This window comes from Rhodnius prolixus, unplaced genomic scaffold (genome assembly GCF_049639745.1).
Source record: "Rhodnius prolixus isolate KJV_2025 unplaced genomic scaffold, Rpr scaffold_4, whole genome shotgun sequence".
NCBI lineage: Eukaryota > Metazoa > Arthropoda > Insecta > Hemiptera > Reduviidae > Rhodnius > Rhodnius prolixus.
The window spans coordinates 41,438,159-42,591,591 of record NW_027411614.1 but is presented as its reverse complement, the minus strand read 5'-3'; the positions used below and the strand labels follow the sequence as shown (position 1 = coordinate 42,591,591).

The following is a 1,153,433-nucleotide window of genomic DNA, read 5'->3' as shown; positions in this document are numbered from 1 at the left end:
CTTAGTTTTACTTAAATTTCTTTGATTTCGGTTCCCTCCTTTGTATAATCAAGCCAGACGTACAGTGTACACACTAGGTCGGCTTGTTTTTGAAAGAAGAGGTTCACAAATGAGGGTATAATGCCAATTCTTCCTTAGTTTTACTAGAATTTCTTTGATTTCGGTTCCCTCCTTTGTATAATCAAGCCAGACGTACAGTGTACACACTAGGTCGGCTTGTTTTTGAAAGAAGAGGTTCACAAAAGTGAGAAAGTTACGTAGGATTCTTTAGTTTTACTTAAATTTCCTTGATTTCGGTTCCCTACATTGTATAATCAAGTTAGGCGTACAGTGTACACTCTAGGTCGGCTGATTTTGGATGGATGAAGAAGTTCACAAGAGAGAAAAATGTGAAAATTTCCTTAGTTTTACTAGAGTTTCCTTAATGTCTGTTTGGTAAATTCTATTTTCATGCCAGGCCTACACTGTACACATTAGGTTTGCTTGTTTTTTGAGGAAGAGGTTCAGAAAAGAGAGACAAATGCAAAAGCTTTTTTTTTGGCTTGTATTTCCTCGATATCTGTTCCTTAAATTGTATTTTTAAAAACTCCTCTATCTTTGTTGGAATATTTTTTTTTTCTGTTTATAACATGGTATGTTTAGGGTAGTCATACATTGTACACATTAAATTGGGTAGTTGTGGATGTAGATGTTCCAAAAAGCGGGAATGTATGCAAACTGTTTAATGTTTTACTGCAAATACTGTATTTTCGGTTTCTAACATTGCGTTTTTTAGTCAAGCGTACATTAAACTTGTTACAGGATGTAGTTTCTAAAAAAGAAAAAAAATTATCCATAGTTTTAGTGAAAATTGCTTATTTTCGATTTCTAACACTGTCTTTTCTAGCCAAGCGGTGGGAATGTTGGAGTTTTTTGACAAATTTGGTCAGAATAAATTAATTAAGTTAAAATTTACATTTATTAAGTAAATATTTTTTTGCATAAGTTTATTCTTTGTGTAGCATTGCTGGTCCTTACGAACTCTTTATACCTTCTATCAAAATAGAAATACCTAAACATTAGAAAAAGTCGCATTTCAGACTTATATGATCCCAATATATATTTTTGATATTTTAATGTAATGAATATAGAAGTTTTATTTATATGAATAGTGTAATATTAAGTTTTTGAGCCAATATTTCTTTTGGGGTGGGTCATCGATATTTTTCTTTTTCTCTTTATACGATTGATTTTAATTTGATATAATGAATCTTAATTTAAAAACAAATTTCTTTTTTAATACATTAAACTCTCATTGAAAATAAGGAGAAAAGTATCATTTTTCCTAAATTGTTGGTACCAGTGTGGCACTTTAAAAATTCAAAACGTATGAGCCATTTTAAGTTGAGTTCTATTGAGTTTTGTAAAAAAATTGAAGAGTTATTTAGTTCATTAAATGTACTTTACTTCCACAAAAGGCATGGTAATTTAGATTTTATATTATGAAGTTCAGCGTGATAGGTTCTTCCAAACCGAATTTCACACAGTTCTTAATCTTCATCAATTCATAATACTTAGAACATGCCTCCAAAAGCTTATTGAAACTTGTTTTTAAAGTGATTACTTTTATAGTTAATTACAAGATTAACCATTTTTTTAACATGGCATGATATATTTAAAATATTTAAAACCGTTAAACCAATCGTTGTATTTATTTTTATAAATTTCCAGATTTACATTTACCTGCTGATAAATGATCAAAATTATAAAAGCCTTTTTGGTAAGCCAGTTGATTGTTTAAAGTAATATTTAGCCATGGTAGTCTTTAGATTACCATATTAGGTAATATCAACAGTTCGGCTTAATCACCGTGTTGGATGCCCTTGATGGCCAATAAGTACTTTTATTACAAGATTTAAGTAGTTGTGCCCTCTTTTGCCAATGAATTTAAAACTTATGGTTCAGTTAAATGTAGTTAACTTGATTGCCTTGTTCTTATTAATTTGTAGTTTTGTGAACATATTGAGTTCTCCATATTTGTATTGTCGTTAATCAGCAAGTTTTTTTTTTTAAATAGTTTTCTTAGAAACTAATAGTCAATTTCTCAACATTCTAAGGATTAAAATTAAGTGATGTCATATGAATAAATTGTCGGGGGATCTTATAATATTTTATTTAGAAAGCTCTTCTTCCACTAGCGTTTGCTGTGCAGACATTAGGTTGATTTCATCGTTACTGCTCATTTTGTTTTTGACTCAATGTCTATTTATTTATAATCACTATTTCCAAGGCCTAGAGGAGTCAATTGTGGTTCATCTGTTTGGGGATATCTTTGAAGCAAAGAATGGTTGCCAAAGATAAAAACAATGAATTATAAACAAAAGCTTTAATAAATTTTAATTTAATATATGCGCGTTCAAAAAATATAATCTGTTAATGTACAAAAAAATGTAAAGGAGGAATGCGGAAAATTCATCTTGTAGTGTTTATCATTTTTTTTTTCGTCCTTAAATTATAAATATGTATATGTTTACTTAAATGACTCGTTTTTAGTTTTCATCGACTTCCTGTTCGTGTTCTTCGTCGAATTCTGCATCTTCGTCAGCAGTTGCTTCTTGGTATTGTTGGTATTCAGAGACCAGATCGTTCATGTTAGATTCAGCTTCAGTAAATTCCATTTCATCCATACCTTCTCCAGTGTACCAATGCAAGAAAGCCTGTAATTTGGATTATATTAGAGTTTAATTTGTATTTCATAGTTTTATAATCAATTTTCAGTCTTATCTATTTAAGAAGTACTTACTTTTCTTCTAAACATAGCTGTAAATTGTTCAGAAATTCTCTTAAACAATTCTTGGATGGCTGTAGAGTTACCAATGAATGTGGCACTCATCTTAAGACCTCTAGGTGGAATATCGCAAACGGCTGTTTTTACGTTATTGGGAATCCATTCTACGAAGTAAGAGCTGTTCTTGTTTTGAATGTTCAACATTTGTTCATCAACTTCTTTCATTGACATACGGCCTGAAAAGTAAAATATGAAATATTGGCTTTATTTATCTATATTCTATTTAACAAAAATTATGAATTTGTTTTGAAACTTTGAAACGAACCTCGGAAAATAGCCGCTACAGTCAGGTATCTACCATGCCTTGGATCGCAGGCTGCCATCATGTTCTTGGCGTCGAACATCTGTTGTGTAAGTTCTGGGACGGTTAAAGCTCTATATTGTTGGCTACCACGAGATGTGAGTGGGGCGAACCCGGGCATGAAAAAGTGAAGACGAGGGAACGGTACCATGTTGACGGCCAATTTACGAAGATCGGCATTCAATTGACCAGGGAACCTGAAAATTATAAAATTAGAAATCAAACAAAAAATATTTGGTTTAACTGAACAGAATTCGGATAACCTAGCCGTTTAAATCACAGTTAGATGCAATTTTGTAAGAATTTTTCAAGATTGTAGTTGGAACTATTGACAAATCACCATGATAATTTGAGATTCGACACACTTCTTATGAGTCAGTCGTTGCAGTCAGTAAATCATACTTTCCTTTTTCAAGGAGATAAGTTACTATTAAGATAATAAATAGAAGCATTATTTACCTAAGACATGTTGTGACACCGGACATGGTAAGGGAAACGAGATGGTTCAGATCTCCATATGTGGGTGTTGATAATTTCAAAGTTCTAAAACATATGTCGTACAATGCTTCATTGTCTATACAATAGGTTTCGTCGGTGTTTTCTACGAGTTGGTGAACGGAAAGTGTGGCATTGTAAGGTTCTACGACTGTGTCGGATACCTGGAATGTTTTATTTATTTATTTTAAAAAAAGTTGGTGCTTTCAAAAAATAAATTTAGAAGAGTAGTAGTTTTTTGGAGTTCTTTTTTACCTTAGGGGATGGTACTACTGAATATGTGTTCATAATTCTATCAGGGTATTCCTCTCTGATTTTGGAAATGAGCAACGTACCCATACCAGAACCGGTACCACCTCCAAGAGAGTGGGTCAGTTGGAATCCCTAGAAACAATAAAAGTAATAAACATTAATATTGAACAACTTAAAAAAAAAAGAAAAAGATCATTGTATATATCAAAATTAGAAAACACACCTGAAGACAATCGCAGCTTTCTGCTTCTTTCCTAACAACGTCAAGAACAGAATCTACAAGTTCTGCTCCTTCTGTGTAATGTCCTTTGGCCCAATTGTTGCCGGCACCGGATTGGCCGAATACGAAGTTGTCTGGTCTGAATATCTGTCCGAATGGTCCAGAACGGACAGAGTCCATTGTGCCGGGTTCCAAATCAACCAAGATTGCCCTTGGTACATACTTGCCACCTCCTATTTTAACCCCCCCAAAAAAGTGGAAATATTTAATATTTTTTTATGGTTTAATCCAAATCGAAAACAATTTTGTTTAAATAATAATAGATATTTTTTTAAAAAAATCTATGGTTAACTAAAAACTACGATAAAAAATGAGGGATCTACAGCGTTAGGGCCTACGAACAAACATTTTTTTGACTCTCATTTCATTATAAAGTCAATTTTACACATTATTATTTTTATTTCAAATATAATCCAAAACCAATAATTCAATTAAAATGATGTGATATAAGGAAGTAAAGTAATCGCCTATTCTTTCAGGAGGGCTTAACGTTCAACCATCAAATTAGGTGTCATGGATACGAGTGACAGGCGTACATACTTTTCTATAAACTTTTTTCTTGTAAATAAAAACTTGGTAGTTGCTACACCAAACGCGAAGCTTGGTTCTGGGTCACCCACTTAAAAACCCAAACTCAGACTGGCTTACTCTAATTAAGGAGCCAATACCAGACTTGTTTTTTGAATTGAAAACTCTTCTCTGAAAACCTTGAAATGCACCTAAATAGTATAATTTGCAGTGCAAATAGGGAAGAAACCATTATTTGCAACAATCATTCACCTGGCGACATTTCTGCAGAAAACCTTAAACTGTTCAAGTTTCTCGGGAAAAGCCGAAGTAATGATAAATACTACAATTACGATCCGATCAGAAATTGAATCATTGGCAAATTGATTGAAAAAAAAAAGTACATAAGATTTTGCTCTTTGCTCCTTTTAATTATTTCAATTGACTAACTATTTTTATCAATTTTTGATATTATCCAAACTTTCTATAAATATTTCAAACAATTTTTTGTAAAATGTGGTATAAAATTTAAAATTGTTTACCCTTTCCAGATGCTTCATTGTAGTATACGTTTATCCTTTCGAGTTGGAGGTCAGAATCACCATGATAGGCTCCAGTAGGGTCAATACCGTGCTCATCAGAGATGATTTCCCAGAACTGTAAATAAAAAGGTAACCAAATTTTAAAATAGTATTTAATATATTTAAGGTCCTTAAATTGAGACTTTTATAGTGGTAAATATATCCACATACATTCCAATTATTTATTTAATTTTAAGAACTTAAAGTTAAGTTTTAAAGTATTAAGACTAACAATATAATTTCAAAGAAAAAACAGCTTTTCTGAATGCCATGTTCACTTCCGTATAAATTTTGTAGCTTAAGCCCAACATATGAGTTCCACGATTCAATATTTCTAAAATTAAACATTATTGGATCGATGTAACCATCTTAGTCAACGATAATATACAATTATCTAATTGAGTGAGTACTCTGTAATTGGGCGTAATTACCTAGACATTAATTTACTCTTAAAAACAAAACTAGGACAAAACAGCACACATACTAGTTTATAATTTATCTGTCTAGAAAGTGTGTCGATATATCTGGAGAAATAAAAGAATTTGCGTGATCTTTTTCATTGTTAGCACAAGTGTACAAAAAAAAAAAAAAAAAAAAAAAAAACACGGTTATGTCAGTTCATAAAATAGTAGAATAAATACATTAAGTTGTTCACTTCTAGTTTATTGTATTTTATCGAAATAAGTAACGATTATTTTATCTATTTATTTATTTTATGATATTACATAATATTTCGCTAAAATTAAGTGAATTTAACCAAATTGCTTCTCTTTGAAAAACATTCTACATAACAATGATGGTTTACTTCTCGACTATGGTAGATAAGATTTTTTTTTTCTTGGAAATATTGAGGTGCGGTCAATAAAAATTTTTGAACTGATTTTTTTTGTTTTTGTTTTTTAAATTGTCACTTAATTTTATTATTTATATTTATCACCACAGTTTCTATTTATAATAATGTTGTATTATTCCTTTGTACGGACCCTGAAGAAGGTAATAAATTGGCCGAAACGTCGGTATAAAACAAAACAACAAAAATTGTCTACAAAAAATTTTTATTGACCACTCCTTAATATTCCCGAGGAAAAATTAAATATAAGTTATTCAAAGAAAGATAAAGATCATTGTAGTTGAGAGAAGAGAGAGAGAGATATTTTCTTGTACTGGAGATTCAGTTTTTGAATTTAACTAAGTGGTTCCTCCCATTGAGCACATATATTTTGAATCAGTAGTAACAGTACAAAGGAGTGCGATTGTAGAACGCTTTTTTCGAGTTTTACAAAAATAATGTTTGAGGCTAGAGAATTTGACTAAGAGATGAAATTGCGTGAGGTTTTCTTAGGGAATATTGATTTCAATTGTTCCCTGGGGGGCCTGTGATGTCACGGTTCTTTCAACTTCATCATTATTGAAGTGAGTGTGTAAGATATTGGGGTCTAACCATCTTTTTAGCACAAATTCTAAGTTTTTATAAAATTCAATAATGTAATACACTAAGAGAAAATCGTAAGAGTGTCTGCACAACGTTTTTTTTAAGAAGACAATTTCTCATTACATTAACCTCTTCGTAGGGGAGTGGATTTTTAAATAGTGATGACAAGCTACTTCCAAAAACCTTTAAAACATGAATTTTAATTGAAAATTGATTGATTTGAAATAAATGTTACCAAGGTTACAATGTAAACTACGGATTTTTCCTCTTTAAATCAAACAAAGCAAACAGCTGTTTACAATGCCTTTATTATTTTTCACAAAGAACTTTAAAAAAAAAGTAGGTCCCTGTTCTATTGAATGCACATGCAGATGTTTCTGTGTGATTTCTACCTAGCCCAACATTCGTCCCCACTCTGGTACTACCAAGTTCTTTGGTCGAGAGTAGAGGGACATTTATTTCATTTCTAAAAATAATTCTCAACACATCCTATCAGTTGGTTGCTCTCCACAAAGTACTTTAAACAATGAGTAATTTATTGCTGACGTAATTATCAGTTGCACTTTAAAAAATTTATTTTTTAGCCATAAACTTTATTATACTCATAAAATAGATTATTTATTTATTTTAACTAGTAATAATAACTATAAAGGTTTAACCTTGGAATCTTCTGCATTGGTTTAACAGAAAAGCATTTTGAAAATTCTGGGGAATTAAAAGATCACCTTTTAGAGTACTTTTTTAATTAGGGCACAATAAAAATGTGCATATTTGTTGAACAATTATATTATACATAATAAATAATCTGTTGTATGAAGCCCTTGATGTTACTTCGGGTATATGAAGCCTTAATTACATGAAAATCCCAATAAGTTTTTATTCATAGTGCTTTGCTTACATCTGCGAGTGAAAGTTTGAAAGTTCAAGTAGTATTCACTAATTAACCGAAATTTCTGTTCCATAAATTGGTTTTACGCCAACAATTTCGCCACCTATTATAACTAAAATTAAATTTTACTATCATTTCATAGATATTTGATTTTGATTGCAATTAGTGTTTTCAATTCAATGATCTCAATAAACTCTGGAAATTCAAGTACACACCCCACTTAGGTGAACTAAATTTTTTAAGTTTAACTAAAATTAGTCGATCACTGATGCCTTTTTAAATTTGTATACCTCACATTTATCACTGGAAACGCATGACTTCGAATCTTTTAGCACTCTTTAGTAGCTTACAGAAACGTGATACCCTCTCTCTTTACATTTGTTTTTCATTAGTTTTTAATAAAGTTTAAGAAAAAAAAGTTCTGACTTGTTATTCGTCACGACGGGTGGAACCAAACCTTGAGCTTTAAAAAACTCATCTGAGTCCCCCTTCAAAAATAGAAATCCCGATTCTTGGATCAAAACATTCAAGATTTACATCTGTCCGATCAAAAAAAAACCAGTAACCTGAGAAACTGCCTTCTACTGTTATTCAACAAGTCCCACCCAAATAACTTGCATCTAATCTCATCTTCCTCAGAAGTTTGTCTTTAAATGAAAGCGTCTTCGCTCTTTAAACGTTCTAGAAAAGTGGTCTGAATATGAGCACAATTATCTAGAGATATTTTCTTAATCCTCGGAGATAAAAAGTGGATATCCGATCAGGAGATTCTCTGAAAGCGATCCATTAAGGCATCTGAGCGATGGCCTTAAAGAAATAGAATAATCCTAATATCATCAGATTTCCAACAGCGCATCCTTGCTCATATAGAAGGATGAATACATGAAACCAAATAGATACATCTCCACCCAAAGGATCGGGACCAATAACGAAAGTGAGGAGCTTAACTTTCTCGAAATACCAACACGACCGGACACCAAGACTAGAAGGACTTTACTTCATCCAATTTTCAGAAACATTCCTGCAGAGATTAAGAGGTGAAGAGTCAAGAATTAAGTAACTTCAGAGCACTTTTTAGCGATGACCTCTCATGTGAAAAGCTGTAAACTTTTGTTTACATCATTTATTGCAAGAAAATTGATGTTAGAGTAGGATCTGAGGGATCAAGTGAGCTTTCCTCTAAAAGGCCACCCTGTTGCCTCTTGTAATATTATATGAATTAAAATGTTGCTATAAATTGCACGTTTGATGAAAATCGCTTGAGCGAAATTGTGAATTTCTTGCTTGCTTGCTTATACCGTTTACTAAGGATAAAGATCTCTTGGTTTTGTTGCAGATTTTGGTTAAACGAAACGTCTTTCTTCTTTCAGACAAAACTTTTATCAAAGAAACCAAACAACGTTTATTAAAAGATCTTAGTACGAAAAACTATAAGAATTGTTCACATCTGATTTGTTTTTAGGAATCTGCTGGACCAGCAGCGAGTAGAACTTAACAACTGCCACTAAAAGTCGAGAGAAAGTTGGATTTCCTGGTAGAATTGGAAAGTAAAAAAGAGAATGTACGACCGCAAAAAAAGGAAGACAGCAAATTGTAAGGAGAACGAACATTTATTTCTTTAATAATTAACAGCCAAGAAAGGAATTATTGTTTTTTTTTATGAAGACATGATGAAGGTAAAAATAAAGCCAAGGTTTATTGAAGGTAATAATCTAGGTCAACTGAGAAAAGAATAATAAGATAGGTGTTTACTAAATTGCAATGCTGACGATGTAATTAATATTTTGCTGAATCAAACTGCGGTTTAAAAAAAACAAACAAACAAACACGAAGTGCAGCAAAACTTTTTACCACAAAAACAAAAATTAAAAACCATTATATATTAGTAACAAAACAACAAAATATAGCTAAAAGATTCAGTTGAAGCTGAAGATTCACGTTCACGTTCACGCGGAGAGAAATGATAATAAGGAAAAAAGGAAATAGTAACTGTTGGCAATAAAACGAGAGGTCAAAATCCTATCCTTAGAGAAAACACAGAAATTCTTCGCGGTCATAAATTATTGTTCTCTACTCTGGAATGGTCTTGTACAACCGTTAAAACTCACCCGACGATAGTCGGATATGGCCGATGTTTCTCTTTATTTAAGAAATAAAAAGAAATGCAAGTTATCTGACCTTGATTGCAAGTTGAAGCGGTCCCCAAAAGGGGCTACGAAAATTTGTACCCGCCGTTTTGAACAGAGCATTTTGTAACGAACTTTTTTAAAAAAATTCTGTTCAATAACTAATTACGATTTTTGTAATTAAGTGTAAAGGTATTTATTATTATTTTGCTGATGAGTTTATCTATTTATAATATAAACATTTTATAAAGTCATAGAAACTTTATGGACTAGCAAAATTTCTTTTCACGGTAAAAAATTTAAAATTTTGAATATCTAAAAACATATAGAAAAGTGTTTTTACGAAAATATTTATTTATTTTAAATTAAATTTGTAAATTAAAACTAACTCTGGGATAATCTATCCATTTTATCAAAAAATCCTTTTTTTTTTTATTTAACCTTGCTCTCTGGTCGCTTTGTCCAAATTGTCAATTTAATAATATTCGTACATATTTTAAATTTTTATTAAAGAAATAACTTACCTTAGCACCAATTTGATTTCCACATTGTCCAGCCTGAATGTGTACAATTTCCCTCATTGTAGTTTAAATAAATATACTTCAAAAAAATACAAAATGTAAAACTTTTTTATAAAGAGCCGGTTAATGTTTAGCCGTTCGCTAGAGGAATGAGAATTCATTTACTGTAGTGGGGATTTTTATACGTTTCGCTGCCGCCCATACATACTTCACTCTGATTGGTCTAGTTTGTACTCCCTTCCTCCTGTCCTCGGTCCCCAGCATCAATTCCCTGGCCGTAGGACAAGCTTATCTACTAGGAGGTCGTGTGACTGTTTTGTGAGTGTGTGTGTGTGTGTGTGTGTGTGTTCCTTTTCCTTCGGTGTCTCCTGTGGGGTCGTCCATACCCTGCCACTCCTTCAAGGGGAAGCTTAGATCCTGTCCTGTCTCTTTTTAACAAGATTGTCTGTATGAGTTAAAGATTTTTTTTTGTTTTTTTAATAAGATGATAAAATACTCGTTTTTTTATTTTTCATCAGGCTCTCTTAAATTTTACAAGATTCACTTCGCGAAGTAACACTTAATGGCACCTGTCAGTTTTAACTTCAACTTCAGTTTCTCCACGATAATTTTTCTGGTAGTTTTTAGTGGATTAAAGGCTGCCTTGTTTCCACGATAGATGTAACAGTACAACTGTCTAATTGAAACAGTTCCTCACTGATAATAAGTACAAGAATTGAATTTAGAGGAAGTAGTGTGCTTATCACAATTAAATAATAGTACTGTTTTTATAAAATATTAAAACAACAGTAAGAAAAAATATATACTCTTTTCAAAAGGCGCTGCAGCCTGAAACCTCCTTATATATATATTTGTATAAATTCTTAAATTGTAAAATAACTTTTTCAAATTTTAATTTTAAATAAATAAAATTGTGGCTTCCTCCATTGGCTACAAAATCGGAAACTAAAGCCGCTTTATTTTATTTTATTAACTGTTCTTATTGGGGCAAATAAAAAATCAATTTAGAGTTTCCTGCAATTTGAGATTTTGTGACACACTTTGTCGTTAATAATCAGTTTTTATTTTTTTACTTTCTCTAACTCCGTAAAGATTGTATCAAATTGTAGAAATGAAGTTTTCACAGGAAGAAGACGTTTTGATTGTATTCAATGTCGCTGCACTTGGAGAAAACTTGACGAACCAATCAATCATTCAAAATGTTAATGAAGGTGAATGTAGTTCTGACATTTAACTCTTCAGCTGGGCACCACTGACTATATACCTCATTTTAAAACATTTTCTCAAAAGGTTTTTACTTTTAAACATGGTTTGAACTTGCTCACAGTTTTATTGTATAATTAATCATGTACACAGGAAATTGAACACAGGTAGAGTAAAAAATTTGGGTTAGAAAACAACATTCATTATGTCCTTAAAGATCTATTGTGGTTCTCTTAAGTTTCAAAGTCTGTTCACAGTATAGTCATCGGTGTAATGAGCTGGAGTTTGCCTGTAAAAGGTCGTTAATCCCAAGGGATTGCAGAAACTACCAAGAACCCTGAAAAATTTCCTAGTTCGATATTTCATACAGAGACACTAGCAGGGAAATGAATTTGACTAGTTTAATAAAACTAACCACCCACACACAACGCCATTTTCAAATTCACAAATATACATATTTTCATTCTGAATTATTTATTTATGTTAATCGCCTCTAGGAATGCCAAATAATTTATTATGCAGAACATTTTTCAAATAAAAGCGATGGTTTATCGTAACAGATTGTATTTCTGGTCTCGAACTTGGTTAAAAGTTGTATTTCCCACAATATGAAATGTTTAAAATAAATGTAATAATTTAATGCATTAATCTTACGAAATTTAAAGAAAATTATCAAAATTTAAAAATTGTGTCTCTAAAAAATTTCGGGAAAACGACTAAAGTAACAATGCGAATATAGTATATCAAGTTTGAGCCCAATGCGAATTTTTATATTTGTTATATTTTGTTCACTCACACAAATATAACTTTTTTGTTTTTTTTAGGCGAGGACTAAAATTGTCATTTCCTATGAAAAAACAATCAATATTCGATGACATCGCCAAACTTCCTCTTAGAAAAGTGAATTTAAAATGCAGTAGATGAGTCACCTAGACGAACAGGCCGAGTAAATGGGCAACCCTCCTTGCAACTAAAGGGCAATGAACACACCGAGGAAGCCATATCAAGTACTAAATTTAACTTAACTGATCTCTAACTTCAGAACATTACTATGTCTGCTTGTTCCCTGTTCGTTGTTTTAACCGTACATATGAGGGTTATAATATTCTGATGTTTGTTGATATTTTCGATCAGCTGTCTATAAATTCTAATAAGAACAAATTATCTACTTTTACCCGTTTTGTTTTTCTAGGTATGTATTGTAATCGTGTCAAATATTCTGCCGTTTCATAATTTTTGATATTCAGTCAGGGTAAACTTATTCTAGCCCTTTCCCAGAGCTGCTGTTAAACTAATGTTCCGACCAATTTATTGTAATTATGGACCCAATCTATGTACTTCATCTGTATTCTAAGAGTAAAGAAAATGGTAGAGGTATTGTTAAAAAAGTTCAGATAAGTGAAAAATAATCCATCTTGTACTTCCGATGGTGGTACTTTCTTCCAGCTCGGAATTTCAGCAAAACGCATTTAACTTTCCTTAATAATTATATGATATTCTGAAATTGTACCATAGAGAATAGCCTTTGTCCTCCTAAACTTAATTTTCAGAATGTTTCATTTCTGTTCCTCAAGCTAAACAGTTGTTTCTACATTTGCAGGAATATTAATGATTTAAGAACATTTTAAGAAGAAAGGTCAAAAAGCAAGTATTTGTCTTGTGACGATTACAAAAAAAGTTTTCCAACTAACTGCAGTCCGAAGAGTAAAAGTTATGGTAAAGAGAGCGTGTTTGGTGAGCTCTCACCTTGCGACGACGACCCATATAACACTGCACTTAGCGCTCTCTGCGAGTAGTGGAAGCAGGCCTGTACCTTCACCGCCGCCGACGTACAGTCCGCGCTGAAAGTTCTACTTCAGACTTTTTAGAAAGATGTATGTAGCTATGAGTCATTACAATTTCCTTCTGTTAATTGCATAACAGCCAAATGTTTATTGTTTGACAGGCTTTTAATGTTCTTTAATATTATAATTTCAAGCATGCTTTAATTCCAAACGAAAAAGTATCTGGTGTAAAGCATTCACAAGACTTTTTCTTACCGCCCTAGTTAAATTTTCTGTTAGCACAATTACAACTAAAAATTAGTTGGCCACAGTATTATACATGTTCACTTTTAATTGAACTATTTTCAAAGAATAACTACAAACTAAATATAAATTTAAGTAAAATGGTTAACTATTCTAAACAGTCAAATATTATCCTGGGTATAACTTCCTGAAGCCATTTCACCCTACCTCAACTGCTCTTCCTGAACACCTGGTAACTACCCAGGCTCTCCGTCAAGCGTTAGAACTCTCCAGATCTCCTAAGTAAGTTCTAAGCAAATTTCTGAATTGAATCTTCCTCAGCGACTGAAGAAACTTCATGCTTCCCCATTTAATGCCTATCACAAATCTTTTACCTGTCATTGTCTAGCGCTTCTCCAATACCTTTCATCTTCAATTCCTTAATCTGTCTCTTACACATATTGTCCTTGATGACAAATGTTGGCTTGAGACTCTCGAAAACGATATCGAGAAACTTGCCTTATTCAGTTCGTTCGTTCTCAAGCTGCCTTTTACCCCGGCATGACTAGGCGTCCAGAAGAGCTGCACAGTACTAGTCTAAATAAGGTCATTCAATATTCTGCTGTCTTCACTTCTAGTTTTGAACTTAACAAGGTTTTGCGGCAGCACTATCCTCCTTAGAAACATCCTTCAACAGACAACAGTATTCAATTATTTCAGCCTGAAAAAACTTGTACTTGCCCTCAAGAGTTTCCTATTCTAATCGCAACCCTCTATTTAACTCCAAAAAAAGCCAGGATGTTTCTTACTGGAATCACTGAATTACAACGCTACACCCACCATAGGCACCTTTAACTTACTTGCCTTCATACTTTGCTTTTAGAAAAACTACTCTCATAAACCCATTTCCTACTCGTTACATGTGTATTGGAAAGTACTCGTAGATATAGGTTCGCTGTCTCAGGTGTCGGTTAATCTAATTTAGACTCCTTTGAAAGCTGTTGAACATTCACCTCTGCATTGCATCTTGAGCAGTAAGTGAAAGTCGAGTAGGTGTAAAAAGATGTATTTTCATTAAGAATAATTACATATTTCAAGGGCAGGGATTAGCTCAGTTTTTTAGAGCACTGTATTCCCATGTGAAAATCCTGGAACGGATCCATCTGCCGGTCCTTAGATTTTTCAAGCAGCTCCTTACAGTTCACTGTTCGGTGATGGACAATGTTGTCTGTAACTAGAGAACACTGTCTAGAGGCAGGTAGTGCACTGAAAAAAACAATAAGCAAGCTCCAATGATCTCAAATGCTTACGCTCCTTAATTTAAAAAAAAAAAAAAAATCCTGACGTGCTTAAATTGTTATTATTATTATTATTATTATTTTTCTTTCAAAGTAATCCTAAATAAAGAGAAAACATTTTTTTTTATTTTAGAGGTGGTTTATGATATTTAATAAAGTTGGTTTCATTAACTTATTAAAGAATAAAAACATATTTCGCAACTGTAAGTCCATAAAAGCAAAGAATAGGTTGTAAAAGAAATATAACATCGTGGTATCGTGTTCTGCTTTCTCCAAAAGCAAAGTAAAAAACATAACTTCTGAACTAACATAAATGTATGTTTTATATGAAATCGTGATGTTAGCCTGGATATTATTATTATTTTACACTATGTAACTGCGTTTAGCAGTCTGATCTAGTTTACTGCACTAGATGACGCACTACTATATTAATATGTGTTATGAAAAATACTTTTTATTCGTAGATTAGAGCACTTTCTACCAAAATGACGGAATTTTGTTTCTTTTATTATTTTCTCTTCCAGTGTAGTAGTGTTTTTGTCGAACGTTATACAATTTTCTGAGTTCTTACTTTCGCTTGTCGCTCGTAAAAAGAAGATTTTTGAGTTTAGGTTTTTACCAAGTGAACGATTTGAATTACCCTGATTGACAAAAAAGAAGTAGTTCTTAGGAACAGATCTCACTCTTACTCTTCCTCCATCTCTGTGAATGTGTGCTTGTGCGATAGAGATAGACAAAGTATCATAATTGAAAACCGGAAAGTAGTAAAAAGTAAAAATTTTATATAAAACGAATTTGTGCCGCTGTAAGATTCAATAATAACCTTTCAGTTGAACTCAGCCAAGTCTTAAGGGCCAGTACGCCAAGTCGATTTTGCTCGAAAACGGTGGTAACGATGCTTTTATTATCCACACGAAAATCTATAACTTTCATTTGAACCATATCCTAGAAAAGTGTTTCACAAGACAGTTATGGAGAGTGGTGACTTCCCTCTAAAATAACATGTTATTCACGTCGACCACATTACCTTTATAATACTCACAGAAATTCAATATGTAAGTTTAATTCCAAATTTGAAGAAAAATCTGTTGTGTCGTTAAGCGGAAATGCTAATTTACTCAATTTTGTTGAGAGGGGTTGGTATCTGATGAAAATATATACTCATTACTAATTACTTGTATTGTTATATATTATTGAAAATCCTAACTTCTTAAGTTTTATTTGGGTTGGGCCATATCAGGTTAGCTCCCTTACTTGGGGGAAGAGCAATAAAAATTGTAACTGCAGTTGGATTTACTGCACCATCTCTATAAACACTTCCATAATAAGATAAGGTGTAACCTGCAGGATGAAATGAACTAGCCACTTCTTCTCTTACACTGGGGTCCTTGCAGAAATCCTAGCCGAACACCATGAATCACTCTTGCAGTCAGACAGCTTATTTACCAGTGGTGAATATATTGGCAGCTGAAATGTGGGACTACACTACAGATAGCGTAACGTGAATGAAAACTATCTTGCTCTCTTTTTCACCCTCTTACTCAAAATATATTATGTGCAGGCTGCTATTTCGGTGAACAAGAAAGATATTTGGTTACAACAAACATTTTAATGGATTTGACTTTAACTCCGCCTCCAGAGCCGCTTAGTAAAAATAATTATTTAGTTTTTTAAGACCCCTAGCATGTTACGATCCAGTAAAAATGACGCCGAGATTTACAAGCATTGTTTTTTCAGCTATGCTGTGACCAGGAGTGCCCACTATTAACCGTCCAAGCAGACTTTCTGCAATTAAACAAAAAGAAAAATACATGGCTGCTTAGTTGCTAAAATTAAAGAAGCATTAATTGATAAATACTTCCCCATTCTGCTGAAAAGAACCAGACATTGGATGAGACGTTTAATAAGGAACTAATAAAGGTTTTCTCTACAAAATGGTACAAACTGTCCCCTCTTTAAAGAAGGTAATACCATATTTTTTTTTACCTCACTCAACCCTCAACATCTGGTAAACAAATGTTCCTCCTTTTCCTACAGTTTGAAGAAATGAAAATCCATGTTTATTTTTAAAATGTATGATTGTATAAAATGTTAACGTGGGGAAACATCTTACTTCTGCAAGAAGTTTTTATTAACTTACATTCTTTGAATATACATACTCATCAGAATGTTCTACACTGCCATAAATTAACTTTATGTGTAAATTAAATATTACATATTCGTATACTTAGTATAATTATTAATATGAATATACACATATAATTGGAAATGGAGTTAGGTCTCCTCAGTGCTCGATAATAGCGTGATTTTATCCATCGTAATATGACTCAGCTCTCAGGTATCAGCAAGTCTGGTGTGAGACGAAAACTCAAGTGAAGAATTCTCTTCATCAAACTGATAATCTACCTCTGATGTGATGGAAGCCTAGTCAATTAGTAAACAGAAATGAGTAAAAAACTCCGATAAAAAATTAGTAATTTTAAGTACTCAAGAAAAATACGAGTTTGAAATAGAAATAGTTACATATAGTTTTTGTTTTCTTCTCATCCTACCTTAAAGGTGTCCTTAAGTTGAATACTAAGTCTCTGTTCTAGAGACTCCTAAGCATTTACATAATATGAATTGGAGTATAAATTCATATTGAAAATACATACAGGCAGTAAGCTGCCTATTTAAATCATTTAATGTTTTTGATTGTGCTAAAAGTTTGTCTGTTTGCAGGCCCTGAATTATGGGACATCACAAATTTTACGTGTAGCATGTGTGGCTGAGGATCATTTCTTAAACCCGCATTGGAAAAGAGTTGGTGTAGGTAACTTCCAAGTCTAGCTGACATTCCATACGCGGATCAACATCACACTAAAATCTAGAGCACACCTTCGAACTCGGTCAGTGTTCTTTATTTTCAGATAATACTTTTTATTTGGAAGTGAGATTTAAAGGGTTTGTGGGAAGGGAAAATTTAGGTTCATACAGGTAGCTGGTCTCAGAAAATGTACTTCGCTGGGCGTCTAGGGCAATACTAATTGGCCGAATTTCTATCCACAGAAGTATTTTTTTTTAATGATTCTACGCTTATACTAAGATATTACGCTAACTATCGACAAAAGAAATTAGAAACTTAAATCCTACTTTGTCTTCATACACAGAATCCAATTTCCAGAGTGCATTTAATGAAACCTAAATTACACAGTTGGTAAAACCTAAAAAAGAAAGATAAAAAAGTAATTAGATGTTTCAAAAACTCTAAAAGATTTTAATTGTAAAATTTTGTTCTATTTGATTTTAGCGCCCAAAAAAAAGGCAGGTTATTTTTAATGTTAAGGTTATTTATTCCATGTAACTTTCTAGTTAGATTACCTTCTTTTTCTCATCATGGCAGATGCATAAATGTAGGTATCCAATGATTCAGAATTTTGTTTCTTATTAATTGAGATTGAAACTAGTAATATTTAAAAAAGAAAACAAGTAGTAGAGTAATATTGTTTCAATGCAATGTGTTTTTAAGGTACTGTACTAATGGGATGAATATTAGCTGTTGCAAGATGAAGTCAGAATCTGTTCTCTCATGGCAATAATATTTGTCCCAGTTAAACTACTCGCGAAGTGCTTGTTTTCCAAATAAGTAAGTATCTTTAAAGTACTTTTTATATACTGAATGACTGGCAACTGTCCCTCCATATCTGAGATAAAAGTTAATTGAAGGTTATTACAGGACAATAAAGCTACTTATCTTTAAATTCCTTTTTGTGGATCATCCGTTTTGACCTACAAACAGCTAGTCGTAAAATAAGTAATAGATATTATTAAAAAAAAGTAATAAATGTAATTTATTGATTTAGTGCAGAAATACTTCTGCCTCCGCCAAAGGACTGCTAATGAGGAAAACATATATATATATAATATATATGTTTATATACGGAATATATATAAAATATATATATATATATATTCCGGTTGCATTAAAGGAAGGTTCATTAGCCTCTGCAACCTATTTATCCCTCTTAGTGAGAATGTTTAGAAACCGTAAACTCTGCGTCTACTCCTCGCAGTTTAATAGCCATTTTATAGTTTTTATATCTTCATTCTGCACCTTTATGTTGGCTTTAGAGCTATTCGTTTCCTGTCAGACTCAACAATTAATCCACATACGTAGACACTCTCAGTTTCTTTTTGATTTAGCAAAGAATATATGTGCAATATTTTAACGTTTCGATCTGCTGGTAAACAATAGCGTAACTTAAATCTGAAGTTCCTTCTGAGTAGAAATTGCTGACTACAATTTCCAGGATAACCAATTCATTTACCAGTATTTAAGTTCGGGTGTGCACTAGTGGTTATGAAGCGTGGCTTTGTAATGGTATTTCTTGGTTAAGGAGTTTAGACTTCCTTATAACGTGCTTCAGTGCAAAGTAATGACCTTTTCATCTACAGAATATGTAACCGAAATTCCAGATTTGTTAATCGGCTGATTGGAAGTGTCACTTTATTGAATAGGATTTTAGTGTTTAGCTAATTTTTCGAAAATGGTTCCTTTCCTTAATGTGTGATAACAAAAAAAAATACCGCTGACTTTTTATTACAAGTTTCAAAAAAATTAAATTACTTAAACTGTGGTGGTAATAGAAAGTTACGTATATGTTCACACCAGATTTTTGTTCAGACACAAGCTTTTATAAATATTGATGAAGTGAGATAGAAGCTAGATTATTTCCGTTGTTAAAGGGGACTGATACTAAAATATAATATGCTTATCTGCATAAATTATGTACTACAGAGAGAATGCGTTTAGTTTGAAATAATAAAAATTAATTTTAATTTAATGTTCTTAATGAGTTTAAAGTTCTAACTTTATTAAGATATTGCAAGTGCTGAGAATACACAAAATTTATTATAATATAAAGTTACTGATATATTTGACATAATTAGATGACGTCATGTTTTTTAAAGAAAATAAACTATTTTAGTTATTCCAGATATTAAAGAAAATTTAATCAATCAGAACAAACAGTTGGTTGATCATACATAAAAACAAACATAGTAATGACTTAAACAGTCCTTTCATAAAACTTCTCCTTGAGTCACCCACGTTCTCTCCTCTGAATTATACTCACTGGTACAGTCAACTGTAAAATTTTTTATTACATTTTTCAAGTTTTATTTCTTTCATTCAAATAAATAAATAAAAATGCCATCTGTTTTATATTTTTGAATTAACAGGTGATTTAATTAACGATATTAATTTGGGCGATATGTCAGTTGAAATATTGATATGTCATTATTAATTTTACGTTGTTTTATTAGGTAAAAGTATTACGGTAGTTTCATATTTTAAGTTTTTAGAGAAAGATTCAGTTGTGATATCCCTTTAAATACGTATGCCTTATTTAGGTCAGTCAGTCTCCGTGATCCAAAACCGTTATTTACTTATCACTTAAATGTACACATTGTTCAATTTCAACCATTTTCATTTGTCAACCTAGGGATCAGGTGTTATCTCTCAAGGTATTTATTGGCAATTTAACGTTGCACATTGATTTGGATTTCATATTCAAATTGTACTTTGGCATTTTCTCATTTTGTGCCTAGTAATTAGCTGGTTAAAAACTCGAAACTGTTAAAAACCTCAAAGGTTGATTGTTTTTAGAGATGTGACTGATCGGGTGTTGGGTGTGATCTTGGGCTCTTTTGGTATTGGAACATCGTTATATTACATCGTTTTGTGTTTCCAGTAAGAGCTGACAGAAAGTTAGTAGGCCGAAATCTCTCAACCGGTAGTTGTACTTTCTGATTAACGCGGATATTTTTTACTTTTTTGAGATTTTCTCGCATTGGGGTTCTACGATTACTCTGAACTTCGCGTATATACTATGTATAAATTACAAACTCAGATCAGTAACTTTTAATTGAATCGATTTTCTAGTAAAATTCAATCCACGGGAAATTTCGTTAGTAAGATGTTATTTCAGGGTTATTTATATTTTTCAATTCGGAATTTGAAGAAAATGTAAACTTGGGAGTTTAGTCGTGTGATATTTCACGCAAGATTTTTAAAAATATAAAAATTGAGTCAATTAATATGAATTGGAGTGTGTAAAAAAAATTAAACCAATGAAGGAAACACATGGTTAATCGAGTTCATTTAAATTAACCGTTCATTTCTTCATACTTGGCTTGTTTTGTTCGTAACTGTATCGCTAATAATCTTGTTAATTACTTATCATGAATAAGTAAATTTTTTTCTTAAGCAATTAACTAATATTGTTAACAAATTGTGCACAAGAGGGACTTTACAGAATAGTTTTCTGATTTCATTTACTTCCTTTGAATAGTTAAAATAATTGATCAAAAATATCTGCCTCTATCCGGTGAGAAAATTACTTGTTCAAGGCACCAATGGATGATACATGATTAATAATTTTTTTTATATTCCTCCTTAGACAATCACTGGTATAATAGTGTATTTGTAAGGCTGCGAAGTCGCCTATGCTTAGTCACTGAAACCACAAACTACCGCTAGCTAGGAATCTAGCTTTTGGTTGCCAACCTCGCCAAAAACATTTTATTGACTTTCATATACATAATAAACTTTAGTTTTAATTAACTTTCACAGTTATTTCTATTTTAATTAATACTATTCTGTAGTGCCTGTTTGTGTTATTAAAAGTGCGCGGGCCACAATATGCGGTAACTCTTGTGTCTTATCCTCTAGCTTAGGCCCAGCCCTATCAAATAGCTTTATAATATTTAGCCGACGATCGCAATTGTTCCAACTCACAAGACTTTCTCTTGCTACGCTTCTCAATTAATTCTCAATTAATAATAGATTTTCTAATTCATATATTTTCTTCAAACTCCAAATTTTGAAACATATATTCTTACTAACATTATCCTTGATCTTACATTCACTGAAAGAATACTTTATAAGAGAAAAGCCTACCTCTATTCCTCTCCAAAACTGGCTTACAAAGAATTTTCCAAGAAAAGTGAGATAAAAGTGTTAGATCTGATTCCTTCCAGATAAAGAATTTTCTTTCATCTTGGAATTTCACCCACAGATTTAAACTGGTAAGTGACAGGACCATAGAAAATGGCTCTTTAGAGATTGGCGGGCACAATGCCGTATCTCAGATCCCATTGGGATAACCAAACAAAATATTAAGGTTGAACTACTTGCGATTTTTCGTTTTTTCTAAGCTGGAGTTCTCACATGAACCACTATTTCTGATTTAGAGGACTCTAACAGAGATATTTCCATTGATAAGCTCGAAAATTCGACATGATCGTGGTAAATAAAAGAATAAGTATAGAAATCTAAAACCGTCTTTGAGATTTAACAGCGTAGACATTGGGGTTGTCATTGTCAGAAGTTAGGGTTATTTAGTGTTGTAGCTTGTGATAAGCCTGCCCTTGTGATTTGTTTATGTAAACATCATTACATATTAAAACTGTCCGGTAGGACAGTTGTATAAGGGTTGATCATCAAAAACTGCACGAAAAAGTGTAACGTTGAAAAACACCCAACTTTGACAATTTTTTTCTCTTTTTCTATAAAAGATAAAATTCCCAAATTTTCTTTAAATTATAGGGCAAGTCCTCCTTTATAACTGTAATTTTTTTGTCAAAACCCAGATTTAATATATTACGAGAAAAAAGTTACTGAAAATGAGCAAAAACGGCATTTTCAAAAATTGGTCTTGTTCTTGTTGTTGTTGTTGTTGTTGTTCTTCTTGTTGTTACCTTTTTTGTAAACAACGTAGCGCCTAAACGCGTGAACCGATTTTCATGAATGAGGTGTCATTCGTTTCGGAATTTTATGTAGATGTGCCTTTTCTCGACGCTGTACATCAAATGGGGGAGGAGTTAGCCCCATATATGTGAGGCCCCTTCTCAAAATTATTATTACTAATAACTCTGAAAATGTTAACCCGATTTTAATAAAATTTGGCAGGATGAAAGGTTTAGGGCACTCCTACGTAACATTTAAACGACGTTCTGCTCTTACCCTTATTAGGGGGAAGTATGGTAATCGTTTCAAATTATCGAAACGTGAACCGATTTTCATGAATGAAGTGTCATTCGAATCGAAATTTTGTACAGATTTGCACTTTAAAAGTCTCGTCGCTATGACTCATAAGGAGGGGAGTTTGCCCCACCCAAGTAAGGCCTTTTCTAATACTATTATTACCAATATTTCTATTACGCTTAGTTCGATTTGGATAAAATTTACCACGAAGAAGTGGTTAAAGCTCCTCTACGTGGCTGTGAAGTGCCACCATGCTCTTACACCTACTAAGAGGAAGTACTGCAATCGTTAAAATTATCAATGAGTGAACCTATTTACATCAATGAATTCGATTCAAAATATTTGCCTTTTAGGGAGAAGTACTGTAATCGCAGTTTATTTTTCTTACTCCTCTTAAAAGGAAGTACTGAAATCGCTTTTTAATTTTGCTATTTACGTACAAATACCTTCCTATTTTATTCAAAACGCTTTCTCTAAAAAATTGTTATTGAGGATGGTTTGGGGGACCGCAACTATAATCATTCTTTAAAAAGATCGCTCCAGTGGTAGTTACGGTTCGGACTTAACACCTTTTTAGGTTATAATGGTAGAATTTATTATTCCAAATTTTAATAAAATCTGTAAAGCAGATATGTAACTTTGCAAAACAGACAAAAAGAAAAATCTATCCAAAAAGTCCAAAAATCTCCTTAACAAAAACTTACAGTTTAAAATGTTAAGTATAAGGGTTGATTAAACGCCAAAAGGTACACAAATCAGCAAGTACCCAACATTTCATTAATACTTCATTAATATTTAAGTAATTTTACTGCATTAAATTTCATTTATTTTTTTGAATTTATTAGAGGTCACCAGACCCTTATGCTGGCCAGTTCATTCATAATTTTTTTTTTATTGATTTAAATCGCGTCAACAACTGAGGTTATTGGCGCCCGGAGTTTTTTTCAGTGTACTGCCGGCCTCCGGACAGTGTTCTCTCGTTACAGACAACACTGTCCATCACCGGCCAGTGAGCTGTAAGAAGCTCTTAGGAAGAGAAAATCTAAGGGTCAGCAGCTGGATTCGAACCCGGAACCTCCACGTGGGAATCCAATACGCTAACCGCATAGCTAATCCCTTCCCTTAGTTCATTCATAATATTTTATTTTTTGTTATAATTATGATAAAATGTATATTATATCTTCGTAATTAAATAGGTACTTTATTATAGCTTTATTCCAAATTATTCTTCTGATTTATCTTTATTAGGCCCTTTATTCTGAGTAGTCACATATACATGCATGTTAAAATAGAAAAAGACAAAGTTAGAGTCGGCTACTGTTTAAATTTGAATCACGGATTTAAAACAATATTTCAGTCTAGAATTCTTCTTACCGAAGTATTTGTGAGTACAAATAACGCATAGGTAATATCCAGTAAATTATTCAACAATAATTATTCATTTCTCAATTGTAATTTAATGTAGTCCCTCTAATTTTACTTATAGTAGGTAAAATACTGGTATAATTAGCTGTCATAAAAATATGCATATCTTATATTCCAAATATATAACACTGCGGTAAGAATACCTAGATTGAGAATTGAAGAAAACTATATTATTTGCGATAAAGCCAGATTAATTATTACCTATTATTAAAAACGCTTGACTACTAAATAAAGTAACAATTGCTTTAATCGAATTACGAACTTAAACCGAAGATTTTTATTTAAAAATAAAAATAAATAAATAAAATAAACAAAATCATTGATGAATGTTGGTGCAAGCATTTTTGAAAAAAGTTTTTGAATTTTTTAACCTCATATTTTTTTTTTATAAAGTTTTTTTTTTTAACCTGTGATTAATAGTTTGTTGATTAGATATTACAGTCAATCTAAGAAATAGTGTTCTATTTGAACAAATATTTTGTAGACGAAAATGGCCAGCATAAGGGTCTGTGACCTCTAATAAATTCAAAAAAATAAATGAAATTTAATGCAGTAAAATTACTTAAATATTAATGAAGTATTAATGAAATGTTGGGTACTTGCTGATTTGTGTACCTTTTGGCGTTTAATCAACCCTTATACTTAACATTTTAAACTGTAAGTTTTTGTTAAGGATATAAGATTTGCTTGATTCTTGAGACCCTTGACGTCTACAACTATTGTTTGAAACATTATTCCTGGAAAATTTTATTAAGAGAATAGAGAGGGGATTGACACCACTTCCCAACTAATTGTGATCCTATTTCGCTTATAAGCTTGTCTACGTATTGAAGTATAACTTATCTGGTCAACTGATATATGCTACAACAACTTCAATACGTAGACAAACTTAGATTACAAATTCTATACAAAATAATGGTCAGACGAACATATCTGTTTTTGTTAGTGGCTTGAATGCGCAAATGAAAATCTATAAAAATAATATTAGTAGTTAATTTTTTCGAAGATTCTTTTTAATTTAATTAATGTTCAGTTGAACAAACTAATTTAATTAAATTAAACTGATCACATATCAGCGAACACAGTAGCATTGTTAACTTATTAGTAAGAAATATATATTGTATATAAATGAATTTCTTATTAATTTTTTTTTGTATTCTTTAATCATTATTCTACTCTATAGCACACATTGTTTTTGCCCATAGCTACACCGTCAATAATGAATCACCGGCAGTCAATCATGTGACAAGGTTATCTTCTATTTTCTATTACTACCATGGCGAATGGTGCATTTTCTATTAGTTTGGTAAATATATTTTACTAGTTTTCATTATTTTCTCTTAAGAATATTACAATAAAATATTGTCGTATGCCAAAGTTTCAAAATTTATGCTCACTATAAACTAGAAATAGTCTTTTTAAGGAGCGCTGAGGAGGAGTGAAAGAAAATTGAGCATGTTGAGCATGCTTTCCATAAAATCAGTTTTTATCTAAGTTTTGTTCACATTCAAATAATTGTTATTGAACTGAAATCCTTTACCTATTGAGCACATTTAGGGAAATCTTGTCCCGTTTTTAACAAAAAACGACTCCTAGCTTGGGAATAGAATACGAGTATTAGAGAATCGAAAAGACACAGAAAGCTCAAACTTGCCATTTCTATTTTGTTACTACTATTGACGTTTCCTATTCTATGGTTTTTGGCCGTAATCCGTCCTGGATTTCGGGGCTCAATTAATCAGTCACTTCTCCAGTGATAACATTGAACTGATCGTTTGCGATAGGCCGTGTCCAGCCAGGGAGAACGTTATAAAAGATTTCTTCTAAACCTGCTAGCTAATCTGGCTGTCTCAAGGTGATCAATCTTGATCAATTAATGGTTTCCTTTTAGAGTTATTTTCAATTATAGCAGAAAGATTAAATTATTTAAAATAAAATCTCCCTTCACTTAGTTTCAGTGCACTTAGTTTTTTCTACGTTTCAGCTAGCAAAAAGTTCTAATAAATTTCTTCATTATTATTTATTAGTAGTTAAGTTTTTAAATGTATTTGATTACTTGGGCGTTCTAAGTGGTGAACTCATATGTTAAGTAGAATAGCAATTCTATCCAATCTATTAATTGTGTTAGAAGAGGGCGTATAATTAGTAATAATAATTGAGGGTAACGGCTTTTAATGCTTTCAATTAGCTCAAATTTTGAAATAACAAAAGATTGTAATACAACTAACTATTAGGAAGCAGTTAAAGATTGTCTGTTTTGGCTGCCCTAACATCCATGAGAGTTCTGTTAGGACAGCCTGAATAGCTGGTTGAATCGTTAATCAGCTAACTTAAAACATTCACTTAGAACTTTTGCACGATGAGTTGAATGTATTTTATATGTAAATTATATTTTAGTAGAATCTTACTAAACAAGTATTCTTTGACTGGAAATAATCTATTTTTATTCTTCTATATTTATGAGTGACTGTAAGTGAACATCGTAACGTACAAAGAATAATCGCAAATAGTTCAATTTGAGTTTTTATTTTTAATTGCCTTTGGATCTATTAAAGATTTCGGTCAAATCTTATTCATCCGAAGTGCTACTACTGTCTTTTTTTACTTTAATTATTCGCGAATGAAGAACTCGGTCGTCTGCAAACTACAATTTCTGTTAGTAGTTGATTATCATTTAACATTAATTCCATTCGGCTGTAGCTATGAGACTACTCCCGAAGTTTTTAAATATTCTGTGGAGGGGCAAAAACCTTGAAAAAGACCTTTTTTAAAAACAACAATATAATAAAATTATATCTTTTTTAGAATGAACATTGGAAATACAGCGTTACAATCAAACAGACATAAGTTTAGTTAGTTGTCGAGTAGGTATTGTAGTAAAAGAGACCATCTGGTCAAATAGTGACATGAGCACTCTATAAGGCATTTAGCTCCACCTACATAACACTTGCCATTTATGGACTGAGGCCACTTTCTCTTCAAGGCCTTATATGGCTGTCAAATAACCTGTAAACACACCAGATCTCACAAACAACACAAATCGACCACTGCCACTGCCATATTCATATCTCAACATAAATCTTAATTTGGAGCTGTACTGGGGAGACTAAGTTAAAAAAAAATTCGTAAAGAGAGTCGAATACACAATACACTGTCATAATTGTACAAGGTTGCTATTTATAGCAAACAAGGGGCAAGTAACAATTACCGCATTTTTTGTTGTTTTTTTCTGATGATGTAATGCATTCATATTTCACAAAAACACTCGCACGCACATCATCATCACTATGATGATCTTAAATAGTGTACCTAGTTTATAACCACCGTCCAACCAGTAATTTTTAGAGTTACTCTTGTTTAATGAAAACTGCCTTCCTCCCGGGAAGGAGGGGGTAATTTTATCTATTTAACCTCTCTAGATCATTATCTAATTCATGTGTCCATCATCAATCGCCTATTGCAAGGTCACCTAAATTATTTATTTCTTGTGTAAACCAATTTGCAAATTTAAAATTTTTTCTGTCTGTGTCAAAATGATTGAAAACGCATCTTCATCTATTTTGAGATGCTGTGATTACGGAACGAAATTCGGGATGGACACTCACACGACTTTCTTTTATAATTCCTAAAGTTTTGATTCCTAAATTTTCTCCAAACTTGTCATTTTTGGAACTTATTTACTAACACAGTTTGTGAAAACCGTAAATAACACTAATCCATTGTAATCTACATTGATTTTCTTTAAACTGGAAAAACAGTATAAGCATGTTATTTCTCCGTCAAGAGAAGATGCCATTTATTTAGTACAATCATCGATTTTGATTTTTAATCACCATTGATCAGTAAAATAAGTTAATCAAGATAACACTGATTAGAAGATTGGTAGAGTTTGAATCAGTATTGTTGCTCCCCTCTTCTCCTGCTGTTAATCATCAGCTTCATGCCCAAGCAGACCAATAACTCTGAATAGGTAGTAATAGAAATACTACTATAGTAGCAGACTAGCAGACATGGCCTATTGTTCCGTATCTATTACTCCTTCTATCTTTTTCTATATATATAGAACACTTACACTAGTAAGGAGTGCCAACCTAAATGATCAGTGAGGCGTACCAACTACCCACTTCCTCTGGACGAAGGCCTTCTCTAGTAATTGACCCTCTTTTATAGAACCTTTTAGTATCTGTTCTTTTTTTTTTTTTTTGTACTACTATACTAAATTCGAACGTAGGCTTAAATATGTGTGCGTGTATGTGTGGGTGCCTTTTTATAGTTTGACTGTTTGTCTGTAGTTATTTCCTGCATTAGTTTGCTAGCTTCCACCTCTGTTTCTATACACTACTGTACATAGAAGCTTTGTAGCTGCTATGAAAATTTGGCTGAGACTCACCTCTCTTAGTGGAGATGAAAATCTCAGCAATGAAAGCCGGATATTTCTAGTAAAAACATAAAATCGTAAATCGGCCCGATTACAATACTTTCTTCTAACGAGGAAGAGTCACAGAAACTAAGAAAATTGTAAAAATTTTGTAGTTATCAGTTGGTAAAAATGTCAAAACACATGAAGTGTTAGTTATGATCATACAAACGGCCAGACAATAAAAAAAAAGTAACGATTGTAGCTAGGAAGATAATTGTTGGTTATAATAGAATAAATAAGAAAACCTAATGAAAGGAGTTTTGGCGAAAGGTAGATAAACTTTCTATATGGAACTAATCACCAAGCGTATAGAAGAGCAGTAAATAGCAGTGTATAGATTGGGCTCGCCGTGGTATATAATATTGACAAGTAGAACATAAAGGAGGAATATGACTGCAGGCGGCCGTGTCTAACGCATCCTATACATACACACTCACACAATCTGGAACTACCGCCATCAGAATATGCAACCACTATGTGAAGGCTTTTAGTTAAGTTTATGATTCTGATAGACTAATGTCAAACTTCGAATAGTTCATTTTTGACTGCAGGATTCTTGTAAGTGCAATATGAGGAGAGGAGCTGTATAATTGTGGGCCCTAGATGCAAATATCGGTACTATATGAGAACCGAATGAATCACTTTTTAAAAAAATAAAGTACAGTTAAAAAATAAAAATAAACAGTATTTTTAGGAACCTATTTTTGATCAACAGTTTCTGGATGATTTTCTGGAAACCCAAGCGAAACATCAAATTGAGGTTTTAAGAATTTTACATTCTCTTTGAAAATATACTTACTGGTAGAAGTGCTGTAACGTATCGAAAATTTTGAGTTTAAGTTGAGTCCCATGAGTCTGAGTAAGTGTAGTTAGGTGTACTACTTGATCAAAAACAATATCAGACAGCTCATTTTGGCCGCCATCAATGAATCTGACAGGATATTATCTTAAACTCTCAACTGGAAGTACCTCTTTACTGAATGGGTTCTTTCCTATACTTGGTAAAGAGGAAGTATTGCGATCGCGTATTATTTTTTAGGAATTGTTTGTCTATCGAAATTAACAATTTTGAGCTTCATTGTGTCAAAAAAAAAGTTGTTTTTAATTGCTGGTATGTGTTTGATATGCTTGTAATTACTTCAAGTAATAAACATCACAGAATATTAATTAAAACGTCATACTTACATTGGGCCCATTATGGGATCTTACAGTAACTTAGCGATGACCACTTTACAGAAGTTTTTTTTGGGAGTGAAGGGAGTATTCTTGTAAAAGGCTTGGACGATTTTCCTTTACCTTAGTGTACTCAAGGTGGGATCGTACTCTCCTGAAATATTCTATTTAAATAATAAAACCAATCAAGATTCTATAAAAATTGAAATTTGAAGAAAATTTATAAGTTTGATCCTTGTAAGAGAAAACCGCTAAATCATATTTTAAACTTTCCGTTTAAAACTGTGAGAAATTTGAGGCACTCAATGAACCAGGTTGGCTTTACACACAAAGCAGAGACGTTGGCAAGGTTTGCTTTAACATTAATGAAATACCTTAACTCAGATAGTGGCAATTTAAATTGAGATAAAACTATAGGGAAACTGTAAAAAGAGTAATTCGGAATGAAGTTCATACTATGAACACTCGAGTTCTAATTTTTTCTTTTTTTTTTATCCCAGAAGTATAAAATTTAATAATTATAAACATCATTTAGATTATAAAACTGCTCACTTCACTAAAATGATCTTTAAGTACCCTTAGCAAACTATAGGTTACCAACCTATCCGCCTTAATGTAGCCCAAAAGAAAATTTTACTAGAAATAATATCCAGATAAAAGTTGTTAGTGTTCGTGTATGTAATTCATTTTCAAGTTTAGAGAAAATCGTTGAAACTAGTTACAGGAAAATGTTAAGAAAGTGGAAAACCTATTGATTTTGATCGCTAACTCGAATGGAACAAAATCGATACATAAAATTGTTATTCTTCCTGCGACATACTAGTCCGAGAACTTTTCTCCTTGCTCAGTACTTCAATATTCAATGTTAACCCTAGACTAGTTCAAGTCACTGTCCTCCTTCTAAAAGGTAATCATTAAATTCACTGCTTTCCAAATTTAAAGGAGTAGGTAGGCACAGATAAACGTCGATTATATATGTTGTGCGTGTGTCAGAGAGAAAGAGATTATTTTAAAAAAGTACTGAAACAAGTAATTTATTGCTCCCCAGTTGTATAGAATGGACCGATCAAGCAATGTATCGATTTGTTATCTAAATCCAAGATTTCAGTGGTATAAGTAATCAACATATGATTTATCTCTTTGGAGAAGATATAATTTGTTTAAAAAAGATCTCATGAGCTAGATTTTTTCGTTTATAATTATTTATTGCAATTATTGGTTACTTCAGAATAACAGTAGCTATTTTTTGCCCCGTTAAATATGAACAACTTTAAATGCCTATCTAAGTCAAAATAAAGAAACACTATAAACTCCTAGATATAGTTATGAATTTACTTTTAAAGAAAACAAAAGTGTAAAACTCTCACCATGTACCTGAGGGCTAACTTACCATCTACTTTCACTCACAATCTATACGTCTATTTAATATTCTCACAGTTTCATAGATTTCCTCAAGAACTGCTGCTGGCATTGTAGAGAAAGTATTTAATTAAAAATACGTCATAGGTAGTAAAAACTAAAATGGTAATTTTTCTGCAATCGATAGTTTTTTTATTCACATAATTATAAATTCTTATAGATAGTGGAAGCCGGTGGGCGAGGGAGAGAGGATAAGTCAATAGAAAGGAGATGACTTGGATAATGAACGAATCCTTTTCTTGAGTTTAGTCTAGTATCATAATAGAAAATTTCTCTTAATTATTTTAAACAAACTTTTACATTCTCTTACCCCTTTAAGAATGGCTGCACCAACGCTAAGCTGGTTATAATGTAATATGTTTGATAAAATGGCATTAATTTGGTCAGTAGACTTATTATTCTATGGAAAAATTAATGGATGACATATACTTCACATGGTTTTGTTAGTTAGGGATGGAAAACCTGTTTTATCAAACTCTTTAGCGTGGATTATCCCCTCTTCAAATAGAAAATGTTTAAGTTTAAAATATAGAAAACAAATATTCTCCCATAAACCCAATAGATCGGTTTGTTTTGTATTAATACTTACTTTGTAATAATTGCAGCGGTCCTACAGGTTTTCCTATGTTACAGCAACATTAATGATATTGTTTGTTATGTTTCCAGAAGATGGGCAGCGCCATGTTTTCAACCATAAAAACACCTTCCTGTACAGAAAGAACGCCAAACTTTGACTACAGCGAAGCTTGTCCGTATCTTTAATTCGCAAGTGGATGTATGCTTTCTGAAGTAAGTCACCCTGTTAGATCTCAGCTTTATTTTTAAATTAAGGCGCTCTTTGACTGAGATCTATGAATCTTAGTGTTGCTGTTATGGCTGATTTACAGAATTAATTTACTTGCTTTGATAAGTAATCTTATTAGACAAAGAAATTTAGTAATTTAAAAATAATAGTGGTTTGTACGAATGAATATTATAGAACACCTCAAAAATAAAAAGTAGCGTAAAGCTCAAATTTAGTGTTTTGCCGCTTGCCTTACGAAAGTTTCTATCAACCGAAAAAGTGATTTTACTCTGCGTTTTTTATGAATTTTTTTAAAGATTTCTTTTCAACTTAGTTGTTCTACAAATATGCGAAAAAAAGGCTCCTCTCACTGCATTTTTCCATAAGAATCATCATCAGAACAATATACGATTTAATCAGCCATACATAATAAGAGGCACTGTATTATTAAACTTGAATACCTAACTGTTAATATAATAACTGCTTACTTGTTGCAAACTTGATGGAAGTGTGCAGGCCACCTACCATTAGTTCAGAAGATTGCAGAACAATTTGCAGGATGAGATTGACCAATCAGTTAAAATATTTATTGTATGTGCAATGGGGTTTGTATTGATACGATTGCAAACAGACTGATCTTTAATAATCTGGAATTCATGATTTGTGAACAAGTGATTTGAAGCAGTTAGTAACAGAGGAGCTCTGCATAAATAATAGAATTCAAGAAACGGTACCTGTAAAAACCTTCTTAAGGAAAGGTTATTCTTGAACAGATGTGATGTTTCTTATTGGCCAGTGTTCAAAGGATTGCAGCAAGGATACTGAAAATAGGAATAGGAAAGAAATAGTTTCCTCCTAAATGTATCCTTGCTTCAATCCTCCGCACACATACATACGCGCACAACGTATATAAGAGAAATTAACGTCATTCTACGATATTCTTTCACAAGTAATATTTCGTTTTTTGAAAGAAAACCTCCACTTTCGGGTCAATATCATTGCAGTTGTTCGTTCACATATATTTTCGATCAGTTCGACCTTTAAGCTACACCTACATGGTTATCGTACCACACAGTTTCTTTTTTACGTAGGCTTTAACTTTTAGCAACCTCCAAATATATTTTATATTTCCTATTAATTAAAGCTAAATTTCTAATCGCCAGTTCTTTAACTAGGAAGTTTATTAAAAAGACAAAAAAATTGAATGTCAGTGGTAAATTTCATTAGCATGCTTATCATTTTACTTTATCTTACTAGATTAGAAAAGAATTGCGTTCATTTCCAATTTTGGAAATTGAGTTATCGCTGGCAATATTCGCTTTAAAGCGGCTGATTCCGAAAAAGTGGTTTTTAGAAAATGTCTAAATGTTTAGAAATTATTGTCTCCAAACTATACATTAGGTACTCCAAGAAAAATAATTTTTATTTAAATAATTTGTTTAGGTAAATTTTTTTTTAGGAGTTTTCAGAGGGTATATGGGGGTCATTTTGCTCCAAAGAGCCATTTCCTTATAATGTTCAGTTTCACTATCTGGCTAATGTTATTAATAATTAATTTTTGTTTTCTCAAATTCGGAGTTTGAACAGAACCTTGAGAATTGTGGCAAGAAAAACACATGTGAATGCTCTTACCTGATTAATTTATTAATTTTGTTAAAGTTTGATTTAATGATTTTACAATTTAGTAATGCGAAGTACTAAGATCTCCATTTTGTCTATTTCAAGTATTCTGTTGGTCAAACTTATTTAGCGAGCTAACGTGAAGCAGGAGAACTTTTGAAACATTTCTGGAATTGGTGTTAAGTGAATACCAAATTTGAGATTTTATCAGAATTATGTGAAGCTTACAAGGACATACAGTCACGATATTTAAACATTCTGTAGGTATCATTATTGCTAAAATTATTGTGAATATGTTTTCATTTATTGTAGAATCACGTGTCCATATTCCGTCCTTAATTTCTACCATACTATAAGACTTTTAAACTTTAAAAGCCAGCTAAATTGAACACATAAAAGCCAGAACAACCTAGTGTCTTGTTTGTTGTCGGTCTGTGTGTAGCTTTTAAACAAGTAGTCTCTTGTCTATCTCGAGTCTGTCTGTGTGTAGTTAGCGTTGGTGACAGTGCCCACGCCTAGAGTGTGCCTGCCTACTCACCTCCACCTCCTATCGTCGCAAACTGATCCCTTAAAAGGATTGTTAAATCTTTGGCATCATTACGTCATGTTAAGGATGTACAATGAAGTCAACCTTACCCGCCATCTCTATATAAATATTCACATCTTATATGCAACAGAATTACAGAAGAGAATCGATATATAAACACAGTCTCTTTAATATAGTCTTGTTTTTATCAACTTATGAATATTCTCATTTCATCCCCTTCTTTAAGGTCATTAATCTTATTTGTTTATTTTCAAAGTAATTAACATAATTATTTAGATCAGACATATTCTAAGAAACATATTAGCAAAAAGGTCAAGATAGTTAACCATATTTGGATCGTTATTTTGGTTTTTTGTTTAATTACAAGTAATTAATTAGTCACAACTAATTGGATTTCGTTTCGATTTCGTTCTAATTTAACTTTTAACACTTTCTCTTACTGTTTAAAATTGGTAAGAGCCAAGTGGACCTAAATAAAGTCTCTCAAAAATAAAAATAAAACATTTGGTCCAATTAAGAAGACAAATATATGTAAAGCCCACCATTATTTATTTAAATAGCGTAAACAAATAAAATCATTTTAACTGAAAATATTAATATCAGCTATTAACTGACCACGCATGACTTGTACATTTCGGCGACACATTGTATGTCAGCATTACATGCATATTTCAAAGTTAAAATAGAAATTAAAGCGTTTAGAGAGCTCCTTTATTGTGTTGGCGTTGTGTTATGGAATCGCGTTAGCATTGAGAAACTGAGGAAGAACGGCATAGTTCAGGTTAACAAAGTACAAGTTAGGTTCTAAAGGAGATTCCTAAAGTTATAACAGCATAATCTCCAAGCAAAGTGGAAAATTCTAAAAAGGAATTCATTTAATTAATTTTATGATTTGTGTTTTAAGATTTATAAAATTTCACTTTTGTACCCAAAGTGATTACTTGCTTGTGTAGCAAATGTAATCTTTTTTTTCTTTTTTTTTGAGAGACTGTCTGAAAAACGAGGCGTCGCTCTGAGCTTAAACTTTACAATCTTTATGGGTACACCGTGGGATCAAAGAAACCGGAATCCTTCAATCACGAATATCAATTTTTGAAGACCGAACTGCACTTTTTGAAAAAATTTTTGCGAATAGACAGACCTTATTGTGTGTCAGTAAAATGTTTTAATATGAAAGACCACATTTAAGTTAAACTTGTTATTGCATTTCGATACTATTTTCACTTCTGATACTGAGTTTATTCTTCAACCAAAAGGGTCGGTTATACTGAAACAATTTTTCAGTTTTTTGAAATTTTCTCAAAAATAGCTCCAACTTTTGTTTCCAAGGGCTTTTCGTGGGAATCTATAAGTTAACGAGAAAATAGTATGAATGATCTCAGCGAATTTTTTCAGTTAAATTCTTTTAAAACGCTTTAACTTCTGCTTGAAAAACTTTGTTTTTGGAAAATTAATTTTCTGATTTGTCACTTTCCTGAATTGCATCTTACTAATTATGCTACTTGAACATTTAATATGTCGCTAAAGAATAGACTTAGAAGACTGAATCGCTGGACTGAAAGTGTGCGACATTAAACAATTTCTTTCTATCTCTCTGGACATTGCCTACTCAAATAGGATTTATTGTTTTTTATTTGAAATTCTTTTAATGAAAATTTATTTTAATGAAGGAAGGAATCCCGTTAAAGGAAGTCAAGTTCCATAAAAATTCCTTTCATTTTTGCGGACCTAAATTGAAACAAACCTGAAGTTTTAAGAAAATCTTGAGAATTGTGTGGTTGGATGTGTTAAGAGTAATTTTTTTAGTTGAGAGTTGTACAAAAATTTGGACCTATCAACTTCTGCCTAGGAAATTTCTCTACCACAGTGCTATCTGTTGACACATTAGAGAACTAATGTCAGTTGCCTACCCTTTAAAACTTTACGGAATTTAGGATATATATTGCAACAAAACTAGAAAAAAATACATATAAGTTTATAAATATAAATCTAAACATTTTGTACTATATCTTCTTAGGATATCGTTCATCAAGATCAGAGTAACAAGTTGTTGTAGCATTGATAACTGGCTTAGGAAATTTGTCTTCTGCCATTAAATCTTCTATTGGTTTTTCTGCAGCATTTTTTATAGCTACCTGAAATTTTTTTATAATAAGTAAGAAAATGGGTAAATTCAGCAATTAGTAGAGAATATGCGGTCAATATCATCACATATTTTAATTTTTTTCTGCAATCGTTTAAATAAATTTAGCCATGATTAAACCATGATTACTAAAATTTTGTAAAGCTATTTTTTTGGGTTTAATTACGCAAGTTCTCATTGTATCTGGAATTCAAGCATTAAAAACCATGTCTAGAGTTTCACAATTGACATTTTATCCCCGAAGATTTGTAACACTTATTTGAATAACTTTTCAGATTTCTGATTCACCCTGTATATTAATTTTTACTCTTTTTTAAACACCAACTTGTTTTTCTATTCTTTAAATTAGCTTAATCCTTCAGAAAATTTGTTTAATCTTAGAACATTTATTTTCTAAATTATTGAAATTATTGCAGAAAAAGAACAATTAATATTGAACACTTAATATTGAAGTTAGTGTTCTCCCTTCCTAGACCAGTTACCAAATCCCTAAGCGCTCGTGTGGGCAAACCTGAACTTGGAAGTAATAACTAAATTTCCCCACTTTTGTATTTAAAAAAAATAATAATAATAATACCTCTTCCACTTTTTTAAAGAGATTGATGAAGTTTTCACCGGCCAACATTTTCAGATCTTTTGCATTCCATGATTTAGATCCGTTTAACGAATTCATCGTTAACAATCTGTCGAACAGTACCCCAAATTTTGTTGGATCATCTAAATCGTTTGGGTACCTAGAAATCAAATTACAAATTTATTACATTTTGTACAATTATAAATTTAGGAAACAAGAGGCAACTTGTTGGAGTTGAACACTGCTAACTATGTATATTCTAAATCAGAACTGTTGAATTTTTTTTTTCTCTTTGTCTAACTTTCTGACAGTCGGTCGTCAGATTAGCCAGCTAGAGAAACAGAAACAAGTCAAATTCTTTACATCAAACTGATTCATTTACCTCTGACAGTAGGTACAAGTCCGAAACGGTCAGGGATTAAAAAAAAAAAAAAAATCGTTCTACAACGAATAAAATCCAGCATTGCAGACCTAACCACATACTTTAACAGTTCATTAGAACTTTGACCTACTAGTTATAAGGCCCCTTTAAGACAAAAAACGTATTCGCGTAGAATGTTGAATTTAGAGGAATTCTGTAAAAGCTGTTTTAACTAAAAATACCATTTAATTGCAGTCAAACGTATATAGTATTCAAGCACAACTGTTCTTTTTTGTGAAATTATAAATTTTCACAAAATTTAGTAGCGTGTGAGAAATGGTTTAACTTCAGAGATCAAAAATTACTAAACTACTTACTTTCCATCTTTATCGCCGAAATCTGCTCCAATTCCTATATTAGTAACGTCTAGCAGTTCCCTCAATTTATTTAAATGTACTGGGCAAAAAAGAAGTAACAAACTGTTAACTCAATGTTAAAGCAATATTAAATATATAAATAGTTGTACATATGTACTTAAAAGTTGTATGTAAGAATATATAAAGTTAGCGTTACCTATAACTTCATGAATAGTACAGTTTTTCGTGTTTCCGCACACCTGTTTTTGGTCTAAGGACAACATTAGTAAACCTCCATTTTGTTTCTAAAACAAATTGAGTAAATGAAACGTGTACTTATGTATTTTTCAAGTGAGTAAAATTGTGTGTGTTTTTTATTTTAAAATTAACAATGACACGAGAGTTAAATATATTTGCATAACTGCATTAAATTGGGTCATAGTAGAATAGACGTGATTTCAGTTAACCTACTCAATTTCTTGTGATAATGTTAAAGAAAATGATTATTTAATTATATATTTAAATTCTTTACGCGCTCGTACTCCTAGTAAGCGGAAGTAACACGATCGTGTCAAATTTTTATTAAAGTGTCCGGAATTTAGTATTTAAAAAAATATTACAGCGGGCTTCACTTTCTGTAGAAGAACTATCGTTAGTTATAAAAAGTACATCTATAGTCTCCACTATTGATTGAATAATTGTTACATTATTTTAAGGTTGAAAAAGAAAAATTGTTGAAATAAGTATACTTTAAATTGTTACTAAATCAATAAACCAGATTGTTTTACAGGCCGCGTTAAAAAGATAACCAGCTTTTACTGATGTCTCTGTATCTTTGAAGATTGCAAAAGGAAAAGTAAATTTTTAGTAAATTTACTCAACTTAGTAAAATTTGAGTAGTAAAGTGGCTTTGTTCCAGCCACCGTTACATTTTCTTTTTTTCAATTATGGCATTTTTATTAGCATTAAAGGCTTATATCTCATTAGACAAAGTTAGCAGTGCATTACCAATTTAGCTAGTACTTCTTTGTCCACATTATTGACATTGTCCGCCACTTCTTTACTTCCACTTCGACTCAATAGTACAGATATGTTGTTCGTAGTGGCGGCTGTCAGTATATCTAATTGTGTTGCCTTAATTGCTCCCGAAATGTCTATTATCATACCCAGTCGGCTCATTTCCTTTATTATCGTCTGAAAAATTTTGAGAAATGTTGTTAAAAAATGCTTATATAAGTAATAATAATAATAAAAATTAAATAATGTTAAGAAGTACAGTACAGTAAGTAGTACAGAGGCAAAGCTTTGTTAGTTTTTTTGGATAAGCTGTATTCGTGGTGAAACTATAATTTTATGTAAGTAAAACTTCTAAGGAAATCCTCTGAATATCGGACTTCCATGTACTGTGAATCATATCTATCTATTTGTTAGATAATATCCTGATTTTATCCGTTATAGTAACATGTTTTTTGTATAAACTGAGAACACTTACGAGTAAATATATCCTAGGTTACACGAATTTTATTTCACAATCTTTACAAAAATATTTTGCCGTTCATACATATTCACATATCCAGTAACCTCCATCGTTAGGTCAGTTCTAGGTGATTGTGAGACAGAAACATGAAGTTAAATTCTCTATACCAAACTGATTAATCTGATGATGTTGGCACGCAACCGGTCAGTATTACAAAATTACTGATTGCTGCAACTCAAAAAAATTAGCGAAATGCCAGGAATACGTAGGAAAAACTTTTGATGATAACGTGGAAATTTTACTTTAAGAATCGAGTGGATCTTTTAGTAGTAATATTTTTTTAATGAGCGAACATAGTTTCCTTCAGCTGTTTGTGCTCAGTTCCCCAAGAGTTATATAAAAATTGTAATAAATGTGCGATGCACGATCATCTGTCTGTCTATGAAACTGTCTATGAACATGAACACTCTACAAAGTATAAAGTTTAATATTATTTTATGATGAAAACATTTAATTTAATGGATGGTTTTTCAAGTTTAATTATTTCTGGTTCACTCATTATTTAAATATTGTAAAATCGACTGAATCTACCTTTCCAAAATCTTCTAAAGTTGTATTCGTGTGGTTAGCATTTGTATTGTAGACACTCTTGCTCCTGTGAAATAGTTAATTTATTAGTAAGGATTAATCCCTATAAATTAGTGATATAATTCTTTTTTTTAAAAAAAAAACCTACCAAACTCACCAGGGATTGTCACAGTTGCCAGTGATAGCAAGTATCCGTACTCCTAAATTGTAATAAGTTCTTAAAATAGAAAGTTTGGCATCCAAAGTATAACCACCATCTACTCTTAATATGCTACCTAACTTCTTTAAATTTTTTGCCTTGTTTATGTCTGAAACGTCATCAGATAAAATTTTTTTTATTTTAATGCCGGAAAATAGATTTCTTGAAGTTTAATTTTTTTTTAAAAATATTTCATTTTTATGATTTTTTACCTGCTGATTTAGTGATTAAGCTAAAATTTCCATTCAGTTGGATTATTCGGGTCAACAAATCAATTTGGTCTAAAGTTTGTGAAACAGCATCATGGTACTGTGATTTTACACAATCGCTTGCACCCAAGTCCCATACCTGGAATTTGTATTCAGTGTTATTGTCAATAATAAAACTATCAAGCTGGTGCAACAAATTGCATGAGCATCAATACTTCACGATAAAACGTAATGTCACTTATCTTATTTATTTTATTTTTTTAATTATAGTTATGGTATTTACAATTAGGCTCCATCGTGCCGAGTTCAGACACATATTGCTAGGACAAAACTAATGGGGTGGTTTACCACTAAATCCTATCGCTGTTTATTAAAGCAAATATTTAGATATGTCAAGAGATATTCCAAGACCAAATCCACCTTGATCTAAAAGATCTATTTTGGCTTTCTTAAAAATGAGGACCTCTTTAGAATAAAATTTGTAGTAAATTGAAAGTTATTGTTTGTGACAATGAGATTGGGGTTTACCTACATAAATATTTGCAGCATTGCAATTTCCTCGGCCAGCTGTGCACTGCGAACAACATAGATCTCGTTTATCATCTCTGAATTAAAATTTGAGGGAGAGTATACAATCCGTCGCACGAGGTCTCTAGAGAAGTTCTGGGAAGAGACGAGGGCCTACAGTCAAGGATTACCACTGTCAGGGACGCTTTTCCCTTTTAATGCCTTCCCTAGCTGTTTTGTAGATGGCCATATCCAATCCTCAACTACATAGGTCAAAAGGTAATATTAATGATTACCTCTTGAAACTAGTGAACAAGTCATCAAATTGTGACTCAGTTATTCTGCTGTTATGGGTTGAGGTACCTAAGGAAGAATTGCCTTGAGGCATCTAGGAGAAGAAGGGGGATTGGATTTCCCCCAGTTCCTTATTGCGCGAGTTAGAAGTTTGGGCTAAAGTTGGCAGCCATTCGAAGAAAGTTTTCCTTTTCTGGCTTTATTCCAACTGCGTATTTATGAACTACGCAGTTTTGAACACATCTAAGAACACAAGATTGCAGTAATTCCACTTTTTTTGATAAAACAAAAATTTGAACTTTAAGAATTCAACCTGAGCAGCGACTTTTCCCTGTAGCAGTTCACTTATTGTAGCGTGTCCTGGTGCAATCAGCTTATCCAAATCCTGGCCATTTATTAAATTTCGATAATTCTTTTTTATTAAATCAGACATAGAATTGCCACTAAAAAAAGTAAGGAAAATTATTAAATAATTAACAACAAAGAATAAACACTTTTGAGGCGTCGTTAAGTACGAAAAAAATTAAATTTGAAGTTTCTTAAATAGCAAAAAAAGTTTTGACATATTTAAACATCAAAGCGAAGCACTTTAACGCAATGCATCGTAGCTTTGTACATGGCCATCTGTTTCTAATTAAACGACTATTGATGCGCCTTAATTGTGTTGAAATAAAACTACTGGATGAATAAGTTTCTTCACTTACCCCAGTACAAATGGATGATTTTTTATTACATCGCTTCCTTTTGGTTCAGCAGGTGTACTTGTCCTTTGTACAGATACGGCAATTATTATAATTATAATAATAACTACAATGATTACACCGCCAAAAGTCAATGCTTTCTTCTTGTTTAATGGTGTGGTCAGACCTGTAAATTGCAACAAAAAAAAAAGTTACTGCTTTTAATTTAGCATATATAGCAGGATTTTAGCATGAAAGTTAAAACAAATAATTCAGAAATTGTGCTTAAATAATTAATCATAAATACCAATACCAATAAATAAAGGGTAAGGCTGGTTTATTAAACTTCAATATTAAACCGCTTAAAAGAAAACAATAAAATGTATGTGCTGTGCGCGTTTTCTTACGTTTAAAAAAATAAAATACAGTTTGAAAATAATTGGACAATAATGTTTATGTTTACAATTAACTTATAGATTAACTGAAATCTGAATTCAAATGGCAGTGGCTATGAGTGCGGACTAGTAAGTGCGCGTTTTTTACTTTATACTTGTTGGTAACATATAAAGAGCAAAGTAGTAAGTATTTAAGTATCCACCTCTAACCCTCTACTCCTTAAGTTTTGGTAGTTGGACGTTAAGCCCCGTCAGGAACAAAAAAAAAAACGCTTATTTAGACTACTTTATTTTAAAGTTTTTTATCCATTTTTTATAAAAGCAGACTCACACACCTACATCGCTTCCTCTCGCTCTCTCTCCTTCTAATGTTCTATAATTGATCGACGTTCTTTCATAACCTCTGAAGTCTTTCGCCCACAGTTTTTCAGGAGACCAAAAACTTTTCCATTAACAATTTATATTACTTATTAAGACAGTAATTCATTAAAGTTGATTGTTAAATGGTATAATTAGAAAAAAATAATAATAAATCTCAAATTGATAAATTTTTGGCTTTATGAGGTTTCGAAAGAATATATTGTAGATGGAGTTATTTTACAATAAATGCTTCTCTAATCTATATTCAAACAAAAACTGTACGAAGGAACTAAATAATTATCAATTCATTATTTATTGCTATTATTTAATATTTTTTCAAACATTCGTCATATTGTTTTTACACGTGGCGCACTTTAACTCAATCATATGGATGGCGAGGATGGAGGAAGGTTATAAAATTACAAAACTTATTGCAATTTTTACTTTTTCTCATGTCTGCCACTTCAAGAGTAGAAATTTGGCAAAACTTGTGAAGGAAAGACATCTGGGTTTCAACACTCAAAATTTATTGACCTAAAGTACAACTTTTCAAAATGGATTTTCCAGGAAAACTGCTTAAACGAGTTTCTTTATCTAGAAATACAAGAGGCCAACATTTATTTCCAAATATATTTGGAAAAGAAGATATTTTAGTTGCGCAGTAGTGGGAGGGTAACTTCTTTAGGTATATTCAATTAAACAATTCAGTATAAAATAAAATGGTAAAACTAACGTTCATGAAAAACTCCAAGTTTGAAGAAATTTGGCAAAATAAAATCTACAAAATTGAAGCAAGAGAAAATGCTTTACCATTTTTTTTATTTAATTTATTTGAATCGCACATATTTATTGTGAAAAATTGAAAAACCAGGTACATCCACAAACTAAAGATTTCTCATTTTAATACTGTTTAAAATACTAACTGTTAACTATCAAGGTAGAAACTAAATTTTGAAACACAGTTCAAGATAAAATCAATCACAAAAAAAAAAAAAATGTCATTAATTGTAAATTTTACAGAAATGCACTTACATTCTCTAAAGTTCCCCCTAATTGATGAACAAAAATCATTACAAAAATTCATATTGTTAATATTGTAAAATGACACTGATAACGATGATAATGAGGGCGCGACAATACTAAACTAAATCTACTCCACCTATCTTATCTATGCCACCTTATCTAACACTCTAAAATTAAAATTTATTAATATTGTACAGACCCGAATTCACCTGGAACACTACCTTACAACATAATTATTATTATTATAACAAAAATGTGAACGAATAAGCAGTGCTAAAGATGGGGAAAATACTTAGGGAATACCTATTATTTACTTCACAGAGTAAAAATTAATGTAGAAATTGTAAGAAATGCTATTGAAGTAGTACCTAAACACGATGTACCATGTACCTCAATTACGAATTACACATCAGGACCTATCTCCTATATAATATTAAACATTGCATTTATTCCCTAAAATTTTAAACATGAAGAAAATGAATTAACCAAAAGTGCAGCGAGATTGTGAGCAGTGAATCTAACTAGACAATTTACTTCCCTGCATCCACATATTAATTTGTGATAATCTCATTCAAGTACTTACAAAAGAGCTAAACTTCAGTATAAATTTGTACTATTAGACAAATTTGAAGTTAAAATTGTAAAATTTCAATAAGACAAGTAAGTATACAGGCAAACACATAAAAAAAGCAGAGTAAAATAATGCGATTGCTTAAGTCTTGAAAATGGCCACCTAGGCCGAAAAGCAGTCGCTGATTCAACCTGGAGTGGGTCACTCACAAGATTTTATCCTACTCTAGTTTTTACTGTAATAAATAATAAGGCATATTAACTGTAAGGGTTTCTTCTAACTTAGTTTTTCAAATTTTACTTCTTTTCTATTCTCTTACTCTGGTTTATGTTCTAAAACTAGCTATTAGTTTTATTATCTTAATCTGTAAATTTTCATAAAAAAATTTTTTTATGTTTTAAATAAAGAGAACAGGTAAAGCCTGCAGTAACCAGATTCAAACTACCTCTGTTTGGATAGTTGATACTAAAACACTAAACATGTTTCAGATTTAGTGTATAAGGACTTCTGAAAGGACTACTAAGTGGCTACCAAAAGATGGTGAATACTCACAAAAACGTGCACTTATGTAACTATATTACTTTACTACTGGCAACGTTGTTGGCTGACAGAAATGTTGGAGGCCGAAAAAATGTCGGAAGTTTCTAGCAAATAGTGGAGAGAAAAATTACAAATGAAGCAACAAACAGTAAGATATTAATTTTCTCAAAGTAGTTAAAATAGATTTGTAGTAATATACCCATACATCGTTCTTCTACGCAGCGGTTACAGTTTTGTCTTGTAAATTTTCTTAAAACCACAAATTTGTGCGTGATCGGGCTGTAGCAACAAGATATTGGCTAAAATTTATTATTGGGCCTTTATTTTAGTTTCTCCTAGTATTACTATCTATATTCGAAGTTATTCATTGGTCAAAAAAGGGATAGTCAAATAGCCACTTCCGCGAAACTATTAGTATTCGATCGGATACATTATAGATGTAATATAGACCCTTATATCGTATACCCTATCTAAATAGATGTATACAACTAATTCAAATTTAAATACATCATCTAGAAACATCATCTTCCACTAAAATAGCAATTTCGAAAATGTAATACGATCGTAATATTTCCTTTTACTAGGCCTTAGAGAAAATTCTGTAGCCGTAGCAGCAGTACCTGTAACAGCAGTTGCAGTAGAAGCAACAAAAGAAGTCGTAGCACTACCAGCTTTGGCAGCAACAGCTGTTGCAGATGAAGAAACATTTGCAGCAACAGTAGCAGTTGCAGAAGAAGAAGCATTAGCATCAGTAGCTGACATTATTTACAGGAGCAATAGTAGTCGCATTACTAGCTATAGTTGCAATAGCAGCAGCTGCTTTTCCAACTTATTCTCATTTAATTATACTAATTTTGAAAATAACTAGTTGCAGTAGCAGCAGTTGCAATTGAAGCAGTAGCATCAGGAGTAGCAGCCTCGGTGACTGTAGCTGAGAAGCTGTTGCAGTAGCTATAGAAGCGATTACGGTAGCAGTTGCAGTAGCTGTAGCAGCAGTTTCAGTGCAGTAGCAGGAGTAGCAGCCTCAGTGATAGTGGCTGTAGAAGCTATCATAGTAGCTGTAGTAGCTGTGGCGGTTGCATAGCAGGAGTAGCAGCCCCAGTGTCTGTAGCTGTAGAAGCTGTTACAGTAGCTGTAGCAGCAGTAGCAATAGCTGTAAAAGAAGTTACAGCAGTAGTAGTAGCAGTAAAAATCGCAGCGAGTTGCTACAACAGTTTCTGTAGTAGTTTTCGCTGTAGCTGGAGCAGCAGTAGCAGCTTTAGCAGTTGCAGCAGTAGCAGTAGATGTAGCAGCAGTTCATGTAGCAGCAGTTGATGTACCAGCAGTAGCAGCTTGGCAGTTGCAGCAGAAAGAGTAATAGTAGCTGTATCAACAGTGAAAGCCTTCCAGCAATTACAGAAGCAGTTGAAGACGTCACTGTATTGTAACTGGAGAAGCACTTGGTGAAGCAGCAGCAGAGGTAGTAATAGAAGTTTGAAGTAGCAGAGCTGCAGTTTGTGTGTGTGTGTGAGTACTCGTATGTGTGGGTTTGCTGTTGGGCCAGAGCGTGCCATTACAATCGTCTTCTGACCAACTAGAACTTTATAACTCTCGCAATGTGTCGATTGAAATATCCAGCTGAATTATAGTATAGAAAGTTTCTCACTGCAGCCAGGTGAAAAAGTTGATAACATATGAGTTTTTCTGCCGAATAATGATGGTTTTGAGGAGCGTTTAGCTCAGTTGGTAATGCACTAAATTCTCGTGTTCGAGAGCCCAGCTTGCTGCCCAAGATTTAATGTTCCTAGGATTCTATTACATCCCTCGGTTCGTTGTAGATAGAAAGCACTGCTGATCCTCAGTCTGTGAAAAAGGTTTTGGGTCCCAGTGACCTCAGACGTCTTTTAAAAAGCGAGTTCAGAAGCGTAAGAATGATTTTACACTAATAACTCTCTATTGTTTTTGTGACAATTAAAACTTACTATAATCAGCTGTAAAATATACATTTTCTTCGGCCAGTTATATTTATTCTTGCATTTGTGATTATAAATTCTATGAAAAAATGTTAGAACTAGTAAACTAGTTTTCCTACATTTTTAATAGAATCATTTTAAATTGAATAAGAACTAGTATATTTAACTAGTATACTAGTAGTTTAATATTAATCGTAATAATTTGAATAATTAAAGATTGAATATTTTTAAAATAATGATCTAAAATTATTTAAATAATTAATCTCATTAATTAAAGGATTTAGTGGTACTGCAACCAGGCACACAGCTGCGCTACTTTCCAGTTGCACAATCAAAATTAACATTGATAACTATTTCTTTGTTTAAACTTTAAATCATTATTGTATATTATGATGGAATATTTAAATTAGTCTAATTGTAGTGTTTGCCTAAATGGTCCACCTTAGTTGGCGTAGATATCAATTAATCTATCAGAAAACTTTCTCTTTGATTATTTCGGATTGAAAGAAAATTAAATAAAAGGTGTAGCAGTCAGAACAAAACATTTATAGGATTTCCACATAATCCTGGCATTGAAATGAGCTAATGATTTGTAGGGTTTTTATGGTAGCATAAAATTAATAAATGAAAACTCAATTTTATTTAAATAAACAAGTTTTTTTCAATAGATCATAAATAGTTCACAAAATAAAATAATGAAGCTTCATTTAAGCACATTTAACACTCCACATTTTGAAATAGAAGCATTCTTTTTCAGATGTATCAAATTTGCCCCAAACATTGCATTTTTCATTAATCCATTCGCCGTTTTTACAAACTTGATAACTGTCACAGTCACCTTTAACTCCTCGCTTTTCGTTTTCTATTTCACATGGGTTTATATGCCTTTTAGGGTTAGTTGGTGCTATGTCTATAGACTTCTAAAAATAAAAAAAGAATGATAATGAAGCTCTAATTTAATAGAATTAAATCTGTCTAAATCATATTAATAAGAATATATTAGAATTTTTTTTATTTTTCGTTTGTTTTTTCTGGTTTCTAAACTTTAACTGGTTCAGCATTCAGCTAAGATGGCTTATCATGCACTTTATGTATTGATTTATTCCCTCAAATCCTTTTATACCGAGAGTAAAAAATAAATCTACCTATAAATATTTTACAAAAAGAAGAAACTTGATGAGAAAAATAAAAGAGAAAAACTCCTAAAACTTTCTCTTTAACATAATTTTCAAGGATTTCCTATTAAAACACAATTTCTCATGTTTTTTGTTTATTCGCTACTCTTCTAACGATTCCAAACTACCAAAGAAAAAGCTTATTAAATAACTAATAGGGCTTTTATAAATATGGAAAATGTGTATGTAATCAGTTTTTGTGTAATTCTCTTTGTCTTAGGGGAGGGTGTTGGTCTAGTGTTCATGTGAGCGTGGCTTTGCAAGTGGGAGGGCCCCAGTTTGAATCCCGCGTTTGGCTACTGTTTATTCATTAGAAACAATTGTTTATAGTAAAGTATGAGCTTCCACCCCCCCACCCTCGCGACGATGCCTAATTGGTGGTTGGACGTTAAGCCCCGCCTGAAAAAATAGGCAATAACTTAACTTCACTTACTAACTTACTCTTTAAATCTTGTTTTGTACTACTTAACATTTGTATCTCTTCAAAATATTTATTTAACAGTTAAATAATACTAATAGAGAAAAACAGTAAATTAAAGCAAATACCTGCTCCTTTCCGCAAGTATAACTGAGAAACTTGCATTCTTTACTTATGACATCGTAATGATATAACCACTTGCATGCTTTCTCTTGCCAAAGGTGATTTTCACATAGTTTGTATTTTCGACAATCATCGTGCACAAAAGTAGTGTCTCCATCTTCGCATTCACTTACTGCACATTTGGCATCTTTTTTTGGTACACATTGTCTTTCGATTTTGTCAAATCTGTCAAACAGTTATGGAAAATAATTAATAGCTTTATTAGCTCCTATAGTAGTTAAAGTAGTAGTAGTGGGATAGTTTAAAATCTACATTTACATAGTGAAATACATTCGGGTGGGAAGGAACGCCCCTAGGGAGAGAATTTATTAATCGGTTCCTGTGTCTTCCAGAGGTTATACAAGAATTTAATTACTGCTTTCGTCATTAGTTAATTCCACAAATACGTAGTATTAGCAGATCAATAAAAGAGTTAATGTAGCAAGCAGAAGCTTCTTTGTACGTATTAAGTATATGAAAAGCAGTATGATATCCAGGAAGTCTTATTAGGCTTCCAATTACGTTCTTTAAACCCAGACCAGATAAAAGAACCTAATTTCACACAAATGGAAAATACTTCGAAAAACCTTGGTCTAATGAAGAAGCTAATTTGGGGAGGAGGAGAAAGAACAAGGACTGTACGAAGAAGCTAATGTAGCAAAGAAGATTAGGAGAATAGAGCAGATTGGAGAATGAAGAAGAATGAGACACCGTGGTGAACTATCGAAGGAGAGCTAGGTACAACCAGAAAGTAATTTGGTCTCAGATGAATGGATGGTATTGCCAACTGCGCGAGAAATCATCTTTTATTTGGAAAGCAGTTGCAACTAATAGAGATAGTGGAATAAAACTGGAATCCACCAAGGTTGTAACGCCACGAAGGTAGAGCACGCCGTAGATAGATAGATAGTACCTTGTATTGATTTATATTTTAGAATACTTACAGCGTTTCAAGAGGACATTGATACTTTTGATCATTTCCTGGTTGCATGAAAAGGTCACATCTACCCGCTATTGGCCTTAAAGGGCAAGGTTTACGCTGGCACGCCCCTTCTTGAAAATTTGTACCATCTTCACATTTGATTTGTTTCCACACTCCTTTTTTACATTGTAAATATTCTGAACATCTTCCAAATATACTTCTTACTTCACTTTCATTGCATAACTAAAAAGAAAAAGTGAACATTCTATAAGTAATTATGTATAAGGAATATGGAGAGTAAAAGGTGAAAAAATCGTGCGCAATAAATGAGGATGTTCAATTATTTTGAGTTCCACCAAAGATCGCTGAGATGGTGCTATGGGTCATATGACTTTTTACGCCAGAAGGTTCTTTCCTTTTTCCCTGCCTCATTATTTTAGGTAACAGCCTAAATTCTCCAGAAAATAACAAACTACAAATTTTACTTACACTATCATAGCTGCACTGGTAATCCCAGTAGATGCATTTATTTGTTTTTATGTCATAATGTTCTAACCAGGAACAAGATTTGTCCTCCCATTGGCCGTTCTCGCATAGTCGGTACATCGTACAATCCGACGGATGGTTAGTAGTTTCACCCTCGTCACATTGACTTGATGTAAATTTTTTGTTGCCTACATTTTTCACCACCGTCCTAGAATTATAAAAAAAGAATTTTTAAAGTTACATTTATCAAAGTTCCTACATATCAACTAATGGCCACAATGATATAGTTATGATAGTAACAATTCAATCAATGTAAAAGAAAGTTTATCAATGAATGACTAATTCAATATTTTACAGCGGTTTCATTCCATATTTTTAAGTTGATAAAAATTGGCAAATGTTGAGATACATATTTTAAAATAGCCCTTTAGAGTAAGCCCTGGTGCAAACCCTGCAAAGTAGTTAATAAAGTAAACTAGCTAATCTCCTTTTGAAGGAGAATACTAATCTAGGGTTGGCACCACTGCATGAATTGTTATAACAAACTTCTCACTCATGGTTTTCCTTGATGCAAGTTACTAATGGTGTACATTGCGCCCCATTGAATCTGTAAACAAAAAAATCGAATGCGTTGTATATAATAATTTTCCTTAGTTTCATATTTATTATTGAGGTGTAACAAAATTCAGCGTTATTGGAAGTTGTACTTGAATATCACTTAATTCATTAAGTATTTTCATTCAAGTATTTGGTGACCAAAGAACAGTATCAACGCTACGTTTGTATAAACAGATTATTCATCTACCAAAAAAAAAGTGTAAAAAAACGCTAGGAAGTTTGTTACACCGTACTATTTAAGTAATATTAATAAAATAATACTCACGCATAATTGGTCGGACAAAATTTTTGATGGACTACGAGTTGGTAACATAGATCGTAACTCTGTATACAGAATCCTCTTGGATATGAACGGCCTTCTTCGCAAGGATTAAGAACACACTTCACCATCCTCAGATCGTCACATTGATGTGTATCTTCACTAAAATATTCACCATCTGGGCAGCTCTTCCTCACCTGTTTGCCGTTGGTCCATTCATCGTATTCCTTGCACGAGAATGGCGCACGAGTTTTTCCAGTTTCCTTGAGAGATTGTGTTCCGCTTACTGTTGCTGCTATGAAGATGATCAGCAGTAATTGCAGACAGGCTGTAACCATAATAAATAGGTAATACAATTTATTACACATTTGAAAAGTTATTGTATCGAAATTGGTAGGTTTAGGGGTTAACAAGTGAAGTTTAAATGCGAAATTTAGAGTTTCCTATCGAGTAGGATAGGAGCCCATTTGTGGCTTAGGGCCTATGCCTTGAGGCACCAATTTTTTAATAATATCCATACTACGAGTATATCTTCCATAATGAATCTGGAGAGAATATCATCCTTCAAATTTTAATGTGGTTTAATGCTACAAAAAAACTGCGAAACCATTATGTAATGCTTAACCATTATTGTTTGCTCCACTTTGTGATGGTATTGAGGCTGTAAGGAAATGCGGAAACGAACGAAATAAGTCCTTTTTATCTCCATTCTACCAGCTTCTAAAGCTCGTACAAAATTTATCGATCCATTTTCTACTGATCACAGGGCGATAATAAAAGCGATTCTAACAGTTTAGGGAGGTTAATAAAAAAGAACAAAGTATCAAATTAGTTAAAAAGTAGAATATAGTACCTGAGGCCATGATGTTAGTGAGATTTGCTGTACTTCTCTGGTGTAGTAATATAACATCTATTTATTTATATTTGAGAACCACTTCAAAGTTAATGTAACCATTTTTATTTACTTTCAAACTAATACAAGTGTGTTACATTTATATAATACAAGTGTAGATAATAAATAAAATAAAATATGATTCACACGAACCCACCTTGATTTCATTTTAATTTAATACAAACTTACTAGTTCAAAACTTTTTTTTTGTTAGTTGTAATAGTTTTCTATCAATTTAAAATTTTCTCTAGTAATTTTTTAATGCGCATTGCGTATATATTATTGCAAGGGTTAAAAAAAAAGGAAACAACGTTGCATTATCCCGAGCTACCATTTCCTAAAAAAATATTATTCTCCTTAAAACAAGTTTCTGGCTACAACATCCCTGTGAGAGGCGTTCAGGTTAAAAATTATCCTAATGATTTCATTCGCTGAGATTCCCCTGAAATGTATAAGCATCGTTGGAAAATGTATAGTGCCATTTTTTGAGAAAATCGTAGAAGAAACCTTCCAGTAAAGTTGCATCTCCGATTGACGGAGTTAGGGCGAAATCACTGCGATTGCGTCGGAAGCGTTGGTAGATCCGACAGATAGGTGGCACTATGTAACAAACCTTACTCTTTATGATCGACCTCAGCATCACTTTCGTACAGCAATTCACCAAGTCGAAATACTACAAATTCCCTATCATTACTTCTCTCTAATTGCTCTAATCCTTTCGTTCAGCCTCTCGCCTCTACCGTTATTCCTGAAGATAGTGCAACTGCTGGGTAGTTTCTCTTCTCCTGCTCTTCACGCACCATTTATAACTTTACCATCGTATTTACTTATTAGGTATAAATATTTTAAATAAATAAATTAATAAATCTAAAAAAAAAAACCACTTTTCATTGGACTATTCATATTTAGAGGTTCTCCTAAGTATGAAAAACTGAGTTTACATTTTCGAGTCTACGGTCACCGTTATCCTCCTCCCACAAATATTTAAATATTTGATATTTAAACTAAATGCTAACTAAGGGGACGTTATTATGTTTCTGGAAAATTGGCCAATTTCATCATTGTCCAATTTGTGTCACTGACTGGATGGTGAGAGCCGTTGCCAAAAATGAAAGCCAAAAAACTCATTCTAAAGATTTCCGCTCCCTTACCATCCACATCAGCTTCCTGCTATATAACTATGCTATTTTAGTATAATTAGCTATGTTAGTTCAATTCCAGTTGTCCGGATAATACTTCAAACTCTAAAATTTCAACTTCGAAAGGATGTACCAAGTTAAACTTTTATTAATTAAAAATAATAAGATCGATATGCCAGTTCAATAAAGATTATTCATATTTGTATCAATCACTGGTCCAATCATCCCTGTGATTAATTTGGCCTTAGAGAAAAATCGCTTTTTATGACGTTTTTCTTTAACTCTTAATAGAAATATGTTAGAGAAATATTTCAATTAAGACCATTAGGCAAAAGTTCTTATCAAATTTCAGATTAAATTTTTCAGATTTTGATACAAAAATTAAAAGATTTTTTCCGTTTAATTAAAACTTTTATTGATAACTGATTTAAGTAAATATTATTAACAAAAATTTAGTGCTATCTTTTGCTCAAAATATTTCTTTTAACTCCGATCGTTTTAAGTTACATATAATTCTTATCATTTTAGAAAGCATCTACACCATTCGCTCTCTTAGAAGTACCCTTGATCGAATTTGGATTGAAAAATGTTTCAATTAAAGTTGTATCACCTACGTACATACTCGTATGCGCAACTAGCATACACTAAGTTTTTAACACTTAAATAGTGTAGGGCACTTAAATATATTTAGTAGTACTTTCTTCTGGTTTACCGATTTGGACCAAAACTTTATTGTGGTATTTGTTTGTTGGCATCTAAACTAAATATTAAATTTGAATTTGTCTGATTTTTTCGTTAAGTTATTGAACTACTAAATTAACATTCTCAGCTCTGTTAAGAGTTCCACTATTAAGTTTTCCGTTTCAATAAAACTGTTTTTAATTACATTACATTGGAAAAAATGGAAACGACATCATCATAATGACAGATTCTGGCTTCAATTATTAAACTCGAAGCTATTGTTAAGTGGTGAGGCGTTAGTTTTTTTAAAATTCTAATTGAAAGCTGAACTTCTTGATAATTTTTTCGGCTCGCAGAAACTGCCCATTTATTTGTCATTTCTTCACTTCCTTTTTTACGATCACTATAAAAAAAAGAAGAAAAAAAGAGATAATTAACAAAAGTTGATGTCACTAAAATGTTTACACTGCAATCAAAAACCAACACACATAAATCTTATTAGAATTAAGTTTGGAATGGAACAATAGAACTAGAAAAAAAAATACCTTAATTTAAAACAGTTAGAATTTAATTATTTCAAGTTTGTCAATTGGAAGCTGAGATAGGCAGTAAGTGGATGTTTTAAGGTTTAATTTGATATGAGTCATCTTTTTTGAACTGTGGACTGTATTACATCATTTTCATTATGATGATGTCGTTTCCATTTTTTCCAATGTAATGTAATTAAAAACAGTTTTATTGAAACGGAAAACTTAATAGTGGAACTCTTAACAGAGCTGAGAATGTTAATTTAAACATTGAGAAATTATGTGCCTATTTTTGTTTTGTGTGAGATGTAAAAACGATAGAAACAGGGAGAACCCCAGAGACACGTTGTACGACTGTCTTGGTGTGTCGGAAAACCGTTTGAAGTGGATTGATGATATGTAGAAGGATTTGCAACGACGGATCGATGTGAGAAGATAAAGGATAATGAAAAGCTAGAGATGCTTCCTGGGGCCTAATGGAAGAAGTAGTCGGTTGATTAATTCCAATTCAACCTTCATACACTTCTTTGTTTAGGAGAGAAGGACAATCTCTTACCGCGAAATGAAATTTTAGAATAAGAGTATATTCCTCAAAATATTCTTAAATTATCCCTCAGTAATATTAATTAAAAGTGTTAAGAGGCACCTAACAGTAGAAAATCTGAGTTTTTGAACTAGGGGACTCTGCATCGGGGATTACCATTGATCTAATAATTACTTCCCTTGAATAAATAAAATAATGAATTCAGAACGATTTCATGAAGTACACGGTTAAACCCAAAGTTAATTGGCAAGTTCGGGAAAGCTACTTTCAGTGGTGATAGTTTTTTGCATACTCATTGGGAAAAAGGTGATTTAATGTTTCTATAGCTTACAATGCCATCTTTCAGAAGTAATAACTGTTTTTTATATATTAATCAATGGTGTTTGAGAAATCTTCTAATACCTTGGAGAATTGGTTTGCAAGGAATTACCTACCAGTTAAGAAAAACAGTAAGATTCTGGCTTCAAAAATAACGTCGTATTGTCCGTAAAACCAAGTATGTGACGAAATCACGAGTGATTTTACTGGCATTTTCTTTAAAGATCTTAGCTAGAGATAAAGGTAAAAATGTTTGATCCCAATATTACTTGAGCTGTGAACTTCTCAACACTAAAAATTTGAACAAATACTACAGTAAACTGTCATTGCCCTTAGTCAATCTAAAAAAGAATCCGTTTTGTAACCTGAATAAAAAAGAGTTTCAAGTTTTTTTTTATATGAAATGAATGTACTTTATAATCTGTTACTTTAGCATATGTTCCGTATCCCTGAAGATGACCCAGCCCCTCGGTAGAATGCTTGGTAAAAAAATTAGTACAAAATTATTACTGAAACTAGCAATAATCTTTCTACTTTTTGGATTAATGAATCAGGCACTAAAAATTTTGAACAATATTCAACATTCATTGCTTATTTTTTTCGTTAATGGTTTTTAGATTTTGACATATAGCATTAATTTAATCTCAAAAATAATAAAACCCTTCCGACATATTATTTTTCAGATGGATATAATCTTTTTTTTTTAAACTGTCAAGGTTAGTTAAGACAAACTAGTAACTGGGTGGTAAATTAGCTACTAGAGTGCAGAAAATGGTTGAGGAACTTAACATCAGTTCCCTCTTTGAGCGGTTCTCCTTTTTTTATGTATCTTTCCTTTTTCTATTTCCCTGTCATAAATATTCCAAGGTATGTATATATTAGTATGAAGAAACTTATCAACTACAGTAGGTACTAAATAATAATACGGATATTAAGAGTTTTCAAAACTAATGCCAGAAGTTCTGCTTTGAAGAAAATCGATTTAGCTGAAAATATGCCTCAGTTTAGAATTTTTAAAATTTATCGAAAGCTCCGCCAACTTTCAAAACATTGTCAGGGAAATATTTTTTCATAAATATGGGTGTTGATTACTAATTGTTTTTTTTATGTTTAGTAATCTGGTTTGTTAGGTGTAAGTCTTGACAGTTGTTTTCTTCTTTTGCCAATAGTTCCGGTACGGAAGTGTGCCCTTAATCTTGGTTGATATGGTATGTGCTCCTTGAGAGAAGTGTAACTTGCATCTTTTAAGTGAGAAGATTTTCTACATTTTTACAAAACTGTTTTAAAAAATGTTCAGGTGAAACGAAACAGTAATTTTATGAAGAAAATAAATAATATCATATAAATAATTTTATTAGTTATCCAGTAAGCTTTAAACATTATAACAAACTTTTAATCATACATGTATTCTTGGTATTCAAAAAATGGCTTTTTTAGGTGTAAAATAAAACAAAACAAAAACAATGTGAAATTATTAAGCGCACTTAACTTTGCCCATTTGGATATAGAAACATTCTTTTGTGATTATATCGAATTTTCCCCAAACAGAGCAAGCTTCAACTACCCATTGTCCTTGAATACATTCTTCATATCGATGACAATCACCTTTTATTCCTCGTTTTTCATGTTCTAGAAAACATTGCGGTTTTGGTGGCGGCGGTTGCGGTTTCTTTGTAGTTACTTTTGGAGTGGTTGTTGGCAATGGCGGATCTGTGACGCCCGTTTTACATGGTTTCTTCCATACCCAATCACATTTCTTTTCGTCAACATTGAAATTCTGACAAGGGCTACATTTCTTAGCCACTTTCTGACCGTTTATACATTGTGTATACAATCTACAACAATAGAACATTACATTAGTACAAATCCAGGTAAACATCTTTGAAATAAAACAATCAAGCAATATATTTGTACGAAATTTAAATATTATCACGGCAAACTGTTTCCTATTAATGGAGCAATAAATTTAAAACAGAAAACGATCTCATCAAGTTCGAATGAAACCCCTACATGCCTAAATTTTGAACTTCGATTAATGATGTTATTCTGTAAGATTATTTTCTTTATTTTAAATCATTAATAAGAAATGTAAAGTAATCGCCTATTTTTTTTTTTTTTTTTTCAGGTGGGACTTACCGTCCAGCTACCAATCGGAAGTCGTAGAGGGGTAAGAAGCACATACAGTAAGACCCCGCTTAACGCAGGGGATACGTTCCATCAAAGTAGAGGCTATCTTAACATGTTTCTACTAACTATATAACATGAACTATTTCTTCGACGTCTTCCACATTTACCTCATCTAAACCGGTTTGTTTCGCTAATTCCACTATTTCATCCATATCAAGCGCACAATTTCGGGGAATCCCCGTAGTGCTGCGAGCAATTTCTGGGAATCCCCGGGTTGAAATAAAAGAGCGCTAAACCGAAACAGCGTTAAGCGGGGTCTTACTGTATTTCACTATTAACATTTTGTCTAAAAAGTAAAAATTACGCGTGGATTCGATCTAGGAATTTCCCACTTACAATTCCACGCATCATAACCACTACACTAAACCTTTCCATTTAATTAAGTAGTTAATAGTCTTGGATGACTGGCCCTGTAGGGATAAACTCAATAAGATCTCTGGTGGAGAGCATTATGCTATGCAGGGGAGATGATAAATGGAGATGTAAAGGGGAAAACTGCATCCACAGAAATAGAATATTGGAAAGCACTTGCTGTTCTTTGTTTTAGAAGGTATCCTGTACTGTAAAGTAGTGTTCACACGCATCTCAGCACGAATCACTATCTAAAACATTGCTATCGTCTTCTGGGGGACTTCAGCATTCGTGTGAAAACCCAACAAAGAAACTTTAATCTTTTTCAGAATACTTTCTCTTATCGGCAACTAGAAATAGTAAAAACTCTGGTTTAAAAAAAACATACGCCTATCTTCTTCAGGTTTTCAATTGCTCGTTAATAATGTTAAGTGATACAATCACATGTTATTCCGAATGAGTTTAAGCTACATTTTTCTTACGGAATTTAAGAGAAAGCAAAAATATTGATCACATTTAGTGAGGAATAGTAGAGAAAAATTGAGTCCACCACGTGCACACCTTTTTCACATAACGTACTACTTTCTCACAGTCTTAGACTCAGCGTCTAAATCCATCCTCATTCAACGCCACATACCTTATGTGGTGAGTACTTTTCTCGGATTGCAATTGTTTTTAATAATTATTTTATCACCTGCATGTTGGCAATACTGGTTCTTTTTCTCCTTCAACACATTTGCCGTAACCGTCATTTAGAACCAGCTCGTTTAATTGAACAGGTGATAGTTTTTCCTCCTCAGCCTGTTTAGGTTTCTGATAACATTTATAGGAGAACGTTGCACATGAATTTGTCCTTGAGTCGAAATGTTGCCAAAACCAACACTTGTTTGTTCTCCAAGTATTATTTTCGCATTGCTCATAAGACTTGCAATCTGTTGGGTCTGGTCTTAATTGCCCTGTGGTGCAGTTAGCCTAAAATAGTATTAACAATAATAAAAATGATTTCCTGATCAATTGCAATTTCAATTGAAAACAAAGTATTGGATATGAACAATCAATATGTTTAAAAAATAAATAAATAAACTAATCGTTTCTGTACAAAATAAAAGCTTCACGGACTTTATAAACGCAAACATTTCTGGTGCTAAATGACTCATATTAATCTTTAACAGTGAGGAGTGTGATGGGCACGAGTTACTACCTCCTTTCAAGTTTTCAGCTCAATTATGTTATTTTTTTTATAAAATTCTTTAAACATTTAGTTTTATTGGGTGGAGGAAGTAGTATTGAGTTTTAACTATAAAAATTGTTTCCAGTGGTAGATTTACAAAAAGTGTTTGGTTAGTAGTTACCACTCCAACTTTAAATAAAAAATCTATTCAATCGTTATCCAGAAGAATATGTTCTGAAGTCGGTTACGTGCTTTGCAAGACTGTAACTTCCTTGCTCGAGTGCTTAAAATTGCAATATCTTGGTAATCCATCGAAAATTAAATATTAAGAAAATTCTCAAAAAAAAAAAGTGATGATCTCTTTAAGGATTTGAGAGAGTTCTGGGATAGATATATACTCCACCTCGAATACCCAAACTGCATGAAGTGGGAGACTGTAAAAATAAAACTTTTTATTAACTACTTTACCTTATCATAAGCGCAAGTATAATGCCAGAATCTGCATTCTTTCAGAGTATCATCAAAGTGTGTGTACACAGTTGGACATGATTTAGTTACCCATTCGCCGTTTACGCATTTTTCATATTTACTACAATCAGTTGGATGATGGGTTACAATATTTCCCTCGCACTGTCCTTGGGCACACCTAGCACTTGCCGCAAATACACATTGTCGTTCAATGCTGTCAAATCTGTAAGTATTATAGCTTTTTTATGTAAATAAACATTAATAAGCAGTGTTTAAAAGTCCGAAGCTTAATGTAGGAAATTTTCAAGTAACCAAAAAATATAGTTACCTTCTTCTTAAACGAAGTGTTGTGTTTGTACTTAGAGGCTAAATTTGTTAAAACAAAAATATAGTTTCTAGCTACACTAGTTTAAGAACATCCATATACTATACCATTAATTTAATGAAAGAATGACCAGTTCTAGAAAATTTGGAACCATACACGACTTTTTTTTTAGGACTAGGACATATGAATTGCTTAAATTTCAAGTTTAAAGCAATCGAACAAGTAACTTTATACAAAAATGAAAATCTCTGATATATCTCCTTCCATTAACTAGTGAATTTAGTTTTTATTCTGAATATTTATTTTGTCTGTTAGAGTAAAATCTGCCAGTCACCTATTTAAATAATTCGTTTTTAAAAACCAATTAATACTTACGCAAATCCTTCAGGGCACTCCAATTTCTTGCCACTTATCGGTTCCATAAATTCCTTACATTGATTTAATACTGGCATTAATGGGCACTCTTTTTTTTCACAAGCATCTTCTTGAAAATTTGTACCTTTTGGACATCTCATCGTCTTCCATTTATTGTCTATACATTTCTCATACTCTTTACATGTGCCAAACTTTCTTCTTGTTGCTTCATTAATACAGTACGCCTGTGAGGAAAATTATTTTGTAAAACATAAGTAATAACAGTATTAACTACATCAGTAATATATATATTATTTATACATATTAATGTATATATTATTAATCTCCTTTAAAAAAAAACTTACAATTTAAAAAGTTAAGTGTAAGATTAAACGCCAAAAGGTACACAAAGCAGCAATTACACATTTCATTCATATTACAGTTCGTATTTCAGGCTTTTTATTTTAGTTATTTTCTTCTTGTTCCTTCTCCAAAAATTGATTAGTTTTGATTTATTATTAATTAACTTTGATGAAAAAAAAAAACTCCGTTATTTCATTAAGATAAGTTTAAAATAAGATTGTCAATAATATTAGACGTGTAGATTCATCATAAATTAGGCATCGCGAATTTGGCAACAATTCAAGCAACTTTTGTAGCGATTTTAGGTAGGCACCTACCTATTATATTTTATTACTACTGTGTTTTATTGCTACTGTATTTTTTACTTCCATTTTATTAAATAATAATTGTTCAAAACTAAAATGGTTAGTTTTCTTTTTATTTCTTCGCCAAAAATTGACAAACGAGTAAATTAATAATTTGATATGAGTGAAAAGTCGGGTACGCAACTTCCCGGTTTTCTGCATTTACTCCCCTCTGTTCCGGGATAGGATTTTATTAAAGACAAAAAAAAAATTCCATGTAGTCTTGATGCTCAATAAATGGACAACTTTTTCTGTAATTGGGTGACTCCTTGATTCATTAATCATTGAAAAAATACAGGTGAAAATTTTAACAGAAATCATCGAGAACGCATTTTTTAGTCATTAAAGTAAATATTTCATGACTTATAACCTTATAAGGAACGTTTTGAGGCTCTGAGTTAAGCAAATTTATAGGAAATTTAATGCTCTTTCGTTTGGAATAAGCAGATTTGTTGTAGAATAAAGGATAGAAAAGTTACAGCCGTTTTTATGGTGGAAAACGCGAATATTGACGGAAAAGTTAAAAATACAAATATCTTGGTCACTAATGGGAATCGGGTCTTCAGGAGAGGTTGAAACTTTGGGAGGTGATTCTGGGCATTATTTGCAACAAAAAGCTATATAACTATGGCTCGATTCGTTCCATTTATAGATATTTTTAATTTTATGTTTTTAAAGATTTTACTACTTTTTATTACTACTTTCAATACTTAGCTATATTTCTCAAACTACCAAAGCTAAAGCAATTTCAATAAGCTCATTAGAAACAAGGTTCAATTTCCTTTTGAATAAGCTAATTTATATTTCAAAATAATAATATCAAGTGTTTCACTTTGTGGCCCAAACATAGATAGATAGATAAGATAGATAAATGTTCTGTATTTAGTGTTTAAATATACACATTACAGGGGTTCTGTGCTATAATTTTCCAATACAATGAAATAAAAATCAATATAAACTGCGTGCAATACGTAAACTTAAACTAATTTATATATATGTACAAGTATATTAAACTGAAATATTAACTAAAATTTAATAACAGAAAATAATACGAACTTATTCGTTAAGGCAAAATGATCTTATCTTTAAAGCTTCTATTGTAAACAAATATATTCTATTTAGATGGTCCTTATTTTCAATACATAGAAGTTTATTAAGAGCATCTCCGTTGACAAACTCTGATAGATGGTGGCGCCTAATTGGTTGATAAATGGGACATTCTATTAGAAGGTGTTCGAGAGTTTCGTACTTGTTCAAATTGCATATTGTGCAGACCGATTGGGTATCTATAGAGTGGTAGCCTCCACTTTTGAACCAGACTTTTACACTTTTATCGCTTGCTACTCGTAGCTGGCTCACAACCCTAATTTTATCGATCGCACAATTGAATTTAACATACTCCTCTATCATACCTAGCCCACTAATATGCCTGTAAATCGAACTATAGCTTGAGTTAATCGCTCTTTGAATATCCATAGACCTCACATGACTTGTCCACTTCTCTATAAGATCCGGAATATTTTTCTTAATTATGTCGACTTCTGTTTCAAAAATAACATTTGGCTCTCCGATAACAGTTAGCCATCGCCGCAACTGACTGAACCAATTCCTGTCTGCTCCTCCTGTACCTAGTGTTTCTAACTGTTTAAGTTTGTTAAAACACAATTTTGGCAACCTACTCTCTTCCATTGCCAGAACCCTAGACCAATAGGACAACATTTTCTTAAAAACGGTGACGCTTAACGGTACCCTTCCAGTTTCTAACCGAACTATGTAATCGGGGGTACATTTGGGCCAACAAAGGAGCTGTTTGAAAAACCTCACTTGCCCTCTTTCTACCGTGTGTAAATTCTGAGAAGCCCAAAATTCGGAACTGTAAAGCAGTGTGGAGGAAACAATCGCGTCAAATAATTTCAGCCTGGCTTCCCAACTATTACACTTGGATTTGCATAATATACTTATAACTTTGCCTATTTGGGGAACGGATTTGTCTAAGAAGTACTGGGCTGCTGATTTGAATTTTGAGTTTGAAGAGAATGGTACTCCGAGGTATACATATTGCTTATCAATTTTTAGTGCCTCACCTTGCCAAAAAACGGTTTTTATATTTCTTAAACGGTTACTTGTACCAAACGGTATCACTTTAGTTTTTAATGGATTTAGAGTAATGGAATTGTCTCTACAATAAGTTTCAAGTATTTTTAATTTTAAGACAGTATCACTCCACGATTGACTAAGAAGCACCACATCGTCGGCAAATAACAGTATATTTAATTCTTTTTTGTTATTTATACTTAGGCCCTTTGAATTACGCTGTTCAAAATACTCAATTATATCGCTGATAAACAATATAAATAATAACGGACTCAAACAATCACCTTGCAATACGCCTTCCGTAATTGCTATTTCTTCCAGATGGTGTTTATTTTTTAGGAACATGCCGGCATTATCATACATTTTTTTCAAAATTCTAATAATCTTACCACTCAGCCCAATGTGATGTAATTTATTCCACAATTTTTCATGAACGATGGAGTCAAACGCCCTCTTAAAATCTATAAATGTGCCAATGAAATAACTTTTTTTAAATCTCGTATGAATCCCTATCATTGAAACAAGTGTAAATATATGGTCGAGGCATCCACGATTCTGTCTAAAACCTGCCTGTTCCTCAGGAAGTATTTTATTTTCCTCTGCCCACTGCATTATTCTTTTTGCTAACAACCCCGTAAATATTTTACAGATAGAATTTATTAGCGCGATACCGCGGTAATTGACAGGATCAGAGTTATCACCTTTTTTGTACAACAAACACAATTGTATTTTAGACCAACTTTTAGGAATTTCTTCATTTTCTAAAATTACATTAATCATATTAAGTATATAGTGTTCCCACTCTGGTGTTAAATTTTTAAGTATTTCATTTGGTATTTTATCTAGTCCGGGAGATTTATAATTTTTAATTTGTTTTAATATTAATTGTAGTTCAGATAATTCAAAGTTCCGGTCTAGAAATGGGTGACATACAGTGTAAAATGAACAAGCAACACTAATTCTAGGTGGATAAATATTTTTAAAATAATCGAGCCAAGTATTCGTATCAATGTTGTCGTATTGTACAGGGTTCGTATTATAAAGCTTAACTGTAGCCCAGAAATCTTTACTGTTTTTAATATTTGCAAACTTTGTCAATACTTCCAAAGTATATTTATTTTTCTCTATCTTTAAAACTTGTTTATAGTTCTTTTTAAACAATAGATACTCTTGGAGCAAACCCGAATTGTTTACATCTTTCTTGTAATTCTTATACAAATGTCTTACCTGCCGTTTCATGTTTCTGAGTTCTGAATTAAACCACGGCTTATTTGTTAAATTATAATTATTTTTATAAATTGGCTTTTGAACAACCATACCACTCTTAATAACAGATTTATACACCGCCACTAACAGATTTTCATACAGATTGTCTATATTTTCACTGTTGTAGTAAATATTGTAGCAATTTAAATTCTTTTGAAATAAATTTAATTTTTTAGCATCCCATCTGATACATTCATTACTTACACATAATTTATCTTTATTGCACGTACTACTGGTGATATTTACATTTAATGTTAGATCACATAATAAATGGTTTGTTTGTTCAGTTAGGACAGTTACTTCAAAATCCTTAATAATGTTTAAGGTTGACATACTCACCCATATTAGATCAATAGTGCTGTTATCGTTACAAGAAACATATGTGAAATTAGCAGGTCTATCGGAGAGACTCCTACCATTACAGACAAACATACCGCGTGATTCCATAATTTCTACTAATCTTTTCCCTCTATAATTTAATTTCCCATCTAAAACACATCTTGTTCCATTCATACTCAGCCCTTCAAAGAAATCCTCTTCAAAACAATTTAGATTCCCAATTCGACAATTAAAGTCCCCTCCAATAACTTTATGGACATGATTCGGGTAATTTGTCTCTAAATTAAATAATAACTGGTCCAGTAGCTCTGTACAAAATTCAATATCTGTGTGAGGAGGCCAGTAAACGTTACCTAATATGAAAAGCTCATCTTTTAGAGAAAACTCAATGACAATATATAACTCATTAAACTCAATTACTTTTACATTATTGATATAATTCTCAACTAATACGATTAAACCACCGCTAGCTCGACCTCTTGATTTCTCTCTATTAGCTTTTGACATAAACACATTATATTGTTTTAGAAAATTGGGTAATTTTATATCGGTTGTTGTGAGCCAAGTTTCTACCAAACAGATTATATTGAAGCTACATAATATTTCTATTTCTTTCTTATCTAAATTATAAAGGGTTTGAAAACCATCTAAATTCCAGAAACAAAATTTCAACAAATCAAATTTAAATTTACAACAGCCAGATTCATAATTCCTTTTACCTTGCCTCGCCATACTCCGGTCTATATTAGGTTGCTGCTATATGGTGTCCGTAGATGGTTGTTGATTAGATGAAGCTCCCTCTGTATGTTTAGTTTCAAATCTCTTTATAAATGTATCCATAGATCCGAATTTTCTTAGGGGTGCACCCGGAGAACCATTAGTCGCTTCCTTCCTCTTTTTTGGTTGAATGTTTAGTTGTTTCGCACTATTGGATCCGATTATTGTGCCACCTTCATTCTTACTGGAGTAATTTGAATTAGCTATCGTACCGGTGTTTGTGGGTAAATTAGCTGTTTGTTTTTCCACATTTTTATGTAGACCTTTCATGCATCTTTCTAAAGTGTAGGCCTTACCATCAACAACCAATTTGTCGTACCTTAACAGAGCCACAATGTTATTTTCTCGAGCTTCTCTTAAATATGGTATCAGTTTTCTTCTTATGACTCGAACCTCTTCGGGGTAATCGTTCGAAACAACAATATTTGTATCTTTCAGTTTTTTACCAGCCTTAAGTATCATAATTTTTTGCCAAAATGAGTGTAATTTAAGGAGTACAGGTCGGTTTCCACGATTTTTCCCTAATCTGAAAACATCATCGATGTCCTGTGGGGCCAAAGTGACGTCCATTTTAGTGTAGAATAATTCCATTATGCGTTGCATTAAACTGATTTTGTTTTCCTCAGGTATGTCCTCCATATTGAAAATCAATAGATTATTTCTTCTGTACAGGTTGTTTAATTTTTTAATTTGATAATCTTGCTCATTTAATTGTTTAACTATGTCCAATTGGACATGTTCAACTTCAAGAATATGTTTGTTAGTTTCTTCTATTTGTTCCCTAAACAGTTTGATTTCCGCAGAATTTTTACGTATTTCTTCTTGGAGGTTTAAACCCATTTTCTCAATTAAAGAAGCGAGCTGTTCATTAGTTACTTTCGAAGACATATTGAATTCTTGATTTAATTATTTAAATTATTAGTACAAAAATAAGAATACCTATCTTTTCTTTTCAGCAAATAAATAAGTAACGAAAAATATAATGCTCACTTCTCCCACCACATCTGCAACTCTAGTCCCCACTATACCACTTACAACAATAACTTAGTTCTCTTTACTAATTTTATAGCCAATTTAATCAGCTTATAACTCAACAAATATAGCTCGAATTGACACGAAATTTCACACTATTAATCTTTACTGCGATAGCAATATAATGAGAAAATTTCAAATCAATACTCCAATTTGAACACACGAAACGCCGGTTTTAACAGAGAGCGATGTGAACACCTTCAACGCTAGCACAGAACTCCGTGGCCCAAACATAAGAAATAGCAAGTCTCTAATTTTTTCCAAAAACTTTCGACTTCATTATGCTTTTCTTCCTCTCTCTTAGAACATGATCGACAGTTTAACAATGTGCTATCTTTCAAAATGAATATATGAAAGTAAAAATATTTACACATACCTGGTTTGAATTAATGAATTCATTTAGGTGTACACATTTGTTGGAAAGACCGCAAGAACCATCCTGATATACTTGCATTGGAGGACATGAATAAGTAATTTCGTAACCGTTTCTACAGATTGTATATTGTTTACAGTCGTTTGAAAGTTGAGTCCAATCTCCTTCACAAGTTTTTCGTTCACAATGGCTTGTCAATGTACACTGTTGATAGACTGGATCAAATGATTTCCACCATCCACACTTTGTACGAACTTTTACTCCCTTATTACACGTGTAGTAGAAACTACAATCATTTAGATCAGGCGTGAGTAATCCATCTTTACAGCTATCTTTAGCACATGTTGCTTGCCATTCGAATCTGAAAACCAAAAAAAGTCAATCTCTTAAGTTGGATCGCCCTCTAATATTATCAACCCTATTATTTAAATCCGTTTCGGGCTGCAATTTTAATAAAATAAACGCAAGGATTGACTATAATCTCTCAATTTCAGTAAAAAGCTCTTCAGCTTTGGCTTCTTGAAAAGACATCATTACTTTTTTAGAATACTTAAATTAAGTCGCAATATTGGATTCAATAAGGCACTAATTTTTTAAGTCAAACGTCTCTGAGATGAAATGGCACGGCTTATCTCATAACATAACAGTCTTAAAAATCAATTCTTTTAATCTTAATAATTTGCTCATCTAATTTAAGTAGAAAAATATTAGAGTTGTCAATAATCCTAACTCGTAACTAATCTAAATGGCTCTTTCTTTCCTAAATTGTTCATATAATAGGAAACAGCGAATCTATCATTTTCTGAGTTCCCTTCGATAACTGGTTCCAGCAAATGCTTGAAAGAAATTAACTCTTTCAGGCGACTAGATCATGCTGGTACAATTTTGGCGATGAATACACGTGAACTTATAAATTTCTTTCAAATATGACTTCTGATTTAATCTTGGACACTTGAATTTGATTATTTTTTTGGCAGAGTCGATTACTCTTATTGATGTCATCGTGAATGTTTGAGGTCGCGAAGGGATGGCTTTGTTGTGGGTAGTGTAGAATAAATCGAAGGTTAACATTTGAAATGGAATTTTTCTGCAACACGTTTTGATTCGGAATCGTTTAATAAATTGCCCACGTGAATCCTTAAGTAAAAACAACCACTTACCTACAAAGAACGGATTTTATATCAAACAACATACTATTTGGGCATTGCTTGTTAACGTATTGCCCTTTAACACATTCTTGATATTTTGTGCAGTCTGGCAGAGGACGTCGATCAGCCTGCAACAATTAAGATTTCAAAATTAATTTAACAATATTAAACTTTTGCTACGAAGTTAGCAGTTAGATTAAGTTTGATTTAGATTAATCACGTGAATTTTAGAATATATCCTGGAGTTGGACTTTCTCTTAAACGCTTCTGTTATCACCACGCCACCTGACTGGTTCCAGCATGGTAGATCAAGGTCAATTTCTGACTCGTAGATAAGCTCTACTATTATTGTAATAAACAAACATTATATTTTCTATAACTGCGAAGTCAATCACATTTTCAAAATTGATAGAGCTTCAAAAAAAAAACTGGTAAATCTCAATGCGAATACCCAAAGTGAAAAGTCATATCATCGCATTCGGCTTTCTAGTTGCTACCACAATCCATGATTAACATGCTGCAACCTTGTTACACCACGTACAATAGTTTGTGGAATCCCGAAATATAAGTTCAGGGTGAAAAACTATTAAAAAATTTTAAGTCAAGCACAATATTAAAATATATGTATTTATTACCTCTTTACAAAAATCATTTTCCTTCAAATTGAGAAAATTGATGGTTTGACATGATTGAGTGAATTGATTATATCCAGATTCGCAATACTTCGTAACGAAATTCCCGTTTATACATTCTCTGTACGAGAATCCATCTTTTGGTAATTTTTCCCCTTCATTACATTTGGAAACTTCACCATTTGTATCTGTCTTTTTGGAATTTCTAAAAAAACAAAAATATTTATATATTTCAAAAAGAATTTCAGAGTAAGTATGGAAATAATGTATCTTGTTTAAAAATAGTCAAATCGATAATTTTTTTAAAATCAACTTATGGTTACTCACTTAACGTCCTGCAAGCAATGCTCCGTTGGAACACACGATATTCCATTAAAACTTTAAAGAAAAAAAAATCTATTAGCTTATTTTTTAAAGACAAAATACATATATGCAAATTTAAGCTAGTTTAAAGTAAAAACGAATTCCTGTTTCTAGTGAAGATAGTTTGTAAAGTGAAAGGAAAATTCCATTGGAGTAGGTATCCCGTTTTGAGTTTTCACTGGTTCTGAGGTATCCTGGATTCAAAAGGTGTTTTTTGGGAATCGATCAGTTATCTATTGTATAGTATATCTGGTTATGAACACATAACTGGCTATTTGGTATTGAGCATCATCCAAAATAGAAAGTGACTGTCTGAAAGCGCCTAAAAGATATTATGTTGAGGTTCACCTGGAGTAAAGAAGGTTTTGTTCGAAAACCGAAAGTGCGACTTAACGATTTTTCAGACATTCCTGTTTTTTGATGATTATTCACTCACTCAAATAATTCATTTGTCCGCTTTACATTTTCAGTAAAGGCTTTCGCTATTAGATTGGTATGTAAGGGGTTCTGAGCAGCTAATTTTCTCAATTCTTCATAACAAGTACCGTCCTCGCCAAAGAACATTAAAAGTATTGCTACAAATCGAGAGTTTGAAGATAATCTGTAAAGCAGAAGTACTATTCGCCTAGAAAGATTTGAGCTTATTTTATTTTTTTATTTATTTAACACCTCGAAAACGGTTGCACCGATTTTCTGTAAATTTCCTTCTTATTGCCTTATAAAAAAAAATTATAAGAAATTATAGAAAAAAGGGGATTATGGAATTCAAAGAATCAGTGTCGTTGATTTCAAGTAGTTTTTTGTTTGTCGAAGTACGATGACTGTATAATGATAAAACAAATTAAATCCCTTTAAAATTCTTAGTAGTTACTTGAGATTGATAGATAGAGAAAATGTGTGTTTGTGTACGACCAGATTTTTAATTTTAGGGCCGACAGTAGAATGTGGTGATCTCCAACCCCAAAATTTAACTTAATGCCTAAGTCAGCTCGATTTTGGTAAGAGCTCTTAAATTTGAGGACAATTTATCTAAATTCAAATACAATTATTTTTCAATTTTGTTATAAAAATTGTTACTAAAATATTATATTCACCTGTACATAGCAGGACAAATTTCCGTGCGTAAGCGTCCACCCTCACAAACATCGTATTCAATACTGCACTTGCCTCGCTGGTAGATCATTCCTTCAGTGCATGGTTTTTTAGTACAGTTTACCTTCCAAAAATCTTCACATTTTTGTCCATCAAAATGCTGTCCTAACTTACATCTTTTCCTCATCTGAATACCATCTATACATTCATCATATTCATCACAGGATTCCAAGATCTTGAAGAGTTCACCATCCTGACAGCAGTATGCTATATGGGCCAGCAAACAAACCGCTGCCACATTTAGCAGCCCTCCTGAAACTGAAGAAAAACTATATAATATATATTTAAGAAAAGACTAGTCAATAAAATATCTTAGCCGTTATGCCTTTACGTATTAATTACATACATTTCACATAATTTTGGTTAAATTGATTTTTTTAACTGATAATTATTCAACAACATTCTTCTCATATTTTAGAAAAAGTTGTATCAGTTTTTTTTTTTTTCTTGTAATGTGTCCATAGTTTCTCTTTTCTATTATGCCGCTGATAAAGGAATGCCACCATTGAATGTCTCAAAAATGGAAAAGTAACTAAAACCTATGCCTAACTTTGCATAAATTTATTTTGACAACGGTTCCGATTTCTAAGATTTGGTCGAAAGTGTAAGTTCTACTTAAAAAAAAAGTATTTTAAAATCTTTTTAGTCTTCATTTAAGTTTACGATGATTACCTTCGCACAATTAAATTAAAATCTGCATATCATAATTGCATTATTGAGATAGAAAAAGTCTAATGACGCTGTATATCAGAATTAATTCTTTTCCTTTAAGATAATATTGATATTTATGTACATGAAAGAGGATTATTAGATTACCATGTTCTAAAGAGTGATTAGTTTTTTTTATTTCCAAATTTAAATGATAAGGTGATCATTGTGAGAACAATATCTTTCTATTTTTCCTTTAGAAAAAATACGCAAAGAATTATGACAAATGAAGTGCTTGATCAAATTTTATTGACTTTATTTTTTTGTTTAATTGAATCATATTTATTTTCTTCAGTTATTATCTGCATTAATAATAATAATAATAAAAAGTTTAAACTTTTTGTCTGCTTCATTATTAAAACTGTCCCTTTAGCGTAGTAAAAGGGTTGATTGAAAAAAAATTCCGCGAAAAACGTAACGTTGAAAAACCCTCAAATTTAACAAATCTTTTCTCATTTTCTATAAAAGATAAAATTCCCAAATTACCTTTATAATATACAGGATGACCAGAGTTATATGCTCCACCCACTTTTTTTTTTAACGGCGGGAAATTTCGAAAAAATAGAAAACACGTATTTAATCATTTTTAGTCTAGTTTATTTTCAGTGATTGACCCATTTTTTTAAACCCCTGTATCTCGAGATACAGCATCCAACTTTGTTTTTTCAAATGGAACGTTATATTTGTTTTTGCATATTTTTATAGTATTTGAGCTCCTAAAAAAAACAAACAAAAATTTTTTGAAATCGGTTAGGTTTTTCAAAAGTTATGGTAATTTAAAACATGGAAAAAAAAATCAGTTTATTGTCAAAATTACATCATTTTTTTAAAAAAAATATGTTCAAACTGGGCACAATCAACGAATAGGCAAGCCAAAACTCTGGACTCCCACGCTTTGCTTGTAGCAGCACTTATAGTGGCGAAGTCAAGATCTAGGCAGGCTAGAGTTATTCGAACTTTCAGATCATCGACTGAAGCCACGGGATTAAGGTTACTGTACACATTATTTTTTAGATATCCCCACAAAAAATTGTCCAGAGACATTGGGGTTAAGTCCAGAGATCGAGGCCATTGGATCGGACAATGAGTCCCTAAGCACTTTTCATACCGATTTCAAAAACATTTTTTTTGTTTTTTTAGGAGCTCAAATACTATAAAAATATGCAAAAAAAAATATAACGTTCTATTTGAAAAAACAAAGTTGGATGCGGTATCTCGAGATACAGGGGTTTAAAAAAATGGGTCAATCACAGAAAATAAACTAGACTAAAAATGATTTAATATATGTTTTTTATTTTTTCGAAATTTTCCGCCGTTTTAAAAAAAAAGTGTGTGGAGCATATAACTCTGGTCACCTTGTACTGCATTTTTTTTTTTTAATGCGTTTTTAATCTTATCAATCGAAATACAAGTTTAGCATAATTTGAAATGCAGGACACCATTTGCTTTCGCATGAAAAAATCAGTTATATTTCTTTTAATTTTCATATTCAGGTTGGATAACGTTGCGAGTTATCTAATTTCTGGATTTGAGTTTTCTTGGGCCCTATATTTCGGTAACTCTCGTGGAAACTGGCAATAACTCACTGAAGAAAATTCCGCAACAAGAAGGGGTGCCCTTAGTACCCTGTCAAATTAATGTCTAGGGTAGACATTGAAAGGGAGCGGTGTGTTGGAACAAAAAGTTTTCATCCCTGTCTGCCAGAAACTTGCTTATCCTATAAATTTTCCGTAGAATAACTGAATAGTTTCCCCAGCGAGGAACCACCATAGATGGAGTTTATTCTTTGGCACCATTAAGGGCATAATAGATCTATCTTGATCGAAGTGTCGAACACTTCATTAAATAATAATAAGGACCTATTCCTCGCCAATCTGAATCCTTAATTTAATATTTTACGATCACTAAAACCAAAATATATTAAGTAATAATTATATTCTGTTCAGTGATTATATCTATTTTTTAAATCACTGTTTTAAAAAAAATTATTCCCAAAATTTCCGGAAGCTATTTCAGAAATAACTTGTCTATCTTCCTCAAAACATAAATTCTAGCAATGTTATTGTGCACTTCTATATGATCAGTAAAGTAAATTTTTCTGACAGTGCGACAGTGTATTTCAGAGGGAAGCATGGGATTGTAATTCTCACCCCATCATGAGCGACATCAGAGGAGGTTAGTTTCGACCGAATTAAGAAAAAGAAATCTGAAGAGTGATATATATAATAATAATAATAATAATAATAATAATACTTTATTTTTAAAAAGTATATAAGTACATTAAATTTTTAGTACAAAAGTATAATAGGCATGGCTACATGCAGCCGTCTGCCAGAGTTTACTAATGTTTAAATGAAAATACTCTTTCTCAATAAAACAAAGAAAGCTAGACCTAAAAAGATATGAAATAAAAATGAATAAAATAAATAAATAAAAAGTATAAACATAAAATAATAATAGTAAACTGCTACAAAACAAAAAGAAGAGACCAACTTTTATAACAAATTAAATAAGAAAGTACAAAAACGAAAAAAAGTTCAAAATAAATAATACAAAAAATAAATGAAATGTACATGAAAAGAAATTCTAAGAAGAATCCACAATCCAGATATACCGAACTCTCCAAGCATGACGAGCATAGCGGATCAATGGGCGAGGATTTACTTGGCCGGATAAATAAGCAATAATTTCATCCCTTGCAAGAGTTCGCTTATTGAAATAAAGAACTCGAAATTCCGCCAATAGAGGACACACACCCAGAAAATGATATATCTCTTCGCGGGTATTGAAGTTACAAAGAGAACACATTTCAAGGTCGGAATCTCTCTCAAGCCAAGGTGTACCATTTAAATATTGTAACTCTCCCCTCAGCTTAAATAGCCAGCGAAGTTCAGAGTGGCTTAGATTCTCGGAGAAAGAGACCGTAACCTTTTCCCGATGGTCCGAAATCAAGACTCTATACAATAAAAACCGGTCGGATGCTACTGCACGATTTACAGACTCCACCAGACGAGACTTATTAATAGCATCTGGAAGTTGCAGAAGTTGTTTAGGACAATCAGAAGGGTCAACCAAAGAGAAATGAAAATCATATTGGTAACAGCTGGAGAGAGTGAGCCAATGTTTAAACCAATAGACCTTATTATTAATAATCTGGAGGGCAACAATTTTAGATAGGCGGTGATCAGGTAAAGAAAGAACTTTAATTAAATATTTTATGTGCAAATGAAGGGTATGGGATTCAAAAGGAGGCAACTCAGTCTCTATGGCTAACATGTATGAAGGTGCGAGTGATATATATAACTTGTTCAATTTTGTTAGGTACTGACGTTTGGGTTAGATATTACAGCTTGATGTTCTGATCATCAAAGTATTATAAGTAATTAAGCAGAATTGCTTTGAACTGGAGCTTTCCAATCGCTAATCCTGGGAGATAATAAAATTAGAATCATTCCATCAGAATTAGAAAATGTTTAATTATTATTTTTGGTTATACATCGCCCATATACTGGGCTGAATAAAATATAAATATATTTGGATAGTGTCCATTGTCTGAGGATACGACAAATTACTTACATTATATGGCAGACTACTTACATAATCGCATATTGGTTCAGTCAGTACTTGTTAATCACTGTAAAAAATGTTATAACGATAAACCTACATAAAATGAGAATGACAATCCTAAATTCACACATCATACTTTATTATCAATAGTACTTTTTAAGAGGCACTCAGAGATAATGTAGATATCTAATAATCTATTGTATCAATTAACAGCTTTTCAGATTTTAAAATGTAATATAAATATATAAATTAAAAATATTTTAAATACTGAGTTTCGGTTTTGTGGTCATTTAGAAGACCATTATTATGGCCAAACAATTTGCAGCACCGAAGTAAAATACAAGCATGAACTTTCCCGTTTATTTCAAATTAAGCCTAAGCCGTATACGATTTCAATGAAAAAAAAAGACAATCATTTTTTTTTTATATATAAAGGGCTGTTTTTTCAAGATTTATCAAGGACAAATAGAACATTGAAATTCCGCAATGCTAGAAGACAAAATTACATGCAATTAATCGAATTTAGAAGGGAAAGGATTGCACCAATATGCATGAAATAGTTATGATAAATCGCACGTATATCTAATCGCTGGTAGTGATCTGGAAATGATCATAAGGAAGAAGTTTATCCTATTGTCAACTGTGGGGTGGTTTTTAATAAACGATAAAGGGTGTCCATGCGAATAAGTTTATCGTCGTATTATTTGCTCTTCACTAACAATTGTTCATGACAAGAATCGTTCATAAGGCAGCTAGGCTTTACTGGTGTCGAGATAAACAATTCTTAGTGACCATACCGTTTATGTCTGGTGCAAAATGATCAAACTTTGAGGGTGAGAAGGTCCTCAGGCTGATGTGGATAATTCTCACTTCTTCCTTAGGGCTCCTTTTTTTTTATATCCATCTGAATTGTTTTAATGTTTTAAAAAGAAAGAAAGAAATTTTGTAAATCAATGATTTAATATTTTGCAGACTAATTTTATTAATTTAGTTACGCCATAAAACTATTCCAATGAAAGCTTTTAATAGTCATCAAAATATAATTTAAAAAACAAACTCTCTTTAGTTGTTGACAATCAATCAAAAATATTTAGGTTAATGTAAAATATTAATTCTTGAAAACGATTTCAGTTACGTTCTAGTTTCAAGTTATATTCTAATTGAGGCTGTATCCCGAGTAAAACAAAAACAATTGGCTGTGACAAAGAAACATATTTACATTATCTATTACTTGTTTGAAGCCATAACAAAATGATCACGTTTTAGCAGCTGTTCGTTAAAAAATGTTCTTTATTATATTTAAGGTTGTTAACCCCCACAAAAAAGTGATTTTAATATCACTTTATTTACCATTAATTTTTTGAATAGATTAGGTTCTACGATATCTTGGGTTGGCCTGAACTTCTTATACGATATATAGGTACGACATATACAGGTATTTAGATGCACCATTTCGCTACGAAGACATAATATTCTCCACCAACATCTATGTGCTTAAGTCTATAGCAGAGCTAGCAATGAAATATGAATGTATTTAAAAGTTATAGAAGGAATGCAAGAAAATGATTACAGAAGGATTACGTGATTTTAATTTTGGTTAAGCTATAAGGATGGCAGGAATATAGAGTACTGATCCCCTTATGAATCTCTGAAATCTCCGCTTAAAATCTTAAAAATTGTGCATTTTGCTTAAAATACTGTTAGAGCACTTTAAAAAAGTAAACCCCACCTTAAAATACTCACTTTTGTTTTATAAAAAATAGAACTTTACAGAGAATCTATTCAGCTCTCTTCCACAAATACTCTTATCGAATTTTTTGGAAAAAAAATATTTCAAATAAAAGTAGATTTATATATTTTTAATCTCTGTACGAAGTGTAAATGAAGCGGTGAGATTAAAAAGGAAAACATTCCCACTGACCTAATTTTTGGGGAATAGAAAAAAACTCCATAGCAAGCAAACTATAGCTTTAAGGCTAAAATGTAAAATTGCAAATTTGTTTTTTTCAAATTTCCAGTATTTATTGACTTAAACTATGAAAGTATTACAAACTTTTTTAGATATTAGAGGCCTGTCTAAAAAGTATCCGACCTTTACTTTTCCCTCGCAACATAAAGACGATAGCGCGGCGCCACTGCACTCAGTAAAGGAAGACACCTTCATGCGCATCTGTGAATTTTGTCACCGCCTTCCAGCGCGTCAGTCGCTGCCTGTGGGTCGCTGAATGTGGTGCTACACAACGTGTTCGTCGCATTACCGATTCGCTCAAGATGACTGAACCATCAAATTTTGTCAAAAGCTTTGTGATTCTCAAAGCGAAACAATTCGTAAGATTCAGCTGGTGTTTGGAGTCGAAGCGATGGGTGAAACACAAATTAAGGAGTGGTTCAACCGTTTCACAAATGGCCGCACATCAGCGGAGAGTGACCATCGTTCTGGCAGACCCCAAACTGCTCGGAGTGCAGCCGTTGTTGAGACTGTGCGAAATTTGGTGATGGCAGATCGTCGCTTGACCGTGCGGGAGATTGCCCAAGAGGTTGGAGTTAGTGCACCTTCAAATTGGAAGTCCTTTTGTTCCGAGGACAACAACTTGGTCACTCTCTGCTGATGTGCGGCAATTTTTGAAGCAGTTGAACTACTCCTTAAAATTAAGGAGTGGTTCAACACATATGTGTTTCACCCATCGCTTCGTCTCCAAACACCAGCTGAACGAATTATTTCGCTTTGAGAATCACCAAGCTTTTGACTAAATTGATGCAGTGCCTTTGCTCAACACGTTCAGTCATCTTGAGAGAAACGGTAATGCGACGAACACGTTGTGTGCACCTCACTCAGCGACCCACAGGCAGCGACTGTCGCGCTGGAAGGCGGTGCCTATTCACAGTACAATAACATTTGAGCTAATGCTAAGCGCCCTGGTGGCCAAACATTCTCAAAACTCCCCATTGAGGTTTAAAAGGAAAACATTCCAGGAATATTTTCTTTCTTAATCTCAGTCAAATATTTAAGGGCTAGTTATGGCATTAGAATGTGGAGGGATTTTTGCTTTCTTTGCCTCAACAGATGCGTTTAGGTATAAACAACAAAATGGCTATTTCAACTCATTTTGTCAAAAAAGTGGAATGTTTTCCTTTTTAATCTCACCGCTTCAAATACATTCGTAGGTCTCAATATACTAAAAAGTAGAAAAAAAACTCTATTCAGTAAAGTCGCATTTTTGGACGGCCAATGTTCTTGAAATTTGGAACTTATTCACACATGACAAAATTATATACAATCGAATTTTCATGGGAAACTTTTTAAAGAATATCGTTGGAGTTGTTTTTGATAAAATCTTAGAAAACTGAAAAAACATTTAGCTACTTCGTTTGATTTTGACTAAACTGATTGCGCCATTGTCTGTTGGCAAAGAGATGCTGAACGATTTTTCGTTTTTTAGTTACTGTTGCTACATCCTTACAAATAAAATCATGCTCTCTTCCACACACATCAGTTTGTAATAACCACTTTTTTGCACCTGTCATCTGGGTAATACATATTAATGTATCACTAGAAATTGTAGCTTATATTACTGAGCTTTAAGGATTTTTGTTTTGTTTTTAATGAGCTGATTATTTTCGGCCTTATATTGCTGATACTAACAGAAACGACTTAAACCTATAAATAATTATTCCGGCACAAATGGATTTTTTTTAGATAGGTAGACAGAATGTGACTTCAATCTAATAAGGAAAAAATAGATAGAGGGACAGATCAATTTCGCTGCTCTTAAGCTGAACATAGTTACAATATTTGATTAAGTGTTTTGCTATTTTTTATTCAAGGTAAAAGTCAATTTTCCAGTATAATTGACAAAGATTTTGAATTAGATATGTCAAATATTTGTAAAGAGTTGAAGTTCCATTTATCCATGTCTTTTGTATTCTTAGTTTTTTGTGAGGTTGTAATCCCCATCGCTTTTGCTATAAATGAAATTGATTCAAACGTAAAAATAAAAAGTAAATAAAAATAAATTTTAATTTATGACTCTTGTAAATCGAATGAATCTCTATTCCTAATAGATGCATTGTGTTCTCTTTTCTAATGAGGTTACCACTGGCTTGAGCAATACTTGAATTTATAATTACCTATATAAATTAAGATGTTTAAGAAATGATAGCTCATCTCTCATACCATAGTCTTCAAGGTAAGTCTAAGTTTGATAGTGCCAAAATATTTCTTCTTCACACCTTATTAAAATTTGATTTTTTGCAGATTGAAATAAGAATATATTTTTTTTTTTGCAGATGATTTTCATGTTTCTACTTGTGGCTATTGTTTCTGGTGTACCTCTACAAGAACCATTACAGGTAACATCGCTGAAAGGTATACCTATAAAAGGAAAACATCCTCCAATCGGTCCTGGAACTGATCAAGGAGTGTACAATGTGGACAAGTTTGAAGGAGATGTACAATTACCACACAAAGTAAATATCTTAAATATATTCGTGAGTATAGAATAGTTTTTATGTTACCTTGGTAAAGAGAAAAAACGAAGGTACGAGTTCTTAGGTTTTTTTTTCTGGAACAACAACTCTTAGCTATACCAGCCGTTTTAACACTGACAATAATAGTGCGACTTGCTTCCTCTTCCTGACAAAACCTGCTCAGCTGTTTGTAGCCAACTATGTGATGTAGGCTTTCTACTTGCAAGGGGAACTGCAAAGCCGAAAAACACTGCAATAACTACCGTTTTTACTATTATAAACAAAAAAAACTGGTGTCTTGCCTTTTAGCTTTCTTTAATACTTTTTAGGTTCTAACATATACATTTTCTTTAAACTTCTAATTTAAAACTTACTGACTTTTTTCTGACATTTCTTAGTTTAAAGCGAGTCATTTCACTGAAATGATGTAAATGTGGGGCCAATCTCCCATCATTACCCACATCTGCCCTAAAAATAATCTCTTTGAAAGAAAATTTTTCGAATATGTTTATTTAAAAGTGTTTTTCAATGTTGCCTTTCATTTCAAAAAATATATAATAAATTAGCTTCACTATCGTACCACGAAAACCAAAAATAAAATTAAAATAAAAAAAATGAATAAGTAACGAATTGATTTTCCCATTTCTGTATTATTCATTTATTTTTCAGCAACCGGAAAATAAGAACGCTGTAAAGAATAAAGCCCTTCTATGGCCGCACGGTGCAGTCATTTATAAGGTTGAGGACAATGTGGGTAAGTTATCTTACAGAACTATACAGTATTGTACTGACTTCTACTAAAATTCTCGGAAAACACCAATTTGAGCTATTGTTTGAGCTCATTCATTCATTTTAATGAAATATTTCTATTTTCATTTTTTTCTTAAAAATTTATTGTAATATAGCTAGCTACATGATATGACCAACTTTCATTAAATTAGTTTAATAAAATGACATAAATTGTTGTAATTAAAGATTTATCAACTGTTATTAAAAATAAATAAATAATTCTTTATTCTTAATTATCTGTTACTTTCCGCAGGTTGTCCTGAGTCCCCACAATGTGAAATTTTAATGAAAGCCATGGATAATTATCATGAAAACTCTTGCGTCCGATTTAAAGAATGGACTGGAGAGGATAATTTTGTGCAAATTTTTTTCAATCAAGGAAATAGGTGAGGAATTAGAAAATCTCTTAAATTAAAAATAAATTCCTAAAATTCCAAAGAGAGACAGTCGCACGTTTTTTTTTGTGTAAGCTGTCTTAAAATTTCACTTATTCAGTTTCTACAAAAACTTGGATTTTACAAAGCATTACTTATGTGGAATAATCATATTGTGTGTGAAATGTTATTTTTCTTTAAATTATTTCAATGGCTCTTAAGAAGAGACTTCCGCACCTTTACTCAACTACGTTATGTACACCTCTGTCAATGCCGGCTTTGCGATTTCCCTGTGAACACATAGTCTTTTTTTCCAGTAACAGTTGGAAATTATCACTATTTAAATTTCACGTTAATTTGACTATGGCTATTTACAGCGTAGTGACAGCATATGAAAACTCCTTTGGTACGATTCTTCTTCTTGCCTGCTTTAAAAATGAAAAGGAGGTTTAACCTTTAACTGAATTGGACAATCTTGTATTCCAAACCTTCCTTATAACCTAGTATAACCAAACCTTGTATTCCATATCTTCTAATGCTCAGAAGGATACTCAGAATTTTAATTAACAAAAGTTATTTTTAAAGTTGTCATGTCTGCATCAGATTTTTTTGTAACAATTATTATAAAAGTTCTACAATCCTTAACTGATTTCATTCATTCTTGGTTCAGATTGAAATTTCATTATTCATTATTTTCTTTATTCCAGTGGTGCATGTTGGTCTTCAGTGGGCAGAATTGGAGGAGCTCAAAAGTTATCGTTGGGACATCGATGTTGGTATTTAGGTAAAGTAGTATTTCATTCTTATAAACGTTTTAAGTACACTTATTAAACACTTCATAGAATGCTGCAATATTTGTGAACGTCATAATTTTTTATTCACTCGTAAACAAGATAAGATGGACAGAGCCTGAGGTCATAATTCAGTATCAAATACGTAAAAGGCGTTCTATCAATAAACGCCTAACGACTCAATTTATATCCACTCTTGCTGAGAGCTCGTTGTCTTATATTATGCAGGAATTTTTAAGAAATAGTGGACGAACCTAGGTTATTGACAATTATTGACAAGTAAAATATCATTAATCAATTGTTTAGTCGAACAAATTATCGATGACCCAGTTTACGATTATGAAATTTGTTAATTAAAAAAAAAACATCGATTTTTGTAACTTAATTTTTATTATTTCATTATTTCTTTCTAAAATGTAATTTTGACATTCATTTTAATTAAGTTATTAGACATCAGTGGATCATTTAGTTTTAAATTATTGTTTAATAAGATCATCAGAGTTCATAGATGAAATAATTTAAGGTCGTTTGCAAAGAGTAGAAAGTTAATTTTTGTGAAACATGTGTTTTATCGTTGAATAAAAGATGAAAGCAACGATCATCCCACATGTGAACTTTGAGATGCGACAAATGACAAACTTTGAGATTCATACATCTGAAACGGCCAGGATAGGATTAGATTAAATTCAAAAGAACCAATTGTTGTAAATTGGTGGTCATTTTACTAAAATATAAAACATTTAATGCTTGTTTTTCTCTTATTGGTTGTCTTTTGCAGGTATTGTAATACATGAATTAGGACATTCTGTAGGTTTTTGGCATGAAATGAATAGACCAGATAGAGACGATTGGATTTACATTTATTGGAAAAATATTTTACCAGTCAGTTAGCTCTTAATAACGTATTCATTTTAATACTTTTGAACTTATTTTGGAAACTAATTACCCATGTTTATTTAACAGCAATTTTCATCAGCATTTAAGAAACAACCTGCCAGTGTGGTAACATATCTTGGAGAAAAATTTGACTATAAATCGATCATGATGTATGATGAATATGCTTTTTCAAAGGTATGTTTATTTAAATTAGACATTTGGATGATTGAAAGCTTTAACTTATTTCTTTACTACATATTTTATTTTGTAATTATAATTTGAAATACAAAAAAAACTTTCTAGACTAAAGCTGTGGTTTCATCCACATACTTGAGTTTTCTATTCATGCTACGATATTAATCTTTTACCACCCATTTGACGTTTCTGTTCACATCATATCCCAGATAAGTAGCCGGTTCGATTATGAACTTTTTCTTCAATATGCCTGTGACTTACGATTTTACAACGATTTTAAGTTTTAACAGATTTTTTTGGAGAGTAAAAATGTAAAAAAAAGCATGAACACAATTATTCGTTTTTGTTTATTAACCTTTTCACATTTTCTTCGATTACTTTTTTTTTAAACAATCTTTACAGGAAACCAGATTTCATTAATAAAGCCAAGAAAAAAATTAGGACAGATTTACAGATTTGATTTGATCCTAAACAAATACTCCTTCATAAAAAAAATAATAAACCAAAAACACAACAAGAAAGGAACGTCTGAATAAATTTTTCGAATATCATTTTTTCAAAAACGATTGCTCAGTCGGCTTGATTCGGAGGATTTTTAGGTCTTTTCAATTATTTGTGGCATTCATTTAAAAATTCACTATCTCTTAACTTACACTTAAACCATTTAAGCTGTTGGCAATTATTTTCACTTATGACCCAAATAATAGCCCTTTAAAAAATAATAAAAAAATTATACAACTTTATTATTAGAAATGAAATAATATTCGATATTTAAGGGATTGTGTGCTTTTAGTTCTTATCTAAATCGGTTATAATGTTTATTTATGAGATTAGATATTCCATATATTTTTGGACCACTTCGAGATTATGAAAGGTTTTAAAGGTTTATCCTAACTGATATCCTTTGGATTACTTGTTAAATCTCTTAGAGAAATGAGCAACCCTAACATTTTCTCTGTTTTTCTTCCTTTCAATTCTAGATTAGAAAAAAGTTTAATTAAATAATGATTCGTTTTTTCATTCGCCTACGTTACGCAGTGTGGACATGCATTCACTACTAGAATACAAAAGCATTTCTGAAAATCAACATGTTACTTAGTTAGCGAACTGAGCCTAGGTTTGGTCATTCAAATTCAACCCTAGTTAAGTACGAACAAATTGTTGATGTATCTTTTTTTTTGTAATTTGAACCCACTGTCAACTTCACTATTCAGCTCCCCGACCCGGGTTAAGAAATTCGGGTAAAGTCAATGGACGAGCGAAAACGCGAGGAATTCCTTAAAGTTCCGTATTTATACTAAGTAAAAGTAGGTGGAATATCGAGAATTTTTAATTCTTGTTTATATTTTTTTAAATTTACGATTGCATGTTTATTTCATTTTGATCACAGTGGTTTTCTAATGGGTTTTGATTTCATTATTCCAGTTGATTGAAGTATAATTATTAAATCTTTAGAATATTATTTAGGTTCTTCTCTTGCTTTATTTATTTCAAAATAGCTTTTTTATAAGATTTGAAATGATCATATCCGTACTTAAATAAATATTGGATTCAGTTCGTAGATCATGTTGATTTCTATTTGTTGCTCTCATTATTATATAAGTACTAACCGTACTCAATTATTTCCCATAAGTCGATAAGCTGACTTTTTTTTAATGTTTATTAATTGTAGAAATATCCAATCTTTTCTGTGAGGCAAATGTACCTAAGTATGATTTTATTTTCTTAAATATGTTCCCAAGAATCAACATTTCTTGGTATTTTTTAACGAGTGTCCAACAAAAACCCTAGCTTGGCAATTCACGTTTATAAACTACTCAGCTATCGTTGCGTCAAACTCACTTACCGTTTCATAGCACTTAAATTAAGATCCCATTAATTGTTTATAATCAACTCTAGTTCTTCATATTATAAAACTAAATATTTAGAATTGATTCATCAAAAGTTTCAATACAATTTTATTTTAATACATTTCATTAAATCTATCTTACAGGATGGTGTATCACCAACGTTGAGATCAAAAACAGGTGAAGAAATAGGACCTCTATGGCGCAAGAATGGATTGAGTAATGCAGATATAAGAAAACTACATAAATTATATTCATGCAAAGGTATTTCTTGTCTATTGTTTTTAATGTTGACAATAATTTTTCAGAGGAAAACGTTTTTTCTCCTAATACAAACTATTTTGGTCATACGGGGTTGATTCCCTCAACTGACTGAGTCCTTTTACATATTGTGGGTGTCTTTAAACATTTTTAAAACTTTTAATGATTTAACTTTTAATAATGGAAACTTTTAATGATTTGAAGTAGTCAAGACCCTTCAATTAAAGAATAGTTTATGTTGTTTCTTTTAGTTTCTTCTACATTCAATAAATTATAAGCAGTATGACTTGGACCTTGTCGGTGGAAGAATACTACTATTTTTTTTAGTAGCGTTAGTTTAGTTTAGTGTCCCTGTATTTATTCCTGATTAAAGAAGGGAAAATTACGTATATATATTTATGACCTTATTGCCTAGGACCTTGTCGGTAGCAACCAGCTGATTTGCTTTACTATACTCAGTCTTTCAATATATTAACTACTCGTACAATACACAAACGTTTAGGAGCACTAACAGATCTTTAAGAGGAGCATAGAATGTCGATTTGATGGCAAATTTGGTACAACACATTTATAGTTATTATTACTGAAAAGAATGTTTTCTTTTTTCTATCAGTGGCTAAAAAATTGGCACTTCGTTTTACGATTCATGTCGGGTTCCACATAAAGCATATTCCTTTGATTCTATAGAAGCTACTGATGAAGGGTTTCGCTACTTTATTGAAGCATAGTAATTTAGATTTTTTATTTTAAACTTTTCTTAGCAATAGACGAAAAAAAATAACCTTTTTCTTATCATTTATGGTCTGATGATTTAATTCATTATTCAGCTGTGAAAAGCGGTCTACTAAAGTTCTTAAGGGAGAGTGTACGTAAGATCCTCCAGTTTGACATAGTAGGTGATTTGAGTTTAGCTGTAAAATGGACCTACAATTTAATCGGTCCTTGTTGCGTGTAGGCTGGGATACCAGTGCTAAGAGTTGCCAAGCTTCCTGTATAAGTATTAAAGTTTACTTTTGCAAGTTAGCAAACACACATACCTTTTCATTGTTCAATTTTCAAAAATTTGGTGGACCACCAGTACCCTGCTTAGAATATAGCTTCTTTTTTTTATTTTTTTATTTATCCTAAAGTGCTCAAACATTCTCAATTGAACAGTTCATCCGGGGTTCCATTATGTATTTTTAAAATTCATAGCATAAATTACAGGTATAAAACAAAAAGATGGCTTTCCGTTTGATGTAATTTGCAATTTTAACTCACACACTTGCGGTTTTCACAACGGTGGCTCTTCTGTGTGGAATTGGCGTGTTTTCAATGAAACAGGTATTAAAAATATACATACATATATTTATATATTTTAATATTATTAAATGAATTATGAATTCCGTATTAAGAATAACTATTTTGCAGAAGGTTATATATACAGTTCATATGAAACTGCTGGTCATACTCCTGGTCATCTAATGTCAGTCAATTTTCATCCTATTAACGAAGGTGATAAACGAACACCGTTAGGATGTTTAAGATTTTGGTACTTACTACAAAGTGATGGCACTTCATTTCTCAAAGTAGGCATTAGAAAACTATTCAGACTTATGTAAGAGAAGGATGTTCGGCAATTGCCAGGGGAAACCCTTTTTTCAAAACTTTCAATCGATACTCTTCGTTCGAACACCATTGGTGTCGTTCATCAAGAGCTTCTTTGTACGATAAATGGAATGAACTAATCAATCAGTCGATCACACTATTCTAGGTTGAACATTATATTTACATTCTATACACAGCTCTTTAAATCTCAGGAGTTCCTGATGAAGACAACAATGGTACTCGGAACTTAGAGCATCAATAAAACATAATGAAAAAGACAAAGCTGGCCATTAGCCAATAATCATTCTCCTCTTAATTTAAGGTCAAACGAATCGCAAACTTATACAGGCAAAGACTTAATTTAAAATTTGATATTTTTTTTTTAAGGTATCACAAGCCTATCTGGACAAGGTTACGCAATTAAAACACCATCCAAAAAATACATACGATCTATGGACGAACAGTACAGTATTAGATAAATGGATTCACGTGGAAATACCTTTGCATACATCAAGACCATTTAAAGTAAGTTTTGAGCATATGTATGTACATTTTACAAATACTTCGTTGTGAATAAAATAATTTTCTTTATTACTAATGTATTTTTAAAATTATGTTCAGTTAATATTTCAAAGTGAATTTAAAGGCGGTAACAAGTACGGAACAATAGCCTTGGATGATATTGAACTTTTATATACTGAGTGCCGGAGTGAGAATCAGATTAAATTATTGCCTTCATTTTCACCATCAGAATTTCTAATGAAAAATGATTATCAAGGTTAGTAAATATTTGAAGTTGCTATAATTAATGTACAGAAAATAGTACCTTTAATTATTATGTATTAAATTTAAAAGAGAACTAAACAATATTAAGAATACCACATATTGAGTTCGAATTAAACTTTAGTGATTGAATTTTCACGGAAATACAAGGGATGATTATCTGCTTGTATTTGAGGATGTTCTACTGAATTTTTGTAGCAAAAGCAAATCTTTGATTGGAAATAAACCCCTTATGGTATGTGGTATTATTTGTAATATCAGGCATTCTGAAAAAAGGAATCCGCATTGATTTGCTCAATATCTATAATGTTTCCTCTAATTAAATTTCTTATAATCTTCCCGGTTTCAACGCCCACAAAAGGTTATGGGCGTCATCTGTAACGAGGGTACCTAGTCCAAAGGCTGAATTTGTTCTTCAAAATTAAAAAGTACCAAGTTCATACTGATTAATTAGTAAGAAATGGTTATTTCAGTCAAAAGTAATAGTGTCATTTTTTCCAGATTCTTTAAAAAACATCTCAAGAATAGAGTTACTACATCACAATCTAATAAACTAGATTTTATTTGTAAGTAACAATATTTTTTACAATTAAGTCAGATTAAATTTTATTTAAACTAGAAAGATTATTCATTTAAAATAATCATATGGAAAGAAAATATTGATTTAAAACTTATTTTAGTACGAAAACCTTTTTAATATATGTTATCATGTAATGTTAATAAAATATTTTTGTTTTAAACATTTGAAATTGTAAATTTACTTGAACATTTATATCGCGAACAAAACAAATTTATTAATGGGTTTTTTCTAACTAGAACCTTCACCTAGTCTATTTTACTTGGCTTTTTCTTTCTTTCTTTTTCGATCGTGTGACGATTAACTTCAATTCTGCATCACTTAAAAACATAGCATATCTAAAAGTTAATAAATCAGACACTTTTTTCGGGTTAATTTAAATTAAATTAATATTAAATATTAATTTCTGGCTGATCTGCACAGACAGGAAGCAAAAACAAATTATGCCCCACTGTGAGATATTGTTGGAATGACACGAAGTTGCTCGAGATGTTGGCCCGTTACTGTCGTTATTTGGCGGAGAGTGATGGCATACCTTTGTGTCAGGTAGCTGCCCGAAAAATGTTTTACTTATTACTCACCAAACAGGTTAATGTAGCTTACGGCATTGATAATAAGAAGCTTACCTGAATTATTGGTATTTAAATATAAATTATGATTTATTATACAAAAATGCTTAGTGCAGAGCTCGACCAACGATCACTTGATAAGGCAGAAAAAATTCATGTCTAAGTTACTTCCAAACACTAAGCTTTTTCTTTGTTATCGCATTTTGAATATAAGTAGATCCAACTGTCTTAGTTAAAAATAATAATAAGAGGAACAGGCAGAGAAATCTGAAGAATTGAAGGTGTTTTCATTTATTGCAGAATACTTTTTTCCAGATTGATCTATAATCGCAGCATGGCAAAAATTGAAAATAATATTAAAAAATAGTTATTTCACCATCAATTGTAAACAACACAAACTAGTACACAAGGAATAAAGAAGTATCTTCTTACACAGTAGAATTAACAACTTTTATTTACAATTTAAAAAAGAAATAACACACAAAGAAAAGGGGCGCGAAAATAACACAACGATTTGTCTTTAACAATACTGATCGAGTATATCCTATAATATCCTAGAAAGACCAGAAAGTCGAATTTTATACAAATAAAATAATTTAATATTACTTTTTTTTTTCTTATTACTCTATTTTTGGAAGACCATCCATCCAACTTGCATTTTTCGTATTTAAATCTATCTATTAAAGCGTAGATACATTCTTATCTTCAGAAGAAAGAGTACTAGATATCGTTGACAGATTTTGGATTTTAATCCTTGAAGCTCTAGCTTTATTGAAGGCATGAATTTGACGTTCACAAAGAAACCTGCATGAACAAAATTGATTAAATAAGACAAAAAGGGAGAAAACCTTAAATTAATCTAAGATAGTCTATTCAAAAACCTCTCTATCAATTATAAATTTAAAATTAATAAGGGTATTTCAAAAAATAAAAGAAAATTATAATTTACTAAGACAAAAATGCTTAATAATAATAAACTAATTTTTAAATAAAAAGATGTTTCTAAACATTTATCCATTTTGGTCGTAGAAATTCCAGAAAGCTGGATAATTTTCAGCACTTAGAGTTTCTTTAAATAAATATTTTGTTTAAATAAATAAGATATTATACCTAGAAATATTACTAAATTTATTGTTGAAAAATGATGTACGACCACTTAAAATATAGTACTTACTTCAAACAAATATACAGAACAAGTAGACATGTGCCAACAGAAATCAACTTAGTCAGACTATCACTGATGAGATTAACGGTAAGACTGACACCTATCAGGCAACAACCAACTAACGAAACAGTTGCCAAAGTATGTCTCCAAGCTGTTACATTCACAACACTTCGAAAATCTACACGATCTGGTGTAACAATACAATAATCTGTACGACATACAGAACAAGTGCCCACATCACTCTGCAAATATCAAACATCATTTGATTAATAAATGTTAATACATATCATAAATAAAAATCACAAAAAGAAATAATTAATTACCTCCATCAGCCACTTCCTAAGACAATTGTGATGAACAAGTTTAACGTCACCTTTGCACACACATGGCGTTATTAGAGGGCCAGCATCCACACGCGTGTTGTCGTAACATATCCAACATTCGGGTCCGCTATCCTCTGCAACATCAGCAACAAGCAAGTAAATATTAGGAGCTATTAGTTTTTGAATTCCAGATTATTAACGGAGATAAGAATAAAAGCAGTATTAGCGTGAATTATGTTTGTATCCAAAATTTGAGAAGATCAAGTTTTAAAAAAGTTTTTAGATTATAGAAAAAGAAATGTTTAAATTCAATCTCCTCAGGTCAAGTACAGAGCAAAAAATAAATAAATCAACTAGTAGACACATCGTTGTTTTCTGGCCAAAATATAGTTATCTTTTATAATGCAGACTTTTCTCAAATTAGATTCTTGATTTATATTAAGCTACACGTCAGCTACCCAAAAAGCTATGCTCACCTAGATATTTTACTTTTTAATCAAAGAAATATGATTTCACACTTTCCAAAATTAACTGTTTAGACAGTAAAAGCTAACTTTTTGAGAAAGACTTTTTTCTACTATATCTTGCAATGTTTTTCGTTTTACTGGTTTGTAAGCATAAATATTATTTCTATAAAAATCGATCTCTGAAAAAAATCTTACCAGATCCAGAAAGGCTCATTTTTTCCGCAAAAGTCGAATCCTTTGTAGCCTCCCTAGAAATGTCGTAATCCCTATTCTTTAATAATCTTTTCGGATTCAAAATCCACAACTGTTCTGGTCTAAAAAAAAAGTTTTTTTAAAATGTTTTAGATAAATACGCGCACATCAATTTTAAGAAATGCGCAAATAATTATTTCCCAACATACCTCATACAGTTCCAAAGAACACAAGGGAACCATAACGCTACTCCAATTTCAGCGCTTCTAAACAATAAATTAAGAACATTCCTGCTGGATATTGGCACTCTGCAGAAAAAAAGCTTAATTTAATTCACAAGGTAATTAAATTTAACTATTAAAAAGGAAAAAAAAATTTTTACTTACTTATCTTTCCAAAACAATTGTCCTAAAGTCTCAAAACATAGGAAAAATATCATTGCCATCAACATAAGGGCCTGAGAGAGTAAACCTAGCCTTGATTGATGCAACTGTGACGTGTCAACTGCTTTAGCTATTCGCTCTTTTTTCTATGTTTGACAAAAAGAAATAGCTTTTTATACTAATAAGCATTCATTTAAATAGAACACAACTAAAAATTGAGCATAAAACTAAATGGATGGTTGGGAGTAAAAGAAGAGGCCATTATATTTCGTGTTAAAGATTTGATACTGTTATGGGAGCTCGAATAATTTTAAATCTGTTCCAGGTGGTGTTCTTGGAGGAAACGCCAAATATTCATTATAAAAGCGATTGATTGTGGAAGATATTTTGCGAATTAAAGCCCTGATGTTAAGATTACTAAGCTTTGGAATAAGCTATAAATATTATGTGCTAGCCATTAACCACTCCTTAAGATGTAACCTCTCTTACAAAGTGAAAATGCTTTCAAATTGCAGATATTTACGTACTATGTATTACACTGCAGATGATAGAGGCAATTACTTGATAAAAACACTGTGGAAAATGTAATTAGTCAAAGAAGGGCTTCAAGGCACTTTTGAATAGAAAAATCAATGCTACAAAATCAGCAGACTAAAAACAACTGCAATTTAATAGAATATTTGTGTTTCTACCGGTTTTTTTTTTTTTTTTTTCCAATCAAATCCATTTCAGCGAAATTTTCGGTTTAAGAAATTTTCAAGAAACCAGAATAGGATAATGAAGCTTGTTGAATACGGAAACGTTATGACTAGACAAGAATTTCTAAATCTGATGTGAAATATGGACTGATGAATTATCGAGTTTTTGAGCTGCCTTCGGTCCGGTTGTTTGCCCTGCACATTGACACAATGGCTACGAAGACGAAGGTGATGATTTTGCTTTGTGCTGCATACTTGAGATACACCATCAAACTTATATCAAATATAAGGCTATCATGGCCTTGAATTACCCATATATCTAGTATGTCATTCTTTTTTTTTATTTTTGGGTGCGGTGAAAGTTTTCATAAGCGTTACTTTTTATTTTTGGCCCCTACTGTTAGGAACTTACGCCTACCAAGTCCTGTGAAATTGCCAGAAATTGTTCTATCAATCGTCATTTTTAGCTCATTCCATAGAATAAATCCTCAACTGGATGGACGGATTCGCTGTCAAATGATGTGCGACTATCTTTGAAGCTGTAGAAACACTCCTTTATACATTTGAATCTCAAGGCACTTTCTCGAAATCCAACAAAAACTTTTATAATTAGTTTCAGAAGAGTAACTATTTTCAATAAGTGAAAATACTTACAGATTCAGCCTTAAATAATTGTGTCGCTTCTTCAGTTGCTTGCTGACTACTTACACCTTCATCTAACAAAAATCCGCCTCGCACCTATTTAAACAAAATAATAATACTCAACAATAGGATGAGAGAATTTCTAAAACAAGCTATTATGAAAAATGAATTAACAAAATTACCTTAAAGAAAACTTCCACGCCGTATATCAGAAAGAATACAACATTAATAAAAAGAAGTACCGCGTAACATCCATTGAATACCAAAGTATATACACTCTGAAAAATTAAAAATAACTATATTAGAGTCAAATTAAACAATAATGAAAATCATTATGGTTCTAGAAGCACCTAAAATCATTAAATTTAAAAGTTTACCTTCATTTGTTCATCAGGTTTGAGAAAATGGACAGCAAGAAATTCTGCCAAAAACAATGAATACGAAATAAAATTGAAAGCTAGGAAACCAAGGAAGGACTTGCTCAGAAACTGGCGATGTTCCCATCGTAAATCTCGCAAATGGAATATCTAAAAAATTTTTTGATAAAGTTTCAAAAAAGACAAACATTCAAGTCATTATTTGTTTATAAACAATAACATACCTCAGCCCAGAAACATACAATAAGTGATGAACCTGACAGTAACAATGGATAATACGCACTCATCAGACCTCTGGACCACCATTCCTCATAAGCGTTCTAGAGTAACAATAGCTATATAGAAATTTAACTTTTTATTTTATTTTTTTTTTACATTATTTGAATACCTACAGGAGATGTAAAATAAGTTCCACGGATCACGGATGCCAGAAACACAACAAAGTAAAGTAGTTTTTGTGTAGTTATTCTACATGCTCTCATCAATGAGGGTGTTTTAAGCCTGAAAAAATAATTATATTAACCGAAATTAAAAAATAACGCTATATATGCACGTATTCGTTAAATTATGCGACAACAAGAGGTAAAATTTGCAAAACAAGATAAATGTTGAATTTTTATCAGCTGCATTTCATTTATACGAACGTGATAATATTAGTTCTATGTATTTACAAACAACTATTGCTGCTATTTTTATTTTTTAAATGAATAAAAGATATTTACCTATTCCATTCAGCGACAATGCACATGATCAATTGCACAAAGCAGACAAACGCTACTGCAAAGAAAATGGTGGCAAAAACCACAAAATATGACGTGTTTGTGAATCTACATTCATCACCGATAAATTGGATCTGAAAATAATAAGTTTTAAATCTACTATTATTTATCTGAAAACGAAATTAAGATAGATAATTAAAGCGAATAGTAGCTTAATTAAAGTCAGACCCACTGTAACCTTAGAGATTTATTGTGGTTTCCTTAAATATCTGCTTATCAAATAATGTAGCAATATGTGAAGTGTACCATATGAAATGTACCAGTTTAGGTACAAGTAGTAGCACACGTGAAATGCCATTACAACATCAACTATCTTATTGCGGGTGACAGTACAAGTATATGTAGGTAGTTAGGTAACTCGTAGAGCGTAAAGATCCAGAAAACTGGTCATTCAACATCCCCCAGCGGAATGAAAAAGATTAATAACTCACAACTGAATTATTAAAAATTCTTAGTTTAATTCTGTAGTTTAAAACTATCATTAAAGTTCCTTAATTATATATTTCAATACTATGAACGATCGAATTGTTAATAATAAAAACTAACTATAAATGTACAATAAGCAAATACCTCACAGAAGCAAGTTCCATTTTGACATTCCCCATGACCTGAACAGTTGTCAGCGCATTTCTGTGTTACCATTCCGTAGTGCATAAGAAATTTAAGTGCAGAATTCACTTGCCCGCTCATAATAAGGCTGTATGTACAATTAAAAGAAAAAAATCATCAGAATTCATGATTAAAAGAAAATTTCAAGTAAGTATAAGTAAACTATTACAAAAATAGAAAATAAGTATTTTATGTTAAAAGAATACAAACCATGTCTATGCTAGCCATCACTTTTCACAACTGATCAAAATTAATTAGGCTTTGACATTAATTTTTGTAATAAAAAAATACTATTATATTCACCATAATATTATAATATTGTGGGAAACTAGCTTCAATCTGAAGAATTAGATTCTAATAGATTCCTAATTCTGAGCTAAATTCGAATACATATGTATGTAATTTCACATGTTTTGGAAATTTGATGTTTAATTTTAAGTTTACATAATGAAAACTGGTACAGATAAAATAAAGCAGTATAATAACAAGTATCTCCTACTTAATAATAGTACTCAGTAGATAAAATAATATACTCACTTTATTTGGCTGGTTGAAAGACCAGCTCAAAAATTTCGATGTTTTCAAGTTTCGCTTAAGAATGCATTGAAATTCTCAAGAACAAAACGAAAAAACTTCACATTCATTTCAAACAATAGCAGATGCCATTCTTTATTTCCACAAACAAACAAAAAAGTCCCTAGGAAAACATTTTGCAACCAGCCATAAAGCAACTCAACAGCTGTTAGCGCACGCTCAGTATTCACAATTAATGAGTATTGACGTTTCGAAGAGTTGTGCGTACTCTATTCAGTTGTACTGAATCATGGCGTTAGAGCTACCATAAATTTGAAAAGTAACACAAAATTTAAACATAAAATTATGATTCCTTCAGTACTTGTTTCCTTCATATGATTGAATGATCGTCACGCAAGTGAGGTTAACTATTGTATTCCGCTCATTTTCAAAGTGACAAAATGAACTAACACAATGTAAATTTGTAAAATGTATTGACCCAACTTAAATAAACGCCTCTTGTCGCCCCTCGTATTTTAGTTACAAATTATATACAATAAATTTTCGACATATTCATGTTTTTTGCGTGCACCAGAGAAAGACAGTCATTAGAGAGATTATTTTGTGAAGCAATAAATAAGACCTTCCGAATTTTTATTGATCCTTTTTAAAAGATTTATAAAAAAATATCTAAGATCAGTCTTATTTTTAAAAAAATTATGTCAGAATAAATTATAGAAAATGTTTGAGGAAACGCGTCACCTAAGGGAAAATATTAGCTCAGGGTTGGTGAATTGGAAACTGATTGTTCGAAATAATCCGCCTTCCTTTGATTTTCTTTTCTTTTTTTTGGAAGCCTCTTAATGCTCCCACTCAGGTAATATAGAATGCTATCTTTAACGAGTGGTCACATTCCAGAAGCCAGTAGTAATTCACTGAAAAGGATGTATAGGGTCTTATCTCTAAAGTTCTATAAGCAGGGCCGGCGTCAGCACCCGGGCAAGTGCCGGGGCTCATATCGCTTCTAGGGGCCCCCAGCACTCCCCCAGTATGGACCTAGAAGGAGCGATTAAAGCGAATGAAAAAGTTCGATCAACAAAACTCAAGATTAAGCAGAATTATTGCCAAAGAAGTCATCGGCTAATCTTCAGAATAGCGACCGGGGGCGTGGCCTATTTATTTAGATCGTTTTATTTATTATGTAATTTTTAATCTAGTACGCTGTCGCCCCATGATTTGCTCCAAAAAGAGGCCCGCCGAAGCTCTGTCGCCCAAAGACGCTCAAAAACCTGGAGCCGGCCCTGCCCATAAGCATGATTTTACTCAGAATTAAAGAAAACAACATTATTAATGTAAATAAATATTTAATTTCTTAACATAAAAATACAAAAAGAAAAATAGGAAATACATTAATTACACATTATAATTATTATATAGAATTTTCTACTTATTTTCAATAACGAGATTCTTTGCTTTGTACAATGAGGATAAAATTACCTGAAACAAATAAAATTACTTCAATACGACAAAAGCGCAGTGCGAGCGTTAGTAAAGAGATCACAAATTAATATAAATTGCAGTGACTGAACGTTAAAAATCCTATTTCTTAAAATTTATTTTGAAAATTGTTTTGTTTAATTAAACAGAAAACAAGGCCTATTAGACAAGCAAATGTCGAGCAAAATTAGATTCTGAACTGCGATAATTATATTATCGGCTAATAACTGCTATGACCAATTTACGCGTTTTTTCGAAAAGTGGTGTGACGAGTTTTATTTTCAGGACTCTTGAAACTCCTACACGTGTCCTGATCCTAAAAAGCGAAAAGTACGTTACAACAGCATCACTACATTTATAAAACACCTTCACATCCCTCATACCATTACAGATACAATCTTCATATACTTGTTCACCATGACAGAAAATTTCATCTTACTGTCATTCTTCTAGGCGTTAGTAACAGTCCTCTTCTTTAAGGTGCAGGTAATTTTTAGAAGAACTCCAACAAATATAAATGTAAAGGCTGTAGTATTCATAACGACATGACATCACTTTAAATTTTACCTTTATTGAAACTAAGGTTGTAACAACTGCTATTTTAGGTTGCAGTGGATTTGGCCTTACCACTATCCACATCTACTAACTTCATCTTTCACATATTGCATCCTTCATACTAACGTCCTTTAAGTTCCTAACACTGAAATATCATCTACGTTAGTCTCTCAATTATTTTTGCTTAGTTGGCTACGAAATATTCAGGAGTATGAAGGCCTCCCTCTGGGTCTATGGAGACTAAGGCATCTGTGACAATGCGGGAGACGGAGTTGGGCTTTTCAAGATTCTCTAAACATTATTCAAGATTTCTTTTGCTGTATTCTAAGACATAATTTACAGCTTGATAAAGAACATTAACTCTTTTGTAAAACAAAAAAAAACACAATTTAGAAACCTGAAATGCTCCTTATTTAATCTAAAGGATTAACTGTTTTACTGAAGGTTCCATTTTTATTGTCAAATAATTAATATTTAACAACTGTGAATTACCTGTCTTTTCAACATTTCTAAAGCTTCTAATCCTTCAGCATATTTTTCTTCAATGACTTTTTTATCTGATATGTCTTTATTCATTCTGAATCCATCTCGAATCCTACGAAATCCATACATCCTGTATTAAACAGAATATATTTTTATAAAGTACATCATCAGATATGTGTTTATTAATTACCAAATCGTGTATTCACCGAAAATTATAAGCAGGAAATTTGGATGCTTCCCTCAATAAATTTTTGTACAAAGCAATCACCTCCATCTTAGACACCATTTTAGTGAAATAGGTCTGCAACAAGCAATTGTCAAAAATAACCATAATTTTAAAGACACTTTCCTTTAAATATCTATAATAATTTACAATACTTTGAACCTTAAATGGATTCCTATTACTTAATTTAATGCATTCGCTTACTGGTTAACTAAATGCTTTAAACCTGCATATTTATTTTCCGTTTTTATTTACCAGTTAAAACTTTTCAGGACACTACTCTTAACGTTTAAAATGTAATAACCTATCATTTAGTAAACTTTTTGCCATTATATCCGTTCTTTGTGTGCTATTGATTCTACCAATCTTTATTTTTAGCAGCTTTACTACAATCTAATTATTTTCACTTTAATTTTGTGAAAATCACTAGTCAAAATCTTTAATACAATTTTTAAGTACAAAACAATGTTTAAATTTCTTACTTATTTTTCTTATGTTAAATAGATATAACTAATTGACTAAATACGATATTTTTTCACCTAAATTTAGGTTGGTGTTAGATTTTCACATCGCCATTATCCTACTCATTTATCAGGTGAGTTAGCAATGTGAGAAGTATATCCTCTATTATTACTCCTGTGTAAATTATTTTTTAAGAATTTAATTTTGAGTTCATTACAGAATAAAATGTCGAGTGCTGTATCTACAACCGTTAAGCCCCAGTTGAGAGGACTGCTACAGTCTAAGATCAAGAGGAACCTTATAGTTGCCATGGGCTTATCTGTGGTATCAGGAGTTCTTTTTAAAATATTCGTTAGTGATGCAAGGAAAAACCAATATGCTGAATTTTACAAGTAAATTGATTGATTTTGTATTATAATGTTAATTAATGAAGATTTATATTTTTTGTTATGCAGTGTTTTTTTTTATCTTAAGTGCTTGTGTTAGATATTAACCTTACGGCTCACTTTTATTAAAAAAAAAGTTACTGAAGAAATGATTTTCTTGTTTCCAAGGAGGTTTTTTAAACATTAATGTATACGGTAGACTGTGATATATTCGAGGCCATTTATTTGAGTATGAATTTTATTAATCCATATATCATTAAGGATTTCATCTGTCAGGTTCCTCTTTCATTTCCCGTATTAAACATATTTTACACAATTATTATGTACCATTAGGGCAGTCAATCGTAAAGTAAGAGTCATACTGATTCATCAGAAATGTGATTGTGTCCAGATGGATTATTTTTGTACCAGTTACACGTTTTCATTGTTATTGCAATTACAGTCCCTTAGTTTATTTTTTGGGAAATTTCCCAAGCTTTTTTTTTTTACCCAGGGAGTTATAAGATTTCAAGAGAGATGTCATGCGTTAAAGGCATGTTTAAAGACTTGTTTTTTTCCAGTAATTTGTGTAATATTTAACTTTCTATAATTGCACGATTGCAGACCACTAATAAAAGAATACACGAAAGAAAAATTGTCTTATGTTTTTAATAAAATAGCGTTCCAATTTTTTGGTACAGCTATATAGTAAGTTTTGAACATTACTTTCTTGAATGTATCAAATTTTCTTCAGGTCACAGTAACAAAAAATGCTATTAGTATGATGTCTTTTTTTTTATATGTTTACGCATATTTTTTACAGACGACTAGTTTGCTTTTTCTTTTAAATTGAGGCGCTTCAATTGAGACAGGATCTTTTTCAGTGCCCTCCCAACCTCTTAACAGTTTTTCGTTTTGTATAACAGTTATCCCCTTGAGCAGCAAAGAGGATCGTGGGAAAAGTAAAACTCAGGAACATGCACCTAAATCGAACTAGGGATGCCAATACCTTCGCTTGAGAATCCTGTATATACCCACTATGCTGACCCCTCCTATAGTCTTCGATCCTTCCACACACGTATATCATTCTTGATTGTATATTATTCAAAATCTATCTTCGAGGTTATGATATGAATGGATAGATTTGCTTTAGTTTCAAATTAATTATCAATTTGTCATTTCTTCATTCTTCCTAAATTTCTTACAACAAACATCTTTTTTAACTTAATGACTTTTATTTTATAAAAAGTTTTCAAATCAAAGAACTAATTGTCCATACTAATAATAAAATCTTAATCCATGTAGTCGATGTTCACCATTTCTGTATTGTTTTTTAGCTAACCACCCCGCAAAAAAAACAAAAAAAAAAAAACGAATTAAAGGCACTAGTGGTACGCGAACGTAAAAAGATCATGCCGTAGGATTTTTTCCCCTCATCGACTGCCTTGGTATTAGCGCCGACATTTATTAATAAATCCATTGTTTTAAATATTTATACTTATTTATAGATGTTTCATAAATCTTAAAGAATACCTTTAAATAAATGAATACTATTGTTATAGTAGTAACAAAAATAAATTTCCTTTCTATTAATGATTTCAGGAATTATGATGCTGAGGAAGAATTCAAAAGGATGAAAAACCTTGGTTTATTTCAATCTGGTTAAATAATATGTATGGAAATAAAAATAATAACAATATGGTAGTTTAATTGTTTACAATAAATATTAATAAAACTTTTAAATTTAAAACGTGTTACTTTCAGTAATTACACTGCCTTCTTTATTATTTCCCGTATTACTCCTTGAGGCTCTCGGATCGACCACGGTGCGCATGCTCCGTAACTTGAAGACCTAGTAATGGCCGATGTTTTGGTCAAGTGAAGTGGGGTTTTTGTCGTGGATTTTATCGGAAGATTCTAATTTTTAATGAAGTTTCCCATATTATTGACTGAAGACGTGAAAAAGACGGGTAGAAAATGGTTACAATGGGATTACTGTGTATTGTGTGTTGATTTATGAAGTATAATTTTTTCATATATGGATATCTCAACTCAGGTAAGGGTCTTTTAAGATACATTTTATCTTCTTCTTTTTTAAAGAAGATATTCCCTTATTAGAATTTGAAGTGATAAACATTAATTCAAATTTAATTAAAACTATTGCCAAACATAGAAGTGCCGGTTTTTAAAATAGAAACTATTGAATTACCACATTATCCAACAACCCTCACGGGTCCTGATTATACAAAATGGCCGCTATGGGGAGACACATTTAAACGCTTTTCGGCAGCGATTTTATTCTCTGAACATTTAAAACGATTAAAAAAGGGTTCCTAAAGAAGAAGAAAAAAAGTAAATAACTTAATTTTTATCCCCTCCCTTCATTACGCGATTTATCAGCTAATCATGAAAAGCTGTGCCTTCCATTCAACCCCCCATATTAAGGATTGTAGGCTTGTCAATTAAAATAGTAAGAACTAAAATTAAGCATTCAGTTTTATTGGAATAGCAAAAATCGCCTTATAATGTTCTATAGTTAGGATTTTAAGTACTCTAATAGTTTTCCCTTGTTAAATTAAGCTATCTGAAATGGAAAAGAGCGTGGAAAATTGTAAAAAAAGTTGTTTTTTTGAACAGATTTTCATGTACTGTTGTAATTCAATTTTTATCATTATATTTATTGCTTTTTTATTCTTATTTTAAAATAATTCAGTTAAATCTAACGGTACATAAATTTTGTTAAAATATTGGGGAAATAATCAATTATATATGTGGGCTTTCAGGCAGATTTTTTAGTTTTAAGGGTGATTAATTTATTTTGTTAATGCATAAATAACGCCAATGTTTCGTATTTAATTATTGATGCATAAACAACTTATTGCTTATTTATGTGTTTATGTTCTAATAATTGACATGTAAAAATACACTAATAACCCACTTGGACTTTTTTATTTAACATGTTTTTTTTGTGTGTGTGTGTGATTGGTGTTAACACTTCTCAGATAATCTTATTACTTGTGGGTACAAGTTATCTTCATATTAATTTATGGTGGAATCTAGTTTTTGGTGTATTGAATTTGTTCACCAGTCAAGTAGTCATTTTTAGTACTACCAGTGGGATGTAATTTACACGCATTCAGTGTAACATCATCTCTCAACTGTTTGAAAATCCATTAAAATAAATAAATAAGCTACTGCATTCTGAAAGAAACAAATATTGTTTTTATATGGCGTGGATTTTTTATTATTTTGCGTCAGTTAAACATTTCCCAACTTTTTCCTAGCATTTTTTTGAAGAAATGGTAAATACTCATGGTATCAATGTTGATGATAAATGATTAAATGTTACTGTTAGAAATCACAGCACGAATAGTAATGAACAAACACGTGCTTGTTACCTGGTTCTAGTTTTATTATTATTAAAATTGGCAATTTGAATACTTGTTTCTTGACAGATCATGTCATCAACAGTGATGCTGCAGCAAAAAATGAAGTAAGATTAGCAAAAAAATTGCTATACTTTAAAATGGTTTTCTTTTTGTGAAAAAGAATTTAAAGAATATTAGAATATTTAAGACAATAGTTTTATTTATTTATTTGACGTACATTAGCAATATTGTACTAAAGTAAATAAGTGCTTGATATGGATGTTAAATGGTTGTCATTGACAACAGCTTCTGGGGCTTAGCAACTACATACATATGTAGGTATAGTCCATAGGTAGTAAATATTCAGATTCACCTGTTCTTGCCCTCTAATTATGTGTATTCCTTTGTAGCAGGTTTTTTTTTAACCTAAGGGTTAGCCAAGAGAACATGGTTTCGATTTAGCTATATGGAGATGATTCTGCACTTTTTTTTTCTTTGATTTATTTGAAAAATGAAAACTTAGTTGTATTTTTCTTAAACATTGTGAGCCTTTTTTTCATTTTTTTTTTTTTTTTTCATATGGCTTAGGTTTATCTGTCCCTTCTAGTCCACCAATATTAACCTTAAGTTGCGCTTTAGTAATGGCGAATTTGTAATGGTCCTTAATACTGCTTATGAATGAGAAAACCTATTTTTTATTCGATGGTCACTTTATTTGCAGATTTGAAAAGGCTAAAAGTGGTTTACTTCTAGTTTTCAAAAATTATATTCAAATTTAAAAAAAAAAAAAACAGCAATATTAGAAGGAGAGATATGAAAGCCTACTTAAAGGAAGAATTAAATTTGTTATTTGTTCATATCGAATTGAAAAATTAACTTTATTACAAAAAATTATTATTTTTCAATCCAAATTTTGGTAGTAATAAAATTCGTTGAGTTGTTGAACTGTAACCTCCTCAATCTGCAGTTTACAGTTCACTTTTATTGTCCAGTTACTAGTTTATTGTTCACCTCTTATTTAAAATATTAAATGTTGTAAATTAATTGAACCTGGTTTTTATTTTCCTTATAGTAAACTTTTTGCTACTTCAATACAAATATGTTTTTCCCCACAAATAAGAAAGTTTGATCTACGAAATTAGCATTTTTTATTATGAGAACCCTTCGTGGAACATGTTATTATGAGCGAATTATTTTTCTTTTCTTTGAAAGTTATAATATCTACTATTTCATATTATTTATATTAAAGGTTAAAATTATAGTATTCCCCATAAATAACGTGATCTATCCATTACTTAAATTTATCGTTTACACAAATTCACATTTGTTGAGCAAAATGTAAGACTAACAAACTGGTGGTTTTTGAAGGTGAGAAAAATAAGGGTTCAAAACAATAATTTCCTAAAAATAGGCCTCTGAGGATGTCCCGGGTTGGTAGTAATATCAGGTCATAAAAAAAAATAAGCGGAAAGAGAAGTATTCAAAATTTTAAAACTCCCAATGAAAGTACAAATTTGATAAACATTATCTTAGAAATATTTTCCTAACGTTACCCACATTACTTTTATTATTACTTGCTTTGTCCTGTGTTAATTTGGTATTATTTCTGAGAAAAATCGATCTAAAAAATAAAGACACTAGTGATGTTAGGCTGGTATACCCTCTGGTACGTCTAGATTCCTGAAGAAGTGTATTCTATTTCCGCCTGTAAAAGAATCTTAAGTAGAGTATATTATTCTTCTTAAGAGTAAAAGAGTAAAAGAATCTTAATCTCGTATATTAATCATCCATCACTTTTAACAAATTCTTAAAAATATATATTTGTTGAACTCATGCAATTTAGATGTGTGAATATTAAACTTAAATTGCGAAAATCTTGAATTTGTTATTTAAAAACTAGGCTTCTTAGTCAAATACGCTTTGGTTTTCAGTTATGCCATAAAAGTGCTGTTTCTCACAGTTTCACTCATCATTTTTCTGATGAGTTTTGTTTTGTTTTTATTTTTATACAAACTAACAATCTATATAAACTTTATCGTGTGCAATGTTGGATTATGTTGTAAAATACAAATTTTACTTTTGTGGTTGTAATTACTTTGAAAGCAAGTTATTCATCGTGTTGTATTAAATATTGAGTACGGAATAATTTTTGTCTCTCAACAATAAACAACTTTTTCGGAAATCACATTTATTTGAAAGCAACAAAGTGATCCTGATATAGTTGGTCCAAATCCTGCCCATTTTACAACTATTTATTCCTTTTTCTGAAACATCTCCCTTGTATTCTGGTATGGAGCCCACGCCAGGGATGGTAAATCCTCCAATCCATTTCAGTTCCACAATGAACGATATGCCAATATAATCAGACTAATCTCACATCTACACCCTTTTTAATTCGTATTCATATTCCTTGATGGATACTTTTAATATTACTAGAATAGCTCCATCTTATATATATAAATAATTATCATGTAAAGTTTTATTTATTTTAAGAGAGGTAAAAATGTACTTTTGAAAACTGGGAAGCGTTTAACCTGTAAAATTCAAAAGATAATTCATTATTACGAAAAAAAAGAAGTACAAGAAATTCGTGAAACGATCCCCTATGTTTGACAATACGTTAAGTTGATTCTTGTCCTGTGTCACAGTAGATTTAAGAAGAAATGTCTTAATGAAAATTTAAGCCATTGCGTTCTAAAAGGTTTATTTGGCTTTTGTAATTATCAGTGTTTGTTAATTGCCAGCTAGCACTGTAGTGTTCAATGCGTAAATGAGAATGAATGTAGTAATGATGCGTTTGGCTGTGGATACGCTTAACTCAAGTCGTTGCAACACAACTACCCCTGCAGAACTGTGTGTTGTAGTGTGAAAGGTGTCAGAATTGAGGAGTGGTTACGCTGGGATCTCGATTGAACCCAAGGACCGTTTAGAAGGAACAAGTCATTTTCCTTAACGGGATACTGTAATGTTAGATTTGTACTCCTATATTTGCTTCTTTAAGGAATATGCGTGAAATAGAAATTTTCGTTTATTACTCAGAATAAACAAAGTTTTTTCATAATTATTTCATAATTATTCATATCCTTTATTACACCTTAATTTTTCTTAAATTTCTTCTTTCTTATTTTTCAGACATAAGGGATTGTGCAATTTTATAGCTATGTTGTCATTTTGGTAAGTTTTTGTTTATTTTATTTCAGTTTGAATTTTTGTTGCTTAGTTTTTAGTTACTTAAAAATTTTGTTCTTGTGAAGGATTCAGTACTAGTTGAACAAAATTTGGATTGTTTCTTTGCGGGAATAAACTTCCAGTTTTAAAGTCTTTTTAATAATTAAATAATTAAAAAAAAATAATAATAATACAATTTTTACGAATATACTTTTAGAAATGGCATCTATCAACCAATGTAAAACAAATATAATAGAGACTGTGATCACCTGTGTTGGAGACCTAAAAGATCCAAAATTCCCCTGTCAGTTCAAAGATATATTGAGGGAGCTGCGTTCGCTTCTCTGTCAAGGTAAATATAAAAGGAAGTAACATTCATCTAAATTTTAAATTATTAGAGCTTCTTTTAATATATATATATATATTTTTTTTTTTTTGAATATGTAAAACCAGAAAAAAAACAGTCACTTTGTCTTTGTTTTAAACTAGATTCTGACGAAAGTCTTTTGCGAGTTAATAAGGTGGAGCCTTGGAACTCCGTCAGGGTGACATTTTCATTGCCAGCGGAAGCTGCAGAACGGCTACGCAGCCTAGCAGGAACTGCGGGTGGGCAAGCGTTGGCTCGCTTGGGGATCTTGTCAGTTCAATTGGAGACTGGACAGGTATGTTTTTTGTTTAAATACTTGTGAGACTATTAACAGATTTGTATGATTGTAATATTTTAATATCTATTCGTTTGTTTCAGGTGATACCAGTACGAGCTTGCGAGCCACCGGCTGCAACCCCTGGTCCATCTCGGCGATTGGATGAACCTGGACCTTCCTCCAGGAGTTGCGGCCCGCCACCGCCGGCTTCTTCCAGTGTAGTCGGGCCGCCAAATGTGGTCGCTCCTCCATCTACCCAATTACTGTCTTTGCCAGGCCCCTCATCAGCAGAGCCGCCAACTGTTGCCGCACCTGTCTTGCCTCCTCCGCCTCCGCCCCCGCCACCACCTCCTACACCAATTAAGGTGCAGCAGCTACCGTTTGTTTCACCCTCTGCCCAACATCTTCATAAGGTATTTGTACTTTTACTATCGCAAGTTATTAATAGTAAGTTATTAGCTTTTATTAATCTGGTTTTATTTTGTAGCAGGTGGTGCCCAATCACTATCCTCCGCCTCCTTATCCAACGGGAGTTACAGGCGGAACTAGTTCTACTGAGCCAAAGGAGCCAGTGTTGACCCCAACACAACCATTAGATTCACCATTATTGGTTAATTTGCTACAGACGGACGGCTCTCTTCTTTCTAGCCAACAACACTCTCAAGTAGTGCTCTCCAGCGGCGCTACTACTGTAGGACATCAACAACAAAGTGCCGTTGCCCGATCGGCCACGGCTCCACCCAGGCCGACACAGTCTGCCTGTCCTGTGTACAGGCCACTAAATTCTGGGACCTTGAATCCTGCTACGGCCAGATACCAAGTTCAACCTCCACCGTATCCACTAGGTAGGCCCACACCGACACCTTCCGCTGCTTCATCTGCTGCGGTATCCACCACTCTTCATCACCATCAACAACAAGTTGTAGTGCCTCCTCCTCCACCACCAACACCTCAACCCCAGCCTCAATCGGTGCCTTCACCTTTGGCGCCACTACCCCATGCTGTTCAGGTAAATTTTATTTCAGAAGTAAATAACACTTAATTTTATTCGCCTCAAGTACCATAAGATGAAGAGGTTCGACTTAGTTTCGCCACTGTCCTCTATTTTGAAACCAGATGTTGACTTTAGCCTGCAATTAATACCACCTCTGGATACGTAATTCTCTTTCTTCTCAAACTTTTGTAGGTCTTAACTAAAGTGCTTTCCGTGCCATTTGCACTCCGCTATTCTGTTCTCGCACCCGCGTCACCTTGTTTGCCGTTTTACCACAATTTAGCTTTGAGTGCTTATTCTATGTATTTTTAATTCTTTCCCTCTAGTTCTTTCCTACTATTTTCCTATTAGCGTACTTGATGACCTTCTTTCTTTTATTTTTGAAGCGTGAGTATAAAGTCTAACCTTCACTCGGATCATTCTTTATAGCACACCTCCGATTGAGCTTTTCATTTGGGCATCAGTATCGAACGTTTGGGAAATAAAGAAAGGTTCAAAAAGTGCTGTTCAAAACAAAACAGTTGAGAGGTTTAATTTACAAAATCATTATTTTCCAGTGCGCTTTAGTGAAAACAATTTGGCTTATAGCCATTTGTTTTTTTTAGTGTTCCGCCACAGAGAGAAAATAATTTAAAGTCTCACGTCCCAGCAGGTACTTGGTTTCTTGTTAGCAGTATGCAGTATCGATAGAAAACGCGAAGTGCTTATGGAATTTTCTTAACATCATACTATTAACTGAAAGTATTGAACAAAATTCTTCAAATATTACAGGATGTCCATTAAATCGTTAGACGATTTGCTGTATAATTACGGATAAGGATATTTTGTATAACATTAATATAATGATGTACTCATTATGGTGAAGATTATAAGCTATTGCCGATGTGAAAAAGCAGTGAGTGCTAAAAGAAGAAGAAAAACAAAAGTAATAAGCTGGTCCTTTTTTAATTTCATCGTTGAATTAATTCTTTGTGCTGAAAACTAGTCAATCTGGTTTTATTTTCTACTGAAGGAAAATTAAATTAATAATTGATTGCTCCTTAATGGAAACGATGAAAAAAATGCCCAGTAAGTGGGTTATATTATGTTAAACTCAGCAGAACCCTGGTTTTTAGACCTACCAGGAACACTTTTAATAGCAATTTCTTTAATTATGACAACTCAAAATATTTGTTTTAGATATCAAATAATGTAGTACAACAACAGCATCATCTGCATCATCACCACCATCATTTACAACAACAACAACAACAGCAACAGCAGCACTTGTTGCTCGCCAGTCAACAACAGCAGCAACAACAGGCAGCAGCATCTCTTTCGGCGGCTGTACAACAGCAACAGCAGCTCCAACAACAGCAGCAACAGCAATCGTCACAGACGTTGCACCATCACCATCATCACTCCCACCAAACTATGGTCTCAGCTGCTGCTGTCCCTTCCGTGCAGCGTGTGCAGTCACTTCCTACTACAACACCCGCCCCCACGTTACCCACACCGGTGAAAGAGACTAAAGCTCCTGAAGTTAATGTACGTATTAAAAATACTTTTACTCCTCTCTAGGACAGTTTTTAATTATTATTATTATTATTATTATTATTATTATAAATTCCAATCCATGAGACCAGAACTATTAGTTCTACCGGAACCATTCGTTCTATTTAAATTAGCAAACCCCGTTACTGCTCTTTTGATCAAATTGTAGATGTTCACCCAGTTTGTGGCTTACGAAAAAATCGTGGAAAACAGTTTTACTTTTTCCATTAGCCTTAAAATTTTTTTGTCTTTTAAATTATTTCTTACGAAAATATTGCAATTATATTTTCACAATCTGAGCAGAGGTTCCTCTCAAGTATTAATATAATATAAATCCACAGAAAAGTTTATATCCTATATATTAAATCTTTGGTAAGAGGATTTTTGTACTAGGGAAAAAACCGTCTAACCCTTGTCCGAGCTAAGGAGCATTCCAAGCGGGAAGTATGTGCTGTGGTTTGGTTGTCTTCTATATAAAGTAAAGTTTGCTAGGAAAAAGTGAAGAACAAGCTTTTTTATTTACCTGAAAGAAATCATAGTACCTCAATCGAGTAAAATTGTATGTAGGAGATATTAATATAACTGAAGTCAGTTTAATTAGTACTAATGAAAAAAAAAAAAATGTAGAAATACGTCTTAAATCTTACTAGGGCCCAAATTAATTCACGCGGATTGCAGGCGATGCGAAATTCACTTACTAGAAATATTTTTATACTAAGCAGGTAAGAGAATCTAAAGAATCTATTGCTGAGATTATAATTTATCTTTATTTTCAGAATGTTAGTCCTATTAAGGATGAGATTCACTGTGATGAAAGCGGAAAGAAGCGACAGTTGCTGATAAATCCATTAACTGGAGAGCTAGAACCAATGTCATTGAGCAGTTCCAGTGATAGTGAACCTGAAGATAATGCCTTAAATTGTAACGATCGATCTGCTTTAGTGAAATCACCACCAATCTCAGAACTGCGAGAAACTTCAATTCCTGTTTCTGTTGAAGAAAGACAGGTAACACAACAGCAGTCATCACAACAGTCAGCACCACAATCGCAACAACATCAGCGAATTAGTGAATTATCTTCCTCTCAGTCATCCCTGAAGATGAGACTGAAAGTTGGTGGCAGTGGTATTGCTGGTGAAATTAATAATGGACAACAAGAAGACACAACAAATGCTAATACTGGTAGCAGATACAACACAAGTAGGTCGTCAAATAGTACCACTTCTATTGGACAGGCTTCAGAGCCGAGGGTGCCTCCACTGCATATCTCTTTGAAAGGATCCAGCCTTCATATCGTGTCAAGGTAACGTAAATCAATTGTTTATAAGACACACGTTAGCCCAAAGGTTAGTGGCGAGGCCCGCAAAGCTATTGTGGTACTGAATTGGATTGCCGGTCTAAAGTCTTGCATTTTATTGAATCTTTAAAATAAGAAATACAAAGTACATTTCCTCCACCCACATTTGTGTTAATTCGGAACCCAGGGATCATTTAAAATAATTATTTAAACGTTACGGCAGTCCAGAGTATTAAGAGAGTTTTTCAAGAAATAGAGGTGTGACATAAATATTTTGAAGAGTCAGCAATTGCAATTCTAAGCTAGTCGCTTGGATCCAACAATACATAATAATTAGACACAGACGTAAATCTCTCCTGCATTAACTGCATTAACTTCAGAGATTAATGTATTTGTGTGTGTTCTCTATAATTGTGTGATTGGCTGCAAGAGATCCTTTACAGATCTTGGTGTAGATTGCGTATCCAACAATAGAATCATATGTTCTATGTGTATTTTAAAGTAATATTTTAGTGTTTTTAACATTTTTTAATTTCTTTTGTACCCAGATGTCGCGATCGTAAACGGGAAGGAAAACAAAGAAGGAAAACATCTTCAACTTCTTCGAATGTAACAAGCAGCACTCATCCACCACTGGTTGTTGCTCCACCTCTAACTAATGATATACCAGTTAGAAATTATCCATCAGAAGCCGAAGTAGCTTCGATATTACGATCTGTTCCTGAACTTTCTTCTACCCCCTCACCGAGCATAGAAAAAAAGAAAAAAAGAAGTCACACTGGTAGGCCACAGGTCGCAAATCCTCTTAGGACCAGTCAGGTATAAAAATTTGTATTCCAATTTTTTTTTTAAGGAAAACTGAATCTGATTGATTACATTTCAGTTTAATTATTTTCGAATTTCTCATTTATCGTTTTTGCAAAAAATAAAAGGTGGAAGAAAAAAGAAGAAAATCGTCCACACATTCTCAACCGGGCTCGTTATTCAAAAGTGTAATGAAATCGTCCAAAGAAGCCAGGATGCTCGCGGCTGCACAGAGGCAGAAACAGCTGTCCAACAGCAGTAATAACAATAACAGCAACAGCAATAATTCAAACTGTATGCCGGCGAGCAGTGTGGTTGCACAGATACCATCGTCCGCTGCTACTGGCACCAATTCCACCAACAACTCTTCGGGCGCTACTTCACAGGGTAATAGTAATAGCGTTCAAACAAGCGTCGCAGTTCAGCAAAACAAAGCGTCCTTGCCATTGGAAAAGGAGTTTACAGGTATTTTATTAATACTCTTTAAGGGGTTTTCTTTCACAATTACCAGAGGATTTTCATTTAATTTTTTGCCACTTTTTTTTTATTTAATTTTCGGTTAGTTTGTAGACTTTTTGATTCTTTTAAATACTTATCGAGTTAAAATAATTACCATTTCATTTCTAAATTTTTATTCTGTTCAAGATGTTCTGATTTTTTTTTAAATCAGTTATTTCTCCTAATTTGAATGAACATTGCTTTCCTATTAAGCAATAATATTGTTCGCATTAATTCAAAGCAAACATAACTAAAGCAATCCACATTCATCGAGTTGTACCGCAAGGAGGTCCACTGTCAGCCACTCTTATTTTTTTTATAGATTCTTATGTTAGGAGTACAGCGAACTAGCCCTCACACAATACTTATAAAACTCCTTGAAGTCAGGATAGATTGTTGCTAATGGGATTAATACGAGTGCCTACTGTGTGAACGTTGCCGAAAAGGTTATTAGAGGAATTCAAAGGTTGTTGAGAGAAACAGGTCTTACGGTTAAATTCTCAGAAATGCAGATCACTCTAAATAAAGTTGCCTTTAAATCGAGTAGAAGTTCGATAGCAATAAATATTTAAGATGCAGTTTTTCCGGAAAGATCTTTTATGACAGCAACTCTTCATTATTCTTCATGAGAATCTTTAGAAACCGAGATTCTCTGGCTTGCCAAAATTGGGCCAGCAATGAACATGGTTTATCAAATGGGTGCCCATAATATGCACTTTATCTCCCATGGGTCCTCCAACCTATCTTCCCGGTATCATTCCTCTGGACATCAACCTTCTTTTCGTCTCATATTTTTATTAGTAAAAAGGTTGCTTTCGGCGCGACAAAAATGTATTATCTAAGCGCATCGACCACTGACCCAGGTATGTCAAATCACTGACCCGGTCTCAAATCCAAAGGAAGTGAAACAACCTCTCAACTGAAGATTTCGTGTGCTGAGACCGGAAGGCAGATTCTAAGTCCGAACTAGGCTGTTCAATACATGTAGTTGAGCACCACGTTACTTAATGAACCCGAAAGAATGTGTGAAGGAGATATTGGGTAGTTATTAAATGGCTTACCATATTACGCGCGATGTCACCCTAAGTCTCGCTTGAAACCTTTCAGTGGGGAGTGCTTAAAATCTGTGTTGGCAGGGCTTATAGTCAAATATAAGTATTATTGTTGTTTTATTTTTTTGACGCATCAACTGCTGGGTTATTAGCACCTATTATTATTATTATTTTAAATATTTATTATTGTGTACTTGTTGGCTATATGCCGCATATAATTAAAAACGTTTTATTAAAATAACTGGATCATATTTCTCAATTAAGTTAGGGCAATGTTGTATGTAGGTGGTGGGACCAACATAGAGAAAGAATCATACAAGCAACCCAAAGACTCGACGATACTGCCAAACAGTGACAAAAGGTGTCCCCCTGGTGATAGTGAACTGGTTGAAATGAAAGGCAGCACGCATACCGGTGAAGACTCAGGTATCGAGTCTATGGATGCGCTCTCTGAGAAATCACCTAACCAAGGCGATTCTCCCAATAGGTAGGCAATTTATATTTAAATGGTATCCTCTTTTTTAAAGCTGCATATATTTTAATATTACACACGAAGAAGAAGAAAATTCAGTTATTTTGATAAAATCGTGCAAGTTTTCATGTACTTTTATACAGAGGAAAAAGGTTGATTTGTTGTACATATTTTATAGTCTAATTTTCTGAACTGATTTTAGGAAGGATGAACCTAAACGGGAAGCTATAAAAGACGAACCTTCGTCTGTAGCTTCTGTTGGAGGAGTAGTAGATGATCCGGAAGAACCCGTACCCATACGTCTTACCCCTGCCTTATATACCTATAGTAATCCAGAAAGACAAAGAGACAGCCCTTCACCTGAGCTTTGTTTAAATGACAAACAGTCAGGTAGATAACAATTCATTCTTAAAACATTTATTAATTATAATATAATTTAAATAATTTTGGTTTAAACTTGACCTCATTAACAAATTGTCCATTAGATGATTGCTACCGGTCCTTATCTAATTCATCTGGCTCACTGTCAGGTTCGGGTAAATCCTTGTTGGAACAACTACTTATTGAGATACCAGGAGATAGTATAGAAAGAAGAAATTCATCATCCAATGTGGTGACTAGCAGGAACAATAGAAACCATAGGTAAGTTTAATTTCTAATCTCATTAATTATACATGAAACAATCTTTCCATTATTACCAGAAAGTAAACAAGTTTGGATTCATACCAGAAGTTCAGCTCAAGTACGCTTAACTTAAAAACGTTTCTTTAGTTACTTTTCGATTACCAACTCTAGTGAGTAATGATTACTATGATTATTCTATGATTTCTTTTTTATTAAATAAGTGTTTGAAAAGTTTCAATTAGGTCGATTTAGTAGAAAAATCTCAGAATATAGGTAGGTGCACAACATATTTGAGAAACACAAAACATAAATAGGATGTTGTTTTACTCTCTATCTTAATATTATTAAGTTTAAAAATTGTACTTGATGAACCAAAATTTGTCAATTTTTTCGCATTTCAAAAGTGACATTCTATTAAAAGAATAAAGTTGAAACAGACAGCACAAGAAAATAATCAACTTTTTGGGAGGCTCTAATCCCTAAGCTAACTGCAAGTAAAAAATTGAATATGGCATTATTTTAGAAAGATGGTTTAGTCAGTCAAGTAGGTTTTAAAAATAATTTGTTCTGCAGAAAACAAAAATTTAGATGCAAGGCATATTTTTAGCTAAAAAAATTATTCTTTTTCATAATATTTTGTCTCAAAGAATATTACTTACGATATCGAAACTAGCAACCCCAGAACTGATCATGCTCTAATATCCACTAGCTTTCTGATCCACTCTTGAACGGTCAAAGTATTCTTGCTAAGAAAAGCTACTCTCAACAAAACCTTGAGCATAATATGAAAAACATATTTAAAATGCATGTGAGGAGTTTGACTGGAGCTTGAAGGGACGCACCATGATGTATGTTGGAAATTCAGTTTAATTAAATTGTCGAACCACATCTTAAACCTTCTTTTAGTTTTTGACCGGCTTAGATATTAACAATCATCAATTCGTGAAGTTATTTTTAGTACAGTAACTATTCAAATGGAAAATTTCTTACTATTATGGAACTTCAATCAAAATTATAAACTTCTGTACTTTTATAATTTAGAGGAAATTTTTCAAATAGAAGAGTGAGTCTCTTGATAAGAACCTATAAATGCTATATTTAAAAGGTATAATGTGTAAGGAGCAAATATCTCTTCAGCTTGCAAAAGATTTTTTGTCGAACTATCTCCTGAAATGAAGTAAATTATTTACAAGACGTTCGTTAGACCGGTAGTTAAATCCGGTAGTGAGAGATAAATAATACGGTAAAGCATTATTATTACGGTAAAGGAAAGAGGAATAGAGGAATGTAGAGGAGTAGGAAAAATGAAGTGCCCCTACAAGGTGGCCCGATTTGGTCTTGTGGATAAAATAAAAAACAATGTACTTTTTTAATTGTAATTTTTAAAATTGACTCATTACAATCATTTATCGTTTAATTCATTTAAGGGCTTAACCAGTCTAGCTCCATAAGACAAAGCTGAAGTGCATTTTATTTAGGTTTTAGTTAGATCTCAGGACAGATCTAACGTTTTAATTTCAATTATTACAGGTTAAGCAGTGTAAGGAGTCCAGATAGTCCAAATGCAAAAAGGCCGCGTAAACTGTCTGAAAGCTCGGTTGAAGGTCAGACGCAAACGAGGTTAGTTTCGTATTATTTTTCGTTGCTAATAATAAACAAATTAAATTTCTGTTGTTTACGATCAACTGCCTACAACTAAAGGCAATTATATTTTAGTTTAAGGCGCTCAACATCTGAGGTCATTGGAACCCCGAACATTTTTCAGTACATTGCCTGCCTCTCTCGTTACAGACCACACTGTGTATCTCCTAAAGGCAGCTATTAACAATTTATAAATTTCTTCCTGTGTAAGGAGTGTGTAATTGAACCAAAATATATCAACTTAGTCTACCTGAACTTTCATCACATTATTTATTACATAAATAGTTTTTGAATTCGGATAATCGCGATAAATTGAATACTCAGTAATAAAACTGTCCGGTAGGACAGTTGTATGAGGTTTGATCGTCAAAAATTGCACGAAAAAGCGTAACGTTGAAAAACACCCAACTTTGACAATTTTTTTCTCTTTTTCTATAATTTACTTGGTGGTAAAACTGACCATTTACGGAAGTAGTAGAACAGAAGAAAAAATATCATCTTCCCCTTTTAAAAACTAAAAATGTAAATATACCCGGAAAAACTTTAAAACAAAAAGTTCGTGAAAACCACCAAAAACAAAATCATATTAAATAAGTAAAAGGTGCATGTGATATATTTTTAAAAATTAATTAATTTGTGTCTGATTTGGTTATTTTCAAAACATCGTGTAATCAATCATACAAACATTCCATACTTTCAATCACTTCAACACTTGCACATTATCAGCTGATTTTATTGCTTTAACCTTCCTGTGTGAAACTGTTACAGATCTAGCAAGCGCAAATGTTCTGAAAATGCTAGCGAGCTAATTAAAGTATGCATGGGTTTGGACAGCAACACGCCATCTCCTGCTGTCCATGTATCTGATACAGACTCAAAGAAGTCTCGCAAGTGTAAGCATTCTTTTTTTTAATAACTTCTGCTTTATGAAAAAAGAAAACTAAATTTCACCTTGTTTTTCAAACCAATAAGAAAATAAGTTTCAGAAAATTAGAACAAAGACATTATAACTTATTATTTCATCGTTTTGTTTGTGAAAATATTCAAAATAATTATTTTTTTAAAAAAAGACAGAAATTGCTACATCAATTCAAATGTTGTCTGTGTGGAATTATAAATAATTGTAAAATTACAATTTAATTGGTCTGAAACTTCAGTAACTAAGATATGACCGAATTAAATCTACTCTATGTTTCTTTTTATGTTTTGGTGCCTTTATGGAGTTTGGCTTCACAATGCTATAATGCTATTTAAAGTGTAAAAAAAAAAAAATACTTCATTTACACAGGCTTATCGCGTATACCCGTTGAAGAACCGAAAGTGTCGTAATTAAAAAAATAAAAGCCTGTTCTTACACATAGAAAAAGCTTCCTTACACATAGGCTCCCCTTAGTCAGAAAAACTTATATTTGTCTTGAATATTGATATTATGAAAATAACCACTTGTGATACAAAACTTTTATAACCTATAACAAAGAAGCAAAAAATTATTTATTGTTGACTAAGAACATTTAGTATATTAATTCCTTATATATACCTTGATGAGACTGTTTTCTTCTCACACCCTGTTTTTGTCTGAAATTCTGCAAAGAGAATTTTGTTTTCACAAACTGTTTTATTTTATTTATTATGGAATCATGAAGAATAAAATTTAATTTCTAAACAAAATTGCCTCACTTTATTATTGATTGCATTTAATTCTTGGTGTAAAACATGTTATTTTAAATACATTCAGATTCTACCTTATTATTTTAAAATTTATAATTATTTCCTTTGTATATTAGAAAAAAATTATGTTTCAGCTCAACCTATACCCGATTCTTCTGATGAGGAAGATGTAAAAAAAGATGAGATCTCACCACGTCTTCGGAGCAAGGACGAGGATACCAAGTAAATATTTTTGAATATTTCTACTTAAGTTAGTTTTTTATATTAAAGGAAGAGTTATAAATAAAGCATTACTCTCTAACAGGTGGAACAGTAGACGATCTGTGAGGCAGGAGGGTGTCGACAAGAAGCAGCCGCCGGCCGATGCGCTGAAACAAAGGCTGGCCAGAAGAAGAGCTAAAGTGTTACCAGGTGAGTATTTAGTAAAAATAACAATAAGATAGGATCTTTATCGAATTTATTTGTGTTAAGATAAATGACATACTATGTTCGACAAACGATTTTATGCTGCATAATATGATTGCTGCACGAGATCACTGCATTATTACAATAATATTGAGTTTCACATTCGCGTTTCAGCTGATATCATTCTTTTTTTTTAGTCAGATGTTTATATTTTTCAACGGAAATAAATATTCAATGATAATATTCAAAATATGGGCCTATCTGAATCGAACGCTCTGTAGGATCCCTTGCTTTGCCGTCCTTACGGTTTAGTAAAAAAAGGAAGGATCCTAACTGCAACCATGATTTCCCTTAAATTATTGTACGCCGGTCCTGAAGAGAACGAACGAAATGATTGAATCAGAACTAGTCATAATCTGATACTGCCAGATCGGGCCCAAGCTAGGTGTCAGCTCAGTCTTGTCATATACATTTTTACTGCTGGGTTGATAAGGGGTTTGTTTGGGAAGAGTGCTTGTTTACGATTTAGTAATCCCTTGAATTTCTGAGCTAAAGCTGCAATCATACATTTCTGCTGTTAAAGTTAGGGATGGATTTTGTTTTATTTAGACTAATTTTAAAATGGTTTTCTCTACTTCAAGAATCAACCGTTTAATTTTATTTTGGGGGGGCTAAGCTAATAACGGCTTATAACTGGCCAATGCAATATGGATTTCCCAGTAATCCACTTTTCTTCATTCGGTTAATGGCAAGCTCCAAATTGATTTTTTAAGTGGCCTTCCGATTAGTTTTCAAAAAAGCTGAGTTTGAGTTGGAGTCAACTCAAGTAGACACAAGTACACGCAGTGCGGTGAGAGTCAAACTCTCGAAAAAAGATAGTCGTTATTATACTTTTGTTTTGTAGAGGTAACGAGAGTTTTAGGTAGTTTTGGACTGAGTTTATCTGCCAGCGAAGATATGACTAAATCTTTTTTCTTATCAAACTGGTATCCCTATTTCATAATTTTTCGAAAATTAATGTTGAACAGATCATTCATCACTTATTCCCCACTACTAAAATTTAACCGAATGTCTCGTCGGACGAAAAATAATGTCATAGAATCTCCTAAGTTTTATCCCGTAAAGCAGTTGAACAAATGAGAGGTAAAAAAAATACTGAGCTATAAGAATTGTGCATTATGTTAAAAGAAAATTTCAGCTCAGGTAAAGGATTAAGATAATATCTTTACCAGCTATATTTTATGAAATTATTCTTTTACATAGAAAGCTTAGAAATTAGGATTTCAGAACTTCATTAAAGAGAAATAAAATTCAGGATTAGAAGATCTTTTTTAGAGTTCCACACTTTTAAATTTTGTAAAAATTTGTGCAATTTTTAAATCTTTTAGCAGGTTTTCTGTCCCGTCTTGGAAAAGGTTACGTTCTAACTACGTCTTCCATTTCTACCCATTATAGACACCTCACATTCTCAGAACTGCTTCGCTTTCGGTCATGTATTTTGTGACCTAATTTATTTCTTGTCCATTCCCTTTTTTCATCTATTCTACTATATTAGTATTGACTGAGACACCAATTGTATCATATTCTAAAAAAATACTTATTGTAAATGAAATTGAATGTTTCAATGTTTCAGAGATAAAACCAGCGAGGCGAACCAGCTGCAAGGATAGTAAATAGATATATATGTATAATTTTATCACCCTCCCCCTACACAAAGTACAAAACAAAGAAAGTAATATTATTAAAATAAATTTAAAAAATATTTTAGGTTTTTTGTTTTTTTGTTTTAGGAAGTATTTGTTTGTCTTTTTTTTTAGTGGGAACACAATATGTTCTCTTTAAAATACAGAAAAGAAAATTGAGGAAATTTATATATATATTTACAAAAAACAAAATAAATAAAGATATCACCGTTAACACACCAGAACACAAGTAAATAAAAAAAAACTTTTGTACGTACCAATGTGTCCCCAAATTTTCCTCCCCTATTATTTTGTTCCCCTGTGTATATTTGCCCCTCCCTTCGAGCCCTTCCTCCTAGCCCAGTTGCCCTTAAAATTAAAAACCTTTTAAAAAAGAAACCAGAGTATATAAATTTTATTGTAATATATTATATAGAAAGTAATATTTGTAAATAATTATACATACGGAAGAATTATATATATATAAATATAAATAAATATAAATATATATAGATATACATACCGTGGCCTCTCATTATATATATATATATATATATATATAAAAGAAAAAATTATTTTATTTTATTTTATTTTTTTCGAAAAAGCAAACAATAAAAGAAAACCATAAATAAGCAAAATGTGTTAAGGTTTACTAGTCTCAAATTGTTCCGTTTTGTCCAAAAATTGCAAACAACAAATTAACACTTTCAAAATCAATTTTTAATTGTAACTATAATAGCACAATTTAATTTATTGTTATGTTATTTTAAGAAAGTGTTATCTCGCCTAAGAGAACGTTTTTTTTTTGTTTTTTTGATTTGACCCTATAACTAGTGGAAACAGAATAATGACAATCATGTAACTGGAGTAACTAGAAAGTATTATTATTCGAATAAGTTTGATTTTGTTGGACAATAAATTCAGCAAACTTTATGGCTTGAATGATGATTTCATTTTTAGGTTTTGACATTGATCTAATTTAACTCAAAAAACATTTTAAAAACTGTTTCCAATTATGGCTTTACAACTCATAGACAGTGCCCTACCGTCCTGGTATAAGGAGGAATCCACAGTAGCTCCCATCTTTTGCCTATTGCAGCTTTTAAATAATTTATTTTCTACTATTTCACTCCAAGATGGGTAGATATTTCGTTAGCTTCTCTTCGGGGTATGAGATCGGCTTATGCGTTTCAGAAAATTCTAATGTTCCTTGGAGTCCGCTCTTATTACTTTGCCTTCCAGCATCTTGTTGTAGATGATGATCTAGCAGGAGGCTTCTGAGTATTGGCTATGAACTCTTTAGGTAGAGAAAGAATTGCAGCCTGAGGAGCCGATGATAGGGAACAAATTTCTTTTTCAGTTCTTTAGCCGAGATGTTCGAGGGCCGATTGCACATAATGGAAACATTTAATGTAGAAGTTCCCTTCCACACTTTCTTCGGTTTTTCTTTATCATATTTGTACTCAGTTTTTGCGAAAATTGTGCATTAGGATAGAAGAGGAAGTACTAGTAAACTTGAAGCATACTGTGTTCTTTATTTATGTGTATAAAACTAAATAAATAAAAATAAGATTTTAATTTAAATATAAGCAAAAATAAAATATAAAAATACATTCTTTTCTCACACATCAAGATGCCAGAATTTTTGTATTTCATATCATCTTTTTCTCTGCCACCCACACCCTTCCAAGATGATTTAAAAACACAATATCCACGAAACAGAATAGAAAATATTATTGTATTTTTATTAAAGACTCCTTCGTCACCCCACTTTTAATTTTTTTTTTTTTTTGTCCACATTCATTATTCCTCCCTCTGTTTTATTTTTGTATTTTTTTTTTCTTTGATGTTAAATTAAATAAATTGTCTGTGAAAAAGATTTTTTTTGTTCGTTATTAGTTATACATATATTTCTAAGTAAAGAATTAAAACAAAAAAAAAACAAAAAAAATTAAAAATGAAATTATTCCTTATATCTTTCACTCACTTTTATCACTTTCTTTCTTTCCTTTTTTCTTTTTTGAAATTGTCTGATTGTTGTACAAAAAAAATTAATGAAAAAGTGAACAAAGTTGAAACACTTGTTTTATTTCTCATTTGTTTGGTTTATTATAAAAATTTAAAATAATAATAATAACTGAAAGTACTGAAAAAAGTATGTGGTACAATTTTGTAACAAAATAAATAATAATAATAATAATAATAAAATAAAAAGTGGGTTTTTTTTATTATAAATAAAATGAAAAAAATAAATGTTTTATTGCTGCATTATTATAATTGCTTATTAAGTATATATATTCTTGTTTTTTCGAATGATTAAAAAAAAAAAAAGACAGATTTTAAAGAATTTTATTTTTCTAGTTCAGTTAAACATTATCATATTTGGGAGGGAGAGGTTCATTCACTTCTCTCAATTTTGTATTCTTAGTGGGGTAAGTGTAAAACTGCGGGTTGTTGAAAAATTAGTTAAAAGTTCGCTTAATGCCAGTCTTTATTCGATATTTAACTAATTTTATTTTGTAGGCCAATTAATGATCAGTAAAGGTAGAGTTTTGTAGAGAGGCGTAGGAAAATATAGGAAGTGAGGGAATTTTCTTTTGTAGGTAATAAATAATTTTCTTTTGTGTACTACTACAGATAAAAGATGAGGTACCTTTCAAAGATAGTGCAAACCTAATTACCTAAACGATGTATCTACAGACGATATAGAGCTATATTTGGGCTATATTAGAGAGGTCCAGGTTAAACTTAAATATGCCTTTTCATACTGCAGTATCCAGTTGCCTAAGATAGAGTTCCTAAAGTAACCGTTGTTCTCAAATGAGACTGAGTCTGAAATTAACTCACTGAGAGCATAAATAGAATAAGAGTACAATTCAGCTTTGCTATTTTAATTATTTGAGCTCGTTATAGCCCATTGAGGTTTACGTTCCGTTCGAAGGGATAACCAATGTGTAAATTATTAGTTGAAGTTGGGTACAAACATTCTCTTTCTGTATTTAAATCCCTTCTCCTAAGTCGCAACAACTTTTTCCGTATATAATATATTGTTTAAAACCCCTTGCTCGGTAACGAGGGAAGAGGGGCCAAGGAGAGTCGATCTCTCACACAAGATCTTTTTAGAGAATAAAACTAAATAACCAATGCAGCTGTAGTACTCGACCTCTCATTTCCTTAGCACTATAAATTTAATTTTTTATTAACGTTATCTTTATTTGCCCTAAGGAGGAGTTGAGGTAGCCAAAACGTTTTTGACTGCCTTTCACTTATGACGATGTTGTCGCGGCGTTGGGTGTTGCAACTCTTATAGAGCGGTTCACATAGAACCTCATAAAATAGTAGGTTTGCGTTTTTATAAATCACTGTGGGAGAGATCTCGATGACTCCTGATTATTGTTTAAACTTTCCATCTAGAGGCACATTTTAACTGAAATGCTTTTCTCTTCAGAAGCGCACAAAGAAGGTACCAAAGCAGATCGAAATGTATATTATACTGTATCTGCCAAACGGTCATTGCAATGAGCGACATCTCCATTATTCTGAGATTTTTTTTTTTACATTCCTCTCTCTCAGAACACTAGCTCTTACTTACTTGCTGCTGTATTTTTCATATATTCTGATTAGAAACTTTGATGCTTAATCCACCTTCATCTGTCAGTCTATTACAGAGCGGTTGTTTGGAATCAGAAGTACTTAAAGATACGGGCATATTTCCCAAATAGTAACTTTTTTTTATAAGTTTAATTTTTAAAAATAAATTTACCGGCTACTGAGGCAGTTACCAAGTTAGAAAATAATTAGAAGAACTCGAGCAACGCATAAAAAAAGAAATTTTAATAGTTGAAACACCTATAATGCAGTTTTAGTACAGGACATACCTAATGCTCCCTTTTTTATTTTATCTTTCTAATAATGCGAGTGAAGAAGTAATGCTAGCTAAAAGTCCAAAACAAGCCTGTCGAGGTTCATTCCACTACCCTACCAAGTAGGTTTTAAAAAGATAAATTTTCAGTTACCCTTCAATAATATTTAAATGAAGATGTGAAGGGAGAAGAAAACGTGAAAAAGAAAAGTTTGCAAGCAAAAGATCATACTACCGGGCCTCTGTAAAACCCTCTGTTATTACAGGTTAGTGTTCGATGATTTGGGGGGGAAAAAAATCAACCTTTTCAGAAGTGTTAATGGTACAGTTTTCGATCTAGGCTGAGAGAGATGTCTGCATATTCCACTTGTCGAAGGTAAAAGGAAACAAGAAGAAATCCATCTTGCAAACAAATTTGTCAAAAGTCAGGGAGGTCTTAAACAGAGGCAGGTTGTAAAAAAAAAAAATGCCGCTGGCAATATCATGATATTGCACTAATCTTGAATAATCTTGCAACTGTTCTCAATACATTTATAAAATTTATTTATTTTGAACATTTATAAGATAAATTTCTGGCTTTGAAAGGAATTGTAATTCCTATAATGTCTCATCCAAGAGACTTTATCTAATACATTAAAAATACAAGATAAATTTTAAGTTATTTTTTAACCAACAGATACAAAAAAGTAAAGGAATCGCCTATTTTCTCACTTGGCATAACGTCCATTTACCACATTGCGTTTTGCATGGACTTTCATACCCTACCAAACAGTAATTTTTTTCCAACAAACAAAAATTAGCTAAACATGGGCTCGAACTTGAGATCTCCCAACTTATATAGTTATGACGTAAATCTTCATTAAATAGAGACAATTTTATACGTTTATTTGATTTTTTTATGAGTAGCTGCTTTACATTATTTACATAATTAGAATAATTGTGTAAAAGTCCTAATTATTAGTTTTTCTAAATAATGAATATTTCTTTTATGTTACTGAATTTAGAATAAAGGCGCGTCAACATCTGCGGTCACTGGTGCCCGGAGCTTTTTCATTGCACTGGTCACTGGACATTGGTCTCTCTCGATACGGACCACACTTACACCGGAAAGTGAGTTGTAAGTAGCTCCTGGGAAGAAAAACTCTAAGGGGCCAGTAGCTGTGTCCTAATCCATGATCTCCGCTTCGGAATCGCAGATCACTGAACTGATACCTTCGCTTACTATCAACTTTTGAATCGGAGAAAAAAAAAAAATTTTTGTAGTTGATATTAAGTGTAAGTTTGTAAAAGTTACGAAAATTCAGAAAATTTGATGTAAATATCTATAGAATTCTATCATATTTTTTTAAACGAGGTGAAGTGCAAAGTCCAATAATTGATTTTGATAAAAGCGACATGTTTTGGTTGAAAGCAGTCCCCACCGAGAATTAGACGACAAGATAACCGATGAGTAAAACTCTATCACTTCTTATATTGTCCAAATTTATGCAATAAAAATTCATATTATTTGTGCTCCTTCTTTTATATCTTAAAGAAAATATTCAAATTTATAAATTTCAAACAAAATTTTTAGATAACTGATAAAAGTATATTGGCAGTACTGAAAGTGTCTGATAATAACAGTTAGTAGGGGGGTTGCAGTCATTGGAAGTGTGGGTTTTTTAATTTTGTAATTTTATTTCAGTGATTTTTAGTAAAATGTTTGGACCTCTGTTTGATTTTGAACATAATTATCTCTCTCCAGAAATGCTTGCCGGACTTAGTAATTACAAGGTTAGTTCGTTTGATTTATTTTTTGAACATTATTAAATCAACCTTTTATCTAATTCTTACATAATTTAACCTATGACATTAGAAGTTCACTGCAGTATTTTTCTATTTTTGTTCTCTATATTTATCAATTGTTTACAGCTTGTAATCATTTGTTGTTTTCTGCGTCCCACAGCGATAACATTCATTCAGTTTTAAAAGCAGCGTGATTGATTTTTTTTTATCTAGAGCTTTATGCATTTATTACAGTTAAGATTGATCAACTAAAAAATTCTTTAAAAAACAAAAAATTGGGATAATTTATATTGGAAAGTATGGATTTCTTATAATGCTTTGTTATGTTATGATCAAGTATCCAAAGTTTGAACGGTTTGATGCTTTTTTTTTAAACAAAATGTTTTCATTTACTTTGTAGTTTTGTTTTTATTTCTAGTTATACTAGTTTCAGCAACTTTATTAAACTGAAATTGACCTTTCCAATATTCTTTGAATTCATATAATATATTAGTTCTGCTTTGGGTAAATTACATTAGTGGCCTTTATATACGAAGAAAAAGAAGCGTGGTCTGAATGTCATATATCTTACGGGTGAAGAAAAAAAAGTGGGTCTTCATTGAGAAAAAAAAAATTATCTTCCGTTTGTACTAAGCGACTAAGGGCATGTGGTTTGGACTAAAAGCACCAATTAGATTTGCACAAAATAGTATTCAAGAATATGGATTTCTGGAAAGCACTCTCAAACTTTTGTAAACGAGTGCGAAATGAAGAAATTCAAAAATCAGTAAAAAAAATCCTCCAGGAATTTGTATCATAGACTAAAGTGGTATGACTATCTGATGAATAATGGTAAGGGCCAAAAAGGGGTTTGATTATCTTTGCAACCCAAGAACGAAGAATGATCAAGTGGCCAAGGAGAAATTGGTCAACAGGAAGGAAATGGGTGAAAGAGACGATTGATTCATTGATTGAACGCGTTGTGAAACCTATTTTGAATGAATAGTTTGAAAAAAGACATAGGTATATTTAAATGCCATTGTTGACTGATTGAATATTTATTTAATTATTATTATTTGTCGCAATCACAAGTCTGTCCTTTTTTTAATTACTCATTTTAAAGTTAACAATTTATTGCTTTTTCGCTGTAGCTTGTGATGAACAAGTTAGTAAGAGTTAAAAGTTTGAGAGTATACAAAGACGTCATCATTAAATTTCCTACATTAAGAGATGATTAGCTCTTAAAGAGATAATTATTATTAAAAAAAAAAAAAAACTGACTTTTTGAATTAAAAAAATTTATTATTATTATTTTCTTATTTCTAGTATTCAGCTGTAGATACAAACCCATTGAGTATTTACATCATGCACCCATTTTGGAATAGACTTGTTCAGGTGGGTCAAGTGCTTTAATAATCACTGTAGTATATTAATATCTTTTCATTTGACACTTTATTGATAATCCGAATTGTCTCCTCTTTTTTTTTAATTGACTTTCAAGTATGGTCTGATTTTTGTTTGTTTTAGCAGAAAAAAAGAAATATCCCTTTAGAAAGTACTAATTCATTATTCTTTCAGTATATGTACTTTATTTTATTAATTCATTTTAATTTTTGTTTACAGTTTTGTCCAAAATGGATTGCACCGAATCTGATAACTTTCGTTGGATTTCTGTTAACTGTATTGGCGTTCTTGTTATTATCTTTTTATGACTTTTCCTTCTATGCGTCATCAGAGAATGAAGCTTATCCACCGGTACCTAATTGGGTGTTCTTCGTCGCAGGCATACTTATATTTGTGGCGTACACTTTAGGTAATAATTTTAATCTAGAATCAATTTCATATTGTGTTAATTAATTTTTCACATCATAAAATTGTAATTAATTTTTCTCTTTTACTGGTAGAAGAGATTCTGTCTTTTGCTCTGATCGCTTATTTTTAAACTAAATATATTTATGAGATCACATTGACAGTTATAATGTGGTTGTTTCCTATAATTCTGAGTGTGTTTCGGACTTCATTAGTTAAGTCAGGATAATTTGACTAACACTTCTGAAGCCTAAGAAAAAATTGTTTATAGTAATGTATGAGCTTCCGCCTCCGTCCACGACACCTAGGCAATTACTTTACTTTTTTACTTTACTTTAGTAGAAAACTTATCATTTTGAGTTTTAATAATGCAGTAGAGGTAATATATTATCGATATAATTGAGTATATATAATTTATTACATGTACAATCACTTCTGTATGTGATTGATCGAAGTAGGGCCATTTATTTAAGTATTGTTCATTAATAACTTTCGTGCATGGAAGAATTGGAGCTCCTAAATAAGAAGCAATTAAACCTTCAGTAAAATTCTTAATTCATAGAAAATATCATTTGGGGTTTTAATAATTTACAGTAGAGATAGCTTGAGTTTTCAACCAGATTTTGTTTTTGTTTTTTGTTTTCTTTTTTGATAAATTACTGCAATTAGCAAAATGGATCAAGAGAAGTTATTTTATTAACCCAGATCATTCTAGTTTTTGAATAAAAAGAAAAAGTGTCAATTATGAAATTTAAAATGTTACATGTAATTCAGGCGGCTCATCTAGTTATAAATTGTACATTCAGGGTGTCCTATTTAAACGGGCCACTTTTGAAATAACTAAATAATAAGGAAGACTAGTCTTTATTCAAAACGCCCGTTATATATATATACATATATTTCAGTTTATTTACAAAAATCGATAAAAAAAATATTTCCTTATTATATACAGGGTGAACCAGTAAGTAATGCCCATAGGCGTACTGTCATTTTTCTTAAAAATATTACATATATAAAAAAACGTGCACTATTCATGAAAAACATCTACATACAATCACCTTTCGAAAAGTATACAATGCATAGGGGTTATTTTAAAAACTGATGCAGAAATCTGTGATTAATTGCAAAAAAGTAGGCCTCAAACCAGCGTCGGCATTATGAAAGGAATTCACCTACCATAAGAAAATAATTGATCAGAATCATCAAATCCAGTACGAATTTTCGCAAACGTGTTATTTAATAATTTATTTATTTAAGAACTACATATATTCAAAAATATAAAATTTACATTATAAATAATAAAATAAAATAAAAAGATGATCTGTGTGCCATTCTTTAGTTAATTAAAAAAATATGCTAAATAATTTGAATAAAACACAGATTTTCTTGAACTACACAATAAACTTTTGGAACTAGGAGGTTGTGAAGAGATAATGAATAAGTCGAGAACTTACTTATCGCTCCAGTTCCCAAGTTAAAAACTGACATGTTTTATCCTAATACGGCTTATGAAAAGAAATAAATACAACAAGAAGAAAAGATAGTTTAAAGTCTACATTGTCATTTGATATTTAGTTGTCATTTTGCTATCATTATGCCAATGTATTCGAATACTGAATATCGCGATATGTTATACAACTACAGTTTGGAGTTGAGAAACTGGGCGGGAGTATGCTAGATGTTTTCCAGATAGGCGTGTTCCGAACGCTAAGACGATCGTGGAGGTGAACAGGCGGTCCGGTGAAGTATTCTATCCACCATTATTTAATTTGGGGATTAGAACCAGTAATAAGTTTTCGGCTTATTCATTAGCTCTCCACAACCTCCTGTTCTCGGCTTGTTTATTAGCTCTTCACAACATCCTAGTTCCAAAAGTTTATTGTATCGTTCAAGAAAATCTGTGTTTTATTCACATTATTTAGCATATTTTTTTAATTAACTAAAGAATAGCACACAGATCTAAACTCGTTAAACGAATATCCTTTCTTTCGAAATTGGTACCTAACACTCATTTAAACTCATAACAATTTCTTCTTTTTTTTTATTTCATTATTTATAATGTAACTTTTATATTTTTTATAGTAAGATTTTTTTAAGTTTTTTTTGCATTAGTATTCAGTTTGACAGATTTACCAATGTAAATATTAAAGTTGTGGAGAGTAAGCACTGCAGCCTGAAACCTCCTTTGTATATATATTTGTACGTGTTTTTAAATTGTAAATAAACTTATTCAATTCAATTTAATTTATATTTTTGAATATAATTCTTAAATAAATAAATTACTAAATTACACGTTTGCAAAAATTCGTACTGGATTTGATGATTCAGATCAATTATTTTCTTATGGTAGGTGAATTCCTTTCATAAAGCAGACGCTGTTTTGAGGCCTACTTTTTTGCAATTAATCACAGATTTCTGCATCAATTTTTAAAATAACCCCTATGCATTGTATACCTTTCGAAAGGTGATTGTATTTAGATGTTTTTCACGAATAGTAGACGTTTTTTACATATGTAATATTTTTGAGAAAATGAAGTTTTTGGAAAAAATTAGAAACTTGCTATTCCTTATGTTTGGGCCACAAAGTAAAATACTTAATATTATTATTTTGGAATACAAATTAGCTTATTAAAAAGGAAATTTAACCTTCTTTCTATTGACTTATTGAAATTGCTGTAACTTTAATCGTTTGAGAAATATAGACACCTGTTTGCTAAAAAGTAGTAGTACCTTGAAAAAACATAAAATTAAAAATATCTATAAAACGGAGCCGAATCGAGCCATAGTTTATATAGAATTTTTTGTTGCAAATAATGGCCAGGATCGCCTCCCGAAGTAACGGTAGTCTTATGCTGAACACCCTGTATTTATGTATATGTATTGTATATATATTTGTTTTAATGATGTTTTACCTGATTTTAAAGTCTTGTGGCTTTAAGTTTTGATTTATTAGAAATTAATAAGAAAATCCGCTTTTAATTTTAGTTTTTGAAACAGAGAAATAGGGAAAAAACGACGAAAATTAATTCTTTGTGATTGAATATCTCGGCAATGGTTTGAAACATTGAAATGAAATTAATGGCATTTTTCTTCATTTTTTTTTTTTTTAAGTTTTAAATAAAGTAGTAAAAAGTGCGGGGCAAAAAGAAATCGCCACTTTCTATCCCCGATTTAAGGGGTAAGGCGGCAATAAAATCAAAATACACTAGCACCATCCCAAACTTGAGAGAAAATACTTCATGTTCGTTTTTTTTATATCTCCTTTCGTTTAAGAGTTATTTCAAAAGTGGCCTGTTTAAATAGGACACCTTTTATAATTATATATAATAATAATAAGAATAAGCTTTATTAAAAATATACAATTCCATATTACATAATTGAACTAAAGTAAATTAAAGCAGTACTCTTGGTCGATAGACCATCAGAGGTGTTGACCTTGATTAAAACAAATATGACATAAATTACATAAAGAACAAAGCCATCGATCTTTACTTCTGTTTACTGCATAGTTCAGATTTAACATTTCCGATCTTGCCTTTATAATGGTACTCATCATATTTATATTCTTACTATTCAATGTAATATACGCATTCTTATCTAGATTGAAATTCACATCCTTATACACTAAATGAAAATTGGACTTCTCCACTCTATTAAACAATTCATTACTAAATTCTAACTTTAAATAATTGATACCTTTTGTTAATTCACATTTATATATATATATATATTGTATTTTATTTTTTTTCAATTACAGATGGCATTGATGGGAAACAAGCACGTGTAACAAAAACCAGCGGACCAGTTGGTGAACTGTTCGATCATGGACTTGACTCGTGGACGGCTGTATTAATACCAACATGCCTGTATTCAGTGTTCGGCCGATCTCAACACTCCGTCCCACCGATGCGATATTATTTTGTAACTTGGAATGTCTTTCTAACGTTTTACCTTACCCATTGGGAGAAATATATTACCTCTGTATTATACTTGCCTTGGGGTTATGATCTGTCGATGTTGGTAAGTAATTTCAAAATGTTTTCATAATTTATTAATACTGTTACATTTATGTGAACAAAATTAAAGCATGTCTTGTAACATTTATAGAAAAATTTGAACTGTTTACTTTCTTTAGTCAACCACTGCTGTATTTTTATTCACATCATACCACGGTCATGATTTTTGGAAAATTTATGTTACTGATACTATTTCTACTGGCCATGTGTTGGAAATAATATTCTATTTAACTTCTATTTGTGCAACTTTACCCGTGACACTATACAATATTAGAAAGTGAGTAGTATTTTTAAAATTTTATCTTATAATTTTTTATTTCAACTTTTTCACCGGAAATGAACCTTTTGAGATTCCCAAACTACTAAAAATTAATTTCTGAACGTCTGCCTCTATTTATTGTTTGTCTGTGGGAGGTCCCTTTCCAAATCAAAATAATACAAAACTGTTAGCACCGCACATACTTGTAAGAAAATAGCTTTGCTTTTAATTTTCTACTAATTATTTGCTACAATTTTTTAAATAATTTTTATAATGAACAGTAAATAATTTTTGTTAACATACTTGAAATTTTATAGATCGTACATAAATAAGACTGGGAAGTGTTTGTCAACGTCGGAAGCGTTAAGACCATTGATTGCCTTACTTGCTCTCATGATTATTACATCATTTTGGGTGATAGCCTCTAAAAATGATATCATTACTAACCATCCAAGGGCGTACTATATGTTTACTGGAACCATCTTTTCAAACATTACGGTAAGATTGATCTTTTATTCTATATTTGTACAAAACTAATGTACTTTCTACCATTTCATTCAAAAGAACTAATATGATTAAAACACCTTAATAATTGTGAACAGTGTTAAAATTGTACCTTTTTTATTTTTTTGTTTATAATTGATGAAGCACATACACACTTTTATTAGAGGTCTGTTCAAAAAGTTCAGTAACTGATTTTTTTTAAAATATAATGAAATTTTACAATTTATTTCCTTAAGGAACTCTCTTTCCTGTTTGCATGTTTCCCAATTCAGAATTTGGTCATTTTAACTATATTTCAAGATTCACGCTCGAGAGATCTCATCTGATCGAGATCATGAGTTGCCATTCTCAATATTTCAGTAGTTCCTTAGCGGTTTTGAAATCTTAATCTATCAAAAAGTTGCTGCGATGACTTTGTACATTCAGTTTTTCAAGGTTCTAACATGAAAAACTGACAAATAAATAACGGGAGCTTAGTGAGGTTTCGAACTTCCATCTCGGGCTTGTTAAAGAACTTACACCGTACATTCCCGTTACGTTTGTTTTAAATTTTACTTCTTTTATTGTAAATTGTATTTTATTTTTACAGTGTCGACTTGTGGTTGCTCAGATGTCTGGTACACGTTGCAATGTCTGGAATCCACTTCTTAACGTTTGCCTATTGGCAGTGTTTTTAGCGTTAACTTTACCGATTTTCGAATCACTTCTTTTGTACCTGTTGTGGGCTTTCGCTACATATGCTCATATACATTACGGCACTTGTGTGGTAAGTAGTTAATATTTTTGTTATTATTTTCTTTAAATTATAAAGCACACAATTCATGTTAATAACAAAGTTAAGCGAATCTTTAAAGAAGGCATTTAATTAAATCTACGAACACTTATGGTATTATATGTGTAAATTTATATTTCAATATTTCTAGGTACGTCAACTTTGCGGCCATTTCAGGATAGAATGTTTTAGAATAGCCGTACAGAATAAATGACAACTACCAATTGTCATTGTATAACAATCACTGAGAAAGTCCAAAGAAAGATAATAAGAAAGTAAGCAAACAAAAACGTTTAATTTTTTTAATTCATCGAAATATCTCATCATAAATTTAATAATAAAAAGGTAAAAAAAAGAAAATCATATAAAATTCAGGATTTTTTAGGCAATTCTGGAGTTTTGCTAAGAACAAAATTTTTTTTACATCACGCATACCGTTCTATGAATATCTTGGGAGTATTGAATATAAGTAAAGAAAAAAAAAAAAATTATAGATCCTCCAAGGAGAAGATGCTAGATTTTTTTGTTTAAAAGATCTGCAATATCTTTAGTGATATTAAAGTGATTTTTAAAATTGCTTGGACACATACACAATAACATCGCTCTAAACGCCAAAATTAGCAACGTATATATTTTAGTATTTTTTTTTTGCGTCATTATTTTTTCTATTTATACAGTTATTTGTTACGATATATTTTTTTTTTCATTCATTTTTCTTGTGAATTCACTTTAAGGAGTTTGACTGTACATAGTTAAACTGATGTAGAAGCAGCCTTTACACGTTCCATATACTTTGAAAGTCATCACAAATCTAGTTTTTGTTATGTGTAAATTATTTAAACAAACATTACAATGCTCAATACTTAGTGGGATTTAAGAGAGATTGAGAAGACAAAAAAAGTTAATAAGTGAGTTATTATTTAATATTTATGCAATTTTGTTTTATTGTCGTTTAAAGACGTGCCAGCTTTGTGAGTTTGTGGATCTGTTCGGTGAAAAATATGAGTGATACATTTTTACCCACAATATTTGATTGTTAAGATAATATATATTCATTATATGTGTATAATAATTCCTTTAAGGCTATTTTTGATATAATAACCAAACCATGTATCTCCATTTTTGGTCAATTCAGACCGTTTCCCAAGATTTTTGCAGTAGTATGTACCAGAGCGTAGGTGGATTAAGTTAGTTGATGGCTCCCCGCTGAAAAGATTTGAAGCACTTAAAAATAATTGAATAGTATGTTAAGTAAAGTAATTTATTTTTATTTTTTACATTTTCGTGTTTATACAAGGTCCAAGTAAGTCATATATATATTTTATTTTATTTCTATTAATGTCTATTTTATAATGATATTAATAAATTTGGTGAGAATTCCCTTAGCTGAAATAGCTATTTATGTCGCGAAATCTTCTAGAATTTTGGCAGATTCCAGGCCTGACTTACGTGAGAATCCTTCTTGTGAAAGAAAATAGTAACTGGAAGTAGCAGTAAAATATAATTTTGAATGCCTCGCAACTGAGAAATGAAATTTAATAATCATAAAGCTAGTTATGTCCATGGAATTCTTATTGTGTCCCTTAGTACTGCCCCAAAATGAATTTTCATGGGCTATATTGAAACAAAAGTTATAGCCTTTCACAGAAGTAATTTATGCATTTTTAAAGAAATCAACTGGGTTTTACTAAAATACCAGAAAAACAAAAAATTATTTCAGGAAATTTTTCCATTCTGCTTTTATTTTTTAAGCTTTAGTACATCTTACTCAGGCACACACACATGTACTAACAAATAATCATTTTCTTTGCAAATTCAATGAAATATGAAAAAGTAAAAAAAAATCTCGTGTATACTCACATGACTTTCAATTACATCTATTCTCAAGGTTCTAACTCATAAATTCACTTTTAACTTGAAATATTTGAACGATATTTAATACTCACCAACATTATAGTTTGTAAGCTTGTTTATTAAACTGAAAAGTAACCTTATAAAGATGCCTTACCCCAATCGCTCTCCTAGAGACTGTTTTAATTACCTTAAATCATTTTTTTTTACTAGATAATTATTAAAAAAGTATTATTTGAATCCTTGACCAGTTTCGGACTTTTATCCATTATCAGATGTAATCAGTTTTCTGTTGAGATTTCGACTTCACTTACGTTACCGTCTCGCACTTCACTTTCTGTCATTTAGTATCATTGTTGTTAGTTGCTATATGTTACTATATTGTTAGTTACAAATTGTCGACGTATTATTTAAATTATAACTATTTTTAAAAGACTATCATAATTTGGTTTAATGAAGTTGATCATAAGATTCCGATTAGGATCGTTCATGTGGCATTGCCAAGCGTTTGCATTGTGAAAAACGCCAAGATGTCGGGAGAACTAAATATTTTAAGCTTTAAAGAGGATGAATGATTTCTTTCACTCGTATATTTTTGTATTTTTAGTAATTTGAGGTGAACTATTGGAAGGACAATATCATTGCACTCACGACTCATGCATTCCATGTTCATTAGAAGTAGTCGCTAATTTGTCAAAAAAATATTTCCCTTTTTTTTTTGTTTGCGCTTTTAAAGGTAGTAACATTCTCGCATTATGTTAGTTCGGTTGCTTCCGATATTAAGCCGGTAAGGATTTTCAATAAGTTTCTGTTATTTGTAAATCTAATTCATTCTGTTACCAAATTATTATTATTTTTCTTTAATTCTAAGAAAAACTTTACCTAATCCCGGTATCAGCCCCTTTGCAGTAGTTCCCGAAGCTATGATGTATTGTCATACTGGGTTTGATTCCTTTCTAGGCCTTATTTATTTGATATATTAATATATTAAATGACAAACTGACGAACAGTTTGTTCCGAATTTCTTTCAGAGTTAACTTCTTTAAATTAATAGTTTGTCTTTCAAAAAACAACTCAATGAACTCTTAGGGCAGCTAAACATTTGTGTATCAAGTCACGATGATTTACTAGTATTTTGTAATAAGAGAAAAATTAATTAATTCAATGAACAAGTCCTTTTGATTTTGTTTTAATAAATATCACTTGAAAATTTTCGCCGAATGTGTGTCTCATCACAAAGCTAGTACCCTTAGTCATTTAAGTCATTCCTCATTTTATAGTACATATCTGTTTTTTTTTTTTTTTTTTTTTTTGTGATCTCATTCAAAACTGTCATTCCTTAATGAACTATTTCTTTTAAGGGTATTATTTAATAATAATTTTTGTATGTTGATTTTCTTCTTTTCTTACAATTACTCAATCATAATAAAAAGTTATAGACATCACATTAATAACTTATTTATTTCTCTGAGACGTGTTTTAGTTTACATATCTATTTTTATTTATTTATTTTTTTCTTAAGTGGATCTACATTTAATAGATAGTGTTAGCTAGTAAGTTATGGTATCTAGTCATTAAGAATGAAGAGTTTATATGATGTGGCTATAATAAGATGTAATTATGTTTGTAAAAATTCACACTGACAGTGTTTGTTAATCAAATTTATGGGATACCCTACAAACATATCATCGGTAGCAGGAATTTTAAAGATGAATGTCTTGTACTTAAATGTTTTTGAAACAATCGCATTGTTCGTTTCAATTTATTGCACTATGTATAATTATTGGCATTATTATTGCAGATTTTTTTTTTAAGTATAATACAAATCATATTTGTTTTAAAAGAAAGATTATTGTATAGTTTTCAGTTATCTTATTTATTGAAATGTATTTGATGAAATGTCAATCAAAGTGTGGTCATCTAATCAGAAACAGTGACGTCTTTAAGGCTTAAAGTGAAATAGTAGATATTAATTACAAAATAATTTTATATTTACAATCACCTGATCATTGCACTTTCTTTTTTGATATTGAGGAGGTGGGTTCCCAATCTTTTATCCATTTTTTATAAGAATAGTGGTGGCAATGGTTCCAGTAAAGATTTCTAGAAAGTGACATCTAGAGAACTAAACATTCGTTGCCGTTTACTTTTACGCTGTTATTCTGTTATTACTGTATCCATTCTCGGTGGAAAATGTCAGAATAATAAAAAAATTATGTTTAATGCAAGGAGCAAGTTGAATTCAGGGGTTTTTGAGAAATAAGTTTTGCTCGTTTTTCCCAAATTTGCAGGATCACTAAAGAGTTTTGGAGCCCACCTCCATTAATTGTTTTATTTTATTTAGTGCTAGTCTCTTTAGACACAATATATGTCAAACTGCCTCAAATATGAATTCACGAACTTTTAATAAATTAACTATTGTTCTATTTGATTAAACAAAAAAATATAAGTAGAAAAAGAAAAGTTTATTATTACTTTACTTTTAAATAGATTGCAATCACGTCATTTCCATACATTACCCTTTGATTGTATAGTTTCCAGTTCGATGGTATGTTCGAATCATACGGCATTGGGTTGGTATATCTGGAAAAAAAATCAATTTTCTACTCAACTACGAAGTAATTATTTAGATATAAATCTATTTAAAAAAAAAAATAGGTTAATTGCTTATTTTTTACAGTTTTGATTGTTCATTGTCCTTTAGAGATATTCTTTTTACAACTATTTGGTTTTTTATCGTTAATTCTTCATGTGCAGCACGCTTGTTATTGTTTTTGGCCGCATTATCATAGATTGCTTCATTATTTTATTTGGAGAATTTGAATGTATTTTTAACTGATGCAGTGTACTATAGTGATTTTTATAACAATTTATGGACTAAAAATATATGGATGCCTGCTTGAATAAAAGTAAGCCGAATCGCTTAATTTGAACGATCGCTGGTGGAGAGGAGGCTGTATCCTCTATTAGCCAGCTTCTCTATGCCTTCTTTGTTACGAAGGGGCGTATTGGCCTTTTTATTTTTGTTTTTGGGTCCCATTTTGAGCCCTTCTGGAAACCTAGGAGATGACTTACCAAATTAGAGCCTTGTCCTAAGGTAGCCTTCATCACTGGTAACTATAGATTGTATTATAATATTTCTATCATCATCATTTTGCTACCAAACAGATTTTCATCCAATAACAGAGAAAATCAGTGCCCTTGAGTGTATAATTTAGATGACGCTTCTTGATAATGGAGTAACCACAAAAAGAGCCGTCAAGAATTAAAATCTCAAGCCCTCCAAGACATACATTTTTGAATAGTAAAAGGAACATTGGAAGTTTACTTCTCTCGCTATTAGGTTTATTAGATAATTTAAAGCAGCAATATTGGGTTTAATAAAGAATTAATATAAACATTTTAAAGTGTCAGTTATTAAAGAGGATTTAAGGTATCAAAATATTGGGGCTACTTTTTGCCATGACTTTTTAGACAATATTCTAAAAAAATAATATTAAATAGTTTGTTTTAGAAAGTTAATAAAACTCACTTTCCGATGACGTTCGGTCCTATGATTATTAAAACATTTCCTTTGTAATTTGCCAAATATTCTAGAAAAGCTTTACCATTATTGAAATAACAGAAAAGTAAAGCATATTTGGGAAACGTAACACATTCATTAAAATGTTCATTGTCTGGAAATGTTAATTCACAAAAATTATAACGCCTTGATTTTGTTGACCAATAAATTTTGTCTACTTCTATAGAGATCACTTGAATTCCTAAAAAATCAAATCAAATATCCGCATATTGAGAAGTATGAATTAAATTATTCAAAATTAAAAACAGATAGTTAGTTACCTGTTACAGCTGTTAATAACCATTCCAAAAGACCTGTTCCACATCCGATGCTGGTGAGTTTATTAATTCCTAAACTTTTCAGATTCTTGTGAATGAATTTCAGATCTTTTACTTGGGGTTTTGGCCATAATAATAAATTAGAAGCTGACGCATTATTTACAAGCATTACATTTAGCCAGTCTCCTGGAATAAATTAGTTTGGGGTAGAATTAGACAAATTTGAACGTTTTTTGAAAGTCACATTGGTCAATAATTTGTTTTAGCTATTTGAATGCAAAAATAAAAAATTAACCGTTTATATGTGATTTTACAATTTCATTTAATGTTTCATCCAACATTGCCCTGAAACTGTCCCAACGTGTGCATAAAACTGTTAGACCAAATACTGTTTCTTGATATTAGACCGAATAGGATAAATGCCAAAAAAGTTCATTCAGGTTACTTTTTTTTGCCTGATTTGCCAATTGAATTTCAGCCAATGTAATTTTGGTTGAATTCTCATTCAAAAGATTTATTACGAGACATTCTAAATTTTCTTTGTAGCAGATTGCGACACATCTGTTAGTGTTGCATGCTGTTGAACTTAAATCGGGATTCAAGAAAACATTTTAAAGGAATTTATTTCCATTTTCAAGTGTTATTGTTCAACAATTAAGCCCAATCAATTATTATTATTAGCAATATTATTTTTATAGTTTTCAGACTAACATTTCGTAATTCTAGGCGCTAGTGACCATAGACGTCGATGCGCCAGTAAAAAAAAATCGTAACTCTAGTTAAAAATAGCATTCGATAACAAATTTATATGCAAAAAATACTCCTCCTAAAAGTACATTGTACAGGTTTAAACCTTGCGGTTATTTACATTAATCAGTTAGTAAATTATTGAAAATAACAATAATTAAAGCTCACAGAGAACCGAATTTGGGGGGATACAAACCCCTCACTCAGCCTGTAATTTTTAGTGGAAAGAAGAGTTACGGAGATATCCTTCGACACATTCCGCAAGCGATAAGGTCCGTCAAAAGGAGATCGATTACCTCATCGTGTTAGATAATGTGTTATCAACCAAGGTATTATTAAACTTCTTTGTTTTCCTCTCATGTAAATGATGGCTACTCAAGTCTAGAGTAAGGAAACTGTGAAAGTTTTAATAGTTCCTTTGTTTGGTGCACTTTTTCTCTTTTGCACGGTTTAGTTAGACAACAGAAGACACCTAAATGAAATAAATTATTTCTTCAGATTTTTTTTTTCTTGTACTTCATATCTTGAAATTATTAATAAAACAAGGTCTCGAGATTTAGTATGTTCTAGATGTTGTAGTGACTATATCTATCTATAAATGTTTTGTACAAATATAGAACAAAGCAGAAATAGGATTTGGTCTCTTACTTTTTGTAATCTTGATTGTTCGCACGTGTAGTTTTTCAAGGTTACACTATTAAACATCTGCGCATGCTAAGTACAGTCTTTTCATTAGAATAATTTATTTTTTGTCTAGTTAGATGTATTTATCAGAGTCCTTAAAGTAATAAGAAAAAAGGGATCTAAGAGTAATGAATCCAATGTAATTTGGATTACACTCTTTCTTCCTCTAAACAAAAAACCTGGATGCTACTGTTAATCGACCAAATTAAAAAATAAACCATTAGTATATACAACCTTAATCACAATAACAAAATTAATAATAATTGCGGCATACTAGGAAGTTATTCAACAAAAACTAAACATTACAAATGAAACAGTTTATTTGTAAAACTATCAAATTGGATATACAATCTTAATCTGTTTAAAAACTTTTCAACATATTTTATCTCTCTCGTACAAAGATTATTCTACCATAAAAAAAAGATACAATTACTGCTAAATATTGTTTTCTATTTAAAAATTAACGTAATACACCGCACATAAGGTACCAATGTTTATCTAAGTACATGAATCAATTGAAAAAAAAAGTTCTGATGGACGAAATTACATCTCGGGATGAGTTCAGGGGCTCTGAGGAGGCTTGTGTTGCAACTCGTCAACACCACTTTTTCATACACTTCGATTACACTTCATAACTGAAAGCAAATAAGAAATAATTAATTAAAAGATGATTAAAATCTTCAATAAATCGTTTTCTGAGGTGTTCCGAATTTGTAAGCTATTTTTAGAGACTTGTTATAAATGTGGAATAATACATATTTTCAATTTAACGCTTGCTTTTACGGCAATTGCCAATACATGGTTTTTGTACAAGACATCTTTTTTTTTTGTCCAATTCTTAGCTTTTGGCAACTCATGTTTAGAATGCAAACTCTTATTTCCACACAGAGTGGACTGGAAGCAATGCGCCTTGGTCTTAACAACTAGCAGGGCTCTCTCTAGATCTTTCGGAAGGAGAGGGTCTCTCTCTTCCCGAAATTTTCGCGTCTGGTAAATAAATCGAACACTCAAAATTCATACAAAGCACTGAACCGTCATTTCTTCTAACCTGCTACTACAGTATTATACTATTACTACTACTTAATTAGTATTTACTAATAATAATAATTTAGATCATTCCAAAAAAATGTTTTCCAATTAGAGCTATGATTAAAATATATATAAACCTTCAATCCTCTTCAATAGGAATTTCTCTCAAGTTGTTTAATATGGAAAGTATGAAGTCAACATTTTTATCAATATCTTTTTCTGTGTTGTTGTGTATTTCATGAACAATCTGAGGATCAAAAGTTTCATGAGCTTCTTCCAGAAGCACTTGGAATATCTCACATTCCATGTTGTCATTTAACTTACGCCCTTTGTAACCTCTACTTTCCAGCCGATCGTACAGTATAGATGTTTCAGTTCGTGGTACAAATACAGCAGAAAACCATTTCCGCCTTGGAAAAAAACTGCATCCATGGTAGTCAATTATTTTCCCACCACATTTAACTAGAGGTTTTAAAAATTTTACTACTTTCCTTTCATCAATTACAGGACATTGGAATTCTTCATCGAACGATTGAATTAACTTTTCCTTTATTGCTAAATCACTAATATCAATCCATTCCATTCCTGTACGTTTTGCAACTTCTTTAGATAAAGTTGATTTTCCTGTACAAGGTGTGCCAGCTATTAAAATATTTGGATAACTTGCTGCCATTGTAATTATACAGTTCTCTTTTCCAATAAAAACGTAACCCTACATTAAATTTTAGTAGGATACAAGAAACTATCCATTATTACTACAATCATACGGTACGAACAGAGAAACTCAGCAAACTACACACAACCCTATAATAAAACAAATAAAACCACAACCAGAAACACAGATAATAACCTCATTTATCAGCTGCTGATATGACAGCTCGATTATCGATATTCTATTGGCGTGAAGGCAAAGTTTTATATGTGCAGTAATCGCCAGAGATGAGCAAAGCGAGTCCGCCTTTGGATTGGATTTGAATCAGTTTCAGCGTAGGAATCGATTCCACCAACTCGTTAACCGATTTCACTTTCTGTGCTTACCCTTCATTCATTAAAATGTCAATTTATTAAAATATTTCAATAAAAGTTAGCTTTTCCTGTTAATAACAAATCTCTATTCCATTATCTCACAGAAATTTAAATATCTTTATTAGCAATTACTCTAATACATTTAGAATTAACAATGTTGTCCTTTCTAGTATTAAGTCTAAAAGTTAAAAACATTTCTTGTTATAAAATTTATTGTATTATTATTACTCACTTTAAAATGAAAAATGTATTTTATAAAATAAAAAAATTATTTGTTGTAGCATTGTTAATTCAAGTTCAAATTTATTTAGTTATGTTAGGTCCAAAACTTCAATTATGTCGCTTGTGGATCAAGGAAGGTAATCTTAGGTTATATAAGATATTTATCTAACACCATACAATATTCACTACGAATTGCATTTCTTTTCATGATCTCTCCAAAACTATTGCTGTGATATTCTTATTAACAACTGAATGTTTAATGGTACTTAATAATACATATGTAGAAAACAATTTTTTTAAAGAATAACTGACGCGAATTCTTTTAAATTTAACTTAGCAATTTCATGTCATCTTAATCAAGATATTATCTGAAGTTACTTATTAGGCATTTTTTACTGGTACCTTGTAATACCTGAATTTAAAATAACTATCAAACATCATTGACGAAGAAAAATTATAAGTAAGTACGGTTCTAAACAAGAAATTAACCTAACTTAAAAACAATTTTGCCGTGTACTATTAATTATAGAGAATTATTTACAATTTTCTGTGTGCAACTTATTGATTTATCCAAGAGGGAAGAGGAATTACTACCAGTTACAATCTTAGGTTTATTTATATTGATCAGAATTCAAAACAAGGTAATGGGGCACCAATAGGGCAGTGAAACATATTTTGTCATCTAACTGTAGTATGTAAGTACGTGAAATTTAAGCTATCTGAAATCATGTTAAACCGAAGTGTATTCATTCTATAACAGTTATGTTTCTCAGCCCTGACGATGCCCTATTTGTCTTTTTATCTTTTAAAACTATTTACTTGTACGTTCGTACAAATCTTTTTACACTATCGGTAAACTTTTAATTAATCAAATTGACAAAAAAGTCTTGTGAGTGCAATCAAAAAACTTTCTCTTCCTCTAACTCTAAATTTATAAAGTCTCTTCAAACTTCAAATTTTTTAATGATTTTGATTTGGCTTTATCTTTATTATTGTATTTGAGAAAAGCACGACTTCTTATTAACAACAAAAACAATCTTCTTTAATGCAATATTTTGAGCGATAGCGCTTTGAAATATTAAAATAATTAATTTTATATCCTTAATTAGTCGCATGACTAAATACGTTTCTAAAGAAGACTCGTGAAGACTAAGTTACAATTTATTGGAGAGAGGTGAAATACTTAAATCAAAGTTAGTATTAAATGTACTAATAATTTGAAATAAACAATAATATAAAATACAATTACTGTTGTTATCAATTTATAAATTTTTTAACTGTATCATTTAAACATTGTCATTTGGAATTGCTTTTGAAATAAGGAATGATTGATTACATATGCATTCAGAACAGTATTTGAATAAAACCACGAATTCTACATGATGTGTAGGAATTGCTCTGCTAATGACAAATAAGTAAAATTTGATTAACTTACTTAATGAAAACGTTTGGAAGCAAGTAAGTACAGATTATAATTTTGAAAATCCTCAATTCTGTAATTTCATACTGATTTTTGTTCTTTTCTGGTAAATCCATATTATTATGGGTTTTTCAGTTATTCTTGGCATCGATTAAGTTCTGAACATCTTTTCCAGCAGAATTCTGAATTAAATTTCTTGAAATCTTACAACAGAATTAGGTAAATTAATTCTAAAGTACGTATGTATATAAGTTGCATTAGAATTGTAATAATTATTATTATTTATTTTTTAAATACTATTTACATTTTTTTAATTAATTTTAAATTAAATTTTTCTTAATTATTATTACTTAAGAAAATTGAAAGCTGAATGGTTTAATTTTCTTGCGAAAAGGATTAGTTTAATAGCAAAATCATACGCTTGTAGAAATACATTAGTGTGATTTAAATTCGAATTATCTGCAGAGGTTTTAATGTAGCATTTTTCTTTTATTTAGTGTTTTTTTGATCTTTTGTCAACGTTCAGCCTCGTTTAGCTCAGCCTTCACATGAAATGGTTCTTTGAAGGGTCCTAGTGTACTCCGATAATAAAGTAAACAAGAGCATCTACCAACACACCATCTGTGGAACTGTACTTCAGGTAAGCTTATGTATTATTTAATTCGTTCAAAATCATATAACCGAAAAGTAAAACTTCATATATTTAAAATCTTAAAAAGAATTGTATTCTAGAAAGCAAAATTAAATCTGAAAAAGAAACGTTCTAATTTTTGTTGAAAGAAGTTTTTATTTGATTGAAAAATTCATCATCAAACATGCATGTTAATTCTGAATCATTTTTCAATCACAGAAATATTTTTAGTCCAGTTAATACATTTTAATTCATTTTCATAAAGATAATTGAAAAATAATATGAGTAGATTACTTGTGTTGTATTTTGTAATCAGATTTATTAAGTAAAAAATAAATAAATTTAATAAGTCATTGTTTCTTTTTCTTATTTTATTATCCTGACTTTTAGGCTCTAATTGTTTCTTTAATCAGTATGAATATATAGTTTTCGTGACCGCAAATTGTTAAACTTAGGATGGAAGATTTGCGAGGAATTGGTCAAATAAAACAACTCGTCTTTTTGCCAACGTTTCGGCAAACATATTGTCCTCTTCAGGGCCTGGAGTCCCTAACGAAAAGATTAACGAAATACAGACCATTTACAATTCATTCCATCCTAGACTAAACTTTACAGTTGAAATAGAACAAAATAGTCAAATCCCTTTTCTAGATTTGCTACTAATATGAACTGACAATGACACTATCATCACTGACTGGTACACCAAACCTTGCAGATCTGATAGATACTTACACTAGCATTCTAAACAACCTTTTCACCAAAAACTGAACTTTGCTATCTCTCTCTACAAAAAAGTTATGACAATCAGCGTTGATAAATTCAAAGAAAGGAACAAAAATAAAATCACAACTATCTTAACCAGCAATGGTTACCCAAAAGCATTATCTACAATCTCCCTAAATTAATAAATAGAAGACCGAACGCTAACTTACAAACAACACTTCCATTAGACTGTCAAGAACCTCCTGCAAAACATTTCATTGCTTTCCCTTACATTAACACCTTGTCGGAGAAAATTAACAAACTACTTCACAGCTACAACATAATCCCCGCATGGAAATCGGGGAACACCATTAAACAATTTTTCACCAAAACAAAGAGCAAAATTCAAACAGACAAACTATCTAACATAATTTACAAAATAAATTGCCAGGATTGTGACAGTTATATAGGCCACACAAGTCAGTATCTCAAGGCAAGAGTATACCAGCATCAGTATGATTGTAAGGCAAAAAAAGACGACAATTCCACGGCGCTACTCAGACACCACATTGACAACAAACACAACTTTGACTTTCAGAATGTGACAGTACTCGATAGGGAAAAAAAACAGTACAAGCGAAATTTTCGTGAAATGTGCCACATAGTAAAACAGAACAACACAGTTAACTTTAGGACAGACACGTCGAATTTGGCCAACTGCTACAATTTTGTCATTAAAAAATAAATAGATATCCAAATTTTGTACATAATTATTGCTGTTTTTTTGTTTAAATTTACTTCAAATCTTTTGGTTATTTGTTATTTAGTGCATAAGGGTTATTTGGTTTCTCCTGTGTTTTGTGTTTAACGGTTTTTGTTGTTTAAAGAAATTTCCCAATATTTATTGTATTTACTCTTTTGTTGTAATTAGTCTATTGTATCTGTTCAATTGTAATTACCAAAATTCCCGTGAAAGTCCCGCTATATCTGTATATACGAGTATATACACCTGCTTCTCCATTTCTGGCTCTTAGTTTCTGTAACTCAACCAACCCGCAAAGCCTCGTAAGTTTCAATAGTTATAAATAATTTATTGTATTTTACTGTTTATTTTTGTATTACTGATTTTTACTGTTTTTTCTATGATACTGACTCTATATATTCTGACAATATATTTGTCGAAACGTTGGCAAAAAGACGAGTTGTTTTATTTGACCGATTCCTCGCAAATCTTCCATCCTAAGTTTAATCAGTATCTTTCATTTTGTTTGATTCATTACTATCACTATTAAATCCCAAAGAATAAGTGAGTATTTGGAAATATACATATATCATTAACATTCAATGAAAAGATTTAAAAGGTTTTGTTTTAAATAGCACCCATTGCATTAACACCCAAAATTTTTCTTAACAGACATTTCACTGATTTTGTATTATTAAAAATATTTATCCAGAGCCCTTATTTTTAATAATTCAAAATCAGTGAAATCTCTGTTAAGAAATATTTTGGAATGCAATTGGTACGATTTAAAACTAATCCTTTTTGCTTTTAAAAATAGTTACTATTTCAACTTAAAAAAGTGACAAAAACTGCTGTTAAGAGCGCTCTACTGGCAAGGTCAATAACTACTAAGCAATTATTAGTTTTCAGCTCTTCCGCTAGATCGCATGGGTATGTAGAATTTGTTTTTAATTTCAAAGAAACCACATAATTATTTCAACTTAAATGTTACCTACTTTAGGTAACTTTAATATGTGTACAAATTATGTATTGAATAAAAGATGAGTTGAAAATAAAGCCCCTCAATAAAAATGAAATTATCAATATTTGAATTATTTTGAATAGCTATGGTAATGTAACCCTCCATGTTGAAAATGTAAAATTAAATGTTAAACGTTGCTTGTAAAAAATATTTTACGTCTGTAAAATTGAATGCGGCGGTTGACATGGTAACAGCTAAACATAATCAATCACACCACTATTTCGTCACGACACCAGCTGTCTATTGTTAACATTTACATTTTAAAATTAACCTTATTTAATTAAATAGTAGGATTTGTTGTAGAATTTTATTTCATTTTTACACATGTTTTACGATTCATTACATTTATCATATGGTATAACCTTCGTGTAACCTTCCTCTTTCAGTGAGTAGTCGACAATTACAGTGTGTAGTCGAAATATCTACTGTAACTATTAAATCTACTTTTTGATGGTGATTGAAATTATGAAACCGAATAGATACAATAAACACGCGTGCTACGTTGGATAAAATCAATGTTATTATCCAGAATTGCGGGACTAACAACATTTGGACTTCATGCTTTTCGGTAAGGTATTAATTTTGTTGGTATTAATATTTAATTTATTCATAAAATATTGTATTCTTTTAAGATGATTTTTATAGGTCAGCTGTCTTTGAAGCAGATCAGTATGCAATAGTTTAAACTGCCAACCAATGCTCACCACTTACGGCAACTAATAGATTGCAGGGGTATGAATATGTAGTCAATTCCAACTTAAATCTCTTTAACAAAAACTTACAGTTTAAAATGTTAAGTATAAGGGTTGATTAAACGCCAAAAGGTACACAAATCAGCAAGTACCCAACATTTCATTAATACTTCATTGATATTATTTTAAGTAATTTTACTACATTAATTTTCATTAATATTTTTTTGAATTTATTAGATGTCACAGACCCTTATGCTGGCTATTTTAATCTACAAAATATTTGTTCAAGTAGAACACCATTTAACTTAGATTGACTGTAATAAGATAAATAAGATATGCATATTTTTAGGACAGCTAATTATTCCAGTATTTTACTATAAGTAAAATTAGAGGGACTACATTAAATTACAATTGAGAAATGAATAATTATTGTTGAATAATTTACTTGATATTACCTACGCGTTATTTGTGCTCACAAATACTTCGGAAAGACGAATTCTAGACTGAAATATTATTTTAAATCCGTGATTCAAATTTAAATAGAAGCCGACTCTGCCTTTGTCTTTTTTTACTTTAACGTGCATGTACATACATACGATATATGTGACTATTCAGAATAAAGAGCATAATAAAGATAAATCAGAAGAATAATTTGGAATAAAGCTAAAATAAAGTACCTATTTAATTACGAAAATATAATGTACATTTTATCATAATTATAACAAAAAAATAAAATATTATGAATGAACAAAGGGAAGGGATTAGCTATGCGGTTAGCATATTGGATTCCCACGTGGAGGTTCCGGGTTCGAATCCAGCTGCTGACCCTTAGATTTTCTCTTTCTAAGAGCTTCTTACAGCTCACTGTCCGGGTGATGGACAGAGTTGTCTGTAACGAGAGAACACTGTCCGGAGGCCGGCAGTGCACTGAAAAAAGCTCCGGGCGCCAATAACCTTGATGTTGACGCGACTTAAATCATAAAAGAAAAAGAAAATGAATGAACTGGCCAGCATAAGGGTCTGTGACATCTAATAAATTCAAAAAAATATTAATGAAAATTAATGTAGTAAAATTACTTAAAATAATATCAATGAAGTATTAATGAAATGTTGGGTACTTGCTGATTTGTGTACCTTTTGGCGTTTAATCAACCCTTATACTTAACATTTTAAACTGTAAGTTTTTGTTAAAGAGATTTTTGTACCTTTTGGATAGATTTTCTTATTTGTATGTTTTGCAAAGTTACATATCTGCTTTTCAGATTTTATTAAAATTGGGAATAATAAATTTAATTTTATCATTATAACCTGAAAAGGTGTTAAGTCGGAGTTACTACCACTGGACAGATCTTTTTAAAGAATGATTATAGTTGCGGTCCCCAAACCATCCTCAATAACAATTTTTTTGAGAAAGCGTTTTGAATAAAATAGGAAGGTAATTTGTACGTAAATAGCAAAATTAAACTGCGATTACAGTACTTCTCCCTAAAAGGCAAAGAGGCAAAGATTTTGAATCGAACTACAATTCATTGATGAAAATCGGTTCACTCATTGAAAATTTTAACGATTGCAATACTTCCTCTTAGTAGGTGCAAGAGCATGATGGCACTTCACAGCCACGTAGAGGAGCTTTAACCACTTCTTCTTACTAAATTTTATCAAAATCGGACTAACCGTTATAGAAATATTGGTAATAATAGTTTTAGAAAGGGCCTTACTTGGGTGGGGCAAACTCCCCTCCTTATGAGGCACAGCGTCGAGACTTTTAAAGTGCAAATCTGTACAAAATTTCGATTCGAATGACACTATTCATGACAATCGGTTTACTTTTCGATAATTTGAAACGATTGCTATATATACTTCCCCTTAACAAGTGTAAGAGCAGATCGTCGCTTTAATGTTACGTAGGGGAGCCCTAACCCTGTCATCCTACCAAATTTTATCAAAATCGGGCTAAGATTTACAGAGTAATTAATGATAATAATTTTGGAGGGGGCCTTACATAAAAGGGGCTAACTCCTCTCCCATTCCATGTACAGCGTCGCGACCCCCAAAAGGCACATCTACATAAAATTCCAAATCGAATGACATCTCATTCATGAAAATCGGTTCACGCGTTTAGGCGCTACGTTGTTTACAAAAAAGGTAACAACAAGAAGAAGAACAAGAAGAACAAGAACAAGAACATTTTTTGAAAATGCCGTTTTTGCTCATTTTGAGCATCTTTTTTCTCAATATCTATCAAATCTAGGTTGTTGCAAAAAAATTACAGTTATAAAGGAGGATTTGCCCTATATTTTAAAGAAAATTTGGGAATTTTATCTTTTATAGAAAAAGAGAAAAAAATTGTCAAAGTTGGGTGTTTTTCAACGTTACGCTTTTTCGTGCAGTTTTTGATGATCAACCCTTATACAACTGTCCTACCGGACAGTTTTAATAAGCGACAAAAACTGCTGTTAAGAGCGCTCTACTGGCAAGGTCGATAACTACTTGGCAATTATCAGTTCTCAGCTCTTCCGCTAGATCGCATGGGTATGTAGAATTTGATTTTAATTTCAAATAAACCATGTACCTACCCTAATTATTTCAACTTTAATGTTACCTGCTTTAGGTAACTTTAATGTGGGCACAAATTATGTATTGAATAAAAGATGAGCTTAAAAGAATTGCAACAATGAAATATTAAGTATTTTTTAAAAGCAAGGTTTTATTGTAAATCGTACCAATTGCATTCCAAAAATTTTCTCAAAAGACATTTCACAGATTTTTAATTATTAAAAATAAGGACTTCGGATCCTTGCCTTTTTCATAATCTCACTCAATATATTTAAATATATTTTTTAATACGGATGTATTTAGTGCTTGTTTGTGTGAGTTTAAAGTACACTTGATGGGCAAAGCCCGTTACATTAGTGCATAATAAATAGAGAAATGTGTAGTAATAAACAAATAATTAGTATTAATAAATTACGCTGTAAAAAATTCGTACTTTTTCAGATCACGCAGTGCTACATCAATGGGCCTTTTGTTAACTTGCAGCCCCTTTAAGCTCAGCTTTTACCTGAGATGACTTTTTAAGGGTCCCCTTTTATAATTTCAGTAGTACTGCCATAAATATGAAGTGATTCGCATCCAGGTAAGTCTTATCTTTTTATTTATTATGTTCAGAATAATACAACAAAAAATAATTTTTTTTTTCTTGTAAATTTTTTATAATTGAAAAAAGTTTTAATTTTTGTTGATTTGGGTAAAGTTTTAATTGAAAAATACAACTATTTTTATTTGAGCTTATAATTTTTTAATTCATTTTCATAAAAATTAATTTCTCTTAGTGCATCGACTAAACTAAGTTATGAATGTTATTTTTGAAGTTTAAGTTTTTAGATTGTGTAGGTTGCACCGAGTAAATTCTTTTTGGTTTTATTTCCGTTTAAAGTTCATTAAACATTTTTTAAATATGTGAGATACTTTGGTTAATGGGGCAGCTTATTCGGTGTAGCGTACCCTTAGTGTCAAATTTCTACCTATTTTCACCATTTCATCTCTACCTATCTATTTTCAGACAGCAATGTCTTTTAATATTTTAAGCTGTTATTTGCTAATTTCATTTCTATAATGAGAAAATTGTCTGTTTTGTAGTCAAGTTTAGATTTTGGTAAAAGGTAATCGCGATTCTCTACTAAATTAGTCAAAACCGATAAACGTATAATGAAAAGATTTAGGTTTAAAAAAAAAATCAATTCTTTAGTTTTTTGAATGTTATTAAACTTTATTTTAAGAAATTAAGAGCAAAATTTCATAAACATTTTTGAAAAAAGGTTTAACAGAAAAAGTCTATATTTTAAAAATGGTATTAATATCGTGGGAATCAAATTCGAATTACTTAGGTTTAATATAATATTTTTGTTCATTCAGTGCTAACATACATAAGCGGCTTTTTGACTACTTGCAGCCCTGTTTAGCTCACCTCTTACCTGAGATGAATTTTTATGGGTCCTTCTATCCTTCCAGCAGCAGGACATGAATGTGAAGTGAATCGCATCCATTGTATTTTCGACAAACTAAACAAGGGACTCCATCTTTGGAACCGATCTTCAGGTACTCCTATCTATTATTTATTATGTTCTGATTGCTACAGCATAAACTAAATCTTTTTTCTTATAAATTAAATCTTTTTTTTTTTTGTGTGTGTATATAAGAGAAGTTTTAGTTTATGATTGTGAGTAGCAGTAATTTAATTGAAAAATTAACATATAACATGCATGTCAATCCTGCATCATTTCCCGATCACATTTTCGGTCGTGCTTTTAATTTTTAATTCATTTTTAAAATATAGTGTTTGTAGATCATGAGTGTTATATTTTTCCAATCAAATTAATTTTATTCCTAAGAAATAAGTGCATTCATTGTCATTGAATGGAAAGATTTAGGTTTAACAAAAAATTATTTAGTTTAATTACATTCTTCTTTATTTAATCTTTATGATATACATAAATTGTTACAGATGTGCTAAAAAGCTTTTTATGCTAGCTGAAACTCCTTACATTTTAATTACAATAAATGATGTTAATTTTCAGAATCAATACTGGTGATTTAAGGGGTGCTTCTGTACTTACTGTTCATTATTTTTGGTAACTGAATCATAGTTTCAATAGGATGAAAAATTAATGCCAGTTTCAGTCATGATAAGGTTCCAGCACTACCTTCCCGAGTCATTCTGTACTTCCAACAGCACGACCATTATTAATATGAAGTTATTCGCATCCAGGTAAGTCTTATCTTATTATTTATTATGTTCAGGGTGATACATCAAGAACTAAAACTTTTTTTCATACAAATTATTCTTTTTTTTATGTATCTGAAAGAAGTTTTAATTTATGTTGATTGTAGGTAGCAGTAATTTAATTGAAAAATTCAACAACAAACATGCATGTGAATTCTGCATCTTTTTCCAATCATATAAAACTATTTTTAGTTGAGCTAATAATTTTTCAACTCATTTTCATAATAATAATGCTAGTAGATTATGTGTGTTATTATATTTTTCTAATCAAATTAATTTTTTCCCTAAGGAATAAGTGTGTTTTTTTAGAAATATTTTTCATTATCATTGAAAGAGATAGTTTAGGTTGAAAAAAAAAAAATTTTTTTTTGTTCAATTACAGCCTTTATTTAATCTTTATAATATACATAAAGTGTTATAGATGTATTTCTTAATGCTAAAACTTACTAAACATTTTAATTTAATTTAATTTTCAATAAACAATGATTTTCAGAATCAATACTGGTGATTCCCAGAGTACTGCCTGCAAAACGGTCATCCATGGAAGCCCAAGTGAAAAAGATGTAAAAGATTAATCCAATATGAATGTGCCAACAAACATTGGATAGGAATCTATAAAAAAAAAAGTAAGTAGTTATTATGAGTAATATGCATGATTTTATCAAAATTAAAAGTTGCATGTTAAAAAAAAAAATTAATAAGTGTTAAAAAAAATTATATTTTATTTTTCCATTAAATCTGTTAATGAATATGAAAAAGTAAAAATTAAACGAAAAAAATTGAAAATATTTGATTAATACTTCAAAAATTATGTATAAAATGCGAGAAAATAAAAAGGATAACCTAAAAGGAAGGTTACAGAGTCTAGAGAGTGGTAGAAGTAAAAAAGAAAACCAAGAGGGAAGGTTAAAATGGCCGGTAGGGTCGTGAGAGTGTGCTGGAGCAGTAGGACAGCTGGAGCTATCTAGTGGGCAGTGGATCAGGTGAGTTTAGTGCCGCCATCTTGCTCTAGGAGGCTATATAACTAAGTTCGCTGAAAGGGCGGGGCAGGGTGGGGAGAACCGTCGAAGCGACAACATCTCCTCACCTCACCATCATGATTCTTTGGGAGAGAGAGGATGGATGTTTAGAAGACTAGACTAGATAACATATTTTGGAGCGACGAGCGATATACCCCCCTGCATCACTCAAGTCGTACTGACGAGAATTTGTGCTGCTGCCGTATATATAGGGAAGGTTGCAGCACTGCTACCTGGTGGCAACTTCTGGAACTATTCTCTCACCTGTCTGATATGTGGCGCCCTCTGACGGGTTTTTTTGGAACTAATTTCTTACTTTTTTATTTTAAATTTCTCTGTTACTTTTAAACGCTTTTTAGCACTTTTTTTTGTATTTTTAATGATTTATATATGTAATTTTTCATATCATAGAATGTAAAATAATATTAAGATTATGTAAAAAAAAAAAAACAATAAATATCTTTTTTAGAAAACTAATCGTTTTTCTTTGTTCTCCTGCTAAATAATACTTTTTTTTTAAAAGTCAATAAATCATATAATAAAAAAGATAGTGACATAAACATGCAAATTACATATTAAATAACACATTTTTTTAGTAATTGATTCATAACAAAAGTTGTTTGTACTTACTCATTTGATCGATGTTTTCTCAACGTCTTTTTCATTTCCACTTCACTTGATGGATGGTTTTGCAGATAGTATTCACAGTATTGGCTATTTCAATCTGAAAACTATATCCAATGAAATGAACAGTTCATAGTGTTAATATTGAATTAAAAAGCATTCTATTTAATGACACTACAAATAAATACGCAACCATTAGTTTGAGATACATTTATATCTCTCAGGAATTAAAGAAACAAATTACATTTTAAAACTTTTAAATGGATCAATCTTTTAGAACGAATTCTTTGCGTTGTGAAACATTAAATTATTTTAATTTAATTGTGCTCCTACGTTGCAATTATACTTTAGTAATAAATTATTATTCATTTAATTCCTACGATAAAAGTTAAATTTTGTTCAAAATTATTTAATTTTAATGATAAAATCTATACCTCTATAGCTATCAGTCAAGTATTATTCATAAAAATTAAGCTGAAGCATTGATCTATACATTAAAATTGTTTATTAAAGAATCTAAACATGGTTACTCAATGAAAATGAAATATATATATATTGTATTTCAAAAAAACACATGTATTATTTATGATTATGAATTATTTGATTGTCAAATCCTTTACATTTATTACCTTTTTTCATGAAATGAATTACAAAATGTTTAGTACGACTAAAAACGGTTCAAATTGATTGAACAAATATTCAGAATTCACATGCAATTTGACGTTGAATTTATCTATCAGATTAAAATCCACTATCAACAAAAATTAAAACATTTCCATTTTCTGAGGGAAAAATAAAAATATAAAATGTTTTGGTTTCTGCAACAATATGAAATAATATATAAACCAACCTGAACAACAGTTCCATATAGGTCCCGTGATAGGTAGATTTTCTTGACTTTCTTATGCTCCGAAATAGAATGGATGAGAGTGGACTTGTACTTCCCAGCGCATTGTAGGTTTAGTGAAGAAACCATTGAGGAAATCAGTACAGATGAGAGTTACTTATGTGCTCAAGGATGGTATAGCGTTAGAAAGGCCCATACATGAAAGCACTGGATAATGGAAAAGAATATTACATTAATTATTATAATTTAATTAGCTCCTAGTTTAAGATTGTTAATCATTAGTATTTGCTTAAGACGATGAACTTTTATCAAGATTTTACATAAGTGACTGATTTGCATAAGTACAAAAAGCCAATAAAAGTAAAAAGTAGATGAAAAAAAAGTAAACACTATAATTGGAATACATTCACTAATCACATGTAATAATAATAAAAAAAAAAATTATTCAGATTAAAAGGGAAATATTATTAATCAGAATCACGGGTTTAGTTTATGTTATAATACTTAGAACGTATAAAATAATAGAAAAGACTACCTGAGAAACAGTCCCACAAGCAGAGTGGTAAGTAGATTTCCTTATAATAGATAATGCGTTTTATTGATAGCATTAACGAAGTTATCTTTAGACCAGAAAAATGGGAACCACAAAAAAGGATTACATCCATCCAGCAATAATAATCAACCAAATCACCTGTAAGCTGTTAACGGCACTAAAAGCCCTCTTTCATTTTTAACCAGTTTGTTTGTAGTAAAAGGAAGTATTATTTTTTAAATATGCTTTTCTCAAAACATGCTTATTTTGAAATATCACTAAGCATTTACATTTGTAATTACCTGAATGTAAAATATATCACTGATTCGAGTCCATCGTAGCATACTGCTTGTCGTATACTTTACAGAGAAGTAGCTTTTTAAGTCGTATAGATTAGAACAAGAATTGACATGCCCACACGACCTAGCGGTAACATTAGAAACTACAAACTTATGTAAAGTTCACACATGTTTTGCTTGATAGTGCTGGCTACGCTAGTTACATCAAAAATAGTTTCTTGTATCGTATCTTTAAATTATATCTTTTGAGTTATCTGAAATGTACATGACTTTATCCATTTCAGCACGATTAATGTTTTTGTTCTGACCAGTTCCGGATTTTTATCCATTTCAGGGATTAACAGTTACGTGTAGAGAGAAGACTTTGACATTCATTAAGAAATACCCCATCCTATTATTATTTTCTATTGAAACTAAAAATAAAAACCACTTCTGCTATGAAGACACTTTACTGTAACTTACGGTGAAATTATTAATACTCTTCAAAATTATGCCACAAAATTTCTTGTCATAAAGAAAAAAAGTCTTAGAATTTACTTATAATACGCATTACATAAAACGAAGCGAAGATTCTACAATACTGCTAGAAGAGCTTAACAATAAATCATCAATTTGTGGGTAGTATAACTGGACTCTAAAAGTATCTCAGTCATTAGTAACTGTATCTTCTTAGAGCAAATTATTGAAACATTCAATACATAATGCATATTCAAAACTTCCATTCACCTCGATGAATTTACGCGTTGAACCACCACTTCCAATGCTAATCCGAATACAAGAAATATAAGGGAGTACTTTAAAAACAAGAGTAGATTACTTGATTAAAATTTAACTTTTTTCGAAGAAAAAAGAAACAAAGAGAGATTTGTTGAATATACTATATAATATAAATAAACACTGCCTGAACAATTTACCACAGTATACATAAAATGCTACGTTTTCTTTAACAGATCAAAACTTCGATCACAAGCCCATACACCTAGGCATTCATCCAATGCAGTAGATAAAAAAAAATAAAAATCTTTGAATTTATATTAAGCATTCAAATTAGCGAGGAACGATCCAAATAAAAAACAAAACTCGCCAAAATTTCCTTATAAGCCCCGTTATATTTGTACTAGTTTTTCTTTAACTCAACCAACCCGCTTAGCCACTAAGTTTCAATAATTATAAATTTGTTTGTTGTCGTTATATTTATAGGACTGCGTTTCAATTCTCTAAATTGTTTGTATTGTTTAATTTGTAATATCCAGGCCCTGAAGAAGGCAATATACTTGTCGATAAGTTGGCAAAAAGACGAGTTGTTTGTTTTTTATTTGCACCGATTCCTCGCTAATTTGAATCCTAATATAATATTTTTACGGTCACTAAAAGCTAATATAAATTCATCTTAGAATTTAACTATTTACAAGAAATCTGGAGCCTAACATTTGTATGTTAAAATGGGCATTAGGTAACTAAGACTCGAAAAATGAACACTTAACTCGCAATGACCTTCCGCTAACAACCAGACGAGGTTCAAAACAGAACACACCTTTACTAACAAAGGAATAGCTTCGTATGGAACGAACTCGTTTTACTTTTTAAGAATATATAATATAAGCACTAAAATAAATAAATTTACTTACATAGAACGCATAGACGTACAATGATTAAAATAAAGGCTCATTTATGATAATGGCTAAGCAATCTAATATCGAAAATGACAAAAATTACCAGTGAAGTAACAACATTAACTTTAATAAACTGAGAAATCCAAGATTTGTGATTTCCTGCAACAAAAACAAGAAAAGATATTTGTGAAATTACCTATTTTACTCCAAAAATCTATAAAACGCGAATATAAAATTTTAATTTTAATGTTCTTATGTATTTTAATTGCGTTGTTTGTCGATATTTTATTTTTATACAGACAGAAAATAAGATTAAACACTAGCTACTTACAATGGATCTTAAGTTAGTATTTGTAATAAAAAATGAAACATATATATACATACTTATCTTTTAGATGACTTTCTTTTTTTATTTAAATGCAACTACTTCTTGCCCTGCCTGCACATACTGTTATATTACACTATTGAGTTCAAATACTCCTTTAACTTACTACCAACGATCTATGACCATGGTCATTGTCTTGTTTATAATTGTTGATGAATAAGTATGTTATCAAGGTATTAATATTCAATAAAGACTATTACTACTACTCCTACAACCTCCATTGGGCTGGTCACCTTAAGTAACCTACATCAGTTTATAACAGCTATGTCAGCTGACGAGTATCAGCTGATGAATGAAGTTACTATGTCTACTGGATATTCGTGAAAATCAAATTAATCAGTTCAAAATTCTGGTAGATATTTTTATTTAATAAAGGACCAACGGTACCGAAATATTGAAAAAAAAAATTAAAAGAAATACAGAGAAAAAAATTAAATTTTACCAGGACAGCAAAGATGATATAATTTCTAATGGTTGATAATCGGAGTGCAACAATGATATTATTCTGCTTTAAGCTGTTAAACAAAGCTGTCTAAAGCTGTTAGTACAATCGACTCGCTAATTGAATACAATTGATTTAATAGCTTCGTTAAGTATTAGTATTTTTGGATTTCTGACCAAAAGAACATTGTCACAACCAAATTAGCTAGGGAAACTGACAAAATGTTAGGCAAACTAAAAGAGATTCTGTCTTTATACCTTTCTCTGATACTAAAGTAAGCAAGGCACGTAATGGATGAATATATACTCGCAGAATAAAATCTTCTTTTCGAGTACATATCATTTCATAGTTTACAGTATGATTTCATGAAAGTGCTCTTCGTTTATCTACTTTATAGGTATTACTTTTCCGGTGAATAAAAAGATCTACATTATGCTGAATGGGGACTGGGTATAAATTTTGATAAGACGGAGCACCTATCCACTTCGAATGCAAGTACCTTAGAAATTGAATTAGCATTAAAAGAGTGGATCATCTTAAATACCTTGGGTCAACAGTAGAAAAGGATGGATCCTCCCAGCAGGAAGTAGAGAGGAGAATCAGGGAGGGGAAAAAGTAATAGGACCATTGAACCCAGTACTCTGGAGCGGAAATTTGCTACCCAGAACCAAGAGGCTGATCTTTACATCGATTCTCCAAAGTATCCTATTGTATGCCGCAGAAACATGGGTGAAGACAGCGCGAGAGACTCCTAGCAGTAGAAATGGATTTTTGGAGGAGATCTGTAGGATGTTCGAGGCGGGACAAAGTGAGGAATGTGGATATCAGGGAAAGGATGGGAGTGGAGAGAAACGTCCTGGAGATTAGAGAGACTAAGGCACTCATGTGGTATGGACATGTAAGGAGGATGGGTCCAGAGAGATTGTCTAAGGTGGTGATGGACAGCGAGGTGGATAGCCGGAGAAAGAGAGGAACCCAAAAGTGGGTGGAGGGACCAGGTGAAAGAGATGATGGCAGGATATGGTCTGACAGAGGAACAGGCAGAGGACCGTGTCACTTGGAAGAAGGCATTTACTCGCAATGGCTGAAGGGAACCACTTAAAGTCAAGAAATAAAACTTCTAGCCTTAAATACAATTTTGTTAAACAATTTATTTTATTAATTCAAAAAGTTTATATATATAATTTATTTATATATATATTTATATATTTATATTATTATAACAAAATGTTACAATAGACCATTTCTTATTCGAAGTATTATTTACAAAAAAAAAAGAAAAAGAATTTATTAATTTAATTTATAAACTAATAAAAATGTTAGTTTAAATTAATATAAATTAAAAAGTTATCACTTAATTAATTTAAATTATTATTATATTTTATTTTCGTTAGATTTCAGATTTGTCCGTGGATGGACGTCTTTTTGAAGACACACTTGTGCTTGAGCTTCTGTAACAGAAACGATGTTATAAATTAATGCCAGTCTTCGATATATTCTGCAAATACACATTCTTCCCTTCTGCCACAAAAAACACAAACATAGGAATGTACGTAAAAAGGATTCAGCACAAACAAGAAAGAATATGCATCTCCCATGCTAAGCTAGCCAAAAATAACATGCCCTTTTCCACATTTTTGATCACTGCATTATCAGAATAAATAAATTTTCGATATTGCTTCATTTAATTCGTGGACCAAATTAATTTGTAACTCTCTAAATCTGTTTCCCTCAATTTTTAGATTTTTGTGCTTATGGTACAGAAGTGTGAATGGATGGATCTCTGGAGGAAGAGGTTTGCCTATGTTAAGATAGAAAGGTAGAAGTGCGCCGAGAATCAATAGGTTTTCACTTCCAAAATAGATTGATTTAGGAAACTGGTAGAGTTGGCTGATGTCAAAAATTTCTTATATAAAGAATTCTTCTAAATATGAGTGCATTAGGGAGGAGGAAGTTAAAACAGGAGCCTTACTTCCCTAATCGCTCTCACTTTCTTCAAAAGTGATTCTTCAAATTTTAGTTGATTTCGGCGAAAATTTGAACAGAGATCATCTATCTATGTGAATGATTCAATTCAAATATACTTTTTCATACTTTCTGTTCTTCGCTTTATTAGCGAAGTTTTACTTTAAAAATTAAAAGTCTAGAATATCATTAAAATTACTTAATATATACAAATCAAAAAATCATTAACAATAAGTTGTTTTGGGCAGTTAAAGAGGGCGATCTAAAATAAAATAATCGGAAAACACTAAAATACAAGCATTCTCAACAACTTTCCACGATAAAAATAAATCAATTACACAAATTAATAATAATAATTTACCTTAAATTTAGACTCAAATTAGTCCTGTGTGCGTGAAAACAAATTAAAATTGTAATATGCATATCAAATAGAAGTTCAGTCATTATTTTCTTTTATTATCAATTATTGATCATCTCCCTTATAATCTCGGATAAAATTTTTTTTTAAATAATCTAATTGTGACCTTGCACTAATATAATTTACTGGAGATTAACAGTAATGCCATATTGCACAATTAGTCAACAAACCTAACGAATACTAATCAACTGTTTTATAGATTTTTATTTTATTGCGTCTAATGAATGGAGCTAGTTATTTAAAATTGTTCATTTTATATGCAACAGCGAGCTTTGTTTTTTTAAATTCACATTGTTATAAGTTTGCTTCATAGGAATTTTCAAAAGTCTTCTTCGTTTTAATTTCAAAACTTCGAACAACCAGCGGCGAAAATGGGAGAGTCGAAACAATTAAGAATTAAAGACGATCCAACGATTTTTAAATTGAATTCTTAATTTAAGAATTCTAAAATTAAACGATTTTATCGAGCGTTTGCAATCTGTTCTCATAAATTCAGTACTATTATCACAACACATTAAAAAAAAGAAACATTTCACATGCTGTACAATAAAATAGAGACTAAAACGTTATAGAAAACCTAAGAAATCAATAAAATATCCTGGCGAATAGAAATTTCATTATATATATGTATATTTTAAATGAAAGTCTAATAAATTAACCCCAAAATTTGTAAGCAAAATGTAATAACTGTCGCAATCAATTTCTGTTGCCTATGAGCTAGTAGTTGAATTCTTAGTCTATGAATTTTGTCTTTAGTTGACAGTTGGAGCTTTAAATACCTTAAAAACCATTCCTTTCACGTTTTAGAACCAGAGGATCAATTAATTTATATGTATGTAACACGTCGAAAACAGAGTGAAGGCTTGGCTTTTTCATTAAATTTACTGCTAGCACTTTTCAAACATTTTTGCTTATAGTTAATTGGTTCATAACGAAAGCAATCAGTTATAGTCTAAAGTTTTAACACTTAATGTACTGTTACAGAAATTCTAAAGTTGAAAGAAGGCACTGTTTTACATTTGTTTTTATGATAGTAAGTATTTGTACTAAATCAACGCAAATATAATAAATTGGAACAACGGATCAGTAATTCGAATACTCAAATAAAAAACAAAATTGAGAAACAAAGTAGCAGTTCAAGAAATATGCAAAGTCATACTAATTGTTAACAGCGATAGCCGTTACGAAACAATTTTGAGACCAAGATTAAGGGAATAGAGGATAAAATGGTGGAATAAAAAGCCAAGCTATTCTTTTTCTGACTAGCATGCAATTTGGAAGTTTTGACATGTTTGCTGACTGAAAAAGCTTGGATGTCTTCGATTCCAAGCTATACGGGTGATCGATCTAGATACAAGAATTGTGATAAGAGGTTATGAAAACGGGGAGTTCATTCCGCCAGTTTTCCTATGTTTTTTTCTTCTGGAAACAAAGCCTGAGGTTGAAGGGGATAAAAATCATATTTCGCGACATTCAGGAGACCCAACCATAATTAGTAAACTCACAAACTCTAGAAGATTACTGCCAAAAAAAAATCATGAAATTCCTGAATTTTCTAATTTGACCGTTGTACAGCTACTATTTTGTACAGAATCGTGGAATTTGGTCAATTTAAACAATTTTTACTAACAACTAATTATAAATTTAAAGTTAAGACTAAATGAATAATATTTCAGAAAAACATATTAAATTTAAAAACAAATATCACAATTACAAAAACAACTTTTACTATCGGGCCTCAGAGAGAATTCTGCTTCATAATTCACGGTTAACTGAATATGCAACGCTTCTTTAAATTGACCAACTGCACGGCTTTCGTCTAGTGAGCGTCACAGAATTGTTTATTTCTCATAAACACTAATGTTCGAAAATTAACATTAACTATTTTCAATTTTGGGTTATTAACCCAACACTAATAACAAGTAAAGCATTAATTACCCAGTAGAAGATGAAGAACATGAAGAATGTCTGCCAACAGCCACAGGAATCCTGGATTTGCTTTTATTATAGTAATGATTTTAATTAATTTTTAATTTTTTAAAAAAGGAAACAAACAAAAAATTGTTAGTGAGGGAAAAAAGATTTAAGTAAATGTAAAATACATCACTGGTCAACGAAAATAAGATATATGCAACTAACAACAAATTTGGAAGATTCTATTAACAACACAATTACAATTTTCAAAAAATTAACGAAAAATAAAAGTTGGGCAAACTGTAAAAAGCAATAATAAATAAAAATAACGGGAAGCAATTCTGGTTTATTCCACCTTTCATTGTGCAGAAAATAAGCAAAGTAATGAAACAATTCTTAAAAGTTATCACTTGATTATTGAAATTGGTCAAAGTATATATTTGTGGTATTCAAACGGAGAATCGGATGCTCCTGAAGCAGTAACACATTATTCTGCATAGTAGTAAATAATGTGTTTCTTTTTCTTTTTCATTTAAATGGTACAAAATAAAGTGATAACTTATTATTTCTGTAAGTTATAAAAAGAAATATACCAAAAGAACATAAAAACAAAGCAAAAAAAAAAGTAAAAGGACCCAGCGAGAAGCAAAATAAAACAAAACACGCAAAATATAAAACCCTATTACTGACATTTGACACAATAACAATCCAAAAACATAAAAACAAAACAAAAATCAGGCTGAAAACACCAGAAACTTATTCAAAAAATATTTATTATCTTTACCCAAAACTGGATGTGGAATGTATTGAATTTGTGTTCGCTCCTGTGTATATGGGAATTTTTGACCTGTTTTTGAAAACAGAACAAAAGAAAAACAAAAAAATATAAATGATTAATGATTTTGTTTTTACAGAATTTAAATTATTTAAGAATTGCATTTATAAGCTATGATGGATCGTAGAGGGCTTATAACAATTATAGCATTTTCTTCAATTCTTCAATTATGAGTAAGTTCCAAGCAACTGCAAGACTATACTGAAATGGCGGAGATATCGTAGTTTTTGGATTATCAGAACTATTTGCAATGTTGACCTTCTTCGGACTTTTTTCCGAGAGTATGATCATTGAAGTGACTCTTAGACAAGCTCGACTTCTACTGTCAACTAGTAAACTGATGCCAGCAATAAAGAAAAGAACCATGTAGGTTATACCCCAATTACATGAATCCTCTTGGTTAGCTAGTAACATCGCTTTCGATAAAGTAAAGTTGCTAAAATTACTTGAAAATATGGCTTTTATATAGTAAAGCCATAGATGCAAAATTAGACAGTATACTATCACCTTAAAGCGCAATACACCATACATGATCAAGAAAGATGAACCAAACATCTCTTTCTCATAGAAAACAACATAAGTACTATAATGCATCTATTTGAAATTGAAATAATAAAATATTTGTTTCAAAATAATAGAAATCGTGTACCATGAAAGGTGCAAAAAAAAGTTGTTATAAATAGTGCAAAAAGGATAAAATCAGCGTACAGGAATAACTAGTCTAGCCTTAGAACCAGATCTGTTTTTCTGGATGTAAGTTGTTTCGAAAATAAAAGATTCTAAAGTTTAAAATAGAATGAAAAAAAGAAACCTGTCACCATCCAAAAGATAGAAATAGTGGTAGAGTCAGAAATAACCACTCCTTTCAAAACAGCCCTCTCTAATTCAATAACAGAGCCATAATATATGAAATTCAGTGTTTTGGATAAATTGATTTTTATGATTACCTATTTACTAATGTAGGTATGCTTGACGCTCGGGATAACCTATAAAAAATTTATTTATTTTTATTTGTAATTTTGTATTTGAATCAATACCATAGATGGCAAGAGAGAAATAAGATCAAAAAACATAAAATCATAAAAAGATTAGAGATTATAAACATTATATTATATAAAACTGAGCCCATCAAGACCAAATTTCTGTTGTATTACACAACTTAAAGCTAAAGTGACTACATCGAGACGATCTAAACTCGAACTTTATGTAAAACAAAAACCATTTTCATGAATCAATTTCGTAAAAACGAAAAAAAAAAAACGTATTGGCGAACTTACCTAGAAGTAGGCGTAGTAGGGGACTTGGTCCCGTTTAAAGTTGAAGGTGCTGTCAACTTTCGTTGGGCGGACGATGCAGTCGAGTTTGTTCTCGATGGCACAGATCTTCGTGGAATCCTACTTGGCGTTCCTTCCTCTGTAAACATATATTATGCAAATAACTGGGAGTGTTTTCACCTTTAGCCTACTAATTAGCTAGGAAATGACGTTTTTCTTGAGGGATGGAGCCCTAGTTCGGCAGGCGGAAGTGACCCCTTGATGAACGTACTTTAATGGTCGCAAATTAGTTACAAAAACTTCGGACTAATAATAACTAAGCAAAATGGGGATCGTGTGGACAATTAACATACGTCAATGGTCTTCTTTCTTGCAATGTCTGAAGGAATTTTTACTGCAATTTCTGATGTAATCAGGAATGGGTGCAATGCAGTTCTCAAGCTCTGCTGGAAGAAGAGTTCGTCCATTGCACTTAGTGATCTGCTTTCTGGATTTCACTTAACGATTGGAATTCTTTGAAGGTATAACGACCGACCCCTTGAAAAAGATCACTGAATGTATGTATTTGGAATTGGCAACAATTAAATTGAACTTTGAAATTCAGATGGGGATACATTAAAAAAAAAAACAGAATTTTTCTAGAGAACTCACCTTTGAGGTGAATTACATAAAGGTTAGTAGCTCATAGCCTTTGTTGGACTTGACGCACATCTCTAGTGGTACAGTTAAAACCGGGACGGTACTATTGGACCGGGCTTGGTTAATCAAATTTAAGAATCGCTAGTTCTATATGGTGGCGCTTAGGACGAATACGCACATCTTCACCCACTTTCCACAGAGAGCAGTACTGAGTTAAAGGTGTCTCAATTTAATTATATCTGCTGGGTGAATGTTAGTCAATGTCATTTGTTAACCAAGGTGGGATCCTTGAAACAGCCTGAGAACCCACTCATGCATCTCAGGCTAATGGCACGACCGTCGGAAATTGACGATAAGGGCGCTTTCCTGTCTATCAATGTTAGTATCTATCTTCACAGCAACAAGACCTTTTTATTTCTGTGGTTGTTATTTTTAGAACATCAATATAAATTTATATTGATCCCTGAAGAAATGGCACTTCGCCTTATAGGATAACGAACATCATTAATAGAGGTTGGAGCAGGAGAGACAGAAGATAATATTTTGAGCAATTCTTTGGTTGTTCAAATAAATCCTTAACAAATATAAAGTTGTAGACCATGAACTATTAAATCTGGTTATTACCTTGAGTGATAATGTATGAAGGATTATATATTACAAAGTAATCTAAGTATCCACCAGTTACCTTTCTTTAGGGCAGTGGTTCTTAACCGGTGTTCCGCGAATATGGTCCAAGTGTTCCGCGAAATTTCAATTATAAATGTACTGAAATTAAGAAACTTTGGAAAGATACGAAAACAAAAAATTGTTCCTTTTTTTTTAATTTGAATTTAATTTTAAGTTCTTACTAAATACCGAATTTCAGATTATTTAATGTAAGTGTTCCGCGAGAAAAATATATACATATAATTGTGTTCCGCGTCTATGAAAAGGTTAAGAACCACTGATATAAAGGGTTGAAAATTTTTTGGGTCATGAAATTCTGTAAAATTATGGCCGTTCTATATCTCCCACTGTGAACCACGTATTCGTATGAAATTTTGTTCTCTTATACACTTTGTTTTTCTCAATTATAAACTATAGTTATTTTGTGCACAGATCTATAAATGTAGAAGATATAAAGGGTTGAAAATTTATTGGGTCATGAAATTCTGTAAAATTATGGCCGTTCTATATCTCCCACTGTGAACCACGTATTCGTATGAAATTTTGTTCTCTTATACACTTTGTTTTTCTCAATTATAAACTATAGTTATTTTGTGCGTAGATCTATAAATGTATAAGATATAAAGCAGTGGTTCTTAACCGGTGTTCCGCGAAATTTCAATTTTAAATGTATTGAAATTTAGAAACTTAGGAAAGATAAGAAAACAAAAAATTGTTCCTTTTTTTTAAATTTGAATTTAATTTTAAGTTCTTGCTAAATACCGAATTTCAAATTATTTAATGTTAGTGTTCCGCAAGAAAAATATATACATATAATTGTGTTCCGCGTCTATGAAAAGGTTAAGAACCACTGCTTTAGTGCTCAGTGTTTTTTAGGAAATCATACCTACTGATTTCACAATTTCGTGCTGTAGTGGTCAATTGGGTAATTTAATTCATTTTCTAATTTTACTAACAAAAAAAAAAACTTACCAGAACTGGCTAAAGATAGAGACGAACCATGCCTGGACGGTGGTTTACTACCCTGTCTGGACGCCGGTCTTGAATTAGTTCTACTACCTGGCAGACTACCACCTGAAAATTAGGCAAATAATTATTTTTTTCTAATTTTTTATTTTATTTTACAAAAAATCAGTCTTTATTCTGTGGTTATGAGGGCGAAATGTGATCACTTTTAAAAATACTTTTTTTTATAGTGTTGGTTTGTTAATCAATGTTACCATGGTGATCGATGTTACTTCAGGTTATTATTTATTTAGTAATTTACTATCTGTATAAATATATGCAATGAGTAAATAGGAGGTAAATATGATGAACTGGTGCGGGAAGAGCAGGTGGAGAGAAAGTATCCAGCTACCCATAAATAATAGACAGCGGCCATAGATCTATTAAATAATAATAGATTGGCACGTAATAATATTATCAAGTTGAATATCAAATTAATGCATTTTTGAGATATACTAGTAATAAGCAAACAAAATGAATAGGTACCAGGTGTCAGAGCAGATCTGGAACTTTTCCTTGGTGTGAGGTAATCTGGAGTATCGCTACCTCTGCTGTCACCACCCATGGGAACGCTTCTTGCAGATTTCTCCCTGATCTGTAAAGAAGATGTTAAATAATTACCGATCATTATGGTGTCTTATTATTTTAAATAATGACCATTTTTTAAATTAAAGATTAAATAAAAGCACTGTAATTCGGATACTCTGTAATAATACAGAGGATGACTGATGAGATGAATCGTTAAATCTAGAAAAAGAAAACCCAGTTTTGTAAAACAATCCACTTTGGAAAACTCGTTTGCAGCTTAATTTCATTCTTTATTCTCTTTTATTTTTCTTTTTTTTTAAATGTTTTGAACTTTAATTTGTTTCGTTTAGATCCTAAAACTAATATTTTTCTAGTGCACTCACTGTAGTTATGATAAAATAAGGGGCGAAAGTGGTAGGTCTAGAATCCTTTAGAAGGGTCACGTTGTGCTACAATCAAGTGAGAACAATGGCAGCTGGTTGCCCCTTTGCCTTCTTGATTGCAATTTAATTTGTATGATTTCATATTTGGGAATGTTTGTTGTGTCCAACACATTTCTTTCGTTCTTATTTTTTTTTTTTCAAAATTAAATTAGTGCACAGGCGGTATCATATTAGAGGGTTGACTGGAATACTCTACTCCTTCCTATTATGGACGTTACATTCTTTCATTCTTTTTACTGTTTCTATCTCTTCTCTAAACGATGTGAAGTCTGTCCACTTACTTTCAAAGAGGATAAGCCGCTAGTTATTGTCTTTTTTTTTGGTATTGTGCCAAGGATATAAAGTTATTATAGTTACACAATATTTAATGTAAATACCTTATTGAGGTCTTTTATATGCATACTATATTTTATTTTATTTTTTTGTCTGTTCAGTTAAGTTATTTTGACTTCCACTTTATGATACCCCATTAATTTTTTCGTGTATTTTCGTGTTTCGTGTATGAAACATTATGTGCAGCCGTTTCTTTTAACAAGATAAATTATGCCTTACTGTTTCATCGAAATTTTGTGGCTCGTTATATAGGGATTTGGGTTGGGTTGTATTTTGTAAAGTAATTTAAGCTGTAATTTAATACTTTTTTCGTTTTTCATGTTTCCTTAGTTATTTTAATTAGCAGAGTTAATAGATTCGTATAACCTGTGTACACTAAACGATAGGTCACCCACTATGATACACCAACTGGGAGCTCGAGCTCAGACTGTAGACATAACTTTATGATCTCCAGTTCTGTTGTCTGAGCTCAGTTAGGAAGTAATACAAGAGCTAATGGGTTCGGATCACTAGGGAATTTCGGTGAAGTCATTGAATAGGCGGTAGGCAATCTCTGGTGTTCGCTTTAGGCAACCAAAGATAGAAGATTGGAATCTTAGTAAAATGGATTGGGAAAGGTATCGGATGGTATTGGATTTAAAATTCAATGCATTGGAATCCACCAGCTGTACCATTGATGCTTTGATGCAAGAAATAAGATAAGCGTCTTTAAAATACATGAAGAAATATGAAGATGAGGTTTCAAGTCCTTTTCTCCCAAGAAAACAAAGTTCAAAACAACAAAATTGCCCCATATTCACTATAAATTTGTCATTTAAAAATGTATTCAAAGAAAAAAATTAATGTCACTAAATTAGGGCAGGTAAACACCAACCTTATGATATTGGCAACACCTTTTTCGTTTAATTCCACCAAGAGAATTATACACACTAAACCACAAATCAATTTCTCACCTTCTCTGACTCGATTGAAGTCATGAGTAAAAAGAAACAAAAATCTAAAGTTAAAATAAACAAATGTAAAGGAAGTTATGTCGTCTTGTATCCCACTTGGGCAACCCCTTTTGCCCGAGCCAAATATTTTCGCCTCCCTGAGCGTAAAGGTATATAAACTAAGAAAACGAATTATAAATTGACCGATGAAAACAAATAATTTGGAATACATTCGAACATAAATTTATTAAATATTACAGTGAATGCAATTGTCATAACGAGGGTTGAGAGTACTTTTTTTCGTAAAATGCTACTTCGCATAAAATATTGATGGAACTATGTTTAGGACAATTACTGGAAACCCCTAACAAAACTTCATTAAACTATTTGTTGAAAAACTTAAGTTTTAACCTCTGTAGATCGATCACAACTAACTAGCCAGACAGACACCTCTGGAACATTTAATAGTAAATTATTCTGAGTCAGGTTTTGTGAAGTGATTAAAAATTCGGAATAACAGTGAAATATCTCCAGTTAGGTCCAGCGAGCAGCTACTTTTTATGTAATGGTAAAATGGTAATTGTTAAATATAAGGGCCCATTTTCAGTCCGCGACATTTAATTAGGTAAATGGATGTTAAATGAAAACGAAGGGCGATTACTTTAATGGACAATTCTTAATCATATTCAACTGATTGAATAAGGTTTGAGAGTAGAAATTATTTCACGAAAAAACAAATTAATACAACATATTTGTGTGTAAAATCTGATACAAATTAGTTTCTTAAAATTATTAATAATAACTTCAAAAATTCTGGTTAATATAACAACTGATCTTTGGAGATCTCCACTCTATTTTTAATATATTAATTATATTAATATATAAATATATTTGTCATTATTTTGCTGTCTAGTTTTTCTTATTTTTTCCTGCGCTACTTTTAACATAAATCATGTTACACGGATCAGATTGTATGTCATTTAAAAATAAATCTCTAAGAGTCTTCTTCAATTTATTTTGTCAATGTTGCAGAACAATTACAAACCAGTTTAAATTGGAACAAACCTAAAATGTTTTCCCGTCTAATCATTTGTTTCAATAACGACCCCCATCTTTATAATATAAATTCAGTCCACATAATCCAAATTTTTGTTTTTTAAACTATAAATGGATAAAATTAAAAAAAGGAACTTTAAATGGTGGAAGTCAGTTTGTTGACCGATACTTACCTGACATGTGTGCGGCGTCGAGGAACTGTGTATCCTCTGCGCCAGCGTGATCGGGAATGATCGTTGAGCTTCTCGCTCTCTTTCACGTAAACTCTCAAATATTGGCATCAGTTCGCTCAGTAATTCTCCGGCTTCATGGTACAGGTAGAAGTAGTAGTAGAGTAAAAAATACAAAAACAAAAACACGAACAAATTTTTTTTTTGCCAATTCTTTTATTAAACTTTGTTTGGAAATTTGTAAATACATAAAGATGTTCTTTACTAATACGTAATCAATTTAGAAAGAGAGAAAAAAAAAATGTCAGTCAATCAGTCAGTCTAGAACGGAAAAATATGAACAGAACATATATTTCTATTTACACACACGACACACATACCAGCACAACATGGGTGGCATGCAAATATTTTTTGGCGGTGAAACCCAAAACTTACCCAGAGCGAGAGTTGCAACTAAATACTTAGTAACAGGCGTGCCTATACTGGAAGATTTTGAAAAAGTTCTATTGTGAAGGTTACTGTGTATTTTGCAGAATTTTGACAAAAAATAAAATGTATCCCGAATCAACTTGCCGATTGGATCAAGAGAGCAACTACTTTTTGCTGATATTGAACGTTGTTGGAATCCAATATTATGCCGATATTTGATTTTTATAAATTACTGCAATTTTTTTTTTCGATTATTGCTGAATTGTAACACAATAACAATCACTTCAACCTTCTACAAAAGTTGAATAGCACCTGTTTCTATTTTTTAACAAAAAAGCAAAACAACACAAACCACTGACGCCAAAAAAGAAGTAAACTGAAAACAATTTAAACGAAATTTGCAGTGCTGAGTGCTTTTAAAAACAAATTTCATGCTGGTGTAAAAAGAAATTAACAAATTAAAACTTAGTATTGTTACCTTAGTTATCGGTCCTGTAGAACCACTGAGCGGTGAGATGGACGCTTTACGATCGGCTGCTGGTTTTGGTTTAAATGGTGACATAGACTGTGACACACCATCAGCCAAAATGAACTGTTCCCTTAGCTCAATGTTTGTACGACCTTTGGCTGTAAATATATTGTGGTGTTTGTGCAAAACACACACACGCACGCACACATAGAGAACACAAATTGTGAATGGTTTGGTTTTTATAATTTTTTTTTTTATATTATGTGCCAATAAATGTTAATATTTTTTCCAAAAAAAAACTTCTACTTTGCGGTGTAATAATAAAATAAAAGTGAAATGCGCTTGTTGTTTTCTGGAGCTTCTAAGTTCCTCTTTCATTTTTATGAAGACTAATATTATTTTTCTAATCCTGACGTCCAAATTTTGTTTTCTGAATATAAAGAGAAGAGATCATATTACACAATATGCTAAGTAAAGTTGGATGCTATCAATAGGGCCCAAATGAAGATGTTAGTAGAATTCTCAAAATTACAAATTACAAGACTCATAAAACATAAAATACAAGTTGTCCTTCTTTCGAGATATACACGGAATCTAGATGGCAATCCTTGTAGAGATTAGGTTATTTGTCCCCTACCCCTGTTGGTAGCCTAGTACAAAAAAGCATGACTAACCTTGCGCAACACAAATTTCAAATAACATCATTCTGCCACAGAATACTTAAGGGATATTGTTGCTATCATAGCAGTTTGTTTCCTTTATTTATGATCGGCCACGGATTTTCATCTATTAGTTTTATTTGAAATCTCGTATATATCACCAAATGTTTGAAGTAACATAATTAGTATCTTTGGCTGTATCTATCTCTGATTACACAGTTACAAATGACAAAAGCATTTTTTTTTTTGTTTTTTTGAAACCTACTCAGTGAGCAATTACTTTACAAAAAAAAATAAGGTAAGGTTTCTTTTACGGCAATGGACTGGAGGAGCTTCATCAGGTAGTGGAAATATATTATCCCTACTCTTATGCAAACGCACTCATAGTCATGTAAACACATAATTACACTCACAACATACAGACCACAAGATTACCCAGAACCACAAAAAAAAAATCTACTCTTAACAATGTACACAAATAATGTCTTCAAATCATTGAAAAAGAAAAATAAAAAACATGCTTTACAAACCTTAGAATCATATTTGTTTTCATTATGGCCACTCTTATCAGGTTTCCAAACAGCAAAGTAGTGAATAACCAAAGAAAACTTCATAATTTTCCCAAAACCCCTTTTTAGGAAAATAATAAAATAGAGATTATAAAAAAACCAAAAGCAAACTACCACACACATAGATGCAAAAAAAAAAAAAATCTTTTCCCAGCAAATAAATGTGAAAAATCAAGGGCAGCATGAAATGAAAAAGGAAAAAAGAAACTCAAGAAAAAAACTTAAAATATTAAAAAAAGAGAAGCGCCACACTAAAACAAAAGTACAAAACTCAAACAGACAAGCTCGCGTGATAATCAAATGAAAAAATAAAACTAAAAATTACTAAATATAAAGCAAAAAAAAATTCATGCTAAAAACGACAAAATGAATAAATAAAAATGTCAGTCCAGTCCTTTTTCTTTTTGATTGTTGAATTCAAAAGAAATAAAATAAAATCTTAGGGAATAAATTGTTTGGGAAAAAATCATAAACAAATAAAGAATAATTATAATTAAACAATATAAAGGGGTGTAATAAAGGAAATAAAGGATTTTCAAAAAAAAAGTGGGGGAAATTAAAAAACGAAAACAAAATAAATAGGATAGTCCGAAAATCCGTAATTTCTCTCTCGTTTTTCTTTTCTACAATTCCTAAACAAATAAAAATTAAACTAAACAAAATTAACACTGAAAGACAGAAAAATGAAATAAAAGTAGATTTTGCAAGCCATGCTTATTCTCTGTTGAAGTTCCATGACTAAAGTGAAACAGAAATGATTATGAGAAAAAAATATATATCTACCGGATCGCAAATGGTTATTTTAGAAAATAAAAAGAAAAGTATTGCCCAGGCAGCAGTTAAGAAACAGCCTATTTACTTTGCTATCTCCAGCTTTTCCTTAGAATATTCCTTAGGAAAAATTTCAAAATTCAGTTTTTATGTTTAATCATCAGTTTAGGCGAATAGCTCCTTTTTTGTATTAGTACTTAATTATCCACTGCCGAAGGTCATCAAAGAAGTTCAAGAAGTTGATCTTGTATAAGCATTCTCATTAACAAACGTGGTGGGCACGGAATGTATCAAATAGAGTGTCATGAGTCAGTCATATGTTTGGAGTTTATACTCTGTTCTGGTTATAATCAGGTGATTGCAAAAGCGATCTATGCTGATGTCATGCCATCTTTATTGGGTTTGGCTAATAAAGTCTTATTAGTTGTTTTATTATTTGTGTCTATTCTGTTTTTAATTGAGATTATAATTTATAATATGTAGTCAACTATTATATTATTTTTTAATTAATTAATAGGTAGAATTAAAAATATTAACAAGAACCACGATAAGATTAAAAATAGTTAAATTAAGAAAGAAAAACATAATAAAAAAATCTGGAATTAAATTGTACAATAAATTAGGAATTTATAGCATATTAAGTCTGTCCCGTAGGACAAAAACTGCATGAAAAAGACTTGGTTAACAGGAGTACAAGAATGTAAAAGATAACAACCTCATAATTTCATTCAATGCTTATTATTTATGCAGAGGATACACAGGAGCGTCCTCCACTCGTCTTCAATTTAATTTCGACGACGCCATAAGCGACGCTGAAACTTTACACTGTCGTCAAAAAGTGCAGTTTTTTAGTTCTTGTAACCGTAACCTGCTTTATAGAGTATTGTGAAATAACAAATTGTTGGTCGCAGTATTGTAGGCACGCAGAATAACAGCTAGCAAAACTGGCTAACCGCGTATCGCAATAATACTCGACCGAGTTATAGTTGTTTACGTCCATTGTCAAAAGCAATAGATTTTGTTTTTGCACAACCCAGTGCCTGATTGGCGCCTTCGTGCATCCTATGAAACGATCCAGGTCTCCGAAATTTCAGTCATGGGTTTCATCGTGCTAGTCTATCCCTAATTTCCAAAGTGGCATGTATTGTAGATAAAATAAAGGGAAATTTAAAAAGCCCACTACCTAAAAGATATCCTTTAAGGGTCGGTGTTTGTACGTGGGTGAAAACCAAAAATTAAAAATGGAACAAAAATAGCATCTTTACTTTACTGCTACCATCGAATATTTGTGAAATTACATCTGAACACTGAAACATACGCATTATCAGATGAATACACCAATAATAAAAGCTCAAACTAAAAGCTACTCGTCTAACAACTCCATCAGACATGGAGTTTCTCATTTCTATAGAGCGGAGAAATAAAGCTATCCGCCTTACCAGGAAATATCTGTCTAGATAAAAACTATTTTCTGAAAATAACCATTTGCGGGCACATATGTAATATGAACATTGAGTAAATAAAAATTTTGGTGCTACGTAAGAGAGTGATGTATATCTGAGGTTGAATGGTGAACAAGATACCAATAATATACATGTATACATTTTATTGTGTATTATTTTATATCTTCTGACAGGTGGGTGACAAAAAAAGAATAATATGCATGAAAGGATATTATGAGTAAAATAAGAATAAAGAATACACCTCAATCAACAATTAAGTAGAGAAGAGGAAATGAACAAAAAAATAGAGAGAGGTAAGACCATTCAACTTCAATGACACCAACTTCTGTTTTTGATTTTCCTATGAACTTTTCATCAATTAATTTTTTTAAATGCTCCTGATTTTTTTGTTGTATTTTCCTTTGTTTTTTTAATTAATAACTTACTGGAACGTTTTCTAGCCAGTGGGCACCAGGCCTCGTGCTCTTCTGGGACGAATGGATTCGGAATCGGTAGCATTTCCACTGATCGCCGAAGCGAGCGTGCGCAATAAAAAAATTAAAAGAAAAAACGGGTGGGGTGGACGGTTAGAGATAGAAAGTTTTTTGTTTTTCAAAATCAAATGTAAGTCGATTTTTTTGTTTTTCTGTAAAAACGGATTTTCGGATCATCATTATTTTAAAAAAAGTAGGGATGGTTAGGTTATTTAATTTCGTAATTTATGGATGTTTTGGACGATGAAGAAGAAAAAATTTAAAAATAAAAAGGAAAACTGAAAAAAAATGTACTTTTACAGAATTTCTTTTAGATAGGATATTGAAAAAAGGATGTTTTTATACTGTCTAATCAATTAAGTCATAATAATGAATATATTGCTTCCAACATGTTTTTTATATATTTGAATTAATCACTTCAGAAAAATAAATTGAAACAGCTATTGCCCACAGCGAAGTATAATTAAAGTTCTAATGGCGCTATGATTTCCTCAGGCGATCACTAGGTATATTTTTAGAACTGGTCATTTTTAATAATATAATGCTCTTAATAATTTGTAAACGTATTAAGTGCAAAAATTGTTCGGTAAAGTTTACTTCATTGATTTATAAGGTGGCCGACATTAATAGGGTAAAAATGAAGTAAAGGGGGAATTAGAAACAGCCTCAATAGGAAAAGCAAAGTAACTGTTGTATCAACTGATTTACATAAAAACCTGAAGCTATTATTGAGAACAGTATAACTGGAAGGCTTGCCCAAGAGCTGCCAGGGGCACTGATCTGAAAGCAGACCTTTCACACAATGTTCAAAGCAAATCGCAATTGCTCCAAATAGAAATTGTGATATGTTCACAGCGCAGTGACATCAGTTCAATCAAACTAATTACGAATGCAACAAGACTTTGCCTCTAGCATAGGTTGTCTCTTATCTTAACTACTTGGCCGACACGACTTCATTTGGCCGAAATTGCCTTCGAAAAAACGTAGGGTGAACAAAAATGTTCATTCGTAAATCAGTTAAAATATTTGTAAAAATGACACTACACTCAAATATACTAATGAAAAATTAAGAATTATTTATTTCTCATTTCAAAGTATTCATTAATAAATAATTAGTCGAAAGTCAGCCATTTTTTAAATTATGGGAGGAAGTGAAGCCCGAAACAAGAAAGTTTTGCGAGTTAAATACATCAATTCAATTATTAAATATTAATCTTAGGTGCCTAAGAACTAAAACTAGATTTAAGGATGTGTTTATAAATCATTTAAAGTTTAAATCCGTCACTTGGTACTCGAAAAATTTCACAATATTATAGTTCTTTGAAAGTAAATATTACTTATTAGAAGCAATATATTTCTATGTAAATGTTTTAATATTTATTGCAGAGCAAAACAAAATATTGAATAGATAAGTTTTGTAGACATACCTCTACATGGATCATTTTTGATCAAGAATTCTTCCAGAGCCACCCAACCACCACCTACTCGTACCATAACAGTGGAACGAAGTATCCTTACCAAGCGTAGTTTCTGCGAATCTCCAAACTGTCAACAATACAGAAAAGAATTAAAATTCACAAATGAAATTAAAACGCTCCTAAAATAAACAAAATTAACAGGCACAGTGGCATTCTAATAATTAAAAAATTACCCTATATTTTCCTTCTCCAACTTGGAAGACTCGGAATTTCTGTCGGCAAGTACAAAGCATCACCAACCGTTTCACCTCATCGTGGATCTTTTCTGCTTCTGTGACAGGTTTTCTTTCTTCCCAATCTGGCCTCAATGCGGCAATAAATTCCTTCCAATCTATATAACCTTCTGAATTATGATCGAACATATCGGCCACAGCACCCATCTCTAACCTTGATGTATCGAATTCTAAAGAAGAACAGATAGAATTTTTCAATATAATTGCAAATCATACATATCTCTTCCACTCCGAAAAGTTTATTAGTAAAACTAATTCATCAAAATCAAAATAAAAAATTAAATTACTAGAAGTTTAAAAAATACAATAAAATTGGAGAAATTAAAAACAAGAACATTAAACATCTCAGAATAAATAATGCAAATTAAAACAAGCTTTAGAAAGAGAGAAGTTAGGAGATTTTGAATTAGCGGAAGTGGGAAGGAAAGGAGAAAAAGTAAAGATCATACTAAATAATCATTCATTTATTCAATACGATACTTACTAGTTTTAATTACACCTTCAATGAAATCATCCCTTGGAATCAAACCATCATTATTCTTATCCATTTTTCTGAATAAATCCGTTAATCGTGACTTTTTGTGGTTCATGAACTTTAAGAACTAAAAATAATTAAGAATAATTAGTAAAAGTAGTTTTTTTTAATTTCTGTAAATTTCCTCTTCTTAATTCGGAATTGTAAGAAATTATTGATCAAGTGTTGAAAACAAACCCTCTTTCTCCATTCATCCCAAGAAAAGTTGGCCAATCTTTCTAGTTCGGCCAAATGATTGAGATGATCGCGTAACCTTCTTTGGCGTTCCCATGACATCAGCCATACAGATCTCCAACGATCGTATAAGAGACGAGAACGAGCGCATTTAAACTGTGGTTCCGGTATTTTACTGTAAAGCAATAATCAAATCTTAGAACCTTTTTTGCTAGGCGGAAATAAAGTTTCATATATTAAAATTATTGCATATATGTTATACTGTGAATATAATTGATGATTTTCTAAAATTATCTTGAGTAGTCTATAAAAAACTTTACCCTAAACAGCCCAAGTTTATTATGTACAGTATGACCATGGAAAAAAAATAAAATAAAATTGCATGCATCTCTTCTAATAACATATAAATGTTACGTTGTAATAATTTTAAAATCCTAAAAATTAAAATTTAAAATCCCTGTTCTAGAAACAAAATTTATATTTTTATACCAATACAAGCGACATTACCTTCCTTTGGCAGGAAACTTGGGTCCTATGTGCGGTAATCCTAGGTCTCCAACATCCCTGCCAGGAGATGTACGGCTAAAGAAGGACAAAAGACAACACATGCAGCATACTTCTTTTTTTTAACAAAAACAAAAAACAAAAAATCTCAACCACTACTTATATAAATTCGAAATATAGATCTATCCCTTAGTTACTGTCGGATATTAATGTTATAAAGGTATCTGTACATAGAATATTTGTTTTCTGGGGAAATGCTTTTTGAAAACTGTAATAGAAAACTCGGAAAAGAATTTGTAAAAATATTGTGATATTGAAGATTTTAAAAAATAATACGGTTGTATATACAACATTCCAAGTCCCTGATCGCCACAACATGCATTCCCCGGCATTCCCCCAAGTGATAGTTCCAGGAATTTTCTCGGTATTATGAAAAGCTTGTTCGTGGTATACATTTAATTAGTCAACTTTACAAGTAAATGTGAGAATAAAAGATGAATGTATACATTTCTCTAACCATAGTAGTTGCCAAGTTCTCTAGTGAAATCCAAAGGGTCGATGAATCCAGAAATTGGATAACCACATTCAATGAAACGTCAAACTAGTATAGTTTCAAATTCAGCTTAAATATTTTATTGACTGGCCATTGAAACCCCTATATTGTGGCTTCTTTATATGTTAACAACTACTAAAGTTGAGATGGGTAGGACAAGTAATGTTGCTTGAGCATGAAAAGAGAGGAGGGTTGTAGTATGACCTTTTCTTATGTTCAATACATGATTTAGACACTGCGCCCGTAGATTTGCAAATTATCACCAATTAGAGCATTCTCGCATACTACATGCTGCTGAGTACATACTCTTTTCCTTCGCTTTCCTACTTTTACATTTTTATTTCGCTTTGACAAACAATTTATTAATGGTGTATAGAACGAAATTAATTGAAGGCAACTTGGATGGACCAATGGCAACTGAATAAAATAATAATAACTCCGATGTTGAAGTGCTTTAAATTTCATAAACAAAAAATTGAAATTTTTGAAATACTATTTACTTTTTCCAGTTTTGCGGACCATTTGGAATGAAACTTGGTAGCTAAGACCGAAAGAGATTCAATTGACCTAGAGCGTTCTTAACTTTTTCTAGCAAATATTTAATGTAAAGCAATCATTTTATTCAAACATTCATACATAAAATAAACAACTCAAACAGCAATAAATTTACGCTTTCGAAGGAATAATAAAACTGCAATTGTGCTCAATTTAGTCACTAACCAACAAGAAATCAAATATGATAAACCCAATAACTTCAAATAAATATACTTAAATACCACATTTGTAAAAAACTTTATTAAAATAAATAACATTCTATTTAAGAAAACCAACAAAACATACCTTCCCTTCCTATCCAAAGTACCAAGATGCTCGCGGGATGATTTCAAGCTTAAAAATAAAATTTCATCTCAAAAATGCGCAAAAAAAAAAACAAAAAACAAACCAACATAAAAGAACACTAAAAACTGCAGTTATTTTATCGTGCTACTTTATTATAAAAAAGTGATCAATATACTACCTTTGACGGCGGCTCAGATCACTAAGCTCTTGCGTACTGGTACGTGTTTCTTCTTTGCTGCATGAACAAAAATATAAATATTAGGACATCATTTAGTATTAGGATTTTGTAGTGTTATTTTATATACCCAAGAATGTTTTAATAACTAAAATGATAAAGATTAAAATAGAGCAAAAACATTTCGGTTAAATATGACTCACTTGATTTTTAAAGCGATTAAAAATAAATACTCTTAATTTTTTTAAAACTAACGATCTTTGACCCTAACCACTTTCATTACAACTCCGCATTAGGAGAAACAATTCCCAAAAATAATATTTAAATGAGACTTACACAATGGTTTTCAAGATCGGGCCACTAATATTTAAATGACGGTGTGAAGGTAATAATGCTTACGATATAAATTTGTTGTTGTATTCCTATGAAGAGGAAGTATTTGCGATCTTGTAAAATTCTCCATATCTAGTTCTCTGATTTCCAAAAACGAGTAAAAAAAAAAATGTGTCACCAGTCTTACGAAAATCACAGTTTCAAAGTTTTAATAACTTTATGATGTGGAGAATCGTTAGAAAGAAACGTTTTCGTTTGAACGAACAAAATCTCTTTATAACTAAAAATTTTACGGTTCAAATATTTTCATCATATTTAAGCATATCAAATGTCTTAAAGAAATTCCGATTCGGAAAAATATTACTGCACGGGAACTGTGAGTAACAGAAGTTATTGAGTTTTTTGAAATTATAATAATAAATATTATTCATTTATTTCGGAGAACTTGACTTTTTAAGAAGTTCTGGGGTGCTGTGACGTCATAGATCAGCAGTATTATTTCAGTTCAGCATATAAACGTGTAATCGTAAACTATTGAAGCTAACGTTTTTAGTTATATATTAAATTTCAAATAAGTAAACAGTAGTAAAAGTCGTGTGAGCGAACTCATCTGATTAAACCTCTCGATAAGAGAAGTTAAAATTTTAAACAAAGGCGATGAAACCACTTTCTCCAATTGAATGAGTAACTTGGTTAAAAAATATTTTTTTAACAAAAAAATAAAATAAGAATAATAAAGTTCCAAGTCAAATAAATCCTACGGAGACAATCGTTCTACCACAAATAACTAGCATAGATCTAGGGGAATTATGAAGTACCTCTGAAGAATCCATTTTGTAAAACAAGTGCTTCAACCAATATGAACAATTAAGATATCCGCAAATACGTCCTCTTCTAGTAGAAATAACCAATCCAGTTCAGCAAAAAGTTTTATCAATAATAAAAAGAAATACCTTGTCTTTTTCGAAACTTTTCTTTCTTTTATCTGTTTCGCCTTGATAACGGTATCCACTTCTGTTGTTCTTTTCGCCATACTTTCCATAAACTCTTGATGTTCAGTGATGAGCACTTCAGTGGGTGGTATACTGTTTGGAAGTTCTTGATGTTCTAACGCGATTAAAGTTCCTTCATTATTGCCCAACCAAGACAGTAGTTCCTCCAACAGTGTGTCCATTTCTTGTAAAGCTCGTAAATGTGCCCGTAAACGTTCTTCTCGCTATTCAGTAAACCATGAAAGTAGTTTAATATTCTGAATACGGAAACATTTAGAAGTTTAATCAATACTTACTTGTTTCGCCCATGAGGTAACTTCTTCCCATCTTGACTGTATAATTGTAATCCAATGTTTCACTACAGCGCCTCCGTCAGGATGTGCTTTCGCAAGAATCTCTTCAGCTAAACGTACTGTACTATCTTTCTCCCGTTCTTTGTCTCTCATTTCACGCATAAATCTATAACAATATTAGCAATTTATACAAAATCCAACCTATTTTAAGCAGAAAACACAAAACAAAAATGAGGCTAACTTTTCATGTTCACTGATTTGTATCCTAGTATCAGTCTCATCGTCTGGAAGATTGTCAACAAAACGCAACCTCATTTCTGCATCAGATAACCATTCTAACAACATGTGGACGGATTTATGCAATTCTTCAGCCTAAACAAATTGAAGTTTATAACTTCTGTTTAAATTCAAACATGACTTTGGAAAAAATGGTTTAAAATAATAAGAAAACTTACCTGTTTTAGAGCTTCTTGTAATTTTACGCCTCTTTTTTGTGCCAAAGAATTTGTTTTTCTCCAGAGGTCAGTCATCTCTGATACCTGATCAGACATGTTATGACCATCTGATTTCGAGGCTAATTCATGACCAGATTTTTCTACAGATTCTACCTGAGGATGCCTGTTTTGTAGTTCTTGTTCAAGTGCCTAACAAAAAAATTGGAGAATAATAGTATCAGTGTTAGGGGGGCTGAATACATCGTATTGAAAAACTGCCCTGCGGCTAAAGAGGAAAATACTCGCATAAACATCTATGTTTAAAATTATAGTAGAAGAAAAATATAGTTCACTTTTGTAAAAAGTGAATAAAATAAATACATATTTGACTGTTTATGTAGCTTTTTATTGTGACGCCTTTAGTAAATATCTTGAAAAAATACTGAATATGCAAATCTCATGTGTTTCGGATAACACAAGTACCCCTAAAATTAGTTTGTTTATAGGCCTTAAGTACTATAGAATTAAGCCTTGTTAAGATTCAATATAATATTAGATAATTTATACCCAATATTTCTAAAATGAGCAACTTACTTTATGCTGCTCTATAAGGGCCTGGACGGTATCCAAATCGCCGTGCACAGGACCATCTTCAGCCAACTCTTTATGTACTTTACGTAGCCAGTCGAGAAGAGCGTCCAGCGCGTCTTTGACTTGTCCGCAGTACAGTAAAGCTTCTTCCAATTTTCTTTGCCTATTAAAAAAAAAGAATGATTACGTTTTCTTAAAAGATAAGTTATAGAAATCCCTAAAATACTTGAATACGAAAAATAAGCTCACCTATCTACAGCTTTGTTACACACCGTGATCCACAATTCCTTCAACTGTGTTATCATGGCCTTAAGATGTGGTTCGTCCTGTTTCGGCGATCTTTCACGCAACTGTTTTCCAGCACGAACGGTCGCATCGTAAGTGGGTTGTTTGGCTGCTATTGCTTTTTGAGTTTCACGATGTTTAGCCAGACGTTGTTTTAGTTTTTGTGGATCATTGGCAGCACTATTTATTTCCGCTGATATTTCATCCAATTTCTTGTCAGTTTCTTGCAACCAAGTAGTGAGAGCCGACCTATAAAATGATTGGTGGGTTGCTGAAGTTATTTATTAAAATTATTAACATTTAAATAATAAATTTAAAAGTTTGACTGACCAAGAATCGTGAAAATCTTTAGCTTCCTTGTATCCATGATCCAATGCACGAGTCCTTTCTGCACTTTTGCTTACAACTCTTTCCCAACGGTGCTGCACACTGAAGAAAAGAAACCAATAACGTTCGTTAATGATCTTCCTATTATTTTTTTCTGAACTCTTATCTTTAAAACTTAAACTTTGGCTTCCGGATCAATGACATTAATATAAAATTGGGAAGGGGGATTGCTTATGATGTTCGTCAAAAAAAAGAAAAGGGATGGGCCCAAGTATTTTTTTAAGTTTTCTTTAGCATTTAACAGCCATTGTTCGAAATATCACTTTCAAAAAGAGTTTTAATGAAAAAAAATCTCTTATCTAGGACCAAGTGCCGTTTTTACGAGGAAGTCACTATTTTCCTTCCTGAATCGTTCGTCTTGAGAGCTGAAAGGGGCATCTCAAAAGAGAAAATCTAACAGATTCCCTGACTAGTGAACTAACTAAAAATATGTTTAAAGAAATTACCTGATTAGTAAGTTTTTAATAAGAATGACATCTTGTTTTTGACTAAAATATTTCAAATGAGTGCCTTTTTTATCCAACTGTATCATAGTTTCTCTGTGTACTCCAACTTCTTTTTGGAACGCTTTATGCTCTTCAATTTGACCAAGTATTGTTTCAAGTACTCTTGATACTGGTTTTAAATTTGATAATGTTTTCTCAGCACTTGTCAACCAATTAACAAATGACTGTAAACAAAATTGAAGTTAGAGTGAACAAATTAAAGCCTTCTCTCTGTAAAAGAATCACAGAGCTACTCTTGTCAACTTACTTGTAGGGCTTCATGGAATTCAGTAGCTTCTTTAAGAGCAATTTCCAATTTAATTTTTTTATCATTAGCTCTTGCTGTAACTGAATCCCAACGAGTTTTAAGCGTTTTAAGTGATGTTTGTAGATGGCTGGGTGCATCAGAACCTGATGTTGCAGGCGATCTGCGTAAATATTCATGGCCTAAAATTATAGGAAGTTATTAGATTTTCAAATATACCAAATAGTTTTTAGGCCAATCTTATCGTTAAATTAAGATTAAAACTTACCTCTAGACAGTATGCCTTCTACTCTTGGCCTGGAAGACTCTAGTTCGTCGTAGACTACCATAAATCTATCCAGTTGTTCTTGTGCAGTCTCCGCCAGTCCGCCAACCGGTTTAGAAGAAGCTATAACAGCGTCCACTTCTCCTAACCAAGATACTGCATCCTGGATTTCCGTAGTAAATCTATCGCAAAAAATAAAATACACTCTTGGTGAGGAAGAAGAATTTTTTAGCGAGAAAAATATAAAATTACTTATATTTATTTATTTACCTATGTACATCAGACAGAGCTTGTTCAAGATCTGCCTGTTTATTGGCCGCTTTTTCCAAAACTCTCGTCCACTGTCTATTCAAACTGTCCAGGTCTGTCTGTATAGTAGAGGCATTACCTCTACCAGCTTCAATTAACTGTCGGCCGGCATCATTTAGAGTATCTACTGAAGTCTGATGGGCAGTCATATCATTCATCAAAACCTGATTAACAATAAAATAATAAATAATATGATTAATAAATAATAACAATAAATCAATTAAAATGAATAATAAATTCAAAGGGGGGAATCGTAATAAATATACTTCTTGAGGGATCTTGGAGCCTCTCCAGAAATCCTAGGTTAGCAAACGAACAACACACATACTGTTTCACAATTCACATTCCTACAAGAAAGGTGTTGAAATACTTAGATTTAGCGGACCCACAAACAAACCCTAGCGCAATATTTCATATAGGACACACACAAGCACGTTAAGTTTAGTTTATTTAGTAGATTTAGTTTATTATTAAGTTATTGTTTAGTTTATTTATGATACTAGTTTTATTTATAATTAGTATTTAAGTTGTAATAGTTTTAGAAACGTATGAAATATTAAATTATGGATTATGCTTCAATAAATTCTCTGGCGCCAGAAATCCTCTCACCAACACGTACACACATATACCAATGCTCTCCCTATCAGATGTTTAGGTCGAGCAGTGGTTTGGATTGAACAATTTCAAAAAAACTGTTCTGAATAAAAGAAAACGCTTTCAAAATATGTGTATATTTTTGTTCAAACAAAATGTTTTTAAAAAGAAAAATGACAGTTAACTTAGGTTTCATATTATTAAGTTAGGATTCGCTAAAAGGGCTCCTGCGATTTAATTTCAATTTCGTGCCCAGTCAAAAAACCTCAGCAAACCGTGAACTTGCGGGGAAAACTACATCGAAAATTTGCATGATCGCAGCAGTGTAAGGGAAAGAATTAAGAAAAAAAATGGCTGAATGGCGAAAGCCAATGCCAAAAAAAGAAAGAAAAAAAAAGAAAAAGAAAAAATACTTTACCTTTAATTTTGCCAATTGTATTTGCATTAATCGTGGGTCTAATACAATTTCTCCTATCTCCGAATCAAGAGTTCCTTCGGTTGCTTGAATCCAGGCCAATAATTCTGATAGAGCATGCTGGAAGTGTCCCAAACGAAGTAACGCATTTTCCAATTGACGATTACGTTCAGCAATACCTCTGTGTAATTCATCCCAACGTGTATTCACGGCTGATAATGAATCTTTTAAACCTTGTGCCTGTTCTACTGAACTGCGTTCTGTCAATTCTGCGGCTTGCCTGCATTAGTAATATTGGATTATTCTAATTCCATTAAAAGGTAATAATTAATAATCGATACCAATACAAAACTATATATATATATATATATATATATATACACATATATAAACACTTCAAGGTCAAAATTAATAACAGAACTAAATAAAAACAAATTTATTAAACAACATATATTTTTTTTTATATTTTTAAGCAGGGAAATTATGAAAATGAAATCGGTGCAAGAAAATAACTAATTGCGAATGACTCAACATTACCTCCAAAGGATCCTTAAGGCGTAAGCAAAACATACAAGATTGCAAAATAAGAATTGCATTAAGGTATTTAAATAAAATAAAAAAGAAAAATGGGGCAATTAAATGTAAATTGAAAACGAAAAATATAACGGTAGAAAAAACAATCGCTTTTTAAAGGCGAAAGCAAAAAAATTAAACTCAATTTATAGCACTTTCAGATCTCATAAACAATAAAATTGTACCAAAATATTTCTGGGATAATAAATAACGCTTCTCTATAATAAAATTTAAGGCGCATAGATATTAAATCGGGAACAGTACTAAGATACTACTGGAAATAAGGAGAATAACTTATTTTCAGCTCAACTGTTACCAAACTGGCAAAATGGTAACTGCTAGAAATAAATTCTGGGCAAATTTAGCACTATTTTAACATACATTAACTCTTATTCAAATGAAACTGGCAGTTCTTACCTATTTAAAGCTTCCACCTTTACCATCATTGGATCAACTTCCGCTTTAAATTCTTTCATTTCTGCCAACTGTTTCTTCACAACTTCTATTTCAGTACCAAGAGGTCCAAGGCTTGAAAACTTCTGTTCTGCACCGCTTAAGAATTCTTTCAACGTTCTCAGAGAATCATGGAATTCCATAGCTCTGTCCATGGCGTGCAACAAATTCTCTTCTCTCTTTGCAAACAAAGATGTAACCGTATCCCACGCAGTGTCGAGATCTTCAATGTGTTTCCTTACTTCTGGTTTATCTGGTTCACCGCATAATGCCATCAAAGAGGCTCCAGTTTTCCTAACTTCATCTACTCTTGGTTTGGTCTATATTTAAAATGTTATTACGGTATTTTCATAAAATGTATTCAAATATGATTCTTAAAAACAAAACAAAAAAAAACAAGAAACTTACTTGATCTATTTCCGTTTTAATTTCATCTAAGGCTTCTTCCTGCCTCTTAATAGCATCGGGCCTTAAAGCTGGAGGTTCTTGTGCAACTAAACTGGCCTCTATCTGTGATAATGATCCCATAACGGATTCCAGTTGACTCCAGAACCTTGCGGCCACCTCCAGAGCTTCTGATAAGGATTTATTTCTAGTTTTCGTAATATCATTGATTTCAGTCCACAACTGCTGAAGTTTGTCCAACTTCTTTTTAACATCTGTTAAAATCAATGAAATTAGCACTTGAAACTGCCGAATTTTAATTTTAAGCTAAAATTAATTTCTAGATGTAAAAACAACCTCTGACTGCAGGATCGGATGGTGATTTAGCAATAACATCTATAGCTGCTTTTTTCACTGCTTCAAATGCCTCTTCTCTCTTGGCCACCTCATCAACAAACGCTTGGTTCTCCTTCATCTGTTGACGAATCTTTGGTGGATGTGCAGCGACTGGTTCAACTGAATTTACTTCGTCGGCAGTATTTCCCAATGCTCTTAACATACCTTCTAACTTGTCAGAGAACTGACTGGATTCCTGAAAAGATAATTATCAATTTTACGATAACTGCTTTTCCATTACGACTAATTTAAATGATTTATTGCAAATCTAAAAAATCTTGGAGACGAAAATTGTGATATTTTTAATTTTAGAATATATTTTTAATGCACTATTATTGAGTTTTTCATCTATATCACCGCCAACCTCCGAATTATGTACTCACGTTGCAGTCTAAACAGCCAAGGGCGAGAAAAATAACAGGTAACCCTAATAGCATTGTCACCCTGGGTCTCGAGGATTCCTTAGATTCATAGATTATCGAACAAATTTTTGAAATTTAGACTCTCGAAGATTCATTCACAGATTATGGAACACAGTTTTGAAAATTGGATTATAAACTTGCACATATTCTTACTCAAGTGTGGTAAGTTAAAACACAAAATAGCTAGGAATACTTACTTGCATGGCCTTTTCCAAAGCTTCTTGTCTTGCTTTAAGAGACGCCCTCAGTGAATCATACCTAGAGTTATCACTGTCCAACATTTCTTGCAATTTAGCCCCTTCGTCATAAGCAACGAGTTTAATCAAGGCTTCACCAGTTTTGTTCAGTTTATCAACTAATGGCTTGTGTTCCGATATTGATTGCAGTAACATCTGATTACAAAGCAAAAAATTGGAATGGAAAACTATTTTATAACCTTAACGGTATATCGTACTTTGAATTTAGATACAATGAAAATAAGTTCTAAGATATTAAGGATCTATCTGTTAAAGAAAATACAAACCTCAGTTCTGTCTTCTTGCTGAGCAATAGCCTGAGGCCTCAAAGCCGGTGGCGGTAGAGATCGCACTTGTTGTTCGGTCTCTCCTAACCAGGACACCAGCTCACAATGTGATTCTTCAAAATGCGAACTAAGTCCTAGCGCCTGTTCCAGGAGACCTAGGCGTACTCCACTGGCCGTCCATACAGAGTCCATTGTTTCACGAAGATCGGACATTTTGTCTCGCATTACTGAATTGTCTTCATACTGAGGAGACTCGCGCAATACCTATTTACACACACATGAACGGTAACTCCCAGCCACATGAAATTTTTAGAGGGTAAAAATCATATTTTGAAGAAGCATACCTTTTTAGCTGTGTCCAAAACATCTCTGACTCTACCTTTCTGTGAAGCGATATCATCATTCAAAGCCTTGTGCTCTTTCAGTTGTAATCTGATAACATTTGGTTCAGCTGAAGGTGGTTCTGCCTCCCGTAGTTGTGCCTCAACTTCTCGGAACCATTCCAAGAGGGAATCAACATCACCCAACACCTATATTTAGAAAAGAAAGAAGACATTTAATTAAGAGGTTGATTACAATTTGATTATTTTTAGGAAGAAAACAATAAAGGAAATAACCTCTAAAGATCTCTGTTTGGACAGATGTAATCTTTCTGCCTTGCGCTGAACTTGTTCAGCAATTGCATCGAATCTCCTATTATCTCTAGTGACTAACCCTTCAATAGTTGCTGAACCTTCACCGGGACCAATTGCACAAAGTTGTGGGCCCAATTGGTTAACATTCTCCAGCACAGGACGGAATTCTAAAGATAATAATATTAGTTAATATCTGAAGTTAATTTAAAAAAATAAAATAAATAAAAAATTAAATAGAGAAAATTGATGTTTTTTAAGCAGAGTTCCGTTTCTGATATTTCTACTCCTACATCGAAATCTTCTTTAAAGAGAAATAGAAGTTCTCTCCCTCCTTCTTCGTTCTTTTTTAAAAATGACAGTTCACTGCACTTTGTTTTATTAATTCTTCTTGAGGGTTTCTTCCCTCTTCTGATTTTATGAAGTATTATTATTATTAATTTTATTTTTCATTTTTTTATTTTTATTTTGTGATGTCAAATTTTCAAATTTGTTTCTATTTATATATATCTATTTCTCACAACTTTGTTTTTTTTTAATTGTGCAGATAATACATGTTTCAAACTCCGGCAGACGGTAGAAACCATGCCGTTTAAAGTATTTTGTTCTGTTTCAAAAATCTTTTTCATTTAAATAAACTTATATTACTACTTCTACTACTGTAGATCTATAGGTTCACCTTGAATGTCCATTTCCAGTGTATGAATACTGTCCTCTCGAGGATCATTTTGTAAAGTTGTTTCTGCACCATGCATCCAATCAGCGAGACGATAATGAGCGTTGTGGAATTGTTGCACCAAAGGTAATGCTTCCTAGAAGAGAAACATCCAAACAATACTTTTTCAAATCGTGAAATAAATAAACATTCCGAAAAAATAGCCTTACTTATTTATGTATTATTGCTTTTTATTTTTGAGGCATAGTTAATTTTGTTATCAGAGAAATATTAATGCCAAAAAATATTCCGAAGGCATTCTTAGAGAAGACGCAGAACAATCTTTGTATGTGTAAACTTACGAGCAAAAATGACCTCGTTCTGTAGAACTTTTACATAATGACGTTGTATGTTAATTAGAAGTTATATATAAGGTAAGCTCATATGTCCATAAACTTCGATTCATATATCTTCAGAAATTTCTTACCTGTGTTTGTTTAAGTAAATCTGCTCCCCTGGTTGTTAGTTCATTGTATCTTCTCTGTAAAGAATCTAATTTATCTTTCAATTGGATTGCCTCATCAGAAGAGATATTTCGCATCAATTCCAAACCTGTATCTACAGTTGAATCAACATCTGTTTGATGGTTGGATATTTCTTCAGTCAGATCCTATTGAGCAATAATTTAATGCAATTAAATCTACATAGATTGGAAATGTTACTAAAGAAATCAAATTTGACAAAAACTTGAGTGAATTTCTTAATTGGCGTACACCAAACAAACATCAACAAAGTTTCTTTGCTGATTCTGAAACCCCATGAAAACGGTCTTTAGAATTGTTATATTTAATATATTTTTGTTTTACTAAAATATCCTAAGTTTTCAAACAATTCAAATTCCTTACACATTCCAAGAAAGAGGAATTACGTTTAGAATTTATTAAGAATATTCAATTTTTTGATGTGAATCCGTACACGTTATTTCAAGTTTGTGTTTTGTTCTAATTAACTTTTGCTTTTAAAAACCATCAAAGTTAAAGCGCGAATCTAATTAACCCAAAATGTAAGCAGAATAGTTAAACCTGTTTTAAGATTTAGATTACATGCACGCATATCAATCCTGACTCGCTAAAAATACGATTTTTAAATAGAAACTGAAGCTATACAGATAGTTACTACTGAATGACCGCAGCTATTTAAGGAAGTGAACTGTTTCCTTTAAAGATGTCAAATTTGTATACTGAAATTATTTTACTGTTTACCACATGTATGACATGGTGAGTAAAAAATAAAATGAAGTAATGTACTGTTTCATACTGATATTTGTTATTTTAATGTGGTACTTTTCTTATGATTAGAAACTAGATATAACTCTGGTTTAATTGAAATCATTTATTCAATGTATTTACCGCCAGGTCTTCCATTTGAGCCAACAACTGATCGGTGTGTACCGCTAGCACTTTATATTTACTTAGACGCTGTTCCATTCCTTCCATCCACCCCTAGAACAGATTAAGAAGTTTTATTAACTCGAACATATTGAACAATTAAATCAACATGTTACTAACAAAAAAAAATTTTTAACTAACTTGAAGTTGCTGATAGGTAAGCACTAAGTGTCTGAGACCCGTTCTAGATCTTTCCAAAAGCGATCCTACTCCATCAGAAGTAACTGCTAATGCAGAATATCGGTCAGCTACCTCTTGCACTTTATCTGCCACAGCGCATGCTTCATCTTCTCCGACAAGTGACATTAATTCGGACGCTATTTCTGTCAATTCTGCTAATGCTGGTTTCTTTCGTAAGATTTCTTCATGAGTGGCCTATCATAAAAATATATGCCTGTAGAGTAAAAGTATTTCTTTCAATACTGAATATTACCAAATCATGAAGAGAATACTAACATGATGCTCTCGTATTTTCTCTTGGATTTTCTCTTCATCTGTAGGAACGAGTTCCATATCTTTGATTTTCTTTTCAGTTTTATCTAACCAGTCAACCACTGGATTGAGTTTATCCTGAAATTATTTGCAGAATTAAGCATTTTAGTAAAAATATATAAAAAATACGAACTAGTCAAAATATAATTTCAAATATAACTTTTTTCAACCTACTTGGAACAGTTTGGCAACACCCATTGCTTGTTCTAGAGCTCTCATTCTTGTTTCCGCCTTTTCTGTCAGATCATCAAATCTGTCAGCAAGAGATCGCAGGCTGCGTTCAATACCTGCTCTCTCAGAAGCATCACAATCTGCCGCAACTTCACGTCCCATTGCAACCAAAGAGCTCATTGAACCTTGTCTATCTAATAACATCTTCTTCAAGAACTGAAAGCACAAAGATTTTATTGACAACAATTGCATTAAAAACAAATTCTTTAAGCAAACTTCAGTAACTTAGTACACTTTTAATTTAAGCTAATTTACTGCCCAATAATTCTTTACAAAACAAAAATGAAGCAAAGAACTATTTACCTTCTGTTCTTGGAGTTGAGCTTTCACCACCTTATAGTCAGCAGAAGGTGGTCTTTGATTCGCAACCATCTCTTCAGTATCTGACAACCATTTGGACAGACCTTCCAAGGCTTCTTGAAATTTCCCTGATTGAAGAAGTCCCACGTCCAACTTCCTATCTCGTTCGTTCATCTATAAATTGAATTATAACATTACAAAAAACAAGAAGTACTGAATATTGTTAATAGTTGTGAAATTATTGGCCAAACGTGGGAGAAATCCTTTATACCTTTTCTTTCAGATTGTTCCATTTATCAGCCAATTTCTCCTGATCTCTCTCCAACTGTTGTGTTCCTACACCAGGAGCGGCAGATTGCACTAATGCTTGACCAAGATTCAGAGCTCTTTCTACAGACAGACCAGCTGGCTCTACGAAATCTGCTCGGACTCTTGACGATTCAGCTTGCTGCGAACGAATTGTTTCCACTTCGGATCCAACAGGTTTCAATCTTCTAACTTCTTCCATTGCCTAAACAAATGTAAACAGATGTTAAATTATGCAAGTATGACAAATATAGAAAATATCTAGTTATTCAGAGACACTATAGAATAACTTAGAGGTACTTACTCTGTCCACAAGATTAGATGCTTCTCTCGCTCTATCTTCAAATTCGGCCAATTTGTCCAGGGCTGATTCAAGGGCTTCTTCACGAGCCCGTGAACCTTCTTCCAACAAAGCTAATCGTTTAGACACATTCTCAGCCTGCTGCCGTGTTGCATCCGGTGAAAAGCCAGAATCAACCAGCGAGTCGGCAAGTGACATCATAACTGATACATCGTCCGCCGCCCGGTTTACCTAATTAAAAAAATTTGATTTAAAAAACAATTAAGAAAACATTGAATATGGGGAATGAAAACTGTTTTATGCATTTATTTGTTTACAAATATGATTCGAGTATTTTGATTCTAAAAGTTTTTTGGTTTCCACCCATCCTCAAGATTGCATAAAGTTTGTGCAGACAATTTACCTTCCAAGGCAAGTTTTCTGGCACCGAACCTGATGAGAGAATGGATACATAAACGTCTCAAAATTAAATACTACTAATCCAAACTGTGCTTCGAGGAAAGCCTACCTACTAACCTTTTCCCCTCAAGTGACTTGACTAGAATTAGTCTGGAAAAATGTTTCACGTAAAAGTTATCTAAAGTTTTTCGACATTTCAGGAAAGTAGATGGAAAAGTTTCCAAGGAAATATAAAAAAAATGTAAAAAATTGTAGACCACTCTGAGTAACATTTTCGGTTGAGAAACATCACAATTCCATTTATAAAGGTAAAATACTTGTTTTTCTAATCCCGGAACCTCAATTTATACTCGGGATACTACAGATACACAATTTAAAACATTTATTATTCTTTTTCTTTTACAGCTAAAGTAACATTTTGGAAATAATAAAAACAAATAAGGAATCAATCACCCACCTTTGTGTTGAAAGCACTAAGCTGATCTTGTTGCCCTCGAAGCGTTTTCACATCTCGTCCAGGAGGTTTCATTCCATCTAGTTCTTCTTCAAGTGAAGTAAGGTCAACAGTCAGTTGCTTCACTTTATCCTGAAATAAGTAGGATTTTTTGATATCGTTTTCAAAATTAAGAAATGCTAACTATATGAAATATTTCTTTGTACTCTTATTTCAGAATTAATTTTTTAAATACATCTAGTTCTTTATTGATCAGGATTTAAACTACACGAAGGATGTTCGTCAATAGCCCCCCCCAAAAAAAATTACTAAAACACTTTCTAATAAATAGTTTTTCGGTTACCATAGGTATCCTTTATCAGGAGCTTCTGGAAATTGATAACAATTTGTAAAAATGCTAATTAATTTTTCAATTATTTATTTTCCAACTAACTTTTTAAATAACTCTGTCTTTAAGTTTTTTATTTTTCTTGCAAATTTGTTCTTGTTTGCTTACTAGATTACGTATTTTTAGCATTCAAAAATTTTGTCCAGAACCCTGTTGAAGGGCATCCGAAACTAGTAATAATAATATAATAAATTATATATATAAATGAAGATTTCCTCTGGCCACTACTGAATATCTTTAGTCTTTATATGCAAGGTTTCGTTCAAACATAATATTTTTAGTTGTAACTAAAGTGTACTAACATTGTATCGTTGTACTTCTTTGGCGGCAGAATTAGCACGATCACATCTATCATCAAGACGTGCGCTCAAATCGTCTAATCTTTCTGATATTGCGGCCACATCCTCAGAGAGACCAGAAGTACGGCCGGGTGAAAAGTGAGCGACTTCAGCATCAAGATCCGAGCAAACTGTACACAATGATTCTAAAGGTTTACGCAATGCAACAACTTCATCACGTAGAGCAGACAGTCGGTGTAATGTTGCTGTTAAAGGATAAAAGAGTTAAAACAATTATTTTCAATTGAAATATTTAAGATATTCACAGTGTGAACGGAAGAATTAGTTAAATTATGATTACCAGGATCAGTATGAGTGGCGAGAGAATCATGACTGCCCAGACGATCTTCGCAACGTTGCACAGAATGAGAAAGGCTGCGCAATCTGTCAGTAGCATCAGCTAGCCTCCTTCCAAGTTCTTCCAAAGAAGACGTTTTGTGAAGGAGTTCTAGAAATTAAAAAGTTGGCCGAAAAATAATAATAATTTTAACAAATTAAAATAGAAATTCTAAGGGAATTTGTAATTATTCCCCAGTAATTTAAATATTTATAGTTTACCATTATTCAATTTATCCCAGCGAGACTTTACAGATGCTACTTCTTGCAATACTATCTCTTTGTGGATATCACAAGATGACACAAATGTTTCACTGAGCGATTTTATATGCTCGAATTCTCCCGATTTTTTCCATACCTTAAATTTAAAGAAATCGTTTTACAAATGTTAAAATAAATATAATAATTAATGAAAATTAATAAACGAAAATAACACTTACATCATTTCTAAAGGAAGCTAAATCTCTAAGATGTTTATCTAAATCCCTTCGGGTGAAACTATCCGGCCTTAGTGAATCCAATTTGTTTTCTGCTTGTGACAGCCAAGGAATGAAGTTCTCCAAACTTTTATAGTATTTTCTGCAATGGTCCTAATAAAAAACAAAGCCCAATAATAAAACCAAATTTGATTGGAAAACTAGAAATTAAACATCACGCTTTGGGTAAAATGCCGTGAAAAAAGTTATTAATATAACAATTATTTAATAACACTTGATCAAAAAAAGAAAAAGGAATCAAAGTACCATGGAAGTTTGCAACCGAGTTTGTCTATCGACAGCTTCTTTGCGCAATTTTTCCCATAAAGCACGAAGGTTATCTAAATTCCTTGAACTCGTTTTTAACATATTGCCTTTGTCTAATACCATAATAACTTGATGTTCCTTTCCAATGACTTCTTTGTAAATAGCCTGTAAAATAAGTTTTTAATTTGTGGTAAGATTTAGAAGTACAAAATTGTTGGAACTTGAATGAAATTGTAGTTAAAAACCCACTTCGTGCATATCGACTTGTTGTTGTAAGATATCACGATCAGCTGATATCATCAAACGATCACTTAGTGATCCAAGTTCTTCATTCAACCATCCAAGAGTCTTAGCTACTGTAGCATCGAATTCCCTACCATCTCTGCAGGAGGAAAATCATTTTTATACAACGATCATTATTTTGATACTAATAAAGGAATAATTATACTTTGCCACATTACCTCAAAAGTGCTTCAATTTCTGCTTTCCTTTGGTCTAATTTAGCTTGCAGAGTGGTGTACTGCCTGTTTACATCGCTTAATTTGCTTTGTATGTCAGCTCTTGAGGCTTGATCGGTCAGTACTAGACACAACTGTTCTCCAGCACTTTCCACCTCAGCCAATAACTGTCTGGCACCTTCTAATTGTCGTTCACAACCTTGTATTTTCTTCAATTTTGCTTCCACTTGTTTTTCCGATTTCTCTGAATCTATTTCATCGGATATATTATCCAAAGTGTTTTTAAGAGTAGCCAAACCAAGTTGTAATTGTTTGCTGGAATCCATTGCTGCACCTAAAGAATCTTCTCTTTGATCAAGTTTTTTAAGTAAAGAATCCCACCTTGAAGAAAAAATGAAATATAAATTGTTGCGTATATTTACTAAATGGAAAAAAACTTCTGTTAGAAACGAATATTCTTAAACACACAAACTACCTGTCATTAATATCCTTAAGACGAGTTTCAAGTTGAGTCCAAGATTTTGCTCTTGCCAATACTGTCTGAGATACGTCCCTAAGATGTGTCAGCTGCGGTAGAGTGGCACGTAATTCTTCTCTCAGTACTCTGACCTGCTCCTGTTGGGAACCAGCCATACGAGGATCAGGACTTATCGGTCCAAGTGCAGAGAGCATTCTTTCTTTAGATGACAACCATGCCGACAGATGATCATGAGTATCGTAGAGATCCTTTAGGTCTTCCAGAAGTTGAATTCTAATTAAAAAAAAAAAAAAAGTTGTGTAGGATGAAACTACTAAATGTACCTACTTAAGTAATATTCGCTATCCATTAACTTCAGCGACACTATAAGTGCTCTCATTAATGACTGATTTGGCTGCCAGTGTCAATCGAAGAATTAATCTTGCCATTTCTGCCTTACACATACATCTTTGAAAATATTATCAAGAGATTTTAAAAATCTAACATTAGAGTCAAACTTATCATTATTTCTCATTGTAGAACTTTCTTTGCATTCTTAAACTCTATCACCAATTCGCTATACAAAAGCATTTGAAACCTTTATTTTTAGAATTAATTAGAAGATTTGAGTCCCAAAGAACCACTATTATAACATCTTATACTTTCAAGATTTTGTCTTTATTATTACCAATTTCCTAATAACTACTTTTATGTCTCTGAAAAAAAAAGAACCTGACAGACTTTTTAATTGCCTCTTAAAACGTTAGCTTTTCTCTAAATTCTTCAAAAAAAATTACAACCAAAAACAATTCTCTTATTACCTATGTCACAAGTAATGCCGTCAATGACTCTGAATTACAGTTTGCAGTTCTGTTCCACTACTTTCGATTACTAAAAGGCAATCATGAACACTCTCATTCCGTTTAATATTTCTTGCAATTGCAGCTATGTGTAAATCCGCACATTTATTTTTTGAAAGAATTGTTAAGAAGGTTTCTAAGTTTTACCCAAGAAGATAAACCATATTCAACCTGAGCGGAGCCAATCAACATTTTTTTGGCGAAGGCGAACTTCTTACGATCATCCCAATGAATTATAATAGCAGCTTCTTTGACATCATTCAACCATATCAATACGTTTTTTCTTTTCACATTCATTTCAAAGGTATTTCTTTTCACTATCGTTATCATGACCATCTACATGTTGACCATTTCACTAGTATCACCCTCAATTTGTCATTTCATTTAATTTTTTAATATCAACAAGCAAACTTAATATTTGTTTGGGTCCTTTTTGGGATATGGTATCAGAAAACTTGACCGATAAACATCGCAATTAAAGTTAATTCACTTTATATTGAAGTCAGTGTTAATGTAGTCAAACATTACCTTATATTCATCGGAAATTTCATTAAAATGAATACCTAGCACATTTTTTAACCTTTCTCTGATTTCCCAGTCACCGTCTTCCTTATATAAAATGTTGGGCAACGCAGTAACAGCATTCTCTGAACACATCTTTAGTTTCAATTTGAATGTAAAAGTTTTAATTTAAGTCCAACCTTGGAAAAAGTACCCAAATTAGTAGGTTGAAATAACTAAATATAAAACTGTTTTGAAGTAAACACACACTCAACACCTTTATTATTACTGGTTAAGTTTTAAAAAACTTCACAATCACTCTACCACTGATAGGTCTTGCACGAAACACAACACAAGTCTCACTACATACTGTTATCCACCGTAACCTTCCAACCAGCTACCTCGATCAACCAGCGCAACCTATAATTGTTACAAAGAATCCATATCGGAAAAGAAGAATAAAGACCAGCAGTACTTTTTTTTTCTCATGTAAGGCCCATGCTGGATAAAATAATACTAAAAAGAACCAGAAAAAAATAAGAAGAAATGAGGTTTAGAAATACCAAGTTCGAAAAAAATTGTGTCCATGAGCACGAATTTACTAAATAAATGTGTTCACTTTTTCAAAAAACTAATCGTGAACACTTCATACTTGTCATACTAACTAACGTTTGTGAAGTTAATCTGTTTTTTTCTTGCAACTTTTGTCGTAAACATAGACCTAAGAAGAATTTTCTGGGTAACGTGGCTGCCCTCTATAGTTCTTTCTGGATGTTCTACTGTATTACTACCCATCATGTTACTTTAAACCATCGCAAAACGAATTTACAGAGAATAAAAAAAAAAAATTATCGCTTACAGCTAAGAAATTCGGAGGATGTGAAAGTGGTGTGAATGATTCACATCAATTTTTGTGTGTCTGGGTACCACTTGATAAACTTCCTTCCCTTAACACCTGCGGTACTTAAACCTCAGAGTGAGAACCTCCGGTATTGATAAAATAAATGCCTATTACCTATTTTTACAAGCATCATTAACGCTTTTCCATTTTGAAGTTACTTCGTTAAGTTGTTGTTGCAGCACATCTGAACCAGGTGCTTGTGGTTTCTTTTTTAGCAATTCTGTGACGCCAATCTTTGTACTTTCCAGAGCTGAATGCTTTTCATACATTTCTTCTAAGAGGCCCTGAAAAATGAAATAAAAGGAAAACGTTTCACTTTTTCATGAATTGCGAGATTGAGGATTGCCACAGCTACAAAATTAAAAACCAACTCACCTTTACTACTACGTTCATCTTGTCAGCAGTCTCTTTGTTAGGAGGTAATGATGGTGCAGGAAGTGAACGCTGAATACGATCTAAAAACTGATCCAATGAGCGCAGGTGATCAAGCCATTTTTTCAACTCAACGCGTACAGATTCCAGTTCCGAATTTCTGTCAGAAAGGCGGACACCCAGGGCAGAATATCTATTATTTATATCTGCTAATTCTTGTTGTACGCCAGTCAGATCTATATTCAAAATCGAAAGTAATTATAAGAAATTCCTGCTTGGTATTCACAAATCTGTCCTGGAGAAAGAAGTAATTACCATGAAACTGACCTTCTAGATGGAAAGCATCTTGTGACGATCTTCTACTTCCAAATCCAGATGAACCAGGCGACAATGGAGATGTTACTGAAGTGTACAGAGACTTTGTAGGCGAAGGCGAAGTAATTTCTATGGAAGTACGTCTACCAACTAAAAAAAAATCTTAATTACAATTTTGACATAAATTACTTCTACCACTGAATTACCGCTGTACCTCTAGCTAATGAATTACCGCAAGGTGAGAAAGAAAGAAGAGAAGTGATGCTCTAAAAAAATTTTGGGCACTAAGTATCTCAAAACGCGGGGTGAAATTGGAGAATTCCGAAATTTTTTTATAAAAAAAAAAAGCAAGAAAAAAAATCTGTAAAACTTACTAGTGGTTGATAATCTTTTCACAGGACTAACGGAAGTCCTTCTTCTAGTAGGAGACTCTGGCCTATCAAAAGCTGCTAAAGAATTTCCCAAATCAAACAGTTTATCGATAGTTGGAGCATATTCACGATGTTCTTTCACCAGTGGCTGTTAGAAAGGAAAAATTTTCAAAATTTATTTAAGAGCTTTTGATTTATTTAAGAGTTCTTAATAAAACAATTTATCAAATTGACCTTCAGTTCATCCATCTGTTTTTTGATTACGTCAATATTCAACGCTATTGGTTCCAATCTAGATACTCTGTTCTCAAACCCATTCAACCAAGACAGCACCTGTTCTCTTAGTTTTTCATAAGCCAGCGACTGTTCTGCACGTAGTTTAGCCAAGCGGACACGTTCATCCAGAATTGCACTTAATTCACGCCATTGTGTTTCGATATTCTATACATAACAATAGGAACAAAATATTTTTGTAATTTTTATTAAAAAATAAATAATTTTCTTAATCATTGTGTAATTTTAACCTTGATTCTATCCCTGACTTGTGAAGTATCTGTAACATCTTTCTTGGCCAGAAGGGTTCTACCATCTCTAAGTGTACGCTCGTATGATTCTGTACGCAGTTCTTTTTCATGATTCAAATTTTCACCACTGGCTCCAGTTTCTAATGATTCCAACGATTCTTGTAACCAACGTTCTAGTTCAGTCGCACGGCCAGAAAATTCATCTAGTCCAGCTGTCACTTCGGTTAATAGTTCAGAACGTTTACTGGCCCGCTCGGAAAGTTTCTCGTACCTGTTTTATATGTACAATTTATACATTTCATTTAAGTAGAATATTTTGTTTTTTTTTGTATAAACTCCGTTAATGTTGGGATTGATTTATTAAAAGCTAAAGCAATATGCTTAAATTGTGGATTCAGAAGCACTCTGAAAAATAACCTTTTCATGCGCCACGGGAATGCAATACTTGCTCGCTTCATGTAAGTAGTTATTTAAATAAAACCAAGTAACATTGTATTCGCTAAAATACTGTCATATACGTTTTCTATCTTACTAGGAAAACCCATGTAATAGTTTCATTTAACCTAGATTGTATTTTGCTTACCTTGAGAGAATATCTTTTAATTTTGTATCAATCCTTTTGGCCAATCTAGGATTTGTTGCTTGAGCTACTAATGATTTTGCCTGAGAGACAACAGTTTCCAAAGAACCGCGTCGATTACTGACATCAGACAACAGTAATCTCAATTCTCTTACTTGCTCATCCAAGCGTTCCTTTACTAAAGAAGCTGGCCGGCTAATAGCTCTGCAATGCAAATCAAGCGAGCGATTTGTTTTATGCATTTTTTTTTATTGGCAACGTTAAGTAGTAAAAAAATTAAGAATTAATGAGAGAAATATTGTTACTCAAAAAAAGAAAAGAATAAAGTTTATAAATAGAAGCAGCAAACTCAGGTCACATATCTGACAATGTAATAATTAATAAAAAATGTCTATAATCACTATTTTATAGATTATTATTTGTAGACTATGTTAAAAGTTTTTAAAACATGCACATTGGACGGTCGTAAGTACCAAACTGCGGAAGAAATTAAAAAATATATGCAACAATAAAATAATGAGAAACTAAAAGGAAAAGCATAATGTGTAAATAAAGCCAAGCTAACTGATCCTACTGTTCTTGCATTGATTAATTAAGGCATTTTAAGCGAAAATTCAAATGGCGATAAAATCAATGAACCTATGGTAAAATGAAAAATTAAAACATTAAACAATGACAAGTAAAAGAAATGTTTCATTAGTTTGTCTAGTTTCTTCATTTAGAAACACTTTATGGTTAACGAAAGTATTTACATAAATTATTAGGAGTTATGAAAAAAAATCTGAAAATTAATTCTGATCTAAATGATTATTCAAATGGAATTCTGCTTCAATCTACATCTTTTTTCTTAAATATGAAAGGAAAAATTATGTTAGGACTACAAAATTATTTGCACTAAATGACTGTAACTACTTAAATTACGACTTGAGCTTTTATTTTTATTTATTTATTTATTAATTAATCTTTTTTAATAAATAAAATTATTTGTCAACTTACTTGAAATTATTTTCAGCAGTAGACAACCATCCAACAACTGAATCAATAGCATCTTCAACACCCTGGGATTGTGACAATGCATTCTCTAGAATACTGACTCTTTGTTGTAATGATGTACACAAACTTTCATATCTATTTGTAAGATCATTAACTGGCGATGTTAATTCATTAATCTCCGTACGAGAGGCAGTACCTTCAACCGATCTTAAAAGACTTTCCAAAGCCTACAACAAAAAAAAAGTCATTTTTTATTTTTATAAAGTTGTTTACAATAGTTTAACAAAAAATTGTAATTAACAGGTATTAATGGAATCGTTTTTTTCTTTACATTATATTAAATTGCGAGGTCAAAGTGAACATTGAAACCAAAAAATCTTCACCAATACTTTCTTTAAGAAAGGTTGGTTGGTAATTTATCCGACATTTTCAAAAGAATTTGTTCGTTGCATTTCAATTTCGGGAAATTTAAAAATGCTCTTCGTGACCTTCAGCTGAAGTTTTACTGTAAAACAATAGAAGAGCCACTATGTGACGCTACAGCCGACTTAGTTGTGGTTTGATGCAAATTAAATAATTTGAATAGTAGCTTTTAAAAACTTATATTTATACGGACCTGTCTCAAATTATCAACTAGCCTTCCTTGGGATATAAAATCCGTGTTAGTGACCTTAGTTCGATTTAGTTGTTCTTCCAGAGAGTGTGGGTCGGCTGCTAGAGGTTCTGAGATAATCTAAAAGAAAAAAACAATTATTTGTAACCTTACTTTGTGCATATCTTTTAACACAAACTGAATATTATTTTACTTTATTAGCGTTTGGCGCTGCAACCCTCATCCATTCTCTAAGTCTTTCCAAAGCTTGCGTATATTCCACTTCTTTACTACCCAGTTGGGAAAGTTTTTCAGAAATACCAGTAAGTTTTGCAAGAAGTTCTTTGTATTGTTTGTTAAGTTCACTGACTAAACCACGCAGTTCATTTCCTTGAAGAGCATCAACTGGACCGGGACGTGAAGAAAGAGTAGAACGGTATTCATTAACAGCGTTCAAGAATTCCTTCCCAGAAAAAATAAATAAAATCACAATAAATAAAACATAATGTACATATTAACAAAACGGTTAATTTATGTACGCATACTTTAGACTCATCTGTGAACTTTTGTCCAGCCATTGTAATAAATCTTAAATCCGCTTGATGTGATATTACATCGCCCAATAACTCAGAAACTGATCCATCATTTCGTTGCAATGACATAGTTCTTTCTTTTTCAGTAACAATGCGTTTAGTCTTTTCCAACCATTCTGTGAAAATAGTTGTCTCTGATCTAAAATAAAAGCAAAAGTATCTGTTAATATTTGTTTTAATACGTCTCTTGAAGGTTGTCAAAATTTGTTAAAAAATCACAAAATACTATTATCTCTTACACTTCTCCTTTTGAACTAAACATTTTCTTTAAACTACTTCTGAATCTTCTACCGGAATTATTACTTTAAAATTGGGGTTATCAATGTTTGTTAAGATTTTATAAAAAAAAATGGCTCCAACCATTTTCTCTTAACACTATGGTGTATTAATTGAACTCTTGTCAATCGGCAACTTTTAATAAAAACAATTTTCTGCGGAAATCAGATTAACACTTCTAAAAAGCGGGAGTTTCTACAAAGTTCCATTTCCGCAAACCGTAAGGTTCTAATTTTTATGTATTGTGTTAAATGGGATGCGAAAGAAAATTCTTCAAATCTGAAGAAACAGTGATTTCTCTAACTTGGCTTCAAAGAATTCACATTTCCATTCCTTCGTATTTCTATCATACACTACAAGATCTATAACTTCTATTAGAAATACTTTTTAAGAAAAATACGTTTCATGGGAATTCTTGAAAGCAAGCTTCCCTCCCACTAGTTTATTTCGGCCTTATTACGGTGGTAATTCAATGTTTTGAAATTTGGAGTAAGGAAAAAATTACAGGTTAGAACCTAGAGAATTATGGTACAATAAAGTCGTACGAATATTCAAACCAGATATTTTCCAAGTTGAGGGAAATTCAAGACGATGTATTTCTAAGGAAAAAAAAACAAATTTAAAATCTAAAAGCATTGCAATATTTTTACTAAAAGTAAGCAGAAAGTAATTATTCAAAATATTTCGAAATGTCACCTGAATTTGTGGAGTTCTTCAGCTGCTGAAATGATTCTGTGTAACATCTTGTCCGTACTTGTGTTCGCTTTGTCTACCCTATTTTTAAGTGACTTTGAGTTACGTTCCAATCCTGACACTTCATCTCTAGTCAGGAATTCAGCCCCTGTAGATACTACAGTACGAACATCGTCCAGACAGGATTGAATAACTCTCTGCTGTGATTCTAGTTCCTCTTTTATTAACTGGAAATAATTATTTTTATTCTAGAAAAAAAAAACTTTGATGCTAAGCCTTAATGCTACATAGAATTTGGGCCGAAGTGTGGAAGCCTTTGGGCGGTCTTAGGGCATCCAACATTAGATGAAGACATACACTCGTACCGAGGAGCAAAGACTGGCTATTCGCACCATTCTCAATTGCACATAATCCCCGAAATAACAATCCTTTCATAATAATGTTCCTTAAATATTATATAAAGTAACTAGCTTATATTTTAAAAATATTATTATAAATTAATATAATTATTATTATTGTATTCATTGAGACGAGTGATTCCTCACTAAACTCACTTAAGATGGTCAGGGACTTGCGTAATATTAATATGAAACAAGAATTAATATTTTGTCAACAGTATTATTTATAACAGAATGGTATAAAAATTGCAATATTCAATAAATTTTTGCACTAATTATTGAGAAGAAAGATTTTAAAGAAATAACAACGAAAGAGTATAGATACAGTACAGAACATTCTTGAGAAACGTACAAAACTTCCTGAAGTTTCGTGACTCCGAAGTAACGTTTTTTCTAAGTATAACAATTTGAACATGTTCCCCTAAGAACGAAGACCTTTCATTCATGAAATTTTCACTGAAAGAATGAAATGCACTAAATTGCTTGTCAGAAGCCTACCTTTAACAAATTTATCTGATTTCTAATGCCATCGAGATGTTCTTTGGCTGGTTCTTGATTAGCCAATCTTACTTCCAAATCGCCAATCCATTCCAACAATTGACGTAAACCATCATCACAAAGCTTGTATTTCTCCTCCATTGCTTGCTAAAAAAGAAATATATCAAATGCTAATATTTATTTGTTAAATTCTTAGTTGACAAAACAAACAATATACAAACTAAAATATTAAAAGAAAATAAGTATTCATGCATTATTAACTATTAGAAAAAAAAAATGAATTAAATAAATTTATAAAATAAAGCATTAATTTTGCTTCAAAACAAAACATGCTTTGTCATTTTACGATTATATGCAAACCAGTATTAGCGGCGGTTTAGTATTTAATTTTTAAGCGAGGATATTTTTGTGTATTTTTTAATTTTTTTAAAGCGGGGTTGGGTTAAGACGAGAACAAAATGCAGGGACACAGGCTGAAACAAACAAACAAAAGTAAAGAATAAATGTTTCGGTGATGTAAATAAAAACAAAACAGAAAAAACAAAAAACAAAAAAGAAAAAGAGAAAATAAAAACAGAAAAATATGAGCTGTTTTAATTGTAAACAACACAAATGTCATTGATGAACATATGCCAGAATAAAGGCATTCAGACTGTTCAATGTTTGTTAAGGCTTCAAAGGGTAGAAGAATTGTGGAAAATGAATATTCAAGTTAAAATAAAGGTTAAATTTTAAACACAAATTTATTTTAAACACATAGAAAGTAAAAATACCTTTTGAAACAGAAATAACCAGAACATAAAAAACAACAAAATACATGTCTAAGCCCAATAATCCCACAAAGAAACAAAGCAAATAAATGAAATAAAATATCCTAGTTAAAATGTACAATTCTAAAACCCTAACAAGCCTTTAAATTTCAAAGAACAACACTTGAACGCCTCTTTAATAATGTATTTAATACAACAATAGCTTGAAATGATGAACATGAAGAAAGCTTACCCTTGACTCTGCCCTTATGATGTATCCCTTGTCTTTGGCCTTGATTAAATCGAGTTCTTGTCCATCCTCTCTTAATCTTCCTTTTTCAGGATCTAAAATTCCTGAACCTATTGCCGCAGTTAATGATTTAATATCCCCGCTTTTATCTTTAACCACTGCCGAATCTGGCCCTAATAGTCCACAACCTAACGCTGAATTCAAATCCAATCTTCTTCGTGAAAGTCCACCTTCAGAAAAGGGATCAGTAAATAGACCGCTAGTTGGATTGTACACTCCGTAATCAAGTGCATCCAATAATGATATTTTCCCAGTATAAAGTATCTCTGAATCCAAACCAGTGCGAATATTGTAAAGTTTTGAATTTGCTCTATCTAATGTATTACCTCTTTCGTCGGATATACCCTTTTTTATGGCTTCAGGAAATTTCACAAACCTTCTCCTAGATGTATCTTTTATAATGATTGTATTCGGATCTAACAAACCGGCGTTTATGGCCTCTCTTAAAGTATATTTCTTATTGTTATGTTTCATCATGCCACAATCAGGATCTAAAAGGTTTGATGACAACGCTTGAGCAAACGACATTGCTGTACCCTGAATTATTTTCGTTCCATCAGCCAGAGTAAATGTTATTCCGTCAGTAGTATCCAATATACCTTCTGTTTCTGAGTCTATTGATTTCTCATCCAGAGCTCTGGCAAGATTTAGTGCTCCCCTCTCAGTTTTTACGCTGGAAGATTTTGGCTCTAAGAAACCAGTCCTAATCGCTTCCCCAAGTGTACAACGTCCAGTAATTGGAACTTTTAATCTAGCACATTTAGTTGCCAAAGGTTCCTTAACTGATCTCAGAATACCTTTTTCAAAACATTCTTCTAAAGGTATCATTTCTCCACCATCTTTAATCCCATTAAAATCAACAAGTTTCTCTTTGACTGCTTGATCAAGTGGTTTAGTTTTAACTAAAGTGGTTTTTGGATTGATAAAACCGGAATCTAAACTTTTCTCTAGAGATAAAACTGTGTTTTCAACTGGATTAACAAATCCTGTATCTGTTTTCAAACCGGACTCGAGTACGGTTTCTAGGTCGAGATCTGGATTTGAAGGTACTATTACGCCTTCTTTAACAGCCAAGGGAAGATTTTCTGGTATAATTTGTAATCGTTTTGCCTCTTTCAAGTTAACATACTTTCCTTCGATATTTTTAATTCTGGAAACCATTGGATTAACATTTACTTTTCCTAAATCTTCTGGTTTTTCTAACAAACCAGTCTGAACGGCTTCGTATAACCCAATTTTATTGAGATCTTTTATTAAATTTAGATCTAATGCGGTGTCAAGAGGCAGGGCTACCTGTTCATGAATGAATTTTCCAGAACGTGGATCTACAATACTATCAAGGATTGCTTCTCTTAGTGTAACTAATTTTTTATTGTCTGCTGAAGGACAGAGCAGTTGATCAGGATCAATATGGCCTTCTCGAATAGCACGATTAAGAGTTGTTTCTTTACCAGATACTAAAACTTTGCCTGTTATTGGTGAATATAAGCCAGATTTCAGTATTGTCTGTAGAGGAAGCCCTGTATCTTTGTTAGTTTTGTCAAGTATGACTGTGCCTAGAGCATCTTTAAGAGGCAGACCTTGCACAGTGCCTGAATTAGGGTCAACAACTTTCCTTTTCAGTGCTTCCTGCAGGGTAATTGTACCTTGAGGTGTATCCACCAGAGTATTTATGCCATCTATTAATTGTTCTTTAACAGCTTCATCTAAAGTTAAATAAGAACCTGTACGCGGATCAAGAAACAAACCAATTCCAGTAAGCAACTCTTCACAAGCTTGTACAATTCCTGCTGGCCGAGGTAAGTCTGCTATTACTCCTTTTCTAAACGCTTCTGAAAAATCAAGTTCTCCCTTCTGAGTAGCAATCCGACCAGTTTCTTTATCAGCTGAATCCTTGAAGCTTTCTGGACCGTCAGTAGTTCTTATAATCGTAGTATCCGGATCTAAAAGTCCAGATTGAATAGCAGCATTAGTTGTAATGCCTCCGGAAAATAGACCAGTTTTTGGCGAGTAAACACCCGTAGAAACAGCTTCTTTAACAGTAAAAGATTTTTGTGGGACAAGAAAACCACCTATTAAAGCTTTATCCAATGGCATACCTCTGAAATCACCACTTTGAGCATCCATCGCACCACCATCTATTGCTTCCAATGGAGTTATTAAACCGCTATCATGAACTAAACATGGACTGTCCACTAACAGACCACCTTCAAGACTTCTCTTAATTCCTAAAGTTTTACCTGGTAAAATAAGTCCATTATCAATCAACCCTTGCATCACAGCTTCTGGTAAAGTCATCGGTGGTTGCGTTGGTAACAAATATCCTTTACTATAAGCAACATCTAATGTCATCTTATAAGGGTAGGTGAGTATTCCTTTTTCTAAATCTAGAAGTTCTTCAGAAGCTTCATTTATGGTAAGTAAAGCATCGTTTTTGGGATCTCTAATTTTAGTGCGATTAGGATTAGCAAATCCTGTATCTAAACATTGTTTTAATGTAATTATTTCATCCTTCCTAGGATCCAAGACCAGTCCAGTTTTAGGATTGTAATATTCTTCTGTTATTAACTCTATGAGAGATTTCGGCTCAACTTCAGTTTTCAAATTACCTTCATCTAGAAGCTGACGGAGATCTTTTCCATTCAGCTTCCCTCCCTCAATTATACCTTCTTTAATGGCATTATTTACTGACATCCATTCATTGTTGTGCTTGACTTTGGATATATCTCCGTCAACAATGCAAGCGTTAACTGCTTCTGAGACATCTATGTTTGCTTCAGTTATTAAATCAAGTACCTTTCCATCTTCACTATTGTACAAATTTTTACATATCAAAGGTTCAATTGACACTGGAGGATTTTTAGGTCGAACTAGACCATCTCTAAACCCATCTGAGAGATTAGTTTGCGCATATGCCCCAGTGTTAAGATCTACCAATCCTGCAGATACAGCGTATTCTAAAGGTACATAACCCTTATCTTCCCAAACTCTAATCTCAGACGGATCCAGAATACCATCCAAAATAGCTCCATGTAACGTTGTAGTTTCATCTTCGTATTTAACACGAACTGTTTGAGGATCAAGAATTTTACTAGTAACAGCTTCACGCAAAGTAAGATGAGGTTTTTTGCGCGCCTTCTTTTTAGAAGTAATCCATCCTATTTTCACAGCTTGAAAAAATGGTACATTTCTTTCAGTTCGTGGGTCAATCATCGAACCATCGTTAGGATCTACAATTTCCCCTATAGCTTCTTTCAAAGGAATGTATTCATCGGTGCGTATATCTTTGACTAGAGTTGATTCCATATCAAACAATTTTGGTGCAACTTCAACAAAAAGAACCTGTTTACCAGATGCAAGAAAACGACCAGTTTTAGGATCATACGCACCTCGCAAAGCTAATTCTTTTGTTCCTAAATGTTTGGTAATTTCCACTTTCTTATCATCCTCTGGTTTCTTGAATGAATTAACAATAGCCTTACCCACGATGATGGGCGAAGCAGCCACAGCCAAGCCAACGGCTCCGATAGTGCCAAGGATTTTGTTTGAACGAACGAGTGGCTTGCCCTCTACGGAGACTATACCCTTCCTAAGCGCTTCAGTGACAGGCATACCCTTTCCATCTTCTCCTGCAAACCTAGTTAGATCTTCGCTTAAAATTCCAGCATTTATGGCTTCGTCTAATGTCATTCCATTGACTCTCACTTTGTCCCTGTCCAATTTGCCATCCCGCAACGCCTCAGTAAATCTCACAGATTCACCAGATTCTGTTAAAATGACTAGACTTGATGATGGGTCGAATATGACTCCTTGGGCAACCTGAAGAGGATCGGGTGATACATCGTCCAAAATTATTATTCCACTATTAATTGCTTCCTCCATTGGTATGCCTCTAACCTTTCCAGTAGCATCCATTATTTTTTTATCTAATGCTCTCAGGAAACCCATTTCTCTTTTTTGTTCAATTACTTTTCCCGAATCTGGATTAATAATTCCTAATCTGAGGCATTCTTCAAAACTAACCTCCCTATCAGTACCAGGTACTTGAAACAATCCCCTTTTTGGATCGAACACTCCTTTTTCAATAGCTTCTCTTAGTGGCCACCCTTCATGGGGGATATCTTCTGGCTTCTTTTTCATAGAGATGGCGTCTAAAGCTTTCTTCAGACCTTCTTTCACGCCACTAGGTTTTGTAGTCCTTTCAATAACCTTTACCTCTTCGGAGACAAATCTTCTTACTGGATCTTCAATTTCCTCTGTTCCTTTTAAACCTTCTTCAGTAACCCACCTTCTAACTGTCTTGGTCTGTGTTGTCAAAGTTATCGCCAAAATGCTCTTCAATACTGAAAGGCCTTCTCTTGTTATTAATTTCTTTTTTAGAGCTTCTTCGAAGCCTAATCTCCTTCCTTTTTTATCAATTAGTAATCCAGTTTTAGTATCCAGGAGACCCATTGATACCGCTTCGAAAGCATCTAGTTCCTTACCGGAAGATTTTACACCTATTTTCTTTTTCATTATGTCTTTCACTTCAGTTCTAATCAAACCCTGTTCCTGAGCTTCCTCTAAGCTTAAGTATTCTTTATCAAATTTGAAACTGCCCCTATCGAAGTTAGCGTTATCAATAAGAACGTTAAGGCTTTTGAAATCTTCACCAACTCTAAGAAGACCAATATCGAACACAGAATTTATTGCAACAGTAGACAAGAAGCCTGCGTCAGAAGCTGCATTAAAATCTAAATCGCCATCAGACGACCTATAACCGTTTGGTACAATTATTGATTTTCGCAAAGCAGTCTGTAAATTTACTAAATGGCCTGTGTCAGGATCCGTGATACAGTTGTAATTAATACCATCTAGTACTCGTTTATTCATGGCCTCTTCAATAGAGAATATACCTATCGGAGTGTGCACATTATTCCCTTTAAGCATACCAAGATCTAATGCATCTTTCAGTGTAAGAGGACGTTGTACAGCTGAAGGATCTATAGGAAGATTTCTATCCAATGCCTCACGTAAAGTAATTTTTTCACACTCTGTAAAAATTTCTGGAGTATCAGCGTCGATTAAATTTAATTTTACAGCTTCTCTCAATGGCAACCAAACTCCTGTACCACGATTTAACACAGAGAGATCTCTGCCAACAATTCCCAAACCCAATGAATCGTAAAGACAATACTTGTGTTGACTCACCCAGATACCTTCAGCCGCGTAAATCTCTCTTTGAATGGCTTCCAATAGCGAACCACCCCCTGGAACTGGGCCTAACAACTTATTGGCCAATTCGGGATCTAAATGACCAGCTCTAACAGCTTCTTCTAAAGACAGCGGCCCTTGCGGTGTGTTCACCGTCCCAGTACGAACATCTAATAATCTACGGCGTATAGCTTCGGCAACCGTTAAATTAATACCAGTGACAGGATCACGTATGCCAACCGAATTTATAACTTCCGTTCCAATGCCGGTGGCTTCACGATTTCGGCCATTAATTTGATTACCCATTTCTACTTGTGTAGTAGCTTCTTCTGTATGCGTCCACCTAGAAATTTTAAGAATAAGAGTCAACTTTTTTTGTTTATTTTTAAAAGGTTAGATAAAAGATGTTTTAAAATTAAAATATAAGTAGAAATACCCACAAAGTCTTTAAAACAAGATAAAGGCAATCAAACACACGTATCACAAATAAGTAGAGGACAACATTAATGATACAATGATACTGACATACACACACAACACACGCGCGCGCGTATGTGTACTTAAAGTTCAGAAGTTCTTGTAAAACTGATGGGCAATTAATTGCAATTAAAATAAAAAAGGAACTCGTGAAAATCATATATTCTTAAGGCAACACACCCACACATAACTAAATTCTTTTTCAATTCTATATACTCAGTAGCTTCTCCCAAGGGCATCTCTGAATACAGGAAACATCTAAAACACATTTCTCAATTTTCTGACCGAAATACAAAGAAAAACAGTTTGTGAGTGGGTATACCGTGCAAATTTCCGAACAACATTCCTCAAAGAAATATTAGATCTTGACATTCTGGTTTTCATTTTTTACTCCAGCTTGAGTGAGAGAAGAAAGCTAGATTATTTATGTTTTTATTTTCAGATAAAGTCATAATCTCGATGTCTCATAACAAATAATACTGCAATTCCATAAGAACAACATTACACTTCAGTCGAAAGCTAATAATACTAAACGTAAAAATCAAGTTTACACTATAAAAGGTAGAAAAGAACGATTCAAAAGCCAGAATTCACGAGACTTTTATAACTAGAAAGCTTAAAGAGTCAGAAAACTAACAGCTTTGCTATTTAGAATTATCACCAAACAAGCTCAAGCGATTTATTTTTTTAATTACCGGAAGCAAGCCTTCAAAGCACTTCGGTTCCCCACACTTCACCTAACTTAGATCCACACTTTATCAACGAGAAAAAGAACTGTTCACAGGCTGAGACTCCAGGTAGCCTCTGAATTGTTAGTCTGATGGTTTCATCTCTGTTTATTCATAAAGAATGTAATATAAAAACTACGGCAGAAATATCATTGCTTATTTTGAGCTGAAAATTGGTACATAAACGTGGATTGTTTTGTCAAAATCAAATTCTAATTCAAATTCAAATTTCGAATTCTTTTCTAAAAGCGAGATTCTAAGAAAGAAATGCCATATTGATAACACATAAATCTAGAAATTCTTTGAGTTCCAACTACAAATAAAAGATTACTTTAACTGAAAGAATTAAGTGTAAAATAGCTAAATAAATCTAGAAAGGTCCTTTACTTCCCCTCCTCCAATAATAGGTATATTATTTAAATAAAGAAAGACAAATGCGATATAAAACTTACTTTTTTGGAATGATCTTTGAAGTGTCGCTAAGACTAAACTCTGTTCTGAAAGTTTTCAGGCATACTGGCTTCAGTTTGGAAACATACGCCTACAGAAAGGCAAAAAAAAAAACATGAAAAAATAAAAGTGAAGGTTTTAAAGATAATTTTAAGTTTAACTCTGTATAGAGGACAATTGGTAAATTGCACCCAACGGTTACACGTGGGCAGCATGAGTCTATCTGAAGATGTATTATTAAACTTTTTAGTGTCGCGTGTGACAATGTGTGGGCTTTTTTAAAGGTTTAAAACAGTTTTGGTGCATTTCAAGGTTTTTTTTTGTTTTAATAATTACAGAAAAATAATAATTATTAGACGCAAAATCAGTTTTTGCCTATTTTGTTCGAGTTTAATTTTGTATAAAATTTGTCAAAGAACTAGAACTCAAGGTACACCCAACTTTAAACAAAAGTCAAATCATCGGTATGCTAAAAAGCCATGGTGCTATTACTGCGATCTCTAATTACGAGATCTACCTCCTACATAAACGGCAAATTTAGAGCTTCTCATTAATTTAGTCAAAATTTTAAAAAAAGTATAGGTATTTATATTTCCTTTTTAATGAAAACATTTTTAAGGCTCACTCAACAGGATAAAGTTTTCAGGCGTAAAAGCATTGATAGCTTTTTTTGGAGGAGGGTATGGCAAACTGCGATCTTTAAAGATTGGCCCACAATGATGCTAGCTAGCTGTGCTCCTCCACCATTTCCCGGAAACTAATCAGTTATCAAAATCTTCTCTGCACTCTTCTCTCTCGGTGCTGGAAACATCGAATTCTTTTGGTTCACAAGATCTAGTTTTTATAGAAAAATTTGATCCCTGGCATTTCTAAGGGAGAGGTTATGCTCCCATCCAAAGAGGCATTCATTAAAGCCTCAGTTTGGTCCTATTACTTGTATGTGAGAAAATGAGTTACGAAATCCGAAATAAATATTACAACATCACCTTATATTATACATTCTGAACATAAAGCTGAATACACAATATGCACATACATGTATGTATAAGAATATCTTTGTTATAAGTTATGTACTAAAAAGATAAATCGTGGTGTTCAAATGGAATGATAAAAGATAGAGTTCCAACCTTTGAACAGTCTTGCTATTATTTTATTCATAGATATTCATGAAGAATTTAAAAAACTATCCCTTACATACCTCAAGATCTTTGTCGCTGGTGAGAGCCGCTATCTGCCTCAGACGATCCTGCATGACGGACACCAGTGCTGAAAATCTCTGATTCAAAGTATCCAATTGGGCGGCTACTTTCTCTTCTTCTTCCATATCGGGCACTATAGGAGAGCCAGGATCGTAAGAAGGTTGATTTCTGGCTACTTGATCTCTGTACTTCCTCAGCTTCAGTTGGTATATCTATATACAATACCCCAAGAGAGGCGCCCAATCGTTACCCACAGCTAATGCCTCTACCACCCATCAGGGTTATCTCTTTCGTATTTATTAATTAATATTTTGTTTATTAATATTAATTTATTAATCAATATATACAGATGCTACCCGCAAAATTCTTGTCCAGGCTGATGGAAAGGAAGTTAGGTAAAAAGGAAGGTGTTTTATAACAAAGGAGACTGATGGAGGAAGATTGGAGATCACAGCAAGCTACTTCGACGCAAATAAAATTACTAGTGCAGAATTGGCAGTAGAAATGTAAATATAAACGGAAACCCCTTTGATTAAATCCGGTACTGGCCAAAGATGACTCTAAAAAACGTAGAGGCTAGGTCAAGATGATAGAATTTTGGAAGAAACTCAAAATGTCCTACTTTTAGATACCTCCACGAATCACATATGGAAAATCCTACCGTATTAATAAATTTAAAACCCAACTGGGTTAATCAACAATGACCAATTATTAGTTCAATCCTCCAGTAGGAGTAAAATTAACTAGTAAAAATGACAGACCCTTCTTAAATGAAATTAAAAACCGTATGTTGTCAATTTAATATTTATATAAATAAAAAAGATATAAAAATAAATTTGTCTCTTTGCAGTGGGCAAAACAGAATTAAATTTAGAATTTGGTGTGATGTAGCTGGCAAAAAATTAGGGAAACATGGCTAGAATGTACCTGCAGGAATGGATGCAATTTGTCATTTTAAATGAATCTGTAAAAGGATAAAATCTACTTCCCTTCCGTCAGCTGGGTTGTTAACAGAAAATTGCGAGCCCTGTTACTGTTTGTTATATAACTTTTTCCAAAATAACTTACGTTTATTAATCTAATTGTAGTAATCATGACAATAATAGGTAGATAAGATTAAGCCCAATGTTATATTTTCTCAAAGTATGGTTACTAATTAATCTACTACTATTTACAATTCTGATCATACTAGCTTTATTAATTGAATACGATAAGGAGAATATGATGTAAATAAGTATGAGATTAGTTACGGATAGTAACCTTACCTTGGCTTCTCTAATGAATCTTCCTCCATCAATATTGACTTGTTCCAATGGTTGTGTTCTTTCCACAATACTTGTAAATAATACCTGAATAAAATAATAATAAACTTCAAAATAGTAGCGAATTATTTTAAAATAATCGAATATATTTTTAAAACAATAATAACTGCAAAATAAATAATATTGCGAAGAAAACCAACCTTAGTTGGTTCAATATGATGTTTAGCATGAGATACCGGTGGTAAATTGTTCAATTGAGTATAGGCTTCATCGATGAATTTAACTTCAGTCTGGTAAGTTTTACCATAATTGTCCAACAGTGAATAAGCAGCTTCACAACTTCTTAGTCTGAAGATTAAATTAAACAGAGGAATGTAGAATAAAAGCTTATTAAATGTCAAAGTCTAATTGCAAGATGAAATATTAAGTAGCAGGAACATGACAAAATACAAAGTTGAATTATAAACTAGTTTTTTAATCGATAGACGCTAAGCATTAAATACTTAATTTCTTACAAATCTTTGGCGTAACAGTAACAATAATTCTTATGAGTATCTTTTTTGGTAAAAGTAAATCACTGAACTTTTTTGACATTAGGTTAGCCTAAAAAAATGTAAATGCAGTTCGAGACACTGGCGTAAAAGGATCCTATTTTTGTGCCTAATTGATCAATATACAAGAATCCTCTTAAGTTAAGGATTTACAAACAACTGCAAAATTTTGCGTTAAATGAACTATTCGAACTGTCAAAAAACAATCTTTATCTTTTCGGGTTGTTAAAGAGAATACAGCTTAAACTTTCCATCTTTTTGCTGCTTCATTATAGCTACTCAATTGGTTCCACTTATCAAGATTTTTTGATATTCACTTTAAAAGTTCAAATACAATTAACTCACCTGTCTACTAATTGAGCACACAGTTCATTCCATCGTTGCGTAACTGAATTTACTTCATCGTCCAGTCTGTCCAAATCAGAATGATCTCTTTCTGAGGAACGATCACGAGAACGAACAACCACCTGCAAATTAATGTATTATAGTCAATTAAATAAGATCACTAGAGAATTAAATTCTCGAAAGGTGAAAAAGTGACTAAAATAGAAAAAACCAAAAATTGTATTTATGTTTAATTAAGCACTCACCCTACGAGTATTTTTAGCTTCATCAATAAGCTGATCGACTACCGGCTGTCGAGCTGCAATAGCATTTTGTAAGCGTATCAGATCATCATGTACCTGCACAAAAAATAAAAAAAATTAACTGACATTTATTTATCATATTTAAAATAAAGATTAAATAAAAATACTAAAATGATTATTAACATTTTGTAACGGTTCCAATTCTGATGGCATATCACCAAAGCTGGCTAATTTCAATTCAAGCTCGGAAACAACATTAGATGCTTCATCTAAAGAGGCTAATATAATTTCAATGCACTTCAATCTGAAATATTGAAAAGGAGCATTACTACTTTACTTTATATTATCAAGTCAAAGTTTCTATTTTTTTTAACGTTCTAATAATTTCTGCAAAAGAAAAATTATTCTCCACAAATGCAGCTGCACTACCATTTTATAAACTAAATTTACCTTTCTATATACAAATGAGAATAATTCCAAAGCATATTCCATTGGGATAATACTGCATCTAATCTATTTTGTAAAGCGGCCGATTTTCTCGGAAGAATGTTGAATGAAGTTTGAATGTTTTCTACTTGTGGGGTAAGAACCTGAGATGGAAAAAAAATAATAATAATAAAAATAAGAGAAAAAAATGTTTTACATTTGACTAAAAATTATATTTTTAATTTAGGTATAAAGTACTTACCTTCAGATCAGTTTCAAAATCTTTATGTTGAATAACTAGATGTTCCAATGAGTGTACATCTCTTGGTATAGACGAGACTATCCTCATATTAAGCGTACGTTCAGCTTCATCAAGCGATGATTGTAGGGTGTTAATTTGCTCAGTGAATTCTCTTAAGGCAGTCTTATTTTCATCTGTTGGGAAATTAAAAAAAAAGTATTAAAGTTCCATCTAAAAAAAAAAATCACAGCATAAATTCAATTTTAAAAACAACAGATCATCCACCTTCTTGTCTTGCTCTTCTTTCGAATTCTTCAAACAATCTGTTCACTTCTTCCATTTCTCTACGTAATCTACGTAATTGTGGATCAGTTGGATCTCCTTCAGAAAGTAGTTTGTCAGCGTCCTCATTTAATGCGCGACGAATTGCAGTTCGTTGCTCAGAACCCATACCAACGAACTGTTAGAAATAAAAATGTTGCTTAGATTACACTGATATTACGGGCAAAGAATACAAAATCCACTCCCCTTTTGTAGTAAAAAATAAAAGCAACATTTCACAACTGAACACGTTAGATTAAACTTACCTGTGGTAAATCCCAAGATCTGACCACCCTGATTGTTGCAAATATCATGTTCTGCCGAAGTCTGGTCTGTTTTCTCTGCCATAAAGCTGTGGTTCTCTCAAAAGATCTATTCAATCTTTCCGCACCATCTAAAGCGTCTCTTGATGGCGGTGGTATGGCAAACACAACTCCAGGTACGTTTGTATCTCCAGCTGGAGGACGACTTCCTAACGAAGAAACTCGCCACTGAGTAAGAGCTGAATTATCGTGCAACACCCAAGGATCTTCTTTCTCTATGTACACCTGTCGTAGAAGAATTTATGTACGTGAATTCTTTTATAACAATCTGATTTACGTTATTCATCAACAAGCTAATAATACTTACATTTTCATTGGTATAATTACAGACAGCAGTTACTTGCATAGGTCTTGTGACAGGAAGCCTTCTCTGTCTCATTGGGGCGATGTCTGGAGCTCGAGCCGCCAATTCAGCAAATACTGGAGCTTTTTTGTTCAATTCTTCGCGTAATTCTTGCATACCTTTTAGAAGGCGTTCGCCTTCATCTAATGAAAATTCTGATGCTGAATATACTGTATTGAGCAATTCATCACGGCTGTAACCCAAGAGTGAATTGTTTCACGTTTTTTTAAATAAATTAATATAATTAATACACCAAACAGTTTCAAAGAAATAAATTGATTATTTTTTATCGAGCAACTATAAAAATATGACCTTCCCTAAGAACGAATAATAACATAAATATCAAATGCCACTTTTAATAAATTACTAAACAAATAAAAGGTACCTTTGTAACCAAGCTTCAGCCTCCCTAAGATCTCTGTTGAATTCTTGGCACTTTCTCATGGCTGCAGTATGAATTTCACACGCAAGACTAAACTGTAAAAGTCTGGACCAAGTTTCCTTCAATGTTTCGGTCCATTTATGTATTACTTTAGATGCAGCTGGATGACCTTGTAAGCTGAGCGAATTACCTCTTTCAATCACTGATCTTACAGATACTTCACGTTTTTCTAGTTCGGACATTAACGCCTGCAAATATAGAATTCTTTTTTTAACAAAATATCTGATTTTTAACTTAATCACTGGCTTAACATTTTAATGATCTTTTATAAAAGATTTATGTAAGGTATACCTCGTGATATTGGTGAACTGCTGTCAAGTTCATATCCAAATCACTGAAATCTCTAACGATTTCCACATTTATTTTGTCTTCTAACCAGCTAAGTTGATTTTGTACAGATTGCAGAAGATCTTGCAATGATTCAAGATCAGCTAATCGTTTGTTGGAGGTTGTCAACAATTCTGAATATATTTTATGTAAAGTATTCAAGTGTTGTAAATATAAGGTTTGCTCTTCACCTTGAAATTGGTTCTGAAAATTTTCAATTTATAGTATTGATTTTCTTTTTTTAATGATTAAAATATACAAAGAGAACGAATTATTACTGGTGTGATATAATCTATACCTTAGCATTAGCACACTGGTCAACAGTTGACTGAAATCTATCTATTTCTTTATGTTCTCTCTGGTGATGAGACAGTTCGATTTTAACACCTGGTAAATCGTTGCCAAATTCGGATTCGTGTAGCATTTTCTAAAAGAAAATTGTAAAAATCATACACACAAAATTTAAATCATGTGAAAAATTTCGGAAATCAATAATTAAATTTGAGACATTTAAATTTCTATGTGAAAATTCAAAAGCGGAACACCAGAAATATAAAGGTAGAAATAATTTTTTTAAAAAAAAGTGCAAAGGGATAATCATTGCAGTTTATATCAAGGATACATGAAACATTACACGACTTCATGTTTATATATCATTGTCATTAAGTTGTGGCGAACATAAATCTTTGAAAGAGTGTAATCAATATCACTGTTAAGTTATGTAAAGCTTATTTTTAATATTACTTGTCATACCACAAATATGTATCAATTTTTGCATTTAACATTTATCCCTTAAAAGAATAAGGAATTTAATAAAACGATTCCACCTTTAGATCTAATCCGACATCGCCGGTTGTGACGACATGTCCCCTTACTTCAAAAACCTTCTAAAAATAAATAAATAAAAAATGTAGGAGAATGATGTAAAACTGATAAGAATATTATTAAGGAAATCCATGGCAAAAACTTTCGCTTAACAGAGAAATTCGATTGACAGTGAACGAATGTTTCCAAAAACACTGATGCTCCACTTTAATTAGTCATTTCAGAAATATTTATTTCATTCTGGAATACTTCGTACGTTTTGTTTTAACATAGTCACGATCAAACCTAATGCTCAATTCTGCTATTCCTTAATTATAAATTTATTCAACGTTTTTGGTGACTGATCCATAATTCCAGGAAGAAAGAATATTGCCTTATTTTTGCCAAGGTTTTGACCTAGGGACTAGATTATCTTCAGGGCTGTGGAACATATTTTCCGGTAACAGAACTATAATGTACATTAATTTGATATGAAAATTAGTTTATAAAATTAATTACCTTGTGCTACAATATCTTTTTACATTGTTATATGTGAGTTTGGGGTATATTCCGTCTTGTCTGCTTATGAACCGAGTATGGTAGGTTTTTAAATGCTAGGTTTGTAAATAGGTCAGTGCTGCCAATTGTCAAAAATAGTTGGCGTATATCTTGTTTGGATTGATTATATCTCTTTTGAAATTTAAACTACTTACCGTCTTTAATATGTAAACCATTTCTAGTGCTTCCTTTTTTTTGGAGTTGTCTCTGATATCAGTATCTTTGCGTTGGTCAGTTCTTTTCTACTGTTGTGTCGTAAGATTTTTTAATACTGGGATGTTTCTTCTACATATTTTTGGCAGTCTTTGCGTTCTACATATTTCGTAGATTAGATTTGATTGTTTATCTTTTTCAGTCCGGTCCTTCAGATTCAAGAAAAATTGTTCATGTTTTTTTTAGCTATTATTGTGTTTGGTGAGTTTTGTAGCAATTTTTTAATCTGTTTGTGACCAGGTTGTAAAAAGGGTAAAGAAGCGTACTTTTTTGGTTTCATAGATTGTGAAGTTGTGTGATTTTGTTGGTTTGTTGCTCAAGAGGAGTTAATTTGATTGGCTTTTTTGAAGTGTAATTTGATGGCTTAGTTGATGTGTTTGAGAGGGTAGTTGTTAAGCTGAACTATTATTTCAGAAGTTTCTAATATTTCCCTGGTGATATTGGGTGAATTAAATAAAATAAGAATAAAATGAGAGAAGACATTTTCCACAACTTTTCTTTTAAAACTTCCTTCATGTCGGCTGTAAGTCTAACGTGGAGCTACAAATAAAAAAAAAACCTTAGTTAACAACAGTTCTCACCAATTTAGTTTTGCACCATTCGATAGCCTGTTGCAGAGATCTAAAGTGATGGTTGGTATCAACGAGTCTAGTTTCAAGCACCGTCCTAGTCTGTCTGGTAACAGTTCTTTCCTCTACCACTGGGAAGGACATGGTAGCCAAACGAGCGAACAATTTCTGATGTAATGCAGAACGTAATGTTACCCACTTCTGATGCAATTTTGTTACTTTTTTGTGCAGATCGTGTGCCGCGTGATGGCCGGCAGATTTTAGAGTCGCTGTATCATGGAATAGCGACTGAATGGAATCTTCAATAGATCTGAACAATCAAATTTAGATTTTTATTGCAGAAATTTTAATAATAAAAACTTAAATCATTTTATTAAAAGTGAAGTTTAAATAAATATACCTCATCTCTGTTTCTAATGTTTCCGCATTTCGCTTGGCGTCCAGCGGATGGAGTCGTTCCAATCTTCGTGCCTCCTCGTTTAAACGAGACTCAACGTCATCCAAACGAGAGTCAATACGTTTCGAATCTCGTGACACGCGTTCGGCGAGTCTATCAAGTCGTTCGGACCTGGAACAAAGGATTAATTTTATATTTTGAGTTTTTTTTTTTTTTCTTCTGAAGATTGTAATTTCTTCCAAATATGATGATGAATTTCACGTACTTCTTCAGTTCATCTTGAATCAATTGATCTCTTTCCTGGTGTAAGGTAATTAATTTGGTCCAATTCCTCTCCAGGATTTCAATATGTAATTCAGGTTCTATTTCAACCTCACCAGTTGATTCGTATAATTTCTATTTTTAAAGTTTTAAAACAGAAAATTAAACACTTTAACTTTGACAAGTTTTATGAAATATGAGTGTAATATTACGAATACATTTTTCTTTAGAACTCATGACATTACCTGCAGATCTCTATATAAATGCTGTAACCTTTGCTTGTCCCTTTGTTTACTTGGAATTTCTTCTGTTTTGAACCTAGTGGATTCCTGGGATAATCTCTTTAGTTCTGTATATGACGCTGGCATCGTTCTATCGCTCATTATGGAGGTCTTCTCTCTGAGCCATAAATGTAACGAAGATGCTATTTCCCTGTACTCAGTTGTGATTGCTTGACTTTCCTACATACATGAATTTGCAAGATTTTTTTTAAAATAAAATTTCATGACATACATAAATAATGAATAACTGAAAGATTACTTACGTTGTCATATAGAGGATGTGCTGCAGGTGGTTCCGGGAATACATCATACATAGAAGAGATGTACGTAATAATAGATTTTTCATCTGGTTCATGAGTGTCCACATCTAGAACAAGATCAGGGTGATTGTCAAAGCAAAGTTGTGTAATGATTAACAGCGTACTAAGAAAAAATCATTTAAGTAATTCTAATTATGGGCGGAATTCAATATTTTGGAGGAAGTGACCTGCAAAACAGCCCTTGGAAGGAAACATATAAAGAAGTGACAGGTGCTAGTGGCAACCCTGATAGCAAAAAAGTCGCCGCTAAATTGAATCATTAATTTATTTTATCCGCGTACTTGTTTCCATCCTTTCTGTCAAGTTATACTTTTCATCCACCATTAAAGATTGGTTCATCAGACAAACATTGGTTCGTCAAGCAATTTTACTCTAACTTGTAAAAGGGTATATAAATAATATGATAATATTTACCTTCTGGATCCAGAAGCCTTGTGACGCCGACCTTTTCTGCGGTATAGAACGCTGTTTCTAAACGTTCTCGCACCGTCCTTGACTTTATTTGGCGCCAATCCAAGAGGTCAGGCCTGCAAAAAATAAATTCAGTCAAAAAATATGTCATAAGTCTCTTGACTAACTATGAAATTAATTATCAAAATGCAATAAAATAAATCATTGTTAATTCGAGATTAGTTCAAATGACAAAGCAAAACTTTTTTTTTCAAACAGCTTTTAGGATCAGAAGAAGAGCTTATGGTCTCCAAACTTTGGCTATTAAATTCTGTCCTACATAATCCCCATTCAAGGATAGAACCGTTCACCCTGGCGTGACGTTTTCGCCAAGTGATTCACATTCACACAAGAAAGATTACTTCGTTGAGATGTCCGTTGTCATGTTAGAGACTTTCACGTGCAGCTCAGGAAACTAAAGAAGTATCCTAGACGATGGATGATGAGTTACTGCCGTGAGTGATCTAAACAGATCAGCGATTGGGACATGGTCTAGGTCATGGGAGCCAAGTTGGACTGCTACAGTCAAGAAGAAACCTGGTCAATGATCTCAATTTGGGCAAAAAACTGTAACATTTAAGGACGTCTTTTTTGTATAAAGATTAAATTTCTATAATTTTTTTTTTCAGGAAGCTAGTCACGCCCATGGGTCGGGCACACTCGAGAGTACAATGTTACTGATTTCTAGTAAATATTGATGATTTGTCGATGGATGGACGATTATCGTCCAATAACGAGAGAAAGTTAACTATAATTTAGAAAACTCGAGAATTACTAACTTCTGTTAATGATTTCTAACTTTCCTGCCGGTGTTCATTTGTTTGTTCCAAAGTTGCATTCATTAGTTTTTAGAAAATTTCAAACATACCCAAAATGAAAAAGGAAATATCGCCTATTTGTTCAATTTCTCCGTCCGAAAGACATTCTGGAAGTGCCTGTAAAGATAAATAACCGCCTCGTTTTCTGCCCCTGTTGTTTCTGCAGACGTTATTTTGAAAACTGATTGTAGGGTTTCCCTAAATCGTATTATTCAATAGCGAGGAACTTTCAAGATACCGCTCATACCAGTTCATTTTTTTTTTAAATGAAAAGTAGGTTTACCTATTTCTATGGATAATGGCATTGAATGCAAGTCCGTCCCTCCAGGAGGAGGTAAAGTCTTGTACTTTAACTCCTGGATATTTGGCAGTGGATTTTCGGGCCCATCTGAGCAGCACATCTTTTGCTGAAACAACATTCGCCTCTTCACCAACTACAATATCAGAAATCTGTAACAAAAATACATAAAGAGTTTTAAATATGAGAGTTAAATTTTTATGAAGATATAACAGGAACTGAAGATGTGAACTATGAACAGATAAAACAAACAATAATCATCCCGTCGACGCATGCGAATATATCAAATAATAAAAGTTTTATTACTGTTTTAAAGTTTGTACTGTTTTTTCAACTGAACCTTTATAAAAACAACTGTCTCTATCCATCCTGTCGTATGTAAATCTGTAAACGACTGAATACTATAATAAATAATAGATTGCTATTCAGAATTACATTCACAGACTAACAATGAACCAAGTAACACCTTATTTTACATTCTCTATCAACGCACTAGTTCGTTCACATTGTTCTAGCAAACCAGACTGAGATTTTTTTTGTCTCTAATTTAGCTTTGCAACTCACATATCATTCTTAACAATATTTTTTGTTCAAAGAATAAATGTCTACAGTAACAATTCAAATATGGTCGTACTGGTAAACTGAGAGAAGGAATCATTGCGGTTTTAATTCATTAAATTGAGTTCAACATTAATTAGTTTTTGAATTATAGAGTTGTAACTATTTCTCTTATATTTTTTTTAAAGCAGCAATTTGAAATTAGAATATTTTTTGCATTTTTAATCAAGTTTTAGTTGAAGAGAACATCTTTAAATGGATTCAGAAGGGATCGAAAAGTACAGAAAAGATTTCAGACTAACCACGGTTTCTATTGTAGTAAGGAAATTGCTAACATAGATGTGATCTACCCGATTTGCAGATTGGAAAGGAGGAAGTATGCAGGTAATGTAGACATTTTGCAAGAAATAAGAAAGAAGAATGAGGAGGTTTGGTCACGTTTGCAAGATGGTAGGAGTAAGAATTGTCAAGCGGATGATGCAATGGGAAGTGAACCGCAGCACAAAGAAAGGGCGACACAAGAAGGTAAATCTAGACGAGCCACCACTAAATAGAAATAGACTTATCTGCAGAGGATTTAAACGATAGTAGATTTTTTTGGAAGTAAAAATTAATGAAATTATTCAATGTTGATGATGAGAAGAACTTCAGCATCGAGGAGACTTTTTTTACAGCAAGAAGTGTGAACGGGGATTTCGATAGTTCAATCTTTAAAAGTAGGATCAACAGAGGGTAGTTTCTAACTGTTTAGGTTTTAAGATACCCTACAGACACAACTGCAAACCATCCTCCAACACTAAGGATCAGGCCCTTAGTAGAGGATCAAACCAATACATACATGGTAAATAAGTAAAGAACAACAAGGGCCCACGTTTTAATAAGAATATTATTTTTAAAAAATGTAAGACTGTAAGAGGCCTAAAAAAGTTGAAGATACCGTGTTAATAAGGGCAAAATATGATTTATATAATTATTGACACTATTACTAAACGGTTACATCACAGATGGTGTTATGATATTTAGTCACCTACTTTACGAACAAGTGTTTATTTCACATATACACATTAGTCAGTGTGTGCAGGAGAGAGAACATTAACGAAAACTATTTCTATCCCACCTCCTTGGCTTCCATAGATTATCCCAAAATACATTCACCATAAAAAGCTGGCTAAATGTAATTAAATCATATTCAGCTCTAACATATGTTTTTATAAATGTGATAATGTTGTCTTATATTTTTTCTAAAAATGGTGATATTGCAAAACTCTACACATTCATTAAAAAATAATAAAAAAAATATATTAAAAAATATACAAATAAACGTAGAATTTTGTAATTAGTTTATCGGTCAAGATTATATTAGCTCATTTTTTTGCTTCTAGAAAACAAATGTCGCTACAAAACCGTTTTATTACAGGAAATACTGGCGATCATGCAAAAAATTCGAAACTAGAATTAATTACACAGTATTGGGTTGAACTTTACGCACGATCAAGTCCTCTTGATTTAGGATAACTGAAATTTACCTAAGGAGGAGGGAGAAGCTTCTTGCTTAATTTTCAAATTTCTATATGGGATATGAAGACAAAGAGATAAAATGAGAAATATATGGCTGTGGCGTACAGAGGATTAGTGTTTGGGCAAATGTGTACAGGAAGTGCGACGATGATTCAAATAACCTAGCCACAACATTACAAAATTGAGGACTTCCATGACTTCCAGTTTTCTAGGTTATTCTTTCAGTAGGAGAATGGGTTGGTGGCAATAACTATAGCACCATACATCTATCCTAATTCCGCGCCAGGTGCTGCCCAAAAAAGGTACTCTCCTAGAAAAAGTTACCAGATCTATGAGAATAGAATGTACTCGATATAATCCTAAGTATATTCTAAGAGGGTTCCCTCAGCTGTATGAAGGGGAAGAATGCAATCACAAATGAGATTCTTTATTGCTTTCGTTTTCATTGCGATTAATAAAGATGGACTCTTCCATACATATAATAAATAAGGATTTTAATCAAATTCCTTAGCAGATTCTTTCTAGTGAAACGAATCCTTAGAAACAATCCCATCTTAGTTTAGATATTTTAGGCTAATACAACGTCAGGAAATGCCTAGCATCCATTACTTGCTTCTTGCTCTGGAGGCACTGAGTCTCATGCCTTTAAGATCCTGGAATTGGAATTCCTGTGAGGAACATCACCAGAGTGTTATGATATATGGATTTTGTTTAGTTACTACTAAAAAATGCGAGATACTTCCACATCTTTCACCACTAAATTTTCTAGAAGCTGCTAAAAAATCAATAATATAATCTCCAGTGTCTTATTGTTACATTAATTATCTTTGGCTCCAATAAATTATTTATACGAAATAATTAAGAGCGAAAGGCGGTGAATGTTGTCTGATAAGTAAATTAATATATACGATGATAGCAATGGGAATATGGAAGATATAATTAAAATCGTTTAATACCCGGCCTACCATCTTGTAATCAAAACTATAATGAATGCTTGTCAAGTTTTATTATTGCTATTAATTTAAAAGTATTTATTATTTTAATTAATATGCTGCAGTAGGAGAAATCTGAGCGCAGTTGGTCGTCACCGGCTAGAAAGATCTAGTTCTTTACATATTTTATCAGAAATTTTTGCAGCATCCCCCCCTCTTAGATGTTACAGTTTGTAATGTTGTGTCCGGAGGTGATTATTTATTCATATCACGCTATCTTAACCTTGCTCTCGGATCTGTTCCAGCTGTTCTCTGTAGTGGATTTATAATATTCATCCTTTATCTCTTTCTATACTTAACAGCAATCAACCATGCCTTTCTGAGGGTATGAGTAAAAGAATATCTAGAGAGTAATCTCTCATCACCAACAAAAAAATAGCAAAATTAGTTTCTGTAAAATCAAAATGGACTTAAAGGAAGTCCATTTCAGAATGGTTACGGCGCATGGTCAGGTTAAGTACAAAAGGTCAATGTTATTGCGCTTATTCAGCAGACGTCCGTGCCAAGAATGTGGGATAAAACATTCCTATAATAAAGCCAGCCTAATTAATTCTGTACTTCAGGCTAATTGCCACAGAATGCCAGAACTCCCTACGATATAAGTTCATCCCATACCATAAAAAACAAGACGAAGAAGAAGAGAAATACATATAGCTAGAATATATGAGCTAATAGCACAATAACAAGTTTCTATTCCGAGCATCTTGACAACATGCCCAAATCTCGAAGAACTGTTCTCAGATTTTGGTTAACACAGTAAACTAGGGAACATTTTACGTAACCTATTAATGTTATAACGAGCAGATCTATTAATATCTCCCGTGAATGAGAGGTATTGCAGGAAAACTTACAACTTCCGCTTGAGGGCGTCCTAAATATATATTACTTCTGGTGGAAACTTAATCAATTTACATGATATCACTACCTCCTCTTACCAGGTTGGATTAATGAAAGAGAAGGTACAAATAATGACCAAGAGAGTGGATTCTCCCTCAAGGAGAAGAGGATAGAGGTGGTCTGTTGTACAATAGAGAGTATACTCATTAAGTACTTACAATCAACTACTTTAAACATGTTTCCGGCCGTAGCCATTATTATAAACAGAAAGCAAAAAAAAGTTAACAAGTGTGACGCCAGTGTTGGTAACAATAAGATAATGTTGTGAATATAATTAGAGGTGATGCTAACTAATGAGGTGGTACCAAGGTGTGGCTAATCTCGTCGCACTTCTCTACTAAATTTACAGGTGGTGCAAATTACCTGGAAGAACTAAAGAATAGGTAATTGAGATAAAAGCTTTTATATTTAAATAAAATTGTTTTTTGGTCGGTCGCTGTAAAATATTGTTAAATAAAGTGTAATCTATTGCTTAAGTACAAAGAACTTTGTTATCCAGTATTTTCAGATTTAACAAAATTTCTATAAATAATAATAAATAATTTCTTCAATTATACTAATTTTAATGAAGCAAGTTCATACTTCAATCTTTAGTGATTATAATATCAATTTCATTCACAACTCTATATGCAATTTAGTATTATTTTTCCATTAATCTCACCCATTAAATATCTATTCTACAACTGTGGGGAATTCCAGGTTTCCTTTACGGAGTACAGGATTTCGAAATTGAGGAAACGGAAAATGCCTTTGACTCTGAAAGCAAATTAGTTCGTGCTCCAGTCAAGGCAGCAAGCAATAAAGTAACATTAATTATATATTTCGTTAAGTAATTACTCATAGTAACCCATAGAAACTAGAATTCAATGCGTAACCCATTCTTAAAATATTCTTCATTTTGTATAAATGAACGTTTTTTTTTTAATTTCAGTTGAAAATAGGAATATCCTTACAGGTTACATCTGTTAGTAAAAATAATAACCTTAATTTGTAGTTTAAAACCTTCTTTGAGAATATAGGACATACATATATCTGTTATACTTGACCTTTCCCAAATATGGATTCCAAGTCTAGTATTGTGTGATTTATTTTCAACTACATTGAGGTTACTACCTACGATTGTTATAAAAAATTTTGAAAAATTAAATTCATGTTTTGGATATTGCTAGTTAAAGAAGTAGTTTCGATTTGTGGGTTGATTAACTACAAAACAGTCGAATTCTGAGCTAATGTAAACTGTCCTACAATAAAACAATAAACCCCAATTTTTCTGAACACTTAACACCAATATAATAACTGAAATTTAACATATTTAGAAAAATAATTGCTTTAAATATTTGTGGTTGCAACACACTGTTGTCACTATAAATACATTTAGATAGAACGAGAAGAAATATCTTCAAAAGAAATCCCATTCTTACGCCTCCAGAATTCCACCGCATACTACGTAATACAAACAGATGTTGTTCCGTCCGTCCGTCATAAGGCAATTCTATATATGGGGGCCTTACCTTACCGACGGATTGCGTAAAAAATTAAATAAAATACGACAGTTTTATTTCATTCAATAACAATCACTTTTGCTTTCTTTATATGAATGAAAAGGAAATGGAAATAACAATTTCCCTGACGTCACTATTGCGCTTATGGCTGCCTTGCCTCTTGTTGACCTAATTAATATTCCAGTTGGCGTTAGTTGGCTTTGTGCTGAATATAAAGGATATTCTGTTTTAATTATTAATACTAAGAAATGTAAAACCTTGGGTGGCTTTGATGTAACTTCTGGAATAGTGCCCTATAGCTAAATTAATATAATGTCTTATTATATATAGCCTTGAAGTTTATTGTTTGCATTTTCTATTTACATATACTATTGATAGACTGACAAAATTGAATATAAATGAAATTATAAAGATTGTTTTCTAATTTTTTGTTTAAATTTATGTACATACCGAAAATTGCGTTGATATCATAAAAGAACCTGCAATAGTTGTACGAGTGAAAATAAATATCCTTCAAGGACTAACTAGCAAAAGGACGAGCGTGATCAATTGAAACTTTTGCGAAACTAAGTTAGTTTTTGTTTACTGCGGAATGAGAAAGATACGTAAGCTATCCAACTCTGATCGTAAACTACTCCTGCAAAAGTGAATACTACGTAATTACTTTACTATCTTTGAAGAATATAGTTCAAATAGATCTCTTAACGACGATGGTGACATTTCTTATTCTGTGGTATGGACGTCTATTGTCATGCACATTTTGATGAATGATTTTTTTCCCCTACGTGGGAATTATTAGTTGATAAGATACAAGATCAGGGGCGATGCTGAACATTTGTATTCACTAACTGATTACAGTACACAGTTAAAGCGGAAATACGACTTGTGATACCATGTATTCACCAATAAGTTATTGCAGTTATTTCTGACTTCTTTTCCTTTTCCCAAAACACCCGCAATAGTGGAAATTGGCAGAGAAAGCTAAGAGCAATTCCAGAAAATCCCTTCCAGGATTGATTCCAATTCCTTTCCATAGGGTATTCGGCCGTTTCAATTCAGAGGCTTCAAGAGAAAGGAAACTATTGCTTTCCTAAGGAGACATGCTAAATTAGGAAAACTCCAGATGGTACCCTGAAGAACATCAGGAAAGAAACAAAACAACAGCATATGCATCTGCACTGAAGCATTCTATTTTCCTCTAGACAGTCCACTAATACTAAATTATTGTTAGCATTTAACTAGCAACAGAAATAAATGCTTAAAACTATGATCTATTGCAGTTATATAATTGATCAAAATACGACCTACGAGTATGTTTATACATAATTATTGGCTTTAAATGCCATCCCATACGCTCCTATAATTGTTTACATTCTTTACAACCCCCTGAATACAGATTTTGTCCAGATTAGATCTAAAGTTGTATTTTGGGAACTTATAACCAAAGGCTCTAAAAATATTATATTTTTTAATGTTGGCAGAAGGTTGATAAAAGAGGAAGAAAGAAATTACCTTATGGTTGCTTATGGACGAGATATAATTGGAATGTTTAACTCTGGTGGTGCGTATGATGCGTCCGGAAGTTTTCCTTTCTTCATAGGCGGAAGAGCCAACCACTTCACTCGATGTATGTCCAATGTTGTGCACAGTTCGCACTTTGACACGACCATCGTTCGGACTTCCGCGAGACGATTTACTACTCTCATATTTATAGACTTTCATACGGGATTCCATTTTTTGTTTTGTTTAGAAATGTTCTTCGTTTTGCATTTAAAGCCAAGACTCACGTTTCAAGAAATCTTGAGTAATAATAAAAGAGATAAACATTTAGAATATTTCTCTGAGCAAAAGACGGCCAGAGGAATTGGTGTCTGTCGGTCGCATGCAAATTCATACAGACTCAGAGAACCAGACTAAGAGCACAATGTAGAGGAGATGGGTTACCCCTGACCAATTAGTTTAATATCTTTCCGATAGCATAAGTCTGCAACGAATAATCATGATTAGATCAAAAATATTTTACTATCCTAGATAAAGTAATTTACGTAATAACACACTAAATAACTTCTTCCCAATTCTTTCTGTTAACATATAACATAGTAAATATCATCTGAGTCACTTTCTAAAGCACGTTCGGGAATTTTTGTTTTGTTCTTAGCGTACAGCGAGCGGGATGTGTAATGCACTTTTCGACCTCATCCCGTTACTTTTACTTAAGTAATTTTTTGTTGTTATAGGTCAAGTATGATATAATATTTCCTTCTAAGTTATTTCTTTTCATTGTTTTTTATCTGCTCATCTATCAATGATGGTAATTGCAATATTTATTGAACAGTAATGACTTTACATCATGCAGTAGAATCTGAATCGACACCCCCGACTAATTAAAATTATTAAATCTTCTCATTAATTGCATAAAAGTAATTAATTGAATGATTTTTTTTTTTTTTTTTGCTTACGTAGTTACAGTGCACGGCGACCAAATAGATCTATATTTCCTATTGGCGCTAAGAGATCTCATTTCGATGAAACAATACATTCAGACCTTTTAATAAGGTTCAAAAGAGAGCGGTAAATAACCAGAACACTCTTCCCCAAATTAAAGAAACTGAGGCTTCTAGAACATATTGAGACTTCTTACAGAAGGCCTAAGAATTACGGGGAAACAGCTATTATGGAAGATGGTTTCCCCAAATTAGAGTAACCAAGTTCTTGGAGGGAAGCCGGAGCCTCTAAATCAGGAACTTCCTGTTTATAGAATTGGGTAGAAATCTTCGAACACGCAAACACATATCGAAACAGAGTATCAAGTATATTGGGATTTCGTATTTCAAAATCTTAAAACAAAAATATACAGTTCGCCAATCGTCTGCTTTGTTAGACTGTTAAGTATTGGCAAAAACTAAATTTAGAAACTTCTTTTTTTTTGGCCGGCCAATTTATTTGAAGTTCAATAAACTTGAATAGAAGAGCCGAAATGTTAAAAGGCGTGTTTAACTTCCGGCTGTTAATATCATCGGAAACAATTGCAGCTATAACAAGCAGGACCACACGTGCAGGGGGACATGTGGATGATTTCTCTCTATTCATATAGTGTAATAGCGCTGGATTTGCTAGATTATTGGGCTTTATTATCTGCAGAGTAATTTACAAGTTCACATTCAATAATCAGAATAGAAATATTTCATCAAAAAAAGTTCTAAACTCAATTAAGATGAGCTTAGCTGAAAGAAACCTTTAATAAAATACACTCATGGCTCCATTCATCTATTCTTAACGCATTTTTTTTTTCAAGTAATGCCTTAAAACGAAACAATTTTGACTGTTTTAAGCCAATGGAATTTGAAAACAAAAAGTTGCATGTGAAATCCTGGTATCTTTGCATGACCAGTCGTAAGGGGGAATTTATAGACAGTCAAGCTAAGGATGAAAAAGTGAGATCAGAGCCCCATATTACTTTTGCATGCAGTCTAGTTTGCATTGGTGACAGATTCATCAAGAAAAGATTATTGCCAGATTTCAGTCACAATTTTTTACTAAGCTTTCCACCTAGGCACTAGGTCATCTTCAGCGCTAATAATGGTAACCTTTTTAACATCTATGTTTTGTGTCTTCCTATGCTAAGGGTGGGTTTAGGTATTGTCAATTTTGCAGTAAACTATCACGGGCATACTTTGCCCTGCCGCTGGCTGGATACATAAAACTTGTATGAGTACATATAATTGAAAAACAAGAACCCCTGGTTTAGTTTCGAAAAAAAAATCTCTAACGAAAAACTAAAACCAAATGTGAGACAAGCAATATATATTCTAATGACGTAATAATGTTTTCGTCAGTTTTATAATTATAATAATTTTAAAGGAAAATCGAAGGAATTACTTTCGTCAAAAACAATTGAACGAAAGCACTTCCTGTGGAGAGATTTCGGAGGCCACCGGAAGTGCTCTAAAATAGTGTAAAGATTAAGCTTACTGTATTTTTCGTTTTTGTGCTGGTCTTACGTTCAGACCATTTTCTATAGACCCGCTTCCTGTTTTTTTCCCCCTATACTCCAGAGGACTTTCCAGATATACTCACACCAATTTATTGCATGATCGTAATACTTCAGTGTGAGAAAGTAAACTACCGGTCAAACTAAGTGGTAAAAACCAGCAGCAAACCCTACTCCTCTTTCAAAAATCCATCCGTAAAAACACCGACAGACAAACAATTCCTTTGAATAAATTATTTTTTTTTAGCATGTTGATAGTGTTCAACAATTCAATGATAGAACTTTCCCGACTAGATGTTCAACTGAGAGGAACAAATACACAGCAGCCCATCTTCTTTACATACTCTATTTAACTCATAATTAAAGTAGCTTTTGTAATTTTCAGGTTTATTTTGTGTTTTAATTTATTATTATACTTTAGAGATGTTGAAACGAAAAAATCATAAACATTAATTTTCTCTTTATAATAGAATAAAATTGAATTATTTATTCAAAAAGATAATAACGACCAATGAAATGGTATATACAATTAAAAATGATTCATCGACCTGTTTCTATTGAAAGGAGAAGTTAGCACTGTGTAATGTTCCAACTGTTATTGGCAGATTCAAAAATTATAACCTACCTTCACAGCCTTTTCTATATTAACAATTAAAAATAATAAGGCTTCAATTTTTCTTTTTTAATTTAGATTAAAGAATTAATTAATTGGAATAAGCACCATTAAATAGATATTAGTTATAAAAACAAATAATTTTTAATAAATAAGATTCACTATCAGTAACGACTAAACTTCATTACGATAAGAATAATACCGAGTTCGGCCGCACAAAATGAAATTGGTTAACCAAAAAAACAAAAACAAAAATCACAAATAAAAAAATGAGCCGGTTAAAACAGAACGAGGTTAATACATAGTCACTGTGAAAGAGTCACTACAGTTGTGCACACACTGGCTTGGTGCAAGAGAGCTGAGCTTAACTGGCAAAACTTCTTCCACAAAGTGTAGCCAATGGAGAGGGGGCACCTCTATTACCTCCACAACGTCACATCATACCTGTGTAGTGGTGCTGCTGATTACATCATATCCTTACAAAGACAAGGTAAAAAGAAAAAAGAAAAAAAGAACTGTGCTGTTCTGATCTCTTCTTCAATTGAAGATTGTTTTTAAATTGTAATTTAAGATAATGGCTATTGTGTACGGCCAAATGTAACAATATTATCTCATCAGTATACACGGAAAAAAATCTCAAGATCGGTGTAAAGTTTCCCCCAAAAATTATAACCAATATTCCGTATTAGTATTTCACCTAACAGAGCTCCTCATTTTTTAACCGATAATATTGGAATAAGTAAAAAAAGCCAGAATTTTGGAGAAAGAAGGAAATTCAGCAGGAGGAGGAGAAAGAGATTTTAGACTGAGTAAATTTTCCTTCACAGACAGAACTCCTGCAGGCTCTCTTTGCTCACCTCTTTAATTAACTTAATCTCTGGATGGCTCTGGAGTCTATTCAACGAAATAAAATCCTGAATATCAGAGATGGTAGAAGAAAAAGCCATTAAACAATTAGCCAAGGACGAGAAATGTTAAGCGTGTTAATTGCGGTCATAAAGATGGAAGTGTTAATACTTAATATAGACTCGAATCACACCTCCAACTCTACATAGAGATAGGTCTCTCCCAGAGGATCGCCCACGTTCTGGACCATGCAGCTGTAATAGAATAAGAACCAGTTTCCTTCCTTCTCTTTTTAAAGTCATAAAACTGGTCTCCAATGATACAATGATATAAATAAATTTACAGCCATTAGTCAACGATTTCTGTAAAAACATATCAATCAGTTGGGCGTACTTCGTAGAAGTTGAATGTTAAAATGAATTACAAGTAAAATCGTTCGGCTCCACCTCAAACTGCACTACCCATCATCCATATTTATGGGCCCAGAAGATGAGTTCGCATATAAATGGAATCTGTAAAATATGGAAATATGAATATTTCATTAATATTAGCCGAGGGGTTAGATACTAGACCCGCATAGCAAAGATGTGTTGCGGTACTAGTCTAGCCCTTGATTTTTACTTATTTAATGTGTGATAATTTATTGTAACTAAATTGGCAGTTGAACTTTAAGGGTGCCTTAAAAAATAGACGATTACATTATATAGCATCAATATGGTAATGTGTTTATATTGAATTGCCTATATATCTATAGTGAATTTAAATTTGAATTCATGTGGCAGTTTATTCTGCAAATCTCAAAACGAAAAACCGACTATCTGGCTTTGGCGAGTTTTTAGTATATTGAACATTTATAAGGACTAGATTTTTGTTGAAACTTTTGAGTTTCAATAAATTTAGAATTTTCTAAACTACGAAAATCAACATTTATCAAACTGTCGGGCAGATTCAGTGCCACTTTATATCAGAAATATCTTCCTTAAGCAAAAACAAGTAAAACATTAATAAATGTAGGAGCCTCATTACACCATAGAATAACCTAGCGACGTTGAAAGATAGGTGAAACTCTAGGTATATTCTTAGAAATTAGTATGCAAGAATTAAAGAATAATATTTATAAAAATCGTAAAAAACGCTGTGTAGATGTACAATAGTTATTTATTTAACAAGTGTGGAAAGTAGTACTTTTCCTCACACGAGGCAGGGTTTGCACGCACGAGAGAGCGAAGCGAGGCGAGTGCAAGTGCAAATTGCCGAGTGTGAGGAAAATACTTGACACTCGAGTTAAATATTATATTTTTTCTGCAACCATTAGGCTTATTAACTAAAAAAAAAAAAACTAAACAGGAATCACTAGAATCCATTTTAAATTTCTATAAGGTAACACTATAACCTTTTTAACTGTTATAATTAAAAATATCTAATTATTTATTAAAATATTATTTTTACTTCTATATTCCTTTCAATTTTTATTTTATTTTTTTAATATTCGTTTTTTAATTATTTAGATAAAATAAATTTAAATAAGCTTATTAAAGTTTTACAGAAAATATTTAATAACAAAACTTCTTATATCAAGGAAGCATAATAAAGTTTTTCCACTCACTAGTGAGGAAAGTGACACTAATGGGAATTTTTCCCCACTAGTGAGGGAAGTTGGGCATTACGCAGCTGATTTTAATTGAGTAATGAGAACATTCCTACATGGTTGCAGAAAAAAGATCTTTAATTGTGTTGATAGGCTGGGATATCGCCAGAGTCGAAGGTGCTACCCTATTTTCATCTTCAGGGATATAAATGTGGTAAAATCTGAAAAATTAAACCATTAAGTGCGGATAGGAAATATGGTGGAAGTTGTCTAGAAAGGTGACGTTCTTAGGTTACGAAGAGTTGGTTGGCTTAAGATGGTGTAGATAGTGACGTCAGGCAATAGTAATTGGAGGGCTGCCAAAACAGAACTGACTGGAATGAACTGATAACAGGGCATTTCCAGGATGACATTCAATGGTTGGAAACAAAGAATGAAAATCTGCACGAATACAGCTGAATATAATAGAATAGAAAATAACTTTATTATTCTGGGACAATTGTCCCCTAAGAATAAAAACAGGTACAATTAAAGGCCTTAATAGTTTGGCCTGTGATTAAACAGAAAATATACGAAAGTATTTGCAAAAAATGAAAATAAAAATAACAATAGAAATTAAGGAAATAAATTAAAACAATTAAAATTCCGGAGGAGGCTGGTTAGAAAGAAGATAACTGAATAGACGGGAATTAAAGAAAGAAAGGGTAGGAGCGTGGCGGACAGATGATGGCAAGGAGTTCCAGAGTGAGGTAGCACGTATTAGGAAGGATTTGTCAAAGGATGAGGTAAGGTGTGAGGGAATATAGAGATCAGATGAGCGAGATCTAGTATTACGGGAATGGATCGAGGATTTAAACTTAAAGAGTTGGAAAATATAGGATGGCCTTTGAGACTGGATGACTTGAAAAAGGAAAGAAGCCAAAAAATACTGACGGCTGGAGACAGAGAAAAAGCCACTTCAACTCAACGTAGTTGAAATGCGGGAGTCTCTGGAAATGCTGAAAATAAATCTTATGAAGCACTTCATGAGGCGCTTGAGCTTAGCTACAATATCACCAGAAAGACCGTGCTATACACTGAGCAACCATAGTGGAAATGGGGGGAAAATAAGAGAGGAAACTAGGAGTTGCCGGGTCTTAGCTGGAAAAAGGTGACGGGATCTATTAAACTGCTTTAGGATATGGATGGAACGTCGAGAGATTTGGGAAGTACTACCGGAAATAAGACTAAAGTAAAGAAAATGTGACCTATTTTTAATGAATGACCATAATGGTGGCGATTAATCAACCATCTTTTCTTTTCCTGCCGATATCGTAGTAAATTTTTCTATTTAAAACGCTCCTCCATAAGACGGTGAGAACTATTAATAAGAACTACAACCGATTAAATACACAGCCCACGCAAACATCAACTGCAGCACTCTACTTCTACACCCCCGCATACTTAATCCGTATGAAGAGAAAAGGAACCATAACTACAGACCTTCTTTGTGGCGGCGGATTTGTTGCAGCCACACCCTCTAAATAGCTGCAACATGTATACAGCTGGGCAATACGATCAGCAACACGCGTTCGCCAAGATTAGTAAGTTATAACATCTCAGTAAACACATAGATAACCAGCTAACTGTCTAGGGTAACTTCGAAAAAAACTAGAAATCTTAATATTTGCAAAACAACGAAAGTATTTGTAAAAAGACAAACAAACAGTACACTTGTAAATGGTAGGAGGAGAAGAAAGTGGTAAGTAATAATAACGGTCACTGGTAAAAATAAAATAAATAAATAAATAAATATGAAAAATAAATCTAAAACACAGTTATATCTAAATATAGTAACTGACCAAGTAGAAACATGCATGCAGCAGCCTAAGGAAAACTCCAGCTGATACTTTTTAGTGAAAGTGGTTGGCCTTAAATTAGTAATAAATAGCTAATTACAGAAGGTGACACCAGGGGCAGTGCACAAACAGAGCATTCTAGATGCAATAACAGTTCTACTTTATTGAGTATTAAAACTAACTGAATATTCCATTGTTACGTATTAATCTCATAAAACCCAGTTTTTGCCAGTAATTATAGTCATTTTTGGAACTACGAAGGTTCTTTGGTGGCAAAGAATACAACCTCCACTTCCGTTGTTTACTAGCAAGAAATGAGTCAAGGAGCGGATTAAGGTGACAATCCGAAGTATCGCGGTCTAACAGGAAGTGTTCACTTAAGTTCTATTCTATCATGCTGCAGAAAAACTTTCTTCTCTGTTGTCTAAAGAGTTGAACTATAGATATAAACTGAACCCTAATCTAATGGCGGCGCTGAATAGAGTTAAGAGGTGAAAGCTGGCCATTCCAGAACCAACACCACCCTTTCAAAGTTCCAATAGTCACAGTTCCTTTGAGACTTGGGGGGATAACCGACATAAACCACTGTTTTTGAATGTTTGGGGTTGTACTCGTAAATGTACATCCAAATTTGAAGAAGGACACTTTGATTTTTAATAATAGTCTGATACATTTTAACCCTTGGGGTGCCTTGTTATGCTGAGGTGACAATTCCAAAGAGATAATACTTAATCCAACTTTATAGTCTACTCCCTGTAAGTTTTCTAGTGGATCAGTTTCTCTTAAAACTAAAGTTGCGCTAAAGGTGCAATGAACGGCAAACCTTTCACGGCTCATAATCTCCTTATTTAGAGACCAATAAACTGAAAGGCACGAATTGAAAAGCACTGGTCTCTTCAGCTTTACGAACTTCTCCAGCTTCATCTTCTTAGAAGCCTTATTTCTCAAATGATGCTTTAATACTTATGCTCGAATTTAAAAAATTAATAGTGTAAATTAATAAGTCTTAAGCGATGAAAGTAACAATACTCTACGTTTAATTACTTATTTAATTATTACATCCAGTTACTAGGAGTTCTTCAGTAGTATTTCACGTCACCGACCTTCATTGAACAAACATATCCTATTTAGAGTGTATTTAAATATAACCACTAAGAGCAAGAGTCCAGCCCAGCACGTGACTTTATAATCATATTTTATTAATATCTATAAATTATTTATTTAACAATGCTTGTAATTTAAAGTTCCCATTTTTTAATCTAGAAATCAAATTAATGATCTTTAATTAAAGAAATTCTTTATCAATTCTTCCTAACAGAGAATGCAAAAGTGTGATGGCTGTATTAGTATTCACAGGTGGGCTGATAAGTGTGGGATTGGGGCTCCAGGTTGGCCCAAACTCGCCAGTTCTGCGATCCTCCATTTCTAACAATATCAGACTTCGGAGAAAGTTTTCAACAAGAACTGAATTTGTACAGGAAATGCCTATATTTTCTAATGTTATTCAGTAAATACAATCTTCCTATGTTAAATGATTTAAAAATAATATAATACATTATGTATGTCTTTTGGAGTAAAAATGGCCTATATATATAAAATATAATTAAAAGATTGTATTAACTGCCATTAACTCAGTTTCATGTCGGATTTTTTAATTGGTAGTGCTAGATTTAAAAACAAATAGCAATTTAAACATTAAATGCAATTATTGTCAGGGCTAGTACGTGTGGAACTAAATGTTGACAATGTCGCGCACGCTATAATTTATTATGGCGCGTTTTTATGCCGCAAAATACAGACGAGAAGAAACAAGTAGTTATGTCTGATTAAAGTGCAGTGTTGCCAACAGAAAGGAAACGACTAATCTACTTGGACCATTTGTTTACGTATTGTGATCACATATATGTATATCGTACATCACGATATTGACAGTTAATATTTGCAAAAATGTGCAATAAAAGCGGAAACAAAGGCTTGTTGACCGGTAGGTGGGTCGGTCTAAAAGGGCAGACAAGTTCAAACTGTCTCAACTCCTACAGACAATCTGGTGGCTGTACATCCTACAGATCTACAGTACAAGTTCAACGTCGCAAACAACCTACAGACTCTTCAACATCGCAAACAACCCAGACATATGCTAAAAAAACCACAGCCTCCTACACTTTCGCCTACACAGAAATATTTTAAGTCTACTCTGGTAATCAGGGCTAATCATGTTTCTACCGCGGGACGGGAACTATCACCACTCTACTTAACGTACATACCTGCATTCTTGCAGTGCTCACTAGATATCTATTTGCAAAGTTTTTTTTTTTTTTTTTTTAATTTAGAGTATCTTAAATTTCCGGTAGAAATTTGGCACGATCGCCAAACATGTCAGAAAAAGTAAAATCTATCAATTTTCCAGCCAAACCTAAAAAAAGATTATAAAATTACAAAGATTCTCTCTCATGACCTAACCAATAGAACGACTTTAAAGATCGATGGTTGGCAGAGGTCACGCCACACATTGCTTGCGCTTTTGCTAGTTAGGTAAGGGAATGGCCATTGGTTGTAGAGAGTGATCGATTCCCATCTTGAGAACATCACTGTGAATTACACAACCGAGGAAGCAAAAGATTGATCATTTCCTTTTCAAAACTCTCTTTATTTTCAAACAGTAGAGTCATTAGAAAGATTTAGGCATTAAATTGACTAGAAACTTAGAATTCGTACTGAAAAGGGAGTTAATTTCAGAGTAACACATGTTTTGATAAACTAACACTGCTATAAGGTGACGCTACATTTCTACCGGAATCCCAATAAAGTAAAATAATATTTTCAGAGAAAATGTTTCAAAACAGGGTCATGCTGAGAAATATCCCCTTTGAGATTTTAAAAGGAGTTCTCAGAAAATGGTGTGTGTAAAAAAAAACACTGAAGCTCTAAAACTAAAAAAGGTTTCTTAGAGGCTAATCAGCTCTTTGTCCTGCTCTGAAGAGCTTGAAACGTGCGTACACGATAAAATCATATCTACATGATTGCAAGGCGCCACGATAGCCGTGGGGTTAGAGGCGAGACCTGCGAAGCTAATATGTATTGTTGGTTAGTGGGTTCGATTCCCGGTCTCTAGGCCTTGGATTTTATTTAATGGATAACAAAAGAAATTTACAGTAAAGTATGTTTGCTAGTCGCCTCCGTCCACGACACCTAATTAGGGTAGTTGGATGTAAAGCTCACCTGAAAAAAGTAGGCATAACTTTACTTTAACACGATTGCAACAATAGTTCATCCTGTGAAAGGCAATATTAAACAAAATGTGTACATTTTTCGAAACAGAAATTCTAAAATTAGGACCAACAGGTACTAACTGCTATGAACGAGAACTTTTAACTATAAAAGTATAATAAAAACAATTATCTCTAAACCAATAAACAATGCAGAGCAAACCAGGTGAAAGCTTTTATGAACAACGATAAAACTAAACCCTTTCGTATTTAGAATGTCACAATACTGTAATGAGAAACCAGCCCCATATATATCAACGGTGATATTGGCACAGATTGTGACGTAATCTATTTTTTTGTATCTCTTTTTCTCTCTTTGAACTAATATTTAATTTTTTAGATCAACATTCAAAAGGAAAGTGGACGAGATTTAAGAAAAAAAACCCTGCCATCAAACCTGTCAATACACAGGGACGTGTGGGACACATTAAGTATGGAATAATCAACGTAAATATGGATATTTGTTAATTGATGTGAATGCCATGCTTAAATATCATTAGCCAAGTATTCTGGGCAAATTCAGAATAATAACATATGGTCGGCCGAAGGTGTGTCATGGCGAATAAATAACAAGCAGCTGGGGGACTGTTTAAGGTTACAAGTTAACAAGTGGGTTTTTTAAAATTAGAAATTAACAATAAGACAGCAAAAACTAACAACAATGCTTAAGGAATAAAAACAACGTCCTAGAACTACTTAGTAAGTATATTCAATAAGCTAACAACAATAAGGATGACAAAGATTGGCTGGCTATTAATTGTGACTGGACAAGCGACTCTGATGAGTTTCGAATATAAGGGGGGCGCCCCTCTGGTTATTTGACATAATGTTTACTGACTAGTTGACCTCGCCACTAGGAGGCGGTAGATACTTATACCTGGTGGCCTAATGCCTACGCACTCCTCTGTCAGGCTATTGTTCAAATCAATAATGCAATCTCCCCACCCTTCCTTTTCTAGGCATAACAATGTTGGAAGCTGCTGAAAGAAAGGCAGTCTACTTGAAGATAGCGGTGCCCTGGTTTGAAATCTTTAAGGATCAAGAGTCCTGCGATATTTCATTGTTCAGTAGAGTTTACCGTACCCACATTTTGTAAAAAAAGCACTTTTTCGGTCTCAGATGACTTTGAAAGGATTTTGAAGTAAACATAATCCCAATATTTAGAAGTAAAATAAATTGACTAATCTCAGGTATGAATTTTCAATTTTGTAATATTTAGTTAATTACAGTTTACAAAATGGAAAATAATAGTCTACAGGCAGCCTCCAATTATTTGATAATTTTTATCATTAATAAAGAATAAATAAATATATAAAAAATAATAAAGAAATAAGGAAAAAGTCACGAGTTTGACCTACAATACATTATAGTTCGTTCATGTTACTAGCATGATGGTTACGTCACAGTCACAGACACAGACATATACAGCAGAGGTAATTATTGTTCGGCATGATTGTCGCCCTTCCTCCCACCTCCTCCTCACATATCTATAATTGTTTTATAATTATGGCAGCTCGTAAACAAAAACCATATGTTCCCTTATGAGATACATATATGGTAAATCGCCCAAGATGAGTTCAACCTAGTTAGCCTATCTACTTGTTACGGCAACGGAAATAAAAAAACGACTGCACCCAAAGAAAGAAAGGAATATATTGTAACAATCAGGCGGAAGGAAAAAAAAAATGACAATGATTAGTCTGTCAAAAGCTAACACAAGTTACAAGGAACCATCTGTATTGTAGAACTATGTACTATGAAAGAATCAAGTTGGAGACGCGCACACTATCTAGTGGAATTACGATGAACTAGCAGATACTGAATATGGGAACTTTGACCATAAGATAAATCTCTTTTCCTGTCCTAAAAATGGAGAAAAGAAACCGTTCTTTAATTAAAATTCTTTAATTTTTGTACGCGATTTTGGTTGTTCACAAGGTTAAAGTAATCGTTTGCCACGTATTGTTCAATGATTTTGATAGTGAAACGGCTTGTAACATTGAAATAAAAAGCGTCTAGCATAAATTACTCACGACAGTTACAATAGAAGAAAAACATCAATGTTGCCCATGATATAAAATAATCTTATAGTTCTAAACTAGAGACCTCCTCAGGCAGTCGACGAAAAATCTCCGAAGAACTGAAAAATAAAAAGAAAAAACCCAACAAGAAAACAGCGGATGAAGATGATTTTAGCAAACGTGGTTAGCGTAGAAATGATAGTGCCAACGATTCTGAAAGCGATGAAAAGACTGAACAGTTCAGCCTTCTGGTTCAAGCTGAGCTCTTCATCAGCATTCTTCCACCCACGGCACACCAAATTCTATGCACTATGTCTGGCGAGCCAATAGTTTTTCTCTTTGTACAAGATGAACCTTCTTCGCACTTATTTACTTACTTTTCGCAAAAGGGCTATTCTATTCTTCTTTGCTAGACCAGGTCGGAATTCCTTGCTGATGACCAAAGTAAACTCTCGTGAGTTCAGTGCTCACAAGGCCGCTTATTCTACAGCATCCCCCCCCCAAAAGTGATGGAACTGTCATCCTCCCGATTCATGAGGGAACTGTTGGCAATAGCCTCATTTCCCACATTCTAGTGTCCGTTCAGCAACCCAAACAAAACTCGATTAACTTTGTGGAAACTGATGGCAAACATCGTGATGTTTTTTTTCTTTTTAGTTACTTCCATTTTGTCCCTACTTTACTCGCAAAATAAAGCTACCTGCATACTCTAAAACAGTATTCGCCACCGTGACTGAGATGGCCGCGCCTTTTCCTGCCAGGAATAATTGGTCTACCTTCGACTTAAACATGCTCTAGTGTCTATTATTGGATAACTGATGCTAGTCTTACAATTATAACACCATTTAGAACTGTTAAAGAGATATCATGTGGACCAAGGGCTTTACTGGCTTCTAAAAAACAACCATCTTTTCATTGTGCTATAGCTCTAAATATTTATTCCATAGTAATAAAATTGATTTTATGTTTTCAAAACGAGGAATACATTTATTTACATAATAAAATTGTTATCCAGTATTCTATTGTGAGCTGTTATTTTGTTGGAACAATAGTAAACAATTAGTTCCACATAAAAATTTTAATGATCTTTTAAAAATTATATGTCTACGTCTCACCAGCTTTTTAACGTTGAAGTAAACAAATCGGAGTTTATTCAATATTCTTTTATATACATTATTCAAATTTTGTTGGAGTCATTTTCTATATTTAGAATATACGTCGCTCAAAAAAGAAAAAAAATTGTTTGTATTTACAATATTTCACTAGTAATTACTTTGAATATTATTTCCAGTTTTATTACTTATTACAGAATAATGGGAAACAGTAAAGAACCTCTAAGAAAAACAAAAAAGATAATTCTTACCTGGTAATGTAGAATTATGGTCCAAATAAGGCCGAGTGTAAGCTTAGGATTGCCATCGACAATATCTTCCGGCCTAATATTTACCAATTTGATCTGTTAAATAATTACAAAGAATTAATAAAAACACTGAATAAAACAGCTGTGCAGCCGTACAATTGGGCTAGAGAACTGCACGGCTGCACTATCTAACGGCAACTGTTAGAACTACTTTATTATGACACCATAGCATAACTTCTTTTCTTCACTTAATATTTTCAAATAAAAACTAATTTAATTTAATAATGAAACACATTATTATTAATTTTTAATAATACATTAATTAAATAATTTCAACTAATAAAGTGAAAACTTTTGCCAATCTTTTAATTTTATTAAATCAATAAAAAAGATAGATAACATAAAATATTGTCTCACCTTTTTGTACCTAAGAAAATTCAAAACCAATTCTACATTTTGAAGACAATGGAATCGCATTCGCCCTTTTTCTCGATGCTGCAACAAAAATAAAATAAAATCAAATATTTATTTGTCATAGGATATTGTTTACTTATAATAAATAACGTAAGTAGTATGCCATAACATAGTTCTAAATAATGGAAAAAATTTTCTTTCAGTTTTGAATTCGTTTAATAATTCCTCTTTCTCACGATATTTCATGTGTAAGCGAGCAAGAAGGAAACACACCTCTATCCTAACGGCTGCCCTACACAAACTGCATACTAAATCATTCAACAAGTTGGAGGACAAGGTGAGTTTTTTTGGTTCCAAAATGCATTTATTTATTTATTATTATATATATTCCCTTTTTTAGCTCAGTGCATTTTGCCTTTCTTAGTTTTTTTATAGAATAGAATAGAATAGAATAGAATAGAAAAGAAATTTATTATTCTGGGACAATTGTCCCCTAAGAATAAATACAGGTACAAATAGAGGCCTTAATAGTTTGGCCTGTGATTATAGAGAAATTAAATAAATAAATAAATATTTACAAAAGTGAAAATGAAAGTAAAAATAAAATAATAAAACAGCAGAAATTAAGGAAATGAATTAAAACAATTAGAATTTCGGAGGAAGCTGAATAGAAAGGAGATAACTGAATAGACGGGATTTAAAGATGGATAGGGTAGGAGCATGGCGGACAGATGAAGGCAAGGAGTTCCATAGAGAGGTAGCACGTATGAGGAAGGACTTGTCAAAGGATGAGGTACGGTGAGAGGGAATATAAAGATCAGATGAGCGAGATCTAGTGTTACGGGAATGGATGGAGGATTTAAACTTAAGGAGTTGAAAAATATAGGAAGGCCTTTGAGACTGGATGACTTGAAAAAGGAAAGAAGCCAAAAAATATTGGCGGCGATAGACAGGAAAAAGCCACTTCAACTCATCGTAGCAGTGCGAAATGCGAGAGTCTCTGGAAATGCTGAAAATAAATCTTATGAAGCAGTTCATGAGGCGCTTAAGCTTAGCTTCAATATCACCAGATAGACCGCCATACACTAAACAACCATAGTCGAAATGGGGGAATATAAGAGAGGAAACTAGGAGTTGCCGGGTCTTAATTGGAAAAAGGTGACGGGAACTATTAAACTGCTTAAGGATATGGATGGAACGGCGAGAGATTTGGGAAACATGGTTTTTCCAGGATAGGTTTTGATCGAAAGTGATACCAAGGTTTTTCACAGAGGGACAATATTTTATTGGGGTATTGTAAAGGAAAAGATTAGGAAGAGGAGCCAATGATTATAAAACATAAAACATCATTGAAGTCTTATTTTGATTAAGAGGCTGCATTTGACTTAAAAAAATGCTTTCCAGCTATTAATTTGGGAACTATTGGGTATTCGAAGGAGCAAACAATTCCTTCTAAATTCTTCAGTTTTCCTATTGTCCTAGTAGTTGTACTAAATCCGCTTTTCTCTGCATTTTATTACTAACTGAACTGAGGTAAACTTATCGTACTTTTATTTTAAACATTTCTGCTTTAATTTTGGATAGATTTGGGTGACTGGTGGTGATAAGGAGACGAGTTCGACGAGGGTAGAAGACTTGAAAGAGTACTAAGAGCCAGTTAGATCTATCAATAAATCTTAGCTTTTGGAATTAAAGTCAAAATTATTATTTTTCATCTATTCCTGTATGATTTCTTAACAATATTTGCACTTCAACTTTTTTGTAGACTTGAAATATTCTGCGACCAACTTTGTCAAAACTCCAGTGGAATGCTAATGGAATTAACGCTGTATAATGAGAAAACTTTTATAAACAATTCTACGGACAAGAAAATCAGAAAATTTCCTAGTGTTCTTGTTATTCTAGCACAGAATAAATATGTAATAAGATTGAAATATCCTAAATTTGCAAATCATTCGACTTGAGTGCCCACAATTCTGGGACGAACACTCACTAGACTTTCTCTTATTGGGCTTACGCAATGCCCAAAATGCTTACCCAAATGTTTTATACAAAATCGAAACTTAACTCTTACTCCTATTGTATAGTTTGTAAGCAAATTGAAGTGATACTGGAAGGAACTCAATCCCAAATCTTCTCCAAAAATGTCCCAAAACAAATTCTACTAGAATGATTTATTTGAGTAAAATGTAAATAAGAATTTTATAGAAAATTATAGAGGACATTTCCGAGAAAATCTTTTTAAAAAAACGTGGAAAACCTATTCAGTGAAAATGTTACTTCTGATTAGGGATTTTAAGTTACAGAGGAACTATAAATTTCAGGCTATCTGCGATTTTTTTCAGGCATAACAAGAGCGAGAGGGAGATAGGGAGTGTTTTCTAAAAACCACTTTTTCCACTCAAGAGGATCTGAGAACAGCTACCTCTGGTGAAATACGTATAAAAACTTAAAATTTTGAATGATTACTATGCTTTCATAAGAGAAGTGGAGGGGAGAAAAGCAAAGTTTATTTGAATGAAGTGTAAACCAGATGGCAAAAAGAAGAAAATGAAGCAATCGAAACAAACAAGAAAAATAGCAGCAGTGGGTTAGAATTGCAACAGAAGAAAAAAAGCAAAAAGTTGCAAAGATCTTGCGAAATAACCTGACAATATGAAGAGGTAGAATTGAGCGGGTGAACAACTATTGGAACCTGCCGATGTGGGCGGAAGAAAACTGGTCTAGAAACCCCGATCTCTTCGGGAGAGGAAGGGAGCTCGAAAGATGAAAGAAAGTGGGTACAGAATCCGGGCTATAAATACTTTAGATTCATAAAGAATAAGTTAACTATATAAAACAAAAGAAATCTCTTGCAGTCTGTTAGATCTATGGCGAATGCAGTGGCTGTAGAGAGTAGCTATTGTTTGTAGTCGCGGTTGTTTAAGGTGCTAGCTGAGATAGGCATACCACCATCCTGATGAATGATGTCCAGCCAAAGAGGAATGGTTCATCATAAATGATGATCTGACTTCACATCATAATACATATTGGTAGTTCATGCTCAGGGTTACAGTTAGGTTCTACTGTAAGGTTAAGTCCTATGTATTCACCACCAGAATTTTAGTGCCCTATTTGTATACTTTGCAAGCAATCTTAGACTATTTTTAATGTACAAATAAACTTTAATTTCAAAATAAAAACCATAAGATATTTATATCTGAGACGGTGAAAACCATTTCTAAACATGATTACGCTAATGGATTAATACCACGCCTCTATAAACAAGCAATGCTGTACAGAGCAGCGGTTTGTCTGCTAATACCTTGATATTACGGGGCATGCCGGGCCCCGCCGTCCTAGCCAATGATAGTATTAGGTTCTCATCTTTAGGTCACCTAAACAACGCAAACTTTTACGATCATGTCAGCACTTTGTTTAAAATGCTATTACGATTAAATCTGATTCAATTCCATTACGATTTGATATCGATCAGATAATTTTTGCCGAACTTCCAAGTAATAAGATGTATTAAGAACCCAGATACCTGCGACTACATCAACTAGATGAGATCACCTAGCTGATTGTGTAGTACACTATAATCTATTTTAATGAATAAAAGAAGGTTAGCTATTCATTACCATAAATACTGGTTTACATCTTTCTGTAGGCAGTTCCTACTACAGTGCAGAACTACGAATGATAGATTTTCTATTTTTAAATAAATCCAAGTTATCTAATTAGTAATACGAAATAAAAGGCTAAATAAAAGAAAAGCTATTCTCAACTGCTTCATCGACTAGGGGATACCTCGTTGCTAATTAGGGTTATAAAGTAAAATAATTTGATCTCCCTATTTATTCATTTGTGACTCGCCATGATTGTCTTCTTTAATTTTGACTATCTGGATGATCAATTCAGTATGATTGATGATTGAGTGAAGAAAATTTGATTTCCACTAATACATCTTTTTGTCATTTTCAATATTGCTAACAGCCAGAACTAAGATGAGTTCTAAAACTGCGGAAAATTTAATATATTGAAATATCCAATGCAAATTAAGAGCTCGAAACTTATTACCGGACCACTTCTTCCATTATTCTTCAATTTTTCTATATTTTCTATGCTGTCACGAATAAGTTTCAGAAACACTAAGGCAGGGGTAATCGAACCCTTGAATAATTTTACGGCCCGCGAAATTCATCCTAAATTATAAACTCCAGATGGGACGGATTGATTAAAACGTAATAATGAACTAAAAATCCATTTTTGCAACATCAGAATCAAAACAGATTATTATAACACTTATGGCACAAATCTCTAGCAGTGTTTTTAGAAGAGATATAAGGAGATAAATTTTGAGAGTTATGCATTTCCTTCATATTTCGAATTGCTGTATATCTCATACTATTAGGGTAATCAGTACGGAAATATGTACAATTATAGTACACGTTTACCTGTACAATTGAGCACAAATCTAACTCTCTAGAAGTGTTTTTAGTGGAGATATAAGGTGATAAAGATAAGAAATTGTAGAGGTAAACGAGTACTACTATTGTACATGTTCTCGCACAAATTGCCCTAAAAGGCTAAGAGAGACAGCAATTCGAAATATAAAGGATATGCAGAACTCTCCGAATTTATCTCCTTATTATCTCTTCTAGTAACACATATAAATGAAGAAAAAGTTTTGTAAGTAACTAACTGCAGCAAATGCACTAAGAGAAACAGCGTAAAACCTAGTTAATATTATATAATGAAAAATATAGTTCTATAGAAGAAGACTTCTGAAGTTTCTACTTAATTGCAATAAACATGGAGGTCACTTCTCGCTAATAATGGGTATTAAGTCTGTTCTTGTAACAACCCTCCACCCAGTCGTAAAAAGACGTCGTCTGTCTGTCTATCACTTAATTACAGCTGCAGCAGGAATGTGATCAAGTTGGCAACGTTTAGATTATTATTGCTTTAGGAATGGTACTATCGAAGAAATGGTACTTATTACTTATTTACTGCGATCTCTACACCTGAACTTTTCCCATTAACCTTTGGAAGGATCTTGTAACTATGCTACATGCATTCCATCAGAACTGTATAATAAATAACAGATAGAAACTATAAAAATATCTTACTAGTCAAGAAAACTATTGCGTCGTGTCAAATCCTAGCTGTTCACTGCCGTTTTACTAATCTTAAAACAGAATTTCATGCAGCAGCTTATACAAATGTGATTATTAACAAATTCTCGAAGAACACAAAGAACTGCCATCAAACGGAGACAAACAAAGATATCAATAAACTGAGCCAGCACATTTGTTAGGTCCGGTATGACTGACTAGCCATGGATTTTGGCGTCTCTGCGGTTATCCCAACCTAACCACACAAACAACAATTCAGAATGAGACTGCAGTGGTAGTTTTGATGAGTGCAACTGCTTAGTTTAGCGAACCCCTAGGCAACTTTTATCTCCCTTACCCTCACACTCACTCAGTAGCCTACATTCTTTGAACCAAAACAACACTGACACTAAGAAAGCCACACCAGATCTTCAAAATTTCAATGGATTCTCATACCAATATCCAAACAAATCCAATCTAATTGCACCAAGCGGATATTCAAGGATTATCCAAGGAATTCCATTCGAACGCTACTCAAGACATTTTTTATGAACCTCCTTTCGCAACAGGAAGTGAAATTTAAAACAAAAATATCTCTCTTAACAAAGAAACAGGCGAAATGATTTACAATAAGTGTCCAATAATGGAATACTAATAATGGTCATCACATTAAAAGTTATGAATAATTATTATAACCTTGAAATATTACAATACAATAAATAGACGACCTCCACTGTATTTAGTGACAATAGCACTAGATAGTCTGATGGCCGTAATTTATACAAAACTCACCTTTTGTGGTCTCCGCTTTACGATCACAAGTGAAGCTATTTCTATTTTTTACTATTTGTAGAATATAATTAATTCTTTTAAAGAATAAAATCTAACGATATAACATGGGCAGCGTGGCCTCTAGTATAAGAATCTAAAAGAATAAACTATTGTATAATCAAGGTTATGTTTGTATTGGTATTGGAATGATGATTTAGGGCTTGATGATGTTCAAATTCAACGATGAGAGGGATGATGATGCAGACAATGTTTGTCTGTGTGTAAAAGCATCATGATGAGATCAAAGTAACGAACTTTTACAAATTATTTATTAATAATTTAATGAATCACGCCATGTAAATAGTTAAAGAAAAGAAACTAAGAACAGTACTGACAGACAGGCATGACGCCTTTCAATGACTTCCGCCGCTATACAGTAACCACTTATTATTGATTTCCCATCGGTAACCTTCGTACAAAGTCTTGACTCTCGAACAGTCAAGTGGCTATATAACTATCGGCTTATGTATAGTTAGTTAAACTGAACAGATCCTACTAGAAAACGTCAATTAATAGTGTTCAAGCTTCAAAATCTCTCTCTGTCTCTCTTTCTTTTGTGTGTTCGTATGTTCTAGTAAAAGGTTTCAGCTGCAAGCGATTGATTTAGTATTTTCAAATATTCCAAGCCACTTCCTCTGAATTATTTAGTTATTCAATTGTCTTCAATTATTGAGAAGCTAAAATATGGTTCGCAACATGTTCATTAGATACAACTTCAAAAAAACTCCACAAGGGTCCCTCCTATATGCAGAGAAGATTTTTGCGTTAGCTCCCATAAACTATTCTAAAAACTACAAAAAGAAGACCATAAAAAACAGACTGAACCCACCATGTTGTCCATGCTTAAACTAAACTACTAGAGACAAGTTCATTGTGCGATCTTCCAGTCTATATCATTACATGCACGCCAATTGTACTACCGGATATAACCTTCATTTCCAACAATTTCCGTTAATCTAGAAAAACTTGGACAAGGACATTTACAATGAATAATCCAAATGAAAAGAAAAAGTAGAACTCGTTTGTTTATTTATATTTAATTTTTATTTAAATAGTAAATTGAGATGAAATAATTTAAAATAATTTATTATATAATAATTATTATTATCTAGAGTTAGTTTTAATAATTGGCATGCTTCATAATTACTAATTAATTACTGATGTGTGTATAATAAAAACGTATATGTTGTCTGTATTATGTAGGTTGAATATTAATTAACTTTTTTATTTATTCCAACGACTTTTTAGTGTTTTTTTAAAATATTTTTATTTTTTTTTCAAATTCAGAACTTACCAAATGTTCTCCAGAGAGCACCTCCAACAGGGATATTAAATTCAACCCATCCTGGAGGTCGGTAAATAGATCTGTGACGTGACGATTTGCCTAAAAATAAGAAATTAACAAATTAGGAAACTTATATGTATAAGGCACACTCAACACACAAAGTTGAAGTAAAATTTAAGCAACAAAAAGAAAAAAGTTAAATAAAACTAAAATTATTAAAAAAGTAATAAGTAAGCTGTAAAACAAAGAAATATATAAAAACAAATTTGCAAAAAGTTGACTTCCCTAATAGTTATTGTAACACATTTAGAATAATATTTAGCAAATTAAACAAACATGCGATCTCAAATAAATGAAAAAAAAAAAGGACTCAATAAATCAAAAATTGAGTCAGAAAACAAAGAAGTGTTTAGCTGGGGCTGCTAGAGTGGCTCCATCATTAAATTTAGTTCTGCAGAAGCTACTTTTCTATTCTATTTACTGCTCAAAATTCTGATAATGTCAGTGACGTTATGAGCGTTAATATTTTTGATTAAAGTCAAAAAATGAAAACTATTATAAAACCTAAGTTATTAATTTATTTTTAATATTGACTTAAAATATTAAGGATAGTATATTAAGTCTTCTTAATATCTTTTGTATTGTGGAAAAAAACATTGAAGTGTTATACTAAACCAGCCTTGCTTACATGCGTTGCATTATGATACCGTGTTATTTGAAGATGAGTTTAGGTTCGCAGTGCTAGATAATACCTAATAATTATTGTAGATGTATCAGCTGTTGTGGGGATTCCTTAATTTTACGCAGCTTTACACACACTTCGTTAATACGAGTTGGAAGAGGGGTGAAGCTTTGCAAGTGTAAGTCAGGGTCTATAACTACCGATAAATAAACGTATAATTTACAATAACAGCAGATTACGTCAATGGTATTAAAATGAATTGGGCATGAATAGACTTGCTTAGCACACTTAGTTATGACCAATTCCTCCTTTGCCAATTAATTGGTTGCCTAATGATACAATCTGCATAAAATAACCTCGCAACTGGATGTGCAATTTAAAGCGTTTTCTAAAAATCGTGACAATATTAACAAAACAACTAAAACATTGACGATTCCCATAATATATCCAGCCAGTGTGATGTATGAGATTCAAGAATATAGCGAGGATGTTCTGCTATGGACAAGTAAGGTACCAGGATAACATGGACATCCTAAAACAACTGCCAAAACTAGGCTGTTCATTTTCTTTTTGTTTTAATCCTGGCAAGATGGTATAAGGAGCTCACAGACTAAATATAACTCAGCCGTTTCAATGAGCTCGAAGAAATGTTCTGTGTCATTCAAGAAGATATTATCTCTAGTTAGACAGTGCCTCCTCTATTAGGCTACTGAATTCCAAGTCACGTGTTTCTGGTTCAAACCATACATTAACAATTGGTTAATAATTGCTTTGTACCAATATTAACATCCTACAAGCCATCTTTGAGTCTATTCTACGACAGAAAACCTCCAAGATTCAAGACAAGAAATACTAAGTATAAGTGGACACAAAAACAAAATTACTGTTCACCTTTTTCTCTGTGAGGCGAGGGAACAACGATTATTAACAGCTTTAATGACAACATTTGCGGCGCTTTTGATGAGTAAGTATCTAAATTTGATAAAAAAAAAGGTAAAAAGCACCGGTAGAGGGGCGGAAATCGACATTACTAATCGACTTTGTTTTCACAGTGTAATCACTTTCAATAAATATTGGTTTGTATCATAGGGACTGAGTTTTAGATAAACAATTATTCTTGAAAGCAAATTTATAATAGGGGTTCTCATGTGTGTACTGATAACAGCAAAAGGAAGAAAGCAACTTTGTGCTAACTCTTTAGCAATGTTTAAATAATGGAGAAAAACAGAATTCCCGATAAGTACAAATGATAATGGTGGTGAACAGATGAGGCTTACATCACTATGGTGACTAACTGATTTTGTAAATATCTTTATATAAATAAAAATTTATGGAATTGAATATTATTCATAGCAAATAAGTACTGTACTTAAATTTAACTATAACTCGGTAATTACGTAATCAGTAATATTAATTTTTTTTTTTTTATCCTGATAACATGAAGTAATACCGAACGTATTGAATTTTGCAAGAAACGCTTTAGATTTTAGTTCTGAGATTTCTTAAATTCAAAGAATACCTCCTCCTCACCGTTTACAAGTATAGAAAAAAAAAACTAAAAACTAAAAACCGAGAATAAAGCGACTCCAAAAATCGATTCTTACACAGAAAAGTGCAAACTTTGTGCATTTTTTTAAATATTTAAATCAAAACTACTTAATCTTTCCTCTCACATCAGAATAATTGGCTAGGTTGCATGAAAACTGACATGTCTATCTATCTCATTTTTCACAATTACATTAGCCGTTAAGATTTCGTGTGCTACTAAAATAAGATAAGCGCTCTAATAGCATGCAAAATACCGGATACAACTTTGCATTACTTCAGATCACGATTTTCCCCAAGAAAGTGTCGGAACTAGTAGCGGATTTACTCTTATAAAATCTCTATTGCATTCTAGAAGTTCTTGAAACTTATTATCCACACAGTTCGTTATTGGTTCTATTTCTGGATAATAATCGATTGTTTATTAATCAGCTAAAAGAATATAGGTATATTACGCCGCTCTGCGTAATTGAAGTGAATAAAATAATCTGAACCACACCTATAGAGACTTTTGTTGTCGTGGCAACCCACCACTTAGTTGCGTAACTATAGCGCGGAGATTGATTTATTTATTTTTAAATTGCTAATTAGGAATTATTGTAATGGAAGAATACAGCCACAACGACATTAATAGGTCAGCTATATATCGAATTACTACAGTCAGCAGCTGCTATCTATTGGTAAGCTTTTAGTAAATTTCGCAGCAATTATTGGCAGAAAACATCCAAAAAAGTAATAATAATAAATAAAATGGCGCTACTTAATCGAAGCATGCACAAACTTGCATTGCTTATAATAGCCCAGAAAATTTAATCCCCTTTATGAGCAGGGCTTACTAGCTTAAACATCTTAATAATAGCTTTTCCTTTTTAATGATTTGCAGCTTCGAACCCCAAACAGAGATTAAAGTTAAAGTTTATTCGAAAAGTAGATGGTGATGGATATCTTGGAATGTGGATATTATAGTAATTCAGCTCCCTGCCCACAGATAGATCTTGGAACTGAATTGGTCTTCTTTGAAACTAAATTGGTCCCCAACCAAAACAAACATTCCTGTAACCACTGCTAATATAAAACTCTCTCTTCATGACTTAAGGCATCAAGAATATTTAACCAGTTTAAAAATGTAAATATTTTAGTACTGAACAAAGATAACAAAGATTATTTCTTATTTTCTTCAACAATAAAGACGCTTTAAAAAAAAAAGAAAAAAAACACAGGTTCTCCTGAAAGGGAGGAAGACGATAGATGCACTACCGAAATTACGGCTCTTTCGATTCCAGAAAAACTACAAGATAATCCATGGATTGTCCTTTAGCTGAATAATAATCAATGAAATCCAACATGAATGAAAATAAAATGGAAAACAGATTTGCAAAGAAACACCTCACACTAGCTCTTTGAACTATTAAACTTAGCTCTAAATAGTTGATCTTAAATGGGACAAAGAGCCACCTAAAAATCACTATTACAAATAGTTGTATGACAAAACAAATTATTAAAAAAGAAGATAAATGGCCGATAAATTTAATAAACAAAACGTGACCAATCATATTTAGGTATGGTGGACATGACATGAGCACTCACAAATACTTCCACGTGTTGACTTAGATTAATGAACATTCGCTGGGATATCTAATTTCTGCAAAATCAGATTTGAAAAATGGAGTTCACCAAATATTAATCAATGTTTTCTCTGTTCATTTAATATTAATTTAGTTTATCATTTTGTTTTTAAATAATAGTTATTGAATTTTATCAATTATTACTGTTTTCTTATTTGCATATGCAGAAAGCAAGAGTAATTTAAATCAGTTAGAAAAGAAAAAGATTGTATCGGTTTTCCCCGTTGCAGGCATTGTGAAAAACCATTTGCTCATTTTATTGGTAATATTTATGGATTCTGAGTAAAGAATTTTATCAAAAGCACATTGATTATTCTAGACTCTAGATTATGGAGTGCAACTAATCAAGGAATCTTGCGCTACTTTACTTAACAAGTGTTAAAAATAGTATTAACACTTTATTCTTCAAAATATAATCTATTGTTTTTCACATCTTTGAGGTACCAATTCAAATTCCTCATTAGAAATGAGTGGGTATTTTAGAGGCAAATAACTTAATGCAACCTGCTTCCGTAATAAACGTTTTACTGCGCAAAAAAAATGTGCCCACAGATAAAAGAATAAATGGTAGTCCGGAGGAGGAGAAGTCTGGGATGCAATAAGGGTAAAGAATAAGTCCAAATTCCAGCACCGTCTAGTGAAGAATGGTCATACTGCTGAAGAACTTCTAAGTAGAAGAAGAGACTAATTCTTAGCTAGAAGACCACACTCTCCTCTTGTTGAACTTCTCTTGTGTTGAACAGCTCGTTCATCGGGAACCAACTTCCTCAATTACCCCTAAATAGAGAGCATTATCTTTTTCTTGGCGAACCCTTGCTTTCGAGGCATAGAAAGAGCAGACTGCCCAAGCCATAACCCACTGTGTTTTTTTTTTTTTGGTTTTTGTGAACAGAGTACCTACTTCCTTTTATAAGTTCGCTAATCCCATCGATTAATAAGAACAATTAGGACATATTTAAACCATACACTATTTCTGCTGAGATTAAAATTCGTGGGAATAGTGTACTGTTCTTAGGCACCTGCAACTTTTCTCGAGCTTATTCTAAAGCTTCTCAAAGATGCTGTTCGAGTTAAAGCCCCAGACCTAATATTATTTTTAAATTAAAGTTCATAACCATTTCCCTAAAAGTGATAACCAATACTTTGCAGCACGAATTGACCCCGCTTTAGCCCCTCAACTTTACGTCTTCTTCGAGCTGTAATTTTAGCTTTAAAGCTTCCCCCCTCCTAAATATCGCCCAGCTTCAATATTGACGGAACTTCAACATTTATTTCATCTATTTCTTTTTTTTTTTTAACTATTAATCTTTTTAAATCAAGATGTACGGTCAAAACTCAACAAAATTCTTGTTGTTTACTGAAAAGCGATGAAGAAATCAGTGTAAAGTGTTCACAGTAACATCAACACATTCAAAATACAACAAAAAAAAAATGAACAATTTTAGTTACACTTGAAACAGACTGCCCTACGACCTTGTTATTATCTATGTTATTATTGGATCCTATTATTTTTATCATTAAATTAATTATTTAATTAGAAATGATAAAAATGATCCAGACGCCATTTTTTATTTCACTTTAAACGAACTGTACCAAGATCTAATAAAACTTAATCAAAAATCTTAATTAAATGAAAAATTAAGCAAAAAATTAAGACAAAAAACAAGCTTCTTAATTAATTTTTTTAAAAAAAGAAAAAGTCTATTAAAAATAAATTAATTTTGAAAATAATGGTTAAAAAAAAAAAAAATTAAGTGCCTAATTTCATAAAATAAAAACAGCAATTAAAAATCTTGAAAACTAAGGCAGCAAAAATTTAGTGAATTTTTTTTTTAGCATATTTATTAATTATTTGTGACACAGTGACCACAACAAATCATGCAAAACATCTGGCTGGCTTTCATTATTTTCACTTACATTTGAACCAATAGTAGTTGATTCTGGGCAAATACATATTTGAGTATATGTCTGAAAAATTTAAATTATCTGGTATTTATTTTATTTTATTTCATTTTTATAATTTTTTAATTATCAATATTTAAAAATAGAGCAACTTTATTTTTTTTAAAAAGAAAAAAAGATGCTGATAATAAATGATTTAACAGTAAAGTTTTACCTTTGAGCAAATCCAATGCTGCGTGAAAATAGAAAATATAGTTTATAATTTAGTTTTTAAAATACAAGAAATTAAATATAAAAAATGGTTGGTTTAAGAGAAACTCAGTATTTTCTCGAGACCTATAACAATTTCTGCCAGAAACCTCCCTTTCTTTTAAAGTACCCTTTCACTGTATTTTGTAAAGTTCCATCATCTGTACGACCAACTTAAGAAACGTGTTGGCAAGATTCCAAAGTAGAAAGATGGATAGTTCACCAGATAAGTACGTCTTGCAGAGAGTATTTTCCAAGTTTTTTATTATCTGCTAAGCATCGCAGAAGATTTCTTTAAATTTGGAAATACAACCTATACGTAAGCGGATTGGAGTAGACAGATTTGAATAGGAATCTGGAGGAACTATGAAGCCACGCATAGTACACAAGGAATCATTTACATAGGTGCAGGTAGCTAAGTTACTATTGATCAGATTCTGTTTAAAGATCATTAAAATGCGTAAACTTCGGTAAGAAAAATTTCGTCCGAGTATTTACACCAGCTTTAGTTTCTATAATTAAAATAAAAAGGTGTGTTCACCTGTATGTCCCATCCTGTACAGGAATAGCCTTGCTGGCAACGTAGATTTTATAAATATATCTCAGCTGATTTTTTATTTATACACCTGACTTAAAAAAATGTTCTTTTAACAGACCGATATCTTTATTATTATAAAGATCTAGATAATTTGACAGCAAAACAAATTAATGCCAAGCCAAGCTGATGGTTAAACTTGGTCATCCATAAACAGGTTTAATCTGGAGGCTGGAGCAGTTCTTTCTTACTAAAAGCTGGAACATTCTTGGAATAATTTTAGATGGAACTAACTGGGCAATCATTTCTGACATAATATCTATCAACACTTTCTATTTATTAATCTATAGAGCGCATGCGTATATAAAACATATGTGTGTGTACGAGACTGCATAGCCACTTTACCTGTCCATTTCCATCACCTGGAACTATTTTAGTGTTGGCTGGCTGCCAGCAGTTTACACGACTAGTTTATCATAGAAAAGTAGACTAGGAAATAAGTTTGTATTTATCTTGAATGCAACACAAGATTTTGTTAAAATAGATTTATGGTTTATGCACCAAACTGTCAAAATTTGGAAAAAAATGAATAGTATAAGTATGTGGCAATACAACTAAAAACGAAATTACCAACACTCGGTGATATTATTACTGAAAATATTCTTTGAATTACCAGTAATGCTGGAATTTTGGCAACTTATTAAAATCAACCTAACAATATTTGGGTTGTGACGGATGTCCTTAAACGTGTAGTTAGCATACTCGTACTTAGCTTAAAGTGTTCGGTTAAGTTTTTAAAGGAAAAAGCAAAGAATTTCAAAGTAGTATCTTCACGAAAACCTAGTCTGTAGTTTACCCCATATCATTTTACAATAAATCTACAGATGATTCATTTCGGTGAATTTATTAAACCATCAGAGGTCATTGTGAGATCAAAAGGTCTTTCTTTAAGTGAAATGTCAGTGGCATTTTATGGGTGTGCAGTCTGTGATGTCAGAGGAAATACTGGTGACGTAAAGCTACGGAAACAGTAATCTCAGTGTGTCATTCACTCACTACAGAGAGCCCTTGCAGTGGATTTCTATTATTTCTTAGATTTTATTCAAAAATTAACTATGAATATATTTTCTTTTTTGCAACTTTCTGAGGATGTAGTTTTCATAACTAGTGATAAAAAGTGAAGAAACTGTTTTACTTTATTAAATCACTTCCAGCCAAACAACTATCTGCTAAGGACAACTGGATTTTCGCAATTATTACTGATTTATTTAAAAAAAAAAATAAATCTGACAGCACAAAAAGTCACATTTTTCTTTCTTTACCTTGGTTATCTTCTGACCTACAAAATATACAAGATAACAAATTAACTGACCCAGATAATACACACGTAAGGATAAGATAAGGAAACATTTATAAAAGATTGTAATGAAAGACTAGAGTTATTATTCGCGCAAATTTAAATCCCTAAGTCTAAACGGCTCTAAAGGGTGCAGTTCGTGAGGCTCACAGAGTTTGGTTCTTGAGAGAACATGAAAAGAACTGGGCGACGCTTCCTGGGGTCAAACACGGCAAGAGTGTCATGCCCTTGCTGTGTAAACAAAGAACCAAAGCGACTCTGGGCTTGGGCAGAAATCAGATTACTTTGATTGCAGGCCTATACACCACGGGACAAGGCAGGTTCAGGAAGTAGGTATCTGCACAAGGTAAGGGCTTATCAGCTCGGAATCGTTGGGTCAGATTGTGCCAGGAAGGGGAGGAAACGGCCTCTCACTTGCTATTCGATTGCGTTGCAAGCGAGCGGCTGCACTACGATATCTTTGGAACGTTGAGACCAAAGGAGGAGATTGTAGCGCAGAAGGAACTGGTAGGGAAAGTCTTCAACCTCCTTAGTAGGGGAGGTTTCATCTATTAGACACAAAGGGGAAGGCGCAATAAGCCTCTTGTGGCTGCGGCCCCGCGGGGCCTGGGTCCCGTCCCGCGTTTAAATCTATAATATTAATCTTAACCCTGACAAATTCCGTGTCTCTCTCAAAGGTCAGCTCTCATTAAAATAGATTCGCTCCAAAAATGAGTCTGGGATAAAGGGTACAATAGGTGTTCCACTATCTCTACCTTCGCCTGGAAAATAGAGAGCAAAAACCTGGATTTGTCGGAGGAAAGAACTCGTCTTGGGTATGTTCTAGTTGAGAAAAGAATCTACGATCTTCTAGTGTCCAGAGCAGACATCAAGGCATCGTCTTCTTGCTTCACATAGATTTTTATTTGTGGTTACTTTTAATTTTTTTCCCTTTTTTTCCTATTTTATTTAAATTTATTGAATGAGCCCAATTTTTTTAAAAATATTTTTTGAGCTGCAACATCAAATGAATGGAACACTGCATATTGAAGGAAAGAAAAAAGGCCTGTAATTCTTTTAATTAAGTGAATATGCGATTTAAAAACTATGGCAACACAATAGTCTTGCCCATATTATTTGCATTCGTTGGAAGGAGTTCATGAAGCTAAACAGTGATTTAATCACGGGCTTTAATGTTACTTACTTACTTGAAAAAACGTTTTTTTATACTTGAAACATTTAACTTATGGGTAAGAAAGTTGATCTATAATAAAACTTACACAAACAAGTTCAAAAATGAATATTTTGAATATAATTCAATAAAAACACTTATATGGTAATCTAGGGCAAAGTTTCTGAGCAACAACTTAAAACGTAATAATATACGTATGTCTGTCCAATTCAAGTTTATATTGCGGATTCCCGGGCATTACGTGTACGTCTTATGTAATTCTCATCTGATTTCTAAATCAATTTTCCAGTTTTGGCCGTATTGTTATTTGTTCTTGGTCATCTTTAAACACTTATAAGTTAGGTGAATGTATTATAGGAGAAATATTTGCCTCAAACTAATAGAGCCTACTGAAAATCGATTATTAATATAAGAGCTATTTCTACAAATTATAGAACATGAATCGATAAATTCGCTGGCGTTAGTGTTACTTCCTAGGCTGAAAGCAAAAAATACTTAACCGTATAAGTTCTAATCTTAACAATTCAAATAACACCTGGCAATAGACTAATTCCGCAATAGACCAGAGTTTTGAGGGCCTTAATGTAAACCAAACGTGAAGTGATTATACTGTACGTAAACTGTAGACTCTCCTAAATTGGGTTTAATGCAGCCCCTAAAAATGAATTTCTAGTAGAACGATAAGAGAAAATATGTAATTTTTTTTGTAATTATTTACTTAGGATTCAAGATTGGCGAGGAATCGGTCAAATAAAAAACCAACTCGTCTTTTTGCCAACGTTTCGACGTTGTCCTCTTCAGGGCCTGGCTATGCGGGTTGGTTGAGTTACAGAAACTCAATTGTCGAAACGTTGGCAAGAAGACGAGTTTGTTTTTTATTTGACCGATTCCTCGCCAATCTTGAATCCTAAGTTAACAATTTACGGTCACGAAACCTATATATTCGTAATTATTTACTTTATTTTTTAACCATCTTCCTTTCGCAGCTAGAAAAACGTTCTAAAAAGCATGAACTAAAGGATTAAGATAAAGGGGAAAATACATTATAGCTACTCAAGGGGGGCCAGTCACTTCTCCTTGAGTTTTAAAGGGTCAGTACCATTATTGGAAATAGTTGACACAAATACTTTTCTAACAAACAATCTCTACCAACCTACGCTACTACAGCACTATTAAAATCACCCATGCACACATAGATATATGTACACATACATACATGATACAACAATAATAACAATAAAAAGTGGGTATTAATAATGTTTGGAAATATTGGACACTCAGTGGGACGTACGGTGAGTGAGCGTAAAATGGCGGCTTTGTGAAATTCTAAAGATGGCCATGTTAAAAAATCAATTAGTGAACATTTTGATGTAACACTCAATTTAGGTATATTCTTTAAAAAGATAATCATAAAATTTGTTGCAACTATTTCTAGATTAGAGGGGCAATATCTTTTTTTTTAACGTGCATTTTTTAACAAATAAATATAGATGGCTGTGCTTAGGACTTGTACGAGGGTCGTTTGAAAAGTCCGTGCAAAGTCAGAGAGATAGCACTACTGGCGCGTATCGAGGTTATGTTTAGTTAGTAGCATCTCTTGGAAGAACACACACCAAGTTTCAGCCAGATCGGTCTATTTCTTTGTGTTTGGCATTCGTTTGAATCAAGGAAGTCGATTGATTTTCAAAAAATGGACGAAAAAGAATTTCGTGTGTTGATTAAACACTACTTTATGAAAGGCAAAACGCCTCAGGAGACTAAAGAGAAGCTTGATAAACATTATGGTGACTCTGCACCGTCGATTAGAAAAGTTTATAAGTGATTTCAAAATTTTCGGAGTGGCCATATGGGCACAAGTGACGCTGAACGTTCTGGACGCCCTGTTGAGGTTACTACTCCAGAAATCATTGATAAAATCCATGATATGGTGATGGATGACAGAAGAGTGAAGGTGCGTGAGATTGCTAGTGCTGTGGGCATCTCGAATGAACGGGTACATAATATTTTGCATCAACATTTGGACATGACAAAGCTATCCGCAAGATGGGTGCCGCGATTGCTCACGCTTGACCAAAAACGAAATCGTGTGAAGTGTTGCAAGGACGGTTTGCAGCTGTTCCAGAAGAATCCGCAGGACTTTAAGCGTCGTTTCGTCACTGTGGATGAAACATGGATACATCACTACACTCCTGAGACCAAAGAACAATCTAAACAATGGGTTACCAAGGGGGAATCTGCGCCAAAAAGGGCGAAGACCGTTCCTTCGGCCGGTAAGATTATGGCGACTGTCTTTTGGGATTCGTAAGGAATAATCCTCATCGACTATCTGGAAAAGGGTAAAACTATTACAGGTGCATATTATTCATCGTTATTGGACCGTTTGAAAACCGAGCTGCAAGAAAAACGCCCACGATTGGCCCACAAAAATGTCCTTTTCCATCACGACAACGCACCACCTCACACCTCAGCAGTTGTGGTCGCAAAATTAATGGAAATAGGGTTCCAACTCGTTTCACATCCCCCCTATTCTCCAGACTTGGCTCCCTCGGACTACTATTTGTTCCCCAATATGAAGAAATGGCTGGCGGGAAAAAGATTTTATTCAAACGAGGAGGTGATTGCAGAAACGAATGGCTATTTTTCAGACTTGGACAAATCCTATTATTCGGAAGGGATCAACAAACTAGAGCAGCGTTGGACGAAGTGTATAAGCCTAAAAGGAGACTATGTTGAAAAATAAAAAAGGTTTACCCCAAAAAATTAAGTAGTTTTTATTTTTGCACGCACTTTTCAAACGACCCTCGTATGGCTCAGAATTCCGCTACATGGAATATAAAAAAAAAACGAAAGCTTTCCCAATAAAATTTTACTCGACAAACCCCGGCTCCCAAGAATAAATTTAAAAAAAAAAAAAAAAAAGCAGGACCGTAAGTGGCGCTTAAAGTCGTGATCCCACAATAGACTCTTTTTGGGTATTGGTGCCGAAGGCTTCCCTGACCAATACCTATGGAATCTAAACTATTCCAGCTATCCTCATAACATGTAAATCCTCATAACATGTAGCACTTCCGGTGAAAATGCTATTCCGAATAAAGGAATTTCTTATTCTTTCGTTCAGTAACTAACTAAAAAAAAAACTTCTAAAGACATTCATTCTGTTCCTCCACTTAATAAGCTTTCATCTTAGGGAGAGAGAGAGAGAGTGACTGAGGGTGAGGGGAGGTGCTCGTGTGAAAGTTGAAATTAGTGAAACCTCCTTAGCCTGCCAAAATCACAATATAATTACGTCATTTGCTATAAATTCAACAAATTAGAAAACTTCTATTTGTTTACTTTTACACTTTCCTAACGATAACAATAAATTTAAATTTTTGTTTGCCTTTTCTCAAATTCAAATTTTTGATTTCTAATCATGGTTGGACTGTGTGCGAAGTTTGGTGTGTTCCACTATTTGTGCTCCAAAGTAATAAAATAAATATCAATTTTAAAATAACTATTTACTCAAAATTTTTAACTGCCATGAAATTGTCACATTACCACACAATAAGACAAATTAGTTGTAAAAATAAATCAACGTGGAGAAATATAAAATCTATTTTTGTTCTTTTACAAAAGTTTTTATGGCTAGAATTCTAGAATTGGAATAACTACGAGTATATACAGGAACAACTGTCAGGAGGATGCTCCCTAACTAACTTTGGTCTGGTATAAACAACGTCACTAATTTTCTCTCCTATCACAGGGGGATACAAAAATATCCTACCACCCCTTACCTTCGTTGAAAAGGGGGTAAATGAAACTGTAATAGAATTGGGGAAGAGTATCGGCGAAAGTTTTATCAAGAATATTTAAGAGCCAACTGGAGAGGAGAGAGAAGTAGTGCGATGGAATATGTCAGCTACAGCATTCCCGCGTGAAATGAAGGCAATTAGATGCGATGTTCCCCAGGGGAGACGGAAACCAAAATCCATCTGATGAACAAATGTAGACAGTGTGACATGATAGTAGTCGAAAATCCATCTTAAAGCGCTTAGAAATCTATTACCGGAAACAACTCTACCTCTCATCAGACGTGACAGTGGCTCTGAAAGTATGAAATCCTCGAAACAGTGTTGGCTGTACGTCTTACAGATTGTTAAATTAGAAGTATGCAAGATCTCCTTTTTTTAAAAAATTGAAGTTCTGTGAAGTAGAGTAATAACTTCCTTGTCTTCTGGTATTAAACTATGTCTGAAATTTCTGCGAGATCTTTTTATCTTAAACCCTTTGTGCCTATAGGTTTCGTTCATTAACCCTTATCAGTTATCACCATTGCAGAGAATCCCTTCATAAGTCTGATGAGTCCTACGAATCGTACATTGCTTGTAGTCAATATATTATTGGTTAAGAACCAAATTATTCGCAGAACATATTTTTCAGCTCTGCTCTTGTTGTGAAAATAAATCAACTCCAAGATTTGGACATAAATACAGTGGAGTCTCGGTTATCCGTCGCCCTTTTATCCGTCTATTCCAATTAACCGTCACTCTCCTCAGAATTTAAAAATTAAAAAAAAAAAAAGAAAAATTATTTTAAAAAGAAAATTGTTCAACGCAGTGTGAATATTTTCTTTTGAGATTTTTTCCTTTGTCTTTTAGGTAAATACTCGTGTCCAACATTCGACAGTTTGTGGGTTTTTTCTTAAAAAGATCAACCACAAACAAAACCGCCCACAAAACCGATTAGATGTCGCAGACATTGTATTCATTAATTTTAATACACAATAGAATGAATTGAATAATGAAAGATGCCTGACCTTTAAGGCTTAAGCGTATAAACGTATAAAATATGTATACCAGTTAATACAAAGTTTTATACACGTTAAACAAAAGAATCTGGAAATTTTCCTGTTTTTTTCCATTATCCGTCTATTCGACTATCCGTCACGTGTCCGGTCCCGGTCATGACGGATAACCGAGACTCCACTGTACATAAATAGATTATAATATATATAATCATAACAGAATAAGAAATTCCATTTGTGGAATGATGTGGTCTAGGTTTCATTGTGGATCAACTCTATTAGTGCCCTAATTTGAGACAGTTGCAATCTATTCCGCCCGGGGAAATCAACTTCCAGCCATACTAGTGGACCAGAAACTTTGTAATAACATTTTCTCACCAGATATAATCAGATAGAAAAGTTAATAAACTGTAGGCCGTACAAGAAATCTGCAGTGGTTAGGGTTGATTATACCTAGTAAGAGACATGACGATCTCTATCTCTCACCCACCACTCACACTTTGATAACAAAGATTACTTTGACCACATCTCCATACACGCAGAAGTGGAGTACAACAGTGAAGTGGTCGGCCCGCTGGCGCTCCAGGTTAGTGAGGTAACAGTTACACCAGTGTAATCAGTTATATCGGCATTAAAACGTGTTAACTTTTCTCCGTTACCAAAAAAACAAAATACGAGTACGTACATAGACAAACATAACATCTGTGAGGTGTGTTTGTGAGTAACCAGGTCACAAAAGAAATATATTGTATATGTAGAAAGGTCAAACAACAAGTTATTGATATTGTATCTACAGTTACACACTGGTCCGCAACATCTAAACCAACTTGGGATCAGACAACTAAAAAAAGTAAATTATTATAATTGTAACCCCAAAAAACCAACAACAATAAAGGTAAAGTTCTGCCAAGAGCGCACGTACACTGGGTATTTTGTATAAAACAACCATAAGTTTAGGTATCCTTGTAAATTAAGTCTGTTGTCATTTGCAATTCATATGTCGCAGTAAAACTACTAACTAACTTACAGAACTGTTCGCTAAAGTCCTTGTAACATATAACTAGGTTTAATGCCAGCTCATTTTCACTTTTATCAATGTTATTGTACTTTATTTACTTTTTTTGGTTTAATTTAAAGAATTTTTAAATTTTCTAGAGAAATAAAAAAAGAAAAATGACTACAAAAAATTGTGCAGACTGTAGATCTGTGAAAATGTTTACAACGTTTGTACACTTTTAATACACATATCCGTTGTTAACATCCGTTTTTTAAAAGTTCCTGATGAACGGCACAAAGGGAAGCCGAAATGTGGAGAAATAATAAAATGAGAATTGATCTTCAAAAAATAAATTTTCTGACCACAGCCGACAAGATCTACTCTTCATAATTTAAGACCAGCCACTGACTAATCTCGAACCAACGCTAACATAATTTTCTCAAACGCAATTTACAGGAAATAAAAATTCAAATAAGGCGCCTTGTTAGCCGAACGGTTAAGATATACTAGACCTGCAAAGCTAAGATGTATTGCGGTACTAGTCTAGACCTTGGATTTTATTTAATGGTTAATATGAGAACTTTTATAGTAAAGTGTGTTTGTTAGTCGCCTCCGTACACGACACCTAATTTGGCTGTTGGATGTAAAGCAGGCCTAAAACAAATAGGCATTACTTTACTTAACAATTTGTGCAGGAAAAAAATTGAAAAACCACAAAATTTAATTTAGTAAAGTGCCATTTCCGCTCAACAGATTGTCTAGATATTTGTTTAATTTGTTTGCTTTTTAAATAATTAGGAAATTCACCATTCAGGTTGACTAATTTTGGACAGCGGTAAGTATGGTTCAAAGAATATCAAGTATGAGCTTGCATAAATTTTTGTTTTTGAGTTATTCTTGTAAAATGAAGCTATTAAAACAATAATAATAAATATTATTATCAAAGTAATTCTAAGAAACAATAAACCAATAAAATGGACCGATAGGAAGGTCAAGAATCGGAGGGCTCCTAATCTCTATCTGAGGTCGGAAACTGACGCTCTTTGTGTAATAAATCTCGCTGTAAGAACTGCCTTCATCTGATTAATGGAGATATCCTAAACAACCAATAATATAAATTACAGAGCTCTGGGAAATAGGAATCCCTCCCGCCTTTGGATCAACACTTGGTACCACATTAAATGGCTGGTGAACATCCTGGAAAATAGGTTTTCCTTTAAGTATATTGGTGAGAACAGAAACTGCTCTCCTGTTTGCAAAGAAAAAATATGAATGTCATTACTTAAAAAGAGTGAATTTTCATTCATAATGAATGATCAGCCTCCATTATTTAATGTAAATAAGGGCCCCAAAATTTAGCATGGTCTTATTTAGGAAGAAGAAAATTTTATGAATAGGACCAATATAAAATATGAAATATGAAAACAAAAAAGTTTCCAATAAATATAATAACCAATGGAAATAAACACAATAATTATTGTTAATAATTTTAAGCGTCATTTGAATTTTATAAATTTAAGAAAACTATAATAACCAAAAGTAGCAAACTATAGTTTATAATTATCGCTAAATAAACAATTTCTTTAGAGAGAGAGAGAGAGAGAGAGAAACCTATTTGAACCGGTCAATAATTATTTTTACCAATTAAGAAGAAAAAATAAACCAGAGTTCAATAAAGAATTCGCTAATTAATCATTATTCTTGTTTATAGAGGTCTACTCTGGGGCGGTTTCTGTCTAGTTTAGCAAAAAAGAAAAATAGTCTGCTACATCACTATCTCCACTTAGAATCAGCTGTATGTGTAAGTCTTTTCTACTACTAGATCATTTCGTCCGGCGAGCAAACGGAAATCAACAGGCGATTAATATTATCTTATAATTATAAAGATATATATAACTAATGCTGGATTGTTTACAATATAAGATGAACGTCTGAGCAGAGATGGGGGTAAGGGTGGAGGGAGGGAGAGAGTGAGAGAGAAGTAATTCATTAAGCGCTTAGAATGTCAAGATAATTGTGTCGTCAGTGATTGGTAGATAAAGAAAAATGCATTTTCTTTAAAAGAAAGATTGCAAGCAACAATAAGAAAGAAAAACAAAAAGAAAAGTTTGTTCTTCTTTGCGCAACAATTTCCAATTCTAATTCATAGATTTTCTGGAAAGCAAACTTAGAAGTTTAGATTGCTAAATAAAGGTGGTGGGAATCGCAGTTAAATTTTAATAACTCGGAGCCGTTTTCAAAAAGAAAATAATTATTCAAATCCGAAATATATTCAGTGAAATTGCACTTTCGGTTTATTAATTTTCTTTGCTGAAAATCTCATCAAATCATGAGGCAAGGATCGGGATCATCTATCGTATTGTTTCAAAATATCTGGTATGAACACCCAGACGACTTTTTCAAATTACTTGATATATTATTGGTGCGAAAAGAATCACAAAAAGCAACATTTATTCAGTTGTGGCATCTCAACACAGTTGATTTCCTTCAAATTTAAAATTTGACTAACAAGTTAAATAACCAATAAGTATCATAAAGGTAATGTGTTTCATCACACATAAATGGCAGTGGAAAACTTAACCTCTTCACCTTTTTTCATAGAAACTGTCTTAAGAAAGCCAAGAAAAATAGTTCAAATACAAGTTTTGGATAATTGGAGCAACAGAAAATTAACAAAAAATCGTCTATTTTTCATAAAATCCTCTAAAACTGGAGAAAAAAAAATCGATAATTAAAAGTGTCGATTAACATCCGGATTGGCTGATATCATCCAAAAAAGAAAAACTTACCTACAGACTCTTAACTAACAGACCAATTCATTAAAACCACTTTTCCGTACTCAACTGACCTCATTGTTCCGGAAAACACTGCACGAGCGCAATCCCTTTCAGTAATAACTATCAAAATAATGAATTACTGTCAAAAATTGATTGCTATCATAAAAGTAATTATAATAAATGGGGAACAAAGTTTGTGATGTCATTGGTATGATAGTATATGCCAATAAATTACCAAAAATAGCTGCCTAATATAATTACTGTATACTTGTGTATTATGTATAATAAAGATATTAAATGATGTGTATAATTTAGGCCCGGATGCTGTTGACGAGGATGACTAATAAACATCAGATATTAATAAATGTTTTAGCGCGATAACCCCATGTAAACATATAACACCACATACTGAACGCTCTTTATGTATTTTCAAGTTCTTCACTCAGGCAACATTATACTAACGTGCTAGATAAATAATCGGACGGTCGCCTGCCACCAAATCACCACCTAAATAGAAATAATACATAAAAAGATTCACTCATTAATAAACTGCAACCCCCTTTAAAGATAGTTTATATATAAACCGCTGTTGAGTAACTTTTAAGGAATGCCTGCTGTAGTACATAAGTATGTACGTGGACAACACGAGCAGTTTAATTCTGTACCATCATCACTAATATTTAATTAGAACCACATCCAAATGGTAATGATGTCATTATAAATTACTAGCACATGGATTCCCCCCTTCCCCACATAGTAGCAATCAACCAAATCATCATCATTATCAACCCCGCATGATTACATTCCAATATAATCAGCAGTTTTAAGTACATTGTAAACTCTATTTTCTTTAGGTGAGCACATTTATTGTATACCATCTATCCTCTGTCAAACCCGGTTATCTTCAGTCCATAAACCCGCTCAATAAGGTCTTACTATTGGAAGGAAAGTCATGCCATTATGATAGAAAAAGGGATTTCTTCCCGACTGGGACCCTCCAAATTTGACCCTTACGAAATTCTGTCAAAATAATTATAGACTAAAATATGTAGAAGGTATTTGAAACTTCTCTGGTTATAGTAAAGTAATCGGCTATTTTTTTCCAGACGGGGTTTAACGTCCAATGAGGTGTCGTAATAAAAAGTAGCTGTACGCGGGATTCGATCTGCGGATACCCCGTCTTACCAAGCCAGGCTTCATAACCACAAGACCAACACCTGTCTCACCAACTGGATTCTATTTCAAAGATAATGCCGTCAAACATAAATATTTCTCTTTCTAATTTCCCTTTCTGTACTAAATCGAACTTCAGTTTCTGTCACAGCACTGTATCCTATAGATAAGTGCATACATGTTGTGCTTCTAATGTCCCTTAAGAGCAAGAAAATACTAATCAAAAAAGGAAGTATTTCTCAGATTAAAATAAACAAATTCTTACTTGATAATTAGGATTGGGTACCAACAGTGAATCTGGCCGTAACAGGAAATACTACTTCACTGAATCGATTTATATCAATCATTGGCAACTATCTTGAATAATGATTCCAGCAATTTCCTCTTAAACATAATGAATCAACTACATGTAACCCTAACGCGAGATTTTGACCCATGAAAATTCATTTTAGGACAGCTCTGGACTAAGGGATGGTTTGACTTCTACTATTTTACGAACAGTACAAGAAAGTAATTGAAAATAAAGAAAACAGAATATAAAGCAGCATGTAAATCAAAGATCATCTTCAGTTAAGTTGATCCATAATGTTTAGTGTATCACAAAAACAAGCCCACATTCCATTTAGCTGGAGAAATAGTTAATGACGTACGAGAGATATTGCGAACATTCCAACATTAAATTAAAAAATACATCAGATAATCAACATAATAAATGATTATAATTATAATTTATGCCAAGAAATGAATACAGGATGATTATATTTATTGCTAACTGAGAAAGACCATACATATATATATTTCCTGTTGTAATAAAGTTGAAAAATTATTATATTATTAAAACTAGGAATTAATCACAGTGGTACCAAACTATTCGTCTTGGGGAATTTATCAAACATTACTTTTTTTTAATTTATATTTACGCACAAAGAGAGGAACACTGGGCTCTTTTCATCTCACGTATGCACATACTGACACAGCTCTCGGTGTTTGTACAGTTTATATCTCGAGATCAGTAGAGTAGTATTAGTAAAGTCTATCCTCTTCTAACAGACATGGTAATGAAGACGGAGTCTATCCATCAGAATATGCGTGCGTGTCCTTAATTAATGAATTATCTACTTCATTTCATAATCTCTTTAAGATTTTTCTAAATTAATAAAATATTTATAATAATACTAATTTTTTTTAGTAAGACTAGCATTGTAAACGGATACTTGGAGAAGACAGATTTAATTCTTAATTCTAAATTCAAATCACGCCGTTTATGTTGAGAAGTAGCACAATATCTAGTGTAGAATAGACGCAGCAGACATGTGGAACGTGTGATTAATGCAAGACTCGATACTAAGTAGAAGAATGACCTTATAATTAAGTAATTGCATCTTATTTGATTAAATGAAAAATTTGTATTGTCCTAGGGGATGCTGTGAGTTTCGTTAGGGAAAACATTTTTCGAAGTTAAATATTAAATTATTTTGTCTGCATTAAATCAGCAGCACAGGAGATTGAGGGAGAAGATGGCCTCGAGATCTACTCTTATCGTGAGAGCAAAGTACAAAGTATTCACGACATTGGAGTGGCATCTCTAGATCAATGCGTTCAATGAGTACGAAGTAAAGTTCCGGTCAAAGTGGTACTTCTGGTACATGGATTTGATCGTAATATTTGGCATCTTGATCGCTTAACTTCCCAATAACAATGATAAGGGAAAATAAGACTTGTTTTCACATTCATCTGGCTGAAATTAAAGTAGAACTCATGTCTTTAGTATCGACTAAATAATTATCTAAATATTTTACTGTCACAGAAAGAAACACGTGATTAACACGATTCTTCAAAATCCCACAGTAAACTATGTTAATGATGATTGGTTTAAGATTCAAACTATTTACTGGCCAAACTGATTGGGTGGAAACAGAAATAAGCAGGACTATAAAACTTGGTGGTAATAGTGACATAATAGTCTTTATGGGGAGGTAATCAAGACTATAAACGAGAAAATTACTGTGGTTAACTAACATAATTGGTGTTAGGAAGTGAGTTATGCATGTATTTGTGTGAGTGTACGTATAGCTAAATTATAGGTATTTAAATAAGAGTTAACAGAACGGTTAGTGTATTAGTAATGTGTATATACATAGTTGATGCTGAACTAGTAGTGGTAGTGGTTGAAAACTATGTGTCAGTGAGCAGCTAGGAGTAGTTTAGGTGGGGTCAAGTGAGCTCTCCTCTCCTCCTCCAACCAAATCTGGGTCACACAATCTATCTCTTCATTTTGATTGTCAAATTTTTAATTTAATTCACCAATTAAAACTCTTGTTATCACCAACTATTACATTTAATTAAATAATATAAGTATTTAAAACGTTAATTACTATCTTTAAAAAAAAAAATCTAATGAGGAGACGTTAAAAAAAAAGAAAATGTTCTTTATATCGATTCTCGAGATTTTCAAACATCGAATTTGTATTAAATGTTAGAAGGCTTCATGCAGAAACTCTACAATAATATTGTACAGGAATCCTCCGCCATGTTCCAACTTAGTGTGACGTTTGGGCTAACTATATTTTTTATTAGTTCTCTCTCTCACACACACACACACACACACAGAAACTAGGAAAGGGAGAGAATTCCTTGGAGAGAGAAAGAGAGAGAAGTCCTCTTCCAAGGCACAGTGGGTAATTAATGACAAGGTCGACAAAATAGTAAAGGTAAACGACACGAAGATGATGAGAGAGATTCGAGGTTTAATTTAGAGGACATCCTGGACACCGCAAAAATAATAGTAAGGCTGGAGAGATAGATCGTGCTCTCGAGAATCAAGGTCATCGTATAGTCCAGCCACCTTCTTGCTGGCTAAATATTGGTACTCTGCTGGTTGGTGGTCTGGAGCGTGTCATGAGTGTTCTACTCAGAACATTATAGTGCTTTATTACTATTCATTGTTTTTAGTGACTGAGATTCATAGTTTCAATAGGACGAAAAAATAGTTACCAGTTTCAGTCATGGTGAACTTTATTATGCCAAGCTTTCGCCTAGGGACTAGATAATCTTCAGGGCTGTGGAACATACTCGTATTTACAGTTTGTTAACAATAATTCTATTAAAATGAACATGTATAATGTAACGAAATTTACAAAAATTATTTACCTAGTTTACAAAGTAATATTTTACTACATTACAGGGATGGTGAGTCTTCTGTCTGTTCATGGACTGAGTGTGATAGGTCTGTGTGTGATATGTGTTTGGTTGTGTGGAAGTCAGGGTTGCCAATTGTCAAGTATTTTGTAAGTAAGTTGGCATACATGTCGTTTAAATTGCTCGTGGTTGTTTTGAAATGTAGACTATTTTCTGTCTTTGATATGTATATCATTTCTAGTACTTTATGTACTAGTACTAGTAGTGCTTTATGTTCATTCAGTTTAAGTTGAAACCAGTCAAATAATCAGAAGATGTTTATCTCGATGATTTTTTCTCGAGATTCTCGTTTATTTTTTATTTCATTGAAAGAAATGCAACTTTTTGCAAAAATTTACTTTTGATAAAGAAAAACGAAACAAAATTCAAATCGAAATAAGCTGAGAAATGCGCGCGAAGAAATTGGAAACTTAAGTAGACACAATATGAGTTTAAAGCCTAATTTGCAATACTTTTTTTAACTTCAAATATAAATCAATTAAAACTTCATAAGGGCACGAGCAGTGAAGGAAGTAAGCAAGGGCAGTGCAACAAGAAGGGGGCAGTGCACAAAGTTATTTAAGTGCAAAATCTTGAAGGAGAAAAACGCCGGATAGTCTGCGCTTTTGGCTGGGTTCCACCAAATCTCCTAATCTGGCGGCCTCTCAAATCTATTGTATATATTTTTCTCTGGGATTACAATTGCTCCTCTTAACTGCCTACAGTATTGTAATAAAATATTTACAATTCCTCAAGACCAGCTTTCATAAAACTGGCAATAAGAGATCAGGAGACTACTTGTTCTGGGACTGATAAAATCTCATCTTATTAATTCACACATCATTTAGCGAATATGATCTCTATTAATAACTGCATCTTCAACTCTAAAACGAGATACAAAGCACAGACAGATCTTTGAGTAAAACCTTGCAATAGTCAGGGATGATCTGGAGATATCATTCCCATAACGGTTCTTAGAGGAATATGTTACTTAGAGCCAACAAGCGACGTACAAGTTTGATTACAAAAGTCTAACGAAACTATACTTCTTTCTCTAAACAAGCTCCGGATAGCAAGCGTAAAAAATAACTATCCCAATGGACCACACAATCTTCTAAAACCAAAAATTTTTTTTCTTGGTGACCACTATAACAGAGCCCCCAGCATTGATGCACAGGTGATTATGATTTTATTTTAAAGCAGGTGTTTATTAAAACGACAATAATCGAAGCGACCAGTCCTTGAATCTCTAAATGGAGGGAGAAAGAAGACTTTGTCTGCCAAAGAGATTGGGTTGGGCTACTTGTCGGCGTATAACTAATGATATCAAATCACTACTCTGTTACTAGATTACATGCAATACAGACAACAGTCTGTACCATGAATACGTTAAAAATATATACATATATATAAACAAAAAAAATGATTAATATCAACAGGCTATCTTATTATATAATCAGCTGGTTAATAGCAGGAGGAGGAGGAGTGAAGGAGGTTATACTATGGTTACTTTTAATGGCGCCACCAATAAATAAATACTCTTTTTTTCTATTTCTATATCAGCGTTAGTGTATCGCTGCAAACAGTAATTTGTGGCAGGACAGATATTTATACTTCTTAGAATTAGCGGTGAAGATAGTGGACGTAGTTTATCAGAGAACACCAGCCAATAATTAGCAACCACCAATCGAATCATTCTTTTTAGCACAATATAAGAAAAAAAAAAAAACTAAATTGCTGAAGGCTCTGAATTTATTGCAACAAGATCTAACTTTTAATTCTAATCTTGAAAATAGTAAAATGGATTGTAACTTACAAGAGTTCCTCTTTCAACAATTCTCATAGCTCTAAACAATCGTTCTTCAAACTTAAAGCGCACTTTCAATTCATTTAAGATTTTAGAGTTTTAGACCAAACAAAGGAAGTAGACATAAAACTGAAATAAAACTCGATTCCCTAAATGGGACAGGTTTTTTTTTGTTTTTTAATGATCTGAATCAGGATTTCACTTAAAGGTGTCTTTCAGATCTTGTAAATGAGGCAGTCATTTCTGATTAAACTTGACGCCAAGATCTTCTTTGAGAGAACAAGGGGTGGCAAGGGGGACACATTAGAAGACAACAACCTTATAGTTACGTAACTGATAAGAAGCGGGTTGGTATGCTCTAAAAAAATCAATAACGATTTTAGTGTTCAGTTGGGATTAAACAGAAATCTTTAATGGTGTACACGTGAACGAAAAGAGGCAAGTTACGTAATACAAGTTTTATAGAAGGTACAGGATGAGTAGCAAACAAGAAAAGGAAGTATGACTGCTAATATTATATTTAATGAACGGAAGTAAGATGAATGAGATATCTAATTGAGAGATATCAAGGTGATGTAGCGGTACAATAGCTTCCATTCAAACAGGTTGAATTCGTCTAAATAGAGGAGCACAACTTAAGTGCAATGGGTTAAGGTAGTTTTAAGGTGTGCCTTTCTATCTCTAACTAGGAAGGGTCTAGAAGGGAAAGGCTGTCAGACAGTGAGGAATTTAAGGGCAAGAGTTATTGAAACTTCTCAACATTTACTTAGCTCAAAGCACACAAAGTATTTCAAGAATGTTCTGCTGTTACATTACGAGTTATTACAGTCCTGCATATTAGGATCGCTGTTCTCTCAGTTCAGTTATTAAATAATAATGTTCGAAGGAAAGTTATGCATGCTTTGTCGCATGACAAAAGGTTTTACTGAATAAATACTTAACATCGTACTGTTTGTAGACTAAGTATAGGTAATTTTCTTTCTTTTAGAATACTACATGGTTTTTCGCTTAAACTTAGTTTTCCTATTTTTTCAAAATCATTGAATATTGTAACAAGCGCTGCTGAGGCAGTTCGATAAATTAATGCTTTGTGAATTGTAGCTAATAGAGCTAATGAAGGCACTGTCAAATATTGGTTCGAAAAATTTCAATCAAAAGATTATGACCGGAAGATAGCTCACGATCTTACTCGATGACAGTTTAAAGACTACCGCTAGAAACAGACTCATCTCAAAAAGTTCTGTGGAAGATCGTGGTACAATTGGACTTAGCCCAAACTGCATTTGCAGATATGACACTTTAATGTGCACTGGAACGGTGGAAAAACTCCAAAAGTGGATGTCCTATAATTAGAACGATTTCATTCAACAAAACCTTCATTTGTAGGTTTGTCCAACAAAAAGAACAACCGATTTTAGGATGAAAAGTGGATATTGTACGACAGAAGGAAACGATTTAGACAGTGCCGTAACTTCCTCAAATATTTATGCAGGATAAAACCAAAATAATGATATTGTAGTTACGTCACAGTCTACGACTGTTTGCTGTACGAAAAACCACTGAAATCATCAATGCCAATTATTAATCAATAGGTATACCTTCAAAAAGGTAAATATTGTCGTTCCAATATTAAAGTCTCGAATCTGCCATCAAGAAGTACAACTTTATGGACTGAAGAGCTTTTGCAGATCTCTACCGGTAAATTTTTCGGTGCAGATTATTGGAGGAATTTCTAGGCTTCTAAAATTCTATTTCAAACCATCTTGCCAAAGAACATTAAAATCTCAGGTAGAATTCCTTAGTTAAGTGACAACTGTTATCCAAAAGTGCTACTTTACAAAACACCACTCTCAAGTGGGTTGACAAAAAGCAAAAACATCGATTAGATAATTAGTAAATAATAATCGTCAACTATATAATATAACTGCAGTGAACACTCAGATTGCAACTCTTTTGAAATTAAGATAAAATACAATATATATATAGACTATCAATGACCTTGAAAGCCCTCACCAAATGCACAATAGTAACTAAACATAAAAATGTAAAGTTATTATGGCTGGCCTTGTCTAAACAAGGCAAACTTCAAAATGCAACTGCTCTTATCGATTCTTATACTGTATCTATAATATCAATTCGTAAATGCACTTTAAGTAAAAAAGATTTTTAAGAAAACTAAATACCATTTCGGTAATAATACAGTAAAGCAAACTATTTCTATAGTGCAATTCCAGTACATTGCATTTCTCCTTGCAATAGTCAAACTAACATATGTAACTGCTTTACCGGAAATTTTAAGTTGAGCGAATGGTCACATAATTTACGAATAAAGTATCTAATTTTATGAGAAAAACAATGGCAAATTAATACCTAAAATGCATTATTTATAAACTTAATGAATCGTTCAGATATCTAACTTAACATAAATTTCAGGGATAATCTTCGAAATGCAACTTTTTTTTGAGTAATTTCCTACAAATACTTAGTAATATTTACTGAAAACCAAAATCAGTTCAGCAGTACTTCCGGCAAAACAATCATTTTGACCAAAATATATAAATATATCGTCGCCTCCTCCTCTGTCGATATCTAATTGAAGTATTAAATTTGAATTTCCTACAATTTTTAAACTATGCTGACAAAACTAAGTTCACTTTTTCAACTTCAGGGGATCGCAAAACATGCATTTCCGGAGGAAATTAAAGCCGGAAATTTTTGTACAACATATCCTCTTACACAGAGTAAAGAGAAAGTATAGAAAGAAAAATCTGTGCCATTAATTTTTGATATAGATAGCTAACGTAATGGACAGAGCTCCGCTAAATAATAGCAATAACTTAGAAATCAAGTTGTCCAAAACACCATGATTGCACATATCGATTACAAATGATCTTAATAATCAATATTAATCGAATGGCTAATCACATGTACCAGAAGACCTAATTTCCACTCATAGCCAATGAAATTACGAAAACTTTTGATTAATTAAATAGCAACCAACAGCTGTCACAACAGCCAATCAATTATATTGAATAATCAAGTTAATATTAATTTTTATAACGAATTGCAAATAGTTAATTGATTAATTGATTTTATTACTTAATTATTTTGATGAACAGGAACAGCCTCTGCTTAAAACAAAAGAGTTAAAAGTAATTGGGAAGCAATTAATAACTTGGCGTCAAGTTTCTAAACTGCAAGTTTCTTTCTGTTACTTACAAACTCTAGAAAAGGGATCCTAAATGAAAATGATTATTCATCTAAAATTACGAATGCACTTTATAATGCATTCGCTTCGATTCTCTTCAGTAACTCAGTAAAAATCGCATCAAGATAGACTGGAAAACGTAATTGGTACAAATACTAAGGAAAATTATTTTAAGATTAATTACCTTTTTCAAATGTTTGTTGACCCATTTTGTAAATGTCTTTTTCTGTATGGCATCTCGTTCATCTGTGAAAAATATTTAAAAAAAATTAATAAAATTTCTTAATAGCCATTTTTATATTTTTTTATAAAAATGAAACCTTCATGTTAATTGTGACAACAATTATGGTTAACAATTACATTAGAATAAGCACATTGTTTGGATTAAGTACTCGTAATTAGCAATAAACCATGCTACAGCTGCTCCCGGAGGTGAACTACCTTTGATTCTAACTCCCCGGACGCCTCCTGGACATCCAACAGCCGGAATTATGATAATCCACAATCTCAATACTGTCTAAGTGGACAAAGGAAACCACTTCTGAGGAAGATGTTTGGTGGTGAGGACAGAACTGCTGCCCGCGAGCACTTCCCTTGTCAAATCTAAAGCTCATACGACCCTTGTAGAAGGATAAGTGAGCCAGATTGACTCGTTAAGAAAAGAGAGCCTATGAGGTGCCAGCTGCTCTCTCTCTTAGACAAGGGAAGTAATGTGAACTCCCTAGCCCTAAGATAGTCTTCTATTTTGGGTTGGTGGAAAAAGGAGTATAACTTACCTTAGATCAGGTTGTTAAAGCTTTTGAGAGTGGTCTACTCTAGAAAAGTTGTTCCTCTGAAATCTTTTAGCGTTGGTGATGGCAAGAGAAAGACAATAAAGGTAGCAATAAAGAATTGTTCGCCAAAAAAAACGAAAACCGTGGCTCCCTCTAATGTGGTAACCAATAACTTTACTAGCAGTGAATTCCAACGTACTGCATCCGTTTTTCAAAAATATTACGCAATTAAAAAGTTTCATTAATATGAAAAATCATGCACATTAATTATAAGATTAAAAGCTAAGTTAGTATTAGTAATAAATATTTGGTTAGATAAGCAAATATTTATATGCCAGTAATCTAAGTCATTTAAAAACAGAATTCCAATTGTAAACGTATTAAAAAATACTACTATTTTGGTATTATTAAACGATAATGATTTACTTTATCAAACAGAGCGAATCTGACTAACTGCGACGTAATTCCCACTTACTACAGTAGATAAGTTCAGATTGAAACGCAGCAAAAATTTTCTTATTAAATTCATTTCAAATCTAATCTCACATTTTGTGATCTTCATTTACTTACTTCGCTTATTTTTTTTTTTAAATTGCTTGTAAATGCTATCCTTTAAAAACCTACAAGAAGTGTAAACCGTTTATATCTTAACTTTTAACCAAAAGAAAATCTGCTGGAGAAATATTTACGAAACCTGCCTTTAAATCAATTCTGATTAAGTAAGTAATTAATATTTTTCGAGTAAACGCTAAAGATTAGCAGCGCAATTCATGCTGATAGTAATCCATCCCAGAAATGGATCTCTAGAGGGATTGAAACCCTCTTACCCGGTGTGATCCTCCTAAAAATCAATTTTTACCAAAAACATTTTCACGCAAAATTTACAATGAAATTTGTTCAGTGAAATTTTCAAAATACGCAAACAAAATAAATAAATAATCACAAGATATATAATTAATTACATAGCTACTAAGAAATAGACCGTAGAGTTTATAAGTAAGTATATTTTTGCTACGATCAATGACTCTCAAATAACTTTCAGTGAAGCGAACATCACGTAGCTTAACACTCGAAATTCAATTCAAAATTACTAGCACATTAAGTTTGCTTTTTAATCATAAAACTAGTTCATTGTGATAATGGTGGCCAAAAAGTATTTAATGTAATTACCACAAAACTAAACAACTCCATTTCATGTAACTTATGAACTAAACTGCAATAACAGCTACCTCTCTCCTTGAACTGGACAACTACTCATCGCATTCTCCAGACAAAACTCACAAATAACCAAAAGTTGTAAACAAATTTCACAAATAAACACCAAGAAATTCTTGTAACTAAATAAATAAATAAAAGATTTGCTATTTTATTATTACTAATATAGAAGCAATACGCATAAACCTAAACATAACCTTCCTACTACATTGTCACATACATGGCTACCAACCTGTCTTTAACTAATCATATACAGCAAACATTACGACTGTTTAACTTTATATTGTCTTGTATGGTAATAAAATATTTGCATAGAAAACATTACATCACTTACTTAAGTAAGTAAATAGAAAAACATCCTTAGTATTTTTATTTTTATCCTAACTAGTTAGAATAGCCTGCCTTGTGTTTATTTACCAATATTGGAAGAAATCGTCCATGGCAACCAACCTTCCTTGTTTAGAATTTAAAATTAATTAACCAAACACCTTCTCAGTTAATGTCTTTGTCACATGTCATTTCATTTAAATGCTTAAAATTTATAAGGGAATTAAAGAACCCATTTTCGATAGAAATATCCAAATAAGTTCTACGGTACATTTTGGCAATACACTATTATTAGTATATTATTTATTTTGGAACCAACTAATTAATGTTTAAACCAAAACAAGTGCAATAAAACTAGATTAACAAAAGAAAATCCTGTGGTTAAAACAAAACCGAGCTAGGAAATTTTAATTAGTGGCTAAAAATAGAATGGTGTAATTAAGTAATTGGCGAGGTTAAGTAACAGCCAAAAATATTGTGTAAAACGTTTTAACTTTAATGTTTAACTTAACGTAATCAAGTTAAAAGAATAACTAATTGCACCTAGTTAAAGGAAAATCCATTGAATTTATTTTTCCCTAATGTAGTCAAAAGAAAACTGAAGATTTCCAAGATTATAAAAGATAATGATGGCATTAAGGTCAAGCATGAAACATAACTTGTAAATAATTGATCATGCACAAGATGTACAGAGTTCCACTTGAATACATTATGTAATAAACTGCTGTTAACGCTGACCTTAAAAAAAAAGTTCTTATCAAGAAGTATTTCGACCTTGTCTTCTTATATTCAAAAATGAATAGGAAGGCGCCACCACGATAGCCGAGCGGTTAGAGGTGTGGCCCGCAATGCTAAGATGTATTGCGGTATTGGGTTCGATTTCCGGTCTTAAGCCTTGGATATTATTTAATGATTTAAATAAAAAATTTAAAGAAAACTGTTGAAGACATTTCAATGTAGTCGAAGAAAATCTATAAAACAGAAAAATTCCTCAAAGTGCCGGGTCCGCTATGTTATGATCGGTTCCTCTGGAGGATCTAAAACCAATAATGTGGCAATTGCGGTTGAAAGATTTCTTACCCACTTGGAATACCAGACATTCTTTAAATGTTCTTTGATAGGTACGCAGACGAGGAGTAGGAGTAAATTTGTAATGGACGAGCTCTCAAGAGAGAGAGAGCTTACAGTTTCCCGATCATTCTCTGAAAAGTCAGTTTCCTTCAAGGAAAAAAGTTACAAATAAAAGTGACGCGTCATTTAGTGCGAGTAAACATAAATCAAAATTTAAAGGAAATCGTTGGGTCATTTTGGGTCACCATTCTATTTTTAGCCACTAATTAAAATTTCCTAGCTCGGTTTTGTTTTAACCACAGGATTTTCTTTTGTTAATCTAGTTTTATTGCACTTGTTTTGGTTTAAACATTTTGGTCTTAATGAAATCACGAAACTTGATATCGAAAGCGATGATTCCTTCCAGAATTCCAAACATGTGCTTCCTGCCACTTCTTGATATTCAAAAAATCTGTGAGCGTTTGCACAAAAAAAAAAATTAATGAATATAATTAATTTATTGAAGAATTTTTGTTGCCATTTTCTAATTTACTTAATTAATATCTTTATAATGATTCAGCAAGATTTGGATAGTACTTGAATGAGAAAGAGGTGCGGAAGAAGTGCCACAGGTGATGTCACAGTATTGTTTATAGTGGCTAGGAGGCACCCTAATAACCCTGTAGAGTGGCCAACAGAATGGGCGTCACCCACTTATAATTTTAAGATTACCAAAATTAGAACAAAAACCCCAGAAAAATGATAATAAAAAAAAAAAGCGAGATGAATTCATTCATAAATAAAAGAAATGACAATAATATTTTCTGTCATAATGTTAAGAATGATGTAATAGAGGAAATCATGTCCATTAATAGAATCTGCCTAATTATATGCCCAGCTGTTACTATGAATTACGTATAATTAGCATTGTTCCAAACTGCCGCCTACCGCCTCCAAGACTAATTGCCATGATGAAGATTGCAAGACGATGAACAAATTTATTTCTAATTAGGAAATCTTTTTCTTTAATTTTTGTATTTTCACTTTTCTTCCTCGTAGTGACAAGAAGTATTGTAATCGTGACAAATTTGTAAATTTAGAATCCACCTGAGATTCACATTTAACCAGGAAAAGCAGTTCTTAGAAAATGGGACGTTCGTACGTCACTCAAAAACGAAAAATAACCGGAAGATCAAACTTCTTATGAAAGATCAGAGTTCTAAACGTGATAGCGTTTGAATTGGAAGGAATAAGCTGGATATCTCAAAAACAAAGAGCTACAGGAGTCTGGAACTTAGTTCTAACTTTATATTCTATAATCGCTTCCAAAAAATAAGAAGTCGGCGGAAATCCGTTCTCGGAAAAAGCGACCTCACGATAATTTTGGTTGTTTTTCAGTCTTCAGCGAATTTCTTTAAAGTACAACCTACTCTTTAAGTATTCTTGTTGAAGTTCTAAAACTGAAATCAGAGTTCCGAGTTTGATGGTAGAGTTGCATTTGAAGTGCAATGTAAAACTGCTATATTGGAATTGGCCATAGAGTAGAAGTTCGAAATTTTGCAGTTACAAATCTATTATCATTTTAAATTTTAAAGAAAACTGTTCAAATAACAGGAAAAATAAATCATTTACTGGTGATAATAGCGTCATCGCTAAGAATATCCAAACAATCATCGCCATACTCTCATGTCCTCATATCTTAATTAAATCCATTTTTATATTAATCAAAAAGCTGTCAACGGAACGGCTGATAATGCCTTAGTACAAACAATAAACACTCTAAATTAGAATATAGAGAACATGTCTTGTGGATTATAATACTGACTCTTTCGTAATTTAATACCCATCAAATTAATTTGAAGTACTTTGGGACGTTCTAGTACTACCCGCCGTTCTGAATTTGCAGGTCAGCAAACAAAATCCTTAAATAAGTTTGTTGCTGATACGTGGCGCTACGTCCACAAATCTGAATCATTTCCTTTCATTGTGAGTGTCTTCCGCTTGTGTTTGGATGTAAGTGGAATAGAAGCAGTACAGACTTTCTAGGGGGTCTAGGTCTTGCGACTGACTCACCTAGTTCTTTCAGTCAATACTTCATTTTAAACTATTCTACAAACGCGTAACATGATCAGGCCGAACTCACTCTGACCAATCTAGCATCAAGTCAGAGCTTCGTTTTACGTATGACAAGCTAGTTTGACCAGGAAATAGTCCAGGTTAGAAAGCTGAATCTGAGGACTTGTCTACCAACAGCTTTTGTTTGGAAAAAGCTTTTTCTTTAAAGACAATTACAAGTGGACTGAAGTTTGAGGAATGCCACTGCTAAAAAGAGTGATGATGTCACTTCCTCCCTCAGGATTGGTGTCCAGTTACAAGATTTGGTGTACCTACTGCTGGTTTGGAATCTTGAAACGTACCAGGCCACGCTGCTATTATGACAGTAAAGTGACCCAATAGTTAAAAGACCACTTTACCGTCCTGTCTGTTTAATTAGACTAAGATGGTGATTGTTAGGGCGAAGAGAGGTCCTTCACCAAAGATATTTGGAGCCATATAAATTCTTCACACATCCTACCGGCCTAATTCTAGAAATTACATTTGGGTGGATAGCAGTAACCAACATTTTCTCCTCCCTCTGGTTTGGGGGTTCCTCCAACTACTCCAACGACTTAATGTGTGCATGGACTTCTATGTTTTAGGGTGTGGGTCCCATTAAAACTACACAGAATCCCTTGCTGGCCAAGCGATTCGCCGCTTCATTGACGTTATATCCCGAATAGCACCAAGACATAAACTGGCTAACTGATTGTTGACTAAATCCCTCTTAACTGAAATATATTTTAAGAGAAAAATTATTTTTGTAGGTTTTGCTGCAACAGACATAACTTGCCATCTACCCAGCTACATAAATAGCTAATCATGCCCAATAAAACTCAGTACGAAATCCAAATTCGTTAATTTGAAATGTTCGAGCTAGATTAATTTAAAAAATAATAATAATTAAATATCCAACGGGAGAAAAGGTGCTTTTTGCGTACATAGTGATTATTACTGAATAGAAAGATGACCATTGAGAAAAAGTGGAAGTTCATGGGTTCAGAGGACAGCCACCACTCCCACACTGGGAGAGACAACGTCACGCTCCGATACTGTTGAAGCGGATGTAAATTGTAAACACGGAACAGGTACACCTGAACATGTAGCAGCACATAAGTCCGTATGTGCTGTGTATGCGAGAGTACGTTTGTCTCTAAACCAACCAGAGGGAAGGCCGCCCTATCTGGCCGCCATTAGGTGGTAGCCAGCACGACTAGCCGCGTCCCCTCATCACAATAATAAATGCAGACCGGAAGTGTGCTACCGGTCAAATGGGAATATCCTACAATAGGACTTCTGTTGGATCTTTTTTTTTCTGTACATCTACTCCATGTAAACTCCATATTTCCAGTTACTGTTACTACTGGTAACAGCTAAGGATTGCCAATTCACAAAATTGAAGTTTTAGAGGGTTTCACCGAAAATACCATCGTAATAGAAAAGCAAAAGCGTAATATACGACTGAGGCAGCATAGCGCAGTTGGAAGCACCAAGTTTTTGGCACTTCTCTTGGCGACAATGAAAGGCGAATCCATTTCCGTTCTTTGAGAGAGGGAATTTATTAAGTCCGAAGAATTTGCTGCGTAACGTAAATTGTAAAAACTAAGCCTTATCAGAGAAGAGCGCTACTTTTAGGAGAATGTAATTCTTCAGAGAAATGAACGAACTGATGAACTACAAAGAAATATGATGATTAAAAAAAAAAATGCTTGGTTTCGAATCCAGAATGCAGAAGGCAAAACATAAAATAGGTTCTCTAAGATTCTGAGGTGAATGGAAGAGTTAGCAGCGTGGTAATTATAACTGGGCTCAAAATGCGTGAAATCCTGTTTTGAATCCAGCTAGCAGACGCTTAGAGTAATGTGAACGAAGGCCGTCAGTTGTACTGAAAAAAATTCTGTACACCGTTGACCTTAAATGAGATTTTCACTACAATTTATGCGCCATCAGATAATAATTTAATTTTTATTGCTTTGGATTATCATTATCAAGCATTATCAAACTTGGCGGTTCTACTCAGGAGGTTTCTAGTTAGCTCCTAGCCTCCCGACAGGAATCTTTGTTGCCAAGCCCACTAACAGAGGTAACTTGCTGAGACTGCTGTAAAGTGCAGCATCGAATCCGAAGAAGAGAGCTACCCAACTATTTAGCTATCCCAACTTCTGTACGGGTAAAACAAACATTCACAATGAGCTAATCTAACAAAATCCGACCAAGTTTAGGGTAGTGCTCTCCCCTGTACAGTGCGAAAAAGATTATTATTTTTTTAAACACTTCAGGTACTACCAACGCCTTCATGAACATTTACACGTAATTTTAATCATGGTGACAAATTTATCAAATCTCTCCCCTCTCCCAAATAAAAATTTCAACGCTGAGCACTGTAAATGGCCCAGTGTTATCACTCGTCACAATTACAAATCATAAAAAACTGATGATTCACAATGTAAATAACAAATATGTATATATAAAGATGAAAATGTTTATCAATTAAAAAAAAACAAAAACATTTTATAAAAACAAAGCTAAAACAGTGTTTTGATGATTTTAAGTAATTCTAATCTTTGCTGAGAGAGTATGCAAACATAGAAAAAGGGGGAAAAAAACTATAATTTTTAAGTACTTGAAAGAAACAAAAACATTCTTATCACTAATAATGTAGTTTAATGTGACACTTGTTGATTTTATATCAGCTGTAGTGGCGCTGATAAGAGCCAAGCACTCAACAAATCTCTTTTAGAAAGATACAAAACCAACTTTTTTTTGTTTAAATTTTTACAAAAATTTATTTAATTTGAGAATAAAATAGGGTAATGCCTATTTTTATAGGCGGGCTTTACGTCACACTACCCTTCTTACATTAGGCATCGTGAACTTAAGCGATTAGCAAACATACTTTAATATCTCGGAAACAAAACGAGAAACGTTAACAAAGAACTTATAGTTTAAAAAGTTAGGTATAAGGTTTTGATTAAACGACAAAAATTACAAAAAACAGCTAGTAATCTATATTTTGTTCATACTTTAGCTCGTGACTTCAGCCATTTAAAAACGTTCGAAATAGTTTATGTGTTTCTATTTTTAAATCTCATAACAATTGTCTCGTTTCGTTATAGTCTTCGAGGTGCGTAAATGAACAATGTCAAGAGGGATTGAGATGTCCGTGTTGCATCAGTATCTTAAAATTAAAGCATTATTTTTGGTGAGGGGGCATGCTGGCTAAAATAAAATGAAACTTGTAGCAGAAAAAGGGCTTAAAATCTCCTCCATAACCCACCTAACCTAAATCAATATTTCTTGAGATGGAGTTCCATATCTACGTGACAGGCTATAATCCCTTGGCGAATGTCTAGAGTAGATACGTATTAACAGATATCTCCATTTAATGGTTTGCCATTACAGAGGAAAGCTTCACTCTATATCTTAATGGAACCAAATTACAAGATTATCTTTCAGCAACTGCGGCCTTCAGTTTCCACAGTATTCACATTTACTATTCTTAGCTGATACGGTTGATGGAAACAGGACATTGAAGCTTCGAAATATTACCCGAGAAAAAAAAGGGGAAGAATGCGGAGCTAACAGAGAAAATATTAGATTAAAGCAGGACATGTCCTGACGTGTCCACAGGTGCGATTTCCTTCAGCCAGAATCGCACCATCAAAGCGTTGATCGTGTCGCCATAGTTTGTATACATCAATACAATGAGAGCTTATCGTAAATACTTTGTACGATATCGCGGCGCACCAAACAGTCTAAAAGGCCAAAAACATGGTAATGTATCCATCCATTTCTTCAGCGATTCAGTTAGTAAAAATACTGAGAAAAATATTTTATCAACTGATGATCCTTCCACAACTACAATCCTGCTAATCCTTACAGCCGACACCTTCCTGCGGCTACAAACTGAAGTTAGACGCCACTCCCATCGATCAGACCACAAAAAAAGTAAACTGCAGTATCATAATTCCAAGGAGTACATACACTCCTCATAAATAATAAATAATTTTGGGCTAGGCTGGCCACAAGAAAACAACAAAACCAAATTTCCCTGAATATAAGACAAGATGTATGGGGACCAGTTATACGAAGGTCGTAACAACTTAAATGATGATGAATAAATAAAATCATTCTAATAATGTATTCTCAAGGGTGCTATTGATTGGCGAATATAATTTATTACAAAACTATATTATGTACTATAATAAATTTCTCTAAAATATTAAAACCTATTTTGACTGAGCTAGAGGTTTCTACTTGATTTAAATATTAATTAATAACATTTTTATTTTCTGTTACCAGTGACAGAATTTTGTAGACAGAATGTTCACCGAAAGAAATAGTTTTTTTATGGTTTCTCTCGACTCTTAGTTTCTTCAGTGAACAGATGTTCAAAATACCACCAACAGAAAATCGCATATAGTAGTAAATTTATATTTTGAATTGGTCCAAAAGAAAAGGGGAACCTAACTGTTACTTAGCCATCAAAAATTTCCCGAACATGTTACTGAATGGATATTTTTTGAAGAAAATTACTCCAAAGAAGAAGAGTTACGTAAAGAAAGGTGACCAATAACACAAACCCTCGTTCTTTCTAGTAAATTAATATTAAGAATACATTAAATTAATATATAACAGTGGATATTACAAAAAAAGTAGGCGTGGCCAAAATTTTTAATTAAAGACTCCAAATTATTATATAAGAATTCCCCCTGAGTGGTCTTAGCATTGTGCGCCACAACTTTGGTTAAACTTTGGCTAAAATTAACTAGCGTGGGTGGATAATAAATTATTTACTAGTACTATTTTGTTTTTTAAGAAAACTATACATTCAAAAGGAAATCAATTTAAAACCTTCAAGAAGAAGGAAGTACAACTTTACAAAAGCAAAGTTAAGCCAATCAAATTCATCAATAATTTCTAACAAACAGTCCAACGATCTGCAAGTGTTTTAAAAGCACAATAAACTATGTTTACTAGAGGTATCAGTCAGGTTATACCAATTGTAGTAAGGTTTGATTAGATGTGAAAGTATAAAAAGAGACCTAAATAACTATATGGGAACTAAGTTATGCTAATTATGAGAATACTAGTAATAATTGAAAACAAATAAATAGAAATATATAACAATTGTGTTAATACAATATGGTGGACTGTTCAGTTGTTTTTACGCGTGCCACTTCCCCATTAATAATTTCGTAACGTTTTTTTTTTTTTTTTTTACTTATGGTTCATTGATAAAACCTAGAAAACAATACTCTTAAAATTGTAAGTAGTATGAATAAAACAGAAGTCAAAGTTCAAAACCAGTGATACAAGTTCATCTGTTTAACCTTTGACAGATATTTCTCTAGGGAATACAATCATGTTTTATTCACAAATAGTGACTTAACTTTACAACTATGAATGAGTTTATTCTAAATAATTGAATATTTATACAACGAACAAAATGTGTTAAAAATTTAGATGTCTTTTGTCACTTAAGGAACTTTTAAGGTAAATTCTGGTAGTTTGAAACTGGAAACAGAAGCTTCTAAAGCACACTCGCCATGGCTTCTCGTAAAATCAGCTAAAATTGAGCTTGACAAGAAGATTTTGAGATTTGATACCACGATCGATTAAATTCTATCCTAGAATTTCGCCTACTTTTGATTCAATTCCTTTTTATCATCCATCTCTTCCCACAAACGATCAAACTCTCTTAAGAGATTCATCCCAAGTAGATGTTTTACTAACAGTCCCATAATTGTTGAATAAGATTTTAATACCTCTTACTAAGTGAGCAAAATATTGCGTCGATCTTGTCAAATCTTCAGGATATAAGTGTACAGGATACCAAACACAATGCAAGAGTTATTTGGAGCCACACTGTAGACTGGCAGTTGATAATCAGTCTTTGGGTCTTCCAATTAAATTGCGTTTTCTCAGATTGCGGCTATTATTTATCGGGAATGGTTTTAATTAAGCTTGGCCATATAATTAAAAAACCCATCCTCTAATTCCCCTCACGCCAACACTCACAACAACGTTTATGTATGATTTTAGAACACGTTATAATGGGGACTTGTTGATATCGGCGACTCCGACACTTAACTATTAACTATAATTTCTTTCCTACATTCACAACCGGTCTGTTTCACTTCCTGAAGAGTAGCAATGAATTTTAGTCATCACTGGACTGATGATCTGTTCAAATTAAGATGCTAGCCAATTACAGGAATCGCAAACTCTTCCAAAGATAAACCAATCACAAAGCGCGGTGAAAAAATCAAACCCACATTCATTTCGAAAATTAAAACAGTCGGCGCTCCTAGCACTAAAATGACCTCTGAGAGATGAAAACACAGTTACTGGATAAAAGAAAGCCAAAAGCAAGTAGAATTTGGGTTCCAGTTTTTTGCATACCCCTCGAAACTTCTGACTGACTAGGAATGCATGTAAAATGAAGTTCGAATTATGAGCTACAAAACTCTAGCAATTCGAATTAAAAACTGAAACACACGAGGGACCCCACCTGATAAATTTTTTATTACATTAAAAGCCCCTATAAATGAATATTGTGCGACCGTTGAATGTAACAGGTGTTCAACTTAAATGTAACTATGTACAAACTAGGTTCTATTTGCTTTAGGTCATCTTCTATCCTGTTACTGTTTAATACCTTAAGTTCCCATAAGCATTTCATCTCTCAAAGATTCATTTTGTGGCTCGAATTTATCGATGGTTTTAACGTAGACATGAATATGGCTTGATTTATATATTTTTTTAAATAACTACTTTCTTGGAGAGAGCAGACGAGAGAATGGCCGATGTTTCAAGGGATCTTTGTGGTCCCGTATGGTATTCCATCCTAGCAACTTACAGTGAGTGACTTCCTCAACCACTGGCATTACATTTAGGGGGACTTGATGGGTGTAACTGTTTCGCTTTGCGACCACAATGGCCATGTTACCAGAATTCAGTAGAAAATGAGTAAGATAGCCACGGAAACAGGTAGGTCCATGAATTGAAACAGGAAACATGATTAAAAAAATGTGAAGCCTGAATATTCTACTGCCATTGAGCGAGCATCAGAATTGTTCTTAGATAAAGGTTCTTCTGACATCATCTACTTAGCGATTTATTGTCCGGCGCCTTTGGAAGGTCTTAGTTCATCGCATTGAAACTGAAATGGACCCTAATGGGATGTTTTTAAATGTGAAACTACAAATATTCCAGCAGGAGAACACGTTAAAAGAGTAAAATCATCAGGACCCAGAATTGTTAGCTGGAAAATACCTGCGACAATGGTTCGGAGAAAAGGAAATATCACAATTTAGGAAAGCCTCCAGAATTGGCAGGAGTAGAGTGCATCAAGAAGGTTCAAATACAAACAAAGAAAGAAAGAAGAAAATCACAAAGGAAGTGCTTACAAGGAATCAGAATTTCTAAACACACGATTTCCGGTTAACCTAAATTTAAATATCTCTATAGCTAATTTGTAGTCTACATTAAATATTTGTTAGAAATATTCTAACAATTTACAAGATCAAGTCTTACCTTAACAACAACGTTAGGGCACATTAAAATTATCTGAGAGAACACCAAGAACCTAGTCCAACAAGAAACCAAAGAATAACCTTCCCTAGTGAAATCTAGCAGTATCAAACGTCTTCGCACCAATCAGGACGATGAATACCAAGCTTTGATTCTTCTTTTAAGAACGATTTATAAAATAAAAATAATACTCACAAGAAATCCAAGGTAAAAATCACTCAAAAAGCCTTAAAATAGATTCAAACTGGGGAAAACCAAATTTAAAAAATCAAACCAAACAACTGCAGGTGTTAAATTTTGGCACACCACACTTACAAACTATAGAATAATAATACCTAGATTTGCTGAAAAGAATTCCCATATACCTTTGAATTTTACCAGGCTCTCCTCATAGCCGTACTTCTCCTTAAATATGGACATAAGGGCCAGCAAGTTAGTTGTCTGCTTTTCTTTTCAACAACCAGAAGAAAACTTGGTAAAAAATTATGAAAACTTTTTTTAAAAAAGGCGATCAAAAATAATAAAATGCGCACTCAACTAGTAAAAAAAAAAAAAAAAAAAATGAACTGAACTGAACTGAAACAAACTGAATGGACTACAAACTGGACAGGAATCCGGGGTCTGCATGACTTCACTAAAGAATTAAAAATAATAGGAGGTGGGGGGTGACATAAAGGTAGGGATAGTTAGGAGGAAAACGAAAGTGAACGGATATTGCCGATGATCGCCCGCCTTTGTCATATGTGTAGGTTTTCCGCGCGCCAACTACCCGCAATTCCTCTAGCACTACCTTGTCAAGCTAGACGTTCAATGTTGAGGGGAGGGGTGGCCCTATCTCATAGTAAATGCTTTTAAAAGGAAATTTTTTTATGCTTAATCAACTGGTTATAAAGTGTGACAGGAAAAAAGAACACTGCCTTTTGGATAGTTTTTGATCTGTTAATTTTCTACGCGTATTTAAGCAATTTTAAATGGCCGATTTCCCCCTCATGCTAATTTTACAGCTAGAAGAAACTTCCTCCAGTCTGTAGGGACGTTCCAATAGGATTTCGATGTGAACATTCTTGTGATTTCACTTCGGAATTGGTGTTGGTAAGTTCCAGGAGGCTAGCAGCCACTACCTTCCTTAAATCTTTGCTAAGAACTTCTAAACAAAACTGGTATGTTCTTAAAAACGAGCCAGTAAACGGAAGTACTCTTTAAGCAATCCGCGCAATACTAGACACCCCTTCATCACTTAGCTTGTGGTCAGTTTCTAAACTAAGTTGAGCTCGTAGTGGAAAGCTGCCAACACGTTTATAATTTCTGTAATGGTGTCTTAAAGGAGCCGAGGGCTGTAATAGATAGATCCCCAATCTAGTTCTTCTTTATCTCCCTTTAAAGAGATCAAAAAAGAAATTCAAAAATTAAATTACGGTAAGACGTGGTAAGAAGAGGAGCAATTTTAGCAGAGCAGAGGAATTTTGGAGTAGTTAGATGCGGGAAGCAAATCTCTGATCTCCACCTTTGTTTTTTGGCTTTTCTCAAAATTGGGTTAACAAATTTTCCGTTCTCAATTTTTTTTTTTTAAACAAAAGAGATAAGTCATTCAGCTAAATCAAGAGTGCGTCGCCAAAAATATGCGGAAAATGTTAATAATTATATAATTGTCATTACAAAAAGCAAATTTTACAATAATTATTATTTAAATTAAAAAAAAAAAAAAAAACACTTCAAAAATCCAAATAGGTCAAAAGGAAGATATGGTGACAATGGGTTTCGTGTATAGTTAGTTGATAAGCGGTAGATACAGACAACGGCATGTAAGTGTAGGTGGGGGATCAACAGCTCTATTGAGAGGTGGCCAAGAGGTGACGTCATGGTACACTGTGGGAGGGCGTCGTCATGATGATGTAAGGAGGTGATGGAATGTCGCAGGGTGGTGCTCCTCCGGCAGCTGTTCTAAAAGCTACCTGCACGCGCCACTGGAGTAACAACTGCAGCAAGATGCTGCCATAGCCGGTGAAGATCGTCGTTGAACGGATATAGCCATTTAAGTGAAGTTGGGCTTTCCAGTCCAATTACCGGATATGATATCGTGAAGCTAACTTACTCGTATTTATCGATAAATAAATTTCAAAGTCCAAGCCGGAAATTGAATCCAATAGAGTAGCTTTAGACAAGTTTCCATTATCGGCACTGGGCTTACTCGTATTTTGGAGTCGACCAGCCGAAAACCAGTCCACATGTTTTTTCTAATATCTGTACTGATTTTTAGTAGAATGTGACAATCCCCATTTTGATGGTAGTTGAAGCTCAATTTTGCCTGGTGCAGACTCCATAACTCCTATAAGAGTATCACCAACATTCATCACTAAAAACTTGTGGTTCATTCGAACGTAGGAACTACTTTTACGAATATTTGAAAATAACACTCAGGATCTCACATTTCGAATCTCTTCTCCATCATCTGTACTACATATTTTCCTGGCTGCTTCGGTTGCAGAAAATCTTCTTTTCTTTTTTTTTCCAATAATGTCTTAGAAAAACACACAAAATCTAACTCCACCTTTCACCAGCGTAACCTCAATTTGGCTCAAAAGCCACACTAGAATTGGAAGGAAGTAAGAACGAACCGAATAAAAGCATTCTCTAACTAAAATATATGCAGAGAACAACCTGTAGAGCGCCAACGACATATTTGACGTTTTGATTCGACGATAAAATAGAAACAAAAGAAATATTACCGGAAGAACAAGTCGCGATTAACATCAATCACATCCAATCTTAGATATCGCCGGCTCATTCATCACAAACCTTATCGGTCCCCATAAATTCATTTTATTCCAATCGTAAACAGATGGAATGAAGACTTCCCTTGGAGGAACTCTTTTGAGGCCACTAACCCCTAACTGGAGATTAGAATTAAATTTACTGTTTCCCTTCAATCAGAGCAAAATGTATGTTAGTTTATATAGTTTTAAATACGCATACCATGTTCTTACTACTTGTTTTACACAACTATTTTATGTGGCTAAACATGTCCTACACAAACAAGTTAGAAAGAACTATATAGTGCACATGTTAGCATAATACATGGAATATATATATAATTGGAAATAATGGACTAGAAGAGCTAGTTAACTCCCGCCAGACATTATGTCAGTCTGGAAATAAGTGCGTGGTTGCAATATTGGCAGTGGGCCACTCCCGGAGGAAAGATGCAGTTTCTAAGTGTGCACTGTCTGCAGTGTGACGCCACATATTGCACTTTTAATTATTCTCCCCCTACTAGAATACAGTCAATTTAAAAATTAAACTTTAAGAATTTTTACTTATTTAAGATAGGTAAGGATATATTACGAGGATATGTAAGTCAGTTTTGACTGAGACGGAAAAGGGGTTATTTAGAATAAAATACAACTTTAGAGATAAGCTTATTGTCGTGTCTTATAGTAGCAAATACATCAAACTTGTATCATTGTATCCAATATCGACGGTATCTGCGACTTGTTCAGTTTAATTAAGGTAAGCCTTCTAGCACGTCAGAGCGGACCGACCATTATCTACAAGACATTAAAGAAACAAATTGGGTCAAAATAAAAGTCATCAAATAAATGGCGGAACATTAGTATCTATTTCCTTTTTTGAACATGTTAGAAACGCAGAGAAGTGAAAGCACTAATGTCGCTGGAATCGGTAACTATTTGACCAAACAGGGAAGAGCACAAGTGCGGTGAGTCAATACGCAACTGCTAAAGGCTAAAGTAGGGAAAACAATACAGATGAGATGTTGGAATTGAGTTGAGTAGGAAGTTAAGGCAGGCTAGCCAAAGTAACAGGCCTTTCTTGGGCTAGCTAGGTTGCTGCTATAGTGTCTGTACAGTATTTATACTGTACACCTCCACAGGAGAATCCCGTCGTGATGTAGTGATTAATTTCAGTTCAGTGACATATCCCATAAAGAGTTAACTGGCTGATCCTAGAACAAGATAAGACCTGGCAGCAAGAGGAGTTGGGCGCTAGATCTGGCGACCCACCCATCAGATCGCCAAAGCTGGGAGCTGCCGATCCTTCCATCCATCCACGGGGACAACCCAATTCAGGAGAGAGAGGAGCGAGATCAATAGAGAATTGGAAAGAGGTGTCCCAACCTACGCTTATTAAAGCTGCGGTTTCGCCCCCTCTCTTGGCCCTCAACGACGCCCATATATGGCCAATCTCTTCCTACACTAGATGGCGCATAACGCGTAGGAAGCAGCGCCTGCTTGGACGGCCTGTCAAGGATATTGTGTACCGCACACGAGTTATTATTATCCTCAATTATCAATAATATAATTAGTGACTTTTGTTAGTTTATTATTTTACAAACTCCACCTTACCAATATCTGCAGAACTATGTTTAAATAGGAAATAACACAGATTTGTATTCGTACAAAATCGCAGCCCACATTCCTAGAAACATTTCTTCGATTCCTTTACCTGCCTCCCCCAAGCCAATATATAATTGTACATTTCCACGATTCTAGATACTAACACTGTCAAATTACAGACCAAATCACCGGAAAAATGATTCAACTAACTAGTGAAGAAATCAAAACACAAGGTCCTTCAGGTTATGATGAATGTTGGCGATAAGTAGGGCAAGGTTCTTCTGTTCGACAACTATGGAACATCTCCTTGACAACCAGGTAAGTTACCAGGAATAAAGAAACACCCATTTAGTATAGCCATACATACACACACACTGTATTAATTGTTGATTCAATAGGAGCGGTTACGCCTTCGTAGATTCTCTGACTTTGCTATTCATATATATTTTCTTACTACTTGGTCCAGGGCCAGTACAAGGATAGGTCAAATTTTCTATTCTGAGATTGCAAAGAAAATTAACGCTTTAAGGTTACCTCGAGTATGAAATTTTTTTTTTTAAAAAAGAAAACATTTTGTTATCTAAGATTCTTAAATTCCTGCCAGCCCCATTTCATTTACATAAGGTTTAGAATTCGGGAGATACAAAACTCTCGTAATACTTAGGAGAGAATTACAGGTAATTGTGGCTATTGTATCGTTCCTTCTGGGAGCCACCTTGATTGTTGCTTTTTAAAGCAACAATGGGATAAGAACATCCCATTTAAGTCCCATGCCATTCAGGCACCCCCCGCCCAAAGTCATGATGTAACAGCAAGGTCTTATCTATTTACCATGAACCTTTTTCCCATTAAAATGGATCTTTTTTTTTCAATGATTTCAAGGAATGCAATACAAAATTTGAACGTTTAGTGCAATCCCAGCTTTCTAATTACCTCGAACAAAACAATCTCCTTAATCCACTCCAATCTGGCTTTCGTCCTTCTTATTCCACTCATTCTGCACTCTTGAAAATTACCCATGACTTGCAGACGGCTATTGACGACCAAAAACTTACCATCCTTATACTCCTAGACTTCTCCAAAGCCTTTGATACCGATGACCATCATATCCTGCTATCTAAACTACAATCCCTCTCTTTTTCCAATAGCACCCTCCGTTGGTTCCAATCCTTCCTGTCTAATCGTTCCCAATTCGTTGTCACTCCCGATAGTAATCCTTCTTCACTTCTTCCTTTGTCACGCGGTGTACCTCAAGGTTCTTCCCTATCTCCCACCCTCTTCTCAATTTACATCAATGACCTTCCTCTTTCCATCTCTCATTCCCAGTATCACCTCTACGCTGATGATTTTCAGATTTACATATCCTTTTCCCCGTCGGATTTGTTTGAAGCTGTATTTAAACTTCAAGAAGACCTCAATAACATCTCAGCATGGGCCACGAACAATAAGCTTACCCTGAATGTAGAAAAGACCAAAGCTATTGTTATTGGCTCCAACCCACTCCTTAAATCATTGGCTCCTCTTCCTAATCTTTTCCTTTACAATACCCCAATAAAATATTGTCCCTCTGTGAAAAACCTTGGTATCACTTTCGATCAAAACCTATCCTGGAAAAACCATGTTTCCCAAATCTCTCGCCGTTCCATCCATATCCTTAAGCAGTTTAATAGTTCCCGTCACCTTTTTCCAATTAAGACCCGGCAACTCCTAGTTTCCTCTCTTATATTCCCCCATTTCGACTATGGTTGTTTAGTGTATGGCGGTCTATCTGGTGATATTGAAGCTAAGCTTAAGCGCCTCATGAACTGCTTCATAAGATTTATTTTCAGCATTTCCAGAGACTCTCGCATTTCGCACTGCTACGATGAGTTGAAGTGGCTTTTTCCTGTCTATCGCCGCCAATATTTTTTGGCTTCTTTCCTTTTTCAAGTCATCCAGTCTCAAAGGCCTTCCTATATTTTTCAACTCCTTAAGTTTAAATCCTCCATCCATTCCCGTAACACTAGATCTCGCTCATCTGATCTTTATATTCCCTCTCACCGTACCTCATCCTTTGACAAGTCCTTCCTCATACGTGCTACCTCTCTATGGAACTCCTTGCCTTCATCTGTCCGCCATGCTCCTACCCTATCCATCTTTAAATCCCGTCTATTCAGTTATCTCCTTTCTATTCAGCTTCCTCCGAAATTCTAATTGTTTTAATTCATTTCCTTAATTTCTGCTGTTTTATTATTTTATTTTTACTTTCATTTTCACTTTTGTAAATATTTATTTATTTATTTAATTTCTCTATAATCACAGGCCAAACTATTAAGGCCTCTATTTGTACCTGTATTTATTCTTAGGGGACAATTGTCCCAGAATAATAAATTTCTTTTCTATTCTATTCTATTCTATTCTACAAAATGTCCATGTCTATCTATTCTTACAACCTTACTGCAAATAAACAAATCTTGGAGAAATTCTGAATTTTACAGAATATGCTAGAAAAATTTGTTACTTAAAGTCATCACAACTTAAAGTAACATCAATAATTAAAACTGTCCGGTAGGACAGTTGTAGAAGGGTTGATCGTCATGAAAACTGCATGAAAAAGCGTAACGTTGAAAAACACCCAACTTTGACAATTTTTTTTCTCTTTATCTATAAAAGATAAAATTACCAAATTTTCTTTATAATATAGGTCAAATCCTCCTTTATGACAGTAATTTTTTTGTGACAAACCCGATCTAATAGATTTCTAGAAAGACGATGCCAAAAATGAGCAAAAACGGCATTTTTAGAAAACGTTCTTGTTCTTCTTCTTGTTACCATTTTTGTAAACAACGTACCGCCTAAACGCGCGAACCGATTTTAATGAATAAATTATAAGATGTGGCCTCTACTTTTAAATACAACACTATCTACAGAGGGTAAAAACCAAAGTTATATTTTTCAACTTGAACACCACGAGCATTTCTAGTATAATTTTTATTTTATTTATTTATTTATTAAAAACTGGAAACTAATTAGTATTTAATTTCACTTATAATTATAGCCACATATGGCGACGAGGAGAGAATGTGCATACGTCATCAGAGGAGTGACTTTGTGATTGATTTCCTTATATAAAGAATTGTAACAACCTAACTTACTTGGAATGACATGTACGACAGTACGACGCGCTCTTTTATACCCACTCAAATACCTGTTGAATGCAAACATATCCTAAAATAGGAATATCTTTGAGATGAGATAGTATTAGAATTTATCTTATAAAAGTAACTTAAATCTGAGCCATTATTTCTGGAGCAAAAAAAAAATAACCCTTAAATAAACCCTATGGTAATATATAGTGTAAATGGAAGCCAATTAACATAAAATGGAAATCAAGAAAAATAGATAAACAAAGTCAACATTCAAATCAATCTCAAGCTGTCTGACATTGCACAATAATTTCATAGAAATGTTGCTATTTTCACTTATGTTTCCTTAAACTATTGAACTCTGACATTACCAATATTTTACGTTATTTAAACAACAAAATACCAAAAGGAAAAAATAGAATGATTACTGTATGTGGTAGTTTTATACAACGAACAGAGGTTTGTATATTATTAACATAATAATACAGGAGGTGTACACCATCATTGTATATTATTATTGTCTGAGATTTAAATATACTGAATTTACATTAACCTTTTACGGGGGGACTGCATATATTTTTTTGGAGTTTTAGGTAAAAAACAAAAAAGAAGAGATTTGAAGAAGTTACATACATTAGTTCTGATTTTAGGCCATATTCGAGGGCGGTTCCAAATATAGTTTATCTCGATGTACAGAATCAAACAAAAAGAAGCCCAAGATCGTTAGAGATTTAGAATATAAAGAAAGGCAACAAGAATGTCTTAGGACTCGAGATCTTCACAGATATGTGTTCGAAGTTGAAGCGGGGAACAATAGTGCACTGAAAAAAGCTTCCGGCCTCAGATTTTGTTGACGTTCTTTTCAGTGAAGAGAGGCAATTGATCATCAAGTGCAAGTAAACCTCTAAACAGTCTACAGTTTAGATGAAATCGTAAGAGTGCTATTAGCTGGATGAATGCGAGAAATAATGATCTTGAAAAAGTGGGGTGTTCGGAAGAAGAACAAAAAATGTCGTAAAAATAGAAAGTTTTAGGATCTCGTAAATTAAAAAGAAGCATTCCCTACTCCACCCTAGTGGATTGATCATCTCAAGAGAAGTGCCTCGCCAAGAACTAGACGTGGTCGTTTTTTAAGTGGTCATCAACTTCAGTAAAACATTTTTTTTTGCCCATAAATATGTTTTGCTACTTCTAAACATGACGTAAGGTTTATTTCTGTAGCCAGAGCTAGACTATGTCATCAGGAGTGTGGACGGTTGAGTAGGCATGTCCGGATGATGAGTGTTACTGGTCTGGTAGGCGAGGCCAGCGGCACGTTAACACATTCTAATGAATACCCTGCAGCAGACTGATAGAGGAGCAGATACGTAATCTAGTTGGCAACACTCTCAATACTTTTGCTTCAATTATAAATCACAATTGATTAATATTTTCAATTTGTTCTAAGAACAATAAGTGAGGCGTGGTGGGGGTAAAAGAACTAAAAACTGATTTGAGTAAATAGCTCGGCAGAGCACTCAGTTTTCCTGTAACACAGTACGCGCTTATAACAAATTTAACCTTTCTATTCATTCCAGTAACTTATAAAATCCACTTTTAGGAAATAAATATAAAATTAGCTGTTAAATTACCAAAAAAACAATGAGCATCGAAGTCATTTTACAGGAAATTAAACAAAACTTCGAAGAAAGCTATTTCACAAGACAAACTTACAAATCGATTGTCTATACAAACTAGATGGCTACAAAAAGTTAGAGAAAATCGTTATTTCCTGTTCCGCCTAGTCGATAGAACATGTCACTTTTGTTGGGCATTCTTTTCTTGAAAAATTTACCGTAAGGAGAGGATCTAAGACGTGAGATTTTCCTACAAAACCTGTGTGAAGACAACCAATTCTAATTAAACAGTTCCGTGCTTTTTTTAAAAAAAAACCTTGAGAACTGTAGTAAGTAAAAGTTATAATTTTTTTTTCTCCAATGAATGAAAAAAAAATCGGAGTGTAGGTGAGTTGACCTCTTAATCTTAACACCAGATGTCTCCAGCACACTAACATACAAACACATGTGGAGTGGTAACACTGTTCAGTTCGTATTACACACCTTAAAAGATCGATTTCAATGCCAATTTTGGTATTTCCAAGTTTTTTTTGTCTTCTTTCTTTATTTTTTTTATAACCTACGCATTTATCGTAGGAAGTGCTCAAGGACCGAATACTACACACAGATACACAGATAAATATACCACAGTTATCTATTAGTGCTTCATAATATTGCTAAATATTAAATCCACAACCCAAAATTAAATCGAAACAAACCCACCTCTTTCCTGTTTACTATAAATTAAAAGTATTAAAACTTAATAATCATAAATATATCGATTATATACCTTCAAATTTCGAAACGCCTTTGTTTACTGATTTTTTTATCGACATATTCTAATTAAAAATTTGGGTTAACAAATCAATAATTATTTTCAATTCAATACGAATCGAATGATAATATTTCTTTTAAATTTTAAATTAATAAAACGCTGATAGACTATTTTATGTAAATAAGCATATACTCGAATAAAGCTAAATGACTACGTCATAGCTGAAACAACTACGTCACTCCAGGGCTACTTACAATTCTCTTTGCACACCAAAAGCTAATAAAAGTACCTAATAATCATGGCTTTTCTACGCTATATTAGCATATATATGTATTATTTTAAGCGATGATGTTATACTCAAAGATATTTTTAGTTTCTCTGTGTTAGTAAAGAAAGTATTGAGCTCATTCTAAATCTTCGAAATATGAGGTTTTCCCCACAAAATATCCCATTTTGAATGCCCAAAATGTCAAAAAAAAAAAGAGAAGATTTTTAGGAAATATTCGCGTGTGTTTATAAAATTCTTGAAAAAAATAAAAATTACAAGAAGCGGAAACGTAATGATTCGATCTAGTGCTAACAGGGACACTCGACTGCAACTTACCAATATCCGCAAATATCCCTTTAATGTGGGAATGTCTATTTTGCTTTTTTGGAGATTCTAAATGATAATGGCACCGACTATAGTTTCTTTAATTAAGAATGTTTCCTGTAGACTTTTTACTCATTTACGAAGACAAAGCAAACCATTCTCCTCTTACGGTACAGAACGGAACCGAAATAGGTTCCTCGACCACCTTTTTCCACTGCTCGTGAATAGGCGCAATAAAATCCCATACATGTAGTTTTGAATCCCACAAAAATGATCTCTTTACAAGCATAGCCAATACAGTTTCAAACCACCTTCCTGGAGTCCGGTTTTTGTTGGGAGGGATTAATCACAGCTTCCAGCACTAACTGGTTGAAAAACCAGTGAAAGTTAACTTTAACGAGAGAACATTGTCCAGAGTCTGACATTTCAAAAAGATAGCTACAAGCGTCATCACTCAAAACGACTCCAGCAGTTTGAAAACATGAGTTAGATGTTGGAAACATTGACTAAGTTTAGGTTAGAAACTCTTAAGACTGAGTCGTTCCATGGAATGGTCCATAGAATAGAAAGGATTGGAACGTTAGGCGACAGCACCTCAGTTTTACACGGAGTTTGAATTCCAGATTTCCTCAAGTTTTTTTTTACGTTTTAAAGGAATACTATAACAACCAAAAGGAAAGAGGCTGTTTTATGAGATGATTCTTGCTCTCGGCATTTTCGCTAACGTTTCAGCAGGATAGTTGAGTTCGAAAACAATAATCTAGGTTTACGAGTATTCATTCCCTGACCACCGATGAGTGCCTATTGTATAATTAATAATACGATAAGATGATAAAAGATGTAATAAACAATTCTCTATCTCGACCATCCACTATTAAGTGTGCAATTAAATAATAAAAAAGTCAACAATTGATACTAAATATGTACATAATTATTTAGCACTTAGAAAAAATTACAAAATAAAAACTAACTACAAATAAACATATTGAGAGATAATAAAGTTGTCCAGACCGCGTAGTCCCTATTTTTAGTTTCGTAGAGATAAATAAAAATGGCTACATTCCTCAGGTGTCACTGACTTTCACAATATCAACCCTATAATCCATAGTTATCTTCTTTAGGATTTCACAAAAGAATAAAAAATATAAGTAAAAACTGAAAATTAAAATTCTAAATTAAAAAAAAAATATACATATACATAGGCCATATTCTCGTCTAAATGAAATGAAGTAGACTATTATAGGCGTGAAAGTTTAACAATCATACATTCAGCGCATTCTATTGGCCACTTTGCAAAGCAATAACTAACTAGCGAATAGACTGTATAGAGAGCAGCACCCACTGGACATCTAATCGACCATTAAATTCAATACAAAGATAAACTGTTCTTTTTAATTATTGCCATTAATATTAATTTATTAATTAAGAACAAAATGTAAATGTCAAAATAATTATATTATTAATTTAGCTCCACGATTAGAACTTTCTTTTAAAAATATTACTTCAACTAAGAATGCCAAATTAAGAGTTTTTAATTATATACATAATTTTAGAACAGACTAATTGTGTTACTTTAACTTATAAAAATTGAATGTTGCAGGTAGCTTAACATTATATACATACTTGTATAAGCCTATATTAAAGCTTAACATTTGAACAGTCGAAGTTTGAAGAACACAGCACAACAAACTAATCTGGTAAATGTTATGGAAATGAAATTAATTAAAATTTTAAGGATTACAATTGTTGTGTGTTCCACACTGCCATTACTCATTCTGAGTAAAGGATAATTATTACTAAGTAAGGAATCAAAATTGACGAGGAATCAGTCAAATAAAGACAACTCCGTCTTCTTGCCAACGTTTCGACAAATATATTGTCTTCTTCAGGGCGTGGCTTTGCGGGTTAGTTGAGTTACAGATAGGGTTTTCTGACAATATATTTGTCGAAATGTTGGCAAAAAGATGAGTTGTTGTTTTTATTTGACCGACTCCTCGCCAATTTTGAATCCTTAATTTAATTATTTACGGTCACGAAACCTGTATATATTGATATTATTACTCTCTATCTCGCTCCCAGTAAGAGGAGTACTGCGATCGTGCCAAAATTTGATGGTAACAGGTTTTAGCAGGAGATCGATGTTTTGAGGGTGCTCCCTGTATCTATTAAGATACGTTTTTATAGCGGATCTCTTTCTTTCTTTCTTTCTCTATCACTCATTCACTCACTCTTTTGTGAATGCGAGTGAGAGAGGAAATGTGTAGAAAAAACCTACCGACGTTTCCTGTTTCATATTTGCACAAAGTCTTGTACCGGAAGAGTGACTTTACAAGACTTTTTTTTTTTCATTTTAGAAGAATTAAACTTTCCTACAACGTGCTATGCACACGTATGAAAAACTATTCCAATTATCTTTGGAAAAATCTTTTAACTTTAAAAAACTAGATGAAACATCAACGGAGTTAAAAGGGGCAAAAGTAAGTGTTAGGCTGTTCTCGTTATTTTCTCAGGACAAACTTTCCTTCAAGAGAAAAATGTTCTTTACTCACCTTAATATGTAAATGTAAAATATTCATACAAAGTGAGGAAGATGAAGATGAAATTACCTGTAACAGAAAAACAAAATATCTGTTAGCTAAAGAATACGGTTAATTTTTTTTAAAAAAAGGAGGTAAATCATTTCCCCAAGACACAATTAATAAAAAACAATCTAGCTGACTAGTACTTCACAAAAATATCGTAAACTCTGGATATTGCAAGTCCGGAATAGATCTGCTAGTGATACACTCATGTACATTGAAATAAGTAACTTTATAGAATAGAAAGTATAATATATAAACTATTTTACGTCTTTGTAGATTTCCATTAAAACAGGAAATTGGGTGGGCTTTTGGGTTAAAATCCGATCTCTACCTTCTCGAGACTCTTAAGAGTAAGCCAACAGAGAGGCGGCAGCAGGATTTGTCCCACACCCGGGAAGGGCTAAAATTCATTTTTAAACTTCTCTATCATCAGGATGTGGGCAAAATGTATCCCCTTCTTCTTTCTGCATCGCAAATCTTCACTTCCCTTTAGCCTTTCCAAAGCATATCATGTAGCCTGTGCCGAAGAATGGATGACACAGGAGTGACTGTGTTGAGAGCGAATTCAGGTGCTCTTTCGGAATAAGTATCCTTAACTAACGTCGGCTTCTTAGAGCATTTAACTTTCCCCAAAAAGCCTTCGCAGTAACTGGATAGTGATGGATGTTTAGTCTCTAGAGAGAGGGGTTACCCCAATCTTCCAGCCTCTGATCTCTGGTACTGGAGTCTTCCTCAGAATACTCCCCATTGCCTAATTTGTCGAATCTTTTTCTTTTTTTTGCACAAACTTGCCTCCCAATTTCAAAGGTAGGCTGCTGTTTGTGTATTTGTTAGTTAATATTTAGGCCAACTCTAGAAGGTGCATCATGGGTCGTTCTATTTAGAAAAGCAAAAAGTAGAAACTACTGGAAAAAGTCGGGATTTCTTCCTAATTTCAAAGGAAGGCTGCGATCAACTCTACAAAATATTATTTCATCTTTTTTTCCCCCCTTTTGTGAATGAATAATTAAAAATGTGTGGTTAGTGAGTCTTTTGACTTTAGTAATTAATGATTTGACTTTTCTTAGCCGAATTGTGATGTAGATCTATCTACAATATTGTATTTGGTACTTTTGTACCTTTTGTACTTGATAGTTAATATTAAGGCCTACCCTAGATTGAGCATTATGGGTTGATCTATATTAAGAAGTCAAAAGTAAAAACTACTTACTTTTTCTTTCAAGACATTCAAAGTAATAATAATAATAATAATAATAAGAAAATAAAACTGATGAATAACTTTAAGATATTTGGTCGTTGTTATAATACAGAGGCCATACGAGTTTGTATTCAAAAGAAAATGAGTTCGTACGAACAGAACTATTGAATTTAGTTGACAAAAGATCGAAAAGGTTAATTTTTCTTTTCATAAATCTGAGAACTCACGTGTTCCCGTTTTCTATCACCCCAATATATCCAACTCCTTCCCAGTATATCCATCAATAAAATTTCAATTAACATTTAACTAAAGAAAGTCAAAGAAAGATAATAATAGCAGCATGTATAGTTAACATTTAAGTATAAAAGATATATTAGAGATATATGCTCATTGCTGATATACAGTTCAATGCCAATATGTATCTGTACTAAATAAATAATAAAATTTAGTGCTGTAATAAAAATACCCGGAGGACTGCAATACCAAGATATATTTATATATTTTTCTTTCTGAATGATGTAATTATATTCTGAACTATCTGAGATGTACATGACAGCTTGATGTAAAATAGAATATGAAAACTAATGATTTCTGCAGTTTTTCGTTTTTCAGATAACTAGTTAGTGATGAACCAGAATATTCATTTCTAATATTTAATTTTCGACAAAATACAATCTTGTAGATAGATCTACATCACAATTCGGCTAAGAAAAGTCAAATCATTAATTACAAAAGACCCACAACCACGCATCTTTAATTATTCATTCACAAAAAGGTAAAAGATGAAATAATATTTTGTAGAGTTGATCGCATCATTCCTTATTTAAGAAGGGTTTACTGGAAAACTGACCCACTTTTTTTCCCCCTTTAAGAAGAAGAGAACCTTCAGAGTGGGTATTAAACTCTGCTTAACGGTGCTGTTCAACTTTGTAAAGGTTGGCAATGTAACTTTAATGGACACTAACAACTAAAACAAAGGAAAAGAAAGAGAGAATACAGTTATGTAAACTAACTCCAGCTTTTAGTTAAACATGTCTTTGAATATAAATAGCTCATAAACGGGAACGTTGTGTTTCTCTTCAACTAGTGTTAAATATATGTTAAAAATACAGTTCCTGAAGGATCAGTTTTTTTGACTATAAAATTTCTGGAAGGAAACTCTTCCTTAATTCTGTTACAAATAAAATTTTTTTCGGCAAAATCGATCTATCGAAATTGCTAATTTATTTCTCAGCCCAAACCATTCCGGAAAGAAAAAAACATTAAAGGGTACTATTTCCGCCCTGCCTGCAATATCTCAAGATTATTCTTGAGCTACAAATCCCTGAAGCATTCCTTTAGGATTCTTTTATTATTATTATTATTTATTGACTGTTTCATACATAGCTGTACATACAGCATAAGAGTAAGACCTGCAATGTATGTATGTACATAATAAATAGATTATATAATTGTATAAAAGGACAACACAACTGAAATAGATACTATTAAATAAATGAAAGTAACAAGAAACTTAGTGTTTTATTGTGCCACTGAAAAAGAACAAAAGTGGAATAAACATAAAATTAATTTAGACAAATGCTTAATTAAACTGATAACTTAACAAAATACTATTAGAATGAAGTGAAACATACAAACTAAGTCCCTTAAAGTTATAGTTTACAGCAAATCTTGACTTCAGCAATCTCAGAAAAGTAGCGCCCTAAATTTAAGTACAAAAGTGATAAAAGTAGTAGATATTCCATATCTGTTTTTTAATTCAAATCATCCAAAAGTAAGTTTAAATCATTATGGACACCCACTCAGGTAATGAATTCTATACAAATGGTAAACTGGGCAAATAAAACATATACATACATGAGCTAGCGATTCTGTCACGTCTAAATTACATAATTACTCTCCACCATCAAAAGAAATTTAAGCCTGGTGAAAAACAAGACACATTGTTCTGAGTTGATGGCTAGTGATGCACCGTTTCCTCGAGCTCCCTTATCGCAATTTTGATCACGCTGTTCTTTCAGTTTTTTGGGGGTATTGATTGGCTACTGAAGGTTGCCCATCTATCAGCATAATAACCAAAGTGTGAAAGAATAATAACAACGAACAGTTACAGAAGGAAAGTTAGTAAGTAAAAACAAAGAAATGCTATCAAGATCTATAAATAAATAAATAAATAAATATAAAATTAGCAATAATGGTGTTAAATCAGTGCTGCAACCTGCTGGCAAAGACAAGTACTACATACTAATTTTTTTACAATCAAAACAAATTCACACGACCCATCGCCACCTATATCCTTTAAGTTATGAAAATATCCGGCCAATTTTTGTACTAAATTTGCTAAAACTGTGCCTTTTTTTTACATGATGTCTGGGCGGTGCAGATGGAATCGGGCAGATTTTTCATTTATTGTCTCATGTGATAAACATACTTTTTTGTTACCCGGAACACGGAAAAGCGGTTCCGGAACAAAATGTCGTGTGAGTAAGCGTGCATGATGGACAGCATGATTCCAAAATAGAAAATCGCACATAGTTAAAAATGGATTTTTCGATTAGGTACTACAAGGAAGACGATATAACAAGAATTCGATCTGAACTGGACAAGTGATGGTTCAGTTAATGCTTTAAAAAAAACAACCCTAAATCTAAAACTTCTATTTGAAACTCTTCTGAGACGAACTTCATTTTTTGAGTCAAACTTACCGAAACTGGTTTTGGGTTATTCTTGCGATTAAATTGCCATATGATTGATCGACTTTACTCCAAATATGGCTTGTTCAGATAGTTGACTTCCATAATATTATCAAAACATCAAATGAGTTGCTCAAAATGCCGACTTGGCAAGGAAATGGCGTGACCAAGAATGTGAAATTTCCCAAAGGTTTTTCACTTTTCCACTAACCGAAAAACTATAACTTTTGTTTTAAAACAGGACAGTTCCTGAAGAAAGCTCTAATCGACCAGAGCTTTTTCAATTAATGATTTTACGACCATTACTGACCAATAAAATCCATTGAGAAGTCCTTAAAGCAACTTCTATCTTTATTCTATTTTTATAGTGTAAAAAGTATTTCAAAGTTAATTATACCAACAAAGTTAGCAAGGTTGAAACTATCGATGTGTTAATGGTATATAAAGGTAAAAGCAATTTATTACATAAACAGAAATGTAGATTTAAATATTCAGATGAATGTTAAACAAAAAACTATAAAATGGATGACCAGAATTTAGAATAATGCAAGAAAATAGCTGGACTATAGTTTACAAAAACCTCTACAGGAAACTCGTGAGAATTTTCTCATCGGAAGTAATATAAATATATACGCGCAATACAGTAATCTGCAAAGCTTAATAGCAATAAATAAATAAATATAGTAATCTCTATACAGGGTGGAACCGGATAAGTGACGAAAATTTTTTTCTGTTAAATTACATTCAAAATGTAGTACAACGCCGCCTGAACGAGTGTCCTATCTCTATCTGTTAGAGAGTTATGATTTTTTCAGGTTTTTTTCGACTAAACCCGACCTTACGTCATAAAAACACTTTTTCTCAACTTGTGTCTCACTTATTTACATTTTTCACCTCATTTTCGGATTCAGCATTAAATTTCCTATAATAATAGATCATTTTCGTAGTTATTTAACTTTAATCAGATTCATTTATTACAATAAGAAAGTTAATTTTTTTAGGAATTTAGAATTTTCAAAAATTAGCCTCTTCGACAAAATTGATCTTAGAGGCTTTCAAATTTCTCAAAAACTGCTCCTTTTAATACTCTTTCCAATGGTATAATAATCAGTTTCAATAATAGCTGTTTTCTTTGGTCTATTACTGAGAAAGTGCTGAAAAACACGGTGTTAGCGAAGGAAGCAAAGGGGACTGGATGAAGCGTACTCGCATATCAATATTATTATTTATTAACAAAATCATTTCTTTAAGCATGTAAAATACATAATTACTTAGTAATTATTGATGTATCATGTTCTCAAAATGCCGACCTCGATTCCTGACGCATAACCGAGCGCGTTTTCGCATTGCTCCTAGTGTTGTTGAATCTTCCTCACAACGTTAGCAGAAATTTAATTTATCAACAAGACGGAGCTCCACCTTATTATTCGGTGAACGTCAGAAGATGGTTGTCGCAACGTTTTCCTGAGTGGATAGGGCGAGGTGGAACTACCGCGTGGCCACAGAGATCTCCTGACCTCAACCCTATGGACCACTTCGTATGGGGTTTTCTTAAGAGTGAGGTCTACAAGGTTGAGGTCAACAGTGAAGAAGAGGTGAGAAGACGGGTAATTGCTGCTTCAGAAAAACTGAAAGAACATTTTCAACAACAGTGGGAGCAATGCGAAAACGCGCTCGGTTATGCGTCAAGAATCGAGGTCAGCATTTTGAGAACATGATACATCAATAATTACTAAGTAATTATGTATTTTACATGCTTAAAGAAATGATTTTGTTAATAAATAATAATATTGATATGCGAGTACGCTTCATCCAGTCCCCTTTGCTTCCTTCGCTAACACCGTGTTTTTCAGCACTTTCTCAGTAATAGACCAAAGAAAACAGCTATTATTGAAACTGATTATTATACCACTGGAAAGAGTATTAAAAGGAGCAGTTTTTGAGAAATTTGACAGCCTCTAAGACCAATTTTGTCGAAGAGGCTAATTTTTGAAAATTCATGAAAATTCTAAATTCCTAAAAAAATTAACGTTCTTATTGTAATAAATGAATCTGATTAAAGTTAAATAACTATGAAATTGATCTATTATTATAGGAAATTTAATGCTGAATCCGAAAATGAGGTGAAAAATGTAAATAAGTGAGGCACAAGATGAGAAATAGTGTTTTTATGACGTAAGGTCGGGTTTAGTCGAAAAAAACCTGAAAAAATCATAACTCTCTAATAGATAGAGATAGGACACTCGTTCAGGCGGCGTTGTACTACATTTTGAATATAGTTTAACAGAAAAAATTTTTCGTCACTTATCCGGTTCCACCCTGTATATACTTAATATGTACATACTATTTAAGTACATGGAGATTTTGACTTAGACGATTGTATAAATAATAAGATATGTAACTGCTAAACGTCTTGACCGCATAACAGGAAGCAGGTCAGAACAGGTTTGTACACGGCCAGAGGGCAAGTGCGCAGGGAAATTGTGACGTCACGTTTCCTTTTAATAGTTTCACCTTACCAATTAACATTTACAAAAATTAAAGTGATGAGTTCTAACTTTTACTATACAAATTTGAAGAAACAAAAAAGTAGAAATGGTGGAATAGATTAATCCATATTTTTATGATAATATTTAATGTAAACTATGTTTGATAATATTTTAGTGGATGAACTAAATTGAGTTGGTGAAGAAGCTGCTGCACTGTCTTAGAGCCAAGAAGGAAGCGGAATTCACGTGCCACAAGTGGCCGGCCATTGATATCAACAAAAGTTAAATACATTCAATTAGAGCTAATCATATTTAAAGTGGCGTTCTGTCTGGTCCAGTGTATAGCAACCACTTACAGTTTTTATATACGTACTAGACTACGAACTGGTCCTTAGAGATCTATCCTCCAGCTGGCGTCACACTCGTGACGTAACAAATATCCTGGATCAAAACTGGATAGACATTTTCCAGTCTTGTCATTCAAGTGTTGTAGTTTAACTGGATTAGGGCAGCTTTAAAGTCTCGGAGTGATTAGTTTAGAATCAATATAATGTATTATAAATATTATTCGAGAATGAAAAGGCTCCTCTTTGCTTTCATTAACGACCTTTTTTGTTTTGAAAAATATCTTATTTTGAGGTGCTTTTATTTGCAAACGCCTTTCAATAGGTTGCTTTCTTGTTCGACTAAAAATAGCCGGAAGTAGAACTCGCTATTTTTCATTTCTATTTTATTTATTTATTTTTATTTTCAACTTTTTAATTTCAAGCATACACCGGAAATACCATTTTAAAGATTTTTTTCTGAACATAAAAAAAAATGGTTTTTACAAAGTAGTAAGTACGAGGGTCGTTTGAAAAGTCCGTGCAAAAATAAAAACTACTTAATTTTTTGGGGTAAACCTTTTTTATTTTTCAACATAGTCTCCTTTTAGGCTTATACCCTTCGTCCAACGCTGCTCTAGTTTGTTGATCTTTTCCGAATAATAGGATTTGTCCAAGTCTGAAAAATAGCCATTCGTTTCTGCAATCACCTCCTCGTTTGAATAAAATCTTTTTCCCGCCAGCCATTTCTTCACATTGGGGAACAAATAGTAGTCCGAGGGAGCCAAGTCTGGAGAATAGGGGGGATGTGAAACGAGTTGGAACCCTATTTCCATTAATTTTGCGACCACAACTGCTGAGGTGTGAGCTAGTGCGTCGTCGTGATGGAAAAGGACTTTTTTGTGGGCCAATCGTGGGCGTTTTTCTTGCAGCTCGGTTTTCAAACGGTCCAATAACGATGAATAATATGCACCTGTAATAGTTTTACCCTTTTCCAGATAGTCAATGAGGATTATTCCTTGCGAATCCCAAAAGACAGTCGCCATAATCTTTTCGGACGAAGGAACGGTCTTCGCCTTTTTTGGCGCAGATTCCCCCTTGGTAACCCATTGTTTAGATTGTTCTTTGGTCTCAGGAGTGTAGTGATGTATCCATGTTTCATCCACAGTGACGAAACGACGCTTAAAGTCCTGCGGATTCTTCTGGAACAGCTGCAAACCGTCCTTGCAACACTTCACACGATTTCGTTTTTGGTCAAGCGTGAGCAATCGCGGCACCCATCTTGCGGATAGCTTTGTCATGTCCAAATGTTGATGCAAAATATTATGTACCCGTTCATTCGAGATGCCCACAGCACTAGCAATCTCACGCACCTTCACTCTTCTGTCATCCATCACCATATCATGGATTTTATCAATGATTTCTGGAGTAGTAACCTCAACAGGGCGTCCAGAACGTTCAGCGTCACTTGTGCCCATATGGCCACTCCGAAAATTTTGAAACCACTTATAAACTGTTCTAATCGAAGGTGCAGAGTCACCATAATGTTTATCAAGCTTCTCGTAGTATACGTACGAGGGTCGTTTGAAAAGTCCGTGCAAAGTCAGAGAGATAGCACTACTGGCGCGTATCGAGGTTATGTTTAGTTAGTAGCATCTCTTGGAAGAACACACACCAAGTTTCAGCCAGATCGGTCTATTTCTTTGTGTTTGGCATTCGTTTAAAATCGAGGAAGTCGAGTGATTTTCAAAAAATGGACGAAAAAGAATTTCGTGTGTTGATTAAACACTACTTTATGAAAGGCAAAACGCCTCAGGAGACTAAAGAGAAGCTTGATAAACATTATGGTGACTCTGCACCTTCGATTAGAACAGTTTATAAGTGGTTTCAAAATTTTCGGAGTGGCCATATGGGCACAAGTGACGCTGAACATTCTGGACGCCCTGTTGAGGTTACTACTCCAGAAATCATTGATAAAATCCATGATATGGTGATGGATGACAGAAGAGTGAAGGTGCGTGAGATTGCTAGTGCTGTGGGCATCTCGAATGAACGGGTACATAATATTTTGCATCAACATTTGGACATGACAAAGCTATCCGCAAGATGGGTGCCGCGATTGCTCACGCTTGACCAAAAACGAAATCGTGTGAAGTGTTGCAAGGACGGTTTGCAGCTGTTCCAGAAGAATCCGCAGGACTTTAAGCGTCGTTTCGTCACTGTGGATGAAACATGGATACTTCACTAGACTCCTGAGACCAAAGAACAATCTAAACAATGGGTTACCAAGGGGGAATCTGCGCCAAAAAAGGCGAAGACCGTCCCTTCGACCGGAAAGATTATGCCGACTGTCTTTTGGGATTCGCAAGGAATAATCCTCATCGACTATCTGGTGAAGGGTAAAACTATTACAGGTGCATATTATTCATCGTTATTGGACCGTTTGAAAACCGAGCTGCAAGAAAAACGCCCACGATTGACCCACAAAAAAGTCCTTTTCCATCACGACAACGCACCAGCTCACACCTCAGCAGTTGTGGTCGCAAAATTAATGGAAATAGGGTTCCAACTCGTTTCACATCCCCCCTATTCTCCAGACTTGGCTCCCTCGGACTACTATTTGTTCCCCAATATGAAGAAATGGCTGGCGGGAAAAAGATTTTATTCAAACGAGGAGGTGATTGCAGAAACGAATGGCTATTTTTCAGACGGACAAATCCTATTATTCGGAAGGGATCAACAAACTAGAGCAGCGTTGGACGAAGTGTATAAGCCTAAAAGGAGACTATGTTGAAAAATAAAAAAGGTTTACCTCAAAAAATTAAGTAGTTTTTATTTTTGCACGGACTTTTCAAACGACCCTCGTAGTATAGTGTCTGTCTGTGGTTAGCGTCATTAAAAAGCTATAACTAGTAAAGAATTCAAATTTGATATTTATTTTAGATGCTACTAGAGAGAGCTAACAGTAAAATTTTGCGGCTAATTCAGTCCACCACTGGTAGTGTACCTCTACTGAATCTATATTGCAGATTTTGGCTTTAAAAAAGGAGAGATTTCTGTAAGGGAACCCGCAAGGCAGAACCCCCCCCCCCAAAAAAAAAATCTTTAAAATATTTAAACAAAATAAATTATGCTCTACAAAATTGTCAACAATTTTTTTTTTAGGTAAAAACAGGATTTGGAATTAGGTAAAATAGGTTAAAGTAGAAATTGGGGCAACTTAATGCTTTCAATGCACTCATAATAAAGCACAATGATTATTTTACCTTTACCAAGAAACGCAGAATTGCAACATTACTGCAGTATATTGTACTTTACTTCCTTTTTTTTATCATTAAAACGCTACCATTGTTATCCACTGTCTGTATGTATGTATGTTTGAATGACATGTATAAAAAAATAATTTAGTAGAGTCTGCAAACAACATTATTTTTAGATGCCAGTTGTGTTTAAATGGGACACACAAACTGTTGAAGAGGGAATAGTATAACCTCCTGTATATAGTGGATGCAGTATGTGGATCACGTGTAACATCCGCCTCCAATCAATATCTCATATCCGCTGGGAGAAAAAAAAAAAAAAATGGCAACTGTGAAATGAGAAAAGATAACTAAATATTCGAGAAATACTGAAGAACCCAATTACAAGGCGATCCTCATGGAGTTCATTGGGATGAACCAATGAAACATCCCAACCAATTGGGATGCAAGGAAATTAAGTACAAAGTAAGCGGAGGGAAAGATTTAGACTTTATCTCGTTGTTTTTCAAAATCTAATCCATACATTTTTTTCAACTGCACTATTTCATTTCTTATTTGTTCTAAGTAAGGGAAAGTATTGAATTGATCGCGTAGAATTTAGAATTTGACTTTTCATCAGAATAATTTGTTTTTGAGACCTCCCTCCTCCCCACAGATTTTGGATAAAAAAAAAGAAAGGAATTTGACCAACTGGTCCGTTTTTGGTGACCAAAACACGAAAATGGAAAATAGGGTACGTTAAAATTTAATATTTCGATTCGGTGACAACATTTTGAATAACATCACAGGTAATTTCTTTTTGATTTTGAGATTTTATTCTTAAACACTGAAGTTATAAATTTCTTCGAAAATCATTTTTCAGGCAGTTTAAGAGAAGAGGTTCAGTTAGAGAAGAGGTCCCTCTAAAATTAAATACATATTTTTAGATTGTCCGAGAGTTGTCCGAAGGGTTGATCATCTAAAATTGTTCGAAAAAGCGTTGAGATTCCAAAATAAATAAATATATACAAAAAAAATGCCCATTCGACAATTTTTTTCTCTTTATTCAATAAAAGATAAAATCCCCAAATTTTCTTTAAAATGAAGGGAGAATCCTTATCTTCATTTACAGATTTACGTCCGAAGTTTCAGGATTCTCTCTTTTTGCGTTTCAGTATATCCAAAAAAAAATCCCTGATGCAGGAATCTAACAACTGGTCGAAACACGATTCAATTTATTTCGAAACAGAATTAGTAAAGAAAATGGAATGAAATCGCTGACCTTAACAGTTCTTGCCTTCTCAAATTGCTAACTGCTAACAAAATAGAAAATTGGACGATTGAAATACTTCCTTTTTGAAGCGGAAAAAGAAAAAGAAAGTACGAGTTTTGTCTGGAATGGCCGACTTCCTCTAACGAGAAATAATTGGATACGAATATATTAGTTACAACATACAAGAGTAGTAGATGAGAGTGTTCATATACAAAGTTTTGAGTGCCTTACGTGAGCTCTAAACCACTTTTAATAGCTCCTTTTTTTAATGGCCTTTTCAATGATTTTTTTTTCTCACAATAAAAAAACTGTAGATAAGAGAAGGCGCTTTTGATTTTCGTTTATCAGCACTTAGCATAATTGCTGAAGGACACTCAAGGTTGTGCGAGACAATTACTTTTTTTATATTAATCGGTCTATCTCTTTTTCTCACAACTGTTTTGATATAAATTTGGATGTTTATCGAGAGTTTGAAATTATCAAAAAGCTGAGATAGAAGAAAGAGAGCAAAACTGGTCCAACCTGTTTAAGGCACACCTCGTTAATACAGCCAGATATCCCGCAGCTACAAAAAGCTATCACTCAGATCTACCTAGATACTATTCCATTCATAGTAAGTTAAGGCAGGGAAGTTGAATACTAATTGCTAGAAGCATTAGGGCATTACTTACCCAGACTGTCACTGACTTGGACGGAACATTAAACATTCATTAAGCAGTAGTTAAGGACAACTGTCAGAAGTACAGCCTCCTACTAACATGAAGACAATGGTACTATTGGTGCGGTCAATGAGAAGCACCAAGAATCCGCAATTCCAACAGAGAGTATCTTTATTCTACTTTAGAGAAATAGATTTAGGACCAATACTATTATAAAAGGTGACAAAGGCTAGTCTAATTCTGACAAATGTGACAAACTAACATAATTCTATCCAATCCATCAGAACAAAATCAACACTTTGCTGAACTTAACCAATTTTAACTATAACTATTACGTAAGATTATAATGTCGGTGGCGGACACGCCACAACGCAAGTTGATGGAAGGGAGGAGTTCGGTCCGATTAAGTCATCTATTAAGTCAACCTTGGAGGCTGAACACAAACATACAAATAAATCCAACTTCTAAAATATAAATTTTATTTTTTGTTTTGCTTAGACCGAAGACTTTCTTCGAACCCACACACTAGACTTAACAAGACCAGAACTAAACAGACGCTATCGACTACTTAAACGACTCTTAGACGACAGATCAAAACTCTCTCTGGACAACAAAAGACTGATTTATACTTCTATTTTGAAACCCATGGAATAGAGCTGTGGGGTTCAACCGATTTCCAAAGGATTCAATCTCTTCAATCTAAAATACTTCGAACTATTGAAAACGCTCCACCATTTTATGTCTCAAACCTGACTATACACACTGACCTTAACATTCCTTTTGTCACCCAAGTTGCTGAAACACGATACAGAAAACACCACTTCAGCGTGCAATCTCATATAAATACTCTAGCTCAAAATCTTTCTTCTAGAACTCTTCCTAACAACCTGACAGGACGTCTTAAAAGACAGTCTGGCATCGTGATCTCCTCTCAAGTGAAGAGAGTGACTAACCGTCTAATGTTTTGGAGTGTTACCAGTGGGTAACTTCTCCACTCGTTACCTTATCATTTATTACTCTATTGTTATCATTGTTACTTATAGTGCTAACGCGCTGATTGTAGCAAAAATAAACACACTAAATTAATTGTGAAGAAATTCCAAAAAATCATTGTTCACTTATTTTAGACGAAAAACGCTTCAACTATAGTTCAGCGAATAGAGCTGAATAGAGCTAAGATAATCTATCGCCATTCAGTAATCGCCTTTAACTGTCCGTATAATACCAATCAGGGTATGACATCATGACCGCCAATAGCAGACCACATTCCAGAGATGGCCACCCTCGCCTATATGTATACGTCACCTTGAAAGAAAATTGAAACAGCAGTCCATTTGTGCATACCAACTCAAAATTATATTGTAAAATTGGAATTCATCACTAGCTATCGTATATAATCGGTGGGTCAGCCTTTTAATTGGTCAGTGAATTCTGTCACCAACATTGGATGAATTAATCACTTTTAATTAGACCATTAATAAAATACATTTTTAGAATATTAGTGACGTCAAGTAGGTAATTCAAACTTACGGCCGGATATATATATATATATATGTAGAAATATCCCCCCCCTCTAAATGGGAACATTCAAGCTGTTTCATGTCCCCTTCAAACGGGAACATGTTTTTTGCACTGCCACTCTAATTGATGTGTACGGGCGGAAAAGGAAGTCTACTTCTGCTACAGCTTTTTTGAAATGGATTTTCAAAGTCGTTAGTTTTTCTTTCCAAAATTAAAAACTCCTCATATTTCTTTCTGTAATCGCGATTAACGTAATGACCCAAATGGAAAATCACCTGGATAGCAATCACCTTCTTTTACAAGGGGAAGAAAAGATATACTTGTATATTGTACCGTCCGCCATAAAGGAGATAAAGAGGAAAAAGCATTACTAGCACCAACTTGATTCAAGCAGTCCGGAAAGAGATTGATTGACTTTATTTTAATTATTTTTATTTTCAAATATATTAAATATGTTGTTATATTATATAAAATATGACTAGAAATATTCATGGAATTGTATGACAGCGCAACATTGCGCCCATCCTGAGAAACACCTGGTCAAACCAGTTCAATAAAACGGCAGATTACGAAAATTTTATGTCCAAATATCCGCCAATTATATGTGGAATCTAGAAAATTAAAAATTCCATTCAAAAGTATTAATTAAGTCAATAAATTAACTTACACTTATCGTGGTGACGAATTTATTTATCATTGACCTGATTTCCATTTAGTTTGAGTAAACAAATTTTCTTCAAACATGGAATCTTTACTTAGTAGCCGCCTCTCGTCTGGTTTTACAAAGAGATGTGTCCGTCCGGAAGTACGTACAAATTTAAAAACATAAATGCGACAAACTTTCAAATTGCATTTTTTTTTTTTTTTTACTTCATTAGATTCATGCAATCATAAGAGCAGTTAATTAGATTTTGAATAGACTCAGTCCACCGGAAGTGGTAGTTAACTGTGGCGCGTTTCCTGCGTTACATATTCTCGAAGTTTGGGTGAGATCCAAGTCCTCCTGCGAGCGATACTTATCTCGGCGGACTTGTTCACTAGACGTCCAGAAGGGGCCGTTATGCTATAACAGGACCTGGATGCGGCCGTCCATAATATTCAAGGACAAAATTTCCTTTTAATAAACATTATAAAATACTTAAAACGGAAAATCAAGTAAAATAGTGAAAAGAGGGAGAGAGAGGGAAAATACATAAATATTGATGAAATGTATTATATAAAAAAGACAAAACAATAGACAGCCGAAAGGCTATCAAAGTCAGCAGTAGCTTGTCACGCGTCTAACTTTCTGAACAGCATCTCTACTGGGCTTTGTTACCCATTTGAAGCCTGAATATGCAATACCTCATGGAGGAACAAGTTACCGGATATATGTACAACAATTTTTTGATAGGCATTTATCAAAACATAAAATAGCTTTCCTTCATTCGCGCAAAAGTAGTTAGGTAATCAGGAAAAGTCGTCCTTCAGAGAATGCCCCCGGGAGCAAACAATGCCGTTAGCGTGTTGACAAAATGGTTTGTCTTGATTTTCAGCTAATTATAAAAAAAAAAATATTGATACAGATAAAAGACCTCATTAAAATCTGGAACTTTCAACATGACACAACATCCAAAGGAAACAGATCAAAGAAGAGAAATGGAGGAGAGGTTACAGCCGGTTTTGATTGGGATTCAACGCCCTGGACTGCCAAATAAACAGATATTTTATATAAATAGTAAAATAAATAAACAAGATTTGTCATTGATCAGCGGACAGTCTGGCATTCAGACATCTTCTCGTCAGCCTGTTCCAGAAATGTATTCCATTTTAAATCGCCAAATCGGCAGATACTCCTTTAATACCCAGGATCAGATTCCTCACTGAAATAAGGGACAACTTTTTACTACCAACTAACTTCATACACAAAGTTTTACGGTTTCGCTTTCTCTTCTAACTTAGTAAGAGCAAACGTGTAGATTTCCGGTTTTGAGTTTTAACCGAAAATATCCGGTTTTGAGTTTTAACCGAAAATATCCGGTTTTAAGGGCTCCTGAAAAGACATGCCAGTAAAGTAGGGCAGTATAGGGACAGGCACTCTATATATCCGCCTTTGCTGAGAGCACAGATCTGTGCCGGCAAATAGCCGCATTTTCAAGACCTGCACCCAACAATTGGGAGTTCAAAACATAAAAGAAACAATTTAAATTGTATTTAAAATTCAAGAATATTAACGTAAACCTACAGGGGCGGGGATTGGTCCAATGGTCATGAGAGTGGCTTTGTAAGTGGGAGATCCCTAGTTCGAATTCCGCGTATGACTACTTTTTATTTGTTAGAAAAAATTATTAATAGTCAAGTATGAGCTTCCGCCCCCGTCCACGACACCTTATTGGTAGTTAGATGTTAAGCTCCGCCTGAAAAAATAGGCGATTACTTTATGTAACCTTGTAATGAAAAATGTGATACAATTCCAACTTAATGAATGGATTTCTCCCTTTTTAGAAGCTCTTTCCTACACCAGATCTGGGACAACTGAAAGGCGCTAAATATTATGAACTTCAAGTAATAATGCGGTACCTCATATTCTATAAGAAAAAAAATGGGAAATATAAAGAGAAAGATTATTTGAAATATTTGAGTGGCAAGTCATGTCATCAGGAGACATGTCAAGTGCCACAAGCACCACCACGTACAATTCAAAACCAAAGAGCAATGTAAACACCGGTGTCGGCAGGCAATATGAGGTCAGGTATGGAGCGCGCCAGCAGCAGTAACCTCCCTCTGAGCCGTGATAGTACAACCACTACTCCACTCACTATAGACTGCACAGCCTGATGTTAAGGTTGGCTGGCCTAGAATAACCTGCTCTTGACATTGGTGCTGTACGTTACCTTCTTACAGGCTCGCCAACTTCTTTTTTTATAATGCTTCGTACATTTCACCTCTTCTACAAACAGACGTATCTACCTAAATCGTCTCATCATTTACTCATTTTATCGCCATTCATTCTATTTAGAACTTCTGGACTACAGGAAACTTTTCATTATAACTGAAAGTGTCAAAATTTTCTAAATCCACCAATGTAAGCATCATTCACGTAATGTAACTTATCTACTCCAATCAATAAATGAGAAAAAATAAATTAAATAAAAAATAAATAACTTCGCGCTTGCAACCTTTCACAGCAGGACATCTACCACTTCATTGCAATCTGTCCAATCCTAAAAGAGTTTCGCGTGAAGTGGTTGAAAAAGGCTGTACTTACGCGGGAAGAATTAATAAACTACTTAAATGGTGCCGATTTTAAAGCATTGATTAATTACTGCAAAACGGCCTGGCAGTACAGGTATTTCCTAGTACAGGAATATAATTATTAATCTTTAATGTAACAATCCCTATACGTTCCCTTTCATTTGTATTTTATTGGTGTTGTTTGTAAAATGTAGTATTTATTTTTAATTTTGTTTGTTAAGTATCAAAATGTATCCGAGTCAGAAGTACTATCTTATAATTTATATGCAGAATGTGGTTTTATTTTTATTTATTTATTTATTTTATGTTTATTATTATTATTATTATTTTTTAAATGCCAGCTCCCTCTGATGGTTTAAAAACCCAAGAGTATTATCTTTATATTCTCAGTGATTGTTTTGTTTTATTTCTTTTTTAATTTGGCTTAATAAAGATATTATTATTATTATTATTATTATTAAATAACTTCGCGCAATATTACAGATAATACGAAGGTGGTGTTATAGTAAGATAGCTCTTATCATTGTAAAAAAAATAGTTACGGCTGTGAGAGATAATTGACACAGCCTATAGTGGGGAGAAGTACAAGAGAAACGATTTGCTATCATCCCCAAGGAAATCGACAAGGAACCAGAGGCATTTTCAATCCATTGCAAATGCAGTTCCCCAACTAAACCCACTAAGAATCTCTCACCTCATTTCAGTGTTAATGGGGCTAGTTTACATCAGTTAGTACAGTACCCAGGGTTTAGATTTATCGAGCCCTTCTCTCCACAGTTGGATTTTCTCTCTCAGTAATATTTCCTTCATAGAAACTCACAGAAAAAGAGAAAGAGCTCTTACAGTAGTAAGAGAAAAGGGCAAACTCACAGCCCAATGAAAAGATCATTTATTCCACAATATTCCAAGCCTACCGTCCCATTTTCATGATTCTGATGATCCAAAAAGATAAGCAAGAGCCCACAATAATAATCTAACAGCTTCACTCCCCAAATATCCATTTCAACACGAACTGAGAATCTTTTTTTAAAGAGCTATTTTTAAATCAAAGTGCGTACTATTTATAACGGCCAATATTTTGACCAAATGATTTTGTCCTTGAAGTAAATATGAATGAAACTCCACTTCAACATTTAATTCCATTCAATAAACATACTGGGCGCCAATACACTTATTGTATTCATAGTTGGAACACGCACACCAGAAAAAAAAGAATTTAATCATAAAACCCAACGTTAATTTGTTGCGATCTAAACATGTGTAATGAATAATTTTTTTGTAAATTTTGCTATTTTACTATTTTATTTTTCCAAAAAAGTTACACGTAAATATCATACGTAGATAAATTGTTCATTGCAGGGGTACCGAATTGGTTCGCTAAAAAAAAAATTAACAATTTTCTGCAGCTCTCCAAAGGTAAAAAGCAGTGATAGGATATCAGGAAGGGATGCCAAAACGGGTACCTCTTTTGAAAAAAAAAAAAATTCGAATATGCTTTCTTTTATGAAAGTGAGGAAAAACATACAATTTTTCCCAACAAAGGAAACAGGATGTACTTTTAAAAAAATAAAAATAAAAAGGAAAAAGAAGTAGTAAATAAATAACCTGTCCACGAGATGTAAGAGTGGAGTCTGATGTAAATTAAATAAATGCCCAGTTAGAATCAGCTGTTTCCTGCCAGCTGTAATACGTGCTGTAATGCTATCTGCCCAAAATATTTTTTAAAAAATCTAATTTACTCTATTATTCAATGGAGAAAACAATATATTTCTTTTTAGACATAGCAAAGAATACACCATTTATTAGATGGTATTGTGCCATTCATAAAACATTTTATCCTCAATTATATGATTAAGGAAACAAATTTAAGACGTAGAAGAAAATGAAAAACAGGAATGTAGTATGATATTCTAAGAAAATATACTTAATCTGAGCGACTTTAAAAAATTAGGATGGATACATTTATTTTTATGTTTTCATAACTGAATAAAACAAAATAAAGGTTTCGAAACTTTTGAAACATCTTCAATTTTGAATTCAATATAGTATTCGAGTTCTTAAATTATTATTATTTTAGTTTTTTAGTTTTTCTGTAAGAATATGTACTAGGTGTAAATTTCAGAAAGTAACGCATCTTTGACCTCTTTGGTTTTCACTTTAATTTTAGGTCACTGAGACTAAAAAATATTTTGAATGCTACAATAAACGAGGGCATTACTATCGCTTGAAATCTAAAATTCCAGATTTTCATCGAAACCATCTATTTTAAGGCCCACTAAGTTCGGAAAAGTAGTTTAAAAAAAAAAGAAAATTCATCAAAAAAAAACAAAATCTATCGCTCCAAAGTTTGTAAAAAGTTAATATTTGGTTTCCTTCAATAAGTAGGGATGAGGACGTTTCCTTTCGCAATGAATAAGTTACAACCTTTAGAATTGTAGGATAGATACGTGGGTGTTGGCCACAGATTTTGTTGGATCCCCTCCACCATTACTTAAAAATATTTTTTATTAACACTATTTCTATTCTTAGAGCTTATAACCGTGAGAAAGTATAAAATTTATATTTATAGGAACAGTCAAAAAAACAGAATGGCGAACTCCAACAGCAGGAACATATGTGAAGATAATAAATTTATTATCACTTAACACTTGCTCAATAAAATAAACTATAATTTCACAGCCTACTTGATAAAGGGTCTAAATTGAATTTATTAAAGGAGGCTAAATGAGAACATAATCTACTTGTTGCTCAGACAGACTGACAGACATTTTTTTTTTTTTAATCTACAGACTTTTATAGAGTCACATATTATTATCACACCAGATGTCAGTCGCATCACTATATCTGTACAATGCAACATAAATATATGAAGCTAAAAAAGAAGCTCATTACGTCACTGTATATACATGCTCAGGGTGGTATGCTTACTAAAGCTGGGATACATTCAAAACCTTATCTAATCACCCTTGCCACCACCACTCACTCACTTAATAAACAAAACACCAACACAAAACAATAATAAATGAATCTAATACAATAACTAATTAAGAAATATAAAATATTTACCACATAATTATATAAGGTAATTAATTTGACTAATTGTTCTATTGTTAGGAGTTTGAATTTCTCTCTTTTTATATCGTACTACAATCTTTAGAAATGTGCCAACTATTTTGTTAGTGTCTACACGCGTTTTTCTATATTATGAATGTGTTGAAACTCTACATTCAGGAAGGTTTCTTCTCCTACTGCACAATTCTCACCTTTCACGTTTGACACGATCGCCGAATACTTTCTTGATCTGGTATGCACAGCCTCTGTACGTCATTTCACACGGCAATATGTAAGAAATTTCGAAAATTATCTCACTTCATGACGTTCTAATTTAAACTAAACCTCTAAGAATTTCCAAAAAAACGCTACAACTTTTTTTTTATCTGAATGAACAGTTTCATGAATTCTAAGCAAAAGTTGTTCTCAATTCCTATTTCCGGCCAAGCGATTTCCTTCAAAACTAGTAATCATTGCATCATATTTAATTATTACAAATAATACCTGCGATACAGACGCTATTTTAATGCTGTAGTTCGCTTTCACTCTGAAAAATGACTTATAGGTGCGAAAATGAACAATTATTAAGGAAATAACTTTCCAGAAAATTGCATCAGTAAAGTTGCATTTCGGTTTAAGTATTTCAGCTTTGAAAATTGTAGGATAAGATGCGTCCAAGGCAGCCTCAACAGATCACTTCTCCGACTTTCATTAGAACAAAGAGAGAAAAATCAATTCTAAACCACACGATAAGGGTATCGTATAATCAAGAAGAAAACTTTTCCTTTTTCTCAAGGTTTGACTGCCATCAATTTCATTACACCAAGGCAAACTGTCGTAAAAAAAAAGGATCTAAAAATTTAATGCAAAGCATAAAACTGGATCAAGTCATTCACTCAAACAAAAGTTCTGACTAAATAAATTGCCGAACAGAATAATAAAATCTTTTCAAATTATATATTTTATTAATTAATTATAACTTTGTACTTATTGTTTATAAAATTAAAAAAAAAATGATAATAGGAGTTATCGAGTTTGGACTTATTATAAAAATAGGAACAGAGCAATGTCTCACCAAAGTAAGAGCAAGAAGAGAAGTAGGTACCCAACAGAAGGAGGACGGAATCTATGCGGAACTAGCCGAAAAAAGAGGGAGTACGGCGACTGAAGGAGTCCCTTCGTTGCCCTTTGTCCTGGTGACCAACCCCGAAAGATAGTCTCAGAATATTTGAGAGAAACCAACATTACGTAGTACCATTAAGATTAACTTTTAGACTGCCTCATTGAGAACACTTCTAAGAGAAAATTTAAAATTGAAAATCTGCACGATTGCAATATTGTTCTAAATGAGGTAAGAGCACTAATACAGCTAGGTACAGCAGAGAAGGGAGGTAGATAGAAGACTGCCAGTGCCGCGAGATATGAAGTGGTAAGAAGTCAAAGGGCACGGCTCGTGGGGTAATTAAGAAATACCATTCCAGAGGGAAGACTTCCTTTACAACCTGTTTGCTACTACCACAATCTAGGCACCACTTCCTCACCAGTCTCTTAGCATTCTAAACAAATATTCTACTCTTAAACATAACGCAGTTTACTAACTAGTAATCTTACAGTTTAGATGAACTTTCAATAAATCTCCCGCATTTCCGAAAATTAGGAACCAGGAAATCATGTTAGGACTTTTTGCTACTGTGAATTATATACATTCACCTTTTTCCCGCGCAAGAGGAAGTATTGCGATCTGTATGTTTACAATTTAGTGTTTTCAAGAAGGAAATTAATATTTTGCAATATCCTGATTATTCTTCTTTCAACGGCCTTTTTAATAAACTTCGAATCCTCGTTGCACATATTTAGATTTATATTTGTTATTTGAAACCTTCTGCAAAGTAAATTATGAAAGACAGTTCTGGAGGGTGGAAGAGAAAGAGAGGGGGAGAGATTGATGAGGTTTATTTCCCCTCTAAGTTACCATTTCAATTCAATGTACTGCCTCCTTAATAGCATAAGAGAAATGGCAGAAGCGGATCCGAAGAGGCTAATGCCCAGTAATGAACTGAAGCGCCCAGTAAACACAGAAGAAGGAAGATATAAGAAGAAACACAGAGAAATAGAAATATGTAAGCCAGGTTCATCATACTCAATATTAAGACTTCTCTAATATTATACTGAATTCGTTTTATTAATAAATATTCAGACTGTTTTTAAAAACATCGCAAAAATCTATTCAAAAAAATAGCCACTTCCATTAATTGATTTTGAAGAAAACCCTTACAGCAAGATCACATGTTGATCTAACCAAAAAAAATTGATGAATTTTTCGTTTTTTACAAAACCTAACCACATAGAAGACATTAACAAAGATAGACCAACGCAATAACATATATGAACATTCTATAATAAAACCATTAAATTCGTATCCTCAGAACAGCTCAAAACATCTACTTCCGGTTTAAAAAATAAAATCGAAACCATGCACGATTGTAAAAGATTTTCTTTCGAAGATAACAATTGAAGAGAAATTAAAAATTATGATTAATCCAATTTCGAAACCTTTTAGACTCTTACAGGGGGGAAAAGAGATTTCAAATGGTCGAGTCAAATCAATAGCTCATTTCATTTCCTGCAATTTTATATCTTATAGTGGGTAGTATTTAGAAAATTTAATCTAAGATTTGCCATTATTATGACGTACTAAAATACTTTTTGCCACTACCTTTATGAACAAATGCTCCTTCTCTGTCGATAGAGAAGTTAAATTGTAAATAACTGAATATTACAGATATGCTGGTAATTCCCACCCATATGAGAGAAGTTAACTTATTACTCATACCTACCTAACCTTTTACGAGCTTTAAATAGATATTAGATAATGCACAAGCTCTTAATTTCATACCGCAATTCTCCATTCCACTGTTGATCACTCTGTACTATTAATAGAACATTGACTCCGTGCTCGGTAGTGCTAGCCACTACAGCTGAATAGTTGGTGGCGTGGGTGGCAAAGACAGGATGTACTGTTACTATAGAGGGTTCGAGTCCTTGGTCTAGGGCTTTTAAGGAGCCTGTCTGAGAACATGAGGTTTACTATCGGCGTACTCATGGTGACCTTCTTTAAAAACTAAACTGCATGAAACAGTCACACTTCTTTCTCTTAAATGTAATAAGTTCTTTTCTGGTTATACTGGGTTCCGGGGACATTTCGTCTTGGGAGGAAAATAGATTGTCTTCGCTTTGGTAAAGCAAGAAAGCCTAATTTCTTTTTACAGGATCCTAATCTTTTTTTGTTTAGAGAAAGGCCACAGTTCCTAGAGAAGATAAAAAATTGTTAGTAACTTAAGACTTATTTCGGAGAAAGTTTCTTAAGAGAAAATTCAAATTGGGAAACTTGGGACGATCATAATACCCGTATAGTAAGTTACCAATGCGGGATAGTAGAGCGCACCTGTATCAAACTTATCACGTGTGCAATTAAATGCATTGTAACAAGGTTCAGTTAACAAACAGGTTATTGGAACAAAAGAAATTAATTATAATTCTGGTGAAATTCATGATCTTCCACTTATAAATATACTTACAGCTTCTAGATGATGATGACTCAGACGAAAATAACATCGCGCACTTCCGGATTATGATTCGATAAAAAAGTATTACTTAACTTCTAATTTAAATGTCAGGATTTACTGTGGCAATGTTAGGTTATTAGTAATTTTTATTTGTACCCTAAATTAATTAGAAAATTTTAAAGAAACTCCAGGTTACAGGCAAACCTGTACTGTGCCTGTTTTTACAGGAACGAGAGAACAATGTCCGGCACTGACCTATGAAAAAACAAAAAAACAAAAAAAACTACGGGTAAAGAGCACGACCTAAGAAAACCATATTAAAATTATGGTTATGTCCTATAATGGTGGATAATACCTTATTGGCATGTTTATTGTATTCCTGTTCGGTTTCAGATTTACATCCACCATCATAGGGGTTAGAATAATCAGTTTAGTGTAGAGATTTCAACTTTACTTATGTTACTAACGATATATAAAATAAACGATATTAACTTTTTGTCGATTTAAAAACTTGAATTAGTTTAGGGAAATTTACCCCTTCTCACTCCTTAATTTAAAAAAAATGTACGTATACCAGAGAACCGGATGAGAGGCTAACAGTAAGTCGTTTTTTCAGTACAGGATATTAGTCATTAGTATACGAATAGTAACAGACTAAAGGAAAAAGCAAATAATGACTCAAAACAAAAATCTACTACATATTTTGTTTAAAAAAATACAGCGGAAATGACGACTTCGCAAAATGTGTAAATTAGGATTTTTATTATTATTATTATTAGCTGCAAATTGTAAAGCAGGGTCAATGTTGCCAACATATGAAAGCAGAAAAAGTGCCGCACGCAAGAGGTCAAGGGCGCATGCCTCAAGAATATCGCTTCACATAGTTTCTATTTATAGAGGCTGGATAAAAATCAACTAATTTCTGAAATATATTTTCTTTTTCTTTTTTTCCTTTTAAATATCAGAACATGGTGAACTTTAAAGAACTGACTCCCTCCACCCGCCACTCAGCGTGTAACAACAACCTCGGAGTTACTATCTGGACGGAAGAAATGAATGAGCTTTAGAAATCTTATATAGCTTGTAAAGATCAGATTACAGACCAGCCCAGCGTGCAGTGACGTAAAATAAAACAAATAGACTACTTCCTTCAAACTACTATCAATTATTTTTCTCTTATATTTTTGAGAAAGAGCACATAACAAGAGGAGAACGTTTGTGTGACACCTCGTTGACGAGAGAAAGAGAGGTCTTTGACACCAACAACACATTTGCTCTCGCTAATTGTGTCTGTACTATTTATAAAAAGGTCTGATGTGAACTTACACACGTCAGATTTCTCTAATTACAATTTCAAATTACCAATTTTCTTCAACACTGGATATTTTTACTGATCGTTTAGTTATCTTAAAACTAAAATTGCCGGGAAGGGGTGGCACTTAAATTGGATTAATTAATTTTTAAGACACTAGGAATAAATTAATGAAGAATGTTGAATTTCCTACCTCGAACAGCGCTAAAATTTCTACCATAAATGAGGTAGTTGCTTTTTTCCCAGGATTCAGGAGGCCAATTGGACCGATATGCCTTGGTTCGGTATAATATTTTGTTTGGATACGACAAAACAAAGCAATATTGAAATGGGGAGGACCCCAACACCAGTGCCTTCCACCTCTAAGACTATTTGCAGCATGAAGAACACGTATAAACAAAAAAAATGAGGAAAACAATACGACATCTCAATTATTCATTTATTTATTGGCGACCAACTTCTGTTTAAATCAGCAGAGCTTTTATCGTTAATAAAATCTCCCATCTCTAACAGAAAAAATCGGAAATGATATAAGCCCGAATTATTTTCATTTTAAAATGTTAGATTTAAAAAAATAAAAATAAATTAGGTTGAGTCCGTGCCTTTCTCTTTCGCTCCAGAGGTAACCGTTATCCAACCGCACCAGCATCTCCTCCAGAGATGCCTCTATGTAAACAACATCTTCTCTCTTATTTATTTATATTTCTCTAGATTATTACTCTAGTATCGAACAAAATATGTTTCAGAAGAGTAATCCATTTAATTTAGCAGAAAGTTAATCCATTTAATTATTTCTACCTTGATTCTCTCTCCATGGATGGCTCCACGGATTTCATTGCGTAAACAAGTTTATTACTACTTAGTGGCATGTTAATAAATAACATGCAATTGTGTTACCCTATAATATAAAACTATGTTTGTAAAAAAAAACTGTATCATGGAACGAATACAGTAAAAGCTCCTTATTCGCGCTACCTTCATTCGCGTTTTCACTATTCGCGGATTAAAAAAATGCGACTAATAAAAAAAATTAGTCAAATGGACTAATAAAAAAAGTAAAATAGATCTTATTACAACTTTAACTTTGCCTAAAGTATGTTGTTAAATGATATCGCCGAGGACTTTGACATAAGCCGCCTTCGCCGCGATCGGTGTTTTTGAGAATGTAAACGCACAGAATGAAAGCAACCTTATTACTCAATGAACAAAGTATATTCTATAGTAAAAGCCGCTTTGCGTGTTTTATTGTTTCGTCTTTCACATTCGTTACAAAAATTGTGATCGATTAATACGTCTCTACCGCTCTTTTTTCTAATTTACGTCAACTAAAAAAAATGAGAAACCAGTTTCTACACGAAAAAATCTGTGTTACCGCTTAAAGTGAAAATAGAAATGCTTGATCGTTTACGCCTTGGAGAGTCATTTGCATCCATATCACGCTCATTCAATGTCAACGAATCAACTGTACGATCGATAAAAAAATCCGAAGATAAAATAAGATCGTCTGTAGCTTCAACTTCACTGTCAGCGAAAATTGTTCGTGATCCAGCAATAGAAAAAATGGAAGTGGCGTTGTCATTATGGATCGAAGACCGCAACCAAGAAAGGGTGCCCCTGAGTGGTCCAATGGTCCGGGAGAAAGCAAAGTATCTTTACGCTCATTTTAAAGAACCTGATGGTAGTTGTAGTGGCAAGTTCAAACTTTGATTGCAAACAAAAGCTTTTAAAAACTGCCAAGCAAGAGGAAATTACAAAATTCTTCAAACCATTGCCTAAGCCTTAAGATAATTAATCAAAATGTTCAAAAACTTCAATTAAATTGATTTTTTTATATATTAGTTTTTTTTTTTATTTTGTCTCCCCTATAATCCCATATAAATTACCATTCCGTATTCACGGTTTCTGTAGTCGCGGCATATTTATGGAACATATACCCTGCGAATAAAGAGCTTTTACTGTACTGCAAAAACAAATGCAGAACTGAATATTACTAGTAAAAGAATCAAATTAGAATGATGGTATCTAACTATAGATTTTGGGTCAAACCGCCATCAAAGCATCTGAAGCATCGATCTGCTTCATCCCTCGTTTATACTTGGAAACGTTATCGTGTCATTAATGAAACAATTGGAAAAATATATTTTAATGAGACTTTAGTTGAATTATAGCGGCCATATTCTCTGAATCTAGTTTTTTTTTAATAGATGTAGCAATTGTTCATCGTCTGAACTATCTATTTCCGAACCAAAACGATGAATCGTAACAAATAAAATAAGAAAATTGGATGAAAATTAGCATAATAAGCAATGCGGTCAGTGGATCGCCCGCAGAGATAAAGTAAAGTGAAGTAATCGCCTATTTTTTTCAGACGGGACTTAACGTCTAACTACCAATTAGGTGTAGGGGGCGGAAGCTAATACTTTACTATAAACAATTTTTTCTAACAAATAAAAAGTAGAACTGGGGCTCTCCCACTTACGAAGCCACGCTCATGATCAATAGACCAACACCCGCCTTCCTCACAGAGATAATCCGACATAGCCGACCATCGTCATAGATCGTTTTAAAAATCCGGAAACCCAAAACAGATGTAACCGATCAACACTCAAAACTAGTTCTGATTATCTAATTTTTACAATAAAAAAGCAAAATATCGTTATAATTTTTAAATTTTAGATTAATTGTTGGAAATAAATGGACTATGAATATAGCTATAACTAGGAATAACCTCAAATTCCAATCTCTTCTTTTGTAAAAATATAATACTTTTGTTTTTAATGGTACTAATAAAAACCATTAAAGATCGCAAGCATAATAATCATTCATTAAGATATTACAACGTCACGGGAACTAATGAGTGGCGATGTCAAGGCTAGAGCGGCAGTAAGGTGGACCGTCACAAGAATACTAATTCATCACTTCCGCCGCTGTATCAATCTCTCTCCCTCCCAGCCATCTGTCTACCACAGCCATCATGAAACGCTCCTTTTTTCTATCTGGTTTCTTTTCTGATTGTTTCTTTAATGCAATTAGATTCAAGATTCTGTGCAAATTAGATTGTTGTTCTCTACGGTGGTGACAATTCGCTGGGCACAAAGCTTTACGTTTCCCCTTCTCTCACACTGTTCTTTTATAGGTTTTCTCTATCTATCTCTTTTCTTGCTTACATAGGAGTGACTAATTGCTAAAACTAGCTGCATTATGAAGCGGAGGATTTAGGTTTGTTAAGGTGAAGGTCTTGGAAATCTTTGTCTACATCTGTTTAGACAAGGATGGATGTTTTAAGAAGAGAAGAACAAAACAAAACAAGTTAAATGCATTTCTGAATGAATCGGGTGTTACAAATCTAAACTGGTTTAGATTCACGAAATGTGGACAACTTCAAGGGTTACATGGCTTACCCGGTACTAGCGCAGGGGAAGGCAAGGCGCATACTGTGATGATGCGAATGTCGCGTGTAGCATGGCAAAAATAAGTTCTGCTTTTAGCCAGCGCAAATTAATCAGATGGTATCACGACAGTGCACTGCGCTGGTCGCGGGTATAGCGTAGACATAACGCAGGCGTAACGCTCAGTTAGAGACATTTGCTGGTCCATAACTTGTAAGTTGGTCGCTATTTAACTTGTTTTATTTAGAAGTCATAATTCATGATTAGGGGAAAGGATTAGTACGAGGGTCGTTTGAAAAGTCCGTGCAAAGTCAGAGAGATAGCACCACTGGCGCGTATCGAGGTTATGTTTAGTTAGTAGCATCTCTTGGAAGAACACACACCAAGTTTCAGCCAGATCGGTCTATTTCTTTGTGTTTGGCATTCGTTTGAATCGAGGAAGTCGAGTGATTTTCAAAAAATGGACGAAAAAGAATTTCGTGTGTTGATTAAACACTACTTTATGAAAGGCAAAACGCCTCAGGAGACTAAAGAGAAGCTTGATAAACATTATGGTGACTCTGCACCTTCGATTAGAACAGTTTATAAGTGGTTTCAAAATTTTCGGAGTGGCCATATGGGCACAAGTGACGCTGAACGTTCTGGACGCCCTGTTGAGGTTACTACTCCAGAAATCATTGATAAAATCCATGATATGGTGATGGATGACAGAAGAGTGAAGGTGCGTGAGATTGCTAGTGCTGTGGGCATCTCGAATGAACGGATACATAATATTTTGCATCAACATTTGGACATGACAAAGCTATCCGCAAGATGGGTGCCGCGATTGCTCACGCTTGACCAAAAACGAAATCGTGTGAAGTGTTGCAAGGACGGTTTGCAGCTGTTCCAGAAGAATCCGCAGGACTTTAAGCGTCGTTTCGTCACTGTGGATGAAACATGGATACATCACTATACTCCTGTGACCAAAGAACAATCTAAACAATGGGTTACCAAGGGGGAATCTGCGCCAAAAAAGGCGAAGACCGTTCCTTCGGCCGGAAAGATTATGGCGACTGTCTTTTGGGATTCGCAAGGAATAATCCTCATCGACTATCTGGAAAAGGGTAAAACTATTACAGGTGCATATTATTCATCGTTATTGGACCGTTTGAAAACCGAGCTGCAAGAAAAACGCCCACGATTGGCCCACAAAAAAGTCCTTTTCCATCACGACAACGCACCAGCTCACACCTCAGCAGTTGTGGTCGCAAAATTAATGGAAATAGGGTTCCAACTCGTTTCACATCCCCCCTATTCTCCAGACTTGGCTCCCTCGGACTACTATTTGTTCCCCAATATGAAGAAATGGCTGGCGGGAAAAAGATTTTATTCAAACGAGGAGGGGATTGCAGAAACGAATGGCTATTTTTCAGACTTGGACAAATCCTATTATTCGGAAGGGATCAACAAAGTAGAGCAGCGTTGGACGAAGTGTATAAGCCTAAAAGGAGACTATGTTGAAAAATAAAAAAGGTTTACCCCAAAAAATTAAGTAGTTTTTATTTTTGCACGGACTTTTCAAACGTACAGTTGTTAGACTAGACTTTCATTCGGAGACTTCAGTTTTTCCCTTACGATATACTCTTCCTTGAAAGGCGCCACGGTAGCCGAGAGGTTAGAGGCGAGTCTCGCCAAGCTAAGATGTATTGTAGTGGCACTGGGTTTGATTCCCGGCCTAGGCCTTGGATTTTATTTAATGTTTAATATGAGATATTAATAGTAACGTACGTTTGCTAATCGCTTCCGTCCAGGTCACCTAACTTGGAAGTTGGACGTAGTAGCCTAAGTTATTTGAAACGAGAGTACACTATTCAGAGGCTAAAACTTAAAATCTTCTAGAACATTGTTAGATTTATTTTAGTTTATTTTTTTTAAATAATAAACTTTACGGATATATCCCAACACTAAAATTATTCATTATAATCTCTTATCTATTATTACGTAGACCAGCTGATTATAAATAAAGATTCAAATGGCAGTGACCCCCAAACAATTGTATTCCTTAATTTCACGACAGAAGAAAGGTGGTAGAAAACCTTAGAAAATTCTCCATAGATGGCACTGTCATTATGAAATCATCGTACAAATTATATAATCATGAAAATAAAGAATAACAAATAGAATTTAATTTTAGAACAATAGGAAAATGTTAGAAACATTGTAAAACACTCGATTGCGTACAAAATATTACAAAAAAAATAAGTGAGCCTCAATACAAATTTAATTTTTTTTCTCCTCCAACGAAAGAATCAATATTGATTAATTTTATTCATGTATTCAGAATTCATATATTCAAATGAAGAAGGTTTTATTTACCATGCATGAAAACAGGTTAGTATTAGGAAATTAATAAAAAAAAATTAAAATTAAAAATGTTGACAAATACAGCTATAAAATTTCCATTAAAAAAGAGAAAAAAATAAACATTTTTTGAGATAACTCATTTTTATTTATTAAACTCGTCTTGCTCGTGAATATATTTGGGTCAGGCTAAATTTTAAAAAAAAATTCAAGATTTCACCGGATGTACCTATTTTAGGCCCTCCTAGTTTTTTTGGCGAATAGCGTTCGTGGTTAACTGGCCGAACTCGTGCATTAAACAACCCCTTCAAGGCCTAATGATTGGTCTGGGCACTACTTCAGGAGATGAGATCCTTATGGACACAGCATCCCTGCCCAACTAATCGCAGACAGTCCCCCCCCCCCAAACTTTCATCATTATACTGCGATGATGTGTGTATCTAAGTCTGGTTAGTTGAACGCACACGCAATCCTACCCTAAATTGCTGGGGTGTTGCTTCGTGTTGATTTCCGATTTTTTTGGGGGGTGCACGTCTTGAGTTCCCCTGAGTACAAAGCAATGTCTTTTCACTAACAGACAATTTTTTTATCAGCTAATTAACTTCCTGTAGAAAATTTTAGAGCCAATAGTAGTGCTGCACGAGAAACGAGACAAATCTCGGTCTCGGTCTCGGTACCGAGACCGAGACGAGACTTAAGCAACCGAGACCGAGACCGAGATCGAGACATGATATATATCTCGTCGAGAAATCTCGGTCTCGTCTCGGTTTTTCAAATATTAATTTTTAGCTACAAAATTATAAAATTGTGTTCTTTATTAATAAATACTCATTACGGGTATTGAATTAATTATTAAAAGATACGATTTAATTATATATGTTCAATATTACTACATCTATTTGACTTCGAATTACATAAGTAAAGTAAGCAAAGTAAAGTAATCGCCTATTTTTTCAGGCCGGGCTTTACGTCCAACTACCAATTAGGTGTCGCGGACGGAGGCGACTAGCAAACATACTTTACTGTAAATTTCTCATATTAACCATTAAATAAAATCCAAGGCCTAAGACCGGGAATCGAACCCAGTACCACAATACACTTAGCTTCGCAGGTCTCGCACCGCTCGGCTACCGTGGCGGCCCCCTTCGAATTACATAATTTTTACATAAATTCACTAAATTTCACTATTCATATCATTCATTCAATTTCATAAATTTCACTAAATTTGAAAAAAAAGACCACCTAAAAAATATTGCCACAAATTTACGTTTTTAAGATACACTTTGCCCAAGCATTGATACATAAAAGAGCTTTTACTGAATCAGAAGTTAGAGAAGATCTTCTATTGGTCATTATCATCGCAGCTTGCGAAAATAATCTTTCCGATGGCACTGAAGTTGCACAGATACTAAAAATATCTTTCGCCATTCTAGACAAATTTTTGAAGGAATTCTCAAGTGTTTTCCACCATTCTAAAATGTCAACGTCTACTGGTGCTTGGTCTAATTTGGTGTAATTAATTATTTCTGTCTTCCATGCTTCGGTGATATTTGCTGATTTTTGAGCAAATGGTGCAAAAATATTGATGCAGTCGTCGTCGTCGTCGTCAAAAGGTGAATCATCAGATTCTTTATCTTCACCAACAGCCATAACTAATGGAACGGGAAGTTTGTTGGGAGGTGTATTTTTTATTTCACTAATCGACTTGATATAGGAGGCAGATATGTTATCTGGGGTCTTTCATTTGGCCCGTTATTAACATCTTTTTGAAATTATATAAAGATATATAACAGTAATAGTAACATATGATGCATTGAAGTGTAAGTAGTTGTCTTCTTTTACACACATTTTCATTACCAATATATAAATTAAAATAATTATTAGAAAACAATAACATTTTTTGAAAAGATTATTAATAGCAAACCGCTTTTGATACTTAAACAAAAATTCAAAAAACCGAGACCGAGACTTGAGCAACCGAGACCGAGACCGAGACTTGAGCAACCGAGACCGAGATCGAGACTGCATAAAGTCTCGCCTCGTCTCGGTCTCGTGCAGCACTAGCCAATAGTTGAAATATTATATACTGCAAAAGGAAAAGCCTTCACATTAAAGTGGATCAAATATTCAAACTAAATTTCTCTAATTCATTTGTATCCTCGAATAAAAACAATCTAAAATCTATTAGTCAATAACTATTTATAACTTTGTAAACAATAGGCTAAATTAATTGCCAAATGACACAATTAAAATAAACTCAATTGAAGAAATGAATTTGCGCAAATGAATTTTTTGGTACATAGCCAACATCGTGTCGGTTAATCATAGGCAACGTCTAGTATATGTTAATCTTAGTGAAAATACATATTTTATTAGGCGAATTGAATGCTACGTAGTAAATTATAATTTATGGATGTAGGATTTTATTTTTTCTGTATATAACCTACTTTAAAAGTAATAAGAAATTCTAAATTTAGATGTTCAATTTAGAGAGAAAAGGAAGTTCGCTGTGCACAGGAAGCGATGACAAACAACTGAACCAGATTTCTTTGCACAGAAGTATAGAAATTACACGTGGAATGCAGTTAAGATCTTGAAAAAAGGAAATGAATCATCTATTCACAATCTTGTGTTCTGTTTTTAAAGGCCGCCATAAAATTTTTTTTGAAATTGCGAAACCTTCACTCTACTTTCTCTGACCGCTATTCACGCAAGGAATTTTTGTTCTAACTGTTATGCGCAAAACAATAAATCAATATCCACGACGAACTGATTATGCAGGTACCTCGTTGTAACTGTGGCAAAGAGACACTACCGGTTGGTTGTTTTTGTGTTAAAAGCTCATAACACTCATATATGTTTGAAAACAATTTGTAAAAAGTATTTTTTCCGAATTTAATGTGATCCAAATATGGATACTTCAGCTGAAAAATCAAAGCCGAAAATCCGCACGATCTCCTTATTTGAGAGAAAAATTACGATGGAACTGTATCATGACTTTCATTGGCAATTTTCAAGGTTCTAACTCATATATTTTCTTCTAATACTGAATTACAAAAATTACTGTATTATACTTTCTGTAAAATCGCACATTAAACTGAACTAGCAGAGAAAACTCTATCACCTGAACCGTTTCCCATTTTTTTTGGAATTATGACAATTTGCCAAACTATTTCCACTTTTTTGCTAAATTATTGACGAGCTTAACCTCGGCAAGGAAAAAAAAACAACAAACAAACCTTAACCTACTTAATTACAAAACAAATTATAACGCAATTTTTATAAGAAGGCTGTTATTATCAACTGGAATACTTTTAACGAGTTTTTATTAGAAATATCAGGCAGCAGCGATATTAGGTTGTTGGAATTCACGGTTCTAGATTTTAGTAACTAATTTCGAGAATTTCTTGTAACAATTCCAGATATTTTTGACTGATTACAGCACTTCCTAGCAATCTAGTCAAGAGAAAATCAAAGGGTTAATTTACAAAAAAAAAAAAAAGTCCTCTACGCTTCTTTACACTCAAGATAAATTTAGAACAGCATAAAATCTACGTGACACAATTATGTAAAAGAATCACGTAGAATATTCTAGGCTAAAATTTCACACTGTGTGAGGGTGGACAAGGTGGAATCAATTGTAGCAGTAAGTAGTTAAGCGATAATCTTGGAAAATCAAGATATCGAGAAAAGTTTTGATTTGAAACGGAAAACTATTATAAACATGCTAGTCTCACACTATTGCTTTAGTCGGTTAATAGATTTTTCAACTCGATAGGCAATATCGATGGTAGGTTCAATAAATATTTAAAGAAATCAATCGCAATGGCAATACGGTGATTTAATAGTTTTAATTAATCTTCTAACTTAAAATGTTTACTAATCTTTTTAACAATGAAGATGATTCAAAAATAAAGGATTATAGCCTCATATGTCTGCGTGCTTAAGATTCCTTAAAATTACCTTAAACTCCAGAAAGGTGAAATTTATTAATTCGATTTGGTTGCTTCAGGGGAATCTTTCAGGAATATTTTCTTTCCAGGGAATAACGAATAAAGACTCTTCTTTAAAGAAGAAAATACTTTTTTGGACTCGGCTGGATTTCTAAACGAACATTTTCGAAACCAAATAAAAATCTCAATAAAAATCCCAAAACCTATTAAAATAAATCATGATTTACTAGTTACAGAATAAAAGCTTCTGCCTGGTTTCAAAAAAAGAATCACGTTAAAATGGTTGGATAATAATTCAGAGCACGAGCAGTGTTATTCCACATTCATGAAAACCATGAATAAAATAGACAGACAGAAAGACAACATAAAGAATAATGAGGATATTGGTATTCAAATGGGTTGAATAAATTAAAAATGTATGTTGTAAATTTAAATAAATTTGTCTATTTCAATACTCAACAGAACTACCAACTGTTTCTAAAAGTAAACGCACAAAAAGAAATCTTTTACTATTATTTAATTGTACATTTCTTACAAAATCAGAATTTTAGCGATAATAATGAACTTAGAATTTAACTTTCATTAATTATAATGCACGATCCAGAACTTAAATGAATTAAGCTAAACTCCCACTCATAGAAGTGTCATGAAACGAATTTATTGATGTACACATAGAAAAAACCATGGGCACAATATATGTATGAAGCTAAAAGAAAATAGTTCGATCCATTTTCGAAAGAAACAAAGTGAAAAATCGATTTATAGTAAGGTTTTAATATAGATCGCTGGGTAAGAATCGTGTTCCCTTGCAAAACGAATTCGACAAATGAAGATTCATGTTTTTGCGATTTTATATATATATATATATATATATATTCAGGGAGCGTCAACACTTATATTTCAGGCGAAACTTGCACTTCTCTTATCCAATAAGAAGAAATATAAAATAGAAAACTAGTCTGGACTGTGATTACATTATCAAATCACAGCTGACGTAGTTGACAAATAATAAATAATATTGATCCGTCTGCGCCATCACAAACTGTAAACACACAGATGGAAGAGAGAGCGAGGATGTGTTCAGTGGACCAGCGGAAATCCAATATTACCCCACCCGCCGGCAACCTTCATCATTTCATTGGAATAATCTATATTGGCAAATATCTAGGTTAATCTCTCTTACTCAAGATTACTGGCAATATTGTAACGATCAAGTTTTGTAGAAGTATGTCTGATACAGGAAACAAGAATATCAGTCACTATATTTTGTTTGTGTTAAATGATGTAGACAAGAGTAAGTGGCGGGCGTCCGGATGGCACCAGAAGGTCTTCTCCAATGTCAGGTAATGTCACCATCTGTCTTCCGCCTGCTTCAGCCAGACAGACTAACCAAAATCTAACACATTGCCTTTCTAAACAAGAAATTTATAGCACTTACTACAACTCTTTTAAAAGACTTGTTTTGTGTGGAAAATGAATAATACAGAGAGGTATCTCAAAATAACAAAAAATCGCCTAAAGCTCTAACTTCGCAAATAAACCCAACGCATTTGATTCTGTCGTTTTATTAAAACATTCGTTTAACTGGCAGTACGCCATTACAGGATGCATTTTTCATACTTATTTTGAGGTTCTCTCGAAATTAGCCTCAAACATTTTCACTATAGTTAAGCGTAAAAGCCTCAGTCTATGTGAGACAATGTCCACCTAGGAAATCTACTTTTAAGGATTCTTAAAGAAATTTAAGAAGCATTTTCCTCCTAATGTGTGTCAGGACCGAACAAAGTGCCCCTTCCCAAAGTTTTTTCAACCAAACAATAACAGAGGTCTTTTGAAAGCACTTTTAGAATATCAATTCGATTTTAAGGAGAAGGATTTCTGAGTTTCGAATTGCTAAGAAAAGGTTCCATTGCTTCTCTACCAAAACTTCGAGATACTCCAGAGTTCTGAAGAGATTTTTATTTTCAAAAAGTGATATTCAGCAAGCGCTGGGGGAGTTATCTTAAGAGTTAACTTTAACTTGGACAAGTATTCAAAGAGGAAAAGATCCAATGAAGAGGGTCGAGAATCAAATCATAAATCTTGGCAGAACATTGTATTTAAGAAAAATTAAAATTAGTAATTAAAGAATTCAAATTATTTCCAACAAGGAAAAGTCTTGTGAGTTTAATTCAGACTATTTTTAAGGTGAATGTGTCCTTCATTAACAAGGACACTCAAAGACCCATTACTGGGAACATTGAATCGATTTTTCATTTCATGGCGTGCAACTACTATCGAACGTATAATGGAGACCCTAAATGCACTCTAGTCTGGGAAATAATCACTTATTTACATTGAATCCAAACAGAGGAATTAATAACATTGTTATATTTAAACTAAAAATCTGATTTGAACTCTTGCAAACTTGCGAATACCAGCGCAAAGTAAAAGAAAGTAAGAAAGTGTCAGAGAAGAATACACCACTAGAACTTGTTACAACCTGTTTGATGAAAGTAAAAGTTCCAAATAAAAAGACAATCTCTGAAAGAATGATTTTTAGTGAAAAGAAAGATTTAAGTTAAAAGCAGTAAAGAGTACGGGCAGAGAGGGAGAAAGAGCCCGGCGGACCAAAGGAAGTTGGCCGACATTTAGAACGAACTGCGTGTGAACTCTCTCACAAGATTACAATCGGACACAACGGAAAATTACCCTTCTCAGCCACTCCCCGCACTGGATACCCCAAAAAATGGGGAAAAAATAAATAAAACCCACAAATAAGAAAGAAAATGGTAGAAAATTACCAACCTGATAAGTGAGTTTCATTTATCTGTACCAAACTGACAAACTCAGTAACTTCATCTTTTCCGGTTATATGAAGTGTACCAACTTATAATAAATACTTTCCTTGGCTTTCAATATTACCAACATAAATAACAGAGTAATGAAAGGAATGAAAGTAAAAAAATATTAATTCCAAACTATAATCATTATAATCTGCAAAAAATATAAAAAAAATTTCGCAGTTGCATACAGCTTCCTGGGTGTTGCAATCCGACGGGTTCCTTGCAAAGTACTCCATGCACTTTCACTATAAGGTAGGGACACAATACCCTAGTGACACTACACTTAAACAAGCACACCAAGGCACCAATACACTACACACCTAAGGGCTATCTTTCCTTGGAAATAGGTTCGGACAAAGGGAGTAAAAAACCCTTTAAATCTAAGGACACCAAATTTGGTACAAGGCTGAAAAACCCTATCCTGCCAAAACGATAATAAATTTCGAAACCTCAATTGGAAAATTGAGGAGACTAGGACCCTTCATGGGCTTTAATGCCAAGAATGAAGAAAAATAAAAGCAAATAAAAAAAAAAGAAGTCCCTTATTAAGGTTATGAAATACTTCAGACGAATTCCTTAGACTTCAATGATTAAAACTGTTTTATGCTTGAAAAACTCGTTCCACGTACAGCTTCCCTCAAATAAATATGTATTTAAGTAGGGTAAGGAATACTATTTCATTACGTCGACTCATTTCCAATGCCTGACATAAATACCATGGAGTCAGATGATAGGTCCGTGTCAGTAATAAGTTAATTATAATTCAAAGGTAAAAATGTTGAAATACTCAAATTTATTGCTGCCGTTTCCGGGGGGAAAACAAATTTAACACAGAACTACTCTTACAACAATCTCAAGGTTTTTAACTTATACATTTTCTAAAAACCCCGAATTTTAAAAAATAATTCTTTACTAATATGCAGCTGTAGCATACTGCACATTGCGCCCCATCGTACTCAGAATGTCAAAAAAATTATTCAGATAAAAGTTATCTACATGTATGTAAATGTATTTACGAAGTTTAGAGACTGATATTCTTGGTGCGCGTTCTCGAGAACAACCATTGTGTAATGCGGTATTTTCTCCGTGGTGGAAGTTCCTTTAAACTCCTTCACTGGATACGCAAAAGTTCCTTTAAGAATCAGTCTATGAAAAAAAAAAATAAATAAAACTATGCTAATAAAAATGGATGACCATTGGTCATACAGAAATACTTATATAATATTAGCTTTGATTTGGCCGTAATCGTTAACAATCAGGATATTAATCATAAGTTAGTCCACACAGCATCTGGTGAATAACTTGGGAAAATCCAGATTGAAAGAATGCATGCCTAGAAGGAAAATATGTAACTAATATATCAGTAATTTTACTAAGAGAACTGAAAAACGATTATTGGAAGATACGACTCAATTGTCACAGGCGCATCGAAGAAATGCACTTCTTCAGTCAATGAGGGGTTCCAGTCAAACACAAACACACAAATTATTCTGATCGCAATACTGCTACGTAAAAAATAAAAAAAAGAACTTAAGCAGAGAACAATGGGTATTGTGATGCTTGGGATTTCTTCTTTGTTCCTACCTAACCACATTCTTTTGCAGTTCAATATCAACTGCCAAGCCGTTATTCGGGCCGTCAGGAGAAAGTACCGCTACGAGTCAAATATATAAAATTGATTTGTATCCCAGTTAATATTAGAGAAAAACAACCAATACACTTCTTTTTTTAAAATTATTATAATGACGGTTGCAGTTCAGATGAAAACCTATCCAACTTTCCTAGAAGTTCCCTTATTTTCCTGGAAAAGCGATGATTAAAAAATTATAAATATATACACTTAGAGTAGAAAGTACTAAGAAAATTGCCACCAATTGATAAAGCGGATTCAGTAAAATGAGAGACTTTGTACATTAGCATCTAAAAGAAATATCCAAGTTGAACATTTTGCAATTTTCCGTTCTTGAGGAGTGGTGGATAAATATTTAAAAAAAAGTATTTCCAAAATGGAAAAACAACACGATCATAAAAGCTTCCTCTTAAAAGCGGTGAGAGTAATAAAGTCATTCTAATCATCCAATTAAATGGACCCGTAATAAAAATAAAAATTAGTGAAAAAAAATAATAACCTTGAATAACATACATGTAAATAACAAATTAAAATTGCAATAATATTTTAAATCTACTGATTAATAATACACTTATTAGCGAGAAGTGGAACGATCTGATAAAGACTAGACAGACTGGGTTGGAGGAACACCCCAGATAGCGTGAACTTTGCCGGCACTCAGAACTCAGCTGAATTCGTATGATCGATTCCAGCAGTTTGCTCTCGAGCAAGTTGACTCACACTTGATGGTCAAGTATAGAGCAGTACAAATCACCAAATGAGAAAATCATTATCTTCATAAAAGACTACCTACTTAGACGTCAATTTTAATTTCTGAGATTAGTTGGAAATCGTTATCAAAATTTTAAAAAATACTATTAAAGCTTTTTTTTGTTTAATGAAACAACATTTGGACTATCTAATTTTTTCTGATTAGATTATTGAGGTATCAGAATGTATCCCAATCTTAAGACGTAAGACTTACATTGCCGCTACCTGGCATTGTACCACACTAATGGACCTGTAGAGGTAATTGATGAGTGCAATTACAAGAAGCTTAATGAACGATGGCAAAGTTAACATAAAATGCCTGCATCTTAGTACTTAAGGTGAACAGTTAATTACTGAAGCAAATACGATGCCAACGAAGTACTTTCCGACCTAGTACTTATGATTCAAATAAGATTCAATAATGGGCCTCCTGTATAGCTACACAATACTTTTAACAGCGCCTATTATTGTGTTTCTAGTCACTGCAGACTAGAAGGGCTAGTGAAGTTTGTCACCTTCAACGAAGGGAATAAGCATTAGCGAACAGTTTGAAAGAGGTGTCCGTAGAGGGCTTTCTACAAGAAGGTTATGTCTTAAGGTTAAAACAAATGAATACATAAATAGGTAGTAAAAAAGTACTTTTGTTTAGCATCGAAAATGCGAACAGTGATAATTTTTTTAATTAGCGAAACGAATTATCAAATTAGGTAATTTGTTGATTATACAAGAAAGGGCAAAAACACTTTTTTTAAATTGTAAAAAATGAAAATACTGTTTCACAAGCAAAATAATCTTATAAAACAATTCGATTACTGCGCAATAGTATAAACAATGATTATTTCAAGAGTAAAACAGCAATATCTACTTTTCGAATAAAGTATATCCTTTAAAAAATTGATTTTTTCCGATGATTCTGATGATCTGAATTACACACAAAAATATTCTTCTTCATCTATTAATAAACGAAACTATTTAACAAATGTAAGAACGGAAGTGGTAGGTTAAATAATGAGGTCAATGTACAGTGAAAGAACGTTAGAGAAAAAAGATCTTTCAGAAAAGGGGCAGAGATCTTTATTTAACGTTCTGCACCAATGCGCTCTCATATTCACATTTAATCAGTACAATGAAAATAAATGCAATTCAAATCTGCACTGCTAAAGTTTAAAGATTACAAAATGGGATACGATTGTGAATTTTATTATCAGGCCAGTCGAAATGCTATTTAAATTAAAGAATCGTGACAGCTAATTCTGACTATTAATTGGAATAAATCATTGCTTTTTAAATTAATGAACAACCAAGATGATAATAATAACTTTTTCAAACTGAACTTAGTTTTAATCTAAATAAAATAATAATAAGTTTTATATTAAAATGAAATATGAATCACCTCCAATGATCATCTGGGTCAAGCTCTACTGTTAACTCTCCATAATATTACATTTAAATAGTGAAAATAGAAAATTATCTTCCGCTAATTAGTAATGCAATCTATCCAGAAATACTGCTCTACCAATAGTAATATAAAACAAAATAGGTACAGTTCAAATGAATTGACCAATTTGAAATCAAATATAACAGTTTCATTAACCTGAAACCTACAAATATTTGGAGAAATAAAATCAATAAACCAAGCTTCGATTAAAGCCAACAAATTTTTGTTTTTAAATTAACTAAAAAATTTAATCAAAATCTCTAATAGATTTTCTTATTTTAAAAACTTCTAAAATGATTTGACTCTGCAAAACTAACTTATCATTTTACTTTGATTATGCACCTGCTTCAACACTTATGGCACAAGTTGATATTTTGTTTATCAATTCCTTAATTTTTTTCTTTAAGAAGGAAATCATTTAGATATTATGAATGAACTCTTACTTCTTAACTTAAGACGATATTTGTACTATTATAACAAAATTGTTAATTCATTATTACAATCCCGTTATATGACAATCTTAAGAGAGAAAACATCTTTGAACATACACTTTGAGAGAGGAAACTAAAGAATAGAAAATTGTTCAAAGAAAAATAAACGCACAATGTAAAAATAAAAACAAAAATACCGGTATCTTAACCTAGAATAATAAAGAACCCCACCACATAAAACACTAACCTGCTATCCTAAGAACAGCTCTGTCCGCTGGGTCCAATTGTAGAATACTCAGCGGCTTATCTTTTGCCCATTCCTTGAGGGAGAAATCATTTTCAAAGTCCATTCTGACATAATAACTGCACAATATTTATTTTATAAATTACAAGAAACCTCTCAACACGTCCATTCAACAAACTAGAATCACTCACGAACGAAGGCACGTAACGATGGGCACAAACTAGCCAACTATTCAATATACAAGGAATCTACAAACGGAACCACCAGGAGCGCTTCAATAGCTCGAAATAAATTCAAATTAATTTTAGATTGATATTTTTAAATTAATTTTTCAATTTTGATAAAGAACTACAGTTTCATAATCAATCCAAAAGTTTGTTGCTTCAAACTGTAAAACTGCTATTCACCAAAAACAATAGCACATAACCCATGGGTTAAACCCAACAACCATATATGTATGTCCTAACAATTACAAGATGTGTTAAATTCATCAATGAAATATAAAAAACTGATCCGTGGTCTTTAAATAAATAAATAACAATTTTTTAATCAAATCAATCTGCTGAATCAGGAAAATACATTTAAAAATATATTTATAAAGTCCATCTATAATATTTCTCTCTAACAAAAAACAAATTTTAATTATTAGAAAAAATAATAAATCAGAGAAAGAATAATATATTTCTTTAAAAAAATAAATCAGATTTTATATTAATTCTTAGTAGTAGAAAATTAATTTTTTCAGAACATAATTGTATTTAATCACTGTAATTTAAGTTTAGTCATCAAAAAATAACAAAAATATAGTATTTGCGGACCATAATTTTTTTAAAAATATATTCTATATTTTTCAAAGAATTTCAAAGAAATTTATTAAATATTACACATTTTCTTAAACCAAATCAAATCAAAATTACAACTAGTTATAAAAGTGACCACCAGAAGCGCCACAAACTAGGAACTCCAGGAGACCACATGCTTTTTTAAATCAATAATCAATATTAAGAAACTGGAATTTTTGATGACTAGACCAGTTCCCATTTTTATATCTGCGAAACCAGGCTACCATCTAGGTATTTCTTAATTTATTCACTTTTTTTACACAATTTTATCTCTTCTAGATGAAATAGAGCTTTGCAATTATGATAATGAAATACACTATAATTGAATGAAATAACCTTTTGCACTTTTTCACTTAAGGATTCTGAACGATTATTGTACACTATGTGTTGAGAATGAAATTCTTAACCAAATTTCTAATGTCCTTACAGAAACTTTTTGATTACCTTGAATATATAGTTAGACGGTTGATAAACCAGTTTAATTCACACATCACATTTAAGAATCCAATTCGATCAGAAAGTCAACCCTCTTGAAAAAGATAATGGCGCTCTTTTATCTACAGTGAACAATACGAACCAAATAAAAGTAACGTCTATTTTTTCAGGCGAGCTATACGTCTACCTAACTATTAAGGTGTCGTGGAAGGAGCCAAAAAGCAAAACACAATTTACAGATCTCTTTGTTAACTTTAATTAAACTCAGTTCAAGCCGGGATTCGATTCCAGTAATATAAAACGTCTAACTTTGCAGCCTCGCCTCTTACTGTTCAGTTAATGTGGCATCTAGCAAACCAAGTACTCTTAAAATTAGGTTTAAAAATAAATTTGGAAGTTACGCTTTTAACAAAGCATCAAATGTTTTAAAATTGAAAAAATCGAATGATAAATTCAAAACGTGTGAAATACTTTAAATAGTGGCCTCCAAAAATAAAAAGTAACAGCCGGTTTCCAAATAAGGAAAATAAAACGGGCATTAATAAAATTATAAAAATACACTTTAAAGATATCAGATTGTTACTCATACCTTTTCCGCGCACATTTTTCTTGCTTAATTAGATTTGAGAATTGGCAAAAGGGCAGAGCATCGCCTTAATTTTGGCACTTAATAATTATACCAAAAAACCACTAACTTTAAGATGCCTCTTAATATCAATTAATTAATAACTTTTCAGTTGTATTAAAAGTAAGGTTTAGATTGCTAAGATTGTGTAGTATAGAATGAACTCAAGTATATGTTTTTATTTAAATTAATTGGTCCAAATTTTATTATGTAAAAATTGAAGTACATACTACAACATTGCTGCATTGCTAATGATAAAAAAGATTCAGGCATCAGGTTGTCTATAACGAGAGAACACTGTCTGGAGGTCGGCAGTTCAGTGAAAAAAGCTCCGGGCGCCAATAACCACAGATGTTGACGCGCCTTAAATCATTAAAAAAAAATAATAATAATTCCTTAGCGAATTAGCCGCTTACAATTACTAATTTTATTCCAAATAAAAAGTGGATTTGCCTACCATCTAGTGGCAAATACGTGAACTACAGTTGAAAAATTTTAAATATTTTTTTTTAGATCAAGTTCCAAAATCCACATTTTTCATTTGTCAGTAGCAATTTGCTAAAACTGCCTCTTTTTCTAAAATTTTCAATATTTTGTTTTAGGTTTAAGTAACAGGAGGGTTTTTAAAAAAATGTCAATTTAAAAACAGTAAAGTACATATTTAAATTATTCTACATTTAAGTTTTACGGCAAAATGACGTTCAATGTTCAATAAAAGTGAAGTTAATTGGCAACGATTTTGATAACAAACAGCCTAAAAATACGTTTAAAATTTAAACAAATTAACTTTTAATTTATAAAAACGAAATATTATTTTATATTATTACAAAACACAATGAACGTATGGACCAAACTCTGAAAGAGGATGAAAATCCGAAATGTTTAGAATTGAAGAAAATAAACCGCTATGAGAAGACAAAATCATTTAATTATTCTGTTCTACGTTGTCGAATTACTGACAGAGGAAATACAATTTTATGTTTACTACTCTACGAAAAGATATAATTCTCTACCTAATTCTCTTGTTTCAGATAACTTACTTTTACGGTAGTTTTCTTTGAGTGTTCACCTCAAGCCAGGTCTCCCCACAACATCTTATTCCAATCTCCATCTCCCAACCTCTCCTTGCAATCTGTTCTACCCAACAACGTGTTGGCCTTCCCTTTCTTTGTACCCTCTCAGTCCATTTACTCAGTCAGGATATTTACCGTACCCACCTCAACTTCCAGAATACTACTATCTGGACGATATCCTTTCTTATCTCCATTTCACTCTTTATTTTCTCAAATTGTACCCTGCCCTCTCTTATTTTTCTCCCACATCTCCCCCAATATTTCATTTCCATCACCTTAACTATTGACACTAATTTTTTAGAGGTTTTCTTGGTTTTCTAAGCCATTTAGGAGAATACCTTCTACTATAGAACAGGTTTAGAATGAACCAATTTTAAATCCCCTATATTTTGCCGCTGCGGCGCGCAATGAGTCTGACTAAGATCACGAATTACTGAAAAATCATTTACAAAATTAGGAAAAACGAAATGAATATCAGGAAACATTTTTCAAGCTTTAGAGTTTATCTTTTGTTTTTCGAAATTAAAGCAGTTCTTCAAAGTTAATTTCATATTTGTTCCTAATTTTATTTCATTCAATGCGTAAGAGATTGATTTAAAAAAAGATTTCCTAAATATATTTCATAATTTTAAGGGTAAAACATGATTTTTTATTTTGATGTATATACAATTATTTGGAATGGAATTCGGAAATGATGCAATCTTTTAAGAGGATATTGTTGTATTTTTATTGTAGCATATACAAACAAAAAAATTGTTAACGTTTTAGGGAAATAGGGGATAATTTTGAGCAAAATAAGCGAATAAATAATTGCATAGATAGCCGTTGGTGTATCTCAGTTAACATATTTTGTGACTGAAAGAATAATTTTTTTTAAAAGTGTAAAAAATGTTTTTAATTCCCGTTAATTCTCCAACTTTTTTCAATACTATATTTGACGGAGAAAACTACGCCAACTTTGGAGTATGTGTAGAAAAAGCGTAATTTAAAAGCTAAAAAAAAGTTTGTTAAAAAAAAATGGAGACACGCCGACTGTGTAAGACAAGTGTTAATGCCTTTTAAATTATAAATAAAACATAAACTCGGCTACATTCCATCTCTTAGTTGAACCCATTCTTTATTAATAAAAGTTCTTTTTGGACTTCATTAGTGAAATTGCACTGATAAAATGTATTACATTTTGCCATCCAAATGGGCTCTTGGCCAATTCTATGTGAAATAGGATGAAGATTTTTTCTATTCTTAATAAACCCATACCCTCTTTTATGAATAGTTTCTAACTACTCGTATCTTGTTACTGGCTACACCATTAATTTTTGAGAACATATAACAAGAAGTAGATTTTAAACAGCACCCAGAAGAACTCAGTAAAAGAAGTAAGAATGTTTGGTTGAGGGCGTTGTGTTTTCAAACAGCTCATATTAAAGCACTAAACCTGCTACGTCCGTTAATAAAGTTTCCTTTTCAAGCTGATTTCAATATTTAAAAATAATTTGACTTCAGATTCCCACATACAAATATGCTACTATTATTCTGCATATCTCTAACCAAACATTAATCAAACTTGTTCTCGAAGAGTCTTGATTTTAAGTTTAAATTACTAAAATTATAAGTTGATGTAAAATAATAATGAGTTTTCCTAAAATAAGTTTGTATTAATACAATGTGGATAATTAACTTATATAATTATTAAAAACATTCAATGAAAAAGAATGAACATATTAGGTAAAACTTGGTTATTTAATATTAGAAGAAACTTTTAGTTTTCGAGAGAATAATCAATTCAATTTGTATAGAAATTCACGTGTGGATCACATATAGAGAATTGTATAAACTTCGCGCAGCTAAATAGAGACACCACTGGATCATATTATCAGTTGATCATATCTGCTAATTGGATCCAGTCATTCAATAAGAATTTATATTTATTAATTGTCACAAACGTCACTGTAATTAAGATTCTGTCTACGACTATTCTAGAATGTCCTTCCATTAAGTTGTTGCAAAATATAATAATTGTCAGTATTCCATGAAGTATTTGGCCCCAAAACTCATTAAATAATGATTTAACAACAGTTTCAACTTTAAATTTCTGTCCACAAGATTTAAGATAAATTTCTTGAAGTATTCATTTCATTGACACGGATTTTATTATTATTATTATTATTATTATTATTGACATGTCTTGCTTTCTTCATTAATAACGCCAGCTATACATTGAAAATGAATTACACATTATGTTAAAGTTGAAATATAGATTTATTTATTTACGTTCTAGAAGCGAAAGGAGTAGTATCATTAAGTAGAGTAAACATTACATCCTTATAAATAAAAATGGAGCAACGAATGCAAAATAAAGGGCATGGTCAAATGAGTAACAAAATGGAATATTGCCAAACTGAAATGAGCTATACGCTCATACGGTTGTACACCTCTGATATGAGTTAGTATGAATTATTAACATAAAGTAAGTAAACCCGTAGGCGACATGACAATGGAAGAACGAACCATCGGGGGGAACATTGTTTTGTTTACAGATCATATCTATACGTAATTATGTTATGATGTATTTTTAGAGATGGGTTTATAATATTCTTAATTCAGCTTGTCCCATTACACTTAATTAGAAGGCATTGTAAAGCCTTAAATATTTGTACAACAAATGTTTGGTACATGAGCATTATATTTTCGAAGAGGGTGCAAGTACTGATAATATTGAAAAATATAAATAAGTAAAATAATTTAATAATAATGGATATTATATTTATTATAAATATATATTATTATATTTAATATAGATATTAAATAAATATATTTAAGCTCATTACCCAGATAAAGTCAAAATAACAGAAAAAAGAAATCATTGCGGCTACCAAGCTGACTGCAGTATCAGAAAGAAACACCAAGTTTGAGTTTCTTACTTTAAACTTATCTTTTGAACTTCTTACTATAGCCTCGTACTTTAAAATAATATTTATAAGATTTAAAATAAATGAATATTTCATTTTATGAGTATTAAAGGCGCGAAAGCCAGGGTTCTTCCCATCTCCATGTTGGTAGTGATATAATAAAGAAATAGTGGGAACTAAGGTAAAGGGAAAAACAGTTTGCAAGATCTGGCATGTCAGGTTCCTAAATTTGGACCAAAGAGGCCTTTTGGGCAGTTGTTGGCCATCTAACTGTACGCGATTCCTCTCCATTGGACCTAGAGAGAAGACTGGTTCCATGGACACCCTTCCAGATACCGGCTTAATTTTTTGATGTGACAAAATAGGCCCATTTCGTTTAGTTAAGGCAATTGTTACATTTCTAGCAGCCACATTGATACCTCATCAACTATCTTGGACCAGATTGAGTGCCCAGTCTTAATGTGGCTCTTTTTTATACAGACGATAGGCTTAGAAAACATTTCCAGAGGGTTTCTTACAACGGCGAATCCAGCACTTGTGCAGACAATGAGGGAGGCGTGAAATCGTCTCATGTGTTGCTATCGCTACAATGAGATTCTAGACCTTAGAGACCAAAATAGATGGCAAGCAAAAACAACGTGGTAAAATGCTAGCCTTTGTAAAAAAGAGAAGTTTCTCTTACCAAGCTTCTTTCGGACTTCGTAAGGAAGCTCCCCGACGTTCTGATCTAATCTTTAAAGAAAAATTCAAAACAAAAAATGGAAGTACATTCATAATCCATTCAAATTTTCTGTGGAAACACAGAAGAAAACTGCTGTAAATTTACATTTATTTTTGGATAGATTATTCTATTTGAGCTCCAAAAAATGAAAACGGAGAAAAAAGATGTAATGTATGGGATGGAAAAATCAAAGTAAAATTTGTTAGTTTTTTGTAATAAAATAAAAGAGAACCTACTAAAATGAGATAATTGATCTACTTTTTTTGAAGGCCATACTTAGAAAACCACGACGACGCAATAAATTTGGACCGATAGTAACAATTTATTTTCTAAAACATAAAAAAAAATTGTTTATGCATGAGAGGGGTTTTAATCGAGATTGTTTAATTACTTACCTTACGTTAACATTTCTGCAACAAATTTCTAAAATTTACTGTGTGTTACCTGCGATTAATCTTATCATTTGACGTTCAAAATTGCAACTTCCCGTAGTGCTACTCTGGAAGTGAACTGGAAGTTTCGACTTTTTAATTTTCTAACTAGTCGCCAAAGGAATTCTTTTGGTAAGGGTCAGATTTGAAACTTTTTTTTCGAGAATATTGATTTCTGGGACATGGGGAAGCAGTGGCTTCAGCCTTCCTGCAACTGCGTTATTTTATTAATAAATATTGATGATAACTAACTTTAAAATACAAATTCTGTTCTTTTTTTTCGGTAAAAGAAAGTTAAAAGTTGAGTTTCTATTGCTATAAGAACGTAAAGAATACATTTTCCTTCGTATGAAAATATTCTTGAAATCCTATTATTTCGCCCTTGATTTCCAATTTAAAACAGAACTTGGTAGGAATTAGTATTGATTCACAAGCATATTTATTATTTGCTTCTTGCATAAGACTGTGTAATTGTATTATATGTACATTTTATAAGCAGCATATTTGTTAGTACATATTACATTTCATTTTCCCAATTTTTTTGTTTTTGTTTAAAATTGAATTAAGAACCATATTTTTTTTTAATAACAAAGCCATGTGTTGGTTAATATTACAAAACAAACGCTATAGTATTCATAGCTATTTTAATTTATTTAATTATATAACGTGTAAGTAAAAAGTATTTACAATAACTACGTTAAGCGGCTGTATTTGAAAAATGTGCGCCGTAACTTATGACAACTATTGATTGCGTTGGTAGGAACAGTGGGATTGTCCAGAACTGGCAGTACAATGGCTGAAGCTAACGTGTCGAAGTCGTACACCGTGAGTATTTAGCACACCACCGCTCTACATTCAAGTTCGGCACGGGCCCAATTTGGAAAATGGTTACAAAAATGAACGCCTTCAAAGAACAACCAGGTGAGTATAAAAATAATTTCAGTTTTAATTTAGCAGTCACACTAGCAGTATCTTGTTCATTTTTATTTAGTAAATATGAAGATAGAAGTGTTGTCGGCATTACCCGGTAAGGAAATAAATTGTTTTTATAAAATTGTATCGCGTTTATTTTGATTATTAGCTGTTAAAAACCAAACATCACGTTGTCCCATTCATATAATGATTTTTTTGGAAGCTCTGCCTTTAGTTACATTGATTGTAAATTATTTAGGTTATGTTGAATGTGTTGTTTAAATTAAAAAAACTGAGATTTTTTGTTCTTTGAATAGCGATAATTAACTCTAATTGGTACAACCTTAAAGTTATTATTTTCTTTATATCTACGTAATAAACAGATTTACCTTCGTATTTTAGTATTGATTATAAAAGCCCCAACATGCAATATCCTATTTTTTATATTATTGAGTTTCCCATTGTTGCTGTTATAATTTCTGTTTTATTAAGCATATTGCCTAATGTTTGTTAACAATATCTCTTATAAAACTATAATTTTTTTAAATGCTTTATTTTCAAATAATGTAACTATTATCGCTCTTTTTTATGATTAATTTTCTTTGATTATCTTTAAGAAATAAATTTAATTGCTCCTGAAAAAAAAAGAAAGTGTAACTAAAGATTTACTCCAGGTTCAGAATAAGATTATTTTGAATAGTGGTGTCAAAAAAGAAGCATTGAAAAAATTTATTATTACTCGAAACTCAGCGAAATTTCAAAGCCTGATAAAATACCTAATTCATTTAAGATTTAATGCTGAAAACATTCTTAAAAATTGCTTTTTAAAGAACTATAAAAGAACTTCATTCATTTGACGATCTCTTACTTCAATTTTTAAAATGTACTTAATGTTCTGGGCAGAGAGGCGTGGTTTGCCATTCTTAGATTTTGTTTGGAATTACGATCATTTAAAGTTTGTGGTAGGGTGGAAGCCAAAGTTGCGGTGCTGATACAAGGTTTGATATCTTGGTAAAGCTAAGCAGCTAGCTACAATCTTTCAGAATAGTTTTGAATTTAAGGCTGCAAAAATCTCCCACTCACAAAGCCACGCGCTTGACCAGTAGACCAACATCCGCCCCTAAATTTATGTACTACGATCATGAAATCACGACACTTTATTTGGAAATTGTTCATTCCGTTAAGTCACAATTAGTATTCTTTACAAACTACGAAGCTGAAGACTTGAGGAAATTACAATATAGATTTTTCATGTCGCTTTGGATTTAACTTTATAATCACTACCCATGTTCATCTAATCCAATCGATATTTTAGTAATTAACTTGATTGACATTTATGAATATTGTAATTATGTAATAAAATATAATAATTATACAAACACGTCACTCTGTTCAAACGATCTACATTAATTTCCGATATAGAATTGGAAAGCTTCTCTCGGATGTAATAATTCCTCAAAAGTAAAGTATATTTCGTTAAAATCAGCAATACATTTAATTTAAAATCATAAGTTTTAGTAATTGGCCAAATTTCTTCAAGAAGATAACTATATTGATCTGTTATTTAACAGTCAATGACCGGAAAGAGTACTGTTGCCAAAAAATAATGTAAATTAAAGTTTTTTTATATTATTTTTAAGTTGCTCAATAATGTTTTTTATTGTATAATATAGAATTTAAAAAATAAACTAGTTTGACATCAGTCACTACCTAACTTAATATGTTAGAGATATTATGTTAAATCAAACTTTTTTTTATTACATTGCGTGACTAAAGAATATTCAGTGTACTTAGAAAATTTTTTACAAGGTTTCTCTCATTATTATTCGTCTTTCAACAATTTCTTTCAAACAATCTTACTTAATATCGATCTAAGGGAAATTAAATAAATATGTAGTAATATAGGTCTCAATAATAAGAAATCGAATCAAATCAATAAAAATCGCTTGTAGAGTTGCCGTTAATAATATAGTCAATGTTCTTTAATAAGTGTCCCTTCATTAATAAGAGAGTTAAAGGTTTTAAAACAAGGATTCGAGAAAGTTGTCGCTTGAAGAAAAGTAAACTGGAAAAACTTGTTTGTCCATGCCGGGATTCGAATGGGTTAGTACTATTTAAATTAGTGAAATCTGTTTGTCTCTTGCACTTAGAACGGCAAGAAAGCTTCTTCGTTTCTTATCCAGAGATTTAAGTTTAAAAAAGATTAAAAGACTGAAAGGACTAATGTGATATCCTCATTTTGAACGGTTTCTACAATTCTGCTGTTAGACATGAGATTTTCTTTCTACTATTATTCGTTTTTACTTAAGAGTGTGTGTGAGCTTCAGTCAATCACGGAGAATTTCAGAGTCCATTTGCTAAACAATGAATTGAGTTTGTCAAGACACTCAATTTGTATAACTCGGATGGAACCTCAATTTTAGAACTTGGACAAGAACGTCATACTTTCTTTCTTCTGTAAAAGACAGAAATCAGTACAAATTCGGAACGAATTAATGTTGCAGGTGGTTAATTATCCCCAGTGATGTTGAGTTTATTAGCCCATTAAATAAGGAATTTACACTATGCAAACTTAAAATAGTGAAAAGAAAAAAAAAATTAAAATAATTCCTATTGAGTTACCCTTAAATTAAATCAGTAAACTATCCTTCTAATTTTGCCCTTCCGAAGTAAATTTTAAAAGTAAAAATTACGAGTTAATGACCATAATTTTTATTCTCAAATGCAAAAGAATGTAAATTGAAATCGAAAATAAAATGGGACTTTATGCAATGATTTTTACATATTTATTAGATTAAAGAGAAAACTTCCAACAAAGTCACTCCAAGGCTGTCCGATACGTCAAGAATCTTGACCTCGGCTGTTAAAATACCCCATGTTTTATCAGAGCCAGCTTTTCACATAGTTTCTGTAGGTCACCCATTAATTCCTCAAGCCTTTCCAAACAAGGTCCAGCTAGTATTTTGTCTATTTTCATTCCATTGAGTTGGAACAAAATATTGAAGGTCTACTTTATCATTAATAACTCAACTAATAGCTCGTTCAATTTAATCGTTATATAAGATCATTAATGTCAACACATCTTTACAAACATGGAACTAGTTTATTTTATTTTAAGCTATCATTGTAAAAATTGAGCCAACGAGATTTGAAGAATTCGACGAATGCTGTTGATGTAGGTTTTATAAGCAAGAAAGCTATCTAAATGTCTAGAAATTGGTAAACCATTGGCAAAAGGTCTGTGGATGTAATACAATCGAAGTGTTTTGAATCGTTTTCTTGTATAATTTGAAGGAAACGGATCCATCAGATACATTGCATAAATAGATGCAATTAATTGACGGACAATTTGCTGTTAATCTTCCATTTAATTTACTCAAGTACATAATGCCACATCCAATTATTTAATATTTATAAGCAACGTCTACCATACTTACCCGATAGGTTTTACAACTTATTGATTAGTTATTTTTCGATTGAATTTCAATACAGAAACAATACCCGACGATTGATAGTATCAATAAACTATCATTAGCAAAGGTCTTTACACTTTGGGTCGATAGCGTTGGCTTTTTGGCCATCACTTGTAGCAGTTAATCGGCATGATGAACTTTTCTAAAAATTTTTACATACAAGAAATATATTTGATGTAATAAGAGAAAATTGAACCCTTTGCGTGATATGTTTTAAGAGTTGAGTTTCCCACTCTACTCTATTAGCAGCAATAATACATTCGACAAAACTAAATTTGGTCAAAATATTCTAAAAGATGATAAATGAATAAATTAACCATCAGAAACTAAAGAATACAATGCAATTTTATGGCAGATTGATTTAGTTAAAGTTATGTACTACTTTTATTAACTATTCGGTGAAAATGCAATTCAATAGACATGGTAATAATGAAACGCCTCGCTTAAAAGTAATTTGGAAATTAAAAATATCTTTTTTTTTCTAAATTAGGTGAATTAGGAGATGAGGCAGTGGCCAAACCTAAAGAATCGTCGTTTATGTTTCAAGATGATCATCTACCATCAAGTGTATTACATAATTTGAATATGATGAGGAAAAATCGGACATTTTGTGATGTCATCTTACATGTAAGTGTATTTTCCCAATAATCACTTCTTTTATATTTTCTTCTACAATAGTAATATTTCAAGTTTACATTTCTATACTATACAATTTAGGTATTGTCAACCTTCGTGTGACATTGAAGATAACTAACTGTATTTAAAAAGGTCAAAATAATTGTCCGATAAAACAAAACCTCCGCAATGAAACAGTAATGGATAGTATTTTTTTTTTTTACTTGTAACTCAGTAGTTTTACTTTACTATAATCACTTTTAGAGATAGCCCGCTTAGCAAACTGTAGCCATTAAAAATTTTCTACACAATTTCTTAACCATGTTTCTTGGAAACTTTGAAATTAGATCCATAAAACATTTTCTCTGAATACAGTATTTAATTTAAAACATAAATAGAAAGTATTTGTTTCATCACTTTGTTTGATTGATAAATAGTCGAGGTTTTTTTTTTTAAGTTTATTTAAAGTAGAACAGTAATTTTCCAGAAAATTTCTAATCAGTGTTAATATTTGAACTAATTCTTTTTTAACAAAGAAAAGATGATTTGTCTGTTAATTGGGATACCGATCACTTCCATTAAATTATTTAGAAATTGACGTAATAAATTTCTAGGAATAAATAAGATTATAATGATTGTTTCAACTTAGTATGTGAACATTAACTTCAATTTTACTTTCGACAAAACGTCTTTACCTATTTTCAACAATTAATAAATGACTGACGATACTTAATTTATGGTTTTGCACTATATTAGACTCTTTATTTTACGCAGTTGTTTAAAAACTATATTTTTTCTATAAATGTATTAACAGACTTGTATAACTGACTTGCAAATTTTTGAAAAAGTTGACAATGGTCTCTTGTGAGTTCATTTCTGAGATCACCTCAAGGTTTCCTAAGTCGTAAATTTGTTACTCTATTATGGGTAAGTTATTATAATGCTGTTTGTTACCGCCACAGAATTTATTCAGCTGTTTAAATAAATGGTTTGGTGTTCTTTATTCTCAACAGTGCCTTTTTTTTTTTTACAATGGATAGTGACAGAAAACTCTTATTTTAATGGCTTTTCTTATTTAAATTATTCCAGGTATCAAACGGTGAAATCCCAGGCCATCGAGCTGTATTAGCGTCAGCGTCACCACATTTAATGCAGCTGTTCAGTACAGAAGATGAAAAGAACAGCAACAGGCAGGCGATTGTCTCCTATAAACTAAACGGTTTATATGAGAAGGTTGCTTTGGAAAAATTGGTGGATTATGCTTATACAGCTAAGTAAGTTTTGTTGTTGTAGTTCTCTTTATTATTGTTAGTTAGTTGTTCATTACTGTTCTACTTTAAATAAACTTAAATGTTGAGTAGCCTATCACTTTATAAGAACAGTGTAAGAGCTGCGAGGAGTTTTCAGTCTAGATTTAGTGAACTCTTTATTCGAAACAACCTTATTGTCACTTTCCTCCTCAGACCGGTTTTAGCTTTAGTTCCCGGTTTTTATTATTTATTTTTTATTGGCACACTGCGCGGTACCTGCTCCCCAGCATAGCCGCCAAAAAGGCTTGTCTTAGGATTGCAACGACGGAAAAAAGGGAGGATGATTTCTGCTCTTCCTGGTAGCCTTAGAGGAGCCTTTGTAACGATCAACCCTTTTAAGTCTAATTAGGAGCACATTTCCTTTTTTCCAAGAGTACTGGTATCCACTAGTCGTACTTGTGTATTATCTGTACTTGGTCCAAAGTGCCTGAGGTTACACATCGTTAACTAGCGATTGCAAAACACTGTGATCAGACTTAACAGCCTTCTTTTCTTGTCACGTTTCCAAAGGGGCTGGATCACACAACCGCAGAACACCTATGGAAATGTTTTCTGTCCTCATGGTGCTCTTAAGAAGACTTTATAGCCGTATTTTGTTGGCGCGGACACTCGGTCTGGCCCAGAACAAGTCCATTTATCGGTAGGAGCTGAGCCGCTTGCCATGACCAGCTAAGAGGCTTCTATGGAATAAACTTATATGCCGCACTCCGCTCTGAAGCTTCTTACTTTTCAAACCAAAAGTACCGAAGGCCGAACATAAATGGTGTTATTCGAAAAACAACGACAAGCCTTCGCTGAGGGACCTAGAACTTGTCCTCGCTCTTTGTCAGGATGCCTGACCATCCTTCAAGATCCTTTCTCTTCTAAAATTAATCCCCGTTAGCTGTTTTTGAGAAGTTAATGTTTAAACTTTTAGGAAGATAATCTTTTAAAGCCAAAAATTGCTCAAAAGTGATAATTTTAAGTGTGGCAATCTACAGTTAAACTTTTTCTTAGCGATTACTCGGCAATGGGTCCAGTGGGAAGGGTCAGTTCAAGGTAGCAAAATCTTTCTTCATTACTGAGTCTTCTTCCTTAAATTCCCGGTAAAGAATCACTGACTCCTGCTATTTACCACTAGGCAGTCATTATGTTCCCCTGCCTGCTGGTCATGACCTCATCGACTTCTTTTGCAGTTCACATTGTGAGTTGTCTATTCCGTGGACGAAGTGATCACACCAGATTTTTCAGTTCATATGTTCGCAGAATTTATACCTGTAAAAATTACAGTACTAGAGTGAATTTATTTATTTTTCTTCATTTTTTACAGATTAGAACTTAGTCCAAATCAAGTTCGTAGTGTATTTATTTGTGCTACCCAACTGAAAATGGAACGTCCAGCGAAAGAATGTGCAAACTATTTGGTAAAGAATTTAACAAATGACTCCTGTATAGAGATCAGACGTCTGACTGGTATTTCCAGACAACAAGTGTTTCTAGATAGAGTTGATTCATTCATTAAAGATAATGTAAGTTATTGTTTAATTAATTAGACAATTATTTTAATAAAGATATATAATTCCATTGTTACATACTATAGCCTTGATATTTTCTATGACAGCGATAAAAAAAATATTTTTAAAATGTCCTATAAAAATTTGAGTTACAAACAATAGGATTGTGATAAGAAAGCTTATAATCTTATTTGAAAGAGATAAGAACAATTAATGACAGGATTTTTTTGTTTAATCACATATGGCAGCATTTTAATTGTTCTATTTAGCTTATCTACGTAATCCAATTCCATTAAGGACATATTGTTTTTGAACGGATCTGTTTAATTTTTTTTCTTTTAATTTATAAGGCGAAAAAACGTTGATGAGGAATTTGGACTACCATTAGGAATTTATCATACAAAATATTTTTAAAAAAGCACTTTGTTCTGTAGAATTTCTGTAACAGAAGGATCTTATTTAACTACAATTTCGTGGTTTTACTGTGTTTGATGTGCAGTACTGTATAATCAGTGAATACTTTCATTCCTTCTCGCAAGAGGAAGTGAACCAATGGGACAGAAAGGTCACTTGAGTTCTAAATGGTTTATAATACCTTGGTAGGTATGTTTTGGGATCTGAGTGATTGTATGTATGTGTTTCGTCAGCATTACTAAAAAATGTTTTGCTACACATTTTACGTAAAAGTGGTTTTTATTTAAGTGCAGACAAAGAACATGAGTGCCAAGTTGATGTATAAAAATTGAAATTGCACCTTTAAAGAGTACATTATTCGATCGACTTCATTTATGCACCAGACTTCCTCTGCTTAGAAGAAAAAAAAAACGAATTGTATTATATTTGGATCACAATGAACTAGCTGGGGCAAATTCTTGTACATTCCCTTAAGAGAATAAAGCTAGATTCTTCTCGGCACGTTTTAAGGCAATGTGGTTAAAATTATTACCGAAAAGTCGCTTATATTTCTTAACATAGTAAAGACTCTAAATTTATTATTATAGGAGCACATTCATTGTTACAAAATGATGAGTAAATGAAATTTGTATCAACAAAGCTTTAGTAAGATCCTAGTTCATTTGTTCCAATACTTCACCAATAATACTTTCATAATTTATATTTACATATTTGAAAACTTTATTAATTTTAAATTACATTTCAAATTGTTAACAGTTTGATGAAGTATGCAAAACATCAGTTTATTTGAATCTTCCTTGTATAAGAATAGAACTGTTATATCATGCAAAAGAAGATTCACCAATGCTCGATCCAGATTCAGTTGCCATCTTAGTACTTGATTGGCTAAAAAAAGTTTATGATGAACAAAATTTTGAAGATTTTGTAGCAAAGGTATAAAATTGTTATCTTTTCAAATTCATTTTAAGAAATACTGTATTCAACTACTTTGAAATCATCAAAAGTTATCAATATGTGTGAATAAGGACAGAATTCTTTTTTGTTTTATTGCAGAAACATCTACTGTACTTAGATCCAGATAAATCTCTGCAAGATTGTTCAGATATCCCATGCGGTGACGTGAGTGATACAGATATTGTGCAAGATTATAAAAAATTGTCACGCTCTACCAATGGTGTTAAGGTATTGCTTGATAGTATATTTATTAGTCATTAAGATTTATAAAATTTAATGAATTAACTTAGAATTACAGTATGAGGGGACATTAGAGAGATACTTCATAAAGTCAACTTGTTTGCCACAGCTTCCTTGTAAAAAATAAAATAAAATTGAGGTAGAAAAATCTTAAATTCTTATAATTTTTAAGTAGTTCAGTAAATTTCCTTCTATTTTTGCTAACTTTGTAACCTGCATCCTGTTCTATTAGTGAAAGTCTACTAACACAAAATTATTTATTTTACAGAAGAAGCAGAAACACAATGGTGGCAGCAAACTTGCATATTCCAGAAGTCATTCAGACGGCAATGATGATACAGACACATCTTGCGATGGCAAAGTAATCGCCTGCAGTAAAGTAACTGGTGAGAGGAAACTACTATTTTAAATTGAATGTTCCGGTTGTACTGGCTAGGATCAGGTTATTTTACTTCTCTTTTGCTTGAAAATAACGTCCGCATAAACAATTGTTCCATTTTAATTATATATATTCGTGATGAGTTGAGAGATAGGTGAGGGATAATCCATATTCTTTTTTAAGGTATCGTCACTAGACTGTATTCTACTAGTTATTCTGAAATCAAATTAACTAAATTAAATGAACTAACTAACTAATAATGAGTGTTAAATATAATATGAAATATTGATAAAGCAGTGGTAGCCCGGAAGTGGAGATCCTTTGCTGTTAAGTCTATGCATAAGTAAGAGTATTTTGTTGCTGTCGTGTCCCGAAAGTCTCTTCCCAGAAGATGAAAGATGGTAACTCTACCACTTCTTCCACTATAGGCTGAAAAGCTGGTTATACAACTAGCTGCTATTTAAAAGACATACTTTTCCCCATAATAAAATAAAAAATAAATAGTAACTAAAAATTATTGTCCTTAAATGAATTTTATTATTTTAGCCTGACGTAATGTTTGAAATTCCTGATTTTCTAATTTCAGAAAACACTCTGCTCAGTCTTTCTTGTTTGGGTAGAGGTACGCTTATTTCTACGTCCATAGTGATTAGATATAATCCTCCAAACAATGAAGAAACAACAGATGACAACTTATCTGTTTGTAAAAACAATAAAAATGGACCGATACAGTATACTGGTCTAGCAAACATGGCATCAGTGAAATGTGCAGTTGGCTGTGGAAATCTCCATGATAAATTACTTGTCTGCGGTAAGTAAACCATTATTGGTGCCATTTTATGGTATTTATTTCATTTTATAAATTATTTACTTCATATTAATAATTTACTTATAGGTGGCTATGATAGAGGTGAATGTTTACGGTCCGTAGAACTGTATTCTCCGGAAACAAATACATGGGCATCATTGTCGCCAATGCTGGAAGCTCGAGGAAGGTTCAACATTGCCATCTTGAGCAGTGGAGAAGTCTACGCGATAGCTGGTATGTCTGTCTATAGTGAGTGCTATGTAAGTGCGTAACTGTGGCCGCACATTGTGCTATTTGAACGATGTGATAACCAGTCACGCCTCTTACATTGGTACAACCTATTGACACAACAGCCGTGTACAAAGGGTGTCTCTCTTCCCTCTAATCGTATATATATCTATATGACTGCCTACAGTAAGTACTTGTTACTCTACAACACGCAAAAAAAAAAAAAAACACAAAACCTACTCTCTAAAATACACATCTCTCTACATCTTATTAAAACGGGTTATATAATAACAAATTGTCTTAATTAATCATTACTTTTTATTATTATAATAAATTAATCCAACATTGTGTACTTGTAATAATAATAATCTTTTTTTTATCTTGTTTATTTCTGCAGGTTGTAATGGGACCCAAGAATTATCAACTGTTGAACTTTTTCGCAGCGGAAGATGGGAGAGGGTTACTTCATTGCCCTTATCTAGAAGTCATACTGGTATTATTAGAATTTTACTAAAAATTAAATTTTATCCAGTGCATTTTTTTTTATTAACTAAGTCAAAGATTTAACTCAACGAGGTTATTAATTGCTGTGGTTTACTAAAAGCAGTGGATTAAATTTGAAGTTAACTATAGTTATCGTATTTAGCAGAAATAAAAAGCAATAGATCTCAGTATAAACATTTTTATATTTATTTTGGAATTGTCCCTCCTTGTTCGTGTTATTTTCTTCAGAAATTTCAGACTTTCAAAATGAAGTTGTTGTGATGAAACCTTCACAAGGCTTATGACTTGTTTAATTCTTCGGCTTTACATGACGTAGAGAAAATAAAACCCAGCACATCTCCTTGAGCATTGGTCTAAATATGGCATTTGTGATTCAATACTATAACCGGGCCAAACTTGTACGCTGATATATCTGAGCAAACGTGATTTTCCTTGATGAATTATATATAATAATAAATAATTACAAGGATGGGGCAACTCAATAAGCCTTCATTGCGTTTGATGAGTATTAAAAAGAAATCTGATCATAGATCCTGCGTTCAAAATGCAGTCAACAATGTCGACTAAAAAAAGGACATTATGAAAACTGCTTTCCTTTTTATTTAAAGGAATGTATGGAGCACTGAGTAAATTATCAGTTCATTATTATTTACTTTTCGTTACTATTGCTATAAATTTTGTAATAGTACGCAAATTGTCTAAAATGAGTTTTTACTGGAATTTTCCGGTTTAATCATGGATGTATAAGGAAATTTTAGTAAGGAACAAATATATTTTGAAATTCCAAGATTAAAGAAATGTATCAGTTTAATTAATACCTTAAGAGAAAAGCTCGAGATTTTCCTCTTCACATTTATTTTTAATTCAGGCATCATCATTAGGTCGTGGACGGGGGAGGCTGAAGTATTTACTTCACTATTAACATTGTTTTTTTTTCTTACAAATAAAAAGTAGCTTCAAGTGGGATTTGAACTGGCAAAGTAAATAATACATTTATATATTTATGTCCACGCGTGTATAAAATGGATGAATTAATTATTAAACCTTAGGTATTGTTTACTTGTGTTGGCTGGACTAAACTATTACAAAAACGAATATGTATTTTTTTTATCAATTTCAGGTGTGTGTGCAATAGATGATCTAATTTATTGCATCGGGGGCTTCAATGGACAAAACGTGATTAAGCAGTGTGACTGTTATGACCCTTCAACTGATAAATGGTTCAGCATTGCACCTCTTCATACTGGTAATTTTTCTGCACTACAAATATACGGTTCTTCTATTTTTAAATTAAAAAAAAATCAGCTACGACAATACGAATAGTGGAGGTGAGAATAATATTCTGTTTTGTTGCAGGACGATATCAAGCTGGGTGTTGCGGTTTCCAGGGTAATATATGGGTTGTCGGTGGCTGTGATGCTTGGAATATTTTGGATTCATGCGAAATTTATTACCCACAAAAGAACACCTGGTCTTATGGGCCAAGACCAATGCATGCCAGAAGGGGTGCTGGCTTAGCTGAGTTTAACAGTAAGTGCTTTTTTTGGGGGGGATAATCTTTCTTAAGTATTGTCTAGAGGGACTTGAATTGAGATGAAAAGGAAATTTTTTCCAGACAAGATCTATATGGTCGGAGGATGGGATGGAAATCAGTCTTTATCTTCTGTGGAGATCTATGATCCAGAGACTAACTCTTGGTCCTATGGTCCTGAACTCACAACTCCTCGGGCGAACTTAGGTGTGGCAGTAATAAACAATTGTCTATACGCAGTCGGCGGATTTTCTAGTAAGTATTATTCATTTCTAGAATATCCCCACAGGCCTCAGCTAGGTAATTAATAGAAAAATCGTTTCTTAAATTTTCTTTCTTTTTAACACCTTTTCGAAATTGCAAAATATATTGATATGCTCAAATTTGAAGAAATATATTCTTCAGTCCGAGCTGTGCGCGCGCGTAAGAGTGTTTCTTCGAACTGTTGCCTGTTGTAGGGAAATAGTACACGTATTTTCATGTACACCGGCTATGTCGGAAATATTTCGCCCAGAAAATTCATTTTACGGCTATACTGCATTGATAGTTTATTCTTCATACTGTCAATTTAGCCTAATGTCCCTACAAAAATATTGTAATTCATCCACAGGGGTTAGTACGTTGGGATCCACTGCTCTAAAGTGTTCATTTCCATTCAGTCTGCCTATGTTTTTATAATTTCTACAAACATTCTGTGTTGGTGAAGAAAAAGGAATTACTAAGTGCAAATTTCTTCAAAGGTTTTCTTAGTTTTCCTCCAAAACGACTACAATTTTCTTTTTAAATCCATATTGTATGATGTACCCAACTATCTGGAGTATATCAACTGTAATATTATTTTCAGGTAAATCTTTTTTGAAGAGCATAGAGATCCTATACGCAGATAGAGACGAATGGACCACTTTGAGTCTTGTTCAAAAGACTAAATTAGATCAATCCCAGCCTAATATTGAATCACTGTAAAATACTAAGACTAAGAAAAATAAATAAAACAAAACAAAGTTAGTAACAAAAAAGCCAAAAATGAAAAAAACTTGTTCTCATCAATTAATTTTACATAAATGTAATTTATAATTATTCCTAATTGTAATCACCGTTATTGCTGCAATGAATTTAAACTATTTAAACAAGTTAGGATGGTTCATTGATTGTGATTATTGTTAAAAAATAAGAGTTGAAAGAGTATTATGTTGTTATTACTAAATATTTATATACATATTGTCAAATAATATATATATATATTGTCGAATGAAAAAGAGTTGTGGCTTTAATTTATTTCACTAAAAAAAAAATTAAAAGTGCTTTAAAATATAGTTATTATGGCAATATTTTTAAAAAAAATGGCAGATTTACATATCACAGAAAATTTGAAAGTTAAAGAACTTTTTTTTTTAAGACCTTTACTTAAAAAAAAAAAAAAAAAAAAATCCAAAAATTGTCTTTCTAAAGGAAAGAAAATCATGAAATTGTGAAAACTCTGTCATAATTCTGTCCTAAAAAGCTTTTTTTTTATATTTTGTATTATAATGCTAATTATAAATTAAAATAAAAGGGAATGTCAAAATAAAAATTAAAAAAACTGGACTGATTTCTCTATTGATAAAAGTATTTTCTGTTATAATTAAAACATGTTTGTAACAGGAAAAATAAAACCAAATACAATCCAACCAAATATGCATTTCTTTTTATATTTATTCTAATAAATTTAATATAAAGTAAATATGAAATTAAAACAAAAATCAGTATTTTTATATATTTTTTGAATTTTTGTATGATGACATTGATGATGAAAACATATTTAAAAAAACAAAACAAAAAAATGTAATTTTTACAATTGAAAGATTTGTACATTACTATTATTGTTAAAAAAGATTAGAAAATAATTATTTGTACGCACTCAAAAACATTTAAGAATAGTTTATTTCTGCAAATTTATACCTTAGATGTTTTATCAATTTAAGAAAATATTTTAAAAAATAAGTAAATAATGAAAAAAGATGAATTTACGTTAAAAATCTAAACAAGAAATGGTAAAATATGTTAAGAAAAACGTTTGAAGAAATATCATTTATTGAAATATTAAATATATTCATTTTTAAAAAAAATTTTGTTTAACCCTACATAACTTTTCCAGTGGATTACTGGGCATAATAGTTCCAAGGCAATAAAATGATGAGACAAAGACATTAGAAGGTAGCATCATTAGTATAGTGAGGATTGGTGTTGCAATTTGACGAAAGATTTCAGACTGGATGCTAATTATTAGTTTGTGCCTTGATGTCTTACCCATCCCATTCTGGATCATAATTCAGTCACTTCCTTCTTCCAAAATCAGACCCAAGAATAATTCTTTACCAACTATTTCGAAGAAAAATCTAATACGATTAAAACTGTGGAGTTGAAGGAAAGCTGTTTTCCAGAAAATAAAAATATTTTCTATAAGAACGAGACAAATCTTCTCCTCTAATATCACATTTCGGTAACCCGATTTTTTCCCCCTTAAGATTCCAACAATGCTTTAAATGGAAATTAGTATTGTATACCAGAAGTGCATAATAGTACCGAGTTCTGATTTGAAGCACTTAGAAGGAAGCCATCCATTGCACATTCCAAAGGTTTATTATTGGGCTTTCACGTTTGGGCTATTGACAAAGATAAAAATGATAGTTTAGTGATAGCTATTATTATCTATTCTTATACTTCACTTCTTTTAGCCAACTGTCAGATCCTCAATGATAATCTTTCTGACGAATTGAAATAAAAAAATTTGCTTCCGCGTTTATTTTAGTAAATTATTAGGTCTTCCTAACAAAAGCATCAATATTATTAAAACTATCACAATTTAATGTACATCCAGAGATAGGAATTCAATTAAGGTCTTTATCCTGTCATAAATTTACAAATTCACAGCATTGTGCTGTGATAAACATAAATTCAAATCATTCCGACACTCCAGTATAAAGCACTGAAACAATTATCAAATTTTTCGTCAATCGTTTGTAAAAAACAAACAAACAGCATCCTTCCTTTGAAATTGGGAGACAAGTTTCCCTTTTCCAGTAGTTTTTACTTCTGAGTTGTCATAATAGATCGACACATGATGCACAATCTATGGAAGGCACTAACATTAACTATCAAACACACAAATAGCATCCGTCCTGTGAAATTGGGAGAACAGTTCCACTTTTTCCAGTAGTTTTTACTTCTGACTTTTCAAAATACATCGACCCATAATGAACAATCCAGGGTAGGCCTTAATATTAACTATCGAAAACACAAAAAGCATCCTTCCTGTAAAATTAAGAAGAAATTCCTACTTTTTCCAGTAATTTTTACTTCTTAGTCGTCAAAATAGATCGACCCATGATGCACAATTCAGGATAGTCCTGAATCTTAACTATCAAGTGCAGAAACTGCCGTCTTCCAGTGAAATAAGAAAGAAATTCTGATTTTTTCCAGTAGTTTTTACTTCTTAGTTGTCCAAATACATCAACCCATGATGTACAATCTATGGTAGGCCTTAATATTAAGTATAAGTGCAAAAAGAGAAGCCTTCCTATGAAATAAAGAGAAGATTTCGACTTATTCCAGTAGTTTTTACTTCTGGCTTTTCAAAATAGATCGACACATGATGTACAATTTAGGGTAGGCCTCAATAATAACTAGCAAGTACCAAAACAGCAGCCTTCTAGAGAAATAAGCAAGAAATTCCGACTTTTTCCAGTAGTTTTTACTTCTGACTTTTCAAAATAGTTCGACCCATTATCCACAATCTACGGTAGGCCTTAATATTAACCGTCAACCACACAAACAGAATCCTTCCTTTGAAATAAGGAGAAGATTTCGTCTTTTAACAGTGGTTGTTAATTTGGAGTAGTTAAAATAGATCGACCTATAATGCACAATCTAGAGTAGGTCATGATGTTCACTATTAAGTAGGAAAATAGCAGACTTCCAGTGAAATAAGAAAGTTAATCCAACTTTTTCCAGTAGTTTTTACTTCTAACTTTTCAAAATAGATCGACCCATTGTGCACAATCTAGGGTTGGCCTTAATATTAACTATCAAGTACAAAAACTGCAGCCTTCCAGAGAAATTAAAAAAAAATTTCCAGTTTTTCCAGTAGTATTTACTTCTGAGTTGTCAAAATAGATCGACCCATGATGCACAATCTAGAGTGGGCTTAATCTTAACTATCAAGTACAAAAATAGCAGCCTTCCTTTGAAATTAGAAAGAAATTCTTATTTTTTCCAGTTGTTTTTACTTCTGACTTTCCAAAATAGATGGACACATGATGCACAATCTAAGGTATGCCTTAATATTAACTATTAAATAGAAAAAAAGCATCCTTTCAGTGAAATTAAGAGAAAATTTCCCCTTTTTCCAGTAGTTTTTACATCTGAGTTGTCACAATAGATCGACCCATGATGCACAATCTAGGGTAGGCCTTAATAATAACTATCAAGTACAAAAACTGCAGCCTTCCAGTGAAATTAAGAGAAAATTTTCCCTTTATCCAGTAGTTTTTACATCTGTGTTGTCAAATAGATCGACCCATGGTGCACAATCTAGGGTAGGCCTTAATATTAACTATCAAGTACAAAAACAGCAGCCTTCCAGTGAAATTAAGAGAAAATTTCCCCTTTTTCCAGTAGTTTTTACATCTGAGTTGTCACAATAGATCGACCCATGATGCACAATTCAGGATAGTCCTGAATCTTAACTATCAAGTGCAGAAACTGCCGTCTTCCAGTGAAATAAGAAAGAAATTCTGATTTTTTCCAGTAGTTTTTACTTCTTAGTTGTCCAAATACATCAACCCACGATGTACAATCTATGGTAGGCCTTAATATTAAGTATCAAGTGCAAAAAGAGAAGCCTTCCTATGAAATAAAGAGAAGATTTCGACTTATTCCAGTAGTTTTTACTTCTGGCTTTTCAAAATAGATGGGCACATGATGTACAATCTGGGGTAGGCCTCAATATTAACTAGCAAGTACCAAAACAGCAGCCTTATAGAGAAATAAGCAAGAAATTCCGACTTTTTCCAGTAGATTTTACTTCTGAATTTACAAAATAGTTCGACCCATTATCCACAATCTACGGTAGGCCTTAATATTAACCGTCAACCACACAAACAGAATCCTTCCTTTGAAATAAGGAGAAGATTTCGACTTTTTCCAGTGGTTGTTAATTCGGAGTAGTTAAAATAGATCGACCTGTAATGCACAATCTAGGGTAGGTCATTATGTTCACTATTAAGTACGAAAATAGCAGACTTCCAGTGAAATAAGGAAGTTAATCCAACTTTTTCCAGTAGTTTTTACTTCTAACTTTTCAAAATAGATCGACCCATTGTGCAAAATCTAGGGTTGGCCTTAATATTAACTATCAAGTACAAAAATAGCAGCCTTCCTTTGAAATTAGAAAGAAATTCTTATTTTTTCCAGTTGTTTTTACTTCTGACTTTCCAAAATAGATGGACACATGATGCACAATCTAAGGTATGCCTTAATATTAACTATTAAATAGAAAAAAAGCATCCTTTCAGTGAAATTAAGAGAAAATTTCCCCTTTTTCCAGTAGTTTTTACATCTGAGTTGTCACAATAGATCGACCCATGATGCACAATCTAGAGTGGGCTTAATCTTAACTATCAAGTACAAAAATAGCAGCCTTCCAGTGAAATTAAGAGAAAATTTCCCCTTTTTCCAGTAGATTTTACATCTGAGTTGTCACAATAGATCGACTTATGATGCACAATTCAGGATAGTCCTGAATCTTAACTATCAAGTACAGAAACCGCCGTCTTCCAGTGAAATAAGAAAGAAATTCTGATTTTTTCCAGTAGTTTTTACTTCTTAGTTGTCCAAATACATCAACCCACGATGTACAATCTATGGTAGGCCTTAATATTAAGTATCAAGTGCAAAAAGAGAAGCCTTCCTATGAAATAAAGAGAAGATTTCGACTTATTCCAGTAGTTTTTACTTCTGGCTTTTCAAAATAGATGGGCACATGGTGTACAATCTGGGGTAAGCCTCAATATTAACTAGCAAGTACCAAAACAGCAGCCTTCTAGAGAAATAAGAAAGAAATTCCGACTTTTTCCAGTAGTTTTTACTTCTGAATTTTCAAAATAGATCGACCTATGACGCAGAATTCAGGGTAGGCCTGAATAATGAGTATCAAGAGCAAAAAGAGAAGCCTTCCTATACAATAAGGAGAAGATTTCTACTATTTCCAGTAGTTTTTACTTCTGCCTTTTCAAAATAGATGGGCACATGATGTACAATCTATGGTAGGCCTTAATATTAAATAGGAAGTGCAAAAAGAGAAGCCTTCCTATGAAATAAGGAGAAGATTTCGTCTTTTTCCAGTAGATTTTACTTCTGACTTTTCAAAATAGATGGGCACATGATGTACAATCTGGGGTAGGCCTCAATATTAACTAGCAAGTACCAAAATAGCAGCCTGCTAGAGAAATAAGCAAGAAATTCCGACTTTTTCCAGTAGTTTTTACTTCTGAATTTTCAAAATAGTTCGACCCATTATCCACAATCTACGGTAGGCCTTAATATTAACCGTCAACCACACAAACAGAATCCTTCCTTTGAAATAAGGAGAAGATTTCGTCTTTTTCCAGTGGTTGTTAATTTGGAGTAGTCAAAATAGATCGACCTATAATGCACAATCTAGAGTAGGTCATGATGTTCACTATTAAGTACGAAAACAGCAGACTTCCAGTGAAATAAGGAAGTTAATCCAACTTTTTCCAGTAGTTTTTACTTTTTAGTTGTCAAAATATATGCACATGCTGCACTTTGATGCACAATTCAGGGTAGGCCTGAATGTTAACTATCAAGTGCAGAAACTGCAGTCTTGCAGCGAAATAAGGAAGAAATTCTGATTTTTTCCAGTAGTTTTTACTTCTGACTTTTCAAAATAGATGGATACATGATGCACAATCTTCGGTAGGCATCAATATTAACTAGCAAGTACCAAAACAGCAGCCTTCTAGAGAAATAAGCAAGAAATTCCGACTTTTTCCAGTAGTTTTTACTTCTGAATTTTCAAAATAGTTCGACCCATTATCCACAATCTACGGTAGGCCTTAATATTAACCGTCAACCACACAAACAGAATCCTTCTTTTGAAATAAGGAGAAGATTTCGTCTTTTTCCAGTGGTTGTTAATTTGGAGTAGTTAAAATAGATCGACCTATAATGCACAATCTAGGGTAGGCCTTAATATTAACTATCGAAAACAGAAACCCCATACTTCCTTTGAAATTGGGAGAAAAATTACACTTGTTCCAATAGTTCCTGCTTCTGATTTCTTAAAATAGATCAACCCATCATGCACAATCTATGGTAGACGTTAATATAAACGATCAACCACACAAAAAGCATCCTTTCTTTGAAATTGGGAGACAAATTCCACATTCTCTAGAAGTTTTTACTTCTGGCTGTTACAAATAGATCGACCCATGGTGCACAATCTAGGGTAGGCCTTAATACTAACTATCAAGTACAAAAACAGCAGCCTTCCAGTGAAATTAAGAGAAAATTTCCCCTTTTTCCAGTAGATTTTACATCTGAGTTGTCACAATAGATCCACCCATGATGCACAATTCAGGATAGTCCTGAATCTTAACTATCAAGTGCAGAAACTGCCGTCTTCCAGTGAAATAAGAAAGAAATTCTGATTTTTTCCAGTAGTTTTTACTTCTTAGTTGTCCAAATACATCAACCCATGATGTACAATCTATGGTAGGCCTTAATATTAAGTATCAAGTGCAAAAAGAGAAGCCTTCCTATGAAATAAAGAGAAGATTTCGACTTATTCCAGTAGTTTTTACTTCTGGCTTTTCAAAATAGATGGGCACATGATGTACAATCTGGGGTAGGCCTCAATATTAACTAGCAAGTACCAAAACAGCAGCCTTCTAGAGAAATAAGCAAGAAATTCCGACTTTTTCCAGTAGTTTTTACTTCTGAATTTTCAAAATAGTTCGACCCATTATCCACAATCTACGGTAGGCCTTAATATTAACCGTCAACCACACAAACAGAATCCTTCCTTTGAAATAAGGAGAAGATATCGACTTTTTCCAGTGGTTGTTAATTCGGAGTAGTTAAAATAGATCGACCTGTAATGCACAATATAGGGTAGGTCATTATGTTCACTATTAAGTACGAAAACAGCAGACTTCCAGTGAAATATGGAAGTAATTCTGCCTTTATCCAGTAATTTTTACTTTTTAGTCGTCAAAATAGATCGACCTATGACGCAGAATTCAGGGTAGGCCTGAATAATGAGTATCAAGTGCAAAAAGAGAAGCCTTCCTATAAAATAAGGAGAAGATTTCTACTTTTTCCAGTAGTTTTTACTTCTGCCTTTTCAAAATAGATGGGCACATGATGTACAATCTGGGGTAGGCCTCAATATTAACTAGCAAGTACAAAAACAGCTGCCTTCCAGTGAAATAAGGAAGTTAATCCATCTTTTTCTGGTAGTTTTTACTTCTGACTTTTCAAAATAGATCGACCCAAGGTGTACAATCTGGGGTAGGCCTCAATATTAACTAGCAAGTACAAAAACAGCTGCCTTCCAGTGAAATAAGGAAGTTAATCCATCTTTTTCCGGTAGTTTTTACTTCTGACTTTTCAAAATAGATCGACCCAAGGTGCACAATCTAGGGTTGGCCTTTATATTAACTATCAAGTACAAAAACTGCAGCCTTCCAGAGAAATTAAAAGAAAATTTCCAGTTTTTCCAGATGGAATCATGATGCACAATCCAGGATAGGTCATGATGTTCAAAATTAACTATGAAAAGAGCAGACTTCCAGTGAGATAAGCAAAAAATTCCGACTTTTTCCAGTAGTTTTTACTTCTGGCTTTTCAAAATAGATGAACACATGATGACCAATTTAGGGTAGACCTCAATAATAACTAGCAAGTACAAAACAGCAGCCTTCCAGTGAAATTAAGAGAAAATTTCCACTTTTTACAATAGTTTTTATTTCTGAGTTGTCAAAATAGATCGACCCATTATGCACAATCCAGGGTTGGCCTGAATCTAAACTATCTAGTACAAAACCAGCAGCCTTCCAGTGAAATAAAAAAGAAATTCCGACTTTTTCCAGTAGTTTTTACTTCTGACTTTTCAAAATAGATGGGCACATGATGTACAATCTAGGGAGGCCTTAATATTAACTATCAAGTACAAAAACAGCAGACTTCCAGTGAAAAGAGGAAGTAATTCCAACTTTTTCCAGTAGTTTTTACTTCTTAGTTCTCTAAATACATCATCTTATGTTGTAAAATCTATGATAGGCCTTAATATTAAGTATCAAGTGCCAAAAGAGAAGCCTACTTATGAAATAAGGAGAAGACTTCGACTTTTTCCAGTAGTTTTTACTTCTGACTTTCCAAAATATATCGACCTATAATGCACAATCTTGGGAGGCCTTAATATTAACTATCAAGTACAAAAACTGCAGACTTCCAGTGAAATAAGGAAGTAATTCCAACTTTTTCCAGTAGTTTTTACTTCTTAGTTCTCCAAATACATCATCTTATGTTGTAAAATCTATGGTAGGCCTTAATATTAAGTATCAAGTGCCAAAAGAGAAGCCTACTTATGAAATAAGGAGAAGACTTCGACTTTTTCCAGTAGTTTTTACTTCTGCCTTTCCAAAATATATCAACCTATAATGCACAATCTTGGGAGGCCTTAATATTAACTATCAAGTACAAAAACTGCAGACTTCCAGTGAAATAAGGAAGTAATTCCAACTTTTTCCAGTAGTTTTTACTTCTTAGTTCTCCAAATACATCAACTCATGATGCGCAATCTATGGTAGGCAAAATATTAACTATGAAGTGCAAAAAGAGAAGCCTTCCTATGAAATAAGGAGAAGATTTCGTCTTTTTCCAGTAGATTTTACTTCTGACTTTTCAAAATAGATGCGCACATGATGTACAATCTGGGGTAGGCCTCAATATTAACTAGCAAGTACAAAAACCGCTGCCTTCCAGTGAAATTAGAAAGAAATTCTTATTTTTTCCAGTTGTTTTTACTTCTGACTTTCCAAAATAGATGGACAAATGATGCACAATCTAAGGTATGCCTTAATATTAACTAATTAATAGAAAAAAAGCATCTTTTCAGTGAAATTAAGAGAAAATTTCCACTTTTTCCAGTAGTTTTTACTTCTGACTTTTCAAAATAGTTCGACCTATGATCCACAATCTACGGTTGGCCATAATATTTACAGTCATCCACACAAACAGAATCCTTCCTTTGAAATAAGGAGAAGATTTCGTCTTTTTCCAGTGGTTGTTAATTCGGAGTATTTAAAATAAATCGACCAATAATGCACAATCTAGGGTAGGTCATGATGTTCAATATTAAGTATGAAAAGAGCAGACTTCCAGTGAAATAAGCAAGAAATTCTGATTTTTTCCAGTAGTTATTACTTCTTAGTTATCCAAATACATCAACCCATGATGTACAATCTATGGTAGGCCTTAATATTAAGTATCAAGTGCCAAAAGAGAACCCTTCCTCTGAAAAAAGAAGAAGATTTCGACTTATTCCAGTAGTTTTTACTTCTGGCTTTTCAAAATATATGGGAACTTGATGTACAATTTAGGGTAGGCCTCAATAATAAGTATCAAGTGCAAAAAGAGGAGACTACCTATGAAATAAGGACAAGATTTTGACTTTTTCCAGTAGTTTTTACTTCTGACTTTTCAAAATAGATGGGCACATGATGTACAATCTAGGGAGGCCTTAATCTTAACTATCAAGTACAAAAATAGCTGCCTTCCTGTGAAATAAGGAAGAAATTCTTATTTTTTCCAGTTGTTTTTACTTCTCACTTTTCAAAATAGATGGGCACATGATGTACAATCCAGGGTAGGCCAGAATCTAAACTATCAAATACAAAACCAGCAGCCTTCCAGTAAAATAAAGAAGAAACTCAGACTTTTTCCAGTAGTTTTTACTTCTGACTTTTCAAAATAGATGGACACATGATGCACAATCTATGGTAGGCCAGAATCGAAACTATCAAATACAAAACCAGCAGCCTTCCAGTGAAATAAAGAAGAAACTCCGACTTTTTCCAGTAGTTTTTACTTCTAACTTTTCAAAATAGATCGACCCATTGTGCACAATCTAGGGTTGGCCTTAATATTAACTATCAAGTACAAAAACTGCAGCCTTCCAGTGAAATTAAAAGAAAATTTCCAGTTTTTCCAGTAGTATTTACTTCTGAGTTGTCAAAATAGATCGACCCATGATGCACAATCTAGAGTGGGCTTAATCTTAACTATCAAGTACAAAAATAGCAGCCTTCCTTTGAAATTAGAAAGAAATTCTTATTTTTTCCAGTTGTTTTTACTTCTGACTTTCCAAAATAGATGGACACATGATGCACAATCTAAGGTATGCCTTAATATTAACTATTAAATAGAAAAAAAGCATCCATTCAGTGAAATTAAGAGAAAATTTCCCCTTTTTCCAGTAGTTTTTACATCTGAGTTGTCACAATAGATCGACCCATGATGCACAATCTAGAGTGGGCTTAATCTTAACTATCAAGTACAAAAATAGCAGCCTTCCAGTGAAATTAAGAGAAAATTTCCCCTTTTTCCAGTAGATTTTACATCTGAGTTGACACAATAGATCGACTTATGATGCACAATTCAGGATAGTCCTGAATCTTAACTATCAAGTACAGAAACTGCCGTCTTCCAGTGAAATAAGAAAGAAATTCTGATTTTTTCCAGTAGTTTTTACTTCTTAGTTGTCCAAATACATCAACCCACGATGTAGAATCTATGGTAGGCCTTAATATTAAGTATCAAGTGCAAAAAGAGAAGCCTTCCTATGAAATAAAGAGAAGATTTCGACTTATTCCAGTAGTTTTTACTTCTGGCTTTTCAAAATAGATGGGCACATGGTGTACAATCTGGGGTAGGCCTCAATATTAACTAGCAAGTACCAAAACAGCAGCCTTCTAGAGAAATAAGAAAGAAATTCCGACTTTTTCCAGTAGTTTTTACTTCTGAATTTTCAAAATAGATCGACCTATGACGCAGAATTCAGGGTAGGCCTGAATAATGAGTATCAAGTGCAAAAAGAGAAGCCTTCCTATACAATAAGGAGAAGATTTCTACTTTTTCCAGTAGTTTTTACTTCTGCCTTTTCAAAATAGATGGGCACATGGTGTACAATCTGGGGTAGGCCTCAATATTAACTAGCAAGTACCAAAACAGCAGCCTTCTAGAGAAATAAGAAATAAATTCCGACTTTTTCCAGTAGTTTTTACTTCTGAATTTTCAAAATAGATCGACCTATGACGCAGAATTCAGGGTAGGCCTGAATAATGAGTATCAAGTGCAAAAAGAGAAGCCTTCCTATACAATAAGGAGAAGATTTCTACTTTTTCCAGTAGTTTTTACTTCTGCCTTTTCAAAATAGATGGGCACATGATGTTCAATCTATGGTAGGCCTTAATATTAACTAGGATGTGCAAAAAGAGAAGCCTTCCTATGAAATAAGGAGAAGATTTCGTCTTTTTCCAGTAGATTTTACTTCTGACTTTTCAAAATAGATGGGCACATGATGTACAATCTGGGGTAGGCCTCAATATTAACTAGCAAGTACCAAAATAGCAGCCTGCTAGAGAAATAGAAATAAGCAAGAAATTCCGACTTTTTCCAGTAGTTTTTACTTCTGAATTTTCAAAATAGTTCGACCCATTATCCACAATCTACGGTAGGCCTTAATATTAACCGTCAACCACACAAACAGAATCCTTCCTTTGAAATAAGGAGAAGATTTCGTCTTTTTCCAGTGGTTGTTAATTTGGAGTAGTTAAAATAGATCGACCTATAATGCACAATCTAGAGTAGGTCATGATGTTCACTATTAAGTACGAAAACAGCAGACTTCCAGTGAAATAAGGAAGTTAATCCAAATTTTTCCAGTAGTTTTTACTTTTTAGTTGTCAAAATATATGCACATGCTGCACTTTGATGCACAATTCAGGGTAGGCCTGAATGTTAACTATCAAGTGCAGAAACTGCAGTCTTGCAGCGAAATAAGGAAGAAATTCTGATTTTTTCCAGTAGTTTTTACTTCTGACTTTTCAAAATAGATGGATACATGATGCACAATCTTCGGTAGGCATCAATATTAACTAGCAAGTACCAAAACAGCAGCCTTCTAGAGAAATAAGCAAGAAATTCCGACTTTTTCCAGTAGTTTTTACTTTTGAATTTTCAAAATAGTTCGACCCATTATCCACAATCTACGGTAGGCCTTAATATTAACCGTCAACCACACAAACAGAATCCTTCCTTTGAAATAAGGAGAAGATTTCGTCTTTTTCCAGTGGTTGTTAATTTGGAGTAGTTAAAATAGATCGACCTATAATGCACAATCTAGGGTAGGCCTTAATATTAACTATCGAAAACAGAAACCCCATACTTCCTTTGAAATTGGGAGAAAAATTACACTTGTTCCAATAGTTCCTGCTTCTGATTTCTTAAAATAGATCAACCCATCATGCACAATCTATGGTAGACGTTAATATAAACGATCAACCACACAAAAAGCATCCTTTCTTTGAAATTGGGAGACAAATTCCACATTCTCTAGAAGTTTTTACTTCTGACTGTTACAAATAGATCGACCCATGGTGCACAATCTAGGGTAGGCCTTAATACTAACTATCAAGTACAAAAACAGCAGCCTTCCAGTGAAATTAAGAGAAAATTTCCCCTTTTTCCAGTAGATTTTACATCTGAGTTGTCACAATAGATCCACCCATGATGCACAATTCAGGATAGTCCTGAATCTTAACTATCAAGTGCAGAAACTGCCGTCTTCCAGTGAAATAAGAAAGAAATTCTGATTTTTTCCAGTAGTTTTTACTTCTTAGTTGTCCAAATACATCAACCCATGATGTACAATCTATGGTAGGCCTTAATATTAAGTATCAAGTGCAAAAAGAGAAGCCTTGCTATGAAATAAAGAAAAGATTTCGACTTATTCCAGTAGTTTTTACTTCTGGCTTTTCAAAATAGATGGGCACATGATGTACAATCTGGGGTAGGCCTCAATATTAACCGTCAACCACACAAACAGAATCCTTCCTTTGAAATAAGGAGAAGATAACGACTTTTTCCAGTGGTTGTTAATTCGGAGTAGTTAAAATAGATCGACCTGTAATGCACAATATAGGGTACGTCATTATGTTCACTATTAAGTACGAAAACAGCAGACTTCCAGTGAAATATGGAAGTAATTCTGCCTTTTTCCAGTAATTTTTACTTTTTAGTCGTCAAAATAGATCGACCTATGACGCAGAATTCAGGGTAGGCCTGAATAATGAGTATCAAGTGCAAAAAGAGAAGCCTTCCTATAAAATAGGGAAAAGATTTCTACTTTTTCCAGTAGTTTTTACTTCAGCCTTTTCAAAATAGATGGGCACATGATGTACAATCTATGGTAGGCCTTAATATTAACTAGGAAGTGCAAAAAGAGAAGCCTTCCTATGAAATAAGGAGAAGATTTCGTCTTTTTCCAGTAGTTTTTACTTCTGCCTTTTCAAAATAGATGGGCACATGATGTACAATCTGGGGTAGGCCTCAATATTAACTAGCAAGTACAAAAACAGCTGCCTTCCAGTGAAATAAGGTGAAAATTTCCACTTTTTCCAGTAGTTTTTACTTCTGACTTTTCAAAATAGTTCGACCTATGATCCACAATCTACGGTTGGCCATAATATTTACGGTCATCCACACAAACAGAATCCTTCCTTTGAAATAAGGAGAAGATAACGACTTTTTCCAGTGGTTGTTAATTCGGAGTAGTTAAAATAGATCGACCTGTAATGCACAATATAGGGTACGTCATTATGTTCACTATTAAGTACGAAAACAGCAGACTTCCAGTGAAATATGGAAGTAATTCTGCCTTTTTCCAGTAATTTTTACTTTTTAGTCGTCAAAATAGATCGACCTATGACGCAGAATTCAGGGTAGGCCTGAATAATGAGTATCAAGTGCAAAAAGAGAAGCCTTCCTATAAAATAAGGAGAAGATTTCTACTTTTTCCAGTAGTTTTTACTTCAGCCTTTTCAAAATAGATGGGCACATGATGTACAATCTATGGTAGGCCTTAATATTAACTAGGAAGTGCAAAAAGAGAAGCCTTCCTATGAAATAAGGAGAAGATTTCGTCTTTTTCCAGTAGTTTTTACTTCTGCCTTTTCAAAATAGATGGGCACATGATGTACAATCTGGGGTAGGCCTCAATATTAACTAGCAAGTACAAAAACAGCTGCCTTCCAGTGAAATAAGGTGAAAATTTCCACTTTTTCCAGTAGTTTTTACTTCTGACTTTTCAAAATAGTTCGACCTATGATCCACAATCTACGGTTGGCCATAATATTTACGGTCATCCACACAAACAGAATCCTTCCTTTGAAATAAGGAGAAGATTTCGTCTTTTTCCAGTGGTTGTTAATTCGGAGTATTTAAAATAAATCGACCTATAATGCACAATCTAGGGTAGGTCATGATGTTCAATATTAAGTATGAAAAGAGCAGACTTCCAGTGAAATAAGCAAGAAATTCTGATTTTTTCCAGTAGTTATTACTTCTTAGTTGTCCAAATACATCAACCCATGATGTACAATCTATGGTAGGCCTTAATATTAAGTATCAAGTGCCAAAAGAGAACCCTTCCTCTGAAAAAAGAAGAAGATTTCGACTTATTCCAGTAGTTTTTACTTCTGGCTTTTCAAAATATATGGGAACATGATGTACAATTTAGGGTAGGCCTCAATAATAAGTATCAAGTGCAAAAAGAGGAGACTACCTATGAAATAAGGACTAGATTTTGACTTTTTCCAGTAGTTTTTACTTCTGACTTTTCAAAATAGATCGACCCATTATGCACAATCCAGGGTAGGCCTGAATCTAAACTATCAAGTACAAAACCAGCAGCCTTCCAGTGAAATAAAGAAGAAACTCCGACTTTTTCCAGTAGTTTTTACTTCTGACTTTTCAAAATAGATCGACCCATTATGCACAATCCAGGGTAGGCCTGAATCTAAACTATCAAGTACAAAACCAGCAGCCTTCCAGTGAAATTAAGAGAAAATTTCCCCTTTTTCCAGTAGATTTTACATCTGAGTTGTCACAATAGATCCACCCATGATGCACAATTCAGGATAGTCCTGAATCTTAACTATCAAGTGCAGAAACTGCCGTCTTCCAGTGAAATAAGAAAGAAATTCTGATTTTTTCCAGTAGTTTTTACTTCTTAGTTGTCCAAATACAACAACCCATGATGTACAATCTATGGTAGGCCTTAATATTAAGTATCAAGTGCAAAAAGAGAAGCCTTCCTATGAAATAAAGAGAAGATTTCGACTTATTCCAGTAGTTTTTACTTCTGGCTTTTCAAAATAGAAATAAGGAAGTTAATCCATCTTTTTCTGGTAGTTTTTACTTCTGACTTTTCAAAATAGATCGACCCAAGGTGCACAATCTGGGGTAGGCCTCAATATTAACTAGCAAGTACAAAAACAGCTGCCTTCCAGTGAAATAAGGAAGTTAATCCATCTTTTTCCGGTAGTTTTTACTTCTGACTTTTCAAAATAGATCGACCCAAGGTGCACAATCTAGGGTTGGCCTTTATATTAACTATCAAGTACAAAAACTGCAGCCTTCCAGAGAAATTAAAAGAAAATTTCCAGTTTTTCCAGTAGTATTTACTTCTGAGTTGTCAAAATAGATGGAATCATGATGCACAATCCAGGGTAGGCTTGAATCTAAACTATCTAGTACAAAACCAGCAGACTTCCAGTGAAATTAGGAAGAAATTCTTATTTTTTCCAGTAGTTTTTACTTCTGAGTTGTCAAAATAGATAGACCCATGATGCACAATCTAGGATAGGTCATGATGTTCAAAATTAACTATGAAAAGAGCAGACTTCCAGTGAGATAAGCAAAAAATTCCGACTTTTTCCAGTAGTTCTTACTTCTGCCTTTTCAAAATAGATGAACACATGATGACCAATTTAGGGTAGACCTCAATAATGACTAGCAAGTACAAAACAGCAGCCTTCCAGTGAAATTAAGAGAAAATTTCCACTTTTTACAATAGTTTTTATTTCTGAGTTGTCAAAATAGATCGACCCATTATGCACAATCAAGGGTTGGCCTGAATCTAAACTATCTAGTACAAAACCAGCAGCCTTCCAGTGAAATAAAAAAGAAATTCCGACTTTTTCCAGTAGTTTTTAATTCTGACTTTTCAAAATAGATGGGCACATGATGTACAATCTTGGGAGGCCATAATATTAACTAGCAAGTACAAAAACAGCAGACTTCCAGTGAAATTAGAAAGAAATTCTTATTTTTTCCAGTTGTTTTTACTTCTGACTTTCCAAAATAGATGGACAAATGATGCACAATCTAAGGTATGCCTTAATATTAACTATTAAATAGAAAAAAAGCATCTTTTCAGTGAAATAAGGTGAAAATTTCCACTTTTTCCAGTAGTTTTTACTTCTGACTTTTCAAAATAGATCGACCCATTATGCACAATCCAGGGTAGGCCTGAATCTAAACTACCAAGTACAAAACCAGCCGCCTTCCAGTGAAATAAAGAAGAAACTCCGATTTTTTCCAGTAGTTTTTACTTCTGACTTTTCAAAATAGATGGGCACATGATGTACAATCTAGGGAGGCCTTAATCTTAACTATCAAGTACAAAAATAGCTGCCTTCCTGTGAAATAAGGAAGAAATTCTTATTTTTTCCAGTTGTTTTTACTTCTCACTTTTCAAAATAGATGGCACATGATGTACAATCCAGGGTAGGCCAGAATCTAAACTATCAAATACAAAACCAGCAGCCTTCCAGTAAAATAAAGAAGAAACTCAGACTTTTTCCAGTAGTTTTTACTTCTGACTTTTCAAAATAGATGGACACATGATGCACAATCTATGGTAGGCCAGAATCAAAACTATCAAATACAAAACCAGCAGCCTTCCAGTGAAATAAAGAAGAAACTCCGACTTTTTCCAGTAGTTTTTACTTCTAACTTTTCAAAATAGATCGACCCATTGTGCACAATCTAGGGTTGGCCTTAATATTAACTATCAAGTACAAAAACTGCAGCCTTCCAGAGAAATTAAAAGAAAATTTCCAGTTTTTCCAGTAGTATTTACTTCTGAGTTGTCAAAATAGATCGACCCATGATGCACAATCTAGAGTGGGCTTAATCTTAACTATCAAGTACAAAAATAGCAGCCTTCCTTTGAAATTAGAAAGAAATTCTTATTTTTTCCAGTTGTTTTTACTTCTGACTTTCCAAAATAGATGGACACATGATGCACAATCTAAGGTATGCCTTAATATTAACTATTAAATAGAAAAAAAGCATCCTTTCAGTGAAATTAAGAGAAAATTTCCCCTTTTTCCAGTAGTTTTTACATCTGAGTTGTCACAATAGATCGACCCATGATGCACAATCTAGAGTGGGCTTAATCTTAACTATCAAGTACAAAAATAGCAGCCTTCCAGTGAAATTAAGAGAAAATTTCCCCTTTTTCCAGTAGATTTTACATCTGAGTTGTCACAATAGATCGACTTATGATGCACAATTCAGGATAATCCTGAATCTTAACTATCAAGTACAGAAACTGCCGTCTTCCAGTGAAATAAGAAAGAAATTCTGATTTTTTCCAGTAGTTTTTACTTCTTAGTTGTCCAAATACATCAACCCACGATGTACAATCTATGGTAGGCCTTAATATTAAGTATCAAGTGCAAAAAGAGAAGCCTTCCTATGAAATAAGGAGAAGATTTCGTCTTTTTCCAGTAGATTTTACTTCTGACTTTTCAAAATAGATGGATACATGATGCACAATCTTCGGTAGGCATCAATATTAACTAGCAAGTACCAAAACAGCAGCCTTCTAGAGAAATAAGCAAGAAATTCCGACTTTTTCCAGTAGTTTTTACTTCTGAATTTTCAAAATAGTTCGACCCATTATCCACAATCTACGGTAGGCCTTAATATTAACCGTCAACCACACAAACAGAATCCTTCCTTTGAAATAAGGAGAAGATTTCGTCTTTTTCCAGTGGTTGTTAATTTGGAGTAGTTAAAATAGATCGACCTATAATGCACAATCTAGGGTAGGCCTTAATATTAACTATCGAAAACAGAAACCCCATACTTCCTTTGAAATTGGGAGAAAAATTACACTTGTTCCAATAGTTCCTGCTTCTGATTTCTTAAAATAGATCAACCCATCATGCACAATCTATGGTAGACGTTAATATAAACGATCAACCACACAAAAAGCATCCTTTCTTTGAAATTGGGAGACAAATTCCACATTCTCTAGAAGTTTTTACTTCTGACTGTTACAAATAGATCGACCCATGGTGCACAATCTGGGGTAGGCCTTAATACTAACTATCAAGTACAAAAACAGCAGCCTTCCAGTAAAATTAAGAGAAAATTTCCCCTTTTTCCAGTAGATTTTACATCTGAGTTGTCACAATAGATCCACCCATGATGCACAATTCAGGATAGTCCTGAATCTTAACTATCAAGTGCAGAAACTGCCGTCTTCCAGTGAAATAAGAAAGAAATTCTGATTTTTTCCAGTAGTTTTTACTTCTTAGTTGTCCAAATACATCAACCCATGATGTACAATCTATGGTAGGCCTCAATATTAACTAGCAAGTACCAAAACAGCAGCCTTCTAGAGAAATAAGCAAGAAATTCCGACTTTTTCCAGTAGTTTTTACTTCTGAATTTTCAAAATAGTTCGACCCATTATCCACAATCTACGGTAGGCCTTAATATTAACCGTCAACCACACAAACTGAATCCTTCCTTTGAAATAAGGAGAAGATAACGACTTTTTCCAGTGGTTGTTAATTCGGAGTAGTTAAAATAGATCGACCTGTAATGCACAATATAGGGTACGTCATTATGTTCACTATTAAGTACGAAAACAGCAGACTTCCAGTGAAATATGGAAGTAATTCTGCCTTTTTCCAGTAATTTTTACTTTTTAGTCGTCAAAATAGATCGACCTATGACGCAGAATTCAGGGTAGGCCTGAATAATGAGTATCAAGTGCAAAAAGAGAAGCCTTCCTATAAAATAAGGAGAAGATTTCTACTTTTTCCAGTAGTTTTTACTTCAGCCTTTTCAAAATAGATGGGCACATGATGTACAATCTATGGTAGGCCTTAATATTAACTAGGAAGTGCAAAAAGAGAAGCCTTCCTATGAAATAAGGAGAAGATTTCGTCTTTTTCCAGTAGTTTTTACTTCTGCCTTTTCAAAATAGATGGGCACATGATGTACAATCTGGGGTAGGCCTCAATATTAACTAGCAAGTACAAAAACAGCTGCCTTCCAGTGAAATAAGGTGAAAATTTCCACTTTTTCCAGTAGTTTTTACTTCTGACTTTTCAAAATAGTTCGACCTATGATCCACAATCTACGGTTGGCCATAATATTTACGGTCATCCACACAAACAGAATCCTTCCTTTGAAATAAGGAGAAGATTTCGTCTTTTTCCAGTGGTTGTTAATTCGGAGTATTTAAAATAAATCGACCTATAATGCACAATCTAGGGTAGGTCATGATGTTCAATATTAAGTATGAAAAGAGCAGACTTCCAGTGAAATAAGCAAGAAATTCTGATTTTTTCCAGTAGTTATTACTTCTTAGTTGTCCAAATACATCAACCCATGATGTACAATCTATGGTAGGCCTTAATATTAAGTATCAAGTGCCAAAAGAGAACCCTTCCTCTGAAAAAAGAAGAAGATTTCGACTTATTCCAGTAGTTTTTACTTCTGGCTTTTCAAAATATATGGGAACATGATGTACAATTTAGGGTAGGCCTCAATAATAAGTATCAAGTGCAAAAAGAGGAGACTACCTATGAAATAAGGACAAGATTTTGACTTTTTCCAGTAGTTTTTACTTCTGACTTTTCAAAATAGATCGACCCATTATGCACAATCCAGGGTAGGCCTGAATCTAAACTATCAAGTACAAAACCAGCAGCCTTCCAGTGAAATAAAGAAGAAACTCCGACTTTTTCCAGTAGTTTTTACTTCTGACATTTCAAAATATACCGACCTGTAATGCACAATCTAGGGAGGCCTTAATATTACCTATCAAGTACAAAAACAGCAGACTTCCAGTGAATTAAGGAAGTAATTCCAACTTTTTCCAGTAGTTTTTACTTTTTAGTTCTCTAAATACATCATCTGATGTTGTAAAATCTATGGTAGACCTTAATATTAAGTATCAAGTGCAAAAAGAGAAGCCTACTTATGAAATAAGGAGAAGATTTCGACTTTTTCCAGTAGTTTTTACTTCTGACTTTTCAAAATAGATCGACCTATAATGCACAATTTTGGCAGGCTTTAATATTAACTGTCAACCACACAAACAGCGTCTCTTTTTTGAAATAAGGAGAAGATTTTGACTTTTTCCAAAAGTTTTTACTTTTTAGTCGCCAAAATAGATCGACCCATTATGCACAATCTAGGGTAGGCCTTAATATTGTCTATCAAGTACAAAAACTGCAGACTTCCAGTGAAATAAAGAAGTAATTCCGCCTTTTTCCAGTACTTTTTACTTCTGACTTTTCAAAATAGAGGTGCACATGATGCACAATCTAGGGTAGGCCTTAATATTAAGTATTAAGTACAAAAACAGCAGCTCTCCAGCGAAGTAAGGAAGAAATTCCGACTTTTTTCAGTAGTTTTTACTTCTGACTTTTCGAAATAGATCGACCACCCATGATCCACAATCTACGGTAGCCTTAATATTAAGTGTCAACCACACAAACAGCATCCTTCCTTTGAAATAAGAAGAAGATTCCGCTTTTTTCCAGTAGTTTTTACTTTTTAGTTCTCTAAATACATCATCTGATGTTGTAAAATCTATGGTAGGGCTTAATATTAAGTATCAAGTGCGAGAAGCCTACTTATGAAATAAGGAGAAGATTTCGACTTTTTCCAGTAGTTTTTACTTCTGACTTTTCAAAATGGATCGACCTATAATGCACAATTTAGGCAGGCTTTAATATTAACTGTCAACCACACAAACAGCGTCTCTCTTTTGAAATAAGGAGAAGATTTTGACTTTTTCCAAAAGTTTTTACTTTTTATTCGCAAAAATAGATCGACCCATTATGCACAATCTAGGGTAGGCCTTAATATTATCTATCAAGTACAAAAACTGCAGACTTCCAGTGAAATAAAGAAGTAATTCTGCCTTTTTCCAGTACTTTTTACTTCTGACTTTTCAAAATAGAGGGGCACATGATGCACAATCTAGGGTTGGCCTTAATATTAACTATTAAGTACAAAAACAGCAGCTTTCCAGCGAAGTAAGGAAGAAATTCCGACTTTTTTCAGTAGTTTTTACTTCTGACTTTTCGAAATAGATCGACCACCTATGATCCAAAATCTACGGTAGCCTTAATATTAACTGTCAACCACACAAACAGCATCCTTCCTTTGAAATAAGAAGAAGATTCCGCTTTTTTCCAGTAGTTTTTACTTCTTAGTTGTCCAAATACATCAACTCATGTTGTAAAATCTATGGTAGGGCTTAATATTGAGTATCAAGTGCAAAAAGAGAAGCCTACCTATGAAATAAGAAGAAGATTTCCACTTTTTCCAGTAGTTTTTACTTCTGACTTTTCAAAATAGATCGACCTATAATGCACAATTTAGGCAGGCCTTTATATTAACTGTCAACCACACAAACAGCGTCTCTTTTTTGAAATAAGGAGAAGATTTCGACTTTTTCCAAAAGTTTTTACTTTTTAGTCGCCAAAATAGATCGACCCATTATGCACAATCTAGGGTAGGCCTTAATATTATTTATCAAGTAGAAAAACAGCAGACTTCCAGTGAAATAAAGAAGTAATTCCGCCTTTTTCCAGTACTTTTTACTTCTGAGTTTTCAATATAGATGGGCACCTGATGTACCATCTAGTGTAGGCCTTAATATTAACTATCAAGTACAAAAACAGCAGCCTTCCAGAGAAACAAGGAAGAAATTCCTACTTTTTCCAGCAGTTTGTACTTCTGACTTTTTAAAATAGATCGACCCATGGTGCACAATCTAGGGTAGGCTTTAATATTATCTATCAAGTACAAAAACTGCAGCCTTCTAGTGAAACAAGGAAGTAATTCCTCCTTTTTCCATTAGTTTTTACTTCTTATTTGTCCAAGTTCATCAACCAATGATGTACAATCTATGGTAGGCCTTAATATTAACTATCAACCACCCAAACAGCGTCTCTTTTTTGAAATAAGGAGAAGATTTCTACTTTTTCCTAAAGTTTTTACTTATTAGTCGCCAAAATAGATCGACTCATGATCCACAATCTATGGTAGGCATAATATTAACTATCAAGCACTAAAACAGCATCTTTCCTTTGAAATAAGGATAGGATTTCGACTTTTTTCAGTAGTTTTTGCTACTTAGTTGTCCAAATAGATCGACCCATAATGCACAATCTAGGGTTTGCCTTAGTATCAACTATCGCGTACAAAAACAGCAGTGTTCCTATGAAATTATGAAGTGGTGAAATTTCGAAATTTCAATGTTGATACTCCAAAAAAAGAGGTTTTTAAAGAAAAATATCTTTTTACTTGATCAGGACTAGCATTTACAGACAAACACTTCCTTATTGAATAATATAATTTCGAAAACCATTGGCCTATTATGATAATAAATGCCTTAAAAACTCTGGAAAAATTCCAAAATTTGCTTGATCTTCTGGAAAAGGTGGTTTTTAATTTCAAATTACCATTACCATTTACTACAGCAAAGCTGGTTGTTACTAACTGGACCGTCCTTATTTCATAATATAAGTTCCAAAAACGTTGGAAAATTTAGGAATTCTAACATTGATCCTTTGAAAAGAGTTATTCTTAATCTCAAATAACCAGTTTACTTGAGCAGGGCTGTAGATTATAGATAAACTAGTCCTTATTTCATAATTTCAAAATATATCCTAATTACATCTTGATAATATATTCGGGATCCGTCCACAATTTCAGTTGTCATAGCTGTTCATAGCTGTCTTATCTTTAATTCTGACTTTTTTTTTAATCAGAGAATCGTTCGACAGTAAGGTGTTCTTTGAAAGTAAATGACAATCCGAAAAAATTCAGAATTGAAACTTTTTAGTCCCCTTCAAACAACCAATTCTCCAATTCGACTGTATTAGGCCAATCGTATAATAAGGTTTCTTTTGTATGAAATCCTTTGATAGTCTCTAGCTGGCATGTTCTAACTCTGCAATATGTTTACTTACCGAAGTATCATTCAAGAGTTCACTTAGGTGTTAAATGTTAATAAAATTTCAATCCTAAAGAAAATTGGACGGTGGGAACTGCTAAGTACTTTGTTTTTTCTGAGAAATTATAAGTTTCAAAAACGTTTAATGACTTAAAATATATATTTTTTATCTATCCTTTTAATGTAATTTATACCTGAACCTACAGGGTACAATAGGTAAATGCGATAAGTGTATATGAATAGCGCGGCAGACGTGAATGACGGTCATCCAGTGATGGCCGCCATTAGTCACCCAGTTGGTCACGGGCCAACGGCGCCTCAGCCATCTTCGAGGATTGGAGGGTAGTGGAGGGATTCAAAAGTGAATAAAAAAAATTTTAAAAACAAAATCAGGTTTTTTGTTTTTGAGAAGAAGAAATAGCATCTTTATGAGCCTTTGTTTTTTCGAGCTTGAAGGTATTTTTTTCTTTTTTTTAAATTAACACTCTAGGAAATTAGCAGCCATAAGTAGTCCTAAAGCCATTTGAGGAGCTATTAGGAATTCCTGAACTTCCGTGGAATTATTGGTATAAGGTACCTTAAATGTAAATTACATGTGTAGTCCAACAAAGTGATAGCTTGCTCCACTCATTATTAAAATTAGCAATAAGAGAATCGATAGAAACAGCATACTTAATTCAAAAGATGCAAGCTGCGAAAAAATTTCAAGTGAAAATAAAAATTGTAGGAATTGTTAATTTTTTTCATTTAAACAAATTTAATTATTTCATTATTGAATTTATTATTACTTAAAATTAATCGAACAAATTAATTAGGACAGCTTCGTTAAATTACTTAATCTAATAATGTACAAAACAAAAAAATTATAACGGTTTTATATTTAATTAACGGAAAAAAAAGTTTTTCGAGCTTGAAGGTATTTTTTTTTATTTTTCTTTTTTTTCTTTTCTTCTTTCTTTTTTTTTAATTAACAGTCTAGGAAATTAGCAGCCATGAGTAGTTCTAAAGCCACTTGAGGAGCAATTGGGAATTCCGGAATTTCTGTGGAACTATTGGTATACCGTACCTTATATGTAAAGTACATGCAAACCTTCTGCAAAACATGAGATCTGAAACATACAAAAAGTTTTCAAAACATAGATGAACATTTGGATTGAAAGATATGATATATGTGGATCATGCGGGGAGAATGTAATTGTAAACTCCAACAAATTATTGAGCAATTGTTACATCAAGAATTTATAGATTACTAACTTCTTTTAACCAAATAATGCCAATAATTTGTACTATATATTGAAATACCAGATTAACTAAAGATTTACATTTCATGCGTCATAAGGCTTTTTGGATATCCTTTTTATATAAAAATCTAAAGAAAGTCATGCTTTTTACCCGTGATCTTTACTTTTTCTATTTACACAATATAGTGGTATTGGTTAGGCATTAAACTTTCCTTTCTATCAAAAATATTCTGACAATCCCTTTCTTAATTGAAATCTTTTTCTCTCCTTCGTGCGATTGTGAAGAAAATTATTATTTATATTGTAAAAATTGTAGAAAAAAAAGGCTGTGGAAGAGGGAGTCAGAGCGAAATTTTTAAAATCGATATTTTCTATATGGTTTATAGTTCGCGAGGTTTACAAGAGAACGTGGTCGAGACGAACACGGTGCTGAATAATGGTTCGATTGTATTATCCTCCGCGATCTTAGGCTTAGAAGATTACCAGTGTTTGGAGTTGTGTATATCATCTTGGATAATTTTGTTACCAACTCCGAGGGTGAATAAAGGAGATATAAGACCCCAACATGTCAAGAGAATACCTCCTTGAAAACATCAACGAAAAGATTTAATAGCTGAAAAGTCAGTCACGAAATGATAAATATTTTTCTTCGAAAATTCAACAAATAGTAAACAGTTTCAACAAATCAAACCAAAAAGTATAATTAAGGGGCAAGGTCACCATAGGCGTGAGTTGGAAAAACCATCTCAGTTCACCCATGGACATTTATTCTAGTATCTGTTGGCCTTATCTCTATCAATTTTCCTCACAACAAAAACTGCATACACTGAGATGCTCGCTATACATCTTTCCGTGGAGCACAAGGTTGCCAGTCAGTCTGTGCGACCTGATCCTGAAAAGGTTGGAGTGCAAATAACAACGCCAATCGCTATTTTAATTTTTAAGGGTGAAGTGGGTGACGAAAATATTTCATAAGGAATGAGATTTGTGGCTCTTATTGTCAAAGATGATCATGCTCAGAATAAAGTGAATCATAAGAGGAAACTGTATCAATATGCGATTTTGTTAAAACACTCTGAGCTTATACATAAGTTACTCACAAAAGTTTAATTGAGCTATTTACTAAAAAATAAAACTAACAAATAGAATACTAACGGTATCTCCCTAAAATGAATCTCATTAGTTTCATTTTCTGCAAACTGTCCAGGGCCGGACAACATTGCTTTAATTGTACCACTAGTAAGAGCGTGTTCTCTCTTCACTATAAATTCATGGCCGTCGCTGCTAATCAGTTTTACGTACATAGCATCAGGACCCTCGCATCCCCCATAAACTGCGCCACATCTTTCTTCTTCCTGCAAAGAGAGCTTCGAGTGTGATAGATTTTTATCTTTATATTCACCGCCATCATCCTCATAAGCATACCATTCGCTCGGAATTTTTACATGATATTTTTTTGCAAATGCTTCTAAAGTAGGTGTGATACGCTTGTAGCTTTTACTCTTTCCCACAGGAGCGATCTAAAGGATAGGAAAGGAAAAAAAGGGAATGGAATTATTAGGATTAGGTTAAAAATTGTAGCTGCTAATCAGCTTTCATCCATTTTTAAAGTACTTAATATTTATTTTAAGACAATATTTTTTCGTAAAACAACCACTTTTCCATTGTATTCAAATCTTTTTATTATTAAAGAATTAAAAATTACGTGCGATCAAAGCCCGAGTATTTCTTTTCATTTATAAAAAAAAAAAATCCAGGTTTGTCATACAATGGTTGTCTTCAAGAAAAGTGATCGTTCTTTTAAACTTTTTAATCGCACTGAAACAAACTTAACAATCTATGACAAGAAATTTGCTCTTGTTCCGTAGATATGTACAATATTCTAATGCTGAGTCTAATCTTATTTTTAAGGTTTCAACAAGAAGTCGACCAATAATTAAAAAAAAAGAAATAAACTTGTTTACAAATCAAATTTCATAATTAGGAAGAAGTTAAAAGCAGTGAAAGCAAACAATCTGAATAAAAATGAATATTAATGTCAAACCGATAAAACCAACTATTAAGATTTTAACTGAAAGTAAACCTAAATTCCTATGTTAAGATTTTAACTGAAAGTGAACCTAAATTCCTAAAAAATTTAATATAATTTGTCCTAAAATAAGTGGTACACAATTCTTAGTCTAATTATTATTACCACAAATTTTTTTTCATCGAAAAGTGCATTCATCAAAGGGGAAAATAAAAATCGTGATATTCCAAAATATTTTCAGTGGGTACTCCACATAAAGTTCAATAGCATTTTAACAATATTTTACATTTCGACCTCTGTTAATTTATTAAAGTCTCAATAAGGTATAATGATGGAATGACTTTTTTGAGCTTTTCCCTAAAAAACGCCAACAAAAAGAATCTCTACCATTCCTTGCCGTGTATTATAGCGTTACCTCTCTCCGATCCAAAAGGTATGACGCAGGGATTTTACATATAACACTCTACCTCAAATGTTATTTTTATTTAAGAAACTTGAAAGTGTATTTAGATGTGCATTCTAATAAGAAGTATAATACAAATCAAAATTCTGTGCTATATTCTTAACACATATAATAACAAATGTTCACACAGTGCAGGGAAAGGTTACGAACAAGCTCAAAAAATTTATATGGAGTTCTTAAATGATGTTCATTATTTACCTTAACTTTTTTAATTATCAAAGAACAAAATATTATGAAATACTTCACGTTTTCAATAGAATAAATCATCAAGGACAAACTTTTAAACCACTTAAAAAAGTTGTAAACGTCGTAAAGTACGAAAACAATTGTGAAACAAAAAACACAAAATCCAAAAACTGAATTAACAAACAAAATTTTACTTACTTTTTTTTCATCATAACTACTATCTCCTGTTGACATAATTACTTTTTATAATAAAGTGATAATGAATAAAAGCGTTTACTAATTCAGATCAACATTGACAAATATGGCGATCACAACATATGCATATATATAAATGCCTAATAAATTTTAGTAATAACTAATTATCTGAAAAATTATATTTTTTATTTAAAAAAAAGTGAGAGTGGCAAAAAAAAAAGAAGCAACGTTTAATGTTATAAACTTTTCAAAACTATTATTAATGCTACATTTAAATAATTGCAAAATATATTTTTAAAAAATATACCAAAGGAAGAGTAGTTTACAAATATATATCGTAGCTGTGCTTCGAGTTATTTCTGGAATTTATGAAAATTAAACCAAGATAATTCATAAAATATGTGAAAAATATAACCTATGGATTTCTTTAGGTTAGGACGCTTCAAAACATTAGTTAACACCTTCATTGGTTGTACGAGCTATTAATTGTAAAATCAAAGTTTTTATCATGTTTGATAATGTCTGATTTACCAGTTATATTGGTGCATAACACTCAGGAAAGTGGCGAGACCAGCGAAATCCAAGAAAAAAAGAAATTGGGGAAAAATGTATGTTTTAAGTTTTTATTATGTCTGTTCTTCCCTTTCTGTATTTTTTCTTCTATGCTCCTATTTTTTAAGTTATAAACTTCTTAGAACTTAAAACATGCTTTCTTGAGAACGTAAAGCATGTTTTATATACTCTGCAGATGTTGAAATATATTTTTAGTGATTACTTAAACTGTGTAGGTCAGCATTAATCCGAAATCAGTTGGAACTGTTAAAATTAAAAGAAATGGCAAACCTAGTAGAAGGTGGTTAGCGAAGCAATTGGAAGTATTGAAATTACAAAATCAAGATTTGATGAAAACCCTACAAACCAAAGGAGGTGCACATATTAAATATTATAAAATAAACTTTAAGAAAACTAGGCTAATCCTTTATGATGATAGTAGATACACCTCTTATAATTGAGTAAATATGTTAATTATTAATGCTAAACTATTATCAATTATGTGAAAGAGTGTTATTTTATTGCAGTCTTTAAACAAAAAAAGATAAATTACATTTTCAGAAAATGAGCTTCGTCTTATAGAAATAAAAGCAAGGCTAGAAAATGAACTACAACATTATAGAAGTAGCGTTGCTGATAGGCCTACACAAAAGTTAAGAATGACTGTTTTAACTCAGGATCTGTTCATTCTAAAAAATTTGGTCGTGAAGTAATTAATTTTTTGTTCTTGCTGGCACTTATTACTAAATTATTGAACATTCAACACTTAACAGATTTCATGAGTAGATTTTTTATTAAATTATATTTTATATGATACTGGTTTTAATTGAATTCACCCAAGCAATACTTATCTAAATGTTTAGTAAGATTGCACGTAATTTGGAACCGTAACGTTTATTTAAAATTTCCTTTTTATTTCTGTTCTTAGCAATGATGAATGTTTTAGATTGAACAAAGAACTTCAAAGATACCAGGATAAATATGGAAGTTTGGCAAATTCAGATGAAGGAGCTTCAGGACAACACAGTGAGTTTTTGGATGAATGTTGCTTGAATGTCAATATCTAGTCATCTTGCTTTAAAACTTTGTAATCTTCATTTGTAGCAAATATTCGTACCAAATGGATAGACGGAGAATTAACATTATTGGCTCCTTTATTAGTAGCTTATGATGAAAATATTAAGGAAAAAGAAGAATTAGTGAAAGATGCTACTGAAAAACTTAAGGCAATTGGAAATGATTGTAAAGAATTAGTGAAAGAAAATGAAGAACTCCGCAGTGCAATCAAAGAATCTTGTGAGAAGGTATTTACGTAAATTTGGAACATATTTTCGTTTGAAAAATATCAATATGTCTAATGTCCTACTTTTCCAATGATTTATAATTTTATTTTAGGGCGATGTAAATTATGCCGATTGGCAGACGGTACAAAGAGAAAATTTAATGTTTAAGGAACAAAATCAATTACTATTAAGACAGGCCAAATTGAATCAATCTAAATTGCAACAATTAAAGGAGAGTTTTCAAATTAAACGTCAGTACTTTTTTTTTTAAAGTGCAGTTATGTTTTAAAGTATTTAAGTTTTTTTAATTTCTAAAAGCCTACTTACACGAGTTTTGTGATAGTACTTGTGATAGAAGCGGTGGTTCATTCGAAACTTTTATTGGTTGATTGAAGAGCAATTCTCAATTCTGTAATTCTCAAACCAGCGGGTCAGAATGGGGAGTTTGTTTAATAGTAAGATAATATATTGTTTAATAGTTGATTTAAGAGAAAGTTTTTAAATAGTACTCAAACTAGAAGGTTGTAATTGCGAGTTATGTGTTCATTGAAAAAAAGAACTCAGATTAATAAATTAGTGTATTGCGTAAATTTTGTACATTGTAAACTTATAAATCGGAAAAAGTTAACATGATAAAATGCTCCTGTTATACAACATTATATTATACAATGTTTTATGCGGTTTTGGTATTTTTCCTGAGAAGAAGTAAAGTTTATCCTCTTCCAACTATCACTTGGTAGCTGTTGGACTTAAAGCCGTCTGAAATAATGGGCGTTACTTCTCTTTACATTTTACTCTTCAGTATATAACTATAATGGTAATCTGAAAACGTTAATTTTGGGGAAATTCTGGAGAAAATGAGGTGAAAAGCATATTTTTCACTATTGGCTTATATTTTAAAATGTGATATGTTGCAAAAATTGGGAGTTGGAACCTTGAGATTTGTAGTAAAGAAAGTCGTGCGAATATTCTTTTTTTTAAAAATAGTAATCAAACTAGAAGGTTGTAATTTCGAGTTACATATGTGTTAATTGAAAAAAAAGAACTCAGATTAATAAATTAGTGTACACTCAAACCTGTTTTTGTGCGGTAGATAGGGACCGCATAAAAGAAAACGCATAAAAAAAACACATAAAACTTCACGAGTACCTATAAGAAATAGTTTTCGAAACAATATTAAAAAACAATTAAAAAAAATCTCACTTATAACATAACTCATAACCTTAACTAGCAATTGTTTTTTTAAACGAAATCACGACACGAGGCTTGGCAGCTACTTCGAACTTCGCAAAACCTTTTAGAGTCTGATTTAGAAAAAACACTGTCAGTTCAATATGTAATTAAATTATGAGATCGCACAAAAAAAAACGAACAAATAAAAAATCGCATAAAAAAGGACCGCATAAAAACAGGTTTGAGTGTATTGCGTAAATTTTGTACATTGTAAACTTATAAATCGGAAAAAGTTAACATGATAAAATGCTCCTGTTATACAACATTATATTATAAAATGTTTTATGGGGTTTTGGTATTTTTCTTGAGAAGAAGTAGTGACAAAAAAAGTGTTAATCCCAGAAATTTCCGGTTCCCTTGCTAATTGGCTCTTTTGCTTACAATTTGTCAATAATATAAGGTGTGGACCATCTTTAGGGATGGACGGCTTTTTGTTGAACTTTGACAGGTCATCAGATGCCAAGTATAATGGTATTAAACTGGAATTAAAATAAGGGTTTAATCAAATTTATTTAATTAATTTTTTGTGAAATTACAATTTTACCAAATATATTTCTTCAACTATTGGAAGCACGGGCCACTTCTGTTCCGCGAGTCGTATTTTGTCCTCCCTGGAGTACGTATTTAGCCGATCATTATCGATTTATTGATTGTGCCACAATTGCATTCAGTGAGCGAGGGGACTAACCAGTTCGCCATTAAAAAGGAATATATGACTAATTGTTTCTCTCTTATTGCAGTGAATGAAATTATACTTGAGAGGGACGATGCTGTAGACAGGTTGCATCAGACAAAAACTGAACTGTCTATGCTAAAAGGAAGATTTTCAATAATGGCCGAAGAGTTTGACAGATTAAAAGCAGAAGATAGTGGAAAGATTCCTCATTCAGTACACACTGCTTATATTACTGAATGTAGAAGGTAGATTTATTTATTATTGTATTATTGCTAAGGAATTTTATTTTAATTCCAATGAAAAAAATAGGTAACATATTACTACTTCTACGTATACATAGATTATTCGAAGAATTGAAAGAAAGGTACGAACAAGATCGAGAAATCTTAATGAGAAAAATTGCCGAATCTTCCACAGAAAGAACAGATTATGAAAATGAAATATCAAAATTAAATAGTGAAAGAGAAAATGCCAAAGGGAAATTAAGCCTTTTAAGCGAAGAAATAAGGTAAGAAAAAACTTTTTTTATCGGAATATTAACTATTTTAGGAATAAAAAATAATGCATTGATCAAATTTGTGTAAAGATGAAATAATTCAGTAAGAATTGACAGCTGGTTCAAAAATATTTCATTATATGTAGTTCTAACCCTTTACCATAACTAAAACTGTTTTTGTTTTGTGTGTAACTTATTTATATTTAAGGTCACTGAGAGAGAATTTTCAAAAAATGACTAAAGAAAATTCTGATTTAAGAACACAGCTCAACAGTGCTGTTGATTTCTCTAAACAGTTAATCACTCAAGAAGAAAAATTACTCAAAGAATTACAGTTGCGTACTGAAGAAGCAAATTTAGGATCGAAATTAGCTGGTAGAGTGGAAAATTTAAAAAGGAATATGAAGGTTGTTGTTTTTATGGTTGAACCACTTTTCTAACTTGTTAAATGCTCTTATTTAATAAAAATAATTTTGTTAAATTTAACAGAATGTGGAGATTGATACAATTCAACAGATGCAAGCTATTGATAAAGATTTAGAAAAGCAAGTTAAATGTGTTGGAAAAATTAAAGAATCATTTACTAGTGAAATTACTCGTCTTAGAAATCTACTAGATAAGCGTACTTTTCAAAAGCCGAAATTAAGGTGGTTAGTGCTTTATTTTTCAAATTATGGCAATCACAAGAATGGTGTTTGTTGCTGCCAATCCGATAGATTAAGAATAGTCTGACGAATCCATGATTTGATCAATCATTTTATATATTTATGAAATTACATCTGACTTAAAATAACTACAAATCAACAAATCACAAGGCTTTTTCTTAGGTTAATTTAAATCTGTACCTCGGAGGGAAAAGGCACCATGTCACAAAAAGTAAATTTTACAGGGGAGCGAAATAAAGATATTTTTCCAAATTCATTTTTTGTTCCACTTTTCCGGTTGTACTCTTTCCTGTACTTCTCACCATAATTATTATACTTGGTATGGCCACTTTAACTCCCATATTTTAAAATATTTTATTTTGATCTCCATTGTGAAAAAAATATATGCCCATGTAGTGCCTTTTACCCTTAAGTAATGAAGTATCATAGAGCTTTTTAAAAATACATAAATTGCTTAATAGTAAACATTGGACATAGTGCTTTACACCTGTAAAAAGAGCAACAAAAAATTTGTAAAATGATGCCAAAATCTGCAAATCGAAAAAAATGGACATGGTGCCTTTTCCCTCCGAGGTACAGAAATAAAAACAATTTTCTGGCTTTCTTCATCGCCGCAAACTTACTTCTTTTCTGTTACTCCAAGCAAGTTAATCACTTTTTTATACTTTATAAAGCTGCTCTTAGGATCATGATTTATGGAAAAAGCAGATAGCTTCCGTGTAGGAACTGAATCAGGCGCTTAGACCACTGAAGCCTGAAAAGGTCTAAGACTGCATCGTCTGTGAAATAATAAGCTCATTCCTTAAGTACTTTTTCATTGCTTCAAAGAGCTTTACGTCCCAGCGGATAAACCATATCCTCACAGTTCTTCGCATCAATAAATAGCCTGTAGAGGTGGTTGACGTATGTAGCTAATAGGGTATAGTGAACACCCTGGATCGATTCTTTATTTCATCACACATATTGTGCACTTTGCACACGATTAATTACATGCAAAGAACAAACACTGGTATTGAGTCAGCATATTTGGAAAGATTCCTTAGGCCGGAAACATAGTGGAGCGGCGAGCAAAGCGGCGATGATAGCGAAGAGCAAAGCGGCGAAATCAAACACAAGTAAACATATGGGACCGCGCATAGTGGCGAGCAAAGCGAAGGTAGAGCGAAGCGTTATGACATGTTTGATTTCTTCGCTCTCATCGCGCTCAATTTGTAAAGGTTATTTTTCAAAGGTTATGGATATTGATACATTTATTGGTTTAGTTTGTTTAAAGAAACCTCTGTGGGGCCATAGTATTTGTGAAGCTACAATAGTTTTTAATAATTAATAGTTTAAATTAATTAACAATTAGTAGTTAATGGAGAATTCAGGTAATTTTTGCTACATTTAATTTGGTTCTCAATCCCTTAATGCTAACTTTCATCTAAATACTAGGCAAAATTAAATTACATTTTCACGTCCTACTACTTCTGATCAGGACGAATTCTCCAATCCTTCTTCTGTAGCGTCGTACTACTCCAGTTTTTCAGATGAACAACATTAATTTACGACAAATCATGGTGTAGTGATTTAATAAAATTATTGTTTTTTTAATTGACTAATTTCTTTTTATCTGCATATATTTCTATTTTATTTTTATTTATTTTGATTTTCTTATCTTAAAGTAACTGCTAGGATTAATGGGGTTACACAGATTTGTATTTAGTAAATAACCTACATAGTTAATTTTTCTATATTGTGCCTAACTCATGTTATGAGCTGTATTACTCAAAAACAATAAAATTTGATTTTGATTAATGGGGTTACACTGGGCTAGTATGTAATCAAATGTTGATATAGACATTCGAAAATACGCATGAAACTTGCCAGGATGCTCCCGAAGTTGTTGGTACAAGTGATGAAATTCACCAAGTTCATTTCTAGACTTATTTATGTCATGTACACTGCAGCTCCTACTACTAAGCTGCTGCAAATACCAAAGTTTCAACGAAGAATTTTCATATAAAAATAGTTCCTCCATCTTGTTTCCTCGAAAGGAGAAACGCGTCTAAACTCGTCACTATGTGCATGCGAATCTTTGCTCGCTGCTCGTCGCTCTCTTTGATTTGAAGCAGCTATCATCGCCGCTTTGCTCGCCGCTCCACTATGTTTCCAGCCTTACTCGAATATATATTTAGGCAACCATATCTCCAGTAAATGCTTTAGATCGAAGTTTATCTACTTAATCTACTTCGATTTACATTCTGTTTAGTGCCTTAAAATTTATTTATTGATCCGTGTTTATACATTGTTCTAGGGAAGAAGATGTTGAAGATTCATTAGATGACTCTGTATAAAAGAAGTTGTAAAATATTGGTAGCTTGAAGTACCTGATAAATACTCATAAGTAGAAGTAATTTTTACATTTGATCCGTCCGCAAACGTGTAGAACTTGTTTAAATTAATCGACCAATACCTATTTACTGTTATGCATCAATCAAATGTCAAAATTTTATAATACCCTTTAAAAAATTAAATACTTTTTATTACTATGAATTTACTAATATTTTTTTGCCTAAAGCTTACTTATAAGAATTTTCAACTTTAGTGAAAGACATTATTTGCAATAATTTGTCATCTGTGTTCTCACAGCACTCAAGAGTACGTTGAATGTGAGTTTAAAGCTTATTATACTAAAGTTGTGTAAAACCAATTGACTACATGACGTCAAGAGTATTATTTTAAATTTATTACTACATTTGCTCTAATAGACGTCGACCCCTAGCTTTCGAATATAAAATAAAGTGGCTAACCTTTTTTTTGTTTACGAAATCGAAGTTTTAACTTTCACAAGTTCAACGAAATTCCACGACTCGAAGATTTTAAAACAACAGTTTCTACACTTCAATCCTGTGTTATCTTTCTAAACTGAACTGTTTTAAACCCCTGTCTGTATCACAGGTAGATAAAAAGTCATAATCTTTGTATGACTATATCAAGATAAAAATATTATGTAATCCCCAATAGTTAACCGTTTTTGAAGAAAAAATTAAAAAACACTTTCGTGTGGATAGGAAAATTAACAACATTCCCTAGTAGATATCATAGATATAATGTGTTTCCTCACGAATATAGAAACAAAAATAATTCGTGAAATAACTGGAAAATACGGTCGAATGCAAACATAAGTCTACCCTACTGTAGTTGGACTCCCCATTTAATGTATGTAATATACCTCGACTTCTATACGGGCAATTACGACATATTACAGTATTCTTCAATTAAAAACCAACTAATATGCAAAGTGAATTTCAGTAACTTCCTTTAAAAATAAGCGATCTTTAACGAAGTCAGCCCTGTATACATCAAACGGTAGCACCACCCACTCAATCGGTGTCATACATTAAAGTTCCCGAGAGTTGTAAATATCTTCACTGTCACTTAGAATAAAATTAATGTATTTGTAAATCTTTATCTGATTCTTCGTACCCTGAAAAGATAACCTTGACAAATGTTCAATCCTTTGCTTGTAAAAGCCAATATTCTCAACGAAATATTCAATCACCTATCTTAAACTAAAGGAATTTTACAAAAGTACCCTATTGAATTGAAATTGATTTTGAAATATTGAAACTTAAAAGAATAATTGTATCGAACTAATATTGTAATATCCTTTACAGAACTGAAGGCTGGGAAGGAAAACCGTGAGCGGAACATTAACTACTTTTTTTTTGCTGGCATCCTTTTTGGCCTATCGGAGTTTTCCTTCGGCACTTTGTCTGCCCATTATATCCAACCGAACTTGCGGATATTGATCACTTTCAGCTCCTTGTATTGATCTTTAAGATGCCTTGGTTGAACTTAGCTCCGCAATCCGAAATAGACCAATAAGAGAAAGAAGTTAATCTCAATATTTTCGAATCTAGGGAAAGTTTTGTCATCTGCTTTCGATATGGTCCAACCTAAGTCAACACTGGGCTCTCTCACTCTAAAAGTTCTGCAAAACTTCAAGGGTTGCATTCTTCATAAGACACCTAATTGAAGTCATTGAATTTCTTCCAACCACAGCTGTGGTCAATGTTAGAGTAAACTCAACCTTTAATGAATCGGAGGACTGTTATCCTCTACACCATGTATTTGTTTTATCCGCGGAATCTTCATTAACATTCTTCCGACAGCAACCGCTTCCTCTGCAAAAGCAAGTATTCGGACTTTAATAAAGGTGTCCGTATTCCGATTTCTCTGGCTACTTTTTGTAGAGCGAACTTAAATATGAGGCAGACCAAGCTATAGCTATGCCTGAACTTTATATTTGTCAGGAACACCTCAGCTAGGCGAACCTGGACTCAGATAGCGCTATGACATTCGTCATCGTAAACCTGGTCAGAGGGGTTTATTTCCTTTGTGTGTTCATCTCACTCGTGGATAACTGTAGCTTGCCTAAACTATTACAGGCCGGCCGTAATTCAATGAAAAGGTTACTCGTTCAAGAAAACTGTTTGCATAAGATGGGACAAATACCATTTATTATGTGCATAGGGTAGAGGAAACTAGAATCACCTTGCATTTAATTGAGAAATTATAAAAAAAAATCAAAGAAAAAAGGTTTAATACAAAGGTGCAAAAAAAATTGAATAGTTAAAATGATTTTGTTCGTAAAAAAAAGTTTATTCCAGGAACTTAGGCAAAAATTAAGAACTATTACTAACATGAAACAAAAAAGTGTCATTTTTTTACAACACTTTAAAAGATCTAGAATTGTTCTATCTGTCGTATCATTAATAAAATAACGTAGCTATTAATTATGACTTCAAACATGGACGAGGATTCATCAAGCACAGCTGCACTGCTCTAAAACCTTTCTTATTTTTCAAGTACTATAACGCGCTAGCATTAGAAATGTACTGCTATTGTCAACAAGATTATCGCTTTAAAACAAAATTATTAAATATCAGTATCTTTTTTAAGTAGGTGTTTCTCACTGATAGTAGAGATATCTAATAGAAAATAGACTGAATAAAGATAAAATTATTGTTTCGAATTTCTAAATATTAATTTGTATTGAAAAAAGATGTGGAAACAGGTCAGAGGGGTTAAATTTTTTTGGCCCTAAAACGAGTGCAATTTATCTCATGTTTTAGTGGTATACCTTTTTTTTCAATACTAAGATAATTATATTTATAATGTTTTCAATACATACAAGTAGTAATAATATAAACACATGCTCAAAAGTATGATTTTGCAAGATTGTTATCTCATTCGATACGTATTTAACTCGTTCAACGACGTAAATTGCCCATCGAAACGTAGGGCTATGGTAAAATCTAAATCTCTAGAATTTCTTGGGTTAGGTCGCAGTGTAAAAGTACCTGCAAATTTAAAAATAAAAATAAAACGAAAAATATAAAATTTTGAAAGCATAACAAAAAATAAAATCTGTAATATTCTATTTACCATTAATAATTTCTCCTCGTTTAGCAGTAAGGTAAGATTCAAGATAAAATACAGTCTGCTTCCAGTGAGTATAAGCAGATTCAGGGCTCGTGGTAAGCCATACACGTTTGTGGCACTTCGTGAATTCAATCGTGAAATAAGTTACCTGTAAAAATTAAGTTCATTTAAGTAATTTACAGATTCTAATACTTGTACATTGTAGGGGGAAGTATTGAAGCCATTTATTTGGATATTTCGGATTTATTTATTTTTTTATTTTATTTTTTTCTACTTTCATCTCACGAATTGTATAACTTTCAGTTATAATGAAAACCCATTTAATATTCTAGTCTCATTAATTTTATTGTCACTTTTTTATTTTGTTACGTTTCGGCTTTATATGTAACCATCTTCACAACTACAATTGAATCAAATTTAATTCAATTAATGAAAAATTGTATACAATATATATAGTATTGTATGTATACTATATTCTGTATTGTACACTATTCGTACTTATAAACACTCCACTTTTATTAGGCAATCTAGCTTTTTATTCGATTATAGATGTCAATTAATATAAATAAAAACTCATACATCGCTAAAGGATTTATTAGTAATTATTATTTTAACTGGTTAGAACATTACTATTACTTACAAGAGCCTGAACGTAATCGTCTCTGCAAACTTGTAAAGTAAAATCGGAGCTGAAGTTTAAATCTTCCTTAGTTACACTGTACAGATCGACTTCCTTTACCAAGGCAGAGTTAGTTACAACCTAATTAAATACATTTATCAATAATAGGTTGTAGATTGACAGAACAGTACGAAAATTAAAATATCAAAGCACCAAGTTTTACCTGTTTCGGATCAACAACGTCAACCAAAGGTTCGGTTATAGCTACCGATCTTATAGAAGACATATTAAAGCCATACACATTATCCCACCAATTAATCTTCTCATCTTTATACTGACGATCTTCAATGGCTGTAATATAAAGACAAGCTCTATCTGGAAATAATAGGCCATCCGGTTTTAACCACTTGTCTCGTGCAAACACTACTGTATCCAACATTGATTCGTAAAACAGGCAGTAACTATAAAGAATTTAAAAAAAAAATCAGTTAAAGTAAAATGTGTAAAATTATTAAAGTAACTTTCACTGTTACTTACCCCATCCATTCTGAGATGATGATATCCACTTTATCAATGCCTTCTGGAAGACTAACCTGTTCTACTTTTCCTTTAACAATGGTTATTATATGGCTAAGATCGTTGTCCGCTACTATACGTCTAGCATATTCAACTATATTAGAACATTCTATACCAATCACTTTTTTAGCGCCCGCTTTGGCAGCGAACATTGAAAGTATGCCAGTACCACAACCAACATCGAGCACTATTTTATCCTGCAAAATAAGAAAAAAATCATCTACTTTTAGGATGTATATTCACGTATTGTAAAGGTGCTACTGCTAACAATGATCAACAGTTTTGTTTAAAAAATATGCACTAGAAAGAACCCGCAGTCAAGATTAATTTTCAAAAAATGAATCTTTGTAGTAAACATAATACGAGATTACATGAACACAAAGAAGTGTCTTTTTCTCTTGTGTAAGCGTACAATTGGAGATTAAAAAAGGGACTGTTCCTTCCACAAACTTGTCAGGAAGTTCAAAAACTTTATTCAGTTTAGGCATATCCCCGATTATCTGTCTGCATCTTATCGGCCAAAATAGCTTTTAACCAAAAAATATCCTTTTGTGAACGCCCTTCCGGTCCCTAACCCCCTAGGTGTCTCATTTGCGGCCTTAACAGGTAGCTCCAAAAGTATTCAACTATGAAAAATGAATTATCGGTTTGACTAAGTAGAGCTGAGGCAACATGGAGGTCGTTATTCCTGAAGAGAAATACGTACATTCGTATCTTTAAATTTTGATTCATTGCACTTCTTTGCCCTCGTTACCTCTTCTTCTTTCTTTGAAGATTCTCGCTCTGATCCATAGAAGATGTGGCCAGAGTCAACATTAGCTCACCTAGAAGTCTTAGACCTCAGCAACTTCGTCCCTCGTGGAACGCCTCAGGTATCCCAACCTAAAGACTTACTCTCTCAACCTCAAATTTCTAAAATACACGTTAGTAAGGTCTATAGAGAAAGTTGGGTACAATTAACTAACTGGGTTTAGCGAATCCACACTTAACGTCTCACTAGGTTAATAGTGGGAATCCTTGGGGGTATTGCACTACAATAAACTAGGTATTTTCCCTTAAGAAATCAAAAGGTTGTAACCTATCAAGTCTAAAATACCGAGTAATGCAACTTAAGATGTTATGCAATCTATGTGTACCATTTTATTTACCTTGAACAAATGTTTATTATGATACATAGAATTCCTGTAGGTAAGCGTTCTAACTTCATCTTTTAACATCTCTTCATGTATTCCAAAATGTGCGTACGAATCAAAATAATAATCTCTGGAAGTCATATCATCTGGGTTAACATCCCCTCCGGCACCAGCGCCATCTGCGGTTGCACTGGAAGAATTTACTGGAGATACAGTACCATTCTGAAGGTCCATCTTGTCTGAAATAGCAAAAATGTTATGTATGCAACAAACCCACTTTAGTAAAAATCTTGATACGATACTAGACTTAAGTCATTAATGCAATGAAAAATTTGATTTCAAATGCTTAAAACTTATAAAATATGAACAATGGAGAATTGCAGTGAAAAGTTTAGTTAAATGCTGCCATGGGAACATCTAAAAAAAAGTATGTTTGAAGTAAATGAAAGAAATCCCACTAAAACAAATTAATGCACTTTTTTTTTTAATTAAAAACAATGGCTCAAATTATACTAAAATTGTTAATGTCATAATTGATCATGAAACAGAAATAAAAAATTATGTCTATGAGTCCACAAATTCGGCCAAATCCTTGGAGGTACACTTACGTTTACTAAAAACTTACATTGTTTCTAAGGCGTTTATCTCAATAAATTAATATGAATAATTTTATGGCAATAAATAAACATACTTATTAAAAAATCAAAAATTGAATATATCTATAGCAATACTTATAATGTATGCAAGAATTTGATAAACTATTAATACTGTACGGTTATCGAACCTACTATCTACTGAGTAAGAAGTTGTTTACTCGTACTTGTATTAATTAGTTAAAATTCAATAATTTGCTTTTTAAGGGTAAAAATAGGTTTGAAGCAGCATATATGTGGTGAAAGTGATAGTATTCCGGCACTTGTGGAGCAGGTCTACTTTTATAAAAATAAAAAATTGAACAAAAATTTATCACTATGAGTATTCACTTATTTGAACTTGATTGATTATAAGTCATGAAAGATCATTTTGCATAGTCGCAAATATCTTGGGATGGTGGCCATCTTTTTTCTTTAGCGAAAGGAAGCTTCATTTAAAGTGCTGTAGGTAAGAAGCTGTATGCGCTTGAGACGCATATGATAGCACAAGTGATCCCAATTAGTTTTAGGTGACTGTACATCACTTCCAATTTGTATAAAATTAAACACATTAATTCTATTCGTTATTTATGTTTTTAAATTATATGTACACATTCCACTCTGAGATGTAATTATAAAGGATGGAGTGAACAGAGAAAAACTAAATCTTCAGAATTTATGGAAGAACATCTATAGCAGAATGATCTACGTATAGAAAGGTTTCTTAGAGAGATTCAATGTTAATAAATTTGAGGTGGGTAACGAAACATTCTTAAAAACCTTAGTAACGGCTCTTCATTCCACAGGATTTTAACTGAGGCACTGCAACTGATGTACTGACCCGTAATTCATGCGAATCGCCGAAATGGCCAAAACGTCTCATTTCTTCTCATATTATTATCGCTTCTCTAATATTTAAATCCCCTATTTGGGCTGTTCATGTTATCTTTTGAAATTAAAAATCTGATGACATTCTTTAAGAGTTTTTGAACAAATTGTCCCTTTCTACTCTAATTTTATGAAAAATTTAATTTCTGATAGAATAATTTGTTAATCAACGTTGCAAAAAAAATTTTTTTTTTTGCTCATCAACATCCGAAATCATGGGCGCCCAATGCATTGTCGACCTACAGACAGTATAATCTCGATGTAACAACTGATGATCACCACACATGAACTCAATGACGATGAGTATCAGGCAGACAGACAACTTGACTCGAATCCGCGATCTACATGGACTTTAACCAGATCCTCTTTTCAAGTACAAATTCGATTGCTGTCGACGCTGAAATTGAAACAATTAGCTGAACGACTCATCGAAAGGCCGAATAGTAACACAGTAAGTGTAACTGCGGCGAGAAAAAATATTTAGTAAAATAGTTACAAGGTCCTAAAATAATTGATTAAGTACTTTTGTACTTTTATTAGGTTGCTACATTGCCCGTGTGTCGCCATGGCGCTCTGAACACCAATAGTATTCTGTCTCTTCTCATGGTTGTCCTGTGCGTCCTTGCACAAAATAAAAAGCATGAAGAGAGTCGCTGTACAAAAAGAAGGATGGATGGGATTGTTACTGAATGTGGACGTTATATACCCACATTAAGCGCGTCCAAAGGAACATCATAATACCGAAAAAGGCGCACAGACTTGCCGAATTATTTGTCAGTCAATTGAACAAATCAAAATTTTAAATTCATAACAAATTGAAAATGTACACACAAAAAATCTGCTCCTGTGTACTGCTAATTTTAGTTGTAAAAAAAATCATTTTACTAAATTTAATCGTTGTTTATTCACAATTCAATTCACTGAGTCCAATGTAATTATAAAATGATTACCTTTTTGATGTAGTGATGCAAGGACTTATTTTTTCCAAATTCTGTTCCTGCATTTTATATAACATGTAGTTTTAAAATTTTCACTTTAAATCATTTTAATGTGCAGAATAACAGTCTTTTTATTACTTTTTTTAAAATAAATTTCGTAATATTCCTTGAAATTCTCATTTTACATTTATTTTAATTGATTATGATTATTAATTTTATGTACGTATATTTTTTCATTAACTTCATGTAATACTCAATTCTGCACTTATATATTTTTTTATCCTCTACATTTTGGTGCAACAATGTTTAAAAAATCTCTCCAAATCCTAAATCGTAAAATAGGAGTATGATTTAGAAAGGATAAATACTTTTAGCTACTACTTAATGGAAAGTTATGGAATTCATTTCCATTATATTTATATAAAAAATAATTTATTAACCAAAATTTCCGCCTCTAGAATCATCAAATTTAAGATAAGTGAGTCTATGGCGGAAATTTGCATACTGAAGCTTCTAGAACATTAAATAATATATTTATACTTAAAAGTAGTTGTTATATTTAATTTATGAAATATTTTTTTGTGATTCATATATTCAATCAATCAATTGGAAAGTTTAAGTGAAATAAACATAAATAATCCAACACTTACACAACAATTCAACCTTTCAAAAATGAATATAATTGACTTGGCAATACTAGCTCTACAAAGGCAATTTTGCGAACCAAATATTTGTTTACAGTAAGGAAAAATCTTAAAATAAAATTATAGACGGAATTCAACTCAACACAAAGGATAACAAAAATTATTGAATATAATTACATGATGCAATTACCACACAAAAATGATTAAATTTTAGGTAACCTTAATAGAAAACACCAATATTACATAAATATTGATGAACATGCTCTAACCAACAAACGACATGCAGGGCATAACACTGATGCAAATAAAAATTATACTAAAAAAACCCTAATATTTGGGATCAAGACAATGCGCAATTCAGGTATACGCCAGTTGAAGGTGACGCAAATTTTTACGTTTGTACCGTTTTTGTAATAGAATCTTATTTAAATATATTAGCTATTATATACTCCATTTTTATAAAATGTCATTTTAAAACAAGCAAAAATTATAAGTTTTCTAATAACTTACCCAATGTTGCTTTCAGATCTCCATTTTCAATATACTGGGTAGCCGCAGCATCCAAGTCAATCAGAGTAGAATCCATCTATAAAGGTAAAGTGAATAAAAAAAAGCCAAGCAGAAAGCTGGGATAAGAAAAAAACGTTTTGTAAAAGGGTAAAACACAACTAACAAAGGACGCCGGCCATAAAGCAAACTATACACACCTTGAATATTTGTTCAGTGAAGCGTAAAAGGTAAAGGTAACAACTAAGTTTCTTGAAACTTTAAATAAAATCTTAAAAATATCTAATGTATATTAATATAAAAACAAGAATTCATCAAAAGTTCACTTAACACGCTATTGTGTCACAGGGGCCATTTTAGTTTGCGGGGAATCGACTTTTCAGTGCCACCGGCTTTGCGTCTTTGCACAGAACAATGTCATAAATTAAAAGAAATATACATTATGTTCATAATCATCAAACAGAATATTTGGCATAATATTGCCCTATATTTTAAAGCCAACATTTTTATTAATATATTGGGTCAAACAATAAATAGCTTTCTGATTGAAAAAATTGGCCACTTTTGATATTTTTTTTGTAAAAAAAAGTTATTTAATTTTGGTAACACTGACAGATATTCAAATTTACGAACCACGTTGTTGGAAGTTGTTAATTCAGGTATTTAATGTGCAATCTGCGGTTTGCTGATTGGGATTATTTTGCGCATCTCAAATCGGCTAATAGCGCCTATTCGTATTTGTTGAAAACAAAATTAAAATGATTAGTTTAGCAGTATCCAGATAGGCGCTAAGTTATGAGAACAAATTCTCATATTAAAAAAAACCTAATATCTACGTAAGTGTTTTCATTAGATAAAAAAAAGGTGAGCTCCTAATGAAGTTCCATCTTATTAAATTTGTTTTGAAACTTCCTCAATGAGGTAAAATATTAATAAATTTAGAAGATACCAATATTTTGCTAATTTCTAAGGGCTAATTATTTTTATTACATTTAATGATAAGGTGAGTTAAATTAAATTAAAAAGGATTAGTTACTAAAGTGCTTGAAATAGTTAAATGTAATATTTTAAAAAAAATTGGACAAGTTTTCTAAACTTAATTTCTAAAGTTTTCTTAACTAAAATTAAAATAATTTTGATATTTCTTTCCAGTACAGTTATTAGTTTTTGTAATACCGCTCTCTCTATGCTCTTCACACCCATAAGCCCTTCTGGAATTTATTTTAAACGATGACTGCACCTAGCAGTTAGTGCATGTTTTTATATCAAAATACAGTATCTATGAACTTGATCTGAAACATTTTTCCGGGAAGATTCTTTAATTAAAGAAAACTTGAGGTAGTAGTAAGAAAAATTGTTTGAATGTCAACAACACATTTTTCAAAGCGAAAGCCTTGAGTCTTAGGGTCCACGCCACAAAGCCCTTTTACCACCTCTTTGTAAAATTATAGATTTTAAGTGAGATTTGTGGGTCCGAAGTCAATGTGCACTTCTAGATAATAAATAGTGTCGAGATGTCCACAGCAGGCTAAAGCCCATAATACGGTGTTAAGGTTCTTACCATAGCCAATCCCTTCACTATCTTCTTTCTTACTCGGCAAGTTTGGATATTTAAAGAACCTTCAACTCACTCTTTCGGACAAGGCCAACATTCTTCCACTAATTTGGAAATGCAGTCTACAGACGTCTTGAGCCCAGCCTGTTTGCGAAGATACTCACATATTTATTATCTCTTTCCACTAACCCCAAAAGAAGTAGCATTCAATGTTACCAATGAAACCGTGTCCATAACAAAGAGCCATTTGAGTGTCGACCTTTTAGCCACGCTGCATCACCAGACAACCTATTTCTCTATGTTAAAAACCAAATGAGATACTGCCAAATATGGCCGTATTCCGTTGGAAATTGTTATACACTGGACCAGTGATATTTACTCTCTACTAGGATAACAATTTTATCATTTTAATTATTTCATAAACGTCATTTACTACATTTTTCATTACTTTAAAGAAGATGCAATTAATTGCAATGCCATGCTTGCTTAGGCTTTGAACTTTTTTTTCTCATATAAACGTAATCTGAGATGATTAGCGCCTGGAGTCTTTTGAGTGCATTACCGACGTCTAGAAAGTGTTATTTTCAATTACAGACAACAATCCATCTCTAGGCAGAAAGCAGTAAGAAATTCCTGTAAGTCCGCTGAGCTAATCCCTTCCCTTTGCAATTCAATCTAGCAATCTTTCTTTAATAAGATAATAAACTTTCTTTACTGTAAAAAAGGACTTTGAATAAAGAAAGGTTTTTTTTAAGAACAATTATTAATATTCAAAAAAAATATAATATGGTTTACAATATGTATATAAAATATATATTTTAAGTTCATTTTATTCTGTATAAAGCAGTTAGAAGTATTTCTGTTTGTAGGGATGTGCAAGTTCTTTACATATTTTGTTTGGCGTTTGATATTCTTTTTTATTTTATTCTTTTAATACATTCTTCATTATTCATGAATTAAGCGAAGTATTTAAATGAGCAGCTACAGCAGTCACACCACCCAAGATATATCTGCAAGAATAAATGAATAGATTCGATAAATTAATGTATTTTGTACATAAGAACTTTTTTAATGTCTCGATAGGTTGCAAACATGACGTTATAGTGATATTTTAGAGTCTATAATCAAATGTTCCCTGTTTCTGCAGCATCATACACGACCTGTTTAAGTAGTCAACTGCACTTAATAGGAACACGTAGCTAATTTGCCTAGAGTAGTTTATTTTGAAAAAAATATTTAAACTCTAAAATGATAATAAAATTCTATAAAACGTATTCTATTTAAAATTAAAAGAATAAGATATTTCGTTACTTACCTTACAAGATTATCGCCAGTGATGGGGCCAAGGGCATACATAAAAGGTTGAGATCTAAGTTCATAAGTAAAAGGGTCTATGTCAATAGGATTCGAACGAGAATCAATTTCTCCTTCAAACACCTAAAATGAAGTGTAATAATTATGTAGGGTAAAATTACATTTAAAAAAGATTTTTTATTAATTTTATTTGCATAAAGTGCTTTTTAGCAAACGAAAAAAGCAAGGAAGAAATTAGTTGGTTTCTATGTAAAAGTTAAAAAAAAAAAATCACTTTTTCAGAAAGTAGTTATTATTCTGTTTTTGTTTATTTGTTTGTTGTTTTTATTTCCTACCTTGATCAGAAAGAAACATTTGCTAGAGAAGTAACTGGAGCACTGTAAAAGACATGCAATCAAACTGCGATGCAAGGTTGAGAATGAAATATGAAAATGCTGTCTGCATTGAAATATTAGTGGAGCGTTGTTCTAGTTTCCACAATGGAAAAGAAATGAAAGAACAAATGGAAATAAAAGAAAGGAAACAAAACACGGAAAAGTAAAGGCCGGAACGGTATGGTCATTTAAGAAGAACGGATTACAAATATTTACTAAATAAAACATGATAATAACAAATTGATACTAACTCCAATGCCTTTATGTTTAAAAAAATCCAGGTTAGGCCTAGAACCGATGAGGATGGCTGCCGAGCAGACCTCCAACACTGCACTATCGCCGCTAATACTTTCTATTTTAACTAATTTTCTTTTTTCTGGATTATATTCCTCAGTCATTTCTTGTAAAGTATAACCAGGAAATGCTGTATAGCCTGGGAATGTTTCATGATGATTTAACATCATTTCTTGAACCTGATAAAATACACAGAATATATACAAAATATTAACAAATAATAATTATAAAAAATTAAGCAGAGCTTGTTATTTGAAAATATTCACTTCTAAAGTGAAATTTCAAAGGTGATTGACATTGAATTGCTCTATTATAAAACTTATGTAGACTATACTACAAACTCCTTGACTACTGATGTTTCATCCTTGATTCATTTAAGCAAATTTCAGAAGTCAATTATTTATGGGATTAATAGTTTTTAATAGATAATGATTTACAATATTTTTGTTGTTTCAGACAGTTTACCTTGTGGTACTCTGGGTACATCGAAGGGGGCAACATTTTATCTACAGCAACGTTCGGTCTTCTAAACACATGGTATACATGACAACCACTTCTCCGGCATGCTAAAACCGCATCCGATGCACTTAAGCCGGCTCCGACAACAAGCATTGGTTCTATAACACATTAATGAAAATGCTGATCTACGATAACTGGCAAGAGGTGAATAAAATTTATTGTTGAATTAATATTATTTTTAAGATATCACCCAAAATATCAAGAGAATTGATACCTTTTTCTTTATTTTCAACTAGTTCCTTTTCTAATTCCTTAAGATCGTGATGAACCCAACTAAGGTTTTCACCAGATATACCTAATCTATTAGGACAGTCGTTAGTACCGGTCGCTAATACCACACACCTGGTAACAAAAAAACTTTGACTTGTTATCTCCCTCACTGGATTTATAATATTATTGTGACAAATTTACCTCGAAAATTTTTCCTTTACTAAAAGGATAATCTAAATTTTATATAAATATTTCGAAATAGTTGCAGTAAATTTTTTACTCAGAATGAACGAATCTAGCTGCGACGATTTCCCTTACTGGAGTTTCTCTACTGTTGAAAGTTAAATTTTATCCTCCAACAACAAATATTTAGAAAATGATTTTTAGGATATGTGTACAAGAAAGATGGGAAAGAACTCAAAAAGGTATTTACTTCAGTAGCAAAAGAGGAAGTAGGTGGACAAAGAAAAAAATGACTGGTTTGCTAAAGAATGTTCTCGAACTGTAAGAAGAAGAAATGAAGCAAAAAGGAGCGCTGCAGTAGAAATAAAAGCCAGTAGAGTGTTCTGTTGTACAAAAGCATTACGTCTTCTAACTTCTGAAAGGCCATATGATAAGGAAAAAGTAATTTTATAGATAAATTGTTGGAGAACATATAGATCTACCTCCAGAATTAGAATAAATTATAGGTGTCGTTAGTAGTCAACAAAGCATCTGGTGAAGATTGCAACAGAATTACCAAAGAATGCTAAGGATGAAAGAGATCTGGAGTAAACTAATTTATCTGAGATGTCTAGTTGAATGAGACTATGACCAAGGGCTGGTACGAGATAGTGATCTGCTATATCTACAAAAAAAAAGGGTGGTAAGACAAAATGCGAAAACTAATAGCGGAATTTCTTTCATGGATTCCCGCTTTTAGGTATTTTCAAACGGTTATGAAAGATTCGATGTTGAGGTAGCATTGACACCCAATGATACTTTTAACTGAAGAAAATATGTAAGCAATGTTTGGCTAATTATAATAATTTTACTAAATCGCGAGTAGTTCGCGCATCCAGAGGGATGAAATGAAGTTAGTATTAGTAAGGTTTAAGATCAGGGCGATCTACGGATGACCAGAGTTTCTCGTTTTCAATAATGAAGAAAAAATGTTATGAATTTATCGACCAACTTCAAAATCTCTTTATAGACGAAAAGCAAGCCTAGGGTGGCTTAGAAAGAAACGCACAGCACCTTTAGATGAGAGATTTAGGTTTCCAAAAAAATAAAAATGTCCTGCAAGGCAACCAGATGGAAACGTGTACGTTCTCTGGCAAATCTTTATTGTTTATTTTTGTAAATACTTAGTAATAATTAACACAATATTATTATTTTAATGTCCTGCTGAACAGTTGTATAAGGGATAATTACTAAATATTATTTGAAATTCACCTTGAATAATAACACAGTTTTCTTCCAAAACTATCTTCAACTTCTATTTTCCAATTAATTTTTTTATCAGAAAAGTCATTAATCACCTGTTCAAATGAGAACAAAATATAGTGCAAAATATATCTTTCAAATGCATGCAATATTATTCTAAAATAACAAACCTCATCATATCTTGTAACAGAGGTGGCCAAACCTCTCCTTTGATAACGGGCTAATCTGAAAAATTTTGTTCTGATTTAAATGTTATTTAATTGTTTAGTACTTTATTACATAATTGTAAAGTTAGATTACTTAACAACCTACTATCTAAGTTCTGCTATAGTATTTTAGTTATTTAAATAAATTTTGAAATTAATAACATTGACACCCAATGATACCTTTAACTAAAGAAAATTTGTAAGCAATATTTGGCTTTAGTTCATTAAAGAAATTTCTAGCTACCAATTCTAACAGAAAAATTCGGAGTAATTTTACTAACTCTTGTAACTACCCTCGCATCCACAGGTTTGCAAAGAAGGTAATGGTTTCCCAAAACTGAGCACCTCTTTATTTTCTTACATTGTGATGAAGATAATAAAGAGAAAAGTATCTTTAATTTGCATACCAAATTATATTAATACGCTTCTCTTATTTATATTTCTACGAGAAAGACAGGATAATAATAACAACTGCAGAGTTAGTTAAAATGAAGTATTTTTGAAGTGATTGCAAATGCATAAATTTATTGCAATTTTGACATTAAAACATTTAGTCAAAAATATAAACAAAAATTTCTGATCATAACTTTTTTCAATTGACAGTAGCTCTATCAGACGTTTTGTTAAAACTTGTGAGTCACACAATTTGTCCACTCAAAGATTCAGAAAGACTTTACATAGAAAGGTGTGCTATATATTGAAAATAATAATAATAATAATAATGAAAAAATCTTTATTACTTCCGTTAATAATAGATGAATAAAAAAATGAACGTTACTCTTTATACAAACTGAATTTTCATTTCATCTCATTTTCTCATTTTGTGAGGAAAACTTGGGGATTCTCGAGCAGTGAGTCTAATATGTGTAACCAGGATTCTTTTTAACATTATGAAAAGAATAAAGCATTAAAATAAAAATAATAGATTATAAACTTAGTTGGAAATAGGAATAACCTTCCCGAGGAATTCATTAGAATCCTAATCCCTGAAAGAGAGATCCCAAATTTAAGTTTAATTGCTTATTTCATTATTTTTTTTAATAATGACACTTTTCGTAATCTTACTAATTTCTAATAATTAATTTAAATATTAAGTACCTTTGCTTGTGTACATAATCTTGATAGTATTTGGCTACTTTCGATACTCTAACCCTGCGATTTCCTTTACTATTAGAATAGGCTTCTTTCTCCCACTCTTCGAACCTCATACCTGGAAGTTCCATCCAAGAACTAAGAGATAATGTGAGTATATTTGAATCCATTGCCTGAAACATTTTTTTTTTAATTAAAAAAACAAAATTGATAAATGTCAATCAAATACTTATAAATGTTGCTTTCATCAACGTCAATTGTAAATTCTTATTTGAAAATTTACTTGAAGAAATTTTTAATCATTACAATACATCTGTAAAATGATTGTCCCATATCTTTATCAATGTATTTTATGACGTAGTAAATTTCAAGAAATACTTTTGTGATAATGTCTGAATTATTTTTATTTTCAACTAAATTTAAATACTAACACTTAATTTTGTTTGTTCTTATTTAAAGTTCTGATAGTTTCCGATCTTCATCACAAGTAGGTTTTGTTAAGAAGAACCAACCAAAATCTTAGGCAGCGGGACCTCTGCTCTTGGCCCGGTACTTCCTAGGCCAATCTTTAGGTAGGAATTATCTAGAATGAAGCCTACTTTCTGCCTAACTATTAGCTTAAAACTAAGGGGATACGATAATTCAACAAACACTGTATGGATTGAACCAATCAAATAAGACTTTGAAAGGACTATGAGGATAGCTCGTATTATTGAATTGATTAAGAAATAATATTTTATGACGTTAACTGCCAAAGCAACTCTATTAGAATATTATATTCTTCCTTTCATATCTCAATATGTTTGCTAAAGTGAATATCTTAATGTCAATTTAAAAATTGGTAAAATCTATCAGGGACATTCACACAAATTGCCAATAGAGCACGTTATGAAAAACTAGACTTGAATCTCTTTAAAGAGATTCAAAATAGAAAGTAGAAGTTTAGTTCTTAATTGTGGATCTTGAATTATTATGAACTAATTCTATTTTCGTTGGTTCATTTGTTTTAGCATTATTTATTGTTTAGTTTTTCCTCCTTACATGTAATTTTATTTTGTGCTAGAACTAGAAAAAAAATGTTACTCAACAGTACAAAAATTGGATTTTTATTGTACATTTCAATAAACCAAGTAAGACAAAAAAAAATAAAAATGAAAGATTGGAACCCTGTATTTTAGCTTAATTTTTAGCACCCCCAAGAACGCTAGGGGCGGCCCTTTACTTTATTAGTACTCGTATTACTGATTGTTTCCACTTTTTTAAAGATTCTGTTGCACACTACATTGATTACAAACGTATTGCAATTATATAATGAACCTCCGCCATAATTATATGATCTTATAATTAGTTAATATGGTTTTCATTTTTCGAAACAGTAATTATTTTCAAGCAATATAAATTAGTTGCAATGTGATCATTTCAGGCCTCCATTGTAATTTTGTCTACGTGTACAAAAATATATTTACTAGAAATATCAGCCGGTTATTCGTCAATCGCAATGTTTTATAAAAAATTTAACCTGGTTCAATGTATTCTATTTAAATATTTATCAAAATTAATGTTTTCTTAATTTTTTTAAGAGAATTATGAAATTAAATTTTATAAGTTATTTTACTGTCTAATTTTTCTGAAAATTGTGTCCAAGATAAATGAAATTTATTTAGTAATTATTTTTCAGACATCCTGCCCAGGGAATCTATTGTGATCTGATAGAACTATTGTGGCTTTCAATGTTATTCATAGAATGCAGTTGACTTCAAAATTGTACAATATGCAATTGTGCAACGTTAAGCAAGATTATTCCTGAACTTATAATAAGCATAGGTAATATTTTTACAATAAAAACCAACTTTAAAAATAGTGCTCTAATAGGAACTTCCCTGGACTGCTTTAACCACACAGTAATTCACGATAAATGGGAAAGCTATGGGTATAATTAAAGGTTACTTCAGATGAGGATCTTATTACCTGCCAAGCTCCACCAGGTGGGCCCTTTCCTATCACTACGTGATCAATCCTCTTATGACATCTCCATTCAATTAGAGGATCTAAATCTAAACCTTGATCAGCTCCAGGATGAAGCATGGCGTCCAATAGACTTCCAACTGCACTACTCCCTCTTCCTTCTATACCCTTCAAATATATAAATAAGTAATAGTCAAGAAAACCTCTTCAAAATGAAGTATTTATGTGTTAAAAAAACTAGTTATATTTACCTGAGAAAGGAAAGCTAAGTCTTGTTCTAGTAAACTGTGAGATCTAGACAATGACTGTAATCTTAATGTAAGCATGGGATCTGGATGTGGTTGTCCATTGTAGTAAGGCCATCTTCCGGACAGGATGTAACTTAGCGCTAAACCAGAGGGCCCATTTCCTAGGGAAATTAAAAAAGAAATAAATATATAAACTAGTAATAAAATTCTAATTTCTGTCATAGGCTTTAAAGAATCAAAATGTGATTTCAAATTTTATGAGATTTAAATTCTTGAAAAATTTCGAACGCTCATTATTTTTAATTTATACCATTTCCTTTTGCGACCATCTAAACAAAAAAAAAGCGTTCGGCTTCCATGACAAGTACTTAGGACACCACTTACATGAAAAGAAAGTTGACATCTCGTAAGGTCTACTACAAAGCGGTTTCATTTCCTCCCTCAAACAAAACTTTGCAATTTATGGCAATCACCACAGAAATCTGTGGAGAATTGGGTTATCCCTGAGTCAGAAAGATTTCTAACAAAGCATCACAAGATTCGGTAATTCCATGTAGATAAAAGTATTTATTGTCTAGCGTTGGTAATTTCCGAAGTTAATACAAAAAGGAGCAAGCAGATTTTTATTGAGAAAAAGTCCTCGAAAAGAGATCAATCTTTTTTTTTAGAAAGAGGACGGAGTTTGTGACGGAGATGAATCTGCCTCGCTCGACTGAAGATGATGAAGAAATATTTGCCTAGGCTCAATCAATATAATTGGAAGAACTTTATCTTGACACTAAGTTGCTAGCTGTTATCCAATCAAGACAGACATAAGTTAGAAGGGGTCTAAAGAGAACCTAGAGGATTCAGTGCAGGAATATTTGAGCGATGGTATTTTGATTAATTAGTCGCCTCTATCCAGAAGTACATTATTGAATTGCATTATAGTCTATCCAGCTAGCAGTCCACTTCTGAGTACTTTTGTTTCAGGAGATTTCCCGGTTATAGAACTAGCGAATTATTAAGTTGGTTGTCTTTGTTGGAAGAAGCTAAGCCAAGGTCGTTACAAAAGGTATCAATAGAAATTGCATTTTTCAGAACAGAAACTTCTGATTGCCCATGGGATAGTCCTCGAGGATATGCGAATTGCGTGTAGGTAGTAATAATATTCATATTAAAAAAAAATATATATAGACCTTGTTATCCGTTATTTTTAGTTTGATAACGTAAAAACATAAATATTTTTTTATGTTACGGCTGTATTTTGTAGGATTTTTTTTTTTCATTAAATGCATACCGACGCATTTAACGAAAATATTTCGGTAATTAAATATTGTTTAATTTAAAATTTAAATTTTCGTTGGCACCACTGCCAAAAATGCAGCTGATATTAAACCAGTATTTCTCAATGGACTTTTTTATATTAATTCAGATATGAAGTTTCGGTATGAAAAGAGTTATTTTAGAAATGATTTAATAGAAAGTAACTGAATGCTTACCTATGATTACAACTTCTTTATAAATAGGGCCAGTTTTCCAAGATAACGAGTGGTCTTTCATCTGAAAATAGAAGTATTATGACTGTAGAGTCTGATTAAACTATGTTATCATATTGTTGATACAGATTTAAAAAAAAAAAAAGAAATGGTTATTGAGTGTATCAGAATTATTAATACTTAGAAACAAACAAGCAGCTTTAATCACATTAATAATTGTAAATCTTGTTGTTTCACAATATGTGCGTACGTTCGTTAATTTCCTTACTATTATTCTAACATTAGTTACGATTTTTTCCTCCACAGGTTGAAATGGGAAAAAATCTTGTAAATAACTTCTTGATCGTCAGTGTATCACTAAGATTTGAATTTTTGGAAGTGATAAATTGTAGGACGATCATCATGTCTTAGTCATTAAGGTAAGTACAAAAAAAAAGAACTTCATAAATTTAAAGTAACGTAATATTTTGGTAACAGGAATAACTTTTTTTTAAAAAAAAGTTGCTGTTGTGCATCTGTTTATAAATAAGAAATTTAAAAGATTTAAATTAATTGGTGGTGCTGTTCTGAAATTCAAGGATAAAATATTTAATTTCTAATTTTGTGTAACATGAGTTTAAAAAAAAGTGAATTGAAGAAACTGCTGAACAATAGCAACAAAAGAAGCAATTAAAAACAATCACATGTATAAACTCTCGATTATATTATTACTCCAGGAAATATAAAAATCAACGTATATAATTATCTCTTGTTCCATTTAAAATAAAACCTTACACGTATCCAATATATCTACAAAACATATTTTTTCCCCATGCTACCCATTTTAATAATTACACAACGAATATATCATCAGATAACGCGAAAAGTACAATTTCTAGATATTTATGGAAATAAGTACATTTTGTTCATTTTTTACTGTTTATCGAGGAATTATTTAACTTATATAGTAGCAGTAGTATTGTTTCATTGGTACAGTATTTTATTAGTGTAGTCTTAAGTATACAAATATATTGATTTGATATATGGATTTATAGGTATCTCTATTTTGCATCCATTCACATATTGTAGTTTGTTGCCTACTTTCTCTAACGGTAGCTGGGAAGAATTATTGCATTCGGTTAAAAAAATTTAAATTGAGTTATCAACGGAATCCAGTTTTTGAGATATCCTGAATCCGAAATAGTGTTTTTAACTAGGTCTATAGTCGCTACAAAACAAAATCAGAGAAAACTTGAACTTGGTATTTTTTTTTGGGTACCTCAATAGGACACAAGCATTAAAAACCATGAGTTATTGCTCAAAAATACCTCAGCGGAAACCTTTTTTTATCTTAACTTCCTTCAAATTGAGATACATGTTTCAATTTGCAATTGGATTTCAATAGTTTTAATATTTCAATTAAAATTTACGTATCGTAGGTAAACTTAGGAAGAAAATCCAAGGTTCGATTTTTGATTCCAGCAAAAATCGTTATGGTCTACATCTATTGTTAAGAGTAGAATTGAATTTTCTCTCTCTCTTTCTCTCTCAAAAATAAATAAAAATAAGGCGCTTCGACATAAAGGACATTGGCGTCCCCGCAGCCTTTTTAATGTTTTTGGAAGTGTTCTTTCGCTTTATAGAAGTAAGTGCAACGTAGGTATGAATTAGCTAGTTAAGAACGGCAAAATTCTGATTAAATTACAAAGGATTTTGTTCAATAAAACCGCCGACTTGAGGGCCTTTAGCCTTCATGAACTGTTTGGTAACACACATTACACATCTCAAGGTATTGTTTGGATTATTATTGTTTTCATACTTTAATAATTATATAGTGCTTCAAGGTCCCGTGAGAAATGGAAACGTCACTTATCTATGCGACACTTCGACATGGTGGAAGACTACAACTTGTTTCTTTTATGCTACAAACTAGGTTTTCTTAATTTGTGTATCTTTAGCCTCCTTTTAAAGAACAAGGAACCAAACTCACTGGAGCAGTTAGTTCTCCGTATGCGAGAATCAGATTATTTGTGCCTGGAGTTTCTCATCAACAGTCTAAGTTCTCTGTTCATCAACAGTTAAGATCATACAGTTTCAAGGTAGAAAGTGCCACTCATTTTCAACAAACGCTTGCGGGTCGTAACTATATTATGGTTCTGATTTCTGAACCATTCTGAGATTCTCTGCAAAGGCGTGTTGAAGAAATTTCGCCATGCTCTATGTTAGACAGACATTCCTTCGTGCAAAATTGTAGACCAGTCCCAAATGTCGAGAAATCTTGTTTTCAGGATTAACTTTTATTATTATGCCATCCAATGTTTTAAGTTACTTTAAACCACCTACCTGAAGTGGCGATAGTTCAATAGTCCATTCGACTACGAAGATGTTTGGACTCTTCCTGAAGAGAAATTTGCAGTTAGTTTTTTTTTTTTTGCAAACTTATTAATATTCTGACGTTGCCAGATTCCTTAATTATACTCCTTGCAAATATCTTCGTGACTATAATCATTTTGTTTGTTCTTATACTGTTCATTTTACTAAGTTCAGCTGTTCATGTTGGTAAGGCCTTTTTTTTCTGCCTCATTCTCTCACTCTATCTCTTTCAGCGTCTTCTTAGTTTAAATTATATTTAGATGACTGCTTATACAATCATGATTTTTTTTATTTAATTTTTTTATGTAAAGTAAGGTCAATTTTTTCAAACAGGCTTAACGTCCGACTACCAAATTAGGTGTCGTGGAGGGAGGCAGGCAACAAACATACTTCACTTAATTTCTTTTATTAACTATTATATCAAATCCAAGGCTGGGATCGGGAATTGAACAATACATCTTAGCTTTACAGGCATCGCCTCTAATCGCTCGGCTATCAGTGGCGCTTATTGCTAATTGAAAACTTTTATCAAACTTTACTTTTTATTTTTAAATATTCCGTATTAGAAGATTTAATTCTCAAACATAAAATTTAGGCAATAGCAACTTTCCAATTAAGTTATTCCAATCACTACACCAAATATATGTTTTTCGTTAAAGGATTAAGTATTTTAATAATACATCTTTTGTCAATAAACCCATAGTCATGATCGCAGATCGTTCTCTCCGTCAGGACGTTAAAATGGTTTCTGAATTCGGAGTTTAATTCTTCCCATTTTGCTGCCAAGAATATTATCAGAAATCTAAAACTGAAGCTACTCAAAAGAAGCGAGATAAAAATACTACTATGATGTGTCTAGCATTTCTTTCATTTAAAGAAACATGTATTATCAAGGAGGTAAATATATACAATCAATGTGAACTTAGATCCCTCTACGTTCCAGGATAAAAAAAAATTATAGTTACTACTGAAATTATTAGACAATTTATTTAACAATAGAATTTTATACTTTGAATTCTGCTTAGTGATCAAAATTCTTTTCAATCTCAGTCGTTTCAACACTATTGGATGTTGTGTTGTACGTATATATAAAATTATAATATATATAACTTTAACTTTAATATATATATGTATAATTCAAATCACTTTGTTTTATTCATCAATGAAAACGTTATGCAACAATCATATTCATTAAGTAATGCAACTTGTAGTTGTACCACGAGGTGAATCGGTGCCTTAGATAGTATAAATATATTTCAGTTATTTCATTGAATATAACGAGATAAAAATGGTGCCAGCAAATTTGTGTTATTCTTAGATTAACAAATCAATTTTATCTTTTTGGCATTCCAGTCTTACGGATTGTATGTATTGGGACTCTGGCCGTCCTTGTTGATTTCTGCCAAACTTTCATCCAGTGTGTCAGGAAAGACAGAACTCCAATTCGGAAAAAAAAATTGAGAAATTTGGTAAACAATCAAATAACTTTCTTTAATCCCAATTTATATAAATTTTCTTCATATTAAAAAAAAAACATGCTGCTTAAGAAAACGTGATTTCTCAGGGTCACTCCTGGCTCAGGGAGCCTTTCTGTTATTCAGGTCAATTCTGGTGACTCCGACTAGACGTTCAACCTCTATTACATACTTTTTTGTTTTTATTATTACTTTAAATTTTGTGTGGTACTGGGATGATCCAAAAGACAGAAGGAGTACTTCGCTATTCCATAGTGAAACAGTGTAAAGCAGGAAAAAAATTTTTTTTTTCTTTTTTTTCAGAAGAGCTAGTTACAATAGATCTGCACAGTAGACAATATTAGAGATAATAAACATTTTCGGAGTTGTAATTTTCTCAGGCATCTAGACGCCCAATTGGTTATTATATTGGACAAGTTAGTTAATTCAAGAAGTTCTGAGGTCTTACCTTCAAGTGTTTTCGACCATTTCGGACAAAAGCTTGATGAGACGACAGTTTGCCTGGTCTCGGAAAACACCCTGTGTGTCCCTGTATGTCTGAATAGTACATCTAACAAAGAGTTGGAAAAAGACAAATGGCAATCGGTGAAACCTCAATCCAGAGGCATAAAAATACATATTATAAAGTTTACTAGGTAGTAACAAAACGAAATGTAAAACAACCGTTTATATCAACCGAGTGAGCAATCTAAATACATTTTCAGAAAGTGGAGTGTTCGCTCATTTTCATAAAAAGTATTTTAAAATTATTAAATATTAATAATACAATCTGTATATTAACTTCATCATCATATATTGTTATTCAACCTTGACTATAGACAATGAGATCGTGAGCAAATATTACAACCCAAAACAAGTATTAACCAAAAAATCAGTTACGTAAAATGTCTGTCAAATAAAGAATAAAAAAAATTTCAAGGCAATGAACTGTACTAATAAGTTTGTAAAAATTTAATTATGAGTAATTGGCATGCTGCAAAAACCGGTTTATTTCGGTCACTTCATTTTGAGAAGTCATTTCTACCGGTATTTTTGATAAATTTTAAAAAATAAATAAAGATGCGAATTTATATTAATTTGTAAATATCATATGAGATGAAATTCGTCGATAAAACACGCATCCTTATGCGTGATCAATTGCCAGGAATTAATATTATGCGATCCGCGCAAATACTGCTTTAAATTCGAATTTGATTTTGTTCTGTTGGATTTGCTTTGCGCATGCCGGAAAATGGTTTAATGACTTTTTTTAAAACAATCTAGCATCCAAACGTAGCAGCATATTTGCTCGGTCAATTAGTAGTAGTAGTAATATTAGATCCAGTGTCGAAATCGATTCCAACAATTCGTCTACTGATTCCAGTTTCTGTACCTGCCTTTACTTTCGTACAAATGTCATGCAATTCATTAAAATATTTCATTAGTTAACTTCTACAGTTGATAAGAAAACTTTTTTTCTCAAAGAAACTAAAATCCTTTATTTTTTAAAATTATACATAAATTAAAATATTGCCATACATTAATCCAAAAATCTAATGCAAATCTCAAATATAGGATTTAAAGCCATGCAGTTTTGCTATTATTTGCTTGACCATTGGGAAGGTTAAGTTATACACTTAAACGCAAAGTACAAGTTCAAATGTGATAATGTGGTCAAAGCAATAACTGGGCCAAAAAAACGTATTACCTAACGTGCTTACTTACACTATTTCCCTCCTACTCTTATTACCTATTTCACAAACATTCATCAATTGGAAATATTTTTTAGTAAACTATTCGTTTTATTAGAATATACAAAATTTAGGTGATTTTAATGTTAAATTTTAGATTATATTGGCGTGGAAAGTTTCTGCGAAGGCAGGAATAGCTAGGCTCTCTTTCAAGCTCTAGTGAAAAATGGTTCGACCAGTCTCCAAGAAGAAATGAGATAGACGCATTGCTTTAGAGGACTCTCTCTCAATGGCATATCATGTCCGGGCATGATTAAGGTATTTAACAACCATAAGCTAAAGCAAAAATAGATTTTCTTAGGTAATGTCTCGAAGGCAGTTAAATAACAAAGACCTAGAAAGCGGTAGCGCATGGATTATAGATCTAATAGATTTTAGAAACAGCGTTAGAAGATGTTGGAATCTAGGCACCGGCTGGTGGTCCGAGAAAAAGTTTTAGTTTGGAAAAAAAATTATAATTTAAAACCACAAAAATTTTAATAAGTGTGTGTTTTTAGCCCGATTTGTTAGTTTTGAAGCCCCGGCGCCTCTTTTATGAAATGAGTGGGTAGGGAACAGTGGGCATTTTGGATTGATTAAATTACCATGATGTTTTTTACAATGCACTTTTTTTAATGAGGTTTATTTACTTCTATAGAAATGCACACTTGTTTTTAATTGATTTGTTTTAACAATTTCAGAAAAGAAATTCAAGTTAACCTAAACTTTACTATTTGTGAAATTATAAATTCGTCTGATTGCCACAGTAAAAAAAGAAGCGTTGGGCCAGCTGTATCCTGCCGTAGACAGGTTTATTCACTTGTTACATTTTAAAAGCTAATGAATTAGAAATAAATGGATCCAGTATGTTAAGTTTTATTGACCAGGACTAAAGAAATAATTGCATTCTGATGTAAATTATTTTATCAATAATTTATTTAATACCCGTGTGCTTTTAATCTAAGAAAATGACATGGGAAAAAAGAAAATTTTCTGGAAAGGGGGAAAGATAATATTGAGAATAATAAATGATGAGAGGAAGTTGACCTTGAATGGAACTGGAGAGTATGGAGACATATTTATTCAGTGAGAGAGTGAGGGAGCTATAGGGGAAGTCTTCTCTGTTGAAACAAGTTCATATTAAACTGAAGTGCTGGTTGCATTCCTGCATTATCACTCTTCTTACTACTGAAACCAAAATTGGAATATTTAATACTCCTATAATAATAATGTTCTTTGCTAAGAAAATCCTTCCTTATTTATATTTTATTTCAATTTCATGTTTGAATCATATGGATTTGGTTTTGCTCCTTGTAGAAGGCAACTGAAAGCTGTAGGATGAACGTAATACAAAGGAAAAAATAGTTGTAATTGGTTCATTATTACAGTTGAATAGTTCAAGAAACGTAAACAAAATATTAGGATATTCCGAAATTTCATCCCAAATTAGGAAGTTGGAAGTGTACTAAAGAGAGTGTATACGCAGTAGTCAAAAGAGGCCATAACTAGCCAGGTTTTCTGAAAAAGTTGAAGGCCCTATTCAAGGATAGTCCGGAAATACGACCTACTCCGAGGGAATGCCCGGTATCTCCAAGGCTCCGTTCCTGCATGTAATCACGCCTTTGCCATCCTTCAGCACCGTACGTACTAGAAGCTTTAGATTGGGCTAGGGTGTGATGAAGAGAAATATCAGAAGCAGCAATCCCTCTAGCACCATATGGTTCCTTCCTTCTTCTAAAATATTTTACCTAAATTTTCTGAGTATGGTTCTCTTTGCTTAACCCTTGGCAACAAAAACAGTTAATAGATTGAGGACTTGCTCAGTTCGTACTATTAGTGTTAGCCTGCTCCAAAAGAATCCGGGGAACCACTCTAGAGGCAGAAGATATAGATTGGATCCCTTTCCCTAAGAACGGTGTAATGATAGTAATTGGCTAAAATACATCCTTCAAATCATTCTCGACTTGTAGCCTTAGATTTATATTAGAACATCGGAGGTGCTCTATAGCCCAAAAGGTTTACTATGCTCTTATTATTCTTCGCTGAAACCTTCCTCTTTTTAAAAGGTACAGGATTTTTGTTCGATCGTGTTCATAAATACAAGTTATTGCGAAAACACATAATTCATTCAGAAAAGTTGTTTCTTATAAGAATAGGATGTATATGTAATGAGAATGTATGTGCCGCGATATATTTTGGCACTAAAACTATTTGGGTGAAGGCAGTACATACTCTATTTACTACTTTTAAAGATCGTGGAGTAACGGTTTCTGTTTACTTTGACACCTTATCTTAACTCAGAAAACAAAAAAATTATTTTCTCTTTTATTTATTTATTACAATCTATTTAACAATATTATATATTTTAATTGTCAAAGGCCCTAAGATATTTTTAAATTAACATTTTTTTTTTCTAGAAATTCAGTTGTTGGCGAATTCTAACTAACCTCCATCTCTCACCACATATATTTGGCAAACATGAACTATATTAATTTAAAGGAGCAATAACTACAACTGACAGAGCTGAGACAGTGTCTGCATGTTTTCACGGCCATGCTGGAAATAGAAAGTCTGCTAACCCAATGTAGAGGAAGCAAGGTTAGTTACAAACTTTTATTTAAACTAGTAGAAGAATAAAGATTTTTGTGTTGTGTCTGGATGCAATAAATCTTGGAGTGCAACCGGTTACATCGTTACATTTATGATCAAATGACTCCAAATTTTAACTTTTACGTTTGCTGTTGAAATTAACTCCAAATTAGAAGAATTATTAGAAGTTATCTATGTAGTGCATTCTGAATTTTGACCGAAGGCAAACCAGTCGAACACTTAACAAGCTTTTCGCTTTTCAAATGCATCTAATACCTTAACGGGATTGACACATATTTTAATCCTTCGTACTTGTCTAACTAACTAACTAAATAAATAAAATATTTAATAAATTAATGCTGATGTTCTAATCTAATGGAAAGAAAACTAAATATTTTGCACGATTCTGAACTGTAGATACTCTTCATCCGTCCACAAAATTTGTGGGCACATTTTTTTAATTTTTTAGAGCAAAATAGTTAGTTTAAATCAAGTCAAATTTTTTTATTCAAAGCGTGAATTTTTGAATCATTTTTCAAAAAAGTTATCGATTGTCTTCTTCCAAAATTTTCTTTTAAGGATAATATTACGAAATAAAACAGTGAACGCTCTGCAAAGATTCACACAACTCGTAGAGGATGTAAAACAAAATAATAAAGAAACCTGATGGCATCAGCAGGAATTAGATACATAATATTTTGGATTAAACTAGAAATTGGATATCTATTCATTAGATACCCGATGAACAAATTTCATTGAACTATTAGCGGACTTCGTAGAAAATAAATGCAAGTAATTTTTCTTCAACTCGTTGCTGCAATTCTTCATTCCATTAGGAATAGGCTGTTAGATAGAGTTAAAAATTTTAAATGGCTAAAAATAATTTTTTAAAAAAGCATAAAAACAAAACAACAACAAAAAAACAATATTTTTAAGTGGATACAGTCATTTTCAGTTTAAATGGGAAGTGTTAATTGAAGGCGCATTTTTTATCACATTATTCTAAAACAGACATGTTAGTTTTTTAGCGTTTAAGTTTATAACAAGTACTGAAGTATTTATATAATCGGAATTTAATGAAGAATACATCAGTGGTGTAGTAGAGGGCTAGAATCAAATTGTTAGGTCAAATTTATAAAGAAAAGTTTTATATAAAAAGGCATTCTACTTCTAGAAAAGTTTTATATAAAAAGGCATTCTACTTCTTCAGTTCTAAAATTTCTTCATTAGGGAAAACCTAATTCAACTAGGGGATTTCCAAATATATTATATAGCATATTAAAATTCAAGAAATACTAAGACCTTTCGGATTAAATAAATCTAGTCAAAAGATTAAAATAAATCGCTTTAAGTTGTAAACGTTCGTCAACCTTCCACCTAGGTACGGTTAATTATATGATTAGAACACTTTTTGAATTGCAATAATTGCAGTAAGATGAAGACGTATGATTGTTCTATCTAGATTATTTTTTCCTCGTGGTGATCAGTAACATGTTTTCAAAGTGCTGGCACTTTTTTTTTAAAGATATGGGATTATTATATTAATAATTAAATTTGTTTTCTTGAATTATCTTTTCTTTTTTCTCTTTTTGAACATCAAACAGTCAAATGTATATTTGCCAAGTGACTGTTACACATGCAGAAAGAAAGATAAACAACTTAAGATACAAGAAATAAGACAGACACCCACTTGGCGAAACTGTCGCAAATGTAAATAAAAATCATCAAATACTGATAGTAGCATTTCCTTAATTAAACCTTCTAAAAGAAAATTTGGGAAATTTAGAAGATAAAATTTATTGAATTTGAGTACTAGGTAGATGTTTAAATGGAGAGATCATGTATGTACTTCAGAATGCTCTTTTGGTAAACACAACAAATGACTGGCTCATTTTTAATAAATATTGTTTTGTTTAGATAACTTTTCTTTCTTTATAAATAAAATGTTTTTAAAGTAATATAAAGTAGATAACGTATTAATTAAATATTTTATTATTATTAATTTTATCAATTTTCAGTATGCGTACTTACGTAATTTATTCAAAGAAGAACAAAAATTCCAGGACATATATCGAAGATGACTACAAGTGCGCTTTGTACAGTAGTAATACGCTCTCATTTGAGGTATGAGACCGAAATTTCGAACTTGACAGAGGTAATATTGTACGAAAGATGGAAATAATTATCACAATATGGTAAATCTAGATTTATCAATAGAATGGGTGTGAAACTTTGGCTCTTGTGAAAGGAAATGACCGGCTACTTAATTCTTTGAGAATTGATGGTCTTATATGAGAAGAGGGTGAATTATAATACAACCAACAGAGAAGTTAAGGTTTTGAAACTTGACAGGAAATAGTTGATCTTATTGAGAAGCGAAGACTGAAGAGGATAGGCAGCTTGGGGCGCATGGGAGGTCACAGGTAATATCGACAGAGCTAAAATGCGGCGGAGACCTTGAGTTAGAGAACACAACATCGAGGCGGATTTTAGGACAAAAGGTGGAAATATGGAGCTGAGCCTACCAAGGTCTGAATTATACGAAAAGATTAAGTCGTTCATGCACAGAGCGTTCAACAAATAGAAGAAGTAAGTTACCTTTAGATTCTTGCGATTTATTTCATTTCAGGAGTAGTATTTTCACAAAAATGTTAATCCCTACTTTGAAGTTAGTTACTTACCGCACCGAGCACTATAATATGAGAAGGTTGTTTCACTTCCATAAAATAGTAAGTAAGCCTGAGTAAATAGTGTGTAAGCATAAAATTTCACATATTTTCTAATTTAACTTTCCCATGTTTCTAATATGAAACTTATTTATTAATTTAAGAACCTATTAATTTGTAAATGAGTGTTTTTTATGTGTAATTAATTAATGTAAAAATGAAAACATACTAATTAAGCCCATATAGAATAGTCGTGCATAAAGAAAATTGTACTTCTTTCACCAAATTTAGTACAATTATAGGCCCATTATCTGGCAATTGCACATAAATTTTATAAAAATGTCTTACATAAAATCATCTGTCCAGGTAAAGGATTTTGTTTTTCACTGTCGTGATCTCCAGAGCCTACAGAACATTCAAGTATCTTCCAGCTCCTATCCTCAAAAGCGTTTCTCAATACTTTACGTACAGATCAGCTACTTCAAAATAACTAGTTGTCGAAGTTTTATATTGCTCACAATGTTGGAAGGAGATGAGGTAATTCAAAGGAAATAATTTTAGTTATAGAAGTATTTTTATTTATTATTATTTTTTTAAACTTATTTTCTAAAATTTTGAGAAATAGAGTGTTGAGAATGTTTCACTCTAGGAGAGTGTTTCTTTTATAACACATTCTTTGTACCATAGGGACAAACGCCCTTGATGGAGTTATATTAAATAGTTATTGATACAGTCAAGCACCTCCACGATCTGCTATTATCTTACATTTATTTATTTAGCTTGTTTAACTCTTATTAATATCGTATCAACTCAACTCAACTATACACAAATGAGCGTGAATAAATAGTAAATGATTATAATCAAATAATGCTGATTCATCTACTGTTGATTCAACAGGATTTCAACTAGTAGTGTAAGAATTACCTCCTGATTATTACATAACCTTCTTTTAAAACCATTTGTAATATTGTCATCTCCAAGTCATTCTGAAACCAGCCAAGTAAAATCGTAACATAAATATTACTTAGCTGGTCAAACCAAAAAATGGCTTGAAGTTCAGCTTTTGAAATCCATTTTGGTAGCTTATGGTTTCGGATGAAATAAGCCAACATGATGTGAAACTTATTGAATTTTTTTAAGTTTTTCTTGAAAATAACTCCAACAAACTTTTTTACAAACTTTGTTTAATAATTTTCTGTTTAAACTCGCACAAATGTCTAGGATTTATACCTAATTGCAATAAAATAATGTATCGTTTTGTTTGCAAAGCAAATGTACTGACGAAATCGGCCCAACACGTGACTCCAAGTTTATTCATTTATATTAAAACGTGTTCACAATATCATTTGCCTCAATAATATGTTCACTGACCCAATCTCTTATTCCCCACTATAACTAAATGTGTGCCTTGGTTTTGTAATAAACTCAATTCAGTTTGTTTACATTTAAATTAATAAACACTCCGTCAACATTATTTTTGTCATTATTAGGTGTTACATCTTTGTAACTTTTTTTTTATTTGTATGCATGACTCATTAAAATTCATTCTTTATCTTCTCATTAATTGGCATCGTCAAAGTGGAGAATTTTCTGATTCGCTACTAAAGAATGAAGTAATAATATCGCTTATTACTTTTTCTGTCAAATTTTTACCGAGTAAACCCTTTTTGAGGATCAGATAACTTTAGATTTGTATTTAGGACTCAATTAGCGAGGAATCGGTCAAAAAAAAAAAAAAAACAGCTCCGTCTTTCCGCCAAATTTGTTTTAACAAATTTATTTTCTTCTCTAGGGCGTGGCTATGCGGGTTGGTTGAATTACAGACTGTTTATCTGTACATCCTTCCACTTTGCTACATTGAAATATTGGATAAGCAATGTTGACAAAATGGTAGTTTATATTGTAACCAATAGATACAGATCGATATATCGAAGTAATGTCCAAGTCAAGGTCGTCTAATGACCACATTATAACCCGTCCAATACACGCCGCACTCAATGATAAAATCTTCACCATTCCCAGTGCAACTAGACTAGGGGAGGTAGGGATCAGAAAGGTTTATAAAGTTTTAGGTTATTTTTTAAGGCGAAGCAAAAAAAATTGCGGTTAGTTATGATAGGATACGTGGTTAAGGTTCATATGAAATTTTAACGTGTGACAGACTGAGTGTTTATATAAAAATGTAAAGAGAAATAAGGTGCTTGGCACCAACAAAGGTGATGGAAATATACACGATTATTTTAAATGACATCTTGCCTTACCATTTTTAGTTTTTCTTTTTCGACAGGTTGCGGAAGAAAGTTTTGCGGTTCTGTCAAGTTCTCAAAATTTAACAATAGCAGTAATCTGAAATTTCGTGTTTGGTCAAGAAGACACCACAAGAACTAAAAGTAATCTTTTGTTTGAAGTCAATTATCCTTTACTGAACGAATTTTCCACTACTGTGTGATATTTTTGAAAATTAGTCCGATAGTTCTACGTCATCTTAGTCCGATCAACGATCTTAAACAATCTCAAACCCTAAATAATCCGCTATAAGGCGGATAAGTTCTTACTTCCTCCGTCATACAAACTTTACAGAGAGGATCAAATTTGAGCTACAATTTTTAGAAGTGACTCCATAATCCACAATTTCCAATTAGGTCTAGCCCCGAATCAAAATTTTTGACTATCGGCATGAGTAAGTACAATGCAAAGCTATCAATGCCTGGAAATCCAACATGGATATTTCAAACGCCAATAGCTGTCTATTGGCTATCGAGACCTTTGAGGGAGATAAGGCCTCCGGATTCGGCCAGCCAATCCACCTCTTCGTTATTCGAAGTCCCCTTATGACCCGACACCCTCACAAGGGGAACATCTTTTATTGAAGCGCTTCCAGTTTGTACAATCTATCTTAAACGGTTCTGCGGAAGGGAATAGTAGAAGGGATGCTCAGAGGTGTATATTTTTTTTAATTCAGTTATTACTCCTACTTTTACCCAAAAATTTTCAAATTATCAGTTTAGTAATGTGGAAAAAAACGGAGCCTGTTTTTTATAGTCATGGCACCGCAAATCCGTTAAAAGATAAATATTTTGTAAGGTGATTAAAAAAAAACATTAAAAAATTGCTGTAACACTTGAATTAACAACTTATCGCTGTTTGTAAAAAATAAAATCACCAGTGGTGATAAATTGTTATCGCGCTCTCTAGTCATTCTTGCAAATAATCTTACTCTTCTAACAATTTCTGATGAACTTGTAATTTATTCACCTTTCAGACGATTGTGCATCATTGGATGATAAATAATAAAGAGGGATGAATTCACAAAATTTGTACTACTTTGATTTAGTAGATAGCAGCACCATCTTGCGGTATACAGGCTAGTAGTTACTTCTGCAATTAATAAAATAAAACTTCGCATTTACGCATTTTTCAACAAATTACTCATTAATACAGTATTATAACTATAAGCATTTATGCTCATACACATACATACATGTATAATAAGAAAGGGAGTACTAAAAAAAATGCAATATTACTATGAGTTTTTATTGAATAAAACTATAACTTATATCATGACGTGAGATTTAGTAAACCATCAGGCGAATATAACTACACATTACATCTGCTGACTGGTCTCCCACTACTCATCACAAAAAAATTGCCGACCCTCAATGTATACAAATATCGGAGGCTTGAAAAATTACAGAAAAGATAATTACTACAGATCCTCCTGATATAAATACGATATATTCATTTAATCTAAAATGAAAAATAATGTATAATTAATTGAACTGGATCAATTTCACTATAATAAAACAAAAATATAATTAAGGAACAATATAAAAGCTTAACAAAAATAAAAAATTCAAATATTAGATGCAAAATTTTAATGATTTTTTTAAAATAAGATTAACTGGGTGGTACCTACTACAATAGAAGAAACTTAAAAGACAGATTTAAGCCGAAACTTAAAAATAAAAATAAAAATGGGTTTTTGTATCCTAGATCTTAGCAGTACAGAAATCATCAGAAAACTTTAATCTAAAATGTTTGCTACTCTTAGAAGTTACACCTTGCCTGATAGTTAGGGGGGCACTAAATACGGTGCAGGATCTACTATAGTCTGGATTCTGAGCGTGATCTGCATTCTACTACATGACACCGAGCAAATTACGAAACGGTTGCTTATGCAAAACTATGCTATTGCTGCACTGAACTGCACTTCTACCAGTGGGATGCAGTGAGTCTATGAATTGAATTCATATACCAGCATGTTTCGGTTTCAATTTAATTATTTTATGACTTTGGTTTGAAGCTTAGATGTTTTATTATTTTTAGGTAGTTGCCTGACATTTGGTCATTTAAAATTTGTTTAAATATGGAAGAGATCTAGAATTTATTTGAATTTTAGCCAAATTTCTAATAACAAAGTTTTGGCGCATGCGTATAGTTTTGTGGATATAGCCGGAATAGCTTCCTGATTTTTTCAATGTAATCTGCTTCAGTGACGTTAACCTTTTCAATATTATTCTTTTACATTGATTACAAACTGTACAAAAAAAAAAAAATATGTCTGAGTTAATGTTGCATTGTTTACAACCTTGTGCAAGTGATTATTAGAATGCTGAACATATTTATCATAAATTATTGCTAGTAAAATTATGTTTCAACAAAAACTGCACGTGACTTTCTTGGTTTCAAAACGGTATCCGAGATGATTGCTATTTAAACTGTATCTAAAATAAAAGATAAAATTATAATTTGTTTAAACAAGCAATATTACTTCCTTTAAATCCTTATATAGATATTAGTTTTGTACCTTGACTCTTAAATGATCATTTAACTCTCAACGAGCACTTCTACTGTTTTTTATAATGTCATCGAGAGACAAAGAAATTTTTTTGTATTATTAGATAATTGAGTATAATATTAATAATTAGAGTTCAGTTGAATTCAAAGTAATAATTAAATTGACTAATTATTGAGAACGTCTTGGTGTATAAGATTTTAAAAAATTCATTTTCTAGAATTTTGCATTCTTGTCTATCGCCCAAGGTTCATGAGTTGTATTCTGCTTGATGTCATAGTTAAAGAGTTTTCCTTCCTAGTAGCATCTTTAAAAGGCTCACTGTCTAGTGACGGAAACTGTTGTTTCTCCGTCCACTGGCGAATCACTTTTTAGATATCGCTGATATCACGCATTTTTTGTTTTTGTTTGTCTGTATGCCTGATCGGTTTCAGACTTTCCTCCATTCTTAGAGGTAGATTAATCGGTTTGTTGTAGAGGATCCGTCTCACATCACACTACCTTGCTTTATGATGGAGGTTACAAGATGTGTGTTTTTGTACATGCTATGAAAGTTATGACTGATAAAATCAGCGGCGGATCTAACCAATTTTCTACACTTTTTAGATGAATCTCACTTTTAAAACTAAATAGCTCAAAATAATTGTTGAATAATTGGGTATTTGGCCTTGTTACAAGCTGTAATGGGGGTTGCCTAAGGCGGCCAGGAAGTATTAATTTTCTTTTAAATTCCACGATTCGGAATTGGGGAATGGAATGTTGTGAAGAGGTAGTTCATGGCCGTAGCCATCTCTTGTATACCTAGAAATATTTGCAGCATAGCGCAATAGTAACTCTTCGACTAATAAATAATTAAAAAAAAAATACTTTAATGACAAATGTTACATAAAATACGAGTATTACTACTTGGTTACGACGTTTACGTCATTAAACTAAGTAAACTCCACCAAATATTGGCAGATAAAAGTAATAAAATTAATTCACTTAGATGCTATAAATGTGTTACATAACGTGAATTGGTAGAACAAAAAAGTTCCGTCAGAAAGCCGACCTGGTAAACCAAACATTATATAGTATTCCGCTAAATAGCCCGCATTCTCTGCACACTCTGCTTGAGAACGCATCAGATAAAATTTATAGATTAAAAAAAAAACCTTTCCACTAACTGCTCGATTGTGCTACTTCTGTAGGAGATGATGTAAAAGAAGAGATGGTGATAACTCAGTCTGAAGAGGATGCGATACCCTCCTCATGCCGTTCGTCTCATCGCTTCTGGTTCGCTATCGATCACATGGATCTTACCTAACATTCACTTACAACTTTATTTTACAATAATTTTCATGTAAGTATTGCATTCTCTTCAGACTTAGAACTTATTCTAAATATTAGTTGCCTCATCGCCCTCCATAAAAAAAAAGTGGTCCTTTTTTAAAATATATTTTAAAGAGAATGAACGAAAAATACCTAAAACTACATGCATTAGGTAATTTTAATACACTTACTTTGGGTTTTAACGGAAAAAGAGAATAATTCTCGCATGTAAGGTTTCATTAGAAATCGTACTGGACTAGAGAAGTTATAGTCCACGCCCTAACACAATAAAATCATTTGTTCTCCAAAATAAATTACCAACTTAAAATCATTTTTGCTTAAAAAAACAAATCTGTAAAACACTCACAGACTTTTTTTTATTTACCGTAGTTACGTAATTAAATTTTACATTAATTTAGAATTTATTCAAAAGGATAATTGACATCAATATGTACATGCTAAACTAGCTTCATTGTATATTGAAATGGTTTGATGAAGGAAGCGTGACGTCACAGCTAACTGAACCCACCTAACATCAATAATCCCTGAGAAAACCAAAATGGTAGAAAGGCATTACTTCAGTTCTTTTGACTACCTAAAAAAATGCATTGAAAAGACGTTCAGAAGGACTGACAGACTCAGAAGCCGGAATTTTTATTAGAATTCCAAATTCATAAATATATTTATAAAGATGTTAGAGGCAATAATCGCTTTATATTGATGTTACTAAAGCAAAGAAATTATTAAAGATTTTTAACGAGAAAAAAGTGAACTACAGAATGAAAATTGATGATTCATGTGACCAATACTGAAGGTGTTAAAAAGGGAGTGGGCACTTTGTTGTCACTATAGTTGCCTTGGAGACCGCATCGCCTAACGGTACTAATTTTTGTGCGCTTTAATTATAAAAAAAATAAAAATAATGTGATAATATAAAAAAGTGGGACAAGGGATATCTGAATTCGGCTTTATTTTTTTCTTATCATAAATCTTCGTTACAAAACAGCGTCATTGAAGTGAAGGTTTGAAGAACTGACAGTATCACAACAGTTCTCGATAAATATCTAGTTGCTTTTTAAATGAATTATTTAAAAAAGAAGGAGGTCATAGTCTATCATTTACCTTTGATATTAATCAAGGCCATTCGTTATATTAGCATTGCATTAAATAGGTAGAAGCAGATTAAAAATGATTAAACAAACGTCATCAGCTACAACAATCGATCATTTTTATAATGCTTTCATATATAGGTACTATATTAATTTTATGCAAATAAAAAAAGCAGATCATCGGATGAATATATATGGCCTCGTTTTTGCTACCGTAATTAATTTTACAGTGTTCCCAACGTGAAAATATTCTTTACATCTTTGGATAAAAATAGTTTTCTTATGATATTTAACGGAATTCAACTGGGGTCATCTGGTCGGTCTCCATCCAATGAATGAATGCAAAAAAAAGCTGAAAAATTTGCTCATTTACAATTCAATATTCAGTCTAAAAAAATCTTTTACAATCCGCATAATCATGCGGTCATTCAGTTCCTTGGCCTGTCAATCCGATTGCCGGAAAAAGTGCTATGTAACATGTAATGGAATGGGGTGTGATTGTATCAGTTTCAGTTGTTCAGGTTTTTCAGTGTTAAGTTGATTATTTTTGATCATTATTATTATTATTATTATGAATAATGTCTTTACTTGTTGCATAACTGAAGACTTCTCCAAAGGAATATAGTAGATTTGTGTTAAGTCTTTATTGTAGAGGTGAAATAATTAAAGAAGCATTACTCCAAATACACATGTAATTTAAAATAAAAATTAATACAACTTATTTATTTTTGGCTATGAATAATGTCTTTACTTGTTGCATAACTGAAGACTTCTCCAAAGGAATATAGTAGATTTGTGTTAAGTCTTTATTGTAGAGGTGAAATAATTAAAGAAGCATTACTCCAAATACACATGTAATTTAAAATAAAAATTAATACAACTTATTTATTTTTGGCTATGAATAATGTTTATTAATATAATATTGTAATAACTACTATAAGAGGATTCGTTTGATACAAAAACACTTACATAAATTTGTAGCTTGGTTAGTTGCATAAATTGGACCCTCTTGGGTAGCCAGAGGAATGACATTTCGAAAAAACGAAGCATTTAACTCACAAGCAGCATTCTGCTCAATAATACTTAAATATGATCGCATTTCGGGCAGAATAGCAACACTCTCTTTACAGTAACTAAGTTGATTAATTTTTGAAAAACTAAACCTTATGTTATGGAACTAATGTTTCTTCCTAACGGAAGGCCAGGGACTTCGACCAATCACTACCTAACGGTTCCAAAATTCTGTCCAACCTTCAGAATTTCCAAACTAAAATGAATGTTGAGAGTTTATTTTAAATGTATTGTTATAATTTTTTAAATTAAATAATTATTTTAAATAAATTATTTAGGTTGCATACTTGAGAGTTAAATTGTATGGCATGCCATTGCCACAAAAATAACTACAGCATTTTAAAAAGCTTTATTTAGAACAAATTTTCTACTTGGGGGGTGGTTGGAAGGATTGGCATCTTGTGGAACTTTCAAAACTGAGTTTTCAAAACATTTTTTGAGTATCCCTGCATACATTTTTTTTTTGTTTTTTGGAGGTGTGTGTTATTTGAACACACACATAGACACAAACCAGGAAAAGGCACGTTAGTAAGTACACTAAAATCCATTAAACCAGGTGGGAGCCACTATGAGATTTTTACAGCGAATGGTAAGTTAACAATGAATCTATTTTAAGGGCCGAGAATGCTATCTTAGGGGATATTGGAGAAACAGGCTTCTTCTTGACAAAGGCGTCAATATCGATCGTTCAAATGAGATCTTATGATTAGGAGGTAAATAAACTGAGGACAATTATCACTTTATGAAGCCCAGTCTGGATTAAATGGTCTCAACCACATCGAGAAATATACGGGAACAAAACATTTCTAATCGTAAGTATTTTAACCCAAAAACCCTTTTGGACACAAAAGGTAAAAATAAGGTTACTTGCTATGCAGATAACTGTATGTCCAAAAACTAATCTTATTGTCCAGAATGGCCCTGATAACTAACCACATTGTGGTTAACTGGAGTAAATGTGGTGAAGAAAGTGTTTCTATTTTAAGGACAGTTTTATTCATTTATTTTCAATGATTTTTGGAAATTTTAATATGTGTTGAACGCAAGCACCTCATAAGCGCACCAGATGAACTTCTATTTACACTAATAGAAGGCATTAGCGGTAATACTAGTTGTTTTTTTGAAACAAGTTCGTCAGTTACCCTCGGCAATCCATAACACCTTTCGAGTAGAGCTCAAGTTTTCTAGTAAGTTCGCTGATCACGAATAGTGCACATATCTCTGCTGTCACTATTAATATATTATGTGAGTTAAGTTTGACAGTGTTATCAGGCTAGGGAGCTATTAGGACGACAAGTTCCTTTAAGAATTTGAATTAACCTATCTTGAAAACTATCCATTTATGAATCTTTCATAACAGACTATAATAATTAGCTTAATAACAGTAAATAGTAAGCATTTATTTCAATGCAGTGCGCGCTTTCGTTTTTTGCATAAAATTTTATATAAAAACGTTAACTAAGCTGCAAAAAAAGTGGGTGCAGTTATAGTTTCAGCTAGTTAGTTTCATTCTAGGAATACTCACCAGGAGAGGAGGTTTGGGATTCTTAACAAGGTTATTAACATGTGATCTCGATAAGCTTTCCAAGAATCTATCCACGTTCGCCTTCTACTTTTTATATTTCTTTTTTTTTTTTCAGAAAAACGCTTATTCGAAGTACTTGTTTGTTTCGTTTCTGTTACTTATTCGCTTATCTGCTCAACGAAATTGTATGTTACTACAACGAGGAAAAGTAGTTGTTAATATCCGACAATTTAATTTGTTCTGCATAAAAAAAAACCTCGACTTATAAACTGGTAAAGGATATTAACTTCTCACTCCAGTTATTGGCACATGAGATGGATACCTAAAAATTGTATTGCCCCAGAATCCACAAAAAATAAATTTTCCTTAAAATGGTGTTTCAAATAAATAATTGATATGAATTCTGAGTTAATCTTATGGGAAGTTAAAAAAAAAAAATAATCAGTGGGTTCCTTTTCGAGACAAACACGAAAAATCGCTTTAATCGCATTTATGGTTGACTGATTGCGGCCAAAACCGTAGAATCATGTGGGAAGAATACAGTTGGTTTAAAGCAAATAACTAAGGAGTGTGGGAAATTCAAACATCGTCATGCAGGAATGCTATAGGATGAATCACTCATGAGCGTAAGGCTTAATACATCTATTTTGGTTGTAGTCTAGTTATTAAAAAAAAAATGCAGAAAATTCCGAAGCACAAGTAAAAACTACAACACTATGTAAAATAAGTTCCTAAATTAAATAAAAAAGAAGCCGTTCTGTCATGAACTGAAGAACTTTTTAGCCTCCCAAAAATGAAATGAAATATAAATATTGGCACATCATGGTGTAAAGAAAAAAAAAAAAAAAAAGATTGTGATTTCATTAGGCCATTCATCTTTTTTAATGTTTGAAAAAAGCTCCAGAAATACATTATTTTAGGTCTTCTAAATACGAGAAAAGTTTTTCTAAAGTTACTCCTAATGTTAGAATGTATATCCATATGACCGTCTGTTCAGACATAACTTCAGCAGCATAACTAAGTCAGTTGTATTAAAGAAAGTACTGTCACTACATAAACATCTATTAAATCAGAGGTAATTGTTAACGCCATAAATAATAGAGCAGAAATTAATATTAATTAGCTCTGCTTGTTTTTTGCTTAATGATGTCCGTAAAGTTCATTACTATTGGAAGATAAACAATTACATGCTTTAGTACTTTCTTTTAATAATTCCTACAATTTATGCAGCTTTCAATTTAACTGGGAGAGGCCTCCTGTCTTAGCAAAAAGACTGTCACAAATAAATAATTATTATTGATCCATTATCTATGTTTCCCACCGTAACTAAAAGTACAAGTTTGATGATTTTTTTGGTGTCACTATAGCACCCGACAATTAGATTTCTAAATATAATCTTCTCTTTTTCTCTCCATAATGGTACCCATGATTTCCTGCAATTTGACTTATGAAGATCTGTTATTATTTCTAAAAGTTTTCCTAGTTTATTTAATTGAAATTTCGGATGTGAGATGAAAGTAAAGCTTGCTGCTAAAATACCATTTCAATCCTGTAATCTGTCTTATATTAACGGAATTTCTCAGTTGTCAGCAATTTTCTCAAAAATCATTGCAATTGAAACAAAAACTCCCGCTCTAGAGAACCACGGTCATATTTCTTCTACACTATCAGCAATCGAAGAGCTAGAAAACAGTGGAAGATGAGCAAGACTTCCCTTTTAGTCATCAAAAACGGAGGCAAACCAAACTATGTATTTAAAATTTGATCAGGCCATGTTTTTATTTGTTAACAGACACACTGCACTGCTATCTATTATGATTCCAAAGAAGCCAGGAGAAAACAACAGCATTCCCAGGTAATGAAACTATTCCGTACTATATCATACCCTGATCCCAACATACCCTTCCAAGTTATTTTAAAAATGGCTACCTCAGATTGACGCTACCTGGCTCGTATCAAAATTTCTAGGAAGAAAGGAGCTGATAGCCAATTCAAATTTGCTTCTACACAACCAAGTTAAACTCGAGTACATGAACGAAGACGGGACAAGATACAAAGCGTTCTTCTACAACCAGAATACTCTAGTTGGAAAATTCTCAACAGACGAAAAAGTGGTTCTACAACTGTCTGGCTGTGATACAGAGCGGATTTTTTTATGCCCTACATTCGAAAAATATCAGAAAACTTTGATCACAATGGATAACATAATCTAGGTACAGGTGTAGGTTCTCACTTGTTTGAATATGCAGACTACAAAGCGAAAAAGAACACACTTGTGTTCTTAAGGGCGTTTATTACTATTCTTAAATATATTGCAAATTATATCGTTTTTGTGACAATTAGTACATTTTTTTTTCGACAAGAATCCTGTCACAATCAAAACTGAATTTATAGGATTTAATGTTGCTTTACATAGAATTAAGGCAGAAATGTATAATTTTTGTACTATTAATGGAAACACTTTCGGTCTGAGTTACGCCCCTTTCATGTTTTTCTTGAAGGTAAGATGCGATATTATTTACAGTTATTTTTCTTCTGTAAATAAAATTTTATTCGCATTCACTGATTGGACAAAAACAAATCAATATGACCATAAAGTTGAAACAAAACTTTACATTTCTTTTACACAAGTTATCAAAATTATTAAAGCGAAAATTCAATATAACGCATTCCTGGGCAAATGTTTTAGAATCGAAAAAGAAAACACAAAATAGTTTTACTAATTTTCTGTTATATTTATAAGATTGTGCAATCATCAAATGAGTTCACAATTTTTTTTCATTAAAAAAACAATAATTTTCTTAAAAATAACATGTATGTAAATGATAAATTTATAAACCGGCTTTCATAGAAATATCAGAAGGTTGCTTTTCTTTTTGTGATAACGATCAATCTCTGAAATGCCCTAGTTAGATGTAAATTAGCGGTTTTTTTTTTAATTTAAATAAGCACAAACTTACTAGATAAAATAATTGTGTAGAAATTAATATATTTATATTATTATTAAACATCTACATTATTATTAGACCCTATAAAGAGCGTCCTTGATTTTATCAAATTACTTAAAGTAATCTTCATTAAGATGGACTTAGATCAACCATTAAGCATCTTTCTCCAGATAATTGTCTTTTTATTTAATTTTTTAATCATCTTTTATTGCAAACTTATAAATCATTGAATATATTCTGTACTCACCTTAACAAAATATTCTTGAAAAATGTTGTGTGATGCAATACTTGTGTGAAAAAATGGGTTTATAAACCACGTAAAAAAAGTTTTAAAAAAAAAGCGTAATTAGAAAAAAGTTTAAAAAAATAGAAATATTAGAATGTTACTAAAATTAGGACGCGAATGCCGGCCTCAGGCTGCTTTAATGCTACTAACTCTAACCAATCGAAGTCGGTTTTCTACTGACTGGTTAAACAAGACAATTCTAGCAACGATAATATAGTGGGAGGATAATATCCCCACTGTCGTTTGAGTTTCGTGAAGTGGAAGGGAAATTTTGTCCACGTTTTGTTGGTAAACCTTAATGTCATTGGTGTACGTCAAAATTTTTATCGTGGAACCCTTTAAAATTGGGGAGTTGCGTCATTCATTTTTTTGTTGTTTCGTTCTGATATTCGTTTTTTTTTTTTCTATAAAATACTTATCATTAAAATTTCCTTCGAAATAAATGACATGTTATTGATATGTTAATTTTTGCTTTCCAATTTGAGAACAGGTGAACTGAAATCAAAATAACCATTTACCGGAGGATTACAGAAAATATAAAATTTGCTATTTGGGTTAAACCTTATTATCGCTTCGGATGCAAATGTTTTTTAGCAAAATCTTTCATCTAAAGCTGCTATTTCAAGTTTTTTTTAGATTTCACTCAACAAGGGCTCTAAACATTTCTTTAGATCTTAGATAATACTTATGTAACCGACTAATCACGGTGTTTTGTTTTTCAAGGGTTCCCTTAAGTTCCTCTCTATCCAGTGGGACTTAATTTTTTATTTTTACTGAAACTAATGTAGCAAATGTGCAACATGACTAGTTAGTTTTTCGAAATTTAAAGATATCAGGCGGGGTTATGACTAAATTTGGTAAAACTTGTTCGTACTGAAAATATGCAAGATCCCTCGTTTGGAACTTAATGGGGTCTGCTTAGTCTTGTGGCCGATTTCTTAAGTTCCAACATCTTTCGTAAAATCTTAATAAACAGTGAGTAATACATAAATGTATCACCATCACCGGTCAATGAGCTGTAAGAAGCTCCTAGGCAGAGAAAATATACGGGCCCGCAGCTGGAATCGAACCCGTGAGTTCTGCGTTGGCATCTAGTATACGCTGACTACTGAAGCTAATCCCTTCCCTTCAACAAAATTTATTCTCTTTTTCGATTTCGATGAACTTGAATTTTGACTTTTTATTATTTCTAGTTACTTTCTTAATTAGTAAATGTGTAGGTGTTTAAGTTAACAAAAGAAGAAATTCGTATATTTCTGGATAGATAATTTATCAGTATTTAGATTACTCATTGGAACATCCTTCATTCTATTGAAATTAAACAGCAATAGTAGTTTTCAAATTGGATTAAAACGGGCGAAGAGAACTTTAGAAGCCGTTCATAAGTGGAAAATTCTAAACAAAAAGAAAAAGTAGGATGTCAGAAAAAAAGCCTTGTCCAGATTTGACTTCTCAGAAGAAAGTGGATGTGAGGTCAAAGGTTTGTGAATAATGGAGTTTGCTGAAGAACTGCAATTTAGGTTTTTATTTATATTTTAATAGTCAGTGTTAAATACTGGAATTGAAAACTGTCAAAGAATATTTTATAGCAAGAAAAAGTTGTTTCAATAAAACAATTTTTATTGCAAACTCAATTCTTTACAAAGTGGTACATAGAGTGAATAGTGCATAATTTAATAACATATATTACTTTCCATTGCTTTTTGGAAATTGTTTTTTTTATGCAGCAACTTTGCAGCTATTTTGTTCATTATAGCAACCGGTCAAAGAAGTGAAAATTTCTATATACTGATTAAACGAAAAAATTTGTCATTTATATCTTCAAAAGTCTGAAAAAAAACACATTAATGTAATTTTTTCCTCAAAAACAAATGAAAATGAATCCACTATACAAGTGTGAGAAAATATATTGTATTTAATAATTTTAACATCTCACGTATTCATCAAATACTCATAATAATAATAATTTTAAATCAAATTTAATATTTTTAATCGTTAATGATATATTCTTAATAAATAGCATGTCAAGTATTTATTTTATTGTGAACGATCAATAACATGAATACTATTACACACAATGATATTTTTGCCCAATAATTATTCAGGTTAATTTTTATATAAACCCTAATTTCACTGATCATGAGTGTTTTAATTTTTTTTTTTTTATGTTGGCAATTATTTTTGAAGGTCAAGTAAAAGGAACAGTTATGAAACCTTCTCGTATCGTCAGTTGGGAAGATGTAGTTTTGCATTTAAGTTAAAGCCTAATCCCTGTTTTGTTTCCCTTTAATTTAAATTTATTTTGAAACAATGTTAGCATCCCAGTTCCTTAATGTAGTGTTGGAAGATAAGAGTGAATCAGAAAGGTATTGAAGGGTTATGTTTTACAGCATTATAATTAATGACTATAAATGTGAATTACTCTGCATAAATTGGCATTTTCCATCACTTATAAAATGGATATGCTTAGAAGAGATTTATTTCTTCTTGAGTATTTTTATTAATTTACTTTTTTCTTAAGTTGCAATATGTTAATTAAATGCTTTACATTTCACATGGTACTTCCTTTTAAAGTTCAGGTGAAAATTCTCTCTCAATGTATACAAGATATTAGCTGAATGAGTTCTAATCATATCATATATCTAATCAAGATAAAATATTTTTAAAGTCAGCCAAATATAATATTAAAAGTTAATTTTTACCTACCAATACTTCTAATTTTTATTGTGATCATTTTATTTTTTTAAATGGAATTTCAGTGATGATGAAGATAAGAACAATAATTTAATGAGAACGTTGCAATTGAAGACGAGATTGCCTAAAGTTTTTATTGAAGAATGCACAATTGAGCTCAATGTTCCTGGAGAAATGTGAGTTTTTCTTTTTAAACTTTATCGCTAAATTTTTAATTGTTTAAAGTTACATCCCTTCTCTTTAGATTTTAATAAATAATTATTATGCGTTTCCATTTTAAAAGAATTACTTCATAAAAGAGCACATGGATCCTTCGGTTTAGGTTCAGGTAATAATCGATCTTATTTAGCTAAATTTTAAGTATCTTCTGGAAATTCATCAAAAAATGTTTTTCAGTGAAAAGTTAATAAAATAACTTTAATAAAGTTCTTTTAAATTTTTTTCTGTTATTTATTAATCATTGTAACATAAAAACTGGCAAATCTTTTCTGTCTGGCGTAATAAAGAAGCGTCATATTGGAACAGAAATTTAAAAGCACCTATTGATAATACTAAATGCAGGAATATAAATTATACTCAGTTATTTTTGATAAATTAATTCGACATATGGAATTGTAATGACTGAAATATATGTAGGTATGAGTTGTTTACTGTAGATTAGATTAGATTCCCTTGGTATTCGCTAGAATGGAGACGCTGTTGCGACTCATGCCTATCTCTTAAGTCTATTGTGCTACAATTAAAGAATTTTTACTAGTTCTGTATGTTTAAATTAACTGAGGAGTCTTGTGAGGGTTCCTGGGAAAGAATAAATTTATAAGTGTTTCTTTTTTATGATGAACTCTGAACTATCAACATTTTCCATTGATACAAACGGTACAGCGCTACACTTTCTTTCTTGCTGACAAAACCTCAGTATATCGTCCTATAATGGTCGCCCGACCTTGGAAATAATATTGAAATGAATCTAGGAGAGTAGCTGTTCATACATTTTGTTAGGTTTGTGGTTACATCCATGTGAATAGAAGATTTCTTGGATTACTTCTTTATTTTTCTCTTGAACTAGTTACGCCTAACCATCGTGGAGAATAACAAAAGCAATCGCAAAAACTCAACACAAAATAGTCCGTTCTTGCGAGTTATTACATTTCTTTTTAACTACGTAATTTGTATTAATGAATCCTAATCAAATTTACTAAATATTACATAGTTTATAAAATTATTCTGTATGTTACATTTTAATTATCAACATTTTAGGTATATGGATACAATGCATAAAACTGTTCAAAAATTATATTTTGTTATGCTTGATTTTGTTTAGTTCTATTATAGTATTTCCGTAAGGATATCCCTTTAGAAAAGAAAGGCAATGCGAAAAACTGTCTTAGCATAATCAGTGGTGGCACGGGTGATTGACATGATATTCTTTAAAGTAAAACCATTTTTCTACCTTAATTTTCTTCCAAAGTAATACATATGACCGAATACATTTTACAAATTTTAGGCTTGATAACTAAAGTTGTAAGATATGTTCTGCTTCTGCCCGTGCCGGCATTTTCCCTTGTCCGTTTTAACTTATTAACGCTGTACGTGTTACTAGCAAATTGTTTCTTGTTAAGCTTTTGTCTTTAATAGATAAATAGATAATTTTATCTTAACAAAGCTTTTGATTTGTTCACATAATGTGCCGCCGATTCATTTGGTAATTAAGTAATATACGATCTTCAAACTTTTAATCGAAAGATCTGAATGTACAATTTTCTTATACGTAAATGTCCATTGGGATTTGTTATTTTTTATGTTCGTATTTATCACTGTATTGATACTTAGGCCGTTCTAGTTTCTTTTATTTTACTTGTAAGTTGCAATAGAGTTCTTTATGTGTTATCTCACTGTGGGTTTAATTGTTACAGAAAACCTCAAAAAGAACTCAGTTTTGAAGCTTATGTTAGCCCTGTAAGTAAGATTTATTTTTATTTTAAAAAGTTTTGGCTTCATTTAAGTTCTAAGCGAAGATTAAGCATAAGTTGTTGCTTAATTTTATTTTAAAACAACGTGAAAAAATGATGAAAACTTAATGTAACTTATATAATTCATAAATAATTGGTTTTGATTTAATTTTGGTTTTATTCTAGATATATACTGATCCATCTTACACTAGCATTGACAATGGTGGAAATGATGGCGAATTAGAGGTACGTTTTAAAAGTGTTCATGTTTAGGGTGAAGGGACCAGTAATTGACTGCTTAAGAAAAAATTCGAGTTTAAGGTAGAATAACTTCCGTTATTTTGGCTCCAGGTGTAGGTTGTAAAATTGTACCGGTCCAGTAGGATGTATTTTATTTTATTAATATTTTAAAAGCAGTAAATTCGATCTTTATGTCAGCCAAAAATGATTTTTTTTGGAAGTATGTCAATGACCCAGTAATTGACATACCGAATTTTCGGTGGAACCAGTGTTTGACATGGGGTGGGACCAGTAATTGACATACAAATATATTCATGAAACGACATAAGGTATGCATTCAAAATCACTTTTAAATCTAAATAAATCACCTAAATCACTTTTTCAATTGGATTTATAACAAAAATCGGTCTTATTCATAATTAATTACAATCAGTTTTTAAATAGGCAATCCTAAATAATCTAATATTTTTCAACATTACGCTTTTTTATGCAGTTTTTGACGATCAACCCTAACACAACTCTCCTACTGGACAGTTTTAATTAAGTCCCCAAGCCAAGACAGGTAATTTGAATAACAGCCCTTACTTTCAATAGTACCAGGGAGATATTAGCTAACATACTTGTTAGATCGTACAGAATGTCTGTCGGCTCGCTTTTATCTCTTTCTCTCAACTCTTCCGCTCTCTTATCCTTCCAAGTTTCCGCTAAATATTTTGTTACTTAAACCTTTTTTTGGGAATTTTTTTTGGTTCTCACTTTACCAAACTCTCTACTTCCGATTAGACTATGTGGTCACATCCTTGTTTTATCCATTCCGCCTATAACGTTGCTACTGATGGCATCTACGCGTCTTTGGGTTCGAGTTGTTGGTGCTTTCTAGTGAACAAAATTTCTCCTACGCTTCCCTTCTTTTGGAGCGCTTCGCTAATATTTTCCACAATCTGTGCTGCCAGTATCATTTGCTTCGAAACCAAACTATCTGAATGTAATTCATTCTTATTTTCTGCATCTAAACAGTATTTGATTGTTTATTATTACTGAGTTACCTCTTGGGCTAATTTATATATACACTGTGCGCACGTTAATCGCGTCCCGCCTCAGGTTGTAAGCATTCGCACTTACAACAGTAATAAATAAATGAAACATCAATGAAAAAAAAACTAGATTAAAAAGTAAGTAATGTGTAACATCACTAAGTCACCAACTTCTCCACTTATGTTTAATTTCGCACCTGGTACTTCTCTTGAGGGAGCTTCATTTTTCCCCTGGCCGTTTTGTTTGATGGAATTCTATGGTTCAGCCATTTCCTCCCTTTCTTCTTTGGCATGTGGCAAGGACCCAAAACTGAGGGAGAATGAGAGATTTTCAAACTCCGATAAGTGGGCGTCGTTTTTATCAATCACGTAGGCCTCGGAAGCTGTTCGGCGATCACGATTATTCCAGTTTGTTGTTCATACATTGTTGTTCTCTACAGAATAATCATTCTGCATGCCCTCTTGAAATAAGGCGTACATTTGCTAATTCATTAATTTAAACATATTTTATGTTGCCGATTTTTATCAATGATTTTATTTTACAATGTATTGAATTTTTAATTATAATAAAATTTATCAACCTATCTTATCATTTTCCCAGGAAGTCAATCACTGGTCTCAAACAAAAAAGCTGTAGGACCAGTGATTGACATACATGTCAATTACTGGGCAAATTGCCGTTTCAAGGACCAGTGATTGACAGCCCCATTTTAATCCTCAATGCTTCTTATAATTAAAAAAAAAAAACTACATAAATGAAATCTACAAGTAATACTAATTATAACAGAACATTGATAACCTCACGAATATATGAACAAATAAACGAAAAATAAGAAAAAAGAAAAATTATTTTCTTATCAATCCTCCTTAGCAACGGCTTGTTTTTTCCTTGATTTTGAACTTTTAACACAAATAACCTTCCACTGATACCAAGGAACATTCCAATAATTAATATTTTTCTGGAACTGCTGCCCAAAGGCTTCTCAATAACGAAATTGAAAGAATCACCACTAAAAACGGCTCATATCCCTTATAATACCAGTTTATATCTGGTATGTCAATTACTGGTGCCCAGTCAATTACTGGTCCCTTCACCCTAATTATGGCTTTTTTGTTGTTCATTATAAATTATTCTTTAACGTAATTTAAAAAATATACCTGTCAATTCACTTTTGCGGATTGCAAAACTTGGATATTTATGTTGCTATTTTGGAGCTCGCCTGAACTTTCCTATACCTGTTTTTTGTCTCACTTACATAATGACAAATGCTTTATGTTTTCTTGAAAATTATATTAATGAAGTTTGTTAAGAATCCTTCATTTATTTTATATAATAATTCGTAAGAAGGTTTTTTTCATTTATAATAAAGCTTTCATTCATTAGCTATAATTTTTGCTTTGGGAATAGGTTCTTCTGGGAATTTATTTTTTGTATTTATTAGAAAGTCAGACCGCGTTGCTTCCATATTTAAAGTTTTATCGTCTTAAATTCCATGTTGCAATAGAGATTTGTGTCCCCTCGCCCTTCATAAAGCATCTTTCTGGAGAAATTTTATCTCTCAGCTCCTATTTCCTTCACTCCAGATTGTACGCTCAACAGGCAGATTCGCTCTCTAACTCAAGAACTGTGTAATATGTAATACAAGTTAACACGGACAGTCTATTATATGCGATAATACAAAGTTTCTTACATCTTACTAGCGGTGTAAGATGTAATTTTATTTTTTTTTAAATTTTAATGTTTATCAGTGCGTTTGGCCAATTAGGTAACTGACCCTAAAAAGCATTATTATTTAACTTGTGGAACGTTTTCTCGCGTTATTAGAAGATTCATTTTTATCACTAATTGTACTCATTTTTCTTACAGCAAGAATCTTTAGTTGAAGCTGTTTACTCAGATGAGGAAAGTGACGATGATGCATCTTCAGATTTCGGTAGTACTCAGTGTAAACTTTGTGGTAGGGAATTTTTCAGAAATTGTAGCCTCGCTTTACATTTGAAATCCCATGAATGTATGGGTAGCATAGAGATACGACCGTACAAATGCGAAACTTGTGGTAAATCTTATGCACAGAAATCTGTTCTTAAGAAGCATATGGCTGTTCACAGTGGTGAAAAGCTACAGTGTAACATATGCAATGTCGGCTTCACACAGAGAAGTTCATTGGTGCGTCACAGAAAAAGATTACACAAGGAACTATACAGTGATAGTTAAAAAAAAAAGTTTAGTTTTTTAATTGTGTGTGTTGGAGATAACCTGAAAGTGGAAATGAATAGAAAAATCAACAGAGACCAGTGAAAGAAAAAAGGTATATTTCATATTTAATATTATTTAAGGAATTAATGTTATATTATTTAACGTACTATGGAAATGAGCCCTTACAATATTATTCTGTCCCTTATGGACATTTGAGTACATTACCCATTTCCTTTTGTTATAATCATGCCAAAACTATCAGTTAATAACTTAATATCAAGATGCTCCCCTAATGAGTTCGCGTGTTTCCTTAATATAAAATAGTATTCTTACAAGAATGAGTTCGAAATGACGAATGATATGTTTCTTATTTTTTCTGTGCAGTGTGTTTCATAATGGTCTTATGAGAGAAAATTTTGTGGTTGCTTACAATTTTTTTTGCGTTGGATACGAGTAGAGTAAGTGAAAAATAAATGTAATAAAAGCATAGGAGTTTTCTTTTTTCATGTGAAGTCATCAGTGACCGAAATCTTATCACATTCAGGGCGCTGGACAGTATATTCTGAAAGGAAAACATCTACAGGCAGCAAACTGAAATTGAACACAATACTTCCTTGTTTTCAAATTTAATGCGATAAAGCCATAATTTTATCTCAAACCAAAAATACAGTTTTAGTGAAGATTGCTGCTGGTAGAAGATTAGAAATTAATGGTTGCACCCAAAGAAGAGAGGATAAATTTAATACGAAGTCGAAAGAAATGTGCACATTTCAGATTTTATAAAACTCCAAGAACATCATGAAACGCACTATTTAAATAAAAAGTATAAGGAATTACTTATAGTGTTGGCCAAAGAAATATTATTTATTTTTGGAAGATTGTTATTTTATATTTAAATATATCTTTTATTATTATTATAAGATTAATGTGGATAAGACTGACGATTATTTCACATATGTGTTTAATGTGAAACTAGTATATCGCATTCTTGACATATTCTTTTTTCTTAAAAAGGTATAATTAAATAAAAAGTTTTAGTTAACCTAGTATGGTTCTGTGCTTACAAACTTTAATGAAAGCATTTATTTTCAAATTAATTTAAAGCATATGTTTCACATTGATCACATGTGAAATTCAACACTGTAACCTCCTTTTAACAAACACAATTGCACAGTTATGCGCACTGGACGCTTCATTACGTGAAAGAACGAAATGAATTCCATAAGCCAGTGGTTAATTTTTATTTGCTATTTGTTCATGATTATCTATTTCAATGGGAATAAGTAGGTGTAATTTTATTTAGTTATATGATTACTGTATATACATAAATACTTTTGACACATTCCTTCAATTATTACTATTATTTTTGGTAATACTATCATCAAAAGACAAAATAATAATTGTAATTTTAATTTACATTTAATTAAACTATATTTGCACTTGAGACATATTTACAGGGTTTTAATATAATATAATACGTATAAATATGTAAATAAAGTTAAGTATATACACTACATACCAATAATAGTTAGCACAAATTCATTTTGTACATAATATTTCTTAATGTGTTAATTTTTTTATTTAAAAGAATTCTTTGATGTAAAGTTCCAATTATTTTTACAATTTGATTATAATCAATTTGGATTAGTTCTGGAAAAAAAAAATGCTGCCTTAATATAATTGTAGAACATTTATTTCGTATAATTAATATTCATATTTTGAATGAAATTATTTTATGGCTTTTTATTATTAGATAATTAGGCATAATTTATGAGTGGGGTCCAAAGAATGTTTTTTATAAAATGGACGCAGAGGAAAGAATGTTATTAAATTTTTTGGAGGAATTGATACGAAAAAACTTAGTTGCAGTTGGATTCCTTACATTTAGTTACGACAAATAATTACTGGAAAAACTAGAGTAAGTTTTTTAATTCTTTTTTGCTTTTCTACTCTTTAAAAAAATACAATATGGTTCATTTTAAAGATAATTTAGTTTCTGCAGCATTTTTTTTACACTTTAAGTTTTACTTTGTTGATCAAAATGGGGAAATGTGTGATCAATCGTTAACAAATAATAAGGCAATTGAAAGGATTGTAACATTAAAAGAATTATCTGATTATTATAACTGAAGCAAAAGAATTAAATGTGCTGAAATTTAAAAACTACTGTCGGTTTAAAAGTGAGGAGCTAATTAACAAACAATACGGGAAGAGAAGTAATTTATATTTAAGAATTGGGCCTGAAATCTCTGAATCCAGCCATTCCTGGTTCTACTTAGATTTTCTCTGCGTAGACTCTCTCTAAAGCTTACTTATCCGCTCGTCATTGATGTGAAAAAAGAAAGCTGGTAATACCTTGCCGAGATTTCATAAGGTGATTAGGGGAATTTAGACCACTATCCAAAATTATTTTATGTCGCGTCTTCTAAGCGAAAATATCCAATTTGAAATTTATGCGTTTTTTAGTTTGTGGAAGTTTGATAGGCTCTGAGGCCTGATGCTTAGCATGAAACACTCCAGGCCCAGGTTCTCGAATTATTCGCAATATTCTTTAATACTGAAAGGAAGGTAATTTATTCTTGAACTTCAAAAAAGGTAATTTATTTTTTCATATTTAATTGAATCAAGAAAAAATGATTTGTTGCAGCAACTTTTATGTTTTACGTCTTAACCGTAAAATAAATATTTTAAATTAATATCAGTCTTTTTATTGTGCGAATTTCGTGACTCAAAGGATGGATACAATTTTGTATTTTCATCCTTACGTAGGTATAAAAAAAATTTTATTTTTGCAAAGCTTTGTGTTGTGCAAGCCCAACCAGCTTCGAATAATGTATAAGTTGCAAACAATACTGAATTGCTTCAAAAGTTGTATGTATCCCAGAATTAATGTATGTATATTGAATTAAAATAATATTCTAATGTAATACGATGTATTTTAATATTTTATAATTTTAGTTACTTCGGTTGAATACTTACAAATGATTTTTAGGTGGTCTAGAGCATTATCTTAAAAATAATTGTCTTTATGCTGCAACACAAAATTACATTTTTATAGATTATATTAGAAAACATGTAATGTTTAATAATGAAATTTAGTTTTAAGGAAAGTAAAACAAAGTTTATAAACTAATAAATAATTTGTTTTTTTGGCTTTGTATATAAAGTTCAGTGGTTGGCTGGGGCTATGCATTCCACGTTTCAGACTCCTTTAGGAACTGGTTTCTGGGTATAGAGAAGATTTAAGGTTGTATTAAAAAACAAGTTTAGCATAATATTCTGTTCCTAGACCATTCAACCAAATTCTTTTATAAATATTCAAGAGAAGTATCTAAAATTCAAATTAGCAATTACATATCAATTGGAATATTATTTTAATAAAATATTAATTTATTCTGATACATATAACTTGCATTGTAACAATACAATACTATTTGTAATTCGTTCATTCTTTAAAAATGCTTTGGCTCTTCTAAGAGAAACCGTAAGCTCTGAAAGTTTGAATTGCTTTATTTATTGATGGCTTCAAAAAATAATAAATATCCCCGCTAGATAAATATTTACATTTCATGTTTAAGTTATTTATTTTAATAGTTAAATTAATTCCAAAAATTGCTGGAAATATTGAACTCAAATTAAAATACTACGAAAATGAGTATTGTAAATTATTTCTTCGCAATTTTTTTTTTGTAAATGTACATAAGTTAAGAACAGAGTAATTTTTTAGAATTATTAGTACCTTTGAGATTGCTTGTAAAGAAACGTAATTTTCTTTGAATTCTTTTTTTAATTAATAGTATATTTAGTTTTAAGTAATACAGGTGTTCAGAACTAGTTGGTAAATTGTCCCCAAATAAGAGGCAACTTCAAGAAGGGAGAACAGAACTCAGGATTTGATTTTTAGACCATTTCATCATTCTATCCATTACTTTGGGTAAAGGAAAAGCAAAATGGCACAAAAACGTTAGTAAAAAAAACATTCCTTAAACATGAATAATTAGTTTTGACAAGATCTTAGAAAAAAAATCCAACTGTTTTGAAAGTAATGCATTGAGCACAAATAAAAAATTATATTTTTTCATAATACATTGAAAATATAAATTTAAGTATATATATTTATATATTTTATGTACCGAAGGTCACTGTTTAAGGTCTTCCAATATTTTAATAGAAATGAGTTGAAGCCAGAAATGTATTTCTTTGAAATAAAGTAAAGTATGCAACTTTTTATTTTTTATACTTATAACAAGGTACATATATACATAGCATCCGTAATTCATTAGTTACCGTTGATCCGGTAGACATCGGCCTGTCTCTGATTCATAATATATAATCTCCAGATTCTCTTTTGATCGCTAGAGAGGACACGCAGTTTCAGTTGACATGCTTACTCCTTTCCTAATTTCTACTTATGACGAGGAGTGGATGATGATATATAATCAGGTTTCAGGCTTAACGTATTAGGGACAGTTGATCCAAGGAACAAAATTTGATTTTGATGGCCAACTTACGTTATTCCTGAAACGTTCCTTTTCTCTCCTGGATTCCTTTATGTAATTGTAGGATCATACAGGATCTAATCTTTTTGGCAATGGTGACTAAAAAACTATTTCATTGAAAATAGTCATTTAAGCAAGATGAATCAATATCTATGTTTTCTGACAGTGACAGCGTACTACTGCGAAGATAGCCAAGAATTCCTATGAGTAAACATTTTTTTGTTTCATTCCAGGATTAAGGTTAACCATAAAAATAAATAATAAGGACAAATATTTAATTGAATTTGAGTTTGTACAATGCGAAGAAATAAAACAAAGAGGTCCATAATTGCTTAAAAATTACAAAGTAATGAATGTAAGTATTCAAATTTATTAAAACAAAAAAAAATAAATAAAAATCTAAAGGCAAAAAAATATATCCTTATCTACATAAGTAAATTATTTTTTTTTAAATATCTTACAAATAAATAATGTTTTTTTGGGTAACTTAGACTTTTTATTTATTTTAACTTACTTTTTATATTTACATAAACATTGAAAATATTAAGTGGGAATGATTCTTGTAAACGATTTTCTTTTGGTTTCAAGATAAGTGAACAGTAATTACGTGAAAAGTAAAAAAATATATAAAATATTAAAAAGTTATTCTTTGACTTCATGACCTGAACGTATAAAATCATCCACATGTTTATTCTTTATTCTTATAGAATCAACTACATCCAACAGGTTCTTAGCATCCATAGCCAGTACGTGAGCTGCCGAGAGCATGCCTCTGCACAAACATGACATTAATTTAGAAAAGCAGATAATTCTTATACATATTTTAAGCGTGGCAAATGGCATCAAGGTAACTTAATAAACAAAACAAAAAAAAAAAAAACATTTCTGCTGTATAAACACACAAATCGATCAAACAGACTGAAGTTAATCTAGTTAAAGTATCTCAAATTTATACTTAACTAGATTTCATTCTTAAGAGAATAATAAAAAACAGAAAAAATGAATATTGAGTACAAGAGATTAAGGATAGTTTTTCCTTGATCCTCATCCGAACCAGGTAAGTTTACATTGTTGTGATCATTTCGGCAATATGACAAAAACAAAAATCTATGCTTTTATCTTTTTATTCTTTTTCAAATTTGGAATATTGATTCCCTTTTTTAATTCCAAATAATGTTTTACCGGTAGTAAGACCGTACCCTTAGGTGAATTTTCTTGAAAGTTTGTTTTAACTCGTTACAAAAAAAAATCTATTTGGCAAAAAGGGCTCTTCTGTCCAACTATTTTTTTTTTTTTTGCCAAAATCTTGGACCTCTTAAACTTTTCTATTTAGCAAAACCTAAAGTAGAAAATTCGCTCGATTGCATTACGACTTATTATTTATAAACAACATTTAAACTTACATATTACGACCTATTACTTTTATGCAATAAACTTACTTTCTATAAACGGAATCTAAAGTTGTAGAAGAATAATGTTGTGCCAGTTTCATTGCGTTCACTAATTCTGACATATCTTTGCCAAGCACTTGATGGGCCATTTCCACCTGTAATTTCATTATTATTTAATTCTTGTAAATTTCTATTGTTTTATTGAGAAAATAAAAATATATGGTAAAAGCACCTAAATTTATCAACTTTCTTTAACTCTTCAAGTTAATGTAGAACTATGAGTATTAAAAAAAAAAAATTTTAAAAACATTTCAAATAAATAGAGTACTTAGTGTTAACAAAAACAAAACAAAGTGCAATTAATTCTCTATAAAGTTACAAACATTCATTTTCTAAATTGCACTTTCAATTAACCAACTTATTCCTGGCTTCATACTGAATCAGTGTTACATCTTAATTATACAGCTGGTAGAAAGAACCGTATATTGTACAGTGATTCTAATGGCTTCAGAATATTTTCGAATTTGAGACTGTCGCAGAGAGAAAGAGACGGAGTATGAGAGCGAACCCCATTTTTTTCCATATTCCGGGGACCTTCCAATGAAAATTCATTTTCTTAATTTTTACACAATTCCATTTCCTTCTCTTATGACCCAATAAGAAAAAGTAACCTAAAGTATGTGAATATTGTTTAAATATTATTTTATTGTGAATATTATTTTAAAAAAAATTTACCTCTCTTATAGCTGTTTGCGGAAATATTCCGACGAGTACATCTACACTGGTTAGTAATGCTCTTAGTTCTATTCCAACCTTACGTACAAGGTTCAAATACATAGAAGTCTGTGCTTCTTGTACACCTGCAACATGAATTCAAAATTTTAGTCTCAAAACTCAAAATACAAAAATTCTATTATTTAAAATAATAGTGCAAATGATTTTACCACCTATACAACTGCAGTTCATCTGAGGGCTTTTATTTATTAAATGTCCTCTCATTTGGAAGTATATTTTCCACGTTCATGTCGTACTTTATTATAAAAAGTTACTTCAAAAGAAAGCTCGGCTATTTATAAAAGAAATTCAGAAAACAAATGCTTTCATTTAACTGGCCATTCAGAAGGCAAGACCAACTTAACTCTACACTAAGAAAATTTCAAATCTTATTGCACAAATTCAAGTAACTGTTATTAGGAACGCTAAATAATTTCATATTTGAACTTTAACTAATTTATTACTTTTATAACTATTATCGCACGCAATAATTGGCGCGGTCAATAATGATTGCCAACAATATGTATTCAATTTCTTCCGTGGATGAGGAAATTATTTACAATATTGTCCATATTACTTATTACTAATTATCTTGTATTTATACTTCCAGATTATTCAATTTAAAATCAAGTGAGAGCGGTTGCCCATGGTTAGTTACTCCCCTTATTGCCTCTTCTTGGACAAGGTATCACTATCGTTTAGAGATTAATGTCAGTTCGAAACTGTCAGTAGTAATCTAAATAGTAAATAACAGCGAAAAATCCTAAGAAAGATTTAGGCAATGTGTTTCTGTGCAATTAAAAAAGTGTGCTCCAGTACTGGTGTAACGTGATGGTAACTTTTTGTATAAATATACTTAAAAGATTCAAAAAGAAAGAAGTGTACATTCCGCGTCAGCTACAAAACTCTAAAACGTAACAAACACTGAAAAGTTCCAAAATGACCCTCTCTTACATAAATTTAACATCTATGAGGAAAACATAATTTATCTAAATTAAATTTAAAATTACTGGTAGTGTAAATTACTGAAATTATTACCCTGAGATAAGGCCATAACAGCTTTAACAACTGATGTTGTACACTCGTAAACCCTGTCATTGTTTCTGTCCAAATCGGCTGTAGGTGTTGGTTCCATTTTCTAAGGGGAAAAAAATAAGTTTAAAAGCCAATACAATAAAAATATCAATTGATTTCATCTACCTTGAGATTTCATTTTTGAGGTAGAGAAAAACTATAAATACATCCGAAACGTAACGTTTTTAAAATAAAAGTGGGTGATTTCTAATGTCAGAATAAGAGTTGGTGATGGTTTAAATTAAATAATTTAAGAAATTTAGAAATAGTTTTACTTGAAAAACGGGGAAAGAAAGAATGATTAGTGATAAATATTACAACATTCTCTTGTTTCTACTTTCCTGCATATTTATTTATATATATTCATAATAGTTTGTCCTCTTTTTTAAAAATATAATGTTTGTGATTTTCAAGTACAATTTAATAATTTTACGGGTTTAAAAGGGCGGATGAACTCACTGATATCCAGAATTGTGAAACCAACATTCAATTTTTAGTTTCACCTTCCTGAGTTTTCAACTACTTTTGTGCTAGGATATAATTAAATTTTACCTTTAACCTAACAACTTTTTCAACAGAACTTGCAGATTTCCGACTGAGTGAATCAGTATTAGTAGACGGACCTTCAGAACTATCATTATCCGAAAGGGAAGCAGCAATTGATAGACGTTTTTTCTGTAAACAGTATAAAGAAAAAAGTGAAATCTGGAATTTCAAAAATTTGAAAATACTGAACAGACTGTAAATTAAAACTAACCAAATTATTTTCTCCTTCAACCAACCATTTGGAATCTTCTTCTGCCTCTTTGATTTGCTGTTTTAGCCTTCTTTCCAGTTCCTCTTGTTCCAAATCCACTCCTGGGGAAATTACTCCACGTTCGACAGCCAACAAATCCCCGTAAAGGCCAGAAGAACCCTGTGCGGTTCAATTTGGTGTTATGGCAGTTACAAATATTCTAAAAAGTACATGGATATTTCGAAGGATACCACTAGTTTTACCCTACAGTTGGCTGTGATTCCTTTTTGTTTTGTTCTAGTAACTTAGGTCAATAATCTGTTATTACTGTTTAAATCGTGTTTAATATTAAGAACTGTATGAGTTCAATTTTGAAAACGTTCTACTATTTGACATCAAATCTAGGTAAATAATATATAAAGGGGGATGCCTGACGTTAAATTCGAAGACAAAACATTACAGCCAAATAGGTTTACTACAAAAATTTTATTTCTCATGTACAAATTTTACTAACAGTGCAAGACAGGGTCCGAAATTTTTGGTGCGTTCATGAATGTAATTCGAAGAGCACTCAGAAAACCTAATTTGTCAGAACAAGTCGTGGGTTTCAAACGAAGATAGTATCATGCAAACTAGAAAAAGTTGGTTCATTCTTATTAACGTAAACTTTATGAAAAAGGGTGTATATCATAATTCCACCACTAGTACACTCAAATTTAAACAAGATATTTCCCAATTTCCAATGTTTAATACAATCTCAATTTTTTCTCTGAGTAATTCGTTAAAAGAAAACATGCCCAATTGCCCATTATGCCATCATAATGTTCGTATCTTTGAACTATCAAAAACAACTAAATAAATAAAACCTTCAATAAATATGGCTATAAATATATATTCAATTAACTAAAATTTTACGAAAAAATAAATTTAAAAAAAGCCATACTCTGTGAGCGTAAATATTGGGTTGCGAAAACTTAAATAATTTATTAACAATAAACTACATACATAAATGAAGCAGGCAAATAAAAGAGGTGCAAAACTAATTTAGGTAATACAACTAAAAATTGCAACTTTTTCTCCAGCGTGCAGTTGTGAATACGAACATGCATTATAACGCATGTGCAATTTGTAATTATTTAAAGCGAAAGGGTCTGTGGTGGTAGAAAAAATACTATCTTGGAATGGCAATTTCAAATCAAATCTATATTGAACGTTCTATCAGATACTTCTTCAAAACGAAAGTGAAATGTAAGCATAATCTTGAGACAACTATAAAAAATTAACATTTAATTAAAAATAGCAGACTTGCACTGGGAAACAAACGCGGGCAATGTGAACGCGGAAGAATCTAACTAACTTGTCACAGACCTGGATATTTTCTTAATTCAATTATTGGATTCGCAGAAATTTTGAGGCAGGTGCCACATTACCACTGGCCAAAGGTAAGGGAAAGAGTTTAAATTAATAATCTCGCGAGTTAGGCAGACCTACTTAAACAAGGCGAGAGTTGTTGAGGATCTGTTAAGTCTCGGCAAATTTGGGTTAAAAAATGTATTATGAGCCTTCTTGAATGAAAAAGATCAAAGCTCAATTTTCTCAATTACTGTGCTAAAACAAAAAAACGAAGTTTTTTAAACCCACGTTGAACTCTGGTGCTGCTTATAGATCAACGGGCTTATCTTAACATTGTTCTTAGCATTGGTTAAAAGAAAAGACATTACAGAAGATGATAAGCAGTCAGCGAGGGTTGTAGAACTCAATATTCAAACCAATAAGATGAATCACTACATAGTCACCTACAAGCCATGAGGGGAAACCGGTTTCAAGAAGAGAGGTGGAAATGAATACGATTATCTTGCTAAGCGCACGCCGCTGAAAATGTACACAACATTAATTAGTCCTGGCCAAATATCAATGAACATGTTGAAGGTCCCTGAATTAAAGACTTAGAAAAATGGCTAATTCATTACAGAATATCATTGGAATAAGAAAAATTTAAAAGTAATGTGCTCCTTGCCCGTTGTACAAATATTAATAATTTTTTACTTTAGTAAATTCACGGTAGGTATAAAATGACCGAAATTCAGGGATTCTTCAGATATTCTTCTGATAGCTGCAAGAGAGAGCACTGATATGTTTTCAGAAAGTGAATTTCAAGATTTAAGAAAAGAGAGGTTTTTAGACTCAATTGCGGAGACTAGACGGCATTGTTAGTATTTATTTTTACTTTTAAAAGCTATTTCTACTTTTCGTTTATCTAAGCGAACAATTATACCAGTATTTCCGTGTATATGCCAAAAGGCTCCCTTTTATCCTAGGTATTAAAGTTGAATGACATATCAGAAATAAATTTATACCTAAAAAAAATTGTTGGAACAAGTCAAATAGGGTAGCAGTAGATTAGATATTTTTAACATCGTCAAGAATCACACTTCAAGGAAGGAATAAATTCACAAAGAAAGCGTTGGACAAAGTGGACAAAGCACAAAACATTGCTAACACCACAAACCCTTGCCCCTAGTAAAAAAATAAAAATAAACTAAAAAAAATTTTTTTTTGCACGCCAAAACACACTTAAACCGGATTGAAACCTCTTTCTCATCGCCCGCTGCCACGTCAGCCGGTTTAGAATCAATCTCTACCGCAAGTATATTAAATGGTGATGCTGGAGCTGTGTACAGGGACGGATTAATCCTTTTTGCATTCTGATTTTCCCTCATCAATTGAGCCAATACTTCAGGATCTTGAGCCACAATGTAGGTTACTGCACCCGTGTCCTTCTTTTGTTCGTCTGAAGCTGATGAACCTGTTGAAAATTAAAAAGATTTGTAAGAAAATGATTCAAGAATAATAAAAGAAGAAAATCATTTGCTGCAATGAAACTTACCCCAGGACATTGCCTGAACCCGCCTGTTTTCCCGTTTCAGAGTCTCCTGAGCTTGACTTTTCTCTTCGGACATGATTTCACTAAAGGCAAATTTTATATTAATACAAAACAAAATTTATTAATTTATTAAATACGTAATGAAAGTTAAAAATCAAAAGTTTAGAAAACCAATCATAATCAACTAAAAACTAAAATTCAAACTCTGCAAGAATGTATATTTTCTTTATATTAATAATATGTATATAAATTTATATATAAATATAATATTATATATAATATTTATATTATATACTATTATTTTGATTCCCCATATAAAGGTTGCACTGCATTTAGTTCAGTACAATTCTAGCAATGGTACCTAACACCAATGGCCTAATATATACTTACCTACTTAATAATGTCTCTTTGTTGACTACTGTTTACACTAATAACTCTGCCACATATTATTTAACAACAAATAAATTCAAAGCCAACGAATGCTTTCAATCACGCCAAATTCATGAATTGAAATTATAATAAAGAGAATAGGTCGATTTATTTATTACGCTTCAAAACTTTCATCATTAGAGAAATTAAAAAAAAAAAAGTATTATACTAACTAAAGCCTAGATTTAAGGTGGTTAAAACTCGGCCTTTTGGACGGTTCATATTCCCAACATTGTACCATCAAACTGTAAAGTCTTGGAGGACATCCATGCGGCAAAGGTAGACGTTCTCCGTTGTCCAATTTTCCAATGACTTCGTTATTACGGACTCCTTGGAAAGGTTTCACTCCAAGCGTAAGTATTTCCCACATACAGACTCCTTTAAAAATTAATATAATTTAATATGAATTTTGGAATATAGAAATTATTCGTGTGAAACTATATTAACAATATTGAGAATTACGGAGAATAGTAGCGATATAGAGAAATGGTCCATCGGGTTTAGACCAGACATTTATTAAATTGAAAATCCTTAGAATAATAGTCCTTGACCAAATAAATAAAACGTTCAGGAATGGCTTTTTTTATTTCCTTCTTACTTTTTAAAAATGGTCTTTCTTGTACAAACAAAAAATTGAAAATGTTAAACCTTCATAACGTTTCAACATCATCTCCTGATGGTGGAGCTCTAATATTCCGTTCTTTACACCATCATTATTCTATTCTAAGTCTAGAAATGATAACTTTTCCCCCTACTAGCCGAAGATTATTTCTTATTCGTGAATTTACTGAAGAGTTTACAGAATATTTCGCTCTGTTGAATCTATGTATTGCCAGAGCGATTGATTTCCTGTAACTCAAATCTCTTTTCCCTTTCTTGGAAAGGGTTCATTCTTATTTGCTAATTTTATTATAAGTTCAAGTTTTGTAAGTATTATAAGTTCATTTTAAATGGTCAAATTTATAAATATATTTGTGTATAAAATTTCATTTTATTAAATATCTTATTATGATACTCTTTTTTGCCAGAGTCTTTATTAGAAAATGCAGATTCTATTTGAGTTTGAGTGAATTACTATTTTTATTTTCTGTCTTCAATACGTAATTAATATTCACATTTCACTCAGTACTTGGAATACTCAAGTGTTCTTATCTATTTGATTGTGGATGTGTGCCACGAAATGTAATGTGATGTAAATTTGAAAAGGGGTACGAATAAATGGATTACAAAAATACATCAAATGTAAAATTAAATGGAAGAATCGCTAAATTGCATAAACATCATTTATACAATAAACTACTGATAATTATCGCTGTAAAAGCCTACCAAACATCCATACATCACTAGCTGTTGTAAATCTTCGAAAATTTATTGATTCCGGAGCCATCCATTTGATGGGCAATTTTCCACGTGAAGCTTTGTAGTAACTACGTTCTTCCACCCATCTCGAGAGTCCAAAATCGCCTAGTTTAACACAGTCTTCCGAAGCGACAAGGACATTTCTAGCAGCTATATCTCTGCAAAATTACAAACAAAGATTAGGATTTAGGTGCATATTACATAACCAACATATTTTAATGTTTAGACACTAACCTATGAACAAATTTTTTAGATTCAAGATACGAAAGCGCAGTGCTCAACTGATAAACGTATAGTAACAGTGTAGACAACTGCAGAGTATTTTTATGGTCATGTAAGTAGGCCCTTAATTCACCCAGTTTAGCTAATTCCATCACAATACATACTGGATTTTCTGTGCATACACCAACTAAATGAACTATATGTTTATGCTCAAACTGTTGCATTATATCTGAAAATAAATTTTTCATGAATTAATAAATCCAAAAAAATCAATGTCCATCTGAAAATTTCAATTAGCTTACATGCTTCTTCAAGAAATACTTCCGTTGTAGCCATATCCGATCCTGGTTTACAAGTTTTTATAGCTACTTCCAATTTCTGCCCAGAAATTAGCGTACAAGTTCCACAATGTACGTCACCGAACTGTCCTTCACCAATAATTTCTCCAAGTTCAATTTGCCATCTTGCCAGTTCGTAATCTTTTGCTAAATTTCAATTCAAAATTGTACGTAACATTTGATATTTTTTAAGACTAAATTATTAGGTTTAATAATAAAATGAAGCATTAAAATACCCCACATATGTTAACAGAATTAAATATTTATATTACATTTAAGGGAACCTAGGCTGAGCTTATCAAATATTTTTCGAAAAAAGGAAACATTGCTTTCATTAGCATGTCTTTTTCATCTCATAAAGCGGTATCTCATTTTGCAGTTGCGTTTGGAAGTTCACAAACTTCACCAAGCAGGTAGTCTTAGCTTCTTTGCTGATATGCATTTCTCAACTTGAACGATTCTAACCGTTAGAGAAGAATTATTGTCTTCGGATATGTTGTCTTGAGTGATTGAATTGGACTTATCTATTCTTCTGATCTTACCAACCAGACAGAAAGATGGTTCATCAATACCAGTCATGCTCATTGTTGCTTTCTAGCTATTACTCGTGTAATGAATGTTTTTACCAGCTATTTAAAGCAATGATTTTTACGTTGATTTTCCTAGAGACTAATCTGTTTTACACGGTCTAAACAATACTAAGGCTTGCTATGATTTAGAATCTGTATTAATTACCAATAAAGATTCAAGCGGTATATTGAGGTTTCTTATTCTTGCTAAAAGCTATAACGTCGATGAAGGAAAAATTTAAAACTGATTATCACCTTCCCGAGTAAGAGGTTAAGTTATCGAACGCATTGCATCATAGCATGTACGCATAGAGGTGGGAAATCGACAAAATCAATACAATGATTTAGTAATTAAAAAAAGTTACATAAATCACTAATTAAATACGAATAAATGAAAAATTGCTTACTTGTTGGTGTAGAATAGTCACCATCTTCATCAACTATTTCAGCATAATCATCGGACAGAACACTTCTGGTCTTCCCATCTTTTGATTCTCTTTGTTTTCTTGATTCTAAAAATGTTTAAATACTGGTTTAACTCTAATAAATAAAATCAGAGTATCAATAAGAAAACATGCTTTTCGTAAATCTATTATTGTAGTTTTACAAAAATAGACTATATGGCATTAATTTGCAATATATTTGATTAGGATTTAAATATAAAAATATTTACAAACACGAAGAAATAATTACAAATTGCTCTAATTTAAGCGTTACCCATATTAACATGTATTCTGCATTATAATATGAGTAATATCAATACTTTAAATACAACTGAGTAAATAGTATACCTTTATGAGCACAAGGACAAGGAAATCTTTTCCATACAGCAGCTTGTTGTTAAAACAAGTACAGTTAGAAATTTTTACATACACATTTGTTTGCGTTAATAAAAAATAATTTACTCTTAGGTCAAGGAGTAATACAAGGCTACATATAAACGCTTATTCGGCGATTCACATAGTTGTAGAATTAATCTAAATCGTCCTATTTTTCAATTATCTGCAGAGAGATACTCTCCAATGCTTCATTAACGCTATATGAGACTCACTTAGGGTTCTAAAGTGCTGAAAAAATTCTCGTTCTAGACTATTGACAATATTTCATTTATGCTCAAAAGTACTGAGATCAGGACTTCTAGAAGGTATTATTGAAAGTGTAATGCTTAGGAGTACTTCTTTGGTATCACCGTGCATTCTCATCTGGCAACAGAACATTGTCATATATGACTTAAGAAAAAGTAGTCTTCTAAATTTCAGATAAGGCGGTGCGAGCAGTAAGGGAAGCTCCAGACGCGTTATGAAGTTAATCACATTCCTCAAAACTCTTCGACGACGTCACCGCAACGATCCAAATCTAAACTGAGTATGGGAAGCGAGAAAATCGAAATAAAGAGGAAGAAAGAATTTTCTCGAATCGTCCTTATTTAAAAAGAATTAATCATAGGCAAATTTTAGTACGTAATCCCTGGTGGGAAGTGGGCCTGCGAACCCCTTAAGTATTCTAGTGTTCTTTCATTCGTCTTCTGATCACCAAACTTGAAAATTAATTTCTCACATCTTCAATTAATTTATGATTCCAAATAAAAGCATAGTTTCTCACTGCATGATGATGAAGGTAATGACAGACGAACGTCTCGTAGCTCCCAGCATGACAGGGTCTAGTGTCTTAGGGTAAGTTCCAGGTCATCTATTGTTTTAACGAGCTCATAACAGAGTTAATGAAGCATATGAAATTAGCTCGTGAAAACCTTATTTTATAAAAGCCCTATCGGCTAATTTACAACAAAATACGGCAAACTATTTTTATTTACTTATTCACATATATATTTTTTTAGGGGCGGATGTTGGTCTAGATGTGAAGAGCGTGGCTTTGTAAGTGGGAGATTCCCAGTTCGAATCCCGCGTGACTAGTTTTTATTTGTTAGAAAAAATTGTTTAAAGCATGAGCTTCGGCCCCCGTCCACGACACCTACTTGGTAGTTGGACGTGAAGCCTTCCTGAAAAAATTGGCGATTACTTTACTTCATACATTTTTTTAATTACTTAAAGCTGTTGGAATTTAGCGGTTTTTTATTTTTCTGTTTTTACGCTCTAATCCTTTACTTTGAACTAATTAACCTCATCTAAACTTTTTTTGAATTGGAATTAATGAAACTGCGTAATTCAAATACAAAAATATTAATATTTTGCTGGTGCATCCCAAAAGCGTAAATTTATAAAGACAAGATGAGCGATAACCTTTCGTACTACTATCATTTAACTAAAATATAAATAAGTTTATTCAAAAAATTAATTATTATTAATTTATTAATTATTATTAATTTATTATTATTAATTATTAATTAATTATACCTGTCCTTTGCCAAATTGAAGTAACCTTAGTAGGGACTGTTTGTTCTAGTCTCCAGTAACCATCTAACAGATGTGCTAATGATTCCGCTTCCACCAATGAAGCACAGGTAATCGTCAATGCTTCTGTGGCTTCACACACGCTCAGTCTCAGCAATGCTTTTCTATGCGCTTTACAATCTGAATATAATGTTTGTAGATTTTCTATTTTTGCAAAATCTGCCATTTTTGTGGGCTAAATAAAAAATAAATATATATTAATTTTTTTTTCTTGTCAAAATTATGGATTTATTTCGTATTTTGGAACTTACCGTGGTAGATCTATGGCTAATGTAAGCTAAACCTGAACTTGGACCTATCACTAGTTCCACTGGAATTGACCAACCAGACTAGAAAACCCAACAGAAAAATTAATTTACGCTAAGGCAATATATTTCAGAAACTACCAAACAACATTCACTGAAAAAAATGAACTTACGCCGAGTGAACACTGATAACTTTCTTGATCATAAGAATAGACTTGTGATACATTTTCAAAAAACTTCATTAAAGTCTCTTTATCAGACACTGAGGTTACTTTTTTAAATTGTGTTTGTAATAATTTTCTCATTGTTTTCGGTTTGTGAGCTTCAAACAATTTCTGTGGTATAAATCTCTGTAATCCTACCTGCACATTAATTAAGAATATATTAATTAATACAAAATTAAACATAGTTAAGGAAGAATGGATATGACTTTGATTAAATAAACTGCCTGTTCTACGTAGATCTTTGCGAACCTGACCTTAGGGCAGTTAAGCTGACCATTAATCAAAATCATTTAGGTCTGTAGAAGCAACCCGAGAGCCGCAACAAATCTATTAGATAATGTGAAATGTACTTATCGCAGCCCTCAATCCCTACTTTTGAGATTCAATGCTTATTCCCTCTTTTGAAATAATACTAAAATATTACCTCTTTTTCTAAATACTCTAAATTCGATTTCTTCTCTAAATTGAATTGTGGAGTGTCTCGGAAATGATGCTTTATACATAAAGAAGCTATATTTATTGCCAAATCGATATCAGCTTTTTGAGACTTTTCATGTTTTAAATACTCATTTCTCACCTGAAAATATAGATTCTATGTTACAATATTGTATCTGAATAATATTTAATTTTGAATTAATATTCACTTCAGTGATATTTTATCGATTCTATTTATTTATTTAAAACTACTCTTTTAATTAAAAGTGTAAAAATGTTCATTAAAAGACGAAGTATTTAATAAAAATGCATTTCACAGATTTTTGCCGACATGGATGTATTTATTTTTAAGCGGAATGCAAAAATTATATGAATTTTAATAATTTATTACTTTCCTTACTAAGAGGCATTAAAAGCGGGATATTTTGTTTTAATGCTGGAATATTTAAAAGCAATCACCATTTTACTTTTAGTTATTTTGAAACGTATTTTTCTTCGTTATTTAATTGTACTAGCTAGGTAGCAATCCTATTCATTAAGCTAAAAAATCACATAATCAACTCACTTGATCAAAATAATAATAACAGGTGATCCTGTCTTTCTCATACAAATCTCCCAAATCTTTTGGCACGAACCTAATTCTTAAATCGAATTTCCATTCGGAAATAGGATATAGTTGATCGAACCTTTCAACCACCTATAAAAATAAATTGTCAAGAAAATATATGTTTCAAAGAAAAATAATTCTTATTTACAAATTGGAATTCATTACTAACCTGCGCCATAGTTGTATCTTGATGAAGCCAGTAACTATCTCCAGATAGGACATGATAGATTTGTAGGGCGTAACACTTACAGTATTCTCTTTTTCCAGAGTCCAAACTCTCCGTGACCGCAGTGATAATTCCCTTAAAACACGTAAATATAAATTAGAGAATTTACATTCATAAACATAAATGAATTTGAAGAGGTGCAAACAAAAAGAGTTTATATAGGTTTCGGAGAACATTATGCAGAAAAATTAAATTAAATATCTATCAGTTTGAAGCGATTGAAATGGTTAATGTTCTTTAGAGAAGAAATTCTAATACCTTCAACTTCTACCCCAGAATCTCTCTAAATTAAGAGAAAGTTTCATTTCTAACGAGAGATCACAAAATTATCAATGGGTAACTGGCAAATCTTATTCGAACTTATACACTTTTATTATTCTTACGAGTTAGTGGCGATCAGAAAATATAACTGCTCAGAAAAAACATTGAATAAAAGACAAACTACCATAAATGTTTATTAAAAAATATACATACATATGTAAGAAGTAAAAATAGTATCTAGGCTAGATGAAATAATTATAAATCTCGATATAAACTTATAAACCCTACATGTGCGTAAAAATGATGGGTGAATACACTGGGCAGAGACTGGCGAAATGTTAACTGAGCAAGTTTAAAAAAGAACTATGGAATGGACGGCCTCAAGAATGGTTTGCACCGCTGTTTTGGAAGTACTTACTTGCTCATGACAGGTTTACCTTTGGATATCCTTTTAAAGTTTCGTCAGGTAAGGAAAAAATTATTCATTACCGGCGCCAGTCCTCCCGATTCAATTCGGCATCCTTTCATTTCTGATGTCAAGTATGCTTCTGGTAACCTCTTTCACGCTATCAGTCCAACGTAGTCTAGGACATTCTATTCTTCTCACACGGTCCAGCCTTTCCTTCATAACTTTTTAGGGAATTTAGGAACTTTACATTTTAACATGTCCTGCCTGTTTTAATAATTCTCACCAAGGAGGAAATGACACAGCAAATACTGTGTCAATGTGAAGGGACCCCGCTAAGACTGAAAGAAAAAATACTGAAGCCTTCAAGTTTTACCCTTTTAACCTTAATTAAACTATTATATCTAGAGTACGCGCTGTTAGAGTGCCATAATAGTCAATATTGGGTCGAGTTGGGAAGCATATGTTCCTTCTTTGTATTTTAACGAACTATATGTTTGGTAGAAACCTTGGATTAGTTTGAGGGAATTTCCAAAAATAAGTAAGCAAAGATATATTACTTATTTTAATGAAATCTTTATGCTTTTAGTAGATATATTAGAAAATTCAATTTTCAATCCTTTTTAATCAATGACTTGGCACGTTGTTTTCTTTCTTGATGGCAGGTCTCATCTTCAGAAATGAGATTATAAAGACTGCGAAGATAATGTGTCTTATCCTTATAAAGCTATGTCCATATAAAGTGCCTTAAACCTTCTAACCAAATTATTCTACAAACCCTGAGGATAGATGCAAGTGTGAAGCCCGGTCAAAATGAAAACAATTAAGCATTTGTGTACGATAAAACCATTATCCATCATCACAGCTGCAATTAGCTCATAACTTTTTTTTCGAGACTACACTAAGATTTAGCATGCCAGATTTATGTGATTTCTCATGCCTTTCCAATAAATCTTTTAAATAAAAAATAATCTGATATGATTACGCGTTCCTCTTAAATGTTTAAAAAATAATATTAATACCTTAATATCTGTAGCGTCATTATGTTTTACACTAATTGATGATCCATTCTGTAAATGTATCTTCACTGTGGATGTAGAGGTTTCTTCTTGGGCTGCTGGCTTTTTATCCATCTTCGTTTCCAATTCATTGTATCTATAATTTTTATTCATTAATGAACTTGTTTATTTATTCATATAAAAATCTAATTACAAAAATTAAATTACTTTTTATATGTCCGCCTCAAAAAGCGAATTGTAAAAAGGAGACCTGTCCATTTTTACCATTATTTTTAAATTACTATAAATTTAAATAATAAAATAAAATAAAACATAAGTCGAATAATTTATAAACATAATTCGTTCAAAAGAACTAAAATTAAAACAAAAAATATCCCCGACTTGTAGATCTTTAATTACTAAACTTAATATATGACATTCAGCGCAAATACTTGATACATATTTAGATTATGTTCAAAAAAGTCAAGATCATAAGTTTCTCATCTACGAGAATATAACCCTATTCATCTAAATTTAGACAGAAAATATTGGCTGGAAATCCCTGGAGGGAACTGGATAAATGCCAGATTTCTTTTATTAAAACAAAACCACGTTTAAAATGAAATATTCATTTATTACATTAATTATTAACAGTATAATAATTTTATTATCGAATATTTTGAATTTATTTTAGCGTACATAAACAAAAATACAACTTTTTTAAATCAAATATTTTAGGAAGCAAAATTAATTCCCCCGTTAGGATAAAGCCAGATGTACAACATCTGCAGGTCTCTTGCAGAGATCTTATTTTAAATGTTACTAGATGCACAAAGGCAATATCAAAAATAATACCGAAAGTAACGTCCATCATAATTGACCTCCATAAAATATTTATAATAATGAAACAAAAAAATTCATTAGCAAATAGAAATGAAGTCCTTTAATATGCAAAACAAACTTATTCTTAATTAAAAACGTAAAAATGCCTAAAACTCAATATAAAATTGTGAAAGTTATGGATTTATAAACAGAAAGGCTGAAGTAGCAGCAGATATTAGTAATTTTCGTTAACAAAATAATTTACATTGTTAAACATCTGATAAAATGTTGGATTAATCAATCAGAAAATAATAGATGTTAAGCCAATTAGTTGGATGTTAGTCGTATATGTTAAGGTTACTTTATGCAAATGATCAGGGGAGATCGTATCATGCCTTTCTATGAACGGTTCAAAAAAAAAAGAGAAAACACCTGCACTTTTTGAAGTCCCAAGTCTTGGATGGCTCAAAGGGTTTCTGTAAACCATGATAGCTATGAGGGCGCCTGGATTTAATGAAATCTAACATTTGAAAAAGGAAATTAAGACGAACATTAACATCCTAAATGCAAAGGTTACAAATCTAAAATCTTGACAACTTGGTACTGAAGTGAAAGTTTCTTTTTACTTTTTTGCAGTGAGAGGGGAGAGAATACGGTTACCAAAGATACAGGTTATGTGGGCAGTATTTATATTTTTAAATGAATTACACGCAAGCTATGTTATTACTCTATTACAAACTAAATTTATTTAACTGAACAGAAACCAACCAGAATTAAAACTGTTTTTTGGGCTACGTGCAAAATCAACAGAAAGTAGCTAAAATCCACGAGACAAATTTCACAGAAAGTATTATTCAGCAATGCACTATTTATACCAACTTTTTTTAAGACACTTGACCTATGTAACTTGAAAGATTGTTGAATTGAAAATCAACGTAGGTACACGAATCGCCTGTACAAATACTTCTGAAAATGAATGAAATTTCAGAACAGATCAGAACTAATGATAATAATAATAATAAAGTTTACTTGAATTAAGGAAACAAAATTTACATATTCTTCCTATAAACATCAATGACATGGTACGCTACCGTCTATCAGAACTAATGATAAATGCATCTTTCATTATGTTTTACGAGAATTAACAGTATCGACATTAGCTTAGCACAAGACAGATTCAAAGTAAAATTTGCTTATTCCCTAATTTATTTCACAAATCACCAAAGAAGTCTGATTTGAGCCTTAATTTTGATTATTCTAACATCTCAAATCATGGGATGCTTAGGGCTTTCTTCTATAATGAACGTTAAAACTATCCTATAATTAAGAAGTTATTTCAAATAGCAGGAAACTACAACAGAAATAAAACTGCATTTCTGAATGCATTATTACTAGATCAAGCAGAAAATGATTAAGAATTATTTAACCCTAATAGTACTCATCTTTAATATAAAAAAAGATATCCTACTTACACAAATCTACAAAACAACACATCGTCCACAAGCTCGACCATTTTTAACGTTAAAAAAAATCATGCAATAATGAAATATTATCGGTTAAGCAGGAAGTTTCCTTATCGTACAGGAAGCTAGAAATCTTTTTTTTGACATTTTTATACATTTATGTGGTGGGTGACTATTCATACAAACTAAGCTTTTATACTGTATTAATTTGTTTAATATTAAACAGTTACTGTATTTGTTTAATATCAAACAGTGACGTCTCTGTGAAAAAGTCTTTCAGTTTAGCAGGAGAAAATCTTTTTTCTTTAATTTCAGCTTATCGCATTAATTAAGTGACCTAAAGAAAAAAAATAAAACTAAATTGTAAGAGAGAAAATCCAGTTATTGTAACTATTCCATCTTTTCCAACTATTGTAAAGTTTAAGTCACACTGCTTTATAGAAAACTGCAGGTAAGAATCATAAAAATATTTAAGACCAATTTCCCTATTTCTTATAAATTTATTATGGGCATTATTAACATTCTAGAATAGAAAAACATAACCTGAGCATTACCGTACATCCCTTACCTGAATTCTGGGCATAATTTTTGGCCTATCACTTTTAATCCTTTAAAATAACTCAGAAAGGCCTATTTATCAACTATAAGCATTGTAGCAGACACAACCCACGGCACAGTAACAATGCAACTGTTCTATCACTATTTTGAAAATGAGAGAAATCAATAAAATAAGAACAGGACCAGGACGCCATGAAGATTATACACAGGATAGTTCACATACAGGTCCAATCTCTAATCCTCTATTCAATTTAATCAGTCATAAGTTGTTCAAGTTTTAAATATTCGTTGGTAATACTGCCTTTATTTTGAATTGTGACAAAGTTCTTTCACTTTTATAAATAAAACATTTTTTAGTTTATTGCTAAATTTTAAATTAAATTGTTCCCTGAGTGAATTCACTAATAAAATCTTGTAAATCTGTAAAGAAATATAATTAAAACATTCATTGGGGGGGTAATTCAATTTTTTCAGGCAAGTTTACGTGCTCTCACCTACTTGCCTCGCCAATTCACTGCTCCTGAGTCTTGATCTGTCTTCTTGCTTACCCTATAAACTATAAAGCATTGGCGTTCAGTATAACAATTCATTACAGAAGTTGATTTACGGCTAAGTATTTACAGTAACCTGTCAAGTTTAGAACAACGCTACGGCTTATGCGTCGTACTTACTGCTTTCCATTTCCAATTACCAGATATCATATAGTGCAGTCGGTTGTCGTTTTTACTCTTCCCCTATACTAGTTATAGTTTTAAGTCCGTAGCGTTAATCACTGCAGCCTAGGCAGTAGCTGCCACTACGGAGGGAGTACTTTCCATCTTTACAGCCCTTCGGTGGCAATGCTAGGTTCTTCTGCCTTCATCACATCTCATTGTTGCTTCGTACCTTCTGGTTACACCAATGTATAATGTTCATTAAACTATGAATTAAAACTTCTGTATTATCCTATTCATTCACGTTTTGGTGTTTGGTGTAGGTAAGTTTGAGTGATTGTTTGATCAGTCCATCAATCATTGGTTAAACTAGGTCATCAAGGTTACAAATTCGAAAGAGAGATTTGGTTATTTCTGTTACAAGTATATTAAAAAAAAAAAGAAAAAAAAAAGACACCAGCAAAGATGTAATTTTTATACATAATATCTTTTTCTATTTATGAACAACTACTCATTCTAAACATATTTACTACATAAAAAGTACCCTCCATCTTTATAGCCCCTCGGTGACAATACTCGATCCTTCTGTCTCCATCACATCTCGTTTTAGTGTTCGTACCTTCTCGTTTAATTAAAAGACCAATTAAAATACATACATGTTTATTAGTAAAATATACCACGAACTGAAGAACATAAATTTTGCTGGAGAAGATAATGTCCTTGTACTTAAGGAGGCCTCTGAATTACAAATTTCCGAGCCTTTCCTTTCTTTTTCTTCAGTAGCATGGGCATATCATTATAATGTTTAAGATCTTCTTATATTAATTATCTCAACCTGTTGAAAATATGGTTGGGTCTACATTGTTGGATAATGTAGCTGATTCTATTTGCCGTTGCACGCATATTTATTGTATTCTTGACTTTTATCCATCTATTTTATCTATTTTTCTATATTTATTTATCTATTTTCTTTTTAAGATTTTACTTATTTACGTATAATTTGTTAAATTATTAGAATCACACATTCATCAATAATCTCTTTAACAATAATTACTACCAGAAGCAAATAAAATAAGTTCAATTCAGTGTTTTCTGCTTAAATTCGCGCACCTCCCGCATAAAGTGCAACACAAATTTTACAATTTTAAAATATCATAAGCCCAAAACTATCAAAACCCTTAAACAAGTGCTAGATTTTATTAACTTTATTTCATTTTATTTATCTATATTTTGTTTGCGATTCGTTAACTTTTTAAATAACACAAATACACATACATATGTACATACTTATATGTAACCTCCCTCACTCGAATATTTTATTCTAAACTGATTAATCCACCTCTGAGGAAGGATGAAAGCCCGAAATCGAAATCGAGCAGGAGGACCATAAACGTACTTGCTATGAGGGATATAGTCTATCTATTGCTCTTAGTCCATCCATTGAATCATGATCATTTGGGTAATTCAGGCATATTGTAAAGAGTCATTTCTGTGAGGCTTACTTTGTAATGTTAGATCTTATATCGGAAATAGGTAAGTTAAAATCTTACATTTCATCATTGTTAATGGCTTCCTTTGCAAGCAAGTTACAATTTCGTTGGATTTAACTTTGGAGTAAAACTTAGAAAAGGGAGCATCTTCCTAGAAAGTTAAAATTTTGTTTCCTTGTCATTGTGTGAACAACACAATTTTTTTTCTTTTATCAATATGCCTTGGTCACTTCTAGACATTTCCTGCGCTTTTAAAGTCAGCTTGCATGTGAGATTTAATGCTAATCAAACTTACAGGTTCATAAATTTTATAAAATGATATCGCACTTGTTACACAGTTCCAAATTTCCTGTGTGACAATATTCATTTTCATAATTTATTAATTTTTGTTATAAAAATCCGATGTCTGAAATTTTGAATTGTCCTGACTGAAAGATAATATAATTACAATTTCCTAGTAAGTTTCATTTTCAGCTAGAATCTTTAAATATAGACTTTTTATCTCTTAAGAGATATTGCAATAGTAGAAATGAAATTTTTACCGGAAGTTTAAGGTACAATTGATGAGAAAGAATTTTAATTATTTGGTTTTCTAATGTTTCTTTATTTTAAGAAGAAATTAAAAAAAATTGTGTGAACATCCCACGACTTTCTCTAACTACTTATTGTTCTCATCATTCAAACCAAAACATTTTTCTTCAAACCCCAACGTTTGAGTCACATTTAATTCTTATCTACTTCTTGGAAGGAATCTACTACCCCTTTCTTAAAGAAGTACCCTTGATCAAATTTCCGGAAAAAAATGTATTCAGTAAATGTTGATTTATGTGTTTGAAATCACTATACAAAGTTGAAATAAATTCGTAGGTGCCGTTTTTGAGTAAACCTTGATAAAACAGAAAAATCTACCTTCGGTTGACCTATTCCGGCCAAAACCTTTATGTGGCATCCTCTGTTTGCACTTGAGCTAAATATTAAATTTGAACTTTTCGTTTTTTAATCACGGGACCTCAAAACGTATACTTCTAATGAAAACTCAAAACTGAAAATCTGCATAAAAACAATATCTTCTCTTATTTAGTAGAGAAAGAGAAAGAATTAGAACCCATCTATTAAATGGAATTTCAGATTATGACAATATAATGGGTTGTAAAGGTGAAAATAACTTTTAAGATTCTACACAGCAATAATTTTAATTTAGTTTAATATAAAAGGAATTACAGAAATAGAATTATAACTTTATATTTACAGAGCTTGCTTAGTATTTATTCGTTGCACTTACAGATATTAAAGGATGTTATGTGCGTGCTGATGTGCTTTGTGACAATGAAGGGCACCATCCCGGCGACAAATGCAGTCCTGACTATTAAACAGAATGTAATTGCTGTAAGAACAATGTAAACTGCGTCAGATTGCAATAGACTAAAGAGAGTGGATCCATCTTCGAACGTGGTTTGAAATGTGTGATAGGATCAGAAAAGAAGTTCAAAGCTGCCCTCAGTATAGTTGTGGTAAGTATAAGGAACTGTATTATTTCCATGTGTGACCGGTTAGTGGCGAGAGGGGGGTACCTTTCGGAGTTCTCTTGAGAGTCTGGAAATCCTTTTGGGGACCAGAGAGCCGAAGCTATCCGGGATGGTAACCATAACCAGCCCCAAATATAAAAATACTCTTAAGGGGAATAGCTCCGCCGTGAAGAGCGAGAGTCCGCCGGTAGTATTACGGCAGTTACAGGGAGCTAAATAAATGATTCTCGTATGTTATAATCGACCCTAAAAACAAACATTGTTTTAAGGCTGGAACAATAACTCAAAAAATAGAAAATCGTAACTACGACCTAAACCCAAAAGCTACACTTACGCTAGAAGGAAAAGTAAGCATGTTTTAAAAAAGTATTTAAAAAATGATACTTTCTTTTATTATAAACTTCAAAATGAAAGAGGGGTTTTAATGAAGTTAACTTCTTCTTTTTTTTCTCTTTTTTTTTTAAATTACATTTGTTCATAATTATTGCTGGATGTACACCTTTTCTATGGTTTCCATTATTTTGATGTTTGATGATTACTAACATTTTTTTTATGAATTGTGAATACAAAAATATCTTGTCTTATTGCACAATGTATCAAACTCGTATATTTAGTTAAAAGTTTACTAAAGTACCGTAAAGTAAGAACTATAAGTTTGATTATATTTTGTTGTTTAATGAACTCAGTCCTGAAAAGTGCAGTCAGTGGCGTTATCTTTTTCCAGTGCATTTCAACACTGCGAGGTAATGCTTAGCTTTCATTTGGAAATGATTATTTTTAATCCAGCAACACAACGATAATATAAGATGATTGTTATCAAGTCTATTTTGGGGAATAAAGAAGTCAAGGAAATCTACTTACCACTCACTCTAAGTAAGACTGTTCTTCTTCAGGTAGGCTTATCTATCACTTTATACATTTTAAAGCATGTAAAAATTACATTTAACTTTTTAAACATTTTATCCCAATAGAAAACAGTATCATGTCATCGTTATTATGTTTTTGAAAATAATTCATTTTGTTTAAAAAGGGGAATAAATTTAATTGAGTAACTTTTATGTTACCTACTTTAATAAGTAACTTTGATAAGTGCGCAAATTATGTATTAAATTAGAGATGAGGTGAAAATAAATGTAGCAATGAAATAGTAATAATTGGTAAAAAGTAAAAAGTTTTTGTTATAAACTGTACCAATAGCATTCCAAAATTTTTTGTAAAAGACATTTTACTGATTTAGAATTTTTACTAAGGGTTTCGGATAATTTTGTTGCTGAATAAAAGTCTTACTATTTAATTTATTTTTCTATTAACTGTGTTAATTTGAAAAAGTAAAAATAAAACGAAAATAATAGTAATAATGTTAGTACAATAGATTATGTACGTATATTATTATTTTTTACCAATGAAATTTATTTTGTTCACAAGGAATAAGTGTGTTTTTGGAACTATATTTCATTATAATTGAATGAAAAGATTTAGGTCTTTAAAAATAAATCAATTCTTCAGTTTAATTACAGTCTTCTTTATTTAATTTTTGTAATATACAAAAATTGTTACAGATGCTTCTTAATACTAGGTAATACTCAGTAATCATGTTAATTATTTAAGTTACAATAAATAATGATTTTCAGAATCAATACTGTTGATACCAGAGTACTGCCTGCAAAACTGTTTATCAATGGAAACCAAAGTGATTACTTTGAATACAGGCCTATGCATTCACGAGGCATTGCAGGTTCAGGAAGCACCTGCACAAGGTAGGACTTCCAGCTCGGAACCGTTGTAGAGATTATGTCAGGAATAGGAGGAATCGGCCTCTCACCAACAGGTAACGACAACGGTAATAACAATTGAGCGGCTGCGCTGCGATATCTTTGGAACTCTAAGGCCAGAGGAAATAGTAGCGCGGAAGGAACTGGTCGGGAAAGTCCACAACCTTTTTTTAGTAGGGGACGGTTGGTATACTAGAACTAGCAAGGGGCTGGCACAATAAACCTTTTGTGGCTGCGGTGCCGTGGGGCGTCGGTACCGTCCCGCTTCGAAATCTAAAAAAAATATAAATGTGATGGGAATTGCTGTTAATAAGGTAATGAAATATGTACTTCAACTCAAGTTTCGCGTTACATATGCTTTGCGGTATGCAATCAAATTAAGTTTCTCTAAGTGTGGGTGGGGGCGAAGCTCCCCATTTAAAAAATAAATTTAGGCGAGTGAGTAAAAAATAGGGGGGGGGGGCGAAGCAGCTCAATCAAAATGAAATTATAAATATTGGAAGTGATTTTGAATAGCTATGGTAATGCAACTCGCCATGTTGAAAATGTAAAATTAAATGTTAAACATTGCCTGTAAAAATATTTTCACAAATTTTGAATAATTGAATGTTGCGGTTGACGTGGTATCAGCTTAACATAATCACACCAATTTTACGTCACGCCTGCAGATGTCTATTGGTCACAGATAACAATTTAAAATTTACCTTATTTAGCTAATTAAGTAGAAGGATTTGTTGTAGAATTTTATTTTAAATATTTTACGATTCTTACATTTAACATATGGTATAACCTCCACCATGTAACCTTCCTCTCTCAGTCTGTAGTCGACAAGCGAAGTGTGTAGCCGAAATATCTACTGTAACTATTACTTCTACTTTTTGTTGGTGATTGTAATTATGAAACCGAATAGATACAATAAACACGCGTGCTACGTTGGTTAAAATCAAAGTTATTATCCAGAATTAAGGGCCTAACAACATTTGGACTTAATACTTTTCGATAAGGTATTATTTTTATAGGTATTAATATTAATTTATTTATAAAATATTGTAATATTCTTTTAAAGTGTTTTTTATAGCGGTCTTTGAAGCAGATCTGAATGCACCAGTTTAAACTGCCACCCAATGCCAACAACTAATGTCATTTTGCATATTAATGATTGCAGGGTTTTGAATATGTAGTTAATACCAACTAGAAAAGCAACAAAACTGCTGTTAAGAGCGTTCTAGTAGCAAGGTCGAGAACTACTCGGCAATTATTAGTTTTCAGTTCTTCCACTAGATCGCATGGGCATGTAGAATTTGTTATTAATTTCAAAGAAACCATATAATTATTTCAGCTTTAATGTTACCTATTTTACGTAACTTTAATATGTGCAAAAATTATGTATTGAATAAAAGATGAGTTAAAAGTAATTGTCACAATGAAATAGTAATTATTTTTTAAAAGAGAAAAGGTTTTGTAAATCGTACGAATTGCATTCCAAAAATTTTTTTTTAAAAGACATTTAACTGATTTAGAATTATTAAAAGTACGGGCTTCGGATCGTTGACTTATCTAAAATTTGATATTTTTAACATTACTAATTGTTTTATTCATAATTTCACTCAAAATATATAAATATTCATTAATACGAATATATTTGGTGCTAGTTTGTGTGTTTAAAGTACACTTAATGGGCAAATGCCCGTTATATTAGTAATTAATAAATAGAGAAATGCGTAGTAGATAGATTGACAAAAAATAGACAAATAATTAGATATAAAATAACGCTGTAAAAAATTCGTATTTTTTTCAGTTCTTGCAGTGCTAACATCAATGGGCCTTTTGTCAACTTGCAGCCCCGTTAAGCTCAGCTTTTACCTGAGATGAATTTTTAAGGCTCCTTCTATAATTTCAGCAGCACTGCCATAAATATAAAGTGTTTCGCATCCAGGTAAGTCTTATCGGTACTTTTCCGTTAGCCGGGCGCAAATGTCGCCAATTGTGAACCAAACGCGAGCCAAGTCAACAGAATAAAAGTCGAAAAGGTTCAACTATAAACAAATATCAATTAATGGTAAGCAAAACAAGTTCAACTATTAACAAATATTATTGAATTGTAAAGAAAACAGTTTTACCCAAAACTGTTTTTCGCTTGCGCCCGGCAACGGAAAAGTACTGTCTTATCTTACTATTTATTATGTTCTGAGTAATACAACAAAAACTAAAACTTTTTTCATATGTGTGTTTTTTGGAAATATATTTTATTGTCATTGAATGAAAAGATTTAGGTTTAAAAAAAAAAAAATCAATTCTTTAGTTTAATTGCAGCCTTCTTTATTTAATCTTCTTTATAATATACATAAATTGTTATAGATGTGTTTCTCTAGCTTCTTAAAGCTGGTTGTAAATGCTTATAACATTTTAATTATGTAATTTACTATAATTTGTCAAATGTAATAAAATTTCAAAAAGCAATAGCTCAGGTGATATTCAGTTATCTAAATATATAGTAAATGTAGGCTTTAGTTTTAAAAACAAGAAATGGCGGATTAAAGTTTTATAATTAATGCATGTTATAATTATTTTATTTCTAAATAAAATAAAGATAGGCATGTATTTTCCTTATAGTCGAGTTTATGAGCAGATCTGAATGCAGCAGTTTAAACTGCCAACCAGGGCCGGATTTAAATGAAAAGAGGCCCTATGCTATTCCTTTTATGAGGCCCTTTCATCTCCCATTTTTAAGTTTGTAAATTACATGAGAGATAATAAAATACATCACTACTGTGATATATATCAATATGTTAAATGAAACATGTTCTTATTGGTACTGTTTATAGTGTAATTGTAATTTTGCTAACAATTTGAATGTAGGCCCCTCTTGATCTTGAGGCCCTAGGCTGAAGCCTAGTTAGCCTATAGTAAAATCCGGCCCTGATTGAGGGAATAGTCTTTTAGAAAATAAAGTAGGTATATAACTATTTTTCTTGTTTTTTTTTTTCATAACTTGCTGCATACTTCACTTTAAACATGTAACATAATGTATACTAGAAGTTTGATAATGTAGCTCAGTAAATTTAAATCTCCTTTATTGCAATTATTAACTTCCAAGTGATAACATTAAATCATGTTGATTTTCAGATTTACTATCGCTGATACTGGAGTGCTGCCCGCGAAACTATACAATAATTGAAGTCTAAGAGGAAAAAAGCGTAAAACATCTATTCATTGAACATGAACATGATCAACTAAAGGGTGATTCGGCCAGTTTTACCTGATCCAGTATATCTTGGTAAGTGCTAGCTTCAAATATTCTATTTCTTTTCAAATTTTTTAATATCGTTTCTACATTCTTTGTGTTGCAATTATCTTCATAATCAGTAGGCATCACCAAAGGTGAAAGAATAAATGAAGTAAACTACGTGCAACTCTTACTGAACTTAAGAAATAACTGATCTAAGGAGATTTGTGTAGTTTCTTAATTAATGATTGGAAAGTAGAGTTGTTATTAGTATCATCTAAATAGTATTTTTATCATTAGAGGATAGATAATTTTTGCAATAAAGCGTAAGTAGTTACAATACTTTGGCTACTTTAGTTTATACAGAATATTAAGAGGATTAATATTGTAATTACAATCCTTCCCTGTTGTTATCCGAAAGCATTTCCTTATAAGTGATTATGAAAGTAAGTGTTTATTCAAAATAATATTTTGATCTGTAAATGTAAAAAACTTGCATTTGATAAAGTTGTAAATTGTTTAATTAAATATTTATTATTGGGGTCCATGAGTTGTCCAATAAACGTGCAAAAGTACATTTTCATGCTATCTAGCGGCAACTTGTGGAACTACAATCATTTTGTAGTTCCAGCAAACGCTACTAGGTGTCATAGCATTCACTTTCTCTGTATGAAATAATTCAATTCTCCCCTTTCCATTTCTTAAGTTTTTTAGATCTTCAAGTCCGCTCTCTCGTAAATCAATAATAACTGTTGTGTAATTTTATTGTAACAATTTTATTTTATTAGTTCCACTTTTCGAAAACTAGTAGTATTCAAGTTGATCAGTAAGCTTAAAGATAGTTTATAACGTCAAACTTCATTAATGCTTTCTATAAAAATGCAGAATCTATTGGGCAGTATACTTTTTATTATTTGTAATATATTACTGTTTATTTATTTAGAAGCATATTCAAATGCTATGAAATAAGAACTATAATTTTGTAGTGTAATAGCCTGGTGAACTGAGCACAGTGATAGATACTGTTGTCTGAGTAATACTCAGCTTTCATCTGGAAATTATTATCACTCTATGAGTCCTTCTTTACATCGAGCAGCCCGCCGATATTAGATGATTCTCATCAACTCTATTGTGAAGTATATAGAGACCATTGTGTACCATTCTGGGACTGTTTTTCAGGTAGTCTTATTTATTATTTTATACATTCTAATAATCACAACATAAACTATAACCTTTTTCCCGATAAATAATCTTTCTCTTTTAATGTGGATAAATAATGTTTCAACTTTCAATCTCATAAAACGTTTATTTAGCCAAATTAAATTTCTTTTCCTCAGATTATTAATTTTTGATTTTGGGGATTACTGAGATGCGGTCAATAAATTCACAACAAATTTATTTTTTCATACCAACATTTCGGTAAATATATTACCTTCTCCAGGGTATTGTAAAACTTGTTGAGTTTAATGTTAATCTACATCATCATAACTGTTTGATATTTGTTTGTATTTTACCGAAACGTTGGTATGAAGGAAGAAATTAGTTGTGAAATTATTGACCCCACCTCAATATTCTCCAAAATCATTAAATAAAATCTTTTTTTTTTATGTTTCCTGTTGAATCGGAAGAAGTAATGATTCCATTCCGAAGAAGAAAGGTTGGAGTAAAAGAAAACTTGTAATATTTGAAAATTAAAACTATTTATTTTTTAGACAAATGAACCTAATTGACAATAAAATGTAGTATTTTTAAATATTTAATTCGATTTTATTAAAAAAGCAACAGTTTAATTGGTTAAAAATTTATTTAGTAGTAAATGCCAACTCATTTTCAGTACATTTATTTCAACCACGTTCATTTAGTGTATTCCAGAACTATGTGTGGGTAAGTATACCTTTTTCGATAATAACTTGAAAACTTTAAGGATTTTATTATTATTTTATTTTGTTTCAAGAAAATTGAATGGTTTAATTTACTTAAAAAAGGTACAGTTTAGCAGAAAAATCTTATATGTTTCAATGAAGTACTTTTTTCTTTTATCCTTAGTGTTGTGCATGGTAAGAACATTTATGAAGGAAAAATATTTAATCATTTTAAACCAAATTAAACTTTTTTCAAGAAAATTGAAAGCAGAAAGGTTTAATTTACTCGGAAAGAGGTATAGTTTAACAGAAAACTCTTTACGTGTTTTTATGAAGTAATTTTTTCCTTTTATCCAGTGCTTTAATTCTTTTTAGATCTTTCATCAACTTGCAGCCCCGTTAAGCTCACCTTTTACCTGAAACGATTATTTTCAATAGTCCTTCCAGTAGTACAACTGTAAAATATGAGGTGATTCTATTTCCGATAATAAACTAAACATTAGGGGATTGTTCTTCAGGTAATCACATCTATTAATTATTTATCTATAATTTCATACATATGTTCAAAGTAATATAAAACGTACATACCTAAACGTATAAAGCTTTTTTTCATTTTGAAATGAATTTAAATCGTTCATTTTTATGTTTTATTATTTTCATTAATGCAATAATAATTAATAATGTGTATTGTGTACTGTGTAACAGCTAAAGCCCTTATTAATATACACCTTGCATAAAAAAAAAAAACAAGAAAATACAATTAATGGCATTTTAAATTGCAGGGATATATGAATATATCCTCTTTCTAACTTGAAAAAGCTACAAAATCTGTTCTTGAGAGCGCTCTCTTAGCAAGGTCGGTAACTAACCAGTAATAATTAGTTCTAAGTGTTTCCGCTAGATCGCATAAGTATGTAGAATTTATGTTGCTCAGTTCACACTAAACAAATAATTATTTCCGTTTTTATGTTACCTTCTTTAAACAACTTTGATTTGTGCGTAAATTAAATATTGGATTTCAGGTGGTGTGAAAATAATAACATTATTATTTTAAAAAAGTAAAACATTATTATTTATTGTCATAAATAGTACCAAATGCATGCGAAAATTTTTGTTGAAAATCATTTTACTGTTTTAGAATCACAAAAATAAGAGCTTCAGATCTCTATCCTTTTTGGTAAAACTAAAAATTATATTTAATTTTCAAATTAATAATTCAAGTATTATTAATATTTCAAAATTATTAATTTGATAACTTTCCTTATTGTTGATCATTTGATATTATTGACTCAGTTTATACAAAGAAGATATATTCTTTAATTAAAACCTTTTTAGTATTTATGATTTTTTTGTAAAATATAAATCTATGTTCATTTTGTCTGAACATTAAAGTTACTCACTGTTTATTTCAAAACTAGTTTTTAATTTTATGTATTCTAGTTTTGAGAGTGTAGTTGAAAAGATTAATTTTAAACTATTGAGGGCAGGGCCAGATTTAGATGAAAAGAGGCCCTAGCTATTCCTTTTATGAGGCCCTTATTTTAATCTCCCATTTTTAAGTTTGTAAATTACATTAGAGATAATAAAATACATCACTACTGTGCGTAATTGTAACTATGAAATAGTAATATTTTTTTTAAAAGTAAGGTTTTGTTGTAAATGTACCAATTGCATTCCAAAATTTTTCTTAGACATTTCACTTATTTAGAATTATTAAAAACAAGGGCTTCGGATTGTTGACTATTTCATAATTTCACTAAAAATATATAAATAATATTCGTTAATACGAATATATTTGGTGCTTGTTGGTGTGTGTTTAAAGGGCAAATGTCCGTTATATTAGTACATAATAAATTGAGAAATGTCTAGTAGATAGATTGTCAAAAAAGAAATAGACAAATCATTAGGTTTAATAAAATACGCTGTTAAAAATTCACATTTTTTCAGTTCATGCAGTGCTAACATCAATGGGCCTTTTGTCAACTTGCAGCCACGTTAAGCTCAGCTTTTACCTGAGATGTATTTTAAGGGTCCTATAATTTCAGCAGCACTGCCATAAATAAGAAGATATTCACATCCAGGTAAGTCTTATCTTATTATTTATTATATTGAGAATTATACAACAAAAACTAAACTTTTTTTCACACAAATTTTTTTATAATTGGAAAAAGTTTTCATTTTTAAAATTCATTTACAAAAAATAAATAAATAAATAATTACTTATCCCTTTACCTACTAAATCACTGAATAACAAAATCATTTACCTGAAATAACTTTTAAATTCTTCATTTGAATAAAGATCATTTACTCTGATAGCTAATAATACGTGGCCTAAGTTTTCGCTTTTTATCATTGCGATTTTGTAAAATTACATTCCACTCTAATCGGAACTAGATAAAGAACTTTCTAAAGCATTATTAATAAATATCCAACTGTTGCCACAAAAGACTTTTTAATTTTATTTAAACGTAAATTTTATAAATACTCCACTAAAATGTAATATAAAAAATTGAATTATATATATTCTTTTAATATAAGTCAACTTTACCAATAATTAATAAAGTTTATTATAACTGCTTATAAATGGGGTTTAAATTAATAAATAACCTCTTCAAGCTTCTAACTTATTTTCGAAGCCGCCATATGTAATGTTTACATGAACGGTTAAAACGCCCACAGTCCGTTCCACTTGGGTTTTCGATCGCAACGCCCACAAGCAAGTGGAACGGCCAAAATCGGGGTCGTGTCGTGGTCGTTGTGGTCGCCAAGTGGAACGCACCCTATTTCGTCACGCATCCAGCTGTCTATTGTTCACATTTACATTTTAAAATTTACCTTATTTAATTAAATAGTAAGATTTGTTGTAGAATTTTATTTCATTTTTACACATGCTTTACGATTCATTCCATTTAACATATGGTATAACCTTCATGTAACCTTCCTCACTCAGACAGTAGTCGACAAGTACCGTGTGTAGTCTAAATATCTACTGTAACTATTAAATCTACTTTTTGATGGTGATTGTAATTATGAAACCGAATAGATACAATACACACGCGAGCTACGTTAGATAAAATCAAAGTTATTGTCCTGAATTGCGGGCCCAACAACATTATCGCATGAGTATGTAGAATTTTATTTTAATTTCAAAGAAATCATGTACCTACCTTAATTATTTCAACTTTAATGTTTCCTACTTTAAGTAACTTTAATGTGTGCCCAAATTATGTTTTGAACAAAAGATGAGTTTAATATAATTGCAACAATGAAATAGTAAATATGTTTTAATAGCAAGGTTTTATTGTAAATCGTACCAATTGCATTCCAAACATTTTCTCAAAAGACATTTCACAGATTTTCAATTATTAAAAATAAGGGCTTCGGATCGTTGCCTTTTTCATAATTTCACTCGAAATATTTAAATATATTTTTTAATACGAATGTATTTAGTGCTTCTTTGAGTGAGTTTAAAGTACACTTGATGGGCAAATGCCCGTTACATTAGTACATAATAAATAGAGAAATGTGTAGTAGATAGATTGACAAAAAGAAAAAGAAGACAAATGCTAGATATAATAAATTAAGCTGTAAAAAAGTTGTGTACGAATTAAAATTCGTATTTTTTCAGTTCACGCAGTGCTAACATCAATAGGCCTTTTGTCAACTTGCAGCCCCGTTAAGCTCAGCTTTTACCTGAGATGTATTTTTAAGGGTCCTATAATTTCAGCAGACTGCCATGAATATGAATATTTGCCTCCAGGTAAGTCTTATCTTATTATTTATTACGTTCAGAGTAATACAACAAAAACTAAAACTTTTTTTCATATTTATTGTTTTGTTTTTTTTATAATTGAAAAAAGTTTTAATTTTTGTTGATTTGGGTAAAGTTTTAATTGAAAAATACAACTATTTTTAGTTGAGCTAATTTTTTAATTAATTTTCATAAACGTAATTTAATAGTAATAATAATGTTAGTAGATTATGTGTGTTATATTTTTCCAATTAAATAAATTTTATTCATAAGGAAGAAGTGTATTTTTTGGAAATGTATTTCATTATCATTAAATAAAAAGGTTTAGGTTAAAAAAAAAAATCAATTCTTTAGTTCAATTACAGTCTTCTTTATTTAATCTTTATAATATACATAAATTATTATAGATGTTTTTCTTAATGCTAGGTAAAACTTACTAAACATTTTAATTTAATTTAAATTACAATAAATAATGTTTATTTTCAGAATCAATACTGGTGATACCCAGAGTGCTGCCTGCAATACGTTCATCAATGGAAGCCCAAGTGAAAAAGAGGTAAAAGATCAATCCAATATGAATGTGCCAACAATCTTTGGATAGGAATCTATAAAAAAAAGTAAGTAGTTATTATGAGTAATATGCATGATTTTATCAAAATTAAAAGTTGCATGTTAAAAAAAAAAGTAATAAAAAGTCTTTAATAAAAATTTATATTTTATTTTTCCATTAAATCTGTTAATGAATATGAAAAAGTAAAAATTAAACGAAAAAAATTGAAAATATTTGATTAATATTTCAAAATGATGTAGAAAATGCGAAAAAATAAAAAGGATAACCTAACAGGAAGGTTACAGAGTCTAGAGAGTGGTAGAAGTAAAAAAGGAAAACCATGAGGGAAGGTTAAAATGGCTGGCAGAGTCGTGAGAGTGTGCTGGAGCAGTAGGACAGCTGGAGCTATCTAGTGGGTAGTGGATCAGGTGAGTTTAGTTGCCGCCATCTTGCTCTGGGAGGCTATATAACTAAGTTCGCTGGAAGGGCGGGGCAGGGTGGGGAGAACCGTCGAAGCGACAACATCTCCTCACCTCACCTTCATGATTCTTTGGAGAGAGAGGTGATGGATGTTTAGAAGACTAGACTAGAATAACATATGTTTCGAGCGACGAGCGATATACCCCCCTGCATCACTCAAGTCGTACTGACGAGAATTCGTGCTGTTCCCGTATATATAGGGAAGGTTACAGGACTGCTACCTGGTGGCAACTTTTGGAACTATTTTCTCACCTGTCTGATAAGTGGCGCCCTCTGACGGATTTTTTTGGAACTATTTTTTAATTTATTCTAGTTTTTCTGTTTTAAACGTATTTTAACACTTTTTTTTGGTATTTTATTAATTTATGTATTTTTTTTATATCACAGAATAAGAAATACTGAGGCTATGTAAATGTAACAAAAAAAAAAAAAGATGCAATAAATAGATTTTTTTTTAAAAAAACTGAACTTTTTTCTTTGTTCTCCTGCTAAATACCTTTTTTACAGATAAATAAGATAGTGACATAAACATGCATTTCACATATATCTTAATAATTTTTTTAAGTAATTGAAGAACCGTCGAAGCGACAACATCTCCTCACCTCACCTTCATGATTCTTTGGAGAGAGAGGTGATGGATGTTTAGAAGACTAGACTAGAATAACATATGTTTCGAGCGACGAGCGATATACCCCCCTGCATCACTCAAGTCGTACTGACGAGAATTCGTGCTGTTCCCGTATATATAGGGAAGGTTACAGGACTGCTACCTGGTGGCAACTTTTGGAACTATTTTCTCACCTGTCTGATAAGTGGCGCCCTCTGACGGATTTTTTTGGAACTATTTTTTAATTTATTCTAGTTTTTCTGTTTTAAACGTATTTTAACACTTTTTTTTGGTATTTTATTAATTTATGTATTTTTTTTATATCACAGAATAAGAAATACTGAGGCTATGTAAATGTAACAAAAAAAAAAAAAGATGCAATAAATAGATTTTTTTTTAAAAAAACTGAACTTTTTTCTTTGTTCTCCTGCTAAATACCTTTTTTACAGATAAATAAGATAGTGACATAAACATGCATTTCACATATATCTTAATAATTTTTTTAAGTAATTGATTTATAACAAAAGTTACTTACTTATTTGATGGATGTTTTCTCAACGTCTTTTTCATTTCACTTCACTTGATGGATGGTTTTGCAGGTAGTATTCACAGTATTGGCTATTTCAATATGAAAATCATTATCCAATGAAATGAACACTTTATAGAGTAAATCTTGAATTAAAAAGCATTCTATTTAATGATACTACAAATTAATCCGCAACAATTAGTTTGAGATACATTTATATCTTTCAGGAATTGAAGAAATAAATTGAAATCGAAATTTAAAATTACAGTTTAAAACTCTTAAACGGATCAATCTTTTAGAACGAATTCATTGTATTGTGAAACATTAAATTATTTTAATTTAATTTGCTCCTACGTTGCAATTATACTTTAGTAATAAATTATTTTCATTCAATTCCTACGATAAAAGTTAAATTTTGTTCAAAATTATTTAATTTTAATGATAAAATCTGTAGCTCTGTAGCTATCGGTCAAGTATTATTCATGAAAATTAAGCTGAAGCATTGATCTATACATTAAAATTATTTAATAAAGAATCTAAACGCAATTACTCAATGAAAATGAAATATATATATTTCCAAAAAACACATATATGATTTATGATTAAGAATTATTTGATTGTCAAATCCATCACATTTATTAACTTTCTCCATGCAATTTTTTGTGATGAATGAATTAAAAAATGTTTAGCATGACTAAAATAGTTCAAATTGATTGAACAAATATTCAGAATACACATGCAATTTGACGTTGAATTTAACTATCAAATTAAAATCTAGTTTAAGTAAAAACTGTAACTTATCTCTTCCAAATTCAATGGGAAAAACTTAATTTTACTAAAAAAGAAGTTTTAGATTCTGCAGTAATACTGTTACATATGAAATAATAGTACCTGAACAACAGTTCCTCAAGCAGGATAGTAGGTAAATTTCTTTGACTTCTTTATACTCCAGAATAAAATGGATGAGAATCGATTTATACTGACGTGCTGCTCCATGTAATAAAGGGACAGTAGAGATAATCATTTCAGATGAAAGATGAGCATTACTGTGCCCAAGCTGGTCTAGCGTTAGATGAAAGCACTGTATAATAGAAAAGAATATTACATTGATTATTATTTAATTCACACCTGGAGAATGATGGTAGAAATCGGAGCATTTTTCTATCAAACTAAATCTCTATCTAATCAAACAGTTATAATCATAAAAAAATTTTTAGTTCATTATGTGATACTTTTAACGAAAAATGGATAAAATTACCAGAAGAACAGAATTTGCACTCGGCAATTTTCACTAGCGAAGCGGTAGGTAGATTTCGTTCACTTCTTCATTTTCCAGAATGGAATGGATGAGAACCATTTAATCTTTACCAAAAGAAATTTGTGAAAAATGCTACATTAATAATTTAAACTAAATTCACACCTTGTGTTAGTCTGAAGAAATGAAGCATTTACTTGTCCAGTTAAATCTATTATGAACCAGTTCACATACAAAAGAACTAAGTTTAACAATTGTGTATTCTATTTTCTTGAAAAAGTTTAATTTGAATCAAAATGATTCAAGTTTTTCTTCTAAAAATAATGAATAAATGAACAAAAAAATATCGAAACTTAGTTTAACAAAATACTTCTTTTACAAAGAAAATTTAGACATACATAAAAAAAATTACACAAATATCATTCACTGAAGTTATATAAAATAAAACAAGAAATAACTAAATAATTTCGTTTTATTCAGATATCAGAATATAGGACAATATTGTTTCCGTTTGTTCTTAACGGCGTAAATTATGAGTTGTGATGAATTTAGAACTATGCACGCAATTGAAAAGGTAATTTTAGAAATTCTAAATCAGTACGTCTTAATTATTATCTTTGCATAATCAATATTTTCATATTGAGGTGTCTTTGTAGCAAGTAATTGAGTTCTGCTGGATTAGGAACAATTACAAAAGCCTTGAAGAAAGTGACTATTCCCTACTTCGCACAAGTAAAAAATTAACTGTAACCTCCCAGACAGATCTTAGATATAATCCCAATATTTTAAGGAGTCTTCAAGGCCCAGCAAAGAGAAATTGCTGGTTTTCTTTTTCCTAGCAACCATCTGGAAATTATAACGTCTAAGTTTGAATTTCGTCGGACACCAATACAAAGAACCAAAATTACAGAAAAATTGATAAAATATTTTGCAACTATTTACTTTCTTTTTTTTTGAATGACTTTCATCAAACCAGAACTCATCGGTCCACAAGTTATTGATAACAGACAGATCTTCTTAAAAATAAACAACCTTCTGGAAGGCCCCCAGCTGACCCAGATAGGCTTACCGCAAGGAAGCATTTTAAGCCCAATCCTGTACTCTATGTATGTAGCTGATATAGAGACAGTGTTGGTCGAAAATGTTAAAATGCTACAATACGCCGACGACGTGTGCATCTACACAACACAAAAAACTTCTGAGGATTGCAAAAAAGCGCTTGAAGAAGTTATGGTAAACCTAAAATCCTGAACACTTCTGAACGGGCTGTCGCTGTCAGAACCAAAATCAGTTCTCTGCCCTTTTACTAGAAAGAGAAGATTGGGCCTCTCCGGTGAGATGGTACTGGCGAACTGGAAATTTCCATGCCAAATGTCCGCAAAATTCTTAGGGTTGACAATGGACAAAGTACTTAATTGGAAAAAACACATCGAAACCGTGGAATTAAAAATAGAAAAGTACTTCAACACATTACGAGCCTTTTCCCATAGGAAGTGGGGGGCGGACCCGGAGGTGTCTCTAATGTTCTACAGGGCCACAATAAGAGCGGTACTGGATTACGGGTGTTTTCTGTATGGTCAGGCCTGCAAGTATGTTATGCGACCCCTTCACGTACTACAAAATAAATGTATCAGATTGTGTCTCGGATTCTTGAACAGCACACCTGTGGACGTAATGTACGCAGAGGCTGGCGAATTACCGCTCGCTTATAAAATAGAAGTACTGAAAGGCCCCATTTACACAGAAAGTTTTATTAGAATCTCTACCTTTAGAGATAAGGTATATATAGATGTGTACAACTTAAAATACGAACATTTATTGAGCGAATTAAGTGTTAACACTTCCTTCGACTTGATAAAGGTACCGGAAAAGATGAGAACCGCGGCCTTCGAAGATTACATTTCTTCCCATTATCCGGGCTCATATCGTTTATTTACAGATGGGTCCAAAATCAATAATAAAGTCGGAAGTGCTGTGTATGATCCGGTTCGGAACTATTTTACGATAAATAAATTAGAAAATGAGGCGTCCATCTATACAGCGGAGCTAATTGCTATTTTAACGGCTTTAAAATATATTTATTCGTTGTCGGAGAAAAAATATACCATTATTAGTGACAGCCAGAGTGCGTTGTGTAAATTATCACATATACACAACCAGTCTACAGGAATGAATCACATTATCGCAGAGATTGTAGAAACTATTGCCATTTTATAGAGAAGGGAGTCTGCATTAATTTTTTTGTGGGTAAGGGGTCATTGTGGTATAAAAGAGAATGAAATTGTTGATACACTTGCAAAGGAAGCCACCAATAGTGGGGAAATGGCTAATTATAAATTACCACACACCGATATCAAGGGTATAATTGCAAAAGCAGCACTACAAAAATGGCAGAAAGATTACAATAATGGTGATAAAGGTAGATTCTATAAAACTATGGCAGATCAGTTACCTAGACAACCATGGTTTAAGGGAACTGTCACTAATAAATGGGTTGTTACGACAATAAGCAGGCTGAGAGCGAACCACGCGGTGTGCGGATCGTAACTACACAGGATCAACAAAAGGTCCTCTCCTCTTTGCGTAGATTGCAATGAGGAGGAGGATTTCAAACATGTAATAATGATATGTCCACGTTTTGTGGTAGAAAGGAAACGAATGTTTGACGATATATACAGGTATTTAGATGCACCATTTCGCTACGAAGACATTATATTCTCCACCAACATTTATGTGCTTAAGTCGATAGCAGAGCTAGCAATGAAATGTGAATGTATTTAAAAGTTATAGAAGGAATGGAAGAAAATGATTAGAGAAGGATTACGGTGATTTTAATTTCGGTTAAGCTATAAGGATGGCAGGAATATAGAGTACTCATCCATCCATTAGCAGTAGGTTATGTAAATAGCAGTTTATAGTAGAATGATGAATGTGTGAAGCGAATGTATTTGTAGGTAAGAATGGTGAGTGAGTGATATTCTAGTGATAAGCACCTAGACGATGCTGGCTGTATGGCGGAAGCCAATGCCAAAAAAAAAAAAAAAGTTATTGATAAAATTGACTGCTCAAACTTTTCAATTATTTTAAAAAAACACCGAAAGTTTTAAGGCTTGAATCACATCCCACAGATTTGTTCAATATTAATGTTTTTCAAACAACCATTTTTATCATTCATTTTTATCTTCAAGGGTAGGCTAAGTTGCTGAAGTTCGAATATTGGATTTACATGAGCTTTATAAGTGTAAACTAGGATGAACGAATTATGGATTACTAAGATACACTTCAATTATTACATAATATAATGTTTGTTGTACTCACGATTACTGATTCCATAAATGGTAGTTTCATATAATATAGGCAGTATTGCTGTTTACTAGTTGCCATTACATTAAGTACATTCCTACATTTAATTTTGAGAGGAGTATATTCAGTGAATTGTCCAACGCTGTCATGATAAATTATTGCAATATGCATCTGCTCACAGCTTACATATAATTTAGAGAGGTGTATATTCAGTAAATTGTCCAACACTGTCACGATAAAATATTATAGCTACATTAATCTGCTCATCGCTCTGAACCGTATCAGTGCAGTATATAAGAACAAAGAAGGTTACCCAGTGGTTACAGTGCAGGGATGCCTTAAGTTTCGTATATTTAAATGGTTACTAATGTAAAATTTTTAATTTATGTTAAATTATTCATTTTAAACGTAAAATAATAATTAATATATTAACAATTATAATTACTTAATTTTTACTCACGAAGTAAGAATACTTATTATAATCGTGCAGAATTTAGACTTGAGAGTTTCTTCTTGATAAATCAGTTTTAAGGTCCGCAGAGTCAGAAAAAATTTTTTTACTAATTATTTTCTTTTGGGGTTGTGCTTTTTTTTTTTTTCTTTTTTTAAACTGGCCCTTCGACTTTCTTTATACTTGGTGTATATTTGCATACGTGTTATATGTAAATAATAAATCTACAATTTTTTAACAGACAAATATTCCTGGAAAAAATATCAAATAACCATAAATGATTTATCTTTGATATGGATGGTTAAAAAAAAAAAAACGCTTCAGTAAAGTATATTTAAAATTTGCGATTTCAGCCTAACTTTCTATATGAAGTATAATCGGGATGACAAGTTTTTACCAAGCTTTTATGTTGGACTAGGAGTAAGAAAAGATCCAATAAATATGCACGAAAAATCATTTGACGGAGTCATAATTAAGCGTCTAGTTTTTGTGTATAAAGAAGAAAAATTTCTTAGTCACTGTATCGTACTCTTAGTGCTAAAGAATTTATACGAATTAAAAACCAAAAAAGGAAAAAAATACTCTTTTTTTTTAAAATAATTTACATTTTTTTTTTTTTTAAGTAGGAAAATCAAAGTGTATACTTTAAAAATAATAAATAAAACATCATACAAAAATTTGATACATTTAAGATGATTATATACATACAAATAAATTAGCTCAGTCAATGAACATTGATATGTCGTATAATTATAACAGAAATGAATTAAGTATACTTAAAGACATGTTTAAAAAATTAAGTATAAATTAAGTAATTTTACATTACTTACTTTTTCTCAAGGAGTTGATCATTTTTTCCTGAAACATTAATGGAAAAATTAATTAATTTAAGTTTAAAATGTTTTCATTGTTTAAATATTCCAAATACAAGCTGTAACAAAGGTAAAGCTGGTGTTAATCAGAGCCTTATTTCTCTTATGGGCGCGACTCCAAAACGAGTGATTTCCTCTTAAACGGGAGACATAACAAGTTTTTTACTTTTTCTTACTCTTCAAAACAATTACTGCTTAGTTTTCGCCAGCAAGTCTGCTTGAAGATTCTGGAAAATCCCCGCTCCCTTCTGGAACTTGCCTCATTAGCCTATTCTCTTAATTTACAAGAAACATCCTCAGAACATCTAGGGAATGTTGGGAGTGGAGTGAGAGTAGTTGACCCTAACTTCCGACTTTTGAGGACTCCTGGAGCTCTCCCGGAGAGCTTGGGTATTCACATATTGGAAAGGAACATACAATACCTTTATTCCTTCTTTTAATTCTGGAAAGTTGAAAATGGTTGAGAATGTATAAAAATTATTTGAAATAAAAAATAAAATAAGTTTGTTTTATTTACACGCTTATTTGTAAGAGTGGAATCTACTAAAATCTGAAAACTCCTTTTAATAAAAGAAAGTTTAGCACAGAGTTAGCGCGCTGAAATGGCAACGGAATGATCGGATTCAAGTCTAAACAAGTTAAGCTTCGATTTTCCTTTCCACAAAGCCTCTACAAACTCACTATTCCATGCAGTTTTTTTGACAAGAGTTCATTGACCAGAGACCAGGAACATAATGAGTGGGCTGAAGGCATAAAGACCATAGTTGATGACACACTATTTTCACTAATAAACATTTAACAACTTTAAAGAAATTATTTTCTTATTTACAATTAATAATTAGAACATTCAAACAAAAGAAAGATAACACAAAAATTACATAGCAAATATATATCTACTATTTATAGATTACAAAATAAAAATAAAAAAATACCTAATAAAATTATACATATTTGGTTCGGCATCCAAATCAATAATATCTGAAAATAAAAACAAAACAAAACAAAACAAATCTTATAAGTTATCAAATTCAAACAAAAAATTTCTATTTAACAAAACAAAGTAACTTATATTTAAGGGGTGCAGTCAGTAAATGTATGTGAACGTATACAACTTAATGAAATTATGCAGATTTAATATGCAGTATTTAATGAGCTCATTCTATTCAACTTTACAAATACATATATGTATATACTATTACAGTACTAACAAATGTGAATCCTCAAACATGCACTCACCAAACAGCTGTTAATTTTTGTAATATTAGTTTATTAAACATTAGAAAAAGAAAATATTATGTATCTTATCGTAACTGTCTAAACCAGAAAGGGAAAAGAGGAAACTTTTTAAAAATAAATTAAATAATAAAAAATATATTTTCTAGCGACAGCTAAAATCATTGAAGTGATACATGCACCTCCAATTAACATGCTGGAATATAGTAATTAACTTGAATAAAAGTCAAGTTAATATTGACAATCATTTTATAGATAGACTAAATGAATGCATGAACAGTACTCATGATTCAAGAATAAAAACTAGTTCTCTTTCTCTTAAAAAAAAAAAAAAAGCACTACTATTTAATATCTGTTGTATCATCATACAAAATGTGTTAGTTCCCACTAACTTGAAACACCAAAAAATAAATTCATGCTCTAGGAATATTACATTCTAAGCTTACCATCTAAGGTCAGAGGTAGTGGTGATTTAGTTGCTTCTCCTACCTAGAACACGTGAATACGCAATGATCTACAAATGTTAACTTGTTTAAAGCGTTCCTTATAGTAAATATACTTTTTAAAAAATTTCTATTTAGAAGAGAATTGATGTTCAATTAGAATAGATAGACAAGAAGAAACATGGAGCACCAATAAAAATAGTTTTTGCGAAAAAAGAGTTTCTCTGATCATTGCGGAACATATGTTAGGTTCTGCTGTAGTTTAACGCCTGACCACATATGGACCAAATCAATTTCTGCTTAGCTTAGCTCTGAATGTGATATTTTTGCCAACTAATGCAATTCGTAACAAGTTAGGCAAACTGTGATGCTCTTAGACTATATTTCCATGAAGATTATTGAGACACATGATGATATTACATTATGAAAATACAATTATTAGAAATTAGTTTATTACGTTATTAAAGAAAACCCTTCTGTTACTTTGCTTCTTCAACCTCCGCCAGTTAGTTATTTCGCTTTTTCCAGATCAAAACCATCATAATTGGTGACCATTCACGATTAAGAAGAGAGGATCACTTTACTAAGATGATAATACAATCATTCAAAAAAATAAGAGTAAAAGAAGCCATCAATTAGAAGGTTATTAATTAACCACTGGAAAATAAACAAGAGGATGTGTGAGTAGAAGTATTTTAAATTTTAAATATTATCTAATTTTAGGGTCTCAAATTATATAATCTGCAATTAAATTTGCTTTAGCTCTAACTCAAAGGACTTGGAGGCTATTTTAATAAAAACAAAATGTGGTAAAATCATTAAAAAATTATAAGATAATAACATTTTAATCGTAAAACTTTTCCAGAATCGGACTGTAATTTATAAGATCTTTTTTTTGTCGAAGGTTGAAGAACGAACTGTTTTTTCACAATCACTTCAAGCTGATGCATGCTTCAACCTGTACTTAGAAAATTTGTAATTTTAGGAATTTCGCAACTACTTAGTTTTCCACGTAAAATTTTCATTATTTAATAAATGTAATTAATGAAGAAAAACGATAAAAACTAAAACTGTAAGGATCTAAAATGATTAAACTCCTCCGAACAGATAACAATTTTTATGAGTAGAACGCGTAGTCGGAAGTAGCGGTTTGTACCGCTTGCTTCTGACAAACCACGTTTAGAATCCTTCCAAACTGGAATCTGAAGACTTCCTTCTTACGATGCTAGCTGCATCAAGTGCGTAACATACATTGAGAGCTCATTAGATCAAAATAATATAGTACACAAACAAACTTACAATGTTAGTAGAAATAGTTTTCTGGCTGGTATCTTGAGATGGAATCCTAATTTTATTTATGGTAACAGCCTGTGGTGAAAGCATAGGTCTTTGTGGTGAAAGCAAAGGTTCTGGTATGTGCCAAGATACCTGCGAAATTAATATTTTAAACCATAAGAAAGTTTGTAAGTAGGGAAGGATGAACCTTGATAAATTAAGAAATAATAATTCGAAACATAATAAGGAAGAAAAAGTATATCACAATATAAAGTTTATTAAAATAATAGTTAAAAAACGATATTTAAGAGTTATATTACTTTATTCGGGATGAAATACTCTTAAAATTAATATAAATTAATAATAAAATATAAAGCTAAATAATAATAATAATACGCAGGGAAGGGATTCGCTATGAGGTTAGCATACTGGACTCCCACGCGGAAGTCCCGGGTTCGAGTCCAGCTGCTGACCCTTAGATTTTCTCTTCTTAGGAGCTTCTTACAGCTCACTGTCCGGTGATGGACAGTGTTGTCTGTAACGAGAGAACACTGTCCGAAGGCCGGCAGTGCTCTCCGGCACTGGAAAAAGCTCCGGGCGCCAATAACCTTAGATGTTGACGCGCCTTAAATCATTAAAAAATAAAAATAATAATAATTTATTTTTATGATAACTGAAAACATCAATTGACCAAAATTTATGTAACGAAATAATCTTACTTACATCTTAAAATTAGTGCGAAAAACAAATTGCATAACCCATAAAATTTATTCGTAAGTGGTACTGCCACTTAACCAAAAGTAATAAAGCCGCGCATTGCATTAAAAAACATTTAGTGTAAAACAATCCCCAAAAATTAATTTATTTGCATTGTTAATTAATTATTAACTAAGTTGCTACGATATATAAAATTACCTTTGATTTTGAATGAGAGGGGGAAGTAACTGCTACCGAATATGGTGGGGGTGGAACTGAAGGCGATGTAACTGGTAGGAGTGCCTCTCGAGATGGTCCTGGAATTCTTTGATGAGGCGGGCCTACAGCGAAGCTAGCTGGATACACTTTTTGCTGAGGTCTCCATTGGTACGGTCTTGGATCTGAAAGTAACAGCGTAAATTTGTTAAAGTTTATTTTTACATTAGGTTAGGAAATATTTCCATTTCACATGCTTAGAGAAAATTTCATAATCGTGATTCATTATTTTAAACATTAAAATAATAAGTCTATTGATTGAGAGGAATATCTTTAGCGCCTATCCACCAAATCAATAGGTTTCAATCAAGTGAATGAGCTGTGAATGAACAGAAATCTCTTGTAAATTTTTACCTGTTGATTTAGAAAAAATTAACAAATTCGTGAAACATAGGTTTAGCATGTCTAGTTGAAAGATGTCAACAGCATGATCAATCATCAAAAGAATCAAAACTATTCTAGAAATCACTTCACTGTTCCCATGCCAATGCTAATGGCGACCGTTGCTGAAGAGCCAACCCTGTTTGAAACCCAACTCTGTGCGAAATTCAGAAAAGAGTTCATTGCAAAACCTCTCAGTAGATATTGTGTTAGCAGTCACAATTTATGACTGCTGATAAACCAAGGAGAGCAATTTATATGTTATTTACAGTATCAGTGTGTCAATGCTAAGGCAAAATCGTCTAAAAAGGCGAAAATCTATTTTTTTTTAGCATATTTGTAGTTGTAATATATGCAATTACATTAAATTAAATTAACATTATTATCCAAAGTCGAAGTAAAATAATTATAAAAGCCTGATATTCCAAATATAGTGATTCTTTGACCAGTGATTGCTAATGCAAAATTTGATCTACTAATTGTACTGATCACAATTATTTCTAACCAGACGCTTGAACTACTCAGCACTGTTCCTACACTAACCAGACCATTTTTCGCGCACATAGATTCGTCATGAATTATTGTTAAAATATTAGGTTTTATCATCAAGGTTAAACATGCAGAGATAGCGGAAATAGGCGATTATCGCCTTATTACAATCTTTGTAGAACCAAGGTGTTTTCGAAGTTGTAGCAAACCTTTATCTTTCATGTTATGTGACTGTACTCTTAATTATGTCAGTCAAATAATTCACATCTCACTCCACAAAGAAGCTTTTACATGATGTAAAATCTAAATAGACATCTGATTTCTTTCGATAATTATCTCAACTATATTTAGCTCAATCCAGTAGAGGCAACGAGAGTAAAACATTATTTGTACACTGAGTCAGTCGAACACCAGAAATGATATGTTTAAAAGCACGATATGTAGACGAAAATAAGTCTGTTCGTCAATCTTAAAATTGCAATAAATGAAATGCATTCATTACTAATGCATGCGTAATCCAGGATAGAAATCGTTACTTCAGAAAAATATGTAAATTCTCTCGTTAAATCTAGGCCGGTCCTACTTCTATACATAAGCCCCCAATTATCGTTAAAATTAAATAATCTTTTTTCGTTGGATTTAATGACTTATCCTAGAATTTGTACAATCTTAAGAGTTAAATCAAAATAATGTTTTCGAAGTTTTTGTAAAATACCGAGATAAAAAAAAAAAAAATCGCAGATTAGACAAAGATTATTAGTATGAGTTTCCGAAACCAAATTAAAAGGACATGTGAACTCCAAATCCCAGATAGTGGAATTAAGATACATAAATAGGACAAATGTGAATAACATGGCTATCTTAATCAGTTAAATCATTACTGAAACCTAACAAAAAGAAAACCAATCTGTAGCGTAAACATTAGTTTTAATACAGTACAGTCGACCGGCTAATGCCTTGGTTGTCCACTAAAGTTCAAATCCTAATCGAATACCTCTTTCTCCCCGATTGAAATTATTTACTACTTAGGTTAATGTAAATTAACTGTTTAAGTTTCAAGCTACTAAATAAACATTTTAATTCAGAGTGACAAACTTTGCCTTGATTTGTGCTATAAATTTTATCACTCTTACAAGAAAAATCTTGCATTTAAATCTAAAAATAATACTAAAACTGCCCCACCTGGTGGTACAATTCTTGGCGACACTGTTGTAACTGGAACTGATTGTTGTGTTTGGACTGCTGGCGGCACAGGTGGACCTTTCTCTTGAGGTATCTGTTGCAAAAGCTGCTGATGATGTTGCTGTTGAGGTTGTTGCGCTGCTGTTTGCTGTTGTGGCTGAGATTGAGCTTGTCCAGGAGATTGAGTACCTGAACTATTATTAATTGAAAACTGTTTTGTCAGTGCCATTCTTAAAGCTTTTCCTAGGTTAGTAGCAGCATTCTCAATAGCAGTGCCCTCTGAATCTTCATCATTTAATGATATAAGCCCAAATGATTGCAATTCTGAAAGTAATTACTAAAATTAAATTCTAAAAAATTATTCAGACTATGATGTCGCAAAGACTGGTTGGTAAACTGGTATTTAAGTGTAAGATATTAAATTATTCTTACAATTTCTGCTTATATCTGGCATAATTTATAAAAATTAACGGTAAGGAGAGACAATAAAGGACTTGTTCAACCCAGTTTCACATAAATTCTGACATACGGTCAGACCACGACAACACATTGTTTTTTCTTTATTTTTCATTTCATTTGTAATATTTAATAATTTTGTTATTATTAAAAAGCGCTATCTCTTGTTTTGCTTTTACATCGTAGGGGTCGCAGATCGCAGATAGAATTTCGGAAAAAAAGTAAAACGTACCTTTCATGAGGTTGGTAATATCGCCTGACGTAAATTTTAATTGTAGATTTCGGACGACATTTGGTATTGTAGATTTCTGGTAATGTATCCTCTTCATATGTGACAAAATGTGACTAAAATGTAATAAAAAATAAATTATTCATCATAAATAGTAAAGGCTCTAAGAATGAAACCCATAATTATTGAAATTAATACTACTCACTCTTTAGTAAACATAATTGATGGATCAGAACTGGAATGAAGTACATTCTTTACAAACTGTATGGTATGATTGAATGGTAATAGATGTTTGCGTAGTGCTTGTGAATTAGTATCAAACAGTTGTACTTTATTTGAGGTCATCTGTTCCAAACGGCTTATTAGATTTTGAGAACGTTTGTTAATAATTTCAATTAATCTAAAATATAATTGTATAATGTAACATTTTATAATGTTTTCTCACTGCTTCCATTACTATTTACTTTGACATAAAATTTGGTAATAATGGGCTAAAACATATTCTACTCCAATCAAGGTAACTTCGCGGATTGGACTGGATCTACCTTGAAATAATACTGTTTTGTATCAACAGACTTAAGGCTTTTATAGAGGTTTCTAGGGTACTAAATAAAAGATTAAAATTAGACTTTAAAAACATATATCTAACAGTTGGTTTTTTTAGATGCTTCAGGAGGGGTAGGTAAGCAAAATATTTAGGTTATAAAGGATGACTACGTAACCAGAATTTTCCAGGAATAATTTTTAGAACTGAGGGCCGATGGTAAGGTAAATGGTAAGTTTGAATGGTTTAATGAGATCATATGACCAAATCTATATCATATGACCGGTATTTGAGCAAATATATTTTTTTTTTTTTAAATGAGCTAATTAAAATGATCGGTGGAGCTATCAGTTTCAGTAATTTAAATCAAAAAGAAGGTTGAAGGTTGGCGTAAGAGAATTGGATTGGATTGGAAAGCTAAACTTACCACTTAAAGTCAAAAGAAGATTCAAATTAAAATGATTGGTGGAATTATCAGTTTCAGAAATTTAAATTAAAGAGTAAGAAAGTTGAAGGTTGGCATATGACAATTGGATTCGAAGATGTCTAGGAAGCTTACAAGAAAGTTGAAATGAAAAAAAAGACGTAATAAAAATACGTAAAAATAAAAGAACTTCTTTAAAAATTTAGATGGGAGCAATGAAACTTTCTTTTCAGTTAATAGATAAGGATGGTTCAAGCACCCTTTCAAAAATTCGAATTACCAGGCATGCTTCGACTTTTCCAGTCCTGATCAACGAAAATGGGGATGCAAAATGGGAGTTCTGGATTTTGATTACGAGAAAACACTTCATTGAATTTACAACGGAAGTGGTGCTAGCCAACTTACATTATAAAGCTAAAACTCCAGAGTTATTATATCAGTATGCCTTATTCTCGAGAAAGGATTGTTTTGTTTCATGCCCCCTTATGCTCTTTACTAGATTAAGGAAATAAAAAGGAATAAGGACATCTTTAATTTCAGAGTACACTTAAAGCTGAAAAAAGAAAGGATTTTGGAGTATTGCTTAATGAGAAACTCAATTGGTGACATGTTGGAATGGCCTTATGAAATGCTCGCGCTTTGTCCTAGCGTAGTGAGGACCATTTTATAATCCGATCTCTGACGAATATGAATTTGAGTTTTATGCCTTAAGGCAACCGATATGAAATAAATATTGTAACATTAGTTATCATACATGCAACTTATAAGTTAAAAAAAAAGTTCATAATCTTTGTCCTTTACTTAACTATACTAACTTACTTAACTTAACTTTACTTAACTATATAATATTAATAATATTATTATTTCCAACTTCGTGATAAATAAAAAAAACCCAAGATGCAAGATGATTAATTGGTCTCTACAGATAAGTACGACAGAAAAAAAAAAAAAATTAATCAAGTTGTTCATTCATTCAGAGACTTGCGACGGAATACCCAATATCAAAATCGTCAATGGTATAAAAACGAAATTTAATTTGAGCATTCTGGAATGAGTATTATTTGAGACGATCTCCACCTCCCATCACACAAAGAAAGAAAGAATAAAAAAAAGTAAGGCCATACCCTAAAAACATTCTTTCGAATTCCAAAGACGTTAAAATATGTAAATTTCTACATCTTTTTTTTTCTTTTTTTGAAAATTTGATTAAATAAAAGCCGAATGGGTGTTTATATACTTAATTTAAAAGAAGGTTTGATAAAAAAATATAATAAGACCTCTCTTTTCAGGCGAGCATAACGTCCAGTTACCAAATTAGGTGTAGTGGACGGGAAGTGTTAATGAATCCAAATTACTTACGCAGCCGAAAATATATTTATTTCCTTAATTAGGGACTGTTTCCTCATTAAAATCTTACTTTTCCTTTCACTAATCAATTCCTGTGCTTGATCCAATACCATTTGATGATGTCTGCAATAAATGAAACATGGAAAAATGAAGTAAATATAATAAGTACGCAGTTTTATTTTGTCCATTAGTTTCTGACAAAGACAAACTTTCAAGTTAATATTTTAAAGGAAGCATTAAAAGTCTATACTAGGTAATAAAGTTTAGAATCTTACGTTAAAAATTTATACATATCATAGATATCCATTTTAGTTTGGTCGATAACTTTGTCAACAAATTCATAGCTATGTTCTCTATGGGCAGCCAGTTGACAATCTCTGCATGTCATTATGTTGCATTTCGTGCAGAATATAACCAACTGTTCCTGTTTAAAAAAATAATAATAATCGATATGATAATTTAGAAATAAAAATTAATTTTAAAACAAAGTACTAATTTAAGTTATGTGAAATACTTGAATTATTATCTTTTTTTATAATCTCGTAGATTAATATTAGATTAATTGGATAAGGGGAACAATATTTACCAAGTGAAATTTTCCTAGAACTTTTCCATGAGACATGGTTATAGTATACATAGTGAAAATATGTAAATACTTATTATTTTAAAAACTTTTAAATCTTTAATATAATAAGATCTTTTGGCTGCAGTGCCATGGGACACAGGTACCGCCCTGCTATTTTAATCTTTAAATATAATAACTTTAAATACCCATTAAAATATATTTTCAGGAAGGACTTAATTAGCCTGAAAATGTTCCTTAGATAAATGAACATTTATTTCACCACTGGGCCAGCCTTACTTTTCGCATCACTCTTGAGAAACGTGATTTTTCTAAAAACGGTTATTAAAATTTAACTACAGGGCTAAATAATCGACATCTTTATTTTTGTTTTTAAATAGTTATTATCGCGAATTTATATAATTAAAGCAATATTCATTTCTCAAAAAACTATAACTTATCAACCTAATTATCAGTTTATTGTTTTTGTTTTTTAAAGCAATTCAATTCAATTTAATTTTTCAATTGAATTTGCTTTCAGTTCAATGCTCACTTTGGGAAAGAATCAGCTCAGAGGTTAATGTATTCGATTCATCGCGAAGATCCCCCGAATCTAGTTCGGCTGCCAGCCATTAGATTTTTCCGCCAGAAGCCATTAAAGCTCTGTATTCTTAAATATTGCAATGTTGTTTGAAACGTAAGAATAATGTTCAGTGGCCGGTAGTTCACTCAAGTGTTCCGCGAGTAAATGACCTCCTCAGTAAATAACACGCCAAAAATTTATCTTGCAAGTAAATAGTATCCAAGTAAATCCACAGGTATCTTAAAAGGGAAGATATGTCATGTGAGTTGTTGCATCAAGTAGAGACATATCTTATTATAAAATATAGGATGTGATTATAATTCTTAATTTTAGCAAGTAAATTGAAACATGAATGAATATAAATGTCTTTCTTTTTCCCTCCGTTTTTCTTAACGATCAAAACAGGAGTTAAAAATGTATCAAATATTTTAAAAATAATAATAATAAAGAAAATGATTTGGAAAATATTTGGTGTAAATAATATATACTTTAAATTAACAAGAATTCATGAAATAAATTCTTAGTTTTTGATGAGATACATTTCTGTTTATAAAATATTTCTGCCATGTTTTAATTCAAAACAAAAATTAATTATGAAGATATAATTACTTAATTATTAAACAGATAATTAAGTACTCACTGATGGATGTATAGAACAAGGAAAACTTCCTTGGCGTTTATCTCTATGTTCCCAATGCAACATTTTTGGCACATATATATGATCCTTAGTCACTTTCAATTGCTGATGGTTCTATAAGGAAAAAAGAAGTTTTATCTCATTTTTGGAAAAAAAATCCACTACTTTAAGAATAACAATATATTTTTCATCAGGCTCTTGAATTTCATTATATCTTATCACTTATTCACATTAAAGGGCTTTAGTATATACACATCAAAAATACAAAAATTTAGCATCATTAACCTAATGGACATTTTATAGGGAGTGGTCATAAGAAACCAAAGCTACAGCAACCAAAAAGATTTATTGCGGCTCCCTAATGTATCAGTGTTTATGCATAAATGTAAGCCGCTGACGAACTGATAAAAACGTTAAGAGTGGCATGAACTCGAGTGAGTTCACCAAACTGAAACAGTTGCACAATCTCTGCAGGCCTCTGGGTACAGTGTGGGTGTTTAGGGTGTCAGTGACAGTTGTGTTGTTCGAGTTGTTAGACTAGGAAACTTTGCCTATAAGTCTATGATTAAGTTGACTCATTTTTGTCAATTTATAAAAAAATATACTTCTTTTTATAATTCCTTAAAGTAAATTCTTATTTATTTATTTTTTAACTTTGAATCTTTCCAATAAATTTTATTATATATATGTAAAAACTCTTATTATTTTTTGCTCTTTTAAAAATTCCTTTTTTAATCTACATTGTAAATAAATGATATAAATCTCTTTATAAAACTTCAAAATAATTGAACTAAAGAAAGTGTTTTCTCAAAAACTTTTATTAGTGCTCTAATTTCGAGCATGTTGTTTTGGGTTCTGGACTATTTGAGGGGCAGAATTATAAAGACAGTTTATAAAAATGACTAGATTCTGTCATGTGCGCAGTACGTAAGATAAGTATAGATTAGCGGAGTAGTTCCTACTGACTATTGAGTCCAAGCTTGATTTCAAAAGAAAGATACTGAAGAAAATATTTTTTCATTTTTTTCTACAGATAACAATTAAATACTTTACTGTATTTACTGGATCCAACTTTCTAATGTATGTTTTCAAGATTCCATTTTAAATCTGTTTTTTTATGTAAACTAATAAAAATGGTTTATATACATTCAGTAAACAAAGTAAGTAGTATTATATAAAATTATGCCCTTACCCCTAAGTTAGTAACAAGAATCACATTACCTCTATACATCGTTCACAAATGTAATCAGCACACTCCTGGCACCAATGAGTTGCCATTTGTGTGTCATGCATAGAACAACGGAAGGTTGCAGGATCTTCTTCAGAATCTACCAACTCTTCAAGAATTTTATGATCCAATAATTTACTTTTGTGGACTTGCAAAGAACATTGTGGGCAGTATGATTCTGAAAACAAATTAAAAATATATTAATTAGTTTTTCCCCCAAGAGAGAGAACTCGTTTCTATTGATTTGATTAAATTTAAAGTTAGGTATTAAGATAATTCCGTTATCAAAGCTTTGTTTTTTTGAACAAAAATTACTTACCCTCAGATTTCCAACCTACTGCACATTTTTCACAAATACTGTGAAGACATTCGAGAAGCTTACAACCTTTTACCGCTTCTTTGTTCTCTAAAAGACTGTTGCCACAAAAAGAGCACACAGTTACAACTTTGATAAATTCTTCATCCAGTTCTTCGCGTTTTTGTTTATCCATATTTTTTACTACAATTTACTGATAACTGTGAGAAAAATGTATTGAATAGTCTTCGTCGACCCCAAATTAATAAACAGTTAAAATATCTCACTAAACTGAGTAGCGAAACCTTTCCGTTGTTATACCACATCTGTTGAACTCGAACACAATTTACGCCCGCCAGATACCAAAATCAATTTCACCAATCGATTATAAGTGCAATGTAATAACAGCCTACTCTTTTTATTCATAAATTTTTTATGAATTCATACAACCACTTTAGTAAGAATACTATTTAAAAAACTATAATAACCTGTGAAACAGAAAGTACGCAGGAGCAGTGTTTCATGAATAATCAGCAGTTGATCCATCCCCCAACACCAACTTTTAAGTCCAAAGATAACGTTCTTGTGATACTTGGATTATTTTATTATTAATTCTTTAAGTAAGAATTTATAAAAAAGTTTTTGTTTTGTTGTGGCACATTAGATACTATAAGAAGAATGTAAAAACAATTATTCAAAAAAACGAATATCAGGTGTTGATTCATCCCCATAATAATCTGGACTGTCCACGTTCACATAAACTTTTCTTACTAAATGAATGCTCTTAGTTCCAATGCTTTTTAAGATCTGAATTTTCAAAATGGATTTAATTACTGCTGATATTACGGAGATTGCAAATAATGTAGAATGATTTGAAGGTGTATTCAAAAATTATACAGTTCACTGATTTGATATTCAGCAAGCAAACCATATTTTTTCCCTAAAAAGAAATATATATATTCGCACAGTATTTTTATATACTGATGTTGCTTGGAATAGCCACAATTACCTTACATTAGAGTAAGCCAAAAATCTGGCATGTTATGGAAAAATATTGCAAAAAATTGTTTTGTACAAATATGAGTAGTTTGTGGTTAGTTTCAAGAAATTCGTTGGATCCATTTTCGAGTAAATTTCAAAGAAAGAATTAATCTATTTAGCAAAATTGTACTTTCAGTTAAAAGATTTGTATCGCTACTCTTAGTCAGGGCACTTATAAGACCTAATCTAAGTTTCAGCTACGCGCGATTTTTCATTTTGGAGATATTTTGTACTCATTTTAGAGAACATTATCTACAAACTCGCAAAAGGAAATTTGATATAACAATACTTTCCTACTCAGATAAGGGAAATCCCCAACCAGTTACTTCTGGAGACCAAAAATGAGATGATAAGAGTATGCAACTTCAGTATCATATTTTAACTTTTTGTTGGAATGATCTCAATAATTTTTTAAGTAACGTTTACAGTAGGGAATTAAACCAAAGAAGACGATCTTGAACTTTAAGACTGACTCCTTACTGTGCCGATCCCTTGTGAGTATTACTATACTCACCTACTAGTGAAGACAATTTGCAATGGCCCAAAGCCTTTCCTACAATGGACTCAAAATGACCATGATCTCTTACCGCACTCACGATGTGAAAAGGACGTATCCTCCTTCTTTAGTTATAATCTGCTCATAGCTCTTCGTTAATTACCTCTACTCTACAGAGAAGCTTCCTGAACCTATCGTGCCCTGTAACCATGTCAGTTGGTCCAATGATGTTCTTTCCAGCGAATTTAAAGATCTCTTCAATTCCAGTTTTACCATTACTCTCCGATCTATTTGGTCGCTGGAATTGTTTTCCTGATTGCTGGTTCACTTTCTCTAAAGTAATTCCTTGAGAAACGATCACACAGTGCTTTTGGTACACACCTTCAAGAGGAATAAAAGCCCTGCTAAATTTCGTTTAAAGAAAATCGGTTAATTAGAAGTGAATCTTTACAAAATAGAATCTAATTATTTAAAAACAAAATAAACAAATAAATAGTGTTCATTTTTGATTTGCATTAAATAAATGTGATTAAACCTATAAAACTTACTTGCGATCAGTTAACATCTATCTGCTCTAAGTACTACCGTTCCAACCATTATTTCGACTTTTTTGTGTATTCTAACACTAAAAGATGTTTATTTCTGCTGCTTTCTGAAACTGTGTACTTAATTGCACTGTGTACCAACTTTATTCTGGCTACGTTCGATGGTGTATCCGATGATGTGCGATTTCTATAGGGTTTCATAATTAGAGAGGCCGTGTCACTCTAAAATGATATGTAGTTATTAATTTTATAATAGTTGGCGAGTTTAAAATAATCATTTTAAATAAATCAATAATTATTTCTTTCTTTCATTTCTTCACTGTGACAGGAACTCGAGTTAGAAAACTGCAGATTGTAGAATTAGAAATTATAAAAATTCCCAATAAACAAACAACAAATTAACAAAATTTCAATGAATCGATTAGTAAAATGAATATAGATATTCAGATGAAAAGTCCGACATGTCCTAAAATCACGAGTGTGATTACATGTAGAATCACAAAAGATAAACTGGCGTTACCATGAATTGCAAGGAATAAATAAGAATAAATAACACAATTTGATTTCATTACTACATTATTCTCTGTTTACTATAACATATTTTATTCAGGCTGTAAATTTTTGTACTTATAATATTGAATGCTTTCCCCAAAATGGCTGTTATGGCGAAAACATGCATTTTAATTTATTTTTTTAAAAAATAAGAAATAATTTAATAAATTTATAATTAATAAATAATTATATATACACAAGTATTATACAAAAGGCCCCCATCTAAACTGGCTGTATTTAAATGGGTTGCTTAGATATATTTAAAATGAGCTAATATATTAGACAAGTTTTTTTTATATATTTGATTTATATTAGCTCATTTTCTCTTCTTAATCTGTATATTATTAAAGCTAATATCCATAGAGTTGGCCAAAAGAATAAATTTGATGCCGCATTCTCTTGACAATAACAAATTTGATTTATGTTTTTCTTTCTTTAAAAATTAAAAACTTATATATAAAGCCAATGTTTCAACTTAAATCTTGATATTTCTCCTCCATTTCTTATTGCTTCATGTTCCTCAATGGGGGTGATTGCTAATCCAAATTTCTGGAATTTCAAAACAACAAATAATTATTATTATTTGATTGATCTTGTTGACTAAAAATTCTATAAGTTAATAAATTATATTTACCTGAAGACAAGTAGCGCCTGGCGCAATGAGCACGGCTAATATCGCCATCAATGGTATCAATAAGATTGATGTGAGAGACAATACGCAGCCAATGCCATGAGCCCATCCAGGATAAAGATAATTGCCATATTTAAGTGGACTTGTAGCCAATAGGCTGGATAATACTACACCCTAAAATTTAAATTGATGTCTGATTGCAAAGTTGAATGTGTGTAACACCTCTTTCACCAGACGCCAAAGGTTTCGTCATAGAAAAGTCTCTGATACTGGCATTTACTACATGAGAAAAGTAAGCCCTAGGCATCCATCCCGATATTGTTGGTTATAAAAAGAAGACGAGTTTTGAGACCTCCGCACAACAAACTAAGGTTCAAAACATAAAAGAAAAGGAAGAAAAAAAAGAAGATTTTGAAGGATAAGTGTGGAATTTACCAAATGTAACTTCAAAATTCCTTTTTGATCTAATAGAAGAGAGAGAACGCTAACGTCCAGTGAAGGCTAACGTCAGACATTATTTCGAAGTAGGTGCCCTAGGGCACATGACCATGGACACAGATGCCCCCAATTTAACTTTAATTCAACTATTAAACCCCTATAAATTTAATATGTTTAATACAAAATCTAGAGAAAGAGTTGAATTTTTGCTTAAATAAACAAAACATCTAGAGAAAGGTTGAATTTTCGATTAAATAAAAATATCTAGAACCAACAATCATAAGACTATTTTATCTTACTATAATCAAGGATCTACACTTTCTTTAAACTCAAATTTTTGGGTCATAATTACTTCATAAAGAAGAAAACAATTTTTTTTTTTTGTTATGTAAAGAAGTAAGAATTAAATATTAAGTTTTGTTAATTAATACCTGACTGAATAAAGAAGAAAAAAAAAAAATTATGTTAAATTTGATAAATATGTGATGAAACCAATAAATGCTTATTATTATTATAATTACTTCTTGAATTTTATATTTTACAAAAGTAAATTATACAATGACACTTTAGAAGAAAACATCTCTCACACGTTCCCCAAACTGCAATAAAATAAACTTTCCTAGAAAAATGAAGTTATTATACTTCTATCTGTATGAGCGTAATCTACATACAAAGATTGTTAACGTTTGTATTTTATAAGGGCCAGTTTTGAGAAAATTGTAGGAAAGGGAAAATTCTCTTTACTGAAGTGCATCTTACGGTTTAAACTCGGAATTTTAGCTATACTTTTAAATTCATTAACAGTACAGAAGTGTAGGATTGGTCATTGCACTAAATTACACTTAAATTGGAAATGCTTTAATATTCTGTGTAGTGCTACATTCGATTGAAGCAATTTCTTAGTCAGGTTCCATTGAGTTCCACAAAAAAATAATGTAAAGCTTCCTGCCATGGATCATTTTTGAAATAAACATATCCTCTCAACAGGCCATTTTCTAAAAATCAATACTCTGAGGACTCAGGTTCACAAAGCGTGTATAGAAAACGTGTCAATAGAAATTTAACATGTTTGTAATACTTCCTCTTGCCTAATTGATGAAAGAATTGATTAAATATAATTCAACTTACAAATATAAACAAAGGACTGATAAACTTCCAGCAAATTCTCCAATATAACCCCGGCCGGGAGCCAATCATATCTTCTACATCTTTGCAGAATCGTTCTATACCTGTTTTTAAAAATAAACATGAAAAAATATAATTTTTATATCTGATAAATTACCGAAATTCCAGAATAAAAACTTGATACAAACCATAAAACCAAGCGACAGCAATTGCCTCAAAAAGTGCCGAACACAGTAAAGATAAGCCAGCAGAATATGTGTCTAGCAAATGGAAAAAATAGATACCACCCTGGAGTAGAAGAAATTAATAGCATTAGAAAAATTGAATGGATAAAGTTTATAATAGTTTAATAGCAAAAATCATACATTAGATTCAATGTCATAGCTTACCGGGGTTACATTAATTAAGGCTACACAAAAAGAAAAGCCAACGATGAGTAAAGTGAAAAGTTCCCTGGTATATTTCTTAGGAAAGAATTTCCCATATTCATCCATAAGTCCAGTAATAATGCATTCTAAACCTCCCATCTGAAAATGTATTAACAGTAAAGCATATACTCAGAGTACAAAAATAGTAAAGCAGGAGTGAATGTTTATTATATCTTAAACTCTGAGAAAATAAGTGTTTTAAGACCAATTTTGCACTCTGTGCAATCATCTCATCTGAATAATTAGATCAGAAAAGATAAGAGTTAATAAAGTTTTTTGAATGATCTGGCTTATGAAATAAAACTATAAATAGCAATGAGCCAAAGCAGATTCAGCGTAAGACGGCAATCCTAATGTAAAACTTAATTATTCTTATTTTCCCAAATAAAAACTTAATGATAAGAGCAAGGGGAAGGCGAGCCAATAGGTTCACATTGCAGAGGCCCATGTATCACCGGATTTATTGTGATACTTGTCCATTAGGCATGTACACTCACATTTAACCATGTTGACAGCTCACAAGACTTATACAGGAACTCCTTACGGGTAAGTTCTTGCGGGTAAATTCGCAAGACCTATATGTACTGAATGTTTAGTCGTCACTACCCCACTCATGGCATTTATGGGAGGAGTAGTGGCGACTAAATAGCGAACTGAAAGTATTTCTTCAAGAGTTCTTGGAGGGCCAAGCTCTCACCATTGCTAAGGACGTGGTTCATGGTGTAGAGCCACTTTCTCAGTTAAGAAACATCTTCCATTACCCTTATTCCTACGACTACAAATCATTCATCAGTTTACCTACCATACCCCTTAGATTCTGCCAATTTAAGTTTAGCATTTCATCCACATAATAAAAACAAAAAAATAATAACTTGTATATAATAAAAATTAATTTAATAGAAAAATGCATATTGAAAGAATAATAAAAATTAATACAAATGGGACTTACTCCACTGTCCAGCCCAAGCATTATTAACATGAAAAAAAATAACAGCGACCAAAAATGTGATCCAGGTAATGTAGCAATTGCTTCCGGATACACTTCGAACACCAATCCAGGTCCTAGAATTATACATACAATATAATTTTGTATTTACAAAAAACGTATATTGTATATTGTATCATGTTTACCATCCGTGGCCACCGAACTGATCGGAATTCCTTGTTTATGACTCATGAATCCCAGATAAGTAAAAATTACAAAACCAGAAAAGAAACTAGTGAAAGAGTTCACCATTGATGTGATTATACAATCCCTGGAAAAAGAACAAGTTATTTTAAATACGAAAAACGTACAAACACTAGGATTCAACTACAAAAAAAAATCTAAACTAAGAAAACTTACGAGAAACAGTTATTGTGAAAATTATTATAGCTAGCATAACTCAGATGCACTCCAAATCCTGTCCCAACTGAGAAAAATATCTGCACCGCAGCGTCTACCCAGACCTGGAAAAAAATCCATCTTTGTAGACTACTTTTTTTTTATTTTTATAATTTTCAGTCATCGAGAAAATTTTAGGAGTGTCAATTTTTAAAATCATTGGCACTGCAGCCTACTTAAGTTCAAACAATGTTTCGTCGAGTTAGAAAACACTATCCATCATTGGTAAGAACTTCTTTGAATAGTAAATCTAAGGGTAGAAAACTGGATCTCAGGCACTGCCAACTGAGTCCAGTAACTGCACTGAGCTAAAGATTACTAAATTACAACTCAAAAAATGTTTTGTGGAAAAGTATTTTAATGCAATAGAGGTGAAAAGAGTAGATTCCATGTAATGTTAATTACATTAATTAATTCCATGTAGATTACATTCGTCAAAGTTATAGAAATGTTACAGAAGAAATGTCACTGATTCTCAACGAGTCTCTCTCGAATTGTAAATTCTTGCGGAAAGAGTTAAAAGAAAAACGTTTAACACGTCTATGGTATAAGGTTTCCCTCCACTAGGTGACAGGGCTTGGAAGTGCTGACAGAAATGAGACTACCGATATCCTAGTAAGTTTTTTCTTAGGGAATAAGCCTTAGGAAGGTAGCGGTAAGAAGAGAGGCATGAACTAGGCACATAAATAAGCACCACAGACCTCACCTCTAACTGCCAAATTGCACTTATTCTTGCACAAAAATAAGTGAGCCAAGGTACATTTTTAGCCTAGTAGGTGCACCCGTTAATTCATTTATACTAAATAAATACTTAAAAAACACCTGCACTTCCTTTAGTCTGGATAATTCCGGTTGTAAATAATATTTGATTCCAGTGATTGCTCCAGGCAACATAAGCCCTCTTGCCAATAGTATTGCTAGCACCACGTAAGGTAATGTAGCCGTTGCCCATACTACTTTACCTAAACAATTTTCATAAATATGAAACGCATTTCATTTAGTGCTAAACATAAACAAAAATCCAAAACTGTAAAACTATATTATGCAACTACCTGTAGACTTGACACCTTTAAACAATGATAGATAGAGCATGCAGTAAACAACAAATACACAGATTGCAAGTTGCCATTTAGGAAAACCAAGGTCATGAAGCCCTTCTGATTTATACATTTCCAGTACGCCACGACTGAAATATAGTCAAGAATAAAAATAAAAATACATTTAAGATGAGATACTAAAATTTTAAAAGCTTAGTGATTATACATTGTATTAAAACGGCACAGTAATACTGATTCTGCTTTACCTGAAATATTCTGATGCTGGAGAAATATCTTGAACAACTGTTTCCTGACTACTATCATTAAACACACTTCTATTAAAGACAACATCTTTTGATTCCAGACATGCCTTCGTGTTCCAGGTATTATTGCAATTCAACCAAGGCAGTTCTGGCTTTAAGCTGCCCACCAGAAAATATAATGCCCAAGCTGTAATCAATGCAATACTTATTTTTACAAAATAAATACAAACTAATACGAAACCATCCAATCTTCCAAAAAGTACAAACTAATTTTTCAACTTCACTCTATAAAAATAATTTAAAACCATAATTTCTAACTTGAAAGGTTCAAAAAATTCTTAGAAGATCGCAATAATGCTTGAAATCTGAAGAAGTTTGTGGATGGTAAGAGAAAATAATATTAATTGAATGATTTTTATCTACTTGTTTATTAACCAAGCATTTCATCAAAGTAAACACCTTTTTCCTACATATTTTTATAATTACATTTTTAGACACTTCAGTTGAATTAAGAATTAAACGTTATTTCATGATTATCAGATATTTTCTTTAAAACCATTTTTGTGGGAGATGGTACTAAATTGTGCTATAGAAACTAGCTGCTCTTAGGGGCAGAATTTTCAGAAAATGACAACAGAATGCGCCTAAAAAAGATTCGATATTTAAATCTATTCAGAACAATTTTTTTTTTGTTATATTCACCGTTTCAATAGTATTTGCTTTACACAATTTAAACCTTTTAAAGATTACAAATAAACTTTGTAAAATCATTGATTACATAATTTGCAAAATTTCCCAACTGAACGTTGACTACTTATGGTCCAAACAGTATTACAATAAAAAAACAAGGAATAGATAGCACTTTTTATTCTTTGAACGACTTGAATGTGATATATCCTTGCATAAAAATTCATCAGGAGGAATACATGAAAATAGCGGAAGTTTATAACTTTTTTGACGCTACTTCTCTCAGAATGTTTCTCCTAAATAAGGGCAAATCTCGCTCAGATAGCTTGCCTTAAGCTTGTAACTCAGATCTGCTCCGTCCGGTGTGCTGCTTTTGATGCTTACTGTTTCCTCCAATTATTTATCTTCATTTCATTGGCCTTGTGCCACATTGTAACTCACTTATAAATTTCAATTGAAGCTATTTTATTCTGTTAATACCACAAGGTCGACGTGCGACAGTTACATTCATATATTTGGACCGTGGTAAATAACTAGCAGGCATCACTTAGAAAATGCTTCTAACAGCATCCTTTCACGTTTTCAATATTTTCTTGATGTACACTTGATAAGTACAAAGTTGTGTAACTTTGCAAACTCTTTACTGTAATTCTAGTGTGACCTTAAAAGAAAGTGAAATGATTCTGCTGTTGAATGGTTCTAATTGGCTGGCATTAATTGTCTATATTAAAGAATCTATGGCATATAGAATGTTTCTAGTAGCAAATTTCAAATATTAAACATTATTACCAACCCATGTCTCGGATGTAGTTTTGATAAGTATTAATATTATTATTATTATTAACTAGTTCTTTCCTTTAGAGCCCGATTCCCACTCCTTAAATTGAAAAGATTTCTATTTATTTATAGTATTATAAATTTTGAAAAAATTTTTCTTTAAAATGTTAGCCACAATTTCCTGACAGACGATTGTATTCATGTCAGTAACCATACAATTCAAATGTGTAATTTTTATTTTTTTGTGAATATGAAAATAAAGTATGTTTTCTATCTATCTACTGTAATTCTAGTGTTTCAACCTCCCTTCAATATAAAATTTAAAATTATTTAATAATGACGGGAACATACAATGCGAAAATTATACATAAATTGTCCTAAAATGTACCTAATCAATTTTGGCTCGAATTTAATGGTAAATTTAAACTTCTTTCTTTTAAGGTTACACTTTTATTTTAAGTTGTTTTTTTATACATTTTTTTTTTTTTGGTAGGTTTCGTATTATTTTCAAAAATATTCAGAGTATGAAATGTCTTTTATTTTAAATATATTATTTCCTATAAACTTACCTATTATAACATTGTAATAAAATGAGACAAAAAAAGCAACAGCAACTGCGCACATTCCTACACCTGTAGGAATAAAAATGTTTACATTATTTACGATAAAATATTTTCGTGGTAGTTTTTTAAATAGTTAATTTACCTTTGAATATTGGGCAAATCTGCCAAACGCTAATCGGTCCTTGGCGGTTATACTGTCCTATTATTAATTCCATATAGAACAGAGGAATAGCACCAAATACCAACATTAAGGAATATGGTATTAGAAACGCTCCTATTAACAAAAATAAATCGACAAAAAATAATGAAACTCAACGACAAAATTAAACAAAATGGCAAAAGTACGAATAAATGCTTGACCTCCTCCATTTTTATAGCAAAGATAAGGAAATCTCCAGACGTTGGCCAAATCTACTGCGAAACCTATAATGGACAGCAAGAAATCAGCATTGCGACCCCAAGTTCCTCTTTCTGGGTGTTTCTCTTCATCAACTACTTGAGATTTTAGCACTCCATCTACAAGTCTTACTTCCAAACTTCCTACAGAAACAACAATTAGCATTTTCCATTTTTTTTAAATCTACATTTTTTGAAAACCAGAAATAAATTTTCTTACTTTTTTCGCCTTCCTCTATCTCCAATGCTAGGGCCGGAAATTCTCTCTTCCCACCTGTAGATTTCTTTTGCCCTCCAGGACCACAATACTGAGCTTGCACATAACCTACGGACAAAATGTTTCCTTTAAATATCATTATATTCAAAGAAATTATTAGAATTCTTTGGCTATTCTATTACAAAAACAAAACTAATGTGGTGAAGACACTTAAGACAGGTTCTCAGTTTACTGGCTTCTTGATATTGGGGTTTAGAGCATTAGGGCTTACATTCAAGGACAGAAATGAGGCCGCTGAATAAAATCCAGCCGATATCCCAGAACTTCTTCAACCAGTTTAACGTGGATCCAGCAGCATAGCGTGATTATTTAATGAATAAACTTGCAGGAGTGATACTATTATTGAATCTATTAAGGCATTAACAATTAAACAAATTTAGTACGTTTATGAGAACCTGTTAGGAGTTGCCAGTGCTACTAAACAATTACATATTATATTTATTGCACAACTCAACAAAATCGGGCAAGCAGATCTCGGAATGACACTACGTGTAACTTTTTTAATACAATGTAAGAAATATGTTTCAATATTTAAAGTTGAAACAAAATGAATTGGGTAGAACTTCGGGCTTTGCAATAAGAATTGTGTGAGTTATCACATCTGATTTAGTTTATCTTAGAAGAGCATATAGAGATTACTTAGGTTTAGAAGATACATTAGATTTAGGTGGTATGGATGTTAAAGTTTTGTACGTCACAGTTTGAAGATATCCATAGTTATGTTTGTTTTTAGAGTTATATTGTTTTAGAGACTTTCTTGTGTCATGAAAGTTGTGGAACGTACCGAGGTGCCAAGGTATCACAAGGCAAGAGGATTACATCAATAAGAGATGTTACGATGGATTAAGTTGCTGTTGCCAGTAATCCGAACCAATCCGCCAAACACCTGTTCATTCTCACTTTTTGTTTAAGTTAGCGACTTTAATTAGTAAAATCTTTACAGCTGCTGAGATTGAAAGAGAATTAAGATTCAGTAAAACCGGATTGAGATGAATATATTAATAAAATGAATTTATAAATAAAAAGTCTGATGCAAGTTTTTCTTCAAATTTTGAATTCTAGAAATGCTCTAAACGTCATTTAATGTTATATAGCACAGTAAGGCCGTACATAATGGTAGTGCTTCAAGTGCAGTTACCTGGAAATCCCCTCAAAAATTAAATATCACAGGAAAACGCTTCTAATCAATGGTTTGGGCATTTAGAATAAAAAATTTAACGAAATTCGCTTTAATTTAATTTTTATTAAATTATTTATTTTAATTTTTTAATTGGGAAAAACGGAAAAATCGCTTGGTTAAAGCTGTACTTTAGGATGACTATAAATCTTAATATTGGAATTACTGTTCATTATTTTTGGTGACTGATTGTTTCAAAAAATTGGAAAAATAAATGCCAGTTTCAGTTATGGTAAACTTTATTATGCGAGCTTGAACAGAAAGACAGAAGACTCACCAACTCTCTAATGATGTAAAATAGTACATTATAAATTAGCCCTGAAGATGATCTAGTCCCTAGGTCGAAAGCTCGGCGTAATAAAGTTTACCATGACTGAAACTGGCATTTATTTTTTCATCCTATTAATATTGGATGCGATAATAGAGTACCAGGATTGCACTTAAGGCCACTTTATTGATATTGACACACCCTCACGGACAGAAAATGTGCTAAGAAAGTTTGTTTCGAGAATAGCATAGAAGAAAACTAAGAAGATAGTTGCCCATTCACGAAGGAAGCAGTTGTTGTCATGTCTCGAAATAGAACGTTTCTCCATTCTGGAACCAATCGTGTATCATATAAAGTAATTATCAGATAATAAATCAGATGTAGCCAGTCATTCCTAGACGGAAACCAGACACAGTAAGAATGATCAAAACAAACGTCTGGTCATAAGTCGGAAGGAAAACCATTTGTGAGAGAGAATCTTTCAAATTAACTTGCTTATCATCAATTAAATATCTGTTTCTGTTTACCGCATAGTTTGTCCATAAACCAACTAAACCGTAATAGCGTTGCAATGAACTAAATCAATCTAGTGAAAAGGTTTATTACAACCAAATTTTTATTGCTTATTAGTCTTTAAAACTTGTTCAGTTAGGATGGTTATCATTGCGTAAGCGAATTTTGCCTTATTTCAATATGAAGTTTTTTTTGTTTCAAACTCAAATGACTTTAGTGATTAATGCAGTGAATTAGATGTGTTTTAATTGGTGAAATTTTATGGGGGACTTAATAAGAAGCTTTATTTACTAATTGAATTCTCGCAATAAAATAAAATCTATAGCGTTCAACCCTTCTACAATTAGTAATTACATCTTTCCTATTGCACGTATTTAATTGATCTATAAACTTAACGAGAGTATAATACTAAGGTAAGAATTCTTATTTTTTAAAAATATATATGCCAGATGGTTAACAATTTTATGCAATTTTTATTGATTAATTATAAGTGTTTTTTACTAATTTTTTTTCCTGCATTCAGCAGTACTCAAGAATACTGTCAAGATCAATAATAATAAAAGATTTCTTTCAATGGCACAAAACGAACGTTTTAATGTATTTATGTGACTCACACCTGAACGATATTTATACAATTTTCCCTTACAATTGTTCCAATCCTAATGCAGTTTTCTTCTGTAAGTGAACCTGAACATTTACTTATCCCTAAATTTAGTAAAAACCAAGAATAAGTTATGAACTACGTACTCTCCTTTTTTTCTGGGCCACCATCAATACTCACCGTGGTATTGTATAAAGTCTGAAATAGGAGGATTAGGCGACCATTAGATAGTTTAACAAGGAAGTAAGGTTCCTTTAACAGAATCTGAGGAAGTAAAAATAATCTATAAATATTTTCCAACACAGTCGGTATTCATCTTGATGAATATTAAATAATAAAAGGCATACTTCAATAAAACAAGTTGACACATCTGCGCACAAGAAACCTGCTCGTCAGACTCCTTTGTGTTCGGAAAATGTTTGAATACCCTGAGGAGAGCATACCACTGTTCTCTAGAACTCTTACACTCACACATACATGCACATACGTTCTCATAGAAAATCAAAGTCATCTCAACTTACTAACTCAACTTAATCCCATTGAACTTAACTAACTTCTTCTTGTACCAAGCAATTTTATCGCAATTATTTTTTAGGCATAATAACAGAAGCACCTAAATTAAAGACTTAATCTCCTTTTTAATAAAGTTTTAATTTTCATAATGTAACAAAAAAACTTCTGTAATGTAACTTTTCTTGACTTTCTATTAAGGCAATTATTTTTCCTTACTTACTTTCAGGGTAATTGATTTTGTTCAACTTGAAAATGTTTAGCGTCCAATGCTCTGACTTGGCCCTTTAGGGCAGTGTTAAAGTTCAGGCGATTGGTCTTCCCAAAAAATCTTCTTTTTACTTTTTCTCTAAAGATTCATTTAAAGATTTTCCCGAGGCTCTTGAAACTCGCTAGGATTAGTACTCATCTAATTTCTAGGACTGACACTCTAGACTTTCCTATGACATTAGAGGAGATCTATTCCACAGTTCTTCCAAGTCATTACAACGTAAACAATCGGTAGGCAGCGATTTTTTGAAAAACTTGTAATGTTTTTGCAAACTCGATTGATCAGTTCAATTCGAATTAATCTGTTGATTTTTTTTTTAAACTTGTTTTTGCGAAATTTTATTTTATTTTTGGTCAGGTAAGACGATCACTTACGGCATAAGTGATAAAAATACTCACACGCTCCCTTAGAAGCGCTAGGAAGAACTACTTCCTTTCGCAAATCACTCGTCCTGTAACCACAGTTCTACGGAGGATATACCTTTCTCAAACCCTGGTAACCGCACAGATTATTCAAAGAAATCCCAGGGCAGCGGAGGAACGGCCATTAGAGACAACTTTCTTCCTAATGTCCCCAGAGACTATATATAAATATAAATGTTTACAGACAAACACTGGAAACATCCCAGGCTTTCCAGCGAAACCCTTTGAAGGAGTTCAAAGGATAGGAAACCAAACTATTCGCACCCTCAGAGACGACATATCCAGGCATTCCAAGGAAGTTCACGATATGCAAGACCTAAACTAGTCAGGAAAGACAACTAACTCCAAGGGAGTTCGTGCTGGCTCAAAGGCGCCATCGTCTACACTATTAGGATAGGCAAATCATTGAAGCTTTTAAGATAAATCATGAAATACAAAGAAGTTTTAATAAATTTGCATTGCGGTTTAAATAGTTACTGCTATTTAAGTTGAAACTGATGATTGCACCCAACTTTGAGCATTGAGATTTCCCATATTGTCTATAAAGTCTTTAAACATTTATTGTAATTACAATAATTGAGCACGAACGCTAACTTTCTCTTATTAGCTAGGTAAAATAATAATCAGAGCAGAGTACATTGCTAGAAATAAAAGTAAATGTAGATACTATAAAAAAAAAAGTGAGAAATTATTGCAAGTTTTAACCAGGAACTAATTAGAGCAATAAAGTGCCGCAAGCCACCTGAGGCTCAGATTGGTTTATTTATTGGCTGTATGCATATTTGGATGCGCCAATATTTTGCGCGCCAAAATGTATATGCAGTATTCCAGGGATATATTGTTTTCACTGCAAATCTCTCTGTACTTCAGCATGAATTGAAAAGCAATAATATGCATTTCGCTATGAACAGAAAATAAATAATCCCGTTTCTTTATATGTTTCCCTACCACATCTGTTTAGAGAAAGCAAATCTCACATAAATACTTGCATGACTTTAGCATGACATTACTTCAGTTCTCAATCTTCTAACTCGTATATTTTCCCTCATCTCTTCAGACCAGCTTCATCTCCTTTCAAGTCACTTGATAGCTTTACTGTAACTCCTTAACAAAAACTTACAGTTTAAAAAGTTAAGTATAAGGGTTGATTGAACGCCAAAAGGTACACAAATCAGCTAGTACCCAACATTTCATTTATACTTCATTGATATTTAAGTAATTTTACTGCATTAATTTTCATTCATATTTTTTAGAATTTATTAGATGTCACAGACCCTTATGCTGGCCATTTTCATCTACAAAATATTTGTTCAAGTAGCACTGTAGATTGACTGTAATATCTATTTTATATATAACAATCAAACTATTAATTACAGATTAGAAAGAAAAACGTTATACAAAATTTAAAAAAAATTCAAAAACTTCTTTTTAAAACTGCTTTCACCGACAAACATTAATGATTTTGTTTATTTTATTTATTTATTTTTATTTTTAAATAAAAATCATCGGTTTAAGTTCATTATTCGATTAAAGTAATTGTCATTTTATGTAGTAGTCAAACGTTTATAATAATAGATAATAATTAATCTGGCTTTATCGCAAATAATAGTTTTCTTCAATTACATTCTCAATCTAGGTTTTCTTTCCACAATGTTGTATATACATGTGTAATATAAAATAAATAAGATATGCTTATTTTTAGGACAGCTAATTATACCAGTATTTTACTATAAGTAAAATTAGGGGGAGTAAATTAAATTACAATTGAAAAATGAATAATTATTGTTGAATAATCTACTTGTTATTAACTGTGTGTTATTTGTGCTCACGAATATTTCGGTAAGACGAATTCAAGACTGAAATATTGTTTTAAATCCGTGATTCAAATTTAAACAGTATCCGACTCTTAGTCTTTTTCTACTTTAACATGCATGTATATGCGACTACTCAAAATAAAGGGCATATTAAAGATAAATCAGAAGAATAATTTGGAATAGAGTTAATATAAAGTACCTATTTAATAACGAAGATATACTATATTATACATTTTATCAAAATTATAACCCAAAAATATCATGAATGAACTGGCCAGCATAAGGGTCTGTGACATCTAATAAATTCTAAAAAATATGAATGAAAATTAATGCAGTAAAATTACTTAAGTATAAATGAAATGTTGGGTACTAGCTGATTTGCGTACCTTTTGGCGTTCAATCAACCCTTATACTTAACTTTTTAAACTGTAAGTTTTTGTTAAGGAGATTTTTGTACCTTTTGGATAGATTTTCATTTTTGTCTATTTTGCAAAGTTACATATCTGCTTTACGGATTGGATTTTTTTTTATTTGGAATAAGCAATCCTATCATTATAACCTGATAAGGTGTTAAGTCGGAGCCGTAACTACTACTGGGGAGATCTTTTTAAAGAATGATTATAGTTGCGGTGCCCAAACCATCCTCAATAACAATTTTTTTTGGAGAAAACGTTTTGAATAAAATAGGAAGGTATTTGTACTTAAGTAACAAAATTAAACTGCGTTTTAAGTACTTCCTTTTAAAAGGAGTAAGAAAAATAAACTCCAATTATAGTACTGCTCCCTAAAAGGCAATGAGGCAAAGATTTTGAATCGAACGACAATTCATTGATGTAAATCGGTTCACTCATTGATAATTTTAACGATTGCAGTACTTCCTCTTAGTAGGAGTAAGAGCATGATGGCACTTCACAGCCACGTAGAGGAGCTTTAATCACTTCTTCGTGCTAAATTTTATCAAAATCGGACAAAGCGTTTTAGAAATATTGGTAATAATAGTTTTAGAAAGGGCCTTACTTGGGTGGGGCAAACTCCCCTCCTTATGAGGCATAGCGTCGAGACTTCAAAAGTGCAAATCTGCACAAAATTTCGATTCGAATGACAATTCATTCATTAAAATCTGTTCACTTGTCGATAATTTGAAACGTTTGCTATACTTCCCCTTAACAAGTGTAAGAGCTGATCGCCGCTTTAATGTTACGTAGGGGAGCCCTAACCCTATCATCCTACCAAATTTTATCAAAATCGGGCCAAGATTTACAGAGTAATTAGTAATAATAATTTTGGAGGGGGCCTTACATAAAGGGGGCTAACTCCTCTCCCATTCGATGTGCAGCGTCGAGACCCCCAAAAGGCACATCTACATAAAATTCCGAATCGAATGATCCCTCATTCATGAAAATCGATTCACGCGTTTAGGCGCTACGTTGTTTACAAAAAAGGTAACAACAAGAAGAAGAACAACAAGAACAAGAACAAGACTAATTTTTGAAAATGCCGTTTTTGCTCATTTTCAACAACTTTTTTCTCGAAATCTATAACATCTGGGTTGTTGCAAAAAATTACAGATATAAAGGAGGATTTGCCCTATATTTTAAAGAAAGTTTGAAAATTTTATCTTTTATACAAAAAGAGAAAAAAAAATTCAAAGTTGGGCGTTTTTCAACGTTTCGCTTTTTCGTGCACTTTTTGACGATCAACCCTTATACAACTGTCCTACCGGACAGTTTTAATATATCTTGACCAATGAGAGCTATGTAAAAACTGCATTTATCGATACCATTTAATCCTGAGATCCCCACTTGATGGTGATTAATTAAGCTTATAGTTGGCAAAGAAGGCTTAATAGTGCTTATTTTGATTAAATTGTGTAGTATAAATTGAAACCCCCAAAAAATTTTACTTCTATAAATGATTCAAATATTGGCCCCAACTTTTTACTGTTACAAGATTTCGCATTACCTTTCCCCACAAAAATCTAATAAATTCGTCGTATTTTGTTTTTTTACAGTCCAGGTTTTTTACAGACGGGAAGGAACAAGTTTACATATTGGTTAATATGACAAACATAAAATGAAACTTTGAAGAGACCTGTTGGTCGCCGCCTAAGAGATGAAAATCTCATATAAGACATGAGATTGAAGGAGAACACCCTTCCTCTATCAGAAGGTGTGGATGAATACATTCTGTGCAGATTTAAGATGTATGTTAGAGAGAGTTGTGACATTGGATGGAAGGAGAGAGTTGTCAAGTCAATGCTAGACAGCAGCACCAACGCAACACAAACGGTGGTGAAATTTCATTTACCCACGCGCGTTCGACTGCACACATAACACCAACATACCCTCTTACACTGTTATAGCTCTATGGTGCGTTGTAATATGTGCCTCAAGCCAGCTCACCCGGATATACACAAACCTTCCCTTTTTTTTTGTTGTTGCTCTCTTGCTAGGTTGAGATTGCCGTCGTTGGCACACAACTCCCGCCTGCCCCCATACAATTGGCTCTATTCACGAAGCCTTAATAAATACTTCTTAAAAGGAGTTTGTTTGCTTTGTGTTCCTTAGCTGTTCCTGGTGGAAAAAAAAATAATAAAATAAAGCTATCCTCATTGCTAGTCAATACCAGTGGGAAATCAAATTTTCTCATAAAAAGAAAAGAAAAGAAAAAATGGCTCAGGTAGGATGAGGAACCCTAAATTACCTTGGCATTACTTTAGCTCCTCACTGATTATTAAACAAGCATGCACTATCGATCCTAACACCAGTTACGACCAAAATGCACAAAAAAAGTGAATTTTCACTCTAAAGATGGACGGCTACACGTTTATAATATACGTATATCCATTATAATAAAATTATACTATCGAAGGAGGCATGACATCACAGCTTTCTCAGAACCGCAAAAAATCAATAATCCCTGAAAAAAAATGATAAGTTTAAATTAATTTTTGCCCATTTCAAATGATACCCTGTGGCCACTGACTGGAAAATTACAGAGAAAAGTTGTTCTGTAAAGTTGCATTTCTGCATCAGACTTGGACTTTTAGTAAGACACTGTTATATTATATATATTGATATTCTACAGGCAACGGCATTTTAGAAAAGGGTTTCACCCCTCCCTAAGAACAAATTTGCCAGAAAGATGTTTCAACAGTCCTGCATGTAGATAGTATACTCGTACTATACTGTATACACGAAATTTAACACAAAGTTGCAAAATTGTGAAAACGTAATATCTAAAAATCTGTAACCAACACAAAACTCTATCTTACTTATTACTAAAGGAAAAATTAAATAAAAGCGACAATGATGGACTCATTATGTCTTCCAGCGAAATTTGACCAGTCTTAAAAAACTTTAAATACCATTGAGGTACGTGAATTTACCTCTAAGCATGTAAAAATGTGATATGAATAACAATGTAGTTTATTTACGAGAAGCCCTGTCTAGGAGAGTTTCTTGGAGGAAATTTAAGCATCATTTTGGTATAATTAACTACACACCCATGCAAGCAAACCTCGCGCAGTCTTACAAGTATTTGTCATTAACCTACTTAAATTGTATGAAGGGAGGAAATTTTATATTTTATTTACACGCCCTTAGCATACTAAGTATTACAGTAGTACCCTTCGAACTTATATAACTATGAAAAATGACCTTTCAGTTTTTGACAAACCGGAAATAATGCCAATCTCCTGTTTTTTTTTTTAACGGCAACATGCATGTTAATCAAACCGTTTTTGCCACCAATAATTTTTCGTTATCCTTTTTTTCTTTTCTTTTATCGTAAATCGACGCTGTAGTAACAAAGAATTAGGAAATTCAAAAGGTTGAAAAAGTGAAGAAAAGACTCAGATCTATTTTTTTAAACTTATAGATTGGATTTCTTGTTGAACTGACTTTAACGGGTTATTTAGAAGAACAATTGGAATATACAATGACGAAAAGAATTATAACATATCGTTATAAACAATTAGGATAACACAGTGAAAAGAAGCGAGTCAACTAAGTGATTAATCGTAAGAGAAGACATCCAAGAAGATCCTAGAAATCTCGACAGATACATAAACAAGAGACATTACCAAACACACATTTTCATATAAGCAGTTTTTTATATAAAATGGAATACAAAAAACTAAATATGGTATAAAATAGACAAATTAGCACAAATAGAAATTATGTACAAAAAGTGATACACAAAACATGCATGCTACAACAGATAAAATCAGCGGTATTTTCAGTAGTCAACGCAGAAGATATCCCAGAATTAGGAAATTCAAAAGATTGAAAAAGTGACGGTGAGAAGTTTAAAGGGTTAAAGTCGGGTAGGCTCAGAACAATAGAAACCACTTCTCTGTGATCGTTCACTCTTCTCGCAGTACTGACGACGATGCTCTACTCGCCTTCAGTTTTTCAAATCATTTTATTTTTGTTTACCCTTGTTATTCATTATAATTTACGCTCGTTCCTAACTTAGTTTTAATGATAGCCATTAAACGCTTAGACAGTAATATTATCTCTTATTCTATTTAGCCCCCTTCAGCTTTCCTAATCCAATCACTAATATTCCGCTCGTGCCTATAAATTAGTAGCTACTTAAATCTTCTTTTCATGGCTTTACTTTTCAGGCTTTTTTTTTTTTTAAGACTTAGGTATTGGATTTCTAGTTGAATTGAATCGAAAGTCTTCGATGGAATTCGTAAAGCCATTTACTAAATTTAATTTATAAAATAAAGTATATTCCAACGATACTATCCATCCTCAAAATTAATAGAAAGATGAGAATTAATTCTTTTCTCAACAGTTCAAAAAGCTATGGTGCTAAAATAACAATTTCTGAACTTACTTAAGCGAACTAATGTTTTTCATTGTATAATTAAAATGTGGACAATATTGAAAGCAGTCAGATGGAGTGCTTAGATTTAACCGAGTAACTTAGATAAGCAGCCAACATTTCTCTATAATTATCTCAATTAAAACAGCCCCTTAATTCGTTCACAGTTGGCAACTAGCCAATTACATACAACGAATTGGTTTTCTCAAATCTCTTTGTGCGGTTTAGCTCTAGAAAAGCTGCCTAATTGTTATGAATGATCTCAACCTTATATTTATTGGCAACCACAAAAGTTTTTCTGATTTAACCCATTAGCCTCTTTTTGTATTTTATGTTATTAGACAAAATTTTATGCTTGTATGAGCACTATTCAATCGCTCCAGCTCAACGTTTGTTACTTACCTTACTTCCTCACCATGTTTGCAACCTCTACAACTTGAGCTACCAGCACCTGATTGTCTGCAATCAGCTGTTTTTCACAATACCATATACTAGTACAACATAATTTATGGCGCTTTTTTTCAAATTTTTTAATGAAACGGCCAGATTTTTTTAAAAAATTCAATTGAAACCCTTGACGTAAAAAATCAACGTTCGATAAGAAGCGACATCCACCCATTTTAGATTAGATGCAATCAATAATTTATTAAATCCAATTATTTTTTTAATAATAATATCAGTTATAAATTATTGCATTAGAAAATCTTTAAATTTCTGAATTTTAATTTTGTGATTAATAATTTACGAAGGTAGAGTGATAAAACATAGAGAGAGTTAGGTGGTGGTCAGGATTCCCTGACCTTTTGTAACGAACTATGGAGTGGTAGCGGGCATTGGATGTCCACTGCCCATCACTGACGAAGTAAATAAAGAAATCGCCAATTTTTTCAGGCGGGGCTTAACAACTAACTACCAATTAGGTTACTTAATAATGTATCTAAACTATTGTAATTATTTCATTTTTCACAAAAATTAGAAAATATTTTAAAAACAATTAGAACCAATGTTAAGATCTTCAAAAGTTAAGGTAATCCTAAATTCACGTAAGTATTCTGCGGATCTCCACTACAGTACTAAAGTATAACTTTTGCTCCAACTAGTTACTACCCTCTGCCAGACGAAACTAATTTGCTGCAGTCACTTCAATAATTTAAATACATTTTTTCAATTAATACTTTAATAAAATAAATTATTTTCAAGGGACTTTTTCCTCTGTGTTGTTTCATCACATTAAACAAATAGCTGGTCAAAAAGTATCTCAGAGCTATAAACATTTAATAATTACAAAATTTAACTAAGACATACGTCTGCAGGAGACAATAGCTCTATAGCAACTCATGTTAACAATCATTATCGTTCTCTTCCTTAAGTTAGAATGAAATCATCTTACATCTTCCCCATTTTTGTTTCCATATTAATTCAGTTATAAATAATTTTCTTTCAAAGAGATTTCCCTTAGCTAGCAAATATTATATTTAATGATTTCTCCAGACTGTTTAATTCAATTAGTTTTTCCATTGTGCTGAATCAATACACACACACAACCACAGCCTGCCTCTAATCGAGATTCTGTTCTATCAATATAAAAGATTCAATCTTCACCTATACTCTTTACTTATTTTACATAAATCAGCATTTTTCTCAATTAACTTTTTAATTTCTTTCTACTTTCTTTAAAATGTTCAAACTCATTATTGGCAATTCCATTCAGCTTTGACTTTTCAATTAAAGTGATTCCAATCCACTTTCTTTTTGTTTTTGTTATGTTGATTACTAAATTTTTGAATTCCCTATATGATGAAATAGCCGTATGCTACTCTCTTGAAAAATAAGTTCATACATTTTCTTTGGAAGTTTATTAGAAATTATTACTACTGCATTTATTAATAAAATGTTTCAGAATTATTGGTTTTATCTAAAAAGAAATTAGGACTCATCAGAATTATTCTTAGTTTAACGAATGAAAGAAGATATTCTGTATAAAAGCGACAGAAGAACATTGGCGAGGTAGATAGTAAAACATCAAAAGTGACCAGAAAATCGATAATTGATTACTGTAGGCCCTAGATATTTAACGAAGATGGTAATTACTTTGAGAGAAGGTTTGAAATTGAATTGGGTCCCTTGGGCAGGATAGTAAGTTGAATGTTTCTTATTTACTCAGGACACAACCATGTTAAATTACGAATCGACAAGCTAGGCGTCTGGTGAAACGGAAAATGGACGACATGTACAGTGAAATCTTATTGAATAAAGTTTGACTATTTTAAATACTATGAACTCAGAGATAATTACATTAAATACCTAGAACTGAGAGATTACTCACTGTGTGGAGAAGAGTTGGAAGAGCCATAGCCGTCGTCTAGATTGTAGTGCGCTAAAGTTGTTGTGAGCTCTGTCTCCTTCTTCACACCATCTTCGTGCTCCTCCATATTGAGCTATCTGCAATTTAAAGATAATTATTTCAAAAGGACTTTGGTCTATTACTCAGTTATAAAAGGGTTTTATTTGAAAAGAGATTAGTCAAAAGAGAATTAGAATAAAAGTTAATTTGTATTCAAATCGTGAGTAAATTTCCCTTTTGAATTTTTATCGGAAACGATATGAGGTCCTATTAGGAAAATTATTATTTTATCATTCTCATTAAATGTCTCGTTAGGTCTATCCGGCTAATTAATAAATGGAAAGCATTCTGAAATGATTATAATCAGAATGTAGAAAGAATAAGTTTTAGAAATGGGTCTAAGTGAGAAAAGGTCATTGCTCTCCTCAACACAGGATTTCCTCTACATTCCCAACATTTTTTTTTTTTTTTAGCGAATAAAAGTAAATTTTCAATTTACTGTAATTAGTCCTTATGGGCAAGAACTAAGTCTCCTTAGAAAAAAAAGAAAAAAAAGGATAACATACATTAAGAGAAATGAAATTAGAAATGATAAACGATTGAATAGCATGACTTACTTGCCACAAACACATGTAAATATGAAATACAATACGGGTAACGTAGGTGAATATGAAACACGATAGAATGAAGAAAATTCATTAAAAGATAATTAATAAATTCAAACATTACCTTTGAATTATAGTTTAATGAACTAGATTCACAATTCACACGTCTTTCTCTTACTAGAAATTCTTACAAGTTTTCTTCAAAAATTTATGTTATTTTATCCTCACTACTACATTGGGTGGAAAAAAATGGTTTTAACAAATTGCTCAGTATGAGTGAGGGATTGGTGAAGATTTGTTGGCCAAGTGGTCAGCATAAACCAAAAACAAAAAACCATTGGGAGTTCGAATTTAATATTTAGTACAGGTGCCCCCATCGGTCCCAGAAATAAGCTTATAGGAAGAATTGATTTTCAATATTTATTAGTTATTACTCAATAACGATTCCAACTTTTTTAAAAAATACTTGGAATACAAATTGCCAATAAAAAGATCTAAAACTTTAAATTGAAACTTTTCCAGGAGAAAAAGAAGTGTACTTCGAGAGAGGGTTGGGGCAGGCCGATCTTATACGGGCCAATCAAGCGTAATGTACGGTCTCACCTATAAAATTTTAATGAGAAATAAATAAATGTAGTAAAATTTTAAATTTAAAGAAAATCAGACGAGCGATATGATTCCCTATTTGATTTGAAATGATTTTTCAGTTTTTGCTATTTTTAAAAATTATTCCAATAAAACATGAGGAAACTACATTTAAGCAGGTTTCTTAGTATAGTTACTCAAATATTATACATATATACACTTATTCAAAACAAAAAGAGACTTTCGAAAGCTTCTCTGAATCCTTTTTAAACAAATATTTCCTAAAAAAAAAAGAAGGTTTAAACCCATCTATCTTAATCTATTGAGTGAACATACGAAAAGTTTAAATAAAATCACAGAACCTTTTTTGCGGAAAACTGAAAAACTAAAAACTGAAATTGCAAAGAGTCAACATCATTGCGAGTGTTTTTGAACAAATCTAAAGAAATGGGAAAATCATTCTCCAAAAATAGATACTTAAGATTGAATATTTTGATCAACTTCATTCCGTGCGTCTTATGATAGTACTCAAACGAAGAAGTTCGTACTACTTGCGAGTTTACTTATTTTAGCTATAATGTTTACAAATAAACACACATACTCCGGCACATCAAAAGTGTATTAAGATGATCAAATAAATAAAAAAGTTATTTACAAAATTATGAAAAGATGTAGAGTGAAAGCTAACCAACCATTCATAAAACATCTTATTAATCAGTGATATTACTAGGCAGTGTACATTGGTATTGGTATTGCAAACTTGAGGCTGCTTAGAAATATTTAGAATAATAAAAAATAAAAATAAAATATACTAACATGATGGTATACAAACACGGATGCCGTTGACAACCATCTTGTCATTTCGATATTATTCTTGGTATAAAAATGAATATAGCGAACGACTTGGTTCCACTCAACCACTTGGCATCTTTTAATTCCCAATTGCTTTCGTTTTAATTTAAAGAAGTATTTGCCCTTCTTGTCATTAAGATTGGCCGGAGTGGGGAGGAGAATTTTAGAAAGATGATTGTTTTAATGAGTGAGAAATTAGCTAGTACCACTTGCGCTCCAGATGTGACATTTCATTAATTAATTCAAATTAACAACTGTACGTCCCTCATCCTCCCTCTTTCTCACACCCAAGAGAACTTTCACTTAACTACAATCTTAAAACATTCACTTACCTCATACAAACTTAATAAACTGAAATCTTGTAAGACTTTAAGGGAAACATTTGTAAAATGAATTTTTGTTACTAAATTGAGGAGATTTGTCCCAGTTCCTTTGAAACTAAAAAGTTAGAATATCAGAGGGATACAACCAAGTCCAGAACTTTTAAATAAGTTTTTTGATGAAAGGCTGCATCACATTTCCCATCCTCCATTTGCTTCTACCTTGTTATAATGAATATTTATACCTGTACTGGTAATAAGATAAGACTCTGATCTGATCACTAACTCAACTTTCTCTTACCGTTACCAATGTTATGAAATTTTCTTAAAAATTTAAGAAAATTAGATGTTTTGGAAATTAGTGTAATGAGACAAGACACAAAAAGGAAGGCAAGCTGATGTTTACAGCTAATTCGAGATATAATGTCTCGGCAAGCCCAGGAAAACTGGCCTCAGGACATTATTCATTACATTAATGCAGCTGAGATTATGAAAGAAATATCATCAATTCCACAGTCGTAATTTTCTGGAAGATCCAGGCAGCTTTCCCCCCCCCCCACAAGGCCAGGCTGGGAGATGGATATTGGAGCACATAGACTGGTATGCGAGCATTCAGCGTATAAGAAGGGTAGAAAGGCGGAAGTATGCAAGGCCCAGGAGAAGTTACTAAGCCATTAACCGCTTGGAACAAAGCTGATGCGCAAATAGTCATAGCAATCGTTGATAACCTCACGCCAGAGTACAACACTGAAAGACATTAATGCCTGCCGCCGTTTACGATGGTACTATTACCACTTAGCTGCTTGTGATTGGCCTCTGCTGCGAACTACTGCATACTTACTGTTGCAGCAGAAACCTGCAACAAGCTTTACAAAGAATTGGTTAGGTTTGTCAGGGAAAACAGCATTTGACATATTATTTCTTGTTTTTAGTGAAGGGCGGGCATGGTGGGGAGTACAGCACCTTGTTGCCTTCATGCATAACTCGAGTTCCTATCTAAAATCTTAATATTAGTCAAGTCTAATAAAAAAGACAAGATTAATCGGGGATATGTAAGTTATGCACAGCTTGATCAAGCCAAACACACAGAATCGATTCTAATTTTTAGATTACAGAACTATTTTAGAACGCAGACATCAGATGGTCTATAACATACGTAGACAAGTTGAGCCATTTTAGCTAGCCTCAGAGCTGGAATTTCCTGATCAAGTATTTAGTCAGTATTAAAATTACAATTTTTGTTAAGATAATTGAATAACCGGTATTTTCTAAAGCCCTGCGTGCGCCATCTGGCTAGCAACTGTTCTCTAATCTTTATTAAAAACTTGTAAGTGTAATTGGTAAGTTTTAAATGTACATGTGAATTTGACTGAAGTAAAAAAATGATAGTTGCCTATAACATTGTTGGAAAAGTGTGTAGACATTTAGAGATTAGATAGAACTTTCAAAACTTGTCCCTGAAGTGTTTGGAAAAACTTTTTAGTGGTTTGCTGAAGGGGGAAAAAAAGGAAAGCGTTTTTAATTAACTAAAACTGATTTTAATTCAGGGTACGTTTTCTGTAGGACCATGATAGCGATTAATGTTTAATGGAAGATAATATAATAAATTATTTGTCTTGTTTAATAATTCAGATTAGAAACACCAAAATATCCCCGCCCTTGCAACTAATTTTTCTAATTAAGGACGTAATCAAACTTTCAACAAAGATTCTAATATTGAAGGCGTCTTCTTTTTTTCGTACGAATTCCAACTTTAAAGAAAGCGTTCGTATCAGTTTTGGCTTCTACTTCACTCTCCGACCATTAGTTAAAAATATTTTGTTCGCAGGCTAGTGACTACATAACGTTTCAGTAAAAAGTAAATTTCGATTTTTTTTTTTTTTAAGGTGTTCAACATCTAAGGTCTTCCGCACCTGACAATGTTTCTTAATGACACTACACTAGTTTTACTGTAACTGAGGTTTATAGCGCGTACAGGCCTTAGAATCTATCATATACCACTATTTTATATTAACCCTTAACGAATGAGGAATAGTTCCCTAAATTGTACCAAAGAGGAAATCTAATTATTTAAACTGTAATAATTCTAAAACACTCGTTCTAATAAAAAACAGACGCAACACATAAATACTTTCATCCAAATAAATAAAATCAAACATATTAAATCATACCTAATAAAATGCAGTCCCTCGCACACACTCTCAATTTACTTAAACTACTTGAAATTTTGATGGAGTACTTGATATTCCTTGCATCACATTAATAACCTAATCTAAGATAAATATAAACTTATTTACATACTTACATAATTATTTACACGATCATTCATACGATTATTCACACTTATGTTTGGGTGTCAATCCCGACATAAGATTACATTATATTCTTTTCATTTTTTCCTTTCCCTTTCTTCCGAAAGTCGAATATCATCTTTTTTCATTCTTCGAGGTCCAAATTTTCCAACTCTTAATTTTCTACGCATATTAAGGAAGAGTTGCTTCTCAATTCTCTCCTGGTTTCCATTTTTGGTTCTACTTTCCTGTACCCACTCCCACCCATTTTCCTAGGGGTCGATGAAATCGATTTGATCGTTGTACTTAGAGAGCTTGGGGGTTTGGTCGATTTTTGGTTTCTTTCGCGGGTTCCTTCGTGACAACCTCCATCTCATGTTGAGTTTGCTCAGGTATGTTTTCCAGCTCCTTGTTTTATAACTTTTTCTACATTATTTTCTTGCCTTTCGACACTTTTTGCTAGGAATTCTACTACTTCGCTGTATGTAAGCCGCGTTACAGGTCCTCCAATTTTTTCGTTTACTAGCTAGGAGCTTGGAAGACATTCTTTGCATAGCTGATTGGTCTAGCTGTTTCAGCTTTCACCCTCTTTAATGCTTCATTCTTTTATCTTAAGTTCTTGTATTCTTTTTTCCTTTTTAAAGATTTCGCATCCAACAGATAACGGAAAATGAGGGCCTTGGCAGTATATACGTATCTGCAGAGTTTGACACACAATCTGGTGGATAGGGCACGCGCTGAGCTTGCAGCGGTCACCAACGGTGTAATTATGTCCTAACGTCCAACACTTAAAGCATCGTAAATGGTTCGGAATGTAATGCCTCACTGGCAATGACAAGAACCCGGCCGTAATTTTTTCTTGAGGTTGTGCTCCAACGAATGTAAGAATAAGAGCTGGGGTTAGTTTCTTTTCATTGAATTGTTTCTTATACAGTCTCTTTACTTAAACTACACGCTGCGACCTGGACTCGTTCAGAATCTCTTCCTCTGTACAGTTCAGCAAATCATAACTCGAAATCACACCCTTAGGATAGTTTAAACTTCTGTGTCATTCATATTTAACGTTTAAACCTTCATACTTCTCCAAAGTTAAAAAGATTTCGCAAGTTCACTTGCAATACTGGTTTCTATAAGCAAGGAAGCGTTACGTAGTTTTTTGGTTTTGGTCTCCGGCAAATATTTGTTAGGAAGGTGTATATGTTGTATGGCCAAAAAAGCTCGTAAGTTTTTTTTTTGCCATCATCTAAACAAGAGATTATTAAAAATTGCCACCCTAATTTCGTTCCCGAAAATAGTATTTTCGGATCCGGAGCCTTAATTTTTTTATTTCTTACTAATGAAGATTCTCTGTTCTTTTCTAAGTCAGTTGTAATTTGGGTTTATCCCTTCGGCTGGCGCCCTTACCGTTAGGGAGCCTACTTAACACTGAGTTCGGCCTGGTGCTCAGTGGGGACGATACCCCCGTCATTAAACCTCCCGGCTCGGAACCTAACACCAGAATTTGGGGGTGTCTGCAAGTGTGTATGTTCGCCTGTAAAACTGTGTAATGTGCGAGCGTGTGAATGAATGAGTTTAGAAAATATGCATGTGCATTGAGCTCGGGTTCCGTGGATGCGCTAAACCAATAAGACTGTTATCCAGCCGCCCCTGCGTAGTCCTTTAGTCGCCTTTTACGACATCCTGGACGGGAGCAAGCCTATTCTAAACCCCGGTCCTGCAGGAGCAGAAAATTATATTAAAAGTAAAATTAAAACCAATGTTCAAATTATGTTTTTTTATTGGAAGTATGACAACGAAATGAGAAATAAAAGTGACTGCTAGGCCAAAAGTCAACGAAGTACTTAAGCAAAAATAATATAAAAATAAATTAAATTTTTGTCCAAGGTTATCAAAACTTTGTGGGACTTTTGGGCACGGATGGACTTAAATATTATTATGAATAGAACAAAGTTTTGGATAGTTTGAACAATAACTATATAAAAAAAAATAACTTAAAGCTCTCAATAATGGACATTATCTACTTATATAAGATTCTTGCTGCAGCTGAGAGTATTGTTTACTTTTAGACATCGCCAACAAAATGAAACTTGTAACAATGGCACACCCACATACAGACCCGCTTGACGCTGAAAAGAACTTCATTGTCAACCACTTCTGGACCATGTATATGAGAGAAAATCTGGTATGGACAAACACACGATTTTCTCTTAATGCATTATACGTAATTCAATTTTCTTAAAACTTCGAAAATGGACAATAAAGCAAATTGTCTTCAATTATATTAAATATTCACCTAAATAAAAAGATTTTTTGAAAAAAATGTAACATCTCAGTTTACAATGTACCACAAATTTTCGCAAGAAAGTCGAAAAGAAAAATGTGATATCGACTCCCACACACGCATAAACAAATACTAATTTCTCTTCCTGCAATGCCCAAACTTCTAACACAAAAATGTTCATCAAATTACCAATTTTTGGTTTTGTTTTATAGGTAATTCAAAATCAGGGGATTTAGAATCATGTGGACAGTCGCGTCAGTTCGAAGCGCAGAACCTTGAAGACTAGAGCATGAAGATCAATTCTGCTCAATCCTGGCCCTACTTACTTACTTTCGCTGAATTTTGCACCCCAATCTCGTTAATTCTCCAAAAATCACCCAACCATCATGAGATCTTTCACGTCTTCTGTTAGCTTCCGGCTGCCATTCAACTTTTTCAGGACTCTTCCTGGAACCATACTATCAACATAGTTTAACTGTCCTCTCTTTATATGACTTTTCATGAAAAATGCGGGATGAAAGCGAATTATAGAAGAAGTAATTTTGTGGGATAATTATAACGGAATATCTTTTCTTTGCTTCTAAGCACAGTTGTTAAAAAAAAGAAGAGAAAGATCGGGAAGTTATTTCGGGAAAAAATAGTACACGCAAGTCCTTTTGGACTGGAAGTCCCGTTTTGGACTGGGAGAGGATGAGTCCTCGGAGATGGAGGTAAGACGAAGAATTCGGGCCACAAAACTGTTGCATTCAAAAGAAAAGAGTAGGCGCTTCAAAACAAAAACAAAAAGAATCTTTACTCTATCTTCAAAAGAATTTTTCTCCGCGCCGCTGAGACCCGGACTGACTCGCTAGACCTAAAAAGTAAACGGGAGATGGATTATTGGCAATGATTCATGAGGAAAACCATTTAAGATATTAAGGCGCTTTGGGGCATAAAGGGTCGGATGGATATTAGAGATATCAAAAGTAGTAAGGATAATCTGTACTAACTCGGCCACTTAGAAAAAATCAATGGTTAATAAAAGCAATGAACTGGGCTCCAGAGAATCAGGGCAATGGGAAGATGGTCTGTCGGATGACGAATGGAAGACATTGGGCTTAACTAAGAGAGACACTGCGTGAAGAAAATTACGTACAAACAAATATGAAGATACGAGGAAACGGATATAAAGATTTAAAAATAGAGATGAAAAACAAACAATACGAAAGAAAAGAAACAAAAAAACCTTAAACACCGAATAATTCCCCCAAAAGAAACAAAAGAGTTTCAGCAAGATCTAGTCCGCGCTTAAACATGACAAAAAATTAGAAGTTTTAATATCTCTCACTTACACACACAAACATATCTCTTACTTCCACTTAAACGAATGAGAGAAGTTGAAATTGCAGCAGGAAATCCTGTTTCGACCTACTATAAAAAAAAAAGTTGAATTTATTCATGGAACAGTATCACAGTTTTGCTTCAATCAAGCGGCAAAGCTTTTGTGAACATAAAGTTTGGTATAAATAAATTAGATACTAATAAATAATATAATATTTTTCTAATCAACAAACTAAATTTTAATCCTTTGATCTTCAAAATTAATAAATAAAAGTTCTGAATTAAATTTTTATGAAATTAAAAATTAAAAAAAAATCAAAATAAAATATTTTTTTATTCAGAGTCAGAATAATTTTCATCTAACTTTTAATATTCTCAATTGCATTCTTGGTTGAACATGCAATGTGACTATAAATTAGGTTCTAATGAATTAACTCTTAAATAAAATAATGATTCTAATTGCTATGCAGAAATTATTGTAATGCAGAATTAAACTCAAGATTTACATGTTTTGAAAAAAGTTGGCAGTTTTTGTGTTTTTCCTTTAATTAGGCTCATTCCTTTAAATATATCTATCTATATTATTTTAATCCAATTGAATTAAGCATTCTACAGTGCTTGTTTTTAATTTATATTTTACTAATGTAAAATAATAAAAAAATATAAATATTCTAGTTTGAAACATAATTATCTTGTTTATTATGCTCTTGAGAAATTAAAATGAAACTTTATATTTAATTTGTCGTTCTTTATTTTGTATTTTTTGTAAAGTTGATTCGAGAAAAAGCCAGTACCTGTGAATTAGCATGTTGAGTCCATCCAAAGACTGAAGGTCTCACAGTGTCACACTCTGGAAGAAAGCAAGGGCCCAACCGTAGATAGCACTGACAAACAGAGCATGCGCAATATCATTTTTTAAGGGCGGCAAAGGGTTGTTATTAATGATATAATTATCAACAGGAAAAATTCCTATCTTTCTAGACTACATTTCACTTTAAAATAGTGGCGAACCTAAGTTAGTGAGTGTACGGCTAAATTATTGTAATGGAATTTAGCGACTTTCATTTTTTTTTTTTTTTGCATTAAAGTTCATAAATCCATACTAATGATCCATGCTTAACTAAATAAGTCTCCCTCAAGATTCTTATCAGAATAATAGAAAATCACGATTTCAGTTCATAATAAAGAAACTAATTCAGAGTTTAACTCTCAGTGAAGAGTTAAACTATGCACCCCAATCTCAGAACACATCTTTTACTCTCAGGATGTCCGTTATATCCAGATATATCGTTTAAAATTCTATTTGAAACACCCTGTACTTTCAAAAAAAATATACTTTTTGACGCAGATAAAAAGTGAAACAGCAAATACTTTACGTCAATTTTTCAGGCGGGCTTTAAGACCAACTATCACGGAGGTATCAAAAAAACATAGTTTACAATTAAATTCATATATTACTATTAAATAAAATGCATGAGCTAGACCGGGAATCGAATCAGTACAACAATACATCTTATCTTTGCAAGCCTCAATAATACCTTTTATTATTAAGATAGAAAGACATGGACAACAGCAGCCCACACTTGAGTTGTATCTCTCACTCCTTGAAAAAGGTATTATTATGCCTTACACAATGAACGCCGGAAAAATCCCTTTTGAGATTCTCTGACTGAGAAAAAGTGGTATTCAAAACTTGTGAAGTGGTGTGTTTGTATCCACTTTGATAAAACAAAAATCGCAGAAAGAACAAATATGATATTTCTTTTAAGTGTCTCTGGGAGGGGGGAGGAACTTCATTAAGGTTTTTACTAAAATAGATCCTTGCCAAATAGAAAAAATAAAATTTAGCGCAATCACTCTTAAGACTCTTTCATACTATAGTTTTAAAGGTTTGAACACTTGCATTTTCATGGTTGAGAAACATTTAATTCTTACCAGCAAAATTCATCTTGTGGTGCACTGCAATGAAACAACACTCTTTAGGATACCGTACCGACAAACTATTCCCTACAACTACCGTAAAAAAAAACTAATTTTCTTTGAAAAATGATTCAAATAAAATATTTTGATCTGTCAATGCGTAACGTGAACCCTACTGTTCAGCCACGCACTAGATTTTGCTACTTCCAACGATGGCTTTGGATTCTTCTGCGAAGGCCCCCTATTCAGGAGCATTCAGCAGCTGTTATAATAATTTCGTTAGACAGATTGCAGCCGAGCTTGTAAAGCGAGAAGAACCCCCAGGATAGGTTCCAAGTAGTTCTCCAGTGGAACCAGGCTACCGAAGTTCAGAGCGCAATTTAAGGGCCAACAATTTTACAAATGAAGGGAATGTAGCAATAAAACCATTGCAATTAAAATAGTTCCTAGGAAAACGTCTGTCACATAGTGAAGGAAAGAGTAAGAATGGAACTTGGAGCCAGGGACAGCAAGCTGTAGGCCAAAAGAAAAGCATTAATCTGCGACCATCACTTACCAGACAACCTTACAAGGAAAATTGCCACAGCAAACTATAGATTAAGGGTAGGGAGGAATTACCTTCAGGCACATCTACATAAATTAAGGGTGGTTGACTCCTCCTTAAGCCCGCTCTGCTTCAATGGAACAATGGATGCCGACCACATTATCAACCTCTGCCCCTCACTTAACAACATTCGAAGCAGTGCGAACAACGGGCTACTTTACACTTGTGTATTGTATTGGACTGTCAGAAATCAAATAGCTGAGAAAGCCGCTGAAATGGCGTAATAAACCGAAAAGAATCAAATAGAAGAATCTTTCGTGCTATTTAGGAGAAAATTTCAATGAAAATATAATGAAAGCAGTAAAGAGCTACTTTCGATTTTGACCTTTTAACTTTCAGCACATATGTTTTTTATTATGTCGCGTGAATCGTACTGTCCAGGGCTCTCGCCAACGGATTGTTAACTTTTCAAGCCTCAGCATAGCTTTCTTGCTGGTAAAAGACCAGGAAAAAACATCATTTGTGGAATTCATTTCAGTGATTGAATAAATCGACTTGTTTCTAGTTGGCAAAGATCTGTTAGCTTACAGTACTTATTAAGATTAATTAAATAAATGTTAGTTTAGTTATCCAATTGGAAATTGTATCTCTTTTAATTAACAACTATACTCATTAATATTATGTACAATTACTATTACCAATGAGTGATTTTTCGCGAATTACTGCTGATGGTTTGTTTCTCGGATATAAACTTTAAATCATACACATTATGTGAGGAGCATCCGGCCGTTTGTCTTTGGATGTAATAATTTCCGTATTTAAACGGCAGGACAAAGTTTAGTGCATCTTAGTGCCTAGTATTGAAATCATAGGTACAAATGACAATGGAACCTACCTCTTCATTAATGTCACAGAATTTGTTGTAAGGGTGATTGAACAGATGGTAAAATGACGCCATTTGTGGTCTAAGTACGGTCTATCTTCTGATGAATGGAACCAAGCTAAAATAGAATAGTAAAGAGATTAATAAAATTTGTTAAATAAAAAATATTAACTTGAACAACGCTTTAGGCAATTTTAATTGTTACCTTTTATCGTACGTGAGTGTTATCTAGTTTTCCATTAGACTACTCAGAAAAAACGGATGAACGCAGATAGTTAAAATTAGATATTTCATTTTGGTACTATTAGCGTTAATAATAAAATTGCCCAATTATGAACTGATTTTTTTTTAGTTTGTTTTTGCTAGTTTCTGGAAAACCACTCCATCTTGTTCTTATTAAATATCTTTATTTACTAATTACCCAAATGAGAACATTTCAGGTTTTCGCTCTACAAAACATTAGCCGGTGGAAATGGCTTATAAGAGCGTTTCTTTTCTCATTTAGGAAGAAGTGTGCCAGTCTGAAACACTGGTGCTTACACATTGAAGCCTAGCGTGAAAATGTACGCAAATACTTATCAATATCCAAGAGAATTATATGTGTTAAGTAAGAGTGCTTTACCATTTACAAGAATTGTGAATTTCTTGAAGGATCCTTTCAGTTTCCTTCGTTTCCTTCAATACCATTCCAATTGATTTATTTAAAATTGATACGCTGACCTCTTATATATAAGGCTAGGATGTTTTTTTTTTTCTAAGTTTGCTCCTGAAAAAAAAAAAAATTAGAAGTATTAATTATTTTGGGCTTGCAATTTACAGTTTCACCTCCTACCTTTACATATTGTTAATAGGAATTTGGTAGGTGGCTAAAATTAAAAGTTCGCGTAAGAGAAACCATTTGAGTAATCAGACCAGATTTTGTTAACAAGAGAAAAGCCATCCTTAATTTCCCAATTTAGTTTGTACAAGTAAAGTAATGCCTATTTTTTCAGCGGGTTCTAAGTCCAATTACTAAATTAGGTGTTCGCGGACGAAGTTGACTTGCAAAAGTTTTGTACCATAAATTTTTTTAATTAATAATTGAAAAAAATCCAAGGCGAATCTAACCCAGTATCCAATACATTTTATCTTTATATGATTCGCCTCTAACCGCTCGGCTATCTTAGTGCCTAAACAATTTAGTTTGTTATTTGCTACAAACAAAAAGAAAAAATGAAAAAATAAAGCTTCACAAACGATTTACTGCTTTCAGCTCAGCTTTTTCTTTTCTTTCTGAAAAGTGCCCACCAGACCGTAACGAATGTACAGATTTATTAGCCAGAAATCAGAAAAAACAGCCACAATTCGCAACAATAGAGGAACTCGTATGTAAAGAATTGATTGAGTGAATAACAGAGCTATTGCTTAAAAAACAACTTAAATTATATGTCAACGCAGCTTGGTACATTCATTTATGATCATTATTTTAGAGCCTGTAGTAGAATTTTCATTAAACAAATCTGTTTTGCACAGAAAACTTTAATATATACTGGTATAAGAGTGATGCCATGACAAAATTGTTTTTTTAATTTTACTGTGATGTAAACAGAGTTCTCCCCAACCAGCTGCAATTCTCTACTCCAACGTTCATGACACGTTTATTATTGCTGCAAATCCTGACCCAGTTCTCTGTATTAACTCTTTTAGAATGGCTTATCAGGCAGAAAATAAAGGGCAAAGCAAGTAAAAACTTCTTTTTTTAAAAACATTCAGTTTATTGCTAAAAATCTAATTTCGGTCTTTTTAGCAAACCTCGTTCCTCCCAATCACCTAACCTCAGGACCCCAATAAGCAAACAATAAGAAAAACTAGCATAACTATCTTATGGGCCAGATGAAACCCTACAATAACTACTTATATTTAAGGAATTTACAGTTAGGAGGTTTATAGGAATTCTCTCTAAACATCTCAATGAATCTGAGATGTTCCGGGCTCTGCTTCTTTAGGAACCATCAAAATAGGCAATATCTGTAAGGAAACCTGTCATTAAGCAAAGCTTAATTTTATATAGATCCTCCAGCAAATCTCTTTCAGTTATAACCGCCCAGAAAGATCTTTGCCTGCCTCTAGCTGGGAAGTTTAGTAAGTACAAGGCTCTTCCAGGAGAGATCTGTTGCCTATCTTCAAAACTCTTCAGGCAAATAAGTGCGATTTATGCCATGATTTGTCAGGATGTTGACTTTTTCATTTCCTTTCTCGCCAACAATACCCTTGCAAAAAATGAATGAAATTAATTTTATATTCTCTACCTAGGTCATTAAATGTGTGCTGAGAATGGTGTGAGAGTCTAATATATAGTAAAAACAAGAGACTATAAGTTAATAGACGTTGGTCTTCATAAGATCTTAAATATTGTTGCCTATTCAACAATGCAGTTTGGATAAAACATACATTTTTTATTCTTTATATTCTCAACTTTCGACAATTGACAGTCAAAATATCTTCAGGAAACAATATGAAAACTATAAAAATATGGTTGAAAATGCAAACGAAATTATATTTATATATTTTTCACATTTAGTTAATCCAGCAGCTAATTGATCTGGTCTCTACTAGCATTAGACGGCTCACCCAGAGCTGGATGCTAACGACCGACCGAGAGACCTTTGACCCTAACGTCGTAAAAGTGAGGCAGTCTAAAAATCTAATTATAAAAACTTCGTCTTCGTGGTCTCCCTGAGTCACGGTAATCCAAACATCTTTGAGGAGAGAAGAGATGTTTCCCACCTTAGACGTTGCTGAGTCACCAAAATATTAATAAGGAGAAAAGAAAATAATTTTTATAAAAGCGAATCTAGTTTATTTAAATATTACATTCAATTGTTCATATCCGTAATTATCGTGATTTCATATTTTGTGGTTTTATTGAAGACGCAAATAAAAAATTTATATTTACAAAAAAGAAAAATGAAAGGCGGTTTTCATCAGGAGCAGGAAGAAAGAAAAAGGAAAGCGATCGAAAAATCCTATATAAGTAAATAGGTCGGCCTGGGGATAATGGTTTGGGTGGAGATGGCAAAGAGGACCCTTTAATCTTACCTTCAATAAATAGGGTGTTTTGCTGTTGGTAGTGTTTAAAGGGCTATATATTGAGGATAGAAATGCATTAATAAAGAGAATTCTTGTGTGAGAGGAGCTGCCCTGCACACATAGGAATGTTCAATAAGGCGGACCGTAGCGAAGGATTAGCAGGGAAAGGGCTAACTCTATTAGAGAGACGGGATAGAGAAGCGGCTCTAGCAGGCACGTTGGCTCAATTCATTGTACACTGATCTTTCTCTCTTATAGACATTCTTCCTGCTTGTGGAGTGCTGCCATCTGTTGGTCATTGTCAACCTCTCACACTAAATACTTCTATCTCGCAACCACCACACATTACTATTTCTTAGTATATAGTATTTCGGGCCAAAATTTAATCAAAAATTGGCATATTAACATGATTTTAACCCAATTCCAATTATTTTTCACTTTTTCTTATCACTGGGAAGAAGTAGTATTGCGTAATTGTCAAATTTATTTTACTGGGAAACAACTCTTGCAATAAATTTTAAACTTGTTGTTGGCAATGTCCAGGTCAAGCAAATTTGTCCATTTGAGGAAGATTGAGTGGCAAATACCAATCGAGATTTGTCTTGACATAACTACGACCCAACTCTTCCGCCTCAGAAATATTCTGAACAAATCTATAGAATACAAACAATGTAATATAGAATTTAAGAGCGCTTATGACAATACCAAAATTATATGAAGTCCATCAGCAACTGAGGATTATCTTAAAAAAAAGAAAAGAAGATTGAGGCAAGATCTCTTAGCATGTTTTTTTTTTCAATCTCACTCTTGAGAAAGTAATTAGAGATTCAAAGCAGTTCTGTCAGATCAGGCCGAAAGGTTCTGCTACTTTTATCAAAATGGGTAACTTTGAAATTAGTGCCAGTTCATTTAAGTCAATTTCCTTGCACTTATGAGCCCTGTGTAAGACATAGTTCCTATTATTAACCCGTTAGATGTTACGGAACAATTCTAAGCACTTAAGCTAACGTGGTCTGCTTGGATCCTCAGTATTATGTTTTAACTTTGTTTTGTTAGTAAAAGTTTAAACATTTTCTGGATATCTAATCTAGCTTGAGCCATTTTCTACCCGTTTCTTACTTCGAATACCATACAAAGTGAATTTTCATTTAAATTTAAAAATACATTTTATAAAAAAAGAATTATTACTTACATTGATGTAATAACAACGTCTCTATGGATCTAAGAAAAATATTAACGAGTACAACCAGGGTAGGGATTACTTCAAAGTTTAGAGTACTGGATTCCCACGCGGAAATTCTGGTTTTGAATCCAGTTGCTGGCTTTTAAATTTTCTCTTCCCAGCAGATTCTTACAGTTTACTGTCTAGCGATGGACAGTGTTGCTGATTTAATAAGAGAACACTGTTCAGAGGCCGGCAGTGCAGTAAGAAAAGCTCAGAGCTTAAAATAAAATAAAAAACAAATTCAGTTCTATTTTAAAGGAAGAAGAATAAAAAAACAAAAACTGTTACAAAAAAGTTATTTCACAAAGTTAATTTACACTTACGAGAAGGTATTGTGTAGAGTATTCTCCAAAAAAATCCGTTTTGAATCCATGAAGTCCGAAAAAGTGGGTTTTAGAAACTTATCTGTGTGAAGGTGAATACGTTGGATAACTCAAAAACAGAAATTACAAAAGTTCGAATTTAACATTCCAAACAGATTTTACTATGAGACCCGGTAATAAGTATAGTACAAAATCTCTAAAACGGCCTGATATCGTTAAAATCGTGCACCTAAATCTATAACTTTTATTTCAATCATTTTTCCATGAAACGGTTCTTAAAAAAGTTCTGAGAAAGATGAGGATTAAACTTCTCTTTAAAATAACATGAACAGCCTTTTTATACTGTAATATTAACTGGAAACTGGAATATAAGAAAAACTTCAAATTGGAAGAGAATCGGTTAGGCAGAAGTCCAACTCTAAATAACAACCCTTATACAACTGTCCTACCGGACAGTTTTAATAAGTTTTGGGGGTTATAACAATTTTATACAAAAAAAAGTAGAAAATTTTATTACGTAAATTACGGTAAGAGAAAATCATGAGAGTTTTTCATATCAAAGACCTAAATTTTAATAAGAACTCATGTTGTAAAAAAATGAAGTGAAAAAAGTTAATGACATTTACTTCAGACGGCGTTCAAAAGCGATCAAATAGATGGAAGCGAGAGAAAATGTGCTAACTATAAATTTTTGTAAATATTAATAATACATTTTCCATTACACCAAATTTTTCAAGAGAACGCGACCAAGTCTGACATGTGTTAGTCTTGCTTGAGTTTATTTGATTATTCCTAACATGTTACATTCACGGGCATAACATATTTTTGCAGTGACAAGCAACTAAATAAAATAAACCTATTGATGTTTTTTAATTTCTACAATGCTCATGACTATGTTCGTTTGCTTGAGAAGTTAAATCTCAAATTAGAACACAATTGGACCAGCTTTCAGATTCCTAATGAAAATATTTATAAAAAGTTCTGTTCTCTTCTTTATTAAATATCCACTTACTGTTTTCGGTGGGAGAAGTCCTGATTCGAATCTGTAGGCTTTTTAGAGAACCGGTGTTCGACTGACATCGTAAAAATGGATTCATAAATAAGTTACTAAACTCTGAAAAGGATTTGTCTCGACAGGCAATGAACCAGGCCAATCTTAGTCTGTAAACAACTGCTTCAATTGATGGTACCAAGAAAATTAAATATGGTTCAAATTTCCGCAACTTTTCCTGAAAACAATTTTTTTTTTATATTCATTTACTGTTGTTTGTTTTTGAATGTATACTTACCTCTAGTTTTTTTTTTTAGCTTAAATATAATAAGTGTATTCTAACTATTTGAGAAACATAAAACGTTTTCTAAACATGTAATTTTCTAACTTCCTAAAAATATAAAAATGTTTACGAATTCACTTAATCCAAGTTCAAACAATGGCCGCTAAGTAATTTTATTACAGTACATTTTAGTTCCAAAAGTTGCCTACGCAGCAGTACTTTCTTGACGGTTCATATAGCGGTTTTTTTAAATTAACCACCAAAAATATGATGAAACTAACTACATTTGCAGGAACTATTGTTAAACTTTAATTATTTAAAATATACATAAAATATTAGAGTTTTAGAGGGTTGTTGAGAAGTGATATTTTAGTCATTTATTCATTACTTAGAGAAATAGACATTTTTGTTTACCTTCATAAATTTATTTACATCACTCCAATTAAGACATTCATAAAAATGTTTTCTGTGTGAAGAATAAATTATATTTTTCATAAAATGAGAAATCCTTTTCTAAAATTATAGCAATTTTGTTTAATCTTGTATTCAACACATATAAGTTTACTTTTCCAGTTCTAATTTTCAATACCACAATAACATTGTCTGTTCACCAGCAAAAAAAATTTGCGTCGCTCCGACTATGGTCTTGAGTGCCTATGAAAAACCTATGCGCCATGACAAGGAGCGAGGAAGCTCCATCTACATTACTTTTTCTGTCTCTAGTAAACCTGAATTTTCAGCGGAATCCTACTAAATTACGGAAACTACTAAATTTGGATTTTACTTATGTAATTTCTAATCTTTCTTTTTTTTGGCTTTCTAATAACACTGTTCCCCCAACTTTCAAATATGTTTCACGAAGTATTTGGATAATCGAAAGCGTTCATCTAAATTAATTTGTTAGTTAATTGTTAAAGCGATTGGTGGAAGCTGTAATCTGAGAGTACACCTGGTAAATAACATGAAACCGTGTGACCAACGGTTTTGATGTCGGGAACTGGCGGGAAGTTGCCATTCTTTACATGCATAAGTTTCACCCTTCATTTTCGAAACTGAGTTGTCAACAAGTAGCAGGAACTCAGGAACTAGTTTTTAAAGTTGGGTTTCTAGCCTGGGATGACAGTTACTAAATGTGGGGTTATCAAGGAATGGGCACGGATTTGGTGGCTTTTCCAAAATGCATCCCTCCACCTACCATCCTTGGAGCTTTTGGCTGGAGTAGTTATTTTGGGCCAGCCTGCAACAAAACATTATCCACCAACTCTGCCAGTCAGACAGGGTACGAGAGAATCTTTTTTATAAACACCATAAGCTGATAAAACCAACGGAGTCTATAATGTGATTTTAGACCCGGTGCCGATTGTGAAGGGATTAGAGAAAACAATCTCTTACATTCTGTCTGATTTGTGAGACCCTCATCTACTTGGATACTGGGGGATCATCCATGAAAACCACTATTTCGAAAACAGTGATCCTTTTAGTAGGAGGTTTTCCTACCATAACTGAAAAGTTGGCGCCTTAAGGCACTTGGAAGAAGTTTTTTAGTTTTAGAACGGAATAGAAGTTAAAACTCTTCATAAAATTAAGATTATTTTCTACATAAATAAAAATTTGTATAAAAAAATTAAAGTAAGAGAACTACACAAAGAGGGTTTACTAAAATTAGCCTTTTAAAAAATGTTTTTAAAATGTTTTATTTTTTCCTTTCATAGCATCTTTTTATTTAAATAAGTAACATTTAAGAGATTTTATTTTTGTGAACGTCTTTAATACCAATTTTGTCACAAAGGCTTTCTTGGGCGCCACAACAGAAATAAATACATAACATTATTTTTCTAGCTGAACTAACAGTAATACTTTCTTTTGCATTAGAAACAAACAAAAATTGTGCCATTTAAGTCATTATTTATAGTATTTATAATTTTTTGTATAATATATTTCGTTATGAAAGATTAACTTTACAATCAAATAGTCCTTACTAACCGTATTTTATTTTTCTAATTGATAATAAATAAAAACCTTTTAAACCCAATTTTATATGGTTGTTTAACTTTTATTTATAAATTATATATTACAACAATTATCCTTATTTTTTATAAAATTTATTTATATTTTTTTGTATTCTTGTAGTCACACAAAACATAAACTTTTTATTAGTGCTAAATATTTTGCAAACTTTTTTTGCATTAATTTTTTAATCACATTAAATATTTTCCAAAATCATACAATTTTTTAAATTTTATTATTAAGGTTCGCATTTATACAAAAGTAGACTGCAATTTTTTTTCTTAATTTTCCTTGGGTTACGAATTCTAAAGCAGTTTTAATAAATAACAATACAAAACAGATACAATAGCGATTTACTAAATCTAATAAGAATAAGACTGAGGTATAATGATAATTACTGGTTCTGAATATTACCTCATATTTTTGGAAGCACAAGGTACTTAGTATTTTCTTATATAACTTTTTTTTTTTGGAAGACCAAGATTTTTTCTACAATCAACTTATATTTTTGACTAAGTATTAAATTACAAACAACTAGTCTTATTAACTAAGATCAGCCCACTTGCTCTTAATGTATTCTTAATTTTTTTTATTTTTTGGAAGACATGTTTTTGCTTATTAATTTATTAATTATGGCAGTCTAAAATAGTAAATGTTTAAAAATATCATTGCCTTTAACGTACTTTTCTTTTTTTCTGAATGCTAATTAATTTTATTTTTCTTTTCTCTTAGAACCTACTTTAAATTTGAGAGCCTAGTTTTATTATTTATTTGGAAGACATTATTTTTTGTTTCGTATTTAGTTTCTTATTTGGAAGACTTCAATTTCATTTTATTATCAACTAAATTTAAATTCTTAAATAACAAACATATTAACTGATATTTTCTTGGATAAACTTAATATAAAATTAATGAAACAAGCTTACTTAAAATGGAAGACCAATCTGGAAAGCTTTGACCATAGCTGATCCTGAATCATACACGCCAATCACGCCAAAAAGGAAGCCAAGGAATATGATGAAACAATCATAAGCAAGCGTGGTCCATGCTAATTGGTCGCCTTTCAGTTTCAAATGAAAATAGCACGGCCAAATAAATGACAACATGGTTCCTGTTAAAGAGCCTATAAAGCCCATCAAAATGGCAAAATGTGGGATAGATATGGCCATTAGGACAGTGGCTAACACCAACGCTACCCTAAATGCCAAACCCCAGACTTTCAATTGTCCATCCAGGTGCCAAATTGTAGGAAATGGATTTTGGACAAAAAAAGATTTCTCAATCAATTCACAAGCAGCGTAATAAGGCAGCGGATAACTTAATACAGCTTTCACAACTAAAAACAAATTTACCATCGCTTTGAAACTTGGACTATGCAAATTGTTAGTGATCACCTGCTGGGTGTCATTTTGAAATGTAAGAAAACAGACATAACCAAACAAAGATTTAAAAGCGGCTGCAGCTATATGCGACCAGTCGAGCATCCAATTAAACTTAGATCTATCCACCAGATTACCTTCTAGTGTAGGAAGAAATATCTGCGAAGTATAGGAAAAAACAATTACACCAAGACTAATTGGGAAATTTTCAAAATCCAATTGCCACTTTACTTTTCCCCACCCCCAATAGGGCAGCTCTGTCAGACAGTAAGCAAATATGACAAAGTTGATAATTAAATGAGACATGGTACACCAAAAAGAAAGAGTCGAAACGCTGTGCAATGATTTTAGAAAACTAAGCGGTACCAAGAAAATACCAGTCAACATCATCCAAGATCTTGTATCGATTGGACCGTCGGGAAAGGTTCCGGCCATCAAATCACCGCACACCACTACGTACAAGATGCAAGTCATCAATAGTTCGATTAGTTGAGCTGTATTTACTGCTCGGGCACCCCAGACCGGGCCGAATGCCACTGCAGCAATTGCTACGTACGAATCGCGGACTCTAGTTCTATTGCCTGATTCATCTACCTCGTACAGACATTCCACCAGTATTTTGCCAGTGTAACAACAAATATGGGCAATGCCGATCATGGCCACAATAGCCCAGTAGCCTCCTCTCAGCACGGCGAACGGCAAGCTCACGATGAACATTCCCTGCAGTAAACATAATTTTCACTTTAAACATCTACAATAAATAGATAATATGTCTTGAAATATTGGCGGCGAAAAATAAAATTGGGAACAAGTTAGAAAATGATCAAGAAAATTTACAATTATATATATATCATGGAAGTTAAAATATAAATGTAGGTTAATAACCAAAATTTTTTTTAAAGATAAAAATTTATTCAATAATTAAAAACTTCTCTTCACCCAGGTTGTGACTTCTGAGTTTTTACAGATCAAGATAAAGTTGTCTAAAACTTCATCAGATTTTAAGGCAATTCCCAAAGTTGTAATTAGCCAGTTTTATTAAAGTCGGAATTTTGACTATATACACAGTTTCGCTGTCTTTACTCAGCACTGTGGACAAACCAAATTTTTAATATATTTATTTCCTTCAAAATGTGGTTGGGTCCACGGTGCTGGCTAATATAATTGATTTTCAATTTATCAACGATATCTAGTTTCCTTATCTTAAACCAAGAATGGAATATTTTGATTGTAATTATAAGCACGAGTAAAAAATTTCTCCTAAATGACATTTTTAAGTTTAAATAAAAGTAACAATTTTACTTCGTTTGAGCAATATGTTTAAACTAGCCATAGGGAAGGAGTTGGTTCTATTATTCACTTGCACTTGGACATTATGTATTATGCCTATTTCTTTGTTTTAAAACTTTTTTTTTTAGGAGAAATTCATTTGGGTGGGATACTGGCAGAGCTAAGAAAGCTCGGTTTCTTTAACTATTGTATTATATAGGGATACAAGTAAACATGTGTTATAAAAACTTGTCATTTTATCTCTGTAGATCATAAAACTTACAATGTACCTCTAATTTTGCCAATAGAACAGAAAATCCAGTCTCTTTCTTTTTCTTCAGTATTTTGTAAATATTTTTTTTTTCTGAAAAAGTGCTTGTTTGAATTTTTTTGCAACAAGTGGAAAACTGATGTCGTAGTGGTAATGTAACATTGAGTCAGAGGTCATTGCAAAATTAAAGAAGAATAAATGTAAAGGTAGACATGTTTGACAAAGAGGCCACCGATAGTAGAGATATGAAAGATTTTACATTAACGCCTATAGATTTAAAGAAAAAATAAAAGAGGCAGGAGCAAAAGTGCAGACAAAATCTTATTGCTAAACTGCAATAAAGGTAATTTCCATTAAACAGTAAAACAGAATTACCAACAAAGAGACCATGGTTTAAGGATGCCATTGACCTCAGAATTAAAAGTAGGTTGAGATTAATAATGCCGGTTTTTGGAGGATATCTGCATAGAATTGGTGAGCGTTTTTTTTTGCCTTTGAAAAAGAATGTAATGAAGAGAAAGATTTCAAGTATGTAGTGATATGTCCACGGTATTATGGACAGTAGGTTACGCTTTTCATATTTCCCACCAACAAATTAATTAGCACATCAATTTATTCTGCATTTATTAATTGCTGTACAGCCAACCAACCAAACAAATACAAGAATTGTTGAATGTACGTTTGGTGAGTGTGATAATAAGCTATATTTTGCTTGTACGTTCGTTAAACATAAGTTTTAATGCAAATCACCTATCTCCATAGAACCTTTGTGAATCGTAAGTATTTGGGATCTCAGAACTGGGCAATTGCGAATAGCAAGATCTCTAAAGAAATTATATTCACTTCCCTCAATGGGGTTCCTAAAATTCTAACTTAAATGTATCTTAGTTGAATTTTTAATTAATTTAATTAATCATTAATGAATATATATATATATATATAACAAGAAATTTAGATTGTATTAACGCCGAAAAATCAAAGAATGAAATTGAATCAAATGTTCAAAAATGAGAAACAGATTCCTACTTGAATGGCATTCGTTACATTCCAGGCAGCCTGCCACTCATTGATCTTGTGACGAGATTTTCCTTCCGCGCCTCCAAATGAATCTCCATCTTCTGACCATGAGTCTCCGCAGCCTGGGCTGCCTTGAGTTCCTAAAATACCCCAAAAAAATAAAACCTCAATGTATTTTGGAATTCAGTACTGAGTTCATAAAAAAATAAAACCATATGTTTTATACAATGAAGATGAACTGCAGAAGTTGGAAACGCTTTTACTATAAAAATAAGCAGTAAAATGATGTCTAAAAATTAGTAAATGTATTGTTAATGAAAGCTTCAATATATAAAACAATCTGGAAAGACACTACCAACGGAAAGCAAGAAAGGTTATCCACTATATTTAAACAATATTTTTTATCCAAATAATAGAGCTTGATAGAGCTCAATAGATTTGACTACTATATTTTTAAACAAAAAGACATATCCACCATAATCGGCCATTTCATGACTGCTTCTACGTATATTGCCACCTTCCTGGACATCCACACCTCTCATCTTCTGCAACAATTCCCAACACTGACCAGGTTCTGGTATCCATGACCGGAGTGTCTCTCTGGCTACGTTCACTGTGGCCGCTAGACCAGGCAGCCGAAACGGGCCAAACTGAGCCATTCTAAAAGCAGTAGTGGAAATTAAATTTCAATGAAATAAAAATATCGTAATTAGAATCGTTATCAGAATAAAAATAATACCATGTACACGTAAATTTTAATTTAACAATATTAACAGTAACAGAAAAAGACATGCAAAGCTTACCAAACATTAATTAATTAAAAATAAACCAAAATTGTGTTTATGCTATCAAGAAAGAGGCAATATTAATGAAGTATCTTCTCAGAATTCAAGGTAAGGACAGCGCCGGCAAAACCCTGAAGGATTCAAAACTAAGCAGAGGTCGGCAGATTTAATTAACTAGCTAAAGAGTTAAACAGTCGGAACTTTCTGGATTTATCGAGAAGAGGGAAATGAGAAAACTGATAAAAACCAAAAATGGTGGTAGCTCATTATTTTATTATTATTATTATTATTATTTATTTATTTATTTTTGAGAAACAGAAATTTTTGCCGGTAGTCTCGAAGTAATACGATGACAGGATTATAAATTAAGAGTCATTAGAAGAATTTCAGAAGCCCTACTTTAGCGTAATATCTTGTCGACAAGTCAGGAGAATTATTAAAGGTAGATTAGAACATATCTCCTTCAAGGCTGAAGAACTTTTTTTCAGGGGAGTGGTGGGGATATAATAAAATCCTTAAATCTCCTTGTCATTGCGGCTTCCACATCCCAAACGGACATCCTTCGCAGGAGTGAAAGCAATCCGTCTTAGAAATCTACGAATTTTATAATTTTTAGTTACAATTCAACAGCATCGCAAACCATTTTGTACTACAATATTGTAATTTTTTAAAAAGATACTAATGTCCTAAATATTATTATAAATTAATCTCTATAAAATAGTTTGCAGAAAAATACAATCCACTAGAAACATTTGCACTCTTACATTTTGGTAATAATTTACTTGATAAAGTTTTTTTAAAATAAGCTATGGCATAAAACGTTTTATGCTATATAATTATAAGATTGGTTAGAGAAAAACTCGTCAAATGTACTATCTCAAGTAAAAAATTCATATACATAGGTATTATATTCTTGTTTATAACAAAGGTATTTTTCTAGTCTCCTCTTGACTTCATTTCAAATTAAATTCATAAAATAAATTAATAAATTGCTTTCTCACCTAATTTAATTGATTTTTGAAGTCTGGATCTCAGTCCACATCTGTACGGGGTGAAATGATTAAGGCGAATATATCAGGGGCTCTTATTACCACATTCTTCTAAACAATTAATCTGGAAATTGCTCTTTCTTTTCTAGCACAGGATTCTTTATTTCTATAAATATCGCAGATGTAAATACTTTTTCTACCAAATACCCAACTTTCAATGACTTGCCCGGAACCCCCCAGCTAGGGGTGGCCGATGCTAGACAAACTGAAATTACGAGGGGGGAATAACTACACTCACCACGAAATTTGGAGGGGGCGTGCCTGCCGACTTCATGAATTGATCGAAGCGATCGTCGCGCTTCTCGTGGGTGATTCAACCTTTTTTTGCAACAATTATTGTAAGTGAGCGAACAAGAAGTTTTTTACGAACTCAGTTTTTGTACAAAATTATCAAGAGGATTTATAGAATTTTTTATCTTCAATTGTCTTTTAAATATCATGATTTAAAATTAAATTAGCCACTTTTGATCAAGAGGCCATATTAAATTGTTGAAAGCATTACTCAAGAATTAAAGCGTTTGTCTACTGTAACAACTAATTTATAATCTAATTAAGGAATAGTACTTAATATTCTAACGTTGAGACAATTACAAAAAAACTAATTTTGTATTCCCATAGCGGTTTCAGAAAAGTATTGATCTAGAAGAAAAATAAAACTAAAGAATTAAAAAAAGAACTCATATAAACAAAATCTTGACTCAGGCTTATGTAAAATGTAGCAATTCAAAGAACTGAATGATACCGGCGGGGTCCAAGTTATAGTTCAGATTGTTTATAGCACTACAGCTGCGTCACCACTGAACGCAGGTAATATGAATAAACTTTATTTATTAATGGAAGTCAATTTCTACCTCCACAGTGCCCATCAAATTGAACTCGGATAAGTTAATCCCTGAAGTAGTTCTTTGTTTAAGGGATGAAATCATAACAATGCCCAGCGTTGTAGAATCCAAAAATAATTTCAAAAATAAGACTTACTTTATATTTATTTCCAACCCTGAAGATAGGGACACAGACGAGAGATCTTAACCGCTCATTCTGTTTTCTTTGTTTTCCGTCGATGTTCTAAAACCTTATAAAGGCATTTACTCTTCTAAATCTCTCCGGCAAACTCTATACTCTCCAACCTTGCCGTCTCGCCCTTTCCTTTTTATAAAGTACAAAACTTCTCTAGAAATCTTCATTATCTGAAATGTAATTGTAAACTGGATCAAGCACATATCATAAACAGAAAAGATATACAAACCAATATAACTGCAGTTTAGATCCATTATAATTTCTTCAAAATATAAATATAATTGCCTTTGAGTATATTGTAAAGTGCTGAAATTCAAAGATGAAAAGAAAATTAGTTCAAAAGTGAAACTTGTGCATTTATTGTCAATGAAAACCTGGTTAGGCCGGGAAGTTCACAAAATCTTATTAAGACCGTTGAAGGTTTTGGTTGCATAATTGTGTGCGTTTAGGGGGTGTGAAGTGTCCATCTTCTGCATCCACCAGCATGTAGAAGCATGCAGTAATCCACAGAAGCATGTAGTAATGCCTAGAGGTTTTCCTCTACCTCCTTAAAATATATATTACACGTTTTCACAAATTAATACAATCTCGTGGTTAACGAAACACTTACAAGCAATCGAATTTAACTAATTAGTAAATCACCGTGTTAAAGGTTACATATGGCCTGACTGTTTTGCAGACCACATGTGCTTGCGAAAGATAAGGAATACGAGTTCTCATCGAACATTGAAAAAGGCATGTTATAAAGAAGGACTGAGAAAATGGCAGTGAGGACTAGCGAAAAATAAAAAGAGAAAGGTTCGGAAATAACCAGGAAAGTCAAGTTCTTTAAGTATCTGGGAATTGCATTGGAAAAGAGTGAAGCTGCTTAGAGCAAAAAATTGGGGAACAAAAATTGTATATCCAACGCTGTGGATTACAGCTCTTTCCAAATAAAATAAGGATAGAAATTTAGTTCCATCTTCGATTTTTTTTTTTTTTACGACACTGAAATCTGCTGAAACACTCGCAGATAATAAAAAAGAAAGCTAAAAGATGTAGTAATGACGTAGTTCTCTGAGAAAAGCCAAGTTAGACAAAATGGGGAGTAAAACTCTAAAGACCTGATCGACGTGAGAAAAGAAGGTTGGAAGGCAAAAGTTGTGTTAAATGGATGCATCTTTTCGATGGTCGCAGGAGAAGAGGTTAGTCTTCTCCACAAAATGGTGATGGCAAACCGTGGTCTAAAGCAAAGCACGCAACCGGAGTGCCATTTTTTAGGTGAAAGGTATGGTGTTATTTTTCGAAAGGAAATTAAACAAAAAAGATAGTTTTGGTTTTCGACCGTTGTTAATTGATGATTTTGGGGAATATTGAGGTGCAGTCAATAAATTCATTTAAAAAAAAATGTCTTTCTTCATACAACGTTTCGGTAAATATATTACCTTCTTCAGGATATTTTATTGATGATGTAGCTTAAAATATCATAAACAAAAAAATATTTTCGTTACCACGAAACGGAAATGACAGAGCTTGGCATGGCTTTTATTCCTCATCTCTTTTCGAGTAAAATACCTGACCGACTTTATAAACGTTGATAAGAAGGATGTGTCCTCACTGGGAACCTAAATGGGAGAGTGTGTGTGTGAGAGAGGAAGTGGTCATTCCAAGTGCTGGCTCGCCCCTTCCTAAGGCTTAGTTAGAAACTGGATTTGAATTAGCTTCTTTCCAATTAGTATGAGAGAGTCTAATTCGGAAAAGCTTGGAAAGCAGTGGAGGAGAAGAGTTTGGTGGCGTAGCGAGTGGTTCTTCCTTCTTCCAACTCATCTTGGAGAGATTAGTTCTTATCTGGTAAAAACACCTTTTCGAGATAAATACGTGACCGATTTTATAAATGTAAGGCATTGTGAAATGGGGCTGTATTGGCTTCATATGTGATTGATTCCCAACTGCCACCTTCTTCCTGGAGTATCCTTGAAGATCCTAAACAGGTACTATTTGTGGTTAAAATTCATCAATTTCGCTCGTATTATAATATTATAATACTTTATTTAAAAAACAAACAAAACGATGGAGGAAATTTCGAAGCACGGATGCAACATTTTGCTTTGTTAGAACAGAACAGAATTCTATGACAACAAAAATTAGAGTATTAGTTCACAGTTAAAATATGACCCTAAATTTTTGAAAATGCTTGTTCTATAATAAACTAAAACCTTCTTGTATGTCAGACAGAATTAAATATTGAATTTGGTATGCCAAGAAATGGTAAAAGACTGAAGAACACTACTGTAAAGACTGGCAATTGAATGTACAGAAAGTGATGGACTTACCCAGAGAACTTCCTCCGTCAGAGGAGGGTGATGAAATCCATTTTGTTTTAAACAGTTTTGAAATTGAAAAAAATACTTAGATTTCATTGTTTCATAGAACATTTGTGTAGAGCATAAAGACAATTATATTTCTTGCAGTTTGATCGCCAGATGGTGTAAAAAAGTTGGCAATTTATGCAAATAAAAAGAATCTCAAATGAACTAAACATTTTATTGGTTGAATTTTTAAATTTTAATTTTATAAAATTTTTGTCTATTTTAAAATTTGAAAGCAGTTATGTGAAACAGTTAATTTAAATTTTTGCATTTTCCAGAAAAAAAGTTAAAAATTTAACATGTTGAAGGACTAAATTGTGCTTCATTTTTAAGAAAAATCAAAATCAATTATAATATAGTATGTATGACATAAATATTTCGAGCATGAAATCATATGGGGATTTTAATGCTCGCTGATCTGATATATTCACCCTCGTCAGATAAAATACGATCGCTTTTTCGGAAGCACTGGTATTTATTTCTCCTGGTTTTAAAATATTATAGTATTAAAATCAAAGGTTCGTCTTATTTGAATTTTATATCATTAGATGCCCATTATTTTTGGAATAATCTGATTAGCTATCGAATTAACTGCTCACTGTTTCAGCATCTGATGGAATTGTTCAGTTACCCAGATAACTACCAATTCAAACACCCTTTGGAACACACATGGACATTGTGGTACTTAGACTCCAACCGAACAAAAAATTGGGAGGATTGCCTAATGGAAGTCGGATCGTTCGGAACAGTAGAAGACTTTTGGTGGTATGCCTACTCTAATTCAAAAACGATGAACAATACTCTACACTTTAGGAATTCATTTAGGATTAATTTCTAAAATGTTTTGATTTCAAATGAATTCTTTATGGAGTTTGTTTTCATTTTATCTTATAAATATAATAGTTATGAATGTAACCTTCCATTAAAAGTTATATATTTCGAGACTTGTAACTTTTATGAATGTTATACCTTCCTCCCTCCAATCCCACGCTTAGATTTGTAAATCAATGTAAGTTTAAATAACTAATATTGCCTTAAAAATTGTATTTCAGAAAATAAGAGGGCAAGCTGCTGTTTAAAAATTAAATTTTGAATAATGTTCAGTGGATATACAATATTTTAAATGTATATATTGTAAGGAACAAAATAACAGCTGGAAAATTTAGTTTCTAAATTTGGAATTCTCACTATTAAGATTGTTCAAGATAATCTAGGTTCAAAGAGAATCTTTCACAAATTAGTCATTTTCATAAGCCATTTTTTTTTCTTGCTAGAAAGATTGCCAGAAATTAATCTAAAATCAATATATTGTTATTACTCGCTTAATTATTTCAGTTTGTTCCACCACATAAAACGTGCGAGCGAGTTAAAACCCGGCTGTGATTATTCTCTTTTTAAAAAGGGCATAACTCCAATGTGGGAAGATAAGGCAAATAAAGACGGAGGAAGATGGATAATAAATTTAGAGAAGAGAATTACTCATGCCAAGCTGGACCATTATTGGTTGGAGATAGTAAGTCAAATTTTTTTTGTGTTACGCCAATTACGAAATAATTTAAATTTTTTCCTGATAAAAAACCATTCTTGAAAAAATGAATTTAATTCCTACCAGATTGCTTGACCATCGTTTTCGATGTTATTAAGCTTAACCACTTGGAATACGTATAACTCACTTAACGAACTAAATCTTACAACATTAACCGTTTATCAATGATAAACAAGTACGTCAAAGCCAAATGCAAAATTATTACCTTCCTGCTTCCTATGGTTTGTTCATAAGGCTTAACTTAATTTCATATTTATATTGAGGGATTATATTTTAAGTTAAATTTAATTCGTATTGTATTTTGTTAAGGCAAAAGTAGTTTACTTCTTGATTACGAAGCAAAAATTTTCTTCCCACCTTAAGTAGACTATTTCGAACTTTCGAATCTGTTATTTTTCAAAAAAAGGCAATTCATTTTTTTTATTCTCTTCCTAATTACAAGTGTCGTCTCGTCAAATTTCAAGCTCTTCACTTTTCAAGTTTTGAAACAGGATTTCAAATGGATGTCTTATTTCTGTTTAATTAAGTAAATTTAATTTTTTTTAAAAGTTCTTGTGACTAGGACATAAGGTTTATTATTTCAGTATGACTGAGATACTTACATTAATAAGTACTCGAATCTTAGTTAAAGAATTAAGAATTTCTGTTATTCGCAGTTCGAAAAATATATCTTTTTTCCGCTATTAGGCTATGTGTCTCATTGGTGAATGTTTTCATGGGCTCAACGACAAGATTAATGGGGCGACCATCAATATAAGAAGTAAGCTGAACAAGATAGGACTGTGGACCAATACTGAAGACCGATCTACAGTTGTAAGAATTGGGTGAGATAGATGATACAGTTTTACTTTTTTAGTATTATTATAAGGCTGACATCGATATTCAGTTGGTAGAGTAGTTATTACAAGATACCTACCACTTAATTAACCCATAAGCAAGCTTTACGAAAGAATAATTGTGAGTGGCGAAAGGATCAACACCTTCTAAAAAAATTAACTGCTTGCGACCAAGGGATAGATTAACCTTTTCATGTTTTTTGTTTGTTCCGAAGTTTAGTGTTACCAAAAAACTAGACTACATAACAAAAAAATTGAATCTAAAAAAATATGGCAACATTCTTTTGGCAACTTCTATTCTTTCAGAAATATATTTTGCGTTAGGAGTTGAAGTAGCTAAGAGTCTACAAAATATCTCAAAAATAAAAAACAAATTATTGCTTCCCTACCAAGGTCCATTTAATTAGAATTGCGAATTTTATGAAGCAATTTTTTTTAAGTGATTTATATATTGCACAAAGGATATGTAAAGGACTATCACTTTTATTTAAATCTTTTTTGAGGAAAAAGGGCTAAAGTCTCGGGGCCTCCTAATAAATGCCACGTTGAAACGGAGAAGTCAGAGCGTGTTAACTGAAGACCTGATTTGGGCTTCATAATTAATAAGCCAATTGGTTGCTTAGTGTGCCAAATTGCTGAGGCTAGAAGGTGTAAACTCAGTTTTTACGAGGGCCAGGGTTTTACTCACGGTTTTTCGCGATATGATTGCCTTTGGTTTCAAGGTATCAAAGATCTCATATCGCTACCCAGCGATTGCAACTCAGACAAATAGAATGAAAGAGGCCATTATCTCCTCTTCCTGACATATATCTGCCCAGGGGTTTAGTTAACGCTAGCAGAAAAGATAAGCTACCAGACTACTTAGTTTCTACCTGGTTTAAAATCTCCATGGTACTGGTTTACACAACGTTGACATTATTCTCTTATTATGTTTGATCCCTGAAATTGTGTTCTATCTGTCGTGCTCTCTCCAAAGATGTTCGCTCGGTGTTCTTGATAATACTCACGGTGGGTTCTAGTTTAATGAGTAGAGTAGCTCCCATTCGATGATGGCCGGCAACTTCACTTACCTTGATGGCAGGATCTCTCAGCTCCCATTCATTTGTGGTCTTGCTGCAGGAGTGTCCCCACCAGAAGGAGTCCTCATGCACTCCCAATCAAGGTTTGAGAAAAATGTAGTAGCTACGTCTTCAGTACAGCCTGGATATCCGAAAAAAGAGAATTTTTTTATTATTTAAGCGTTTCCTTCCTCCAGACAGGTCGTAATGATAACGTTTGCGATAAGGAGTATCGTAGCTTTGCAAGAAGTCATTGGTGAGTATCTCTGGACTTAAACCATCGAATCTATTTCCAGGTCATTTTTGCTGTAAGAACTGAATGTAGTATATACAGTCAGAGTACCATTCAGTTAGTTTAAAATCCCTGGTTTGTCTTCAGATAAAGAAGGAATAATTAGTCCCACAGCCAATAAGAATAGGTTGCATTTTTATTAACATCTTGTTAATTTCCTAAAAAAATAAATTTGTTTTAAAGTATGTTGAATTCTTTTAGAATGAAGGTGAAAGAGCTGATGGGTATTGCCCCTTCACAAGTGATCCATTTTCAAATTCACAAGGACTGCCAGGGAAAGAAACCGACCGAACAATTGAACAAGCTGAACACGTATTATGTTTGAGTGAAAGTATTTTTGTTTTCTCCTTCGCTCTCGTTAATAGAATAGAATGAACTGTTTTAACAATTGAATTACCCTTGCTGACTTTTAGGAGAGAGATATAAGAGAGAGTTTTTATGTCTGTTAACTTTCTTATAGTATTATCTGACATTATGTCTACATTGGGCATCCGGGTTTAAAAACCGACGATGTGGTTTATAGTGGCATTGGGTGGCGCAATACGATGGCTGTTTTGTTGTTATGTGTTCTTGAGGCGGGCGTTTAGTCATGAGTTCTGAAACAGGTAGAAGAGAAAGAGAAGTCACGAGAACAACTAATGTGCAAGCGTCTTCACTTGTGAATGCAAGAATGGACTGCCAAAATTTAAATAGACAATAGATAATTATTAATACAGTGACAGACGCCCGCATATTAAATTTCCAACAATAATTGTTTTAATAAATGATTGTTTAGGGTCAAATTTGTTTTGTGTGAATAAATGGATTTTGTGTATCTTGTTGTACTTTTATTTTAAATGTGCATTTTTATCAACTGCATTTTATTGATATATATATATATATATAATCAGAAGTTGTAGAGCTCTTTGTTTAGTAAAACTAGACTTAGAAAAAAAATTAGAGCAGTTAGTCATAAAAGACGTATCCAATCTATTTATTTATATATATTTATATAAGTGTTCACACCTTATTTCAATGCAAAATGAATATGTATCACTTTAAAAAAAGTTTAAAAATAATGAGGGAAAAAGACTTTAATATAATAAATAACCACATAGATAAGAGTAGTAAATATACCCTCGCGGAAGAAATATACATATTAGAAAAACCACTTTTAGCAACTTGTAGAATTAAGGTACAAACAAAACATTATGTAATATATTGTTTAAAATTGCATAATAAGAATCAAAAATAAGATATAAATTAGAAAAAGAAAATAGTTCTCTTGGAATGTGCTAATCAGTTAATAATTTTTTTCGAGTATTAGACAAGAGTATTATCAACCTACTATTCCTCTTGGTTCGCGGAATTCATACTTTGTGGGTATAAATTTAAGGAAACCTATCATATTTGGAAAATCCTCTTTTATTAAATAATTTATAAATCCTTCGGATGAGATTTGGAGGTTATCGCCATCGAATTACAACAGAACGGGCTGAATTGTAAAAATGAAGTCCCATAGGTTGTTTATAAGTAGATTATATTCAGCCTTGTGTTCCATTTTGGTCAAGTTGAAGGAGCAGAGAACATTAAATTTGGTTGTTTCAGTTCATTACATGAAATTCAAGTATATCGTTCAGCTCTGCAAACATTGTTTAATGATTAGTCTGAAAAAGCCACAATAGATCCATAGGGGTCGCGGTGGCGCAGGCCTTGAGGCCACCCTAATTTAATCTAATCTAGTCTGAAAAAGAAATGTACATGTACGTCATGTATTAATGTAGTAATGTTTTTACTATCTAGATTTAGATAGTAAATTTACGAATTTAGCTCTTCCTTATTTTACCTCGAATTCAAATTTTATTACAAAACTTTTTTTTTGCTTTAAATTGCTCAGATTTGACTACTGATATCAACTTCTATGTAAGGAATGTTCAAATTAGAGTTTTAAATATTTTCTCATGTTACACAAACATTAACGAAAACCAGTTTAAATAATGAAGTATAAAGTTTCTATTTCTACTTGCTCCAAAATTTTTAAAGGAATCTGAGATAAGAAAAGTTATTCCCATTGGACTTTTCTTCTACGTTCTGATCGCACAACATGAGATTTTCTCTTCACTGTCAGCCTCTTTAAGCTCACAGTTCGGCAATAAACTCGTTGTCTGTAAAGAGAGTACACTATCCCAAGGCCGTCATATCACTTAAAAAGGTTAAACAGATTTAAATAATAACAAAATAGATCACAAAACTGCAGAACTTCACATTTTCAGACACTAAGTTGGGAGTTCATGTGGCTATTAACAGAACAAACGCCACTTTGGTACTTCTCCTCCATTCAACCCTCAAAACAGATTCTGTTGAAAGAGAAGAAAAAAAGGAAATCAGAATCGTTACTTAAATCAATACTACAATTGCTGTACATATATACATATATGCTTCATTTATTTTTTATAACAATTTTTTTTTTTTTATATTTTTTGATGTACTTTTGTATACAAATTTAAAATAAAAACAATACAATTTTGTTTGTTAAAATGAGAAAAGCGGCATGAAATACACTTTTTTATTTATTTTATAATTTACAAATAAATAATTTTGTCGAAACACTTCTTTTCAACAATTAGCTTATTACGCAAAATATGTGCCGCGGCGTTAGATATGAAACATTATTTACAATCACAATATACATTCGTGTATATACATATTTTTTTTAATTTTTGTTTTCTTATATATTTTTTTTTTTACTTTGTGTTAAAAGAAAAAAGGTAACATTTCTCGAAAAAATGTACACATGAATAGTAAAGTAAATAAAAAAAGAAAAAAAATTAATGAAAAGAATAAAGAAAACCACAAAATGTTTGAGAATAAAAAATAATCTCATACTTTACAATTAATACTTTGAAAGAGGTTTTCTTTTATAAAATGAGAAATTTTTTTTGTTTTTGTTTTTAAGATTCCATTTTTGTTCAGTCAACTTTCATTGTCTCATTAGGTTTTCAATCTCAGTTAAGAAATTAAAACAAAAAATTCTGCAAAAATTAAAAAAGGTTACAAAAAGTTCCTAAGTAAAAAAAATAAATAAAAAATCAGCACACACTAGCACCTGATTTCCACAAATACTCAAATTATCCTGCTGCAATAATAGCGCTCTCATTCATCTTAACATCAAACTAACGAACTTCTACTATCTTAGTTGTTGAACATTAGTTGCTCCATTAAGCTGCTGTTGTTGGCCTCTCTTACTGTTGAAAAGTCTTTTGAATCCTGTTTGATTTCTGTACTGCTTAGTCTGTTGCATCCTCGGTTCTTGAGTTGGCTGCACAGAACCAGCTCCACCAGTTGTTGGCACAGGTGAAGGTGCAGTCCTAATATTTCCTTGTGTTTGCTGTGGAGCCATCACAGAATTGATATCGTTGTTGTGATTATCTAAATTTAAAAAGTAAAAAAAAAAAATCATTATGTATGTAGGTTTACTTCTTGTCAATGAATAAATTCATGTATGTTAGTTTCTTTCAAGCAAAACAAATATGGATTAAATAGGGTTTGAATCTAAGCTTTAAAAATACTCATAGTGCTCTAGGCGAGAGAAGTCTACTGACTAGCTCTTCAAGTCATACTAGCAACTAATTTTTTCGTTCTAACGGCATCGGGCTAGCTTCCCGATGATCAACGAATAAACACTGATTTGATCAATAACTTGCGGGAAACTTTTTCCACAGCACACAAGTAAGAACTGACACAAGGACCATCAAGATAATTTCATTAGATACTCCTAGTAAACCCTTAATGGACATGAACTCTTTTTAGGTTCTTGACGACTCTGTAGGATCTTAGCTGAACACAAACAACCCTTTATTTGACACGCCTTCTTTACATAATAACACATAATTCAATACGGCTTTCAAAGGTAGTTGATGTGTGCAACTACAAAGGATGTAACAAGTCGTGAGTTTTTTCTTTGGTCTCATTCTAATTCAGTAACTTAGCATTCAATTCTTATTGCACATGTAGCCAAGAACTTCTCCCCAATATGAAATACGTTTTATCAAACAATTCAATAATTTTTCTTAATTACTGATAAATTTTTCCAATAACATATATACATGTATTATTTTGTCATACTAATTAGTTAATTACTAATAAATACTAAAGTGAATGGGAGGTCAATTTAAACTGCGAAATATTTCAAGATAAACTTAAAGCATAGATTAATAAAATAACAGACACTGTGCTTGTATAAATGAAAAAAATGCTTATTCACATATACAAACAAACTGGCCTTAAGAAAGAAAGGAATGAATATTTTTTTAAAGATACTATCAAACGAATAATTAAATTAAACTATAATCATACAAGATTACTGTGAATTTTACAAATATTACAATGCATACCTAATGTTTATTAACATTTGTGTTGGCAAATGTATTGAAATTAAATAATTCCCCACTGTACTGCTTTTATAATCCAGTTATTTAAAAAAAATGCAACAATTTTTCTATATTTTTTCTTAAAAGATGCCTATTCTTCTTTCTTATCTCTGCAAAAATGTTTACGATTTCATTAGGAATATATTTTAGTTAGACAAACCTAAGCATTTTCTTCCCCTTAGTTTCCAAAAGATCTATGTAGATAAAAGATCAGGATGAGCAGGTAATGAGTTGGTTTGTAATATGTAAAAAACTACAATTACGATTTTCTAAATGAAAATAATATTTAGAATACAAAATTTTCACGACGCATGTAGAAAGCAGAAACGATTTTGAGTCAGCCCAGAAAAAAAAGTTCCCAAATACAGCACCATGATCTTGACTTTTACAGAGGCTTGGAAAAATGGACACCAGTGGAATTTCCGAGGGGCAAAACAATTTCTGAATAAAGGAGTATGAGCCAAGTTTCGGGATTATCCAATGTTTAATAACTCGAATCTTAGCAAAGCAAAGCTCACCTTTCAAAGAAAGAAAATTGCTGTCTCAAATAAAAACCAGATCATCAATAAAAATAGGGTACTAATTCCAGAGGCAGTAGCTTCTCAGACAGTCAGACTGTTCTACATTATTAATCCTGTTGTTATTCTAGCTAATTTAGACCTGTTTGTGCTGAGAATTTTGAAAAAAGTTTTTTTTCTTTCAATCCCTACGCAAGTCTCATAGGATACTTAATTGTAAAAAAGAGAAAACAGGAGTGTTTGTATCATCTTTGGGACATAGATTAAACATGTGAACTCTGTCACAATAAAGTAATCTAAAAACAATAATCCACAGTCAACTAGTAACTGGTACGACTAGAAATTCTTTTATTTTTAAATATGCCCGAACAAAAATATTTGTATTTAATAATTTTTTAAAAAGTAATATAACTGTTATTGAAGAAGTGAACTAGCATGGGAATATTAATTGAAGAACAATTCCAGAAATTATCTCATATAACAGCTAAAAGTAAGCCAAGTTGTTTTATAATTATGGTTCTCGAAAAGCTAAAAGAAATTTGTTTTTTGAGGGAAGTTTCTAGAATGGAATACCTGCTATTTAAATTTGAGCCGATGGAAGGGGACATATCCCAGAGTGCCCCACAACCGTAAATTCAGCTTTTGTGGAGTTCTTATATTATGTCTCAATGTGTTGCAAATGCTAGATTATGAGACCTCTGGTACTTAGCAACCAAAGAAGATAATGTGTGAAAAACAACTGAAAAATGTTTCATGCCAAAGCTATGTATTACAGTGCATTTGATCTGCCAGTTTTAGGTTTAGACTATCGAAACTGTAGTCTTTCATCAAGTTGAACGTTTCATAGCAGTTTAGTCAGTCAAAGACAAAAAAAAAAAAAAAAAAAATATTTTTTAATATATTTTCATGTCAATATTAACAATAGATAACAATATTATGACTTTTGATGGAGTTCAATCGACTAAAGAAAGAAAGAGATTTACAAGTAACGAAAGCTGCAAGCTAGTACATATCCCAGGATCTATCTATAGACTCGCTGGTATACCGAAAGAAGAAACGGAAACGATAATTTTTCTAAATAAAAAAGTAGCCGACACCAATTATTTCTAGTATGCAACTCCAACCGCAAGGCTACCAATAAAGATGACACTACAATTCATCGTGATCCTAGCGTTCTATCAGAACAACCTAAATAACCCAAATAACCTAAAAGCGGACTCACTAGTTTTCTGCTGCGACTGCTGATGAGATGTCCGCCAAGACGGAGTATTCCCAATTCCCGCACTATTATTACAGGTTGTCGAACTAGTGACAGTTGATGCCGTGGTGCAGACGGAATGCTGCTGGGTAATTTGTACTGATGCGGGTTGCGTAGATTTCACCACAGTAGGAGACAGTGCAGAATGACCAGCAACCATTGTTGGCAGGCCATTTTCTTTGTTCATCCCATTCATAGTTTCATTTGTTTCCCCTTCCTGAAATAAAATTTTAAAAATTAATATTTCTTTAATTTAAAAAATATAAATATATATCAATATATTAAGCTGATTCACGCACAGAATCTGATTCTCCAAATGACGATACAGAAACTTCACTACTAGATGGGGAAACCGATTCATTCTTGGACATATATGTGTGCCTGATCCACTGTCTATAGGAAATTACTTTGTCCGTCACTCGAATTATTCTACCAAGTATGCTGAAACAAAAAAACTAACTGGCATCAGTTTACTGAGTCAACCTTCATCCATACCTCATGAAGGAAAGTTGGTTGATGCGCAATCAAAAAGATATTTACACAATTTTCATTTTGTATTTTTGGATAGCCGTGGCTTTGAAATAACAATCATAATGGTAGCAGATGACAAAAAAAAGAAGGTGTCATTCAATCTAATTTACTTTCCCTAATTTGACTCTCATAATGAATTCAATTAACAAGGATAAAAACTTCGGAAAATAACGATAATCATTACAGATTTTTTAATGGTTAACCGTTCATTTTAAGGTAAAGAGGGGCAATATTATATAATGTTACTGGAGAAGAGTACTTTGCTTGTTATAAAATAACCTGAAAGTAAACAATGGTTGCTATGGTAACACTAAAAAATAGCAAATAAACCGATACTTTCAAATTTAAATATCCCATCTACTTAAAATAAACCTTAGATTATACTACATAAAACTGGAAATAATTCGGTACTTAATATTAATGCCAATTATCTAAATTGCAATAAATATGAACTTACAGACTACAATGGTTGCATTAATTTGTATTTCTTGGTTGTTTTAATTAATATAATAATATAAAAACCTATTTTCTTATTAATTTCTATAAGAGTTAATTAACCGAGTTATCCAAACTAGATTTGTGTAAAATAAAAAATAAAAAACATGGCAATATGATTGTAAACATATCAATACGCATGGGCAAGAAATCACCCTCATCAGTGTGAAAAGTTTATGCCGCTAAGAACTTACAGCACACGTAAACTACTAAAAATGGACGTCGCAAACATGCTTCTATTTTAGTTTTTTTATTTCTAATCTCAATACTTACCTATCAACGTTTGGGTTGACTACTGTCTGATTGAGCGGATTAACAGATTGAGTTAAAGAAATGTATGCATATTCAAACGCCTGTCTGACTTGCAGGGCACCATAAGAACCTCGCCCGATATCGTTGCCAGGCGTAAGTGGATCTTCTATGCACAAAACCGACGGTCGATGCCCATCCTTCATTTCTTTTTGCATCTTAAGAATAAACAAAAACAGAGTAATTTTTGAACGAGTAGATTTAATTACTTAAACAATTTCTAACTTTACAATAAATAAAATTTTTGTCTCGTTCTATAAATATTTATTTTTGTAATTTAAACAATCACAATTTAAATTTACAATGTAATTTAAATCATACTACAAAAAGAAAGAAAAGTTTTTTTTTAATTATTACTAATCATAAATATTAAGATATACTGATTTTCATCGTCCCTGTAAAATGTTAACAAAATTTACTGACCTCTTGCTTGGAAATGTAAGTGCCTCCATTTTTTATCCTAATAGCGGTCTTAATGTAGTTGAACTTTCTACCATACAACTCAAAAAATTCTATTAATAATACACCAAGATTGCAATCAGGATGAAGGACATCTGCCCTTGGATGCAACTGTAATTAATTAATTTAGAAAATTCAACATTAAAAAAGAGAGGCTATGAGGCGATAATTTTATAATGCCCAATTAAAAGAAAATCATTGAAGCTATTTTCAAGCAAATCACGAAAAAACAAGGACACAATAAAAATAAAATGATTTTCAATTCCAGTTGATGGATTTTTCCTTTTACTTTGTGATAGTTGAAACTTTGCTTTAACATCGGTAATTATCTTAACATTTCAAGGGTAAATTCAGGCTTGAAGAGGAATTCTTGGCTATTGGGCAAAAAACGGTTCCTGGCGAAATTAGTCTAGTCTCTAAGCATCTATATCTCTGGATGAGCTCCAAACGGTCCCTAAAGTTTGGCGCTTGCAGCATGGAGCCGGACGAGAAAGGAGTCCAAGTTCTCGTTTTCCTTGGCACTAGCTCCTGATTACATCTCAAATGATTTCTCATCCTCATTTCATTGAGATCTAAGTGCGCAGCTTCTTCCCTAGTAAAGATATAGCCATAGATCTTGACTCTACATAAGACGAGCTCGGTATATAGTCAGCAGTAAGAAATCCAGTTGGACTCCAACTGGGATAATAATGAAAAGTTGTTATGTCATTAAAGTATCTTTCTCATGCACCTCAGTACTCACTATTCTTCTGTGTGGAAGTGTGTTCGTGTATATGTGAGAGAGATATTTTTTAGAAATTTTTCTGAATACAGGGCAAACTAACAACTATTCAGAAACCATATCAAAAAATTAAAAAAATCTATCAAACCAACTAAGAAAATCTGTAATATTAAGAATAGATATGATTAACAGCAATCATCTTGTACATGTGATTCATCCAACAATGAGATATAAGCAATAGAATAAATATATGGAAAGAATACCTGAAGAAAGCTGACAGTCATTAAAATGAGGCTATAAGAGGAAATACCACCATGGAACACTTCATTTAAGTCTCTTTGAAGAAGAAACTGTTTTAATACTAGTACTAATTTTCCCAAAGCAGAAAATTTTGCTTTAAAATCCTTGATTAATTCGGCAGAGCGAACGCCATTATTCATATTAAAACTGATATCTACCTTCACTTTAGATTGCTTATCAGTTAACTTGACTATGGGTACCTACAAAAATTGTAATATAGGTTTACAAACAGCAATATCCTCAATTCTAAATTAATAAAGTAATATCATGAATTAGTATTGGTACTTACAGTGGCTTTATCAAGCACTTTAATGCTGTCCTTATCACAAATACCTTTAACTAGTAGAGCGTCTTCTAATGTTCTTAAAGGGAGATTCACCCAGTCTCCAATTACAACTAGGTCTATATCACTGTCAACAAAAGTAAAAAAAATCCTTTTTTTCCCAAACAAAAATCTTCTACAAATAATACAAATATGTTTTTCAAGTTATATTGTAATTATTAATGACATCTGCACTTTTTTGTTTTTAACTGGCAGAGAATAATATAATCATAATTTTTAAATGTCCTTTAAATATCTCTCGATTATGTTTCCACAACCTTGATCAGTATTTCACTAGTTCAATATAACTTCGAAAATGGAGTCTTATTTATGCTTATTTTTGCTCACAAACTGTAAATTTCTTTACTTTGTTTTTACATGTATAACAAAAGGTTTGTTTTGGTCCTTAAGTGGTTCATTTTTTCAGTCAAAATTCCAGAATCAAGGTTTTCAGTTACTTCAAAGTAAAAAGAGTGTGCACGCTTCTAGACTTTGCAAAAGACACGAAGTGACTTTTTCCAATTAAAGCCGCGTCAAAATCGGAGGCGCCTTTTTCAGTTCACAACTGACCTTAGAACAGGGTTCTTATTACACTGCCTATCATCGGGCAGTAAGCTGCAAGAGACTCCTAGGAAGAAAAATCTTAAGGGTGGCAGCTAAATTCAAACCCGGAATCTCCACTTGGGAATCAAGAAATGGCTTATTTTTATAATGTTCTACTTCACTATTGTATATTTTATCCTCCGATTCAGTTTGTTTACTGGTTCTAGAATAAAGTATCTTGACAAAGCGAAGTACAACCGCTTCCTGAACAATAGTAGGGTTTAAAATTTTAAGGGTTGGAATAATTTCTTGTTAGGGAAAAAAGACAAGTAGAATCCTCTCACTGTGTAAAGTCAGAGCCTCACCTAGGGTGACTCTGTCACTAAAAGTCAGAACGCGTCAACTACCATATTTGAGACGATATTCTTCAATATACAATATATCAGTACCAACACGAAAACTATGAAATTCTTCAAAAGTTGTAGAATGTAGAAGAGAAGTGGATAAATAAACAAAAAAATCCATCGCGACATAACAGATCTATTGCAGTTTAAAAATCAAGCAGTTTTAAAAATCAGTTTTGTAATGAAATGTAGGCACTGTGAAGAGTACAATGTTGAAATGTAATTGATTTGGTGGCGGTGAGTAATTTTGGCGTTCCCTAAACCTACGTAGTTTTCCACTCAAATAGTTTTTCTGCTTTTCTCAACTTGAATTCTTTAAACCTTAGAAATGCATTGGCATAAAATCTATCAGCTTGATGAAATACGGGTAACAACCAAAAAATAAATTGTATTCACCACATAAGGATCAAATGGTTGTTTTTGTAAGTGATATTATTTCAAATAAAGTTAGAAACTTGACCTTAAACTGAAATAAACAAATCTGAAAGGTACAGTTGAGTTCTATATTAAAATACGAAAATATTAAGACTACTATCAAGAGTCAATAAAATGAAGATAAACCTTGTTGGCAGATAAAGTCCAGTACGAAAACTTCCAAACACCTCTACTCTAGCCGCAGGCCACAGTTCTAGAACAATAGCTTCTATATTTCGTACCACTTGCTTTCTCATACTATGTTCTTCTGGAGTGGGAGACATGTACTCATAGAAATCAAGTATCTCTTGATGTAGTCTACAAAAATTAAGAAAGAGAATATTTGCAAATCAAGGTTTTATGCACAACTTATAAGAAATAATGTAATACTTTTTTCTCTTTTTTTTGCTGATCTATTACTGTTATTCCACTCCTTGTCAATTAAAACTTTATGGAAAAATAAAAATTCTGTAGATAGTTCATCGTAGTAACGTTTTGTTTACAAAATAGCTAGTACTGAAATAGGACTTTATACTCCATTTGTCGTAAATAAGTTTAATACACCGAACTGCAAAAATTCTTACCAGTAGTTAAAAACTGTTCTACAAAATACAAATTCAACGTCTTAAATAGAATCAAACACTTCATATTATATAAACGCCGTGTTTTCAAAACAGGATCGGAATAATTTTAAACCGGGAATCTCAGGTTACAAATTAAAATCTAACCTCGTAACTCTAAATGAACTAATTTTGGTGGCAATAAAATGCATTAAATGCTTATCAAATACAGAAATCTTTTGTGATTATTTTTTAAACTTGTAAGCAATGAAACATTTACTAGTTATTAGTCTTACCCAACAATCGGTCTTGGATCGTATTCTTTATTCATTGGCCTCCACGGCGTACCGCCGAATTGTCCAATAAGTACTTCATAATTCCTGTTGAGATCATAAGTTGACGCCCAGTTTGTATGCCAAAACTGTGCTGGATTAGCCTTTTCGTGATTTCTCTTCATTTCCTCACCTTCTTTTAACTTATCGTGCGGCTTCAGTCTACAGTATCTGTCCCAAAAACGCTTCCAGAGCTCCTTAGATGGTCCTTCCTGCTCCTTTTGGAACCAACCGATCTTAGGATCCATTCACAGTTAAAATTCCCATTAAAAAGAATCATATAAATACTTTTATTTTAGTTAAAATGGCAATCATGCCAAGGGTCCAGTTGACGAACAGGCACTCCTATAAAGTTCACTGCCTTCCTTTATATACATGTGTTTTAAAGATGTTTGCTTGGCGCTATTTACGAACTAATAATTTTAAAGGTGGCTTATAAAAAATCAGGTGCTTATATTTTTTTAAATAATTTTTATTCAAAACTAAAAGTATATTTACTTTTATTATGAAAACTTTTTCTTGATAAAAGTTTAGTGTGGGAAAGAGAACCGGCGCAGAACAGATGCGCAGAGGGTCTTTTTTGGATTTCTTGTTAGGAAGTTTGTTTTGAGTTGGGTGCAGTTAGTAACAATCCCGTGTTCAGTGGTAGATAAGTTGAGTGAAGTCAGCCATGAAGAGACATACTTGATTGTAAGGTCCCGGCCGTCTTAAAATGAGGCCTAGAAGGGCCAGAAGGGCACCAACGGTGAGTTTGTTTATGTAGATATTCGGTTTACTTTCTTAGATTTACCATAACTTGTTGTTTATCTATGGTTTATGAAAATGTGAGGCAAAGTTTTTATACCGCAGGATTCTGGTGATGAATCTTCGGGTTATAAAGCACCGGGTGTTTGGAGTAGAGAACTTAGAAACAGATTTGTGCTGACTTCAGGAAAGCGGAGCCTACGTTTTGAAGGAAATGGTAATTACAAATACTTTTTCATTGTTTAAATTTGAGACTTTAAGTTTGTTATAATGCACAATTTTTCTGTATTAACAAAATAGCACTATGAAGTAGTATTTGGCACTAACTTCTTTCGAGACAAATTTTAAATTTGGAAGGTTACAAGTAATAAGGAGGTTATGTATATTCTTCATGGCAGTTTTCACAAGTAATTTGGTGTGTTATTGACGGTAACGTCACGTAATTGGGACGAAGTAGTCAAAAATAATATAAAAATTCAATCATCACTTTTTCTGAGCACTATTCAGTGATATTTCTGCAGATTTTAGTTACGCAAGCCATTTAATACATTTTCTGAAATCTAGATTATTTAAATTTTAAAAGTTGTTAAAAAATTTATCGTTATAAATTTGAATTAGTACAAAAAGCCAGTGAGAAGAAGAAAATAAAATATTAATTTAGTGATGGGAGGAAAACAATTTTGAATACAGAAGTAAAACCCCCTTTGAGTTGGCAATTTCATAAGTTTACAGTTTGTTCGTTTTTTATGTCAAATTAGAAAGAGACAGTTTAACTATTTTTGTGAAGTATTTTTATAAAAAGGTTTCCCTTTTCTTACTCACTAAGGGTACTTAAATAGAAGAAATAAGTAAGTATTATCTCTAAAAATATTTCAATTGATTTTGAAATACAAAAAAATGGTTTTTAAACTAATTATTTGACGATAAAATGTTCTGTTAAATTTACGTATTGATTGTTCACATTTAATTTTTGTCCTCTGAAATATGAGGAAACAATATTCTTAGCTCGCCTTTAAGAAGTATGTGCAAACATGCATAAAATATATTATCGTTAACTGTACATTATAGTTGCACGAACCGTTGTAGAGTAGTTCTTTGTTTTATTACGTGAAAAAAAAAAAATTATGAATATTTCTTAACGATTATAAGCAATAGTAAACACAATTTAGTTATTAATTATTGTTATAAACAGTTATAAGATACATAAATATACATCTCTTAGGAATTTAAATTATAATAGAGTAATAGTTTGCTATTATTAAGTTATAACAGATTATTTACAAAATTGATTTTATCAGATTGAGAATTCTATACAATTAGTTTTCTATAATCGCGTCACTTCTTCAAGACATCCAGAAAAATCTTGATATCATCACTTTTCCATGTTGGTTGCAGCTAAATAAGCAAGAATTGTTTGGAAATAGGGGCTTGTATGCGATATTTTTAAGTGTAAATTCTACACTTTCACAATGTAGTATCATTGAATTGCTAAGATAGAGAAGAAGCGTAATGAGTGATAGGCGAATGTTGGTCTCTTTTACTTAAAAGATCATCTATTTAATAACGAAAAAAGGTGTCCTTTTAGATTATGGTGAGCTCGAAAAAACAGTGCTAATCTAAGAGTGGGAAATGGTGCTATCTTTGTTAGTCACTTAGTAAGAAGAGGTCGTTGAATAAGACTAGAGCATTTGGAGAGGATTGAACAGTAAGAGTCCTGCAATGCTTAGATAAGCAAATCTGGTGGCGTGAAAAGGTGTGGAAGGCTGTGTAAATGATCAAAACGATTTAAAGAGGAATGGGAGTTCTAAAGAGGGTAGAATGGGGTTGCAGAGAAAGTCATAGTTCTCGATTGAATGTAAACGTAAATATTAGGAATGTAGAATGGAACCCTTCAAATATTTTTTAAATGTTTTTGATTGCTTACAGTATTGATTTATATAAGAAATAGAATTCTGAAAGTAGTTCTATACTTTTCCAAATAGCTCTAGAACTCTTCTCCATATTTAATAAATAAGTAACCTGTTTTTGGGAACTAAGTGAAGCTAAAAGACGATGTATTGTTATTATTGAAATAGGTCCGATTTCAGGTTTTTGCCTTGAATTTAATTTGATTTGTTCAATAAATATTCGTGAGTAACACCCTCAGATTAGTATTGAACGTAAGGCCGCTTTAAGTATTAGAAACTACTTTAAACAAGTCGTAGGTATGGCTATCTTTCACCGTAAATAGAATTACTAATCTCTATGGGAGTTATGCTTGTTAAAGTGAGCAGTATTGTTTTACCTACGTTATAAAGTGCGTTATTAATTTAAATATACTTATTATCAATTTTAACTTTTGTTGATTTATTAGCGTGAAAAAAATGGATATGGATTATATGTATCGGGTGCTTTTTTGGGGGATAAAAATGAGTTAATAATTAGCTGATTTGCTAGTGTATAAAGATGAAAGGGTTAATGTTAAATGTGACATGAATTAATATTCAATTGTTGTTGATAAGAACTAAGTATACTGTTTAAGTGATTAGAATTCGGTAAAATTAGAGCAACGTTTGATTTTTTTTTACAGATATTGGTACTAACTTGAATTTTTTTGTCTAAATACTTAGGTGGCCGCCCAAAACGTAGTGTTCGCAGTTGCCGTATATCAGTGTTGTCCCATGCTGCACGATATACCCTTTCGCAGACCGAAGATGAAGAGGAAACTATTTTTACCCCTCAACCTGCCACAAGAAGGTAAGTAGAACCATTTTAATCGCCTCGTCTAGAGGGTTGTTAGATTTGTGGCGCAATTTTATTTTGTTAAATAAATAAATTAAATGTTTGAAGAACACAGTGATTGACTTTGGTCTTACATTTTACTGTCAGCGTTTTAGTCCCAAGAGGGAAATACCATTCGTTATATTGAATTAAAAGACACAAGCTCTCCTATTGTACCCGTGAACTTATTCTTCTACTGCAAAGTAAGTGTGACGGTGACCGTAAAAAATAGTAGTCAGAAGGAGCTATGTACGAACTATGTCCTGTTGTGTAAGAAACTCGCGATGAAGTTCTTCACTTTTTTCTTGAAGAGGGCCCTATGGCAGAGTGTTATGTTGATGGAACAAGATTATTTGTGGAACTAAAGTGGAGCTTTTTCTAGTCCGATTTAGTTGTTGATAGGATTCCTAGTGTTCAATGGGTACGAATTCGTGATCAGTTATTACTCCTTATAGTTTCTTTCCAGTGCACTGCCAGCCTCCGGACAGTGTTCTCTCGTTACAGACAACACTGTCCATCACCGGACAGTGAGCTGTAAGAAGCCCCTAGGAAGAGAAAATCTAAGGGTCCAGCTGCTGGATTCGAACCTGGGACCTCCGCGTGGGAGTCCAGTATGCTAACCGCATAGCTAATCCCTTCCCTTTTCCACTTTTTCTTAATTTACATCCTTCATCAGCTTCATTTGACTGCAATTCGAGCAGTGAATACCTGCCTCAGGAATTTTTATCTTTTCTGTACTATAGAATCGGTAGCCAATGATATCTTTAGAAAATGTCAGTTTTTTCTTGGGGTTAGATTTTATACAACAGTTTCCTGTAAAGTTCTGTCAACGTAGACTTGTACCTGCTTTCTTTAAAGTTTGAATCACCGAAGTTAAATTTTGGAATTTAACGTTAGGCACTGATCGGAAATACCTTTCTTAAAAAAGAGCTTACGAAGCGATTTTGTTTTTATTAGTGATGTTAAATGCTTAATGCAGCGAAAGATACAGTCAAGTTTATGTAAAATATTGAATTATTTCGAAATGATCTATTATTTTCAGAAATACTCCTCCTAAGTATAAACTAATTACAGTGTTGTGTAGTTTACTTACTCATTTGTGTTGAATGGATCAATGTGATGGTGAATTTTTCATCATACACCTATTATTTTTGCTCTATAGCTTTGAAATTAATGGGCATTTTTATTGTTTGTTAATTTCTATTTGATTTCAGATTATTTATAAATGTAATTTTCAGGATCAGAAGACGAATGTCCACACAGATAGACAAGAAGTTGTCGGAACGGGCACACAGATCGGAAGAAAGATCCAGAAGAGTGGATAGAGAAATTATTGAAAAAACTACGCCAGTCGGTAAATGCTTTAAATAAATAACTGATCAATTGTTTAGATTTTCAGTCCAAAAAATTTCTTTTTAACAGCCGTTACTAAGATTAATTAGATGCAGCTTTTCATGTAATTTCATATCGCTTTGGGATCTAAAAATTTAACATATTTTACAAATTCAAGGAATATTATTTTTTCATGCAGTGTGTTTCTCGTTAAGTTAATGGAATATTTCTTAATACTAAGAATACAAGTATTTCTAATTTCACTGGAATTTTAACGTCCCGTTGGGAATCCCAGCCTAAGAACACAATAACGTCGTAACACTCATAACGTGCAACTAATTAGGTACAGTGATACAGTGAATCAATAATAATCTCAGATCTTATCACATTCACATTAAAGAAATAATCACTTTTCGGATAAGTCCATCCTAGTTATGGTCAAAATCGATAATTTAAAAATTAGAAAAACAATTCATTGCCAATTTTTTTTTTCAATTTATAGTACATTTAAAAAAAAGAAAGTCATTGTCTCATTTTCCCCCAACCTTAAAGCATTGATAACAAAACAATAACAAGAAAGTGCCTTTTGTTAATTAACGTAGGTTTAGCTACTGCCTTCACTTTTCAGAAGAATGATCACTTGTTTTTTTTTACACTTTTTAAAACTGTACATTAAACTGTTTCGGATCCTGATGGAGAAGCCACGAAGTTCATAGAAAAGCCTTGGAGCCATTTTGAGAAAGTGAACTAAGCATTGAATGAAGAGGTACTTATGGTTGAGGAAATTTCTTTAAACTAGACTTCAATTATACATTTAGCCCCTCTTAATAGCGCCTGACAGAAATGACCGCATTTTTCTGAAAAGTGGTACTTTAGAAGGAATCTATCCCCCCTTTTACTTCTGAAGTTCCTTTCGTCAAATTTACCGGAAAAAGTTTTTCATTTTTTAAATGTGTTTTTCAAATAGCTCCGGCAAACTGAAAAAAAAAAATGCATAATAGTTGATTTCATTTTGAGATTATCATGTATGTTTCGGGAGAAACATACTAATTACGAGGAAGTCTTGGTAAGGAACATGAGATGTTTTCGCCGACTATTAAAAGAAAAATCCTGAAGTTTTAGCAAAAAGAGTTTTTTTTTGTTTTTCTTTTCTGAAATGAAACTTTGTTTAAATTGATTATATATTTTTGTTCTAGATGGGATTAGGAGAAGTACTAGACAACGAAAAGTAGCATGTAGATATGAAGATTGTAACGATTCTTGGATAATGGGACAGCAATCTTTGAGGGGGTACCCTTCCTTCAGTGGACAACGCCGAACAAAAGGTTTCTACGAACATATAAACATTTTTGTGTTGCAACATTTATTTATTTAAAAGTAAAAATCAACGTTATGTAGTGGAGACCAAATGATTCCCAAAAAAATAAAATAAAATAATGATAATATTTTGATACCGGCTTTTCTTCCAAGGAGCTTTTTTACTATCTACTGATGGACTTAAGCTGCCATTTTCACATACATCTCGTTAGTACAGTAAAGAGTTGCGTACCACAAAGGGTCAAACTCATATATTACATCGAACTGTTTACCGAATAGTAGTTACCTTAAATTAGACAGTACATTTTAATGGAACTGTTAGAACATTAGAAAAAGTCTAATGAGCACACTCTCACGACTTTCTCCTCCCTCTACCTATGTAGTTGGGGTTTTTTGTCAACTAGTATTTTTACCAATAATTAATTGATTTATATTACATAATACAAACCAATGGAACTATTTTAGAAAAAATCTAATAGGCACACGCACACTACTACAACTTACGAAAGATAAGATACAACTTACGAAAACTTATACATATAGAGATTAAAGTTCGCTATATTCGAGCTAAATTTCATAAAATCTGGATATTGTAAGGGGTGGAGGTGAGGGAAATTGAGGGTTAAAAGTTCAAGGGTACAACATAAGAAAAGGTCGGTAATGTATGCTGGTAAATGCATTTTGTACTTGATTTTTTTTAATAATTAACGTCTTAATTATTACTTTTTTTTAAAAAACAAAAAGTTAAACGGGTGCTACATTTTACTGGACAAATATTTTGTATACGAAAATGACTAGTATAAGGGTTTGTGACTTCTAATAAATTCTAAATAAAATTAATGAATCTAGCTGTCTAAGAGTGAAGGGTGAAGAAGGGCAGTGACTATATAACAAATTCTATGTTTTCTTTTGTATTTGTTTAGAAACAGTAAAACAGGAACCCGTAGGAGAAGAAGAGGAAGAAGAAGAAGAAGATGATGATGATGACGACGACGATGAGGACGAAGAAGAGGAAGATGCTGAAATGGATGTGGATAGAAATGAAGATAGTCTTCAAAATGGGGATGAGCCTACTGAGACTAAAAGATCACTCAGAACAACGAGGCAATCTAAGGTTTGCAATTCAATACTCAAATTTGGCTTCTAAAAAAATTACTCTCATTATTTTAGGGTATTCTAAATCTGAATTTAATTTAAATTGAAATAGAAAAAGGTGGATAGTAAGTCATAAATTTTTTCAGTTGAACAACCATATGGACAGCCAAGTAAAAAATTATAAGACGCGTGAAAGGAAGAGGGATAGCTCCCAAGAAGGAGATGTAGAAAACAATGCAGAAAATGAGAATGCAAACGATACTTTTAACATGTACAACAAAGTTAAGAGGACGAGGGCGCCACCGAGGTCCAAAGTGGGTTAGTAAAATATTATTCAAATATTTGTGAACTAAATCATATTACTACAAATAGGCTAACAATCTATATTGTAACGACTTAATGGATCACCCTGCTAGGTTTTTCTCTTAGGTTTATTTAGTGAAGACCAGACTAATGAATCTTCTAATTTTTTCTTGCAAGTTGCAACTATTTAGAGGTAGTAGAACTTACTGTGTTAGTGTAGAAAAATTGCGAAATTATGTTTTGCTATTGTTAATGAACTATGACTCATAAAATGCAAACTTATCTTTTTGTAGCCCTTATGACAGTTTTTTATCTTTCTCCAAGCTACCGATTCCGCCTTGTTGTACATGTAAAGCGTGCTTCCCAAGAAATAAAATAACTCTACACTTTAAACGCACTAGTTATTTGTTTCATGGTGATTTGTGTTATTCAGGGAGTTCTGACGAGAGTGATAGTAATGATTCTTCTACTGTTGAAGAAAGAGTTGAACGAGTAACGAGGAACGTAAAATCTCGTAATCAACCTGTAAGAGTTCAGCGGAAGAAATACCATTTGAGGCAGACTAGGCCAACAGTTGAAAGGTTACAGATCAGTAAGTATATTCATATTGGACTTATTTTCCATTTATTTTTTATCTTGTAACTTTTTTCCTGTAACTGTTGATATGGATTTAGTAAGGATAGAACAGGTGAAAAGCAAAACTTATATAAGTGATACTAACAGCAACTTTAGAATTATTCTTTGCATATGAATTTATTAACTCATGTGATTTTGTATGTATATTTGCAGAAAAACGTAATATAAAAACCTAAACAACCAAAAAATATCAGTTGATTGTTGTTATGGCAGTTAGGAGACAAAAATATTCTACTACTACTTTGTGAATCAAGTTATACTAACCGCTTTGTGATGATTGTTGCGTAATTTCCTAAAATGTTAAGATATTTACAACATTTTTGGAAATTAACTCACATTGTAGTTATTCATAAAACTGTTGTATCCTTTTGAACAGGTTTTGTACCTAGGGCTAATTAGAGGAAATAATGTAAATACTAATTCATCACTCATAACGTGCGCAGCGCAAGAACCGCGCGATAGGACACACATGCTGAGGGAGGTTATTGCCCACTCAATGAGGCGGAGAAGAAGAAGGCCCTCCACATCGTCGTCGTCGAGCTCCTCATCCTCTGATGGCAACAGGTACGAGAGGAAGAAGGAGAGGCGTTCTGGAAAGAGGTAATACATTTGAATACAAATATGTAGGGGTGCTAGTAAGATAGTGGAAAGGTTAGGACAAACATATAGACAGTGCTAGAAATAGAGCTCGTTTTCTAAGTTTTACCGCCAGATCCACTGCAAGTTATAAGATTTAATGTTGCTCTAGTCGTGTAAAAATAGGCTGTGCGTACTAAAAACGTTTCTCATTTGACACTGTCGATTCAAATCCTTCTAGAGTGTTAGGAGAGGATTCATTAAACTTAAGTAAATGCAACTAAGTTACCTCTGCAGGCACAGTGCTTAGTGAGTAAATGTTTCGAGTGTGAAAAGTATTGGGAGTTTGGAATTTCCACGGGTATTTCGAAATGTCATATTTTGAAGAAGAAAAAATGTTAATTGCAGGTTAGAATTGCTGGGAGGGCCCAAACAGCCGTCGGAACAGAAAACTGGTCTTCTGGCTGATGTGGCTCCGCTCAGTTTAGATCAGACAGTGAGATTTGATAACATCGGTGGTCTGGACAGGCATGTGTCCAGTCTGAAGGAAATGATTATTTTTCCTTTGCTGTATCCAGAGATTTTTGCCAAATTTGGAGTCTCACCGCCTAAAGGAGTTTTATTTCATGGACCACCAGGTAAATAACCAAATCGAGTACATTATATGATCCAATTTTTATTAATTTTATCCATCCAGGAGATCATTTGTAATGCATGCTTCTTTCCTGTATTTTAATAAATTGTGTTGCAGTTTACCATTTATATTTATTACCCATCTTTCAGCGTTTCATGTTATTTAATCATTACTTAGTCCTCCATCTCATCTCCTTGTGGTATAGAGGTTTATTTAATAATTTACCAATATATTAAAAACCCTTACTTTTTTGAATCTAATATTTCAAACAAGAGCGATTAATTTCAGTTTACTTAATTTTTTTCAGGTACTGGGAAGACATTAATGGCTAGAGCACTGGCAAACGAATGTAGCCAAGGAAATAAAAAAGTTTCTTTCTTCATGAGGAAAGGTGCTGACTGTCTCAGTAAGTGGGTAGGGGAAAGTGAACGGCAACTTAGGATACTCTTTGAGGAAGTAAGCTCGGTTAATTTGAAAATTTTATTTTTCTGTAAGCAGGATAAATGAAACGTCCAATTTTATTAATATGTTATTGATATTTTTGTGAAGCCTACTCCTCACTGTATTTCTTTCAAAACAAAATCAAGAAGGAATGCTCTTTACAGATTTCATTCATTACAGGCACATTCTCTCTAGACTCGTTGTCCCGCTCTAGACCTTAAATCTAATGTATTTATAAAACATTTCTCATTCCGAGCTGCTAATCTGAATTACTTGTGACTGGTAACTTACAACCTAATCATATTATTATCTATTTTTTATTTTCTCTCTCTTTTAATCACATATAGGCTCATCAGGCTAGACCTTCAATAATATTCTTCGATGAGCTGGATGGTCTGGCTCCAGTCAGATCTTCTAAACAAGATCAGATCCATGCCAGTATCGTGTGCACTTTATTAGCGTTAATGGACGGACTGGATAATAGGGGTGATATTATCCTAATAGGTAAGTTAAATATATTATTTAAAAACAAAAACAAAATTCTAGGCAAATAACAAATTAAAAATATTTATTTTAATAATACTGTTTTAATTAAGGAGCTACCAATAGAATTGACTCAATAGATCCTGCTCTTAGACGTCCTGGAAGGTTTGATAGAGAATTACATTTCCCACTACCCGGAGTGAAGGTAATATGTCATTCTTTGTAAAATGCAGGGTTTTTAAAAATGAAGCACTTTGGACAAAAATAATTTTATGATTGACAACGTTTCACGATATTATCTGTTGCCCTGTGTTAAGCTATATTTATGCAAAGTTGCTAGGTTCATGAATAGGTATAAAAAATAATATTTCTGTACAAAGAAGCATCACCTTGTAACTAGGCAGTATCGTGATTATATTGTGGGAAGTCATTAAAATTCCCTTTGATCAGAGTACTCTTAATTATACTTCAGTGACTAGTACCAATATTTAATGAAGTTATAAAAATTTATGAACTTGTATTTTATTCATTTATTAGTATATAATTTAAAAACCATAAAAAATATCTCTAAATGGAAATTGGATTGATCCATTCTGCTTGATACATCGTTGATTTTATCCGTTTTTACACTTTTTTTCTTTGTAATCAGTTCCCAATTTAAAAACCTCTAACTTACTGCGCTGTACTACTACTTAACTGAGTGTGTCACTCAATTGACTCTAAACGTTTTACTCAGAGAGTAAATGTAGTGAGGGACAAAAGCTTTATAAGTGGAAGTCAGTTCTTTACATCTTACTGGAAAATCAACCTTTGATGATAGATGAAAATATAAAACATCTTTGAAGTAGGGGAAATATGTGAATTATGTCGGATGAAATCATCAATGTTAACAACATATGCCAACAAATATTGTTAATTTATATTGACCGCTATTATTTACCTTTGTGTCACACACAGTCTTGTTGAACACCGATTTCTTTGCCATAGGGGAGGTTTCATCCAAAAACGTTTTTTGTGTTAAATTTTATTTTAAATTTTGTATAATCTTTGTTTGTATTTTGATTTAAATTTTGTGTACCTGCTTTGATAATTTTCTTTTAAGATTCTAAAGTTGTGTGGTCTCGGGTATTATTTTCTTTTTCTATTTGAAGGAAAGACGTGATATACTCAGTATATATGCGAAGTCTTGGGCAAATAATGCTGTCCTGAATCGTATGGCCGAAACTTCAGCAGGCTATTGTGGATCTGATTTGAGGGCTTTGTGCACTGAAGCAGTTATCCAAGCGCTAAGAAGAACTTACCCTCAAATTTATACGTCGAATCAAAAATTTCTATTAGATAAGGATAAAGTCAAGGTTTGTGCTATAAATTTATATGAATTTCTTTCTAATTAATGATAGAATTGAAATATTTTTGTAAATTAGAAGCCTAGGGTTCACAGTTTTCTTTTGTATATATTATATGTAATATACTAATTTCAGGTAGAAAGAATAGACTTTGAAAGAGCTCAGAGATCAATAGTACCTGCTTCTCAACGAGCATTAACTGCTTTAGGAAGAAAATTGCCTCAGTACTTAGAGCCGCTTCTAGGCGAACCCCTAGCGTCTGTGCTGACGCATGTGGCTGATATGTTTCCAGCAGCTTTCAACAAAAATTTGGGAAGGTAATAATTGTTAAATTGCGTACAAAAATTCACTGTTGAATTTCGGGATCTTTATTATAATCCAGATTTCATCTATTTGCAGCATTCGTGTAGTTCGAAGTCCAAGACTGTTAATAGTAGGCCAAGCAAAACAGACTTCCATATTGGCTACCTCTTTGTTGTATAAACTGGAACACTGCCCACTTGTTTCTGTTAGCCTAGAGAGTTTGTATTCTGATTGTTCTAGGAGTCCAGAGGAAGCTCTAACTAGGGTAAGTATTGAACAGTTTTACTATAACACTAAAAGAACTATTAGCTGCATGCCAACAAATTGTATCTTACAGAACATATAAAGTTGCAACTGCTAAGGTTAATGCGGTGTTCCAACAATTTTTAAGTAATCGGCGTTGAGTTTCAGTCTTATTCACGAGCAAGCTCAATGCACTCATCCATACAATGATGACATTTTAAAATTAGTTTTCATGTCCATGATTGTATTCGGATGGATGACCTTTGCTCCACCTCATTTTGTAAGATTTTGTCAATCCTTTATGTAAGAATTATAGATAAAATTGTATCTTTGTCAGTTGTTTTTCTGATCTTTTGCAAGTCGGAGATGAGATCGATCCACCATATTTTTTCCCCCTAGTAAGAGGAAGTTAGAGGATATATTAGCCATTTTATCAGAGATCTTAATGGCCTTGGAGTTTGCGTTATCTCATCTGGCAATAACACCAATACTTAAGCCGATAGCTGGAACTCACAATCATCCAGGGCTTGTAGGTATTTGCTGAATATAACTTCTTGTTAGGTGAAGCCACAGTCAAAACTCTATTATCATTCTCATTCGCTTAGATTTAAACCTTTTTCCCGTTAAAGACACATACAGTCTGTAGTAAAATCTCGTGATATTTAAGAGATAAGATTTTAGGTCGTTGTGGACTTGACTTTTAGTAACATAAGCCACCCATTTTATCGCCACCTATTATCTGGGCGTGCAATTTTTTGCAATTGCAGTTACATTACGTAAAATTAATATTTAATTTAATTTAAAGTAATATTTAATGTAAACACTTAGTAATGCCTTATTTTGCTTTATATGTCGTTTAATTCTTAATCTTATATTATGTTGACTTAAATGTGAAGGTGTTTAAAGAGTTGCCGCATAGCTCCGGATCAATATTGTGGTTTGGTGATATTCATTTGTGGTGGAAGACTGTATCAGACACGGTAAAAGCTGTTTTGTCGTCTTTAGTTTCTCTTTTGGACACTTCGTTACCAATATTTTTTCTGGCAACTTCGCCAACTAAAATTCTACCAAAGCAGGTGAGAAAAGTGTTTAGTAAAGCTAAAATATTTTTTTCTTTTTATATTTCTCTAAAAAACTCAACATCAATCTATTACTTAAAACTGCATCTATTTCTTTTTTAGGTATCTGATCTCTTCAGAGTATATAGAAATGAAATTTATGAAATTCCGCGACCAAGTCGCGAACAAAGAGAAAATTTCTTCAGACCAATTTTTCGAATAAAAGCATTGAAAAGACCACCGTCGCCAAGGAAGAAGAAAGGTCTGTGAATTTTAGTTATTTCCATCATTAGAATGTGTTTTAGAAGAAAAATAGTGTTGACAGTTAATGTGATTCTACGCCCTCTTTCTACTTTTTTGTTGTAGAATAATTGACCATTTTTTTCAAACTTGAAGGTCCATTATAAGGTAGTTGTTAGTTGAGTTAGAATTAATATTGCATACGTTTTTTCTGGAATTTGAAAAAACTGGTTTAAATACATTATGTTTTGGGCCACAAAAAATTATGTTTTGAGTTGAAAATCTTGTTAATTCAAATTGGTATTTTCATTTTGTTAAAGATGCCCTTCTACTGGTGCCAGTTTAATCAAACATTTTTTTACATTTACGTTTTCTTCCCGTCATCGCTACATTCGCTGATGAAATAGCAATCGTCGAACATTTATTCCATAATTGTCACCAGTCACAGGCAGCAACATTTAACTAAATTGCTGTAGTGGAAGAGATTTGTAATGTAAAAATCAACGAAGGAAAAATCACCAATGCTATATTCACTTTACGTCGCGGGACGTTCCCCAACTGTCTTTTAACGTTACATTGCAAAAGACAGAACCTAAATAAATTTCTGCTAAGTAAACACATGAGATTACTTATTACTTACATTACAATTAAAATAAAAAGTTACAAGTATGATAATGCGATGTGAAAATTATGGAAAGTTGAGAATGTCTAAATTATATAATAGTGTTTAATATTATGTAATAAAGTTTATTACATAATAAAGTTGAAATTATCAGTTAGTATCAAATATATCGATGAAAAAAGAAATTAAAATAATAAATACATTAAAAAATAGTAATACTCTAAAAATCTAGCGTTTTTTCCAAAATAAGATTTTCTAATAAAAGCTAATTACTGTAAAATTAATTTATTAAGTTAATGCTCTATTTTCCATTTCTGACCAACTTTTTCCCTGCGTTGAATAGATTCTAGATTCTTGAAGTGTTATTACATTTTATAAAATGTTTTTATAAATTTGTCGTATTTGATGTTGTAATAATTGGTTTCATTATGTTACAGAGGAAATGGTTAAGCTGGAAATTGCTCCTCCAGAACCTGCACCCAAAATGTCTGAAGAAGAACTTAAAGCTATATATAATGAAGAAGAAAATACACTTAGAGAACTTAGGATATTCCTTAGACAAATATGCGCTAAACTAGCCAGAAATAAACAGTAAGTTTTCAAGAAGGATCTTAAAGCCATATCTCCAGGGTTCTTGAGGAATCCCTGTATAAAAACTCAATAATACCACTCTTATCGCTGATACCTCTAAAACTGAAATAAAACATTTGGAGCCGGCAGAGAAAGCTGATGTGAGAAAGTTGATTACTTAGGTTCTTTCCCTGGAGGAAGTGGTTCACACCAGGGAGCTGTTTACTTCCGGCTTCCTGGGCTTGCCTAGAGATTGTGGGATGTTATTGGATGTGAGAACCTCCAAAATTATAATTTGTTGTGCCATTTTTAGAATCTGGGATGAGAGTTGGGGAACTTTTGCACCAGAGAATGTTTATTCTTATCTGTCATTCCTTCTCACTCTTTTGAGATCCTGGGTAGATACCATGTGTTGGATGAGGATATATCCTCTCAAGGAGTATACCTATTCTTAACTTCAGGCTTCCTATTTTTCTTGGAGATTTTCTGTGGTTTCCTCGGGGTGCTTGTGAAGGTTGGTAAAACGCTCCAAAGTTTTATTTTAAGGTGATATGATTATAATATCTTGTGAAGGTGGGAATGACTGATTCCCCACTTTACCTAGTCATCAAATATCTTGGTTTAGCGAACCTATGGGCGAACTTCACTCATCTTCTCTTGTAAGTTCATCCAATTTTACGTATTGAACTCTATACAACACTTTCACTAGTCAATTTACAATTTAATAAGTTAAACATCTGTGATAGAATATATTTAATGATTTGTCAAACGCATTACATTTAATTGGTATTTCTGTTAAGTTTATTATTACCTTTTTTTAGGTTCTACATGTTCTCCAAACCAGTAGACATAAACGAAGTTCCTGATTATCTTCAGATTATCAAGGAACCGATGGATCTCGAAAAAATGATGACCAAAATTGATTTGCACAAATACACTTGTGCTCAGGATTTCCTCAATGATGTAGATCTAATGGTTAAGAATGCCCTTGAATACAATCCTGACAGGTATTTTTGTCTTCTTTTAGATATATCTTGACAAAATCGAGAGAAGACTCACAAAAGTTCATCTCGATCTGACAAGCTCATTGCTTGAGGACTCACTTCCTCTTCAATCAATTTACTATTAATTTTAATTTTTATATTTCTTTTAGTGTTTGTTTTCTCTTGAACCCCTCATCTTTTTGTGATCCTTGGTTGTTTTATTCATACAATTAAGGTTTTTTAAGTACTAGATAAGTTTTTACAACTTTTTTAAATAATGTTTTCTGTTATTTAATCAAGGGACCCGGCGGATAAGTTGATACGTCATCGTGCTTGTTACCTTAGAGATACTGCTTATGCATTAATAAAGGCGGAAATGGACTCGGATTTCGAGGACAACTGTCGTAATATTAGAGAAGCAAGACGGAAAAGAGATTTTGGGGAACAGTTGACAGTGCCAGAATTTTTCCCGGAAGAAGATAATCAAGTTGAAGTGAATGGAACAGAGAATGGTCTATCACAGCAGAGTAACGATCTGGAGGGGAAAGATGATACAGGTAAATAAGGAATAGTATTGCAGTCATTCAATTTTAAAAAATTACTTTTCACCGGAAGTAAGATGAATAGGTAATGGTTTTGGATAAATTATTAGGATGTTGTGGAAAGTCTGTGAGCTCAGTTTGTTTTGGGGTATAAATTCAAGTGAGGGAGATGACAAGGGTCCTCATTATCTCGTTGTGGACCCAATTATATACTCGTATTTTCGCTGGTAATTTCTTCAGGTATCGTGGTGTCTTTTCTCAGCGTAAAACTCGAATAACGCTCAATAATGAATGACAACTGCCAGTCATACATAATACACCTAGTATTATGAATTATATTCTGATTAAGTTTATCTACAGGCAAACTAGCTCATCACACACACACTCTTCACTTCACTACACATTGACTTTTCAAACGTTTCCATGAGCCTGATACAGATGTGAACTAAATAGATCTTTTAGATCGCAATAGGTTTGCATTTTATTATTGACCTAACTTTCTTTTCATTCCACAATCTCTAATAATTGTAACTACAATCCTCCCTATTATTTAATATGGTGTTCACTTTCACCATAGTTAAAAGAATTTATTTACATTTAAAATTGAAATAATTTTAAAATTGAAGAGTACGTTTTGTGAGTGGTTTGCACCAGATTATTTTTCTTGCTGTTTAGATCAAATAAAAGAAGAGGAGAAGATGGGGGACGAAGGGCAAAGGAAAGGAGATTCTGAGAGAAGAAAGAGAAGAAAGAAGACTACGTGGTCGAAAGGGTGTATTGCAAAAAGACAGAAAAAGTCTTCAGATGGTGGAGGAAATGTAAGTTAGATTTTTTTTTTATATGTTTGACTGTTTGAAATGAGGTTATTCTATCAAATCATAAAATCTGGATTTCCATAGGGACGTAAACTATGTATGCCCTGTAACTAGAGCTATGTTTTTTGTCAGCTCTACAGGGTGATAAGCTTAGTGAAACTTGTAAGACTCCTCAAGGGGAGATCTCAGAAGAGATCTTATCCTCATCCCTGTAGAATGCCTCACCCCGGCCATACTTCTGTAAAGAGAATATGCTTAAATGTGAGCTATTAATCGATGCTCCACAGACTCCGTACTTGGTGTATATAATGGGTACTCCGCCTTGGCCAGCGTGTCGTCCTCTCGTTACTTTCCATGTCTTGTGCCTCGACACTTAACTAGATTACGCTCTTGTGGTTCACCAAGGCCACCAGATTTCAGCGGCATTCGTTGACAATTTGCGATCTGAGTAGTACACTTTCAAAGCTTACAGGGCGGCCTATATGTAAGAAAACATGATTCTTCTGCCAGTACTGCCTCAAGAATTTATTTTATACAATTTATTTTAATTTTCAGATGCCTCAAGAAACTGTTAAAAATCTTTCACCTTCCTGTCAGTCTACCCCAGTGAAACAAGGTGGCAAAAGAAGTAGGAGTTCCAAATCTGAATCTGTCCAAGATAGTGATAAGGAAGATCTAGGTATATATATATATATATATATTTTAAGTATGTAATTAATTTAGTATTAAAATAAATTCGCCCAGCTTGTGCCCCTTTCCGTATATTACAATTCATCTTTCCAACTTCTGGTTGGAAACTAACGTTCTCTTAAATTAATCTACTTAGTCTTCTTTTTTAACTGCTCTCTGCTGTCTAAAAAATGTCCGGTAATCTCTCTGCAGTTAGTTTTTCTCAGAAGGTAGGAGGAGTTTCAACGCATTGCGATTTATTGACAAGCTTAAGTCTTTTCTAGAGAAGATAAATAATCTTAATGACTAGAAAGATTAACGCTTGCCTCTCAGTTCTGGGAGATTGATTTTTGAGGGTATCTTGAGAATAGTTGTCCTCTTTCTTCCCAAGTTACTCCTGGAGAGATCTGTCAGTATTCTCAATAGAGTTCAATTTTTTTAAATAGATTTTTAGATATAACATCTTTTTGTTCATTAACACCAATTTTGTCCCTATAATTAGGGTTATTATTTCTTTTTTGAGCAACTACATAATCTCCATTAATTTTTTCCAACATCATTGATGTCGCTCATGAGACAGTTTTTCGCAGGTTGTGAAGAAGAGGAGAGTACAAATCAACCAAATAATTTGGATATTGATTTAAATCAAACTGATCAGACAATTTCCTTAGAGGAATGTGATAAAGGTATATTGTTGGTAGAAACAAGTATAATTCATAAATATTTGGTTTACTATAAGAAATGCAATCTTAAAATATATTTTAAAAATTTTGTTCTAGAAAAAATCGTTATCAATAGGGAAACTCTAGACGGCCTCTTTAAGGAATGCATTCGTTTAACGGACTGTAGAGACGATTTTGATAGTTTAGTGGATTTGTACTCCATGCTAACAAGAACCGTAAATAGTTATTCCACGGTATATCATCGAATGGATATGCTAAAGGTAAATTTAATTTTATTAATTAATTTCAATTTCTTAAACTCCAAATCCACCGCTTTGAATATGGAGATGATTAAAATGATAGTATGTATTTTAAGAGTTAACTTTCCTCGCCTGTACAGGGTATTTTTCCCGCCGTAACGTGGTCACTCACTTCCTTCTCGAGGGCTTATCGCATGTTCTTCTCCAGTTCCTTTTTCAAGCACAAAGAGAAATTAGAATAATGGAAGCGCCGTACTATTCTTAAATTTTCTGATTTTGGAAGTCTCAACAGCTCATAGCCCTTGTTTGAGAGGGGATTGGAAACCTATTATACGACTGCACTGTTAAAATCATGAAATATAAGAAATATCATCAAGTAGTCACGACATGATCAAAAAGTAGAAAATAGCAAGAAGGATGAAATCGGCTTACTGGATTGCTTTTAATTATTTACTATCAATACACAGTCATTACACAAAATACATTTTCTTTCTTTACGGGGCGTTTCTTAAGCTTAAAAAAAGCTCAAGAGTACAGGGCTGTTGAGAATGTCAAACAAAAATATTAATTCTTTGATCTCATTTGGTAAAAGAAGAAGCATAAGTTATACGATTGCTATACTCCCTCTTACTAGAGTAGAGAATGTTAATTACACTTTTGTTGAAACTTGGTACTAGGAATAGGTCATTCGTTGTAACAGTTAAAAAATTACGAGTTTATTTTTATACTCTTCATTAAGTAGTTTCTTTTTTTTCTTGCAGGATTTAAAAACTCAGTTGTCACTGTTTGATAAGGAGCCTGTACTCTTTTCCGAAGAATCAGAAGCAGGCGATGAACATTCTTAGCACATTATTTCACCACAATCGTTTAGTACTTTTACTTCTGTTTTAAGAGTTAATTTTTTAAATAGTACATTTATAGAAGAATACCATAAAAGAAACCCTCAGGGCGATTTGAATATTTTTTATTATTTTATTTTAATTATTCTTTATTTTATACTCATGGTGTGATGACTGTTTAAATGTTACTTATGTATGTAAACACAATGAATATATAAAAACAAAACTAAAAGAGGAAGAAAGGAATAATTATTATCAATACAATGTGTTGACCGATGAATTATAATTCTTGTTGTCTACTATGTAAGTTATAAACATAAGGGGCACTTCTTATTTTTATCTAATTGACTTTTATTAGTTCCAGCCGAAAAAAATGTAAGAAAGAAAGTTTGTAAAAAAGAAGATTCCAGCTTTATTATCAACACTATAAAATATAATTACTTATTATTTATTTATTTTAATAATGTATATGTTTCTTTTAAATCATTTACCTGTTTTCCACTTTGGTTTTTACCTTTTTATAAATTCATTTTTCTGTAAAATTTTATTTATTTTAATTTTCCTTATCTTGATTATTTAACTTACTTGATTATTCTGGAAGAAATGCAAACAATATCATCAAGTGCTTTTACTTTGCAACTTGATTAGTCTATTAATTTTTTAGAATCATTAATTTGAAGTCTATGTGCATTCAATTTAGATTTCGACTGCAAAACACCTACTTCTGAAAGATAGTTTACGCATTTATTAATCATGCTGCTTTCGTCATAAACATTCCTTTGTGTTTAATGGTTGACAAGTGTCGAATTAAAGTATAATTATTTTGTTTAATGTAAATGAATGAATTTTAATCTAAGATACAAAAAAATAAAAAAAAATAGAGACTTTTCTTTAAAATTAAGCTTTAAGTAGAGTAGAGCAAATCACAGATCATGAATAATTTATTCGAGTTATGCACTTAGCTAAAAAAAGGTGAGTCTATCTTTTTAACTTAGGAGTTTTTGTTTCAGTCTATCTTTTTAACTAATATCTAAGAGTTTTTGTTTCATACAACTCTCTGAAAACAGAAATTGTCTCACGCTGAGTAGTGAAGAAAAAGTTTTAGATGTTTTTTGCAATTTCAAAAGAGTGCGTTTAAGAAAATGCGAAAAGAAAAATATTAATTGAAGGAAGAAAAATTTCCACTTCGTAATATTTTACTTATTTTTACATTGATATTGTCGTAGATAAGTATGACCAGAGATCTTTAGAATTAATCCATCTCCTCCAACCGTAGACCTGTAAAGACAGAATCTACAATTGGTGAACAGACGGCCGAATGGTGCATTAGCGTAGTACAAAGTACAAAATACAAGTCATGGATCGTCTTACAATTAGATATTTATAATTAAGAGTTTACCTTTGCCATAGGTGTTACATTATAAACTAGAAATAAGAAGCAGGAAAACGCCACAAGAGAACGGTATCATAAATAATTACGCAATTATGCTGGCAACTGGTAATAACAACTAGATGTATATGATTCCTGATTTTAGTTTTCGTCCAAGTAATCTGGTGGCTAGATTTTTCGTGAAGTACATATCAATTAAAGGAAGTCGGGACATATTTAACAAAATCTGTGGATGTTAAATAAACTACTTTTCTCTCTATCAAAGATTTATTATTATTAGTTTTTTCAAATTAAATTGGTCAATGCCTAAAATATGATTTTTTTTTTAAATTTCAACAAGGTATAACGTAGAATTTATTTAAAGCGACATTATAATTCAAACAAGTAGAAGAGAAATCTTCTGATCAATTTGGACTTGGCCAGTTTGTCATTCTGAATTCTTTTAGGTTTTAAGTGCATTATAATTTGTGCATTAGTACAGAAAATTATTTGCTAATAACTTTTTTCCTCAAAAAACTTATAAAATAATGCAGGGACAATTAGATGATTATTGGCGATTATGTTGGTTGTGCTGTGAAACCCCAAATTTTAAGAAGGAGCTTGGCGCTTCAGTCATCACTTATCTTGCCGTTGATTTGTTCGTTACAGTTCGAATATTTAATACATATATATTTTTTAAATTGCTTATCACCCGTCTTAAAATTTGAAATTCAATCATGAACGTGACTGAAGGATTTAATTTTGATGAAGATTTCGTAAGTATTAAAAACAAAAATTTTGTTACATTTTAATTTTTTAATGATCGTAAGTTAAGCCTGGAATTTGAAAAATTTAATTTAAAATAATATCACAGAACAAATACAAATTTTTGGACGATAAAAACAAATTAAAATGACTTGATTGCATTAAAAATGAAATCTTTTGCAATTAAGATGTGTAAAAAACTCAAATGAAGAAATTTTTGCTTAAATTTATTGTGATTTAATTTATTATTTTTTCTTATCAAAAGTTTAATGTGTTTGTAGTTTTCTATACTTCAGAATGTTTTATTCATATTTGATTTAACATTAATGAAATTTGAATAAAATGAAAGTTTTGTATTGATAAGTAAAAAGTACTTCACAAGTCAGGTCATCTAGTTGGACACTGCTGATGTCTTCATTTGGATTAAATTTGCCAAATGCTAAACTTGTGGAATAGTTCTTGAACCTAAATTACGTACTCTACACTGGACTTTACGTTATATATTTGTATCAAATCTGTATACTTCTACATTGGTTCAAACAGAAATTGAGCTCTCCTTCCCTATTGGCGTATAACTTAAAAAACTTTTAAAATGCTGAATAGCAGACTAGTTATGAAAAAGCAACAATGTTATGACAGTAATTTTTAATTTCTCGTATACTCATTCTCAAACTAAGCAGGATTCCACACATTACACTGAAATTAAGGCAGGTCTAACAAACTCTCAAGACAGCCCTATTCTCTAATTAAGTATAAATTAAGAATGTGAGCAGAACTATTCACTTATTTCTAAAGAATCTTTACAGAGGCTTGACATCACTACCGGCGACGGCTAAAACTACCATAGGACGTACTTTCTGTCTTACCGAACGGCTGCGATAATATTTTAATTATAAACTTCGAGTTAGCATTGAATTGTATTTAATAAGGTAGGAACAAATTCTTTTCCAGTTTTTGTTCTTAATTGTTGATCAAAAAAATTGTTACATTTTTTTAAATTGAAACGTATAAACACATAATATAAAATTCATCACAAGTAACAAAAGAATTAGAATGAGTAATTTATTTTTATATTCCACACTTATACTTAATCTTACCAAGGGTAAGATAAAGTAATGCATTGTGCCAAATTTTTGATAGTTTGTTTAAGGTCGTTCTTTGTGGGGGATATTTGGGGGTTTCCTCCATCAATTGGGTCATTTCAATGAAATGTATGGTTTTATAATCTTTAAAATGTTAGTAACATATAAATTCGTTTCACAAATTTGGAAAATGGAAAATATGTATGAATTAGAATTTAGAAAAAGTATAGTAAGAGAAAATCGGGCGAGTATTTGTACCAATTTTTAGGTTTATGAACTAAGAGGACCTCAAAATCTGTATTTGTAAAGAAAATTTAATTTAATTTTTATTTGCACAATCCAATACTTCAGCTTTCTAGAAATGGAAGGAAGTAAAAAGTTCGTTTTGCTGACGTCTTGGATTCATGTAATTTAGAGTTAGTTATAAAGGCCATTTGGTTTAACTGTCCTCGCTTTTAGCCTAAGCCCTTCTGTGCGTATAAAGGACACGCGGTGCGGCTAATGAGCGCCAGTTTTGTTCATTATTGTTTTTCTTTTTTCTTTTTTTTTTATTTGATCATTGAAGCTATAATAGCCAAAAGTTTATATATTTAAGCGAGCATCTTTATATTTTCTTTCCGTAAGTTATTGATCTGCATGTGAATAATGTATAAACCAAGTTTAGAGATTTCCGTAAAAGATATTTAATTTTTCACAGTAACCAGCAATTCCAAAGAAAACATGGTTTTTGAGTTACAGTGCGTCATCAATCGGGGGGTTTTCACTGTACAATATGCAGACTCCGATTTGGCCATAATTATTCTTTGCACCATCTGGTTAGAATTGGCATCGGCAGATAGTATACTAATTGTACTAGTGAAACAAACACAATTCCAGATGCAAACCAACTCATATTGAACTGCAAGAAGTTTGGTCATGAACTTCTGGGATAGTGTGAACAGAATTGCTAAGTTTAGGTTAACAATGTCCAAGTTAGATTTGGAATTTACGAGGTCTCTCAGGTGCAATGATAGTAAAAATCTTTAAAAAATTAATGTAGAGATTTTTTTATTTTAAATTTTGTATTATTTGCCAAGTCAGAATATTGAAAGATATTTGACTATGTGAACGGTATTTCCCAGAGAGATAGCGATCAGTCCAGCAGCAAAAATCTATCACGGGTGACTTGAGGGTTGAAGAAAAACGCACAGTATCTTGTTCTTCTAATTTTCTTAACTTTTTTTGTTTTGTTTTGTGAATCGGTTACGTAGTTTCAGATCTATTTTTAGCTAGAATCAACTCTGCATTCATCAAATTTCTACTAGGCCTATGTTTAGATTCAGAGGTGGGGGACAAGTTAGGAAGTTTCACGTCCCTTTTCAAGAAGTGGTCTGCCTTCTCAAAGCGGCATACTGTTTGCTAAGTCCTTTGCAGACCACAAAGCTGTTTTCGTTTTTGAAGTATTTCTATTGAACACTAGTTTTCCCGTTATATATTATTTAATTGTTAATTTTTGCCTTTCTAGGTTTTTTATTAAAAATAAAATAGAAATTTAAAAATAGAAATGTATCTCTTGATTTTTTACTTTCTCTTACTGAGTAAGGAAAGTGTTGTGATCGTGCCATATTTTCTAAATATTTTTATTTTAATTTTTTAGCCGGTAATATCCGAATTGAGATGGCTTTAGTCAATCTTAAAGTGGTTTTCAAAAAGCAATCACTGGGTGCTAACAAAATCTGAGGACCCGCCGCTCCAATTACAGGGTTTACAATCCTTTATCCAGAAGTTCTTTACTGAGTGGATTCATTAATTTTTAGACATATCTTCCTCTTAACTTCGTATTCGCACAGAATTCGTTTTAGACCAGTTAGGTATTGGGATGACAGTGGATTGTCCTAAAGTTTTATTTCGTTGTAGTGTACAGTATTAGTAAGGATTAATTGTGATTCAAAATTCCGAAACCATAGAAAATGTTACTGCGCCATATTTTTTTTTTTTTTCTTTGAAATGAAAAACGTTTTTATTGAAATGTAATCAAATCATTATCGTGTTGGCAAAGAGTGGTTACTTATTCATAATGCAAAATTAATTTCTTTTAGTTTCTACAGAATAACGTTGAATGAACAAGATATTAAATGTTTTTATGACCATATTTTTATGGCCGTCATTAATAATTGAACAGTAAAAGAAGGTTTATTTGCAGATTATGTTCACAAAAATGTTTGTGTTTTTTACTTCAATTTTTGTTTTGTTTTAAGTTGGTTCAATTTTGTGTGGTAGCTCATGTGGAATTTCTAGTTTTAATACTTTCAATAAATTCAAACACTTTTTCAATTTCTCTTACCCTTAAGTAGGAGGAAGTATTGCAATTTGGCTGCTTTTCGATCTACGTTTTTAGGTTATCGAATATGAAAACATTGTTTTTGTCTAATTAGTTTAACCCTTCATTCAAACATGGACCCACTCACATACATTGCAGGTCGTAATTAATACTTTGCAGTTACTTTATCATATTGTACACTTTTGGTGTAAAATCTCTCGAAGTCAGTTCGACTTTTCCGAGAACTTCTAGAAGAGACGAGTAATAACTATTTGTGCTTCTACGCCTTATTCCATTCTGATGCCGAATTATCGTATTGGAAACAAAAAAAAATCAAATATACTCAAGGTTCTAACTACCAAATTTTTTGTAAACTTCGAACATTTGAGAAATTGTATCTTACATTGAAATGTAACTATACAAAGATCTTATCCTAACCTCACGTCATCTTTCCTTTGAAAGTAATATCTTATTACGTAAGTTTTGTAAAAAGAAAGACGTGTAACTATTCACAGCAGGTTTTTTTTTCTTGTTTTGTATTGTTTTCTGTTGGGACTGCAAACAACATTATGTCCAGGTTGCAGTAAATATGCAACAATGTTTATACGGGCTCCTGCAGTCAGCTACTCATCCCTTACAGTTCCCAATGAGTAAACAATGGGAACTGAATGAACAACAAACTTCCAGTGCATTCCTTCCAGCTCAATTCCAACATTTAGCATGCCTTCATGAATTTACACTACTAGAATGTCCCCAAACTCTCTGGTAATGAAGCCATCAGATCGGCTTGCCATTCGCCTAATGAAACTCTAATGGCAACTCAAAACTTGGTGCAAATATTTGTAGCTAGCAATATGAGTTAGTAGCTCAGGTAAAGGTAATTAAGTTAAACCTTTCTATCCGGGGGGCGTTCCGGTAATAGCATTGATTACTTGGCTTTAGCTATATTCACCAGCAAACCCGAGTATGATACATGGCCTTAAATTATTTATTCCGTCTTTGTGCCCGCTAGATTATCTATTATATGCAATAAATTATCAGGGTTTTAAGGCAGATCTCTCCTATTTAAAGAGATAAATTGTTTTTTTTCACTTCATCCCAAACTCTTTAATGGTTTATAAATAAAATGATTTTAGAAAAATAAATTACTTCTTTTATATTCTAAATAATATGAAAATTACTCTAATATGATTAAATTAATGCAAATTAATACTGACTATATGACAGCTTCTTTTTTAAGGCACAGTTAAGCAACTAGACATTTCTTCCAACTCATTCCTGATAGGAGCAACTGTCGTACAGGTGTAACTGTCGTTTAATATGTCTTTGTAGCGATCTGGGAGTTCAAATTAATTTCTAACAAGTGGAAAGTTAAAAACTCTTTAAACAGCTTTTGATTCTGTTAGTACAGCCTGCAGTTTTCTTCTCTTTGAAACAGATAGGCCCCAAATTGAAGTAAAAGTGTTGTAAGGAAATTTTAAGTTCTGTATTAAATTGTTATAGAGGAAGATTCACCTTTGAAGCTGTGATCTTTCAGGTGGGTTTGGAGCATTCAAATAATTTCAGTGTTCGATTTAAAATATAAGGTTTTATCAGAAGTGATGGTTGTTTTCTATTGGTGCACAGGTCTCTTCGAAACCTTTCAGTTTGAAGAAAGTGTAGAAGTTTAGAACCTTGAAGGAGATACAGTTTTACTCCTCCTCTAGTTAGAGAAGGTATTGTGATCGTGCAGATTTTCGATTTGAAACCGGAAGTTTTCTGTATCTGTGTTCCTGTAAGGCAGAAAAGAAAAAATGGTCTGTACTAACTGGGCTGGTAATTCAAGCATTTTTTAAACTGTAAAGATTTGTTTAGGAGATTATGTTGAGAGATTTTATCTTTGGTTATCACGTTAATATGCAATTAGAATCTCTTGAAGTTCTCCTGTTAATATTTAATTCGTTTCATTATACATAGTCTGTTGCTAAAACACAAGACAGCCCAACTTCCTCTTCAGGCTTGTCAGAAAAAGAAATATTGCCCAGAATACGCTATGCACGCCGGACATTAAGCTATACCCTCAATACCTCCACTGTCTTGGTGGTACTGGCTTCTCGTTCTAATCTACCCATTAATATGGTCCCAAGTGGTTGTGGGTAGTGAAACCAAGAAGAGTGGCTTCACTCTAGGCTACATCACACACAGAGCTTGGCAACTTGGGCTGTTAATTACCATAAAATCTCTCTTGAGTGTACACTGTTCTCTTGGACGTAGAGTTGACTCAGCCTAGAAGCGTCCTTCTACAAAGCATTTTTACCTCTTGACTTCCTGTTACTTAGGTAAAAGTAAGTTTTACCCAATTTCTCTTACTGCTCGTAAGGAAAAATACAAATTTTGGGATTGTTTAATCAGAAATAAATGATTTTAGGATCTTTAATCAAAAACAAATTTTGTAGAGACTTTTTTGAATGTTACTTTTTTTTTTATTGAATGTTAGTTGGTTTTAGTTTATGGTTACCATAATTTGGAAGCTTATCCTACGAGAGAAACTCTTTTAAAATCAGTTACCACAAAAACAGTTTCAAATAAAATCAATTAGCCATTCCTTTAAAATATATAACTAAGAGAAATATAGCAAAAGAAAGGTCCGCTGTTGATTTTTTAACTTTTTCTTTCTCTTGGCAAGAGAAAACTCAGGTTTCCCTTAAAGAGTCATTTCCAGTTAAATTCGTTATATTAAATTAAAAGTTTGGAAAATGTATAAATTAGTAATTTTGAGATGTTGAGTTTTGTTTTCTAAACTACTGTTAGAGAGAAGCAACCAAATGGGTGATTGGGATGTTTTAATAGATGGCTTTAGCGGGGGTTAAGGGCTGTTAAGGGGGTTCATTGAACGGAAGTCATTCTCTCTAGCCGATCAAGTACTCTATCAGTTTCCCTAAAGTGACTATAAAGAGCAAAAGTATATAGTTTATCATCAATTTCTAAAAAATTTAATCTTAAATATCTCACTGTTCGTCTTTAAAAGCAGAGTTGGTTTGGCCCCTTAGAAAATTAATTACTCAATCTATTTCCTGGAATGCCTTTTGCACTTTATTTTGCAGGAATATTGATTACATCCCTTACAAGATACAGTTCAATTCAAATATATTTTAGTCTGCTACTAAAAAAAAAACACAATGGAGTCCATTCATCTTGGTTAGCCACGGCAAACTAAGAGATCTTACAAATAGGGCGATAAAAAATTGGATAACAATTCTTTCTGGGTTAACCTTCTTTTTTTTTAACTTTTTAAAGAAATTATTAAGTAATAATTTCTGTAGTATTTTTACGGCTTTAATAAAAAAAATATTTATAGAACATATTTTTTAGTGGTTATATTCAGTATCTGCCTAGCGACCAAAACTCTTTTGATGTGCGTATTTGTGATTGTCACCAAGTATTCGTCTAAACCAGCGTTTCCCCAACCTTGTTTGTCTCACGAACCACTTGGTAGTACCACATCATGCTAAATTGTACCACTTCGTAAAAATGATTTGTATTTCGTGATATTTGTTATTCCGAATGTGTTATTTTACTATTATTATCATCTTTATTTGTATAGAGATACAATATATCTGTTACAAAGGAGTTCAAGTTCATGTTCACTTTATAAACTTTGTAAAGTGTAAGATCTTAGTTTTAAAACTTTTTTTAAATAATTAAAAATTGGGCACTTATTTTTCTCTTCAAAATTATTAATTAATTTACAAAGTTCTCCTTTAGGATTATTATATTTGTGCCCAAATCTTCTAAATTAATATCTTTTAAGCATTCAACTACCTGTAAGTACCAATTAAATTTAATGTTGCTTGGATAGAGCTTACTCATTACAATCAGTCTCTCTCTAAGCAGATCTTTACATAGTTATAATTTAAGTTCTGTCACATGATGATTCTATTAAATTTTCTTTTATCTTTTATTGATAATGATGTAGCTTTTCCTAAATTTTCTTTATAGAAGGGGTTTGAAATCCAATTATCGTTTGTGTTTTCGGGTTTTGGAAAATACTCCATAAAAGAAAATTTTGATATTGTTAAATATGCATTATATTTTCTCGTATATCTTGAGACAGACTAACCTTACTGTAAATTGATTAATTAATTTATTAATTAAAATAATTTTTATGTATTATAAAACGTTTCTATTTTTATTATTATTATTATTATATTTTTATTATTTAATTTATTTTAAAATTTGTTTATGTCCGTCATTATTGATTATTTTTCGCGTACCACCAACCAGCAACTCGCGTATCACTGATTGGGTAACGCTGCTCTAAACAATTTATCTTTGATATCATCTCAACATTAAGATCTTGTAAAATATTAAACTGATGTAAAGACTAACACATCGAAAGTTTACTTTCAATTTTGAATTTTCCCTCAATGTTGATGATTGAAAAAGGGCTTTTGAAGGAAGTGGGGGGACCCGGAAACTCTGCCTTTTTTTCTATCAAATGAAAATACTTTTTTGAAAAGTATTTTGAACCATAGGGATAGGTCCTTAACTGCCTGAATTTCGTGGGAAAATGTTTAAAATAGAATTTTTAGGATTACGTCTGCGTAGCGGATATGCTATGTTCTAAAGGAAATAGAGCCCTTTTTTGAGAGACTCTTCAATAACTGAGGAACGGAATTCCTTTCAGCCAAATGGTACTTTAGTCTAAAAAACTTTGCTCGCTCTGTTGCGATTGGCTACCAAGATTCAGGCACTTCCGCGATACTTTCTCTCTCTAAGAATAGAAAGAGGTTGTCACTTGATCGAAGAATACGGGTGAGATCGGTAGATGGAACTATAGAGTTCCAATTGACTCCATGTCTCGCTAAAGAATCGATAAATAAATATTTGGTTTTGAAGTGAGATTTCCAGCTTAAGGTTACCCCAATTAATTTTAAAAGAAACCTCCTTGAGAAAGGTTGAATGAAGAGGAATCGGGCTGAGCAGCTGTTTCGCGTGTGTGTATACAAAAGGAAGTAATGCAGGTGGAAAATTGGGCTATCGTGTAGACTCTGCTCGTCTAATCATCCGTATAATACAAGTCCCTCCATTTAATCCCTTGTTTTCGTCCCTAACAAAGCAGTTTATCTTCTTGTTCTGATCCTCTCTATCAAATGGAATGGAGGTGAAACAAAATATAGGTACTCCAGTGTTGTACTATAGTTTGCTATTCATGTTAGTCAGTCTGTGCCGATGGTGTTGCAAATTTGTTGGATTAAATAAAGAACAATATTTTTTTTCCCAGCAGATTATTGCTGAATTCAATTTAAAAAAGGACAAATAATCTTTTAGCAGATACTGCGGCTTTTTTTTTACAACCTGTTGACCTGTTACTGGATTTCCAGTTATTTTTAAAAACAATAGAAGTAGTGATTGTTTTTTTGGGCACCAAACAAAAATAAAATATTAAAGGTTAAAAAAACTGTTCCCTGTTAATAATTGGGTTTTAATTTAATTTACGAAAAAGCCTTGGTTTCTTAGACAAACCTAACAGTTCCGGAAATGAGCACAAGGAACAGCCTTTTCTCTCTGATTACAGGTCGTCCTGTACATTCCTCCTCCTCCTCTAGAATTGTCATAAAATAAAAACGACTACAAAAAACCGTACGTGCGCTTTTCATTTTCAGTTTATAAAAAAATCAGCAGGATAGGGTTTCAAGAAGAGTGGAACTACTTCAGGGCAGAGGCTAATTAAGCTGGCCGGAACACAATATTGGGTATTTGCAGACTGGAATCTCTACTTCTCCCCATTGTCGTTAAAAACGTGTGTTATTTAATAGTTTTGCGAAGCTCTAGAAGTTCCACGTGTTGGCTGTACCCTGATTAAAAAGTGATTACAAAATTCTTCTCTTGTTACAATCCATTATTTGAGCTCCACGGAAATTTCCCTGTCTTTCAATAAAGGGACGGAAGTGAATGTAACTAGCAACAAGAAAGGGGGTGAAACCCTAAAACAAAGAAATGACGATAATAGAATACTGAGGACATAGGAAAAGTTTCTAGTTAGGGTTCTTTGAAGAAAATGAGATTACAGGGTAGACATCCCAGGATGGTTATTGCCTAAGCCGTGGAAATAAGAAGAGCGGGAATATCTTTCTTTTCTTTTTTTTTTTCTCAAAGAAAACTGAAAATCTCCTGTTGAGGTAAAACTAGAAAACATGCTATTCTGAATAGACGATTAATCTAAATCATTTCCGGAATATTTAAATTTTGAAATCAGTAGGAATATATTCGAATTTTGTGAGATAGTTTTTGGAAATAGATTTCCTAGTTTTCCCCCCATTAGTGAAAGTAATGTTAAAGCTCTTTCCTTTAAACTTTTCCCTGGCTTTCCCTTTAATAACTGAAACCATGATCGTAAAATAAGCAAGAAATCCACCTCATATTATGTAGAACTATACTCGTAATTCCAACTTTGTGGATCGAAACAGAACTCTTGTCAGGTTCTCTACTTCCTCTTACCTATCTTTAGGGGATGTATACATCCTGAATTCTCATTTTGAGATCCTTTTGTGTGGGTGTCTGTCGATTTCTAGTGTTCAAATCTGATGCTTAGTTTAGTTACCACCTTTTAAATAGGGTTTTGATCGTAATCCAACTACTGAAAGTGACGCTTCACTGAATTCACTTCTTCGTGTTATCACTTCTCTAGATAAGAACAAGGGTTGCGATCAAGGCGAATTTCCGATATAGTGTTCGTTAAGAAAGTAATTGATTTAGGGTTCCCAGAGTCAAAGAAAAATGGTACTTGACTCGCAAATAAGATTTTTAAGGTCAATTTAACGATAATGCTTGCTAAGACAGTGAGGAAAAATTCTCTCCCTAGAGTGCAATTTCACTGTAATTTACGCACCCGTTATCTTCATAGTTCTAATAGAAAGTTCAATATATAAGTCAAATGATGAATTTAAATTGAGAGGAATTTACATTTTATTAAAAAAAAATTAGGTTTTTTTAAAAATTTGTCTGCAAAAAGTCTAAGTCTTAATAAATATTCATTACGTGAATTACATTTAAAAAATCGTATGTTTGTACCCATAAATAATTTTGCTATTTCTCGTATTCAATTTATACAATATTTTTGTTTAAATTTCCATTACTAATTATAATAGTTACTTTGCCAGCTTCTTTAAATTGTTGATGATCAATTTCTAGAATATAAAAATAAAGTTTAACGAAGTTAATAATAATAATGAGGTCATTGTAAAATTGCGAAATAGTTTCATGATAGTGGATTTCAGTTCGATAAGTTGGCATATCTAAGTTTCGAAATGTTGATTTGAAATTGTTATTTGTGATAACAATAGTTGGTTAGTATGCAGAATTAGGAAGGGACAAAATGGCAGGAAACTATCCTTTCTTGTTAGCCGAGGACAGTACGCCTGCTATGTTGTGGACGCCGAAACAGAGAGGTTACTAGCAGTCCGGTAGAGGATCTTGCCACCCCCAGCTAGTATATACACACAAAGAGATATACTTATTTGGTGGAGGCCATGTTTAGTGGTGGCTATCTCCATCCTCTTTGTCCTCTCTCCGTACATAACCCTACATACGTATCTAAATTCTGTAAAAATGTTTTATTTACTGTAGAGCATACGTATGTATATATATTTTTTTATCTTTCCAGTATTTTATAGCCAACTCACTGGAAGTATTGCGGTTGTGTAAAATTATCCAAATCTCAAGACTTCACTAGATGTAAACGTGTGAAATACTTGAAAGTACGATTAAAGTACTTTAGCAAATAGTAAATTTAGTATAGTATAACAGTAAATATACATATCGATATAAAACTCTCCTATCGACTTTTTTTTTTTACCGCAGTTTAAGTAATTTTCTTGGAACTTTAATTTTTTCTAAAAGAAAAGTAGTTAAACATTAAAATTTATCAAAACTATGCGGTAGCACAATTGTTTAAGGGTTGATCGACAAAAACTATATGTTGAAGGACACCCAACTTTGACAATTCTTTCAACTCCCAAATTTTCTTAAAAATAAAGGGTACACACTCGTTTATAACTGTAAATTTTTGCACAGATTTTATAGATTTCGAAAAGTTCAATTAAAAGTTGCATTTTCAGATGTCAGATTTTCATCGCGGATGTTTTAGTTTTTGGTTGCAATTCGATTGCTCAAACATATTTTAACCAATGTTTAGTTTAAAAAATAATAACTCAAATACAGTCCTTCCTAAAGCTAACATTAATAAATGAAAACCACAAAACTCTAAACTAAAGCTATAAAACGTATACCATGCCGCTGTGCCGTTTTGATATGAATACATGGTTTCGTTGTAATGTCCCAGCAGGCGTGCAAGAACCCCCAAGATACGTAGCACGCGAGCACATGGGTTTGCATAGCAATCTGTGTGTCTGTAAATTGCGCTGGAACATAGTGGAATACAGACTACTGTAGCATCCTGCACTTTATTTAGTGTCTCTCTCTCTCCATCTATATTATGCTGGCTAGGTGCAACTTCTGTGAGCTGGCAAATATTTTAGATTATTATTTACGACTGATTTTTCTGTTTGTTAGTTTACTCTACTTTACTCTCGTTGCTGATCGAGTTGGATGTTTTACTCTCCTTTACCATATAAGGAAAGTGTAGCGAACATGCCAAATATTGGAAGTCAAGTTTTCAATAATTGAGTTCCTCTGAATGAATTGAAATGGTTTTTTAAGGAAATGACCAGTAAATATGTTTACATACTACGCAAAAATGCCGGAAGCGATTCCAGAACTCATTATTACAATTTTCTCTAGGAATCCGATTGTAACTTTGCGAAAATCCTTACTGTGAAGAATTTGAATCCTTACTATGGAATTATCTTTCTAAAGTACCACCTTTGTCAATTATACTTTTTGTAAATTGGCTCTTTTTTGTCTCCAAATTTGATTCGTTCTTTGAAATATTTCTCTGAAATCGGCTCTGATCTGTAAACTTGAGTACTAACATATACTCTATAATTAGTACTATTCGGTTTCGAACTACTATATTTCCACCTGTACTTCAATAGCCTACACTTTTATTTTAAGAAATCTGCAAATTTAATAACGTAAATATGATTACAGAAATTAGAATGAGTGCTTCAAACCATTTTTTGTTAATAAACGAGTTTTAGTGATGAAACTTTTAAGTTCGGTTCCCCTAAACGTCTTTAAAACAACTAAAAATGGAGTAGATAATATTTTCAAGATTGACATTTTAGCAATTTGTTTTTCCATCTATAATTAAGAAGAAGTTTATTTGTCCTTAGAAATGTAATAAGTTAGGATTGAATGGACGGGTAACAAGGTGCCATTTCAGGAGAACGCTTGCAGCGGATATAGCGTCAGGGAGTCGTAGGAGGATGTCACCCTAGTATGCTGAATACCCAACTTGGCCCGAGTGTAGCGGGTTCTCACTTTTAATTTTCAATCTCTGAGAAAAGTTTTTCCCACCCACTCTGTGCGCCTGTCTTCTCCTTGTCCTCTTCCTACACTTCTATGGCATTTTCTTGGAAATTACTTTTTCTCACATAACCGTTGGAAAACTTGCTACATTTATTATTTACGTTTAACATTTTGGAAAGTGAATATTCAAAATTTGTACTTTAGTTTTGTTTAATTAAAATACAATGTGAATTTGTGATACATAAATTTGTTTTTAAAATTACGATATTGAAGATACCGGAAATACTACGTTGAAGGGTTTTTTCTCTATTTTCATAATGGATTTTTCATTTAATGACTTCTACGTTTTTTCCCCTCCTAATTCCATATTTACGTAGGTTTATAAGTTTGAGCAGTCTCCTATGTGTTGGAAACTGGACGTAAGAAAATTAATAGAACTAGGACCCTAATACAGTAACAAACCCATTTATTATTAATAACAATAATTTGTCCCTTTGATTAGGGTAGTGTGTATTAAAGCGTTAGATATTAAAAAACTTAATTATTTTACGTCAGGCTTTAATCTAGTTACCGCCACCTTTTTGACTGTTCATGTATGAACAAAATTACCTCGGTAGAGCGCGCTTCTAGCCACTTTTATCCTGCATTCTCCCTTTTTGCATTTCTCGCAAAACAGTCGCAATGTTTTATCGATTATTTTAAAAATAAAACTTTTTAATGAGATTATTTGAGACAATTCAGGCTCAGTCTTCATAGATAAAATCAACGAGACACTGATAAATAAAGACTGCCTACTTAAGTAATAACACTAATAACTTTATATTTCATTTGATTTACCAAGAGACGTGACTAAAACTTTGCGAAGTAAAGCTCCTAACCGGCAATCCATTCTTAGAATATCTTAGGAAAAGTCTTCAACGAATTTGTTAGACTAGGTTTCCACGGGGAACCAGTAGATTTAACACTTTTTTTCTTTTTTTTGAAAATATTTATCTGGGAAATTTGATTAATAGCAATTTAGAAGAGTTTTAAAGAAAATACCTCAATTAGTGGTATCGCTTCACTGAACAGACTTTTCACTGAGACTTTCCGTGTTCTATTTTCCCTAAACTTCATTTATAGATTACATGCGGTTTGATTTTCTTGTATTTTTCTAGGGAAATTCGTTTTAAGGAAGTATTTCAGTGTAATGTACAGTTTTACCAACCTTAAAGGTTATTAAGAAGAAAAACTGTGGGAGTATACGCATGAGATTTGTTTTTTGGTTAATTCTAAACTTCCTCAGAAATTTAAGAACGAGTCGAACATTTCGTTTTAAAGAAGTGATTGTACAAGTTCTTCTTCTAGGGTACCTCCATCGAACATATTGGTCATCTTTTATTCATTTCTTACTGAACTCCATGTATATAATGAAGAAGATTCCTCAAGGGAGAGAAAAGGTGTGCACTCTCGTTAGAAAGGGAAGCTCTGATTGGAAAAAAGAGGAAGGTTCTACTGTTTTATTTTGGACGTCCGCTTGAAGGAAATCTTGGACTTAATAAAACTTTTTCAATAACGTCAATCACCACGAAACTAGAAGCAAAACTGGAAAACCAATCCTCTGGGGACACTCGACTTCATCTTAGTTTGCAATGATTCAAATTCTCCTTGACAAATTTCATACTGTTACTGAACTTTACTTAACATTACTTTTTAATGGCTTGACTAGCCATGCCATAAATTACTTGCAGATCAACGAAGAATTCGCAAGTTTGAATTGAAGTTATATTTAAAGCCTCTGGAAATTATTCTATTAAAGTGGTGCAAATAACTGTAATTGTAAGCGGTTTAATATTTTTAATCCATTTTTAGAATATTAACAAAGAAAAATATCGGAAACAGATTTTTCATCAAATTTAGAATTATCGTGAAGCTGTTATCTCGCTTATATTAGAAGTTATATCGAGATGTCAATATTGGTTCGAGTAAATTTATAGTTTTTAGGAAATTAATCGATTAGCATTGTGATACGTACTGCAGGAAGTGGAAATTTTGCGAGTGTATTTCAACCTCATTTTTTATGTTTTGTTTTCGTTTTCGGATGTTGGTTTATCTTCTAGAGAGATAAATGAAAGGACCAATGATTGATAGCTATAACTGATAGGTGGTACAGAATGTCTTTGCTGGCATCTCCATTCAGAGAGTTTTCTCATTTTTTATTGCTTTTATAAACTTTTCCTATTTTCTGTGTGTGTTTTTCTTTTCTTTTTTAAATTTATTTAACCGTATCAGAACTTGATATTGGAAGTACGTAGTTTCATCATCTTATTACAGCTCCAATCGGAAGTGTCATAGTTTGAAATGGTGTTTTAGCGGTTAGGTTCATTTTGAGGTTGATAGAAGCGTAAATTCTAATGTGAACCATCCTCAAAAACTTGAGTCTTCCTCAATTCTAAGTAATTATTTCAATTCTAAGTGGAAATTAATGACTCTGGCCGCTCGTAATTAAAAGAGAACATAATTAGTTAGTTTACAAATTTGTAAACTAGTAACAGTACAGTAACCTTAATAGTAATCTTTACATTCATCACTTAATTACGAAATATTATGTAGATGACGAACTGCCCCACTAAGAGTTCCGCAATGTCATTTCTTCTGAAAGATCTGCATTTTTCTCGAAAGTCGCCCCTCTCAGTTCTTCTAATTTACGAAAGATATTACTTTTTTTTTTTGTGTAATCAGCGCGTTGGCGCTATAAGTAACAATGATAACAGAACTATTAATCACAGAGGTATACGAGTGGAGAAGTTACCCAGTGGTAACACTCCAAAACATTAGACTGTTAGTCCCACTCTCTTCACTTGGAGAGGAGATCACGAGGCCACTGTCTTTTAAGGCGTCTTGTCCGGGTTGTCAGGAAGAGTTCTAGAAGAAATATATTTAGCTAGAGGATTTATATCAGATTGAAGTGGAGTTTTCTCTATCTTGTTTTAGCAACTTGTGTGACAAAAGGAATGTTAAGGTCAGTGTGTATAGTCTAGGTTGGGAGACATAAAATGGAGCGTGTACAATAGTTCGAAGTATTTTAGATTGACGAGATTGAATCCTTTGGAAATTGGAGCGTTTGGTTGAACCCCACAGCTCTATTCCAGACGCCCAGATGGGTTTTAAAATAGAAGTATAAATTAGTCTTTTGTTGTCCAGAGAGAGTTTTGATCTATCGTCTAAGAGTCTTTTAAGTAGTCGATAACGTCTGTTCAGTTTAAGTCTAATGTGGGGATTCCAAGAAAGTCTTAGGTCTAAGTAAAGCCCAAGGTAGCGGGCAACGTTCACTACTGGTAGAGGTGTTAGGTTATAGAAGGCTGGGTCCTATTTACACTTCAGACATAGCAACAGAAAATTTTACTTAAAATGAAATGTTTATCCTGACGAAAACAACTTAAATTCGAATTCCTGTTAAGGGGTTGGTTGTTTTGTTTCTGTCAAAAAATTATTAAAAACTACTTCCCTTCAAGAGAACGATATCACGGTAAGCTCTAAATACACATTTTAAAGTTCTTAACCACGTTATTAAATGGTTTTCGCGAAAACTGCAGTTTTATAACTAAAGAGTTTACTTGTAATATTTGCAATACGTAACTGCATTAGAAAAAAACCATCATGTTCCTTGAAACGTTGGTTTTTTTAATAAATTATTTACAAAATAAGAATATTCATTTGACCAAATCTCATTGTTTTAAAAAGAATAACATCTAAATTGAATTCTGAGAAAAGTGCAGGAAAAAGATGTTTTCCATTTTCCTTGTAATGATCTACCCAGTTTTTTAACGAGGTGAAAATCGCCGTTTGGTTACCCCCACATGTCAGGTATAAATACACTACTAGTTATCAGGATTATACTAGTTCCATATATGATTTGTTAAAGGGGCGAAAAATATTGTCTAATCGATTGATAGATCCCTTCGATAGTTAAGAAAAAGATGGAAGGTTAAGGTTGGTTTTTCGTTGATGAGTGTGAGCGTTGTTGATGTCTATCTTGTTTAATAAAAAAAAAATATAAGTTGTGATATAGTTGTTTTATTTCATTTTTTTGTTTGAACATTTTCAACTCTTCCCTGACTGTGAGTTAACATTATTTCAGAAGTGGGATTACTGATTACTTATTACTTATTACTTATTACTTATTACTTATTACTGACGACTTATATGTGTTAACCAATTGACTCTTACAATTAAATTGTTTCTGGTGCCAGTAAATCTTCAGGGCAGGTAATTAGATACTTTTGTTGATTTTATAAATTCATTAGAGTTATATATAGTAAAAAAAAAAAAAAAAAAAATAATAATAATAATGATAATTAGAGAAATAAATAAAAATAGTTAAATGAAGATGGAAAACTGTGGAGGCTGCAAAAACAAAATAGATGAGGGTGAACCATCTATATTGTGTGATGGAAAGTGTAGCCTTTGGTGGCACAGTAAATGTATTCCTGGCATGACGGAGGTTAAATTGAAAGTACTTGCTAGTCCGGAAGTGTTGTGGTTTTGTCCACACTGTATCCCGGTAAAAGATGAGCATGAAAATAAGGATTTACTTCGCATATTAGTAAATCAGCAAAATATTCTGACTCAACTTGTGGAGCGAAGACCTGACGTACAAATCATGCCAGACCTCAACAAAGAAATACCTCAATTTGAGGGTACTGAGGTAACAAGCGGTGCAAAAGACTGGTTGCGTACAATTAATGGCGTTGGTAAAATTCATGGATGGACTGAGGGTATGAAATTTGAAATTGCTAGAGTTCACCTAGCGGGACCTGCCAAATTCTGGTACCTGAGAAGAGAGTTTAAGGACTGGAAAGATTTTGAAAGACAATTTAATAGTACTTTCGTTCGTGAGTGCGACAAAGTTGATCGTTGGAAGAAAATGTACGATAGAATGCAATACCGAAATGAGTCCGCAGTGGAATACTTCCATGAGAAGATATATTTATGCTCAGGCTTAGACCTACCATTCGCCGAAGTAAAGAAATTAATGCTTGAAGGACTATGGTCTCGGGATGTAGCTAATCATTTACTCATGAAAGAGCATAAAAATGAAGACGAGCTATTGGAGTCACTTGTAGCCTTGGAGAAATTGACTAAGGTTAGGGAAGAGCGTGTGAGAAAAGAGAGAAGCGTTAGAGACAGTGTTGGAACAAGTCGAAGGAACAAAGATGGGCCGCCATTTAAAGTGGGTTCCGTGACAGATAAGGCTGAGGCCAAGCCACAAACAATTAGATGCTACCGATGTGGCGGAACTGGTCATTTTTCGAACAATTGCACGAAGACCGAATCAAAGTGCTACAATTGTGGAGAAGTAGGACACATCTCTAGGGATTGCCCTTCACCCAAAAGAGAGAAAATATGCCACAAGTGCAAGAAAATCGGGCACTTAAAGGCTGACTGTCCAGAAAAGGCATTATTAACCAGGATGCCACAAAACGATTTCGTCGAAAGGTATAAAAAAGAAGCTGTAATTGATGATTGCTACAAAGTAGATTCTTTTATTGATACAGGCAGCAGTGTTTGTATAATGAGGGCGAGTACCGCGATTCGTTGCAGAGTGCATATTACGCCGTGTGAAGCTCCTGTCTATGGCTTTGGTGAAAGCTCTGTGTCGTACGCCTTGGGGAAAGCTGTTGTAAAGCTTTCTATTGATGATGTTCATGTTCAAGGTACGGAATTGTTCATTGTAGCCGACGGATGCCAACCATATGATCTGATTGTTGGTAGAAATTGGACTGAGGCTCCCGAAGTAGAAATGGTGAAACTCGGAAACAAGGTCAGCTTCGGAAAGTCAGGCAGATTTCCTTTCTTGGAAATAGAATTACAGGAGAAGATTCGCAGCCAAGTAGTGGCCACAAAACCGGTAGAGGTGCCTGCCAAGAGCTGTATGTTTATAGAAGCCAGGGTAGATAATCTCCATTTGCAAATACCTATCACCAACCATTCGGAGAATGAGAAGCAGATTGTGGAAGGACAAGTGATTGCCAGAAATGCAGAAGTTGGGGTGAACAAGATAAGCGAAGATATAGTAAAACCAAGGAAGCCGTTGACGGAAGAGCAGCTAAATATATCCGAGACACTGACTGCAGAAGAGCAAGATCAAGCCTTTATTATGTTAAAGGAGAAAATAACTAGTGCTCCAGCTTTAGCCTTATACGATCCTAAGAGGTACACTGAACTACATACGGATGCGTCAGCGAGTGGACTAGCAGGAATGCTGTTTCAGCAAGGGGACGACAAGCTCATGCATTTGGTGTACTGCATAAGCAAAAAGACCAGTGAGGCGGAAAGTCGTTACCATTCCACCAAGTTGGAATTAATGGCCATCGTCTGGTGTCTAGACAGATTAAGAGTCATGTTGTTGGGAATAAAGGTAACGGTGATAACCGACTGTCAGGCATTGGTGTATTTAAATGCAAATAAAACGAAGAGTTCACAAGTTGCCAGATGGTTCGACCTACTCCAAGAGTACGATGTGGAGGTCAAACATCGTCCAGGTGAAAGGATGGCGCACGTAGACGCGCTGAGTAGAGCTGCGGTGGAGCCGGCAGATGATGTAATGGAGACCATAATAGAGTCGAGACTGGAAGTGATGTTGGCGCTCTCCGAAGAAGATCATGTGATGGCGATGCAGTACGGGGATAAGGACTTAAAGGACCTCATAGAGGATCTCAAAACCAAACCCGAAGAAAGATCCGCCGAACAGAATCGAAGAGTACAAGAATTTAGCCTTAGGAACGGTATGTTGTACCAAAAGGATAAGACAGATGGAATTTATCGTTGGGTTGTCCCGAAAGCGATGCGGAAAAGTTTGGTGGTGAAGTTCCACGACCTCGCTGGGCATTTCTCCATAGATAGAACGATTCAAAAAATTAAGGAGCGATACTTCTTCCCAAAGATGAGACGCTATGTACGTTTTCACATTCGGAATTGTCCGGAATGCGTATTATATAAAACTGCCAGAGGAAAACAGCCAGGTAAATTACACCCGATCACGCCAGGGAAGCGGCCGTTCAGTACGATAAACTTAGATCATGTGGGACCGTTGGTACGAAGTACTAAAGGGAAGCGACACATTTTGGTGATAATTGACAATTTAACCAAGTACACGAAATTGTATCCAGTGGTAGATACCTCAGCTGCTCAAGTGTTGAACAGTGTAAAATCGTTTGTGTTAAACTATGGGTTGCCGGATCGGATTATCACTGATCGTGGCACTTGCTTTACATCCAAGCAGTTTGAAACCTACTGCATCACGAATGGCATTAATCATATCTTAACATCAGTGCGACATCCACAGGCAAACGGCCAGGTGGAGAGAGTGAATGCTACTTTACTACCAGTAATTCAAGTCTCTATGATGAAGGAGAGAACATGGGATAAGAAGTTGGAGGAAGTGGAAAGTCATCTGAATAATGCCATGAATAAGACTACAGGGATCTCACCCTTTCAAACCTTGTTTGGTTATAAACCGAGTTTTGTAGATGGTGCTTTGAGAACTCTCACTCAACAGTCCGAGAGTGAAAGAAGAGATGTAGGGGAACTCCAGTGCGAAGTGAGGAGGCGAATAGAAGAAGAACACAAGCGTTGGAGAGAAAAATACGACCAACACCACACCACCGTGAAGTACAATATTGGGGACATTGTGTTCTTACGTAGACCACCTATCCCGACGGGTGAACCAACCAAGCTCCAGATCAAGTTCAAAGGACCTCTAGTGGTTACCGCCGTGTTACCAGGGGATACTTACTGTGTGATGTCGTTGAGAAACGAAGTCGGCGCCACCTATGCAACAGTGGCCCATGTGAGCTTGCTAAAGGGCTTTGGAGGACGAGAGAATAAAGAAGATGAAGAACTAGCTGGGAGCGAAACAGACATTGAAAGTAAGGCGGGTGAAGCGATGGGGATTGAGGAAGAATCGAACTCTCAGTTAAACGTAGGGACCCCGCGCTTACCTCAGCAACAAGAAGCGCCTGCCAAGGGGAAAGAAGAAGACTGCGGTTCGAGTGATCGCAGGAGAAGCCAACGGAAGAGGAGACGACCTAGGAGGTATAGTGAGTAATAGGCCATTAGGGACATCACGAGGCTAATTGAGGACAATTAGCGGGCAGAATGGCCGAATGTTAAAGGGGCGAAAAATATTGTCTAATCGATTGATAGATCCCTTCGATAGTTAAGAAAAAGATGGAAGGTTAAGGTTGGTTTTTCGTTGATGAGTGTGAGCGTTGTTGATGTCTATCTTGTTTAATAAAAAAAAAATATAAGTTGTGATATAGTTGTTTTATTTCATTTTTTTGTTTGAACATTTTCAACTCTTCCCTGACTGTGAGTTAACAGATTGTTCTCACGATCGTAATACTTCATTTCTCTTATCGATAGTTAGCGATATATACTCGTACAATTAATTTCTCTTGGTATGATAATATAACTATTGACTTACCCGCTAACATCATCAAATCATCATATTCCGTATTTTCTCGTTAAACATTTAGCTAGGGTATAATAACTATGGCTAGAGATAATGATGTCGTCAGTAGCAGAGCAATCCGTAGTTGGTATACCAATGTCAACTAACCGCAGCCTAAACTATTCCGTGCCAAACTGTTTCTTAGACGTGATTATTGTAATTTGATCTCGTTTATCATTTCATCCAGGTTGCGATCATCATTTCTTGAAGTTAAACTCATTAATATTTAATGTTGTTCTATTAAATATTAGAAATTATTTGTCGTAATTTAATATCAATTCAAAATTAATTCGACAATATTAATAGCAAATAATTATGGCCTCGAGAGTGGCCAAGTTGAAACCTTCATTTCCTTTTTACGCAATTGTTGATTGAATTGGTAATCAATGATTAGCTGATTATATTCATCTTTTTGGACATTATTATATAATAATTAATTTGAAAATTAAAAGAAAAACTTTTCACTTTCAATTAATATCACTCGCGGTTAGTTTATAGGAAGAATTACGATCGTTTTCAACTTTCAAAATTGAATTTCTTTGGAAAAGCCGAGAAAAGTATGGTTTCCAAATTCGCCAGAAATCTTCTACCGGAAGTACGCCCTTACACGTGCGATTTTTTGTTTTCAAAAATGATTGTAAAAGAAAGTTGTAAGACAATATCACCAGATTTTTTATTTTTATTTTATCTAGTAATCCAGCTGGAAAAATTATAAAAATTTTATGCATATTTTCTGTATATATAAAACAAAATCTAATTTATATGTACATATAGAATATAGAGTACAGGTATTGACACTGCCTGATTGAGAGATTATAAAAAATAAATTGATTAAAACTTTAAAAAAATCGTAATTCCGGCTAACCGATACGAACGTGAGCCTATCACTTACTCAATCTCACTCGCAGTTCATTCACTGAAGCACTCTCATTTACACATATACTCGTATACTCCAGCACACCCTCACTTCCGGTATGGCACTTCCATTCATCACTCAATCAATCACCGTCTATTCCAGCCTCACACCCAGTGCTCATTTACTCAGCCATGCTCCCAATCCCCAGCTCTCCCACACTCAGCGAGAACAAAAAACTAAACTATTCTGATGAGAATTATTAGACGTCATTAGCAATCTCCATGTTCTCTTTAAAGTCGAAATTTTAGCTACTCATTTCTTGTTCATTAAGATTTGATAAATGATAAGGACCCTTAAATAGTATTTTAAAGGGGCCGTCCAATCCAATAAAACTTGACGAACTACATGTATATGAAATAAGTGAAGCAAGAACGTATGCTTGGAACTTCAAGAATTTTGAATGTATAAACAAATTCTTTTGTGCGTAAGTTCAATCCAGATCAATGCGCTAAATCTAGATGGCTGTGCTTAGCCCGAAGCATTATTCAAACTTTCTTTTTTGTCGGTGCATCATATTGTAGTTTTTAAAACGCCGGCCGTTGTTTTAGATGAGAAGAAAAACTAGCTTAAATATGTCTTATCTAATTAGACATTTCTAAAAGAGCATATTTTGTTGTCAATCACTAGATTGACAATATGAACAAAGTTAATACTATGAGCTCTCAAACAGAAATATCTTCAATATTGTGGTCTACATAAGGGGCTCAATAAAGGACTATATAGTCTTCACAATAAGTTTGTTATAAGAACAGTTATACGAATAGTCTGATATTGATATATACATATAAGATATGTGTACAGTACATTGGCTTTGCAGTGTTGGATAAAATCTAATAAAAAAAAGAAGATATATACAATTTTTCATTTATACATTCTCGTATATGTATGTAGTTTTACAAAAGAAATTTTGTTAGTTCTAGTAAAGATGATTTTTTCGCTGTTGATATAAGTAAACTCTCTTCCAAAAAGAAGTTTGAGAAAACAATTCGAAGTATAAAAATGAATTCAATTTTTAAAAAAGTGTTAATGCAAAATCAGCCGTTAGTAATCAGCGAAAAAATCATCTTTACTAGAACTAACAAAATTTCTTTTGTAAAACTACATACATATACGAGAATGTATAAATGAAAAATTGTATATATCTTCTTTTTTTTATTAGATTTTATCCAACACTGCAAAGCCAATGTACTGTACACATATCTTATATGTCCGATCGATATGTCTTAAAAAAATTAGCCACGAACCGAATAATTTATAACAAAATAAGCCAATTAAATACCGAAGTCCTCACTCACAAATATTGGACAAAAAAGAAAGGCCCCATTTACACAGAAAGTTTTATTAGAATCTCTACCTTTAGAGATGAGGTATATTCGAATAATAAGTTAGATGTGTACAACTTAAAATACGAACATTTATTGAGCGAATTAAGTGTTAATACTTCCTTCGACTTGATAAAGGTACCGGAAAAGATGAGAACTGCGGCCTTCGAAGATTACATTTCTTCCCATTATCCGGGCTCATATCGTTTATTTACAGATGGGTCCAAAATCAATAATAAAGTCGGAAGTGCTGTGTTTGATCCGGTTCGGAACTATTTTACGATAATTAAATTAGAAGATGAGGCGTCCATCTATACAGCGGAGCTAATTGCTATTTTAACGGCTTTAAAATATATTTATTCGTTGTCGGAGAAAAAATATACCATTATTAGTGACAGCCAGAGTGCGTTGTGTAAATTATCACATATACACAACCAGTCTACAGGAATGAATCACATTATCGCAGAGATTGTAGAAACTATTGCCATTTTTAAAGAGAAGGGAGTCTGCATTAATTTTTTGTGGGTAAGAGGTCATTGTGGTATAAAAGAGAATGAAATTGTTGATACACTTGCAAAGGAAGCCACCAATAGTGGGGAAATGGCTAATTATAAATTACCACACACCGATATCAAGGGTATAATTGCAAAAGCAGCACTACAAAAATGGCAGACAGATTACAATAATGGTGATAAAGGTAGATTCTATAAAACTATGGCAGATCAGTTACCTAGACAACCATGGTTTAAGGGAACTGGCACTAATAAATGGGTTGTTACGACAATAAGCAGGCTGAGAGCGAACCACGCGGTGTGCGGATCGTATCTACACAGGATCAACAAAAGGTCCTCTCCTCTTTGCGTAGATTGCAATGAGGAGGAAGATTTCAAACATGTAATAATGATATGTCCACGTTATGTGGTAGAAAGGAAACGAATGTTTGACGATATATACAGGTATTTAGATGCACCATTTCGCTACGAAGACATTATATTCTCCACCAACAGTTATGTGCTTAAGTCGATAGCAGAGCTAGCAATGAAATATGAATGTATTTAGAAGCTATAGCCGAATTAGAATGAATGGAACAAAATGCTTAGAGAAGGATTACGTGATTTTAATTTTGGTTAAGCGAGAAGGATGGCAGGAGCACAGAGTGCTGCTCCATCCATTAGCAGTAGTTTATGTAAATAGCGGTATATAGTAGAATGATGAATGTGTGAAGCGATTGTATTTATAAGTAAGAATGGAGAGTGAGTGATATTCTAGTGATAAGCACCTAGACGATGCTGGCTGTATGGCGGAAGCCAATGCCAAAAAAAGAAAAAAAAAAAAAAAAAAAAAAATGGTAATCCCTTGTAGATTCATTGGTCGCGTCAATATCTGAGCTAATCGGCATCCGAGTGGCCTCTTTTACTGTCTTTAATGACTTTTGCTGAATTGGTGGAAATTTTACTACTAAATATGATTATAAAAAAAAACTCGCAATTTAAGCAACACATTTATGCCCAACTTTTATAGCACATTACTAAGGGTATAAATATAAGGGTTGATCGAAAGGAAATGCACGAAAAAGGGAAATGTTTAAAAACGCCAAGATTTAAATTTTTTCCTCTCTTTTCCTTTAAATGATACAAATTCTCAAATTTCCTTTAAAATATTGGGTGCTCAGCATAAGACTACCGTAACTTCGGGAGACGATTCTGGACTTCATTTGCAACAAAAATTTAGATATTTTTAATTTTATGTTTTTTCAAGGTGTTACTACTTTTTAGCAAACAGTTGTCTATATTTCTCAAACTATTATAGCTACAGCAATTTTAATAAGCTCATTAGAAAGAAGGTTAAATTTCTTTTTAAATAAGCTAATTTGTATTCCAAAATAATGATATTAAGTATTTCACTTTGTGGCCCAAACATAAGTAATAGCAAGTTTCTAATTTTTTCCAAAAACTTTGACTTCATTTTTCTCAAAAACATTTCATATATAAAAAAACGTGCACTATTCATGAAAAACATCTAAATACAATCACCTTTCGAAAGGTATACAATGCATAGGGGTTATTTTAAAAATTGATGCAGAAATCTGTGATTAATTGCAAAAAAGTAGGCCTCAAAACAGCGTCTGCTTTATGAAAGGAATTCACCTACCATAAGAAAATAATTGATCTGAATCATCAAATCCAGTACGAATTTTTGCAAAAGTGTAATTTAATAATTAATTAATTTAAGAACTATATTCAAAAATATAAAACTTACATTATAAATAATAAAATAAAATAAAAAGAAGAAAAATGAATATGATGTTAAATGAGTGTTAGGTACCAATTTCGAAAGAAAGGATTTCGTATAGGGTAAATCCTCGTTTATAACAGCGATTTTTCTGAACTACTTACGATTTATTAGATTTTATGAAGATAGAACTGTAAATTATATTGAAATTGTGCTTTAGAAGAGAAAAATGTTTGTTTTTTCAAATGAAAGCTGTAGAAAAGCTTGAATTAACGGGAAATTAGTAGAACCATTTTGTTTTCAAGTTCCAAATTAAAATTTAAAGTTTCAGTATTCTGAGATTTTCAGTTCTCCAGATAATTTATATACTCAAGGCATCTCAAAAAGAATATTTGCTACAATAAAGACTCCAAATCAAAAAATTTAACTTTATCACATTGTTTTTCTTAAATAGTTAGAGAAAGCAAAAATATAGAAAATCACGTTCTGCTGGACGGAAGGTAGTTATAAATGGTTATATATGAGCCAGTAAATAATATTGGAGGCAAAGTGAGCTTGTCATTTTTGCGGCAGTACTTCCGCGTTAGTAGCGCAGTACTAAACCAAAGAAATATTGCTCGGAGGCTGTGGTAGTAAGGGTGGGGGGCAAAAAAAAAAGGTTTGTAAATTATATCAGCAATTTTTTTGGGAAAATACGAGCGCGTGTTGGGGACAGAAAAGTATAAAGTCTTTTTGGAGAACGAGGTTCTGTGTCCTCCTATAGTTTGGTACTAATCTCCAGCAGTTTTGTGGTAAATCACACATGTCTCCTGCGAAATGTGCGCATTAAGTATGTATTATAATAACGTATTTAAGTGAAGGAGAAGTTATAAATATCTAATATACACTTTGTTTGTTCGTGCTTAGTGTTTGACTTAGTTGAACATGAAAACTCGTCGAAGTGTTCGTTAAATTTACTTTATTAACATATTTGTCTTACAACTTAATTATTACCGTACATAATTAATATATTCAAGTTGGAAAACAGGACAAGTACATTAAACGGTTCTAAACAAGTATTTACCAAAGCAAAAGAGAAGCTTTAAAACTTAGTTCCTTTTCCATTGTTTTGTTTGATTTAACTCCAACCCACCTGACAGAGGTTTTTATTTTAAGAGACTTTGGACTTAGTTGAGGGCTTTTTTCTTCATTTTTGTAAAAAAAAAAAAAAAAATCATTGTCTTCTTGACTTTAAATGGATGACGGCATTCATGATCGATTTCCAAATTTGAATTTTCCAACGGCTACATACTATGCTTGTGATGACCGCTGTCAAAGTGAAACTGAAGGGAAAATTCATCACCACTCTTTCTAACTACAATTAATTGCTTTTCCCACCACTTGTAAGTAATTTACGAAAATTTGGAGGCTAAACTGGAAATCTAGAAAACCTCATCAACATCCTTCGTCTTACCGTCCAATTAGTTTATTACCAGTTCTAGGAAAAATTTTCGAAAAACTTCTTCTCCTCAAAGAAATCCTTCCTATCCTCGAAAACTCTAAAGTGATCCCAGATCATCACTATTCAGCAATGTCATCGAGTAGTGGACATAATTGCATCTTCTCTTGAAAAGAAAGAATGCTGTTCGTCGGCTTTCCTTGATGTACAGCAGGCCTTCGATAGAGTATGGCACACTGGCCTCTTGTGGAAGCTTAAAAAATCCAACAGATACTTCCGAGTGCAAATAGGATCTTCTTTCTCCCCACTTAAACATATCGATGATGGAGTTCTACAGGGCAGCATTCTGGGTCCTATTCTCTATTCCATTAACACTTCAGACATACCAATTGATCCTAACACCACACTTCTCACATACGCAGATGACACTGCCTTACTGTCCTCTAATCATGATCCTAGCACACAGAAACTTGCAGTCACATCTCTCCTCATTACAGCAAATGGTTCAAGAAATGGGCTAATTAAACTTAATGAAACTAAATCTCAAAATATCATCTTCACTCTTCGGCGCATTACTCTTCCTCCAGTCATCTATAACCTAACAACTCCTACCAGTAGTGAACGTTGCCCGCTACCTTGGGCTTTACTTAGACCGAAGACTTTCTTGGAACCCCCACACTAGACTTAAAAGAACAGAACTGAACAGACGCTATCGACTACTTAAAAGACTCTTAGACGATAGATCAAAACTCTCTCTGGACAACAAAAGATTGATTTATACTTCTATTTTGAAACCCATCTGGGCTTATGGAATAGGGCTGTGGGGTTCAACCAAATGCTCCAATCTCTTCAATCTAAAATACTTCGAAATATTGTACACGCCCAATTTTATGTCTCCAACCTGACTATACTCGTACATACTGACCTTAACATTCATTTTATCACCGAAGTTGCTAAAACACGATACAGAAAACTCTACTTCAGCCAGCAATCTCATATTAAATCCTCTTGCTCAAAATCTTTCTTCTAGAACACTTCCTGACAACCCGACCAGACGTCTTAAAAGACAGTGGCCTCGTGATCTCCTCTCTAGAGAAGAGAGCGACTAATAGCCTAATATTTGGGAGTGTTACCACTGGGTAACTTCTCCACTCCGTTACCTTATCATTTGTTACTCGGTTATCACTGTAACTTATAGTGCTAACGCGCTGATTGTTGCATAAATAAACGCAAAAAAATACTGAAAATAAAATTTTGAGTTTCTTTTTGGGCACCCCTTCCCCAAAATGAGTCCTTTTTCTTTTTGAAACAGAAAAAAAATGAAGGGGCAGTCTCAATACATCCTATTATGGCTTCTCGAAATTCCGGATAATTACGGTATAAACTCGATGAAAATCTGTATTTCCCAGTTCAGAAGAAATAAGTATTATACCGTGCTTTTTTCTGATTGGATTTCTCAACAACTCTAATTTTACAAATTTAAAACATTGCAAATACACTACACTTACATAACCTCAAACAATGACTAGGTTTAATTAATTTTTAAGTCATTATTTTTACCTCATTTTTTTTTACTCAAAATGTTTTACGATTCAATTTTTATTTATTTATTAAAAAATTTCCAAAATTAGCATCTAGTAAATGTGATGAGCACAAGAGTGGAGCAGTTGTCCTGTGACAACCCTCCGGGGATATTGTCAAGCTGTGAGCAATGAGAAATATGCTGGCGATAGATTGTGGATGTGATAGGGGAAAAGTGAACAACTTGAGATGAGCGAGATGAGAGTAATTAGCAATAGTAATAGAGCTGAGTGAGAATTAACATTTTGAATAACATCACATACACAGCACGTTGTTGTTACCTCCTCCATCATCCAGTCAGCAAGTGTGGTCTGTGGTGGTAGGGAAACGTGAATGAGGCACTAATACACTATACTGATTGGTCTACTTCTAATGGTGGATAAAAGTGGAGATATTGTCCAAAACTGCGGCCCTCAATACGGATACTTAAAGTTGAAATTGAATCAGTTTAGGTAATATAAATTCTTATTTAATTGCGGCTACAATTATTAAGTTACTAAAAAAAAAAAAGTTACTTTTAAAGGGCAAGAGACTCTTTCCAAACAAATTATTTATTTACGCTAAGAAATTCTGGCTGTCCTGAGTTGCCTTCTATATCGTAGGGTTGTCTGATGGGAGATAGTAAGATGTAGGTGGCAGTAGGCTGTCTGTGACGTAGGAGACCGTATTTTCTTTTCCTTTTTTTTCTATCCTGTAAAGTGGTGCCTTGACCAATTTCCACAGGAATTATTTGATTTTCAAGAACATTTACGGAAAAGGAAGCTTTTTAGAAGAAAAGTTGGTCATCTCTCGCGCTCTATTTCTTTCTCATGCTCTCTAGAATCTATTGCTCTAGCTCCAACTTGTAAACAATATCGTAAGTTATATCGAGTGTCGACAGTGGTAATATATTCCCTTCCTATCACCTCATTATTCTGTTATTTACAATATTTCTCTACCTTCACTAACTTGCTCCAACACTCGTGCTTTCCTGAAACACTTTAAAAGTTTCGACTACATAAATCTTAACTAGCCTGAATTAACCAGAACGTGGTTGATAGCAAAACTCGTTGGTTTTCTATTTGCGATTTGCAAGTAATAACTTTGTTGAAGTCTTTTGGTTTCTATTTAAAGTAGTAGATGCGAGTTAGCCCTTTGATCAGTTAATTAATTGTTTAGAGTAAAGTTTTGTACAGACTTAGAGGGAAGCAAAATGACTGTTTGTGGTTGTGCGATGCTTAGTTAACCTGACTAAAATGGACCTAGTAGTCGCACCAATAAACAATTCCTCCTGTTTACCACTAGAGTGATATAAGGCCCTTAAATAAACGGCCAGGCTATCACTTGGTTATTGAGATGGTGTAAACAATCACTTAAGCCTAAACTGATTAAATCTCAATTATATTTTGAGAGAGAGAATATATATATATATATATCTAAAAGCCTGGACCTTAGTAGAAGCCATTACAAAGGTATTATAAGGACAATTTCAGACGTTGTCATAGTTACTGTGAAACAAGTTTTGGAATACTTTGTTGTAATTAAATTGGCCTATTAATTAATACTCTCTTCTAAAATTTTCTTTATTTTCTTTGTTATTTCCTGTTATTGCTTTGACGAGTAATTATTTTGGTCGTGATACATTTTCAATATTAAGTTTTTCATCTTGGAGTTGTACATGTTAAAATCCTTAGGAGACAGCGAAAGGGATTTTTTTTTTTTTGCGGTTAACAAATTAGCCATATTAATATGGTGTTAATATTGGTGGGGAAAGATTAAATAAAGGGATTTTTAGAATTTAGTCCGTGAATGTACGACACTTAGTATAGTGTGAGATAGTCAGCCTAGTTAAAATCAAATTCTCTGCAGGTAATTAGATAAATCAATCAATCTCTGGATATCGTGATGAACAGGTGTACCAATAACCTTACCCATATTGCCTAACAACATGTAGGAGACTCTTCTTTAGTTTGGTTATTATATTTCCTTAAAAACATAGGGAATACCAAGATTATATTTTGTTAAAGAAATTTATTGTATCAATGAATTTGTCTAGAACCCCATACCACTTAGCACTTACTGGGGCCAACCGTGTCACCTAAACTCCTTAGTTACAGCGGAGCCAAATGTCACACTATCCGTTCTAAATAGGAGGGAATGTGACTCTTACATTGTAAAAACTGAAAGATAAAAACAGATTCGCTTCTTTTCCGCTTCCTTCTCTAATGGTACTTCTTGATCTATTAAATACGTAAATAAAGTTTAAAACTAGAAATGAGAATGTATATGTAATGAGAAAGCGGAAAATTAGAAAAAAGAAGGAACAGCCGGAGGCGGCGTACTGCTGTGGTAACTGGAGGCGTTGTGTGTAGAGATATGAACTCTATTTCCATCAGCGAAGGCGGCCGGATCCAGTGTACTGTCTGTTATTTTAGCTATAATGGAGCACCCTAGAGGAGCACATCTCCAGCTGGGGGTGGAGGCAAGAGATAATTTATATAAATAAAAAAAGTCTCCTAAGAATAATGTGGAATTCGCCTCCGTACATACGTACGTACGCACATACGGGGGAATATTTAGTGAGATTTATTAGACAGAGTGTGAGTGTTTCAGGAGCATTAGTGTGGGTGTATGCACATTTTGTAAGTACCCAAAATACATTCTCTGCATAAATTCACGTACATTGATGGCGAGCCCCTTATAATGGCATCATGCTAATGAGTACTCAATGCAGGTATGCGGTAGCCCAAGATGCCAATTTCTAGACCTTCCTCAAGTGATGGGGTGAGTTAAATGCAAATAGCTCCTTATTTAGTCCTTACATGGATTTCAAACAGGCTTTGCAAAGGGTTATCTGGAGGAAGACTATGATTCTTCCAGAATTAATCCTCAAAATGGAGATATTTGATTGTTGCAAAAAATCCGTACCATTCTATAAAAGATTTTCCGAACTGATGTATTTAATATGCCAAAAAAAGGCCACACTTTTCAGTTTCAAAACTTTTCCCATTTTCAACTAAAAAGTTTCGTTCCACAGCCCAAAAGTAGTTAGTTCTATTGGTCCAAAGTGGGCAATTTTTTTTTTTTATCATCAATGATTGTCTGGACGTCAGGATCATTGATGATGATCGTAGAACCAGTTAATGCTCGTGAAACCATTCGGAAGTAAGTCTCGGCTGATAAGAGACACTGGAAGATGCTGTTCTCGCTCTGTGCACGTGCTTGGCAATCTCTCGTATTCGGTAACGAGTGACCAACAAACCTCGATAATATTAACTCGCTGACTTTTCTTGTCCTTGTTTTCCGTAACCAGAGGGCCCCAAAATTGTGTTTTGGTGAGAAGTCAACATTTTGGAAAAGCTAGGCGATTGCAAATTTCTTTTTACAAGGGATAAGAGATGGTAAAATAAATAAATTTAAAAAAATGTTTTCCATTTATTGGCCAATAGAAACCAAATATTTTTCTGTTTACTAATTTCAGCCGGCCAGTTCATCAATACAAATTACTTTTCTTTTTTTTTTACCGTTACTAAGCTATCGCATGATTTCAACACCGGTGAGGCATTTTTTCCAAACGATTTCACTCTGAATTCAATCAGCCGACTACTGATAGCAGAGATATTATGGATTTATCAAGTTAAGCTTCATTGCACAGATGATGATAAACTTCCTTTTGATCCGGATATTGAAATGGAAGAACAGCAGTATCTAATCACAAAACTGACGCAGAATATGTAAAAAAATATTCTAATATTTTTTGTGATGACAGTTTACTGTTCAGAGATTTCCCAAAAATCAAAGTCGTTGGAAAAAATGGTTTTGGTCTAAAGTTTAATCAACAGAAAATGCGACCAATCAGACTGATTTTTTTTTTTTTTTTGTCTCCCAACTGCTTTTCCCTTTATTTCCCAGTTGCCTTAAGAGCTCATTGATTGGAAGGAGCTACAAATGAGTATTTGATTTTTTAATAAAGAACTTCTTATACTCCATAGATTTTTATCTAGACTCGGTTTTACACCTAGACCGCTCTACAAACCTCACTTAACAAAACCACTGGGTTTACTTTTGTCTTGCTTATTTCCTGTTGAGTATCCCACAGCTTCCATTTCTTCTCTCGCCTGCTGCTGGCTTCCTGCCTCAATTCTGCCCACTCTTTCTTCTCATCCACATTCTTCATGCTTTCATTTCCATTATCTTTTTTGTATCTTCTTTGTTTTTCTTTCCTAACTAAGAATTCCTATAAGTCTCTTTGTATTCTAGCAAAAGTGGTTTCCATTCGTAAATTTTGTGGCCGACATTTCCACATAACATTATGTACATTAAGTTCCATTCCACTATTTCGCAAAAAAAAAAAAAAAAACAGGAATGGAGGAGAAGTGAGAGGCTGTGCGAATGAGAGAGCAGTAAGGTACTTAAAAGGTTTTTCGTCTTGACGGTGCACACATTCTTTAGAACAAAATCAAATCACTTTAGCAGTGGTTTCAGAAAATAACTTTTTTTATTTTAGAACGTAACTTCGGACAAAATACAGGGTTGTACGTGTAGAACAAATATAAGAGCTGCGTTTGCTGTCTCACAAAATTTAGGGTCCCATAATTAACTTGCTCATTGATAAAAAAAACCAAAAACAATCTTTTACGTTAACTGCTTTAACTTCCGTCTCTAACGGCGGATATTTGTATAGCTTCTGCCTGCATTTGTTGTGAATAGCATTTTTTTTTTTTTTTTAAATTCGATGTCAGTTTGTTGGATGAAGTATCGATCACGTGCCATCTGTACTATCTAGAAAAGTTTCCCTACCCAATATTAAACCAATTCAAGTTTAGAACTGATTATTCACTGGACCTTAAAACTTTATACCATGCGCATAACATTTTTCATTTTAGATTCGGTTAAAGTATTGATATATACACTCGAGAACTAGTTCTGCATCTTCTGTAATAGAAGACTAGTTTTTTTTTAACTTATTGCCATCGATATCTGTGAACTCATAAACTATTTACTTTAGACAGATAGGTTAGAAAAGGGAGAAGTGGACGTAACCTCCCCTACTAAAGAGGTTGAGGACTTCTTTTTGCGCTACCATCTCCTTTGGTCTCCAAAGTTCCAAAGATTTCATAGCCCAACCACTCGATTCCGCATCGCAATCGAACAGCAGGTGAGAGGTCGTTTCCCCCTCTTTCTTACACAATTTTTGCACAACGGTTCCGAGATAATTTACATTAAATATTGCTAATTTTAAAGGAATATCTGTTTGGGCTCTTTACTTGCCCTTATTCTTTTTTTAGACTAAGGAAAGTATTGCGTGTCATGTCAAATAAAGTGAAGTTCTCTCTGGAAGTATCCATTTCTAACTACTCCTTTCAATGGGTGTCACCATTTTGCTCATAATCGTGAGAATTATAGTAACATAAAGTACCAGATATATTCATTTATCTTTATTTTTCTTATGGCGAAGTGTACCTAGGATTGATAGACATTTTCTACTGCTCTGTCTGCCCTCGACTACATTAAGGAAGATAAATATGTCCCCTACAACTTGAAAGAGAAAGCCCTCATCTCCCTTAGTCATAAATTGTTTTTAAATTCCTAATAATTAACACGGAGGTAGATCTTAAATCAGGTTTTTTAATATTAAATACGCGAACAATTGGCAGTTAAATTGAACAAAAGTGTAATTTGTGTAGGTACGGCGTAGAAATTTGTCTCTCAGCCTCCTGATAGTGTGCTGCAAATCTTCTCCTCTCTTGCTAATACCAGTTGACCTTTTTTTTTTACTCTTAGGATGGGATCTATTATCTGATCTACTGTGGTTGTTTATTCGAATACTTACCACATACAGACCTAACTTTTTCCTTAAAGCTCTTAAACCGGTATCCTCTCCTTTACATCCTTCTGGCCAGTTTCCTTTCGAACTTTTTCAATATTCTCTTTAGCCGTTTCCTCCAGAAGCCCATCTCTGCTCCCAACTTCAAGCTTGAATATTCATATAGCGAATAGTATACGTGTGGTTTTCACCTGCTTTAACAGAATGCCTTAAAAAAAATAAAATAATAAATAAATAAAATGAAAAAGTTACAAAATATTCAAACTATTAATAATTTCATTTTAACGTTACTTATTTTGTGGCAAAAAGAGGTTTATCCACTTTCAAGAACCTCTTTGCCAAAAATCAATTTTCTGATTTCTACAATAGTCGGATGAACACAAATTATAGTGGACAACATCCTCGTCTAGACGTGATTCCAGAATCCATACTTTCCAATATTACCACCTGGTATGGAAATTAAGGTGTAGTGTGCAATTCTAGATATGTATGTATATAAGTCTATCTATATTACGTCAGAAGTGGGCACATTGAGGAAGGGAGTACCTGAGTGCCAGAAGGTCTTCTTGTGTACTTAGGAAGTACATATCAACCCAGATAGGTGGAAAGTACAAACTGTCAGTAGGCGGACAGGACCTCAGAATAATTTATTTCTGCGGCGAGGAATATATCAATTCTTTTATATAAAAAAAGTGACAAGAAAATTCATATTATTTCCTTTTCTATAAATATTCAATATAAATATATCCCTTTGGAGTTTATAGAGTAATAAATCCGAGAGGATGATGAAAGTATATCCCCATGAAGCCGGTGTAAATAGTGACATCTCGGTCATATATCTGCCTCATTCATTGATTATACTGCCAACATGATGTTCAATCTTGCCAACTTAGAACATGAATATAAAGTAATTATATGCTTTATCCAGGAGGAGACAAGATTACAAGCTTTTAATTCTTCAGTTTACTTAGACTAACCTGTGTATGACTGATTTCAATTAAGGGAAAAAAGGATAACACGATGTTGCATGCGGATGGAAGTATGGAAGAATCTCATCCTGGACTTGAAGGTGACGAAGCCGGTTCTCTTGACTTACTTATTGACTGAGGGAAACCATATTAAGTGTATACACCATCATCGTTTGATAACGTCACTCTTCTGATAGTTTGCACAGTTTAATACCAATATTTTAAAGTCATTCTCACCAAGTGTTCGGTTGATGAATTGTTTCTTTGTGCACACCTACAAGAGTACGATTGTTAGTTCAACCTGCTCTTTGTTGGCGGCCCTGATGGAAAGCCTAACATGCCACTCCAACAATGGAGGCTATTGTTCTTAGCTAGGTCCCTCCACAACACGTAAATCACACACTCTAAAATTTTCTTTCTCATTGCATGATTCTAAAACAAGACTATTTATTTTGCGCCTCCTGTGATACGGTGAACTTTCCTCCAGTAGTTGGTTTTAAGGGGTAAACATTTGTTCTTGGAGTAGAAACAATGCTAGAGAAAACTTAACTTAGTTATGAGTGTGGTTAAGTCAGCAAATAAGATCCTGACGGTTGGTTTGTTAAGCGATTGTTACCTCCCAACAATTGTGAACTGACCAGATTGAACTTAACTAAAACTAGAATCTGAGTCAGTTTTCCCCTTGCTTGCCAGTTTGGATGAGTTTTGGGTGTTATACACCTTTACTTACCTCTCCAGCGTTCCTGGATACCCTGATGCCTTACTTTCTCTCTTCTACCTCTGCTAATTTTACTATTGGATAATGTTTGAAGTTATTTTTGATTTCTCAATTTCTTTCTCCTTGATTAGCGGCATAAAGCCACTTTTTGTCAGTTTCTATGTGAACAGTTACGTAATATTTTTATCCAAATAAAAGAGTAACTGCGGTGGATCAAATATTGAAGTTATCTAAAAGAGGAGCTCTTGGGCCCTGGAAGACATCTTTTCAAATGGATAACGAAGGTCATGCACATCACAATTCAAAAGTGTTGTTCTAACTTTACAATTACGAAGTTCTGTCAGCTTTCCACGGAGATTGCCAAGTAAATTCATCATTATTCATCAGAAGTAGTTAGTAGTTTGCTTCTCATTGGATATCTCATAAATTTAGTTAGAAATTTGAAATAAAAGGAATCGTTTATTGAGGGAATTTGAATTTAATATTTGGCAGGTTCATTTGTTTCTTTAATTTCTTTAATGGTTTGAGTGTTCTTCAACAGGACCTTTATTAGATCTTGAGCGCACCACTAGCCCCAGGTAAGACTTTGATAATCAAACAATTCACCCATCTACTCCAGGAGAGAAGTGAGAGTCGGCAGTAAGAAATAACTACTTTCCCTGGGGTCAACTCCATTCCCACCTCCTTGCATTTCCTTGCCTAAATATTCCCAGAGTGGCAAGTCGGCGGTTAAAGAATAAACACTTCTTGGATTTTGTCTTCTTAACTTTTCGCTTGCTTCATTTCCTTCTAAAAATGGTACAGTTTAAGGAAGCTGTGTCGCCACAACTCCATCAGAACACTCGCTTGTCAATCAATATTTCTAAGAGTTTAAAACTAAAGTGATAAATCTAACTAAATTTAGGTGAAACCCCATCAGTTACTCAAGAAAATTTACAAAAAAAAAAAACTCGAAAAAAGCCTTTTCACTGAATCTGAAAGCCAGGCGTGGGAATCTAGTTCGCTAACCACTGAACTAATCCCTTCCCTGCTTATATTAATATTAAATTGGCTATTAGGGGCTTAAATTACACTGAATACATGCTTTAGAGGATAATCTATCCTAACGTTCAACCTAAATGTGCCCTAGTATAAATTTTCAGGGATGTTTTTGTTTCAAATAAAAGTTTCGGGATTTACAATTTATATAATTAATATTTTTATTCTAGAGGCGCCATGTTAGCCGAGCGGTTTGAGGCGAGGAATATAATGCTAATATGTATTGTGTGGCACTGGGTTCGAATCCCCCGGTCTTAGGCCTTGGATTTTATTTAATGGTTAATAAAAGAAATTTACAGTAAAGTATGTTTGCTAGTCGCCTCCGTCCCACGACACCTAATTGGTAGTTGGACGTTAAGCCCCGTCTGAATATTTTTATTATCTAGTTACCTACTTGAAAAATCAAGTAATCAAATTCGAGTTGTTTTTTAAGTAACAACCAAAAATGAAGTAAATTGCAATTTCCGGTATGCTAATTTTGCCCGGAAGCTATATTGGCTTGAAATTGAAGCTGAACAAACATTAAATTTGAATTTTTTGAGATTTTAGCTGTAACGAGTTTTAGAGTAGCCAGTGTCTTTTTATTCACCTTTATTTATTTACTAATGCTATGATGTTGTAGAGGGGAGGGAGCTATTGCAAATTTTAGGAAAGACTAAGTTAGAGTATTTTCAATATTTCTTGTGATTGAAAGTTATCATTGGAACTATAGCGTATATATAAGAGAAAGAAGGGATATATCAGATAGATAGAGAACAAACAAACTACACCATCTTAAGGTATTAACTTCAGATTAGGGCAAAATGGAAGTAGACAGTTACGAAAAACCTATATGAGATGCTTGTAGATAACGCCAAGTCCTTAAACTTAAGAGAACCACTTAATAAATAACAAACTTTAACTTTATTAAAGTTCAAAATAAATAAAATACTTATTTCTAAAGAATCAAAATCAGCTGGAACGCTGATTTCTATCAACTGTGAATAACACTCGGAAGTCTTTCTGTGAAACATTAAAAAAAATTTTTAGTTTTTTATTTTGATTAATGGCACGTCCGGCAAGTTTATTCTTTTTAGAGAAATGGCACAAAGCTCATGGAATGCTCCTCTCAGCTGATTAATTACACTTCCTGCAAAAAATGGAGGTTTTTTTCCTTCTTTTTTGTTTTGTTATGAGAAAGAATTTTCAAATTAGTAGCCATTAATAGAGGAGAATGGAGTAATCCAACTAGGCCAATTAAATTTGGGTGTTCTTGTTATTAGTTTTAATTTCTTTAGTTTCTCTCACTAGGCACCCCCCCAAAATGTGTTTTGATAGCGATAAAATTTTGGAAATCATGTTTATACCAGAAGTTTTCGTTTCTCTGAATTAGAAAAAGTGATTTTTTTTTAAAAGAGAATTGTCTGTGTGTGTGGGTTTTTAGGATCCAGACGACGGAAACTTGACGTCCAAAATTCCTCTTGCGGATTTTCCCTTTTTTTCCAAATGGATTTTCTCCAAAAAAATGGCTTCCATCTTTTTCTCTGAACTTCAACTTTACATTTCATTCACGTTAAGCTGTAACTTCTAATTCTAATCTAGTTCTGGAAAGGAATAGTATTAAGATTTCCCTCCAATGTTACTTCATTCTAATTTATACGATTTACAAACTGAATAATATTAGAAATAGTTAAAATAAGTTTTAAAAAGGTTTTTGAAGAGAATATCTAGATTTATAACTCAGGCGATTGCAGAAAGGGAAAATCGAGTAAATATTTGTACCAGATTTTTTTTTTTTATTTTTAATTACGTAATAAAATAATTTATTATTAAATCAGGATGTAGCAGTTATAGCGTCTCTACTCACACCAAAATGCACGAAATCCATAACAACCGTTTGGGCGTCTGTCCTATCATTTTAAAAAGCAATTTCTACAGTCGTTCATTCTACGCTTAGCTTCCGGTTTAGCTCCAAAACTGAGTATATTATTTTTGTAAAAGATAACATAGCTTTAATTAGCTTCTTCTCTTATTTATGTAACTTTTTTTTTTTTTTAGCATAATGCTTTATTTTTTCATTAACATTAAAGTTCGAACATTTTACGACCAAAAACTTTTCGAAAACTATGTGCCGAATCAGCCTCCTCCTGCTTAACGAGCTGTAGTGGGGCGGAGAGGTGTATGGAAAGCTCGCTTTCTGGTGTCTTTGGAAAAGCAAGGCGCACATCGAATTAATTGGATTAATTGGAATTTGACTGGATTGATCAAATTTAAATTACGTATGATATTTTTTATTTTAGATAAAAAGTATAATAACGTCATATGAATATAAATCCGAGTCATTACTCTAATTATGGGTTTGGCCCGTTAATAAAGGAGAGCTTGACAGGTAATTAGTGAACTGATTGGGGATGAAGAAGCATCTTTGGGAACTGTAGAAGCAATTTATTTACATATGGTAAGCCGGTTAATTAAGCACTTCGCATCATAAAATTTTAACTTGATTAACTAGTCCCCATTGGATACATAACCTAATTAGGTTACATGATGGCTCCCCATAAGAGTGATGGTGGTGGGTGTGACTGGTGTGGCAAGGATGCCTGCCTCTATGGTAAGGCTAAATAAATTCTAACTTAGGCTCAAGCCAACAATCTTTGCATGCTTCGTGTGTATATTAAGGGACTGGATAGGCTTGTCCATTTAGTTTACGGCCAGAGCCTCTAATGGGATGCCAAGAATTCTAAAGAAGAGATTAGACTGAGGCTTTATTATTCTACTATAATTATCGTGGAAGGGCAACATGCTCTGTACCTTCTAACAACGCCCTTAGTACTGTAGGTACCCAAAGGAAAATAAAATCAACTACGCAAGTCTAATTTAAGATGCAAATCTAGTCTTGATCCGACATTATCTCCAGTATACGTACTGCAACCAGACCATCAGTAACTTATTTTCGTTTCGGGGGTCTTAACTGTGTGCTTAGCGAATACTCGATTCCAACACGGAGATCATGGGTTCGAATCCAGCAGTTAGGCCTTAGATTTTTCTCTTTTTTTTTTAGGAGCTTCTTGCTTACAGCTTACAGGTGGTGGACATTGTTGCCTGTAACGAATGAACACTCCGGAGTGAATTTAAAAAAGCTCCGGGCGCCAATAACCTTAGTTGTTGACTAATTTTTGTTATGATGGCTGATGGGACTGAAGTTTCAGTTGGTACAATTTTCGGTCGTTTGGAGTTACGGAACAAGAAAATAAGACTGTATCGCCCCTCATTCTTCATCCCCACTCGCTCAAGGTCCCCTATTTCCGCTTCTCCTCTCCCCTCAATGTTCCCTATTCCTCTCCCCTTTTCTCTGAATCCCCTATATCCTCTTCCCTTTCTTTTAGTTTCAATAGGATGAAAAAATAACTGCCAGTATCATGATACTTACATCATTAAAGGGTTGGTGGTGTCTTCTGTCTTGTCTTTTCATGGACGGAGTACATTACATTGTAAGTTAGCCCTGAAGATGACCTAGTCCCTAGGTCGAAAGCTCGACATAATAAAAATATATCAATGACTGAAACTGGCAGTTATTTTTTTTCATCCTATTATAATACAGACTGTGTATTTAAAATGTTGAATTCAGTCATGCATAAAAAATATCCAAGCAAAACCTTTAACAGCAACTCCTAGATTATGGGGGCAGAGTAGAATAATTCTATGGCTGGCACAATACCTTCAAAGCTTTATTAAGCTGCAAACTTCTCTTCATATTTCGATCTCCCCCTCCAAACCACTTCCAACAATTCAACTCCAAATCAACTCTATTTGGGTTTATTGATCTGAGAGTTTTCATTGACTAAATATTTATAGCACTGTCAGTTTTCTATTGTTTATTCAATCGTGGTGATTATTTATTTTTGCTTTATTTATTTTACTTCTAGTACAGTGAAGGTCTCTTACTTCTAGTACAGTGAAGGTCTCTTACTTCTAGTACAGTGAAGGTCTCTTACTTCTAGTAAGTGAAGGTCTCTTACTTCTAGTACAGTGAAGGTCTCTTACTTCTAGCACAGTGAAGGTCTCTTACTTCTAGTACAGTGAAGGTCTCTTACTTCTAGTACAGTGAAGGTCTCTTACTTCTAGTACAGTGTGCGAATGGGAAAGAATATCAGAACAGTTGCAGAAACTTTAAACCAAAATAATTTAATAGAAATCGTGAATTTAGCAAGCAATATTTTAGTAACAACGAATACCGATTGATTTTCTGTGTAAGTTTCTGCTTCAGGCATCAACATATTTGAATATGTATTTTCACAATATTGTAAACACATCTTGCGCGGGCACGAGTTCCATCGCTGTTAACAATGCGTGGTCACGTGACCGCTATAAACCACTTTAATTTGCTCATTTTTAATTACTTTATTGTAAATAGTGAAGAATGCGAGGCTATTAATATTTTCATCGACTATTCCACAAATGTTAACTTTACACAGAATAATGTCCCATTCAAGACAAATAAACCAATGAGGTGACAGAGGCAGAAATGTGATGCGAACTATTAGACAAGGCTCCCTTTTACGACAATTATAACTAAAATAAATTATTATTATTTTTAATTAAACGTAACCTGCGTCCAAGTTGTTTTGGAATCGTGGCACGTACGAATGATTGAAGAAGGTATGCTGATGGCTGTGCGCTTGGCTGCTAAATAAAGGTGCCTGCAATGGTACTGTCCGTCAGTGTTTCAAGGAGCTGAAGAATTGTCTTCTCCGATAGTTAGACCATTCTAAAGACTGTTGAGGCCTTAACCTGCGACAAATCGATAAGATTGTTACCGATGGCGCGGTGACAAGGTACTGGAGACTCTCTCTCGTGACGAACAACGCTACATAAGGCTCAAAAACATGAATGAGGTCTACAGACTGGCAATGTAGGAGTACTGTACAAGAACTGAACTGTTCCGTATATGCTGGTGGCATTGCGTGTAATATTCACAATAATGCGCTTATTTTAATACATATATATTTCAAATTGATTGAGTAAAATGATTGCTTATGTTTTTTAGAAAGGGCTTAACGCTCAACTAACAATTTAGATGGGCGCAAGCCATACTTTCATGATAGCTTTTTAGCAATAAAGAAAGAGTAGTTGCTCGCTTGTCTCTCCCGCGCACTAGTCCTAACTTATAACCTCTACTTCAAAACTTACCCCTATATTTCATATAATATATCCAGTTTTATAGTTTATAAGATGTGAGCAAAACATACTTTAATTTCCTCAAAGCAGGTACCACACAGGTTTCCCCTTTTTGAATGTTCTGAACGTTTCAAGCCCATATTTGGACCAAGTAACATCTCTAGTTATGGCCTTCCAACTAGCAACCGTCCAGGCGAATCTCCACTTAGGGCTTCCTTGCTGATAGTTTCTCAACTATATCCTTCCAGTTTGAATTCGCTGCTATTTTTGTTTCAATATTTATTTTTTATATTCTGTTGTTCAACAAAATTTGTCTTCACCAATTCTGTTTTTGAACAGCCTGATGATGGGCTGGGACTCTTTTTGGTGATCGCATTGAATAGATTTGAACAAAGAAAAGGTTATTGATTGTAACAAGGGCAACATCATTGCTACAACATGGCCACGCCTCTGTTATCCTTTTCATACATTTATAAGAAATGACTAAGAAGTGAATTCTTTGTGAAATAAATACTTCTCTTTAGGCGATTATTTGTGCTCTCCTACTACAATGTAGCGGGGCAGACCATTAACACGAGTTTAGCTGTTACTGTGGACATGGCTTATTGCCTGCTATAGTTAGTCCTCACTCAGATGATGAAATTGGCCAAGTGGAGGCAGACCGTCGCTGTATGTGTGTGACGAAATGAGTAAGTGTGGATGTTTTGTAGTAAATGTGGCAGATTAAGGATATTTTAGAGCATTGTTCATTATTTTTAGTCGGCACGATATTATTTTCTATTCTTAACTTATTTCTTAAAAGGAGCTTACTTAGTACAACTAAGTACATACATACAACTATACTAAGTGCACACAAGCAGAATCTCTTAACTAAATATACTCGTATTTTCTGCCTACGATGAAATACCACGATCTTGCCCCGTTTCCGTTTTGAAAATACACCCAAAATACTTCTTATCTTTTTGGTCCCTTGTATGTACAGGCGAGCTTAAAAATAAATAAATAAAAACAAATTTTTGTTTAGGTACTACCTGAGTGGTGAGTACTATCAGGTTTTGGCCAAACTCTCGAGGTTTCAGAACTACCGGAAGTGTGCCACCGAAAATATTTTTCAGTTTTTGAGATTTTCTTCAAAAATTGACCTCAACATTCCTCTTTAATCTCATATTTGGAATATTTTCTCAGGAAAAGTAACTTTGTGAGGAGAGGGTTGGGTAATTAGAGGCTCCTTTATAAAGCCATTGTACGATTTACAAAATGTAAGAAATAGATATATTCTGTGTTTGCAAGCTAGAAGATAGTATAGGTTAGACCTTCTTAGTGTATAAGATAGGTTAGAACTTCGGGAAGTTCAGACTGAGAGAATCGTATAAGAGAACACACCGGATAAATAAATACAATAAGGAAATATGTGTGAAGGTGTACACGGTGATGAACAGAAAGACAGAATACTACCCATCCGTAGCACTCTCTACAGGATGTCGATGTTGATGATAATCAACAACTGGCTGTAAAAAAGTCTCGAGGCCACACTGATGATTGAATCGACATGATGGATTATCAAGAATGACAGTAGAAACGAGTGTCTGAAAGAAAATTAGAGCAAGTAGAAAGAAAGCAAAGTATGGGAACTTGTGATATTTCGTCTTGGCGATTTATGAATGGGATGCTGAGGTCGATGAGAAGTGCAAGATTTGGCACGTAAGGCGTCAACTATCTGTCTGACTAGTTTTGATTGATTTGTCCGTATAGTCCGTATGTTTGTTCGCAGCTAGGCTGAACCACACAGCTCTCTGGTTGGTCCACATAGGATTCATTTACATATAATTTCAAGGAAATGTTTAGGTTAGACCCCTGGATATTGTGGTCTAGATTCCTAGATTCCTGACAGGATCCTTATGGCCAGTCTTGGGTTGGGAAGATTCTTTCATCAGATTCCATCAGTAGAATTTGTGACATAGATGATAATATTTGTCTTATTTAGATTATACGTATGCATGTAGATAAACTTTAATTTGATCAGTTATTTCAGTAAATTATTTTTTTTAGAACACTCCGAGGGTGGATTAGGTTTACTTCTCCGTAAATTGTATATAGATGTAAGGTGCAGTTTATACTCGGGATAATCTTTAGTAATAATTAAGGAAGTTTTGAAAATCTATCCTTCAAAAAGTGTACAGTATTAAGAATTGTGGTAGAAAAAGTTGTTTGAGTATTTACACCAGATTCCTTGAGGAAGTTATGGTTGCCCAGAGCTTCTTTGGGTATCAGGATATCATGTTCTCCACAGACAATTCGTAAAATCTATAATGTGTAACAATAATAAAGCACTATTGACGTGTAGTAGTAAAATTAAGTGAAATTAATATTCTGTTTCAGAATAACTCTTCATACGCAAACTGCACCAACGATTACTGCATGTCCGATGAAGACTATCTGAACATGATGACCGAGCATATATTCCCTACGGTATACGAATGGATATTAATCGGCATGCACGCTGTAGTGTTTGCGGTCGGATTGACTGGCAACTTTCTAGTCTGTCTTGTTGTTCATCGCAATCCGGCCATGAGAACCGTCACCAACTATTTCATCGTGAATCTGGCTGTAGCGGATTTCTTAGTCATTTTGATATGTCTACCGCCAACATTGATATGGGATACCACAGAAACATGGTTTCTTGGACATGTCCTCTGCAAATTAGTGCTCTACTTACAGGTCAGTTATTATTATAATTATTATTTTAAAATGTATTAAAACTGTTATAATTGGACGTATTTAAAAATTACAATGTTTAGTATGTTTACATCTTAGCCAATAATGTGTCGAAGTGTCAAAAAACTGAATAACATTGGCTTTCCATCCATTGCGTATTTTGAACAGTTGCCAAAAAGGTTTCCAGTGAGCTAAGATATTTTTGGGCAACATCTCAAACACTATTTATTTAGGGTTAGTGAACTAATGGAGATTTTTAGATCCGTATTTTAGGGACTTAGCTGGCCATAAAGGGCTTTATTTCGTTTTTTTACTAAATCGTTTGCTATTGGGAAAGTTTGGGCCAGTACATTGGCTGCGTACCAGATAGATGCAGTGGTTCTGGGTAGATTGGTTGCATCTTGATGTGGGTAATTTGTGGGTAATGTGTTGTAATACTTCAGTCGGTTCGGAAGGTAGGAACGATAAACGCACCTTGTGTAGCACTGATGCAAAAACGGAATATGCTCAGAGAAATTTGTATGATGAGTTTGAAGCGGATCTTTCTGAAGAAGAACTTTTTGAGCCAGATTACTCACATATACAAACGCGCACGCGGAGATTATTTTATAAAAATCACTTTTTCGCACTCGAAGGACCATAAACCGGATATTTCCAGTGATGACTTGATCGCAGTTCTTCCTTCAGCTATGGTAAGCGAAAGTAAAGAGAACAAAGTTTATATTTATCATCATCATCATCTACAACAGGAAAAAGCGAGTAAAAGTTCCCTGGCAAAGTTAATATGATTTTTTTTTTTTTTTTTTTTTTTTTATCCATTATTTCCCTAACTATAATCTTGTTGGCTACCATGGTAGCAATAATTTCCTCTTCCTCACATTCGGAAATACAGCTGGAGCAAGAGTCAAAATAACCTTTCAACAACATTTTCAGACAGGAAGGAAGTTGTCTCTATTTTGTCCGCTAGGGCGCTCTTACTACATGTGCAGTATGTTTCGGTGAGTCCCTGTGGTCTGGGGTGCCTCAATTCCTGCGACTTGTTGCCCTGCCTACTGAGGCCAATATTGCTTCTTTTTTTTTGTCTTCTTTCCCTCTTCATCTTTACTATTTGCACTTTCGCGCTAACATAGAAAAATCTGATGTGAGAAATCATTCTCTCTCAACCAATAAATACAATTTAAAATTTTATTTTTTTCTCTGTAATTCAATTGTCTGTAATAACTGAATGGTGGCAGCGGATCCAAATAGGGCAATAAATATATTTAGTGGCTGTAGTAACTAATTAAGTAATTCTATGTGGTTGGCGGCTCTGGCCCTTCATAGGTTGTGTTGGTCATAGAGGAAGTTTGGAAAACTCCGTGGTAAAGTACTTTTCTAGTCGCCTACATCCACAAAATCTCATTGGGTAGTTGGGTGTAAAGCCCGTCTGTAAAAGTTGCATTACTTATTTTAATACAATATAGGGGAAACGTTTTCGCGAGAATCGCTAAAGATCACGAAATACTGTTCAGTGAACAGGCATTTTCAATCATCTGGCTTCAAATTTGGGAGTTTACCTGTTTCATTTCTATAAATACAGGTATTAATGTACAGGTTTTAGTATCACACTTGAGAAAGTTCTGTAAGTGGTCGAAGATTTTAAAAAAAAATACAAAGAAATAAAAATTGAGGTTACTAGTAAATTAGTTACTTCTGGGTTCTGTGGGTTCATTTGAAGAAGAGTTTAAACGCTAAATAACAATTTCAGGAGAGTTTGATTATTTAGGTTTCTCCAGGACCTAAATTTCTCTCCTGTATTTTGTGGAATAACTGTTTTCATAAATTTTTTCCTCAGTTGAATTATAAAATCTACTCGAGTAAATACAAAAACAGTTATTTTAAAGTTAATATTCATCATTAATTTTTTACCTTTTTGTTTTTGTCCAACATTTCTTTTCCTCCAAAGTAAAAGGAAATTGTTTTATTTCTATAAAGATGGTTTCATTTTAATTAAAATATCTTTCTGGAAACTCGAATATCAATGGAATTGCAGTTTTAGTGAGAACATAACTAGTAAGGGAAGGGATTAGCTATGAGGTTAGCATACTGGACTCCCACGCGGAGGTCCCGGGTTCGAATCCAGCAGCTGACCCTTAGATTTTCTCTTCCTAGGAGCTTCTTACAGCTCACTGTCCGGTGATGGACAGTGTTGTCTGTAAAGAGAGAACACTGTCCGGAGGCCGGCAGTGCACTGGAAAAAGCTCCGGGCGCTAATGACCTCAGCTGTCGATGCGCAAAAAAAAAAAAAAAAAAAAAAAAAAAAAAAAAAAAAAAAAAAAAAAAAAAAAAAACAACTAGTATGACTAACTGAAACGTGTTACTACAAATGCAGAATATAAGGAATTAATAGTAAGCAGTTTTAGTGAGAACATAACTAGTATGACTAACTGAAACGTGTTACTACAAATGCAGAATATAAGGAATTAATAGTAAGCAGTTTTAGTGAGAACATAACTAGTATGACTAACTGAAACGTGTTACTACAAATGCAGAATATAAGGAATTAATAGTAAGCAGTTTTAGTGAGAACATAACTAGTATGACTAACTGAAACGTGTTACTACAAATGCAGAATATAAGGAATTAATAGTAAGCAGTTTTAGTGAGAACATAACTAGTATGACTAACTGAAACGTGTTACTACAAATGCAGAATATAAGGAATTAATAGTAAGCAGTTTTAGTGAGAACATAACTAGTATGACTAACTGAAACGTGTTACTACAAATGCAGAATATAAGGAAAATGGGATGCAGATAGAATTAACTTATAAAGAGGAGACTGCTAGACTGTTTAAATCAAGAGATTCGAAACGATTCTCTTTTCTTGATTAGCTTCATGAATTTCTCGTCTGGATCCTGTACTTGTGCCACAAAACCATTTGTTTTTCCTCGACGGAAATGAATCGCTGAATGACTTTATTTCCTTTATAATATGTCTAGCACAGTGGCAAATCAGCGCCTGTTGCCGCTGAAAACTTGATAGTAAAAGAATAGTAAGTTAAACTACTTCACGGTTGGCTGCAATAAAACTACTGAATAGTTGCAAACTTGTGCACATATACTTCCGAACCACAAGCGATTAGCCCACCCCAGCTGAGGCTCACCACGTCTACCCCCTCCACCACACTACTTCTTCACAAACCTCATTCCAAAGCTTGTTCATAATTAAATTTCCCAACAAAAGAGACCTCTGAGAGAGTGAGGAGACTGTCCCGAAGTAACCAATTGGGAGGTTTAGCTTCAAAAACCCGTCGACATTTTCTAATTAACCTGCCAAACTTGGTAAGAGAGTGGCTGGTGGCTACGGAGTTGGCTAGTAATCGATTGCCAGTGAATCGAATTTAATGAACAATTGAATCAATTAAATGGCTTTAAAGAAAAGTAGCCGTAAATGTTGAAATCTTGGATCACCTCATTGGTGCGATTGTTGTACATTGAATGGGGTGGGTCCACCGACAAGTTTCCAATTGCCCAGTTCTTCTGTCGGCCATTCAATACACTGGCCGATCAGGAAATCCAACAACTAAATTCGCTAACTGTATAAATGGATCTCATTGGGACAAACTAATGGAGAATGTTTCCACTGGATAAGACTTTCCAATCTCTAATTAGATTTGCCACAGACTGTGCTATTTTAAATCTGCATACTCCTTCAGCATAATAATGTGGTGCTTTAGCAGCTCTTTAAATAAGAAGAGAAATAGAGAAACTGAACATTACAATAACTAATCAATCAATTGTAATCATTTAGATCTACCGGATGTAGCACTTTACTCAGAGAAAACTTCCCACGATTCTTTCAAACTTTCGGGTGTACATTACAGACATATAGATAATAACTATAATTTGAATAATTAGTCGAGCAAATTTCTTTAGAAGCATTCGAAAGACAGATTCTCTCTAAAATGTTATTTCGGTATGGCGGATAGCTTTAAGTATCTAAATAATGTAGTAATGATTAAATATTCTCAAAATTTTGAGCCTGAGACAAATGTATTATTGTTAGAACAGCCAGCGTTTTTAGTAAAGTAAAACGTGTGTTCGTGAGTCTGTTCATACAGTTTGGTTTTTGTTAAATAATTCATCTGTTTCTCTGCACATATTCTCTTGAAATATTCCAAATTCTGATTTTAGTACAATACTGGCTGAAATCGATTATTCAATCACTTAAAAAGGTTTAAACAAATATCTGTGAAAAAAGATCTGTCAACTAGAATTGCCACGAGATTAAATCGATTTTTTCAGGTTTTTTTTTTGGTGAGGAGGTTTTCCTGAAAACAGTTTCCATTAATATCTTTTACTCTAAAGTTTAATTGCAATTTGCGTCCTCATTACCTGTATAATATTAATAAGAATTAAATGTGTATATTGAATTCCAAATTTATGGGAAATAGGTTGAGCGGAAATGCCATACTAACTCGAATAAATTTTGTGTTTATTTTTTAACGACTTATTGTAGATATGAGATAAATTGCGATGAGAGCAAGTTAAATTGGAGACTTCATAGCAAATTTTGTTTTGTTCCATACTTTTCTTAAACAAGAAACTTAATTCTTAATAGATTGCAAACTTTTCTTGAGTGAGGTTCTGTTCATGACAGTTCTAGCCGGGGAATATACAGTAGCTGTCTATTGTCATGCCATATTCTATCGTATAACCTGAGCCAAGAGGTTTCTTACAGTCCTGACTTGATTTCATGTAATTCATGTATTTTAATTCAAAATTCACTAAATTGGAGAGCAATATTAATGAATATTATTTACTTACTCTCTCTCCTAAGATTAGGTATTGCATGCATGCAGTTTTTAGGTTTTTAAGGTTTACCCCCCCAAAAAAACATCCATTTTCTACATCTTTTTAGATAGGGAAAAATCCTTAGTATCCCTACGTGACTTTTTTCTTACCGCTTAACGCAGGGATTAAGTACTTTGAGAATGTAGAGAGCAAAATATTCTGATATTATCAAATCATGTTTAGTTATGCATAATAATGTTTTTCTTATATTTTGAGATAGTAATTTCCAAGATTTGAAGAACGTGCTCGTACAATACGTATTGGGAGAATAAAATTTGGAATAAATTATTTAAGAGTATCTCTCTCTAGAGTTTTAGAAGAGTTTAAAAAACTCTTTTTATAACCTCTAAAAATGCAAATAGCTTGAGCTGGGAGGTTGTACTGGGCCAGCGGATTATGTTCTGGCCAATTACTATGGCCTGCTTTAAAATAACCCAAAAAACAAATGAAAAATAAACCAGTAAGAGAAAATAAACCAGAAAGAGAAAAAAACCAGAAAGAGAAAATAAAAAGTGCTGATCACACTCACAACTTTCTCTTTACTAACAGTCTTGATATATTTGGCTCTTCACCATCCTGATTGTCAAAAAAAAGAACTTTGCACCGAAATTTTACTTTAAAGGGAAGAGATCCACCACCCTTAGAATACCTTTGAAGGGATTTCTTTTGGAAGGAAATATTATTCAAAGAAAAAGATATTGATTCGCATGGCTCATTATGACAGGAGTTTAGAAAGTAGTTGGAGGTATTTCTCGCTTTTTTGTTTTTTCACTCAGAGCTTCTCAAAATGGAGATTCCTGATCAAAACCAGAAATTAAAAATTGCACATAATCGTAATCCTTTCCTTTTACGTAAGAAAAAGTAAGAATTGGTTTGAACCTATTTGCATTATTCTAATTACAATAATATTATAAAAAGGGAAGGGATTAGCTATGAGGTTAGCATACTGGACTCCCACGCGGAGGTCCCGGGTTCGAATCCAGCAGCTGACCCTTAGATTTTCTCTTCCTAGGATCTTCTTACAGCTCACTGTCCGGTGATGGACAGTGTTGTCTGTAACGAGAGAACACTGTCCGGAGGCCGGCAGTGCACTGGAAAAAGCTCCGGGCGCTAATAACCTCAGCTGATGATGCGCCTTAAATCATTAAAAAAAAATAATAATAATAATCTAAATTTTCTTAACTTTTAATCAAATTTAGACAGGTGTATCCTTCGATTTAAGATTTTCAAATCAATAGAGAAATTTTGATTGAAAATATTTCAATTTCAAGTTGTGGTCCACCTGGTTACCTATACACTTAATAGTGTGTCTCCAATCAGTTAGCTCTATTTCAACTTCAAATGGCAGACTGGCTAAATGTACTAAACTAGTTAGCGTTTTAAGGCTTCCTTTAATGAGGGCTATCTATAATTGTTCGTGAAAGAAGCGCTGAAATAGGAGCGAACAGTATTTGGTTGTTGCAGATTGTGTAAGGGCAGCCCTTTAGAGGGAAGAAAACGATTTTTTTTGAACAGAGAAAGAGGCTGCCAATGTGATGCAGTCTTCAATCAGTGGTGTATGAATGGTGTTTCTGTGAGATTGCGGAAAAGTGACACTTGCTACTAGCTTAAATTGTCACTCAACAGTGATGGCAAAGTAAAGGAATTGTGCACATCATTTGAACCTGAAAAATAATTTGGTCTGATCTGCAATGAAGAGAAAGATAGATCATTAATTTCCTTACTGCTGTCTTAAATTTTCCCGCCATTTAGAACATACAGTGTTACCAATATTTTCAATTTGACCCATATAATAATTTAGACAACATACTCGTAGATACATTTTTAAATAAAAGTTGTATAATCAGAAATTCTGTTATAATGATAGAATTCGATTGCCGTTGAGGGACAATATCATGACAGGGTGATTATGAAATATAAGTTTAATGGAGGATCCTGGGTCCAATCAGAGCGACGACGCGAAGTTTCTTCTCTTGCTGAGTAGGATGTAATTAAAAGTTTTGCCTAGGTTATGGCTTGGTTAGCCAGTCATCTACTCCCCGGGTAGGCATAGCGTTCGCTCGCTCGTGAGTGTATGAAATGTGATTGGGGAATTAAGGGAACGTATCCTACATCTTAGGGCCGCGGTGCAAAGTTTTCACCTACATTAGGTTTTAGGAAGTGGCCGAAACCTGAATGGAAACCCAAAGGGATTGGGCATGAAGGGAATTTATCATATCATTTAAGGAAGTAGACCCCTTAGGTATTATGTTATAGTTTAACTTCGTAATTCGGTGACGATTTCATGAGAGTAATTAATTTTGGTTTATTTTCTGATAACTCTCCTGGAGTTGATTAATTTATGGTGAGCTGAATTTGTTTACAAAAATATAATATTAGGAAACCATAGAGGTTACCTACCTTAGCAAGTTATAGATACAGCTGGAAGTACTATAAGCATCAATATCAATAAATACTTTGCCAAAAGTTAGAAAAAAAAATATAGCCGACGTAGTAATTTGGAAATTCAGCACGTAGCTCTTAATGCCCAAGTTCCAGTGCGAACCTTTCTAACTTTATCTTCTAAATTATCGAAACGATCGTTGGAACAAAAGTATAACCTCGTTTACACTCCCTCGTCCAGCGCATGAAAGGATATTACAGTAGGACAAGTTAGAAATCTTTTGGCTGATAAATAAAGAAATATCAATAACAGACATAATTCAATATTCAGAAAAATTCTGTAGGATCTATGTGCTTGTTTGTGACACGTCATTTCCTGTGAATTCTTTTGAATGTCTTGTTTTTATTGTAAGTGTAGAAATCTTTTTTATTGCTATATTTTTCTTTTTGTTATACCAATTGCCCCTGCCCCAAAAAAAGATTGGAAACGTCATTGGTTCGATCTTGCAGAAATATGAAAGCAGATGTCTAGACCATTTTTTTTAATTTTTCCAATATTTACAAAACTGTAGAGCCTTCCGAGAGAACGACCAAAGAGATTCTTTCTTACTTTTCAGATCAAGCGATTCTCTTTGCTAGCCGAATTCGGGTAACATTTTTTTTTATTCTCTTATATTTGTCACGGTTGAAATGAAGCCAGGATGACTTAACCCTATTTTAGCCAGTAAGTAAAGTAAATTTCGCTTGCAGACAAAAGTATAAGCGGGCCCTGTGTTTCCTCGAATTGGTGACAAAGTATTTATGATAAAAGAGATTAAGCGTCTAGGCTTAGTAATTAGATTAGAACGTGCATGGGAAGGGCTCTATTCCCTAGGCAGTACAGCTGAAAGAGGCTTAATTAGAGGCCCCAAAGTTGGCCTTGTGGCAGAAAGCTGCCCTTTTAAAAAAGATATAGGGTTTTTTCCTCCTACAAGTCACTTTTGGCATGTTATTATAATTTTTATTTATTTGAACCAAGAATCAAGTATTCTAAATGGTAAAGCATGTTGGTTTACATCAGCCATTTGTGCAGTTAATAGAACAAACAAAATGAGCGACTCAGAATCAGTTTGACTTTACATAATGTATCCAAAATCTTTGATAATTATAGAATAATTTCTCGCCAGCTGCACTTGCTACAGCCATTGTTACTCTTTTTCTATTAGTAGCTCTTTAATATTGAAGACAAATTACAATAACGGTTGTATGATATCAAATAAAATGCAGTAATATAAATACATTGATTAAAGCTTTCCCTACGTGACAAAGACGAAACAGAAGTTTGCAGAAACAAAGAACATTAATAATTATAATTAAATCTAGTTACAAAATTAATGCTTTAGATAAAAATGGCTAGCTAATAATAAAAATATTATTAATAGTTTTTTACACAATTAGTTAAAAGTAAAGAAAATCCTGTATTTTATGAGTCACGGATGAAAATAATAAATTTTTTGATCACGAAGGATCGATATTTCACAGTTCTAGATTTTAATGGACCGAATGTGATTGGCGAATTTATCCTTTGGTACTGTGATTTGATATCACTAACTTTGGACAAGGATCAAAGACTTGATACAAGAGACTGTTTTCTTTTCTTCTGAGCCAGCCTGCACAAGTGTTAGAAAGAGGGAAAGAAATCGTCTCTGGAGAGGTTTTTTTTGGGGGAGTATATCCGGTACCATTATTAAGTAGGCAGAAAACCAGCGTAAATTGACCAATGGCAAATTTTACTGACAGACTATTTTAGATGGTGATTCGTGTTGTTGGATATTAGACCGAAAATTGAATTGCCTCTTTTGTAAAAATTATGGGTCATTCGTATTTATCTTAGGCGTATTACAAGAATTGCTCTTCCGTTTAAAGAACTTTGATCGTTAAACGGCCCGTTTCCATGGCGTAATCCAAACGCACTAAGTTTATTAAGTTTGAGCTTCTAATGATTTTAAGTTTTTTTATATTTTTCTTTTATTTACACACACACTCACTCACATTGAGAGAGAGAGGGGTAGAGCTTTCTAAAAGCAACATCGATTGCTTGTTATTAGGCGTAAAGGAAACGTAACAGAGCAAAGGTAATTTTAAAGAAACATACATATTTATGAGTAGAGGTTCAACCCCTAGGATGTAGGTAGGCTTACAATATAACGATCATTCCTGGATGCTCAGTTAGGAGGACCTTAATAACATTGTTACCTCTTGTGAAACCCTATATCTAGAGAGTATACAAGAAGAAATTGGCATGCTATCAGCGCCATGTTATTGAACACGGCCGACTATATGATAAACAGATAAAGTTATTGAATGAATTTTCAAACAGCTCGATATAGTAATGTACTTTCACTTTAACCAATCCATCTAACGAAATTCACATTCAATGTTATTCAATTTTAATGGCCTAACTTTTTTTGAAAACAACAAAATTATTCAATTTGGTGCCCAAAGTGTTTGTTATAGTTTAGAGCTAGAGAATTTTGAAAATATCGTTAATTTATAGTTGCCAACGTTTCGACACTTATCCAGTGTCTTTCTCTGCGGCAGCGATATGATTCGAAGGTATAACCGTTAACTACGTGAAGAAATTATTCTGTATTTATAACAACAAAAGAGGATAACCTCCCTAAATAATACAATAACGTCTAGCATTTTCTCTAATATTGAAAAGCTGATTTCAATTACAGTTTGCGAACCAGATTCACCTAATATTGAAATAGAATGTGAGAGATTCTTTCAAAGAAATGTGTCTGAGATTTTCCTCTTTGTTGTCGGATGTGAAAAAGTTGATAGCGTTCCGATTATTGCTATGTACAAATGGTTGGATATATGACAGCTTATCCTGTACAGTCTGGTTTGAAGTCGTAAGGTTGCTCTCTTTTTTGTCTTATTACAGACTGTCGATATTATTGACAGTCGAGCGATATTTGATTTCTTACCAGCTTTTATATGGATTCAAGTAAAAGTTTTGTAATTATTGAATTTGTTGCGTCATTGTTTTCTCCCTTTCAAATATTTCTGGTAGTTCTAATCAGTATTTGTAATGGGAGTTTTCACAAGAGAAAAAAAATGCATGATTTAATGTCACCTTTTTGGTAACCACAAAGTTGTGTGTCCTTCGAATATTGCTTCCGAAGTTCTGGGTGACATTCAACCTGGTCATTCATTGTACGAAATCTTGAAAGTAAAAGTTTAATAATTAAGTTATTCGGTAAACTGTACATTACTGGATGGAGCATGCTTCGAATGAGATGATCACTGTATTTTTGAGGAATGTGTTTCCAGGTTTGTTGGAAATCACAAAAAGTAGCTCCTAGAAGTTGTTCACGTAGTGAGAATATGCTTCCTAAGCGCCGACCCATCTACCCACTAGACTAGAATTTGGTCAAAATCGATTTCTTGGGTTTTTTATTAGAGAACAATAAGTCTAGTGCGGCTCTGGGGGAGTTTTGACGTCTAAATTTTGATCTTCTGTGTATAATGTGTGTAATGTTGAGACCAGTAGTTTTTATTTAGTATAAAGTCTAAATTAGAAGAAAATGTACTTTATTTTAATTGAGTGTTGATGACGTATCAAGTAAGAATGGTGGATTTAGAAAGAAAAATAAACCGCTAGAGAGGAATCAGTCATTAGAACTCTAGAAAGTGGCCGCAATCACGTCCACAACAGTAAACAGAACACTCTCTCACACTGTAACCGAATCCTCTGTAAAACTTTTGGTGTATTTGGATAAGGACTAATGAAGGGTCCATTTAGATCAACTGTATGGAGTTGCTGTCCAGAAACTTCTCAATAATTTTTGAGTCTAAAATCCCTGGGTATTGAAAAGGTATGTTCTTCTGTACCCTTTAAAGGCTTAGAGCCCAATGGCTTCCAGATTTACAGAATAGTTAGAGATAGACTTGTGGCGTGTCGAAGGAATTTATAAAGCATGCTGAACCTAAGGATTCTTTTGGAGATTATTAAATGGATCAGTAAAGATCTAAGGTACATTGTAGCACTGTTGACAAGACAAGCTCGACAGTGGCGAGAAATGAAGATATTTCGGCCGGCACAGTGTCAACAGGTGTAAAATTGAGAAGTTCGCAGAGACGGAAGGTATTACGGAGGCGCGTTGTGCAAAGAAGACGGAGGATTCTTGGGGGTGAAGATAATTCGAATGACAAGTTTATAAATCTGTCCCTGACGGATTTAAGACAGTTTTGTTCTGCAACGAGGCTTGGTAGGTTTAGGAGTAGTAACCAATAATTAGGAGTTTTCCATCGAGTAGGCTAGAGGTCCCTCTTGCCTTTGGTCCTTTCGAGATTTTTGTGGTACATTTTTTAAATAAACAAAAGGCTCCTTTATGAAAATAGTTTAACGCACTGTTGGTCTAATACAGGGTGTCGAACTGGCGGCCCCCGAGGTAATTTCTTGTAGCCCCCGATGTACTGAAATAAAATAATATCCAAAAACGTTTGTTGTACAAATTTTGTGTTATTTTTGGTGTACGTTTTTGTGTGAGCAATTATTGCCGATACAGATCATACCGATAGATGATAAACATCTATCTACCTTAATGAAGATTGTCTGTTCTTAGTCTCTGAATTGGAAATCTAGGAAAAATTTGTAAATATGTTGTGGCCTGCGTGAATCTTGCCTGTTGCACCAAGTGGCCCGTGGTTTAATTGAGTTTGACACTCCTGCTCTAATACATTTAACTGAAAACTTTTTAAAAAAAATATTTTCCCTTAAAAAATCCATAATTTGAGAGTTACTGGAAAAGGAGTGAATTTAATTCTCATTATGTTCTTGCTTCGCAAATCGTATTCACTAAAACTATAATTACAAAGTTAGTTGCACCATTGATGAGATTAGATAACTTATCTTAATGAAATCTAAGCGAAGAATTAGTGTCCTTATCCAGAAGCCAACAACCTTCAGATTAATGAAGAATGTATTCTTGTAATTACTGGGGGGTAATGGAGGAGGGGTTTTCTCAGTAGCGAGGTGTTCAGGCGGAGAAATTTCTCTGGCAGTATTTCACTTCCTTAATTACTGAATTGTACAGGGTTGGGTCTCGAACTAATTAGGCAGCGTGCGTCCGCAAGTTTAGTATAGGAAAATCTCTTAATTATTAATGAAACTATTGAATTTTTCAAAATACTTTTTGTTACTATATACGAGCTATAGTTATTCACATTGTAATTTATTGGTAGCATATCCTGTTTCCTGTAGTGTTGGCCAGAAAATAAAATGAACACCTGCATGTTAGAATCTTAAAATTAAGATTACTATTTCTTTTAACATAATGGTAGTTTCATCCTAGACTATGAGCCAGGATATCGTAAATTATGAAGTGCTTTAATTTGGATAAGTTTTAGACAAACACAACCCATGCTTGTCCTAAATGGAATTCGAACCCCACTAACCATTGGTTAAAAAATGGTAAGAAGATTCTACCTGAGTTTATCATTAGTGTAAAAGATTTCGCTTTTTTGATTAAACAATCTTTTTATTACCAGCAGTTTGATTTATTTTTTAGTACTTTCGAGTTTTCCTGGCACTTATTAAGAACACAAGACATGGATTTCATGGGACATGATCCGGTTGCAAAATGGGATGACTTGTTCGCAAACTTCTTTGCAATTAGAAGGAAGTAAACATTTTAAGGAAAGATTTGTGTTTCTTTCCCTTTGTTTTGCTTAATGAGTTTATCCCTCGTAAGTGTTGTTTGCTTAAATTTAGTATTTGTAGCTATTTATACTAAGCTCCCAGAAAGACCTTTATCTTTCCTTACGGCCTTCGCTCAATGTACATATATATTTGCTTCTATAAAATAAACTTGACGATAAAACAAAATTATGTAAACTTGCAGATAAGGAAGTATGGGAATAATTATGCCCAAAGCCACTATTAATCGTTTCCGGTTTTAAGTTAGGTCCACATCTCCGTGCTGCTATGATCGTTCCCTTGGGACTGAGTTAAGTATTTACTTCACTTTAAAAATATTCAAATGATTAATAATTGCAAAACTGAAATTGATCTAATTTTAAATTTCTCTTACTGCAATTAAAATAGTTGTATTGTAATCGTTTCGAATTCGGAAATTATATTTTCAACTATTAATTCATTTGAGAATTACTTCCGGTAGAATTTTTTTTTGTTTGCTACTGCCACCAAGACCTGTACCAACGGTGGCTCCAGGTGGACCCTTCTGCGCTCATCGCCGCGGCCCTCTTTCTCATCAAGACATAATGATAATATACATAAGTAAACTATGTTCTTAACAAAACTGCAGTCAAGACTACAACATTGATTAACACACAGCTTATTAATCACCTTTGTCATTGACGGCAGAGTATAGGTCCTTAGTAATATACAGGGTGGGGCAAAAGGTATGAACCGGTTTTAAAGGGATGTAAAACAAAAACAATTCAACTTACAGAAATTATGTTTATATTGTTTAATTCAGTACAGAATTTAGTTTTTTACATTAAGTTTGAAAGATGATATCACGTAGGTGGCGGCCGTCAGCCGCGATGCACTCTTGAAGGCGAATTCTGAAGTTTTCAGCCGCTCTTCTGCACGTTTCGATGGGTATTGCCGTAACTTCCTCTCTGATTCTGTCCTTAAGTTCTTCCTGGGTATGTGGACGATGTTTAAAAACTTTTTCCTTTATGTACCCCCAAAGAGAAAAATCACAAGTTACGGCAATACCCATCGAAATGTGCAGAAGAGCGGTTGAAAACTTCAGAATTCGCCTTCAAGAGTGCATCGCGGCTGACGGCCGCCACCTACGTGATATCATCTTTCAAACTTAATGCAAAAAACTAGATACTGTACTGAATTAAACAGTATAAACATAATTTCTGTAAGTTGAATTGTTTTTGTTTTACATCCCTTTAAAACCGGTTCATACCTTTTGCTCCACCCCGTGTAAGAGATATGAGCGTGTTTAATACTGGAATGAATGAATAGAAGAGCATCACCTGCAGTCAACCCTAAAAGCGCCTTTGATATAAATTTTCTAGAAAAAAATATTTTTAGGTATAAATAGATCTATGTCTTTGTGTGAATAAAAAAAATATCTCAAATAAAAAAAAAAGCGCATGAAGCTTAATTTTATTCGAAGAGTTGGACGCCTGGCGGTAACTTTGGGATGAAAATCTCAAGCCCCTACTTTACTGAATGGATTCGCGAGATTTTTCCCTGAATAATGGCTTCAACTATTTCCTGTAAACTTTGGGCGCACATTGTACTCTTATTGGTCTATAACTTTTTATTTGAAACCCATTTCCAAGAAAATCGATTAAGGGACTTAAAGGAAAATGGCTTTGATAGGCTTTCTCTCGATATTTCAATGTAATGTTCTGTTCCACTTTAATACACTATTAAAATCGATCGTCTTTGGCGATCATGAGTACAATTAGTATATTAAGTTTGAAAAAACAGATCTTAGTTATTTTTTTATTAATTTTTTTTTTTTTAAGTGAAAAATCAATCCAGTAAAGTGGTAATTGCGAACATTTCCTGTAAAAAAAATTCGGCATCGGAAGTCATTACAGTCCAACCAATAACAGTCACAGAAAGTTATTATAATAAAATAGCATCAATAGAGTTATATATTTCTTTTCCTTTTAAATTGGCGCTCATGAAGAATTTCTCTCTTTGCGGGCGCGAATATAAGGCCTACAAGTCTCGACATGTTGAGTTTGTATGTCTGTTAATATAAGTCATTTCCTTTGACAGCATCTTAGTCATCTTAAAAATGTATTTATTTTCTAGATTCTGCATAGATGATCCCAAAGAATGGCTACAGCAAATCAATTGTAATAAATACGGATAATTCTGATAATTACAGGATAAGCGTTTATCATTTCTTTGTGCGTTAAGTTTGCAATCTCCCTCCACTCCGTTCCTTGCTTAGCAGCGAGATGATGAAAGCTTTCACAGAAGGTGGCTTAATTGATGGTTCCATTAAATCCATGGATTCCTCAGATCCTTGGCATTCATTTTACCTTCTCCATTATGAATGATGAGTTAGGCATTTCGCCTTTTGTATAATGTTTGTGATCCAGAGATTATGTTTACGTAAGTTAGCATATATTGTGCTTTTGTTGTTTCTATTGAATTCAAGTTCTAATTACATTCAGAATCTTTGCTAACAAAATCCTCTAGATTGACAATTATATAAAATCTCTGTACAAAGTAATAATTTAAATTTCATCTTATTTGTTTGCTGTGCTTCTTCTTGTAGGATTCATTCATTCATTCATTAGGCAATCATCCTATTTTTTGAGGAGACATGCGATAAGACGTTTCTAAATTTTCAGTATTTTGCTTGATAAAATAGATAAAGCTAGAATGCTTTTTGAGCGACTAAAAACCCATGGCTTTGGCTTCTATTTTATCCAATTCCTACTTCATTATTGCTCCTTCTGTGGCCTTCCTTCTTTAATCTAATTGCGGAACTTGGTCACTGCTTCTTGAAATTCTACCTTAGATCCTCCTCGTTACACTTGCATTTCCTTCCTACGTGATTTAAACTGAGACTGGTTAAAATTCTTGCCAGAGCCAGAAGGAATAGAAATCCTTTCTGCTAATCTATTGCTGACTGTGATACGTCACGAAACTATCGTCATAAACGTATAAAAGAGGTTATCTTAGGAAACGTAATTTTCCTATTTTTCTTATTTTAAATGTCGCGGGTTTTTTAAAATGATTTTTTCCCCGTAAATTAATCTGTCTTTTAAAAACACTTTAGAAAGAGTGTAATAAAATAAATATTTGTTCTTATTCATGTAAAAATCTGTATCCGTCTATCTATCCCAAGTTCCGGCTGATGCAGCAAACACCATGTGCTGAATTATTAACAGTTTAGTCGTACAGGAATGTAGAAGGCATTGTAAGAATACAGGTGTTTATTTAATTTAGAAAGATAAAAGATGTAGAACATATTTCTGCTTTAATTAGTTTGGGAGGTTGGATGTATCCAGGCTAACCCTCAGGAAAAGTTGTTGACGTAATCTCCTCTAGTTCTTTAGCAGGAGACTATAGTGCCTGGAGCACAATGACAGATATTTATGGCTGGTGCCCGAACATTAGTTGATTTATGGTCGCAACAGGCTGCCATTGCTGCGTTTCTGCTGGCGGCTAGCAGTTCTCTTACTGACCATTGTAAAATGTGTTGCGTCAGAAGTACCATTCGGCCGGACATGATCCCTCACTTCCTGCTGTTATAGCCAATCATAGTTACAACCTGTTTTTTTTATATAGTAGTAGCGTGGGGGTGTTCTTTTTTTGTTGAGTTGACCAGAATAACATCCATGATCTTGCGTCAACAGATGCAGATTTGTTTTCTCCCTCAATCTATCTCTCTTTTTTGAAGCTTTTTTTTCTTGTAATAATCAAAATATGGAAGAGCTCTTTGTGACGTTGATTGCTTTGTTTATCATCAGTAGAGTAAACTGGTTTTTAGATTGTTCTTGAATCAATGAATCAATGGTGAAACATAATAGGAAAGTATTTTTCAACACCATATCGTAGAGCACTTTGGTATAATAGCGTCATGAATGATAGCATAAATGCTACATATAAATATCGAGTGATTTCAAAATGAAATAATGAAGTGGGGCTTCCCAGTGGTAATTCTCAAAATTTTTAAATTTTTCTCTCTTCTATAAGTGTGCCTCTTGGTCATGAACGGTTGAATCTTTGGGAGAATTCTCTGCTAAGGTTTGGGACAAAAGGTGCGTTTGGAATTTATTTTAACAGATCTTGGCAATTCTTCAGGATTTTGGACTGAATTCAAGAAAGAATTTAAACCTTGTTCAATTCCTAAGTTCGAGTCCTTAATACCCAAAATAGGTTTCAAGTTCGCTGAACAAATGAGTGTTTTAATACGAACCTTGTACTTAAATTTCCTCTAAGCTTAAAGGAAATTGTACTCTTTATTTATAAATGAATTCCAACATAATTTTTTAAATCACCAGTGCTGGAGAATCATACCATTCGTATTCATCGTACGTACTTCGCAGCATTTCAAAGAAGAAATATAAGCGATGGGGGACTGGAGATAAACTTTAATGAAGCGGCGTATCTGGTGGTAGGCCGCAAACAGACGCTCCATATTGAGCCTGGAAAGAGTGATATCCCGCGGAGGGTGGTTAAGTTTAAATATCTTCTTCTTTGTATAAAAGAGATGGAAGATGTAAAGATGCAGTAATAATTCAAAATGAAATAAAAATTTAGAAAGGGTAGAGGGATGTTAAAGGGATTTCTTGTATCCTGGATTCTATGGAAGGAACGGAAAAAAAAGTTGTTTATTCCGTGTATTTGAGAGGACCTTTTTTATTTGGGAACAAAGGAATGGTCGCTTACAAAGTAGCAATGGAGAAGTTAAGGACGACAGAGAAGATTTTCAATAGAAGAAATACATTCCATTCATGGTTGAAAAGATTAGATTTCCAGAAAGATAATTACCCAAAAGAGAAGTGGTCTTCAACATCTGGTGGCGTTGGGGGAGAGAGTGGGGTTAGTCTTCTTCGAGGAGTACCATGGTACAACAACCAGGTGTTCCAGGGAGATACGTCATTAAGTTTCTTTTTATTTGGGGGCAATCTTCTCGAGGAAATCTTCTTGGAGGAAGATCATTGGAAGGTACGCTTTAGCCCAGCGATTGTTGACACCATGGCGATTCCCACCCCTCTTCCTGGAGAACCTAGTGAGTCTGATTATTTGGTTCATGACCCAGAACACTCATTTAACAATAGAACTTGATGAATTCTGAAGCAGTACCTCTGCTTTAGTAGAACAGATTATCTGTCCATGGACGACGAAAAATAACTCCATCAGTGTTTCAAAATATGTCTCTCAATTTATTGAAAATCCATCGTCTTTATTAATCCTAAAACTTCTTGGGGGCCCAAAAAAGACGGAATGAAAAAATTAGAACTTGTTTTGCTGTGGGTGGAATAAGATTGTGAAACATGGCTTTGTTATTAGGCAAGCATAAGATGGCAGTTTTATTGGCTACTGGTACGCACCAGTTCTCTTTTAAACCCCAATCAATATGTACCCTGGCTTCACAAACTCTGGTTTATGTGACAGGTGTGATTAAATTAATCAATAAGGCTTTCAATGAACACGATGGAAATCCAATCTAAGAATTTCGTAAGAAATGTGTATAAAATTTTAGTATTATTTTTTTTATATTAAATAACATTTTCTTAAATTTATAGAAAAATTGATATATGAAAAGACAGTAGCTTCTCTGTTTTTTGCTTTTTTTGATTGAGAGGTGTCATCAAAGTGAACAATGGCCACTTATGGTTACACTAGAGTTAGACACTAGATTGTAAGGTGAACCCATGGAAACCAACATCCTTAAAGTATCAGACAATAGAATGCAATCAACGGTCTAGAACCCTGACTTCAGGGGCTCTTATCTTAAAGTCAGTTTTTTTTTTAAATTTAAACAGCAAAGGCGTCTCCCAACTCTTATTTACTACATCCAGGTCGCATGTCAGGAAAAATTTAGTCGCAAAGAGTTCTCACTGTGAATAAGACCAACCAGATTTTTTGAGGATTCTTAGGCTATTTAGGGACGTCGAAGAGGCCAAAGAGGTTACTATTATTTACTTGAGGTTGCTGGTCCTTGTGGATATGCTGGACATTGCAGTCATCCTACACTTTCAGCGATTCAGAGCCCTTAGACTTAGACTGGTCTAGAATAGTACCGGAAGATCTCGGAGTGGTAATTGATGACCATTATTCATCAGCACACCCTTAGCCAAACTTCTACTTATTTCCCTCTCTTATCCACACTATCACACACTGGGAAACCTATGATTTGAACCTTGATCCTCCTTCTAATATTCAATTTAATATTCAATTAAAATTCCAAATGTAAAGTCAGTAAAAATCAGTCGGCCGTAAATGCAACTACACAGACTAGAATTCTCCCAGTTTTTTGCCATTTCTCCTTTTGTTCAAAATGTTTACCTTCAAAGTAGTATCCAGATGCACACGTACACCCGCATTGAAGTCGATAAAACATTTATGTGGAAGATTATTCCAGGTTAATGAATTTAACCAGTGTTTCCGGAGTTAAGCAGTGTTCATTTCGTTTTTTTTAGGAAATTTAGATATTTGTGTGTTTCAAGAGAGTATAACACTTACTTTCTCTATCATTTTGTTATCATATCACATTCTTAAAATTGAAGGCCACCTACTATTTTAGTTCAAATAAGCTAGAGTATTTGGCCACCTAACTAAATTTGCGGTAAGTGCAAATCATATGGCTCGGTTTACACTAGGTTTTTGTTTTAATTAAATATATAAAGAATTTATTTTTATTCCAGTGATAATTAAATCACATTCTAGCTATAAAAACGAAGGGTATATAATGTCCATGATGTAGGCGCAATTAAGCTTCCCTCTTGCGGCGAACATGTTCTCATTGATGAAAATACATCAATCTTCTCGCAGGAAAGTTACGCCCAGCAAAAAGGTCTTCTAGATTGGTAGTACTACCACTGATTTAATTCAGCCACGTTGTTCATCGCTCCAGGATTCCAGAATTTAATTATATATATACGAGTATATATCCACACTATATATATATGTACCTACATAAAACCTAAATTCATAAAATATTATGAAGTGATATTAACATTTAACAGAGTAGAGGATTATAGTACGTGGTTTCTCCTTTACTAACGTGTATTTTCAGTATCTAGGGTGCAGTGATTTTGGTTTATGTTTTTTTTTAGACGTTTAAGTTTTGAGATTAATACTACTAAAGTATGTGTTGCTTCCTTTATATATTTCAAGGTACAATTACCTATTGTCTCTGTATTGGGAATTCGGACCACCACCTAACAGTTCCAATATTTTGTCTCAAATTTCATACATTAACAACTTATATTCAAAATTAATCATTTAAAATTATTCTACAATTTATTAAATGTTTTAAATAATACATTTAAGTCCAATGAGTCACACGTTACTCTAATTTAGAAGTACTTCAAACAAACACACGAACTCCATTTTCCAAAAACCACTTCTTCTGACTGAGCGAACTTTTTAAAAGTGGTATATCCGGTAGAATCCCCAATATTTTTTCTAAAATTACCCCGTTTTATCCTACTATATGTAAATTGGCATTTACCACAGTCCTCCTATTGGCAGAGTCCATGGAACAAATTCAGGTTACATGCTTTTCTAGTTGGAATTAGAATTTATGCGAATAGGTTATTTCAAGTTACAAGGGTGCTAGAATTTTCCAGCAACCTCTCAAGGGACACAATAGATTTAGAAAGGCGCGGACGTACCCCCTCAACAACACCAATTTTACCTTTGCCTACGTAATTAGCTTATCTTAAAACTAAAAATTTTTTAATAAGATAGTTGGCTCACAATGTTTACTTTAAATGTATGTATGTCGCCGTATGATTATGAAATCCTGCCATTTTGTCTAATACCTATTTACTTGATGAAATTCAACAAATCGCCAAAACTGCTAGTTACTGGGTTTATTATTCGATTAAAATTTAAATATAGCGGATTATTATTTATACTTCATAGTAATGCTCAGGTTTTTGTAATAAAAAACCATGAAGAAGAGTAAATTTTTGTGTAAGCAATGTTTAAATTTTATATGTTTTGTAAAACAAAAAACAATAGCAGATAATTAAATTAGAGGAACAAACATTCATGTGAGTGTTCATACAAAATTCTTTTCCTGAGAAACTAAAGTGAAATTGTCGAATATTGGCGAAAACTATCTTAACTTAATAAACAATTTCTTGAAAAATTAAGATTTTTTTTTTCCGAATAATTTGTTAGCATTTTATCTTAATATCTATCTACGTGAGATTAATATTTATAAAGTCACAAAAAAGTTAATAAAATATTAGAAAATAATGAAAGATTTAGAGAAATAAGTGAAAGGTACTGAAGCACCATTGTTAATACGCTTTGACCAGCCCATGACTGGTTTTCATTGGACGGGGCGTGGCTACACTAGAGGTGGGCATGACCCGCCCACAGTCAGCAACCTACATTGCGATTGGCCACTACTTTGAACCTAATAATTTCAATGAAATAATTAATTTAAAATTTTTTTTCCAACATTTCTCCCATAGGTATTTGATAAACTTTCAAATAAAGCAAGAAAAAAAATTTCCCTTTAAAAATACGATAAATAATAATTCTTATGGAATGATAATTCATGTTTTACCCAATTATCGTTAACAGAAACAAAAAAGTTGAGAATTTGTATTGTTTAATCGTGTTTAATAGATAATAGAGGAATGGGCTAGTTAGCCGCCATTAAGTGGGCTGTAAGCTTACTTTGTACTCCATCCGGTGGAGAACTCCAGTGGCAATTTCTGCAAACATAAATGCAGTTTCTAAATTCACATTTAACCATGTTGACGACTCACTAGACTAACTACCACAAATCTCCCTGTTTATGAAGTAAGTTATTTGAGCTTCTTCTTTTTGATCGTTGCTATTCCACTTTGGTGGAACCTCGTTTTGTAGGACGTTCCTGGACTAGAAAGATCCCTACGGCCATATTGCTTAGTTGATTCGTGAGTAATTGTTTCAAACAATTAGACTAAATAAAATTAAAGTGAAATTGACAGAATGATCGTTGAATATACTTATTCCCCAAATGATAATTTCTACAATCTGTTCGGTTCCATTGCCAACATAATCATTTCAATATAACCTTAAAGTTTTGTAAAAATATCTAGGTAAACTTGGAAGAAAAGTTGCTCTACTAGAGAGAGCGCAACAGAAGAAAGTTATAGAGAGAGAGAGAGAGAGAACAGTTCAGCAGTTTATTTGTAGGCGTTGACGTTATTATTGCAGACCATTGCTGCACTCGACGCACGTACTGCTGCAACAATGTCACCCGGGAAGGAGGAAGGGGCTGCAGACTAACAAATCTATAAATATAGCTTTCTTTTCCAGTCTGGGGCGCTAAGTTTTTACTGCAAGAAATCGCTATAAACTAGAAAAAAGATTTTCAGCGTTGAACTTTTCCTTAAAATATCGATATATTTATTTTACTAGTCAAGAGGAAGCAGTATTGCATTTGTGTTATATCGTATGCTGGATATCACGTTTTCATTCTCTTTGATGCCCTCGAACCACAAAAAAAAGTGTTTTTTTTTTTTTAATTTCCTGTCGGTGTGAATTTGTGAATGTAGGCTTGCTGTTCTTCACAAATCGCATGTAGCTTAGATTATATATTTCATTTGAATAACGACTTGAAACCAAACAGGAAGTTAGGATGGATCAAAATCCCTGAAACGGAAGTACTTCCCGGGAATTGGCACCAATGATTTCCACAAAGCGATTGTACTTATACGAGTACACACATTTTCCTGTAACTTCACATTTTTCTAGCTCCAATCGGTTGTAGAACATTTTATGGAGAGGAGTTTATTAGGTGTCCTTTAAGAATATTTATTCAGTATTATGTACGGTTCTATGGTTTTATAAAGGAACATAAAAGTGTTAGGCGCCACACTAGCCGAGCGGTTAGAGGCGAGACCCGCAAAGCTAAAATGTGTTGTGGTACTGGGTTCGATTCCCTGGTCTTAGGCCTTGGATTTTATTTAATGTTTAATATGAGAACTTTACAATAAAGTAGTAAAAGTAAAGTAAAGTAGTAAAGTAATCGCCTATTTTTTCAGGCGGGACCTAACGTTCAGCTACCAAATTAGGTGTCGTGGACGGAGGCGACTAGCAAACATACTTTACTGTAATCTTCTTTTATTAACCATTAAATAAAATCCAAGGCCTAAGACCGGGAATCGAACCCAGTACATATTAGCTTCGCAGTACTAATAACCGCTCGGCTACCGTGGCGCCTAACTTTACAATAAAGTTTGTTTGCTGTTCGCCTCCGTTCACGACACCTAATTTGGTAGTTAGACGTAAAGCCTGCCTGAAAAAATAGGGATTACTTTACTTTATACATACTTTTTTAAAAGTGTTACTAAAATTCTGTATTTGAAGATAATACTTCAATCTTTTTTTTTTTTGTCTGACTTTTAAATTCAGAATTTGAAAGCACATGTACAACTTAGAAGCTAGACTATTGAAGTGATAAAAACTCTGTGAACATCTGCTCCATTTGGTTTTTATTGCGATCGAAATCATTGACTCTTTGAGGATAATGGAATTTGCACCAGTTGGCCACTCTATACTCCGTAATTCTCTTGAACTACCCTACCTATTTGTCAAATTGATGCTGGGACTCCTGGATCTTAGGGTTCCCCCCTCCAACTAATAACTGCTGCTCAAGTTGACAAGTTTCGGGACCATCTTTTACCAAGTTAATTTTTAATTTCAGGAGTTTTAAAATAGTATTAATAAGAATCTACTTTTAATATGGTTGGCTGCTTAATTTTGAGATTAATAAAATTAAAGGTTTTTAGCATTACTTCCGCTCTAAAAGCCAGTTCCTTCATATTTGAATTAGACAAGAGACAAAAAGTGACCTAGTCCCTTTTTAGATGGTTTCCATTCTAGTTAAATATATTAATTTGTCCTTTGGTCAGTTAAAGCAAACAAAAAATTAGAGACTGTTGCTAATGACTCGATTATTTTATGCAATAACGATGAATAATAGATAGATCAAGCCATTCTTTAAGATCTGAATTCAAATGAAATTCTTTGTTTAATAAATTATAAAATTTATTTTATAGTTTTAAATAACTTCGATATAATGCAACTTCCTGCCATACAAAGAACCGTACCATTCACTAAAAAACAACGGAAGTAAGCTTAACGTCAACACTTAAGAACCTTTCTTAGATAATGTCCACTGCAAAAATGTTATTTACCTAGGTGCTGATAGAATTTAAACAATTTTTATTGGATATTATTGCAAATCTATTAATAGAGCATTCTAATTTCATTCACTTCTTCAATTGGTGAATTTCAGTCTCACATTTCTACGGTTTGGTACAAGACGTGGACTAAGGTACTTTTTTCAATTGTTATTTATATCCCAGGTCATCATCGACGCTCGAATCTTTTTTTGTAAGTGTACAGTTGGTCTCCGGAAGTAACTAAGAATTTATTCTGGTTGTAACGGAAACAGCGTTTTAACGGGAAGCCTGTCCCTACCGTCTTCCTTCAAAGATAATACTTAATGAATTCCCTTGGGCAAAATTCGAAGAATACGCAAGATAGATGACTTATATATATATATATAAATATTAAGTTTTATATTACAGTATATAAGTTATTACCATTGCGTCAAAGCTTCTGTTTGCACTTAAAATGAATTTTCATGAAAAATAAGTAATAAATAAATAGAAAAAAAAAAAAGTGTTCCAAGTCTATTAAGTAAACAAAGTTTAAGAAAGTTTCATCGGATGGGGATGCTGTAAAAAGGAAAATGAGAAAAGTTTCAATAAAGTGCTATATTTTTCTTCAATCATGTTGACGAAAATCTTGCTTATCTTGTAAGCGATTAGAAAATGGGGGGAAAAATTGCCCTGGAAAAATATGGCTACCAATTTCTCTCTACACACTCGGCTCTGGAAATTAACCCAACATAAATCTTGGCAAATTTTGGTTTGGGATTTTTCACTATTAATCTACTTGATGAGGTTCTATGGGTGTGGAAATGAGAAAAAGAAATGGTTTTGGGCGCAGATTAGTCTGTGTGTCTGCGAGTATGATGTCAAAAACTTTAGAATGCCAATTTCAAATTTAACTTTTCGTTCGAATGCCATCATAACGAACCAATTCATTGCTTTTGTTTTCCCTTAAACTGGAAAATTAATTGTAAAACTTTCATCTGAAACATTAATTTCCTAAGGCAATTCATTTAAGAGCACTTTTACAGGAATTCGAGAGGTGGGAAGGTATTCATCCAGAATGCCATTTCTGGTTCATTAATTCTAAAATAATATCAGCTGTTATTAAGTAAATAAAATTACCAAGTTGAAATAAACCCACCGGGTGGACAAGATTTTCTAGTTTTTTACCATTTTGCATTTACCATGTTTTTTTTATAATACTTTTACGTACTGATCGATATTCGCCATTTATTTAAAATAAATAGTTTTACAGCAAACTCGAGGTGTGAAGATCAGCTCTTCTTTAAAATGAAGTTTCAGTACGAAGTATCTTTAAGGCATTTACTTTAAAATGAAGAGCAACAACTAACCGTAACTGTGACAGTTTAGAATAGTTTATTCGGGCTATCTTTCTAAAGTCATCTTTCTTCTAGTTGCCAAAGGAAGTATCTTGAATTTAGACATAACTTACAAGACCCATCAATTTGGATTGAAACAGCGAATTTATTGTGGTACTAGAGGAGTCTATAACCTATTTCCATTTCGACAATAACATTTTTTATATCAATGAACATGTATAAAACTGACGTGAACTATCTGTAGTGTACGTAAATTGTATGTTTCAAGAAAAGTTAGTGACGTAAAAGTCAGTCGTGTGTGTGTGTGTGTGTGTTCGTACAAAATTTTAAATTTTCTATCCTGAAATTTCCGGTGAAAGTTCTATTTCTCAAAAAAAGCGGAAGTAATGAAGAAATTGAATGACGCAACCACTTGTCTTATGGTTTTATTCTTCACTGGGAAAACTTCATCAGGCCTACATAAATGGAGCCGGCTTAATATTGTGATTACATCATTAATTAGTAAAAACCCTTGACTTTCTTAGATAATTAAGCAAAAATAGGAGTGGGTTAATAAAAAATAAGGAAAAAGTAAAATGAAAATAACACCACTTTATTTAATAACCAGGGTTCTCCCAGTAGGGAGAAATGAAATTATGATGGTTATAAGACGGAATTTTCTTAATTTTACTCAAGTACCCAAGGAAGGAACAATAATGGACAAATAATGAAAGACAATGCAAAGAGGGAGAGGTTAGTTTCGAGCTGTCTACAAAGAGTATATTTTTCTTAGGGGAATATATTAAACGGATATCGAGAGAGCTGGGATGGATCTAGTTTCAGATTGAAGTAGAGGTACCGAGAGCTCAGCCGTTATCACTGATACTCATGCTAAACGAAAACCTTTAGGTTGTAAAACATCTTTGAAAGTCTACCTTAAGTCACCTGAATACCTATGGAGTGAAATATAAGTTAAATCATTTAAACTTAGGATGGAAGATTTGCGAGGAATCGGTCAAATAAAACAACTCGTCTTTTTGCCAACGTTTAAATCATTTAAATTTTTCTTACGTAAGTGTGCTAAGATAAGGGTATATTCCTTGATTGGAACATTTACGGGTCCAATCATTTAAATTACGGATTAAGGTTTTGTTAAGTTTCAAAAAGAGTAGAGAAACATAAGCGCATTATCATAATCACTTAGCTTTCATGGTTCGAATTTTAAGTGAGCTTGTGCTCTCCGATTATCGAGGAACTCATTATAAAGTTCGAACCATGAAAGAAGATTAGCTAAACAAAAGAGATGTGAGTGCGGCAACCCAGATTCACTTCTTATTCTCCTTAGGAATACGACGTTAAATGGATCTTGTGGTTGCCCTCAAAGATCTCTCCTACGCTGGTGGGAAAGTAGGCTAACCATTGTACAAGGATCTGCGTTTAACCACACAAACTACACTCAATTGCTGCCTGCCTCATCAATCGCATAATATACTTGGGTCTTGTAGAGGTAGTAAATGTTTACAAACCGTTCGGGTTTTTAGCGAACCTACCGGCTTAATCTAATATCAAATTATCATGCGACCTGGTTCGTAAGATTGGATGGCCTAAAAGTGGAACGTAGTTCCAGAAAGCTTTCGTAGTTAGCAGTTATTCGAGAAATGTCCAATTGGGAGGCGATTGATGTTTTGGACTGAGCGAAACCCTCATCTTGGAGCTTTTCTAAAAAAAAAAAGCCCGAGTTGTTCCAGACTTTGAAGCACCACATGTCCTCCACCTTGGGGTACATTTAGAGCTGTTTGATTGGCACTAGACAGGTCCTGTTCTTCCACTTTTTGTACCCTCTGGGATTTCCTAGAGGCTGCCAACGTAGGAGGATCTCTACAACACTATCAACTTTTTAACTTGGGGTGCCATCTTTGGAATATCTAGGAAGAGGTGCAAATTGGACATACTCTACCTTGTTCCCCCCACTCCACCAATAAATTTATAGGCTATAATAGTTTTTTGAAAGGTGCCGTGAGTTATTTATCTGTGTATTTATTCAGAAGGAGGTAAGATCACAGTTCTCCGGTATATAACGCCTGGGGTGCAGTCTGTTCAGGAATTCCAGAAATTCTAGGAATGTGACCTTATTAAGCACGCTTCCTTTAAACAGAGCTAACTTTAACATTTTGTTAAGAGGTAGTTTATACAGAACTTGTACATTTTCTCTATAAACTAGTTACTTGGGGGTATGGCTTCAAGGAATGACGACAATGTGTTAAATTTTCAATAGATGACAGTGTGTAGCAAAAATCGTGAAGTTGTGAGCAATCCGGGCCAAATCGTTTGGCAAAGAGGGAGAGACGAATTTTCGAGTTAACTATAATTTTAGAAGATCAGCTTAATCATTAAAAAACATTCAACGTTTCCTGCGTGACTCAATTTCATAATAAAAACTAATTAAAATGTTCATAAAAGAAGAGAACAAGACGAAAATTAACTTCAATGGTGGATGTGAAATGGTAATTCACTCTGATTAATATTAAAAGACCCAAATTATATTGTTGGTGGGGATGTAAAAGGAGATTTTGTCAATATAGTTCCGGTGTACTTCGCTTAAAGTTTTGCACGTTCTTTTAAAACAGGTATTTGGGAGAAAGAGTGGGTTGGTAAGGTAAGTGGTATTCGGACATAGAAGCACGCATGTGTAGGGTTGTTCGTCAGACTACAAGAACGAATCCTGTATGAAAGATGTGTAACACTGATGCACCGTCTGATTGATGTTGCTGGTAGTAGTAGTATCCTGGGGTCTTCACTACCTCGTCACAGTCCCAATAATTAATTCTCCTCCTTGTCTGCTGAAGATCGAGAGGACGTAGCATCTACTTTAGATAGATTAATAGCACACAGTCAGTGTTAATTATCAGTGTCTGAAACCCAGCCTTTACTTCATCACCTACTCTCTACAGACAGACACACTCTTCATCAAATAGAAACTATATTCCTTTATTGGCGGTCTTACCGCCATCAACACTCTGCGACGGTCTAACAATTACTCGTATTTTAGGAACTCTATATTTTTCTTCTTATATTCAGTGGCGTAGCTATTGTTAGGCTATTTGAAACATTTTTTTGAGGAAACATTATTTAATTTGGGGTTCTCAGGACCAAATTCACTGTAACGTGGGCGTTTTAATCAACATTTAGACAGTATCTGATGAGAATGAAATTCCTAACCAAAATACCGAATTGGGAGTATGTCAGTCCATCTGAAACGCTCCTTTTTAGAGCGGCTTTCTCCAGTTTTCTGTAATTTTCCAGTAGAAAGTGAGTTACTTTAATTCAGAATTAGATTAAAGTTTTTTTGGCCGAAAGTGCAAAATAATTATGACAAAAAGTGTAACTTATTAATTTTTTTTAATTTATTTATTACGTTTTATTAAATAATAATTTTGGTTTCATGTGATCACCAAAAATTGAGAAAAATAAAAGGTTGAATTACTGCCTTATATTGGCCTTATGCCAGGGCGTCAGCCCAAACTTTCCCGTCAGTAACACATGTTTACTTACAGTCAAAGATCGTAATATTGCTAACTCTACAAAATATATATATTATACTTATCATTCTTTTACTTTAATTCTTTGTTTTTTGGTAGATGTTCCTTCTTTTTTTGCTTTAGATTTATGTTTCTTAAAAAATCTGTGATGTGAAATATTCATTCGAATGTTTTTAGTTACAATACTCTGCGCTTTAGTAGTGCAGCCTTTGAAACAGCACTTTATATGCGCACCTAACTGGTACGCGCTCAAAATGCCTAACTTTGTGCCGTGGTGGGAGGAATAAATACAAAGAGGAATTCGAGCATTTTTGGAAGTTCTGTGAATGATAGAGGAATTAGCATCGAAAGAGACCCAGCAACATAAATACGATGTTCGAGGGCCCGAAACTGACTAAATAATTTTAGCCAGAAAATGTTCAATATATTTAAATATTTAGAAGCGTCACAGGCTAAGAGCTGTTAGAGAGAGCAGCGAGCTAGAACATACCAAGATAATGGGTATCTTCTCTTTTATCAAGAGAAATGGTAGCTAAGTAGAATTAGTTTTAGTAGAGTGAGGCTGTTTTTATTGTTGCATGCAACACGCTTAGAACTTACCACCTAGGTAGGAGATGAATGTAGAAATCCGATACAGATGCAGTTCGATACCCGTAGAGATCTGAGAGGGAACTATACCCCAAAGAGTCTGTGAGTCTGTCGAGGATATTCGTTTTCTTGAGGAGGGAAGATTGTTTGGGCCTCCAGGAAATGGTTTGATCTGATTGGTTTCCTCGTTTTTTTGAGATATTCTCTGGTGTAATGTAGTAACCAGGTTTTGAAACTTTAACTTTATTTCAATTTAGAGTTATCAGCAGGTCCCGGCAATTAGGTATTGGTAAAAAAGATCTACCTGAAGAGCATTTCATTGAGTCAATCCTGGGTACCTTGCAAAACATTTAAAAAAAGCATTTCTTGTAATACTTAACTGAAATTTACCCCCTTAAAAGTATTGTGAATTATTGTAAGTTAGAGTATTGAAAATCATCGTAAGGAGAAGTCCTCGAGTGCTCAAGCCTCTACTCGAAATGAGTTCTGTTGCTATAATGTTGCCTGATCACATTTTGGCACATGGTACCAAGTTTAAAATTTTTTTTTTAATAAAAAAAAATCGATGAAAATCATGGCCAAGTCGATTTTTGGTATCTGGAGCAATAAAATTGGCCAGCCGTAGATTGTATTGGAAACGTGGGGCCTGTGGAGAGAGCGGATGCGGTTTTTTGTTTTCTTTGCTTGATTTGACGAGGAAAAGTGGTTAGAATAAACTTTATTAAAAATACCAACCAACATTTAGGTATTAACATTTTCTATCGTTGGTTGAGAATTAATATTTATATACTTTGCCAATATTTTAGTAGATATTTATATTAAATGTAGTAAAAAAATGAAAAAAAAATTTGCATAATAAGAATTTTACAAGTTGGTTGGCTCCTTTAATATTATACATAGTTTAATGCTGAGAACACTTAAAACAGTTCCATTATTAGTAAAGTAATTGCCTATTTTTTCAGGCGGGCTTTACGTCCAACTACCAATTAGGTGTCGTGGACGGAGGCGACTAGCAAACATACTTTACTGTAAAGTTCTTTTATTAACCATTAAATAAAATCCAAGACCTAAGACTGGGAATCGAACCAAGTACCACAATGCATATTAGCTTTGCGGGTCTCGCCTCTAACCGCTCGACTACCGTGGCGCCTAGTTCCATTATTACGATCCTTGTAAAAGGAAATATTACAATCGTGATGACGAATATTCGAAATCGAGTACTCACCGAAAATATGAAACCCGGTAAATGGTTTTCAGTGATTGGTGTGTACTCCAGCTCATTGGCATGTCATTTGGTTTACGATTGTTGGGCCCGGTAAGTCTGAATAGATGAACTCTATGGGCTATCGTCAGTCCAAAATGCTGATTGGACGCCCATCTAGGATTGTTTGTAAGATCTTATATAAGGGTCTCTGTTGGACACTTAGTTTGTTCCCTCAGCGGATATTGTTTGCTTAAGGAGACACCTCTACAAAATGGAGCTCATGATTAATGTTTTCTGTACAGTTGAAGGCTCTATGAAAGATTGTCTAGAATATGAAGCGATTCGATTCGTTCGCTCCATCTTTGGTGCGTGGCTTCGGTCCTGGTTAGGACTTAGCCCTAGACTCGCTCTGTTGCTATAGTGGTACTTCTTTCTGATATCTACGTGGACCTAAAGACAACCATCGAATAATAATAGTGCAAATAGAAGGTGGAGTATGTTCCGCTGTAGATTTTTATTTGTACTAATGCATTTCCTGCGAACCGCACACCCTTCATATTAAAGTCTAGCTTCGTTATTAAAAATATTTATCAATTTTAAAAGTTATTTTATTTCACAGCTTTTATACCAGTACTTTGAACCAGGTTATGTTTAGCAAACGAACAAATAATCGTGGACACATTTTTGTGGTCCAAAAACAATATATTCATTTATTAGTGGAAATAAAATGAAATTTTATCCCATGTGGTGGTGGACAAGTGTGCATCCTTAATCAACAATATATTGTCGATTATCAAATTCCATCTTCAATTTCAATATGAAATATTTAATAATCCAGATATTTAGGCTTATTTCAACTCCCGGCTATATGTTATTACAGAATATACTTGGTAGTCATGCAGCCATTGGTCATATGATAAAAGTTTTGTTTTATTTGGAAGTAAATTAGTGCATAAAACTGTGAATTGCATTTTTCTCTCTTCCAGAATAGTAAAGTTCTCTTTTACTCCACCGGCTGTGTGTGCATGCATGCATGTGTATGTGTGTTTTAAAATACATGAGTCCGTGTATGCAATCTTCATTGTCACAATGTCTAACATTGTGTCTGGCACATTTTCAACCAGATTCCCACCTTTTGTACCTGACATGTTACAGGACTTCCACCCATCTTTTTAACACCATTCAATATAGTCTGGGTAAATGTGTAAACTGCCCGCTAAAGGGTAATTGTAACGAAAACTGTTTAAAATGGCGGCTGGAAAAAGAGGGAAAATAAAAATACCTAAGGAAAAACAAAAAATATATTTTAATAATAATAAAACTACAGGAAAAACATTTTTTCCACCCTCTCCTGACTGCTTATATTGAATATATGATTGGATGCAGGACAATATCCATGCATTTTTGGTTTGCTATCGTTTTGACAAAGTTTGGGACTCAGTTCATGATCTCAGAGATCGATTATTTGACTGAGTACAAGGGTTTATGGTTCAGTTCATTCAGTTCATAAATTAAAGATTCTTTTTGTCCAATTTCTTGCTATATAAACTGTCATAATCATGATTCCGCCTTTATTTAGATGTTGGTCCAGAACTGTGGTCGGATAAATTTAATATATTTGCGCTAATACATCGAAATGAGATGCGAGCTGTCCCAGGCTGAACCCAATGACTGTTTTCTGGGCTTTAGTTAATGAGTGCATGTTCCATTTTTTGTGGGGGGGGTTTCCTTTCTGTTTCGAAATCTATTCTCGTAAACCTGTTAGATAAGTGGGATAATTATTACATGTGTTTAGTTGGTTTGATTGATTAAAACTGTTTTCATCTTTTAGAGAATATCCTGTAGTTGTTAACAGTATATTTTTCTGTCTTTCTTTCCCATCTTGATCCTCATCAATAATTTCATCAAGATATTGTTCTTTTCTGTTTTTTTTTTTTTTTAACTTCTTTTTTTTAACATCGACCTCTGCAAACGCATTCCTACCATTGTCGTATTTTACTTTGTATATAATCTCTTCATATAAAAATTAATCTTTTAAGTAGTTGTAAATAGTTCCCATGAACTCTCTGTCTTCGTCTACTGTAACTTCCATTTCCTCCTCTAGAATTTCCATCCCATTTTATTGTAACACACCTGCATTATTCCTTTCGCTTACATGGATGCATCCGATGCATCTAGTAAGCTTGTTCTGATGCATATGACTTGGTGGCCTTTGTAACTCTTGGCTGATTAACATCTTTGTGTGACACGAGATCCGAAATTGAATTAAAAACTAGGTGCAACCAAGATTATATCTAAATCATTGATTTTTAAGTATCCACTTGTTCACTATCTACTTAGGGCTTCTTACTAAACTCAGGTAGAACTACAAAACGTGCATTTCCTCTGGAAATGGATTAAAAAATTGGAGAGGAAAAGCTCCCTCATACTTTCATGTACAAACTGCCCAGACACTAAGACTATAAAATAAATATATTCAGCATGACAATAATTTATAACTAAAATGTTTAAAAAAAATAGTGCAAAAAGAAATGAACAAAATCATCATGTCTGAATCGAAGAGAAATTTAATTTCGAAAAGGTATGACATGAAAAAGTTTCTGAAATCCTTTTAGATGCACGTCAAACATCTGCTGAGAGTGTAGGGTTAAAGTTAAAAAATGGAAGAGCCTATCATTTCATATTCCCTTATTAAATGTGAGTCCATCTTTCTTTTTTGAGACGATGTAAAAAAGAGAAAAATGAACTAACTTCTTAGCTGAAAAAGAAAACAATAAAAAGAAAAAATCTTTAAGCAATTTACTATTTCCAGCTGAATCAGACCTTCGTCTCAACTACTCTCCCTTCACCCTCATTCGCATATTGGATTCTTTACAATCCATTGAGCACTGTGAATGTGGCATCGTCAGGCTAATAGCATGGACTAACACTTGGCTCTGCGGCTTAGAAACAATGTTGTTGCTACCACAATTGGGAATTCACATATTATGGCTTCATCTAATAAAAAGTACATTCATTATGTTTCAATCAAACCAAACTGTTTTATTTAGGTCATTACTGTTCAATCAGTTGGGCCGTGGTGTGATGAAGGCCCGCCATATTGGGTAGCTTAGACCAAATAATAGATTGACTGCACTGCTTGTCTTGTCTTGGTGGTTTAAGATTTGATTTTGACAATAATGAGCTAAATGAAGAAATAATCGAAGTTCCTTCACAGCAAACCGTCTTCTACGAATTAACCTCATGATCCAGACATTTGAGTAGAAATATCGTAATAACCTCCCATTAGGTTTATAGTTCTAATCCACTGAGAGACCCGGGAATATTATTGCAGAAATCTCTTGCTGTGTTAGTGCGTCAACATTGAATACAATCGCCGGTTAGTTTCAGCGCTAAGAAGTAAATGGTCTCGTTCTGAGCAATAGAGAGTACCTTTGAGTACGCTATACCCAGTAATTGTACACATCAGTGCAATCCCATCCTGTATGGAAAGTGCTGTGGAAGTTAGCTCTAGTAGTTATTAGACTTGAATACCCATGAGAGCTGAAGAGTTTCTGTAGAAGAAGGGTCTAGACTGTTTGCCCTCTCCTCAGGGTGACCCCAGGGGATGGCAATACTCTCTCACTCTTTTATACAATAGATTGTATTAACAATAACTGAATTTCTGGGTATAATAAGGCGGCTTTCTCACTTCTATCGACCGGCTATCCAACCGCTCCCTACAACATTAACAATATTAGAAATGTCGCCAGGATTTTAATAAGCGGCGATGATAAGATTCTACTTTAATAATAACATTATTATTTATTAAAACTGTCCGGCAGAACAATTGTATAAGGGTTGATCGTCAAAAACTGCACGAAAAAGCGTAACGTTGAAAAACACCCAACTTTGACAATTTTTTTCTCTTTTTCTATAAAAGATAAAATTCCCAAATTTTCTTTATAATATAGGGCAAATCCTCCTTTATAACTGTAATTTATTTTTTTCAGTAACATATTTATAAGTTTTCGAGAAAAATGATGCAAAAAAGCAGCAGAAACGGCATTTTTAAAAATGGTTCTTATTCTTGTGGTTGTTCTTGTTGTTACCTTCTTTGTAAACAACATAGCGCCTAAACGCGTGAACCGATTTTAATGAATGAGGGGTTATTCGATTCAGAATTCCGGTGCCTTTTGGGGATCTCAATGCTGTCGTCCATTATATGGAAAAGGAGTTAGCCCCATTTATGTAAGCCCCCCCCTCTAAAACAAACATTTACTATTAACGCTGCAAATCTCAGCCCGATTTTGACAAAATTTAGCACGATAAAGCCGTTAAAGCTTAACTACGTATTCTTGTTCTTGTTAAAGCGCGTGCTCTTACACATACTAAAGGAGAGTGTTGCGATCGTTTCTGAATATCGACGCGTAAACTGATTGTCATTAATGAAGTTTCATATAATTTGAAATCACATGTAAATCTAGGTATAATAGATAAGGAATTAGAGAAGACTAAATTTGGGAGCTTTTGAAATTCGTTAAAATTTCAAACCTTTATATCTCTTCCCGTATTGTTCAGATTTTAATGAATTCTTTACTTAAATGTAAAGAAAACTCAGTAACTTTATCTACGACGGGCAACACAAGTTCCTCAAGAATTGTAAATGTTTTTTTTCTCTTTCGCTGTTAAAAACAAGTCTTCGTAGGATGCTAATAAGTATTTTTCCCGGACCGTAGCATACGAGGGTCGTTTGAAAAGTCCATGCAAAGTCAGAGAGATAGCACTACTGGTGCGTATCGAGGTTATGTTTAGTTAGTAGCATCTCTTGGAAGAACACACACCAAGTTTCAGCCAGAAAGGTCTATTTCTTTGTGTTTGGCATTCGTTTGAATCGAGGAAGTCGAGTGATTTTCAAAAAAGGCGAAGACCGTTCCTTCGGCCGGAAAGATTATGGCGACTGTCTTTTGGGATTCGCAAGGAATAATCCTCATCGAATATCTGGAAAAGGGTAAAACTATTACAGGCGCATATTATTCATCATTATTGGACCGTTTGAAAACCGAGCTGCAAGAAAAACGCCCACGATTGGCCCACGACGAAAGTCCTTTTCCATCACGACAACGCCCCAGCTCACACCTCAGCAGTTGTGGTCGCAAAATTAATGGAAATAGGGTTCCAACTCGTTTCACATCCCCCCTATTCTCCAGACTTGGCTCCCGCGGACTACTATTTGTTCCCCAATATGAAGAAATGGCTGGCGGGAAAAAGATTTTATTCAAACGAGGAGGTGATTGCAGAAACGAATGGCTATTTTTCAGACTTGGACAAATCCTATTATTCGGAAGGGATCAACAAACTAGAGCAGCGTTGGACGAAGTGTATAAGCCTAAAAGGAGACTATGTTGAAAATTAAAAAAGGTTTACCCCAAAAAATTAAGTAGTTTTTATTTTTGCACGGACTTTTCAAACGACCCTCGTATTTATCAAAACTTAGTTTTTCTTTTTTAATCTCTCAAAAGCCTTTCAGAATATTCGGCTGTATTATTTGAGTTTTTAATTTCGTGGGGGCTTCATGCGTTCATTAGCCAAAGTTTCGTTGCAGATTAAACAAAGCGGTTGCTTTGATGTCACAGATTAGATATGCTGGCCATTTCATTCATAATAATGTTTTGTTATAATAATGATAAAATTTACATTACATCTTCATAAATAAATAGGCACTATATTTTCTTTCTATTCTAAATTATTTTTCTGACTTATTCGAGAGCACAAATTACACAGTAAATATCAAGGAAACTATTCATCAATAATATTGATTTCTCTATTGTAATTTACTGTAGTCCCTTTAATTGAGTTATTGTAGTAAAATACTTTAACAATCTATTGGATGTCCTATGTATATCTTTATCTACATTATGTCACATATATACAACTATATTATTTAATATTAACCCAGATTAATTATTACCTATTATTATTAACATTTGTCTACTACATAAAGTAAAAGATCACATTATCGAAGGATGAACTTAAACCGACGATTTTTATTTAAGAAAATAAAATCATTGATTTACGATTTATGAGTATGTTGGTGTAAGCATTTTTTTAAAAAAAGTTTTTGAAATCCTCAGCCTCATACTTACTTTTATTTTTTATTACATTTTTCTTTTCAATCTGTAATTAATTGTTTGATTACCAGACCTGCAAAGCTAATGTGTATTGTGGTACTGGGTTCGATTCCCGGTCTTTAGCCCTTGGATTTTATTTAATTGTTAATAAAAGAAATTTACAGTAAAGTATGTTTGCTAGTCGCCTTCGTCCACGACACCTAATTGGTAGTTGGACGTTAAGCACCGCCTGAAAAAATAGGAATTACTTTACTTTTTTTAATTGCTTGATTATTATAGATTAATAGATATTACAGTCAATCTACGTTAAATGGTGTGCTACTTAAACAAATATTTTGTAGATGAAAACAGCCAGCATTACAGTAAAATTACTCAAATGATATCAACGAAATGAAGGATACTTGCTGATTTGTGTACTTTTTAGCGTTTAATCAACCCTTATACTTAACTTTTTAAACTGTAAGTTTTTGTTGAAGAGATAATAATATTATAAACTTAAATAATATTACACATTAGAAATTCATTTTCTTATTTTGAACATTAATTGACAATTAACTATCTCTTTAATAGTGTATAAGAGTTATGACCGTACATTCTGATAATGTAGAATTTTACCAAATTTTTAGAGATCAAAATTTTCAAAGAAATCGAAAATGATTTAGTAGAGTAGTTAAGGTTGAAGGATTGTTATTATTACGTAGTAGGTAATAATTAGTTAGCCAAGTGCAGTATCTGATCTTTACCAAAGTATAAGGTTCGAACTAAACGTGATCTATCATTTTATGAAACCCAACTTCGAAAATCTAATTCAAACTCCGCAGTTCCTCTTCTACGTCAGAGAGTGAACCAGTTGGTGATGGTCTTGGTTTAGATTAGTTTTGGTTTTCCCATAAAAAAAGATCACCATATAAATGCAATTCAAATGCCATCAGTGACGATGTATCAGATCCAAACATCTGCAGATAAAAAAAGAAAAAAAAAAACATCCGACATTCAGGACATCTAATCAATCCAAGGCTAAACAGACACATCTCTTCACAAAGATATTTTATCATCTCGTCAAGATGACGCCTACCTTCACGATACCTGAGATTTGAATTTAATTTTTACTTCCTCTTACCGTTCGCGAGAGAAAGTACTGTAATTGCAGCAGCAGGAATTCAGGTTTTCGAATTGAAAATGATGAAATGTCACCAACCTGTCTTCGTAAACTTTTTAAATAATTTTTTAACCTTAGATTTAGACATTTCCGGCACTTACAGAAAATCTCTTCCGAAAATTTCTTTCTTAATGTATTCATTCACGTTTCAATAATAATAATAATAATAAAAAGGGAAAAGGGAAGGGATTAGCTATGCGGTTAGCGTACTGGACTCTCACGCGGAGGTCCCGGGTTCGAATCCAGCAGCTGACCCTTAGATTTTCTCTTCCTAGTAGGAGCTTCTTACAGCTCACTATCCGGTGATGGGCAGTGTTGTCCTTAACGAGAGAACACTGTCCGGTGGCCGGCGGTGCACTGGTAAAAGCTCCGGGCGCCAATAACCTCAGATGTTGACGCGCCTTAAATCATTTAAAAAAATATAAATAAAAAAAATAATCAAAGCTGACAGTTGTATAAGGGTTGATCGTCAAAAAGTGCATGAAATCGTTCAAAAACACCCAACTGTGACAATTTGTTTTATAAAAGATAAAATTTCCAAATTTTCTTTAAATTATAGGTCAAATCCAACTTTATAACTGTAATTATTTTTTGCAACAACCCAGAACTAATAGATTTCGAGAAAAAAAGTTGCCCGAAAATGAGAAAAAACGGCATTTTCAAAAATTGTTGTTCTTGTTACCGTTTTTGCAAACAACGTGAACCGAGTTTCATGAATGAGGTGTCTTTCGATTCGGAATTTCATGTAGTGCCGCTTTTTGTGGGGTCACGACGCTGTACTTCGAATGGGAGAGGAGTTAGCCCTTTGTTTGTTAAAATTAATAAATATTTTTGATTGTAATTTCGCAAAATTAAAAAATATAAAAAAAGTTGGAAACTGAGAAAATCACGGTTCAGTGATTTCCTCAAATAATATTTGCGTAGAAAACTTTATTTTAACATTATTACATAACCACAAAATTATCTTTACCCGACGCAGTAAGAGACAGTGAAGTATACTTATTGTAATAAAAAGAGAAATTCATTTAATACGCACACTCGGGACGTTTGATATTGAAAAGAAAGGTGACGTAATAAATGGAAATTGGAGAACTGAAATAATATTCGACGTTACCTTATACCTTTTACATAATATAAATATTATTGGAAAAAATAGTGCGAGATTTACCTCTAAGTTCCGATCAGGTGTAGTGGTTTCAGGCAATATAGCTTTACTAAATTCCTTATAAAATAAAGTACTTACTTTTACAAATGAAATTTTATCTAAGAACAAGATTATTCAATACAAAGGAAAATCTTAAAATACTCACATGACTTTTCTCTTTTTTGTAATAATAACATTTTCTCCAAACAACAAAATTTATTCGTTAAAATGGCCACTTCCGTTGGTCATACATAATCGAGCATATACTAGAACTCTTGTAGAGTGTTTTGAGAAGGTAGAGGCTACCTCATAGATCTTTGACTTCTTGGGATGTTATAAGTTCATGATCAAGATATCTTGTTAAAGTTTTTGAGATTGAGTAAAAGTCAGACCATTTTCTGTAAAATATTTGTTTTTGGAAGTTTTTTTAGATCTGAGGGAGTTAGCGGCCATACCAAAACGAAGAAATTGTCAATGGGATTTATAGTAATAACATTTTCAACCTTCGCTAGAAAAATTCGTTCAAATTTTTATTTTCTAAGATCGAGTTTAAAAAAGGGAAGAAGACCAGAGGACTCCCTTACGTCATTCATAAATCGTAGCCGGAATTTCTACGTACAATCCCGAGAAGCCTAAGCGATGAAAACTTCAGTTATAGGAAAATATTCAAACTATAGTTAGAGTAAGAGAAAGTTGGGAGTGAATGCGAACTTTGAGTGGGTGTTTCTCGTCAGAATCCCAAATTGAAGTTTTTAACCCGACATTTTTTACCCGTATTATTTTGTTTTTATTATTACTAAACATAAAAAAACGACATCCAACGATTAATCTGTGAGGTATTATGTAAATTATTTGTCATCAATAATTTTTTTTACATAATAAATGAACTGACAAAGTATAGACTTGTACACAGGGTAGTGCGTGTCCCTTCATCAAGTTGTATACAAACTCAGGCCCCAGACTTCAAACGGTTCTACAGCCCTTTTTCCTGAACCATACCTTTACAGGAGGCATTAAACCCAAGATGAAGAGTGACTGGATGAATACGAACTGATTACGAACAGAGTAATGGATGGCTGTTCACGCCGTACCATACATCCTGTAAACACCTAATTAAGTTATGACAGTTATCTTTATACTACCATAATTTGTCCACTTTCTAAAACATATCGATATAGAGTATATATACATTGTACACCAAGATAATATTGATTATGAGTTAAGGTTGCTTTTGAATACTAAAAATACTGGGTTTTATATCGTATTTTAGTATAAAGGAGTTTAAATTGAAGTTAGTAAAGGCGATTACCATTGCTCTGCCTGCCTTTTCTTAACATTTAACAGATCGAAAAGAAAATGATTTCCTCTACAATCTTCCGATAAATGTGGCTAACTCAATAAAACAGACGAAGAAGAAGAAGCAAGATAGCCTCGCATTTCTAGATAAAGTACCGGTTAGAATTGCCTTTAGTGGCGCCCCTTAAAATAGAACGCTGTAAAGATTGTATTAAACTAATTCTCTATAATGAAATTGCCCTAACCTCTTTCGATAAAATACCAGCAGGTTGGAATGCCCTTAATTCTTATTCAGTCTTAAATCTTTTAAGACTGAACTTCTTTCCGGAATTCTGGGCTCACAAATAACTAGGGAATAAAATGAGTGCTGTTTATGGTTCAAAAGCCGGATACTCCTTGAAATTTGATCGTTGGGTGTATGTTCACGTACTTCCGCTATCTTTAGAGACAAACCTGCTCATCTTCTTGTTTCCAGACACGTAAAAAGCAGAACCATGAAGGTGGTAATAGACGTTAGGTCTAGCTATAAGTTGTGTAGGTAGAAGCTCCAAGTTGAAATCCTCCATTAACGTTTATCTTAACTTGTGAGGCCTTTTGTTCTCCTTCTCCTCCCATCGGGGGTGTGACAGTGACTTTGAGAACTTTTGCGCCCCTCCAATCACCCCGCACCCAAACACAGACTATTTTCTGAAAATCTCAAAAAGTGTTTTCCCTATGAAAATACGAAACCGTAAATTTGGCATTGAGGAACTGTTTTGAGACTGATGATGATCTTCGGGGATCCGGACTATTCTCCAAACCTTTTTAGGCTTTCTCCTAACTCTTTCAGCCAACATTATTTTCGTAACCAATCCCACACATTCTTCAAGGAACCTTTGGGAGGCCTAATTGGAAACTACTTCAAAAAATAAAATAAACGATTTATAGATTTGGTTGGAGTTGCAAAAAAGGAAAAATTAATGAGACTAAGGTATCTTCTCTTTCTCTATCTTAGAGATGATTCTAAACAGGGATGTTGCAAATCTTGTGCCAAGACATTCTGAGCAGCTCTTCTTCTATCTGTGGCAGAAATTATTTCAGATTAGATCTACAGCTTACATCTTCTCATTGCCATGCTAATTAGCTATTGAACAAACATTTCAGCAAAGAGAGATATGCGACTTTATTCAGCCTTCACTTTAATGATGTTTAAAGAGAAACAGCTGTATTTTATTTATACAGTTAAGCTTACTAGTTAAGCTAGATCGGTTAACCCAAAGTAAGAGAGTTTTCCGACTATCTACACCTACAAAAGCATTGTGCTACTACTTGTAAGCAGAAGCTAACTCAATGTGAAATTCTTTGTTGTCGTACTTCTAAGGATTTTTTTTTTTACGAATTGGAAGATGTTTGGTGTGCTTTAAAGCATAAGGCATGCTTTGTTCATTGAGCCAAGTTAAGGTTTTATCTTTTCTTTATCTCAAGTGATTGTACATCAGTTCTTGTTCTTGTTTCTTTAACGTGCCTGTATTGGTAGACCTTTTATTTTCTTCATCACCTTAAGCTAGAACTTTACGCTGTATCTTCATTTTTTTCTTCACTTTACCACTCTATCCAAAGCCGCTCGGTGCTGCACAGCTAGCTTCTTGTATTCACGATTTGAAGGAGCAACAGTGTGACGAGAAGCTGGAGTTTACCTCTGAGTATGGCCAAACTCTAATGATTACAATTACCTGAGAAGGCCCAAGGTGTTGTGCTCAGAGATGTTAATAGCAAGTATAGTTTTTGTTGTTATGGTAGGATTACCCGCAGGGATTCCAAAATCCCTGAGATTTCCATTATCACTTAAGTCACAACAACGAGCTCTAGGATTTTTCCCACAACCAACATTATGAACTTCATTTTCGATAAAATTTATATAATATCCTCTCGATAGATAAGTAGAGATATGGGCCCATTCATTCCTTCAGCCACTGATATTATAATATGGAAATAATCTTGTAAGTGACAACATCTCATTCATTCATTTCCATGCACAAATAAACAAATGAAACAAGTTTATACAATATTACATAACATGGCGAACTTCACTCTATCGTCACCTCAATGCAGGTAAATTAATTTAAATTCGCCACAAATGCTTGTAATTCTCTGTATGTTTAACTAAAGTATATTCGGTAATTGTTGAATTAAATTGGCCAAATCAGTAGTAAAACCATTCTCACTAATTATATTCCTCATGCATACATAATTATACCATTATACTACGTCATTTATGCATGTATAATGCGTCAGCAATTAACAGCTAACCAGTAAAACCTTCTTTAAAGAATGCACACATACATACAAGGTGTTGTCTTTAAGTGCATTCTTGTGCAAATTTAAAGTTAATGTACGTTCTCAAAATTAGATCATTAAAAACAAACCGGAAACAGATTTAGATAATTGTTTTGACAGTTTTCAACTTTACAGTTCAGTAAAGAGTTAACAGATACAGACAAAGTAAAATGCAAGATACATTGAATATGGTTTTATATAGAATGAAAATACTAGTTTATTAAAACTGTCCGGTAGGACAGTTGTATAAGGGTTGATGGTCAAAAACTGCACGAAAAAGCGTAACGTTGAAAAACACCCAACTTTGACAATTTTTTTCTCTTTTTCTATAAAAGATAAAATTCCCAAATTTTCTTTAAAATAAAGGGCAAATCCTCCTTTATGACTGTAATTTTTTGCAACAACCCAGATCTAATAGGTTTTGAGAAAAAAGTTGCTGAAAATGAGCAAAAACGGCTTTTTCAAAAATTGTTGTTGTTCTTGTTCTTGTTGTTCTTCTTCTTCTTCTTGTTGTTGTTACCTTTTTTGTAAACAACGTAGCGCCTAAACGCGCAAACCGATTTTCATGAATGAGGTGTCATTCGATTCGGAATTTTATGTAGATGTGCCTTTTGGGGGTCTCGATGCTGTACCTCAAATGGGAGAGGAGTTAGCCCCATGTATGTAAGGCCCCCTCTATAACTAGTTTTACTAATAACTCTGTAAATATTGGCACGTTTTTGATAAAATTTGGTAGGGTGAAAGGGATAGGGCTCCTCTATCTAAAATTAAAGCGACGTTCTGTTCTTACACCTAATAAGGGGAAGTTTTGCAATCTTTTCAAATCATCTTCGCAATAACCGATTTTCGTGAATGAAGTGTCATATTATTCAAAATTTTATGTAGATTTGCATTTTAGAGGCCTTGACGCTGCGCATATTTGGGACGGGAGTTCGTCCAATGTATGTAAGGCCCCTTCCAATATTATTGTTACTGATAACTCTGTAAATCAGCCCGATATTGATAAAATTTGGGAGGATGAAGGGGTTAGGGCTCCCCTGCTTAACAGTAAAGCGAAGGTGTGCTCTTACACCTATTAAGGGGAAGTATTGCAATCGTTTCAAATTATCAAATGGTCTGGCTGTGGGTGTATGAAGGGAGCACATTTTCTCAGAAAAGACTTCCGCGTGTTACTTTCTTCAAACATGGACATTTTATTGCACGGTAGATTAAGCCTCGCTTAGATAATGAAAGTGTAACGAGCGGCCTGAAAAAATTCTCCCTCTATCTCTCTCTGTTTCAGTGTGTGTGATTATCAAATACCAGAAATCGCAGAACGTTAAATGTCTTAGCTTAGATGAGATAAAGTTTTAGTCAAAATCGGTATACCGGAAGTATCACTTTAATGACGAGATTTTTCAGTTTGTCAGGAATTTTTGGGAAACTTATACAGGAAATCCGATTAATCCTAAATTTCTAAACTTATTAGAATTAAATATAACAAACGTCCCAAGTTTGTAGAATATTTGTAAGTATAATTTAAAGAATAATATTAAGAGGAAGTCGTGAGAGTGTTGTTACCAGATTTTGTTCATAGAAATTATAATTTCTGAGAAAATCTTGTTCCAAAAGTTGCGATAAGAGAACTTCATCAGTTAAAACTGTTTGTAATATTAATTTGTATTTGTTGCGATGAGAAAGAGTCAATAATAATAATGTTTTCTATAATTTAATAAACTATGAATAATGTCTACATAAAAACATTCAGAAATAATATCTATGACTAATCCCTAACTTGATAATATAAATGCCATTAGACTTTACTCTTTCCACCTGAATAGTAAACAATAAACATGATATGGTTTTAATTTAATAAACTTTAAACTTATTTAAACTTAACTTAGTGGCGTGATTTCCCCCTCCTTTATCTTTTGAATGCACTATAAAGTGGAAATAATTATTTAATCTAATTCAAACGTCTTTTGACATCCGTAGAAGAAGTGCTTGTTATTTTTTCTATTTTATTAGCTATTAAACTATTTATTGAAGACTTCATACATCCTTCTCAATTTGGTAAGTACATTTTTTGTAATAATTTAGTTAAATACATTTTAATTCAGAAATTACTCTTATTTGGCGGTTGATTTTAGTCCGATTAATTGTACTTAACTGCTGATGTCTGTCTAGATGAAAAGTGATCCTAGTTCTGACTGATTGTTAAAATTCACTTCCTTTATCAAAAAGTTAATAATATTGCTTAGAGTACTTTCGTTGCTCGATCGGAAAAATAAAGTTTAAAAATTTAAAAGTTTAAACCTTCTTGTTGTGATGTAGATACTCTAATTTATTTTTATTTTTTTATCCATTTTTTGAACGTATCTCCCCGCTTTTAAGACCAACTTGCTTCATTACTTTTGTCTGATAATAAACTTGTAACCCAAATTATCATGTTAATGAACAGTTTTCACTTCTTCAAGATTTTCTCTAAACAATTTTCTACTGTAATTTTCTCGGCACATAGTTTGCATATATTTACGTCTATTACTTTTATTTGAAACATTTTTCCGATAAAATTCAATTTCAAACGATTCTGGTGGAGGAAGGAAGGTAGGCAGGCTAAAGTACAATCATTTCATTCTAGTGATCGGAGGTACCACTTAAGTCCTAACAAATGAATTCAATATTCCGCTTAAATTCTTAGTTTGAAGAGAATTGTTTAACCGGAAGTGCCTGTTTAAAAAATAAATAAAACATTTTTTTACTTTTTCACTTCCTCTTAGACAAGTATTGCGCCCTTGTAAAAATTTTCCGTTTCATCTTTCCACCGGAAATGTATATATGCGCACATACTGTATATGTAGCATTGTATGTGTTGTCAAAATATCTCAAAACGAAAATCGTATTAAGCTGATACTCGTATCAGTGATTAAACTGATACTAATTTCAATCAGGTTCGACAAAGCCCACAGACAATACAATCCCTAAACCGGAAGTCTCTACTCTGCTGCATTAGTGAAGAATTTCTTCGTTTTTCATTGATTTTATTTTTATTCTCCTCTAAGTTTTTTTTTATTTATTTTGGTAAATTGCAAATCTATCTTATAATACCATAGCACATTAATGAATTTGGATAACTATAAACTAAATTTCCGCCCTTGCTCAATAATCAGTTATTGTTCTAAAAGTTCTTTTTTGTTAATACATCAAATTAAAATATTTCCAATTTAAAAAAATTACTCTTTAAAGTTTTATGTTTCATTGCAAAAAACAAAATTTACTTCATTTTTCGAACCTAAATTTTTTTTTTCCAGAGTCGAAGGAAACATTACGTTAAGTATTTATATTAAGTATTAGTTATTTATTTCTAAATACTAAAGATTTTAAATTATATTATAGATATGCCTTCTAAACACCGGAAAAAAAAGCAAACAATTAAAAAATTAGTATCGGGTATTAGACAGACAATTGACAGCACTGCTGAGCTCGAAAACTGTAGTTTATACACTATTGTGACCCCCGCCGCAACTAAGCAACAGCGGTACTACGTTAAAAATCGCGAGGGAATAGTAACTAAACAGCGACAATATAACTTAAGAAAAAAAATAGAAATAAAAGAAAAACAGGAAGTGTACAATTTGGAACACAAAGAAACAATAGCAAGGAAACAGAGAGAGTATGATCTAACTAATAGAGAGAAAATACAGAAGAAACAGAGGAAATATGATTTTGTTCATACAGAAGATAAAAAAAAGAAACAGAAAGAGTATGATTTATCTCATAGAGAGAAAATACTGAAGAAGCAGAGAGAGTATGATTTAACTAATAGAGAGAAAATACAGAAGAAGCAGAGAGAGTATGATTTAACTAATAGAGAGAAAATACTGAAGAAGCAGAGGAAATATGATTTTGTTCATACAGAAGATAAAAAAAAGAAACAGAAAGAGTATGATTTATCTCATAGAGAGAAAATACTGAAGAAGCAGAGAGAGTATGATTTAACTAATAGAGAGAAAATACAGAAGAAACAGAGGAAATATGATTTTGTTCATACAGAAGATAAAAAAAAGAAACAGAAAGAGTATGATTTATCTCATAGAGAGAAAATACTGAAGAAGCAGAGAGAGTATGATTTAACTAATAGAGAGAAAATACAGAAGAAGCAGAGAGAGTATGATTTAACTAATAGAGAGAAAATACAGAAGAAACAGAGGAAATATGATTTTGTTCATACAGAAGATAAAAAAAAGAAACAGAAAGAGTATGATTTATCTCATAGAGAGAAAATACTGAAGAAGCAGAGAGAGTATGATTTAACTAATAGAGAGAAAATACAGAAGAAGCAGAGAGAGTATGATTTAACTAATAGAGAGAAAATACAGAAGAAGCAGAGAGAGTATAATTTAACTAATAGAGAGAAAATACAGAAGAAACAGAGAGAGTATAATTTAACTAATAGAGAGAAAATACAGAAGAAACAGAGGAAATATGATTTTGTTCATACAGAAGATAAAAAAAAGAAACAGAAAGAGTATGATTTATCTCATAGAGAGAAAATACTGAAGAAGCAGAGAGAGTATGATTTAACTAATAGAGAGAAAATACAGAAGAAGCAGAGAGAGTATGATTTAACTAATAGAGAGAAAATACAGAAGAAGCAGAGAGAGTATAATTTAACTAATAGAGAGAAAATACAGAAGAAGCAGAGAGAGTATAATTTAACTAATAGAGAGAAAATACAGAAGAAACAGAGAGAGTATAATTTAACTAATAGAGAGAAAATACAGAAGAAGCAGAGAGAGTATGATTTAACTAATAGAGAGAAAATACTGAAGAAGCAGAGGAAATATGATTTTGTTCATACAGAAGATAAAAAAAAGAAACAGAAAGAGTATGATTTATCTCATAGAGAGAAAATACTGAAGAAGCAGAGAGAGTATGATTTAACTAATAGAGAGAAAATACAGAAGAAACAGAGGAAATATGATTTTGTTCATACAGAAGATAAAAAAAAGAAACAGAAAGAGTATGATTTATCTCATAGAGAGAAAATACTGAAGAAGCAGAGAGAGTATGATTTAACTAATAGAGAGAAAATACAGAAGAAGCAGAGAGAGTATGATTTAACTAATAGAGAGAAAATACAGAAGAAACAGAGGAAATATGATTTTGTTCATACAGAAGATAAAAAAAAGAAACAGAAAGAGTATGATTTATCTCATAGAGAGAAAATACTGAAGAAGCAGAGAGAGTATGATTTAACTAATAGAGAGAAAATACAGAAGAAGCAGAGAGAGTATGATTTAACTAATAGAGAGAAAATACAGAAGAAGCAGAGAGAGTATAATTTAACTAATAGAGAGAAAATACAGAAGAAACAGAGAGAGTATAATTTAACTAATAGAGAGAAAATACAGAAGAAACAGAGGAAATATGATTTTGTTCATACAGAAGATAAAAAAAAGAAACAGAAAGAGTATGATTTATCTCATAGAGAGAAAATACTGAAGAAGCAGAGAGAGTATGATTTAACTAATAGAGAGAAAATACAGAAGAAACAGAGGAAATATGATTTTGTTCATACAGAAGATAAAAAAAAGAAACAGAAAGAGTATGATTTATCTCATAGAGAGAAAATACTGAAGAAGCAGAGAGAGTATGATTTAACTAATAGAGAGAAAATACAGAAGAAACAGAGGAAATATGATTTTGTTCATACAGAAGATAAAAAAAAGAAACAGAAAGAGTATGATTTATCTCATAGAGAGAAAATACTGAAGAAGCAGAGAGAGTATGATTTAACTAATAGAGAGAAAATACAGAAGAAGCAGAGAGAGTATGATTTAACTAATAGAGAGAAAATACAGAAGAAGCAGAGAGAGTATAATTTAACTAATAGAGAGAAAATACAGAAGAAACAGAGAGAGTATAATTTAACTAATAGAGAGAAAATACAGAAGAAACAGAGGAAATATGATAGAGAGCATATAGATAAAAAAATAAACCAGCAAAGAGTGTATAATGTTGCCCATAAAGTTGGCATAGCAAGGAAGCAGAAACAAAAAGACAGAACAAACAGTGAAAAGAAAACTGAAACACAAAGAAAGTACAATGAAAAAAAAAGAAACGAAATTGACTTAAGACAAGAAAGGTATAATGAAAAGAATCGCGCTGTAATAAATTTAAAAAGAAATATTCGGTACTTTTTGACTCGCCAAAACGTAAATAAACCCTCGGCGTCATTCGCATCTTTATTAAAGAAACGGATTCAAACTCGAAAAAAGATTTGTACATTTCGAGATGAATGCGCGCTAATAAATAAATTGTGTTTATCTTTAAAACGGAATCGTCAGTTCAATAAACACCGCCGTGTAAGGAATAAAATTAATCGCACAATGACTTATTACCTGATAAAACATTCTAAACATTTAACCGGAATTGCCCGATCCTACTTTAGGTATCTAAATAATAAATTAAAAGCCGTTGTCGATGAGGCCGTTAATAAGTTCGAAGTAAATAAAATTAAAACACTAACGTCTAAAAATATCGTAAAAGTATTCGGAGGTAAACAAAAACACACGACACATTCTGAACCTTATTTCTACGAAAGTTCCTACAGCGTGGTTCCTCCCGGACATATATTGCTCACTGATAATCACACCGTTTTCGTGAATAGGCACAATTTTAAAAAGTACATTACTAAAGATAATAATATTGTGGAATGGCCTTGCGGTATCACTTGTAAATTTTCAGACCAAAGTATGAGCACGATTTTAAATAAATTAGTTGAATTAGTAAAAAGCAATGTGAATGAAATGTCAATCAAAAAGCTTGCGAACACATGTAGGTACAGACATCTTAATAAAAAAGGACACACCGTACACTGCGCTTCACACAACAGTATATTTAAATGCAGTACACTTTTGCAAATTCTTTCTGAATTATCGGTACATTACACCGCGTTTAGGAACTTAAAAAGACAGATTTACACTATGCGTAATCTGTCTTTCAAAATAAATCGTGTAACATCGTGTATAAATAAAGCGAATAATGTCGAATCTATTTTACGGTCCGTTAATGATTTAAAAAAGTTTCTCAGAACACTTAAAATCGACACCAATAAATTTAAAAAATATGTACCTTCCACTAGTTGCGACACTAATGAAATAAACATTTTGACTAAATATAAGAAAAACTTGTCTTCGTTAAAAAGTAAAGTAACTTCTTTTCCGGAAAATTTTTGCGCATGTTGCAACATCTTATTTTATGACGAGGATTTAAAAGATTTTATTAAATTTCAAAATAAAGATAATAAATCGTGGCAAACTATAATTATTTATATTAATAAAAATTATGATAAAGTTCATTCGGATAATATTAAAATTTGTACATACTGTGCACAAAAATTAAATCAAAATTGTATTCCCGGACGCGCCGCATATAACTGTTTAGAGGTAGATCTAGTGCCAGAAGAAGTTGGTAAGCTGAATATTTTCGAAACAATGCTGACCCAATTAGTTAAATCGTTCCAATGTGTAGTTCGTCTCCAGCCGAAAAAAGGGAAAATTGCGGTCAGTGAAAAACTTAAAGGGTTAAAGGGTCGCGTCACTTATTTACCCCTCCCTTTGCAGAAAAACGTGGACTTGCTACCGAACGAACTGCCCCAAAATCATGAAGTGGTTGTACTGGTTAATGGCGTACCTACACAAAACCGAGTCATATGGCGAGATTTAGTGAGCGCGAATAAAATTTACAAAGCGATTGCCGCTTTAAAAGAAATTAACCCGTTATACGCGAACGTTAATCTAAATGTAAAATTGTTACCGAATATTAACGAAAATATAGGTAATAAATATACTTTTAAGGATGTATCCGGGGCATCCATAAAAAAAGTAGATAGTGCAACTTTTTATAAAACCGGATTTTATACTTTTCACTCCCTTCATCCGATAAATATGAGCGCGGTTGAATCGAGCGAAATCGAATCGTATCAAATGCAGCAAATGAAGGGAGAGTACGTGTCGGTTTTTGATAAAAATTTAGATTATTTAACATTCCCGCATCTATTTCCTAAAGGCAGGTTCGGAAAATTTGATGTAAATAGAAATGTTCCTCTGTCGGACGCTGAGTATCGTAAAACACGGATATTAAATAAAGACGGGCGATTTCGGCGTGATCCTTGTTATTTATTTCATTTGCTAAATGACAGTGAATTTAAATACCTTGGCGGGGCCATAGCACACTTGTTAAACGTTCGCGCGTACAAACCGTACACGGTGAATGATATTTTAACTAAAGTTACCGTAAACGATGAACAGTTGGAACAGCATTTAATCAATCTATTTAGTTCGTTACGGGGTACTAAGGAGTATTGGCAACGTCGTCGCCAAGAACTCAATGCCATGACACGCGATTTTGGGGCGCCGACTTTTTTTGTAACTTTGTCATGTGCAGAATATGATCATTCCGAATTATTGCAATATATTGTTAAAATTAATAATGATGTTCCTAACGTGGTGAAAATGTCCGCCGGGGAGTTATGTGCGTTAGATCCGACTAGCGTGTGTAGATATTATCACCGCCTCATCCGAAATATGTTCAAGTTTTTAATAAACGATAAAATAAATCCGGTATTAGGTTACGTGGAGCATTATTTTTGGCGCGTAGAATATCAAGAAAGGGGGGCGCCGCATTACCACATGTTATTGTGGATTCGGGATAGTCCGGAAATTAATAACGATTGCTTTAGAAAGGTTGCCGATTTTATTAACACTTATATTTGTGCTCGGTTACCGGATCCTTTAGAGTCACCTGTCTTGCACTCGTTTGTCCGGAAATATCAAATGCATAAGTGTAACTCGTATTGCCAACGAAAATATCGCGTAAAACAAAAAATGTATACTAAATGTCGGTTTGGATTTCCGCGTAAAGTTACTGACGAATTGATAATTAATGACATTAGTTCTACAATCGCGTCTAGAGTTAAAGGTTTCGGTCCGAAACGTGTTTATGACTTGCCCAGACAGAGAAGTGAGGTTCGCATTAACGACTACAACCCTGTCCTTCTATTAGCTTCCGGCGGGTTTAACGTTGACGTGCAATTTGTTAAAGACGGAGATTTGAGATTAGTTATTTACGTAACCAGTTACATTTCTAAAAATGAAAAAACGGAATTAGAAGATCTATGGGCTGATATATGTAAAGAATCGAATAAAAAAGCGTTGTGGAGTTTAGGATTAAAAAAATTAACGCATCGGCAGATCGGGTTATACGAAACAATAGACCGGTTACTCGGGCATCATTTGTACGGTAAATCGGAAGATATGCGATATATCAGCACCACGTTTCGCGAAAATAGAAAACTATGTCTAAAACCTTATAATGAACTAAAAAATATGCCGGCTAATTCCACGGATATATATTTGAAGTCATGGCTGAACGACTATTATCCGAATCGACCCGACAATCTAGAAACTTTAAACTTGTACGATTTCTGTCGTTATCACGATCTTTCCCGCGATCAATTAGAAGCCGAAAACCGAATAAAATTAAAAAATAATGTTATTTTAAGAAAGCGCGGCAAACCTTACGTGATTCAACACCCCATTTACAAAACGTTAAATACAGAACAAGACCGCAATAAGTATTATCACTCCCTTTTACTTCTTTTTAAACCGTGGCGTAATGAATCGGATATTTTAAAAGGTTTTCGGACGTACCAAGAAGCGTTTGACCATTATTCCGCGGAATTAAAACAGGCCATGACTTATCATGATAAATTAATTATGATTGAAGAAGGAATCAAAGAACTTCAGAGTAAAATTGCGGAATTCAAAGAAGAGAATTTCATTAATTTAGAAGAGGATAATATTATCCGAGAAGTGCAGGATGCAGACGTGGCGATGTTGGAAGTTTGCGCGGCGATGTATACTAGTATTGACGATCGCGATAGTAAATTTAATTTAAACGAAGATCAAAGCCGGATTTTTAATAAAATAACTAAAACTCTTATCGACCAAAGTAATAATAAATGCAATAGTCAAATAAAATTATTCGTCTCTGGTGTAGGCGGTACGGGTAAATCGTATCTCTTAAAAGCGTTAAAAGTTTGGATTAACAATACATTTCCGCCCAAGAAAGACACTGTTTCAGTGGCTATAACGGCTCCGACCGGCCTGGCTGCATATAATGTTAATGGCGTCACCATTTACCGGCTTTTATCGCTCCCGGTTGAGCACCAACAAACCGCCGAATATAATAAATTAAACGTTGAAAGTTGTCGGGCGATTAGACACGTACTTAAAGATATGAAATTATTGGTAATAGATGAAATTAGTTTAGTTTCGAGTCTCGTTTTCGCTTATATTCATCTTCGGTTGACGGAAATTGCTAAAAATAATGAACCTTTCGGTAATTTTAATATTTTACTTTTCGGTGATTTGTTACAATTGCAGCCCGTTAAAGGTAATCAAGTTTTTAAAAAGTTAACTCGCATCGAATGCAAATCCAAACTCGGGTCTATCGGTTCTGCTGATCTTTGGTCGATGTTCGAATACGACGAATTAAAAATTAACGTAAGACAGAAAAATGATAAAAGCGGTTTTATAAACACTTTGCTCAATATTCGGTCGGGTAATGTCTGCGCAGAAGACATCGCACTATTAAACTCACGTGTTTTGCCTAATAATGATTTAAATAATGTAATTGAAAATTATAAAGTATTACTCGATTGCGGTAGAAATCCGTTATGTCTCTTCGCGACTAAAGCTCAGTGCACAACTTTTAATAAAATTTATTCAGATAAATTCGCGAAAGAAATAGTCACAATAGATAGTATCGATGAAATTGATTATAATTTTAAACTCACGAATAAAAAAATAAAAGATTTGAACTTTTTAATTAATAAAATTTCGGAAGACGTCTCCCGCACTGCTAATTTATCTAAAACAATAAATTTATTTGTTGGCGCGAAAATAATGATTAAACGAAATATCGATATTGCTAACGGAATTGTAAACGGAACAATTGGTGTAGTGGAACGGTTTGTTTATAAAGGAAACGTCGTAGATTCTTTAATCATTATCGTGAATAACAAACCCTTTTCTTTAGAAAGGGTAAAAGCGCGATTTCTGTTGTTAAAAAATATTTACGTGCATAGGAAACAATTTCCGGTGACTCTTTCGTACGCGGTAACCATCCACAAATCTCAAGGCTTAACCTTGGATTGTTTATTCACAAGTTTAGGAAAAGAAGTGTTTGCACCGGGCATGCACTATGTAGCTCTCTCGCGGGTCACTAATTTAAACGGTTTGTATTTAATTGATTTCGATTCGGCAAAAATAAAAGTAGATATGGACGCGATAAGTGAATACCGTCGTTTAAATAAAATGATCCGATCACCATGTTTGCAAACAGCGAATAATAATATTTGCGTTTCCCCCACCATCAATTTAACAAAAGAAGAATCCCTTCTCCAATCAAATGTTAATCGCGAACTTTTTTCTAAAACGGAAATATTTGGCTTACCGAATTCTGACGGCGTTTCATGTTACGCGAATGTCGTTGCACAGTGTTTGATTAATATACATACCGTTAAATTTAACCTAACGAATAACCTCGTCAATAATATAAACATAACTTTTCCGGATCCAAAAACTCGCGATAACTACCAAAAAGTGAGTGTAACTTTCGAATTATTTAATATTTTAACATCCGGAATAACTCGAGGTGCCAAAAAACCTAATACCAAAAGACTCCGCGAATTAATTGCTCACGGTAGTGACGTAAATTTTAACCCGAATGTTCAACAAGACGCGCAAGAATTTCTAATATTTCTAATATCCGCTTTAAAAACAGAAAATAACATTCCTTGCAGGTTATTTGATTGTACAGTAAAATTCGTTCGAAAGTGTTTCAATTGCAATAGTTATTGGGATGACGTTCCCATTAATCTTGAGTTAATGTACTTTTTAGAATTCGGGGTTCTCCAAAATAACGAGCCGGTTACCTTTCACTCGTTATTCGACTATAAATTATCGGATATAACTTGTTCAGAATGCGGAGAAAATAAAATTTATATTCGTAGTAAATTATACTCGGTATCGGATTATCTAATAGTTATACTAAAGCGTTATCAAGGAAATCGTGTTTTAAATGAAATCCACTCTTTCGATGAAAATAAAATTAATATTGACGGTTTTAATTTCACACTTTCGTCCGTGATTTACCATTACGGTTCGGACCTTAATTCTGGCCACTACGTTTGCGCGGTAAAAAGTCCAAATAATTCGTGGAATTTGTTAAATGACGACTTTATTAATTATAATTTTAAATTTGATCCGGGTTTAAAAGACGCGTATATTTTATTTTTAAAATCAATAACGTAACGTGCTTAAAAAAAAATCTATATTTTTAGTAAAACTTAAAATATTTTTATATCGAATTTTAGCCGTTGGAGAGCCAGCAGATGACATTTGGACTGACTGAAAATATTCTATTTGATATTATTAATTTATTTGTGCATGTTTCTGTTTTTTGAAGTAAAAAAATTGTTTACATAGAATATGTTTTTCGCAATGAATACCTCTGTTTGGTCCTCATATACTATCACAATAGTAAGTGACAACAAATTTATTATGCCCACCTAAGTTTTTATACTATTTCACTTAAGATCTAATAACTGTGTTCATTTTTTGTTTTTAGTTTTTATTTAATAACTTGAATAGTTGATGGTACGATTCTATACCTTAGGTTCCATGTCTCAAGTCAATCACTCGCCTTGAAAGAAATTATTGCTTCATTTTCGATGTCATTTCCCATTTTGTAATTTATTGTATTTAATCAGGCCAAATATATTTCAAACAATAATAATATAAAAAAAAGATGACGCAATTTATTCAATTGTAATTTACATTTATATTTGCGAATAAAACAAATTCTATGTCTTATCGTACGATATTTATAAGTTAATTTCTGTATTTTATTTAATTGCATGTTTTAAGTTTGTATATATCATTTGAATTAGTTTTCTTATACCGAATGGCCAAAAGGTCATCACTTAATAATTCAATATTCTTAATTATATGGTTTTGATGTTTTACTTATCTTTAAATGAACCTTTCACAGTTCCAGCCCTATAAGCAGTTAATTTAATTACATAATGGAATTGAATTGCACTCAACTTCTTGTAACTTTTTAAATATTACGATCGTTGTTTCTTCTAAATTATGAAGGAAACTTTTATTTATGAACTGAATTTAATTTTATGTTTGATGCAGTTGTAAGATTTGCACAACTAATTCAAAAGAAACAATTTATTATATTAAATAAAAAAAATTGTCCACACTGTGAAAGATTTGTTTAAAAATAATTATATTATTATTTATTTACATATTTTTGTACTTTTATTTTAAATGTGAGACTAAACTAACTGACGGACTAAGTCCGCCAAGCCGGTCCCAAGCCCAGGTGAGAAAGGATGAGGGGTCCGTCGGAGTTACTTATGTTTCAGGATGTAAAGGCTAACTATACGCAGAGCCAGGAGAGGGAGGATATATTCATAAATGTTTATGCTGTGTAAATATGGTATTGTTTGCAACCCTCTATAAAACTATAAATAAATCTATCCAAAAGGTACAAAAATCTCTTTAACAAAAACTTTCAGTTTAAAATGTTAAGTATAAGGGTTGATTAAACGCCAAAAGGTACACAAATCAGCAGGTAACCAACATTTCATTAATATTTCATTGATATCATTAACCTAATTTTACTGTATTAACTTTTCATTAATATTTTTTAGAATTTATTACGTGTCCCAGACCCTTATGCTGGCCATTTTATTCATAATAATTTTTTTGATATAATAATAAAAGGTGAGTAATATCATCATTAGTTATAAAAAGGCACTTTACTTTAACTGTAATCTAAATTATTATTGCGATTTTTCTTTTTAGGCGCTTTATTCTGAATAATCATCACACTCTCACATTCAAATGGAAAAGGGAAAGTAGGAGTTGGTCTATTGCTGCTGAAATCTGAATCACGGATTTAAAATAAATTGAATCTTGAATTAGTCTTACTGCAGAATATATGAGCACAAATTATGCAGTTAATAACAAATAAACAATACTTGTAATTATAATTCATTTGCAAACTTTAATTGAATGTAGTCTTTAATTGAGTACTTATCAAAGACGTTTTGTTATCAAATAATTAGTAAAGCACTTTAATAATAATTTTTATTTATTTATTTATTTAAATAATAATTGCCATCTGAAAAATATAAATATCTTTATTTTGTTTTACATATATGTATATAACCTTCAGAGTAATCCATCTAGGGATAAATTAATTTAAAAATATCCTTAATTACGTTGTATTTATTTAGTTAGTATATACTGTATAATAAGAAAAGTAATGTAATCGCCTATTTTTTCAGGCGGTATTTAACGTCCATCTACCAATTAGGTGACGTGGACAGGGGCGAAAGCTCATAATTTACTAAAAACAATTTTTTCTGACAAATAAAAAGTAGTCTTACTGGGGTTCTACCACTTACATTGTCACGCTCTTGACTACAAGACCAACGCCCGCCCCTAGTATATCAATATTTAAATCTATATCTATAATATAAGTATAATATATATACAAATATAAGTAAACAAATTAAAAGTGTAATTAAAGATAACTATAATAATATTTAATATTAATAAACCATGTTAAGTATTAATTATCTGTTATTTTTAAAGAAGTGTACTTGGCAAATTGTATCCAACTAATTTAATCAAAGGATGAACTTAAATCAATGATTTTTAGGTTCATACTGATGTAATAATTTCGGTGAATGCATTTTTTAAAAAGTATTTTAATAATTTAATTTAATTTAATAATTTTTTTTTAAATTGCGTTTCATTAAAAAACCTGTGCATTAATAGATAGATACGTCCTTTTAAAATCAATCTAAATTAGATGAAGCGAGCCTTCTCGCAGCACAAAAATTATTATGAATAAAATGGCCAGCATAAGGGTCTGGGACACGTAATAAATTCTAAAAAATATTAATGAAAAGTTAATACAGTAAAATTAGGTTAATGATATCAATGAAATATTAATGAAATGTTGGTTACCTGCTGATTTGTGTACCTTTTGGCGTTTAATCAACCCTTATACTTAACATTTTAAACTGAAAGTTTTTGTTAAAGAGATTCTAAATACAATTTTGCTGGCCTCACTGCCTTCTTCCCGTAATCCAGAGCTCGCCTTTAGAAATCCTTAAAACCGTGTGAACTCTTTAAAAATCTATTTCCAAAAAAAAAATTAATGATTCAAAAAGCTAATTCGTAACTTTAACACTAAGTTGGGTTACATTACCTCTAATAAATCTGGAACTCTACTTTTAACTGCTGCCCACGTACAGATTATACCAACGACTAACAAGCTACCCTAGTCTCACCTGAAACGACAAAAACTTAGCAAATGATTTAACTAGCATACCATCGGTTAACATTTGGAAGGCGGTCAAATCTACTACATTACAAATCACTGAAACCTCTTAACGTTACTGAAATCTATGTAAACAGATATCTGTATTATTCAATCAAACCTTATGAACCTTGATGAATCCCAATAGTTTCAGTCAAAAACTTTAGGAAAAAAAAACGTTACTGCCCCTTTTTCTTGGCGAATGTTCCCTGCTTTAAGACAAAAGAGTCAAATTTTAACTCTTTTCATGCATTGTCGCCTTCAAAATTAACAACTTTCTGTGTTGGGGCTCTTAAAAAAATAATTGATTTCATAATTTGATCATCACTTTGTGTCTTGCAATGGAATTTGTAAATTTGATTTTATTATAAGAAAGCTCTATTTTTTTTTTTAAATTGACTTATAAAAATGCAAGTTATATTAACAGGGCGAACATGAAAGCTTGTTATTAAAAACTACTAACACCTAAAGGCTTCACAGTCAGCTTGAAATTCTGCCTTATTCTTGACAACTTCCGTTTTGTGAGAGCTTCCGCAGTTTGGTCCTTGCTTGGGCACTTTTTAAAGGCATCAGACAATGACTCTTGAAGAGCTCAGTGTAGGAGGTACCTGCGATAAAGGAATAAAAAAAAATGTAATTCCCCAACCTTTTGTTGTGAACTCCCTTCGAACCGTTCTATCTCTTGAAGATGAACTATTTTAGTTTAATTTATTGTTGAATGCCACTCTTTGTCGTCTTAACCACAGAAGTTAGTGGGCTTATTTATTAGGTAACTGCCAAATAAAATAGGTATTTGATTGAATTAGGAATGTACTTCTAGAATGCTAGATCAAGCAAATAAGAAGTACCAATTTAATAATGAAGATTAAGGTATCGGTATTAACCTTTCTCTTACAGATTAAGGAAAGTATTACAATCATGCCAAATTTTCCAATGAGAGTTTTCACTGAAATATCGGTTTTGAAGTTCCCTGAACAGTTCAGTTTTTTAGAGAATGCTGTCTGTTTGTCTATTTGTAAACAAAATATCGCATCAAGCTGACTTTTGTAGCTAATGATGTGAATCTGACATCAAAAAGTAACACTTTACAGAGTTAACAGTTGGAATTACAAACTTTACAGTGTAATACCTAATAAATATTTTCCTAGTTCATTTAAATTTTATTATTACTTACAATGAGCATTTGATAAAATTTACACCAGGTACAGCTGTTGTTCAAAATGAATTTAGTTTGTGGAGCACAGCTGTTCTATCTAAGTACTTGCAGTTTACGTAACTACTATTGTCGAGAAGTAATAAGGAGTTTAAGATTACTTTTACAATAGCAGAATTAAAAAAGAAATGCACATTTTACGAACGAACACAAATCTTACAATGGCTGATAAATTTACTGGAGATCATTTAAACCATCAAGAAAATTAAACTTTGCGTAATCAATAGTTTCATAAAGTTCATTAAATTTTAATTTCACTTTTGGATAAATTGTTTCAAACTTTTCCATGGTAGTTTGAGCCTACATCCTGAGATCATTTCCCTTAGAAACTTCATATTGAAAATTTGGCTTAACTTCCAACTTTAAAAAGTTGTAAAAAGAAATGAATAACAGAGAACTTAAGTTTTAATTATTCCGTGCAATTTGTCTAACTACTGAGTAAAAGAGAAGACCTTGTGAAAGTAAAATTGGCGCCCGCGGCAAGCCAATAATTTGGCGCCTCTATTGTGGTGGCTTCTTTTAACTTTACTAAAAAAATTATTACTGAAAATAATCGATCTAATAAAACTAATTCATTAAAAAAACAGTTTTACGAAAAGTTATTTATTGGGCTAGGCAGGATATTGAAAACTTTGTCGGTGGGCCGGTTTTTCCAGAACTGCGTGGTACCAATTTTACTTCTTCAGCACACTGATGACTTTTCCATCAAAGTTTTCTTGTTTCAAATTGTTTCTAATTACCACCAGATAGTTGCAAATGGTTACCAGGAAGATTTCACTCAATTGTGTGTTATAATCTCACCTGTGAAAAAAAGTGAAAATTTAAGTTTGTACTAAAATGACGTAGTTTGAAAAATATCGCTTGACCGGAAACGTGAAGAGTAAGTTTGAATCTCCAGAACCTTGCGTCGCAGCATTCTTACACCGCCTCTCCTTATAAAGACCATTTGCTTTGAAAGTTTATTGATCTGCCCTCGAGAGTTCTTTTATTATAGTGATCCTAAATGAAAAACAACCCGTTACAGGATAAGCTTAATGTTGGGAACAAAACTTTGGGTATTATATAGTAGAAGAGTGCTCGCCAGATTTTACTGAAAGGAAAAACAAATTCTGTGAAGTGAGCAGTCGGTGTAGAATATGAGAAAGGAGTGCTAGACGTAGAAAAGACAAAGGAAATTACAAAGAATAAGTGAGGGTTGTTGTGGAAGGTGTTGGTTGTCAAAAGGTGGCCATTTGATATGGGATGCTGCAGACGTTTAGATAATTCCAATCTTGCTCCAATTGTAAAGGCTCTGGCAGAGTGTGCCCAGGACTGAACTTTTCATCTTTTTTTTTTAAGACGAAATACACCCTCCTTAGGCATTTGTTCAACTACTTCGGGAGCGATTTAAAGTTTAGCCTCTTTCTTGGAGGACTTTGTTTATTTTTCTTAGCTTTCCCTGACACTCCCTTTTGGTTACTCCCTTTGTGTCCGAATTTTCACAGCATTAAGCGATCACTGACTGGCCCCGGGGTTGAAAGTCCTGAGGGCTGTTCTGCTGAATATCCTTGCCATTCTTTGGCCCCTCCATGTGTGGCCCCTCCTGTCCTAGAGACAACTATTAGGGGGAGTACGAATCACTATCTTAATCTATAACACTGTCCTTGCTACAAGCCGGTGCGGAGACCGGACGCGATACTTCGTGCTTGTACACAATTACCATTTTCGTCTAAAGTTGTAGAATATCTTCTAAACTATTGTCACGATTGTAAAAAAAAAATAATAAGTAATATTAATATTGTTCCCTGTTTTCAATTCCTCGTTCAGTTGCCCTCTCGCTAAGCTCGTGGGTGCAAAACCTGGACTCGGTGAATGAAAACTTAACTTACAACACTGGAACAATTAATACTATTAATCAAATTCTCTTAATTTTTTTTTTTAAAACACATATTAAATAAATGAACTTCTTGTCAGCTATTCCTACACTGTCTACGGGTTCCTAATTCATCCATGTTTAAGCAATATTCTTACATAAAATTGACATCATTAATTTGAAGAAGAAAACAATTTTAAAACTTAATATTCTCGTCTAGATGAAAGACTTATCTCTTGGAAATCCCTCTAGTATACGGCCATAATATTATCTTACATTTTAGGAAACTAAGTGATGTTCAAATTGATTTAAAACTGCAACCTCCTCTTTAAAACTCCTTTTCTTCTTTCATAATTAAGTAATTCTATTAGTCTATAAATTTCCTTTTTCAATTAGCTCTTTTTTGATCTTACACAGCCACCCATTATTGTCTTCAAAAAGGGAAAAAGCATTTTTTTGTTACCTTCTATACAAAATTACCTGAAGGAAACCTTGTTAATCTTGATAGGGACCTTGCGCCTCCCCTCCTCTCTCACGAACAGAGAGTAGATTTCAATGAATATAAAGAGACCCTGTTGATCATTCAATAAATAATTCATGCAGTTCTCTGAAAAAATTGCAAATGAAGGATTTACAATTCCCATCTCTGTGATTGTCAAACCTAGAAGTTCGTACTTTCTCTCGCAACTCCAGAGAGGAAGTATTACGTTCGTGTCAAATTTTTTAATTTGAGCTTTCTACCGGAAGTTAAATAAATTTCTCACTCCTATTTCCTTTCTAAATTACTCACTAATACGTAGTGAGTATTTTGGGGTTAGTGTTCCGCTAGAGAAATATCTAGTAAATCAAGTTTCGTAAGTCGATAAAGATTGAAAACCAATGCTGTAATGATAAATTTATCGATTCGTAACTAATAAATCAATAAAACAAGCCTTTATTTCGCATTAAAATATACATAATTTTTAACATTTTGAAAATAATATTGACTTTTATCACTTTTTTTTTATAATAATACATATTTTAAAAAAACATAATGTCTATTAAAAATTTATCTTTATTAAACTTCTCTTGATTAATATTTTTATGAATTCCCATTTTGTGCCACTCTTTCCGAATTCTCCCGTAGTTAGTCCCTGTTATTTCTGTTAATTCCATCTAACAAATAATCTTCCTTTTCTTCTTTTCCAATTTGCCGGGCCGCTATAACTTATACAATATTAAACTACAGCTGTCTGTCTAAAGAGTGGTCTTACAAACATGAGAATAATCTTCTGAATTTCCATAATAAATGTTTGAAAGCAAAACCAAATCATTGTTTAAGAAATGGCTCGTATAACATTATAGTAAAACATATTTAAATGGCTTTAGATTGTTATAACTTGAACGCTCAATTACTTGATACCTTTAGAGTGAGTAAGCAAGGTGCTCCTTCCAAAAAGGAAGAAAAGATTTCTCCTGCTAGAGTTACAAGGAGTAACACTAAATGGCCGTTTTGGAGGCAGTAGCTTGGGAACTACCAGATCTGCCCATAATCTAATGTAATCTAGTGCTGTAATTGATTAAGAATTACACTTAATTGATTCATTGATTCATTATTTAGAATTTATATCCTGTCATAATTTTATATGATAGAAAACTATGGACTCTCTCAATAGCATTCCCGACGAGACAAGCCGAAAGGACTCTAGCGATTCATTCGGCATGGTGGATGTTGAGAGATGGCAGTAGTGGTGAAAGATGAAGTGTGGGAATAATACTTGTGATATCTATTGCTGTAGCAGTTATGCGAAAGAGCTGGTAACGACCGTCAATGGTTGTTCCGCACATCGGCTATTAGTCGGCATAGTTTAGATTGTAATGACTGAATAGTTCGTATTGCTTGTTGGTTTGGCTATAACGGAAGTTCACATAGGACTTCCATGGTAATGTATAGCTTACGGTAATGTCTTCTCCGTTTTGTCATATATCAGCCAATATATGATCTGATGTATGTACACTAATCTCTAAAAATTCAATACCAGAATACACAACAGATCTTAACATATTTATTGATCAAATTTGTCTCTATTCTCTTCTTTTCGCTTCATTTCAGAAAATATTAATTTAACAAGTTTAAAATTTGTGTAACCATTTTTAAGAAAACCTCGAAAACTGTAAATCGCTTTCGTAAAATCGCACTATCAGTTGTCAGATTCGTCCAAAACTTTAACGTGTTGAGCGATAGAAGTACTAAAACGGAATTCTTAGTTTGAGTAATCTAAACTTTTAATTTTCGAGATATTTTTTTTTTCTTTTTTTTTGTTGAAGTTACAAAACATGTAAAGTAAATTAATCGCCTATCTTTTTTCAGGCGGGGCTTATCGTCCAAATACCGATTCCAGGACGGGGGCGGAAGTATATACTTTACTAATCCCAAAACATGTATTTCTGGTGAAATAAAAAAAAAATAAAAATTACTTTCTCGGAGAAAAATACTCGCTGTATATCTTTCTGACAGTAACCCTTTAATTACTTGGCGCTACAAACTTGCACTGTTGGAAACCATCTTTACTAAGCTCGTTTAAGGACTTTTTTCATTATCTCTTACTTTATTCTAGAAATTATACTAACTTCCGGATATTTATTTCCTGTGGGAATGTGTGCATTGTGACACAATGTGAATAAATTACATTTTTGAATTTAAAAAAAATAAAATAAAAGTAAATCCTTACTCATAGAATGGAACGATTGTAATAGAGTCAAATTTTCGAAATTACTGAATATTTTTTCACTTTTTTAGATACATTTTCAAGAAAAGATGTAAATTTATCGATTAAAATAGGTCAACCCGTAAAAATTTCACATGATGCGTTGTAATTAAAAGTTCCGGTAGGACAGTTGTATAACTGTTGATCGTCAAAAACCTCACGAAAAAGCGTAATGTTGATTATAAGTACATTTTAACTCCGAACAAAAAATATAATTCCTTCTAACGGATCCATATTTTGGACTTAATTTTTCAACTCTGACGTATGTACAAAAAGCTGCGATTTTTGTAGTCATTATTTCAGCAAGTTTTAAAGCTGCTATTAATTAGCACCGTGGAAATAATCAGCGAATGAATTCTAATCACAATCTTCATTACATGGAACAGAAAGTTAATTTAATTACCAGGGAAGAGAGTTTTTAAAGACACTGTTCAGAGCACTTTGCATCGAGTCTTTCAAAATTCAACTGAGTGTCAGAAAGATACATATTTAAAGACGAGCTAAACTTAATTACAATGTCTTTCAAGTATTGCGAAGTAGAGGTGATAGAGAGAATAGCAGACTTTTGTAGGAGAGCATCCCATTGAGAAAATAATTCCTTCTGTGCTGTATTTACATTGCCTTCAATTGGAAATTAAAATTTAAAATGTATTTGGAAGTTTTGTTTGGATTCAGTGGATTGAAAAAAAATGTTATTTTCGATTCAGTGATGTATGCAATAAGATCGCTGTAGTTTTCCATTATAATTCACATTGTTAAGACTTCATTCCGAGAGTTGAGAAATTGTTTAAGAATATTAATTTTTACTTTCTCCAATTTCTAGTAACAGAAGGTATTGCGATCTTGCAAAGCATATATGTAAGTTTTAAGGAAATAGTTGGAATAAATAGCAAATATTGTGTTTAAATTTTGTACCTATTTATTTGTATTCATACTTTTCATTTTTTAAATTTATATTAACACTATAAATTTCTCATATTTTGTAAATCCAAAAGTCAAAAGAATCCAGTTCAAGATTTTATCATAACTTGTTAGCCCACAGCTAACTAACCTGTACGCTAAAGGAGGTTGTTGTCTTGTTAGCTAAACGTAACTACATGAAGCACATGCCCATCAAGTGATAAGTAGAAGTTGACGTGGAAAACTTGAAGAATAACCGATAACACTTTGATTGCTCAATTCTTTCATGTTCGTTTTTCAGTTTGCGTAATTAGACAAATACTTTTTGGGGAAAGCTTTAACTTCCAATTGGCGTATTTATTTCTCGCTTCCCGGATTATTACTTATAGGTATTCAATGATTTGAACTTTAATTATTACTTATAGATATTAAATGTATGAAGTTCTTCAAACATTGTGCCCATGAGAAGCTGGCATATCCCAATAAAAAGATGCTACTACTTTCGCAAATTAAAAAATATTGATAACAGCTAATCTGGGCATTTTTAAAAAGTTGATTGAAGAAAACCTTAAACTAATTTATTTATGCTAAAACTTAGATCTTCATTAAAGAACATGTCAGTTTTTTCAATAAAAATCAATTCAATTTGAATACCTTTTTGTTTTGTCAAAAGCACGTTTTCTGTGAAATCAATTTATTTGATGTTTCGATTTCAGACAGTGTCCGTAGCGGTCAGCGTGCTGACTCTTACATTCATATCATTAGATCGTTGGTATGCCATTTGCTTTCCATTAAAGTTCAAATCTACCACATCTCGAGCTAAAACTGCCATACTAATCATCTGGATAATCGCATTGTTGTACGGTAAGAGAGTTATTCTTTTTCAATTAATTTAGATGGATTATTAAGTGTAATAATATTACTAATGAGTAAGTTAGATGTTTAGATGTTGCAATGCCTACAGCATTGGTTGACCGGGGTAACAAAAAAAAATTCTTGTATTTTCTATTTTGTGGTCACCTTCTCAAGCGAGTTCCTGAAGAAAGAAATCAAGAGTTGTTGGAAACGTCGAAGATTTTTAAAAAAAATTACTCTTGTTTAGCCCCAGCCAGTCATTGCAGTTTTTAGTGTAATAATATTAAGATTCTAATTATGATTTATTTATTTTAGATATTCCGGAGTTGATAACACTTCGTACAGCCAGTCGTAAGAAGTTTCACGTGGAAACGGTACTGTTCACACAATGTATCGCCTCCTGGGACGATGTTGCCGAACGTCATTACACCACATCTAAAATTGTATTTTTGTATTTACTGCCACTCACCATTACTTCTGCTGCTTACTTTCAAATTGTCAGAGTCCTTTGGAAGTCGGACAACATACCTGGCCATCGCTATCAGCGAGAAGTTTGCTACATTTCAGGTAAATAATATTCAAAATTTCGCCCATTTGTACTATGAGCATAGTAGTTAGATATGTTTCGGTGAACTGTCAGACCTAGGATTTAGATGTAAAATATTTCTAAACTGCTATATACTTCCTCAAAAATTATTGAATCGCCCGCCCTACAAAAGAAATCTCTATTTAGTTCACAAAAATATACAACTGAATAGTTTTCTAATTGGCCGAGCTTTTTGGGATACGATTTAACCGCTGATCTCTGCCATCTGGAAACCTCTGTAGATTCACTTTTTCCTCACAAAACGATTCAATGAATAAAACAATTAAATTACTTGTTGTTGAGATAAGTGGCACTAACATTAAGGTATGTATATACATATATATTTGTATTTAAAAAACACAGAAAATTTAAAACTGTAAGGGAAGAGTTTGTGAAATATTCGATTATACGCATTGGGTCAAAATTCAGAATACGCCACTGATTTAGAATTTTATGTTGTGTACCTTTTCTGTAGTATTATGTCTTTATTACAGTCCTCAGTTTTGTCAATATGTGTACTATTTGAACACTGAATAGTTGATAAACATTTCGGTTAATTTGTAAAGTGTAAATAGTGTAAAACCGCTAGTTACGTTTAGTGTGTATGTAACATATATGGTAACAATCTAGGAAAAGACCAGATTAATTGCAAATATTTATTTTTCACTTTTAGCAATTTATTGCAATTCGTAGAATTTGTACTAAACCAGACTGAACTGCATTTAATAAGTACAAGGCGTACGATAAATAAGAAATTATTTTTTTCTTATAAAGCTCAAAATCCCTGCAAAGAAGTGGCAACGTTCAACCTGAGACCAAGCTATCTTATGAAGTTGTGTTTTTCTTTAGCTTTTCTTCTTTACATTTATTATTGTTTCATGTGCAATGTCTATTTAAAAGTAATTTTTGATTTTATTTAAAATAAATTATTTCATTAAAACAAAAAAATTAGCTGTCTGAAGCATAAAAAACATTTATTCATTAAATCGGCAATTCCACTCCATCAATTTTCTTCAATTTTGGAATTTCTCTTACATATTTGAATACCGATTAATATTAAAGAGGTAATGAGGCTGCACATTACGCTTGAATTACACCTAGAGAAGGAAGCTTAACCAACTTTTCTCAAAGAACCGCTTTAAGCAGCGTTTTCGTGGGAAAATGTTCAAATTAAAGGTTATAGTTTTACATGAATGCAATAGCATTGGAGTTTAAAAGAAAATCGTAGAAGTTTTTCAAGAATAGTATAGCATAATGGCACCGAAATAATTGAAGTTTTGCGATCTCTTGTGTACCGCTGTGAGGCGTTAAATATGTTATAAATTTCAATGTAATATATTGTTTACTAACTGTTTGATGTTAGTATGTTATAATTAAATATGAATCTAATGTTCGGTATAAGAAAATAATTTGTGTGTTAGAACCTTGAGAAGAACATAAGCGAAAGTCTTGAAAACAGTTGTTAAAACATGTATTCAATAGTTACAAATATTTAGTAAACAAAATTGAAATCTGTTTGTTTCAGGGAGCAGTGTAGATTCTAGAAGATACATGGCTGTATCCAGAGGACCTACATCCGGTGGCACACAGGCTCAAATAAGATCTCGCAGGAAAGCTGCCAAAATGTTGGTGTGTGTGGTATTAATGTTCGCACTCTGTTATTTTCCTGTACATCTGCTCAGTATTCTAAGGTAGGAATCAAAATTGATTTACGCCTGTTTTTGGGGGAAAATGCATTGCTTTCCCTGTATAGATAAACTATTCATGAATTTACGTGAACACCTTCTTTTATTCAATGAAGTTGGCCTAGTTTATTCAAATTTTGTTTGGTGGTAAAATAAAATATTATGTTGTTTTTTTACTTGCAGATATACTGTTGATATACCTCAAAACGACATCACTGTAGCCCTGGCAATGCTTTCACATTGGTTGTGTTATGCTAATTCGGCCACTAATCCTCTTATCTACAATTTTATGTCAGGTAAAAGTTCTATAACGTATCCATGAATGGTAGCATTCTAATTATAGATTTCCCGAAATCGTGTAAAAATAAATAATTACTTTAAAAACAGAATACAAATTAAAAAGCGATGCTGAACTTATTAACACTTGACATTTTGATTAGTTTTCTGTTACAATATAAAAGCTTCTACCCAATCCCAGTTTCGATCCAACAAGAAAATGTTGGGAAAACTGCAGAATCGAGTTTTTCCCCGCACACCTTTTAAAAAAAGGATATAGAAAAAAAATCTGGTCTGTCTTCACTTCTTCTTACTCGTACATTAAAATTATTATTCAGGTTTTCTTTCAACTTCAATTTTTTCTTGATATTGGCTACACTGTAGGTCCACAACAATAAAAGGAATTCGAAGGAAGCGTGACCACCTGAAACTTCTCCTTAAAATCAATTTTCATGAGAATAATTTTAAACAAAACCGATAGATCTCCAGGTGATGACTTAGGTGATGGTGAATGAAAAATAAAAAAAAGTAGCCCAAACAATTTACAGTTTTGGTCAAGTAATACTTTTCAAACTCGGAAGAGTAACAAGTATAATTCTTATTATATTTAAAAGATGGTTAAAACTTTCTGAACACTATTTTTCGGACTTAGTGTATTTCTGGATAATTTGCTTAGTAGTAAGAGAAATTATGATGTTTACTTTTCGAGGTACTCTTCTCTGAAATTTAGGTTTCCATTTTGACCACGACTTTCACATGCATACATGTTTAGTTAGCCATATTTACTACAGATGTATTGTTTTCATTTTCGTTCCTAGATTATTTGCATTAAAATGTAATTTTTTAAAGAATTCGCAGCAACTATTTCGAATCATTGGTAAATTTAATCAAACTCATCTATTTTAGCAAAATTTATAAATTTTAAAAAATAAAAATTTGCAGTACATGTGGAATTGTTGGCGATGCATGTAATAACTTCGAAATTTTTGCTTGATATTCCAAGATTTTGTTTTGGATTTCGTATTTTTTAATAACGGAAATTTACCTGTTATTCTGTTTAAAATTATGCAAATTTTCTACTTAACAGGGGGAATGCACGTTAAAAGTTGCCTTTACAGACCAGTTTCTCTGAGACTTTCTATAATTCCTCTCGTATTGAACAGGAAAGAAATGCAAGAACTTCCTCAGAAGATGTCGAGAAGTTTGGTTATTAACTCAGTAGTACTCTTTAAAGGGTTCAAACATTGCAACTCAGTTGGTATATAAAGATGTTGCGGGATTCTTTTTGCATATTAAAGAAATTCTATCATCACTGAACTAGTTTTTGATTGTTGTTAGTGCACCTGAATGTTTCCCAAACGCTAACTCAAAATACCAACAATATTCTCACACTAATTTGGTACCCTTAATCCTACCTTTCCTTCCGAACAACATGTTTCGTCTGAGTTTCGAACTTAAACATCCTCTACCGCCGCCCACTGTACTTAGTATTGCATCACTTGCATTTGTTTGTATCATTTATTTTACTGAATGCTGCATTGTATTTATTTTAATCATTTCAGGTAAATATCGTAAAGAATTCAGAAAAACTCTCACCTGTTGTTTTGTAACCAAAACCGATCGTGTTTGTGCCCGGAGCGAACTTGCCTGTCGGGATTGTCGACTAACGCAGATCACCTCAGCCAGAACTGAGATAGCACATTTCGGTCCCACGACCACAAACTTTGACATGGATTAAACAAAAAAGGGGAAGATAAGAAAGAAGAAGACTGCTCATTATTTTAAGGTTAGAGACTCTAACTTAGGAGTAAAAAAAAACAAAAAACAAAAATTATGACTTTTCTACTTCCAAAATTCTATTGTCTTGATGTACTGGGCTGTACATAATTGTAACTAATTGTAGATAGGTAATTGTAATTTATTAATTTAATATAAATGTATGGATGTGTATATACAATATGTTATGTATGTGATATGTTTAATAATACTCTTATCAATAAATGCAATCATATCACTTGTAAATGTTTAAGAGTGGCTGCATTCGGCCACTGATGTGTCAAATCTATGGATTATGAATTTATTGTCACGCTGTTCATTGTCTATTAGTTTATTATTTTTAATTTTCTGGGCGAAACCAAATTACAGTAAAACCAATAATTTTATAACAAAAGAATTTTTGTTAGGTGGTTGGTTCCGCTGGATAAAATCGTCTATCTTAAATGACTCTTCCTAACTTGCTGCTATTGATTTGGTGTTCTTTTAATTAGTTGTGATTGGTGTGAGTAGGGACTGTGAAAGTATAGACTTCTTTACAGGCATGGAAACATGGAAATGGAAGTGATTCTAATGTTTTTGTTTTTAGTAAAAATAGCGCGTTTAGTTCTTAATAAAAAAGAAATCAAAAGGAAACCAAGCAAAAAAAAAAAAAAAGAATACAATAGAATGGAAATGAACTTAGAAAAGTTAAGTAGATGGTTAAAAAAGGAATTAAAAATATTAAGAAGAAAATATATTTATTCCTAAAATTGTTAATCTGTATAATGATACGACAAGAAATAATATTTAAGTTGTTTTAAGTTAAGTAAACTGTTAATGATGAACACACGAAAGTTGTTCGAAACATCTCTTCAAAGCAGATCAGGAAATGAATAAATAAGTAAATGTGCTGTGAGTTAATTGCAAAAAGATTACTTTTACTAAAAACAAAATTCCTAAAAAGTCTATAAACAGTAAAGTGATTCTAATGTAGAAATTTCCAAAGCAGATCAGCAACAAGAAAAAGAAGTAACTAATAACGAAAGAATATCGAAAATTAATATCTTTTTTTTAGATCGAAACAACTAAATTGGAAGTTGTAGGGGAAAAAATAAATAAAGATTCAATACAATGTTTTAATGATACCTAATAAATACTATTGATCTATAATTATTTTGGGGAGGGGGACAGTAGAAAGAAACAACTATTGAGCCAACTAAGGATTTAGAATAAATTGATTATATTTCATGCACATATCGTGTATTAACTACTACTATTAATGGTATTGAGTATGCCATTGCAATTTTGTAATGAATTACTCATAACTTTAATACATATGCGCATATAATTATAAGTATTGAAATTAAGTATAATTATAAGAACTAATAAAAGAACTAAATAACGTATGAAAAGTTGACATGAAACGTTTCTTTCTACTGATCAAAACATAGTAATTTAATAATAGAAATTTCAACACATTAAATTAAATTTCTTTTTAGCTTTTGGCTCCTAACGAAATTTGTGTATTCTATTCTAGTTTAGACCATTGAAGCGACACTGGAAGTGCTTCTTCTCAAACTTTTGATGCAGGTAACTACAGGAGATGCTTCTTCTGGCAGGAAAGTTCTAAAATGTCTAATATTAAAAATTAAACTATTGAATTGATCCTTGCTTCTAGAAAAGATAAAAATTCTTGAATCTGTTGAATTAACATTTGATACAAGAGTTTAGTTTTGTTCACATATTCATTGGGTCTTAATATCGTTCGCGTCATTTTTACGAGAATTTTTCGACAACATACCGTGAAACATGAAAGTTTCCAATCCGTTAATCTCTTATGCACGTGTGAGTAAATATTAAACAGAACTAGACTCGCCACCGCTTGATGCAGGTACAGTCCAGTTCTTCTAGAACCTACTGAGAATCACTAGTTGCCTCATTATTCTCATTATTAAGCTATAATAACTTTACCGGAACTACTTTGCATCATGTATTTTTCAATGCTGTTGTTTGCGTTTGGGTGTTCAGATGGGCCGCTAGTTTGAGCGTTTTCTGTCAAATTTATCTATTCTCATTTACGAATGCTGTTAAAATTAAGACCAATGCCTAATGCTGCTTTATAAAAACCCCAGTCATTTGAAGATTTGTAGTTTTCCATGAACAAAAATCAACCTACGCTTTTTATTCTTTCACGTCTTCTTATATAAGAAGATAAAGCTGTTGGCCGATACAATATTATCGAGTTAAGGTCTTTATTCTTCCATTAAAATAAATCTTAATAGGTGCTGCTATTGGGATAATGACCCACTTGATTTGTAGATATTTCCACATTCTTTTTCTTTCACTTTGGAAAGATCATGCCCTAGCAATGACTCATCCAGGTCATTTGCGCAAAATAGATAGCCAGCATATTCTTCGAGGCTTGGTAGAAGAGGTCTTCTAGCATGTTAACAGATTTAACTTTTCTTTCAAACTTCTTAGTTATCTCAGCTGAAGGTGTTTCTAGAAGACTATACCTACTTTAGTAACTACTTCTGTTCACTTACCACTATAATAACTGATAAGATTCTGTTGAAGGGAAATAATGGTTTTAGTGATTTTTATTATAAGGTGATGTGTGCTTAATGTAATCAAAAAAGAGAACTATAAGTTCTAACGCTAGAGGGAGAGAAGATAGAGGAAATAAAAAAGTTGAACCATCTTCTTTCCTCCAAAAAAACTGATGACATTATATAAATCAGGTATTTATTGAGTTCCACACTTTTGAGTGTAGCGTTATAATTGATCAGGAAGATAAATTACAAAGTACATTTTCTTGAGTAAATGCTTAACTGTAACAATTAGAAGTCTTGATTTAGCTGTCTTCAAAACTGCCAAACTAAATAAAATACTTAAAAAATATGTTTATAATTACTGTCTGAAATTTGTTTCGCACTATATATAACTTGCAATATTTGTAAAAGATATAGTATTTTATGAGAAGTCAAGTTTGTAAATATTTCGACGGTTGATTTAGTTTCAAAGTCGGAAAATATTTCTTGTTCGCTCTCTGAGATTCACTATATATTTGTATGATGTAATATAAAGGTACTACTGACATTGATAATTTGTTTATTTACCTGTACCTCGTTAGATGTAACTACTTCCATCCACTTATCTGTGATAAATACAACATTGCTAGCAATGTTCAAAAGCTGACAAAATAATTTGACTTAATTCTGTACTTCAAATTTAACTGCGGCGTTATACCTATATAGGTATAGAAGAATCAGTTCTTTAGTGGGATGAGTTAAATGGCTGGTTCTTTTCAACAATATCTGTTGCAAAATATATGATACTTCTTTAAATTATATATGATTTAACTATGGGCTCGATCCTGAGGGAGCAAATTGTAAAGTTTATTTGAACTGGTACTGAATTAATCAAAGTTGGTTTGAATTTCCATCTCAATTCGTCGTTTCACGAAAGAAGGGGGGACGACTTAGCGTAGAATACTTGATTAAACACGGAAGGCGTACCATCAGTTAATTTTACCTCCATTTTAACCACTATTTTAGTAGATACATATTCTAGGCAACGGGACATACTAGTGCGCTAATGATGAAGGGAAGGCAAAAGCGGCCGCATTTTAAAAATTAAAATGGAATTATAAACAATAAATTTCGAAGTTATTTTGTTCTTTGTTGAAACAAAGCTAATTGTTACCAACAAATATACCGTAATGTAATCCCTGTCAGAGGAAATCTTAGCAGTAGGTTGGTGATCTTTTCATTGTGCTCCAATAATTTGTTTTCGATCCTAATCTTTGAAATAAACGGATCCTGGACGTTCTCGAAACTACACCGAGACTTTCACTGCTACTTCTCCATGCTTGTGAGATTGCTGAGATGGACTGAGAAGTTAGCAGCTATCAAGTTGAGATGCAGGTGATTGAAGCATATCACACGGTTTTTAATTGCAAAGCCATTGTTGCACTAGAACTTTCTGATGAAAAAGTGCGTTCAACAATTCTGGTCATTAATATTGTTTTCTTGAGATAAATAAAAAATCAAAATCATAGCATTAGATTAAAAACATTTTGAGGGTAAGGCGGCAAAATATACTTTCCAAGTGATTGTTTAGGTCAGCCCAAATTGAAAAACTTAATATTTCCAATTATTGGTAATGATACTCCAAACAAGAGTTTGAAAATTTTGTGAAATGAGAAACAACCATAAATGGTTCTACAGACAACAGGTGCTACTACCTATCGTCAATTTACAAGCTGTCCCTTATTTTTGTGATAAACTTTTAGTTAAAAAGACCTATTAATGAATAAAAATATTTTTTTTTATGTTAACTTTTTTAAAAGAACCTATTTTTTATGTATTCATGACGTTTTTAGAGTAAATTTTCATTTAACAGTTCGTTAAAATGTTTGAAACGCCATTGAGTTTACTGCATTCTAACGATAGAAAAGAGCATTAGCTGCATAACTAGCTAAACGGACACAGCGCATAGGCACGGTTCCTAACTAACCAATTCTGTTTTGACTGTGATTGTGAGAAGCGTCTTTGGTGTGGTTAATTTCGTTTTAATTCTACGCGTTATTATTTTTAGGTATCATTTGTTCATTATTTCTAACTGGTTAAGAATTTTTTTAGTATCAAATTATAGAATTAATGGAATATTAGTTAAAGAAGGTGTACGTACTACGTTAATGTGACCAAAAGGCTCATTGCATTTTAATGATTGAGTGGTAAGAGGTAAGTTTTGTGGATGTCAAACGATATTAACAGTTTTTATGTTACAAAATCAATTGAAAATAATGTTTATGTATGTTTTACCATTTGAAAACTTATAAAGTAATTTATAACCTAATTTTTTTTTACGAACTGAAGTTGCCCTATTTGGTTATGTCTTTGCTAAACAAAAGCAACAGTATGATTTATGAAAGTACTATTGATTTCCTTAGCTTATATACAACCTCAATTTTATATTTCTGAATTTGATATCCTAATAATTCATTCGCGGGGCAAGCCTAGCCCTTTGCATTGTTAAGGTTACATGTTCTTTCAATACCGTCATGAGAACGGTGTTATTACAGCTCGGCATCATTCCAATATGTCTTGCTCGAACTTGTTTTTAAGGATTTGTATAAAAGTGATTTCTAAAAGATTTGTACAAAAAATTTAATTTTTTAAATTAGAAGAAATGGTTGCCTGAATATGTTAATTTTAATCTGCTTTATGCGTTGTTTGTGAAATAGAATGTAGTGTTTTATAACAAATGTATAAAAACATTTGTAAATAAGACTTTTAAAGATTTGGTTGCTGTATATTTAGCTATTATTATTAGCAAGTTGTTTGGTGGCTGCGGTTTGGAACCCTTGATTTTTCCATGTGAAAACAGTAAAACTTTTAATCTCTCTGGAATTAATGTGAATTTTAACGCTGAAGCATTCAATACCTTTTCATGACTTTTCTCTCAGTAAATAAACTTAAGATCCATACGTATTTTTAATTAAAAAATGGCTTTTTTGTTTGAACATTGCTTTAGCACTCTGCAACACTTTTTGTGATCACATTTTTTTTCGGTCTTGAGTTAAATTATTAATTTCGCTTTTCTTTTTTTTCTAAAGAAAACCGTTTCTTAAAACTACTTTAATTCTAGTTTTTAATTTTTCACCCGATTTCAAGGTTTATCTGAAGTAGATGCCTTTTGGCAATCCCATCTGCCGAAATGTAACTTAAATTCAATCATAAATTTTGTGAGCAATAAAGCCAATTATTAATATTGGAAGTATTCTGGTGGATGGACAAATTACAAAAGAAATGTAACTTCAAGATTTGTTTTTGATTTTGCATTATTACAAGTGTTAAGAATAAATTGTATATTCTAACTACAATCTGGGTATTTATTATGTCTTAAATTGCATCATTTATTATGAAACTGCTCAAGCTATTAATAAGTTTTTTTCCATTTTTCCTACTTGAGACAAATTCGAATTAGTTGTTAAAATATATTGTAAAAAAAGAAGCCATGCATCAGATTTTTTGCATTAAAACAAATTGCTCTACTATTTGTTCATTTAAGATCCTGCATGCGACTTTTCTAGTATTGAAAGCTTTCTTTTCCGCTGGTTCCTGTCAACATTGAACATCGTAAACTTAAGCATTTAGTTAATAACCAATTCATCAGTTCTTTTTGTTTATTTATTTATTTTTATTTTTTCAGAGATCAAGTTTATACGTATAGTACAAAACAAAAAAAGTTTATATGCAAGATGCCACACGAAATAGTTTATCCTCAGGGATGCAAACCAGTGACAGACGAACTTGGCCCAGACGAGCTTATCAGAAGATTGAAAGTTAGTTTTAAGTATTTAGTTTAAATTATGGTTTCATTGTATATTGCTGATTCAAGTTTTTTTTTCTCTCTTCTACATAAATCTTACATGAAGAAAATGGAATGATATCCGAACAGAGGGTAAAATTATTGGAATTTTTGACACTATCAGAAACTGAATTGTGAATTGTTTTGTTGTACAAGGTGGTCCTTGTTACTTACTTAGTTTGTGTTTTATTTTAATCCTTTTCTTTTAGCTATCTAATTGCGTGTCTGATCTAGAATAGCATAATGAATCAGTATTCGCACAAATGTTTCCTTCTACAACTGAGCGATGACAGCTACACAACCGAGTTACCTTCATGTAGTTCAGTAGGCAGAGATTTTACTTGTATAAGTGCCATCGCATTTCAGTTCCTCAAGGCTTTGGATTAAGGACTTGAGTCTGAGTGCTCAGCGGAATCCCCCTCACAAAAAAAAAAAAAAAAAAAAAAAAACGCGAGTGGGGCTTTCGGCAAATCTTAGCTTTGTAACAAAGTAATATTGGTCCGTTAACGATCTAAAAATATATCGCGAAGTCGGGTGAGAAATATGATCAACAATTTTTGTAACTAACAAAGTAGCGTTGCAAAATGGATTCTTCTTTTCCTTATGAGAAATCTTGCTTAAAACTTTCATCAAAAGTGTGCTTCAAAAAATTTGATTTAAAATTAATATTTTAACAGCTTTTATGAAAACATTAAAATGATGGTATGCTGAAAATTTATAGAGTCTAGCGCACACTTTACAAGCAATGGGCCAGGATGAAGGAGTCTATCATCAATATATTCCTCTTGCTTTACATTTGGCCGATGATCATTTCCTTTCACATCAGTCAACTGATGTACAACTTTTGATAGCTTGCTGCATTGCTGACGTCCTCAGAGTTTATGCTCCTGAAGCACCGTACAAAGATCCAGAGAAAGTTAAGGTATTTTTGGATGTACATCTAATCATAAAATATTTATATTTTGTTTTTTGAACGTTCACAATCTCTGTATTTAGTAAAATTATTCCAATTATCGTTATAAAATTTATTGTGTTTTTCAGACAATCTTCTTGTTTCTAATTAAACAACTTGACGGCCTCAGAGATCCAAAAGATCCAGCATTTAAACGTTACTTTTATTTACTAGAGAATTTAGCTTATGTTAAAAGTTTTAATATGTGCTTCGAATTGGAAGACTGTCAAGAAATTTTTTGTAGTTTATTTTCACTAATGTTCAGGATAGTAAAGTGAGTTTGATACATATTTAGTAATTTGCTAAGTAACACTAAGTTTCATATATATATACTTTCAATAATTTGCTAATTATACACATGAGCACCTGAGGCAGTTAGAAACTTTTGTCGTGAAAATTGATTTTAGTGGGATCTGAGGTGAGGAAAGGATATTTTCTATTCTGCGGCTACACCAACTTTGAAATGTTGCTGGGATTGAGCGTAGCTTAAATTTTTAGAAAATTTATCATTTACTGCTCTAAGATTGTATAAAAAAAAGTCGAGTGAAAGTTTCAGGAAAATTCAGACACTTCGGAAAGTACTAGGTGCTGGAGAGGGCATAATCTCTCCTAGCCTGGGATTTCTGTGGTACCTGCGGTTTGAGGGGGTACTGTCAAGATTGGTTTCGTTTCAGTAAGGGGGTTACATTAGTCTTAAATGCCTCAATTCACCCTAAACAACAAAAAAATCTTTTTTCTGTTGTATTAATTAAGTGGCAATTCAATCAGATAAAAACTTTTTTTAGATCCTTTTATTAAATAAATTTGCTAAGTTTTAGTAAATTTGTTATTTTTGTTTGTTTGTTAAAGTGATGAACATTCTGGGAAAGTAAAATCTTTCATGTTGGATGTACTGTGCCCATTAATAACTGAGTCTGACATAGTGTCCAATGAACTGTTGGACATAATTCTAATGAACATTGTCGAGCCACAGAAAAGTCAGAAAAAAAATGCCTATTTGTTGGCTAAAGAAATTATAGTCAAAACAAGTGATACTCTCCAGCCGTACATACAAACGGTAAGCATTATTTTTAATGTTAGAATTAGCGCTAGGGATCAATTATAAAGTAACTGAATTCATTTGTTTGAATACATTCGCTATAATTAGCGAATTTGTTTTAAATTTTGTAATTTTTTATGGTTTTGCAATTTAGTTACATTGAATTATCGAAGTAGGTAAGTAAATATCGCACGAACAAGAAAAACAAATTTAGATAGACCTTCTACAATTTACCATCTACAATTCATTTACGTTTTAGCAGAAGCTGTTTGTCCCTAGTGTATTCTCATTTTTATCTTTCATTTAGTAAATTTCAGCCACATTTATTACTATAAGGTATATTCTTTAATTCTAGTTCTTCAACCATGTTCTAATAATGGGAAAAGAAGAGAAAGGATTATCGATCTCTTCTAAGGTGTACGATTTGATATACGAATTGAATTCTATGTGCCCCAGTTTACTTCTTACCGTCCTACCTCAGCTTGAAGTCAAATTGAAATCATCGAATGATCAAGAAAGATTAGGAAGTGTTTCACTTTTAGCAAGAATGTTTAGCGAAAAAGATAGCAATTTAGCGACCACTCATCAACATTTGTGGCGAGCATTTTTAGGAAGGTATTTTTTTCTTTCAATATGTTTGACTATTTGAACTTCTCTATTACAATTGTAGCATATGCAATCTTTTAGTGTAATATAGGTTTACTGTCACAGATCTTAAGTATCGAGGCTTTTCCTTGCCAAATCTTTTAATATTTTATGGATCCAGTGTACGGAAGTAAAAAAAAAATTATAATTGTATTAAGTAAATAAAAATGACAGAAAATTGAAATTTTCACGACGAATCTAAGAGTGAGAAAAGTACATTATTAGGGGTTTCGGCTTTCTCTTGGGTTATAACTTGTGCTCGGTAGTTTTTTAGTTTTTATTCAAATCTTCATCAAGCAGATAATCATACACAAGTTTATGAAGACTGGAAATGAATCAAGGTTAGTGTGGAAGAGAAACTGTTTATTTGAAAACAAAAAATAATTACGCAAGTCAGTGGGGCTACACGACTACATCGAAAAGCCGAAGACAAAGCTTACTCATCTATCTATCACAAAAATGAAAAATGAGTGATTATAAATGTGATATAAATGGTTGCATGCTATAAAATCTGGATACTATATTGAAAAAATTATACTTCTACTCTAAACACAACTGGTTTACATTTTGTTATAGGTTCAACGACATCAACGTCTTCATAAGAATAAAATGCGTCCAATATTCAATGCATTTTCTCTTGAATCATCCGGAATTAAGAAGGGACATAACGGAAACCCTTAAATTGAGACAGCATGATTCTGAAGAAAATGTGAGATACGAGGTAAGCAAAATTGAATCATGTAAGCGGTGTATGCCCAGTGATGTGAACAACTATAGCAAAGGGAGACCTGTCTAACTGCCGCCATAGTGACACATTAGACTATTTTCATTTTACATCCTTTCCTCTAACATTCTAGCTCTGGCCAATGACAGGGGTTACCCAGTGTGCTTATAGATTATGAGATCTGAGGGCTTCTTTCAGTTTGCTCCTGGCTCTTTGAAGGTACCCTAACTAACAACACAAACAGTCCTTATGCTGTTCCATCCAATATTAGGCGATCGTCAGCTCATTATCTCCACTCATTTCAACGTAAATTAGAATCATATTCCCCTGGCGTCTACAAACTTAGATAAACACTTGATCCTAAAGGGGCTACAACTCGTTTGGTTGCAATGATTTTGCAGCCTTCATCCTAAAATAAACTTTATTGTAATTTCTTTAAAAAGATTTATTTATATTAATTATATTTTTCTAATTCTCAGAGGTAACTTGATGAGTTAGAATAATGTTATTAAACTCAATTTAACCTCTCACGGAAACTGTACAGTTACTATATGTGAAGCTTTTTAGAACTGATACTGAATGTAAAGATAACTTCCTCAACCAGGAATGCTTTAATTAAAGAAGGGAAATTCAAGCCTTGGAACGCACCTTAATCTCCTATTGCACATGGGAAGGATATGTTATGTTGGACAATGGAAAATTTTTAAAAATATTAAGTTGGATTGTTACACTGCGGATCCGTAATAAGATTTGAAGTAGGCTTGTCTTATCGCCATGTTAAATATGTAAACAGTGTTCAAAATACTGGCACTGCCCAGTTCTAGACTCACTCGATCTTGTGATACTTCATTTATCAAGGGACTTTTTTCATTTCATTCATTTTATCTCATGTTTTGAATGCATTACCGGCTACATTTTAGTAATTTTTTTCTTCAGTTACGGTTTTTAAGATGAGTTTTTATTATTTTAAGTTTAATTTGGATATGCAGTGTTTTATGTTATTTATTTGTTCTTATTTTGCACATCCTAATCTTTAAACCAATTCATTTGCTTCAAAAACAAGTTATTTTGGTAACAAATAACTAAATGAATAAATGTAATTTAATTATATTTTGACAAATTGTTTTTTGCTTTCCGTAATTTTAAAACTGTTTATATTATTATTTTATTTCAATTACAGGTCGTCATGGCTATAGTTGCAACAGCAAAACGAGATTTCGAGGTCGTTTCGCAAAGTGAAGATCTTCTAGAATTTGTAAAAGAACGAACTTTAGATAAAAAGGTAATCTTAGGAAAAACAAAGTTGTCAATAGAGTTTAATGCTTCGACTATTCTTTTTATTTGATTTTCAAATATAACTAATTTTCTCAAAATTTCAGCGATGAGTAACAGTTACTTGAAAATTTATGTAGCAGTAAAATAATTTAATTTACTGTTGTCTTGTTAGTTTAAGATCCGGAAGGAGGCAATGAGCGGGCTTGCCATGATATACCGGAAACATTTAAATGATGCAGGCGAAGTTCCGCAAGCTACAAAGAAAGCTGTAACCTGGATAAAAGACAAAATACTTCATGGTTACTACATGACCAGCATGGAAGATAGGCAAATATATATTTTATTGTTTTCTCATTATTAATTATCTTATTTTTGTTATCCAATGATTATGGCCTACACTTTTACAATAATGTTTGAGAAAAAATTGTAATCTTACACCAAATTTTTATTGTCATAGGTTACTTGTTGAAAGGCTACTAAATACATCTCTGGTGCCCTTCCAATTGCCACCAGAAGAAAGAATGAAGAAACTTTACCACCTACTTGGTACCATAGACGATCATGCAACCAAGGCTTTTCTTGAGTTGCAAAAGCATCAGCTACTGTAAGCATTTCTATGTTAGGAAAAAAAGACTTAACTTTTTAGAGTTCGAGCATTGTTTTTGTGTTTATTGGATTTTCTGTTCATTTAAAATTGTTGCAGCGTACGTCGAGGCGTCGCAGAATGGTTGGAACTTCATCGGCGACCTCAGTCTGAAGAAAGAGATAAAGAAATGGTAGCCAAAGTCACGCAGGTAGCAAAATTTTTACCCGATCAGGTTAAGGCTCAAGAATTCTTGAATAAACTATCAGCAAATATGTTAAGCGATCCAACATTACTACTTGGTTAGTCATTTTTTATTTTATCTTTCTTTCATTATTATACGTGTTGAGCTTGTTCATTAGTCAAAAATATAAATTTTTTAGTTCATTTAATATAAGTTGAGAAACGATAAAATGTATTTAATGTTTACCGAGCAACGTTTAGAGATTAGAATGTATTAGTAATTGTTATGAACATCGCTGCAGAAAAAATGTTTGCCTTGAAAAGAATTTTTGGGTGACTTCTTATGAAGATCTAGTATCTTTGTTCGATGATGAATCCTGATGGCATTACGTTGGCTAAAAATGGTTTGCTTGTGGTTCTTTTTACTATAGTTTTATAATTTCACTTATTAGAACATATTTATACTCTTTTTCAATAATTAATTCAAACCATTAATTTGCAAATTTTGCAGAAGCAGTTATTAGTTTCATTATTCGTCAGTACGCTCATTTAGGCAATTTCTTTGGTTAATATTTTAATTTTTTTATAATTTGAAAGATTTATTTCAAAGGAATCGTCAAGGGAAGTGGCAATATTTAGCCAAAATTTACAAATTAGTTTGGGCCTAGTTTACAGTTAAAGAAAATATCCGCTGTAGACTCAACTCTCTTTCTTTGAGCAGTTCAGTGTCATCTAATTTTGTTGATTTGCCTACGCTTATTTTTATCTTAAAAACGGTAGGAGAAATTGTTTTCATTGCTACATTTAGCAGGCATAAATCTTTGCAGACCCTAAACAATGTGGGGAAATGAATCTTCTTTACATCATCTATGTTGAAGTTATAATATAAACACTTATTGCAAATTTTTTCATTTCATTAATGATTGTTTTAAATTTGAATTTTATTAAATTAAGGTTAAGTTTAAAACAATAGGTAAACTTGTATTTGTAGGTATGGAAACTGTAGTTAAGCCAAACATATCTTGTAAGGAATGTGCCCAAACTACAAGTGCACTATTGAAAAAGTTAGGTCAGCCAGTAATGACTAATCTCTACTATAACACGGTGAAGATGTTGCTGGAACGACTTTCTTCTGTCATGGTAGACAGTGAAGCGCTTAAAGTAAGACCAGAATTCTTGGATCTTAATTTTTATTACTATTTATATTTGTTTCTATGGACGTTTTTATCTTAATCCAATTAAGATTGTTATTATGTAGTACTAAGAACTTTTAAATCTTATCTATAGGTTCTAGTTGGTTACATAGAAGAATGTTTGAGAGGAGGAAATCTGCTAGAAGAACTTGGCCTGAATCCAGACAATGGAGGTGAACGCGGTCTCAAATTGTTGGTGGTAAGTTTATTTTTGTCGCCAAATCTTCATTTCATTTCTACCGAAGTAATAAAATATTCTAAAATTTTATTGCAATAAAGTTTAAATAGCAGGACATGACCTATGGCTCACACCACTGCAGCCAAAAGAGGCTTATTGTGCCCCCCTTTGGATTTAGTAGACGAAACCTCCCCTATTAAGGAGGTTGAGGACTTTCCCTACTAGTTCTTTTTGCGCTACAACCTCCTTTGGTCTTGAAGAGCCAAAGGATTCATAGCGCAACCAGTCGATTGCAACGCAGTCGAACAAGTGAGAGGCCGTTTCCCCCTTTTCCTGACCCAATATCTGCACAACGGTTCCGAGTTAATAAGCCCCATCTTGCACAGATGCTTTCTGAACCCACCCATGCCCCGTGAATAGGCCTGTGATCAGAGTAATCTGATTTCTACCCAAGCACAGAATCTCTTTGGCTCTTTGTTAACACAGCCAAGACATCATAGCCTTGCTGTGCACACATCACCCAGTTCTTTTCATGTTCTCTCCAGGTCCAGTCTCTGAGAGCCACACGATCTGCACCCTTGGTGATTATTTCCAGGGCAGGTTCCGTGCCAAAGAGTGGAGTGCTAGCTCCATTCCTGGCCTGTGGTACGGCTGTTTCCCTTGATCCCCACATGTCCTGGCACCTAAAGATTCCTAGTAGCCGAACTTTATTGTGCCGAGCCACTTGTTCCAGGAACATTTTACATTCCTAAACCAGGGAAGAGGTAGTTCTGAAGAAAGTAAGAAAAGATGCAAATCTCCTTATTTCTAAGACCTATTTCACAGGTTTTCCTCGGCACATAATAATTTATTTACCTAAAAATAGAGAGGAATTGATATTGTCATTTTTTTAATTGTGTTAAATTCCATTTTTCAGATGCTAGCCTACGTGTTCCCGACTCATTTCATGCACACTGAAGTATTAAAACATTTGATCTCACTTTTACAAATGGAGGGGGAGAATATTGCGCCACTAGTCTTATCTGTACTTACATTTTTAGGCAAATTTAAATCATTATGTAAGTTATTTTTGTTTTATTTGTCTTTAATTTATGTTATTTGGAATATATTAAAGAGCACTTATTATCTTCACCGCCTTACTTGTCATAGGAGTGTAAGCAATAGAAGTTTGATGGTAAGAGAAAGTGTTAAAACAAATTTAAAAACATATTTTGAGATCTTTATTTAAGAAGAAAAAAAAATCAGTGGACTGAATTGTGTTTTCCATAAAATATCTTCAAAATCAAAAGAGATAGAAGTTTAAAGTTATAAACCTGGTTAACTTTTCCTGTGTAATGATTGGGCCGACCTTATTATTATTATCTAATGCTAATTGGAATTCAAATGTGAATGATTGGTGCAACTTGAGATTTAAGAGAGATCCTAAGAATAGATTTCGAAAAACAGAAGTAAAAAAGAAAGATCTGGATTTTCTCTTGTTTTTGTTTTGTAGCCCTGAAGATTCCTAAAAAATAATACCTTATCAAGGTCTGGTCAACAACGCTCCTTTCTTATATTGGAAAATTATTCATTCAGTAGTAACTAACTTAAAAAAAATCTATTGTTCTAGTGTAAAAGAGCCCCTTCAGTTCAACATAATCGATCTATGCGTTGCGTATTTTTAAGATCTAGCCAAAAATATTTCTAGAATATTTAGTCATCTTATGTGACCCTCTCGAATACGGTTCTCATCTTTTTCAAAAAGTTTTTTTTTTTTTAGGGATATTTACTTAATTTCAATTTTATTTTTAGGTGATCAATTTCCTAACGAAGTTGCTGAGCTAATTCCTATCTGTAAAGCGTTTGCAGAATCTGGCAAACCCAAACAAGCAAAGCAAGCAATCCGATGTCTTTACGTCAATCTAGATAAGAATGATCCACTATTTAATGAAATTTTAGAGGTAAATTACTTTTTTGAAATTAAATTACTTGATGATGTTGATCATTTTATTATAAAATAATAAATTGTAAATTTCTTCAGTTATTTTTGGGAAATCTCCCACTTAGTGCTAATTGAATGTTGTGTAGCTGTTTTTTGATTACTTGTTGTTCTTGTCCAGTGATTGATAAAATAGTTTGTCATACAAATTACTATTTATATTATTAATTTCAGAAAGTGCGAGAAAATTTAAATCCCGAATCAAGTCACTACCTTACCGCCATTGTTGCCCTGGGTCACTTAGCACAGAATCTTCCAGAAAGATTTCCAGCTCAAATTAAAAATATTGTTTCCAGAAAGGTAAACCATTTTTGTTTAACTGTGTAATAGAATAGTTATATTAAATCACTCAAGTTTAGTGTTTCAAAGAAAGTTACATAAATACATAATCACTCTCCTCCTCTACTGCCATTTGGAGAGAGAGGCACCTTTCCTCCTGCTTGTCTTCTTCCATTCTACTCAGTCTTTGTCTTAACGAAGACCTCTTATCTTGGAGACTTCCATTTCCACTTAATTCCTCTTCATAGCACACTTCCTTCGCACAATGTCAGGTGAATAAGGCGGTTGTAGGACTTTTCATTTAAGTGTTTCCAAAAAGGTTTTCACTGGTTGAAAATCATTATTTTTGAAATGCCTACACCTATCTCGGCTTGTTGTTTCCGACAGAGCATGGTCATCATAAGTCTCACCAAGAATTCTGTGTGCTTCAGCTGCAGATTTTTTCTGAATAAAATAGTGCAATAAAATTCCCCGGAAACGTTATTTTTTTGGAACGTAATTTGACATGTTTAATTAAATATTTAAATAAGCTGTTTACGCTAGGGCTCAATAACTTACACTTCATGTTTGGTTATAGTATCTCCTAATAGATTAGTCACTCACTACTGTACTCACGCAGTACAATGGTGCCCACTTTTGGCGGGTCAGCGGGAACTTATTCAACGTCTCAATATCTTTTACAATTATTTTAATAAAAGCAACATGAGAGAGTCTTGTGTAGAAATCACCGGATTTTTAAGCAATCCTTTCCACTCCAAAATCCTCCATTGTATTTTAAATACTGAACACTTTTTTCTGCTATTCATACCAATCCGAGAATTCAGTTTATACGAATCAGCTTCTATCAATATCTATCATCATATTCTATTATACCAACAATTTATTATTTCCTTAAGTTCCATTATTTACTAGTTCATTCTAGTTCCTAAATCAACTTAATCTATAATCCGATTGCTGACCTGTGAGTTTGGTCATTATACTACTGAAGTACTCTACACTTACATCAAATTTGTCTTCTAAACCTGGTTAGGACATTTATGACAAATTCTCAGGTGAGTTCAAAATTAAAAGGTAAATTACCTAACATATTTTTGCAGATTGTGAAAGAACTGCTGGTAAAGAACACCGAGAGCGAATCTTCTATGCCTTTAGAAAACACTTGGTGCACTGAGGAAGAGTTGCCATTTGAAACTAGATGTAAGGTATGGTAGGAATAATTCTAAAAGCAATTTTTTTTTTTTTTTTTTAACTTGAACCGTTTTAATTGTATGTTCTTTACCAATGCTTATTGTCTTGTGAAAGGTGGAAGCATTGAAAGCAATGGCTAGGTGGCTTGTTGGACTGAAGAAAGATAAACTGGCTGCCCAGAAAACATTTAGAATGCTCACCGCTTTCATATCAAATAACGGAGATCTCTTACAATACAAGAAGTTAAGGTGGGTAGTTATTTAATATACACTCGTTTAATAAATATTCGTCACTGACAAAACGTTAAACACTTTCTTCTATACAAAGAGGTTCATTGAAAACATTAGTCTGGAAGATTTAGAGGGTAAATTGCTGGAATAGCTAAGTAGTGGTTATCTTGAGAGCTGCCACCGGCTAATAAGCCACAACTTGCAAAATATGTAATTATATAATTTTTGTCGTATGTAATTTTTTATTTTTTTCCATAAAATATATATTATTTTAAATGTTAGATCTTCCAATGAGAGTCTTCTTAATACTTTTTCATATTTCAGAACTTTCTTATTATTCCTCTCTACATTTTTATGCTAAACTTTTGTTATGTACGTTCATACATTCATCTTGAGACAATTGTTTGTTTTTATGAGGTGTTTAGAATCAGTATATTTAGTCGAAACTGCTTAGGCCGTTACGTCTTTAGGCAGGTATATACCAGAACCGCCATGAGTTATGTGAATTAAATCTAATTGAACTCCTCTGGTCCTAGACCGTTCTTTTCTTGTCTGTAGACTTAATGAAGCTTGGATCCGCCACCCCTTTAAACTATTTTCGGGATTGTAATTAAATCATTACTACAATGAAATCCATCAAAATAACCTGAATTCAATTATTTGTGTGCAGTAAAGCTGAAATGGCTTGGTTAAGAATGGCAGCTGGATGTGCCATGTTGAGGATATGCGAACAGAAAGGAGTTGGCGATCAGTTTACAGCAGAACAGTTTTACACGCTGTCTACACTCATGATTGTAAGAAAATTAATAACAACTTTTATTTTGCATTACACAAATAATAATAATTATTTTTATTGATAGGGAGAGGATTAACTGAGTGGTTAGCGAATACTGGATTCCAACGCAGAGATCTCGGGTTCGAATCCAGCTGCTGGCCCTAAGATTTCCTCTTCCTAGGAACTTCTTTCATCACACTGTCCGGTGATGGACAGTGTTTTCTGTAACGAGTGAACACTGTCCGGGGGCCGGCAGTGCATTGTAAAAAGCTCCAGGTGCCAATAACCTAAAATGTTGATGCACATAAATAAAAAAAATGTATTGATGGTTTTAGATAACATGCTATTGAGCCATATATTTTATTGAAGCATCTAATTAGATTTTTTTTTTTGTAATTTATCAATAATTTCGGCATTATTACATGATATAATTATGATAATAATGATGTATCGATATGATGCTATAATTAAAGAGACACGCTTCATATTTTCTAACCAAGTTAAATGAACTTTTTTAAACAAAAGTATCATACTGCGAGCTCCTTATGATCACTTCTTACATATTATAGGAATCTATTTTAATGTTTTATAATAACTCTTGAGTTTTTTTTTTTCTAAGGATCCAATCAGTAATGTGCGCGAGAGACTGGCTGCTAAGGTACATAAAGGTTTGTCTAGAGGACTTCCTAACAAGTGTTTGCCCCTTGATTTCATGGGTATGTACGTCCTGTGCGGCATGGAGAGTGAGAAGAGACTGAAAATGTTACACAAACAATATATGATTGCCGATGTCACTAAGAGACGAGAATATGCCAAAGGACTCACCATGGGGAGTATCTGTAAGTGACTTATTTTTAATGAAAATAGAAAAACTAACTTGAAATTTGCTTTACTACATCCTAAAACTTCCTAACTTATACATTTTCTTCAACTCAAAAGTAACATTCTATGTTTGCTACATATTGTACAAAGTATGTCGACAGAATTTTCAAAAGTGGGTCTGCAAAAAGAAATAGAGAAAAGAAGTTATTATGTGCTTAATTTTTGTTATCCAAAATAAGCCCCTCGGCTTACTTGTCACCATACTTGTTACAATACTTGTTTATAAGTTTCACACTCACACCATCGACGCTGTTTGTATGTTTTAACTTCCTTTTAAGATTTGGGAATAATGAAACTTAGTAGGTTGCCAAATCAGGCATATAAAGTGGAAACTTCAACTCACAGACCTTATTTTATTATCTTTGGCACATTGTATCCACTTACGTAATTTACTTTTTTACTCTATTCGAGGCTTAGTTTGTAAAAGATAAGCTACATTGTTTCAAAATACAAATAAATTGTTGTCTACAGGTTCTGTGGAGAAAGCTATGGATCAGTTGCCACATATTCTGCCAGACTACATGATAACATTTTCTATACCAATTTTAGCCCATTGTCCTAATTTTACCAATCACAAAGATCACAACCAACTTAGTCTTATGAGGTACTTAATATTATTAAAAAAATCTATGCATTCATGTCATCTAGAGCTAGAATTAAAGATTATATAATTTAATTTGTCTTTCTTGTGTAGGAGCTGTTTGTGGCATATCATGGAGCCTCTTCTATCCAAAAATGATTTCTTTTCCTTTGGTTTTTATAAAGAATTATTTGATAAAATGAAAGCTTGCACGGACACAGTAGATCCTGAGAAAGCCAATGTGGTGAGTACTTAGTTTAGGCGTATGTCTTAGCCACATAGTTTTGTTTCAGAATTTGTGTTTGTACATGCGTACAATTGTTCACATCTTTAATTTTACACAAATAGTAACACAAAAATCTTCTTTCATGCTTACAAGCATTTTTTTTTCTTACACATTTTTTTATGTGTAGCCATTTTGTTATATATTCATTGCCTCAAATCCAACTAATGTGACATTTACATATATTATTGGCAAGATGCCGTCAACCTTAAGAACAAGCCAATTAGATTAACTAACTCTCATTAAAATAAGTAAAAATGTATATCTCTGCACTGTGAGTTGATTGTTGGAAATTGAAAAACTTTCAAAACTTTTTCTTAAAATAACAAAAAAAAAAAAAAAAAATGCACGTTAATGGGTTAGAATAGAATAAGGTTGAAGGTGACCATCTGACCGTCGTAACGTGTTACCACATTGTAAAAGTTGAGACAAAAAAATAATAAGTTGAGACTATAGGAGGTTTAATTTTTTATAGCTAAACTCTAAGAAAGGGTCATCTAGCTTAAACGATAGAAGTTTAAAACTTTTATTAAAAAATTAAACAAAAGCAAAAAGTTCTGTTACAAATTTAAATTTAATGAAAATAGATAAGATTGCATGAACTGACCAAAGAGAAATTTGCTGGTGTATGGCGACCCTTGACTGGAGGGTAGCTCATCGGCTTTGCAAAAGAGATTATTTTTATTACTCGAGAGTTCTTGTAGTAGACATCCATACAATTTATCTGAAAAGTTTTGCAAGTTCCACTACAAAATTTAGGAGGTCTAAAGGTTTTGCTATCCTCCTCACCACGTATTTTCTAATTCGGTGATACAGTGTCCAAGAATTCGTCATGGATTTGAAAAGTAAATTATTTAAAAAAAAAAAACTTTAAACCTCAGATTTTTTCTACAACACATCCAAAATACCTTGTATTTGTTTAGAAATTATTTATTAAAAGTTACTTTTATATCTACAGAAATTATGGGCATTATGCGATCTCGGAATGGCAATTCTTCTACAAAAAACTACAAACTTTGATTACAAGGATTTTCCTCCTGATACAAGAATCCCGTGCATGTATTTCAAGAGGAACTCAGATCCACTTTACATTAACACAAGAATGTATATACCCCCTGAATTTCAATACCAGGTCTGTATATCTGTGGAATATATTTTGAATTATTTATCGGAGGACAACCTTTACTATACTGAATAAATAGTACCAGTAGTAGAAGTGTGAAAAAGTCTTTAGGAGTCTGATCAAAATGAAGTTAACATTTTTGATGAATATTACTTAATGTTAATTAATAGTAGCAGTTTCTGTTTGGCCCTTGATTTACTTAAATAGTTTCTCGTTACAAATAGGCATTCCTAGGCAAATAGAAGTTTATAATTAAATTCATTTTAACTATTTTTACGTTAATTACTTAGCGAATAGAGCGTACATAATTATCCACGTATAGTTATAATTTCGCCTAAAGTATTAAGATCGAAAATGTTCCCAAATCTTCAGGTACCTCCAAAAAAGGTATCATGGGACTTTCACGTCATACAGCAGCATATGATTCAATAATTCATATGTATTATATGTATTGTCTATCGACGAGAAGCGAGCGAGGAACGTTTTAGGCTTTGCTTTTGAAGTCGTCCTAATCTTTTAATGTTGTCAGGATGACATCTCTTCCAACTTTGAAGCAGTTTCTGCTTGGCCCTTGGTTTATTTATTAGTGGATTACCTGTCACCATCTTAGGCTTTTAGTAAGTACCGGTTGTGTAACCAATACATAGAAAAAGATAGGCTCAAGTGCGCTCCAATAATTTGGCAAATAAATATCTGTAAAAAAATTAAAATAATAAAAAACACAATATCCCTTATTCATCAATGAGAAGTAATTCTGATCTCCATGTAGAGAAACGACCGTTAAACTGTAGCCTTCTCTTCTTTTTAATACAAGTTATATGAAACTAATTTTCTAATGTCGAATTCAGCTGATTTCATTGAAGATATAGCCTATCAATCATAAACTAGTGTATCCAAAGATTATAAAGCATGAATTTGATAATGCATTGTATTTTGTTTTTTCTCATAATTCATGATTCTATTTTACAGGAAAAAGTTGGCGGTGGAGGTACTGGAGTTACGAAGAAAGGACAAAATCTTCTTTTGAACACAAACTCAGATTCTAAACGAATCGCCGGCAGAGGAAACAAGACGAAGGCTGCTGTTAAAAAAGAAGCCGTGGGTGTAGGGCCAAACAATACAGACATTAAGGTTAGTAGCTGTTTAGTAATTGTAAGTTTTGAAACGTAAAATAGGATTTGGTGGCCAGGGCCAATTTTTAAATATTGTATAAATTTTTCTTATCTTTTATCAGCTTACTAAAGGAGCAATAGATGCTAAGGTAATTAGTAATTTTAACACCACATTGATTTCTGGTTTAATCTAATCAATATAACAAGCGACATTTTGATTTTCTTGCAGTGTTAGGTTCATTTTCATTAGAAGCTAATATTGGAATAGTAAAATTAGTCAATTGAATTAAAAGAGAGAATTGTTACTGTTTAGCTGACAATTTTTTTTTTTTTAATTTATCGTTTAAAATTGAGATCATTCAATCTGATTTCAGCTAAACTTTTCAATATCCATATACTGAACCATTTCAGTTACTTTTTATTTCATAAACATTTTAATTACAACTACTTAGAAGAAAGGTAATTTGAAGGTATTAAATTAACAATATAGAACTTTCTGCTGAAATACCTGAATTGAGGTCCTTGAATGCGAATAAATAATTAGTGTGTAGACTTGTACTGTATGTAAGTGAATAAATTATCTTTAAACGAAAATCTTAGGAAAAAAACTAGATAGTCCATTTCTAACTATTTCCAACCAAAATACGTCAAACAGATAACAGGACTCAGACCTGGACCCATTCAGGCAGTACACTGAAAAAAGCTCTGGGCGCCAATAACCTTAGATGTTGACGCGCCTTTAAATCATTAAGAAAAAAACAGAAGTAATCCATCTTTATTTGTAGACGTTTACAATTTGAATGTATTATCAATTCATCTACAATTCTGGAAAACCAATATTTACGAAAAAATAAAAAATGATTGAAGTATGGTGAGTAACTATGATCGAGAGATACAAAGTTCGTGACTAGTGTGCACCATCAAAATTTATATTTGTCAGGAGAATTTTGAAGAAATTTGACAGTTAGTTAAATCTGAACAAATAGAAGTTTGTTTCAATATTTAATTAATCCATTACTTTCCGTTTTGTCTTGGTGTGATCATACAGATAGATTAAAATTTATTTATATGTTAATTTGATGATGCCACTCACTGGGTTGTGCATTTTACCCAACAATTCAAAATTGTTTTTATGATTAATCCTCGAAGTTAATCTTTGAAATTTAGGCCAACTGTCTTTATCTTCCACCTATCTGTGAGCCAACAAGTAGATGCCCCAAGTAGTTTCTTGGACGCCAAAATGTCAAATGTCCGGTTTTCACCCTTTTTGTATTGGTAAATTTGTTGAGTCAAAAATTTGACTGAAGAGTTCAACTTAGGCTGGAAACATAGTGGAGCGGCGAGCAAAGCGGCGCTGATAGCGAAGAGCGAAGCGGCGAAATCAAACACAAGTAAACATATGGGACCGCGCATAGTGGCGAGCAAAGCGAAGATAGAGCAACTCTATCTATTTCTAGTTTTTGTTTTTGCCGCTTCGCTCTTCGCTATCAGCGCCGCTTTGCTCGCCGCTCCACTATGTTTCCAGCCTTAGTGAGAGGAGAGCTCAAATCTTAAGCCGGATTGACGTATGAAGCGTTGTTTTATCTAATTTATTAATATTTTATTATATTAATATTTTTAAAGAGAATATCTTTAATAATAAAAGCTTAATTATTTTATGTCAAAAAGTACTCTGTACAAGCTGAGCAGAAAGTAATTCGGAAATAATTGCATGCCCATAATGAGCCAGTTTAGAACGGACGTTCTCGACGTTCGACGATTTGCATACCTTTGTGGAACAATTTCCTTGGTTCCAATCCTTGATTTTATTCCAAGAAATTGTAATCTAATACAAATAAATGATGATTAATAGCTGGATATTAAAAAAGTTTTTTATATTGACAAGAGTAACTGAACAATAAGATGAAAAGATAATAGGTAACAACTGGCTGTGTAAGAATAGTAGTATACTTTTCACTATTATTATTTTGGAGGATGAAGTATGTTTCATGGGAAAGATTTATATTAATAGAAGTCACATAAGATTTCTAGTTTCTTTCTCAAGGAACAATCAGTCGAGGGTCTCATATCATGGAATCGTTGAAAATTAGCGAAGGCAATTTTTACGTTCTTATAGTTAAAATTGATATCGTCAGCCTCGAATTTGGTGGTACATAGGTCGACGTTTTTAGAATTTGGCGTTGGAACATACAGTTAGCTGAACTAGACTGTTTATCTCTCATTTCTCTTGAAAGCCAGGCATACGCCAGTCAGTTTCAATAACTTTTTTTTCTGTTAACTATCAAATTTTCCAATTTAAATGGTCTTGAGGTTATATATTGATAAAAAGCAAAATGCATTATTATGTAGTCAGTTCTTACAGTAGTGTAGGATCCGCAAGTTGTTTCGTCGCTGTAGTAATGTTGAATTACCTTTGATTGCAGCCAGCCACTCCTTCAGACACTCAGATTGTTCTCCCTGGAATGGATGCCGTAAGTCCTTAATTATTTTTGTAAATTGCTTTTTCTATTTTTTTTTTATTTAAATATTACTCAAAAATTCAAAGTCAGTAATCTGTTGTAGATTTTTAAATGATTCGTTAGGTATCAATATTAAAAAATGCGCCGGTCATTTTACACAGTAAGGTATGATCAATAAGTTGAAGAAAATGTTGCTTGAAACAGTAACTAATGATGGTTTTGTGCAATACCATTTGAATATAAGTTATCTTCTCTATATTATTACTTTATTGTAATTTTTATTTTATTTTATGATTAAATAAGATAAAATACTGAAGTTCAAATACCCTCTCACTTTCTTCCAAATTTTAATAATAATAAAAACTCTTAAGTACTCGTGTCCACAAATTTAAATTGTTCACAGCGGAGAGTTTGCATGTCATACAATTTTGAAAAAAGTAAAATTACTTATCATTTTTTTGCAATCTTTAAACATTGGGCTCATTATTAAACAAAATTAAGTGAAATGATTTCAAATTTCCATTGCCAGCATTTATGGTTTAAACCTTTATTGATGTTTCAATTTTCAAATAATCATAAAAAATATATAAATTTATTATACATATAAATTCAGTTAAATATAATAAAGTTTAATGTATCACTGAACGGTAACCTTAGAGAAACCTACTTTCTTATTCAAGCCTACTGCGAGATTCGTTATAGTGGTCGTCTTCCATTTTGGTTAAATTAATAATACTACTCCTGAGATGAAGTAAATTGCAGATAACGAAGTTGTTTACTTATTTAATACTTAACGTGTTACTAATGAAACAAACGCAAACCTCACACATTACTTTCCATTTCAGAACGAAGGAAATGTAAGTACAACAGTGCACAATAGTGTGTTTAAATTTAAATTGCGCATCTTATATTTAAGTTTTACTGGGATAGTTTAAGAGTTTAAAGAGTAATTTTTTATAGGGCTTTTGATGTTGATTATTGGTAGCTATATTTTTATATAATACATTTATAAAAATAGTTATTTATTAATTTAAAATATTGATTATAAAGCGGATAAGGTTTCATACACTAAGATTTCTGGTAGAAGGGGTTCTCAGTTTAACTTTGCCAAATAATATATCATCCATCTTCTGATATTACAGTATAAGTGTATGTAGGATAATGTGATTCCTATTATGAGTCAGATGGTGTATAAGTGGAAGTAAAATTTCTCTACACAAAACTGATAATTAGTTAAAAAGTATGAAGTTAAAAAGTTTCACCACTATCTGGCATTTATAAAGTTTGTACTTTATAAATTTCATCTGCCATTTTTAAGTCTATTTAAAGCTTTTAGACATCTCCCAAACCATCAATTGTACTATTCCAAGCATTATTGTTATTGTTCTACATTATTTGGGTTTTCTTGTTATGTTACTTAATGATACGTGGTTGTGAATTATACATTTATGGATATATGGTATTTATAATGTACATGCACATTATACATAGCTCTCCACCCATTATTATTAAGGCTCACGTGCTGAAGTGTTTTTATTCCCAATTAAACCAAGAGTTGCATGCTTCTGCTAATTTAGTCACATACGTTTCCTCATCCCCAATAGTATGACCATTTTATTTTGAACTACAAAAACACTATTATTTATACATTTGTTATTTTATAGTATAGTTATGCAAGTTTTAAGGTTTGGTTAATTTTTTTTTACAGGAGAATGATTTCAGCGAGCCGGTAAATAAGAAATCCAAATTGGATGGAAGTGAATGACTAATCTCAATAGTCCAGTTGTAAACTTGTAAGTAAAATAATATACAATGGCGCTAACTTCTCCAGGTCGGCTGCATTGTCACAAAACAGAATAATTGTACAGTCATAGATTGCAATGTATTATATTATTGAAACATAAAATTTATAGTTTTGTCTCTCAGTTTAATATTCTTTTGATTTAGTTTTATCACTGTTGAATAACCAACTCACATTCGATAAATTTTACATTTTGTTAAAAACCTTTTCTTTTGTTGGTTTTCTTTGATTTTTTTTTAATTGTATTAAATAGTGTTTGTAAAACAATCCAAATTTGTAAATATATTTCTGATAATTTCTATCTCTTTTATTACAGTTTAATCTACTTACTTTGGAATCCTTTGAAGCGATTGACACTCACACAATCTGTTCTGAAAGTAGATGATTCTTAACAACCATTCCGAGTTGGAAAAACAATTTATTGAAAGAAAGAAATTTTAAAACGAAAACAAGCCAACATTCATTGATGGATGAAACATGATGTTATCCAGCATTACGGATAATCTTAGTATGCGTTGTTCAAGAGTTTAAAAATCTATCTCATAGACTAGACATCTTTTTTGCTACAAGGTTGGTTTAAAATACAGTCTCTAGTGTTTTTTTTCTAGTTCAAACGTTTCGGATTTTCCCGGATCCGTACTTGTACTTGTGAATTATTAACAGCTTTATGATAGAATTATAACAGAATTTTAAAAAGGTTTTGTCTATTCTGTGATGTATTATTGTCATCGTAAATTACCATATAAACAGGCTTCCTATGTTGAGATCTCGAGTTAGGATGCTAGCATTGAATTGAAAAATGCGACTCAAACGTTGACGCGCTTAAAAAAAAAAAATGGATCTAGTAATAAGACAAATTTTGTTTAAAAATACTTTTTAATTTCTCTTGCATTTTAATTTTTAATTCTATTTAATGCTGTAAATACTTCACAAGCGAGGTTGATGAAAGAAACGGGGTGTTCTGAAAAGTTTTGTACAAATAAAGAAATATGTTGTAGAGACGGTTTAGCGTGAATTTTTAACCAACGTTGTATTTATAAAGATGTGGCCCAGGTTGCTTAAGAGTTACATTACTCATGTAAATACTGGAAATAAAAGATTAAGAGGTCTCCAGATGATCTTATGTCTTATATCAAGATATCGTACTTCTTGGTTTCACTGCTTCCAAGGAATTTCTCGTTGTCATTCCGAAAGTCAAAGACTTTTGCTCCCTTTCACTTTGATTGGGTTTCGATTTAAGGTTTTTTTCTTGTGTCTCTTAGTCAGCGATCCTCTTCGTTGGTTGAGGCTAACATTTTATAGTTTGCGAATTTAACAAATTTAACCGCTTATCAGATTCCCTACTTCAATTATTTCAACGAAGCAAAAGTGCGTTTTACCAAAGTAGTTTAGTATCGTGAAAATTCATTGTGGTCCTGTATTATCTCCATCAATCAACCGTTACCATTGTTAGTTGTAATACTACCGTGTTTAATTCTTAGGCTGATGTTATAATTAATAGTTACATAAGAATTAAATAAAAATAAAAATATTTTTTTAAAGAGAACATCTTTATTTGATCCGCTGCTTATTTATGTATTATAAAGTTACAAAAATAACAGTGTACAGTAGTATATAATTTATACAAATATGTTCATAATTTGTGTGAAGTTTTGTAGTACGTCCTATGGAAGGTTTGTTTTTATCGATATCGATCCCTTTCTTATCCAGCTTAGGTAATGTGAAAATCTGGAGTGGGTCTTTTTTATGATCGTTTTTATAGTGGGAGTTCCAGCTTCCTATAAATTTTTGCATTCCGAATGAAACGCAGTGTTCCAAGGAGATAAGTAGTTACTTGTTTTGGAATACTTTCAGCTTATTCCGTGCCCCTTAATAGCCTTTATTTACATGGGCAAGCTTAGGATAATAAGGGTCTATCCTACGCACCATCGTTAACGCACCTTTCTACGTTAGCAATGAGATGTTCACACTGCCCTAAAAATAACTTTTGTTCTTGACCTAGCCAAATGTCGTTTACACCTAATTGCATTCTAAACTTTGCCAATACTTCAACTCGCTCATAAACAGTATGTCCCAAATTACACTTTTAATAATTACACGCCTTTAGGCAGTTAGAAAAAAATTAAGTAGTACAATTTTATTTTAATCGTCAATGAAAGGCATAAAGTAAAATCATTCTGATTCATTAGGTATAGATAAATGAAATATTTCAAATTAATACTTGTAACTGTTCGTGTTTGTGAAATTTTCCGATTAAATACTATTAATGCGGTAATTTTTCTTCCACACAATTTGAGTAGACTGCACTCGTGTAAGTTTCGTAAAAGAAAAGCATTCATATTATTTACTTCTTGAAATTACTTAATTTTAATGCAGTATAACTATTTTTATTTTGTTCTATTACTATTAGTATTATAATTATTTATATCTATCTATCTATTATTTAATATTTGTTTTTATTCCGTTTATTCAGTTCAATTAAAAATATCCTAAGGTATATTCTATAATAAATTTTCTGCATTCTTATTGTAGTGGAAATGAAATCACCGTCTATGATTTAAAAAACGGGAAAATACAGCAATTAAGAAATTTTTTAATCTATCCGATAAATTAGGCTATCATTTAAGAGGTAAATCAAAACAATAGAATATAAAAGTCAAAAATATTTTAGTTATTCTATAATAGAAGACCAGTAGAGGGTACAACACAACTATGTTCGTCAAAATTTATCTTGAGTATTTTCTTGTAAATTGAGTATGTCTGGGAAGGTAGGCCTCATGGAAAATGGAGCAACTGCTTTGGGCCCACAATACTCTTCACACTCTCGTCGTCCAATTGGTAAAAGGGTGCCTGGCCTGCGACACAGGTCTACCACATGAGTGGGCAGCAGTTTGGACAGCGGTAGGTCGCAGTAAGGACGATCCCATTTCATAATACAAACTTCGTTCCAAGCAGTGCCGCAGTGCCCACGGACCAAACGACTCGGAAGACCAATTACATCTGCTAAACATTTAAATAGTACGGCCCTTTCAAATTTCTGCCCCACGCTCATATCACCCATAGGAATGACACATGACTTGCGTTTTAACTGGTAAGAGAGAAAAATGAAACAATTAATAAATTTTAAATTAAAAAACTTAAAAAACAATGTAACATTGGCACTGTTCTTTGTTTCTAAAATGTACAGAAAGAGGAATGTATAGTTTAAAATGGAGAACGCAGACCAAGATGCTTAAAATTTGAAGTGCGAATTAGTTCTGAAATCTACTATTCTTTAAATAACCTACTGTGCTGAAATCCATCAATGACCTGATTATATAACGACAAAGCGTGGTAAGTCAAACATTAATAGTACTTTTTTGCGCCGAGATGAAAAATAAACCTGTACTTAGTGTACTTTGCTTTAATTCAAATACAAGCTGAAGATAGTGTTTTAAAGAGAACAGCTTCTGAATACTACTGACAGGCTTAAGTGAACCAAGATTATTCCATTTTTTGTCTTCAAAACAGATTACATAATCTTAGTATTGTGTGCAAAATTACACATTTGATCGTTAGATCGTTAGAGATGTGTGTTACATATTTTTAGGAAAGGTAGGTTTCTGAAAATAGGTAAGCGTCAACGTTTTTCTGACATTATTAATTGATATTTATCATCGGCTTTGTTTTGGAACAGCAACATGATATTTACAAGTTCTGAATACGAGTGAAATTTACAAGTTTACCAAAACGTTGTTTTATTATTATTTTATAAATTTCATTGGGCCAAAAAGCGAAAGCAGCTATTCCACGAAGAGCAAAATCAAACAGCGTGGAATTACTAGACTGGCACTCTAATTTTTATAGGACAGAATTACATGCGAATACATGTGTGATTATTTATGTGAGTTACCAGATCTGTACGTTTCAAACGTAACGAAAAGTAGTACACGATTCTTTCTCAAAAAAGTCTTGCAATTCGTTTTATTTTCTCTGATTGACTACGCTTCAGTGAAATTTGATGTAATTGGTAATCACCTTGACTTCATTGATTTGTAAAAAAAATTCATGAAAATCATCATCTTGACGATTTTCTGAGCTTCCTCCTAAACCTTGTAACACAATGGAAGTTACTAATTTCACACTATCACTGATCCACATCCAGTCAAGCACACCTGTACTGTGGAAAATAAAAGATTATAAATAATAAAAATAAAAACAGCCCCACTCATTAGTCAACTTGGTCATTCTCCACCTCGCAGTTCGGTTAGGCACGTATTAGTTCTTTTAAAAAGACGATCTTTGCAGCCACTTCTTCCTGCCGTTTCAACATGGTTGAAGTGGTGGTCCACAGCCATTTTCCTATTTCAGTATAATCTGCAAATGAGAAAACTTAGCATATGTCTTACAAGGGTTGTTGAACTCAGTATCACTGAAACCCGCCACAGCACGTTGCCAATAGGTAGCCGAAGCCAAATCTGAGAGTAGGTGCCACCTAACGTTCTCGCAAATCCTTTGAAAGGGTTTTCTGAAAAGACGTTAGCGACTTTTTTGCTGAGGAGAGAAAATCACATATGTTGCATATTCTTATCTAGGCAATGGATACACTTCCTGTACCACTACTAACTATACCCTGAGGATGAGGAAACTTCTAGATCCATGCAGCACACCACTGTTTCTAGTTTCTCACGTCATATCTAAATTTAGATGTACAAGAAGCAAGAATGCTCGACAGTAACTTTCTACTTAAATTCTGAAATTTAATTACCTCGTAAATGGTTTCACATTTTCTTTTAATTCCTTTACATAATCCGTCATTCTTGGATCTTCAATGTTATAGTAACGGCTAGAAATGTATTTACTTTCATCGACTTTCGTTGAACTGTCATCATCTAAAAAATCAGTTTGATAAAATACAAAAAAGTTATTATTAATAATATATAAAAATTGGTACAATAATTTTGTTAAAAAATAGTAAGGTTAGATTAGCATAATTATTTTAAGCTATCGACCTGTCATTGGGTTATTGTTTCCTCGTTCTTCTTTTTTTACAAATCTTATAATGTTTCCCAGTGGTATAGTGACAACCTCATGAAATTCGTTTTTTTTTTCAAAATCAATAAAAATTTCTGGTTGAAGAACATTATCATAACAGACAATGTATATTACATTTGTAGTTGCAGTATCGCAATTTATCATATCGGACAATAGTGGAAAGTCTAAACTATTGTTTCCTTTTTGGCATCGTTGCACATAGAATCCACTTTTTGTGAAATCTTGGAAATCAAGAAATCCCGTATATTCAAATTTGATTGGCAAAAAATTATTAAAAAATGTATTTGTAAGGTTTGTCATTGGTAGACAATCGTTCCACAATTTATAATTTGTTACAATCCTAAAACAATAATTACTAATAAGTCGTATAGTTTTCTGAAATAAAAGAGAAAATAGGGATTTCTCTCTACTTATTTATTAATAGAAAAAAATATATATATAGAGAGAGAACGTATATTATTTTTAAGATAAATTTAAAATAATACAAAATTCAACTAATCAATAAATAAATAAATACCATTTAAGACATCCTTTTCTAATTAACTGGATAGTGAAAGATTCTGATTTTTTAATTATGGCTATAATACTTTTGCAAATCCATTCAATTAAAGTTCGATCTCGAATTGTGCTCAAAAGTTTTACAATAGTTGCAGGACTGCAAACACATTCAAAATATTGCTCATAAATTTTATGGCCATTGTCCTCAAGAAGATTGTAAATAATATTTGCTGCACATATCCTCACTTTTAATATTTTTTCTATTTCAGCATTTATCTGGAGTGGATATAATTACCGTAAATTGTCACCAATTATTTTTATTGCAATGAACTCTTACTAATACAAAGCTTCCTAACCAGAAATTTTGAACATTTTATTTAAAGCGACTCAATGAATGAGTCAGAAATACGCATCTTCTAAAAAATACCTTCCATTAATACCATTAAATACTTAGTACGCTTAATGCTGGACCTTTGTTAGGAGGGTATTTCTTGGTTAATTTAGTAACTGTTCATTAATATTCAATGGGCTGCCTCTGTTCTATAATCTCCACTTGCGCGTACTGTACACGTGCACTTAATTTCTGCATTTTGTATCCCCATAGGGTTTTGGTGAATGAGATGAAAACCCTTTTGCACGAGGCTATTTCATTCATTATTCTTACCAGTGGTACCAAGCACCACATCAAAATATTGAAAATGAAGAATGTATTTAATTAAGTGGTTAGCTTACTAATAAAACTTTAATTTTGGGTAAGGACCCAATCACTGAGATTTCAGAAATCAAACATAATTGTTACCTTGACATAAGTGAACAAATATTTAAATATTTCTTTTGTAGTTATGGTTCTTTTAATGAATGGTGATTGGCTGAAAACTTTAAATATCTCCAGAAGTGACGAAATAAATTGGTAGGGTAAACTGCAACCTGCTGACAACCATTCCACTAGCTGGCCCTGTGTTGTCGAGAATAGAATTTAGATTTAAAAATTATTATTTCAATTCTATTTTTATTCTCTGAACTATTATTGTATTTATTTTTACTAAAAAAAATGGATAAGTTGTGCTCAAATTAGGATCAACCTTCATTGTTGGCCCTTTTGATCAGGCTGAAGTAGCCTTTCAGGAGTTTAATTCCCCTCCCCCTTAAATTGGCGCTGGTAGAGACTTGGGGGTCAAAACAATTGCAACAAATAAGTAGTAATCTCTGAAAATCAGAAATTATAAACAGCATTTATTTATGTAGTAAAGGTCCTAATAAGGCTAACTGGACTAGCCAATTCTTCAGAGACATGAACCCAGCGTTTGCATTTCAAACACAATTGTTCCTAGATTCTGAAACTCGTAGCCACAAAAGTCCTTCAGACCTTAGCGGTAAGTTTACAGCCTCTTTTCGTACGTATCTTCTCCACGTACGGGACATAGATGTGTTCAAACATGATGGAAGTACTAGGTATTCTAATATATTTCTTTAATCACTGAATTGATCGCAAATCACTTTGTATCATAAAGAAACGGGGAAGGTAATTTAACGAGGTAATGCTGGGAAAAAGAATCAAGAAATACGAGTATAGAGGAACCTACAAGGAGGAATTTTTGTAATACGACAATGTTTTGTATTTTTAAAAAATTGGTTGGTGATTTAAAATATTACTCAAATGAAAACGTTGGCAATCTAAGACTGAATTAAACCTTAAAAAATGTTTGCCAATATTGGTTTTACGATTAGTATTTAGATCGGCTTTAGAAGAGTTCAGCATTCCTTCAGTACGTACATCATGGTCTACCTATACTCAAACACTGGAATTTATCGAGCACTTACTAGTAATATATTTTCAAAAAGTTAAAAAATAATAATAATTTTTAAGTTTTACATAAACATAAGGTATGTCACTGTTGCGAGTGTTTTTCTTCTTTAATCAATTTGGTTAAAGATTTTCATTACCAAAAATTGAAACAAAACTTAGCAATTTGAAAACGGTTTAACAGGAGTTAATATTAAAAATCTATCTGAAAATAAATGTACCATGTAAGAGTTTTCATTTGCAAGTGTTTTCAGCGTGCCTTCATCAACTTTGACTACCGAATGAATGTAAGCAATCGCATATCTCGATAATTTTCCTTCGCATTTATTGAAGTTAACAATGCGTAGTAATTCTGTTAACATTACATCAGAGCATCTATTTTTTGGTTTAACTTCATCCATTTTTACAGGTATATTCATAAAAATTCTAAGCAAGAGCAATTTTAAGTCATTAGATGTGTCCATTAACAGCATTAGAGCCTCAGCTTTGGTTTTTATTGGAGTTTTAGTTAGTTCCTGAAAGAATTTGTCGTAATTGTATTACACATTTCCTATAATGAAACAATAATATTAACCATATACAGGCCGGTGTAGTTTAACGACACCGCGAGTGGTTAGCATTATTTTGTTATTTTCGCCTAATATTTAATGAAAGCTAGAAAGTAAAGTGACTATTATTCCCCACGAGCCCATTTGTTACCTACTAAGTTGGATAAATGAAGGTTGTTTACGATAATGAGAAAGGTTTCCTGGTTGATCTTAATGAAGGGTCAGTTAGGTGGAAAAAGCATAGAGATAAGTGTCGCAGTTAATGACAACGATGTATGTTCCAAAAATGTGCAGAGTGTGAGTAAAACCCTCCTAATTGGCCACAAAAAGGAACCTAGAAGTGGAATACTTTCTATCAGCTAATAAAGTTGCAATATCAACAGAAGTTTTGTATGTATGCATCTCTACGATACATGATATTTATTGTTTTTCCTTTCCCTGGGCTTTAGTTAACGCAATAGTAAAGTGTTTTAAACGAACGTTTGCAATAAAATAGCCAAACTGTTGAGTGTTAATAAGGGGTATTATAGAGAGACATGCGACATATTCGAAAGTAAATTCTTCACATGGAATGATGTGACTTCTAAGTTTAGTAAAGATAAATAAATAATTTACTTATAATGGAAAAGTAAAACTAAGAACATATGTGCTCTTGAGTTCCAAAATAAATACAAGAATACTAAACTTCAATTGAGCTACTACAAAAGGGCTATAGAATTACATAAAGATGAGATTAAAATGCCTGCCGATTAGATGTGATCTATTAATTCATTATAGGAGAATGATCGGAATGCATTATATCAAACAGTATCATGACATCCAATATCAGGGGATCAAATTGCGTACGTATAATCTTAAGATATAAATCTAAAGGAACAGTGTTACTGAATGTGTGCTGTAGTGAAGTAGGGTTTGCTTTTGAAAACTTCAATCCCTATTTAAAAAGACATATTAAGTCTGAGACACTATCGACGATTATTACGTAAATTCATTACAAATTCTTTTTAAATTAAAAACAATACCCTTCTATAGTTAGAGGTAACCATTGTCATTTTAAGATAAAACAATAAATAATTCTTATAAGGGCTAATTTTCATTACCCATCTTGCTGCCTCTTATCATCTAGAACTACACTCACTAACATTATATGAAAATATGTAACGATGCCGCCGACTGGAATTGATTATACGGCTACGATACTTGTTTCTTTTTAAGTGTTTTTCTAACTATTTTACCCGCTTTCAGCAATCAATATATGTACTTACATATATCCAATACAAAGCAAGGCATGATTAGTTGCTCTGTAAAAACTCTAAATTTGTTTGTTAAATTTTGGGAGAATCTGAAAGGAATTAATGCGAAATTTGTATTTAAAATTAAACTAATAAAGTACGAGACCAGCTGTACACATATTGATACATATTCCACATGGATCAGAAACTGAGGTTAATATAATTATTCAAAAAAATTTCAGACCTTATCAAAGCTAAAGACAGGTAATTCTATCAATGTAAAATAAACTTGCAGGATCAATTACCGTTTTATTATGAATGTTTTCTGATAGTCTCAAAATTAGCCGCAAATCTTGATAAATTAAATCAAAGTCATCTCCTATAAAATCGATGTAAGCAACTAATTTATCCAACCATTGTTTTTCAAGCTTAATTTTTTCTTTATTGAATTTTACCACGATTCTTAAAGTTGTAAATATCTTAGGATGATGTTCTCTCCAAGTGTATTCCTAGAATAATTTTTTCCTTATTTATTGACAAGTAAAAAAAACAGGAACATACAGAAATTAAAATACTTGGAATGTTTTGAAAAAAAATTTAATCTCAAAAATATAAAGCATAGTAAATGTAAAGAAGAAAAAGTAAATGTATAGAAGAACATAGAGACAAGTCAGACAGGTTTGTTACTATAAGTTAATCATTAAACATTCGTTATTTTAAGAATAGTTCCATCAGTCAGAGACTACTTGTTTCCTTTCATTGTCTTGATGGTCTCGGATATTCATCCATCAGATTTTTTGTAGAGTAGTTTAACTTCCAATAACTAATAATTACAACAATCAAAACATTATATTCATGTTATAATACTGCAATATAAATACATCATTGAAAAGTAACTGTTCCGATGCAGACTAATTCATTTGTAAACTACAAAAATATGTCGGTGAAACGTTAATAAGTAATAAGATTCATTTTTAACAGAATTTTTAGATTGTTTTGTTTTTAAAAGACTAGCTCCCCTTAAATTTTAGTAGAAATATTCTACCCTTTAGGAACTTCTAGTAACACTGATTGCTCAAGAAGTTTTTTAATAGATTTCCAAGTAATTGTTCTTATTAAACAAAATTCAAATGATAATAAATCATAAATAACTTACTTTACAAAGCAATATAATGTTATGTAAAACTTACTTGGAGGAAGTTCAATAGGTGGTTCACACCATTCTCTTCAATGAATAATTCAGTCAATTCTTTAATGTTCCTTCTAATCAAATGCAAAATAATATCTACGGCTGTAACTTGTATTTCAAGATAATCTGATTTTAAAAGCTTGAAGAAACGTTGGAAGAAAAAATTTTGTAAATTCACTATGAATTGCCCGCAATATTTATCTTGAACCATTTTATAAATTATCTGTTAGAAAAAAAGAAAAATACCTTCTGTACGCAGTGTGCTCATTTAGACTTACTATTTTTTTCAGATTTAATACTGCGTAATATCTCCGTTCTAGCCAAAATAACAAAAGTTTAAAAATATCGCAAAAAAGTTTTAATTTTGGATAAAAATAGAAGAGGAAAATTGAGAAGCCCCTGCCTTAGGCGAAAATGGATTATTATAATTTATTTGGTGTTACTGCGATTTGACTATAATGAGATTAAAGTTTGATAACTTGCAACATTTGAATTCAAAAGTTAGAACCATTAGATAAGTAATGCATGGAAAGAATTTAATTTATGAGTTTGAATTAACTTTTTTTTTTACTAGAAATGGAAAAAACTTCGTTTTATTTATTAGTAGATTTAAAGGGGACGAAAAATTAATATTGATCATAATGCGAACATTTTTGAGACTCCAAAGAGCTTCGGTTAGCATTTTGAGAAGGGCTAGCCTACGAAGGTGCATTCTAGTATCAGAGTTGCTCCTTGACATCAGTTCTATTGAAGATCTGCTCTACCCAGCTTGTACCAATAGACCTTGGTCACAAAACCATGAAAAGCGAATACACCTTCACCAGGAAAGAAAGAGTTTTGCCCATTCAGAGGGTAGGTATATTGTAAATATAGGAATAATTTTAATTAAAATAAATGAATAAAAGTAAACAACCTTCAATGAGTTGTACTGAATGTCTGGATCCTTTGAAGATAATCTTAACAAGAAATACTCGAAATCATTGCAACATGTAATGACCATAAATCTACGTAATTCTCTTTTATGACTAAGTATAGAAAGTACTAATGAAGAATATTCTTGAAGTACTAAAAGTGAACTCTGAAATTGTAAAGAGTAATTATTTAATTGCATAACACTTCCTTTTTATTACAATTGATCTAGTAAAATTTTGTACTTTACCTTTCTAAACATTTTTATTAGATGAACGGAAAGTTTTTTCAATTTTTTTATTGGTGTACTAAAAGAATTACATTTCAGTAATTCTGCCAATAATCGTAAGCTGTGAGCTTTAATCACTGCTACTTTTGAATAAACAAGTTTATTAACTAAAATATTGACTACATTCCTTTCTATTAGCCTCTTCCTAAGTTCGGGATAGGTTCTGCATGCTTCATATAAATTATCAAGAGCCTGTAAAGCTTTTAATAATTAAAAAATAAAATTTTTAATTTACTGAATTTAATGTTGAATATTAGCCGGGAATTTTTTTATAATTTACAAAAATTTCTTGAAAGGAACCTTCAATAATATTGCTTTTTCATTACTTTTCAGAAACTCTATCCAAGCTGTTGGTTTATTAATGCGCAGGGCAAATAAAGGTTCAGCAAGTTCTTTGGCGGGTTGTTCGAAGATCGCACCCTCGCCTTCTATTTCTTCCCGTACCTTTATTAATAAAGAAAATATGGTATCTCCAGAGGAAAATTCTTCGTCTTTGGCACTTATTTCAGCCATGCCAAAAGTATAATTAAAAAAAAAGTCAAAACATAATATTGAGATAATGCAAATTAATCAATATTTCTTAATCAGTTTTCAATATGATTTATATAAATATTAATCACATGAAATAAATTATAAAACTTAAATTAAAAAAAATTAGCTTTAGAAAGTAGCTTAATTTTTTTTAAATCAAAAACAAATGTCTTGGTTTTATTACACAAAGCATCAAATTTCGTTATTGCGCAATAAAAGCAGAATCTATTAGGCAGCATAATTTTTATTTTTAGAATAAGTTACTGTATATTAAGTTGTACTTAAGTACTATTAAGTAATAATAATAGATTTGATTATATTTCGTTGTTTAATAGCTTGCTGAAGTGGGCAACTAGGTAATAACAGCAGTCTGGAACTTTCTATCTGTATCCAGTGCATTCCAACACTTATTTTATTTAATTGTAATATGTAATATGCATGTTTATGTCACAATCTTATTTATTATGTGAATTTTTTACTTTTGTAAATAAAAAAGTATTATTTAGTAGGAGAATAAAGAGAAACTTGTAATTAAAAAAAAATCGTATTTATTTGCATACCTATAATTCATAAATTGACTTAGTATTTTATATTCTATTTTATGAAAATAATATATCTAAATTAATAAAATACAAAAAGAAGTGCTAAATAACTAAAAATAAAAGAAGAAATATAAATATGATACATAAAATATAAAGTTAGTTCTTAAAAAATCCATATGAGAGCGCCATCTATCAGAGAAGGTAAAAGCAGTTTAAATAGTTGCCACTAGATAGCACTGCTGTGACCTCTATATATTTATGTTCAACACAAATTTTCTTCAGTACGACTTGAGCAACGTAGGGGGGTAGATCGCTCTGTCGCTCGTCACTCCAAACGTAACTCTAACTTATCTAGTTTTTCACTTTCTCCCATAAAGAATCATGAATGTTAATGGGGAGATGTCCAAACATATCTAGAGAAATGCAACTATCATCATACTTGAAATTATCATCACACACAATATATGCCTGTCTTAGTCTACCATCTTTATACCATCTTTCCAAATTAGTATAAAATAAAAATAAATAAATAAAATAAACAAATTATGATACAGAAAAAATATAAAAAAAAGTGCAGAAGAAATTGTAAAAATCACGACTTGTGTTGGCCCCAACAGACATGAAAGTTAAACCAAAAGTGAAGCCGCCGAATTGTATCATTTGGTTAATGTAAGGGACCAAATAATTATACAGAAAGAATGCAATTAAAAATTGATGAAATTTGTTTTAACCTAGAAAGAGTCAAAAACATTGAAATTATATGTCCCACCCGCCCGCCCTGCGAATTTCACTTAGCTATATAGCCTAGAGGTACATTTGCACACTCGACAAGAGATACTTTTTGTTTTATTTTTTCCAACATAAAACAATTAATTTCAGCTCACTTCCGGTATCATTAATTAACACTTAATTAATGCCACCTAATTGCCATAATGCCTTATTTAAAAAAACCCTAGAGAAGGAGTAATTAAAAGAAACAATGAAAATTAATAACAAATCAACTTAAGTTCATTCTGTCTCTCCCAGGAAGCGGTACAATCACTGTTTAATAGTCATTTTCCAAGTTATTCAAAGAATTACTATGACAACGGGGCGGTTAGTTCCACTAGTTGCCACTAGATCGCTCGCCCTGCTCTGTTTTACCTCTAGTAACCTCACACTCTCAAGTAAGCTATTGCAACCTTGCTTACTTCTTATTCACACTCTTGACTTTGGCAGTAAATTTTGACCTTTTTTTTTTATTCTTTTTATTTTTTTGGATTTTCATTATTTATGCAAAGATTTAATGCAATATTATCAACTACTTTTGTATTATTTTAATTTTTTCATATTAAGTGTAAAAAAGGGAAAATAAATAAAATATTAATTAATTTGTTTATTTTCTAAAAATTATTTATACTCTGTTTTACAATAAATAATTATAATTTCAAACAGATTATTATAGGACTTTAATCTTACATTTAACCATGTTGGTGACTCACTAGACCACCTTTCATTCCATTTAACCATGTTAGAGACTCATTAGACGTGTATAGAACTACCTAGAACAGTTCCAAAGATGAAATGTAGGTAGATTATCTTGTTCAGTTTACTATCGGAAATCGAATGGATGCGAATCATCTCATATTTACGGTCATGCTGTTGGGGGTATAGAGAGACCCTTCAAATATAAATTTCTTATGTAAGCTAAGCTTATGGGGCTGTAAGTTAACGAAAGATCAAAAAAACAATAAATTAAAGGAAAATACTACATAAAAACCTCAGTAGATAATTCACAACGTGAACGTGGTTGAAATAAACCTAGAGTTCACATGCACTATTAAATAAATTTTTAACAAATTTTTTGTTAATCAATAAAATCGAATTAAATCTTCCACAAAAATGGAATTAAGTAAGGGATGCGTGTTTGATGTTAAATTTTTCAATCAAATTAAAGATTACGTAATTGGTTTGGATATTTTCATTGGATAAATGCTTTACGTCATTTTTCACTGACACCATTTTACAAAAATAAGAAATGTATGAAAAAAAACAATGAAGATTAAACGTTGGTGACCTACCTCAAGAACAATAACAAGAACTTACAGTAGAGCTGTTAATAGTTTTTTCTGTGATTTCAATCTTTTGCCATAAGAAAATGCCATAAACTGCGGAATGTAGCACAATTACAATACTTTCCCTCAGAAGATGCAAGATTAGGGTGATAACTGAAAAACAAAAGCAGCAGTTCTAAAGTAAGTTCTTGTGCAGTAGTATTTTGTATTTTGAATTTTTATTTAGAAATCTTACTGTATTATTAGCAAGTATTAATGCATATTGTTATTATTTAGTGGAATTAACCTATTATGACTTAGATTTTGATTGTAATGGTTTTCTATTAATCTAATACTATTTACAGGATTGGTGGGTAGTTCTATCAATTTAGTTTAAAACGGAAGGTTATTAAATTTGCTGCAACTGAGGAAACGTAAAAGAACACTTACATGCTATCTAGCGGTGAATGCTTGAATTAAATGTTTCTTGTAGTTCTTACAAATGCTGCTAGATCGCATTGACATGCTATTTTCTCAAAAATTATTGCCGACTTCATTTTACTTTTTTTCCTACTTTATTTTCAATTATTTTTAAATAATACATTCAATAAAAGTGTTCTTAAGTTAGGTCAAACAATTGTAGTAGAATTATATTATTCACTTAGCAACTTTGGAGACAAAATTATAATTTGGAAATTTGAATCTAATAAACTTAAATAATTAAGGAAGCTTTATAATCAAAATTTTTAGGATACATTTAGAAATATAATTTATAGAGTTTTTAGTAAGACAAAAACAAATCTGTTTAATTGATTACAATACCTGGATCTGGTTTCTTGTTTGAAGTGTTTTGAAGTTTTGAGATTAATTCTTCATTTTGGAATTTTGAAAATTTTAAAGTTTTCTTGTTGGATTAAGCTCCTGTAAAAATCCTTTATCTATATTGTTTTCCTTCTTATCTTTACTATCAGAAGATTCATGATCATTCAATAAAATGATACCACTTCCTAAAAACAGAAGAATAATAGCTTCAAGTTATGTTAAAAGAGATTAGGGACCACAAAGACAGAGCTCTATTATATGTATATTCCAATAAAACATGAAAAATAATTTAACTTTATCTTTTAATTTAACTGCCCAGTTTGTAAGGTAATGGTGTTATAAATTGCAGCATCCAGTAGAATTTGTTAGGTTTTCTGAGCAAGAGAGATAAGTATATTGCTTTTTAATAAACAGATAATTATTCAATAACAAAGGTTCTAAAAATTAACTAGACCTTATGTAATATGGGTTTTTTTAGGCGAAATATCCTACAGATGATGATTTACAGACTTGTGCTTTACGGTAAAAACCAAAGAATGTTGCAACTAATTTGACAAAATCAAAAGCGATGGTATTCTGGCAGGGTGTAGATCAATGAAAAATAGAACATATAAAGAATGAGAATGGACAAATGAGTCCAGTTTCCTCTGTTTATACAAAGATTCAATACTTGGTTCAGCAGGCAGGTGATGGAAATAACTTGAACTTTTTTAGATTGACTTTTTAATTAGTTGGGCACTTGATCTTAACAATAATGAGATGAGATCTGAGCAATAGAGGCTTTGTGCTCTTAGAGAAGAACACTACGTGGGTGTCTGTACAGTCCTGATGGAATATTGAGTTAAATATTAAAAAGAATTTGACTCTTTACGAAGTTATATTCCTGTTGAATGGTGGAGGCTGGAAGGGTTTACTTTACTTTCATATTTCCGCTTATAAGTATCGGACCTTTCTGATATAGCTGAATATATTTAAGTTTATCTGAACAAGCTAAAAATGCTATATGTATTTCTGTGCCTTCTTTTTCTTAGATTTATTTTTTCTATTTAACTGATCTACGTAAAATCTCTTTATGGCATTCTTATGGAAAAAGTGCATCGTTATAACATATATTTGTAGCAATTGCAGGAAATGCATCTTACATTGTTTATTTATTGCATTCATAAGAATATAATTATAGATAAATTAATTGGTGGACAAGGATGGAAGGAGAAGTGGCAGAAAGAGGAAGAAATGAAGTGAAGTTGAGATGTTTAATGAAGATAACGAAGAGTTTGCTAGCTCGTCCGAGTGTGACGACACTAGAGTAACTTTTTTGCAGGAAACTGTGCGAAGATAATCATCACTAGCGAGTAATATCCTCTCTGCTAGTATATTGGACAGCCTACTTAACCGACACACTATCTTTTAAAAATCCACAATAGACAGATTGTGTTCTCTTTCCATTTATTTATACTTTATGTTTGAAAATACATTTTTCCTCACGAAGAAAAGTGCTTAAAGTGAAATTAATATGGATTACGAATAAAAACTAAAATATTGGCGAGAAATCTTGGTATTACAAAACTTGTTGGGCTTCAAGCCAAGAAGGTAATTTATAAAAGCTGAGGGCGCTATCTAAAAAAGACGTTCGTCTGAAGAGTATCTGGGAGAAGAAGATTTTGACAAGAGTAATACTTAGAAAGATAGACGGAGGAAGGAAGCCAAGCCAGGATTTATATAAATTTTGCAAGCAACAGAATGTTGAAGGGGTGTTAAATGCCAGAAATTTTCTTAAAGGACTATAATATTGATAAGTTGATTGCACTTGTATTGTCAAACGGAATATTTTAATTCTACTTCTTTTAAAAGTAAAAATTTGAGAAGTTTATTAAAATTACATAATATAGGTAAAATAAAGTTCCTTTTCACACTTCTATCACAATGTAAATCATAATAACTTAAAGAATTTTAACTCACCTCTTTACATTAAGAGCTGGTACATAAAACCTCCAGATTTCTGTCGAATACAAGAGTACAATCCCCCCCGATAAGGAGTGAAGAGTTGAAATTTGTATCGATGGTGTCGCTTTTTAGTATTAGTTGCGCGTTTAACAATTAGGCGGCAACGAAGATTTTGCTAAGGGTGAGATAAGCAGCCTTTTATTGCAGCAGATACTTGAGCCTGCAATGATTTCCACCATTTTAATATATAGTAACCAAACTTCATTAATTCACACCAACTTCTCTTCGCTTAAACACAGAATAAAACAATAAATATGATAAATTAAATTAGTTTTACAACTTTGTACTTTCACAGTCTCCATTTAAACTGCAAATTTTTGTAAATTCGGAAAGATTTTAGGGAAATTTTAGTTTTTATAGAAAGCCTTGTTTTAATCACCTCTCTTTTTGATTTAATTCAAGTTAGTTAAATTAATCTTTAGTCCAAATATATGTATTATACTATATATTTGATAAAAATGATCAACACAGAAATATTATATATATATATATATATATATATATATATAATGTACTCCCACGTAGGTTTGGCGCTAGGTATACAAGATAGTGGGCGTTGCATACAATCATAACGTATCATTAGTGTGTACATAGAGGACTATCAGCTCTGTGGATCTGATTTGGACGGGCTTTGCCAGCCTGCAAGACTCCCTTCTGTTCCTCATAAAAACCCGCACTCTGATTGATTCCTTCTAAATATATATGTTTCCAAAGGAAACAAACACAAAACAGCAGTCGTAATCTCGGTCTAGTTTTAGTGGAGCAAAAAACTAATCTTATCCTGGGGATGATTACAAGAGCAATACAATATTTTTGCTAACTAATATTGTACATTTCTGTTAGCGATGGTTTGCCTTCTGGGTCGCTGAACCTAAATCACCTACCTCCGCAGGCTGTGTGAGTGTTGGAGGTTATCAGAGTGAGGTTAGGCTGGGATACCGAGGTAAGTGAAGCTGTCAGATCCCTGAAAAATTGGCTAAACCGTCAAGATAATATCCTCAATTTAATGAGCATGTTTAAATAGGGGTGAAAACGGTTTTCAACAATATGTTTGGGCGTGGTAAAGAAAAGAAAATGCAACATATAAGGCAACTATAGCCTGTCTGAAAACCAAACTAACCTGGAGGGACAAAATAGTTCCGTAATTTTAAAAAATTCAGGTCCCCTGTTTCCCAAAATAATTAGTACAATTCACCTAATGATTGTGATTAAAAGACAATTATTTATGAAGTATCCTGAATAGTTCATTAAACTGTTTATAGTATAGTTGATGAATATTAAAATACTTACATTACGACTATTATTCTATACGATATAAAGTAAAAATCATTAAAATTTTATCCTTTAATGTGGTAGCATTTGGCAATAAACTTAGAAGTACAAGTAAAATTTATAATTGAAGGATTATTTACCTAACACTTGTATAAGTTCAAATATATTACCTGTAACAATTTATAAAAAAATAAATACATACGGAAAATGTTATAAACATCCCTGTTGCTGACTTAATATATTCTGTTTTAGGTTTTAGGAGGCGAAGCAGGATCTCAAGCAGAGTTGAGAGCGAATTCAACTCTTCTTTAGCTCTGACCCTCATCTCTCTGGTTTAATTCTGCTTATCCACTTAGTCTTAGTGAGAAGTGCCACTGCCTTTTGGAAGTCTGAGAACTGGAATGAAGTACCAATGAAGAGCGACATCACTCCAACCTTCATTTGCCTAATTAAAATAAATTGTTATAAAGTGCACAAATATTGAAATTATAAAATAATAAACACGTATACAATTATAACAAATAAATAAAATGGTCGTTAACATCATTTTGCTGTTATTAAACTTACAAATAATTTCTTTTTTTAAATAATGCTACTAATTGTAGGGAAAAATGGTCAAAGTTCAACGTTACGCCATTTCGTGTACTTTTTGACGATCACCAATTAAAGGACAGTTTTAATTTGTGATCCAATTTAGTGGAAAAAGTTTGTGATATTCTTTTTTTTAGCTTTTATTTCAAAGTAATTAAAAACAAATCCAATAAGTGAGTATGTATTCCCTAATAGCTTCACTAGCACTTTTCATATTTTCTTTAAACATTCGGTGTTCGCATTTTCACTTTATGTTTACGATATTTAAAAACTAAAATATAATTACATCAACCTTCTAGCTTAGAAATTAACCGTAAAGTAAAGGTAACCTTATGCAGTTTGATGGAAATTCTGTCAGTTGCTGGCAGGAGGAAGACAAAAGAGACGGTTTAATTGAAGGATAACCTAATGTTTTACTTTTTTCGCAAAAGCTTGGTGGACTTAAAGTAAATAAATCTATGTCTAAGTATTAAATGCATTAGATCCCATTCATCGAAACTAACACAATAACGGGAAGAAATGAAGCTATTATCTTTACCTCCATTAGATTTTTATCGGAGTAAGCGAAATTTAAAAACAAGTAAGTCACTGCTGTAGTTCATGCAATCTGCTATACTAAAATTATTGAATGGCGTAGAATGCACAACTTACCTAGACAGGTGGATTTATTCTGTAGATTATAAAAAATTATGAAACAATTTTCTTTTTTGCTCACCTCAATAAATAATAATAAATAAATGAATAGAGAGGTTAAATGATCAGTTTATGTGGTCATCAAGTTTATCTCTCAGCTATCTTTGACTTGTTGGACCCGAAAACCTAGCCTATGCACAAACAGATATCTAATAAGGATCAATTTACATGTACAAATATAAGTACATATAAAACCTGATCCGGAGAAGGAGGAGGTGATACTGTCGAACTTATTAACATACAGCTCACATTAGAAGTCTGGATGGGCTCCATCCACCAACACACACAACGCTTTTAAAGTAAGGAGTGCCCTTTTTGACATATCATTAAAGCATAGAGTGCGCATGACAAATAGAGTAAAAAAAAGAAGAAAACAAAAAATAGAAAAATACAGGTAACAGGGAAAAGAAAAAATTAAAAAGAAAACAAAATATTCTGGACACACCCTACACCCACACGTAAAACATTGATGAAGGCACATTGAAATATTGTTGAAATGTCTCTTGTAGAAAGAGAGGGCGGGTGAGTTAAGAAAGAGAAGACCTAGACTTCCGGTGGACGTCTAACGGAGGATCGTTTTTATTATTAATAAACACAATCTAAAGATAGATATTGGTACCTGTAGCATTTCCACATCATTTTTTTATGACAATGATCATAGACGTCGATGCGCCGAAAAAAAAAGTAAATTTACGTATTGCAAAGCAATCCCTTGTAACTTCACCTTTTCCAATTTAAACTGTGCTATCCAAACATTGACATATTGAAGCTTCGTCTTGGAGCCGTCTTGAAGAGCCGTCTTGAAGGCGAAGTGTAGCAAATTTTCTTTAGTAAAAAAAGATCTAGAAAAATACATTAAACTACTATTCATCGTTTACACTTACTTTACATATAAAATAGTACATTCTTAACTCAATATTTAAGAGATAAGGCTGTGCTTATCGAAACAATTAAAAAGCAGAACAATATAAAATATTTGTATTATAATTAAGTTAAAGATCTTAAGCTTTGTGTCTTACTTGTACCTTTCCCTAATTTGCTTCTTCTTGATCCTCGAAGAAGTGGCTAGCCAAAACTGACTAACCTTCAGCCACAAAGAAGGAATTAACTAAATAGCGCGCTGGCTACTAATCTGGATGTTCGGGTTAAAATCCAACCGTACTACTCTCAAGAGATTTAAATTTCCTAGGCGCTCACATCTGATGAGAGTTGCCAATAATTAACCATTCTCGTGCACCTAGAAGACACGAGATGTCAATTAGCCTTAAATTAATAATAATAACAATATGGTTAGTGAATCGTAAGTTCTTACATTATGACGAGATTTGTTTTTTTCAGCAATGGCAAGAAAATGTGTTTTTTCGAAACTAATACCGAAATGTATTCAAAGAAGTTAAAAAGTGGTGTGTAAAGCAAGTGCAATGTACGTTAGGAGTCAAATTTCAATCATACAAAATTAAACATAAACACCAAGCTTACAATTATACATTTTAATAATAATATTCAATTATGCAAAACGTAATATTATTAAACGACAGTTTAACTGTAAATATTCACAAGATCCGCCACAATCGTATTCGATAGGTGCAGTGCTAATCAGACAAGGACTAGTTTAACCTGATGCCAACAAGTAGATAACAACTGTGGCAGGCTATCAACATCGATTATACATTGTCAATCGATTATGCTGCAGAACAAAATTCTTTTTATTTTAATTTATAAATGACATTCTGTTAAGGCTCCTGCCTTAATGCAAATAAATAAATACAAATAATAAAAAAATATTTTAATTTGCTCTTTCATTAATTTCCTCCTAAAAAGATTCTCGACGAACTAGCAGTAGAAGTGATTGCTGGCAACAGAAATAACGAATCTAAATAGAAAAATTGGCCAACCAACTGGCGTTTGAAATATAAACAAGTTGTGCTAATACTGCTATCTTGGTAGTACACAGCGTACAGTTGATGGGAGTTTAACGATGCGTCAAATCTCCGGTCCAGAACACACCACATCCCGTCCTCGGGCCTATCTCTTTTTCAAATCTTGTTTTATTTGCTCAAGATGGTCCCGGTGTTTACAAAATTTTACTTCCTTCCTTTCTTGAACGTAATTCGCCGTCCAGCGTGCTGAATCTTCTTTCTACTTTTTATTACCCAATCTTATCAGCCAGCCTATTCACCTAGTCTTAGTTTTATTACTTTTTTTTTTAAATGCAGAATTATAATATCTATAAATAACTTTAATCGTAAAAACAAATGTTTACCAAAAGTGTAGCTTTCTGTACGATTGATTAAAAAAATTAATAAAGAAAGAGAGAAATCAAATGAAGTAGTATTAGGAAAAATAATTAATAAATAAGCGTTTTTTCTTCAAGTTCGGCAATATGTTAAATCATCTTTAGTATTAAACATGTTTAAATAGAAGTACATTTACCAAAATAACCCTTGAGAGGGAAGTTTCTATCCTAGAAAATATCAAGAAACTAGAAAATTTATTTACATCACTAAATAATTTTTAAACAAAAAAAGCATAAATTTGAAAAAATTGAGTGAAAAAATTCTTCGGAATTTAAGAACATTGAAGAAACTTGTATTTCCGGTGACACTCCAAAAGTTGGAGGAAACTGCAAAACTTCCGATTCGAATAGGTATTTAGTATACTTTAAATCGGGTTTTACTTACTAGTCTTCCCAAGAACGATCTGTAATTTGTTGACTGTCTGTTCTTGGATATCCCTCGTCTGGCAGCTTACTCTTTCCTCATTACTTTGATTGATTTCAGCTTCTAGCTTTGTCTCGTGAATTATCGGTGTAAGGAATGCTATGGCAGAACGGTATTTATTCTCTGTACTTCCATCAGTAGAGCTGCTATTGTATGCTGTGACCTAGAAAGATGTTAAAAACACTGTTCATGGGCTTCTCAAAATTGTGATAACAAATATCTATCTACTTTGCAAATAATCTCCTATTTTCAATGTTTTATCTTTTAAACTAATTTATGATTACTAAGAAAGAAATATTCACTAGAAACAGACGTTAGAAAATTTTAGGTCAATGTTATCTTGATAAAAAAAGTGGAAATAGAAAGTTCGTCATCAAGTGTGCAGTGAAATATCAACTTATTATAAGAACATATCAACAAGAACAACAGAAGAAGGTAGACAGTTTATTTAGGGTAGCTCTTCTTCACATGGTCTAGGTACGTACGGAGAAAAGTAAAATAATCAGCCGACAGAGAGCTGCCAGATTGTAGAAAGTCTGCACAACTTTCTTGTCACCAAACTCATTTAGAGTGTAAAGATTGTCAAACTGTGAAGTAATAAATATTATTATATTATAAATTACACTATACCAGTTCTTTCTAGTTTCTATATGATTTCTATATTTGTAAAACTGAGCACTTCTGAAGTATAATTATGATCACATAAATATAAGATCCAAAGAGAAGTTTCTAAAGTTTAAAATAACTAGGGATGATTCTATTCGTGCTCTTAAATGGCCATCAAGAGTTACAAATGATGTGGGCAATATTATCTGCATATTGGCTGCAAGAACAGTCCAAAGAATTGAGTGGCAAAGAAATCTTTAAAACATAACGGATGTAACATTTTCCTCAATATTTTTAAAATCTTATTGCAAGAATATCCATCGTTCATTTTACCTTTCGCAGCACGGATGTTTTTCTTTTTAATTATCATTTTACGCAGAAAATTTGAGTTCCACTAGTTTTCTTCGACAGCTGTTTCTATTAGATCTTCACTTGCTCAACATTCGTTGCTGAATCAGCAAGTGTTGTGTATGTTAGCAACCCAGTGGAAGTCAAATTCTCTAAATGAAACTAATTAATCAACTTCTGATAATGGGTGAGAATCTTTAAATCATTCAGGAATAGACAAAAACAACCACACTACGAAACCAACAGTATTATCCATCACTGCCAACCCAATCGCAGTTTCGAAGAGTAGCAAACTTTGAGGGAGAAAAATAACGTTCAAGTGAATATTAGGGTGAAGCGGATATTCGGATGCCTTATGTAATCTCAATTATCAATCGACCAGCATTAATATGTTGAAATATACGATTAGAGTTCCTGGCCATGTTGCTTCAAATCTGATCTACTTGCAATTTCAAGAATACAGACAAAAATAAAAGCTAAAAAATTATTACTGTGCAATGATTTAACAATGTTTCCTCAAGACAAATTTTGGTCGAATACAAGCAACACCTAAGAACTTATATGGCGCAGCACATTCTATTGGTGTGTAAACTTGTGCATGTAGTGACGATAATGAAGAAAACAGAACGCAGACGTATGTAAGAAGTTTTTCTAAAGGAGGGTACAAAAATGATGAAGTTCCTTTCTCACGTGTTCGTGCGCCGTGAGAACACTCACTTCCGGTCGTTAACTGTGTCAGCTGAGAGCAGCGTTCCACCGCTGTAATTGAATGTACGATGACGTAGGATTTTTTTTTTTAATACGGTCCTATGTATTAAACTAATATGAAAATATTTTTCATGAATAAAATTGATTTTCTTCTTCAGTCTGTTTTAATTAGATATTGGTATGAGGGCGGATCCTTTCCGCAAGCCAGCTAAAGAGTAATAAGGAACAACCCCAGAGTGTAATCCACCCCACCTTAGAGGGCAGCTTCATACTATTTAAGAGTATCTAATGTTTAGTCGTCTTTGCGATATGAACTTCTTTGGTTCACAGCATGCCAAAGATCTCTAGCGATTGCCACGTCGTAAAACAGGAAAACCACTTTCTTCTCTTCCTAAAACAATCTTAAACCACCAACAGGGTTTATCAATCCTGCCGGAGAAGAGTAGAGGTTTATGGTGATGACCCTAACTTGCTAGTTTAAGTAGAAAAAAATATCGCCTTCACAATACCCACGGTTTCCTCTCTAGAAGATTTTGCGAATTATCTTTTTCAAGTAGCGGAGTCCTCAAATCACAAACTTGCACAATCTGAAAGCGTGTACAAGACGTATATCATAGGTTTCCCAGCTGTGCCACATCAATATTCTCTCTGAACTATTGAAGGCATAACACTGAGTGTAACCTCATTCAATGCAGAATGTTTTGACAATCTTAAAAACTCAAAGTTAGTTAGCAAGCTAACCTAACTTTATTTTCTCACTGCATACACTGAGATTCGAAGATTTTTGTTTGAAAATTAAACTTTCTCAGAATAATTTTAAGCTAGAGGCCATTTCAATATACATATGTAGCTTCACTGCCTGTATAATATTAAAAGAAATGTACTATGCAAATAAAACTGTAATTTTGAAGGAATTAAGTAAGACAAAAATTACCAATTTACTGAACAGATTTTCCACATTTCAGCAACTGTTTTGGTTACCACGATTTACTTTAAATTTTGTACATATACATACCATTTAGATAGACAGATCTTTTTCTTAGGATACGTGTTTTAAGCTACATTCTTAGGGAAATGTTCGGATGAACCCTAATGTGCCATGTGTGTACACTGTACGGTTCTACAACAGCTGTAAATACTCAAAGAAACTGCAATAACAGAACAAAAATGAATTGGAAGAATATCAAGTCCACCGAAAGAGTGCAGAATGACATTTTCGATATTTCTGTAATTTTCTTGGCATCCACGGGAAGGTCAGCTCAATGCACCATATTTGTTTTTCAAACTTGAGGTATCAGAGAGTATTCGTGATGTTCCGGGGGAGCTGTGACGTCAAAAGTATTACAGTATTAAAGAGAACTTATATTATACTGACGTTTAGCTGTATTCTCAGTACTAACCCAATATTACGATAAATTTGCATCAGATTTTTTGATCTAAAGTGCTCATACTGATGTTTTTCGTAATGGACGCGATAATAGGGAGTTCTCAGCAAAAATATAACAAATTTATGCTAATAATTGTAATATAATAAACTCTCAAATAATTAATTATCAAAACAGAATTTTAAAATATTCTTCGATTTTTTTCACAATTACACAAATATATATTTCACTTAATGATTAAAAAAAAACAAAAAATTCAAGGATATGTTATGTACATAAAATATAGTACGCGTATAAATTTTATTATAAAATATTACCAATAACCTAAGTAGTAACCTTCCGCTTTTAACCTTCTCCGTAGCTAGGGGCCGGAAGACGGGTCGTACAGGAAACTGAACGTTCATTGTACATTCAAATTATTTTTACGAAACAAAAATAAAATAAAATGAATAAAAAAAAAAAGAAGATAAAGAAATAATTTAAAGTTATTTTTTGTATATTTGTTTGTGCATGAGTTTATAAAAAGGGGAATAAGTTTTGTAGGATCAGCAGGGGCAACATTAAGGTCAACTCACTAACCTTTGTTGGGCTCTGGCAAATGTCTCATTCCCGTAGGTATGTGGACGTGGGTCACAATCCGGACTAGGCAGAAATAATCTGGCCTATTAGGCTGCTGAAAATTTCTCTACAATTTGTGGCTCCAGTTATGTTAGTTTGCTCCTATTTAAATATAATTGGTTGGCAAAATGGGACCTTTTGGCATTTGGAGAAGGCAAAACCATTGGTGGTAAAGGAACCCTGCACAAAGAAACGGTTTTCTTTCTGGTAGAGCTATGTGTGGTGGGCACAATGTGTCTCTGCGGCTGCGGAAACCAGCAATCTAACACTACATCCTTATTTTTTCCACAGATGGTCCCCAAAATTAGTTTTTTCTGGGAAAAATTTTCAAAATAAAAGCAGTAGATAAAGCGCCTAAAGTTTAATATGAATTTCTGAAGAACAAAAACAAAGAATTTCGCAAATCCGCATTTCTTGTGAGTCTAGGAAGTGAAAAACCTTTCTTTAGGTGTCCAACATTTTTCTGCAATCATTTCCACAATTTAGAAGATAAATACTGTAAAGTGAGATCTCTTGTTTGAAATTTTGAAAATATCATACGAACGATTGGAAATAACACAAATAGAGCTCAAAACTCAATTTTTTCGCACCATTTCTACAGTTTTCCAACATAAGAATGTTCATCCCCATCTAAACTTCAAAACCATTCGCTAAATACACTAATGTAACGGTTAAATAATTGATTAAAAGAAAGTTATGGAGTTTTGGGTAAACTATTTCTGAAACGGGTGGTTTGGTGACATTAGCCAGCCACATTCTATGAATATCAGTGTAATTGTAGACACAGATGATGATGATGAGTCTGTGTGGTGGCGTCATTAGTTGAGATGATCACTTGACACACCTTTGAGCCCTGAACTGCTCGCTTGACTGCTCGAGCCCAACATACACTAATATCATCATTGCAATCGCTCTTCTTATTATTTATTTACACAAAATACTAAAAAAGTTTCACTACTGTTTTTTTTTCCAATGGCGTTTCTCTTGTCGTAATTTGTCACGCAAGTCAGGGATTAAAGCTCTCAGTTGGGTTTGCCATTATAATTATGGAATCATGAAAGTCTACACTGTCTAGAGTAAACAGCTGATTAACCAAAAATTTAAGAGTAAAAAACAAAATTGAATATCTTGTTCTTCTTTCACAAACTGTTTTGATATCAGCGTCAACTGGTTGTCAACCCAATTCCTTCAAATTTCACGAACCCCAAGTTTTTACCTCTATTTCTATTTCCGACTTAATTTTTTCAGCCAAATATTTATCGAACTGTATTCCCAACATCGTCTTGTTCTTCTACTTTTTCCTTTACCTTCCGATCTAGCCTCCATCATTTATTTCTGTTTAAGCTTATTAAGGGGACGTAGCCACTTCAAGGCTGCCTAACTGGGTTAAAACCTCAGCATGTTTTCTTCCACAGCATAGCAGCCAGAGAAGGACTTGTGGATACCGTAAAGATCAGCAGAATTGGTTATTAACAGAGGTATTGTATTGTAATGCAATAACACGAACTACTCTATTCATTATGTTAAAAAAGAAGTGGGATCTGCCAAAGACGTCGTCAAAGGAGAGCAGGTTATAACAGTTGCCCCAAAGACAAATAACCCATGAAAAAAAATTCATGCAAAATAAGGAACCTGACGAAAACAAAAAAAAATAACTGGCACAAAAACTAATAATCTGTGACTCGTAGCTTAATATTAATGAAGATAAAAAGTATTAGGATGCTGGAAATTACGATTAAACCAAATCCTGCGACTACGCTGATAAGAAGTTGTACCCACAGGCGATGAGCCTGATCTACGTGGAAAAGTGTTGCTCTTTCCAAAAGAATTAAATTTAAAGGCATCAAAATTTCACTTCAATATTCATTAAACTCGTAAATGATTTCAATTTGGGGAAAATTTCAATGGTGGTTAGATATTCTTCTTTAGATTTTTTTATAAAGGAAGTTTGGACATCATTTTTGAAAATATTCACCGGAAACAGATTGTAATTCGTAATTTAAAAAATTAATTAGACATATATTATTTCCTTACGAATTGAAATGTTACTTTTTAATAATTACAGATTCCTTCCATTTTAGCTCAATAAAACGTTTAGTTGCCTTCGTAAGAGATGCCCTTGGCTCCTACCTAAACTTTTATGAAATATTTATTTTGACGTCACTTAACAACGCTCTGTACCATCCTTATAAACCAGGAAGGAATTACGGATCGCTCTGTGGGCATTGAATCTGGAGTTTTTAAAGTTGAATGTAAATAATAAATTAAATACAAAGTAAATAGAAATATATTAATATTAACTATATATTTATTCAATTATGTGAGAAGCAAACAATTAATTCGCCGAATTTATCTGCCACTGCACTTATTTATATATTCCACTGACCGAACATTCTGTTACTCAGGAGAACAATAGACCAACCAGTTCTATATCTATGGATCTAGGTGAAGGTGTTCGGACGCTCATTCACTAAATTAGTGCAAGTTCTACGATAGTTCTAGTTTTTTAAATTTCCATTTTACATTAATTTTGTTTAATTATTACGGAAAGAATATTTAAGAATGATTCTTTTTTTGTTCTTTGTCGAAATTAGCAATCATTAATTACAGAAATGACCTATATCTATATTTTCTGGAGTTTGGTGCCAATTTAGGAGAATATTAATTACCTAAAAAAATACGCACAAATTTTACTTGTTCACATTGTTGATTCTCTATAGCGTACAAGGGGGCGTAATTAGCAATCTAATTTTTTAGAGTCGAAAGTATTTTGCCAAAAAAAAAGTAACTACGCTGAAGAAATGGCGTGACCATTTCCGAGGGGAATGGAAGAATAAATTTCAATTAAATTCTAGACATTTTAATGCGTTTAAACTTTAAATTGAAGTTCTGTTTTGAACGTTCAAGTAGTTTGACAAGAGGGCAGGATAATTTGATAATACGCATGACTGCGTTATGTTATAAACAGACGTTGAAACCAATTTCTGAAATAACTTCCCTCTGATGGAAATCGAAGAAATAAAAAAGATCAGATCTTGCTGATGAATAGATTTGAATGGGTGGGGAAAGAGAGATGGACTTGGAGGCGATGTAATTATTTTGAAATCAGGGAATCAAGAAAGTGTGATGGATAAGTTGAACTGATAGAGGCTGCATACAGACGGGCACTAATCTGTGGGGATCTCCTCTCTCTCCCTCACTGTGTACACACTGAGTGTAGGCGGGGGATACAGAGGGGTGGTGGAGGGGTAAAGCAGGGCAATTTTATGCATAGTTGACTCCATATCCGGCCGGCATCAAACCGACGGCGGCCCAGCCTAGCTTTTGTTTCCGGTGGCCAGGATAGCTGGCGACTCCTAAAAAAAAAAAAAAAAAAATACTCAGAGATGTTCTATTTCTGTTGGCATTTATACACGCTGCCAAATGTGTATGCAGAGTTGAGTTCGCAAACAGATGGAAAGACAGGCGAAGATGTAGGGTGTGGCCATCTAAGAAATTGGCACACCCTTTAACAATCTTATGACAGTGATTGCAAAGCGGACAGAGTGATGCAAAAGAACCACATTACTTCTCTTCCTCTGTCAGCAATAAGTAGCTTCAACCCATCTTTAAGATATTCAGTGTTCCAACAATTGTTTTTCTCCTCTACATCTCAAAAGTATCTCAAAAGAGACTGAAACAATGCTGTTCTAGTGTTCAGTCTAAAGGAAATATCTATCCAGCTAATCCTCATAGTCTGGTTCGAGACAGAGGTGCTACCTTGGAGGTAATGGATAAAGAAGTAAAAGACCTAATAAGGGGTAAAGCTCTAAATAATCAGCAGAAATAGATTTCATCTTAGAATAAAGAATGCCCAATCAATGGAGAGTAGCCCGGAAAACGTAGCCGGTTATGATGAACCAAAGGGATCAGCCGAACACCCTTTAAGGGTGCAAGATGATCCCAATTTTATCCACAGCAGGAAATGCTTGAGATAGAAATATTGGCACTAGAACGTCATGAGAAACACTTGCAAGATATTTCATAAGCACTAAATTAAAGATAGGACCGAGTTACGTCACGGCTCGCAGAACATCTACTGGGAGTTATTACAAGCACTTAACGGTGTATTAATCTAGTAATATGTTCGCATTATATATGTATGTATAGTAGACAAATTGTGAAAAGAGATAACATTCCCAGCTGTAATTAACTAAAACACCAACCTGTACACGTTTTAAATACCACACTAATTTACATAAAATATATATCTACTCTCGTGTATATTTAATTAAAATTCTTTTTATATAGTAAACTTTTTGATAAAAAAATTTATCTAATGTGTCCCTGGTTTCGTTTTACAACTGCTAGGGGGCGATAAGCAAGTTGTAGTTTCCTTCTAAATAAACAAGGAAAGAAATAAATAGAAGCAAAAATATATTCTTTTAGTTTTTGTTTTATTTTGCATCACTTGGGTGCTGCCCAAGTCCTTCAATTTGGGTGGGAGACATGATGATTTGGTACGGAAGTTTTGGAAGGGCTGCTACAGGTTTCTTCTTGGGTTAACCTCCAGTTGGACAACTTATTCAAAGAGTCCAGAACTGGACATGTTAAGATTTGATGCAAGGAGACGACACTAACCGCCTTTGTTTGGTGGAAACGTCTTACCGGCAAGCAATATGTCAATTGGAGGAGTTGATAGAAGCTTACCTGGATTATAATCCACAAACTATCCTCTAGACTCCCTGAATACTCTCTTTGGAATGAAATTATCGACCATCCAGAAATGGAGCACGTCTACATCGTATGAACAAGATAGATGTTGAGTACATTTAGATTAAAGAGGGAATGGCTTAATTAAAGATGAATGTCATCTAAAAGATCTGTTTTGACTGCCTGCCCAATCAACAAATTATCTCTGCAGGGCTTACGAATGAATGGAAATTTGAGGTGTTTGGTATTGTCTAGCTGAAAAACCAGCATGGACGCCAGTATCCCTGAAGAAGTGACTGGTCCACTTCACTTAGAAGAAATGTAGATGTTTTATTGTTTCTCGTCTAGCGATTCATTGGAATGTTTAGAATCAGTATCTGACAAATTTTAATTATCAACAATGTCTACGCGTTACAGCTGTAGATAGTCCTCTAGAGAATTGTAGATTTCTTACACCATCAACTCATCATCTGAATACAGATTCAAGCTTCACACAACGCCAAGGATTGTTACAAGAGCTTCAAATCACTGAGCTTTTTAATTTAAAATCATTCATTCTGTCAGTTAATTAGTTTTTCGAATTTCATTTTGTTTCTTTGCTTTAGTTCAACTCTTACACCAAGGACCATTTGGGAAATGTTATTAACTGGAGATTTTCCCCAGTTTTGGTTCTACTCTCTTGGAGATGTTTACAGATTGCTTGCTTTCACTAATAAATTCTTAATTTCCTACTGACTGCGAACACTATAATTGTGAAAGAAAAGTGCCAGACTTTATAATTAAATTAATATTCGTAAATTTAAATAGGAGCACTACAAATTCATTCATTTAACTTAAATTTCATTTACAGGACGTTCGTTTAATTATTAACATCACATCTGAGTGAAGTTTTCTACTTAAAACTGGTTTTTTAGCCATACTAACATAGAATTACAAATCCAACATCAGTTTGGCACAAATTACAAACATACTTTAACCTAATACACTAGACGAAAAAGCGCCGAAATAAAATGAACCCTCAAAAATGGCAACAAGCTACATTTACTGTTCTTTAATGATGACCTTCTTCTTGTTAAGGACCTGTTGCGCATTCTTCGACCCTTCATAGATGAAGACGAGTAAACACTAAGACTTAAAAGACGAGTAAATGATTAAGAGGAACCAAACTTCTTTACCAACTTCCGGGAAGATGATTTAAATAAATCATATACAGGGAAGAGGCTAATAACTGGTGTCGGCCAAATCAATGGACAATCATGCAGTCATTCAAATGTAAATACTTCGATAGGCAGTTCATGCTACTTAGTATGTCCCAAACCTTATTCCTCACTACTAACACAACGTCCGCTAAGTGCAACAACCCACCAGGACAAAATAAGGCTGCTCTAATCCTTTCGTACAGTCATAGCATTCCTGTCAACCCAAAGGCAGACTGAATCGCCAGTGGTCCTAAAGACTTCCTTCGGGATTATGAGGAGAGTTCAACCATTGGACAGTTTCTCTCCACCCAATCTTCAGGTCTAACTCTCACATCTTGGTAACTTATTGCATCATTATTGCAAATGTTGTAAATTTCTAAACAATGTAGAAGGAGAGGGAATTGGGTTGTTAAAACAATTAAGAGAAGCTCTTGATGAAACTTTTGGGCAATAATGCAGATTTTTTCATAATACTTTCTCAGGCCATTACCAAGCGAAATCACAATTTCAGTACAGAGGAAATGAACTCTTCTAATGTTAAACGAATTCCTCTTATACTTTCCTCCTAATTTCAAGCCCTAAAGTAAGCAAGGGTAATAATTATTTAATCATGCTAACTTAATTAAGGATGAGTTAAAGGATAAGGAAATGTGATTCACCAAAAAAAAATCATCCTTTGGAATTAATGAGAAGATAGCAGAAAAATATTTGAGAGAAAACCCCAAATAAACTCATTTTACAGAATTGTTGCAAAGATTGGTTACCAACGGTTGGTATTAAAAAGACAACTCCCACCCAGACCCCAACTCTGCCAACCAATGGGAGCAGTTCTATCTGTGAGTTAGTCCAGCCCCTTCGGACACATGCACTACAAGTGGGAGTCATCCTTACCCACACAGTACACTCTGCGTATGCAATACTGCCAGAGTTGTGAGATATACTCTAGTTGGTGTGCGTGCACGCCCGCGCGCGCGTCAGTACGACAGAATGTGTGCGTGAGCGTGTGCATGTGAATGTAGAGCTCCATGCTGGAGTGACTTGGCTGCAACAAGTTGATACAGACTGGCAATGAGCTGTTCAGTGCCATCACCCCGTCACACGGCTAAGTGTTGCTGGTTTGTATAACCAGCTCCTTTGCTGTACAAAATATCGCGTCTTCAACAATATTCTGTTCGACTAACGACAAATTGTGGGCAGAAAACAATATTGCAATTCTCCCAGTTCGACCTACAGCTCCAAATGTCTTAACAGAGTTCTCGAGAAAAGCTAAACAGTAGAGTTATTCAAATTATTCAATAATAATCCATCCAAACGCCTATTGGAAACTAGATGGCCTCATTTGACCAACAATTTTCACAAAACTTGATAAAACTAAATTGAGCAATGCACGCTCACATAATCTTCACTTCCTGGTAATAAAATTATTCATCAATTTTTTCTAAACATTTAGTCGTCATAAATTTAAATACGATTAATAATTTTTTTATTTTTTGGAATATTGAGAAGTAAACATAAATTTTAACATAACTTCTTATACCGACGGGTTCACAAATTTAGTGTTTTCTTTAGGGTAAAATTAGTGAATTTAGTACGCTGACTTTCCAATTATTTCATACTAGAATAGGAGATTCAGTTATTAATGTGACAGATGATAGGAATACTATTGGTTTCCGACTATGTAGCTGTGAAGTGGTTATACTCGTATTATGAAGGAGCAGACTGCAGGGTTACTGTTTGTAACCCAGTAATTCACAATAACAAAAATTCCCTACAATCTAAAATGGAATACTTTTCCAAGTACCCTTAAACGAGTGAGGAAGAAAAGCTCAACCCTAAAAGAAATTAATCGCTGCTTCAAGTGTAGTAAGGCATGTGAGAAATGAACAATTCCCTCGATTCCTTATTTTAAATTGTTGATGTTGCCCCTATTTCAACTCCTAATTAAATCTTCCATCTGATTCTCGCTCTGGCAGGAGTTAAAGTTCTCGAAATGATAAAAAAGAAATTCTTCTTTTGTACGAGAATATTCTGTGGAATATGATTGATTTTTTTCTTGAGAAATCGGTATCGCTGGTAATCACAGATTGTAACACTAATTATCAGAATTCTTATCAGGAACTGTCTGTCGGAATTTAGAATGATCTCTATTTGTGCGGACAATGATTAATGTGGAAGTGGATGTTGGGGCCTATTTTAGTGTGGGTGCTTATTAGAATCTAAAGATGAGGATCTGAAGCCACCAGATCAAATAAGAAGCTGCTAAACTTGAATAGAGTGCCATGTCTAGATAGAAAAGATCATCGGAGACTGTGTTCGTTATGATATACTGGTGTCGAGGAAACGTTCTTAGCAGAGTACGCAAAGTTAAGTACTGGAATAAGCAGAAAGATTTGGGGTAACAGTTAATCGATACCCAGGTCATCAATATCAGTTTGGACAATACAAAGACATTGTCTTTTTTTGGGAAAGAGATTTCCTTCAAGGAACGCTTGCGAGATTTGGTGCTGAAGGATATTGTTAGGACGAGAAGTTTGCTTATGGACGATGATGCTAAGATTTTCTCTTGTGCTGGTAATCCTGGAATTGGGAGATTAGACCTAAATTAGGCTCAGATCCCAGCGCTCTTGGGCACCACAGTAATACAAGTAAAGTGCTCCCAACACACAGAGGGAGCAAACTGTTGTAAATATTTATCGAATCAGAAAGATTACGGTTCTCTTGGTATTTGCTAGCTACTTTGCAAAAAACTTTTCTTATTTTAATAAAGAAATTCTTTCTTAAAAAAAATGTTTTAATTACCATGTAATAAGTATAATATTACCCTGATTAATTGCATATGATTATCTGTAATTAAATTATAATTCAGTGAAGGAGAACGAGTTCTGTTTGAGACCTTCCAATAGCCAGACTGCTCTCGCCATTACATCCCGTATTATCAATGAAACAATGGGGACTTTTCGTTGCAGTTTTCCCACCAGAGATCAGCACACTTTAGCATCTCTCGCTCTACTCATTGCTGCATTTATATGCACCAGTATTGTCTTAAACTCTCCTTCTGTCAGTGGCAACTGAACAAGATGCAGAATTGACTACTGAATAGATGTTAATGTAAAGGATGACCATCACAACATTATCCCAAGGAATTAAATTAATTTTCATACTTTTATTTTAAATTTGTGCTTAAAAAATTTCCAATTCAGATCGGAAGAGATTTGTTAATTGGGGCTTAATGGTAATTAATAAGCCTTCCGTCAAATGCCGATGACTAGTTCGTAAAACTCTAAATCAATTTACTCAACAAAGTTTTAGAAGAGAAATAAAAGATTATTAATTAAAAAATAAAAAAAAAAAATTGGTGACTTCTTTGAATCACCAGAGAATGATTGAAGCTAAATTACTCCTAGAACTAATATGGCTCTTTCAACAACAGCGTGTATCTTAAATTGTTTTGGCCACAATTAGAAGTAAAAGAATTGGCTGATTTTGGTAAATGTTTAGGTGAGGTAAACAATTTTCGCGTTTGGGTCCAAAAAACTGTACTAACTATTTGTACAGGTTACACTCTCGCCAACCCATGGGAAATATGAGATAATAATTGAAGACTTCTAGCAAGAAGGGACTCTAACATTCCTGATCAATTCCTAAAGGAAGTCTTGAACATAAGTATTTTATTACAGTTTTAAAAGGAAAAATCTAAAATTTTCCAATAAAATTTACGGGATTGTTTTCTCCCCCCCCTGTCTAAACCAAAACCATAATTCCTACCAAATGAGCTTTATTTAGTTTTACCAAAATGGTCTTTGGTCATAGATTCTGTAGGACTGCAAAGGTTGGAATTAAAAAAGCTTACACTACTGGGACATCAGAGGCGTCCCTTCTTAAAACTTATGCCAGAACGTCAGAAAGAAAGATGGCTAGAAGGAGGATTTAGTTTTAAGAGGAAACCTTCAACCAAACTTCTCAAAGAGAACTTAGAGGACGCGGAGGGCTCCAACCACTGAGAAAAGAAAAAAAACCTGGAGTACTTTAACCCTACAATTTACCTTTTAACTTGGAATGTTCACTAAAAATTAAATCAATTTTAAGGCTAAGATTTTGGTCGATATTCTTAAACAGTGATAGATTTTATTTTATTAGGTATAAAATACTTTAGGTAGTAGAACTGTACATTGTGACACATGGCACTGTAGAGGATACCTTGTCACACATACACACACTCACAAATCGTGCAACAAACTTATCCAAAAACGTGATGGCAATATTATTATTTTTTTACAATTAATATGAGAAAAGAAGACGAACTTTTCCTGCAGTAGAACGACATCTTGAATGTTTAGTTAGCTTCTTCAACATACGCATATTTATGCATTTTGCAAACCTCTATGCTGCATCTTTAGCCAATACTCTTTAACAGAAACGAATCATGACCATTTACAGCAGCAGCTTCATAACTTACATTAGAAGAAGTTTTTATTCGTTTAATCAAATTTTGTGGCATCAAATAGAGAGAAGTGGAATAGATTGGCTCTAAAGCCAGACTTTGTACTATGTAAAAGATCTGTTTTGGTCCAATCGGATGGTCGGGTTTTCCTTGCATAGAAATCCGCGAAGTGTACATCAGGGTGAAAGTTTGATGGGCTAGCGTTTCCCATTCAAACTTGATGTTGACACGCAATGCTTGGACTTCGTCGTGGCCAATTTCCACATTGTCGCAAGAATTTCCTTTGTGATCTTTCTAAAAAGTGAAGCAATCAATAGTCTCTCTCTCTCTCTCAAATATTACTCAAGTTTCTCAACTACAAAGTCTTCGGCTTCATGGCTTCTGTCGATTTTTTTTAGAGGAATGTCTGCACTACCTTGCACAACTTTGTGAGCTAAAAGTTTGTAAAGAATTCGACTGCAAGCCTGGGGAGAATTTAGAATACGCCTCTGCAACCAATGGTAAGTGATACGAGTGTGGTAACCCCCTAAAGATAGGACTAATCCATCACTCCTGAGAACCAACTTTCTGCAATATTAATCATAGTTCGTAAAACAAATAGGAAACAAGAGAATTGTAGCCTTGCAAAAGGAGTGGAATGGCCGGAGAGAGGAAAAAATGTCGCATCAAGAGAAATGTCACCATGTTTAAAACGATTTGCTGCACACAACACAATCCACCAAAGTTTCAAAATTGCAAATAAGGAAAAATAGAAGAAAACAAAAAAAAAGTACATCTCGGTGAAAAGCAAAAAATTAAAAAAAAAAAAATCGGCAATTTCCGTAAAATATTCGGCTAAGGGAAATCTTAATGCTGTAGTTAAGAAATACGAACATATTGGAGTGGGGGACTGATAGAATTCCCCCTACCAACCTTAGTCTTGTACGCGGTGTTCTAGGTGTGTGATTGCTGTGCGAACTGTATGTTTTTAAATTTTAGTTTTTTTTTTTTTAATTTTTAATTTTAAGTTGTAAAAAAGACTATTTAAAAAAAATCGATTATGTAAATTTATTTAAAATCTAATTTTTTGCGATATATTTGAAAAGTTTTGAAACAAAATTTTAGTTCCTGAAGCAAGAGATTTTTTTTGTTTTTTGTTTTGTTTTTTTTTTAAATCCAAAACATCGAAAACACAAAATGGATCCACGTTTGGATTTAGATGAGATTACACCATCAGAACAAAATTTACCCGCTCATTTTACCGGATATCAGTGAGTATTAATATATGGATTAATTAATGCTTTTTCTATTTACTTCTAAACATTTCCGTGTTTTAAAAGAAAGCAAAATATTTGGGAAGTCTGAGGACTAGAAGTTTTAATTTCCAAATTTTGATAAAGGGCCGCATCATCTCATACTTAAAACGCCAGAATCCTCTGTGGCCCTAAAAGAACAAAATTAATTAATCGAAATATTTTTGATTACAGTCTTTATTAATTTTTTTTTTTTAAAAAAACCCTATCGATTCACTGATAGTATTTGTGATTTCGTTTGTTTTGTTTTATTCACACCTTCCATATCTCTCGATACAGCTGGCACTCTAATCTACCTTGATTCTAAGGGAAGTTAAGATTGCAGTTCTCTAAGAAACCTTCGAAAAAGATCAATCTGGGAAGAAGTTTGTAAAAAAAGTGATAAGCATTTATAAGTCCGTCGTAATATAAAATAAGATTTAAGGCAATCGTCGAAGTTAATTTTATTTTTTGTCCAAGAAAGTGATCAAGTCTGCTTTTGCAAAGTCGCACATTGAAGGATTTCCGCTAAAAATTTGATGCCAGAAGCGGCCCAATCGGAATTTGAGTTTGCTGCAACTTTTCGTCTTCGAGGTTTTACCGTTCACTCGTGCGGACCATCTAATCTGGAGCAGAATATGGGCTCCTCCTTCCTGGGGAAGAATTCGCTTAGACCTTTGTGAGCTGATCCTTTCACTAACTATCAACCACTAAATATAGACCGTGCGCTAAATTTTTATTTTTTTATTTTTAGGGAATCTCCACCATAAAATCCTTTCCAAACGGTTATTTTCGTTGAAAAAACAAATTTTAGAAAATTTAACGGGATACTTCCTCGTACTGTTGATTGAAATCGATTAAATTTAATGTTTGACACAATCGAGATTGCAATATTTCTTGTATTTCAAGAAATCTGAAATGGTCTTCAGTACATTGATTCCCAGTTAATTCTGCAATTGCCCTGCCTCAGAGGCTTGATTGTCCCAGAAAAAAGAAATGAAGAAAATTTCAACAATTCATTTTTTAAACAATCTAATTTGTAAACTCTTACGATTTCCTTTAATTCCAAATCTTCTTACTCACAAAATTATCTTCAAATATCTACAGCCGAATTTCAGCTTGGCCTAGGTTAGTTAGGCCCAATCAATTCGTGCTCTTTTCGAGCATCATGATGACGTTCCAGTTTCCCTGAATCCTTCCCTAACGTCAGGTAATACATTTCGGTATACCAAAGTTTTATAGAAACTCACTAGATTGGTTTCGAAAAAAAACAAAAACAAAATCAATTCCGATAAGTAGCAATTAGATCGATTTCCTCAAGGGAGGAAGTCAAAACTTAAATTTTCCCATTTACAACTCAGAAAACTAAAATCTAGACGAATACTTTATTTAATCTTACGAGTGGTCAGAAAAAAAGATAGAATCAGAGTACTTTTTTGCTTTAAATTTTTTTCCTCGTAGCAAAAAATTTAGAAAAATTATCACCTCTAATTTAAATCTAACTTCAATATTTAATTTTATCAAATAAAACAATAAAACAAACTTTCCTTTTAAATAACCATTTTTTATAATAAATTTTGCAATAATAAAACAAAAAAAATCATAATAAAATAATTATAGCGGTTAATAAAATTATAAAAAATAATTCTATAAAATAAAAAGTTAAATTTATTTTATAAAAATCATTTATTACCCAATTTTATTGTTTCCTTCACAAAAGGAAATAATTTTAGTAAAAAAAGAAATGATATTAAAATTCATAGTAAAGTTATTAAAATAGAAATTTATTACTTAACGTTTTCAATTTTAGAAAATAACTATTAATACTTTGGTATTAATATTGCAATACTTTATTTTTCATAAATTGGTTGAGAAAAAAACTTTAGATAATCCAAAATCGGTCGTGAGAGGCAGAATCGCGCTTCTTTTGACAAGTTTCCGAATTGAGGTAATGTGGATATACGAACTGAATGTTAGTAGCGAATGGTATTTTAGGAATTTGCTCTTATGAATAGAAGTCCAACCCCAACAAGTGCAAAAATCGCTGCATGTTCAGTTAATACTGAGTATACTGTTTGCATGTTTCCAAGTAATTTAAATAAAATGTTTTCTGAAACGAGCTTCTCAAAAAATAAAAGATTTCAATTCTTTTAAATGTCAATTTTACTAACTAAATACATCATTATCTACCATTTACTTCCAAAGATCTTTTTTTTTTTTTTCAAGATAATTAATTCAAGACTCGTTCTTCAGAAGATCCCGTAAAAACGCTTTTAAAGAAATATGCCTGCTAAAGATTCCGTAAAATTTTGGGGTTAATAGGAATCACAGTTACAAAGAATGGTTTTTATAGTTTGTACCCCCAATTGTCTTAGAGCTTGAGTTGCATATAGTTACTTAAATTATATATAAATATAAAATATATATATCTACAACTTTATTTTCTAAATATTTTTACGTATTAATATTTTTTTTTTTACTGGAGCTCCGGAAATGCTAAGACTTGCTAGTAAACTGTCCAACCTACTAAGAAGGTGGATGACAGATTTGTTTAAGAAATGGCTATGCAGCCAAATCCACCTCAAGGTAAAGCAGCTATTTTGGAGGCTGTGCATTTATATTGTAAGTGATAGGCTTTATCTATGCGTCCGCTAAACTAAGATCACCAATCTCAGCTGATCTCCAAGGGTATCGAATAAATATGATTTGGGATACTATCAATAGGGATGCCAAGTTATCAGAAAATGTTTTAAACTTTGTGGTAATCTAAAAAATTCTTACTTTTAAGAAAAGAAAAGAAAAATCAATTAAAAAAGGAAGCAAGAAATTCTTGAATGGATATTTCAAGATTTGTTTTATTTCTGGAAAGAATTCCACCAGATTTGCCAGATGATAAAAACAGAATATTCGTTCCTTCTCTTTCGAATTTAAATTTTGTTTAAATTAACTAAAAGTTTGCAGTTTTTGGATCAATTTAACTGTATATAATATTTTATGAATCAAAGTATGTTCATTCATATTAGAACAATGTTTACATTATTGGCTGAAAGTAATTTGTGATAATCCAACAAATTATGAGAAATAAATTGTATGAATTATTTAAGTACCAGCTCAAAGGGAGGGGTATTCATTTGAGTAAATTGTTTATTAATCTAAATCAAATTTGAAAGCTGAGGGGTAATGTTTCTAAAAAACTAAAAGTAGCGATTTGAGTAATGTCGGAGGCCAAATTTAATCACTTTTAATAAAAATTAAGGATCATAACCTTATTTTTTTTCTTCGACAATGAAAAGGGACACAGACAGCCCTTTTGGTATCTAAAGATCTTGGAGGTTTTATACGTCGAGACAGTGTCCATGAGTGTGGTAACAGACTACTACTGTAGGCTAATGTAATGTAGCTCGCCAAATCTAAACAGTCGCACCTTGCGGAACCCATATTATTGTATAGGTTAGTTTATGTCTGCATTTTGTGGATCACAGTGACGCCGAAGTTGCTGGCCCACTTTCACCTCAGGGAATCTTCTTGATCAAATGAACTGCGCGGTGTTGAATTAGTTTCTTTGGATGAACATTCTATATTCATTTTTTGAGGATCGGAGATTATAAGGCACCTGGGATCTAGAAATTACCAATTTATGCTTGTACCTAACTAATGTAATCTTTCCATATTATTGTCTTAATAGATTGTGTAAGATTTTCCTTCCTCAGTTGCCGTTTCCTAGGCAACAACTCTGGCACTATACTCCTAATTAGAGTGTATTTTCTCTAAAAAAAGAAGGGGAAAAGTTGGATTTTTCTTGAAAAAGTAACGGTTAACTTTCTACAACTCATTTTTCGCTATTTAATTTTGGAGTTTGTTTGTATTAAAATAAAGCTCACCTCTAATCAAAGTACGAGTAGCTTAACTGGACGTCGTAGCCATCCATATTAACTTCTCTGAATAAACATACGAACAGCTGATAACACCACTGCCACCTAGATAAATCGAAATTTATATTTACTACAGGTGTTTACATACACTGCAATGGAAATTAAAAATTAGATTTTTTATTTTTTACTTTATAACAATTTACCAAAATAAAAAGTGTAAAAAACTATAAACAAAAAAAAACGCTTAATTGTGTAAGGTTAAGTAGTATTGTTGAATCTGGATGAAACCGGTTGAGCGCGTTTTAAAAAGACATCGGTCACGTAGCAGACACCGTTCATTCAAAAAGACCATCAACTTTGCAGCTACTGTTGTGAAGCGGTGGCGTTGTAAGACCGCTCGGAGATAAATACCACTCTCATCTAGTATTGTAAGCTTGAATCTTATTAACTACAAATAAACAGAATTGTTTCACGTTTGAATTGAAACAAAGTGGTCACGAAGTTTAAAAAAAATAAATATTTTGTAGTTTTGGTTACTTATAATTTATTACCATATCTAAATGCAATTTTTCTTGTAAGTGAAATGTACAGTACAGATAATTGTTACAGTTTAGAGCTAAGATTTACTCAAAGCATTCGTCAGCTTTGCTCTAATTCCAGGCCAGCTTAATGCTTAAAGCCTTATGATATTCGTCTGCAGCCTCCATTCACAAATTGAATTACCGAAAGATGCTACTAGCATAATCCACCGTTTCAGTGTCCGTTGACTTTTGCGTATTCTGGATCAGTATTACTATAACTCTTTATATCATAATTCAACCAATACTTGCTCAACTTAAAATAAGCACTATTAACACTAGAATATATTTGCCAACCAGTCGAATTTATTCAATCACTGTCAAAATTAGATCCTCGAGATTCAAGGAATTCAACAAAAAGCGTTATTGCTAGATCATCCTCAGTAATAAAGATTCTACTTGAAGGCTTGAAACTGACGACAATGAGCTGGTGAGAGGTCTGTAGAGTATGAGGGTAGGAGAGAACTTAGAACTTCAACTCGCTCAATTTTCGGTCGGTGATTTGGGAAACGCATGAGCGAACGTTGTCTTGCAATTGGATTGGGCCGCTTCTGTTGGTCAATGCTGGCTATTTATGGCGTAAGGCCTTGCATATATCGTCGAGATAATACATCTATAGTGGTTGTTTCACCAGCCAGGCAAAATTTATAACTACGATGACACTAGTTGCCGAAGAAACTTTCTAAAATCAATTTTTTTTTTCGTTTAATAGCCTTTCGAAAGTGTTCGAGGAATTCAGCTTCCAAAAGGTTCCAACTATGTCCAGAAAGTTTCCTATTGTCATCAGAATTCACTTTTCTTCACAAATCACTATTCAATCCCAAAAATGGATCGCTACTGTTGCTCAAACTCAGTGAAGAATACTCGTATACTTCCAAACGTGAACATTTTTGCAGATAGTTAAATCATGAGGCTAGACCCACTTGTGTAGTTTTTTCAATTTGCTTTAAACCCACCGCAAAAGCAGTCCACTTGTTCCACGATTCCCTAACCGTTTGAGATGGAGCAGCTTCCACGATGGTCCTTAAATAATCATCTTCGAATACTATAGGTCCACTATCTTCACTCCACTAGGCTACCTTCCAGGTTTTTGAACCAACGTTAGAAAGTGCTTTCACTAACATTATTGGTACCTCAACGTGGGACATGACAACGTTAGGTTATCAAATTGTTTAAACATTCATGAAACCTTCTTCGTGAATTTTTAGAGTGAAAAGCTGCGAGAAAACTGCCGCCATCAAATTTTGAGCCCTCCTTCAAATTATAAGAACAACGATCAATAAGAAAATCCGAGAATTGGAATAACAATGAGCGCCAGATGATTTAATTCGGACTAGTGCTAGCTCACACAGAAGAGTATATGTTCCATGTGAAGGTTATACCCTGCTGTTGTTACAATCAGGTGACTGCAATGGCGGCTTTTGCCACTGCCTTCTTAAATGAGTTTTGATGGTATGTTTATACATTCGACTATATATTTTAATTTTAAAGTTCAGTAGTTAATTGACTGTAAATAATTCTAATAAAGTCAATTACTAGACAGTCCGTAGTTTGTAACTATAGTATCGTATAACTTTCCAAAAGGATCGTACTCCTGTCCCGGAGCACGCTTCCGTATTAACCACTGATAAGAGCAGACAGGCCACGACTTGACCGCTCACCACGGCAAGCTAGATCCTTCTTTCATAACACATAAACTATTCGATTAAAGAATCGACAATTTCCATTTTTTAAGCAGCTGTAGGAAAATTTTCAAACCACGAAGAGTTAAGGTGGAATCACTAGACATTGGAAGAGAGATTTGAAAACCTATATTTTTTGGTCAAAACTCAATTTTGTAAAAATTGGCATAATTGCGATACTTTCTTTTAACTTAAACATAGCAATCAGAATTAGATTTATATCTAAAAAATATTTTATTAAAAGTAAAGAAATTCGAGCTAAGTTTCAGTAGATACAGCGAGTCCAGAGTCAATATATATCATAAAATTTTAAAAAAAGCATTCTTCAGTTTGTATTTACCCAATTAATTATTGTTTTAAGTGTGAATTTATCGATTATTATAATCATTATTATTATATCATTTACAATCGTTGTAATAATAGATGAAGAGCAAATATAACTAATTTCCGGTATGCTGGATATTTACTTCTTTGCCATCAAGAATTACAATCGATAAACAAATTACCAGTAGATAGATATAAGTTCAGAAATACCTAGTTGAACAGTAATAAATTGCAAGAGAACTATCTAAACTATTAGAGTGCGATTAGTTTGAATTGTATGGAATCTTTTTTTTGGCACACGCTGTTCTAAGGAGGCGACCCGATTGGTGGCCAGCAATATCGGTAATAGGGCCGAAGTGAAAACTCTTCAACTATTCGTTCCGCATTCCGTCAGCTCGCCCGACTTTATACATGAGTGTGTGTGTGTGTCGCATTGCCAATACACATGACTACTAGTCACCGACACAATGCTCCGCATTCAACCATACTCTTTATGTTCCATATTTTTGTCACTATTTTTTTCTTTTTTTTTTGTTCCATTCAAGATTTCTTTGTTATAGTAAACCGTAGCCATTAACAGCCATTCAAACAGGGATTTATTTATTTATTTCCAGCAGCCGAATAATCACGTGGCAATTGGCAGTCCATACTATAGCAGCGCTAAACAACCAGCCACCCGCTCCTGTCCGTTTCAGTTCTCTCCAACAATAAAGCCATTTCAGATAGGCTCCCGATATTTAAAACTGCTCTCCCTTGTCGCCTGCTCTTTCACAAGAAATCACAAGAAAAAGGACTGAGCCGGACAGCTGGTACGGAATAAGAATTTGGCCAAATAAAAGGATAACATAAAAGCCAACCTTCTAAGCCAACCAAGGAGCACTATTGAACTTGCGAATTTCAGCCACGTTATTTCATGGTTTTCAGCGAAATTTGTAGTCACGTCGGTCATCTACATTTTTGAAAGAATTATTATTAATTTAAGGTGGAGGAAATATGAACATAAGCATTGGATTTGAATGAAAAACATCATTAGTTGGTGTGTAAAAAATATTAAAAGTAAAGTAATCGCTTATTTTTTCAGACAGGACTTTAGTCTATTAAAGGGTCGTGGACGGGGATCGCACACGGCGATCTCGCTCAACCAAACCACGTTCCGTAACCAACCAACAGATTGCAGGGCAATTGTTCATCTTTATTATTTTTTAGTGACTGATTCATTATTCGAGAAGGAAGGAAGAATATTGACAATTTCATTCATAATTTCATTACTTTTTTTGCCACGTTTATGAGGTGTGGCTATTAAATAACGCGACTGATGCTGCTACAGAAGAACTATGCATGCGCCAAACCCTAACGACCGACAGCTGTGCAGTGAAAAGCCTTCTCTTTCGATTGCAGCTTCTCACGTGTTTGTAGAGATATCTGTCTGACCGGAACCGTCGTTTGTGTAAGAGGTGTTAGTTTCGTTTTGCCGAAAACATGGATACTACACATGTAGTAGAGCAAAGAATTATCGTGAAATTTCACATCAAAACTTGATAAAACCGCTACTGAAACTTATCTTTTATTAAAAGAAGTTTATGGCGATGAATGTTAATCACGTGCGCGAGTTTTTGAGTGGTTCAAGCATTTCCAAGATGGCCGAGAAGACGTCGGAGATGATGACCGCCCGGGTTGCCCTTCCACGTCCAAAACGGATGAAAATGTCGATTATAATTAATCAACATTACTATCGTGAGGTGCTTGCTCAACTCTGTGAAAGATTAAGGAAAAACGGCCCGATTTGTGAAAGAACAAGTCATGGGTTCTCCATCAAGACAACGCGCCGGCTCACACTGCATTGTCTGACTGTATACTAAACTATAAGCCTAGAAGAAGGCCTAGTCACTAGGTCGAAAGTTAGGCGAAAAAAATAAATAAATTATGATTGAATTAATTGGCAATAATGTTTTTTCCTCTTAGTAGTGGAAAAGGGAAGAATCGATAGAAAATGGATGGACGGGAGGCAAGAGGGTTAGTTTGGTTGGGCATGGATTGAGCAAGGAGCAAGCGTTGGGCAGAGAAATTGTGAACAAAAAAAAAATATATAGAAATTTGTAGATGAAATGGATGCTCTAAAAGTGGAATAATTCTTAGATTGTTCCCCCAGTGAATTCGTGAACGAAACAATCACGAATGGTCGCAGCCTTGCCTGCAAAAACGCCTTCTTCCCCAACATATGTGTCGTAGTAGCAGGCCTTATTTATTTTAAATATAAATTTTTTCTGTTATTTAGCATTATAAACCTAGAGGGCTTCGGATATTACACTTAGTCACTTAGCTCAGTTGTTAGTTTTAGTGGGCTCCCCTGCTAACTTGATCCCGCGTTTGAATATAGTTGTCGGCCCTTAGATCTTCTGTAAGCACCAGTATTTATCAATAAGAATTCTATTTCAGAAGCGAATTATCAACCAGAACTTCAATAGTTAGAGATAGTCGTAGTTAAGACCCGGCAACTCCTAGTTTCCTCTCTTATTGTCCCCCATTTCGACTATGGTTGTTTAGTGTATGGCGGTCTTTCTGGTGATATTGAAACTAAGCTCAAGCGCCTCCATGAACTGCTTCATAAGATTTATTTTCAGCATTTCCAGAGACTCCCGCATTTTGCACTGCTACGATGAGTTGAAGTCGCTTTTTCCTGTCTATCGCCGCCAGTATTTTTTGGTTTCTTTCCTTTTTCAAGTCATCCAGTCTCAAAGGCCATCCTATATTTTTCAACTCCTTAAGTTTAAATCCTCGATACATTCCCGTAATACTAGATCTCGTTTCTCTGATCTCTATATTCCCTCACACCATACTTCATCCTTTGACAAATCCTTCCTTATACGTGCGGTAGCATTCTCTCTGGAACTCCTTGCCATCATCTGTCCGCCATGCTCCTACCCTTTCTATCATTAAATCCCGCCTATTCAGTTATCTCCTTTCTATTCAGCTTCCTCCGAAATTCTAATTGTTTTAATTTATTCCCTTAATTTCTGCAGTTATTTTTATTTTCACTTTTTGTAAATACTTTCGTATATTTTCTGTTTAATCACAGGCCAAACTATTAAGGCCTCTATTTGTACCTGTATTTATTCTTAGGGGACAATTGTCCCAGAATAATAAATTTCTATTCTATTCTATGCTGCTGCTTCACTTGGTGTCATGTAAGCTTGGAGTCCGGCCCATCTGAACAACGACTGGAAAGCTGATAAGCTGTTAGTATGGTTTGTTTCCATTCCAGTAAGAAAGACAGCCCAGCTTGGGGGGAAAACTGGATGCTTACTTTTTCCGATAGACATTAAAAAAAAAGTTTAAGCGATAATGATTTCCTTTGAAGTTAACACGGTTTTCCTACAAGAAAAACCAAAATCTAGCTTCACTAGAATTACCCGATTTTCCCTAGGAATTACCTTTTATTTTAATATTATTATTCCCTTAAAGCGGCAGAAAATAAAATCATTTTTATAAAAAAAAAATTACGATTTTCTTTTTTTTACAAAATATATGTGCAGATCTAGCTCTTTCTTTTTTTTTATGATTTCCGGCGGTAGAGATATTACTGGAGATGTCGGTCATTACGGATTTGTAGAGCGTAAAGAGGTGTCATCTTTGTTTTACATGTAAATTGTAGTTTCGTATCTTAGATAGATGTTGTTCTTTTATTTTTTACTTTACTGCTCGTTCTTGGCCCAAGATTTCAGCATATTTTTTTTTATAGTTTATTCACCAGTATCTGAAGATTTTTCAGTAATGCTTTACGTTACGACTTCATTGCTTTGATTGCTCCTTATTAATATCTTGAGGGTTTTGTACCGTTTGGGTGTAGGACAAGCCAGTTAAGTTTGTAGGAGGGAAGAGTACTCTTCAAAAAGAAGTACCGATTATATGGTCACCAAATCCAATATTTGGAAAAAAAAAAATTGTCTACAAATTGCTCTGCAAAATAAGTAAAGAGAAAGTGCGGAAAGACAAGAATACTTAACAATGAACTTAAGAAAGCTTAAAGTTAAATAGATGCCGCCAATTATATCTCAAGTCTGGACTTACGACGTAAATAAGAGTATTTTAAATACGTTCGGTAACTCTAAGACTATTATTGCTTATTGGTTGGATCATAAAAGGGATCCTTCCCTACGCCCTCTTAAGAAATTTATAGCAGCTGTGAGATTGCTCGTCTGAGTGCGTCGGTTGCGAATCAGAAGTTTGTTTGTGGGTAAACTTAATCGAAGTGTGTGTGTGTATAAAAGTGTTAATAGGGTTACCCTAGTCATTGCGTCGTTAAACTGGGATATCCCTAGGGATGGAGAAGATCCAAGAAGTCCAGCACCAGAAAGGCTAGGATACACTTTCAATTAGTACATGTACCGCCGAAGCGGGTAGGGTGCCACTGTAGCCGAGCGGTTAGAGTCGAGACCTGCGAAGCTAATATGTATTGTGGTACTGGGTTCGATTCCCGGTCTTAGGCCTTGGATTTTATTTAATGGTTAATAAAAGAAATTTACAGTAAAGTATGTTTGCTAGTCGCCTCCGTCCACGACACCTAGTAAATGGTAGTTGGCCGTTAAGCTCCGCCTGAAAAAATAGGCGATTACTTTACTTTACTTTCAATTAGGATGATGCTAACAACCCAATATTCCTAATGTTTTACAGTGATAATGTGCATAAAAAGAATTCTGAATTATCGTGCCAAAAATTCTTAGCACCGTTCTGAAGCAGACTGGAGTAGCTTAAAAAGCTAAAGTTCTACAGAAACCCATCAATGGTGATTATCGTCTGAGAGTTATCTTCTTAACATCACCTATCTTGCCAGCATACTGTCTAGTTATCTGCAAGATATTTTTAAACAAGATGCACTGCTAGACGAGTGCGCAATAATGCAATTCACATAAGAATTTTAATTAATAAAATCACTCTAGATGTTTTCTTATTTGTTTTTGTTTCTTTTTAAGATGAGCAGTGCAATAAATGTAAAGGAAATTCTTATATTTATTTTATTTAAATTTATCTCTTCTACGTTTATTTTATTCTTAAAGTAAAACGTCTGCTTGAGATAATTTATTCGTCTGCTTGCGCCAGCAAGTCTCACCACTGCGGATGCTGTTTAAAGGTAAACAAAGAAAAGCGCGCAACTTAGTTCAATTTCTTTTTGTGTTAAAGCGGCGTGGAAACAATTAAAATTGCATTATTTTTTTAGAATAATGAATGGTGGGAAAATTAATATTTTCGTTGAACTAAACCATTTGCAGCTGCTGGTATTCTAGAAGGGGGAGCAATTATATTTCTGAGTTTTATTAAGGTGCACCATGTATACCAAGGGTGGTGATGCAATCAAAATTGAACTGACTATCAGAATCAATTCGGCTAGTGTTTAAGAGTGAACTGTATTGTTGCAGGGAGTACAGCAGCGGAGGCTCGCCTTTATACAGAACTACCCCTCCATCGAACAGCTACCTCACCTACCTCCAGTCGGAAGATCTCATACCTGTCAGCCAGGCACTTCCCTCGCAACACCAACAGCTGGACCCCTGGTCCCAGGAGATGGGTCGCCATCATGCCGCGGTAGTAGCGGCCGCTGCTGCAGCTGCTGGCAGTTCGCCGCTACATCTCCCATTGCAGCTATGCCAGCCGGGCAGTCTGCCGCCCGGCGGCGGGGGTGGAGGGGGCGGTGGAGGGCCGCACGACAAGAAGACAGGACAGCCCAAGGAGCAGAGGATCCGGCGGCCCATGAACGCTTTCATGGTCTGGGCCAAAGTGGAGCGCAAGAAGTTGGCCGACGAAAACCCAGATCTTCATAATGCCGATCTGTCCAAAATGTTAGGTGAGTGTTTTGCTCTTTTTTCCTCTATTCTATATTTCTGCATGAATATTTAAAACGTTAGAAGTGTAAAGTCTACAATTCTCACTTCAAACTAAGAAAAACTAAAATATTGTATAACTTTTTTATAAAAACGTAACTCCTACAACAGTATTTCTGACCTTTATTGCGTCACAAGAACAATTGTTCTTGTTCATTGTGTATGAATGAATGAAATGAACAACCTAGAGTTTCGACTATTTAAATTAGCATTCAACTGTGCTGCAAATTATCAAATATGAAATGATTTAATTTTTGGGTTTATTACATTTTTGAATCTAATCAATAAAAACAGCCTCAAATATTATTCTCCTATGCGATTGAATAGAATACAGCAAAAAATGACCCAAAAAAAATTCAACTCTTAATATCTTCTCAATTTTTGGATGTGAACACAAAACAACTGTAGCTTATAACTGAGGAAAGTGCAGTTTATAAGTGAACAAAATATTATACCAATATTCTGTCGTTTACTGATTGAGCTATAGGGGCGTAGATTTACAGCAAACCATAACCCAAAAAATTTTCAACTCTCAATATCTTCTCAATTTTTGGATGTGTACACAAACAGAGAATAAAGAGTATCTATATGTTCCCGGAAATATCGGTCACTCATGTAAAAAGTTGAAACTTAGTGTTGGAGCGATGTCCAGCTTCCAGGAATTCCAGAAAAGCAATTCTCCTTCTTGTAAAGGAAGAAGAATCTATTACCCAACAACAAGTGCAGTGATGTCATCTGAAGCTAAAGAGGTAGTCGAGAGCCGTGGAACCTCTTCATTATATCTAATAGAATTTTTGCAAATGCGAACTATTGACATAAATATAGCTTTGAGGATAGTGATTTACGAGTATAGCTAAAAACTAAGGACAAATATTTTGGTTGAAGAAGCAATAAAGTAAACATTATACCAGGCAGATAGACAGGGAGAAGAGTATTTGCCTTTGTGTTGGTGAGTGAAGTACAAATTGAAGTAAAAAAAACTCCTGAATTGGAAAGCTGGGAACAAAAGCAAGACAAGTGAAGAGAGTGCAGTAAGATGACGTACATCTGTCGCCTGTCACAGAGCTCTCACTGCGTCCTTGTGACGTCCACTTTTTGCTCCTGTTACCTCTCCTGTCCAAACAATGCACTCTCCAGCGTCCAAACTCTGACTTTAATGTTTCTTAATTAGCTCCTGTATATTATAAGGCTAACCAGTAAAAAAGAAATACCAAAATGACGATAAATCTGTTACACCTTAAACTATCAGCGATAACGACATTATACTATTTTATCAATAGTGTTGCTCCTTACTCGAGTTGCTTAGAGTTACTGTATTTGCACCAAATAGTAGACTCTTGTAACTGACCTCAAATGCGTTTTGTGGGGGTGATAGGGGAGCCAGTGGATGTAACTAGAGGTTATGTTGGTGGAAAGAGGATATGAAGGTTTGTAAGAAAGGTTAAGAGATTCGTGGATACCAAGCAAACCTGATTCTCTGAATAAGTGTGCAACGAATAGTTAGAATAAACTTCCAAGTGATCTGAGCTGGAATATACTGAATGTGGAACACACTTGTTGCAGACGCGAGCAGTCGTGGATGATAATGAAATGGTCATCAGAGAACAAGCAGAAGATGTCTACTTTAAAATAAGCGACTACGCTTACCAAGCAAAAAGAGCTAAACCAGGAAGAGGCGGTCAAGTGACTATTTCATTGCTCTGGATAGCCCATCTCAGGTGTCAATACTTGGCTGGTTAATGAGTACTAGGAATAATCTAAGAAGACGTTTTCCTTAGAATGTAATAGCTCCTGAAGTTCCTGTTTGGAGGATTTCAGTTCTATTCCTAACTAAATAACGACCTAGAAAACTGGATTTTCAAGTCGTTTGGAGGAAGAAATAAGTTTAAATCCTCAGGATCTTTCCAAATCCTAGGATTTCTTTGGAAAAGTCTTGCAAAACTTGCTTTTAAAAATCTCTCCATCTTCCAAGCAGAAGTAGAACCTTTTCAGTGGTTCCCCAATCGCCTTCGACATCGGCTTTAAGGTGCTACTTATTTCTATCAAACGAAAGCCTTTTTCGCTACATCGTTTAGCCCTATATTCTTGAATATTTCAAGGCCAGCTTTCTTGAAAGCATTTCGTGACAGATTCCAGTTTGACCATCGATTTGCTCGGGTTTTTCAAGATATCACACGCACAAACACAGTGCTGGAGTTACTGAAGAGAGCTCCTCTAAAAAAGGCTTCTCCAGAATAACTTAGATGTTATTAGGGAGGATGCTTTTTGGCAGCACTTCACTTTTAATCATTGCACAAGAAGGCGTGATGAAAGCTAGTAAACTAAATTATGATTACTTTAGTTAAAGGACCTAACATAATTTAAGGGTCATTATCTGTTTTCATCATTGTAAGTACCAATTTAGAATCATGGACAAGAGTACTAGCTATTTTTTCCCCTAATTCTCCATCAGTCTAGAGACGAAAATTTAAGCTCCAGAAAGTATACCCATTGTGCTGGAGAATGAACGTGAACTTGAAAATTTATGAGCGATTAATGAGCATCAGCTGATCGCTAGACGTAAACAATGCGAGAGAACTGAATTGTGTTGCACTATCATTGTTATTATGTGAGAAAGGTTAACTTTACGTTGTATTGATTTTGATAAACATAACATACTGTTCCCTACCGAGGAAATGCAAAATCTAATTTATGTACGCTTAGTTTTTCTCCTTCCGCAAAGCATTAAGTTCTAACTCAAGGATTTTTTTTTAAAAAACTACGTATTTTTACTAAATATTAGAAGACTTGAATGTGAATATAATAGAAAAAGACGTATTGAGAACAGATTCATGCTGCTGTTCCAGAATATTAATAATTGTCTAATCTAAAAATCAATTGTCACTGGAAAAAAAAAGTCCAATATAAATAATAGGCCTACATGAGCGCGCAATCAGTAAACTGCAAATATTATTCTAGTGGTGATTTAATCTGGACAAAACAGTACACTAGACTACTTAACGCTCTTCACCACCTAAATCGTTACCAATAAAAAGTAATCGAGTTCTTCGTCTTAGCACGGAGAAGTATTCTTTCTACTGAACACACAGAAGTGGTCTAAAACTTTACTAGACTTTACTCTTAATCAGTGACCGCTATCTAATTGATAACATTCATTTTTTACTAAAGTTCAGTTGTTTTTTTTTAACATACTTAGTACTTTGGAGAAAGTTAAAGTAAAGAAAACTTACTTACAAGAGCTGGGCGACTACTTGGAACACCTGGAGCACAATAAGCCACTGGATCCCCTAAAAACAAAAAGAAAACTTTGAAATATAAACCAATTAGAAGCATCTTAGCTCCAAGATAATGATATGAACTTTGAATATCAATAATTACAAACAGAAAGATTCATATCATTTATTTAAAATATTTTTCACAATTTTTAAATTTGATTAAGGGCAGATTTAAGGGGAAGGTGGGGATACTTTGCATCTCTCTAAATTGCTATTCAGTTTCCCTACCGGTGATTGTGGCATCTGGTAATCTTTACCAGAACTTTCTAGGTTTATTCAGTGCACTGGGCGATTGAGTCGCCATGCTCCCTAGTGTCATGTAGCTACTTTAATAGTTTATTGTACTGCTATCCGGAAAATTTTTAGCCGGATTTGTTGGTCTTGAAGCTCCTGTATCCCTTGTAAGATGAGGGGTGGGCGGGGAACAATGGGCATTTTGGATTGTCTGCGTTCCTTCCCCTTTTTGGTGGAACCGCCCTTTTAATACAATTTACAATCTACAAAGTGCTATTCAGTGTATTGTAACAATGTAATGTACAACGTGTTCTTGTTTATTATTGAAGAGGGTACAAAGTTATGAAAAAAACCTAGTGTGCAGTTTCCTTTTACTGAGTAGACTTTTTATTTTCTCAAAAACGGCTCCAACAACTTCCTTTGAACTTTGTTGTGTACCCATTGTAAACATACATGTATATATATCTATAAAGATGAGCGATTAGAGGCGGAGCCTACAAAGCTAAGATGTACTGTAGTACTAGATTCAAAACCCTGTCTAGGTCTTGGATTATACTTATGAGAAATTGAAGTAAAGTAATATTTTTATCCGCTTCCGACCAGGACTTCTGATCGATAGTTGGGATATAAAGCACAAGTTAGAACGAAAGGATTAAAATAACAGAAATTCGCGTCTGATATCGGAAATCTGTTGGCGGAAGTGCTTAATATTCTTAACAGTTTTTGTTTATTTTGTTAATTTTTCACGATTTACAATAAACCACCCGTTTTTCTTTTTTATAAACTTGGTCTATTATCTTACGTATTTACTTAAAGATTACCATCTTAGTTTGCAGCATTTGCCAAGTAAACTGATGTTATATTGGTCTAACTGAGCTGGGGATATAACACTGTCAAAAGTCTTATTTGTATGACTTCTCCCACCAGTAAAATATTAGAGGCTTGAAAATTTTCGAAAAATATAACGTTCAAAGAAAATCAGCCATTTAGTAGAATTGCAATAATAATGTTTCAGTAATTGATTAGTGAAAACACTTCAGCGAATATAGTTTCAAAATAACTTTGATAAAAGTATGGCTAAATTCAACAGCAACAAAAAATTGTAATTAAAATTCCTGCTCATATTTGAAGGAGGTACGTATAGTACGAGATATTGTAAATTTTCTATGTAAAAGTCACGATAATGTGATTGATATTTATTATTATGTTTCTATATAAATATAAAAAGGTAAATAACTTGATATTAAAAATCGTTAGATTCGTGAGATCATCCACGGTGATAAGGCTCTCGCTCGGTGACGTCAACATCTCGTAATTCTTCGCCTTCTCCCACAGTTAGTGTTCATCTTCTCTCCGGTTTGCTGGCTGATTCCAGAATTTTTTTTTTTTTTTAAATCTGAAGTGAAATTTCTTAAAAAAGGCAACAGAATCTAACTCACAATCATAATTAGTTTAAATATTATGGTGGTTTGTATTATGGAATGGAGACCACTGAACATGAAATTCCCAACTGTAAAATATTTTACTTTCTTATCGTAAGAACTAGTATTGCAATAGTATTCAGTTTTCGCTGTTGGGCCGCAAAAGGGAACAGAGAACTTAACAAGAATTAGTAACCTGTTTTTCATTTATGAATATATATTCCTAATGGTCCTGAGCAAATGTGGGTTAAAGGTTGCCTTTTCCCGAGAAGCAATGTAAAATACTCCTGGGTAGCTGAACCTGCCGGAATCTCTGCTAAGATGGAATTATCAATACTGTTCGATGGCCTCAAGCCAAGCTGAGATTTCTGTTCAGTAAAAATTTTATGACAAAGAATAGGAAGAAATTGAAGAAGCACTAGAGAGAGAGAGAGAGAGAGACGTGCAATGGGTGCCTCCTGGCTAAAAGGATTGTAGGGTAAAGTTTGGTTTCTCGCCGAATTAGGTTACGATTGTGGAGTTATGCTGACTGATAGTCGGTCATCTACATAAGGTAGGCAGACCGATCAGTTCTGAATGCAAGAATTTTGTTGAGGTTGTTAGAAAAACGGGGTACAACAACAACACGTTGAGAATGATTAGCGCTTCGGAATCTATCAACTTCGAAAAAAAGTTAAGTCTATTCTATTCTACAGGCCGCGATATCAAGTTAAACACCAAATTATCCTCCATGAAACAAATTATAAATCAGTTTCAGTAAATTTTCTACAAATTAGTCGACACTCCTCCCATTTTTTGATGTTTTCCAAAAATAATAATTATAAGGAAAGGGATTAGCTATGCGGTTAGCGTACTGGACTCCCACGCGGAGGTCCCGGGTTCGAATCTAGCTGCTGACCCTTAGATTTTCTCTTCCTAGGAGCTTCTTACAGCTCACTGTCCGGTGATGGACAGTGCTGTCTGTAACGAGTGAACACTGTTCGGAGGCCGGCAGTGCACTGAAAAAAGCTCCGGGCGCCAATAACCTTAGATGTTGACGCGCCTTAAATCTTAAAAAAAATATATAATAATAATAGTAATAATAATAATAATAGGATTAATATATAGGGAAGGGATTAGCTATGCGGTTAGCATACTGGACTCCCACGCGGAGGTCCCGGGTTAAAATCTAGCTGCTGACCCTTAGATTTTCTCTTCCTAGGAGCTTCTTACAGCTCACTGTCCGGTGATGGACAGTGCTGTCTGTAACGAGTGAACACTGTTCGGAGGCCGGCAGTGCACTGAAAAAAGCTCCGGGCGCCAATAACCTTAGATGTTGACGCGCCTTAAATCTTAAAAAAAATATATAATAATAATAATAATAGTAATAATAATAATAATAGGATTAATATATAGGGAAGGGATTAGCTATGAGGTTAGCATACTAGACTCCCACGCGGAGGTCCCGGGTTCGAATCCAGCAGCTGACCCTTAGATTTTCTCTTCCTAGGAGCTTCTTACAGCTTTAAACACAAGATAATTATTTAAAAATATAACTAAAAATTATAAAGGCCAATAAATCGCTCACAAAAATTATTTATTACGATTCTATTAGTAAATTTAGTCATTATTAAATACTTTCAAGACGAATATTATGCTTTTAATACGTCTCCTTAATGCTTCAGTGTCAAAAAAGATTTCGCCATTCCTCGTCTAAGTCGTAAACCTAATACGATCAAATTTATTGTACGTATAATGCAACAGTAATATCGGCAATAATCAGGTTTTCCTCTCGATCGTATTGATGCTAGTGCTATCTAACAATAATAACAGGAATGTATGGTTTAAAGAAGATACTAAAGATGAAGAAGATCCATATCTTGTTCCATTGTAATATTAATTAAGACGCAAGAGTTTGGCAGTTTTAGCGAAGTCTAAAGGGATAATCTCATCCAGTGGGAAAGTATAAGTTCGCTACCAGCTTATCCCAATTACACGACACCTCATACTGAATCCAGTCTCACTTTCATCAGGTGACATCTCAAAATGGACTGCTGCTAAATAGATCTTCTATCCCGTATAAAACCTGCGGTAATAATCAGGTATCACACCAGTCTTCCTTAAAAAGGCAACCTTACTTCCGGATTTTCATGGTAGTGTTTAATAAGTGCGCAATGAAACTAGTTCGAAATTACTTCGAATGCCAGAAATTGTGCTTAATTGTTGTACTAAATTCTGATCAAAACCCAATGGAAAATTAATGAGTTCACTTTCCAATTTTTTATTTTCGTTTAATGAGGACAGTCTGTGTTGATGTAACTGATAATATATTTTGTGGTAAATAAGATCATTAAAAATAAATTGCGAACTTTTTTGTTTTTTAAATAAAAGTGTTAAATAGGTAAGAAAGGTACATAAAAGATGTTAACAGCAGCCCTGCCTCAGTAATAAAGCTACTACTGCCTTATAGGTATAGCGATCTATGTGTTAGTAAGATAAGAGCAATAGCCGTGTTGGTATCGGTGTAATATCGGAGCTATGGAGCACTGATAAAGCACGTCTTATCGTCCGCCTTCAGCTTCCACACATCGTCAAGATCTAATTTTACTGCATTCCAATTTAACTGCTCTCTCACTAGCCGCACACATACAAAGTTACGTGTGTGTAGTAGTGAAAAATAACACACTTCACCTGGGACCAAGTAATGTTTTCTTTAAGTTAGTAGCTCCAGTTTAATAGAAGTTTACTGCCCGGGACACAAGCTCCCACACAGAAATCCACAGCAATCAATCAAAAAGGCTCCGGGCGTAACAAAACTTAGATGATATGGTATACTCCAAGATGCCTGAAGAAGTGGCTAGTCCATTTCCGATTATATGAACGCCGTGATATACCTACGTTCTTGTTACCGATTACGATGAGAGAGAATAAGACAGAGAAATTATCCAACTGAATAGAGGATCGCAAAGTATTATTTACGTAAATAACTAATTACTAATACATTACTAATTTCTAAAGGTGGTGGCTGCAGTGCCGTGGGGCGTGGGTCTCGTCCCGCCGAGTAAATCTAATCTTACTAATTTCTAGAATGAAGAAAATGATATGAAATTATGCGTATAAGAATGGCAATAAAATGATAAGCAAGAACGGAGATGTATCGAAGATTTACGAATAATGAATTCTTGAGATTTAAGATGGCGGCATAGGCGCGGTGATTTAGCTGATAAATGAGAGCTACTCCTCGACTGTGTATTTCTTTTAATACTCCTCAGTAGAGAGACTTCTTATTCTTGTAACATGAATTTTCCTCATGTTAGCAAAAGATTTTTCTTTTTTCGTCCCTTATTAGATTAGATTAAACATGATGGGAGTCCCTTTCCTCAGGCATCGCTCGGTAAGAGAATCCTCCATTTTTCAAATAAAATATGCAGAATTTTTTCCAACAATTTTTGGGTGTCAGAGGTATCAAAAACAGAGTTTGTGTTTTGGTGTAGCTGAACACTTTCCTTAAAAATACCATTTTTAATATAATGAATCCACGTTTAGGAGGATATTAGTCTTTTCAGTGAAATGTTAGTTAGTCTTTTCAGACTTCATTAGTAGTTTGCAAAAAATTTATAACCTGGAGGGTTAAAAACTTAGTGAGATAAGTCGAGTGGGGATGATCTGAGCTCTGTTGTAAACAGCTGTGGCATCACAGTACATTGCAGTAATTATTACCGGAATATGGACAATTGCAGTCAGATATTTAGCAAGCCAGTTAATATATTTAATAGAAACACTTCACCCGCTTTGTTTAAAATAAACTAAGTTAGTCCAAAATAATAATTCTTGTAGCAAGTTGAGAATCTTTAAAACTAAACACGAAAGCATTTTTTCATGCTTATAGCCACGGCCTCCTTGAATAATAAAAGAAAGCAAGCAAGATATTAGATAACCATCAATTTACCAGTAAGTCAGAAATAACTGGCAGTGATCTCCGTTGTTGTTGTTGTTGATGATTACGATGATGATGTTGATGATGGTAGGAGGCTTTAATAAAGCAAGGCAAGATAGTAGAGTGAACTTATAAGACAGTTCTTCCGGTGCTGTGCAGTTGTTGTTGTTGTTGTTGGTCAACTAGAGAGGGCCGGAAGACGAAGGTGGCCGGACCGGAAGTTAGTCATCTTGATAAAGCTAAGCAATACAACAGGTGCTCTTTAATAACTCCACCCCTCTCCCTCAGTCCACCCCCCCGACCGATATTGCTGGTCTAGTTCTGTAGTGGGACCAAACGTGAAGTAGTGTTCTTCCAAATGTTTTCACACGGGAATTCTTGGTCTGTCTGTCTGTCTGTAAGTACGATAGTTAGTGCGCCGCGGATTGCAATGTTGGCCGACGATGCGTGTTCTTCGCTCCCCCTCCGGGTTACGTCTCATCTTACTCCTCGATCTGCGTGATATACATTAATAAATTTTGTATATACTATCTACTCGTAAAAAAGGACCAGCTGATGAAAAAAAAAATTTACATACGCTGATTTTTCCTCGCCTTCCAGATGACGCTTGCTACATTTAGTGATAACTGAAATCTAGTGTTAAAACACACCAGATACCATCGCTTAATATATTTTTTATTCTCGTAAATGATCTATTTCTTTAGACTTTAAATGTTCTCTAAAAATGGAGATCTGTTGGATAATATCCAACACCTATTATCTAGGTATAGATATTATCTAGGTGCGATATCCATCCCAGTGGATCCAGGCCGTCTTTCCCGAATATTAGGATTATCATTTTCAGTCAACAACCTCCATTCCATATTTCCCTATTCCATAAACCAGGTAATCATCTCGTATTAGTGGATTCACTTGCTTCCGTACCGTTTACTGCTGCCTCGAATGAGTTCACTCCCTCCGCTCCTGAGAGACCCACTCAAATACTTCCTTGGACAATCGCCTAGGGCTCATCGTTAGCCCTGTTCGCACCATCTTAATGTTCCAAGGTAATTGAAAGGCTTATTGTATAAACGCATCGATGGTGTAAAAAGTTTTAAAGAACAATTTTCAAGAAAACCGCAAACATTTATTTATGTTTCCAACTTTGAAGAACAATTTGTAATTGTCATTTTGAAAAATGCTATTAGTCGAGTAAATATTTCACACGAGATGGTTTTATTAAATCATTCTGTTGAATATTTCTTAAATTAGACAATTACAAACAGATTTGCGACGTATATTATATTGTTTCATAAGTGTAACAATTGCAGACATTTAACTCCGCGATTTGGATATGTTTATTTGTTCACAATTAAGCAAAAAGCGACCCACGGGATGGTGTATTGCGCTAGATAATGTAACTAAAAATGAGGGAGACCGCTGAGAACGAATGTTTAATCCGCTGCGAAGAGCCAACAAGGGAAAAACACCTGGTCATGTGGTATGTAATCAAGCGAGCGTAACATCTTGTTGTAAATCTTGATAAGCTGCTATCTAGATAGCTTGCTATTATGTAACCACAGCAGCTATTCTTGTTTCGTGTAATTCTAACACTGCCTCTATCTCTTCGGTGGAAGTGGGGGGGGGGATAGCCCTCAAATTTGTTAACTAAATTGGAAAATCTTGGTTTCCCTTTCTGTTTTCACTTGCATCTGTTTTCCCCAAACTATTCGACATTTTAATTTCTTTTATTTACTTCTTAAGTCGCCTTATTACGAACGTGTCAAGTTTTCTATCTCGAAATGGAAGAATATTCGTACTGGGCAATGCCGGCCATTAGCAGTCCCTCTACAAAGTAGTTTTTCTGGCATAAACCCATCTTAATGGCTGGAAGATTTCATAATTTTCTAGAGTGCACGCGGTCACGAGTCTAAATGCTCGGCTGGTATCAGTGCTAAGATTCACAAAAACGCCCTTAGGTCTTTGGCAAACTCCTGTTAACATCGCGGTAAATTTAGAGGCAGAAGTGTTAAACCAAATTTTGGGCACTTCTATTGTTTGTGGTTAAGAAGGACCATAAGATATGAATCTTTACTTGGACAATTAAAAATATTTTTTGATTATATTTCTGATATTAAATAAAAAGATAAATTATATAAGGAAATGTTACCTAGCATTGCCTTCTTAAGAAACTATAACAAGTAGCAATGAAGGTTCTACTAGAGGAGGTTACAAGCAGCTACAAATATTCAATCCAAACCAGCTCAACAAGAAAATTCCACGTTAAAGCAAACAAATATTTTAAGAATGATACTCGATTGGTTTTTGTAAACATTTTTTTGTTAAGGGGGAGAGGTCAGTGATGGATTACCTGGATAGCGGAAACTGGGTTTTCCCTGGCTATTTATTTTTAAGTGCCTGGCCATCTAAATTGTTAAAAAAAATGGTTTTAATTAGCTATTAATCTTTTTTAATTATTTCTATAAATAAGTATTAAATAATGTTATACATTATAACATTAATACTAATCGACGGAAAAACGACTTCTCTAGAGGACCATGAGGATCACACTAGTCGATCTTTATAGGTGAACAATTTTTCTTTTAGCAAAGTTTCACAGATACACCTCAAATTGAAACGAACCTCCAAATCTATTTGAACCAAATTCCTTTTCGTCTGGTAGATAAATTGCTATATATAGCGCCTGCTCCGCCTTAGAGTCTGGACTTGTAGTAGCAACATCAAGAAACTCCAGACAACACAGAACGAATTTCAGACTCTTCACGAAGCACTAGAATTGACTCACTCCACGAGAATGCGTCCATTATCCTCGTACACTAATATGTCCAAAATTGTCTGCTCAAACTCCTTTCCATCCTAGACTCTCATCCCAATCCACTATGTCGCGACATAGCCTCCTACAGATCCTTCTACTCCCGACAGTCAAAAAAGACTAAAACACATCCCTTTCTACACTAGCTGCAGGTTTTCTTTCTTTTTCCCTACATTCTTATCCTTTATATCTTAAGATTTCTACTAGCTCTTATTATGAAAGTTACAATGTTTTGTACATTGACACTTCGTACATTTTTTTTGAACATATTTATATTATAATAAAGATTCTATTGCTATATTTCGGGCAATCGCCTCACTTGGAACCCATTCACCCTACTCAAGCGACTGAAAATTATCTTTCGTTTTAAAAGAGTGATAGACTATTCGAAGAACAATCCAAATTGACTATGTGATCGTAAAGTAGTGAAGTCATAATGTGGGCACAATGTTTATTTATGAAACTAACATACATACAGTTACTAGCCACAATCTGGGCCTACGGACTGGAACTGTTTGGAACCTAAGCGCTCCACAATCCTCCTGCAGATAAGCAACCACTCTGTAAAGGGTGCAAACTAGCCTTCCCTTGAATCCTTCCCCAAGACGGAAGCGTGAATTGCCAACAGAAACAGCAGTAGGTAATCATGTTCCGGTTACGCTTATATCAGATCAAGACTTTTCCACTCACTTTTCAAATTTCTTATTACAAATGGAATTGAAATCAGCAAGAAACGTTCTACTGTAGATGAAGCCGATCATGATGGAACAAGCAGATTATACTTGAAAACGTTGACTGTCGGTATCTACAGCACTCTAGTTGTAGTCATAGCCAGCAGCGATGTTTTTACGACTTTCTTTTGTACTGTTGGAAGAAGTGGAAGAACTTATAGAAAGACTAGTTGTTAAGAAGTTATAGGAGTTGGAAGAAGTGTCTAGGCTGTTCAGTTGGGGCAGTTAAAGCCGGGACACCAAAACATTATAACTTAACACGCTCCTAGTACGTATTTATATTTAACTTTATAACAACCACTGTCTGCCACTGGACACAAATTATCTTTACCAAGTGTATAGACTTGGAGTTGTAAACGCCGATAGATCTTTTATTATGTATGTACATTTTGTTTACCATTTAGACATTGTTGATGGCCCAGGCACAGAGAATGCAACCTGTCGCAACGGACAGGAATCTCTCTGACCGCGGCTGATTCTCCATCTAGTTATACGTATTATGCAGTATTGCATCTTCCTGCCACTCATGAGACGAGCGAAACCAATGCTCTTATGGAAATTTAGGTTTTAGTAAGTAAGTAAAAGTAATCGCCAATTTTTTCAGGCGGGGCTTAACGTCCAACTACCATTTACTAGGTGTCGTGGACGGAGACGACTAGCAAACGTACTTTACTATTTCTCATTTAACCATTAAATAAAATCCAAGGCCAAGACCGGGAATCGAACCCAGTACCACAATGCATATTAGTTTTGCAGGTCTCGCCTCTTAACCCGCTCGGCTACCGTGGCGCCTAGGTTTTAGTAGAATTTTCATAAAAAACGAAAATGAATAAAAGTTGTGAACATAAGAGCATCATGAGTATAGATGAGCTTTCCACTAATACGTCGCTAGTAAATTGTACGGTTCTACTAACCGCAATATAACATTTAAGAACCGAAATTTCAAATTGGAAGAAATGTGACCCTCTAGTTCGACGTTTTCACGTTTTTTTAATGGATTCGTTTGATCTAGTGGTAGTTTGTCAAGCCGGTTTACTTCGTTCTGAATATTTCTTTCTGAGAACAAGATTTCGGCACGGATCGCCTTGAGTTAGGTAAGTTCTAGGAAGAGCAAGGATCAGAAGGAAAGGATTACCACTTAACTGCGCCATAATCTCGCTCTTCTTTTCCCAAACATCTTCCCCGCATTTACTGAAGTGAGCGTTCTCTGCTCCTCTCTCAACTAGAAGAAGAGATGTAAAAACAAGGATTACCTCAATCCAGGAAGTGGAGCCTCATACTTCTCCCTGTTGGACTGCTCGAAAAAGAAAACTATGAGGGAGTACCCGACTCAAACAAGGAGTTCTCTCGAGCTATATTTATAAAGTTAAATCGTTCTAAGTATTCACAGAAGTCGATACGAAAGATACTGAGGATTGATATGCACTTCTAGAGAAAAATATATCCTTAAAAATTTTCAAGCCAGTTCCTCCCAGATAGTTGGGGGAACTTCCAGACAGACTTCAAACAATAGTACTTAGTATTCTATCGGACATTTTCCGGTGTATGACTCATACCATATTGACAAGTATTACTTCTAGTAATAGTGAATTTGGGAATTTTTTCAACAACTGCGAACAGTAATTACTTTAATCGACAATTCGTTGTTTGGAATGTGGCTTATTCATTAGAATTGCATGAACATACACACAGACAGACACGATTGTAGGGAAGTAATATCTGAGATAAGAGCAAAATGCGTTAGGAGAGTGTAAAGCCATGTTTCAATTTACTTGTCTTATGACGAGGAAGGAGGATAGAGGTGTCTACGTGTTAGTGTCGAATGGAAGACTCACTTCCGGACAACTGGTGACGAGTGGAGTTTATTACAGTTGGACTGTGGAGGCTAACTGGATATTTCACACTTGGTCCGAACGAAAAGGACGATGGATCCAAGGTCTTTTTGTTTCATCAGACAGTAGCGGCGGCTCGTTAGTTCAGAAATAAGTGGAATTATTAAGGTAATCATAGAAATTATATGAAGAGGAATTTGATGAAGAGGAGGGAGTAAGTCGAGTGAGGAATTTGTGCAACTTTGTGAAGCTTGCATGACCAGATATGTATTCATCAGTAAACCAGGAAACTGGTTAAATTGAAGATGACTTTATAATTACTTTGGTATAATTACTTTGGCAAAAAAAAATGTGAAAGCAGTTGTAAGTTGTACTTCATTTAAGGTCGTTTTTTATAAATTCTTTCTTTCTGTACTTCGTTTACACATTGTGGTCTACTTATTGGTTCGCTAAACCCAAATACTTGTGCACATCAAATACATTCGTAGACCCACCTTTTGAATGTTTTAGCTTGTCAGTCAGGTGCCACGATAGCCGAGCGGTTAGAGGCGAGACCTGTAAAGCAATGCTAATATGTATTGTTGGTTTAGTGGGTTCGATTCCTGGTCTTAGGCCTTGGATTTTATTTAATGTTTAATAAAAGAAATTTACTGTAAAGTATGTTTACTAATCACCTCCGTCTACGACACCTAATTTGGTACTTGGACGTAAAGCCGGCCTGAAAAAATAGGCATTACTTTACTTTACTTTTTTTACTTATCAGTCTAAGTGTAGTTCGTGTTGTTAGACAGGGATACCTAAAGGGTAATACCAACATCCCTGAGGAAGTGTACCTTGTCTACTTACCCCTTCACAGGATATGTAGGTCAGCCTAGTTGTGACCAGACAATATTTTTCATTAAGCGAACACCTGTTTCTAATATTTCCAGGCTAACTGGCCTCCAGTTACAGCCAAAACGCTGGCAGTCTGGTGTTAGCCCGTCTTACTCATTTCCGGGCTTTTAATATTTTAAAACGCGGCAATTAAAAAAAAAAGACTATCTATCTAACGCAAATAATCCATTATCATACGTTGGCCATACAACGTTTCCGTTCAACCGAAAAAAATCTTTTCTTTCTTTCTTTTTAATTATTTATTAAAAGGTTGGAGTGAGTGAGACAGAGAGAGAGAAGTACATTTAAAACGAAGGTCATGTTGTCTAGTATTTTAATCATTGTTTTCCTCCATTAATGAAGCGCACAATCAAATAGAGGTGATTCAACTTAGCCAGTAACCATCTCTGTATTTATTTTAAACACTATTTAAATATTTTAGTGGCAGATTGTTTAATTGTGGGGAGGAGATAATATTACTCACCAACTTATGTATTAAATTTGAATTTAAAGTAATATTCGAAGGAACCATAATGACATAAGTACAAATACATTATTAATTTCAATTTTATTTTATTTCCTGTATTTGCTTTATTAAGTATTCACAAGATATACCTGAACAAGTAAAACCGATTTGAAAAAATAGATCAGAATGAATCTGTGACTAAAAATGCCATTTTTCAGTAATATTGTGGGCATTATCAGAATTTGGTTATGTTCCTCCATTGATTACAGTTAACTTAAATCTCTTGCAAAACCATTTAAACACTAATAAACTCAAGTACTAATCAATATTCAATTGTAAATTCATAAATTTTCTCGATACTCTGTTGCAGAATTGGGATATGAATATTTACAATTAGAAAACAATCACTTGAAATTACAGTTGATAAAGAATATTTTCTAGCGTTATCGTTACACGTGTGTTTGTATACCATTATCACATTATTTGTAGCTTTTAGGTAAATATTATTACTTCAGGGGGTTGACCATTGATTTGATTTGATAAACGATTTACGTCTTTAGCCAACTGAATTTTGAAATTGGCTTTAAAGTTGGTTTGCACAGCTTTAGGGAGCTTCTAGTTTGATAACCGTTTCAGAATCATTTAGAGTACTGTGTCTCATAAATTACTACGGAAGGAAATGTGTTGCTAAATTTTCGATTTTGAGAAAATTCCTTAACCAAAAGTACCACTTTGCAGATAAATATATAAATATAAATAACTCTTATTCGAATAATTTTTCTATTTCTTTGATTCAGGGGAATGATTTTGGTTCCCCTTAATGGACCATTTCAGTACATTGTGCAGTTTTACAATCTGGATAATTTTATTGAGAATTAAATATGTTTCTAAACTAAGGATTCAAGATTGGCGAGGAATCGGTCAAATAAAAAAACAACAACTCGTCTTTTTGCCAACGTTTCGACAAATATATTGTCTTCTTCAGGGCGTGGCTATGCGGGTTGGTTGAGTTACAGAAACTGTTTCTTCTAACTCAGTTCAGAAACTGATTTAGAAAAATTTCAACTAAAATGGCGACGACCGTTAAGAGGAAGTGGTCCAATGAACAGATTTTTTTATTATTTATTTTTTCAAATCAAGAGAATATCTAAAGTTATTTATTGGTGCCAGGAGCTTTCTGAGTGAGCTGCCAGTGTATAGAGTATGTTGCGTCGCTATAGACAACACTGTCCATCAATAGTGTGAGGTTCTAAGAAGAGACAATCTAAAGACTACAAGCTATAAGAAAATGGCCATTCCCGCTAATGTGCGCTAAAGTAGAAGATTGGTTGATTATTAAAACAGAGCAGTCGGCTAGAAAGAGAAAGAGAGCACTCGTGTCGTCATCGCCAGCCTCCTCCTCATCATCATCACAATTAGATTGGAATACATTTTTGTGCGCATGCGTACCACTCTAAAATCTTTCCTAAGTGTATGCTGGTGGTACATCCATGTGAAGACACGCCGAGCCACCAATGGACCAATGGACGAGCTTATATGAGGTCTAGATATGAGATGGACCTCCCCTAGCAACTCTTACAATCCAAGATTATAATAAAAAGAATCACAAGAGACAAGTATGTGTATGCAAAGTGGGCAAGCTATCCAGTAGTATAGCCGTATAGCCACTAGACATCTTGTGCGTACGTACGTATTGCTAGAGCTCTTCCCTCTGAGCACTGTGAATGTAAGCTCTACTCGCCGCTAAGATCTTCTTGTAACTGCGCTAACCTTCAGATTTACTCCGCCAGCCATAAATACTGTTCTTGCATTTATATGCACCTATACTATATACATATATATAGTAAAACTATTTCCTTCCACAGGCTAACTTCTCTGAACAGTGTCGGCTATATATATCTGTCTACTGATTGGCTACTGCTTTTAAAACTTCGCTGAATTTATTATTTACACGAAGAACCGATATCTAATGCGATTCACTCTAGGAATTTCTTCCTGGAATTTTCAAGGTTCTAACTTCCAAATTTAATGCTAACATGATAAAACATTACTGTCTAATAATACTTGGATATAATATCGAGAAGCCCCCAATCCAGCATCCTCAAAATCGTTGGAGCCGTTTTCGAAAATATTACAAATATCAGTTTTGTAAAGTAGCGATTTTAGTTGAACGATTTTGGTTAAAACCTTGACGTCTGAAGCGTCAATAATATCAAAACGCTGTACATCAATTGCTGGTGAAATCTCAAAATACTTTGTTATTCCAAAACTTCTTCTAGTTAAACACTTGAAGGGATAATTATTAAAAAAAATCTATGACTAAGTGAGGTAGAAATGGTAGATTTGGGTTTATGGCAGGTAAAAAACTAAATACAAACACTCACCCACACGAGTGCATAATTATGCTGTTAGTATTTGTACACATAAAACAAATTCCAGGCCATTATGGATTATAATGTTGTTATTAAAAACAATTTGGAGAACCCACCATGACAATATACTCGTACCACATTAAACATATATGTGTTATGTACAAATCTATAATTACATGTTGAACTGAGCCGTTATTATAGCGCCATCTATCCGAGTGGCGGTCCAAAATGGTCTGGGTCTGTCTGTCACAGTCAGTTTCTATTTCCCCTTTAAGAACAGCTCTGTATGAGGATGGTACCAGGATTCATCAATGGTTTTTTACTTCTTTTTAAGGAGAATGTATTCAGATTGTAGCAAATTTTCAAAGTTTTCGTCGGAATACATCTTTTGGGTAGCTGCAGTAAAACGGAAGCTGTTCTGCGGTAGAACGGAATTTTAACCATCCAACCACCGGAAGTGCGAGATATTGATGCATATCAATTTTCAATTTTTTTCTTATTCTCTCTAAAATGGCGCATTACGAGGGTCGTTTGAAAAGTCCGTGCAAAAATAAAAACTACTTAATTTTTTGGGGTAAACCTTTTTTATTTTTCAACATAGTCTCCTTTTAGGCTTGTACACTTCGTCCAACGCTGCTCTAGTTTGTTGATCCCTTCCGAATAATAGGATTTGTCCAAGTCTGAAAAATAGCCATTCGTTTCTGCAAACACCTCCTCGTTTGAATAAAATCTTTTTCCCGCCAGCCATTTCTTCATATTGGGGAACAAATAGTAGTCCGAGGGAGCCAAGTCTGGAGAATAGGGGGGATGTGAAACGAGTTGGAACCCTATTTCAATTAATTTTGCGACCACAACTGCTGAGGTGTGAGCTGGTGCGTTGTCGTGATGGAAAAGGACTTTTTTGTGGGCCAATCGTGGGCGTTTTTCTTGCAGCTCGGTTTTCAAACGGTCCAATAACGATGAATAATATGCACCTGTAATAGATTTACCCTTTTCCAGATTGTCGATGAGGATTATTCCTTGCGAATCCCAAAAGACAGTCGCCATAATATTTCCGGCCGAAGGAACGGTCTTCGCCTTTTTTGGCGTAGATTCCCCCTTGGTAACCCATTGTTTAGATTGTTCTTTGGTCTCAGGAGTGTAGTGATGTATCCATGTTTCATCCACAGTGAAGAAACGACGCTTAAAGTCCTGCGGATTCTTCGGGAACAGCTGCAAACCGTCCTTGCAACACTTCACACGATTTCGTTTTTGGTCAAGCGTGAGCAATCGCGGCACCCATCTTGCGTATAGCTTTGTCATGTCCAAATGTTGATGCAAAATATTATGTACCCGTTCATTCGAGATGCCCACAGCACTAGCAATCTCATGCACCTTCACTCTTCTGTCATCCATCACCATATCATGGATTTTATCAATGATTTCTGGAGTAGTAACCTCAACAGGGCGTCCAGAACGTTCAGCGTCACTTGTGCCCATATGGCCACTCCGAAAATTTTGAAACCACTTATAAACTGTTCTAATCGAAGGTGCAGAGTCACCATAATGTTTATCAAGCTTCTCTTTAGTCTCCTGAGGCGTTTTGCCTTTCATAAAGTAGTGTTTAATCAACACACGAAAATCTTTTTCGTCCATTTTTTGAAAATCACTCGACTTCCTCGATTCAAACGAATGCCAAACACAAAGAAATAGACCGATCTGGCTGAAACTTGGTGTGTATTCTTCCAAGAGATGTTACTAACTAAACATAACCTCGATACGCGCCAGTAGTGCTATCTCTCTGACTTTGCACGGACTTTTCAAACGACCCTCGTACATTTCATTTTTTTGCCTAAAGGTCTTTTAAATTAAATTGATCCAGAGTTTTAAGGCAGCATGCTATCTTAAGGTACTAGTAGAGCGCCCTGATTGAAGTAAGATTTACAGTTACGTCTGTAGTGACATTAAAACGTATTTTAAGTGTAAGTAACACGTCGATTAATCGGAATTATGATTTTATTGAATAGAATGTTATGTTTTGCTGGCATTTTTTCACCAACAAAGTCAGTTGCAAAGAATTTCTCCAAATTTTAAGGCAAAATCCGCCCAGATCCTTTTATTTAAATATATTTCAGGGAAAAACTATTTTTAGAGAAGTTACAGGGAATGTAGGGTCCGGTTTTTGGCTAAGGATGTTACGTCTCGGGGAGCATTCGCTGGGAGTTTACCCAGGAGTCGCTCTCCAGAATTAAGAGTCTGATTAAACGGACGGGTCTGGAGGGCGAGCTATAAAAGTTGGGGAGTCACAATAGATCCAAAGGGGTCGCGGTGGCGTAGGCCACCAGTGTTTCACTTCCTTACGAGTTCAAGGGGCCGGATTTTGAAACCTTTGCAACTGATCTTTAAATTTTCTTTTCCTAGAAACTTCTTATAGCTCTCATCCGGTGATACCCAGTGTTCTCTGTTGTCTGTAACGAGAGAATACTGTCCAAAGGTCGGTAGTGCACTTAAAAAAAGCTCTGGGAGCTAATAAACTCAGATGTTTCGCGCCATAAATTTTGCTGCCACAATAGTAAATCTTTGGTTACTGTACCGCAATCGCAACTATAATTTTATCTTGAATACACTTATATGATTTTACTTTCTTGCAAATATCAAATCGCAAACATTAATTTGCCATTTTCTGAACTCAAACAATAAAATGACAACTCCAGGTCACACTTAAATCATATGAAGAACATAATTAGGCTGCCAAGTGGAACAAGAGGGGCAAAGCATGCTTTTTAATTTGTATTCAGTCTTGGAACGAATTGCATTCGATCACTAGTGAGAAGGACTTCACGCGCTACTGTGATTTTTTGCCGCTATTCGCGTGAAATCGCCTAGCAAAACTCTTATATGAAGTAATTCATTATTACTTCCAATAAATCGCCACGGGAACCACTGACTACTTAAGGCAAAGGGGTGTAATTCTACTTCTTCTGGTCGTGCCATTCTATTAGTGTAATTTACGGCCACCTGTGACATTTTAGGAACAATTAAATATGTAATTTAAGTCCCAATTTTGGAGAAAATCTGCCAGTATTAACACCGGTGAAATTCGCACCAGATCGTGGTCAGATAACCTAATGAATATTACGTTTAATTTAGAGATCGCACATAAATGAAAAAAAGAAACTGAAGTACATAGGTGGAAAGGGTAGTGGATGCTTGGCGTGTGTTAGTGCACTCCGCAATGAACAGCCAGGTTAGCCAACATACACCTATAAATAAGAAAAAAAAAAGACAGCAAAAAGTTGGGAGACCCACTTCTCACCAGCCATATGCATACAATGATGAGAAAGGTTTCCTTTTTTTTCCCAAACATAAACTTCCATCATCAGATGGAAGATTCGCCCCTCCCTTGGTAATAATATTATAAGTTCGTCAGGGAAGGGTTGGGTGGGCTTGTACGTGGAACTTGACAACTGTACCTAACAAATCTGGGCCACTGTGTCAGCAACAAGATAGTTAACTAAAATATTGTAGTACATATATGTACGGATGTGTTCTCATTAAGGAATGTTGTAATAATTGAACTGGAGTCCGAAGACCTCATTAGGTCTCATCCTGATGAACTACAAATCGTTGAAGAGGTTAGTTTTTGAATCGCTTCCTTATATATAGTACAACCAGTAATGATACTTTCTGAAGATTTTATTAGCAATTGAATCATAGAATTATTTGATAAAAGAATGTTAACTATCCTACAGAATTTGAACTAAGTAACGTAAAATGATCTTGATGCATAATTTTCAATTTCATGCTTGAGTTAATGATGTTACCGCTCTAGCAACGCATAATGCACTTAGCAAAATAGTAAAAATCACCTTCTAATCCTGCCAATGGCTGAAATTTCACAAGTAACCACCTATATTGTCTGCTACTCTCAGAAAGGTACCTAATTGCATACATCCCGCCTATTCGATCACGAGCACTCAGCTTCAGTGCATTCGAGGGAGTTAACAGTTAACATCACCGCAGTTTTTCTTTCACAATAGCGCTGCATACTGGGTTCTTATGAACATCCGTTTAAATTAAAGTTCTAAATTAAAGGGCTTGCAGCAAATTTTCAAATTTTGTTCGCTGTGAAAAGAAATGATGACAGCGAAATGATTACGTACTATATTCATTCTAAATTAATGAAATATAAATAGCTGTTAAAGGCAGGCATTCATTGAGGGCATGCCAGTAAGTCCAACTACCTATCTGATGTACTAAACAAAGGCGGGCAAGCTAACGATCATTACTATAAATTTCTAAAAGAGAAAGCAAAAATTACATCTATGGGATAATCGTAGAGTCCCAACTGGGATGGAACGGCCCAGAGTTACACTCTTAGTTAGTTTGGAAATGAGTCCATATTGAAGAAAGAGTCTGCCAATAGATGGAAAAAGATTATTATACAGTTATGAACCGGATTAAACAAGACTTTTTGCAACAGGGGAGGGAAAGTACGACATTATGTGGGCGCCAAATTTGCGAGATTGAGTCTTCGAACCTAGGGGACTTAACAAGAAGTTAATAATCAATTTTATAACTTTGCGATGTTCTCAAAATGACTAGTTCTTGCTGTTGAATGCTAATTTAATTTGCTATTTAAGTTATTTAATTTAATTTCACTGGTAAATTGCGTGATCATTATCTACTCAAACCGATTGAACAATATGTCACTCAACTTCCTCAACAAACATAAAGGAAGTTGTAGAAGAAAATTCTAAAGTTTGTTGAAGCTTGCCAAATCACAAGATTACAATATTTCCTTTACATGGAGCAGGTGGTTTTAAAAATTACAGTAATTTGCTGTTTGCATTTTGTGTAATTTGTAAGCAGTTCAAGATGACTTGAGAGATACGAGAATGAAAGAAACAGTGATAACGCCTCCAAAGCTAGGAGCTATGTCATCAGACTTCCATTGTTTGGGCCGATCTTTTGATTTCCAAATAAGAAACTATTACTAGTACTCTGTACTATGATTTACTATGCATTCTGTTAATGTGCTAGTAACAGCAACAACTGCAAAGATGTTAAATTTGCTGTATATATATATATATATTTCTAGCGGAACTATCTGTTTGAGATCCTGTACATCCAAAAAAGTAATTATGGAAAGTGGTCTACGTATAGATAAGTATATTTCTAGAGGGTGTGTGCTTCAATAGAATATGACAAACAATATAAATCATAGCAAGATCAGATTCTATTTAATTTGGGTTCTAGCTCCGTAACTTCAAAGTTCAAAATAGATTTTATCTTTTTTTTTAATGATTCTCTCAAAAAGATGCCGACGATTATCTTGTTAGTCGATTTCTGAATTTGAATCTAGCAGCCTCCCTTAATTATTATTGTTTTATTTTGTTTATTTTTGGAGATTCCGATGATGGACAATTCTCTTTGTAATGAGAGACGCCTGGCATTGCGCTGAAAAAGACCGGAGTTATCAGATATGGACGAAATTTATAATAATTAAATAAAAAGTGATTATTGAAGAATTGAGTTTAACTAAGTCAGAAATGTACTCTCCATCACTAGGTCTGTGATTAGAAGACTGGGTACTTCAGCTGGGACCCCAAAATCCCCGATAAAAGTGGCTACTCCACTTCTCCCTACGAGAACATATACTCCTTCTATCGATCATTACGCCACACTAGTTGCTGTATGTACTCCTTATAGTTGAGTATTAAGTATATTCCAAACAGTTGAGCGTTGAGCGTCCAAACTAATGATCGAAGAACATATACGTACTTATTGTTCATAAACCCTAAGACCGGTCTGCCACGTATCAGTCCATAGGAGTAGTTCTTGAACAGTAATACCAACTACAATCGACCTCTAACAAGATTCTCAAGTATACAAATTAATTTCCCAATCTCTACTAAGTAATAAACTTTATAAAAATATAAACAATGTACTTTAACTAAATATATTGTATTATATGTATATAAAAACACAGTACTTCATTGGTTTATCGTATCCAGCGCCATCTTTATATTTAGAATGTAACAATATTTTCCAGGCCGAATGGCAAGGTTTATCGGTGAGTTCAGGTATACAGCCGACCTTTTACAATTTCCATATATGCAAATTTGGTTGTAGAAATGTCCTTGATAAATTTATTGGTACACTTTATAGTTACTTATCTATATTATATTGCAATATTTTTTTATCATTTAACAATAAATAACTTTTAACAAGTCATTGAATGAATAATTATTGTAAGAAAAGAAATATATGAAAGAGAAAAGGAAGTAGAAGCAATAGAATTAAAACTTCCTTTTCTGCCATAAGAAGGGCAATTATGTCGAAAGTTTCGAATTAGTAGAAGAGGTTTTAGGATTTCGCTGCAAGGAAAAAAAAAATCCATATTTGTCTGAATAATGCTCGTCTTAAAAAAAGGAAGTAAATAAATACCTTCAGCCCTTGATTTGTGTGGTAAGGAAATCCGATAAAGGATACGAGCAAGACTACGGCTTCTATTGCGGTGGGAAAAGTAAGCAAAATGAAGCCTTGTTAGGGTATTTCTATGGAACAGCTTAGGAAAGTATGACTTGTTTTGCACGTAAACGCCAGCAAATGGTTATTTAGGGACAATAGCTCTTATCCTGTCGTACAGGATTCAGGAATAATCCCTTCGTAATTCTTAATTACTAAATGATTGTGCAAGAGGTAACTAGTTAAATGCTAGAAAACCAGTTTTATTTTGCAATACCTATTACTAACTCCTAGAAACCTATTACTAACTCTTCTTTGCTTTAATTAATAGTGTTAACCATAATTATGTTAATCACCCTACACTGTCTGCTTTTGGATCAGATGGAATGAAAAATATTTAAACAAATCTGATTCATTGCCTCTGTGATCATCCTGATCAATTAATTCGTCAGCATCTCATCTCTTACTCTTCCCGGCAACACCCCATTCGATGTGTAAAGGCTAAGGATTCGATGTCATTAACCTAGCCAATGGACAAAATGTAACATTTGGCGAATCACTATCGGTAATGACTACTCTTAAGTCTCTTTCGTTAGCAGAACCATTTTGAATGAATGAATGAAAATAAGAAATGTATAAGATATACGCACGCACATTACACTGAAATTTGAGGGAAACCTTACCCACCTCTCTTACTGAAATCTCCTTTTTATCGAATTTCCTGGACAAATTATTCAAATAGTCAAAGTAGACCAAAATGTGGCCAATTTCAAGCAAATTTTAATGAAATACTTTGGTATTGCTTCAGGAAAAATATCAAAAAAATTAGAAATACCTTCAGAAAAGTGATAGAACTAGATGAACCGAAGTCGGTATAGGTATAGAAAGTTAAGTTCGAAAATTGACCAAATTTAAATGCAAAATTAAGGAAATGCAAAACTCCCAAATTTGATGGATAAGAAGCTGCAATTAAGCACAATTGTAGAGGAACACGAGCACTATAATCTCAATACAGATTCTCTATCTGAGCAATATCAGGAAGTCTCCAGGACAGTTTTTGTATCGTGAAAAACTCAACAAAAGATGTACTATATATACTACATATATATATATTTATGTAGTATATATATATTTAATTATTAAAAATACAAATCACGGCCTGCTGAAGCGTGCTACATCACATCGCCATTTGAATCTAAATCATTTGTTTAATAAAAATTCACTATGCTGAGTGCGTCCGTGCCTCCTATATCGAACTCTTTTTTTATAAGACGTAACAAAACATTGACCTTTACACTCAATCTGTCCATCCTTATTCAATATGTCTATCTAGTGTTCTCCCGTCACTGTTATTGAATCAAGCCTGTATAAAGTAAAGTGATGCCCCATCATTTCAGGTCGGCTTAATATCTAACTGCAGTTCGTTCAATAATAATGCACTTCACACAAGAAATATTGGATTATGGGGCAAATTTTGTATGTGCTTACAAGATTCCCTCCCTTTTATAACAGCTTTTTTTCGATTGCCGGTTTTACATAAATTTGGACCTATCTGATCTTACTAGTGCTGCACGAGACCGAGACGAGGCGAGACTTTATGCAGTTTCGTCTCGGTCTCGTTTCTCGTGCAGCACTAGATCTGACATTTCATTCAAATTTTACTCCTTTGTTTTTGAAACGATTTATTAAACCCTTTTGAGATATTTTCTCTTATCGTTTATCTACTTCTCAGTTCTTATTTTATGCTTTCGAAATTACGTTTTAATTGAAACTGCAGTGCGTTTATACGTACCAAAAACGAAGTATCTTAAAAATGAAAATTTGCAGTCAACTCCAATCAAGTTCTGTTTAAATGATTAATTTCCCCGTAATTTAGCTTTGGTTATGCTCCAATAAACAAAATGTTGATGCACCTCTAAAAATCTTCTTTAATGTTAAATTTAAGACTAAACTAGCACATTTAATGCTTAATTGAAAATAAAAAGTGACAGAAAATATCATCAACAAACGGTGATCACATTAAATGAACAATGTGATTCGTGAGAAACAGCGTTCACACAGCTATACGTATTAAAATATTTGAAATAGAGAACAGTGCTGACAACTTTGACTGTAACAATATAATTGCTACCTGGCTACTGTAAATCTATATAACCTTAGTGGGTTGGTAATGAATTAACCTTCTTATCCCACATATTAATAATAGCCACATGTAATTGAACAGATTTAATTATAAAGAAATATTATATAATAATAATTGTGTTTATATACTGTTATTCCTTATAACCACGGAAATTAAATCCAATTAACTTTTTTTGTGAATATAATTAGATCTACCAATAAGAATGGAGGAAAATGGAAGAACATTTAATTTTATATTCAGCGCACTTTATTACATGAACAGGGAGCAAGCTGGGATTAACCTGCAACAATCCCACCACTCACGATATAGAGCTGTATGATATCACAGCATAATGGTTTGGTGTAGTGGTTATGACCTCGGACTAGTATATAGGAGATCCACAGCAGCATTTTATTTGCTGCAAAATAATAGAAGTAAAATTTGAGCTTCTGCTCTATGACTTTCTGGTAGGGGGTTTCGCATTAAATGAGTCACTGTTTTACATAGGACCTCATTGCATTTCTTGGAGGCTTCAATACTGGGCAAAAATGCTTGCTTAGATGGTCGTGGTGAGCAATCTAAAGCACCTGGTGGCAAGTTGACGGTCTTTGCAAGAGTCTACGTTCTAGAAACTGACAGCGAATTCAATGTGTCCTCCCTAGACATTTATCTGGAGGACACATGAACTGAGTGGTTTCCACAGACTCCTTCTTTAACTAACTGATCTTCTGTACCGCAGCTATCCTCTATACCGAAGATAGTCCATCGTCCAATGAAGGAAGTCTCTGTTTTATGGTTTCCTCGAACACAGTACTCTTCACCTTTCATTTAAGTGCCCCAAAACTGGCAGATTGGAAAAAACTATGCTCAGATATCTTTTCAGTAAGGACTGTTCGTTCATTAGGTGCGATCAAGCGTATCGTCATTTTTTCCTTGTAAACTGTGTGATTCAAGATTAAGTAGTACAGGTCAGTTTAAGAAATATATTTTATTCTTATTAAATTATTTTAATATTTACTTTAAAAAGATTATGTTTTTAAAAAATGAAGTACAGATAACAGATTCCTTGAGGAATCTGAATGAAGATTAGTTCCAAAGACTGTTTCAAGAAAAGTGACCGATTTTTTTCCATCTACGTCCGGTATAGATAAAATATGAATGTTAAGTAAAGAGCTATTTTAACTATCCAGCCTTTTATGGAGAAGTTTTAAGCCCCATTAAGCCTAAATTCTTGGCTAAGACGCATTTGTACAATATTTATTATTAAATTTACTTGTGCCAATAAAGCTGAATTTATTTATTTTTATTGAAGTAAGGCAACATCTGAGATCATTTTCTCTCGTTATAGACAACTGTTCTTCACCGAGCTGTAAGCAGAAGCTTACTAATAGGGAAAATGTACACGAACCTCGGGATCACCGAGTAAAGTCCAGTCCAACATTGAGCTAATTCTTCCCTTTAAATCATTATTAAGTCAGAACAAAAAAAGTAATGTCCTTGTTTCTGCCAGCTAATTGATACTGGGCTATTTAGTTGTATCGTCAAGTGGCCACTATAATATGTTTTACTAGATAGTTACCACGACATCACCGTTTCAGAAGAAAAACTAAAACCTCCGAATAAAAGAAAGCACCGGTGATGTCCAGCATTGCCTAACCACCCACCTATCTGTCAAATAAAGAAGTCTGACTTCACCAAGATCATATTTATGAAAGGGTTTGTAAATTTCCATTTACTGAGAAGGTATTTACTCCTTGCTAACTTAGTAAAGTTGCACAGCAGTGTGCTAACTAAACACAATATATAACAGAACAAAACTATGTATAATATATTAACTAAAAAGAGCCAAATGTATCCAGACAAAAAAAAATCTAACAGTTAGTAGTTTAGAATTTATAATATTTGTAGATTACATTTACATACAATGGAGTGTCCAAATGTTTTGTGGCCTCCTTTTTATTAAATAGATAATTATTATTAATTACTCCAGGTAGATTGTATAGGTGTAACTTACTTTTCTAACCCCCGCAACTCCCAACACAGGACATATACTATAATGTGCATATTCCTGTTTTTTGTTCTCTGCTAATAGTAGCAAACATAAAAAAAACGGTCTATAGTTACTTTGCCTCAAGAAATATTAGACAAAAAACAGTAACGGTGGTTAGGGACAACCCATAGCTAACAAAGACTTTTCTACAAAACCTAGGAATCAACTAGATTATCTGGGAAGGCTTTCAGGAAGATCGGGGAGCAGATAGTACACGGGGATACCTGCTCCCAGACGCCAATAAGCCATTCACACCCTCAGTGTCTTGTATCCGTCGGTCTTATCCTAGAAGTAGTTGCTCCAGAGGCACTGTCTGGAATGCAGATTTTATTCCCTTACGTAGGTGTTAGAATGCAGTAGGATTGTAACTTTAGAAAACAGACCCTCCCTCCAACCCTTAAAAAAAGAACTCTTCCCGGAAATTTTTTTTGGAACCTTCACAGTAAACCTAAATTACTGAAGAAGGAATGGTCTACAAAAGAATCGTTAGAGCCGTTCTCCAGATATGGCAAAAATCGCCTCAACAAAATGACAACTGAGGTTCAGTTCTCATAGTTGTGAGGGGTCCTCTCCTGAGTTCCTTGAGTTGGCAATTTAAATACCCAATTTAATGCCCACTAACACCCTAGAATAGTGGTACCAAAACTGACTACACCACAGAAATGGCATTCTAGTTTATAAAGGAAACGTATAAGTTACTGACATAAGATCTGTAAGTGTAAATTTTTTTTCTATTTTGAGTTTCTACAGAACATTCAAATTTTGAAGTCACATAGAATGCGAAAAAGAGCTTTATCAAATTGATGCATTTTAGAGCAAACTCAATAGCGGCGCCCAGCATCGCTAAATTTGATAATTGGTCGAATGTCACAAAAGAACACAGTTTTGGTCGCAATTGGTCAACCGATACTCCAGGAAGGCTTTTCCAGTTCTTGAGGTTTTCCAGGAAATAGCAGCTACCATATTGTTTCAACTTCCTCTACTCATTGCAAACTTCTAGAACTATAACTTTTGTCTAAAACACTTTCCTAGAGAAACTATTCTCTAGTTCTAATAGAAAGAGTGGCCAAATTTCCCTTTAAAGTGTCTTTTCAGAGTAATGTACGGTCTCATCACCTGTATATAAGATGAGATTAGAAAAGGGAAGGGACCTTATGCCCCACGGCACCGCAGCCACTAGAGACTTATTGTGCCTTCCCCTTAGGGTCTAGTAGATGAAACCTCCCCTACTAAGGAGGTCCAGGACTTTCCCTACTAGTTCTTTTTGCGCTACAAACTCTTTTGATCTCCAATGTTCCAAAGGTTTCATAGCGCAACCGCTCAATTTCAACGCAATCGAACAGCAGGTGAGAGGCCGTTTCCTCCAATTCCTGACACAATATCTGCCCAACGGTTCCGAGCTAATAAGCCCCTACCTTCTTCAGATGCTTCATGAACCCCTATACATTATAATTAGGAATTAAATTACGGGAGTAGAGTTCCCAATTTAAAGGAAAACCATTCTTCCATTTTTCTATATATTTTTTCGTGACTGTTCCAATGTTTTTCTTTAGTCGCGCTGATTTTCTTTTTTGTAATTATACAAGTAGTGTATTCTGCTCTGTAAATACACACACTAGAACTTAAAACTTATTTGAAGCATTTTTCTGTAAACTTATAGGGAGCTAAATTGCCCCAAGTTCAAAAGTACTAGTTTAATTTCTGACCTTATCAACACTGTAATTATAGCTTAAACAGTTTTACCAGAGGGTAACTTAGTACAGGAGCACGCAATGATATCAGTTTAGACATTGTAGATAACTCTTTTTGGTATATTTTCATGCAAGAAAAAATATTTTAAAACATAAACACTCTATTTTTTCTTAAATCTTCACATAATTGTTTCAATTTTCTTGTAACTGATATAGATAATTATGTTTTTCTTTCAATTACTGCACTAATGGAGGAGGCAAATGATGACAAATATTTAGCGGAAGAACAATTATTGAAGTTCTAGTAGCCAATTTACGTAATTAAATTTAGAATTTGCGCCATAAAGATAGTTGTCTTCAACACTAAACATGTTCTCTGCAATAGCGGGATATCTTTGGAAGGATGAGTAACGTCACTGCTCTTCCAAGCAGCTCACTGATCTTCTCTAAGACCTAACTTACTAGCTCTATTGTTATTCATTCTTTTTGGTGACTGATTCATAGTTTCAATGGGATTGAAAAAATAACTGCCATTTCAGTCGAGTAAAATTTATTTTGCCGAGCTTTCGACCTAGGGACTAGGTCATCTTCAGGGCTAGTTTAGAAAGTAATACTATTACATTTCAGGGTTGGTGTGTCTTCTGTCTTGTCTGTTCATGGACTGGTTTTTCAATCCCATTACTAGCTCTAATTAAATTCTTTGGCGAATCTGCGAAAACCGTTCCGTACAGTTGCATTTCCGGTCTTGGAAATTTGATTAGAGATTCGACACTCAGAAGTATTGACAAGGTGTAAGGGTACCCCAAAAAAAAGACACTTTAGAGGGAGAGAGAGAGAACTTGACTTCATTTCTCCGTGAGAATTCGGCTTAGAGCAAAATGACTTTGTTTTTGGTTAATCGCTAAAACATATAATTGAAACATTCCAAGGGAAATCCCTCTTTTTTTGAGGAGGCGGGTTAAAGTTTCCTTCGATATAATGTTCCTTATTACTTTAGACATTCGATATATAAACTTAGTAGACCGGAAGTGTCTCTTTTCTGAATAAATTGTTGATATTTTTCGCTCAAAATTTTAAGGTTTCTGATTATTTTTAAGATTCATTAAGTAAATTGTTGAAACAAAAAGTAAGTAATCTGTGTGCGTGATTCACACGTCTATTTCAACAACATCATGAATGAGCATTGGGAAAAATTTAAAATAGTTTTACAGCCACTTTATGTGTAAAGATGTCCGGGGACTTACGGGCATCACACCTCACCGGCACAAATCTATAACTACTCTAAGTGGCGGTGGCCACCTTTATTACGTAACATTGATATGTCACGCTCAATTTCCGCATCCACCGTCTTCAAATAATTTCTAACTTTTTTCTTTTCTTTTTCGCAACTACGCCAAAAAGAAGAAGGGGCGATTAGTTATTCTTAAATTTTAAATTTCCAATTTAGCAACTGAGAAAAATATTTGGTCCTCTATTGGACGGAAAAGTGGTTGTTCCCTTTGTCTTACTAGCTAGAAGGAAGCACTGCAATCACATCAAACTTTCCGATATTCGAGTTTACGCCGGATATATTCCCTTAGAGGTTCCCTGAAATGGGAAAATAGGTTTTTAGAAAATATTGGCAAAAAAAAAAATGCTCAAAAAAATAACAAATCGCAGGAACATTAAATTATGTCCGGGACTGGTGGACCTGTTGAAACCTGTCCGAATTTGTTGAACCGGTAGAGCATTTTACTCACCACATTCTTCACTTTTTGAGCTTTAAACTAGAATGTCTCCTATGTTTCCCTTTTAACCTATGACGGTATTATTATTATTATTTAAATCTATAACTCGTATTTGAAACATTTTTCTATGAAAGCTCCTGGGGGATAAAAAGATGGAGTAAAACTTTTTTTATTAATAAAATAAAATAAAAAGCATTTTATGTTTGCAGAGAACATCGTTGTTAGAACATAATATATATAGATATACAGTGGTCAACTTAGTGGTGATTGTTATTCCAGACAAGTTTTGTACCGACTTCCTGACTGCGTCAGAATTATTTAGTGGCTGGGCCTCGAAGGTTGTAGTTAAATAAATAACTCTCTATGAAGATGGACTCTCTTCGAAACTTTTTTGTACAACTTTTTTTCATCTTTGCTGAAGAAGGTAAAACGTTTAGTTGAAAATGGAATCATCTTACTGAGGATCTCTTGTAAACTCAACTCTACTGCAAGTACTCAAATTTGCTACTTGAACTTAAGAGAATCAAAGAAATATTTAATTGTAGTGCTTTAAAAAAAGGGTAATTTTTGGGAGTGGTTTTCTGGGGGAAACTCGACACGTAAAAAAATGGAAAATCCATCCAACAAAAAGTGAAATTTCTTGATTTCAAATTTCGAACTCCTCTATGATGATATCGTACGACGTATCATCCAAGACGGGTACTCAAATTTAGAGATCTAGGACTCTTAGAAACTGTACACTTTCTATAAAGCTGCAATTCTAAAAAAGGGCATCAAGTTTGTAGTACAATTTGCTAGTTGATAGGAATTATTGAATGGTCAACGGAGTGTATAGCGAAAGATGGGCAAGTGGAAGGAAATGCAGGTGAAGGCGGTGCGAGAGAGACGAGGGAGTGATGAGGTAGTAGATGATGAAGAAGAAGTAGAAGAGGTCGGCGAGCGGTGCCTCAGTGGGCCAACAGCTTCCTGACAGACACCCATGACTAAACACCTTACCTCCTGTGTTCGGCGTTTTTCTTTCTTTTTGGTGATGAAAGTCTTGTGCCTGGTGTGATAGTAGCAGGTTACCTCCTCGCCACGATGTAGCTGTAGGTATCTGTGTCTATCTAACTATATAAAGTTCTTCTTTCTGGCCTACACCACCACACTGGCCGCAAAATAGTAACGGTCCAACGTTCTGTCAGCATAATCTGCCCGGTCATCCTTGGGTGCCAGTCAGCCTAGGCCGACATCGCCTAAATCTCAGTATAACGCTGATCAATGAATAGTAGAGTAAAACGCTACAGTTGAATAGACACTTCGCTCAAGCCAGTTCCACAAACATATAAATAACCAAAAACGTGGTTATATAATTAACGAATTTTTATCGCTAAATTACGGTCGAATCTTCTGCGGAGGGTGGAGGTGATTCGATGGCACATTGTATGTACGGCAAGCAATGTTGAAATACCACTGACAATGCACTGATGCTTTTCTTGATGAATGATGATTACTGATTTGAAATCTTCCCAGCCATTTTAGAGAACAGTTGAAAAGAGGTGGAAATTGCCTTAATAATATCTTAAATTATAAAATATTTCGGATCACTGATCTGATACAAATTTTTGTTTTTTAATTTTGATTTAAGAACTAATTTTTAATTAATTCTTTTCATTTTACATGCAATTTTATTATAAGACTAAGTAGAATTGTCAATGAATATATTTTTTTTGTTAGCGTATTTTCAACGCTACGTGAAATTAAATTCCCATTCCCATCTAGAAAACTACCCTCTCATTAACGAAATTTTAATATTGACAATTATTCTTGCAGTAATTAATAAAAGTCACATTATATAAACAATATTAATGGGACAGTTTAATAATGATCAATAACTTAATAAATTACTATAAAAAATATATGAATGATCTGAACAATGCAGCTAAAGTATGCACGTGGGTTTCAGTTTTGTGCATGAACGTGTGGCGTTCGTTTGGTTGTGTTTGTAAATTATAAAAGCTGCAATAAATGCATCCAATTTGTATAAAAATATTTTATCTATAAATCATTATTCTGTAATTCACTATTTGTAACGTTGGTAAGTAATTATTTCTTGTCTACTACTTTTAATAAGGATCCTCTCGAATCTAACTCTGGCCAGTCATTACAATGTAGGTTCCGTCTGTTGTTCTAGAGTACTCTGTATGTGAACCTTAGGAAGGTAAATAGTTCTTGCCTGGACAGGGCTTGGATTTTCTTTTAGTTCATAAATGCATCTATTCTGAAATGCCATTCTGGAAGGGTTTGCAAATTACCTAAAGACGGCTGATATCTCTCTCTTTATATGACTTGAAAACTTATTCCAAACCCAGATTTTCTTATATTTTGGGAATAAATGGAAGTCAGTATCAAATCTGATAAATAGGATGAACTTCCGCTACAATTCATACTTCAAATTCCTCGATTTGCCAAAATTTGTCAAAATACCACAGTAGATTGCAATGAGGAGGAGGATTTCAAACATATAATAATGATATGTCCACGTTATGTACTAGAAAGGAAACGAATGTTTGACGACATATACTGGTATTTAGATGCACCATTTCGCTACGAAGACATAATATTCTCCACCAACATCTATGTGCTTAAGTCTATAGCAGAGCTAGCAATGAAATATGAATGTATTTAAAAGTTATAGCCTATTAGAAAGAATGGAAGAAAATGATTACAGAAGGATTACGGTGATTTTAATTTCGCTTAAGCTATAAGGATGGCAGGAGCAACTGATCCAACTAATGAGTTGTAGTTTATGTAAATAGTTGTATATAGTAGAGGGATGAATGTGTGAAGCGAATGTATTTATGAGTAAGAATGGAGAGTGAGTGATATTCTAGTGATTAGCACGTAGACGATGCTGGCTGTATGGCGGAAGCCAATGCCAAAAAAAGAAAAAAATACCACAAACAATGCACAGATGCTTTTACTGATAAATGATGAATATTGGGTGTAAAATCGTCCGAACCATTTTAGAGAAGAGCACAAAATAGAGGAAATTAATAGATTTCGTCACTACGGTAGGTTAATTTTTGTCCAAAATTGTATTCTCACATCTAATTTGAACATTTGGTCATTTTTTTTGTTTTAGAATAGTTCTGATCACACATTTAACAGATCTCTGAATTCTGGATTCAGAGGTCCTTAAGAAATTCAATCCAAATTCAGTGAAATTCAACAGCGTAACATCTGACATGATGACAATATTTCCTCTTCCATCTTGCAAGAGAAACTAAACATGAATTTGGGAGAGGTGGAATTTAGGCGATGTTTAGCCGGCCGCTCCACACGTAACTGGAATATTAATGGAAGGTTTGATCGTGGAGGCGCCCAATGACAGATACTCAGAAAGTAATTTGTCAGTGCATGTTGCAAGTTATGGTGTCTTGACTCATTCCTTATTAACAGTTGCAAAAAAAAATAAAAAGTTGTTGAATAATTTAACACCTTTAAAAGACCGGAAATATCAATATCAACAAATATGCCGACACAATTACAGGGAAATAAAAATAAATCAATAAAGAAAAGATCGGGAGGGGGCAGTTATTATTTAATAAACACTCCGATTTGGTAAAAATATTAATAATAGGAGGAAAAAAGCAACTCAAATTATAGGTTCATGATTGGTATAATAGGTGGTGTTAGGCGACAAAAGGTTGGCGTTGACTTTGTAATTTTTTGTAATGATCAGTGGGAGGTTATGTTGAATGTATGTGGAGGTTACACCCAATGGGGGTGCCCGGTCAAAATAAAAAAGGCCCCCACCAACTTGGGGGGCTAATGGTATGGTTTGAAGTTTTCTTTTTATATTATATACTTACAAACTGATATTAAAGTTATTTTCCATTTCTTTTTTTCTTTTCTTTTATGGCACGCAATTAAAAATTTGGATCGCACGGAGGGGTGTGGAGATGATAAAGAAATTGTAAAGGTGAAGAATTAGTGAAAGATGAACCTTTGACCTGGTATGGTGGCGCCTTCTGCACCATCCTCCACTCTAGCCGAGCGATTATATATTTGGGTGTTTGGGTGTTAGTGGGTGGTGGAGAGGAAGACAGAGAGGTGTGATGAATGAAAGGAAATGATTACAAAGAGCAACACAAAGTCGACAAAGAGTATAGAGTACTGGACTAAGTAATTACCCTTTGGCTGAGGGGCCAACTCACTCTCTGAGTTTGTCTATCTGTCAGTCTCAGTTGTGCAGCATTGTGAACGTGCATCAGTATCGCCACACCTTCTAACACTCTAACAACAACTAAACTGTTATTACGTATATAATTTGTTTTTGTGTTTGTGTTCATCCTTATTATAATATGATGTTGTTTCTGATGTTGATGATGTTGTTGTACTTCTTCATCTTCATCTTTTGCCAACATACAATTTACACTTTTGACACATAACTCCCTTTTGTGGGTGTGCGTGCGCGCATGCGTGTTATATTTACATAAAGCTTGGCCGTGAGTGCTGCTATGTCAGCACTGCATATGTACATGTACAAAGCAGATGATCTTTACCACTGCCACTTTTATTTCATATGTGTAAAATTATTATTATTATTAAGTAAATTCTATCAATACTTACGTATAAGTAGAATGTAATTTTTTTTTTCCATTAGATGTTAACTCTTTTCTGTAATTTGTCCTGGGTAGTTGTCTCTCAATCCGTCTGAATCTGCACAGATTAAAAAATTAGAGTTAAGAACAAAGTATGAAAGATGTGATTACGCTAAGAAGGAAGTCTCCCAAGTCGGAAGTTCTAAAGGAAGTGACTTTCCTGCAGTCCACATTGTCACAGGAACAGGAAAACAACTTAGACAATTTTAATGAAATTTAGTTCTTTTCGTTTAACGTACTCGATCGTTGTTTTGCACTGAGATGTGGTAGCGAGCTCTCCGGACTAACAAATATATATTCCCAAATCTTAATCAAAGCCTACGTCGAAGATACCACCATTCTCACTTCCTAGCCTGATCCTACGTCATCTTCCGGTACACACGTCTTCAGGTTATTGTAACCTGGTCGTAAATCAGAGTTAAACTTAAAAACATTCACAATAAGAAGGCACCAACTTCCAACCGCTACGCATCAACAATACTGACGTAACTAAGACTGTTCACGTTCAGTACTTCGAATCCATCCAAAAAATACTAGAGAAAAGAATTACACTGAGTTTCAGACCTCTTCAGGAGACTAATATGTCCTAATTTTACCCTGGTAGTCACAACTAACTCTTAATTTTCTGATTTGGACCTACGAACTGGATTTGTAGGGCTCCGCAAAACTTCCCTTCCTAACCTATCCTTCGTCCAACCCAAAGTTCTTTAACGAATTGTAAGACGTACCTTAAAGTCCCCTACATTGAAAAAAAGAAATTGCAGTTTTATAGTGGATGCAAGTTCTGGAAAAACCCAATTCAGCAGATGATTTCAGACCTGGTTATTCTAGAGTATAGTGGTTTCATCGTGCATACATTCAATGTCAGCAGGTTTCTAGTCCCATGGCCTTAAATGATTTTTCATTTCCATGAAGGTCTCTCGATGAAGTTATTCTGCCTATTTAAAAAGTTGTTTCGAACGTAAATAGCTTAAAAGTTGCATAAAACAAACTGCAATCACATTAACTCAAAGATTGGGTTTTTTTGCCAAAGTAAAAACGATGCAGCCCTTAAAATTAGCCCTTTTATCGTGGGCTCACATTTATTTAGACTTGTTTTTAATTTCTATTATTATATTTAAAACAGAAGAGATTTACGCAGATTTTAGCATCTGAAAGGAGCATTACGTCACAGAGTTTGGAACGGTTCTCGAGTGGCTACTACATATCGACTGCAATATCTCGTTCTCACTCATACTCGCACGAAACGCGGAGTTTATCTCTTTCAGAGGACCTCATTACATAAATTTCCGGTGGCGAACTTCCATTTCTAAAATTTTGACACAATCGCGATATTTTTTTTCGCTGCAATAAATATATTAACAATGACGATAATACCTAAAAATTATCATAAATTATAAATGCAAATAGATAACTGTAGAAGGGTGAATGCGTAATAAATTAAACCATATATTCCACTGCCTACTTAATGGAATATTTAATTTAGGAATACAAATTTGTTTGAAGCACATGTTTGTTTGTTTGTAGAGGGAACAAAAGTAAAAAATCTCTCTCTAAATAAAAGACTAGCGACATCTAAACGTAAAGAAAACTGGAGGAAGTGGATGCTGGGTCACGAACCTGGTGTCCACCAGCGGTACTAGTATCTGGGTCTTCAGCTACCGCGCGCGCGTTTTTTTTTTCTGTTCGCCCCTCCCCTTTGGCTCGCTCACGTCTTTTAAAATCCAGCGCTGGGGAGGTGACATTGATGTAGGTTTTCAGGACTGGTTAAAAAATGCATACCAACGTACGAAGTCGTCCAATATTTAATACACCAGATGGCCACCACAACGGCCATGTTGATCTAAATCGTCTACTTTGGACACAGATCAAGGTGCCCATGGAATCAATTTGTTTTTTTCTTCTTCTTAAATCTGTTGTGTGCACTCCCTAGACTTTCTCTAATCGCAATTGACGTACTTAAATTTTGTTGAAACTTATTTTTGTGTTTGTAAATTAAAGTCGCTTCAAAAAAAGGGTCAATGGCTCTGGAGCATTTTTCCAGCGCACTACCAAACTCCGTACAGCATTCACTCATGAAGACAACACACTCCATTAGCGAGCAGTTGCCTTCAAGAGGCTCTTAGAAAGAGAAAATCTAAGAGCAAGTAGCCTATGAAATAGGTACACCGGTAATGCTTTGAATATAAACCACTTTTTCGAATTCAACGGTACTCAAACTTAACATTGTGGGTTCCGGTAAAAACCTAAAAATTGCCTGATTATAATAATTTCTCTTATGAGGGAAAAGACGAAGTAAAAAAGAAATTTTTTTTTTTCATTAATACCTACTCTTGAAAGTTTACTAAATTTTAAATAACTTTGTAATAGAAAATAATTTAATAGTCATCGGCGGAAGAGCTAGTTGCATTGCGCCGCATCAGCGCCCCTAATTACCGGCTGGGTGAAAATTACCTCATGAAAATGTGTTTAGGTCATTTCCTGCCTAAAAGAAGGCGTCACTGTAGCAGAGGATTCTCTTATATAACGTTCTTAATTTAAAAATCGTCTGTATTAAAGACTTTTATAATCTTCAAAAATTATTAAACTTCATTAAGGTTGTCAGATAACTTCACGGAACCCTATTGTATAAAACTTCGATGGTTTTTTTACATTAAAAGAAAAAGAAATGTATAGTGTTCTTCTTTTTTTTATTACATCGGTCAAAATATTTATATTTTATTATTATTTTTTTTAATTATTATTTAAGGCGCGTCAACAGCTGAGGTTATTGGCGACTGGAGCTTTTTCCAGTGCACTGCCGGCCTCCGGACAGTGTTCTCTCGTTACAGACAACACTGTCCATCACCGGACAGTGAGCTGTAAGAAGCTCCTAGGAAGAGAAAATCTAAGGGTCAGCTGCTGGATTCGAACCCGGGACCTCCGCGTGGGAGTCCAGTATGCTAACCTCATAGCTAATCCCTTCCCTTATTATTATTATTTGCTCTTGGGATTGTAAAACGTTAATGAGAATGTCCGAATGTTTTTGGTTGCGTATTCAAGAGAAGATCTGTGATAAAGTTTGCTTAATCTTTACTTGTTGTTAATTAATTTATACAAGTTCAATACTTTAGGAGAAAGGATTTACATCTTACTTACGAGAACTTGGACCCCAAGAAATCAAAACGGGTAGTTAACTAGCAAAGTTCAATGTAAACTGAAACAATGAAAAGAGATTTTAAAAAAAAGATCAATCATAAATTGCAATAAATTAGAAATTTCAGTCGACGGATTAGAAGGTTCGAGATGGACGGATTTGTTGTTTAATGAAGGCCAACTACAGCATCCAAATCTTATCTTGGATTTTCTCCTGGAGACTTCTTCTTCTCCCAATTTTATTTTCCTGATTTGTGAATACGGTATCTCAGTTGAAAAAGATATCAGTGATACAATATCAACATGAAATTTAAAATTTGAGGCATCGCTGACAGCTGAAATGGATAACTGCTCTCTAGAGTGACGCCAATAGTCTGGAGACTGTGATAGACTGTGACTAAAAATTTTCCCCTTGTATCTATGGACAGAGTATGATGCGCCTAAGCACGTATAATGAAGGTGACGGCATAGTTGTTACGAAGTAATTATAACTACTGAGGGTGAATGGACCAGACTGAGCCGATTAGTGGGGAAGTACGAGCTAAACGTTTGGTCAAGTTTGCGGAATCTTGCTCATGCTAGCAGCAGAAGTCCAAATCTTTCTGGCGCTGATTACAATGTTGTCGCATACAGATACTTTTTTAAAGATATTTTTATTTTTATTATCTAATGAAAATTGCCCTCATTAGGAAAGTAGAAAATATTACGCCGTGGAATGTACAAGTGTACCTTCTAGTTCAAATACGCAGCTAGCTCAAACTTACTAAAGAAGTATCGATACTACTGTTGTGAAGAGAGTTTTGGAACTATCCTGCGCATTATGGGAATACTTTTCTTACAATTGAGAGAAACTGAAGAGAGAAGCGAGGATGGATGAAATAATGGTAAATTAGCTCGAAGAATTATTTTTAGTAAAGAAATATTACAGGGTGATTAATTTCTTTCACTGCTGATGCGACCTGCTACAAATTTTTGGAAATGACCCTTTGGCTTGTAAAAGTTGCACAAGCCTAGTAGCCTAGAGAGTACTCCAGAAGAGAGAGACCGACCGGTCGGATTAATACGTGTCCAATAGTGTTCTATTACAAGAAATAACCCAACTCTCCATAACAACTGACAGTCACTAAAGAAGAAGCAGTAGCTAATAGCCGTTGTGTACAACCACTCCTCCAGTGCTGAAGAAGGACCGCCTGTTGTTTGAATGATGTTCAGGTAGGGCCACACCCAGGACTGTCGTTCACCCCCCTTGCCCAGCACCCCTTATTCCTAGTGCCTCAGATGTCCTCTAGTTTGTATATGAGATGATCAACTCCATATAAATCAATATCAACTTAAGACGGCAGATTGAATACGTAATCAAGTCCATATCATTAAAGAACCATAAAAAGGTTTAACGACACATGTGGCATCTAATTTGTAATTTATATAAATATAAATTATTATCGTCAAGCGCGAAAATCTAACAAAAAAAAGGCTGGATATTACTTTGGAGATGAATAACTAATAGTTCAAAGGTTACCACAGAAAACCACGAAAACTGATTTTATCAGAAAATCTTCAGAAGAAAACCATGTGTTGGTAATACGTAAACCAGTTGGACCTCCAGTATACCTCCTCCAGTACACCTCCAGAGGACCTCCTCGGTTGAGGTATTGGATTACTCATCCACTCACTTTTGATGACTCTCCTAGAAATCGTCCAAATAAATAATAAAACATGGTAATTAAAATAGGTGCTGATCATTCAAAATTATACTCTTTCGCACAAGTTAATCTATAATGCTAGGAAGTCAGACATAATGGATGTAACAGCGCTCCTCCCATAATGATCTCTTGAAGGCTTAACCTCTAAACTGTTGGCGCCAACATGAACTGTGGGTGTGTGATTCATGTTGAATAGATTATAGTGGCAGGGACCTTTTTAAAGAAGGTTCTGAAGACAGTTTTAGCAACATAATCGCAACAATGACCATCGATTCCAAAGATACCTATTTTTTTATTTTATTTAATTTTGTTTTATATCGTCAGAGCTCATTGTTCAAATTTATGCTAATAATTCTAAATTCTACTTCTAATTCTTTAGTACCAAGTTTCGTATTCGACTTTTAAGCATTTTTTTTTTAATTTGATTTTTTAATATATGCATTTCCCTTTTATCTATTTCACGATTCAAAAAATCAAAATTCTCAACTTTTTTGATTCTATTGACGATAATTGGGTAATATCTGAAGTATTATTCCAACAGAAATATTATTTATCGCATTTTTAAAGGTAATTTTTTTTCTTGCTTAATTCGAAAGTTTATCAAATGCCTATGGGAGAAATGTTGGAAAAAATTTTTAAATTAGTTATTTAATTGAAATTATTAAATTCAAAGTATTGGCCAATCGCATAGTACGGTTGCTGACTGTGGGCGGGTCATGCCCACCTCTAGTGTGACCACGCCCCGTCCAATGAAATGCAGTTATAGGTGGATGAAAGAGTATTAACAATAGGGTGCTTCAATACCTTTCTCTTATTTTCCTAAATCTTTCATTATTTTCTAATATTTTATTAACTTTTTTGTGATTATAGAAGTATTAATCTCACGTTGATAGATATTGAAATAAAATGCTAACAAATTATTCGAAAAAAAATAATAATTCTTAATTTTCAAGAAATTGTTTATTAAGTTCGTTTTCGCCAATATTCGACAGTTTCACTTTACTTTCTCATGAAAAGAATCTCGTATGAACACTCACATGACTTTTTCTTACCATAATTTACAAATATATTTGATTTTTTTGTAACTTAGAACAGCATAAGCAAAAATCAATTTAATATTTGAATATGTTGAATGGAATGCGACAATTTCCCACTGAACCAAACTATTTATGTATTAATTGAGAGAACAAGCCAAACTGATATTTAAGCTTAGTTAGCGGTTAGATCAGCTTCAAATGAATCCATTTGGCAAATTCATGAAGTGAAGTCCAAGTCAGAAAAAATTAATCGATAAGTTTTTGTTTGAGATACTCAGAAAGGTGGCCTCGCCAAAACGTGGTCTGAACCATTAGTTGAAAAATCACAGTAAATGATTAAATCAATTTGATTAACGTTTGAAATTTGATTAATTCGGTGATTAAAATTAAGTTCAATTAAATTATCATATTTAATCATAATTTTTTAGTTTGATTAACGATTAAATTTGAAATTGAGATCACTAATTAATTGTCTTTTGATTAAAAGTACGATTAATTTCGCCGATTAAATTTTGATTTTAAAAAATTTAGTCAAGTAAATTTGATAAAACTGTATTCTTAATCAGAGCCTACCTCTGAAATTGTCCTTGGTGAGGTGAGGCACTTATAATTGTAACATTTGGAGTCAGAGAAAGAAGTACTTTTGTTAAAAATATTCATGTTAAGCCAAAAGGTAGCCGAGCGGTTAGAAGGGAGTCTTGCAAATGTATTGTGGTAATGAGTTCGATTCCCTGTCTTAGGCCTTGGATTTTATTTAATGGTTAATAAAAGAAATTTACAGTAAAGTATGTTTGCTTGTCGCCACGTCCACGACATCTAGTTTCGTAGGTGGACGTAAAGCCCACCTGAAAAAATAGGCATTACTTGATTTTTTTAATTTTTACAAGTAATTAATATTTGGTACGATTAGAGAAATTACATTATCAATAGATGGCGAATTAACAGGTGCGTAAAACAGCGGATAAAGAATTGGGCAGGACCAGTGAAGACGGAGCAGCGTCCTGTTTGTCAGGCCAAACAATACACATCTTGGCCATACGGACTCTGTCTGCAGCTTCCTTAAAGATAAAGAAACACGTAGTGGCACGTTCTTCACACTCTACACACACACACACACACACACACACAATTACGGTAGCAATAACATCTCTACACACTAACACACTTGAACACAAATCTTATCGCTGTTCTCTTTTTTTTCCTATTTATTTACATTTAGTAAACAGCTGATAAAAATATTTTATAATGTGTTTATACACGGCGCCCTTCTGCCTACTGGATTTTTTAGTTTTTCTTTTTTCTTTTTTTGGTATTTATTTCTATTTCTCTAAATTTTCCTATTTTAAGAAATAAAACTATTTTAATCATTTCATAACTAGTAATAACAAATAAGTGTGAATCATTCACAGAACATTCCTAAGCTTGTCAACTCCAATTAGAAAAGTAATCTGTAATTTTTACATTACAGGGTTGGTGTGTCTTCTGTCTTGTCTGTTCATGGACTCCATAAAGTGTGAATCCAGTCCATAAACAGACAAGACAGAAGACACACCAATCCTGCAGTGTAAAATATTACTTTGTAAACTAGCCCTGAAGATGACCTAGTCCCTAGGTCGAAAGCTCGGCAGAATAAATGTATCACGACTGAAATGGCAATTATTTTTTCATCCTATTGAAACTATGAATCAGTCACTAAAAATAATGAACAACAATTAATAGTAAAGTTTGTACTTCCGCCCCCGTGTTCGATATCTAATTGGTAGAGTGGAGATTACTTAACTTCATTACTTCCGTAATGCGAACATTGAATTTCTATAGGAAATTTTAGAAAAGCAGGAGATTCGTAAAAATGTTTTTAAGTAGTCTACGAGTAAAAAAAGTGAAGTAATTACCTATTTTTTCAGGTGGGCTTTACGTCCAACTGCCAAATTAGGTGTCGCGGCCGGAGGCGATTAGCAGACATACTTTACGACAAAGTTCTCATATTAAAATTAAAATAATTTACATTTAAATAAAATCCAAGGCCTAGACCGGGAATCGAACCCACTACCATAATACCATAATTAGCTTTGTAGGTCTCGCCTCTAACTGCCTGAATCTACGAGTATTTTTAACGATGTAAAAGTAAATTAATTGAATACCAATTTTGCATCAGCCATTTTCCTCTTAGTTATCGATTAGTTGATTCAATAAACACATACACGTATATCAGATATTCATTACTAAATTTCTATTTATATGAAAAGGTATTTGCTATCAATTTTCACTTTTTATCAACAATATATACGTATTAATCATTGATTTAGTAACTCAAGGCCATGGCAACCGGAGAGATTTTTATCATTTCAAGTTAAAACCGCCCTTCAGAAAAAGATAAAGAAAAAAACACTGAACATCTTATCGATATTGTAATCGAGATATTTGTAGTTTTTATTTTCATTTATTTATTTCTTTTTTCTGAAAGTTAAGCGCGGCTGAGCTTAAAGATTTCAGTCAATATAATATAAATTAGAGTTAATTTAATGCTGAGAATCCCATCAAACCCCATTCTTCGGCTTCCTCAATCTCCTCTGCCCCTCCACTCCCCTATCCGATCTCTCTGTCTTTGCCCTCTTCTTCTGTTCCACAGACTGTGTCACTGCTGGAATCTTCTTTACATTTCTCTGAAATTCGTTTTCTGTTTTTCTGTCTGTTTGTGTGTGTACTATATTTACATTGTATTTACGATACAGCCATTATTGTAGTAGTTGTTTTTTTGTTGACTAAATAAAAAGAATAAAAAGAACAGTAGTATTTATTTGCATATATATCAAGTTTCGTAAACTTTGTAAAAATCGGGAGAGAGTCCCGGTTTATTTCTAAATATGTCGATTAACAAGAGTTATGCTCAAAGTTATTAGTTGATGAAGTTTTTGAATTCGAAACTTTAGGATGTGAATTGAAACCACGAATAACCGCATTCAAGAAGATTTATCGTGCCCGTTATTGGAACTTATTTACACTTTCTCTTACATTTTGCGTAAGAAAGAGAAAGTATGGGGAACTTGAGAAATTTGTGAAATTAACCAGAATTGTATCCCACCGGAAATACCTATATATTGAAGTCCTCATATCTGTTTGTGTGCATAAACAATACAATAAAAAATGATAATAATAAATAGAACTAAGGATTCAAGATTGGCGAGGAATCGGTCAGATAAAAATAACAACTCGTCTTTTTGCCAAAGTTTCGTCTTCTTCAGGGCGTGGTTGTGCGGGTAGGTTGAGTTACAGAAAACTGGGCAAAAAAGACGAGTTATTATTTTTATCTGACCGATTCCTCGCCAATCTTGAATCCTTAGTTCAATAATTTAAGATCACGAAACCTAGATATTCATAATAATAAATAGCTTAAATCATTTTTTAATTAAGGCACCACGATACAGCCATTATCGCGTCGAATGTGGAGCATTTTTCAGTGTTCTGTGTATCACTCAAGGGTTTCTTGAGAGAAGGGTAAACTAATGGCAGACAGTGCTCGGAATCTGGGATCTCTGTAGGGGATTACTGATCTTTTAATGAATTCATTTTTATTCCATTTTTTTTATTTGGAATGAGGATGGCAGGACAATTAAGCATCACTCCCTTAAGGTTCCTCCCCAAAAAAGGTGATTAGTCTACCAAGCCTGATCGCCTAATTACTCCAGTTTCAAAATTCCTTAGCACAGATAAAAAAAGAATGTAAAATTTTATTAAAATTTGTCTCTAGCAAAAAAAAAAAAAAATAGAAGAACAAAAATCTGAGATATTCGTACGTAAAAGGTAATTATTTATACGTGTATAATAAACGATCCGCTACAAGATAAGTAATTTCATTAAATAATATAAATGTGATTATAATTAAGATTTATTACATCGTAAAACCTCGCGATCATAAACTGCGCTACACAAAAATAAACAGAAAAAAAAAAGAAAACAGTAGCTATTTATGTATTAATTTGAGCAGCGAACTACGAGTATGTTATCCTCGCTTACAGATAGATTTTAATTTATGGTGTTTCCGGTTATATACTTGTAATATTAATGTTATTTTTTATTATTTACATAATTTATGATTTTTTTAAAAATTTAAAGAATTAAATGTTGGTTTAATGTGCGAAAAGTTTGAAAAAAATGGCCATCAATCTTGGGGGGGGAGCCCTAAATGCGTAGTTATATTCTGTAATGTTGGCATAATATTTTAGGCATTCGTCTGCAAGTTGAAGCTTAGAAAGAACCCCGACTGTGTCCGAGACGTCGGTTATGAATGATTATTATGTCTGTGGAGAGGGGTTAAAGTTATACAGTATCAAAAGACCCTTAGGGCCCATTCCTCCTCTTCCAAACAGGAACAACGCCAGCACCGCTAAGGATAAAGATTTGAATCAACTAAGATTTACAGCAGTCGGAACTAAGAGAGAGAGAGAGAAAAAAAAAAACCAGAGCTCTTTTACCATCAACCTCTTCCGGCTAAAGATACTGCGCCTGATTTCATCAAATCCCTAAGAATACATACGTCATGAGATAAGCCTGTACAGAAGGGCTACCCCAACTATTAGCCTGAGCGATGATCATGGCCGACACAAAATCGTCAAACTGTCAGCCTCCAACTGGACCTTCAATCAGCATCTTATTTTGCCAATACCAACACCGAATTCATGCGCAAGGCTGTGTAGTTGTCCATATATACAATTGGGTTGAAAATGGTCCCAACAAAATAACTTTGGATGATTAAATACATTTCGCCATATTTTTTTGCAAATTAATGGCAATAAACATTAAAAAAAGAGAGAAAGAAATCGTAATTAAGCGTAATGGAGGAGGAATAAGTAGCCGACAGGAGCCCATGAGTGTGTTTACATAAATGTCCATATAAATATGTCACTAAAAGAGTAAACAAGACGAAGTGGACACTTGTTGAATAATCTCTCAAATGATAAGATGATATGTAATACAAAGTGTAAATAGCACGTATTAAAGATTGTTTACTGTGGTTTACGTAAACTTATATTTAATATTGTATGCAATTCTACCAGTTATAAGGCTGCAATCAGATTTGTAATATCCTGAACTTTTTCCTACGTAGTGTAATAATTAAGTACATTATTTCAAATTCCTAGCGAATAATAAATAGTTTGGTTGACTTTATAAACATTTTTACCCTTAATAAATAATTATGTATCCTATATTGATGCATTTAAATTACGAGTTGCAGAAGTATGAGATAATATTAAAACATTTTTGTTTAATTTAGTGAGGTTATACTTTACCAGCAACATCGCTATGTTTGGAAGGATATCTAACTAACCCCTACAAAGAATGCTGGCGATTATTAGGAAAATTAAGAAAACTCCACCGGAAAAAGAATTGAGTAAAGGCATGAAAGATTTCCACTTATTTTTTCTTAATCCAGGTGTAAAAATGATACTTATACAATTTTCTTAATACAAAAAATTTTTACCACTTTACACAAAGAATTTATATTGTACATAATATAAATATTATGAAATTTACTATTAAGGGCGATTTTTTTTTACAGTTCTGCGAATACAAAATAATATCTTTTTTAACAAAAATTGGGCCATTTCGGGGGATAAAAATGTGAAAAAAATGAAAAAATTTTGAAGCACGAAAGTATTCAGGCGGGGGCTTAACGTCCAACTACCAATTAGGTGTCGTGGACGGAGGCAACTAGCTAACATACTTTATTGTAAAATTTCTTTTATTAACCATTAAATAAAATCCAAGGCCTAGACACCGAGAATCGAACCCACTAACCAACAATACATGTTAGCATTGCGGGTCTAGTCTCTTAACCGCTCGGCTACCGTGGCGCCCAAGCACGAAAGTGATTACTATAAAAATGTGTTGGGTTATTTTTTTAAGCCTAAGAAAAAGATGATTAATTTACAAACAAAACTAATTTTCAGATTCCGTCCTTTGGGGCATTATCCAGCGCACAAGGGGGTCGTGAGAACAAATCGGACCCTCTCGAAACCTATCGAAACCAACAATAAATAAAACAAAATAAGAAGTGGTTGCCTTCGGTTGGAAAAATTATTATTATTATTAAAATATTATTTCAATGTTTTTGTCCATTTTTAATCAAATTAAAAACTTTCATTATCCCTGTGATTTTCTTTTATTTTTGACGAAAACCTCTCAGGACTTTGCGATCCTAAATCAAAATGCTCATCATATATGGGGAGTAAACGGAAATAAAACGATTGATTTTTTTTTTTTTTAAATAATTGAATAGAAAACAGGAAGAAGATGGCGAAACTAGAGGAAGTGGGCACACGTGCCGCTAACTGTTATTATATTCTAAGAAATTAGATATAACAATATTATTATTAGTCGATATAATGATAGTTATCGTTAGTATTAAAAACTATATTGTTATAGACCAACCAAGCGAGGGGAGGAGGGGGATGCTTGTGCTATAGTGATTAATATCTGTTACTCTTTAGAAGAAGATAAAAGAGTGCGTCTCAGCATCCCCATCGCTCTGCGCTGCGAAGAGGAGATTGCGGTGTCTGCTCTTATATAGAAAACTAATGTTGTCGCCGTGACGCAGGCAATTCTCGCTTCTAGAGCGCCTTATCTATTCTCTTATAGGGCGCCAATATTCATCTTAATATTAATGAAATATAATATTATTATAAATAATTAAATCGACTGGAGCTTTCTTAATTATTAATACTCAATTCTAGATTATTGTCATTAATTATAGTATATATGCTTGTTTTCAGTAATATCTAAGACAATGGCTGGAATATTAATAGGAAATCTGGATTGCGACTATCTCTTACGAGGGTCGTTTGAAAAGTCCGTGCAAAAATAAAAACTACTTAATTTTTTTTTTGGGGTAAACCTTTTTTATTTTTCAACATAGTCTCCTTTTAGGCTTATACACTTCGTCCAACGCTGCTCTAGTTTGTTGATCCCTTCCGAATAATAGGATTTGTCCAAGTCTGAAAAATAGCCATTCGTTTCTGCAATCACCTCCTCGTTTGAATAAAATCTTTTTTCCGCCAGCCATTTCTTCATATTGGGGAACAAATAGTAGTCCGAGGGAGCCAAGTCTGGAGAATAGGGGGGATGTGAAACGAGTTGGAACCCTATTTCCATTAATTTTGCGACCACAACTGCTGAGGTGTGAGCTGGTGCGTTGTCGTGATGGAAAAGGACTTTTTTGTGGGCCAATCGTGGGCGTTTTTCTTGCAGCTCGGTTTTCAAACGGTCCAATAACGATGAATAATATGCACCTGTAATAGTTTTACCCTTTTCCAGATAGTCGATGAGGATTATTCCTTGCGAATCCCAAAAGACAGTCGCCATAACCTTTCCGGCCGAAGGAACGGTCTTCGCCTTTTTTGGCGCAGATTCCCCCTTGGTAACCCATTGTTTAGATTGTTCTTTGGTCTCAGGAGTGTAGTGATGTATCCATGTTTCATCCACAGTGACGAAACGACGCTTAAAGTCATGCGGATTCTTCTGGAACAGCTGCAAACCGTCCTTGCAACACTTCACACGATTTCGTTTTTGGTCAAGCGTGAGAAAATCACTCGACTTCCTCGATTCAAACGAATGCCAAACACAAAGAAATAGACCGATCTGGCTGAAACTTGGTGTGTGTTCTTCCAAGAGATGCTACTAACTAAACATAACCTCGATACGCGCCAGTAGTGCTATCTCTCTGACTTTGCACGGACTTTTCAAACGACCCTCGTATTATAATTAAATAGCTTTTCCTTAAACTAGACATTTTTACTGGATGCGCAATTTATGAAAATAAGACAACTTCTAGGGGAAGTATGCAGTCCCAGCATCTCCCCTTAAAAATACATTTTCATGAAAAGCGTTTCAAAAGGTCTTTATTTGATTGGTCGGAGTGTGATTACTGTGAAGAAAATGTTCAAGACATTCCAGAATCCATGTAATTGATCTTTAAAGAACTGATCCTTTAATTCATTTTCCAGAAAAAGATTAAACAATGTTCAAACTTTTACAAATAAAAAACTGAAAGAACTTCAAACTTCTACTTTTAAGCAGAAATTTTAGTCACATATTTAGTTCTCATTAATAAAATTTCAGTGTAAGGATACATTCCATATTCCAGAAGAAAACCGTACATTCCAGGAGCGTAATCACCGCGTCCTACAGAAATGCTCTTCATCAAATTTTACTGAGGAAAATGTTTTCAAATAAATTGAAACAAAATCGTCCTGCCATTTTTTTTGGGAGGAAAATCATAATAATAAAAGGGGGAAAAAAATCGATCCTATAATGTGACACTTCCATAATCTTAGAGCACGGAACTGTATAATCGGTAACACAGCTTCACCCAAAATAGAAAACAAAGTTTGAACTTTTCTGCGAGACTATTTGTTTCGAAGACATTCTGTCAAAAGGCAAACATAAAACTTTGTTTCTAGTATAGGGAGGGAAAAACAAATCAAATATTTTCATAGTTTGTTTTAATCCAACCATAACCGTTGGCAAGTAAGCCATTCCGTTCGTTGCTAACTATGAAAAATTGGTTTTGTTCAAAGCGTGTTCGACCACAGTACTGCGCGGTTGAAACGGGCTTAACTTTACCATTGGCATTAACTTATCAATAAGGGCGGTACATTATTGACAATTAGCACCTTATGCTTCTTAATTAAAGCATTAGCTCCCGAATGGTAGTATTCCAGGAACTCAGCGTAATATCTCCTGAAATTGACAGGATCCTCTGTTAGGGATCAGAGAAAGTAAACAGAGATCGTACTATCTTAGAAGCCCTAAACGAATGTCTCTCTGCACTTTTAGTTCAGCTGACTCAACTTAATACCTTTTCCGTCTCTAAGAGAAAAAGCTAAAAAAATAAAATTAACCAAAATTAGCCTTTAAAAAGGTAAATTATGCAAATGAATGACTCACAAACAATAAGATAAATAAAACTTCGTTGACTCAAAACGTTTTCAGAGATTTGATTAAGACGTTTGTCAGTTTGTACTTGTCAGTTTTGCATGCCTGTTATTTCCGTTTTTTTTATTTTCCTATTCGTTGTTTCAGTCAGACGATGTTCTTTCAATACAAAAAGTAAATATATAAATAAATAATTACTTCTACAATTACCTACTTAAAAAAATAATAATAATTTGAATAGAAAAATAATGATTTCAGCCTAAAGTAAAAAAAGTGGAGGAAGTTATTTCCTTTAATTACAACCAGAGGGGGGGAGAGGAACCTGTATATATATATATATATATATATATATATATAGCCGGTCACGGCCGCCCGAAATCTCTTCTGGTTCTCCTACAAATAAAATTATGCTAAATACCCTGTGTGTACTTTTTTTGTGTGTGTATAAAAAAAGTTAGTTTGGTGGTAATTAATAATAAAACATGTTTGATGATGATGATGTTGTTGATGATTATGATGGAAAGACACACGCACACATACACGTTAGGGATACTATTGACTATGGAGGGCTTCACGAACCTGGGACGGACCAACGAAGTAGATGACTACGACGACATTGGGCGACATACAAACAGAAAATTAAAGAAGATGAACACGTATTTATAATAACTTCCTGGCCGAGCCCACACTAGTTCGACCCACGTACCAGTGTGGGCAGGTACTCCACACCTACTCGATGTCAAAGGTTAGGCCCGTCCGATGTGGAAGACTAAGAGGAAGTGGAAGACGAAGAAGAGATGAAAAACCTTATACCCAGAAGTGAGACAGTGATATATCCTAACTATATATATATTTAGTCTCTTTCACTTTTAACTCTTCACGTGTCTAATTCTTCGCCCCGCAAGCTCCAATATAAGCTGTTGTAAATCTTATTTTTTTAAAAACATATATCCATATACTTACAAACTAGATTAAGCATAAATAATAACTATACAGGCCTAATATGGCAGTTTAATAATCATGTATAGTCACACCAGTTTTTTTAAGCATGTTTATCAATTGCAGATGAATGAGTTATTTTTTTGTTATACAATCAAGCAATCAGCTGGTTATAATGATTCTGCTAGAATCAATCATCATTATTGTTAAAAAATTAAACCAGTGGCCAGAATTGGAGGTTCCTCATATATTAAGATTGAGGTTATAATGAGGTTATAAGGTGACGATTAATCATTAAGACATTTAAGCCCGCCTGAATAACTGCTGGGTTTGAGAGAGGTCAGACTTTCTCGAAAAGTGCCAATAGTGGGGCACTTTAAATCACTGAAATTAAGTGGGAAGCTAAATTTTTTTGCAACGGAAAAGCCTATTTTCTCGAAAACATTTAAACTTATTTCTTTTAAGCTTTTAACTACCACAAGGGTACTTCTTTACGTTTTAGCTATGGTATACCTGCGGCGAAACTTCATACAAATCCAACTCGATTGTCCTAGTCCGTGGGCCTTGGTACCATTGCACTACGTTTTTATGACGCAAGTGTCCTGCTTGGAGATGGAACGCAGAAAGTAGGCCTCCACTTAGGAATTAGCGTACCTCAACCACAATTATAGACCAACAAGAACAGAGAGGCGAAGTTATAACGAGGAAATTAATTATTGGAATTGATGGCGAAAAGGGACAAAGCCCTACACTATCCAAAATCCCAATTGGCTTACTTAACTTTGAAAAAAAAAGTGGGTTCGCTGTAGGGTACTTATGGGAGTGACGGTGAAATGGTGAAGCTGGATTTCGTGTTTGGATTCGCTAAACCCAAATAGTTGCAGTCATCCACTGTCTTCACTGACTCATTGTATGAGGTTATAATGTTTTTATAGGCTAGGATACCCGCAGGGGCGTCAAGATCCCTGGCTAGTGCTCTAGCTCTACAGTTTCTTAGATGCATCCTTATTCCATGCACTTGGAGAAACTGAAATAGTTTTTTTTTGCAAATTATGAAGGCTGATTTTAAGAAGGCGGGTTTTCAGCTCATATCATCCCCACTCAAATTCTTTCAGTATTAAGAGCTTAAAATTAAGTAAAAATTCGAAATTTGAGGGAAATTATAGCAAAAGTTATGGTGTCAATGTTATACATCAGATTTACAAATAATTATTGGTAATTTGTATTCACAATATCCTGATATCGCTATTCTTTAAAGAAGTGTACAGGGCTTTTATGCGTAACGGTCTAGATACTTATCATGGCCTCCTAGATTAGTTTTTTAAAAAAAGAAGTAAACCCTCTATATTTCCGTTTGAATATTAATGAATGGAAAACATATCCATAAAGAATGGACAGTGATGTGCACAGATAGACAGAATTACTTTACAATACAAACTGACCCAGTTAATACAATCCACTCTATTATCCACAAAACTTACATTGATACAGTTTTATCTATTCCAATCAGTTTCATGCAAACACCCCCACCACACTATACGTGTGATACGTACGTAAGTATGCAAAATTTTCCTCGTCCTTATTTTTTACCGTACCGTCCCGGCTCAACCTATTCTACACCTTTTTTTTATGAATGAAAAACTGTCACGTGACCAGTGCACGCTTTATAGTGTTCTTCTTCTCCACCACTAAGTACAGTCCAAGTTAGAAGTTTGCTCTACTAAACTGTACACTCCATATTCCGTCTTTTCTCTGTGTAACCCTGTTGCATTTTTTGTCTTCTTTTTAACCTTCTATTTTTTTATTTTTTGGTTTCTTTCAATTTCTTTCTCATCTATTTCACACTTCATTTACTGTCAGTCCTTGCCTTCCACAGGTACACTAGTTAAATGTTTCAGAATGCGGTAGTACAAGGAAGGAGGGAGAGATTTATCGTTTGTAAGTTGGTAAGATTGATTTTTTTCCTTTTTACTGCACGCGTGAAGTTTTGGTGACTGCCATGTGCCATCGCGCGGTGTCTTAGTGCTCCTCTTATTCTTAAAAACGTGAAATGATCAATTTTCTTCTGATTTAAAAACAATTACGAAATTTTCCTACAAATTTAAGTTTCAGTTACAAGTTATCTATAAAAAAAAGTGTGTTAATTCTGATTTACTGAGTGTGGGTGTTGAAAAATGCTAATTTCTTAATTTCTCAATTATATTTATATTTTAGAACGGATGTGGACGCTCATCAATGGTTGAAATGATTAGTAGTTGTACAGTCTTTAATTAATTCCCGTGGTAAAATGTTAGAAATTTAAGTTGTAACTCTATAATGCATATAGATTTTTTTTTTAAATCTTTGATGCCATTAAAATAAACTAAAAAATTCATTCTAAACAGTGACTCATTCCAGTTTGGGGAATTAAGTCGGGTTCTTTGCTGGCACCGAATTGTGCGGGTATGAACTATGGGTTTACCTGTGATTTTTCAGTTTTAGTTCCCTGTTCCTATTTAAATACCCAAACATATGTCTAAAGCTGATAAATCACGATCTGCAAAGAGGACTGATGTAGTGTCTCAATACTACAGTTATGGAAAGTAATTACACTTAATAAAAACAAGGCGTTACTTCTTTCAAATGCTGAATCGAACTGCCTAAATCTTATTTATTTAACATTATTATAAACAGAAAATAATAATTATCATATGTATAAAATAGAAGAAAAATATATAGTCCCATATGGGAGTTGAATTCTTTAGAGTGCTGCCGCCACACCAGTCCCCTCCGTAGTGGGTTGGCCGTATCTGTGCGGGGGCAAGATGAGACGGCCAGCCCGCGACCGATATCCTGTTTGGCTGCGTGATTGCTGTAGGTTTCCTGCTTCTTGTGGCGCGGGTCGCTGCTGGTCCTGTTGTGTGGCTTGTTGTGGGCTTCGCTCTGTGATGTAGGTCAGAAACGCCGGCTTGACGCGGTCTATGGGCACTGTTTTTTGCTTTCCCTGTTTTTCCAGAGTGATGGTCTTGTGGTCTTTTGCAATCACCCGAAATGGGCCTTCATATGGTGGTGTAAGTGCACGGCGGTGGCCTTCTTTGCGTAGAAAGACGTGCGAGCATGAGGCCAAAGCCTTATGTACAAATGGCCGTTGTGTTGCGTGCCACTCAGCTGGTACTGGGCGCAACTGACTTATTGTCTGCTTAAGTTGTGCGACGAATTCCGTTTGTGGCATTATGGTTGGTTGGTCTGCGAAAAAATCTCCTGGCAGTCGCAGCGTGGTGCCGTAAGTGTACTCCGCCGGTGATAGTCCAGTGTCCTCTCTGACAGCGGCTCGGAGACCCAGCAACACAGTGGGCAAGTGCACTGCCCAATTTGTAGTGTCGTGTGAGCGTAGTGCTGATTTTAACGTACGGTGCCAGCGTTCTATAATGCCATTGGCTTGCGGACGATATGCTGAAGTGTGCTTAATTTGTGCTCCTGTTAATGCTGCTAACTCCTGGTATAGTCGCGACGTAAACTGTGTCCCTTGATCTGTGGTGATGGTTGCTGGGCAACCGAACCTTGCGATCCAATGCTGGTAAAAGCTGCGGCAACTTCTGCGGCGGTGACGCTGCGCAGAGGGATCGCCTCTGGCCATCGCGAAAACCTATCCACGCAGGTGAGGCAATAAGTGTAGCCTTGCGACACTGCTAGGGGGCCTACAATGTCCATATGAACGTGCGCGAAACGCTCTTCTGGTGGAACGTAGGGTACCAAAGGGGCTTTGGCGTGCCGCGCGACTTTATATTTTTGGCATTCAATGCAAGCGCGGGCCCATTAGCAGAGATGGTATCTTGCGTCTCACCTAGTGCGTTTGGCGAGCTAGAGTGCGCCCTCCTGGCTCTCTGCCTTCTGCCCACCATTTCCGGTTGTCCAAGGCGGGGTCACCAGTGTAGTGTCTCAATACTACAGTTATGGAAAGTAATTACACTTAATAAAAACAAGGCGTTACTTCTTTCAAATGCTGATTCGAACTGCCTAAATCTTATTTATTTAACATTATTATAAACAGAAAATAATAATTATCCTATGTATAAAATAGAAGAAAAATATATAGTCCCATATGGGAGTTGAATTCTTTAGAGTGCTGCCGCCACAACTGATGATTATTCAAGATCTAAGCAAAATGAATCTCACACGGAAAACCTATGGATGTATAATACATTTGTATTTCGCTATGATTAAGCTGAAAAGCTGGACTAAAACCAAAAGACGATAATGAGCAGTAGTAGGAGGATTGATACCAAGAGAGGACTGAGACAAGTTTTGATGTTGGTCTAAAGATGTCCCAGTTCTTTGCGATTTTCTAAAAATATCTTCTACGATCTACGAAAATATCTTCTATCTCGTACTATTTAACCAACTAAATACTATCTCCTTCAAAATAAATAAATAAACATTTGAACAAACTTTATCTTTTATATTTAAGACAATTGTAGTAAAAGATTCGAATGACTAACTGGCCGTTGTAAACGATTGTAGACAGCCTCAGATGACTCTAAAGTGTCATGGCGATAAAATTCAGTTGAGAAAGGCTGTAGAAGAACATTCCAGCACCGTTTTTTGAAACAAGTTACCGGAATTTACAGGCCTTTAAAATCTCAATAGTTTACGTAGTAAAACTACTAATAATCAAAATCTCAGCTAGGTACATTCGCCAAACAACATTTTGAACAACATTTAACCTCTCTAGAGACTACAAGATAAAGTGAGTGAATTTGTCAACTTACAAACAAAATAAAAGCCCAGACAATATAACCCATGTTCCGAACTATGTCAGCGCCATCATTGGTACAAGTGTGGGCAGGATTTTTAGAGAAACTATGACGTAACTATATCACATTTCTAACATCTTAATTATATTAAAGATAATTAAAAATTACTAATTACTTTTGCTATCTCTATTTAATTTGTTCGGCTTCGTCACTTCATGATATTTGTGCGTAATTGTTCACTTTACCACTTCGCGAGGTCCTCAACAGGTTGATTTTCATTTTGAGAACTAAATTCAATTGAACAATTTATGTTCTAATTACTGAAAGAACTCTTCAGATTGGTAATTAGACTGTGAGTGGAATGCTATCTTTACTTTCTATTTTTGTTCTCTAACTAAGTGAGAGCAAATATTCCAAATCTAAATTTCAAACTTCACTTCTCTTCAAAATAGAACATGAGGTGTCCTTGAAAGTCTCTTCCCGATTTTTGCTTTCCCTTACTGCCTGTGGCGATCAGAGAAGTTCTGAGATCGGTCACATTTTCACTTGTATTGCCCGTTTTAAAGAGTGGTCTTTACTAATTGATTGGGTGAGTGTGCGTAAGTAAATTGGAAGCCGTCTGACAGTTGACATTCTATTGGCGTTCATTTGCAATAAAACCGTAAATGTGAATTGGTGAAAAACACCAATATATTTTCAATTAGTCTAATTCCATAATTCTAATGGTTTTGGCTCGGATTTTAAAACGTCTAGAAGCTATCATGTTACACTTGGAACGGTAAGAACAACGACTCCATGCGACAACAGAGGAGATATCGCCATTCTAAAGGTTTTCAGCTGAAGCATAGCGCTAGAAATGGGACTATCATCACGTGCAAGGTCATCACGTAGATTAAATTGTTTAAATTTACTGATTTATATCAAAAAACTAATCACCAGCCTCGTCCCTATGGAGCTGCTCCCCTAAAATTTATTTTCTTGGGAAATGTTTCAAACAAAAGTTTGTAGATATACCTAAAATAGATTAGGTAAGGACTTGAATGGTGAATGGCTTTATAAGAATCCAAATCCTCTAGAAGCTACAAAAGAGATATTATGCTTCTATTCCAGTATTTGGTCAAGAAGTGCAGAATTCTGGAGAGTTATTTGGAATGCCAATAATGTTTGTGTAGTTACACTGGGATACCCTCAGCGACGCCAAGAAGATCCCACAAGAAATGGCCTAGTTACAGAGGTACTTATTATCAATTTATTCATCGGGTCACTACTTGTTGGTATTTCTTTTCTATATCCGGTTTTTAGATTTCTATCCATTCTCAGAGATTGTAGTAAAATTTTGCTTCCACTCTAGCATAGCTTCGGGTCATGTTATCACCCTAGTAACTGACTCTGGATATTCATCTTCAGTAAGTCCATGTGTATAATTTAGATAATACCACTTTCATTTAAAATGTTTTCTAGTTTCGGGAATATCTTTGGTAATAATTTAAAGTTTTATTGAGAGCATGCAGCTAAATGCCTGAAAGCAAGTGCAATCACTATTCTGCCAGCAAGGGAACCAACTGAACTTTAGCCCAATTAATGAATCTAGGATAAACTACAGTCTAAAAATAAATTTATAGGTAATAATAAGCTAAGCGAATAGAAATTCGAGTAGATATTCTCGCCATATTTTGTTTAAAGGTGTTTTCTCCGCTAGTTCTACGTTCATCACTCTTATTAAACTATTTTGCGTTAATTTCTTTCTTTCTTTGTTTAATATTAACAGATAAGGAGAAAAAAATAATTAAAACTTACATATTTTCTGCAGAGTTAAAAGTACCTTATATGTATAAAGCTTTGGTCAGCTGAATTTGCCATTGTTTTACGTTCGTTGACATCGCGTCCCTCAGAGCCGACGTAGATCCTGATTAGGCGGTTGGTAGGTGATCAGCGCCATAAAACCCCTTCACTAATTTCTTCTCTTATTGAGAGGGAGAGAGAGAGAGAGAGAGGAAAATCAAGAAAAAAAGAGACTCTTACGTCTTTCTCTCACTCTCATTTCAATTCTCAATTGACCAATTGCAGTTGCCGGTTTCCCTTTAAGACTTGCAGCAATTCACTTTTTCTCAGTCGCTAGCGATAATAACGAGCGTACAGTTAAAAACACTGATTTTATAGAATAAGATAAACTATTTTGTAAAAACACGGAATTTTAAGCAAGCTATTTAATATTTAAAAAAGTTACAAAGGATAGAAGCGTAAAATGCAGAAAATGAAATCCAATTCGAAACCCTTCTCTGGTATCAGCGAAAAGAACTTTCAAAAAATGATACGGGTTTTTTTTTTTTTGGTTACATAAATGATAAGAAAATTTAAAAATTATTGAATAGAAGGTCCACATAACAGAATTCCATCAACTCGATTAAATGATCGATAATATTACCCAAATGATTCAGGAGATTGGATCTTAGAGTGGCCCTTAAAAGAGAAGTGTCACAATCGAGTTTTACTGGAAAATTGTCGCTAATAAAATTTTTTTTTAACAAATTATCGTACTTATAATGGGTTTTAATGATGTTTAAATAAATCGCTAAGAACCAAAACGTGAAGCAAAAATCCAATAAAATGAAGAGGCACTTCAGATTTCATTGTTTTTGACCAAAAAATTATCATCAGATCCCAAGGTGTCACGTAAATTAAAGGAACAAATTTAAATTTAACACGTTTACAGATCAATTTTAAAAAACAAGTTTTAGTGGGGCCTCCAAACTTGTATTTTCGTGTGAAAATCTAAAAGAAGAAAACGGTCACCATAGTTCATCCTAATTGGGAAAATAGATTTTAAATAAAGATAATACTTCGAAAAGGGATTCGCATCTTGTTTTGGATTCGAATTATAATTTCAATTGGCAATTTGGGAAATATATAAATTCTTACTGGTATATATTATAAAAATGAATGAATTTAGTAGGGTGCCTTCCTCCTTGCTAAGAAAGATATATGTTGAATAAGATATATTCGTACAGCACACGCAGCAGATTTGGAAAAAACGAATTCATCTGATGAGAGAGTAGAAAACCAGTTGGTTCTTCTACTTTTTTGCCTCTTTTCTTTAGGACCATCGTCGAGAGCTGGCTTTGAACTGGTACGCGCCAGTTGGCTGACCGGAATGCCAAAGTAGTGTGCCGAATTCATCCATCTTACCGTCCTTTTGCAGCTTCACCATTCTGCTGCGGCACCGCGTCAGCGGCCAGCTAGTTTTTGTAAAAAGGTATTTTTGGTGGTGGCATTCAAGACTAGAGCTTTATTACTACTACTTGTGCCCACCCAATATGGTCATACTCAGCATCCAGCATCCACTGAGCACCATAAAAAAAAAGACAAAGACAAACCACTATCTTCACAACTCATTGAACGTGGACCCAATCAAGTGATTGGTGACGTAATTTATTTATAACGCATTCTGACGGATATTCGTAGCGGCTCCTTCATCCTTAGTGCACTCAAGTAGTTTTCCAACTCCTATTTGAATCATTTCTCCTGGAAATTTTTGATTTAGGTCACTTCTTGGAGAAACGATGTTGTTGGCCTTCCTTTCAAAGCACCATTTCAGTGTAAATTTAGGAAGTTACCAGATATTAAATAAAAAAGTAAAGTAATTGCCTAGTTTTTCAGTCGGGGCTTAACGTCCAACTACCAATTAGGTGTCGTGGACGGAGGCGACTAGCAAACATACTTTACTGTAAATTTCTTTTATTAACCAATAAATAAAATCCAAGGCCTAAGACCGGGAATCAAACCCCAGTACCACAATACACACACATTAGCTTCGCATATCTCGCCTCTAACCGCTCGGCTACCGTGGCGCCTAGATATTAAATACTTCAACTGTTCACTCTACGCGCGCAGAGTTTGAAGATCAACCCTTCAGGACAGTTTTAATTAATAAGGATTACATTTATTGTTATTAATATAGATTGAATATGTAATAAACATCCTGATTTTGAAGACGTGCGAAGCTAATATGTATTGTGGTACTGGGTTCGATTCCCGGTCTTAGGCCTTGGATTTTATTTAATGATTAGTAGAAGAAATTTACAGTAAAGTAAGTTTGTTAGTCGCCTTCGTCCACGACACCTTATTGGTAGTTGGACGTTAAGCCCCGTCTGAAAAAATAGGCGATTACTTTTTTGACTTTCCTGATTTTGAAGGAAATAGGGTGATCAGTTTATAGAACAGATTTTTAGAGAGTTTCTTTTGGAATTGTTCTTAGCACTGTTGATTTGAACCACCATTCTTTTTGCTTCAAATCGAAAATTGGATTTTTTTAATGAAAATATGGAATAAAATTGGCTTTTAAGTTTCATCCCTGTTTTATCCTCGTCTCAAGCAACATCAGTTCCTTAAGAATTAGCTGTCAGAAATGTTTTGTTTTTTTTAATAAAGGAATGCTTTAGTGGTATAACATACTGATTTACATTTAAGATCCTTGATTTTAAGCTAAAAATAAAAATTTCATTGAAATGAGCATCTGGAGGTAATGCTATTAATGAATCAGCAAAACATATGAGCAATGGTTTTAAGAGTTTCAGAAGAAACAACAAATAAGTAAAGCGAACTGAAGGAGTGACATTATCTAGCCTCTGTGTGAACAGTTTGAAGTTTGGAAGCGCTACTGAGGCTGGTTAGTTGTTGTGTGTGTTAGTGTTGAAATGAGCCGCCAGAGAGAGGCAAGGTGCCGGGGAAGGGTGCAGCAGCAGCAGCAGCTGTAGCCCTGTACACAGGCTCCACCCACCAGGGTCTTAGTTACCCCCCAGGGGCATCTCTCACTTTACCCCTTTTTTGACATTAATTAAAGCCCGGCTACTGTTTCTCCGTGAAGAAGATACACACACTGGAGAGGTAGGAAGAAGGCTCGTTCTCTAGCTACTGGTTAGTGTTCAGTTTTATATGGTGCCATCCGGGCCGTGCCTACTCCTCACCTGCTCCTATTCCAAAGAAACCAAGTGTAAGATTGGCTTGAAAGCTACGTCTGCGCGCGCAATAGCAGTGTAAGAGTGTAAAAAGGAGCGCTCGTATGTGCATACTGCATGTGCATTGATACCCATAAATCCTGCTAGAAGTTGTGTGTGTGTGTGTGTGTATTTGAGCGGTTTGCTGCCGATACTCCCAGGATATACTGTCAGCTGAGCAGTTTTATACAGACTAGCAGCAACAGCAGAACTGCGGAGCTGGGGCCCTATTGCAAGTACCGCCAAGAGACTAAACTTACAGACGCGCACATCCATCCAAACTACTTTGCATATTCTACTGCCTGGACCAGTCTGTTGCAAGTTGCCTACCACAACCGCTACCGGCGTATTTTCAAAAGATTTCTACGACTTCTCCCTTCTCTTTATTTAAAAGATTCTTTCTTTCTTTTCCACTTTTTGTAAAAGTGGCCAAACAGCGGCCAGCAAACTCTCAAACCCTTTGGCGACGACGTATATAAGTAAAACAGACATGCAAAGGTACCTTGCAACAAACCTTCATCTCCACTACTCCTTGGCAAGAGCGAAGCAAATAAACCATTTGAAAAGAAATCCTTATCTCCCTTTACGCCGTCGATATATATATATGAGTGTATATACAAGTAGAAAGAGAAAGAAATATTACACCAATGGATAACTCTGTCTTTTATTTCTTTTCTGCCGACGTTTCAATGAATATATCCCCAACCAATAATATATATTAACGTAAAGAAAACACTAAACCACAATAAACTATTCCAACTAAGCTAACTTTTCTATGGCTTCCAAGGTGACTTAATTTATCTGCTACTCTCTACTCTCTAAACCTTCTTAAATTGATGCTAAAAATCCCCTCCCCCTTCTTGGAGCAATAAAATATTCTTTAGAATAATACGATTGGTTAAGAGGGAATTACGTAGTGAGCAGTGCCAGTTTCTCTAGTTTCTTACATGGGTTTTAGAACAGTCTATTCATGCAGAAGATTATTTAAGGATGTACATCTACATATCAAGAAGAAGCCGGAAGTAAAACTCGACTCGAGACTAACAGACTGTACTAGCAAATACGCTAGTCAATACCGCAAAAACAGTGCCTGCTCGATTAAATAGTTTACAATTCCTTTGAAAGATATCAGAGTTTGTCATTATTTGGTTTGTAATTGTAATTGGTTAATTTTGTGTTGCTCATTTTTACTGCCACCTAGATTAGATAGACAACACAATTTACAATATTATAAAGGAATACTGAAACTAATTAGACTTAAAAACCCAATGGAATAAGAGATAATTAATTTGTTAAATTCCATCCCCACTCCGCGAATCTGCCACACTATCTCACGCACTAAGAAGACATTAACATGAAACAGCCACCTAAAAACCACCGGAAACAGGCCGAACTCTGCCGTTTACATGCTACAAAACGCTCTTCTCAGTTGCGGTGGTGGTGGCTATAACCAAAAAATAGCCTCCTCTTGGTAGATACACCGTTGTGTCGACCCCTGTCACTGCTGTGCTCCGTCAGAGCACTGTTACCTTGCTGTGTGTATTATAGTCATAACCCTCAACAACAACAACAACAACAACAACGCCGAAGAACAAAAGAACAGGAAATCAGGGCCGTTCTCATAGTTAAGACACTGAGAGTACGTTAAACTCTTGTTGTATAGAACGCTGGCTCCACCTAACTGCTGCTCGTATAACATGTTACTAGTTTTCTTTCCTAATCTTGAAACACTAACCACACTAGAAAGTTGCCATCTCCAAACACATTCATGAAACTTCAAAAACTCTGTAAGTTTAAAATTCAAATTCCGGAAATCCCATCGACACGAAACGAAAGAATCCAAAAAGAACACTCGCACGACTTTTCCTTACAAATTTTAAGTAGTTTTTTTTTTAAATCCTAGAATTTTTATTAAAAATATAGTTATATTAAATATAACTTCATTGTAATGGAATACTTTCGAAGGAAGTGTGACGTCTCAGCTTCTCCCAGTACACTGGTGAAATTAATTTCCTCTAAAGAAAACTTTCAAAGAGATAGCCCTAATAAAAGTGACGTCAAAAGAAACACTTAAACGATTGCAAATTACAGAAATTACTTGAAAACTGTTCTTGTATTTCCGAATGACTGTTATTTTTCCAATTTGAGAATTTTTAGCTTAACATTTCGTATTCAAAAACAGACCCAGATTTAGGACTGTACAATATACTGAAAGTTCACTTTAGAGGAAAGCTAACTTACTCTTTGAAAGTCCCATTAATCTTGAAAACGTTTTTTTTTTTTGTACAGAGTGGCACCTTGCAGGAAAAACTGTCCCTATCTTTTCCGCCTAAAGTGCCCTTAAATGTATTTCCCCGGATAAAGGTTTCTAAATGATAGAAGACCTTCAAGTAAAGTTGAAAGAAATTAAAATCGAATATCAGCACGAATTGCTATCAAGACCCTGCATCCAAACTCTCCCGGAGTCATCTCTTTCTAATGGAAACTCCGCTGAACAAGGAACTGCTGTATCTAGAGTCTTTCCTTACTTTTTGTCCTCTAATATTCTAGTATTGGCAACCAGAACCCCTTGTGAGTATCGCTGACGTAACGATTTAAAAAAAAACCCTACCAAAACTTGCCACCCAGACGTTATACTTCTCAGTAGGCCGCGATTCTTCTAAAATATGACTCCAACAATTAGCTCGACCCGCACAAAGAAAGAAAAAGGAAGTGCATACTCTAGCGCGATCTAGCGGTATATTCTGCAGCGAGAGATGCCCTTGTCCTGTTTTCTCACACCAAAGTGGAAAGTTACCCCATAATCTTGCACAATTTTTCCAACTTTTACTAATTTTCATTTTCCTAATTAAACAACATTCTCACCATTAGAACACAATTTAGGAAACTACTGTTATATTACTTTATAATAATTTTGTATTATCATTACACAGATCTAATTAATAATTAGAAAAACAAGTTGTTCAGATAAAAGATCTAAACGCCTCTTGTTGTGAAGGCCCGCCCATTCGATAGACTTACATTCTGTTAACTGCATCATAGCCGAAATTGCTCTTTACATAACAAGTTACTCCTTATTTAAAGCCCCAATGCACCCTACAGCGTTCTATCCACGGACATTCTCTGATTCTGCTCATCCAAATTCTAAAATATCATCCTAGTTTGTCAAGACAGACATCTTAGCGATCGATGAACGCTTGGTTCTAATCTATAGATGGTCGATGACCCAAAATAAAACATTTTATGTTGAAAAGTATTACTATTCGACTTCCAAAATCTTATATTGATTATCAATTAAGATTAATACAATTTCTACACGCCATAAACTTGCTACAAGCAAAACTTTGTTCCACAGGAAGTGTCGTGGATTTCTTCTTGGATCTCGAAGACTCTGTGGGAACCCTGAATATAAATCTAACAAGGAACATTTAAATGCAGTTCCAGACGATGCATTCATACGATTCAATGATGATGATGTACAAATTCAAGTCACCCGCCTCCATACTATTCTAAAAAAACACACTCAAGACTTTTTTTTTTTACTTTTTTTTTTGGCATTGTCTTCCGCCATTCAGCCCCATCATCGTCTAGGTGCTTATCACTAGAATATCACTCACTCTCCATTCTTACTTATAAATACATTCGCCTCACACATTCATCCCTCTACTATATACAACTATTTACATACAAACTTATAACTAATGGATGGATCAGTACTCTATATTCCCGCCATCCTTATAGCTTAACCGAAATTAAAATCACGTAATTCTTTTCTAATCATTTTCTTGGGGTAGCTCAAGACTTAATTGTTTTTAGAAACGTAGTCTCCTTTCTTTTAAAAAATATCAACATAGATTTTGAAAATGCAGAACCGCTCAGAAACAAGAGAAAATTGGCATGCTGTGACATATGAAATCACGAAAATAATCATAAATAACATATACGAGGGGGGAAACTAGCATTTAGAAGTAGAACTATACAGTTCACTGTGGATAGAACCCAAAGCAACTTCTAGAAATATCTACAGTCGATTACTGGATAGTTACTTCGTATTTCCCTTCTCTTTATTGAACCGGTATGTCTTTGGACCCACGAGAACTTCCAAGAATGGACCCCTTCACAGATAGATAGACAGACTCTCCGCAGATAAGTAAAAAAATACTAAGGTTGAAAAAAGATGGTGGTTTGCTCAGAATTCTGAGACCTCACTGTGACTCTGACAGACCTCCTCAGTAAGTTTGATGAGTCTGCGGAGTTAGGAGGAACAAAACTCACTTATCTCATGACGGACTTTTTGAGTTGTGAGAAATATTTAGTACAAGATCCTTAGTCAGAACGTTGGAAGAGCTTCGCTGGTTTCATTTTAAGGTTCAGTTTTTTTTCTCAGACAGCCGTGAATTCAGCCAAATTCTGAGACTAGAGGATATAGCTTTTTTGTCTCAGACTCAGCTGCTTTTCTTTGGGGTAGCTCAGAGGGAATTTGGATGACGTAAACCTCCCTTTTCTCTTTTTTCGCCATTAAATTTAAATTTATGTATACACAGACAACAAACCTACATAACTGTCTAATATATTAGTATTTTTCTTAATTTGCATTTTTAAAAAAGACATAAATAATTAACATTTTTCTCACATTATTATTTATTTATGACATTTTCATATAAATTTATTATTATTGCAAACTGATCCTATCATATTGATTGGTTAATATGCAAAAGAAATAAGAAATAGCCGAGCCAATAAGGTAGGAGATAGAAATGTGCCAATCACAGAGAGCTGGAGGAGGTTGTCCGGATAGTATATTTCATATTTTATAAGAGGACAAGGTTAACATCTGGCTAACTGTTTGAACTTACATGTTCACATGTAAGAACTTTGCTTAATATTGAACGATGGAGGCTACCTTTCAAATAGCCAATTATTTTTACATAATTAATCATATATATTGATTTCACATATTCATTAAAAAATATACGTCTCGTATACTTATACTATCCGTACGCCTGGAGATTGAAATGTATAATACACTTTATTAGACATTCTTAAGAAAAACTGGTGGAAAATTCAGTGATATAAACTGCAGTTTTCAAAAATAAAATTTTCTTGAAACTATTCTGAACGGAAAACCCCTGGAATCCGCCACAAATGTCTGTAAATTGGCACTTCCCTTCAACCAATTTTAATCAAATTTAGAATTTTACTTGCAAATTTAAATTCTAATCAATATTAAACAGGTAACAGGTCATTATTCTTAATTTTGTTACTTCAGAGGGAAGCATTTTGTTTGGTAAATGAGGCAAAGAAAAGTTACTGATTTACCTTAAGGGTGGCAATTTATGATTCAAGGATTTATGAATGAATCGAAACGTTGTCATGGCGACCGAATTTCTCCCTCCCATTTCCTCACGAATATTTCTCCTTGAACGTGTTTCCGCTGTCAAACAAACTGAGCTCTCAATTTCCCTAGAACTCATCAAAAATATAATTTTCCAAAATAAAAATTATTGATATGTGTATAGAGGCAAATATCATGTAAAGAAAATTGGTACAACTGTTTTCAAGAAAATTTCCAAACTACCAGATTTTTCTCATTCATGAAGATCTAGCAAAATTTAAAGCACTAATTTTTGATGGTGGAACAATAAACTGTCGTGGAAAAGCACTTTAGTGGGAAGCTTCGTTCCTAATTCTCTTGGCTTTTCGATTGGTGTACTTCTTTTAGAAAAACCAATCTGAGATTGGAAGTAAATATTTGAATTTATTCTCGACCAAATGGAATTTTAAAAAATAACTATTTGGAGAGAAGCAGTGGCTATTGCTAAGTCCTTCCTGTATTAAATAGCACTATAAGGTTACAGTTCATCAAACCTAATCAATTTTGGCGACATTGCTTTCGATTTTTTAGCAACTCTCAGGAAAATAGAATTTGAAGAAAAACATTTTTTAATTAAATTTTCTTCAGTAGAGACGACGTTGAAAGTGAGGAAGTGATACTGTTATTGATGGCAGAAGGCACACTTACAGCTAAAGGGTGGGAGTTACATTTCAAGACAATAATTACGGAAGTTTTTAATATCTATTCTAATATGCACGTGTGTACATATAATGTTATTATTCAAAAAAAAAAATTAATGATAGTACAGTAAGAGCAGTGGAAGAAGATAACTGTATATTCGGTGGCTGTGGACTCATTAGTAATTAGCACAAGGAAGTGGATGTTCTCTTTGTTGGTGTGGTAGACGTGTAGAGATCGCCCTCCAGCGGCAAAGAAGGGCCGGAGGGGACGGTACCCTTCTCTTCCTTCTGCCGCATGTTTATTGGTACTTATAAATGTGCGGGACAACTGTGGTGAAGCGGGGAGGGTAGCTATTGTTTTAAAGCAGGTTAGAAATTGTGGGAAATTTCCCAAGAGAAAAATCTCCACATGTAACTTGGATAGACAAAGAGGAGAGTGATCGAGAGAGAAAGATAGAATGATAGTCTCTCGGGTGAATGGAGGAAGGCGCCCCCGCCAATCTCGGCCCGTATACACTTGATCGGCGCTCAGTGCAAATTTAGTCCTCTAGCCAGCCACTGCCACCTGTATTGCTCCTCGTAATTACTCAATTAGTTTTTCTTGATTCCAACTTTTGGTAGGAAAACTGCTCCAACATATCATCAGACCGAGGTAAGCTAATTTTATGTTTCAAACCAACTCTCTTCCTTAAGGATAATTATTCCTTTGGAAGTTTAGCCCGATTCTCCAAACGCTAAGTAACCTGCCCTAAGTAACTTCCAAACCATGGTATTAGTTCCGCTTCAAATATTCGTACCTAAGTTTTAATTTAAATAAACAACATTTGGAAAATCATAGTTTTACTCTCTAATTGCATGATTACACACACCCATACAAAAAAATAAAAACTACAGACACAAAAAATTTCACCTTGTAAAAAACAAAATGGCCGACCGGAAGTAATTTATTTTTTTCCATTTACTTACGATAGATTGCTAATATTTTCTACTTTTATTTTTTCATTTGCTGAATATTAATCTTTTGAAGGTGAATTTCAATAGAATTTACTATCTTCCACCGAAATTTTGGTATTGATTTTACGATTAACTGAGGTAATTCGAGGAATGATCTTTTGGGCTTATTTGGCACTTCAAATAAGTCGTTTTGAGGTAACTATAGTTTCCTTATTTAAGCGTTTTGGTGCATGTATAAGTAGCGATAACCTGCACAAAGGAAGTATAAGAAATCTCACAATTTTTAGCGATTTGGTTCTATTTTGAGGAAGTGAAGTGTGCAATTTTATAAATAAATGGTTTAACGGAAATATGTCACCAGCAACATGGTGTGTGTGGTTGAAGTTTTGTTAAAACGAAAACGCGGGTAGAATGCCAGTTTAATACGTATATTGGCCTCTTGACATTTTCGTCACTTCCGTCAACTAAGGTTTTGGTCGAAATTTGTCAACTGAAAGTGGCGATTCGGTCAAAAAGAAAAAAAGGTTCTAATGATTTTGGGGGGAACTTCAGCCAGACACCAAGACATCTCTCTAAATTGAAATATGAGTCAGAAAATATGATTTTTTGAAGGATTCTGGAGGGGCGGTTGCTGAAAGTTCTAAAGAGCTTCAATTGCAGTACAATTGATTTAATATTAAAGAGTTAAGAACATTCCAAGCCTGAAGATATTGTTTAAACAGGAGAAAAAGTTTACTGAGTAGATTTCCGGTATTTACTAGAAAATAGTACGACTTATAGACTTTAAATGTAACATAATTAGTGAAAAAATGATTTCCAAAGAGATCTCGATTAGTTTGAAAGGGGGAGGTGCTGCTGGTACAAGTCCTATGGAGAGAGGAAATCTGCGCTCTCAGATAATGTGTATTCTATCTTCAAACTGGGCCACCGTTCACATTTTTAGCAGAGAGAAACTTTGTAGTTTTAGAATTGTAAGAGTTGTAGTAAGAGAAATTTGTGTAATTGTTCACAATTACTTTCTCTTACTAGTACAAGAAGAGTGGAGAGAGGAGAGTATGTTGGTGTAGTGGTTATAAAGCGAGGATTTGTAATGTGGGAGATCTTCAATTCGAAACCAGTGTGAAGCTATTTTTTATTTGCTGCTAAATAAATAAATGAACTTGTTGCAATATGTGCTTCCGCCTCGTCGCCAACACGTAAGTTTTCACATCCGCTCTGGTAGTTTTTTAAATGTTGGCGAATGTGTGCGATTACTCTAACTCCAGAACAGAAAATCCTCGCAAGCTCTGACTTTATATTACATTTGAGTTTCGCCATTACTTCGATTGTATAAAACATCTATTGTACTCAGAGATGACTGATAGGGGGGAGACTGCTGTGGAACGGAAATCTCCTACGCGCGACTCAGAATATCTGATGTTATAGCAGCCCTAAGTCTAGATGAGACTGACGCCCAGGTAGGCATGCTTGGAAGATGATGCACCCTGTCTAGACAAATATCCCGTTGGAAGTAGAGTACCATCTGGAAACTTGGCCGGTACTAAACGGAGAAAATCTATTTACCGGAAGTGGCAGCTTAAGATCCGGAAGTATCTCATCATTAAGTGGCAACCCTGTAAAGTGTCACTTTAATGTGGAGTGTGGTTTTATAAACCGTATAATGTTTATTGAAATTAATATGTTACCAAAATTTTGGTCTAGAAAATTTTAACCTTGTAATTTGTGGAAGATCGCGTGAATTTTTTTTATATTATCTTACAAAATAATGACCATCAATATCAGACTTTAACTAAATAAGTCGAAGAATTAATTTGAAAACAATAACTTTTTAATTAAATGACGCAATAAATATACATAAATTCACATAAAATAATGAGGACAACGGAGTGGGGGAAGGCAACAGAAACGTTCCTCGAATTTCCTACTTTGAAAACTAATCTAATTTGATAAGTGAAGGCAAATCTGGATAGAATTGGATTGGCCACTAGAAGGATTTTTGCTGAAGAATCCAAGATTTGACGTTTGTATTCCAGTTCATGGTAGTTGATCCAAATCATCCCATTTTTCCCTCCAAAAAATCCATCCACTTTCTCAAAATGATTTTGTTGTTTTTATCTACAGGGCAATGAGTTTTGTTTATTTGGATGGTTATTTTAGACAGCTGTTTTGGACACTGTTTTAGACATTTCACTCTTATAACGATTACTGGCGAGGATCGTACCAAAGAATTAAATTAAATATTTTAATAGCAATTTCTGCTAACTCTTAAATCGCTTGCTTCTCTAAATTCAAGCTGCAATGCAGCATTTATTTAATCTGAAGTAGAGATGAACCTGCCTCGAGAATTGCAAATCAGTTGTTAGACACTGCTTAAACATTTATTACATAAAGGGGGCTAACTCCTCTCCCAGTCGATGTACAGCGTCGAGACTCCCAAAAAACACATCTACATAAAATTCCGAATCGAATGACACCTCATTCATGAAAATCGGTTCGCACTTTTAGGCGCTACGTTGTTTACAAAAAAGGTAACAAGAAGAACAACATTTTCTGAAAATGCTGTTTTTGCCCATTTTCAGCAACTTTTTCTTCGAAATCTATTAGGTCTGAGTTGATGCAAAAAAATTACAGTTATAAAGGAGAATTTGTCCTATACTTTAAAGAAAATTTGGGAATTTAATCTTTTATAGAAAAAGAGAAAAAAATTGTCAAAGTTGGGTGTTTTTCAACGTTACGCTTTTTCGTGCACTTTTTGATGATCAGGTTGCAGCTTTATAGGGGAATTTTAAGGCATAGTTGGATAGAATTTGCGAAAACATTTCTTTAAACAGCTGTTCTTAGCTAATGATCACAGTTGCCAACTTAGGGATACTGAAAGTATTATTGTATATTTAGTTAAGATAGATTATTCTTTCATTTAACCGTTTGCCTGTTTAGTCACTGACTGACCCTTGCACACACGTCCACCCCACACACTAGCACCCACAACACGTTCATAGTATGCGTGTGAGCGAGAAGGAATTATCACACTCCGTCTTCCTGCGGATAATGAGAAGTATTGTGATCTTGTCTAAGTATCGATTTTGAGTGTAGATCGGAAATATAAGTTTAATTGAGGGAAACAAGTGGTTTATATTTATTATTGTATTGTACCTAGTTTGAAAGGAACTAGATTTACATTTACAATTAGTAAACAAGGGAAAGTGAAAACTTTCAAAAGTGGGAGGAAATTGTAAGAGAAAATCATGGGGCGGGGGATGAACCAGATTTTCACTTTGGGTCTCCCCATCAAAAGAGATTTTCCCTATTAACTTTTTCAGCGGTAATAACCGCTTTTTAAGCCCTGAATGAGAGAAAAATGGTGTGCAGGGGAGGTGCAAATGGTTTTTCACTTTAGGTTTTTCTTCAACGGTTCAAAATATTTTCTTTAAATTTAGTGGATAATTTTGGAGTGTCACCATTGGATGAATTCTGCCATATTTCTGTTTTCAGACTATTTACTTATTGTTTTTTTGGGATTGAGACTTTTATCTAACATGCCATTTCTGTTTAATGTACGATCATATCATCTCATAATATTAATAAGATTTAAAAATGTAAGAGAAATTCCAAAATTTTATAAAAAAATCTGAATTATTGTAATATTTTGTTAAAAAAAAAAATTGATCAGTTAAATAAAATCTAAAATAATAACTTTTTTTAAAAAAAGTAATAAAACGAAGTCTGTAAAAAAAGTAGGTACTACGAAACAGGTAATAAAATTTAATAATGTCTGTAATAACATTAATAACAATTTTATTACACTTGTTATAAATGTAATAAAATCAAGTAATTACTTTTGGTTTAAAATATTGCTTCTTTTTTTTTTAACGATTTAACACTACTGGATTGGAACTATTAACTATTCTGAATAACCATAGTTTCATATAAAAATTTAAATATTACGTGTTCTAAAGGAAGGATATTATAAGAAAAGGCAAATCGGTACATTTAATTTGGATTAAGGGTCACTCAGGTCCGAGAGGAAATGAAATCGTGGATGGTAAAGCCAAGGATGCAATCTCCTTACAACATAAATCGCCATACACAATGTTAGTCTCTGATATTAAAAATTATGCAAAAGCGGAGTGCTACACCGGAATGGCAGCGGTTATATCGAATTGTCAAAGGCGATCAAAGGCCAATTTTACACAGCCATACAATCTAGCCTCCCCAAAAGACCATGGTTTTACAAATACAAAAACTGGAATAGGAAGTTTGTTAGCACACTCATTAGAATGAGGTTTAACCACAATTATTCGCCGCACCATCTAGCCAGGGATTGGGGTGGAAACATCTCACCAGTGTTCCTGTACTTCTGGAATAATAGCAGACGCCAACCATCTAATCCTGGAATGTGCTAATAATACTAAAGGAAGAGAACGATTGTGGAGGGCTGTGATAGCAACTGGATGTCCCTTTACCTGCCAATTTAAATACTATTCTGGCAGCTGATGATGGCAGCATTTACACCGAGCTCTTTGAGTTCATAACAAACAACAAGATAATTCTATGAACATTCAAGATACTAAAGAAGAATGTAATAGGCTGATTTGCTAGCTCAAGAGGCCAATAACAAAGGGGAGAAAATAAATAGTACTCATAATTAAAATATTATGAGTTCTAAAGGAATTGTATTCTATATTCAATAGTAGAGCTAGATAAGTATTTCGTAATGAGATAGTTTGCTTAGAGGGCGGTAATTAGGAACTTAAAGAACTTAAAAAGGAATTATTGTATGAACACCTTACACAAGTTCTTTCTATTACGATAACTTCCTAAACTTCAAATTTAATTCATGCTTAAAACAGTAATGGTTCTACTCAGCTAGAACTGATCGCTTCTGCTTCAAAAGCTTATTACAAAAATCGATTTTAAAGTGGGGTTTCAGAATGGCATCCTCCAGCCAACAAACCAACTTGATCCAGCTACTTCTTTTTTGTTTTTTTGTATTACAAAAAAAAACAAAAAACCGAGAAGGGAGAGGGGATTCATAAGGCAGTGATATTGTCAGAGGGTGGGAGGGAAGGAGGCAGTTGACAAAATGAATGAAAAAAAAAGATGTTGCACAGCGAGATCTGTAAGAATGTGTCTGTGGCTTGTATAGAGGAGACTATTTACCATAAGGTGTGTCCCGATGTTCTTACAGTGGGCTATACTGAAGACTGAGTCATGGCGTCCCTCAAGTCGTAGGCATAATTAGGAAATGATAATTTTAGTGTAGGCAAGCCAACACCGAAGAGCAACGGGTTTCATAACTAGAGGTGTTTCGTCTCTTCACCTCCCCTCTCTGTCTCACCCTCGTAACGCACACATACAACACCAGTGTGTAAAGATATAGGAATAAACTGTGGTGTGTGATCAACTGTCTACCAAATATTCTTAGCAATTCTAAGTCTATAGCGGGGGCTCTCAAATTCCATTTAGTCAAAAACCTCTACAATTTTGACGCTCTTCGTGACAGATTAATAGAAATGAACTCCCAATTACGTGACAAGAAGCAAGGTAAGGCTGGTGAACATGCGAAGATCTTTATCAAGCCTGAGCCAAAGAAAACGCAGTGACAAAGAAGGAAAGGGTTATTGAATAGTGATTGAGAAATTGTTAAAAAAACAGGAATGTAAATAATAATAATAAGGGAAGAGATTAGCTGAGTAATTATCGGATATCGGATACCAAAACGCGGATATCAGAGGTTCGAATCCAGTAGCAGACCCTTCGATTTTTCTCTTCCTAAGAACTACTTACAGCTTACAGTCCCAGTGATGGACAGCGCTGTCTGTAACTTTTCGGAGCCGGCAGCGCACTGAAAAAAGATCCGAGCATCAATAACTTCATAGCTGAAGCGCCTTAAATACTAAAAATGGGTAATATTCCCACCGTCTATGTCCATATATCCGCCCCCTTAAGCCGAAACAACCCCAAACAGACTGCCGTAACCTCTTCTATTTCACCACCAGCTATATATCCTCACTAGAATATAACTTTCTGCAATGACCTGGAGCAGTTCCAGGACATTACAGGCACCAATTTCGAGTTATAAACGCAAGACCTTAGTTACTCCAGCACAGTCTGACTATCGTAGCTGATAACGAATCCCTTTTGACAAATAATATATATTTGAAAACATGTGATAGAAGATTAGAACTGATTTAGTCAAATTATTTACATAAAAGTGTAGCGGCCACAAAACAATTCAATTATTTTAGTTCACCGCCTACTAGATACCATTACACATTTGAGAATAAAACTAATAAACTACTTCTGCTACAGAAATAAAATATGTTCCATTATTGAAGTGTGAAATTTGCGCACTTGAATTAAATATTAGGAGCTTTTCTAAAATACTTCGATTATTTTAGTTTTTAGGTTCCCAACAAATGTGAGCAATTTAATAAAAATTTGATCAAATCCCTTCAATAAACAAAAGTTAGAGTGATCTCCGCACTTGATGCTTGCTGCAGAGACTTTAAAATTAGTCACCAATTCAGTGATCTTTAGTCACAAGTCTCCGCATAAATTTGCCTTAAAGTATTGAAGTGTACACCCTTGGTTTTTAGAAAATTTACTACTTATTTTATTAATTGAGAAAATTAGCGATGTAAGTAGAAATTGCTGCATTTAGAAATATTGTGTGATAAAGAGGGATTAAATCTTTAGCTGTATTTCTTCATTGTAGGGATTGCTATTTAAATAACTAGAGAGAAGGAACGGGAGGGATAATTGAAATTGATAATCAAAGAGAGAGAAAAACAAACAGACAGACAGACAGAATATAATCCGTTATGAATTTCTGATGTAATCGTGAAGAAGTGTGAATAAGATTGTGTCTATGGAGGAGTAACGAATGTGTCTGCCAACGGATCGCAGCCTACAGCATTTCTCCTAGTTAGAATTGTTTCTCTTGGGAAATATGCATAAGTAGTGTAGGCGAGCTTGCTCGGTTCTCTTTATATCTCACTCAATGACTCGTTAACTCTCATAAGTATGTAGCTATGTTTGTGTAAATGAAAGATAAAGAGAAATCTGGGTGAAGGGCATACGATCCAATTTATTTTGATTGAAATATGACGTATCATTTTTGCACAAAAAAATTCTGTTTAATCACCTAACTTAAGTACAGGTAAAGTTAGTTGTAACAGAAGGTCGTCTATTCCACAAATAATAAAGGTACTTTAAATTTGGGCAATTTCAAATATTATTTCCATCAATTTTGAATGGAGTTTTTTCTCTTTTGCTTCCTTGAAAACAGCTCTAAACCATTTTCTTCAAAAGTTAATGTACTAAGTATTCGTCTACAACTTCTGGAAGAGGGAATGGGCAGGTTTCTCTTTGGAGCACTATTTCAATGTAATGTACGAGCACTGTTTCAATGTAATGTAGGATTAAATTTGTTGCTAATATACAGAGTTGAAAGATGAAACCATAAGCGGAAATATCAACTTTACCGTATGGATTTTTCATCATGTCGTAAGGTTGTAAAAGTAAGATTTTACTAAATCGAGGATAATTTTAGTAAGAATGCATGTTTTTAAATTTTGGAGTTCGAATAAAATGTCTGAGTTAGCTCCTTGAGAATCGTCATAAAACGAAATCGATATAATTTGTCCACTGTATTAGGATAACAACTTTATTCTTTGCAAATTGTTTTAGCTCCTGTTTATCACGAATAGATTAGCCAGCATTGCTTAGCTAGTGTGCGCTATAGTCTAACTTTATAGTGGTAGGTATTTACGTTAGTCAAAGAGCATTACATTACAGTAGCACCCCTAATCCTCTCATTTTATGAGAAATGATGTAAACAAGCGTGGTAGAACTAAATGAGGTCTCTAAGTTCACATAAGTTAAGTTTACAGGAAATATAAGGCGCCATTTTCGGAGAAATTCGTGAAAAGTTCTTCCAGTTATGAGTCGCTAACTTCAAGACTAGTTCCAAGGGGGGTACCCAAAGGATATGTAAAAATCTGAGGTTCCTTCAATCTTTTAGTTTTTGAGCTAACCTTTTTTCCATTCAGAGGAGCCTCAGAAAGAGGATTTCCGTAGGAAAAACGTGAACAAAAAATGTATGGCGACTATCGCAGAACATGAAAGTAATTAGAAGGATTTCATTCTGAGGTTTGACGTCAACTACGTCACCAAAAGAAATCACAACTAGATCGTAGTGTATTGGACTTTACAAAGCAATACCTGCACACATCTATCTACCCAGCACGATATTTAGGAACATTTCTTTTGGCGTCTAATGGATAGGAATCTGATAGGCCATTTTAAAGACACCTCAGCAACAGATTGTGCCGACCTCTTGTTGATTTAGTAGAAGAAATTTTGTGGATTGCAATACGAGCAAAGATATTTTTCCGCAACAGTTTGCACAGTGTCCAGTGTTGGCTAGAATAAAAACTTGCGCGACCTTTGCATAAACTGTTAGGCCTAATTGATAAACTACTGATAAGCTTTGACATTTGGCCAATTCTAGTCAGAAAATTTTTGTTTTGGAGACATCTTGGAGCAATATCCTTGAAGAGTAAAAACTAATAAGACGGGTTTTTTAGGTCACATGCTGCTTCTACGTAACTTCAACCATAAAGTTCCAAGGATCGTAGATATTTCTCAAAATAGTAGCTGGACTTCTCGCCACTGTTTAAGCCTTTAGAGTTGTCCATTGATAACATGAGAAAATTTAGCTTAACAAGCATCCTAGTCTGGAATACTAGCTCAAAAAACTAATTCGTGTCCCTTGAAACAGAAAGTTGGGGCTTAGAGTAACAGAGATCTTTCTTACAGTGTAGAAACTTGCTGATAAAAACACCTAGATAGTTCCTCGATTTCACGAGCAAGAACTCCAACGTTGCAGAATGAATTGACTATGATATTAGTACATATTAGGCTATAAGTTACAGTTAAAAAATGTAATAGGCTATGGTGAATGCCTTATAGAGGCGCACACTGTTGTAATGATGCTGGTGATGATGAACTTGTAGAGGATATCATGCTGCGCTTTATGAAAGAAACTTCTTCGTCTTCTGCCTTCACAAAAGAGAGATCTCTCTGATGCCCCATTTGGCTTCTCTTGCCTCTAGTCACATCGAGAGAGAGCCGACAACCGCCAACAACACTACAAGACTACCATCACCACTCGGGCGGCCAACAAAAGGAACTCTTCCTCTATCTTACTACACAGGCGCGGATAATGTGTTAGTCTTTATGTTTTTACTAATTAAAGCGAATACAATAGAGCGCTCTGCAGCAGACGGCTCCGGAGCAGACCATTCTTAGCTGACACCACCAGGTCGAGCAGACTGCATTATCTTGACGCTGTCAGCGATCTTCTTACCCTCCTCTCTCCTGACAGAACATTTTATTAAAATATCCTACAATATAATCAACTAGACCTCATCATTACACTACCGGATGTTATATCAAAATGTTTTCATTTTTGTATTACATGTAATTAAAAAAGCATTAAAGTTTTTTATTTGTCATTAAAAGAATTAATTAAAAATATTATTGCCTACAATTGTAATTAAATGTTCCATGGAAAGTGATGGTTTGATGAAAGAATGAGACAAATTGGTAAACTAAGGAGTTATTTTTCGATTTCTAAAGACTAAACAGCTGATTAAGATCGCCCTCTCTTACTTTAAGCTCTGTTAATCCTAACCTAACTGAGTAAACCTCACTGCTCCGAGCAACTATCCAAGAGAAGAACACCAAAAGTGTAGTTTGTTTCACTTTTAGCATGAGGTATTTCTAATGCCCTCGCCAATCATGATATTATGATAGTTATCAAGGTTGATTCAACTAATTCCTGCATTAATTTACTAAACATTGTGCTCCGCAATGGCCAGCATAAAAAACACATTAGTAACAAGTTACAGACGACAGTATGACTTTAAAAAAAAAGTAATGAATGATCTAGGAGCCTCTGATCTAAGCCAAATTAAGAGTTGTATACAAAAAGTGTGTTGTGTAGATATTAATTTGACAGTTTTGAATACAGCTGAATGAAGCGAGACATCGTTAGGGGTTTCTAAGAGAGTGCGTGGGCAGCAGAAGAGATTCGACTCGCCAGTGCTAACGCTGTTGACACTCCCAAAACTACTATCCGTACTGAGTGCGTACAATATTTACCATGGTATTGATTATGTAAATTCTCTATACTATCATTTATTTATATGATTAAAAAAAAAGTCTTATTAATTTTTATTTTGAACTTAATAATTACACAATATCTACGCAACTATGAAAATAGCTACAATGCATGATGCTAAGATTCTGGTTCAGAAGTAAATCCCCAGCATTTCTTGGTAATTGTATGGAATTTGAAAATAAGAAGGAATCGATGAACACATAGCTTCCGGCAGTTTTTCTGAGAAAACGAGAAGACAACTTCAGAGGTGACACAAAAAGTAATAAAGCCCAAACCTTATGATGGAAGGGACTTTGGGGAACTGCAACTTAAAGTAAGTTTTAATTTTGAGTTTCACCGGAGAAGGAAGTCGCAAGGCAGATGTGATCTCTAAGATATATCTTGTAAAGTTTGCGATAGAAGGAACATTTACCTTTTAAATCTAAATGACTGGTCAAAAAACGACTCGATTGGAAAAAAAAAACCTGGATCTTACTTAAGAAAAGGCGAGAATCTCCTAGTAGAGCTACAAGAAGTCTTTTTTAGCCTACTCAAGAAGCCTCTTTTTGGATGCTCTAATACTTTTTGGACTGATGTTCCCATAAGTGATGTTTACTCATAGTTTTCCTCTGATTGTAACGAATAGACTGTTGCATTACATCATGCTAATAATTAATTTATACAATTATTCATTAAAAAAGAATATACGTATGTATTTAACTATTTTATTCATCGTATGAATGCAGTTAATTGATTATTCAATTAATACTATATTTCTTCAATAATTTGAATAAGAATTATTAATTTTTTAATTTAATAAATTATTCAACGTTCCTCTATCTGATCGTTAATTACGAGCGCATTTATATTACAAGTACGAATTTCATGGGAGAGAGAAACTATAAGGTTGAAGGGAAATTGGGACGTGCTAAGCTTGTTTATGACGTCAGTATGCTGATAATGTATCTCAAGAAGGCTTCGAACACCAGGCATCTGTTGCTTTTCATTGAAATTTTTATTTCCGCTTATAATTTGGGAAAGCACTGGATAAATTTAACGAAAAGTATAATTTCAATAAAGTAAGCAGCATTCAAATGGGTTTAAATTTTAGGGAGGAGATTTCATCGAAGGGAGGATAAGGTAGGACTAAGACCTTGCAATAGATATACGAGAGGTTTGACAAAACTAGGGTGTTTGTAGAAAGGCCAAGCATGGGGCTTTAGAGATCTACTACTTCCTCATTGTCTAAGGCGTTGTAGACAACGAATCTTTAGCGAATCGATAGGCGATATAAAGGTTAAATTAAGAGTTTAGAGCAGGACATTCTCAAGGAGCTAATGTAAGAGAGTATATTTGATACAGGAGTAAACTAGCCACCCTAAGTTTAGCTTTATCAGGTTAGAACAAGGGTTTATTCCGAGAATGTTCTGTTCTTGAAGGTGTGGCCAAAGTCTTCCAGGATGAGATCATTACTTATAGCTGCAGCCTTTGGAGAAGTAGTATGGAGATTAAAAGGGAATGCATTTTAGGTTTGAATAATTGGAAATCTAACACAGGGTGCCAGTTCACTATCCCTCAGACCGTTGGAGGGCCGGACTATAAAACAAACTATTTTAAAGTAAAAAAAAACAAAAAAAACGGGAACAAATAGAATATTTCAAATAAAGAACAAGTAAATTTAAGTCAACAAACTGCCCAGTATTTTTGTGGGAATTATGGACCTGCTTTGTTTAATGAGATGGTCAATGTCCGGTTTAGTTATAGTGCTTTGCCTTTCTTCCTACTTCTGCCGTTATTTTACACTGCATCCCGCATCCCGCGTCATCGGAAGTAGTACTGTACATGAGCGACGCAGCGCTTTGCGGCACCGCCACATATAGTGCTCCTCTCACTGACCACCAATGAAAGAGATGCCCCTTCCGGAAGTGCGGCGGGGGCCGGATAAATGTCCTCAGGGGGCCGCATGTGGCCCGCGGGCCTTGGTTTGGGGATCCCTGGTTTAGTGTATTCAATTGAGACATACTCTTAAGAGAATGCTGGGGTGATTTGGAGCTCAGCGATATCTTAGTGTACGCAGTTTCGAAGGTTGCTTCTGAGAGAGGACTTAAAGAGTTGTCCTAGAAGATATAAGGCAAATCAGGTACCTCCACATCCTTTAGACACCCCCAAATCTTATTAATAATAACCTCAAAGGTTCTGAAGCTGGCTTAGATTCTTCATTTTAAAAGATGCACAATCTAACTCAAGTTTCTAGGTAGGATCTTTTTGGATTATCATTGATCTATTTCTTTTGAAAACTGGTTTGGTGTAGTGGTAGCTTGGGAGCCCCCCACGCACAATGTCCGGGAAGTTTTTTAAAAAAATTTTATTTTTATTTTTTAAATCAAAGCTAAGATTTATTTTTTTCTTGCAGGAAAGACAGAATTACTTCTGATACGAATAACCTCTATTGTATTTAGAATAACTTCTAATTTCCTAAAAATAAATAGTGACACAAAATGTCAAGAAAAACACATGTGGTAAAGAAAGTTATGCATTTTAAAAATTTATTATTATTATTATTATTATTTCATACTTATGAATAATGAATAATTGTAATGAATAATTCATGAATTATCCTCCAAGAATAATTAATAAATTTTATTCTGATAATTATTGATTTTTTTTTTCTTTTAAATAATCGATGAAAAAATAAGATAGATAATTTTACGGAACATCATTTGGTATCTAGCAGTAGAAACACGAATTACGAAGAGCCAAAAGTATAAATTTCGATTAATGGGAGATCTTTTGTGGATGGGACTTGCTGAGGATCACGGCTAAGGAAATGTAGATCACAGCGCACCTCAAGTACTCAACCATTTGGACCAAAAATTGTCAAAGTTTAGACATACCTTTTCAGAAGGCAGAATTTGCAAATCTACACATTCTATGAGAATAATCCTGGTTAGAGCCACCACATACCTGAAAAATAAAATTATTTCAGACACTCTTAATGGTATAGATTCAAAAATAATGGGTTTGAAAAAGGTGAAGATCTAGAGGGGTCGCAACCGCCTCTTCGTACCGCTCTTAAATCTCGCAGTTAGCTCAGACGGTGATGGCCAGTGTGGGACTTTAGGCGAGGAAATAAATAAATACAAAAAATTGGCCAAAATATGTCCTGCAAAATTGTTAATTTATTGTATTTAAGAGCGTCAATAGCTAAGGTTCTTGCGGACTGAATTCACTGCCGGCCCCCTTATACTGTTCTCTCGTCACAGACAATACTGTTCATCACCTGAACAGTGTGCTGAAAAGATGCTTCTAGGAAGAGGAAAAGTCTGAGAATAGGTTGATGTTAAATCATTATTTTTAAATTAGATTAGATGCTACTTTTTTGGTACAGTTTTCTATTTTTTTTACCGATCCGAGATCTTAGTATAGATAAATTTGCAGGTTCAATCACTTATATCGATTGACCAAGACACTAGTGACACAGATTTCTCTCCTGACGGTGCCTCATTTACACATTCCTAGAATAAATACTTGGTCGCCAGTTCTGTCCGACTTGGCTAATTATATTTTCTTCTTTTTTATTGAAATCTTATACCAAGTTTGCAAAATAAATATGACACTAGTAAGTGATATAAGTGTCACACAATGCAGTCGTGTGCCTGCCTCGTTCATTATTTTTCAGCTAGCCTAAGCTGTTAGTTACTCCCTCGTAATTTCTAAGAAGATTTCTTCTCCTATAAATTTAATGGAAATTGTAACTGGATCTTTTAGTTTTTGCAAAATTTGTATTTTGATTCTTTAACAATTCTAAATAATAATATCAACACAGAGACTGTAATTAAAAATAGGGCCCTGAAGAGTGAAGTATGCAATCAAAGATCAAATTTTTGACCCCGTAAAATTAAAGAGGAATAATCAAATAAATGTGATTTGTTACAGGTAAAAAGTGGCGCAGTCTAACACCCCAGGATAGGAGGCCCTATGTGGAGGAAGCGGAACGGTTACGGGTAGTTCATATGCAAGAACATCCTAACTATAAATACAGACCTAGGTTAGTGAAATTCTGTCTACTTAAACTATTGAAAAATAAGAAGCACTATTAGGATGTAACGGAGATCAAGGGAGAAAGATTTAATACAATAGACCTCTCTTATCCACTTCTTAAGAGATCATAGACCTGTCAACAATTCCTCAATCAAGATTAAATTCTATAAAGCTTGGACCTAAACTTTATCAGAGGTTAGAACGTCTCCTACAAGTTTGTCTTTGGAGGCTAGAAGACATGCTTCAGGATAAAACTAAAAGGCGAGAGATTTTCCTCTGAGGAGCAGAACTATTCAGCCTGGCAAACCTTTTCCATTAACCAAAACCTAATTGGGCTATTCCTTATCAGCTCTATATGATGCTGCACCCCATCAGCAACATCTGCCCGGCCATTTTTTGGAATCAAACCGAAATAAACTTAAGCGAGTAGCCTAACTGTGAACTTTATTGCTTAGTTTTAAGCATTAAATAAATAGGCCTAGATACACTACCAATGCTCAAAGGGCCTGTAGAAGAATTATTTTTATGTACTCAGTTACTTTATAGTTTAGCGAATCCAACTCATTTGAGCAAATTTTTGCTCGCCATCACAAATTATTTACAAATAGCGAAGAATTGATTCAATTCATTATTTGACTACTTATAACATCTCAGAAAACTGCAATAGACTTTTATGTCGCACGGAATATTTGTCTTTATATCCGAATTCCGTCTTATGTTTATTGGGAAATGTGAGACTTCTTTGAACAACAGTATTCCTGCCGTGGTTCTGCTAAACCCAAATAGTTGCACTCATCAGCTACCACTGCAGTTCCTTCAGCTTTATTCCCTACTCCGCCAACCTGTTCTGACCATGATTCTTGTATTTAATCTCCTCACGCCCCCAAAACCAAATCCATCAAAAAATTAATTTTTCTATCTCTATTCCATGAATTAACATCAATCTAAGAAGGTTTGCTAGCCAGCTGTCCCTGTCTTCTTTCAGCGAACCGATTTGAATGATCCAATTTCATGATAATTCTTTAAGCAAGCAGTTGTTAATATTTTTTGCATGGGTCACCCAAAGGAAGACAAAATGGCGGTGACAATTGATGATTTAGTTGAGGCAATGGTATCATCAAGACGTCTTGATCGGCTGATACTGCTGATCTCAATGTTATCCCAGATTTCATTATCTGTTTAGAAAGCCGATCTAAAACCAGGACCTTAAATAAAGTCTGTCCTCTTCAGATATTTATTTTGAAATAAGTTTGTGTCTTTTCCAAGTTGCAAGACAGGTTCTTGCTTTTTACGAAATCTACAACTTCCACTGTTACTTTCAAAAAAACAAATATTCCAGGCGGCGGAAACAAACAAAAAGAGGCTGTGGAGGTAGTGGCGGAGCTGGTTCTCCGACAAGACCACAGCCTTGTCAATCGGCCGACGGTGGAACTCCACCGCCTTCATATCCACATTACGCGCACACGCCGGATAGTAGTGAGGCTGGCTCGCCGGGCAGACTGGGCGTTGAGGACGGCTGTACTGGCGCTAGCCCCATGGATCCTGCGGCCGCCGCCGACTACGGAAGGCCATTAAGGCTAACCGGACAAGAAGACTATCAGAACAATAGTTACAGGTTAGCTCAATGCCTAGACAATGCCTGTATTTCAATCCATTGCGTCTTTGAAATATTTAATTAAAGTAATTACTGATTTTTAAACAGGTATGAAAATTATAGAGGCTACACATATCCGCAAAACAACACGATATCAGCGATGGGCGTTGCCAAAGGTAACTAACTATATTTAGCTTAAAACTATAGCTACAGAAATTGAACACTATAACATAGTTACTTCATTCAACTAGTTCAATAATTTCTGCCATTTTAATATTTTGTAGCTCACATTTTGAGCGATTTGATTTTCGGAAGAATTACTTTTCCAATTTCCATGTGTAAAGAAAAAGCAGTTAGAAAGAGAGTCAAAGAAAATAATCAATTTTTCCGTAGTTATGAATGAGATTATGCAGGTAGCAGTGGCGAGTTAGTGTTAATCACATGGTTGATGGTCTAACATTACACGCTACTTGCACTTTATACACTCCTCTTCCCCCACACCTAACTTCATTAACACACATGTTTGTACAATGTATTAACACCTCTAGGAATTAGAATTGTTATTACCATTCATAATTACAAATATTAACAATGTATGAAATTTATTCTAACGCTTTCATTACAAAAATTTATTTTCATCGTACAGCATGAACTATGCACATTATGAATGATTACAGATTTTGTTAGATATTGTATTAACATGTCATCTGTCTTTTTCTTTTTTCTTTTTAATGCTCACATGGTTCAGGAAACTTAATCAAGGTGGGTACAGGTGCTCATTTTCTATGTTTTTAAATGCGTTCAAAAAGATATCCATTAGGTACTTCGCTCGAAAATTTTACAATTTCTGTTTTGTTTTTTCCAATTGCAATAAATCCTTAAAACTTTTAAATCCCAGTACTGATCCTCTTTGGCTTCCGACCAAATCGGGATTATCTGCCCAAAGTCCCATTATAATACTCTCATTGACCACCATTCCAGCGCCAGCATTTCTAAAACCTCATCTTAAGATTCTTTAAGGCTACCAAGGGTGGTCTTAAACGATCCCTTCTAAACTTATTTTCGGCCGAATGACTATATATTTTATTTAGAGTCTGATTTTAAACCAACTGGCAAACCTAATTATATTATTAAACAAATACTTTTGAACTGAGTTCTGATCGTGGTTGTAGTCAGTCAAAATTATTTTTTTCCACTTGGTACCTCATTTCATTCAGCTTGGGACTTGGGTTATCATGAAGTGGTTTCTTAAATACGTAAATAAATGCAGTAGGGGAGTTAGATAATTTTAATTACTTCTACTTTTCACACTTTTTATGATACTCCTTCAGGTATGGTGATGATGTGCACAAATCAGAGATTACTATCAACCTACGAACATTCGGGCATAGTAACTGGCACATTTTATCCGCCAATAGCCACGTCACAGGATGAACAAAATCTTGGCGGCGGAAGTGCTGCAGCGGCGGCAGCAGCAGCAGCTAGTGGCGGAGGATCACCGTCTGGCCGGATGTATTCCAGTCCTGGAAATGGTGGCGGGCCAGCCAATCAACGGGGTAATAGTGCAACCAGTGGTAATACGCCAACATATTATGCACCGCCTCCTCAATATCACGGTGCTGCTTCACCTTATACAACTTCTACTTGCCAATATGGGAGCAGAGGTGAGTTCTTTATTTTTGTTTTTTAATTTGAACTAGATTTCGTGGGAAACGTTAAAAGTGATGGGTTCTTGAACGAAGTTCTTTAAGTAGAAAACAGTTGACACATTTGTGGTCCGTTAAATGATTAAAAAACACTCCATATTTGCAATTCTTTCGGGAAGATGTATTGTGAATCCCCTACTGACAAGCTGAACTCCACTCAATGCTCGCTATTCCTGCGAACTTCGGCTAACTGCTTTTATCTCTCATTCTGACACAGACTAGCTCCATTCCAGTCGTCCAAACCTCACATCTACCAATATCAATCTATACCCCAAAGGCTAACTAACCTCAAGCTAAGTACACGATATTCCTGTCGTTTTCATCTCACCATTATATGATTTAGCGTACTCCCTGAATATGCCGCATGCAGCCTCATTTCCCCAACAACAATGAAAACTTTTTTAACTAAGAAAATAATTGGAAAACTAGCCTATAGCCATAGACGTATCTAAATTGCAGAAACTATTGTACATCCTTAGACCTGTTTGGAAATAAACGTTCTTCTCAAAAAAACAACAACTTTAACAATCGACATAATTACCGGAACTATTTGAAAGCTGAATGCGCATGAGTATAAAAGAAAATAAAAATTAAAAAGAGCTTCAAGGCGCGGGATCATCGTAAAGAATAGTTGAAGAGCCGCCGGGGAGCTCTGAATGTTGTACAAGTTATCGGCTAATAAGATCGCTGGTACGGTACAGCCTCCTAGCTAGCTGTTCTAGCTAATATAATTAAAGTAGATCTTTGTCTATAAAAAATGATTAACACATTTTCTTGGGAGGAGACAATAATAACAATATCAATAATTGAATCGTATCAATAATTATATTTCTGGGTATTTTACAATTTATTTCTCTATTTTCTTAAAATTAGCGCATCATTGCTTTGTAAGCAACAACAATTATATGAAATGTCCTGAACACATTTAGAGTGGAGAAATTACGCGGATAGTAACTGTTTAATTGACTATCGTTGCCAGAAAGGAGATCGCGAGGTCACTGGTCTTAAAAGACCAGTCGTAATGTTATGAGGAAGTGTCCTGAAGGTTAAGATATTCCGAAGTATTATCTGGAAAAGTCCTAAAAATAGAATGGTTTAATAGTTCTGGAATCGTGTGTGATTTTAGGTAGAGAAGGAATTTTCTAAGTTCTTTTGGTTCTTTGGCGACTTTTATGGTAAAAAGGAATTTAATTGTGAACAAGGAATTTTTAGCTCGCAAAACTGGGATCAAGTAGCTGAATAGCAAATTTCAATGCCATAAGCCTAGACTTTGTTTCTTTGAAAAAGTTCAAATTCATTGTCTATAATCCTTAAGTTATGGAAAGCTTGTATTGAATTCTGTTACCTAAAAGTCTTGTATGAAGATTCTAGGAACTCTTTGACCATCTAAAGCCAAGGCAAACAATGTTGAGTACCTTGAATGTTGGTATGGGAAGTATTATTAGAGATCAATTAGTTTAAGGACAAATCCCATATTCAATTTCTAATTACTGAGAAGGGTTTTGGATAAAGTTATTCTTTGAACTTGGATCTAGCTAAGCGCTAACATGATTCTATGAGTAGATCTCTCCCTCACTTGCTATCTTCGTATATCCCTATCCTCTCTCAAGTATCATTTTTCGAAACTCTTAAGGAATTCTCTATTTTTATTGTTTTTACAAATAGCTCTGTAAGTTCGAGGTCAATTTATAATACAGAAAATTCAAGTTTGGTCATTTGTTTAGGTCCAACTGACACCTGACTGTAACAGTTTTTGGTCTAAATCAATGAATTGGAAGGTATCACTTCGCAACGTTGGATTTACCACTCAAAAATGATTTCCTAAATTTTCTTTAATCTTTACACACACGAAGACCTATAACTTTTAATTTTTCTAGAAATACCACTTAAAATGGAGGGTTGATAATTGAGCTTGAGCTTGTGTCTAAATAAATTGATATTAGAGCTAAAACTCGAGTTTCCTGTACCCTAAAATTACCGCGGATTGTTTCAGTTTTTTCGAGCCACATTTTCTGAAAGCCACATCACACCAGAATTCTTTATATTTAACGACTAACACAAAATACTACAAAACATTTGATTGCATTTATCTTTTTAGGGGGGGGGCTGTATACTCATACAAATTCATCTTTAGGTATTTCTGGAGGCGGAAGTTGCCCTTTAAAGATCGCTAATTATTGAATTGTGCGACTCTAGTACGTCTTATAAGATACTCAGTTAAAAGAAAAACGCTTAGCGGAAATTGATTTTATGTCGAGCTTAACTGCTACTTCATATTTGCCTCAGAAATCCTTTCTTTTAATGTAATCCAAAAAACTGATAGAAACTTCGAGTATTGCGTTACTGGGAAGTCTTGTGTTTCCAAATTATCGATCGTGTGTATGTGTATGATCTTATCGTGTGTTTATTTTGGTCAACGAACCGTACCTCCAAGTTCTGCTGAACTTTTTTTTCCTTTAGTTTCAAAAAAGGAGAGAGCGTTAAATTTATATTCACATGAGAGATAGATGTTGAATTATTTATTATATATAGACTATATTAAATAAAGAGTGGAGAAGAGGGACTGGAGTGTGGTGGCCCCGCGATATGAACGCAAAGCGAGTATACGAGTATCTCTCAAACTCTAATACTACATCAACTAATATAAAAAAATAAAATAAAATAACTTCCAAACCGATAAATCACCCAAGATATTTAACTTATATAAATAAGAAATAAAAGATATAAAAAAAAAACAGGAAAAAAAAACAAAGATAGAGAGAGAGAAAGACGACAGAGAGGAGCCTTGAGGGGTGCAGAGGAAGGTAATTACCTGGCAATTTAGGGATATTTAATTTTGTGTTTGCAGCAGTGTGGGCGGGGTTAGGTTGCTTAACCTGCTATTAAAGAGAACCTCCCTCTCTAGATGGCTGTTTGATACTGCTGCACACACGGTCCTGGGCTATGTGTGTATGTGTGTCTGTCTGTACGTAGGCGTGGCGCTGCATGATCACCCTCTTGACGTACTCTGACTCTCTAGATCTGTGCACACTCCTTAGCTCACAGAGAGAGAGTCTAGGCGAGAAGAGAGCCAGCCCTATTCCCCAAGTAATCTAACCTTTGTACAAAATATAGATATTACCTTTATTATACCTTCTCGTAGGTATGTAAAGATTAAGTGGAGGCAGTGTTTACTTACGTAGAGACAGCTCTACTAATGCCTTTCTATATAAGCTCTCATATATAATATAAGCGAGCTTCTGTTACCTCCAAGGGTTCTCGGCCACTGGTTATCCCTTACAATTACAATCCCTTCTAAAGAAAGAATGAATCAAATTTGAATCATACTTGATTTTTTTGGGAATTAAAGAAATATAAAAGTGTTCAAGAAATCTTCGCTTGAACAAAGTCCGACGGAAACCGAATGTGACCGAAAGTAAGTTAAGAAACTATTAATAGGTACCCTTTTATAATATATTGAACTCTGGTTGCTGGGTGTTTATTTAAAATCATTTTTATCTTTGTATTGTTATGGATAAATGCTCGAATTGGTGGTTATGAGAATGGGTAGTAAAGAAAGCAGCAAGAAACAAATGAGAATTCTGTAAATAAAATTGATCGCCTTGATGGGACAAACCTAAATGGGGTTACAAGACAAATTGATGACCATATCGAGTCAACACTACCAAAGGTCAACATCTAAAATTCTAATAGTCATGCTCCTTTCAACATTGCAATATGCTGTTCATTTACACTGGCAATCAAATAAACAAGTGAATCAATTTGAGAATTATTACCTCCTTGGATTGGTAATATTACATTGAAAAAGCTAATAAATGCAGATATTAAGATCGTTGTCTTATTGTATGCACCTTGAAATAGAGTACACCCTCAGGAAATCAATGTTTATCTGGATAAAAATAGAAATAGATAACTCCATATATTCGTAGATCTGTCTTGGATAGCCTAAGATTTAGTATTTTTCTGCAGAAGTATAATAATCATAATCAATCATCTGTAGATTTATGTTATATTTGGAAAAATATTCTAGAATATTGAAAAATACTTTCAAAAATGTACTGAATCCGTGATGTAAAACATCTACGAAAATCGTGTTAATATTTCTAATAATGGCGCTTTAAATGTGGTGTACTTATCAAAGAAGGTTATGGAAGGAAAACTGGTCTGCTTAAGAAGACTGGGACGTCCTAGGCCAGGGTTGGGTCGCATTGAATCGTGGGGACTGGCTGAAGAGCAACGAGGAGGCTGTGACGCCGATAATCATGATAATCATTGAGCCTAAGAAGTTCTACCAACTTCTATTTATAATAAATTGCCACGGAAATTCGATTCAGAGTTTGGAAGGGCTTCTCTCTAAAGTTCCATTTTCAGTGTAGCATACTATAGATATCACCAATTAAATATATTAATAACAGATTAAAAAACACAAATAATAAATTTGTAGGAAATCGGCCAGCTGATTTCGAGGCAGTAGCTCGAAGTACAAAAATCTAAGATTCAAGAAAAATAAATTAGATAAACTGCTCTAAGAGAAAAATCGTACCGGATATTTCATTATTGTGCAGCCTGTAAAACATGTATTTCCGAGACAAACTAAACTGCAAGAATCTGCACGAATTCACTAAAGATAAAAACTGCAACTTCTTATTTGGATAATGTGATATAGAAAATTAGAACAAGGGTTTTAAGATTTACTGGTTTTAGATTTAAAGAACAAACTAGAGGATTCAAGAGACTTTAAGCCGACCAATGGTGTTCTTCAAGCACCAATCTTCCTACAATTTACAGGAGACAATCTTCAGCAGTTGGCTTCTACCCACTTTTTACATCATAACAATATTTCTTCTCTCGGCCATTGTGTTAACATTGTAAAATTTCCCACAATTTGCATTTAAAAAGAATAAAAAAAAAAAAAAAAAAACCGAACGAACTACCAATTAAAACAAATGGAAAAGCTGTGGGAAAATTCACAAACTCGTTTTGAGGACGCGCGTCCCGTTCACCGGATCCCATGTCTGTGTGTGTACATACACCACATACATGTTTACTACGTCACATCCTGTTTTAAAAATCTTACATAATATTATTTTCACACATGTATAAGATATATGTGCGTACTATTTACAAATATTAACCGAATATTTACCAAAATGAAAATATTATAATATACTTAAATAATGTATAATATATGTCTAACCAAAATTAAATAAATGATAGTTATCTTATAAGAAAGAATTTTGTTTTTAAATGTCTAAAGTTTTTGGGAAAAATATACATATTATATCATTTTGGGAAAAAAAGATATATTTGTATGCAAATTCTGTTTAAAAAAGCTTACTACGAAGATAGATTTTTTTTTTGGGGGGGAATAAAAGCATGAACGACACTCTACTGACGGACATTTACTGTAAGTTCTACGAGGTGTTTTATCGTCTATAAATTTACTGTAAGCTTTTCTACTTAAGAGAGAAGCTTAAACGCCCCAAAAATCTCAAACTACTCCAAAAGATCAAACAATTTCCAAAAAAAAGTGATATTTTTTAATCACTGATTGCAGACAAAGGCTAAAAATTAATCGTTCACTTGATTCTCACTTCCGGTGTAGCGATTTTCTTAAAAATTCAAACATTTTAACAATATATTCAATTATTAATAATACTGAAAGCTTCAATCCAGTGCAATGTCAGTTTAAACGAAAGCCTACGGACCTTAAAATTTGGAAAAACTTTTCAAACAAAAGTTGAAGCTTAAAGTTTAAGCTAAAGTAAAAAATCTAAAGACTAGCTGGGACTGGTTTTCAAGAGATTCGCATTTCTGGGACATATTTGAGTATTCTCAATCCTTCTTCGTTGTGGCAAAAAAAAAAAAAGCATTAAATATGTCCTCGCCCGCTCAATACTTCAAGCAATTTATTTAATTCTCTTCTAACATTAAACAGGCAGCAAATCAATTGAATTCCCTGAAATGGCGGCGCAAGCTTCCCTGGAAATAAAAAAACTTCCGGTAATTCTCAGTTCCGGTCACGCTAATTTCTTTAAACTCTGAATTTAGAAACTCATTTAGCCCAAGTTCAAATTATATGTCTAGATCTTACGTAAAAATGGATAAAGGAAGGCGAGTCCAACTACCTTTCCCAGGATAACTTCAAAATTGTTTTTTCTTGAGAAAGTATTAATAAAGTATAAGTTCACTCAGATAATACCAAGTTTCAAGGAGAATCGTTGAAATCGTTTTTGGGACTGTTTTTTTTAAAAAACAATTATAAATAATAAATAAATAGATAAAATCTATTCAGGATATGGCACTTACGGGTTGGCTAGAATAATAAAATCCTACGCAATTTGTATCCGAAACAAACACAAGCACAAAGGGCATTCCGGCTCCTAAATCGAAAATAATACTTACTGAATAGATTTACATCGCTAAGTAACCGTCTGGTTTCCGGAAAGGACTCAATCGAAATAAAATACAGCTTCCTCTCAATTTTTTTCAGACATATTCTGTACATTTTTTTATTTTGTATATATCTATACAAACCATTTTCTTAAAACCACTTTTGAGGACTTCAAAATGGAATTCGAAAACTTGAAGTAGAATATTTGAACGCAATAATTTACCTAGCGAAGGAAATTAAAATTTATACGTCACACTTCAAAAATATTTTCGAACTATTGCGTTTCCGTTGCTTATACACATCAATGCCAATTCCCACATACTTAAGATGCTTCAATATGATGCTTTTAAATACTTAGTTCAACTAAAATGTTTAGATATTTTACTTATGAATGAAAATAAAAATTTCCATACAAGTTCAACCAAAAATTTGACGCAACCGTAGTACTTCCGCTTCACAAAGAAGCCAAAAAATAGCGAAGAGGGCAACAACATTACTTTATTAGATTTATTCAACAGATTGTAAAAGAAGATAACCAAATGGCGCTTTGTGTTTTATACCGTTGCTCAACAGTAACGTTTCATTAACTTAACAAGTAAACAATTAAACAATTTTTATGAATGAACGTTAAGTGTTTAATTATTTATGTCATTTCTAATTTCTTAAAAAATACTCTTAAGAGGAGGTACAGCTGTTCCTAGTTTGGGTTTCCGGAAAGACACGTTTTGTGGGGTGTAGCAACATGAAACAAATGGTTTATTTTTACAAAAGCGGTTTGTTCTTCTGCCAATGGTTGGCATTATTCAAAAACAGAAAATCGATTTTTATAATTCAAATTATATATTTAGTACCTTAAAGGTCTTTTACATAGTTTTGGTTCAAATTAAAATACGTACTTCTTTACAATCGATTATTTATTTCTAGCATTTTCTCAAAAACTGTTCCAGCTATTTACTTTGTACAAATAATAATTCATGTAGATCTGTGACGTTTATTTGGAGTCAGTTTCCTGAGAAACTTTGTTGACGCGCACTTCCGGAGAAAAAGTATTGTTACGCTTTTATTAAAAGTGGCATTTTTTGAGTTAATTTAAAGTAGGGATTTATTATTAATGAGCTGGTGAAATTTCAATTTTGAAGGAAATGGCGTACCCGGAAACGCGAATGCCGGAAGTATTTCTTTTCAGACATCGTGTACCTTCCGCTGAGTTAAAGACCTTACGGTTTGCTTGGGAATTATTTTGACGCAAATCTCCCTTTTTATGATGAGGTTCTGAGATAACTAAGTCACTTCTCCCACTACCGCGGATGACTGCACTACAGATCTTTTTAAACAACCTTTTTCATTTTATTTTCCCCTAAAACTTCGCTTGTCTCGTTGCTAGGCATTTACATCCAACCCACTTCTCACAAAAGTCCGCCATTAGAGCCAAATAACAGTAAAAAAAAAAGGAAGAAGAACAAAATTTAAGAATTCCAGTAAGATTGTGTCATCAGCAAATATTTTCTTGAGTATCCAAGGAGTGGTTGCAAAATGGTGCTCAAGTCTTGAAGAGAGAAGAAGATAGAAGGATGTGGCGGGAAGCGTAGAAATGATCACGTCGAGCAATTAATCAGCCGGCGACGCGTAACGTTACCGCCGCTGCCGTCGCTGATGTTGTTGCACAGTGTTGCCAACGGTGCGGAACATTAAGAAATGTTCCCTTATTACCTACCAATTATATTAGTTAGTGTCCCATCTCCTTTTTGCATCTTTGCACATTTCTCTAGTAATGTATTTTGTACTTTTTGTTAACTAAATGTTTGTTTATACTTTCTAATCTATTTCCTTTATATAATCGTGGATTATCACTTTTATTTTACGACATTTGGTAATCAGGTGACTGATATAAACTCAAGCTTAAAACTTCTATAAAGAGATATATCTCTATATTAAATGCATGTCCATTTTGGACATTATAGCCTCATAATTCTGATCTTAATGTTTCCATTTCACTTCATATAAATATACTATGTTTATATGTACAGGAGATCCGGAAGACCGAAGGTATCCATCCCCTAGTTCATCGTCATCTTCAGGAGTACTAACCGCGCCAATGTTGCCACCTTCACCGCAGTTACTGTCAGCGCACACTCCAACAGGCCCACCGCCATCTTCGTTGTACGATGTGGGCGATATGGAAGAGTTTGATAAGTACCTTAAGTACGGCAGTGGAGGCGGCATGCTAGGCGGCCAGTCAATACAAGCGGCTGCACAACACCAGCAACAGCACCAACAAAACACGGCAGCAATGGGCGGCAGTACACAACATCACCTGCTGCACTCCAGTTCGGGCGCACATTCCACAGACTTGGACGTGGACAGTAACCATAACTATCAGCTCATGTACTACCATCAACACGCTCCCGCCCACCTGCACCACCACCACCATCACCACCATGCGCCGCCTCCACAACATCAACATCTGGCCGACAAAACTGGCGCCAACAACCATCAAGCTCATATGGTCTCCGCGGGCGGCTATCCATCACCGCCGGCTCTTGTTAAAACTGAACGAACCGACGAACAAAACCCTTCCGCTAACAGTAAACAAGCCAACAATAATCTAGAAGATTTCAGCCACATTTTGGCTGACGTTCGTAAAACGTGTTACACGTCCTGCAATTAACCTTAATATTGTTATTATTATTATTTTAATTTCTCAATTATTCCAGTTTTTATTTTTTAAAATAAATAATTTATTTTATTGAATAAGTAATAAATAAAATAAATAAATAAATCGTGTGATAATGTTTCGTATTTTTATGTCGGGACTAGTTATTATAAATTACAGTAATTTTGTTTTGGTGCTGCCGTATTGTGCACTTGTATAAATAAATCAAAAATTGTATTACCCCTCTCTACCCCTCTTTCCACCTCTCCCAAATATTTATTCTCTGTTCATTTCCGGTCTGTTCCAAAAAAAACAGTTTGTGATTTTGCACAACCTTACACATTCGCTCTTGATTTGTGTCGAATTTGAATTGAGTTTTAGGGACCGTCTTAATTACTTTACACCTACCCGGAAATTAGAAATGAAGATTCTGTTTGGTTTTTTGAGATTTTATTTTCAATAATGAAGGTTGTTTCACTTTAAAAACAAAAATGAAAAATTAATGAAGGGATTGAGTAACTGAATGTGCATCAAATATGCTGTCGTCTCAGCCTCCTACAATTTCAATGAGATTAACTACTGAAAAGAACTTTGCAGTTATGATTACTGCTGTATTAGTGCATTATAACCAGAGCAATATGCTACAACAGTTATTCTAAAGATCTCCGTCTTTCCTCACTCAGGTTTCTCTAAGAAAGTTTGATGGAAAACTTTACTCATAGTCCCCTCATGAGTGAAGATTCTCAGCTTCTTGAATTTGGGCAGCTACTTCCTGCATTTTTAGAGAATTAATGCAACAAAACGTGGTGCATAACTCGAAAAGTGGAACGCAAAGATCACGTGTGCAACATCCTAATCTAAACAACTTAATTTTAAATATTTTCCCCCACCCAGGAGAGACCATACCGATAATCCCCATTACAGGGCTCAGACTTATCACAAACCAATTTCAAACTAGATATGAATCTAATCGAAACATCCGACTAGAAATTCATTGTAAAGCCGATCGATCTCAGACTACTCCATTCTCCATTTAACCAAAATCATAATCGAGTTTTTGTTGGAACAAACCTTTAGCTAAAACATTGCCATGAGTGTTCTCGCCACAGCCATCCCAATCAAATTTATTTCATATAAAGTTGTATATATATATTTTTTTTTATAGATAAAAAAGGCTGTTGTTAAAGCATACGTTTACGTTTCATAGTTTTTCAAAATTGTATTAAATTTCCGTTTCGTTGTATATTTTATGCTCAATAATGAAGTTTTTTTGTTTTTTCGAAAACGTTTGCTCGCGATCTCACCTCTTTTTTTTTATTCTTTTTTTTTTTTAATTTGAAATTATATGTAATAAATATTGTATATATATAATGTGTGTATTTGTACAAAGAGAACAAACTGCGTACTAGTTTATACAGGAAGAACGCTTATTAAGCTCAAAAAAAATTTCTATCCAACTAATCGATGACCAGTTTAAAAGAATTCCCGTCGTCAATGAATGGGTTGTGCAGTGTCTAGAGCACAACAATGGCCACCCATTACGAAATATTACTTCTTTCTTTCTAATAAAACACAAAATCGAGAAATTGTTAATCAACAAAAATTATGTCCACTGTTATTGTACTTTGTATTGTTTGTAAAATTATTAAAATTATAATTATTTAGGTGTTTTTTCAGTCAAGTTTTATTTTCTTTTTATTCTTCTCTCTCGCTCTCCGTATATATCCCCCTCCTTTTCTTTGGGAAAACTCTCCTTAATTTGCGCGCTCAAAATCTCAGCAGGATAAGAAATATGCAATATAATGAATTAGAAATAACTAGGATGTGAAAGTATGATGTGAACGGAAATCAACTTCTAAACGGATTTGTAACTGCTCGGCTAGATAAGCTACGTTTCCTGTCTGTTGGCGTTGGCATGTCGCAGAAGTCAAGGATGATGCACTTCTAGTCCGGGTGTCAATATAGATAATTTCAAGAACAAGTGCATAGATTGGCCATAATAGCTGCATCTTATTACTGCTGTTCACCTATCGCTAGTTCACATCTTAATTTATCTCTACTAGAAATGGACGTCTTCATAGAATTCTGTTTATGGATGAGCTTGGTGGATAAAAATTTCTGATCCAAGTGATCAAGTGATTTCAACGGCATACAATGATGTCCTACAACCTTTAAGGACTTCTGTGCCCTCTTACTGGTGCTAGGAGAGTCCCTATAGCCAAGATATCTAGAAATCTCATAAACTACAGGTAGTAAGGTATACTTTCCACCATTTACGAGTAGTTACTTCTCAGTACTCTATGTGGATAATTGCATCTGATTCCGGTTAGAAGACCTATCGGGAGTTTCCTTCGTCTTCCCACAGAATCTACAAGTGCTATTACGTTCTAGACCCAGTTTCATTTCAGGATCCTTGGGATTTCCCCCAAAACTGTTGAGTAGTTACCAGGATTGAGGGATGTACACACTCCACAGAATATGGCCAAATTTTCACTTTGGGGCCAATTTAGGAATATCTAAAGAGTGCTCTGTGGCAAGGAGTGTGTGGGACATCAGGGAGAATGTACCCTGACTTCCCTTTTCTTCATGTACCTGGAAAGTTTGATTTGTACATAATAATACGTAATATAGCGAATACGTATAATCCCTGAAGCGGAAGTTTATTTACTGTATGAATTTTTCACTCTTTCTTCGTGCTTTTCTCGAAAAATTAATCCGAGGACTGTCTCCTTTAATCCTAGACACGCTGTTCGCACATAGCCAATTCTTCAAAAACTATTTCTAGAAACATTTGTCGACAGAAATTCATACAAAAACAGTTTTGAAGAAATAGGTAAAGTATTTTCCTTAAGACGGTGCCATTTCAGAGCCGAGCACCTAATCTACCACATGAATGAATTGATTAAAGTAATTATTATTTGAGGATTTGGAAGTAATGGTATTAAGATAGAACCTAGAGGAACTGTAGAGACTGTGGAGTGAACGTTCAAACCAGGTTTACCTAGAGGTTTGGCTATACAGATTGCTTACCTATCAACAAATTAAATTTTAATCAAATCCAAGGTGAGTTAGCTGGTTCAAACCGAGCATTTTCCAAAAACTCCTGTTTTTTGGACTCAGACCACTAAGCTCTCGATAGAAATGGAAAATTTTCCACGATCACGGTACTTCCTTTAGTACAAGTAAGACTAAGCGAATAATATTTATATAAACACTCTCTCGATCATGGTATTTCTTTCTTTCTTTCTCAAATTTTGGAAAATCAACTTTTAATGGGCTGAAAATGTGCGCCATGAGTCTAGAAATATTTTCTATGATGATCCTTTTGGGAAAACACGCCAAGATCTTTAAAATATGATACACGCCTAAACTGGGCGAGAGTATTTAATAAACTTATTTAAGATAAGAGATCAATAAATAAGTTTCTTTAAAAAAAAAAAATTATTAGGTTAAAGGGCGGGTAGAGGAGAACAGAAATTAGGCCTGAAAGAAGTGTAGCTTGTATCTCCCCGCTAACTGGCCAGTCAGATCCAGGTCAGAGGTTAAATGTAACTTAATTAAACGGTTTGTTTTTATTTTTATTATGTAATTAAAAAGTGAAACACAACTTATCTGTTCCGTACGACCATTAATTTAATGAAGAAATTGGGCCAACATTCAGTAAATACTGCTCACCTTTATCTCCTGCTCTAATTTCTTAATTAAAATAAAATATTAAAAACTCGATCAATTTTTTTTGGTTTACTTCTCTGACGGAAGAGAAAGAATAGCAATCGTGCCCAAAATTGAACAACCCATTTTGGTTTTAAGTAGTCTTAAACAAAATAAACTTCCTTTAAAATCAAACGATTTCGCAACGAATCCTGGCGATGCTTCATGCTCTTTGCATTTAGTTAGTATAGCCGCTGTACATCGCGCAATGTGTATTTAACCGGAAACTGAATGAGGACGCTCATATCGAGAGTTAGGAAGATGACCAAGTACAACAACTCGTTCCTTTCAGCTGGTTTTCTATTACACAGCTGTGGGTACTAACTATGAACAAAAAATATCGTAGCGAGAGCTATGTGCCTTGAAAACCTACTTTCCGGGTTATTCTCAACAAAATTATACGCACGAATATTTATATTTATTTATAAACATGTAAGGCGCGACGGTAGTCGAGAGGTTAGAGACGGGACCTGTAAAGCTAATATGTATTGTGGTATTGGGTTCGATTCCCCAGTCTTAGGCCTTGGATTTTATTTAATGGTTAATAAAAGGAAATTTACAGTAAAGTATGTTTGCTAGTCGCCTCCGTCCACGACACCTGAATTTTATGAATGGCCCATGAGTCCACACGTCATTAAAATAGAATTACGAAAATAGGACAGGGAATGGAGTGGGTGGAAATGAAATTGGAAACACTAAAACAAACAATAATAATAATTATAATGAAAAGAGAAATAGCTGACGTAGTGCGCGCCGCGAGGAGTATGTCGCGTGGCAGTTGGTGTTGGCTTACCCCCATTCATAATAATATTATTAACGGAACAATTCTGAACGTGGCGCTGAGTAGTAGTGCTGACTGTGTGCTGCTAGCTAGCCACTACCTTCCTGGAATTATTTACTAAAGGAAACCGGAGTGCTTCACTACTCAACTTATCTATTTATTTACAAATAATTCATTAATAAATTCAAAATCTGAAATCAACGATTCTTTTATTTCATTCAGCTAGCTAAGAAAACCATTACGATCATGCAAATTTTCCGAAATTGAGTTACCATTGGAAACTAAGAGAGGTTTCCTGAGTTTAAAAAAAAAAATTGCTGTGTATAAAGTGTGTGGGTCTGCATGACTCAAAAAGGAAACACCAAATTCTTTAGTTACCAACAAAGAGCACGTCAATAATTAGCCAACCGGAAATACCCTCTTCATTGGCTGACTTTTTCTCCGACATTTTTGTTTTTCACAAACTTATTAGAGAAATTGCCAATATTTTAATTGATACATTATCCAAGGGAAATACTTGAAAGGGCACTTTTGGGGAGGGACGAAGCCGGAACGTAGCTTTTCGATTAGCCAAGGAAAACTAGCTACAGTTTTTCAGGCTGAGCTAGCTGCAATTAGGTTCTGTGCTACCGAGATTAAGGGGCGAGGAATTATTAATTCTAAGGTCGTAATTTTCTGGGATAGACAGGCTGTTCTACGAGCTATTAGTTCCTACCAGGTCAACTCAAGGCTGGTTTGAGACTGTCTGGGTGCCCTAAAGGAAATTAGTGACCAAAATAAGGTCTTTCTAGTGTGGGTACCTGGTCATTCAAGATATAAGGGAAACGAAGTGGCAGATTTATTGGCTAGGGAAGGCTCTGCGGGACACTTCGTCGGCACGGAGCCCTGTTTTAGGGTTTCGAAGTGTGTTAAGACTGCGGCCATTAATTTGTGGATGCAGAGTAGGTCTCAGGAGTGGTGGCTCGCCACCACTGGACAGAGACCGGCGAAGGAGTTCATCAGAGGCTATTCGCCGAGTGTGACTGCAGAATTAATCGGTCAAGACCGTGTGGGGCTATAAGGATAATTTTAAGCTTATTAACTGGCCACTGCAGGCTCAGAAAACACATGCATCGCATGGGCCTGGCAGGTGATAGCCTCTGTAGGTTCTGTCAGGAAGAGGAGGAAACGGCACTGCACGTGTTGTGTCAGCGTGAGGGGCTCGTGTGGCTAAGGATGTTACTTCTCTGGGAGGAAAAACCAAGGCCTGTGAGCTTTACCCAAGAGTCGCTCATCAGCATCAAGAGTCTGATCAAAAGGACAGGTCTGAAGGGTGAGCTTTAGAGTAAGGGGAGCCACAATAGATCCAAAGGGGTCGCAGTGGCGTAGGCCTTGAGGCCGCCCTAGTCTAATCTAATCTAATCTAATTATTGAATATGCGGTAAAAATTTCCAATTTGAATAAAATCTATCAAAACCCCGATGTACCACATTACTGAGTGCCATTTTTACTGCAATATTTTCCCTAAACTTCGTCTTTTTAAATTTTTAAGCATAGATCTAAAACTATTATTTGAAACATTTGTTTGTATTGTAGCAGTTCATTGGCGGGATGAGGGTAATCTTTCCCGCAATTTTCGGGTTTACAAATTGTATGGTGAAAGGTAAGAAGCACGTTTTACGCTTGAACACTTATTATGATTCTAAGTATGAATAAAATTCCAACCAAGGTTAGATCTTGGGAAATCACAGTAACAGTAAGGCGTGAGAGTAGTCATACCAAGTTTAATGTATGCCAACTATGATCGGATTTACTCTTGTGAATCAATTTGTGAAAACCATTACTTTTTCATACTTCCGGTGTAAACTAAATGTAAATAATTCTGCGCGAACATAATTCTTCTTTTTTAAAAACCAAAACGGAAGGCACCAAGTTTCCATTAAGATCAATATAATATCACAAATTGTAGCAAAAATATTTCTATTTAGAGGTAACAATCTACTATTAACTTGTTAGTGTTGATTGATAACTAAAATCTGATTCACGTGTGATATAAGTGAGCAAAGTAAATATTAGATCCATGGGAAAAGGTTTTTCTTATCACAAAGTGGCCACAGCATCCCATCTCACCACCGGCAACGACCCCTCCACGCCCAAAAGAGTAACAATCTTGATACGAAAAGTGTATAACCTCCTTCTATTAGGGGCGCTCTCCATCGGTTGCCTACCCCATATTAGAGATTACTTGATCTAGAGGTCGTGCCCAATGCTCCCTAGATTGGCAGATTAACCTCTAGTGAAAGTTTTTATATTAAATTATTTATTCTTTTACATACGTTTATCAACTAAGTTCCTTTTTATTATTTTTATTTGAACTCTAACAGATCGAAGAAAAAAACAAATAAATTGTGACCAATTATAACGACTGGCTTTTGAAAAGCCATTGCTTTTCGAGCCAAATTTTTGAAATTGATGAATTGAGGTCACCTGAACACATAAAAAGGTTTTTAGCGCATGGTCGAAATGAATGTGTTAACGAAAAAGCATAAAGAAATTTAGTAAAAAACTTAATATGTTTTTACTGTTCGTTATTTTTGGTGATTGAATCATAGTTTCAATAGGATGAAAAATTAATTGCCAGTTTCAGTCATGCTAAACGTTATTACGCCGAGCTTTCGACCTAGGGACTAGCGACCATAAGACACACCAGCCCTCTAATGATGTAAAACAGTATATTGTAAATTAGCCCTGAAGATGAGCTAGTCCCTAGGTCGAAAGCTCGGCATAATAAAGTTTATAATGACTGAAACTGGCATTAATTTTTCATCCTAATAATATGTTTTGGTACGACTGTTCTTTTCTGGGACGGTTTCCTCCGTTAAAACTAAAAGTACGCAATCAGGGTTTTAAATTATTAAATTTTCTTTAAATTTATTAACGTTTAAATTTAAATTTAATTTAATTAACAATTTATCCTGTTTATTGAAATAAAATTTATAGATCTTCGTGAAAAAATAAATGGGGTGCAAGATATTTCAGAGAAAATCGTAGGGCTTTCCGCTCAGAAGTGCAATTAATCGAATTTTTCTAGGTAAAATGTTTATTATAAAAATTATGGCAGTACGCAAGCGCCCTTACAATCTTTTGCTGAAATCGTTTTCTAAAAGATTTCGATTTATCGATCTGGTCCAAACCCTAGTCTCTCTGATGGCACGAAAATGGATTCGCAAGTTTGAAAGATCTGTGTCTACGGTGAAAACTTTCAATAAAAAATCACCAGGGTGTAAGGAAAAGTAAAAAATTCAATAAATAGAACGAAAACTCATTGAAATTGCAGAAATTGTTTTGATGGTTAACACAAGAGTACAGGTTAATTAAGAAAGTATAAGGTGGTTGAGATAAAGCTGCTCTCTCCTACCCCCAGATCATCTCATTTTACATTATTAAGATTCTCTGTATCAGTCGCTCTTTGTTCATCGATCGGGCCGCCGATTTTCTTTTAAGAACACGGTGAGAGGGAGAAGATGAAAAAAGGAACATGAAAAAGGATGCATATTTTTACGAAGAGAAGAAGAGAGATGAGGAGGAAGAAGTGAAGAAGCGGTGAAGGAGTTTAGTAAAGCTGCGGCTGGTGGTGAAGCTAGTTCTTGGAGAAGAAGCGGACGGGCGGGCGACACACTGTAGGAAACAAAAACAAAAGTCCGTATTCCGGTAGCCGCAATAAATCGAGAAGGTAGTGGCTGGGGCCGACTAGGGCAGCAGCAGCAGCAGCAACAACAACAACAGCAGCAACAGCAGTAGGATGGCCGGCACAGAGAGCGTGCGGACGACAAAGACTCATGGATACCGAACTCAGATAAGAGGAGTGTAACAAAGAGGGACGGAGGAGTCGCAACGCACAGCTGATTTAGTGTCTCGGCCAGTTTGGAATGTGAACCTGGGGCAAGAAAATTTAGTGCTGTAAGGCGCACGCTGTCCATCCCCCGCCGCACCAATACACTAGTGCGTGTACACCACAAACCGCGGGTAAATACCTTACACACACACACACATGCACACACATGGACAAACCTCGCGGTAGTTTGCAAACGGCTAGCCCTCTCTTCATGCGCTGTCCCATAACTATAAATACATTCACATACACATAAATTCAAACGCGGGAGGCGAAGCTCAAGTTAAGGTGAAGAAAATAATAAAAAAAAAAAATCGATTTTCTATAAAGGTAATGGCGCCTCTATCGATTAAGGCGTGAAATACTAAAAATATTTTCATCTAAATCTAATTAATAAAAAGAATTTCGCTTGGAATTGTGGACTTTGTTTAAGAAAGTAAATAAAATAAAAATTTAGACCAAAATTCCGACGTGAGCACCTATAAACTAAAGTTTATTCAATTTGTTTTCTTTTAGTTCGCCGGTCAGCCGCCAGACGGTTCATTTGAAGTACGTTAGACCTATCATTGCGTTTTCTTTACAAAAAAACAAAAAACAAAAAACATTAAAATCTAACAATAATTTCGATTTATCGATTTGGTCCAAACCCTGGTCTCTCTCTCTCTCTGATGACACGGAAAATGGATTCGCAAATTACACTGATTTTAATGGGGAGGGGTTCAGCGAGTGCTGTGACACCACGTTTTCATTTTAACATTTCATTTTATAATAGTGAAAATGAGTAACATTGAAACTAAAAATCTTTTCATTAAAAGATTCTAACTGTCCTAAGAGAAAAATCATGAGAGTATTTACACAACATTGTTTTTTATACACATCGACCTTTCTGCAATTCTCCTACCGGACAGTTTATTATATGTATATATTATACAAGAAAAGGTCCAGGATAGTAAACTCAAGAGAAATACTTATATATATTTATTTTGTGTACGTTTGTGAAAGTGAGGAGTCCGTGCGTTTGTAAGGAGGGTGATTGGGGGTGTGGAGGACACTACGAAGTGATTGTAATGCAAGCTGCACCGCCCAAAGGAAGTGGACAAACGTTTCCTCTAGTAGCAGGCCCGTTGAAATTTAATTTTTTGGTCCCAACATCTTCTATCTCATCGTCTTGTAGTCTCCTTAATAATGTTATCTCCAGATTGTAGAATACTGTAACCAGAAGTAGGGAGCTTTTTTTTTCCAAATAAAAATATTTTTATATTACAGGCATATTGCCATTCGTTTTGGCTTAATCGTTTGATGGTACTCAGTATCCTCACAACCTCAGATTGACTGACACCCCACTTGCAGATGATACAAACAAGTATAAAACTAAGAGGCGATGAGTGCAGCTGACTTTATACGTATATGGCCTTGCAGGTCGACAGTTCCTTCAGAAGGCTGTGTCCAAGTTTGAGAGATTAAGACTGAGTTGTTCCTGACCGCTTGGCCTCCTTCTCCCAAATATAAATAATAATAATCACTCAACTAGAATTTACTACTCATCTGGAGTGCATTAAGATGGCTTACGTTTGATTATCATAACAATATCCGATTCACTACAACTTCCCTGAAGAAGATAAATCTGGGAATTAATACCGGGCAAGCCCCATATTTATGAATTAGGTTTTAGATTATAACGTAGTCTCAGGAAAACATAATATTATTTACTAATTATTATGAATAGATACAAATTTTATCTTTCTTTTTAACAAAAATTTTTCATACATTAATAGCGCAAAATAACTATTATACTGACTTTATAATGACTATTAGGATGGGAAAAAAAGGAGGAAGAAGTGCCCGCGGGCAAAACGGTGTATATTCGTCCGCACATGCGCAGCCTAGCTTACAGATAGCATCTCTATATAGATGTGGGGCTCACAGAGAGTGGTGATGTATGGTTTTCTAATACCTGAGGCTCTCCAGCGGCGGCGGCGACGGCGGCGACCATCCCCAACTTCTCTGTTTTTAAAAGGCGGGCCTACCTAAATTATGTTCTTACTTGTTATCAAGATGTAGAAATGTTACTAGACTCGGCGGCTGTAGTGGTGGGGAGAATGTTAGTCAGCTGAAATGGTCCAGCTTTTCTTTTTTTTTATGATTCACATATCGATATAACTGTCTAAATGTGATTTCATTCTAAATTTCATCTTGGAACATTGATAAGACTGAGCCAAATCTACCAATCTAGTTAACAACCAAATTGAAGTTGCAAAATTATTTAAGGGCATTCAGTTTACCATTATTTTACAACACTCCGATACAAATGGAGACAGATCGCTTATTCCAACACTTGAATACTCACAGAAAAATTATTCAAATAATAATTGTCCATTAAATGAACGACTTTTTTAAAAAAAAGCTTGAGAGGTACTTCCAAAAAACTTTGAAAAAGTGACAAATCCATTCATTAAAATGGTTTAAAGAGATTTTGGGAAGTTTTCTACAAACACAAGATTTAACCCTCTCCTATAGTAAATGTAAGTCAGAACCGTGATGAAAGAATACTAAAAAGGTGGTCCGTGAAGCCTTTTTTAAACACAAAAGCCGCTTGTAATTTTTTTCCGAAATGTTGGCAGGCTCCCCACTAAAAGTGAATTCCAGAAAAGACCTCCTTGTACGATTATTAATACATAATTTTCTCTGAAATATTTTGTCAGTTATTTTTTCTAAATTAGTCATTTTTCGAATATTTGGTCTGAGAAAATGTTGTTTACATTTTTGACTAACCTAACAGGGATTTTGACACGTCTTAAATCAACTATGAATAAAACAAACCCTAAGTGAGATCATACATTCCCCATCTCAGAACAGATTAAACTGTAAATATAATAGCAAATTGCATTATTTAGCGAAGTAAGGAAGTGTTGACAAAAATGAGTATTTCTCGCCAGATTTACATCTTGAAGTTTTTACATGGGCATATTTTTATTTTTGTATTATTTACTTGTACTATTTTGATCCACATAAATTGTAATTACAAATCAAACATTCTGAACTATCGAACTGATCATGAGGATTTCAAATATCTCAATCTTGAAATTAATTCTACTGAGTCGTTAACATGAATGTACATGGTTAAATATGAGTGTAAGATGGTCTCATATAAGTCTAGTGAGTCATCAACATGGTTTAATGTGAGTTAAGATACTCCTATATAAGTCTAGTGAGTCGTCAACATGGTTAAATATGAGTGTAAGATTGTCCTATTAAGTCTGATGAGTTGTCAACATGGTTAAATATGAGTGTAAGATAGTTCTATATAAGTCTAGTGAGTATTCAACATGGTTAAATGTGAAAGTTTAAAAAAAATTATGTTTACAGAAATTGCCACTAGAGTTCTCCACCGGATGGAGTATAAAGTAAGCTTACCGCCCATTTAATGGCCGCTAACAAGCCTATTTCTCTTTTATCTATTTCACTATTAAACAAAACAAATTCTCAACTTTTTTGATTCTATTGACGATAATTGGGTAATATCTGAAGTATTATTCCAACAGAAATATTATTTATCGCATTTTTAAAGGTAATTTTTTTTCTTGCTTTAATCGAAAGTTTATCAAATACCTATGGGAGAAATGTTGGAAAAAAAAATTTAAATTAATTATTTCATTGAAATTATTGAGTTCAAAGTAGTGGCCAATCACAATGCAGTAAGGTTGCAGGCGATGGGCGGGCCTTGCCCACGTCTATGGTAACCACGCCCCGTCCAATGAAAACCAGTTATGGCTGATCAAAACGTATTAACAATGGTGGTTCAACACCTTTCACATATTCTTCTAAATGTTTCATTATTTTCTAATATTTTATTCACTTTTTTAATTTACTTTATAAATAATACTAACCTTATAGGTAGATATTGAAATAAAATGCTAATAAATTATTGGAAAAAATCATTCTAAATTTTCAAGAAATACTATTCTTATGCAATTAGAGAGCTTATGTTCAGGGGAAGTGAAAGAGTTGTTTCTGGGAATAATCCCATGAAACGGCAAAATCGATTCAATGTATAGGACTTTCCGATTGGTTAATTTTAACCCAAATTATGTCTAACATTTGAATCTAAACTAAATTTTAAATTAGATCACACTCGCACGCCCACAAATTTGTAAAAAACCACGTGTTTGGGCACAGGAGATCTCAAAGCCGATACAACCTGTGACAAGTCAATATCGAAAATTTCATTACCATTAGTAAGAGAAAGTACAAGGTTTTTTTTATATCTTGGTTTAGTGAGTAGTATCTTTGTGAAGCCCATGTCTGGAAAAATTAAAATGTAAATAATAATGGAGATACTCAGAAAGTGGCCTCGCCAAAACGTGGTCCGAACCATTAGTTGAAAGGTAACGTAGTGACGATTAAATCAATTTGATTAACGATTGAAATTAAATAATTTCGGTGACTAAAATTAAAATTCGATCAAATTCTCAAATTAAGCATAATTTTTTTAGTTTGATTAAAGATTAAATTTGAAATTAAGTTCACTAATTTATTTTCTTTTGATTAAAAGTACGATTAATTTCGCCGAATAAATTTTGATTAAAATTAATACAAACTTGTATCAATTAAATGTATGATTAAATTGTATTTTTAATCAGTACCCATCTCTGTCAGCTACCTACAGACAATGTGAACATAGTAAAGAACTTGTTTGTACATTGAACGCTATCTATTGAACGTAAAAACAACTAGAGAAGTTACAAAATTTGCCACTAGAGACCGTTAGTTTAAAGACATCAGTATCTTTAACATTATTAATGTCAACAATTTAATTTTTAACATTTGATTTTTTTATTATTGATAATTTGTTTTTTGATGCAGGTTTCAAAGAAATTTTTGTGCCTTTCTTAGATAAACTTATAATTTTCAATCAAATTGGATACCTTAGTTTGCATGATTATTTTGTGCACATATTTTTTTCAAAAGATATGGCTGTTTATGAATGAAATTAATATTGTAATTGATAATAATTTCAATATACGGAAACATATAAATGAATAATAATTTGTTATTATTTGTAATTTACATTGGATGATCTTCTTGAATAAAATATAGAAGAAATTATAAAATAGTAAGTATAAGAACTCTTTTCGTCCTACCTTCACTACTGTAGGATGGATTCCATCTTCTTCACTTCATGGATTGCTGGACACTGACACAGTTTAGAAAAAGAGTTAAACGCAAAAATACTATATCGTGCAATTTTTGATTGCGGAATTTGGAAAACTCGTGTTACTTTTTTTACTATCGCACTATTTAAAAATAATATTTTTTTTAAAAAAACAGAAGATAGTCCCGTTATTTCACTCCCGGTATTTTAACACTCCCGCACCTCCTGAAATTTAAAAAAAAAATTATTATAGTAATAATAATAAGTTACATTAATAGAAGGAAGAATAATTGAGTAAAGTAGTGCTTCTGATTGAGAGATTTTAAGTTACAGTGGGATCCCCTGATAAGGCACAAACAAAATATGGTTCCTGTGATGTTAGTTTTTTTGAGATATTCAGTTCATGTATACACTCTTTCTCTCACTCGTGCACACCCAAGGAATGGGAGACAATAACCAATTTTTTCTGCTAACTTCAGCTCTAATACTTTTTTGTATTTGATCATGATCAAAACCGATGATTTCATTTAGGTGCCTTGATAGCTCAGCAGTTAGTAACGATACATCTTATGCATTATAGTAGTGGGTTCGATTCCCGGTCTAGACTTTGGATTGTACTTCATGTGAATGTGAAAAATAACAATGCAGTATGCAGTCAAGTTCGCCTTCATCACGATTACTAATTTTTAGGGTGGACCTAAAGTCTGTCTGAAAGAGTAGGTATTACTTTATTTTTTTGTATTCACTGTGTTGATGAGAGAGAGAGATGTACTGTATAATATATATACATATTATGTATTCTATATATATAATTCTATATATATATTATATATCAGATTATAATCTTATAAATTATTGAATGAGTAAAAAAGACAAGTGAGCTTTTCATTTCTGATAATACCTGTGTAGTGTCCTACAATTGCACTACTCATTACTATAGTTTCACATTAAATCAAAAGATGTCGTTGGCATGCAGTTTTTAAGTTTGAATCGTTAGAAAATATGGGATATCTAGCCCTACAATTTTCACCTTACCCATTCAATGAAAGAAAAATGATTTTCCTATTCATTTATTACTACAAGATGAAAAGTATACACTTTTTTTTGGCCAGCCCAAGTAATTTTTCAAACCAATACACATTGCCTGTTACTGCCACTTCCATTTTCATGAACAATTTTTCTTTATTGACTAGTAAACAAATTTAAAATGAACATTGCAAAATAAGTGTTAGAGAGGGAGCGAAAAATGGTTGGATTGTCTTTATATCTCACTTCTTCCCACTTTCCAATGCAAAGGGAAGTATTAACAAAACAAAAAGTGGGATTTTCCGGCTGAAGTGTGTGTGCTTTTTACTGTTGCTTGTACATTTCCCTCAGGAACCACAAATGTAGGGGAGCAGATACGTGAATGTTAAATGAGGACAAAAAAATGAGAGCATGGAACTTTTCCCCGGAAAAGTTGAAGCCCTGTAAGCCCTTCTAACCACTAATATTTTCCCACACTTCGGAAACCACAAAAAAAAAGCCTTGAAATACTCACGATTTTTTCACTTTTTAAGATTTTCTTTAGATTTGCTGTGCTAATTCTAATCTACAGCTTTTATTTGTAAGTTGATTTTTTTTTTTCTGCAGTAGGATGAGGATAGGCTTCCATTTTAAGTATTATTCTGGAATAATGTACGGTTTTACAAACTATAATTTCAGTAAAAATAAAGAAGTTGGAAGTTCGGAAAAAATATGTACAATTATAACTTCTAACTTCAATATTTGTACTTAAAATTATTAGTTTTCTAACATTTTACTTACAGACAGGACATCGTTAATTGAATTAAGGTATACTAAGAAGGATTTAGTCAGAAAGAAATAAATAAACATTTTTCTAAAGAATGACAAACAACTGCAACATTCAAGACCGTTTGGAGAGGGAAATCGTGCATTATTCCCTGAGCTATTTTGTTTATTATTACTTTATTTTAATTCTCATTTTACGGTTACTTGGAGGTACCCAGCTTTATAATAAAACCCCGATTATCCAATTTTCTATGTGATTGTGACGAAGTAAAATGCAATTTAAAGTGTTCTGTGAATTATAATTTGAAGTTTGTTGTTTCTGTTTCAAATGAACGGATATTAAAATTAATTTGGGCAGATTCTGACTGAGGATCCAATAATTGAATTCTAATTTCATCAGTCATAAGTAAGTTTTGCTTTTTATTTATTTTTTCTTGCAGTAACTAATGGTAACGAGAAATTTGTGATCGTTTTAATTTTCTATGTTGAGTTTTCAACCAGAAATTAACGTTTTGAGGTTTTCTGAGGCAGAGGATGAGGTTTCTAAAAAATTTTTGGGAGTAAAGAAATCTCAAATTTTAATACAGTTGGGACTGTAGTTAATTACACCATAAGAATAGATTACCATAGCGACCAAAATTCCACAATCGTGATTGTTTTTAATGATTTTTCTTTAAATCTCGGTGTATTTTATGTAAACTATACCAAACTGTATAAAATGAACATTTCTTGTAAATACCTCTCAGACGGTCGTTATACATGAAACGTTTTAGAAGGGAACCAAATTTTTATTTTTAAAGAATTTTATGGTAAATTAGTATCATTTTCTTGGTGTCCTTAATATAATGAAAGCCCGTAAACCAGCGCTGAAAAAATAAAAATGTCTCTTACTCCACTTTCTCATTAAATGTTGAAAAAAATGCATGAAGAATTCAAATTTCAATTTAGTTTTTTTTAAATAAACTAACCAATGAAAGAAAACAACTATAAGTTTATAAAAACTGTAGAAAATAAATTTAAAAAAAATGAAAATTTCATACGCCATATTGGATTTTCTCTTGATCTAATTTGATTTGTTTAAACAGTTGTCTCTCAGACACATCAATGAGAAAATATGCAAAATTTATAAATTATTTTAAAGCTTGTAGCAACATCAGAATGTTTTAATTAGAATTAGTTTCATCTTTTAAAATTTTCAATATTAATCTTAATAAAAAACACTTACAGCGTAGAAGGGCTTCATTCCACCAGGAGAAACAGAACTGTACTTGTGATGCCATCTAATTTGCTTAACTTATTTAAAAAAATTAGGTAATTATAAAAAAAATATTCATATTCTGGTTATAAAATTAAAATAATTTATTGTAAAATGATTTTTAATTATTAACCTTTAAATAATTAAGAAATAGGTTTTTTTATACACCATTATTCAAGTGTACTTTTAATGAGGATGGACTCCATTTCTGGACCAATCAGAATTGATCTATTGGAACTTGACTTATTTATCTAAAGTGGAAGGTGGCTTTGCATCCTACACCTAACGGTAGCACTTTTGAAATACAGTGAAGGTAGTTTAATAAGTCTTAGTATTCTGGAGAGCAACATCTAGATAATATGTGCAATACTCGAACTCAGAGAGAGTGTTGAAAACTATAAACTATGACGCTGATTTTTGTGAAAATGTATTCTCAATTTCAATCGAATAAACACTACTATGTGATAATCTATTTAAATATGTATGTATAAACCCGTAAAGTTTCTACTTCTTTCTAAAATTGGTTATTAAGTTAGAATTTCTAAATTTGCTGATTGTAGTTTCAAATTTTGAGTTTGTTTTTTAGTGGAAAAATTTAAGGGAGAATTTTAAACATAAACTGACAGAATTAATTTAAATTATTTAATTTTGTTAACATTTTTTAAAGTTATCAAAGCTGAAATAAATAATGTGTACTCTATTATTTAGAAAAGGAGCTGGGAAAAGCACCTAAGTTCATTTATTTTATCTCTGTTCTTTTTATCTGAGTTCAGATATTTTTAATTGTAGATGTTTTAATATGTTAATAATATTAATAATAATAATAGTATCAATTATAATTTTATTTTTATAATTATTTAAATAACTCTAAAGGGTTATTATTATTATCATTATCGAGTTATACTACAAATACGAATTAGTCCTTTTGTCCATCACTAGTGCCAGGTGGGTCCACTCATTTTGCTGCACCTCAACCTTTGAATCTCATTTTATAACCTACTTGCTTTCTCTTTTTTCATTTGATGTTGCTTAAAGATCATTTTATAGATATCACGTTATAGTAAATGGCTAATCTCTACATTAGTTTGTGTACTTTATGACTCGGCTAATATCAAGTTCTTTTTCAGTTTGTTTCTATAGGAAGCCTGCTTTATTTATTTATGGATTTTGTCATTCAATCTTAATTTTTTATTTAATTTGCTATTATTATGATTTATTTTGATTGTTTATTTTATATAGGATGCATGGATATTTGCTTTTTTATTATACCTTTTTTTAAGTTGCTTAGAAACTGTGTAGACCCCTGTAAAAAGACAGCTTACGAGAACCAACGATCTAGATAGCTTATAATACTATTACTAACTTTATGCAATATCTCGTTTTCAGGAGTAATCGTCCCATCTTTAAATTTGTAAAGAATGTGATGAAAAGAACGGTTAGATTGTGTTCAGCTACTTCCACTATTTACTGAGAGAAAACAATTTGAATAAGATGTCGTGGGATATTTGAAGGATTGCCTTGAAATAATTATATTTGGAATTATTAAGGAAGGTAAAAGGAGTAATTTATGTAATTTACATTAACAAATTTCACAGTAGTTATTGCTCAAATATAAGAGTTTTATTTTAACTTATTAAATTTTGCTTTTTTGTTTTGTTTCTTGTTTAAATTCTTCTTCATTTCTGTCTTCTTGTTTAACGTAGTTATATAAGATTTACAAATTCAAATATATTTTAAACATTCGCAGAAAATTACGTGCGATATATGCCCTTTTAAGGTTCTTTTTTTAAACTATTTGATTCATTTTTTTAAAATGTTTCTATAAAATCCATACAAACATCAATAGTTTTTATTAATAATTAACAAACATAGTTTTTTGTTTTGTCTAAACAACAAAAAAACAGGTTTGAACTCTCTGAAAGACTCAGTAGGAAAATCAATAATGTTCGTTGTTTTGTTTTTCTTTTTAACTTTTCAATTTTTAAATATACATTCTTTTCAAAATAAAAGACACTCTTTTCTGCTTAGTTGGAAGATATTTTTTTGAAAGAGTAGTTTGAACACAGAAGAATAAACAAGTTTAAATTCATAAATTTATTAACATATTTAGGGAAGACAAACTCTGTTTTGTTTAAAATATATTTTAGTTTATATTCTTATGGTTCGTTTTCGGAGGGTGTTTTTATTAATTTTAAAGTACCTAGGTATTATTTTTTAATAAAGTCATCGCAATTGGTTTTTCTTTTATTATCGGTAATTCATAAACCCGATCGAATAATAACTTATTTTAACCATTACATTTGTACCGTTTGGAATTAGTGTTAGGTGAATGTATCTTTCATATTCAAATAGTAATCAAAGTTTAAATAGAAATATAAAAGTTAAACTCTTGCTTTAAAAGGTGATATAATACATAATTTGGATGACTGAAGAGTGTTAGTTTATGTTTGCTAACCATTTTAATTTTAAATTATTTAACAATCTGTGTACTTTTTTTTAAGATCACTATTTAAATTTAATTTAATAGAGTGTTATTCAAATATTAATTAAAACAGAATAATTTTTATGTGCACCTACTTACGAGAACTTCGAATAGTTTTAGCCTTCTAGAACTGGACCACCCTTAACGCAAAGTTGGAGGAAGGCTAAACCTTTAGTCACACATTGTCGAAAAGGATTGGTTGCGTTATCGAACATTGGGCAGTGCTAATTTCTCTTTATAGGGTCGTCGAGTTCGTAAAACTTCGCTGTGCTTGTTGACAAAAACTTCTCGAGTGTTACAGATAAATTTACAGAAACCTCTCGTTAGAAATAGTCTTCTTGAACATAGTAAGCTAAAAGAAGAAGATTTGACTGTAGTACCTATTAACAGCACCCCTCAAACATCTACAAATAGAATGGGTTTGGGAACCGCTGCTAATGTCCAGATGAATCAGAATTCCAATGGAATTACTCAAATCGATGTTAAGAGTGTGGAGTGACCCAAATCAAATATTACATTCGGATAAGGTTAAACTCCCATCCAAGGATCGGTTGAGGCACGCCCAACAAGCGCACAGTAAGCTCATTCCACTACTAGAAGGTAATAAAGAGGTACCCGTAACAGGCTATGGTACGCGCAATCTATTGCCTAAAAGTGCTACCACATGCCTACACCGAGATCTGGCTAGCCATAATCCTATTGAATATACTTGGATCATCTTCAATGTCAGTTAGAACACCGTATTGATATCCAGGAGAACTCACAGAAAAAAGGAAAAAGTCAGATAAACGTACGGGTTAATCTATCCCAAGATTTCATTCTAAATTACGTAAAAAGCTATGTGATGTGGTTCAAGCTTGAGGAGCTTCTACTTCACATCGTGATATTTGCTTCCTAATTTATTTAAAGTGAACAAAATCTTCTTTCTTAATCGAAATTCCGTTTTCTATTTGTAGCTAAAGCTATCAATTAATTTATTTATTTTCCAAATTATGGTTCTATTTTGTACATTTTAATAATATTATTTCCTGAAAAAACTTCAATGGTCCCCTTAAATTGTTGAGTAGTAAACTAATAAGAAGATCAAAATTTATCTGTCCTGTCTCCCTGTTTTTCAAAGAGTATTGTGATGGTCTCGATAATTTCTGTAGCAGATTAGAGATGATTATATTACTGTTCTGCAACTAACATTGTGAATGTTAATTTAATTAAAAAAAATAAAAGACACAATTTTTTTTTAACGTGGAAAAATATTTTCAGCAGTCTGCGTTTTTTTGTGAGACAAATTATCCACGATTCGATTTAAAACATCTACATAACGATACATAATCTTTCATTTCTTTATTCCGACTTCCGATCAGTCATCTGCAGATTCCCATTAAGTTCACAATTATAACATCTCGATTATTTACTTTATATATACATTTTCAATTTGAGTGTATATGTTTGTAATAGTTATATTTATTTTACGTTAAGCTAGCGCGAAAACTGTGAAGATAATTCAAAATTCCGCATCTTTATAGATTCAGAATCACTGGGTTGATTGTAATTAAGTTAGACCAATCTAGACAGAAAGTCTAGTGAATCTAAGCGATCCGGTTTTTCTTCTTAAATCTTCAAATGTTATGATTTTGATTTGTACTATTGTTTTTTCAAAATAACGATTTAATGAAAAAACAAAGATGTTTAAATAATTTCTTAATTGATTGATAGAGTCATTATTATTTTTTTTTGCCGCTAATAAATCTTATAGAAAAATAAAATACTCTCCGAAAACGTACCTTTTTTTACTCCAAATTTTATTTGGATAAGTTTTGAGTAATTCTTTTTTATTTATTTGTTTAATTTTTCACTATTTTTTGCCTTCGCTGAAATTTCAAAACAAATTTCCATTACATCTACTGTATTGCTAATGAAATGTTTAAATTTTTTAAAAATTTATTCTAATGTTCTACTTTAAGAGGAAAAAGACTTTTATTTAACATGACGACCAGGAATAGTAAATCCTTAATGGCGGGTTTTTCTAGTTTTTTTTATTTTACTCGCAAAACTAAATTAATAAACTATCTAATAGTTATTGTTTTATAAAAATCGCCGGACAACATTATCATTTCCTGCATAAAATACAAAATAACGAACCATGTTAGCTTTGCATTTAAGCTTTTACGAAGAATTGTAACTTTTCATTTTTTTTTTCTTTAAAATAAATAAATAAAATGTATATATCCTGCTGGATATGTTCATACTGTTTGTAAAAGTTACAGGTCTCCAAGAAAAGCTCATGAAATACAAATATAAGAAGTACATATATAAATTAGGTCAAAGCTAACCTCCAATCTCATCTAGTGCATAAATCACCCTATTCCTAGGCCGTCTTTATTTTGGTTTAGTACAATACTACTTTATTTATTTAAATAGCATTATTATTACTCTTTTTAATTATTTATTTATTTTAAACATTACCAGATTACACTATATGGGAGTTGGTAAACTTTTGATTTCTTTTATTATTTGTTCCAGTGACAAAGAAATGATACTAATAATAGATTTATATTTTGCGATGAATCAACATGTAGTCCATTTCCAGTCACACTAAATGGATATAATTTCCTCTCATATTCCGGAAGCTGTAAGTTAATTAAAAATGAATTAAACTTATCAGATAGTTATAGGTGTAAAGTGATCACTCAAAGGAGCTACTTCTTCGTTTTAAAACTAACTGGATTATTTTCTCAAAACCATCTCTTTATTAAAACCAATAAGCCTATTGATAAAAAAATATACCTTTTAAATCAAGACAAATTTCAAAAATGAAATGATGGTTTACCGTTTTATTACGTCAAGAATTAAAAGTATTGCTTATTGAAAAGATTGGGCCCAAAGCAGAGATTACGTACTAAAGTTAACCTCCACGTATCCAGTTTTATCTTTAGTTTGCTTGAACGTGATGTGTATCAAGGATCTCCTGCTATTAGGGACCAGTATTTAAAGTTGGATTTCTAGGCCGGCTTACCTAGTTTCAAGGCGATGTGGGGTATCTTGGAGGGTGATTGTTGGCAACCTCCCCACCCAAACAAAGTGGTGGTGTTTAAGTTAGTTTTATATTGAAAAAAAAAAACTCCGTAATCTGTTTAAAGATTTTTTATCAACTCTTTCGTCCCTAAAATGAAAATTTACTTCGTGTTACCTTAAATTACCCTGCTCCAAAAATAATAATTCAGTTCCCCGATTACCACCCTTTAAAATGGTCATGTGTTCCGGTATGTAGGTACTTAGATTTCGTTTTTTGAACCATTGTGGTAGCTGCTTTCAATTAATCTATTAAAATTTTCATTAGGTTTTCACCAATTTGTCTATTATTGTGCAGCATTGCGACATAGATATACCAGAGCAGTTATAATAATAACGTATTTTTTAAAAAACCATATCCGGTAAATTCGTGAAGAATTTAGGTCCTTAGAAAACCACTGAAACAGTATAAGAACTAATTATCAGTTTAATTATTTTATCTAATTATTACCAACTCCCTTTTAAAAAATGTTCAAAATGTTTTACCATTACCAAATAACACCAAAAATTCATCTTTTTTTTTTTTTACAACACCAAAAGCGTTAATCGTGAGGAAAGAAAGCAACCGGAGGAAAATGATTTTAATTTTTGTAAAATTTAAAGAAAACTCAAATTAAAAAAAAAAAAAATATTAAATTCTCTAAATTGATCGATTTCATTTAATCATACAACATTTAGTAGTAGTATTAGTAGTAGTAGTGTTAGTATTTTTTTAAATTAATTTTTTAATTTATTTTTTTTAATTAATAATCTTTTCAGATGGGTTTTTTTCAATTTCAAAGTCCGTTTTTTAAAAAAATTTTAATTATTAATATTTTATTTCTTTTTCTCTTCTTTCTTTTTTTAGTAAATCTTTATTAAAAATGTTTTAATTAATGTTTGCCTTCCGTATATATTCTATATAATTATTATTCAGTGTTTTCCTAATTATTTTTTTGTTTTTTATATACTTATATTTTTGTTTTCCTTTTTTACAAATTGTCGAGCCAGTTTCCCCTGGGCCTCGATTTGTTTATCAAGACTTTTTTTCTTAAAAAAAAAAAATCTAATTGTGGCCGGGAAAAGTGGCGCGACTGTTTAGGCTAATAACTAGAGATTTTGGCATTGGCTGACCAAGGAGCTGACAGTCTTGTTCTTTCACACAAGTTTCTCTTTCTTTTTTTCTTAATTTTGTATTTGTTCAAAAATCCAAACTTTAAAAATAAATAAATAATACAAAAATCTATGTTTTACGAACAACTCTCTTTAAGCAAGTAACATGAACCTCATTATTTGACCTTACTAAGAACTTAGAAGCTCTCTTTTTGTATTCAGCTTAGCCATCCGTAAAAAAATTGTATTTTCACAAATATTGACACATTAAAATTTTTTTTGTTTTTGTTTTTTTTGAGCATACTGTTTTTTTTGATCACTTCTCTTTCTAAATTTTTTGTTTTGTTTTAAGTATTTAAGTTTTAAAAACCCACCTTTATTTACTTTTTATTATACACAATATATAATAAATATATTTATATATATATTACTAATATAAATATTGTTTATATAATATAAGTTAATGAATAAGTTTTTCTTTTTTTCTTTTCCTTTTTTTAACTTTTTTAAATTATATGAGTTTCATCATTTTATTTTCATCTATTTCTTTTTTGGTTTGTTTAAATTCCTCTTTTTCCAATTCCGGATTGGTCCATTGTTCAAATTGGCCCGGGTAGTTTCCTTTTATTTATTCTTAATATAATAATAATTTGTGGTCCGGGAATTATTTTGAGTTTTTCTTTTTCTTTTAATGTATTTAAATAGAATTACATTAGCTTAAGGGAAGATTAGATCTAAATAACATGGAAGTAGTATTTTATTTAACAAACGTAAACTAAAAAAAAAAATTGTACGATTCAGTATGTAATTTCTTAAAAAGAAGGATTTGAGTTGATATTCATGAAAATCAAGAATATCTTAATAATAACAATGGCAGAGGTTGGGCATCTCAGTGCAGTATAGCTCTTATTCTATCCCTAAACTAATAAATCATGAACTCAAGAACATAGAAGATGCATATGAATGTTTTCTTCTATGTTCTTGAATGTGCAAATGAAAGGGCTAAAACAAGAAAGTTAATATTTTAAAGAAGAGACGTTTAGAGCAACTTAGTTGGCAGGGTTGGCAGTATTTCACACGTTGAGCGGCTTAGGATCGCTTAACAGCAAACCACATGCCATATGTGCCTCGCCATTAATTTCAAGGTAAAAGAACTTTACTACCGAAGAACTTCTACAAAATGAAATTACTAGTCCGGCTAGGTTAGTTAGTTAGACGCTGACGTCTAACGTAACACTGAGATTTTGAGTAACTCTCATCTATCGGTGGCGTTGCTAGAAATTCGGAATGGAAAGTTAAGGCCATTTATTGATTGGTTCTAAAAAAAATTGCAAATTTGCAGGGTGCAAATCCAATAGAGAGTGCAGTATCTAGGTTGTGATAAGGAGTTAACGAAATTGAAGTACTACTGAAAAACAAAAACAAAAATGGAAACAAGATGAAATTGGAAAATCTGTGAAGGAAAATTTAGAAAAGATAAAAAAGAGATTAAGGGGATGAAGCAATCAAAGATGATTTCGACGCCAAAACTATTGGAAATGAAGTGATTGAAGCACATTCATGTGAAAAAACTCGTCGAGAGTTTTATGTTGGTTTGTTTTTCTTTCACTACTCATTTTTGTCTAATGAAAGTTTGCGAACCATAAGTTTGCTGCTTAGAAGAATCCCTGCCAACTACACATTGACTTGTACACAACTGTTCATAAAGAACAACCCGCCACAACTACCTCTAGAGGTACCGAATGAAGGGAATTTCAGTGGTAGTGTAAACCACAGAAATGAAAAAAGCGTAACAACAAAAAAACTAGAAACAAAAAGAAATAGAATTTTTTTGCAACCATGTGTAATCTCCTATTGGACTGAAAGGGTTCGCAAAGCTAAGCTTAATTATTGATACAAAGAATTGCATATTAGGTGGTTAGATGTAGACGAATTTATTGTTATGCAAATTATATCTGCCCACAGCCTAATGCAACTATCTAAAGCCTAAGAAGAAGTGATTTAGCAGATAGGCAGATTAATTCAGCATAATCATCATTTTGAGGAACAGATCTGTTCTTATAATTAAAAGAAAAATAAAACTCAAATACCCGAACCTTGGAAATTTTCTAAAAAATAAAATAAATTTTGGTACGGTTTTCTGTTTGTACATTCTTCCTTTTCTCTGTCACATCACGTCTTTTAATTTTCTTTTTTTTCTTTAAACAAAAAACTTTTTTTCTTTAACAATAATTGGTCCGTGTTTCTAAAAGAAACCCATCTGGTGGGTTAGGGCGGGCACTTGCCAATCTTGTTTTATTTCTTTCAATCCACCAACAAAACCCGCAGCGTTTTCTTTACTGTGTGTAAAAAATAAATGTAAGAAAAATGTATATAATATATCTTTTTTATCAAGTACCTAGTGTATTTAAACGAATCAAGAAAATTTAAAAATAAATTAACTTTTATCTTTAAAAGATTTCTAATTAATTATCTTCAATTAATAGAAACTTTTTAATTCATCGCAGCAAGTTAATCTGAATCCTTGTTAAACTTTATAACTCCTAAAAAGTGCTTTTAAAAGTTTGATTTTATTTAAATATTGTTCGTAGTCTAAATTTTAAAACGAACAATGTTAAGGTTTCTTCGTATTGTGAATTTTTTAATTGAATTACTGAAGTAAAACTTTCTGATTTTCAGTGAAACGTTCTAACTAAAAAGCACGAGAAGATGTTCAAAATGAGCTGCACTTCTCTTATGGTGGAGACAACAAATGAAATGACAACCTTCTCCTGAAGATGAGAAAGAAAATTTTTTTCTTGTTTCAAAAGATATTTCATAGGCTGTGGTAAATTTAAGAGCTTTATTGTCTTGCATGTTTGAATTATTGTACGATATTTCTCTAGAACTCTACAAATGGTTCTAATTAGTCGTCTCGAAGATAGGGTGTTCTCAGATTAAAAGACATTTTTATTTTGGATTCCTATAAAAAGTGTTATTTCAATTCAGATTAAAAAAAAAGAAAATTAATTTATATTGATTTCATGCTTATTGATGGAATACTATTTAGAATGCCTTTGCGCTGACATTCTAAATACTGTTCGATGATCAAGCATGGGATCAATATAAATTACATTTTTTTTACTCAAAGCGCTTATTGGACACTCAAAACTGCAGGTAACCATCTGTTTCCCTGCTACGTGCTCTCTAGAACTGGAAGAAGCTCAAAGGGAATTGATGAAATCTGTTGAGTATTAGAAGATGAAACGGATCTTCCAGCTTAATTCTATTCCATTTAAAAAAAAACTTTAAATAAATCAATTAGAAAAAGATTAGGGGGTTGTCTGGTAAAATACTTATGAAACTTTCGAGGGACGCTAGCATCGAGTACCGCGCTTAAAAGAAGCTCAAACCCGGTAAATAAGAAATGAAGAGAGTAATGAGCAGTCATCGGTCTTTTTATTCTTATAGTTGGCATCCCGAGTAAACCAGCATCCCGTTCTGCACAAAAAGTATTCTTAATAATTTCTGATTTAAACAGTTTCTTATGAATGCATGAGATACGTAATTGCCAGTGGATTGAGAAGTCACTGTATCATAACAATTCGGTAAATTGCTGCCCCCAAATTTTGATTTTGAATTTATTTGAACTAACAATCACTGTTAGGCCCGCCCACCCAAAAGTGGGTTGGTTTTTATTATCGTAACAACCTTGTCCTCGCCAGGTCTAAATCCTAGAGTTATCAAGTTTTTCTCAACTTTTTTTTTGGTAGAAAAGTGGAGTCAAAGGCAGTTTTTCCAGCGGAAAAACGCAAAGAAACCACTTTCCTTCCCTTCGTTTCCGCTGTTACTTGAATGATGTAAATTAATTGATGAGGATGTTACCCGCTCCTGCTGGTATAAGTGTCTCATCTCTTAGTGCCGGCAACATCAAACTGTGCAAAGGTGTAAAATACAAAATTCAATTAATTACGACAAATTAATTATTTGTGGAAATTACGCTAATAATCTAGAAATAAATTGATTACCCATCGTGTGGATGTGCAGCTCTTGCCAGAATACTAAGTACAGTTCTTTTTGTGGGCGACAATCCCGGCCTCGCGGTTAATGGCCTCTTACGTCCTGGTCTGCCAGGAGAACCTTCCCCTTCACTGCTCACACTCGCCAGAATACTTCCTGTTTGTGCAATAATCATTTAGACAGTAAGGTTGACTTTACATTTGACCATACATCAAACAATAAAAAAATAATTTAGGTTAACAGGGAGGGGATTAGCTTAGTGGTTAGCGTACTGGATTCCCACGTGGAGATACGTGGTGATTTGAATCAGCTGCTGGCCCTTAGATTTTTTCTTCTTAAGAACTTATTACATACCTCTAACCGGTGATGGACATTAGTCTGACACTGACCTGAGGCCGGCAGTGTCTGAGATGAGAGCGTGGACCTCAGACCTCAGATTTCGACGCATCTTAAATTTAAAAAAAGTAGTGGTTTTTTTTTTTACCAGAATTTTTTAACTTCTCCGGTAGTAACGTAAAGTAGTTCAGCATTCCAAGAACATTTTCATCTTCTAAGTAGATCTAGTCTAGTTGATTAATAGTACGTATAACGTGAGCAAAATAAGCAGGAATACATTGCTCTCATTTACTGGTAAATCCAAGACTGTAATGTACTATCTAAAAGATATATTGAAAAGGGGGCTTTATGAAAAGAAATCTTTAAATTTTAAACGAACAAACCTGCATTTGATTCCTCAGTGCCACCAATAGGACCTCCATTCTGCCCATCTCCATTTTCTTGACCATTCGGACCACCGCGCATGGCTGCCATTTCCCACATTTGTTCCTGACGAATATCATCATTATAATCCTGAAACAAAAATTTAATGACAGTTTACCAGAGCAGAAGAATCAGGTTTTTGCTTGTAAAGTGCTTGACTTCATTTTAGTATTTCTTAGACATTTTGCAATTAAATCGATTATTATTGAATCATTTGTTTTTCTATAGATCGAATGAAGTTTTAACAAAAATTTACAAGACGTTATAGATCCCAAATTTGTTTACAATGAAAAATTTTGAAAACTTTTAAGTCGTGTTATTCCTTTTAAACTAAGATAACTATCTTAAATCGGCTTTAAAACCAATTTTTTCAGTAATTGCATTAAATAAAGCGCATTGCACCTTCAAAGAAGAGTTGCATTTTAAAAAACAAGTTTTAAAAAAGACAAAAATATTTTCAGGCAAAATTTAGTGAACACTCGCAGTCGTCAGCACATTTTGGAAAATGATTTTTACCGGCACAAGAAATCTTCTCACTTCTGCCAAGGCGTAGGCGATTCTCGCATGTGCTTCAGCCGGCGGAGCAAAAGCTGTCACTTCTACATGCAGTTCTTCCAAAAGGTGAGAAAATTTTGGATCACCAGATCCTCTAAGTTCTTCTTCCTAAAAATAGAAGAATTTTTTAAGTTTTTTTTTTTTAAAGCGAGAGTGAGTTTAACTTGATTTATTTATTATTTGGTCCAATAATTATGAAAATAGAGATACCTTGTGACGATCTTTCATGCTCCCTCGACCTAATATAGCCATTTTGGTCATGGTTTCCTCTTGAAGCCTTTTTAAAGAATTTCCCTTGGGTCCCAGAAGTTTACCCACAAAGTTGAACTTTCATAAACAAGAAACAATTTTGTTTTATTTAAATTTTCAATAATTTTTTAATATATAATAACAAAAACTAATTGGTAATCAGAAGTTTAAATTTCAAGACATCTTCTTTGAAGTCAAGGGCTCTCTGTACAGAGGTATAATGTGAAGCGCTTCTAGAAACGTGGATATGTCGACGTAGAATACAATGAATGATCGGACGAGTTGGCTAAGACGGAAAATGAGCTGGCCTGAGCCAGCGGCTTCATCCATTACATTACGTTAAGTACAGGATAATTAGAAAAAAGAGCAGCATTAGAGGGACCCCGTAAAATTTTCCCAGGCTATAAGGTTTATAAAGCCTGTAGATACGTAGATATTCAGTTCCTGATTAGATTACAACAAGAGGATTTGGTAGGTGTTCTGACTCGGGCTCGCTTGGGTAGCCTGTTTTTATACAAAATAAGAAGGTCGGTGAGTTCTTTGTGTTGAAATTGCAATCAAGGAGCTGGCGAAAACTTTGTTTTACTATCTTGGACAATGTTCTTGATATTACTAGGTTTGTAAAGGGTGTGCACACACACAAGGGGATATTTGAGAGATTTGGAGCTCAAGTGTACCTTAAGATATTGAATACCCTGAAGCTTAGCCTCGCGTCTTACAGATACCTCAGTGATAATATTATGTAGGAAATTGTTATAATTAATTAATTTTTAGTCTTAAAGCAAATGAAGATTCCGTTCATTTCATAATTTCATAGATGAATAGATAGAAATATCATAGTTATGCGAACGAAATTAATTAATCTTGATATATCTTTCTGTGTCAGGAAAACGTTATAACTGGTTTTAAGAATGGATTCTGTGATATGAACGGGCATTACTTTAAAGGACCTCCTTTACCCGATACCTCGGCAATCCAGAAACCATTTCAAGCAATCAGAAACAGGAAGGCTGTCATAGATTCGAAATACAATCTGCAAGCAAGTGTTAAGTATCCTGGATTATTAATCAAAGAGGATAGCACTTTTTGATGTGTGGTATGGTACTTTTTGCGTCCTTTTTATTTATTGGAACTTCTCTAAATTTAATGTTCCCTATTTTTACTTTCTCTAAATTGACTATTTTCTGATTTTCTTAATTGAGTATACACTCTGTTAGGTTATGTGGAAAAATCCCCCTAAGTAGGGAAAAAAATCACAGTTAAAAATTTTTTTTTACTTATACAATATTAATTGGATTAAATGAGGCCAAAATTTCAAATTTGAAGAAAATGGCTTAACCGAAGTATTAAATCGCTAACGAAATTTTAATCGTTGGTTTTATCTGTCATATCACTCATGCTTTCAAAGATTTCGGATTTTCATCCGTCATTTAAGATTGACTCATTAGTTTAGTGTAGAGAAAATACAGAAGTCTAGGTATCTGTCCTGTTTAGGAACTTTAAGCAATCCCTCGATGGTATCGTTTTATTGTACAGCGAAACAAAGAAACATTCAGTAAAAATTCAAAAGGAAGAACCTAGTTCCCCTAGCAGACAAAGTTGTGTGTGGATTTTTATTTTATTTGTTTTGTTAAGAAAAGTGCAGATAACAGATATTATCTTGTTGCGAGGAAAGAATTCAATTCTACCGATTATTTTTTAGAGGATAATAGGTAGGATGAAAACAGGTTACTTGGATCACAGTGTTCGCTAGAGTGAATCAACATGTGATCGTTTAGGGGTTGGAGGGTTAGGCTTGATGTATAAAGTGTAACACTTTCAGTTAGTTAGAGTATATAGGGTGGTGTGGTGTGAGAGATTGGTTGCGCTACGGTGGGTGTAGGCGGATGTTTGCCCAGGGTGAGGGAGGTGTATTGTTCACATTGACGATCTCCTGGCTACATCGTGGCCGCCACTGTTGCTGCCTCTTGGTGCACCGACCTGGCCTGCCATTCCTGCCTGCTGGAGCTACTACACTGTTGCCGCACTTATTGATTGGATGGCCATCCTTCGTCCGCTACAATATACAATATACTCACCACACAAACATACACTCCCACTGAATGCTCCTACTGCCTGCCTGTAAGTGTACAACACCCTTCCCTTGACACTTAATAACATTTATGTGGCGTACGACTCTCCTGAGAATAACAATAGATTCCGGAAATATATATATATATATATATATAGAGAGAGAGAGAGAGAGAGAGAGAGACTGAGAGAGTTTCTGTGCTTCTAACGGATACAGAAATCGTCAAGGTTTGAAAATTAAATTTTAAATTTTAATTTACTATGGATTCATAAGTGAATTTTAATAATTATCCACTTTAACACCTGCTATTTCCCGTTATTAAGGGAGGAATTGGGATCGTGCCTATTTCAAGAAAGTGAGCTTTCACCGAGAATACAAGCGCCGGGTATATTTAGGAATAAAGTTTTTATAAATTACGCTGAGTAGATCGTATATTTGCTGCTTAATAATCTGAACAATGTTTTATAATTACTATTATTTCTTATATCCTACAAATGATGGCATCTCTGTAAGTTGAGGGAATACATATACTTTTTCTTTCGTAAGGTGTCTGTAGAAGATTTAGAGACGTGGATACGGTGCAGATATTAATATTCTGCAACAGACAACACAGCCTTTAAAGGCTAATTGGCTAATTTTTTAGTCCGACAGGCTCCAATAACTTTGACCAGCCATCTCCACTAGCCTAAAATTAATTTCTCTCTTGCAGCTCGTGAAATTGCTTTTATTTCGACGTTTCACCATCTGAATTGCACATTAGTTTGTTCATGTCAAAGGGGAGAGAGAGAAAAGTAAGGTAAGTCTATTTTTTCAGGCGGGCTTTACATCCAACTACCATATTAAAGTGTCGTAGACGGAGGCGACTAGCCAACGTATATGCTTGGCAAGCCTCGCCTCTAACCGTATGACTGCCAGGGAGCCTGATTGAAAGCATTAGTTTTTTGGATTTGTTAGATTTTAAAAACGATTGCAAATAGGTGAGAAAAATAAAAATGGTTGTTTTTAAAGGGTTTTCGCATTTGTCCTGACGTTTTAAATTAATGGTTTCAGTGGATGCTTTTGAACAATGTACAAATATAAATTATGTATAAACGAGAAGTACCTATAAGTAAAGCAATAAAAAAAAAAGAATGTACGTCACTTCTATAATAAAAATAATTAATAAATATGCCAAAGACGAATTTACGGACCTTAAGGTAAGTTACTTAGTACTTCTAAATTTTTAAAATTGTTTTTGCGACTTGCTTAAACTAGAATTGTTTATACGAAACCAAAACACTGCCTGGCTTCAAAACTACAAAAGGTTTTGTTTATTTTTTTCTTTTTATCTCAAAAGATTTCAATTTTTTAGCATTATTTTTAAATTATTTTATTTATGTATTTATATTTTAGATACACATAAACCATGCAAAGGAAATCATAACTCTCAAATAATCAGAAAAGGATTAAGATACTGAGAAAAAATATGCCGTGAATGTTCAATACAATTAAGATTTATTCGATCTGTTGGATGGACTTGGATAATTTACGAAGTTATGTGAACTAAGATCGTTATCTGATCTTCGTAGTTTCCACATAAACAGCTTTACATTAGACTTATCTTGATAACAACCATCTAATTCTCAATTCCTATTTGATTTCATCTTCAAAGTTTTCTTTACCATAATTATCCTGGACATTCTTATCACAAGTAAGTTACACAAGGGAAGAAAATTATTGAATAAATGATTTCTTATTAAAGAGTATGAGTGTTTGTACTAAAAAAAACTTCAGTATTGTATGAGTTAGTTTACTCTATTTAATTGCTACTGTAGAAGGAAGCTGATGTCAAAGCTCCCCGAAAATCTCACTAAAATCAATATTCATTGGGAAACAGTGGCAAAGTTCTAGGACTAACGTAAATAATAACCTTTTTGGTGACTGCTTAGAAAATTACAGAAAACTAATCTATACAATCTCATTTTGGTCCACCGTCATACTTCCAACTCGTTATTTTGGTTTATTGTTAGAACCGCAGCACATACTGAAAAAGCACTTTAGTGGAGAGGTTAACTTTCTAAGATTCCTGCTCTAATAAAGTTTCCTTACTTATACGGCTTTTCGCAATCGCTGCTGCTGTTAGGTTCAACTTTTTTCCCCATCTTCATCTCTCAGACTCTCCGATGTTCTCTTCCCATCTTCTTGATGGTTTATATCTTCTCTAGTTTTTTGCGGAACTTAACTTCAGGTCATTTCTCGGAGGACATAGGACTTTAAACTTTTACAAGATGATCGTACCATCTTAACTAACTTTCGTCAATGTTTTTACCTCTGATTTCGTTAATTTTTTTTTCTTTAAGGTAACATCATTTCTTTACAGTTCATTCTTGTATCTTTAAACATCTTTAGTAATCTAAAGATTAGTAGCCAGACCTACTCTTGTTAAGATTTTTTTGAGATTCTACATCTGTATATGAGCTCTCCTTCAATAATTAAATGATTTTTTTGTTTTCTCATTTTCTTAAAGCTGTACTTGGTGAAGCATCTTAACAGCTTCCTTAGTTTGCATGAATCTTTCCAGAATTTCCTCCTTCCTCCTTCAAAAACAAATCCAAATTCTAGAAAAATATTAATTCTTTTACATATGGTTTAGTTAACTTTCAATTCTTTTATCTTTCTTGCCACTAACATGTATACCGTTTTTTCATAATTTATTTTCATTTCTTAGAGAGTGAATTGCGTTTCAATCGTCGTTCTCAAAAAACAAAATATTGACTTAAATTTATTCTCAGTTAGTTAAACCCGTTTTTCCAGACACCGAAACCAATCCATCACTCTTTTCAGTTATATTTTATTCGATAAGGGAGTCAAGAAGGATCCCTGTTTTAGACCTTAGCGGCCTCAAATGATCTATCGCTACCCATCGCAATTTTATGTTACCTTTGGTAGAACTATGTACGCATTTTTTTTCTCTCTCTCTAGAGAGTCGGTAGATTTTTTTTTTATTAAATAAAGAAAATAGAGAATAATTCTCTATTATAAAAGTCAAATTCTTCACTTTCTACGCATTCTCTATGTCCAGCCTCATCATGAAGATGTTATCCCCATCTACAGATCACTTCTCAGGTGTAAAAACTCATATTTTACTAACAAACAGATTAGGAAACCAGTATGTCTTTTAGGTCGTAGTGGATATGGCTTATAACCACTTTTTTTATTTACTTATTAAAACTCTATTATTTTAATACTAGCAATGCCACTTAGAGTACTGAGTGCAATACAATAGTAGTAGTAATAGGTTTATAGAAACTGAACCCACCTCCCATCCAAATCTACCTTAAAATGAATTTTTCCTGAGAAAATGTTTTAAATTCAAAATTATATATCTACAAGCATATAATGAACATACTCAATTTGAAGAGGGGTATTAAATGAAAAACGTTTATGGTGGATGAAGGATTAAAATGGTTATCTTCTCTAAAAATAAAAGAATGTTTTTTAGACATCTTTGGTAAAATGTTTTTCAAGTTGTTGGCTAAAGATCAAATAAATTCAGGACAATAGCCCACACCATTTACATTTTGTGAATGAAAAATGGCACCTTTCCTTTCATGAATTATTTATCTGAGCATTTATTTACTTCTCTAGGTGCTTTGAAAAAAAGTTTGCGATCGTGACAAATTTTCCAAAGTGAGTTTTCAGTAGAAGTAGGAGCGTTCAAATATCTGAGTTGGTGAAAACTGTTTTTCACATTCTCTCCTTATATTTTTCTGCACCAATACCTCCAAAAAAGTCAAATTCTTGTGATAAAAATGTATTTATTATGGTTATTATATTATTATTACTATTATCATATCATATGATGACCAAAATATTGTTTGTGCCTTCCTCTGGTGTTACGAAGCATTACCAATTCCGGGCTACCCTCCTCCATTCTAATGTCCTCCCAAGTCATTCAAAAAAGATTATCAAATTAATCGCAAAAATTGGGAGTATTCTAAGGTATGTCCAACTTGTGATTATTACCTAGAATCTCCAAAAAAAACGCGAAGAAAAGCGGAGAGCTGGTAATAGAGATGACCACGCACTGATGCCAAACATTTCCCCGAGATATTTCAAAGATGACAAAAATTAAACCTTAAGGATGGTTCTAGAAAAGACATACGCCCCTACTATATTGGTAACTACTCACGCTCCCCTTAGGGAACCTCTGAAAAAAATTTGTGTGCCGGTAATCATATATAATCACACTCTGTGGCAATTCCAGAAAATACTTTTACTATTTCAAGCAAATGTTCAAATCACATTTTTTTTATAAAGTTAAAAGTAATCAGAAGTGACTGCAATAAGTTCTGAAAAAGTTTATCCTTTCAAAAACTAGCCAATACCTACTTAAATGTTTGATTTATGAATGAAGAGCAAGAAGTGAAGAAAATGTACTGACGTCTTACTAAAAATAGGGTATATCCAACATTTAATAATTGACGATATTTACCGCAAGAAGACTCATTTTATTTCAACTTCACGGGCATAACTTGCTATTTATAAGAGGCAGCCCTTCAGATTAGGTTACTATATCTGTTATCCTTATTTACAGCATATTCCTTTTTTTCTGACGAGAAAATCTATCCATTACCAATATACAATGGATAATAAATCAAAAATTAAGAGACTCTTTATATGATATTCTAATAACCCCTACTTTCTATTATCGCCTTGAAAATGTTTCACATTCAAAGATGGACTTCAAATTTTTGTGAGTTTCCAAAGTTAAAGAGAAAGCAATAATTTACTTTTTCAGAATATTTAGATGAAGAATTAGAGTGCAGCCGTTAAATAATTTCTAATTGGTTTAAAGATTTAGGATTTCCTTGCTTAGTTTTCTTCTCTAATTAGTATTCGTTAAGAACGTACTCATTTATTAGTAATTCAATAGTCTTAATAAAATAAACTACTAATTAGCTGATTTACTGTCGAGCTTATTAAATAAAAAACACAATCTGGTTTTGGGAAACCACATTGTGGTTCTCTTCTCTTACTGCAAATCTCTTAGTTCTAATTAACAATGATTACTTGTCTTCAATATTGTATAGTCGGGAAAAGCTTCATTATAATATAATGACGTTTTCCATTAAAGCTTGTCTTTCAATTTCCTTCAAATTCAGAAACTCGTTCATATTATATTAAATATAATTAAATTTAATTGGAGAATGTGGAAGAAAAACTTTCAAGATTCTAACTACAATTTTCAAAATTTTTCTTAAGTTTTACAAAATATTAGTTAATAAAAAAAGATTTTTGTTGGAAGCACAACATCTCAGAAACACTTCAAAATCAACTTCTTTGAAGATAATGTCAATCAAATCGATTATTTCTAGCTGAATACAGGTTTAATGCTGAATACAGGACATACAACTCGTACAATGGAGACATGTTTCCATGGATGCGATTTTCAACTCCACATATTAACATGTTTAATATCTTTTAAATTTATATAATATAGATTTTTTAACAGTAAACTTCGCAGTGAAACAGAATCGCATTTCCTCGCCCTCCGCCCCTAAGGGCCTTCAAATTAATTTTCCTTGTAGAATTTTCCAACAAGAAGTAAAGTCTTCCTATTAGTTGTTGAAAGTACTAAGTATATAAAGGCATCAGCTGGAGTGGTTTTCAAGATATACATGGATAAGTAAAAAAACTTAAATCGCCAGCCATTTTCTTCAAAATTTTCACCTAATTTAATCATTGATAATATTAATTCCTCCTCTTCTTCCTCATAACTGCCTAAATTGAATTTGAATTGCTTAAATTGAATTGGAGAAATGTTCAAAATTAAAGTTATTGAACTATAGTAATGCTATTAAGCTTAAAGATACTTGTAAAAGTCTTTTACGAGAAAATAAATGGAAAATTAATTTAACAAAGTAAAAATTTAACCCGCTGTGAACAAAACGTTATCCTCGTACCGGTTGATGGCATCTAGTTGAAATATCAAATTAGAACTTTCTGAGATTTCCTGTTTTTTATTAAAACACCAATTTGTAAAACCCATTTTTCTTGGAGTTCTTAAAACGTTTATACCCCGTGAAAACGTAAAATAGAAAATCAAGACTATCTAAATTCTTTACCTACCGAGAGATAACATAATTTAAAAAAAGAAAACAACAAGTTTCTCTTACAAGAATTTTTTTTTTTTTTTTTTTGGCCTATGCCTGTGGCCATTAGCCAACGATTCAAGAACAGTATGTTCATTACAAGAAAAGGATTTATAAAATAAACATTTACTCTATTTTAATCAAATATTTTGCAATCACACTTTCCAATTAAAATTAACTTTACTAGTGAAGAAGAATGAAGAAGTAATACAGGAGGGATAAAGTCTGCAGTTGTCATATGTCATTCCATATTGACATAGACAATTCACTGATGAAAGTTTCTTTGTTGTTGCAAAGTACAGGCTTTTAAACTGTGTTTATACATGATAATCTTTTATACAACTGATACTTATTTTATTGGTGTAAAAGGAAATGTATAATGCAGGTTCTTTTCAAGCATGAACTTATATTTAAGATTGTACTTGGAAATACGTTGTTTCTTGTAAATACTGTTTAAACCGATTATTTTGTATGAGTTAAACAGAAAATACGCCTTACCTTTGGGTGGTCCCTAACAGGGACTACAACTCTGATAGTAACTTTGATTGGTTTGTCTCTTGTGATATCTACCATTCTCCTGTTTTCAGGCCTCACATTCCGCATTTCTGTAAAAATAATTTACTTGTTAATACCTTCCTCTTTTTTTTGGAGTAATTTATAATTTTGTTTTTATCCTTATAGTGGTCCAAAGATAATGCAACATAGATGAACATTGTCATTGTTTGCAATGAAAGTTGAGGAATAAGGAAGAACAATAGACTCAGTAATATTTATATGAACAATGGATGTTTGCCAACAGTTCAGCTGGAAAATCTGGCTCATTTTGGAGCGAAGAATTTGGCAAATATATTCAAGGTAATTGAAAACATTTATTAAATGAACCATTATTTCCAGGGCACATTAAGACGTAGAATCTATGTAAAGATTTGTAAAGCTTATAAGCTATATAAGGACAAAATGAAAAGTTCTCACCTTTGCACTAAGTAGACTAGAAAATGTGGGACTAAAAGGAGACCACGAATAATGACGAGAACATTAAAATTGTCTGTTTGCAAAAGTAAGGGCAAAAAGTTTACCCTTTATTTTCTTTAATATGTATAATAAATATCCGATGTGACTTTGTCACACGTCTTTTTCTTACCGTAAATATGTAGGACTAGTACCTTAGGATTTGAACTGAAAGGATAGTTGACCTACAGTATTAAACTGTAGGCTTTATCTATAATAAAATTGGTCTGTTGAAAGAAGCGCTTCCTTGAATTTCTTAAAACCAACATGGCCTGAGAAAAAGTAACAAACGAAGGTAATTGGCCCAACCAAAAACAAAAACCTTTTGGCGACTATCTGGAAAGTTACAAAAAAATTTCCTTATCTGATATTTTTATACTCGACGTTTTGGTTAGACATTTCATAATCATAAATATGTAAGTGAAAAATTGCAATTTAATGAAAAGCACTTTAGAGGAGAGCTTAACTTCATTCCTTCCGGTGAACACCGCTTAGAATAAAAATTTGCTGGAAATTTGACATCTTTACAATATTTCCATAATGGTGAATAAGAAAGAATAAATTGTTACTCAAGTATGTAGTATGTAGTAGTAAGAATGGTAGCAAGAAGTTAGTAGGCTTACTGTAGTTTAACAGTCCTGTCATTCTGCTTGCAAGCTGCTTATATTGTATATATAACACATGGTAATGGATTATATTATACATAATCCCTTATACGTATCAAGTACGTGCGGTTGGCAGGTGGTAAGCATATGGTGGGTGCCCGCAGCGCATATATAGGTATTCAGAATCTATGCAGAAACATTAAATTAAATCGTTGTTGCCATTTTTGAGAAATGAGTAAAATTTATTTTGTAAATCGCATTATGTTTTTATCACTTTGTCTCTAATCGCTTGGAAAGCTAGCGTTTGCATTATTCCTTCTTGAAATTAATTTACATCAAAATCTGAGTGGTCTTATCTGAATAGTTGTGAATGAAAGCTAAAAGGGAGACTTTTATTCAAGAGATCCTAGTTCTAGTCAAGCGAATATCTTTAAATTTGGAACTTTAGAAAAGTATTTAATCTTCGTTTGAATTATGTAAGTAAAGTAAAGATCCGAAAATTACATTAAATTGGCACTTGAGAGGAAAGCGTAACCACTTCCTTCTACCAAAGTGAAGTTTCCTGGTTAAAGTTACAGACCATGTGATGGCAATTATTATGCCAAGTTTAAAGGAAATGACTGGAGGAAAAATTGGCAAAAACTGAAAAATCAATTCCATAATGATGTATTTCAGTTCAATAACTTTTATTTCCAAAACTTTTCCAGAAAACGTCATCTTAGAACCTTTTTAGGGTAGGGACGGTTAAGGTTCCCTTTTAAGGGTAATTTAGTGAATGGGAAGATCTATCACTATAACTGAAGATCATTTCAGTTGCTGAAAATCCTAATTTAAGATAATAGTGATTTTTCATAAATTACACATAATTTTATTTAACCTGTTTACATAAAGCTTTTTTAATTTTTTTTTTTTTTTTCAGCGAAATTCATTTAGGAACAGTTTTAAGAAGGGTTGGTGAAGGCGACATTACAAATCATTGGTTCTGTGTTAAAGCCAATTTATGTTCATTAAAAATTAGAAGTTTCAAGAAACGTGAGAATTTATGTAAGAGAAAATCTATTTCTTTTTCAAACTTTTTTTTCCCCATACAATAAATAATAATTCATAATAATATAGATATTTGAATTTATGAGTTTGTCTAAACATTTAAAAATAAATAAAATGCCCCTAGTGACTGTAAATTAAGGGCTGTTTTGATCTGACAGCTGTTGAAAGGCCATCTAAATATTGACAATGAACTGTTAACACCCCCTCGTCACGGCATTCCCTGCCAGGCACTTAGCTGCTATCTCTGCTGACGTCCGACACGCGAAACTAGAAACTCAGGTGTTCACAGTATTCCATGCGCCGTTAGCCCTTTTCCAACCACTATTGCCTTCCAACACTATTGCCTCCCCTCTGTGTGCACACTTTTCTGATTTTTTATTACTCTTCATATTTCTGCTTTGTTTGGACCCGTTTTGTCTTCTTTAGTTCCTAACATTCTTTTTAACAGTAATTTCGCGTGACACCAACAATTGGAAAGTTAGTTGGTGTTTCTGTGTTTGTCTGTATGGTACTTGGAAAGATTCTTTTTTATACTGTCTTCTTTATAAGGAAATTGAGTTACAGTCGGAAAATAAAAACCAATCAGAAGAAGTAGAAAAAGCTTCTATCTCTCATTTTGCCAATTAAGTAGAACCACTTCATTCAATAAAACTTTGATTATTCCATTTTAAATTTCCTACAGATTGTGTACTTGGTTTTTGCTTAATAGGAGGAAGTATTTATTGCAAATTGCCGATTATCTAGTCGGAATTTCCACCAGAAATACAGTAGTTGTCTGACAATAGAATACTCTTAAGAGTGTGACAAGGTAGCGTTATCTAGTGGGATTGCTTACCCTAATAGTTGCATAAGTCAACTAAAAACTTCAGGAAGCTTTATGTAGTGTGAATTATCCAAATCCAGGATAATCGGACTGTTAGTAAGTGTTCCCACTGGGACGCCAATAGCATTAAGGGAATTATCTTCTTCCTTCTTCATTTTCTTCCTGCTTCGCTAGGTACGGATACTACTGATACCCAATACTAGAAGAGAGGATCTTTGTTTTGATATAAAACAAGACTTTCCGATTGGAAAATCACATAAAGTGTTAAAATATGGCAGTTACTTTATTTTGATTGCTACCAGTTTTCAAGATTTGAGAAACCCTACTACATCCATGTTTATGTGGGTCTGCAGATAAATCAGAAACAAAAGATTGTTTTTTTTTTAATGTGATATTGGTTTTACGGAACAAAATTGGTTATAGGACAAAAACGATCTTTCGTAATGGATTTTAAATTTTAATATTTGGATTCGCCCCAATAATTCACTTTCAGGCTAAAAACCTAAATTATAAAATTCTGAAACTTCACTGAATCAATTATAAAGTTCGTTGGTTTCATCGGTTCTAATAAAAGTAAATTTGAGCGTATTCTGTTCGATCCAGTGCGCTCTAGATAAAATCATTAATCTTCCAATAAAATCTAACTGGCTTTTTGCAAGTGAGTTAGCCAGGAAATTAATGTAAATATCCTTTAGGAAGGTTTTACAATTCGGGCAGTCCAGATGAGTGCTCTGTTCCCAGATAAATTGAATTCTGAGATTAAACGGTTCTCTCCCTCTGCTTTGTTCTGGCACACTGGCTTAAATAAATGTGGGATTTGTACATCTGGAACAATTGTAATTTTTTTCTTGCTGTCTAAGGATAATCCTTTGTAATTTATTCACCTTGAAGGCCAAAATTGTACTGAAGCATCCATTTATAAAGCTTTCACCTCTTCAAAAATCTTACGAAATTATTTTTTTCAGATGAAATAAATTTAGACAGCCCAGAGGTATCAAAATTTAATCTATTTCAAAATAATTTTACATTATTTATAAACAAAAATTAAAATCTTAACATAAACATGATCTGATTAATTAGGTGTTGAAAACTCCTATTTCCCAGCAAATATTATATTATTGCAATGACACATTGGAAAAAAGAAAGAAAAGTTTCAGGACGCAAAAAATAATTTGTCTTCCCTTTTTTCAGACGAGAATTCAATCCCCTGAGAATTCTCCCGGAAAAAAAACAATTCGTAGGAATAGGTTACTATTAGAAGTAATGGGCGTTTAGATGGTTAATATTCGAACGTTTAAGTAAAATCTTAACAAAATTCGCTTCTAACCATAAAATTAGAACGACAAAAACCAAAACGTAATATCAAATTTGCACATTCCACATTTTAAGTTACTCAGTAATAGCTGAGTTCAGGCGATCTCAGAATATGTATTTCCAGTCAAAATTCAATTTCAATTCAGTTAATATCTTCTCTCACCAACAGTAAGAGAAATGAAAAGAAATAGCTTCAGAATCTGGTTTCATGTATTTTTTTGTGAAAATCCAACAACTTCAGAAGATTCACCTGAAGCGCAGGAGAAAGTAATAGATCAGTTCTGCCTAGGGTCTACTTCCAATATTATGTGTTATTTTTTTTAATTTCTGATTAAAATATACTAAAATATATTCAAAACACGTAATTTGTAAAAGAACACCCCGAAATAAGCATATGTTTTCCAAACACATTTTCTCGAAAACTTTTTAGATTACATTTCTTGATGTGTAATATTGCAACAGCAGTAAGTTTATATGATGGTGATGTACTTTATTATACTTTATCAAAATTTGACCAGTTTTCTCATAATCTTAAGAAAAGTAATACTAGACTGGAGAATGTAGGTCATCCAAGTTTTATTTAGGTAATAAAGAACTGAAAAAACAAACTTTCTGGCGCTGCTTTGTAGGAAAGGCGTTCTCACTGTTGTGGTAAACTAAGTGCTTGAGTTGGGTGCAGAATTCTACTGTGTGTTTCCTGTATTGCTGAAGAGCAGGTACTTCCATGGCCTCGTACTCATAACGGTTACCTAATAGGATTTCTTAGGACCTCTACTCACCCTTATAGACTAGTTCACTGCTTAGTATTTGCTACATATACCCGGACCAGTGTTTAACCCATTTTTTTTTTTTGTCTTCATTACTTTTTTATAACTAATTTTATTTAACGCAACATTTATTTCCTTGATTTATACACGTTATTGAATTATTTATAAATTGTTTTATATGCAAGCGGTATATTTGTTTTTGTACTTGTATTGTAGATAGATGTTTTAAATATTTAATGTTAGATTTAATGGATAGAAAGCTGCTCAAGAGAATTTGTTGGATTCACGTTATACCAGATCTTTTTTCTTTCAAAAACTGATTTTGAGAACGTGTACAAGTTACACGTTCAAAAAGATCCTTAAGCGCAAGCTAGGGAAGTTGCGGATAGATGAGATGACAATTGAATTCCAAGTTAGGAAGGAAATGCCAGCATATCTAGGTATAATTACACTCTAGAGAAAAAAAGTGAACCGGCTATCAGAATTAAATCTAAAAAAGAATCAGTTCAGTTACTTTTCTATACTGATGAAGTTTCGTTATTGATCTAACATTCAAAGTAGTCTTAATTTTAACATCGTTTAATCATGTGGATGGGACTAAAATCATCAAAAACATCAATAGATTAACTACAGAGCAAGTCACGACTTTATCAATGCCTCTTTTTTAAAAATATGATTCGATTTTCTTTCTGATCCCCTATGTCGTATCGCTTGAAAATCATGTAGAACTTGCATTTCTTCAAATGTTTTAATAAAACACTCAAGCCAAAACGAAAAAAAAATCTTAAAAGAAATACTAAAAAACATCTGTCCAAAGCGTTATAAACAAAGACCATGTCATGACTCTTATCTGGATTTATTTTACTGTAGTCTCCTCTTGAAACACTACTGAATTTAATATATTGCAAAATTTCATAGGTTGAAGAGAGACGCGTAACAGAAAATCTGAATATCAAGATATTTTGAAGTTTTATATACCTACATTCAGATAAATACTACAGCTTATGTGTGAAATTCTTTTCAATAAACTTTTTCTCTGTTAAAAAAATAAAAATTCAAGATGACACCAAGTCTTTAGAATGGTTAAGCTCTAAAAAAAAGTCTGCAAGCTCGTTTAGTGAGAAAGGTAATTTTACGTATTTTCAAAATATTACTTGTCACAATATGGAACAAACTTTATTTGACGATTCTAAAGGCTATAATGTAATATCTTTGAGGCTGTAACAAAGTCCACCATGAGAATGTTTAAACAGCTACAGCTTGAATTACGATCGAAATGAACTAATCATAACTTACGTAAAGGATTTAATTTGTAAAGCCCTCTCAGTTCTAAAGATTCCTTATCTGTTTCGCGGCCGGCCTAGAAAAATTGCCATCCCCGTTTTAGAACATAGTACAATCTTCCCTCTTTATACAAATTTAGCAAATATCATATTTGTTTACACAAAATATTTTCGATTTTTTTTTAAATACAAACAGACATAACTTTGGATTGTTGCTTTTATGAGCTTCTTGATTGTGGTGATCTGGAGTTTGAATGTCACCTATTAATGTATGTAGTAGCCATCTAATTTCTAGTAAAAATTCGCAGGTTGGAGAAAAAAAGTTTCTTTATAATATAATTATTAAGAATTCCTTTTTTCTTGGCAAGTAAAGAAGAAAGAGAACATAAAACACGATTGATTCTATTATGTCACCATCATGCTAATCTTACAGGACGGAAGAGAAGTTCAAGTTTATCCTAAACTAATTTGTAAGCTTTCCAATCTTTAAACAGCTCTTTAGGCTAATTTCCCTGACTATTTACTGTTGATTCTGTTCATATTATTCTTCAAATTATAACCTCCATTTGGTCTCAAAACTTAATTTTATTTTCGCATATCACAATATTATAATGACCGATTGACGATCCAAGTATCACTATACTACAACGTAATTTCCCAACCACACACTACATATTTAATAACATTGGTTACTTTTTGCTCTTTAGGTGTCCCGTTGGAGTAATTGACTTGAAGAATTCCAATAATGTTGAATTTATTTCAAACACCATCAGATGCATGGAGTAACATAGTTTGGTCACTAAATTCTTGTTAAAGAATGGAAGCATTGATTTAATGGTACCGTGGACAATACTCATCTGTGTTCTCTCCCTTCCGAGAACTGAAGACATATAAACACCTACACAGGATTTCCAGGGTATTAAGGTAATTATTTTTTATTTATGTACTTGTTATACTTCACTTCGTTTTCAGCTTAATGATATTCTGTGTTTTGATTTAGTTCTCATAATGCTATTATTTTTACTTTCATTTATTACTTATATTTCAATTTTATAAAATTTTCTTCCATTTTATGGCGAGGCAGATCATTCTTAAGGAACCTTAGTCTGCAAAGATAGCGAAGGCTATTAAAACTAAAAAATAATAATTAGAGGGAAGGGATTAGCTATGCGGTTAGCGTACTAGATTCCCACGCGGAGATCCCTGGATTCGAATCCAGCTGCTGGCCCTTAGATTTTCTCTTCAAAGGAGCTTCTTACAGCTCACTGTCCGTTAATGGACAGTGTTGTCTGTAACGAGAGAACACAGTCCGGAGGCCGCCAGTTTTATTTGAAATTTATTTGAGAAAGTCACTTTGATTTGAAATGTTTCTAGGAAAAAAATTGGAGGTTCCCTGGGAGCTGCCTTATATACCACTTCAGAATAATTTATTTTTTCAACACCTATATAAAACGATTAATATAAAAAGCGGATTGAAATCAGAGAAAAAAAAATCGCGAACACATTTTACAAATAGAGTTTTTTTTAACAATTTCCCGAAAAAAGCCATTTGGACCAGCCACTTTTCAAGGACCCTGTGGTTATCCAGTTTAAATAGCTCAATAGCCCTGTTACTAGCGTGTCTAACATTACTAAACACAAGATCTGCAGTTCTTAATTAATGTGGGCAATAGTTTTCATTTTGCCGAGTTCGTACTCACTCTAACTACCACAATCAATCTACAGTACAAGAAATGTGCATGGATTGAAACGTTGACTTGCAAGAAAACAACATTGAGTGTGACATTATCTTGTTTAAAATCTTGCTTCACGGACTACCTACATTCTTTGGAAGAAGTTTATCAACGAAATCTGTCGGAGTAGTCATGTTCCCTTGTAATTAGAAGAAATAAATTAATTTTTACGATATTACTGATGATATCCCAGAACATAGTTACTCACTGGCATATTTATTATACAATAATGTAGATAAGTTTTCGCGTACATCACTACCCTTCTTGCCGAAAAGTGGTGTTGGCGCTATCGCGTTGTACATATAACCAAGTGTGCTACTTTAAATATTCAATAACGAGTGCTGCTCCCAGAGGATACAGAGAGCCGCTCCATTCTCTTCTGTGCTAATGTCCAACTAATGGCAATGCAGCTATAAAATATTATAATTAGGTATGAACAAGAAGTATGTAGTAATAGCCTAGTGAAGCTAAGTTAAAGTAGGCTGTGCTACCGAAGCACAGGGATACGCTTTGAGAGTGACGTCGGTCGGGACATAACGCTCCCCTGCCTGCCATTCTTAACTTAGCGTCGCCTCTCGCTTCCTCTACTTAACCTTGCATTATAACATTCTTGCCTTTTAATATTAATTGATATTAATATTAAATTAGCACTTAGTATTTAGTACTAAGCAACCGCTCCATTTTCAGACCGGCTCTTAAGCAACAACTAACACAATTTTTGTCTTAGTTCTTAGGCTAATTATTTCAGAAATTCATAGTTTAAATACATTTGTTTTACTTTCATAAACTATTCATAAAGAAAAATATTGCGATCAGTCGTGGTTTTGTCTGATAGTGGTTAGCAAACTCATAAACTGATAAACTGCTAGTAGTTCGGGAACTTGGATTGCCTTCGCTGATGACGAAGTAACTAATTTTTAATAATTTTATATTAAAGAAAGAAAGGGTATAAACCCTAGCATTACTACAGAGAAAAACGGATGGCTCCTTAATGGCAGAGAAACCTGGATTGTTGGGTTATTGGATGGAACATATACAAAACCATTTGCATTTTTCATTGAATATGAACTGAGTTGAAAATTTGATCAAAGAGAATGTACGAAAACAACATATTTATAGAAACAAAATAAACTTCCAACTTTATAGGAAGTGCTTTTTTAAAAAAGAAGGAGAACAAGTAGTGGAGTTTGCACGCAAATAATGGAAAATAAGAAAAGTGGCGTCTAATCCTTCGGAAGTAGTAACTGAAACTCTACTTTAGATAAGAGTTAGGGCAGTACCACTGGTACTTATACTGTCTTCGGCGGAAGGCAAAGAAAGTGCACCACAGATCAGCTGATATCCCGCTGAAGCTACTTTTTATCCGAATTAGCGTGCATATTTAATTGTAATTAATGAAAAAAACTTTGCATGCTGCGACATAATAAAATCAAAGATCTAAATGTGGGCCTAACCTAAGTACTTATGGAACAAGGCCTAGTCCCTTGCCCAACGAGATTATCTAGATAGGCTTCATAGCGAACCTAAATTTGTCAACATCACGTTGAGAGAACTCACAATGAAAAGAAGCGATCATCCCGTGCACTTGCCACATCACCCGATTAATTTTGGGAAAAAATGAGTTTGTTGCTTAAAAACTGGTCTTCCTTAACAAAAATTAAGATGAATTTTCTTCTAGCGTTGAATCATCCTGAACGCTCCTTATCTACAATGCTAAAAGCAACCACAGCTGCTGCTTAACCTGTCTTTTCTAATATCTAAATACAGATTCTCAAACTGATCAAAATTCCCTTAATGATTGATTTTCTCAGCAAACTGTGTCGTTGAAAATTAGCCGCTTTGCTAAGCATGAAAGTATTTATAGCTTTTGAACTTTTGACCCTGATATACCTGGTTTGTGTATATGTGCTTGAAACACATACAACAGATGGTTGCATTTATTTTATATAATTAATAATTTTTGAGGATCTACTTTGTCCAAATAGTTTTTAACTATCCACTCTCTACTAACTAGTTCCTACTAACTAACGATACGAAGAAAGAATGATTGTGACGTAATAAAAAAAAAATCTAGGAAATTTTATAGTTACTACCCAGGTGCAATGGTTTACAAGCTTTAGTTTTTATTGGTGGTTTTCTGCTTTATGTTTTGTATTTATACTTGTACAAATTAAATGCATAAAATTTTAAATTAAACATAAATTAAAACTGTTGCAAGGTTTATTCGAAATGCAAGCTTTTGCAGCAGAAGGAAAAGTTTGCAATGGACAATCTTATACAAAAGATATAAAGGTATTAATGAAGGGCATAACGCCACCTGACTTTTTCTCACATTGTCGTGGATGTCGTTTCTTTTATTAGGACCTAATGATGAATGCAATTGATAGTTTCCAAAATAAGATAGAATTTTCAGTTAATGTATTCATCAAAAGATGTTTTGTCTTAGAGCGATCGTCTATGGCTGCGAGCGACAAAGTGAAGCTTAAAAAATGAAAAATTTAACCAACACAATTCACTTTACAAATAAAGTATAAAATATTTTAGCACCTGGAAATGAAAGAAAAAGTGTACTTATAGATTTAGGGTTAGGCTCGGTCAGTCCACTGGAATCAGGGGTGAGGAATAAAGAGCAGAGATGAGGTCAAGTCTTTAGAATTTATTAAGTTAGAAGTAATAATAGAAACAGCAATTCCGAAACTCGCTGAATAATTTATATATATATTTATATTTATGAAATGTTATTTTAGTATTTACAAACCCGGGCTGTGTCAAGCTATGATTAGTTGATTTAAAAATGAAACTAAAAGAAGCAAAAGAGAATGGTGAAATAGAGAAAAACGTTTTCCAGAAAATCTTCTATAGAATGGTGATGAAGTCTGATTGAAGTGTTTAATGCACTGATAAGAACTCTTTTTTGAGGGGATTATAGACTTGTAAACAACTAGTGTTTGGTAACTCTGTTATAGACTCGTAAATAAACTGATTTTCTGTTGTAGTCTTGTCGTTGAATGCTATCTCCGTCAAAAATATCAGCTGCGAGCGCCTCTTCGCTTTCTACTTCTTGAATACAAACTAGCTGAGGGAGAGCAGAAAATTAGGGGTTGTTTCTATTTCTTGAGCAGGTCACTTCTTTTTACCTTTCTGTCTTTCCATCAAACGGTAATGAGGGCAGAGGCTCAAGGATCTTCTTTAACTAGTACGTTTGGCGCTGATCAGTATCTATAATCTTGTAGCTTTACATCATTACGGGAGTTTCGCAGGAACTTATTAGTAAAGGCTCCTGGAGGAGGCCAAGTTCCATTAGTTAGATTGTAGCACCTTTAAAGTAGAATAAAAGTACATAAACACCCATCACCACAATCCTCCGCAGCCACTCTTAAATACTTTTTTTTTCATGCTAGTAAGTTTTAAATAAGTTCTTACGTATTTCTGCCATTACCCTGTGCATGGCAACTCCATGTTCTTTTACGGTAAGACAATTAAGACTATCTATTTAATTGGTCTAAGGGATCTGAGAGAAGCTGATTTTATACCATTTCCTTCTCGAAGTAGCCGAATCTTCAGCTAAATACGAATTTTTTTCATAATACAGGATACAAGCAGGACTAAGAAAACAGAGAGCTTTTAGAGGCGCGGAAAAAGAGAGTATGTTAGGTTTTGGATGCGTTAGGTCTTAGAAGGCTTGATTTGTTTGATTCACAATCGTGGTATTGTTTTTATCTTTTTTAATGTATGAGAAATTTATGATTGTGTTTTCTATCCGCTTTGCTGAACTGAACGTATATAGCCGGTCTGAAAAAATAGAAATACTTTAATTTTATTTCCCTAAAAGGAGAGTAACAAGAAAAATCTGTGAGCGCGTTTAAATCAAATTTCGATTAAATTAAGAAAAAATCTAAACTGCAACAGCTTATCTGAGCAATTTAGCAGGAAGTGTATCTTACAGAAATGTACAGTAATTCTGGGCAATCAGTCTTCTCAATGTTCACTGGAATTTAGCCAAATCATGAACTACCATATTCCTTTTTTCCTCTCAAATATTTAATCTTTCCCACAAGTGTGTAATTCCTTTTTAACATTATCATCTTTTAAAAAATTATACACATAGCTTTTCTTATTCTTCATACCACATTAAACATATTAATATATTATATTAATATGTTAATTAATTATATACCATGAACATATTAAAAAATTATTTTACATGTTCTTCTTTTTTAAAAATACCTTTTTTTCTATTTAATTAGAAGAGATAGTATTAATCTAAGAGATTTGGTAATGCAGTAAATATTGTGTTATTTAAGATACCCAAATATGTTCACTAAGCAAGAAGAAGTTATTGAACAGTCAGAAGAATCTTTTAATCGTCCTAATAGAATGTAGGTTAAACTATTTTTGCTCCTCAGGGGTCTTTTTTGTTTATAGAATGTAAGGCCTGTGAATGTTAGTATGTTGATCGTGATAAGCTAGAGCTAGCCAGTGTTCTAAAGAACGAAGAAGAAGCAAACCTAAGAAGACACAAAAATCCACACACAAACACCAATTCGTAAAAACCACTGTATCGGATTCCAGGTCACACCTCAGAACGGTGAGAACTCAAAATAGAGTCTACAATATCTTCTCTGGTTAGTAGAGTAGAGGTAATTATTCAAGTGTAAAGAAAAAGTAACTACAGATTTGAATAAAGAAAATTGTTCGAACTACACACTGTACAACACTTATTATTACAAATATTACCTGGCCTCTGTGTTTGAGTATTGGCATGATTGGAATTGTAGCGGTTATCATCATCTCCACTCTGCACTATATCCATATCTGTCATTTTCTGAAACAATATGTCTGTTATTCAATATTTTGTAAGAATAATTAAATAACATATCTAAAGTTAGATAAGAAGCCCGGGAGAAAACAGTTTTGAAAATAATTTTTTTACGGAAGGTTCAAGGCCACATTTACTTAAGTATTTATGTTAACATTCATGAAGAAATGTGTATCGGTCGCAGAAAAGGAAGTTAATAAAAAGCTATGTTAATTTATTCGTTAAGATTCAGAAAAACATATAGTGGAAAAACAGTGCAATAGAAATTGTATCATATTTAGGTGAACTTTTTTGGGGGGGTCAATTTTATTTTATTTCTTTTTTGTATTATTTTTCTCATTTAACGAAGAAGAACAAAGGATTTTCCTGAAGGTGTTATTTTATGTTGGTTAGAAGAAATTATATTGTGTACTTTAAGGAAAATTTTATTCTTTGAATAACAAACAATTCATGCAGAAATATCGCCCACACTAGGTTGCTTCTAACGCCCCTACAGACTACAATTACAAAAGATTTATTTATAGTAAGCATTGTTTTAATGTTAATAATCCCCGTTTACTTTGAGAATGTTGCTGAAAGTAAATTAACATTTAAATGAAAAGTACAATATTATGCACCATTATATAAAAAACTTATAACCCTTATTTTAAACTACTAAAAGAAAATGTTCTTTAATTATTTTTTTTTTCTTTCTCCAGAGCCACTTTTTACCGGTGATATGATGGCAAAGTCAACATTTATGAATTATAAAAGGTATATAAATGATGCAAGGGGAGTGAGAGGCCCATCAAGATATTTCTTTGTGCAGAGATGGAATAAAATATCAGCCTCTCCTTTCATTCATTTCGCAACTAACACATTTTGTTATTAGTGTTATTACTTTACCTCTTCATTCCTTATTAGATTCTCTAATAATTGTATTTCTGAGAGGAAATAAGAATTTAAGTGTAGTCTTATTAGCCAGCATTAAAGATATACGCTTTGATTATTTTGGTAATTTTAAAGTTAAAAAGGTGTAGCTGGATTAACTTTGGCTCTCTGTGCTGATGTTTTTCCCTTTATTTTCGTGTCAACTATTTTTATTTGCTGGGACTATCCTGCTATTCTATCTACTTAAGTGTTGGCCGATGAAGTAGAATTCCAAGAGCGGTTCGTTATGCATGTCTGGGTGATATCTGGTAAATATCTTGTATACAACACCTAGCGGTTATACACAGAGGTGCAGGGTACAGTAGGGGCTGTACATGGGTTTAGATAGAGCTTTTAGGCTCTATAAGTAATTACTTATGGCCATCGTACGACATAAAAGTACATCCACCTTCTGGACTCTGCTAGCCAAGGCAAGTGAACCTCCTACGCGAAGTGCCAACAGTAACTGACTTTGGTTTTAACCCAAATCAGGCTGATTGATACGTCAATCTAATTGATGCCATTTTACAGGGGTTTGTCGGTCCAGAAAAAACTTCAGTTTGACACATAATTTCTAAAACCCACTTTTTCGCACTCGACTTCAGAACGTTTAGTGGAAAATTGTAAAATTCAGCGGTTATAAGTAGTATCATCAAAAACATAAATCAAATACAAAAAAAAAAATTCTCTAGACATATCGATTTAGAGAGGACGTATTCAGTACTACCCTAACGTACCACCTAGACATTTTACATCAAAAACAAACTTTAATGACAAATGACAAATTTTAAAAGGTAAAGCTTATTAAAATCAAGTGTTGTCTAAATTGTGTTTCTTATAAACAAAAATCTGGTAAAAAATAATCTCAGTTTATAAATACTCTAGCTTCTTAAATTTTCTTCAAATTTCGAACATTAATTATGTTATGTAGATTTACTTTGATAACTTTGTACTTTTGAGGTAATCGTACGTCCCAGCTTAACAAAACTCCCGTGAAAACCATTTTATTTCAAAATCTTTGTTACCCAAAAATCTCAAAATATATACATACAATATTTTGTTTAACTTTAGGCGAACCAACACAGATGTTTTCTCTTTACAGACAACATTGTGAAAAACTCCTAGGAAGAGAAAATCTAAGAGCCGGTATATGGATTTGACCCTGTAAGTTCCGCATGAGAAACTAGGTGAGCAAACCAGAGAACTAATCCTTTCATCAAGCCAACAGTAATACCGCCACAGTAAAAATTTACCTTGTATTTCCTCTGGTGAACCGGGAAGAAATATCACAATTTTTCTTTTTTTTACCATTTTCGTTTGTTTATTATAGTACAACAAAAGGGTGATTTGTGAATATCACTTTGAAGGACTCCCAAAGCATAAATTTCCAGCGGGAATTCAACGTCTAAGGTCTGCACGATTGCAGTACTTTAGCTTTGAGTGGTAAGAGCAAGGGCAAACACCAAAAATAGTTTTATATAAATGATATGATGTTAGTGCAAGCTTTATTGCCCCAGATTAATTAGATATATATATAAATATATGATAATACAAAGTTCCTACGTTAAGTTCATATTGGATTTTTTTTTAGTAAGACAAAATTTTTAATAGACTAAGTTACGAGTATGTATGTTGCTCGTATGTTATGCAACCCTTACCGAGTTTTTAGGGAGAGTTTTAATTTAGTGCAATTTGTTATCAAGTTGACAGTAACATGTTTTCAATTTTGTAAATATCCTTCTACATGACATCCTTAAAAAAAAATAGCCTTTTATTAGGAATAAGTTTAACTTGTTTTTTAAAGCTCATTTGACGTGATGTTATTTTTTGATGAATTCCACCATCATTCTGATTGCTTTGGATGAGACAAGTTTTCTTAGATTGAATTTTTAACCTTTAAAAAAATGTTTAGAAAATGTTTTTAGCAAAAGTAGTTATCTATTTTCATTTAACTTTATATTGGAAGGTACTGTTGATGTAATTTATTAAAATTCTCCCAGATTATACTTCTACAGACAGCGCTTTGATAATATAGATTATCTCCTTTGAGCAGGAGTTTTAATATATTTCTCCCTTTGAAAAAAAGTCTACTTTTTTTACAATGGAAAATCTTGTGCACTGAGTTTAAAAAAAAAAAATATTTTGATTAGATACGTAAAATATTAAATGGTGGCACTGGTTGATTTCTCTGCCAGCTAGCTTAGCCTTCTTCAAAATTTGTTTCAACGCCATCTTTAAATTTATTTCAGATCGCAATTTTGGCATGGTTATAACAGTATTGTGGGATCAGAAGAAGATGTACGGAAATGAAATTAAAAATAAAAATGGATGAAGATCCAAAGAGCTGGCTGGCCCTTTCCATGGTAAGTGAAAATAAATTTGTCGGTGTTAGACATACACTTTCCTCCCTTGTTCATTAAAAACGTTTCTAATTATTTCATTTCCTTGCAATTCTTGTGTTCCGTTTAGAGAATAGAAAGAAAAGGAAAGTTCCTGAACTGATCGCTTTCTTTTATTCAGAGCAGCTAAGACCGTGGACTCTAATAATACACGTCATTCTCGAATCAGCCTTCCGCCTTCTTAGTTGCTCTTCCATCAGTTCCAAATTCCTTCACATCAACCAACAGTGAGCCTTTGCCCTCCAAGATACCCTTTATTTGGCTGTCTCGGACCACTATCACATTTCATAAGGTAAATATGTCCAATAATTCTAATTCTTTTTTGAGCTCACTCAGTTACGTGTTTTAACTTGGTAACAAACACGTTCCCATTATTCAGCCAAAGATAGTCCTTGTCTTTTTCAACAATTCATCTGCTTATCTCCTGTTGAATCCATGTATCTACATCGCACATAACAACACTTCGAAATTGGTTTGTAAATGGTTAATCTGGCGTCACTGGGAATTATGTTAGTTAAATGTGGCTGTACGTTATGACATTGTCAAGAAAATCATTTTTAGTAAAATTGACCTTAACATGTTATGATAGTTAGTCGAACCGACTTCCACAGAATCGAATTTTAAAGAAAATTGATTCGTCTTTATGTTTTAAATTATTTTAAACAAATTGTCATAAAATCGCGAAAACTAGAGAATTTCCTTAGAAAATTTGCTCATCCAGGCAGGCAATTTTCTTTAAATTCGAAAATTTGAGCAATACATTTCATTCGCATTAATATTTTACTGGGAAATCCGTACATTGCCCAGTAAACACATTCAAGGAGAAAAACCTTGTGTCCGAAGAGTTACCTAAAAGTACAAAGTTCAAGTCCCGAGTGAAATTGTTTTTATTGGACTAGTTGTTCACACGAACTTGCACAGCCAGATCGTTTCATTAAAACTCACTTTTTCTGACACAGTGGTCTTTTTCTGCGAAAACTCATTATCATCTCAATTATCACGATCGCAAAAAAGGAAGAGAAAGTAAAAAGATGTATGATAAAAATTTAATGAGATTAAAAGAACAATAAAGGTTTGAACATTCTTTTTGAAATTTGAATAAATAAGGGGGAAAAAACATAAATTTCTGAAAATTTATTTTAGACATAAAAATTTCTAGTTTTAACTTCTTCAATATTTTCGGTTTTGTTTTAAAATCAAGTAGATAGCAAACAAAAGAACCACTAATTTCTAAGTTTTTTTAAATCCAAAACCTAGGGTGGTTTAAGATCATTTTTTCTCATTAAAAATCAGATTCAAAAATATAACTAACATTTGAAATAACACAATTAAGTCTAATAATTTTCGTAAAATGGGGAAGAAAAAAGTGTTTTCAAAAAAGCCAATATTTTGTCTGTTAATATTAACCAGGTGTTCTCTCAGAAGACATTAATTGTAGTACCAATCTAGTTAACTTACCGAAGTAATAATTTTGGTCATTTCTTCGGAAAAGAAAAATTATCCAAAATTTGTTTTTTCGTTTTAAAGAAATAATTTTAAAAATTGAAATTATCCTTTAAAAAAAAAAGTAAAATAAATCTGTATAATACGTTTGGGTAGTGATAGCCTCATCTATGTAGCAACTAACGATCACCTACCGGCCCAAATAATTGTTCACTAGTAAGGACATCCTCAGCCAGATTGTTATGACGGTTTCCAGTTTAGTTCAGAATTATTGAAATCAAAAACATTAATGCTAAATCATGCTATGCTCAAAGTAACATCCTGGAAAAACGTTTGAAAAGAAAATGTTTACTGTTTGAAGGTTTGCTATCCAGCTTTTATGAAAGAAAGCATAAAGGAGGCGAGGCGATTCAGAAAGTTCTCTTTAAATACTGCTGTAGGATTCCAGAAAAATACTGACACAGCACCAGCAGAATTATTCCCAGAACGTTGAAACCCTTTAACTAAAATCTTTTAGACGATTGTACATCAGATCCAAGAAGCAGAGTTGAATGGGAATTAGAGTTGCAAACAGGGAACCAATTTATAACTATGTTTCTGATCCGGGGTATAGTACGAACTTTCACTAGGTTAGGGGTTTTTATGCAGGGAGAATAGTCCAAAACCAGGTCTCAATGTGTACAGAAAGGTAAGAGAAAGAGGAAAGTTTCTGACTTTTTGAAGTGTCAGTCGAAAAGTTCCTTTTATTCATTCAAGCAGAGGCTGAAGTAAAAAGATCCACACAAAGGGTTAAAAGTGAACAATGGACTGAATGCAAACCAAGTCGTTTAGCCAACTGGCCTTAGAACTGGAGTGGATAAGTATATTACAATAAAGGTAATATTAAAAATATAGATTATTTGAAAAGTGTGTAACTAATGTACTTGTCTTTTGATAGATTAATCACATGGGTTCTATGGAATGGCCTTTTATTAGTTTAAATTTTTTTAACTTTAAATTAATCCCAATGTCTAAATTGTTCAGAAGAAATTTTTAATAATTCTGAAGTCTAGTTTTACCCATTCCATATTTATTGACATCAAAAATGTCAATTTTAATTCATTTGCTACCTTGTTTTTGTGGTCAAAGTAAATTAAATAAGAGAATATAGAAAAGATTTAGTTACCTAAGAAAATAAAACAAATATAAAATATAATTATGTTTTTTTTATACTTACATGTATGCCCAGGTAGATGAGAATATATTTTGTGGTAGAGATTGCAGGGCGAAACTGATGATAAAACTCTGTGTATTTGTTTTGGTAAAGATTTATTGTGTACTTAGTGAAGAGTATGTTGTCTTTTTATATGAGTTATTGGTGTTTGGAGATTGTAAATGTAATATTGTATGTCTGCGAGTAGAGTTGTGCTTGCGACTATGAAGAAGTTGTTGATGATGATGATGATGATGATATTCACAAAGAGTTGGTTGGGTCCGGCTGTTTCTCCCGGCAGCTGGAGCTGTGAGACCCTGGGCCTCCGACAGAGAGTGCTGCTCTCTTTCTCTGTCAAACTTTCCAAGCATACATGCGCGTGCGTCTACCCGCCTCCAAGCTCAACTGTTTGGCATCTCTCCTCTCTCGCTGCGATGAGCCTTAACCGACCTACCGGCCACCCATCCACTCCCGAACTACCACTGATAGAGTGCAGCGTGAAAGCTGAAAGCTTGTGTCCTTTTGTACATCACCCGCTGTTCCTCACACGTTACCATTAGCCTGCTTCACATTCAGATACCTCAGTCTTACACTACATATCAAATGCATGTTAGAATATTCTGTATGACTTTACCTTTTTCCCTTCTTAATAATAAGTGTCTTCAACTTCATTTGAAAGTAATTAATAAAAAAGAAGAACAAGATACATTTACCAAATGAGGGAAGTGAGTTAACACATTAAATGACTCAATTTTTTTTAAAGCAACTAATTTGTTTTTCTACAGAAATTTCCTGAAAATTATTTAACCATTAACAGATTGTAAAAATTGCTCCTTTCTTTCCTCTACCGATAATTAAAAATTACCGAGTGCAAAAAAGCATCATATGATCCTTTTCCTGTCGGGTGCAATAACACATTGCCGACAACCATTCAGCTCTTGTTCGTGTGCCTACAAAAAAAAGAACTTTCTTACGGAACAGTTCCAATCCTCTCATATTAACCAAATACACTTACACTTATTTACCTTTACCCTTTGCACGTATTAATGTAAACTAATCAGTTCTGTTTGTGGCATTGCAGTATTGCAATAGATACAAATTAGATTTCAGTAATATTCCAACGAGTATGTTATAAAGACGTATGAACTTTTAAAAATAAGTCGTTGGAGCCATTTTCAAAAAGTGAAAGAAAATAAATTCAGTTAGCGGTGCCCCAGTTGATGGATTGGGGTTCACAGATAAAATATCAAATTTCAGCTCGCTGCGTTACATTTTGCACAGAATGTTTTATAAAAACCAATTTTACGGGCTCAGTGTGGACCTCAAAACGTACATTTTTTGGGAACTTGCTGGACCCCAAATTAACCTTTTCCCATCAATGGTTCACTTTGTTTATTTAAAATGGAATGAATATTTTTTGGAGTTTGAAATTTGTATTAATCATATTTCTAAATAAAAAGTTTCCATAGATACAAATTTAACAGTTTTTGTTTTTCTTTGCATTTGCACATTTTAAGCGATCAGTATTTGTTGATTTGAGTTTAATACTGACTTGTCAGAAAGCTGATTAGATAATTTGGAAAAGTATTGAAAAATGACTAATGTAAAAACTGAGAATGGTATGTTAAAATATATCTATCCATTATGCATAAGCGAAATAGGATTTAGAAACGTAAAAAAGAAAGAAAAGAAGGTGAAAAGGTTATACAAACTTTGTATTTTTACGACCTACTACAACATGCAGTAGCCACTCATCTCTTTTTCCATTTTATGGTCTAAAAAGGCGGATCAAACTTCTTTAATAAAATATTAATATCGTGCTGGTCGTAATAATTATGTTTTCAAATCATTTCTTAAATGATTCTGCTTTGGATATTAAACCAGACCTTTTTTTTTTATTACGACTGTTTACTTTTACATGTTATTTTTTCGCAAACAGTTGTGGTTTTTAAGCACACTGATTGCTCTGTAGTTACTTGTAAATATATGTTATTAACTTCATTTAAATCTGAAATTATTGTGTAAATGTTTTAATTTTTTTTTTTAAATTGTTTCATAAACTTCATTTCCCGCGAATCTTCTTCATATATTTATTTATTTGAAATATGAGACTATATTTTTTCTAATAAAGCTGTTAATAGAAGTTTATACACATTATAATGACAGTTTTAGGACTTCTAGATATGTAGTCACAAGTTTTGAATTTCTTTAGAAATTCAATTGCTATAATGCATCTAATTTTTTTTTTTTACGATTTGCTCCTAAAATGGTAGATTTTACCGCCAGTGGTCATAAAGTTATTAATTTTCATGGAAGAGAAAAGCCCATATGGGGGTCTCCATGATAATATCTTCTCCAAGTGTAGATTGGTTGAGTTGCGTTCATATTTAGGAGTAAGAGGGTGACAGTGAGTGTTTTTGAATGATGGTGATCTAGTGGTGCCTTACCACAAATACAATAAATAAATAAATAAATAGTGGTGCCTTAAACCCAAATGGTTGCATTCATCAATTAACTCAACAGCATATATATCTATTATTTGTGGTTCTTTATTTTTCGACTTTAAGTATAGATCTTAGATTGAAGAGGAAGTGTTTTTTTAAATCCATTGGGATATCTTACAAGTCTAGTGTAATTTAATTATTTGGCAGTTGTTTGACCGACAAACGTGTATGTGATGATCTAGAGCATGTTTGTGGGTACTCTAAACCCAGGTTGTTAGCTGTATAAGCCAACTGCTGGATGAGATGTGTTATCGTATGAATTGTTAGGTTCGATATTATATGCAAAGATGCAAAAGTACCTTAAGAAGTGTCTAGTCAAACTTTACCCTGCTGGGGAAGTAGGCAGGGATGTCTTACAAATATAAAATGTACTGTACATTTTTCGAATAGCTCTTCTTTAGGAGCTCTGAAATAATTATTTATCTAGTCAGAATTTTAATGTTTCAACTAAGCAATTAAGAATAAATAATTAAAAAATTAAATATGTAATTATATATAATTATGGTAATCCAATTTTTGCAAAGAGGGGTCTTTTAGTTGATTGCTATTTCCAAACCGCTATCTATTATATGAATACCACCTAAATAAAATTGCTTTTTGTTTATTGTAAATAAATAATTTAACAATGATTTATCTTCAAGCTTAAGTCAAGTTCAGGCCTTATGTTTTAATTTTGCTAGGCATTAAAAGTAAAGACCATGAATAAATAGTTGCTGTTGCTCTAAAGAGTGAACGTTATCGTAACAATTAACCAATTCGGCTTCTTTCAGACCAAAATCTATTTCAAGTCAAGAAAGTTTGAAATATATGTTGCGAAAATCGACACCTGCTCTTGAGGGTAATCTTGACAACGGAAATATAGCTTTTAAAAAAATATTGATCAATCCTCGATCAAATGATTAAGTGCGCATGCTCACTCTAGCCGGCACAAAATTGAGATACGTTTAAAAGGAGAATCATTACTGAGGTGAATAATCCTTTACCTTCACATTTTTTTTTTTTTTTTTACTTACACTCGGGCTCCTTTTTATGCCAGTAATGAAGCTTATCCTACTTTTAGAAGGTTTTTATGTTAGTAGATATTTTTCGGCTGCTCTAACTTTTTCTTAACTTCAAAAATACTAATCCTTCCCTTTTGTATTACAGTTAAGCTTATGTAAGGTAATAATATTGAATTCAAGTACAATTTTTTTTTAAATAATATAGGTACAATTTAAAAAAGGTGCCTCCATTGAGAGGCTACATATGAAACTTATTATGAAAGATCAATGTTTAAAACATTTTATCATTGACATTTCTCGAAAAATATTTCATCAAGTTTCTCTCTGGCCAAATTAATTTTCAGCAATTATTTAGGAATAAATTATTCATTTTTATTCTTGGTGTTATCGGCTTCATCAGTTTGTTCTAAAACCTGATTCTTTGCCCTCTTCAATAGTATCTAAGAGATACATAGATGCATAATTAACGATGAAATGACACTTTAGGTAAAAGTCAAGCTCTCCTAGAAGGCCCGTATTTAATTTTTCTGGATAAATGTATGAATCTTAATGGTACTTTGGGTATTCATGTAAAAGAAAATAGGAGGAAGTTCTTTAAGAGTGTAATGGTTACCTAAAGTTTAATGAAAATCAGAACCAATTTTGTGAAAACCACTAAGTTTCGGTTAGATATCGTGTTGGTATCCAAACAAAATACATAATAGTTTGAGCTTCCAGCAAGTTTTCGTTTTTAAGCCGGAATTTTCTCATACATCGTCGGTCATACAAAAAAAAAAAAAAAAAAAAAAAATGGCCTTTAGAAGAACTCAACAGATATTTCCTGTACAACCTCAATTTTGAAAATTTGACAGGATCATTAAAAAATACATAATTATTTAATTGCTGAATGGGTCCCTCTATATAGCTGCTTAATTTTTCTCAGAATGCGGGCAATGTCTTTTGGGTTATTGTTAAATCAAAATTACTTAAAAATGCATTGCAAAGATGGTCAAAATTATTAACAAATTTAGCAAAAAAATAAAACAAAATCGTAAATGTTCGAAAAAGTTCGGTGATGATCGTGTGGCGTTTCTCCAGTTAGAGGATTGCCACGCTATCCCGTCTCTTTAAAGCTTCTCATTTACGCCATCTTGTTTGGTGCTGTTGTTAGTTTACAAAGGGCGCTTCCCGTTTTTTAAAATTTTCTGTTACTTATTTCAGTATTTTTAACAGATTTAGAGATGGATACCAACGAAGAAATGAATAATAGCATAACTACTGACAATAGCAAATCAAATGAATACATAAAGGAGTTGATGAAAGAAAAGAACTGCATAGACCCAAATGAATGCCCCAATGCAATGCGGCTTTTAGAAGAAGGTAAATACTGTAATAATTTTTCTTAAATTTAATATTTATGTTCATTGTTGCAGCAAAAGTTTATATTACTAAATCGTTGAGATCTTTAGTGTAAACTGTTGATTATTAATGATAGGGTTAAAAGAGGTTATCGCTTTAAAAAAAAACTAGCTGAATTTAAAATTAAAATTGTGATTAGGTCAAAATATCTCGGATAAAATCAGTGAATTTAAAATTGTGCAAATAAGTTGAATATCTTTATAAGTTGTTTCAGTAGCTTGGCGTTTTTCTTATATTCTTATACTTTAAATATTCGGTAGTAGTTGGTGTAAACCTATATGGTTGTGGCAATGTAATCTGTGCAAAAGAGATAAATGTTGCAGCTCCTCATAATTTGGATGTTATGATAATGTAAATATATATTAGTAGTAATACTTTCTACGAATGGTAAAAATTTAATCATTAAAATTGGGATGGTTGGTCAGTGCCCTTTGGAAGCTTACAATTAATTTTAACAAGTTCTTGTTTAAAATACTTCCATGCATTTAATACTTTTTGAACATAAAGTAATCAACTTTTTTTTTTTGTTCTTGTGGAATGTTAAATTGCAAAATCTGGTCGATAACGAAACAATTTTTATTACAAATGTAATTTTGTGTCTTCCGCCTTATAAAGTTGGGCTAGGCCTTCATCATTTGAAAAAGTGGAACCAATGTATTTATACTTCATTTCCACTAATTACTTTCCCGTTTTTATTAAGAATTTTCGATGATACGGTCACTAGGCTTGGCCAACCCAGAACTACCTAACCGTACCTCTGTCGAGCGAACCTTTAAACGCTTGGATATTTATTGACTTCCAATTAGTTTCCCAAGTGTTTGTTGAAATGTTATACTTATCAAGACCTGCTGTAAAAATATTTTAGTTAGTCCATCAGTGATAAAAAATCAAAATCTGAGGAGTTTTATATAGGGTGTAACTTATTAAACGCTAAATCTAATACGACATAAAGATCTGACGAGATTTCAATCTTAATTATGAGTGTCTTTTTATCAGTTTTAGATGTCTGTAAAATAGGGTGTGCATGATAAGGAGCTGTTTAGCTTTTGGTTCGCACATATCAATTATTTTTGCAGGCAACGCGTGAGTGAAAGTGGCAGGGTATGTTGGTGTTCTTAGGCTGGGATATCTGCAGGAAACCCTAAGCCCCTGAAGTTGTGTGGTCACCAGCCAGTTATTGATCCTTCTTGAACTTGGTGGGATGGTTAGTTTACAATAATGAACAGTCTATTGAGATTGGTATGATAACTCTCTTTTCATCAGGGAGTGAGAGATAACTGAGGTTTCTTAGACTCTTGGAAGGTGTGAATCCTCTAAAATTCGGTGACTTATCAGATAAGAGGAGCATAAAGTAAATATTTCTCTTAACCTATTTCTTGAGGACTGAGTTGACAGTTGTTAATCCTTGTCCATTATAGGAGCCACCTAGGGACACTCACTTCTCTCATCTTTTTAAGTAACTGTTAACACCTTGCTTACAGAAGTCGACAGGTTGCTCCAAAAGCCATTGATTTCGGAAATCATAGTCTCACCATCTAAGAAATGCTTGTCCTTCAAAAATAACTTCATTACTGGAAAGAGGTGGAACTCCGCTGGTGCGAGGTCGGGTGAATAACCGGTAGAATTTCAAAGCCATCTGTGATTGCTTCCATACAGGCAACTGTGAGTTGTGAATTGGTTCATTGTCTTGCAAAAGGCGGACACCTTCGGTGAGCATGCCATGGACTTAACTAATCTTCACATTTTGGGCTAGGTGGCGAATGTTTACGCGGCGATTTTCAAAAATGGCGACCTCCATTTGCTGGATGGTGTGACCATCAATAGCAGAGTGGGGTCGCCCTGGAATTGGAGCCGTTTTACACTGAAGTCCGACCAAATTTAAATTGACGATGCATGTCCTTGTCTACTTCATATGATAAAGAATCATCAACGTAAACTTTTTTCATCTCATCGAACGTCTCCTTTGGTGTGCGGTCTTTCAAGTAAAGGAACTTGACTGCTCTGTATTCCACTGGGTCCATTGCCAAACCTTATACCACTTCAGTACCTTTAAAATCAAAAATGTAATGTAATTAGTTCTGAGCTGCTAATTGGCATGTAACCTATAGAGACGTATTTATCTATCGCCCCCTCGTATAAGTATTCTTTTGATGATGTAATACGCTGGCCAATGGTATATTTAGAGAGAAGTTCATCATTTATCTAACTTTTTTTGTGTGAGTATATTGTATTTAAGGTAGTTCAATAGATTTAGAGGAGTATCAACTACATTCTAACATATTTCACATTCGAGGTCTGGCTTCTTCAAGTAAGAAGGTTCTTTGTCAACAAAATCCTCTCGGCAAGCGAACCTATTTTTGCTCAAACCTAAGAAGGTTTCCTATCTTTTTCAGTAATAATAAGTTTCTGATAGATATATTTAACATATTTGGTGCTGATTGCGGCAACGTGCTAGGAATCATTAGTTCAACTTCAATAAAATGATCGTAATTGTATGCCCAAAAAAGTAAGTCTCCAGTGGTTTTACGTCCTGTAGGTAAACCTTAACCAGAAATGCTGTAATCAATACTAGTTTGAACTCCACGCCTTATTTTACTTTTATTTATTTTTATTATTTATAAAAATGTACTTATAAAAAAATTCTATGTAGCATTTTCGTTGCTTTAGCTATTTTACATATTGATATTCAACGTACAATTGAATGTAGTGAAAAATTGAACTATTAATAAAAATATTAACTTAATGAAATTGTTTGACGTAGTTCTGAGAAACGGCTGGGGCAAGAATAAAATTATTACTCAGGTATGAGTTAAGAAATATTTGTTTTAATGTCACGAAAATTCTTAAATGTTCTTTACTGGAATCATTAAAAATGTAACAGGTTAAACTGGTAGGTAAGATATCGGTTAAGTTCTTAATTAAAATAAATAAATTGTATAATCAAAGTGAATGAGATTTATCTTAAACTAAAAATCTAAGGAGCGTGTTTTTGTGCTTTAAACAATTTCTCAAAAACTTGATATAAAAAGGAGGCATTGGTAACCAAACTCATGAAGGGGAAAAAAAATTTAACCACCTTTTAAATTATATAAGCAGTTGTTAACGATTCCTTACAACTCACCTAATAAACCTTTCATCCGATAATAGGTTACGTTAAGCCAATCATTTATGTAAAAATAAACAAACATCGTGTGAAAAGAGTGAATAACACTTGCCGAAAAGTGGTTGCATAGAGAAGTAAAAATTTGTAATAATAAGAATAGTCGTACATTTCCATCTTTCTCTCTATTTTTTATTTCTATTATTACTGCTGATTTTTTTTATATTTATGATCTGTTCATACCGCAAACGTATTGGAATAAACTTTTCTATTATCTAAATTAAGTACAGCTTTTGAGTGGTGCAGAATCAATATTGTAGGGTTTACCAGACAACTGTTTTAAGAAGAAAGAGAGAGTAGTTCTGAATTCCAATATAGTACAGAACTTTTTCAATTTCTTGCAGCTGTGAACGAAAATGAAAATACTTTCTGCTGTAAATTGACCAAAGCAGTAGGAAGAGATTATGTTGTAAGTTTCATAGAATTATACTTCTTTTTTCTAAAATTTACAACCAAGTTCCTATTATCATTTGAGAGTGTCTCTTACAAATACTGATACACAAAAGAAAGCAATTTTTATTCTCCAACATAGTGACTGCCCTTTAAAGAAAGAAGTTATTGCTAAACAAATTTTTATCGTTGAGAATAAATTAAGGAACAAAATCTGAACGTCTGTTGTTCATATCACAGACTTGTGAGATCTCTGAAATAGTTTTCATCATCCGCATTGTATGTTCGTATTCGTAATATTTACTAGTTGGAAATGGTCATTTTTTCTCTTCGATACTTGGATAATTTTTTAAGGGTTTGTCTTTTTTTAATGCTCTTTTTAGCTGTCCACATCATTTTGTGTGTGCTGAGGTGGTGCTTCATAAGCACTTAAATTTGAGATTAACAACGGGAAAGTATAACACATTTTCTTTATTACCTTCTTTTTATACGAGTCGAACAGTTATTCTGAATTTCGTCGATGTCATTCATAAAACTTGAGCAATGTTTTATAATCGTGTCAATTTAACTGGTAACTTATTGTTCGTTCCGTCTCCAGTAAATTACTGAATTAATAATAAAATAGTAAGGCAATTGTTTTGCTTCCTACGAGTCATTAGAATGTTTCTTGATCTTTGCAGTTTACTTGTATTTGTAAAAAATTGTATTTTGCCACTCACAGATTAGTTGGTTTAAGGCTTCTTTTCAACTAAGAACTCTGCCTTTGATGATAATAATTTGGAAAATTCAGAGTTTGGTTAATGAAAATAAACAATAGGACATTTTTGTTCCTATTCACTTCTTGCATTGTTTTAATTTTGTATAAGATTTACATTTTTATAGATACATTTTAACTTGTAATAAAAGTTTTAAAGAGATTATTCAGTTGGTAGCTCTGAACTTTTAACACTAGTGTTGATATCTTGTGAGTAAAAAAAAAATTGTTTTTTAGAAAATAGTGTGCATGTGTGAGTAAACACTTCACCTCCAAAATGGAGCTGGAACTTTATATTTCGATTAAGTTACCTTCGTAAATTATTTTTCAACTCTCATATTAATTCTTCAAATACTATTCGGGTGTGTACGTCATAAGCTGGTACATTGAATGGTCGGCATTGGAAACAGAAAGATCCGACCTGATATCTTGTCAAGGTGACACAAAATGTTTCAGGGGAAAACAACTAGTGATAAAATTGGACAAGCCCATTCTCATCCACTGTTTCCACTTGTGGTCGTCCTTTCTGCTACAGTGCTATTAGTGGAAACTTCTTGAAAAGGCAGCCATGCTATATTATTCCTCGTGAGAGTTTTTGTTTTTTAACTAGTTTTGAGTGAGAGAAGTTTTGAAAATTGGTGATGTATCTGTGAAACTTATTTTCCAAAGGTAGTTGTGCACTATCCCTCCCGTTGTGGCTTCCACACTCTCCACTATTTCCAACTCGGACATTATCTGTATATGTAACAGTTTAGCAGTTGTAACAACACTGTTTATCGGTAAACAAAGTGTCACACAACTTTGATTTCCATTATTCATTTGCTATTAATAACATTTTAAATTTTGAATCTGTCCCCTTCCCCCAAAAAATATGTGAATACACCACACATGACTTTTTCTTACTACTATTCTCAAAAGTTTTTATTCTAATCACTTTAGAAGAAATCTATTTATCCGTCCTCACAAAAGTACTCTATATAAAATTTTATTTTAATTTTTAGGAAAAATGTAACTGGTGCATGTTTCAACTATTTTATTTGTTAAATTATTTCTCAAATTTAAAATTGGTCCGACTTTCTAAACATTCTACATTTTTGCTTTCTTATTTTCTCACACTCCTAGTTGAGAAATAATACTTTTTTAAATACTTCAAAATATGAAGTTGTGAATGTATGTGTGTAAAAACTAGTTAAAAAACGAATATTGCAGCTTAAACTTGATTATATTTGTGTACCAAATATTACCTGAATGTAACATAGCGATGGAAATTGCTGTAAGGAAGTGCTCCTTTAGTGAATGTTTTTAAATCTTATTATTATTTAGAAAAAGGCACTTTTAAAATGTGGTCACGACCGCAGTGCTGGCTAATATTGCTGATTTTGTCTTTCGTAATTCGCTTGTTTTTCTATTTTTGACCTGGTCGGATGTTTATCTATTATTAGAGGTTCATTCATCTGTTTAGTGTATAGAATTTAAAAACATACGAAAGTTTAAGTTTTAATGTTGTAAGTTGTTCAAGGCCTGAAAGTTCAAGATTCTGACCCTTATCTGCGCTTGCTAATCAATCCATTCCGTCAACTATAATAAAGTTCCAATAAAGTGAAAAAATGAAATTTTATTGTTAAAATTTAAATAGTTCTTTAATATTTTTTCTTTACACTGCCTAAATGTGTTGCAAAAATTAAGAAAATAACATGAAACATTTTATTCTTTTGTTACAGAAGTGAAAAATGCCCAGTTAAAGAACAAATCAACTAAAGATTCAAGATATGTAGACATATACAGGGAGAAGCCCGTTAAAGTTGTGGTTAAAGTGCTTGTGCCGGTTAAAGAGCATCCTAGAGTAAGTAGCTGCTGTTATATTCCAGAAAATAATCATTCTTATTGCTTTTAGGATACATCTTTTAGCAGGAATTATGGTTGAACAATTTGTATAGATAAGAACCTAAAGTTAGTAAAATTAAATGAATCTCTTAATTTTGTATTTTGGCAAAAATAACTAGTAAATGTAAAATCAAATGACCTTTGTGAGAGATTGAAAAACTGGAACTAATGATTCATTACGTCTCCAACATCAATTTTCTAATGTCTTGTTTGTTTATAACGAAAATTCATTTCATTTTGTATCATAACGAAAAATATAGTAAGGTATTCAGCTTGTCGCTAGTTCATTTTATCAGTTCATGTCATTCAATTCATCGTGAAATAATATTAAAAATAAATATTCAGATTAAATGAAAATTTTTATGTAATTTGATGAATACTTTATTATTCATTTAGTTTAACTTCGTGGGAAAGTTACTCGGCCCTAAAGGTAATTCTCTTAAGAGACTTCAAGACGAAACCATGACGAAGATGGCTATCCTAGGACGTGGAAGTATGAGGGATAAATCGAAGGTAATCTACTGGTTATTTTTTTTGTTAATAAAAAAAATTAAAATGTAAGTATTTCAAAATATTTTCGTAATCCTAGTAAGATAATCATGTCCAATTTTTTAAGGAATTATCGTTTTGAGGTCCTCTCAGTCTCAAAAAATGGATGTGTGGTTGTCTATGTGTATGCACACATTTGAACTCTCTATAAAAGCATCGATTTTCTCCAAATTCATTCCAAGATTGTAGATCTATCACTTTTATTTGAAATATTTTTCCAGAAAAATTGTATTAAAAGTTACTTTGGGGATCATTTTAGCAGAATGTACTTAGCTCTTACATATTTAAGACTCTAGTTCATTATTATTATTCCATTAAAAGCCTTTTCCTCCTATAGGAAGACGAATGCCGTGCGACACTTGATCCTAAATATAGTCATCTTACGGAAGAGTTGCATGTAGAGGTTGCTGCATTGGCTCCTGCACCAGAAGCGCACGCTAGGGTCTCCTTAGCTTTGGTCGAACTGAAGAAGTATCTAGTACCAGATAGTAACGATGAAATTAGAATGGAACAATTAAGAGAAATGGAAGCTTCAGGAGTTTTACCAGGAAGCATGCGAGCCAGCAGAGGAGGACCCCCTCCACCAAGAAGAGAACCTCCTCCACTCAGACCGCCACCTCTTGGACCAGGTAATTTTGACATTGAAAAGTGACGCCATTGGTAAATAAAATGCAAACAAACTTGCAACTTGTATTCTTTTTTCAGGAATGGGAGCAGCTCCTCCCATGGGTGGTCCAAGAGGAGCCCCAAATACTACCAAGAACAAAGTTCTTTCCATTTTAGACAGGGCGAGAATGGCCATGGACCCATTGCCACCTCCTCCTCCAGCGTATCCCGATTATGATGATCCAGCCGCTTACGGACAGCCGGCACCTCATGGGTATGTATTCGTGAGAAATACGAGTACATCAGTCGTTATAACTTTATTGGTTGACAGAAAATTAGGCCTCGTTGTGTACTTGATAATAGAAAGGACCTGAGTTTGTTTTAGCACTTAGTTTATTGCTCGTACCAAATAAAACAAAAAGGGATACTTTTCGTTAAATTATTCCTTTTTGATTTTGAAATGAATAATTCTGATTTAGAGTTCAATGCAGTCAACAAAAGTAACCTCCCTATCAGTCAATTAGGTATCTTTTAGTGTTGCAGGCCTTAATGTTGTTCTTCCCTCGGAATGAGTTCATTCAGACGAACCCACCTATTTGGAGACCATATTGTTTTTTATTTATTTTTAAACATTACAAATAACACATCTACTTTCATTTTTCATTGTGAATTAGACCAGGTTATATTTAGTTTTTGTGACTGCTCAATTAGTGCTAAACAATATCGTTGATTTCACCTCATTTCTTTCATTTTTTGTTGTATTCCTGACCGGTTTCGAATTTCCATCCATTATCACAGGTTGATTATTCAGCAGCTTCGTAGAATTTGATTTGTTTCTGTCTCACACTATACTTGCTGATGATTAAGGAAGTTCACATGGTGTGTGTGAAATATGTTCCACAGCCCTGAATCCAAATAAATAAATAAAAAATTATTACATAAATTGGTAATAATCTTTTTTCCTTTTCGATTAAAGAATCAGTCCCAAAATAAGATTAACAATATCTTAAATTCAAACTTTTTTACATTCATTTCTTTCTAGGAAAATTAATTTTAGGAGATTCTGAGTTACATTTCTTCTAGATTATCATTTCACAATATTTCTTACTTTTAAGAACTTTTGCAGATTTGTTAAAAACTTGATCACTTCGCGAAATTATAATGAAAATTGCTGAACACTATATATATATATATATGTACATTTTTTTTTTCTTTTAGGTTTGATTACAATGGCGGCGGACCTGATTACTACGAAGGCGGATATTCTGGTAAATATTATTCAAAAATTAATTTTTAGAAAAAGTAATTAATTACTAAAAGAAATGAATCTCTCGCTATTTAAGCACAATAAATTCGAAATCCTTGGCTGATTGTTACATACGAGGGCAAGATGAAGTAAAACTATATTTTGTTTACGCATGTATTCTATGCACTTAGTTGATTTTCCAAAGATTGTAACTTCCTAGTAGTGTGTGATACTGGCAGGTGTCAAAACCATGTTTGACGGCCGACCTTAGTTAATATTTACGAAAATTGATGTCTCTAAAGACATAACTCTAAGGTTATGAACGTGTGGAAATCAGAGGTTGTCAAATCTGGTGAGTTTCATTTGATAACGTTTCATCTAGCCCGAAACGTTTATTTTTTCAATGCATAAATTTTAGTTAATTTATTCACAAGTAACAGCTTTAGTCCGTTTTATTTTACTCAATTGTTTTCAGAGACCAACACTGCAGGTGGGCGTTGGAAGGGATACAAACCTGGTGGGGTGACAAGCGGGCCTTTGGGCAGTGGCGGAGGCCCTACTAGATATGGACCTGCGGCCAGACCTTCTCCTTATGCAAGACCGGCTAAGTAATTTTTAATTGGACTTGGGTGATTAAACTAAAACAGACAAACAAAAAACTGAAGGTGAGAGACACAAACTAATGGAAATGATAGATTGACGATTTGAAGGAGCAAGGGCTGCCGACAGACATCTTTCTAAGCTGTATATCAGTTTCGAAACTGTTCAATTCCACTTCCTCTATGGTTTGCAACCTACCACATAAACTTCATAAATGATTTCGCCATCATCCTCTTCAACTAAAGCAACATCCTTTTGTCTGATGCAGTAAGATATTTGTACGTATTATAGTTAGACATCATGTAAACTCCCACCCGAAAAGCCCTTTTAAATAAAACATTAAAAAATAATAATAATTAAAAGTATTTACTAAAATTACCTTTTTACTGAAAAATAAATAAAAGAAATAGTTTTTTTTTTCTTTTTTTTAATTTTTAAGAATATTTTGTAATTTCTTTTTTTGTTTTATATTTTTTGTCTTTTATTTGGCCCGACTGTTAAGTATTGAGGAGAAAAATTTTCATTTTGTACAGTTAGTTGTTTTTTTTTTTTTTTTAATTTTGTTATTTTATTTTCTGCCTGTCCCCTCAAGCGGGAAGGGAAGCGGCGGGGCGTCCGATATGGATATGCGCTTATCATTTTCCTGGTTGAATTCATTAGATATGTTTGCGTTAAAATGTTTCCAAAATTATTCAACGATGACTGACCATTAGAGATCGTATAAAAAATGAACAAGATATGTATATGCTGTTTTTCGCCTTTATTTCCTTCTATCGTCGACATAATTTTTTAGTCAAATAATGATATAAATAAATTCCTATTTTTTATTCATTGATGTAAATGATAAAATTTATTTCTTGATAATGATGCAATTTAAAAGTGTGATTAATTAAACAAAAAAAATTTTTTTTTTACTTTTACTACAATTTTATCTTTTCAATCATTTTTTAAATATAAAAATATTTTTATAATAAAAAGTAACTAGCTGAGTAATGTAAGTTTAAATTTTTTACTGAAGTACTAAAAAATAAAATATAGACAAAGTAAACAGGGCCTATCCATTAGTGACGCCCTGCTATTCCTAAATAAATGACACTCCATCTACACATGAAAAACAATAAAACATAAAATGCATTACATTAATTTAAAAAAATCCGTCCTCGAACTTTTTTTGGAAGAAAGATAAAAGAAACAAAAAATAGAAAGAAAAAAAAAAACAGTTTGTAGTTCACTTCAGATAATAATTTCTATAAATTCAGAGAACATTCTTAAAACATAAAAAAAATAAATAAATATGTAGGTACTGTTAAAATGTAGGGTGTAATTAATAATTCAATAGTTTATAACCAACATTATAATTGTGTTTTATAGTATAAAGAAAAAAACCGTATGTATTTTTAATTTATGCAGTGCAGTAATATAAATAAAATCATTTTAAAGAATATATTACAAAATTGTTTCCCAAGTTTTTTCTCTATTTAAATCTTGAATAGTATCGATGAGTATTGAGAAGATGGACTTTTTATTATAAATTTAATTTAAAAGAAGCCATTTATGATTTTAGGTGTCAACATAAATAAAATAAAGACATATAAACTTGTCTGCTATTGTCCTAAAGAGTTAAAAAATAAATAAAGAATAAGGTGTTTCAGAATCAAAAAACGTTTGTGTGTTTGAATTTTAAATAAGTAATACTAAGTGACATTCTTCTAAACAACGGTCTCAATTACGTCAGAATCACTACAAATTAAATTATTTTAAATACTATTCAAATTTCCCAAGTTTCAACATTACTGTATCTCGGAAAAGTATCCTTTATTTTTTTACTCTAAAGCAAGTAATTTTTTGTTTTTGTTTTCATTAATGTAGAAATGAAGAGCTCTCGTTCACTTCAATTGGCCTCATGTCTTCCTAAGGCACAATCGTTTTAGAAAACATTTTCACAAGGTGGTGCCCCACTGGTGACAGAAGAAGAAGACGGAATTGTCTTTCATATCCTTTCGTGATTTTATTGTTTATCTCTAGTCGGCTAGAGATATGAGAAACTCTGGCCACTTGTTACTTAAGGAGAGCAGAGTTTGAAAATACGATAAAATAGATGGTGGGGAAACTCAGATCCTTGCAATAAGGAGAGTTCCTTTTACTGTACCCACAAAGGTCAGCAGGATGATCTATCCTAGTTCTGATAGTGTCTTACATCACAGCCGTATTCGATAATAATCTTAAGCAATTAAGCCACTTATTTCCTGCACTGTTCCATCTTCAAGCTAAAAATCCCTCTGCGAGTAAATCGCAACGTTCTCTAAGAAGGAGCTCTCCTTCCTTTGCAAACTAGTCTCCATATTTTGGGAATATTTCTTATAGTGTCCTATATCAAGGAGTAAACCTATTTTATTAATTTCTCTTCCAGTTCTGGAGGTACAATGTACTCAGCTCCAAGAAAATATCACAGTTAGTTCTTCGCAAGATTACTCTGTTTGGTTCTAAGAGCCAATGGCTGACCTTAAGATCAGCCCCTTCCTTTACGAATCCGTCGACCTCATAAAAAAAAAAGTACCTCTAAAGTTAAATCATTGCTATCAATAGATTTAAAAATAAATAACCTTTCAAATTTTCATTTAAATAACCTCACCAGTCTGGAAATACTTTATATATGCAATTATAAAAACTTAACTTTCGAAAGATTTTTTTTTTTTTGGAATAGATAACCAAAAGTTGCTGATCAATGAAATAATTTAAATTTGGAGTATTCTGAAACCCCTTTTAAATTATTGGAATGAAAAATAACCGAACAAATTAAAATCTTATGTAAAAAGAAAAAAGTTTTGCCCATAATTATTGTATTTCATGAAGTGCAGCAAAAAACGAAAAACAACATAAATCAAGAAAATAAGCGAATAATAATGTAATAATAAAATAATAAACTAAAATAAAATATTTGTGTTATTACATTTTAATTAATATTAATTTGCAATTACTAATAAGTGTTTTTATAGCGAGACACAAATACACAATTTACTAAAACAGAGCGGAGAAGTTTTTGTTAAAACATAAAAAAAAAAAACTTCCCTTACAGAGGGCCGTTATAAATCGCAGATCAAAAATGCAGGTAATACAAAAATGTAATATAAACTTTTAAGAAGGTAAATCAATTGTATTCTGTTCTGTAATTTAAACATCTTGAAATTTCCTATAATTTTTTTTTTTTTTAAATTTACATATATAAATCAATTATTTTACATATATAATTCAATTTTTTTTTTTACGAATTTTATTTTTGTATTTGTCGAATGAATGTAGTGTGCGTGACATATATATTTAAAAAAAGTACCTAGTTTAATAATGAGTGCTTGTATAAACTTTCTTTTAAAATGATCTAATTACCTTAAATTAGTAAACAGAGAATTTATAATTTGGTTTTGAACAGTTTTAGTTTGTTTACACTGCCACGTTTTGCCTTTATTAACAAACTTTGAACAAATCTCTGTGGATTTGGTTATTTCTGATGAAGGTATCGCGCGTTCGTTTCAGTTCTTCAGATTTTAAGTTGTAGAACTTGAATTCTTGGATTTTGATATTTATTTTATGCACTCCCCATTCTTACTAATCTGGCCTTTTAGATCAAGTATAAGAAACTCTCGTCATTACAAGGATTTGGGATTTCTTGCCATTCGTTTTATCGGTTTGTTCCTCTGATCTCTTATCAACACAAGAAGCCAGAGGTCTCATATCGAAACTAGCAATTATAATGGATTCAGGCAGGATATGAAGAAATTCTGTCTCCTCTCATTCTGTCAGAATAGGACACCTTAAGATTTTTCTTAAGATTCAAGACATAACGCCTATATTATCTAAGGATACCAGCGAAAGTAGATGAAACTAGGGGAGAACTCAGACTCCTCCCCTAATATAAGACCCCTCTGTTGCAGGTCTTAAGTTTTTAAAAAGCATTAAGTAAATGACTTTCAAAAAAATCGATTATAATAAAATTACATTAATGGAAGTTCGAATTTCCTGATCCTGTTTTTCAGTTTGTTATTTTTGATAAACCAATTACTACTTGCTAAATAGTGCAAGTTAAATATTCTTAGTATGTTCAAAACCTGCTACTATTATTTCTTAATCAATATATATATTTTATTTTTTTGTTATTTCTGTCTTATTCTAAAGCCAGCTTAACTAAACTGGCCTTCTCCACAGTAGGAGTTGAAAAGAATTTTATTATTTATTTTCTAAACCAACATGAAAATTTAAACTTTCATCCAAATGAGAATCAATTTCTAAAACAATTCTAGAAACTCTCATAAAATATCCGTTAAAAAATAAATTGAGTGGAGAAACATAAATAAAATTTAATGCAACTGCTAATTATTTATAATATAATTTTCAAAAAAGTTATTGTTATAATGTTCGCGTCTTCTTTCAAACAAACTGAAAAATTTTAACAACGAAAGTTACTTCTTAGTCGTAGCTAAGAAGTTTTTTGTTTTTAAAAATAGTAGAACTAAAAGTTCTTTAAAATTTAAACAGAATTCATTTAAAATAAGTAATAAAAAAAAAAAAGTTTAAAATAAGCTCTAAAAATTCGTTGATAGTTATTATAGAAAATTTTTCTATTGATTATTAATGTCTGCTTATTCAGTAATTTATTAATATTTAATTTTTGTTATCTAGGTTCCAGGAAATGGATGTACGATAATGAAGGTAAGTGGACGCTTAATTTATTTTTGATACGTGCTTAGAATAAGTAATAAATTGATAGTTAATATATTTTAAAAAAAAGTATTAATTTCCACTTAAATTGTGTTATCGTCACTATGAATGAGAATCTAATCCTTGTTAGTTAAGTTTAACAAATAAAATTCGTTCTTAAATTAACGTTTACTTGCATATTACAAATGCTACACAAAAAGTATTGTCATCTAAAGATTAGAGCTTAAGATACTAACATTTAACATAATTTAACATTGGTCCGGCATGAAATTTCACATTTCAGAATAGAATTTGTTTTACTTTGATCTATTGGGAATTTTATTTTAAATTTAAGTACCGTATTTGAATTCAGCCGGCTTTTTGCATTTTCGCTTCCTAGGAACTTCTTATAGCTCATTGTCTGGTGGTAGACAGTATTTTCTGTAACGAGAGAATGCTGTCCTACTGAAAAACGCTCTTAGTGCCACTGACCTTAGGATGTAGGCACACAAAAAATGGAAGTATGTCGATTAAAATTGCACAAATTGATTCAGAATTTGATGAAACATTAGTAGCTATCTATCCGGTAAATGACAAAATTAAGCTAAAGAATAAATATGTAATCGCATATAAATTAAATCCCTTAATCAAAACAAATAATGTTACAAAATACCTTCTATTCCGGCCAAAAAATCTCAGCCCACAATCTAAGCCTCTCTAGCGTTAAAAATAAAATATATCACCAAATTCTTGTCCGAACGATTTTTTTTTTCTTCCGTTTTCTTTAGGACCAATGTTTTTGAATCGTTTTGCAAGGTCTAGGACTTGATCTTGACTTCTGTCTTTTCTAGGAATTATTACATATACTAAAAATAAAATAATTATCCCTCCAACAGTATTTAGAATCTAGTTTCTTATTTACTTATATTTAAATATTGCTATTATGGCTTTCTATTGTTTAATTTTTCAGATTGTGAAGAGAAAGGAAGCACAAAGGTTCTCAATTTACCTATGAAAATTTTGAGGCAAATGTGGGAATTCATGTTTATTACGTCAAGAACTTCGAGTTCCCTTAGGGCGTGGGTGAATTCTGAAAAAGCCTTATAAATACGCAAAAGTAAACCATTCTCGAGGGACAAAATTTTTATTTATAATTTAGTTAATGATTATCTCGGAAGTTTGAATATTAGGTTAACTTGACCATCGCTAAAGGAAAAAATTATTAACGGCGATGTGTTTAGTAACCGAATGGGATAGTCAGATAGTCATGAATTCATTGCCCTGGTAGAACGTTTGTTATTAAAGAGATGTTTACCAAGAGGGACTATTCATAATTTTTGATTAAAATTGATTTTGCAAAATATGCAGTGGAACAAGTTTTAACATATCCTAAAATTTAGCATTATTCTGTTAATGAAACAGTATTAAACTGACGTGATTTCAAACTGCATTTATTCTCACCTTAGAGTAATATGGACTTCTTAAACATAAATTTCTTTTACTGGGCTGGATTTTTCATCTTATGTAAACATTCATACTATAGTAGAATGAGTACATTCGTTTTCGAGTTGTTGACTCCTAGGATAATTTCAACATCTCAAAATGCCCTAATCGAATTTTCTTAGAAAAATTATTCAAATACAAAGTTTTGGTATAAATACGAACTGAAGAGAAAATCTATTGAATAATATGGTAGTTTCGGAATTTATCTTCGTAATTGTGATTCAATGAAGACATTTAACCACTCTTTATAAATAAAACACTCAGAGCCTTACATTTTGCTGAAATGGTATTTAGAGGAACGTATAAATCATTTAGTGGGGAATTAGGATTAATTTACATCTTTATAACGTTTACGTTTTAAAGAATAAACAATTAAAAAAGGTTTTTTCCCATTCTTACTTCATTTTATTCTTAAAAACTTTTTGAAGCGAAGCCTTATAGTCAATATTGAAGAGGTGAAAGCTTGTTTTTTTTTTAAGGATGTAGTCAACAATTAAAGAGTTGAGCTCTGATTAAAATGAGAAAAGAAACAAAATATATATATATAAATCACATTTTGATATCTTAGTTGATACTGTATTTTACGCAAATAAATCTTGTTGATTGCCAATTTTGTTTATATATTATCCGTCTTCAAGACTAACTGAAATTCGAATAGTTTTTGATCAAATTTGTTAGAAATGTCGCTGATGTTGATGAAGAGTGGATACAGTTTTTGAGTGAAAGTGATATTTTTTTAATTTGTGACATATTTCTAAGAGGAGCAGTCCATATTTGTGATTAATTTTTAGTAGATTTTAACTGGACATTTTTATACCGTGCCCAAGTGGTGAAAACAACATATAAATCCGTCATAAGGGGGGCCGGCTGGGATGTTAATAATAAGTCTCATTAAGGATACATGAAATCTAAAAAAGAAATCCTCCCCGTGACTCGACTGCTTGGTCATTTGTGCCGGTTATTTCCTATTTTTCATTGTTTCATGCAAAGAAATTCAGTTAGATCGTTTTCTGTTTTTAAAAGTTGTGTTTAAACAGTAAATTAAAAAAACTAAGTATAAATTACCTTTTTTACTTTGTTTGAAATATATGTATAACATAAATACATTCAATTATGACATTACAAATTTAATTTACATTCATTTTTTGAACATTCCTAAGGATAAACTGGAGGTATTGGAAAATATTCAGGATATTTTTCACCAGTTCCACAATATTCTATTAACACTATTTTTCTAAACATGGAGGGTCACTCCTTAAAGTTCTATAAAAGTATATAATTTAATTTAAAGCTGTTAGCTGCACTTAAGGCAGTTTCACTATTTACATTTACACTTAATAATAAATATATGCTTTCAAAAAACATAACATTCAATAAGAGTGAACTCTGTGAAAGTAATTTAATAACTATATTTCTCAATGTTATAACACTATTTACATCTATAATAATGTTCTATACAATTATGGAACATCCTAAATATATATCTATTACTAATAAATAAATAGAAATAAAAAATAATTCAAATGCCACATAAAAGAAAACTTATAAACACAAAAATACAATCTTTTTTTTTTTTTCATTAAAAACTATTTCTAAATATTCATGGTTCAAGGAACACTTTAACTGAAAATATATAATGTACAAGGTACAATAAAGTATTAAGAACAGATTACTCATTCACGGTTCACATATAAAATGGTTGTATAAAAATTATTTCTGTTCTAGCACGAACACTTCTAGTTGAGAACATTGTACAGATCATATTGGTAAAATCATTGTCAAAGATCACATGGGAAAATGTAAATTTCAAATCATTTTAAGACATGATTATTCAATAATTCGAAACCATAAAGATTTGGCATACAACAAAGGCATATTTACTACCTTCATTCCGAAATAAAAAAAAAGTAGACCAATCTAAATTCATGAATGAATTGTTACTGATGTTTACAAACAGGTATATTAGAACTCCATTTTGCTGTTGGAAGACAGGTGAGCATTGCTGGACCCTCCATCGTCAAACCTTGATCACATTGGAATGTTACAGTTTCGCCTATTCTATAGTGAAACTTAACGGAAGAAATACTACCACTTATAACTGTCCCAGGATACGAACATGCACGTACACCTGTACAAATAATTCCATTTAAGCACTTTAAAATTAATAATTATTTATTTTTCATCACTTTATAAGAAATATTTACAACTATAACAAAAGTTGTATCAAGTAATTACGTTGAAAATAGGTAGCAGTTCACATGTTATAATCAGCTAGTGAGAAAATCTTCAATGGTGAATACATACGCTAACAAAACACTTATGTTTCATGAGGAGGATTATATGGTAGATGAGGAGGGGAGACTAACTGTGGCACTGATAGTTAAGATGGAAATTTGGAGGTCGAAAAACGTGCAGTAGTGAGGCTTAATTTATTAATTCATTGAGGAAGGTGTAGTATTGATGGTATGGTCAGAAACGTAGATGGGGCGTTGATGATTTTGGATTTTAATGGTTGAATCCGTTTGGAATTGGATAGATTTGTTGAACACCATACTTGTACTTCCATATCGGTCTTAACAGAGCTTTGTACAATAGATGGTTAGTTTGTGACTGGTATTTTCGACGTAAGCTCAGAGCTGAAAAGCTGCTGAATTCACTTCTTTGAATGTGTTGAACAAAACTACTTACAACTTGGTGTAGGACCACTCCATCTGCCGTTCTCTTGACAAGCGATAATTGGTTGACCCGACATCATGAAATCATGATTACAGGAGAACTGCACCAAATCGCCAGCCTTGTACGTTGTAGAGCGACCAGCCAAGTATCCATTTTCAGGGGCCGTAGGAGGAGTGCACTGTACTTCTAGAATTTTTAAATTGACATCAATAAATATATGTATCAAAAATACTCTTAATTCAATAAGAATTATTTTAAATTAACGCACCTACACATGTTGGAAATGGTGTAGCCCATTCTCCACTGGCAAGGCAAGTAGAATGTTGTGGGCCATCGAGTCCGTATCCAGGACTGCAAGAGAACACAACCTGACCTCCAACTTCGCGAGAAATTATAGACGTTCTGAGTCGTCTATCAGGAAGATTAGCTAACTCTGGACATTCCATACCTTATTAACAAAAGGGAGAAAAGCAGTTGCAAATATTTCATTCATTCCTAGAAAAAAAGTATTCACAAATCAGGTAACTTCATGGCTGAGGATTATTTTTTCTAAAAAAAAATATTTTATTACTTCTACAAATCATTTCAAGCATGAAATGCAGCTATTGGTTAATTAATCATTTTATATTATGCTCTCCTGAAGTAAATGAAGCCTGAAAGTTCGTGATAATATCCAAATGATAATTTTGCCTCAGTTTCTTGCATTTGCGTACTTCTTATGCCATTTTTATGAGATGAACTGCCTAGGGAGTATTAAGAGGGAAGGCGTCGAGAACAGGCAAGCGTTATTCTAAACTGAAAGACTTCCTACATACTATCTATCATCTTCCCATTCTGAAAGTTCGTTCGTCTATTCCGATCATAAAATTGCTTTTCGCAGTAATGGTGAGTAATTCATTTTATTTACGTGTTTGGTTCCTGTTACAAGGAAATAGAAGTTAGTTCTAATTGAATTAACGTGTAGAAAGATATTTATTTTATGGCTTTAATTGAAAACAAAAGAAAATCACAACTAACCAACAATGGTTTTCCCAAAAGCCTTATCCACAGTCTCCGTAAATTAATAAATAGAAGATCGAATGCTAACGCTTCCCTCCGACAGTCATGAACCTTCTTCGAAACATTATATTGCTTTCCCTTACATTAATAGCCTTTTGGAAAAATTAATAAACTATTACACAGTTTAAACATAATCCCGGCATGGAAATCAGGGAACACCATCAAACAATTTTTCACCAAATCCAAGAGCAAACTTCCAACAGATAAACTATCCAACATCATTTACATACAAAATGAATTGCCAAGACTGCGACAGTTGTTATGTAGGCCAGACAAATCAGTATCTCAAGTCAAGGTTGTACCAGCGTTATATTTGTATTTGTGTATATATCCTGTTCTCCAGTTCTGGCTCTTCGTTTTCTGTAACTCAACCAACCTGCATAGCCACTTAAGTGTCAATAATTATAATAAATTTATCGTATTTATTTATTTATTTTGTATTACTGTGTTTCTATTTTCTAAATTGTTTGTATCGTTTTATTTGTAATATCCAGGCTCAGAAGAAGGCAATATATTTGGCAAACGTTGGCAAAAAGACGAGTTGTTTTTATTTAGACCGATTCCTCGCCAATTTGAATCCTTAATATAATATTTTTACGGTCACATATATATATATAAGTATACCTACTCTGACAAACTGGCATTGGAGCTGACCAGTTTCCAGAAGGCAAGCAAGTAAGTTCATGCGCCCCTATAAGACTGTTTCCGTTGGTACAAGACATGACGACTTTAGTGTTCATCTTCGTCTCTTGAGTGCTCATAGCTAATCCTCTTCTCGCAGGTAGTGGTTGACAATGGACAGCTACACAATAAAATAATGTATCATTCTGAACCTGCTATTCTTAAAGAAAATTTTTTACCAAAAAATTATTACCTTTTACTATTATCTCTACAGAATGTGTATGTCTGGTTGGTGTAATACAAGTGAAAGTGCCAGAATCATCTTTACTGGCATGTAAAATACTTAGTCTGTATTCCAGTTGTGAATCTCGACCAGGCTCAGTGTTCCAGGCTTCAGGATATTTCCTATAAAATATTGAAAATTATTTCAAAATTAGTTAATAGTTTTTCTAAGTTACACGATATTCTTAAATAATTTCGACAATGAAACATACCATCACTGATACTAACCTAAACTTGTGACTAACAGCCCACTTGGGTGTGCCAAATCTTCTGATCCAGAGGCACTCCATATGCAATGAAGTTGCCGGATAAACTATCAACTTTCCATCATTGGATTGCGCTATAGGGCCCAATTCATGACGAAAGAGAATTGTAGGAGGCTTTTCAACTAAAACAAGAGTAAAATAGCGCTTTAAATAATTTCTATTATGGCACGTACGTCTTAGTACTTCAATTCGGGAACATAAATTTAATTTACGCAAATAATCATTTTCTTGGTTAAGGCCAAAACAGGCGGGCCTAACTCCATCCCAAGAGCCAGCATTGCATCTTCGGCGATTGGAACCAATCATCGCAAACTTGCCTATATCTGCGCATCTAAATTGCTGAAAAAATAAAAATCATCCGAAATTTTTGTAGAATTTTTCTATTAATTTAAAAATGTTTAGAATACACCTTTGTTAGAATGTTGAGGAAGTCGTGTGAATGATCACACAAGATTTTTTTTTTATTCAGGGGAACTTAACATGAAAACTGGATTCAGTAATCGTAGTATTCCTCAGGAATATTAAAAAATTAATGGAAACAGTTTCACTAATCCAAATAATCTGTTACTACGTAGGAATGGATTCTGTAACGTTAATTTGCTCACCACAACCTTCGGTGTAATATTCTTTCGAAAAATACTCACCAATTCTGCTCCTGATGGGAATTCAACGGACTCTTCAGTGACCAGCTGATCCTGATAAAAAGTAGCAACATTTGGTTCACTGTTTGTAAAAAGACATGTAGTATTATCTCTTGGTCCAATGCCGATACCTCCAAATCTTCCACCAACTCCGCCGCCCACCTTCTTTTGACCGTCTTCGAATTCTATTGACGGATAAGTGATCTCAAATTATTTATCTGAATACGTTAGTTGAGTTATTCTCATAAATAAGCAATAGATAAAATGTCTTAATACGAATATGATAGATATAATAGAAAATGAATCCTATTCTACAAAACCTAAGGGTGTTATAAAGATTAAATGTATTTACCACAGTTGAGTGAGTGTCCCAACCAGCTACCATCCTGACATATGATAGTCCATGTCACTTTTTCACCCATAATTGATGCAATACAATTGAAAGTAACCTCTGTGCCGTCTGGAAAACTAAAAATAAAATTATTTAAATTCCTGTTTTAAGAATTAAATTATTAAAGAAAATTATATGATTTATTTAACACAAACTTTCTTTCTGCTTGAGCTAGAGGTTCTCCTTTCTTATAGACGAGACTTCCTTCTATTCTAGCGGGTGGACCACAGCTACCTCGCAGTCCAGATATATAGTCTACTGATCCCATTTCACCTGCCTTAGTGATGTCACCACCAGCCATATAAAGAGATCCAGGATCTAGGGGTAAAATGCTAATGAAATGAAATGTGGACATCTGAAAAACTTATCTGAAAAGTACATGAAATATAGTCCTAGTTATTTATTTATTATTATTTGAAACTTTAGAAGGCAAAGTTGCTATGAAATCCGCGTTCCCAATAAAACAAGCTATTTTAGTGGCATACTAGATAGAGATCTAATATAATTACCAGGCTTGCAATGAGGTTGGGTTGGTCTCAATTCACCCAGTACACAAGTAATCGGTTCAGAAGTGGATGGCCTGTATTCTGTATCACACTGAAATCTATAAGTATTTAATGTACTGAATAACTAACTGGATTTTGACAGCATCAAAAATTTTGAATACGATACTACTCACCTTACTGAACTTCCATTTCCAATTGTCAATCCTGGCCGATACCCAAGCAGATATTGCCCATTAGGGATTTTTGGTAGCATGCAAGGAGCTGAGAAAAGAATGACTATTGTTGTTTCAATATTATTATAATATCTCCACAAAGTTTAAAAAAAAAATTAACTCCCAAAACCCTGATACTAATTTAAGCTTAATAAACTTTAAAAATTACCGGGGGTACAAAAAGGTAGCACTGAAACATTCCACTGTCCATGCCAGCACCTGATTGCATCGGGTCCATGTACATTATATCCTACTCTACAAGAAAAGTCTACAGTTTCAGCATGTTGTACATATCCATTATCTTGGACAATTTCTCCAGCTACAGCTGCATCTCCTCCAGGACGCGTGAAAACACCTTCCTCTGTTGCAGGAATCTTACAAGGGGCTGTTTAAAATAAAATTATAATTAATAATACCACGATTCGAAGTTTGATAAACTTTGTTTTTGGTATTTTTTACATTTTAGAATTGAATGGTGCATCTTTCTTTATTACCAGCCAGTAATGCGAGCTGTTCTTAATTTTGTTAGGTCTTACTACAGTAAGTACACTTCATACATACGTAGAGAGATGAGAAAAAAGATACATTGATTAAATACGTACCATACATATCAAGCTAAAATTTAAATTATTTTATACATAAAAGATTTTCTTTAAGTCAGTGACATAATTAATTAGTTTCAACAATCACTTCTAATACTTGATGAATGTAAATTTATTGAATAATAAAAATGTAAATCTATTAACTTTTACATCCATTTTAAAGCTATTAGCTTAAATACTACCAAAACACAATAACGAAATTCTACAGGAAATTTCTGTTGAATATGTATATATGTTAGTTCGAATCTACTTCGTACAGTTTATTGATATATTCTAATTTAAGGTAATATATACGACTACTTGGTTGAGAACTTTCGCCTATCTCTGTTTAACTTATTTGATTGGAATTGATCATGTTGTACTTTTTTGGGAGGGCTATTAGGACAAATATTTTCTATTGTAAAGGATCCTCCTCGTACAATTATGCAATCTCCTTTGAGATTTCACTGCTTAAAGAGTGAACGATTTTCGAAAACCAATCTTCGGTTCCTTCGAAAAGGCAAGGCCCCAGGAGAATATTACAAGTTTATTTTGTCTAGAAAACCAATCTGATACTTTGGTGGTATTAATATGTTTTACTTCCTTACGTGCGTGCTTCCAGTTTAAGATTACTCAGGTAGGAAATGAAAATTATAATTATTATACTTTTTCCTCTTGACGTTTCAGTATTGTTTTTGCATTATTATATTATGAAGTGTATGTTAGGAATTATGTCTTTAATGTTTTACTGTATTAACAAAACCTGCACTGCTACAATATATTAGACAGCTGTAGATATTTACAATATTAATAATTTCAAAAAAAAAAATGGCTCACCCACTTGACATTTGGGTTTTGCCGGCCTCCACTTTGCCCGAACACATTTGGCTGTTCCATTTGGTACATTAGAAGCAAATCCTACTGAACAAATCAGTTTCACCGAAGTACCGTGTGGATACGTGGCATTCTTGATGCCAGGCCCTAGAGATCCTCTGACTCCGCCACCTTTGTCCACTGGATGGAGTTTACCGCTGACCCTGCGACCACTTCCACCACCCTTTTTCAGTATTTCAAGTTTGGTATAGTTTTCCAAACTAATTGGCGAACACGGCCCTCCTCCTTTAATAATAAAATTTGATTGCTTAAGTAAAGAAATTCATATGCGCTTATTACATTAATACTTTTTTGAAAAATAAAGCACCTCTTCTTGCTTTCGTTCTATTCCCTTTATGTTTGTGGTGCTGCCCATCAACACTGCCGGAACCTTCAATCTTGTCACCATCTTCACTCCCATAGCCCTCTTTGTCGTCTGACACGTCTTTTATATCACCTTGTAATGTAACCATAGGAATTATTCAACAGGTTCGTTACTTTATACTTTTTAAAAGATACACACCGTCTAAAATGTATTGTTTAAAGTGCAAATTTTTAATCAAGGTTTATAGATTTATAATGAAACAAGCAATCCCTTCAAATTTTGAAATATTTTATTTTTATTGGGATGAAACAGAAAATCATTACCAGATTTTGATGAACCCTTGTGTCTACCTGAACCAGCCGAAGAAGTTTCGGGTTTATTTGGCGTTGAGGCCGGTTTCCGAGGTATCTAATCAACAGGTTTGTAATATTTAAAAAAAATTATTAGTTAGCAATATTCTAAAACTCAGTTAATCACAATCTGTTGTAATCCATTAAAACATTTACATTGATAAATGAGTATATGAGAAAAAGAGATTATTAGAAAGAATTTGTTATTGTATTATTTCGTATTATAGAGAATCTAAATATTTCCAACTCCATACCAGTAATGGTTGAGAAGTGGACTAGATTTTTACCAGATTAAGAGAACTTGGTACCTCTACGGGTAACCGAGAACCAATCTCCACAAAAACCTTATGTGCGCAATTATTTTGATTTAGCATATCTACAGGCCAACTGTAGCTCTTCGCCATTGTGTTACTGGTGAACCAGAAGCCAACAGCGCACTGAGCTTGGCGCCAAAGATATTAGCTCGCCTTAAATTAAAGAAATAAAATAGGTTTTAGGAGCTCAGAGAAAATCCAGTAAAGGATTCTTCCAACTTTTAAGACCGGTAAACCTCAACTAATATCATGGACACAAAATAGTAATTACAACTACAGGAATTAATACAATTCTCAACTATTTATTTTCAGTACTTAGCTTCACTGAAGTTGTAATTGAGCTTAGATAAGGGCAAACTGAATGCGGGAGATAAACGAGCTACACAGATATATTGTGGAAAGTGACCACTTAATTACAAATCAAGTCCATGACATAGGTAATAGCATGTCAAGATAGGATTTAGGGCGTACCATGGCTACTGGCCTCAGAGATTCCAATGGGTGATAAAGGGAAAATAGGCCCTTTACTAAACACTTACAATCAGCCAGTCTAAGATTTTCGTCTAGATATGAATTAGTACTCTCTGAACTTGAGATAACACAACCGGCGATTACGAATTGTTTTTTAAAAAAGGTATTTATATACCCAATTTGAAAATACCTGTGCATTTGCTGCACCTAGAGCCCTTTTTATTCTTCTTAACCTTCTTAAAATTATGGATCTCTTTTTTCTGCTCCATCTCAATCTTGGGTGTAAACCGGGCACACATCTAATAACATTAGGTACAGTTAATTTTTACTTTAATAGTGTATACTTTAAAAAACGTATATGTAAAACAAAAGAAATCAGCTAATCACAAAAATTTATTAATTAAAAAAGAATAAGGAACCTTGGCAACTCTTTGGGTGACCAATGTCCACCAATACATGTGGCGCCAGGAGGGTCGCCCAACAGCGTGTATCCTTTATTGCATTCATACATGATCTGTTTATTGTTGCTAACTTTCCTTACATAAGGCCGATAATCATAAAGACCCATATTACCAACTAATAATACTTTCCCATTTTCCACGTAACCAGGAAATGGACAATGCACTGACAAGAAAAATTAAATGTTAAAATTACGTATAAACAGATTTAAAAAAAAAGAAGTCTAAGAAACAGTACTACCTTCTTGGCAATAAGGATGAGCAGAACTCCAGGTACCATATCTACATTCAGTGGTATTCTCTCCTTTAAGAACATAACCGTCCTTGCATGCAAATCTGGCTTTCATTCCATGATCCGTTTTGGGAGCTATTATCATTCCATTTTTTGGCACATTTGGCAACTGTTTGCATCTTGCTTCAAAAATAAGAACGAAAAGATAAAACTGTTATTACATAAGGAGCATTCATTTTTATAATCACTATTTTGGAAAATACATAAGCTGCCAGAATCAATACCTCAATAGTTATGGTAACTATAAAACAAAAGGTTTAGCTATGCCTTTTTCACAAGAAGCCGAATAAAGAAATAAAGACTTCCCTAGAAATTGAACCTTGCCTGTAAAAAACCACGTCTGCTTCAGTAGTTCGGACATAGAACTACTTCTGCTTCAATAGTTCGGACATATGGGAAGGACAAAATGTAAAAAGGTATGAAATTTAGTCTTCACAGAATTCTGTTGTAATAAATACTTCCTCTAATATAATGTTGAGGGGGTTGGTTCACCCAGGAAAAAAAAACATATTGTTAAGAAAATGCATGTAGTTATTCTCCTTAATCAACTCCTGCGACTGATTTAAAAGACATAAAAGGTGTTAATACAATTTTTTACCTGGTATACATCTGGGTATTTGAGTCCAAGATCCATTGTTGCAAACTACGGGCGAATCACTAGTATTAGCCTCGTATCTTTGTTCGCATTGTAATATTAATTCTTTTCCGTGATCTACGAGTACAGGTTCGGACATTACATGCGCTGAAGAATTCATTTCGGCATTTATAGAAACTCTTCCCTGAGCCACAACTGGTACTACACAAGGGGCTGCAAAAATTCAAAGTTATCACAAACATAATAATAAAATGCAATTTTAGTTTAAACCTTGTCCTCTAAATATTTATTATCAATATAACGAAAACTAATTATTTCCTTGATTTGTGTTACTGAAGTAATTACAGCTGTGCTAGGTGCAATGTGCGAAAATGCTAAGTGATTGATTCATGCTACAGTAAATTTCTTAAAGTAAGAACTGCTGTGTGAAAATTATAAAATACAAATTATGCATAAAAAAAAATGGTTTATTAGGATATATTTGAGATAGATCTGAAGTGCTCTTACATTCACTAATGAAACTAATCTCATACGCTAGTAGATTCGTAAATGATTAAAACTAACAAATAAAAACTAGTATTAGGTATTATTGTGTTATTAATATTATAATACTTTTATTATCGAGGTGAGTAAATAATTTTTTTTATTAACTTTTATTATTTTAATTCAACTTAAAAACTGAAGCTAGTATTGAAAAAGTAGCCACCATGTTTTTTTGGTAGTTACTCACCTTTCGATGAGCTGTTGAATTTGATGCCGATATCAATTGTAGGATATGAAACTGAAGTCCGCTGTTACTTCTTCTAAATTGTAGGATCGCAAAAAAAAAAAATTGTTTCAACCAGTTGGGGTTGGTCATTCTCTGATGGAGTCAGATCCATGAAGTTAAAGAACTTCATGACTTTATAGAATTTTTTGATAAATCAAATTCGAAGCATAATAATTAACATTATTCACTTGGAAGAGTACTCGTTCGAGGTTCATAAAGGATCAGGTACGCATTTATAAACACATTTATATACATTCCAAATACTGTATAGTTACACATAGAGGTGGATCTGGGTTTTGTTAGCTTTGTTTTGTTCAGCTCTATCTACGATAACTTCCAAGTACTCCCATAATATTTTTTTTCGAACTGATAACATTTTAACAGAGCTTTTCAAATGTAATTTACGACTTTTCGTTTGCAGTCTAGATCACCCAGATGAATACTTTTCAAAAAAGGATACAAAATGCGAGTGATAAAACGACAGACGGAAACACATTTCCACATAACGTCCAGCAAGTTTCCAGATACAGTTCAGATGATATTTGGTCCTTTTTATTTACAAAATTAGCTGAAAATAAAGCAATCTTAAAAGTTAAGTATAAGGGTTGATTAAACGCTAAATCAGCAAGTATCTTGATAGATTTCATTAATACTTCATTGATATCAGTAATTTTACTGTATTAACTTTTCATCAGTATTTAGCGTCGTTTGAACGCTAAAAAGTGCACAAATTAGCAACTACCCAACATTTCCTTAATACTTATTGATATCATTTGATTAAGTTTACTGTATTAACTTTTCATTACTATTTGTTAGAATTCATTAGATGACACAGACCCTTATGCTGGCCATTTCATTCATAATTTAATTTATCCCAAATTAATTATAACCTATTATTATTAACGCTTGATTACTACAAATCATTGATGTATGTCGGTGTAAGCATTTTTTTTTTTAAGTTTTTGAAATCTTTAGCCTCATAATTACTTTTATTTTTTATAACGTATTTCGTAGATAAAAACCGCCAGCATTAGGGTCGGTTATCTAATAAATTCTAAAAAATACTGATGAAAAGTTAATCAGTAAAATTACTGATATCAATGAAGTATTAATGAAATGATAGATACTTGCTGATTTAGCGTTTAATCAACCCTTATACTTAACTTTTAAGATTGCTTTATTTTCAGCTAATTTTGTAAATAAAAAGGACCCAGAAAAGATAATCAATTAAAAAACGGCAGTTTTTTTTCACCTATAATTAGCACCTTTAAGTAGAAATAGGAAATAAATTATTGAAATAGTGTATACCACCGTTAAATAACAAATATTAAGCAGTAAAATATTACTGATTCACTAACCTAGACACAAAGGCAGTGGATACCTCCAGGTACCATCCAGTTGACATACTGAACTTGTGTTGCCTTGCAATGTCATGCCTTCATGACATCTGAAGATAATACTAGCTCCCAGGCCGGTACCCGCTTCCAAGTTTTCAATCCAGCCGTTGTACAATGGACCAGGTTTACCGCAATCAATCACTGTAATTTGGTGCCAGAAGAAAAAACAAACCACAAACACAAAAAAAAGAAAAAGGATTTGTGAATGAAGAGACAAATGAATAGAAAAATGAAAGAGTGAACGGTGCGCCGCTTCATGCTGATAAGTAATAAAAATTGTTTTGCAAAACTTGTCCAGGGAACAAATGGGCATGCTCATTCGCAGGCAGATATGCAAAAAAGAAAAAAAAAAAGCGATTTTCTTCCTTAAAAAAATTATAATAAACTTAATTTACTGTTTGAAAAAGTTTTGATCGCACTTAGCTAACATTCTTTTCAAAAGGTTTCTTTATTAACGGAAAATAATAAAAAGTTTTGCAAATATTAAAAATTTAATTTGTCACTAATCTATAAAAACGTTGAAAAGTACACACTTAGCTGCAAAATAAAATGGGACACCCTGCTTATTTGAGATATTACAATTACCGAAACTCCTTGGAAAGACACTAGAGAAAAGTGCAAATCTATCTCGTTTTCTCTAAACCCTAATAAGGGTGGATCGCGATCGCAATTGAACAGAATGTTCCTGGACAGTTGCTACGTCCAAAAGAGGAAGCTTAGGCGGTCTGTTTAGTGTTATCAAGAATAGGGCCGGCAGAACTTGATGAGTTTAAACCATTTTACGAACGATTTACTCACCTGAATTAGATTAACCTCAGGAAGGAGTTAGGATAATTATTCTCCAATCTCTGTTACTTCTTTGTCTCTCTATAGAATTATATTATCACCAAAGGCGAATTTGAGCTGTATGTTACAATACGTGTGAGATATCCTTAACTTCTGTCTTAGAACCTCGGTACGTTTAATGCTCGTAAACAGTTCTTGTTGGCGTGAAAAGAATTTGGACTTGAATTTTATTGTTTCATATCGTTTCCAAATGCCCAAGTTAAAACAAATACAAGTTTAATTTGTCGAATAAGTGGTAAAATACCTCGGAAATAATAAATAGTAGATGTTTAACTTAAATCTCAAATAATCCAACTGTTCCTTTTTATTTCACAAAAGTGCATTTTCAATTTACCTTTTTCATTTAAGAAAACAAAATTACAAAATAATTACTTTTCAGAAGAAAATTTTTTTTTTTTAACCTAGATCAATTATTTATAAAATAAAATAGAAATAAACGAATCTTAATGTATTCGTTACTTCATAAGGCAGCTTTGAGTGATACTTTTTCTTCCCATTAAATGCACGACAAAACCAAAGAAATTGATTAAAGCGCCTACCTTGACATTTAGGTGGAGAGCCTGACCATTTTCTATCCGCTCCACAGCGTCTCGTAGCATTTCCTACCAAAGTGTAACCATATTTGCATTCATAACTCACTACGCTATTGTACTGGCAGGATGTGTACACAGCAGTGCCAAACGGTGGACTCTCTGGTACTGGACACTCGACGGCTGTGACAACTAGACAAACATAGATCAGAACCACACGCACAACAACAAATACTTCCTTCAACTTGTTAACATTTCATTTTCTTTTTCTGTTTTTTGCTTTTTGTATTAATAAATATTATTTTCTACCGCTTATTTAGAAGAATAGCTTATAGAATAATCTGATTGTGCGTGTTCTATTTTTGTTCCAGGATGAAGTACTTGGATGAAGAAAAGAAGAAATATAATCTCGATGAATTACTTTTTAGGCAGAACTTTTTGTTCTCAGTTCATTTATTTTTCAAGTTTTGGATCATCACGTTTTAGATAAAGAGATATGAAGGCGAAATATTCTTATCTTTATCTACATATTTAAGATCTGTACAATACTATAGTATCGGATGGCACTATTATGACTCTAATATGGTCGCAAATATTATTATAAAATAGACGGCGATTAGCCACTTTCGAAATGACAACAACGATCATAACTCATTTAACTTTGTCTTTCAGTGCTGTCAATTACAAATAAATCTCTTTGTGAAAAAAATTAGTCACACATACATCTCACATCTAACATATATGTATCAAGAAATGAAATTAACATATGAAGTCAGGTTCAGTTTCAAAATTATAAGAGAAAAATTCATATTGGAGTCAGATATAACGTGTGCAAGTAATGTAAACATTAAAACCCATTTTTAATCTGCTGTTAACACTGCCGATACCATGTTTCATAGATTTTATCAAAAGATTTAAAGACTGAAGTTATTTAGTCAGAATAGATATAATGTACAACCACTTTCTCACAACTATAACAACCAATAAGATAAAAAAATAAATGCCATTTCAGTCGAGTAAAATTTATTTTGCCGAGCTTTCGACCTAGGGACTAGGTCATCTTCAGGGCTAGTTTAGAACTTACTTTTAAAGTAAAAGTATTACTTTCTAAACTAGCCCTGAAGGTGACCTAGTCCCTAGGTCGAAAGCTTGGCAATAGTTATTTATTTAACAAGTGTGGAAAGTAGTACTTTTCCTCACGCGAGGCAGGGTTTGCACGCACGAGCGAGCGAAGCGATGCGAGTGCAAGTGCAAATTGCCGAGTGTGAGGAAAATACTTTACACTAGAGTTAAATATTATATTTTTTTTGCAACCATTTATTAACTAATAAAATTAAAAATTTCATTTTTCTGCAACCATTTATTAACTAATAAAATTAAAAATTTCATTTTTACAGTCTACAAAAAGTAATTTATTTATTATAAACATTTATTGTTATATTACAATTATTTACATTACTTACGTATTTACATTACTTATTACATTTTCTGCTGTTTCTTTTATTGATGGAGGAGTGTTTTCTGAACAGGCATCACTAGAATCCATTTTAAATTTCTATAAGGTAACACTATAACCTTTTTAACTGTTATAATTAAAAAAATCTAATTATTTATTAAAGTATTATTTTTATTTCTATATTCCTTTCCATTTTTATTTCATTTTTTAATATTCGTTTTTTAATTATTTAAATGAAATAAATTTTATATTATTATTAATATTATTTAAAATAAGCTTATTAGAGTTTTACAGAAAATATTTATGTTAATAACAAAACTTCTTATATCAAGGAAGCACAATAAAGTTTTTCCACTCACTTGTGCGGAAAGTGACACTAATGGGAATTTCCCCCCACTAGTGTGGGAAGTTGGGCATTACACAGCTGATTTTAATTGAGTAATGAGAACTTCACTACATGGTTGCAGAAAAAATAAATTTTACTCCACTGAAATGGCATTTATTTTTTTATCTTATTGAAACTATAAATCAGTCACCAAAAACAATGAACAACTATAACTACCAAATTTTCTGCAGACTTTGATTTTTAATAAGTACGTTTTGCCTTATATTGGAATAATCAGCGGTAACTACTACAATCAAACAAGTGTTTAGGTAAGAGAGTGTTTTCCAATTGTCGGTCCATGGATCGGTCAGTTTAATAAACTTTATTAGAAAATACATCTCAGCTGAAATATGTTTTGTTTTGGGTGGATTAGAACTCTTCTTGCTTCAAAAATAATATTTTACAACTTTTGAAATTTTCTCTTAGAATGACTCTTCTAATTTCAACTATTGAGGGCAGCTCAGTTGTAAAACAAATTTTCTTACTTAATTACTAATTGAAAGGGAGTTAGTTCAAAGTGAACATGTGAAACCTTTTACTTGATTAACCTTTTAATATCTTAATAATTTAGTGGGTGAATCCCAAACAAAATAATCATCATCATTAAAATATTCATATTTATGGAAAGGCCATAAAAATCTTTCTAAAATTTGCGTAAATTGAAAACTTGAGACATTGAATTCATTATCATGTCCCCTTTTTCATCCAGATCCAGTTTTCTTATTATTATACTAAAAGTGTGATGTAATTACACTAAGTATGAACACTGAAAAGTAGAATAAATAATCAAACACTATTACTTACGCACACAGGCAGGCAACTGTTCTTTAGGCGACCAAATGCCATCCGCTTGACAAACTCTAGTACTTCTGCCAACAAGTTCATAACCATCCGAACAAGAATATGTAATTTTGCAACCAAATGTATAACAGTCGCCAACGTGGTAACCATTGGATAGATGGGGTGGTGTGCCACATGATTTTGCTACGAAATAGTACAAAACAAAAACATATTCGAGGTAATTTATTTTGCACCATTTCTAGATTAAAATTTCTAATTATATTTAAATTTATATTAGGGCTGGAGATAGACGAGTACATCAATTACGCCCATTGTAGAATTAAATAAAACTGGTAAAACAAAACCGATGAATTACGAGACATCTTCTAACGGACGTTTATTATGGAACGACCATTTTTTCTACTGTGGGCATTGTACTCAAAAAATTGTACTGCTTTTACATTACTTCCCATAAACGAATCCTTTGCGCTCATTTTCGTCCATAGAGCTCAGAGCGACAGTTTGTTCCAAGGTATTTCCAATTTGTCATGTTAAATAGTTTAATACAATGATAATCTTAGACAATCTTATTTATTTACATTGTTACACCAACGTTCACTTAATGCAAAAGGAAAAAGACAATACAGTAATTTACTTGGAGTTTAACCAAAATTATTTATTTATATTTTTTTTTAGGCCTCAAAAAAGAAATCATATTAGTCAAAACCTAGACAATTATAAAATATCTCTCTCTCTCTGACCGAACCTTAAATTATGCTGCGGTTGCTAGCAAATTGTTTCTTGTTTGAATTTGCCTCGAAAAATTTCTCAAATTTGTCCAGAAATAATAAGAGTGAAAATATAAAAACTAAGGACTTTTGGAAAATAATTTTTTTTTACACGGATATACTTAAAGGATATGGTTATTTTTTTTTTCCAGGCGCATCCATCGACAACTTGCTCACTAGTGCCATTATATATGGTTAATATTCTCTATTAAATGACTTACGTTCACAAGTGATATCCGGACCAAACCATGATGCGCTCTTATCTAGTGCTAAACATTTAGCTGTTGGGAATCCTTTAGTAGTGTAACCTAAATGACATTGATACTGTAATTCGGTATCTAATGGAAAGGTTGTCTGCTGGGGTAGTGCATTATGTCGTGCATGCGGTATTTCCTGTGGCTCTTTACAAAAAACTGTAAAGTAATTAAAAGCTGAATTAAAAAAAAAAAAAAAAAAATCAAACAGTTATATATTCGAATAGTATATTTATTTCAAACATTTCATTACAGCTTAAATGTTGAACAAAGATTCTAACCATTGTGTCTGCATTGGGCCGGCGCTCCAGTCCACTCACCATCCCCTCGACAAGTTCTTTCCTTAAGACCAACTAAATGGTAACCAGGATCACATGTGTAGGTAGCTGAATCACCAAAAAGGCGACCACTCAACGTCACCGAACCCAGTGATGGCGACTGGAGATCAGCACATTCCCGTTCTATAAAATGATATTTTTAAAATTAACTTCTCCAGTACTATAAAAATATTTTTAAAAAGGATTACAATATATTTATAAATATATATACCTATGCATTAGAAAAAGCTGTGTACAAGAAAGCGGAAACAAACAACTATTTCAGGTTTAGAAAATTCCACCTCCAAATTCGATGTGTGACTGAACTAACTGTCTCGGGCTGCGCTCTAATAGAGTTTTATGACAGTAATTATATAAAGCTTTTAGTGTTTCTTAATTACATCGATTGGCAAATCGTGCTTCGAAATACTTTTTGTTAAATTTAATTGGCTCTAAGGATAGTTTTTAAAAATCTAAAAGTATGGACAAGATTATGCGAAAAATTTAACAATCTTGAAAAGAATTATAAAATTGAAAGTTTTTTAATGTGTTTTCTCCGTTTTGTTATTATATCTTGAAGAAGTTTGAAGAAAAATATATCTATTATATATATTTTTGGATGATTGAAGATTTTTTTTGAAAAACCAAAAGGAAATAAAATTTAGAAGTTGAGGGTTCTTGATTTATATACTAATAATCTAAAGTTTATTCAACGTATTTTTTTTTATAAATACTTTGAATAAAACAAGTGAAGAGTGAAAAATAATTTATATTGGAGATCTTCATTTTTTGTGTACCCAGAGAACCTCGAAAACTCTGGAAAGAAATTTCAAGTCTTGGGTTCTCAGCAGATCAGATGCTTTTCCAATATCTCCAGCCAATTAGAAGCGACTGGTTTCTTCATGGGTGACTCTCGATTAGTCTGGCCAGTAGGAGTCAGCGCAAGTTTGACTGGACTAGAGCACTCCTTATGTACTTCTGATGGTAAGGCGTGAAAATAGCGCGTTTCTTCCAATTGTGTAGGCTTGTTGCTGCAACGAGCTTCGAAGAAGCGCATGTCAGGAAGGTTTGAGGCGTTGGAGAGCAGGTTGTAGTTATGATAGATGGTAATGTGTCTCATTGACTGTAAACCGCTTGGCCCACTCCTTTGTTCTCATATATTCTAGTTGGATTTAACCATAATAACAATAGAAATAAAACAGATATCTTTAACATTGATTGGACCATGTTTCAGAATAAGATCATCGAGTTTAATGATGATTTTCACCCAGCTTCGAGTCAAATTCTTTCAATAAAATTTAAAACCAATATATGAAAATACCATTCAAAGTAAATAAATTAAGAATTTTGAATCAATATAATATTGCCATAATACTAAATTTAATTCATAAAAGCAACAAAAAAGTCGAAAGTTCAAAAGATTCAGAGAGAAAAGCATTTACTTTAGATCCCATCAGATTGTGTAATAATTTAAGATAAAAATAAACATTTATCAAATCATATAATAGAGATAAAGGTCAGAACAGATGATTGGAAGACTATTTCGGTTGACAGACAGAATGTGATCTGCATAGTAATAGGTAAAACATCAAAGCATATGGAAGCCACAAATTAATGTAGTAGCGAGTTCTTGACTAACAACATGGTCATTCCTCATACATTATAATTCCCTATAGAACTCAATGATATGTCTAAACCATTAGATATTTTAATGTTAATTAATTCACTTATTTAATATTTCTTTACAAGTAAATTTTTTTCCATATTGGTTTTTAACATCGGCAATAATTATTTTGCATTTTATCCATCATAGCACGCATCATTTTTGTAACTGTGACCGTTTTTGGACTTTTATTTATCATTAGAGGTTGATTAATCACTTTGGGGTAGAGAATTTGTTATCGTAGAGAATTTCTTGCAACGATACATAGTATGTCAAATTTTCAACACCAAACTGTTTAATTAACCTGTGATGTTGTATGAAGGGCCGAAAACGGTTAAGTACAAAAAAATAAAATAATGCGTAATAGAACGGATAAAATCAGCGATATTACCTAGCACTATGAATTTAACTACATTTTCAATTATTGCAACGTCAGTAATGGTAAATGCCTATTGAATGAAATGAAAGATAATTAAAATCACATAACCTGGTTTAATGCAAGACATTCCACAAACACCATCGCACAAGCATTTCTTTTTCTTACTCTTACAGTCTTCATCATTAGAACATTTCCGCAGACATTTTTGACCCTGAAAGAAAAAAAAATGTTCAATTTAAGGAAACCGTGGCAATCACGATTTAGAAACTTTTTCAGGTAGCCTAAATCCCAGAGTGAATCTTAAATTAATGTTTCTAGAAATGTGAGGCCGAGTAAATGTGGTTTAAAGGCCACAATTAAATAAAGTAATTTATTCGTAATATTAGTTTCGAGTTTTCGCAATTGTCAAGCCTTCTAAAAATCTGGCTAGACCACAGTTCCGTTGGATGCTAAAAGATGCTAGACCACAATTCTGTTGGATGCAAAATGACTAGTAAACGAATGTCAACCTGACCCAAATCATTCAAAACTTTCCAACCTTTTTTGAAATGTAACCCCAGAAATGCAAGTTGCAGAAATGAGCTTAATTCGAAGGGTAGAAAGAAGACTCGACGAGACTAAGTAAGAGATACATATAATTTACATGTATTTTGGTAAGCTGGAAACGAAATTTTTTTTGAAAAACATCACGGACGTCAGAATTTGCCACAAAATGCAAAATTCTCTTCAAACTTAGTACTTTTTTCTCAATTTTTTGAACCAAATTTAGTCAAAATTCCTATTAATTAATTTATATCAATGCATTCAACATATAAAATGCCGAAAAATATAACTTTGAAAGAAAAGAACTTTCAGAGTGAGCTAATGAAACCAGCATCAACATGTTGCAAGCTGATCTCTACATAAAGTTCTCCTACCACCTCTCCACATAAAATCGGGATTGACGAAGCAATTCGTGAAATCACTTCCAAGAGATGGAGAAGAATGCTTCAATTAGTCACCTAGTTTTAAGACCTCTCGGGGGCAAAATTGAAGGAAGGTTTGTTCGTCAGATCAAATATTAAAAGGCTTAGGGCTGATCAAGAGTTTATTAATACCATCTTTAAACAGATTACGTTTAGAATTCTTAAAAGGATTACTATGAAAGAGGTCATTGAGAAATTTTCAGGCATAACAAAGATCCTGACTACAAAAAAATCATCGGACAAATGCTGAAAGCATTTCAAGCTTTAGGTTGCCTGATGAGTCGCACCTAGACAACTTTCCTGAAAATTTATGAGCTGTGAGTTTAGAGCAAGGTAACGATTCCATCAGGGCATTAAAGAAATGGAAAGAAGAAAGAATTTTTCTTTTATTAAGAGGTTATTTTTCAAGTACAAATATTAGGGAAAAGTCTGGTTTTGAATCAAATTAGAACAATATTTAGCCTTCTGAACAAACTTTAAAGGTAATACCTATAACATTTTAGAACAAATGATGAAATACTGAAAGCATATTCTGGCAGTAGCATCTGGTTGTAAATGTTACCATTTCTTTCGAAGTTTTTCGAAAGCGATTACCCAAGTGAAACAACAATTTTAAGCTGTTTACATTTTATATTGGTTTTGACATGTTTTGTCCTTATCTAATCAGATAAGTAATTGTAATTTGGATCTACCTGATAATGTAGACCCAAATTATGACAATCCATCCCTCTCCTCCATCTATATTTAGGTAATGTACACTTTCACTCGAAGTTTTTTCAAGAAATAAATTATAATTGAAATTTTTAAGATTAGGGAAAAGTAAAAAATTAGCTCAAATACATTAAAATTGGAAAAGTCCTTGTTGAAATTCAAGTTTATTAATCACGTTTAAAAAATATTGATTTAACATAGATTACTTCTTTGAATCAGTCATTTTTTGTTTGCTAGAAATATTGAATATTAAAATTTATTGATTAAGAAAATAATGGAATAATATAAAAAGAAGCATATGTACACATATGAGATTGCGGCTGCATGCTCATACAAAGACGACCTTGGCAGAAATCGTCCTCTTTTCAAAGGCTAATTCGCTCAACAAGATATTACAATAAATCTATCAGACTCCAAGATTGTTATATGTATGAAGGGATGTTCTTTTTCTGGCCAATTTAATATTTGCAACCGGATGTTAAAATTAAAATTGAATATATCAAACACGAAATGGAATTCATTGTCTTAAAAAAAGACAGAGTTAAAAGACATTTATGTTTTAAGACATTATTTGCCCTTTTACGATTTACAATTGTATGACATTTTAATTTTTAATGAGTATAGTTTCAAGTTCAATATTAAGAGAAATATTATCTTATCTCGTACAGCTTCCTGCTGCAACATTTTTTATCAATTTTTTTTAAATAGCAATTAACTAGAAAAAATGCAATAGCTATCTATTGTAAATAAAAAATAAATTATCACTCCACAGAAAAAGAATCTAATAAAAAAGTACATTTACGAGCAATCATCGAAATCCGTTATTAGCTATTCAATTATCTTAGTTGGCTGCACTGTGCCGCCAACTTTTGTTTTTAAATTCCACCAAGCACTTAATTAGCTCCCAAAATAGAACGAAAAACCTTTTTTAAATTTAACTTTAGATAATTACATTTATATAAACATATCTATTCATTAATGGCTTTCACAACTATTCAAAAATTTTTCATGAATTATTAAATTCACAGCATAAATTGGTTATAATTCTATTTATTGTTAAAAGAAAGTTTTTAGTTTTTATAAGCTTCAATAAAAGAGACTTACTATAAATTCTGCGTGTTCCTCATCTCTAGGACATTCTACAGAGGGTGAATTTCTAGGATTTTTATAAACCTTAGCATCATCTTCACTTTCTGCTGAATAGTCTTCATTATCGTCAGAAATGACAGATCCAAAGCACAAAAGGAATAACAGCCACCACCACTTCTTACCCATGTCTGGCAAACTTACTTATGAGAATTATGAATCAGAAAATACCCCCATAAAGCAAGAGATAATGCAATATATAGAGTACAAATAACGCATGCGCGACCATATCGACTCATTCATTCACAAGAGTGCGCGCAAAATCAAACCTGATTTACTATTATAAGAAAAGCAATAATGTTTGTTTTTTATTGAGAAAAGGAAGATTATTAATATTACAGTCTGCTGTTTATTTTCTTAATAAAGTTACTCATGCAGTTTTGTTTTTTCTATCGCTCGTTAATTGCCGGCCAGTCGCGCCCTTGTAGCCCTACATAAACATAACTACTAACTAGTTCTCCCTTCTCCAACACTAGCCTATAAGATTCTCTGAATTCTGGAGGGAAGAGTACAAGTGTAAGCATTCATAAACTATGCAGGTAACGGAAAGTTCATATTAAAACAATTCCTACATTATTAAGCACCAAATTATGAGTAAATGATTACCTTTTAGCTTACATTTGGACATTTCACCAAATTTAAAGTGATAAGATCAAGAAAAATGAACTTAGAATTTTAAACAAAGTTAGTATGTGGCTTATAATTTTCTGATTAAGAAGCAGGTATTGATTGTAATTCGCATAAAGAAGAACTAAATTATTTGTAATATATATAAATTTTTTTATTTATTTTGTAATTTACGATCTGTATACAATCAGTAAATATGGAGAGAGTGATGAACTGATGCGGGAGGAGAGCAGGAGGAGAGAAACTACCCAGCGGTAGCACTCTCTATTTGTAATATTTAAAAGTCAACTACTTATTAAGGTTCTTTATACAAATTATTCTTAATTAATTAATTAATCGAAGCAACTGGGTTTGCATTAGGTTTTATTCTAATTTCATTGTTTTCGTTAGCATATTTTTTTTTATTTTCTTTGTGTTTATAGTAGCTCATTTTGCTTATAACTCAATTATTAAAATAATAATTCATTTATTATTTAATCTTTTAATTTAATTACAACCTCCAAAAGACGGTTGTTTGGTAAGGTTTGATCGTCATACACTGAAAGGAAAAGCATATTGTTGAACAACTTTGGACTTTGAATATTTTTAATGGTTACTTCGATACAGATTATTTTTAAATGGTTCTTCGATACAATGATATGAAAAAGATGTTAGACTAGACAGGCGCATACATTGTGTGTGATAACTTCAAGTTTGATGATAGAGATGTAGCACTCACTAGACTAGGTTTGTTTAGAGAGACGAGTGACAAAGCGATCTACCCTCCTGCATTACTGAAATCGTACTGAAGAAAAACAGTTTTCACAGGAGTATAAATATAATATATGGGTGTTTAGTGCTACCTCGTGGCGAATATTTGAACTAACTTACCATTTTGGGTATTGAGATAAAAAGAATGGTTTTTGAGAAATGCTAGTATAAACAGTGATTGTACCACTTCCTGGGAGAGGCAGCATGAACTAAAGTTGATTAGTTAATAATTTTCTTTGTTTATTTTAATTACTCTTTCTCTGTGTGTTTTTAAAAAAAGTCATTATGGCAATTAGACGGTATTAGGTCAGTGTTAATTAATGATACCGGAAGTGAGCAGAAATAAATTGTTTTCTTTGGAGAATAATGCAAAAAAGGATCTTCCTTGTCGAGTGTGCAATAGTACATCCTGGCTATATAAGTATGTGAAGTTTGCAGGGAGGGAGGGTGGGGCAATATAAATGATACAAATAAATATTTCTTATGAATAAATATATTTTTAATGGTTACTTCGATACAATGATATGAAAAAGATGTTAGACAAGACAGGCGCATACATTGTGTGTGATACCTTCAAGTTTGATGACAGAGATATAGCACCGGACTAGGTTTGTTTAGAGAGACGAGCGACAAAGCGATCTACCCTCCTGCATTACTGAAATCGTACTGAAGAAAAACAGTTTTCACAGGTGTATAAATATAATATATGGGTGTTTAGTGCTACCTCGTGGCGAATATTTGAACTAACTTACCATTTTGGGTATTGAGATAAAAAGAATGGTTTTTGAGAAATGCTAGTATAAACAGTGATTGTACCACTTCCTGGGAGAGGCAGCATGAACTAAAGTTGATTAGTTAATAATTTTCTTTGTTTATTTTAATTACTCTTTCTCTGTGTGTTTTTAAAAAAAGTCATTATGGCAATTAGACGGTATTAGGTCAGTGTTAATTAATGATACCGGAAGTGAGCAGAAATAAATTGTTTTCTTTGGAGAATAATGCAAAAAAGGATCTTCCTTGTCGAGTGTGCAATAGTACATCCTGGCTATATAAGTATGTGAAGTTTGCAGGGAGGGAGGGTGGGGCAATATAAATGATACAAATAAATATTTCTTATGAATAAATATATTTTTAATGGTTACTTCGATACAATGATATGAAAAAGATGTTAGACTAGACAGGCGCATACATTGTGTGTGATACCTTCAAGTTTGATGACAGAGATATAGCACCGGACTAGGTTTGTTTAGAGAGACGAGCGACAAAGCGATCTACCCTCCTGCATTACTGAAATCGTACTGAAGAAAAACAGTTTTCACAGGTGTATAAATATAATATATGGGTGTTTAGTGCTACCTCGTGGCGAATATTTGAACTAACTTACCATTTTGGGTATTGAGATAAAAAGAATGGTTTTTGAGAAATGCTAGTATAAACAGTGATTGTACCACTTCCTGGGAGAGGCAGCATGAACTAAAGTTGATTAGTTAATAATTTTCTTTGTTTATTTTAATTACTCTTTCTCTGTGTGTTTTTAAAAAAAGTCATTATGGCAATTAGACGGTATTAGGTCAGTGTTAATTAATGATACCGGAAGTGAGCAGAAATAAATTGTTTTCTTTGGAGAATAATGCAAAAAAGGATCTTCCTTGTCGAGTGTGCAATAGTACATCCTGGCTATATAAGTATGTGAAGTTTGCAGGGAGGGAGGGTGGGGCAATATAAATGATACAAATAAATATTTCTTATGAATAAATATATTTTTAATGGTTACTTCGATACAATGATATGAAAAAGATGTTAGACAAGACAGGCGCATACATTGTGTGTGATACCTTCAAGTTTGATGACAGAGATATAGCACCGGACTAGGTTTGTTTAGAGAGACGAGCGACAAAGCGATCTACCCTCCTGCATTACTGAAATCGTACTGAAGAAAAACAGTTTTCACAGGTGTATAAATATAATATATGGGTGTTTAGTGCTACCTCGTGGCGAATATTTGAACTAACTTACCATTTTGGGTATTGAGATAAAAAGAATGGTTTTTGAGAAATGCTAGTATAAACAGTGATTGTACCACTTCCTGGGAGAGGCAGCATGAACTAAAGTTGATTAGTTAATAATTTTCTTTGTTTATTTTAATTACTCTTTCTCTGTGTGTTTTTAAAAAAAGTCATTATGGCAATTAGACGGTATTAGGTCAGTGTTAATTAATGATACCGGAAGTGAGCAGAAATAAATTGTTTTCTTTGGAGAATAATGCAAAAAAGGATCTTCCTTGTCGAGTGTGCAATAGTACATCCTGGCTATATAAGTATGTGAAGTTTGCAGGGAGGGAGGGTGGGGCAATATAAATGATACAAATAAATATTTCTTATGAATAAATATATTTTTAATGGTTACTTCGATACAATGATATGAAAAAGATGTTAGACAAGACAGGCGCATACATTGTGTGTGATACCTTCAAGTTTGATGACAGAGATATAGCACCGGACTAGGTTTGTTTAGAGAGACGAGCGACAAAGCGATCTACCCTCCTGCATTACTGAAATCGTACTGAAGAAAAACAGTTTTCACAGGTGTATAAATATAATATATGGGTGTTTAGTGCTACCTCGTGGCGAATATTTGAACTAACTTACCATTTTGGGTATTGAGATAAAAAGAATGGTTTTTGAGAAATGCTAGTATAAACAGTGATTGTACCACTTCCTGGGAGAGGCAGCATGAACTAAAGTTGATTAGTTAATAATTTTCTTTGTTTATTTTAATTACTCTTTCTCTGTGTGTTTTTAAAAAAAGTCATTATGGCAATTAGACGGTATTAGGTCAGTGTTAATTAATGATACCGGAAGTGAGCAGAAATAAATTGTTTTCTTTGGAGAATAATGCAAAAAAGGATCTTCCTTGTCGAGTGTGCAATAGTACATCCTGGCTATATAAGTATGTGAAGTTTGCAGGGAGGGAGGGTGGGGCAATATAAATGATACAAATAAATATTTCTTATGAATAAATATATTTTTAATGGTTACTTCGATACAATGATATGAAAAAGATGTTAGACAAGACAGGCGCATACATTGTGTGTGATACCTTCAAGTTTGATGACAGAGATATAGCACCGGACTAGGTTTGTTTAGAGAGACGAGCGACAAAGCGATCTACCCTCCTGCATTACTGAAATCGTACTGAAGAAAAACAGTTTTCACAGGTGTATAAATATAATATATGGGTGTTTAGTGCTACCTCGTGGCGAATATTTGAACTAACTTACCATTTTGGGTATTGAGATAAAAAGAATGGTTTTTGAGAAATGCTAGTATAAACAGTGATTGTACCACTTCCTGGGAGAGGCAGCATGAACTAAAGTTGATTAGTTAATAATTTTCTTTGTTTATTTTAATTACTCTTTCTCTGTGTGTTTTTAAAAAAAGTCATTATGGCAATTAGACGGTATTAGGTCAGTGTTAATTAATGATACCGGAAGTGAGCAGAAATAAATTGTTTTCTTTGGAGAATAATGCAAAAAAGGATCTTCCTTGTCGAGTGTGCAATAGTACATCCTGGCTATATAAGTATGTGAAGTTTGCAGGGAGGGAGGGTGGGGCAATATAAATGATACAAATAAATATTTCTTATGAATAAATATATTTTTAATGGTTACTTCGATACAATGATATGAAAAAGATGTTAGACAAGACAGGCGCATACATTGTGTGTGATACCTTCAAGTTTGATGACAGAGATATAGCACCGGACTAGGTTTGTTTAGAGAGACGAGCGACAAAGCGATCTACCCTCCTGCATTACTGAAATCGTACTGAAGAAAAACAGTTTTCACAGGTGTATAAATATAATATATGGGTGTTTAGTGCTACCTCGTGGCGAATATTTGAACTAACTTACCATTTTGGGTATTGAGATAAAAAGAATGGTTTTTGAGAAATGCTAGTATAAACAGTGATTGTACCACTTCCTGGGAGAGGCAGCATGAACTAAAGTTGATTAGTTAATAATTTTCTTTGTTTATTTTAATTACTCTTTCTCTGTGTGTTTTTAAAAAAAGTCATTATGGCAATTAGACGGTATTAGGTCAGTGTTAATTAATGATACCGGAAGTGAGCAGAAATAAATTGTTTTCTTTGGAGAATAATGCAAAAAAGGATCTTCCTTGTCGAGTGTGCAATAGTACATCCTGGCTATATAAGTATGTGAAGTTTGCAGGGAGGGAGGGTGGGGCAATATAAATGATACAAATAAATATTTCTTATGAATAAATATATTTTTAATGGTTACTTCGATACAATGATATGAAAAAGATGTTAGACAAGACAGGCGCATACATTGTGTGTGATACCTTCAAGTTTGATGACAGAGATATAGCACCGGACTAGGTTTGTTTAGAGAGACGAGCGACAAAGCGATCTACCCTCCTGCATTACTGAAATCGTACTGAAGAAAAACAGTTTTCACAGGTGTATAAATATAATATATGGGTGTTTAGTGCTACCTCGTGGCGAATATTTGAACTAACTTACCATTTTGGGTATTGAGATAAAAAGAATGGTTTTTGAGAAATGCTAGTATAAACAGTGATTGTACCACTTCCTGGGAGAGGCAGCATGAACTAAAGTTGATTAGTTAATAATTTTCTTTGTTTATTTTAATTACTCTTTCTCTGTGTGTTTTTAAAAAAAGTCATTATGGCAATTAGACGGTATTAGGTCAGTGTTAATTAATGATACCGGAAGTGAGCAGAAATAAATTGTTTTCTTTGGAGAATAATGCAAAAAAGGATCTTCCTTGTCGAGTGTGCAATAGTACATCCTGGCTATATAAGTATGTGAAGTTTGCAGGGAGGGAGGGTGGGGCAATATAAATGATACAAATAAATATTTCTTATGAATAAATATATTTTTAATGGTTACTTCGATACAATGATATGAAAAAGATGTTAGACAAGACAGGCGCATACATTGTGTGTGATACCTTCAAGTTTGATGACAGAGATATAGCACCGGACTAGGTTTGTTTAGAGAGACGAGCGACAAAGCGATCTACCCTCCTGCATTACTGAAATCGTACTGAAGAAAAACAGTTTTCACAGGTGTATAAATATAATATATGGGTGTTTAGTGCTACCTCGTGGCGAATATTTGAACTAACTTACCATTTTGGGTATTGAGATAAAAAGAATGGTTTTTGAGAAATGCTAGTATAAACAGTGATTGTACCACTTCCTGGGAGAGGCAGCATGAACTAAAGTTGATTAGTTAATAATTTTCTTTGTTTATTTTAATTACTCTTTCTCTGTGTGTTTTTAAAAAAAGTCATTATGGCAATTAGACGGTATTAGGTCAGTGTTAATTAATGATACCGGAAGTGAGCAGAAATAAATTGTTTTCTTTGGAGAATAATGCAAAAAAGGATCTTCCTTGTCGAGTGTGCAATAGTACATCCTGGCTATATAAGTATGTGAAGTTTGCAGGGAGGGAGGGTGGGGCAATATAAATGATACAAATAAATATTTCTTATGAATAAATATATTTTTAATGGTTACTTCGATACAATGATATGAAAAAGATGTTAGACAAGACAGGCGCATACATTGTGTGTGATACCTTCAAGTTTGATGACAGAGATATAGCACCGGACTAGGTTTGTTTAGAGAGACGAGCGACAAAGCGATCTACCCTCCTGCATTACTGAAATCGTACTGAAGAAAAACAGTTTTCACAGGTGTATAAATATAATATATGGGTGTTTAGTGCTACCTCGTGGCGAATATTTGAACTAACTTACCATTTTGGGTATTGAGATAAAAAGAATGGTTTTTGAGAAATGCTAGTATAAACAGTGATTGTACCACTTCCTGGGAGAGGCAGCATGAACTAAAGTTGATTAGTTAATAATTTTCTTTGTTTATTTTAATTACTCTTTCTCTGTGTGTTTTTAAAAAAAGTCATTATGGCAATTAGACGGTATTAGGTCAGTGTTAATTAATGATACCGGAAGTGAGCAGAAATAAATTGTTTTCTTTGGAGAATAATGCAAAAAAGGATCTTCCTTGTCGAGTGTGCAATAGTACATCCTGGCTATATAAGTATGTGAAGTTTGCAGGGAGGGAGGGTGGGGCAATATAAATGATACAAATAAATATTTCTTATGAATAAATATATTTTTAATGGTTACTTCGATACAATGATATGAAAAAGATGTTAGACTAGACAGGCGCATACATTGTGTGTGATACCTTCAAGTTTGATGACAGAGATATAGCACCGGACTAGGTTTGTTTAGAGAGACGAGCGACAAAGCGATCTACCCTCCTGCATTACTGAAATCGTACTGAAGAAAAACAGTTTTCACAGGTGTATAAATATAATATATGGGTGTTTAGTGCTACCTCGTGGCGAATATTTGAACTAACTTACCATTTTGGGTATTGAGATAAAAAGAATGGTTTTTGAGAAATGCTAGTATAAACAGTGATTGTACCACTTCCTGGGAGAGGCAGCATGAACTAAAGTTGATTAGTTAATAATTTTCTTTGTTTATTTTAATTACTCTTTCTCTGTGTGTTTTTAAAAAAAGTCACTATGGCAATTAGACGGTATTAGGTCAGTGTTAATTAATGATACCGGAAGTGAGCAGAAATAAATTGTTTTCTTTGGAGAATAATGCAAAAAAGGATCTTCCTTGTCGAGTGTGCAATAGTACATCCTGGCTATATAAGTATGTGAAGTTTGCAGGGAGGGAGGGTGGGGCAATATAAATGATACAAATAAATATTTCTTATGAATAAATATATTTTTAATGGTTACTTCGATACAATGATATGAAAAAGATGTTAGACAAGACAGGCGCATACATTGTGTGTGATACCTTCAAGTTTGATGACAGAGATATAGCACCGGACTAGGTTTGTTTAGAGAGACGAGCGACAAAGCGATCTACCCTCCTGCATTACTGAAATCGTACTGAAGAAAAACAGTTTTCACAGGTGTATAAATATAATATATGGGTGTTTAGTGCTACCTCGTGGCGAATATTTGAACTAACTTACCATTTTGGGTATTGAGATAAAAAGAATGGTTTTTGAGAAATGCTAGTATAAACAGTGATTGTACCACTTCCTGGGAGAGGCAGCATGAACTAAAGTTGATTAGTTAATAATTTTCTTTGTTTATTTTAATTACTCTTTCTCTGTGTGTTTTTAAAAAAAGTCATTATGGCAATTAGACGGTATTAGGTCAGTGTTAATTAATGATACCGGAAGTGAGCAGAAATAAATTGTTTTCTTTGGAGAATAATGCAAAAAAGGATCTTCCTTGTCGAGTGTGCAATAGTACATCCTGGCTATATAAGTATGTGAAGTTTGCAGGGAGGGAGGGTGGGGCAATATAAATGATACAAATAAATATTTCTTACGAATAAATATATTTTTAATGGTTACTTCGATACAATGATATGAAAAAGATGTTAGACTAGACAGGCGCATACATTGTGTGTGATACCTTCAAGTTTGATGACAGAGATATAGCACCGGACTAGGTTTGTTTAGAGAGACGAGCGACAAAGCGATCTACCCTCCTGCATTACTGAAATCGTACTGAAGAAAAACAGTTTTCACAGGTGTATAAATATAATATATGGGTGTTTAGTGCTACCTCGTGGCGAATATTTGAACTAACTTACCATTTTGGGTATTGAGATAAAAAGAATGGTTTTTGAGAAATGCTAGTATAAACAGTGATTGTACCACTTCCTGGGAGAGGCAGCATGAACTAAAGTTGATTAGTTAATAATTTTCTTTGTTTATTTTAATTACTCTTTCTCTGTGTGTTTTTAAAAAAAGTCACTATGGCAATTAGACGGTATTAGGTCAGTGTTAATTAATGATACCGGAAGTGAGCAGAAATAAATTGTTTTCTTTGGAGAATAATGCAAAAAAGGATCTTCCTTGTCGAGTGTGCAATAGTACATCCTGGCTATATAAGTATGTGAAGTTTGCAGGGAGGGAGGGTGGGGCAATATAAATGATACAAATAAATATTTCTTATGAATAAATATATTTTTAATGGTTACTTCGATACAATGATATGAAAAAGATGTTAGACAAGACAGGCGCATACATTGTGTGTGATACCTTCAAGTTTGATGACAGAGATATAGCACCGGACTAGGTTTGTTTAGAGAGACGAGCGACAAAGCGATCTACCCTTCTGCATTACTGAAATCGTACTGAAGAAAAACAGTTTTCACAGGTGTATAAATATAATATATGGGTGTTTAGTGCTACCTCGTGGCGAATATTTGAACTAACTTACCATTTTGGGTATTGAGATAAAAGTAGACAATGCACAATACAGCATTCAAGTTGGTATGAGCATTCAGCTTATCTCCTCAGAGATTCTAAGCGCGAGATGTTTCATACTGCAAAAATATCTGTGGACAATTTTGGCCACCTTTTCTTAAAAATCTAAAATTGCCAAATTCTCTTAATATAAAGGGCACTTATTAATACATTGTGGAAAGATAATACACATACTGTAATGGTATAAAGCTGTTCTCTCTCTCACTCTCTCTCTCTCTTTCTCTTTAATTGTTGTACATACATAACTGCTACATGCATAAAATTATCAAATGTTAATTTTCATGATACAAAAACAAAATGTGATAGCGAAATTATGTGATATGCATTTATTGGTTAATTTGTGTAGTAGTGTCGGATATTTTCATTGTTAATAATGTATCTATAGCTGATGTAACTGTAAAAAAATAAATAAATAAAATTATAAATTAGCATTAAGTTTTAAATATCATATGCAAAATAGTCACACCTGTTGGGTAATTTGAGAGAAACCTTCTCTCTCGACAGTCTTTCTTCCATCCTCAAGAAGTGTTAATGTTCCTAGGAATAGGGATCGTTACGAATACTTCAAGGAACCAGAATGGGTAACAAAATGAATAAACTAATTGATTATTTTCAAATATATTAGTCCCAACATATCAATAGCAAGATTACGTTCTACTGCTAGTTGAGGAAACAATTGCAAGTAAAGTAATTATCAAAATTGAAGTATATCTGTATATTTTTTATTTTATCTGAATTTCTAAATTTTTAATGACCATTATAAATTAATATTATAAAATCAATAACCTACCCAATCTTCAAGGGCCACCCTTTTTATCGTGAGTTGAGAGATTTATCTTCTAAATTATTAAAACAAAAAAATAATGTTGCACAATTGAAAGAAGCTTTTCAGTTGCCCATCAAAAGTAAATACATAATAAATTACAGGGATCTGAATTTGAGGTCAATTCCAACTTTAAAAAAGCAACAAAAACTGCTGTTATGAGCGCTCTATTGGCAAAGTCGTAAAGTACTAAGCAATAATTAGTTCTCAGTTATTCCACTAGATCGCATAGGTATGTAGAATTTGTTTTTAATTTCATACAATCCATGTAATTATTTCCACTTTTATGTTACATACGTTCAATAACTTTAATACGTTTGCAAAATAAGTATTGAATTACAGATGAGGTGAAAATATTTGTAATAATGAAATAATAATTATAGTTCAAAATTTAACGATTAGTCCTATTGCATTTTTTTATTTTCTTCGATATGTCCTTTATTTCCACCCCTCATAGGATCTCCGGTTAATATAACCATCTTTCCTTCTAAAAGCGTTATTTTAATGAAATGTGCCAAGGAATTAAGAAATAAATAAATGAAATTTAATCCATTAAACACACGATTTTAACAATATTTAAAGTATAACGAGGGAATATAACATATTTTTTTCAATTTTCCGATACATAAAACAACTGAAAATTTACTCTAAGTGCAAATCTTTAGCTTACATCAATGTCGAGAAATCCAAATACGCTGTGAAAGAAGGCTTTCGGCAACCCTAACATGGTGCAAATCAGATTTGACATCAGTATTCAAAAACAATACAAATTAATTTATCGATAAATTTTCAGCAATTGTTCTGATGCTTCCTTTAGATGATCACATTTTCTTCCTTCTGCGTTTTCGTTGTTTTCCCCAAAATGGATGTTGCTTATACTGTTTCAATTCTTTTAATTTCGTATAGTGATAGAAATGGTGTCTCTAAAGCTTCTGAGACCTTTTTTAGGTGTTTGTCCGCTTCTTCAAAACCCAGTACGTGATCTGGAATTCACTGTGAACAGCCACAGAACACGTTCTATAAGATTGCTTGTGCAGATTTATGTAGCTGTACCTGGCGCAGTTGTAGGTACAGTTGCTTGCTAGAAAAAAATAATAAAGAATACCATCTTTTATTTTTAAGGATGATGTTCATCGCCTCACTTTTTTTAAATGTTATTTTGTTATATTTGAACTTTAAATATTCACGAGAAGGGAAAATTTACGTTTACAGATAATCCCCAAGAAGAACAGGAACTATTTTTTTTTTAGTACTAAGTCCTTTTAGTATCTAGAAGTCTATTTCGCCATAAATTTCTCTTTTGCTTATAACTTTTATAGTAACTTTTCATTGATCAACAGCAAAACAAATTTGGGTTCTAATTTGGATGAAGAAGGTACGGTTTTCTCTTAAATGAAAGAAAAAATGTTAGGACCGGCATCCTAGGAGTTTATTGCAAAATCCAATCCGGTTACTCTTTTGTAGTTTGCTTCAGAAACGTTCTAATTACCAAAAGGTTAATTTTCGCTAAATTCTTCTCAGTCTAAACAATCATCTGATTGAGGCTTCCATCTACTTTCTGAATACCAGCATATTTTGCGGGTCGAGACTCTATTCAGAAAAAGAAATTGACAAAAATTGGAATTTATTATAGACTTTCCTGGAATGAACTGAGTCTTTCAGAGTTTTGAAGAATAAGGCCACTAAAGCGAAAATTAAGAAAGTAATTGAAATATTCTGCCCGTTTAATCTCCCATAACATATACTAAAAAGTCTAAGCTCCAGAAACTACGGTAATAGTGGCTGTTACGATGCCCGAAAATTTCTTAAGACATTTAGAGCAAAAATATAAGACTAACTTAACTGGTTACACTCGGGCACTTCTTATTAATAGAGTCTAAAGCATTTGCTGGAGGACTACAATGCCTTTATTCAGAAGAGATTTAGAAATCTCTCAAGGTTTAGGAGGAAGAAAACATTTCCAGTTCCTAGGGTTCCTCAGGGTAATTGACATGGTGGGAGGTAAATATTAAATGTTTTTGTGGAAAAGTCCTATGGGGTAAGAAGGCAGCAAACTATATATTTGCGGAGACCTTTGATGTCGACGCAACTTATTGTTTAAAAAAATAATTAAAAATTTTTCTCAATTTTTATTTTATTTTTTGATTTGCCTGCTGAGGAAAAACTTGTTTGGAGGATGTGGTTCCATAAAAGGATTGTCCAGGAGATCACTTTGCAAACGAGACAGACTGGTTCCAAAATACATGTCAGCAACTAAGTCATCATTCAGCCGCAACTTAGGTGGGTTTTGAAAGATAGATGACCTAACTGTTTGGCCTGATGCCTCATCTTTGCCTTCGTCTTCTTCTTCTTCTTTGACGGATGTGCATTCTTCTTCTTTTTCTTCTTCCACTTTGTTTGATGTGCATTCTTCTTTTTCTTCTTCCACTTTGTCTAATGTGCATCCTTCTCCTTTTTCTGGAGGTAAATCATTGCCCTTCTCCTTTTCTTCCACTTAGAAAAATATTTTGATTAGTTTTCTCATAAAAAGTTGAAATAAAATAAACAGCTGGGGATTTACCTCCGAACTACATTTTCTATGATTCTGACGGTTTTGGTTGTTCAACCATTATTAGACTTTTTTAACATACCATTTGCACAACAATAATTGACCAATAAGGTAAGGCGGAAATCACTTTCTGACATCTATGATGGTAGGAAGAGATTTAAAACTGTTATTAAAAAAGAAACATGTGAATCTCTCAAACTCCTTTAAGAACCCATCTTATCTCCTAGAACTCCTTAATTGAACAAACAAAAAATCCAAAACTATGTTTACTTTAAACATTAAAATTGTAAAGATAAGCCTATAAATTAAATGCAAATAAATCTTGATAACTAAAAAGAAAATTGGGACCATGCCTTAGTCGAGAAAATACCGCTCTTTTGTAGTCGATAAGTTGATTTCTATCACCAAAAACAACGCAGAGCGATTTACACATACATGCGCAATATAATTTCATTTAATTACTAAGTCTATTTCAAATGCGAAAAACACCATTATCGTTCTGAGGTTACGGAAGTGATAACCCCGAAAATTGCTCTCATTCTCTCTTTGTTGTAATTTTTAATGTCAACTTATAGAAGCAGAATTATATTTACGGCTTTGGAATGAATTAAAACACTATTTATATTCTTTTTTCTTTGTTTATATTAGCTTTTCGAAATTGAAGAGTTCTTTCTGCTGCTTCCTACTCTTGAAGCTAGGAACGGTGCATACTTCTAACTTACCGTACATAGAAATAACTTGAGGAAAGCTTAAACTAACATTAGTTCCAATATACAAAGAAATGTAAAATAAAATTGAAACACATCATATGAACTTATTATGTAACCGAAGTAAAAGAAAACTGTTACAGGCGTTTTCGTGGTCAATAAAAGCTCAAGACTATGATTTAATAAAAGAGCCATTGTATTCTTTCTTTCTAGAATAACTTTTAATATAATAACTTTTAATTATTAATTAACATATTTCTAGACCTTATTGAAGGACCTTATTACTACGGGACCTAGTTGAAGTATCCTATTTAAAATTACCGTAATGCTAATGATATGTACATATGTGGTGTGTCAGTGAAAATTGATATTTTCAAATAACAGGAAATCCCAAAACATGTATCTCTTCTGAAAACTCAGGTTAAAAAAAAATAAATCCCTAACCTGCCATGTTGCAGGTGTTATTTTGTTCCCCAATTTTGGTAGATTGTCTCCTCACAGTGTTCTCCAAATTGTCAGAAAATAAAGTAAAAATGTGGACACACTTTTCTTTCTCTTTGCTTTCATCTTCAGTGACAGTACTTATGTGACTTTTCTGCAAATGAACAAAAATTACTGTATTTGTAAATATGGCAAGGTAATAATTGATGCTATTCTGTGGTACGTCAATTATCATTCCTAGTCTTTGATTTTAAAAGTGGCAAATGTGTTTTTTTTAGCCAAACTGAGTTGTAATAAACACCAAAAAAGAAAAGAAGTTGACATGCACCCGCAATCACTTTTAAATGCTTGCCTAATTTTACTTTATCAAAGCGGCTTCGCCAAAATCTAATTTTCCGTAGCGCTCAGCCTCAAGTTTATCTACCTTTACTGACTTTTGCAACCACTAAGACCAACATAGATCCTACTACAATCATCCAGATCACTATTTCTGTAGATGCTGCACTTGTGCACCACACGATTTATCAAGTTCTTCACAATCACACCTTTTTCTCATCCTACACTCTTAACTTACTTTTAGACACACCCTTTTTCTTTCATACGTCTGTTGCTTCCCTATAGCTCTTTACCTTAAAAACGTAAAAACCTATCATCGATGTTCTAATTATTGAGTATATATAAAAGTTAAGTCCAGATTTTTGATAAAATGCTTTTGCTAAATAAAAGTGACAATTTCACTTACGGATTCTTTTTTGTTCCTGGATCCTTTAAAAGTGAAAAACTTTTTAATTTTATTCACTTTAAAAAAGTTATTCATCTTTTTCTTATTTTTCACTTTTTCCATAGTCTTTTTGAAAGTCTTATGTCCTAAAAAGAACTTATTGGAAGTGATTGTATTCACCAAATAATGCTATTATTTTTATTACTGAGAAATAATTGGTCTTCAAAAAGTTTTACTTACATTCCGTACATATATTTCCATGACTTATTCTGGAAACCATTTATGATTTACTCTCGGTTGAAGCCTCCATTTCATTTCTCTTGAAATATGTACTTTTCCCCAGCAATTAGTGGTTAATTTTGTATCAATTTATGTCATTTTTACATAGATCAACATAATTACTATTTATGTACTTACATAAATAATCAGATGTTACTATACAGGACTAAGTAATTTCATGTGTTGATTTTTAATTCAGAATATTGCATACCTTTTAATTCGAATAATTGGAATCACAGATTCAATTTCAATTTGGTTCAAATTAATGTTTTAAAACTCTTTCCAAGGATGAATTTCCTTTTTTTGATTTATGGTTGCCCATCTAATACAAATAATGTACTTCGCCTTAATAAGGCTCTACTCTCAAGAGTCTTCAAAGCAGCACCTCATCTCAAATAAAGCTCAGTAATAAAGGAATGGAACTTTTCAACATACTTTTTGATAAATGACATTTATATAGCGGAGATGGGTGGTCTGAAAACCCATCGCTGATACCGTGGAACATTTACTGGCTATTTTTTGCAAATACAAATCTTCTGTACATAATTTGACCACCCTGTTTCATCCCAAATGTTTTCATAACCAAGCCAAGAAGACACCATCAGAATAGATAAGTTGAATACTAAAATCGTGCTATCGGTATAAAGTACGCCATTACCACTAGAAAGTGAAACAGATATGCAAGACAGATTTTGGAACCAATATTTTTCAGGAAGTAATATTCTTAATTTGTAAACAAAAAGATTTTACCACATGGGCTTTATTTCAAAGAAAAATCGTAAAAAGACAACTTTGTTCTCTTAAATTTTGTATAAGTCGGACTACTGACTTCGAGAACCATAAATTAATGTTTTTATTTGAATTTAAATCTTTCAAACACATTTAGAAAAAATGTCGGGTAGGACAGTTGTATAAAGGTTGACCGTCAAGAAGTGCACGATCGTTGAAAAGTTCTATATGAGGTGTAAGCGGCAAATTCATTTCTAAAAGTGAAAAAGTCCTTCCGGCTTTGTTTCTACAGCATGTGCTTTTTGCAATGAATGTATACCTAATTATACATAATATTTAATACAAGATATAAAATTATTGATTAACATATGAATGTATCCATCACTTACATTACATTAGAGAAGATTTATACTTCGTGTTTTATTGTTGTTATTTCGTGCTGTGACGTTTAAGCCAAATCTTCTGCTATCTAAAAGATCTATCGTGCCTTCTTTGATTGCAAGCATTTATACTCACTAAACTACAGTGGACTGTTGTGAATTATAATGGGTACATGTGTAGGTAAGAGAGAGTGATTTAAACTTAATCCTCGTCATTTGATTTGAAATTAGTAAATGTCTTGATTGGTTATTCCTAAATTATTTGATTTGCCTTCATCATATTATGCTTTAGATGATTCAAATAAGTTAACAGAAAGAAAAGCATAAGTCAGAAGAAACATAGAGGTACCCATAAGCTAAATTTCGTTCACATCTTTTGGAAAGCGCTAACACAAATATTGAATCTTAAAATGAACAAAACTCTCTTAATCTAACAAAGTTAGATCCAAATCTGTTACTTTCTTTATGTGCACGTATTGCAATCTTTCTTCTTAATGGCGAAAAATATAATTTGATCTGATGGAATTTACTTTATTTACCTTTTTTAATCAAATTTTACAACCTGCGTTGACCTTGTTTGCTTTTATTTTGCCTTGGGACTTACGTTAACCTGACGGATAACCTCAATTAAGTACCATGATACACAAATCCTACTGGTTCATTGTTACATAATTTTAAATGACTTCTCAAAAATGTTCATCGGGCAAGCCCTAGACTATGCTCGAGTACAATTAAGTGAGTACTACTTCTTTGGTTAAAAGTTTAGCATTTGTAAAAGTGAATGTTATAGAGACTCATTATAATTTTTAGTCGACTACATTGACATCGACTTTACACTTTGGTTGACGTGGCTGTTGACACCTTTAATTGTAACATTTTTGCTGCCGCTAGTCATCCTTCTGTTATTTTACCTTACTGCCGTTATCTTGTATGTTTATAAGTACAGGTAAGATCTTCAAATTAGTGGATTAGTCTTTCCACCAGAAGATGTTTTGTAGCCTATATCCTTCTCAGCATTTCAATGCAACCGTCAAACCTCTAAAATCCAATGTTTAATGCTGCGCCTCTAAGGTATTTTTTTTTTTTTTTAATATATGTGGGTAGCTACTTTTTTTTTTATGTACAGAGATCGTTTAAGAAACGCATATGAACAAGACTTCTGGGATGGTGCTAGGAAGACTGTGGCTGCTCTTTGGGACGCTCATGGTTGGGTTTGGCATGGTGAGTATGGAAATATAGTAATTTTTTTAGACTTTCAAGAATCATTCTCACTCTGGTATCCTCTTTTTTAAACCTCACTGGTGTTGTCCCAGATAACCCTGCAAAACTGCCGGCCTTATAATTAAGCATGATTAGTGTTTTGTAGCTGAAATTTAACAAAGCAATTCCTCCGTAGTTGCTACAATCAATTTGGCTCTCCTTTTGTAAATAGGCTGCACCGTCCGACCAATTAACCTCCTACTCTCTGAGCATTTTATACCCAGACTAAGTAATGTAGAATTCTTTAAGACGGGTGTGAAACCCACTGGTGTTTCATTTTTTCCTACCAGGCGTGCGAAAACATCAACAGGTCAAGCTAACACAAGTTTTTAAAGATTTCAGTGTGCCGTTTTAATCAGACTGGTAAAAGTGACCTTAAGAGACTCAATTTTCCGGATACTTTTCTAGGGAGTTATGCCTGAATACTTGCTGGTTTCAGGCGAGGTAAATTTGTACCTGTGGAGAGAGGGAGAAAAAAAAAGATTAAGTTGGTTAGGAAGTAATCTAAGAATGGCCAGTGGAAGGGCTCCCAAGTGAACTTCAGAAGGCCACCCAAGTGGTAGACGCCGTGGTGAGAATGGCACCGGGCAGCTAAAGAATGGAGGCTAACTGAAAAGTATGGCCCAAGATTGTTAAAGAAGCCCTAGTACGGCACAAAAGTTCCTGTCTCTTTGTTAACTTATAATTAAAAGTTGAGATGTGTCACAGTTTGGTTTGGGATTTATATTGAAAAGTATTACTAATAAGGGAGCTGTAATGCATACTATTTTTTTCAGGATATGAAATTGAAGGCCTAGAAAATGTTCCTGAAGATAAACCCTGCTTGTTTGTTTACTACCACAGTACAATACCTGTAGACATATATTATTTTATCGCTAGATATTATCTTCTTCGGAACAAAGTTGTACATACCGTTGCCGATAGATTTCTTTTCAAGGTACCTGGTGAGTTAGTGTTCATTTAATTATAAAGGTTGACAATAAATGATTTTATTATTATTATGTTAAACGCTAAGGCAACTTATCAGTTTTATCTTACAGGCTTTTAGCTTCTTATCAATCTGCTTTCTAAATCAATTTCATTTTAGTTATTGTTACTGAGAGAAGTGACTGTCCCTGTTCCCCTGGCATTGCTTCTAAAGAAGCATTTTTTATTTTTGGGTAAGAGGTTTTAGGGTGCTTGATAATCTGAGCCTGCTCTCAATTTATGGACTGTCTCATTTTTCCTAAACTTTATTTGTTTAACTAGCGAGCCATAATTTCTTCCTTAGCCAAAGTGTCTACATAAGTGAGCAGCAACAGCTTTATGTATATATACAGTAACTCACAATAGTTTTCATCCACTCTGGTTAGCAGAATTAATGAGGATATAATTTGGAAATTAATAAAGTGAGAAAAACGAAATTTACACTAAAATTTAAGTAATCTCGATAAAGAATCCATTTCAAAAAATACATTCACTGAAATTTTAAGCCACTAATAAATAAAACAAAAAAATTACCAATTTTACCTCACAAAAGTTTTCATACAGTTCAGTGTTATGTCAATATTTTTAAATGTATGACCTTTCCACACAAACAAAACTTTATTGAAACTTAATGTAATGAAAGACATAGGTAAAATAAGTAAATAATGGCAAAAATATTTTCTCAGTTGCTTTACTTAAGTGCCGAAATAAAGATGAGTAAAAATCTCAGTAAAAATGACTCACCTAGAAGTGGCTGGCCTAAAATTTTAAGTTCACATTGCGAAAAACTTATATTACGGAAAATTGAGCTAAATCCCCATATTAATGTCCCTAAAATTCATTCAGAGATTAGATCTGAATTAAACATGACAGTGCAAAAACTGTGAGGAGGGTTCTGCGGAATGCAGGATACAATGCTAGGATATGCCGCAAAAAACCATTCATTAGCAATGAGAATAAAAAGAAAAGAATTAAGTTCGCAAATTTATGCTTGGCTATTATTATAATTTAAAAAATTATGCTTTTTCGTTAAACCATTTTCCTCTAATTTTCTCAACCACATTTATCTGGAATTAGATCGCGTATGAAAATTTTTGTGAGTCACTGTATATGTTTTGTTATAATTAAATGTGGGGATTCTATGGAGCATTTTTTGTTTAATATGATTTCAAGTGTAACACAAAACTGTAATGACTTTATAGGATGGAGTATTATATCGGAGGGAATAAAAGTAATACCTGGTACTGTACAAAGCTGTTCAGCCATCCTAAAAGCCAAAGAGTCTTTGGCCATTGCTCCCGGGGGAGTTTACGAGGCTCAGTTTGGCAGTCACGTTGACTACAGTCTCATGTGGAAAGAACGAGTAGGTTTTGCAAGAGTGGCCCTTATGTCGTCTGATGAAACGGTATTCTTATCATTATTTTCTGCTTTCTAAAGTACTTGATCATATTTGAAAGTGTATATTAATATTCAAAACATGAATTTCTTTGATAGGTAGTCATACCTATGTTTACAGAGAATGTTCGTGAAAGTTTTAGAAATGTTTCTTTCGGACGTAGATTTTGGTTATGGCTCTACCATGCGACTCGCCTGCCTTTTGTACCAATATATGGAGGCTTTCCTGTGAAACTCATCACTCATTTAGGTAGTCCAGTGCCTATAGAGGAAGGTGTAACGCCAAGGCAATTCAGTCTAAAGGTATGTGTGTCCAATAACACTACACAAAAAAGAAATTTTTCGAACCTCTAAGAGGATCTAAAAACTAGTCCTATGAAAACTCGATCTCAAGACATTTTTAACATTAAAGATAATGAAAATTCCTATAGAACAAAGTTATAAGACTTTCGCTTAGGATTTTTATTTCAAAGAAAATTTATACACTAAAGATAACTTCTTCTGTCCTCATTTTTTTTCTTTTAGGTTGCTAAAGCGATCGACGAACTTATAGAAACACATCAAAAACTTCCCGGCTCAATTATGCGAGCACTTTCTGAAAGGATATATCGAATTCCTAAAACGAAATCTAAATAGTATTTCCCTTATTCTATTTTTCCCCTAGTTTTTATTATGATTATTTAAATGAACGGCTTGGGATGGAATACTGTTATTTGCGATTTAAATTTTTTTAATAAGTTTAACTAAGTACTCCAACTTTCAGGAAAAGGGCATTGTAGTGGCGGTGTTATAAAATCTAAATTATAAAGTTACCAAACAAATATTTGTACTTTTATAAATAATAAGTTTTTGGGATGATTTGCCACTTAATGCTTTTTATCAAAATGTTGCTCTTTGTTTTTTTCTTTGACAAACATTTATTTCTTTCGATGTCAAGCATATTAATTATTATTGATGAAATTATTATTTTTATACTTAACGATTAGTTTAGAACTCATGGCCACCCGATAGTTATTTTTTATTATGTACTTATCTATACATAATATACCCTGTTATACATTCCCTAATAAAAATATGCATAATTGTACATTTTTATTATAGTAATTTCAATTAATTTATCCCATTATACTACTATTTTAGAAATTGTATTTGTCAAATTGTACATATTGTAAATAAATCCTGAAACAAGATCGTTTAATTTGTCACTTTTTATTATACTTAAGTGTGTAATTAACATTTTACTAAGCTTTGATTATGGGAAAAAGCGTAGAATGAAGTATTAGTATCAAATTTATCTAGCTAATTTATTTAGCAAGTATTAGTGTACTTGCAGGAAGTACACTTTATGAGTTCTCGAGAATATTATTTGGTCATGTATTTTTTGGAGATGAATCTTTGTATCATTTCTCTATGTTGTATCCTTCATTAGAAACCTCTGTAGGTGAGATTTTTTTTAAATGTTAAAATCGCCTGAAAAAAAAATCGAGGCCGATCTTTTAGAAAGTAGTAAAATAAAGAATACACCATGTTCATTAACATGTGGTGGCTATCCTTAAAAGAAAATAATAATAATAACAATACATTATAATATTTTATATTCTATTTTTGTATTCTGTAAAAAAAAAAAAAAAGTTTCTTGAAATGGAAAATTTTTAAATAATCCTCAAATTACATAAACAACGAACGGTATAAAAAAAATATAATGTAGTTAAGTTGTCAACATCAAAAGATTCTTAAAGAATAAAAAGTGGGATGGAGATAATAGAATTTTCAAAGAATCCGCAATTCATTAACATGTTTGGATAGTCTTTATTATTATTATTATTATTTTTAAATTACTACATCAGCTAATATCTGGTATAAAGTACACAACTCATCAAGATGTGCATATTCGTATTTTAAAAAATAAAAATTATCTTTAAAAATAAACAAAACAAAACAAAAAGGAGATAATTCTATTAGGTAGAAAATAAATAAATCAAATCAACTTGTACACATAAGTAAAGTGGTCGCGTAATGAGGAAGAAACCTACAACAGAAATATATTTAAAATTATATATAATTAACAGGAACAGTGCTTGTTACACCCTGTAATTAAAATTAATAAAAATAATATAACTACAAAAATTATAACTAAGTAACGCAATATTCTCTTTCCACATTTTTTTTAAATAACAAATAAATACAAATAATAAATAGGGACAGTTTTGTTGAACTATTCTTCTTTCTTTGTATTGCGCAATGAAGCGGCCCTGTTGTTAGTTCATTATACTAAGTTTTATTTTGAAGTTGTTGAGGTCAACTGTTTTCCACCTTCAACCGGAAAATTCTGTAATAGATATGATCTGTACCCGGATTGATCGTGCCATAACTCCGCAGCCAATGGGTTTAACGGTGATTCTGTGTTTGGCTCTGAAAAGTTATGTTCATATGAATATTATTTGGTGTCTATAAAAATCTAGATACGATTTTATAAATGATAATTAAGTTCACAAATCACCATGATAATGATACTTAAGGAAACTAACCCCAATGCATGAAATCAGAAGAAAAATACTCACCAGCTAATAAAGACTGCAAACTAAGTAATACCGTTCGGACGTCGTACACTGCTGACCATCTATAATTAAAAGTAATAAATAGAATTCAATGTTTTTTATTTAAAAACTAGTACATAATCGTTGGAAATAATATTTGCGCAAACAAAAATAAACTAATTCAAACATTAGTAGCATTAATCAATTAAATTGCCCCATTTCCACTGACGATACTTTTTTTTTGGTATTTGTCACTGTAATGTACCATAAAGAACAAATGTGACATTAGATAATCCTGGTCGAAATGGTACACAAATCGGTGAAGGAGCCTTTTAAAGCAATCTTCGATAATCGGTATCTCCTTGGACCAAATGGCTCAAGATTAAATCCATACAAACACCCAAGGTGTGCATTACCCAGCTCTACGCTCTTGTTCGTTAATTAAATGTAGTTTAAGGAGTAAGTCCTTAACAACGAAGAAATATTAAATCAAAAAATAGTGTCCCACAGTTTCGCTTTACCCACAGCTGTACATATTTAGACAAATAAAAATTATGTAACTTTTTATTGCAATACTACAGAGTGTCTCTAAGTATTGTACATGGACATCGATTTTTTTCTCGGAAATTAAAATAGCTAGAAAAAAATAATAAATATTTTCCTTAGTTTTTCAAAATACATAAATCCAAATTAAACGAGCAATTTTTTTTGGTTTCCAAAGCTGTATACAGGCATCCATTCAATTTTTTTCAAAGGGAGCTGTAACGTTTTTATTCCAGAAATATTGTATATTAAAATAAATTGAACATTATTAAGCTTTTTAATTTTGAATCAGTAATAAAATATTTACTTGTTAGTGTTTACGTTTATTTATTTAATGTGTTCATGCTTATGATACAGGTATCATTTTTAGGTGTAACTCTTTTAACAAGAATAAGTGTTTCAACCTTTTGAAAATCGTGATGTTTCTTTAGAAAATGGTAGGATTGATGCCAGAGGTGCTCAGTAGTAGGCTGGTAGGTTTCCCAAACGCGAAAGACTTCCAGATTACCGCAAATAATTTTAAGTGTAGCACATACCTTTGGGAATCTGGATCTTTTATGCCAAATTTAAAGCACCGAAATCTTCAAAGTCCTCTTCGTTCGTTTAATACTGAATTGGGAATACTTCTCAGGATCTAGAAAATCCTATTTCATCTAAAGTTGCATCAGTCACAAATGAGACATCTCTAAAAGAACAGTTTGGAGGACTTTAAATGCTTACAACGACCACCTTATAGAGCCCATATTACTACAAGGACTGCGTTATTGCAATCATTAACGTCGCCTCTATGGATAACAGTCAGAAGATCCTAACTTTCTAATACATATTCTTTAGATTGACGAAAGTAAATTTACCAACAATGGCTTCATGAATTTCAGGATTCGGGCTGAAGAAAATCCTTGACTAATCAACTTTTTTTTTTCTACACTTAGACCGTGAGCGGAGACGATTGCGACACTGCACGTAATGGCCTCAAATGTTAAAAGATATCATAATAGAAAATTTGATGAGCATGTTATATCAATACATGGAATGCTTCATTGGCCACCCATCTCAATCCCGAATTATCACCACGCGATTACTTTCTTCGGGGGCCCCTGAAAAACAAGGCAAAATAATAATTCTTCATAACTTTTTTGTTTGTTTTTTCCCCTTCACTAACCATGTCTAAACATAGGTTTGTGAGAATCTCTAGCTGAACTAACGCTGAGAATATTAGATGGCTATAACTCAATTGAAGCCGAATATATTTCTTTGGACGTACTGTGCTCTTCTCTAAAATTGGACCCCACTTAGAGCAACATCCCTAGTATTTTTGATGAGGAATCAGTTGATTATATAAAAAAAGGATTATTATTTGTACTTAATAATAATAAAAATTATCATTTGTGCACCTTTTAAGAAACATGTTTTCGATATAAATTGTAAAATATTGCTTACAGAAAGAAACTGCTTAAGTAAATTTTACTTTTAAAAACAATAAAGGAATCTATTTCGGAAATAAAAACTACACCTCCTCATTTAGTAAAATGTAGTTGATGCTGCATCTCACTTCTGGCAGCAAAACAAAAATTGTCTCGTTGAATTTGATTTCTAACAAACAATTCAGAAGACATGGTATTATTATTATTATTTCTTCTAGTTACCTCAGTTTCCGAGAAAAAGTCGATACCCATATACCTTAGGACACCCTATATACTATATAATATATATGTAGGGTTAGAAATGAAATTACTCACTTATCTTTCAGCATATCTAAACAAATATTGCCATGGAGATCTATGTTGGGATGAAAACAGGGTGAAGTGACTTTAACCAGTGGTGGGCTGTATGGATAGCTGTGAGGAAAATTTATCGATAACTTGAATTTGTATCCGTCGTATACCTGAAAAAATAAACAAACATCTTTTGCTTATAACTATGAAAAGAAAGAAAAGAAAATAATAAATCTATATTACTGATTTTTTCTATTGCATTTTTTTTCTAAATATAAATATAAATTATTACTGATTGTAACTTAACAGAGATTGTTTAATAAGTTCGATGAAGAGAATATGACTGATTTTTTTTACTTGTTAATCTCTTTTTTATGTGCAGCCTAGATGAAGGACACATATATTTCCGAAACGTTCGCATTAATTCATTACCAACTCCAAAAAAATATTATTATTATTATTTTGATTTTATTAAGGCACAACTGCTACGGTAATTATGCCTTAAGAACATCCAAAAAATTATTATAAATATAAAAAAATAATTTTATAATCAACTGCTAACTAAAAACTAGAGTATACGCGATGATACACTCAACAATAACAATGTATTTTTTTCTCCCTCCGTTAATAATAAAAACGTTTATTTCAAATCTTTTTATGGCCTCTCGCCCAACTTGGAGCAACTCAGGTTATTTGGTACCTGGAAGATGTTCGTTCAGCAAGAGTGGTTTCGTTACTGCGTTCAACTAAGCTTTGCAAAAACACTGTCCTTGACTAAAGCCTAGATTTTACTCAATCAACTTCAAGCTTCTACTGACAGGAGTTCTTGACTTCATTACTCTTAACAGCTACATCACCTGTCCCTTACAGGCGCCCCATTTATCCTCTAATTATACTACCATAGTTATGAGCATCCTTCTATGCCTACCTGAATTAGGTTAGTGTTCGTGACAGTCACATTTACAAAATAAACTAAGTATATGGTAAACTCAAGACGAGAGAAAAATACCAGAAAGTCGAGAGTGGGGGATCAAGTTCTGAATTAACTTCCAACTACAAACGCTAAGTGTTAATCCTCTTAAAGAAAGTGTCCATAATATTTCTACCACTATGCAGCATTTCGGTAGACACTAAGAATGTCTAAAGTGGGGGTGACCAACTCTCAGCCCGAGGGCCGCATTTCGCCCGCCTTGATTAATTTTATGGTCCACGAGATTCATCCAAATTTTACAAAATTTTTTGCTATTTCCAAATGGAAGTGATTGACATACAATGTAATAATGAACTAAAACATATTTTTCAAACATCAGAATAAAAAATAGATTTCTATAACCCTTAGGATTGGGAGCTTAAAATTTCCTTAATATTTCGAAATGCTGTATCTCTAGTCCTACAATTCGTAAATATGGGACATTATGGTACTCATCTACCTCGCCAATCGTGCACGATTACAGCATTCTAGCTGTACTTCTGAAGGAGATATAAGGTGATAAATAGGAAACGGATTCGTATGTATTTACATATTTTTTTCTAGGCAATTTACAGACGTTTTTCAACTAGAAGTATTCATACTGACACTTTTTAAGCCGTTTGAGTCTACTTTTATTTCACATATTTCCACATATTTGGATGTTATCGCATATTTATACATATTTGATTAAAATAAATAAATATTTCTACATATTTAATCAAAATATGTACATATTTTTTCACATTTTTCATTTTGGGCATATTTTCATAATTGGGAGGTGGTTGACAGGAACTGTAAACCACAGACTGTAGGGCTGTGAATCACAGTGGGTACAATGGTTATTGTAATTTACACAGAATGCTGCTAAACAGTGATGGGCACTTGTTAGTTCTTTGAAGTTGTCTGTTCTTTCAGCTCGTTCGTTGAAGTGACCAATTCATTTCGTTCGGTCACTTAGTGTATTCTTTTTTGGGTGAAATGCCACTAACATCGGCCTCAAACAAACAACTGGTTGCTAAATATCTTTGCGAGTTTCCAGCAGAACTTTTTCGAAGTGATGGAGACATTTTGTACTGCACAGCTTGTGACAAGCGCGTTTCTTGCTCTCAACGTTCCCAAGTCACCCAACATATAGAGAATCGCACATAGAGAATAAAAACAGAAAGAAAGAGAGGACGTCCTATCAAGCCTTCCTTACATCTCCATCATCAAGTAAGTCTACTCTGAGTACAGATCTGTGTCGGGCTTTGGTTAGAGCAGATATCCCTTTCCACAAACTTAAAAATCCTCATTTCAAAGGATTTTAGTCGTTACAAGTCCATCTTACGCCCAGATCGTCGTCACTTTACGTTCCAACATTTGAAATTTCATGTGGTTGCAAACAATTTCGAAGAGTGACGTTTTCAAAATTGAAAATTTAACACATCTTTTTATAAATAGTAAAAATGTTCTTTGTTGTATAAATCATTATAACTTGTAAAAACAAATTATTTTGTTCCTAATAAATTATTATAAATTGTAAAAATGTTCTTTTCTTGTATAAATAATTATAACTTGCCCCCCCCCCCAAAAAATCCATTTTCAAAAAAAAATGTTCATTTTACTTAAATATTCCAGAAAATATTTTAAGAAAATCACATATTTTCCACATAATTGACGAAAATAAATACATATTTTAATTAAATATTTGGCATTTTTAAATACATAAAAATCCGTTCCTTAGTGATAAAGTATGGGTGTTAACCATTTCCTTCATATTTCGAATTGCTGAATCTCTTGCCCTATTGGTGTAATCATTCCGCAAATTTGTGCTTTTATAGTAATCATCTACCTCATTTATTGTGCACAATTGCAGCTTTCTTGTATTTAAAGTTTGGGAGCTTTACAGTTCCTCCATATTCAAATTGCTGTATCTTTTTAAATATTAATGTAAAGTCTAAAGTAATAAAGAAGGGAGACAAGCGGACTGAAACTTGAAGAAAATTATCATTGATTTTGCGGCCCTTCAGCATTATGAGAAAACATATATTAATGAATAATAACTTATTTTCAGTAGATCAATTTTTTGACTAAAACAGTCTTCAATTGCTCTGATGTAATCAGAATAAACAAGCTGTAACAGCCTGTAAATAGTTAAGTAAACCCCAGCAAGCAGTAGATTAATAGAAACTCCACTCAAACGCATTGTATACACCACAATTAGATAAGACAAAATTACTGAAGAGGTGTCTATCTACTTTCCTTGGAGAAGACCTTTATACAGGGTGTTCAGCATAAGACTACGGTAACTTCGGGAGGCGATTCTAGGCATCATTTTCAACAAAAAATTCCATATACACTATGGCTCGATTCGGCTCCGTTTTATAGATATTTTTACTTTTATGTTTGTTCAAGGTGTTACTACTTTTTAGCAAAAAGTTGTCTATATTTCTCAAACTATTAAAGCTACAGCTATTTTAATAAGCTCATTAGAAAGAAGGTTAAATTTCCTTTTGAATAAGCTAATTTGTATTCCAAAATAATAATATTAAGTATTTTACTTTGTGGCCCAAACATAAGAAATAGCAAGTTTCTAATTTTTTCCAAAAACTTTGACTTCATTTTTCTCAAAAACATTTCATATGAAAAAACCGTGCACTATTCAGGAAAAACATTTACATACGATCACCTTTCGAACGGTATACAATAATTGGGGTTATGTTAAAAATTGACGCAGAAATCTGTTATTAATTGCAAAAAAGTAGGCCTCAAAACAACGTCGGCATTAAGAAAGGAATTCACCTGCCGTAAGAATATAACTGATCAGAATCATCAAATCCAGTACAATTTTTTGCAAACGTGTAATTTAATAATTAATTAATTTAAGAACTATATTCAAAAATATAAAATTTACATTATAAATAATAAAATAAAATAAAAAGAAGAAAAATGAATATGGTGTTAAAAGAGTGTTAGGTACCAATTTCAAAAGAAAGGATTTTCGATTAACGAGTTTAGATCTGTGTGTTATTCTTTAGTTAATTAAAGAAATATGCCAAATAATGTGAATAAATCATCATTTTGAACTACTCAATAAACTTTTGGAATTAACAGGTACTGAAGAGCTAATGAATAAGCCGAGAACTTACTTATCGCTCTAATCTCCAAGTTAAAAACTGACTGTTTTATCCTAATACGGCTTATAAAAACAAATAAATACAAGAAGAAGAAAAGATAGTTTAAAGTCTACATTTTATTAGATATTTAGTTGTCATTTTGCTATCATAATGCCAACGTATTCGAATATTGAATATCGCGATATGTTATACATCTACGGTTTCGTAGATGGGAATAGTTGAGAAGCTAGGCGGGAATATTCTAGATGTTTTCCTGATAGGGAGTTCCGAACGCTTATTAAATTACACGTTTGCAAAAAATCGTACTGGATTTGATGATTCTGATCAGCTATATTCTTATGGTAGGTGAATTCCTTTCATAATGCCGACGCTGTTTTGAGGCCTACTTTTTTGCAATTAATCACAGATTTCTGCATCAATGTTTAACATAACCCCAATTATTGTATACCGTTCGAAAGATGATCGTATGTAGATGTTTTTCCTGAATAGTGCACGGTTTTTTCATATGAAATGTTTTTGAGAAAAATGAAGTCAAAGTTTTTGGAAAAAAATAGAAACTTGCTATTTCTTATGTTTGGGCCACAAGGTAAAATACTTAATATTATTATTTTGGAATACAAATTAGCTTATTTAAAAGGAAATTTAACCTTCTTTCCAATGAGTTAATTAAAATAGCTGTAGCTTTAATAGTTTGAGAAATATAGACAACTTTTTGCTAAAAAGTAGTAACACCTTGAAAAAACATAAAATTAAAAATATCTATAAAACGGAGCCGAATCGAGCCATAGTTTATATGGAATTTTTTGTTGCAAATGATGCCCAGAATCGCCTCCCGAAGTTACTGTAGTCTTATGCTGAACACCCTGTATATACCAGGTGTTAATCAGAAAATTCAGTAGTAAAGTAAAATTTGTTCAGGCAGAGTTTAACGTCCCAACTATTAATTAGTTGTCATGGAGGGAGTGGTGGCACATACTTGACTATTATTTTTTTTACAAGTGGAAATTAGCTACAGCCAGGGATTGGAACTTGGGATCTCCCACTAACAAATCCACGCTTAATAACTATTACACCCTCAACCGCCCTAAGAAAGTATCACTAAATTACCTCTTAATTAATCGTTACTTACGGTTCCTTGAGGTCCAGCAATAGTTGCAACCCAGGTGAAAAGATTTTCACCTTCAGGAAAAGCTGACACTCCTTTTTCTCCACTCATCTACAAACAAATTGTCAAACGTTAGAATCGAGAATAGTTTATACACTAAAAAATTGTTAATTCTATTTTCACTTTACAGGTGTAATTAATTGTTTAAGCTTAAGTATTTCATGTATTTTTAAGTTTGAAATGAGCTGTTAATATATCTCTAATTGAAAAGAAACTTATACCACTTTAATTCTTTACAGTTCACAAATAATTATATTAGTTGTTAATTAAATGTCTTTGTACTCACCATGAGTACCATCAACTCCTTTTGTAACCTGCAAGTGAATATATACATTTCTGTTAGATCAAAAAAAAAATTGAGGAAATATTAAATTTCTTATTATTTTAGATTTAATGCTTTTTCTGATTAAGGAATGATCACTTCTTACAGTAAACTTTACCAAAAACAATCCCTTTCACTTATCCGTCCACTTCTGAAACTGTTGTACAAAGGCATACGATTTCTTTCCTAATAATTGTGTATCACGAGTAAAAAAACAGTCCCATTCTTAGAAATAATGTGCTAAGTTAGATATAAACTAAAAAAACCACAAAGGACTACGGGAAGGAAGGAGACTAGATTTCTCTGCTTGGTCTTTAAGAGTAAGTTTCTAAGTTAAAGATTTTATAGTTTCCAAAATATGAATTACATTCAGGATTTTGCATGGTAAAGAAAATATATAAAGGTTAATCCAATTTTTTTTAAGTTGTAACAATTTTATATTACCTTTTTGTGACTGCATGATTATCTTGAGATTTAGTTAAAGCCTCTTCGCTTTGTTTAGTATGTGTGGCTGATCCTTCGTACTCCGGATTAATATTCTGTGCCATAATTTACTTTAAGAATATAAAATAACAAAATGCTATTTAAAAAAAAAAAAGAAATCTTCAAGCTTGTTCAGATACCAAACAGCGTCACTGTTAGGGGCAATTAGGTTATACTATGAAAATGAAATGTAAAAGTAACGTTCCAGCTTGCATCTACTACCGCTAGGGTTTTTTTTAGTGAGTAAGTTTTAAGTCCAAATTTCAAATGTAACTACAACTGTTTTTTACTTGTCAGTCTGGTACGTTATTTATTTAAGTAATTCAATACTTTTATCCGTACTAAAAGGAAAAATATAAAATTATTTAGGTAGAAACCAATTTAATTAATGCGTGTAACATCAAAACTGGAATGTGAAACAAGAAAGAAAAATAAGAATGAAGCTCTCTTCACAAATCGAAAGAAAATCTATTTGATTTTTGTTTTTCGTGTTTAGAAAAGGGAGTTGCTATATTATATTAGAAAATAATCCAAATTTAAAATTCTAAGTGTTCTGGAATTAATTTTGGTAAAACGTTCGTTTTTCAGATTTCCATATTAATTTCTTATGTGCTCCTTATAAGTAGGAGATTTAGCTGTAGTCATTTAAGTTGCTAAATGAAACGAAGCTGGAAAAGCAAGCAATTTTTTATTTGTTCCGAGTATTGGAATAATCCTTACGTGCTTTTTTCTTTTATCCTTAAAATGTAAAAAATATGAAATAATTTTTAACTTAGTTATGAGATAAGGAAGATGCAAGGTAATTTCACTTTTCTATTTATAAAACATATTTTGAACATTCAAATTTCTCCAATTATTCAACTTCTTGTAAGGCCCTGAAGCAAGCTTTCTTTACTTCTTTCATAATCTAAAACTTAATGTTTCAGTATGTATTTTGTTTCTAATTATTTAATATCGGATCATTTCTTTTGCGAATACATATTCGAGAATCCCTTTGAAGATTTGTTTCCCTTAAAGTAAAGTTGAAATTATTGCATATCAGTCTTCATGTGTCAGGCGAATGTGTATAACTGCGAATAGTGTACCTAATACATGTTTAAGAGCAGACATACAAATCAATCATTTAAGAAATCCGAACATCTATAAATATCTCGTCTTTCAGCTAGAAAATCAGAAAAAATTTATTACTAATAAAAAAATAGCGGAACTTTGTGAATACATGGCCTACTGGATTAACGAGCTTTTTCTTTAACTGCGATGAAAGTGGTTTCTACGGCGATCCTTCAATAAGAGCTATCAGCGTAAATGGATTGTTCCAAGTCGAGTGTCAGCTCGTTCAGGAAGAGAATTGACCACTTTTTTGCTTTGCATTAGTGCCGATGGCTCACCATTGTCTCCATTCATTGCATGTATAGGTGCAGCAGTGTGGACATCCACTAGTGCGGAATCAGACACATTACATGCTGCATGTTTGAATGGAGGAGTGTTTTTTGTAACTAGTTTTTTAAAGGTTTTGTTGCTCACTTCAGATTAATATGTACTAAAACAAATATGTACAACCAAGTCTAGTCGGACAGGAGATGCTCCAAGTTAAAGGATCTCAACATATCCGTTACACAATAGGTCGCATTGCTATGGCAAACTGATAGGCCCCAACGGAATATAGCAAAATCTAACCTTAAAGCTAGTTTTGAGATTACAGAATTATGTTTAGAATGCAAAAAACAGATGGATACACGTAAAGATTTCTGTGCAAATGTAGGATAGTTCAGCCGTTTGATGTGAGCTGGAATTTTCTAAATAATCCACATTTTCTACATTAAAAGTACATTTATATACCATAATACTGGAAAAACAATTTTTTTGTGTAATTGAGGGGTTGAATCTCTATCCCTTCATAGGAAACCATATACGGATAATTATCAATTCATACATATCAACTTTCCTCGCCTCGGACTTACAATACACATCACCTATTCTCCAGTCACCCTTGTAAAATGTCCTGTGACTAGAATAAAAACGCATGCGCCTGCAGCCTCTTTCGTTAGGCAAACCGTGCCTAACATTTAGTGTTACACATTTGGCTGTCGAAGTCTCGCCCTGAACACTCATAAAGTAAGTCTTGACAAAGTTTCGCATAGATCTTTTATTTTCGTCTATTTTTTAATTAATTTAATACTATTGTAGATTATTAAATACATATTTTTAATCACTTAGTTACTTAAATAAATAAAAGCAATAACAATTAAGCTAAAGCCATTATTTTTTTGTAACTGTACAAGAAACATTGTTTTTTATTATAAGTAATTATAGGTTTGAGGAACTTGCTATTTATCATTTCCAAATAACTATTAAATAAAAACAAAAAGAAATACAAAATATTCTAATTAATTTCACTTCATTATACATTTGATACTTACTTTAATAAGAAATACTTAATTTATTACATAATTTAATACTACACATTTAGGTATTTATTAGATTTACATATTTATTTCTTCCGCAAAGTTTACATACTCACCGATAACCTTAGGGAAGGTTAACAGTAGTTGCTTTGCGGCCGTTGTGTTATCATTATCAGCATTCAGCGTTGAGTATCGCCTGTTGACATGAATGGAGCGTCGTTATAACTCTTCCTAGTTTTCGTCTACACGTATGAAAATATAAGGTGAAAGGAGAAGTATTTTAAATGCATAATTCTTTGAATAAGGAATATTATTCAATTTATTATTTACTGTTAAACAACTAAACTTCCTTTTGGTGCAGCCACTTGACGAAAAAAATGAGACAAGTACCGTTATTGTACGTAAAAGTGTCTATGAACTTAATTAATTGTTAGGTGTTTATGTAAAATTGAATTTTGTTTAAAGTTACCGGGTTTAATAACGAACAAAACCACGATTATTAGGTGTCCCACTAGTTTAAAATTCCATCACTGAAGAAAGAAAGAAAAATTTCGAATAAATTACTTTTGACAGTGAGTTTTCTTTTCAAGTTTTTGTCGTAAACTAATCAATAGACGTATGCGTAGAGAAGGAAGTTTAAAGGAAGATATCAGATGGTCATAAAAACTTTAATTTCGATGGTTCGATGGGTCCTTGAATATAAATATTACTACATCCTTAACTTTAACAGGACCTTCCAGGTAAAAGTGAGTCTGTTGTGTTCAATGGTTTGATCTTGCATTAATCCCGGATGTTTAATGAACTCCGGGGTTGAGAGATTGAGAGACAAAAGTAATGTATCACACTATTTTTTTTTTTTTTTTTTTTTTTTTGTACGGAAGGATAATATGTTGATATGCTAAGGGCTAAATACGAAAAATCTTAATCGATAAAAGACTGAGTTACTTTTGGAGACTGCTTCGCTCGGTAAGTGAAAGAAACCGTGTAACCTTCATCATAGGGATTTTTCCAACAGAATACGAGAATACTCGTAAACTCACCCTCTGATATTGGCGCTCACAAAAAAAATAATCGCAATAGCTCCAAACTCAATCCGGTTTTCCAAAAAGGAACGAACACAAAATCCTAACGCGTTGCAATTTTCATTTTTCAAGTGTAAAAAAAAGTAGTGTTGATTAGGAGGAATTGGCCTTTGGAGATTGGTGGAGAATAGTTATGGAAGTTTTTCTTGGCTGAGAAAAAGAAATCTGCCATTAATCTTCGCATCTCTAAGGCGGCTCTGGTGCTTGCTTGGGCCCTGTAGATATGTTTGCTTTTCTACTGATAATGTTAGTTAATCAGCAGTTATGTCAATAAGTCCTTGTGGATAACGAGGACTCTGATCCGCTTGCCCTTTCCAATTTTCACGGTTCAAACTGAATTGGGCATTTTTTATTAAACAAAAAAGTAACTGAGCATCCAACAGAAACTAGCTGTATAGTGAATTGTGACGCTCGGAAATATCCTTTTAATCACCCAAGCACAAGGAAGTTGAGAAATGTTTAGAAATGACGAAAATAAAAATAAGAATGAAATACCAGAGGGGTGGTTAACGAATACGATTCTAACGCGGAGATCATGGGTTAGAATTCAGTTGCTAGCCCTTAGATTTTCACTTCTACTGAAAACTGCCCAGAGGCAGGCAGTGCACTGAAAAGTGCTCGGGGTGCCAATAACCTCTGATGTAGACGCGTCTCAAAAACAAAAGCAAAAAACGCGCCTAAAAAATGAAATACCCCATATCCCTTAGAATTGTGGCTTGGCTGAAGCTAAAAAAAAAATTGATTGAAAATATGGATATTAATACGCGTATTGGCTATTATAGTTCTATTTTTGAGTTGAGTTGGTTCGTGTTAATGAAGTTGAGGATTGCCCTATCACATTCTCAGATTGTTGATTTACCCGTAATGATGATAAAATTATTCAGCTACACTAGATTGCACCAAATGGATGATTTAAAACATAAATGACAGTCCAAGTTAATGTGTTTGTGCTCTAAATTACGCAAAAGAAAATGTGTATGGTAAGCCATTTTCACAGTAACTGGCTGGTTAGAGTTATGAAAAGACGAGAGAATTGTTGGCATTGGTCCCACAATCAGAGTGATTGGTTAGGCAGCTAATGTTTGCATTTTCCTTCCTTAGGGTACCATTTGTATCTAAAGCGTAAAAGTTTTCTGATATCGAAAAGTTTAAAAGTTTTTTGCTAACAAAAAGGGAAAAGCCAAAAATTAAAAACAAAGAATCTTAGCTACATTATGAAGTTTTGTTGTTTGTGGGCTGAATTAAAAGGGGAAATAAAAGTTGGAAGTATGTATACTTACTTTTTGAAATCACGCTCATAAATCTTTCTTTGTTCAACTTGAACTAATACTTTTAATTCAGGTTACCACTTTTTAGCATTAGTTTTAATAGTCAGAAATTACCTTGTAAATCTAATACCTTAATATTTAATAACTTATTGAATTCCATTTTCCTTTTATGTGCAGTTTTATGATCAGACACTAATAATAAGTCATAAATTTCCAATCCTTTATTGGAAATTAGCTTTAGAAAACAACGCTTGTGAAGTATTTTCAAAAACTACTTTTAAAAAAAGTAGATAAAAGAAAATACCTAGTGTATTTATTTCATTTTAATGTTCATTCTGCAGATTTAACTCAGAATTCTTCAAATAAGGTCAGCTTTTGTTTACGATATAATAAAAAACAATAACTTATTTTCCAGAATGGAAACTAAAGTAATTAAAGAAGAACCAGATTTTCAAAAAGATCAGTTAAAACAGAAAACATCCAAAGGTAAGGGAGAATTTTAGTTTTAATAGTACGTAATAGTAACTAAAACTTAATGGATGTATTTAAAGCCTCTATTTATATTCAATAGTACAGGTCATTTAGCTCCAATTATGAATTGTATTGGCCATTTTTTTATTTTTTTGTTTGTATCAAATTCGAGGTGTTTTTTTCTAATTGATTTTTCTGATTGATTGTTTTTTCAGCTTTCTTTCTCAGTTGTCTTCAAGTTTGTTCAAAATAACAGTCCCGTTAGAGATCCACATTCTGCTGCTTAGATGTAGTTTCTGTTCGTAGTTCGTGGCAATGGCGATCCAGGACAACTGTTTAAAAATAGGGTGAATTTCCTTAGATAACAAGTTTCCAGCGATTTGACGGCCATTCCATGTTTAATACAAATGAATATCTAGTAATTCATTCACGATAAGTTCGATCATATGGGCTTCCATTAGAATATTAAAAGAGTAAGTGTTCAAACTAATAAATGCACAGTTCATGGTTGAGACATTCAAATTCTACCAAACCTCTAATTGAGTAGTTAAATAAAGGTTAGATTCAGAAAGAAAGTCTTTTTCTGGCAAAAGTTTTTCGTTTCAGGAACATTACGATTACATATAAAATTGTTGTGGTTAAAATTGGTATTATTTGTACAGGGCGGTCTATTTTATCTATTTCTTTTGGTTTTGCTGTCAGAGTTTTTAGAAGTAAAAAACCTAGATGGCATTAAAAGAAAAACCCGTAATAGAATTTCCCCTCTCCCCAAAAGTTGTGTAATCACACTTATTACTAGGATAGGAAGTTTAAAGAAAACGTTGGAGTCATTTTCTAAGAAATCTTAAAAAACTGAAAAATTGATTTAATAACCTGATACTTCCGGTTGAAAACTTTATTGTGGCGTCCTCTGTCGTCGCTTTGGCAGCAAAAAATGAAGTGAAGATGATATAAAGGTACCGGGAGTAAACAAGTTGATACGAAAAAGAGAAAAACTGCTCATCGGATATGTAGCATGTTGAAAAAGAATTCAGAAAGTGCAGAAAAGGAGTTTGTACACCTTGGTGATAAGAAAAATATTACGATATGTAAGAAGTGGTGACGATAGAAAATAAGAACAGCTGTGAGCTGTTCCGAGAGCCTGATTTAGTGACAATGGGCGACTAAATTGAGGTGGATTGAGCATGGCGATAATGAGTGCAATGGATGGTCAGCTGGGAGATAGAAGACAATAGGCAGGGAGAGAATTATGTGTATGAGAAATTTTTTCTTACTAGCTTTTACACAGCTTTCCCAAAGGTTGTTAGTACTCAGTTAAATACATAGTCGGGAGTTAATGTGTTCACACATATTTTAGATACCTCGTACTCATCATTGTCTCATTTAGGCCGGCGTTCTTATGCTAATAGAGATACCAACGGGCCTATACTTCACCGGCCTCGAATTACTTTACTGATTTTTGCGAAGTTTTTGATTCTTTGTGCATTGTGTGACAGTTTATTTTCAACCATCTTTGGGGTTTGGATTAGCCGATTCGGATTTTCATTCATCTTTAGAGAATTAGTGAGGAGTTTATGTGGAGAATTTGATTCCATTTACAAAGTTAGATCACAAATCACTACAGAGAGTGACAGAAAATTCATAAGTGGAAGCCGTATCTAATTTACAAGCTGTAATCATTGATTATCGAATACCGCGGAATTAACCGCATATTCAAAAACAAAAAATAAAGATTAATGAGAATATATCGTTTTCTCAGCTGCTTCTTTCCATCAAAACATTATTGCTGACTAAATAAGCATATCTGCTCAGTATTTTCTTCACTTAGCTTATTGTAATTTGTCACTTGAAATGAACGATAAAATATTATAATTAAATCACTTCTAAGAGCTTTCATTGAAAAAAATGCCCGTATTAAAATTCGCACTACTTTCAGTATATTAACACAATTGTTAGTGCAAATTTTCTGCAGGCTTCGAATCTTTATTAGATCTTATTTAATTAATGAAAGTAACAAACTAAATCATTTCAGAAGGCAAACCCAGAACCTCTAAAATCAATTTCCTCGTAAACAAAATTTTAAGTTAGGTGTTCATGTGAGTTGTAAAAATCTAGTTTGGTTTGATTATTGAAGAAAGTCACAGAAACTTAAAACAAGCTTCAAGAGATGTTTTTTCGAGAATAGCTTCTTCATTTCTTATTTTTATTTTTGGGACATTATATTTTGTCTTGACACATCAATTTTTTTTAAATCTTTTTTTCGGATTCAAGAGTCTTCAAAACATAAAAAAGAAAAAACTCAGTTTTGGCAATTTGCCACAATTGCAAAGTTTTCTGTAAAAAAATTCAATCTTATTTAGTCTAGCTTAAAATAAATGGAGAATATTGGCGACAAAGACAGTTCATAGAGAAATTCTATGGGTAGGGGCCCTTGAGTAAGGGACAATCTAAGCTTCTTCCCGCTTATTCTACGAGGATAAAGAAAGATTTTCTGAAATAAAGAAATTCTTGTCAGCTGCGGCTAGTAAATATTAAACCTAACGCAGCAAAACATTCTCAGCTAATCACTTTGCAAGCACCTTTCAGGAAGTAATCAATTTATTAATTGATACAATATAAATAGTTGTCGGGTTTTGAAAGTGAGACTAGATAACGAATTACTCTTTCAATCTCTACAATCACTTTATAATGGAAACAGAGTTAAGAATTATGGTTAGAGGAGAGTTTTGTTATCTGCAATGTTGTTACCGAAGTCAGCATACAGCCTGAGGGTTACTACTGTCGGACACACAAAGCTGCTGCATCGTTCAAACAGCCCTTTCGTTCTATAATTCGAGAATTGTGAGTGCATGACAAAGCTACGGGCTGTAGTTGGTGTAGTTCAAGTGTTATTAACGACGTCAACTATAAGCTCTCTTTATACTAACTTTTCCTTTTGCTGGGATGTACTTTCTGATGAATGTTGATAGGAATGCTAGAATCTCCTCGAATCATTATTATGTTAGTTATAGTTTAATTAATCACTCATGCGTAATTCATACTTCTTTTTTTACCATCCCAGAAAGTAATTCTTGCAGAAGCAAATGTTACAAAAATTTTGTCCACCATTTGTATTCTTGATTATCTTGAGAAATTCTTGTTTACTTTGAATCATTAATTAAGATATTATTGGAATTTCTAAATTGCAAAACTTAGTTACCTAATTTTTTCTGAACGGAAGAGAAATTAATGAGACTGATAAAAAGCAGTAAAGAATAATTTTGCCTACAAATTAAAAACCAACTTAAAGTGCTCCATAAAATGTCAAAATTACTATTTGTATGGAAGGCTGAAAAGATTTCTAGATTTCTAGATTGGGTATAATGGCGAAAAATTGTGATCACACTGGTAACATATTCAGCTGACCTAGCCAGCATCATGCTGTTGTCTGTTGCCCATCAGGACTAATTTGGAATTCAGCGAGCTTAACTGTCATCAAAATATAATTACAAATGTGCACGGGGGCAAGAACAATGTCGGAGGGGCATTGTGTTGTATGTGGAAGCGGCACTAAGTGGCCAGCCGTCAAAAATCAAATACTAATCTGGAGGGTTTGGTCGCCGGCGACGTGACAGCATTCTATTATAGTTACAAATCGGTGGTAATATTTCGCCTTTTCTGTTTAGCAACCGAGTGTAATGCTAGCTTCATGTCTATGCTAATAAATTCCCTATCAGATCATGCTCGTTGATTGCTTACGTCCCGTGATTTTTAGCCATCATTCTTGTTCCTGTATCATTCCCTAGACCTGCCATAAAGACTATTATTAAGGTTTTAAGTATGGTTTAAAACTAACTGCTAGGAGAACATTTTTATTTGATTTGGGTTTTCCTTTTTATCTGATACTTATAATCTGTATAATCAACTACGATTTGTAAATCAAATATCTGCGAGTTACACTGGACAGATTTCTTAGCAGTTCTATTTAGAGGTTAAAGTGTTTCATAAGCCTGAGGAGTTGATCTGTTCACCTTGTAATGCACAGCTACCTACTGTAATTGTACAATTTTCTCTAATGCTTAAAACATCCGTCTAGATGTAGTATAAACTCTCAATTTTTAAAAGTTTTTTTTTGTCTTTTATATCAGTAATCGCCGCGGGTCCAAATAATATATGACTAAAGCAGAGTATAAACAAATAATAAGGTAAGCTCTTAATGCAAGCTTCCAAAATATATATAAGTATTAAACTTGTGAGATAGAAATTATGGAAGTTATAATTAACTTGTCAATCCTTCAACTTAAGGAAGTAAATTTTGAAAATATTGATTGCTTCTACTTCAAAAACTATATAAATGATAGCTAATTTGGATGATGATCATATTGATAAATTGATAATATAGTTTGTATTCAAACTGCCAACTATAAACAGAATCGGTGGCTTGCAATTTAGCAATTTTGATGAATATTTGACCCTCAGTTTGAGCGGATTTAGTTTGATTTATTGTTGAAAAAATTTATCTTAATATGTGAAAATATTTATAAAACATACTATGTCCCCCTTAAATCGGTAATGCCGCATGATCTCCAGAAGCCTGATCCTGATTCCTGTAAAGTTCCAGCAATGGTTAGTGTTTCATATTTCTTCAGCGATTGTGACGATTAGAGCCACATTATGTTCTCTACATATTTTACATGGAGAGTATGAAGCCAAATCCAATCCTATTAACCGTTCAAGAATCGGAGATCGATTGATTGAAATAACTATTACGCTATGTCAGAACCCCTTGCAGATATTGCCAGGGACAAATGCTGCTCATAAACCTAGTAACGATCTCTGAACGGAAGCCCCAGGAAGAGAAGATATCCGGCCAATTGGAATAACGTTCCCTGGCGCCTAAATATTTGTCATCCGAAGAGAGAGTATTTTCCACCCCCTCGTAACCGAGGTTCTCGTAAGACCGAGTTAGTCAGAAAGGACTACTTATTCTGTGGAAACTCGAAGGCTCTGTTTTCGATATATTTATCTCTGCGCCATTCATCCTTAGCTCGGGTTGCATGACATTTTGATTGGTCTGAGTTAGTGTTTGTCTGTGGGTTTGCTAAATCCAAATAGTTTTACATATTAACTGTGTCAGCCAAATCTATAATGAGTTAGTATTATGGGGAGTTTTCTTTGCATTATAAGGTTGGGATGCCCTAGAAGTGCCAACATTCTTGAAGAAGTTTGTTTCTCTTAAGGAGAGGAAACTGAAGAAAAGTAGACAGATATTGCTCGCTATCTGAAATACCCAAAAATTTTGAACAAAGAATAGTAATAGTAAATAGAAATTTTTGTTTCGCACATTTTAAAGAACTGGTGATAAATTGTATGTTTGGATAGTTGGTTGAGTTAAAAAAAAATCCTAAATGATAAGCATTTCGATCATCTCTGGTGTCCTTCAAGAACTGTTTTGTGGCGGTAGGAGATGGAAGGTTACTATAAGAGTTTTCAGTATTTGAAGTTAAGAATAAAATTGGAAAGGCAAGTTAGATATTGATTTGGTTGTAAATAATGTGATGGAAATATTTCTTTGGTATATGAAATAGGCAGCGCGGTGCGGCATTATTGTTAATTTTAGTGTTTGAGGGTAACAGGTGCACCGGCACAGCTGTTGGCCGCTCTCAGCCGATGCTGTACTCTGGCGGCATTTCCGCATACCCACTGCTTCTTCTTCTTCTTCTTCTTTCAATTCTTCTCCCTCTTTACTTACCTAATCGTCGGCACACTGTAGCTACCAGCAAGATTAGCCTCCTTATCACTCGAATACTAACTGCTGTTTACACTTTGGCTATTTATTTTCCCACCCAATCAATTCTGCCCCCAGAAGTAAGTGTGTGAAAGTAGAGCCATCGAGATAACGATCTAATGGTATTGCAGAATGTACATCGCCTGATGATGATCAGTAAGGAATATGCCTTCCGTCTTCCAATAGTTTTTACAAGAGAATACTCTTGGCAAGAGAAGGGATTAGCTCAGTAATTAAGGAAATGGATTCCCTCGCGGATATCCTGGATTCGTATTCTAGGAGCTACTTACAGCTTACTGCCTGGTGAAGGACAGTATTGTCTGATACAAGAGAACATTCTCCGGAGGCCGCTGAGCGCTGAAAAAATTGCAGGTTCAATTACCTCAGCAAAATTATATTTCGCCTTAAAACTCGTGAGTTTCCCCGTTTTAAAATTAGTTTCAAGATAGTTTAATTCGATTTTTGCTAATTAACGCAATAGGTAAATCCCAGCCATGGGATGGGATAAAATTAATCAATAATCTTCCTGGAGCTGATTACTTCAGGAATACTCAGGTGTTTCAAGAAGTATTTGTAGTCAGGTGGCAAGTTTTCCGGTTGATTTGTAATACAAGCAAAACTTTATTGCCCACTTCATCTAATTTCTGAACCGTTCGTTTTACGGACGTTATCTGAAGAAGAATTAAGCGGAGATCAACCTTTCAGAAAGACTCTCAGTGAATTGTAAGATGTACTCTTTGTATGTAATGGTTTCACCAAGTTTTCAGAAATCGGGATCAATCCGTCCAGAGTCCACTGAACACAGAGGATAACCTTCTTTGGATCAAATTCCGGTTTTTTAGGCAATGCGTAGGCGGATTATTTTTTCAATTTCCCTACATCTCAAACCGATCTAAAGAGATGTTACCACTTACATTTTTCGCCACTTCACCTTTTTAAGTATTTTAAAAAAGCAACCATAAGATGGTACCACGACATCGTAGGCTATCAGAGCATGGCTTCGCGCTTACGAGCAAGCGAAATACTAGTGCACGTACAATGTAAGATGCCGAAAACTACCAAAATCTTTCAAAATTCCTCTTCAAACCAAAAAAAAAAGTTTTGTAAAACTTCAAACACAAGTGATGTATCTAAATATATTACTAAACCAAGATATTCAAAGAGTAGGAGTGATATAAAATACTTGAATATCGAAAATCTGATAAAAGCACAATACTTCCTCTTACAATGAGTAAGAACGTTTGTTTTTTTGCTCTAAAATGGCTAATTTCAATAAATAGAAGCCTAGCAGGTCGACTGCCACTTTCATAACGGCCACTATCCGCAATACGGATTCTATTGAAAATATATTTAGCGACTCCACCTATTTCATGTTTTGTCCCATTTGATAAAACTGGCGATGTATTTATGATGAAGGAGTACACTCTTGGGTGGATGGTTCATTTCTCCCACCACTCTGTATTATATTATGCGCACCACTTAAAACAACAGATAATCTATGTAAATTGGGAAGTGTAAAGAAGTAAATCAACATCATTACGCTTTGGGACCATTTCAATAGTAGAGACGGCCTGAATGGAACCGTTTCAACGTGCTCTATTTTATAAAAGTCTAAAAATTCCATCGTGCACAACAAAATTTAGAATAATTCGAGTTTTTAATTTCTTAATTATTTAAGTTAGCCTTTAATGAAGAGACAAATTCTCATTGGTAAAAATAAATTACCAACCATGTTTAAGGAAGTAAATCTGGTTTAAGATCCAAATTACATACATTCTCTTACTCCTACATTTTTTAATTACTTTTTACTTTTATCGAGCGTTTCCCGCTACAGTTGATTGTTCTGCCTTCAGAAATCCCAGTGGCTCATTTTGAAGGTCTTGACTTGGAGGTATGAAACGCTAACTTCTGACTTCACGAGTAATAGTGCGAGATAGTAATTAACATACTTAGTGTTTTAAAAAATGTTTTACTGCTTACAAAAATTGTATCGTACACAATTACTAAGTATAGAGTGTGGAGCTAAGTATGGTGTGTAAGCTTTAATATACAAATCTCTATAGAGCTGATGAATCACCCTCTCATGATGGATGAATGAAAAACCGGAAACAATCAGGTCTAAAAACCAACGTGCTGTAATGAATAAAATCATCTATTTAGAATACATTTTATGGATCAGTATTAGTTTCATCTAACTTTTATCAATTACGTGTGAATGTCCGTTTTAAAAGTTAGCTGTCCCAAATGAACCGATTGACACAAATTCAAATTAATTAAAATAAATAATTGATTTTTTCCCAAATCAGAAAAAAAATCTGTTCTTTTGAACGATAAAGGTACGCTGAAAGTAATTTTTAGTTTTTACTCCTGTAATATTCAAGTACAGTGAATTTAAGTTTATAATTGTAGCTTGATTTATTTTTTGGTTATTTTGTTTTTTAAATTTATATATTAAAGGTACATGATTTTTGATAGAAAAGCAGAGAAATGTGTGTGATAATGTGCGAGGGTAGGAGAGTAAAAGAGAGAGAATGATGCATGCGCCGCCTTGTGTTGAGGACCGAAATCAGAGAGCGAAGAGCCAGAAGAGGAGGTCTGGGGTTGTATGTTGATGTTGAAAAGCTATGTGGCCGACAGCAAGCAGGCCTGACTCTGACAGCGTTATGATTAACCTTGCGTTCAGTGTGTAGCACTGAACTGTAGGAGAGACTAAACCTGCACCACCAGCAGCAGCAGCAGCAATAACAACAACAACAACCTCCACACAACTCAGCTCTGTACGCTTCTCAATCTACATTTAACTTAAACAACAGCACCAACTATGTGCTCTTACATTTTGTAATGTTGCTAACAAGAGACTATCTCCGCTAGTTCATATATAAACACAAATCTGTGTATTAAAATTGTAATTTTATTTACAAGTAACAAGTTAGCTTAATGATACTGGATGTAAACAAAGTAAAATGAATCACAGCCAAGAACTTCACGACACAACTGCACATTCAAAACATACAAATCTAGATCCATAGACAAAGGAAATAATATATGAACTCAATTTACAGAGCAGACGTAACTATAGTAATCAAAAAGATAGCTGTGTTAGGCTGTATTCTTGATTGTATTTCTTAGTATTGCCCTACTCCAGTTGCAACAACCCACCCTTATCTATCTGACTTACTGTCGAGGTCCCACTTCTGTTTGGAAATGTTTGGCTAGTTAAAAATCCTTTGTAAAAGGCCTGCATCCAAAATAACAGTTGGAAAACCTCTTACTTTGTTTTCAGAATTATGATCAGGTCGTCGAAACTAGTCAGTAATTGTTTGTAGAATAACTGTTAACATTTTTTTTTTTTTTTTTTACTTAGGCGCATCAGCATCTACGAGGGTCGTTTGAAAAGTCCGTGCAAAGTCAGAGAGATAGCACTACTGGCGCGTATCGAGGTTATGTTTAGTTAGTAGCATCTCTTGGAAGAACACACACCAAGTTTCAGCCAGATCGGTCTATTTCTTTGTGTTTGGCATTCGTTTGAATCGAGGAAGTCGAGTGATTTTCAAAAAGTGGACGAAAAAGAATTTCGTGTGTTGATTAAACACTACTTTATGAAAGGCAAAACGCCTCAGGAGACTAAAGAGAAGCTTGATAAACATTATGGTGACTCTGCACCTTCGATTAGAACAGTTTATAAGTGGTTTCAAAATTTTCGGAGTGGCCATATGGGCACAAGTGACGCTGAACGTTCTGGACGCCCTGTTGAGGTTACTACTCCAGTAATCATTGATAAAATCCATGATATGGTGATGGATGACAGAAGAGTGAAGGTGCGTGAGATTGCTAGTGCTGTGGGCATCTCGAATGAACGGGTACATATTATTATGCATCAACATTTGGACATGACAAAGCTATCCGCAAGATGGGTGCCGCGATTGCTCCCACTGAGTTTACGCTAACCACTGAGCTGATCCGTTCCCATTTACATTTATTGTTAGTAGAAAAAATAATAGTAGTTGGGAAAAATCTTCATTTTTAAGGTTTCCTCTAATTCGTTCATTAGAATGAGCTTAGGTTTTCTATTAGTTTCGCTATGAAAACATCCTGAGTCTAGTATTAACAATAAATTGGTGAGAATAGAAAAAAAAGGTTTTGTGGATTCCAATTCAGTTACTGGGGCCAAAGTATATTTGTACAGTGGGCGCTTATAAGCACGTTTAATCTGAGTTAGAAATAAACTAAAAAAAATTAATTGCTCTAATACTATTTTCATTGGTGGTCTTATGATTTTGCAGGTAAGGAAGATATTGTGGAATGTCCAAGAACACCTAGTGTTGACGGTTCTGCTAATAACACTCCTTGTAAGTATTTTGATTTATTTTTTGTCATTTTAATAAAATATATTGTATTATAAACTCCTTTTTTCACTACCTTAAATGAAATTATAAAAAGGTACTCGATAGGATAATGGAAGAAAACAGTAAGCGCTTCGACTGTTGAGTAAAATGAATAATTGATCTATGACTAAAATGTTTTACTAAAAAAGAAAAAACAAATTGCTGTTAGTTCATCTTTTTCTATTTAAAAGGTCCCACAGTAATTAAAATAAGAAAAAATTGTTTGTGAAATGAAAATAGCTGATAATCTTTTAATCCAAGGGATCTTATTTAGCTAGGACAATAATTTGCCTCCACATTGAAGCTGCTTAATATTGCAGCAGACTTACATATATTAGCGATCATTTTGAGACGATTTTAACGATAAAATTCATACTTTTAAATTTAAACCTAAACTTGAAAGATTTGATACTTATAATCCCGTAAATTCTAAATATTTTTTTTAGCTGACATACTGACAGTTAAGGCAAAGTGATATTAGCTTCGCTTTCTATTTCTGCTTGACGTCTTGCATATCATTTTTGAAGAAATCTTTTATTTGGAGTAGAGGAACTTTAAAGCAGATAATGCAGAATATAATCTCTGCAATAATAAACAGTTTTACTTTCATTTTTTTAGTTCTACGTTCCTCGTTACTACTTAAAGTTTAAATGACCTGTTTATTAGGCAGTAGTCCAGTAGAATCCCATGAACCAATACAGAAAATGAAGCGATTATTGTGCACCTTGGTGAATCACGTTAGAGAAATCAATCCAGAAACTGGTGAAAAGGTGGCCAAACTGGTTCTTGCTCTTGTTGTAAGTTTTGTTTTAATTATATTTTTTGTGTTCCCTTTTTTAATAGATACATAATAAATAATTAATAAGCAAGAAAATGAAATACACTCAGCCCCCCCCCAAAAAAACAAACACTTCTCCAACCATAGACATCAGAAGGAAAATGCTTAAATACGGATGAATTTCCAACTTTATTTTTATATTATACTAATTATAACCTGAAAAAATAGATTGAAACTCTCTCAAACGGTTCTTTCTTATCGTAATTTACTTATAAAAATTTTCTTGAAACTACCTTGCGCCAAAAATATTGCTAAAAACAACAAAATGTGTTCAGTAGCAGTTCCTCTTAATCGAATTTCTTTAAAGTTTGAGAACAGTACAACATATCCTTTATCCTCTCAGTTGTAAAGTACTCCTTCTAACCTTGCTTAGCCATATTCCTATCCCTCCGAGATAAAGTGCCACATCTAGAGGACTCTACCTCGCATCCCATCTCTCCAGTCTAACAAAAATCCTACGCACCAACGTCAGCGCATCTTACGTTGCTACAGACTGTTCACATTACCTAAAATTCCATATTTTGTTCTTGACCTAGGAAAATAAAGTTATACCAAAATTTCATTCCAAACTTTCCCAACTCTTTAGGGTGGCTTAAACAACCTGTCCCAAACTACACTTTCCTCGAATCCTTCCTAAAGGCTCGCGATTACCTGGTCGCATAATAGAAAAAGGGCATTCTTCGAATCCACTTCATCGGTAACCTTAGAATAGAAAGGGGAAGTAAAAATTGATATTCTATTACTTAGTGCCAGTAAAGTAATATGGTGCGACAATTTTGAAAAAAATTACAGTCAAGTTTCTTGCATCTAAAATACAAAAACATCAGTGAAAGGTTTTCGTGCTAAATGTGACCTGAATCCATCATCGTATAGTTAACTAAAGGTACTCCTGGAAAGAGAAAAATCTTAGAGTGGGGTGTCTCCTACCCACAACCGTCGTGGGGCAATCCATTTCTTTGCCGTTAGATTTCCCTCTTCTCCGATATTACTGTCAGCAGTCCTGTTGGTTATCTGTTAACACTAGTGTTTATGAGTAATAAATAACTGAGACGTGTAAGGAGAATTAGTATAAACTTTTTCAAAAATTGTCTGAGGAACCGTTCTAACTTTTTAAGTGCGAGAGAGCTCTTTTATTGTTTCAGAAGTTATTTGACCACTTTAAAGACCGAACCAAGAAAAAAAACAACTTTTTTTTCGATATAAAATCAACTTAAACTTGTAATAATAATAATATAATTCTAAATTTGGCATTTTTATTTTCATCAGCCTTTATTTTTTTTGTTTACTTCTTCTTCTTAAGGCTTCTTCTTATCTATTATTAGGATGAAGTCCCCAATACTTTGTAGGCCAGATATTTCCTTGCTGATCCTATCTTCGTTTTCAACAGTTCCTATCCGAACTCTTTTTTTTTTTTGCTGAAACTTCCTTAGTTTGAAAAAACAACATAACTTAAATAAATTAATTTTCAACTGCTCTATTTTAATCTTGTTATTTTAAGATGAAAGTTGTTTTTCTAAATAATAACCATAACTTTCTAGAACGCATTCATCTGCTCACTTACCCAGATGATGTTATTGTTTGTTCAAAACCCACCACAAGTCTTGTTCATATAATGCCCCTATATCCTTGGGGAATCTCTAATATAATTACCCGCATTTTCCCGACAGATACTCTCCAAAGCTTTTCTCAACATTTCTACCAAGCATGTATAATACAAAGCAAACTCTTCCGTTTAATTTACACCTTATTATTTTTAAAACATTTCTTTAAATGTCCAATGTGCTGTGTAGTTCAACAAATGAAAACTCGATTACTTGGAAATTAATGAATTATATTTACAAATTGATTCATTTCTTTTCAGGCAGGCAACATGACTTTAGATGATTTCCAGAAAAGCCTTCAAGAAGCTGCTAATTGTCCACTACGTCCTTTTGTCGTGCCTTTTCTATTAGCCTATCTTCCAGTTCTGCAAAAGGAAGTAGCACATCTGGCAAGAAGTTCCAAACAGGTAAGAGTTTTACATTTTTACCCAGAATTTAATTGGAATTATTTTTTGTTTCTCGCTCAACCTAATGACTTCTACTCTTTATAAATTAAGCTAAATATCTGTTTCGACTTTTCAATAGTATTTCTATTATTTAGACTGTTTACTAAAATCTCTTATCCTAATGCCTGCTTAATAGTAATCTTATGTTGTCCTTTCTCTCCCCATTTTATCTTCTCTTTTTCTCCAACTTATTCTGTTAGTTTCTTCGGGCACGGATTTAAACTCCTTAGATATCACATTTCTTGGCAACCTGTATTTTTTTTTATTTACGTCCGAACATGCAAGTAAGATTGTTTAGTTTAAAAGGTAAAATATAAGAAATGCATTACACGCTCCCAAATGAATTTTATCTTAGAAAATTACTCATTTATTTAATTAATTTTTGAAAGATATCTATTTAAATAAGTATCAAATGATAGTTAGAAAATTACATTTTCAGGACATTAGAATATCTTTGATTTTATCTGTGGTAGCAGGCCTGTTTATTGCATCCCTGACCTGTTTCGAGCTTACATCCATCATTAGAGGTGGATTAACTAGTTTGATATAGAAATTTCGGCTTCCTTAAGTTTCCGTCTCGAACTTGCTGATATTATCCAGCACACAGACTAAACCACATTTTCAACCGATTAGAAGGGCTTATGACGACAGTTTTGATGAAAAATTTTAGTAAGCATCGGATTTTCAAATAAGATTTAGATGAATTCTTGTGAGAGTTTTATCTTCTTCGTTTAATGTAATCAGGGCCGGATTTTCCTATAGGCTAACTAGCCTTCAGCCTACGGCCTCAAGATCAAGAGGGGCCTACATTCAAATTGTTAGCAAAATTAAAATTACACTATTTTAAAAAAAGTAACATATTGATATATATCATAGTAGTGATTTTTTTATGATTTCTCAGGTAATTGACAAACTTAAAAACGAGAGGTAAAAGGGCCTTATAAGCTGAATAGCCTAGGGTAAAAATCTGTCGAGAGGGAAACGAGATATTTAGAGTTAAAGTTTGGTTTCGTTTGAAACAGTGAAATCTTTAACTTCAGATATCTCAAAAACTACTCGATGAATTTTGTTTATATTTCACCTGTATGTGGAGAAAACGTTTGTCTATAACTGTATATAATTTCGTAAAAATCTGTCGAGCGGTTAACATGATATGTATAGTTAAAGTTTCGTTTCGTTTGAAACAGAGAAATCTTTAACTTTAAATATCACAAAAACTACTCGATGGATTTTGTTTATATTTCTCCTGTATATGGAGAAAACTTTTGTCTATAACTGTATAAAATTTCGTAAAAATCTGTCGAGCAGTTAACGAGATATTTAAAGTTAAAGTTTTGTTTCGTTTGAAACAGAGAAATCTTTAACTTCAAATACCTCAAAAACTATTCGATGGAATTTGTTTATATTTCACCTGCATATGGAGGCAACCTTTCTCTATAACTGTATAAAATTTCGTAAAAATCTGTCGTGTAGTTAACGAGATATTTAGAGTTAAAGTTTGGTTCCGTTTGAAACAGTGAAATCTTTAACTTCAAATATCTCAAAAACTACTCGATGGATTTTGTTTATATTTTACCTGTATATGGAGACAACTTTTCTCTATAACTGTATAAAATTTCGTAAAAATCTGACGAGCAGTTAACGAGATATTTAGAGTTAAAATTTGGTTTCGTTGGAAATAGTGAAATCTTTAACTTCAAATCAAATATCTCAAAAACTACTCGATGAATTTTGTTTATATTTCACCTGTATATGGAGAAAATGTTTATCTATAACTGTATATAATTTCGTAAAAATCTGTCGAGTAGTTAACGAGATATTTAGAGTTAAAATTTTGTATCGTTTGAAACAGTGAAATCTTTAACTTTAAATATCACAAAAACTACTCGATGGATTTTGTTTATATTTCACCTGTATATAGAGAAAACTTTTGTCTATAACTATATAAAATTTCGTAAAAATCTGTCGAGCAGTTAACAAGATATTTAAAGTTAAAGTTTGGTTTCGTTGGAAATAGTGAAATCTTTAACTTCAAATATCTCAAAAACTACTCGATGAATTTTGTTTACATTTCACCTGTATATGGAGAAAACGTTTATCTATAACTGTATATAATTTCGTAAAAATCTGTCGAGCGGTTAACATGATATGTATAGTTAAAGTTTCGTTTCGTTTGAAACAGAGAAATCTTTAACTTTAAATATCACAAAAACTACTCGATGGATTTTGTTTATATCTCTCCTGTATATGGAGAAAACTTTTGTCTATAACTGTATAAAATTTCGTAAAAATCTGTAGAGCAGTTAACGAGATATTTAAAGTTAAAGTTTTGTTTCGTTTGAAACAGAGAAATCTTTAACTTCAAATACCTCAAAAACTATTCGATGGAATTTGTTTATATTTCACCTGCATATGGAGGCAACCTTTCTCTATAACTGTATAAAATTTCGTAAAAATCTGTCGTGTAGTTAACGAGATATTTAGAGTTAAAGTTTGGTTCAGTTTGAAACAGTGAAATATTTAACTTCAAATATCTCAAAAACTACTCGATGGATTTTGTTTATATTTTACCTGTATATGGAGACAACTTTCTCTATAACTGTATAAAATTTCGTAAATATCTGACGAGCAGTTAACGAGATATTTAGAGTTAAAATTTGGTTTCGTTGGAAATAGTGAAATATTTAACTTCAAATATCTCAAAAACTACTCGATGGATTTTGTTTATATTTCCCCTGTATATGAAAACAACTTTTGTCTATAATTGTATAAAATTCCGTAAAAATCTGTCGAGTAGTTAACGAGATATTTAGAGTTAAAATTTTGTATCGTTTGAAACAGTGAAATCTTTAACTTCAAATATCTCAAAAACTATTCGATGGATTTTGTTTATATTTCACCTGTATATAGAGAAAACTTTTGTCTATAACTATATAAAATTTCGTAAAAATCTGTCGAGCAGTTAACGAGATATTTAGAGTTAAAATTTGGTTTCGTTGGAAATAGTGAAATCTTTAACTTCAAATATCTCAAAAACTACTCGATGAATTTTGTTTATATTTCACCTGTATATGGAGAATACGTTTATCTATAAATATATATAATTTCGTAAAAATCTGTCGAGCGGTTAACATGATATGTATAGTTAAAGTTTCGTTTCGTTTGAAACAGAGAAATCTTTAACTTTAAATATCACAAAAACTACTCGATGGATTTTGTTTATATTTCTCCTGTATATGGAGAAAACTTTTGTCTATAACTGTATAAAATTTCGTAAAAATCTGTCGAGCAGTTAACGAGATATTTAGAGTTAAAGTTTGGTTCCGTTTGAAACAGTGAAATCTTTAACTTCAAATATCTCAAAAACTACTCGATGGATTTTGTTTATATTTTACCTGTATATGGAGACAACTTTTCTCTATAACTGTATAAAATTTCGTAAAAATCTGACGAGCAGTTATCGAGATATTTAGAGTTAAAGTTTGGTTTCGTTTGAAATAGTGAAATCTTTAACTTCAAATATCTCAAAAACTATTCGATGGATTTTGTTTATATTTCCCCTGTATATGAAAACAACTTTTGTCTATAATTGTATAAAATTTCGTAAAAATCTGTCGAGTAGTTAACGAGATATTTAGAGTTAAAATTTTGTATCGTTTGAAACAGTGAAATCTTTACCTTCAAATATCTCAAAAACTATTCGATGGATATTGTTTATATTTCACCTGTATATAGAGAAAACTTTTGTCTATAACTATATAAAATTTCGTAAAAATCTGTCGAGCAGTTAACAAGATATTTAGAGTTAAAGTTTGGTTTCGTTGGAAATAGTGAAATCTTTAACTTCAAATATCTCAAAAACTACCCGATGAATTTTGTTTATATTTCACCTGTATTTGGAGAAAACGTTTATCTATAATTGTATATAATTTCGTAAAAATCTGTCGAGCGGTTAACATGATATGTATAGTTAAAGTTTCGTTTCGTTTGAAACAGAGAAATCTTTAACTTTAAATATCACAAAAACTACTCGATGGATTTTGTTTATATTTCACCTGCATATGGAGGCAACCTTTCTCTATAACTGTATAAAATTTCGTAAAAATCTGTCGTGTAGTTAACGAGATATTTAGAGTTAAAATTTTGTATCGTTTGAAACAGTAAAATCTTTAACTTCAAATATCTCAAAAACTATTCAATGGATTTTCTTTATATTTCACCTGTATATAGAGAAAACTTTTGTCTATAACTATATAAAATTTCGTAAAAATCTGTCGAGCAGTTAACAAGATATTTAGAGTTAAAGTTTGGTTTCGTTGGAAATAGTGAAATCTTTAACTTCAAATATCTCAAAAACTACTCGATGAATTTTGTTTATATTTCACCTGTATATGGAGAAAATGTTTATCTATAACTGTATATAATTTCGTAAAAATCTGTCGAGTAGTTAACGAGATATTTAGAGTTAAAATTTTGTATCGTTTGAAACAGTGAAATCTTTAACTTTAAATATCTCAAAAACTACTCGATGAATTTTGTTTATATTTCACCTGTATATGGAGAAAACGTTTATCTATAACTGTATATAATTTCGTAAAAATCTGTCGAGCGGTTAACGAGATATTTAGAGTTAAAATTTTGTATCGTTTGAAACAGTGAAATCTTAACCTTTAAATATCACAAAAACTACTCGATGGATTTTGTTTATATTTCACCTGTATATAGAGAAAACTTTTGTCTATAACTATATAAAATTTCGTAAAAATCTGTCGAGCAGTTAACAAGATATTTAAAGTTAAAGTTTGGTTTCGTTGGAAATAGTGAAATCTTTAACTTCAAATATCTCAAAAACTACTCGATGAATTTTGTTTACATTTCACCTGTATATGGAGAAAACGTTTATCTATAACTGTATATAATTTCGTAAAAATCTGTCGAGCGGTTAACATGATATGTATAGTTAAAGTTTCGTTTCGTTTGAAACAGAGAAATCTTTAACTTTAAATATCACAAAAACTACTCGATGGATTTTGTTTATATCTCTCCTGTATATGGAGAAAACTTTTGTCTATAACTATATAAAATTTCGTAAATATCTGACGAGCAGTTAACGAGATATTTAGAGTTAAAATTTGGTTTCGTTGGAAATAGTGAAATATTTAACTTCAAATATCTCAAAAACTACTCGATGGATTTTGTTTATATTTCCCCTGTATATGAAAACAACTTTTGTCTATAATTGTATAAAATTTCGTAAAAATCTGTCGAGTAGTTAACGAGATATTTAGAGTTAAAATTTTGTATCGTTTGAAACAGTGAAATCTTTAACTTCAAATATCTCAAAAACTATTCGATGGATTTTGTTTATATTTCACCTGTATATAGAGAAAACTTTTGTCTATAACTATATAAAATTTCGTAAAAATCTGTCGAGCAGTTAACGAGATATTTAGAGTTAAAATTTGGTTTCGTTGGAAATAGTGAAATCTTTAACTTCAAATATCTCAAAAACTACTCGATGAATTTTGTTTATATTTCACCTGTATATGGAGAAAACGTTTATCAATAACTGTATATAATTTCGTAAAAATCTGTCGAGCGGTTAACATGATATGTATAGTTAAAGTTTCGTTTCGTTTGAAACAGAGAAATCTTTAACTTTAAATATCACAAAAACTACTCGATGGATTTTGTTTATATTTCTCCTGTATATGGAGAAAACTTTTGTCTATAACTGTATAAAATTTCGTAAAAATCTGTCGATCAGTTAACGAGATATTTAGAGTGAAAGTTTGGTTCCGTTTGAAACAGTGAAATCTTTAACTTCAAATATCTCAAAAACTACTCGATGGATTTTATTTATATTTTACCTGTATATGGAGACAACTTTTCTCTATAACTGTATAAAATTTCGTAAAAATCTGACGAGCAGTTATCGAGATATTTAGAGTTAAAATTTGGTTTCGTTGGAAATAGTGAAATCTTTAACTTCAAATATCTCAAAAACTATTCGATGGATTTTGTTTATATTTCCCCTGTATATGAAAACAACTTTTGTCTATAATTGTATAAAATTTCGTAAAAATCTGTCGAGTAGTTAACGAGATATTTAGAGTTAAAATTTTGTATCGTTTGAAACAGTGAAATCTTTAACTTCAAATATCTCAAAAACTATTCGATGGATTTTGTTTATATTTCACCTGTATATAGAGAAAACTTTTGTCTATAACTATATAAAATTTCGTAAAAATCTGTCGAGCAGTTAACAAGATATTTAGAGTTAAAGTTTGGTTTCGTTGGAAATAGTGAAATCTTTAACTTCAAATATCTCAAAAACTACTCGATGAATTTTGTTTATATTTCACCTGTATTTGGAGAAAACGTTTATCTATAATTGTATATAATTTCGTAAAAATCTGTCGAGCGGTTAACATGATATGTATAGTTAAAGTTTCGTTTCGTTTGAAACAGAGAAATCTTTAACTTTAAATATCACAAAAACTACTCGATGGATTTTGTTTATATTTCTCCTGTATATGGAGAAAGCTTTTGTCTATAACTGTATAAAATTTCGTAAAAATCTGTAGAGCAGTTAACGAGATATTTAAAGTTAAAGTTTTGTTTCTTTTGAAACAGAGAAATATTTAACTTCAAATATCTCAAAAACTACTCGATGGATTTTGTTTATATTTTACCTGTATATGGAGACAACTTTTGTCTATAATTGTATAAAATTTCGTAAAAATCTGTCGAGTAGTTAACGAGATATTTTGAGTTAAAATTTTGTATCGTTTGAAACAGTGAAATCTTTAACTTCAAATATCTCAAAAACTATTCGATGGATTTTGTTTATATTTCACCTGTATATAGAGAAAACTTTTGTCTATAACTATATAAAATTTCGTAAAAATCTGTCGAGCAGTTAACAAGATATTTAGAGTTAAAGTTTGGTTTCGTTGGAAATAGTGAAATCTTTAACTTCAAATATCTCAAAAACTACTCGATGAATTTTGTTTATATTTCACCTGTATTTGGAGAAAACGTTTATCTATAATTGTATATAATTTCGTAAAAATCTGTCGAGCGGTTAACATTATTTGTATAGTTAAAATTTTGTATCGTTTGAAACAGTGAAATCTTTAACTTTAAATATCACAAAAACTACTCGATGGATTTTGTTTATATTTCACCTGTATATAGAGAAAACTTTTGTCTATAACTATATAAAATTTCGTAAAAATCTGTCGAGCAGTTAACAAGATATTTAAAGTTAAAGTTTGGTTTCGTTGGAAATAGTGAAATCTTTAACTTCAAATATCTCAAAAACTACTCGATGAATTTTGTTTATATTTCACCTGTATATGGAGAAAACGTTTATCTATAACTGTATATAATTTCGTAAAAATCTGTCGAGCGGTTAACATGATATGTATAGTTAAAGTTTCGTTTCGTTTGAAACAGAGAAATCTTTAACTTTAAATATCACAAAAACTACTCGATGGATTTTGTTTATATCTCTCCTGTATATGGAGAAAACTTTTGTCTATAACTGTATAAAATTTCGTAAAAATCTGTAGAGCAGTTAACGAGATATTTAAAGTTAAAATTTTGTTTCGTTTGAAACAGAGAAATCTTTAACTTCAAATACCTCAAAAACTATTCGATGGAATTTGTTTATATTTCACCTGCATATGGAGGCAACCTTTCTCTATAACTGTATAAAATTTCGTAAAAATCTGTCGTGTAGTTAACGAGATATTTAGAGTTAAAGTTTGGTTCAGTTTGAAACAGTGAAATATTTAACTTCAAATATCTCAAAAACTACTCGATGGATTTTGTTTATATTTTACCTGTATATGGAGACAACTTTCTCTATAACTGTATAAAATTTCGTAAATATCTGACGAGCAGTTAACGAGATATTTAGAGTTAAAATTTGGTTTCGTTGGAAATAGTGAAATATTTAACTTCAAATATCTCAAAAACTACTCGATGGATTTTGTTTATATTTCCCCTGTATATGAAAACAACTTTTGTCTATAATTGTATAAAATTTCGTAAAAATCTGTCGAGTAGTTAACGAGATATTTAGAGTTAAAATTTTGTATCGTTTGAAACAGTGAAATCTTTAACTTCAAATATCTCAAAAACTATTCGATGGATTTTGTTTATATTTCACCTGTATATAGAGAAAACTTTTGTCTATAACTATATAAAATTTCGTAAAAATCTGTCGAGCAGTTAACGAGATATTTAGAGTTAAAATTTGGTTTCGTTGGAAATAGTGAAATCTTTAACTTCAAATATCTCAAAAACTACTCGATGAATTTTGTTTATATTTCACCTGTATATGGAGAAAACGTTTATCAATAACTGTATATAATTTCGTAAAAATCTGTCGAGCGGTTAACATGATATGTATAGTTAAAGTTTCGTTTCGTTTGAAACAGAGAAATCTTTAACTTTAAATATCACAAAAACTACTCGATGGATTTTGTTTATATTTCTCCTGTATATGGAGAAAACTTTTGTCTATAACTGTATAAAATTTCGTAAAAATCTGTCGATCAGTTAACGAGATATTTAGAGTGAAAGTTTGGTTCCGTTTGAAACAGTGAAATCTTTAACTTCAAATATCTCAAAAACTACTCGATGGATTTTGTTTATATTTTACCTGTATATGGAGACAACTTTTCTCTATAACTGTATAAAATTTCGTAAAAATCTGACGAGCAGTTATCGAGATATTTAGAGTTAAAATTTGGTTTCGTTGGAAATAGTGAAATCTTTAACTTCAAATATCTCAAAAACTATTCGATGGATTTTGTTTATATTTCCCCTGTATATGAAAACAACTTTTGTCTATAATTGTATAAAATTTCGTAAAAATCTGTCGAGTAGTTAACGAGATATTTAGAGTTAAAATTTTGTATCGTTTGAAACAGTGAAATCTTTAACTTCAAATATCTCAAAAACTATTCGATGGATTTTGTTTATATTTCACCTGTATATAGAGAAAACTTTTGTCTATAACTATATAAAATTTCGTAAAAATCTGTCGAGCAGTTAACAAGATATTTAGAGTTAAAGTTTGGTTTCGTTGGAAATAGTGAAATCTTTAACTTCAAATATCTCAAAAACTACTCGATGAATTTTGTTTATATTTCACCTGTATTTGGAGAAAACGTTTATCTATAATTGTATATAATTTCGTAAAAATCTGTCGAGCGGTTAACATGATATGTATAGTTAAAGTTTCGTTTCGTTTGAAACAGAGAAATCTTTAACTTTAAATATCACAAAAACTACTCGATGGATTTTGTTTATATTTCTCCTGTATATGGAGAAAGCTTTTGTCTATAACTGTATAAAATTTCGTAAAAATCTGTAGAGCAGTTAACGAGATATTTAAAGTTAAAGTTTTGTTTCTTTTGAAACAGAGAAATATTTAACTTCAAATACCTCAAAAACTATTCGATGGAATTTGTTTATATTTCACCTGCATATGGAGGCAACCTTTCTCTATAACTGTATAAAATTTCGTAAAAATCTGACGAGCAGTTATCGAGATATTTAGAGTTAAAATTTGGTTTCGTTGGAAATAGTGAAATCTTTAACTTCAAATATCTCAAAAACTATTCGATGGATTTTGTTTATATTTCCCCTGTATATGAAAACAACTTTTGTCTATAATTGTATAAAATTTCGTAAAAATCTGTCGAGCAGTTAACAAGATATTTAGAGTTAAAGTTTGGTTTCGTTGGAAATAGTGAAATCTTTAACTTCAAATATCTCAAAAACTACTCGATGAATTTTGTTTATATTTCACCTGTATTTGGAGAAAACGTTTATCTATAATTGTATATAATTTCGTAAAAATCTGTCGAGCGGTTAACATGATATGTATAGTTAAAATTTTGTATCGTTTGAAACAGTGAAATCTTTAACTTTAAATATCACAAAAACTACTCGATGGATTTTGTTTATATTTCACCTGTATATAGAGAAAACTTTTGTCTATAACTACATAAAATTTCGTAAAAATCTGTCGAGCAGTTAACAAGATATTTAAAGTTAAAGTTTGGTTTCGTTGGAAATAGTGAAATCTTTAACTTCAAATATCTCAAAAACTACTCGATGAATTTTGTTTATATTTCACCTGTATATGGAGAAAACGTTTATCTATAACTGTATATAATTTCGTAAAAATCTGTCGAGCGGTTAACATGATATGTATAGTTAAAGTTTCGTTTCGTTTGAAACAGAGAAATCTTTAACTTTAAATATCACAAAAACTACTCGATGGATTTTGTTTATATCTCTCCTGTATATGGAGAAAACTTTTGTCTATAACTGTATAAAATTTCGTAAAAATCTGTAGAGCAGTTAACGAGATATTTAAAGTTAAAATTTTGTTTCGTTTGAAACAGAGAAATCTTTAACTTCAAATACCTCAAAAACTATTCGATGGAATTTGTTTATATTTCACCTGCATATGGAGGCAACCTTTCTCTATGACTGTATAAAATTTCGTAAAAATCTGTCGTGTAGTTAACGAGATATTTAGAGTTAAAGTTTGGTTCAGTTTGAAACAGTGAAATATTTAACTTCAAATATCTCAAAAACTACTCGATGGATTTTGTTTATATTTTACCTGTATATGGAGACAACTTTCTCTATAACTGTATAAAATTTCGTAAATATCTGACGAGCAGTTAACGAGATATTTAGAGTTAAAATTTGGTTTCGTTGGAAATAGTGAAATATTTAACTTCAAATATCTCAAAAACTACTCGATGGATTTTGTTTATATTTCCCCTGTATATGAAAACAACTTTTGTCTATAATTGTATAAAATTTCGTAAAAATCTGTCGAGTAGTTAACGAGATATTTAGAGTTAAAATTTTGTATCGTTTGAAACAGTGAAATCTTTAACTTCAAATATCTCAAAAACTATTCGATGGATTTTGTTTATATTTCACCTGTATATAGAGAAAACTTTTGTCTATAACTATATAAAATTTCGTAAAAATCTGTCGAGCAGTTAACGAGATATTTAGAGTTAAAATTTGGTTTCGTTGGAAATAGTGAAATCTTTAACTTCAAATATCTCAAAAACTACTCGATGAATTTTGTTTATATTTCACCTGTATATGGAGAAAACGTTTATCTATAACTGTATATAATTTCGTAAAAATCTGTCGAGCGGTTAACATGATATGTATAGTTAAAGTTTCGTTTCGTTTGAAACAGAGAAATCTTTAACTTTAAATATCACAAAAACTACTCGATGGATTTTGTTTATATTTCTCCTGTATATGGAGAAAACTTTTGTCTATAACTGTATAAAATTTCGTAAAAATCTGTCGATCAGTTAACGAGATATTTAGAGTGAAAGTTTGGTTCCGTTTGAAACAGTGAAATCTTTAACTTCAAATATCTCAAAAACTACTCGATGGATTTTGTTTATATTTTACCTGTATATGGAGACAACTTTTCTCTATAACTGTATAAAATTTCGTAAAAATCTGACGAGCAGTTATCGAGATATTTAGAGTTAAAATTTGGTTTCGTTGGAAATAGTGAAATCTTTAACTTCAAATATCTCAAAAACTATTCGATGGATTTTGTTTATATTTCCCCTGTATATGAAAACAACTTTTGTCTATAATTGTATAAAATTTCGTAAAAATCTGTCGAGTAGTTAACGAGATATTTAGAGTTAAAATTTTGTATCGTTTGAAACAGTGAAATCTTTAACTTCAAATATCTCAAAAACTATTCGATGGATTTTGTTTATATTTCACCTGTATATAGAGAAAACTTTTGTCTATAACTATATAAAATTTCGTAAAAATCTGTCGAGCAGTTAACAAGATATTTAGAGTTAAAGTTTGGTTTCGTTGGAAATAGTGAAATCTTTAACTTCAAATATCTCAAAAACTACTCGATGAATTTTGTTTATATTTCACCTGTATTTGGAGAAAACGTTTATCTATAATTGTATATAATTTCGTAAAAATCTGTCGAGCGGTTAACATGATATGTATAGTTAAAGTTTCGTTTCGTTTGAAACAGAGAAATCTTTAACTTTAAATATCACAAAAACTACTCCATGGATTTTGTTTATATTTCTCCTGTATATGGAGAAAGCTTTTGTCTATAACTGTATAAAATTTCGTAAAAATCTGTAGAGCAGTTAACGAGATATTTAAAGTTAAAGTTTTGTTTCTTTTGAAACAGAGAAATATTTAACTTCAAATACCTCAAAAACTATTCGATGGAATTTGTTTATATTTCACCTGCATATGGAGGCAACCTTTCTCTATAACTGTATAAAATTTCGTAAAAATCTGTCGTGTAGTTAACGAGATATTTAGAGTTAAAGTTTGGTTCCGTTTGAAACAGTGAAATATTTAACTTCAAATATCTCAAAAACTACTCGATGGATTTTGTTTATATTTTACCTGTATATGGAGACAACTTTTGTCTATAATTGTATAAAATTTCGTAAAAATCTGTCGAGTAGTTAACGAGATATTTTGAGTTAAAATTTTGTATCGTTTGAAACAGTGAAATCTTTAACTTTAAATATCACAAAAACTACTCGATGGATTTTGTTTATATTTCACCTGTATATAGAGAAAACTTTTGTCTATAACTATATAAAATTTCGTAAAAATCTGTCGAGCAGTTAACAAGATATTTAAAGTTAAAGTTTGGTTTCGTTGGAAATAGTGAAATCTTTAACTTCAAATATCTCAAAAACTACTCGATGAATTTTGTTTATATTTCACCTGTATATGGAGAAAACGTTTATCTATAACTGTATATAATTTCGTAAAAATCTGTCGAGCGGTTAACATGATATGTATAGTTAAAGTTTCGTTTCGTTTGAAACAGAGAAATCTTTAACTTTAAATATCACAAAAACTACTCGATGGATTTTGTTTATATCTCTCCTGTATATGGAGAAAACTTTTGTCTATAACTGTATAAAATTTCGTAAAAATCTGTAGAGCAGTTAACGAGATATTTAAAGTTAAAATTTTGTTTCGTTTGAAACAGAGAAATCTTTAACTTCAAATACCTCAAAAACTATTCGATGGAATTTGTTTATATTTCACCTGCATATGGAGGCAACCTTTCTCTATAACTGTATAAAATTTCGTAAAAATCTGTCGTGTAGTTAACGAGATATTTAGAGTTAAAGTTTGGTTCAGTTTGAAACAGTGAAATATTTAACTTCAAATATCTCAAAAACTACTCGATGGATTTTGTTTATATTTTACCTGTATATGGAGACAACTTTCTCTATAACTGTATAAAATTTCGTAAATATCTGACGAGCAGTTAACGAGATATTTAGAGTTAAAATTTGGTTTCGTTGGAAATAGTGAAATATTTAACTTCAAATATCTCAAAAACTACTCGATGGATTTTGTTTATATTTCCCCTGTATATGAAAACAACTTTTGTCTATAATTGTATAAAATTTCGTAAAAATCTGTCGAGTAGTTAACGAGATATTTAGAGTTAAAATTTTGTATCGTTTGAAACAGTGAAATTTTTAACTTCAAATATCTCAAAAACTATTCGATGGATTTTGTTTATATTTCACCTGTATATAGAGAAAACTTTTGTCTATAACTATATAAAATTTCGTAAAAATCTGTCGAGCAGTTAACGAGATATTTAGAGTTAAAATTTGGTTTCGTTGGAAATAGTGAAATCTTTAACTTCAAATATCTCAAAAACTACTCGATGAATTTTGTTTATATTTCACCTGTATATGGAGAAAACGTTTATCTATAACTGTATATAATTTCGTAAAAATCTGTCGAGCGGTTAACATGATATGTATAGTTAAAGTTTCGTTTCGTTTGAAACAGAGAAATCTTTAACTTTAAATATCACAAAAACTACTCGATGGATTTTGTTTATATTTCTCCTGTATATGGAGAAAACTTTTGTCTATAACTGTATAAAATTTCGTAAAAATCTGTCGATCAGTTAACGAGATATTTAGAGTGAAAGTTTGGTTCCGTTTGAAACAGTGAAATCTTTAACTTCAAATATCTCAAAAACTACTCGATGGATTTTGTTTATATTTTACCTGTATATGGAGACAACTTTTCTCTATAACTGTATAAAATTTCGTAAAAATCTGACGAGCAGTTATCGAGATATTTAGAGTTAAAATTTGGTTTCGTTGGAAATAGTGAAATCTTTAACTTCAAATATCTCAAAAACTATTCGATGGATTTTGTTTATATTTCCCCTGTATATGAAAACAACTTTTGTCTATAATTGTATAAAATTTCGTAAAAATCTGTCGAGTAGTTAACGAGATATTTAGAGTTAAAATTTTGTATCGTTTGAAACAGTGAAATCTTTAACTTCAAATATCTCAAAAACTATTCGATGGATTTTGTTTATATTTCACCTGTATATAGAGAAAACTTTTGTCTATAACTATATAAAATTTCGTAAAAATCTGTCGAGCAGTTAACAAGATATTTAGAGTTAAAGTTTGGTTTCGTTGGAAATAGTGAAATCTTTAACTTCAAATATCTCAAAAACTACTCGATGAATTTTGTTTATATTTCACCTGTATTTGGAGAAAACGTTTATCTATAATTGTATATAATTTCGAAAAAACTGTCGAGCGGTTAACATGATATGTATAGTTAAAGTTTCGTTTCGTTTGAAACAGAGAAATCTTTAACTTTAAATATCACAAAAACTACTCCATGGATTTTGTTTATATTTCTCCTGTATATGGAGAAAGCTTTTGTCTATAACTGTATAAAATTTCGTAAAAATCTGTAGAGCAGTTAACGAGATATTTAAAGTTAAAGTTTTGTTTCTTTTGAAACAGAGAAATATTTAACTTCAAATACCTCAAAAACTATTCGATGGAATTTGTTTATATTTCACCTGCATATGGAGGCAACCTTTCTCTATAACTGTATAAAATTTCGTAAAAATCTGTCGTGTAGTTAACGAGATATTTAGAGTTAAAGTTTGGTTCCGTTTGAAACAGTGAAATATTTAACTTCAAATATCTCAAAAACTACTCGATGGATTTTGTTTATATTTTACCTGTATATGGAGACAACTTTTGTCTATAATTGTATAAAATTTCGTAAAAATCTGTCGAGTAGTTAACGAGATATTTTGAGTTAAAATTTTGTATCGTTTGAAACAGTGAAATCTTTAACTTCAAATATCTCAAAAACTATTCGATGGATTTTGTTTATATTTCACCTGTATATAGAGAAAACTTTTGTCTATAACTATATAAAATTTCGTAAAAATCTGTCGAGCAGTTAACAAGATATTTAGAGTTAAAGTTTGGTTTCGTTGGAAATAGTGAAATCTTTAACTTCAAATATCTCAAAAACTACTCGATGAATTTTGTTTATATTTCACCTGTATTTGGAGAAAACGTTTATCTATAATTGTATATAATTTCGTAAAAATCTGTCGAGCGGTTAACATGATATGTATAGTTAAAGTTTCGTTTCGTTTGAAACAGAGAAATCTTTAACTTTAAATATCACAAAAACTACTCGATGGATTTTGTTTATATTTCTCCTGTATATGGAGAAAACTTTTGTCTATAACTGTATAAAATTTCGTAAAAATCTGTAGAGCAGTTAACGAGATATTTAAAGTTAAAGTTTTGTTTCTTTTGAAACAGAGAAATATTTAACTTCAAATACCTCAAAAACTATTCGATGGAATTTGTTTATATTTCACCTGCATATGGAGGCAACCTTTCTCTATAACTGTATAAAATTTCGTAAAAATCTGTCGTGTAGTTAACGAGATATTTATAGTTAAAGTTTGGTTCCGTTTGAAACAGTGAAATATTTAACTTCAAATATCTCAAAAACTACTCGATGGATTTTGTTTATATTTTACCTGTATATGGAGACAACTTTCTCTATAACTGTATAAAATTTCGTAAAAATCTGACGAGCAGTTAACGAGATATTTAGAGTTAAAATTTGGTTTCGTTGGAAATAGTGAAATCTTTAACTTCAAATATCACAAAAACTACTCGATGGATTTTGTTTATATTTCTCCTGTATATGGAGAAAACTTTTGTCTATAACTGTATAAAATTTCGTAAAAATCTGTCGAGCAGTTAACGAGATATTTAGAGTTAAAGTATGGTTCCGATTGAAACAGTGAAATCTTTAACTTCAAATATCTCAAAAACTACTCGATGGATTTTGTTTATATTTTACCTGTATATGGAGACAACTTTTCTCTATAACTGTATAATATTTCGTAAAAATCTGACGAGCAGTTAACGAGATATTTAGAGTTAAAGTTTGGTTTCGTTTGAAACAGTGAAATCTTTAACTTCAGATATCTCAAAAACTACTCGATGAATTTTGTTTATATTTCACCTGTATGTGGAGAAAACGTTTGTCTATAACTATATAAAATTTCGTAAAAATCTGTCGAGCAGTTAACAAGATATTTAGAGTTAAAGTTTGGCTTCGTTGGAAATAGTGAAATCTTTAACTTCAAATATCTCAAAAACTACTCGATGGATTTTGTTTATATTTCACCTGTATATGGAGAAAACGTTTATCTATAAATGTATATAATTTCGTAAAAATCTGTCGGGCAGTTAACGAGATATTTAGAGTTAAAGTTTGGTTTCGTTGGAAATAGTGAAATCTTTAACTTCAAATATCTCAAAAACTACTCAATGGATTTTGTTTATATTTCACCTGTATATGGAGAAAACGTTTATCTATAACTGTATATAATTTCGTAAAAATCTGTCGAGCAGTTAACATGATATTTAGAGTTAAAGTTTGGTTTCGTTCGAAACAGTAAAATCTTTAACTTTAAATATCTCAAAAACTACTCGATGGATTTTGTTTATATTTCTCCTGTATATGGAGAAAACTTTTGTCTATAACTGTATAAAATTTCGTAAAAATCTGTCGAGCAGTTAACGAGATATTTAAAGTTGAAGTTTTGTTTCGTTTGAAACAGAGAAATCTTTAACTTCAAATACCTCAAAAACTATTCGATGGAATTTGTTTATATTTCACCTGCATATGGAGGCAACCTTTCTCTATAACTGTATAAAATTTCGTAAAAATCTGTCTTGTAGTTAACGAGATATTTAGAGTTGAAGTTTGGTTCCGTTTGAAACAGTGAAATCTTTAACTTCAAATATCTCAAAAACTACTCGATGGATTTTGTTTATATTTCACCTGTATATGGAGAAAACGTTTATCTATAACTGTATATAATTTCGTAAAAATCTGTCGGGCAGTTAACGAGATATTTAGAGTTAAAGTTTGGTTTCGTTGGAAATAGTGAAATCTTTAACTTCAAATATCTCAAAAACTACTTGATCGATTTTGTTTATATTTTACCTGTATATGGAGACAACTTTTCTCTATAACTGTATAAAATTTCGTAAAAATCTGACGAGCAGTTAACGAGATATTTAGAGTTAAAATTTGGTTTCGTTGGAAATAGTGAAATCTTTAACTTCAAATATCTCAAAAACTACTCGATGGATTTTGTTTATATTTCACCTGTATATGGAGAAAACGTTTATCTATAACTGTATAAAATTTCGTAAAAATCTGTCGAGCAGTTAACGAGATATTTAAAGTTAAAGTTTTGTTTCGTTTGAAACAGAAAAATCTTTAACTTCAAATACCTCAAAAACTATTCGATGGAATTTGTTTATATTTCACCTGCATATGGAGGCAACCTTTCTCTATAACTGTATAAAATTTCGTAAAAATCTGTCTTGTAGTTAACGAGATATTTAGAGTTGAAGTTTGGTTCCGTTTGAAACAGTGAAATCTTTAACTTCAAATATCTCAAAAACTACTCGATGGATTTTGTTTATATTTCACCTGTATATGGAGAAAACGTTTATCTATAACTGTATATAATTTCGTAAAAATCTGTCGGGCAGTTAACGAGATATTTAGAGTTAAAGTTTGGTTTCGTTGGAAATAGTGAAATCTTTAACTTCAAATATCTCAAAAACTACTTGATCGATTTTGTTTATATTTCACCTGTATATGGAGAAAACGTTTATCTATAACTGTATATAATTTCGTAAAAATCTGTCGGGCAGTTAACGAGATATTTAGAGTTAAAGTTTGGTTTCGTTGGAAATAGTGAAATCTTTAACTTCAAATATCTCAAAAACTACTCGATGGATTTTGTTTATATTTTACCTGTATATGGAGAAAACGTTTATTTATAACTGTATATAATTTCGTAAAAATCTGTCGAGCAGTTAACATGATATTTAGAGTTAAAGTTTGGTTTCGTTCGAAACAGTAAAATCTTTAACTTTAAATATCACAAAAACTACTCAATGGATTTTGTTTATATTTCTCCTGTATATAGAGAAAATTTTTGTCTATAACTGTATAAAATTTCGTAAAAATCTGTCGAGCAGTTAACGAGATATTTAAAGTTAAAGTTTGCTTCGTTTGAAACAGAGAAATCTTTAACTTCAAATACCTCAAAAACTATTCGATGGAATTTGTTTATATTTCACCTGCATATGGAGGCAACCTTTCTCTATAACTGTAAAAAAAATTTCGTAAAAATCTGTCTTGTAGTTAACGAGATATTTAGAGTTAAAGTTTGGTACCGTTTGAAACAGTGAAATCTTTAACTTCAAATATCTCAAAAACTACTCGATGGATTTTGTTTATATTTTACCTGTATATGGAGACAACTTTTCTCTATAACTGTATAAAATTTCGTAAAAATCTGACGAGCAGTTAACGAGATATTTAGAGTTAAAATTTGGTTTCGTTGGAAATAGTGAAATCTTTAACTTCAAATATCTCAAAAACTACTCGATGGATTTTGTTTATATTTCACCTGTATATGGAGAAAACGTTTATCTATAACTGTATATAATTTCGTAAAAATCTGTCGGGCAGTTAACGAGATATTTAGAGTTAAAGTTTGGTTTCGTTGGAAATAGTGAAATCTTTAACTTCAAATATCTCAAAAACTACTCGATGGATTTTGTTTATATTTCACCTGTATATGGAGAAAACGTTTATCTATAACGGTATATAATTTCGTAAAAATCTGTCGAGCAGTTAACATGATATTTAGAGTTAAAGTTTGGTTTCGTTCGAAACAGTAAAATTTTTAACTTTAAATATCACAAAAACTACTCGATGGATTTTGTTTATATTTCTCCTGTATATGGAGAAAACTTTTGTCTATAACTGTATAAAATTTCGTAAAAATCTGTCGAGCAGTTAACGAGATTTTTCAAGTTAAAGTTTTGTTTCGTTTGAAACAGAGAAATCTTTAACTTCAAATATCTCAAAAACTACTCGATGGATTTTGTTTATATTTTACCTGTATATGGAGACAACTTTTCTCTATAACTGTATAAAATTTCGTAAAAATCTGACGAGCAGTTAACGAGATATTTAGAGTTAAAGTTTGGTTTCGTTTGAAACAGTGAAATCTTTAACTCCAGATATCTCAAAAACTACTCGATGAATTTTGTTTATATTTCACCTGTATGTGGAGAAAACGTTTGTCTATAACTGTATATAATTTCGTAAAAATCTGTCGAGCGGTTAACATGATATGTATAGTTAAAGTTTCGTTTCGTTTGAAACAGAGAAATCTTTAACTTTAAATATCACAAAAACTACTCGATGGATTTTGTTTATATTTCTCCTGTATATGGAGAAAACTTTTGTCTATAACTGTATAAAATTTCGTAAAAATCTGTCGAGCAGTTAACGAGATATTTAAAGTTAAAGTTTTGTTTCGTTGGAAATAGTGAAATCTTTAACTTCAAATATCTCAAAAACTACTCGATGGATTTTGTTTATATTTTCCCTGTATATGAAAACAGCTTTTGTCTATAATTGTATAAAATTTCGTAAAAATCTGTCGAGTAGTTAACGAGATATTTAGAGTTAAAATTTTGTATCGTTTGAAACAGTGAAATCATTAGCTTCAAATATCTCAAAAACTATTCGATGGATTTTGTTTATATTTCACCTGTATATAGAGAAAACTTTTGTCTATAACTGTATAAAATTTCGTAAAAATCTGTCGAGCAGTTAACGAGATATTAAAAGTTAAAGTTTTGTTTCGTTTGAAACAGAGAAATCTTTAACTTCAAATACCTCAAAAACTATTCGATGGAATTTGTTTATATTTCACCTGCATATGGAGGCAACCTTTCTCTATAACTGTATAAAATTTCGTAAAAATCTGTCTTGTAGTTAACGAGATATTTAGAGTTAAAGTTTGGTTCCGTTTGAAACAGTGAAATCTTTAACTTCAAATATCTCAAAAACTACTCGATGGATTTTGTTTATATTTCACCTGTATATGGAGAAAACGTTTATCTATAACTGTATATAATTTCGTAAAAATCTGTCGAGCAGTTAACATGATATTTAGAGTTAAAATTTGGTTTCGTTCGAAACAGTAAAATCTTTAACTTTAAATATCACAAAAACTACTCGATGGATTTTGTTTATATTTCTCCTGTATATGGAGAAAACTTTTGTCTATAACTGTATAAAATTTCGTAAAAATCTGTCGAGCAGTTAACGAGATATTTAAAGTTAAAGTTTTGTTTCGTTTGAAACAGAGAAATCTTTAACTTCAAATACCTCAAAAACTATTCAATGGAATTTGTTTATATTTCACCTGCATATGGAGGCAACGTTTCTCTATAACTGTATAAAATTTCGTAAAAATCTGTCTTGTAGTTAACGAGATATTTAGAGTTAAAGTTTGGTTCCGTTTGAAACAGTGAAATCTTTAACTTCAAATATCTCAAAAACTACTCGATGGATTTTGTTTATATTTTACCTGTATATGGAGACAACTTTTCTCTATAACTGTATAAAATTTCGTAAAAATCTGACGAGCAGTTAACGAGATATTTAGAGTTAAAGTTTGGTTTCGTTTGAAACAGTGAAATCTTTAACTTCAGATATCTCAAAAACTACTCGATGAATTTTGTTTATATTTCACCTGTATGTGGAGAAAACGTTTGTCTATAACTGTATATAATTTCGTAAAAATCTGTCGAGCAGTTAACGAGATATTTATAGTTAAAGTTTTGTTTCGTTTGAAACAGAGAAATCTTTAACTTCAAATACCTCAAAAACTATTCGATGGAATTTGTTTATATTTCACCTGCATATGGAGGCAACCTTTCTCAATAACTGTATAAAATTTCGTAAAAATCTGTCGTGTAGTTAACGAGATATTTAGAGTTAAAGTTTGGTTCCGTTTGAAACAGTGAAATCTTTAACTTCAAATATCTCAAAAACTACTCGATGGATTTTGTTTATATTTCACCTGTATATGGAGACAACTTTTCTCTATAACTGTATAAAATTTCGTAAAAATCTGACGAGCAGTTAACGAGATATTTAGAGTTAAAGTTTGGTTTCGTTTGAAACAGTGAAATCTTTAACTTCAGATATCTCAAAAACTCCTCGATGAATTTTGTTTATATTTCACCTGTATGTGGAGAAAACGTTTGTCTATAACTGTATATAATTTCGTAAAAATCTGTCGAGCGGTTAACATGATATGTATAGTTAAAGTTTCGTTTCGTTTGAAACAGAGAAATCTTTAACTTCAAATATCTCAGAACTACTCGATGGATTTTGTTTATATTTTACCTGTATATGGAGGCAACTTTTCTCTATAACTGTATAAAATTTCGTAAAAATCTCTTTTTGTATTTGTCCAATTTTAATGATTTCTTTACCTACTGATAAAGAAAGGTTTTCTCTATAAGCAACATAAATTGCATTTCTCTAGTATGAATAGTTACAGGGGTGGTAAAGGTTAAAATTTAGATATTTTGAAATGGGTTCAAATTTCAAACCTTTGTATCTCTCTTTGTATTTGTTCAATTTCAGTGTTTTCTTTACCGAATGACAGAGAAAAGTTTTCTCTATTAGCAACAAAAATTGCACTTTTGTAGTATGAATAGTTACAGTGATAATGAAGGTTATGTTTTATGGTTTTCAAATGGGTTCAAATTCCAAACCTTTATATCTCTCTTTTATCCGATTTCAAAGAATTCTTTACCGAATGTTAGAGAAACGTTTTCCCTATATCCAACATAAATTGCATATTTCTAGTATGAATAGTTTCAGGGTAATCTATATGCTGTCATTGATGACATTAAGACGGATATTGGTGGAAGGCCGGTTTGGATGCAAATAATTTTTTTTTTGTGGTTTAGAGTATGCTAAGATTGGTTTTATAAACAATAACTTAGGATACACTAGCATTCGACGGAATACTATTTATAGAGGTTGATTTTATTTCTAATGGTTATATATTTTGTGAGAGAAATAGAGAAAATAGTTTATTATTTTTTAAATTTTATTTTTTTACTGCTCTTTTCTTTGTGATTTTTATTTGCAATTTATTTTTAGTAAAATTCTAATGACAGAATGGATTTATATACCCGTGTACATGTATGTTGTACGTAAAATTTTGTGGGTCCAGGTCCTTGTCCAGACTTTTAATAACGTTGAAATATATATTTTTCAGGGCGTTCTGGAATATCTTACAACACATCCTAATACAGTGTTAGACCCACAGTTTTCACCTGGCCAGACTTCTGAAGTTTTTGGTATTTCACAAGAATCCGTCAAAAGAAGATTACATCATGATAGGTATCTAATTAGTAGTCGTTTACTTCTTTGTAAACTTACGTACTTGTTCTAAACTTCTTTCTCTCTCGCTTTCTTGATCGGGATATTTCAAGTATAAAGAAAAAAAACCTTCGTTGAAATGTTTAATTTTTTCTTTTGGTTTTGAAATGAAATGTGGAGTATGTCCTAGTGTTTGGGATGTGTCTGCCCGTGAAGACCTAAGGATGATAATTGGAGTGAGGAGTTTGCGTTGTTGAGCAAAGAAAAAGTGGAAACTGGGGTGAGAGAGCGACACAAAGAGTACCACTGGGGGGAGCGAGGTTGTTATAGGAGGCCGTGGGTAAAATCGATTCCCCTCACCATTCTTCTACTCGTGCTAACACCTGTGACCAGTTGGAAACATCTGCTGCATGCTCTCGAGGCTCCACTCCTGCCACCACCATCTGTTGTTCGTGCTGATCGTCCTGGCGCTCTGCACTTATACTTCCAGTGTGGGCATCGTGTAAAGGGTGCTGCTGAAACATTCGGGCACTTGCTTAAATCGCAACGTATGCGTTCTAACGTTCTTTATATATGCTACTCATATAACAGCTTCCGTTCATTTAGTTCTTTTCCTCATTCTGTTTCTATTGCGCCACTTTCTTCTTTTTTTTTTACTTTTGTACTGAAATTTTCTAATAAATCTTTTGCATCCTTAAACAGGAAATAAAATAAAATTTCTGTGTAGTTTAAAATCCTGTTTTTCATGAAATTTGTTTTAACTGCATTCTATTTTTACATGAAAGCATCACATATCTTCTTTCTTCTCATTTTTAAATAAACGCATTTTAACGCGACTTCCCTACCCTTTTTCGAAGATTGCCGACAGGTCCGAGGAGTATCTCTTAAAAGAGAATATTACGATCGTGTCAATTTTCTAAAATTTAGTTTTCACATAAAATTACATTTTGATATCCCTCAGTCCCAAAATTATTTTTATAAACTAGTCTGCTCTTGAAATTCACCACTTGGAAGTCCCACTTAATTGATTTTTTATTTATTTTTAATTTTCTTAAAAACGTCTCCAACGGTTTCCATTATTAGATTTACTCATTTCGTATAATTAGATTACCTAATTTTATTTTTTATCAAGTTTTAACCGTCAGAATTTTGTCCAACTTTCAAATAAGGGTTCTCTAAAGCCTAGTCTCTAACTTTCCCTGAATCACTTTCAAAAAATAAATTTTTAGCGTACAGAGATTTTCTCATGTAAATAATTTCCAGATGTAAGTGAAAATCTCTGGATTTATGGATTGCAAACTGAAACCTGCACGCAATCAATTTCTATTTCGTAAAGTTGAGGATATATATATACATATATTCCAGCAAATGAGAAATGAATATGCACAATGACAAAAATCAATTTACCAAAACGAACTTTTTTCCAGACTTTGTGAAGGTAATTGGAGTCCTCCATTAGCCAAAAGGCCTCTGTTGGTACCAGTACATCCACTAGCTTCAAATGGCTCTGCTGCTTCAACTTCCGATTTGGAATACGGAAACACTTCTTTTGGAAGCAACATGCAGCGCGCGAGATCACCTCCACAGTGTGCAGTTGGAACTGGTCAAGAGGAACAATGGAGAAATATACACGTAGTAAGCCGCTTCTTTTAGTAAATATTCTGCAAAAATTGTAGTTTGCAGTCTTAAATAGATTTTTTTTTTTTCTTTTTTTGGCATTGGCTTCCGCCATACAGCCAGCATCGTCTAGGTGCTTATCACTAGAATATCACTTTAAATAGATTTTGACAATTATTTAAGTTATGTAAATTTAATTGAGGTTAACTGAATGGATACAGCCACTGGATTATGGGAATCGTCCAATATAATTTTTGATTTGCTAAAATCAGACTGGGTATTGTATTTCAGATGTTGAACTGTATACTATCAATGGTAGAAAAAACAAAAGCTGCCTTAGGAATGTTACAAGGTCGTACAGGATGTTCTGAGGAGATCATTTTTCCTCAAGGAAAACAATTAGATTTAGAGACACCTTCTCTAATGGGCAATTTGAGGCCTAGAAGTCACAGTTCCGATATGATGGCTCATACAATTAGACTAACAGAAGATAGAGTAGCGCAAGTTAAAAAGAAAGCAGGTAATAAAATTCCTTTTTTTGTTTTGTAAGAGTTAATTTTACTGTGAAGTTTGTATCTGCAGCGAAAAGGTGAAATTTATGATTCTTGGGATGACCTAGAAAAATATTCGTTTAGCAGTGCACCTTTTATTTATTTATTGAAGGCTTGTCTACAATAACGGTCCTATTACTTTTGTGAAAAGTCGGCTTCAGTTGATGTGGGGACTTGCTACAGGTGTATAGTATTAGGGGATTTTCATTAGAACACTTTCTTCATATCTCCAATTTTGTATGCATGGCTAATGTTTATGACCCAAAATCGACTATAAAGACAAGTGAACTTAAATATTATGTGAAAATTTAATAAAACATTTCATTTACTTCAGAAGAAGCAGTTGCAGAAGTAAAACGTAAAGCATTAATAGAATTACAAAGAGCAGTGACAGCAGCGGAAAACAGGACCGCGCAAATCGTAGCTGCTGAAAGGGCTAGATTGGACAAATTGGTGCAAGAAGCAAGAAGAGAAGATCCAGAACCAATGATGGTAATTAAACTTGGGTACTTTTTTGGTGTAATTTTCGCAATATTTGGACAATTTTTAGAAAATTTCTGTCAGTTTTTAAAATTTTTTTGGGATGATAGCAGTCGTTGATATGCATAACCAAGGATTTTTTTTGTGGACTTCAGTTTGGAGACTAATCCTTGACCAACACTGCTCGCCACGTTTCCTATGATTGTATATGAACCACTTTCTTCCACAAAACACGATTGGAACCAAAAATAAAGAACATTAAACGCATTGAAAAAGAATTTTCGGTGATCTTTAAAATCATGAGGCACCATTTTTCAAGTGTTCGCCCTACACAGCCCTTCAACATCCACTACAAACGATCAGTTGCCTCTTCGAGATCCTCCGAACCGTTGGAGATGGGTTTCCTGGATGGTCATTTAAGTTCCATCTTCTTTCACCATATGATTTTGAAGCCATAATCTTCTGATTCAAATTACTGGAACCAACTTTGCACAATGCTTTCACTAAAACCGTTGGTGCTCCAAACTTCATTCATTTTTCGAGTCAGTTTTTTTGTTTTAATGAATTTTCCCCAAAAAATTATTGAAATAAAAAGTTTTGATTCAAATATAATGTTTGAAGAAAATGTAGAAGGCATTTTCGAAAAAATACCTTAGAAGCGTGAAAAATCCATTGAGTAATTCCGTTAATTTTGAAATTTGCTTTAAACATAGTATTTAATCAAGATATTTAACCGCCCTTCATAGTATAGAACACGCAGGGCATTATGGTAAAATAGTACTTTAGAGAAAAGAATAGTCACTCCCTCTTCTAAGAGACCCTACAAAATCGAATCGTCCCTGAATAATTTATCAAAAAAAATTGTATACCAACACTAATGCAACGAGAATAGATAGTTTAAAGAAAGTAGTTATAGCTATTTTTGAGAGGTCAAATAAGTGAATAATCAATTTAGTAAAGTGGTACTTCTGGCAGTGGAATTTTTATCAGACTCGGAATTTTTGCACCACATTTGACACCCAGATATGACGTATGGTAAAAAAAATGAACATTATATTCATATATCTGTACATTATATTTTGGCAGCTTTTAGTTGATATATTTTGTCCATGCTCATAGAATTTTCTAAAAACCGCTCTTAAATGGACCTCAAAACGAATATTTCCTGTGAAAAATCGATATCGAAAATTTGACTCGATAGATAAAACGTTATAAGTTTGAACATTGTTTTCAGGGATGTTGGAATTGTGGAAGGAAAGCACATGAAACCTGTTCAGGATGTAATATGGCCAGATATTGTTCATCTTTTTGTCAACACAAAGACTGGCAATCTCATCATGAATCATGTGGTGCAAGACAGAACTCAACGCTTACCAAACGACCTCAATTGCAGCAGCAACAACAACAGCAGTCACAACCACCACAACAACAGCAACAACAACCAACACAACAAAGTAATCATAAGTAGGATTTCTATAAAAACCATCCATTGGACGCATTCAAATCAAAACATTTTTTTTAGACTATAAAAACAAACAGAAAAATCGAAAAAAGGGAGAAGTGATGATATCCCTTAACGTACCATTTAATTTATTTAAACATATTTGTGTATATGTTTCAATTTAAACAAAGTAGTTGCTTTGTTTCTAGTCATTTTTTTATACTGAGATATATTCTTTGATGTATAATTTTAGATAACATGGACAAAAGTTAAGCACGTCTAGAAAATTCGTGCCAAAAAGAGACTTCATGATTTTAAGTCTGAAAGTGGCCCCCGCCAAATAATAAATTTCTAAAACATTCTTTTTCTTTCCTAAAAATATTGTTTCTTTCAAAAAGAATTAGACGATTTTAATAATAACATTTCAGCTTGAAACAATTAATAACTCATAATTATTCATTTTTTCGCGTTCTACGATTATTTCCCCATTATGGGCAACGCAATCTTCTGTCACTCTCATTCTCCATACTTTCTGCAAGGATTTTTGCGTTATCGCCTCAATTTTATATTTGGATATTTTTCTTTAATTCTTGTACGTTTATTGGCTTTTTTGTGTAGACTTTAAGTCTCGAAAAGCACTCCCCACACACATTCACAATCACATGCTAATGGAGAGGTAGAAAGCCAGTTGACATCACCAAAGCAGAAAACATTGTTTTCCAATTTGCTGTACTAATAATCAGTACGTCGTGTAAAAGATGGTTGCTGCTAGACCTATCTTATATTCTCGCTAGTCGTTACTTCAGTAACCAATATATGACGCCCAAGAGTTAATGGCTGTTAATAAATATGTAGTCCCTAATATGATAAATCAACTAAAAAAATGTCCAACAAACTTGTTGATTCGATCGTCTATCGCTATAAGTATTATTAAGGATTATATATGTAACCAAAATTCATTGTTAAAAAAAAAAAAATTAGCTGACAGAAAGTGCAATTTAAGTGAATAGATGTTTGAAGTAATCAATTTTTCAAAAAATAGTGCTTTATAAGAGTATGTGCACTTTACTGAAGAAAACTTCTTGCGGAACTTTATAAAAAACATAATAATGTAAATTGTGTTAGAGGAAGCCATGACAGTTAAATTTGAGAAAATGGCTAAAGATTAAAATAAAAAAATCATTTAAAAGGCGCACTGAACCATCTTGAAATATAGCATCTTGAAAATTGTCTGTTTTGTTTACCCTCAGCCACATTTATTCAAACTTTTTTTTTTTTTAATTCTCTGAAGATATTTAAGTATCTACTTATTATGAAAATTCATATTCGAAAATTTCAAATGATCGCAGTTACCATTGGTAAGAGAAATAAATAATTTATACAGAAAATAGATGTTAATAATTAATTTTCTAATATTGTTGTTTTAATAATTCTCTTATTTATTCTTTTGTTATATAAGTTTAAGGTATTAAATTGTTTCTGGGCTTCAATTTTATGTGAATTATTTTAGGAATATATTCATTAAAAATGAGTTACCTGAAGAGTTGGATGAATTAAATATGATTAAGTGTGGATATTCCTAGGTGATCGCAAAATGTTTTTATGTTAAAAATTTAGGTAAATGTGATGGAGCATTAACAACTTTCCAACAATTACGCTTTTATATAAGACTTTTTAGTTTTCTTGTACAAATTTCATCTTTGTGTGTTTGTGGGTGTATCTCGGACTGATTGAAAAAAAAAAGTATACTATACTTTTACGTATTATTGTAAAATTTTGCTGAAAGAGCTGATTTAAAAACAAAGCAGAAAATATGTTGACATTAGTTTTTTCCATTTCCGTCTAGAATCAATGCAATAAGAGTTACATTTACAAAATTATGTATATAATAAGTATTCGTTATAGTTTAAGAAATTGTCAGTTAAGAAATGCTAAATTTGTGCAATAAAAATACATAAATTATAAGGAAATTATTTATTACTAAGTGAAAATAAAACAATTTTTTTTTTTTACTTTAGGTAGAAGATTCTTTTTTCTAAAACTCAGTCGTAGGATTGGAAGTTTTTTTTTTTTCAGTGTTCTGTCGGCCTCGTGGACAAGTTCTACAAGTTAAATAGGACGCTGGAACTGGGATCTCTCTGCTTGACATACTTATCGAACATTTAACTAGTACGTTTAGCGATTATCTATTTTTGTGCAAATCAATGTTCAACTGGAAAAAAATAAAGGTTATTTTTATGCTCATTGAATTTTTTCAATTAAGCTTGCATAGCCACCTGGTTCGTGGTACGTTGAAGCTTCCCTACATCATTAAAGATTGGGGGCAGAAAATTTTTTTTTATATAAAATTCTGATCACTCGGACGTCTGAGGGCGCTTTGGTCTTCTCTGAGCTGCGTAAACTGCGATTCTGGCGAAATAAATATTTACTATTAATGGTGGATAACTATTCAGTATCCGATCAGTATCGCAGAAGATAGTTGGAGTGCACTATTTAAAGATGTCTCTAGAAAATATGAACAGTTAGGTAAGCTACCTAATAGCTATTTTACTTCTTATAACAGAGAGAAACATTTTCTGTAGAAGGTAGAAGTTGTAGGAAATGAGCAAATTTTTCTATACATAAAGAATGTGATTCCAACTAGTTAAACGCTCACGTCTCTCTCCAGCTTAATTTTCAGTACTGAACTATCCTCAACTTTATATCTATTTGCAATAACTGATAATTAACGAATATACTTATTAATTTAATAAAGCCTTCAATAACTACTTTATCTTGCTACGTTTACACAATAACGGACGACAAAGAAAAAAAGTAATATCAGTAGTGAATAACGATGCCTATAACTGGCTTTTTAAGAGCGCTACCCTCACTAAAATACTTACAAGAGACAGGATCATAACCAATAAAATGTGTTTATTCATTAATTAAATACATATACAATAATATATAATGTATTTACAAATTTCTAACATACAATTATTAATATAACATCCATAGTTATGATTTCTCTTTTTTATGTCAATAGCTGTTCTTAAGGATGTCCTTACATATTTGTGTATGGATACATAAAATATTATTTATAATATATATAAATATATATTTGGCGCAGTATCAACTTCATTATATGATTTCGTCAGGTTCACAAGGTGCATCCAAATCTCTATATGTAATGACTGGCCTGTATTCCATAGGTCTGGAAATGTGACAAAAAAATTATTGAGAAGGTGGATGTGATACATAAATTATGGATATAATAAAGTAACAAAAGTATAAGAATTTCATCAAAAACAATTGTTTTCATGACTCAACCTCGATAGTAACTACAAATTTTTGACTAATTGGAAACATATTTAATATAGCATGCGCTATGCCGACTTGCCATGAAACCTAAAATTGTAGTTGGATATAGTGCCTTTTACCTTGTAAATGTAGGACATCTTTGGTGTAAACAACCCAACTGAGAGCCTATTCGTTAACCTTTCGATACTAGGATTTATCTCTACAAGGTGGTAAGTAACAAGTTCATACTTTTTTTTTTTTACCACCCAAAAGTGTACCATCATGCAATGGAAGTTGTGCAAGGATTGACCTATATCTAAGAAGAAAATTGAAATCTTCGTTATCTGAGAACGTTTGAATAATGAAATGTGGCCTTGTAGTAATGCAATTATCCAAGGACTTTTTTTAGCCGAGAGATGTGTATGAGTTCTAGATGAATAGAATCGTTCGGATGTAATAGAAACGGGCTAAACAAATCCAACTCTAACCAAATGCGACCTCTGTGGGCATACCTGTGTAGCATCACTATTTTTTGTTCGACTCGTCAAAATTAGTCCAGTTCCGCAACAATTCCTTTTTTATGAAACGAAAATCACTCAGGTTTCGTAACTTTAATTCTCTTGCTTACGTCGAGTTGACATGGAAAGCTTCACAATTGGTGACGGACTTCTAGGTTTAAGTAGGGCTCGCCACTGAAAGTTTTCTAGTTCTTGAAAAAGGATCTACTTTTTCATGGGAGTGCTGATTGTAAAAAGAGGCGAAGCTGAATCTCTAATTGTTTGAATTTTATCAGCATCCCAAATAGAAAATAGGCCTTCTTACTTTCATTAACTGCAGAGGCGGCGTTTGTAGTATGTCTAGCATAGTGCAGTTTCTTCTATATTGGTCTCTTTAACTTTTCTATACCTACTTTTAAAATTCGTTAATAAACTTTACACTAATCTGATATTTTATTACCTTCCTCTAGGAAATCCGGCACCTCTTCCACCAACTCCTCGGAAGCCGTGACCTCCAAAGTGTCCAAAACCTCGCCCTTTATAGGCTCCATATTGGTAACTACAAGGAGAAATACTTTAAATATTATTATTATGGAAAGGAGGAAGTTAAAAAAGGTAATTCGTAGCAATAAAAAGAGGAAAAACAGGAGGTTACATAGTTCTTAGTACTGTAGAATGAAGGGTAAGTTATTTTTTTAAAGAGTCTCTAAAAAGGACTACGGAATCGCTTGTTGAAAAGGGTCGTACACCGTTTTCAACAAAGCTCGCAGCTTGAAGAAATTGAATTTGTTATAAGAGTGACTTCGGCAAGATATATATTCGGCCAGGTAGTGTCCATAAACTGTAGGGAATGATTCACTTGTCTCAATCATACGACTTCCAACGATCCAACAAATTTGTGGTCCTCGTCAAAATGAACGAAGTGAAATATCCAAGAAAAACCGGAATATCTCAATGATTGTTTATAGTTGAATATCATAAAAACACATATATTATCACAAAATATCGGCAACTAAACAATCCAGAGCCTAAAGAAATGTTTAGACTAGGATAAAATTATTAACTGTTGTGTTAACGAATTACTATCAATTCGCTAGCAACAAACCTACTCATGGATGAGCTGTGTGTGAAGGTCCTATTCTGAAAAAATCCACAATTTTTTGTATAAACACGATTAATAACGTGCAAGTCCCTAAGAAGTTTACGGGAAGAATTTCGGATGTAAATATGAGAGTTTATAAAAACTATTAAATAAAATCATTTTTAATGTAAGTTGTATGATTGCATAAGCATAAATAGAAAATTAAGTAAAATAAGGAATGAAACAGCGAGTAAACTTACTGATAATTATCATTGGTTTCCTTCTTGCCGGTTCTATTGCCAGGATGTTCGGCCAACTGAGGTCTTTTCGGATCTCTCAGGTAATTATTAAAATAATCCACCTAATGAGGAAATAATGAAGTCAAGTTTTTGAAACAAAAGCATGTCGCTTGTACTAAGCGTAATGTAAAGAATAAACGAAATGTTAGCTAATGTTGAGTATCTTGGAATCAGAGGGAATAAAACAACTACTAATAAGTTATTTGTATATACTTACAAAATTTTGAGTCTGTTCAGGAAATATGCTAAATAATTAATCATACGATTTTATCAAAGCATCTTATTACAAAAAGAGCCTTAAAAAAGTTAAATTAAAAAGTTATTTTAACGATATGAGGGCATAGCTCTAAAAATATTTTAATACAAATATAGTACTTCTTTGCTCTTTTTGTTACTATTTAAAAAAGTTTTGATGTTTGGTTATGTTTTTATGTAACTAAAAAGTAATCTCTTCCCTCATAATGCTTGTTGGGGCAGATCTTAACTGTTTGTATTATCAAGAATACCTTAAATGGTTAATAAGGCAAGTCATAGAATGTAAATCATTCTGATTGACCATGCAACGCTCAAGACTGATGAGTCATGAATAAGACTGACGGATGCATGGATAATCTGACATCCGAGTTTCAATCAAGCCAAATGAAGGGGAAATTATCAGTGAGAAAGATACTATCTCACATCACTCTGGCCGCGAAAACTTACTGATGTAACCACGGAAGGAGGAGAGTAACAGTAATTATTCAGTCTCTTGAATCTTTCCTGCTTACACCAGTGACTAAGTGCACAATAAAGACCTTCTTTTAAAATTTTTCACGTTTTTAGCTGTGGAATATTGCATGCTCTTCATTTTAATAAATTTAGCATAAATGAGATGTTTGCGAAGGTACTTTCAATTATATAAAAATCAAACCCAGAAAAATTACATATACATAATATAATATATATTTGTAGTATCACTATTGCACATTTTACTGATGACTAAATTAAATTTCTACCAGATGAAGCGAGTGGAAAAGATTTTTTTCACTAAGATAGTACGCATTTCACCGTATAAGCACAAATAATTGTTCAAATTTCTAAACAATGTTTTGGGAAAATGTTTATTAGATGGAGACAGCAGTTCACATACCTCTTTCCTTACTTCTTCCAATTCATCTGAGAATTTATTGAATATATGTTTTTTAACAAATTCAGGTCCTTTGAACTTCTTCCCAGAAAGAGGGCACAACCACTTGTCTTTGGCTAATTCCTGTAGTTGTAATAAAAAGTGAGTAGTGAGGTATGCAGATTTAAAAACATAATTTCATTTTTTTAAACAAAAGCATGCAATATGGATAACATTACCTGTGTATTTGCTAGAATGAATTTGTCTACTTCCACGTCTTGACTCTTAGCACCTAAACTGGTCAATTCAGCTTCAGTTAAAACTGCAGGTCTGGTAAATAATGGTTGTAGTTTTGTTTTATAACTCTCTGTGTAATCAGTGATTTCTTGAGCGGAAACCTATTTGAAATAAAATGATAAAAATGATAAAGCTGTGTTCATAAATAATTCATAGCATTATTGTCCTTTTAAAATTTGAAACAATATCGATCTTTTCACAAGCATATGTTTCATTTATGTGTTCAACTCAACTACTGTTTATCACTTTAATTTTTATTAACCTCAGTATTTGATGGCATTCCGCGAAGATGCATTATGCCACATCTATTAGGCATTTCATCTTCTGAAGCATACTGACTCATGTTATAATAATCTACTGAATACACTATCCTCAAATACAATAATAATCTGTCTAACACCTGTAAAAAAATAAACAAATAAATAAAAGTAAAATCTTGGACTTATTATCTGCAAAAAATATTGGTACAAAGGCGCCCTTCAAAGCTATTATTAGAAACATGAACAGGAACCAATTTTTATCAACAATTTTCTCCAGAAAATAAATATAATCGCTGATCAGTTCTTTGTTCAGTTTCATACATGAAAAGGGACTAGAATGCATCTGAAACTAGTTGTCAATACTCCGCCCCTTAAAACTGAAGAAACCATCGTCAAAGATTCTCAGGAATCCAAGACTCCTTAAAACAATTTTCTTCTCAGAAAAGTTCGTCGACATTCTTTTAAAACCTTGGTATCCAAAAACTTTTGAAGATAAAATACGTTTGTTACACAAAAAACCGTATTTGAAATTTAAAAAAAACGTGGACCTGAGTTCTTATTACTATTATTAAAATAACTTAAATTTTGTATCAATAAGAATCGAGAAAATATAGTAAAAAAAAAATATTAATAATAATTCATTTACTTTAAGAGCCGCTGTGTGTCTCGCTTTTGAATCCTCCGTAACCACCCCTTGTCCTAGCAATTCTTCTTCTTCAGCTGAAGCTTCTTCCACCAAATATTCTGTTATACCTTTCAATACTGGATTGCCCGAAACCAAACCAAAACTTTCCTAATAGCACCAATTTAAAAATATAGAAATAATAAGTACAATTATATATAATTAAAAGTTGCTAATATTATTGTGACTAAAATACAGATAGTTTCATCTACCATAAATTAATATAAATAGAAAGAAAACTAAACCTGCTGATTTTCTGGAGTATCCCAAAGGCCATACCTTGAATCTAATTCTTGTATTATTCTAGCGCATAATTTAAGATCGTGCAAAACAACCTGTTTATGTGCTGATAGACCAGACACTGATCTCACACGCCTCGATAAGTCTCTATTTACTATGGCTCCCATCTCACAATCCTTCACCTGAGGAGAAGAAAATCACATTTTTTCTTATTATCATATTTATATCAATCGAGCATCAATTTAACGGTAACAAATAACTTTTGAACAGTTCATTTTTACAACTTAAGCAATTACATGCAATTCTTTACATTAAATTTAATGGAAGTGAGAGAGGATCATTAGTAGGAGATGCAGACTAGAGACTCCTCACTGATCAAAGGTTCTGCTGATATCCAAGCCTAAAAATATTTACACCAACAATCCTCAGGTTTGAGAAATAGTGCAAGATAGCAAGCACTATTATTGTGTGTTTAGTTGATCCACTTGAAACTTAGTTCTCCGCTATTCTCAATTACTGATAATCTCTCTCAAACTCAATAGCTGCATGAGCCTTAGAAGATATGAGCACCATAAAATCGATTCCTCCCACTTACTTATTTTTAAGAAACATAAAGAATCTTTAAAACCTAAGAGAATAAATGATTAAAAAATAAAATATAAAGTAGAAAAATAATTACCCTGATATTATTAACATTCCAACAAATTTCTTTGATATTAACGTCTCTTCGAAATGTAACCCATCCTCTGCGAAACCAATGCTGCTCGGGCTGAGGATCTGATAAAGAAACCCTCAAGAAACCAGGATATTTTTTACATATCTAAAATCAAAATTAAATAAAAATAAACTTCACAGAATATCTCAGTTTTTTATACTTAGGTTACTTTTGAATAATGAACTTTAGTAAAAAAAAACATGTTTACATCAAACAAATAAAAACAAAATTAACTCACCGCTTCGATTTCTGCCTTTGTTATCCTAGGAGAAATTGTTCTCAAAAAGATGGACGATGTTTTATGCAGTGGTCTAGGAGTGAGTGGCACTACCTCGTCATTACCATCTTTCTGCAATTGAAAGAGAATAGAACAAAGTTTATTCCAATATTACAGCGCCAGATGCACTGTCGTCTTATTTTTGCTATGACCAGAACGTTCAAACACCATACGAGAAAGATCTTGTTTTGGTTTTCAATTATCGTCGGAATCTCCAAGCAGTCCCGCTAAACCTTAAATACCTTGATAGCCAGTTGGACGCCTGATATCGTAGAAAAAGACGACTCTAGTATTAATATTTCTAACAAATGATATCTGCAGCACAAATAATTACAACTATCACCCCCTGAAAAGCTGACAAGCTTACGAAGCTTATCGAAATATCATTAACCCCGAAATCATATTTCAATGACCTACACGAATCCGGTGAACCAATCATTAAAATTAAAACACAGAAAATAAAAGTCCAAATTAGATGAAATTAAATTAAGCAATCGAAGACTAATAAAAACAATGATACTACTTAACATTGCGGATCCAACCAGCAACACTTAATTTCAGATCTTGCACTTTACATGATGTAGTCACCTTGGTTATCCACTAAGAGAAAGAAACAATAAGCATTTCCTACAATAATTCCTAAGGAAATAAATTAGCATCTTTTAATATCATAATAAGACAAATTCCTAAGACCCAACCCGTCATTAACTCCACGTTAAAATTAGAATTAGCAAAAGTAACCGTACTAAATAGCTTTAGCATTCAGACTACAAAATTCTGGCTTCAATCAGATCCCTTCTTCTCACCTATCCATTCCCTCCTAAATTGTTTGCTACACCAACAGATGTTTCAAACAAAAATAAGGACTGCTGGATTTTGTAGGTTCCGATCGATTTTACTTTTAATATTACATATAGATTAGTAACGACAGTTCATATACAGAATCATTTTTATATTGTTACAAACAAGAAATGTAATGAAAGGGACTTACATCGGAATCATCTTCCTTTTTAGTTTCTTCCTTCTTGGGCTTTTCTTCTTCCATTTCTTCTTCTGCAATACACAAATGAATAACTGATTTTTATCACATATTCATTACATATTTTATATTTAAACTTTAAATTGGTGTACAAAAAAATAACTTGAGATAATTCTAGTTAGAGAAGCATAAATTGATAACTAAAATATTCATTAAATTGTTCAATTTCTCACATTTTTAAGACCGTTTTAGTTAGCATAGTGCAGAAAACGTGAATGTGACAAACGTAGGGCTGAGCATTGTTCAAGAGAATGATGTATAAAAAAAAAAGTTTCGTCTACGAGCGTTGATAATTAGTCTGTATAAAAGTACATAGTCTCTTATTACTATTAGCAAAAATTGTTGGCTAAGACCTAATGTTATTTGTGTTTGTGACCAATTCAACCTCTTTTTTGGATATAATCTGTAACAATCACAGTAAGTGTATAAAAAAAATTGTTAAATTGAACTCAGTGGTTGTCTAATAATAAAATTTTAATAAAACTAATCGATTATTTAACATAATTTTAGCTTTTCTTCGATAATAGTTGAAAAATAATAATCTTAGCTAAATAAATATTGCACATAGCCTCAGCTTGATAATAAGTGGGTGATGAATCCTAAAGTTTTGGAAGTTTTAAAATTTGTGTATTTTAATACAGTAACTATAAAAACAACATTCCCACCGTACTAATGTGAATTGGATTAAATATAAATAAATTGTTGAAGAGAAGTTATTTTTCTTTCTGAAAACCAATCAATCCATTGTCAAATTAATTGTTAAAAACCTTATTACTTGGTTCACTTCTGCTTATTATTATTTTAAATTCGGTAGAATGAATAATATTTTTTTCTGTCATTAAGCAGAATTTGAACCAATTTTCATGAATGAAGTGCTATTCAGTTTGATATTAATTATTTAGATGCGTCTCTTAGATGTCACTATGCAGTTTTCTATGTTTTTAAAAAATAATAATTACGTTAAAATTATCTTTTTAAAAACGTGTGTAGTTTCATGCACATATTACAACCAATCTAAGTTAAATGAGTGCTACACTTTACTTAAAAGCATAAGGTTCTATGATTTGTAATAAATTTTAAACAAAATTAATGAAAATTTAAAGCAGTAAAATTACTTAAATGACATTAAATGTAATAGTGTCAATTGAACTATGTAACTAAAATTGTAAGCTGCAAGTTTTTCTTAAGGAGATTTAAATGGGTTTACATGTACATAATGTATTATTGTTCATCTATTCAGAAAGTACATCTTCCAATTGGTGAGATTAAAAAAAAAAATCCAACGAATCATGATACTGAAGCTTATTAATAAGCGAATGTTATTTAAAAAATGAAAAAGAAAATAAAAATAAAGTATTGATTTCATAGTAAAATTGAGAATGTGAATTTTAGTAAGAGAATGAGTTCTAAGCGTTTGCACTTTTTTTGTTCATTCAAAAATAATTATTATTTTCTTTACATAATTAGTTTAATATTATGCTTTGTAAATTATGTTTACACCTTGGATGGTTTCCTATAGATATTAAATAATGAGGGTTACCTTTTCTCATTCGATTTTTTTTTTTTTCAAAAAACCATTGATGGAGAGAAAGATTAATCGCAATAAAACCTTCAAAAACTGTTAAGTGTTTGCTAAAATTTTGGAGATTTCATTCTAATGACACTGAATTGTTTAATATTACTAATATATAATAAGTGCCTGCTACATATATAATTTTTATCGGTAACTATTGATTTCAGTTAAAGGAGCCTCTTGTAATATTTTGCACTAACTTTGTTTCTTTAAGTATTGACAAGACATAATCATTTAACTTCATAAATGGTGAAGTTTACTGTAATACGATAGACGTGAATCCACTTTGATTAGCGATGTATTGTGAAAAAGGGCAGAAAATATAAACCAACAATACCTCCAGGAGGCGCTACGCCGTCTTCATCTTCTTCCAAGTTAACCACTTTCTTTTTTCCAACATCTTCTTCATCATCGTCCATCTTCGCCTCGTCCACCTTCTCTGATTTCTTTTCATCACTGCTAGTACTTTCTTTCTTTTCTTCTTTATCAGACGCAGTAGTTGAACTTTTTTTCTCTGCTTCACTGCAGTACCAATAACAGTTAAATTTTTTGTAATTAAAGATATAAACTCAAATAAGCAGAGATTATTATTAACCACTTACTACTAAGTAAATCTAAACTATTTCTAGTGAATAACACATACTCTTTACTTTTATCTGCACTGGTTGCCCCAGATCCAGATGTTCCTCCTGCACCGCTTGTTTTGCTGTCTCCTCCACTACCACTCTCTGTAAAATGAATAATTTTGATTAAGATAAAATTTAAACGAAGTTTGATGTGAAACATTTTCAAGAATTCATGTTACTATTTAATTCCTGAAATTTTTAAAATCTCTAATATACTCTCAAATTCTGAATTTCTACGAAAGGTTTTCCTCAACCTGGTATTTACTGCATTACGAATCACAATATTATGGTTATACAATGATCAAGGTTTCAAACTTCTTCATGTTCTTCAAACCCTCCAAATTAGATTAGATTTTCCCGTTTTAGTTTTTCTCGAAGGCATTGCGATATAAAAAAGGATTGTCTATAATATATATAGTTCGTCTTTCTCTTGTAAGTTGTGAAATGATTGTACAGTATCAAATAATAAATTATAGTCCTAAAAGTTAAGATTTTTAGGTCTCAGCCAAAGACGTTTAACTTTATGCATATTAAGCAAGACACGTAAAATGTATAGGGATCTGTTACAGTGTGAAAGCCACAGGATTAAAAATTCTATTACAGTTCCTTTAGTGTCAGTGATTGTTAACAGAATTTAAAGCTTGAAGTACATTAATTCCAAAACGTTGCAAATGAAAACTAACTCTGAAGATCCAATCTATATTAACTGAGAGTATGGTGTGTCAGCATAAGAGTTGAAAGGCAGAGATGTACCCAGAAACGCCATGATCCCTGATGAAGTATGGAATCAATAAAATCCATATCTTTAAGTGAAAATAAATTTAAACTACACAATTATTTATAATTTATCAATTAACATATGTTAGGTGACTCTTGTTGTTAGTTAGTACCTGTGGTACCCTAATAATATCCCTAAAGAAATGCTAGCACCCCAATCCAATTGCACATGGTAATTATTTAATATGTTCTTAGATAATATTTCCTTGCGATAAATTATAAATTATTAATTTACCTTGTGCAATATCCAACACAGTAAGATCTAAATCTGTGCCTCCTTCAAGCCGGATCACTACAGAATCAAGAAGCTTAATGACAGCGTCAGCCTGATCAGAGTCCACCCTAACTGTATCAATCCTTCCAGAATCCAGCATCTCTACAAATACAGCTGCACGTTTCTATATTAAAAATGAATAATCATTCAAATATGAAATTTTTTTATCTTCCAAATATCAACTACCTTTGTTAATACACCACCTCTCCAAATATAAGTTCTTACTTATCATATTCATTTACAGATCAAAATAAAAATTAAAATCAATCTACTCACCTTTAAAGCAGCAATCTGCTCTTCTTTCCTTTTTTGTGACTCTTCTGGATGGTACTTTAGCTTAAACCTTAGACATTCAATCAAATAGGTGTTAAAAAGTATACAAATAAAAGACATATATTTTATATATAAAGCGGAAGACCTTTGATGTTTTAGTAAATATAAATTAAATATATATGTCTTACGTAAGTGCAACGCATACTCTTGCATTAAAAAAGATGCCAAATTGTTCAAAAGTATTTTGAATCAAATTTCATTTAAAAAGTTATTTAAGAAATTATTAACTTTAAAAAACTAACAAATCTGTAGCCATAATCTAAAACACCAAAGCTTTTCATCGCAATCCAAAATATCTTTTATTAATAGATTTTTTTTGTTTTTAAACAAAAATAAGAAAAAACCTCACCTCTTTACATCATCACCTTTTAAAGATTTGCGAGCAAATATATTTTTGTATCGAAGATTGTTGTAAAATTTTGTTATTAATTTGTTGATTTTGTTTATTAATTTGCAATAATTTGTAATTTGTTTTTGTATTGTTTTTAATTTTAAATATTTATATATATTTTTTTATTATTATTCCTATTTTTAACTATTCGTTCATAGTTGAATTACTTTCTTGTTTCATTCAGTTCACAAACTAAAAAGTGAAAAATTGTTATGAGGGGGGGGTTCGCGATTACTTTATATTCGCGCACAATTTAAAAAAGGGTTTTTCGATCATATTCGTCGCCGCATCCCGTCGCCAGCTGTAAAAATGGTTTACTGTACAAATTACATATTTTTAAATTATTTGAAAAATAAAACAAAATACATATTTACTTAATATTAAAATAACTAGTAGATTATACGTGTGCTGAAAATTAAATAATGAGATCATTTCTGTAATTACTTTGACTCAAAACTAAATCAAAATTAATTACATTTTATTCAATCCTAAATAGATCCCTAGTGTAGCTATCTACAGACAACTGTGAAGTCTACCACAGCTCTCACTTCAAGACAATGCTAGTAATCATAATCTGGAATTTCCTTAGTTTGTCCGTTAGAGATCCTTTGTTGTTTTTTCTTGGTTAAAAATGGCGAGCTTTGCAATATCTTTTTAATCTTAAGAAAAAGAAGGTGTAGCAGGAATCCATATATATATATATATATATATATATATATATATATATATATATATAAAAGCTAAGGAAAAGGCGATTTTTTAATGGTCTAAGATGATTAACTTTGCTTGCTCTGTGACAAGATGCATTATCATGATGCAGTTCTCGATTAACTCACTCTAAGCAGATGTAACAACCATTCAAAAACTTCAGGGTAAAAATACCAGTTAATTATCCAACCTTCAGGCAAAAACTCATTTAGACAACTATTAATTTCACAACTATTAAAAAAGAAAATAATAAAAAAACACCATCGTTTAGATTTTATTATTATTTTCAAATATAGTTCTTTCGGGGAACGTGTGACTTTAGTTTTGAATGCTTCATCAAACTGGGTAATGCATACACTGAAGTATACACCCACTAAAACTAAGGATAAGCAAATCCAAAATAAAATTATTCACAATAGATTTTACGATTAAAACATTAAAAAGACAAACAAAACAAGAGATTCCATTATGGGCATCAGGATTGTTGAAAAGTAAAAACTTAACTGTATGAATTCTATAAGGGAACTATTATGGAACTGAAAAAATGCAACTGCAAATTACGTTGAATGAAAGATTACAGAAATAGCTTCATTTATTTAGACATCTTATTATATTAGGTAAGATCAAATAAGGTAAGCACTGAAATATCGTTAACCAAAATGAGTAAAAACTATTTCACATTTGGGAAGTAAAAAGAATAATTTCTACTCATTCAAATTATACGCTAATCTCACTCGTTTAATACAACTTGATATTGAATTCTAAATAATCACTATTATTAATAAATTAGGTATACCAGCTTACAAAAAAACATTAAATGCAACAGCTTACAAACTTCACATAATACACTCCTCATTTTATTAGATTTAGTATTTTCAGGGTGCACTCCATAATTTTATAATTCAAATACCGAAGATAATTAGTACATAAGCTATTAATGGGAAGTTATTTCTGATGCCACTTGGGCTTAAAATTGTTGATCAATTATTATTAATGGATCAGTGGAACTTCGGAGAAGTTTTACAAATACGGTGTCCCAACTATTCGACAGATGTACTTTTGATACACACTTATTACTTGTTTATTTAGATTTATGCTCTTCTTCGCTTAATTTCTTCTTCTCATTGCAAAACTGCAAAAAAAGCAGCTGCAAGTTCATTCAGGATGTTAATGATCACATTGCCATTGGATGTAAAAGTAGATTATAACTTGCAATTTCTCTTACAGCCTTACTATCCTTAAAACAGCATAATATCCATCACAAGTAGCTCATTAGCTTGATACACCTTTTTTTTACTTTTTTTAATATTCTCAAAGTACGGTTCGGAGTACATGTGAGTGAAATTAAATTTCTCTCAATATTATTTTCTTTACATCATAATTCAATCGAAATTTATGTATGAATGTTTTCTTCAGAATCGTTCTATTCTTTAACTTTATTCCCTTCATAAAACAAAATAGTTTTCTTTTTCTTTTCATAAGATAATTGGGCATTTTCTATTAAAAATGCTAAATTTAATGGATCTGAGCTTAACTTTCATAACTATTTGGGGGATCCAATTGCTTCCAAAATATTATAATACAATAAAATAAAACAATAAAACATTACAAAAACACTGTTGTCTAATTTTTTTTACGTTACAAATTTTAATATTCAAAACTTTTATGATTGACCTTTAACCCGTTAACTTATGTTTCTATCGAAATATATTTTTGTAGTAACTCACCATTCCTCCTCTTTGTGGGCAACAAAAAATTCATTCAGCTGCTGTCTTCTAAATTCAAGTTTGTACTCTGCATACTTAGCAATTGCCTCCTCGTCTGTGATATTGTCATCCTGGGTTTGTAGAAACGCCTTGAAAGTCATTATCGGTGGTTGGGTATCCATATCCACACCCCGACTGCAACATTAACATACAATTTCTTTCCTCATTGCCATCTTAAAACGAATGGAAATTCAGTTCATAAGAAAAATTTCAAATTTGAAAAAAGAGCAGAAGTGCCGTTTTATGAAATAAAGTTTGTGGGTTTTAACTACTTTTTCCAAAATCCTAAGTTTCAAGCAAATGTTATTACATAAATTGAGATAGGAGATATGTAAGAATGAGCAGTTTCTTTATAATCGTAACCTTACGCCAAGATAGTTAGAATCATCATTTAAAAGCTAACCCTAACAAGAATTGCAAAACCAACTTCATATACAATATATTATAACTATTGCCGACAAATATCGTCATTCTATAGTGGAAGATTTTAACGTGAGTCATGCATGTACATCTTGCATACTTTCTAAAAATCAAGTTTTTAAAGAAGCCAATCTCATTCTAGAGCTGCATCATATATATTAATATCTTCTTGTACTTTATTTATTCACACATAATGCCTTTGGGATTTTTAGAATAAATAATTAATCAAACATCATTAATTACTATTCAAAGAAATTTAAAACATGTACTACAAATAAGACTTTAGTGGAGACTTAATTTATTCAATGCTCAGCAGCACAACTACATCACTATAGTAACATTACAGATATGTAATGTCACTAATAAAATGAAGAGAACATAATTGAACTACTTTTGTAACCAGCTAATTAAAATGAGTGTTCGAAATAAAATAATCCTTGCGGTCTGCGTATTTTCCGTACCCTATTCTTGAACGTACATTGTTGGAGATAGACATGTCCTAAATGAATGCAATTTCAAATTTGAGTTAATTTTTACTTTGGCTGAAGTATTTTTCGTTGTCAAAATTATTTTAACCCTTATAAATGAAACTGCACATCTTTCACGATACTCTGTAGGTGGCGCACACCAATTTATACTACTTTGAATTAAAAGAGATTATTTACCTGGAATTGCCAGACCCATAACCTGAATCGGGAGTCCACGTATTATAATTATTGTATGACGGCTCGTAACGCATCCTTCTGACATCTTCATTTCTTGCAACACAAAAACACATGTTTCATTATTTTTTTCAGAGATAAGATACCACATTTTAAATTGATACATGAGCTAGGGACATAGACTTACGGTTCGTATCTTATTCTTTTTGCTGGAGGAAGGTCATTCTGATAACCAGTGTACCTGTCTCTATAGTCGTTTCGCATTCTCGTGCGACCCCAATCTCTGCAATAAAACGAACATTAAAGACTAAATATATTAAATAAACGAGGATTTCACTTGGTATATTAAGATAGAATAGGCATGAATTCACTGTCTTAGAAGTTGTCCAATTCTAATGAAGATAAGTTAGAAGCAGTCAAAAAAACAATAAAAGAGTGGACCATTTTAAATACTTAAAGTATAAGAGTATAATGGGATAGATCCTCCAAGCAGAAGAGAACGAGAGGGAGGTGAATGTATTGAACTTTATGATATGAATGAATCTCTGCTCTCAAACAGAAACTTACTGCCTGTTGCCAAAGGTTGATCTTATCTATTTTTTAAAGTGCGGTTTTTAACAATACGGAGAAGAAACTAGGGTTCTGAACAAGTGTCAACGCGAGAGATTTTTGGCACTAGAAATGGACTATTGTCAGAAGTTAACAAGGTGTTCAAATGTGAGTGAATAAGAAACAGAAGATGGGTGACCATCATAGAATCCACAAAAATCAATCATCTAGGATGATTCGGACAAGTGAAGATGATGGGTCTGAAACGATACAGATGAAGGTAACGGTCGGCGAGTTAGATGCTAAAAAAAGAAGCAGCTGACGACAGAAAGGGACAAGAAGTTCAGGATGAGAAGACAATAGCACATACGTACCAATGAAAGAACAACAACAAAAAAAATGTTTAATTCAGCAAAGGATTATTGTTTAAAGGCTAAATGAAACCTCTCCAGTAAGGAAAAATGTAAGAATCTGTACACTGAATTACTAATTTCTCTACACAACCAAAGAATCTAACTTACTCGTCTTTTCTTCTTTCAGTCCTGTATGACTCCGTTCTCTCTCCTTGAAATTTATCTCGCCTTTTCTTGTCGTACTCGTCTTCACTGTCGCCCATAATACACAAGAGTTAAATTAATTAATACTTATCAAAATTAAGCAATGACGCTGTTATTAAAACAAGATGGTTGACTCATTCCAAACGCCAACTTAAATCATATTTTTCAAACTTTATAAATTTACTTAAATAAATGACCAAAATAAACTAAAAAAAGATAAAAAATATTATATTAGTTGTAAATAATATCAAAATTTTATCTTAATTAACAAGAATTTTCTATTACAATTATTTATAATTTACATAATTTAAAAGTGATTTTTTTATTGCATAAGTGTTTTTTTAAACATAAATTTAAAGTAACAATTTATTTAAATTAGAAGTACTTTTGATGTTATTCTAAGAAAATGTTGCGTCATTTAATGTGTACACTCCACACTGTAAGAAGTAGTGTGACTGTAGCTGGCGTGACAGTGTTGCAATAGTTGTTATCATTGACAAGTTGTTTAATCAAAACATTACAATAGTGAATTATGTCTCCAAGACATGAAGGAAGAGGAAGGAAGAAGCTGCCAGAAGGTGATAGCAGCGATGACGATGAGTATAGAAAAAAAAGAGATCGAAATAATCTGGTGAGTTATCAATTCATGGATGACGTTGTTGTAATAATTACCCAAGTACAATGTGTCACATTAATATTAATTGCACAGGCTGTGAAGAAGTCAAGAGTTAAGTCCAGAATGCGGACTCAAGAGACTATGGAAAGAGTTGAACAACTGAAACGAGAAAATGACCAGCTTGAAGAAAAAATAAAACTACTTAGTAAAGAACTGGGGTTCCTCAAAGAGCTTTTTATTGCTCATGCTGGTTTGTATAAAATGATAAAAGTATTGTAATCGTCACATGTTGTCTGTTTTTGCTTTACATAATGATATGGTGGCGGATATATTCTTTCTTCAAAAGATTAGTTATATAATTACCAAGATTATTTGCTTTGAACTTGCAAAAATTAAGTTCTTGATATATGTGTAGGATAAAAATCAATTAGTTATGTTCTTAAAGGTTAATTATATAATGAAGTCACCATTTCTTTTAGGAATAAACATATGTAAGCCAAAGTATTTGTGCTAAAATATATAATGAGAAGCAGATTTAAAGTTAGTTGCCCTTTGGGTAGTTCCCAGTTTCTAACTTTATACTTTTTTTTTCTGTATATTTTCTGAAGATAGAGGAGGCATAAAGTTCAATTCTCAGTGAGACTTTAGTTGATTAATAATAACTTAGTTAGGGTATCATTAAAAGATTGTGTTTTGAATGTGATCATTGTTATTATATCAGATGAATTATGTACCCTTATTTTGATACATTTGGCGATTTATTACTTCACTTGATGGTAGGAATCATTATTTCATTGACATGAAAGTTGATTTTTTTTTTCTGCAGGTAACTCTGGTGTGCCTCAAAATGTAGACCTGAACACAATTTTTGCGGATAATGAACCAATCACAGATAAAAAACCCGATTTCTTCAGTCCTGGCTGAATGTAATAAGCATCTGTTTTTAAAGCACCAGCACCCATCATCAATCCGCAACTGTAGTTGGGTTTATTTTACTAAGCGCTACTATAGATGTATTGTATTGTACCTGTTTACATGATGTATATTCTTTTGTTTTCTCCCTCACTCTCTCTATCTATCTCCTATTATGTTGAATCACATTAGAGGCACTTAAAATTAATAAAATTTGTTTCTTACACTCGTTGCATTTAATAAATGTGGATTTAATGTTCATAATAGTTGAAGTGTCAACTCTAAAACTTCGTAGAAAAAAAGCACAACCATTTTGTGTCTATACTGCTGTAGATGTAATGATTATTGTGAATTCTTTTGAATGATTGCTCTTTTTGTATTAAGCTAAAATCTTAATGTTAATAATTAATGTGCAACGCTTACCACCGTTGAACGATTTGTATGAATAGTTTTTTTTACATTCTCCTTTTATTTTATACATATATATATATATATATATTCTATGTTAAATTTCTAAAAGTGGAATGTTATTAATTTTTTTGTAACCTTCATATACGCCTAAAAAAATCATCAGTTACGTTTTTCATTGGAGAACTTTAGATAAATAATAATGTGAAAATGTGGTTAGGCCCCCAGTGTTGGATGTCGAGTTAGCAAGAGTAATACAAAACAGTATAGTTAATTAAATACGATTTCTACACCAAACTGATTAATCAACCTCTAATGATGGATGAAGATCCGAAACTCATCAGGGATACTATATATAAAGTTGAGGGCTACAACGAATAAAATCAAACAGATAATATAATTGATTTTAAGCATGATAGCGTGCTAAGTTTTTCAGTTTTTTGATTTCGGATTTTCAAATTTTCAGATATTGATTTATCAGGCGTGGTGAATCTAGCTTCCGCTTTTAATATAACTACAGTTACTGTCAGAAATAGAAATAAAACGTACGTTGACGAATAAAATCTATTAAATTAGAGAACCCAACTGACGCAACCACAACTTCACCAAATAATCATTTTGTTTTATTTTTTAAAGTGATAAGTGCTATGTTAATTATGATCCAATATTGTTAGTTGATCAGAGATTAAACAAAGTATTATTCAAATTCTGCAGTTTATGTACATCTTTATGTATTGAAAAAGTAATAATTCAAAAGAAAAGAGAGTACTATTTAAGTCATAATTTTTGCCATACTTTCGACTTAGGGACAAGGTCTTACCTTCTGCGCTTATGCTATTATCAAATATTGTTTTCCATTGTTATATCTAAGGTTGGTGAGCTTTTTGCCCTGACAGTTTCAGATAGTTTAAATCACTACCTCATCAGTCAGGACTGAAGACACACCAGGCATAGATTTAACGATGTTAAAAAATAATTGTTTAAATAGCATAAAACCCCGAAGATGACCTAGTCCCCATGTAGAAAGCTTGGCAAAAATTTAAAAAAATTAGGACTGGAATTGGCAATTTTCTCTCTTTTGGATTAATGTATCTGTCCCCAAAAACAATGATCAAAAATCATAATGCTGTATAAAAACCTTGATCATTTCGTGCTGAATGTTTCAGGTTTTATTTTCTACAACAATGTTATATTCATTGTAATAATTTTTTTAAACAACATAATGATGCTAGTTTAATTTGAAAAAAGTAATTATCAATTTGTTTTTATATCTAGATATTTCTAAGAAAAGTAAATATTTTCTTAAATCTTTGAGGTAATAATTTTTTTTTTAATGGTAAATCAGTTCAACAATTTTGATGTAAATTTTGTTGATTCGGTCATTAAATAATTTGAAAGTAGTTTATAGTGATCATTTTCGAGTAAAAAATTGTAAGGGTGTGGGGCTTCTTTGGAAAATCTTACAATTCACATCAGTAACATTTTTAATCATTTGTTCCAAAGCAAACTATATTACAAGTGGTTTTTAATAAGCATTCCTCAACTTTATGTTTCACATTCTCTGGTGTACATAACTTGTTAATAAACAATTATATAAAATAAAGGTGTGTCAGATCAGTGTTGCCACAAAAACCTGTAGTTGGTTTAGCTGGGTTATTGAAGTGGGGAGCAAGGTCCAGCAAGAGGTAATGATTTTGTGAGACGATCAAGGCGCCTCCATAAGGTGGAAAAACTAACTAAACAGTCTGGACCAGTCTCGTTTTTAGTGGAAGTGGTTCTCAGTTTTCTTCAAGTTTTAGTAAATTAAGTTAACTGTACCGTAAACAATTTTTGTTTCTTGGAAGGAAGGAGTGATTGCCTCGAAGGTCCCTCTGTTAAGAGTCAAGTCCTCCCCCCCGGGTTCCGGGTTATGTTACCAGCGTTCCGAAAAGTTGTGTGTGTGTGCGTTGTCTAGGGGGGTGTCTAGGAGGGGGGCGGAAAAGTTTCTGGAAGGCCTAAATTGTATTTTACAAAAAAAAATTCAAGACGGGGCTGTTGGGGTTGTTTGCTGAGATGGGCTGTTTCGGATCGGCCGCCTCGCGCGCCGATCACGAAGAAACGAAGCGCGGAAAGGAGATGAATAAGAAAATCAACCAACAGTTGCAGAAAGATAAACAAGTATACAGGGCGACACACAGGCTGCTACTCTTAGGTAAATATTTTTTAATAATTCTGGTCATTTTACTGTATGAAGAGAGCAATTTCCTGAAATTACGATAGCTTATCATTTCTTCTTTCTTTTTTTGGTACTTTCAGGGGCCGGTGAGTCGGGAAAATCTACCATAGTGAAACAAATGAAGATCCTCCATGTGAATGGATTCACAGAAAGGTATGAAATAATTTGTTTAATAACTTAATTGAGAGGGTTAGTAAAGTATTTAGTATTGGAGTTCGTCCAGCTTTTTTTGACGTAGGTGGGGGTGTTGTGTTTAGCATTAACTTTTTGAGTTTCGTTTTCTTCGGTTTTTTTAAACAAACCAATTTATTCGGCAGCAAAACTCAATATATGATAATATGCTTTATCCATGGCCAGGATACTAAACTTTCGTTATCGTCTGTAGGTTATGTAGGGGTGCCATTTATGTGGCCAAATAGTTTCCTGTAATTTATTATTTTGTGACCCACACATTGATAATAATGATACAAGATTGTTTGCGTTTTGTTTATTGTTATTGGGATGTTCACTTTAGGCAATGTTTTCAGCTGCTGTTTACAATTTATTGGCTTGATAAGAACTCCCAGTTTTAGGTCTTCTTTAGTAATATTCTAACATATTATTTCTACATGAATTTTAAATATATTCAGTCATACGGTTACAAATAATTAATTTTTAGCAAGATAAATGTGAGAAAGATTTCCATCACTAAACAGGTAAGAGATTATAGTTTTTAAAAAGTGCTCATTAACTTTATTTGCCATTAATATTTCTTATTATCACACATTGATTACCATTTTACGTATTGCTGGTTCCTATTGTTAGTTTAAATTCTGTGGAAAGTGATAACCTTAAAATCAAATAGCTAACTGATTTAGAATTCACTTCTACGGAGGAAGTAGTGTATTTTATAATTGAGTAGAATTTCAATTACCATTTTATTATTTAACATTATTTATTATTCTGTACTTGCATCCTATTATCAAGAGTTACAAAAAAATGGGTTATGTGATTTAATCTTTTATTTTTATTAATTATAAAATAAATGTGAATTGCAATTCGTATACATTTAGTTTAGAAATTGGGTGAGGAAGTTTTAATTGGATTAATGTGACTCTCGGTCACTACATGTTTTTGACTTTAAGAAATCTTACGCTGACAAGTCTATGCAAGATATTTTTTTTTACATTACGGAAATTTTGACTTTGTATTCTGCTTTGTTATCTCGGTATTTTCAGCAACCGTCATAAATAGTGGTAACTTAACGTACTTGCATTTGAATAGTAGTGCTCAGTATATATTAAGGTATCTATCCATTAATATGTAAATATAGTCAGAATTTCAGGGAAAAATTTGCCATGAAAAACCAAAAAAGCTTGCCTGAAACAGTTTTTCTGAACGGTGTCCTTAGCCCGCTTGTAAGTCGAGTTTATTTCATTGGGGTTCTAATAGTGATTTTGTTGTTGATTCAGGTTAATACCCACACGATAAAATCTGCTGCTGAGATATATTCGTCAGAACTATTTAATAAAATTGCTTAATCCCTTGACTTTCTACTGAGGGGATGCGTAACTTAAAAGTGTATTTTGTCTCACAGTAAACGAAATACATTAAGTTTTTTAAAATTGTTGTTTTAATGCAATTAAGATGCTACAAATTGAAATCATTTAATCGTCCTTTAGAGCTTAATAAGGTTTTGTTAAATATCCTGTTGAAGTGCCCAGAAATAATATGAAAAATCTGTTGAAACAATTTTGTTTTATCATTGCTACTAATTCACCGTGTGTTTATACTTACGTTTTGGATCTACAGTCTGCTGCCAAAAATTAAAGAATTGTTTTCTCTATTTAACTTTTTTTTCTAATGAGAAATGTGTCTTTCTAATGTTAATAAGCTTTTTTCATTTATAAGTTTGTTTCACTGAATTCACCGATCTTTTGAAGACCCTGCTAAAAATTTATTTCAGAGATCTTTAGTTTTTAGGTTTTGCTAATTCAGTTTGATTATTGAAAGGTAAGTCAAATATCTTGTAGTTGATGGACAAGAACGATGAGTCGTACCTGTTTTCTTGACGGATTTGTGCCTTTATAGGTAATCTTACTGGACAACGGTTAGACGTTTAGACACAACATGGCAAATAGTTTCAGGAAAGTTAGTCTAAAATCATACGGGACAATTCATCCTGAGTGGATAGAACTTCCATGATTATTTTCAAGCAATATCTGGAAGGAACTCCTAGTTCTGTGCAGTTATTACAAACTCTCATTTCTGCCTGCAATTCTGCTCTCCTCGAACCAGTTCATGGAAGCTCTCTTATTAACTACATCGCCACCCATCATATCGGAAACTGCCCATGAATTGCCTTGGATTTGTCGTGTTATGCATTGTCCCTTTACCCATCAATTTTGATCTTAGTTTGATGGAGCAGGACCCTAATCATTAGCAAGATCTAATTGATCGTTCGTAAAATAAATTTTCATCGTAGAGATTTGTCATTCATATAGCCACTTAATATCTAGGGATGAGTATTATTTTATTGCTGATCAAGAATTATCTTTCCTTGGACAGAAATAGTAATGTGGATCAGCCTCTAGATTGAGCATGCTACAATTCCAAAAGGTTAAGTGAGAAGTAAGCAGGTTAGCAATAGTTGGGGCAGCACAATTGTGACTGTTAAGCCCACTGTCCATCTGACCATCGACTTTAGTGTTCATTTACTGCCTCTATATTCTTATGTACCCGTTTCTCCTAATGCTTGAATCTCCACTCCATCTTCCAATGGGCTGAAATTTTGCTCGATTTTCCAGTCCGAAACTAATTTTGATGTTTTTAGCAAAAATTCTCATAATGTTGAGATTTCATCTGGTGATTTTCCTTATATGCTTTTAAACCGTGTGTGTAAAGGAATGAGGTACGTTTGCCTCCTGTTCTTTTTCAAGTTACCACCTTGTGAATAAATCCTTCACTTTTTTTAATCCTGTAATTTTATTTAAAATTTTATTATTGTCAACGCTACCAATCGATACTTTGTTACTTTAGTTCCTGACAATTAATGGGACGAAACGACAATTTAACTTACAAAACTCACCAACCCAATGGAAGCTCTTGAATTAAAAGTCCCGAAAAGTATTAAGCAACGGTAAAATTTGTTTCAAAATTGTTAGTTTTGGAAACGAGAACCTTTTCCTGAACTACATTCTCCACACCTTTACTACAAAATATTACTTTTAAAGGAAGTACAACACGCCTCCCTCTGGATTTTAATAAAAACAGTTTTGTAAAAAGGGTGACTTATGTTTAGTTAGTGTTTACGTGAAGGAGAAAAATGTGCTATAAAGGATTTCAGGTTAGCTTTTATGCTTCAAACTGAAAATATTTGTTGTTCATTTTTGAAAAAAATTAATCACTCCGAAATTGCTTTCTCCAAATACAAGATTACTTTAAATTCAAAAGCATATGTGTACAACAAATTAAGTAATATTCCGTTATTATTTTTAATGCCTTTCTTTGTTATTCTAGATTTTCTGTATTACAAACTAGTTAAAAGACAGTGGGATAGGCGAAGTATAAATATGATTAATTACAAAATAGTTGTTCTTTTGCTATAGTTAAATATTTTTTATGTAATTTCTTGTAAGTAATATTTCCTCTTTTTTCTTTTCTGTTTTGTTTTGCAGAGAGAAACTCATGAAAATTGAAGATATAAAAAAGAACATTAGAGATGCCATTTTGGTAAGTAGTGAAATGTAGTAATACTTTTATTAAATAATTATGTTTATATTAATGCAAAAGAGCGGCGCATCATCAAAGTGATTACGGTCACACCCCCTCATTATTTTTAGATATACGTTTCGAAAATAAATATGTGACCTGCACTGAATACCTGGATATGATTAAATTTTCTATTTTTACAGTAAGTCTGTGGATGGTTTTTCTATTACTGTTTAATACATTAATCTATCTTTATTTTAGAAAAACGTAAATGAAATAACTGAAGTTGTTTACTTTTTCAATTACATCGAATGGAATTTGTCAAACAATAAAAGAGAGACAGCACTTTATCCTGTCTTTGGGAAATTACCCGCATATAAAAGTGACAATAAAATTTATTTAGTATGCTAGAACTAAAGTTAACAAAAAATCCAAACGCTTTGATTAATGTAAATAAAATTTAATTATTAGTGAACGGAAAATATTTCCCTCCACATTGTGGCAGGTTTGTTTTATGTCAAGTTTTTGGGCCTGAACTACATTCTATATCACAACGATATAATACTGAAAATAATTTCTTACAAATAAAAGTTCTAATCAATTAAGATGAACCAAAACAGGATAGACAAGCGTAGAAAAGATTGGAGCAATAGAAGCTCCGATGTAGATTAAATAGTCAGTAGATAGCAAGATTAGGATAAAAATAGTCTTCTTGAAGTTTTTTCAACTCAGTTAAGAAGCTTAGTAAATAACAAAGGAGCTTTAAAAAACAAAAATTTACTGTATTTAAGAACACATTTATTCTAATTACGACCTTCTCATATGAGTCCTGAACCTTTTTATTATGAAACATGGTTTTATATATATAAAGTGAGAGAATGAGATTCCTTCACAGGATAGAAGAGCAAAGTAGAAGAGACTTAATCAAAAATAGTATGTTTGATTAATTCTAGATGACAAGAGAAAAGAAATAATTGATGAGCTAGGAAAGAAAGATTCCTTTGCTTGCTCCTAGATACTTTCTAGTTCTGTAATATTGTAGCGCAATTCTTCCAAAAAAAGGAATCTTATTCTATCACCAAAGATGGTGCCACTGTAACCTCATTTCAGAAAAACTCTAATGCCATCACCAAACTCAAGTTGTATGTGTTTCCCTAGTTGCAATGTATCCAGAATAATGTACAATACGAGGTTAACCTAATTGTGACAAAGAAGGCAAAGGAATTAAACATGGACTACTTATAGCAAAAAGAAGCGATTTTTAGCTCACAGAGCAAGTAAAGAACTGCTTTCATAGTTATTTAAAAATGTTACCAGTGTACTTTAAGTAGGTTTATTCGAAATGTAACATAAACCTAGATCTAATACCGAAAAGTTGTTTAGGAGGAGTGAAACTGCCAAGAAAATAAAATTACGACTTTTCAACAGGCAACTGATCTTTCCTTTGTATTGATACTGCAATATTACTATTTCTCATAACGACAGGTGAATAAAGAAATTATCTTACTACAATTACAGCAGACTAACTCTTAGTATTTTCAATGGGAATTTTAATATTAATTTCAATGTTCAAATAAGCAATGCGCGTGTCTTATAAATTCAAAGCGGCCAAGATATCATTTCTTCAATTAGGCATTGTAATGCCAACAAAAACGAGCTATTCGAAGGCTACTTTTCCAAAAGTTTTCCAGAGATAAGTGAATTTTGTTGACTTGGAAAGTTGGCTTTGGAATCAAGTCATCGAATCATTCCACTCTCAGTTATGGTAATATGTTCTAACAATGTACGGCCGGCTAGCCAAGCACATTATTATTGGTCACCTACAAATTTGCGGTCAAAACGGCATTTGTTCAAGATCACCGCTTGTTGAGCTCACGCATAGGTTGAGACACCTATTGGTATTAAGGAACACCGACTTTGCAACAAAATTTATGTACCGTAGAAAATTTCACAAGTGGACCAAGCGTTTGATGCGTTGTCGATGTATGATAGATTTAGTAATATGGGTGCCGGCCTTATAAAGACAAGCTTTTCTAGATTTCGATTTGCAGGACTTTTCGGTTCGAATGCATTTAAATTCATAGGCGTGAACTAAATCAGCCTCAAATTCGCTATTTTGCTATTATTTAGCTGTATAAAAAAAATACCTTTCTGATATTTGTTCATGCCATAATTCCTATCAATCAAAACTCTCTTCCCTTCGGCTTAAGGAACATTCAGTCTGACACGGTATGCGTTGTTTGCAGTGCTTTGTCATATGTATATGTACGCATATACAAGCTGTAAATCCTCCACGTCTCCACGAAGGACTATTATATTGTACCAAAGGAATATGCCAAATTGGGAATCACGTATGTGTTAGCCCGAGTGGTGTAATACTCTACCCACCTAAATGTGAAGAATAGAATAAATCTTCATTATAATATAAATATGTACAAAACAAAAATATATATATAAATATACGAAGTGTCAAATGTACAAAACATTGTAACCTTATAACAAGTGCTAGTAGAAAGGTTAAGATATGTAGGATAAGAATGCAGGGAAAAAAAAGAAGGAAAAACCTGCAGCTACTAAAATCTTATTTGAGAATATGAGAAAGCCTCTTTGAGATCTCCTAATCATTAAAGCTTGTTGAATCCCAAGTATTTGCGGGTTTTGAAATGGTCCATAGGCTTTATGTATCTTTGATCTCCCGTTAGAAATCTTGAAGGGATATGTTATGCAATCCAAGATAAGCTTGAAGATTGATGTGGGATAAATATTGTTTTAGACGATAACCGGAGCAATGTCTACACTGAGTCCGCCAATAGCACTTGAACATCCAGAGAATCAAGTCAGAGTTGATTATATTCAAGATGTAGCTTCGCAGCACGACTTCGATTATCCGCCTGTAAGTAGAGATGCATATTATGTCAGTTCGAAATCTTTTTCTTCCTTAGTTGTTACATTTTTTTTTAAATCAAATTTTTGTTTCATACTTGACATACTAAAACACAAATTTTTCAATGCAAGTGAATTCAATGTTGAGTTTCTTTTCCTTCTTGTGCAGGAATTTTATGAGCACACGGAAGTGTTGTGGAAGGACAAAGGTGTACAGGCGTGCTATGAAAGGTCCAACGAGTATCAATTGATCGATTGCGCAAAGTAGTAAGTGAATCAAAGTTTTGTAAAAATTATATTCTTTACTAAAGTTCAGTTTTGTGACTACTATCAAAAGACGTCCATGAGTTTGATGCAAAAATATTTTTTCAAGTCTTAATTTCATTTTTCAGCTTTTTGGATAGAGTGAATGTAATTAAACAACCAAACTATACACCATCAGAACAGGTAATTTGTTTTTCTAAATTACTAAAATAGAAATATTTGTATTAAATTATATGCTTTCATTTTAACTAATTTATTAATAATATTATTTTGTACAAGGACATCCTGAGATGTCGAGTTCTCACCTCCGGCATTTTTGAGACGCGGTTTCAAGTAGAGAAAGTCAATTTTCAGTGAGTATACATATTTATAGTAGAAAATCTTTAAAGTCCAAATGTAGGTGATACTTCGTGTGAAAAATTTATTTTACTTAATCTCTGTGCGACCTCCACTTACTATAATTTTTAATGTTCGGTCTTACACATGTTCAGTAAACCCGGAAATTCACAATTATAATAAATTGTTCCATTTAACAGATTTTAGAAAAGTAATTTTATCAAAATAACTTTAAAATAAATAATACATAAAAGGTTGTTGTTGTAGTAGTTATCAAGCGTAGATTTGGAAGTGGTATATCCGCAATTCGAATCCCGCGTGTAGATACTTTTTGATAGAAAAAAAAATTAGTAGTAAAGTATGTGCTTCCGCCCCCCGACCACGACACCTAAAGGTAGTTGGACGTTAAGCCTGAAAAAATAAGCGATTTCTTAATTTTATGCATGTGTGAGTTTAATATTGACAACCGTAGAACTCTGTTTACAGAAATCCTCAAAAAGTAAAAAATCTATTGTATTTAATTCTGTCAAGTGAAATTTTCTTCAAACTCGAAATTTAAGCAATAAATGTAGCCTTCTTTAATGAAAAATTAGTGTTAAGACCTATTTAACATTGAAATAGCACTTTAAAGAGACTTCCTTCCATCCACCATTGTTTACTCTCAGAAATGCTCTCAATCAGAATTTCATGGAATAATACTTTACAGTAAAGTATACCAAGTTTAAAGATATTCGATGCAGCTGTTTCAGGAAAAACATTCAAAAAGAGAAAAGTGCATAAAGTAAATAAATACATACACTAAAGGTTCAGAACCTTATATTCCAGCTTGGATTTTAAATGTAATTTATTATTAGTAAAGGAAAACAGGATTAATAAAAATTAAGAAAAACATTCGTGGTTATAATAAATACATTCAATATTTTTGTACCCAAGCAATTTAAGAGTGCCATTTTTATTTATTTAATATGTTATTAATCTCATAGAAATATTATATTTCTGAAATATTATGTTTTAACTAGATTAATTTATTTCTTGAAAGTGCAATATCTCTTCAAATACACAATTATTACAAAATTGTAGAAATCCCTAGGTGATTCATTTAGAACTTTAGAAACTCTGAATCAGTCTATAAAATATAGTTTACCCTTTATCCCAATTAAAAATGAAAATAAAATAGTGATTAGCTAATCTAACTACAGTAATATAAATAAGTTAAAACACTTGTAACTCTTTTTCTGCCAAATCCCCCATTAATTTCGCAATATTAGTGTTGGAGATGTTGCGTCCCTGCTTCTTCTCACATTGTATGTATGTGTGTGCATATGCACGCCGCACAGCATGTTCGATGTGGGAGGCCAACGTGATGAACGTCGCAAATGGATACAGTGCTTCAACGACGTCACGGCCATTATATTCGTAACCGCCTGTAGCTCCTACAATATGGTCCTGCGAGAAGACCCCACGCAGAACAGGCTGAGGGAATCATTGGATCTATTTAAAAGCATTTGGAACAACAGGTGATTGCAATAAATTTTAAGTATTCTAATTGTTAGGAAATATTAGTAAAATCTTAGATTCAGCGTTTTTGAAACTTATGTGGTCTTTCTTTGGTATTTCCATTTTTTTATTTTTTTTATTTGCTGAAATAATTTTATAACACAATTGAATTTTGTTTTCAGGTGGTTGCGTACGATATCCGTCATTCTTTTTCTGAATAAGCAGGATTTGTTAGCAGAAAAAATCAAAGCTGGTAAATCCAAATTGGAGGATTATTTCTCTGAGTTTAGCAGGTGAAAAATTCATTATAACACATTTTTCGAAGTCATTCGATCATTTATGAAATTTGTACCATCACTTACAGAATGTGATCAAATATTTTGATGTGGGATTCAAATTATATGCTTAAACAAGTTAGTTTTTCCTCATTTTATTTAAATAAATGTTAGCACAGTTTCATCTTGCTGTTCTAAACCCATTAAGTATTTCTTAAGAAGCATCGTAATAGTAAGGCTAAATGGTATTGCGAAGTTGACATGGTACATTTTAGCTTTTATACTCTTATAGTCAATCGAAATTAATGTCTTTGTAATACTTCATAGATACGAAACTCCGGCCGAGGCTGAACTTTCTTCTGATATAGGTGGTAGTGGACAAGAAGACCATACGGTTGTCAGAGCGAAGTATTTTATTAGGGATGAGTTCCTGGTAAGGTTATTTCATGAACACTTATTATTGTCATTTTTATTAATTAGTTTGAAATTTGAAAAGGCTTGAAGGATGTATGGGAAGGGAAAGTGTGCAAAAAAGCTCTGTCCTAGAATGTAAAGAATTTAGGTTCTTGAGCACTTTGGTCTAGAGCGGTTTGGTAATGTGGGTGATAGTGCCGACCTTAGATATTTTTTTTCTGAGAGCTTTACAGTATTAGAAGATACCATGTTTCAAACGTTTTTTTCAAGAGAGAAAGAAAAACTGGACATCTTTTATATATGTTTAATACTCGCAAGTTTAAAGAGAACTCTTAAGCCATTTTACAGAAAATCTTTTTTAAAAAAACAACTAAAAAATGGATTCAGTATACGTCCGATTAAGTGATTTCGACAAAAAGTTTTTTTTATCATACATCTAAGGGAATTATCAAATTTCAACTTCCTATTTTTAGTATCAGTGGATACATAATAAACACAAACACACACGGAGAGATCAGCTTGGTAAAAACCATTCGGACTCAGAGGACCGGAAATTGGATATATCCGGTGAAAACTGAAAATCTAAAATCTTCACGATTGCAATTTCTACTCTCAAACTTTTACTGAAAATTAAAAGTAGAAAATTATCTTCCACGTTAGATGTGGTTTTCGTTTCAGAGCGTAGAAAGTTCTCTAACATTTGTTCTAAAGAATATGTGTACCGGATTGAGCCGTAATCAGTGTATTAGTTATATAAATCAATATACTAATCACTAACCTCTTCCTAGGTGATTTATTATAGTGCGTTAAGTGATCAATTAAAATGAATTCTATTTAGTTTATTCTTCAAGTTTGTTATTATTTCAATTTATTAAGAGAGAGGATTGGTATTCTTTAGCACATCGTGCAAGTATTTTTCAAATTTATTTTGCATGCTAGAATATAAAGTTTTTCAATTTTTAATTATATTTCACTTGTGATTCCATTTATTATTACAATTATAATTCATTTGTTACTGTTTCAGCGTATTTCGACAGCATCAGGCGATGGCAAACACTATTGTTACCCACATTTTACATGTGCTGTCGATACGGAAAACATTCGACGTGTGTTCAACGATTGCAGAGACATAATACAACGCATGCACCTAAGACAGTACGAACTTTTGTAGGGGGTGGGTTTAGGTATACAGAAATTAAAACTAAAAAATGAAAATTAAAAACGGGGGGGTTACTTGCGAGAGGGGCAGAACATTGTCCGAGAGCGGGGGTCAGTTCTTCCCTTCGCGGCTTCTTTAAAAATAAACAAACAAAAAAGCCAATTCACTCTCATTTATAATAAACTAAGAAAATAATACCGTCAAAACAGGGCGCCTACCTCTCATGCGTACGCGTCCAAATAAAGATAATTCTGGGGTGGCGGCCCCGCAGTTACCACTTCTGATTCCCGCCAAATTATGAATTAAAAGGAACTATAAATTTATTTTAAAAAAAGAAAGAAAAAGTGAATTTATACAAAAAATCATTTTAGTGTGATCCATTTAAAAAAATTATTATATATATTTTTTTTTATAATTTCAAAAGAAAGGATAAAAAATTTGTCGCCAGTTTTAGATCTTCACTTTGCACTATGTGTACATATACAGAAGTATTTAGGGTTGGATACATTCTAGTATATTCGCATACATGTATATGTACAACCTAAATATATATATATATTTAAAAAAAAAATGCATTCAAAAACAATTTTTAAAAAAGTAAAATAAGTCCTCGCCTGAAAGTTCTCCTCAGTCCCAGTGATGTGTAAAAGAGCTAACTCAGCATACTGCCTTCCTTAAAGTTTAATGTCACTAATCAAAATTAAAAATTAAAATATATATATATATAAATTTAACACAAGCAAAAAATTCTTAAATAAAAAATAATGAAATGAAATTAATAAAACCAATCTATTCATGCCCTCTTATGGCTACTTCCTTTATACTTAAAAAAAAATATAATTTTTTGTAAGAGACACAAAGAAAGAAATTGGTACAGCACAAATTGTATAAAAAAAGTAGCAGATTTTTTTGTTTTGTGTATATTTTATATATATAAAAAAAACATCTCGCGAGTTTTTATTTTGGTTTAAATAAAACAAAAACTGTTAAATAATTGACAATTTATTTTTAAAAAATTAAAATAAATTAGAAAATGTGAATCTAAGAGAGGAACCACTTTATTATTTTCCGTGTGATGGTCGTGTCTAGTCTTCAAGATAAAATTTATATATCTATAATAAATTTAAATAAACGCTACAAAAAAAAAGAAGAGAAAAAAGGAATATAAATATATATATTGCGGAGGTGTGCGCACAATTTTATTTTTATGTTTTATTATTTTTTTGTTATTATTTTTTAACTATTATTTATTATGTAAAACTTCTATAAAGAGCAAAAGAAAGAACTTCCAACAAAAGTAAAGCTGTTCTTTATTTTTTTTGTTAATTTTTGTTTATGTTTTAATATTATTGTTAAAAAAAAAATGTATAATTTTAATTATATGTTTGGCCCTAGAAGGCTCACCATATTTTTTGTATATGAAAAATTTCCACCGTGGATGTAAATACATAACAAAAAACCCCTACATTTATACACCTTCGTTGTCCCTACAAAACAAAAAATAAAAACTACAAAAAAAAAATAAAAAATTTATTTAAAAAAAATATACAAAAATACCAATTAAAAAAAAAAGAAAAAAGTGTTATAAATATTATATATATATTGAAATTTTAAGAAAAAAAATGTGAAAAGAGAGAAAAAAAAGGCAAATAAAAAAATTATGTAATTAAAACCAAATTAAAAAAAGAAAAGAAAAATTACTTTAAATGCCACTCTGTACAGTGTGATTAATAAAAACATATATTTACAAAAAAAAATATTGTATTTCAACCTCTCTATTTTGTCAGATTTTTATTTTATAGAATAAGGCTGATCCAGAAATAAAAAGTAGTCAATGACCTGCTTTACGATTAGGTCGAAGAACGAAAACTAAGGCCTTTTTTTAAGATTTGATTAACTCTTAAGAAGATTTGATTTCCCTAAAACAAATAGTATTTTGCGTTTCCCTAAAAACTTTTAACAAGTAAAATTTTAAATGGTAAAAGTAGTAGTAAAGTAAACGCCTATTTTTTCAGGCGGGGCTTAACGTCCAACTACCAATTAGGTGTCGTGGACGGAGGCGACTAGCAAACATACTTTACTGTAAATTTCTTTTATTAACCATTAAATAAAATCCAAGGCCTAAAGACTAGGAATCGAACCCAGTACCATAATACATATTAGCTTCGCAGGTCTCGCCTCTAACCGCTCGGCTACCGTGGCGCCTAAATGGTTAAAGTACTTACACCTTTAATTGGACAGCGGAGATTCCTTTAATTCAATCATACATCAGCAATTTATAAACAAACATACATGGCCAATTTAACTGTCAAGTTTTTTTCAGTCCAGGTGCCCTTATCAAAGATGAACGGGAAAAAAGTTATAATTATTGTGCTCCCAATGTATTGTACAATTATGCTTCTTTTTTCTTTTTTTGACGCCCTTAGATCTGTTCAATTTTTTTTAAATTTTTTTTTTTTAACAATAAAATTAAGCATTGGAAAAAATGATTTACCAGACGTTCACATTGTGGTGTGTTCTAAAAAAAAAAAATCAAAAAATCTCAAAAATACATAATATTTTTTCTGTTTGATCTGTAAATATTCCGATATATTTTTTCTCCTCTCGATTTCATCGAAAATGGTTCGGTTTTTGAAATTGCATACATTCCTACCTAATTTCACCTGAATAGAGGGCTCGCACTATTTCATCGTCAGGCCTATTCAAAAATTTTAGCCAGATTCTTGTAACTTCAATCTCCACCAACTGTATTTTGGTTTAATATTTACTTTATTCTTAAATTTAAAAAGGAAGAGTTAAAATAAAGTAGTTGTTTAAAAATTATTAGTTTGTAAATGAACTTAAGATTAAAGCAGTCGCAGTAGGATGACGTTTTTTTAATCAGTTTTAATTTCTGGGTAAAATGTAAATTATTTTCATCATCGCTTCTAAATATTTAGGTTTTCTCACTCCTTCAAAACAGTGTTCTCGACTGTTGCCTCAATGTCGAGAAAACAATTCTGCTCTTAAATTATTGAAATTGTTTAAATGTATTTTTTTTATTTTTTACCTGATTCATCAGACATGTTTCATCAGTTGAGCAAAGAGAATTTGATTTAGCTGATTTTATCCGTCTTAGCACGCAGATTTTTTTGTATATCTCACCGTTTTCGGATTTTCATCCATCGTAAGAGGTTGATTAAGGCTGTTTGATGTAGAGAATTTAACTTCAACAATGTTTCCGTCTTACACTACATTAGCGGGTTTGATTTCTCTAAAAAAGTTTCTGTCATACACTGTACGTGCACTCAGAAAAGGAAAGTACAGCGTGTGAAGAAAAATTTAACTCGTGAAGCTAGATTTAAGTTAAGGAAAACCTCGGTTGGGGCAACTGTGAAAGAATAAACATAATTTCATTTTTGTTTAAATTGAATTTATTCTTTTGTGTGTTAAGGTACATACAGTCTTTATATTTGCAACAGTCAAATTTTCAAGATACACGATAATTGAATTCCTTAAAAATGATAGCAATAGCAATAGTTAAAAAATCAAGATTACTACGGCAACATTACTATGGTAATCAGCTCCCAAAGTGTGGACAAAAACGAGTCTTCCAAAAGCCTCATGTACTTAAACTTTAAGTCGAATGACATATTCATGAAAATCGTTTCAGGCGTTTAGACGCTACGTTTTTTAAATAAAAGGGTAGTAACCAGAACGATAAGATGAACAAAAACAATTCCTGATTTCTAGTTTTTGTCCTGTTTGGCAAAGTTTTTCTCGAAATCCATTATTGTAATCCATTTCTCCTATAAACTAAAATAAGCCGTTATTACAGCAAATTTTATCTTGAGGAAAAATTGCAATATAAAGTTGGGTACTTTACCATCAGGCTTTCCTTGTTTTTTCACCAACAACCCTTAAAAAGTGTCAGTTCAAACAGATTAAATTTTGAGTATTAGCTCAGAGACAAGATTAAATAGCTTTACTTCGCTACGTTTGTAAAGAAACCTGAACCCATCAGTTACCTGCATTCTAAAGATGATTCTCTAATCTAAAAATTAATCGTAAATTTTGATTTAGAATGATTCTCTAATCTAAAAAATGGACGTAAAATTAGATTAGATTGTATACTTTGACTTTCCACTTCTTTCTATCAAAGTAACAGAGCCAACACAACATATGTTGGGTAACAACATAACATATAGTCAACACAAGCCCATGCGATGGATATATTTACTCAGTGTCTTGTGGAAACATGTAGGATACCCCAAATACTTTCTCGGCCTTATTGGAGTAATACTGCTGTAAACTTAAGCGAATGTCTAATAACACTTTCGCCTGCATCTGGCCTGAGACTTTTCCTAAATTGCGGCGACTGTTTGCTCCTCCACATTAGTTGGTTACTACTACACATTTGATTATATTTAACTTTTGAAGCTGTTTAGGAACCTATGTACATAGCCATAGTTGTAAAAATATCAGGCAATTATGAGGTTTGATATACAGCTTATATTATTATTCTTTATTTGTATATATTATTTATAAGTATATTCAAAAGATCTTATTTGACAAGTGATTGCATCATTTCATTGATTAAAAGAGTAGTTTTTTAATGGAAAGTAATCTACTTACCATTTATATACCAAATAAATAATATCATTATCAATATTATTATTTGAACGTTTCGACAATGTTTTTTTAGGTGCACATTTATACATCGAATATAAAATCGTCTAGTTAATCTTCGAGTAAAACAAAAATAGTGCCGATAAATTACAAATTTTTTGAGAAATAGTTAATTGATTTTGGAAGGGGTGTCCATAAAAATTATTAAGAAATAGTTAATTTTTAGTTCATTAAAATAATGGTGAATGATTTGAGATATTGTTAAAAAATATTTGCAATAAATAAATAATTTCTTCCTTTTTTAAAATTGAATTTCATTTAATGAGTATATAATCAAATTGTTCTAATTGTAGTACTTGTGTAGCATGATCTCCGGTGTGGCATTGGCGATTTGTAAGGCTGCGTAAGAATGTCCGACTGCAGTGCTTTCTCTTCCATTTTGTTACATGGCGTGATAGTTGAGGTAAAACTGATTTACATGCTTATAATTTAAGTTTTCTGTTGTTTAGTTTTATTTTTCTGATGCAAAATGTTATTTATATGTCAACTAAATTGATTATTTCAAACCTTAACGATTATTTTTTCTGATGTTCATGGATAACAACTAAGCATATCCACGTTTGATTTCCAGGATGGTTTCATCTACAGGAAAAATTATAAAAGCCGGCGGTGTTGAGCCTGATGCTTTTGAAACTTCAATAGCTCAGGCTTTGCTGGATCTGGAAATGAATAGTGATCTTAAAGCTCAGTTGAGGGAATTGCATATTACTAAAGCGAAAGAACTTGACCTGAGCGGTAAGAAGGTTAGTGCATTTTTTTTTTAACATTCAATTATCATGAATGGTTGCATTAAAATGAACCAGAATACCCTCAAATTTTAGTTACAACTATTGAAAGCATGCCCATTTAGATGCGTGTCAAGTTTTTCTTGCTTTTCATGGTGTCAGGCTGGGCAAAAAGTAACTTGTTTTTACCTTTCTTGGGGAACTTATGTACCCCAATAGAAAGAAAAAAACCTACAGTTTTTCGACTGAATTATATGTTGTATTTTTAAGTAATTAGGATTTTTTTGAGAATTTATAAAAACGCTCATTCTAAATTCAATGTATCACTAGGCATGTTATACTGTTATTTGTAATATTTACTTGAGTGACATTTGAAATCCCAGCTATTTATAAAAGATTTAAATGTTCATAAAATCAAAAATAATTTTCCAGAATCTAATTTTTCACTTTCGTAAAAAAAAATTATGCTATAGGCTTATAAATTCAGATTTACTGAAAATATTAGTTAAATCCAAGTTCACATTGTACTTGTAGAGGTATTGTTTTTCAGCATATCGCTTTAAAAAATGGTTTATAAGTGTAGTTATAAACTGTTTTATATGTTATTGAATTGAATAAAAATTGCTGTTTTAGGAACATATATATATTTTTTAATTAATTACTTTATTTTCAGTCTATAATTATATATGTGCCGATGCCCCAACTTAAGAATTTCCAGAAAATTCAAATAAGGCTAGTTAGGGAATTGGAGAAGAAATTTTCTGGCAAGCATGTGGTATTTGTTGGCGACAGAAAGATTTTGCCCAAGCCTACGAGAAAAACAAGGACTCAGAGTAAACAGAAAAGGCCCAGAAGGTAAACTTAAAATTGTATAAAAAGATATTAGCTAGTTAGGTGTTTTAGGCATCGTAGCAACAAAAACTGGTATTGTTGTACATTTGTTAAGGATGTTCTCATAATAATTTTTTTAACAGAAATGTTCAGGGAAGTTTCAATTATAACTTATATATTTAATTAATTCTATATTAGTGTAAAATGTATCGTTCAATTTATTAAAATGACAAGTAATCTTGGAGAAATCAGAGCAGTTCTGGGTAAGGGTTGTGAAGATTTTCCGTCCATAGTGCAATTTACTTTAATGTACTGCTTCACAACTACTTTTACACATTCTAATCTCTTTTCTTAAAAGCAATTTGGAAAAGAAACATTGTATATTGAACATTAGTTCCATAATTGTCGTAAAATTATGTTGTACGAAAAATATGAGTAAATACTTATTACAATCTTATAAACAGTAATTTTATTTTATAACAAAGGCGCCACGATAGCCTAGCGGTTAGAGGCGAGATATATTAAGCTAACATGTATTGTGGTGATTCTGGGTTCGATTCCCGGTTTAGGCTTTGGATTTTATTTAATGGTTAATAAAAAACATTTACAGTGGAGTATGATTACTTCCATCCACGACACCTAATCGGTAGATGGACTTAAAGCCTACCTGAAACAATAGGCATTTCTTTACTTCTTATTTTGCTGCTTGACGAACTGTAATCTTGTATGAGTTAAATTAGTTATAAATCGAAATTCGGAGCAAATTAATCTTCAAGGTCTTTGTAAGAAGTATGTCTTTTCATAATTTTTATGATTGTTACAGACTATTGCTATATTTAAATTGCTTTCTTTTTCAAGAATTGGATCTCAGTAACTTTGTTAAAAGTCCATTTAGAAGGGTGTTTGCTTTATTGTTTTCACCTATAAGTGATGGACTATATTAACTGCTTTTCCACATTATAATCTCTTTTCTTAAATTCAAATTTGGAAAAGAAACATTTTATATTTTACGTAAAATATGAGTAAGTACTTATAAGCTTATAATTTATAGTTTTGTCCTTCAAATGGCGGATCTTGCTCTGTTGTGAGAGATTCGTGCCGAGGGGACATACAGTAATTTTCTTTATTTTATTATAAAAGTGCAGGAGGTTTTTGCCCCTGTTAAATAATTACTGTAAAGATACAATTTATTTTTTGAAACTTTTTATTTTAACGATAGAGTACTCTTTTACAGTACTCTTTTTGTAGGAAGGTTTTGTCGCATATCAAATAATAATTTCCAATTTATTCTCAATACTCTAAACTAATCCCGACATTCATACGATGACGGTGACTTTAAGAGGAAAATTCGAAAGGAAAGAGGAATGTAAAAGTTTTGAATTGATTTTCAAAGGATTAAAACTACTCCAATTGATGTAATGATGTTTTATACTTCTTTCTACACAAAATAACCTTAATTTATCTACGGGTTTAGAAAGGATACTAATAGAAAGGAAAGTACATACCGTTTTAGTGCATTGACTCCTTCAAGTAATATTGTGTGTTGGATGATAATAAATACACGATCACTTTTTATTTAACGATAATATACCTCTTGGATTTAATGATGATATTCAGAAGAGCAAGTTCAATTGGATTTTATCACCTTGTAGATTAATTAATTTTTTGTGTCGGGCAGAAAATGAAAGCTAACCAAGTTAACAACTTATTGGTTTTTTGTTTTCTACTGTGGTGTAAGCCATTCATTTTTATACTTGAGCCATTTAACAATGGGCGTTCAATATTAATATTTAAAAAAAGCCTTTTTTTTGTCGATGATGTTTTATTCCAATGGATCCTACTGTATCTTTAGTTGATGAAATTTTGTTTAACTGAGGCAAAGAGATGGCACTACCCTAGCATTTGCGTTCCGTTGAATGTTTATTACCTATTATTTATCGTTAATTGGTACAAATGTTCCTACATTATACTTTCGTTTAAAGATTTTTTTTTTATGTGCAATTTTTAGTAAAGAAAAAATCTTTTCTTATACTTTTAAAAGAAAGTGTTTTAACCCTCCTTACTTTTTGTCCATTGTTCCCCAAGAAAGCTGGATCTTATGATTTTTTTGGGAGTGAAAAGGACATAAATTAACTGTTGTACCATAAACATTACCCTTTTTAGTGTGCAGTGTTTATAATAACCAACTACAATAAATTAAAAAGCAATAAACTGTAACTACAACCGATGAATAGTATTGAGCAATACTGTTTGTCATATGTTGTTTTAAAAAATAATTAGTTTGCATGTCTGGTAAACGGATGGAGGTGTTAGTGATTTCAATTTTAATTTTAACTCTTTCTATGAGGGTAAGCAATGAATTTGATTTGATTTGATAGTGATTAACCTAAATTATTTGTTTACAATGTTTTTTATTTGATGATCAATTTGAATTATCAAAATTAGCTGGAAAAATCAAGCTGTCTCTAGTGTTGCTAGTTATTTTGAACTGGTCAGTAATTAGCGTCAAATAGAGACTATAATAATATTGAAGTTTGATCCATGATGGTATACTTTTCATAATAATTGGATTGCCATCACTAAAACTATCATACACATGTGTTTTACATAATTTAATAGCATTTTGTCATAGTTTATTTTTTTGTTTACTTACAGTCAATCATATTTCTCAATTTTTTCCAACAAAGTATAAAGCTCTAACCAGATTACGAAATCGTACATTTATATAGAAATTATATTATCTAGAAAAGCCTCTTAAGAGAGTACATTAGATATCCTTTTCTCAAAATCGAAAGTTCTGGAGAAAGTCGGTAGGTTCAATAAAGAAAAGAGTGTTTTAGTCCACTTGTGTAATTAACAAGGAAATCGTGGTAAACCTCATTCAAAAGTTGGATATTCATTTAAGCTATTTTTCAAACTGGGTGTTTGTTGGTTTATCGTTTTTGAGCTATTTTTTTTCCTACGTTACCTTTTTTTTTTATCTCTTTTACGAACTCAGGGGAATCAGTTTTGAAATCTTTAAACTCTTTTAATAAAGTAACATTTGACTGGTTTAAAGCTTACTTACTCAGTGCCATGACGCTTCCTAAATAAAACAAATATCAAATTTGAAATTTTTGCCCGATTACGAGTTAGTTATCCGATAGAGCAAAAAGAGAGAGAAATTTTTCTTTAGTATAAACCACCACGTTTTGAGGTACCTAAAAAAACGCGAAGCAGTATTTCTTGTAAAAAATAAAAATCCAAAATCTGCATGATTAGAACACTGAATTTTTAAAAAAAGTAATTAACCTCTTTAGAATTACTCTTCCTTTCTACCATTAATTATTATAATAATTATGTGACTATTCTCTAACATATGGCAAGATATTCTTAACAGGTGAGTAATTAACTGATACTAGCAAAAAAAAAGTGCCGTCTCTAGTGTTGCTAATTATATTGAACGGTCGTTAATTAGCGTCAAATAGGGACTAGAATAACATTGAGGTTCGATCCATGATAGTATTCTGTTAATATTTGGATTACTGTCACTGAAACTCTCGTACACAGCCTTTTAAAAAAACTAAACGATTAAATTGCCTAAACCCTGAGTTGGTAATAATTTTGAAGTATGGTTCAAAATATTCTACCAGACCGTGAACTTACTTTTATTAAATTTGTGGTTACTTCAAAAGAGCAATATAAAATACTTCAATTCCGGACAATATTGTAATTCTCTAAAATGATAGATAACCTAATAGTACCAATAGTTTAAAAAAAAAAATAAAAATATATCTCAACTCTTATCTGAGTAAATTAAACGAACAATGGACGCCCTATTATCAGGCCATGAATTTATTATTAAATTTGTGGTTACTTTGTAAGGGCAACATTAAATACTTAAATTCAGGACAATAACGTAATTATATAACGTTATTGTTAATTGAATAGTGACAAGTTCATTAATTACAAATTTTTGTTTGTTTTTATTTTTGCGGTCTTCGATTGTTTGATCGTAAGCCGTTCTTAAAACAAAATTGACATGTCTTTTGGAAAAAATTGATGTTTTTGATTTTTAACATTATGCCTTCTTACTTTTTTAACTGAGTGGTAGTTGCGTGAAAGTTTTGAAAGAAATTGCCCATTAATTATATATTTTTAACATGTTTTACAGAATTCTGAGCCCTAGAGCAGGCCAGGAAAAGATATCGTAGTTTTATATTACCACATACATTTCAATACTTCTACGCGGAGCTCCATGATTTACGTTCGGTTACGGGATTTCTTCTTCTTAGAAGCCTTTATAGCAGCTCCCTTTTTGGTGATTTATAGTGTTTAGTATCGATAAAGTTTTATGGGGAATTGTACTTATCTAAAATGCTATTATTAAAATTCGTCTTAATGTAATTGTAACAAATATTTAAAATAAATATTTGTTTTCTAGGGACGAACATTAAAAAGGTTACAATCGCCACGCTGTAATAATGAATATGAAATAAAATTTACAGTGCCTTTGTTTGTAACTACACCACGTTTTATTTATTTATTCACTGTTATAATTAAGTTATGTTGGAAGGGTAATAGAGTAATCCTGCGGTGATAAAGTTACAGCATTTCTTTACAGTTTCATGTAGTTCTACCGGACAGTTTTAATGATCTATTACGACTTCTTTGTGAATCTATGTACTCAATAGAGTTGCTAGACCGCATTTTTCTTCGACCAGATTATTTCCGTATTTACAAATACCACTAACAAAATTAGTGTATACATGGCCTTCCCTTGTTGATTTGTAAAAAAAAAAGAATAGGCTTTTGTGAAATTATTTACAATTTAGAGTGAAATTATTTAGAGCTGTAGCTTAATTCGTCCTAATGAATTTTATGACAAATATTGAAAAACTCAATTTTTGACTTTCATGGACGAATATTAAAAGTTACAATCGCCACGCTGTTATGTTAAACATTAAATAACATAAACAGTGCCTATGTTTGTAACTACACTTAGTTTTAATATTATTTTAAAAATGATATTATAAGAGCAATCTTGTAGGGATAACCGTCGATTTATTCTATGTTATCCCTGCAGGTACACAATTTTAATTGATACCTTCACTTTTCTAAAAAGAAGAAAAAGCCTCAGTAAAATTATTGTTATACCATTCATTGCAATTGTAGAGATGTATAGCTTTATACGTCTATTTAAAAAGTAACGTAATTGCCTATTTTTTCAGGGCTTAACGTCCAACTACCAATTAGTGTCGTGGACGGGGGAGGAAGCTCATACTTTACTGTAAACAATTTTTTCAAACAAATAAAAAGTAGCCTAACGCGGAATTCGAAAGGAGGACCTCCCACTTAAAACCACGCTCATGATTACTAGACCATATTATATATGTATAAAATCACATTAATTCCATAAGGAGAGTAATTAGATGTTTGCTTTGTATTTGCCCAATAATTTCTCTCCAGATTATCGTACATTGCGAGAATTGGCGCTTTCAACTTGTTCTTTACTTTTGTATTTAGAGATATAAATAAGACCACTTTTATTTTAATACACTTCTTCTTTAATACGGGTGTTTTTCGTTTTCTAGAAGTCCCAATTTTACTTCTCAATATGCATCTACATTTGACTGTTTTACTATAATTAGCTTCTTCCTAAACAGACAGATCTAGTATCATCAATGATGATGAACGCCCTGGACTTTCCTTAATTTCATGGCTCACTTCTCCTTCGATGAAATTTTCAAACCAATTCTTTGCTGCATGAATTGACACGTATTGGTCGTGTCTACTTAACACCATCTGTAAAACGTTATTTAAAATGATACTTTAGTATTGCCCGATCTGTAAAACATTAACCATTCTTGAATCAGTCCGTGAGCAGGCAAGGCAGAAGACAGAAAGCTCGGCACAATAAAAAAAAATACAAAATATGACTGAAATTGGCATTTATTTTTTCATTCGATTGATACAATGAACCAGACACCAAAAATAATGAACGGTATTATACTGGGAAATTTATATTTGTATTCTGACAGACGAATAGAATAAATATAGTACAATCGCCATGTTGTTATGGTATACAATAAAAATAATATTAATTGTGCTACATTTTTTACTGTTATAAAGATTTAGAATTCACAGCTGAAATGAAGGTACCGTCTCAGTGTTGCTAAACTGCTTTGATTGTGTGAGTTTAGTGTCAGGAGAGACGAATATTATCGGCGATAATGTATTATATGCTGGTGTTATCTATTAACTAGTACAACCAACAGTATCGTACAAAGTTTAAGCTGGAAAAGGTTTTTGAACATTCGTACTTTTAAAACAAATTATTCTTGTTTCTAGGAATTATAATGATGTTGATTTAATTTAGTAGTAAACGGAAATACATGTTTTGTGGACCCTTATTTACGCTGTATTATATGTATATTTAGTTTGTATTAAAATTAATTAAGTTGAAATATATTTTCGGAAAATACACTTATTACTGGGGTGGGTTAGGTCTAAGATAGTGAGCAGTAGATTGACTAGTCATTACAAGGCAGTGGAATTTATGCCAGACCCTATCACAGTAACTTATAGACACTTTATGAAATCAGTATTAGTAAAATATTTTTTAATTAGGAAAGTAAGGAAAGGGGTTAAGTTTGTGATAGCGTATTGGTTTTCTACGCGGAGATCCCGGTTCAAAACCAGGGAAATTCTGAGCCTTCTTGCAGCTCATTGTCCGTTGATTTGTAACAGACAACACTGTCCGGAGGAACTAAGCATTACATTAAATCTGTTCAGCCATTTCTTCTCGTATATTGGATTTAAATTTTGTTAAAAGGTTATTCAATTTTGATTTCCGCAAGATAAGTATGCAATTTACATGACAAAATTAATCGCCAAATTAGAATTTTTTTCCTCTAAGATGGTCACTAACATCTATCATTATTTTTATATATTATCGTTAACTTATAGTTTTCTGTAGAAAATTATTTCTATTCTTGCCCTTTCACAACGGCAAACTATCCCCAATTAGTATGCCCTGTGAGAGAGGACTCACAGTAATTATTAAGATCCTTATTTCAGGGGAAAAAATAATTTATATAATAATTATTTTTTCATAATTTATAAGGAACAAAACATTTCATTAAATCTGTTCAGCCATTTATCTCGTATATTGAATTTAAATTTTGATAAAAGGTTATTCAATTTTGATTTCCGCAAGATGAGTATGCAATTTATATGGCAAAATTAATCGCCAAATTAGAATTTTTTACCTCTATGATGGTCTCTAACATCTATTATTATTTTTATATATTTTAACTAACCTATAGTTTTCTGGAGAAAATTATTTCAATTCTTGTCCTTTCACAACGGCAAACTATCCCCAATTAGTATGCCCTGTGAGAGAGGACTCAGTAATTATTAAGATCCTTATTTCAGTGGAAAAAATAATTTATATAATAATTATTTTTTCATAATTTATAAGGAACAAAACATTTCATTAAATTTTGATAAAAGGTTATTCAATTTTGATTTCCGCAAGATGAGTATGCAATTTACATGACAAAATTAATCGCCAAATTAGAATTTTTTTTCCTCTATGATGGTCAGTAACATCTATTATTATTTTTATATATTATAACTAACCTATAGTTTTCTGGAGAAAATTATTTCTATTCTTGTCCTTTCACAACGGCAAACTATCCCCAATTAGTATGCCCTGTGAGAGAGGACTCACAGTAATTATTAAGATCCTTATTTCAGGGGAAAAAATAATTTATATAATAATTATTTTTTCATAATTTATAAGGAACAAAACATTTCATTAAATCTGTTCAGCCATTTATCTCGTATATTGAATTTAAATTTTGATAAAAGGTTATTCAATTTTGATTTCCGCAAGATGAGTATGCAATTTATATGGCAAAATTAATCGCCAAATTAGAATTTTTTTCCTCTATGATGGTCTCTAACATCTATTATTATTTTTATATATTTTAACTAACCTATAGTTTTCTGGAGAAAATTATTTCAATTCTTGTCCTTTCACAACGGCAAACTATCCCCAATTAGTATGCCCTGTGAGAGAGGACTCAGTAATTATTAAGATCCTTATTTCAGTGGAAAAAATAATTTATATAATTATTTTTTCATAATTTATAAGGAACAAAACATTTCATTAAATTTTGATAAAAGGTTATTCAATTTTGATTTCCGCAAGATGAGTATGCAATTTACATGACAAAATTAATCGCCAAATTAGAATTTTTTTTCCTCTATGATGGTCAGTAACATCTATAATTATTTTTATATATTATCGTTAACCTATAGTTTTCTGTAGAAAATTATTTCTATTCTTGTCCTTTCACAACGGCAAACTATCCCCAATTAGTATGCCCTGTGAGAGAGGACTCACAGTAATTATTAAGATCCTTATTTCAGGGGAAAAAATAATTTATATAATAATTATTTTTTCATAATTTATAAGGAACAAAACATTTCATTAAATCTGTTCAGCCATTTCTTCTCGTACATTGGATTTAAATTTTGTTAAAAGGTTATTCAGTTTTGATTTCCGCAAGATGAGTATGCAATTTATACGCAAATATTAATATTAAAGTTACTATCATATTAGTTACTTGATAAATTATTTTTTAATGTTGTAAATACTAGTCTAAAAAATATATATATTTGTCTTTTGCAGTCGTACATTGACTAGTGTATACGATGGTATATTAGAAGATATGGTTTTTCCAGCGGAAATTGTTGGAAAAAGGATACGCCTGAAATTGGACGGAAAACAACTAATTAAAGTCCATTTGGATAAACTTCAGCAAAATAATATTGAACATAAGGTAATTTTTCTTTAAACATGCTGATTTACTATTATGATTATTATTATTATTCTTTCGTGTATTATAAACTCATTTACAAATTATATTTTTGCATTATTTAAATATTATAATTGCAGGTCGATACATTTGCTGCAGTCTACAAGAAACTGACGGGAAGGGAAGTTTCTTTTGAATTTCCTCAACCGTATTTGTAAAAAAATAAACATTAAAACAAATTTTTATTGATACTTATTTCCTCTTTTATATTAAATACATAATTTTATTTGTCTTAATTTTTAACTCGGTAAAATGAAGTATTAAACAGTTGGTTGTTAGTTTTTTTTTAGTGGTTAGGTCCGTAGTGCCTATAATATTTTTTATTTGATCCGTCACAGCGTGCATGTTTATTGCATCCCTAACCGGTTTCAGACTTTCATCCACCATCAGAGGTATGTTAATCAGTTTGGTGTAGAGATTTGGACTGAAGCCTTGGAAATCTTGAAGGCTATTGTTTAATGCGTGTCTCAAATCCAGATGTCTTCGACAGTGTTTATCAATATCTGCAATATTGCTGATTGCTCGCCGCCAGGTGAAGTTCTCAACAACTGCACACTAGCTGCTGTAACATTAACCGCTCAAAGAATACACGGTACGAAGTGACTGGAAGTTAATATATATGCGGTCATTTTAAATAGAAATACCTTAACCAAGTTCTGTTATTTTCGAGTCAGAAAATTTTATTCGTTAAATTTAAGAGTTACAGTCTAGAAAACAGAAAGTGACAATCTTCTGATGTTTGTGTTTTGATATTCTTATTTCTTCAATCTCGTAAGTTGTGGAGAAAAATAAAAATTAATACACCTGGTCTTTGAGGGTTCTTGATAGGATCTACCAGGAAATTGGAATGTTACTTTGAAGTAAACATTCAGAGATGCCCCATAAACTGTTACAATACAACGAAGAATCGCAAGACTAGGCTTTCAAATAAATTTCAACTTTACTCAATTGATTACAACGAATTTTAAAAATGTTATTATGTTAACATTGCAAACAGGTTTTAACGCAAATGTGGTAGTAGCAAATAACAATTTATAATAATAAATATTACATCTATAATAATGTCATCAAAAATTCTTTTTTAGACGATTGAATACAATAAGATTTAGATAAATGGAAAGTAATAAAAATTACTTAGAAGGGAGCAAACGATACCGAAAAAACTAACCTGATAGTTGCTGCTGGCATGTACGTTAATCATTTACAGATTTTAAAAACCACAGTGGTCTAAAGAGCAATAACTATGCTGCATATTAAGACGAAATTCTTATCTCCACGTATTGCTACGAGAGCTCGACATGCTAAACCGTGCGCCAGAGTCAGCAAAACAAGAGGGAGTGTCAGAATATAATATGACAATCAGTTTCAACTTGAACATGATAAGCTTGTAATGGTTAGGATAAGACTTCTAGCGGGGTCTAATCGGAAGTCGTCTTAGCCCTTCAAAACTTAAGAATTAAGTGCCCGAATTGAAGAGGGATGACGAGGTATAGGAGGAATAATTAGGACAGTAAAGAAAAATTAGTGACCGTCCAGGAAACAGTGAAGCTCTGTAACCAACCTGATCCCCATAATGCTCAGTCTTCAAATGTGGTGGACTGCTTATACATAACAGTGGCGAGCCTTTATGAAAAGGTAACTTCTCTAATCAGCCTTGTTTTTTTATTTTTATAAATCATTCAGATCTTTACGTGATAAGCACAAGAATTTATAATGCATGGAAGAGATTAAAAAATGAGGTGAATCTGTTGTGACCACTCTAATGACTATTACTCTACTGACAGCAACATTCCCATAATGCTAAGAATGAATTTCATTTAAAATTAAGGTCAAATAAGGGTTCGTAAATTAAAAACTGTGCTTTTGAGAAAGCTTATCAGATCTATCAAATCAACAACAGTGAAAGAGATCTTTATCATGTTTCCATTGGTACTTAAAATCTAAAATTCTGTATATCTTTTACAAGAAATAAGTGAAAGTAAAATATAATTCCAATGTTTTTCACAAACCAGATTTATAATTAACAGGTAAAAAAAAAAACCGCAACTAATACATTTTCCCCCTTCCATTCACATCACACTCTGTGTGTTTGAATAGTAAATTTTCTGACCTGATTATTCTGCTGTATCACTGATGCTACAGATATTCTTAAATTGAATTACTAATTTTAACTTACGACAGTAATAAGGAAAATTGGACTTAATTTTCTAATAAAAATTTATGAACGTACATTTTCGTAGCGAAGTCTTGGTTTTATTTAAATTGATGGGTACAAGTAAATGTGTTTTAACTCTAGAAACTCAGCAGTTTCATGGAGATGACATCCCCTCCTAAGTCCAGTGAAAGCGGCTTGATTACTTTTCTTAAATTAGTTCTAGTAAGTTTCTTACTCTTGAAAACTAATTTTGAAGATTTTACTAAAATTTTAACATATTTATTGAGGTTCATAAGAAGAGTAACTTTTTTGTGATAAGTTTCATTTTATGCCTTCCATATGTGTTTGTAATTTTTAAATTTCGAAAGTTGATTTAGGAGATTCATATACCCCACCCGACGGGCCGCTCCTTTACAGCCTCAAGGTTGTTAAAAACCACTTGACTCAACAATTTAAAAGTTGCGTTTCGCTTCTGTCCTTTATTTTAAATTTATTGTTTTTTTATAAAACATGTGTAAATTACTATTTCATTTATTAGTTACCATTCTCGTCGGGTTTGTAATCGCTCATCCAACTGTATATATGAAAAATAACGACAAATTGTCACCAGGTAAGCTCTGTTTTTTTTTTTTAATTGATTCAAATAACCTGTTTTAATGTAAATTGTACCACTCATTGCTTTCAGTGGAATTTTAGCAAAACTTTGAAAAATTATTGTTTACACCAAAATTAAGTTTATTTTTTAAGTCAATTTGGACAAATTTATTTTCCCAGTAAAAGCAAATATATGACATAAGAGTAAAAAGCAATTTTATTTCCGGTTAAAACCTGACTACTCAAGGTAACAAAACCGCATTGGAATGAGAGATACTAATGGTATTTGGACGTAAAAACACCAAGGAGTGAATCAAACCAACTTATTTATTGTCAATTTTTGTAGTTTTTGATGTTAAAGATAATTTTCTCTACTTTAGAGTTTTTATAATTTCATTTAGCCTTCAAGGTATTATACTCTTGGGAAAGATTTAGTTATTATAGTTGAAAATCTTAAAAGTAATTTATTTTTACTCACCCTCGCAAAGGACTGTTCTATAATTAGATACATTTTTGACCTTTAACAAGATCTTGAAAGTTGGAGGCCCCTACCTTTGTTTGGATAGTACCCATGCTTCCAAATCATAGATTACGTTTCGCCTTAGTGTTGGTTGGTTAATTCTTTAATTCCCGAAAAAAATGTACTTTTAAACGATTCGATGACGTTCGGTCCCATTTTCTTAGACCTGAGTTTAACTCTCGGGTTTTCTTTTGGATTCTAGTGTAGGGTAGAATTGTGAATGCTCTCACGGATGGGGCAAAGATTTCTGAGGGACTGGCCTGCTGTTACAAAGCTAGGTGCCAAAACCTCTCCTGAATAATAATATTTCTCCAGAAGGAGGTGGTCTTTAGGGCCGGACTAACCGCCCAGTTCTGATATCAGTTTTGGGCGGTCGAAACCGGAAGTGAGGTGGGCCTCGTTCTGTACAAATGTAGGCTTCGCGGGCTGGCAGGGTTCCGCATGAAATTGTGGAATATACATTGTAACAAATAGAGTGAATGGCTATAAAAGCTGAATAAATAAAAAATATTTGCTACAATTTATTGTCAGCTAATTGAGGAAAAAACTTAATGGTAGTAAAGCAAAAAAACATAGATGGACAAATGTTATCAATTTGTATTCTAATTAGTGTTTATATTATTAATTATTAAAATCAACTGAAAAGTTTTACGTTAAAACAATATTTTTAATATTAGTTTCATTTATTTTTGTAAATAAATAATAAATATGTTTACGTAACATATCTATTCATTATTTTTTTTTTGCAAAAGTGTGTGGACTAATTGCTTATCACGGCAGAATAATAATTATTCGTCTTATTCCATTTCTCATGTTCATCAAAGAAAAATTGTTGACTCATACATTCTTTCTAGAAATATATTTGGTCATCGGTTTAATGACTATGTATTGTACTGCTTTTATGGCCCAAAGTGCTGATTTGTTATCTGCTGCTAATAGTAAAAAAAAAAGGTTTGGTAACATTCGTAATGATATCATGGTGAATATTACTAGTCGAATTATTTTCAACAGGCTGAAAATAAAGATATTTGAAACATTAATACCCTGCCTAAATTTTTAGTTTTTTCACTATCGCCTGAGTGCCAAATGTTGAGAAGTAGCTCCACTCAGCTCTTTGGTCTTCCTTGCTTCATCTATCATTTTCATTGAAAAAATTGAAACATCTTGTAAGATCTAATCTTTTAAAGAAATTCTTTATAAAGAAATACACTTATACGTAGCCTAGCTATTTCTTTCTTTTCTAAATATCCTGGTATATATATTCAGCCTCATTTCACACATGACTGTTCCATCCTAAAATGTGCCATGCTGATTATATTTGGAAGTTTTCTCCAATTCTTGCATTTTTCCGCGGTGTGGTTCTCAAATTTTCACGTGAACCGTCCAAATTTCTCTCAAACAACGGCTTTCCTCCACCCTTAACCCTCCACTACTTCCTCCAGCCATCTCATACGTGGCCTTCCTCATACTCTGTGGTAAATAGTGTCCCCAAGTATTTAAAATCTTATACAATCGGAAATTCATATTGAAGAAGCTTTACTGTTTATTGTCTTCTTACAGGAGATTTCAATGACATTCTCAGGTACGCTGTTTTACGGTGTTTATTTTAAGCTCCCACTACTCGCTCCATGTAGCTAGTGTTAAGTCATGTTCTTCCCAATTTCGTTCCTTATAATCCGTCGAACGTTTCTTAATTGAGCTTTCGAAACAATTTTATTATAAGGTGGGGTCATTGATTACATCCCGAAAGACTACTTTCATTACGGCTAAGAAGTCTGTGTTATCTTATATATTATAATCATCAAGGCGTCCAGTTATTATTTTCCTCCAGAGTGAACAATTTTTCTCATTTAGGTCGAATATACACAAGCCACGATTAAAAAACATTGATACACTTTATTTGTAGAGAACATTATTGGTGGAATCGAAACGTACAGATAATACTTTAGAGTGTGCGAGCTCTGAGTGTTAAGTGATTACAATTCCGCTCAGTTATCGATATTTGAGAACGAAGTCTCTTCTAATAGCCAACCTCTAGTAGTCCTTCAATAAGAATGTCACAAAACATTGATATACTTAATTTTGGAGTGTTGTTGGCTGACGACCTCATTTATTAAAGTAATTATTTCAAAATGTTTTATTGCAATATTTTCTTTTACTTTATTTTGTATGAAATTTGCTGCCTTTATATCAAGTAAATTTTGTTTACTTAAAGCGCTTTTGAAAATGCCTTCTTTTTCATAAAAAGTGTCTTCTTAATTTTGTTATTACTTAACTTATGCTGAACAATTTGATTCAGTTCTAGTGCCAGTTTCCTCGACAGTGATTCCACTTCCTATCTACAAAGTGGGTTATGCATTGTTTTCAAAAGGTGAAGGAAAGAAATTTTTAACTGACGATGTTAAATTGATTACAGGTAATTAATTGCAAGATTTTTATTTTTAACTACAAGGTACATGTATCTTTGTTCCTCACAAAATTGTCTCATTGAAATCCACACTTTTGACTAATGGTGTCTGTGATGAAACATGCCAAATACTGGATCAGAAAATTGGGTAAATCCCAATAGTTCATATTGTATCATTGTAGCATTGCTTTCAGTTCACATTAATTCAAAATAAAATCAGCGATAAAACCAGATATTCTTGGTGACCTAAGATAATTCAATCCAAAAAAGCTTCTCAGAATATTTTAATGATATGCATGACGATTGCTATTCTTTTATCTTTCTTGTTTATTTCAATTGTGAGTGAATTTACGCTTGATGTAACAAAATAAACTGATTTTTTTTTCTCATTAAATGTACCAATAAAATTTGACCAGAAGTCAAGAAGAAAAGGTACATACTGTGGCTACAAAAAGTATTTGCACACCTACGATTTTTGTTATTTCCAAAAGGCAAATGAAATAAATTATATCGTACTGTCTTATATCTTTTTATTAGTCATTTTTGATACATATTTTATAGAAAAAATTATTTAATTATATTTATGTTTGCCAAAAAAAATTAAAAACTACATTTTAAAACACAAAAAGTATTTGCACACATCTTGATTCTATATAAAATTTAATAAAAAAATTAATTTTAATATTTAGTATTTAATCCCTGGGCTTCTATTATAGCCTTGAGTCTGTTAGGCATCGAACAAATTAATGGTTTAATATCATCAAGGCTTATTTTATCCCATTCCTCTAGTAAAGCCTTTTTCAGTGAATCTTTATTAGAAATTGTATGTTTTCGTATTCTAACGTGTAGCATTTGCTAAATATGTTCAATGATGTTCACATCTGGAGATTGAGGAGGTGTGTGAAGTCTCCTTGGCACATTATAGAGCATCCACTCCTCTGTAACTCTCGCTGTGTGTTTCGGATCATTGTCGTGTTGGAATAAAAATGAATTTTCCATACCCAACTTACGAACACTTTGGCCCAAATTTTGGCGCAGAATATCTACATACATTCGAGCATTCATATTTTTTTCAATAAACACAAGTTTACCCACACCTTTTGCAGAAACACAGCCCCAAACCATCACGTTGCCTCCCCCATGTTTCACTGTCGGAATTATATTTTGATTTTTAAATTCCTCATTTACCTTTCGCCAAACATATTGCCGGCCATCACTTCCAAAAATGTTATATTTACTTTCGTCAGTGAAGAGCACATTCTCCCAAAATTCTATTGACTTGCCTGAATATTTCTTTGCGAACTCTAGTCTTTTTTTTCTATTCTTCTCACTAATGAATGGCTTTTTCCTAGCAGTTCTACCGTAATAATTTGTCAAGTGCAAAACATTCCTTATAGTGCTTTCACTCACTCGCTGAGATGTTGTCGCGACCATATTCGCCAACTCGCCCGCACTTGTGAATGGATTGGCCCTTACCTGACGAACAATGCCTCTTCTTTGTCTTTCATTTAACACTTTAGGTCTACCGGTTCTTCGTTTATTTTCAATAGTTCCCCTATCTTCGTACCTTTTAATGATGTATCGCACCGTGGACATGTTCATATTTAAGATACTAGCGATTTGCCGATAACTTTTTTTGTTATTCCGCAATTTAATTACCTTAAAGCGAATTGTGTTTGAAATTTCTGCTGTTTTTGCCATGTTAATCTTGCTAACAACTGAATTGGAACCAAAACATAATTATTTCTAATTTAAAATTTTAAATCAACCTTTGAACGGATTTATTAATTAAACAAACAAGAATATTGTTTGGTGTGCAAATACTTTTTGTGTTTTAAAATGTAGTTTTTAATTTTTTTTGGCAAACATAAATATAATTAAATAATTTTTTCTATAAAATATGTATCTAAAATGACTAACAAAAAAATATAAGACAGTACGATATAATTTATTTCATTTGCCTTTTGGAAATAACAAAAATCGTAGGTGTGCAAATACTTTTTGTAGCCACTGTAGCTGCCTGATCCGACAAAAATCAAAATAACTGGAAATCTATTGCAGTCAAACCTTTTTATTTCTAATCACACGTGCGGAATATTAATTTGTGTATACATTGTTTTCCTTTCCTATCATTAATCCAATATTTTTTGTTTGTTCCAGCAAAAAATCAAAAATTATACAAAAGTAAAGTTGCAGCTAATGTGAAACCGATATCTAGAGAAGCTTATGAAACTAAAGGATATTTCTAAACCAACTGACGGCTGTAATGTTTTTTATTTATGTAAAAAACAACTTATCTTTTTATATTTGTCTTCTTTCATTTGATGCAATAATGTAACAACATCCATTGATCAAAATAATCCAACTTGCTTAATCTACATTTTTTATAATTTTTGTTACCATTATTATTATTTTTAATTATTAAATTTTATTTAATATAGAGTTTTCTAAACTAAATGTGTATTCAGATTTATTTCACGTAAATAATGTAATGGAGTACACTTCTGTCCCTGAATTTGTGCAGAAGCAACCTAGTTAGCTAACTCTACCGTAAGAAGAAGTTATCGTGCCTTAAAAGCAATCACTTCATTTATCTGGTTCCTACAAAGTTTACAGTTTCTTCAATTCTGCTCAGGTAGTTGCGGCAGCATTCATCTTCCTTGTAATTGCTTTCCGCATTTGCCTACTTTTCCCATAAGCATCCTTTAAGGGAATGAATATATCTAAATAATTAGGTCTTTTTACTTGAGTTGGTGTTAGAGATTTTCTTTTTCATTTTTTCCTTCACTGAATGCTCTTTACTGCTTGTAAATGATCGTGCACTGCTTCCCTGGAACAAAACTTCAAAATGACAAAAGAGGAAAGTTTATAGTTATTTTTATTATAATTTTTACAGACTTTGCAAGGCCTAATGCATAAGTATAATTGTATAGGACTCACCATTTCTTCACAGTAGATGATAGCAACATTATTAAGCTCAAGTTTAACATTGAAGAATGCACAAAATCGTGAGATTGTATTACGTTCTAAAAATCAAATTTAAATACTACAATATGAGATGAAAAAAAAGTCATTTCTAAGATTGACTTACTTAATGGACATAACTGTGCACGAAAAATTATCCAATTAATATGAAATTCACAATTAACTAGATTTTCAAAAGTAAGGGATTTAGGATAATGTCGTTCAGGCTGTTTTTGACTTTGAAATAATGTCTGCTAAGACATTAAAACAAACAATATTTTAATTTGTTTGAAAATTATTTCTTGTTTGTCAATAATTTAAACTATGCAAATTTGTGAAGGTGTCGTTTTTTATTCAAATTTACCCCAGTACATTAAATATAGTAAGCTCACCTTTAACAAAATGCCCCTTTAAAGTGACATTATTGAATGCTAATGATAGTAAAAAATGTAACAATAATAATTTATAAGTAATGAAGACTTCATTAAAAATTTAAAATGTAGGATGTTAGTGATTATACAAATGTTATCTTCATTAAAACTTTAAACAAAATATCTAATAAAGGAACCTAGCTGACCTGTACAAAGATAAAGAACTGCGTAATTGCAAGCTTTCTGTTAAGAATTCCAGTGTAGGAAAGATGAGTCACACAAGCGGGTAGTACATGATTGGTTACTCTTCTAAGTGCATTGTTGCCATTTTAAGGCCCATTTTTTTGTATGCTCACAAAATACATTTTTTCGTACCATTATCTGTGGATATCTCTTCAGGTGCATAATATCTCTCAGTCAAACTCCACCACAGCGTTACCATTACTCAGCTGCAAAAAAAAAAGTCATCAAGATTTCTGCTAATAGAGTCCACATCATAAATTTTACGAATAACCTCTGTAAAAGAAATTCTTACACTTTTTTTTAGTTCAAAAGAAGCAAATTAAAATTAAAAACGGTAGGAAAGCGGTCGCCTACCTCAGGAAAGTGGTCCTCTAAACAAATTTACGATACCAAATCACGAGCATGATAAATTTTAAAAAAATATAGCTTCCATTTTGAAAGAAACAATTTTTTAATAACTGATTAATGAACTGTTTTGTTTAAAAAAAATCCAAATCGTTTCTTCTATTCAAATCTAATAAATTCATTTCCTAGGTTTAAGGAACTGGCAATAAAGTAAGTACATTTAGCAGAGCTTTGAGTACCCGCGGGTCTTACACCCTATAAAAAATATTTTAATGTTTTTTATATTTAAATCTGTCTATCCGCGCATTATTAATCCCCAGTTATAACGCATAATTGGGACTATAAATTTTTTTTTTTTATTAACTAATCTCTTCATTAATTCTATGTATTATAAGTTTTTAGTCAACTATTTCATAAAATCCTATCGTTTATATTGATTTTTTTTTTCTACAATTCATTTCATTTAATGTTCAGAAGATAGTTCGTTTAATTAATTGTAATTGTTAAATGAAATTTTGAAACAAAAACTTATTATTTATGAATAATAAAGTAGTTTTAACACTATTTATTACTAAGGATAAAATAAAATGTAAACATTTTTATTGACAATTTAGAAGTTGAGACACATTTGCGACTAATAGTGTCAACAGTAATGCTTAGTTAGCATTCGGACATCCAACCAGGTAATATTTATACAAACTCTCACAACTCACCTAATTTTTTACAACGCTAAATTTTGCAAAAACAACTTACTTTGAGGAGAAGGAATAGTTTAAAAAACATACATATGAGTTAAATACATTTTGGTATCTGATCAAATCTAAGTGAGCCTAATTTTATTTTTTGTTATTTTCGGCTATGCTCGCCTTAACTTATGTCACAATTACACTTTACTGCAAAAAAATAAAATTTATAATTTAATGATCTACCTAACACAAACCATCATAATTTCACATGAAATTATAATATACGGATCATTTATTTGTAAACAAGAACTAGAAATATTAGGTTCGTCGTGATCGCTAATTGTTGCTGTGGATAGTCTTGGACTTCATCCCATTATTTTTATTATCTAATATGTAAATTATTATTTCTAATCAACGAATCTCATTCGTTTTAATAAAATAAGTATTGTAATAAAAAAAAAGGGGCGCCTTGCCAATTTTGTGTAAAATTGTTCAGTTCTTCTGAGATTTTGTTTCTTTTTTCATATTTGAATAATTTTCAAAAGTGGTTACCCATCATTTTTAACTGAAGATTAAAAGAAATGTAATTTCAGTTTCAATCCTCTAATTTAATTTAGCCAAAGGCAGTCCCTGATAATAAATTTATTTAAAAAAATTGGAATAGAGTATATTAGGAGTATGTGCTTAATATATACAAATAATGTATTACAAACCCATTTTGAAAAAATATGTAAATGAACAGTCTTGAGTGACTACTTTGTCTAAACTCTTTTAATCAGTCTGACAATGGGACCCAATTTGACGGTTAATGTTGTACGTTATTTGTGATTAATGGTAGAGAAGAGTTTAAGAAACCAGTTTACAAGTAAGGACTTAAATTTAGATCAAATATTCAAAATATTAGCCTTTTTATTCCCATACTTGTTTTACATTTTGCAATAGTTTTGAAATGGAGATGATAAATTTATTGGTTATTTTTAATAATAACTTAAAAATATTAAAAACAATCTTCCTCTTTTGAAAAAATACTTTTATAAATTACCTTTTATGCCACAATTACATTGTTAATGAAAACAGGGACTTGTAAATGGTATCTCAACTTGATTTTAATTCGTTATCTATCTTGCTTTTTATTACTTTTTTATTGCTTAATAAATATCTCAGGATTGAACCATTAATTTTGCTGTAGCAGTGCCTTGTGGTGATTATTGTTTCAGTACCTATACCAGAACAAAGTTGAAAGTTAAAAAGCAATATCTACATGTTCATTAAGTTAAATAATTTATTAAGTCAAATTGGAAAAATTGTACTAATTCTTTGAACAATTATTTCCAAACTTATCTTTTTTTTGGCTAAGGTTAACAAGAAAAACCTAATTACGAGACATAAAAATATCTTTATTATTATTATTCTCAGATATGACATATCAATAATACGTAAGTTAAAAAAAAAATCTGCAGAAGATTCCAGATCATTCCACAAAAATAAGTGGAAGTAGAGGGGTATAAACTATAAAGTGAGAACATGACGAAGGTTGATAAATTAAAAAACAAATTAAAAGAGAGGGAGTTTATATGAGGTTAGGGAATCTAGGCAAAGTAACTTGTCCAGCCGCAGTTGCTGGTGATCACATGCATAATGAAATGTGTAAAAACGTGTAAATTTTTTTTTTAAAATTTTGAAAGTACTGTTTTTTACGGAAACTGCAGAATATAATAACATTCAGCAAACTTATAAACATATACAATAGTATTGCATATGTATTAAAAAATGTGATAGACATCAACGAACAATATAAGGATGCAACATATTATTGCCATCTAACGATGTTAATTGTTTGTCTGGTGTGGGTACAAGTAATAAAAAGTAAAGATCAGAATAAAAAATTCTAGGAAAATGTATTTTTTGTTTATTAATTGATGTGATTTCATTTGCTTCCCGCATTGAAAGTTAAAAACTAAGAGAAATGAAAATATGTTATAATAATGTCTTGTTTTATTTTGAGATTCCCAATAAAGAAATCGGATAAAAAATTATAAGTATCTTGTTTTTATGATGTCTGTGAGTTTGTCATCAGTTTTAAATTTTTAGTAAGCTAATTTTGATAAATTCATTATTTTTGTATTATTCATTTTATATAGATTTATCTAAATTGGTATTTTAAGATTAATAAGATTTAATTTTAATAATCGATAATTAATAATTTTATTATAAGATAATTCAAAACTTACAATTTTTCGGCGGTCACCGGTAAAAATCATCTGGGTGATCTCTTGTAACTGTGAGTAGAATCATAACCTTATATAAAGAATGCTAGCCACGGACAGCCATATTCCAGTCTGGTGAGTGAAGGAACTGTGATCCTGTAGCTAGTTTTGAATTTTTTGTTTTGTTTTTGAATTAAGTATCCCGAAATGTCGGGTCAAAAATTGAGTTTTGTTCTGTTGGTGAGCTTTTTAGCTGCTGCAACAACAGCTCAATGGATGGATTCTCCAACAGCAGATCTCTTTTCTTCATTACACAAGAGGTGATACAATTTTTATTATTTGGAATGACCAATATTGATTATATGCAAATAATTTGATTAACTGAAAGATTTACACACTTCATGATTAATGTAATAGTAAATTAATTTTTAAGTAGGAAATGTGATACTTGAATTTTAAGTTTATTTAAGTTAGTGTTTTGTTATGCTTAAATAAACATGTAGGTAAAGATTAGACAGAAGTAGGTCTTTTAGATTTGTTAGATTGTTGTGACTAAAATATTAGTAATAACAGGTTTTAGTGCCCGGAAATTGTATAGGTAATTATTGGTGGATATGGTCATATCCGAATGATTAAATTCTTTTTCAAATAATCAGCTTCAAAAGTTATCGACTATTCTGAAACAGCCAATTTGTTCGTTTCTTCTTATTTCTTCCTAGCTTGTTATCTGAATTTTATTTAGATTGATATTTAATATTTACTTAAGCTTCATTAAAATAATTGTTATTTGAATATACGTGATGTTTGATTATTTGGTCACAAAAGTTGTGATATTCAAATCACGTATCCCCAAGGTTTATTTTTTGTTTTCTTTTAAAATAGGGATTTCTTTTATTATATTTCAAATTTAAGTAATCCTCTCTGGAAATAATAATTTTATTACTTTTTTTTCCTTGCTTTGGTTTAACTTGCTCCAAGATAAAGAGGAATAGCTTTGATCTTGTCAAAACTATTATATTGTTTGGTAATTTGACTAAAAATAAACATTTTGAGGTCCACAATAAAAAAAAAAAATGAACTTTACAGTCCATGTTTGTTTCAAGGCTTAAGTTTCAAAAGACTAGGAATGATGTTTGCTTCAATTTCAGGCGGTTCAAAATCAGGCCTTTGGCTTACCCAATCTTTTTCATTACACTTTCGACCACCAGAAGTGTGGCCTTTCGATACTACTGACAAACTTTCGGCGCCGTATAAAAAAAGATCTAAGAACAGGCTCAAACCTGCTCGGTAACCCATTAACAATTGGACCATCCCTGCTTTACTTGTGCTTCTGATACACTCCTCTCCATTCTTTACTTTTAGAAATACTTTTATTAGAAGCAGCCTCCCTTTTTGCCACTATCCTCTTCACTAGGTGGGTATTTGGTCGATTTCAATGCGATTCTGATAGTGAGGTTTTTTTATATTAGTGTAGATCATTTGCCAACATTGGGTTTGCCTTTTGCTAGCTCATGATACAGCGTCGTGGAGCATCTCGCTATCAAGTGGTGAAGTGTTTCAACTGAGGATCACAAATAATGGTAAATCATCTAGGTATTTCATTGCCTGTCGGCCTCCGGAATTGTGCTCTAAAAGTGGCTCCTTAGGAAATTATTCTTATCATTCTGCTTCTTTAAATGAAAATTATATAGTTAGTTTTTCCGTCGTTTAATAGTTCCTGTGGAAATAATTGTCTAATTATACATTACATATATAATAAGTTCAAATAACAGCCTTCTTTTTTTTTTATTATGCAGAAACCACTATAATTACATAACAATTATGCAGCCAGCAGTAGTAATATTGGTATAATTATTTCATAAAATGTTATTTCATTTATTTATTTCGTAGATAGGATAAATTGAAGAAATCAAATATTTTGAAAACTGCGAATAGACATTTTTTGTCACTCTTATTTTTAACTCTCTCTTACTTGGTAAGGAAAATACTGCCATCGTGATAAATTTTCGATTTGGACCGAAAGTATCAACTTTGAGTTTCCCAGAGTCCAAAAAAGTGAAGATTCTCAATCTCTTTCTGCGTTTGTGTGAGAAAATGAACGAAATATTCTAAAACCTAGAAACCGAATGAAGCATCTTTATAGGAGCATTTGAATGTAATGTATGGTTTCGTGTCCTAAATATTATAAGGAGGGTTATAAAATAGTGATGCGAAAAATTCCGAGTTTGGAAAATGCTACAACAGAACGTACAACTTTACTAAATGGATTATATACTTTTAGATTTTCTTAAAAGTAGCTCACTATTTTCTTTAAATTCTCTATCTCGTTGCACTAGTGTTGATCTACAACTTTTTATTTTATTTTTTCAGGACTGTTCTATTAAAGGGACTGTTAGGAGTAAACAGAATTCCTCCCTAAAAGCTAACTAAACTAAAAGTGTTAGGGCTTAAATCAAGTTCGTAAAACTTTGTTCTCACTATCTATGAGAGGTATCCTCACTTGCAATGATTTCAGTATTTCTCCGCTACTGAAAGTGAGACGTTACCTGGAAATTTACCGCTCTCAAGTCTGTTTACCCAGGGGATTGTATAGAGAAAGCACCAGATTAGTAGATTAGACTGTTGAATAGAAAAAAAAAACTTTAATCTGTTATATTAGTGGGTAAATAATTTTACTAGTTGTAGAGATTGTTTTTTGATTGCATTTATTTTTTTACTTTGTTACTACCACTGATGGTCAGCACAAGGATGTACACTTGGATGTGCCAAGGTCGCTTGCAGTTCCGGATCGCATGAAAACGATTTGTTTCGACTGATTCAAATCATATCCTCTAGATGACTTTTAAACAACCTTGCTCGGTAATAGTAAACAATTACCAAAAATTGTTTAATTTTTTAATAAAATTAACTTCGTTAATTTGTGTTTTTAAAAACCTCTTTCATTTTTAGTATAGGCCGAGTTCCCTTCAATAGGAAGGTAATTTTTATTACCCCAACAAAATTTTTCCTTGTTTCAGATAATTAATTATGGCTCCCATTGGTTTATTGAATGCATATTCAATTATTTGTCATATCGTATAATGGCGTTTCGACTATCTAGGTCGTCATCTGTACAAAACAACAGTAATAAACATAACCATACATAAAGTAGAGCATTAGCTGGTTAGTTTACTGGATTCCTACCGTTATCCAGGATCGAATTTAGTCTGTCCTGGAGATTATTCGAATGGAAAGTCTTGTGGAGCTACTTGCTCGAGAGCTTAGAAATTGATGTACTGACTCTCGCGCCGAGATTTAATTCTGATTCAGTCTAGCTGCCTGTTCGTAGATCTTCCACTTCCTTTTAGGAGCTTTTTCCAGCCCAATGTCTTCTAAAGCTCTGTATATAATGAGAAAACAGGATGGACTGCCATGCACTGAAAAAGGCTTAGGGCTACATTGATCTCAAGTGTTGACTCTGTACACTCAATATTCCAATGTAAATTTCTTTATACTTCTAAAATAAATATAAGCGCTTTGTTAATTTATAAATTAAAATTATTGAGAGAATGAAAATAAATTAAGTAAATCATTTCGAATTGGAATAGAAATCTTATTTAATATATTAAGATTGTTAATAATAGGTAATTATTGATAATTTTTTTTTTAATTTAACTTGCGTCAAAATCTAAAGGTTATTGGCGCCCGGAGCTTTATTTTTATTATTCTAGCTTTGACTGAAATGACTTTTTGGTTAATATTGCTATTTTGCGCCAAGAAACTTCTGGAAGGTTACAAAACTTAAATCCCAATTAAATTCGCTTTTAAAAGTAAAGTGAGGAGAGAGAGAGAGAATATGTTTGACTAAATAATGGAGAAAACTGAATAAGCATCACATGACAGTGACGCAGTTTCTTCATAGTGGCCTTGCGCAACAGATATACTTTATGAACCTTTAAAAATAGTACATGCTAATTTTTCTTCACATCGACTTTCTCTTCATTTCACTTTGAAACTATTTAAATATTAAATTTATAAATATCCAACCGTAACAATAGCTGCGTAAATTTTTTCTGTTAATGAGAATATTAGTCTATTAAAGTACTCGTCTGTAGGGCTAACTTAAATAGCTTGCTTCAAAAGTGTGCACTTAATTAATTTATTGTAAACTCATTTTATTTCACTTCAACTAATTGGCAATTTTTTAATATAATTTTGTAAGTGAAATAATGGTCAAAAAAAAAAAATTATTTAATCAGAACATGACGCCTCTCCGTAAAGGTGCGTTTGGGAATAGAAAACTGAAGGTTTTGAAACTGGAATTGTTTAAACATATATCCAATCAAACAACGTGTGATTTTTCTCCTTAAATATAAAAGAATTTGTGGCTTTAAAATGTTTTGTGTCAAAAGAAAAGGTGGTAGCCCGTAGATGGGTATTTTTCACACCAACCAGAAGTGAACGCCCTTCTATTCAAATCTATTTAATCTATCTATACTGGGAAAACGTTGGTAAGATGGTATTTAAAAAAAAAAAGAAATCTTACACGTTGGGTGTAGAACCAGCAAAAATTTTTGTTTTTATGCCAAAAGTTTCGACTTGTACGTATTTGCAGTCTCATCAAGAAGGCAGTTAGCCCTGTACATGTGACAACTGCAATCACCTGCAAAAAAACCACTACAGATAGGAGGTGTATATGGTGATATGGGTTGGAGTCTGTTCTTCTCTTACCAGAAGGATGTGGAAATTTAAAAAAAACAAATCTCTAGAAATGCTTGTTTTTAATATTATTTTTTGATAAGTTTTTCGTAATTCTGGGGTTAATGGATCTTTGAACTTTCTTCAGTTGAAGAAGATTCAAAGTAACAATTGAAAGGATTTTCTTCTTCTTCAAATACAAATTAGCCATAGGATTTTTGTTTACTACTGTTAGTTTTCTCAAATGTGGCTTCTAGATTTTCTAAATCTTATCATTTTTCTATGAAACTAAGGTTTAGGGAAGACTGAGGTAATCGTGGAGAGAGTGAGAGAGCTACATGAACATAAGAACATTAAGGCTAGACGTGGTTGTCTGGTAACCATCCGCTGCATGCAGTATTGAAACAAATTTAAGTAAAGGTTGTTATTGCAGGGAAGTGACCCAGTTGGGATTAGAAAGTCCGTGTCCATGCATGTTTCGGCGCAGTCTCTAGTGGTGTTGGGTGGGTTGTGGTGAGGGGTATAGTTGGAAGAGAGTAACGGTACATTATTGAAAGTTTGAAGAGTATACAATATCTCTGAGTAGCGACACAATCAGGAGATCTTGTTTGTTTGTCAGTCTGACTTTATGCCCTGCTCTCCCTCCCTTCTAAGAGTTAGTGTACCCGTGTGTTTACTATTCTTAAGAGCATGACTCATTAAAAAGCAATGATTCATTGCATTCTGCTTGGCTAACATTGAACCTGGAAAGTATATGGTGGCTCCTATTTTGCATATGAATTGTCTACATCATATACACCATGGAAAGTGAAATAATGAATATGTTTTGTTACACCAGCAAACTGACTAAATATAACGTTAAGACCTTTCTTCTACAGGATCATTTCTGCAGTAAGTGGTCGATTGCAAATAAATAGGTTCTGAAGAAAATTTCTGAACGGAACTTTTATATGCTACACCAGTCGGATTCTGCCTGAAGATATTTCACATAACAATGTACAACAGTGCCAACAGATTTTTCACACAATTGTGGTGTCAGTCATGTTGCTGAACCTGGTTAAGACTTAACTTCTACAGGACTTAGGCCTAGCCTAAGGTCCATTTGGTTCTTGCAAGTTGATTTAAGACTAGTACTGTCCGTATTTCCTGTTTAGTTTTTCCTTGTAAAGGTACTCAGATTTAGATTTAAGAATGATGAGCGGATAGGTTTCCTTGGCCTGCACCGTTAGGTATCCGTTGGAATTAAAGTATCTGATTGTTTCCTTTTAGAGCATAGCAAGGTGTTTTCTTAAGTGCAGTCTTTATTAAAAAAATCTGTGTAAATTACATCGTAAAAAAGATGTAGTAGCAAATTGCATAATTCATCTATGTATTCATCTGTCTAGTACTCCAACCAAACTGTGATCAGTTTTATCAAGAAGGTGAACTGCGCACCAACCAAAAATTTCATGAGTAATTTGCACGCCTTTTTTATCTCATAAACGAATAAGGAATCGATTATAAGGAAATTTTTTGCAGCTTAAGGATGGATGATATTGTTTCAGGGAAACTAAAGAATGTAAATGGTGAGATTACAACGTAAAATCTCTCCACCAATAAAAAAGCTCCTATTGAAGACCCTAAGGGCATTTAAGTAGGATAAAATAAGGAAATTTTTAAATGAATAATAAAAAAAGGACTTTCCCTGGCCATTGCTAATAAAAACTCATCATAAATTAAGGCTTGACGTTTCATTAACCAGTCAAAGGTTGTAAATATGCAGGGACTGACTTCAGAAGTCTGCTTTGTAAGAAACACTTGTTGGCAAAATTTCTGTTTGATTACTTTGTCCCGTTTCTAACGGAATATAGTCTAAAGAAAGAGTTTGTCATTCTTAATTCCCACAGTCAAAAGTAGTTGTCTCGTAGTAAACCTTATAAGGAGCCCCAAGTTATATTTTTCTTGGCATTTTTTAATTCTACTCATAATTATAAAAAGAAATCTAGGATGAAACTCTTTCTCTTGGTTTTCTCTTATTACAATTGTAAGTGATAACTTTTTATATGTTTTTAGTTGATTTTACCTGCACTAAATGTTATGGTTTTCAGTACTTTTGGCCCACATTACCACTATTTTTTTTTTTTTAGCACAGGACTTGTCACCTCAAACTTATTTTTCACCCACATATTCCCCCTCAAACCTTATAAAATCAATTTTTCAGACAACAACCGTTAAGCAATTTTCCTGTGACATTTTTTAAACAAAATGAAAGGCTTCATGCCAAACCATTGTGTACAAATTTAAAGAAAATTTATTTAGCTTAATGAATGGAAATTGTGCAAAACTAAATAGCTCCCAAAATTGTGGCGGATTTCAGCCTCAGGTTTAATCTTGGAAAGAACAATTGTTCCTAAAACAGAATGGTGCTAAAATTGAACTTTGTGAGTTATTCTTTTTCAGTCACGATTTTTTCCTTATGATTTACAATGCTTTTAACGAGTAAAAGATAGTAATAAAAAGAACATAAACTTTTATTCCAAGCATTTTAGTTTACCAAATGCAATGTCGCAATGCTCTTATTAGAAAATTGAAATAATTATTAGAAAAAAAAACTTTTATCCATAATGACGCTAATAATATAAATTTATAATATACTTAGAAAAGTACTAAATCGGGGACTAAACTCTTTCACTTTAAAACTAAATTACATTTCGAATTTTCTTTATCACCATCAAATAGTTCCCTCAGTAAGCCACATAAATCTATTTCTTCTTAACAGTGCTGGCACCCATACTCTCAAATTTCCTTTTGTTGGAAGTCACAATTTTTTAAATAGTTTTTAACCTGAGGCATTTTTTCTGTATTTTTAGAAGTAAGAAGCGTTACACAGATACAGATGAAGTACATTAGACTTAGGGATATTGGGAATCTTCTCTAGCCAAAAATTTAATAATCGAGAGTGTAAGTACCAAAAAGCATTGTGGTAATGCTGCAGCAGATTTAAGTCGAGTAACAAAATTTCGCAACGCCTGAAAGACAAATCAGTAATCAGTAATTTTAGTAAAGTCAGATTGCGGAAAGGGTACTTCGTCACACAGCAGATTAAGTTAATTTATTCTGGGTGTTCCACCAAAATCATTAGCCATTTGATCTCAGTTCTTAACTTCTTCCTTTACCAGTGGTGGAAAAGATGTCTCAAAGGCCATTAAAAACTTCAGGTGCACCAGAAAAAAATCAAAGAATTGGTAACGAATCATCTAAAAGAGATCTCAGATTATTTCAACACTGTTATGAAGAGTGTGGGATCAAAGTCTCGGGCGGTTTGTCTTAGCTTCCCAACGGAACTATTTTGAGAGGAATAATGTACAAAGTAATTTAAAATCGATCGAATGTAAAAATGTAGGTTTGAATAAAATGAATGGCATAAAAATTTCCAATTACTTTTTTATTTGCAGATCTCTTAAATCCAATTTTTGTAATATTTTTCATTGTATTAATATTTCTGCAATTGACTTCGTGTTAATCAATTTTTTCTCATGTTATTCTTTTTAAAATTAATTTTTGTGTACTTATAAAGCAAATAATATGTTTTAAATTTTTTACATAGCTTGTCGAAACTAGCCTCGAAAGGTGTGGAGGACATGCTAGCGGAGGAAGCGGGCGAAGTAGGTGTCAGAGATAAGTCTAGAGAAGAATTAGAGAAAGTTGATGACGACAATAAGGATGATTCAGCTTCTCAAGGTGCTTTCAAGATGCATTTTAATTTATTCTTTTCATTTTTCTTTTATTAAAAAATCATAATTTTTAAAAATGTTCACTAATTTTAAGATATTTAAAATACTATGATTGTTATTTTTGCAGAATCTGCTGAAGATGATGATGATGACAAATCTTCAGTAAATCCATTGTTGACCTCAGGTGATTTCTTCTCATTGTTCCCGAACATATTCAGCGTACTTCAGACACCTTCTCTGAAACCATGGTGGCAAGGGTAATTAGCTCGCTAATAAATTTTACTTTCAACTCCTTCTCTTGTTTTTATTTAAACATTTTGGCACAAATCTCTCAACAGTTAATTATTCTATATGGATTTGAGTCTTCACTTATTTAGATTTATAAAAATAGAAATAAATGAATACTCACGAATGATGTGGTGTAAAAAAAACTAAGTTCACTTAACTGAAATTTTTCAAATTCCAGTTGACTGATTTTATTTAATCTCAATTTATTTACTCGCGATGTGCGAGGAGTAGATAAACCTTTTTAAAATATGACACCATACTAGGCTAGGGGTCGAACCAAAATGAATTACCACTGCCAGTTAAACGAAATACTTATCAAGTAAAGTTAAATACTGTGTCCTAAACCCTTTATATTTATATTGTAATAGGGAAGGGATTAGCTATGAGGTTAGCATACTGGACTCCCACGCGGAGGTCCCGGGTTCGAATCCAGCAGCTGACCCTTAGGTTTTCTCTTCCTAGGAGCTTCTTACAGCTCACTGTCCGGTGATGGACAATGTTGTCTGTAACGAGAGAACACTGTCCGGAGGCCGGCAGTGCACTGGAAAAAGCTCCGGGCGCTAATAACCTCAGCTGTTGATGCGCCAAAAAAATAAAAAAATAAAAATTTATATTGTAATGTTTATTTGTAATGGGAGACGCCTTACAGTGAGAAAAAATGTATGGTAGAAGGCATTGGTGTCCAATTAACAAGCTGAGGTTACACGTTTGCAATTTGGTGTGGAAGGATGTGCTTTCAAAATGAAACTTTACCACTTTACCGGAACTATAATAATCATCTGTTTCCCTTTTCAATCTTTTGTGTCCAATCATATGTTGAATCAGTTCTCAAAAATAATAAACACTCATCAAATCTTATAAATTTAAACTTTTTACTTCGATCAACATCTTTAGTGAAAATTAACATCTTCATTTTAAACATCGTGTTTAATAAAATTTGGTCATTTAATATTCCCTTGTTCTTTTTGAAGAAAATATTCAGTTTTTTTTTTTTTTTACAGAACCAATATTTTGTGTAAACAAGAACACATTCAGGACTATTTCATTATTTATGTAAACAATTTAGTTATCTACTATTTTCGTGCACTAGTTATTTTAGGATTGAATTAATAAAAGACAAAAAATAGTGGCTTGTCTATTGTTCATATTTCCGGGAAAGTTGAGTCATAACGAACAAGAAAATCAAATACATACCGTCCATATCAAACACATAATAAAATGCGTAACGCTATGTACATTATTCATTATTTCCTACATTCTTTCTGTATGGTCTTTATAGAATTTCATTTCCTATTTTTGTTTATAGAATTTTTAATTTCCCTCTTCGAAAGACGTGTTTTGCAGGGCTGGCCTTGATTATAATATAATCTATTGTTTTTGTTTGTTGGATAGTCAAAGTAAATCCCCTTTTCAATGCAGTGAATAGTTTGTTTCATCACTCCGATTTAATAGGCTTTAGGGAAATATTTCAGCTGCTTCTGGGGCCTTGCCGACTGCTTTTAGATGTCGATTAATGATTGTGTACGATAATCCACCTAAAAATTTTTTATGCAAGGATAATTGCATATTTTGTATTTATTGTGGATAATTGGGTAGATTGAGCTCAGGCACTAGTAATATGGCACTTTAAATAAGAAATGTTTGGAAAACATATTTTTCCGTCTTATAGTTCGGATAAAACAATATAGCATAAATAATAATAGGTTATTTAAGGAAAATATTTAACTAACTTTAGAGGGTAGAGAGGAGAGAGAGGGATACCGACAGACTGCAATAACTCCCCCACCCCATTACATCAAGATGAGTGTATTAATAAACCGAATGGATGTTTCACAAGAGAGGATGTAGTTAGATAGATTACATACAATTACCTCCTCGCTCTCACCGTCGCAAATGTATGTAGCCATTACTAGGCTCGCAATGGCACCATATTAGTAGTTTATGGGATGGTTATTATTTTCATTATATATTGTTTCCTTGATGAAATCATTTGCACACATCTTGCAAGCGTCCGTTTGTCACCGTCGCTCTTTCTCTCGCTCCAGATTGTTCATAATGGTATGAAATGTTAATTAAATTAACTTAAATTGGAGCTGCCAATGTGTTTCTCTGAGATTCATCTTCGTTCGTTGGGAACTCCTGGGAGTCATCTTCTTGTTTTCTTTGTGAGACAATAATCGCTGATTCATGAAACTTTTTTCCCCATGAACATTGGTTTTAGAGGGGGTTCTCGATAGAAAAGGTACTTAAACTGCTTTCGGCTAAACAGTTTTAGTGCAACTTTCCTTAACTTCGTAAAGAAAATAAATGTTCCATTTAAATTCAAACTAAAACAATTTTTGATGCAAATATGAGGATCGCAGGGTAAGAATTCATCTGAAAATGTATTCTTTGTTCATGAATTTTATTATTTGGAAATGTTAATTTCTTGTAGATATTTTGATGCCTAAATAGAGAAATTTCTTTACTTCAATAATTCTTATTGAATTGTTACAAAAAAATAAAATAAACAATTTCTATATTTTAACAAAATTTTATTTGTATTTGAGGTTTTTGACTTTAGTTAAAAATAGATTAAGTATGGATAAAATAGATATATTGTCTGTTAAGAACATCTCTACTAGAAATGGGTCTCACTTCCACCAAGATTATGATGGGGAAAAACTGCAAATGAACTGGAAGATAGCACACATTATAGAGATAAAAACGTTTTTTTTTGGGAAATGATAGCTGATAAAACACGAAACTAAAAGTTCATTATTCTTCTTATTAAACCTTGAATATAGGTTTTTATTTCATGTTTGTACGTGTCCTTTTCTATCATTTATCGTATTTTTATCAAACAGTTCTCACTCAAGGCTAAAAACAAAGACGATAGTTGAAATTATTTATGTTTATTTTGTACTGTATTTTGTCAAAATTGTCAAATTTTTAACAAGAAAATTAAAAACGTCAAATTAAACTAAAAAAAATACTAATAACAATTGATCGATAATTTCTTTTTAAAAAAATATAAAAATATATACATTTGCATATATAACGTTCATTTAACAAAACTTGTGCAATAAATATTGCGCAAGCTAACCCCCACTTTACTTTAGCACTTCTAAAATCTTAAGGGAACTCACGTTTTTGTTTACTTAAATTAAAAATATGAATAACTTTCAAGACTTGCACGTATTGCTATGATTACAATATTTTTAATTTAACATTAAATCATGTTGTTCCTTATTTGTGAGGTTAGAGAGGCAAAAAGCTCTCTAATTAAATGTTTTAAGTATACACTATATAACCGAAGTGGTAGGTATTCTAGTTACAATTTTTTTGGTTATATTTATGATTGGATTAGCTGCCTTTTTATCTAACTAGTTCAGGCTGGACATTTTATTTCATCGGTTGCGTTGTAAAATTTTCGGTTTTGAAACTTGTTTTGTTAACATACTCCTTAAAATTAGGATGTAATTTTTTACGAGCAAAAAAAGTAAAAAATAGTACGAGAAAAAGTTTAAAGTTTACTTAGATTTTGTCAGTTTCACAAAACATGGTAGAAAGCAACTTTTAATGATGAGCACTCGATGTTCTGTCTTTAAGAAAGCTAAATAATATGATTATTGTGTTACAGTATATAATAAATTGCAAACTAAACACTACAACTGTCATTAGGAACGCTAGGCTTTGTTGAAAGGTTTGTTTTCAAAATTTCTAACACATAACGGATAGGGCTCACTGATTTCCTTTTGAGTTATTTTATTTTATTTTTTTCTTGTATAAATGTTAAGCGAAGTGCGTCCAAGCACATTTCCATTATTATATCTTTCCTTATGTTCATTCTCCATTCATTTTTTGTTTATTGTTTAATGGTCTAATTATATTAAAAACTTACAAACTTCTCTAAGAAACCTGAATACAGACGCATTAATAATTTGTATGACATCATTTTTTTTTTGTAATGGAAATTACCTAGTGACCTCTAAAAACTCACTTTCTTTTTTCAGTAGTAATTACCATCATCATAACAATTGGACGTACAAATTCTATTTAAAACTGCATAATTATTGTTACATTAATGTTGCCTGTAAAACTTAATAGCGCAGAATGCTTTAAATTATATCATTGTTTTTCGATGCTACTAAGCGCTACCAAGATTTTGCTGTAATCCGTCAAACAGGCAATAAAAATGTTTTGGAAGCTATTCTTGATTTTTAAAAAAAATTGCTAATAATTTCGTCTCTTGATGGATTATTCAGAATGTGAGGATGTTAGGTTTTGGATATTTGTTCTGAACAGGTTGACGGTGAAAGAGCTTTAAGGTAATTTGTTCGACTGGTTTAGGCAGTGCTTAAAGTTAGGAGGCACAAATCCGAGATTGTACTTTGATGCTAGACTCGACTTATCGTTTTGCTATTCGGGTAGCTAGTTGCCTGGATCTCTTAGATAGTTTGTTGAAACTTCAGATAGCTAGGGCTTAGACTCCCTATAAGACCATGAATAATGATTACAAGTATGGCTTATTTTGAAAAAGGCTGTCCAGATTTTTTTTTTTTTTTTTCAAATCAATTTGAATCATTTTTCCAGAAAAACAAAGTACATTTGGAATTCTTAAAAATCTAATGATATTTAGCCCCTCAAGCATTTGAGTTGTGGAAGTTCCTGAATATTTTTAATCTCTCGCTTTTCTTGTTGCTTAATTGAAAATCATTTTAATAAAGTTTTGTAAATTTCTGGAGGAACTGTTGCAACGTTAGCAAATTGCTACTCAACGCAGTTGTCCAAATATTTATCGTTAGTATTCTTCCAGTATTCTTCATTCTTTAAATTTTTGGTAATGCTACGTATAAGTTACCTTAAAAAAAAAAAAATAGGAAATTCAAGAATTGGTGAGTCCTATTCATGTTGAAGATTTTATTCGAAAAGTTTCTACGTACGCCTAGTACAAAATTGAGTAAATTTTCATAAGTTAGTTAGAAAACACGATGCATCAAAATAAATACCTATTTACTGATTTATTTAATCTTATAAGAGAAATTATTTGGACGTGACAATTTGTTTTGTTTCCCTTTCGATTCCGTAAGTTTAGTTTTTTAAGATATTTCGAAATAGTGATGGCGATTTGCATACAACAAAGAAAAGAAGGGTTTTTTTTCTTGAGATTTTGATAAAAAAAATCAGTCAAAAGGAAGTGAGAGAATTTTTTTTACTTTTATTAGTTTTTAAAATAATCATTGTAAGGAATGTCTAAGAAATTAATAAATTTAAATATTATGTACAATGAATAGTATTTGTTTACAGAGATAATGTTTGCAAAGAAACTGACGAGAAAGAAGAAAAAGGTGAAGAATCACATCCATTCCTTATTGGCAAAGCACATTTCACCAGCTGTAAATATATGCCCAACAAATATGAATGTATTACCGAGTAAGTGGTGTATTTTGTTAGAAGTTATAGTTGTTATTTATTGAAATATAACTTTCGATCTGGTAAACTGATTGAAGGGCATGGGCTGATAGTCTAATGAGGCTCAGTTCACTCCCTAAAATTCCAGAGAAATTATTTAAAGAACCTTTCAAGGGTTCTGCATCAGTGTCAATCTACCGTTCTGCCTGTAATAACAGCAAAATGAATTCCCCTCGTAATCTTGAATGTATATTCTCTTCCTTAATACTGCCACTAATATTAGCACAGACCTCTGTATAAGATAAGTAAGATACTTCTAGAAAGTTTCCCAGTCCCTAAATGTTGTTTGGTTAACACTTGATTGCTTCTAATCAAGGAAATTCCATGCCCCCTTGCCTTTTTCTTCCCTTTCTCCACCAAATTTTTGTTTTTCGATCAAATAATGCTTCGTCACCGTTACCGCTGAATAGAGGAATTGTTATTCAGCTCTTTCGCCAATTGATTGGTATTGTGAATATTTTTTGGAGTTCTGGCCCAGATGGAGTTCAATAGGAAATCATCTCCCCGGAATTGAGATAAAAATAATAATCTCAATCAAATCTCTCAAGTATGTATAGTAGTCAGTAGTCCCTGATATCTCTTAAAACATTAGCAAAAAAGTCTCGATGACAGCGATGTTTTGTTGAAATAAAATTTCACTTCATTTAAGTAAACTATTGTGAAATGTTTAACATAAACATTTATTACTCTTTATTTTATTCCATTAATAGAAATTTAATATTAGGAAAAAAATAGTTTTCTTATTCTCTTCATATTATTTATTAGCACACTTAATTTATCACTTAAGAAAAATCATACCATACGTCATTGTTTTTACAACATCCTAAGCTACTCTGTGTGATAACAATTTCACTTTAAAAGATTTGACCCAGACAAGGACATTGTTTAAGTTTCTCTTGTACGTGCCACTTTAATTAATTCTCCAACAATATAACAGAGTTCAACTAGTTCATAGCATAATTACGAAATTGGAAATATTAAATAGTTTTGAAAGCAAAGAATAATGTAATATTTTAATGATATTTTTAGAAAGGAATACCTACTAATTAATTGAGCTGAGCATAACTTTTAAAAAAATTATTATAGAAATTTGGCATATTATGATGGTACTGATGAAATTTATCTAGAAGCGAATTTCACAATAGTTATTTCTAATACATTTTTTTAAACTTAAACTGTATGGAATGTTTTTAACCTTTTCTTGCATCAATACTTTAAAAATTTTATCGATTATTGAAAAAAAAACTATGGGTTGTAACAAAAGTCCTAGCATTTTTGGCTATTTTACTATTAGTGAGTATTGAAGAAGAAGACTTTTCAATTTATTCTCTAAAGCATAATCCATTAATAGTTCAGGTAGAATAGGGGCCTATGGGTGACCTAGGTCACTCGTTTCGAAATAAAATATACAGGAGTTGGTTCAAAGTCCCTAGGATGCCTCGAATTTGCATTACTCATATCTTCATAAGCCACTTATCTTCTTCCTTAAAATCATAAAACACTTTGCAGAACGAATAGGCATTACATTCCTTTCAACTTTACAAACTTCTCTTGTAATAGCGATAGCCCTTTTAAAAATAATGCTTCTTCAATAATACCCAAATTACAAATTTAATTTAGTAATGTCACTTTTGAAAAAAAATCTCCATCTTTTATCGTTAAAACTCGAAATGTGAGTGTCAAGTAATCTTTATTAAGTGAACAAAGTACACTATCAACGATATGTACGCATTCAAAATATGCATTTCGTGCAGCTTTTGACATGAAACTTTATACATCTGTCTTACGAGACAGTTTTAATAAGTAATATAATAGTTCATTCAACTAAATGAAGGAAAACGCAAAAACTTTTGCTACACCTAGTTACAGTTTTGTTTAAATTGTTTGTTTAAACAAGGGATTTATGTTGTATAGAATAAGTGAAAGAGGAAAGCCAACAAGAAAAACCATCGTGACGTACAGATGTTGTCACGGTTACAAAGTGAAACCTGGTACCCAGAGTTGTCAAGCAGGTAAGATTTGAAGTTATCATGAATTTATCTATTTGATATATAAATCAATTATATTTATAATATATGTAGTTTATATAACAGCCTTAGGAGGAAATTTTTAACACCTCAACAAAAAATCACGTCTTGAAAACTAAGGGCATCCGAAACTGAAGGAAAAACTGGGAGCTTTAGTAATAATTTTCGAATTATAACTTAACATTTAACATTTTTACGTTCGTTTATTGGGCTTCATTTCTTGTTATTAACCGTAATAAGGTCATATTAACTTTCTTGTGTTCCGCTTGAAGGTTCTCGTGATTGTCTGTTCGCTTAGAAGGTTCTACATAGTTCTCCGCTGCCGGTTCATTTTTTTTTTCGGGATTGGCCGAAATTCTATTTACTCCATCTCTAAATTCTGAGTTCTTTTTGAAGAGAGTACCCAAGAAGTCCCCGAAATGTTCAGAAACAATAAAAATAAAATTCCTTAAAAAACTAGACATTGCCTAATTGTCTACTATCTGAATCATAAATAAGTTTCCTTGGTTTTTGCAACTGATGATCATATTGCACGATTTTCAACATTAAACATCCAGCTCGGTTAATGTGCGTAATGATTAAGGTGATAGAATTGATAATACCAAAATGTTCTAATAATAATTTCTCAATTTTGAAACTTTGATGTTGATATATGAATAATTCTTATTATCTTGGCTTTTTGTTCAAGTACTAAAAAAATTATTACTATTTGCTTTTAGCGGAAACCAAACCTATAGAAGAATTGGCTAAAGACTTAGGCGCTGAAAAATTTCTAGATATGGTGAAGCAGGAGGAAATGATAGATGCCATTAAAGGAGCAAAAACAGTTTTCCTACCCAAAGATCAAGCAATGGAGGAATTTTTGGTAATAATAATAATGAATATTGTACTATGGTGTTTTAAGAGGCTATTATAATAGGATTTTTTCTTTTTCTAATTTCTAATTAATGACCTATTAATATTGCGTGAGTATTTTACTTAGATCTCTTATTCCTGCGCTTCACTGGCATTCCTATTTTTGTTTAACTGATATTATTACATTATTTTAACTAAATCATACTTATATATTTTAAGAAAGCATGTCATATTACAGAATAAAGAGGCTGTGGCTACCAATGAGATCGAAAGAAGTGCTTTAGATAAGAAGGCTATTATTCTCAACCATATTGTTCCAGAAATTAAGGAAACTTCCGATATGCAAAATAATATGGTACTTATTTATCTTTATTTATCCATTTATATTTTTGTCCATTTAAGATCTCATACAATATATATGTATCTAATGTTTGCAAGTCTCAATATCAAATAAACCTAAATCATTCATTATAGAATGTTTTTCTGGTTTCATCTAACATATGATAAAATTTGATAGTAAACTAATGTTGATTAGATTCGCTCATTAGTGAGTTTTTTGAGTACATATCTCATATTTCAATGAATTGTAAAAACATCTTGATCTGGAGTAAAAAATCAAAAATTTGTAGGTTATTTTAAATTGTTTTAGTAAGTTTGGGCTATTCTACGGTTTTTAAGTTTTAGTATGTTTGGGCTATACTCAAAATATTGAATTCCTGCTAGTTATATTTCTTCTTCTTCAGCCAGCTTTACAACTCTTTAATGAGTCTCGTGCTGTCTTGTCCATAAATCACAAACTTGCAGCTCTCTAATTACGAACACTAAGGACGTTCCTTGCAGTACTTACTCCTTTCAGCCATTGTAGCAAGTCTACCAACTTCCCTTGTTTTAGCCAGCTAAGGTATCATTGGTTTTTACGAGTGTCATTCTTGTCCATTGATCACATCCCTGCCCATCTAAGTCTCCCAAACTTTATGAACCGAAAACATGTTCAGTTCTTTGTGTAAGGGGGCTAGCTTTGATTTGCTGCCTTCTCTAGTTAATTGCAGAACGCTATACTCCTAAATGCGGCGGAGGATTTTTCTTTCGAAAATCAGTTGTTTATTTTCATCTGCTCAGTTGGAGCTGCACATTTCCAAACCATAAAGAAAAGCGCTCTGATACCGTACGTAGGGCGTTTTTTTTTTTTTTATCCCTGACCCGGTTTTGGATCTTCATCGGTCATCAGAGGTCGATTAATCGGTTTATTGTAGAAAATTCGACTTCAACTATGTTTCCGTCTCACACTATACCTTATTATCTATCACTGCGGAATTACATTTTCGAGAAAACCGAGAAAATCTGTTTGAACTTTAGAATCTTGAAGAAGAAGGTAGCCAGTCTTAATTAAAAATGAAAAATGAATAGCATAAATTACTAAAATTGTAATTGTATTAACATGATTGACCGCAAATCATGTAGTTTTTAATCTTGGGCTCTCAGTTAAATAATTTCATATTATAAAAATCTAATGTCTAATTGAATGTTCTTTCTTTTCGAATAAAATTTCATATAAATTCTTGAAAAGCTTAATTAGAGTACTTAATAACGTTATTGCTTCAAGGTATTGAAAGCTGAGGATGGATTCGGACTAAGGCTAAGCGCTTATCCTGGAGGTATGGTTGCAGTGAACTGTGTACCAATAAATGAAACTGACAAAGAAACTGAAAACGGTGTGGTGCACACTGTGGAGGGTGTACTCACTCCTGTCAAACATGATCTGGCCGAAATCCTAAGCCAAGAAAAGTTCTCTAAATTTAGGGAATGTATGTAGATTTATCATTTATGTCCTGGTTAATTTTTTAAAGTTACTATTTTTATAAAAAAAAAAAAGGCTAATATTATTAAATTTTATTATTAGTATTACAAGAACACAATCTTTGGGACACTTTAACTGGCGACTCTGCATTCACTGTGTTTGCTGTAAATAATGAAGGCGTTGATAAACTAGATCCTAGTTCTTCAATGTGTCTTGCAAGTAAGATTTTTATTTTTATTTTTTTGTAATTAATACAGGAAGGCTGGTAACTTTTGTTGACAATTTCGTAGATTAAAGGTGTGTAAATGTAAGGCAGTTTGTGATTAGATTTACTATAGCGCCTTGTGGAAACCCCAAATGTTTTCAGGTTGATTTGAATTTGAATTCTGTTTCGTCGCTTTAATTAGGCTTTGCGCCTATCTATAATTTTAAAGGAATGGTATGTTTCTTGGTACTGTTAAGTGGTCTTGACTCTCAGTAAATAGTTTAGTTTTCTGTTTGATCACGAATTAGTTGAATATTAGTTGAAATTTTATTGGAACAGTCGACTAGCTGTTAAAAATCAGTTGCAGCAACCTAAAACGGTTGCACTCTCATGGAATTATGGTGAAAACAGGGCGCTAGCTAAATATCTACTAAAAATTACTGAATATATGTATATGTATCACACGAATAGTATTTAATTGGTTAATTTCTCAAAACACAAATAATTCGCGTAGGACTATTTAATTAAATAGGCAAAAAGTAACAAATCTTCTTTATAAATAGAAAGAAAACCTTTTTTTATAAGTGATTAATATTATATTTACGCTTAAGTATACAATTTCTTTCAAGGTAGTTAATAACCTCGCATTAGTAAGTGCTGATTAATGGTAATGTACCTTAATGTACCTTAGCTGTATGCCTAAAAATTTCTCAAATTTATGTTGCTACCTAAAAATGCAGGATATCAAATTACACGTTCGTTGTTAAAAAAAAAAAATGTCTTTATTTCCATAGCCATTCTACGCCATCACATTGTACCAGTTACTGTATGCTCAAAGGTTGCCCCAGAATCTGGTAAGAAAATTTCCATGGCCGATCTTGGCTCATCTTGGTTGCATATGGCTAATAAAGATGACCAACTGGTGCTGGACGACAAGGCAGTAGTGATCACCAGAGATATTGTTGCCAAAAATGGTGTAGTTCATGAAGTAGATCAGTTTGTTGTTCCAACTTCAGGTATTTCTAACTTTAAGTTTCACTTACATATTCAGTAAATGTCTGTAGTTTGATGCTCTTGTAGTATAGAATATTGTATCCCTTCCCAAATAAGTCCGTCCAGTACCATTTTATGCTCTTACACACTTCTTTGCTGATTCTTCATGAAGCAATCCAAAAAATCTCATGTGTACATTTACAAGACTGTCTCTTACTGCAGGTCTAAAGATTCGAATTTATTAATTTTTTTTTCAACTCAGAATTTTAGCATTAATAGACATAGAATTATTCTCATTATTAGGTCTTAAGATTGTTCTGTCACTAAACTGACCTCTTAAGTAACCCATAATGTAAAATTTTATTGTATAATTCAAACAATATCTTCAAACATTTCTTGAATGACCACATTTCTAATTCAGTAAAGCACATTACTTTGAGTAAAACTAAGTTTAATATTATTTTTGTTCTTTCAGGTCAACCAGCTTCCGAACTGATGCGTCGTACTAAGCACACCCGTTTTCTAGACCTTTTGGAAAAAGCCGGTTTGAAATCTGAAGTAGATAAGCGTAAAGATATTACTATATTCATTCCAGTAGAAGATTCTTTAGACGAGTTGGAGTCAATGGAACCAGAAAAGCTAAAAGAGACACTCCTAAATCATATTATTCCCCATAAATTGATTTCTTATGATTTACGTAACAATTCTCCATTTGAAACCGCTCTTAATGATGCTAAATTGTCAGTATCTAACAATAGAAATGTATGTATATTTTTAAATAAGTCTTTTTTTTCATAAATCTGTACCTCGGAGAGAAAAGGCAGCATGTCACACAAAGTAAATTTTACAGGGGAGCCAAATGAAGATATTTTTCCAAATTCATTTTTTGTTCCACTTTTCCGGTTATACTCTTTCCTGTACTTCTCACCGCAATTATTATAGTTGGTATGGCCACTTTAACTCCCATATTTTAAAATATTTTACTTTCAACTCCATTGTGAAAAAATTTATGTCCATGTATTGCCTTTTACCCTTAAGTAATGAAGTATCATAGCGCTTTTTAAAAATACATAAATCGCTTAATAGTAAACATAGGACATAGTGCTTTACACCTGTAGAAAGAGCAACAAAAAATGTGTAAAATGATGCCAAAATCTGAAAATCGAAAAAATGGACATGGTGCCTTTTCCCTCCGTGGTACAGAAATATTTCATTTACTTAGAACTTATCATTATTTAATATATTACAGTTCCTATCTAGTTTGATTGGCTCACAGGCACAATTAACAGTGCAGTGCATACCATTAACGAGAGTTGATGGTCGTGTATGCAATGGATATGCTCATGAAATAGAGCGACCAATTCAGATGGCCACAGATTCCATTTTAGATCTGGTGCAGAATGATGAAAGCCTCGCTATTTTCAGGGAAATTCTTCAGGTAACAGATAAAGAAAGTATATAGTTAAGAATAAAGTAAACAAATTATACTTACAAATTAATCTATAATTATACAGGGAACAAAACTGGAAGAACAATTAAAGGCTGAACCACCAAAACATATTACATTGTTGGCTCCTACTGATGTTGCCTTTAAAGATATTTCTGAAGAAAAATTAGAGAAACTGAAGACTGATAAAGAGTTTGCTGACTCAGTTCTCAGGGATCATGTTATCAACGGTAACCTTATCAACAGTCGTTATTATTTTCCTCCTGTCTGTCTGTTCACTCCTTTAGGACAGTGTTTCTCAACTTCTTCCGAGAACCAACAAAATTACAGAAAGTTTTATTATTGTTCAGAATTCCGCCAATAGGAATTATTTCTAGTTTCTATTAAAATTGTTTAAAAATATACAAATTTTATTTTATAGCTTAGAAAGTAAAAAAAGTAGTTTCTTGGTTGCTGTGGGTAGTTAGTATTATTTGTGTATATAATTTTATTTGACAATTATAAGTTCAGATTCAGCATCCATTCTGGAAATAGTTTATTTTTATTTTATTTTATTTTTTAAATTTTTTTATTTGTATTCTTGTATTATTTTATTTTACTGGGTAAACTAGTTTGTATAAAGATTTTAATATTGAAGTAATGATTCCCACGCGGAGGACCCGTGGGTGGTTCGAATCCAGCTACCGTCCCTTAGGAGCTTCTTACAGCTCACTGTCCGGTGTGGAACAGTTTGTAATGAGAGAACACGTCCTGAGGCCGGCAGTGCATGAAAAAAGCTCCGGGCGCCAATAACCTCAGATATTAATATCATGAAAAAAATAAAATAAGTAATTATCATTTTAATTAACATTTTGTTTGGTGATACAGATACCCTCTGCTGTTCTGGTGTGGGAGCTAGTTCTTGGCCCTTTTTCTCTACAGTAACGACAAGCAGCGGTAGGGAGTTGGAAACTGATAGAAGTAGAGGAAGAACTATGTTTGGCAGATTCACTGTAACCTCGTGTGACAAGATTGCCAAAGATGGTGTTATACACAAAATTGATGGAGTAAGTGCACGCATAATTTATAGAAATGAATTTTAATTATATTCAATTGATCATTTTCAATTTCTCTTAATTCTCGCAAGTGTAAAAAGCGTGCAGATTTTTTTTTATTTTTTGATTCTAGGTTTTCTTAGTGTACTTTAAGATATGGTTTTCTTGTTCCTCTGAGCAAGGAAAAAGAAAGTGCTTTTGTTTAAATTGGAGTGTAGATGTATAGATGTTAGTCCGTTAGAACTGAATGAAACCTGCTCTGTAGGCTAGAAATGCCTTGGCTTAGATGCTGTCTCCCTCAGTCCTGTGACAGTAGGAGGGTATTCATTCTTTGGACTGTTTTTGTTCATCTTTGTGATTTCACTACATCAACTCAAAAACGGGAAATCGCAAAATGTTGAAAATTTGGCATGTCGGCCACAAGGAGCCGTGACAATAATGGGTTTTGAGATTTGAATTATGATAAGAGATAAAAGGCGGAAATTGTAAACGACTGCTTTTAATGTCTGAAAAAAAGTTTTTACTTTCAACTGAAAAATCGGCAACTTATTGGCAGCATTGCAAAAACATATTTTGGAATCGGCCAGCGTCTAATTGGTCTGCTCAATTCAGTGCTACTAATGCAATCAATTTGGCTTAAAAATAATATATAATAATGATAGAAATTAGATATTAACTGACCTTAGTGTTCCGAGAAACATAATCGGAATGATTATGCTACTCTATTGCTATAGAATGCTGTGAAGATAAAATAGTTGTTTGTTTTTTATCACAAAATTTCTAAAATTAAACTAAATTTCATAACTAAATATTGCAACACTTTATATGAATTGCCTTTTACAGTATAGTTAGGATTCAGCGCAAAGAGCATAAAAATTTATAATGGGATCTAAAACTTGTATTTCTGGAATTTGTAACATTCCTTGCACTCAGATAAACTTACAAAAATCCAGACATGCAACGTCATATTAAGGAAATTTAATAAGAGATAAGCAGTTTTTGTTATTATCTTTATTCAGAACAGGTTTACAGAAATTAGTGACTGGCTAGCCCATTCAATATCACATCATTCACTCTAAGTTGGATGAGAAGGAGGCAGCTGGCAATAAAAAACAAATTTAAACTTTATTTTGTTATCCCATTCCATTAATGAATTTTTAATAACGGTTAGTTCTCAGTGAAATAAAGAACAGGTTATTGCAATCATATATGGGTATTAAAGTAAGTAAAAAAAAAAAGGTAAAGTAATCGCCTATTTTTTCAGGCGGGGCTTAACGTCCAACTACCAATTTGTCATGGACGGAGGCGACTAGCAAACATACTTTACTGTAAATTTCTTTTATTAACCATTAAATAAAATCCAAGGCCTAAGACCGGGAATCGAACCCAGGTCAGCTGTAAACGCTAGTGGTAGTGCAGGTGCAGGGGTTTATAGCTCCGCTTTCAGTTTGGCGGAACCAGTAGGAAGAGTGGCCTCTAATTTCGATGGGGAGGTCAGAGCGGTCCTTTTAGCCCTAAAATGCATTGCAAATATGGCGATTAAGAATGTAGTGCTTTTTATCGATTCGCAGGCCGCGATAATGGCACTGACTACTTGGGCTGCGACCGACTCCCACGACATAATTCAATGTCGTAAAATAATTAACGACCTCGAGGAAAATGTGAGGGTAATTTTACAATGGATCCCCAGCCATTGCGGCCTCAGCGGGAATGAGGAAGCCAAGCAGTCAGCAAATATGATACAGCCTGAAGAGTCCATTCCTTTTGAGACCACAAGGGGAATTTGCCGGATAAAAGCCAAAAAGAGAACAGCGGAGCTGCACACCACACTATCAGAGGGCAAACGATGGGCTATCTTGAGGGACAATGTGCTGCCAAAGAACCTGCCTCGGAGCGTAGCGGTGGCCTGTTTTCGTTTGCTCTCTGGACACGATTACCTGCAGGCACACTTATTTAAGATCGGGGTAGTTGACAACCCGAACTGTGTGCTTTGCGGGAACGGGCACATGACAGGAGACCATCTTTTTGAGTGCGAAGCTCTGTCCCATTTGACTGCGACTACTGACGAGCTCTCTTCAAGAGCGAAAATATATTGGGCTGCGAGACATCTAATGGCCGAGCGCCAATGATGAACGGCATTAGAAAAAAAAAAAAAAAAAAAAAAAAAAAAAACCGAAGTGTAAATATATTTTAAAATATTTAATAAATAAATTTATAAACATTTCAGAATTATTTTTTAATAATTAGCTAGTTAATGGTTAAATGAGAAATAGTAAAGTACGTTTGCTATTCGCCTCCGTCCACGACACCTAGTAAATGGTAGTTGGACGTAAAGCCCCGCCTGAAAAAATAGGCGATTACTTTACTTACTTTACTAATTAGCTAGTTAATTGATGGTTATAAAGTAATTTTACTATTTATTTCTTCAACGGTCACAATTTGGGGCACATTTTCCACATTAATAGCAAATTGTACTTTTACACTTTGCGTTAATGTTTCATGGAAAAATTTTGTAAATGGAAGTCAAATTCCAAGGTACCTAACATAATAACTATAATCCTAATGCAAATAACTTAAGTATTTATAATTTTCCCGCTTAGTTCATCCAGATCCAGATATATAATTACCATTTTTTTCTGCACAGGTGCTGCTTCCTCCGGAAAAGCATGTACAACGTGAGATTATTTTCAAGAGACCAAATTCTGAAATAATCTTAGCGGGTTTCAAGTAGAAGACTACTTAGAATAAATAATAATATGTAAAATACGGATATATACAGTTCGCTTAGTATAACAGAACTTTCTAAAATACCAAATTTATGTATTTAACGGTAAGTTATCAGCACAAATCTTCATGTAAAGCAATAAGCTCTATTTTCTGCATTTTTTTTTTTTTAATCATAAAATTTTTAAAGTATTAGAAGTTTTAATAATGTTAAGGTATTAGAGTAATTTTTATGATGTATAATTACAAAGAGGTTTATTTTATTTAAATTAAATTAAAAAGGTGATAATTTTAATAAAAATGTGGTTTGAATTGTGATCTTTAAAAATAAATGATGTTATTTGTTTACATTTTGGTACTTAAATTTTTACCTATTCTCCAATTCTTTCTCAAAAACGTAATGTCTTAAGTAATAGTACTACAGTTGAAAACAAGAGTTTTAATTCGTTTCCTAAGTAAAATATTAATTAGTTTAAAAAACTTTTGACAACTCTATGGGAATCCTAGTTAACAAAATTTCAGAAACTAGCAAAAACTTGTTAAATCGGGCCAAGACTTCCTTGCCATCCGGAATATTTACAAAAGGTTACGGATAAACTTGATGAATGATGTTTTACCTTATCTTGATTTAAATTGTTTAATCTTCTAAGGCAGAGATCGCAAGTGAACTTAAAAGTTTGTAAACTATTTCAGATAAAGGCAAAATGATGGGTTCTTATTTATTACATTCATTAGAATAACCCCATTCCTCATACTTCTTAAACACGTAGGAGACTAATTTACTAGTTGAGTCGCCTGAATGGCAGAAAATTACGCATTGTATATCAACTCTAGGAGCACAGTTTTCCTGATCTTGTTGAGAATCGCTCCTGGGATTAGCACTAAATACTCCTACATCCCTGGAACGACCCGAGAACTGCAATTCCAATAGAATACCAATGTGCAGTGTATAAGAAGGAAAAAGCATTCAAAATAAGAATTTCTCTTTACTTTGAGGACGAAAATTTAATTTTACATCTCTTACATTCTATTTCCTGGCCAAAAGTGGTTCGTACAAATATAGATGGCAGGTAATGGATGTATATAAGAAGAAAGAAGCAATGAAAATAAGAAATTCCTTATTTTGAGGACGAAAAGTGAATTTTCCATCTACAACATTCTATTTCCTGGCCAAAGTGGGTTCTTATAAGTATGGTTGGCCTTTTTTGGAAGTAAATAAGACAAAAAAAGCATTCGAAATAAGAATTTCTCTTTACTTTGAGGACAAAAAGTGAATTTTTCATCTCCTAAATTCTATTTCTAGGCCAAAGGTGGTTCGTACAAGTATGGTTGGCCTGTTTTGGAAGTATATGAGACGGAAAAAGCATTCGAAATAAGAATTTCTCTTTACTTTGAGGACAAAAAGTGAATTTTTCATCTCCTAAATTCTATTTCTAGGCCAAAGGTGGTTCGTACAAGTATGGTTGGCCTGTTTTGGAAGTATATGAGACGGAAAAAGCATTCAAAATTAGAATTTCTCTTTACTTTGAGGACGAAAAGTGAATTTTCCATGTCCTAGATTCTTCTTTTAGCCATTAGCCGGCGCGCAGTTAGCGTTGGAGGACCCTTCTTTAGATCTAGCAGCACTTCCTAACTTAGGTTGAGGCGATTCGCTTCCTCTTCTACATTTTGTATATTTACTACAATTTAGTACTTCTGCCTCACATTCTTGTACAGCTGTAATTAAAGTAGTTGTTTCTCTTAGTACATTTTAAATATTTTATTTATTTTTTGGCCTAGCTTTCAACTTAGGTACTAGGTTATCTTCAGTGCATATACTTATTAGGAATCATAACATTTTTTAGATTGTTACATCAAAGTGCTGTGTCTTTGGTCCTGACGGTTTTGAAACTGTCTGTATTAATACTCATAGGAATAAAAATTTATTATTAACTGAGTTGTTTTAATTTGTATAGTAGAAGATAAGTATAATAGTAAGGAAACTCCTTAAAACTAGAAATGCTTCATTTAACATTTTTTGTATTGAATAATTTTGATTTTTAGAATTAAAACAGCGAATACTGACTAGTGCCTGCAGAACGTCTTATCAAATTTTACCAAATCTACATCTTCTACATTCGCCGACATGCCGACATCTTCGAGGACCCTTTTTTACACCCAGCAGAACGTTCATTAAATTAACATTGAACGTTTTAAAAAGATATAATAGAAAACATTCAGGTCACTTACTTTACCTCGTGAAGCTGTTCTTCCAGGTAGTTATCCTGGTATCATATCCGTAATTGATTTTAATTTCTATAATTGTAGTAAATAATAATTTCTATTGTATCAAAGATTTGATTCTGAATAATTGCCTAATTAATGCATTGCACGAAGTTTTAAATTGCAGGTATATTGGAATACAGAAAATTTCAAGTTGTAAAGCGCTAAAACTGCAGTTAAAAGCTATCTACCGGCATAAACGTGAACTATTTAGGCATTTGTAGTTCTCAAGTCTTTCACTAGATCGCATGGGTGTAATGACTAGTTTCATGACATTTATTTTATTATTTTTTGTATTAGATTGGAGCATAATTATATAACTAACTAATTAATATAATGGCAAACTAATAATTATTGAATAATTAGTAGGGTTAAAATATTGCAAAAATTAGAGAATAATAATTAGTTTCTAATAATAAGTTCAGCTGAGGGATTAACTTAACTACCCTAGCAAATAGCGCTAAAAAGTTATTTTAAACTACTCCTAGACCGGAAAATATTACTCAAAGTGATTTAAATAACGAATAATTTTTTTCCCTCCTTTATTTGTTATCCATATTTAAAAAGAAAATAAATTAAAATTATGGTGTTGATTCGTAGTAACCGTTGGACTCTTCTTCACATCCAGAAGCACATCTGTACTTATGTATGGTGATTCCTTTTCCACATTCTTGACTACACCAGGAATGCAGAAAATCTGTATTACAGGTAGTTTTATTGATTTTAGTCATGCTTCCAAAGCAATTTAACTGAAAATTTACCGTTTTCTCAGAGAACTAATCAATTTTTTTTTTTATTTTATTGTCATTGATAAAAAGGAATGAAAATATATTTTTAATTTGGGTTTAAACTTCTAGTATCATTGAAAAAAACTTCAATTAACCCTGTATTATATGGAATAATGTTTATATTGCAGGTTAAAAACACTGGTGTTGTGGACTACTGCCTTTTTGTTAAAGACATAAAAATTCGATCTTAGGGGAATTTATAAAATTCGTTGTGTTTCAATATTTTAAATTTATTTTATTATGAATCAATTATTTAAAAAAAATGTATGCATTCAATTATATTATTTAGTTAATTGTAAGACTTATGCTAGAAAGTTGCAAATTTTGTCTTAAAAAAAAAAATGCTTAATTTATAATAATACAATAAAGAAAAACTTAAACCTTAATTTTTAACATTTTTCTATTAATTTACCTATATTTTATATTAATTTGGTATTTTTATTAATTTTGTGAAAAAATGAGTAGTTAATGGATTTATTTTAATTTAAAAATAAAAACTGTTGTACAAGTTGAATGATGGTACTTTTTCTAGAACAAGTGCTGCTTTCTGGTAGCCAATCACAAACTAACACATTTTAAACTTAATTGTTTTTTTAATTAATCATATGGTTTGACTTTTTTTTTTATTAGATGCAACTATAATTAGGTGGTATTATGTTATTATTAATAGATTCTATTAAAAAGAAGCTATAATAAATTGTATTCGCTGAAAAAAAAGCAATAAATGAAAGTTCCTTCGATAGTGGGCATTTTGACTTGGCTTTTATAAAGCAAAGTTAAATTCGCAGGGTGTGGAGGGCGGGGCGTTCACATCTTCTGCACGTTTACCGCAGGTGTTAACCTGGTTATTCTTTCCTTTAACCTTTTACTACACTGCTTCACAATTATAAACCTCAACCAAAATAAATAATAATTTATTTTATTTCGTTTTGCTTATCCTACTGCTGGTGTCATCCTGGTTATTCTTTTTTTTACCTTTTACACACACTGTTTTCAAATTATAAACAACCAAAATAAAATATTATTTTGGACATTTTAGGAGAATTCTTCTAATACATTATATATACAAAACTTATTTTTAACAAAACATTTCAAATAAGTTTGAGATATTTGGAGAGATAGACAAGAGCAGTGTTGTTTCCTACCATCTTCTAGATGATCATTTTTCAATTGAACATATTTTTAAATGTCAGACATATTTAGAGAGACAGACGACAAGAACTGTCCTTCCCCCTTGATGTCTCAGATGATACTGAAGAAAATTTATTACAGTTTTATATTTAAAAGTCCAGTTAGTGTTTCCCTCTAGTGGCGCTTTTTAGAACTACTATTTTTGGAGACCGACAGAGTATCCTCTCCCCTCGAACACCTAGATGATACTGAAGAAAAATTTAGTTCTAAATATAGAGGTCCAGTAAGTGCTGTTACCTAGTGGCACTTTTTGAAAGTACTATTATTACTTTTTCCAGTAAGTGCTGCTACCTGATGGCCATTTTAAAAACTATAATTTCTTTTCAATTATTTGATTTTCATTTCTTTCCAACCTCATTATTGTTGATTTTTATTTTGTCTTTTTTGGCATTTTAATCACTTTTTTAATTTTTTTTTTTTAAGCAAATATAATTTAAAACAATAAGATTACGAAAAAATAGGTAAATAATAAAGATCTGAATAGATTCAAAATTACAATACAACTACACTTTCTAATTTTATTTTCGTTTTTATAACTTATTTATTAAATTAACGATTTGTATTTTTCTATTGGATAGATGAACTCCAATGTATTTTTAATTTTGGTAAAATTTGATGAAATGTTCTGCAGGCACTAGTCCAGTATTCCCTGTTTTAATTCTGAAAATCAACATTATTCAACATAATAAATGTTAAATGAGGCCTTTCCAGTTTTAAGAAGCTTTCTCTACTATTATTCTTATTTACTACTATAAAAATTAAAACAACCTAGTTAATAATAAATTTTTATTCCTAAATGAATTAATCCTAAACAGCACCGATTAGTACCAGTATTAGTATTAATACCAGTGTCTAAACTGTCAGGACAGAAGACACAACACTTCCACGTAACAATGTAAAAAATATTATGGTTGCTAAAATAAGTATAAGCTCTGACCTAGTCTCTAAGTTGAAAGCTTGGCCAAAAAATAAATAAAATATTACGACTGAAATTGGCAATAATCTTTCTCCCTTTAGGATTAATGACTCAGTTAACAATATCAATCAATCAATTTACTAAGAGATACAACTACTTGAATTACAGCTGTACAAGAATTTGTGGTAGATGTTAGACGTGGTAGACTAATGACAAGTACACCGGCCAGCACGAGGTGTTACAACTAAGGTGGAACTTTTTCTGTATATGACCTTCTGTATATGATTTTTATGTATATGACCTAATTTAACCAGTTAAATGAGGTTTTCCGCTTTGAAGAACAAGTGCACGAGCCAACACAAGTTATTACAACCTGGGTGGACCTCCTTCTATTTACACACTGCTAAAAACGAAGGAAATATTTGGAAATGAAATTAGTTTGGCCAGTTTAAAGGGTTTTCCCGCTAATGACAAGACGTAGAGAAGCCAAAACAAGATGTTACAACCAGGGTGGACCTTTTTCTATTCCCACACTGCTAATAACCAAAGAAATATATGGAAATGTAAGCTAGTTACGCCAGTTGAAATGAGTTTTCCTCTTCAGACTACAAGAAAAATGCCAGCAACGGAAGTAAGAACTAAGGTTGACCTTTTTCTATCAACACACGGCTAAAACTAAAAACAAAGGAAATACTTTAAACACATTTGTTAATAATCAGGAAAAAATTAAACCATTTTTTTTTTTACAATGATTTTATTTAAATAAAAAGTCACATTTTAAATTATTACTATTATTATTAATTTTTTTTTTTTTGTATAATTATTTTATACCTATATACATATATAATTCGACATTACTGAAAAAAAAAAAATCGTTCCATATTCTGTTATTAATTTTTACAAATTCAAAAATTTTTAATTGACAGCGGATTATGTATAAAACAAAAATAAAAAACAAAAAACAGGATTTATATATACCTTTTAAAAACATCTCTTTATTTTTGCTTTTGTTTGTAATAAAATTGAATTAATTGTTGTATGTACACATTTGTATAATACACAGAATGAAATTTGAATTATATAATCTGTTTATACTCGTATTTCTATCTGCAAATTTATGAAATCTTTCTCTCTTTTAAATATATTTATTATTATGTAAGTATATCACAAACAAATATAAGATTATATAGTAAATTATGAACACATGGTTTTTTGCTCTTTTAATAGATAAATTTTATTAAAGTTTATTATTTTTTATTACTTCTTGTATATACTTCGTAAGAATCAAAACTATTTATAACGCATCTGTACACTTTAATTTTATACATATATATATTTATATATAGTAAATAAATTTTATATTTCTAAATTTATATGTAATAAAAAATATATATACAATAGTGGTTTCTCCTTCTAAATTTACACAAATGTGCAATGTATATTTTTTTCGTAAGACTTTAGGAAGAGGAATTTTTATAAAATACTCATTGGAGGACTGTAGTTTATATAAACAAAAATTAATAAAACATTGATAAATATTTAAATACTTAAAAATGTTCAATGTTAAAATGAAAGAATTTAAGGCGGGCAGCCAATACTTCTATGTTGTTTTCTTTCTGCTGCTTAATCTTCGAAATAGCAGTTACAACTTTTTCTTTCTTTTTTTCACGAAATGAACTCTGACGATTTTTTTTTATCTGCAACAAATGTCACCACTTTAGGGGGGATTTTGGCATAAGGATGATTCTCGGGTTTTAGTCTACTCATAGAAATGATTTCAGACAGGTTTCAGAGGTGACACGCATCCTTCATCAGTTGTTATATTTACTTACTTAGTCTCTATCTCATCTACCTTGAGGTGTAGAGGTATCAGTTATTATAACGCACGTAAATGATATTTACTTCAACCAACAGTGAAACGTTGCGAAGATAAGCTAAACCTTGACAATTAATAAATTCCCCCCCCCCCTTTATTGTCTTCTAACTTGCCTCAATAGGCAACAAAGTCCAGGAAAGTTACCAATGAAAATCAATAAACTTATATAGGTTGCTGCTAACTGATATTTCCAAGCATTTAATAAATATTTCAATTCTGTCACAGAAATGAAAAGACGAATCCTACTCACTGCACTTGTGCACACTTGCAAGACTGTTCTTTACACATGTTCAGAATAGTTACTTTACTAGACGTCATGAACTGACAGTGGCCCTTTTGATTAGACGTAGTAACTAAACTATGAAACCTTCAAGACTAAGTGTAGTGCTTGGCGGAAGAGATAAAATAAAGAATTCATGAACCCTATGATGAAATGTAACTCGTATCCAAGAGAATATGCAACAAAATCAATGAGAAATTATGCCTAAGAAGAATCTTTCCTTTAAACTTAAAAAAGGAAAAATATTCAGGCTAAAATCTAGGTGGATAGACCAGATCGTGTGATCATAAATGGGGAAGAGGTCGGAACAATAGGAGGTCCTAATGATTGGTTCCAACGGGGAGGATGAATGGGTGAAATATGAGGGAAAGGACAAACGCTCTAACTTCGTAAAGCATAGAGGAGTGGAAGCAAATTAAAAGACATTCATTCATTTGAACAAAATTAAACCTCTTGTAACTGCTACTTCCATAATTTCTACAACAGTATATTACCATGTTTTTTGTTGTACAACGAGTTGTCCAAAGCTTGGCTTCTGGCTGTTTTCTACGAAATAAACTTCTTACAAATATTGTTGTCACGTAGATTAAATAACATTTAAGTGAGGTTATTCTTATAAGCTACTCTTACTAATCTTGATGAAATAGCAATTACTGGAAAATATTAATACTGTTGACAGGTGACACTGCCAGCAGTCAACGTCGGCTGGTCCGTTTATCATAACACCAAAATCCCAAAACGACAATACATTTCAAGAAAAAAATTAAACTTTAATTCTACTTCGACGGACTATATTTTCAGGAAATCCAATCGAATTAAAAATATTTTACCAAACAGATTTCTATGTGGTGGGTACCAATGTTTAAAATTACATAT

General features: G+C 32.7%; 43 protein-coding genes and 11 long non-coding RNA genes across 176 annotated transcripts; 26 read left to right on the top strand and 28 right to left on the bottom strand.

Moving 5' to 3' along the window:
- Nucleotides 1-2,350: 2,350 nt before the first annotated feature.
- Nucleotides 2,351-10,378, bottom strand: LOC141456521 (tubulin beta-1 chain-like). The gene is made up of 8 exons (XM_074132628.1): nucleotides 10,215-10,378; nucleotides 5,205-5,319; nucleotides 4,099-4,328; nucleotides 3,879-4,007; nucleotides 3,588-3,787; nucleotides 3,093-3,325; nucleotides 2,783-3,003; nucleotides 2,351-2,696 (listed from the first exon to the last, which is right to left on the bottom strand). The coding sequence occupies exons 1-8, from the start codon at nucleotides 10,269-10,271 to the stop codon at nucleotides 2,529-2,531; spliced, it is 1,353 nt and encodes a 450-aa protein (XP_073988729.1). The 5' UTR covers nucleotides 10,272-10,378; the 3' UTR covers nucleotides 2,351-2,528.
- Nucleotides 9,031-46,425, top strand: LOC141456523 (uncharacterized). Of its 3 annotated transcripts, none has more exons than XR_012459818.1 (10): nucleotides 9,031-9,157; nucleotides 12,239-12,421; nucleotides 13,015-13,288; nucleotides 16,456-16,682; nucleotides 17,440-17,606; nucleotides 18,227-18,343; nucleotides 25,375-25,475; nucleotides 31,848-31,970; nucleotides 44,358-44,557; nucleotides 44,994-46,425. It is a non-coding gene; the product is annotated as an uncharacterized lncRNA (long non-coding RNA). The 3 variants fall into 3 exon arrangements; XR_012459819.1 differs by lacking the exon at nucleotides 9,031-9,157 and adding an exon at nucleotides 10,477-11,422; XR_012459820.1 differs by lacking the exons at nucleotides 9,031-9,157; nucleotides 12,239-12,421; nucleotides 13,015-13,288; nucleotides 16,456-16,682; nucleotides 17,440-17,606 and adding an exon at nucleotides 18,014-18,110.
- LOC141456524 (uncharacterized) lies at nucleotides 16,814-32,826 on the bottom strand. Of its 2 annotated transcripts, XR_012459821.1 has the most exons (4): nucleotides 32,700-32,826; nucleotides 31,771-31,888; nucleotides 29,775-29,916; nucleotides 16,814-17,142 (listed from the first exon to the last, which is right to left on the bottom strand). It is a non-coding gene; the product is annotated as an uncharacterized lncRNA (long non-coding RNA). The 2 variants fall into 2 exon arrangements; XR_012459822.1 differs by lacking the exons at nucleotides 29,775-29,916; nucleotides 31,771-31,888; nucleotides 32,700-32,826 and adding exons at nucleotides 17,851-17,921; nucleotides 18,079-18,230.
- LOC141456522 (dipeptidase 3-like) lies at nucleotides 36,093-43,447 on the bottom strand. The gene is made up of 11 exons (XM_074132629.1): nucleotides 43,308-43,447; nucleotides 41,545-41,707; nucleotides 41,154-41,283; nucleotides 40,043-40,178; nucleotides 39,789-39,939; nucleotides 39,635-39,698; nucleotides 38,575-38,760; nucleotides 37,784-37,871; nucleotides 37,588-37,666; nucleotides 36,853-37,009; nucleotides 36,093-36,267 (listed from the first exon to the last, which is right to left on the bottom strand). Exons 1-11 carry the CDS (start codon nucleotides 43,357-43,359, stop codon nucleotides 36,136-36,138), a joined length of 1,338 nt encoding a protein of 445 aa, XP_073988730.1. The 5' UTR covers nucleotides 43,360-43,447; the 3' UTR covers nucleotides 36,093-36,135.
- Nucleotides 46,426-46,978: 553 nt separating the features above from the next.
- On the bottom strand, nucleotides 46,979-51,408 carry LOC141456513 (uncharacterized). The gene is made up of 7 exons (XM_074132610.1): nucleotides 51,255-51,408; nucleotides 50,408-50,729; nucleotides 50,078-50,131; nucleotides 49,528-49,732; nucleotides 49,061-49,281; nucleotides 48,083-48,302; nucleotides 46,979-47,281 (listed from the first exon to the last, which is right to left on the bottom strand). Exons 1-7 carry the CDS (start codon nucleotides 51,262-51,264, stop codon nucleotides 47,069-47,071), a joined length of 1,245 nt encoding a protein of 414 aa, XP_073988711.1. The 5' UTR covers nucleotides 51,265-51,408; the 3' UTR covers nucleotides 46,979-47,068.
- LOC141456520 (uncharacterized) lies at nucleotides 50,609-57,048 on the top strand. The gene is made up of 2 exons (XR_012459817.1): nucleotides 50,609-50,748; nucleotides 56,628-57,048. It is a non-coding gene; the product is annotated as an uncharacterized lncRNA (long non-coding RNA).
- LOC141456510 (uncharacterized) lies at nucleotides 55,835-73,679 on the bottom strand. The gene is made up of 10 exons (XM_074132604.1): nucleotides 73,547-73,679; nucleotides 69,184-69,499; nucleotides 68,054-68,104; nucleotides 67,730-67,931; nucleotides 67,107-67,222; nucleotides 65,950-66,307; nucleotides 59,380-59,603; nucleotides 58,680-58,902; nucleotides 57,735-58,012; nucleotides 55,835-56,337 (listed from the first exon to the last, which is right to left on the bottom strand). The coding sequence occupies exons 1-10, from the start codon at nucleotides 73,554-73,556 to the stop codon at nucleotides 55,977-55,979; spliced, it is 2,139 nt and encodes a 712-aa protein (XP_073988705.1). The 5' UTR covers nucleotides 73,557-73,679; the 3' UTR covers nucleotides 55,835-55,976.
- A 1,925-nt stretch (nucleotides 73,680-75,604) lies between these two features.
- Nucleotides 75,605-96,133, top strand: LOC141456512 (meprin A subunit beta-like). 3 transcript variants are annotated; one of them, XR_012459803.1, is made up of 15 exons: nucleotides 75,606-77,703; nucleotides 77,804-77,983; nucleotides 78,653-78,737; nucleotides 79,026-79,158; nucleotides 79,854-79,930; nucleotides 80,716-80,819; nucleotides 80,901-81,008; nucleotides 83,002-83,119; nucleotides 84,323-84,439; nucleotides 84,527-84,684; nucleotides 85,091-85,228; nucleotides 85,325-85,481; nucleotides 85,988-86,052; nucleotides 88,933-89,119; nucleotides 89,488-90,601. XR_012459803.1 is itself a non-coding variant. In XM_074132609.1 (14 exons), the coding sequence occupies exons 2-13, from the start codon at nucleotides 77,804-77,806 to the stop codon at nucleotides 86,041-86,043; spliced, it is 1,431 nt and encodes a 476-aa protein (XP_073988710.1). In that variant the 5' UTR covers nucleotides 75,605-77,703; the 3' UTR covers nucleotides 86,044-86,052; nucleotides 96,088-96,133. The 3 variants fall into 3 exon arrangements, 2 of the variants coding, with proteins under 2 accessions (XP_073988710.1, XP_073988709.1); XM_074132609.1 differs by lacking the exons at nucleotides 88,933-89,119; nucleotides 89,488-90,601 and adding an exon at nucleotides 96,088-96,133 and having other exon boundaries at nucleotides 75,605-77,703; XM_074132608.1 differs by lacking the exons at nucleotides 88,933-89,119; nucleotides 89,488-90,601 and adding an exon at nucleotides 86,487-87,093 and having other exon boundaries at nucleotides 75,605-77,703.
- LOC141456511 (uncharacterized) lies at nucleotides 87,069-93,181 on the bottom strand. Of its 2 annotated transcripts, none has more exons than XM_074132605.1 (14): nucleotides 92,805-93,181; nucleotides 92,229-92,355; nucleotides 91,602-91,732; nucleotides 91,272-91,380; nucleotides 91,104-91,199; nucleotides 90,880-91,029; nucleotides 90,685-90,780; nucleotides 90,515-90,598; nucleotides 89,166-89,308; nucleotides 88,989-89,087; nucleotides 88,783-88,901; nucleotides 88,121-88,254; nucleotides 87,807-88,039; nucleotides 87,069-87,436 (listed from the first exon to the last, which is right to left on the bottom strand). In XM_074132605.1, the coding sequence occupies exons 2-14, from the start codon at nucleotides 92,346-92,348 to the stop codon at nucleotides 87,313-87,315; spliced, it is 1,638 nt and encodes a 545-aa protein (XP_073988706.1). In that variant the 5' UTR covers nucleotides 92,349-92,355; nucleotides 92,805-93,181; the 3' UTR covers nucleotides 87,069-87,312. The 2 variants fall into 2 exon arrangements, with proteins under 2 accessions (XP_073988706.1, XP_073988707.1); XM_074132606.1 differs by lacking the exon at nucleotides 92,805-93,181 and adding an exon at nucleotides 92,478-92,627.
- Nucleotides 94,125-96,045, bottom strand: bcn92 (LYR motif-containing protein bcn92). Of its 9 annotated transcripts, none has more exons than XM_074132619.1 (4): nucleotides 96,021-96,045; nucleotides 95,522-95,616; nucleotides 95,325-95,445; nucleotides 94,125-94,277 (listed from the first exon to the last, which is right to left on the bottom strand). In XM_074132619.1, exons 2-4 carry the CDS (start codon nucleotides 95,599-95,601, stop codon nucleotides 94,224-94,226), a joined length of 255 nt encoding a protein of 84 aa, XP_073988720.1. In that variant the 5' UTR covers nucleotides 95,602-95,616; nucleotides 96,021-96,045; the 3' UTR covers nucleotides 94,125-94,223. The 9 variants fall into 9 exon arrangements, with proteins under 9 accessions (XP_073988720.1, XP_073988725.1, XP_073988719.1 ...); XM_074132624.1 differs by lacking the exon at nucleotides 96,021-96,045 and adding an exon at nucleotides 95,794-95,951 and having other exon boundaries at nucleotides 95,325-95,427; XM_074132618.1 differs by lacking the exon at nucleotides 96,021-96,045 and adding an exon at nucleotides 95,794-95,943.
- On the top strand, nucleotides 96,088-98,115 carry LOC141456518 (cytochrome c oxidase subunit 6C-like). 2 transcript variants are annotated; one of them, XM_074132625.1, is made up of 3 exons: nucleotides 96,088-96,133; nucleotides 96,220-96,392; nucleotides 97,968-98,115. In XM_074132625.1, the coding sequence occupies exons 2-3, from the start codon at nucleotides 96,226-96,228 to the stop codon at nucleotides 98,029-98,031; spliced, it is 231 nt and encodes a 76-aa protein (XP_073988726.1). In that variant the 5' UTR covers nucleotides 96,088-96,133; nucleotides 96,220-96,225; the 3' UTR covers nucleotides 98,032-98,115. The 2 variants fall into 2 exon arrangements, with proteins under 2 accessions (XP_073988726.1, XP_073988727.1); XM_074132626.1 differs by having other exon boundaries at nucleotides 96,122-96,146.
- A 102-nt stretch (nucleotides 98,116-98,217) lies between these two features.
- Nucleotides 98,218-118,415, top strand: LOC141456509 (uncharacterized). The gene is made up of 18 exons (XM_074132603.1): nucleotides 98,218-98,421; nucleotides 102,866-102,907; nucleotides 103,119-103,253; nucleotides 103,391-103,563; nucleotides 103,647-103,958; nucleotides 104,033-104,554; nucleotides 105,719-106,066; nucleotides 106,849-107,375; nucleotides 107,918-108,188; nucleotides 108,302-108,638; nucleotides 110,009-110,210; nucleotides 110,398-110,585; nucleotides 110,681-110,837; nucleotides 112,350-112,439; nucleotides 113,229-113,353; nucleotides 114,263-114,350; nucleotides 114,433-114,539; nucleotides 116,167-118,415. The coding sequence occupies exons 3-18, from the start codon at nucleotides 103,121-103,123 to the stop codon at nucleotides 116,208-116,210; spliced, it is 3,624 nt and encodes a 1,207-aa protein (XP_073988704.1). The 5' UTR covers nucleotides 98,218-98,421; nucleotides 102,866-102,907; nucleotides 103,119-103,120; the 3' UTR covers nucleotides 116,211-118,415.
- Nucleotides 118,416-121,484: 3,069 nt separating this feature from the next.
- Nucleotides 121,485-149,340, top strand: LOC141456514 (ethanolaminephosphotransferase 1-like). 13 transcript variants are annotated; one of them, XR_012459814.1, is made up of 14 exons: nucleotides 121,485-121,850; nucleotides 123,168-123,236; nucleotides 123,465-123,654; nucleotides 127,408-127,670; nucleotides 127,786-127,943; nucleotides 128,243-128,423; nucleotides 129,019-129,195; nucleotides 129,353-130,109; nucleotides 134,221-143,684; nucleotides 146,199-146,340; nucleotides 146,806-146,944; nucleotides 147,761-147,906; nucleotides 148,386-148,576; nucleotides 149,085-149,340. XR_012459814.1 is itself a non-coding variant. In XM_074132612.1 (8 exons), the coding sequence occupies exons 1-8, from the start codon at nucleotides 121,776-121,778 to the stop codon at nucleotides 129,413-129,415; spliced, it is 1,176 nt and encodes a 391-aa protein (XP_073988713.1). In that variant the 5' UTR covers nucleotides 121,485-121,775; the 3' UTR covers nucleotides 129,416-130,407. The 13 variants fall into 13 exon arrangements, 1 of the variants encoding a protein (XP_073988713.1); XR_012459812.1 differs by having other exon boundaries at nucleotides 146,140-146,340; XR_012459815.1 differs by lacking the exon at nucleotides 146,199-146,340.
- LOC141456515 (uncharacterized) lies at nucleotides 133,499-135,327 on the bottom strand. Its single transcript, XM_074132613.1, has 4 exons — nucleotides 135,188-135,327; nucleotides 134,896-135,078; nucleotides 134,585-134,816; nucleotides 133,499-133,635 (listed from the first exon to the last, which is right to left on the bottom strand). Exons 1-4 carry the CDS (start codon nucleotides 135,231-135,233, stop codon nucleotides 133,524-133,526), a joined length of 573 nt encoding a protein of 190 aa, XP_073988714.1. The 5' UTR covers nucleotides 135,234-135,327; the 3' UTR covers nucleotides 133,499-133,523.
- Nucleotides 136,626-138,025, bottom strand: LOC141456516 (adenylate kinase isoenzyme 6-like). The gene is made up of 2 exons (XM_074132614.1): nucleotides 137,490-138,025; nucleotides 136,626-136,958 (listed from the first exon to the last, which is right to left on the bottom strand). Exon 1 carries the CDS (start codon nucleotides 138,023-138,025, stop codon nucleotides 137,492-137,494), a length of 534 nt encoding a protein of 177 aa, XP_073988715.1. The 3' UTR covers nucleotides 136,626-136,958; nucleotides 137,490-137,491.
- A 2,109-nt stretch (nucleotides 149,341-151,449) lies between the features above and the next one.
- Nucleotides 151,450-155,926, top strand: LOC141456519 (uncharacterized). Its single transcript, XR_012459816.1, has 2 exons — nucleotides 151,450-151,643; nucleotides 155,747-155,926. It is a non-coding gene; the product is annotated as an uncharacterized lncRNA (long non-coding RNA).
- shot (dystonin-like protein short stop) lies at nucleotides 155,484-342,980 on the bottom strand. 30 transcript variants are annotated; one of them, XM_074132570.1, is made up of 96 exons: nucleotides 342,745-342,951; nucleotides 275,346-275,407; nucleotides 254,142-254,159; nucleotides 253,943-253,993; nucleotides 248,183-248,272; nucleotides 240,965-241,042; nucleotides 240,551-240,643; nucleotides 219,543-219,709; nucleotides 218,406-218,518; nucleotides 217,935-218,038; nucleotides 217,636-217,851; nucleotides 217,395-217,525; nucleotides 217,133-217,300; nucleotides 216,745-217,042; nucleotides 214,887-215,015; nucleotides 214,553-214,792; nucleotides 214,205-214,449; nucleotides 213,784-214,012; nucleotides 213,420-213,701; nucleotides 213,118-213,292; nucleotides 212,854-213,026; nucleotides 212,616-212,755; nucleotides 212,349-212,469; nucleotides 212,169-212,261; nucleotides 211,924-212,045; nucleotides 211,228-211,375; nucleotides 211,031-211,114; nucleotides 209,765-209,977; nucleotides 208,569-208,657; nucleotides 201,662-207,254; nucleotides 200,660-200,806; nucleotides 199,767-199,990; nucleotides 198,747-198,933; nucleotides 198,416-198,664; nucleotides 198,226-198,342; nucleotides 197,613-197,836; nucleotides 196,620-196,820; nucleotides 196,037-196,307; nucleotides 195,747-195,953; nucleotides 195,516-195,660; nucleotides 195,142-195,291; nucleotides 194,830-195,062; nucleotides 194,569-194,738; nucleotides 192,211-192,486; nucleotides 191,739-192,116; nucleotides 191,527-191,659; nucleotides 191,278-191,442; nucleotides 190,975-191,124; nucleotides 190,757-190,892; nucleotides 190,500-190,646; nucleotides 190,163-190,404; nucleotides 189,476-189,604; nucleotides 188,623-188,850; nucleotides 188,284-188,523; nucleotides 188,016-188,186; nucleotides 187,656-187,868; nucleotides 187,446-187,559; nucleotides 187,131-187,364; nucleotides 186,951-187,043; nucleotides 186,029-186,211; nucleotides 185,566-185,698; nucleotides 184,872-185,056; nucleotides 184,599-184,784; nucleotides 184,255-184,518; nucleotides 183,929-184,123; nucleotides 183,271-183,505; nucleotides 182,938-183,188; nucleotides 182,494-182,849; nucleotides 181,507-181,783; nucleotides 180,456-180,658; nucleotides 180,189-180,367; nucleotides 179,924-180,102; nucleotides 179,617-179,840; nucleotides 179,114-179,212; nucleotides 178,748-179,032; nucleotides 178,502-178,661; nucleotides 177,929-178,117; nucleotides 177,715-177,845; nucleotides 177,477-177,639; nucleotides 177,142-177,404; nucleotides 175,859-175,915; nucleotides 175,681-175,728; nucleotides 174,291-174,365; nucleotides 173,787-173,958; nucleotides 173,559-173,676; nucleotides 173,015-173,244; nucleotides 172,791-172,908; nucleotides 171,316-171,393; nucleotides 166,534-166,664; nucleotides 163,555-163,663; nucleotides 163,036-163,137; nucleotides 160,762-160,897; nucleotides 159,434-159,496; nucleotides 158,674-158,733; nucleotides 156,679-156,702; nucleotides 155,484-155,803 (listed from the first exon to the last, which is right to left on the bottom strand). In XM_074132570.1, the coding sequence occupies exons 1-96, from the start codon at nucleotides 342,845-342,847 to the stop codon at nucleotides 155,743-155,745; spliced, it is 21,264 nt and encodes a 7,087-aa protein (XP_073988671.1). In that variant the 5' UTR covers nucleotides 342,848-342,951; the 3' UTR covers nucleotides 155,484-155,742. The 30 variants fall into 30 exon arrangements, 29 of the variants coding, with proteins under 29 accessions (XP_073988671.1, XP_073988672.1, XP_073988700.1 ...); XM_074132571.1 differs by having other exon boundaries at nucleotides 195,154-195,291; XM_074132599.1 differs by having other exon boundaries at nucleotides 206,909-207,254; nucleotides 342,745-342,945.
- A 7,360-nt stretch (nucleotides 342,981-350,340) lies between these two features.
- LOC141456547 (influenza virus NS1A-binding protein homolog) lies at nucleotides 350,341-364,073 on the top strand. Its single transcript, XM_074132683.1, has 15 exons — nucleotides 350,341-350,445; nucleotides 350,538-350,698; nucleotides 354,653-354,789; nucleotides 355,867-356,051; nucleotides 357,397-357,595; nucleotides 358,751-358,927; nucleotides 359,048-359,176; nucleotides 359,457-359,574; nucleotides 360,154-360,378; nucleotides 360,463-360,609; nucleotides 361,001-361,096; nucleotides 362,228-362,353; nucleotides 362,464-362,637; nucleotides 362,723-362,893; nucleotides 363,483-364,073. Exons 2-15 carry the CDS (start codon nucleotides 350,662-350,664, stop codon nucleotides 363,599-363,601), a joined length of 2,040 nt encoding a protein of 679 aa, XP_073988784.1. The 5' UTR covers nucleotides 350,341-350,445; nucleotides 350,538-350,661; the 3' UTR covers nucleotides 363,602-364,073.
- A 23,727-nt stretch (nucleotides 364,074-387,800) lies between these two features.
- EloC (transcription elongation factor elongin C) lies at nucleotides 387,801-391,319 on the bottom strand. Of its 3 annotated transcripts, none has more exons than XM_074130327.1 (3): nucleotides 391,162-391,319; nucleotides 389,441-389,805; nucleotides 387,801-388,153 (listed from the first exon to the last, which is right to left on the bottom strand). In XM_074130327.1, the coding sequence occupies exons 1-3, from the start codon at nucleotides 391,195-391,197 to the stop codon at nucleotides 388,012-388,014; spliced, it is 543 nt and encodes a 180-aa protein (XP_073986428.1). In that variant the 5' UTR covers nucleotides 391,198-391,319; the 3' UTR covers nucleotides 387,801-388,011. The 3 variants fall into 3 exon arrangements, with proteins under 3 accessions (XP_073986428.1, XP_073986430.1, XP_073986429.1); XM_074130329.1 differs by having other exon boundaries at nucleotides 389,441-389,640; XM_074130328.1 differs by having other exon boundaries at nucleotides 389,441-389,652; nucleotides 391,162-391,313.
- Nucleotides 391,320-391,554: 235 nt separating this feature from the next.
- Cep89 (Centrosomal protein 89kDa) lies at nucleotides 391,555-398,598 on the top strand. Of its 4 annotated transcripts, none has more exons than XM_074130323.1 (11): nucleotides 391,555-391,766; nucleotides 391,947-392,085; nucleotides 392,272-392,419; nucleotides 392,639-392,736; nucleotides 392,815-393,014; nucleotides 393,106-393,244; nucleotides 394,967-395,147; nucleotides 395,243-395,410; nucleotides 395,658-395,805; nucleotides 395,888-396,048; nucleotides 398,360-398,598. In XM_074130323.1, the coding sequence occupies exons 1-11, from the start codon at nucleotides 391,677-391,679 to the stop codon at nucleotides 398,397-398,399; spliced, it is 1,512 nt and encodes a 503-aa protein (XP_073986424.1). In that variant the 5' UTR covers nucleotides 391,555-391,676; the 3' UTR covers nucleotides 398,400-398,598. The 4 variants fall into 4 exon arrangements, with proteins under 4 accessions (XP_073986424.1, XP_073986422.1, XP_073986420.1 ...); XM_074130321.1 differs by having other exon boundaries at nucleotides 391,558-391,766; nucleotides 395,607-395,805; nucleotides 395,888-396,045; XM_074130319.1 differs by having other exon boundaries at nucleotides 391,558-391,766; nucleotides 395,607-395,805.
- A 2,091-nt stretch (nucleotides 398,599-400,689) lies between these two features.
- Nucleotides 400,690-407,789, bottom strand: Art1 (arginine methyltransferase 1). 3 transcript variants are annotated; one of them, XM_074130324.1, is made up of 8 exons: nucleotides 407,631-407,789; nucleotides 407,434-407,509; nucleotides 403,837-404,060; nucleotides 402,650-402,885; nucleotides 402,336-402,573; nucleotides 402,134-402,253; nucleotides 401,497-401,641; nucleotides 400,690-401,411 (listed from the first exon to the last, which is right to left on the bottom strand). In XM_074130324.1, exons 2-8 carry the CDS (start codon nucleotides 407,507-407,509, stop codon nucleotides 401,293-401,295), a joined length of 1,158 nt encoding a protein of 385 aa, XP_073986425.1. In that variant the 5' UTR covers nucleotides 407,631-407,789; the 3' UTR covers nucleotides 400,690-401,292. The 3 variants fall into 3 exon arrangements, with proteins under 3 accessions (XP_073986425.1, XP_073986426.1, XP_073986427.1); XM_074130325.1 differs by lacking the exon at nucleotides 407,434-407,509 and having other exon boundaries at nucleotides 407,631-407,772; XM_074130326.1 differs by lacking the exons at nucleotides 407,434-407,509; nucleotides 407,631-407,789 and adding an exon at nucleotides 406,292-406,564.
- A 1,986-nt stretch (nucleotides 407,790-409,775) lies between these two features.
- Nucleotides 409,776-442,147, bottom strand: LOC141455344 (oxidative stress-induced growth inhibitor 2-like). Of its 3 annotated transcripts, none has more exons than XM_074130308.1 (12): nucleotides 441,908-442,147; nucleotides 418,114-418,174; nucleotides 416,636-416,793; nucleotides 416,388-416,552; nucleotides 414,426-414,592; nucleotides 413,292-413,361; nucleotides 413,131-413,216; nucleotides 411,701-411,828; nucleotides 411,433-411,584; nucleotides 410,925-411,146; nucleotides 410,301-410,422; nucleotides 409,776-409,995 (listed from the first exon to the last, which is right to left on the bottom strand). In XM_074130308.1, exons 2-12 carry the CDS (start codon nucleotides 418,172-418,174, stop codon nucleotides 409,935-409,937), a joined length of 1,392 nt encoding a protein of 463 aa, XP_073986409.1. In that variant the 5' UTR covers nucleotides 441,908-442,147; the 3' UTR covers nucleotides 409,776-409,934. The 3 variants fall into 3 exon arrangements, with proteins under 3 accessions (XP_073986409.1, XP_073986411.1, XP_073986410.1); XM_074130310.1 differs by having other exon boundaries at nucleotides 413,292-413,346; nucleotides 441,908-442,146; XM_074130309.1 differs by lacking the exon at nucleotides 441,908-442,147 and adding an exon at nucleotides 418,319-418,409.
- A 1,983-nt stretch (nucleotides 442,148-444,130) lies between these two features.
- LOC141455345 (uncharacterized) lies at nucleotides 444,131-455,439 on the top strand. 9 transcript variants are annotated; one of them, XR_012459224.1, is made up of 7 exons: nucleotides 444,156-444,312; nucleotides 444,706-444,816; nucleotides 446,554-446,596; nucleotides 446,776-446,835; nucleotides 449,731-450,172; nucleotides 454,793-454,914; nucleotides 455,267-455,439. XR_012459224.1 is itself a non-coding variant. In XM_074130311.1 (5 exons), the coding sequence occupies exons 1-5, from the start codon at nucleotides 444,257-444,259 to the stop codon at nucleotides 450,076-450,078; spliced, it is 618 nt and encodes a 205-aa protein (XP_073986412.1). In that variant the 5' UTR covers nucleotides 444,132-444,256; the 3' UTR covers nucleotides 450,079-454,283. The 9 variants fall into 9 exon arrangements, 1 of the variants encoding a protein (XP_073986412.1); XR_012459223.1 differs by lacking the exons at nucleotides 454,793-454,914; nucleotides 455,267-455,439 and adding an exon at nucleotides 452,527-454,283 and having other exon boundaries at nucleotides 444,131-444,312; XR_012459222.1 differs by lacking the exons at nucleotides 454,793-454,914; nucleotides 455,267-455,439 and adding an exon at nucleotides 451,814-454,283 and having other exon boundaries at nucleotides 444,131-444,312.
- Fak (protein tyrosine kinase 2 Fak) lies at nucleotides 454,821-473,249 on the bottom strand. 6 transcript variants are annotated; one of them, XM_074130291.1, is made up of 22 exons: nucleotides 473,002-473,249; nucleotides 470,173-470,305; nucleotides 468,427-468,558; nucleotides 468,216-468,347; nucleotides 467,640-467,792; nucleotides 467,165-467,353; nucleotides 466,998-467,075; nucleotides 466,690-466,921; nucleotides 465,127-465,168; nucleotides 464,743-464,847; nucleotides 463,731-463,913; nucleotides 463,441-463,657; nucleotides 463,174-463,364; nucleotides 462,021-462,225; nucleotides 461,422-461,501; nucleotides 461,126-461,340; nucleotides 458,556-458,714; nucleotides 458,351-458,473; nucleotides 457,763-457,862; nucleotides 456,686-456,810; nucleotides 455,999-456,105; nucleotides 454,821-455,331 (listed from the first exon to the last, which is right to left on the bottom strand). In XM_074130291.1, the coding sequence occupies exons 2-22, from the start codon at nucleotides 470,281-470,283 to the stop codon at nucleotides 455,202-455,204; spliced, it is 3,009 nt and encodes a 1,002-aa protein (XP_073986392.1). In that variant the 5' UTR covers nucleotides 470,284-470,305; nucleotides 473,002-473,249; the 3' UTR covers nucleotides 454,821-455,201. The 6 variants fall into 6 exon arrangements, with proteins under 6 accessions (XP_073986392.1, XP_073986391.1, XP_073986388.1 ...); XM_074130290.1 differs by lacking the exon at nucleotides 473,002-473,249 and adding an exon at nucleotides 472,443-472,584; XM_074130287.1 differs by lacking the exon at nucleotides 473,002-473,249 and adding an exon at nucleotides 471,403-471,607.
- Nucleotides 473,250-489,477: 16,228 nt separating this feature from the next.
- Nucleotides 489,478-508,235, bottom strand: LOC141455342 (E3 ubiquitin-protein ligase TRIM33-like). 6 transcript variants are annotated; one of them, XM_074130299.1, is made up of 18 exons: nucleotides 507,620-508,028; nucleotides 507,294-507,478; nucleotides 506,076-506,186; nucleotides 504,566-504,714; nucleotides 504,303-504,413; nucleotides 502,181-502,375; nucleotides 501,979-502,091; nucleotides 501,291-501,614; nucleotides 499,182-499,363; nucleotides 498,291-498,419; nucleotides 496,997-497,037; nucleotides 496,248-496,313; nucleotides 495,274-495,301; nucleotides 494,453-494,694; nucleotides 490,855-491,003; nucleotides 490,693-490,757; nucleotides 490,326-490,515; nucleotides 489,478-489,526 (listed from the first exon to the last, which is right to left on the bottom strand). In XM_074130299.1, exons 1-13 carry the CDS (start codon nucleotides 507,789-507,791, stop codon nucleotides 495,292-495,294), a joined length of 1,788 nt encoding a protein of 595 aa, XP_073986400.1. In that variant the 5' UTR covers nucleotides 507,792-508,028; the 3' UTR covers nucleotides 489,478-489,526; nucleotides 490,326-490,515; nucleotides 490,693-490,757; nucleotides 490,855-491,003; nucleotides 494,453-494,694; nucleotides 495,274-495,291. The 6 variants fall into 6 exon arrangements, with proteins under 6 accessions (XP_073986400.1, XP_073986403.1, XP_073986404.1 ...); XM_074130302.1 differs by having other exon boundaries at nucleotides 496,248-496,293; nucleotides 496,995-497,037; nucleotides 507,620-508,027; XM_074130303.1 differs by lacking the exons at nucleotides 496,248-496,313; nucleotides 507,620-508,028 and adding an exon at nucleotides 508,084-508,235 and having other exon boundaries at nucleotides 496,995-497,037.
- A 2,120-nt stretch (nucleotides 508,236-510,355) lies between these two features.
- Nucleotides 510,356-548,645, bottom strand: LOC141455340 (sodium-dependent noradrenaline transporter-like). 4 transcript variants are annotated; one of them, XM_074130293.1, is made up of 22 exons: nucleotides 548,222-548,645; nucleotides 547,210-547,291; nucleotides 546,854-547,103; nucleotides 543,215-543,358; nucleotides 542,605-542,710; nucleotides 540,040-540,129; nucleotides 530,974-531,089; nucleotides 518,179-518,283; nucleotides 517,923-518,102; nucleotides 517,705-517,836; nucleotides 517,569-517,631; nucleotides 515,539-515,722; nucleotides 515,288-515,421; nucleotides 515,058-515,197; nucleotides 514,197-514,300; nucleotides 513,983-514,107; nucleotides 513,801-513,913; nucleotides 512,813-512,950; nucleotides 512,612-512,711; nucleotides 512,427-512,527; nucleotides 510,864-511,034; nucleotides 510,356-510,778 (listed from the first exon to the last, which is right to left on the bottom strand). In XM_074130293.1, exons 7-22 carry the CDS (start codon nucleotides 531,077-531,079, stop codon nucleotides 510,680-510,682), a joined length of 1,995 nt encoding a protein of 664 aa, XP_073986394.1. In that variant the 5' UTR covers nucleotides 531,080-531,089; nucleotides 540,040-540,129; nucleotides 542,605-542,710; nucleotides 543,215-543,358; nucleotides 546,854-547,103; nucleotides 547,210-547,291; nucleotides 548,222-548,645; the 3' UTR covers nucleotides 510,356-510,679. The 4 variants fall into 4 exon arrangements, with proteins under 4 accessions (XP_073986394.1, XP_073986395.1, XP_073986396.1 ...); XM_074130294.1 differs by lacking the exons at nucleotides 543,215-543,358; nucleotides 546,854-547,103; nucleotides 547,210-547,291; nucleotides 548,222-548,645 and adding an exon at nucleotides 542,798-542,862; XM_074130295.1 differs by lacking the exons at nucleotides 540,040-540,129; nucleotides 543,215-543,358; nucleotides 546,854-547,103; nucleotides 547,210-547,291; nucleotides 548,222-548,645 and having other exon boundaries at nucleotides 542,605-542,689.
- A 1,516-nt stretch (nucleotides 548,646-550,161) lies between these two features.
- VGAT (vesicular GABA transporter) lies at nucleotides 550,162-559,950 on the bottom strand. 3 transcript variants are annotated; one of them, XM_074130304.1, is made up of 6 exons: nucleotides 559,590-559,948; nucleotides 557,239-557,447; nucleotides 556,213-556,366; nucleotides 554,902-555,086; nucleotides 554,436-554,566; nucleotides 550,162-552,589 (listed from the first exon to the last, which is right to left on the bottom strand). In XM_074130304.1, exons 4-6 carry the CDS (start codon nucleotides 555,083-555,085, stop codon nucleotides 551,417-551,419), a joined length of 1,488 nt encoding a protein of 495 aa, XP_073986405.1. In that variant the 5' UTR covers nucleotide 555,086; nucleotides 556,213-556,366; nucleotides 557,239-557,447; nucleotides 559,590-559,948; the 3' UTR covers nucleotides 550,162-551,416. The 3 variants fall into 3 exon arrangements, with proteins under 3 accessions (XP_073986405.1, XP_073986407.1, XP_073986406.1); XM_074130306.1 differs by lacking the exon at nucleotides 556,213-556,366 and having other exon boundaries at nucleotides 559,590-559,950; XM_074130305.1 differs by lacking the exons at nucleotides 557,239-557,447; nucleotides 559,590-559,948 and having other exon boundaries at nucleotides 556,213-557,101.
- Nucleotides 559,951-559,985: 35 nt separating this feature from the next.
- LOC141455346 (eukaryotic translation initiation factor 4E type 1B-like) lies at nucleotides 559,986-564,171 on the top strand. Of its 3 annotated transcripts, none has more exons than XM_074130313.1 (5): nucleotides 559,986-560,143; nucleotides 560,233-560,390; nucleotides 560,961-561,138; nucleotides 561,859-561,995; nucleotides 563,541-564,171. In XM_074130313.1, exons 2-5 carry the CDS (start codon nucleotides 560,239-560,241, stop codon nucleotides 563,680-563,682), a joined length of 609 nt encoding a protein of 202 aa, XP_073986414.1. In that variant the 5' UTR covers nucleotides 559,986-560,143; nucleotides 560,233-560,238; the 3' UTR covers nucleotides 563,683-564,171. The 3 variants fall into 3 exon arrangements, with proteins under 3 accessions (XP_073986414.1, XP_073986416.1, XP_073986415.1); XM_074130315.1 differs by lacking the exon at nucleotides 563,541-564,171 and adding an exon at nucleotides 563,362-563,392; XM_074130314.1 differs by having other exon boundaries at nucleotides 559,987-560,143; nucleotides 563,559-564,171.
- Nucleotides 564,172-565,756: 1,585 nt separating this feature from the next.
- LOC141455341 (terminal nucleotidyltransferase 4B-like) lies at nucleotides 565,757-575,300 on the bottom strand. 2 transcript variants are annotated; one of them, XR_012459215.1, is made up of 10 exons: nucleotides 574,897-575,300; nucleotides 574,188-574,358; nucleotides 572,647-572,767; nucleotides 572,321-572,557; nucleotides 571,301-571,447; nucleotides 570,842-571,035; nucleotides 569,842-569,983; nucleotides 569,507-569,759; nucleotides 567,731-567,876; nucleotides 566,583-566,765 (listed from the first exon to the last, which is right to left on the bottom strand). XR_012459215.1 is itself a non-coding variant. In XM_074130297.1 (9 exons), the coding sequence occupies exons 1-9, from the start codon at nucleotides 575,178-575,180 to the stop codon at nucleotides 566,524-566,526; spliced, it is 1,791 nt and encodes a 596-aa protein (XP_073986398.1). In that variant the 5' UTR covers nucleotides 575,181-575,299; the 3' UTR covers nucleotides 565,757-566,523. The 2 variants fall into 2 exon arrangements, 1 of the variants encoding a protein (XP_073986398.1); XM_074130297.1 differs by lacking the exon at nucleotides 567,731-567,876 and having other exon boundaries at nucleotides 565,757-566,765; nucleotides 574,897-575,299.
- A 124-nt stretch (nucleotides 575,301-575,424) lies between these two features.
- On the top strand, nucleotides 575,425-594,947 carry LOC141455338 (ATPase family AAA domain-containing protein 2-like). Its single transcript, XM_074130286.1, has 26 exons — nucleotides 575,425-575,677; nucleotides 575,782-575,893; nucleotides 578,286-578,412; nucleotides 579,675-579,790; nucleotides 580,965-581,093; nucleotides 582,009-582,199; nucleotides 582,327-582,498; nucleotides 582,917-583,075; nucleotides 583,563-583,719; nucleotides 584,104-584,333; nucleotides 584,637-584,785; nucleotides 585,118-585,274; nucleotides 585,367-585,458; nucleotides 586,405-586,608; nucleotides 586,735-586,916; nucleotides 586,999-587,167; nucleotides 588,042-588,221; nucleotides 588,327-588,465; nucleotides 589,503-589,656; nucleotides 590,457-590,642; nucleotides 590,919-591,175; nucleotides 591,836-591,978; nucleotides 592,531-592,654; nucleotides 593,235-593,330; nucleotides 593,424-593,587; nucleotides 594,328-594,947. The coding sequence occupies exons 1-26, from the start codon at nucleotides 575,645-575,647 to the stop codon at nucleotides 594,409-594,411; spliced, it is 3,906 nt and encodes a 1,301-aa protein (XP_073986387.1). The 5' UTR covers nucleotides 575,425-575,644; the 3' UTR covers nucleotides 594,412-594,947.
- Nucleotides 594,948-596,329: 1,382 nt separating this feature from the next.
- LOC141455332 (orexin receptor type 2-like) lies at nucleotides 596,330-714,895 on the top strand. The gene is made up of 8 exons (XM_074130284.1): nucleotides 596,330-596,550; nucleotides 641,381-641,719; nucleotides 707,358-707,505; nucleotides 707,812-708,063; nucleotides 709,608-709,773; nucleotides 709,951-710,063; nucleotides 711,606-711,829; nucleotides 713,336-714,895. The coding sequence occupies exons 1-7, from the start codon at nucleotides 596,512-596,514 to the stop codon at nucleotides 711,779-711,781; spliced, it is 1,233 nt and encodes a 410-aa protein (XP_073986385.1). The 5' UTR covers nucleotides 596,330-596,511; the 3' UTR covers nucleotides 711,782-711,829; nucleotides 713,336-714,895.
- On the top strand, nucleotides 684,825-696,919 carry LOC141455328 (uncharacterized). The gene is made up of 2 exons (XM_074130275.1): nucleotides 684,825-686,525; nucleotides 687,764-696,919. The coding sequence occupies exon 2, from the start codon at nucleotides 687,851-687,853 to the stop codon at nucleotides 696,833-696,835; it is 8,985 nt and encodes a 2,994-aa protein (XP_073986376.1). The 5' UTR covers nucleotides 684,825-686,525; nucleotides 687,764-687,850; the 3' UTR covers nucleotides 696,836-696,919.
- Nucleotides 697,322-699,648, bottom strand: LOC141455337 (uncharacterized). Its single transcript, XR_012459212.1, has 2 exons — nucleotides 699,575-699,648; nucleotides 697,322-699,495 (listed from the first exon to the last, which is right to left on the bottom strand). It is a non-coding gene; the product is annotated as an uncharacterized lncRNA (long non-coding RNA).
- Nucleotides 697,903-698,517, top strand: LOC141455335 (uncharacterized). Its single transcript, XR_012459210.1, has 2 exons — nucleotides 697,903-698,320; nucleotides 698,402-698,517. It is a non-coding gene; the product is annotated as an uncharacterized lncRNA (long non-coding RNA).
- Nucleotides 699,652-701,093, bottom strand: LOC141455336 (uncharacterized). Its single transcript, XR_012459211.1, has 4 exons — nucleotides 700,852-701,093; nucleotides 700,393-700,537; nucleotides 699,819-699,900; nucleotides 699,652-699,746 (listed from the first exon to the last, which is right to left on the bottom strand). It is a non-coding gene; the product is annotated as an uncharacterized lncRNA (long non-coding RNA).
- Nucleotides 714,896-716,283: 1,388 nt separating the features above from the next.
- On the top strand, nucleotides 716,284-749,611 carry pds5 (cohesin associated factor B pds5). 5 transcript variants are annotated; one of them, XR_012459201.1, is made up of 31 exons: nucleotides 716,284-716,543; nucleotides 718,015-718,147; nucleotides 718,895-719,095; nucleotides 719,215-719,399; nucleotides 719,975-720,182; nucleotides 720,520-720,779; nucleotides 721,386-721,530; nucleotides 722,714-722,815; nucleotides 722,981-723,135; nucleotides 723,266-723,412; nucleotides 723,512-723,693; nucleotides 724,566-724,735; nucleotides 724,862-724,966; nucleotides 725,862-726,003; nucleotides 726,737-726,885; nucleotides 727,098-727,223; nucleotides 728,300-728,404; nucleotides 728,505-728,638; nucleotides 729,291-729,414; nucleotides 730,015-730,234; nucleotides 730,749-730,881; nucleotides 730,972-731,101; nucleotides 732,099-732,272; nucleotides 733,233-733,394; nucleotides 733,498-733,524; nucleotides 735,799-735,846; nucleotides 737,543-737,627; nucleotides 737,952-738,205; nucleotides 740,823-740,968; nucleotides 748,231-748,792; nucleotides 749,472-749,611. XR_012459201.1 is itself a non-coding variant. In XM_074130278.1 (28 exons), the coding sequence occupies exons 2-27, from the start codon at nucleotides 718,064-718,066 to the stop codon at nucleotides 737,597-737,599; spliced, it is 3,675 nt and encodes a 1,224-aa protein (XP_073986379.1). In that variant the 5' UTR covers nucleotides 716,284-716,543; nucleotides 718,015-718,063; the 3' UTR covers nucleotides 737,600-737,627; nucleotides 737,952-739,085. The 5 variants fall into 5 exon arrangements, 3 of the variants coding, with proteins under 3 accessions (XP_073986379.1, XP_073986377.1, XP_073986380.1); XR_012459202.1 differs by lacking the exon at nucleotides 733,498-733,524; XM_074130278.1 differs by lacking the exons at nucleotides 740,823-740,968; nucleotides 748,231-748,792; nucleotides 749,472-749,611 and having other exon boundaries at nucleotides 737,952-739,085.
- On the bottom strand, nucleotides 740,286-749,651 carry LOC141455330 (uncharacterized). Of its 4 annotated transcripts, none has more exons than XM_074130280.1 (12): nucleotides 749,439-749,651; nucleotides 749,100-749,330; nucleotides 748,854-749,018; nucleotides 747,942-748,163; nucleotides 747,057-747,260; nucleotides 745,193-745,486; nucleotides 743,967-744,122; nucleotides 743,187-743,443; nucleotides 742,627-743,009; nucleotides 742,383-742,506; nucleotides 741,653-741,794; nucleotides 740,286-740,723 (listed from the first exon to the last, which is right to left on the bottom strand). In XM_074130280.1, the coding sequence occupies exons 1-12, from the start codon at nucleotides 749,649-749,651 to the stop codon at nucleotides 740,355-740,357; spliced, it is 2,760 nt and encodes a 919-aa protein (XP_073986381.1). In that variant the 3' UTR covers nucleotides 740,286-740,354. The 4 variants fall into 4 exon arrangements, 3 of the variants coding, with proteins under 3 accessions (XP_073986381.1, XP_073986382.1, XP_073986383.1); XM_074130281.1 differs by having other exon boundaries at nucleotides 749,465-749,601; XR_012459203.1 differs by having other exon boundaries at nucleotides 740,598-740,723; nucleotides 741,528-741,794.
- A 1,922-nt stretch (nucleotides 749,652-751,573) lies between these two features.
- On the bottom strand, nucleotides 751,574-897,296 carry LOC141455333 (uncharacterized). 6 transcript variants are annotated; one of them, XR_012459208.1, is made up of 12 exons: nucleotides 897,066-897,296; nucleotides 824,533-824,622; nucleotides 791,181-791,233; nucleotides 779,496-779,591; nucleotides 760,308-760,509; nucleotides 758,646-758,863; nucleotides 758,351-758,468; nucleotides 756,545-756,787; nucleotides 755,026-755,230; nucleotides 753,067-753,251; nucleotides 752,272-752,418; nucleotides 751,574-751,752 (listed from the first exon to the last, which is right to left on the bottom strand). It is a non-coding gene; the product is annotated as an uncharacterized lncRNA (long non-coding RNA). The 6 variants fall into 6 exon arrangements; XR_012459207.1 differs by lacking the exons at nucleotides 760,308-760,509; nucleotides 779,496-779,591; nucleotides 791,181-791,233; nucleotides 824,533-824,622; nucleotides 897,066-897,296 and adding an exon at nucleotides 758,939-759,252 and having other exon boundaries at nucleotides 758,246-758,468; XR_012459204.1 differs by lacking the exons at nucleotides 760,308-760,509; nucleotides 779,496-779,591; nucleotides 791,181-791,233; nucleotides 824,533-824,622; nucleotides 897,066-897,296 and adding an exon at nucleotides 758,939-759,252.
- Nucleotides 775,262-885,225, top strand: Sox15 (Sox box 15 transcription factor). Its single transcript, XM_074130283.1, has 7 exons — nucleotides 775,262-775,593; nucleotides 787,485-787,909; nucleotides 871,110-871,221; nucleotides 872,554-872,829; nucleotides 872,917-872,984; nucleotides 874,140-874,472; nucleotides 882,936-885,225. Exons 1-7 carry the CDS (start codon nucleotides 775,520-775,522, stop codon nucleotides 883,574-883,576), a joined length of 1,929 nt encoding a protein of 642 aa, XP_073986384.1. The 5' UTR covers nucleotides 775,262-775,519; the 3' UTR covers nucleotides 883,577-885,225.
- A 4,413-nt stretch (nucleotides 897,297-901,709) lies between the features above and the next one.
- On the bottom strand, nucleotides 901,710-941,310 carry LOC141455765 (KH domain-containing, RNA-binding, signal transduction-associated protein 2-like). Of its 3 annotated transcripts, none has more exons than XM_074131124.1 (10): nucleotides 940,900-941,310; nucleotides 940,740-940,824; nucleotides 933,850-933,937; nucleotides 921,031-921,137; nucleotides 912,289-912,405; nucleotides 912,040-912,186; nucleotides 911,484-911,613; nucleotides 910,773-910,920; nucleotides 910,630-910,679; nucleotides 901,710-909,104 (listed from the first exon to the last, which is right to left on the bottom strand). In XM_074131124.1, exons 2-10 carry the CDS (start codon nucleotides 940,803-940,805, stop codon nucleotides 909,070-909,072), a joined length of 888 nt encoding a protein of 295 aa, XP_073987225.1. In that variant the 5' UTR covers nucleotides 940,806-940,824; nucleotides 940,900-941,310; the 3' UTR covers nucleotides 901,710-909,069. The 3 variants fall into 3 exon arrangements, with proteins under 3 accessions (XP_073987225.1, XP_073987226.1, XP_073987227.1); XM_074131125.1 differs by having other exon boundaries at nucleotides 912,061-912,186; XM_074131126.1 differs by having other exon boundaries at nucleotides 939,899-940,824; nucleotides 940,900-941,309.
- LOC141455764 (KH domain-containing, RNA-binding, signal transduction-associated protein 2-like) lies at nucleotides 937,081-960,771 on the top strand. 4 transcript variants are annotated; one of them, XM_074131123.1, is made up of 11 exons: nucleotides 937,081-937,203; nucleotides 937,310-937,531; nucleotides 944,592-944,738; nucleotides 950,803-950,924; nucleotides 951,362-951,478; nucleotides 951,852-952,143; nucleotides 952,220-952,394; nucleotides 953,339-953,388; nucleotides 953,842-957,075; nucleotides 958,641-958,670; nucleotides 959,629-960,771. In XM_074131123.1, the coding sequence occupies exons 3-9, from the start codon at nucleotides 944,600-944,602 to the stop codon at nucleotides 953,976-953,978; spliced, it is 1,032 nt and encodes a 343-aa protein (XP_073987224.1). In that variant the 5' UTR covers nucleotides 937,081-937,203; nucleotides 937,310-937,531; nucleotides 944,592-944,599; the 3' UTR covers nucleotides 953,979-957,075; nucleotides 958,641-958,670; nucleotides 959,629-960,771. The 4 variants fall into 4 exon arrangements, with proteins under 4 accessions (XP_073987224.1, XP_073987222.1, XP_073987221.1 ...); XM_074131122.1 differs by lacking the exons at nucleotides 937,081-937,203; nucleotides 937,310-937,531 and adding exons at nucleotides 941,366-941,493; nucleotides 943,149-943,345; XM_074131121.1 differs by lacking the exons at nucleotides 937,081-937,203; nucleotides 937,310-937,531 and adding an exon at nucleotides 941,348-941,493 and having other exon boundaries at nucleotides 953,842-954,244.
- Nucleotides 954,504-983,853, bottom strand: Hasp (Hig-anchoring scaffold protein). 4 transcript variants are annotated; one of them, XM_074131116.1, is made up of 27 exons: nucleotides 983,419-983,849; nucleotides 980,747-980,849; nucleotides 978,561-978,740; nucleotides 978,247-978,438; nucleotides 977,262-977,441; nucleotides 974,626-974,799; nucleotides 973,202-973,381; nucleotides 971,078-971,287; nucleotides 970,429-970,602; nucleotides 970,149-970,353; nucleotides 969,920-970,028; nucleotides 968,918-969,002; nucleotides 968,598-968,726; nucleotides 968,234-968,515; nucleotides 966,985-967,200; nucleotides 966,777-966,864; nucleotides 966,607-966,701; nucleotides 966,253-966,415; nucleotides 966,059-966,174; nucleotides 965,710-965,891; nucleotides 965,278-965,404; nucleotides 965,028-965,187; nucleotides 964,771-964,922; nucleotides 964,525-964,698; nucleotides 963,106-963,285; nucleotides 962,850-963,023; nucleotides 954,504-962,289 (listed from the first exon to the last, which is right to left on the bottom strand). In XM_074131116.1, exons 1-27 carry the CDS (start codon nucleotides 983,587-983,589, stop codon nucleotides 962,099-962,101), a joined length of 4,392 nt encoding a protein of 1,463 aa, XP_073987217.1. In that variant the 5' UTR covers nucleotides 983,590-983,849; the 3' UTR covers nucleotides 954,504-962,098. The 4 variants fall into 4 exon arrangements, with proteins under 4 accessions (XP_073987217.1, XP_073987216.1, XP_073987218.1 ...); XM_074131115.1 differs by having other exon boundaries at nucleotides 974,626-974,808; nucleotides 983,419-983,847; XM_074131117.1 differs by lacking the exon at nucleotides 973,202-973,381 and having other exon boundaries at nucleotides 974,626-974,808; nucleotides 983,419-983,846.
- LOC141455766 (uncharacterized) lies at nucleotides 971,560-975,659 on the top strand. The gene is made up of 3 exons (XR_012459424.1): nucleotides 971,560-971,699; nucleotides 971,847-972,068; nucleotides 974,988-975,659. It is a non-coding gene; the product is annotated as an uncharacterized lncRNA (long non-coding RNA).
- Nucleotides 983,854-993,677: 9,824 nt separating the features above from the next.
- LOC141455762 (uncharacterized) lies at nucleotides 993,678-997,580 on the top strand. Its single transcript, XR_012459423.1, has 3 exons — nucleotides 993,678-993,907; nucleotides 994,148-994,275; nucleotides 997,240-997,580. It is a non-coding gene; the product is annotated as an uncharacterized lncRNA (long non-coding RNA).
- Nucleotides 996,158-999,292, bottom strand: LOC141455754 (uncharacterized). The gene is made up of 4 exons (XM_074131104.1): nucleotides 998,701-999,292; nucleotides 998,482-998,606; nucleotides 997,743-997,893; nucleotides 996,158-996,536 (listed from the first exon to the last, which is right to left on the bottom strand). Exons 2-4 carry the CDS (start codon nucleotides 998,581-998,583, stop codon nucleotides 996,178-996,180), a joined length of 612 nt encoding a protein of 203 aa, XP_073987205.1. The 5' UTR covers nucleotides 998,584-998,606; nucleotides 998,701-999,292; the 3' UTR covers nucleotides 996,158-996,177.
- A 1-nt stretch (nucleotide 999,293) lies between these two features.
- On the top strand, nucleotides 999,294-1,004,659 carry LOC141455752 (DGAT1/2-independent enzyme synthesizing storage lipids). 2 transcript variants are annotated; one of them, XM_074131100.1, is made up of 7 exons: nucleotides 1,000,424-1,000,583; nucleotides 1,000,659-1,000,794; nucleotides 1,000,975-1,001,069; nucleotides 1,001,885-1,002,052; nucleotides 1,003,277-1,003,479; nucleotides 1,003,569-1,003,772; nucleotides 1,003,995-1,004,659. In XM_074131100.1, the coding sequence occupies exons 1-7, from the start codon at nucleotides 1,000,541-1,000,543 to the stop codon at nucleotides 1,004,103-1,004,105; spliced, it is 960 nt and encodes a 319-aa protein (XP_073987201.1). In that variant the 5' UTR covers nucleotides 1,000,424-1,000,540; the 3' UTR covers nucleotides 1,004,106-1,004,659. The 2 variants fall into 2 exon arrangements, with proteins under 2 accessions (XP_073987202.1, XP_073987201.1); XM_074131101.1 differs by lacking the exons at nucleotides 1,000,424-1,000,583; nucleotides 1,000,659-1,000,794 and adding an exon at nucleotides 999,294-1,000,029.
- A 595-nt stretch (nucleotides 1,004,660-1,005,254) lies between these two features.
- On the bottom strand, nucleotides 1,005,255-1,014,529 carry vih (ubiquitin conjugating enzyme vih). Its single transcript, XM_074131106.1, has 6 exons — nucleotides 1,014,282-1,014,529; nucleotides 1,013,802-1,013,829; nucleotides 1,013,480-1,013,566; nucleotides 1,008,289-1,008,434; nucleotides 1,006,031-1,006,089; nucleotides 1,005,255-1,005,881 (listed from the first exon to the last, which is right to left on the bottom strand). The coding sequence occupies exons 1-6, from the start codon at nucleotides 1,014,383-1,014,385 to the stop codon at nucleotides 1,005,748-1,005,750; spliced, it is 558 nt and encodes a 185-aa protein (XP_073987207.1). The 5' UTR covers nucleotides 1,014,386-1,014,529; the 3' UTR covers nucleotides 1,005,255-1,005,747.
- Nucleotides 1,014,530-1,014,542: 13 nt separating this feature from the next.
- Nucleotides 1,014,543-1,061,611, top strand: nvy (CBFA2/RUNX1 partner transcriptional co-repressor nervy). 5 transcript variants are annotated; one of them, XM_074131094.1, is made up of 11 exons: nucleotides 1,014,543-1,014,621; nucleotides 1,019,491-1,019,561; nucleotides 1,029,597-1,029,662; nucleotides 1,030,365-1,030,495; nucleotides 1,032,398-1,032,544; nucleotides 1,055,175-1,055,299; nucleotides 1,056,706-1,056,913; nucleotides 1,057,187-1,057,415; nucleotides 1,057,781-1,057,938; nucleotides 1,059,161-1,059,380; nucleotides 1,061,386-1,061,611. In XM_074131094.1, exons 2-11 carry the CDS (start codon nucleotides 1,019,492-1,019,494, stop codon nucleotides 1,061,478-1,061,480), a joined length of 1,449 nt encoding a protein of 482 aa, XP_073987195.1. In that variant the 5' UTR covers nucleotides 1,014,543-1,014,621; nucleotide 1,019,491; the 3' UTR covers nucleotides 1,061,481-1,061,611. The 5 variants fall into 5 exon arrangements, with proteins under 5 accessions (XP_073987195.1, XP_073987194.1, XP_073987193.1 ...); XM_074131093.1 differs by lacking the exon at nucleotides 1,014,543-1,014,621 and adding an exon at nucleotides 1,016,362-1,016,435; XM_074131092.1 differs by lacking the exon at nucleotides 1,014,543-1,014,621 and adding an exon at nucleotides 1,016,832-1,016,988.
- A 652-nt stretch (nucleotides 1,061,612-1,062,263) lies between these two features.
- Ars2 (arsenic resistance protein 2) lies at nucleotides 1,062,264-1,077,922 on the bottom strand. Of its 2 annotated transcripts, none has more exons than XM_074131084.1 (19): nucleotides 1,077,742-1,077,922; nucleotides 1,076,859-1,076,954; nucleotides 1,076,675-1,076,767; nucleotides 1,075,551-1,075,724; nucleotides 1,072,668-1,072,734; nucleotides 1,072,353-1,072,515; nucleotides 1,071,358-1,071,442; nucleotides 1,071,052-1,071,236; nucleotides 1,069,094-1,069,155; nucleotides 1,068,064-1,068,174; nucleotides 1,067,790-1,067,930; nucleotides 1,067,116-1,067,292; nucleotides 1,066,835-1,066,981; nucleotides 1,066,191-1,066,328; nucleotides 1,065,871-1,066,029; nucleotides 1,065,656-1,065,775; nucleotides 1,064,488-1,064,588; nucleotides 1,063,607-1,063,720; nucleotides 1,062,264-1,062,563 (listed from the first exon to the last, which is right to left on the bottom strand). In XM_074131084.1, the coding sequence occupies exons 1-19, from the start codon at nucleotides 1,077,834-1,077,836 to the stop codon at nucleotides 1,062,491-1,062,493; spliced, it is 2,301 nt and encodes a 766-aa protein (XP_073987185.1). In that variant the 5' UTR covers nucleotides 1,077,837-1,077,922; the 3' UTR covers nucleotides 1,062,264-1,062,490. The 2 variants fall into 2 exon arrangements, with proteins under 2 accessions (XP_073987185.1, XP_073987186.1); XM_074131085.1 differs by having other exon boundaries at nucleotides 1,063,607-1,063,705; nucleotides 1,077,742-1,077,921.
- A 954-nt stretch (nucleotides 1,077,923-1,078,876) lies between these two features.
- Galphas (G protein alpha s subunit) lies at nucleotides 1,078,877-1,093,990 on the top strand. Of its 3 annotated transcripts, none has more exons than XM_074131096.1 (12): nucleotides 1,078,877-1,079,029; nucleotides 1,079,220-1,081,904; nucleotides 1,082,009-1,082,081; nucleotides 1,085,585-1,085,639; nucleotides 1,088,392-1,088,511; nucleotides 1,088,671-1,088,768; nucleotides 1,088,894-1,088,948; nucleotides 1,089,045-1,089,118; nucleotides 1,090,370-1,090,618; nucleotides 1,090,781-1,090,891; nucleotides 1,091,201-1,091,306; nucleotides 1,092,312-1,093,990. In XM_074131096.1, the coding sequence occupies exons 2-12, from the start codon at nucleotides 1,081,766-1,081,768 to the stop codon at nucleotides 1,092,456-1,092,458; spliced, it is 1,227 nt and encodes a 408-aa protein (XP_073987197.1). In that variant the 5' UTR covers nucleotides 1,078,877-1,079,029; nucleotides 1,079,220-1,081,765; the 3' UTR covers nucleotides 1,092,459-1,093,990. The 3 variants fall into 3 exon arrangements, with proteins under 3 accessions (XP_073987197.1, XP_073987198.1, XP_073987199.1); XM_074131097.1 differs by having other exon boundaries at nucleotides 1,078,878-1,079,029; nucleotides 1,090,439-1,090,618; XM_074131098.1 differs by lacking the exons at nucleotides 1,078,877-1,079,029; nucleotides 1,079,220-1,081,904; nucleotides 1,082,009-1,082,081 and adding an exon at nucleotides 1,082,176-1,082,623.
- Nucleotides 1,093,991-1,095,713: 1,723 nt separating this feature from the next.
- On the bottom strand, nucleotides 1,095,714-1,097,359 carry LOC141455761 (uncharacterized). Its single transcript, XR_012459422.1, has 3 exons — nucleotides 1,097,061-1,097,359; nucleotides 1,096,312-1,096,877; nucleotides 1,095,714-1,096,241 (listed from the first exon to the last, which is right to left on the bottom strand). It is a non-coding gene; the product is annotated as an uncharacterized lncRNA (long non-coding RNA).
- Nucleotides 1,097,360-1,097,412: 53 nt separating this feature from the next.
- RpS7 (ribosomal protein S7) lies at nucleotides 1,097,413-1,107,732 on the top strand. The gene is made up of 5 exons (XM_074131105.1): nucleotides 1,097,413-1,097,517; nucleotides 1,097,686-1,097,857; nucleotides 1,098,513-1,098,694; nucleotides 1,107,351-1,107,501; nucleotides 1,107,618-1,107,732. Exons 2-5 carry the CDS (start codon nucleotides 1,097,687-1,097,689, stop codon nucleotides 1,107,693-1,107,695), a joined length of 582 nt encoding a protein of 193 aa, XP_073987206.1. The 5' UTR covers nucleotides 1,097,413-1,097,517; nucleotide 1,097,686; the 3' UTR covers nucleotides 1,107,696-1,107,732.
- A 1,299-nt stretch (nucleotides 1,107,733-1,109,031) lies between these two features.
- On the top strand, nucleotides 1,109,032-1,115,670 carry LOC141455760 (uncharacterized). Of its 4 annotated transcripts, none has more exons than XM_074131114.1 (4): nucleotides 1,109,032-1,109,172; nucleotides 1,110,231-1,110,302; nucleotides 1,113,106-1,113,222; nucleotides 1,115,374-1,115,670. In XM_074131114.1, the coding sequence occupies exons 2-4, from the start codon at nucleotides 1,110,275-1,110,277 to the stop codon at nucleotides 1,115,460-1,115,462; spliced, it is 234 nt and encodes a 77-aa protein (XP_073987215.1). In that variant the 5' UTR covers nucleotides 1,109,032-1,109,172; nucleotides 1,110,231-1,110,274; the 3' UTR covers nucleotides 1,115,463-1,115,670. The 4 variants fall into 4 exon arrangements, with proteins under 4 accessions (XP_073987215.1, XP_073987213.1, XP_073987214.1 ...); XM_074131112.1 differs by lacking the exon at nucleotides 1,109,032-1,109,172 and adding an exon at nucleotides 1,109,978-1,110,116; XM_074131113.1 differs by lacking the exon at nucleotides 1,109,032-1,109,172 and adding an exon at nucleotides 1,110,012-1,110,150.
- A 4,435-nt stretch (nucleotides 1,115,671-1,120,105) lies between these two features.
- Nucleotides 1,120,106-1,145,592, top strand: LOC141455743 (transforming growth factor-beta-induced protein ig-h3-like). Its single transcript, XM_074131083.1, has 15 exons — nucleotides 1,120,106-1,120,349; nucleotides 1,128,293-1,128,426; nucleotides 1,128,547-1,128,676; nucleotides 1,133,997-1,134,122; nucleotides 1,136,076-1,136,173; nucleotides 1,136,908-1,137,053; nucleotides 1,137,282-1,137,398; nucleotides 1,138,647-1,138,848; nucleotides 1,138,944-1,139,060; nucleotides 1,139,841-1,140,062; nucleotides 1,140,515-1,140,801; nucleotides 1,141,289-1,141,477; nucleotides 1,141,554-1,141,716; nucleotides 1,142,354-1,142,532; nucleotides 1,145,165-1,145,592. The coding sequence occupies exons 1-15, from the start codon at nucleotides 1,120,237-1,120,239 to the stop codon at nucleotides 1,145,249-1,145,251; spliced, it is 2,310 nt and encodes a 769-aa protein (XP_073987184.1). The 5' UTR covers nucleotides 1,120,106-1,120,236; the 3' UTR covers nucleotides 1,145,252-1,145,592.
- Nucleotides 1,145,593-1,153,433: the final 7,841 nt, after the last annotated feature.

Bases quoted from the DNA above. Each gene is read 5' to 3' on its own strand.
- LOC141456521 (XM_074132628.1), bottom strand. From the start codon at position 10,271: ATGAGGGAAATTGTACACATTCAGGCTGGACAATGTGGAAATCAAATT. The intron at 3,326-3,587 runs GTAAATAATGCT...TATAATTTTCAG, and splicing joins GGTGTCACAACATGTCTTAG to GTTCCCTGGTCAATTGAATG. The intron at 3,004-3,092 runs GTTCGTTTCAAA...TTTACTTTTCAG, and splicing joins TGTAGCGGCTATTTTCCGAG to GCCGTATGTCAATGAAAGAA.
- LOC141456522 (XM_074132629.1), bottom strand. From the start codon at position 43,359: ATGAATTTTTGTAATGATTTTTGTTCATCAATTAGGGGGAACTTTAGA. The intron at 40,179-41,153 runs GTTGAATTCTTA...TACAAATTCCAG, and splicing joins AGGGAAAAGTCGCTGCTCAG to GTATGGGACTTGGGTGCAAG. The intron at 38,761-39,634 runs GTAGATTCAGTC...AAAATTTTTCAG, and splicing joins CTTTAGAAGATTTTGGAAAG to ACGATAATAAAGGAAATGAG.
- LOC141456513 (XM_074132610.1), bottom strand. The intron at 49,733-50,077 runs GTGAGAAGTTTG...TTATAATTCTAG, and splicing joins TGCATCAAGGAAAACCATGA to GACGGTGGTGAAAAATGTAG. The intron at 47,282-48,082 runs GTATTTGCTTTA...TTTTATTTTTAG, and splicing joins ATACTTGCGGAAAGGAGCAG to AAGTCTATAGACATAGCACC.
- LOC141456510 (XM_074132604.1), bottom strand. The intron at 68,105-69,183 runs GTGAATATAATA...TTTTCTTTAAAG, and splicing joins ATTTGTCCTGCTATGTACAG to TTTTAATGGAATATCGTGTG. The intron at 58,903-59,379 runs GTAAGTATTAAT...TAATACTTACAG, and splicing joins GAGTGCCCTGAAGGATTTGC to ATTTGACAGCATTGAACGAC.
- LOC141456512 (XM_074132609.1), top strand. From the start codon at position 77,804: ATGATTTTCATGTTTCTACTTGTGGCTATTGTTTCTGGTGTACCTCTA. The intron at 78,738-79,025 runs GTAAGTTATCTT...TACTTTCCGCAG, and splicing joins TAAGGTTGAGGACAATGTGG to GTTGTCCTGAGTCCCCACAA. The intron at 83,120-84,322 runs GTATTTCTTGTC...CATAAATTACAG, and splicing joins TAAATTATATTCATGCAAAG to GTATAAAACAAAAAGATGGC.
- LOC141456511 (XM_074132605.1), bottom strand. From the start codon at position 92,348: ATGAGCGGGCAAGTGAATTCTGCACTTAAATTTCTTATGCACTACGGA. The intron at 89,309-90,514 runs GTAAGTATTTTC...TGTCAAACATAG, and splicing joins AATTATTTAAGGCTGAATCT to AAAAAAGAGCGAATAGCTAA. The intron at 89,088-89,165 runs GTAAGTAAAAAT...TTTTTTCTGCAG, and splicing joins CAATTGTTTTGGAAAGATAA to AGTGCCAATATCCAGCAGGA.
- bcn92 (XM_074132619.1), bottom strand. From the start codon at position 95,601: ATGGTGTCTAAGATGGAGGTGATTGCTTTGTACAAAAATTTATTGAGG. The intron at 95,446-95,521 runs GTGAATACACGA...TGTTTAATACAG, and splicing joins TTTCCTGCTTATAATTTTCG to GATGTATGGATTTCGTAGGA. The intron at 94,278-95,324 runs GTAATTCACAGT...TATTTGTTTCAG, and splicing joins TAGAAATGTTGAAAAGACAG to GTAATTTTATCCTCATTGTA.
- LOC141456518 (XM_074132625.1), top strand. From the start codon at position 96,226: ATGTCGAGTGCTGTATCTACAACCGTTAAGCCCCAGTTGAGAGGACTG. The intron at 96,393-97,967 runs GTAAATTGATTG...TAATGATTTCAG, and splicing joins CAATATGCTGAATTTTACAA to GAATTATGATGCTGAGGAAG.
- LOC141456509 (XM_074132603.1), top strand. From the start codon at position 103,121: ATGGCATCTATCAACCAATGTAAAACAAATATAATAGAGACTGTGATC. The intron at 104,555-105,718 runs GTAAATTTTATT...TATTTGTTTTAG, and splicing joins CACTACCCCATGCTGTTCAG to ATATCAAATAATGTAGTACA. The intron at 114,540-116,166 runs GTGAGTATTTAG...TCAATGTTTCAG, and splicing joins AAGAGCTAAAGTGTTACCAG to AGATAAAACCAGCGAGGCGA.
- LOC141456514 (XM_074132612.1), top strand. From the start codon at position 121,776: ATGTTTGGACCTCTGTTTGATTTTGAACATAATTATCTCTCTCCAGAA. The intron at 123,237-123,464 runs GTGGGTCAAGTG...TTTTGTTTACAG, and splicing joins TTTGGAATAGACTTGTTCAG to TTTTGTCCAAAATGGATTGC. The intron at 129,196-129,352 runs GTAAGTAGTTAA...CAATATTTCTAG, and splicing joins TACATTACGGCACTTGTGTG to GTACGTCAACTTTGCGGCCA.
- LOC141456515 (XM_074132613.1), bottom strand. From the start codon at position 135,233: ATGTTGGATGAAACATTAAATGAAATTGTAAAATCACATATAAACG. The intron at 135,079-135,187 runs GTTAATTTTTTA...AATTTATTCCAG, and splicing joins TGTAAAATCACATATAAACG to GAGACTGGCTAAATGTAATG. The intron at 134,817-134,895 runs GTAACTAACTAT...TTGATTTTTTAG, and splicing joins GTTATTAACAGCTGTAACAG to GAATTCAAGTGATCTCTATA.
- LOC141456516 (XM_074132614.1), bottom strand. From the start codon at position 138,025: ATGGCAGCAAGTTATCCAAATATTTTAATAGCTGGCACACCTTGTACA.
- shot (XM_074132570.1), bottom strand. From the start codon at position 342,847: ATGGACTTTGAAAATGATTTCTCCCTCAAGGAATGGGCAAAAGATAAG. The intron at 212,262-212,348 runs GTTAATAATCAT...TTTTTTGTGCAG, and splicing joins AATTGGAACCGTTACAAAAT to GTACATGATGATCTGATACG. The intron at 198,934-199,766 runs GTGACATTTCGA...CTTTTATTTTAG, and splicing joins GAAGAACTCCACAAATTCAG to ATCAGAGACAACTATTTTCA.
- LOC141456547 (XM_074132683.1), top strand. From the start codon at position 350,662: ATGGTTACAAAAATGAACGCCTTCAAAGAACAACCAG. The intron at 350,699-354,652 runs GTGAGTATAAAA...TTTCTAAATTAG, and splicing joins CGCCTTCAAAGAACAACCAG to GTGAATTAGGAGATGAGGCA. The intron at 361,097-362,227 runs GTATTATTAGAA...TATCAATTTCAG, and splicing joins CTTATCTAGAAGTCATACTG to GTGTGTGTGCAATAGATGAT.
- EloC (XM_074130327.1), bottom strand. From the start codon at position 391,197: ATGTCAACAGGAGATAGTAGTTATGATGAAAAAAAA. The intron at 389,806-391,161 runs GTAAGTAAAATT...CCTATCCTTTAG, and splicing joins GTAGTTATGATGAAAAAAAA to ATCGCTCCTGTGGGAAAGAG. The intron at 388,154-389,440 runs GTTAGTATTCTA...TGTATGTTTCAG, and splicing joins ATTCATTTTAGGGAGATACC to ATCTCATGTTTTGCAGAAGG.
- Cep89 (XM_074130319.1), top strand. From the start codon at position 391,677: ATGTCTGATTTACCAGTTATATTGGTGCATAACACTCAGGAAAGTGGC. The intron at 392,086-392,271 runs GTGCACATATTA...TTACATTTTCAG, and splicing joins AACCCTACAAACCAAAGGAG to AAAATGAGCTTCGTCTTATA. The intron at 396,049-398,359 runs GTTAGTGCTTTA...ACATTGTTCTAG, and splicing joins CAAAAGCCGAAATTAAGGTG to GGAAGAAGATGTTGAAGATT.
- Art1 (XM_074130324.1), bottom strand. From the start codon at position 407,509: ATGGATTCTACTCTGATTGACTTGGATGCTGCGGCTACCCAGTATATT. The intron at 404,061-407,433 runs GTAAGTTATTAG...TTGCTATTTCAG, and splicing joins AGATCTGAAAGCAACATTGG to ACAAGATGGACCTTCAGAAT. The intron at 401,642-402,133 runs GTAAGTAATAGT...TAATTTTTACAG, and splicing joins ACGATTACGTTCAGGCTCTT to GTAACTTATTTCACGATTGA.
- LOC141455344 (XM_074130308.1), bottom strand. From the start codon at position 418,174: ATGAAAGACCACTCGTTATCTTGGAAAACTGGCCCTATTTATAAAGAA. The intron at 413,362-414,425 runs GTACTTAATATT...CATTTAAATCAG, and splicing joins GATTATGTACACAAGCAAAG to AACAAAATTTTTCAGATTAG. The intron at 411,829-413,130 runs GTGAATTTCAAA...TTTTGTTACCAG, and splicing joins AAACTGTGTTATTATTCAAG to GTGTGTGGTATTAGCGACCG.
- LOC141455345 (XM_074130311.1), top strand. From the start codon at position 444,257: ATGTTAGCATCCCAGTTCCTTAATGTAGTGTTGGAAGATAAGAGTGAA. The intron at 444,817-446,553 runs GTGAGTTTTTCT...TAATTGTTACAG, and splicing joins CTCAATGTTCCTGGAGAAAT to AAAACCTCAAAAAGAACTCA. The intron at 446,836-449,730 runs GTACGTTTTAAA...TTTTTCTTACAG, and splicing joins GAAATGATGGCGAATTAGAG to CAAGAATCTTTAGTTGAAGC.
- Fak (XM_074130287.1), bottom strand. From the start codon at position 471,497: ATGTTAGATTTCATTAAATCCAGGCGCCCTCATAGCTATCATGGTTTA. The intron at 468,559-470,172 runs GTATTAATATTA...ACGTGTTTTAAG, and splicing joins ATGACGCTACAGATATTAAG to GGAATTATCACTGCGGTCAC. The intron at 458,474-458,555 runs GTTAGTTTTAAT...TACTGTTTACAG, and splicing joins TTGAAGGAGAAAATAATTTG to AAAAAACGTCTATCAATTGC.
- LOC141455342 (XM_074130301.1), bottom strand. From the start codon at position 507,791: ATGGATAAACAAAAACGCGAAGAACTGGATGAAGAATTTATCAAAGTT. The intron at 504,715-506,075 runs GTGAGTACTTAA...TTTTTTAAACAG, and splicing joins CTTGTTCTATACATCCATCA to GAACAGTTGGTTATATTCTG. The intron at 499,364-501,290 runs GTGGGGCAGTTT...TGTTACTTTCAG, and splicing joins GCCAAGAATTGTACCACCAG to ATCCAAGACCGTACCAATGG.
- LOC141455340 (XM_074130293.1), bottom strand. From the start codon at position 531,079: ATGGAGGAGCACGAAGATGGTGTGAAGAAGGAGACAGAGCTCACAACA. The intron at 517,632-517,704 runs GTAAATTAACTA...TTATTCCTACAG, and splicing joins GATTTGCCCAATATTCAAAG to GTGTAGGAATGTGCGCAGTT. The intron at 515,422-515,538 runs GTAAAGCAGAAT...ACTATATTTCAG, and splicing joins CCAGCATCAGAATATTTCAG to TCGTGGCGTACTGGAAATGT.
- VGAT (XM_074130306.1), bottom strand. From the start codon at position 555,085: ATGGCTCAGTTTGGCCCGTTTCGGCTGCCTGGTCTAGCGGCCACAGTG. The intron at 554,567-554,901 runs GTGGATATGTCT...GGGGTATTTTAG, and splicing joins TCATGAAATGGCCGATTATG to GAACTCAAGGCAGCCCAGGC. The intron at 552,590-554,435 runs GTAGGAATCTGT...TGTTTACTGCAG, and splicing joins ATGTAACGAATGCCATTCAA to GGAATGTTCATCGTGAGCTT.
- LOC141455346 (XM_074130313.1), top strand. From the start codon at position 560,239: ATGGAATTGTTCAGTTACCCAGATAACTACCAATTCAAACACCCTTTG. The intron at 560,391-560,960 runs GTATGCCTACTC...TAATTATTTCAG, and splicing joins ACAGTAGAAGACTTTTGGTG to TTTGTTCCACCACATAAAAC. The intron at 561,139-561,858 runs GTAAGTCAAATT...TTCCGCTATTAG, and splicing joins ACCATTATTGGTTGGAGATA to GCTATGTGTCTCATTGGTGA.
- LOC141455341 (XM_074130297.1), bottom strand. From the start codon at position 575,180: ATGGATCCTAAGATCGGTTGGTTCCAAAAGGAGCAGGAAGGACCATCT. The intron at 574,359-574,896 runs GTAAGACTAATA...TAATTTTTGTAG, and splicing joins GATCCAAGACCGATTGTTGG to ACTACATCAAGAGATACTTG. The intron at 569,760-569,841 runs GTGCGTGAATCA...ATTTTATTTCAG, and splicing joins CATTTGGAGAATCAGATTCT to GAAGGGGAAACAAATGAAAC.
- LOC141455338 (XM_074130286.1), top strand. From the start codon at position 575,645: ATGAGGCCTAGAAGGGCCAGAAGGGCACCAACG. The intron at 584,334-584,636 runs GTAAATAACCAA...AATTTTTTTCAG, and splicing joins TTTATTTCATGGACCACCAG to GTACTGGGAAGACATTAATG. The intron at 586,917-586,998 runs GTAATAATTGTT...ATCTATTTGCAG, and splicing joins TTCAACAAAAATTTGGGAAG to CATTCGTGTAGTTCGAAGTC.
- LOC141455332 (XM_074130284.1), top strand. From the start codon at position 596,512: ATGAACGTGACTGAAGGATTTAATTTTGATGAAGATTTC. The intron at 596,551-641,380 runs GTAAGTATTAAA...ATTCTGTTTCAG, and splicing joins TTAATTTTGATGAAGATTTC to AATAACTCTTCATACGCAAA. The intron at 641,720-707,357 runs GTCAGTTATTAT...TTTCGATTTCAG, and splicing joins AATTAGTGCTCTACTTACAG to ACAGTGTCCGTAGCGGTCAG.
- LOC141455328 (XM_074130275.1), top strand. From the start codon at position 687,851: ATGCCTTCTAAACACCGGAAAAAAAAGCAAACAATTAAAAAATTAGTA.
- pds5 (XM_074130278.1), top strand. From the start codon at position 718,064: ATGCCACACGAAATAGTTTATCCTCAGGGATGCAAACCAGTGACAGAC. The intron at 718,148-718,894 runs GTTAGTTTTAAG...GAAAATTTATAG, and splicing joins AGCTTATCAGAAGATTGAAA to AGTCTAGCGCACACTTTACA. The intron at 719,096-719,214 runs GTATTTTTGGAT...TGTGTTTTTCAG, and splicing joins AAGATCCAGAGAAAGTTAAG to ACAATCTTCTTGTTTCTAAT.
- LOC141455330 (XM_074130280.1), bottom strand. From the start codon at position 749,651: ATGGCTGAAATAAGTGCCAAAGACGAAGAATTTTCCTCTGGAGATACC. The intron at 748,164-748,853 runs GTTGTTTACTTT...TTTTTCTAACAG, and splicing joins TTCAGTACAACTCATTGAAG to ATAATTTATAAAATGGTTCA. The intron at 743,010-743,186 runs GTATTTATTTAT...TTATTGTTTTAG, and splicing joins AGAAAAGGATGTCTTAAATG to GATTGTAACAAATTATAAAT.
- Sox15 (XM_074130283.1), top strand. From the start codon at position 775,520: ATGGATCCACGTTTGGATTTAGATGAGATTACACCATCAGAACAAAAT. The intron at 775,594-787,484 runs GTGAGTATTAAT...GTATTGTTGCAG, and splicing joins GCTCATTTTACCGGATATCA to GGAGTACAGCAGCGGAGGCT. The intron at 872,830-872,916 runs GTTAGCTCAATG...ATTTTTAAACAG, and splicing joins TATCAGAACAATAGTTACAG to GTATGAAAATTATAGAGGCT.
- LOC141455765 (XM_074131124.1), bottom strand. From the start codon at position 940,805: ATGGTTGTCGGCAATGTGTTATTGCACCCGACAGGAAAAGGATCATAT. The intron at 912,187-912,288 runs GTATCTCTATTT...TTCTATTTTTAG, and splicing joins GCATGAAAGATCGTCACAAG to GAAGAAGAACTTAGAGGATC. The intron at 910,680-910,772 runs GTAATCAATTTA...ACCTTTGCACAG, and splicing joins GCTGCACATCCACACGATGG to TTTGATGTTGCCGGCACTAA.
- LOC141455764 (XM_074131121.1), top strand. From the start codon at position 941,469: ATGACTAATGTAAAAACTGAGAATG. The intron at 941,494-944,591 runs GTATGTTAAAAT...TATTTTTAACAG, and splicing joins TAATGTAAAAACTGAGAATG to ATTTAGAGATGGATACCAAC. The intron at 952,395-953,338 runs GTATGTATTCGT...TTTTTCTTTTAG, and splicing joins GGACAGCCGGCACCTCATGG to GTTTGATTACAATGGCGGCG.
- Hasp (XM_074131115.1), bottom strand. From the start codon at position 983,589: ATGGGTAAGAAGTGGTGGTGGCTGTTATTCCTTTTGTGCTTTGGATCT. The intron at 966,702-966,776 runs GTGAGTAGTATC...AAATACTTATAG, and splicing joins GGAAATGGAAGTTCAGTAAG to ATTTCAGTGTGATACAGAAT. The intron at 965,405-965,709 runs GTGAGTATTTTT...TTATTTTTTCAG, and splicing joins TCCCATCAGGAGCAGAATTG to CAATTTAGATGCGCAGATAT.
- LOC141455754 (XM_074131104.1), bottom strand. From the start codon at position 998,583: ATGGAAAAAGTGAAAAATAAGAAAAAGATGAATAACTTTTTTAAAGTG. The intron at 997,894-998,481 runs GTAAGTGAAATT...GTTCATTTGCAG, and splicing joins CCAGGAACAAAAAAGAATCC to AAAAGTCACATAAGTACTGT. The intron at 996,537-997,742 runs GTTAGGGATTTA...TATTTTTCTAAG, and splicing joins TAACACCTGCAACATGGCAG to TGGAAGAAAAGGAGAAGGGC.
- LOC141455752 (XM_074131100.1), top strand. From the start codon at position 1,000,541: ATGTTCATCGGGCAAGCCCTAGACTATGCTCGAGTACAATTAA. The intron at 1,001,070-1,001,884 runs GTGAGTATGGAA...TATTTTTTTCAG, and splicing joins TCATGGTTGGGTTTGGCATG to GATATGAAATTGAAGGCCTA. The intron at 1,003,480-1,003,568 runs GTATTCTTATCA...TTTCTTTGATAG, and splicing joins TTATGTCGTCTGATGAAACG to GTAGTCATACCTATGTTTAC.
- vih (XM_074131106.1), bottom strand. From the start codon at position 1,014,385: ATGGCACAGAATATTAATCCGGAGTACGAAGGATCAGCCACACATACT. The intron at 1,008,435-1,013,479 runs GTAAGTAACGAT...TTATTTTTTCAG, and splicing joins TTGCTGGACCTCAAGGAACC to GTATACGACGGATACAAATT. The intron at 1,006,090-1,008,288 runs GTGAGTAATTTC...TTTTAATTATAG, and splicing joins TTAGATATGCTGAAAGATAA to ATGGTCAGCAGTGTACGACG.
- nvy (XM_074131091.1), top strand. From the start codon at position 1,017,103: ATGAGACAAGTACCGTTATT. The intron at 1,019,562-1,029,596 runs GTAAGGGAGAAT...ATGATTTTGCAG, and splicing joins AAAACAGAAAACATCCAAAG to GTAAGGAAGATATTGTGGAA. The intron at 1,029,663-1,030,364 runs GTAAGTATTTTG...CCTGTTTATTAG, and splicing joins TTCTGCTAATAACACTCCTT to GCAGTAGTCCAGTAGAATCC.
- Ars2 (XM_074131084.1), bottom strand. From the start codon at position 1,077,836: ATGGGCGACAGTGAAGACGAGTACGACAAGAAAAGGCGAGATAAATTT. The intron at 1,076,955-1,077,741 runs GTAAGTTAGATT...GTTTTATTGCAG, and splicing joins ACTGAAAGAAGAAAAGACGA to AGATTGGGGTCGCACGAGAA. The intron at 1,075,725-1,076,674 runs GTAAATAATCTC...TTAATGTTGCAG, and splicing joins TATGGGTCTGGCAATTCCAG to TCGGGGTGTGGATATGGATA.
- Galphas (XM_074131096.1), top strand. From the start codon at position 1,081,766: ATGGGCTGTTTCGGATCGGCCGCCTCGCGCGCCGATCACGAAGAAACG. The intron at 1,081,905-1,082,008 runs GTAAATATTTTT...TGGTACTTTCAG, and splicing joins ACACAGGCTGCTACTCTTAG to GGGCCGGTGAGTCGGGAAAA. The intron at 1,090,619-1,090,780 runs GTGATTGCAATA...TTTTGTTTTCAG, and splicing joins AAAAGCATTTGGAACAACAG to GTGGTTGCGTACGATATCCG.
- RpS7 (XM_074131105.1), top strand. From the start codon at position 1,097,687: ATGGTTTCATCTACAGGAAAAATTATAAAAGCCGGCGGTGTTGAGCCT. The intron at 1,097,858-1,098,512 runs GTTAGTGCATTT...CTTTATTTTCAG, and splicing joins TTGACCTGAGCGGTAAGAAG to TCTATAATTATATATGTGCC. The intron at 1,098,695-1,107,350 runs GTAAACTTAAAA...TGTCTTTTGCAG, and splicing joins AAACAGAAAAGGCCCAGAAG to TCGTACATTGACTAGTGTAT.
- LOC141455760 (XM_074131111.1), top strand. From the start codon at position 1,110,203: ATGTGTAAATTACTATTTCATTTATTAGTTACCATTCTCGTCGGGTTT. The intron at 1,110,303-1,113,105 runs GTAAGCTCTGTT...AATTTGATTCAG, and splicing joins TAACGACAAATTGTCACCAG to TTCTAGTGCCAGTTTCCTCG. The intron at 1,113,223-1,115,373 runs GTAATTAATTGC...TGTTTGTTCCAG, and splicing joins CGATGTTAAATTGATTACAG to CAAAAAATCAAAAATTATAC.
- LOC141455743 (XM_074131083.1), top strand. From the start codon at position 1,120,237: ATGTCGGGTCAAAAATTGAGTTTTGTTCTGTTGGTGAGCTTTTTAGCT. The intron at 1,137,054-1,137,281 runs GTAATAATAATA...GTCATATTACAG, and splicing joins AAGCAATGGAGGAATTTTTG to AATAAAGAGGCTGTGGCTAC. The intron at 1,140,063-1,140,514 runs GTATTTCTAACT...TTGTTCTTTCAG, and splicing joins GTTTGTTGTTCCAACTTCAG to GTCAACCAGCTTCCGAACTG.